The 1,023,691-nt window shown below is 39.3% G+C and overlaps 3 protein-coding genes and 2 long non-coding RNA genes across 17 annotated transcripts; 1 reads left to right on the top strand and 4 right to left on the bottom strand.

Annotated features, from left to right (window-relative positions):
* Window positions 1-16,358: 16,358 nt before the first annotated feature.
* LOC110741987 (actin-like) lies at window positions 16,359-18,769 on the bottom strand. Its single transcript, XM_031659778.1, is given in 4 exon segments — window positions 16,359-17,082; window positions 17,085-17,139; window positions 17,141-17,751; window positions 17,754-18,769. Coding segments are annotated over 4 exon segments (852 nt in total). The 5' UTR covers window positions 17,881-18,769; the 3' UTR covers window positions 16,359-17,023.
* Window positions 18,770-48,800: 30,031 nt separating this feature from the next.
* On the top strand, window positions 48,801-60,727 carry ZP4 (zona pellucida glycoprotein 4). Its single transcript, XM_003893714.4, has 12 exons — window positions 48,801-50,959; window positions 51,241-51,362; window positions 51,448-51,550; window positions 52,895-53,047; window positions 53,848-54,035; window positions 54,541-54,638; window positions 55,537-55,667; window positions 55,843-56,032; window positions 56,104-56,254; window positions 56,568-56,646; window positions 58,320-58,421; window positions 58,610-60,727. The coding sequence occupies exons 1-12, from the start codon at window positions 50,785-50,787 to the stop codon at window positions 58,735-58,737; spliced, it is 1,620 nt and encodes a 539-aa protein (XP_003893763.2). The 5' UTR covers window positions 48,801-50,784; the 3' UTR covers window positions 58,738-60,727.
* A 48,931-nt stretch (window positions 60,728-109,658) lies between these two features.
* Window positions 109,659-895,349, bottom strand: RYR2 (ryanodine receptor 2). Of its 13 annotated transcripts, XM_021934115.2 has the most exons (108): window positions 895,209-895,349; window positions 674,200-674,319; window positions 608,881-608,985; window positions 583,435-583,455; window positions 574,779-574,793; window positions 569,108-569,182; window positions 564,261-564,339; window positions 561,298-561,410; window positions 551,812-551,911; window positions 551,020-551,116; window positions 528,810-528,884; window positions 522,086-522,242; window positions 504,423-504,587; window positions 498,403-498,524; window positions 489,075-489,258; window positions 486,942-487,077; window positions 473,499-473,594; window positions 451,059-451,177; window positions 449,935-450,068; window positions 446,255-446,496; window positions 441,756-441,948; window positions 439,228-439,444; window positions 436,620-436,724; window positions 431,964-432,067; window positions 412,491-412,574; window positions 395,200-395,359; window positions 393,093-393,240; window positions 376,925-377,133; window positions 374,385-374,559; window positions 352,095-352,303; window positions 351,112-351,464; window positions 350,373-350,487; window positions 348,566-348,726; window positions 348,074-348,103; window positions 346,556-346,715; window positions 340,077-340,163; window positions 336,046-336,272; window positions 332,192-332,996; window positions 329,568-329,768; window positions 323,209-323,314; window positions 321,109-321,252; window positions 318,865-319,138; window positions 315,426-315,540; window positions 314,018-314,150; window positions 312,740-312,843; window positions 309,194-309,329; window positions 308,479-308,665; window positions 306,621-306,726; window positions 304,187-304,307; window positions 299,360-299,529; window positions 297,867-298,087; window positions 296,479-296,569; window positions 293,850-293,990; window positions 292,259-292,422; window positions 290,142-290,220; window positions 288,083-288,172; window positions 287,190-287,327; window positions 277,746-277,823; window positions 276,362-276,437; window positions 271,570-271,693; window positions 270,925-271,040; window positions 267,639-267,703; window positions 265,151-265,272; window positions 258,106-258,155; window positions 246,195-246,255; window positions 244,746-244,984; window positions 243,108-243,189; window positions 239,872-240,002; window positions 235,592-235,912; window positions 234,091-234,331; window positions 233,621-233,708; window positions 230,981-231,073; window positions 223,661-223,831; window positions 222,513-222,572; window positions 218,393-218,527; window positions 215,417-215,452; window positions 214,526-214,638; window positions 211,350-211,446; window positions 209,226-209,329; window positions 207,627-207,678; window positions 199,065-199,118; window positions 197,803-197,826; window positions 185,080-185,179; window positions 183,689-183,768; window positions 181,630-181,706; window positions 180,454-180,527; window positions 171,857-171,889; window positions 170,558-170,638; window positions 169,344-169,432; window positions 167,806-167,934; window positions 162,677-162,781; window positions 159,810-159,891; window positions 156,452-157,749; window positions 155,362-155,429; window positions 153,131-153,278; window positions 149,962-150,048; window positions 149,158-149,376; window positions 147,553-147,683; window positions 146,206-146,248; window positions 144,906-145,039; window positions 141,104-141,164; window positions 137,207-137,353; window positions 134,433-134,567; window positions 124,192-124,348; window positions 115,254-115,318; window positions 113,019-113,119; window positions 112,091-112,142; window positions 109,659-111,098 (listed from the first exon to the last, which is right to left on the bottom strand). In XM_021934115.2, the coding sequence occupies exons 1-108, from the start codon at window positions 895,254-895,256 to the stop codon at window positions 111,003-111,005; spliced, it is 14,991 nt and encodes a 4,996-aa protein (XP_021789807.1). In that variant the 5' UTR covers window positions 895,257-895,349; the 3' UTR covers window positions 109,659-111,002. The 13 variants fall into 13 exon arrangements, with proteins under 13 accessions (XP_021789807.1, XP_021789820.1, XP_021789822.1 ...); XM_021934128.2 differs by lacking the exon at window positions 171,857-171,889; XM_021934130.2 differs by lacking the exon at window positions 215,417-215,452.
* On the bottom strand, window positions 326,268-329,560 carry LOC108583535. Its single transcript, XR_001898272.1, has 2 exons — window positions 328,587-329,560; window positions 326,268-328,096 (listed from the first exon to the last, which is right to left on the bottom strand). It is a non-coding gene; the product is annotated as an uncharacterized LOC108583535 (long non-coding RNA).
* Window positions 895,350-927,650: 32,301 nt separating the features above from the next.
* On the bottom strand, window positions 927,651-933,827 carry LOC103880581. Its single transcript, XR_641693.4, has 2 exons — window positions 932,749-933,827; window positions 927,651-929,649 (listed from the first exon to the last, which is right to left on the bottom strand). It is a non-coding gene; the product is annotated as an uncharacterized LOC103880581 (long non-coding RNA).
* Between the last annotated feature and the right edge of the window lie 89,864 nt (window positions 933,828-1,023,691).

Raw genomic sequence — 1,023,691 nt, 5'->3', positions numbered from 1 at the left:
TTGGTTGGGGTGACCTCGGAATATAATTCAACCTCCAAACAGCCTAGACTAAGACCGCACTAGTGTAAGTGAGCTGACACACATTGATTCAATAATTTGATCAACAGAAGAAGTTACCCTAGGGATAACAACACAACCCTATTCTAGCGTCCATATAGACAAGGGTTTACAACCTCGATGTTGGATCAGGCCATCCTAATGGTGTAGCCTCTATTAAGGGTTCATTTGTTCAACAATTAAAGTCCTACGTGATCTGAGTTCAGATTAGAGTAATCCAGGTCAGTTTCTATTTAACATTTCTCCTAGTACAGAAGGACAAGAGAAATAGGGCCCACTTCACAAACTGCCCTCACCCCATAGATGATATTATCTCAGTCTAACAAATCATCGCACATCTTACCCAAGAACGGGGTTTGTTAAGATGGCAGAGTCCGGCAATTGCATAAAACTTAAAACTTTACAATCAGAGGTTCAACTCCTTTTCTTAACAGTATGTCTATAATTAACTTTCTCCTACTTATTATTCCCACCCTAATTGCTATAGCATTCCTTACACTCATTGAACGAAAAATCTTAGGCTATATACAATTAAGCAAAAGACCTAACACTGTAGGCCCCTATGAACTGCTCCAACCATTCGCTGATGCAATACAACTTTTCACCAAAGAACCCCGACGATCCTTAATATCTGCTGTTATCCTTTATATTATTGCCCCTACCTGGCTCTCCTCTTGTGGACCCCCCTCCCTATACCGGATCCCCTAATTAATTTTAATGTAGGCCTCCTATTTATACTAGCCACATCAAGCCTAGCCGTCTACTCCATACTATGATCAGGATGACCATCCAATTCAAGCTATGCCCTAATTGGCACATTATTAGCCATGGCCCAGACAATCTCACATGAAGTCACCCTAGCCATCATCCTGCTGTCAGTCCTACTAATAAGTGGCTCATTCAACTTACATGCATTCATCACAATGCAAGAATTCCTATGACTGCTCCTACCATCATGGCCCCTAGCCATGATATGATTTATTTCCACCCTAGCAGAAACTAACCAAGCCCCTTTTGACCTAATGGGAGAGTCAGAATTAGTCTCAGGTTTCAACATCGAATATGCCACAGGTTCATTTGTCCTTTTCTTTAAAATAGCAGAATGCATGAATATTATCATGATAAATGTCCTAACTACTACTATTTTCCTAGGATGACTGCACACTATATAATCACCAGAACTCTATACCATAAAGTTCATTACCAAACCTCTCATTTTAACTGCCCTCTTTTTATGAATTTGAATAGCATACCCCTGATTCCATTACGACCAACTCATATAACTTCTATGAAAAAATTTCGTACCACTTACACTAGCCTTCTGCATATGATATACTTCAATACGTATTCTAATTTCCAGAATTCCACCCCAAACATACGAGATATGTCTGACAAAAGAATTACTTTGGTAAACAACAGAGGTTAAAATCCTCTTATTTCCAGAACTATAGGAATTGAACCTACCCCTGAGAATCCAAATCTCTTCATGCTACCTATTACACCAAGTCCTAAAGTAAGGTCAGCTAAATAAGCCATCAGGCCCATACCCGAAAATGTTGGTTATATCCTTCTTGTACTAATTAACCCATGAGCCCAACTTATTATTTTCCTCACTGTTTTCATAGGAACTCTTATCACAATGCTAGGCTCACACTGATTTCTTATCTGAACAGGCCTAGAAATAAATATACTAGTTCTTACTCCAATCTTGATTTAAAAAATTAATCCCCGCTCTACAGAAGCAGCCACCAAATATTTTCTTACACAAGCAACTGCATCTATAATTCTCACAATAGGTATCCCTACTAATAACCTGTCCTCTGGACAATGAACAATAATAAATACTATTAATCAATTTTCATCCTTAATAATAATAATGGCTCTAGTAATATAACTAGGAATAGCCCCCTTTCACTTCTGGGTCCCAGAGGTAACCCAAGGAACCTCTCTAATATCTGGCATACTTCTTCTCACACGACAAAAACTAGCCCCCATCTCGATTATGTTTCAAATTTTCCCATTAATAAATATGGATATTCTCCTACCTATCACAATTATATCCATTATAGTGGGCAGTTGAGGAGGACTTAATCAAACACAGCTCCATAAAATCCTAGCCTACTCCTCAATTACTCACCTAGGCTGAATAACAGCAGTACTAACTTATAACCCCGACGTTACCATTCTACATCTGATTATTTACCTTATTTTAACAATTACCGCATTTCTAGTACTTAACCTGAGTGTATGCACTACAACCCTATCACTATCTTGCACTTGAAATAAATTAACATGATTAACACCTATAATTCCATTAATTCTATTATCCCTAGGTGGCTTACCTCCATTAACAGGATTCCTGTCTAAATGAATTACCATTCAAGAATTTACAAAATAAAAAAAGTCTTATTACCCCAACCATTATAGCTATTATAATGCTACTCAACTTGTACTCTTTCATAGCATCCTAACTTATTCCATCTCAGTGACAATATTCCCCACATCTAAAAATACGAAAATAAAATGACAATTTGAAAATACAAAACCCATACTACTCCTTCCTCCGCTTATCATTTCTTCTATTTTCGTCTTACCAACCTCTCCATTAATATTAGTTATTTAGAAATTTAGGTTAAAAAAGACCAAGGACCTTCGAAGCCCTTAGTAAGTAAATTTTACTTAATTTCTGTAATTAAACCTAAGGACTGCAAGACGCAAGACTCTATTCTGCATCAATTGAACGCAAATCACCCACTTTAATTAAGCTAAGCCCTTGTTAGATTGGTGGGATTCAAACCCACGGAAACTTAGTTAACAGCTAAATACCCTAACCAACTGGCTTCAATCTACTTCTCCTGCCACCGGGGGAGAAAGGCAGGAGAAGCCCCACAGGATTGAGGCTGCTCCTTTGAATTTGCAATTCAACATGAAAAATCACCTCAGGGCTGGTAAAAAGACCTCTGTCTTTAGATTTACAGTCTAATCCTTACTGAGTCATTTACCTTTTTTCCACTTATGTTCATCAATCATTGATTGTTTTCAACTAATCACAAAGATATCGGAATACTGTATCTGCTATTTGGCGCATGAGTGGGGGTAGTAGGCACTGCCTTAAGCCTCCTAATTCGAGCCAAATTAGGCCCACCAGGAACTCTATTAGGGGATGATCAGATCTATAATGTTATTGTTACCACCCACACATTCGTCATAATCTTCTTTATGGTGATACCAATTATAATTGGGGGTTTCAGCAACTGACTAGTCCCTCTAATGATTGGTGCCCCTGATATGACATTTCCCCTGATAAATAATATGATCAAATAGTAAATGGAAAACGAGAAGGAATTAGCGTTTGTAACCATGTGTTAGACCCTTAACATCTATTCTATCATTTGATGTCCACAGCAATCCTGAAAAGCACTGACAATTTATTCCTATTTTGCAAATGAAGAAACTGAGCTCGGTAATAATTAACAAAGAGTCCAGTAGGTCTCCAGAACCTAGAGACCTTTATACTGTAACAGGGATGATGGCAAATATGTGTGATCCCTGGAAGACAATCACTGTGCTCTTTCCTACTGAGGCAAGATATAACCTCAGAATCCTTCTCAACCCAGTGGTTTGGGCACCTTCAACCAATTAATCACAGTAGGTTCAGGAGTATAAAACAAATTCCAATTCCTATTACTCAGTCTAAAGTCTCCAAGAGAACTTCCAGCTCAGATATTCTATATTTCCTACCAACACTCTTTAAAGAGTTATATTATAATAAATTATAAAAGGCAAAGTCCAAGTTAGAAAATGAAGCTTCAAGCTGTCACTTTGTCAGAAAGGTACAACTGCCAGTCAGGACTGTCTGTGCCTCCAGCCTCCAGCCTCCCTCTCTGATTACTTTCCCCCTACCATTTCTGGGCCCCTGTCCAATATGGTAGTGCTAACCATATGTGGCTATTAAGCACCTGAAATGAGGCCAGCTCCATATCATAGATGCTGTAAGTATAAAATGCACTGTGGATTTTATTTTTTTTAGGTGGAGTTTCACTCTTGTTGCCTAGGCTGGAGTACAATGGTGCGATCTCGGCTCACGGCAACCTCCACCTCCCAGGTTCAAGCGATTCTCCTGCCTCAGCCTCCTGAGTAGCTGGGATTACAGGCAGGCGCCACCATGCCCAGCTTATTTTGTATTTTTAGTAGAGATGGGGTTTCTCCTTGTTGGTCAAGCTGGTCTCAAACTCCCGACCTCAGGTTATCCACCCGCCTCGGCCTCCCAAAGTGCTGGGATTACAAGCGTGAGCCAACGCACCCATTCTACACTGTGAGTTTTGAAGCTGTTGTATGAAAAAGACGTAGACTAGCTCATTAATAATTTTCTATGCTGATATATGTTGAAATTGTATTTTGGATGTTGAGTTGAGTTGAATAAAATATATTGATAAAATTAATTTCACCTGTTTCTTTTTACTTTCTTGTAATGTGGCTACTAGAAAATTTAAGGACATGCATGGCATATATTTGTGACTTGCATTCTATTTTTATTGGACAGTGCCATCTTAAAGGCTTCCATTTGCGATCTTTGATTCTTCTGTCATCCTTGCTTCTGTCTGGCTACCTATTCCATTTTCAAGGCTGGCTGACCCTGCATCTTCCTTAGTTGCTGGCTCTTGGCTGCAGCTTTGAGATGGCAATAGAGCAGCCATTCCTTCTTCTCTCAATCCACCATAGTTTCCTTTTGCAACAACTCTCTGCTGCCCTTGTTGCTGCCAAGCAACCTCTGAACTCTCGCAGCCCGATTTTAGCTCTTCCAGCCAAACCCAATCAAACTCCAGCAGTCTTAATTTCTTAGGGATCCTTTCAGAAATACATAGCAAGAGATTGAATTTAGACTAGGGAAGTGACGAAACAATCAAGGCTATTCCTCCTCGGACTTGGAGTATACCTTCTTTTGCAGGGCATTCAACCAGGTCAAGCAATCACATCTACAGCTAATTGATAGAGCATCCGAAATAGATGGTCCATTCTGGTAATAGCTTACCAATGATCACAGCCTGGGAAATTATCACAGAAATAGAATGACTGAGACCACGTCTGGAAACAGCCAGAGCAAGTCAGAAGGCTATTAAAGGTCCAAATATGAGATTCTGAACAGGAACTGACTCTTTAGGAATGAGGGGAATGCAGAGAGACTCCACAGGAAGGTTCCCCTACCTAGAAAGGAAAAGGAGCAAACCAGATACGTGTCTCATTGATCAAAGATCGCCACCGCCAGGGGGCAGTAGAAAAACAAATGTCAAAAGATCTGAGTTCATATCTCAGTTCCACCACCTTAGTGTATACCCTCGATTCTGTCATTTAACTTTTGCTTCTGAAAACTAAAAACAATAATATTCATCTAACTCTGAGATTGTCAATTACATAAAGCATATGAAGGGTTGGGGTTGCAGGAGGAGGGAGGTGATAATAGAGGTAGCTGTCTCTCCCCAAGTTTCCCAGATTGGGAAAATGTGTATCTTCAGGGAATGTGATATTGGCCACAAAAGTACATGAAAGCAGCTCTGTATATTGTGAACATAAGTCACAGTTTCGTTTCTTCAAAACAGCATCAGAATACAGTTTTTTCATCATTAAAGAATATTTTACAAAAGGAATGAAGTGATCCCAATAGCACTTTGAGAACACTGCATTCGGCTGTGTTATTCCCATGATCACACCTACTCTCCGTAATTTTAGGCACAGGCATGAATTCACAGATGCAAAAGTTCTCTCAAATCTTTTGTGTCACTCACCTTCTTGCTTCTCTTTTGTCATGTCAAACTTGCTCCTACCCCAGGGCCTCTGTGCCTGCTCTTGCCCCTGCCTGAGACCATCTTCACCTGTCTCCCTCCCTCATTTCTATTCTGCTCATTATGATCACCTCTTTTGCTGCACCCACCAGGAGACCTTCTTAGGTTACACTTAACATGTCATCTCATAAGACAACTGTGCACCATGCAGGACTCCAATTCACTAAAAAGGACAGGAAAAAAATTGAGCCTGCTAAAACCATAGTCTCAAATGTCCCTCTACAGCAGCGGGCATCCTTGCAGCAACTCACGTACTATCGTCCACGGTGGGGCAGGAAGAGATCCATGTCACACACTGCAGGAACTGTCCTGGCTTAAATGCCTCCTGCCCTGCAAGAACTAATAACTCTTGCAGTAAATCTATAGGTATTTTTTATAGACTTTCCGCAACCAGCTTGCTGATTACAAGACTCATGGACTCAGAGAAGCCCAAAGCATAGCACCTCCATATAAATAAATAAACTTAGAGTTTATTTGCAGTGCCTCCTGGTTCAAATGCAATTTACTAATCTGGCATCATTTTTATTATAAGCAAGCTTGCTTAATAATATAGTTGCATGTTTACACTTATCAAATTACCAGAGAAACAGATCTAGACAGTTGGACTGAAGCTCAGGTCCTCCTGCAGGGTGAGTTTTATTAACCCACAACATCTTAAATTGCCGTATGTTCTGTGACTCTAGAATTTTCAATCCTTGTATCCAGTTCGCAGCATACATCACTGTTTACTGATGCGTTTGTTACCTGGCTCCCCAACCATGATATCATTATAGCAGAGAAGTTACCTGATATGTTCCCTGCTGTACTCAGAAGTCCAGAAGAATGTCTGGCACAAAGTAGACACTCAATAAATATGTGTTAAATGAATGACATCCAATATCTATGGTTTTATACAAACACAAGAAACTCAGACTTTTCATGGTGGTTTAACTGGCAAGTAATATACAGACATGCAAGCGGGCAGGCGGCCCATCACTATGCCCAGAGTCATGCCTTCAGGAGCTGGTCCCAAGAGCACACGGGCTCAGAGGAAAGAGTCATATTCATAAGAGGTCTAGGATGTCACCTGGGGATTTTGTTATGGAGCAGCCAGTAGTGACCTAGTTTAGGACTTTTAAAAGTAACTCAAAAACAAGCAACAAACAGAGAACAACTTAAGGCAGAAACCTAGCTAATGGGACAAGAGAATACCAATGTCTGAGTGGGCTCATCATCAAGACAGTTTCACTATGTGCTATTTGACTTCTACAAGAGGCCTCAGCACAAGAGTTGATCAAATTACCACGCTTTCCACCAGCAGCATTTTCCAAAGTTTCTGGGAGATGTTCATAGACAGTACTCCAGAGAAGGTTTTTGCTTGGCAAATCTCTGCTAAACACCTTTTTTATTAAAAGACTTCTCTGAGAATTCACTTTGTAAATCCCAAAGAGAGAACACAAAACATAGCATTTCCCAAACTTTTTTAGACATCCTTCCTTCACTGATCATCTCACTCTGTGAAAAACTTTTGTACTTTGGAAAAATTTACATAAATTTGTTTTATACTATTTGGCAAAGACTCATATGTTACATATACTATGATCTAAACTGCCCAAATAAGTAAAGAGGAACTAAGTTGAAGCAAAATTAATATATCCCATGTGATTTGAGGTATAGAATTTAACTATAATATGTAACATTTTTAACTTAAAATGTTATTTTTAAATATCTAAAAATATATGTAGTTAACTGTATACATATATACATATACCTATATATACACACATATATATATAGTTAATTTTAAAAAAAACTGTCCCTGAATAACCAACACTTCCTCTTAGCCAGTTCTTATCCTCTGCACAGGAATGAGCTCCTTTATGTATTCTAATCTTAAGAACTGAATATTCACAAATCTATAGTACTTTCACGACTTGGATAATTTCAAACAATTAACAGCTAGCTTAATACCTACCTCTGATAATAGGCAATCTAAGAAAACAGCAATTTTATGTTTAATCAGGTACCCGATGGAACATTCTTTGCCTCAAATGAACCAAAAACAAAAAGAGAAGAAAAACACATTTGGAAATAAATCTGCCAGCCCGCTTTATAACGTAGACTTGCACCAGTTGTTTGATGAGCATTTTGGTATCTAAAGGCTGCTCTGTCCTATAGGTCCATGGTCTGTAAGCCAGCTTTCCTGTCCCCTGTCATTCTCTGGGTCCCAACTAAACACCCTGAGGGAAAAAACTGGGCACTTGCTTTGACTCTTTCTGAAACATGGGGAATTTGCAAAATCTTTCTAAAGCAGAATAATGTGCTGCCATGCAAAAAGAAAGTAGTATGCAAAGAAGTCTAAATCATCCTAGAATAAAGCTCTCTTATTATTGTGACCCGTGGATGGCCCCATCCAGCAGCAAAATCAGGCCAAACACTGTTTTTAAAAGGCAAAGGGAAATAACCATTAATCACTTGTGAGATTTGCTAAGGTAATAGTAAGTCAAGAAATCTCACATTTTTGTCTAAATAGGTAAACAAGGGTTGTGTCCGGCATTAATATTCATCTCTGTGAAATACTGACATGTTTACACTTCTTGTAGTTCTTTACACTTCATGACAAGCAATTTATAATACATGAAGGAATTTTAAACGTGCCCTTCTAGCAGAATAGTCATCAATTTTTTACAGTGAATGACCAAGGAAACATCTTAATTCTTGCTCTCATCTTGATATTAGGTTGGTGCAAAAGCAGTTGTGGTTTTTGCCATTACTTTGGCAAAAACCTTGATTACTTTTGTACCAGCCCTATACATTTCAATGCCTGGCTTCTGGCTACAGAACATTACATATCTAACATAATGTATGAGTATTACTCCTTCCCTGTCTTTTACCTCAAGGAAAATGAGGAAGTAAGGATGGGGCAAGGAGAGAGCGGTGCTTCAAAGCCTGATATGTACTGCAGTTTTTGGTAGTCAGCTAACATTTTAAGCACAGTATGAATCATAAAACATTTTGAATCCTATCTGTCTCAAAGTTTTTAGACATTCTTTCATTGATTGATTTACAGAAAGCAGAGAACAAAGTTGAAGTCATTCTAAAAACTAAGCTGCTTTGCTTCCCTGTTTCTATGTTGATGTTTCCTTCCTGGATCTGTAAAAGTAAAGTCTTCCATGTCCAGAGGCAGCATCTTTAATGCCTAAGAGAACACAGTTGTACATACGTGGTGATATGGGTTGCCTCTGTCCTCACCCAAATCTCATCTTGAATTACAATTCCCATAATCCCCATAGGTCATGGGAGGGACCCAGCATGAGGTGGTTGAATCATGGAAGCAATTGCCCCCATGCTGCTATTCTTATGATGGTGAGTGAGTTCTCACAAAATCTGATGGTTTTATAAGTGGTCTCCCCCTTGGCTCAGCTCTCATTTTTTGGGAACAGGCCCCACAAATCTGGCCATAAACAGGCCATGAGAAACTGGCCATACACAAAATCTCAGAAGCACTGTGACATGCTTGTGATGGCTACAACGCCCACGCTGGAGGTTGTTGGTTTACCAGAATGAGAGCAAGGAACACCTGGCTAACCCAGGGCGAAAACTGCTAAAGGCATTCCTAAACCACAAACCATAGCATGAGCGATCTGTGCCTTAAGAATATGTTCCTGCTGCAGATAACAAGCCAGAGCCTGTCCCTTTGTTTCCCATAAGGAATGCTTTTAGCTAATCTATAATCTATAGAAATAATGCTTATCACTGGCTTGCTGTCAAAAAATATGTGGGTCAAACTCTGTTCGTGGCTCTCAGCTCTGAAAGCTGTCAGCCCTTATTCCCATTCTGCACTCTATTTATGTGTCTTTGTCTTAATTTCTCTAGTGCTGCTGGGTTAGGGTCTCTACAACAGAGCTGGTCATTCTTCTCCTTTCTGCCACTACGTGAAGAAGGACATGTTTGCTTCTCCTTCTACCACAATCATAAGTTTCCTGAGGCCTCCCCAGCCCAGCAGAACTGTGAGTCAATTAAACCTCTTTTCTTTATAAATTACCCAGTTGTATTTAGTTCTTTATAAGCAGCATGACAACAGACTAATACACATGGCCACCCATAGGAGAAACAGGAAACACTTGGAATTTATTTGCTGCCAAATCAATGAAGAGCACTGCATTTTCCTTGAGAAATCCCCCGTGGTTCAATTGTTGCCTGATTACCCTGCTCTTGGTGTGGGCTCTCCCTTTTCCAATTTGGTAATTTCTCACAAACAAAGTATCAGGTTATTACATCAAAAGTTGCCCATATTCAGTAGTGTATCATGTCAAAGTAGATGGGAAGTACTGAGAAACACTTTCACTGGTATGTTGGCACCTTTCCAAGGCTTTGGTAGTCAGCTAGACACAGTATGCAAAGAGGACCAGTGAGTCCTGGGTGCACCTGTGACCTGTCCTTGTGACTTGGAAAAAATGCCATCATGTTCTGTCTGATGTGTTTCAGCTAGGGTTCTTTGTGACCCCTGCCAGGTACTCAGACCATTGTAATACTAAAGAATGTTCATATTCTATGTGTTCTTTGTAAAGATCATTTGGTGGCAAATTAAGTGAAACCAATTTGAGACATCTTAAGCAATAAAGGTTTTATTATGAGAAAAGAGGGATAGTCCATGGAACCACAAAGGATGCATTCTGCTGAGCCTCAGGAAGGTGCAAGAATCAGAAATAGCAAAACTTTCTAGAGGTTTTTTTTTCTAACCAATGTTTCTCTGTCATTTGCTTCCAGTTCCCAGGGTAGGATATGGCCACTCTATATCTTTAAAGAAACTGACATGATGGCTCTCAGTCTAAATTCCAAATTCGGAGAAGGAATCTCAGGGGACCAGTCTTGGTCAGGTGTCCACCCTAGGCCCATTAGCTGTGTTCAGGGAAACCAGGTCAAGAGAAACAGAAATACAGCCACAAAAAGCCTGCCCTGTGGATCAACCAGCCAAATGAAAGGATGAGCTGATTAATGAGTTTCTTGCAATATGTAGGTGTACAAGCATGGAGAAGATGACCACTGGGGGCCTGGTCTCCTGCAATGCTTACGTTGTCTGGTTCTATAATTATACTAAACATTTCCATATGAATACGTTGCCATCATCTGAAATCCAACATGTCTAGACCAAATGGCATCTTTATACAATCTGCTGCTTTTCCCATTAATGAGACCAACATCTCCGAGTCACACCTACTTAAGTTCTTGTTAAGTCTCTTGTTCAGTGGTTCAAATTCTTCAGGCTGTTACTGATGCCATTCTGCTCTAGCCACATCTCCCTATATAAAATCTGGATTAAAACATTTAGGATAAATCGCTTTTTGCCACCTACTTCTAGTTTAAGTAGACAACCATCAGGAAGTGTTTTGCAGCCCTCATTGACCTTGGTCTTGTTAAAGGATTCCTTGTGATTTGGGGGTATAAAAAGTAAAAATGCTTGAGGATCACTTGAGGCCAGGAGTTTGAGACCAGCTTTGGTAACGTAGTGAGACCCCCATCTCTATTTTCTTTCAAAAAGAATCTGTAGTATTAGTTTATAGTGTCATAAGATGCCAAAAATATACGAGTCACAGTAGTTAAGGAAGTATCTGAATGGGGAGGGGAAGGAGAAGAATACTGTAATGTGAAAAAGAGACCAAATACTACAAACCTCAGGAAAATCATGTCTTACCCTGAGCATAAGCACTCACAAGTACTTCCTCCCAGGATGCATCTGAGCATCCTCAGCTTAATCATGCTTTCTTTCTTTTTTTTTTTTTTTGAGACGAAGTCTCGCTCTGTCGCCTAGGCTGGAGTGCAGTGGCCGGATCTCAGCTCACTGCTCCCGGGTTCCCACCATTCTCCTGCCTCAGCCTCCCGAGTAGCTGGGACTACAGGCGCCCGCCACCTCGCTCGGCTAGTTTTTTGTATTTAGTAAAGACAGGGTTTCACCGGGTTAGCCAGGATGGTCTCGATCTCCTGACCTCGTGATCCTCCCGTCTCAGCCTCCCAAAGTGCTGGGATCACAGGCTTGAGCCACCGCGCCCGGCCAATTATGCTTTCTAAGTTGCATGAGCACAACTAGGAATCTGCCTTCTCTCCCATGCTTTGAAATGTCAAGGAGGCCATATTGACAAAATAGAAGCTGTGGCTGGAACAACCTGTCACTTCTCCAGCTAATGCTAATGAATAATTTTTGTATCTACCATTACTTCACCTCTGTCACTTATAATTTTCTTAGTTGGGGTCAAATCTGGCTTCTTAACATAGAAAAACGCCAAGTAAAAGAGGCCCAAACAAGATAAACATTTATTTTTCTTTCTCATAAAAAATAATCCTGATAAGGCATCCAGAACTGCTGTGGCAGTCCTGTGAAGTGATCAGGAGCTGTGTCCTCCCTTCCTTTCTAAGCTGCCATCCTCACACATTTGCTATCTTTGGGGCACTTTGTGGTCCAGGAGAGCAGGCCAATCTCCAGCTATCATATAGCCCTTCCAAGCCAGGAGGAAGGCAACGAAAAGAGGCAGCCCATCCCTTTCTAGCAGTTCATACATATTTCTTACATCTCTCTGGACAGAACTCAGCCACGTGCCACATCCAATTGCAAGGAGTTTGAAACACACGATGCTTTAGAGCTGACTGGAAATGTGCCCAGCAGAAAATGAGTTTCTGTTCCTATAAAGGAAGGGGATGATGGATGGAGGGGTACATAATTAGCTATCAGCACCATACCAACCTCTCCCAGACATTTTCTGATAACTGCCATAGACTGATAACTGTGCCCCCTCGGCTGCCATTCCAATCTGTCATGCACACAAGTTAATCACCCTACACCACTCTTTCACTTCTAGAGGACAAGATCAGATCAGGCAATTCAGACCCACACTTCTTCATCAACTAAATTCACTTCTTTCCTGAGAAGTAATCTCCAAAAACTACCCTCTGCAAAACCTTCCAATGGCTCATTTCTCCAAGGACCTTAACCTTCCAGCCACAAGATGCACCTCCAGGTTTTTCGTCTCACATCAACACAGAGCTCCAGCTTTGTCCCTCACTGAACATCCTCTGGATGCAGTGAGGCCTTTCCTAGCTCTGAAACCTTTTGTTCTCCCTTCCTTTCTGTCTCTCTCTCTCTCCCCCCCCCCCCCCCCCCCCCCCTCCACCTACCTCAACCTCTCCTCCCTCATGCACATACTCTTTTTCATTGCTTGTATCGTACAGAAACCAAATAAAGTCCCATCTTCTCAGTAATGCACAGCCTAGAATTCGTTTCCACAGATCGATGTGATTTACCTGAATTGTAGTCTTTATTATCTCTGATGTTTTATTTAATGCTCATTATTAATGTACTCAGTCTTATCTCTTTTCTAACACTGTCATTTGTCATGTCAGGCCTGTTGTTTAGCCTTTCTTTTCCTCGGGGTTATTAGGAAGTCTTAATGATGTGCTGAAATCTACCAGGATGCATTTCACATTCCTACATCCCTTCAGAATATTTCTCCTGCTCCCGTCCAGGGCAGGGACCCCATCTTGTTCACATGCACCACAGCTCCCAGGGCAATGCCTGCCACATAGTGTAAATATCCAGTGAACAAATCTGGCTTGAGACTTGATTTGTGTAACCTTAAACTTTATCGAAGAGGTTATTCTATTCTCCCACCCACGCTGTGAGCCATGAAAAGCTAGTGTTACCCTTTACTGATAATAGCCAGTGACCAAACTTTTATTGTTTAACTTCTAACGCTACCATATTTCAGTATCTCTCATGCCAAAGCAGAAAGTAAAATTCCACATGGAGCACATAATTTGCATAGCTTCAAAATCATCAAAGTGCATTCCTGTACCTTGCATCGCACATATATCTCCATTGTAATGCTTGGTCCAGAAATCACTCTTGGGACTGGAAGAGCAGATATCATATTCTACCGTTATACAAGTGAATTGTATGGAAGAGAGATTTTAACGCTGATGTGTTTGGAAATGCCAAAAGCATAAATCAAGACAAAGGGAACGAGAGGGAAGTTTCTTTTGGATGGATCTAATAGTTAAACATTCATTTGGAATGGAGTCTATCTTTCGTGGATAATGATGCTTCCCTAATTTGTGCTTATGCAGCCGCTTAGAGGGTATAAGATTGGAATTCAAATCCATACTTTCTAAACTCACTTGACTCAGCTCCTGAAAAGCAATATCTACAATGGATCCCCTGGCACTTTCTGTATGAGTACAGATTATTTGTCTTGACCACATTTCCTTTGGAGAAATCACATTCTTTCAGCTGAAATTACCTGACTAAGAACAATTGAACTTGGCATGTTTCTTCCTGAGTGAGAGGAAAAACTTTTCTCAAGTGTTCAGGAGATATGATCCTGGTTTTCAAAAAGCCCAAGGTTTGCTGGTGTCTCTTTTTTTTTTTTTTTAATTGACTTACATTGCAGGACTCAAAACATTTTCTGAAATCAAGCACAATATAAAACTAATCTAAATATTGGCTCCTTCATGACCTCCTTTAAAAAAATACACAGTGAAGGCTGGGTGCGGTGGCTCACGCCTGTAATCCCAGCACTTCGGGAGGCCGAGGTGGGTGGATAATTAGGTCAGGAGATCGAGACCCTCCTGGCTAATATCATGAAGCCTCATCTCTACTACAAAAAAAAAAAAAAAAAATTAGCCGGGTGTGGTAGCGCGCACCTGTAGTCCCAGCTACTCAGGAGGCGGAGGCAGGAGAATCACTTGAACCCCAGAGGCAGAGGTTGCAGTGAGCTGAGATCGTGCCACTGAACTCCAACTTGGGTGACAGAGCGAGACTCTGTCTCAAAAAATGTATATATTGAACTGGCTTTAGAAATGTTAATAGAGGAAGTCAAAGTCACAAACCCAACTGACTTTTCTATCAGCTAGATCAGGAACATAAAAAACATACTACTACTCATGTATTGGGAATAAATACTATCATTCATAATAAACTAACATTTATTTAATATTTCCAAGGAACCAGATATAAGTAATACTATATGCCCTTACAGGTTAGGAAACTAAAATATGTTAAGTGACTGGCTTGAAATTATGCAACTCCTATGTGGCACAGCTGGGATTGCACCTGGCTGTCTGGCATCAGACTGTGTTCTAAACCATGCTCCTATTCTGTAATGAAGTAAGAAATGATTTTCCAGATGTCAACAAAGAACACAATCCATTATCAGGTATCGAGTATCATCTTCAGAAGCAATGGAACTCTCAGAAACACACCTGCTCTGCCATTCCATTTTACCTATAAGAAAATAAAAGAAATAAAGAAAAGCTATAGGAAAAAATGTAATGGGAATTTGGAAGATGAGTAATGATGCTTTCCCAGTTTTACCAAACCCATGTGAACAGTGTAACAGCAATGTCATACAACACTTTATAAACTGACAATCTCTGGAAACCAATACTGCTGCTCTCACCAGCATAATATTAAGTCTAGAAACTGGAACCACCACACATATAAGCTAATCAGGCTGTAGTCTAGTTCTTGGGATTGGTGAGAGTTTTTAGAAAGTTGTTAGCTCTATTTTTCACTGGGTTTTCTTCAACAATGTTGCTGTTTCTTTATTCATCCTATAAAGAACAACAACAAAGAAGTGGTCATCTGAGGCAATATTAACCTAAAGGGGAAAAAATTGGAATAATACACACACTATTTTTTGGGGGAGGTGGTGGGGGAGATGGAGTCTCACTCTGTCACCCAGACTGGAGTGCAGTGGCACAATCTCAGCTCACTGCAACCTCCACCTCCTGGGTTCAAGCAATTCTCCTGCCTCAACCTCCTGAGTAGCTGGGACTACAGGCACATGCCGCCACCCCTGGCTAATTTTCTGTATTTTAGTAGAGATGGTGTTTCACCACGTTGCCCAGGCTGGTCTCGAACTCCAGAGCTCAGGCAATCCACCAGCCTTGGCCTCCCAGAGTGCAGGGATTACAGGTGTGAGCCACTGAGCCCGGCCAACACGTACTATTTTTTAAAAACACACTATGTCTATTAGATGTTTGTGAAGCTACCTACATCAACATGAAATTAGATATAATTATAAACGCATAATAACAAAGTATAAATGTGGGTAATGGATATTAAGAATAAAATTTGAAAGTAGAGTTTTCACTGAATTTTTACATTTAATGTATACTAGGCGATAACACAAGTGTAGTTACTCTATTTCTCTTCTCTTTGGTTTTTTTTTAAAATTATATTTTATGTTCTAGGGTACATGTGTACAACGTGCAGGTTTGTTACATATGTATACATGTGCCATGTTGGTGTGCTGCACCCATTAACTCATCATTTACATTAGGTATATCTCCTAATGCTATCCCTCCCCCCTACCCCCACCCCAGAACGGGCCCTGGTGTGTGATGTTCCCCTTCCTGTGTCTAAGTGTTCTCATTGTTCAATTCCCACCTATGATTGAGAACATGCAGTGTTTGGTTTTCCGTTCTTGCGATAGTTTGCTGAGAATGATGGCTTCCAGCTGCATCCACTTTGGTCTTTTAAAGAACAAAGGCTTAACATTAAGCTAGCTGTTTTTATTAATATTAAAATCACCCATCAAGTGTTGATCTTAAGCAAAGGCTAGACACCAACAATATCATCTTTCAAAGGTTCTGTCTGTGGCAAGTGCCACATGGATTAAAAAAAAAATTATACAGTTCTCAGTTTGATGAACCTCTGGAGATGACTGATAAAAGAAACTGTTCTAACAGCTTGAATCTCTAGATGATTTCGGAAATGTCACAGACAATAACAGGGAACTTTGGAATGGTGTAACAAATGGATGATCTCTGTCAGATTAGAGCACATATTTTTATCAATTTCAAAGGATTTGCTGCGAGTACTCCCAGCACGCTAATCATTCTAAATAATAGATCCAGTCGGTTCACATCTTATGAGACAAAATTAAAGCTTCTTGAAAAGTTAAAAGTATTTCTGTTTGAAAAATCTTTAGTTTCTAATTTATAAGGAAGACTTGAAGAGGCCTATCTCAGATATGTATCATTCCGTAATTTAAAATACCAAATGTTAACATCTGAATAGCTGATGTGAGCATCAGAACTTTCTGGGTCAGAGCTCTGAAATCAGATTTAGTTAAAATTTTGGCTTTGCCACATTAGTGGCACCGGGACCGCTTATTGCCGATGGTGATGACCTGGCCATTGGGCAGCTCTAGCTCTTCTCCAGGGAGGAGGAGGATGCAGCAGTGGCCCTCTCCTTCTCGAAGTCCAGAAGTGACGTAGCACAGCTTCTCCCTGATGTGGCACATGATCTCCTGCTGGGCCGAGGTGGTGAAGCTGTAGCCACACGTGGTAAGGATCTTCATAAGGTAGTCGGTCAGGTCCCAGTCAGCCAGGTCCAGATGCAGGATGGTGTGTGGGAGGGCGTAGACCATGTAGATGGGCACCGTGTGGGTGATCCTGTCTCCAGAGTCCATGACAATGCCAGTGGTGCCCCCAGAGGTGTAGAGGGACAGCACGACCTGGATGGCCACATACATGGCTGGGGTGTTGAAGATCTCAAACATGATCTGAGTCATCTTCTCTCTGTTGGCTTGGGGTTCAGGGAGGGTCTCAGTCAGCAGCACTGAGTGCTCCTCCAGGGCCACGCACAGCTCATTGTAGAAGGTGTGGTCCCAGATCTTCTCCATGTCATCCCAGTTGGTGACGATGGCATGCTCAATGGGGTACTTCAGGGTCGGGATGCCACGCTTGCTCTGGGCCTTGTCGTCCACATAGGAGTCCTTCTGGCCCATGCCCACCATCATGCCCTGGTGCTGGGGGTGCCTGACAATGGAGGAAAATATGACTTGGGGGGCATCGTCCCCAGCAAAGCCAGCTTTGCCATGCTGGAGCCATTGTCAATGGCAAGCGCAGCGATCTCTTCTTCCATTGTGACCGGGAGAGGAAAGCGGCAGTGGAGCAGCAGGAGAACACAGTGAACAGGCTGGCAGCAGCAACTGAGCTTGGGCATCCTTTTAAAAGAGGAAACAACAGGCCTAGATAGTTTCCCTGGAAAGTTCTACCAAATATCTTAGAAAGAAATTACACCAATACCCTATAATCTCTTCCAGAAAATAGAAGCAGAGGGAATACTTCCAAACTCATTCTACGAAGCCAGCATTACCCTAATACCAAAAAACACAGACATTACAAGAAAAAAAATTATGAACCAATATCTCTCATGAACAGAGACTCAAAACTCCTCAAGGAATATTAGCAAAATAAATCCAACGATGTATAAAAGCAATTATAAATCATGGCCACATGGTATTTTATTCTGAGTATGTAAGGCTGGTTTGATACTCAAAAATCAATTAATTCATCATATCTGCAGGCTAAGAAGAAAAATTATAACATTGACAGATGCAGAAAAAGTATTTGGCAAAATCCAAAACCAATTTATGATAAAACCTCTCAGAAAAGTAGGAGTAGAGAACTTCTTCAATTTGATAAAGAACATGTACCAAGAAACCTCCAGCTAACAATATACTTAATGGTGAGAAACTAGATGATTTTCCCCTAAAATTGGGGACAAGGCTAGGGTATCCTCTCTCACTATATTCTGCATTGCTCCGGAAGTTCTATCTAATAGAATAAGACAAGAAAAGGATATAAAAAGTGTACAGGTTGAGAAGGAAGAAATAAAACTCTGTGCTCAGATGATACCATTTCCTATGAAGAAAATCTGCAAGAATTGACAACAAAATTCCTGGAACTAATAAGCAATTAGAGCAAAGTTACAGGCTACAATATTAACATACAGAAGTCAATTTTTTTTATACAACTGCAATGATCAATTGAAATTTAAAATGAAAAACATGAATACCATTTGCATGAACACACACAAAAAACTTTGGTACAAATCTAGAAAAATATGTATAAGGTCTATAAGAGGAAAACAAAAATATAAGCATTGTATTAATGAGAGCAAATCAGATAATGTAAATGGGGAAAGTGACCTTTGAAGAACCTTACCAAACTTAGAGGGGGTCATATATTTGCTTATTTTCCTCACAATAAACTCTTTAGAGTCCTATTCATAGGGCAGAAGTCAGTATTTTTAAGGGCATCCCTATGCCCTAACAATGACATTATGAATGACCATTAACAATGGGTCTATGAACACTGATAAGACAGCCTCTTATTTCTTATAGAAAATCCTAGACTTTCTTAGTGTGGAAGGTTCCTCCTAGGTAATAACACTGTTCTCTCTGGAAAACACTCACATCCATACATTTGTTTATTCATACAGCCACAATCTCTAAGACATATAATTTGTTACAACTTGCTTGGTCCCTCTGAACTTGGCTTTCTGTATTAAATGGCGATATTAATCTCATCTCTCATTGATTTACATTGAAAAATAAGATTATCAACAAAAAGCTCTTAGTTTAGTACCTAGCACATAGCAAGCATTCAGTAACCATTAGTTGTTCTCTTTGTTTTTCTACCTAATCTTCAAAGTAGACTGGGGTAGAGAGGACTAAATTCTCATTCTATTCATCTCCATCTGATGCTGCATGGAAATCTCTGACAGGTTGCCTTTCTGCAGCTTGACTACCATATATCTCTGATGCTTGAAAAGCCATCAGCCAAGGTAAAGTCTAGTAAAACAAAATATTTAATTTGAAAGTAGCCTGATATTATCATAGACAAAGGACATAGATCTTGTCAAAATTACATCTAATTGTTTCTTGCCAGGGCAATTAGACCAGAGAAAGAAATAAAAGATATCCATATTGGAAAGGAAGAAGCAAAACTATCTCTATTTGTATGTGACATTTTGAATACAGATAATTCTAAGGACTTCACTAAAAAGAATTACTAGAACCAATTAACAAGTTTAGCAAGACTGTAGGATATAACAACAACAGAGAAAAATGTGTTGTATTTATAAATAATGGCATTAAAAGATACAAAAAATAAAACTAGGAAACTAATTTTGTTTACAATATAGAAAGAATAAAATACATTAACAAAAGAAATCTAAGACTTATACACTGAAAACTACAAAATGTCATTGAAATATTTAAAGTAGGCCTAAATAAATGTAAAGACCTTCTATATTCATGGATTAAAAGTCTTAATATTTTTAAGGTGGCAATATGCTCCAAATTGATCCACAGATTTAATGCAATACTTGTCAAAATTTCAGCTTGCTTTTGTGCATAAATTGACAAGCTGGTCCTACAATTTCTGTAAAAATACAAGGAAGCTGTGATGGTTGATACTGAGTGTCAACTTGATTGGACGGAAGGATGCAAAGTATTGTTTCTGGGTGTGTCTGTGAGGGTGTTGCCAAAGGAGATTAACATGTGAGTCCATGGACAGGGAGAGACAGACCCACCCTCAATCTGAGTTGGCACCATCTAATCAGCTGCCAACACAGATAGGATAAAAGCAGGCAGAAGAATGTGGAAGGACTGGACTTGCTGAGTCTTCTGGACTTCATCTTTCTGCCGTGCTGGGTGCTTCCTGCCCTCGAACATCAGACTCCAAGCTTTTCAGCTTTTGGACTCTTGGACCTACACCAGTGGTTTTCCAGGGGGTCTTGGGCCTTTGGCCACAGACTGAGGGCTGCACTGTTGGTTTCCCTACTTTTGAGGTTTTGGGACTCGAACGGGCTTCCTAGCTCTTGAGCTTGCAGACAGCCTATTGTGGGACTTCACTTTGTGATTGTGTGAGTCAGTACTCCGTAATAAACTCCCCTTCATATGTACATCTATACTATTAGTTCTGTTCCTCTAGAGAACCTCAACTAATACAGAACCTTAATAGCCAAAAAATATTGAATAAGAAAAACAAAGTGTGAGGAATCACATCTTTTGATCTCAAATCTTACTACAAAGATACAGTAATCAAGACCTTAATGGTACTGGCATGAAGATAGACATACAGATCTATGGATTAAAATAGAAATGCCAGAAATAAATCCTCACATTTATGGTCAATTAATTTTTGACAAGGTTGCCAAGACAATTCAGGGGGAACAAGAATAGTTTTTTTAAACAAACGATACTGGAATAACTAGATAACCTCATGAAAAAGAACAAGGTTGGACTCCTATGTCACACCATATACAAAAACTAACTAAAGAAATGTGTAGACCCAAATGTAAGAACTGTAACTATAAAAACCTTTAGAAGAAAACAGGAATACATCATCATGACTGCAGATCAGCCAATGGTATCTTAGGTCTGACACTGAAAGCACAAGTACAAGCAATAATCAAGCAACAGAAAAAGAAGGTAAACTAAACATCATCAAAAGGTTTTAAGCTTTTTAGCTTCAAGTCCCATCACCATCAAGAAAGTGAAGACAACCTACAGAATGTGAGAAAATATTCGCAAAACATATACCAGAAATGGGAATTATATGTACAATACATCCAAAGATTAAAAAACCAAACCCATGCACTTACAATTCAACCATAAAAAAGTGGCACAATTTTAAAATGGACAAAAGACTTGAATAGTCATTTATCTAAAGAAGACATACTAATGACTAACAGCATATGAAAAGATGCTTGATATCATTGGTTAATAGGGAAAGAAAAATTAAAGCCATGAGATACCACTTCACACCCATCAGGGTAGCTACAATCAAAAAGATAGACAATAATTAATGTTGATAAGGATGTAGAGAAATTGGAACTCTCACACTTTGATGGTGGGGGTGTCAAATGGTGCAGACACTTTAGAAAACAATTACTCAACATATTAACAGAGTCATCATATGACCCAGCAATTCCATTCTGTAGTGTGTACTCCTGAGGTAAATGATATATTTGCCTCAAATATATCAATATATCAAATATGTATGTCAAATATATGTATTTGCTTCAAATATTTGAGGATATATCTGAAATCAAAGGAATGATTATTAGTTTGGCCATTTAAATGTCACGGGTCATTTTTATACACATATATAAAATATATATGTGTATAAAATGGCAAAGTCCTTCTGCATTCTACTGGACAAATTCTCATTACACCTTTAATATTAGCACAAGCTTTAGTTCTATTTGTTGTTGTTTTGCCTATTTGGTACATCATAATATTTGTGGTCATCTTATATAATTAAGGTAGAATTATATCCATGTTGTAAGATTTGGCATTGCATTTTAGCATTTTTTTTTCAGACAGGATCTCACTCTGTTGCCTAAGGCTGGAGTGTAGTGGTGAATCACAGCTCATTGCAGCCTCAACCTCCTGGTCTCAAGCAATCCTCCCACCTCAACCTCCCAAGTAGCTGGAACTATAGGCACAGGCCACCAAGCCTGGCTAATTTTCACAATTTTTTTGTAGAGATGGGTCTCACTACATTGTCCAGGCAGGTCTTGAACTCCTGACTCAAGTAATCCTCCTGCCTTGGCTCCCAAAGTGCTGGGATTATAGGTGTGAGCCACCATGCTCAGTTTATTTTAACATTTTAAATAATCATAGGCTTATGGTTGTGTTATCTTTCCTTTAATCAGCATAAAGGTCTGCTTCATTGAGGCTGAATCCTTGGATAAGAAAGCAGCTTTAGGGCACACATTGAAGGAGGTCTCTGTACTCTGACACAAACTGCCCTGCTGTCCCTCCCCTCCAGTCCAGTTGGAGCTCTGTTACTAAACATTATTTGCTGTTCACTCAATAGGCAGAATACTCTCCATTCTGAGCAGTTCCCTCTGCAGATGATTTTTTTTCTGTTCTCTCTCTCTCTCTCTCTCTCTTCTTTTTTGGTCTATCTTCTTCCACTATTCAAGATCTTACCATACCTGACTTAAAAAAGAAAAGAAAAATCTGAAGAAGTTTCCTTGTTCCCCCCATTAAAATGCATTAGTATTTTCTCTGTGCTCCAGCTGAATAAAAGTGGTAGATCTAACATTGTGAGGGTTTACTATGTGACAAACCAGCATTCTAAACCCTACAGAGATCACTTCATTTAATCCTCCCAATACCTCACAAAATGAATATTTTTATTAATCCCAATTTCACAAAGGAAAACAAGATGCAGAAATGTTAGAAAAACACATGTCATAAGAGGTAGAGATGGGATTTAAACCCAGGCAGACTGACCTCAGAACCAGCCTTGGACTCCTAACTTGATCCCACTCACCAGAATCTTACTTGTGTTAAGGTTCCTAGTTTCTAGGCTTCCTCTTCTCATTTGATTGTGAATCCTTGAGCAGGAAGCAGCATCTTATACTTCCTTATAACTAGCCAGGCCCTGGCACAATGCCTGGGGCATCATGGTACTTAATTCCTATTTGTGGAATTAAATTATAATAGTGTTCCTATGGGAAACTACAACCAACTTTAGGATAATGCTTCATGATATTTGTCCAGGAATATCTTGTGGCCAAAAGGCTAGACTAAAATGAATTAGATATTCATCCACTCCTTATTAGCTGGTATGAGCTTCCATATTATCCACACTTGATCTTCATAATTCACTTGGAAAGAGGCTATAACTCCTGTCAAATCATTAGAAGAAAGGATAAAATAATCACTGTAATAGTTAGAATCATGATTATCATAAACAACAGATAGTACTGTTTTATACATACACAATTGCATGCATATAACAAACCTGTGAAATATGTACTGTCATTTCCATGTTAAAGAGGAAGAAACTGAGACTCACAGAGGTTAGCTAACCTGTCCAGTCACAGTGTTGGTTAGAGGATCCAACACCAGCTGTCTGACAGCAGAACTCAGGCACATTAATGGCTTCCCACGCTGTCTGCCGTTGGAACAGGACCTAGTGCCCTGTATTAGGACAGAGGTGAGCAGCTCCCAAACGAGACCCTCTCTCTTTTTCCTGCAACACCCTCAAGGTCTGCGAAGAGGTCCCAGAGAGCCCCTCAGTCCCAGCTATCAGCTTTTTCTCTAACCAAACACTATTTATTTGTAAACACAAACTAACGTTTTGATTTCTTTTAGTTTATTTTATTTTCCTTTTCTATTGCAAGCCTGGACATTTCCAAAACATTGCTGGTAGCGTACTGATAAGATCAATTCCATTTCAAAGAACTGACTCACAGTTGCTTTTTCTTGGTATTGCTCACCCAGCATGCAGTCTCCTTGCTCATCTCAAGTGGGTTAATGGACTTGGAAGTCTGCATTTTAGGCTGAAGTGCATGCTTTAAATGGAAGAAGCAGTGTGTTGTGTTGTGCTGTGTTGAGCTGTGTTGTGCTATGCCGGGATGTGCTATGCTGTGCTGTCTTAGCTCATCTTGTCTGATGTTACTGACATAGTAAAATGCAGATTTAATTGTGGTGTAAAACGTATTCTGGGTTATTTCAAAGCAGTCATTGAAAATTCCCTTTCTAACAGTGTCAGAATTGGAAGCTGTTGATGTCGGTAAATGTAAATGTCTTAGTGCTGTTTCTGGGCATATAAAATACCTCATATCTTTTTTCTTTCTTTTTTTTAAAATCACATTTCTTCTTTGTCGACACACTCAAATAGCTTGGACTCGTCCTAAATTAATAAGAAAATTGGAATGTGCCAATACTTCCCAAAAAACCTGATTGATAAAGAGCCAGGCAACCTGTCAGTGATTCCCACTTTCTGGGATCTTCCCATCAGACTCGAAACAACAGTTTTCATTAATGTAAAAAGACAGGATTTTTGCAAAGGAAAATATCTCCAAGATGTTTGTAAAAAATAATTTCAAGAATGAGCGCTTAGAGGGGAGATATTCAAATGAATTAAATTTGTAACTTAAAGCCTCTGACCTTTCCACTGATTTGTTTAATAATTACCCTGGTATTTTTGCTTCTTAATTTAATGGAAAAAAAATTCTAAGTCTTTTCCAGTCAATATTAACTAATGTTTATGTAAATTTGAAAATCCTGCTTAAGTAATTAATAACCAAGGGTAACTTATCCTTTGTTGCCAGCTTCTGTTTCTTTTAGGATTTTGCACATGGGCATTGTGTACATTTTTGGCCCAGTTTCCATTTCTTTGGTAACTAGGATCCACCTGATGGAGAATGGTATGTTTATTCATTAAGGTTCAAGGTCCTTAAGAAGGGCTTTCTCAAGCCTCTGAGAGTATGCCTGAGAATCCACATCACTGATAGTGAAACAAGAGCAACACCAAGGAAATTGTGGTTCTGATTTATATCTTGCACCTTTGCATTTTCAGCGCTCTTTTTTTCTATTCCAAATATTTTACAGAATGCTCTCTGCCTAAAAGCCAATGAAACAAATAAACAGGCAAATGCGGAATCAAACAGAAGCCTGGGAGTGAGAAAGAGCTGCTACTCCATTTATTTTTCGACCTGTGATTTTGGGTAAGGGTTGGCTGCCTCCAGGGCTGTATCAAAGCAAGATAGTTGAAGTAGGTGCTTGGGTCCACCTCACTTAAAGCCCACAGCTGGGATCTCAGTGCCCCCTGGCTCCTACCATCAAGGTCTGGAACCACTCTCCTCCACGCCTACCTCTATAACACCCATTGGGCCCGGATGGCAACTGATACAACCCTATAAAGGCTAACTGAGCAGAGGTATTTGGGCTAAGATTTTAACAGTTTTGACATTCACATTTGGAAGTTAGCCTTTAGCTCTGGAACCCAAAGAAATCAATAATGTAAGACACCAAAGATAGAATTTTTTCCCCAACTAATTAATAATAAAAACGAAAATGTCCCTATTTCTTCAAAGCCTTTTGAAACTGTCCTCACAGAGTTAACAAGAATTCTGGACAGAAATGCAGTTATAATTAAGCATAGTCAGGTTGCACTTTGACCCTCTTCCTTGTAACCAGAAGTCACATAACACTAGATACCAACCATTTGTGTTCCAATTGTTCCTCTGCATAAGATTTCTGATGGTATAATCATAAGGATTTTATTTAAGAATTGCTTAAGCAGATTCTGAATTCCAGCAGAACAGCTGATGCCAACCAGTTTAAAGATCCCCAGAGAGGAATCAAATTAGGATAAGAATACAGTGTCTTCATCCTGCACTCTCGGACCCATCAATGATCTCCACACCTCAGCCTATTCCAAAACCCTTAAAAACCCTAGCCCTAGACTACTCAGAAAGATAGATTTGGGGTTTCCTCGTATTTCCTCACTTGGTGGCCCTGCAATTAAACTTCTTTCTCTGCTGCAACCTGGTATCTTACTATAATTACTTGCCATATACATTGGGCAAAAAATCTGTTACATGTACAAAATAAAATAATTGAGGTGTTCAGTAGTAATAATACTAGTCACAGTCCCATTTTTGCAGAGGAAGATACTAAGGCTTTTTCGGGAAAGCCATTTTCTCAAGGTGCCATGAGATTAATACATTTTCAATTCAGACCCAACTCAATGACATCAAATCGGTTCCACCCTACCACCACCACCACCAAGGTCATGCACTGTAAGCAGTGGCTCTTTGATGTCACTATATCTGTGGCAGCCTATAATGTATAAAATACCCATAGCTTTCAAAGGCTTGACAGTCTTGTAGAGCCAGCTCATAATGAGACAGGTCCCCTGATCTGGAATTGCTGGATCTCCCTCCTCATCAGCTTCCTCCTTCCATATACTGTGTTCAGACCCTCTCCAAAGTATAACTCAGCAGAAAAAGCAATGTCTCTGCTACTTAACTGACATTCCTCAAATCCCCTACTCTGTATATTTTTCACTGAATTTCACAAAAGGTGGATTTTAAGGTTGTAAAATAATTTGTTCTCAACTTCTTGTATGTAATTTATAATATTTTTTATATCACAGTATAAAAAGTGTTATATCAAATAAGACAATTATTTACTGTTTCTCCAAACCAGTGGTGAAAATGGCAGAGCAAGGGGCAAAGACCTGTCGTTTCTCTGTTTCTGGCCAATCTCTAACAATGGTCTTGCACAGCCCCTGTTAGGAAAATCATTTGTAACTTCATTCAGCAAGTCCACATAAAATAACTGAAAGACAAAGAGGACATAGTATTTGATATATAAGCAGGTTTGGAGACATTATTGTGAAAGCTATATCTAGGAACCCCTTTATTCATCCTTTTCCCCTTCCCAAATTTCCTCAAAGTCTCCCGTAACTGACAAATCAAAGTTGTAGGCCCACATCAAGGTAGGGATGCTAAACCTAGAACTCCCAAATTAAGACGGATTCAATGAAAGGAACAGAAATCATCCCAAGTTAATAGCATTCCAGGAGATAAAAGAGCAAAACCTCTATGGAGGAGAACATCCCCAATTTAAGCCCTCATGATCCCCACAGATGAGGGTCAACTAAATAAGAACCTAAAATCAACGTTCACCAAATCCACAAGGAAACAAATATGATAATGAAAACCAAATGATAATAAATTTAGGACACTTAGAACTACAGTTCACAAAATTATTGATTACAGAACAGAAAATGACAATTTTTCTGCTTAGAGACAGAAAAAAAAAACTAAAAAAAACTAAAATTGGAAAAAATGAGCAAGCAACAATAGGCTATCCAAAATAACTAGGCAGATATTTTTAAAACTGAATGAAACTAATATAAATGAAAAACAATCTTTGAAGTTAAAAACTCAGTTAAAAGTATGCTATTCACAGCCAAAGAAGGAATTGGGAATTAGTGAGTGGGAAGATTGATCTGAAATAATTACTTAAATTGAAGATCAGAGAGGCAGGGGATACAAAATATGAAAGAGATTAAAATATATCTTTAAAAAACAAAATGTGATAACTCTTATATAATAAATAACCTGATTTGTCTTTGTCCCCAGTTCCTGGGAGAACATCTCTAAATATCTGGAATTTCCTGAGTGAAGGGGTATCTTTGTTATTTATGATAAGCCCTGGTAGTTTATATCAAGATGATTCATACTGGGTCTCTAGTTAGTTGATGCTAATGGGGTGACTCAGGGTAGAGGTGGCCATACCAGAAAGACTAACTATGGCTTTGAGCCATGTGTTATCTACCCAACATCCAGGAAGAGGAGGAGGGATGAAGATGGATTTCAATCCCATGGCCAAGGATTCAATCAATCCTTCCTATATTATGAAATTCCAATAAAAACTCTGGATACTAAAGTTCAGTTGAACTTCCCTGGCTAATAGTATTCTATGCTTATTATTTACAATCATGTGCTAGGAAAATGATGCATTCTGACTCCATGGGAAAAGGACATAGAAGTTTCACATTTGGGGCCCTTATTTTATGCCTCTTCTTTTGCCTAGCTCTGATTGGTATCCTTTTTTGTTATAATAAAAGTGTAATTTATAGTATAGTGTACCAGTGGTAAAATACAGCACTTTCCTGAATTCCATAAGTTATTCTACTGAATTATTAAACTTGAAGGGGAAGTAGAACTTCCAAATTTGTATCCAGTTGGTCAGAAGTGCAGGAGGCTTCAAGACTGCCAAGCATGTAGCTGGTGTCTAAAGTGAGGGCAGTTCTGTGGAGGACTGTGCCTTTAACCAATGAAGTTTGGCCTAGTTTAGGGTAGTTTGTGCCAGAAGTCATTACAATAACATACTTTCAGTCAGAGCCAAAGAAGGAAAAACCTGAGTGTTGGCCTGACCCATTTATGTTTTAGACAGAATGCTTTAGAAAGATACAGAGAACATGTGAGTGAGCCTGTTACATGTTATGGATGACCACGGAGGTACAAAATCAAGGTGGAAAGACTGACTGTAACAGATATTCAATAAATTAGTTGAATTCAGAAATTCAGCTCTAAGGTCAGTCAGGCCTCTGGAAAGCCTGCAATATCAATGAGGGGTCCACAAATTACTTTTTATTCTAAAAGTGTCCTTAGAAATGATCCATCGAAGGGCCTCAGCCTCTGTGTAGGCTTTGGCTTCCTCCCGCTCTGTAGCTCTGCCTCACCCATGGCTTGTTCTGTGTCCTCCTCATCCTCTCTGTCTCATGGCTGTTGCATCTTTGTTGCTTCTCCTGATTCATGAATGGCTTCTGCCCTTTCCCGTTTCTGTCTGAGTGTGCCTTTGTGAAGGACTTGCATTCAAATTCCAGACATGACAAGGCATGATGCACTGGTCACCAGACATGGAGGGCATCTCTTTGGGGAACAGTCCTCACAGCAGGATTTCTCACAGGCTGAGAGTCTCCCTAAAGCCCCACCTATAAGATACTGACTGACCTTGTGCCCAGAACTAACCCTCTATCCAATCCATTATCCCAAACACTGCTGGTTCACATGGCGTTGACAAGTACACCAAGAACCTCTTTTGGCTACTCTGCACAGAATTCAGCTAGAGGTAGAACAAGTGGAATAAATAGTTTGGATTCCTCTCAGTAACTTGTGTGCATGTAAATCTTGTCTGTTCTTATAAAGCATCTACTGGTTATTCTAGTTTCTTAAAGGCAAAATATATGTTCATCTTTTGTCTTCTTAACCACTAGTGTAGTGACTGAAATTTAGATTTAGTATATCCTCAGTAATTACTCAATATACTCAATAAATCTTAATGACCATTTGTAGCTAAACTCATATTCTGACTTGGTACTGCATGTTTGAAAATCTAACACAGTGCAATTTATTTTTAGCATCCTTCTAATGCCATTGTCCTATTTGATGTAGTCCAAATTGTAAAGACACATACTTATTCCTCCCCAGTAAAAAGAGTTTCAGTGGCATGATTAATACAAGTTCATCTATACATATTGCTGACAGCTTCTAATAAAAGCCCCCCCTTTTTTATTGCACTTTAAGTTCTAGGGTACATGTACACAACGTGCAGGTTTGTTACATATGTATACATGTGCCATGTTGGTGTGCTGCACCCATTAACTCATCATTTACATTAGGTATATTTCCTAATGCTATCCCTCCCCCCCTCCCCACCCCATAACAGGCCACGGTGTGTGATGTTCCCTTTCCTGTGTCCAAGTGTTCTCACTCTTCAATTTCCACCTATGAGTGAGAACGCGCAGTGTTTGGTTTTTTGTCCTTGCGATAGTTTGCTGAGAATGATGGTTTCCAGCTTCATCCATGTCCCTACAAAGGACACTAACTCATCCTTTTTTATGGCTGCACAGTATTCCATGGTGTATATGTGAGACATTTTCTTAATCAAGTCTAACATTGATGAACACTTGGTTAGTTCCAAGTCTTTGCTATTGTGAATAGTGCTGTAATAAACATATGTGTGCATGTGTCTTTATAGCAGCATGATTTGTAATCCTTTGGGTATATACTCAGTAATGGGATGGCTGGGTCAAATGGTATTTCTAGTTCTATATCCTTGAGGAATTGCCACACTGTCTTCCACAATGGTTGAACTAATTTACACTCCCACCAACAGTGTAAAAGTGTTCCTATTTCTCCACATCCTCTCCAGCACCTGTTGTTTCCCGACTTTTTAATGATCACCATTCTAACTGGTGTGAGATGGTATCTCACTGTGGTTTTGCTTTGCATTTCTCTGATGGCCAGTGATGATGAGCATTTTTTCATGTGTCTGTTGGCTGCATAAATGTCTTCTTTTGAGAAGTGTCTGTTCATATCCTTTGTCCACCTTTTAATGGGGTTTTTTTCTTGTAAGTTTGTTTGAGTTCTTTGTAGATTATGAATATTAGCCCTTTGTCACGTGAGTAGATTGCAAAAATTTTCTCCCATTCTGTAGGTTGCCTGTTCACTCTGATGGTAGTTTCTTTTGCTGTGCAGAAGCTCTTCAGTTTAATTAGATCCCATTTGTCACTTTTGGCTTTCGTTGCCATTGCTTTTGGTGTTTTAGACATGAAGTCCTTGCCCATGCCTATGTCCTGAATGGTATTGCCTAGGTTTTCTTCTAGGGTTTTTAAGGTTTTAGGTCTAACATTTAAGTCTCTAAACCATCTTGAATTAATTTTTGTATAAGGTATAAGGAAGGGATCCAGTTTCAGCTTTCTACATATGGTTAGCCAGTTTTCCCAGCACCATTTATTAAATAGGGAATCCTTTCCCCATTTCTTGTTTTTGTCAGGTTTGTCAAAGGTCAGATGGTTGTAGATGTATGGTATTATTTCTGAGGACTTTGTTCTGCTCCATTGGTCTATATCTCTGTTTTGGTACCAGTACCATGCTGTTTTGGTTACTGTAGCCTTATAGTATAGTTTGAAGTCAGGTAACGTGATGCCTCCAGCTTTGTTCTTTTGGGTTAGGATTGTCTTGGCAATGTGGGCTCTTAAAAGCCCCTTTTTAAAAACATGTTAAAAGGTCAGAGAAAATGTTGACTCTCGGAATTAGCAAACTAAAAATCTTTATAAAATTTTATTTTATTGGTCAGAAAGTAATTCTTTGTTGGCATGAGTTTGGACAAGATTAACAAAAGATTGTTCAACCCCCAATTTAACTTCAGGGTATTTGCATTAAGACATGTAGGAAATAATAGCTATAAAGTCTAAAATATATAAATGCTCTACATGAATGGCAAATTGTTAAATGGGAAGGAAAAAACCATTCTGATATAATTCCTGCTTCATTTAATTCAGAGTTCAAGAAAAATTAAACTTTCTGAAATACATTATTCTTATTCATCGAACATCTCAACTTTTCCTTCAAACACTGGTATTTACATTTAATTACTTTTACTTACCCTTTTAAAAGAAAGACATGGTTTTAAGAAAAAACTCAAAATGACTTATATTTTGTTCATTAACATCAATTGCTCATATTCTTAACTTCACATATGCCATTGTAAAGTTAATTCCAATTCAGTGGTTTCAGAAAAGAGTTTCTAGTGTTGACAATAACTGCTAATCATCTTTAAGCATAAAACTGAAATATTTGCAGGCATATTTAGACTCTTATAACATTGTATAATGGAAATAACTTTTCAAATGTAATTTTTCAGCTCTGTCATCATAAAATTAATTACACTTGAAGGGAATTCTAGCTTATTTGTATTAGACAGGCGTATTGCTCATGAAAATATAAAATTACAGGCCAAAGAAGCGTTGGGAGCAATAAAACACTAATGGTGACCATGTCAGGAAGTTTTTGAAAGGAAGCATGTTACATTGCCACTATTCTAATCATCCAACCATCCCACAGTGTTCACTGTGTGTTCAACTCACACTTTAGCTGGGTGTTTATGTAAACACTAGCAGAATTCACTTAGGAACCAGTACTGCCCAATTTCCTTTACTCTCAGTAGATGAATGACCTCACCTGGTAGATCACAAGAACAGGTAAATCATTAGGAGACCTCAATCTTCCAACACCAAACCTACACACCTTTGGAGCTGAAACATGTCTGTTTCTTGCTGTTACTGTGGAGAAAATGTCCCTTTTCTTATCCTGGGTCAGTTCCTCAACTTATGTTAAGACCCATTTTTGCACACTTATGCAGAATTCTTACACTATCAATCACTCTTCTTTTCCTGTATTTTTCTTCTCTATTTATTGACTTCACTCTATAACCAGTTACTGTTCTAGCTACCCTCCTGGAGTGAAAACTTTCAAAATAACAGTGTTTTCTTGACCTGCCATGTTCATTTTCTCACCTCCCAAAACTCAGTCCTCTTCAAGCTGACTTACGTCTCTTTCTCTACCAAAACAACCCTACAGAGGTTGTCAGTGACCCCAGTGACAATAAATCTAATTGAAATTTTTAGTTCTTTATCTTCCTTAACCTAATTTTGAGATATACAAACAGAATGTCTTCATGTACATATATATAGTGAGCTGATTACTCTAGTCACGCTAATGAACATATCCATCACCTCACATAGTTTCATAACATAGTTTTATAACTACATGAGGTGAAAACACTTAAGATCTACTCTCTTAGCAAATCTCAAGTACACAATACAGTATTATTAACTATAGCCTCCATGCTATATATTCGATCTCTAGAAATCTTTCATTCTACGTAACTGAAACTTTGTACTCTTTGACCAACATCTACCCATTTTCCTCACCACCAGGCCCTGCCCCTGCTAATCTCCATTCTACTGGACTTAACCTTTGAAGTGACTCTGTCTACCCTCCTTCAACTGTTGGTACTGACGGCACCATACAACATTAGTTTTATCTGTCTACTTCCCAATTTCCCTGGCATCCTTCTCTGTATAATCTTTTAAGTAGGTAGCTTCTCAGAAATTAAACATATCCCTTCCCTTTATTTTCACTCTATACTCTTGCTTTAGGCAAGCTCATGGCTTCAAACACCAGCCAGCTGTCAATGAGTTCCAATATAAATATGTAGCCCAGACCTTTTAAGTTCCTGTACCAATAAATGCAACTGCCTATACAACATGAAGCTCTGAGGGGACATTAAATTCAGGATGTCCCCAAACTTAGGCTCTCACTCTACAAACCTGGCCTTCCTCCAGTCATCCATAGCTCAGTAAATGGCACACCAGCAGGCTGTGCATATCAGAAACCTATAAGCCAATCCTGATACCCCCCATCTTCACCAGCCCATTTAACCCATCATCAAGTCCTGCCATTTACTTCTTACCTAACTCACACATCATTCATTCTCTGTCTCTACCACCAACATCCTAGAACAAATTACCTTCGTCTCTTAACGGACTACTCTTAATGCTTTCTAACTGACCTCACCTATATCCAGTATTGACTTTCAGTCCATTCTTCACACCATAGTCACAGCAAGTTTTACAAAATGTCAATCTTGAAAATGTAAATCTTGTTTATTGTTTATTTCAAAATGTATATCTTGTTTATTTTATTCTCTACCTTAACACATTGTAATGGAGTTCCACTGCTCTCATGATGAAGAGCAAATTATTTTACATGGTCTACAAGCCTCTGTGACTGGCCTATGCCTGCCTGTCTTGTAGTACTACCCTCTCCTTTCTCTCTACCCTGGCCACACCATCCTTGTTTTTAAGTTATTCTCTGCCAGGCTCATTTTACTCTGTTTTTCCTTCATTGCAGTTATCACAATACTTTCATATCTATTTCCTGAATATTTGATTTTGTCTCCACTAAAAAGACTGTTGCAAAAATCAGGACTAGAAACAAGAATATTTTATCCCAAAGCATCTTGTTCACACATAGTAGGTGTTCTACATTGACCTACTGGATGAGTATCTGCATTACAGACATTAGATTTGTAACTCATCGGTTAAAACCATGGGAGTGGAGGAGCTAACCTAGAATGAGAAGAGAAGTGGGTCAAAGAAAGAACCCCAGGAAGAGCTGACATCACAACTACCCAAGAAAGAAGGTGCAGGCTATGTATTCATTTCAACTGAATATGAAATTTCTCATACATAAGCTTTTATCCTTTCCTTATCGAGGATAGACTCACTTCATAGCCTAATGTTAAATAAGTAACCACTTCACCTGTTTTCATTGACAAGCAATTGCCACTGAGTTTTTCTCCTTAGGTTCCCCAAGACATGGTTTCTTCAGTGACTGGCAGCACAGCTGGGCCATACACATCTCTGCCAGCTGCAAAGTTTCGCTCTTTGAGAGGCTGGTAGGACTGCAGGTTATGGGCCATTTGGATAAAGTAGGCTGTGTCAAGCTTTATTCTGCCTTTTGAAAGTTACACTTCAGTCATCTACCTCCCTTCTCCTGGGATGCACAGCTTCAATATCCCAATAACAAGGAACAAGAAAATACAACAGAATGAGAAAATCTAGAAGAAACAGAACCTCCTAAGAGGGGGTACAAGACAAATGATAGGATATCTACTTAAATTTGAATCTCAGATACATAACAAATCATTTTTAGTACAAATATATCCATGCAATGTTATATTTACACTAAAAAATTTTATTTAAAATGTACATTTAGGCCGGGCGCAGTGGCTCAAGCCTGTAATTCCAGCACTTTGGGAGGCTGAGACGGGCGGATCACGAGGTCAGGAGATCGAGACCATCCTGGCTAACACGCAGGAAACCCTGTCTCTACTAAAAAAAAAACTAGCTGGACGAGGTGGCGGGCACCTGTAGTCCCAGCTACTCGGGAGGTTGAGGCAGGAGGATGGCGTGAACCCGGGAGGCAGAGCTTGCAGTGAGCTGAGATCCGGCCACCGCACTCCAGCCTGGGTGACAGAGAGAGACCCCGTCGCAAAAAAAAAAAAAAAAAAAAAAGGATATTTAAATGAGAATGCTAGGTATTTATTTGCTAAATTTGGTAACCCCAACTGACATGCACATGTTCATCCATTCATTCACTTAGTAAATATATTTTGAGTGCAACTATGTTTCAGTTACTGTTCTAGCTGCTGGGAGTCAGCAGTGAACAAGACAAAAATTCTTCCTTCGTGGAGCTTTTAGTTCACAATAAAAACCAAACCTAGGTGCCTGTGGAATCTGAAAGGCTGCACTGCCTGAGGGGTGGGTCCAGTCCACCACTCTGCACAAAGTATTCCCCCGTCAAAAGATATGCAGTTGACCCATGAATACTTGCAGTCCACTTATTAAAGCACCATTTCCTTAAGGGGATAGTCACACCAAAGTATTAACAGTGATCATCGTTGAGTTTGTGAATTTGAATGCTCTTACTTTTCCTACTTCTCTGCATTCTCTACGTTTTCTAAATGAGTACATATTACTTGTAAAAATACTATAAAGTTTTCCCGTAACTCGAGCTGCCAGTACAACTTTTTTATTCTTTATTATTTTAAATATTTTTTATTATTTATCAATGAATGGTTCAAGGCCTAATCTGCATCATTAGCAGGAAGTCCATAATGTGCTTCTTAGATGCCTCTTACTTCCTGAATTGTTCAGGTACTTTTTAGAAGTCCAAAAGTAGAGGAGGGTTGGGAGGGCAGACATATCCTCACCCAAGCAAATGCCAGAGCTAGAATCTGCTCACTGCCTCCTGAAGTCTCTATTCCTGTTGAAGGCTTACCTGTACCCACCCAACCAGCAGGATCTGAGCTTCCACCTGAACAGAAACTTGCCCAGGCCTATCTGTAGAAGGGTCCACCCAGTCCTTCAATGTTGAAATAATCTAATGTGCTACTAAGTGTGCATAGATCAGGGCTCAGATCTTTCCATTGCTACACACAGCTACCACCCAGGGACCAGCTGGCTTTCATATGTCTACTCATGGCTGCTTCTGCTGTATCCACCCACTTCCTTGGTCCAGAACAACCCAATCTCCTCCCCAACCAGAAATCCATACTTTAGAGGTCCAGCAGCCTTCCCTTTTAAATACACAAAACATGAAAGACCTGATTAGACTCCTCTTCTCTATACAATAAGTAGAGTTATTGTTCAGCCTCACCCATCTAAAAGAAGCTACATCAATGATGCTAGGAGTTCTTATTCTTCCCCAGGAACTGCATCAGCAATTGCAGGGAGACCAATACCATTCCTTGAAGACGGGCAATTCTCTTCCAAAATTCTAAGGCATATTTTTGGCTCTTCTTGCAGTGGAGGCAAAAGGACAAATGTAATCTCTAGAAGGATATTACATTGCATTTACATTAAAATGTAAAATAATTCACCTTGCACTCACATCTCGCCATTCAGCAATGGACTTGATATGGATTTCTTAAGCTCTTATGTCAGACAAAGCTTTCTTCTCATTAACTTTATCTTACTAGGTAATTCATAATGGTAGAGCCACCCATTTGGGCTAATTTTTAAAATTAAAAATAACGCTGAATGAACCAGGGTAATGCATCCTGACCCATAAATGTAACTTTTTTTTTTTTATTTTAGATGGAGTCTTGCTCAGTCACCCAGGCTGGAATGCAGTGGTGCAGTCTCGGCTCACTGCAACATCTGCCTCCCGGGTTCAAGTGATTCTTCTGCCTCGGCCTCCTGAGTAGCTGGGACTACAGGGCACACACCATGACGCCCGGTTAATTTTTGTATTTGTATTTGTATTTTTTTATTTTTATTATTATTTCTGAGACAGAGTCTCGCTCTGTCGCCCAGACTGGAGTGCAGTGGCGTGATTTGGACTCACTGCAAGCTCCACCTCCAGGGTTCACACCATTCTCCCCCTTCAGCCTTCCGAGTAGCTGGGACTACAGGTGCCCGCCACCATGTCCAACTAATTTTTTTGTATTTTTTAGTGGAGACGGGGTTTCACCATATTGGCCAGGCTGGTCTCGAACTCCTGACCTTGTGATCCGCCCGCCTCAGCCTCCCAAAGTGCTGGGATTATAGGCGTGAGCCACCGCCCCCAGCCATTTGTTTTTTTAATAATAATAGTTTAATAATATTTTATTTCATTGCTATTGACATGGTCTCATTCCTAAATAGTTCATAACTACTCATATATAGTTTTTTTTTTAAATAGAAGTTGCCTTAAACAGACTTTTTATCATGAGAAAAAAACAGGAAGATTTTTCAATTTATCTCAGGCTACTAGCTAACATTTTGATCAGATTGAGGCAAAACGATAATTAAACAAGTGAAGCCCAAATCATGTAAGGCTTGTGTCATAGGATTTTAGTGTAGTAAGGGGACTTTAAATATGAACACCAATGATGCTTTTATTATACAACTGACAAAACTGAGACCCAGAGGCAAATGTACAGAATTACACAACTAGCTTGGCATCCATTCAGCAACACATTAGTTGACAATTCTTATGTACCAGTCCTGGAGTGGGAAGTCCACGGATGAGTAAACTGCTCATGGAGGAGTTCACTGTCTTCATCAGAGTTGGAAATAGGACCCAGGTCTCCTCAGTCCTGGGCAGAGGTCTCTCCTTCCCAGGAAGGCAGGCTACTGGAATGGCCCCTCCTCTATTTGGGACATTGGAATAAAATGCCATTTAATACCTGGTTTCATTAGTAAATACTTACTCAAGCCCACATGCTGAGAGTTTAACCACCAAGGAGTCACCTGCAACAAGTAGACTAATAAACTTGGAAAACAAAGTAGATTTGGGAAATTAATTATTTCCAAAGTCATACAAATAATATTCAACCCAATGGTATTATCCAATTCCCACAGGACTTTCAATGCTTTCTCCTTCTTTTCAAGCCACTGCTAAATTATCTATGCCCTGGAGCATGAAAATGCAGTGCGTACATCATAAAGTCTGTTTTTTTTCCTATGCTATTGCAGAAATGTCAATTTGCCACATCATTTAGTATCAGAGAAGAAAGCTCCAGATGGGATGGGAGGAAGTATGAGCAATGGGCCTGATCACTTGGGGGGAAAAACTTGGGAATTTCTGACCAAAGTGAATTTATACAGCTTTAAAGAAAGGTATTAACATGTACATAAAGTGTGAGGTCAGAAGAACCGGCTACCCTTCCTAGATTGTCTCAGTTTTTATTTCAGTTGTATTTACTTGTAATTCTCTCCCCATCATTGACCCCCTTGAGCTACACAGAACACCACCATCACCTGCTGTTTTAATTTGTTTACTTATTTATTTTTATAACTTATTGATGGCTTCTCATGCTGAGACAAAACCCAGACTTATCTACCTTGGCAAGCATGAATCTAAATTTTTTAACTGCACAGAAGAAAATCTATATGCACATACCGCCAGAGGAAGCAGCTGCAAGAAGCTATTTGCTTCTATGGAAAAGTCCTTAGGCTAGGATTTAGGAGAGCTGGGATCTGCGTCCAGGTCTGACAGGAGATCTAAATTATTCATGCTCTTATTCTCACTCCTTGTGCCTGGCACAGGAGATGAGCTAAGGCTACATCGTCCATCAGACTCAGCTCTCAATACAAATCCCCTTCTCCACTAGGTATGACCCTTTACTGTCTCCCACCTACATCCTGTCGATTCCTTCTTTTGCATGTTTATTGATCATTTTACCCTTTGCCCTTTAATATTTATTAGTCATTAATTCATCAAATCGAGATTAACCTCTTCCAATACCATCTATTTTATCACACTCAAGCATCATCAGCTGAAACTCCAATGCCACCTTTGGATAGTTTCAACTCTAATGTCACTGGCCTCCCCCTGCTCTCCAGTCCTAGTCTTTCTATCTGTATCACATATTTTGTCACTTGATTATATAATGTCTCATACTGGTGTTTGAGATTTTTTTGTGGTTGCTTTTTTTCTGAATTGCCTCACTGTATTTGCCTTGACACTCATCTAAGTCTTGAACTCCTTCTTTATATAGTCTAAAGTCCTAGTTTCTTGTCCCAATTCTCTCTCAAATACGCCCAACTAGTCTGAGCAAAGCCAGTTGTTCTCCATTTTCTTATATAAAAAATTAGGACCTGCCTAAAATGGTTTGCAACTCTAATATTCTGTAAGTCAATGATTTTATGTATTGTTTATAAATTCAGATTTGTCTTTTTTGGTTTTATTATTAATACTCCTTTCAATTCCCAGCAAAATTACAGCATATAATAGATGCTTAATCCAGGGAGAAGTTTGACGGAGGCCAGTGAGATTATTTCTCTGGCTACTGTTTGTGGAAGTGGCCAGAATTCCAAGGGTTAAAGTCAGGTGTCTTTGGAAGTATCCCTCAACTCCTAAAGCCTTTGCTATTATGCTAAGAGCATCAGAGGTCTCTTTTTTTTTTTCTCTTCAAAGCATAGCAGAAGATACAAATGCAGCTCAGTATTTATTGGGAGCCTAAAAAATCCATCTTCAGAGCTTACAATTTTCAACCAACAAGGGGCAGTTCTCTTACCTCCAAACAACAGGGTCTTCTGTCTCCTTAAATAAAGAGAAATGCATGGCACGTCACATGTCAAGCAGACCCGATTTAAGAAGAAAGAAATGCAGTGATCAACAGTTTCAGTTTGCAATGTGCAAACAAAGAGTGAGATCTGATCATCCTGGCATGTCCCTCATCTTCTGCTTGAGGAGAAAATAAAGGAAATCTGTGAGAACTGTCCTATGTTATTAAAATGAGATGATTGCTTCAGCCTTTCTAAAATGTTTTGTAATATTAATGTTTCACTAATGACATTTGTAATATACTCTGTGATAAATGCCTGCCAAAGTCCTGCTCTCGCCAGTGTCGCTGTGTGGGACAATAATAGGCATGACCCCAGCCTCTTACACAGATTGGACTCATTTATTACCCAATGCCATTGCCAATTTGCATCTCTGATCCACAAACCATTTCTTCCCCCACTGTTATCTAAATTTGTCCTTGCAGCTATTTTCATCAATTCTGGGGACTTGTGAGTAATGCCTCACTGCAGGAAAGGGAGTTAGGTACTCTCCCGTGAGGCTATCAGATGAGGGCCACAGTCAGCTTCCAGGGCAGACTCCCAGTGAGAGATCTTTTGAACTTGCAGCTCCCCCAGTGGCAGATATCAGCCTACAAGACAGTGGTTGGCAGGCTTCTGCTCAACTTGGAGGCACCCTACTTTATATTTTGTCAACATCACAAGGAATTCAGATGGCTCTGCAAAACCAGAGCTTTGAAGTTTAAAAAAAAGAAAAAAGCAACCTTGAATAGATTCTCTTGCTCTGATTCTAACCTATCATTTATCTGCGAGACTAAGAGAGAAAGAAAAAAGAGGAGAGTGATAAATGAATGGAGAAGGAGAATATGGGAGGAATTATCTGGAATACCCAGCACCTAGCCAGAAATGACAGCCCCCAGATCACATGCACTGATAAAACGTGAGCTGCTGGCTGTTCTTAAGCAAAATGCATAGGAACATTTTTAATTAGTTTATTCATGATTTGTTTGATTCATTCATTGATTCATTAACAAGCATCACTGTCAGATATTAGGCTAGGCATAGGGAATACATGTGTGATTAATTATTGTTCAGAGACTCTTATCTTTAAATACCATGAGACTAAGTCTCTCCTATTTACTGTTATATCCACAAGCCTAGCATAGTATGTGACAGAGAGCATCTGATGAAAGAGATAATTGAGACAGAGAGAAAACGCGAAAGAGAGGGAGGGAGAACAAGAAAATTAGGGTAAGAGAGAGCGACCCTTTGTCCCTAGCATCTTGGAAAATATTTGACCCAGAGTTGGGGCTAGGTGAACATTAGTTATTTATAGTGGAATTAATATGGTTTATTTCCAAAGTATTGACTACCCTGTATGACTTGAGTCATTTGTCTTCAGACTGGATAAAAATATCCTAACACAAAAATTTCATTATTCTATTGATATTTGCTTACAGGGAGGTGAACACAGCAGCTACTTGTCTTCATTATATGTCTTTGTATGTGCACAAATATGCTTTGGCAAAATCATTTAACTAGTCTCACTTCTAGTGAAGGGCGTATCGAAGGTTAAAAAAAGTCTGTTGAACTGAATGCTGGGAGGACTGCTAGCCCTTGGGGTGAAAGACAAGGCAGGGAGCAGAGGGGCTGAGGAGGCGCCTGTTGCTTCCTAGGGCATTTTTATGATGTTTAAGCTGAATTCTCAGATTATCATCCACCCATTCCATAAATATTGATTGAGGCCTTGCTATGTTGGAGGCATTGAGTTAGAAAGGACAGACTACACCCACCGAACCTGTGGTCACAAGGGACTTAGAGGAAGGAACAATTAAGATACTCTGAAAAGGACAAGGAGAGGGGAAGGCACCAAAATCATCAAGGGGAGAGAAGGGGCTGACCACAGTGGTTCACACCTATAACTCCCAGAACTTTGGGAGGCCGAGGCATAAAGATTGCTTGAACCCAGTTCAAGCCTGCAGTGAGCCTTGATTGCACTACTGTACTCCAGTCTGGACAACAGAGTGAGACCCTGTATCAACAAAAAAAGAAAAAAAAAAAAAAAGAGGTGGGGGAGAGAATTTCCAGAGGAGATGATGCTTTAGTAAGGTTTTTTGGTTGTTTTGTTTGTTTGTTTGCTTGCTTGTTTTTTGAGATGGAGTGTTGCTGTGTCACCCAGACTGGAAAGCAGTGGTACAATCTCAGCTCACTGCAACTACCGCCTCCCAGGTTCAAGCAATTCTTCTGCCTCAGCCTTCCGAGTAGCTGGGACTACAGGCACACATCACTGCACCCAGCTAATGTTTGTATTTTTAGTAGAGACGGGGTTTCACCATATTGGCCAGACTGGTCTTGAACTCCTGACCTCATGATCCGCCCACCTCGGCCTCCCAAAGTGCTGGGATTACAGGCGTGAGCCATCACGCCCGGCCCAGTTAGGTTGTTTACAAAAATAAAAGGCCAGGTGTGGTGGCTCACGCCTGTAATCCCAGCACTTTGGGAGGCCGAGGTGGGCAGATCACGAGGTCAAAACATCAAGACTATCCTGTCCAACATGGTGAAACCCCGTCTCTACTAAAAATACAGAAAATTAGTGGGGCGCAGTGGCATGTGCCTGTAGTTCCAGCTACTCGGAAGGCTGAGGCAGAAGAATCGCTTGAACCTGGGAGGCAGAGGTTGCAGTGAGCTGACTTTGGGCCACTGCACTCTAGCCTGGCAACAGAGACTCCGTCTAAAACATAAATAAACAAATAAAAATAAAAAAATAAAATAGTGGCTCTTGCCTGTAATCTCAGCACTTTGGGAGGCCGAGGTGGGCAGATCACTTGAGGCCAGGAGTTCAAGACCAGCCTGGTCAATATGGTGAAACATATCTGTACTAAAAAGAAATCAGCCAGGAGTGGTGGTGTGTGCCTGTAATCCCAGCTACTCGGGAGTCTGGGCCACAAGAATTATTTGAACACAGGAGCCGGAGGTTGCAGTTAGCTGAGATTGCACCACTGTACTCCAGCCTGAGCAATAGAGTGAGATTCCATCTCAATAAATTTAAAAAAAGAAATAGCGTAAAAATAAAAAATAGAGTAAAAAATATAAAAATAATATAGAATAAGCAGGCGCACACACATAAAGGATAAGAGAGTATTTCAGAAAAATGCACATGCCACAGCACAGGGCAGGAAGGGATCAGGGTGGGTTTAAGAAACTGCACAGGCTCCTGCTTGACCAGCCACTGGGAGAAAAGAGGCCATGCTGGATAACCAGAGAGGACTAGGGTGGCCGTGCCAAGGAGACTGGATCTTACAGGAAGTCTCACTCCTATGCTGAGGTAAGCTCAAAAACACAGATGGGTGGCAGAAAATAAATGAGGCCTTGCAAAACCAGTTCCCCTATAAAGCATAGATGCAGGCCATTTAAATAATCAAGAGTTCACTCATCTAAGAAGTACTGTCTGAGCATAAGAGGTAAGCAATGTGGAGAAGACAAAGGTGCATGTGACTGACCTTCAAACTTCGTATAATCCAGGAGGGGATAGTAGAATACTGAATAGTCACTCCCTAAAAGAAGTACTGATAAGAGAGCACAAGAAAATCGAATGAAGATGGAACGACCTCCAGCTGGGGGATTAGGCAGTGTGCTTCATGAAGAGAACCTGGAACGCTCTAGCCCCAGGCCGTGGTCCTCAAGCTTAAGTGTGATCAAAATCACCTGGAAGGGTACTTAAACTCAATGCTGGGCCCAAGGCTGGAGTTTCTGATTCAGTAAATGTGAAGTGAGACCCACAAATTTGCATTTCTAACAAGTCCCCAGGCCATTCTGCTCCTGCTGATCTAAGAACAAAATTTCCAGAACCTCTGCTTCAAGGGAAAGTTAGGAATTAGGCAAATACAGACGAAGCTGTGGGCATTCCAGGACGAGGAAACCGTGTACATAAAGGCACATGGGTAGAAAAGCAAAGCAATATCCTGGTTACGATCAAGTTAGGGTCACATAGAAGGAGCACAGTGTACAGCTAATCCTTGAACAACATGGGTTGAACCTTGTGGGTTCATTTCTACACAGATGTTTTTCAACAGATCCAGTTGGTCATCTGTATCCATGGGTTCCACATCTGTAAGCAAATGTGGATGGAAAATACAGTATTCATGAGATATGAAACCCACGGATGAGGGTTAACTTTACCTATATGCAGATTCTGCAGGGCTGTCTGCCAGATTTGGGTGTGCGCAGATTTTGGGATCCTCGGGGGTCCTGGAACCAATCCCTCACAGATACCAAGGTATGATGATATAAGGTATCATCAGACTCAAAACCTTCGTGAATTAATTACCCAGTCAACTCCAGTTAGCTGAGAGCAGTTGTGCTAGAATAGTTATCAGGCATAAAGCAATGACCAAAGTAAGAACAGCTGTCACGTGACCTGCACCTTTCCTCCTAAATTTTCTACTTTTGAACTGCCCGACCTCACCAGGTGTGCCCACTCTCTAACCTGAAACAGCCGCTAGTACCAACCAATGCAGCCATTCGGTGCATAACTGATCCCTTCCCTCTAAACGAAAAAGAACTACAAAATCCCTTTAGTTTAGTCAAGGCAAGATTGGGAATTTTCAAAAGGAATTTTAACAAGGAAAGATACACTGTTTTCATTTCACCATTAAAAAAAAAAATGTCTAGCCCAAACAAAGATTAACGTGGCTGGTGCAATTTCAAAACAGCTTACAAGGTATTAAAGGTGGAATTATATCTTCCCCAACAAAAATATTTTGAAGTCCTAACCCCCTCATCCCTCAGAATGTAGCCTTGTTTGGAAACAGAGTCTTTATGGTGGTAATCCAGTTAAAATGAGGTCATTCGGGTAGGCCTTAATCCAGTACTGCTGGTGTCCACATAAAAGAGGAAATTTGAACACAGAGACAGATACACACAGAGGGAAGACTGTGAAGGCACGGGGAGTACACTGATGTGTACAGACCAGGAGCAGAGGGATGCAACTACAAGCCAAGGAATATCAAGGGTTTCTGGCAAGCACCGGAAGATAAAGATACAAGGTTGAAACCTAGAGGTTTCATGGCCCCACTGACAGCTTAGTCTCAAACTTCTGGCCTCTAGCACTTTGAGACAACAAACTTCTGTTGTTCTGAGTCACCCAGTCAGCAGTACTTTGTTAGGGCAGCCCTAGTAAACTGTTGCAGAAGGCAATTTCAAATTCTTTACATACACACAGGCACACACCCACACATACCACACACATCTTGGCATTTGTCATTTTAAATAGTATATCCACATGTTGCCTGCTGTCCTATGAAGTAGCCTTTGTAATCAGAGTAATAGCCCTCATGCTCAACCACAATTGCGTGGAAAGATTTGTTTTGTAATTTTTTTGGGTAATGATAAAGAGGATATGTTTCCCAGGGGTTCCCTTGTTCTTTGGGTGACAGTATAAAATTAGCTGTTACCACCCACACTCAAATGAAAAGCCAATCAGTGGTGCAGTGGCACCTGTCAATCTCGGGCCTGCCCAGCTGTCAGTCAATCTGGCCATAAACTTTGTTCCTTCTGCCCACTTTGTCTTGATCTTGAGAGAAGGAGTAATTTCCCACAGGCTTGCACAAATAATTAATAATTGAGCAGGAGCCACTTTAAATGCCGTGTCTACAGAAATTCTAAGAACACTGCTTGAAATCATTAGAGTCAGGGTCTTCCCCCTTCTGTTAGTATTTTAAAAGTTAGAATTAGAACCCATGACAATTATATGCTTTGATAGATATGGTATGTTGGAGGAGACCCTACTGGTCTATGGTGCTCAAAACTTACTGTCACCTGTAAAGACAACATGTCAACTGCATGGTCTAGAGAGGAGAGAACATGATCCAAACTTAAGTAGATGGTATAATTAAAGGTGGGGGAAGGGCAGAACTTCAACAGAGACAGTCCGTCTGCGCCAGAAATTTTACATTAACCTTATCTGTAATTCCCCACCCCAAAGTCCTTAATTTTATTTTATTTTTTAATTTTTATTTTTTATTTGCATATGTTCATGGGGTACAAATGCAATTGTGCTACATTGATATATTGCATTGTGGTGAAGTCAGGACTTTCAGTGCAGAAATTTTAAATTTTAGCTCTTTTTCTTTCTTTAGCAACTTAGTCTCCTACCTCTTTCTTAATCTCTTCTTTCACTTTCAGAAATAGGAATATCAACATACAGTTGACCCTTGAACAATACGGGTTTCAACCACATGGGTCCACTTATACACAGGTATATACACCTCTGCCACCCCTGAGACAGCAAGACCAACCCCTCCTCTTCATACTCAATGTGAAGATGACAAAGATTAAAACCTTTATGGTGATCCGCTTCCACGTAATGAATAGGAAACATATATCCTCTTCCTTATGATTTCTTAATCACATTTTCTTTTCGCTAGCTTTATTATGAGTACAGTATATAATACATATACATAATATGTGTCCATCAACTGTTTATGTTATTGATAAGGCTTCTGGTCAACAATAGGCTATTAGTGAAACTACTTTTGCAAAATTATGAAGAGAAATCTGACATAATTGACTCTATCTTGCGTCTAACCTCCAAGCTGTCGTTGGTCATTCCTGGGAGTAGGCCAAACTAACTTTGGGAGAAATTTAGTTTATGATTTAACCTCAAAGCAGCGTTCATAATAGCCCTTCCCAAAACTAAACCACCTTTGTAAGACTAATGAAAGTCTACAAGGTTAGGATGAGAGGGGCTGGAATTCTGCTAAGACCTAGGTGTACTTACCGATAACCAGGCATATTGTACTGTGCATCATGAGATGTATAACTTCCCCCAGTTACTCCCACAGATAACATGACTACTGTAGAACCTAAGATTGATATGTTGGGGTATTTTTCAGGCTTTTGCATTCTGGCAACTGACTGACCCCCCACCCAAAGGCAGACTTGTGGCTCGTGATCCAACTGGTCCTGTGGCCCCGTGATCCAGAAGCGAACACAGTGCACAAGGACCATTTTCCATACCCCTAAGAGTGCATCCCAATGAATCAACAGCACCTGTTCCTTAGTCTCCTGCCCACCAAAGTATGCTTGAAGATCCCCTAACCTCCAAGCCTTCCGGGAGACTGATTTGAGTCTCTCGTGTGGCTGGTCTCACATCAATTATACTCTTTCCTCATTGCAATGCCATAGTCTCAGTGAATTGATCTTGCCTGTGCAGCAAGTAGGACAAACCCATCAGGCAATTACATTAGTTACATTTGAGGGGGACCAAAAAACTCTACGTGGATTTTTGGCTGCACGGGGGGTTGGCACCCCAGCCCCTACATTGTTCAAGGGTTAACCATACTGACATCTCTCTCAAAATCCAACTACCCATTCAGTAGGGTCTCCCCCTGCCTGTGAAAGGGAATGGTGATTTTCCACCCATCATGGCAAAGGAAGGCATGAAACAGGAGGGGAGAGACATCAGAACAGAGCAGGTGCTGTGCAGTCAGCACAGGAGACACTTTAGAGACAGGTCTTGTAACTTGGACACAAAAGAGGCATCGAAATAAGAGACCCAGTAATGGAAGTCATCTCAACTGACTCTGAATTACACTTCATTCTTGCTTGTTGAAAAGGAAAACCGTGTAAGTACTTACAGTAAATTAAGTTTGACATCTTCCTTCAGAAGAGAAGCGTCCTAATTTCCACCACATGCAGAGAGCAGCTGGATGCGCCGCCGTCCTTGCTCTCTAATTACTGATTAACACAACAATGGTCTAATCATCCCTCCATATTTGAGGGATAATTTTGATTATTGCTTCTCCACACTTGAAGTGGGCTTCCTGGGGCCTTGTTTGGTACTTCACCCTCCAGTTAGGAGGACCCTGCTCCAGTCACAGTGGGGCAATCGCTGTGAATGCCAGACGAGGAGTCTGTACTCCATGGCCAGAAAGCATTGTACAAGAGCTCCATGCTATCCAGACCTCGTGGGGTTATGTCCCTATTCTGCAGTGTAAAATGAAACACTCAAATGTAAATATGACCAGACTGAAGAAGGTTTTTGGAAATCACTGTTTGCCTTTCCCCAATTACACAGGTTGCCCTCGTGACCTGAGTGGCCAGATCAGCGAATGAATGAGGAATGAGCAGCTTAGCTTCCGCCGCAGGACTCCCAAGTCTTTAGTAAGGAACAGCAGGGGAATCCTTAAGCCCGCCTGTAAAATGTGGGTCGCATGAACACTACCATGACTGTGGGGCTTTTGATAAGTCTGTACAGGTTGGATGTCTCATATTCTGTCTGTAATGGCACTACAACAACTTCTAAATGACTGGGTGATTCTAACCTAAGAGAAGACAAAGAACAGCATTTGCCCCTTCAGATTCAAAGGACAGAGCATTCATGTTGTGGTAATAGTGGGTAGGATGTTTTTCTGTTAAGCCTGGGGCTCCTCAAGGTGGATCACACATTATCAGTGCATTTTCTCATCCTGAAATGAAGTGATGATGTTCTTGGAAGATTCAGCAGAGGAACGAGCATAAAATTACCTAACCCCAGCCCTGCCAGCATTATCTTGGGATCCATCTTTGACCCTCTGCAGCATCAGAGAGATGGGTGTGATCCCAGGTGGACTTCGAGATAGCTCCACATAGTTCCAGACTTTGCGATTTTTCAACTTCATTGTGTAAACACAGGACCTCATTTAGGAATGCAGGCTCACGAGTACAGGCTGTTCCTCAGACTCCCTGCAGATCAAATGAGTGCCCTGCTTGGCATTTGCTTTCCATTTGCCACCCTTCTCACCTTCATCTCCCAGACTGGTCCTGTTGATGTTAGTAACAATGTAGCAATTATGCAACAAGCACATACATTATTTCATCTAATAATCTGTTGTAATAATACTGTCGTGTTATTATCCCTATTTTACAGATATAAAAACTGTAACTGAGAGAAAGAGGTTAATACATTGACAGAGGTTGCAGAGTAACAGTCAGAATTTGTACCCAAGTCCACTCATTGTCAAAACTCACATGACACTGTATACTATATTGCCTCCAAGTATGAGCAAAAGAAGTAACTCTCCTTGACTTTTCACTACTTTGTAAAGCTGTTGGGAACAGGCCCCCACAAAATCTGGCCAAAAACTGGCCCCAAAACTGGCCATAAACAAAATCTCTGCAGCACTGTGACGTGTTCCTGATGGCCATGACGCCCACGCTGGAAGGTTGTGGGTTTACCGGAATGAGGGCAAGGAACACCTGTCCAGGGGAGCGGAAACCACTTAAAGGCATTTTTAAACCACAAACAATACATGGGCGATCTGTGCCTTAAGGATATGCTCCTGCTGCAGATAAGAAGCCAGAGTCCATCCCTTTATTTCAGCCCATCCCTTTGTTTCCCATAAGGAATACTTTTAGTTAATCTATAATCTATAGAAACAATGCTTATCACTGGCTTGCTGTCAATAAATATGTGGGTAAATCTCTGTTCGAGGCTCTCGGCTCTGAAGGCGGTGAGACCCCTGGTTTCCCACTCTACACCTCTATATTTCTGTGTGTGTATCTTTAATTCCTCCAGCACCGCTGGGTTAGGGTCTCACCGACTGAGCTGGTCTCGGCATAAAGCAATATTAGTAAGTCTGGTCAGGAGACTGGCCTTTTAACTCCTGAGACATCTCGCATGAGTCAGATCCTCAGATTCTTTCTTATATGTGCAATCACATGATATTTACTTGAAGGAAAAATACTTAAGGGTTATGAGTTTGAGCTCATCATAAAAGAAATGAATTTGTACCAGTGAGGTTTGGAAACTACATTTTCAAGGGGGTTAGCCCTAGGACATGGCCACTAATGAAAGCATAGTCATCGATTCAGTCTTTACTCAGAGAACTTACATCCAAGGCATTCAGGATGCAGTGACAAATGAAACAGTCCTGGCCTTACGTGCTTCTAGTAGGCAAACTGAACAAGAAAGAGGTCATTACAATCCAACATGGCAAATCTTGTGAGTAAATGCGTGTAATAACCCAGTGGTGAGCACCTAATCCAGGTAGAGAGTGTCAGGGAAGCCACATCTGTCTTTGAGGGCAGAGTCCAGCATTCCTGCAATGTCATTTTTCAGCATGTGGTTAAAAGGACCACCAATTTTCCCAGGAAGACACAAGCTTATTTGTCCTCTATGATTAGTTGAAGAGAACTAGAGATACCTAGTTATACATTCTCAGTGCTTTGACTACAATTTTTAGTCAACTGAGAAATATCAGTCTAAATACAATCAGGGGAAGAACTTGGGAATATTGGTGGAAGACTGCAGAAGACAAATTTCCACACTCTCGCCTCTCCAGTGGGGAATGTATCCATTCGTCCCCAAATCTCTTAGAGTTCCTCTACAATCTGGTCTGACACTCTAGCCTAAAGAGTGACCAAAGTATATAAATTGTAGCTTATGTGGAAAACAAAAATGTAGAGAGCAAGCAAGAAACCCTGACATCTTTATGAAATATGCCTGAAACATAGCCAAATGATAAAATTTTCAAATAGCTGTAAGAGGCAGAACCAGTTTGAGGAATTCATGACCTAATCCACATTTCCCCCAGATTCTGTGGGGAAGCACCGTAGGACAGTTATGGTAATGAAACGCTTTGGAATTTGTTGAAAAATTGCTGTGGTAGGATTCCCTCTAAGGACCAAGAAAGGGTTCAAAATCAACCTTTCTCAAGAAACAAGCTTAGATTTTTCTAGAATTTCAAGACAGGCTCTAATTGTACAGAAACTTTTCTAGAATGGGTGGAGAAGGTGACAAGGCTTCTCAAGGGCCCCAACTCTCACCCAACAATGTTGACTGAGCACTCACTGCTTGGCCAAGCCCTGTGCCAGGCACTTGCCATAGAATCTCTCGCTTAATCCTAAAGCACGTCACTGCCAGGAGATAGCAGTCCCATTTTACAGATGAGAAAACCAAGATTCAGAGAGTTCATAGTGTACCCAGACCCCATAGCTCATAGACGGCAGTTGCACACCCAAATATGCAAAATTCTAGAGGGAGGTCTTCTGAAGTCAATAAGCTCAACAAACTAGTGGAACAAATGCTACACTGAGCAACCCCGAGGAAGCTACTTGCTTTCTTTTCTGTTAGCTAAAAGTTACTACCTTTTTCTTGGGCTCTGAAGTCTGCCTGGATGGTGGTATTTAATGTGAGGCAGCTGCAGACTGTGCCCCAAAGCAAATGAGGCTAGAAGAATTACCTTTTCTAAAAGCAGCCCACCTGAGTGTCACAAAGATGTGCAGCTGAAACCAAGCCTGCCTTCTGTACATAAAGGAATCTGGGCAGGCAGACCCCTGGCTCTTGGAGGAGAAGGTGGAGAGCCTGCGGCCGGTAGGAACTCCTGGTAGCATTATGCGGCTGCTGCAGTGTGTCTTGCTGTGTGTTGCATTATCTCTTGTTTTGAGTGGTCAGCATAAGCCTGAGACACCAGGTTATTCCAGTGTGCTCCATTGTGGGCTGTGGAGCTTCCAGTTTGCTGTAAACCTCAGTCAGGAGGCAACTTCTCCTCCTGTACTAATAACTTGGGGTAAGTTTGATGACTTGCCTTGCTTAGCCAAGCAATGGTGTCTCCTCTACTACCTAAGACATCTCCCCTACCTTCCTGTCTTGATACTTTCCCCCTCTGAGCCTGTCGCATCTTTCTGCTAAAAGAAATAGTCTAAGTTATAACTACGTCTGATCTGAATCTGATTTCCCTCTTGTTCCTCTAATTGACAGTTGCTCCTTGGGGTTTAATGGCAAGGCTGACTGTCCTTTCTGGCACTGGAGACTGACTGCTGTCATTTTACCTCTTCCCCACCCCTCCAGACAACCAAGGGCTGCTGCACAAGCTACAGAATGACTCTGACTGTGGCACCTGGATAAGAAAGGGTCCGGGCAGCTCCGTGGTGTTGGAGGCAACCTATAGCAGCTGCTATGTCACTGAGTGGGTGAGTATGACCCAGTGGCCAGGGACACTGAGTGAAGCCCCTCATGCTACCATCCGGGCTGACTCCCAAGGGCCTGTCTCTCCAGGACTCCCACTACATCATGCCAGTCGGAGTTGAAGGAGTGGGTGCGGCTGAACACAAGATGGTTCCAGAGAGGAAGCTGCTCAAGTGTCCTATGGATCTTCTAGGTAAAGGCTGGAAGCTCTCAGGATCTGGGAGGGGTGAAAGTGCTCTTGGTCCTCTCTGACCGGCTCTGTGCAGTGACACCTGACACTAATGAAGGAAGGATCATGTCCCAACTCTCACCTCCATGGGCAATCCTTAGAATAACTACCAATTGAGATTCCTCAATGCCGAGGCACTGTGGGTGTAAGCACTTCAGGTGTTACCTTCCCGAATCCTAACCTAGTGCTGCAAACACTACTGCTGGCCAGGTGCAGTGGCTCATGCCTGTAATCACAGCACTTTACGAGGCCGAGGCAGGTGGATCACCTGAGGTCAGGAGTTCGAGTCTAGCCTGACCAACATGGAGAAATCCTGTCTCTGCTAAAAATACAAAATCAGCCAGGTGTGGTGGTGAATGCCTGCAATCCCAGCTACTCGGGAGACTGAGGCAGGAGAATTGCTTGAACCTGGGAGGCAGAGGTTGCGGTGAGCTGAGATCGTGCCATTGCACTCCAGCCTGGGCAACAAAAGTGAAACTCCGTTTCAAAAAAAAAAAAAAACACCCAACCACCCAACCTATCTCTTGCCAGGAAGTTTGCCCAAGGGCCTATCACTGGTGAGTGACTGGGATTCAAAGAACTCCCAGAACCAGGAGTTTTTCACCCATGGGGAGAATGATAGGAAAGAAAACTGAAGCTAGTAAGAGGACTTGGAACAACACCTCCACAGAGCTAGACGTGCACTGAGACTAGGACCCAGGTCTCCATCCCACCAGCTGGAGGGGTATCTGATTATTTCCCTAAGGAAACAGTAGGAAGTATGATGCCTACTCAACTTCAGAAAGTCTCGCCTGACTGAGAGCCCATCCTCAAAGTCAGAACAGACTCAAACTTTCAATTCCCTCTTCTCACCTGCCTTCCTTCCCAATACATAGCCAGGATCGGCAGCACTAATAAAATGAGGACTCACAGGTCCTACCCCAGTTCTGAACCAGACCTGAACTCAAAAACAATCTTCAGATAACTCATATCCAAACTAAGACTTGAGAAACGCCTCTACAGAACAGAAGGATTGTTACTTGAAGGAGTAAGAAGCCCCCACTGCTTCTACCAATCTTGTTGGCATTTTTTAATTTTAAAAAAACTAATGTCAGGGCACTCTTACAAGGTGACTTAATGTTGACAACCTCCCAAGACTTAATCTACAACATGTAACCACTCAAGACTGTATCTACAATATGGAATAGATACACCTATTTCAATCATCTACACATCTACAGGAATCCAAAGTCAATGACTTGTATCAAAATGGTATTCAAGACTAACTTTTCCATTACCTAACCTGACTTACTCTTTTTCAAAACCTAGCCCAAGATGCTCCAGATACTGACTGGTGTGACTCCATCCCAGCGCAGGACAGGCTGCCATGTGCACCTTCACCCATCTCTCGAGGAGACTGTGAGGGGCTAGGCTGCTGTTACAGCTCTGAGGAGGTGAATTCCTGCTACTACGGAAACACCGGTGAGTAATTGAGCACACCTCTGAAACCAGCTGAGGAAGTGTGCCAATTACAGTGAAATCCGGAGAGGGGTTTGCTCAGAAAGCAAACGTAAGTGATAGCAGGCTGCCATGTAGCCACGCATCCAAGAACACTGGATCCCAAAGTAACAGACCTTTCTACAGTTTCCACTGTCCATTCTCCCAGAATCCAGATGTAAAGCCAATAACACTTAGACTTGAAGGCTATGTGCCAGATAATTGCTAGTGCCAGATAATTGCTAGTGCCAGATACTGCTAATTGACAGAAACTTAACTTTTCTCCAAGGAATAGCGACTTTGGCTGATACTCTGGGATTGTTTAGGGAGCCTCACTTCAAGGCTGTTGCTTTCTGCATGTTTCAAATCCTGCTCTGAGGTTTTCTAACATCAATTCAACCTCATAGAGCATTATAGGTTCGTGCAGAAGTAATCCCAGCTTTTGCCATGTTCTGCACCAACCTAATACATTGCACACTCTATTCTAAGATCTTAATCTTAACTGACAAGCAAAATGAGGTAGGAGCTACTATTCCCCCTCTTAAATGAAACTGAAGGAGGCGCAATACCTTGCCTGAGGTCGCACAATAAGTTGGGGAGGTAAGACTCAACCCCAGGAACTCATTTAGAGCCTGGGTTAAACTGGGTGGCTGATCTTGCACTGAGGTCATCAGCTGGGAACACCCAGCTTCTCAGTGGGATTAAAAGTAAGTGGTTAGACTTTCATCTGGTTCTCCCCTTAACGGGAGAGATGACCTGCCTTCAGCACAGCTGCTCTGTTTCAGTGACCTTGCGTTGTACCCGAGAGGGCCATTTCTCCATCGCTGTGTCTCGGAACGTGGCCTCACCACCACTGCTCTTGGATTCTGTGCGCTTGGCCCTTAGGAATGACAGTGCGTGTAACCCTGTGATGGCAACACAAGCTTTTGTTCTGTTCCAGTTTCCATTTACTTCCTGTGGCACCACAAGACGGGTGAGCAGTTGGGCTTTGTTTCTGGCTCTGGAAGTCGGGTGGGAACGTCGTAGTGACTAGTGGGGGAGGGCTGAAATACACTGGCCATGAAGGATACTTGTGACTACTGCTTAGTTTGGGAGAGTCTCTAGGGCAGGAGAACGCCTCATCACTGAAAAAGTTAATCTCTTCTGGGTGTTCAGCTAAGAGCGTCACAGCTGTGATCTAGCTAAGAGGCTGTCATTTACCAAGCCATAGAGAAGAAACCAGCAGGGATGCTGACTGGAATTGGTAGTGCTTCAGCTGCCTCTTCTAGGTACTCAAATTCCCCTTCCAATTCCTTTGTCCTGAAATAAGGCAAAGTGATAACTTGCCAGGATGTCACTGCTATGTGTTCTCGCCTCTGCTGAAGGAATAGGAAATGTAACATACAACAGGGTAGCATTGCTGAGGACTTAGACCAGATGCGAGTCAAGCAGCGTAACGCTAACAGAAATGATCGAGATTTCTCCATCTGTTCCTGTAGATCACTGGAGACCGAGCAGTATACGAAAATGAACTGGTGGCAACTAGGGATGTGAAAAATGGGAGCCGCGGCTCTGTCACTCGTGACAGCATCTTCAGGTAAGGGCTTGCGTAACCTGACCCTGCTTGACCAGAATGACTTCCCCTCTTCCATAAAGTGGGCATTCTCGGGTAAGCCCTGAATCCACAAATGAGCACTCCTCAGTACTGGGAGAACCTGTCTGCTACCTTGGTTCACCAATCTCACTGCCCATTACTTAAGTCCATCTGTGTTGCTGTCTCCAACCCGACCTAAGTCTCAAGCTCACCTGGTGTTCTGCTATTTCACTGAACGAATTTTTTCTCATTTTGGCCTTCTCCATTCTACATTTTAGCCTACATTTCTCCATTTTACATCTTGGCCTTCTCCATTGTCCATGCTATAGCCAAAAGAATTCCTCTAAAACCTTAGGTCTATCATATCACACACCTTAAAGCCATGGGAAAAACAAAGCTTTAAGATGAACATCGGGACCCTGCATAAAACAGCTCCTACTTCATCTCCAGCCTGTTCACTCTGAACATTCTCAGTACCTCACTCACTGTTCCCCAATTGCAGCCTGGTTCTTTTATGGAACTCGCAAAGGGCCTCAAGCACTTCCTTGCCTCCAGACTTTGCTCTATATTGGGTGAGGCTCTCCATCTACCTCAAGTTTATTTTCTTTCACCTTCATATCAAGGTACCTCTAAGGTCTTCCCTGATCTCCTCTACAGTAGGTATCTGTTTGTCATGATGCATCTTTATTTCTGTGTGCTTATCTCCAATTCAAACATTGGTCCTACTTGCATATTGGTCTCCCCAGCTAAAATACAGCTCCCGGCAGGGTGGGAACCACATCCATCATACTTATAAACTTGTCTAGCACTTAATGTTTTCCTTGAGTTAAAAAGAAAGGATGTGTATAACTGACACCTGCCTCTCCCACAACCAACTAGCTAAAATCTTGTTTCTCTGCAGGCTCCATGTCAGCTGCAGCTACTCAGTAAGTAGCAACTCTCTCCCAATCAAGGTCCAGGTTTTTACTCTCCCACCACCCTTTCCTGAGACCCAGACTGGACCCCTCACTCTGGAACTTCAGATTGCCAAAGGTATGACCTCCTTGGCTGCAGTATCTGGCATATAGTCTAAATCCAGTCTTCTGGGGCATGAAGACCCTAACTTAGTAACAAGACACTTAAGCAGCTTGGGGCTATTTAAGGGGATGAGAGTCCCTCAAGTCACTGAGAGGTTACTACTTTAAATCCTTATTTCTGCCACTTGCAGATAAAAACTATGGCTCCTACTATGGTGTTGGTGACTACCCCGTGGTGAAGTTGCTTCGGGATCCCATCTACGTGGAGGTCTCCATCCCTCACAGAACAGACCCCTCCCTGGGGCTGCTCCTACATCAGTGTTGGGCAACACCCAGCACAGACCCCCTGAGTCAGCCACAGTGGCCCATCCTGGTAAAGGGGTAAGTGGTTCTTTCATGCACCGGTGCTGAGACTCTCAAGCCCATCCTGACTGCTGGGTCTCTTGGTCTAGCTGCCCCTACATTGGAGACAACTATCAGACCCAGCTGATCCCTGTCCAGAAAGCCTTGGATCTTCCATTTCCCTCTCACTACCAGCGCTTCAGCATCTTCACCTTCAGCTTTGTGGACCCTACAGCGGAGAAACAGGCCCTCAGGGGACCGGTAGGATGTTCCCTTCCATGACCCTCACCAGGGCTCTGAACCTCCCCAACTTACAACTGTTTCCATGTCCTATTACTCTGCAGCCAAGGAAGCCCTTTAATGCTGGCTGGTGGTACTCAGAGCAACCCTTGTTACCAATCACATGAGTGGCATCTGTCAATTGGACTCCAGTTCCTTAGTGCTGTTGTGATATCAACTTGGACCATATCAATTTTCCGATAACTTCCTGAACCTCTTCCTGGGGAGACAAAGCAGGTTTAGAGACATGTAGCATGGTGATACTACAAATGATCTGAATTCTGTTGGCTCCCAGGTGCATCTGCACTGCAGTGTGTCAGTCTGCCAGCCTGCTGAGACACCATCCTGTGTGGTAACCTGTCCTGATCTCAGTCGTGAGTATCTAAGCTGATTGTATGTTAGAGGACAGACTTGAATGAATCTTGAGTCCCATGTCTAACCTTTCCTAGTCTCTAGCTAAACAACTCAAACTGAAGATTCATCTTACTAAGGCTTCTCTAATTACTTGCAGTGCCACAGAACAAAGGTGACTAGCTTCCCAGAATCCCGTGTCTAAGATAAGCTATAAATGTTTGGGTAACCCTCAACCTTAGCTTTTTCCATATGAACTTGAATTCATGCACAAACCAAGGCAGTTTATGGCCATCTTATGTCTCATTTTAACAAGATACACCTGGATAGTAAACATGTCTATACCTGCTTGACAGGTCTGGCAATGCAGCCTAAAGATCTATAAGTAGAATGAGTGGACCTAGAATGTGGTCTCTAGTTGGTTGGGGCCAATGCTTCTAAGTCAATGTGTCTGTATGTCTACCTGATTCAACCTGTACTTGTCTAGCCTCTGAGTTGGCATTCATGACCTCTGAAGCTTTAAGTCCCTTCTAGCAAAACTCATAGTAACTAAATGGTGCTTATTATGCCAAGTACAACATTAAATACTTTAACATCTCCAAAAATGCATATTATCCCTACTTCTAAAGAATGAACCACCTTAGATTAAGGTCCTACAACTGGCAAAAGAAGTAGAATTAAAACAGTTCTACACTGTTTTTTTTGAGACCAGTTCTTGTTCTGTCATGCAGGCTGGAATGCAATGTCATGAGTATAGTTCATGGTAGCCTCAACCTCCTGAGCTCAAGTGATCCGCCTAGTTCGGCCTCCCAAGTAACTAGGACTTATAGGCATATTCCACTATACCCAGCTTATCTTTTTTGAGAGAGAGTTTTTCTTTTTTGCCCAGGCTTGAGTACAATGGTGAGATCTTGGCTTGCTTGCAACCTCTGCCTTCCAGGTTCAAATGATTTTCCTGCCTCAGCCTCCTGAGTAGCTGGGATTATAGGTATGTGCCACAAAGTCCAGCTAATTTTGTATTTTTAGTAGACAGGGTTTCACCATGTTGGCCAGGCTGGTCTTGAACTCCTGACTTCAGGTGATCCACCCATCTCGGCCTCCCAGTGTTGGGATTACAGGCGCAAGACACCACACCCAGCCTTTTTAAAATTTTTTTTAATAGAGATGGATCTTGCTATGTTGCTTGGGCTGCTCTCAAACTCCAGAAATATTTTTCCTCACAGTCCACCTGCATGTCTGTTTCCCATTCTTCCACTTGCCATCTTTCTTAATACTACATGGAATACAGAAAACGTAAAACTGTATATTTCAAGTGAATCAAATTGTTTTATTTCATTTGAAAACCAGAACTAAACTCATTAAATTTCTCTGCACCTCAGCCTCCAAGTTCTGTTCTAGTTACCTTTGAATCACAGGGAAAGATCTCTGAATTATAAACATGTTACTGTCAAAGGACTCTGTTTAGAAAAGCATGGAAGTTCAGGGATAGTTTCTAAGCAAAGTCCTGGTGAAACTAAGGTAATGGCATCAGATACAAAATCTGAATTATTCAAGTATGTATTAATACACTTAATGAGGTTTTTTTAAAGGCATAGAACCAAGCTTTATAGAGACTTGGCCTTGTACCAAAACATTTTCTATCCCTGCTCTATGGGTGCAAAAACTAATGAATTACTAGGTCTCATTTCTCTAACAGGAAGAAATTCAGGCACCATTTTTCAGAATACTACTGCTAGTGTTTCTAGCAAAGGCCCCATGATTCTACTCCAAGCCACTAAGGACCCTCCAGAAAAGCTCCGTAAGTATCCAAGAGGGAGGAGATCTAACTAGTGAACCAAACTACCAGTCAAACCGAATTCTTCCTTTCTACCCCTTGTGTTCTAGTCAAAAGAAATTGACCTTCCTATAGCAGAAGACTGCTAGTCTTTGTCAGGACACTGAATCATTTGGTTTTAGCATACATTAATCTACCTTTCCATCCTCCAGGTGCTCCTGTAGACTCAAAAGTTCTGTGGGTGGCAGGCCTTTCTGGGACCTTAATCCTTGGAGGCTTGTTAGTATCCTACTTGGCTATCAAGAGACAGCTGAATTGTCCAGACCAAACATGTCAATAAAACCAGACTGTACTCCCAGCCTGTGCTGAGCTTCTCATTTGAAAGGTAAAAGGTTACTTTCAGTCTAGTTCATCTCTTCATGTCATTTTATCTCTTAAGGTTGGCAGTATAACTCAACTGAGAATAGAATAAAAACTGATACAAAAATTTCAGACTTAGCAGAGGTCTTAGGTCAGAACACAGAATAAAATTCTTCCATAAGATCAATGAAACTAGGGTAAAACTAATTATGAATCTAGATAGCTGGTTCTCAAACTTGAGTGTGCCTCAGGATCACGGGAGGGCTGGTAGAAACAGATGACTGGTCCCATTCTCAGCGTTGGATTCAGTAAGTCTGGACAAAGGCTTAAACTCACATTTCTAACCATTTCCTAGATGATGCTGATCTTCCCTGGTCTGAGCACCAGACTTAAACCAATGTCTAGAACAGTGACTAAAGGTATCTGATTATCAATTGGCCAACTGGAGGTGCCTTGGTCATCAGAGACTTAGTTTTGAGCCAAACTGACAAGTTAGTTTCCTAGTCTTAAGAACTAAGACTTAAAAAAAAAAAAAAAGGGGGGGTGGTAGGGATATCATCACTGACTTCTCAAGGCAAATGTCCTGTTTAAGGAACTTTCTTGTAACTGATGCTGCTGGTCAGCCATGCTCTGCGGTACTCCCTATTCTCACTGAAGTTCTGAAACTAATCCTGGTTCTATCAACTTCGCCTACTTATTTTTCAGGGAATAACTTCTAAATTGACCTTTCAGCAAGCTAAAGGTGTTATACTCCTGAACAGCTGCTTTGTAATCAAGCCAACCCTACTTCAAATTGCTAATCTGGATGTAAACCCTGACCTTACAGGGATACATGGTTTTTATGCAACAAACTATCCTAGAAGCTTGATGTTAACATCTTGAGCCTCATGAAAATATAGTATTCATTCATCCCCCGTGTCTGGAATCTGGGACAGATACAAGTCAACTTGCCCAGGGCCACTTGAGCAACAAAAGATAGACTCCAGTTCAAGTTTTAGCACTAACTTTGTACCCTTAACTCCCTATGGTACGGAAAACTCAGTTCCTCAGACTAGTTGCCAGTGATAGGCACCGGTACAGCTTGACAAAGGGTTGTCTTAGTCTTATGGAATGATAATGACTTGGGGAGATAATGGCTGTTACATGCAAAGGTCTGTCTGTTGACCTGTGTTGAGGTCAGACATTTAGAGAAGAGTAGTCTCTGACTGCAGTGGGGTAGTGTTTGGTGACTAGGTTAAACTACTCAAGTACAAATAGAACTTGGTGATCAGATGAAACTTAATATTGAATATTATAACATATTCCAGGTTTTGCTTCCCTATTCAATCTCTGAATATACTCAACAAATTTTGAATGTTAAACATTAATTGGAAATACTATGTACTTCTAGATATTAGATTGTTGGGAAAACTTACAGCCAACTGTTTTCCAATAGCTGAATAGTACCTGTTTTAAACTAAAATTCTAACCAAACTTCAAGTGCTCAACAGCTGCTGCTGGCAGGGAGCTATTCTAGCTAGTTGCTGTATGACTCAAGTCTACTCAATTAAAATGTATATTGGCTATATAAGCAGCATAGTAGGCATTGGCAATGAACAGGAAGGCTTCCTCAGCAACTCTGACAAATATCAGATGATTCAAGGAAACAAAGTTTGGTAAATGGGAGAAGGGAATTGCTAAGTCTCATCTTTTTCTATGAGGAAATAGATATGGGCATAAGTTTTTAGCCTATCCCTCTAAAAGCCAGTGTATAGAGTTCTCTAAATGCAACTGACCTGACAAGCCAGGAATCTGAGTTTCCAAAAGAGGAAAAAGCTTTAACACAGAACCTGGCATATAGGTCACTTGCCCCTGTAAGAGGAGGGTAGTGGGCCAGATGCGGTGGCTCAAGCCTGTAATCCCAGCACTTGGAGAGTCCGAGATGGGCGGATCACGAGGTCAGGATATCAAGACCATCCTTGCTAACACAGTGAAACCCTGTCTACTAAATACAAACTAGCTGGGTGAGGTGGCAGGCGCCTGTAGTCCCTACTACTCTGGAGGCTGAGGCAGGAAAACAGCATAAACCCGGGAGGCGGAGCTTGCAGTGAGCTGAGATGAGGCCACTGCACTCCAGCCTGGGCAACAGAGCAAGACTGTCTCAAAAAAATAACACGTGTACTAACCGATAGACACTGCATTTAAAGAAAACCCTGGTACTTAAGCCTCTACCGAGGACTTGCCAGATTCTCTAGCAGGGTTTCTGGGACTGTTTATATTACCATGGTATGCCTTCAAAGGGAGCAAAATCTATTTCCCTTATTTTACCATGAAACCTTTTTCAGAATGCGTAATTCCACAGAGCATATTTCTGCAGATAGTGTTACTGGTTTTCTAACAATCTTAGAAGTTAGTCTGATCAGAGAAAGTGTTGCAAGGAAAGACTGAAAACGTCTCTAAATAGTCTCTGGCCAAAATCTAGCTTGAAGTTGAGTTACTAGAGAAGTCAGTTTGAACCATTAGCTTATAGTTTAATATAGTCTCGTAGCTAAACCAGAAACTTGATTATTCCCCTCAGAGGCCCCATTAAACCTCAATTTTGGAGGCATCTAATTTTAAATAGCCTCTATCAAGTAACTCATGAGACTGCTACCCCAAACTTATTCACTGTCCTCCAAATGGGTTTAACTTTAGTTAACTCATTTCTAGTTAAACCGCTAGTTCTTTCCCTTCCAACTAAAGAATTGTTCTGATCAATCCAGAATAATGTAATTAATCCTGGTATCTTTTTTTCCTAGAGAAAAAATAACTTTATTCCTTGTGTGGCTTTTGCTAACTGATCTTGTAGATAAGTGTTCTACATATAAGCAACATGGCAACATAGCTTCCTATTCTAATATGGTGGAGTAGCTTTCCACTGCACAGTTGTCAGCCTCAGCTTCCCCTGGTGTGTCTTGCCTGCATACTAGCTGTGTAACGGTTCTAGCTACCCTGAATTCCTTGAGGGTAGGCACCTATTTTTGGAAACAAATTCTTCCATTAGTCTAGTGTCAGCTCCTTGTCATGCTTGTCTGTGAAGCTCTGAAAGGGGGCCATATGTCTGTCTCTTATCTCTCTAGTTTGACACTTGAGTCCATAACAGCAGATCCTATTAGGTCAGTTTCCCTCCCCTGTGTTAGCCAGGGTGTTCCTGTTCATGTCTGTCTCACAAAGCTTTACCAAGTCAATGAAGAGACAGGCTGTAGAATGAGAAACATCTGCAAGCCATACATCTGATAAGGGGTTAATGTCTAAAATGTAACTCAAATAAAAATGAACCCAAATAAAAATGAGTAAAGGACATGAGTAGGCATCTCAAGGGATATACAAATGACCAACAGATTAGTGATGCTAAGCATTCCCACTTACTAGGGAAGTGCAAATTAAAACCAGTGAGATCACCTCCTGCCCATCAGAATGGCTATTATCAAAAAGGAAAGCGTTGGTGAGGATGTAGAGAAAAGGAACGCTTGAACCCTGTAGGTGGGAATGTAAATTAGTATAGCCATCACAGAAAATGTTATGGAGATTCTTCAAAAAAATAGAACTACCCCCATGAGCCAGCAATCCCACTAGTGTGTATGTAACCAAAGGAAGTGAAATTGGTAGGCTGATGAGATATCTATACTCCCATAGTCATTATAACACTATTGACAATAGCTGAGATACTAAATCAAAGTTTCCATCAATGGATAGATGAAGAAAGTGGTATATGCATACAATGAACTACATTCAGTCTTAAAGGAAATCTTGTCATTTGTGACATGAACTTAGAGGAAAAGGTTAAAATAAACCAGTCATAGAAAAAGTATATTATCTCACTTAAACACATAATCTTGAATTTATAGAAGCAGAGAGTAGAATGGTAGTTACTTGTGTGCAGAGCGTGAGATGGAAAGATGTTTCTCAAAGGCTACAAACTCTCAGGAATAAGTTCAAGGGATCTTTTGTATACCGTGGTGACTACAAATTGGGTTCTCATAAAATAAGTGAGGTAATTCATGTTAGTATGATTCAGGCATCCTCCAGTGTATACACATCTCAAAATGTGTTACATATAATAGTGTTAAGGCCAATTAAATTCTATAGTACATAAACAAGATTGAGAGAAGTTGAAGGTCTGCTGGTCACCAACAACTTAGGAATTGAATTCTTGAAGCATTAAGATTCTTTTCGTCACTTTCCAGGGAAATATTTATCTTGGCTTACCTTGGAAGTCTAACCTGAGAGAACTAAGGAAGCTGGCAGGTGGCTGGAAACAGCATCTTGGCTTTAGCCCCCATGTATTGAAACATTTTATTGGATCCTTATTTTGGACAAAGTTCCCTTTCATATTAGGAAAGGAAGTCAGTACTCTAGTCCAACAACCAACATAGAACTTGTTTACATGGTTTGCTAACAAGAATAATGGTAGGAAACCAGAAGTTGAAGCTGATGTTATAGCAGTTATCTGGAAAGAAGCCTATTCAAACAATGTCATGTTCCCTGCCGCTCCCATTTTCACCCAGAATATTCAGACCAGAAGAGCCGGATACTGTTGGCAGAGATGTACTCTCTGAACTCAACTTTCTCACCTCTGAAATAGAAAACTATCAATTATTCTTAGCTATCTGGCTCTAAATTTTTGGTTCTTAGAACATTCTTAATCCCCTTCAGTTATTTTCCATGGGTCTTGATTTCCAGCTGTCCCTTGGAAACTCTACTCCCATGATTTCTAGTTCAGTTTTCATGCGGTGAATGGACAATATGCTTTTGTGTCTTATACCACAGCACATTTCTGCCTTCTAAGGGCTAAATGTCAGCTACTGTTTATTAAAGATTTGATTAAGCCTTACTCTAACATCTGCAGGCCAGAGAGCAGAGATTGGATAGCTGTGCCACTTAATTGCCTCTTTCTACTTTTTCCAAGAAGTACTGCTTTTTAACCCTTGCTAATGTGAAAGACACTGGTAGACATTGCCAGAGAAAAACCACCTTCCCCTATACCTCCAAGTACCCGATCAGGTGACAAGAAATGGCCAAATCAAGTGAAATTTCTCATTTTGAGCACAGTGGTTGGGAAGGATACTTCCATGAGACTAGTCTGTTTTTGTTTTAAAGGTGGTAGAATAATAGGCTCTCAATGACACTGGATAAAATAAGTTGTACCTGGCCGGGTGCGGTGGTTCACATTTAGCCACATGGCTGACATTTAGCTCTTAGAGGGCAGAAATGTGCTGTGGTGTAAGACACAAAAACATATTGTCCCCTCACAGCATGAAAACTGAACAAGAAATCATGGGAGTAGAGTTTCCAAGGGACAGATGGAAATCAAGACCCATGGAATAGAACTGAAGGGGATTAAGAATGTAATCCCAGCACTTTGGGAGGCTGAAGCGGGGTGGATCACGAGGTCAGGAGCTCAAGACCATCCTGGTTAACATGGTGAATCATTGTCTCTACTAAAATACAAAAAAATTAGCCAGGCTTGGTGGCAGGCACTTGTAGTCCCAGCTACTCAGGAGGCTGAGGCAGGGGAATCACTTGAACCCAGGAGGCGGAGGTCGCAGTGAGCCAAGATCGCACCACTGCACTCCAGCCTGGCAACAGAGCAAGACTCTGTCTCAAGGGAGAAAAAAGTTGTACCTGCCAAATTTTGTCTTTGAATCTAAATATTGGAATAAGGGGCTGGATTATAGTTATTACATGTTTACCAATTGTTATGTGACTCATCAGTTAATTTATCTGGTCTTTGTTTTGTGCCACTAGAATACCTCAGACTAGGTCGTTTATAATGGAAGGAATTTATAGGGTCCAAGTTATGGAAGCTGGGAAGTCCTAAATCAAGGTGTCAGCATCTGGTGAGGGCCGCCCTGCTGTGGAGACAGTAAGAAGCAGCCAAACTTGCCCTTTTATAATGGTACCAACCCCACCCATGAGGGTGAAGCTCTTATGGCGTAAAGACCTCTTAATGGTCCTACCTCTTAGTACTGTTACAATGGCTCTTTTTTTCTTTTTTTATCCTTTTTTTTTTTTTTTTTTTTTTTTGAGACAGTCTTGTTCTATTGCACAGGCTGGAGTGTAGTGGTAAGATCTCAGTTCACTGCAACCTTTGCCTCTCAGGTTCAAGCAATTCTCCCACCTCAGCCTCCCAAGTAGCTGAGATTGCAAGTGTGCACCTCCACACCCAGCTAATTTTTGTATATTTAGTACAGATGGGATTTCACCATGTTGGCCAGGCTGGTCTGGAACTCCTGTCCTCAGATGATCCATCTGGCTCAGCCTCCCAAAATTCTAGGATTACAGGTGTGAGCCACGGTGCCCGGCCCAGCCTGATAATTAAATTTCAACAGGAGTTTTGGAAGGGACAAGCATTCAAACTATTATATCCCCTCATCAGTCTATAAGCAGTCCTCTCAGAACATTAAATTTATCTTATATGTATCAAAAACACCTAGGAGATTATTTTCAAAGAAAACAAGGGGAAAAAGTTGGGAAATGTTTGTGAAAGGATACAAAATTTCAGCTACGAAGAATAAGTTCAAGAACTTTACAACATGGTGACTGTAGTTAATAACAATGTGAAAATTGCTAAGAGTAGATTGTGTTCTCACAACAACAACAACAAAAAAAAGAGGTGATGTATGTGTTAGCTAGTTCGACTTTGCTATTCCACAACGTATACATCTCAAAACATTGGCAGGGTGCGGTGGCTCACGCCTGTAATCCCAGCACTTTGGGAGGCTGAGGCGGGTGGATCACTTGAGGTCAGGGGTTCGAGACCAGCCTGGTCAACATGATGAAACTCCATTTCTACTAAAATACAAAACTTTTAGCTGGTCATGGTGGTGCATGCCTGTAATCCCAGCTACTCGAGAGGTTGAGGCAGGAGAATCACTTGAACTTGAGGGGCAGAGGTTGCAGTGAGCCAAGATCATGCTACTGTACTCCAGCCTGGGTGACAGAGCAAGACTCTGTCGAAAACAAAAAATGGACATGATCAGTACAACTACTTGTCAATTAAAATATGCTTTTAAAAATGTTAAAGCAGAAAGATGTTTCCACTGGCCGCCGCTCCCTCCCAGAGGGGAGACGAATGCCCCTAACGTGGTCCTGGGACAGGCGAGGTGGGATTGTTGAGAAAGCTGGTTTTGTTGCCAGTCACCTTCACGGAAGGCTGTGCTACTCAGACCTTATGAAGTCAGACTTTCCTCCTAAAAATGCTGCTGTCCTTGTTCAGGGCAAAGGGCCTGGCACAGAGCAGGAGCTCAGAACATTTGCTGAGTGAATCATACCAAACCATGACATAATTTAACCGGATTTAAAGGAGCCTAGAAAGTTGCCAGAAAATGGCTGGATTTTAAGCAGAAAGTATTTGTTCCCCAATGTAGCAATTTCTAATCAGGGAGGCCACTTAGGGCCAGCAGGCTACCCGTCTCTGTGAGTAACCCCTTCTTTGCACCCTAACTCCTGTGTCTCCAGGATGAGACCCTTGGCTCATAGAAATGAAAACTTTGTGATAACAAAGGATTGTACTTTTGCTGGAACTTCATCTTTTGATGATCAGGAAACACTCAGATTTGGGGTTTCCTGTTAATACACCCACAACTCACTCATCCCCTGGAAGAAATACACTTGATCACAATAAAAATAAAAATGCCAGGAAGAAACATCACAAATCCAGTCCCAGCTACTCAGGAGACTCAGGTCGGAGGATGGCTTGAGTCTGGGGGGATGGGGGGCAGAGATTGTAGTGAGCAGAGATCATGCCACTGCACTCTAGCCTAGGTAACAGTGATGAGACCCTGTCTCAAAAAAAAAATCACAAATCCAGTTGCAGCTATAGTTAGCCTTTGTTTCTCATAATTTTTGACATGACTTTGAGATATAACTCACATTCCATACACTTTACCCATTGAAAGTATACAATTCAACTGTCTTTAGTATATTCACAGAGTTCTGCAACCATCACCACACCAAAAGAAACCCTGTACCCACTATAAATCACTCACTAGTCCCTCCTTTCTCCAGCCCATGGCAACCACTAATTCGTCTCTACAAATCTGCCTGTTCTGGACCTTTCATATAAATGAAATTGACATGCAGCTTTTTGTGATTAGCTTCTTTTACTTAGCATGTTTTCAAGCTATATCCATGTTGCAGCAAAACTCAGCAATTCCTTTTTGTGGTTGAATATCTACTTTTCCATTTTGTTTATCCATTTACAAGATGAAAGACAGTTGGGTTGTTCCCGCCTACAGGTTGTTGGGAATCCGGCTGCTATGAACATTCATGTATAAGTTTTTGTGTAAACATATGTTTTTATTTCTCCTGGGTATATACCTAAAAATAGATCTGGGCCATAAGGCAAGTCTATGTTTAACATTTTGAGGAACTTCATAACTGTTTTCCAAAGTGGCTTTGCCATTTTCTATTCTCACCAGTAATATATGAGGGTTCCAATTTTTCTACATCTTTGCCAATACTTATATCTGTCTTTTGTCTCATTGCAAATTAGTATTTATATACTGTCTTTCAATATTAAAAAGGAATAAAGCCAATAAAAGGGCCCATAATTTTACCTACAGAAAAACGGCCAATGACCAAATTAGGAAAAAAAACACAGAAAAACATGAAATCCCATTTCCAGTTCCTCTCCCCCAAGGTAACTGCTGCTCAGTTTTTTGTATGTCCTGAAACAAGCTTCATGTGTGTTTATCCTTTGGTTTACACAAAAGTAGCTCCATTCATGTTCCCCTGCACAGAGATGTCACTGTTGGTTTTACACACACACACACACACACACACCCCCACAGTATCTGTCTCTTGTTCAGGAAACCTGTAGTCTACAAAGAATAAGGACATGGTAGCTAAGGATGAAGAGGGTGCCCTGTAGGAGTCCTAAGCAGTATATTTTCCTTTGTATCCTCTCACAGGGCCTAGTAAATAATATATAGGAAAAAACACTTTTATAAAATGACTTTGTTTTGAACACAGTGGGAAGAAATAGTGTATGTGGGCCTTTTTGCCAAGCACTATAGGAAACACTAGGGGGTTGGGAGGGCTGAACCCGTGGTAAAGGGTGCTTTGAGGCCCTTGCATCACGTTCTGCATTTGGCCATTAGATCAGGCTCCAGGGTGTTGATAATGCTCTGTGTGCTGTCTTCCCTGTCTCCTTCAAAAGGTTGCTACCTGCAAGCGTGCTGTTCCTGGCATTTGCTGTTGCCCAGGAAGCTACAGAGAGGTGACAGGACGGTGCCTATGAATAAGTCCATTCATAATGAGGGCCAGGGAAGCAGCTCTCTGTCAAAGTCACAAATTCCATGAGTCAACCCTTTTTGCAATTACCATGCAGACAGTCTTAACACAATCTCTTTGAGTGACTTTTGTAAGATGACACCAAAGCCCTGAGACACCTCTCGGGGATGACTCAGTGCCCTTGACTCGGGGCCAGTCAACTTGATGTTCTGTGTTTCCTGTGATTAACTCCTTTCCTTATTTCACCCCATTGCCTTTACATTGTAAGGTTCCCCAGAATGACATTTTAGCCCTTTTGAACAAAATTTAATCTCTGGTACCTCAGGAGTTGTCATCTTTGGCCACAAAAGAAAAAATTTTGAAAACTTTAATAATTGAAATACGGTAGCACAATGAGAGAACTTCCCCAGTGGAGGTCTGATGAAAAAATATCCCCGAAAATATTAATGGAAAAGTACACAGAGCACAAAGCCAGTGTTATTTAAATATTATGATTGTGATAAATATTTATTTCATTTTAATGTACTGGGTAAAATTAAAAACAATGAGGTACAGAATTAATCATGAGTCTATGTGGTAAGTTTAAGTGAAAGGTTATTCTGTAAAACAGATGGTGTTAAAAGGAAAAGACTAATTTCTGCATTTTAACCCCTAAAATGTTGAGAAAGCATAAAATAATTACCATTTTATAGTATGTGCACCATGCCAGACGCTCTGTAGGCAATTTCCATTGATTATTTTATTTGATGCTCATAAATAACCCATAAAGTAACCATAAACAGTACTATTCCCACTTTTTAAAGATGGGATTTAGGTTTTTTTTTTTTTTAAGCATTGATGCTAGATAGAGGAACATGGTTTTTATAAGAAACATTCAATAAATATTCCATAAATAAAGGAGTAAATGACTTATCGATGGACTATCCGAGTCCTGTGCAGGCTGACCTTGGCAACACCTCCAGTTCTACAAGTCTGAGAAACGACAGAGAAGCAATTTAAATCCCCAGTTTTCCAGGACATCACATGTATTTCCTCTCCAGATTTCAGTTATCTTTTTGCTCTATGACTTTCTACGTTCTATGGAGCCCAGGAACCTGAGGGCACTAGTGGGTCCACTCAGGAAACCCAGTTTGATTTGAGTTTTTCTGATTCTGTGCCCTTTCCGTGGTAGCACCTGCCTCCATTCTTTTCTATTCTAGTATCTCTCTTGATTTTCTCCACTTTAAGTTGGAAATATCAAATGCAGTGTTCCATTTAACTCCCCCAGCTTCGTATCTCTTTTTATAGGTCCTTGCACAGGATAGGTCCATAGGAGGAAGCTGGTGGCGCTGGCATCTCAGCACCCCTGGAAGCTCAGCAGCAGAAGTTTCTCCTTTCAGCCACCTGTGGCCCAGTGTGCTTGGGTAACTGTCTCTGCCGCCTCATCTGTGTAAACTGGAATAGTCCAGCAACCTATGGGGTAAGTCACTAATGTGACATATTATTTTGACTTTTACCTTATTACAGTTCAGCTTCTACTAAGACTTTGGGAATTTGGATTTGAGCAATTTGTCTCAAAAATAGCTCTTCTGTCACCTATCAGTCCCAAGCAAGACCATCAAGATCCTTCCTCTGCTGCCCTATAACTACCTTCATCTAACTGTTCCTTGTCTTTCTTGGCCCTTGAGTCTTCAGCTATCCACTTTAGGTTAGAACACCTTCTACTGGGTCCCAGTCACATGCGGTAAGGCCACGTGGATTATGAAGCCAATGGCCCCAGCAAGTTCCCTAGCAGCCAGCCAGCATCACCACCCAGACACATGCCAAGACAGTTGTTAAATGGAACGCTGCATTCAGGTCACTAGCTGGGAAATTCATAACCACTCTTTTCCCTGCCTGGACCTTCTCTCTTCCTAAAACCCCTTTTCAAAATTTACTCTTTCCATAAAGCTTCAGAGTATACTTTTGGATATTGGAACAATCAAATTACATCAATAGATAGAAAAGAATTGTGAGGTTTAAGTATGATATGATACATTTAATGAGCTTAGCACAGTACTTGCCACATAAAATGCAACCAAACAGAGTTCTCCATATTGTCATCATCACCAGTGTTACCATCATCCTTATCACCAAAGGATGCTTATTAAATACATACTTATTTGAAGTGCAGAACTGAAAGTTGTAACCCACAAAATGAGCAAGATTGATGAGCTATCCAGGGCTGATCCCACCCCTCCTTTCTTGAAGAAGCATCATTTAATCAGGTAGCCACTCCACCCCATACATCTGTGTTCACAGGTAAAGCTGACACCATCCCACTTCTGGGAGAAGGCCTCTTTAGTCTGAGAGTAATCCCATCCCTCTTATTACTAGCTGGTTCTGGAGTAAGTGTGTGAGTTCCCTGGCTCTGAAGATGGAGAATTCCTGCAAAGGGAATTTGGAAAAATCTTGTCACTCCTAAGAGCTATTGAGTATTCTCTCAGCTGGGCGTGGTGGCTCACGCCTGTAATCCTAGCACTTTGGGGGACCAAGGTGGGCAGATCATTTGACGTCAGGAGTTCGAAACCAGCCTGGCTAACATGGTGAAACCCCGTCTCTACTAAAAATCCAAAAAAACAATTAGATGGGCGTGGTTGCGGGCGCCTGTAATCCCAGCTACTCAGAGGCTGAGGCAGGAAAATCGTTTGAACCCAGGAGGTGGAGGTTGCAGTGAGCTGAGATCTCGCCATTGCACTCCAGCCTCAGCAATAAGAGCAAAATTCCATCTCAAAAAAAAAAGAACTTTCTTTTCTGGCCCCAAGTATTTTTGTGTGCAGTTGTGACATCTGGAACTGCTGCATGGAGTGCGCCATGTGCCTACATTTAAAAGCATAACTAAAGATGGTGGAGTGAGGATATAGAAAAATACTTGGTTTTGTTGACATCTTTGATCCAACAAGTCAACTTGTCTCTGGGCTTCCAGTTATACATGATAATAAATTTCCTTGCTGTTTAATCCAAGTACCTCTAAAAAGATAACTATTAAATATATAGACATAAAGGCAAAAATAGCAAAACCTGTTGAATATTTTTGGTATGCTGCATCCTATAGAAGATAAAATAATTACAGAAAAGCAGACTCACATTTACTCTTATTTACCCAAAGATATCCTTTGAGGTTGACTAAGACTGTTAAAGTTTTCCACCCATCTGGCAAGAATGAGGGACATGCCCCCTCATGGAAACAAAAGTGAAATTCATTGTTCAAAGATTCCTTTTCTTAAACATTCTCCAGATGTCAGTCACTGTGTGAGAGAGGCACTTAGGATCAGAACTTATAATTTAGAGAATGAAAATTTACTGAGGTAACTATAATACAAAGATAGACACAAGCAAGGTTATTGACTATGGCTGCACATGGGGACCCAGCTTGCAGGATGAGGGCTTGGGAATTTGAGAGTTAGCTTGGTGAGTGATTTGGGGTGGGAAGGGAAGAGAGAAGGATACTCTAAACTGATGCGTCCAGCAGATGTGAAAACATTTTATTAAAGCTGTGATCTGTCAACACCATGAAAATGGTTCTGGATGGGATAGACATGTTAATAGATTAGAGAGTTGAGAGAGAAGTATTTGTATGGGTGCACTCAGTATTTTTAAAGGGTGGGATTCTAAACCTGCAAAATGATGAGGGGCTTCTCTTTTTGCTTTACAGATCTCTATATTTGAATTTTTATAGCAAGCATATTCATGTATCATTTATAATTTTTAAAAGAAAATAGATATCTGTCTTTTGTAACTATAAAAGTAATATATCTGCATTAAGCATTTTAGAAAACATGGGAAAATAAAAAGACAACAAACACTACCCTTTGGTACGCACCCTTCCTAACATTTTATATATATATATAAGTATATATATATGTGTGTGTGTGTATATGTATATATACATATATATATCTCAGCTGGGCAGAGTGGCTCAGTGGTATATATACACATATGTATATTGTCATGGTATATATACGTATATATGTATATATGTGGTGTATATATACATATATGTAGATATGTGGTATATTATAAAAATATATGTATATATGTGGTGTGTATATACATATATGTGTATATATATGTGGTGTGTATATGTGATATATATACATACATATGTGTATATATGTGGTGTGTATGTGTGTATATATGTATATATGTGTGTATATATGCATATATATGTGTGTATATATGTATATATGTGCATGTATATATGCGTGTGTGTATATATATTTATTTATTTGTTTATTTTGTTTTGAGATGGAGTTTGGTTCTTGTTCCCCAGGCTACAGTGCAGTGGTGCAGTCTCAGTTCACTGCAACCTCCGCCTCCCAGGTTCAAGTGAATTCTCCAGCCTCAGCCTCCCGAATAACTGGGATTACAGGCATGGGCCACCACGCCCGGCTAATTTTTTGTATTTTTATTAGAGATGGGGTTTCACCATGTTGACCAGGTTAGTCTCGAACTCCTGACCTCAGATGATCCACCCACCTTGGTCTCCCAAAGTTCTGGGATTACAGGCATGAGCCACCGCACCCGGCCTATATATATATATATATATATATATATATTTTAGCAAAAGATTATACTCTATGTCCTGCATATCCTGATTTCTCTTGTCAGCTGTGGTAATTTTAAAATAAGTCTGCAAATTGATGCTCTTCTCTTCAAAGGTGAGGGGCCTTATTCCCCTGGCCTGAATATGGGATAGATTTAGTGACTGGCTTCTAACCAACAAGCATGCTGGAAATAGTGGGGGGTTAATGCTGAGGCTAGGTCAGAAAAAGCATATGGCTTCTGTCTGGCACTCACTTGTTCTCTCTTTTTACACCTGCCCCTGGGTCCCAGCCACATGCTGTAAAACCATGCAGGATTATTTGGTCAATGGTCCCAGCAAGTCTTGTAGCAGCCAGCCAGCATTACCACCCAGCTATGTAAGAGAATGTACCTAGGCATGTGAGAGAATGTACCTCTAATGAATCCAGGTCCCAGATACTTCGGGATAGAGATAAGCTGTTTCTACAGTGTCCTATCTGAACTCCCAATCTGCAGAAATTGTGATAGATGATAAACAATTATTGTTTTAAGCAACTAAGCGTGGGGGTAATTTGTTGCACAGCAGCAGATAACAAAAGCACCAATATATCCCAGACGTCTCAACATTAACGTATGTAAATCTGCATCATCATTAAATGGTGTAGCCAACTGACATTAGCCAATCTGGCCATGTACATGCCTTAAGTTCTCTTTGGTAGAGATTGGTAGCTACAGAAAAGTTTGAGATAATGACAGTTAGCTATTCCCCTCACGAATGAAAACAAGGTGAAATTCACACACACACATGCATACACACGCACACAAAGAGAAAGTGTCACAAAAATAGTCATGTTATCTATTTCATGAGCTGGGGGAAAGCCCAACTCTAGGTCTTTCGCCATCATGCAGAAAAGCTTCACATAGCCAATGCAGACTGTCATGGAATTCATCAGCCTGGGCACCAGGAAAGTGAATCCAGACCCAATTGGAGTGCTATCTAAAGATGAACCTGTGTCTAAACTGGCCCCTGGATTTTGGGATGGAATCTCAAGTGTCATTGTAGTCCACAAGCCTTGCTCAATTCTTATGTTCTTTCTCAGGCAAATATAGTATTTCAAATAGTTCATTAGACCCAATCTTCAATATGACTGATTTTGCCAATAAAGACCATTCCTAAGAATCACTCCAGCCATTAGCAAAGCCTCCGCGTTTGATGAAGAGGTGAATGACAGTAGTCACACTGGGTGAGAGCTTCCTGATGACAGTGTTAGCTGACCACTCCATTGGGTTTAAATTTCAGAGGGAGCCAATGGCTATACTTAGGTATAACTTAACACACCATATATGGTGAAATATTTTAAAACAAATATAGATATCCTTGCAAACAGCTACATGGCATTCCATTGTATGGCTATACCAGACTTTATTGTGCTGTCTTCATTTGGTAAACATTTATATCATGGCCAGTTTTTACAGTATTATAAACAATGTGGGGATGAACACCCTGACACAGACACTTTTACATACTGTACTTGTTATTCCTTGAGATAAATTCCTCCAAGTGAAATTGCTGGGTCAAATGACATGTATATTGCCCAGTTTCTCAAAATGTAATACAGCAATATATGAGAAAGTTAGGTGAAGTTTTCAAAAGAAACTGTACTTCAAAACTAAAGGCAAAGGAAACCAAAAGGAAGCCCCAAACAGGAAAAGTAAAGAGATCATCATCCAAAAGACCACTAGGGTGGCTGAACAGTAGAAAGGAGAACTGTGGTTGTGATATCAGTTTGCAAAACCGGAAGAGAGTCTCTGGCATGTACTGAAGATGCTTTCTCTTTGAAGAGGAAAGAGCAGGTTGGCTTTTATGCCTCACGGGGTCCATATCACACAGTAGAATCATACATAGCAGATTTGGGGGAAAGCTATACATATTTATGAGGGGAGTCTTGTATATGCACACTGGGTAAACACATGTAACACCCACCTCAGTTTAGGGCAGGGTTTTAGATTAAAATGAGGTAGAATTTGGCTCTGCATCAAAAGGTGAACTATAGAACACAAAGATGAGTTTCTGTGCCGTCTCTAGATCTGGCAGGAACTGGCTTCAGGTCTGCAGTTGCTTATCAGGAAAGAATGTTTGCAAGACGGTCCTCTGTCCAGTCAGAGTTGCACGAGTCTGGGTTGTAAATCAGAGTTAGGAAGTATCTGACAATTTTCCTGATAGCTCCTACTGTTAAGGAGGTTAGCAAAGTGTGTTTTTTCTTGTAGCCGTAGGAATTTAGGAAGTTGCCATGCAAGCCCAGCCCTGAGACCTTAACCTGCAGGTAACTTTTGTTTCCTTAACCTTAGGATCTGTCTTCGTTAACAAAGGGACATCTGTTTTGGTGTCTCAGATCACAGAAGTCAAAAAGGTTTCAGACTCCCAATTTCTACATGTATGTTGTTTCCCTCCCTGGTTTCACGAGAATTCCCTGACCACCCCACCCCCATCGCCTGCCCCGTTCATCCCTGTTCCTAGAGGGATCAGGTATAGGGTCCTATGGCTAATTAGTGGGATCATTTAGAATTAGGGCTTTCCCTTTGAAGTCCCACACTTCTATTATTTCTTCCTCTTTCTTCCTCAAGGAGGACTGGGAACTAATATCAGGCTTTCTCCATCCTTAGGTAAAGGAGCCCACACAGTTCCTTGAGGGGAAGTTAGCATAACAGGAGAAGGAAGACACAAGCCCTGCACTCCCAGCCAAAGACGGATGAGCCCCTTTCAGTCAGGACTCCTGGGAAGAAACAGTTTAGGTTCGGACAAGAACAGTCCGGTTCCAAGTTTTCAATGGAGGAAAACGATTACACTCCTAAATCACCAATTAAATCTTCTTTGCATGCCTGAGACCCATTTACATAAATTTTGCCCCACTTTAAAACAAAGCAAGAACAAACTTCCAGCTAGGAAAGAACACACAGGATTTGAAAAGCAAGCCGTCTCAGGTTTCCTCAAGGCAGGATCTGGTGCAAAGAGATAAGAGTGAAATCCTTTAGCCCCAACCGAGTTCCTAGGGGAAAAATTGCTTGTTTTATTCACTGGCTTACTTTAAACTGCTGGCCAACTACACCACTGGTTTAATTCATTTCCACTTAGAAAAGGAGAGCGAGAGAAGAATGCTGGTAGTGCCAAGCAGCTCCTAGACAGGATGGACAGATGGACAAGGACAGGACCAGAATGTTTTCTCATCCCTGCATCCTTAGTTTCCAGGGCAGGTCTGACCGGTGTTTCATAATCAATAGACATTTATCACTGAATGAATGAATGCTTGATAAGCTTTCATCATAGTACTTATGCAGCAATTTACCCCAGGTCTTCCTCCCCACTGGACTACCAGCTACCTGATAGAAATGGTAGTTGCAGTCTCTTCTGTGTCTCTTAGCAGAGCTCCTGATACAGCAGATGCTTCAGGAAGCTTTGCTTGATGAAAGAGTAGATGGCACAAGGAGAAAGTTCATCATCAGAGGTCCAGTTCCCAGTGGAGAGCAGGCCGTCTTTAATCAAAATTACACATAAATTGTTTCAGCATTCATACACACTGTAAGCAGCCCTCCCCCTGCCACTGCCAGCCCCCCAGCAAAGAGGAAGGTAAGAAGCCTCCTTAAGGCTGAGGCCCTCTTCAAAACTCAGGATTGCCTCCTGACTTATTAGGTCCAGGCCCAGATGAATGCATGAATGAATGAACGAACAGATACATCTTAATAGCAATATGAAGGGAAAAGATTCTATGCTAAAGGAAAACTCATTTAAGAGCTCATATTGGGCCTGACTCATGAAGGTTATCCATTTGAATAAGCAGATTTGTTTATTATTAGACTTTCTACTGGTTTTGGGCACAGGTGGAAAATTGTTAACTCTAAATTGTAAACTCTTTTGGGCCAAAGACATACATTTCATCATTGGTTTTGTAAAATGCTGGTGCTTTAATACATCAAAGTACTTATTTAATATATTCCCCTAGTGATCTGCAATTGTTTGCTAGCGAATGCCTGTCAGAAATCACATTATTTATGTATTCATGTCATAGGAAAGAGAGGTAGGAAATACTTTTATTAAACATGCACTAGACGTTAAGCATTGTGCTTGGTGCTTCGTGTACAACATTTATTTATTGCTTAAAATAACCTACAAGGTAGGAATTACATATTCCCATTTCACAGACAAAACAGACTCAAGGAGACAAAGGAGCTTATACAAAGGTCCAAGGTTGCTAGCATCAAGGCTAGAGTTAGAGCCATTTATTTCTGACTTCAAATGCTCTATCCTTTAGGCATTTTATAACAGCAAAAGGTTAAGGGAACTGAAATAACTGTCCAAACATAGAGAAATCATTAAATAAACTAGAGTATATTTGGTTAGTCAAATATATTACAGCCATTTTTGCTTATCTTTATGAAGACTAATATTAAAATAGTCTCATAAGATAGTCTTAAGTGACAAACTCTGGATAGAAAATGACAAAATAATTACAGTTGAATTTAAATCAAACATGTCATCAAAGACACCTAAAACCTGCACACAGTGGAAAAAAGACTGGAAGGAAATATACAACTAATAGGGTAAAGTTTTTTGTTACTTTAAAAATTCTTTTATCCATATATATTTTCACACGTGGAAGCCACAATGCTGTATGGAAAAAACAATGCATTAAATTCTACCATTAAAACAATTATATCATTAAAATTATTCTATTACAATCTCAACTGAGAAAAAAACCCATGATTGTAAAATCACAACCTCACTCAAAAATGTGTCCGTTAATTGGCCAGGCATGGTGGCTCATGCCTGTAATTCCAGCACTTTGGGAGGCTGAAGAGGGTGGATCACTTGAGGTCAGGAGTTCGAGACCAACCTGGCCAAAATGGTGAAACCTCATCTCTACTAAAAAATACAAAAATTTGCTGGGCGTGGTGGCAGGTGCCTGTAATCCCAGCTACTCGGGAGGCTGAGGCAAGAGAATCACTTGAACCCAGGAGGTGGAGGTTGCAGGGAACTGAGATTGTGCCATTGCACTCCAGTCTGGGTGATACAGCAAGACTCCATCTCAAAAAAAGAGTATCAGTTAAAAAAACAAAAATGCTAAGAACTGTTAGACCAAGGTTGACTTGGCCTGACCCTCTTTAGCAAACGTCTCCAGTCTTGGTTAGTGGCACTAACACCTCCTGTCCCTATTCCCCAGACACCAGCTCTGTGGAGATTCTTACAGCTTTTCTTGGTGTTCTCTGTGTCCTTAACACTTACTATTGTGTCAGGTACATAGGAGGTGAGTTTTAACTTGAGGAGTCTCAAAAATAGTAGTATTGGTATTTCGTCCCAGAATTAAATGTGCTCACACAATCCTGGATAGAGATGGAAAATCGCAGGCCCCCCTTACAAAGGCCTGCGCAGCGCAGCTGAAGAGTGTTGGAGGCACGAATAGAGGCCTCTGGCAGAGGTGAGCTCTGCAGAGGGGAAGGAGCTGGCCCCCGGCCTCTGTCCCTCTCTCAAACTCACCCATCTGGTAAGCCTCTCCTTTTCCCCAGGCAGCAGGAGATGGGAAGAGGACCAGGAGTGCGGCCCCAAAAGAAGTACATCAGAGGTGGAAACATGAGGCCAGGGACTGGTGCCCAATCTCCTGTGGGAGGCAGGGAGGGAGGGAGGTAGGAAGGCAGGGCGCAGGGAGGAAAGGAAGGGAGGGAGGGAGGGAGGGGAGCTTTCCACCTGAAGCAACCCTGGTTGGCACACAAGCTGTACCGTGCTTAAGCAGTATTGGAGAACAAGAAGAGGTCGGGATGTGGGAAGTAGCCCCGGGTTGTCAGAGACTCAGAGGAACTCACAGAGAGCTGTGTGTGTGACACATTTGTTTTTGATCCAGCCCTTGGGTTCATGGTTCCTGTCTGAACCTTATGGCTGGAAGCAGAAACCAAGGAGCTGCTTTCACCAGGCACTCCACACGGGCAGGGCCCGGCCTTGTCACTTGAACGCTCTGATGACAAGTCCACGTGCCTTTGGTGAATTGGGAACCGCGTGCGGAGGCCAGCACCGCTTTGGCAACCGGCCAGGACTCAGTGGCCTTGGTGCGGAGGTCAGCGCTCTCCTGGACACGTGCGCACGTCAGGCAGTGGTGAGGCAGCGCCCCCACGTGGCGCTTGGAGGCAGAGCATCTGGGGAAGTTCTCGATACCCTGCAGGAGACACGCCATGGCCCCCCAGAAATATTTGGGTGGGAGGATATTTTACAGAAAACAGAGACCCTGAATCATTCATTTAGGGACAAACACCTACAAAATGTGAGTTTTAACTATTAACGAAACCCCATTAAGTTAGTAAGCCCTGTTAAAAAGTTAGATTCAACTTAAAACTGAAGTATCCATCCACTACCGTATTTTCTTTTTCTCTCAAAAACTACAATGACAGATTATTTTTGTTGTTGTTTCATTTTGGTTTTTCTAACAAACTTTCAGAAAGAATACTTGAATATTTGTCAGAAACCGGCTCTGTGACTTTAGACAGCAACATTTCAAAATAGCTTCCATCTCCTCTAAAATGACGACATTAAACTCTGTGATTCCTAATTTCCTTCCAGCTCAAAAACGTATTGACTTCTAGGGTGCATAACATGCTTTTCTTTATAATTTATATTACAGTATCAAAATTTCATTAAAAGTGGTCTAGATGACAGGAAAGAGAGTTCCACTCATTCTGGCTTATGCTAAGGGAGAGCATTTCCAGGAAATAAATAAGAATCTTGTGAGCGGCCAGAAACACAAGTTGAAATACAGCCAAGCCCCAAAGAGAGGAAACCCAAGGCTGCTTCCTGCCTCTGTCATGGGCCATGAGAGCCCCTCACAGCTTCTGTTCTTGTGAGCACATCTGACCCATTCTACCCCATCTCTAGCAGCCAGCACTCCCTTTTAACACATACCAGGACTCCTGTTTTCTCAGAACCCCAGTTTGCAGGTGGCCCGTAGTTATCACCTGGGCCCTGAGTCTGTGTAATGAAGTAAGCTCAGCTCCCATAGCCAATCCCCTCTCAATTTCCCAGTTCCAAAATCCAGGGGAAGAAATATGATTGGTGTAGCTCACCTATGGAGTCTGGCTTCATAGTATAGATCATTAGCAGTCTGTGATTGGCTGTCCTGGGGGGCAGGTAACCACCTCTGGTCCAATCAGGTGGGAGGGTAAGGTCATGTAATATAAAACATGGCCACTTAATTGTGGTGGGGCAGATTCTGTTAGTAAGGGTTAACATTAGACTGTATAGACCTGTGCTGTCAAATAAGACAATCACTGGTCATGTATAGAATTCGAATTCATATTAATTGGAATAAAATTTAAAAATCAGTTCCAGTTTACACTAGCCACTTTTCCTGCTCAGTAGCTATATGTGTGTCTGGTAGCTACTACATTAAGGACATTCCCATCATTGGAGAAAGTTCTGTTGGACATCACTGACCTCTAGACAATAGAGCTATCTAGGGGAGTTATTAAATGTAGAAGATGATGTGAACAGAGAATTATTTTACTATCTTGTTTTCTATCTTGATGTCACAACTTAGATTCTTAGAGTCCTTGGAGAAGCATAACATAGGCAAAGCAGGTTAATTTTTCTCATGTACTAGATGCTTATTGAGGATCCTAAGGCAGCCACGGGGACATTCTATCAGCTTTCACTTTCTCAAACAGGAAGAGGCTATTTCCTGGGCTGTGGCCTGGGTCACTGATTCTGGATCAGCAAGATCTACAGAGACACAATGGGAAAGTTAGAATATACATGTTTTAAATTCATGTGTCCCTTTCACATAAGAAACAAATAGAGTTAAAGCTGTGGGATTTGGTACCTATTCAAACAGGGGTTTCATCGTCTCCTCCATTAAGGTGACTCTCAAAAAGCAGATTGAAATAGGATGGTATAGGCACTGGAGGCACAGTATTCAGTCACGGCAGAATGAGAAAAGCAATAAATAGGTCAGGGCCCTATTGCCTCTACTGTATTTCCTCTTATTTTTTTGGCCAAAGCATAACCAGGGTACCATTCACTGAGTCCTGGGGGTGGTAGGGGTTATGGTGATATTCCTCACTAGCTGGTTCCTACGGAGTGACTTTGCTCTATGACCTGCTGCTTCATCCTCGGGCCTGCCTTGGCTGCTGCCTGTTTACCAGCCTGGCTCTCCAGCCTCAAGTCTTTCCCAGGAACCCCTGTACATAGAGAAGACAGTTTCCCCTCAGAAGAACTAAAAAAATCACATGAGCCTGAACCTGCTAGGGGCTATCACTACACTATTTAAAGAGAACCTGATAGAAGTGCATCAAATTGAGGCACAACAGAGAAAGAGGGGAGGGGGAGAGAGAGGGAGAGAAGGAGGAAGCAGTGAGTGGAGAGATGCGTTACAGTGACTTCATTTGTACTCTTGGATTCACCGACCCTGGAGTGGCCCCGAGGACTTCCAGGTTATGTCAGCTAGGACATTTCCTTTTACTCGAAGGAGTATGAGCTAGGTTTCACTTGCAGCCAAAGGAATCTTCATTTCTCCACATCCTGAAGCCAGCTAATGACAGCAAGGAAAATGAAATAATTTACACTAAGTTATAAATTACTCATGGCTTAATATTTCCTACTTACTCCAAGATTAATTCAGGTTTTGGAAAGCACTCTGAAGACTTGATGCCCTCTTTCTATATTGTTCCGTCTATACTATTTTGAAAGCTATTTCTCCCTCTCTTTCTCTTTCAATAGAGTTTAATTTTTAGAGCAGTTTTAGTTTTACAAAAAGGATGAGCAGAAAGTACAGAGTTTCCATATACTCCTCTCCCTGCTCTCCAGTTTCCCATAGTATTAACATCTAGTATTGCTGTGGTATATGTACTACAATCAGGCCATTATTGACATATTTTTATTAACTAAAGTTTATGGTTTACATTGAGGTTCACTCTCTGTGTTGTAATTTCTATGGGTTTTGATGAATGAATATTGTCATATATCCATTACAATATCATATAGAAAAGTTGTTCTGCCCTAAAAATTGCTTGTCCTCTGCTTATTCATCTCCTCCTCCCACACACCCCTAATCCCTGACAACCACTGATCTTTTTTACAGTCTCTATCTATAGTTTTGCCTTTTCTAGAATTGCATATGTTAGAATCATACAGTCTGCAGCCTTTTCAGATTGGCTTCTTTCACTTAGGAATATGCATTTAACATCCCTTCATGTCTTTTCGTGGTCTGATTACTCATTTCTTTGAATTGCTGAATAAGGACTCTATGACCTGCTTCTTCATCCTCAGGCCTGCCTTGGCTGCTGCTTTTTTACCAGCCTGGCTCTCCACCCTCATGTCTTTCCCAGGAACCCCTGTACATAGAGAAGACAATTTCCCCTCAGAAGAACTAAAAAAATCACATGAACCTGAACCTGCTAGGCACTCTCATGACACTATTTAAAGAAAACCTGATAGAGGTGCATCAAATTGAATTGCTGAATAAGGTTCCATTCCCTGGATGTACCACAGTTTATTTATCCATTCACCTACTGAAGGACATCTTGGTTGTTTCAATATGATGCAATTATGAATAAAGCTATAGATTGGATGATTCTTTCTATTATGCCCTGTATGCCCTGCCTGTCCTATTTTGAAAGCTGCTTTTCATTTTTCAAGAGCCACTCAGATGTCATCTGCCTAAAGAAGCCTTCTCAGCTCCTATGGAAGGTGTTCCTCACACCTCGCTCTCTTCCTTCCCTGTAAGAGCACCTCTTACACGATCTGTAGTCGCACTGTCACATAGTTGTGTGGTTTCTTTGTGTCTGTTCCCCACCGGAGTGAATTCTTTCAGAATGTCTTACTCTCTAGTGAGTTACTTAACCTCCTTTTGCCTCAGTTTCCTTGTCTGTAAAATGAAGATAATTTTTATTGTGAGAATTAAAGAAGTATATATATACACATGCCCCATCTAGCATAAATGTATATATTCTAAATATACATATATATTTAGGATAGTACCTGGCACACAGTATATACTATATAAATATTCTTTTCATTGGTATTAACCTTTGTACCCATAGCAACCAGCATGTAGAGGCCACTTAATAAGTAAATTTTGGGCCTGGTGCGGTACCTCATGCCTGTAATCCCAGCACTTTGGGAGGCCGAGGCAGGCGGATTGCCTGAGCTCAGGAGTTCATGACCAGCCTTGGCAACATGGTGAAATCCCATCTCTACTGAAATACAAAAATTTAGCCGAGTTTGGCAGCGTGCACCTGTAATCCCAGCTACTCAGGAGGTTGAGGCAGGAGAATTGCTTGAACCTGGGAGGTGGAGGTTGCAGCGAGCTGAGATTGTGCCACTGCACTCCAGCCTGGGTGACAGAGCATGACTCCATCTCAAAAAAATAAAAAAAAAATAAATAAATATACATACATACATACATACATACGTACCTTTTGAACCAATAGTTTCCTTGTGGATGTTGGTTGATACCTGACTAGATGTGATTTATAATTCAAAATCATAATAACTATGCCAGAATATCAACACCTATTATTGTAGGGATTTTTCTCATGTGATTACTCAGCAATTTTAATGAAACCTGTAGACTTTGGGTGAAACTGCTTCTGTGAGGAGGGCATGACTAGAGCTAATGTGGCCTGGAAGAGAGAAAGAAGTGGCGCATTTGCCACTTTCAGATCCACAAGCTTTACAGATCCAGAAGCTGCACTTCCCATTCCCCTGTCTTGATTCATTTCTATAGAATTGACACAAACTCAAAGGAAACAAACTCCAAAGGCGCTGGTGAGTAAACTAGAATGGCAACTCTAATTTCCAATGAAGTCTGTAATTAGCAATGAGAGGAGGATGCTTAAACAACCCTGACCAGTACATTTATTTTCTATTTGTAGGAAAACTCGATGTAATAATCATAACCTGTATCTGTGGGCTTAACCTATTTCCTGGTTAGAGTAAAAAGGAGTGAAACTCACTGCCCGAGCAGTATTTCCGAGGCAAATTGGAAACGCGTTAAAGAGCTTTTACCAAATTTGTATACAACCGGTGCCATTTTTGTAAGGCATCTAGAGCACATGAGTGCTTCCTTTACCTTCTCCCCTTGCAGCAAGGAATCATGACAGTTGAGCCCTTGTCAGTGTCTGCACCCAAGACTCCAAGTGGAACATGGAAATATGTCTGAGTTCAACTAATCCAACCACCTCACATTTTTGATATGGTAAAATGGAGATGCCTACTTTTAAAAAATAATTATTGTTTATTCTAAAAAAAACAAGGGCTGGGCACAGTGGTTCAAGCCTGTAATCCCAGCACTTTGGGAGGCCGAGACGGGTGGATCACGAGGTCAGGAGATCGAGACCATCCTGGCGAACACAGTGAAACCCCATCTCTACTAAAAAAAATACAAAACACTATCTGGGCAAGGTGGCGGGCACCTGTAGTCCCAGCTACTCAGGAGGCTGAGGCAGGAGAATGGCGTGAACCCGGGAGGCAGAGCTTGCAGTGAGCTGAGATCCAGCCACTGCACTCCAGCCTGGGCGACAGAGCGAGACTCCGTCTCAAAAAAACAAAAAACAAAAAACAAAAAACGGGATACATGTGCAGAATGTGCAGGTGTGTTACTTGGGTATACATGTGCCATGGTGGTTTGCTGCACCTGTTGACCTGTCTTCTCAGTTCCCTCCCCTCACTCCCAACCCTGCAACAGGCCCTGGTGTGTGGTGTTCCCTCTCTGTGTACACGTGTGGAGATACTTACTTCTAAAGGTCACTGTGTATTAAATGAGGAAGGCATTTGAAGCACTGGAAGACAGAGAGAGCCTGTCATAACTTCACTGCCCACATTATTTGCTGGGGCAAGAAGGCCCTAGGATGAAAATTCAGCTCTTCCTGTTGAGTGTCGACTCCCAAATCCAGCTGGATTTCCTAACGTGCCCTAAGGCTTAGGCATAACCAGTTTTTCAAAAATTGAGTCAAAGATGAAAATTTTTTGAAACTGAAATTCCTTTGGGCAACAACTGTACTCGGGATTTAATTAGTTTATAAATGAGCTTTGATCTTACAGTTTTGTGGCAGCCTTTCCACCACAACCACCCCCACCCACAGTTCTGCAGACTATGCCTAATTATCTTATCTAGCTAAGTCATTAAATATGCATTTGTTAAAGCCACTTTCCTCCTCCTTTCTCCCTACCCCAAGAGATTTTATCATAATTACTGATTTAGTTTCTTTCATTAGATGATGATTAGTTTGTGAATCTTTTGCTTTGCTGACATATCTATGTAGCTGGGTGGCCCTGGGAATTCTTCTGTGCCTGGATACCTGTTGTGGCCACCTTCCATTTTCCTTCCAAAGGAGAAAGTTAGTGCCTAGTAAGAGAGGTTCAAGCTATCCAGTTGGTTTAATCAAGCAGTTGCTGAACTGGTTAAACAATTAGTGTCTTAGCCTAGATTCCCCTGAGGTCAGAGACTGGAACAAAGACTTGTGAGCAGGTAGTTTGCATGTCAACGTATCAATGTGTAACACAAATGTTTGTATGTTATCCAGGGAGTGGAGTGAGGGACCAGGGGGAGGGGAGCAGCAGGAGAGAGCGGCACTGCAAGAGGATGTTGCCAGGGCAGCCAGGGCTCCAGTGGGCAGGGGCTCTATCCCATGGCACTTTGTTTTATTTCTCCCCGCAACCCAACTTTACTGAGCTATAGTTGACTCAAAAAAGCGTATATATGTAAGGTGTACAAAGTGATGATTTGATATGGATACACATCGTGAAATGATTACCACAATCAAGCTAATAAGCATATCTCTTACCTCACATAACTAGCTACCATAAGATCTACTCTTTTAGTAAATCTGAAGCATACAGTACAATGTTTTGAATTATAGACATCTTAAACTAAATTTGGCCTTAGGCTACCTTCACATTTTGAGTCTATACATAACGGACTGCAACCTAACTTAGTGCCTGCATGAGTCTATTCTCACATTGTCATAAAGAACTACTCGTGACTGGGTAATTCATGAAGAAAAGAGGTTTAATTGATTCACAGTACTGCAGGCTGTACAGGGAACATGGCTGGGAGACCTTGGGAAATTCACAATCATGGCAGAAGGCAAAGGGGAAGCGAGCACACCCTCACATGTTGGAGTGGGAGGAAGAGAGAGCAAAAGGGGAAGGGCTACATGCTTTCAAACAACCAGATCTCAAGAGAACTCACTAGCATGAGAACAGCAAGGGGAGAACTGCCCCCATGATCCAATCACCTCCCACCAGCTCCCTCCCCCAACATAAAGGATTAAAATTTGACATGAGAATTGGGCGGAAACACAGAGCCAAACCATATCAGAACCTAAACTCACTGAAAGCCTGACTTAGGAGCATACTTTTGTAACAAGTAGCTGAGTCTCAGCCAATCACAGCAGCTGAGCTTAGTCAGTCAATCACAGGCAGCTAACCGATCGGACCATGTGGAAAAAATGTAAATACTGGCCTGGAACCAGTCGAGCTGTCTCTGGATCTCACTTCCATTTTCTGTCCAGAAATGCTGCGTGCCCACATTGAGGAGCTGAATCCTCTGAACCTGTTCTGGTTCTGAGGGCTGCCCTATTCTTGAATTGTCCTTTGCTCAATTAAACTCTGTTAAATTTAATGTGTTTGAGGTTTTTTAGATAACCAGAAGTCATTCATCTTATTAACTGAAAGTGTGTGCCCTTTGACCAACATCTCCCATGCCATTTTCTGAGAAGCCTTTCTGCATGCTCTGAACCATCCTTCCAGGGGAAGACAAGGGCAGAATTTACTCATTGGCTCTGGTTCCCCATCCATCAAGCATGGCTGCGTAGGATATGACTCTTCAGATTGCAGGTGTCTGTGCTCCAGGGGGGTCATCTCTGTCATCTCACACTGCAGCATCAGAGAAGCCCAGGGCATAAAACAGGAGATACATGGCACAGGCCAGGCAAGCTGGTAGAGGCTTGCATAGAAATACAGTCATGTGCTACACAACAACTGCTTCAGTCAACAAAACATGTATGATGGTGGTCCCACAAGATTTTCCTAGAGCTGGAGACTTCCTGGTGCTTAGTGACATCTTGATGATCCTGACCTTCTTTAGGCCTAGGCTAATGTGTGTGTATCTTCGTTTTTAATAAAAAAGTTTAAAAGTAAACTAACATATAAAAACTTTAAAAAATAGGGTGAAAGTTGACCCTATGAATAGGGTCATTCTTGTCATACCCAACTATATCAGAGTTGAGGGACCAGGAGGAAAAACCACTCAGGATACATAACGTTGCTCTAGAAATGATGTCATTCTCTGCAAGGAAACTGCCTGTTGTAACCCAAAACCAGCTTTATCTACAGGTGCTGAGATAACTTGCTGCAGCTGTAGGACTAATTTTGCCAACTGCCAATGCCCATCCGTCGGAGCTTGCCAAAACCTTTCTAATACCAGTGAACTTTCTCTCAGGACCACACAAAATATCCCTCTTTTTTCTTTATAAAACCCCCAACCTTCTCTTTGTTCTTTGGACATACTAAAGGTTATCCAGACAAGCATATGTCTAACTGCATTTTTTTTTTTTTAAAGAGACATGGTCTCACTCCATTGCTCAGGTTGGAGTGCAGCAGCCAGATAGATCATGGCTCACTGCAGCCTCAAATTCATGCGCTCAAACTATCCTCCTGCCTCAGGCTCCTGAGTAGTAGGATTACAGGCCATGCCACCTTGCCTGGCTTATTTTTTATTTTTATGTTTCTAGAGAGAGTTCTTGCTATGTTGCCCAGGCTGGTCTTCAGCTCCTGGCCTCAAGCGATCCTCCCACTTGAGCCTCCCAAAGCACTGAGATTACAGGCATCAGCCACCATGCCCAGCTCCTGAATTGCAATTCTTTCTTCCAAAATAAAAATTTAAATTTAGAGATTTATCTCTACAGTTTTATTTTGATGTCAGCAGTAGAAAAAAAGCTTATAGAATAAGGACATAAGAACAAAAAATATTGTTTTATATGGCTATACAACGTGTGTTTTAAGCTAAATGTTATTACTAAAGAGTCAAAACCTTAACAATTCAAGTTTATGAGGTAAAACAGTTTCAGTGAGCTAAGGTTAATTTATTTAAGAAAAATATTGTTCGCAAATTTAGTGTAGCCTAAGTATACAGTTGGCAACAGATGTGAATCTGAAAGAGCTAATCTTTCAAATGCATCCCAAGTGGCTAAATGAGCCTACGTTTAAAATAGAGCCAAGTGGCCATTTGTTAACTAGGGATCACGCAGGTACTGAGTTCCCTGAAAACCTGCACCTTTGTGTTATTGGGACTGTCAGAGTTCACCTAAACCAACCAATCACGGCTCACCTACCTTGGCCAGTCAGAACTGAGCCGTATCACCCAATTAGGATTCAGCTGTATTGACCAATCAAAACTAAGCAAGTTTGGTCTTCTTTGTGTACGTGGACTTGATTGGAAGCCCGGGTGGGCACTTTTGTTATAAAACCAGGGCCTGGTTTTTTTTCCTCGGGAACACCCGTTCGGTTTACACTTAAGGCTGTAAACGCTTCGCTGGAATAGTTTCTTTTCTCCATGTGTTTTTCAGGGAACTTGAGTTCACAGTGTTTACAAAGTCTACAGTAGTGTATAGTGAGATTCCAGGCCTTCAGATTCACTCACTACTTACTCACTGACTCACCCAGAGCGACCTCCAGTCCTGTAAGCTCCATTCATGGTAAGTGCCCTAGACATGTGTACCGTTTTCTGTCTTCTGTACTGTATGTATTTTTTTTTACTATACCTTTTCTATGTTTAGATACACAAATACTTACCATTGTGTTACAGTTGCCTACAGCATTTGGTACAGTAACATGCGGCACGGGTTTGTAGCCTCATGGCTAAATGGCTATACATCTAAGCTGGGTGTGCTGCAAGCCACAGCATCTGCGTTTGTTGGCACGGCGGTGACATCGCCTAAGGACTCGTTTCCCAGAACGTATTAAGTTATGGATGACTGCATAGCGATGAGAAGAGGGCACTGGAAATACAATCGACATATATACTATCAGCCCTTTTTATTTTCTATTATTTCGCAAGTGGCGCAGCCCTTCCTTAGGTCTTCTGATTACTCATTTCCAGCTGAAGTTAGGGAAGATAACAAGGGATTCCCCACACTGTTTAATGCTGCTCTGGGTGTTATCAGTGATTTCAAAGAACACTGTAAAATTTTCCAAAATCATTTGAACCTGCTTTCTAAAGTCTGTGGCACACATTTGAACCATTAAGAGGAGTCATCAGTTGTGGAGGAATGTGTGTCTCATTAAGGCTAACAGTGGTGAGACGTCCCTCTCATAAAGCATTAGGGAAGTTGGCTTAAACCACAATACTCATTTTGCCACCGTTCCGTGGAAGCAAGTGACTGAAACTTCAGCCATTGACTCTGAATGCCCTTAACGGTAGGAAACTGGATGATTTTAAATCCTGGGTGAGGGAGGTAGCAAAAGAGTGCTTTCTACAAAACAGAATGTTGGCCAGGCATGTGGCTCATGCCTGTAATCTTAGCACTTTGGGAGGCCAAGGCGGGCGGATCACTTGAGGTCAGGAGTTTGAGACCAGCCTGGTCAACATGGTGAAACCCCGTCTTTACTAAAAGTTAGCTGGGCGTAATGGCTACCAGCTACTTGGGGAGGCTGAGGCAAGAGAATCATTTGAATCTGGGAGGCGGAGGTTGCAGTGGGCTGAGATCGTGCCACTGCATTGCAGCTGGGACGACAAGGCAAGACTCTATCGCAAACAAACAAAAAAACCAGAATGTATTTGGGAAAATAATTTCCTTTGGCAATGTAGGAAATTATGGCAAGCTTCTGAAGTGGCTTGACTGTGATTCAACCGAGCATTTTCAAATCTTTTCAGTGTAACAAAAGTAATTTAGAGTCTAAATTTAAATGTGAAAAGTCCTAGAGGGCAGGCAGTTGATTTATATACTTATCACATTGTGGCTAATCATGTACTTGAAAAGCAAGAGAAAATTACACTAAGTAAGACAGGCAAGTATGTAAAGGCCAGGGTGTCTTCAGAAATCAATTACTTGACTCTGGTTAAAAATCACACCGATGCTAACAGACAGGAGAAGGTTCATATTCTGATGTAGAGAAAACATGACCTTCACCATCTGAGCTAAGGAAAGAGCACTGTGTATTGACCAGAGGCAAAACAATCGTCTAGTCTGGAAGAAATGGGAGCTAGTAACCTAATAAACTATGGGCACATGGTTGTAGTTCTATCAGCCTGTGATTTCTCTACCTCTGAGGATGTTTTTAGGAAGAGTGCGACATATTAGGATGATGTCATGGGGTATTAGCTTCAAATGATTCAGTCTAAGGCCATAAAAAAAGTTCAAATGTATTGCAATTTCTGGAGGAGAATAAGCTTTATAGTATCTCTCTATGCTGTTTCTAATATAAGACAATGACAACTTGGTTGAAGTTGACATTCCAGATAATGCTGTGTGGTGGTGGTGGGGGTGTAAGAAAGAGGCAGAGGGGTTATTCACTGAACGGATGTTTCAGTGAGGCAGGTGGCATGCATTGAAGACACAAGGTTGGAGGTAGAACAGAAATTAGAAAGGAACCTTTGTGAGACTAATGCTCTTTAAATAGTACAAGAAGCAAAGTCAGAAGGTAAAGTGTTGATGGAGGATAACCAAGGTCAAAACGTTAAGAAACAATGGCAATTGAGAAAGTTTACCTTAGAGGCTGGAAGCAATATATTGACAAGAAGGTTATGCTGAAGGGACATTTGTGTGAATGAGGGATTTAACTGCAAGCTGTGGATATATTTGGCTGCAACTCAATAAAAATGATTATGGATAAGAAAAGAAAGACATGATTTTATTCCCTGAGTTTTTTAATATTGGCAGTTCTGGAGTTGAAGATGTGGCAAAAGTTTAGGATAAGCCTGACAGAAACAAGAAAAGATGCAGGGAGGGAAAGTGCTTTGCGATGCATCTAAAGAGAAAAGCAGCCTACCAACATCTTTATTTATTATTATTATTTTTGAGATAAGAGTCTTGCTCTGTTGCCCAGGCTGGAGTGCAGTGGCATGATCTCGGCTCATTGCAACCTCTGTCTCCAAGGTTCAAGCAATTCTCCTGCCTCAGCCTCTTGAGTAACTGGGATTACAGGTGCCTGCCACCACGTCCAGCTGATTTTTTGTATTTTTAGTGGAGATGCAGTTTCACGATGTTGGCCAGGCTGGTCTTGAATGCCTGACCTCAAGTGATCCACCCGCCTCGGCCTCCCAAAGTTCTGGGATTACAGGCATGAGCCACAGCTAACATCTTTAAACTGTGATCCATTTTCTTCTTTACATTCTCATAAGGGAGATTTTAAAAATAATTGCTTCATAATTGATTTGGGTTCATTAGGTGGAAGACATGCAAATAATATAGAAGAGAAATTCCAGTTAAGGAACAAAAGAGAAGCTTTTAGAGGTTATCTGTTTCCAGTAAGCAAGTAAAATGATAAATGAATAGAAAAGACTATAAACTTTATGTGCCAAAAGAAAGTGTCATCCCGAACACACACAATTTATTACAAGCCCATTGTGAAGATAGCTAGGATATAATCTCAAACCGTAACCACAATTGGAGTTTGCAAAATTTTTAACTACTAAAACAACTAAAAGCACCAACGAGAATCAATGTGTTTGATTTACCATGTTTGAAACATGGATACAAACTACTAAAAAGTATGGCAAAGACTGATATTTACCAAGCATTGTTCACGTACATACTAATATTGGTGGCTTTATCATCTAATTCTCATGACAATGCAATGAGGTAAGACAATATCATCATTCTACAGAGGTGGAAACTGAGGTTTAAATGGGTTAGGAAATGTGCCATATTCTGTCGACTCCTGTGTCCAAAGTACCCAGCCTAGTGTCCAATAGAAAGGTATTTAGTAACTCTCTGCTAAATGAATAAATGAAGTAGTGATACCTAGAGTCACACCTGAAATGCCTAATGCCAAATCTTTGAGGTCTCTGCTCTATTGCTTATTACTAATACGACTTAGATGTAGTTTGAAATGTGAGTATCATAACATTAACAATCTTCAGCTGCCACCAAGACAATCCACCTCCTTTCTTCAGTGCTTTGATGGATAATCAAATGGAATATCTACCAAAATAATCCAAACACCTATGGAGAGAGTAGACAAAACTTGCAATTTAGCCCTTCCCTCTTTTCCCAACCAAAAATTAGTATCTAACTTCAAGATAGGCTTAACAAATTAGAGGAAATATATTTTAATGAAGTAGCTGCAAACCCTCAAATTTATGAATAAACTCCAAGGTATTCAACATTCGAGCAGTCATCACAGTGCTGATCTTTATTTTTATAGGGCAAAAGGGTGGGGGAGAAAATTGTGCTTACAGGAGATGAGTGAATGAAGTCACTTCAGAAACGTTTTAAAATATGAGCTGAGAAACAATAAAATCAGAGTTGTGGCAAGGAGATATCCTGTCCATATTCATTTACGCATCTCCTTCAAGTAAGCAGTCAACTTGTCTCAATGTGGTGCAACATGGTTGTATAATAATTAGGAACAGAGAATGCCAATAGAAACTGGAGGTGATAGCAAAGCAGCCTCACGTGTGCTCCACTGGCGCCCTCTTCTGTCCTCTGTAGTGATCCCTACAGAGACCTCTAGCCTGAACCCACTGTGCTGATGCATGCTATCTTTAGCTCTGTCGAAGTGCTTTTCCCTGGTGGATAATGCCTTTTCACATGGTGTTAATTAGATTGCAAAGCTCCTCTACCAACACTGAAACAACTTCAGTAGAATGCAGAATTCCAAGAGAACCCTGACCCAGTTTATATGGTTGTGTCTTTATAAGGAAAAGCCCCAAGATACTTAGGAGTTAATCCACAGCCTCATGCAGATTAAACCAAGGCCAATCCAATGGATAGTGCCTTGCAAGACAGCCAAAACACCAGTCTTCCAGAAAACACATTTGTAAGATAGAGCTTGAAATTCTACTCGCATCACAAACTCAAATGGCAAGTCATTTGTTCCTTTAATATATATTGAGCATGTATAACTTTATTGAAAATTACTCTAAACATTGCTGATACAAGCAGAATAAAGCACTAACATTGACCTTCAGGAGTTCACCTTCTTATAAAAAAGGTTTGCTCAAAAAAACTTTCTGGCTGGGTGCAGTGACTCAGGCTTGTAATCCCAGCACTTTGAGAGGCCAAGGCGGGTGGATCACCTGAGGTCAGGAATTCGTGACCAGCCTGGCAAACATGGTGAAACCACATCTATACTAAAAATACAAAAATTAGCTGGGTATGGCAGCGCACACCTGTAATCCCAGCTACTTGGGAGGCTGAAGCAGGAGAATCGTTTGAACCCAGGAAGTGGAGGTTGCAGTGAGCCAAGATCATGCCACTGCACTCCAGCCTGGGCAATGGAGCGAGACTCCATCTCAAAAAAAAAAAAACAAAAACCCAAACAAAACAAAAACTTTCATTAAAGTAGTATTTAAAAATCTATACAAAGTACCTTGGAGAGGGAATTTGTTCCTCGTGGAATGGTAGCTAACAGCCTTGATCATCCTTCCCAGGGAAAACAAAAATACTAAAAATATAAAAAGCAACTTTGGCTTAAATAATCATTTTTATTAAAGTCTAATATACATACAGAAACATGTGCACATAATGGCATAGTCAGGTTATCACAAATGAACACACCTGTATAGCAACCACTCAAATTAACAAATGTAACCCTACTGGCATTTCAAGAGCCAGCCTGTGCTTCTCCGTGCTTCTTCTAGTCACAAACCCCTCCTTCCACCAAGTTGACTTTAAAGGTAATTTTTGCCTGTTGGGAATCACACAATATTTCTTTTCTTACGTCTGACTTCTTTCGCTCCACTGTGACACTCATCCATGTTGTTTTATGTGCGGTCGTTTGGTTTTTGTTGGTGTATAGCATTCTGTTGTATGAATACAGCACATGAAAAGAATTTACTTGTCTGCTCAATTGTAGGATGTTTTCCTGTGGTGTTTAGCTATTATGGATAACACACCTGTGAAAATTATTACATGCATCTTTTGTTGTACCTATATATACTTGGGTATATCTACCTAATGGTGGAATTTCTGGATCACATGGCATCTAAAGGATCACCTCCAGTAGGCACTACCACACAGAACTATCAACTTATTAAAAACCCTTGATGCATTGGCAAGAAAGTCAGAAGTAGTTGAGGTTAAAAAAATGTTCCCTTCCCCTTCCTCTCTCTCATCCTCTCTCCCTCTCCTCTTCAATAATTCAACCTAAAAACCATTAGGTGGGGTGTCTAGGTGAGGAGGAGGAGGCAATGGTAGTGGCCCAATGTGGGGTATAGGAACCCCAGAGGAGTGAGGAGGGCATCCCCCACTGGGGGAGCAAGAGTGAAGGTGTGGGCAACCCAATGAGGGCTGCTGAGTGAGCAGCAGGGTGTCTGCCCCAGAAGGGGGTCGTGGCAGTCGTAACTGGCTGTGAGGCAGCTGCTTGGGTGAAAGCAACCCAGCACAGGTGAGGGGTCAGAGACTGAAGTGAGGAAACTATTCAAATAGAGGATGGTGTGGCTGTCGGAGATTAGTCACACAGAAGGACTATTGGCTCAAAAAGTAAATCTACTGAGGACAAAAGGGATCCAGGTTTCTAACTGTTGGAGAAGGGAGTTACAGGTTTGAAAATGGAGAAAGTGGAATGGACTCTGTGGTGTCAGATTGGAGTCGGAGGGGTCAGTGTGAATCCATGGTTTTTAATATATAGAGATAAATATAGATAGAACTGTGCATTTTATATTCTTGAGCTTTGTCTGCTATGAATGAACATTGTTTTGCTTCTTTCTTCTCCATCCAGATGCCTTTTATTTTTTTTTTTCCTTGCCTAATTTTCTTGGCTAGGAGATCTAGTATGAAGTTGAATAGAGGTAGCTAGAGCAGACATTTTTGTTTTGTTCTTAGAGTTAGGGGGAAAGCATTCAGTCTTTCACCATTTAAGTGTGATGTTAGTTGGGGGATATTTGTAGATGCTATTATCAGATTGAAGAAGTTCTTTGTTTCTTATTTGTTGAGTTTTTATTATCAAAGAGTATTGGATTTTGTTAACCTTTTTTGACATGTGTGATATTGTAAAATGTACATTTGGTCTTCAACCTCATTTCCTGTTTCCCGATATGCAACTCATAAAACCCTTCGAATCATCAAAGTGATGACTTTTTGTATGCTAATGACTGACTGTTGGCTGGCAGCCCCTAGGTAGCTCCAACTGGGACTGGTCACTGGAAAGACCAAGGCATGAGTAGAAGGTTGGGACTTTTAGCCTCACTGGCCAACAGGAGGGGGGAAGAAGGCTAAAAGTTAAGTTGATCGCTAGTGGCCAATGATTTAATCAGTTGTGCCTATGTAATGAAGCCTCCATAAAAGCCCAAAATGACAGAGTTTGGAGGAGCTTCAAGAAAGCTGAATATTTGGAGCTTCTTGGAGGGTGGAGTGCCCAAGGAGGCCATGGAAGCTCCACAACCCTTCCCCCATACCTTGCCCTATGCATCTCTTCATCTCTATCCTTTGTAATATCCTTTATCATAAACCAGTACATTTCAGTGTTCCCTTGAGTTCCATGAGCCACTCAGCAAATTAGTCAAAACTGAAGAGGGGCCGGGCGCAGTGGCTCACGCCTGTAATCCCAGCACTTTGGGAGGCCGAGGCGGGCAGATCACAAGAACAGGAGATCAAGACCTTCCTGGCCAACATGGTGAAACCCTCCTCTCTACTAAAAATACAAAAATTAACTGGGCATGGTGGCGTGCACCTGTAGTCCCAGCTTCTTGAGAAGCTGAGGCCAGAAAATCGCTTGAACCTGGGAGGCAGAGGTTGCAGTGAGCAGACATCACACCACTGCACTCCAGCCTGGTGACAGAGCGAGACTTTATCTCAAGAAAAAAACAAAAAAAACATGGAGTTCTGGGAACCCCAACTTGAAGCCAGTTGATCAGAAGTTCTGTAGACCCAGACTCAGAACTGGTATCTGTCGAAGGGTACAGTTTTGGGGACTGAGCCCTCAACCTGTGGGCTCTCACCCTATTTCCACATAGATAATGTCAGACTCGAATTGGAGGACACCCAGCGGCAGTCTGCTGCAGAATTGATTGCTTGCTTGTTGGTTGAGAACAACCCCACACATTTGGTCACAGAAGTCTTCTGTGTTGATCTGTTGTTTTGCACAGAATAGGAAAAAGCACTTTGAGTGCGTTTTTCTTCACAACAATCTATTGAGATCATGCTTGGGTGTATGGATGCTCCATTTATGTTTTAAATAAAGTTCCCATTTGCAGTCTTTTTTTCTGTATTTGGGGTAGTTTTATTGCTGTTTCTTCAAGTTCACTAGCCTTGTCTTACGCAGTCTAAACTTCTGTTAATTCTCTCTCGTGTATTTTTCACCTCAGACCCTATATTGCTATATTGTTGTGCCTCTACTAATGTTAGTTCCTCTGTTGCTATCATAACAAATCCCCACAAATTTGGCATCTTAAATCAACAGTCTAATCCCAGCACTCTGGGAGGCTGAGGTGGGTGAATCATGAGGTCAGGAGTTCGAGACCAGCCTGGCCAAGATGGTGAAACCCCATCTCTACTAAAAATACAAAAATTAGCCAGGCGTGGTGGTGGGTACCTGTAATCCCAGCTGCTCAGGAGGCTGAGGCAGGAGTTACCTGAACCTGGGAGGCAGAGGTTGCAGTGAGCTGAGATCGCACCACTGCACTCCAGTCTGGGCGGCAGAGTGAGACTCTGTCTCAAACAAAACAAAACAAACAAAAAACAACAATCAATCATTTATTAAACAAAAACATTTATTGTCTCATAGATTGGTAGGTCAGCATTCTGGACCCAGAGTGACAGCTGGTTCTGTGATTTTTGTTTTACAAGCTTGGACTCAAGGAATGGCAGGACTGTGCTCCTTTTTGAGGCTCTGGGGATAAACGCACTTCCAACTCATTCAGGACATTGGCAGAATTTTAGTTCCATGCAACTTCACAGGTTTCTGCTTCCTTGCTGGTTATTGGCCAGGGTCATTCTCAGCTTCTAGAGGCCACCCGATTCTCTGTCTTCCGACTCCCTTCCTCCATCTCCAAAGCCAACAATGGCTCCAGTTCTTTTTACACTTTGACTCTCTAATATCTGCTCTTTTTTTTTTTTTTTTCCTGTGTTTAGCCTGAGAAAGCTCTTGTAGGTGCTTCCTTTCCTGGCCTCAGGTAGTTTCCCTATGTGCTTCTAGGGCCAGTACTCAGCTGAAGACTGGAGGGGGACCCTGGGCCCATCATAGGGGTGTCTCTCCATTTCTCCTCCTTGGTTCTTTCCCCCATAGAACTCTAACCACCTTGGCATCCCCAGACTCCCGGCAACACCTCTTTAACTTAGACAGGGTATTATTGCTGTTGTAGTTGTTTCATGTAAGAGAAACTAATGGGCGTGAATAACCTATTTATATTAATTTCAAATCAAGATAGTAAAAATTTACATTCTTCTAGAGAATTCGGTGATATCAAAGAATATATCTTTGAACATCGGTTTGAGGAAGCAGTGACCTATATGAAGAAATCCAGAATCTTCAGGTCTGTCTGATATGGGTTGAACTGTGTCCTTCTAACAGAAGGTATGTTGCTGCCCTAGCCCCCAGTACGTACCTCAGAATGTGGCTTTTTTTTTTGGAGATGGGGTCTTCACAGAGGTAATCAAGTTAAAATGAGGTTATTTTGGTGGGCTCTAATCCAATATGACTGGTGGCCTTACAATAAAGGGGAAACATGGACACAGGCACATACAGAGGAAGAATGACAATACCACATGGAGATGAGGGCTGGGATCTACAAGCCAAGTAATGCCAAAAACTGCCAGTGAGCCACCAAAAGAGAGGAAAGAGGCATGGAACAGATGCCCCCTCACAGCCTCAGGAAGAATCGATACTACCAACACCTTGATTTCAGACTCTTAGCCTCTAGAACTGTGAAACAATAAAGAAACTGTGAAACCACATGTTAATGGTAGTGACAGAAAATAACATGAATAAACTGGGCATTCAACATGTTTCTAAATCAACAAACTATAAAGATATCAGTTTTCTAAAATGTATTGATAATTTTAACAAGAATATTACCGACACCACGATGGAAATCTTTTGGAATGTCACAAAATGATTTAAAGTGTTATCTGAAAAGAAGAGCAGTAGAAAAGTCAGGAGGTTTTCTTGGTGAGAGGGTGATGGATGGAGAATTTGACGTATTATATATTAAAACACATTATGAAATTTTAATTACTTAAAGGCATGGTCCTAATGTATCTGTTCAAACACACCTTTATTGCAAGTAATAACTCAGTTCAAACTAGCTTAAGCTATCATGAAAATGTTTTTTAAAAATTGTTATTTTAGGTTCATGAGGTACATGTGAAGATTTGTTATATAGTTAAACTCATGTCATAGGGGTTTGTTGTACAGATTATTCTGTCACCCAGGTATTAAACCCAGCACCCAATAATTATCTTTTCTGCCCCTCTCCCTCCTCCCACCTTCCACCCTCAAGTAAACCCCAGGGTCTGCTGTTTCCTTCTTTGTGTTCATGAGTTCTCATCATTTAGCTCCCACTTATAGGTGAGAACATGCAGTGTTTGGTTTTCTGTTCCTGCATTAATTTGCTAAGGATAGTAGCCTCCAGCTCTATCCATGTTCCTGCAAAAGACATGATCTCATTCTTATGACGCATAGTAGTCCGTGGTGTATATGTACCACATTTTCTTTATCCAGTCTACCATTGATGGGCATTTAGGTTGATTCCATGTCTTTTCTATTGTGAATGGTGCTGCAGTGAACATTCGCATGTATGTGTCTTTATGGTAGAATGGTTTCTATTCCTCTGGGTGTATAATTTATATTCCTCTGGGTATCTACCTAGTAATGGCATTGCTGGGTCAAATGGTAGTTCTGCTTTTTTCTCCTTGAGGAATCGCCCTACTGCTTTCCACAATGGTTGAACTAATTTATACTCCCACTAACGGTGCATAAGCATTCCTTTATCTCTGCACCCTTGCCAGCATCTATTATTTTTTTTTGACTTTTCAGTAATGGTGTGAGATGATATCTCATTGTGGTTTTGATTTGCATTTCTGTCATCAGTGATGTTGAGCTTTTCTCATATTCTTGTTGGCTCCATGTATGTCTTCTTTTGAAAAGTGTCTTCGTGTACCTTGCACACTTTTTAATGGGGTTGTTTTTCTCTTGTAAATGTAAGCTCTATAGATGCTGGATACTAGACCTTTTATAGATGCATAGTTTGCAAAATTTTTCTCCCATTCTGTAGGTTGTCTGTTCACTCTACTGATAATTTCCTTTGCTGTGCAGAAGCTCTTTAGTTTAATTAGATCCCATTTGTCAATGTTTACTTTTGCTGCCATTGCTTTTAGTGTCTTTGTCATGAAATCTTTGTTCATTCCTATGTCCAGAATAGCATTGCCTAAGCTGTCTTCCAGGTTTCTCTAGTTTTAGGTTTTACATTTAAATCTTTAACCTTGAGTTAATTTTTGTATGTGGTTTAAGGAAGGGGTCTAGTTTCAATCTTCTGCATATGGCTAGCCAGTTATCCCAGCACCATTTATTGAATAGGGAATCCTTCCCCTGTTGCTTGTTTTTGTCAGGTTTGTCAAAGATCAGATAGGTATAAGTGTATGGCCTTATTTCTGGGTTCTTTACTCTGTTCCATCGGTGTGTCTATTTTTGTATCAGTACCATGCTGTTGGTTACTGTAGCCCTATTTGTATAGTTAGAAGTTGGGTAGCATGATGCCACCAGCTTTTTTTTTTTTCTTTTTTGAGACAGAGTCTCACTTTGTCATTCAGGCTGGAATGCAATGGCACGATCACGGCCCCCTGCAACCTCTGCCTCTTGGGTTCAAGCAATTCTCCTGCCTCCGCCTCCCTAGTAGCTGGAATTATAGGCACCTACCACCACGCCTGTATTTTTAGTAGAGATGGGCCTCCCAAAGTGCTGGGATTACAGGTGTGAGCCACCGTGCTCAGCTTCTTTTTTTCTTTTTGCTTAGGATTACCCTTGGCTATTTGAGCTCTTTTATTTTATTCCATATGAATTTTAAAATATTTTTTCTAGTTCTGTGAAGAATGTCATTGGTAGTTTAATAGGACTAGCACTGAATCTATAATGCTGCTTTGGGCAGTATGGTCATTTTAGCAATATTGATTCTTCCTATCCATGAGCATGGGATGTTTTACTATTGTTTGTGTCATCTCTGATGTCTTTAAGCAGTGTTTTTGTTGTTGTTGTTGTATGTTTGTTTGTTTGAGATGGAGTCTTGCTCAGTCACCTAGGCTGGAGTACAGTGGCATGATCTCGGTTCACTGCAGCCTCTGCCTACCAGGTCGAAGCCATTCTCCTGGCTCAGCCTCTCGAGTGGCTGGGACTACAGACGCACGTTACCATGACTGGCTAATTTTTGTATTTTTAGTAGAGATGGGGTTTCACCATGTAGGCCAGGCTGGTCTTGAACTCCTGCCTTCAGGTGATCCACCCACCCTGGCATCCCAAAGTGCTGGGATTACAGGCATGAGCCACTGCACCTGGCCTAAGCAGTGTTTTGTAGCTCTCCTTGTAGAGATCTTTTGCCCCCGTAGGTCTCCTTTTAGAGATTTTTTGCCCCATCCCTGGTTAGCTGTATTCTGAAGTATTTTATATTTGGATATGTGTATGGTAATTGTGAATGGGATTGAATTCCTGATTTGGCTCTCCACTTGACTGTTATTGGTGTATAGATATGTTAGTAATTTTTACACGTTGATTTTGTACCCTGAGACTTTGCTAAAGTTGTTTATCAGATTAAGGAGCCTGTGGGCTGAGACTATGGGGTTTTCTAGATATAGAATCATGTCATTTGCAAACGAGGATATTTGACTTCCTCTCTTCTATGTGGATGCCCTTCATTTCTTTCTCTGGCATGATTGCCCTGGCCAGGACTTTCACTACTGTTTAATAGGAGTGGTGAGAGAGGGCATCCTTGTCTTGTGCTTGTTTTCAAGGGGAATGCTTCCAGATTTTGCCCATTCAGTATGATTTTGGCTGTGAGTTTGTTATAGATGCTCTTACCATTTTGAGGTATGCTCCTTCAATACCTAGTTTATTGAGAGTTTCTAACATGAAGGGTGTTGATTTTATTGGAAGTCTTTTATGCACCTATTGAAGTAATAAGTGATTTTTGTCTTTAGTTCAGTTTATGTGATGAATTGCATTTATTTGTGTATGTTGAACCAACCTTGCATCCCAGGGATAAAGCCTACTTGATTGTGGTAGATAAGCTTTTTGATGTGCTGCTGGATTCAGTTTGCCAGTATTTTGTTGAGAATTTTTGCATCCATGTTCATTAAATATATTGGCTGAAGTTTTCTTTGTTGTATCTTGGCCAGGTTTTGGTATCACAATGATGCTGGTCTCACAGAATGAGTTAGAGATAAGTTGCTTCTCGTCAATTCTTTGGAATAGTTTCAGCAAGAATTGTACCAGGTCTTCTTTGTACATCTGGAAGTATTCAGCTACGAATCTGCCTGGTCCTGGGCTTTGGTGGGTAGGCTATTCATTACTGGCTCAATTTCACAGCTTACTATTGGTCTGTTCAGGGATTCCATTTCTTTCTGGTTGAGTCTTGGAAGGGTGTTTGTGTCCAGAAATTTATCCATTTCATCTAGATGTTCTAGTTCTTTTGCACAGAGGTGTTAATATTCTCTGATAGTTTGTATTTCTGTGGGGTCAGTGGTAATATCCCCCTTGTTGTTGTTGATTGTGTTTATTTGAATCTTCTCTCTTTTCTTCTTTATTAGTCTAGCTAGTGGTCAATTTTATTTTTTCAGAAAACCAGCTCCTGGATTTGTTGATCTCAATGTGTGCGTGTGTGCGCGCGCGTGTGTGTGCACGCGCATGCCTATGTCCTTCAATTCAGCTCTGATTTTGGGTATTTCTTGTCTTCTGCTATCTTTGGGATTTGTTTGATCTTGGCTCTCTAGTTCTTCTAGTTGTGATGTTAGGTTGTTAACTTGATCTTTCTAACTTTTTGATGTGGACATTTAGTTCTATAAATTTTCCTCTTAACACTGCCTTAACTGTGTCCCAGAGATTCTGGGATGTTTTATCTTTGTCTCATTGGTTTCAAAAAACTTCTTTATTTCTGCCTTATTTTCATTATTTACCTAAAAGCCATTCAAGAGCAGGTTATTCAATTTCCCTGTGATTGTATGGTTTTGAGTGAATTTCTTAGTCTTGATTTCTAATTAGATTGTGCTGTGGTCTGAGAGATTGTTATTTTAATTATTTTGCATTTGCTGAGGGGTGTTTTACTTCTGGTTGTGTGATGGATTTTTACAGTATGTGCCATGTGGTGATGAGAAGAATGTCTATTCTGTTGTTTTGGCTTGGAGAATTCTGCAGATATCTATCAGGTCAGTTTGATCCACTGCTGAGTTCAGGTCCTGAATGTCTTTGTTAATTTTCTGTTTTGATTATCTAATATTGTCAATGGGGTGTTAAAGCCTCCCACAACTATTGTGTGGGAGTCTTAAGTCTCTTTGTAGGTCTCAAAGAACTTGCTTTATGAATGTGGGCGCTCCTGTGTTGGATACATATATATTTAGGACAGTTAGATCTTCTTGTTGAATGGAACCCTTTACCATGTGTAATGGCCTTTTTTGTTTGTTTGTTTGTTTTGTTTTTTATCTTTGTTGCTTTAAAGTCCATCATTTTGTCTGAAACTAGAATTGAAACCCCTGCTTTTTGCTTTTCATTTGCTTGGTAGGTTTTTCTCCATCCCTTTTTTTTAAGCCTATGTGTGTCATTGCATATGGGATGGGTCTCTTGAGGACAGCATGCCAGTGGGTCTTGGTTCTTTATTCAGCTTGCCACTATGTGTCTTTTAACTGGGGGATTCAGCCCATTTACATTCAAGGTATTGGTAAGTGTGGATTTGATCATGTCTTCATGATGTTAGCTGGTTATTTTGCAGACTTGCTTAAGTGATTGCTTTATAGTGCTACTTGTCTGTGTACTTCAGTGTGTTTTTGTGGTGGCTGGTAATGGTCTTTCTTTTCCACATTTAGTGCTTCCTTCAAGGGTTCTTATAAGGCAGGTCTGGTGATACCAAATTTCCTCAGCATTTGCTTGTCTGAAAAAGATCTTATTTCTCCTTCGCTTATGAACCTTAGTTTAGTTAGATATGAATTTCTGGGTTGGAATTTCTTTCCTTTAAGAATGTTGAATATTGCCCCCAGTCTCTTCTGGCTTGTAGGGTTTCTGCTGAGCGGTCCCCTATTAGTGTAATGGGCTTCTTTTTGTTGGTGACCTAACATTTCTCTCTAGCTGCCTTTAACATTTTTTCCACTCCTACCTTGGAGAATCTGATGATTTTGTGTCTTGGGGATGATCTCCTTGTGAAATATCTTACTGGGGTTTTCTGCATTTCCTGAATTTGAATGTTGGCCTCTCTACCTAGGTTGGGGAAGTTCTCTTGCATCATATACTGAAATACGTTTTCCAAGTTGGTTCTATTCCCCTCATCTCTTCCAGGGACACCAATGAGTCATAGATTTAGTCTTTTTACATAATCCCATATTTCTTGGAGATTTTGTTCATTCCTTTTTATTTTTTCTCTGTTCTTGTGTGACTGTCTTATTTCAGAAAGCCAGTTTTCAAGCTCAGATTCTTTCCTCCATTTGGGCTATGCTGCTATTAATACTCGCAATTGTTATGAAATTCTTGTAGTGTGTTTTTTCAGCTCTATCAGGTCAGTAACATTCTTTTCTATACTGACTATTTTGTCTGTCAACTTCTGCACTGTTTTATGATCTTTAGCTTCCTTGGGTTGGGTTTCAGCATACTCTTATAGCTCAATAATATTCCTTTCACTCCATATTCTGAATTCTAGTTCGGTCATTTCAGCCATCTCAGCCTACTTCAGAGCTTTTGCTGGAAAAGTGATGTGGTTGTCTGGAAGAAAGAAGCCACTCTGGCTTTTTGAATTGTCAGGATTCTTGTACTGATTCATTCTCATTTTGTGGGCTTATCTACCTTCAGTCTTTGAGGTTGCTGACCTATGGATGGTTTTTTTTTTCTTTTATTCTCTCTCATGAGTTTGAGGATTTGATTGTGGTATAATAAGGTGGATTTGGCCAACTGGCTTCATTTCTGGAAGATTTTTAGGGTGCCAGCACTCAGCTCCCAACTACTAAACTGCTGTACCTTATCTCTGGGGGACTTGTATTGGGGCCCAAGATTGTTCTCTGGCTCCTTGGAGTTAGAAATCCTCTGTGCTTGGGGGGCCAAGGTGCTCCTAGACCACTGATCACTGTACTCTGAAGGGTGTTGTCAGTCAAAATGTTTCATAGTATGGTGACAGCAGAATCTATCCTTGTAGCAGCAGTTGCCGTACTCGTGGGTGCCAGGGTGCTGGCGGGTTCTGGGGTGCCTGCCTCCCTGCAGGCACTCACCAGAGTGGTGGAGGCAACCCAGTTGGGGGGGCCTCTGTGGGCAACTATGTGTGCAGTGGCAGTAGAAGTGGTCTTAGCTCAGGGGGAGGGCGCTGGTGGACCCAAGTCTGGGCGGCCCCTCTGTGCCCTGCAAACAGCAGTGGTTGCTCAGGGATCTGGGAGGATCTGCTGTTCTCTGCACCGTGTTAGCACAATGGTAAGGTGATGATGGGACTGGCTGGCTCTATGCCCACCAAAGCTTCATCTGCAACGGCAGATGATGAAGGTGGGAGGGCAGACTGCACTCCTGTGTGCTTGGCAGGGCAAGGAAGGCAAAACCTGCCCACAAAGACATGTGCCAGCAAGGAGATGTGAGAAGTTGCCTTGGGCCTAGGGGAAGCCGCAGTGTGGGGAGAGGGTCCCTATGGGAACCCTCCTCTAGGATCCACCCTGCTGGAGCTCTCCACTGGTCAGGCAAGTCTGCCAGTGCAGAAGTTATGATGCTAGCCCCCAGAGCACCTGAGACTGCCCTGCAAGCAGGCATGGCCAGGCTGGGGCCCCAGGAGAGGCCAGCAGACCAAGGGGTGCTCAGGTCGATCTGGCCCTCTATGATGTGCAAGACTGCCCTGCGGAGTTCAGATCAGACAGCTCCCCTAGGGCTAAAGTCTCCTATGGGAGCAAGCCATGCCTAGGGGGATGGCCATCCCTGGTTGTGCTCTGCTACAAACACTCCCGCACCAAACCCTCTGGGCTCCACATCAGCTGGCTTGCTGCCCTTACCACTTCTCTAAGCAGCTCTCCCTGCTAACTTGAGTGTTCATGGTGGTCAAGGGGTCTCCTCCTGCTGGGGTTCTGGAGGCCTGTGGCGAGAATGGATTGCTCCTTGCCAGTTCAACTGACCCATTTCCCTGGAGCCACTGGGGACCAGGAATGAGTTCCCCCATGCAGTGTTCCCAGCTTTCTCCCCTTCAGCCCAGCTTCTGTGTCTTCCCTCCATCCACTCTGGGTGCCCTCCCTCTGAAGATCTGTTAAGAGCACACCTGTCATCTGGATCCCTGGGTGGGAGCTGTTCCCTCTGGCTGCCTCCAGATGACTTTTATGCATCTAAACTGAGCATGCTTTCTGTAATACTGAAAAGTTACGGTGCAGCTTGTACTTAAACACTTCTCATGGGAGCACTAAACCATCCAAAGTGGCCTCGCCTACTCTTGGGCAGAAGTATTAGAAGACCATGGTAAAGTTGGGTAAAATTTATCTTTTTATTGCTTCTAACAAGTGGCTGTATCAATTCTTGGAACAAAATCGAAACTTTTTTTTTTTTTTCCTGAAATGTCTTTGGGAACTTGTATTTTTTAAATTTGAGCAGACCATCTATGTTTCTTTTTATACAAATAATTGTACCATTCTCTTTGTTGGAGGAAATAGAAGTAGATGATAGTATTTTTTATTCTGTGATATGTTAGCATTATTCCATATTATCCAAACTTAGCAGCTACTTTTTCCCTGTCACTCATTTTTTATTGTTAAACATTTAAAACATATAAAAAGCCAAAGAAAAATCACATGAGGGACACTTGCCTCAGACTCAAACCTCTTGTGCCTCTTCAGATTTCACTGGTGCCACCTGCTTCCTGGGCTTCCAGCCACTGGTTCCACCTCCACTTCCTGCACCAGACATTCTTCATGGTTCTTCTGCCTGGGGCTGCCCAGTCTCTTGTCCTTGGCATGTTGGGCCCTTTGGATGCCCTTATATAGCCAGGCTGACCAGCTGCACCCAGGGTTTCTGGCTCTTCTGCTACTACTAGCCTTGGCTATAACTGCCGACTACAGGGTATGGATCCAGTATCCAGAATGAACTCCTAGAGGTCAGATGATTCCATCCAGCAGTTGGAGGGGGACTTGCTGTGCCTTGGGGTGACCTTTGACCAGTTAGAAATAAGAGATGGAAGACAAATAGCAGATTCATTCCTATTCTTTCTCCCTCCCTTGGATGACTCCAAGACACTATTTCTCTTTACAGAATGCCTGGTGAAGCTCCAGTGTTCCGACTGGAGGCCCCTGCTGAACAGCTCTGTTGCTCTTCCTGGCTCGTGGTAGAGCAGCAGCTGGGGTGCTCATGCATTCATTAGCATTGCTGCAGGTCTTTCACTGCACTGCTTTCCTCATACTTGCAGTCGTAGGGGCCCCAATGAAGCATAATTATGTCAGTCTTTGCCTCAGGTTAGAGTCATGAGAACCCAAGCCAAGAGGATACCTTGTAAGATACTACATATGATAAACAGGGAACAATTCATTTTTTGTTTGTTATGCCAAGTATGGAATACAAACTCTTCTTTCTTCTTTGAGACAGAGTCTTGCTCTGTCACCCAGGCTGGAGTGCAGTGGTGCAGTCTCAGCTCACTGCAGCCTCCGCCTCCTGGGTTCAAGTGATTCTCCTGCCTTAGCCTCCTGAGTAGCTGGGATTACAGGCATGTGCCACTATGCCCCGTTAATTTTTTTATTTTTAGTAGAGAGGGGAGTTTTGCCATGTTGGTCAGGCTGGTGATCAAACTCCTGACCTTAAGTCATCCACCTGCCTCAGCCTCCCAAAGTGCTGCAATTATAGGCTAAACTATTTGTGTGTGTGTAGCATTTAGCCTCAACTCATTCTGGAACTTACTCTTCATGACATTTTAATATGCAGGAATTCATTTCATAATTTATACTCTTTAAACAAAACCGTAAGAGTTTCTACCAGTTTCTCACTGGCTTAAAAAAAAAAAAAAAAAAAAACTTGCTTAATTGATTTTCTTCTACTTGCGTGTAAAATAAAAGAATAAACTGACAATAATTGGGTCATGAATTTTTACTAACTCATATTGACAAGGGTTCTGTTTCGTTCCTCTTCATTTTGTGTAGGTGGGAGGCCCTGTAGCTTGGCCATAATATTAAAAGTTTAAGTAGATATTTCCAATTTCTCCTTCTGGCAATTAAGAGTCACATCATTTCAAGGTCATCTATCATTCTTATTCTTGACATTACATCTGCCTAGATCTACATTTCTGAATTGACATGTAAAATATGATGTATATCTAATTTTTATACATTTTTTAGTATGAGGCTCAACTGCAGGTAATTCAAATTATGTGGAACAACTTTTAGGTTTGGTCTTTAAAAAAAATGATAGTTTCTGCTTACACATCAATATAGTATTGCTCATGTTAGGATCATTACCTGTTATACTTTATGTTGTTAACCAGACCTATAAAAATATTCTTTGTTTGTGAATAAAAATTAAAAGGCCTATTTAGCCGTGCTTAATGAAGATAGTATGCACATACATGAAGTTCATAGATTTCCAGGAAGAAAATAAATATAAAATTTATGAAAGGAATTGGAACATATGGATGTGCAGGGTTGGTAGGTGAAACTCTGTGGTTTTGCGAACATGAAACTTTTTAAGTATTTATTTTTCATTACCTGCTTTAGATTCACATTAGCCATACAATTAAATTATACCATTTTAGATGAAAGGATACTGAACTTTGTTCTGTGAGAGATGTGTGCTATTAATATTTATGGCTATTAAAAAGCCCCGACTCCATCCATGCACTCCTATCAAGATTAGGATGCTATTGAAGCAGTGGCTATCACAGACATTTTTGAGTGCTGGGCAGAAATGTTCTCAGGAAGGTGACAGGTCATTCTCTTCACAACACAATGGAGATTTATGAAATAATCTGGGGAATGTCTAACTGTTCAAGCCTGTTCCATGTCAAGTTTACCTGCATTCCATGTTTGGGTAAGTGTATTTTCAAAAAGTTCTCTTTCACTGTGCCCAGAGTAAAGGAGGCACTCGCCACGTACAGCCACCCAAACACCTTAACAACAACAGGTATCGAATTGGTATATTCACCCAGAAAACAAGAGCTTCAGAAAAATATGAACATTTCCCTGGTGAAGCAAGATAGTGAAAACATGTACAATTTTCCAAGATATAATTTTTACAAAGTATTTTCATTACAATATGACTTTTAAATGAGTTCTTGTGGGACTGAGAACAAACTGTCTCCTGCACACGAAAAATGACCCTCCGAGGACATTGATGACCAGTGGACATTGATGACCGGGGGCATTTGGAAAACTTCAACTTAAATTGTGAATATGAACTTATTTTATGGCGTAGATGCAAAAGCTGTTTCTAAGGAAAAAAAAGGAGAGGAACAGATGAAATAAGGACAGAATGATGTCTCTAAGTGTTGTAGCTGAGAATAGGGATATGTGGGTGTTCATTAGAATTCTTGGGGGGTGAATGTTTGAATATTGGTTTAGTATTTCTAAAAGGATTCCATTTCTTGACTTTGGGTCACACAGTCCTGAGTTGAATTAGAGAAGTGGAGAGCTACATTGTGTTTGAGATTCACTGAGCCATTTCCTGGGGGAATTCATGCTGATAAAGAAAAGCTTCCTCTTCTCTTTGGAGGCCTTGAGAAGGGAAGGAAGAGGGTTCTTCCTCTAATGGTGGGCTCATGAGGAGGCTGGGAAGTGTGACTTTCTCCAGTAACCAGCTCTGTTCCTTTCCTCTTTTTCCAACACTCATGTGTCCCAAATCCCAGCCCCACATTCTCTCAGAGTCCTTCTGCCACCTCCCAGAACTGTAGAGCTGGGCGCCGTCAGGAGAGCCTATTGAAGAGCCTGCAAAATCTAGAGGCAGCTATGCGTTTATTCACTCACTTCCCACCTGTACTGTTGCTTTGTGTCACCTCTGATTTGGGCATTATAACTAGAACACCTGAATCTATCAGTGGACTTTATGTCCTGGAAAAATATTCATTCCTCTCCACTAGATGCTTGCTCTGCAGTGTTTCATGGCAAACGGCAGTGCACTCTTTGATGTTTTGTGGAGCTGACCTCATTTATTTTATTCAGAGTCTTCACAGCATCAGATCACCTCCCTGAACAGGCTTGAAAATTCCTATGGTACAGCCAAGTTTATTCCTTTCCTCACATAAAAGTGATACCAGAAGACAAAGGCAAAATCTAGAGACTAGCACTGTGATGTTGAGCTGGTAAGGTGTAAGATGACAGAGAAGTCACCGATACCCACAGTAGTACTTTGCACACAGCAAATGTTCAATTGGTTTTTGAATGTTTAATACACCATATACTAGGGTACTGATTCTCTTTCATATTAAGACGGAAAATGAACTCCTATTATAGGAAATGAATTTGCCCTGAGCAAGGAAGAGCTTTCTAAAATGAGAGTTATATAAGAATTAAATAATCTGGGAGATAAGCGATTCTTTTTTCTGTCATTGGAGGTTTTCAAGAGGTCTACCTGATCCATATAACAGGGAAATGACAGGGGTAGGCCAGGTGCCTGGTGACTCTGAGGTCCCACAATGATATATACAACAACAGTCTTAGAGGTGCCAGGAAATCTGACAGCGTTAGTCTCAGTGCAGTGTTTGGGATTGTCCTATACCAACCTCAAGTTAGAAGCTCAAGATTTTATGAGTCCCAGTTGTAAGTTAAATGGAGAAAGAAGAGGATGAGAAAGTTAGTTAAATAGTTTAATCAGAGCGGTTTTACAATTCTAAAATTAACAAGCAGACTTGTAATAAAAGAGCTCCAATGTTTGCAAAATGACCTTGTTTCCATTCTGAATCTGACTTTTTAATTGTAAAGGTTAGCATTACATTTAAAAGGACTCAAAATGGAAAAAAATGGAGTGATGTATATTATCATCCGTGTTTTGTGATGCAACTGATGAAATCCCTGAATGGATATTGCTTCAGCTTTAATATTAAAAAATGACCTGACAAGAAGTCCTTAATCAACAAAACTGATCACAGGTGGCTGAAAGAAAGAGAAAAGCCCAAAACTACTGTCATGTTCATAACGTATCACATTGTTGGTGGATGACACTGGCTCCAGATATACAATTAAGCCCACGACACTTTATTACTATGAATATAATTATCATGAAATTTCTCTCACGTTGATCAACTTGTTTCCGAAGGTTTTCTTTGTTCATTTAAACTTGCATAATAAACATGCAATGAATGGTTTCTTTTGAAAGTGTATTTTTTGCAGTCTTTTTGTTTTCATACAAAGATTTCATAAAGTTGCAATGTTGCATCAGAGCATTACCAAAATAATAGCAGGAGCATATGGCGGGGGCCGGAGGGGGAGGGCAAATGTGAATTTAGCTGAATGAGAAGAGCCTCCTTTCATCCTGAGACACACCACCCACTTTTTTTTTTTTTTTCTCTTTTTAAGGTGCAAACTGCTTTTCTTACCCTCCCCCACCAAAGAAAAGACTAAAGGGAAAAAAAAAACCTCATAAAATCAATCTAAGAAAAGAAAGGTCGACATAAAGAAAATAAAGATGTTTTTTCATGCACATATCTTCTGCATAGCTCAACCCACATATAGTAAGGCACTATTTCCCTTCGCAACTGGTGTCCATGGCAGTCTGTTAAGTGCTACAGTGCTCTGTGACCATTAGACAGCTTCCTTCCAGGATGGTGAAATAAAGAGGCCGGGTGAGTATGGCTGCCACGCGTCTCCATGAAGGTCCCGTAGCTCGAGGAGACTCCAGGAGCCTCAGAAGAAAATCTGTCTATGTGTGTTATGACAGTGTCCAGAATGGTTTTCTTTCCAGAATTCATTTTTTTGTCTGAGTATGAATTTAGATTATTCTTCCGTGTTTAGTCTCAACGTAAATACAGACGGTGGCGGGGGGTGGGGAAACAGGTCTCCCGAAACAGAGTTTCGATGCTCCCAGAAAACACACAACGCTGGCAATTCACAAAATCAGCAAAATGTTTCCAAGAGAGCAGAGAAATTGAGAGAGGGGTGGGGTTTTGGTTTTGAGAGGTGATTGGGGTCTGAGTTTGTTTAATTTAGCTGGTCCTCATACTGTTTCCGGAAACAATCCCCTGCTGGGAAAAATTCCCAGCACCTTTCTTGATACATCTTCCAGACATAAGATTCCTGTAAAAGTCAAGGAAATGTATTAACATTTTCCCCTGTGTGCTAACAAAACATAAGGTAGAAACTCAATTTTGTTACCTATATCACATGCAATAGAAGTCCACATTCATTTAGATGGTTCCTAACTATACCAGACCTTATTAACTTCTAGTAATAATCTTCATCCTGACTATAATAATGATTAAAAATATGTTGGCTGGGCATACTGGCTCACGCCTATGATCCCAGCATTTTGGGAGGCTGAGGTGGGAGGATCGCTTGAGCTCAGGCATTCGAGACCAGCCTGAGCAACATAACAAGATCTTGTCTGCACTAAAATAATAATAATAATAATAATAAAATAAAGCCAGGCGTGGTGGGGCATGCCTGTAGTTTCAGGTACTTGTGGGGCTGAAACAGGAGGATTTATTGAGCCCAGGAAGTCAAGGCTGTAGTGAGCCCTGATCACGCCACTGCACTCCAGCCTTGGAAAACAGCAAGACCTTGTCTCAAAAAATATATATGTATATGTGTGTGTGTATAAATATACATTTATGCTTTTGAGGGTTCTCTTAAAATATTGTATCCTTCAAATTCAAACTAACTGCACATTGGAAGAGGAACTTCAAATAGCTTAAATGCCTTAGACATTTAATATGCATTGTACATAATACTTTGAAGTTGATTGGAAATCATCTATCTGATTAAACAATCAAGGACATTATGCAATAATTAAGAACTCAATTTTTTAAAATAATGGAATTCAAAACTCAAATCCAGCATTTGCAGTTAGTAAAAGCTTATTGTTTTACATACAATTAGTATAGAATTCTACTGTAACAAAGGCAATCTTTTCCATACTCATTCAACATAACAGGAACTTTATATCAAGATACCACAACTAATATCTGAAAGTAATTCCATCCCTCACTGTTTAATGCACACATTTTGTTCTGATATTTAGAGCTTCTCTATAATTTCTTTCAGAAGATGACACGTAATAATTTACCTACCTGTCCTGTGTGTTCTGTTTCGTCTTTGTTTATAAGATACATCAGAAAAAACCTACAGATACAGAGAGACTGATCAGAAATGAACTGTATGGAAATATTAGGATAAACAGGGCATATTTAGATAAATTGTATGCTGCATTCAATTATGGCCAGCACAGAGAAAATACCACATGCAAATTTTTGGAAAAATTACTGTGTACCAGAAAGAGGAAAGGCTGTTGACCTGACTTTTCTGATCTGCTGCTATTTGACCCTAGAGGCTTCAAGTTAGGAATATACACATTGGTCAGAATCAAATCAACACTGATGAATTAGAACTGAAGACTAGCTTAAGGAGAAGTTTTAATTTACTGATCAAGTTCCATTGAGTATAGTTAGACCAATTTTTTTCCCTATAATGCTACTCGGCATCTCTTCTGTTACTAAAATTGGGTCCAAAAATGAGTAAGAACAGCATTTTACCAAAGTATAGTTTTGGCTAATCTTGAGTAATGTAAAGATTTCTATGTATTAATATTTTTTGAAATGCAGCTTTTAAGTTGGTATCCAACAGTGCCTGTCGAGATCTGAAAGTCCTCTTAAGATCTGTAAGAAGAAAAACGGAGACTCGCCTCTCCCTAGGAAGCAGCCTGGGAAATCTTATCTAAAATGAGAAACGTGACCACGATTCGCAGAGAGGCTCTGCTCCTCCCTGTCCACCTCTTCATTTCAAGTTCTAGAAAGTATCATTTACATGAAGAGCTGCAACTTAACTTCTTAAGTCAACCTACTCCAGAGGAAAAGAGAGCCGTTAGCTGTTGGTCTTTCTCTTAAAGCATCTGCAGCGATTGTTTTTTAAACAAGAAACAAAAACCTCTCTATTCTGAGATGGGCGGGGACTGGTGGCGGCTACTGGAGAGGTGGAAGATTCTGAAACGGGCACACTCACAAGTAATTAGCCAAGTTGTGCTCCTGTAAAGTGTGGGTTTCAAAGCCATGTGGCACTGTGTCGAAGTAATCATTGCCTATCCCACAGATGAAGCATTTGGTCTAGAAAACAAAGGGAAACATTAACGTCAGAGTTCAGAAAGCAAAACAAAAGGAAAACACAACTCGCCATGTAGGGGCAGCTATTATTTGGTTCACTCAATACACGTCAAAGATCATCACATGGAGGCTGTGCCAAGCCCACAAATATAAATAGAACTGTCTCTGTAACTATATCTTGGTGTTGGCTTAAATGACACAGGTACCAGCAGCAGTAAGTAGCAGACACAGACAGGGAACAAGAGGATGATGATGATGATGGCTGCAAAGCAACGTCTCTTCCTTTCTCTAGCCTAGGTGAAAATGTCCAGGCTTAGTGATCAACTCTTGTTCATGACATTGACTAAAGTTATCTAAGCAAGATTAACTGGTCCTCAACTGAAACTACAAACTTAGTACCCACCCACCCAAAGTCTGATGACCCAGGGGGAAAAGGTGCAGATCACTTTCCTTTAGAAAAGGCCAAATCAAATATCAAGCTATGAGGCATCCCATCTACAATTCAGTGAGGGTCTGCCAGGTGCTGTGCTAGGTACAGAATTAGCCAGTGGATGTGTATGGAGAACAACTTTCAACTCTAGGGACCAGGTTCCTGGTCGTCTTGGTTCCACTTTCTCTGGACCATGCCTCTCCTAAGCAGCCTGTAGAGAGGCACCTGCTTAGGTCTGCTCCTTGCAGACAGGCCTGGTCCACAAAACCCAGGAGAAGCAGACCCCCTATTTTATTATTGGAATTGTACATGTATCATTTCAAATGTATTCAATAATTGTCCCATGTGACTCTGGTGCTCATCTTTCCCTACCAGTTGTAAGCTGTTTTATGCCATCTGAAGCATGTTTATGAGGTCCTGTATTTTAGGAACTACAATCAAGATGATTATCATAGTGTATAAAATTCTTCCTGCCTTATTGATCACTATCTGCTGACAGCTGATAGGCCACATTGAGCAATTGGGGAGAATAATCGATCAGGTCTTCATACCACTCCAATGACGTCTCTTCCATTGAACTGGCTCAAATCACACTCGTCAGCTTTACTGATGAACCTGTTCTTCCTCTGGGTTACCTGTGTCAGCTAACTATGCCACCATCCCTCTGGTGGCTAATGCCTGAAACCTGGATAGCCCCTTGCTTGCTCCATCCTCTCCATCCTCTGCATTTGGCCAATCACCAAGTCCCTCAGTGAGGATGCAGGAACTAGATGGATTCAGGCAGTACTTGCCCAGCTCCCAGGTGGCACCTCTTTAGCAAAAGCTTCAGAGGCTCCCACCTGGAAAATGCTGACAGCTCACTTCCCTGTCCCTGTTCTTGCCAGTTTTGAGTTCATGCCTTACATTTTAAACCACAGTGATCTTTTTAAAATGCAAACCTGATCATCTGACTGCCCTGCCTAAAGCCCTTTTCTTGTTTCCACAGCCCATATATTAAACTGTAAATTTCTCAAATGAGTGATTAGGTTCTTCATTCACTGGTCTTCCTCTCCAGCCTCGGCCTCAGAATTAAATCTGCATCTGGTAGCACTGAGGCTGCTAAGAAAAAAACCTGTGCATCAAATTCCCTAAAATCAGTCTTGGTATATAATTTCAGGTGGTGATGGGCTCAAAGATCCCATTGTGAATGGTACCCCTGGCGATGTCCATGGTGTGGGAGAAGCGGGTGGGAGGTTGCCCAAACTGTCCTCCTCTTTCCTTTTCAAACCCACAGACTTCCACAGTCTTCAGGCCTCAGCTCAGACATCCCTTCTTCTAGGAAATTCCCTGACCATCCAGGAGTGAATCAGATACCAGCCCTGGAGACCCTAGCACTCAGGGTTTTACTCCTATAAAGGACTCACCACACTGCTCTGTAATCATCTGTTTACTTGTCATTGAATCTTTGGTTTTGAATGAATAGTCTCACTTCTGGAGGGAAAGGATGGTGTCCTATTGCTGTTTGCATGCACGTGGGGTCCACCACGGTTTCAGCCGACCACGCTGTTCAACTATATGTATTGCTTGAATGGAAAACAGGCTAGTGAAACCACGAGTTGTGCCCTTTCCCCTCCTCCTTCCCACATTCATGATTCTCTCGATAAAGGCAGTAAGGAAAACCAGGGCCCAGGACAATAAAAAGGCTGAGTCATGAATGGAGAAGCTTACCTCCATGTCTTCTTTGACTTGTTCCTGTTGGTCTCTTAGTTCTCCAAAAGCATCGATAATTAGACCTGGTGTTAAATAAAAACACAATTTAATCTTTCTCAAGCAATGAATAATTCAGTTCCTTGGCTAATCCCCTCAGGGAAAGGGGAGATGTACAACTACTTTGCAAAATGCTCAGAACATGGTGAATGTGACCACATATCTGATACTCCTAGGAGAAGGGAGGCGGGGTTCTCTCCTTGGGGGCAGAAGTACGTGCAGTTACTGGGACATACGCTCACTGAAAGAGTGTTTTAAAATGAAGTGACAGCAGGAAAAAGCTTTTGTTAACTTGGCATATACAGATGTTATTACATACTTCATGCTGAAAAAGAGCAGCTGAGGTTTATGAGTAAGTACAGAAAGCTCCACTAATAAGATTTTTCAAGTACTAATGTAGAAATAAAACATGACCACTTAAACGAAGAAATTTGCCTCAAGTCACTTTTTTTTTTTTTGAGACAGTCTTGCTCTGTCACCCAGGCTGGAGTGCAGTGATGCGGTCACAGCTCACTGCAGCCTCAACCTCATGGGCTCAAGTGATCCTCCTGCCTCAGCTTCCCAAGTAGCTAGCATTACAGGTGCATACCACCACACCCTGCTAATTTCTGTTTGTAGAGACAGGGTTTCATCATGTTGACCAGGCTGGTCTCGAACTCCTGGGCTCAAGCGATCTTCTGGCCTCAGCTTCCCAAAGTGTTAGGATTACAGGCATGAGCCATGGTGCCAGGCCTCAAATCACTTTTTTTCACAAGTCCCTTATAAGTAAGCTTCCATAATTTCATTGACTGTGGCAATCAGAAACACTGCGTTGTTTTAAGCTCCTTTTCTCTCCTGAGACCTGCTGGCTTCATACTTTCTTAACTTTGCCCTCTTAGAAAACACATGATTTTTACACTCAATAAGAGCACAATGAATGAATTATGAGTCCCTTAAACTTGTCCATGGTACTTTACTAAAAAATAGTGTCATTTGATGTCTGTGGAATTTAGATTGTCACATTTACAGACATTTAATTCAAGCCAGGATAAATGTGTTAAGCAGAAAAGATAACATGACATTTCTGAGAGAGAAAAACACCACACTCCAAGTTGCCCAGAAGTAAAAGGAAGAACTAGTGGGTCAATACCAACACTGTGGTTGCAAGGGGTCTGGATCCAGATTCCAGCCCTGTTTAGCTGTGCACTTCGGCCAAGTTCCTTAGACTTATTGTGGCTCAGTTACTTCACACATAAAAGCACAATTCTCATAAGGTTGGTGAAATGGTAAAATTAGTTAATACATGTGCTCGGCAGATAGTAGGTACTCAACAATGATACTATTAATAGCTTTATAGTTATTTATAAAGCACTGACTATGCATCAAGTATTACACTGGGTACTTGAATATATGTCCTTTTTTATTATACTTTAAGTTCTGGGGTACATGTGTAGAATGTGCAGATTTGTTACACAGGTATACATGTGCTATGGTGGTTTTTGCTGCACCCATCAACTCGTCATCTACATTAGGTATTTCTCCTAATGCTATCCCGACCCCCCAACAGGTCCTGGTGTGTGATGCCCCACTGTGTCCATGTGTTCTCATTGTTCAACTCCCACTTATGAGTGAGAACATGTGGTGTTTGTTTTCTGTTCTTGTGTTAGTTTGCTGAGAATGATGGTTTCCAGCTTCATCCACGTCCCTGCAAAGGACATGAACTCATCCTTTTTTATGGCTGCATAGTATTCCATGGTGTATATGTGGCACTTTTTAAAATCTAGTCTATCATTGATGGGCATTTGGGTTGGTTCCAAGTCTGCTATTGTGAACAGTGCCACAATAAACATGCGTGTGCATGTGTTTTTATAGTAGAATGATTTATAATTCTTTGGGTATATACCCAGTGATGCAATTGCTGGGTCAAATGGTATTTCTAGTTCTAGATCCTTGAGGAATTGCCACAGTGTCTTCTACAATGGTTGAACTAATTTACACTCCCACAAACAATGTAAAAGTGTTCCTATTTCTGCACATCATCTCCAGCATCTGTTGTTTCCTGACTTTTTAATGATTGCCATTCTAACTGGCATAAAATGGTATCTCATTGTGGTTTTGATTTGCATTTCTTCAATGACAAGTGATGAGCTTTTATTCATGTTTGTTGGCTGCATAAATGTCGTCTTTTGAGAAGTGTCTGTTCATATCCTTCACCCACTTTTTGATGGGGCTGTTTGTTTTATTTTTGTAAAGTTGTTTAAGTTCTTTGTAGATTCTGGATATTAGCTGTATATCAGATGGAGAGACAGCAAAAAATTTTCTCCCATTCTGTAGGTTGCCTGTTCACTCTGATGATAGTTTCCTTTGCTGTGCAGAAGCTCTCTCTTTAGTTTAATTAGATCCCATTTGTCAATTTTGGCTTTTGTTGCCATTGCTTTTGGTGTTTTAGTCATGAAGTCTTTGCCCATGCCTATGTCCTGAATGGTATTGCCTAGGTTTTTTCTAGGGATTTTATGGTTTTAGGTCTTATGTTTAAGTCTTTAATCCATCTTGAGTTAATTTTTGTATAAGTTGTAAGGAAGGAATCCAGTTTCAGCTTTCTGCATATGGCTAGCCAGTTTTCCAACACCATTTATTAAATGGGGAATCCTTTCCCCAGTGCTTCTTTTTGTCAGGTTTGTCAAAGATCAGATAGTTGTAGATGTGTAGTGTTATTTCTGAGGCCTCTGTTTTGTTTCATTGTTCTATGTATCTGTTTTGGTACCAGTACCATGCTGTTTTTGTTACTGTAGCTTTGTAGTATAGTTTGAAGTCAGGCAGTGTGATGACTCCAGCTTTGTTTTTTCTGCTTAGGATTGTCTTGGCTATGTGGGCTCTTTTTTGGTTCCATATGAAATTTAAAGTAGTTTTTTTCCCAATTCTGTGAAGAAAGTCAATGGTAGCTTGATGAGGATAGCATTGAATTTATAAATTACTTTGGGCAGTATGGACATTTTCACGACACTGATTCTTCCTATCCATGAGCATGGTATGTTCTTCCATTTGTTTGTGTCCTCTCTTATTTCCTTGAGTGGCAGTTTGTAGTTCTCTTTGAAGAGGTCCTTCACATTCCTTGAAAGTTGTATTCCTAGGTATTCTATTCTCTTTGTAGCAGTTGTGAATGGGAGTTCACTCATGATTTGGCTGTTTGTCTATTATTGGTATATAGGAATGCTTGTGATTTTTGCACATTGATTTTGTATCCTATGACTTTACTGAAGTTGCTTATCAGTGTAAGGAGATTTTGGGCTGAGATGATGGGATTTTCCAAATATACAATCATGTCATCTGCAAACAGACAATTTGACTTTCTCTGTTACTAACTGAATAGCCTTTATTTCTTTGTTTTACCTGATTGCCCTGGCCAGAACTTCCAACACTATGTTGAATAGGAGTGGTGAGAGAGGACATTCTTGTCTTGTGCTAGTTTTCAAAGGGAATGCTTCCAGTTTGGGGCCATTCAGCATGATACTGGCTGTGGGTTCGTCATAAATAGCTCTTATTATTTTGAGATACCTTCCATCAATACCTAGTGTATTGAGAGTTTTCAGCATGAAGGGCTGTTGAAGTTTGTCGAAGGCCTTTTCTGCATCTATTGAGATAATCATGTGGTTTTTGTCATTGGTTCTGTTTATGTGATGGATTACGTTTATTGACTTGCATATGTTGAACCAGCCTTGCATCCCAGGGATGAAGCCGACTTGATTGTGGTGGATAAGCTTTTTGATGTGCTGCTGGATTTGGTTTGCCAGTTATTTATTGAGGATTTTTGCATTGATGTTCATGAGGGATATTGCCCTGAAATTTTCTTTTTTTTGTTGGGTCTCTGCCAGGTTTTGGTATCAGGATGATTCTGGTCTCATAAAATGAGTTAGGGAGAATTCCCTCTTTTTCTATTGTTGGGAATAGTTTCAGAAGGAATGGTACCAGCTCCTCTTTGTACCTCGAGTAGAATTCAGTTGTGAATCTGTCAGGTCCTGGACTTTTTTGGTTGGTAGGTTATTAATTACTGCCTCAATTTCAGAACTTGTTATCGATCTATTCAGGGATTCAGCTTCTTCCTGGTTTAGTCTTGGGAGGGTGTATGTGTCCAGGAATTTATCCATTTCTTCTAGATTTTCTAATTTATTTGCATAGAGGTGTTTATAGTATTCTCTGATGGTAGTTTGTATATGTATGGGATCGGTGATGATATCCCCTTTATAATTTTGTATTGCATTTATTTGATTCTTCTCTCTTTTCTTCTTTGTTAGTCTGGCTAGTGGTCTATCTATTTTGTTGATCTTTTAAAAAAACCAGCTCCTGGATCCACTGATTTTTTGAAGGGGTTTCCCTTTCTCTATCTCCTTCAGTTCTGCAGTGATCTTAGTTATTTCTGGTTTTTTTTTTTAGATATTCATTTTTTTTTGATGGAGTCTTGCTCTGTTGCTCAGGCTGGAGTGCAGTGGCACGATCTTGACTCACTGTCTTAGTTATTACTTGTCTTCTGCTAGATTTTGAATTTGTTTGCTCTTGCTTCTCTAGTTCTTTTAATTGTGATGTTAGGGTGTCAATTTTAGATCTTTCCTGCTTTCTCTTGTGGGCATTTAGTGTTATAAATTTCCCTCTACACACTGCTTTATATGTGTCCCAGAGATTCTGGCACGTTGTGTCTTTGTTCTCATCAGTATCAAAGAACATCTGTATTTCTGCCTTAATTTCGTTACTTACCCAGTAGTCATTCAGGAGCAGGTTTTTCAGTTTCCATGTAGTTGTGCGGTTTTAAGTGAGTTTCTTAATCCTGAGTTCTAATTTGATTGCACTGTGGTCTGAGAGACTCTTTGTGAGGATTTCCATTCTTTTGCATTTGCTGAGGAGTGTTTTGCTTCCAATTATGTGGTCAATTTTAGAGTAAGTGTGAATTGGTACTGAGAAGAATGTATATTCTGTTGATTTGGGGTGGAGAGTTCTGTAGATGTCTGTTAGGTCTGCTTGGTCCAGAGGTGAGTTGAAGTCCTGGATATCCTTGTTAATTTTCTCTCATTGATCTAATATTGACAGTGGGGTGTTAAAGTCTCTCACTATTATTGTGGGGAGTCTAAGTCTCTTTGTAAGTCTCTAAGAATTTGTTTTATGAATCTGGGTGCTCCTGTATTGGGTGCATATATATTCAGGATAGTTAGCTCTTCTTGTTGCATTGATTCCTTTACCATTATGTAATGCCCTTCTTTGTCTCTTTTGACCTTTGTTGGTTTAAAATCTGTTTTATCAGAGACTAGAATTACAATCCTTGCTATTTTTTTTCTTTCCATTTGCTTGGTAAATATTCCTCCATCCCTTTATTTTGAGCCCATGTGTGTCTTTGCACATGAGATGGGTCTCCTGAATACAGCAAATTGATGAGTCTTGACTCTTTATCCAATTTGCCAGTCTGTGTCTTTTAATTTGGGCATTTAGCCTGTTTATATTTAAGGTTAATATTGTTATGTGTGAACTTGATCCTGTCATTATCATGCTAGCTAGTTATTTTTCCCGTTAGTTCATGCAGTTTCTTCATAGTGTCAATGGTCTTTACAATTTGGTATGTTTTTGCAGTGGCTGGTACTGGTTGTTCCTTTCCATTTTTAGTGCTTCCTTCAGGAGCTCTTGTAAGGCAGGCCTGCTGGTGACAAAATCTCTCAGCATTTGCTTGTCTTTAAAGGATTTTATTTCTCCTTCACTTATGAAGCTTAGTTTGGCTGGATGTGAAACTCTGAGTTGAATATTCTTTCCTTTAAGAATGTTGAATATTTGCCCCCACTCTCTTCTGGTTTGCAGGGTTTTTACAGCGAGATCTGCTATTAGTCTGATGGGCTTCCCTTTGTGGGTAACCCGACCTTTCTCTCTGGCTGCCCTTAACATTTTTTCCTTCATTGCAGCTTTGGTGAATCTGACCATTATGTTCTTGGGGTTGCTCTTCTCAAGGAGTATCTCTGTGGTGTTCTCTGGATTTTCTGAATTTGAATATTGGTCTGCCTTGCTAGGTTGGGGAAGTTCTCCTGGATAATATCCTGAAGAGTGTTTTCCAACTTGGTTCCATTCTCCCGTCACTTTCAGGTACACCAGTCAAACGTATATTTGGTCTTTTCACATAGTCCCATATTTCCTGAAGGATTTGTTCATTTCTTTTCACTCTTTTTTCTCTAATCTTGTCTTCTCACTTTATTTCATTGCGTTCACCTTCAATCTCTGATATCCTTTCTTCTGCTTGATGGATTCAGCTATTGGTACTTGTGTATGCTTCACGAAGTTCTCATGCTGTGTTTTTCAGCTCCATCAGGTCATTTATGTTCTCCTCTAAACTGGTTATTCTAGTTAGCAATTTCTCTAACCTTTTTTCAAAGTTCTCAGCTTCATTGCATTGGGTTAGAAAATGCTCCTTTAGCTCGGAGGAGTTTGTTATTACCCACCTTGTGAAGCTTACTTCTGTCATTTTTGTCAAACTCATTCTCCATCCAGTTTTGTTCCCTTGTTGGCAAGAAGTTGTGATATTTGGAAAGAAGAGGTGTTCCAGTTTTTGGAATTTTCAGCCTTTTTGTGCTGGTTTCTCCCCATCTCCATGGATTTATCTACCTTTAGTCTTTGATGTTGGTGACCTTCGGATGGAGTCTCTTGAGTGCATGTCCTTTTTGTTGATGTTGATACTATTCCTTTCTGTTTGTTAGTTTTCCTTCTAATAGGCCCCTCTGCTGCAGGTCTGCTGGAGTTTGCTGGAGGTCCACTCCAGACCCCGTTTGCCTGGGTATCACCAGTGGAGGCTGCAGAACAGCAAAGATTGCTGCATGTTCCTTCCTCTGGAAGCTTCTTCCCAGAGGTGCACCCACCAAATGTCAGCCAGAGCTCTCCTGTATGAGGTGTCTGTTGGCCCCAGTCAGGATACATGGGGGTCAGGGACCCACTTCAGGAGGCAATCTGTCCCTTATTAGAGCTCGAACACTATGCTGGGAGATCTGCTGTCTTCACAGCTGTCAGGCAGGGACATTTAAGTCTGTTGAAGCTGCACCCACAGCCACCCCGTCCCCCAGGTGCTCTGTCCCAGGAAGATGAGGGTTTTATCTCTAAGTACCTGACTGGGGTTGCTGTCTCTTTTTTCAGAGATGCCCTGCCCAGAGAGAAGGAATCTAGAGAGGCAGTCTGGCCGCAGCGGCCTTGCTGAGCTGCAGTGGGCTCCACCCAATTCCAACTTCCCAGTGGCTTTGTTTACATTGTGAGGCTAAAACTGCTTACTCATGCCTCAGCAATGGCAGATGGCCCTCCCCTGACCAAGCTGGAGCAACCGAGGTCAACCTCATACCACTGTGCTAGCAGTGAGAATTTCAAGCCAGTGGATCTTTGCTTGCTGGGGTCCGTGGGGGGTGGGACCTGCCGAGCCAGACCACTTGGCTCCCTGGCTTCAGATCTCCTTCTGGGGGAGTGAATGGTTCTGTCTCGCTGGTGTCCCAGGTGCCACTGGGGTATGAAAAAAACTTCTGCAGCCAGCTTAGTGCCTGCCCAAATAGCCACCCAATTTTGTGCTTGAAACCCAGGGCCCTGGTGGCGTAGGCAGTGGAGGGTATCTCCTGGTCTGCTGGTTGCAAAGACTGTGGGAAAAGCATGGTATCTGGGCTGGAGTGCACCATTCCTCCTGGGAGGAGGCTAGAGGAGGGAAATTCCCCAATCCCTTGTGCTTCCCAGGTGAGGTGACACCCCACCCTGCTTCTGCTCACCCTCTGTGGGCTGCACCCATTGTCCAACCAGTCCCAGTGAGATGAACTGGGTACCTCGGTTGGAAATGCAGAAATCACCCGCCTTCTGCATTGATCTTGCTGGGAACTGCAGTCTGGAGCTGTTCCTATTTGGCCATCTTGCCAGCTACCCCCTTTTTTTTTGGAGATGGAGTTTTGCTCATCACTCAGGCTGGAATGCAATGGTGAGACCTCTGCTCACTGCAACCTCCTCCTCCGGGGTTCAAGTGATTCTTCTGCCTCAGCCTCCCAAGTAGCTAGGATTATAGGTTCATACCACCACACCAGGCTAATTTTTGTATTTTTAGTAGAGACAAGGTTTCACCATGTTGGCCAGGCTGGTCTTGAACTCCTGACCTCAAGTGATCCACCTGCCTCAGCCTCTCAAAGTGTTGGGATGACAGGCGTGAGCCACAGTGCCTGGCCTGTATGTCATTTAAAAAATTCTCAACAACCATAGGGCTTAGAAGTTGTTGTTGGTGGTGGTGGGTTTGTGTGTGTGTGTGGTTTTTGAAATGGAGTTTCGTTCTTCTTGCCCAGGCTGGAGTGCAATGATGTGATCTCAGCTCACCGCAACCTCCACCTCCTGGGTTCAAGCAGTTCTCCTGCCTCAGCCTCTCAGGTAGCTGGGATTACACGCGTGTGCCACCATGCCTGGCTAGTTTTGTATTTTTAGTAGAGATGGGGTTTCACCATGTTGGTCAGGCTGGGCTCGAGCTCCTGACCTCAAATGATCCACCTGCCTCAGCCTCCCAAAGTCCTTGGATTATAGGCATGAGCCACCGCACCCAGCTGGCTTAGAAGTTTAAAGGGTTAAATGGCTCATCCACCCAAGACTGTAAAGCTGGGGTTCATGAGTCTGAAACCCAGAGGTGTGGAATCAAACCAAGGAAAGTGCCCTTTCCATTATGTTATTTTGAAAGAAGACAAAATAACACTGTATCTTCCATTCATACCAGGGTTCCATGCCGCTTTACCTTTCCCCCTGTAGACTGCATGATGAAGAAATACTGAAAGGAAAAGTTTGATTTGGCTTTGCCAGGAAACACTTGATGTTATTACCCTACCTCGAATATTAACTTCAGCAATATGTGGCTCAAATTCTAGATGTTATCAGCTTCAGCGAGGATGACACTTACCTTGTATTATGGCCAAGAGAATGACAATAACAAAGAAGAAGAAAGTGATGTCAAAGATGATTCGATAGATCTCATATTCATCTCCTGCTGGGTCTTCAATTTCATCCCCGATCCCTCCTCCAGCACGAACTCCAACATACATGTGGAACATATAGCACTGGAAAAAAGACATGGTGTCACTTCTTGGAGGGACATTACCCACTTTTATTCTGGACAAACCCGAGTTCTCTCTGTAGTTCCTAATCCTCACTCTGGAAGTGAGAATTATTGCATTCTATATTGCCTCTCTTTGTTTCAATATTTGTAGCTGTGAAGCAAACACTTGGCTTTTGCATGTGGCTGTCTTTTAAACAAAAGTGTATACTGCATACTCTGCCTAGCACTTTCTCTCTCACTTTGGAGAAAATGGAAAATTTTCTAATATCTTGTGTCTTATATCTAGTCTCTTGGCTAGTATCTTGGCTCTGAACCATCTGTTCTAATGAGGTAATCATATTATGAACACATTAAGGGACATACAACTATATTGCATTGTTTAGTGATTTTGGACATAACAGACATAACAGACATTGGTGAGGTAAGAGAAAGGTGAGGTAGTAAGATGGAATCTTAGAAATTAAGCTAGAAGAAAATATACTAACGCCCTCCCCTCACCTAGTATATATGAAATATGATGCTGAAATTCTTTTCTACTTTAATACCTACAATAAAAAAGAGAGAAGACCTGAGGAAGAAATAGCATCTTATTGTTTAAACCCTAAAACATCAAAGCCACCAACAAACACAGCTGCCTATGCCTACTGCTAAAATACGAGGGGTTCATTAAAGTGCATTTTAGGGCAGTGTTCTCAGCCTCAGCACCAGTGACATTTTTGGCTGGATAATTCTTTGGGCAGGGGCTATCCTGTGCACGGTACGCTATTTTAAAAAGATCCCTTGGTCTCTACCCCTCAGATACCAATAGCACCCTACCTCATAGTGACAATAACAGATATCTCCAGATACCAAATGTCCTGGGGGCGGGGTGGGGGGTAGTGAGGAATGAAGTCATGCTGGATTGAGAGTCACTGGCTTGGAGCATCCAATATTTTATCCTCATTTAAGCTGAGTCCAAACTCCTTTTTCAGGCCCTTGAATTTAGCCACACTCACCTTTCCCAAAAACCTCCCTCTCCGCTCTCTCCACTCTTCATACCTCCTCCAAATGAACTATTCCTGATTCCAGATCTTTGCTCGTACATTCTCCTTCTCTTGCAATAGCCTTTTCCATTCTTACCCCATTCCTACTCATCCTGTAGGGCCTAAATTAATAATCCTTCCTCTGAGATTTTCTTAGACTGTCCCAGATACCCTGACTTAATGGATGTGTCACCCATCAATTCAAAACCTAGTTAGTTGCTGCTGACCAGAACAAAGGGGACAAAAGCCTAAACACAGAAACACCACACTCTTCTGCTTCTCTTCATTTCTGGCCATTGCTTCCCAGTCTCCTTTGCCAAATCTTCCTCATCTCCCTGTGGCTTCATGAACAGTTGCTCCAGGACTGGATTCTTTGACCTTTTTCCTTCTAGGACACTCCCTTGGGGGAAGCTTCCCGGTTTCATGGCTTTAAGTTTCATCTCTGTGCCAATTACACTCATTTCTATTTCCAGCCTGGACCTTTTTCTTGAATTCCACACTTGGATATCCAGCTTGCTTGTTTTTTTGTTGTCTATTTCATTCCCCTAGGACTGACTGCATTCCAACAAGAAATGCTTTGGTTATTACTCTGTTGCCAGTGCCTTACCATGAGCACATGGTCAGTCCTCAGATCATTTGTGGGATGAATGAGGAGCAAGACCTGCTATTTTCATGGAGCCTTCACTGCCTCAACCCACAGATCTCACATTCTCAGGACACTTGGAAAAGCACAATGTGTAGGCAAAGAGCAGCCAACAAGGTGATACCAAAATGCCCACAGCTCAACTCTGAGTTCAACAGCTGATGGATCTGTTAGATGCAGAGGAGAAAAAGTCTCCTGGGTTAGATGGCTGGAATTTAGGGAACAGAATTAAATGTGTAAAAATTTGGAAACTTAAATTTCCAAATTTAAATTTGGAAACATTTTATCAGCCTGGCATACAAGGATGAGATTGGGCACGTTCAGGGTGGTATGGTCGTAGACTCAGCCTGGCATATAATAAACAGCATTACAAGGTCAGCTCAGCCAGTGCCCACCCAAGATCTGGTCCAGAGCCCAGGTTAGGGGTCTCTTTTGCAGAAAGGCCCACGAGATCCTTAGAGCCAGATTAGCCTGATGGGGTCTAAGCCTAACCTCATCTCAGAGCCTCCTGGATGGGAGAACATTCTGGGTTCCTGGTACTACCTACTGAATCAGTCTCTGGAAGTAAAATCTTACAGACCATCCATCACTTAAAAAAAAAAAATCCTGAAGCCACTGCTGTAGTTTCTCAAAGCTTGGTGCTTGAAACTGCTAATAGTGAATCTGTGAGAAGGGGAAACTATTTTCACCATATATTGAGGCATACTGTTTGCATTTGTTTTACCACACATTTCTTATTTTTATTAAGTAAGAATTGGATTGCCTTTCTTTCTTTTTTTTTTTTTCTTCTTCTTCTTCTTTTTTTTTTTTTTGATGGAGTCTTGCTCTGTCTCCCAGGCTAGAGTACAATGGTGCATTCTCCACTCACTGCAACCTCCACCTCCCGGGTTCAAGCGATTCTCCTGCCTCAGCCTCCTGAGTAGCTGGGATTTCAGGTGCCTGCCACCATGCCCAGCTAATTTTCGTATTTTTAGTAGAGATGGGGGTTTCACCATGTCGGCCAGGCTGGTCTCGAACTCCTGACCTCAGGTGATCCGCCTGCCTCGGCCTCCCAAAGTGCTCGGATTACAGGCGTGAGTCACCACGCCCAGCCTGGATTACTTTTCTCCAAATCTGTGTCTTCATTGGTATTTAATTGTGACTACAGGAAATCAATAAAGAGTAGTTAACGCAGCTTCTTTCCCCTTTAGTTAGACCATCTTTCCCATTGCTCATGTTTCCTTGACTTCACAAGTAGCTTTGTGCTTGCAACTCCCCTCCGGGGATTTCTCTGAGGACTCAGTTTGGATAGTATACCTGGCTCTGGACTGGTACTCCTCTATGTCAAGTTCTGGTCCCCTGGGTCCCCATTCCAATCCCCACAGTGAACCAACAGTGGATTGTGCAGTTCCCAGTCCAGGTCTTGGAATGTCCTAGCTCTCCATCCCTGCTTGTTATGTGTGACAGCACTAGTGGCTGAGATCACCCAGCAACTGATGGAGGAACTGATCATCCATCAGTTCCTCTTGGTGATTCCTGCTGACCAAGACTCTTGGTCTTGCACTTGGGAGTCGTTGGGTCTTGGGCTATAATTTGGCTTCCCATATAGGTGTTTGTCTAGGGAAGAGACAACTTGTTGCATTAACTCTTAATGAGTAGCATGTTGGTATTGTGACTTATATATCAGACTTATGTAATACTGGTTAATGTGAGTCTGTCCCCAAAAGGATGATTCACTTGTAGTTTCTAGACATGTAATGTTGAAGATAGGACCATGGAATGAGGCTAAATTACCAAGGAAAATGTTTCCTTCTTTGCAGATCCCTTGTCAGTCATCTAACCAACCTTTCCTGGAAACACCCTTCCTCACTGCTCTCCTTCATTTTACATCAGCTTTATGCACTGTGATGAAGGGATGCCAGCAGAGATCAACAGTGGATTTAACAGTCATGCTGAAAAGAGAGTCTTGTGCATTTGATTATTTAGGCTTAATAAATCACCAAATTTAAAAAGAATAAAATGTACAGTTCACCTGTGGGATGTTGATACTGATTTTCCCAGCCTCATCCTTTACTACCTGGTCAGCCCTAGACAATTGTATGTAGTTGGCTGTGGTGTTGGAATAGGAGGTATGTGGTGAATAACTTCTAATACATGGCTGTCAGACTGTCAGCTACCAAATTATCCTGCTGCAACTGAAAATCCTTTTATCCACCTTTCTTTTCATAGAATCAGCCTAAACCTGATAATGAGGGCTGGAAGTGGAGAGAAGTAATTCTGTGAGACAAAAAGATAAGCTGCTTTCAGACAATCTGAGTAATGAGTTAGGAAGGTGCCTGGTCCTACAAAAATTGAGAAGAGGAAGTTGTTGATTCCCAAGACGTTATAGTCTGCGGCTTCCCTCCCTCATCCATCTCCTAAATGGATTCATTCTGAGGTTGATCATAGTTTCTATGGGTTTTAGGGAACACTAAGGGTCAGCTGCTGGTGAAAATCCTTGAGACCTTCATCTTGGCAAAAAAAAAAAAAAAAAAGGAAACATGAGGAGAGAATTTGGAGAGAGAGAACTAGAGAGACAGATTATTTGTTGGGAAGGTAGGGTAAAATAAGTGACGACAATTAAGTGAGGTAATTTAGAACAATTACCCAAGTAAGTTTATTTCCCTAGGAGTGTACTTTTCATCTTAATCACCTGCAAAGCTATTTTTCCCCAAGTGCATAGGTCTTGACATCTTCCCTGCAGCCTCTGGTTCGGGGGCCCCTCTCCGTCTGAGACGAACATCCTCCTTTATGTCAAGTCAGTCTCCCTGGCTATCTAGTGACAATCATCTTTTTACCTTGGACTTTACATCATTTTTCACTTTTCCCTCCTACGTTCTTGTAGAGGAGGTTTAAGTTCTATCAGGATACTGCTGGTTTAATTAGATTCTCAGGCTCAAAATATCCTAATCTGGGAAAAAAAAAAAAAAAAAAATCCCCGTGTGACTTGTCTATAACACTGCAGCTATGGCGCCACCTACTGTAAATTATGAAAAACAGAAGGGCGAGTTGCCTACTTGGAAAACCTAAGATGTTCTCTCAGATCCACAGAAAACAACAAAGAAACTCAGGATGAAGTGAATACAGTGTGACATGAGTGAGGAAAATGTATCTCAAGAGAGAATATAGACATCGCCCTGTGAAAGGAAATGTTCAAGAGACTGTCATAAAGAAAGGATTATCTTTGGAGAACTAAATTAAAGAAACGAAATCTTTCTGTTTCCTATTCTGTGCCGCTTTCTTGCTGGCAGGCTGGTTTGAATAAGCCTCTACTTTGAAAGTGCACTACTGTAAGTCATCAGTTATAATTTAAATTTTGTTGGCTTTTTAAAGAAGCCCCTGCACAAGTACTAGTAAGAAGCAGATCAAAAGCAAGTGTTTGGACACTACAGTTGGAACGTCAATCTGGGTAATGTGGCCTCCGTTCCCATGTGGGAGTTTTTAGGGACAATCACTGGGATATGAGCTTGTGTAATGCTACAGAGACTCCTGTCTGGTGTGATTGGTTGGCAGCAGCACGTCATTGTGAATGAGCTAGGGATGAAAAAGTGACTTGTGTCTTGGAACTGAGTTTTCTCTTGCAGGCAGGAAATATCTAAGACATATACTCACCCCAGTCAAAGACAAGATAGTAAGTTTATTGTTATGTGTAGAAATATAAAAACCTACAACAGAGCTGGTCATAAATAGTCTTACTCATGAGGACAGAAATCCCTGAAACTGAAGAAAATCTAGGCTCTAGTTAAGTCCATAGTTCAAAACATCAACAGATCGTATTTCCTCACTGGAACCAAGTTTCTCTGTCTTCTGTATTCATGCCCCATGAAATTGGGCAAAATCAACCAGGTGAAGGCAGTTGTCTTCCTAAGCAAAATTAACAAAAGTAATGGAAATGCATACTGAGAGTGAGGTTCAAAATGTAGTCGTCTAAGGATCCTATGATTACAACTTGAATGGGGTCACCTATGATGACTGCACAATAAAAGGAGAGACCAGGATGTTGCCGGGGTCTCCCTGTGGTATAAAAGGGAGATCCAAAGTCACATATTGTTCTCACTACCTGACACAGGTCACTGAATGTCACAATCTGACATCATTCCTATTTTTCTATTAATTTTTAGCAATTCTCTGAGCATCATACTCTTTAGGAATACATGACCTAAGTAAACTTTCTGCCCTGAGGCTGGTAGATATTGAGATTTATAAATTTGGTCAGGTGTTTGTCCTAGAATAGTACTGAATTTCTTGGAAGTCACTGCAGGCGATGTACCTGCTGCTGCTACCTTCTGCATTGTGCCATGTAGCCTTTCCTGGCCTCCCACTCCCCTCCTGCCTTCAGGGTCACAGGGTAGAGAGGCTCTGAGCATGGCTGATATTAAAGGCAGCACATGGGAGAGGAGATGAAGGATCCTTGACACATCTTCAGCCCTAGGCCTGGAATGAATGAATAGGTGTGGGAGGAGGGGCAAAGTGTTGCATGTTAGTCACTCTGATGAGAGTCATCACTAGTAACGGGTCAGTCTTGTTGCAGTGAATCCAGTTTTCTTACAGTTGCTGTTAAGTTTTTTTTAAAAAAACTTATAAATTTTTCTCTGCTTTGCGGTGTGAGAAAAGCAGCAACAGGAAGGATAGGAGATACTTTTAAGAAGCAGACAGGTGGGCCAAATCAGTGGGTGATAGAAAGGCAGGCAGGGAAGAGGCTCCAGGCAAGGTGCATGAATTATTCGTCCAGCAATTAATCAGAGAAGAAGAGTATCAAAGGTAAGTACTGCATCTCAGTCATGCCAACTTATGATGACTAAAATGGATCTCAAGTATTAAGGCACATAAATTGTGTCCATATCAATATCTTCCACTCTAGTATGATGTGACGTTAAAAAGTTATTTTTATTTCCCTGTCTAGTAGCCATCTAAAGCAACTTCTCAGTTGCAATATTTGAGCAGTGATGTTGAATCCACTATTTTTGTACAGTATATTAAATGTTCTGTATGTAACAGGAATACTGATCCACAAGGTTTTCCAAAACTTCTGGAATTTCTGGGGCATTCTTTTCTTGGAAGATTCTAGGGAAAAGAATGAGCTTAGCAGAATTGCTATAAAGGTGCTTACCATGCAAGTTCCATGAGGGCAGGGACTGTACTTACTCAAACCTTATCCTTAACAAGTGCCTGGTATAAAACAATCACTCAAATTAGTAACAGAAGCATTAATGAAGTTACTAACTGTGAGGTAGTGTAACTTAGAGTACCGGCTGAAGAGTGTCACCTCTTCCTGTGTGACTTATGACAAGTTACTCAAACTCTTGGTAGCTCAGTTTCCTCATCTGTAAAATGGGAATGATAGCAGGGCCAACCTACAGCAAAAGGTTATTAGGAGACTACTGAGTTAATATTTGTAAAGCTCTTGAGATAATACCTGGCACATCATCATTTATAGCCAAGTGCTATATGAGCACTTGATAAATACAAAAAATCTACAGGACTGCGGATTTGTAACTGGGATGGCATTTTCTTCCAGCTGAGGAATTAAGTGTATGGATGAACAACCATGAACATCAGAGTCCTTTCAGCTCTGACACTCCGTGTCCTCCAAGTAGGTCACTAGCACATGGAAATCACAAAGTCATATGCGTAACACCTCAGAATGGCAATAATGACAGGAAATACTGAAAATTATAGATGATTTTTGCATGAACAATACGATTTGCTCTGCTGCCAACTATGTATGGACTGATGAGTTGAAAGCTTTTTTCCCCCTGCATTTTCCATTAAAAGCATCCCTTTTTGAAGTTCTAAGCCTTCAAAAAGTTAATCTTGACCTAAGAAAAGGGAATATTTTTATGTCAGCAAGCTATTATGTATCCCCAATTTTTAAATAACCTGCAATTCATTTGAGAGTTGTTATTTATTCTCAAATTTTTTTTTTATTAAAAAGAAAGTTGGGAAGAGAACAAAATGTCTAATATTGAAAAGCTAAAGAATGACAATCTTGTCTGAGGATCTCTAAATTAGTAAATAAAATAATATTTGTTTAAAGGAGAGGAAGGATGGGCAATTCTATATTAATGATCCTTTATGATAACATTTTAAAAACAGAAAAACTTCTTTACACAAATAAGAGATTCGGGCTCTAAATAAATGGCTCAAGAACAGGCGGTGGATGAAAATGTAGCATCAGGTTTCAGCAGAGCTTCCCTCAGCCTCTGTCCTTTAATTCCTTCAGGTCAGCCACCTGTATGTTCTGTCCTCTCCTTCCTGCCGGGAAACAGTCCCTGCATGTAGTTAAACTAATTTTGGGAATAACTGAAGGCAGATTATCTTTTATAACATGGTGGGGAAAAAACTGTCTTAGACTTTTAAAAATAAAAAAATACCTCCGGTAAAAAGAAATAGTATCAGTCATTCAGACAGGAGTAAAGTCGATAAAATGAAAAGCAAACAAGTTTCTTTCTCCTGTGATCTATGGTGCTACCCCGCTAGGAATCCTTGTTCACAGTGTCCTATGAATAAATCCCTCCAGAAAAATGTTATGCATATTCTAGCATATCAAAAATATGAATTGTTGTGTATATATCATTTCACACAATGAGGATCCTATCATACTGATCAAGATCTTGTTTTTTTAAATTAAATGTAATTTAATTAAAATGTAATTTGTATGTCTCTCCATATCCGTATATATGAATTTCTCTCATTTTCAAACAGATGCATATCTGTTATGGATTTATCATAATTGACTTAATCAGGACACTACTAATGATCATTTAGATTATTCCTAGCTTGTGAGGGCAGCTGATGTCTTTGAACATACAGAGGCTTATTTGTGAGTAAACCTTTAGGGAAATTACTAGCAGCGGAATTAATAGGTCAAAAGATATATATAGTTAAAAATTTGATAAGTATCGCAAAACTTCTCTAAAATTGTTGTCAATTCAAATTCCCAACCAGAGTCATGAAAATGCCGATTTTTTCCCATCAATTCACCAACTATGGGTTTTAACAAACGTGAATACTTTGCAAACCTGACGGGTAAAAAGTGGTTTTTTCATTGTTTTAATTTGCATTTGACAGAGGCTGAGCATCTTTTCAAATCTGCAAGCCCACTGCATTAATTTCACTGTGAATTGTCTGGTCATGTGATTTACTTGTTTTTCTATTGGTTTATTTCTTCCTATTGATGTGATAAGGACTTGGTAGATTAAGGAAACTGGTCGTTTGTTATGGTGTTAAAAATATTTTTCCCATTTTACCATTTGCCTTTACGACTGTACTTATTGTTGCTCTTTTTTCAAATAATGTTTATGCTTTCATAGACCCTGAGTTTTATGTCATACTCAGACCCTTCTCCATATAAAAATGAGTATTACTATTATTTAAGGCATCAAATTCTGTCTTGTGATTATTCATTCTTATTGCATTAAAATATGCTCAATTGAGAATTTATTTTTATTTATAAAGCAACGTTGGTATCCATTTTTATCATTTTCCCCCAACATGGTACTAATGTCATTTATTAAATTATTTTTCATTTCCTTACTTCAAAAGCTATCTTTATCATCTTTTAATTTCCATGAGTATTTGCATCTGTTTCTGAACCACTCTGTCCCGCTGATTTGTCATTCTTTAGTATAAAATTATCTTAATTGTTAGTCTTTGTAATAATGGTCATTCTCTCTCATCAATCTTTTGGGCTATTTTTTCTAGAGTAATTTATGTGTCATTATATCAGCCACTATACCTAAATCCCCAACACAAAAAAAAAAATCCCCACACAAATTTTTGTGAGGCGCTTACTGAAGGATACATCTCTTTCCAGCTAGTGATCTATATTTTGTCTCATGTTCCCCTTCCTGATCTAAGATCTCATGTATGATAACTTCTCATTTGCCAATATTAGAGAGACAAAGCAATATGAAAGCTTTAACAGCTGTTGATTTTTGAAAACCAAAACCAAAAAAGACATTTAAGCCAAGATACTCAATATAAAAGCAAAAATCAGTAGTTCTATAAAGACATACACTTTTGAAATTTAGTAATTTCAGTTAAAGTCATTAAGGTGACAAAAAACTAAGGCTTCCAAATGTTCTCTGGGAAATAATTTTACCTGCTGTCCTGGGATATGTGAACAACAGGCTTAAGCGATGACATTACTCCTTTGAGTTCTAAGTACATTACTCAGCAATTCTAATTATTAGGCTGTGCAGCACACATGGAAAATGGACAGAAATGCTCCTTTATGTTCTGCTAAAATTGAAAACTGCTGACTCTTTAAAGAGCCGTGCAACTTTTTATTGTTTAGACTATTTTCTATTTTGCACTGTTAGAGAATAAATACGCAATTACTTAGATTGCAGAAGCAGGAGACATTTTTGTTCATATGAGATCAAAGGTTATGAACTTACCGTTAGCATATCATCACATTTCATATCTGGTGTATCACCGTCTTCACTTTTATTGTAGAATTTTCGGAAAAAATTGAATGCCACCACAGTGTACAGGTACACAACAACAGCTAACAAGCCAACAGTTAATACGAGCTGGAAAGCAATGTGACAAGGGACAGGTATTAGAAATGTAGGACATGCAATTGACACATGTGGCATCTATGTGGGTGGGGAATGCTCTAGTGAGAACACAGCTGTGTTTACTAGAAGCTAATGGGATCCATAACTTATTTCTCACCTTTCTTACCCCCTTGTGCAGACATTTATTTTCATATTCTCTTTATCAAGTTGTCAGACTATATTTTATTTATTTTATATTTTATTTTATTTTATTTTTTTCCGAGATGGAGTCTTGCTCTGTCACCAGGCTGGAGTGCAGTGGCGCGATCTTGGCTCACTGCAAACTCTGCCTCCCGAGTGGCTGGGATTACACGTGTGCACCACCATGCCTGGCTAATTTTGTATTTTTAGTAGAGATGCGGTTTCTCCATGTTTGTCAGGCTGGTCTCGAACTCCCGACCTCAGGCGATCTGCCCGCCTCGGCCTCCCAAAGTGCGGGGATTACAGGCGTGAGCCACTGTGCCTTTCTTCGTTTTATGAGGGCTATTTTCCATAATTTACATTTAATAAAACGCATTTTATTTTTATGACTGTAAATTATTTTTTAATTTTCAATCATATCCTAAATAGAAGTTGGTATTGCCCCTGAAATCTGGGGACACACAATTAGTAATAATGTATAATATCAATATTTTTTAAAACTGAGAAATCTTGCTTTGTAAACAATGACCAAAGTGAAAAACACCACAGCTAATGACCAACACTATTTTGAAGGCTATTTTTCTCAATCTGTAATTAAATGTCTGTGTTTGAAAGGTCTTTCAGCTCTATGTAATCTGTTTTTAATTCCAAATTATACTTTAATTTTTAGATAGTTATAAGTATATGATAGAATTGTAGAGTATTTTTGATAGAATATGCATATGCTAAAAATGTGGCTTTTCACCAAGTTGGTGAAAATCTATTTCTAGTTTCATCACAGAAATTCTACCACGCTAACATGCCTTATCTTTATGTGCACTTTCTCTGATTACAGCAGAACTTTATGGTCTCAACTGTGACTGCCTATGCTCATTAAGTCTTTACAAAATCATTTTACAATTATCTGGAGAAAACATGTTAGCTTAACAAAGGGTTTCATTCATTTCTATAAATGAAGTACAAGGCCACTGTGAATTTCTGCATGTTTTACCTGTTAGGACTATTAAACTCTACGTATTTCTGCAAATGAACATTTGAGGCCAGGTGGGGTGGCTCATGCCTGTAATCCCAGCACTTTGGGAGGGCGAGGCGGGCAGATCACCTGAGGTTCAAGACCAGCCTGGCCAACATGGTGAAACCCCATCTCTACTAAAAATAGAAAAATTAGCCGGGCATGGTGGCACGTGCCTATAATCCCAGTTATGTGGGCGGCTGAGGCAAGAGAATCACTTGAACCTAGGAGGCGGAGGTTGCAGTGAGCCGAGATCACACCACTGCACTCCAGCCTGGGTGACAGAGCAAGACTCTGTCTTAAAAACAAACAAAAAAAGAAAATTTGATACCTCAAAAAGAAAGAAACCCCACAAAGTTCAGAAACTGAAAGTAGTGCCAGATCTTTTATGTAGAAACACACACAGATTTGGCATCTCCAGTTCTTTACTACACATACCGGGAGCTCAAACACAACTTAAGAACTGACTGGCAGATAAATAGACTTTTTGTCACTAGACCCATGACTTGCTGTGCACATCATAGCCATAAGGAGAACCTAAAGTGACATATGTAAGAATAATGTGCTGAAATTTAGAAAACTAATGATAATGGGGACTTAACTGTGGACCCAGTTCAAAGCTTTTAGAGAGGCAATTATTTTAAAATGTGCTGGGCTACAAGACTCTGGAAAAGAAGGATTCTGTTAATCCAAATAACTAACACAGCATATGTTACCACCCAGTGGACACTTGAAAAATAGCAAATGAATTAATAAATGCATACTTCTGCAATATGCTTCAAGATAATGGAAAGTTTTAACATTACAAACGGGTTCCATTAGAACATGCATACTTCTGCCATATGCTTCATGATAATGGAAAGTTTTAACATTACAAGTAGGTTCCATTAGAACATAAGTGCATTTTCTGGACCAAGACCAGTTTTCTTCTGAGTCAGCATGACCTTGTCAAATATGAAACATTATCCTTTTTGCTCAATTTAAAAGTAAAGCGTATAAGATAAACAGTTTAAAAATATTACATTAAAATGCAGCATCTCATATTTTACAGCTAACACAATAAGTGCATCAGGATTCTGTAACCTATTTTGGTTCCACATAACAGCAAGTGGAGCAAACACTATACCAGAAACAAAATAGTAACTAAGTTCCTGAGTGCTTAATATGTGCCAGGGGCTGTGTTAAAGCATATACATTTGTTTTTATTTCATTTTCACAAAAATCTGGTAAGGTATGTACTTTTATTATTTTCAATTAATTCATCCAAGGTCAAGTCAAGGCTTGAGTATAGGCCTAGAAGACTCTCAAACTGCTAATCCCTGCAGTTTAGAAGAGGTACAGACCCTTCCTTCCAAAAAATCTTTAAAACTGTACATTGTCATTTGAGGGGTAGTTTTATTTTTCTTTATTTGTTGCTTTTTAATTTTCTGCAATGGGGAAAAAAAGATAAACTGCTTACCTGTTTGCCATTGTGAGTTACTGAGGACAAGATGGTTCTTAATGTCTTGAATCCCATAGCAATGTCGAGAAGGTGAGCAGCAAAAAAAAAGTTGTTATAGTGTCCAAGAACAGACATAGTCATATACCAGGCTAGGTAGAGGAAGGACTATCAAGACAAAATGGGGGGGAAACATGTCAGAAAATAGAATGCATCACCATTGTTATGGGTTAAGCAAAACAAGCCGGGAACAGAAAGTTAAACTCTACATGTTCTCACTCACATGTGGAATCTTAAAAAGTTAATCTCATGGAAGTAAAAAGTAGGAGAGGGGACACTAGAGATCGGGGAGAAAAAGGAGGTGTAGGAATAGGGAGAGATTTGTTAAAAGATACAAAGTTATAGCTAGATAGAAAAAATAATTTCTAGGGTTCTATACCACTGTAGGATGACGGCAGGTCACAATAATATATAGTTTCAAACAGCTAGAAGGAGGATATTAAATGTCCCCAACACAAAGAAGTGATAAATGTTAAAGAAAATGCATATACTAATTGCCCTGATCTGATTACATTATATTTATCAACATATCACTAGGTACCTCATGAATATGTACAATTATTTGTCAATTAAAAAAATTAAAAAGCAACTCCAATTTCACTCTTATAATTACTCTATTTACTTCATCTTTGTACATTATACTTTTTTTTTTTTTTTTTTTTGAGACAGTCTCTCGCTCTGCCACCCAGGCTGGAGTGCAGTGGCCCGATCTCGGCTCATTGGAAGCTCTGTCTCCTGGGTTCCTGCCATTCTCCTGCCTCAGCCTCCTGAGTAGCTAGGACTACAGGTGCCGCCACCTCGCCCGGCTAATTTTTGTATTTTTAGTAGAGATGGGGTTTCACTGTGTTAGCCAGGATAGTTTCGATCTCCTGACCTCAGGATCCGCCCACCTTGGCCCTCCCAAAGTCCTGGGATTACAGGCGTGAGTCACCGCGCCTGGCCCCCTATACATTTTTATAATTCTAGTTAGCTGTATCAGCTTGTTCTTTGTGTATTTTATTTTTACTTAATTTGTTCTGAAAAGGTCAGTGTCATTCTCTTTAAAACAGTTTTAAAGTGTTTTAAGAATTGTCATTGTTCTTATTTATCCTCCAACAGAGAAACATTTATTGACTTCCTAGTCAGCAGCAGGCTTTCTCAACCCGGCGCTATTGATATTTTGGATCAGATAATCCTTTATTATGGGTGCTGTTCTGTGCATGGTAGGATGGCAAGCAGCATCAACTAGATGCCAATCGCACCGACCCCACCTCTCCCCCGAGTCATGACAACCAAAAATGTCTCCAGACATTGCCAAACATCACTGGGAGACAAAGCTGCTCCCCAGTGGAGAAGAACCCTTGCTCTACAGCCAGCCAAAGAACCAGTCACTGTCTCTCCCTCCTTTTCTTCCCTTCTTTGCTTTTCATTTATTCGCTCACTAAATCAGTGTTTGCTGAGACCTACTAGTTACGAAATTACATGTTTTATTAACCAAGCATCTCACTTTACATGAGCCGCATTAAGTCTAGGAGAAACCCAAATACCATGTGACGTCACTGAAAGCTACAGTACACCTAATAATACAATTGGTTCTGTTGTAGAAGTCTCCTGGGTTATAATTAATGTGGATTATTCACATAGGCTGGAAATGAATATACTTTTTGGGGAGGGCCGGGACTAATGCTGAATAAAAATATGGTGGCTGTTCTTACTTATGGGACTACAGTCTCTGTTGCATAAGGGATGTTTTGCTGGTGGAGTCAGAGGCTACCCATTTGGGGAAGGGGTGGACACCTTCATTTTGACTGTAAGATATCTTAATCTTTCACAGAAAACAAAAAGAGGGGGCTGAGCTAGGAAGGGGATTTCAAGGACCATGTGGAACTGAAGCTAGAGGTCAAGTGGCAGAAAAGAAAATAGCATTTTTAAAAAGCACACTGAGATAAGACCAAGCGGAGTTTGCTTGGGAAGGAAAATTTGGTTTGAGTGGTGGGTTCCTGTTTTGCAAGATCAAGCTAGAAAAGTGTGACAGTGTTGGAGAGACTTGAGGGCAAGTTAGAGGACATTTGTGTACCCTACAGGAGCTTGAGTGCCACTGCAGTATCATGAGGAGGATAATGGTTTATGAAAAATGGCATTGTAGGAAAATTTCTCGAGCACCTACTAAGTGCTGGTCAATGTTCAATATAATTGCACACATGGTCTCTTTTTTATTTTAGCAAGATCTCTGATGAACAGGCATGTTTAGCCCCAATTTATATATGAGGAAGTGAGCTTGCTGCAGTTAAGCTATTGTCTAAAAACATTGTAAGTGGCACAGCCATTAAATTGGAAGACTACTGGACAAGCCCCAGGATGAGGTTACCAGAGCCCAGAAAAGCAGCAAAAGTAAGGATAAGAAGGGAGAATTACAGAGGACACAAACAGGACCAAGATTCAGCAAATAATCAAATGCATGCATTGGAGGGAGAAAGAAGAGGAGTCCGTATGAATCATTTAAGCTTAGGTAGTAAGAAGAAGAAAAATACTAAGAGAAAATTGTAGACTGAAGACTGGATTTGGAGGGGAGGAGCAGAGGAGAAGGAAGATGAAAATCTGCCATGGGACATTCAGATGGAGCTAATCTAATGAGCCATTAAGAAATGCAAAGACTGAGGAAAAGGAAAATTCATGGGCATAAGATGAGTAAGGAACTAAATGACAAGCTGGGCCAAAGGTGCATGTGTGGTCTACATATGTGCTTGCTGCACAGTTAAATTTGAGAGAGAAAGAATAAATGATTTTTAGTTTAGGTGTGTCGCATGAAGTAATTTGGGAGGTGACTGGCCAAACAGAAGCCATGAAACTGCAGGTGGATAAAAGCCTACTAAGGTAGCAGAAAACTGTCTGAGGAAAGACTCCGTCCTGGATCTATCTATGCTCAAGTTATCTAGAGGACAAAAAAGTTACATAGCAAGATGAATATTATGGATAAGCTGCATCTGGGCAAAAGTGGGCTCTGCAAATATTGTGGCATGGAAGATTGAGCTTCGCGGGCAGAACTTAAGATGGACTGGCCACTTGAATGGAAAATGCCCATTAGAGCCAAAGTTGAGGATGCCCTCTTGTTGTTCAGGGGAGTTGCTTCCATTTGGATGAGAAATTATTTGTAAGATAGCGTATTAATAGTTTATAGTTCTAAAAGATAATTTTGAACTCTTAGAGAATGCTCCTAAGATACCCAGAGCTCTGGGCCCATGGCTGGATGAGGGAAGGGGTAAGGATAGAGGCAGGAGAATTTGGGGGCTATCAAAGGCTTCTAAATAGGAGAATGGAACTAATGTTAACTATAAAAGTCAGTGCTAAAATTAAAGAGTGAAATCTTGAGACACCTGGCGGTTTTTAGTAATAGGTAATTTTTTTTTTCTATTTTATTTGGATATATATTAGGGCCCTATATTTAGTCTCCAAAGAATATTTGGTAAAAGGAGAATAAAAAAAAAACTCCATAATTTAATATACTTAATTTGGGGAAAACCTAAATTTAGCACAATTAATGTTCTTTGAAAATTATTTAGGAGTTTCTTTTTAACATCTATAAAACTGAAGTATGCCATTGCCCAATTAAAACCTTAATGAACATACTCACAAATCTGCATCTCAGTTTTTCTTTTGTGTAAATATATTTTCATTTTAATGTTTCGGCTATTGAAAGAAATGAAATGAGAGATGGGCTTGTTAATCATATCATTCTGTGGTTCTCTCTCCAGATCTGGTCTGTATGCAATGAATTGGTATTTGAAACATTTTCTAAATAACCATCCTTCCATCTACAGAACTCCCACAGACTTATCTAATCAGAGTGCATTTTCTTTTGTGATAATGAAGTAGGCTTACATTGTCAGTGAAAACGACTCCTAGTTTCCACATCTGATACTTCACATCAATAGAGTTCAATCTGCAATGACAAAAAAAAAAAAGTGTAGTTATGCACATTAATCAAAGACTCATAGGCTTACAAGAGCTGACGGCCTTTGCATTCAATGGCACAAGACTTGGAAACCTTCTAAGGAAACTAGTTCTATCCCAGATGCCAAGGGAGGAGCTGAGAGCCAACTCTGACACTGTATTCTAGAGTTTCATGATGTGTTTTTAGAGGATCTTGGAAACCAAAACACCATCACCTTAGTCTTATGTTATTTAAAAATAGTCCTTTCTTTTTCACCTTTTCCTTTCCTACATTCACTATTAACTTTTTTCTTTTCTTTTTTTTGAGACAGAGTTGCACTCAGTCACCCAGACTAGAATGCAATGGTGCAATCTTGGCTCACTGCAATCTCTGCCTCCTGGGTTCAAGCGATTCTCGTGCCTCAGCCTCCCGAGTAGCTGGGATTACAGGCATGCCCTACTACTCCTGGCTAATTTTTTTTTTTTTTTTTTTTTTTTTGTAGAGTTGGGGTTTCATCATGTTGGCCAGGCTGGTCTTGAACTCCTGATCTCAGGTGATCTGTCCACTTTGGCCTCCCGAAGTGCTGGGATTACAGGCATGCACCATTGTGCCCAGCTACATATAACATTTATTCCTTGAAACTGTACTAAATTGGCCAACATATGTACACATCAAACATTTCCTCACTAACTTTTATATGCACTTGCAATGGCATGCCAACAGAGTAACTTTTGATCCAAATAATAAAAGCTAGCATAAATATACACATTTATTTTACAACTATCTTATTTTATAAATGGAAGGGCTTTTAAATTGTTTTTACTTCATTTCCAGAAAATTCACTTTCTCTGTTTCCTTTTCCATCCAGGCAGCAATTTAGCTCTTCCCCTTGGTTCTCATAGCATTTTGTAGACAATTCCTTTTATTATTATTTCCTACATTGTCTTACAGTTGTGGGTGCTGGTGTATGCATGTATGTGGATATACGCCTCTCTCACTAGTCTGTGAACTCCCCAGCTCCACGCACAATAGCTCACACACTGAATGTCTAAATGCATATATGTTGAATGAATAAATCCTAAAGTAAATATTTGTGATCTTTGTAGATTACAAACACGTATATTAAAATATACGTGTTAATTTTCATTTTTCAGAACTTGCCACTGATTTATTGGCTAGAAATTATAATTTTGCCAACCTTTCCAATATTCCAGCTCTAAGTAATCGATATGAAATAATGCATTTTAACATAATGGCAATATTATTTTCTAAAGGGTTTCTCTAGACTTAATGTTTTAATCTTTATTGCTTTCTTTAATAATTTCTTTTAATTAGACTAATCTTAAATTATAAATGGTAAGATAAGTAGGTGCATATCAAAGGTGACTTTTTAGGAGATTTTTTTCACTAAGGGTTAAGGCTCAGTTAACTTAGTACAGGATTTAAAAAAATTTTTTTATCCTTAAAGAAATAAAGTTATCTATGAACTAGAATTTTATCACAGGAGCCTTTAAAAAAAGTTCCATAAATATTTACAACAGGTTTCAATATAAGAATGTTTTTTCTTAAATTAAAAAAGGAAGAGTTGGGAGAAAAAAATGGAGTAATTTGCATGAGAGCATAATTATTTTACATTAAAGCAATCTAAAACAAAATAACGGTTTATATCAGGATGTATGAATTGCCTATGGTGGTTTCTTATTTTATTTTAAAAATTATTCTTCAGAGTTATTTTCCATCTCTAGCATACTTTAGTGTGACAGTATACCATCAATATCACACAGCAGCACACCCACTCATTTCTCACCCGTAAGTGGTAGCCATGCTGTTTGGGTGAGGCTGACCCCACCCCTGGGGCAGGGCCATGGCTGAGCTAAGCCAATCAGAACACGGTCTTCCTGGTCGCGCGGGCAGGAGGATGCCAAAGCTCCAGTCAAGGGTAAACTATAACCAGCAAGCTTAGTTTTGCGATCTCCTTTCCTCCCCAATGAGGACACAAATGCAGACTTTCTGACTGCTTGCAGCTATTCCACCCCCAGAAATGGAGCTGGCCACTTATTTAAAGGTGCACATACCAAGCCTTATGTGTTTGATAAATAAATACATAAATCATCCTTGTATTTCAATGTTCACATTAAGATAGGGTTCATATATAAATCGGATAATCTTTTAAAACCTGACCTTCCTAAATGCTTTAGTTAAAGAGACATTATATGTAAATTTTTTTCCTAGTTGTACATTATTTACCAGAACTTTATTCTTCTAATTTTATTCTCCATTTGTGAAGGTGTTAAATGCTATATGAACTTCTTGGTACTTTGCTAGGGGTCAAACTTACACACATTTACTATGTATAATGGTAGAAAACTATGCCAATTTAAAACTATTTCTTCATAGCAGAAAAGCAGCCTAAACTTCCCTTCTATTTTTTCAGACTTTTTTTTCTAGAGTAACAAAGGTGACCATAGAAAATGCATAACTCAGTAAAACTACTTAATTCGGTATTGCTTATTAAGGATCTGAAAATGTCTGTGGGATGCTCAGCCTCACTCACACCCTAGTTCTTGTTTCATATGATATATATTTTTTATACTTTTCTAACATAAGGGACACAGGTCCTAAGGATTGCTCATCTGTGTTCAATTTTACATGCAGTGGCATAACCTTTAAATATACATTTGTTTTCCTAGAGTACTCAGGTAATATTTTGGACCTTAATTCACATTTACTGATCTAAGTTCTTTTCAACAATAAGTTCAAAAACAAGTTCACCTTAACTTTAAAGACCCAAGTAGCTCTAATAAGTTTTCAGATAGATAAAAACAATATGACCAATGAGATAGGCCAACCAAACTATCTTTTTAATGCTAGGTAACAGATTATCTAAGAAAATAATACTGCTTCACAGAACCATAAATATGTTTTCAAAGTAACCATCACATCCCTAATCATGTTAAGAGAAAGTATTGTTTCTTCCAGAATCATTAAGTGACTACAACAAGCAATTACATTTTTAAAAGCATGTCTTACTTTTATTCCAGAGATTCAGTTGATCAAATTTGCTAGATGTATGTATGTATATATCTCTACACTCACACTCTGTGTGTGTGTGTGTGTGTGTGTGTGTGTGTGTGTGTGTGTGTGACATTTAAACTCAGGTACATTCAACTCAACTGGTTTAAAAACATTATTCCACGAAAGCAGTATATAAAGAGTGTTTCATTTTGAAGTAAACTTTACAAGTAATAGTAGGACGAGATATTATTTCTGACATACTAAGCCTTTGCTATTCAAAAAAATACAATAATTATAATAAAGTAATATGAGTTCCTCTGAACATTGTAAATAAAAGGGCTACATAATTTTCTTATGTTTTGGAAAAGGGAACTAATATTTTTTCAAACAGGAATTACCAGAAATGAGCCATATATTGAGTTTTTGTGTGTGTTTTACTTAGATTTAAGGATCATTTAAAGACACAGAAGGCAAATTAAGTCAAAAACATGAATAGTCTTTCTTTCCTCTTGTAAATATTAAAAGGTACCTCCAAAATTAACAGAAAAAAATCCAATGATTCCAGAGTTCCAAATACCAAGGAGTGTAAAAGTAGGCTTTATATACATTCTGTTTTCCTCATCTATCTATTCTTCTGACATTAAAGGAAAGGAAATCAATGCACAAGTTTAGAAATGTATTAATGTTTTCCCTTTTCAATCTAAGTCTGTAGGATAGAGCCGAAGTAACACTTACACAGCTGATAAGGAGCTGTCTTTCTTTGGCTTCTTCTTTTCTCTGGCATCACTGAAGTCCAGAGCTGCCTTGTCCATGCCAAGTAATTCACTAATTCTGTCTCGGCCGTAGAACTCTCCATACTTATCCATTACCTTGGGGTATGAGAAAAAGCATTTTGTTGGCTTCAACCATTAAGTAATATCTATATGTGTGTATAAAACATCTAATCATTTTTATACTTACTGTATATTTGCCCTAACAATCACCTAAAATCTAGTTTATGGCTCATCTTCTATGATCACATGCTTAAGGTCTGAACAAATTCACTGCATTTTACATAATAACTATCTGAGGAATAAGATTTCTCTCTCATTCAAGAGAGGGAGACATACCAAGGAAGAAGATGAGCTGAAATAAAAGTGTAAGAAATGGAGGGAAATGGAATAAGAGTGACCTTTACTAAATTAATACTTTGTGTCAGAAATTATGCTTCATTCCGTGTGTCTGTCACAATATGTAGGTTTCATGTGATTGATATTCTGCAGATAAAGAAACTGTACCTTAGAAAACTTTGTGGAATGTGCCTATGGTTGCTAAACTCAGCAAGAGATGGGGTCCAGGAAGCAACCAGGCCATGCCTGACTCCCCAGCCAATGATCCTCTGCATAGACCTCTGCATGCTAACAGGGGGCACATCACAGGGTGGCATTCTTCCATGCTCTCGATTTCAACCCCTCAACTCTCTGACCACAAGGCCCATCTTTCCACCCCACTCCCCTGAGTATCCTGACCCCAGCAATTCTTCAGTAACACCAGGACCTGCAACCTTGTCACCATCCTCAGCCTGCCACCATGCCCGGCCATTATGTGCTATTCTGGAAATTCGTATTTGGCCGGACGTGGTGGCTCACGCCTGTAATCCCAGCACTTTGGTAGATCAAGGCGGGTGGATCACCTGAGGTCAGGAGTCGGAGCCTGGCCAACATGGCCAAACCTCGTCTTGACTAAAAATGCAAAAATTAGCCAGGCGTGGTGGCGGGCGCCTGTAATCCCAGCCACTCGGGAGACTGAGGCAGGAGAATCACTTGAACCCGGGAGGCGGAGGTTACACAGTTGCAGTGAGCCAAGGTCGCGCCACTGCACTCCAGCCTGGGCGACAGACCGAGACTCCGCCTCAAAAAAAAAAAAAAAAAAAAAATTTGAGACATTAATAGGCAGATAAATTATACCTCGATATCTTATTCTACAGCTGAATCACATCAAATTAAAATCCGAACTGTGCTTTAAGAAAAATATAGAGGATTCCAAGTAGTATTACCTTTCTTTTAACAAATTTGTCCCAGTAGTTGTTGGGAAATGACCTAAAATATAGAAAAGCATAGAAGTAAATAGTATTATTTTTAATGACAAATAATAACATATCATTTGGGATATATGGCATACTTAAAATAATATGTAAACATATATCCTGCCATCCATGTAAACTTACAATGAATTTGGTTAACATCACATAATTTCCTGCATCATAGGTATTTGAATATTATTTTAAATATTAACATGTAAATATATACAAAAGCGTATAAGCTGATACTTTAATGGAGAAGAATATGAGAATATTTATTAGGTAGTATTGCTATTTATTTGTTTTTATCATATCAATACATAGACCTGTTTATCAATTGCCTTTAAAAATTAAAGTATCTAGAAACCTGTCATTGTTATTCCTATGAAGAAAAAAAATCTCCTTCCTACCAGTTATCCTCAAAGAAACTTTGAGCTTAGCACCAAAGCACAACTCTAGCACCTTAACTAATACATAAAGAGTTTACCTAAAGGGAATGACTTGTTTAGACTTAGTATTAATGGTAGAATTGCTAAACAAAATATTTAGCATTTAGAATAAACATGTATCATGTATAAATAAATCATCTCCATTTGACAACTCAGAACCCATTAGCAAATAACTTTTAATAAGCAAAACTAATTACAATTTAAAAAAGATTTCACTCTTGAATAGTAAATATAAACTATTACAACTATTGCAGTACTAATTCTTTTTACAGTGAAAAATTATACTTTTGTGATGGATTTATATTCAGAACAGCAGCTGGTAGTTTGGATCTTGATCTCACAGGGCTAAACGATTATTGGATAGGAAAAGCTTTTGTTTTTCTGTCTTACATTTTACACCATGTCCTAACATTTAGTTAGTTTCATGCTAGGCCGCTTGATGGTACTGAAAGTTGATAACTCAGATATATTCAAGGTGTAAAATTCAATATGTTTTCCTTTAATGCTACAACTTTTTCCTTAATGAATAATTTTTGCTTCCTCTGCTTTTGGATGAGATAACCCTGCCTGCAGGTCATGCACTTTCTGTTACACACATCCCTGAACGCTGAGTAATGGATGTGAAGTTCCATCAGTGCTGTGGAAATGAACTCTAAGCCATTTTTGATTAAGGAATTCAGAACTCAGAGGGCAAAAATTGAGGACATCCATTAAGGAGGCTGACGGCGCTGAGTCTTTAGATTTTTCTTGACTGAATATATAACTATTATTCACCTCTGCTAAACTTTTGACAAATCTGCAGGAATTCCAACCAAGTATTTTCATGTCTGGAAATTTGTGAGTACAGAAATGTCTCATATAATTCTTTACTCACTGTGTGTTGATTACGAGTCTATCCCACTGGCCTTTAATATCATCTTCTGAAGGCTGTTCTGTAATATAAAGCCCATCAAATTCCAATTTCCGTGCTACTTCCTTTTCTCGCTTAAAAATAACCAATGGGACCTACACAGGAAAAATAAATATGTTAAAATTAGTTTAGATTTACTGGCATCTCTTGTGGTCACTATCTTTACAAAACAGCTTTTGGAAAGAAATATTTCCTGTGTACTTCCAGGAAGGTAAAAACTGAATGAAAATGAATCGGCTATATTCAAGCAGGAAGAAGCATCTAGAAGGTTTTGGAAAAACAGAATATAGAATAGATATTACATATATGCATGTTTTTAAACACATAGGGGCTTATAGATAATTACACTAATGAAATCATTTTTAAACGTCAAAGACGAGAAGATGATTATGCAAAATCATTTTCTTTTTACATATATCTCTCAACATGAATGAATGAAATAAAATTTAGCCATCACAGCAGTGTTCCCAAATGCATGCTAGTAAAGTGCAGTTTCATTTGAGAAACCTCTTTAATAATTTCATGCTCAGGATCACCACATACTAATTTGAGATACATTTTAATTTCAACATCAGCAAAAATCTTTGTCAGTTTGTCAAAATGTCTCTGGAACATAATGATCCTCTTTTTATATGGACAGACTTTACACAAGGCACAGACAGCAGACAGACACAGATATTCTGGAAATAGCCAAGAATATGCACTCCCATAAAACAGAATAAACGGGAGGAAAGGAGTTCCTGAAGAACACTTTACATTCTAGTCTTTTGCTGAGCCCTGGTTTTTTCAAATGTCTTCTCCAAGATTTACAACCAGAGGCAGAGGGTGGTGAAAGTGAAATAAAGGCATCACAGTGAAAAAGCGCCTTGCTAGGAAAAGATAAAGAGGTTTGCACAGGTAATGGGCAGCCTTGAGCACTGAGAGAGATTATCTTGGGTTCTATTCACCAAATTATATTGTTCCCTTGGCAGGCCTCTAGGGATAAAGCTGCATTATTTTCTGGGTGAAGTGTGACAAATCATGAGGCATTTCTGCCAAGAATAGCAATAGATACTTCCCTAATAACAAAGCAATAAAATGACTCCTAGGATCGATACAATGTATTTCTGTAAGTCTTAATATACTGGAGTATCACTGCATTACCATGAGACATAGTGGGTGGGTGAGCTCTTACTTCTGTAGGGCCGTTATAGGCGAAATTCTCTATGTGAATAATTATCAGTACATGAAAGAAAGCTACTTTAAGACAGCTGATGGCCATAGCCCCTTCCCAGGGCAGACTAGTCAATGTAGACATAAAATGGCCAGGCTCCAATGCCTCAGGCCAGGACAGCCCTGAAGGGGCATCCCAGCTTTGGAGACTGCACCTGCTATGTCTACAGTAGCCCAGCTTTCCCCTCTGTCCCATCCTGCTTCCTCCATTTGCCCCAAGCACGTTGATTCATGGAGCATTCCGTCAGAAACTTTGTACACAACATTTCCAGTTCAGAATCTGCTTCTCCAGAGGTCCAGCCTGCAACACACACACACACACACACACACAGGTACCTTGGTGCCTTACTATCTTACTTTCAAGCAGTAGTATCCAATGATGCAGAAGAAAGAAATGACCGTGTGGAGAATAGCTAAGATACGCAACGTGGGCTCCATGTAGCCACTGCTCTCCTCCAGTACATAGTGAACTGCGATGATTCTATGGGAGCCGCTGTCCAGGCTGGTCACTTTGGCATTTTCACTTGAACTTCTAGTGGGGAGCTCCTTTCCTTCAACCACAGAAGAAGTGGAGACCTGATTCAAAGCATTTAAAGTAGAGTCAATTTGCTGCATCTAGGATATCATTGCAAGCAAAAGAAAAGAAATACAGCCTTTTTAGCAAATAGTTGAATGTGAAGTTACTGCATAATGAAAGGACTAATAGCAAAGGCTAAAAACGATAGCTTTTCAAAAACCAAAGGCAAGTAGTGAACATACTTTTAAAATTCATTCTTATTCAACCAAAAGTTCTGAGGATTCCAGTGCATGCAAGAAAAAAATGAGATGGCTAAGCTCTCTTCTTAATTATAAAAGAATGTAATATAATACAGGTATGCCACACCCAGACATAATCACAAGTAAGATATTCAGCTAAATTAGGCTGGGAATAGTGTGGGTAAGCCCTCTGCTAAATCAAATGCCCTTCAGTTGAGGCATTTCTTACTTCTCAGGAACAAATCTTGCCTTCCTAGATAACAGTGATATCAGTGGCTAGGCGTCAGTATTTCATGATAGGTTTAGACGTGTTCACTAGCAGTAGTAGATATGTTCATCGTGAAATCTTTACATTCATTTCTATTTGTAGTTTTATACCAGTTATTAAAACAAAGATGTACGTACCTTATAAAAGAGCAAGATGAAATTGATAGCAAATGCGACAAATAAGGCTAACATTCTCATGTTGTAAAAGTTGCGAGCAAAATAGTTCTGAGGGTGAAAAACATTATGAGAAGGTCACTGAATCAAGAGACTTGAAATCTGCAATTTAAATAAAGCATTCATTCATTTACCCCAAACAGTTGATTGCAAGGCTACTGTTTCAAGCACTATTCTTGGTGCTGCAGACCTAACAGTGAGGGAGAACATTTCTGCCACCATGGAGGAGATAAAGAATAAAAAAGCATTCTCACAAATGAAAAACATAATTTCAGAGAACGTTAAATACTAAGAAGAAAACTACATCAGGTTAGGAGCTTAGGGAATAGGGGTGCTATTTTAGATGGTGCTGGTCTGGGAAGATTTATCTCAGGAGGTGAGCTTTGAACAAGAGAGGCCTGAATACAGGAAGGGAGCAGGTTATGCAAACATTTGGTGAAAGAGTGTGTCAAAGACAGGAGCAACAAGGGCAGAGGCCCTGAGTTAGGAGTGATGTCGGTGTGTTTGAGAAATAGAAGGAAACACAGTGAGAAGAAGGGAGACTGGTGTGTGGGGGTGGCAGGGGGCTATGATCAAGCAGGTGAGCAGGGGGCAGGGTTTTGTGGGCTTCTGATAAAGGTTGTCTTGTCTTTGCCAGTGTGGTGGTTCAGTTTACAACCTCTGAGGCCTCACTGCCTGGATATGAAGGCTGCCTGCCTCCATTTCCTAGTGTGGGATATGGACAAATGACTTAATCTTTTCTGTAGCATCACTCTGCTCATCTGTATGCGAAGTGGGATAACAATAGACCTAACTCTTAAGTGCGCTTTGCGGATGAAATGTTAATATAGGGAACGTTTGTTATTAATATTATTATATCATTATAATAAATGTAATATTCTAGTATAATTATTGTTTTAGTCTAGGTGGGATGGGAAGCTATTAGAGGATTTGAGGGGGGCTTGGTGCAGTTGGATCATGATTTGGAAGGACCACTCCAGCTACTATGTGGAAAACTGATAGTAGTAGAACAAGAGTGAAAGCAAGAGGACCAGTCAGAAAGTAAGTTATACCAGACGTCAGGCAGAGGTGAGGTTCATGGTGGTGGGCTGGACTTAATGGTACCTGTGGAGATGGCAAGAACTGGGCAGACTCGATGTATTTGGAACAACTGAGAAGAATTATTGTTGGGTTGTATTTAAGGTGACAAAGAGGGTTCAAAGATGATAACTTCTGAATTTGGCAGCCTGAGCAACTAAGTGAACCGCTGGTACAATTTATTGGGCTGGGAAAAAATAAAGCCTCGAGAAGTGGGTTTAAAGTAATAGATTATGGTGGACATTAAGTATTTGTTTTAATATTGAGTGGGAGATGTCAATATAATATAAGTGGATATGTCAGGGGATTTACCATAGTAAAGCTACATCCAAATGTAACACCTCAGAATGATATCCCCCTCTGTGTACACACCCCATCTCTGTTCGTGTCATTTCCCCACACAGGACCCCATCTTTACTGCCAGAGATTACTGGAACAAGGCTGTCCACCACGCCCAGACTGGGTCAGTTTCACTGGTTCTCCTTGGAAGGTGGATCTGGGTCACAGAGGCTGAGTTAGCTAGCCTGAGCTCTCACTTAGGGGAAAAGGGGCCTTTGGTAGACGGATGTGGCCATGATTGGTCACGTGCATGCAAATCGGTGAGCCGAGAAAGATAGCAAAGAGATGCAGGAAAAGGGAGGAGCTGTGCAGAGACAACAGAACATGTGAACCCTGGCACAGTGAGAGCTGGAAGCAAAATCTCAACTACTTGGTTTACACAACTGTAGTTAAACACATTCTTCAGGAACCCACTGGGGTAGTGCGGAGCCCATTCAACCTTTAAACTATTTGTAATAGAACTATACCTGCAGCCATGGAAGCCACTATGGCATACCAAATTAATAATTATTCAGAGTTATCTAGGAAACATTTATGTTCCATGTATTCTGTATTACGTAATATAGGGAAAAATACAAGATGGTTTAGGAAAATGTAGTTACAACTAAATTAATTTGCCTAAAATACATAATACATAAACATATTTAAAGATAAGCATTTAGAATATATAATTACTGAGGACAGTCCTCTTTCCTTATAAGAGAAATTCTACAGTCCATTGAGTTTCTGGGTTGTCAATTGTTGATTTCTCAAGGGCTATAAAATACTAAATATGATTCTGCTGTTCAAATGGCTTTATTATGAGGGTTGTTGTTCTTAATTTCTAGGTCTAACATCACTGGTCAGTACCTCTTGTAGGTGGATTCTACATGCTTATCTCCTATCCTTTTCCTCCTTTATGAAAATTATAAAAATTTATAAAAATTATACATATATACACATAATTATAAAAATTATACATATATCGATACATATGTATAATTTTTGCAAAGGAGGAAAAGGATAGGAGATACCCATGTATGTGTATATATATGACATTACACACGCATGCTTATAAAAGGCCTTTCAAATAATATTTTTAAGAATTTCAAGATCAATATGAATAGACAGAGCTATACCTTTTTTCGTTGTTTTCCAGATATGAATGTGTGCTTTACTAATTAGGGGAACACCTCTGCAAAATGTACAGGACACTACATAAAGAACTGTAATCCCTCTCTCTAAAGAATACTTTTGAATAGACTTTCTTATTATCAATGGAAAGTGGCTCAATTAGCTAATATTTTTATACCTGGATTTTTAAGTAAAAGGGCGATGTTATAGAAATACTGACTAATCGAGTTCTGGAACATTAATTTGAATTACTTGTGCCCTAGAAGGCACATCTTGCTTTAAAATCTGTTGCAGGTCCTCAGAATATTTTTATTCTAGCGTCTTTGTGGGCAGACACTGGGAGTGCTGTCCTGGCAGGAACCAAATGAAAGGGTTTCAGGGAGTGTGAACATGAGTAGAGGTCATGGGTTTGACAGTGGGGAGCGGTGGGCCAGATACATTCACTATAAAAGATAAACACACTACAATGGGCAAATCAAACATGTGCTGGGCTAACCTGGTTCCCTAATTGTCACTCAGGGAGAGGTCAGCAAATATTTACTGAGCCTAAATTATTATGGTATTGTACTATATCAGTAACAATATTCATTCTAAAACATCTTACTAGAAGTTTCTGTTGGTATGCTATGATTTTCTTCCAGAACGCTGACTCGGGCACTTCCGGTTCTCCGTATCTGTGTGTGTGAAGCTGCCTCAACTTTTGTTTGCCCTTGTCTTCCTTGGCTTTCTCTTCTTTTTCTCCATCTTCTCCCCTGTGAAAACAGATGAACAAAATATAAGCTCCACAGAAACTAAAGAACTAAACGGGTGTTGTGGAAAATTACCCAAGTGAACAAATATTTTAGACCATTGTATCACTTCTGAAAACTAATTTCTTTTCTGGTGAACAATAATATTCTGAATTTTAGAATCAGGGGTAAGAGTTCCTCTTGATCACAGATTCTATGAAGCTGAAATATAGAGGACATTTTATAGGCTTGACTTTATACATAGCAGATTCCTTCCAATTCTGCAATAAAACATTAAAAAAAAATGAAGACCGACTTTGCTGTGACTGTCCAACATATCCTATTTTTAAATTATAATTTCAAATTTTTTTTTTGAGAAGGAGTCTTGCTCTGTCACCCTGGCTGGAATGCAGGGGCACCATCTCAGCTCACTGCAACCTCTACCTCCTGGGTTCAAGTCATTCTCCTGCTTCAGCCTTTCCAAGTAGCTGGGATTATAGGGATGTGCCACCATGCCCGGCTAACTTTTTTATATTTTTAGTAGAAGACCGGGTTTCACCGTGTTCGCCAGGCTGGTCACCATGAACTCCTGATCTCACGATCCATCCGTCTCGGCCTCCCGAAGTGCTGGGATTACAGGTGTGAGCCACCGCACCCAGCCTGGATTACACGCGTGAGCCACTGCACCCAGCCTGGATTACACGCGTGAGCCACCACACCCAGCCTGGATTACACGCGTGAGCCACTGCACCCAGCCTGTAATTTTAATGCACAATTTTTAACATTTGCCATTAAGATTTAAAATCAGAGGCCTACACACTTAATTGTTCACATGTATAATTAATTTCATTAAATAAAATATATTAATTAAGTGAATTATAGTAATGTTATATTAATTCCAGACAATAATGGAATTAGAAGAATTGACATTTGATATCCTTTGGGTACAAAATATCAGTCCTTCATTAAATTAAAGTGAAGTCATATGTATTAATACATAAACCAGAAATATTAATATATAAGCTATACTTAACTCATATGAGGTGGATATTAAAGAATTGCCATTGAAATGCCTGTCTTGCTGTTATTTGTTATATGTCTACTTTTTATGTGACCATTTTTACAACAGACCCAATAGTGTAAGGTCTATGACAATGCATAGTGCTGACTACAAAGAACATACGATGAAAACAGACCAAAGAAAATGACAGAACAGAGGAGAAAATTTTAACGCTATGGGAGAATAGTGGCACTACAGGCACCTAAAAGCTTCCTTTCTTCCCCCAACTTTTCAAATGTGCGTATAAAATTCTATAAACGTGGAGAAAGATGCAGGCTTCGATTATTCACAGAAACCTGGTGTTATGAGGGAGTTATGCATTTCCATCGCCTCACATCCAGCTCTTTTTTATTGCTGCATTGATACCAGGAGTGTTGGTGAAAATGAAGGTTCCCAGGCCCCACACCAGACCTGCTGAGGCAGGATCTATGCCCTGGGGCCCAGGAATGTTTCTTTTAACCAACTCTCCTGGGGATTTTTATGCATGTGGCCCTGGGTCTATAGTTTGGGGCCCAAGAATGTTAGTTTTTTTTTTTTTTTTTTTTTTAATACTTTATGTTGGAATGTTAGTTTTAACCAACTCTCCTGGTGAGTTTTATGCATGTGGCCCTGGGTCTGTGGTTTAAGGAGCATCACTCCGCAGGATTCTGTGAAGGTGCATTTGGAATGTTTGTTTCCTCCTTCCTTGAAAAGGACAGAAATACATGAGTGATTTTTAAAGACAGAATTGTGGCCCTGAGTGCTCTTACAAACAGCATTCCATGGACTCACTGGAGTCTTTCCTGCTGACAGGGAGTCACACAAACGGAGAGCCACATGGAATGAAAGGAAAAGACTAGAATGGCAGCCCTGGGAGCATCTACAGTGATCACTGCCTGTGGCCTGAGGTCCTCGCCATCAAAGCCTCTCCACGGAGATGGCAGAATTAGTTCTGTGGCTCCTTGGCAATATGAGATTCTCCCTTGCGGCTCCCAAAGACAGAGTACAAGAAAAAGAGATGTAATGACAAACTGAAATGAAGGAACAGTATATGCAAACTATACATACTCGGCTTTTTCAGGTTCAGATTTGGTTTCTTCTTTTTCTTCCTTTTCTTCTTCTTTTGCCTTCTGTTCCTTGAATGAGTCAATGGGGGGAAAAAAAAACCAGGATTACCCATCACCTTTGAATGAATTTAGGGAGCCATGTGACCATGTGTCAAACCATAACCTATAGAAGATACCCTCTTGCTTCCACCACGATAAAAGTGCCACGTGTTTTTCATTTTACGGGGCCAAACATCTCCCACTTCTTCTGCACACTGACCTACTGCACCAGCAGTAGGGACAAACTTTCTGGGACTCCTGTTTACTCTCTTTTCTCATTTCTGAAATACCCTTCTTTATCTTAAGCACCTACTAAAACCTTACTCATCCTTTGAGGCCAATTTAAGTCCTACCTCTTCATTCCTATCTAACTACTTTAAACTATACTGGCATTGCCATTCTCTCAAGATAAGCAACCCCTACTGCCCTGCCTATACTATTTAACAGTTAATCATTTTCTAGTTTCTTCATGTGTGTTAGTTTTATCTCTGGAATAAACTTTTTAAGGTAATTTGAAGGCAGTGACCCCATCTTACCTTTGAATTCCCTACATACCCAGTGGTGTCAGACACTTGGTAAATATGCCATATTTATGGATGGACTGTGGCTCTATGGACTAATGACTACAAAGAACATAATTGAAAACAGGCCAAAGAGAATCACAGAACAGAGGAGAAAATTTCAATTCTCTGTGAGGATAATGCCACTACAGGCATCGAAAAGTTTTCTTTCTTTTCCCAATTTTTCAAATATGCATATAAAAGTATATGCATACTTGAATATACTTTTCAAGTATATTCAAGAGATGTAGGAGAAAGATGTAGGCTCCAGTTAGGGTGGGTACTGAAGCTTACACCTTAATAATTTAAGATAATATAATAATTCATAAGGACTCAACACTAACTTTGTCTACCAAAAAGCATTTCTCTTTGGAAATTCAAGTCACGTAGGTAACACCGTTCAGGCAGTAGCATGGAACCTGGTCTAATGATCATCTATTATACCCCCCTGAAGTCCAGAGAGAATGCTGCTGTGACTTAGAGATAAATTACCTGAAATTTTTCTTGCACCTCAGGCATGGGGACTGGGTTGCTCATGAGGTCACTGAGCCCAGCATTTGGATTATGAGGGATTAGTTTGTACTGTCCTCCTTCTCTCTTCAGATCCAGGCCGAAGATGTCCGAAAGAAGGTCACTCTCTTCTGTGAGCTCCTTTAAGTCGGTCAGATCCTCAGAGGGCAGGGCGGCTTCCAGGGTTTTTCTCTCTCCCTCCTCCCCATCTCCCCTAACCTCATCCTGAGTGGGGTCTGGCATGTTGGCTAAGAGTTCTGCAACTTTGATCTTTTTAGCACCTTCGACGAGGCTTCCCCCAAGCAGCAGGCTGCAAATGATGCGGAAAAAGCCTCTGAAAACGCTGGCCACGAAGTGCAAGAGGGTCATAAAAATACTCCAGTAGGATGAAAAGAAGGCCGTGACCATGTCCTTCACGGTCATCTTTTTGACTTTTTTCATCTGCTTCTTCAGGCTCTTCAGACTGAGCATTCTCATAAGGGTCAAGATATTGTACCTGAGCGCAAACAGGGCCGACTTGACCGTCAGAATGGAGAAGAAAGCCATTCTCGGCCCTTGCTCTTCCGGCCTCTCCTTCTCACTGTCTTCCTTATTCGCTGACCTCTCGTTCAAATCCGACTCTGAGATCTGAGCCGCCAGCTGCATTTCGAAGATGGTGTCCTCGCAGAAGTTCACAAAGAGTTCCATCTTCTCTTTTTCTCCTCCTTCATTGACCACATCAAATATGAACTGTCGTTTGGACTCCTTGACCTGGGGCTTCTCCCACTGGGTTCGGCTAGACTCACTGATTTCAAAATAGACTCTCTCGATGCGTTTGGCGCTTCCCATGATTTCGATGCGGCCCAGAAAGGGCTGGAAATAATTCAGGACACTCTCGGCTAATTCTAGGAAAGTCTGAAGTCGGGTATCGTTGGGCATGTGCTCAGAGAGGTTTGTCAGAAGGACGGCGACATTGAAGCCGATGTCCTTTGCAGGTTCGTGGAAGCGTTTGACGAACTCCTCATAGTCAAGGGTTTCATTCTCATCCGTCTCCGCACAAGACAAAAGAAATTCTGTTTCTGACTGCGTGTAGTGCTTATGACTCTCCATCGCTTTGTGGAAGTCCCTCTTGGAAATGACTCCCTTGCCATCGGGGTCATATTCTTTAAAAGTATCAGACGACGTCAAATCTTTCAGTTTTAAGAACATGTCAAAAAATTTGAGAATCATCTCCACATTGTTGGAAGATTCCACAAGCATATCCACCATCTGTTTGCCAATCGTTCCGTTAACAACATTACCTGGTGGTAAAGCAATTGCATTTGTTTACAAGAAACTGTAACAAAATCAATGATCATAGAGAAAATAACAATATAGATCTTTAATAACATCTGAATCAAGGATATGTCCTGGTTTATCGCTCACTCTATAAAAAGATAATTATTTATAAACTATAGTTTGAAAAGTGATTACACAAACATGCATAACGCTATTTACAAAGTAATTAGACTGACACACATAAAATGTTTCAACAAAAGTTGACATTTTTCCCCTCAAATTAATCAAAGAAGCAACATGTTTTAGATAAAGAAAATGAGCCAAAGAGCCAGAAACTAAAATCAAGTTTCATATTAATAATAAAAATAAACATTTGCTCAGCCCTTTAGAGTTGAAAAGTCACTATCATAGACAATATCTGATTTAACGTTTATACGTAAGGCAGGTACTTTTTGTTAACCCTAATTTTACCGATGAGGAAATTGAAGTTCAACAAGACTAAATTAAAATGGGCCCATTGTGACTTAATTATTAAAGGTTAGTGCCAGGTCTTCAGACCAGATGCTGAGAGCAAACTGTATGCTTTTCCTAATTCATAATGGAAAGCACCTTTCTACATTTCTTCATGATTTGTGTTGTATAGTTAGAAAATGGCAGATTCCTGAACTACAGGATTACAGAGTGCTTTTATTCATTGAACAGAATGTGCGATATAACACAAAGACATGCAAGAGAAGAAAGGTCGCTGGTCAGAGGTCCACAGAGTCAATCTGGGAAGCAGTAAGCACCGTGGTGGTAAGAGTGTGCGATCTGGAGCTCCATCGTTGGGTTTGAATCCAGGTTTGATGTGCTCGGCAATGTGGGCAGATTTCTTAGCCTCTGTGTACCTCAGTTTCCTCATTTGCAAACTTGAGATAATAATACCATAAAACTCATAAACTGGTCACTAGGATTACATAAGTACTTAATCCAGTACCTGGCACATTATGAAGTTGGTTTTAAGTCACTGCCGTGGTTGCTGCTGCTGCAGTTATTATTGCTGCTGTTAGTATTTAACCCAAAATCTGAATCGGGGCCATGCATGGAAAAATGGATCCTGTGCTTAAAGGGTATAAAGTGGCTACTGTTGCTGCCAACTAAGGACTTTAAGCAAATGCTGCCACTTCAAAGTCCTAGCACGAGGCATGACAACTGCCTCCGTTAACTAAAGTGGAGTTATACCATGTGTGGCAGACTCGGAGAGAAAATAGGAAGAAGTTAAGAAAAAGTGATAGGCACCGTAATACCGAACATTTTTCAGTTGTTTTGGTTGTATTTATAGGATTCCACTGAATTCTCACATCAATCTATCATCTATTTTGCAGAAGAGGAAGCTGAAAAAAGGGAGATGCAGCTTGTCCAAGGGTCATACCACCCAGAGGTAAGGAAGTCAGGATTTAAACTCTGGCGGTGGATTTGGAGCCCAAGCTCTTAACCACTACGTTTCCTGCCAGCTACAGAAAAAAAAAAAAAAAAAAAGAGAAAATTAAAACTGAGGCTTTGGTGGGGAGAACAAGACTACGGCTGCCAGCATCCTTGGGGGACAGAGGCTTTCCCTGCAGTGCCACGGCTTTAAGAACCCAAAGGAGTGACTCTGTGGTCTTTTCAAAGCAGCAGCTTACCCAGTTGGACATTATCCCAATGTCCAAAATCCCCACTGATTATGCAAGCAGCTTACACCGCTGGAAGTTATCCAATGTGGACTTCAGATGTCCGAAACCCCCACTGCTTATGGACAAACACACTAACAAATAAAATATAGACTGTCTGGAGAGCTTACTTTTTAGGCTATCACTATGAAATGAAAAGTGTTATAAAGTACCATTTTCATTCTGTAGATATGTAAACTGAGATATGCAGGATCTCCCTTTAAGAAAAAAACTATTATGAGAAAAAGAATAATAAGCCAGCAATAAATCCAAGACATCTACCATGTCTTAGTGTTATTTTATTCTATGCTACACTCTGATTCCATAAGCAAGCCCATGCTGATCCTTTAAATAAAATAATAAAGGGAATTTAAAAGTATATAAATCAAAACTACCTTCTAGCATGGACAGCAACATGACCACCATATCCTTCTGCAGATCCATTAATTCTTTTAAAAGTTCAATTTGACTGGAATCCTGAAAATATTAACATTGCATTTGAGATAATGCAAGAAAACTGTGCAGCAAGAACATCATAATTACTCACAGAAAGATACTGCTCTGGCAATAAATAGTAAGCACGTGAAGCATTATGGAACTAAAGGAGGGTCAAATATTAAAAACAGTTATACTTCACAATTAAAAAGTATTACTGATTTCAGCTAATGTTCTTTAAAGTATTTGTAGGCTAGGAACAGTGGCTCACGCCTGTAATCCCAGCACTCTGGGAGGCCGAGGTGCACTGATCACCTGAACTCAGGAGTTTGTGATCAACCTGGGCAACATGGCAAAATCCCGTCTCTACTAAAAATACAGAAAGTTAGCTAAGCATGGTAGTGCACACTTGTAATCTCAGCTACTCAGGAGGCTGAGGCATGAGAATTGCTTGAGCCTGGGAAGTGGAGGTTGCAGTAAGCAGAGATCACCCCACTGCACTCCAGCCCAGGTGACAGAGCAAGACTGCATCTCAGAAAAAAGAAAGTATTTGTGCGGACAATGAACATATCTAGCAATAATATGAAAGAACCATAACAGTGATATATTCTCCAATGCCAAGCAAGACTCAAGAGCTTCTGCACATTTGACATCTATCTATCTTTTATTTGAAAAGCCCGCATTTTTTTCTTCTAACTTTCTAACTTCTTCTAGGTACTACTATGTAAAAATCAACTTCACATAGAAAAATATAGGCATATAAGCACCATAGAAGATAAACTTATAAATTTATTTGTTAGATAAATTAACCAAAAACCTACACAGGTATTACCTATTAGTACAACATTGTACTAATATTGTACAATGTATCTTATTTACCAATTTGATTAAGCTTTCCAATATTACTCTGGTTAAAATTTTGTTTTTGCTTTTGATTTTTTACCATAAAGAAACATTCTTTTTCGAAGACATATTGTGTCTAAACATCAGTATGCTTAGCTACAGTCCCTGGAAATACAGATCATACTTACATCTGCATAACTTTACATCTCATCTATTTTTTAAACTATTCTTTAAAAAATTTGTACAAGGCATTTTATTCAGATTTTGGTACATATGAAGCTAAATTCCTACTGTGTTGGGAGGATGAGACATTTTCTTTCTAAATAGCTGTTACGGAAACTATAAACCATGAACAGGTGCTAGGTAGCACCAGATGTCAATACCCTGATGGAAAAATATCAGGATGAGAACTCTCTTGTGAGGGTCTACATTTGCTTCATGTCGGTCTCCTTTACTTACCAAAATATCCCTAGTGATTAAATGAAAGACTAGAATTTCTCTACTGGGCTCAAGTCACCAATAACTCCATATTGACATTCTCTCCTTCACCAAACTCTAGCCAGGTACCTCTGAGCCCTCTTCTCAACTTGGCCTCAACTTTGGTCTATAAAGACTTGAACAAACACTAATATAGTTTCTAACTGTTCAAGACTGCATCTCTAGGATGAGCCCAGCCCTCCACTAAAGTACCTGCCTGGGAAAACGCGAGGTTGATAAAAAATCGACTGTTCTAGACAACATCTAAGGATAAGGACTCTGGAGAAGGACAGAATCCTAACTTTGACAATTGCCAGTTAGCAGATATAGCTGGTCTAATCACATTTACACCAATGAACCTGTTGTAACTTTTCACTCCCCTGACTCTACTGAGCCCCTGTTCGCCCCTTCTCTAATCTTCATTTTCCCATTAATATTCCCAGTCACCTCTGCACAAATCAAATCGGGTTCAGTTTATGCTGAACTCTTTTTCCTTGTTGCAATAGCACTACTGATTAAAATCCGTCCTTATTCGTTTAACTAGTATCCAGCTTTGTTTATCTTTGACATTAAGATGTATCCTTACCACTTTTACTAGCGTCCAGCCTTGTTGATCTTTGACAATACATCCTGCATACTGTCATATGCAGGCCTGAGGGGCAGGTTCTTCACTTTACTGCAGAGACACAAGGCCTCAGGGAAGCGACCTGGCCCACATGGGCGGAACAAGTCATGACAGCTCAGGAATTAGAACGGCAGCATTCTGTCTTTTAATCTGACATTCTTTCTTCTATCTGACCACCTGGCAAATGCCCACACTCTGAAGGTCTCGGGTTATACCATCAAAATTCACTGCATTGAAGAGACACATTCACAAGAACTTTTCTATTTGTGTATCTTTTTGTTTCAAATGAAACAAATCCAGCAGTGAGAAAACAAGCTGATATTTTTCAATAGGTTCTCTCAAGTTGACATTAAAACATGGTGGAAAATCTGTTTATTCTTCATTTGCTTATCCGTATAATAGCTACTTTTTCTCTTTGTCACAAAATTAAATACACTGGTTATGGGTAAACATCACCCTACTGAGAACATCTGCTTGTTTAAGACCCTATAACAAAATTATCTCCCTTGTAACAGATTATAAAACCTATTTCAATTATCTGTAAGGGGAAGGAAAATTCCAGTGAGCCATGGCCAGGAAGATGAAGCTTGGGAAATGTACAATGTTTGGGGACTCAACTGTTTCATTTCTCCATTACATTCAATTTCCTAATATCCTTTGTCTCAAATTTGAATAATGAATCCTATCTATTTTCAGGTTACATAATGTTTTTTATTTAAAAAAAAGTTCATGTAGAACAAAAGAGACATGACAAAATGATCTTAAAAAGACAAGTGATAAAGTGATTTTAAAAAGATAATGTTCCAACATCAAAAAGCACATTTAATTTGCTGATGACTGCAGTCTCCAGTTTGTCATTTAGGAGAGAGGAAGGTAGTTTACCTGCGACAGCTTCATCTGCATATGGGCAAATACATGAAGAAAGCCGACCACAGCATCCCACAGCCTGCTGTGTGCCAAACTCTGTTGATTCCCAGTGCAAGGACCCTGGAGTGTAAACAAACAGCAATTATTCCTCATAATTTATTTGCCAAAACAAACTTCACAATAATGGGAAAAGTCGCCTTAGTGCTGACGTATCTCACTGCTGGCACATTATCTAAAAAGATAGGAACTTGAAGCGAAAGAAAGAGATACAGTGATGATAATAACCCTTAATAGATAAATACATTCCTCTTTAAAATGTTTAATGATTCCAAAAAAATTTCTCAAGGATTTTTATATTTTGTGAATCTTTTTTTTTTTTTTTTTTTTTTTTTGTCTGGCTTTGATCTCTTCTATTTAGAGGAAAAAAATAAGGTCTGGGTGCTTTGGCTCTTCAGTCCAATCAATCAGTAGTCACCATTTTGTATTGAGAAGAATCTGAGAATATGCTTTAGATGAGAGCTGATTACCCTTTTACTCCTAAATAGTAACCTGGATAAAGCATTCACATAGAGAAAAAAATCCTCTTCAACATTTTCTAAATTGGACAACTGTTTTACAAATGGTGCAACCATTGAAGTGTTTTAAAAGAGTAATACTTGTTTATTAATTTCATGAATCCAGAATCCAAGACAATTGGAAGTGGTTCAAATAACTAATTGAGAGATCATTAGGCTGAGATGGCTCCAGTATCTCGGGTTCCTCCCTAAGAAAACCAAATCCCAACTCAGTGTAAATTTAAGCTTAACCAATCAGAAACTGCCAACTAACTTCTAACTAGAGTTCACCAGTCAGAAACTGCCAACTAACCTCTAACTAGGAACTTTCCACTTTTACCAATCAAATCTCTTTGCTTGTCTTGCTTCCAGGAGCACCTTATAAAAGTGCCCCCACCCTTGGTGAAGGGCTGAACCATTAGTGTTCTGGTGTTGCTCAATTCATAAATAGTTGAATGCTCAGATAAACTTCGTAAGATGTTATTGTGCCTAAGTTTATCTTTTAACAAGCCTAACTTTGTTCTCTTAGCTGACACGTCTGAAGTACCAATACTAGAGTGGATCTGCTGTAGCAGCCAGACTGTTTTCTTGGAGCCGATTTCTATTTTCACTTTCCAGTGAAAAACTTCTACCATCATTCAGTTTTGTAAACCCATCTACATCAGTCATGAAAATAACAGGGATTTTACTTAGAAAGGAAAAAAGTACATACAATACTGTTAACTTCAAATTCCTTCATTCCTTTAGGCAAATAACAACTCATAATAACTTTAAATTGCAGACCACATAAAAACATTTCGGATCTTATGCTAGAAACAAGTGATTGGAAGAGATGGCCATATCCAAGATGCTGAAATAGAACTTTTTCCTGTCTCAGTATCTCTTGAGGCCCTACAGCTGAGATATTGACTATGTGTTCTCATATGATTATGAGAATGACATGTACCCATGTATTACAAAAGCAGTAGACTATCTGCAAAAGGGGTGACTAAAAATAGATCTTTCCACTCTAAGGATATAAAGGGGTTGGAGTTGAAAACGGGGAGACTTTGGAGGGGGTTCTCCATGTGCTGAGCCTCTCCATTTCATTACTTCTGCATCCCCTTACAGCAAGTGAGAGAAGAGGCTCCAGGAGAGCCATCATGTGAGCTCAGTTTCTGTCTTCTGAAGTTGGGAAGCATAAGGTCTGGTATTAGAAAGCATGACAGACAGCATGTGACGAAAAAGATGTGTGTTTCTTATATGGACTACTCAGGAAGGGGCCATTCTGCCCCATCTGAAATCAGTCTGAAATGGTGACAGAATTCCAAGGTGGATGGGAGCCACCAGATGCATGAGGTCTGACGGAATAACTTTAAACTGGATGGGAGAAGAGTCATTTCCAGGCACTGGAGGACTAAGAGGGCCAGGCTTGCACGTTAGATGAAAAAATACAACACATCACAGCAGAGGGCCAGCTCCATGGTGCACTCTGGGATTACATGCGCCCAGTGGAGACCTTTCCTTCCTTTTACCTCCTCTCTCCCACAGCTCCAACCCAGAGGAAGCCTGGGGTTAACCAGGAGGGGAAAGGGAAAGAGAGAGAAGAACCTTGAGGGGAGAGAGTAAAAAAAGCGCAGATTGGACTCCCTCCAGAATAAACAATATCCAGATGGGAGTTCTTGCCCACACCCTCACTCCACGTTTTCCAGCTGAAAATGAGGCCCAAGAATGAGGGGAAGCTTTACTGAAATGAGACGATTTTTGTGACAAAGTGACTGACATGATTTTATTTATCTGAAAGTGGTCAGTGCACAAGATTCCTTCTAGTGGTAAAGAAATGGTCAACAGAGCAAGTCTGAAGGGACAGTGGTGAGAAGGAATCAGGTTATTTTAATCTGGAGGTCATTAAATCCAGTTCATTTAATGTACCAGATATAGTAGTTTTATAGTTTCCTTCATCCCTGGTTGTAATTAGTCCAAAATGGCTATTACAGCTCTGGTTTGAAAGCAATAGATCTTTAGGATTTTCCTGTGGTTGATGTTCAGTGTCAGTCTGGTATTCCAATGGCATATAAATGAGGGAGGATGAAAAGTGCAAGAGGCTATTAGGTGAACACTAGAAAGCCATTTTTAGGAATATAAACTTGTTTCTTCTTCAAGTCAGAAATAATTTTCTTCCTGTGATAGGTAAGGTTTAAATCAAAAGTTGAAGTATTACAAGGGGTTATGCTCTCGTGCAACCCCTAGGTGAGCAAAAGTTGTCTGGCCAACCCTCACGTGACAGAGTCACAAGCTCAGAACCAAAGTACCCATTTCTTCTTCTAAAACCCGAAACACACAGAATGTCCTTTTTAGGGCTTGCTCAACCTTAGGTCATCAGCTTCTGGGAGCTGTAAACTCCCTAGCCTGCTGCCTTGCATTCTTTTTCTCCTGATGTATGTGCCTGCAACATGGAAGACCTTTGCTAACTACCAGAAGGACCTGTGCCAAGGACAGATCAAGCTTTCCCTCTTCTCAGCAACTACCTCATGGTCTTACTCTAGGAACCTCGACAATACAACGTCCTCTTACTCAAACAATTCTTCCCCTTTTATTAAACTGGGATTACAATCTTACAGGTAATTCCATTTATTTCAATGGTGTTGGATCTCCCCCTTATATAACTTGCTGTAGTTAGAAGTTTGAATAATAAAGCAATATGCAATGCTGTAATCTAAAAGGCAGTCCAGAAGAAGCACGAGGCTAACGATAAGCTTATCTTCATGGTATCAATATTTATCAGCAGATATGCCACTAAGGCAAGCTTCTCTAAACCATATTTCACTAAATGTAATGTGGTTACTTGGATTGTATCCCAGAATTTTAAAAAACAAAGAACATGAATGGAAAAACTGGTAAAATCAAAAGAAAGCCGTAATTTAGTTAACAGGATGTGCCAATGTTAATTTCTTAGTTTTGACAAAAGTGCCATGAGTATATAAAACGTCAGCACTAGGGAAAGCTGGGTGAATCATATACAGAAACCCTCTGTACTATCTTTGCAACTTTTCTGAATACCTAAAATTATTCCAAAATACATATTTCACATATGATTGTTATTTTAAAATATGTCATATAAAAAAGTAACAGGAGAAGTTACTTGTTACTTCTGTTTTTTTTTTTTTTTTTTTTTGGTTCTTATTGAACCAAGCATGATAAGCCATGTGACTTTATCCAATATCCTTTGAACATTCACGTAGAAATCCGTGTTCTATGACAACACCTAATAAAGAGTTTTGCACATAGTAAGAGCTCAATGGATGCTTCTAGCTTTCGATAAATTCAGGAATCTCAATTATTTTAGGAACCAAGAAATGCCCACTCTTAGCTGAAATGGCGGTTATGTTTCATTTGGAATATATTATAGAAATCATCCTGATTCCCATTTCTGCAAAATCCAGTGGCTTGCTAATGCCATCAGTCAATCCTGTTATTTATTCAGGACGTGACACATGAATGTTGTTGTACTGGTATCATTCTAGACATGAATGCGAATACTAAAGCAATAATGAAAGCCAGGAGAGGTAAGGAAATGGGACTATGAGTAGACCAAAACTGACTGAAGCTTTCACTTTTATTTGATTTTAAAGGAAATGTTATTAGAATTATCAACTGCGACTTTTCCATCTGGAAGTGCTGAAATAAGGTTCCTCTTCCCCAACAAGGCAAAAAATAATACAGAAAGTGCCATGCTTCCAAGGGACCGAATGCAGAGGAAAGTGAGCCTAGAGGACGTCTTCCTACCTCTACAGCACTTACTCTTGGTTGGCTGTACTTGGCCATGAGTCATTTATTTACTGAAACAGCTGTAACTGTTAGGCTCCTGGGATACAATTTATTTTTAACTTAACCTTTCTTCTCCCCACAAGCTTCTGTTTAGTCTCACAAAGCCAATTATAAGTTTCTCCCTCCTGTTTTATCCTTAGCATGGGACATGTCAAACATAGTGAATGATTCAGGGTAATATGGGCCACTGAGACAAGAAAGAAAGGAAAGATGACTGGTCATCAGCAAAGTTTTGCTGATTGAAGAAAAACGCAGAATTTTATCAAATCTTAAAAAAAAATCTGAAGTTAAGGCTAGAAGCTTAGTTCAAGGAGAACATAAAACAAATCGATGTAAAACAGAAAAGAATATTCTATATGGTATTTGGAATTTTATCTATAATATACATATGCGATGTTTTCAAACGCTCTTCTCTTTCTTAAGTTTCTATGAAACTTCTTCCCACTTTTAGTGGAATACTAGAAAGAGTGGCTTAATGTTGTGCCGGCTCTCCCTTCCTTCCTTAATATTTACTAAGTGCTTAATATATATACCAGGCCCTGGAGGTGCAATAGAGCTAATATCACAGTCCATGCCTCTAAGGAGTTAACCATATCTCAACCTGCCAAATGGTGAAGCAATTTCATTCCATATAAATGCACATCTCAACCTAATATTTTAATTGTAGCAATTTGCAAAGAAACTCGGAAAGGGGTCAATAAGAGATATGGAAACTACTCTAGACATACTGCATTTTTCTGAGGAATTCAGTGCTACAGATAGCAGCTATGTTTAAATGTTTACCTGAATATACTCTGTAAGAGTGTTAAAGACTTGTTTTGCCACTTGAATAGCTTTGGAGAAATTCCGTTGTCCTTGTTCATCAATAACATCTTTCCCAGAGTAATACCAGTAAAAGTCACTAATTGATTCCTGGGAAATAGAGATGATATTGTTTATTATTCAGTCACATTCTAAAGTTACCATTGACTAACCAGTCTGGGACTCTATGCTTGAGAAGTATTTTAAATAATAGATATGGTAGCAAACAAAAACATCTGTGAATTAAATATCATTCTTCAATGATTTTCCTAAACATACAATATGGGAACCTCCTTTTTAGATATAACTAACAACTGAAGAGAAGACCAGAAGAAAACTTAGCTTTGAAAATTACTGTCTGGTAACCCTGAACTTCATAAACATAAGAATTCATTAAGACTGGAGCATATTTATCCATGAGCAAAGTTAGATGTTTACTATGTGAGCAGAGAAAATAGATGAATCATGGAATAATCTTTTTTGGGGTACCGACATCTGACCTCCTTTTTCTCCAACAAAGCCAATAACATTTCATCAGTGAGAACTCGCTGATATCCATGGCTTTTGCACCTGTCCCTGAGAAAACTGGCTGGATTGCTTGTAAATACTAATCATTATAAACAATTATCTAAATAAGATCAATCTCTATAAAGCAGATGTATTTAACAATAACGTACATTTTAAAGAAATGTTGGTTGGATAAGTAAATAATCCAATTTAGTTCAGCCTGTGAACTACGTTTGAGTTTTCAGACAATTTTTAAAATTGCAAATGTGTTTTCAGCAACACTTCTTGGCGTACTGACTTCAAAATGGACCTTCCCCCACCACATTAAGCTTTCAGTTAGCAAAAAAGGTTGTGATGTTACACACTCAAAGATTAAGGAAAAAGCTGAAAGTCTGCATTTATAGTTTTTAAAATACTGTGCTTGGTTTGGCTTATAAATAAAATGAGGGGAAAAAAAGTTGTAAAGGGCTCTCATTATTTAAGAGGCCTACATCTTCAATTCAGTTTGAGTAACATTCTCAAATATGATCAAAATGTCAGAGATTTTTTAAGCAATGTGGTATGAAAATTAATGCAAATATTAGGACATCTGAAAAGAAGTGACCTTAGACTGTGAAATTTCAGTATATGGTAGTAGTTACAAAGCCTTTCTTTCCTATTCCTATGAATGTTCCAAACATTCTTCCCCAATTTGTCTAACAACTGTAGAAGAAGGAGCAGCGTATAAAAGTGCTTTATAAAATGAAAATGACTTTAAAATACCATCAAGCTAAAGAAACAGAGGGGAAGAATCTCTACTTACAGAAATAAAATATGAGCAAAAGTAGGAGGCAGGATCAGGAGTGGAGATAACAGTGGCAGTTTTGCTCTAAGAATTGCTGAGAGATTGTGATCAGAGATAAACTATCTCAAAAACTCCTTTCTAGTTATAAACCAAAATACATTAAAACTCTGCCGTATTGTTTCAACATATCAACCCTTTTAATTTGTTACTAATATAGAAAGCAACATACCTGAACTCTCAGTAGGTAGTCTACAGTGGAGATGATTATGTTGACAGTTGTATTATTGCCAGTCTGAGTTCTCAGATAATTCTGAAAATCTATGCAAGATTAAAAAAAATGTTATTAATGCTCGCTCAGAAGTTCAAATTGAGTTATTCTAAGAACTCCAAAGGCAAATGTTTTCTGCAGCAAAATCATTGTGGGTTAGTGCAGTGTTTTTATCTAATAGTTTTAATATGAAAATAATTTATATTTTCCATAAAAAGTGATCACCCCGAAAGAGTATCTGCGTGCTCCATAGATGATCAATATTCAATTTTTGTCTCAGATGTTTCTAATATCAGTTTCCTTATTCCTAGTTCTAGAGCTCTGGGCAAATGAATGACTGAAAAAGGTTGCTATCCTTGAGGATATAAGAAGGAAATTATTTATTCATTAATCACTTACTCCTCAGTACTGTGCAAAGTGCTGGGGTCAGCCAAGATAAAATTAAGACAGAGTTCCTGCCTTCAGGGGTGCACAAGTCTGTTAGAGAGTTAGATGTGTAAACAACTAATGGAGATACATTATGTTAAGTAGTACAATGAAGTATGTGTACACTCAAAGTAAAGACAGGTGGTACAAAAGAAATAATGCTCTATATTACTCTATAACTATTTATATTTTTCATAAATCATCTTTTTTTTTTTTTTATTGAGAGACAGGATCTTGCTGTGTTGCCTAAGCTGCAGTGCAGTGGGGCAATCACAGCTCACTGTAGCCTCAAACTCCTGGCCTTGAGCAATCCTCCTGCCCCAGCCTCCCATGCAGATGGGACTATGAGCACGCACCACCATGTCTGGATAATTTTTTAAATTTTTTTGTAGAGATGGGGGTCTCGCTATGTTTCCTAGGCTGATATTGGACTCCTAAGTTCAAGCAATCCTCCTCCCACCTCGGCCTCCCAAAGTGTTGGGATTACAAGTGAGGAACCGCGCCCAGCCTCATGTGTCTTCCCTAACATCAAAATAATTGATAAGACTCAAGTGAAATAGCTATCCAAGGACTGTGAAAGCAGGGAAGCAATGTATAAAATGTCCCAGTGCCCAATGCAGAGACATGTTCTAGAACAATTTGTTGTCTCTAGAATGATGCATAATTGGAACTAACAAGTTCCTGTTATTACTGGCTTGAAAACATTATTTATGCCTTAGTAGCATCAGAAGTTTTGGGGACTCACAAACCTGAGTTGTGTCCCTCACAGAGTAGCTGCAGGAATCGGAAGAGGTCACAGGTGAACTCATCGTCCTGTAGAACCTTTTCTCCTGCGGGAAGTCCAGAGGGATCAGACATTACCAACCACCCCAGGCTGCCCCTCCCTTTCTGTCCCCACCTCCATACAACTTGCATGTTGATCTAGCATTGTTCTGAACCAAAAACAGTCACAGGTCATAGCCACTTTGCTATCTGAAGCTCATAAGATCATGCGCTTGGCAGATAGACGCTCTTTTTCTTTGTAAGAAAAGAAGGTTTGAATTTTAAAACTCAGACTTCTCTGTTAAAAGTAGCAGCATGGGATTGGCAACATTTTACAAACGACCTAAAGGCTTAAACTTTGCTTCTTTCTTTCTTTATGTTCTTGTATTTGGCAAGGTGTGCATAGAAGGGACCTTTCTCTGCATCTCAAGGGACCTTTCTCTGCGTCTCTCATGCAGGTTAAATTTGCTTTGTACCTGGATTGTGGCCAAATGATTCAATGGAAAGTATTCTGTGTATCCAAAAAAGCAGGGCCAAGAGTTTCTTTCACTAAAAAAATAATTCATGGATTTTTGTGAAAGCTGTAAATCGCTAGAAAATTGTTGATTAACTTGTTTTAATTAACTTTGTTATCAGGCTGTCTACTGAATTAAAAAGAAAAAAGGAAAGATTTCTGAAATCTAAAATAGAGATGTGACTGGTTTGAGCATTACTTCCATAGGAGGAGGAAATGGCAAACAACCTTAATTCTAAATATGAAACCAAAAGAAAGACTTTGGTGGCTCGTGTTGTGAGAGCTAAAACTAACAAAGAAAAGGTGAAAAAAAAGGCATCCCCTAGTTACAGAGGTTTCTCTGCATCATCCAACACTAACAAGTATTTTGGGGGCAAGGAGAAAAACCTCATTAAAGGGCTCAGTTTACTTATATTTCAATTTAAATGTCTCGTGATCACAAGTTATTTTGAAAGCAAAAACACAAGGAAAGAAACTCAGAACAGCACCACACAAATGAAGCTGATTTTCAAAACAGAAAGTGTCCGTGGGGAAGTAAAACAAACAAACAAAAAAGTTCCACATTACGAGCACCTGCTCCAAAATCTAAATTTGTTTAAAAGCAAAAATGACAAGATAGCCAGTGAATGAATGGACTAAAGTATTTTAAAAAATGAGAACTTTTTACAGAATGGAAATACTTTGGGTTGAGAAAGAAAACGATGCAATGATCGTATGTTTACTTTAAGTGAAATCATGAATGATCACAGCGACAGAGAGCTGATGGACTTACCAGTCCGCAGTCTGTGACTTTCAAAGTGAGAGGCTTCATATAATGGTAGGGTTAGGAAGCAAAACCATTTTGAAAACTAATATAAACATTAAAAAAAGTACATAAAATCACTGTACTCATTTCCCTGTTAGCCCACAAGATATGAAATTTGGTGACTACGCTACAATCACCAAGTATGCAAATCAGACGTTGTGGCAAGTTTAAGTGTTACAGGCACATTGTTGTGTTGAATCTCCCATAGTTGGCTGATAAGTCCATTCCTCAGTGTTTAAATTCACGACAGGATAGGAAACAAAAGGGAGAATGTTTTAGGCAAATAAAGGAACTAAACTCTTCATTGGTGATACTTAGTACCATTTTCATGAGTCACTTTAATCAGAAGAGTCTTTAAAGTGATATTTAAATCAAAATATTATGAGTTTGTTACATAGGCTTATTGATTCTTTCCCTGTGAGCCCATCTGCAATGTTTTAGTTTTCAAAAAACAATTCAATAAACCACGTACACACTTTAAGTGTTCATATATTCAATATGAAGAAGTAACCCTTACCAGAAAGTATTCAGAAAAACAGTGAAATAAATATAATCTACCTGTGTACCTAAAAATACTCTGCACAATAACGATTTATAACATAAGGTTTTATTTATTGTTGACACACACAGTATTTTCTTGACTGTATACCGAAACACGTACAAGTAACTTCACTTATATAAGGACACACCGCACATCGTAGAACAATGGGAAGAGGGGAGGGGTGAGGGAGGGGACGAGTCAGGCCTTCATTTACCAGCAGGTGATACCAGGTATAAGCTGGGGTGCTGTTGCTTCATGAAGACATTCCTATCTGATTAAAATGCTGCCATTGCCCATGCTGCAAATAAGTGGTAGAATAACAGAGATGGATGATGGCTTTATGTCTGCAGAAGGTACAGGATCAGCAGTCTATTTTGTGATGTGTGCAAAAGAAATTCCATTGTAAGATGGAAACTAAGATCAATAACAAATAACGGAATGAAGTAACATGTAGTTGAAAGTGCTCTTACGTTGGTCAATCACGATTTGTAATTGCTGCCCGAGGGCTCAAGGTACATATTGTGAAGGACATTCCTTTGGTTTCATTTTTATAAGAGGCTTAAGATTTTTAATACTGTAATAAAGGGAGAGGTATTCCAATATTGCTGCTGCTGCGGAGTTCATTCTTTGCACCTTCGTTTTCTCTTGTCTAAAATAAAGATAACATGTACCCTGTCTATGTCCCTGGCTCTTCACAATCTGTGGTAATTTTTTGTAAATTGTGGAAAGGTTAATATATTAGGTGCAGTGGCAATAACACTAAAAAATATGGAAATATCATACCAAGCTGCTGAACATAGCGATTTGAATTTATTAACTGTGTATCTATCTCCTGAACACCATCTTCATGGATTAAAATGTTCTCAAAATTACAATGTTTTCCTGGAAATAATCTAGGCAGATTGTGTTTAATCAAGCTAAGAGTGAAACAGTAAGTCCTATTTTAAAGATCTAATAAAGTTAATACATTTTTAAAGGCCACTGTTCTACCTATCATTGGTGAATTAAGATAAATAGACTCCAAAAGACTAACACTCTCATTATCAGGTCCTGTCATGTCAATATCTACAATAACGCACAGGTAAAAGGTGAGTCATGAAGCATAGGACTGGCCACATTGAAGGATCCCCTATACTCTATATAAAGTTGACTCAAAAGCACCCCACTGCCATAGAGGAAATTATGCTGATTGTTGATCTGGAGAGGACTTAAAGATCGACTCTGCATCTTGCCAAAACTGAAGAATGCTAAAAATATTTTAAAATAGTGAAAAGTCAGGTATTTTATTCCATATGGGAAGTTTTAATATTGTCGCTTAAGTGGCTTAAGTATGACTGCTTCAATTATATTACAATTCTATTAAAAAGTAAATTAAAAAAATAAGTCTACTGTTAATATTTGGTTAGTGACTATGATGTGCTAGATATGTTATCTCACTTCAATTCAGGTTTATTAGAATCCTGTAAATTAGCTAAATGTAATGCCATTTTGTTGTTCAGTGAACAACCAAGAAATTAAATAACCAATGTCCTATAGCCATCGGCTGGTAAAGAGTATGATTCCGGTAAACCTCAATAAACTTGCACTAAGTGTCTCTTCTATGGCAGGCACCTTGTGAGGTGAACATAATCTAGAACCTGAAGAAGTTCACAGTCTAATGGAAGATACAGGAAATAAACAGATAATTTCAGTATTATATGACCTTTCTGAATTCAGTGTGCTATAGTTTCTAAATGTTGTAAAGTTAGCATCAGTAACGAAAAAAATCTTTGACTAATTATCATCACACATACTATATGTTATTTAAATTGTGAACTCGTACTTGTTTTCATCAATTTCAGAATCAAAGGAAAACCATTTCTAGATATGTGACTTTAGTCAGTTAACTATTCTGAGCCTTCGTTTTATCATGTCGATATGGAGATTAACAAACTCCTCCACTCCTCATTTCATAGGACTGTTGGGAGAATTGAATTGGCTCAAACAATTAAAAGTGCTTTGAAGTCTACAAAGCACAAAAGAAATAAATGTGAAGCCTTAGGTCAAATGACCTAAATTTCCAAGTTACAGAATTTCTGTAGGTTGTATGACCAGCAGTTCTATTAATTCCACTGAGTGCATTTATTAAGATTTAGTTAACAATCTGACAGCAGTGTATACAATGCATTCCTCTTTCCGATGCCAAGACAACAAAAATGGCCACTATGTAAAATAAATTAGGTTTGTCCCAAGGATAACAGAATTAAAGTATATTCTGTTAAACAAATTAAACTAGCTGGAGAGGGAAAAAAAATCCCTTTGCTTTCAAATGTGATATGCATGTTGTTTCTCTTATAGCCGAAGCCTACGTTTCTTGGCTGTCAAGACTCTTACTGAAATTCTTACTGTTTTTCATCCATTCCATTCATCAACATCCTTACTGATTTCCCTGCCTTGAGACTCTGATACCTATCTTACACAATGTTACCTGTCAGTAATTTTTCAAAAGCACGAATCCAATTATCATACTTCCCTGGTAAACAGATGGATTTCTTTAACTGTATGAAAAGTCTACTTTGAAGAATTCCCTCTAATCTATCATTAGGCATAACTCAGAGCTCTCCCACTGCCATGAAGGAAATAATGCTGGTCACTATCTTTGGAAGAGTCAATTTCTATTTAGTAGCACGACTGATAAATGGGAAATCTACACTGTACTGTTTGTTAGTGGAGTCTATCAGAAGCATTAGTTGAACAATAAACGTTAGGAACTCAATTCTAGGTGGATCATTTAACAACACACACAGTGTCACTTAAGTGGTATTTAAGGGTTCTCTACGGCCTCAGAAAAAGTGCAGATTCCTTGGCAGGGCAGAGAAGGTCCTTTGTGACCTCCCACGTACTATCTTTCCATCCTCTAGTCTGAACATTCCTTCACAACAGCTTAGTCACCATTCTCTGCCATGTTTGGTACCTTGAACTTTGCATATGCGGTTCCCTCACATTGGAATGTCTTTGCCTTCCTTATCCACCAGCTTGATTCCTAACTCAGACCACATGTCACTTCTGTGATGTTTCTCCCACCACATCCCAGCAGCTAGGTACTTCCACCTAAATTCCTTTATATGCATAAAGCATTGTTCTGAAGTTACTTGTTTACAAGTCTGTCTGCACAGTACTGAGCTCCTAAATCATTTCCAATGCTTAGGACACCATCTAGCACATAATAGTCACTCTAATTTAAATGAGCGCTTCAAAGTTTAAAAACTGTGCAAGGATGTTAAGAAAAGATTTGGTGCCATGAACCAACATCACAAGTTTTCCTTGAAGAGAAAATGTACCCACAAGAATGGCAGAATAAGGTACACAGAATACTAAACTACACTTGTGAAAGTATTTGGAAACCCTTGAGGAAAAGGTAGCCCATAAATTACTAAGCAATAAAAACAGGAACAAAAAGTTAGGGTAACCAATACTTAAAGATCAATTCAATCCTTTTGCTTAATTAATTTGTATTGCTTCAACTTTACATAAATTTGATTAGATGATTATAAATGTATCAGTAAGCACCTCAGTGAAACAAATTATCAGATACAGATAGAAAGGTGGGGAAGGTTAATTGGTAGTTCATGTTGTAGTGAGGATTTTAAAAAATTAAACTATTTTTAAGAAATCAGATCAACTTCAAAACTTCATCTTGCTTTTATGAAGCCCAGGACTACCTGATGATGATCAAAAACAAAATTCAATATCCTCTGTTATATTCCAAGAAGAATTTTGAAAGCAGGAAAATTGCACTTTCAATGTCATAATGATTTGGTAATGGGGTTAATGGTTCTGATAAAAAAACAAATAAAAAAATCCAAGAATGGAATGACATTTTAAATATTCATACAGGTTTTGTTTTTGAACTTGATTAAATCATTAAAAGAAAACACATATAAATATAAAATATACAGCACAGACAACATTGAGCATATTACAAATTAACACATTTCCTGAAGAACCTTTTAAAAAAAAAAAACTTGGGAGGCTCCGGCTTTTGTAGAAATGAGAGAAACTTAGGCTAAAAAGGGGACACAAGTCAAACTTGCATGACAGTAATGGCAGTAGAAAAAAACAGTATAAATAATTCAACTGAAATCTTTATATACAAACCTCAAAGAAAACATGGTTCCTCATGGTATCTCAATACCAGATCAGGAACATTTGTAACCATAAAAAGTTCAAAAGCAATTTTGAAACTTAACAATAAATGCAAAATGTGGCAAGAGATTTGTGTCCCAGAAAGGGACAAAGAACAATAAGTCAAGGGGCAGCCAGGTGTGGTGGCTCACGCCTGTAATCCCAGCAGTTTCGGAGGCTGAGGTGGGTGGATCACCTGAGGTCGGGAGTTCAAAACCAGCCTGGCCAAGATGGTGAAACCCCATCTCTACTAAAAATACAAAAATTAGCTGATTGTGGTGGCATGTCTGTAATCCCAGCTACTTGGGAGGCTGAGGCAGGAGAATCGCTTGAACCTGGGAGGCGGAGGTTGCAGTGAGCTGAGACCACACCACTGCACTGCAGCCTGGGCAACAGAGCAAACCTCCATCTCAAAAATAATTGAACAAAGAAACAATAAGTCAAGGGGGGGGGAAAAAAAAAAAGGCAGTGGTAGACATGAGGTAAGCCCCCAAAGAACAGGAAAAGATGGGAGGGAAGTGACTTGGCTCATGGGATCTGTAAATGAAACAGTGGGAGGCAGAATGCCTGCATTTCAGTCTCAGCCTTGCTGCTTAGCTGTGTGACCTTGGACAAGTCAAGAAACCTCTCTGTTCCTCTGTTTCCTTATCTATAAAATCAGGGTAATAGCTACCTCATTGGAGAGTTGCGGGTATCATACATTTAAGCTCATACATTTTCCATGGCTATATAATTTATGGTCGTATTATCGTCATTAGGAAGAGACTTAGCTTAATAAAAACAGTGGGCAAGGATGTAGGAGATTCAGATACAGTAGATTATTTTCTCAGTGCTAAGCCCATGCTCTCTGAGCCTCAACTGTTGAAGTAAGTGACATCACTAACAGCTGCTGCTTTTCCAGCCTTTTCTATCCCTTCCAATGGGGATGATTGATTTTTCTTCTCCTGTGAGTGTGTATAGGCTTTTTTTTTTTTTTTTTAAACTTTTATAGCATCTTAAACAAAAGAGTGGTCTCAAAACAGATATATGTAAACATGCCAAAAGAGTCTGTATAGGAATTCTTAAAACAATCTGGAAAATGCTATAATATTAATAGAGCTAATGAGTGGCCCTTACATATGCTCCTAATAGGTCTCTTGATTAAGGCAATAGCATGTATTCAGAAAGCACAGTTTAATCTTGGAAGCCTTGTTGGCGTCCTAGGTACTATCTAAAATCTGATCCCTTATTTCCATTGCATAAAATGTCTTTCAGAGACTACTTTGAATTACTAATGGCATCTTTGTTAGTCTATTAGTTTGAGGAGCAAATAGTTGCTGTTGTTTCTACTGCTCTTTGAATTCAGTCGCAAAAATAAAAATTCGTTTTGATGTTACATGATTTGCAATCTGTAAGATTTTCAAAGGAATAGAGAAAAACTCAGTAGACCTCCCAATATTTGGAAGGCAACTGGCAGAGCACACTGGTGAGGAGGAGACTCAGCTTGTCACGTCCCCCTTGAATATGTCACCGATTTCCTGTGCACCAATCCGTGCAGCCATAAAGCCACAGTACGTTCAAGACAGAAACGCCACAGGGAGACTAGGGCACACATTCTAGGATCATTCATTGACACAACAGTTGCAGATGCTGGGCCCACTGGAAAGGTTTTTAACTGTAAGACAACAAAACCAATCCAGAAATGTAATTGAAATGCTTGTTGCCCCTTCATCTCTGACATCGTAATAACTGCACATCCTCATAGAAACAACATCGTAATAACTGCACATCCTCATAGAAACAAGAAAGAAAAAGAGGAAAGCTAGATGTGTGCATTTAAAAAATAACAGGATGCATCATGATGGAAATTAAATAATCTACTTATGAAAACAGTCTACAACACAAAAGAATGCACAAAAATTGTCACTATCAAGTCTGTACACAAAGCTAACAAAAGAGCAAATAAACAAAAGACAGTTCATTTTTAATAATTACCACGCTCATGAGTGATGACTGAGGAAGGGAGGGTAGTACATTTACAGTAGTCGAAAGAAAAGGAAATGGGGAAAAAGAAAAAAAAGTTGAGATTTTGCTTTTGTTTTTCTGTTTGTAAGGAAATAATACAAAATGTGTTAATCGGCTTGAGTAATTATTTTCTTATGTGTTGAAAAAGAATGCACAAGTTAAATCAATCTCATTTGGAGAGATATAAAGAATTCTCCCATCAGAATGGTCACTCTCACAAAGTTCTTTCTGATTTGGGACTCGAAAATGTTATTCCAATCCATATCTGCCTGACAAAGGAAAGGAGGCTAAGGAAGATACACCTAAGTGGCTGCTATTCCTTTTGGGAGCTGATATGAACAGTGACTAAGAATGACTGATGGATTTGTGGTCAGAGCCCCTGGAACATTAGGTAAGAACTACAGGGGAAAATGAAATTGATTTCTAATTCCAAGACAGGGAAGTCAGGCTTTAGACAGAGACTTCATTCATTTTTAGAGATTTTGTAGCTGAAAATTGCTTAGGACTTTGGAGAGATGCTGGAGGTAGGCAGGTGATGGGCCCTGGGATCTGCAGTGGCTCCAAGTTCTCTGGACGGGCCCAGAAAACCTAAGTAAGTTTAGAGTGGCTCTGGTGATTTTTCTTGAAGGTCAGTCCTTTTGAACCTCAGGCCAGAACCTTAGGCCAGAAAACCTAAGAAGTTATAGAATGGTGTCAGTGATTTTTCTTGAAGGTAGCTAACTCAGGTAAGTAACCATATGACTTATATTTGATGACCAGACTTGTACATCCAAATGTCAAGCAGAAAATAAAATAAACACAGGAGCCACATAGCAGTAGCAATGTCAGGATGGGTATTAATAATAAACTTTAAAATACAATAAGAAATATTCTCTTTCCTATTTGTGAGAACAAAAAAATACATAGATAAATTAGTTAATCCTAAAATATTTCAGAGAAATAAACACAGACTACAAATGGCAGATGGGAGAAAAAATTATTTTTTGAAATAAGATTAGTCCAATAAAAGACCCAATATTCCAAAACTAATAATTGACAAGAAGACATATCCAAACCACACAAAACAAACAAAAACAGATAAACACACGGGCCCTGAGTAAAACTAGTTTAAAAATCAAACACAAAGGAATAAAAACAAATCAAACCAAAAGATTTTGAAGATTTTTTTCTTAATAAATACTCCTAAAATGAAAGGGCAGCAAAAGTTATTTCTGCTTTAAATGCATTGCATGCTAAACTTTCTAGTTTATACCAGCATCTATTTACAGAGAGAAAAATTCTAAGATCACGTGAATCACTGCTTTTGTGCACAGAATTATTTAAGCACAATAACTGCTCTTTAATTTCTTTTATCAATCTAGACTTGCAAACATGTATGGATATGAGGATCACTGTGCTGGAAGGGAAGAGGAGAGAACAGGAATGAGAGTAGACTGAAGGAGCTCAAAAGATGACTATCCTAAGGAAATAGAAGAATCTGAGAGCCCGACTTTGCTAAAGTGGCCAAAGAAAGTCAAATGTTCTTGAAAGATTCATCTATGTGGTTTATGATTTCCCAGAAAATTCTCTAATAAAGGATCTTGATCCTTCATTCAACCATTATTCCTTATTGAAAACCCAACAAGGGGAAAGGCCGCTGGCAACGGGGCTGGCACACAAGGAGTTAATGACCGGCGTGGAAGGTTGGTGTTGGGGTGTGACGGGTGTCCAACTACGAACTTTGAAATAAATCATGTAAGCATTTCATCGATTTTAAAATAACTTCGTATCTCTCTGCTTGAAAGGTAATTGATAATTGACTCATTTCAGGGAGGGAAGGGAGACAGGTGATCCTTTTAATGTAAGTCATTAATACCTGATCCTTCCTCTGTCACCATCCCAAGACCTTCAGCTTTGTTTTGTCGCTCAAATGCATTTAGGTCAAGGACACTATAATAACAAGGAAAAAAGAAACATTTAGAGGACTAATAGAACATTTTCTTTGTTCAGGAGAGCAAACATCTAAACACCACATATCTTGGAATATGAACCAAATGTTAACGTACACTGAAAACATGTCTCCATTCATTGCTTACCAGCCACATTCTGTTAGTGGCAGACTAGTGTCTCCCTTGGGCCTACACTGAAATGATCCATGTGAAAGTCAAACATAAAGCATTCATAGGTTTCCACATGGGGAGTACATTACAAAGCTAGCAGACATGCAGAAATAAAATTCTAATAATTATGTTCTTGCAGTTGGAATAGCTTGTTACATTAAATGTGTGTCAAATTCCTTAGTCAAATGCTGTCTGAATGACTTTAAATCTTGAAAAAAAATGGAAAATGATTACCACAAATGAGTTAATGATCATTTAGTCATAAAATGAGAAATGGTCTACAAGCTCCTAAATAAAACTAAATAGAATTTCCTTTTCTAAAAAAGCATACACAACTCATTTTCAAGTATACAGAATATACACTAATTCTCCAAGATCCCTATTTAAACACGGGGAAGTCTTTTTTTTTTTTTTTTTTTTAAATTAGAGACAGGGTCTCACTCTGTCTCTCAGGCTGGAGTAGTGGTGCTGTCATAGCCCACTGCACCCTCAAACTTCTGGGCTCAAGAAATCTTCCCACCTCAGCCTCCTGAGTAGCTAGGACTATGGTACAGGTGTGTGCCACCATGCCTGGCTAAGTTTTTTTTTTTTTTTTTTTTTAGTCTTTTTGTAGAGATGGAGTCTTGCCCTGTTAGGCTGGTCTTGAATTGCTGGCCTCAAGGGATCCTCTACCTCTTCCTCCCAAAGTTCTGGGATTATAGTACCATAGGAAAGCTATTTTAAGGCATTATTACCATTCTGTAGGTTATTAATTATGATCTTACCAACTCCCTAAAAAAAGATAGAAAAGAAGACACTGCTGATTATCCCACTTTAAAGTGTTGTTAATCATTAACTATTCTTCTATGTGTAATTATCGTCAGAGTAAGAAACAAATGCTTCGAAAAAATACAACCACTGAGTAGAACCCCAAGAAGGAAGTGAGTCCTTACCTACATGACTGCATCAGGCCGGCCAGGCTCTGAAAGAAGCCCACATCCTTTTTCTCCTTGAGGTAGTCAAGCATTTTCTATGGGAATTATAGAAACCACATGGCCACTGAACAAAAATCTCATTGTTTGTTAAATAAATAAACAACCAAAACAGGCTTTCCATTCTAAAGACAGAAAATATTCACTGTGTACACACATGACTAATGTCATCTTTATCATGAAGTAGGAACACACGCCTCAAAGCAAGATAATTACACAAACTTGGAATAAGAGGGTTAGTTGCCCTACACATGACCACAAGCACCAAAAATGTCGGGGGTAATATTACTCTTAATTCTCTTCTGGTCACTTTTAAAGTAATTTGGCGATTCAGATACTCTCTCGCAAGTTAACTGGGAAGAAAATTCCCATAGATGTTATTCACAGGTTTCCACACCAAGGTGATTTCATTACAGGCCAGGCGCGGTGGCTCACACCTGTAATCCCAGCACTTTGGGAGGTCAAGGTGGGCAAATCATGAGGTCAGGAGTTTGAGACCAGCCTGGCCAACATAGTGAAACCCCGTCTCTACTAAAAAATACAAAAATCAGCTAGGTGTGGTGGCATGTGCCTGTAGTCCCAGCTACTCGGGAGGCTGAGGCAGGAGAATTGCTTGAACCCAGGAGGCAGAGGCTGTAGTGAGCAGAGATGGCGCCACTGCACTCCAGCCTGGGTGACAGCTCAAAAAACCAAACCAAACCAAACCAAACAAAAAACCCAAAACAGCATTACAATCTGAGAGTGGTGACTGCCATATGCTAATGCTATAGACTGAAATTCAGTTTCCATTTCCATAGTCTTTAAACTGAAAAAACAATTTGAATCATTTGGCTATTAAAATTTTCTCCTTTGTTCTCAGAATGACATCCAGGATCTATGGTCAAAATTTTGGTTAAACATAAATATAAAAAAATGCTAAAGCAATGCTTTGTCTTGTTAGCTTACTGTTACATAGCACAATGAAATAGCTATTTCTGACATGGTTAAAATGTATTAGAGATTTCAAATGGAAAGCATATACAAGATGATAGAAAGCATGCTCAAAGGTTTAAGGAAATAAGAATACTGCTTTTCTCCAAATCTTGAAGAGCAGAACAATTCCTATTATCAACACTGTTCTAAAAAGGGCTCAGCTAAGCAGACAAAATTTTAGTAGTAATATTTTTCAGATAGCAAAGGCAATATAAACTAAATATGTAAAGGATACACATGCACAAAGTATATGCACATATGCATATATATATATACACACACACACATGCACAAATAGCAAATATACACATAGTGTATGTATGATACATAGATGTACAGACACACATATACACACAGACACAAAATCATACAGCCATTTATGGGGGGTGTGATAACTTTTAGTCAAATAAAAAATGAAACAATCGTTCATCTTTTCAAACAAAGGAATGTGGCTTACAGTAAAGGAGATGGTGGAATACATCCTCGAAGTTACAAAGAAAACAGACAAGTTCCGCATAGACAAGAAGTATACATTACGGGATCTCTCACTACTGTCTCTGGATCTAAGGACTTCTGAATATATATACTAAGTAATGAGGGTCTTCTTAAGTAAAACATAAGCAAGAGACATTATTTTTTGATAAATGTTTTGGAGAGATTGTTTTATTGTTCCTTTTTAAAAAGCTATATAATCACTTATTCTGGGAACAGAATGAGCTGGTTACCCTTGCCAGGTTCCAAAACCAGATAGCCACCGTTTGGTAAATGCATGGTGAGAGACTGGTTCATATCTCAGCACCAGAATTCACTTGACATGATAAAAGGCCACATTTGATATTTTCAGATGTTTTGACATCATTTGATGTTTGGATTTGTAACACTAGCACATAATTACTTTTTCCCTCTTTTGCTTTCTCTTCAGTACCGTGATAAACTAAAATTGAACCATATTGTACATAGAAAATAAAACATTTTACAACAAATAGTTCTTTACTATACGGTCCATCTGTCTGAAAAGTACATTATGTGAATGACTGGAAGCTATTACCTGCTGTACTGTGGAGTTCCCACCATTTAAAATAGCAATTCCAAGTTTCAAAGTAGCTGCTACCATTGGTCCAGTTTCACCTAAGAAATATAAAAAAGTAGTGTTTCTTGTATCATTTCGCCTTCTATATTAACCTATTCTACCTCCAATGCTACACTTTAAAAATTATTATTATGCTCCCCCGCAAGCAATCTTCATAATGGCGGAGGGAGACTGACAGATGTTCCAAAAAATAATAAAATAATAATAATGCATATTTGGCATCAACATTTTAAAAAATTCTCTACAATATCTAAGAACTGGAACCTTAAGAAGATACAGAAGTAACAGAATAGGAAGACAACTGATCTTGAAATATTGAGACCTGAAATTATTAAGATTCATGATTACTCATGTGTTTAATAAACATTAAAATAAGTATGAGCTACTTAAAACTTTCTTTAAGGAAAATTTCTCTCCCTCTTCCCTCAACAATATTATATATGAAGAACTTTCATCATTTTTATTGTATCGCTTTTACTTTAATATGTTTGTAGTCTGGTTTATTAAGCAGACTATTCTCAATTTTAAGTTATTCGGATAATAACACAACATTTTATTCAGTATATCATATTTTATTTTTCATTGTTCACCTCTATTTATCTTAGAAATATAAATAATCTTCTATTTAAGGACAAGGGTACCTAATAACAGAATATACCACCATTACTTTTCCTTTCCATTACAAATTATATTTAAAATATTTTCACAAAGAAGCTATTATGAATGTACAAAAAAATCATCTTGAAACAGCTGGCTACTGAGATATACGACAGCATCTTCATTGTTAAAAAAGTCTCACTTTAAATGTCTCCATATTTGTATCAAGGGTCAGCAAACTATGGCAAAATACCATAAATTACATAACAAAATTACAGCTTGCCACCTGTGTGTGTAAACAAACTGTGTGTAAATGAAGTTGTTTTGGAACACAGCCACCCTGTTTGTTAACTTATTGTGTCTGGCGGCTTTCGTGCTAACACAGCACAGTTGAAGAGCTGTGACAGGTTGCATAGTCCTTGAAGCTGAAAACATTGACTCTCTGACCTTAAAGAAAAAGCTCGGCCACCCCCATTTTATAGGATCAGTCTGCTAAGGTTTAGTTATAACATAGTTTCCAAAACTTAAAGAACAGAATGAAAATGAAGCTGTATAGTAAGACTCTGAAAAACAAATTAACATTGGTCTCCGTAAACAATGAGAGCTCGTATTTGTGAACAGGCACCTGATAGAGTCATGAGCCAGAAACCCCGGGACTAAATGAGTCAGTGGAATTGAAATGAGGGAGCACCTTGAGAGCAACAAGGAAATCTGAAGAACAGACACTTGTGAGGGAACCCAAGGAACCTTACCTTTGCTGGCACTGATGGTCTGCAGCACCATCTCAGCCGCACCACGGTCGTGGAGTCGGGCTTGCTGGTATAGAAGCTTTTGCTTTTCCATTTCTTTTTCCTGAACACAAATCCCAACCGTTTATGTTGAGGGTATCAGTAAGCACAGCAGATTTCTACAGACCATATTTTTAGTCATCTCTTCATGTATGGGCTCTATGACAACATTATGGACCATTTCAACACCAACGATGTTCTTAAACAGATATTATTAACATATTCAACTCTTGGTTTTTTTTTTTTCCCCCTTTATAGTTTTCTTGATATGCTTTTGGTACTGGTTTATCAGCATGGATTTGTTTTTCTCAATTTTAATTATTTGATTCATCCAAAGCCTGTATCACAGTTTTGAAGTACTGTACTTCATCAATGAAGCTTGCACTTTCTGATTTATACATTTGTGCATAAGTTTGTCACGTTTTTAATAATCTCCCATGCCATGGCCATAACTTGATACTGCTCAGCAAATGGCTCGAGTTGCAAGGTATCACTGAATCACAGAAAAACATTAACTGAGATGTCTTGAAGTTTAAGCAAAATTGAAAGCTGATATGAATAAAAAGGTAGGCTTCAACAAAGTAGTGGATTTATGATACAGATCTCCCCAGTCACCCCCAAAGAATAAGAGATGCAATGTGCCTTTATATTTTGTATTCTCTGGTGGTAACAAACGATACTGCATGGTGCTGCTGGAGCAATGGCTGGAGTTTATTCTTTTCCACTTAAGCTACCACTGAAAACATAAAGAAGAAAATAAAAATAAAATATAAAGGCACAGCAAGTTCAAGACTGGTATGACCATTCACTTGAGCAATCCAGTTCACTGGAGAATTGAGAAGGAACTAAGCAGTATAAGTTGCAGAATGAAAGTTGCATAGAGCCCTATGACAGTGAGTCCATCAAATGGCGTGGTAGAGAAGCTTAGTCAATGGGACATGAAACAGTCAATTAGTATCATGTCCATAAACACAACGGCCAAAACATATATGACCTAACAGCAGGAAGAGCTGCAGCAGAGGTAGCCAGAATGACAGCTTTGCTGCCATAAACTTTCCATCCAAAATACAGAAAATAGACACTGGAAGATGGAAGAGGTTTAAAAAATGAAGGCTTGCTAGTTACAGAATATGAAAAATAAAGTGAACTAAAAGGAGGGGGAAAAGAAATGGGCTCAAACAAATGAAAAAAGAAACCTTTAAATCAAAAGCAACCAACACAGACATTTATGCTGTTACCAGAGAGTTCTCGCCGAGGCTGGCAAATTTGTTTCTTAAATCTTTGATAATATCGTGCTGCGAAAACAAAATTGATCAGGGTTTTTTTGTCACACTATAGTTAGCGCTCCTGTGGTTAAATTTTATGTTTTCTTAAATTATGTGATAGGCCTAAATGGAAGCAGAGAAAAGAAAGAAAAAAAAAAAAAAAAGAGGCAGCTTTGCTTTATATGTAGCCATGCTAACATCTATAAGGTTTGCCTTCATGTTTAAACCTCTTCCTGTGAAGTCAAAAACAAAACAGAAACAGAACCACACAGACACACAAAACCATTTTGTCATTACAACACGGTTTCAGGAAAACTGAAAGAGGACCCTTTCGTCTGCTCTTTAGGTGTTGTTTAAAACTGATGAGCAACATTTGATTCTTCCTTTTAGACCCAACAATCTTTTATGTTCCTCCCATTGCCAGAGCTCTATGTGGAACGTTCGTTTAATGCTTAACCAACTCCTTTTGTGGGAGAGTTTTTCAGTAAGAAAATGATAAGAAATTATTCGCTCACGAAACTGTCCTATCATTTTCATCAACTAAAGAGGCAAGGGAGTCAGGAAGAAGTTCTTCTATTGACCTAATAGAACACATAAAGACAGTCATCAGGAAACTCACAGAAGATGGAAGATGGCAACATGCCACACACTCTTGAGAGAAAACATAACAAAACAACAGTTTGCCATTTGTGCTCCCAAAGTGGGAAGATCAGTTAAAGACCTGCCAGAACAACTTGCACCGTAGCCTATAAGGTCCCAGTAACCTCCTCAGTAACTGAAATCAACACATGAGGTATGGACCTTACAAGGTCCAAGAAATAGACAGGATCTCAGACTACCTTGTATAAAAATAAACTCCCTGGACAGGTCACTCATTTTCTTCTATCGCATCTAAATTTTAATAATCAATGTTTTCAGGAAGATGATGAAAGTCATTTGAAAAAAAAAAGCATTAAGCCAAAAAGATATACTGATCTAGACGCAGAAAAATACTGTATTTCATAAACAGAGATCAAGTCAACCTCTCTGTTGAATTTATTGTTTGTTGAACTGAAATTGGAAGCTCTCCCTTCAGGATTCTTTAACATTATTTCTTTCTAGTACTTTGCCCTTTGAGAACAGCTTCTGGGCATGTAATTTAATCTGTCATTGGGAAAGTTTATTATAAATTAAAAAAAAAATAAAACCCTGAAAGTTAAACCAGAAAATTTTCAGATACTAAGATGAATTATGTAAACAGATTTTTTTAAACTGCAGATTAGCTTTTCTAAACAAATTGTAGACAGATCTTTCATAAGCATCTTCCTCAGGAAAATAACATCTTGAAAGCACCTTTTCAAAAACAGAGTTCTCCAACACACCAGATTTTGCTTAAACTGCGTAAGGCTCTTAAATAAACACCACCTGCAGTTTAGTCTTTGTGTTATTTCAAGGTTATTTCAAGGTTACACAGTAAGGTGAGGAAAAAAAGAGCAGCTCCAGAATTTAAATTTTCCCTTAGGCAAAACGTTCTGTTTGCCAAGAGCAACCAAGAATTATCAGTGCACATCCTAATAAGCTTGTTATGAGGTTTTTTCAAGGTCAAATATGGTCATGTATCAGACCCATGATCAAATCACTGGTAATGAACAGAAGTATTTTACATCATGATTTGCTTTTGGTTATAACTGAAGTTTGTAATAACATTGCTAATATTATTTCATTTTGTCTAAGAGTGTGTCAAGCTTTTAACACCAGGGGAAACAAGTAGAAAGTCTCGAAGAAAAACAACTGTATTTAGTTCTTCAACAACTTGTCTTAAGTGAGAAAAAATTATTGAAATAGGGAGAATTACAATTGTCCCTTGCTCCTGGATGCAGAAAATATCAGGTTGGTGCCAAGGTAACTGTGGTTTTTGCCACTGACCTAATCAGTTTATCCTCGTAATGGAGATGAAAAGATATTTTAAACCAGGGTAGCCTGGTTACAGGAAAGGAATTTACATTGTTTCTGAAGGACCTGCCTCAGCTCCATTGACCTCTGGGGCAGAACTTGAGCAGATCAGAGGCTGAGTCTACCAGATCTATCATCTGTTCATCATACAAAATAAGCCCATCTACTTTGTGTTTGTTTGTTTGTATTTCCATGACTTCAACAACTGTAGAAAATGTTTTCATAATATCTTCATCAGAAACTGTAGGTGGTAGCAAGTTATAACAGAATAGCAATATCCAGGAACAAAACTCCTTAAATTCCCATAATTTAGTAACGTCATAAGTCAACTTGAAATATTTTTAATTGGCATCTTATAGTTATGACCTACAAGGTGATGTTGAACATCAATATTATAAGAAATAAAAAGACTGAAAAATAGAAGATTTAATTGGATAACAATGGGGACAATGAAGAAAGGGAGTGAAATTGTACTAATAATTTGGTCTGCAGCACAAACAGGTCAACTCAGACTAAGGAAAGTCAAAAGCATGGATAAGAGACACCTTCTCCACTTCAATTACTTCTTTTCTGTTGTATTCCAGTTCCTGAAAAATGTAGATTAGCTACATTTCTGTAGCGTTGACTCACAGTGATGGGAAAATACCAAGATTATAATTTTGTTTAAAACGAGTGGTTCCTAACTTTTTTTTTTTTAAATTAAATAAATAAGCCAGGCACGGTGGCTCATGCCTGTAACCCCAGCACTTTGGGAGGCTGAAGTAGGAGGATTGCTTGAGCCCAGGAGCTCTAGACCAGCCTGGGCAAATAGCAAGACCCTGTCTCTGCAAAAAACTAAAAATAGCCAGGCTTCGTGGTGTGCACCTGTAGGCCCAGGTGGGAGAATCACTGGAGGCCAGGATTGTGCCAATGCACTCCAGCCTGAGCAACAGAGCAAGACCTTGCCAATCAATCAATCAATCAATAAATGTACATGAAATTTCCTAGAAGATCCATGAAGGCAGGAGGCTTTCTTTGTTTTAACCACACCAGTACACACATACTATACATCCAGTACAGTTCTCTGAAAATAAAAGGTGTTCAAGAAAATTTGCATGAATAAATGACAGAACTAAATGATGTGATATCCTATAGTCTGTGATCACAATTAATCTAAAATATTACAAATGTTATCTTTTTTGTTTGAAGTGCTGCAAAATTAGTAGCTCTAAAAGTTTGTTTTTCAGTTCATGCTTAAAGAGGTCTTCAGAATTATACACATACAAATAATAATCAAATTGTGGGCTTTAACTCATTTAATTTTTTGTTCAGCTCTTTCATCATTATCCACTCTTTATTACTGATCTTTCAAACAGTATGATAATCTTCCAGAATTCTACTTCTTGATAGGATAAGCAAAGTTTCTAATGCTGTCTCTTTAACACTCTGTAAAAATGGTATCAAAGTTTGACTAATCTACAGAGACAAAAGAAACACTAAACCAGGGTCAAGTAAGTCAGTTAATGCACTAGAGGCTTTGACGTTAGATATCCTGTGTAATATGACTTTACAGTTTAATTCTTCCAATATTATATACACTTGCATTTTGGGTGGAATATTGTTTCTCAGGGATTCAGCATATTTAGAAGTAATTTAAAACGATGCAAAAGCAATTAAACTCAACTAAGTTGAAATAATTTTCTATTTCAGGGCCCAGTTGTCACAATTTGCACTTTACCACCGAAAGCTTAATTAACAAGGTACAAAAAGGAAAGAAAAGATGAGTAACTCTAAACTCAGAAGTTATCAAATTAGGAAAGTTAAGCTGACTTATCATTAGAGGGAATGTAGTTTATTCCAAAATGCAATATTGATTTAAAACAGTGGTCATTTACCTACTTATTTGTTTAAGCCTTAAAAAGCACTGAATACTGCCTTGAATACAGAAAGCAAGTACTATGCAGTTCTTTCTCTTCTAGGATAGCCTGACAAAAGAGAGAATAAGAACAAGAAGAAAACTTGGGGCCACTAAAGATACAAAGCTTTGGTTAGGTCACGAGGGTGCCAGAGTGGTGGACTAATTAGTGGGAAAATGGGAAGTCAGAATAACTTTGATCATAGATGGGATCAGAGCAGCTCATTACCTGAATTTTGAAAACTCACAGCTGTAGAAGCTCTAGTGTCTGTAATTCTAGGTCTTCATGAATGGGTATTAACCCTACCCCAGATCAACTCTTGAGAAACAGCTGTGCTCTAAGTATTCAACACAGTCCCAAATCCCCTGCCAAGAATTATCTGTCTAGCTGGGAAGAGGATTTTTCTGAAGACTATCTGGAAAGGTGGCACATGTGTATTTCTTCAATTCTTCCAGATACTTGGTACCCATTTTACGCTATTCCAGGTAGCATCTGCACAACTGGACTCTATTGCATAGATTGTCAAAAAATGATGTTAACTGAATTGTTGAGGACATTTTTTGTCATCCTCAGGGGAAAAAATGCTACTGAATTTTAACTTTAGAAATTTGCTTTTTCCAGTCAGGAAGACTATATTTTAAATATTATTATTTTTAATATTCCTAATATCAATGTTTTATATATTACATATTATATTTAATGATATTGATATCTATAATGAAATTTATGAATATTATATAAATCACATAAAGTTCATTATATTATTAAATTGTATTACATTTATGTAATTTCATGTTGGCTCCTACACTTATATAATTTACATTTATGTCATTTCATGTAATTTATGTTAAATGTATGTAATTTCACATTGGCTCCTAGAAAGCCTGGAGTCAGATATTCTGACAATCCACATTAAACTGACAAGACTCCATGGCATGGGTTTCTAGATGAATCTATTCCTGGAAGGCCCTACTATTTGTCTTTCAATAGTTTGTTTTTTTTCCCCCCTTCAGCTTACTGTGTTATGTGTAATTCTGTGATTCTTTAAACACTAAACTAGGAAAAGGCGGGATACATATGTATGTACAGAAGACATTATTTTCTTTTTTTTTTAAGATGGAGTCTCACTCTGCTGCCCAGCCTGGAGTGCAATGGTGCGATCTTGGCTCACTGCAACCTCTGCCTCCTGGGTTCAAGCGATTCTCATGCCTCGGCCTCCCGAGTAGCTGGGATTATAGGCCCCCACCACCATGCCCAGCTAATTTTTGTATTTTTAGTAGAGATGAGATTTCACCATGTTGCCTGGGCTGGTGTCAAACTCCTGACCTCAGATGATCCACCCACCTCGGCCTCCCAAAGTGCTGGGATTACAGGCATGATCCACCATGCCTGGCTGACGTTATTTTCTATAAAACATTTTTGTTGTCACATTCCTGTTCTAAAACACATGGAGTTTATTTTCTTTTGCAATCCTCCACAAACGATAAAAAGTGATAAAAACTTGCACGTTTTCATCAATACTTATGCAATTAGAGGAACTGCGAAATTGCCCTTAAAAATGAAGAGAATTTATACCTGATAGCAAACCACACAACTGTTAAAGGTGGATTTGACACCTGAGAACATCTAGTTCAAAGCTCTTTGTTCAAAGAACAGAAAGCTGAGAAACAGAGAGGCTGAGGTCACACGGCACCTGGCTGGTAATCCAGGTCTCCTGTGTTGTGTGGTTTGTGTTCACCACACTGTAGTATGGGCTTCCCTGACTTGTTTTTAGCAGAGAAAGTGAAATTGATTAATTATAATAATAATAGCAAATATTTAGGGATGGTTACGTGATAGTCAATGTTCTGAGTGCCTTATATATATTGTCTAATTTAGTCCTCATAACAACTCTGTGAAGTGGATACTATAATTAGACCTACTTTATAGATAGAAAAATTGAGGCTTCTGCTCACACAGCTAGGTGTTCAAGCTGGGATTCAAACACAGGAAGTCCATCTGAGTGTCTGCTCTTAATGAGTCTGTTGCCTTCCATTTACTGTACATAATCTGCTCGTGTATAAGCTTCAACTGAGATTATTTTTTAATGACAACACATGAAGTTAAATTACTGTGCATATGAAAAGTGTGCACAAGTATATATGTCGATACATGTTCTGGGACATCCTACAGATATTAACGTCTGTCCCTTATATAAAATGGTATAATGTTTGCACATAACCTACGTACATCCTCCTGTCTACCTTAAATAATCTCTAGATCCCTTACAATGCCTAATACAAAATGTAAATGCTATGTAAATAGTTGTTATGCTGTGTTGTTTTGGGAACAGTGACAAGGGAAAATAGTCTGTATTTGTCGGGTAAAGCAGCAAATATTTTTTTCGAATATTTAAATCTGTAGTTGGTTGAATCCAAGATGTGGAAACCACAAATACAGAGGGCCAGCTGCATGTCTCCTACACAGACTGCTATTTTGGTCCACATACTCATATGCATGAATTACCGTATACAATATAGGGGGCTGTGCTTTCTGGGAGTCTTCCTTGTATCAAGGCCAGGATCCCCACCCCAACCTATGCCCTTCTCTCTAAGCCTTGGCTACTTGCCTTGCTTCTGAGTCAGAATGGCCCTAGAAATGACTACTACCACACTGTGTGCTTATGAAAGCCAGCTGCTACCATCATTACCACTCACCAAGGAGACCCCATGTTAATGGATAAGGAGAGACTATGGAGCCTGGACACTTAACAGGCTGTACCCAAGGTGGCTCTGGCTTCCCCAGGGGTTGCCTGGAAGAACTGGTTAATATCAGCAGAAAGAATGATGAAATTAACCCTCTGTGACCAGTAAGTGACAGGAGATGTAAGTCACCTGCATATGAAGTGCCCATCCTCCTTCCCCAGGAGGCACTGTTCTGTTCTGTAACGCGTATGGTCTCTCAGGAGGCATCCCACACAACTGAGCAAGAAGCTGAACTGCTCAACGGCTATGACCAGCTCAGGAATACTCAGTCTTCTATTTGCCCTCCCTCATTCCCTGTATCGTTTCTCTATTTCCCTAACTCTTAATTCCCTGGGATTGTAACACCCCTTCCCCCAGTAAAGTGTTAGCACATAAGCTTTTGCTTGTGTTTTCTAGGAAATCTGAGCTAAGACATGAGATGATTACTTGAGATACGTAATTTTATTGTATAAAAAGTAGTTGGCAGACTGCAGCAATCAGAGTGAGTACTGGAGGACACTGGCCGTCAAAATTCCTTCCCTCTTCCCCTCTATGATTCAATAGTATGAAAAGCAACTCTTAATGCTTTAGTCCATATTTTGGATACCACATACCTCCTGCAGTAGGAACTAAAGAATTATAAATTTTCTTGATATATGGAATAATTGTTTCAATATTTTATATCCATAGCTATATCTTCCATTTTTATGCATTTAAAAATTCTCTTTGCTAAGATTCAGGAAGACTTTTTAATTTAAAATGCTGTGTTACTACGAAAAGCACCAAATAAACCCATTCAAAGTTCAAATTATGTAGCCATGGGGGGCAGTATATCTTACAGCCAATTCATTCTTGTAGGATTACCAAAACATTGTATTCTATTAAAAGTTAGATTCATGGATGGGCCAGACAAAAATTTTTTAACATTGGGGTAGTGCTACATAATATCAATCCTTAAAACATTTTGGACCTAAATTGGTTCTTCCATATTTAATGGCACATACTGTGGGATACGAGCTGGGTATTGGTTTGAGTATGTTATCAGGTATGACAATATTTTATTTGTGTCTCAGGTCCATCTGAGAGAATATGCTGGTTTCCTAAGTATTTATTACAGAATTACCAACTCCGCCATAGGCATATTTAGAATTTAACACACAAGAAATTCTCTTTAATCAATAGTACAGAAAAATAGGACCTCAGACTCATCAGATAATTCATCTGTGAATTAGAAATTGGGCATTCACCAAAAGGAAGATGCAGTTTGCCTAATATTTGAGAAAGATGGCCTGGAAGATGAGTTAACACTCCATTCCTCTCGCTTATCTAAGCTTCACTGTCATTAATTTAGATTTAGCAGTAAACAAGAAATCTATATTATAGTACCTTAATATTCTAAAGAAATGCTTTCACTAAATTATTATTTAATGCTATATGCTCAGATTTTAGAGAAGAGCAATAAACGAAGTACCCATCTAAAGAATGGTTCTGAGTTTTTTATAAAATCAGTTAATAAATGTGGTCTACTGCAGTATCAAAGCTCTTTGTTGATCTAGGTGAGAAAAACCCATAATGCTCAGAAAAATGATGTTATTTGAAATATTATTGTTTATTATTATTTGCCTTAGCAAAAATTAAAAAGTGAAATCTAGCATTCAACTCCAATAATTATGTTTTCAGGTAACTGATAAAGCATTTCTTCCCTTTCAATTAATGTCAGCTTCTTTATAAGATTTAACTCTCCCTTTTAATGCTTTTGATACAGAAGTTGCTCCAAACCTAAAAATTAATTAACTAAATATGCAATAAAGTTACTTAATAAGTAGTTATAGCAAAAGCATATTTACATATATTACAGATGAAAGAGGGAATTTTGTAATCAGGTTAAATCAGGCAAGTTTTAATTTAACAGGATCATGTCAATAATACACATATGTGATGGAAGAAGAAACGAGCTGGCAAGTCATTCCTCTTTCCTTGTTTTCCATGTTTTTTGAGCTTTACTGCATTCTTCATGGAGAATTTCCCTATAACACCACTTTTCTTTTTACCTACTTTGTTTCTCTTCTCAGTGACTTTATGGACAACTTTACAGGGAAAGAATTTAAATAGAAACTATAGCAAATATTAATAATTAACCAGCTACAGGGATAGAATTCAATTACCACACACTTTGTGTGATTTCCAAACTTATTTGATATAATTCATTATAAGAATTATTGAAAGTGACAAATAGCCTTTCATATTTGTAGCTTATGTGAATAACTCCACTATTAGACCATGTCTAATTATGTCAAATAGACATCTCCGTGTAAAAAGTATGGTAGATTACTACATTTATAAACAATACATTTTTCAGTGGTTTTGTTGGTATCACATAGTCAATCTCAGAGAAGAGTATCTTTAGAAGGAATTAATTAGATATATCTCTGTTTCTCAACTTTGTATTATTTCATACCACTTACACAGTATTTTGTTAAGAATAGCATGTTACATAAATTAGGCATAAATTATAGTCCCAAATCAGATGGAGATCGCTAAAAAAAAAAATCTCATTAGGAAGTGCAAATCCCCAAATCTGGTGTCCCACATTACACCTATAAATGTGTGGCAATTCCCAGCACTTCAAAAGCCTGCCTCTTGCTGAGACAGTCATACCTGCTGGTCTATATCCTCTGTTTTGGGATTAATTGCTAGGTTTCACCATCATGGGAATACTTGTCCACTGTTCTAAGTTCAAAGGTAGCCCTTTCTCTCGGGTCACGCTCCGTATCTCATTTGATTTCTTGTCCTTAGTCTGGCCTGAATCCTAGTGTCTAAATATTAGATGCCACCACTAGTTGTCTTTCAGACTTCCTTTCTGAATAAGGAACCTTTCTAATGTCACTAAATTTGACCCTATTTATCAAACTGATCTCTCTGAAACTGCATTCCTCTTTCAAGGTAAAATGGTTTTGTTGGCTAGCAACACCTTCTCCATCATCCAGCCCCATCATCCAACTATCAACACATTCTTGAGGCATTAACTTTTATGCTACTTAGGAAATCAGTTCTTTACTTGATGTTAGGTGATCCCTTCAGGTTTTCATCCCTCAACAATTCACAGAAATTTTATATGAAACAATTAATGAGAAAAAATCAAAATCTACCAAATTATTATTATATCTATTCTTATCTATTATGTAAGCCCATAATATATTAGTGTTAGGCTCATTATATGCCATTAACCATTATACCCATTAGATCAGAGCTGCATCTGGTAGTACATACGTGATTTACATTTTGAAATTTACAAGGATGATGATACAAGAACAATATATTCCTCCAACTATAATAGTGAGTTAAAAAAATTAAAAAGTGGCCGGGCGTGGTGGCTCATGCCCAGCACTTTGGGAGGCTGGACAGGTGGATCATGAGGTCAGGAGATAAAGACCATCCTGGCCGACATGGTGAAACCCCATCTCTGCTAAAATACAAAAATTAGTCGGGCATGGTGGCGTGCGCCTGTAGTCCCAGCTACTCGGGAGGCTGGGGCAGGGGAATGGGTTGAACCTGGGAGGCGGAGATTGCAGTGAGCTGAGATCGTGCCACTGCACTCCAGCCTGGTGACGCAGTGAGACTCTGTCTCAAAAAAAAAAAATAAAATAAAATAAAATAAAATAAAATAAAAAATTAAAAAGAAACTTTAAAATAGTTTCTTCAGAACAGTCTAAAATTCATTTTGGCAGCAAATATTTCACTTTTTTTTTTTTTCTTTTAAAAGAAGGCAAAGTAGAATAGTTTACACTTACAAACTAAAAAGCTTTTTTGTTGTTGAGACAGAGTTTCGCTCTTGTCGCCCGGGCTGGAGTGCAATGGCGCAATCTCGGCTCACTGCAACCTCCTCCTTCCCAGGTTCAAGTGATTCTCCTGCCTCAGCCTCCCGAGTGGCTGGGATTACAGGCTTGCACTGCCATGCCCGGCTAATTTTTGTATTTTTAGTAGAGACAGGGTTTCACCACGTTGGCCAGGCTTGAACTTCTGATCTCAAGTGATCCACCCGCCTCAGCCTCCCAAAGTGCTGAGATTACAAGCGTGAGCCACTGCCCCCGGCCTCCTAAAAGGTTTTCTTTTCTTTTCTTTTTTTTTTTTTAAACAAGAACAAAAACAAAAAAACAAAAACAAAAGTCTTTATGGGTATCATCTTCCCAGAACGTTTATGATTGATTTTCCTACTAAATAGCCTTATGAAAATAAAACGTAAGCTTAACAAGGTTCATATTAACATAAGCAATTTTGTAATTCTATATCCAAATGTTTTCTTTTAGCAAATGTTCCCAGTATTCAAAATATTAAGAGAGAAATAGTCATCTAGTTCTTCCCTTTAATGCAATGATGAAATCAGTATTGAAATCATGGAATATAATCTCCAGTTACTAACTGAAGTGATTACTAGCACAATGGAAAAGCAGGCTTCTTTCCAATCTCACCAGCAATACCATTCATCACGTCTGTTTTCAAGTAATAAAACTGGCGTTGAAAAAACATCAAGAGGGATAAGGTCAGAACACTGCACCAAAAATGAGAAGTCCCTGGCTTAAAAAGTTTGTCATCTAAAGGGCTGGATTCCTTTATCCCAGCACAGTATACAGCTCAAAGTTAGCTGGAGGATAACATTTCAAATTATGAGTCCTATAAATTGCAAGAAGAATAAACCTGTGTCAAAGGAAGGGATCCTGAAGAGACCAATTGCATTGGAGCTACAAACTGGTAGAAAGATTTTCAAGACCTCCTTTTTACAAAAGAATCCAAGATGTTGGGTCTAACAAAGGTAAATGTCACAAGAAACCGAAACTCAGACCCAGACAAATACACACATATATATAGTTTTACCTTGCTGCGTTGGGATCCTGTGACCTTAAGGAAGGATGAGGACAAGAAGCAAAATAGCAATAAACAATTGCTCTGAAGACAACGGATAGACCATAAATGGTGTGCACTTCAGAAAAACAGTACTATTTGCTGCTCACAGCTCATTCTAACTGACCTCACTTTCTTATCAATAAAGATGACTTTGAGAATAGAAAACACATACATTAGAAAAGATTATAGAAATCATACCGAAATTAATCTTATGGCATTTTTCTCAGCCAGCAATAGTCATGAGTTCCTCAAATTAGATTGTTTTTATATTTTTGACTCATTGACTTCAATGCTGCAGACATGCTCATAACAAATGGATCCTGGAAGGTCACTGCTCTGAGCTCATTCCTTAGCTAATATGTTTTTGTGGGTCCACTTTAATTAAAGACTCATTGCTGGCTACTGATATATTTCCAGACTTCTAGCTCAAAGTCCAGACATGTAAATTAAAAGGAAAAGAAAAAGAATCTAATTTCTATTTCCCTGCACTTAATTTCTTTATGAAAATTCTAAAAAAAAAAAAAAAAAAGAACCAATAAACAAAAAGAGTGGTAGTTAGCAACAACTAGCTTTTCCTCATAAAAAATGAAAGTATAGTATAAGCAAATGGGGAAAATACCAAGAACTTTCCTTTGGGCTAAGTAACATTAAGCAGCATTTCAAATTATATAGGACATTTAAAAGCTGAGAGCACTTGAGAAAATAATCGTAATACAGTCCTAGGGATATATGGACTCCTACCTCATGCAAGCAAACTGCGTTGTGTGCCACTATCTGCATATGTACATGGAATGAGTGATCTAATTGGGCAGAAGTCTTTAAGGCCAAATCTTTAAGACTTCTATTGAGGAAAAAATATCAAACCAAGGGTTTGATGAAAAACTTGATGTCATGTTGTTCTTCAATAAACATTTTCGTCACGTCTGTTGGAAATTCCAGACCACGACATCACTGAGATGAGAACAATTTGAAGCCGTCTCATCTCTGAGGGTTCTCAGGAACACTCATTCTGAACATATGGGCTTCATAATATTATTTAACTATTCTATGATCCTTGGTCTTAACTTCAGCAAATGTTAGGACTCAGGTTTGTCCATCCAGCTCTGACATGCAGTTTCCTTGACACAATAAGCTGCAATAAGCCATGAAGCAAGAAACATAAATGTCAGTTATAAGCTATGAAACAATGTTTCAAGATAGAAAAAAGGCAAATCCAGAAAGATCCATCTTACTTCAAAACTCTTCACTTCCTCTTCACCATCATCATCTTCCTCATCATGACAACTCTGTACATGTTAAAAAAAAAAAAGGGGGGGGGGACAGGAATACGTTGAGATTTTAGATAGTGCAAAAGAACATTTGACATAGAAGAGCAAATCATTTGTATTATCATCAGCCTTGTTTAAATGTAAGATAGAATACTTAGATGATATAATCAATGAATTCATGACATGAAAGAAAATTATACATAGTGCTTTTACAAAAATAAAATATTAGATTACATATTTTATAGGTAACAGAGATAACTATGAGGTCCATATCATACTACACCTGCTACTTATTCATACATTGGCCTCATTCAAACCAAACTGCAAACCTTAAAAGGATTGCTTTTCTCTTTTTTTCTTTATGCTGCCATTGCAATGCATGAATACAGGCAAATATAATAACCATTAATTAAAATTAGGCCGGGCAAGGTGGCTCACCCCTGTAATCCCAGCACTTTGGGAGGCTGAGGCGGGCGGATCACCTGAGGTCAGGAGTTCGAGACCATCCTGAACAACATGGTGAAACCCCGTCTCTACTAAAAATACTGGGCGTGGTGGCGGGTGCCTGTGATGACAGCTACTTGGAAGGCTGAGGCAGGAGAAAGGCGTGAACCTGGGAGGTGGAAGCTGCAGTGAGCCAAGATCGTGCCATTGCATTCCAGCCTGGGTGACAGAATGAGACTCGATCTCAAAAAAAAAATAAAATAAAGAAAAAAGAGTCTGAAAAATAATATGCTTTTAATAAATCTCAGCTGCTTTATTATTATGGTCTGTAATATAATAGTGACCAAAAGAAATTGGTCATTAACCAATAGCCATAGTAGGAAGAAGCCTACAGCTCATTAAAGTTAGATTGTTCTAACCCTTATATGTATTTCTTCCGCTTGGTAAGCATTCAGTGTTTCCATGGGGTGTATGAAGGCAGATAATGAAATATAAGCTACAAATCATAAAAATACTTTTATTTCAATTAGACACAGTACTCTGGGCATGGAGATGAACTGGGGATGGAAGGGAAGGTAAACAATGTGACCCTTCCCACCACTCCATGATAAATTCTAAAAGGTTTGTCATATTCTTTCATTCATTCAACAAATACATACTGAGCAGCACCCTTTCTGTTTATAATGATAGGCACATGAGCATAGTTTGCAAAGGAGGAAATAAAGGTGGGAACGCAGGCCTAGGACAGTTTCACTGTCTGGTTAAGATGTCAAACTGCATGTTTCATCACAAAAGCAAAGATGTTAATGATTCACTCAGAAAGCAGGAAATGTTCTACTGTAAGTTTCTGTTACTCTGTTATTAGTTATTAGTTACATGTTATTACATGTTATTAGTTAGCCAGGATTTAAAAAAAGAAGAACTCATGAGAACTTTAGCAAAACAGATTTGGAAGGCAAATCTGCAGTCTTCCATCAATACATACTGTATATCTACTGTCGAAAACAGAGCAATTTTGCTTAGCTGCTCCTTAAGACCTACCTATTCTAATGTCTCCCATTATTCCCAATGATTAGTAATGTACATTAGTAAATAGGAGTAAGAAGTATAGGAATTTTATCAGATAACAAGCATGCTTACTCTCTATGCAAATTAGAATACTAATATAAAATGTCTCAAGGATATGAAATTTTACATTTTCTCAAAGACATAAGCTTCTATAAAAATTTCATGACCTTCAGAAACATAGGAGAAACACAAGGTTTGAAATAAAGAATACATTCAGAAAAATTATTATTTGGGATTATAATGATATGTTTTTAAGTTATAAAACTCATAAGCCATGTTTGCTTTTGTACAAAGGAATGATCCATTTAAAGCAGTAGCTGAAAAAAAAAGTTTTATAAAAAAGTATTTTGAAATAAAATATTTTTAACTGTTTTTTAAAAAATCTTCCAAGGAAAATTTAATGCGATTTGATCCTAATGAAGTTAAAAATCTGTGATTTTTAAAAACTATTAAACCTGAATTTACTTGGTGTATAGACTATATATTACAAATTCATCAAACCTATAAGAACTACTTTAAACTTCTAATTAGCTTGAGAATATGCTAAGATCACAAACAAATGGTTATCAGATGTCTAGCAGCTTTTGAATATACTGTAGAGAAACAGAAGGATTTGCTGGAACAAAAGATATGTTCTTCAATAGCAAATGGCATCCATGTGACATAGATGGTAATGCTAAGCAAATGGGAAGTTACATTAGACAGCCCTGTAGCAGGATTTGGCTTTCTGGATCAGAATGCTAAGTTCTAGACAAGGAAGAGTCATTCCTTTGCCAGGAAGGAAAAGGCGAATAAGCTAAATACATAAAGGGGCAGGCGTGGAATAAATAATTCAGAAGAAAAAAATAAAATGGAGGACACTTCAAACCATTCAGGTATCCACAACAAAATTCAAAACTGGCAACACGAATGCATAACGGATTAACAAGGGCTCTTCAGCTTGTCGGTATCTGCTGAAAAGTTCATTCTGCCAGAGAAGTATATTTCATGCATTCCTTTGACTTTCTGATTTGATAACTCCATAGAAGACTAAGGAATCAAAACCCAGAAACTTTCAGTGTGGATTTCAATCTGACTAACAGAGAACTCATGGGTGAGACAGAAGAGAGAAACTCATAAGAATGTGACCGCAGCATTTTATACTTTTAACCAAGAAAGAATGGAACCCTGGGCATAACAACGTGTATCTTAAATATTTTTAAAAAGTTAGTCAGAGAAGGAGTAGAACTAGGAGGAAAGGGAAACTCAAAACAGTAGCTGGAAACTCAAAACAGTAGCAACATTGTTGAGTGTTTATGATATCATTGCAGGTATCTTCCTCCACACTGTTACCGATTCAAATTGGTAAAACCACCACTAGGGTGAAGCAGCTTCAAACAGCCCAAGAGGGATGACAGCTAGTAAAGAGACATTCTAAGGAATTAAGCAGGGTAGGCATGATGCAGACAAAAAGGGGTGGCAACAGCAAACAGATGGGATGCACTGAAGTTCTCCATAGGACTTTTTAAAGAGGAGGTATATATGATAGGAGTAGGGGAATAGAATTTAGAATGAAGTGTGGCTTGAAAAATACAAAGATGTAAAATGATTTTTCAAATTATCGCCAAAGTATGGTCAACAAAGAGCAGTAAGTACATGATTTAGAGCAGATGCTGTACTCATCATAATAGAGAGGACATGCAGAACCACTCGTCAGCTCTTTTGTTTCAGAAAGAAGTGATTTTTGGAATACAGAAAAGTACCTAGCCAAAAGAAATGAAAATCATGACTCCAGCAAAATACCATTTCATATCCATTTGGTTGACGAAAGTCAGTAAGTCATATATCAAATATTGGAGGGGGTGTGGATCATCAGAATCTCTCTTAACTGTTGTTAAGAATGTCCATTGATGCAATAACTTTGGAAAACAGTATGACATTTGTTCCTTTACTTGAAAATGTGTACACTCTGTAGCTCTTGCAAAACAGGTGAAATGGATAAGAATAGGCATTCAATCCCTGTTCGCATTAGCAAAAACATAGAGGTAATACAAAAGTCTATCAACAAAAAAGGTAAATGGATAAGCTCTGCTATATCTGCCCAATAAAAACAATAAAAACAAACGAACTCCAACGGCACACAAAAGTATGGAGGAATCTTAGGAAACACTATTAATCCAAGAAGTAGAGTCCAAAAGATTATACACAGCATACTACCCTTTTAAAAGTCAGTAACAATTTAAATTATATATATATATGAAAATTTATCTATGTATATATAAATAAATGAAAACTATATGAAAAGAAAAGCAAGGGCATCTTAAGCACAAGGTTTAGAATGATGGTTTCTTTGTGTGGGGAGACAGGGTATGGGTTAATGAGAAGCCCGTAGGATAACATGTAAATTCTCTAGGTTGTTTCTTGTCGGGGGTGGGTATACGGGTAGTTACTACATTATTAGAAATGACTAAGTAACTTTTAAAAAAGTAGACACTAGTGGACGAACAATGAGTGTGTATCATGAATCCAGAGTTATGATTAACCCAACTCTGTGTTCCTAAGCTTAAAAAACAATGAAACCCGAAAAACAAAAACCTAAGTAAGATATATATGATGCTTTCCAAGGGAACTGCAGTGGTGGAGGAAGATACATACAAGAGTCTCCTAAAGTGAGTTCAAGTCTCAGGTTTCAAGACTCAAAGCAAAAGTAACATCCATGGATGCAGAATGACTGTTGGTAAACTGAGAAACCATGAAGACCAAGAGAAAGTTCCAGAAAACTGGGATGCTAATTTTTAAAATGAGAAAAGATAGCTTCCAAAAACCACCTGCTAGGAAGTTTGATATTAGTAATCAATAATAGTCTAAAATGGTTATCAAGCAAATAATTGAGGAAAACTCATCCGTCTTTGGCAGTTTTACCAAAGTTAGAATTCAACTTTAAGCAGTCACAGTAACATCTTGATTTCTTTAAGTTTCTCATGAAAGGAGATGAGAAATATGAGTTTTATAAAAGTATGTTTAGATGAATTAAAAATAAGGTAGGTTAACCAGTCTGGGAAAGGGTATAAAAATATCAGCTGCTTACCAAAAACTTAGATAAACAGAGAACTCACTCATACTTATTAAGTTTGTGGTTAATATAAATGGAAAGAGGTAACAGTGGGTGACAGAACCAAATGTTAAAAAGATTTCAGCTTGGGGAAATGGTCTGACTTGAATTAGAGAAATGATGACATACACTTAATTAAAAAATTAAAAATCAACAGTCCAATACAGGGTAGCTGATGTGATCTGGCTAAAAATTTAATGCATTCTTGCCATTGATGGCCAATGTATAAGATCCTAAGGCAGAGTAAGTGAGGGTACAGTCCCCATACACACTACACAGGTAAGGTCATAACTGGAATACCGTGTTTGATTAACTTCTGGGTGGCATATATGAATATAATGGAGAATGTGCAGAGTGTAACAAACTGAGTGGTGCAAGCTGGACATCCCCGAGTTACATTAAACAATAAAAGGAATATGATTAGTTAATTATGAAGGGGAAAATCTTGAGGTAAAGAGTCAACAAGATAGCCCTCCTCAAATTTTTGACCATCTATCAAAAGAAACTAGATTTAGCTTCAGGATCCAACAAAATAAATATGGAGGCAAATTCAGTTTCACTCACAAGGAAGAACTTTAACAATCAGAAACAACCTATTCTCAAACCAAGAGCTTCTACGTATTCTCAAACCAGGAGCTTCTACCTGTTCAGCCCACTTCGATTCTTCAGCTGCAGAGAACACCCAGGCCTGGGGCTGCTCTACAACCCTTTCTCGCCTCCCTCTTTCTTCATTTCCTAACAAGCCACCTCCTAGCAATATACAAACCCGCTTTGATCTGCTGTTCTCAACTAGACTCTGGCAGAAATCTGCACCCTTGATGAATCTAACTTCTGGCTTCTCAGAATTTGCATTTGGTTCTGAGAATTGCTAGTTGTCCTCACACAGCCAGGGGGAGCATGACTGCTACAAATTCATAGACAACAGCCTAAAATAAACCAGGCTTCCTACACAGTCTGCGAGTCCTATTTTAATTTCTAGCCCATGTGCCATGCCAATTGCCATGATGTGTCTTTCAGTGCTTCTCTCTCTCCTCCAGTCTTCCTCTACAGACTCTACCAAACACTTCGGTGTCAGCGGATGACTGTACTTTTGTCTTCAGAGAGACAGAGCAAATGACCGTAAAAGGAAACATTTCCAACCTCCCATTATCCTGGCAGCCTTCCCTTCTTCCCTTTGTATCTTTTATCCTTTGTATCTTTTATCCCTTTATCTTTTTTTTTTTTTTTTTTTTTGAGACGGACTCTCACCTCATCGCCCAGGCTGGCGTGCAGTGGTGCAGTCTCGGCTCACTGCAACCTTCCGCCTCCCAGGTTCAAGCAATTCTCCTGCCTCAGCCTCCTGAGGAGCTGGGATTACAGGCATGCACCACCACGCCAGGCTAATTTTTGTATTTGTAGTAGAGACGAGGTTTCACAGTGTTGGCCAGGCTGCTCTCAAACTCCTGATCTCAAATGATCCACCTGTCTCGGCCTCCCAAAGTGTTGGGATTACAGACGCGAACCACTGTGCCCAGTCCTATCCTTTTATCTTTTAACCCAGTGTTTATTGAACTAGGTGTTTCAGCTCATCATTCAGACATAAAAACAATTTAGTGATTCATGAAAAAATTAAAACAACTCTTTGTTTAAATAGAATGGAAAATTTCAGACTACATTGCTCATAGGAAGAGTAAAATTTCATGAAACTTTTCTTTCATGGTATATATTTTTATGTTACTTTAAACATACAGTTTTATGTTTCTATAAATATACAGTTGGCCCTCCATGGGTTCTGAATCCACGGAGTCAACCAACTGTGGATAGAAAATATTTGGAGAAAGTAAAATGGGTGATTGTGTCTGTACTGAACATGTACAGATATTTTTCTTGTCATTATTGCATAACAATATGATAGAGTTGAACTATGGACATGGCATTTACATTGTATTAGTTATTATATGTAATCTAGAGATGATCTAAGTATACAGAAGGATGTGTGTAGGTTACATGCAAATACTATGCCATTAGTCAGAGACTTGAGTATCCTTGGATTTTGATATCCCACTGGGTGTCCTGGGACCAATCCCCCATGAATGCTGAGAGATGACTGTACCGGGTAAGTGTATTTCTTACTGTAGGTTAGAGTGTAAAATAAATTAGAGAGCCATGGCTTTTCTCTCATGTCCTGTAACCTGTCTTCTCTAGCAGGTCTCATGGACTCCAGACCTCACTTCACAAATGATTCCCTTTCCTATTCTGTTCGCTCCTCACCAGAATATATGTGTGCTTAGATTGCTCTCTCTTTAAAAACAAGCAAACGAATGGCAAACAAACAAAAATAATCCCCTTCAACCTCACAATTCCATCTAGATATTTATCATCTTATATCTGTCTGTTCCCTCTCAATCTTTGCAATGAAGAAACAACTATACTATTTCTGTTCATATCTGAATCACTACTTACTTTCCCACACTACAGCATGTCCCCACTCCAGGGCCCCTCTCCACAATCCTCAGAAGCTGTTCTTACTCTGCTCATGTGAAATACATGAAATAAATCTGGAGATTTTCAATCCTTACCTTGCGCAACCTCACAGCAGAATATGATTTTGGTGACCACACACTCAGTCCTATAGCTCCTAGCTCCTATGTTAACTCACACTTAAGGTTCTCTCCGACTTTTTTATGAGCTCCTTTCCTTCTAACCATCTTTAAATGTTCTGTGTCCTTATAGGCTGGGTCCTAGGCCTCCTCGTCTCTTCATGCTATCATCTCTTCCTGGGTACGATCATCTACTCCTACGGCTTCTACTGCTGATAAATCCCAAGTCTATATTTATAAGCCTTACCTGAGATACTGAATGTCAGATGTGGATGTCTAATTGCATGTTTGGCATCTCCACTGAGATGTCTCACAGGCATCTTTAACACATTCACAATTTATTTTGCCGCCTTCTTCTCTCTTCGCTCTAGGCCTGTAATTATTCTGGTGCTGCCATCTCGGTACATGGTACCCAAGTAAGAAGTCTCAGCAAAACCCTGACTCCACTTTTATCTACTTGTCAAGAGGAGTAAATGACATAAACACTCAGTTAATATGAAGCTGTGCTATTTTGCATGGTCAACTCATGGTTCAACAGCCAAAGACTTCCTTAAGCAGACCTCACTGCTATGCCATGGGACCTGTTTCCAATACTCCGAAGAATTTCTTGATATGGTTTGGCTCTGTATCCCCACCCAAATCTTATCTCGAATTGTAATCCCCATGTGTCAAGGGAAGGACATGGTGGGAGGTGATTGGATCATGAGGACAGTTTCCTTCATGCTGTTCTCTTGATAGTGAGTGAGTTCTCACATGATCTGATGGTTTAAAAGTGTTTAAAAGTCCCCCCCTCATTCTCTCTCTCTCCTGCCGCCACGTAAGATGTACTTACTTTCCCTCTGCCTTCCGCCATGATTATAAGTTCCTAAGAGCTCCCCAGCCATGTGGAACTGTGAGTTAATTCAACTTGTTTCCTTTATAGATTATCTAGTCTCAGGTAATTCTTTATAGCAGTGTAAAAATGGACTGATACATTTCTCTACCATTAAATTCATCAGGGTTTTTCTACAACCATTTGCTTAAATGTTATCTTCCCCATCAGACAAAAACCTCCACGAAGGTGTAGTGTGTGCCCTTCTTTCTTCTTCACATGTTATCTCCAATATGTTAATGTCCAGCAAATATTTGTTGAATGAATGAATGTTTAGAAAAAGTTATGGCTCCTCATAAATAAAATGTTTAAGTAGGAAACAATGATGACCTGCCAAGGAATTTAGAACAGAGATTCATGCTACAAACAAAAAGTTGAAATTAATCAAATACACAGATTCTTATCCTTTTCAGATGAAAGTTATTTCCCTTTATTAAAATTAAACATGAAAATCAGGAAGGATATTTATTTACCTTTGCCATAATATCTGCATAGGCCATATATAAAAAATCTTCCTCCAGTTTGCTGGGGAAAACAAGAAGAAAACATCAGTGTTTAGGCAGAAGGCTAGGCACATGCAAACATATCATCACTGTACAAAATAACCTTTGTTCTTTTTCTAACGAGTATCCTTTTTTAAAATTAAATGAACACAAAACTTAGACAATATTAGGATATTCAGATATATCCTGAAATCAGAAAGCAAAAATCCCGGGGATCCTAAATAGCTGTCCCATCTTACCTTACAGAAGGGCCTTCAATTTTCACAAAATAAACTGTTTTTTGGTTTACAAACAAATGTAATAATTTTAATTTTCTTCAGACTACAAAACTTGAAACAAGCAAACTTAAATGAGGCGGGGGCTTTTGACAGAAGTCAAATTTGACATTCGATGGAAAGATTCCCCAAATTACGATGTGACAATTAAAAAACAAGATGGCCATAACAACGATTCCTTAAAATTAAGAACGGTTAAAATACGTTTATTATCTTCTTTTTTGAGAAGCATGGAAACCATGACTACGTGAAGAAAAGTATAAATACACCTAAAATTTGCAAAGTTATTTCAGCAGTTTTAAACTTCAGCCATGAGAAAAATTCACTTATGAGAAATACCTCATTACCTGACAATGCCAGACAGAGAGTTGTTCTATGCTTAGGAATGAGATGATTTTGTTAGTTAGGAAATAATAAGAGAGAGAAATAGTGAGAGAAAGGATGGATCACATTAGCTAAGTGGGAGAAATGTACATTATTACGGCATGCAAAGAGGTCAAATGAACTCTTCTGAGGAGACTCATGTGGATATGAGTTTATAATTAAATTACATCCCAAATTCTACAGAGAATGGGAAAGGCCTGGGGCAAAACTGGCTTTCTTTCCCATTGCAGGGCAGCAGATAAAGGTCCTCTAGCCTCTGCTATGTCCCATCTGCACAGCCAATGTATGCGTTGCCTTCCATAATGACAGATGCTGAGCACATTTTGACGATCAGGCTAACCAGTGCATTTCTTATGTAACTTCATAGAGGTTTGCCCTTTGTGGCTTTGGTGAATTCATATGACTAAGGCTGCAGAAGACAAGAAAAATGGGCAATGCCCTGGAAATAGATCTCAGAGATACCTCCAAGTTGAGGTGATGGCTCACTTAGCCTCTAGAGGTTTCCTAAGACCCACTGCACAATGGAGACACTATCTACCCAGAAAATTTTGGGGTCACCATCGGTCTCCATATACTTGTGGCACTGGAATTTGCTTTGGTTCTTTTGTTTTATTTATAAAGGCTGTTTGTGATAAGGAGAAAAACCATTTCATAAGAAGAATCAGAATCAACTACATCATTAATTACAAAGTTGTTAAGAAAAACTAGAGCTAGTAGGTAGTTGCTAAAGCCTACAATTGAATGAGTGTCCATCCCTAGGTCCATGCCAGGCTGGTTGTTATCTTTGAACAAGTCTCTCTCCTAACAACATCAAGATGAACTTAAAACATGAACACGTGGCACAGAATACTCAGATACAGGTTTCTTTATTTGTTCCTCCTATGTCTCATAGGAACCCTTCCAACCATACCATTTCTCTGTTAAAGCTGTCCGACTAAACAGAAGGATCAGCTGATGTAGAGGATCAACTCTCTTAGTGCCTTCGTCTTCTTCTGGAGGGTCAGCCCCAGGTTTCTGCAAAAAAGTCAAATTTATAAAATGTCACATTTAAAAAAAAATGTTCACTCAAATCCAAAAGCAATGTGAAGGCCAGGAATGAAGAACAAAAGGAATGCAAACACTCCTCCTTCCCTGTTGTGGGGGTGTGTGTGTTTGTGTGTGAGCATGTGTGTGTATTTTATATGCATTATACACGCTATATTTGTATATATGTGTGTATGTGTATATAAAAGCATGTATGTATATGTGTTGCAGGTAAATGTAAATATGTAATATATATTAAACATATATAAATGTAATATAATATGCTAGATATCTGTTACAGTATCATTGCAAAATTATACAGCTCGAAACAGAGATATTTAATAATTTGACCAAAAAATAATATGAGCAAGGATAACTTATAGCATTTAAAAATACTAAGTTCTATTCTTATAAGCATTTTCATAACTCAAAGTGTATTTGCTACATGGATTTCAGCTTTAGGGAGGGCTCGATTTACAAATATTTGCAATAAAATCCTAAGAGTCACCCCAAGTGTGAAAATTTAGTTCCCATAGCAGTGCAAATTGCTTATAAAGTGAAACATTTTCTTTGCTTACACACAGCATGATAGGTAAATAATACTAAATGAGTTAATGCTTGAACCACTTATACTTTTTTCCTTATTTTCAAAAGTTACTTTTAAAACTTAAAAAAAAAATTTTACTGTCAGATAGAACTTTAATAGTGAGGAAAATTATTAAGCATTTTTATTGGCAGTAGAATTCAATTACATCCAACTTTTTGTTGAGTTTTATATCTCCACTGACTTACCCATAGAAACTGATTTTCTTTCTACATGAATGGTGTGCTTTCCTGTAATTAAGCCTTAATGTGGATATGGGGCAGATTTCCACAAGATATCCAATAGTCTACATATTTTTTACTCTAAAGACAGATAAAACTCATTTTAAAATATAGGGACAATCAAGATTAGGCTTTTAAGAATTAGATTAGTTTGGCCGGGCGCGGTGGCTCACGCCTGTAATCCCAGCACTTTGGGAGGCCGAGGCGGGCGGATCACAAGGTCAGGAGATCGAGACCATGGTGAAACCCCGTCTCTACTAAAAATAGAAAAAATGAGCCGGGCGCAGTGGTGGGCGCCTGTAGTCCCAGCTACTTGGGAGGCTGAGGCAGGAGAATGGCGTGAACCCGGGAGGCGGAGCTTGCAGTGAGCCGAGATTGCGCCACTGCACTCCAGCCTGGGCGACAGAACAAGACTCCGTCTCGAAAAAAAAAAAAAAAAAAAAAAAAAAAGAATTAGATTAGTTTATCCATTCTATTCCCTAATAATCTGTAAGTTAAAAAATAGCTTTTGGACAAGATGTCTTTACTCTTGAGAATCATGAAGCCTCTGACTAGTCTGCCAAGTTTTGAGATGGCTTGTAAATTTTCTTGAGAAGATGGCTTTTGTCAGATATTTAAATGGGTCCATCACTTAGAACAGATGATACTGACTGCTGTTCTGTGCTGAACTCTCAGTACACAAGCTCTTTATCAGCACGGTCGGGTGAAAATTCTATTTCTCATGTTCCACATTTACCATGCCTTCCACCTCTCCTGTGTTCAGTCTATCATTCTCTGCCCTGTTGATTTTTAAAAACCAGCAACTTTTTGTTCACCTTCTACTTAATTTTGGTGGATAACTTCTTTACAGTTCAGTCTTTTATAGTTTATCCTGGTTCTCAGGTGTTTATAGGTGCTTTGAGAAGGAATTTAAAAGAATGAGTAAATCAGGTTTAATTAATAATACACTTATATTATTCATTTTAAATTCTCAACCCCTTGATGTTGATGAGATCTCTTGGAAATGACAAGAGCACATTTTCCCATAAGCATTGAATGCAGCAACAATTAAGATTTACAAGTTTCCTAATGCCCATATACTGTCATGATATTTTTTTCCTTCAATGTTATATAATGACTGCTCACACCAACATTGCTGCACCAAGCCCAGACCCTCTTTCCTCTCAGAACCCCTTTAAAAACATACTGCTAAATCTTCTATCAGTTTATCTTCAAAGTAATGTTCTTCTGTTTCAATCCAAGACTTTTCATATCCCTGAAGAAAGAGATTGACAGCCCGATGCCTAAAAGGTAAGCAAAATTTCAGAAAAAGGGGAGTTTAGAAAATAAGTTGAAATTGTATCGAGTAGTGCTTTACTACTAGATTATCTGTGCACTAAAATTGTAAAATAAAAATAAATTCCTTATTCTTGATTTTCCTCCTGAAAGACAATGCTGCTTGCAGCAAACAGAGCAAGGTGTCTCAAAGCACACGGTGACTCGCATTTAAATCCTGGCTCAGTCATTTCCAAGCTCTGTAACGTTGGTCAAGTGATTCAACTTTCCCAAATTTCAGTTTATTCCTTTATAAAAGTAGGATAACTCCAACCACATTTCAGTTTTGTAAGCCTTACAATGAGATAAACGATGTAAATCACATCCGTTAGATGTTCATTAAATGATGACTATTGTTATATAACATGTCTCTCAATAAGCAATGTAATCAGTGTCAATAGAGAAGTTAGTCTCTGTTTAAGCAAACATTAAAAACAAATGGATGGCCCTGAGGATTCCAAAACAAAAGCTATTGAGTGAACATTATGGGAGTACATATTCAAAGATTAAACCCTGCACTACTGATCATAAATGGCCGCCTACGAAAAAAGACCAGTGAAGACGAGAAGAATCAGTGAAATTCATGATGTAGTAAGCGATGTGGATAAGATGTCAATGCAAGAAAGAATAAAAGAATGTCATGAAGGGAGCATCATAAAACAACAACAGATGTGAGAGAATGAGAGATGGTGCCATTGCAGGAGAGGAGAAAGCTGAGCTTTATGATAGCAAACTGGGTTAAGGGCTCATGAGACCTAACGGTTAGATAGGTTTGTGAAGGGCCTTGAAAACCAGAGAGGGCAACTGCCAATGCAGCCAGAACTGCTAGAAATCATCAGACATTCTTGTACATGAGAGAGGCATGCCAAAGCACGGACTCAGCCTTTTTGGTTTATTAGAGTCACCTGTGTAGCTTTTAAGTAGCACATGCTGGGCATCTCATTGAAATTCTAATTAATAAGTTGAGGCCTGAATACTTTTTAAATGAGTTTACGTGTATTTCTTAAAAGCACCAGGTTGGGGAACCATTGGAATAAACGATACCGTTTTGAAAATGACATTTTGGAGAAGACTGAAGAACTCTATGACATCACAGAAACTAACTCAGAAACCACTGCCATCAACTTGATATGAGTCAAGGAACAAGTGACTTGAAGAGGTGGTGATGGAAGGAAGGATGGGAATGTGAAGTAGTTCAAAGGGAAACTGATTAAATCTGGGCAACGACAGTATAGGAGTAACTAAAAAGAAATGATAATGTGAATTCAAAGTTAATATTCTTTTTTTTTTTCTTTCATTAAGTTCTGGGATACATGTATAGAACGTGCAGGTTTGTTACATAGGTATACATGTGCCATGGTGGTTTGGCTGCACCTATCAAACCCATCTTCTAGGTTTTAAGCCCCACATGCATTAGGTATTTGTCTTAATACTCTCCCTCCCATTGCCCCCCACCCCCCGACAGGCCCCAGTGTGTGATGTTCCCCTCCCTGTATCCATGTGTTCTCACTGTTCAACTCCCACTTATGAGTGATAACATGTGGTATTTTATTTTCTATTCCTGTGTTAGTTTGCTGAGAATGATGGTTTCCAGCTTTAACCATGTCCCTGAAAGGGACAAGAACTCATTCTTTTTTTATGGCTGCATAGTATTCCATGGTGTATATGTGCCACATTTTCTTTATCCAGTCTATCATTGATGGGCATTTGGGTTGGTTCCAAGTCTTTACTATTGTGAACAGTGCTGCAATTAACATACATGTGCATGTGTCTTTATAGTAGACTGATTTATAATCCTTTGGGTATATACCCAGTAATAGGATTGCTGGGTCAAATGGTATTTCTGGTTCTAGATATCAAGGTTAATATTCTATTGATCAAAAGGTGACAGCATAATTGAATCAGAGAATTGAGAAGTAGCACATTTGAGAAGGATGCTAATACATTTTAGACCCAGTGAGTGTGACATGATAGCAAGAAATACAACTGTCTCAGCAAAAGGGAAAAGTATGATGTTTCATCTGTTTGCTTTGCTTCTGTTTCTTTTTTTTTCTTTGCCTTACACATTCACTCAAACTCTTACTGAATGTCAATGTACAAGTCACTGTTCTAGGTGCTAAGAAAACGGAACAAAACTAGTACGGAATCTCAAAGTCTGAATCAAAGAGACAGGTAGCCTTAATACTGTAGGAAAGTGGTATGATGTGCAAGGAGTAGAAGGGCATGGCTTGGTCAGAGATGTTCCACAAAAGAGATGTAGCTGAGCTGAGTCCTGTTTACGAGACATAGAAATGATGCAATTTGTATAAAGTTCAGAGTGGGAAAGAGCATAGTTTCTCAGGAAAACTATAAGGTGGCTGAAATGGTACCCTGGACCACCTCAGTCAGACTTGAATGTACCAGGCTACTTCTCTATTAAGTATGTCTGCTCTATGTCTAAGAGAAGGTTGACGGGCCTGTCAAATCTTTTTACGTTATTCCCAGTAGGTCACTTCTTTTCCCCAAATGCTAATAATTACAAAAATAATAATAATGACTAACATTTATCATGACATGAACTTATTATCTCACTTCTAAGCACTCTGTATACATCAACCCATTAAATAATCTGAACAACTCTATGAGGCTGATCCCATTATGATACAGATGAGAAAATTGTAAAGAAAGTCAGTCAATAACTTGACCAATGTCATGGGGCAGGGAAGTTGGGAGGTCAGAATTCAAACCAAGACAAGTCTGATGCCAAAGAATGATTGAAATCATGGTCTGATTCAAATCCAGGCCAAAGAATGATCTCCTAATGACTCTCTCTTGCCTCACATATGTGAGCAGATATTCCTCAGTAAGCATCATTTAGTAATTACATTATAGACCACAGTTCTCTGAAAATATCCAACAAAATTAGTCAAGTTTTACGTAGAAGAATCAATAAAGCTTTCCCATCCTTCTCTTGGACTATTGTACCCCTATTAAGGTAGATTCTAAAGACCTGTCACTTATTAGGAAAAAATAACATTGATCTATTATAAAAAATAAAATAATTCTGACCTTGGCAGATTATATAAGGGGGCCATCCGGAAGCAGGCGACAACAGCCCTTTTCCTCTGCTTAGAGAGTAGTTTATGCCATACAGCCTTTTTAGATCTCTGAGGATGTTCCACCTGAGGTAGAAAGACACAAATAAATATTTACACCCCAAACTACCTTCAAAAATAAATAACTATTTATACCCCAAACTATCTTCAAAAATATAGTATTAAACAGTTGCCCCTCTTAAGTAACCTATATTTGGAATTCCAATTCCAAAAGTACCTTAAGATTATCATGGAGAAGTCCATATCCTAAAAGTTACCCAGAGATAAAGTTTAGATAATTGCAAATGCTATATAATTCCCTTAGTAAGAATATCACATTTTCCCAATACTGTGTACTTCCAAGCTATGTCATCTCTAAAATCAAAGAAATAGAAAATCATTCCAGGTAAAATCATTTTATCTCCTTCTTAAAATTTTCTTTGGTTCTTTATGATTCTAATACATATTTTCTGCCTACAGAAAATATTACCTCATTCTTATTTATGTATCCATTGTAACTGTAATTTTATTAAGAGCTAAAGTAATAAACACAAATAGAGACAGTTAATAAAAATTCTACTATTCTTTAATATAACAGGATAAAGAGAAGAAGACAATGCTTTGTGAACACAGTATTAGGAGTGAGTAAATTTGGTAAAAATGTTAAAATATGTAAATATTTTGTTAGAGAGGGACAAATATAAATTCAAAAGTTGCAATAAATGATGCAAGCAAGTTATTTATATAACTAATAGTGTTTGGAACTCCAAGAGAAGAAAGAGATTAATTGTATTAGAAAGAAAAAATCCCAACATATAAACCTAAATTAATTAGTAATCTCTAGGCCATTGAGCACAGTACTTCCCAGACAGTAATGTCTCCGACCCACACGTTTAGACTTCTGAAAGAAATAAAAATGTTATGTTAGCTAAAAAAGTAAAACTACATTTATTATTCTTTGCAGTAAAGAGTCAAAAATGATTGTAATAATGTCTGAAGTAAACATTTAAAATGTTTGGGCTGCAATGGTTTAGAAATTTTAACAAAGCAACATGTTTAATGGAAAAGCACTTATTTCTGTGATGCTCTTCCCTCTCTGGGATCAATAAACACGTTTTGACAATTATCCACTTCAATTATCTTCTTGATGCTTGTGTCAAGTGAAATAAACCAATGTTCTGTCTTAACATCAAAGTAAAAGCAATCAAGGGCAATAGTTTTCAATGAGACCCAACATATTTCAATTTAAATTTCCACTTTGAGATCCCAGTCTGTAGATGATGACTTTTTGCAGGAATTACAGCATTATGGTCGGCATGGGTGACAGTCAACAAACATATATTAAGTTCCTAAGGCATTTATGATACAGTAAACATCACAACAGAAAGGGTTCCTGCCACCAGGAAGCTTATCATTTGGCAGGCATTTATTACCTGCCTATTCAAGTATTTCAGGAAATACCTGAAACAGTGTGCTTTCCTCTAAATCAATTATAATAGTTATCTGTAAGATATGTGATCCAAAGGCGAACACCAAGATGTATCTTGTAACTCTGTCTGAATGTCTTGATGTGCTGATGTGTTAGCTTGGCTAGAATTTGATTATTAGAAAATTCAGTGGAGAAAACCTACTCTCATAAGAAACATTACCAGATATACAACACAAAATATACATCTAAAACAGGCCGCTGATACTTGAGATAAATTAAATCAACAAGTGTTTCCTGTCCACCTACTGTTTTTACACTGGGTTTTGCAAGTTAAAATATTCTTTACACGCTCCTCTGTGACTCAGTTACATGTTATCATTAGCATGGGGATAGTAAAGGCATAAATTAAACACACGGATATCTCCCACTGCTTTTTATTTTTGATAATCGACAATTTCTTTTTACTCAAAACCCTCCTCTCATGATAAACCAATCTTGCCATATTCTTAACAGTTTGATAAACTCTGATCCTCCCATCTTTTTCTAGATAATTCCTACCGTAAGATTTATACAGGGATTACCTAGTTCATATCTACATTAAGTTTGAGTTGCTTCTATGCTTTCTTCAGCACATTTTATATCCTAACACCTCCGTATCATCGCATATTTATCTGCTTACGTGTCTGTTTCCTCTGTTACAGCACTCAGTCCTCCAGATCTGGTGGGGCTAAGGCTGCCCTAGGACAGGGCACTCCATAAACATCCAAGGCATAAATGGATACTTAGAAAAGTGAATCTCATTTGAGAAGTGCCATCATTCATCATGATTGGATATATTTATGAATATATGGGAATATAATAAAATAGAATCAGATTTCAATAAGCTTCATTTAATGTATCTAGAATTTATTCAAGCAAATCTACATATATGTATAAACACTAGGAAGAATTAAAAACTGATGGTAGAGTAACGCGGTCCTCTCGTAGCCGTTTAATTAACCTTTAATAATCTTAAATATATATATATATAATTCTGGAGATATAACTCCATGACTGTATATAAATCCCTTAAAATTTCATTACAAGTCTTGTCATCTGCTGATTGATGATAATTTGTATTTAATATTTCATGAAAATATTATGTAAGTTATTCTGGGGAAAGTATTAGTTCCAAGGCATTAGATACTGTAAATATATGTTCATAGCCATAAGGCCTAAGGGTATCCTAGTGACTTTAATCTCATCAAGTGTAGTGATAAATTGCATGGCAATAGAGAAATTATTAACGTTTGGGGGAGGGTATCTGAGTAAGCAAGAAGGAAGTTAAAGGATACTATATTAGACGATATCTTTGCATTATTAAACTCTCCAGGGCAAGGGTGAGGGTTCAGATAATATAAAATAGGAATACAAGCAAAATGTTTATTACTGCTATGATAATATGTCCAAATATGGCTAAAGGCAATACAAAATCATACACACACACACATACACACACACACATATTTAGGTGGCAAAGTTCCTGAGATGGCATACGACCTCTTATTATTATTTCATATTTGGTATAAAATAACCAAGTCATCAACAGTATGATCTGTCATAAGAGCCCTGACAGATCAATGGTCAGATTACAATGAGCTTCTTCACTATGTGATTATTTTGCTGAATGGACTTGATGAGAAATAGACAATATATCTCTGTGTTGCAGATATTTTACCTAAGCCAGGCGATCCCTTCTATAAAAATATGACCCTCTGATTGATAATGTTTCAAGTATTCTTGTTTTACACATTCTTGTGCAAAGGTAATGAATAAGAATATCAAACTCAGCTTTGTAAAGTAGGACACAACTGAAAAAATTTATAAAAACACTTTTCTTACATGATTTTAATATCTATCAATGCATTGTTCTTCTCTAAGTGTAATTTGTTCCTGATTTCAGAGAAAATTAGCTCAAAAATATACCTACTAAAAGGCAAGGTTAAACAAGTGACAAAAAAGAAAATATTTCAAATATTAAACCAATAAAAGATAATATCTCATACATGTTTTTATGAGCAATAATAAAAAATGAAGTACGCATAAAGTATTTGAAATCAGATGTAACTCCTGAATTTTTTGGTTAGAATACTTTAAATATATAATCCTAATATTTTTAGAAATATTTGAAAAAAGGCAATAAAACAAAGGCCAGGATCTCCCAAAATATATAATCTATATATTGCTACAAGAATTATAAGCTTAGAAATTGTCTTCATGAAATCCTAAGCACACCTGACTCTTATTCTTTAGAACGAATATGCTGAACATATATGTTTTTTGGGTCATAGTTAACAAATCAACACACATTCTCTTTTTAAAATATTTGTATGTGGCTAAGGCAAATATGACTGAATTGACACAAAGCCTGACCTGTTCAAGATGAAAAAGCACATTTGCTATATCCAATACTCTTTCTACCGTCTTCTCTGGATCTGAGGTATCATCAGTCCTGTTTGGCAAGTCTTTGTAAAGAGCCATTTGCCATCTAATAGCAGGATCCTCCAACTGCAGGAAAAAGGAAAAGGTTACAATGGGAAGATGGGAATCTAAAAGACAAGGTTACAATCTCAAGATGGGAAGAGTCCACCCACCATTATTTATTGGGCTTTACAGTGTTTACTAGTTAAAACGTGACGCGCAGCAGCAGTTACGTAGGATGAACAGGTCTGGAGATCTAATGTACAGCATGGTGATTACAGTTAATAACATTGCAATTCATACTGGAAATCTGCTGAGAGTAGATTCCAGGAGCTCTTAGCACATACACACAAAAGGTAACTCTGCGAGGAGATAGATATGCTAATTTGTCTGACTACACCAATCATGTCACTATGTTTATGTATATTGAAACATCCTGTTGGACACCTTAACTATGTACAATTATTAAAAATCAAAAATACTAAGAGAGAAAGACAGATAAAGTCCTGGTCATCATGAAATTTATCATCTATTAGAGAAGATAGACATTAAACAAATATTTATAATTGTGATAAGGGCTACTAAAATGAAATATAAAGTACCATTAGATTTATCCTACTCTTTGGTGGTTGGGGAGATTTCCCTTAACACAAGACGTTGTAACTAGGGCTTAAGGATGAGTGGGAAATTGGAGAACAAAATGGGTAAGGCTACCCTCGCTCTTTCTCCTCCCCATTCACAGTCTAATTGTAGAAAGATTTCTATGTTTACTTTTATCAGCAAGCATATAGGATAGCATTTACCTATAAATATTTGGACTCTACAACAGAGTTTAATTTCACTGAGACAAAGATATTAAATTATATTAATCAATAGACGTTGTTAAAATCATACTCATCATAAAGGAGTCTACACATTTCACTTTTCAATACCATCAAATTTCCTCGGTGAAAAATGTATATGAAATCTTCATGTTTTTTAGAAACATTATTATAAGTCATAGAAATTGACAAAAGCAAGCAACTTCACAGGGATAGAACATATCAGTTCAAAGAAATAATATACAATAAGTATGTTATTAAAAATGGACAAAGCAGCCAGGCACAGTGGCTCACACCTGTAATCCCAGCACTTTGGGAGGCCAAGGCGGGTGGATTACTTGAGGTCAGGAGTTTGAGACCAGCCTGGCCAACATGGTGAAACCTCTTCTCGATTAAAAATACAAAATGTTAGCTGGGCATGGTGGTGCACGCCTGTAATCACAGCTACTCGGGAGGCTGAGGCAGGAGAATCGCTTGAACCCAGGAAGGCAGAGGTTGCAGTGAACCAAGATTGCGCCACTGCCCTCCAGCCTGGCTGACAGAGTGAGACTCCATCTCAAAAAACAAAAAACAAACAAACAAACAAAAACGGACAAAGCAATCCCCGTGTCTTTTCTTCCACTTTAGAATCTCCATTATGGGAGACTGAATGTTTTGAAGCAGAAATAGAAAACATCTAAAACTTCACAACTCCCAGACTGAGAGTGCATAGTTCAAAATGTCAAAAATAACTTTCATCTACAGGCAAACACAGACAGATAGAGCTTTGTATATAAATGACTTGTAAAGACTACTTATCCTTTGATAAAATAAAATGTTTTCATCCGTATACTTTTTAAGTCTGAGGACTATGTTTGATACTTACAGGTTTTAATCTGTACTCTTAGTTCTATTTAATACATAAACATAATTAATAAGGTAGAATCTTTATTCTAACACAAAATTACTCCTCTGGCCTCAGGATGAATAGCCCTGTAATTTCAAGACAATGTATTCAAGAAGTTAGGAATAAAAAAATTCATTTTTTGAAAATCTGTGTATCTCAATATGCCTGCCTAACTCCTAGTGTAAGAGAGTGTAGAATAAAATGACAAGATGAATATTTATTCATTACCTCTTTATTTTCAGGCCTTATTCATTTGGAGGTGAAATACTGACGATCAATGTTTCCTTTTTTGCTCTCTTCCTTCTTCCTCTCTCCCTAACATGTCATCTAAACTGTGCAAAGTATTCTTACAAGTGACCTTTAGAATATAATGGACAAACCTTTTTCTGCTTATAATCATAAACCCCCTTATTTGACCATTTCTTGAGATTGGGCCAGACTCCTCTTAAGAGGTACTGAGCACTCTCTGTCCCTAACTCAGTAACTGTTGAACTAGATAATGGTGCTCCAAGTGTGGTCCAGGGTCCCCTGGGGATCTCTAGCACCCTTTCATGGGGTACTTGATCTTCTCAAATACCCATGTACGTAAAAACATTTAACTTCTCTCCCTAAAGAGGAAAAATGTTTGTAGTGTAAACTCTTCTTCTGAAGTTCCAATAGAGGCTTTATAAGCTTTTAAAAAAATGTTCAAATTATTCTGGCTATCTGAAAAGAGATCATACTCTAATAGTAATTAATCTCACTCTAAAAGAATTGTTAGTAAACAACTGAGTACACATCAAATTTCACATGAAATTTGCTCTAAATAAATACTTGTGCATTGTGAATATGGTAAAGGCATGTCTCACCTTTATATTATTCTTTAAAATGCTAATTTAAAAAGAATTTGATTTGGATCTTTGAAAAGAGACATTTTAATACCCAGAAAGGCATATATTATATTGTTGTTGCTACTTTTTGACATTCGCATATTTTCATAATTTAAAAAAATCCTGAGAAGGGACACCAGAATAGAAGACAACAGGCTGAGTCAGAATACCAGGTTGACTTTTAAAACTGCATCACAGGTTTTATAAATAAATGAATAATTTATTCACTGATATACAAGAATTTCCAAATAATAGTAAACGGTCACTGGATTGCCGAAACTACTTCTAACAATTCTTTCACCCACCATTAAAAAGTAGGTGTTATATAGATTTCCATCCATGTTTTTATTCTAAATGTACACTCTTCTCTTCTCCTTAGGTAAGCTCATTTATTCCTATTGCTGCAAATCTCGATATAGCCTTTTGATATAGTTTGGATCTGTGTTCCTGCCCAAATCTTATGTTGAAATGCAATCCTCAGTATTGGAGATGGGGCCTGGTGGGCGCCGAGTGGATCATGGGGCAAATTTTTCATGAGTGGCTTAGCAGCATCCCCTTGGTGCTGTCCTTGAGACCGTGAGATCTGGTTAAGTGTGTGTCACCTCCCTCCTCACTGCTCTTGTTCCTCCTCCTGCCAGGTGAGGTGCCTGCCTCTCTTTCACCATCTGCCATGATTGTAAGCTTCCTGGAGCCTCCCCAAAGGCAGATGCCCATGTTCCACTTTCTGTACAGCCTGCAGAACCGTGACTCAATTAAACCTCTTCTCTTCATAAATTACCCAGTCTCATATTTCTATATAGCAATGCAAGAATGGCCTGATTCACCTATAGACTAATGACTCTTAATATATATATATATTTAATTACTGATCACTTCATGTACATTTTTTGTTTTTTGAGACAGGGTTTCCCTTTGTTGCCTAGGCTGGAGTGCAGTGGCATGATCTTGGCTCACTGCAACCTTCGCCTCCCAGGCTCAAGCTATCCTCCCACCTCAGCCTCTCAAGTAGCTGGGACTACAGGTGTGTGTAACCACCCAGCTAATTTTTGTATTTTTTGTAGAGATGGGGTTTTGCCATGTTATCCAGGCTGATTTTAAACACTTGGGATCAAGTGATCCACCTGCCTCGGCCTCCCAAAGTGTTGGGATTACAGGTGTGAGCCTCTGTGCCTAGCCAACATTTTCTTATAGACACCTGTCTCTGTGTCCAAAAGACCCTAAAACCCATCTATCAAAAGAATACATCCTATCTGTATTTCAACTGGTGATATATATTTTTTCCAAAATTTGACCATCTCTGGTAATTTTCTTTAAAAATATATCATTTATTATCTTTAGAATTTTTAATAGAAAAGGCTTTGCAAGTAGGATAATGACTAATTAAAATACGTCCATTACCTTAATGTTTAAAGTAACATTATTTGTAGTACTATTTTAAAGAGAGATTAACTAATGTATAAATAGTAAATGTGGCTTAAGAATAAAACTTGGCTTACCTTGCCTTGTAAATGAATATTGCTGCGGATTATATCTCGTACTTCATCCTCAGTATCTTTCTGTCAAGAAATATATGTTACCTAAAAGGAGTCTTATATTGCATCAACTGTCACAAGTCAATAGAAACAATCCAAACCTTTTTTGAAATAGTATATGTCTAAGAAACACCTTTATAAAATTACATGCCACAAATTTGGCATGTAATTATTGAAATAATTTCTTGAGACTGCTTTAGCCAGAAGCAAGGTAATGACCTGCTTTACCTCCACAGTAAGGACATTAAAATTCAATGGAATCAAGTTTCCAATTCATAACAAGAAGGGGGTTTTCTTGGACTGAAATAGAAGTATATCTCCAGTATTCTTCCAAATCTCCACAAAGTCAGTTTAGCCCTTAATAACATCCTCCATGACCTAGTAATAGCAAGGGAAATGCAACTGAGAATGAAACTCTAGAGAACTGCCAATAGAGCTGCGTGATGCAGCCCACTCCCACAGCTTCCCCTCAATTCACTCATTTTAGAATATCAAATGCTGCATGTACAGTGACGAGCTTCGGTGATTCAATGCGGAATGCAGACTATGTCCTCCAATTTACATAAATATAAAATAGAAATTCCAGTGTGCAAAATACTGCATCCTTATTTGCATAGCTATGAAGAACAGAAACTTAGAGGACATTGTAAAATCTTGAGAACTTAAATCTTGCAGAGGAGAACAGCAGCTGATTTAAAAGTCAACACCTTATCTACCCACAGTTGGCACAATATATTACGCTTCTAACATTGAAAAATCACCCTTCATAAATTTGAATATACTTCTCATCACAAACTTTCTATAGAAGTTTATATGAAATCCATTTTTTTCACTAGCGGAGATTGGTTTGTATCTTTTCTGTTTGGTTCTTGAATGTGCCCCAGAGGTGATTAACATAACTTAGAAATAAAAACAGCCTCAAAAAAAAAAAAAAAAAAAAAAAAAAAAGAAGCAGCCTTTATGTTTGAGTCTTGGGACCTGTCTAGAAAACCTGCTTCATAAAACATATCATGCAAATGAAATATTGACACAGGGCAGTGAGACAAAGGAATCAAACACTGGGAGTCTGGAGGTCAGACGATCATTACTGCTGGGATGAAAAGGAGACTTACCAGGCTAAATCGATTTTTGGCTAGAGCAATGAGCTCCTGGTCCCCTGGGGCACAGATGTTCAACCCAATGGGCAGTAAGCGCTTCAGAGCTGCTACAATCAGAGAGGTCTGCATGGAATACCGATCTCCTTTGCGCTTCATTTTCTTCCTTTCCTGATCAGAAACAGCTGCCTATGGAACAAGAGAAGTGCTGGGATCTGAACCTGCTTCTCTCACATGTAGAACCACTACGACTCTTCTCTAACTTGTCACTTCGTCTTCCTCATTTTCTGCTGCTCCCTAGTTTTGAAAATCTTCCTGTCTTGAAAATAATTTTTCTCTTCCCATCTTAGCACCTTTTGCTAATTTTAAGTCCTGCCCTCAGATTCCTATTATAATTCACTGATATGCATTCCCATGTAATTTTTTGAAGAAAAATGAAAATTGTAATTTTAGGGAAGCAGATAAATATATTAAAATGCTATAGTAATTTCAGATGTGTGCTAATTTTCAATGCTTAAGAAAGAAATATAAGAATAAAGGTCTTATTTTTCCTTTGACAAATGCTTGCTTTGAAATATGTATACATGTATATGGTGTGTGTATGTGTGTGTGTGTGAGAGAGATCTAATATATCTAGAACAATTACAAAATGCATTTTTCTTTTATACAGTCTGCAAACTTGTCTTCTTAGAGCCTCAGTCCCTGTCTAATAGAAATAGAAGTAATATACTCATCGGAGTTTCATAAATACTCAGGACTATCTGGATAACCAGTTTACAATTGAATACTGCCATGTTACTCAAGGGCTCTCTCATGATGTTTTTGAGGCTTATGCTAGCAACACAGGGTCACCTTAAATGACAGAGTCTAACTTTCACTGGGTAATGAGTATTCTATCAAGAGGGCATGTTCTAATGTCAAAATGAAAATAATTGTGCCACATCCACTTATTTGTGCATGTCAAATATTTGGTAGCAGGAATTCAAACTTGCAACATAGTTCCATGATAATGAAATGATAAAGAAAAATGTTTTAATATTTACAAATATAAATACATTGTAATAGTCTTGGGCTACTGAGAAAAAAACAAAACAGAATTTAATATACAAATGATCTGTTTTACTTAACAGAAGGTAAAATATATCATAGCATGAGGTTGAAAGATATTTTTAGGATAGCAAAAGTAGTGAAACAAGTAAGTCACCATACAGCAATGGTAGCTTCTGTATTACGTTATAAAATTTATTGTGTAATAATTATACTATATATTGATATGTTAAACCTATAATTTTCTGAACCATAGCAGTAAGAATCACACTTCTGTTCCAAAAAGATGTGCTTATTGTATGAATCCCATTTTTATATGTACCAACTTATAAGAGATTATTCTAAGTTTATTAGGAAAAACATGATGAATAATTTGTACTGTTAAGTTGATTAATTCATTAAAAAATGGATCAGTCATTTAAAATGGGCTCTTTGTTCAAACGACAACATAACTAAAATGATAAAAATAATTACCCAAATGAAGAACCACTATCCGAAAAATTAAGCAAATTGATACAAATTATACAAACATACTTCTATCCAATACTAGTAATTTAGTTTCAGCAAAGCAACATCCCCAGTGTAGTCTAAATTGTATTGGTTTGGAGTTTTCCTAGTCTAAATTTGTTGGTGTTAGAGTTTTCATTGATTTTAACCTGGAAAGTTCTTTTGGTTTTATGGTCGTAGAGGCAGACGGAGCTTATATCTGGTTTAATATTTATAAATATTTGTGAGCTTATAATAAAAATAATCAACACTAAACGCATCTACAAATTACTCAATTTTGAGTAATACTAGGCAAATGAATTCCTACTTATACACAAACAATAATTTTGCTTTCCACCCGAGAAGAAATCTAGAACTGGAAAGAGTAGTAAATATTTGAATATTTATGGGTGATATCACTGTTAATATGAGGAAATTAAATCTATAAGCAATAAAATATCCTCCTGTACACACATATTGGGTATTTTTTGTTCATTTGTTTAGTGCCTATTTCCTCGCCAAACTATGTAGCTCCTTTGGGGCAGCTGCCAAACCTGTTTTGTCCTTTCTCTGTATTCAAAGCCAAGCACTGTGCCTTGCTCATAGGAGCAGCTTGATAATTTAAACAGAGCCGCCAAAGCTAATGAATTTGCACACTTTTTCATTTTCAATCTGAGCATTTGGATCAGTTATGAAGATGTAATAACATGGCCCATATGTGGGCATATTTAAGAAGGAAAGTGGGATAACCTGAGCCCTTTCTTAAATCAATCACCTGAGTGCTTTTTCTTTTTTCTTTTCTTTTTTTTTTTTTTTTGAGACAGAGTCTCGCTCTGTTACCAGGCTGGAGTGCAGTGGTGCGATCTCGGCTCACTGCAGTGTCCGCCTCCTGGGTTTAAGCAATTCTCTGCCTCAGCCTCCCAAGTAGCTGGGATTACAGGTGCCCACCACCATGCCCGGCTAAATTTTTTTGTATTTTTAGTAGAGATGGGGTTTCACCATCTTGGCCAGGCTGGTCTTGAACTCCTGACCTCGTGATCCACCTGCCTTGGCCTCCCAAAGTGCTGGGATAACAGGTGTGAGCCACTGCGTCTGGCCACCTGAGCCCTTTCTTAAATCAATCAATCAATCAATCAATCAATCAATCAACCTCTGCTTCTGCCTCATCTCTCTCACACACCCACAAACATACAAATATGATTGTAATGATTTCACATAAAATAGCCTTAAATTTAATAGTGGACCAGGAGAATAAGAAAGACATCAAACAGACTCTTTTTCAAAGATACTATTAGACTTGAGCAAAAGCAGTGCTATGGCTGCATAAAATGGGATAGTAGCAGGCTCCACCACCCTCTCTCCTCATGACCCATCTAGAAAAGACTCATTTTTCAATACCTATTCAAATCTTCACTTACCTCTGACATCTTTGACTATCTTATCAATTTCTTTGTCTCATACGTTTTCTAAGTACTTATTAACTATATGATTGTTAGATATCCAGTTGCACTTTAACTTTATCAATTTGTTACTACAGTTCATATCTGTTAAAATTTGTTGCATGCCTACAATCTGCAAGGCACAATACACACATTATTCTGATGTTTACAAGCCTCCATCAAGGTAAGCAACATGACAAGCATTTTGCTGCTACCAACAATGAGGTTTAAGATGAGTGAAGGGATTATGAAGTGGCAGAGTCAGCACTCCAGGCTGATCTGCCTCTGAAAGCCAAGCTCTCTCCTTTACCACATTATGAACGGGAAGCACAGTTTTAATCGGTTTCACAGGACCTTTCTGTGGGAACTTACAAAAAATGTTCTAATATTCCTACAATGAAATAGCCTACCAAAAAAAAAAAAAAAAAAACCCACAAAAAGATACCTTTTTGTATTTTAGATATAGTAATTATAAAAATGAGCCTAGCTTTAAATGTCCAAGGCCTGTGATTATATTTCGACAGGAAATGAAATCTTAAGAAAAAAATAGAGTACAATTGTGTAATGCAACAGGCAAAACCCACCTTTTCTCACACCCACAAATAAACACAGAGAACCTGTAATAAACGCTATCTATCAATGCTATCTATCTATCTATCTCTCTCTCTCTCTCTCTCTCTATCTATCTATCTGGTTTTTTTGTTTGTTTGTTTTTGTTTTTTTTTTGAGACGGAGTTTCACTCTTGTTGTCCAGGCTAGAGTGCAATGGCACAATCTCGGCTCACTGCAACCTCCACCTCCTGGGTTCAAGCAATTCTCCTGTCTCGACCTCCTGAGTGGCTGGGATTACAGGTGCCCGCCACTACGCCAGGTTAATTTTTCATATTTCTAGTAGAGACGGGGTTTCACCACATTGGCCACGCTGGTCTCAAACTCCTGACCTCAGGTGATCTGACTGCCTCGGCCTCCCAAAGTGCTGGGATTACAGGCGTGAGCCACCGTGCCTGGCCTGGTCTATGTTTTTTAAAATAAGTTACAAAAACCCCAAGTTTCATAAGACAAGTTAGGAAAATTTCAAACATGTTATTACAAATTTCAGCAATGCTAGCCATATAATGTGGTGCCACTGTGGATTTCGTACCACTGCAACAGTGAGTCAGTAAATGCAAAGTAAAATAAGATACATTTTTTAAAAGCCCAATGACCACATTTATAAATTCTTTAAAATCAAATTTTATTTCATCCACATTAATTAGGTAGCTACTAGGCACCAAGCACTGCATTGAGCTTTAGAGTTATCAAGTGAATGACATATGTTTCCTGCCCTTGAGGGACAGATATCTAAGTCACAGATGGGCTGCAGAACAAGGGGCCACGTGCCCTGCTAGGAGAAACCAAGGGCTAAGAGGGCACATGGGAAAGCAGAAAGAGAAAGGCTTCGCTGTAGAGAAAGCAGTCATATGCTATTCTGTTGGTGCAAAAGTAATCACAGTGTTTGTCATTGAAAGTAATAGCAAACACCGGGGTTACTTTTGCATCATAATACATATAGCTCTGTCATATGCAAACTGACATACTGAGTAAAAGTCAACTAAGGTCCACTTTTCACAGTGATCACCACCATTACACATATCCCTGAGGGTTTCCATGCCACACATAGGTGGTCCCTTTCTTTCCTTATGGCCAATTTTCTATGCACTGGCCTCTCTCTGCCTTGTGAGCTATGTACCTTTTGCTCTATGTCAAAATGAGGTCCCTTCTCCCGGATCACCATATTCTAGACTGGCCTGCTGGCTTCAATCTATTTTCTATTTAGAAAATAGTTTTGGAACTGGCACTGCATACAAACAGTGATTATCCCTTGCTTGAGTGACTGGCTGAAGACTGATAGGAATCACTTGTCCTCTGGTTCCTGTTTCTACTTGCATTTGGTCTAAATCTGTTTGAAAGGAGTTCCTTTTTCCTTGAGAACTCTGCAGGGTGGCTCTCTCTGCTGCTTTGATGCCTCAGGCAGATGGTTTGAGATCTTGTTACAAGAATCCCTGAAGCACTCAGCATCTCTCCCTTCTCAGCATTATGGGGGAAACAATTCTGCATCCACTCCGCCTCATAGGTAACACCTACGGCAATCCTCCTGTTAACCACTCTCGGCACTAGGCTTGGGTCCTTCATGCCATCCAGGTTCAGCAGAGCCCCCAATAATGCCGAAAAACTGCAGTTCCTGTGCTTCTATGGCAGACATAATTACTCTCAGATCTGTCCACATACTGAAACATGTGGACATCATGATTTCTTGAGCACAACGATATAAAACATGAATGTGTTGACTCTATTGTTTGAACTAGAAACATTATTTCAAGCAAAAAAAAAGTGTATTATACCTACGTGATATAAAATTACAAATAATTTTTTTAAACTTTTAAAAATAAAGAAGCTAAGTATAATCAGTAATTTCTAAAAATTTCAACATTACTATTATTTTCTTTCTTTCTTTCTTTTTTTATAAAAATGGTCTCACTCTGTGGCCCCAGTTGGAATACAATGATGTGATCATAGCTCATTGCAGCCTTGAACTCCTGGGCTCAAGCAATCATCACACCTCCGCCTCCTTAAGTGGCTAGAACTACAGGTGTGTGCCATCACACCTGGCTAATTTTTTAACATATTTTGTAGACATAGGGTCTTACTATGTTGCCCAGGCTGGTCTCGAACTCTTGGCCTCAAGCAGTCCTCCCACCTCAACCTCCCAAAGCCCTGAGAATTACTATCATTTTCTATACGTTTTGTCTCAGAGTACTATAAGTCATATATTTAAAAAAAAAAAAAAAAACTCAATTTTTTAGTTTGAGAAAATTTGTGGGTCAGAAATGTTAAAATTAAGAGGCTCTTACCCATTACTTCCCTTTTTTCTTCTTGCAAATAAGACTAAACTGTGTTACTATTAGCCAATGTTTATGGATGTCTCACTCTACGTTCTACAATGTGCAGTGCTTTGAGAGCATCTTTGAGAATCACTGGACTCGACTGATGGAAAAGAAGGAAAAGGATGTCTGTACAGGAATACACAGACTTCTCCTGGCATTAGCTTCTAGTTCATGTGCTGTCAGGTCAAACACATGGCATTCAAAACTCTAAACAAGACTAGGCCTATCAAGCAATGCCATTCTATTTCCCTGGTGACAGATCACAGAGCAGGCCTGAGGATGAGGTGACTTCTGGAGGTCAGTGGAGTGGGTGTACCCAAGCTACTCTGTTGCCAGAATGTATTGAGTCAGTAGAGGCTAATTTCCTCTGCCTGAGTACCACTCATTTTTGGATCTTTGGCCATTTGGCTGCCAAATATCACCACATGTAATATATTTATTTCTCATTTAGCAGGAATTACATATACAAAGCCCTTTAAACATGCTGTAAATGGAAGCTCCTCCCCTCCCCAATACGATAGAGAAAACAAAAATCTAGAAAGATACTTCCCACTTCATGTGTGAGAACCTGGAATTCGTCCATGTGGCTTTTAAATAATGCAGCGAATTTATTTTGAGGTCTGTTTATTTGGTACACACAAGCACACAAATATTCACACCTGATGGATACATAGTGTTGACGTGTTAAACACACATTATACTGACTGATAATTTTGTGAGTGGGGTGTGGTGTGTGCGTGTGTGTGAAGAATGTCTTTATTCTGTTGCTCTGACATCTTGGAGAATTGCTAATCCTGGGGAGACAGCAGTCCCTCCCATGGTTAGGCAATTCCTAGAGAAGGAAATGGGTTCCTTGGTCCGGGGAGCTTGCTTTTTGTATACAAATCAACTAATCCAGAGCCCACACTGACCCCCACCTCCCCCATGGGGCTCTTATACTCTGGGCTACTATCCACCTGCCCTAATCACTCTGGGACTAGGTACCAGGCAACCAAGAACAGCCTCTCTGATGTGGAGCCCCTGAAAATTATTCAAATTAGCCAATCAGAAACCCATTTGCCATGCCTTGTCCATTCCTTCCAGTGGAGACCATGAGGCAAGCTCTCACCCACGTCTTCTCCTTGCTTTCTCTGCCTCCTGACCAACCCTGACCCCTCCCCAACAGCCCTGCTTGGCATGGCATGCCTCCGGTTTCCAGGGATCTGTCAGTAGAAATGACTTCCTTCATGACAGTCATTTCCCATCTGCATGTCTTAACCACACCTGATTCAAACAAATTCCAGTAACCTTAAAACAGCTTGCGTGTTTTAACCAATTTATAACATTACCAAATCTATCAGATTCCAGTTACAAATCTTCGAAAATCTAAAAAAAAAAAAGACCAATTCATGAAAGTCACATTCGGATATTTTCTAGAAGAGTGAAACAGTTTATAGTCATACCTTGGACATCTTGGACTTGGTATCAGTAATAAGGAAAGACATATTGTTGATTTCATTCTGTACAACGAAGTTCTGCTCTTCTCTTTTGAAATTCTGAGAAGTTGCAAAGGAAATTTCAGTTAAAACCACTTAAAGAAGTCTTTGTAATTAGAGGTTACACAGAACCTGCAAGCTTTTACAGAGATAAGTATTAATTTGATATATAAGAAACATCAAAAAAGGATACAAGTATTTCTTGAGTATCTAATGAGGGTACTTGGCTGGGAGCAACAGTTCTGTGAACTAGATATGAATATGCACATTGCAAAGATGGGAAAACTAAGGTTCAGAAAATGTAATTGCAAGATCACACGTTTACCAAGGAGTAGCATGAATATTCAAACCCTGATTAGCTGGTGAAAGGCATATACTGATTCCTAAGATTAATTAACCTAGACTTTCCAAGGACGCATAGAACTATGATGTAACTTTCTATTCTGTCAGATTTGTTACCTCTTTTTAAAATACCATATCATTATTTATTCCCTTTTAATTTGGGAACATAAAAAGACTAGCAAAATCAATTTATCTTTAAATATTTGGGGAAAAACATAACACATTAGCCAATTTATGTTTATATTAATATATGCCCATGAGATTCAAAAGTACATATTCAGATATTTTTGCTTATTCTTGAAAGTATTATTAGATGTTCATCTGAAAACCTACTGATTATGATAAATACTCTTGTTCCAAACTTTAATCTTGTACCTAAATCTAAAGACACTTCTTCAGCATTTTAATGATTGAGGAAGCTGAAGATTTGCAGTTCTTCAAATAAAAATATACAGTTTTTTTTTTTTTTTTTTTGAGACAGAGTCTTGCTCTGTCGCCCAGGCTGGAGTGCAGTGGCGCAGTCTCGGCTCACCGCAAGCTCCGCCTCCCAGGTTCACACCATTCTCCTGCCTTAGCCTCCCCAGCAGCTGGGATTACAGGGGCACGCTGCCACACCCGGCTAATTTTTGTATTTTTAGTAGAGACGGGGTTTCACCGTGTTAACCAGGATGGTCTCAATTTCCTGACCTCGTGATCCGCCTGCCTCGGCCTCCCAAAGTGCTGGCATTACAGGCATGAGCCACTGCGCCCCGCAAAAATATGCAGTTTTTAGTAATTTTTTCCTGGTATCCCCCTATTTTCCCATTAGGCATTCTAGGTGAAGTAACCCAACAGGAAAAACAAGAGGCAAAAAGCAAAAATTCATCTTTGTTCTTTGGCAACTCAAAATGGACTGATTTCTTCTGGAATTTATTTATTCATTCATTCATTCATGTATGTATTTAGGGACAGGGTCTGGCTCTGTCACCCAGGCTGGGATGCAGCTTGCAATGATAGGGCACTGTAGCCTCAAACTCCTGAAGTCAAGCAATGTTCCCACCTGTCACTGGGCATGCATATCTATCTATCTATCAGTCTGTCTGTCTATCTACATATCTAATCTATTTATCTTTTTAGAGTGGATTTTGAATTTTCCTTCATAATACCTTGGATGATCTATTGCATCCCCCAAACGTGAGTTACACAGGATAAATAAATTTGTATCCTTGTGAAGATACAAATTTGCATGTTAAGAAATCATTATTTCATATATCCTTTCTGAGTGATTGTTTTTATGTATGTTTTTATATAAAGTTTCCTATTAAGTTTGACAGACTCCTCAGATATAGGCAATAAATAATATTTATTATCCCAAATATTAAATGTGAATACTTTATTTAAAAATAATGTGTTCAAAGTAATTTGATTTGAACACATAATATTTTACAGTCTGATGAAGTAAACTGGTAAGATAGCTCAGATGATAAAACTGAGGTTGAAATTTTTATTTTTATTTTCTGTCTCCCATTTACAGAGTGACATAGAATTATAATAGATATAAAAATTCTAAACTTTTAAAATAATTCAGGATAATCATCAATGCTGAATTACCTATATTCTGCTAGTTACTGAAAATAAATGATAGAATACTACACAATTCTTATGATAGAATATTATACAATTCTTATGATTAAAATCTTTTCCAGATTTAAAAATGTATAGTTCCACTTGCACTATACAAAATAGTGAAAATTCACCAAATATGTCCTTTAGAAATTCTATCAACAGGATTGTCAGTAGAAAGAAGCTTTATTTTAAAAGCCAACAGATTCTAAAATGTGAGCCAAACTAAATTCCTGTAGATGTAAAGTGTGTGAAGATAAAACAAATTTATGGAAGCAGTACCTTTACAAGTAATATGAGTGTGTGTTATTGTTGGAAATCGCTAGTCTATTTAAGCACATCTCAAACTGAGTACTGCATATTAAGAGAACAGAATGCCAAGAGATAGGGAAAGCTAAATAGTAAAAACAGTACATCTTAATGTAACGTCAATATTAGTCTAAAATTTAGGGGCAAATTGAAAATATGTTTATGGAGTGCAATTAAAAATTCCTGTGATTTTTTTAAGAAGATAAATTGCAAAACTCAAAAGAGGGTTTATATTCCCTCAAACTCCTCAGGGGAACCTATCCTCTCTCCTCAACTGTTAAATGAAACCTAGGAGGCAAGTAAGCAGGTGCCTACCAAACAGTAAGCATGATCTGTCAATATTTTCACACTCACATGGGATTTCGACCAGTAGATAAAAACTTCTGCCACCATGCGGAAGAGCTCCTCTGCTTCCGGGTTAGGCTCCTTCAGCCACTTTGCCCTGGATCACATAATAAATAAAGCGGTTTCACAGCTACTCCTTAAAGTTAATTTAAAAAAAAATCACCCTCCTAAAGTTAAATGTACTGACCACAGAACTCATGGTGGTTTCAGCATAGAGCTGTAACATTAAAAAAAAATTTAAACATCATAACTGTCAAACTGTTAACTTTTACATGCCAAATCAGAATGAAATGACCAACTTTGATTTTAAGACGTTTTAATTTTAAGCCGAAAATTAACTTACCTATAAACAATTAATTATGTTATCATTACCAACAAGCTCATGGCCAAATAGTGAATGAAGCGATTCAAGAAGGACATGTGAGCCAAGAAAGGTTATCACTGAATTGGGGAAATTACTAAATTACTTTTGATCATACCTGTTATAGTCCACAAATCTAATCAAGAGAGGGTAGAAGGCATAGAGATCTCTGGCCAGCGTGGTGAACTCATCTAGGATGAGGAGTTCAGCCTCTGACATGTCCCCCCTGGCCTCAGCTTTCAGGTGGTCTTCCTCAGACACCACCATGGCTGCCTTTTTCTTGAGTTTCTCCATTAACGGCAAGAAATGAGTTTTCAAGAGCTGAGGTTTCACTTTATTTATTATAGGCTGGGAAAACACTGTTTAAAGACAGACATTAGTATTCTGCTCTGTATAACCATTCATTAAAATGATGCGAGATTATAATTATAATTGCAACATGATTAAAGCCTCCTTCTCCAGCACATGACTTCCTTAAGGGTACAGCTCATGCCTCAGCCATTTTTCTAGTCCAAGCTCTAATTGCATAGTTGCTATTACAAAAAAATGATTACTAAGTTGAATTCAATGATCTTCCTTGTTTTTAGAATAGATTGATAGCTAATTTAGAATGGAAAAAAAGATTTTCAGTCATTTTGGAAATCATTTTCACACAATAAATAAAATCCCCAAATGGAAAAGTTTCCCCTAACCCTTAGAATAGGAACAAGCTCTGCTACATAATTACTACATGAGACTACATGCAGTTATCTCATTTTAACTATCCCCATCCTTGGCCCAATGGAAGAGTTAGAGTACATGGAACACTGCTCTCTTATTTAATAATAACCATAGTTATTAGTAATAGTTCTAAACTTGATTAGGCCATTTTTAAAAATTATTTTTCCCCTGAAGGTAACATATATGCATTGGGGAAAGGTACACAAGAGAAAAGTTAAAGTCAACCATAATCATCTATCCAAATTAATACGTCATTGCTGCATTTCTTTGGAGTTTTAATCAGTAGATACATTCATATACATATATATTACACACATAACATTCTGAATTCGTTGTTTTAAAACCTCTTCATTTTGCCCTTCATAATATGAGGATTTCCAGGGCATAAAACACTGTTGGAACTTTAACATTTAAAGATGACATAATATTCTGGCATGTAGATGTACACAACTTATTTAGCCATATTCTAGTTATTGGATACTTAGATTGCTTTAAACTTTTCAATATAAATAATGCAATAATTGTAGATATTAGACTACATTTTTTTGGTTTACCCATTTTTTGGTTTAGCCACAGATGGCTAAAAGTGGATTGCTAAAAGTTGAACGTTTTATTTTTGTCTCTGGCTATAGACTCATTAGTTTTTCCTGCTGTGTTTATTGATTAATCTTACAGAGACTGACAAGTCAGAAAAATATTTACTTAAAAGTAGTAACTATTTAAAATAAACCCAATGCCTGTTTTTATCTACATTAAACAACAGCATGACAAATAATGCTATTTTTGAGTAAAGAAAATATTAATAAAAATCGTGATGGGAAAATTCTAGTTTATATATTTAAAATTCTTTTGGAAATAAAACAGATTTAAGTGGTACAATGTCTTCTTCTGATTCTTACCTGCTAGCCTCTTCATCCAGGCTCCCTCATCAATCCCCAAGTTATTATATATGATTTTCAATATGTTCCCTAGAAGTGTGTTCATGTGCTCTGAGTTCAGGGCTGTGCAGCACATCTCGGCCCGTTCTGGATTGTTCTCAGGCCCATGCTCCCACCAACGAGACATGTAGCTGCAAAGCATGGGCAGTATGACTTCCATCACATGTGGCATTTGAGTGTAGCGAATGCCGGACTCAGCTAATTCCACGATTTCTTCCATGAGTTTCTCCAAAGACGGTATATTTGGACAAACATCTTCCACATTAGTTGGCAAACTGAGAGCTGGAGAAGTACACATAAAAAATGGATTATATTCAAAGAAAGTACTGAGATGATATGGCAGATTTCCACAGGCAACTATTGCATTTTGGACTTCAAAACTTAGCAAGATCTGGCATGCCTTTAACTGGCTCCTTCTCCTGTTTTTCAAGGTAGCTATTTCAAAGCTTCTGTTTCCTCCAAGTTCCTACTGTACCAACACTCCCAGAAAACAGCCATTCCTCCTACTTCACAGCAAACAAGAGTATCAAATATTTCCTCCTCTACCTTTGCTGCTCTCATGACCTACAAGCCATTTGACTGGCTCCACACTGGCCTCCTTTCCCCGTCCCTGAGGACGTTTTGAAGTCCCCCACTCACGGCTCCACCGAATACCCGATGCCTTGCTCAGGCCTGTATTTTCAGCCCTCTAATACCTCATACCCAGCAGATACTCAAATCTTTCCCGGATTACTTAGCTTTCCAGGCACTCTCCATCCGCAGGAACAAAGCTGCTTTTCACTGCGCAGCAAAATCACACTTTACAACTCATCTTTCCAACGGTTCAGTGGCATTGCATATCCCTGACCAAATTCCCTTTTCCTAAAACTCCCTTCTTTCTTAACATCAATGTGCCCAGCCTTTCTGGCTCTCTCTGAACGTTGTCAGTGTCCTTACTGACTCTCTTCTCCTTGCTGAACTTTGTTGTTGTTGTTGTTGTTGAGACGGAGTCTTGCTCTGTTGCCAGGCTGCAGTGAGGTGGCACGATCTTGGCTCACTGCAACTTCTGCCTCCCCGGTTCAAGCGATTCTCCTGCCTCAGCTCCTGAGTAGCTGGGATTACAGGCACGCAGCACCGTGCCCGGTTAATTTTTGTATTTTTAGTGGAGACAGGGTTTCACCATGTTGGTCAGGCTGGTCTTGAACTCCTGACCTCGTGATCCACCTGCCTCGGCCTCTCAAAGTGCTGGGATTACAGGCGTGAGCCACCACACCTGGCCCTTGCTGAACTTTTAAATGCTGATTATCTTTAGGAATCTATCTTTGATTCTCTTCTTGTTTTTGGTTTGCATGTTCATCTAGACAATTTTGGCCAGTCTTTCTGCTATAAGCTAATATCTCTAAAGCCATGTTTCTTAGAAACTGTTCTGACTCATCCTGGATGTCTCAACCGCAACTAAAACACAATGGGTCTAAATTTAAACTTCTCCTTTTCTCTCCAGCCTATCTTGAGCATGCACTAACTTGGTGGGGACATTATCCAGTCAGTCACCCAGGCAAGAAACCTGGGAGAACGTCTAGGCTGCGATGCTCCCTCATCTGCCACACGAGATGACTCTCCCTCTAGGAGCTCTCACAATCAACACACATACATGCTGTCCAAGGGGCCTGCTCAGTCACCTTGCTCTTGAATTACCACCTATTCTAATTGCTGACTTATAGCTATTCATGTTCCTTATTGTTGTCAGGATACATTTCTGAAATGCAAATCTACTCATTTTACCTTTTTTTTTTTTTTGAGACAGAACCCTGCTCTGTCGCCCAGGCTGGAGTACAGTGGTACAATCTTGGCTCATCGCAACCTCCACCTCCTGGGTTCAAGAGATTCTCCTGGCTCAGCTTCCCGAGTGGCTGGGATTACAGGTGCCCACCACCACACCCGACTACTTTTTTTATTTTTAGTACAGATGGGGTTTCACCATGTTGGCCAGGCTGGTCTCGAACTCCTGACCTCAGGTGCCTGCCTCCGCCTCCCAAAGTGCTGGGGTTACTGGTGTGAGCCACTGCGCCTGGCTCATTTACCTTTTTAAAGCCAGTAAAAGGATTCTATTTGCCACTGGTACAGTCCCCATTCCTCACCCGACATAAAAAGCCTTCCTCCCCTCTTTCTGGCTTTCTATTATTATCTCATCTTTCACCCTTTACTCTCCTGAACACTATCTCCACCACATTAGAATGCTTGAAGTTTCTCCTCATGTAGCAGAGTTTCAGTCTTCCTAATTTCAAGACTCATCTTGTATCAGCTTTGTGAAGTCTTTCCAGGTGTTCCTGGCTAAAACTGCCTTTTTTGTTGTCCCCAGTACTCTTTATTTTTATTATTATTTTTTTTTTTGAGACAGTGCATTGCTCTGTTGCCCAGACTTGAGTGCAATGGCATGATCTCAGTTCACTGCAACCTCTGCCTCCTGGGTTAAAGCGATTCTCCTACCTCAGCCTCCCAAGTAGCTGGGATTATAGGGGCCTGGCACCCTGCCTGGATAATTTTTGATTTTTAGTTGAGACAGGGTTTCACTATGTTGGCCAGGCTGGTCTCGAACTCCTGACCTTGTGATCCACCCACCTCGGCCTCCCAAAGTGCTGGGATTATAGGTGTGAGCCATTGTGCCCTGGCCCCAATGCTCTTTATTCTTAATTCTATCACATATGTTATCGATCTTTCTCCCTCGACTGCCACTAAAAAGTCCCTGAGGAAAAAAATCGTTTTCTTCATCTTTGTATCATATCTCCCTCATCTACCACAGTGTACATCACAAACAAGTATTTGTTGAATGACTGAAAAATGAAATCATTACATTCAATTTCTTTACTTTGTTAGGCAAATGATATTACAGAAACGTAAGCAGGTAAATTATCTGCTTTGTGTACTTCTTTATCTGTAATGAAATAACAAATCTGCTTCATTATTGGTTCATAGCAAAAATATGAACTGATCAAAAGCCTCAATAAGGCAAACTTTATATGTTTACACAGAAGATTAAGAGCTCAAACAACCATTTTTCACTAACTACTTACAAATATATTGTGGAAATTATGTGGAAAAATATTACAAAGCACATTCAACGTATTTTTCTTTAACTTCATGTTTTATATAAAGTCAGAATTATAAAATAGTCAAATAATGATTACGTGAATTATTAAAAGATTCTTTACTTCATGAAATTCACTGTAAAATCAATATAACCAGCAGCTCCCATAAAAACATGAGTTATACAGAGAAATAAGCTAATAAACAGGTATGAATTTGTGAACAGCAAACAATCCTTGCCCAAACTGTGAGAGCTCTTTAGGGCTATTGGAAAACAACTAAAATATAATAAACTTTATCAGACTTAGAAGACATTAAACAGGAAAAACATTCTATAAGAGATCACTTTTGTAGTGTTCAGGCTATGAGAACTGTGCTTTGATTGCTTGAAAGTACTGATTAGAAGAATAACTAGTTTATACTTTATTATTTGTATATCCAACTCAATTCAAATCCTAGTTAATAATTCAAATAACTTCTCAAAGTCCAACCATTGAAATCATCAGCAAGGGTTCAAAAGCTTTCTTAACTGGGACAGTGGAGAAAATGGGCCTATCTGCCCAGTGAATAATCAGATTTTCCTAAACACAACATGAATCGTGAGGACCTGTAGATTCTCTTTATCTATATAGGGAAACATAAATCTTAGGGACACATAAACTTGGGCCAGGTGCAGATTTAAAGTCATTGATTAAGTGTCTCTCAGATTTATGTTTTAAAGTGTTTTCATGAAAAAAGCTTCAACTATTAAAAAATCACATGGAATAAAATTGTCCTAATAAGGTAGACATATCTGGTGAAAAAGAAATAATTAAAAGTATAAATTCATAAAATCTAAGTAATAAAAATGGCATACACCTTGCTGACAAACTATAATAGATAACTGAATCATAAATCAGACCAACCTATTTTTTCCATATTTGATTATTATTTTGTCTTATTTTTAAGAGTTTTGTCTATGGCTCATTAACTGAGAAGAAATCCAATGAATTTTCTTTCAGAAATACTAGGGAAATTGAATATAGTATCCAAAAACAGAATACCTAAATAACATTTAAGAACAAACAAGATTGGAGATAGTAAACTGAAACAGCTCATTAAAAATCACGATTGGACAATATGATAAATATCAAGTTTTAGCTTCATATTTCAAAGCACTGCACATGTTTCTGTGTTACCTGCTCTTTCTCGTGAAGACTTGGTATTGTAGATGGAGTAAATATTATGTTTGTCCAGATGAGTTTCCAAAAATGCTACAGGAAAGGCACCAGCAAACGCAGCAAGACATTCTCCTAACGCAGAACGTTGCCTGTAAGTAGAAAATGCTTATGTTTTAATGTCTTCCAAGTGAGTAACTAAAAAAGTCATATTACAGTTAGCAAGTTTAACCTAAAAGGAATAATATTCCTACGAATTAACTTCCAAATCCAGTTTCTGCATTGCTAAACATCATGTGCTTTCAATAGCAATATCATCACCATTTGAAAAAAAGCTAATCTATTAGCAAAAAATTATCTGTCAACTTTTTTCCTCATATCTGATTGGACTAGTCCTTTTATTTCATTAATTCACTTTAAAATTCTGTTTCAATGAGTGATTCTCAGACTGATTCTGATAATCTGTGTTGGTATTCCAGAAATATCAATGTTTCTTTTGGATGACTTATGTTGAAGTATCTAGATTTTTAGATATTTTAGAAAAAGTTCCACTGTAACTTTTTCTAAATATCTATTTTTATCAAAATGTCTTTTCCTTACCTTTGAAATTTTATTTTTTTTTTGTTTTCCCCAATCACTTTATAATTGTAAAATTAGTTGCACAAAAAAGACTTAAAAACCAAGCCACCAAAAACCAAAACATTGTTCAGAACCTAAAAAAATGACCTCGAATTTTGTCCAGATAAATACATACGCAAAAACAACAAGGACAAAAACAAAAGTAACAGCAGTAAGAAGGAATTAGAGGGTTTGAAAAAACAGATATTAAAATATTTTTTAAAATACTAACAATTCAGGCTATATAATACTGATTTATTCATAAAAAATCAAATAATAGAACAGAATAGAAATTCTAAATGTAATCTAGTAAATATATTACTCTATGTGATGGTTTATTTTACATCAGGGAATAAAATAAATATTTAATAAATGATTACTTTACACATGGTTGATGATTTTTAAAAATTTTAAGTTGAATCCTACATAATACCCAAGAGAAATAAAATTCAGATATATTTCTAGCAAATTCCCTTCTTATCTCAGAGATAATCGTTCCAGACATTCTCTGCTTTCCTCGAGCTTTCCACATGTCTTTTCTCAGCCATCGTCTGGCTTAGGACTCAAGTCATTCTTCACTGAGAAAATAGAAGCTACTAGACACAGACCTACCTGACACAGCTTCTACCTATTTTCTGTTGCATAGAGAAAAGTTAGAAGCTTCGAAAGTCGCCTTCTAAAAAATACATTCTCGACTACCTTGTTCTGTAAATTGTCTGATTATTCATAGGACAAACTATCCCTCGCCACTATAATATTTATCAGTTTGCTTGTCTGTTTTGGTTTGGTTTCCTCCACCAGATATAAAACCTATGAGAGCAGAGAAGTATCTTGTTTATTTCTGTACCCCAGCATCTGGCATTTAATAAATATTTAGGACACAAACAATAGGATTAAAAAGTTAAATATAAGGAACTGGAAGCATGTAAAGTCTAGGAGAATAAATGTTTGAAATTCTAACTGCTAAATGTGCAGTCTAAACTTATCAGAATCACAAAACTAAGGGGAAGAAACATACTTGAAATAATTCATAGATTTGATTATGTCAAAATTACATAAAATTTGATTATATAAAAATTCAAGATTACCATGTCATAAAATGCTATCTGCATACAGTTTTAATATATAAACACTATAAAGGTAAAAAACTGCTAAAACTCATGAAAACAGGAGAAACAATAGGCAAGAGGTTAAATCATTTCAATAAACAAAAGCATTATTGCAAATCAGCATGACAATACATTAATAGAAAAATAGATGCAAGATGAGAAAAGCCAATTCATAAAGTAAAGAAACACAAATGGCAAGGTAAACATGAAAAACAATAGCAAGTAGATAGTAATCAGGAAAGTGCATTGGAAAATATAAATAGTAATCCTATATTTTAATGATCACATACACAAGCACGAAAAAGAAAAAAAGATAATCTGAGTAAGGAACAAGTGAGGAAATTAGCATTCACTTCTAAAACTTGAGAATGTAAATGGAATCAATTTTCTGAAAACATAGTGAAATGAGTACCGTAATCCTGTAATATAGGCATACGCTTTAACCTACAATTCCAAATTCTGAGAATATAGCTAAGGGAAATAAGTATAAAAATACAATGGAATCTAGGAACATAGATCTAGCATTATATATATATTAGTGAAAAACAGAAAACAGCCAACATGTCAAAAATAAAGTCACATATCAATAAATTATACTTCCTTAATATCGTTCATAACCATAAAATAATATGAAAATTGAGTTTACTTAAAATGAAGGTAAAAAATCTAAAATGCTCAGAGTAAACTCAATTATGTTTCTCCATTGATCTCATTTTCTGTTTTTATGTACAACTGTCATCCTATTTTAATTATTGTAGCTTTATAGGTTTTAATATCTGGTAGGCCAAATGAGTACCTGTTCATTACTCTTTTATTCCCCTGCAAATTCTATTGGCTAGTTTCATGGGTTTATTCTTTGAAATAAACTTTTGAATGATTTTGTGAAGTTGGATAAAAAGCAAATTTCTGTTTGAAATTGTATTATAATTACAGATTAATTTGGGGAGACCTTATATCTATTCATAATTAAATCTTCTATCAGAAAATGTTTTTATTTATTCTGGCCTTTTAAAAAAAACTTCCCTGTTTTTCTTCTCTGGTTCACAGCAATTTCTTACTAAAGTTACCAGTGATCTCTTTATTTTAAATTTACTGGGGATACCTTTTCTTATGTTACCTATTCACATCATTTAACACTGCAAACCACTCCGTCCTGAAACTTGAGAACATGAGAAAATAAAACTAAGTTTAATAACTGCTCATATTCATGTTTACTTTGAATTTCTGATATATAATGAGAAACTGTACTAGCAGGTGCTTTCATAAGACTCAAACACTCTAAGTTGAAACTTCATATTAAGTATAGTCTTTACCATTAGTGTTTTACTTTCTTTTTATAACTCCATTGTCCTCTATTATATCAATGCTTATTTTGTTTAAAGATTGTCTAATTACTTCCAAGGAATTTCAAAGGTCAATCCGGTTTAGTTTATAACCAGGAAACAGGTTATGAAATGAAGATTCTTGAAATAAATAGTTATAAAACTTGAAGCAGCAATTAATACAAAATTAAACTTTAAAAATTCTTACCTCTCCACATAAATACTCTTGCTGGTTCCCAAAGCATATAAGCTAGTCAGAATTCTATAACAAGACACCTGGACATCTTCCACTAAGGAAAAAGAGAATCTCACTTGAAAGAAAAACCCACTTATTTATACATTGTCCTGAGAAAGTTTAAGCTATATACTATTAAGTTTAGGCTATATACTATTCATCCATAAAAAACAATGACATCATGTCTTTTGCAGCAACATGGATAGAATTGGGGGTTGTTATCTTAAGTGAAACAAGCCAGGCACATAAAGTCAAATATCACATTCCTCACTTATAAGTGGGTACTAAACCATGTGTACACATGGACATAGAAAGGAGAATAATAGACAAGACTCAGAAGGGTGAGGGGGCAGGAGCGGGTGGATGATGAGAAATTACTTAATGGGCACAACGTTCATTATTTGGGTGATGGATACCCTAAAAGTCCAGACAACTGTCCTTGTAACTCACACATTTATACAAATAAAAATAACTGAACAAAAGGCACATCTAAGCATGCTTTTCTTTTCTTTCTTTCTTTCTTTTTTTTTTTTTTTGGCTGAGAGAGAGTCTTGGTCTGTCACCTAGGCTGGAGTGCAGTGGCAATAATGGCTCACTGCAACCTCCACCTCCTGGGTTCAAGCGATTCTCTTGTCTCAGCCTCCCGAGTAGCTGGGATTACAGGTGCGCACCATCATGCCCAGCTAAGTGTCGTGTTTTTAGTAGAGACAGGGTTTTGCCATATTGGCCAGGCTGGTCTCGAACTCCTGACCTCAGGTGATCCACCCACCTCAGCCTCCCAAAGTGCTGGGAATACAGGCATGAGCCACTGCGCCCAGACTAAGCATGCTTTCTTAAAACAAAATTTAAAATAAACATTCTGCCACTGGTAGTTGTGGCATCCATTAAGTAACAGCAGTTTTTGCACAGATGTGCCCATCAACTGAGGAATGTACAATGCATGAATCTGAGTTGGTGATGCTGCTCAACAACGGCTCATGTCCTGAGCAGGACAGTGGGGAGTTGAAGCAGCTCATGTGCTATTTTTTCCACGTAATCTCGGGCATTCTGTGTATATTTTTATTAACTACCAAATGCCAGCCCCAAACAGAAGATTAAAGCTTCCCTAAAAACTGTCAGAAACCTCTAAACAGGATACTGAGACACTCTAAAAGAGCAATTATTTAAACACAGACTTTGTCAATTACTTAGACACAGTCTTCACATTACTATGTTGCCAAGCTTGGAGAAACAATCTGCATTGACTCAGAAATAATTTGAAAACATTTAATGTTGCATTTTATATGGTCCAACTGCATTAAAACATTTACGTGAAAAGAGGCAAAATGTGGAGATAGTGATCATTTGGAAACTTTACTTCAACAATGTGGAAGTTATTTTCTATAACCAGTACCTTACTGGTCTTCTCTGTGGGTTCATGTAATTCAGAGATCTATTTCTGTAAGAATGCTGTCTATCGCTCAAATGTCAACCTATAACGTTTTGCAATAAAAAAGGCATTTTAACATGGAAACGGTGTTTTCGTAATCCAGATGTGGCTATTACTGTTTTTGATTGTACTAGAGGGTATTTTGATTTTTTAAAAAAACTCCAAGATATAAATTTACATACATATGAGGTCTTCTCCGAACTGATGCTGGCCAATATGCTCAAATAATGACGACAGCATTGGAAGCAGGGCCACTGTGGTGTAATTGATAATCTGAGTAACCCCTTTGGGCTGGTTTCGGGTGTGAGTGAACTGGCCCTGCTTGAGGTTTTCCATGGTCTTCTCCAGATCCTCTGCGGCATTGTCCAGAAAAGCTCTGAGTGCACTTTTAACACTCTCCAGGCCAGTCTTCATCACTGTCCTAGAAAGTAAATAAGGGAGAGCTCGTATCTTCCAACAGGAACAAATGAAATATAAATGAAATGTGGTTCTCCTATGATGTTTATTTCTCCATTACTCTACCCACCTGGTAACTAACTTTTAAAATCAACTCTAAAACAAGTTTTTTCAATATACTTGAAGTTACAGCAGCACTGCTCCGTAAATTATCTTTTCCAAATACCTTTATAGTCAATTTATGAAAACCTTGCTGCAAAAGTCTGTGCTAATGCTGTATGTTTGCCATTAATGGCGTCCAATTTAACAACACACAGTTTCTGAGGGAGTATAGTTAATCCCAAATCCAACAAAACGGAATGTTTCCTGAGGCGACGGGTAGGAAAAGAAAAACATTTCATGTCAGCTAAACCATCTCAACAAATGATACAGAATGTGTGTGTTTTAAGGTGTAGCAATCAAGTCTTTTCTAAAGAAGCCGCTGAAGGCTGAACTTCATACACTAACGCCACTATTTCTAGTAGGAAGTGAGGGTCTGTAATGGTGTCTCCTTTTTGCATTTATAATAGAAAAGATCTTAAATGAAATCTTAAACACAAGAATGGATAATCAAAGAGTATTGTGGAATGTTCTCTTTAGGAGACATTTATAAATTTTTATTTAGATTTATCCTAGACGTAAACTAAATGTATGGCTTAAAGGCTGAACCAATCGCGCTAAATGAACTGATTTTGTATTTGGTCAACATACTAGATTTCTGGTCAAGTTGACAGGGCAGAGTAGAAAGCACACAGATGGGAATTTGTCTGCCTACACACTTAGTATGCAATCTTAAACATCACTTTATTCATCTGTAAAATGAGAATAAAACTCTGTTTCCTAAAAAGCCAAATGTTATTATGAATGTTAAGCACAAATATCATGCCTGGAAGCTAATAAGATCTCCAGAATTGTCAGATTACCATTTTTCCTGCATGATACATTACCAATTCAACCCTCCTTTATGGTCCTAGCTGCTACAGAAATTACTTGAGATTAAAATATAATCTATATATGATCATAAAAATAAGCTGCCATTGTATTAATTTAGAAAAGATTTTATTTTCACCTACACTAAAGACTTCATTACAAATCCAAAGAATAAAATCAAGACTCTGGGTCCTTCTTAACATTCTTAAATACATACATGTATCATTATTATAGTAATTTATGTAAGTAAAAATGTATCCATTTACCTTGCATCCAAAGTCTGACCCAAAATATGAAGACAGTTGACAATTGATGTTGCATCATTGCCTGAAGAGGAAACAAAATGCCGTATAAATTGCCCTGAGAATTTCTCAATGTTCTTCTTTTCTACCAGTATTTGTGCTAGAAAAATTAGTCAATGACACAACTCAACAGCAATCACTTAATTTAAAAGATTTTGTAATAATCAAGTTTGAAATCATGCAGTTTTTCTGCTTAAAAGTGGTTATGCAAATGTAAGTAGAAAAGCAATAAAGCATGTCTCATCGAATAGCTGACATGCCCAAGAAGCATTCAAAAGCATTGCACCGGGCTAAAAGAGTTTTAACCGAGGTGTTCAATAACCCCCTCTGCCTCCCATCTCACTGGATTTTTCAGTCTTATTGGTTACAAACTTTTAAAGTCAGCTCATATCCTTTATGAAATGAGGTGGGCTTAAAGTTTAAAATTTTTAATTCCATTTTAATTGCACCAAGTATTTCTGCTTTCTTATTTTATTCCACTGCATTAAGATGAATTAACTTGCCTGAATTCAATTGCATGAAGGTAAATTAATTTCCTTGAATGTTATTGGTCTTTGGCAAAAACCAAAAAGCACCAAACCATCATGTAAAAAAAAAAAAATCAGAGGCTAAAGAAGTTAAATAATACTCCTATGAGATTTTGAGATGGTAGTAACTCCTCTTGAAAGTAATATAAAATACACTCATTTTGATTGGCATATTTTACCAGGAAGTACAGAGATGTGAGTGATAAAAGCATTACACATACTTTTCTTTGTAATGATGATATAGAAAGCAAATAAAATGATGAATTCAAGGTAACAAAATAATTTGACCACTTACAATACAGTTTGACATGATCAGTTCCTCATTTTACACACACACACACACACACACAAAATCATCTCCTGGGTGTTGAGATTGACAAATATTATTTGAATATTTGAATGTAAGTTTTTGTAATACTGGTATATGTTATATTATTTATACAAAAAAGTAACCTAAAATGAATGACCTAAGTACACACTGAAATTAACAATTGTATTAGAACATGGGCAAACCAGTTTAGTGATATGATACAAATAAGAAAAAATAAGCTATTTATTACTGAGATTCTGAGTTTTTATAAAAATATTCTTTCATCTTGTGCTTCAAGTCTCAGAATTCCTGGTAATAATGAAGACAAAAGGAGCAGAAAGGTAGGATTTGTTATTTCCCTGTCCATTGGTAGATGCCAGCTCTGGGGCTTCTCCTGGAACCCTTAGATGTATTCGTTTGATGATTAATTCATTTAACAAATAAAGATTAAAACCAGGCACTCTCAAATTTCCAGTAATAAACAAAATAGTCCTCGTGGTACTAGCATTTTAAAGGGGGATATAGATAATGAATCAGTAAGCAAAAAAAAAAACACAACAAAATATTTAGCAAAATATCAGCATATAACACAATAGCAGGCCACAGTTAAAGACATGTATAAAATATATTTGTTATATATAAAAATAGATTATATAAATATATAATATATAACATATAAGTACATAAATAAATTATATATAACATATATATTATATATAAATATAAAATATAAAGTATATATTACATATTTGTTACAAATATATATATTCCAAATATATATATTTGTTCCATATATATATATATTTGTTCCATTTATATATATTTTTGTTCCATATATATATATATGTTCCATATATATATAAAATATCAGAAACTGGGTAGAATAACAGGGAAAGAGGTCACAAGTCCTTCCTGGAGGCAGCATTTGAGCAGAGGTTGGAATGACACGAAGAAACAAACCATCCATGTATCTGAGAAGGAGACCCAGGTACAGGGAAGAGCACATGCAAAGGCTCTGAGGCAAAAAATGAACCTGGTGTTCCAAGCAAGGAGGGTCAAGTGGCTAAGGTGGTCAGAACGAGAGGAAAGAAGCAGAGTATGAGGCGGAGAGGTGGGAGATGTCAGGTTCTAGAGCTTCGTTAGAGCAAGCCCTTGGATTTTCAGTGCAGTAGGAAGACATTCTTAGGTTCTGAGCAGGATGGGATATGATATGATTTCTATTTTCAAAGAATTCCCTATGTGGGAAATTCTGGAAGAGCAAGAGTGGAAGACAATTAGGGACCTACTGCAGGAACGGAATCAGTTCACTGATGATGGTGAATTCAGAATAGGATATCAGTGGTGAAGAACTTAAGAACATATATTTGAAGGATTTACTTATGGATTGAATGTGAGGTGAGCGGGAAAGCAGTCAAGGATAACTCTAAGGTTTTCTGCCTAAGTAACTGGGTGAAAGGCGGCATCATTGCATGGTATACACAGGAAGAAGCAGACTGTGGGAGGAAAGGGAGGCAGCCGGTGGGTGGGGTGGGGGCGGTCCTGACCCTTGCTTTGCGCATATTAAGTGTGATGGGCCTATTAGTAATTCGGGTAAAGATGTAGAACAGGCAATTGATTAAAAAAAAAAAAAAAAAAAAAAAAGGCCGGGCGCGGTGGCTCAATCAAGCCTGTAATCCCAGCACTTCGGGAGGCCGAGACGGGCGGATCACGAGGTCAGGAGATCCAGACCATCCTGGCGAACACAGTGAAACCCCGTCTCTACTTAAAAAATACAAAAAACTAGCCGGGTGAGGTGGCTGGCGCCTGTAGTCCCAGCTACTCGGGAGGCTGAGGCAGGAGAATGGCGTGAACCCGGGAGGCGGAGCTTGCAGTGAGCCGAGATCCGGCCACCGCACTCCAGCCTGGGCGACAGAGCGAGACTCCGTCTCAACAACAACAACAAAAAGTCTTCAGTGCAGGTAAGAGATCTAAGCCAGAGCTATACACTTGGGCATTGTAAACATACATTTAATTCTAAACATCATGGGTCTAAATGAAACCAGCCAGCACGAATATAAGTATAGAAGATAAAAGGCCCAGGGCCTCCAGTGTTTGGAGGCAAAGAAGATAAGAAAGATGCAGTATAGACGATGGGAAAGAGAAGCCCCATGAGGAAGAAGAGATCCAGTGCGATGTGTATGGGTCCTATGCCACTATTAATCAACCCGAAATCAGAGCGGCAGGTCCTTCACTTTTCCTAAAACACCCAGTTGTCTGTCCCTTCCAATCTGCTGTCTGTCATTATAGATTGGCAGTGTTTGTACTTGGTACTGAGTTTTCCTGTGCCCTTTCCCATGAGGGGTGGCCGGGGCTATTTTAAACTTCTATTAATATAAGCTTGAGAGGCTGAGATTTTTGTTTGCTTTGCTCTCTGCACCTAGAATAGTGTGTGACATACAGCAGGGCCTTAAGATACTTGTGGACTGGCTTTGGGATGTAAGAAGAGTAGGAAACAGCACCAGTAGCCAGACAAATTCTGTGGGTTGACTGAAACTGTGTATTGGGAATATGAAATTTCTGTGATGCTAAAGGAATAAACTATAAACTCCACACATTTTTACATTTTGGTAGGCCCCCTTTAGACGCAGTACAACTTTAAATAGAAATACCTCTATGTGAAAAATGGGAAAGGGACTCTAAGAATGCAGAAAAAGTAGAGTCTTCAATATTTTAATTTGTAGACCACGCAAAAGCGTTAATCCCATTAGCATGTGTAAGAAGCCTAAAATAATTAGTCTTGAAGAGGTAAAGCATGTGGTAAGGCTTTTCAATAAAATAACGACTGAAATATTGTCCTTCTTAAAGCTATCCAGATCACCATAATCAGAAATGTCAATCACGGTATTAGGAAGAACAGGGAGGGCCAGTAGAGTTTTCTAAGATGATAAAACTTTAAGGTGGCAACAGGACTTTTATGTACTTAAGTTTACATAATTGCTTCATTGCTCTGGGTGGTGTAAAAACCAAAAGATTGATACTTTTCAACTCACAGTATTCCAAGGACCCAGCTATTTCCCTTGTCCTCAGACACACACCTCTCATCACCTCTAAGCACTTAGGGAAACACTGATAGATTGCCTGTTTGTCCTTAAGATTGTGTATTTATATCAGTGCATTAAGGTGTATGTAAACATAAAAAGTACATAATTAAAATAACAACTTACACCTGAGTCTAATAACAATGGAGACAACATTGGGTTTTAAAAAACATTACGACAACTCTCATATACGACTCTCTAAATAATAAAAACAACAAATTACATAATATAAATATAAATAATTTTTGCATATTAATCCCACATCGTTTTTTTAAATAAAGTTTCTATAACTCAGGAATTCTCAGTGTTAAATTTGAGATATATGGCAGTTCTGTCTTATACTCTGATAAACTGAGAATTCAGAGAATGTTGACTTCTCTCTCTTCTGGAAACAGTGATAGCAGTCATTCTACTTTTTATTTTTCTCTACTTTTCTAATATTGCATTCTTCTCTCTGAAGAAATGATCAATCTTGGCAGAACTTTATTAATAATGTGAAATACCACTATGCCAGAACTTATAAATTTCTCTCACAATTATGAGGGAATAGAGAGAAATTGAAGAGTGTCAATGACTTTGTTATTTCTAAAGTCTGTGATATTGAACAGAGTAAAATTATTGGTTCCCTAATTTGGTGAGGAGTTTCAGTCAAACTGAGGATACATTTTGAATAACTATAGTCTACTCATTTTTCAAAGCCAGGAAATTGTCCTGTAGGGCTATGTTCAATTGAAAGAATTATGTGTATCGCTCTAATACTATGTTGCTCTAATACTATGTATACTTTATTACTTTCATTATAGGCATCTAATTCCAATATTTCTGAACTTCTCTAAAATGTAGGATTTTTTACAGTATATATAATAAGTTAAATCTAGGGAAGAATTGTTCTTGCCATGCATATTGTCATAGTCCTACAGAATTTTTAAATTAGAGAAACATCTCAATGATCCTCTGGTTACAAAGAACAAGGATAAGAAAATAGTGACAGATTGTGCATGATTGGACTATCACATTCTCAACTTAATGGCACACTGGATCCTCAAATAGGCTTCTATCCCCAGTGATTCTGAGTACTTTAAGTAATTTTTCTTTTATTATATGTGTCCTACCAAACACAAGTACAATCTGAGCCTTGTTAGAGATAATACAAACATATTAATTTTCTAATATAATAACTTCTGAGATAAGACAGCAATCATCATATAAATACATCAGTGTTTTTTGGGAGAGATATTAGAAGTATCAACATGAACTTAATCCACTAATTTATTGATTAGGGAGAAATAAGAGATGATAGAATCCATTCTATTACTTTACTTAGTATCTACTTTTAAAACTCTCTCAAACATAACATTAAGATTTAGGCACTGGCCGGGCGCGGTGGCTCAAGCCTGTAATCCCAGCACTTTGGGAGGCCGAGACGGGCGGATCACGAGGTCAGGAGATCCAGACCATCCTGGCTAACACGGTGAAACCCCGTCTCTACTAAAAAAATACAAAAAACTAGCCGGGCGAGGTGGCTGGCGCCTGTAGTCCCAGCTACTCGGGAGGCTGAGGCAGGAGAATAGCGTAAACCCGGGAGGCGGAGCTTGCAGTGAGCTGACATCCGGCCACTGCACTCCAGTCTGGGCGACAGAGCAGGACTCCGTCTCAAAAAAAAAAAAAAAAAAAAAAAAAAGATTTAGGCACTGGTATAAGTTAGGCATACTCACCTAGAAAAAAACTGAATATTTTAACAACAGCTACTGCTTCATGTTAAACACATAATAATATTTATCTTGATTAATACTCCTGTAGCTAATATTGGAGTTGCATTAATGATGTTATATATCGGGTTCTAGGTCAACCCAGAAGTGTTGCAATACTATGCTCATTGTATTACAAAATGCTGGCTTTTTGTAATAACATCAGGTATTCCCAGATGTACCTATGTCATTAATTCGGAAATTCTCCACTAACTCTGAGGACTGTCCAGGTCATTCAGTGTCTCACGAGGATGTTAAAAAGGCACCAGAAAACTGGAAATAAACTGGCCTATAAGTGATAAATATTTTGTGCCAGCCTTTTCAAATAGTTCCTGGAACTGAAAGGATCATTGTTGGTTGAGTTTCATGATCTTATTATTTTAAGGGTCATTAATTATGTGTTATTTTCTTTTCACTGTAAGTGGCCTAAGTACTTCCATGGACCTCTTAAGGAATAAGAGAAAAAAACAAAAACAAAACATGATTCTCACCAATTGTAGGATAATTAGGTACCACATTCTTCTTAATAATCCCTTAAGCAAAATAAACAAAGAAAGCTGTGTCATTTGAGAATGTAAGAAAATTTCCAAGTTCTTAGCACTTATCTCATAAGAAGTGTCTGCATACTTATCTATCTTCTCTATTAGACTGTAGGCTTCTGGAAGGCCGGATCTGGTTGGCTTATTCATTCATTCATTCATCCATCATATATTCCTAAAATATCCACTGTGTGCCAGACTCCCTGCCAGGCACTGAGAATGCAACAGTAAGACCTCACAGAGCTGAGAGTTTTTGCGAGTGAGACGTTAATCCGGTAAGCACACCATCAGTGATATGGAGGAAAAGTACACGGCACCAGAGACTGTTATAACAGCAGAAGGGAGTACTACCAGGGAGGTCAGGGAAGCCTTTCCTGAGAGAGTAATATTTGGATTGAAGTTTGAAGGATGGATAGTTTGTTATGAGTGTGAAGGATTGAGGATATGAGTGTGATGTGTGAGGGTCCTTTAGTCAGGCGATAATTACAGCATGTGCAAAAACCCTGGGCAGAAAGGAATGTAACACATTCAAGAGGCAGAGAGAAGGCCAAGGAAGCTGAAGCAGCATAGGGAGCAGGAGAGACTAGGCTGGGACGTGAGGATGGAGTGGCCCATGGGGAATGGAGGGTGAAACACTAACGTGGCTAGGTTAAGAAATGTGCTTTCTATCCTAAAGGCATGGGAAGCCACTGAATATGCAGGAGTGTGATCAGAGAAGCGTGTTTTGAGAAGATTCGATAAGATCATCGTGGAACACGGTTGAGAGAGGCAGGAGGGGACTCAGAGAGAATGGTCAGTATGCTCCTGCAATAGTACAAGTGAAAGATGTTTGCATATTGTCTGGGTTCCGGAGTGGAAAGAGAAATAAGTCTTCATTTCCTATCCTCACATCTTGAGTGAATGCCTTTCACATGGCAGACATACAATACATGTTTATTGAATGAATGCATACAATGAATATCATTAAGGCATTCTATTTATTTTCACAGGTAAAAAGAAAGCTGTTAAGGAGTGCTGATAAGCACTGCCTGTGCCGCCCTCACTATTACTGTTGGACTCTTAGTTATCAGATGCTGCTTCCTCTAAAAATGATTGAAAGATTCTAACAGACTGTAATAGAAGGGCTGATGTATCCTCTAACTGCCTTGAAAATAGTAATCAGAATTTCTAGGTAGCAAAAGTCAGGGGAAACTCTGGGAATAAAAGCACTATTTCTTTAGTCAACACTGGGTCCTTGAAAATGGCCAATGATAAGGATATCAGTTGTCAACCTGCCTATGTCCTATTTATGTCCTACCTGGATTTCCAAAATTCGTTATGTGCAGCAACTTACAATCACTACCAAGCTTTTCAGAATTCAAACAGGGAAGTCTATATTTAAACAAGATGCTATTTTCTTTCTTTTTCATTCCATAAATTATTCTAATTGATTCATCAGAATTCTGTGGGTAATATGGCTTGTCTTCCTTTTCAAAAACCTTAAATTTTTAAACATAAAATAAAATGGTTCAAATGCCTCAAAAATAATAGATGAGGCATAAAAACACTATTATCTTAATTCCTGAATAGTGTCCCTCAATGCAGAAGAAATATTTTAAAGTAGATAACAGATAAACAAAAAATATAAAAGCCCAAGTTTTAAGAATCCTCATTTCATATGTCAGAAAAATATTTCAACCACAGGTGAGGTTTGGAGATATAATTACAACATGGCAGCCAACCTAGAATAAATATTTCATTACCCATCAAACTCTGCTCACCCAATTACTACCACTAGAACAAGTATTTTGTCTCTTCATTTATTTTAATGCTCCTGTCTTGTCTCCAGTTTCTGATATATTTAAGGTTAACGTGTATCTTTCTACATCCTTACCTTCACTGATCATCACAAAACTCAAGTATTTTCTTGCTAACCTCAACTTTCAATTCTGTCTTAATTTACTCTTAGGTTTAGGTCATGAAAAAATCTTTAAATGAAGATAGTACGGGAAATACGAGATAGTACTGGGAATATGTGAAGCTTAAATGCTTAAGACTTAAAGATTCGGCCGGCGTGGTGGCTCACGCTTGTAATCCCATTGATAATCAATGTATTTCCTGCCAGAATGCAAGAAAATGATAAAGGTAGAGTGAAAAAAATAGATTAATATGACCATATACAAACAAGTACTGCATATATGCTACTGGATCTCTCTGTTTGGAAAAATCCACATTGGCATAGCTGATAAATCAAAAAGTAAATAGTTGGGTTATAACACTTCGGATTCATTCTGGAAATGGGTGGATTTTAAAGGCTTTACTGTGTTTATTTTTGTGTGTGTGGTATGCAATGTTGGCTCACTGCAACCTCTGCCCCCCAGGCTCAAGTGATCCTCCCACCCCAGCCTCCTGAGTAGCTGGGACCAAAGGTGTGTGCCACCACGCATGGCTAATTTTTTGTATTCTTAGTTGAGATGGGGTCTCACCATGTTACCCAGGCTGGTCTTGAACTCCTGAGCTCAAGCGATCTGTCCACCTTGGCTTCCCAAAGTGCTGGGATTCCAGGTGTGAGCCACTGCACCTGGCCCTCTGTGTGTATTTTAAATGGCCAAGTCTCCTAGTTTAGTATGTAATTCATGTCAATAAAGTATAATAAGCTTTAGATAAATTAACAAAATCTAATAATTATAATAATACTAGAAATACCTTATATGTGAAAACTATAAGGTTACACTTTACATGGCACTTCAACATGAATTATTTCACACAAAATCGATCTCTAAGTTTATTAGGTATTTTAGCCCACTTTAACAATGGAAAAAATGCAGGTTCAGAGAATTTAAGTCCCTTGTGCAAATCATTCAGCTCGTTAAGTTAGAAAAATAGGACTTACAGCAAGGTTTTCTGATTCCAAGCCTGCTATTCTCTCTAGGATGTCATGTTAGCATCTACAACCCATAATATGTGAAGTTTAAATACTATACCAATACCCATAATATGTGAAGCTTAAATGCTTAAGTCTTAAAGATTTGACTGGGCATGGTGGCTCACACCTGTAATCCCAGCACTTTGGGAAGCTGAGGTGGGCAGATCACCTGAGGTCAGGAGTTTGAGACCAGCCTAGGCAACATGGTGAAATCCTGTTTCTATGAAAAATACAAAAAATTAGCCATGCGTGGTGGTGTGCGCCTGTAGTCCCAGCTACTCGGGAGGCTGAGGCAGGAGAATTGCTTGAACCCAGAGGCAGAGGCTGCAGTGAGCTGAGATCACACCACTGCACTCCAGCTTGATGGGCAACAAGAGCGAAACTTCATCTCAAAAAAAACAAAAAAAGACCTAAAGATTCTAATAGTTTGGCAAGTGTGTACTAGAGTATGTTTGATTAATAAAGGCTTCTTGAAATTTATATTTTTATAGGCAAATATCAAAGCAAATTTGAAATAATAACATACATTTTAATAAAACAAAAATGTGTAAAAATACGCTTTGAGATGTAAAAAAACACATACCAATTCTCCAATAATTTCCCCTTAAAAATAAAAATAATAGTATTAAAAGGCTAAGGGATGAAACCACAATGTCTAATTGAAATACTGGGACCCCATGGAGAAGGAGTTAATGTTAAGGTCTAGTTTTTCCCCCCTAACAAGCATGACAAACTGTATTACACATTTATCTTCAATGATCAAAATTAAATGATATATTTAACAAAAATGGAATTTCAAGAACAGCTGAAACGAATCCATGGAATGGAGTCTACATAGAGTTCCTTTGGAGATGGTTATAATTTGAAAAATGGCACAAGGGAGGCTCCTGGGCATGTTGGAAGTGTTCCATGTCTTGGCCTGAGCCATGATGAAACAGTTGTATATGCCTACACATTTTCATCAAGTTGTTCTTTTTATTTGCTTGTATGAGAGACAGGGCTTTGTTCTGTTTCCTAGAATAGAGTACAATGGTATGATCATAACTCACTGCTGCCTCAAATTCCTGGACTCAGTGATCCTTCCATGTCAGTGTCCTGTGTAGCCAAGACTACAGGCGTGTGCCACTGCACCTGGCTAATTAATTTTTTTTTCCTTTTTGTAGAGGCAAGGTCTCACTATGTTGCCCCAACTGGTCTTGAACTCCTGTCCTCAAGTGATTCTCTCACCACAACATCCCAAAGTGCTGGGATACAAGCATAAGCCACCACACCTCGCCAAGATGTTCTTCGGATTTTGTACTTCATGTATGGAATACCTCAAAAAAATTTTTTAAAGGAAATTATAGTGAGGTATAACAGGAAAAGAAGACTAAACAATAAGCAGGAAGTTAGAAATAGCACCAAAGAAAATATTATTAGGCTCATTAATCAGACCGCAAAAGGGCAGCTGATATGTATAATTAGCTAGTACTTGCTGCAGACAAATGGAGAATATTTGAATCCATTGTTATTCTGAGAAGGTTAAAGAGTATATGAAAATCCTGCCTGAATAAGCCCATGAAAATTTTTCTCTGTTGAAGAGAAGTGAAACAAAAGTCAGTGAACTAGAAATTATTCTAAAGATAACTGCCCCACTGATTTTTAAATAACTGAAATATTAATGTTAAAAACTCAGGCAATTTTAATGAAATATAAATTTTCACTACTATATTTAAGAGCATCAAATATTGGATATAATACTAGAAACCAAATATAGCAATAACCTACTATATCCAGAAACTATTATTTCTCAAAAAATGTAATGTGAAGAACTTATTTGTGCATATGTGTATATATGTATATATATACACACACACACACATATATATACACACCCATTCCTCAGTTCAACTGTGACTTTGTAGAAATGACTTAATTTTTTTAATCCTTAGCTTTTCCTGTAAAGAGAATTGAACTTATAATACCTCTAGCAATACATTCAATGTTTCATTACTAAAATCACCCCAACACTGTCTCAAAACCTAGAGAGCAAAGGGCTCACATTTTCTTTGGCAGTTTATAAAATCAGATGCAGGAAAGTGTGAAACACAAATTCCACCAGCCACTAGAGATTCTAAAGCCCCACGGCAGGGAAAATCTGCGGAAAGTGAGTGCCCACCCTGCATGGCTGTCCGGAAGCAGGTGCTCTGGAACATGGACTCCAGCTAGGTGAATTCTCAGAAACAAACAGAAACTGACTCTGGAGTGAGTGGTGCTAGAAAAGCCACTCTTGCCAAGTGAAGCTCCGAAGCTCCTTGGCTTCAGTGTCTTGACTATGACGTTCCAATGTTTGGAATGCAGAAGACATGCAAATCTGTAGTCAAGAGCATTAAAAAACATAAGTGCAGTTTAAAATTCTGATTTATAACAGCTCATTAGTTAATCTATCAGAGGTAACCAAACACAAATCCAAGGGCCTGGCTTTGTTTTGTTTTTACCCCTGAGATAAAATATGGCACAGCCTGCCATTTCCATTCATTTGCTCTTTAATAATAGCCTTTTTATTTTCAGTTATGCTTTGGACTAGTGTAAAAACGATAGAGTCCTCAATTTCACCATACATGATGCTATTCATGAACAACCTCGAGGACCTTATCTTGGCCTGCAACGACCATGCATGCAGCCATGCAAACATGCATCCATGCAACATAGCAGCACACAACACAGTGCAAAAACGGCAAAGAAAACCAAGTGATGGCCATGCTTGTATTTTTTCAAGGGTCTCCTTACCAAATAGTGAAATCCTATGCCTGACAAGAACTCCAAGTTTGCAGAATAGGCTGAAGACAAAAGAAAAACAAAAGAGAAAAGGGAAGGGGGAAGGGAAGGTAGAAAAGACAGGGGGAAATTAAAAAAAAAAAAAAAAAGAAAAAAAAAAAAAAAAAAAAAAAAAAAAACAGCTGATATATGAGCCGGAAAAAAGCAACATGATGTCACGCAGAAAGAATCAATTCTCTGAGCAGAATGTGGAGTAAAGGTATTAAAGAAAGAGTCTTTGAGTGCATATCTTTAACAAACATGGTTAAAAAAGCACATATTATAAGAAACCAAAAAAATTGAAAGCAAAGCTAATTAATATAAAAGCAATCTATATGAACCCCATAAGGATATAACTACTGAAAAACCACAAGGAAAAAATTTGGTTTTATCTGCCCAGATGTACCACTGAAACTCTGGATTTAAAAAATATTTTATATATATATATATATATATATTTTTTTTTTTTTACATTATTTTACAACAGAAGTATGGTGCTTTGGGCATACAATGTTAAGTTTTAATATGTTTCATTATTTGAAATCTCCTTCTTCCCCAACCTTGATCACACTCCTTACATAACATAAGCATCCAGTGAATTTGAATACAGTAAAGTAGGAACCGAATTTGAGCAACTGATAATCACTCAGAGGAAAGCATTACAGATGTGATAACTTAAAGTCTCTGGATACCAACAAGTTCAGTATATTTCTTATCTGCTCCAGAGAAGGTTCCTGTGTCTTTGAGTCCTTCATGGCAATTAGCAATGAGTCATTCCAAATAATGGCTGCCCACATTCAGCATTCAGCCTGACAACGCTGGTATCCACTCTCAGATCAGACCCTTGAACCTGGGAGATCCCTGCTATTTGTCCTTTCTTTTCACTGAGCCTCAGCTGGGTGGGATCCTCACAGGTCCTTATTTTGAGAAATACCCTTCACTCATTTCCATGCTCTACTCCTATCTACTCATCCCTCAAAACTCAGCTCAGTTTATTCTTAGAATAAACTCATTCAACTAAATAAAACGAAATAAACTCAATAAAATAAGGATGTCAGCATTCTGACATCCAGCCCTCCTGTACGGCTCCCAACCTAGGCTGCAAGAGGTCCATACCCAGATGCTCTCAGGGGCCATTTGCAAATCTCTACCAATACAAGTGACATTATTTTCACATCTACTCACACTCTTCTCAGCTCTCAGATTGCACAGGCTCTACCCAGCCAGCACCTACCCAAAAATATCTAACCTTGAAGATCCATTTGTAGAGTACCACCCACACTCAGCTTGATTTTTCCCAATAATGAGAACAGCTAAGTCCTCACTGACCATGTTCTCTTGCAAAACTCGGCATTAACAGCTGTGATCAAATGTACAGCTCCCCAGGACTAGGGATAGAGACCAGCCATGGAATACCATGAAAGTGGCTGATCAGTGGCAGGATGGGAAGAGAGGGAAGCAGAGAAGGTAACATTTGTGAGGTTGACCTCTTTTACAGTAAGTTTTGGCCATCACCCCTCACTTCTGTAACAATGTGGATTCATGTATTGGTGAAAATTATGTAGGCTATTTTGCAGCTTTTCCAAGAAAATGTTCACCTACAAATGTCTGAGTGAATCTGAGGTTTTGAGGAATTTCTTATCAGAACAAAACATTTTTAAAACAATGATCTATTCAAGCGGCTACTAGACATAAGATTAGACCTGAGGCCCTTGACCTGCATGATTTATCTTTGTGCTATAATTTTAAGACAATAAAACAGGAGAAACTTTGTCCACGTGCCCTTATCTACTGAGCTTTATGACTGACAGCTGTGCATGCTAACTCAGCGAGGGTCTTTTTTTCTAAAGCGAATAATTCAGTTTGGAACGGTACATAAGAGACCGTTTCTACTGAGCTTTACGGCTGACAGCTGTGCGTGCTAACTCAGCCAGGGTCTGCCTTTTTCGAAAGAGAATAATTCAGTTTAGAATATTCTTTGGATCCCTGTATTCAGATCTATTTTCAGTCATGTATTTTACCTATTCCTCTCGAGTATCCAGAGTGAAACATTCTGAGATATTCTTGATGATCCAGAATTTATAATGCTAGGATTAGGTTTCACCCAATTAATCCAAACCTAAGATGTTTTGCTATCATGGCAGACTGCTCTATGTTTCATTTATCAAATTATATGTAATGCCTGAACATCTGTCAGAGAAAAATGACTTGACGATCTCTGCTGATTCCTCACCACATGTGCCACCAGAGAGAAATACAGATATAGAAGGCAAGGTCCTCAAAGAGGGCACATCATACCTCTTTCCTTTCCTGCACAATCCACTTTTAGGGCATGGTATTCATAGAAACTATAAGGATTAATTATTATAAGCTTTGGCCTATACTTTCTCTAAAAAATATTTTCTATCATACTGTTGTCCCCTTTCTCTGCTTCCCTCATTACCAACATTCTCTGGAATTTATAAGGCATCCACTTCTTCAGCATTTACTCATTGTCTTGTACCGAAACACTCCTTTGCAGCTCACCAATGCCCCTAATCAGCAAAGATAGTAACCCTTTGTTTTCTGGAGTTCTGTCAACAGTACTTGGCATTGTTTATTACTTAAATCTTGAAACTCTTACCCTCCTTGGATTTTATAGTATTTTTTTTTTTTTGCTTTCTAATTAATCATTCTTGATGTTCTTCAAAGACCTATTTCTGAAAACCCTGTAAATGTAATAATTCTCCAAACATTGGTATTCAAAACCTTTTGTCTCTTTCTCTACTCTCCTTCAGTTTTATCTACTTTCAGAGCTTCAAGCATTATATATATATGTTCGGATAATCCCCAAATATGTCATTTCTTGCTCTAACCTCTCAATTAACCCCACATGCTAATATTTCCAATCTGCTGGATTTCTCCAGTTGAATGACCTGCGGGTACCTTCTACTCTGATAAATACCTGACCAAATGTAACCTCTTCTTAGAAACTGTTCTTTTTCTGAAATATGTTGTTTCTGTTCATGATACTAACAATATTCCAACTACCCAGAGTTGAAATTTCAGCACCAAGTTGGACCTCTTTCTACTTGCCATATTACTCATCACCAAGTCATGTTGACTTTCTCTCCTCCCGGTTTCTCACCCCAGCTCCTGTTTACATCCCTTCTATATTCCCAGCACTCTGTAGATGTCTCCACTGACACTCCTCACAGCTTCTTGTAGAGTTAGCTCTGTATGTATGTGCCTACTCAGCTGTACTTCCAAATTTATTAAAGTTAGGAACTGTCTTACTGTGTGTATATAGCTTTAGGCCTCAGACAGCATGCCGTACATAGCTGGCATTCAGAGATATCTGCTGAATGAGGCCGGGCGCAGTGGCTCATGCTTGTAATCCCAGCACTTTGGGAGGCCGAGGTGGACAGATCACCTGAGGCCAGGAGTTCACGACCAGCCTGGCCAACATGGTGAAACCGTATCTTTACTAAAAATACAAAAAAAAAAAAAAAAGCCGTGCATGGTTGCAGGTGCCTGTAATCCCAGCTACTCAGGAGGCTGAGGCAGGAGAGTTGCTTGAACCTGGGAGGCGGAGGTTGCAGTGAGCCAAGATCGTGCCACTGGACTCCAGCCTGGGGGACAGAGTGAGATTCTATCTCAAAAAAGAACAAGAAGAAAAAGACACATCTGCTAAATGGATAGGCGGGCAGCACCACCTATTTGAGGCAGCACTTCCAACACTATAGCCTGGGTTACTGTCTAGGCCTCCAAGTGCCTGCCATGGCCTCCCAACTCTCCCGCTCTCATCAATTATACTTTTGCTGCCAGATTGTATTTCCCAGAGGGAAGCTCTGATCATCCTCTCACTTAAAAAGCTTTAATAGCTTCTTAGTGTTAATGAATTCGGTTAAAAAAATTGTGATATAATTTTAAAAAGAAGATTCCTGATTCTGACAGTTAATATCCGTTACCATCTATATAACCTAGCTTTCCCCTAAATTACCAGCTTCTACATTTTATTTATGTAGTTATCTACATTTAGCAAATATTTTCCTTCCTTAATCTCTGACCTACAAATGGTCCAAGATCAACTTTGACTGGCTTGATTTCCATAAATCTCTCACCCCTCTATATCCATCCAAGGTGGTCTTACTTTACTTTGAATCCCATCGCACTGCCTGGCTTTCTCTTACTAGAGCTATACTCATATTCATGTATTTAGCTACTGCAAAGTATACTCCAGACATGACAGTACTGACCTTACATACAGCAAGTGCTCAGTATATAATAATTTCTTGTGCCAGGAAGTATCTAAACATCTCATGAAACATTGGTTTTAATTGTGGAAAAGTTAACTCAAACCCACACAACTATTGCTACTCACATCTGTTAAACACTTAAAACCATTATCATAGTGTTTATCATGCGAATGAAGATATGCTTATTTATTCATAATGGCAGGGCCAGTTTTCTACCTATTAAGTTTATACCCTACCAATATTTTTCTATACAAACAAATTAAGTCCTCTTTAAAAGTTGGGTTAATACTATTTGAGCATATATTTTATACTTTATCATGATCATTTTCCAAAAGTGTTAGATACTCATTTCCATCATGTTAATGACTGCACAGCATTTTGTACAGACATGAGCCATCATTTATCACTTCCTTATTCATATTTTCCTCTATGATTTTCTTTCTCTCTGAAGTTAAATTCTAGCTATGTTTGGCACTAAAGTACTGTAATAACATAAGTTACTTTTATTATGCACCTCATTTTCTATGTGTTGGAATTTTAAATGGCATATGCTCCTTTTTTTGGGAAATACCAATGGGATAAGCAAAATTTACCAACCCTTTTTCTATTAGTAGAAGTAAAACTGACGATGAAATACAGTCATGCATCGTTTAATGATGGGGATTCAGTCTGAGAAATACATCATTAGGCAATTTCATTATTATTCCCATAACATAAGTACATCATGGAATGTACTCACACAAATCTAAATGGTATATAGCCTATTGCTCCGAGGTTACATACCCGTGCAGCATGTGACTGTACTGAATACTGTAGGCAACTGTAACAAAATGGTATTTGTGTATCTAAACATATCTAAAAAAATTAGTAGAAACATAGTATTATAATCTTATGGGGCCATTATCATATATGCGGTCCAAAATTAATGGAAATGTTGTTATGTGGTACATGACTGTAATTAAAAACATTCTGGTGCAGTGTCATTAGAGAGAGGGGTAGTCTAGGGTCAGTCTAGAGCCCCTAAGGGACATCAACTGAGGCTAGCACAAAATAGCGATGTACCTCTGATTTATTCTATGAGGGATACAGAATTGCCCAAGGAAAATGGGCCAATTTTCTTTTTTGGTGTACAGTTCCATGAAATTTTTCCAGCTTTATAGAGGTATAATTAGCAAATACAAATCATATATATCGAAAACACACAATTGGATGCTTCTCTATATGCATAGTATGGGCTCAGTGAATAGTTCTAAGGGTAAGGCTGAAACTGAACGGAGATGATAAAACACAAGGCAGGAGAAGAGGAAAATAGCAGAATTTGCATCGATTTATTTGAATTTGTCTCTATTTTCTCTGATTTTATTTTATCTTTATATAACTGAGTGATATCTAGATTAACAACACCCTTGGAGAACAAAGTTCCTATTAAAAAAGGCTAACAGACCCAGGGAGGAGTAGGAGACTTCAACGTGTCCTCAATTTCATGATGTTTAAGGGTAACTTGGTGCCTTGGGATATTCTAGCTACTTGCGTGCACTCACAATCCACAGGGGGATCCTGGCTCAGAGTAGTGGATGTGTGTGCTTATGAAATGACGAGGGAGGAGCTGCTCTCCCTCCCAGTGAAGGTGGGAAGGAAGGCCACGTTCAAGTCGGAAGCGGGGGAAATTCACGTCATGGAAAGTAACTGCATTGCCTCTCTCCACGTGGCAGCAATTTGTGGAAACAAAGCATGCCGCTGGGATGGAGTCCTGCTGTTATTTTAACTATAATCAGTTTTATAGGAAAATTCATTTGAAGAAGTTTGAGGACATGTTTTATACTGTTGCAATCCCGTATCACATGACTGGCCACTTACTACTTGGTAAAATAGACAGTCAGTGAGAGGGATGAACTGAAAATTCCACTCCAGCTGCATTCCCCAGTGTTATGCAGTGCAGGAATCTTTTCACTTCTCCACCCTCTCACGAAGGCTGTATGCAATCTCATCTCACTCTGTCTAATAGGTGGAGACCGTACTGCCTTTCAGCATAGCATTAACGTCAAGTCCGAGGAAAGCCTGTATTTTCTCCAGTGTTCTGCTTTATGCCGTGTATTCACTTTTATAGAAATTTTGTTCCGATACAATCTAAAAACTTGGTCTGGCTTTTGGGCAATGTAATATTACAGAAGTAAACTTGCTCCGTAATTGACTTTCGTGTACATTAAATTCTAGCAGAAGTTTGAGTGAAAGGACCTGATCTCCCCAGCAGAATCACAACTGAGTCCATTCTGTTGGTTTAAACAGAAATGAGAAAGCATTGCTAAGAGGGGAAACCTTCAGAAATTTTGTAGGTATCTTTACTTCATTTTTCTTCCAACATTGGTCATTATTTTTAAATTAAATATGTATATTTGGGATTTTTTTCTGAACAATAAAGGCTGGCAAAAATATCAGATTTGTGGAAATGTTAAAGAAACTAATGTCAAAAGCACCATTTATCACAAATACTCATATGGTGATGCATGTCCAGCCTCTACATGTAGATTCTGAAATGAGTGATATTTTATCCTTCTATCCAGCATTACACTTAGCAGCAAAATATAAAGAAACTCAACATCTAGAACACATATCTTAACTCGTAAAAACTGTTTTCATCTAGTGTTTGCTTCCATGAAGACATGGACCAGGGAAATGGGCGGATACTCTCCATACAGTCCCAGGTCAAGGTCCTCAGGTTCTCTTTGCAAATGCATATACACCTAAGTCATACAACAGTGTTTATTTTTATAGCTGTTTACCTAGTCACCATTTCTTTCTCTTTGTTGGAAGCATGTCCTCCAGAGCAGAGAGGTCTGCTTGCTGCAGATAAGAAGTATAAACGATGGTTTTTGAAATACTGATCAATTAAAGGAAGAACGACCTGAAAGAAAGGAAAAGAAGACAGATCTACGTAGTGGAATCTTTCAGGGGATGAATGAGAGCTGAGGCTTTGGAGCAGTCAGAGTTCTGTTCACATGCAACAGGTCTCCTTATGTCCCTGCCAGGCACGTCATAGTATGCCTCTCTTAAATCTCACTCTACCGTCTCGAGTCCATAGCGGGGAAAGCAGAGTGTGGCAGGATGTGATTATGGGGAACAGAGCAAACCTGCAACAGTTTGGAATTATTCTTAATATTTTCTCAAAATGAAATATTCTCAATGTTTTCATATAATATAGTTCAGTGCCCAACAGACCCCAAAATAATCCATAGCTACCATATGTTGAGTCTCTACTATGTGTGAACATCGCAACTGATGATAGCAACTGCTCTGTAGGGTAGACGCCATCATCCCTGCATTATGGGTATTAAATGGAGAGATAGAAATGTGTGACTTACTGAAGGTCACATTACTACTTACTTGCCTACACGATGTTCTTTTAACCTGGCCTTTCTCAAAGTGCACTTTCCATTTCTATGCACATTTCGTCCTGCTGGCCTTGGGCCCATTCCTCCTCCTCACTCTGTCCACTCGCATCACCTGGCCTTGTACACACCAATCCCTCTGTCCGGCATGCTCTTCTGCACTCCACATCCTACTCACCCTGGTCCTCCTGTAGATCTCAACTCAGTGGTGCTTTGCTAGGTAAGTCTTAGCTGATCTCAACTAGATAAAGTCCCACATTCTGAGTTCTGACAACATCATTTGCAATTTTACATTGTACTTGTGGGACTTTGGATTAAAGTCTCTCTTTCCAGGAGCCTATGAGTTATGCAAAAACAAGAAACATTTCTGGGTTTGTTTTCCATTATACCCCTTTCCTGGGGTTGGGTCCAGAACTATTAACTGGTCTCTTCTGTTTGCCACTGAATCCCTAGTGCTAAGGACTGTGACGGGCCCATGGCAAGAACAAGATTGGCACTACCAGTATGCAAACTCAAGTCTATCTAAATATACTTCTTTTTCCTACCATGCGGTAGAGCACAGTTATATATAACAGGGACATCACCAGTTTTTATTGTTCTTCCTTGACAGTCGGGACATTGTCTGAATTTAGTGACTGGCACATAGTAGGCACTCAATATGGTAAATGAATGAATTATAGACTTAGTAGAAATTAAGCCACATTAAGCATCTGTAAACAGAGTCACTAGGGGTGCTGAGTAGATGGGCAACACATGAATGTATTTTAAAGGGATAATTAGAGGCCGTGAATACAGTATTCTGATAATTGGCTATCAAGTAAGATTACAATCTCACAGAGACCGGAGATACATATATGGATCTATCAATTGAGGAATCGCTAACTGTGTGCACCCCAGGACAAACTTTGGATCTTCAAATGATTGGAACAGACTCTGAGTGCTATATTGAATGGGAAGAAAAGACAATGGAAATGTGTTTTGCAGTAAAGAACACAATTTTGAAAACATACTACAAGTCAATATTCATCAATCAAAAAGCATGCTATTTTAGAGTCCACAAAAGTTGTATTTATAGCAAATTATCTGTAATCACTGAATGCAAGTACTTTAAGAGGAAACAGACAGCAGTAATTAGGTCTTCAGGCTCACAGCAAGGTGTCCCAAACAGGAAAGCTTACCTAGGGGCATTGTATATTCATGGTAATCCCTGGGCCATACCCTAATGCCTGACCCAGACTAGACACACAGTAAATACTGAGTAAATGAATTAAATCATTTGGAGGCTTTACAACTTTTCATGTCCATCCCTTTTTGACTGAAAAAAGTGATGATTTTTCCAGTAATATAGCAAATTCCTGATAAATCCTTATGAAACAAAATAAATAATAACAGCGGGATGTCCTTTGTATATAAACAATCTATCCTCTCTGATCTTCTGTAAAATGAGTAGGACTAAGGTCCCACAATAAAGATTCTATACTAAATGTTCTTATAATGGACCCATTTATGAATTAACAAAGACTTCCCTATTTATAAAAGCAATTCTCAACTAGAAATTTTAAATCATAACAATATCCACATGTTAACAAATAGATATTTTTATTCTATATCATACGATAAAACAAAAAAAATGCAAACTGAATTAACCTCAGATAGAATGAAGTCACTTGAAGAAGGAATATGGTAGGGAATGCAGAGTTAAAGTCTGACCAAGTATGCTGGGAAGATGATTCATGCAGTTATTTTCATGCCACAGAATATTTACGTGCAGTAAAATACATATTTGTAGACAAGTATGTTCTGCAAAGGGCAACGATCTAATGAGTAGAGGATGTAAACAAACATATTGAAGAAAAAAAACAAGATAGATTGTATACTGTACTTTTGCAAAGAACTTGATTTCTTGTTCATAAGGGAAATGCTCTCCTTTGCCTCTGCTGCCACCATCTGTAGATGTGAAGAGTTTTTAGGTAAATGCTGCACTGGAAACATTGCAAGATATTCATCCATAATGCAAAGGTTAGAAAGCATTGCTAAATGTATTATCCCACTACACTGAATGGAAAAAGCCAACCAAAAATACAAAGGCAAGCTTTGGCAGTGTCATTAAAAATAAAAGGATTTTTAAAAATACCCAAATCTAAATTTAAAAAGCTATTGAGGACAGCCCATGGTTGTGGTTAGAAACAGAAACACATTTGTGTAGCTTTGAGATCTTATTGACATGGGGAGGGGAAAATGGAATAGAATAAAGTAAAAATCCCACATTTTCAGTAGCCTTTAAGAAAAGAAGCTCACTGGGGAGAGGACAGTGGGTGTAAATTGAATAAACATAATTGGTTAGATACTAACCCTGGCCTCTAATAGTACAGATTGCCTCTTGGTGTGACCAAAAGTTAAAGCTTCTCAATTTAAGACACAAACTAAAACACTGCAGGAAGTCAGGATCTGCGACGAGGAGGAGGACAGCAATTTTAATATTAGGTTGGCAAATTAGCATTCCGTTAACGAATAAAGAAATTTTGACCTATGTCAAAAGATAATTTTCATAAGTGAAGCAAAAACATCCAAGTTTTCCCCATGGTTTAAAAAATGATCCAAGGTCAAGAATTTATTAACCTAATTCATTTAGCTTAGAAGGTGGCCTTTCTTACCTCCTTCATACATATGGAAAAGGTTCATGCATATATTAATAGACGAGGTAATAATAAACTATAATAACCACGATGGCATGCAGAACATACTGGAGAGCTAAAAAATTCAGAATTGGATATCAGGTTTTAGTAAAATTTGTAAGCAGAGCTTCCAGATATTTAAGAGCCAAGCTGACTTTTGCTTGAAAAAGTTATTTTGCAAAAAAAAAATAATAATAATAACTTGAGATAATAGTTTGTCAAATTTTAGACAAAAATACAAGATAATTTTTAAGAAACATAGGCTATTATTTCGCAATATCAGAATGCTCTCCCCATGAACAAGCAAAAGAAAATTATGTTTTTTTAACACTTGCAAATTTCATTTGCATGCCACTTTGGCATTTGAATCTCTCTTAAGCACATTATGCAAAATGGCTGGATTCAGATAAGAGACTTTCTCATATAAAGTTATCTCAAGATAAAATTTTGTACACAGCCAAATCTGCTCATATTTCAATGAGTTAAATAGGAAATGTCTTTCACTACATTTAAACAAACGCTTATGTGCAAAATGTGAAAAAGATGTGGAGAGAATACAATCTATGGTATAATATAAAAATGAGAAAAAGACATATGCATATTTTTACTACCACAATTAACTTAGGTCTAGGAATGGCTACATTAGAGATGTGCTACAAAATCACTAAAGTGAAGGATAAAGGGAGAAGGCAATATAGCAGTTTCACTTGTGATAACAATGAAAGATGGAAATTAAAATAAACACGGTATTGACAATCACAGCTCTATCTGCTCCTCTAACAGAGTTCCTGAACCTAATTTGCCTTGGCAAAGCCATCCGAAAACGGTACCTATAACATCAGGCATTGTGAAAAAGGTTATCTGGTTGGGCTCTGTCATTGTAGCCTACTTTCTCTCCCGTGCTTTGTTTATAAGACCCTCTACCCTGTGGATAGAATGAAATGTGTCAAGTGGGTGAATGTACCTTGGAGCAAGCTTCTCACCACCCCCATACATGAACTGTAGTAGGTAGTTTATTCAGACATTTGAATAAAGTGTGAATAATACCTAAACACATTTCTTCCCTTCAAATTGGTGTTTGTGTTCTCCAATGTGAAGGTAAAAAACAAACAACTTTCTTGTTCCTTTCTCCAAATGATGACTCTTTCTTTCTCTCCCGTCCCTTGTATCTCCAAAAACAAGACTGGATATTGGAGTTGCTACCCATATCGGATCCTTTCAAATGTGGATCAGAAATTGCAACATTTAGCTTTCTGTGTAAAAGCTTCAATAATTCACCCCTACCTCATTTTTGTTCTCCAGTTAAATTTCATTAATTCAGATCAATTTGGCTATGTATTAGGATAAGTCAGGAATCATATTTTTAAAAATTGTTAGTTGTATGAATCACAGAGAGATTACATATTATAAATTAGCTTATAGTGTAAACTTTTATGAAAAAGATGGGCTCGAAGAGAGCAACAATATAGTATTTGAACTGTAGAGGCAGGTTGAAAGAGAAGTCAATTGTTTATGAGAACGATGCTCAACTGGAAAATCTTCAACCACATTTAGGATACAAGAGGCCAGAAAGAAGAAAATACCAGAGCTCTAATTTCTACAAACTTAAATCTGGTGCTATGGCAGAAACTAGATTTACACCCTAAGACAAACAGCAGCTAAGGGATCCAAAATGAAAGGCCCTAGAGGAAAGGTGTTGAACAACAAAACGAGTGAGTGTTAAAAATAAAGAGAAAACCTTGAGAACAAAAATGAAAATAAATGAATAACCACCAGAAGAGCACACTGTTTTCAAAAGGGAACAACCCGGAGTTCCTCACACCGTATTACTACGCAGTGGTGGGAAGGTGCTCTGACATTAAGCAGTTAACAAGTTGAATTTTAATTCAACAACGAGGAGGGTCACAAAACAATAGAAGTGACCGGAGGCTGCTTTGATCATATGTGCTGAATCTAAGGCTTAAAGAATGAGGTTTTAAAAATTCTGAGACAGCACTGGGCCAGATGAGAAAGAGGTCTTTCGCTGTACCCTAAGAGCATAATAAAGTATTCTGCACTGCAGTTACTCTAGTATTAATGTATTCCCCTACAAAGGCTAAACTCAAGGCCTCTATAGTGTTCAGAAATTTTGAAAATCCATAGTTTTGCAAGTTTTTCTTATGAGTAGAGCAATTAATTTCATAGGTAAGATTTAACTCTACCTTACAATTCTGATGTCCTTCCAATGTATCTTTCAAAGTGAAAAAAATGAATGCCAATAAACATTATAAGGAGAATAACTTAGATGTTAGATTTTTAAAACTTCACAGACTTTACCGGCTCCCCAAGAACTTGTTGATCCACTGACTGTTGAACTCTACTTAGTAGTAGGATGAATAGATGGGTTGACACCATCACAAATAGCTCAGCAGCCAGTGTTGTTCTATATCCTGATGTTGTAAACATTAAGAACAACAAACATTGGGCTATTAGCAATGGGACTATGGCACCTACCAAACTCCAGGATATACTGATGGGCTTCATCCACATAGCGAATGAGTTGTTGGAGGAAACTGTAGGCAAATCGTTTCTCAATAGAAGGCGTGTCCAGTTCCAGGTCCTTAAATCCTCTGGAACAGCAAAAATGAAATAGGGAAAGCAATTTGTACAAAGCCTGTTAGAAGGTAAAATTGTGTGTGTGTGTGTGTGTGTGTGTGTGTATGTACCTATCCATACATGTTGATACATAAGTTTATATATACATATAAATTTTGAAGTTTATCTAATGTTATTGTAGGTCAAGGAAAAAGTAAGATTTAAGCTATAAAGAATATTTTGCATATGATATAAAGCTTCAGTGAGTAACTCTCTTATTATGCAACAAAATGTTGCATTTACAAAAACAGAGTGTGATTTTTTGCCTGGGGGTTTTGCCTAAATGATGGGTAGTGATTTAATATATGTAGCAAAAGGAACTCAGTTATGTGGTACACAGCTAGGGGTGTAAATGTTTCTGATGTGTGTATTTTGAACATATTAAACAGTACCTCAAAGGTGTAAACAGATCATTGAATTCATTTTCAGCTTTAAATATGATGGGGATATTTAAATATTCATCCTCATGAAAAGAGTGTGTAATTAGGGTATGTGTACTTTTACCTGGATACAGCATAGCCATTGATCTGCAAGAACTTGAGGATGTCCTGTGCTTTTTCTCTATCCTTGGCTTTCTCTTTGGCTGTCAGTGTATCATAGGGCACCAGCAGAGGGTGGTTACCTCCTCCTAAGAGTATGTCAGGACAAGAACACAGCATAGTAATTTGAAAATAATCTGAGATGAGACACAGATATATAACTGGACCACACTATAAAACTTTTCATATCCTTTAATAATACACAGAGCATATAAGACTCTTCTGCCTCTATTGCCTTTAATGTTTCAATTAATTCAGAAAAACTACTCAAAGAAAGGCTGTGCATATGCCTTCTAAGAGGCAGTTAAAACACGAACATGCATGCATTTGTAATACTGAGTGACAATAATATCTGCATTCGCCAACGAGAGAGAAGCAGCTGTATTCTCTTCTCTGTTCAAAGCAATTCTGAATGTGGAGAGTGGAAATAAATGCTAAATCATACTTAGCAGGATTTAGAAAAGTTATAAAGCATGTTTCAGGGGTTATGCTTCATTTGCTGCCCCACAGAGAGAAGAGTAAAAGTCTTAAATATGGAATTTTTATTATATCTCTCAGATCAGAGAGTACTTCGTAGTCACATTATTTATAAATATACAAAACCACATATAGATGTGCTACATTAAAAGTGCATCACTCTTAAGTGTCTAATACTTTACTTTAAGACCTGGGGGCAAGTACCTTTTAGCAAGAGTCTAGATTTCCAATATACTTATCCTAATAATACTTACTAAAGTAGTCTTTCTTTCAGATTTAAAAATTCTAGAAAATATGTAAATTTAAAAAAACTAATACGGAGAAAAACCTTTCTAAAAATTATAAATTATGTAAAAATGTTGGCTAAAATTTTGCAAAAATTATAAAAATATTTAAAAATGCACTGTTAATTTCAGATGTAAAGCTCTGGTACAAAGAATGCTATTAAAACAGCAGCAAACTGAATAGCATGGTATGCCTCACATTTAACATTCGTAAAACATACATGGTAATAGATATTGTGTGGGAGGCTGAGCTACCCTGAAATACAACTGCTAAGGCAATTCCAGGAATAATAATTGAGAATAAATATTGTTTGAATTATAACAACATATAGCCTATGAAATCAGTTTCCAATACAGTTTAGCCAGGAGCTACTGCAACAATGACAAATGTTGAATTTGCCCTACACAATAAATAAGCAAGCAAAGGAAGAAATGTCTGCTTCCCCAGTGCTGGCTTTGACTGAGAGTGCCATCTGCAGACATGCAATCGCCCACTGAACTTTAATACCATTAGGTGACACTGTGCTATCATATATGCAAGGCGGTGGTCAAGAACTACAGAGCTAACAAATACTAACCACACTAAGGAATTCAGGTACTTCACAGTATATTAACAATATCAAGCACAATACAGCTGTCAGAAGACAACGACAACAAACACTCGTGACCAGCAAGAGGATATAGAATTTGTTACTAAGTTTAGTAGAAACCAAATTTGACTTTTGTCCTAATCAAAGATGTAATTTAACAGGACACTTTATAAGGATACTATAATTAACAACAATTTATTCTATATTCTCAAATAGCTACAAGAGCAGATTTTGAATGCTCCCAACACAAAGAAATATAAATGTTTGAGGTGATGGATATGCTAATTACCCTGATTTGAACATTACACGTTGTATATTTGTATATATGTATGCAAATATCACACTGTAAGTCATATAGACAATTATGTATCGGTTAAAAATAAAAGCAAAAATCTTTTTAAAATCAAGCATCGAATTCCATCACCCTAATTTAATCAACCATCACCTAGTTCAAACTCCATTACTGCATTTAGTCCTAGAGAATGCTATTAATTTGGCAACTTAATTTGTAATCAGTGATTTGGGGGGCCACATACCAATAAGTTATTGTTGGGGAGGTGGGGAGAGAAAGAGAGAGACGCAGAAAGAGGTCTATAACTTAAAAATCCTAAGAACGCAAAGTACCCACTAACTCGGTAACTCTTCTCACCCTATTCGACCTCCACTGAACTAGAAGGTGAAGGGGTTTGAAAGCCTGACAAGTGACTGAAATCTACGTCCTCACTGTGCCTCTAACTAGCAGTGTGACCATGGACATTTACTTTGCACTTCCACCCTCATCTTTCCCATTTATGATATGGGTGTAGACATCTCGTGCTGAAGGAAACCAGCTCCTTGGAGAGGCAAATGAATGAGCAATAATTCCGAGGATATTACCGCACATACTAGCACGGACTCATGAACCCATTCATACTACAGGGTGAACAAACGCTTGACACCAGTGAACTGTCTGTGGCTTAACAACAGATGACCATGGTACAAAATACTTGAAGTGCCAGTGGGAAAATAACATTTTTTACTAATTTGGGATCACTAATCATACTTTTTGGACTTACACTCCTTTATTTCTATTAACTCCTTATGGCATCTGATTTTCCCTCAGACTTTCCGAGATTCCAAAAGAGCACTGAAAATCAGATGACTAAGACAAGCAAAAGAAGCATTTTTCTCCTGATTTTCCTAAAGCAGATTCATCTTCTCTGCACAGATGCAGGGATGATAAAAGAGAAGAGAATGGGTGAAAGCAAAACTGGGCAGCTTTGGCCCTGATTCTTTCAGTGTTTTTGACTTCTCATTTCTATTTCTCTCTCTCTCTCTCTCTCTCTCTCTCTCTCACACACACACACACACACACACACTCAGACACCAAGACATTGGGTGGTGACAGATTCCTCCCACCTACTCTTACCGGCAGTGGGAGTAGAGCTGGCAGGATGCAACTGCCTACAACTGTTGGCTATAAGGATCCTCCTCACTATTAATGTCCCCGAGTGAGAAAACAACTTTGAAACAAAGACACATGTAGTTTCTGCTCCGAAACTGGCCACAGTCTGTAACCTATCTCCTATTCCCAAGACTCACTTATCTGGTTTGCTAACCTCCATAACCTAAAAGCCAGGATCCAGGATTGCATATTTCAACCCCTTTCCCACTGGTCTGCCATTCTGGTTCTAAACAAGTTCCTTTTCTAAAATGAAATCCATATGTGCAGTAAGAGAATTAAAGACAGCGAGGACTCATTTCCCCTACCTCGCCACTTAGTCTGCTGCAACTAGGTTAGTTGCCCAACTACAGATTATACATTTGAGCCAATACAAGTTGTATGCAGAAGTATGGATGTGCCATCTACTAGTGGTATGACTTAAAGAAAACATCAATCTGTCTCAGAAATTTAAATAATGATGATTTTCTATCATGCTTATTTAGAAAAGCATATAGGTTGTGTATATCTAATCTGAAAATCTGAAATCCAAATGTTCCAAAATCAGAAACTTTTTGAGTGTCTACATGATGCTCAAAGGAAACACTTATTGGAGCATTTAAAATTTTGGGTTTTGGATTTGGGATGCTGAACCCATGTATTTAATGCAAATATTTTAAAAATCTGAAAAACTCTCAACTTTCAAACAGTTTTGGTTCCAAACATTTTGGATAAGGGATAATCAACTTGTAATAAAATAGCTGCTTATTATTTTTAATTTTGACTCTACTACAGTGACTGAAACATAGTTTAAAAAAAAGAACAGATACTTTTTCATATAATCCGCTCATGTAACAAGCAGTGATTTTGTTTATCAGTTATGTGGGCAATGCCCTGTCAAGAATTTCACAAAACAAAACTCTATGACTCATTTTCCATCCATCCATTCACCCATGCACCCATGAACCAAACAATGAATTAATCATTCATTTAACAAACATTTATGGGGCGGTTTTAGAATACAGGCATATTATCCTTGAGCAGCATTTTGAAACAGGCAATTTAAAAATGTGAAATCTTCTCTTTTCCTCTCTGTGACTAACCCTAATTTGTGTTACTCTGTTTCCTAGTGCTTGGTGCCAGGTACCATCCTTCCATATCACAGTTTTACTTTTCACCATGAAACATCCCCACTTTCAAAATCTTCTCCCCTTCTACATTTTTACCTAGTCAAATAAACAAAAAGTAGAAGATTTATTGGCACCTGTAACTATACAATAAGGACTACAAAAGAAATAAATGTTGTGGCCCTGACCTTGAAAATAATATATTCCTATTGGGGGAAAGAAAACCATATAGGAAGTCATTAAGGACAGCACATATGCGCACACACACACACCCCCCACATTATGAACAATATGTGTATAGACTAATGGCAAATAAATAACGTTGAAAGATATCATCAGTGTAGTATACATTAAATTGAAGAAAATATTTATGCAAATACATTTTAAAAGACTTGAGAAATACCTAAGAGAACATTAGGTCATTTAGCATTTGAATAAAAAAAACGGGAAAAGTACAAGCAAAAGCATATAAGAGACAGTAACATAGCTGGACTAGACGAAAGAGGCTGAGACAGGAAATAAAAAGGGGTGAAATAGGAGATATTTAAGTTGGGGAAGAGAGTCAGAGAGGGAAGTCTAAGTCATTCATAGAACAAATCAGATATCAGGATGAGAAGTATAGAAATCTATAAGCTAAAATGGGTAAAAGAAAGCTGCCAAAATTCTGAAACACAAGAAAATATACACTAGCCGCTAGGAAATTACAGCATTTCTACCTTCAATCTGTTACAGGCACATTTAAACCATTCTAATTTTAAAAAGTTATAATAAGCTCTTGTGCTAAAAAGACTACTTCATCTATATATTCATGTGATTGAACTCTGATTGTTTTTTAATACACGTTTTTAGAAAATATTACCTTTGGACTCCAACTCCATTTTCTTTTTCTTTGCCCATATATTATGGTAGTTTTCAGCCATCATTTCTGCCATAGCCTTAAAACAAAAATATTTATTACTTCAATAAGTAAAAAAGGGTAACATTGCTTTCTAATACATAATATTAGATGCCTTAAAGGAATAACTAATACAGTATTAGTGCTACGATACATTTAAAAGATAATCACACACTCTTCTTTAGAATCTGAATCCCAGCGAACTGTAAGGATTTGCAGTATGACACAGTAACTAAACAGCAGATGAGAATGGTCATTGTTATTCATAATGTTTGAAGACATTGATTCAATAATGAAACCAAAATAGCTATGGACTTCAGAAAAAAATTTTTATTTACAAGTTCTTGTTTTAATTTCCAAAGTCTTAAAAATGACCTAAATCTTATTCAACTTGAATGTGGAGAATGTTAGATGGACAATCAAAGATCTGATTTCTAAATCAATCTCTGTCCAAACTAGGTGAGAGATCTTAGACTAGCCAAGTTAATCTTTCTGTGATCTTTTGGGTTTTGATTAAGATTACCTCTAAGATTCTTTTACATCTGATTTTCAAGTTTACTGTGTCATTTTAAGACGTTCATATGGAAGCAATAACAAATGGCAAACAAAACAATTTAACAATATGTAAATTTTATATTTTTTTCCTTATTTCTCTTGGAACAAGACAGTTACCAGCAATGCTAATATGTTATTTGAACACCAAATTGACCTATTAACTTTATGTCTCAAGGCAATAAATTTTATCTTACTTTCAAATCTGCTATTTCAAAGTAGGTTCCTTGGTAACAAAAAAGAACAGATGAGACCGTGTATGGAGCAATAAGGATTGCAAATGCAATCAATTTCTCAGGAAAAACTTTAAAGAAAGTGCCCCTTGCGCAGAGCATTATTAACCATTTACTCTCTTCTCACACACAACTATTTAACATTGAGATTTTTAAATGGCTATTATCTTTAAGGAAAATATGTTATGTGGCTGAAACACCCTAGAAAAGTTGTATCAACTTTTTTTTTTTTTTTTTCCTTTGGAAGGGAGTCTCACTCTATCACTCAGGCTGGAGTGCAGTGGTGCAATCTCGGCTCACTGCAACCTCCGCTTCCCAGGTCCAAGTGATTCTCCTGCCTCAGCCTCCCAAGTAGCTGGGACTATAGGTGTGCGCCACCACACCCAGCTATCAATTTTGATAGTACTAAAAAATTAGAGTATATAACCTATAAATTCCATGGATCCATTATAGGATCACCACATTCAAATAAACCATGCTATGAAATATATGCAGGAAAGTATTATGTTATGCTTCTTAAAAATTAAGTTTCGAGACTAGTTTTAAAAGTTGATAGTACTTACATGCAGGTCTCTAGATAGCGTAACATTGCTCATGTCAATGGCCCGGGGACTGTAACCATGGGCAGCGTCTACAGAAACCTAGATCATTTGTGTGAAAAAATAGTGCCTCATTAAACACCTTGTGAGGAGAGATTTAAATTATACTTTAAAAATATAACACAAACTTCCAAACATCGTGTTTCCTCAGATAAAACTGGCAAGTTTCTTTACAAAATGATGTTGTAAACACATCTCGCACATTAACATTATATTTGGGTGTCTGAAAACGATTTATGATTGACAATCCTGAAAATTCACTATCAGAATTTAACATATTGTGCCATGAATCCAAAATGTTGAAACATTATCTTATGCAGGGGACCATTACATTTTTGAGTTTCTTACAAATCCAAAATGGCTGCAATGAAATTTACTCTTCCTCAAGCAAGCGAGAGTTAATCAAAGATGTCAATATTTACAAATGTCTTCATGAGTCAAATGTTAGAATAAAGTATAACTAACTTTTCAATTATCATAGTATATCATATGGTATTCAATAATGCACTTGGAAATCCTCGAGGAAGAGACTTCTTTAACTTCTGAATTAAAGCTTTTAAAAAATGAAATATATCTCTTCATCAATTTTAAGGAAGTTTCACTACCATCCTGGGCACTTACCTCCTTCCACCCAATGGCATATTATGTGAAAGTGCACCACAGAAATGAGCTCTAGTTCCTGCTTATAAATCTAAAACTATACTGTGATATATTTCATAATTGTGTATATTCTCTTATTTAAAATGCATAAACAAAAAACAAACTAAAAACAAAATGAAAATATAGCTCATTATCATGCTTGTAAAATAAAAGTGAGTGTAACACATGCTATAATTAATAACAGGCTCATGAGTGATACTTAACTTTCAGGTCAGTTTTAACGGCACCCTGGCTTCTGTGCTTTCACCATGAGGACACTGTTCAAACCTTGTTTAAAGGAGGCAAACACCATGCTGGAATAAATCCAGCTTTTTCTGTACCTCACTTCTGTTTTCTGAGCATCACTTCCCTTTTTGTCTATAAATGTTATCCGGCCACATGGCAGTCCCGGACTCTCACTGAACCTGTCCTGGTTCCAGGGACTGCCACTGGTTCTTTGCTCAGTTAAACTCTGTTAAATTTAATTTGTCTGAACTTTTTCTTTCTTTTTTTTTTTTTTGAGACGGAGTCTCGCTCTGTCGCCCAGGCTGGAGTGCAGTGGCCGGATCTCAGCTCACTGCAAGCTCCGCCTCCCGGGTTCACGCCATTCTCCTGCCTCAGCCTCCCGAGTAGCTGGGACTACAGGCGCCGCCACCTCGCCCGGCTAGTTTTTTGTATTTTTTTAGTAGAGACGGGGTTTCACTGTGTTCGCCAGGATGGTCTCGATCTCCTGACCTTGTGATCCGCCCGTCTCGGCCTCCCAAAGTGGAACTTTTTCTTTTAATATGCTAAATAGACCACCTGCTTCAAAGGCTGGTATGAAATGAGGTAATGGATTTAAAACCCGTAGCAAAGTGCCTGACACAAAGGAATGGATCAGGGATTTTAGTAAATGGCTATTCTCACTGCTAGTATACTATCATTACCACCACTACTAACATAACTACCATCAACACCATAGCTCCCATACAGTTGTAGTGAGGAGTGGGTGAACATATTTGGGAGTCATAATTTTGCCTACCACAACATACAAAATCAAAGTCATTATTCTCTGCTTGCTGTCCCCAGCACTCCTATGGTCTTTACTTCACCTAACACGGCTATCAACTTGGGGACACAAGCTAGAATCCATGGCAATCATCTCAGATTATTCCCCTTCATCATCATGTCAATGTCCCCATCCAAATCTCATCTTGAATTGTAGCCCCCATAATTCCATCATGTTGTGGGGGGTACCCAGTGGGAGATAACTGAGTCATGGGGGTGCTTTCCTCCATACTGTTCTCGTGGTAGGGAATAAGTCTCACAAGATCTGGTGGTTTTATAAGGGGAGACCCCTTTCGCTTGGCTCCTCATTCTTCTCTTGTCTGCTGCCATGTGAGATGTGCCTTTCACCTCTCACCACGATTGTGTGGCCTCTCCAACCACGTGGAACTGTGAGTCAATTAAACCTCCTCCTTTGTAAATTGCCCAGTTTCAGGTGTGTCCTTATCAGCAGCGTAAACACAGACTAATATACTCCCCTTCATCTATTATCATGTATCAGCCACAAAATTCTGTCTACCTCAAAAATATCCCTGGGACATACCATGGTGTTCTGTTTCCACTGTCTCTGCTCTAATTCAGACACAACATTTTTTGTTTTTTGTTGTTTTTCTGGGATGTCTACAACATCCCCCTCAGGAGTCTATCTTTCTGCCTTCAGTCTCATCCTTCTCTAACTCATTCTCCATTTTGTTGTCAGAATTACATTTCCAAACTATTTATTTTGTTCTTCCCTAAGCAATGTCTTCTCCACTGTACAGCAAAAATATGTGGGCACGGGCTGGGCTTTACTAATATTTCCAGCATCTGACACATACCATCTCTCATTAATGTTAAGATTATAAAATGATTCCCAATCTCACAGATATTAAAACAGGGCAAGTGTATGTCTTAAAACTGGTGACAAATTATATTAGACTTTCTGCAAATTTTATTGATAGCAATAACTCTATAACTCTATTTGTTCCTAAAATAGATTTCCCACTATTTAATCTCCCCTTAAACCACTTTCCTTATATAACTGAAATTTACAAGTTTTTCACTTTAAGTTCTTGAGGCCAGTTTTAATAATGTAGGTAAATATTTGCTTATTTAGGGACAGATTCTTTTTATGCTTTTAATTGCCTGTTTTTCTTCTTCAGATACACAGAAATCAGAAGACTGGCCAAGTCTTGCACAATTTCAGGTTCCCTGGACTATGCACCATCTTGGAGCCAGGGGGTTTAACATTCATACTAATCTTATTAGCATTAACAGCAGCAGTAGCAACTACCAGGTGTGTGGTTATCGGGACACACAGATTATCTCATTTTATCTTCAGAACAACTCTGAACAGTAGGTATTACTTTTTATCATTTTAAAATGAGAGAAAAGAGGCTCAAGAGAAATTAAATAATTTTAAAAGTCATAAACTGTATTATGTAGATAGCAAACAGCAGCACCAAATTTTGAAAGTGATTCTAACACCAAAGCACTTATCCAGGTCCTTAAGATGGTCCCCCGTGTCCTATAGGACCTGGCCCCTGAGACCACTGTACCCTCATGTTACTCACTGGATTCCAGCCTCGCTCACTTCCTTATCTCCCACACACTCCCACCTTAGCACATGTGCAATGTTTGGGACATTCTTCCTACAAATCTGTGTAACTCCCTCAACTCTTTCAGGTTTTTATTCAATTCACCTTCTGATGAAATATACCTGAAAGCTCCATATTAAAATTGCAACTCACCTCCAAACACCTTCCAAATCTCCCTGTTGCACTCCCAATTTGCCTTTCTATGCTGTTTTCTTTTTTCATGATATTTGTTATACTCTATCATAGCACAGCTAGAACTTGTTTTTCTGAAGACAGAGTCTCTCTTACACTGTTATCTAGGCTGAAGTGAAGTGGCACCAACACAGTTCACTGCAGCCTCAACCTCCTGGCTTTATTCAATCCTCCCACCTCAGCCTCCTGAGTAGTTGGGATTACAGGTGTGTGCCGTGCAACCACACCTGACTAGTTTTTCTATTTTTTGTAGAGATGTTGTTTCGCCATATTACCCAGGCTGCTTTCAAACTCCTGGGCTCAAGCAATTCCCCTGCCTTAGCCTCCCATAGTGCTGGGATTGCAGGCATGAGCCACCATGCCTGGCCTTTCTATCCGTTGTTTATTTCCCGCATTAGAATGTAAGCTCCTGGACAGCAGAGATTTTTGTCCATTTTGTCACTGATCTATCTGAAAAGCTTAGAACAATGCAGCATACATAATGGGTGCTCAATAAATATCTGCTGAAGGAATGAATGCATCATCCATCTATGCTATCCTGTATTTTAGTTCTAGATAAGTAACACGTTCCAAAAGTTTCATTCTAATCTCCCTTCCCCTTCCAGGGTATAAGCTTATTTTTTCATTTGTTTTAAGTAGTTTTTATCCTACATTTGTAGTACTGAAAAATGGATATGAGGTAAGGCATTGGAATTTGGGAGTAAACAAGTAATTGTTGAAAACCTATGGGATATGCCTGAGATTGTCAGAAATGTTCTTTGCTGTTGACTTTAGTATCCCTACTAAGGAGGGGGTCAAAATCCACCCAGTTAACCCCTCTCCAATCAACTTCTTGTAACTTTTATCAGCCCTTATATACTCTATTGTATATTCCGTCGAGTTGATACTGGTGTTATTCATACCCTTATGTTTGTCTTACATGTGCAAATTCTAAAGCCCTAAGTGGGCGGTAGATTTCCTGAAATCAGGATTCGTGTCTTCCTCTGGTATTTATGGCAAACAAAGGACATTCATCAGGTTATTGATCCACATAAAGATAATAAGGCCAAAAATTATGGCTCACCCATATTGAAATATATGCCAGTTATTCTTTTAAGTGATTAATAAGCATTATAACGAGAACACTCAAAACATTCTTTCAAAGCAGAGACTCATACCAGCTTCATTTTAAAGATGAGAAAACTGCAGCATACAGAGGTTAACCAGTTTACCCAAGCTCACATAACTAGCTAGGTACTCAGGGGTGAGACCAGAATGTCAACCCAGGCTGGCTGTGCCAGATACTGCCATTAACCATGGGCCACCTGTACGTCCCTGAGGGAGTGCTGAGCCCCAGTAAAAAGAAAAAAAAAAGCTGGTGCATTCAGGGTCAGAATCACATCTACACATGATCTTCACTCATCCATTTACATTCCTTATATAAAATGATGCTATAAAGTGTTCCTTTAGTCAGAAGAGTTTATACATGATAGAAAATTGCTTTATAATCACATAAGAAATCAGTAACAGAAAAAAGACAAAGAAGTTTAACAAGATGATAGTTAAAAAACAAAAAGTTATAAGGCAAGTAATGAAGAAATGACAATCTATGTTAATATTTGAAATAATATGGGTTTATGCTTAAAGAACCTGTGGGCGAAAATAATGGCAAGAGTTATATATAGATTTGTGGCCTTCGGTGTATATTGCTCCCCATTTCTGAGGCTGACAGAACTATTCTTTCTTTCTTACCTACAGGCCAAAGTGCTACAAACACAAATATACTTTTTCATTTACCACTAATGAAATGCCCTCAATAAATGCTCTCAACAGAAATACTGACATAACAATAGTAACAATAAGAGTTCACATTTAATGAGGCAAACAGAGATCAAATACCCAAATGTACATTTTTAGAAAGCAGCACTACTAGGATTTAAGCCCAAGTGGTGAAATTCCATAGCCCTTCCTCTTACCTTACAAACTGTGCCTCTGGCACAAGCATCACCTAATATTTTGAAATCACATTCGAGATTTAAGAATAAATTTCAAAAATCACATGTCACTGTAAAAATCACTAAGACACGAGAGATGGTTCCACGGGTTAATAGGATCTATTAAGGGCTTACTATTAGAACAAAAAGGAGAAAGGGAAAGAGGGATGATATAAAATATACATGATTTTAAATTAGAGTACATAATTTTTGCTATTAAGAGCAGTGGAAGAATCTCCCTTATTTTTCATGAAGCTTAAAGTCATCTGCATTTGCAGTAATTTCTTATTTCTTATCTGCCTTACAGAATAATTTTTAAAAATCATCCCTTTCTCTACACTGTGTAGTGCCTTGTACATACCACTAGTCTCACCCTTTCTGTACCATGTTGTAGTAGATTTAACTTGACCTTATCTAACACTATTTTATGATTTTTAGGATTACAATTGTCTTGCTGTCTTTGTATTCTCATTGCCTAGTACGCATTTTGTGCTCAGCATTTGTTGAAACAGATTAAAATAAAAGCTATTTTACTTAGAAAAGCGTAAAGAAACAAAAAATAGATAAAACACACTTTTATAATTTCCATCCATATATGATACATCCCAAAGACAATTTAATGTAAAATATGCCCAAATCAGAACTCAATTTATTTAAAAGTATATTTCATCCCTTGTAAGTTGGATTCCTAGGTATCTTATTCTCTTTGAAGCTATTGTGAATGGGAGTTCATTCATGATTTGACTTTCTGTTTGTCTGTTACTGGTGTATAAGAATGCTTGTGATTTTTGCACATTGATTTTGTATCCTGAGACTTTGCTGAAGTTGCTCATCAGCTTAAGGAGATTTTGGGCTGAGACAATGGGGTTTTCTAAATATACAATCATGTCATCTGCAAACAGGGACAATTTGACTTCTTTTCCTAACTGAATACCCTTTATTTATTTCTCTTGCCTGATTGCCCTAACCAGAACTTCCAATACTATGTTGAATAGGAGTGGTGAGAGAGGGCATCCTTGTCTTGTGCCAGTTTTCAAAGGGAATGCTTCCAGTTTTTGCCCATTCAGTATGATATTGGCTGTGGGTTTGTCATAAATAGCTCTTATTGTTTTGAGATACGTTCCATCAATACCGAAAATAAAAGAGGACACAAACAAATGGAAGAACATACCATGCCCATGGATAGGAAGAATCAATATTGTGAAAATGGCCATACTGCCCAAGGTAGTTTATAGATTCAATGCCATCCCCATTAAGCTACCAATGACTTTCTTCACAAAATTGGAAAAAACCGCTTTAAAGTTCACATGGAACCAAAAAAGACCCCGCGTTGCCAAGACAATCCTAAGCCAAAAGAACAAACCTGGAGGCATCACGTTACCTGACTTCAAACTATACTACAAGGCTACAGTAACCAAAACAGCATGGTACTGGTACTAAAACAGAGATATAGACCAATGGAACAGAACAGAGCCATCAGAAATAATACCACACATCTACAGCCATCTGATCTTTGACAAACCTGACAAAAACAAGAAATGGGGAAAAGATTCCCTATTTAATAAATGGTGCTGGGAAAATTGGCTAGCCATAAGTAGAAAGCTGAAACTAGATCCTTTCTTTACTCCTTATACGAAAATTAATTCAAGATGGATTAGAGACTTAAATGTTAGACCTAAAAGCATAAAAACCCTAGAAGAAAACCTAGGTAATACCATTCAGGACATAGGCATGGACAAGGACTTCATGTCTAAAACACCAAAAGCAATGGCAACAAAAGCCAAAATTGACAAACGGGATCTAATTAAACTGAAGAGCTTCTGCACAGCAAAAGAAACTACCATCACAGTGAACAGGCAACCTACAGAATGGGAGAAAATTTTTGCAATCTACTCATCTGACAAAGGGCTAATATCCAGAACCTATAAAGAACTCAAACAAATTTACAAGAAAAAAACAAACAACCCCATCAAAAAGTGGGCAAAGGATATGAACAGACATTTCTCAAAAGAAGACATTCATACAGCCAACAGACACATGAAAAAATGCTCATCATCACTGGCCATCAGAGAAATGCAAATCAAAACCACAATAAGATACCATCTCACACCAGTTAGAATGGCAATCATTAAAAAATCAGGAAACAACAGGTGCTGGAGAGGATGTAAAGAAATGGGAACACTTTTACACTGTTGGTGGGACTATAAACTAATTCAACCATTTTGGAAAACAGTGTGGCGATTCCTCAAGGATCTAGAACTGGAAATACCATTTGACCCAGCCATCCCATTACTGGGGATATACCAAAAGGATTATAAGTCATGCTGCTATAAAGACACATGCACATGTATGTTTATTGTGGCACTATTCACAATAGCAAAGACTTGGAATCAACCCAAATGTCCATCAGTGACAGACTGGATTAAGAAAATGTGGCACATATACACCATGGAATACTATGCAGCCATAGAAAAGGATGAGTTCGTGTCCTTTGTAGGGACATGGATGCAGCTGGAAACCATCATTTTCAGCAAACTACCGCAAGAACAGAAAACCAAATACTGCATGTTCTCACTCATAGGTGGGAATTGAACAATGAGATCACTTGTACACAGGAAGGGGATCATCACACACCGGGTCCTATTGTGGGGAGGGAGGTGGGGAGGGATAGCATTAGGAGATATACCTAATGTAAATGACGAGTTAATGGGTGCAGCACACCAACATGGCACGTGTATACATATGTAACAAACCTGCATGTTGTACACATGTACCCTAGAACTTAAGGTATAAAAAAAAATTTGAAATGATACAAAAAAAAGTCTATTTCAACTATGGAGCATGTGAAGCACATGCTGTTAGGCCCTCATTTTTTTTTTGAAAAAAAGGATATCAGTGTAAATAGCAATAATAAACAACATTTGGTGTAAACCACATATATAGTGAGTTGAGGGGTCAAGAAAAGAATAATGACAGGTTTAGCTCCCAGGAGAAATGAGAGGGTCAAAGGTAAGCAGCTCACATGACCTTGTGACTAAATGTTAATGGGTGGCATTTGGTGTCCACCCTGAACCCCAGCTTTTCCACATCAAGGCTGTGCCTTACTCTTGCCACCTTGAGCACCTAAGACCTATGGGTAGAGTCTTGCTTGTTGGTTGAACTCCCTTGACATGGTCCAGTAGCAACATCTTCTGTGAATTCTTGCTCTGCCTGTGTGACTGTATACCTGCCCTCTGCAGACAGGAGCACCCCTGTGCGTTCTAGATCTGGATCATGACTGTCTGAACATCCTACTCTTTCCTAAGAACCAACCCTCAGATCCCACTGGAAATGAGAAGAAAGCTTCATAGACAAACTAACTGTAGCGAATGAACATGATGTGCTGTTTCCATTAGGACCTTACAACTGAGTACTTCTTCTTTTTTAAATGTTTTATTATACTTTAAGTTCTGGGGTACTTGTGCAGAACGTGCAGGTTTGTTACATAGGTATACACGTGCCATGGTGGTTTGCTGCACCCATCAACCTGTCATCTACATTAGGTATTTCTCTTAATGCTCTCCCTTCCCTAGCTCCCCACCCCACGACAGGTCCTGGTGTGTGATGTTCCCCTCCCTGTGTCCATGTGATCTCATTGTTCAACTCCCACTTATGAGCGAGAACATGTGGTGTTTGGTTTTCTGTTCCTGTGTTAGTTTGCTGAGAATGATGGTTTCCAGCTTCACCCATGTCCTACAGCTGGTTACTTCTTCTATACTAGCCAGAAAACGGAAGGCTTGTACATAAAGTCCAGTAACTTAATCATCATTTAACCTCCCTTGAAACTAAAGAAAAGGTAATATAGCTTTTTTCTCTCCCTTCTAAATTTTGTGAGTCTTCAGAATTTTCAAATTATTTTTTAAGAAAAACCCAATAATTAAATTTAACAAAATTATTTAGTCCATAACATAAGCAGTTGATTCATCACCATGATGAATTCTTACCTGGCTTGTCTGAGAAATACGACGAGTCCGGTTGTAAAGGGCCATGCTGTCTCCCTCTCGAGTTCTTTCAATTCTCCAGCCCCAAGCCAGCATAGTTTTTAAAGATTCTTTGATTGGCCAGCGATAAATTTCTTTTTCCTAGAGAAGAAAAACCAAAAAACAACAGATATATTATGAATGTAAATAAAAACGTTAAGTAACGCTTTGCTCTTGAATAGACTGCCTTCACTTTTTAAAAATCTGATGCGCATAGGTTATTTAAAAATAAAAAAGGAAAGTAAAATTCTAAAAGCAGAGTGTGAGCAGAGATCTAGTTTTACTAATGTTACTAAGAGGGATCCTCACTTTGTTCATTATATAGCATCAAGGTCAATTTCCTTTAGCGGACCTGGTTCCTAGGACCTAACACAGAAACTACAAAGGAGAGACACAGAACAAAAGGACAGCTTATGTAATATACATGTGACTCACAATGAAGTGAAATCCTTTTCACTTCATTTGTCAAGATATTCATTTTTTTCCCCAAAGAAGTCAAATATATGAAAACCTATACATAATAAGCACATTATTACTTTGTCATCACTCATCAAGAAACTTTTAAGCATGATAAGAAGATTTTTTAAAGTACTTAAAAATATGGAAGAGGAATAAAAACCAAAAAGGAAAAGAAAAATGTTAAGGAGAGAAGAGAATAAACACAGAAATGCTGACAGAAAATAAGAATGGAGAAGAAAAGACAAAATATAAGAAGTTTTTTAAAAATGGGGCCTTTGGAAGAAAAAATACCAACTTTAAAATAAAGAAGTCATTTTAATATAAAAATAGGTAACAAAGAAAAATATTTTCCAAAAGAATAAAAACTTTACAAACTAAAACAAACCAAAAATCCTCACCTTTTCAGACAATAGCTTATATGGCTTCATTAATGGTTGAACCTTAGAAGAGTCTGAATATATTTCTCCATAAATCCATCCATTTGCCAACTAAAAAAAAAAGGCAAACATTAAAAATTGTTTTACATGTGTTAATTTTAGAGGGTGTACATATACAGGTGTTTAAGTGCATGTTTGATAAAATAAACCTAAAGTGAACTAAAGTAAGGGTTAAGATTGAAATTTTATCCAGCATAAGTCACTATAAAGATATCCATCCTAATCAATGTTATTTTCTTTTATTTTAAATTTCAGATTCAGGGAGTAAATGTATTTTGTTGCATGGATATATTGCATGATGTATTTTCAGTAATCATCTGGAACAAGTCTTTTTATCCAGAGACTAGAAGCACCCAATCTTCCTTAAACAGACCAAGGTCTTGTAATTGTGCCGATAAGCATTCCCACAGGAGGAGGCTACAGGTGATGCATGGTCCCAAGGATATCTATTCTGACCCATCTTGGGACCCCACCTGTGAAGTGTAAATAAAAAACATGCATTTTAAATAGGAAAACTAGAGTATGCATCTCAGAGTCTTCTCTGAATAATGCCACCTGTTTTATCCATTCTTTCATCAAATTTTCTCTCAACACATTCATTCCATATTATTTTGCTCATTTGTACATATCACCATTTCCCTATATCATTTCTGGTCTGCCTACAGAGTCTGAGTAATTAGACTGGAATACCTTCCTGTAATATTCCTCTCCATCACCAACTCCACCCACTCAGTACTTAGTGGAGTTTTTATGTAAGATAGATCCTTACTGACTTACGTAGTAAATCGGTTACTGAATGAAGAACCAGATACTTATCAAAACCAGCAAAAAAAGGGTTTCTTAGAGGGACTGAAAGACTGACTGGCCAGGGCAATGTTTGAAACTCAATATGACATCTCTAGCATGATGATCTTGATTTGTTACGAAGCATACACATCCTCTGGAAGCAACCTTTGGTGTCTGATTTTCATTTTACCAAATCAATATATGAGTATTTTAGGTTCTTGAACCATCTCAACTCAACTCCTCTGATGAACCTACTTTATCCTCTGTCAAGTTTAGACTGAGCTCAACTTAAATGTGAATATTCAGGCATAAGATTTCCTTTAGAAAATCTCATAGTATGTAGAAATTATCTCATAGATGCAGCTACTTTAGTTTTCTCATTTGTGTTGTTTTTCTTGAAAACACACAAAAAAGTCACCTGGCCAATGTAATCTATTTTTAGCAAACTGCAGATCTAGTTGGTAGTAAGAAATGCAACAGAAGAATAGAAAAGGTAAATAATTGTTAAATCCTGATTAAGAATTTTCAAGATTTTATCTGATATAGAACTATACCTAAAACCTGGCCAGGCATGGTGGCTCATGCCTGTAATCTCAGCAGTTTGGAAGGCTGAGGCTGGCTGAACAACTGCTTGAGGCCAACAGTTGGAGGCCAGCCTGGGCAACATAGCAAGGTCTCATCTCTATAAAAATATTAACTATTAGCCAGGTATGGTGGTGTGCAACTGTAGTCCCAACTATTCAGGAGGTTGAGGCAGGAGGATCGCTTGACCCCAGTAGTTCCAGGATGCAGTGAAGTATGATCATACCACTGCACTCCAGCCTGGACGGCAGAGCAGGACTCAAAAAATAAACCCAAAAAACCTACATATAAAACCAAAGTTTCCTTAAAAGGTGAATTCTGAACGGGGGTCACCATTTCCTCCTGAAGCCCTTGGTAATTATTGCTTTTTACTCCGATAAACAATATATGTTATAGCAACTATATTTATAATGTAATTAATAGATCTTTTGAAAGCTTAAAATAGTGCTTATTCATAAGTGTATTATATTTGTGTTAATGATAGAGCTAGCTAAATATTATATTATTATATAAGCTACTTGTAATTAAGTATTTTTTCCTAATTTAGATCAAGTTCTCATTTTAAAAGAGAACACTGACATGGTCAGAAGTATCTGAACAGTGGCCAGTCATTAATAACGACTACTGAATAAGAATGTAATTCTCTTTTTACCTTGTCCATTGACCATTTGTCATGCGAGTGTTCTGCATATTTGTTAATGAAGTATTCCAACTTCTCAGGAATTGTAATACTATGAGAGAAGTAAAGACAAAAGAGCTTGATTTTCACAGAATTTACAGGAATCATATTAATAATTTACTCACAGCTAATGAATGCTTATATCTCATTCAATCTTAACTGTTAAACACTACTGTTAACAAAGAATTACATTTTTCTATTTTCAGAACAATATAAGAAAAGTCAAGCAGATAATGTTCTATCTGCTCATCTTATATTGATTCATAGTTTATGTGCTAACGTAACAAATTAAATATCATAAAACTATAATAACAATTATTATTAAATACATAAATTGAAATAATTAAATACATTCAAAGATTTGGACAATATATTACACAACAAAGAAAAAACAAGCACTAAATTTAGTAGTGATGTGTTAAAATTTTTAAATATTCATGGTCCACAAATAACACTGTAAATGTTACTAGAATTAACTATAGGGAAAATAATTAACTTCTGCTTTTTGTTAATATTTACTCTTGACTCCTTTTGTGTTTAAATGAATATTTAGTTCCTTGATGTTGAGGACATGCAAATGATGACCAAGTCTGATGGTAAATCTAAGGCTTAAAACGTATCTATGAATGGAAAATCAAATATATATATAAAATTCTATTCATTAATGAATATATCTTATTAAAGTATTAACTTTGAGAACACAATTCTACATAAAATCTAGTATAAGATGGTTTGTTGTTGTTTTCCAGCAGTTAACAGTAATTGAACTATAAGACATACACATACCTAAGAAGCAATATATAAAAAATTGTAATCATTTAGAAATCATTGATATCACCGCATAAACCTGTATCTGTTAAGAAGTCCCCAAAGGGGCAAGCCTAAGTAAATTAATATCCATGCCCACACTTATTAATTAATTGGATTTAATGAACCAACACCAAAACCATGACATTGTTCTGATATTTAAAAATCTCAGGTTAGATCATATGTTAGCAAACCACAAACTTACCCATGTAGGAATGTGAACATGTGATATATTGGTTTACTTACTTCGGAGGAGATACAAAAGATCAATCACATAAGCCAAATACTGGGGGATGGGGGAAAGGGTCTTTTCTCACAGGACTGTCATCAAAGACCAAACATGCAAATTTAAGGCATTATCAAACTAATGGCATACCACTCAGGTTGAAATTCTGAACTGGTTATGGAAGCTAAATCAGCTGGGGGCCACTCAGAAGCCTCAAAGTTGAACTCCCAAGCAAATTCAGAAGCCGTGGATAAGAACTACCAAGTGTCTACCTTGCTAAAACTGATCTTGCTGAGCACCATGGAATCAGTAAGAGAATGTGGCATGAAGAGGCAGCTTTCCTTGCACATGGAGAACCATGATCCTACTTAAAAACAGTAATAACAACAACAAAATGCTCAGACTTCAAACACCTGAAGTTCCCAAACATCCTATCTGTAGAACAATTGTTGCAACTAAGTACATGTAACAAGTTTCATAATGTTAAAGAATGTTGTTTCATCTTTGGTTTTGGTTGTTAAACTGCATTCTAACTGCATGCTGAATTTTCCAGAAAAATTCTCCTTCGATATTCCCTTCCATCTCGTGCTGTGTTTTATCAAGTTGAACATCAGCTGTGAACCCTGGACCTTGCTGAGATGTAGTGATGGGTGAAGGGATTCCCTTGCCACTCACAGAAACAGCTTTGCAGTGCATGCTGGGAATATCTTAAGTAAAAGATGTTATATAGAGGTTGATTCGTAGTTACTATTAAACATTTAGGGTAATTTTTCAACTAAAAATATAACTGACAGACTTTCTTAATTCTATTACAGATATTACATATACAGAGTCTTGATTGTGTTAAGAATATCCTCGAAGGTACATCTTATCTATTTCTGATATTAGTATAATCATTATTATTACTATCATTTTATAAATTAAAAGGACCCCTATTAAAAGGATACCAATTCAAAGGGGGCATGTATTAGAGAAAGTTCACTTTAGTACCTTATTCAATTTCAGACTTCACACATCATTTACAATAAAAATCTGCTGCAATAGAAAGAGTCCATACTTTGAGGTATCAACAGGTTGTGGGTTAAAGTTCCCTTCAGAATCCATTGATGACTGTTTTTCCATCATACTGACATAATTTGACTCCATGTAGTCTGGAGGCAAAGCTCCCGCAACTGCACTCAGGCAAGGCAGTGCCAGTTTGAAAAGCTCTTGTTCATATTTCTGGGAAAAATGGAGGACCAAAAAAGAAATTACTATATAGCAAAAGTTGTCAGCATGATCATCAGGGCTACAGAAGGTTGCAGAAGAAAATCTGAATTACCCTGGGCTAACTGAACTCTCTGATAATTCTTTTTCTAGAAAATGAAACACAGAGCCTAAAACCCCATCAAACATAAAAGAAGCTCCAGCTAGATTTACAAACATAAAAGAAGCTGCAGCAGTTTCAGTTTAAGGAGAATAAAATCTTTGACTCTCCAACACATTGGAAATGAAGTAAACTTTAATATCGTCAACGTGTAAAATATCATTACAAGATAAACATAATTTCAGTCAATAGGGACTACATTACTTATAGTTAGTTATAGATAATTCCTGTACATTATAATGAGTATACATGAAAAATACAGAAAGCATAACATTCTAGAGAGTGAGAAATTTTAACCGATCCATGTTGCATTATAAAGGTTTGAAAAATAAAATTCTGAGCTGGAAAAGAAATTCCATAGAAAGTATGCATGATAAAAATTTATAGGAAGAGGCATTTGAGTATTAAGTTAAATTTATATTTATAGATTTTCTAAAAAATAAAAAAGTAATAATTTAAATTATTTCACTTTAAATGTTCATTGTTAAATAAACATAAATGATTCTAAAAAATACTTACACATTATTTTAAAAGGACTCAGTTTACCAAAGGAAATTCAGTAAGAAAACGCATTAAAGTGTTGCTACCAAATGTAATTGCAGACAAATATTCCTCTACTATGTAGCAAATTTGTGGTAATATTACTCCAATCATCTAATAATGTCAATCTGGGAATTCAAACTAATTTTGATTAATTTAAGCATGAACATACAAGACTTGTTGTTCTGCCTTTTCTCTAAGATCAACACCTGCCAGCCATCTGAAAACATATGAACTATTCATTATAAATTTTGCAACTATAAGGGAATGCCATATATGCAATGCAACATTGAGTGAAGGTATCTAAAGCTCCATAGCAGCAAAGCTGGAGACTTTAGCAGGGGACTGGGATATTACAATTACATAAGATTTCATGTTTTATAGTTTTGTATTGGATATAATTTCTTTGGCCTTTATAAGATTGGAGATGGGACTAGGGAGAGTCTGAGTCCAAATGCACCAGAAACTTATCAACTCTGTGCGTAATTTCCTGAACTGCTTAGCCATTTGACATTCAGAAACAGTGTTGTGATCACAAGGAAAATGCTACCATAATGATTAAGAAAAATAAATATAAATTGCATTTTCAACATTTATTATGAAGTTGAGAAAAGAGAAAAAATAAAGCCGTATGTGTCTTGGTTAGCAAAGACAGTATTCAACTAGGAATACTATCTTACTAAGAATGTGTTGCTTTGTGCCATTGTACGGATACAAACAAACCCACAAAATCTTAAATTACCTTTTGAGACAGGGCATCAAAAATGCCCCAGAACAACTTTCTTGATAAATGAAGTTCTTCTTCTGAGGCAGCACCAAAGTTTCCCCACCCTCCAGGCAGGCAGTAATATTTCCAGCATCTTTCATAATGATTTGTCAGCAGCTATGTGGGAAAACAGTTATAAAAGCAATGAGCTATCAAAACCTTTTGGATTTTTTTTTCATTTCTCCTCATATGACACTGTAGTGCTACATTATAAGGTCAACTGAAGTGCAATTGCTCAATCCCATGTAAACTCTCTTGGAGAATACTATCACCGTGTATACTACGTGTGATAGTTAATATTGAGGGTCAACTTGACTGGATTGAAGGATGCAGAGTATTGATCCTGGGTGTGTCTGTGAGGGTGTTGACAAAGGAGGTTAACATTTGAGTCAGTGGGTGGACAGGGAGAGACAGACCCACCCTCAATCTAGGTGGGCACCATCTAATCAGCTGCCAACAGGGCTAGGATAAAAGCAGGCAGAAGAATGTTGAAGGACTGGACTTGCTGAGTCTTCTGGCCTTCATCTTTCTCCTGTGCTGGGTGCTTCCTGCCCTGGAACATCAGACTCCAAGTTCTTCAGCTTTTAGACTTTTGGACCTATGCCAGTGATTTACCGGGGGCTCTTGGTTCTTTGGCCACAGACTGAAGGCTGCACTGCTGGCTTCCCTACGTTTAAGGTTTTGGAACCTGGACTGGCTTCCCGGCCCCTCGACTTGCAGATGGTCTATTGTGGGACTTCACCTGGTGACTGTGTGAGCCAGCACTCCTTAATAAACTCCCCTTCATATATACATCTATTCCATTAGTTCTGCCCCTTTAGAGAATCCCAACTGATACACTATGTCTCTTTCAAATTTAACACTGATTGCAATATGAGGACCAAACACCCAATTTTACAAATAACTATATCTTGTACAGCATTCTTTATGAGGTTGTTTGGATTCTACGTATCCCTGAGTTCTACATTAATCATTTACTTATAATTTTATGTATTGTTATTAATATCTTGCAATCCACGTGTAAAACGAAGGGACTGATGTCAGGACGGCCCAGAAGCACAATAAACGAACTATACCTCTGTGATTCTTTTTGCTCCATCTCTGCCTCCCTATGGCTTGCCTCAATACTTAATTCTCCAAGTAAATTTCCAAAACTGCTCTACTTGGATCACTTCTTTGTCTACATTTCTTTGGGGGTTACGGATGCAATTTATTACTTTACTGATTGTCTACACTGCTCCTTGCATTTTCACCTATGCATGTTGCTTGTTTAGAACTAAACTGGAATGTCAAGGACAAGCAGAGAATCTTTCAATTATTTGGTAGTTCTTTAGATAATTTATTTTTGATCTATATTTGTCAAATTAATAAACTGATCTATATGACTATACATATTTGGACTCTTTCCTATATCTAAGGAAGAAAATAAATCGTAAGAATGACTGTTACTAATGTGGGCTGCATGTCTTATTGTTAAAATATTACAACTCATTTACTTGTCCTTTCAGTTACAAAAAAATGAACACATCCACACATCCACACAATTTAGGAGTCACAAATGATGAAATATTGAGATCTGATATGCTTGGCTTCACACTGACATATCTCTAATGTAAGAGAGTTTTATTGCATAAGGGTAACAGCATGAGACTGTATCTTTTTTCATGAATTTTCCAGCTCATTTGTATCAAAAAAATTTGCAAGACAAGGACCATTCTAGATGACAAAAAACATAAAAGCAGAATTTTTGGCAAGCATATAATTGATTTCACCTAATTCACTAATGTATCTAGATTGATTAAAACAAAGTCAGTTTTCACAGAGAAATATTACTTTTGCTAAATATCCAGGATGCTTACTGTAACAGCTGCATATAGACTCTTCATATCTCGTACTTCTTCAGCACTAGTACTGGGTAGCCATTGGGGGAAAAATAATGCTACTGGATGGCACTGCAGAGTGGCCATCTATTAAAAAGTCCATCGCATTACTATATAACTTTGATGCAAACACTGTATTCTATATTCTGAGTCTAGATTATGATATTAAAGGACAAGAAAACATTCCCAACTCAGTAAGACAGAATGAGACTTGATCCTGAACAGAACAATAAATTTAGAGAAAATATCAGTGATTTTTCTATACTGTGTGACAAACTATAATTGCATATATAGAGAGGTTATCATTGAACCCTATGAAGTGACATTTGGAGCCTGTCATGTGACTATTAACTTAGAAAATGTTGTCTTTAAAGCCTGGTCTTTATCCCTCAAGGTTTCTGATATTTTAGGCCAGGCCTATTACCATGTTTTCCAACTTAAGAATATCTTGGCTTTTATTTTCCCTGTGGTCCTTTTTCTTTTTCCCGTTGATTTCTATTTCCATTGTTTATATTGAAATCATTGTTAAGATTTCTATAATCTTATAGAACTTATTTATTTAAAGTTGATGTATACATTCCTATAACTTCTAAATGCCCATTTCAATAATTGGGAGACATTTTCCAGCATCAAGCATGATGTATCTAAGAAATGTATATGTTGTCATAGAAAATAAAGTCATAGAAACCAGTCATCAAATATCTACACACATTTCCTATACTTACTTTAAGAGGCATCTTTGCATGTTCATTTAATAATGGAACATCAAATACTAATCTTCTGAGTAAGTGCTGCATCATAGAAGGTCTCAGTTGTCTGTTGGAACAAAGTTAATGTTAATAATGCTGAGAAATGTGTCTAAACTAAGTAGATCATTCATTAGAATAAATTATGTAAGCCAAGGACCTGAATCTATACTTCTCTTCAGATGGTATTCATTAGATGTGCTTTGTCCAAAGATCAGCTACTTAGTTAATTTTATATAAGGTTAGATTTCCCAACTCATCTCTATCCCCCAGATCTGAAGACCACCCTTTCTTTGCTACAGAAGATGTTTCTGTTCTGCTCCTTCCTTTCCAAACCACTCACAAATACAGACCCCACTGTTTCCTAAGACTTTCCTCCATTAATTTTAGTAAATGTCCCTTCCCTCATTCCAATGGATGGGAAGAAGCAAAAAGAAGAGGGAATATTGGAACAGAAAGGAGGAAAAAATGGCTGAGACAGCAAATTTGCCAGAGAAGAAAGGGAGCAAAAATGAATACATAGTGAACATCTACTGCGTCAGGCAACAGCAAGTGTTTTACCTCGTTTAACACTTAGAAAATCTCTGTGAGGGAGGCATTTTGGTTCAATTTTACAGAATCTTAGATTAGGGAAGTTAAAGAACTACTCTTCTGATTTTCCACCCCCTTCAGTGCCATCTGGCTCTCAACCCAGACACTCTACCATGGGTGAAAACTTGCCCTTCCCCCAGGGACTGCCAGGCAAGAGTTCCTGGAGCAGTTACAAAGGAGCCATGATCTTTCTAGGGGCTTGAGAAATTCTCACTTTCACAGGCAAAACTTCATCAGGGGGAGATACGTTTCTGGTTTTCATAGTAACACATTCTAGCACTTCTACTGATAGGAAATGGTTTTCCAGGTTGGAGGAAATATTCAGCCTTCATCATTGCCCCACATAAATATGGTTTTAATATTATGCTGTGTCACATTTTATATTTAAGAAGTCCCTTTTTTCTTTTCTCTTCTAGAAGAGGAGTTAAATCATCAAACACAGTCAAAAGGCGAGATCTATTCATCTCACCTAAAGTGGCCAAGGACTCCTGACACAATTTCTCCCCACTCCCAACATCCAGAATAGTATTCTGTAACTGGTCAAAAGCTATATCCAACAGCTGGATACCCTAGGGAGGCCTGGAGGAACACTCAGAACTCGACTGGGATCAAGGGCGCTCAGAGAAGACTCATACCTCAGTATATGGGATTACCTAAAATGAATGAAATCTGTGGTATGGAAAATGGTTCCAAAATTCCAAATAATTTGTCAAAAGCCACACTGTAAATTCTGTTTTTTAAAGAAGAAGCTGGCGTAGAATTTGTTATCCACTCACCCACAAATAGAGAGCAAACAAACTTCTATAGAATCCCGCTGAGCTTTGGTAAGTGAACAGCCCTTAGAAAGTCTATACACAGTATGAAGCAATGAGTCAATGAGAGAAGCATGGTGCTCTGTGCCAGCAAAGAGAGGAGCACATCTTGTTAGCAACGGCAAGACGGCCGTGCAAAGGTACCGATTGAGGGCCAAGGCCATGTCTGTAGCACTCAAAGCCACCTGAAAAAGAATCAGAGTAGAAGGCCATTTGTGTTTGGCAGTAGATAACTTTCAAAGGGATCAACATGGGAACATATAATTTCACTATTTAGAAGATGATAGTGCTATGAGACATGTAAATGTATTCTTCAGTTATATCTTTAAATGTGGGGTTCATATGATTTTTACCACTAAAAACAATCAACTATCAATTGTTCATAAACAGATAAAAATGAATGAAATGACACCTATCTCCTCAAAAAGCTTAATAGGTTCAGATTCTATCATTAAATATCAATGGTAGGATCAATGTAAGAAGACGATAATATCACAGATGTGAGTATTTTCCTTTGCTAGGCAAAGAGAGGAGCTTATTCTCACAGTAGATCTCATAAGCAAAAACTCTTTCTGAATTCTCTTTATGATTCATATTTATTCTTCTCATGTTTATCAGCACCAATAATCAAAGGATAACTGTATTACTATGTTATCATCCATACTATTCAGGTCCAGAATTTCATCTGAATATGCAAAACAAAGAAAAAAAGAAGTTTTCATTTCAGTTTTGTGATTCTGTTCTCGTATATTTCATGAAGGGGCTACTGTCAGCTCAAGTCCTGATGTACTTTGAAATCAAAAAAGCACACTGAACTGATAAAATTAATGAGTACTTGAAAGTAGGTATTAAATGTGTACAGTAGTATAACTACTATAACAACATTTAGAACTTCAGCTTATTCCACAGTGTTTCAAAGAGAAGAACATTTAAGCTGATAATGGCAGATTCTCCGTGTGGGTCACCCAATATACAGAACAGATTTCAATCCATTTGTACCTTAACAAACGAAGACACCAAGATGATCATGACTCAACAATATCCATTAAATCATCGTAATTCTTTAATTGCTTTTATTGAGAAGCATAAGTGTTTAGGCCAATTTGGAGGTTGACACCAAACAGAGGTTAACAGGAGTCACTGTGACCTCCCAAATTAGAGTTATGTGAACCTCTTATTGAATCCCACAGCACCTTATCAGAATTCTTATCATATTCTTTTTGGTCAGTGGGAAGTTTCCTGAGGTTGGCAGTTTATTCAGTGAATTCCTTGAGAACATAGCCTAGTTTTATTTTCTGTTTACCCATGGCTTACCTGAAAATATAATAGGTACTCAATAAACATTCATTGTCAATAAATTAATCAATGGATATATATATATATATATATATATAAGAATATCATAAGGCACAGAATGAAGAGTCAAGAGAGGAGGAAGTCCATTGTTCCAATCTCACCGTATCTAAAGAAGCAGCCGCCCGGAGATCTGGCAGAAAGCCAACCTCAAGAAGATGGAGGAGGAAGTCTTGAACCTCAATTCCATAGACCCTGTCAAGGAATAAAACCATGGCTGCCTTGTGATCTGGGCAAAACCCCGCAGACATGTCAGGTTCCACCACATTCCCATCTAAAAGAGAGAAGTGAATTTTGGTGTCAATGGCTGTGCCATATATGGGTAGATTACAAATGGCTGCTTTCTAGACTTCTTACATTTTAAATAAACTTTTCAATGAAATGGTTTTCTGTTCTTCGACTACCCTCAAGCTATTATGGGAGTTTGCTGAGGAAATAAGGCAGTGCAATTTAAAGCCAAGGTCATTTAAGTGTTATATAGGCATCCACTTGTTAACTGCACATGGGATACAAGACGTGGCATTGTTAGATACTTAGGAGAAACAAACAGGCATCCAAAATCTACTTTCTAAAACTCCAAGTGAAATCCATGAAAAGTTAAAATGTAAAGTGGGCATTTTCACTCTTTTCTAAGCGAGCCTGTTTTAAACATGAATAAAGCTCATCTACCCTTATGTGATAATCTCGGTATATTTATCTTTTTATGCCTTAGAACAATAACAAAATGATGAAATAACACTATAAAACCAGTATGGTTTCATATGAAATATGTTTCATTAATCATAATAGCATTTAACACGCATTTAAGGGTCATATTGTTTTCTCTATCAATACTCTAAGCTTTATGCCTATACAGATTCGTGAATTCTTTACAGTAACTCCATAAGTTCCCTAACTGGGGACTACTGATAAGAGAAATCATGGGATTATGTGCCAATTTCAAATACTGAAGAATTGATTTACTTCCTGTTTGACCATATAATTATGCCAATCTGGTGCTGATCACACACCACGATTCTACAAATAATATCACAGAACTTTTCATATGGATACAACATCAAAGAAACAAGAACTCAAAGATGACACACGACCCACAATCATCCTGAATAAACTGAAAGAATAAAATGACAACTTTTCTGTTTTCACTTATAGTCAATGAACAAATTTTATAAGTGAATTATGAAAATAAACAAATAATGTTCTAAAGGAAGCTAGATGAAAGGATAATGCCTGGTAGTATTATAACGATACCTAATATAACTAATACATTCCTTTCCTTACATGTAAGAATAATAGTTCTGATGTGTTGTGCTGTTGTCAGGCACTGCACTAGGAACGTTCCTGACATGATCTTACACAATTCCCACAACCCATCTGTGAGGCTGCTATTATGACTCTCATTCAACAGATCACAAACCTAGCCTTTAGAGAAGTTAAGTAACTAGTCCAAGGTCATACACCTAGTAATGGACAGAGTTGTATTTAAACCAACTAAAACTGGATTTAAAATCCAGCCAAAGCTGACTTAACCTTAGTGTTAAATCAGTATGCTATGATTTTCAATTAAAAATCTATATAAAATTCAATTTCAGTTCTCCTAAATATCACATTAAAAAGGAATTTAAATGTACAGTATTCTATGATCTTAAAGTGTAGCTGTGCCTAGGGAAAAGGGGAGCAACCCACTGATCCTGCTCTATATGTTTTGCTTTTTAAACTCTTATCCAAGCAGACATTTGTTTTAATGAATGCCACAAATGCATCTGGCTCAAGACTCACGGATTGGCTCAAGTTGCTGTTTTATTTGCACCATCTCCTCAAACACACTGGAGACAATAAAGCAGCAGTTTCACCCTGCGGTGCCTGCTGTATACATCCATCCACAATTACCAGCAGTGCCTGCTGTATTCATCCACCTGCAATTACTGCCTCAGACAGGGCGGCCAAATCAGCCCGGGCCAAGAGCTGCAGGATTACATGCTTATTCCTCAAGTTTTCTGAACCCCTTCTTCTTTGATTATTATTCTCGGGCATACTCTAGCTTGGAAATAAATATGATAAAAATGTCTGAGGAAAACCTTAGCTAATCCTGAGAAGGGAAAATATCATTCTTTAGAGACAAATTTCACATACTAAATATAGAATGTATGATAACCATTATTACTGCTACTTGGTGATGCTTATAGACCAATTGAGTTGTCATTGAAAAGGAGAAAGAAATATAGGTGTTTTAAGCTTTGCAGTGAATGCATAGCCACATAAAGTTAAATGCACAACTATGGTGACATAAAAACCGACAGGTTTCTGTCTACGTTCTCCACAAAAGGAAAGCAGCAAAAAAAAAAAAAAAAAAAAGTTTGAGGTGGAGTCTCGCTCTGCTGCCCAGGCTGGAGCACAGTGGCATGACCGGAGCTCACTGCAACCTCCATCTCCCAGGTTCAAGCGATTCTCCTGCCTCAGCCTCCTGAGTAGCTGGGACTACAGGTGTGCACCACCACACCCGGCTAAAAAAAGAAGAGATTTAACAAATACCAATGGATTGTGTTAAAAGTTAACTTTCATTGTGACTGTGATACAAAATTCACAAACACACACACACAAACCACTGTGACTCCCGATGGAGACAATACACTGCAAATATGTGAAGAAAAATAACATATTAGAGCACAACTAACTAGTAAAGGAAAGAAAGCAACGTGAAAACTCTTGAAGGCTGCTAAAGGCAGATGACTGGAGGAAATGAAGAGGTACCTGGAAACTTTTGGGCCCATTCTGAAAAGGACACCTGGGCTCTCTTACAATCTATGTTCTTGGTTCTTTGTTATTACTCATATTACTACAAAATTTAATGCTTCCCTATTTCCTAATCTGTATGTCACTGGTACTATTATTATCTTTGTCCTGATAGTGTCTATTTTGTGGTTCAAAATATAGAATAAGGAAAATATATTTTCCTTAAGCAAATGAACATGAGTTAGAAGAGAGGTACAGAGACAGCAGATGAAGATGAGCTACAGATGCACAAGGAAAAGAAACTGGCTCAAGTAGGGAAGCCAAAGGTGGGGAAAATTTTTAATTTCTAGCTTTGCCGAAAGCTATAATGAGCGTTCGATTATTATGGTAGTTTTGTCACCTTGTAGATTTGGGTTTAAGGTTAGCATACACAAGACTTTACTTTCTCATAATCATGCCTGGCAAACAGGATGAGCTACCTTCAGATATATGGTGACCCCTTTCATTCTAGACTTGAGCTACTATAGCCTGCCTTCTCTGGGGGCATAATTAATGAAAGAAAATGATTATATATAGCATGCACTTCCTACCTGATTATGTTTTTTGTTTGTTTGTTTGAGACAGGGTTTCGCTCTATAGCCCAGGCTGGAATGAAGTGGTGCAATCTCAGCTCACTGCAACCTCCCCACCATCCCGGGTTCAAGCGATCCTCCTGCCTCAGCCTCCTGAGTAGCTGGGATTACAGGCACCCACCACCATGCCTGGCTAACTTTTGTATTTTTAGTAGAGACAGGGTTTTGCCATGTTGTCCAGGCTGGTCTCGAACTCCTGACTTCAAGTGATCCACCTACCTTGGCCTCCCAAAGTGCTAGGATTACAGGCTTGAGCCACCACGCCCGGCCCCTAATTATGTTTTGTTCTACAATTAGAAGTCTTTCATGTTAAGTGATTTATGTATAAATATCCAATAAAGTATTGAAAACTGAAAAAAAAAAACCTTCCATTTGAGAAAGTGAAAACAAAGTATATTTGGGATTTAACATTTATTTTAGTTGTCTTCAATAATTTCTTTAATCTTAAAAAAACTTTTATCCTTACTCATGAAAAGAACACTTCTTTTTGGCCAGAAGCGGTGGCTCACGCCTGTAAACCCAGCACTTTGGGAGGCCAAGGTGGGTGGATTGCGAGGTCAGGAGATTGAGACCATCCTAGCTAACATGGTGAAATCCAGTCTCTACTAAAAACACAAAAAATTAGCCCAGCGTGGTGGTGGGCACCTCTAGTCCCTGCCACTTGGGATGCTGAGACAGGAGAATCGCTTGAACCTGGAAGGCGGAGATTGCAGTGAGCGGAGATCGCGCCACTGCACTCCAGCCTGGGCGACAGAGTGAGACTCCGTCTAAAAAATAAAAAACAAAAACAAAAACAAACAAACAAACAAAACTCTCTTTTTAACAGAGGGGATTTTAAAATCTCTAAGTCAAAAGCTATCATCATTGCTTTTAATAGAAAAGCATTACAAGAAAGTGACAATGAAAACTATGAAAACGCATGAACTAAGGAACTGAGGTCAAGAAAGAAGAGCATGCGACCAATGATAGCATGCATGACATGAGACAGTGGAGGGTGGTGGTGCATATTTCCGCTTTTCTAGAAGCTGTCTGAAATGTCATATAAAAGAGAATTAAAATCTCAAAGCAAACACAGCTTTAAAAATAATGGAGAAAAGGCCGGGTGTGGTGGCTCCCGCCTGTAATCTCAGCACTTTGGGAGGCCGAGGCGGGTGGATCACGAGGTCAGGAGATCGAGACCATCTTGGCTAACATGGTGAAACCCCATCTCTACTAAAAATACAAAAAATTAGCCAGGCTTGGTGGCAGGCGCCTGTAGTCCCAGCTACTGAAGAGGCTGAGGCAGGAGAATTGCTTGAACCCAGGAGGCAGAGCTTGCAGTGAGTCGAGATCGCACCACTGCACTCCAGCCTGGGACTGGAGTCTCCATCTCAGAGAAAAAAAAAAAAAAAAAAAAGGAAAAAAATTATAAAATATATACTTTATAGCTTTTTTTAAAAAAGAAATTTAAGTAGTATAGACATAATTTAGGAAGCAGAGAGGTTGGGATGTTGAGTACGGAAAACATTTAGAACATGATGTCATCCAACATCCTACTGAATTAGGACATACTGAAGTTGGCCTTACCTTTGGCTATTGTTGGCATCTGAAAAGCGATGCTGATAACGCCCACCAAATCTCCCAAGGGAATTAGGGATCTCAAAATAGACCTAATTCTGATGGCTTCTCCCTTACCAGCATGAATCAACTATACAGGAGGAAAAACAAAAAAGAAAACATGAGAACAACTTTGTGATATCAATGTTACAATTCTGTCTAGGAAATCTGAAGTATGGAAATCCAAGTCCAGAATAATTTTCTGATCAGTATACGTATAAAGTTATGCCTCTCTCAGACATAGTCTCTGGCTTATCTGTGGATATTTACTTGCTCACACAGTTTTCACTGACTTCAGCATACACCAAATTATTCATACTATGGTCTAGGCCAGTTGGTTCACCCATTAGAACAACAGTTTTTATCCTTTTGGGGACTGTTAAGATATATTGAGAATCTGACGTGTTTATGAAAGTTTACTTTCCAAAATTACATGTAAATACGTATCAATAACACGAGCAATAATACAAAAACAAAATTATCATTAGACTCTGAGCATATACTAATATTTATGATCGAATTAGCTTCTTTCTTGCTTTGTGCTAAGAAATGAATTGCATATCCATCGGTCTTCGACCCTGATTTCTCCCAAGGCTGGATTTATAATGTGGAGGAAATGATGAACATAAATCCTAACAGTTCTTTTAGACTGACATGAAGTACCCAGGATGACTGTGGATGACGATACAGTCAAGAATCTCAGCAAGTCTTCAGGACAGACTCGGCTTGCAGAGCCGGGATGGGCATCTGTTTATCTCATTACAGGGTGTGAAACGCAAGCACAATTTCTGGCACATAGGAGGCCTCAAATAATAGTTGTGAAGATGCATAAATTTCAGAAATGTCAAGGTTGGTCCCTTATTACTTCACTTACTTTTTCCCCCATTAATAGAATAGAATGAAAACTTCTATTTATTAGTATACTTTCTCTTTGTTTCGCTGATGTGTTTTTCTGAGATGGGAAAAAGAACAAATATTGTGAGCAAGTTTTTTGTTGTTGTTGTTGTTGTTGTCAGTAATCACCTCCGGCATAGAAATTTTTAATAGTCTCTGTTTCCATTTACTAAGATGAAAAAATCTTACTAGCGGCAAAGTTTAAATTTTTCTAAAAATCAGACTCCAGTTTTCTAACGTTCTAACATTCCTCTATCCTGTGATTCCTCTCTGTTCACGAGAAAAGAGTACATCACGGAAGTTTTAACCTCTGGGTATGAAAAACCTAAATCACACAAAAAACCCCAACCAAAACCAAAAGAAAGATAGATAATAAGGGTAGAGAGAAAGGCGCTTTGTAAGAAAGCCCTGGCTTCTTGCTCATCCCACTTTAGAAATATCCTTACAGTTCTTAACTACCCCAGCACCAATCAACGTGTTTCAAACTCTCACACTCTGCGTTTATTTCCCATTAGAAGATCTGGAAATGAATGTTTTGGGCCCTGGGCCAGGATTTTTTTTTTTTTTAATGACTCTAGTAGAATAATATAGAATCAACTACAATAAAATAAAGAACAAAATATCAGAATGTATTACAGAGTAAAAGTATTATTCCATGAAACTTTAATTTCATTTGGGTCAAAAAGTTTCAGAAAACACTAATCTAGGCTGGGTACATTGGCTCACACCTGTAAGCCCAGCACTTTGGGAGGCCGAGGCGGTTGGATCACTTGAGGTTAGGAGTTCTAGGCCAGCCTGGCCAAGATGGTAAAACCCCATCTCTACTAAAAATACAAAAATTAGTTGGGTATGGTGGCGGGTGCCTGTAGTCCCAGATACTCAGGAGGCTGAGGCAGGAAAACCACTTGAACTTGGGAGGCGGAGATTGCAGTAAGCTGAGACCATGCCACTGCACTCCAGCCTGGGAGACAGAGCAAGACCTTGTCTCAATATGGAGAAAAAAAAAAAAAAAAAAGGAAAGCAAGAAAGAAAGAGAGAAAGAAAGAAAATACTAATTTATATGGTCTAAATAGCTCTTAATATCCACCCCCTACACTTTCCCCCTCACTTCCCCCTAAAACAATGGCAAACACATAGAGCTAAATACACAAAAGAAAATTACTTTTGGTAGGAGCAGTTGCTTTCTGCATGCACTATAACAGAAGAGGAAATTGTATAGAGAAAATATGTTCTTTTCTTTTTAAAATGTGGGAGGCTATATGAGTTTCAGAGATGTATGAGTAACTTAAGTACTCTATTAATGACTTGCACTGAAATCCCATTACTAATTTTTACAACCAACAAGACATTTCCAACTAAACAAACACTTGTTCAGCAATTAGACTGCAGCTATTATTTTTAATGGAGCATGAAGATTATTGGTTTTGGATGCTATTATGCTCTTTGCCAGCTATAGATGTCTTAATATAGAGAAATCAGGATTGCTGCTCCTGAACCCCCAGGAACTCACATGCATCTCAGGTGCACAGCGTCCCAAGAGGTCAATCAAAGCTGCATAGAAGGTCATGATCGCGTTCCCCATGTGGATAGTGTCATCTTCCTCCTCCTCTGTATCACTTCCATGAATGTTTCAAAAGAAAGAGAAAGCAAATGGGATAACTGACATTTCATGTTTATTACATATCTCTCCGAGGAAAGGGACTACTAGGTAACACATTATTCTTCTGATACATTTCATATATGGTATAAATGTAGAGCTTGACGTTTTTAAGGGAGAATAACAACTGGTTAAAGATCAAGCTTGAGATTCTAACACCAAGAACACATCTGTGGAAACTTTAGTATTAAGATTCCTTTGAAGGGAAAAGGAGGAATTGCTCATTTGATAGGTTCTTTTCCTTTCTGGTGGTAGTGTATTAACAAAGAAAATAACTGATAGAAGGATGTGTGAGCTTAGGCTATTTCTATAAATGGCACATATGTAGAGAAAGGGTGACAAAGATGTCATATAAGGTCACTTGTAAGGCATCCAGTACAGTGCTTTGCCCAGAGTACTTTATAAATGTTATTGCACTTGCTCAACTACCTCTGTACCAGCTACTCAACCTCCCGCAACCCCTGCCAAAGAATCCAACATATCTCCCTCCCCATTTCTGTAGGGAAAATATAATTACATGTTCTCTTGCTGATGAGAGCCAAATCGGGATGGCCCTGGAGGCTCACATCCTTCCTCCTTGGTAACTCAGCAGACAGCTGTCCCCACTGAATACAGCAGTCTGCAGAGTGACAGTGAGGCCTCAAATGACAGCCTCATTCCTGGGCATGCAAGGCTGTCCATGAGGCCCTCAGGTGTACCCTTGCTAGTGTGGTCCTGCGCCAGAGGTGTCAGGATACATTTTCTACTACCGAGAGAACCTAAGAGCTCCCTGGTTCCTTCACGGCCAACTGATAAGCACATAGCATGGTGTGTGTGTGTGTGGTGGGGAGTGCTCATTCTTGCTCTAGGAGTGCTCCCAGTCTGCAAATCTGGCTATGGTGAACATGGAACATCGATGCCCAGTTTATATGTAAAAGACAAAGGGTTTGCAGGATTGCGTTCACTCTATCGCTTCGTTGTTTAGAAATATGCCTCAATATTGGCCTCCCCATTGGGGAATCGAACCCCGGTCTCCTGCATGACAGGTGGGGATACTCGATATGCCTCAATAAAGCCCTATGTTATATCTTTACCAGAGGCACTAGCAGTGTGGATGCATGACCCCCCCGCTGGAGGACATTCACCTACACAAATAAGCATCACACCTGGATTTACTTATGTCGATTACTGGAATCTAGTATCAACAATGTATAGCTACAGATAAATGTAAGAGAGTGACTGCTTCCCGTATCTGTCTCCTATACCTCAACCAAGCATTACACTCCTCAGAATGACACCTTTTCTCGATTTTACCACCATATCAGTTTAGTCAAGTTCCCCTTTTATTTGCAAAAGGTCTCTTTCTAATCATAAAATCTCTTTCTAACTACCTTCCCACTAAACTCCAGTCCAACCCCAAAGGTTTACCTCGTATCATTTAGAACAACCCACCTTGCCCTAGCTCCCCTGGGAAAATTCATAAGACGCATCTCCTACAACCTAGATTTCCCTCAGCTAAATCTACACCATCTTCTTCAGCTCTCTTTGTTCATTTGACCTATTCCGGCACCAAATTCCATCCATTCTTCCAAATCTAAGACATTATGTTTTCAAAGGGAGAAATCTTCAGCACCACAAGTTATGTTACAATTCATAGGATGCAGAATATATTTTGTAAAATTTCACATCAAGTAGTATGGATCACTCATGAGGGTGTGTTTATTAGACCTACAGTGTTTTACTGGATCCGCTATTTGGTGAGGGACCATCTCGAGAAGGATCCTCGGCGATTTTGATGGCTTCTTCCATTGCTGCAAGAAGCCCATTCCCACCTTCTCCTCTCAAAGCAGGACCAAAACACTCAGGCCTCCGAATGAGCAATCTCACCACGACATTTGCATTCTCCTCCACACTCTCCCCTAAAGTAGAATGGGGAAGATAAGTAAACAAATATGATTATATGGAAGTTCTGAACAAAAAAATGTTATACTAATCATTTCCCATGCATAAGAATAACTAAAATCCAACAATATACTGATAAAGCCAAAATGTAACCCAAATTACTAGCTTTGGGTATACAAGACACAGTAAATTTCTTTTCTTGCATTACAAATGTTCAGAGTAAAACCTTATGGAGGCATAAACTATTGATTCTCACTACCTTGTTATTATTATAGAATGACATCATAATCCAAACTATTATTGGAATTCAAAATAAAACATTTATGAGAACTTATGTGCTTAAAATTTTAACGTAAATAAGGAAAGAAGTATATAAACAAATATTGTATTATAAGTGGTTACTGTGAAAAAACCCTATCGATTATAAAATATGTGATTTCTTTACTAATACTTCATGAAAGTGTTGAGATGAATCCTTATCATATATACATGTCTCTATGCAGTTTTAATAATAACCCAAAAGACCTCAAGAAAACGAGTCCTACCATTACAGAAGACAGCAAATCTGAGAAAGTCAAGATATCTCTCTCCTTCAACTGGATTCCACCCAATGTCTGGATAACCCTTAGACACCAGCAACTGGCAACTCTGCAGTCCACAACCAGCCAAGTAACGAACTACCTGCAAACAACATGATTAATGAAGAGTTATCCCTTGGAGGAAAAGTCATTAGATGCTTCCATTGGATGCAGTAAATGACATCCTCAAAGGATGCTTTTAAATAAATGCATTTTTGCAAGTTCTTTTTGCTCTCATGATAATCCACTTGAACTCCCTTTAGTAAAACCTTAGACTTCAGAAATATTTAAATATCGTCATAAAGTGGCATCATAATAAACATATTTACGATCCTACCATAAGCTTTGGTTTTTTTAAGCTTTCTCTAAGCAGACGTTCATTTTAATGAATGCCACAAATGCATCTGCCCGGGGCTCACGACTCACGGATTGGCTCCAGTTGCTGTTTTATTTGCACCATTTCCTTAAACACATTGGAGACAATAAAGTAGCAGCCTCACCCCACGGTGCCTGCTTTTTCATCTGCCCACAATTACCCATAGTGCCTGCTGTATACATCCACCCTCAATTACCTGCAGTGCCTGCTGTATACATCCACCCGCAATTACTGTCTCAGACAGGGCAACCAAGTCTGTCTGGGTGGGGTAAGAGCTGCAGGATTATGTGTAAAACTATGAAAGAAAAATATTTCTGAATTTTATAGCATTTACTTTGAGACCCTTACCTATCAAAGTCATAAATTGCAAACATGTCTAATGACCTCTCGTGCAATGTAAAAACTGAATCCACCCACAATATTAAAAGATCTAGATGAGATGCAAAGGTACTTTAAAGAGATAAATTGTTTCCAAAATATATATCAATTTAATGGGGAAGCAGGTGTGAGAAAATACATAAAGACAGCAAAACCTAAGATTACAGTCAAATATCCTTGGTTCAAATCAGATGTGCAGCATTTACCAAATACCTCATTTTGAGCAAGTTACTTTTATTTTTTTAGCCGAGGTTTCAGTGCCCAGGAAATTTTTGATAAGACAACCCATTTTTCAGTATTGATGCAATGAGCACATAAAATATTTTTGCCTGGTCTTTCCTCTTAAAACATTTTTGTTTTATATGAATGTCGGTCCTCTACAATATTTCATAAGAAATTCAATTTTAAAAGAAATCTCTAGAGAAGTCATTATCAATGGAAGTAAGACTGTTAGAGGAGCAACTTATCAAGCAAATTGAGTTATATCCAGCTCATGTTAAATCAGTTTCAAAAATAAATAAGCAATATAGCTAAAAATGTTTTATATCAACTATAGTGAAGCAAGAGAACCAATGTACAATAAAATCATCTATTTGAAGTATAAATTCAATGAGCTTTGAAAGATGTTATCATCTGTGAAAACACACCATAATCAAGATGCAGAACATTGCCGTCACTCCTCAGAGCTCCCTGGGCCCTCTGCAGTCCCTTTCTCCCCACACACCTAGTCCCAGACAATCTGCTTTCTCTCATTACAATTTATCTTGCATTTTCCAGAACACGTGTACATATAACAATGCAGCATGTATCTTTCTGTGCCTGGCTTCTTTCACTCAGCATATGATTTTGGGATTCATTCACATTGTAGCACATGCCAGTTCTTCATTCTTTTTTATTGTGGGATGACATTTCACCATATATGGGATGACATTTCACCATATATGGGTTTATCAACTAATACATTGATGATTGGTATTCAAGTTGTTTGCAGTTTTTGGCTATGATGAATAAAACTGTTATAAACATTCACGCCCAAGTCTTTGTGTGAACATACATTTTCCTTTCTACTGGGTAAATTCTTAGCAGTGGAAAGCCTAGGCGTATAGTTTATGGTAGGTTTATGTTTAATTTGTTAAGGAACTGCCAAACTGCTTTCCACACTGGCTGTACCATTACTCATCATGACAGAAGTAGAAGAGAGTTCTAGCTGCTCCTTGTCCTTCTCAGCATTTGGTATTATCAACCTCATTAGCATTAGCCATTTTAATGAGTATGTAGATTAAAAGATTTTAAGTACGATATGGGGGAAACATGTCCTGAGGTGTCTCAGAGACTTCATGATCCTGGACTGGTATGTCAGGAGGATTTGGGGAAGAGTTTCACTCTTTCATGTCTTCAACAGCCATGCACTAAGTGTCTACCCAGTGCTGACGCTGTTCTCCAAAGTGGGGAAAAAGCAGTTAACAGCAGAGGAAAAACCACTCTCACCTCCCTGGCTTGACATTAGAGTAGGGGATGAATTTTTAAAAATGCATAACTACATAGAATTTGATTAAATATATTAATAATTTAAAAAATAAGTTTATATAAATATAAACAAAAGTATACATTTGTATATAAATATAAATAAAACAAAAGTATATATTTGTGTATATAATATACAACTATTTACATCTCCAATGGTTGAAAACAAAGCAGTAAAGGAAACAGGAAGAGTTTAAGGAAGTGGAGAAAAGGTTTCAATTTTACATAGCATGGATATGGAAGAGCTGATCCAGAGGGTGACTTTAGAGCATTGACTGAAAGAATGCCTACAAAGAGCCGTGATGGTATCTTGGGTAAGGATGCTGCAGATGGTTGGACTAGCAGGTGGCAAAGACCCTGAGGCTGAGCACAGCTGGCGTGTTCCAGCTACAGCAAGGGGACAAGTGTGCCTGAAGCAGAGAGAGTGCAGGAGAGCTGTAGGAGATGAAATCAGGCTGGTATGTAGGATCAGATGATGTAGGAGCTATTGCATCATCTTTGGTTTTTACTGGAGTGAGATAGAAAGCCTTTGGGGAGTACTGGATGGAGGATTGGCATGATCTTTTTAAGAGGGTCACTTTGGCTGATAAGGAAAGAACAGATTCCAGGGGAGCAAGGAAAAAAAATCAGGTGACTACTTGGAATGCTATTGCAACTACAATACAGGGAAAGTTTCTCTAAATGCTGGTATACACACATGTGGCTTAATATCCTTAGAGTGCATGGCTTTACTATATTGCTGATGCTTTGTGCTGGAATAAAGTATATGTGATATAAAATGTACATATGAGATGTCAAAATAGCCTTTTTAAAAACTGAAGTGTATGATTAAGTCAAAAATGGAAGCAGATATCATGAAAAGACAACAACACGTAAGAATACAGATACAGAACATTGCTTCTTGTTCCATAGAAAAATGTTTGTGATCAGAGAAAACTCATTTTTTCAAATGTATTGTTCTTCATAACTTCTAACTACAATATAATGTATAGTAGAATTATATACAATGGAATATATAACATTATATAGTGTGCAATGTAAATTATAATATACTTTAATTCTAATATCACTAGAACATATTGTGTTGGTGCAAAATTAATTGTGATTTTGGCCATACTGTCACACTGCAAAACCACAATGACTTCTGCACCAACTTTAGTTATATTTAAAATATTGAGAAAGAACTATGAAAAAGTATAATTCAGACAAACACACAGGGCAGGAACATTGCTGACCTTTTCTAGATCCGGCTCACGCAGAGCTAATGCTAGTTCATTATTATCCATCACCGAAGCTGCAGCCACATCCAGTGGTGTTGAACCTCTCATAGCTGGGGAGGCTGTTAATTCAAATGAAGATGAAATATAACCTGGATTGTGCTGTATCTACAAACTCCATATAAAAATACCCTACCTCTTAAAATTTAATTTCCAAACACCATCCACAGTGTATTAATCTATAGTGATTTAAACTTTAATTTTTAAGTATTTTTAATTGACAAATAAAAATTGTATATGTTGTGTACATGTTTTGAAATATATGTACACTTTATGGAATGACTCAGCTGAGCTAGTTAACATATGTATTACCTCACATACTCTTTTGTTTTTTGCAGTGAAAACCCTCAAAATCTACTCTGGCAGCGACTTTCAAGAATATTATACATTAACTACAGTCACCAGGCTGTATAATAGTTTTTGAACTTATTCCTTCTATCTAACTGAAATTTTGTATCCTTGAACATCTCCCCAACCACTCTTCCCCAAACCTGGTAACCTCATTCTACTCTCTGTTTCTACGAGTTCGACTTTGATTTTAGAGCCCACATGAAAGTAAGATAATGCAGTATTTGTATTTCTACACGTAGCTTATTTTTTGTAATGTAATATCCTCCAGGTTCATCCATGTTGTGGAAAATGACAGTATTCCCCTCTTGTTTTTAAGGCCAAATAGCATTCCATTGTGAATAAATACCACATTTTTCCTATCCATTCATCCACTGATAAACACTTAGGTTGATTCCATATCTCAGCTATTGTGAATAATGCTGCAATGACCATGGAAGTACACGTATCTCTTTGACATACTGATTGTTCACAGCTTTTGGATATATATACCCAGAAGTAAAACTGTTTGATCATATGGTAGTTCTATTTTTAATTTTTTGAGGAATCTCCTTAATGTTTTCTAAAATGGCTGTAGTAATTTACATTCCCACCAACATGTATAAGGGTTCCCTGTTCTCCACACCCTCGCCAACACTTACTATGTTCTGTCTTTTCAATAACAGACATTCTAACAGGTGTGAGGTGATAGCTCACGGTGGTTTCAATTTGCACTTTGCTGATGATGAGTGATAGTGAGCATTTTTTCACATACCTATTGGCAAACTGTATGACCTCTTTGGTGAAATGTCTATTCAGGTCCATTGCCCATTTTTTAACCAAATGTTTTTGCTTTTTAAATGTAATATGTATATTATTTTTTAACCTTAATAAAAGTCATTTACTTACCAAGACCAACACTGCTGTTTTCCAGTAAATAACTGAGATGATCAAACATAGCTTTTTGATTCTGCCTACTTATACGACAGAAGTAACAGAGAAAACGGCAACAGTTGGCCACCATCTTGGGAAAGGTGATTTCCTACAGAAAAAGCATGTCATTAGCTGCTGAAAGCAAATGATCTTTATAAAATTGAGTTCAGATGTTGAGGTCTCAATCACATCGTCAATCCCCGTGTGTCCATGTGTGGGCCAAACTTCAGATACTGAAGATCTTCAAATGTGCAGCAGACTATGACTCGCCTCATCCCTGAGTCAATGAAAATCAAGCCTGGCACTAATTCAGAAACTTCATTAACATCAACGGGTTAGATCAGAAATTGATTCATTACCCTATTCTCAAAGGTGAAAGGCAGATTCCTTTGTGATGCCTCACTACCACTATCAGCTGTGCTTCCACGGGCGGAGCTTGCAGTGAGCCGAGATCGCACCACTGCACTCCAGCCTAGGCGACAGAGCAAGACTCCATCTCAAAAAAAAAATAAAATAAAAATAAAGAAAAAAGAAAAATGAAGTTCACTTTAGAATTCTACAACAAATACATCCAAGAGTATTATCGTCAAATCTCAATCTGGATTGGAAATTAAGTGAAACCAACCAATGTCGGTATCATGGAGGATGGCTGAGTCTGAAGAACATGCTTGTGCCATGGACTGGTAACATGATGGGAACTGACTTATAATTCAAAATTTTAAAATAAATTAATACATAGAGTAATTTTTATGTTTCTAAGTTTCTAAATATCCCCTAAATGAGACACTTCAGTTTCTAAATATCCCCTAAAGGAGAATAATTTAGAAGGCCAAAAATTACACAGCATAAGACAGGAAATTTTTTATCAAAATCAAGTAAAAAAAAAAAAAAAAAGAAACTAATAGTACGTTCAACTCTCTAAGGTTTGTGTGTTTTTTTTTCAAAAAGTGTTCTTTAAAAACAGTCACCCTAAGAGGATTTAAGAAATTCTCATTAAGAACCTGCAATCTGGGCCAGGTGTGGTGGCTCACGCCTGTAATCCCAGCACTATGGGAGGCCAAGGCGGGCAGATCATGAGGTCAGGAGATCGAGACCATCCTGGCTAACACAGTGAAACCCCGTCTCTACTAAAAATACAAAAAATTAGCTGAGCATGGTGGCGGGCGCCTGTAATCCCAGCTACTCGGGAGGCTGAGGCAGGAGAATGGCATGAACCTGGTAGGCAGAGCTTGCAGTGAGCTGCAGTGAGCCTAGATCGGGCCACTGCACTCCAGCCTGGGCTCTGTCTCAAAAATAAAAAATAAAAAAAGAATCTGCTATCTATATACTCCAGGAGATGACACTAAATAGCACTGAATAGCATCTCAGGAATCAAAGACTTTACCTTGGACTCTCCACCTCCAAGGACGTTCACCATGACCTCCATCACAGTCTCATGCATCCCCAGTGCCCTCATGAGATTAGGGTGCTGGTAAAACACCTTGTTATTCATAATATCCCTAGAAATGACAACGGACGTATGGGGTAAAGCTCAGAGCAACATTTAAATAGTTAACCAGGTTTCTCATAAATCTTTTAGAAATAATTTATGCAAGTTGAAAAGTAAAAGCAATCACAATATTTAATAAGCCACAAAAGTTAATGAATGTAATTGAGTTTTCCTAAAAAATACTGATAATTTACCAAAACTGGTTGACAAGTGTCTATTCTTTTTAATCATAATAAACATAGTAAATATGTAAACAGTTAAAATGAAATATATTTTGGACACATCATTTCTAATTTTATGGATATCCAACCATGTATGTGTCCAACCTTCTTTTATATAAAAATATGAATTAGTGTTATACTATGTTTACATAAAAATTCTTCATATATAAGTATCTCTGCTTTTCATATATATGCTATTGTTAGTACTACATTCAGTATTTGTATATATAATTACAATAGTGTTATTTCTTTTTAAGTTCATATTATCATTCTGACAAATACTTAAAAGGATTTAAATTCTCCAAGAGAAACTGAGTATACATGAAGTCCAGGTATACGTAATCTAACTCATTAAAATGGACATCCAGTTTCAAGAAACAGTATTAGGTGATACCTAAAATGCCTTATATTATCATTACTGCATTACATATTCTTGTAATATGTGTGTCCAGGTATTCCTAAGGGTCATAATGTTCAGGAGAAAGTATCATTCACTGCAAATAAAGAGCTCTGTTGATTTCTATTTTAACATAGATCAAATCAATGCCAAGAGTCTTCTCTATAAAATATTTTCTTGTCAGATCTACAGCAAGAATATAACATACAGCCTACAAGAAAACTGAAACTTCTCTTCAAATTAGTTCCCTTTAGTTGAATTACTCACTTATTCATTTAGTCATATGCAAAACTTTAGTTACTCTGGCTATATCAAGAAAGTGGGATAGTATGATTTTTGTGTGTGTATATATATGTGTGTGTGTGTGTGTATACATATATATATATATATATATATATATATATATATATATATATATATATTTTTTTTTTTTTTTTTTTTTCTGAAATGGAGTCTCGCTCAGTCGCCCAGGCTGGAGTGAGTGGCGCCATCTCCGCTCACTGCAAGCTCCGCCTCCTGGGTTCACGCCATTCTCCTACCTCAGCCTCCCAAGTAGCTGGGACTACAGGCGCCCACCACTATGTCCGGCTAATTTTTTTGTATTTTTAGCAGAGACGGGGTTTCATCGTGTTAGCCAGGATGGTCTCGATCTCCTGACCTCGTGATCCGCCCGTCTCGGCCTCCCAAAGTGCTGGGATTACAGGCGTGAGCCACCGCGCCCGACCGTATATATTATTTTTAATGAAGAGGGCTTTTAGATGGCATAGGTCAGAAAAGCTACTTGGTGCCCAAGTCTAATATGGGTCTGACTTATTTCATGCCAGAACAAACTAAGGTAAACGAAGGCAGCTTTTTCCTTTTTATTGTCTCATTCATTCAAATCTTTGAATGAAGTAACTTGATTTTAAAATCTCATTTGCTTTTAGTTTTAGGTAAATTAAATAGCAGTCAGGCTGTCATTTACTAAGAATCTCTCTTGTGTTAAATATTTTGAATACCATGAAAAGAAGCATTTTGCTTTTTAACATCATTTTGAGTTTTATCACTACTGAATGATTTACTTTTTAATGGCACATATTACTGTTGTGTGTTAAGAAGGAATGTGATCTCTATTTCCTGGAAGGTTTCTTTTTCACTTGGTTAATTAAGATAACTTCTTATGAGAGGCTTCCTCAGGTTAGATTTAAATATTAGTACTCACATAAGACCTATCAATGCTCATACAGTTATAAAAACTATAATATTTGCTTTTCTCAATTGGCTTTTTTGCTTTCCCTTTCTGTCCCATTAGTACATTTATTTTTAGTGTGCAACAATTACCATGAATTTTTAATAGAACCTTTCAGTCCATTTTTATAATTTTAAATACTTAATAGGTCCATGAGCAATATGCAATATTGTTTTCTGAGTTAAATGTATAGAAATGATATGAAACAATCTGTATCATTATACACTTGTTTTCTTCCCTCAGGATTATATTTGAGTTCCATCAAAAAAAAAAAAACCTTATATTCTATTTTATTCATTTTTTCAAAGAATTAACTCTAAGTTTCTTTGATCAATTTTATTGTTTCTTTTGGTCTATTTTATTCATGTAGCAGTTACCTTTATTATCTCCTCTTTAGCCTGATATATATGTAACTATATCAGCTTTTTTTCCTGCTAAATATTTGTCTTCTCATCACTGTTTAACATCCTATCTTCCAGAGTTCTACATTTTTATGTTTAGATATTGTTCCTAATGAACATCATAGAGCTTTACATAATTTTTATCTTTGTTATGATTTTGATTCCATCTTATTTTTTCTTTATTTTTAATTATTTTAAAAAATATTTTAGATATTTAGGGGGTGCAAATGCAGATTTCTTAAATGCATATATTGTGTCATGGAGGAGCCTGGGTTTTTAGTGCAATACAAAAAAAAAGCCTGGGCTTCGGTTGTACCATTACCTGAGTAGTGAACACTAATCAATAGGTAATTTTTCCATCTTATTTTCAAATCCCCAAACTATACAAGCTTATTATTAATGATTGCTTCGATTTATACATGTATAAATCAGTAGTTTACTCAATACAACTTATTGCATCCCATTCTTTTTCTCTGAATTCCGTTTTCTTCTCCTTAATGTATATGGTCTTCCAATGAGGGTCCGTAAGTAAATATTCTGAAATATCTTTGTTTTATCCTCACTCTTGAATATGGGATATTAACCTTAACCCCCAAATCCACATGAAATGCAGGCTCATGATGCTGAATTCTCAGAAAAGTTGTTCCTCCTACCCCTTCTTTTTCCAAGGCCCAGTAGATAAAGACAAGTTTCCTTATCATTTCCTGCTCATACTTCCCACTACCCACCTTGGATTTCAATGTGTTTTTTTATTTCTTTTTTCAATGTGTTAAATGCCACATAGAACTATGGATCAATGTGTTTTTATTGTCCTATGTTTTTATATATTATTGTACGTTACTATGAGACTTAAAAAAAACACTGAAAGATATTGGCTGTGTGCCACACTGTGAAATTAGTCTTGTTTCATCACTGAGCAATTTTCTAACTTTGCTTTTGTTTCTATCTCTAGAAAAACAATTTAGCATAATAATCATATAATCCAGACAATATATTTTTATCAATGTCGCTACTGTATTACTATAGGGATAAAAATTAGAAAGAAAACATTTATAAGATAAACAGTTGTAGTCATTAAATAATTTACCCTAATCCACGAATCATAAGCTTCTCTTCTTCTTTGCCCATTCTCACACTCAGCAGGGACCGAATCTGACCAAGGGACGCCAGCAGGTTGATGGTGTCCTCCACAGACACACCATTTATCGTGTAGGTCTTTGGCAGGGCCCGAACAAGACCCCCAATGCCATCATACTGCCGATGGAGCAACACAAACATGGCCCTCACCAGCTCGGGGTCTTCAATGACAGACTCCTGAGCCCATCGGACCATGGTCTCAGAGATCAGCTGCTGCAGAGTGGCTGCCAAGTCATTATGGATATTTTTTAAAAGAAAAATAAGAGAAGACAAATCAGTTGGACATTTCAAGTCCATATCCTGTACCCCCAAATTGGCATTTCTATTTGTACCAGACTTGAAAAGGCTCTAGATATTCTTTGAAGAAAATAACCTTCATTGGATGATACATATTTCAATACAGATCAGTTACAATCATGCAAGGATAAAACAATATACAAACCTTTCTTTAAAAATCATTCTTATAATTAAATAAGCTATAGTTATATCACTTTTTCAATTACTATTGGCAATTCATATGTAATTGAAGGTATGGTAATTAATATAAGGTGTCCTACTACTTTTATTTGTTTTGTTCTATTATTTTCTTCCCAGAAGGCCTGACATCATTTATCCCTATGAAGTTCAGTCATGGACATTCAGAAAATATCTGTTTATCCAATTGTCTCCTCAGTTGAGTCACCTGCACTAGTGACTACATATAATTATGTTTTCACCTAAAGTTGTATCCATATTTGTCATTTAAAATGTCTTCAAAAGGATTTGATTGTGAATTTATACTAAAGTGAAAAGTTACTACATACATAGAAAATTACTTTGCAATGTAACATGAAACATAGTAAATTTAAAAGCAATAGAAATATCCAAATCTTTTCAAATGAACAGCAAAATTACCAAAATTAAGTGGCGTGACCAATTCGTGCACAATGAGGCACTTAATCCTAGCATTAATATGCTGGCTGGTTTTCAAATTAGGCTGTTTTACTTTCATCTAGAAATTACTTAAGCAAAAACAAAAACTACCATTTTTAACCAAATACAAAATGCAAATAAAATGCCAATATAATCCCCTATATCTCAAAACCACACTGTCATTTTAATCACTCAAGATCATAAACTTGATAATAATAGAAAGTGATTAATAAGAAACGTTGAACTCTGCCATGCACAGTGGCTCACGCCTGTAATCCCAGCGCTTTGGGAAGCCAAGGTGGGTGGACTGCTTGAGACCAGGAGTTCAACACCAGCCTGGCCAACATGGTAAAACTCAGTCTCTACTAAAAATATAAAAATTAGGTGTCTTGGTGCATGCCTATAATCCCAGCTACTTAGGAGACTGAGACAGGCAGGCGGAGGTTGCAGTAAGCCGAGAAGGCGCCACTGCACTCCAGCCTGGGTGATGGAGCGAGACTGTATGGAACTCTGATTTTAAAGAAAACTTGACTCAAATTTGTGACTGTGACACTGAAAAATAAATTTAGAAGTAACCGTATGAATAAAGGTTTTCTGTTGTAAGTTAGTAAGAAAAAAAAAGTGCTGTAAAAGTTTTCATAAGTTTATTTTGTTTTTATTTCAGGGAAAGCTATTAAGAAACCACTGCTGCATCTTAAAATCAATGCAGTCTTAGAAGAGAAGTAAAAAGTAGGCTGGCTAGATCCCTCAGACCTACTCAGAGTGTGGTGCCCGAGGGACTCAGAGCCTACGGGTGCTTGCTTGGTTGTAAGGAGTAGCAGCCATTATTCTTAAATAGGATATGGACCAACCAGAAGTGTCTAACAGTTTAGGAAATATTTCAGAACCAAGATATAAAGACAGTATCTGTTTAAATTTTAACAAAAAAGTTTAATTTGATGCAATAATACCTGAAAATCAACCTCATATTTAGATATGAAGGCTAAATTACCATACTTCCTTTTAACTTTCTCTTCATAATCTGTGATAAAATACCTAAATTTCTAGTTCTCTATGGAGACTATCCATCCTTATCATGCTGCTACCTCTCAGTCTGTTGCTAGACACACAGACTGATGCTGCTGTCTATTTCTGGGAGCTACAGGCATCTACTTAAGAGTCTGATTCTTGGAAGTTGCAAACTCAATTATCTCACTGGCTCATCTAGTAGGACATTCGTTTAAAGGATGAGTTAAGTGTTAGCCATTGGGTCATTTTGCCAGTGCCCTCTTAGACTGCTTACAGGACTTTTTGGAGTCACTCTCAACTGGTTTTTCTGCTTGCTTCTTCTTCAGGTATGTCACCTTTTCTACCAGGGATAGCAGACGCCCTCTAATTGTTAAATCACTGTTTCCATCCAGAGACCCATCTTCATCCAGCTCAATTCCTAGTATAAAAAAACAGAGAGTCAGAAAAAAATTTAAATAATACACTTGGGCAAATAATTCTGAGGCCTTGCAATTTCTTTCGTGCACAACTTAGAGCAACGTCAAAAAATGTCTGACATTAAGTTAAGCAATCTTGCTTACCAGCCCTCATAAATAACATTCACTTGTCAGCCTCTTTTCTTCCTCTCTCTTTTTGTTCTATTCCTGTGGGCTCAGGGCTACCACCCAGAACAAAATATAACACTGAGCAGACACCAAAAAGACTCTCTTAGGGGCAAAGCTCAATCCTGCTATTTTGGCTGACCCCTGGTCATCTCAGACTTCAGATACTGTCTGCCTAGACTTACAGTCCAGCCCTGCCTAAACCACTCCCCCGGGACTTTAATTCTCCTCTCTTGCCTCCAAAAATTTTAGCAATATTTTGGTTAGTTGAGAAACAGAGAGAACAGGCATAATTAGGTACCCTAAACCAGGGAATGTTTTATATCTGAAGCAATAATTCTAAAGTTTTAAAGTATCCCTGTATTTCTAGGGATATGAGAAATACAGGGATACTTGTAGAAAAAAAAAATATATATATATACACATACACACATTTCTATAAGGGATACTTGTAGAAATATATATACACACACACACATACACACACACATACATATACACACACGTAGTATAATTTTCTGGGAGTCATTTAGTGGTACTTCATTCATAAACCAAATTAATATGCAAAGTGCTGTTTTTATTATCTTCATTAAAATAAGATAACCAAAGGTTAAACCAGTGGTATTATTTTTATCTGTAACTTTAAAAACAGCTGGTTCATTTTCTTTTATTGAATCATCAGACCTCATCTACACCACTGCATAAAGGAATAAAAACACACACACACATCCAGAATACCTAATCGATTCCATTTTTAAAGTTTTTAGAATAAAAGGAGGGGAGATTTCCCTTAACAGATCTGGATTACTGACACACAACTCAGTGTAGGGTTTCCATAGGCATTCACTAATTTCAAAAGATATAGTCTAAATTTTCCAGAAAGTACTCCCTCAACTGCTTTAAATACAACTGTTTGTGATCAAATTTCTTTCCTAAAAAAGAAAAAAAAAAGCAGTTTCATTGAGGTTACTATAAACAAAACTGTACATGTTTTATATATGCATCATGAGCTTGGACATATGCATGGGCTTGGACATATGCATGGGCTTGGACATATGCATGGGCTTGGACATACGCATGAGCTTGACATACGTTTATGAGCTTTTGACATATGCATGGCTTGGACATGCATGGGCTTTGACACATAATGGGCTGATTATATGAGTTTTGACATACGCATGAGCTTGGACATACGCATGAGCTTGGACATACGCATCCATCTATGAAACCATCACCACCAGGAACAGACATAAATCCATCACCTCTAAGTTTCTTAGTGCTTCTTAGTTTTTCTTTTGGGGTGGGGAGTTTGTTTGTTTGTTGCTGTTTTAAGAATACTTAACATGACATCTACCCTCGTAACAGAATTTTAAGTGCACAATACAGTATTGTGAACTGGAATCACCCTGTTGTGCCGTGGATCTTCAGAATTCATTCATCTTGTATAACTGAAACTTTGTACCCATTGACTAAACCAACCTTAACGTCCCTGCCGCAGGCGCCTGGCCACATGTCCCCCTTCCCACTTCCTGCCACTGATGGAAAGAGGAAAAAGAGAGAAAGAATTTTGGTCACCTTCTGTTCAGTTTAACTGCCTCTCTGATTTCTCTATCCCTCAGGACTCCCCACACAGAGACAGTTATTTTGCCATTTTGCCATAATAAATGTTTTTATATAACCTTCTAACAGGTATTGTGTGTATTCGTGAACATATTCGCATGTACGCTTAATTTTGTCTCAGGATATATGGATTAAAAACACATAATAAGAGCTTTTAATTACAAAGACCTTACCACAATGCGTCATCAAATCTTCATGGAAATCCAATAGTTGGTCACGAATTTCTTCTGGACACGGACATTCACTTTTGTCATCCTTAAAATTGAGAAGCATATTGATCTGAAAGTTTGAAAAACAAGAAAGAGGAAGAAGGAGAAAGAAAAGAAAGGTGAATTCAAGAATGGCACAGCAGGGCTAGGCGGAGTGGCTCACGCCAGTAATCCCAGCACTTTGGGAGGCTGAGGCGGGCAGATTACGAGGTCAGGAGTTCGAGACCAGCCTGGCCAACATGGTGAAAACCATCTCTACTAAAAATACAAAAATTAGTTGGGTGTGGTGGTGCACCCCTGTAGTCCCAGCTACTTAGGAGGCTGAGGCAGGAGAATTGCTTGAACCTGGGAAGCGGAGGTTGCAGTGAGCCAAGATCATGCCAGTACACTCCAGCCTGGGCGACAGAGTGAGACTTTGTCTCAAAAAAAAAAAAAAAAAAAAAGAATGGCACAGCAACTACCAAAAAAGCAAAAATGCTCTGATTGTTCATAAATTATTCCTCCACAGGTGTCCATCACACAATCCAACCAGTACTGCAGAATAAATCAAATCATTCATAGCTTAACAAGCTGCAAAACAGTTATATAATCTTTCTTCCTCTTTCTCAATTCCACAATATGTTAGACTCTTGTATACTTTAAGAATTCTTAACTAAGAGATCTAAAGGCCATTTTTAAAAAGTGTTGTATTATGCTTATCCTAAATTTCCATTATTTTCTAGCTAACATCTCTACTTTATAGAACATTTATTGAATATTTAAAAGAACTCTTTTTGAGAAGAACACAGACACAAAGAAGGAAAAATATAATTGAAAAGTAACATTAGTTTGAGTATCCCTTATCTGAAATGCTTGGGCCCAGAAGTGTTTCAGATATAGGATTTTTTTTTTTTCAGAGTTTGGAATACAATCATCCTTTAGAATCCACAGAGAATTGGTTCCAGGACCCTCCATAGAGACAAAAAGCCACAGATGATCAAGTCTCTTACATGAAATGGCACAGAAACTGCATATAATCTATGTATACCCTCTCACATATTTCAAATCATCTCTAAATTACTTATAATACCTAATACAGTGCTGACACATCACTTCATTTAAGTGGATTAGACATAGTACTGGGTGTACAGCAAATTCAAGTTTTGTGTTTTGGAACTTTGTGGAATTTTTTTTTGAATATTTTCAATATACAGTTGGTTGAATCCATAGATGCAGAACCCACAGATAGAGAGGACCAACTCCATTTGCATACAAATGTGATATTTTGAGGATAGAACCCAAGTCTAAAAATGAAATTCACCTATGTTTCATACACACCTTACACACATAGCCTGAAGGAAATTTTATAAAATATTTTAAATAACTTTGTGCATGAAATAAACTTTGTACTAAGTATTTACATGTGGAATTTTCCACTTGTGGTATCATGTCAGTGCTCCAAATGTTTTGGATTTTGGAGTATTCTGGGTTTTGAATTTTCATATTAGGCAAAGTTAATCTTTATAAGGGATAACTACGCTGCTGCTAACATTAAGGGTTCAGTTAAACTGTGGGAAACTTTCTTCCATTTATGTTTGAACAATAATATTAAATTTATACATTTGGAAAAAAAAGATGCTTTCCCATAATTTTCCTTTAAGAAACTATTTTAGATTTTCTTTTTGGCATTTATGTGATTTTTTCCCCTAAACGTTTATTTTGATATAATTACAGATTTATATGCTATTGTAAGAAATAATACGGAGAGACTTCAAGTACCCTTTATGCAGTTTCCCCAATGGTAACACTCTGCAAAACTGTAGTACTATATCATAATCAGGATAGCAACTTTAGTGCAGTCAAAATAGAGGATAATTCCTTTATCTCAAAGATCCCTCCTGTTACCCTTTCATGACCACACCCACATCCCTCTGTCTGCCCCTCATCCTTAACCACAAATTTGTTTTCCATCTCTTTGGTTTTGTCATTGCCAGAATGTTACATAAATGGAATCATATAGTGTGTATGCGTGTATTCCCATATGATCCTTTAAAAATATGTATTTAATTGGCAAATATTAATTGTATGTATTTTCGGGGTACCATGTGATGCTTCAATACATGTATACATTGTAGAAAGATTAAATCAAGATAATTAACATATTCATCACCTCATTTACTTATCGTTATTTCAAAGGTGAGAAGAAAAAAATCCCATGTGATCACTTGATGTCAGCAGGGTGTGCCGTGGTAAGTGGTTTCATTCCTGGTATGGGTAATTTGTATCTTCTCTTTTTTTCTTTGTCAGTTGTTTTAGAGGTTTGTCCATTTCATTGTTATTTTTTAAATAACCAGATTTTGGATCCATTTTTTCTATTGTCCTGTTTTCAGCTTCATTACTTTCTGTTATTATCTACATTAGTGACTTCTGTCTGCTTGCTTTAGGTTTATTTTACTCATTGTTTTCAAAATTCTTGAAGTGGCAGGTTAGATTATTGATCTGAGTGGTTTCCACTTTTTAAATGTAAGCACTGAGTGCTATAAATTTCCCTCTTGGCCTTGCTTTAGCTGTGGCACAAATTTTCAAATGTGATGTGTCCAATTTCTTTCAGTTTAATGAATCTTTAAATTTCTCCCCAGACTTTCTCCTCAAACCACAGATTATTTAGAAGTGGGTCGTTTAGTATCTCTAAGACTTTGGAGATTTTCCAGTTACCTTTCTGTCACTGATTTCCAATTTGATTACAATGTGATTTAAAAAATGTGTATGATTTCAACATTTAAAAATTTCTTGAGGTTATTTTATGGCCCAGGATATGTTCCATCTTAGCAAATGTTTTATGGACACTTGAAAAGAGTGTGTACTTTGTTGTTGGGTGGAGTAGTCTACAAATCTTGATAGATCTAGTATTTGATAATAGTGTGGAGTTTTCCCATATCATAGCTGATTTTTCTGTTTAGCTGTTCTATCAACTGAGAGAGGAGTCTTGAAGTCTGCAATAACTTTGGATTTGTCTATTTCTTCTTACAGTTCTATTAGTTTTGCCTTCACATATTTTGCTCTATTGTTTAATTCATATACATTTATCTTCTTAGTGGATTGACCATTATGTATTATCTTTGTCTCTCGGTAATTTTCTGTGCTCTAAAGTCTACTTTATGTGACATAGCTACTTACGCTTTATTTTGATTAATATTTTAATAATACATATTCCTTTAACTTTTCCCTTTTAATCTGTATACATTATTACATTTGAAGTGAGTTTCTCATAGCAAGTATATAGTTGGATTGAGTTTTTAAAATTTACTCTGCCAATTTCTTTTAATTGGTATATTTAGATTATTTACATTTATGTAATTATTGATATGCTGTGACTTCAGTCTGTCATTTCACCTGTGGTTTTGTTTGTTCTCTCTGATTGATTTTTACTGACTTGCTATGCATTACCTGAATAATATTTAGCATCCTATTTTGATTTATCTGTAGTACTTCTCAGGGTATCCCTTTGTACAGCTTTTCTAGTGCTTGCTCTGTGTATTACTTTATACACATACTTAACATATAGTCTACTGGTATTGACAGTGTACCAGATGGTACAATGTCGACACCAGTAGACTTCAGTTTCAGTGAAGGATATAAACCTTATCTCCCTTTATGTTCCTTTATTCTCCTCTGTTTATAATTTTTAAATATTCCTTATACATGTATTTAGAAACATATCAGTTTTACGATTTTTGCTTCAACCATCAAACATAAATTAGAAAACTCCAGAGGAGAAGAAAATGCACTGTATTTACCATATTATAACATTTCCCAGTGTTCCTTCTTCCTTTCTGAATTTTCCAAATTGCCTTCATTTTTCATTTTCCTTATATTTAAAAAATTCCTTTAGCATTCTTTTAGTGTAGGTCTGCTGTAGTCAAATTCTTACAACTTCCTGTCATTTGAGAATGTCTTGATTTCCCCTTCGTTCCTTAAGAATATTTTCTAGGTACACAGAACTCTGAGGTGATAGTCTCTTCTTTCAGCATTTGAAAATTGTTGTGCCACTTCCTTCTGCCCTCCATACTTTCAATGAGAAATCTGCTGTCACTCAAATTCTTTTTCCCTCTGTAGGTAGTGTCATTTCTTTAAAGACTCTGTCTTTAATTTTTTCAGAAATTTGACTATGATGTGTCTCAGTATAGATTTATGTTTATCCTATATGGAATTTACTCATCTTCTTGAATCTCTCACTTCATATGTTTTACTGACGTTGAAAAGTTTTCAGCCATTATTTTCTTCATTTTTTTTTCAGTTCACCCTCTTTCTCCTATCCTCTGAGACTCCAACATCACAAATGTTAGATCTTTTGTTATATTCATCTTTTCTTCAGATGGAATAGTTGATATCACCCTCTCTTCAGTTCACTGATTGTTTCTTCTTCTCCCTTCATTCTGCTTTTAAGCCCATTCATTGACTTTTAAAATTTCAGTGATTACATTTTTCAGGTTTAAAATTTCCATTTGGTTCTTTGTTATATATTTTGTTTCTCTGCTGCTGAGGCTTTCTATTTTTTTTTCCCCCCCATTTTGAAGGAATTACAGGGTGATTGCTTTCAAAACTTCATCAGATAATTTTAACATCTTTGTTGTCTCAGTGTTGGTGTTTATTGATTGTTTTTTTCACTCAAGTTTTTCTTGGTTCTTCACACACATGATTTTTAATTGAAATCTCAACATTTCGAGGATTATGCTAGGAGCTCTGGGTCTTATTTATAACTCCGTTTTACCTGACTTCCTCTGACCCCATCCAGCAGGAGAAGGGCTTAGGGTACCTTATTGCTGCCAGGTAGGAGGGAAAGTCCATTTTCCCACTCAGCCTCCTTGGACATCTGGAGGAGGGAAGGGAGCCTGTTACTGGTGGGCAGGGGTAAAAAGTTCTGCTTCCTCACTAGACCTGTACTGATGTGACCCTTGCTAGAAAGGGTAAGAGTATCTTGTTACTTCTCCTTCTGTAACCTCTACTGATACTTGGGAAGAAATGGGCCTTGTTACTACTCAGCGAGGATAAAGTCCCAGCTCTGTCCTCCACTGGGACACCTTGTTACCGCCTGGTGAGAGTGGAAGTCAAGGTTCCCCACTCGGCCTGTGCCCAGTGTGGGTGGGGAACAGTTTTCTCTGTGGTTTTTGGCTGCGGTAGTGCAGTTATTATCTAACACATTTCTGTCTTGCTAAGCTGCCCCTTTCCTGATCCTTTGTCTAGAGAGAGGAGGCTTTTGTTGCAGCTTTTCTTGTCTATGCCCGTTGGTGTTTCCTGGTTGCCGGCTTCTTTAGCTTCAAATCTGGGATAGATGAGGCAAAAAGAAAACCCAGGGAACTCACCACCATGTTGTTCCTTGGGTCCTGAGTTCTGTAGTCAACCTTCCTTCATCTATCTTTCAGAGTCTTCTTATGCTGTCTTCTTTGTAATGTCCAAGGTTTTAGTTGTACTTAAAAGGAAGAATCGGGAAAAGCACATGGACTCCATCTTTCCAGAAGCAGAAGTTTCCCAACAATAGTTTAACAGAGTTAATCTGGAAGAGGCTGGACCTGTTCTCTGCTCAATAAATGCTGTTTATAACAATTAAGAAAATTCCACAGCCCTTTCCTCAAAGAAATTACATTCTGGTGAGAAAAAAAAATTCTGTAATTAGTCCCTATAAACACTTTCATTCTGAGCTACCCTGGATAGAGAAGAAAATGGTAAGGGTAAGAAATCAAAAAAGACATCTGTGAATTACATTGTTTAACCACCATCCCTACACCTTGGTAACTTCCCACACTCTGAGGCAGATTCCAGAAAATTCACATCCCCAAACTAGCCCAATTTTCTGATTCAGGCAGGTGCCCTTGGTTCTGTTGTACCCTCAGGAGGCCTGACTTTGGGGGTAAGCAATGAGAGGAAGAACCACAGACAGGTCATCAGTCTTCCGGCAAGCAAGGTGGAAGAGACATGTGTTTCTTCTATGGAAAGCCTCTAGCATCGAGTCCTAGGAATCAAAAATTCCTATGAGTGGAAGATGATGAAGACCCATTTGTGGCTGAAATTTGCTCCTATTTGAAGAACTTCAGACTCTGGCATATCTTGGCCTTCTCAAAGAGTCCATGATATACCTGATATCTTCTAATAAGTCCCTCTTTTGTTTAAACTAACCAAAGAAATTTTTTTTGGTGAAACTAAGAATACTAACTAAATCAACTTGATGAGTTTAAACAGAACACGGAAAACAAGACGTGTGACTTATGATACAATTTTGCAAGGCACAGATCCTGAATGACTAAAAGCCAAAATAAATACAAAGAAGTTTCAGTTAATGTCTGTACCTGCTCTTGAGGTGGTGATCTAAATTCCTTTGTTTTCCTGGCTGTGAGTGCAGCTGACATGTTTAAGGCTTGCATAACTTCGTTGTATCGGAAACGTTGATTGTCTTGGAGCTTAGCTACAAAATCGTCTGAAAAGGCTACAATGGCTTCTATCCGGTGCCGGACCTGGCAGTCACAGAGGTATTGAAGCAGTAGGCACATCTAAGAAGACCATCAAAAAGACGTCAAATTTAATTTCTAAATCCTTTAATAATGTGCATCAAATCATGATCTGTGGTAAACATCCTTAGTTGCTTACTCTTCTCTCTTAGAAACAGAATCCTGATTTCATATAGGCAGCAATGTGCTTGGTCCCAGGAGATGAAACATAATTTATCTAAGCAAAAATGGCAAATAAATGTCCCTAAGCAAAAATGGCAAATAAATGTCCCTTTAGTGGACGCTAATTGATATGGTCTGGTTATTTCCCCACCAAAATCTCACCTTGAGTTGTAATAACCCCCACATGTCAAGGGTGGGGCTGGGTGGATATAACTGAATCATGAGGGTGTCTTCCCCCATGCTGTTCTTGTGGTAGTGAATAAGATCTGATGGTTTTATAAATGGGAGTTCCCCTGCACATGCTCTCTTGCCTGCTGCCATGTAAGATGTGACTTTGCTCCTCATTTGCCTTTTGCCATGACTGTGAGGCCTCCCCAGCCATGTGGAACTGGGATTCAACTAAACCTTTTCCCTTTATAAATTACTCAGTCTCAGGTGTATCTTTATTAACAGTGTGAGAACAGACTAATACACTTACCCTCCCAACCTCCCTTTCAGCCACAGGTGCAATGGCCAATGAAATATATAAGGGAAACTTTGCTAAGGGTCTTCTGGGAAAGATATTCCATCAGTGATAAGAGACTAGAATTCCCTTCTTTCAAAATGAGTGTAACTGGGTGATGATGTGATTACTGCAGAAAGAATAAGGTGAGCATTTTAGGAAGAAAACCACAGGCTGAGGATCACAGAGCAGAAAGATGTTAAGATCTGGGTTACGGATGACATCATTGAGCTGCCGTACCAATTCCAGAAATCTAAACTTAAGACAATTAAGTGGTGAATGCTCATTCATTCAGTGGTTAGCTGGGTCGTTCTCCTACTGAAAACCAAAAGGATTCATAACTGAGTGAGTATGTTGGTAGAAACACTTCTAAAAGAGAACGCTCTGGCAAATTTTTAAAGAATCTATACGCTCAATACTAATTGTGATATAAATACATGACAGTGTCAAAGAGGACCTTAAAACCCTCTGTGTTGCCATCTGCAATATAACCATTTCTCTCAATGCTGTCTCTGAAGTAGTCACAGTGTCCATCCCCTTTTCTCCATCTCCTTTGCCCCACCCTCCTCTGAGCATCGTCTCCTAGAGTTTGGACCAGCGTGAAAGCCTTCTGACTAACCAGATACTAGATCACACTCTCTTTCCTCCCTCCAGTAGCGACACTGGCCTTTTCCCGCCTCAGGACCTTTGCTGGGCTATTTGTTTTGCATGGAAAGCACCTAGAACACCCTGCCCTGTTCCTTTTCCTTTTAACTGCTGAGCACAACTCTTAAATCTGAACTCAGCTTAAAAGTCACAATCTCTGAGGGGTCTTCCCCCTTATCTTTCTAACAATAATCCAGTCTAAATGTTCTTTCTTTTAGTAATCCATTCTTTGCCTTCGAAGTATTTAATGCAATTAGGAACAAGATTTTTTAATGCATAAATGAGTGTATATTTCCTTAGAGGCTGTGAGCTTCTGAAAGGCAGGGTTCACTTGTGTTTCCCCTAAGTGCATACCCAGAGTAAGGCTTCAGTCAATGCTGACTAAAGGAACGAGGAGCAAAAAAGCAGGTCAGCGATGCAAACATCAAATTGACTTTAATAAACAGAGGAGACATTAATAAAGGACCCTTTGGACATCTTGATGAGCATCAAGACAGCCAATGTGTCTGATTCCTTAAACACATACTAAGGTGGCTGGGTGCAGCGGCTTACACTTGTAATCCTAGCACTTTGGGAGGATGAGGAGGGAGGATCACTTGACACCAGCCTGGGCAACATAACGAGAACTCATTTTGACTAAAAATAAAAAAAAATTAACTGGGCATGGTGGCATGCCTACAGTCCCAGCTGCTGCAGAAGCTGAGGTGAGAGGATGGCTCGAGCCCAGGAGATCTAGGCTGCAGTTAGCTATGACTGCACTACCACCACTGTACTCCAGCCTGGGTGACTGAGACCCTGTCTCAAAACACCAAAACAAAAGCATACGAGGGGAAAGTAAAACCTTGCTATGTGACAATGGGTGCATCTACTGGTAAACGAGCATTCTAAGGTTGGTAAGAGTGGAAATAGGGGTAGAAAGGGGTATTTGATGGCTTGAATTTCAGGTATTCCAATGTAATGAAGGTAAAACATGTATGAAACAAGAGGAGATGGCTAATGAATAAGGCGGAGAACAGGAAGTTAATTTTATGAAGAACTACCATTACACAGAAATGCAAAGAAATAAACACACCTACACAGAAAGAAACAAAGGCATGTTCCAATACCTTAATGCTTAGTCATTCTGAAATTCACCCAAATCTCTTGTTCTGATTACCTGCAATTTAACTGGCTCTGGCAGTTTCATTTGGAGCAGGCCTTCCTTGGGCCGCTTGCCACCCTTGGCTTCTTCCTCACCAGCTCCTTGCAGCTTTGCGTCATCCACACTGAGCTCTTTCTCCAGCGTATCACTCTCCTCCTCTGGAGTGGCCGCTTCTTTAAACACACTGGGCTCGATCAGCTGCAAGATGTGCTTCAAGTCCTCATTGTGGAAGATGCCCATGATTAGCAGGGTATAGAAAAGCTTGATGAGAGGCACAAAGAGGAATTCAGTAGTCCCTCCAACTGGGTCCCGCGCATGAAGACTGCCCTCTTTAACAGCTTCCGTCAGCATCTGTATGGTCTTGGCCTTGAGGATATCCAGTGGGAACTCTGGACTGTACTGGTAACATTCATTACTAACACTTACAAAACTAGGGGAGGAAAACTGCATCCGTGGCCTGAGGGAGGTGCTCAGGCCGATCCCTGGAAGGCCATGCTTTTTGTTCTCATCAGGGAACAGGGTGATGCTCTTCGTCTCCTCCGTCATGGGGACAATGTACTCGTTGTTCATCATGAGCCTGGCAGTGGCATAGGAGCTCAGGTGGATGTCGATCAGCAGGTCATAGTAGCCAGCACGCAGCAAGCCAGGCATGTACTTGTTCTCAATGGCGTAGAGGAGCTGAGGTTCATCCACGTGGCTGCACAGGGCGTGGGCCACCCGGTGGTTCCCAAGAGCACAGACGGCTGAGTAGAGCCGCAGAGTGTGATAGTGAAATTTCAGCAACTCCTCCTGCTCTGTCAACTCTAAGATGTCAACAGATCTGTAGAAGGGAGGAGAGTGGTAGTAAGATTCGAAATGAATGATTTTTGAAAATCTGAATCAGAGGAGAAATCAGTATACATTGTAAATGTGAAGGCAAACAGTTATGGGAATGGACAGTGCAGGCTGAACATCCCTAATGTGAAATGCTTGGGACCGGAAGTGTTTGGATTTGGGATTTGATTCAGACTTTGGAATGTTTGCATTATACTTACCGGTTGAGCATCCTGAATCTGAAAGTCTGAAATGTGAAATACTCCATTTCCTTTGAGCATTATGTTGGTGCTCAAAATGTTTCAGATTTTGGAGCATTTCAAATTTCAGATTTTGGGATTTGGGACACCCAACCTATGTCTTCTTTTAATTTTCTATGACATGTTTAACGGCTGCATAGTACTTTTAATCATTTCTAGATGTTTTACAGATTTTCTTCGACATAGAATTTGACACTTTTCTAGCACCTCCTTCCTCCTCCATTGTATCAAGGATCTGTTGCTGTGAGCCGAGATTGCGCCACTGCACTCCAGCCTGGGCAACAGGGCGAGACTCCACCTCAAAACAATAAATAAATAAACAAACAACAAAAAAGTCTCTAGTGGAGAAATTGCTTTCATATGTCATCGTCATTCAATTGTTCATCAAATATCGCTGAGTGCCTATTATGTATTAGCACTGTGCACTGATGATACAATGGTGAATAATAAGGACATGATTCCTGTCCCCAGGGAGCTTATATCCAATTGAGGGAGTAAACCACCCCCGCTGACCAAAATGGAGCAAATTAAATGATCAACTGTGACATGTGTTAAGGAGAAACAAAGTACACACTGACATACATCTACCGCCATAGCAAACTTTAAAATATTAATGATTTGTCATGTTATTGGGGCATCAGATTCTTCTCACCCATGCTAGTTCAGACTTCCTTTTTTGGAATTTGGATTTTGAAACTCACCATATTTTTCTGCGGCTGCTAGAAAGAATGAAATTAATGTGAGCCTCGACTCTACCAACCGGTGTGGTATAAATGACTGTGTGTCACTCTTAGCCTCAGTTTTATTTTCCTATCCATATCTTTTCTACGGCCTGATGCCAGTGACACATTTTTATACATTCCTGTTGCATATGATTTGGAAAACTCCCTTAAGTCCTTTATGAACTTTAGTGGGAGTTTAAATTATCCATTCACATACATATACATCTATCATAGGCAATTAATATAAATTATAAACTACTGAAACAAGGTGTTATGTTGGTTTTCAATGATAGCATGCCAAAATGTTAAATTATAATGTTAAAGTTCCATGCTCAGTAGAGACACAACATTTTCCTTCACAAACAAGAATTCCTTCCCAAATGTTATGTTTGTTTTGGTTGTTCAATATTTTCTTAAAAAACATCATCAGATGAAAAATTATGATAAAACTCTTCTCACAAAAAAGAATAAAATTAAAATCAAACTGAACCATCTCAAGAGTACGTTATGAAAGATATCTAATTACATTAAATATGTGAATACATATTTAATACATAAAAATAATTAACTAGTCAGATTAATTTTTTTGTTTTTCTTTTGTTTTAAAACATCTTTGATGAGCTGTAATTTACATGCTATACAGTTTACTGACTTAAAATACATAATTTAATAGTTTTTGTATATTCATGGAGTTGTATAACGATAACTATAATTATCGTTAATTGAGTTTAGAACATTTTTATCACCCCAAAAGGAATTTAGTACCCATTAGCAGTCCTGTTCTGCTCCTAGCCCTAGGTAACCACTGATCTACTTTCTGTTTCTAAAGATTTGTCTATCATGGACTTTCCAATTAAATAAAATCCACACTAGTAGGATTCTTTCACTTAATATGCTTTCGTGACTGGTTTCTTTCACTTAACATAATGTCTTCAAAGTTCTTGCATTTTGTAGCATGTATCAGCACTTCAATCATTTTTACTGCCAAATAATATTACATAGATATATCACATTTTGTTTATTGATTCATAAGTTGGTGTACATTTGGGGTTCCTTTTTTTTTTACTATTATTCATAATGCTTCTATGAATATTCATGTACAAGTTTTTGTGTGGACATATTTTAATTTCTCTTGGATATATATGAGTAGCAGAAATGCTAGATCACATGGTAATGCTATAATTTTATTTTTTGAGGAACTGACAAACTGTTTTCCAAAGCATAGGTTAAATTTTAAAGATATTAAAATCAAAAATGCCAAGAACATCTAAAGATATAAAAATGGACCTGGCTTCAATAATTATTTTCAGATTAAAGACTTAAAACATACAAATACGATTGTGCATTACTTTCATAACATGTTTTTACTCAGTTTGTGACTGAACATTTCAATGGTATTTTGGGAGGGAAATCTTGGCCCAAAACTTAGAAACTTAGCTCCTTATTGATAAGAAGTACTTCTTAAATGAAATCTCTGCAATTTAATTGGCTATCACATGGAAAAACAGAAAATCATAAACAAGCTATCTTTGAGTATTTATTATACTTCATGTTACTATTATTACTGCATATACTAGAATGCATATAAACTTGTTTCCAAGGCACTCACAGTATTTCCCCAATTTTCTTTCATTAATATCTCTTGGGATCAGTCTTTTACATCTATAAAATGAAGGGTTGAACATAGGAATCATAAGGGATTCCTATGATTCCATCTCTAATATCTCACAATTCTCTACTACAGTACTCTACTAAGTCATAAATTGGATTACAGTTGCACTTGTCTGAATTTGTATTTGCTGTTGTCTGGTAAGTAACACAAGAGTGAATGAAGAAACTATCACGTGGCACCTTCAACTGCAGAATAATTTTTTTCAGTAACAAAGTGGTTGAGAAATAAACATAAACTTGGAATACGCAGAATAATGACTCCATTGCCAAAAGACTTGAGACCTTCGTAAATTTCATTTTGTTTCTTTAGAACCACCCCCGCCCTGCACCACTACCAGAAGCCCCGGGCCGCAGGCTAATCCCAAGTGTCCCAATCAGAATGTCACGGATTCATGGGGCTGACCTGTTTTCCTCAGGGATATGAAGAGACATGAACTGCAGAGGATCCAAACACTGCACCAACCAGCCTTGGCGTTCACTTATTCGAGACACATCTACCTTCAAAAACTGGTTGGGCATTCTGCTCCACAGCACGTGTGACAGGAACTGCACGTGGAGGCGCGGGGGGCACTGCGGCACGGGGTTCTTGTGCTCACTCTTGAATAATCCCGCCGAGAGAGGCATCACATTCTAGGGGATGAGGAGGCAGAAAAAGAATGAATTTAGAGCATCCCTTGGGGTTCACAAAGTAATGACTAGAATTCTGCACAGGACAGAGACAGGGAAAGTAAGATAGCCCTATGAGTCAAGCAAAGTCAACACAAGAAATCATAGAAATTGAGTTGAAAAGTTTCTGAAACGACAAACCAGGAAATATATTGTGAGGAAAATACCTATACCTTCAGGGCAGTCAAACAGGTTTCGGGATGTGGCTTTCCCATATACTGAACGGCACAGAGAGAAGGCCAAGCACAACCAAGCATACCCATATATCCTTTCTATTTCTTTACCAGGCTGGGACCTCAGGGAAAGCCGGCAAGTCTTTAGGAACTTTCAGGGCCAAACTTCCTGAATGACAGATAGGTCACATCTCCCTGGCTCTCTCTCTCAATATCTGTGCTCTGTCACCCAACTCGTCCTTCAAACACTTCCTCTAGCCAGAAGTATTCCAGATAAAGTTCAACAGATAAACCTGACTACCAACCAAGAAAACAGAATATGATAGGCATTAACAAACATATTTATTTCTCCTCTACCTCCAATGTCATCATCAGCCATCCTTAATTCCTTCCGTCGGGTGTCAAAGAAAGAGAGTTCTCTACTCTGCCAAAAGCTTCTTCATTTATCTATGATCTTGACAACACCGATGTCTGCCTCTTATGGGATTTTATCTCATTTTTCTGCATTACCTTCTATATCTCCTTCTCCTCTAGAGCCCCCTCAATTGCATGCTCTAGACTGTTTCATTCTCATACTGCTTTCCTATTGCCCTCTAACAATAGCGGGGGGGAAATGTCAAGTACTGGTTTAAATACTGATGATATGTTAAAGAATAAAACTAACCAAACCCCCGCCCTCAAATAGTTTCCATTTTTCTCACTAAAAGTATGAAATAAAATCAATAAGTAAATTAGATGAATTAAATGGTATTTTAGAAGAGATGTCATAGGGCTGGGAGTTTGGGGAACAGAAAGCCAGAATGGAGGAACCAGAATGCAGGGCAGTAATTTTAAACGGGGTTGTCAGAATGGGTGTCACTGAGAAAGTGACATTTAAAGAAAGACTGGGCTTGGCACGGTGGCTCATGCCTGTAATCCCAGCACTTTGGGAGGCCTAGGGAGGTGGATCACTTGAGGTCAGGAGTCCAAGATCAGCCTGGCCCACATAGTGAAACCCTACCTCTGCTAAAAATACAAAAATTCGCCTGTAAAAAATATTAAAATGGTGGCATGTTCCTGTAGTCCCAGCTACTAGTCTGGACTAGACTGGACAATTTGTGATAGCTATCACTCATCCAATGGAAATGTCAGTAGAAGTCAATAGATGATTGAATATATCAGCCAGGCTTCTGAGAAACTACCACTCTTTGTCCAATTTTGTTAAAAAAAATAAAGGTCATCTGAACTTGCTGCCTCCTTTCTCTCATTTCCAATCTTGAATTCACTGTCACATGGCTCCTGTCATCATTTCTTAATATAATAATTGAGACAAGGTCTCCCTCTGTTGTCCAGGTTGGAGTGCAGCAGCACAATTACGGCTCACTGCAGTCTCCACGTCTGCGCTCTCAAGTGATCCTCCCACCTCAGCCTCTGGAGGATTTAGGGCTACAGGAGTGCACCACCACATCTGCCTAAAATCATTTTTTATTTTTTGTAGAGATGGGGTCTCACTATGTTGCCCAGGCTGGTTTCAAACTTCTGGGTTCAAGTGATCCTCCTGCCTCCCAAAGTGCTGGGATTACAAGCATGAGCCACTGAGACTGGCCCCTCTCCCACTGCTTTGCTGAAATTCTTCTGGCAAGTCCACCAAAGCCCTCCTCATTAACAAAAGCCAGGGATTCCTTTAGTCCGAGTTGTATTAGTCCATCTGTAGCATCTGCTGTTAGCTACTCCTGTTTAGAAAACTCCATCCTCGCTTGGCATCTACTAAGATGTCTCTTTCAGTTCTTCTCCAATATTCTTGACAGCTCTGCCCTCAGCTTATCTCATAGGTTCCTCTTTTTTAGTTGATACAACCAGGTTCTCTCCTCAGTCATCTCTTCCCACTGTCTACATCTGCTCTCAAATCTTCCATTCACACTCAAAGATGAATTACAACTGATTTCTTGATGATGAAAATTGTAATCTCCAGCATAGCTCTTTTTAGCACAATTGTGCATACATATGTGTGTATAGGTATGCATATGTATGTACATCATATATAAATTTGTTGAGCAGATACCATGTATAAAGCATTGTTCAAGATGTTTAATTATATTAACTCCATAAAAGATATACTGTGAACCCCATTTTATAGAAGCAGAAACTGAGCTCACATACTTTAAGAAAGATGTCCAAGGTCACCAAGCCAGCCTAATAAAACTACTTACTCTGTTCACTCCAGTGTGTGCCTGGAACCTCAACTTTACAATTGCAAAAGTAAGTTCAGCTTTTTTTTACTGAATTTCAACAAGCTCTTCCACTTTGTATTAGCATGGCCAAATTGTCCAAACTAATTTTTTTTTTTTTTTTTGAGACGGAGTCTTGCTCTGTCGCCCAGACTGGAGTGCAGTGGCGCGATCTCAGCTCACTGCAAGCTCCGCCTCCTGGATTCACGCCATTCTCCTGCCTCAGCCTGCGGAGTAAGTGGTACTACAGGCTCCCGCCACCTCACCCGGCTAATCTTTTTGTATTTTTTAGTGGAGACGGGGTTTCACCGTGTGAGCCAGGATGGTCTTGATCTCCTGACCTCGTGATCTGCCCGCCTGGCCTCCCAAAGTGCTGGGATTACAGGCGTGAGCCACCGCGCCATCAGTCATTGATTCTCACTCTGCTTGAGATCCTGAGTCAAATTCATCTACAAATTCTGTTAGTTCAATTAATTGTTAAATCCTATTCATTTCTTCTATAAAATATTTTCACATTTATCATTTTTCATTCCGACTTCCATGGCTCTCATCACTGTCTTCCACGTAGACAGTATTAAATTATTGACTCCTCATTGCTACTGACTCTTCTCCTTCTTGCCCACCTCCACGTTAACAATAACATATTTTTCCAAAACAAGTTTCATTATGCTCAATTCCCTTCTTCAAATTTCCAATGGATTTCCCTTGTCTATGTAATAGGTGCTAACCTTTTCACACAGCACACAAGACCTTTTCAGCTTGGTCTTGTTCCACCTTTTATCCCTCTTAATCTCCAGCCACATTATGGAAGGCATCCTTTGTTACGGTTACACTGAATTACTTAACCTTCAGCATGTTCACGCTTACATATTTTTGCTTCTTCTCCTGCCTAGAATGACCTCTCCTAATAAATGTACCCCAAGAGCTCCTATTTTACAGTTAGTAATCAAACTAAGTGCTACCTCTTCTTTGAACTTTATCTGATCCAACCCATCCAACTGAGCTGTTCTTTCATTTATATTACTGGAGTATTCCATACAAACCACTATTTTAGGTGGCATGGTTTCAGGTCTTTAAGTCCATTCATTAGCTCACCTATGAGTTCAATGATTACTGCAATGTGTGTAATTTGGCAATTTTTCGTTTTCTATAGACCTTTTATTGAATAGGCCTTTTATTGGATAATATACATATGATAACTAAAGAGAAACACTTTTTAATTATTATGTTACCCTTGTGACCTCAGATTTTCAAGCATGGCTATCTTTGCTTGAGAGAATGATTTATTTCATTCATATCAGTACTAATATACTGAATTCATTTCAGAATAAATGCTATGTCCTAATAGAAAATAAAACAAATATAATACTAGGAACGAGTTTTACTACCTTTATTCTTCCCAACTCAAACTGGAAAACATTGGGACTTGTAGCTTGTGCAAAAACCGCAGGAAATAATTTTGTACTCGGCTCCACCTGAAATACACAAATGAGTTTAATAATGTTAGTAATGAAAGAAGACAAGGGAAAAATAATTTCTTTATAACAACAAAGGAATACTTTACAGAAGGAACCCAGAGATTTTCCTTTCTTGCATATTGATTGATGTGCTCCTTCAATAATTAGAGTATTTCGTTACTATGTGAACACTGCTGAGGGAACATACTGTGTTTACTCTGAAGGGTTTATGGCACTGTCATTACTTAGCGGAAGTAAACATACATAATTAATTCAGTGTTTTCCATTTTCTTTTAATTTCTAATTTACTGTTTTTTAATTGACACATTGTACATATTTAATGGAATGCAATATGATGTTTTGATACGTGCATACGTTGTGTCATGATCAAATCAGGGTAATTAGCATGACTATCACCTTGAACACTTTTCATTTCTTTGTGGTGAGAACATAGAAAATCCTCTCTTCTAGCTATTTTGAGATATACAATACCTGAGGGTTGACCATAGTCACCCTACTGTCCAATAGGACACCAGCACTTATTCTTCCTTTCTAATGTTAACTCTATATCCGTTGGATATCCACTCCCTCTCCCCCACTTTCCCCTACCCTTCCCCAGTATCTGATAATCACTATTCTATTCGCTACTTCCATGAGATTAACTTTTTTTGATTCTACATATGAGTGGGCAATGCAGTATTTTTCTATGTCTGGCTTATTTCACTTAACACAATATCCTCCAGGTTCACCCATATTGGAGTGAATGACAGGTTCTCATTATTTTTTATGATCAAATAGCATTCCATTGTGTATATATAGCACATTTTCTTCACTTACTCATCCACTGATGGGCACTTAGGCTGATTCCCTATCTCGGCTATTGTGAATAGTGCTGTGATAATTATAGGAGTACAGATATCTCCTCCACACACCGATTTCATTTCCTTGGGATATATACCCAGTATGGGGAATTCTGGATCATATGGTAGTTCTGTTTTTAATTTTTTGAGGAACCTCCTTACTGTTTTTCATAATGGCTATATTCATTTACATTCCCACAAACAGTATATGGGTTTCTCTCTTCCTCAGCATTCTTGCCAACGCTTATTATCTTTTGTCTTTTTGATAATCGCCATTTTAACTGGAATAAGGTAATCTTGTGGTTTTGATTTGCACTTTGCTGATGATTAGTGATGTTGAACATGTTTTCATATGCCTGTTGGCCATTTGTATGTCTTCTTTTGAGAAATGTTTACTAAGGTCTTTTGCCCCCTTTTAAATCAGATTGTTTGTTTTTACTATTGTTGTTTGTGTTCCTTATATATTCTGGATATTGATCCCTTATCAGATGCATACTTTGCAAATATTTTGTACCATTCTGTAGGTTGTCTTTTCACTCTGTTAATTGTTTCCTTGGCTGTGCAGAGGATTTTTAGTTTGATATAATCCCACTTGTCTATTTTTGCTTTTGTTGCCTGTGCTTTTGAGGTCTTCTCCAAAAAATTCTTACCCAGTCCAATGTCATGAAGTGTTTCCTCCATGTTTTCTTCCAGTAGTTTCATAGTTTCAGGTCTTACATTAAGTCTTTAATCCACTTTGAGTTGATTTTTGTATATGGTGAAAAACAGGGGTCCAGTTTCATTCTGCATGTGGATGTTCAAATTTCCAAGTACCATTTATTAAAGAAACTGTCCTTTCCCCAATGTATATTCTTGGCACCTTTGTTGAAAATTAGATGGATAGATGGGTTTGTTTCTGGGCTCTCGGTTCTGTTTTATTGGTCTATATGTCTGTTTTGGTTACTATAGCTTTGTAGTATAGTTTCAAGTCATGTAGTGTTTTGGTTACTATGGCTTTGTATATTTTAAACTCAGGTAGTATGATGTTTCCACCTTTATTCTTTTTGCTCAAGATTGCTTTGACTACTTGGGGTCTTTTGTGATTTCATAAGAAATTTAGAATTATTTTTTCTATTTCTATAATAGAATAATAATGTCATTGGTATTCTGATAGTGACTTTACTGAATCTGTAAATTACTTTTTGTACTATGGACATTTTAATAATATTAATTCTTCCAATCTATCCAATCCAACAGCATGAGATATCTTTCCATTTATTTCTGTACTCTTAAATGTATTTCACAAATGTTTTACAGATTTCAGTGTAGAGTTCTTACATCTCCTTTGTTAAACGTGTTCCTAGATAACTGATTTTTTTGTTTTTGTTTTTTGAGATGGAGTCTCGCTCTGTCACCCAGGCTGGAGCTCATCTCACCGCAGCCTCTGACTCCCAGGTTCAAGTGATTCTTATGCCTCAGTCTCCCCAGTAGCTGGGATTACAGGTGCCTGCCACCATGCCCAGCTAATTTTTTGTATTTTTAGTAGAGACGGGGTTTCACCATTTTGGCCAGGCTGGTCTAGAACTCCTGACCTCAGATGATCCACCCACCTCGGCCTCCCAAAGTGCTGGGATTACAGCCGTGAGTCACTGCACCCAGCCGATAACTGATTTTTAAAGCTATTGTAAATGAGATTGTATCTTGATTTTTTTTCTCAGAGCATTCACTACTAGTGTAAAGAAATACTGATTTTTGTATGCTGATTTTGTATCCTGCAAATTTACTGAATGTATTAGTTTTAACAGTTTTTTAGTAAACTTTTAAAGCTATTTTTATATATAAGATCATGTCATTTACAAACTGAGACAATTTGATGACTTTTTTTCCAATCTGGATGCCTTTTATTTCTCTTTCTTGCTGAATTCTCCAGCTAGGACTTCTAGTAATATGTTGAACAGAAGTGGTGAAAGTGGGCATCTTTGTCTTGTTCCAGACCCTAGAAAAAAAGCTTTCAACTTTTCCCCCATTTAGTCCTAGGCTTTTCTTTGATGGATACTTTTCATTACTGATACAATTTCTTCACTCACTATTAATCTGCTCAGATTTTCTATTTCTTCGTAAGTTAGTCTTGGTAGGTTGTATACATCTAGGAATTTATCCATTTCTTCTGGGTTATCCAATTTGTTAGCATATGATTTTTCATAATATTTTCTCATTACCCTTTATATTTCTGTGGTATAGGTTGTAATGTCTTCTTTTCAATGCTGATTTTATTTATTTGAGTCATCTCTTTCTTTCTTCGTCTAAAGGTTTATTGATTTTGTCTTTTCAAAAAACCAACTCTTCGTATCATTGATCTTTTGTATTGTTTAGTCTCTGTTTCATTATTGTTCCAATTTTTATTATTTATTTACTTCTATTAATTTGAGGTCTAGTTTGTTCTTGTATTCGTGGTTTTTGGAGGTGCAATATTAGGTGGTTTATTTTTTACTTTTTAAATGTAGGCATTTAATACTGTAAACTTCCCTCTTAGAACTGCTTCTGGTGTATCCCATAACTTTTGGTATATTGTGTTCCCATTTTTGTTTGTCTAAAGAAAATTTTAAATTTCTTTTTTAATTTCTTCATTTGCCCACTGGTTATTCAGGGGCATGTTGTTTAATGTCTATGTATTTGTAAAGTTTCCTCAGTTCGTCTCATTATTTATTTCTAGTTTTACACTAGTGTGATCAGAAAACATATACAATATCATCTTAAATTTTTAAAGATTCGTTTTGTGGCCTAACATATGATCTATTCTGGAGAAAGTCCCATGAACAGTTGAGAATAATGTGTATTCTTCAGCTATACAGCTGTTGCCTAGAATGTTCTGTAAATGTCTATTATGTCCCTTTGGTCTAGAGTGCAGTTTAAATCTTCTGCTTCCTTGCTGAATTTCTGTCTGGATCATCTGCTGTTGCTGAAATTGGGGTGTTGAACTCCCCTACTATTGTTGTGTTGAAGCCTCTCTCTCCCTTTAGATAAAACATACTTCATATATTTTGATGCTCCAGTGTTGAATGCATATAAATTCATAATTGTTATATCCTCTTAATTGATCCTTTGTTTTTATTAAATAATGACCTTCTTTGTCTCTTTTTTACTTTTTTTGAATTGTCTATTTTATCTAATATAAGTGTGGCTACTTCTGCTCACTCTCAGTTTCCATTTGCATTGCATATCTTTTTCCATCCCTTCACTTTAAGGCTATGTCTGTCCTTACAGGTGAAGTGAATCTCTCATGGGCAGCACAGAGCTGAGTCTTGCTTTTTATCCATCCAGCCACTCTATATATTCTAATCAGGCAATTTAATCCATTTACATTCAAGGTTATTATTGATAGGTAAGGAATCATTCCTGACATTTTGTTCATGTTTTCCAAATCCTTCGTTTCTTTCTTTCTCTCTTGCTTACCTTTGTGGTTTGGTAGCTTTTTGTGGTGCTATGCTTTGATATCTTTCCCTTTCTCATTAGTGTGACTGCTGCAATTTTTTCTTTGTGGTTACTATGAAACCAAGATAAACAATATTGTAATTATAATAGACTATCTTAAGCTGGTAACTTTGGTCACATAAAAACACTCTGGACTGGCTGGGTGCAGTGGTTCATGCCTGTAATCTCAGCACTTTGGGAGGCCAAGGTGGGCAGATCACGAGGTCGGGAGATCGAGACCATTCTGGCCAACATCATGAAACCCCATCTCTACTAAAAATACAAAAATTACCTGGGTGTGGTGGTGCATACCTGTAATCCCAGCTATTTGGGGGGCTGAGGCATGAGAATTGCTTGAACCCAGGAGGCAGAGGTTGCACTGAGCTGAGATCACGCATTGCACTCCAGCCTGGTGACAGAGCAAGACTCTGTCTCAAAAAAAAAATAATAATAATAATACTGTGGACTTTTACCCTCCCCTCACAACTTATATTTCTGTTGACTTAATTTACATCTCTCTATATTGTGTGTTCCTTAACAACCACTTGTAGCTGCAGTTACTTTTGACAATTTTGACTTTTAACCTTCATACTAGGGTACTAGAGGTTTGAAAGATTTGGCATAGCACCGTTTCAGTACTGCAGTATTCTGAGTGTGATTTAAAATTTACTTCTATGAATGGGTTTTATATTTTTACATGTTTTCATGTTAGTAATTACCATCCTTTTGCTGCCAGCTATAGCACTGCCTTAGGCATTTCTTCTAAGGCAGGTCCAGAGGTGGTGAATTCATTCCGCTTTTGCTTATCTGTGGAATACTCTATTTTTCTTCATTTCTGAAAGATAGCTTTGCTAGACATAGTATTCTTGGCGGGCAGTTGTTCTTTCAGCACATTGAATATGCCATCTCATTTCCCTAGCCTTCAAGGTTTCTGCTGAGAAACTTGCTGATAGTCAAATGGAAATCCAAGTATATACGACTTGGTGCTATTCTCTCACTGCTCTTAGAATTCTCTCTTTTTCTTTGATACTTGACAGTTTGCTTATAATGTGCCTTGGAAAGGACCTTTCTGGGTTGATTCTCTTGGGATCCTTTGAGCTTTCTGGATCTGGATGTTCATATCTTTCCAAAGACGTGGAAAGTTATTAGTCATTATTTTGTTAAATGTTTTCTGTGCCTTTCTCCGTTGCTCGGTGGCATCCCATAAGTTCTGCAGGCTTTCTTCCTTCTTTCTTATTTCTTTTTCTCCCTCTGGATGGGTTATTTCAAAAGACCTGTCTTCGAGTTCACAAAATCTTTTTTATGCTTGATCTAGTCTGTTGTTGAAACCCTCAGTTGTGTATTTTATTTCATTTATTGAATTCTTGAGTTACAAGATTTCTGTTTAGTTCTTTTCTACTATATGTATTTCTTTGTTAAATTTCTCATTCAGATCATGAATTGGTTTCCTGATCTTGTTGAAGTATCTGCATTTTATTGTATCTCACTGAGTTCCCTTACAATCATTATTTTGAATTTCTTTTCAGGCATTTTGTAAATGTATTTTGGCGACGGGCATCTGTTACTAGAGAATTATTGTGTTCCTTTGAAGGAGTCGTGTTTTCTTCCATCCACATGTTTTTCATGTTTCTTTGATATCTGCTCATCTGGTAAAACAGTAGCCTCTTCCAATTTGATGAAGTAGCTTTTGTAGGAAAATAGTTTTTCCTGTAGATGGGTTCTAGGGTATCGGTTGGGTAGAATACACTGGTTTTGGTTCTGGGTGGATGCAGTAATGTAGTATCTGTGCAGATTTTTCAGATGTAATTTATGTCAGCAGCATCAGCAAGTGCCTCAGTGGCCTAGCTACAGGCATTTGTGGTGGTGATTGTGCAGCTTTGTTGGGGTAAGGCCACCAAGGTGGTTCTCAGGTCACAGGAGTGCAGTGGCTGGAACAGCTATGGGGAGGGCTTGCTGAGGGCAGGTCTGCTTGGCTGGCTTTCAAACCAGGGGCACATGTACATGTGTCTATTTTACTTTTTGATCTTACAAACTGTGTTTCCTTTAATGGGGAAAAAAGTCTTCCTCCCTAGAAGCCTGATATCATCACTGACCACGTACCTGATAGTATGTGCTCAGTTCCTTGCCATTGGCTATGAACGTGAGCAGCCCGCTGGCAGCATCCACCACACAGCCGATCTCCAGTCCATTATTGTTGCGTCCTTGCCCGGGGCTCATGCTCTCACCCGCACATACCATATAGCAGTTGCTGCGTTTGATGCTGAATTTCAAAAGAACATTTTTATCTTTGTACAACCACAGATAAAAGAGAAAGCAGGTATATCTTGCAAACTAACTAAATTATGCTGCGCAAGCAACAAGCTCATGCTGTAATGGGAGAGGTGCACAATGGGCCCGATTCTGTGATTCTGAGCAAAACTCCATTGACTGCAGTGGACGTTCTGAATCAGGTCTTATACGTCTCTACATTTCACACCTAATGAAGACAGGTCAACAAGTTGGAACCAAGTAAGAACTGACCTGCACCTTCTCTCCAAAAACTCAAACCAAACTAGACCTTTTTTCTGGGTTCAAAAAAGTTTAACTATTTAAAAATCATCCAAATTTGTAATTTTCATCTCATGGATTTTTTTTTTTTTAGGTTTTTTTTTTTTTTTTTTTTTTTTTTAACAACTTGTTCTGAAATGAGAAGCATTTGTTTCCAAACACTGTCAAAGTCCTCAGGCAAATTCCACATAAGCCTTCAGTGATTTGATATATTTAAAATTTGGCTAAAATTTTGCCCCTTTCTGGACAATTCCCAGTGATCTGAGAGACAGACTTAACTAGAATATGCAAACAAACAAACAACAACAAAAAAAACCCAGTGATGTTAACCACAAATGCCACCTGATTTTCACCTTCCCTAAAACTTTTACTAGAGATGGTAACAAAGTTGAGTATTTGAGCCTTATCAGCATTCTCTTTCTCTGCCACTATACAGTAAACATATTAACAAAACTAGCAAAAAAGGCTAAAGGCAGGCAAGCAGAAGGAAAAGAATAAAAAGGCTGGGATAAATCAGTTTTTGAGTAATCAAATGTAGGCTGCATTTCTTCACACTATGTACGTAAAATCCAATGACCCTTCCCTATCTTCCATTTCCTCCAACAAAATCATCTTTCAGTTATTCCATCCCTATATTGAGTTATTTAGTTATACTGCTGCCATCCCTGCAAATTAAGTGTGGCCCCCAAAGAATATTCCTGGAGACACGTGGTTTTTTAGTCCCATACTTATGTAAAGAGCTCTTCATTAGAGATTTTGGCTGGGCCCCCATTGCAAATGCTAAGTCCATTATGCTTCATATGTTACAACCCGAGGGCAGGAAAGTGAGTTTCCCAAAAAATGATGGTGCAAGTATAGAAGAAAAGCAACGTTATAAAGGACTCTTTCTGAGACCTGTCACAGCAGATCAGAGAGGATACATGGGCACAAAAAGTAGAAGCCAATGGTCAGATCTTCTCTTGTCTTATTCTGCAAGGAAGATAGCCTTCTTCACTTTTTTGAAGGTTTGGTTTGAGTTTGGTTTGTTTTACAAATGAAAAAAAGATGGCACAGAAAGTGTAACTGACTTACCCAAAGCCACACAGCGAGTCAATGGCAAAGCTGAGGAAAGAACCCACTTCTCCTCAGTCTGAGTTCAAATGCGTCCACCTGGTCTAAACTACCAGCCCACATTGTCTTCACAGTTTTCTCCCCACCACGTAGCCAGTTCCCAAAATATAGATCAAGTCATTGGTTAAAAGCCTCACATTCACCCATCTCTCATCTCTAAAACAAAGGCTAAGTATTGGTAACCCAAGCTGTCAGTCATGTTACCTGAAGGAATATATGATCATTACCCCAAAAGACTGCACTGGTCTTACTGTACAATGCTTGCACGTTTAATACATTTAGATTCCTTACTGGTTTGTATGAGTAACAAAAATGACATTGACATTAATGGCTTGATTATATTGTTCCTACAAATAGAAATATCTTGGTCACAAAATACAAGGAAAAGGAACAGCTAGGTTCACCAATATGTTTTTCACATGTCATTCTTGTAAAAAATTGAGGAACACCAACCTTTCATGCACTTTTCCTTTTTCATCTCCTAGAGTAACTGTTACTGTGCGAACTCTGTCCAAGTCAAAGCCTGTGTCATACTGATGGAAATCCGACGTAATCCAGCCCACCCAGACATTAGCAGGTTCTTGTCCAGGGAAGATTCTCACTGAGTAATAGTACTGTGAAGATAGCAAAACCAAATATTGGCAAAATAAAACTAAACAAAACAAAACTTGGATTTGCAATCCTAACTATGTCTAATTCTGTGAATGACTTCAGAATTCACTTCTTGGTTTAAAACCGTTTGGGTGAATGAAAATATTGTAGGCATAAAGGACTAACACTACAAACTAAGAGATGTCTTTTATCAAAGATCCTGAATTAAATCAGAAATAACAGGAAAGAGAGAAAAGACATGATCTGAGCAAACATGCTAAATGATTTAAGTCTTTTTATGCTGGTGAGCATGTGTGTGTGTGTGCGCTACATGTATGTAATATATACACATACATATATACGTGTACATATATACAGTATATGTATGTAATAAAATCATGAATCCATTAAGCATAGGGAAGCTTCAAATTCTTCAAGCTTATACATGTATACAAATCTATGCTCACTTTTTTTTTTTTTTTTTTTTTTTTGAGATAGACTCTCACTCCGTCACCCAGGCTGGGGTGTAGTGGTGTGATCTCAGCTCACGGAAGCCTCTGCCTCCCGGGTTCAAGAGATTCTCCTGCCTCAGTCTCCCAAGTAGCCGGGACTACAGGTGTGCACAAGCACACCCAGTTGATCTTTATATTTTAAGTAAAGTCAGGGTTTCACCATGTTAGCCAGGCTGTTCTCGAACTCCTCACCTCAGGTGATCCACCTGCCTTGGCCTCCCAAAGTGCTGGGATTACAGGCATGAGTCAGTGCACCTGGCCAATGTTTGGGTTTTTATACTTGTCACCCACCTTTTTGCACATTCTTGGCCTTTCCTTTCTCTGACACATAACATTTTGACACTTTAAACTCACTGGTTTTTTTTTTGAGACGGAGTCTCACTCTGTCGCCCAGGCTGCAGTGCAGTGACACCGTGTCGGCTCACTGCAACCTCCATCTCCTGGGATCAAGCAATTCTCCTGCCTCAGCCTCCCTAGTAGCTGGGATTACAGTTGCCCACCACCACACTCCCCTAATTTTTATATTTTTAATAGAGACAGGGTTTCACCATGCTGGCAAGGCTGGTCTCGAACGCCTGACCTCAGGTGATCCATCCACCTCAGCCTCCCAAAGTACTGGAATTACAGGCTTGAGCCACTGTGCCCAGCCTAAACTCATTTGGAAATAGTTCAGAACATGTGAACATCAAACTAAAATATGGGAGCACTCTACAATGAACACAACTAAATATTTTTTCAATGTAGCATTTTAGGAGAAGTAGCCTTGAGAATTTAAAATGGAAGAGTGCAAAAGCTTGACCTCTCACAAATCATGATAATTGATCTTCCTTTAGACAATTCAGTAAGACGAAGAAAGTAGTTGAAAAATTCAAGGGCAACTTAAAATTTTGTCAAGAAACAGAATAGCAAAATTAAGATTATGCATGCCATTAAAAATATTTTTCCTAAAATAGCTCTTTTATTGCATAATGTCTATCATAATACACAAACTTTTTTCAAACTTTCGGTCCCCAAAATATATCCCAAAATAGAAACAGACATTTAAAAAATAATATTACTAAGTATGATGAATCAGTATGTGTTATTTGAGATGTAAAGCATAATGAGTGACAATGAGTGACAAATAGAAATAAATGACAAAAGCTGCAACCTCATACCGTGGACGTTTGCATCAAGAAATCATAATCATCCCGATCATCAGCAAGGACATCTTCGGTGAGTCTGGCAGAATGGCTCGTGCTGTAATCTGGCTTTGTTCTTCTAAGCAAAAATCTGAAATATTTTAGAGGACTAACAATAAGCAACATTAAAATGTTCTGTCTACTTCAAATATGAGCATAGAATCAATTGAGTTGCCTTAAACCTGGGCGATTTTGCTCCCTGGGGGACATCTGGGAATATCTGGAGATACATGTTTTTGGTTCTCACAGTGTGGGGGATGGAGTGCTACTGGCATCTAGTGGGTGGAGGTCAGGATGCTGCTCAGCATCCTTCAGTGCCCAAGGTGTTTCCTCAACAAAGAATTGTCTGGCCTAAACTGTCGATAATGCTGAGACCGAGAAAATCTGATTTAGTATAAGAAAGGATGTTAAAATAACTTGCCGCCTTTATCATAAAAAAATACTATTTGGAGAAAATACTCTGCAAGTTTCAGGCAAGAATGTAAACATAGACATCTTAAAAAATAACTATTGAGATAGATAGCATCTACGCTAACAAATTAGATGACTAACAGGTTGCTTAATTTTTCCTTATAGAATCCTTTGCACAAAGAGGAGGGGGAGGGGGAAAAGGAGGAGGGGGAGGAAAAACCTTACACTAGGAGACCCTTTACTCTGGACTGTAACCCTCCTCACTTAACTACAAACTTAAAATCACAGTGTATAAAATAGTAACCTTTGTTTCAGACGAGAGGGCTTTTCCTGGGCATAATCTTTGTGGTTATTAAACTCTGGCTTGGTAGCTTCTTTGTCTTTGTCAACACGATCGGGCACTAGATGGCCATGAGCTGTCTTCATCAGAACCTCAAAGTCAGAATCAGCATCATAATCTTCCAAATCATTCTTGGGCCCAAAAAGGCCAGCCCCAGGGAGCCCTCCAGCCACAGTCTTGGAGAAGACCTCCGCACACTCGATCGGCATGCTCAGGCGATAGAACATGATATCAGTGTGGCTGTTCTGAGAACCAAAAGACTTCTGAGTGACCTTTAAACATGGGGAACTGTCTATGGTGCCGTCTATTCTGGTCACCTAGCAAATGAAGAAGCAATAGTTCATATTCCAATCACCGTTGTCGATTTCCTGATTCTAAAGATGCCTAAGGCACATCACGTTTTCAGAATCCCAAATCAGTCCACGCATGGCATCATTTTGTAAGAGATAATTAAACAGATTACTGTGCTATGGATATAGTCATAGAATTCTGCTTCTGTCTCTAAAGACGGTTTCGGAAATTTATCTTATAATTCTATATATTCAGATTCGGCCTGACATTGCCCACACATAAAAAGGAAAGTATTTTTCCTCATTCTAATAAGCTACTTGTAACGTAGCTTATTAGAATGGATGTGGCTCCCTTTGCCTTGATCTTTCCTCTAACTAAAGAGCTTGATGCGTACAAACCCCACACACAGTCTGAGCTACAGACTTCTTCACACATAGCTCAAGGGAAAAAAAAGAATTGAAAGCAAAAATTTAAGTTTCCCATCCACTGACAGCTGGTATAAAGTGCCATCTTTGCTGAGATTCCACTTCCGTATAACACATCAAGGTCATCATTTTAAGGAAGTCACAATAATTGTCTAAGCAGAAGTTGCTATGTATAAAGATATTCTTTTCCTGCTTTTTAGAAATGGCCTGATTTTGAAAGAAAAAGCAAACCTCTATATGTTCATGGTTTGATGGAACTTGGAGAAACTGAGGAAGCCTCTTGCTCAGCCACATAGTAATATCCCTGTTTGTATTAACGGCAAATGGTTCATAGCCCTCTTGTAAGCCACAGATGGTGAAGTATTTCAAGGTGCTGACATCCTTTCCAAAGTTCATCCTGCCCACTTGAGCCACTCCAAGGCTACACACAGGTATGAATCCTGGGAAGAAAAAAAAATAAAAAGTTTTAGTACCATTACTATATGATCCTGTTAGTATGGAATTATCACACATACTGTTCCAGGACTGAACTTTGAGAGAGCTGTCACCCTAGGGTGAAAAAAGTAGTGTAATAAAGGGAACAATGACATTAAATATTACCTGTAAGGGTGAGAAAACCAGGATTTGATCTTGACATTATAATTTACTAGCTGTGGGCCCTAGATAAATCCCTTCTCTCATCTCAGACTTAACTCTGTAAGACAAAGTAACTGCTCTGCAGCCCCTGGTCCTCCAGGGATTCTAGAGATCCCTGCCCTGCAGTTTCCTTGCTGAGCAGGGCATGCACTCTCTCATACTGGGAAAGTGAGAAGAAATTAAGTACCAGGGATGTGGTTCATTGGCCTTGCTCTTCCTTCTGGCTAAAGAGCTTGATACGTACTAACACCAGACACAGTCTGAGCTATAGATTTCCTCATACATAGCTCAAGAAAAAAAAAGAATTGGAGGACAAAATTTTAAAGTTTTCCATCTACTGATAGTTGCTTGTGATCTCTGAAGAAAATTTGGGCTTTTTTTTTCTGGAATAAACTGGAGCTAAGCATGGGGGAAAAATACATGTTTAATGTATGAAGCATATAAATTAATATATAATCTTATATTTAGATGTAACAGCAATGAGCAATAGAGCAAAAACCAATAAAATATTTTTTTTATTATGCTTTATGTTCTAGGATACATGTGCACAACGTGCAGGTTTGATACATATGTATACATGTGCCATGTTGGTGTGCTGCACCCATTAACTCCTCATTTACATTAGGTATATCTCCTAATGCTATCCCTCCCCCCTCCCCCACCCCACAACCGGCCCTAGTGTGTGATGTTCCCCTTCCTGTGTCCAAGTGTTCTCATTGTTCAATTTCAACCTATGAGTGAGAACATGCGGTGTTTGGTTTTCTGTTCTTGTGATAGTTTGCTAAGAATGATGGTTTCCAGCTGCATCCATGTCCCTACAAAGGACACGAACTCATCCTTTTCTATGGCTGCATAGTATTCCATGGTGTATATGTGCCACATTTTCTTAATTCAATCTGTCACTGATGGACATCTGGGTTGGTTCCAAGTCTTTGCTATTGTGAATAGTGCTGCAATAAACATACGTGTGCATGTGTCTTTATAGCAACATGATTTATAATCCTTTGGGTATATACTCAGTAATGGGATGGCTGGGTCAAACGGTATTTCTAGTTCTAGATCCTTGAGGAATTGCCACACTGTCTTCCACAATGATTGAACTAGTTTACAGTCCCACCAACAGTGTAAAAGTGTTCCTATTTCTTCACATCCTCTCGAGCACCTGTTGTTTCCTGACTTTTTAATGATCGGCCATTCTAACTGGTGTGAGATAGTACCTCATTGTGGTTTTGATTTGCATTTCTCTGATGGCCAGTGATGATGAGAATTTTTTCATGTGACTGTTGGCTGTATGAATGTCTTCTTTTGAGAAGTTTCTATTCATATCCTTTGCCCACTTTTTGATGGGGATTTTTCTTGTAAATTTGTTTGAGCTCTTTGTAGGTTCTGGATATTAGCCCTTTATCAGATGAGTAGATTGCAAAAAATTTCTCCCATTCTGTAGGTTGCCTGTTCACTGTGATGGTAGTTTCTTTTGCTGTGCAGAAGCTCTGTAGTTTAATTCGATCCCATTTGTCAATTTTGACTCTGTTGCCATTGCTTTTGGTGTTTTAGACATGAAGTCCTTGCCCATGCCTATGTCCTGAATGGTATTGCCTAGGTTTTCTCAGGTTTTTATGGTTTTAGGTCTAACATTTAAGTCTCTAATCCATCTTGAATTAATTTTTGTATAAAGTGTAAGGAAGGGATTCAGTTTTAGCTTTCTACTTATGGCTAGCCAGTTTTCCCAGCACCATTTGTTAAATAGGGAATCCTTTCCCCATTTCTTGTTTTTGTCAGGTTTGTCAAAGATCAGATGGTTGTAGATGTGTGGTATTATTTCATAAGCTCTTCTCATGTGTGTCAGAGTTAGCAAATCTTTCCTCTATTGAACAAAAAGGGGAAACTATACTAACTTTGTTAATTGTTTTTTTGTGCTCTTTGGAATTGATTGGCAACACAATGAATTAGAAAGGAGACGAGATTTTTTTTTTTCCCCACAAAAGGATGAGATGATATTCATCAGGGGTGGGTGTTTACTTTTTAATTTAATTTTATTTTATTTTGAGACAGAGTCTCACTCTGTCACCCAGGATGGAGTACAGTGCCGTAATCTTGGCTCACTGCAACCTCTGTCTCCCAAGTTCAAGTGATTCTCCAGTCACAGCATCCCGAGTAGCTGAGACTACAGGTGTGTGCCACTGTGTCCGGCTAATTTTTGTATTCTTAGTAGAGACGGGGTTTCACCATGTTGGCCAGGCTGGTCTCGCACTCCTGACCTCAGGTGATTTGCCTGCTTTGGCCTTCCAAAGTGCTGGGATTACAGGTGTGGGCCATTGTGCCTGGCCTTCACTTCTTTCTACAATGTTTTACATGAATGTTCAAGTAGGCAGCACACTAAAAACGTCAGTGTTGGAATGCAGACAAATTAGATCCTCTAATTTGTAGAGCATAAAAGCAATGGATCCTAAGAATAAGCCAACAATTTTGACAAGAATTGTAGTTAGCTCTGTCATTATGATTTACACACTTTTCTCTTATTGAAATTAGTGGCAGTGCAAGCAATATATAACCCCCAAAATAGCATAAGATGATAAAAATTACATCCAATAATTCATAATGATTTCACCAGTTTGTATGCATCAACATATAGTCAAATGGATAGCTGTATAACAGTGCCACCAACCAGGAAAAAAGAGCATATCCAGCTGTGTTCGAGGAAGGATAAATGATGAGTTTCTAGTTAAAACTAAAAAAAATTGCAGCTGTATCTGCAGCTGTGACAGCTCTTAAAGCTACATTCAAGGAAAGTTGTTTTAAATGAGTGTCCCCAAAGAAAACAAAGAAAAAGCACGATGTAAATACAATAGTTCTCAGACAGCTTGAACTGCATTAGCAGAAATTAGTAAATCTAGCACCCATTTAACATAAACTAGGAGATACCAAGATAGAAACATCTCCTCAAATGGTAAACATCTATTTCTTTCTGATCACTTTATTTGTAGAAGGAGTTCCTAGCCTACATGGAAAGTTACTGGAGAGCCGTAAATATCTGTATAGTTGACCTTTGGGTATTTGTTTCACTAATACCTAAACTTTTCTGCATATCTGAAATACTTTCATTTAAAATACTCAGTCTAGTACTATGCACAAATATTTATGTCCTAAACTGTTCCCCATAGCTATGTTTATAATTCTAGAATACTGTTTTGATAATAAATATACTTTTTTTCATGAGATGAACATTATTCAGCCTTTGAAATTTTGGTTTTGAAAGGCCCCTTAATGCATAGGAAAATACTCCAAGTAATTATTATGTAAAGAAAGAAAGATAACAGATGGTTTATTTTTAGATAGGAAAACATCAGTACGGTTTTTATTTAAAAGCTTCAGAATAGTGGAATTTTGGGTACTTTTGCTCTCTATGGCTCCCAATTTAACAATTTTCTCATATATATATATATATATATATATATATATATATATATATATATATAAAATTATGAAAACAAGTAATAGCTTTCATTTAAAAAATTTTGTTTAATAAAATGGGACAAACCCACATCTTTCCCATAAAGAAATTTGTAAGAGTGATGTGGACATAAAATGGCCCAAACAACGTATTGTTTGAGTCCTAACACTCAATGTTGGTAGGTGGTGAATTCACTAACAGAAATCCTCCTAATCAACTTAAACTAGTACAAGATTTATGTAGAGCAAGTTGGTAATATGTGTTAAGAAGCTTTCAACCATTTATTTACTTATTCAATAATTACTTACTAAGCAACTACCATGTGTCAGAAAGTAGGAGTAAAAGATGACTAACACAGATCCAGGGTAAAATGTGCTCATGGTCTAATGACATAGAAAGAAAAGAAGTTATACTGGCTGGGCATGGTGACACCTGTAATCCCAGCACTTTGGGAGGCTGAGGCAGGTGGATCACTTGAGGTCAGAAGTTCAACACCAGCCTGACCAACATGGTGAAACCCTTCTCCACTAAAAATATAAAAATTAGCCGGGTGGAGTGGTGGGTGTCTATAGTCCCAGTTACTTGGGAGGCTGAGGCAGGAGAATTGCTGGAACCTGGGAGGTGGAGGTTGCAGTAAGCCTATATTGTGTCACCGCACACCAGCCTGGGTGACAGATCAAGACTCCATCTCAAAAAAAAATAAATAAATAAAAGTTGTTATACTGAAATAGCGTACCATCCATCTAAGCAGACAGGGTTCTAGGAGCAAAGGAAGCGTGGAGAGATCGGAGTCAGGAAGGTTTTGTAGGAGAGTTAACATCTAAGAAGATGGCAGACGGATATTACCATGAAGTGACTAAAAACACAGAGTTCTAAGTCCAATAAACCAGGATTCATGTCTTAGCCCCACCACTTGTTAGCTATTTGACCTTTGGCAAGTTACTTAAATTCTCTAAGCTTTACTCCTATCTTCTGTAACACCTGCCCCTTAGGGTTATAGTTTTAAAATTAGATCTTATGTGTATAATGCTTAGCATGGATGCTCAGTGAACTAAATTTTAAATGGATAAAAAAGGTAAAAAGAGAAAATAATTCCTGAGAAGAGAATGATTAACCATGATAAATATACAGGATTAAATGTGTGCAGCCATTAAAAATCATCTTTAGGGCTCAACAAAATAAACTGTAGAGAGAGATAAAATTAATATGGCAAAATAAAAATCATTGACGATCGCAGGTAAAGAATATACAGATGTTACCGAAGCATTTATTTTTGCACTTTTCTGCAGGGTAGATAGTTCTCAAAATAAAAAGTTGATTTAAAAAAAAACAAAAAAGTATGTTTAAAATGTTTTTATGCGTTTGGACAAAATTTATAATATTAAGTTTAAAGGGGGGTGATGGAAAATTATTTTTACAATATCATCTCAGTTCTTTAAGTGGGAGAGATGCATTAAATGTCAATTTTTTCTCTGTGTAGTGGGAATGTTTGTAATTTTTAATCACTTTCATTATATTCCTGTGCATTTTCCAAATATTCAAAAGCAAGATATTACTTTTAAAATAAATAATTAAATACATGCCTTTTTTTATTAGTTTATAGCAATAATACCAGTAGATGGTATTTCTACATATTGCTTTATTGTTTTGGTCTCCTTTAAAGGAATGTATTTATGCAAGTACATCCACAAGTAGAAACTAGCATATTTTTTTCTCATTTTAAGTAAAGCAGAACTTAACAGTAAAAATCAAATCATATTCTTACTTCTGAGATTATGGTTTTAATAATCTATTATAACAAAACAACCAATATTTCTAGAAACTACATTTACTTTTAAAATACAGCTTATATACAGCAGAAACAACCACGTGGCAATGGGATCAAAGAAGACAGAGTGGAGAAAAACTACAGGTACTGTTCAGCTGCCACACAGAGAAAGGGCCAGGCCTCCATCACCTCCCTTTGTTCAGTATATGGCCAAGTATCCTGCATAATGAAGAGGCCGCCAATAAATGAAATTCCCAGCACACACGGCTTCATACCAGTAGTTAAGGTTTCCTGATGTTTCATCTTGGCGAACCCTTACAACCATTCAATGAGATAGGACTTGTTATTACCATTTTCCACACGAGGAAACCAAAATCTGAGTTTAAATGAGTTGCCCTCACAGCTGCTAAGTGACCAGAAAATAAATCCAAGTCTGGTGGATCCCAAGGCCCATGCTTTAATCTAGGGCTCAGCAAACTCTATAAATGACTAGAGAGAAGACATTGTAGGTTTCATGGATCATGTGGTCTCTGTTGCAACTACTCAACTCTGAGCTATAGTGCAAAAGCAGCCATAGACAGTATGGAAACAAACAAGTGTGGTGGTGTTCCAATAAAACTTTACTTAAAAAAGCAGGGCCACGGCAGTGGTTCATGCCTGTATCCGTATCTGAGAGGCTAAGGCAGAAGGTTCACTTGAGCCCAGGAATTTGAGACCAGCCTGGGTAACAAGGCGAGACCCTGATTCTACAAAAAAATATTAACAAATTAGGTTGACTCTGGGCACATTGCTTAGAAGTTAGCTTTGTTCTTTAAAGAGCTATTTTAAAAAATTAAAAATTAGCTGCCCATGATGGCATGTGCCTGTGGTCTCAACTACTTGGGAAGCTGAGATGGGAGGATCACCTGAGCCTAGGAGTTGAAGACTGCGATGAGCTATGATCACTCCACACTACTCCAGACTAGGTGACAGAGAGAGACCCTGTCTCAAAACAAACAAATGAACAAAAAAACAAACAAACAAAAAAACAGGTAGTGAGCTGGATTTGGCCTTCAGGCCTTAGTTTGCCAACCTCTTCTCTAAGTTACTGTTCTACATTGTCTTCAGAGAGTATCAGGTGTCTCCATTCAGCAAATATTTAATGAACACCTACTATGTGCCAGGAACTGTTCTACACACTGGGAATATAGCTGTGAACAAAATCAAAAATAGCACCTGACTTTCTGGAGCACAACTCTGAGTACAAAAGACAGACAATAGGTAAATAAAAAACTAGTTACCATTGTATACCACTGTGTACATCATACAGTGTCAGAAAATGATAAATGCTATTAAGACTAAATGTTTGGCATAAATTGAACAAAACAGGTTGATAAATGACATCACTCTTAATCATCACTCCAGAGCAAAACATAACTGGGGTTCAATTCTTCATTAGCATGAAGTAGGCAGGACACACACAAGTATTTCAACACAATAAAACAGATTTCCAAAAAATCATGCCTCTCCCCCAGCATATGTAAAATATGGGTCCCACCTTCCTGTCCTTTATGTTCTTGATCTTCTATCCAGTTACCTTAATTGACACCCTGCAAATAACAGAGCCTGATGATATACAAGGGAAATTTTCATTCTGGCAGTGGATCTTAAATTAGTGCACATGAGCCCAATCAGTTACTTGGGCCTGAGCCAGACCCACCCTAACTATTTGCAAATCTGTTAAAACAGTAGCTACAACTTATGGCTAAGCTGCTTCCTCCAACAAAAGACAGATGGCTTCAGCAAATTTTAACTTTCTGTGCTGATGAGCCTCCCTGCTCCAAAGCAGAGGGGAGGGTGATGAGCATGCAAATCCAGTCAAGGAGCTGGCAGTACCAAAGATGTAGGAGCAAAATACAGGCTTGAAATCTCTGTCTGGGGCTACAATAAAAGGAAGATAAAGCAGATCACAAGTGTACCAGCTTTTCCTAAGAATAAATTATTTCAAATTTTAACATTTCTGAAACACGGTTCGGAATCCATGTATTAAATATAAAACCCAAACCAAATGGCCAAAAAGCAGATAAAAATGACCAATATTATACTAACATGTAAATTCACATTTTTTGATCAGAAGAAAAGGTAACAGCTAGCTGCTTGTGGCCTACTATGTGCCATATAACACATAAGCGCTTTTGCCTATATTACTTAATATTAATTCCATTTTTTCGGATGAGGAAACAACTAAGATGTTAAATCATTCGTCTATGTTTCTATAGGTAGTTAAATGGATGCTAGAATTTGAATCAAGAATGCTGAGAAGGACGATCTACAAAATGGGAGAAAGTATTTGCAAACTGACAAAGGTCTAATATCTAGAATCTATAAGGAACTTAAATAACCCAACAAGTAAAAAACAACATGAACAGATACTTTTCAAAAGAAGACAGATAAGCAGCTAACAAACATGAAAAAATGTTCCCATCGCTAACCATCAGAGAAATGCAAATCAAAACCACAAAGAGCTACCATCTCACACAGTCGGAATAGCTATTATTAAAAAATCAAAAAAGAACAGATGCCAATGAGGCTGTGGAGAAAAGAGAATGCTTACACACTGTTGGTAGGAATGTAAATAAGTTGAACCACTGTGGAAAGCAGTTTGGAGATTTCTCAAAGAACTTAAAACAGAACTACCATTGAACCCAGCAATCCCATTACTGGGTATATATATAAATATCCAAAAGAAAGTAGATCATTCTACTAAAAACAGAAACACGCACTCATATGTTTCATCCCAGCACAATTCAGAAGAGCAAAAACATGGAATCAACCTCGGTGCTCATCAACAGCGAACTAGATAAAGAAAATGTGGTACATATACATCATGAAATACTATGCAGCTATAAAAAATGTAATCATCTCCTCTGTAGCTACACAGATGCAGCCAGAGGCCATATCGTAGCACCTAGGAACAGAAAGCCAGACACAGTGTGTTCTCACTTACAAGTGAGAGCTAACACTGGGTACTCATTGACATAAAGATGGCAAAAATAGAAACTGGGGACTACTGTGGTGGGTGGACAAGGGCTGCAAAACTATTGGGTGCTATATTCAGTATTCGGGAGAAAAGATCAGTTGTACCACAAATCTCAGCATAAAGCTATATACCAAGGCAACAAACCTGAACATATATCTTCTGAATCTAAAATAAAAGTTGATGTTTTTTTTTTTTTTTTTTTTTTTTTTTTTTAAGAATGCTAGCCAGGCACAGTGGCTCACTCTTGCAATCCAAACATTTTGGGAGGCTGAGGTGGGCAGATCATCTGAGGTTAGGAGTTCGAGACCAGCCTGGCCAGCATGGTGAAACTCCGTCTCTACTAAAAATACAAAAAAATTTAGCTGGGCGTAGTGGTGGGCACCTGTAATCCCAGCTACTTGGGAAGCTGAAGCAGGAGAATCGTTTGAACCCAGGTAGTGGAGGTTGCAGTGAGCTGAGATGGTGCCACTGCACTCCAGCCTGGGCAACAAGAGCAAGACTCTGTCTCAAAAAATAAATAAAATAAAATAAAATAAAATAAAATAAAATAAAATAAAATTCTGAGATGGCAGGTAAAACAAAAACAAACAGAAAATCACTTGCCTTCAATTTCTGGAATGTTAGAACCGAAGTAGACAAGAAGAGATCATCTCTAATTTGTGCTTTTATTTTAAGGAAATGAAAACAGGCTATTTGCCCAAGGCCACACAAGAATCATTTCAGAATTGGGTTGTACTTGGATTCCTCTACTACAGACGTTGGCCTCACAGTCCTGATTTCTTCCTTCCTCTGACAAGCATTAAGTTTTAATTAAGGAGATTCCCAATAATAAGTTACTCTCCCAGGTGTGTATCATGATAGCAGGTTGCACAGAGGATGCTGGTGACAGGAACTTCAGCTGTTATGGTGGAGCCAGGCAGGTGGGTTTGGGGATGGTGCAGACCTACTAACCTGAATTCACTCCATGTTGAAAGCCAGTCTTCTGGATCAGCCACAGATTTCCATCAAATAATCGAACTGCTGCAATATTTCAACTGAGGGTACAAAGCATACTGTAGGAATAAACTGGCAGTTCTATATTCTGGCTTCTTTCCTTTTTTTCTAAAACAGCAGCATGATAAAATCAATAATGGAAAGTTATCCCTGCCTCTGTTTTTCATTTTCTTTTCTATCTACAGCTATACAGCTATTTTAATTGCAAAAGTATTCTGGTTTTCTTCCATGGAAAGGAAATCCACGAGTTCTGAGAGGACTCAATTTTATTCACTGTCCTTTCAGGTGGTAAATACAGACTCAAAAGCATTGTTTCCGGATCTGATTATAACCATCACAGGCCTCGGATATGATTTTTGCTTGCAGAAGAGCTGAGAAGCTTGAAATGGACAACACAAGATATGTATCCATGGCAGACATTGTAGAATGCAGGTAATCTCCAGGCATAAATAACCATTCTTTTACCATAAACTATATGTCAGGATTTTAGGTGACTCACTTATTTTTAATTAAGGATATCATTAGCTCTTCAAACTACTGATAATATGAGGCTCTTCCCAAAAAGAATAAATTGAGACTAGTACTAGCTTAGTAGAGGATACAAGAGTAGAAGGGGTGGTGTATTGGTCAGTTCAGACTACTATAAGAAATGATCAGACTGGCCAGGCGCGGTGGCTCAAGCCTGTAATCCCAGCACTTTGGGAGGCCGAGACAGGCGGATCACTAGGTCAGGAGATCGAGACCATACTGGCTAACACGGTGAAACCCCGTCTCCACTGAAAAAATACAAAAAACTAGCCAGGCGTGGTGGCGGGCGCCTGTAGTCCCAGCTACTCGGGAGGCTGAGGCGGGAGAATGGCATAAACCCGGGAGGCGGAGTTTGCAGTGAGCTGAGATCCGGCCACTACACTCCAGGCTGGGCGACACAGCGAGACTCCGTCTCAAAAAAAAAAAAAAAAGAAAAAGAAATGATCAGACTGAGTGACTTAAACCACAGAAATGTGTGATCTCACATTCTGGAGGCTGGAAGGCCAAGATCAAGGTGTCAGCAGGCTTGGTTTCTCCTGAGGTCCCTCTCCACGGCATGTAGATGGCAGCCTTCTGTCTGTATCCTCACATGGCCTTTTCTCTGAGCACAGTCAACCCTGGTGTCTCTTCCTCTTCTTATGAGGACACCAGTCATACTGGATTAAGGCCCCACACTATTACCTCATTTAACCTGAATTACCTCTTTAAAGACCCCATCTCTAACTACAGCCACATTGAGGGTTACAGCCACGCAACTCAGTCCATAACAGGTGGAATGGAGACATGGTTTGTATTCAGAATGCTGTATCTGCTAGCAGACACAAGTCCTCCAAAGCCATGTGTGTGGAGCTCCAAGGAACCCGGAAATAACCCCTCATTAGAAGAATTTGAATTCTACTTTATGTGGAAATTCATTTCATTACCCCTTAAGGCATTTCTTCATTTTTTTTTTTTTTAAAGCATTGTTGGGGCCTGGTGCAGTGGCTCATGCCTGTAATCCCAACACTTTCGGAGGCCAAGGTGGGCAGATCATCTGAGGTCAGGAGTTCGAGACCAGCCTGGCCAACATGGTAAAACCCCATCTCTACTAAAAATACAAAAAATTAGCCAGGCGTCGTGGTGTGTGCCTGTAATCCCAGCTACTCGGGAGGTTGAAGCAGGAGAATCCCTTGAACCTGGGTGGAGGTTCCAGTGAGCTGTGATCATGCCATTGCACTCAAGCCTGGGCAACGAGAGCAAAACTCCGTCTCAAAAAAAAAAAAAGAGTTCCTGGGATTTCACATGGCTCTGGAGGAGCCAAGAAGAAGCAGAGTGAGACATGCAGTCATCCTCACAGTAGTAAGAATTAGCCCATAGCACCTAAGTTCTTTCAGCAGACGAGCACACATTTCACATCAGAGAAGACTCTTGTGTATGGTTTTCCCTATGCTGCCACTATGCTGGGTAAATCGGATATCACTTGCATTTTTTCATTGATGTTCCTTTGGCTTTATCGTTTTTTTTCCAAACTATTGTTGCTGGTTTTGTTTTGCTTTTCTTACACTGAAGTTTGAATTATGTACATATTGGGTATGATATATTCTGTAAGGGAATCCGGTTAACAACCAAACTGAAGAACAAGTGAAGAAGGGAATACATTTAGGTGAGAGTACGACATGTTAATTAATTACTGATTTCATTTTAGGGAAATTTAGTATATATATATTTTTTAAGACAGGGTTTCATTCTGTCTCATAGGCCACTGCGCCCAACTGATTCTGTATAATTTTAATACAAATTAGGTTTAATACAGGAGCTCAATAATGCACTTTTTCCTATTTAAATTAATAATAGTTTTTTGACCCATGGAAATTTGCCCTATCAGTGTGCTTTAAGAAGTAAACTTTCCCCCTGTGCAGTGGCTCACGCCTGTAATCCCAGCACTTTGGGAGACCGAGGTAGATGGCTCACCAGATGTCGAGACCAGCCTGACCAAAATGGTGAAACCCTGTCTCTACTAAAAATACAAAATTAGCTGGTTATGGTGGCTCATGCCTGTAATCCCAGCTACTTGGGAGGCTGAGGCAGGAGAATTGCTTGAACCCAGGAGGCGGAGGTTGCCATGAGCCAAGATCATGCCACTGCACTCCAGCCTGGACAACAAGAGTGAAACTCCCTCTCAAAAAAAAAAAAAAAAAGCAAATTATCCCCACACAGTAAGGAAGAGACCACGAGGCAAAGAAAAAGTACAATTTATTATTAGCTAGGATTTGGGACTCAAGTTCTGATTTTTTTAAATTGGTGAGCTGGGCTAGATAATAAATGAACCAGAAGATTTGCTTCTGTTTCTCCAGAGACTTAGAATAAAAGCCACTAGTTGGCCTTCTTAGTTTTTTTTTTTTTTTTTCCTCTAGGCTGACATCTGATTCTCAGCCCTTGAGATGTTACTATTCTAATGGTACAAAAGAACAGGGAGAGATAAACCCAACCCAAGAGGTCATCAAGGAACAACCCATTTCTCCATGTGGCCAGGAGCATCTTAAGTCATTCACTGCAGGACTCCTCCATTCCCAGAGGTCACAGATTTATCCCAAAGATGCGGGCAGGAAGAGACGCAGGGGGAGAGTACATGCCCCCACTCCCACCACCTTATCAAAACTGCAGAATGGATGAGAGACTTTAACAAGTCTCCAAAATTACCTCCAAAAGAGGCATTGTAAAATAAGTCTCCAAAACAATACATCCAACATGGTCATTGGATCAATTCTGGTTCAGAAATCTTTTGAAAGAAATTCTCTTGTGTAGGCTTATGTTAGAAGATGGAAGGGAGACTTCCCTTTGGAAATAGGCTTCCAGAGAAGGCGGTAATGGGAGGCACCAAAGGACTATGTAGGATATGAGACAATCAAACACTAGGGAGTTGGGGAAGAGAAAGAAATACAGAGAAGCCACTCATCCAAAGCCGTTCATTTTGCTTGGGGAGTTCCCCTACACACACAAGGCACCCAGCTCATAAAAGAGAGGATACTACTATGACCTGTACCTCAGCCTTTTTTTTTTCTGTGCTAAAATGAAAAAATTGTCTCATTTTATCCACTTGTGCTTGAGATCACACCCCCTTTCACCTTATCAGGAACTTGAGTAATTATCTCCTCTCATACTCATGCCTTTATCATCAAATTCTCCTCTTCTTACTAGATCGGTCCCAAAAGCTCCACAGACATGCTCCTGTTTCTTCTTTAGGAATTTCAGAACAGGTATGGTGGCTCACACCTGTAATCCCAGTACTTTGGGAGGCCACAGCAGGCAGGTCACCTTGGGTCAGAAGCTCAAGACCAGCCACAAGTCTGGCTAACATGGTGAAACTCCGTCTCTACTAAAAATACAAAAATTAGCCAGGCATGGTGGCATGTGCCTGTAATCCAAGTTACTTGGGAGGTTAAGGCAGGAGAATCACTTGAACCCGGGAGGTGGAGGTTGCAGTGAGCTGAGATCGTGCCACTGCACTCCAGCCTGGGTGACAGAGTAAGACTCCATCTCCAAAAAAAAAAAAAAAAAAAAAAAGAATTTCAAAATGCACAGAAGTGGACTGTGGATTACTGATAACCTTTTGTCCATGACATACTCTCATCATCACCTGTTTTTACTTACTTAGTTGGTTCTTTTAAAAACACTGTAAGTATCTTCCAACCTATTGTTCAACAGGGCTGAGTTCCTTCTGGAGGCTCTGCAGTGAACCCACTTCCTGACTTTCCTGTCATTTCTAGAGGTCTCTGGCGTTCCCTGACTCCCAGATCAATCGATCCATTGATCTCTCTCTCTCTCTCTCTCGCAAACACAAACACACACACACACACACACACACACTCCTACTTCCTTCTTATAAAGATCCTTGTGATGACATTGGTTCCCCACAGGTTAATTTCCTCATTTCAAGATCACTATCTTAATCACATCAACAAAATCTCTTTTGCTATGTAAGGTAACATAGTCATAGATTTCCAAGAGTAGGTCATCAGTCAACATCTTTGGAGGACATTATTTGGCCTACCATAGTTATCTTTTGGGACTTCTTTCCCTTAGATATCCATGTTGTCATTTGTTACTGTAGTTTCCATTCTGTGCGCTTTCGGTTGTATCCTGGCTTTGGCAATTGTGAATAATGCTCCTACAACCATTCTTGTACGTATCTCCTACTGTTGAGACACATTAATGTAGCTAAAAAATTGGAGTAGAATTTCTGGGTCATGGGTATGTGAATATTCCATTTTCAGAGATACTGTGATGCTGTTTTCCAAAGTGCAGAGACCAATTTGTACTCCTAAGAGCAATGCAAAAGAGGTCCTATGGGTGCAGTGCTTTCCAATATTGAGTATTGTCAGGTCTTTACAAATGTTTGCCAACAGAATTGATATAGAATAGCATTTAATTATGAATTTTCACTTCTCCGATCAATAATAATGAACATCTCTTCAAATGTTTGTCCCTCTGAGTTGCTACTTCTATGAAATACCTGTTCATACCTTTTCATCATTTTGCTTGATTTCAGAAATTATATTTTCTTAGCACTAACATTTTTTTTCAGTTGTACACATTGTGAATAGCTTCTCCCCATTAATAGATGACTGTTTTTATGCTTCCTTTAAGGCTTTTTTTAAATGAATGTTCTTAAATTTGTCTATGTTCTCCACCAGTGGTTTCAAAGTTTTGCTTGTGACATTTAAGACCATTTGGAGTCTGTTATTATATATGGTGTGAGGAAGTGACTATGTCATATTTTCCATATAGATCCCCATTTGTCACAGGCCTCTTTTCTCCAACATACTGACACGCTACCTCATCGTGTTCTATGGTTCCATACATGTGCTGGTGTGTTTCTGGCATCTCTACTTCATGCCATTTGTCAATTTGTCTGTCCCTACAACAATACCACTCTATTTTAATGACTATAGCTTTACAATAAATTCTGCTATCTGGTAGGATATGCATCCCCTCGCTGCTTTTAGACAGAAGATATTTTAGCCCTTTACACTTCCATATACATTTTAGAATCATCATATCAACTTCCATAAAAACACTTGATTTTTATTTGAAAAGTATGATTGACAGATTGAAGCTATAGATCACTTTTGGAAGAATTAATATCTTCAGGCTTTTGTCTTCTCCATGAACATAACTCACCTCTCATTTATTTGGTAATAAGTCTCTTAATAAAGTCAACCATCTCTCAATAAGTTTTAATAATTTTCTCAGTAAAGGTATTGTGTACCTTCTGTTAGATACCTAGCTACTGCTAGTCTTTGATGCTACTGTAAATGGTAACTTTAATTTACTTTTCTTAACTGCTGCTAGAATCGAAATTCTACCTTGTGAAACACTCCAATTGTTCCTAGTAATATGTGCAGATTCTTTAGAGTTTTCTTTGTAAATACTTATATTGTCTTCAAATAATAATAAATTTGTTCCTTTTACTCCAATTCTTATCACCTTCAATTTCTTTTTCTTGTCATATTACAAGTTTGAAAAACAATTTAGAAAAATCTTTTAGCACAGGAATAAGTTGTGGTTGCTAAAGTACTGAAAGGTTTTATAAGTGCTCTGTAATTAAATTTCTCATATAACTAGTCTGTCTCTGTGTCTGTGCCATGCTTGATATGGCATGTTTTGCCATCTTCATAATTCCTTCTTATTGTTACAGAGATGGTCAGCTCAGACATATATACATTGGCTAGTAAAGTAATGAAAATAAGTATGTGGTAAGATGGATGGAAATTTATATATGTACACTGGGGGTGGGGGAAAAGAAGAGAGATCTCAGGCCTCTACTACCCCTGTTCCTGTCTCCCAGCTAATGTGATGAGGATCACCTCCACTAGGCTCTTGAGGAATGTGTATGTAAAGGGATGCTCCATATAAAAATCATGGCTTTAATATATAAAGCCTTGGTCCCAAAACATAATGTGGAATAATCTCTGGTTTTGGTAAAATGCCGTAGACCACAGATGAGTCAGGAGAGCTCCTCCTAGGTTCTGGGTATGGAGTAGTATCATAGCTTGATTCGCTACTATACCTCTGCGGGTAAAAGTTGAAATGTCATCTAAGTTATTAGGTAGCATGGCTTATAATAAAAATGGCTCCTGATTAGGTAATTGCATATGAACTTACAGAATTATACGTACATCTAAAAGCACTCCTGTGGGAAGAGAAATCCTTGGGGCTGCCCGGCTGGCAAGCCATGATTCCTGTTCCCTCTCTAAACAGACTGGTGTCATGGGTGGTCTTTGATAGGCTGGTGAGTCTGAAGGTTCAGATGAACCTAAGAAAGCCCCTTGATCAATATATCGGTTTTCTATTGTTATGGAACAAACTACCACAAACTTAACCATTTAAAGCAATACTCATTTCTTATCTCATAGTTCTGTAGGTCAGAGGTCCAGCACGGTAGGGCTGGGTTCTCTGCTCAGGGTTTCATGAGGATACAAATCAAGATGGTAACATGGGCTACATTCTCATCTGAGGGTTGGAGTCGTCTTCCAAGCTCCCTGATTGTTGAGGGAATTTGGTTCCTTGGGCTGTAGAACTGAGTTTTCTTGGTTTTTGTTTGTTTGTTTGCCAGTTATGATCTTGGGGCTGTTCTCAGTTCTCAGAAGCAGCCTGCAGGTTCCCACCATGTTGCTCTCTCCATACCATAGCAGTTTGCTTCTTCAAGTCTAGCAGGACATTTTATCTCACATTTTGTATCTCTCTGACTTCAGGAAGGGCCCAATCCCTAAGGGCTCATCTGGTTAGGTCAGGTCTACCTGTATAATCTTTATTTGACTAACTCAAAGTAAACTGATTTAGTGACCTAATCATGAGTGACACCCCATCATATTCACAAGTTCTGCTGGCGCTTAAGAGGAGAGGGTTATATAAGATAGTGTGTACACCACGGAGAAAGATTCCTAGAAGCAATCTTAGGATTCCGTCCATAAGAGTGAACACTGCAACCTCTCTCCCTGTGCTTCCCCAGTCCTGATTTTGAATGGTTATCAGTCCAATGGTGAGAAGAGACAAGCATTCATGGAAAAACTTAAGCTCATCAAAAACTGTTTCCACACATGCCCTGCACTATTCCTTTGCTGACATTACAGTCAGAGGGGTCTTTTAAAAGTGATGATTCAAGGAATCCTTTTGCCTTCCCCAAAGATACTCTGAAGAGATTTTTAAAAAGCCAAAGAGAAGGGAGAATGCTAACAGAGGGTCTGCCACATAGACAATGCAGGCTTTAAACCCTGAAATTCTAGTGGAATTTCACTCTAGCTCAACAATGCTCTTGATCTTGACCACGTAAGCATGGTTTTGAGGAGGAGTTGCGGGAATGAGAGTCTTGCTCCTTCTACCAGAGACCAGTGTTTCTGTCTCTGTGTAACTGGTTTTTATCCAGTTAACAGATGAGTTTCCTGAGGGATGCTGCAGTCCTTATTTGAGGAAGGGGTCTGAAGCCCCTTAGAAAAGCCCTAAAAGCATCTTTTTTTTTTTTTTTTTTTAGACAAAGTCTCACTCTGTCGCCAGGCTGGAGTGTGGCAGTGCGATCTCAGCTCACTGCAACCTCTGCCTCCTGGGTTCAGGCAATTCTTCTGCCTCAGCATCCCAAGTAGCTGGGACTACAGGTGCCCGCCACCACACGCAGCTAATTTTCTGTATTTTCAGTAGAGACAGGGTTTCACCGCGTTAGCCAGGATGGTCTTGATCTCCTGATCTCGTGATCTGCCATCTAGTTCTGGAAGAGGATAGGGTTGTTAATAGCAGCACCTTCATGGAACAACCCCATCCTCTTCCAGAACTAGGATGGCCATAGCTCCACCTGGATTTAACTGGATGGCCGTATCAGTCTCTCAAAGATGTTTCTGATTTTCTTCTTGGTATTATATAGAAACAACTTATACTGGTCAGCATGTCATTTCAGTTGTATAAGCTATGCAAAAGATAGAAAGGTCAAAATATACATGACCATGTTGTCTACTAAGCTGACCAGACAGGGATCTACAGCCTGTGACTGTGTATGTGTGTGCATACACACATATACATACATATGCATCTGTCTAGGTGTGTGTGTGTGAATATATGAATATAGATATTGATATAGATACCTCCATGGATAATAATTTCTACATTTATTCATCTTACCACATGCTTTAATAGTCAATGTGTAAATGACTAAGCTTTCTCTGTAGCAATAAGAAGAAATTATGAAGATGGTTAAAAATGCCAAATGAAACATGACACAGACATAAAGACAGGCTAGGTGTAAGAAAAATTTAAAATAGACCACTTATCAATCCATTTTAGTACTTTAGCAACCACAGTATGTTTCTGTGCTAGAAAACCCTGAATAGTTTTTCAAACTGGATCCTTTGAGCCCTAGCTATCTCAAGGCTAGCTCTCAGTAGTGACAGGTAAATTAAGGAGCTTTTTTGGGAAGCTATATAAAGTTAATTTGGGAGAGGAGGGACGGGGAAGAGATATTCCAGTACCAAAAAGCATTGAAAAATCATGGGCATGGATAAACTCTGAAGTCTTCTTTATGGTAGAAAATTTAGATTAATCACTGACCCCTACAAAGTTACTACTTAATGATCATTGCTACCTAAAGCTTATAACCTGCCCTGAAGACCAAAAGGCACACCCTCCACCCTCCGAAAACCTCTATTAAAAGCCTAGCAACATCAACCACAAAATTTCAGATAATTCATCAAAATCCCGTGTTAGCTCTATGATAGAGATACTGATACAAAGTTCGAGTCAGTTTTTAAATTTTAAAAATTCTATGAAGTACACAAAGTTGAAAGCCAAAATTGTTCAAAACCATGTGCCACCGTGATACACTTCAGAGCCTGTCTCATTATTGCAATGGTGATTGGTCTCTGCGACTGCATGGTACCATGAACATTTGTTACATGCTTAAACAGTACGGATGAGCATTCTGCAAATCTGTGTTATTATCCGAACCACGTATCATACAAACAGAACTCACACATGCATTTAATTTTTTTTAACATCCAAAGAAAGGAAGCATAGCAGTCAAGTATTTTTAAATTGATTAATAATTATATAATTAATATCATATAATTAATAACTATATAATTAATATTATATAATAACTATATAATTAATATTATATAATTAATAACTAATTATATTATATAATTAATAACTATAAAACCAATTAAAAAATGAAACCTAGGTCACATTCATAGTAGCAGCCAGTGTAGACAGATAGATAACACCAATAAAAAGCCTTCCTCCTACCTTCCCACTAATACTTTGACATCCCTAAAAATAGTATCAGAGAAACGGAGACAGGTAGGGGACGGTTAGAGCGCTAATTTCACCACCCAGAGGTAAGTGTTCAAAATAGATATTAAGGGTACAAAAATAGTGAGAAAAAAATGAGTAAGACCTAATATTTGATAGCACAACAGGGTGGCCATAGTAATAATTCAGTCACACATTTTAAAATAACTAGGAGTATAATTGGATTGTTTGTAACACAAAGGATTAAAGGTTGAGGGGATGGATACCCCATTTTCTATAATGCAATTTCTACTCATTGCATGCCTGTGTCAAAACTTCTCACGTACCTCATGCATATTAGACTTACTATGGATCTCCAAAAAGTAAAAATGAAACATTTTAAACATAGATATTGAGTTACATAAGTAAAATTCCTATTATTTTTTGCAAATCTGTGTTATGGAAACGATGTTCATACCTGCTCAGAAGCTAAATGAATGAATACAAAACTTAATACAAGCAATGAACTGGCTAACATTTTGAAGATCAGTGACAAATTTATATAGACTATTAGAAATAGGCCAGGCACGATGGCTCACCACCTGTATTCCCAGCACTTTGGGAGGCTGAGGCGGGTGGATTACCTGAGGTCAGGGGTTTGAGACCACCCTCACCAACATGGTACAACCTCGTCTCTACTAAAAATACAATAATTAGCCGGGTGTGGTGGTGCAAGGCTGTAATCCCAGCTACTTGGGAGGCTGAGGGAGGAGAATAGCTTGAACCTGGGAGGCGGAGTTTGCAGTGAGCTGAGATTGTGCCATTGCACTCCAGCCTGGGCAACAAGAGTGAAACTCTGTCTCAAAAAAAAGAGAAAAAAAGAAAAAGAAATACTGGTTGAGGTAGGTATATATCTTAAAATCCAAGACTATACATATGCAAATATATTTACATTTTTATATGCAAATATATCACAGGATATATTCGAAAGCCGTTTTGAAAAGAAGTGTTGGCTTATCTTTGAAATAAGGTTATTATTACTATTTTGAGACAAGGTCTCACTCTGTCACCCAGGCTGGAGTACAGTGGCACAATCACAGCTCACTGAAGCCTTGACCTCCCTGGGCTCAAGTGATCCTCCCACTTCAGCCACCTGAGTAGCTGGATCTACAGGAACACGCCACCACACCTGGTTAATTTTTTTAATTTTTGTAGAAACAGTCTTGCTATGTTGCCCAGGCTGGTAGCAAACTCCTAGGTTCAGCTATCCTCCCGCCTTAGCCTCCCAAAGTGCTTGAGTTAGTTACAGGTGTGAATCACCATGCCTGGCTGAAATAAGATAATTATACAATTTTTATCAGCTATTGTCTTGTTTATATGCTCCAGAGTAACACTATCCAATAGAACTTTCTGTGGTGAGAGAAGTATTCGCTCTCTGCATTGTCCAGTAGGGGCATCCCTGGCTACCTGTGGGAACTGAGCCCTCCAAATGGTGGCCAGCATGACTAAGAAACTCAATTCTTAACTTTTTAAAATTTAGGCCGGGCATGGTGGCTCATGCCTGTAATCCCAGCACTTTGGGGGACTGAGGTGGGTGGATCACCTGAGGTCAGCAGTTTGAGACCAGCCTGGTCAACAGGGTGAAACCCTGTCTCTACTAAAAATACAAAAATTAGCTGGGCACAGTGGCGAACGCCTGCAATCCTAGCTACTTGGGAGGCGGAGGCAGGAGAATCACTTGAATATGGGAGGCAGAGGTTGCAGTGAGCCGAGATCACACCACCGCACTCTGGCCCAGGCGACGAGAGCAAAACTCCATCTCAAAAAAAAAAAAAAATCAAACTAATTTAAATACAAAACAGCCCTGTGTGGCCAAGGTCACCTAACTGGGAGCACATCGCATCTCAGAGGAGTAAATGTCTTCTTCCTTGCTTCACCAACATCCTACATCTTTTTTTTTTGAATACAGTCTTGCACTGTTACCTGGGCTGGGGTGCAGTGGTGCGATCTCGGTTCACTGCAACCTCCGCCTCCCAGGTTCAAGCGATTCTCCTGCCTCAGCCTCTCAAATAGCTGGGACTACAGGCGTGTGCCACCACACCCGGCTAATTTTTTGTATTTTTTAGTAGAGATGGGGTTTCGTCACATTGGTCAGGCTGGTCTCGAACTCCTGACCTTGTGATCCACCCGCCTCGGCCTCCCAAAGTGCTGGGATTACAGGCTTGAGCTACTGCACCCGGCCCACCCTCTCTCTTTACAACTCTGCTCAAAGGCCATCTCAGGGCCCCACAGCAGCAGCACGTACTCCGTGCATAGTGCTTCAACAGAGCTTTCTGCATTTCTCTGTCTTAGAACTTAGCCACTAAACAGAAACTGTACAAGTGTCAACCTCCCCTGGCAGGTAATCTGTAATCTACACAAAGATAGGACAGTGTTTCATTCATCTTTGTCGCCTCAGCATCCAGCAAATCATGTTTGGATCAGTACCTGATCCATTATGGGTCCTCATTTCATTTTTATGAAATGAATAAACAGAAAGAGACTCTGGGCAGCTGATGAAATAGGGAAGTTCTAAATGAAAATTTAACAATGATGGAAACCTATTCTTTTGTCTGCTATTTATTTTCTTATTCATACTCACAAAAGCCATTTCAGCCTTCTAGAAATCCTAGCTAAGTCATATAGATAGCATTTCTAATAATGTAATTTCAAGGGCATCTGATCAAGTCAGTCACATGGCACCCTCACGATTTACAGCTGCAACTCATCTGCTCACTCACCTTCAAACAGAAACCACTGGTTAGGAAGCCTCAGAATGAAAGCTTCATTGTGCGGCAAACTTAAAAACAACACAAAACATAGTAGACTTACCATCGCCAACATCAAAGTCCTTGAAAGCCAGTTCTGAACCTGAATCATCAAGAAGGATTTCACCATTCAGTGTGAACATCATGGTGTGTTCGTTCATGTCAACCATACAGCCCACGACATCGCCTGCTTGCCAAGAGCGCCCATAGTGTTCGTTGCCCTGATGCCACCGCTGGGCCTATACAGAGGACAGAAAAGTCCCTTGTCACAGACTAAGACAGGAAAATAGCACCCACCCACCACTCTGTCACTACTTAACAGCAGCGCCTTCTATTAACACAACAGCAGGAGAAAGTGCAGCTGGCATATCTGTCTACTGCAATGTCCTAAGCAAAATGGAGCTGTCTGGGAATTCTAAATTCCTACCTAATATTAACATGGTATATTATTGAATCTTGAAAAAAAAAAATCCAAAAGCTATTTCATGATTTTGAGAGCCCATTATTTTAAAAATCTAATCTCATGTACTTTCTGCTGAAAGAAAACTTATATGCCTTTAGAATATATTATTTTTCTGCGACAATGAATGTTTCCCAGAATATGGTTTGTTTTTCTCTACTCCCACAAATACAAATAATTATGAGCTAGGGAATCAAGCTGGGCATCTGTCATTGAAAATGATAGTGTAATTTTCATCTATTTCAAAATAAAATTTCATTCCTTAGAACCGATGGCACAGATATTTCAACAAAATGGAAATCTAGAAGCATTTCAGTGACATACTAAAAGTAAAAACGCTTCAAATCAAACCTAAAAATATGCTTAGGATATCTGCTGAAGTAACAAGCCAAAAATTGAATATAGATGCCAACCTTTTTTTCTATATACATAAAGTGAAATCTCATATTGTAAGTACATTTGAAACATAGTTTTGATAAATGTGACTTTTGGATCTACAAGTATATTCCACTGATTTATAAGTACACCTGAGTTATGTGAATTATTTTGTCAGATAAATCTTTTGACTTTTTCTTAAGCCTCACCTTCATTGTGAATTGGTATGTTACCGGACAGAGTCGCCAATGCAGAACAACGACATAATTCTTCTCAATATAACACACTGTCTTTTAAAAAAAGTTTACATCAGGTATCAAAAGGCATAAAATGCCCAACCCACTTACCTGGCTGTAGTGTTCGCCTTCCAACCCCACCCACCCCATGCCTGTTCCCAAATCGGGAGTATCCTTTCTCGCCTATAATTCGATTGGGAGTAAAGGTTATTTTAACTTTCCTCAGGATACTTCCCACTCTGGTTCATTACATCTGATCTTCAGGAGATATAAACCCAAAGCTGCCTTTTATCTGTTATTTTATTTTTTTAAGTTTAAAGTTTGCTAATTTTGACCCCCCAAAAAAAGTGTTAAAATTTTCTATTTGAAATTTTAAAAAAAACTGGATTCAGGAAATGTGATGTTTCAGAACTAAGTGGGTCAACTGTCCTAATTTCAAGCCTAGAAAGGCTTTCCTCACAGGACATTTCACACCAAGAAGTATCCAAATGTCAAATCTCTTCATGATTGCTTATTTATTCCAATTTTATTTTTCTTAGTTAAAAAGTAGCTTTCCCCCTCTCATGTGAAAAGGAATATAAATTCACTTAAAAAATAAAAAATAAAAACAAGACTTTAAAAAATCTATGATTTTACCAATCAAAAGTGACTATTATTATCTTATTGTGGCTATAATCATATACACACTGTTATTGTTATTTTTTTGTTTGTTTTGAGACAAGGTCTCAACCTCTTGCCCAGGCTGGAGGGCAGTGGTATGATCATGGCTCACTGCAGCCTCGACCTCCCAAGATCAAGCAATCCTCTCACCTCAGCCTCCTAAGTATTGGGTGAAACTCTGTCTCAAAAAAAAAAAAAAAAAAAAAACCATGCTTGTCTAATTTAAAATTTTTTTTGTAGAGACAGGATCTTACTTTGTTGCCCAAGCTGGTCTTGCATTCCTAGCCTCAAGTGATCCCTCCGCCTCAGCCTCCCAAAGTGCTGGGATTACAGGCGCCTGGCCCACATTACTAATCAAAATATTTTACATATAAAAAAAATCTTTAAACATTTATAAATATATAAATAACAAAATAAACACCTGACCAGCTTCCATCCAACTTAATAGAAATTACTAATAATGTTGAAAATGAAAACCATTTGTGATTATAAACAACACTGCTTTAAGCATTGTAGCTATTAAATGTTTATACAAACATACCATTAATTATAGCTTAAACTCCTGACATGGAATCGCTGTATCAATGTATATGCATTTTTCCTCTATATATGTATCTTTAACATTTTGATAGACAAAGATGATTTATCTTTTGATAACCATGGAAAAGCAATGTCTTACTTGGTGAATTTCACCATATTCATGTGTTGTGGGGACAGGTTTTGAGACTACGAGGACAAAAGCTTTTCTATGAAATATTTTTTCCATGTTTGTGCTGTGGAAAATACTGGTATTGTGATGCTACCAAGAGGAACAGCAGAGGAGACAAGCCTCCAGCATGCACAGATGACTGGTACAGGGCAAAGTCCACTCACCTTGAAGCCATCAAAGGCAAAGGCACGTTCATCCGAGCCGAGCTCCTGATCCGGTTGACAACCAGGCCGACTCCAACCAACTCTCATGTCTCCAGCAGTGACCGTCTCAAATTCAAAATACCACCGTCCCGCCTTCACTGCGTAAGTCTTCTCGGCACGGAAGATTCGGAACCTTTCCCCAGTGCCGCTGCACACTTCGGCTCTGGCTGCTGGGAAATGGACAGAGATTTCTGGTAGTCATTGCATGGGGAAGTGAAAGAGAAGGAAAGATAACATAAATAACAGAAGGAAAGATACACCATGACTTTAGTAACTCAACCTTCTGGGATGATGATAATGACCTTCTTATCTTCTTTCCCATTTTACCAAGTGCTTTCTTATCTAGGACCAGCCACTGTCAGACCAGCTGGGTGAAGTGGAAAGCGCCAGGGCTTGTGCTGAGAGACTGGGGAATGAGCCTCAGTAATGCTGCCAGGGTTGGTGGCGTTCCCTCCGTCAGCCTCATTTTCAGGAGGGAACAACCTTTCTGTAGAACAAAACCCAAAAGTGCCTTGGTGCTTTGGTTGTGGAGGAAGAGATGGCAAGAAGACAACAAGAAAAAAGATCTGAACTGCTCTGCATAAGAAATGAATAGACATTTATGGGTGAGAGAGAAGAGGGAAGATGAAGCAAGGAAGAGAAAAGAAACAGAAATAAGGGAAAGTTGTAAACAGTGGAGAAAAGTAACAATAGTATCAATAGTAAAAATTTCCCTACAGGTTGGTGATGACTAAGGAACTCAAATGTGATGCAAAATTTTTCCATTCTCGCGTACATCTTCACTGTGATCTGCTATACACACAAATGCCGTATTTAAAAGATCTAGGGGAAAAAATAAAAAGGTCAGCATCCAACATTAGGACCAGTGTGATGCAAAAGGGGGCAAAGTATCTGTAGGAAAGGAGATGCAGGTGAGACTGAGAAAGACAGAGGGGGAAGCCTCAGACTGAGGAACCCAGAGCCAGAATGACGATGAGAAGGTAGGTCCCTCTGAAATCACAGGAGAGCGGAATGAGTGTTCATTGAATTGATATCTCAAAGAAGGTGGTCACCTCAGCTAAGATCTGAGTTAGATGCAGAGGAGGAAAGTTCAAACTTGACCAACATCACCCAACTAAAAATGGTGGAATTCGGGAGCTGCTTCATGTTACAGCCCCTCTTCTTCCTACTTTGCCTCCAATAGCTGGGACACAGTTACTAGGTACTGGTAAAATGCTAGTTCTCAGCCAAGTATGGCGGCTCACAGCTGTAGTCCCACACTTTGGAAGGCCAAGGTGGGAGGATCGCTTGAGCCCAGGATTTTGAGACCTGCCTGGGCAACATAGTGGGACCCTGTCTCTATAAAGAGTTTAAAAATTTGGCCAGACATGGTAGTGCATGCCTGTAAGTCCAAGCTCCTGAAAAGGCTGATATGGAAGGATCACCTGAGCCTGGAAGGTCGACGCTGCAGTGAGCTATGGTCATGCTACTGCACTCCAGCCTGAGTGACAGAGTGAGATCCTGTCTCGGAAAAAAAAAAAAAAAAAAACAAAGAAAGAAAGACAGAAACAAGTTCCTATTTGTCTCTCCTTAAGATTTCGGAAAGACCTTATGCATGATAAAAATTTAATAACAGTTCAATCATTGACTTGGCATGATCAAATTAGAACTATAAAAATAATCTATACAGGTCGGGCGCGGTGGCTCACGCCTGTAATCCCAGCACTTTGGGAAGCCGAGGTGGGCAGATCACAAGGTCAGGAGATCGAGACCATCCTGGCTAACACCGTGTAACCTCCTCTCTACTAAAAGCACAAAAAATTAGCTGGGCATGCTGCAGGTGCCTATAGTCCCAGCTACTCCGGAGGCTGAGGCAGGAGAATGGCGTGAACCCGGGAGGTGGAGCTTGCAGTGAGCTGAGATCGCGCCACAGCCTGGGCAACAGTGCATGACTCCATCTCAAAAAAAAAAAAAAAAAAATTAATCTATATAAACACTAAAGGTTGCCAATACACATACAGCTAGGTCATATGTAACAATTTAAAATTAGATTTTTAGTGAAGACAACACAGCTGCAGTAGGAGATGGCTCCCTATCACATGGGCTTAATGAAATGATCAATAACAGCTTTTTGATAACGGTGGTGGTGATGGTTGAATGTAGAACTAACTGAACCTGCTGGCTAACCCTTCAGAAACTAGCTTAAGTCTCTGAATAAGAGAGAGAAACATCTCTGTGGTTAAGGGTAAGTTCTTGGTAACTAAATATGTTTTGAAAAACAGGATCGTAAACTTTGTCTTAAGAGAAAAAAATTCTATCAATTTTATGATATTTAAAGGTAGTTTGTGCTATTAAAAAAACTAAAAAAAGCCACTGGGCCAGGTGGCTCACACCTGTTATCCCAACACTGTGGGAGGCTGAGGCAGGCAAATCACTTGAGGTCAGGAGTTCGAGACCAGCCTGGCCAACATGGTGAAGCCACATCTCTACAAAAAATACAAAAATTAGCAGGGCGTGGTGGCGCGTGCCTGTAATGCCAGCTACTTGGGAGGCTGAGCAGGAGAATCACTTGAGCCCGGGAGGCAGAGGTTGCAGGGAGCCAATATCACGCAACTACACTCTAGCCTGGGGAACAGAGCAAGACTCTGTGTCAAAAAAAAAAAAAAGAAAAAAGGAAAAAGATAAAAAGAAACTACTTCTCAGTGCTGCAATACTAAATAAACAGGAAAGTCAAATTTTTATTCAGTTAATATTTTCTCAAAAACAGATTACTGCTAAATTGTTTCCTTAAAACATGCCTGTACCCTTCCCTAAATGAATCTAAGAGATATTAAATATGAGTTATAAATTACCCAAACATTTGGAGATTATTTTTCAGGGAAGAAAAAATTATCAGGTAGTTATCCTTATTTTTAATTATGCTGATATTTACGAATAAAATACTATATTACATTCTAGTATGCATTAACAGATTTAATTCCTAATTTTCTAAATATAGAATTAAGTTTTTTTTGAAAACTAAACTACTGAAAACTCCCAGGTTCTCTTTTCTCTGCTTGGTTTCTATATCAAGACTTTACAAATATGTATAGTGTGCTCAAGTCACGCAAACAAATTTTAATATTAGCTCAAATCAAATACTTAAGGCAAATTTGGTATAAAAATATAATAGATAATTTCCCCCAAAGCCCCCTACAAAATTCTCTTGGAATTAAAACATACTACTAATCCCCTTGATTACTATAGGGAATGAAAATAGGGGGTACTATATGGAGAATATACTGCAGTAAGAACAATGCAGAATTTCTGAGTCCTAATATTCTTCTTCCTGGCCCCATTGCTGTACTATTCTTATGCCCCTTGATGATACTCAGCCTAAACTTGAAACAAACATGTGGTTCACAGACACTATCATACAAGAGACTTCACACACAAAAAAAGTACTCTCCTTTTTCTTTTTTAATCTCTGTGGATTTTCCTATTTGTTTTTGTTTTCTTGTTTTTTGGTTTTTTTTTTTTTTTTTTTGGAAACAGAGTTTTGCTCTTGTTGCCCAGGCTGGAGTGCAATGGCACCATCTCAGCTTATTGCAACTTCTGCCTCCTGGGTTCAAGCAATTCCCCTGCCTCAGTTTCCTGAGTAGCTGTGGTTACATCCATGCCCGGCTAGTTTTTTTGTATTTTCAGCAGAGATGGGGTTTCACCATGTTGGTCAGGCTGGTCTCAAACTCCTGACCTCAGTTGATCCACCAGCCTCAGTCTCCCAAAGTGCTGGGATTACAGGCGTGAGCCACCGTGCCCGGTCCCATAGTACATATTTCTTAAGTTAGTTGAGGGTAGCCTGCAACCACTTTTTAAAGAAGCAACAGTTCAACATTATACCTCTTGCTAAAATACTAACACAAAGTGAAATCTGGGTTTGTAGGAGTCTTTTTTAAAAAGATCCAGGCAATCTGTAACAAAATCATTTTGCACACCTTGTAGCATCAAGCACCCGAGCCACAAAGTAAGCGCTCCATATATACCTGCCAAACTGTATCTAGAAACAAAGACTCTTCTGGGCTCCGGATATAGGAGCCCAGATAAATACCCGGACAGGGGAGCATCCTGTCAAAGGCACAGAACTCTCCCCCAAACACCCTCATGCTTTGCTCCATTTTAAACATGATAGATTTATATGTTTGGTAGGCAATCACAACTCATGTAAGTGTGTTATATAAGTGATTTTTATACTGTTATAATGAAAATAATAATGGACATTTAAAAATGAATAGTTGGGAGACATAATCCTGTCATACATTATGAAGTCTGTTGGTATTCAAAGTAGAAACAATTCAGGAATTATATTATTAACAAACACCTCAAGATTAAGGCCAAGGACTGAGAAAAGTCCCAGTACCTCTCAGGCATGACACACCACCAATGACCTAACTAGGGCCTAAAAAGGCCTAAAGTAACCATACACTCTGCTCTCCAAACAAGACAGCTAAAAAAATATATGCCACTAGAGGGCAGTCAAGATCTAACTATACATTAAAATCATAAGTTACAAGAAGATATAAGGAAAAGCTAAAATTTTATACATGTCTAGAATCTTTTAGGACTAATGATAATACTTTTTAAAATTATTGGTATTAATCAGCCATCCTTTCAACATTCTGGTATTATTTTGGATAAAGCAATTCAAATCTTGATTAAACCTTGTAGTAAATAAGAATAAATTCTATTTTCACATGCTTTAAAATATTATTGACAACAATACTCCAAAGATACTACAACTCAAATACAGAGTTCACATTTTATCTGCAATACGTAAGCATTCTCCTAAGAGAAAATAAATTATAATTCTGATTAATCACATAAGGCTTGATTCAACTTTTTATGCCCTTGACTTTTTTTAAATGTCAGCAACAGCAGTATAGACTATTATAAATTCATGTTTTTAATCTCATCTTAGTGATAATCAGACTGATTTTGCTTTATGCTATAAAATCTCTCAACATCTTTTATTTTTTATTCCCACCATCCTTGTTCAAAAAAACAATTTTTCTAAAGCCTCCCAACTGGTCTATCTCCAAGCACTGCCCCCTCCAATCTGTCCCTTCCCACTGTTGCCATAGTTATATTGCTATTGTAAACTGTTATCACACATCAAGCTCTTGCTTTAAAACTTCCTGGGGCTGGTACTCTTTATACAAATTTATCCACATTTCTTAGCTGAGTTTGCAAGATAGTCCATATTTTATCCTAATCCTTCTACCTTCATCTATGTCTGTTCTCTCTCCCATCTGTACCCTGTATTTTATCCTAAGTGGACCATCTACCCTTCCTCAACTCTTTCTATACTTAATCACACCAGATGTACTTTCTTTCTAGTACCAATAGCCTTTCTGACACTAATCTCTACTTGTTGAAATTTTGATCCTTTCAACATCTCACTCTGAAGATGTGTCTCCCTTTACTGATTCCTCCCATTGGAAAACTAATCTTTCTTCTTATGTCTTTTCCATACAGATCACCTGCATCCTTACTATGAAGCATGCTGTTATATTTTGGCATATAGTGAACAATAAACATAATCTCAGCTTCTACTGTAGAATATGCCACTCTATTCTCGTTGCTCACTGTTCACACAACTTTAGTAAAATCAAACTTTGTCAAACAACTGTCAGTGGCTCTGTCTCTAAATTCTTAAAATACAGAGATTGTGTGATCCCTATTTTGTCCTTCTTGTTTTCTCATTTTCTTATACATTCACTCTTCAAACTCATTAGATTCCTTCATTCTTCCCTTCCTTACCTATATAACTTTCCATACTTTCTTGCCCTTATTAGCTTTTCCCCTACTTGCTCTGTTAACCCCAATTACTGTCCAATTTCGCTACCTTCACTGAGAACATCTGTACCTGCTCTGCTGAGTTTGCCAGAAAACACATGCACAGAACAGACTGGCACCACCAACTCACAGTCTCTAACCTCAACGGGACCATCAATGTTTCTCCACAATGTGTTTATCTGTTTGTAGCTTGCTCTCTGTTCCATCCCACAAAACAGCAATTTTTAATCTTTATTGCTGAGTGACATCAGCAGAAATGGTAGAGAAAAAACATCCAAAAACCCTCTTCTCCACAAAATTAATGAGAACACTGGCAAAAAATTATGTAAATGAAATTTTTCATAGCTCCGGAAATTAAAGGCTAGCAAAAGCCAGGGAGTGTTTATTTGACAAAATTGTCCAAATGTTGGTAAGAACAGCAAACTAGTGATGTTTTAATTTGCTCCTGCCCCATCATACCCTCTCTCTAATTCCAAGGCATATTGAAAACCAACAGCCCCTCAATCATAGTGAAAATCAGCCACCCACAAGCCCTTGTAGTGGGCAGAACAGAGCTGGAGTTCATCCAAAGCCCAGTTCCCAGATAACTGTCATTATGTTCCCTTTTCTGGAAAATTCCATTGGTAAGATTTGTCTTTAATCCACTTGACCTAAAGCTTGCCCAGTGCAAATAGTCATGTCTCCAAGGACATTTGTTGAAAATCATCTGAGGCAGTTTGTTAGCCTTGCAGCTCTGTGAGGCAGCAATAACAGTTGAGGCAAACAACAACTGACCAAAAGGTTTGAAAGGAAAAGCTGGGGAATGAAATATTCATAGTGGGATGTGAGAAGCTCCAACATATTCCTGGGACTCTGGAAGGCCATGCTCATGCCCAGGGCTGTGCATGTATTCAGGAAAAACCTGAAAAAGCTTACACCTCTGAAAGACCTTGAGGCTCTGCACATGCAGTAAGAGAAGGCTAATGTGAAATTGTGAATTGCCTGGTTGAGTGTTGAAGGCATGTGCCAACATGCTCACATCACATTGCCTTTCCTTCGGTAAAGACTGGGAGACCTATCGATCCTAGGCATTTAAAGAAGTCTCTGTCCTACCATTAGCTGACCACGAAGCTAATGAAACTGAGACTTCAGTGGCCACCCATGACAGGCAACATAGTCTCTACTAAACTAATTTAGAAAAATTACTAAGGAAACAAACAACCATGACAATAAGCGCAACAACAAAATCTGAAATAGGGGTGAATACAGAGTTGCCAGATTACATTGTTTAAAATGTTCAATTTTTCACAAAAATTGTGAGACACGCAAAAAGACAAGAAAATACGTCCCATACATAAAGGGGGAAAAAGCAGTCAACAGAAATTATTCTTCAGGAGGCCGAGATGTTGGGCTTATTAGACAAAGACTAAGTTAGGTATCTTAAATCTGTTCAAAGAACTAAATAAAACCATGTGTAAGGAGCTAAATAAAAGTATGAGGCCGGGCACAGTGTCTCATGCCTGTAATCCCAGCACTGTGGGAGGCCGAGGCAGGTGGATCACCTGAGGTCAGAAGCTCAAGACCAGCCTGACCAACATGGTAAAACCCCGTACCTACTAAAAGTACAAAATTAGCCAGGCAAGGTGGTGATCCATTTCTGTTCTACCCACTCCAGGGGCGTGTGGGTGGCTGATTTTCACTACGATTGAGGGGCTGTTGGTTTTCAATATGCCAAGGAATTAGAGAGAGGGTGATGGGGCAGGAGCAAATTAAAACATCACTAGTTGCTGTTCTTACCAACATTTGGACATTTTTATCAAATAAACACTCCCTGGATTTTGGCCAGTCTTTAATTTCCAGAGCTATGAAAAATTTTATTTGCATATTTTTTTTGCCAGTGTTCTTATTATCCCAGCTACGTGGGCGGCTGAGGCAGGAGATTTACTTGAACCCGGGAGGTGGAGGTTGCAGTGAGATGAGATCATGCCATTGCACTCCAGCCTGGGCAACAAGAGCAAAATTCCATCTCAAAAAAAAAAAAGTGAAAAACCATGCTTCACCAAATAGCATCAATATCAATAAAGAGGCAAATTATAAAAAAGAACCAAAATTTCTGGAGTTGAAAAGCACAGTACCTGAAATTAAATATACACCAGAGGGCTCAACAACAGAGTTGCACTGACAAGAGTCAATGAACTTAGAGATAAGTCCATTAGTCAAGTATGAAAAACAGAAAAAGAAATGAAGAAAGATAAGGAGAGTTTCAGAGGCCTAAGGGATACACTCAACCGTACCAACATACACATAATGAAAGTCACAGACTGTAAGGAGAGACAGAAAAGAAAGAATGAATAAATAATGGCCAGAAGCTTCCCAAATTTAATGGAACACATTCATTTATACATCTAAGAAGTACAATAAACTTTGGGGATAAATTCAAAGAAATTAAAACTAGACACATCATAATCAAACTGTTCAAATCCAAAAACAGAGAGAGAATCCTGAAAACAGTGAGAAGCAACTCATCACATAGAAGGGACCATCCAAAAGATCGATGTCAATGTCTCATCAGAAAACATAAAGACCAGAAGGCAGTGGGATGACATATTTGAGTACTAAAAGAAAAAATAATTGTCAGCTGAGAATTCTATACCCAACACATCTTTATTGCTCTCTTCAAGACTTCTAATCCAGTCCAGCCTTCCCTGACTTCTACTCCTCAGGAAAATAAATTCATTTTCTATTTCAACCTGAAGACAATAATTGTACAGTAGACTGCCCTCAGCTTCCTTCTGATTTTCCCTGTACACAGGTTTTTGCATCGTCTTCAATCTTTACTTCTTTCCTACTAACCTCAGGGGAACAAGTGGTGTTCTTCCTTTTACATGAGGCCAATCCCTTGACCTGTGTTCTGAATTTCATTCCCTTCAACCTTCTCAGAGACCACAGCTCATCAAGCTCCTCTTACTCTATTTTCAACTTCTCTCTCTCCCTTGGTGTAAAAATGTCGAAATTTCTTTCATTTAAAAAATGAAATCTTTAACCCTCTGCTTCTTTCTAGTAATAGTCTCACGTTTGTATTTATATATGTAATTGAATCCTGGTATATTTGTTGAATTGTCTCACATGCACCTCAAACTTAAGATGTTTACAATAAAACTCAGAATCTTCCCACTACTCCATGTCCATCTGCTCCAATTCCTGTGTTCCCAACCAATGTGTATGTAGTTAACATCTATCAATCCAGAAGCTATCTCAGATGCCTCCTTCGTCCTTCTGCTGATTCTACTTCTAAATGCCAAATATATTTTTCTGTTCACAGTATTCCCAAAGCTAAGGCCTCCAACACTCTTCATCTATACTTCTTTTTCAGTCCCCAAACTGCTGTCCTCATCTCCAGTTTTGTTTATATTCAGCCTTTTTCCTAAAGAGCCACTAGAATCATTCTTTAATTAAAAAAACAATCTGTTTCAACTCCTGCCTCCTCTATTTGATCTACTGCCACTTTTCTAACTCCACTCTACATCTGGTCATGCAAAGCTCTCTGAGATTCCCATTTGCAATCCTCCTTGTGTCTCTAAGCCTTACATATACTATCCTCTCTGCCTGAAATGCATGAACCCAATTGACTTAGCTGTACCTACTTTGGTGGTTTTAAAATATGTCCACAAATATGTTAGTACACCTCCATTCAAAAAGTGTGGGCTTCATTTAGGGGTTCAGTTCTAACAAACAGAATATAATAGAAGTAAGTGTAACAAGCATTGCAGCATCCTCCATGTACTCACTCCTCGATTTTTCATTCTGGGGGGAGTCAGCTTCCATGTGAAGGCACTCGAGCATCTCTATGAAGAGCTCTGTGTGGCAAGGCTGCGCCCATCTGGCTGTGTCTTCTGCCAACAGCCAGAGAGGAAGCGAGTTCTTTAGTCAACAGTTACGCAAGTGAGCTGTCTTAGTATTCAGTGTTCCAGCTCCAGGGAAGACTTCAGATGACTTAAGCCCTGGCCAACTTAATAGCAACCTCAGAGAGACTATGATCCAGAAGCAGAAGCACCTGTCACTCACATTCATGAACCACAAAAACTTTGAGATAACAAATGTTTCAAATGTTTGTTATTTTTTAGCCACTGAGGAGTGTTTTTTTTGTTTGTTTGTTTTTTTGTTTTTTTGTTTTTTTGTTTTTTTGGTGGGAGGGAAAGGAGCAGTTTGCTGTATAGAAATAGGTAACTAATATACCTCCTCTTTAAAGATTTCCCTCATATCACCAAGCTGAGTTAAACTCTCTGTATTACGACTGTTGGGCTTAACACTTACATTGTATGGTAGTGGTGGCAATTTAGTCTATTTTCGCTGTCTACATTGAGAGCTACATAAGACAAAAACTCTTATTCATCTTTGAATTCCCAGAAGTAGGCACAGTAGATGTTCCATATCTATGTATTAAAATAAAATAGAGTGGCCAGGAGCGGTGGCTCACGCCTGTAATCCCAGCACTTTGGGAGGCCGAGGAGGGTGGATCACAACGTAGGAGTTCAAGACCAGCCTGTCCAATATGATGAAACCCTGCCTCTACTAAAAAAAAAAAAAAAAAAAATTAGCCGGACATGGTTGCAAGTGCATGTAGTCCCAGTTACTCGGGAGGCTAAGGCAGGGAAAATCACCTGAACCGGGGAGGCAGAGGTTGCAGTGAGCTGAGATTGCACCACTGCACTCTAGCCTGGGAGACAGAGTGAGACTGTGTCTCAAAAAATAATACTAATAAAATTTTAAAAATGGAAATTAGAAGAATTGCAAATATGGAAGTAAAATGAAGTGCAGCATATATTTTATAAATATAAGCTCCTTTTCTTTCTTCTTAAAATTCACACAATTCAGAAGAAAGTAGGTACCCATAAGGTAGCTTATGTTGTTGACAACGATGTTAGGAAGATGAAATTATTAATATGTAGTAGCTACAAATAGTATAAAACACTGTATGTCATCAGAATAACATCTAAACATTTTACTTATCTGGCATCATTCTGGAGTAAAGTTATCTCTAAAAGCAAATGTGTCATGTGTCACTGAATATAGTTTATGCCTTTAAGTGACAATATCTTTATAACCATCATTGATTTTTTTCTGTCTGGCATTGTAATGCATATTTCTATGTACAGGGGAAAATGTACTCCTTTTCTTGGATACTGACCATAATTAACTCTTTTCTTGAAGACTCAAGGTTATAATTTCTCTGAGCTGTAGTGTTTTCTCTTATTTTTAGTTATTATCTATAACTTTAGATATTTATTATTATCTTAAGTTATTATCTATAAGTTTAGAATTGAGTCAACCAGACTTAGGCATTCTCTCTTTGTAATTTTCAATGAGTATCAGGAAAGCAATGTGAGAGTTCCTTCTAAATGTAGAGTAAATAACTTTCAAAATGTTTGATATTAAGCAGAGCGGGGTAGCGGAAGGAAAACGAGTAATTATATCCCTATTAAGACTATGGATACCAAAAATATAAATATTCATGTGTAAAGTAATGAAAACCTAGGGAAATCAAATGATTGATGTGTCAGACTATAAAACCATGTGTGAGTTTTTCCCCCCAAATTTTATCATTATCATTATATAAGTATCTTTCCAACCTAAAAATATATTGACTGTCATCACTGCTACCTACATCCTCCACGGATGCACAATGTTAAAGATTTATAAAGTTAGAGGGAAGCTCAAGAACTCTTTGATTATTACACCCTTCTTTTGCCTAAAGAGAGTGGTTGAATCAAATATTTGAAAGTATGCAAAAACACTATTGGAAATACTATATCATCACAAGGCAATGTTAGTGAATATTTGTATGCCTGATATATACATTTGTTCATTAGAAAGTACATTTCATAGGTCATTTCAAAGCTGTGAAACCAGGATCTCTTGACACTGTGATTGAACATTGACATTCTCCATAGGATGCCATAGTCCTACTTAATAATGCTGTGCGCTCCTAAGGTAACGTAAGACGTAGTCACGCATAACCACTGCAGATCACTCATAATAATCTATGATTGGTCATATGGAGAAACAAATACATGTCTGAAATTTTAACCAAAACAAAAATACATTTAAGATCAATTAACCTTTGAAAAGATTGATAAAATAAATTCATCCCTTAGAGGAGTGCTCAGGATAAAAAGAGAGAAAATGTCAACTATCGATATCAGGAATGAAAAGGGGGATATCATTAAAGATCCTACAGACATTAAAAGGATAATAAGAGCACATTAGTGCAATTTTATGCCTATATATGGCAACTTAAATTAAATGAACTAATTTACCGAAAAACGTAATTTATCAAAACTGACACAGGAATAAATAGAAACTCTAAATAGCTCTCAAGGTATTAAATACATTGAATTCATAATAAAATACTTTCCTATAGGATAAAACTCTAGGCTCATGCTTTCGATGATAAATTCTATCAAATATTTGAAAAAGAAATAATATAGAATTAACACAAATTCTTTCAGAAAACAGGAGAGAAAATTTCCTACTTAGGAAGCTATCTTTACATCGATATCAAAATCTAACAAAGATATTATAAGAAAAAAATTATACAGCAGTGTATTGTCCATAAACTTAATTACAAAAGTCCTAAGCAAAATATTAACAAATAGAATACAGCTCTGTGTAAAAAAGGACAATGCACCATGACTGAAGAGAGATGTCCTAGAAATAGAAAACTGGTTTAACATTTGAAAATCACTTGGAAGTCATGATATCCACAGAATAAAGGAGAAAAATACATAATCTGTTCAATAAATAGAGAAAAAAGCACTTGACAAAATTCAAGACCCTATTTATGATAAAATCACCCACAAACGAAGAATAGAAGGGAATCTCTTCAATGTGATAAAGGATATCTATTAAAAGCTATACTTAACATTACACTTAACGGTGAAACATCAGAACTTCCCCCATAAGGCAGAATAACCTCTCTTACCATTTCTATTCAACAGTGTTCTGAATTCTTTACCTGTTCAATAAATCAAGAAGCAAAAAAGCTATAACAATTGTAAAAGAAAAAGTGAGGTTTAGTTTTTGCAGACCTCATGATTATGTATACAGAAAATCCCACTGAATTCACACACACAAAAAAAAAATAGAACTGACATATAAATTTAGCCAAATCACAGGATATAAGGTCAATATGCAAATATCAATTATATATCTCATATTCATGTACATTTGGGAAATGACATAAACTTTAAACAAATTTCATGTAATATTATCAAAAACATCAGATAAATCTAATAATGTGTAAGACCTCTACTCTGAAAACTGCAAAGCAATGCTAAGAGAAACTAAAGAGGATGAAAATAAATGGACAAATGTACCATGTTCATGAATCAGTTAACTAAATCTGGCTAAAATATCAATTCTTCCGAAACCAACCTATGAATTCAACTGTAATCCCATCCAAATTAAATTAACAAGTTGAATCTAAATGTATGTAGAAATGCAAGAGAAGAATTAAAAAAAACTTTATAAAAGATGAAAGAAGTTGGAAGACTTTCCTTACCTGATTTTAAGATTTATTTTGTGATAAAAATGAAGACAATGGAATATTAGCTTAAGGACAGACACACAGATCAATGGAACAGAATATACAGTCCAGAAATAGACTGACTTATGTGTTCAGTAGATTTTGACTAAGATGCCAAGGTAATTTAATTTGCTAAGAATAATTGTTCCAACAAATGGTGCTGGGACAGTTGGATATTCATCTGTACAAAAAATGAACCTTGATCTTAACCTTACCTCATACACAAAAGCTAACTCACTTTAGATCACAGACCTGCAAGTAAAAGCTAAAATAATAAAACTCTGGGAGGAAACATAAGAGAAAATATTTTTGTTTATGCATAGGCAAAGATGTCCTAGGACATAAAACCCCCAACTGTAAAGGAAAAGAAATCATAAATGGACTTCAAATTAAGAATGCCTGCTCTTTGAAAGACCTCATTAAGAAAATGAAAAAGCAACCTACAAATGGAAGAAAATCTTTCCATACCTGGCATGGTTCTTCTATCCAAAATACACTTTTAAAAATGCAATTCAGTAAAAAGGCCAACACAAATTAGAAAATATGCCTCAGCAATTATACTCTTAGGTATTTAGCCTAAGAGAAATGAAAGATTAATTATATACCAAGATTTGTACATGAATATTCATAGCAGCCTTATTCATAATCACCTACAATTGGAAACAACCCAAATCATCCATCTATAGGAGAATGGATAAACAAAGGGTAAATTATTACTATTAAGGAATGCCACTGAGCAATAGATTTTGTGATATACATGAAACATGCAAGATCATAAAAGCGTTATGTTGAACAAAAGAAACTAGATATAAAAAATACATGCTAGAGTGATTATAATTATAATGTCTACTTTTATAGGTTACATTTCTATTTCTATTTGCTATAACTTAATGTGTAATGATAGAACTTACAAAGTTGTTACTTTGTTGGGAACACAATGAAACTTTCTGGAAGGAAGAAAACATTGGAGGTGTTTTTGGTAGAGGTTCCTTTTGTTTCTACAATTGACGAAATTTACCAAACAGAACACTTTTGATGTGTACATTTTATTGTATATAAGTTCTATTTCAATTTAAAAACATAATTATTTAGAACAAATTAACTTTCAGGGTGTATTCTATATCAGAGAATTATAGAAGTCTTTCTGATTGCCAATTTTTGCCTCACAAGCCTTTTATTGTTTACTTTCTTCCCAGTGGTTACATGGACTATATACTCTTTGAGACAGGAATCTTCTTGGTATTTTGCACACCTAACAGCATCTGATTCATAACGAGTGTACCACATCTCTGTTGTTATAAAGCTAACCTCAAGATAGATATTATGTTAGCATTATGGATATTATTATTATTGTTAACAAGTGGATATGTCATTTAATTTGCAGCCAATATAAGAGTCCAGTAACTGATAAGATCTGTCAAGATGTTAAGCATGTATTTGCTCAATTCAAAGGACTAAAATATGTCAGGATGCCTATGATTAGGATCCTACATCTACCACTTTAAATAGGAAGACACAGAAGTCCCTGAATCTGAGGTTCCTTATCTATAAAATGAGCATAATACAAGTATCGCCCTCATAAGAGTTACTGTGAGGATTAAATAATAATTGTAAAAGTCTTAGAAACACTTATATAGCTAATATATAAATATTAACTATCATTATTATTTAAGATCCACTTTTATGTACGGGTAATGCAATGAAAATATGAGCCACTGGAATACATTTGGAATACATTTTTAAAACTTTCCATCAACAATTATAGGCACTATGATGAAGCACACAACCCTCATTTCTTTTTTGTCAATGTTTTGAAAATGGGTATTAAATTAACTCAAACTGCAGGAGCAAAGGATTAAAGAGTAGCTCATTCTATCTAAACTACATTCTTTTTGTGTGTGTGTGAGACGGAGTCTCTCTCTGTCTTCCAGGCTGGAGTGCAGTGGCGCGATCTCGGCTCACTGCAAGCTCCGCCTCCCGGGTTCACGCCATTCTCCTGCCTCAGCCTCCCGAGTAGCTGGGACTACAGGCGCCCATCACCACACCCGCTAATTTTTTTTTTTTTATTTTGCATTTTTTTTTAGTAAAGATGGGGTTTCACTGTGTTAGCCAGGATGGTTTCGATCTCCTGATCTCATGATCTGCCTGCCTCAGCCTCCCAAAGTTCTGGGATTAGGGGCATGAACCACTGCGCCCAGCCTAAACTACATTCTTCAAAGGTATTATTTAAGGAAAATGTATTCTTTGCAGAACCTTTAAAAATCCATTGTGTTCAACACATAGTTATTGAGTACCTACTGTAATGTGTTTCCCTTAAAGCAAAATATCACATTAATTAATTCAATGCTGCCTGTACATGTGTGTGTACATGGCAAAGGTGGAATTTTGTAAAACACTAGCCTCCACTACAGGCTTATTTCCCAAATCTGCAAAACTCAGCTATTCTGGAAGAGGGCTGGTGGGCTAGGGGAGGAGTCCAATATCATAATCAGGGAAGTACCTATTGATCTCAGAGGCTTGAGGAAGATAGGCCCATTTTCTCCGCCCACAGAATCATCAGCATCCTGAGCCACCCCACTGAGAGATGGGTCTAACCCCTCAGGTGTTTTTCAGGGAAGAAAAGCCACCTGGATGAAATTCCACACCTAGACTAGAGGACCTTGTTTAGTACTCCCCCTTTTATTCATTTATTTGGCTTTAAAGAACTACTACATGATCTTGCAACCGAAGAGGAGGAAAGTAAAACCAAAATACCATGGTCTTGATCTGGTGCTTCCAAGTTGTAACCGTACCCCAGCAGCGTGCGCACGGCCTCGCGGAGGCTGTCCTTGTTGGATTTCTTGGTTCGGTCATCCAGAAGAGTGTAGGGAACAAGGCGAGGATTTCTTCTGTTCTTTACGTCCTGCAGGGAAAAATTGGGTGCAGATGTCTAAGCAACACCAAGGGCTTTTAAAAATAAATAGCTACCAAATACATCAAACTTAAAATTCCATGAGAAAACCTGACCCTTCCACAATCCCTGCGTTTTCCCAGGCTGCAAAGTTACCAAAACACTATCAATAGAAAAGATTCAATCAAATGAATAAGCACCTGTATGGAAAGCAGGCCCTCTCCATGAGAAAGAAAAACAACAACAACAAAAAACAGCTTCAGTGATCTCTAACCACTTCCATCTGCCACGTTCACATGGCAAAGGACAATAGTAGAGAACACCCAATTTGCAAGTACAGTTCATGGACAGGGTTTTATTCCAAGAAGAGCCAAAGGAGTACTGGTCCCCCCTCCATGGTTTTCAGTCAATGAAGAACTTAAGGCTGCTTTCCCTTCTTCAGAAAAATTCCAGTGTGTTATGGATCCCCCTTCTATGTCCCTAATTGAAAAATATGCATTGGGTTGAATCCATCAACCAGTGAAACCCAGCAATGCCAGGGGCACTAAAATGACTATAAAACTCATAACTTGTCTATTGTAAAAGAGGCTCCAATGTTAAACTGTGGTTAAAATGTGTTGACACACACAGAGAGAGAGCGGGCTATCTTACTATCTTGGCAAAAGGATGCTTAATATCAGAGTACAGAACTCAATTCCATGCGATGGGGGAGACGCATCAACTCCTACAAGTGTGTAGGGCAATGCCACTTTGCAAGTTACTTCTTTCCATTCACTCCCTGAGACCAGTTGCAGTATTTGCTCAAGTTTCCACATTTCAAGAAGTATAATCAATTCTCAATACTTTCATGTAAACAGGCATTGGGAGGCTGTGGATGTTCCCACCACACCTCCCAAGGGTTAAAAAAAAAAAAAAAAAAAAGCTATGGAATCAGACAGGGGTTGTTCTGGTAAACCAGAGAATAAATACTGTGGCGGTGGTGTTGTTGTTGTTTTGTTGTTGTGTTGTTATTATTTGGAAACAGAGTCTCACTGCAGCCTCAACCTCCTGGGCTCAAGCCATCCTCCCACCTCAGCTCCCTGAGTAGCTGGGACTACACGCATGTGCACCATGCCCAGCTAATTTTTTAATTTTTCGTAGAGACAGTCTCTCACTATGTTGCCCAGGCTAGTCTCAAACTCCCAGGCTCAAGCAGTCCTCCCACCTTAGCCTCCCAAAGTGCTGGGATTACAAGTGTGAGCCACCACGCCCAGCCAGAAATACTGTTTTGTCTTGTCTTGTCTTCCTCTCCTCTTTCAGGCAAATTAGTACTGAATACCTAATCCTGAATATCTTAATATTCAAATACCTCAATATCTACTGATGCCTGGAGCAAAATGATCTGCAACAGTAACTCAGTGGCGAAACCGGAACTGACGCGAGGCTGTTTATGGTCTTTACCCCTCTTGGTATGACCCTGCCTCCCTTGTGCAGAATGAATTGCAATTTGAAGTCAGCTGCCCTACCAAGGTTGTTATGTATATACACATGTAATATATCCTCAAATCACCATTCTGAAAACCAAATAAAAAGACTGAATTCTGAAATGTATGTGGCCCCAGGGGTTATGAATAAGGAATGGTGCACCCATTTTATTATCATTTTATCCCAATGTTCTTACATTTCAAAAGTGTCTCCTAAAACACAGTCTCAGAGAGAGAAATACCACAAAACCATATTATAAGTCACCAATGTAGTATTATATTATTCATCATGTGCCTCACATGTGTTCGCTATTACAGTCAGAGCTAACCTCATGTAAGTTCTTCAGTCTAGCACTAAACAGGTGTTTTAGTCCAAATGTGCACTGCGTGTGATCTATATGATACGAGTTCTAAAATAGTCATTATTTAATCCTTCCTGTTACAAATTATGCTAATTCCCACTTAAGTAAGTCTCAGACCAAATGCTATGGAGCTCATTCCCACGTACCTGCTGGATGCCGTAAGTCCAGCCCTGCCGGATTCGATCCCGCGCCCACACATTGTGTGCATTTTCTGCCAACTTGTCCACCATTGCTTCTTGAGACGGGGTGAGTTTGATAAAGCTCAGGTCCATAGGGGCGGGCTTGTATCCACTTGTCAGCTGGTAACTACAAATCAGAGACAAAGACATTTGTATATAATTGGCCTTTTCATAAAAATCCCTGTAAACATCATTTTCTGGCCCTACCTCATTGCTGTTGTCCCATAAACCACAGTGGTAACCACTGGTGAAGTACCAGACAGCAAGCCGGGGTTCCTTTCACTTTAGCTAATAACTGATCAGAAGGAAAAGCCACATAATCTTTGTGTTTTCATTTTTACACCAATAAGACAGAAATGAGACAACTTACCTGTCTCTCAAAGATGAAAAGAACCTGTCATTGTTTGTGTTCCTAATAGCTGAAGCTTTTGTACAGTCTAAATCAAAATATTGATTACTTATTGAAATATGTTAGAGATTTCTCTTCCTGTGAAGTCCTCATTTTTCTTCAACTGTTAAATGTGTGATTAATGTAATATTTATTTCATAAATCAGTGTATCCTTCAGATACTATCTATTTCTTATTCTACAGGGAAATTTAAATGTATTTGTAATTTATTTCCTTATTGCCGTTCCTAGCTACATTATTTAGGAAGCCTTTAAATAAGATAGAGACTAGAAAGTAAAGAAAATCTCAGCTATATAATCATCCAAAATCTGATTGCATTTTATTTCCCTAGAGTTCGAGGATCTCTTAGCAGAGACTGCTTCTATATTCTAGGCTGGAGAGAGAAGGTACTATCATAATAAAACAGGTACAAGTTTTAATTGTTGGAAGAAATACAAAGTTGAAAATATTAACTTTTCAACCCACACATATAAGGGCAATAGTACTGCCCTGCTCCACACAGAAACACAGTATTTCATTCTATTTAACTACTGAGATTGGCACAAAGCCTATTTTATGACTGCTTTTCTTCCATTCTTCTGTCACTGTTGTATTCCCCATTATTGACTACACCTTGAGGTCAGGATCTGTTTCTGATTCATTTTTCTAACTGCCATTATCCTCAAAACAGTTCCCAGCAGATAACAGCCTTTTCATATATAGTTGTTGAAATAATTAATTTTATTTACCAAATTAACATAAACGTAAATGCATCTTCAACTCAAGAACATTCACTAGGTAATTATGCTAAGTTACAAAATGAATTATTAAAATGTGAGAAAAGGCTCTTAAAAATACATGTGAGAAAAGGCTGGGCACGGTGGCTCACAACTGTAGTCCCAGCACTTTGGGAGGCCAATGTGGGTAGATCACATGAGGCCAGGAGTTCGAGACCAGCCTGGCCAACATGGTGAAACCCAGTCTCTACTAAAAATACAAAGGTTAGCCAGGTTTGGTGGCGGGTGCCTGTAATCCCAGCTATTTGAGAGGCTGAGGCAGGAGAATCACTTAAACCCAAGAGGCAGAGACTGTAGTGAGCAGAGATCGCGCCACTGCTCTCCAGTCTGGGTGACAGAGCAAGACTCCATCTCAAAATAAATAAACAAATAAATGCTTTTGAAAATAAACTACAAATTCTCTTAAAAATAAACTACTACTCTGGGCTATGACTGGCATCATTACAAGGCAAGCTCCTTGAAAGCAGGGAGTTTGTCCATTTTATTCTCAGTGACCCCCCCCAGCACCTAGAATAGTGACCAACACATGGTAGGCATTCAGTAAAAATTTGTTTAATGAATCAATATATTACAGCAATAAATAACTTTTTTAAGGTTGAATACAGTTGGCTTTAGCTTAATTACTTCTATTTTACTATAATACATCCCATATATTATAAGTAATTTATCTATAGGCAGGTGTGGTAGCTCACTCCTGTAATCCCAGCAGTTTGGGAGGCCAAGACAGGTGGACTGCTTAGGGCCAGGAGTTCAAGACCAGCCTGGCCAATATGGCAAAATCTCATCTCTACTAAAAAACACAAAAAAATTAGCTGGGCATGGTGGTGCACACCTGTAATCCCAGCTACTTGGGAGGCTGAGGCACAAGAATCGCTTGAACATGGAAAGTGGAGGTTGCAGTGAGCTGAGATTGTGCCACTGCACTCTGGCCTGGGTGACAGGGCAAGACTCTGTCTCAAAAAAAAAAAAAAGTAATTTGTCTATAGACAAAAAAAAGTAATTTTTCTGTAGACAAAAGCTTTACAAATGTTTTGTTTTGAGTAGATTATAACAATTAGGACAAATTACTGGTCTATGTCTTTCAATTTACATTCATAAGTTAAATTTATGGACATTAAATTTGTTCCATTTTAAATAAAAATTGTTGTATGGGCAATTAACTGTAGCTTTTGTATTTTAATAAAGAAGCCATGTGGGAATTTTTTTTTAACAACTAATATAAATCATGGTATTTGACAGATTTCTGACATTTAAATAGGCAAATCTATAAACTGTAATCACAGCTGAAGATATAAGTTCTTATTTGGAAAGTATTTTATTTTAGAATATATATATAGATATTTATGTAATTAAATTTTTAAAACCCAAAACATTAATATATATATTTTACATATTATATATTTATGTTTTTTATTTTTATTTTTGCTATTTTTTGAGGCAAGGTCTCTCTTTGTTGCCCAGGCTGGTCTTCAACTCCTGGCCTCAAGCAATCCTCCTGCCTCAGCCTCCCAAACTGCTGGGATTACAGGCATGAGCCACCACTCCTGACCTGGAAAGTATTTTTTTTTTTTCCCCAAGAAAAAGCTCCCAATACATTTCAAATGCACCAACATGTAATCAAGCTAGCATAGTCTAGTTTCCAAGTTCAACAGTTTGCTGGAGGCAGCCTCAGGGTACATGATGAAGAGCCTAGTCTTCTGTACTTCCTTACCTCCCCACAACTACTTCTCACTACCCACAACTGGCCCATGGTCACCCAGCACAAGCCAGCACACAATCTTCTTTCACTTTCTAACAGCCTTGATCCCATCCAGCAGCCACAGAGGCCATACACATGCTGAAGTTTGGATATCCACCTGTGAATCACTGATTGGAACCATTGCTACCCCCATGAGGGATACATGCATTTCCAAAGAAGAGTGATACTTTCTGGAAACCAATTTTTAATGGTAGACTTTCTAGCAATATCTCATGGAACGAGGAACTACTTTTGAAAGGTGGAAGGTGGGAAGGAGGTCCTCCCGCATAAAAACTTACAGACAAGTTCTACTAACGTGTGAAGCTGGATAGTATTGACATAATCATTCCTCTTTATTTTCTATTTTTTTTCTTCCCATGCAGATTTCTTCTAGAATTGCTTTCATCTGTGATCTCAATGAAAACTTACGGAGATGCATTTGCATCTGTTGAAGTAGTCCGACAATTTGTTCACGTTTATTTTCAGAGGTAAACTATAACTTATTTTACTTTCTTTTCTCTATACCCTTGTACAAAAAAGGATTTGAAGCTTAGAATTGTTTTTTTAATGGCTAATAATCCCCTCCAAATTGTAGTTACAAACTCTCACTTCACCTGAACCTTTTTATTTCCACCTCTTTTGAACAACAAATCATTTGTACAGTAAAAATAAATATGAATATCTATGAAATTCATGGACTTGAGCCAACTATAATGGATAAAACTATTGATATCATGAATGTTTCACCAATATGAATGGTAACAGCAATAATTTATAAAACTATTTTTCTGTGTGTAGTACATTCTGACAAAGAAACTAAGAATCAAATCGTTATATCAAAATGAGATATATTTAAAAGTAAATAAGTGTACTTTGACAAATGATGTTCATTTCACCTTATTAATACAATTTAATTAGGTACACAAAGGACAACCAACGGCTAATATGAATTATTACCTTTTTGTGGTTAAAAATAAACAAAGCCTTTGAATCAAATGTAATTCACATGAATCAGAAGCTGAATAGTTTCAAGTAAAATTTCAGATTGATTTCTAAAAAGTTAAAGTAAATAAAAAAATACTAAAATGACTCTTAGAAGGTAAAATTTTATAGCCACCAAAATGGGAAAAAGTCATATTATTATTATATTAATACAAAAAACATATTGCTCATATTAAGATGTCTCTGTATTACATTCTACTTTCTCAAACATCATGAGAAACTTCTGCCATAATCAGCCAACAGCTTTTTTCTCCTCCAATTTATTGTTTAATAGATATACATAGCTTTTACCTCCTTTCTTTACCATGCACGTTCTCTGTTCCATCAGTCATCCTATAAAATTAGCTTATGAGGAATATATATGAAGTTAAACAAATGATTTAATATGCTCACTTTACAAAGTATCAAAATACTTTTATAGTCATTAGCTCTTAGTTTTTTTTTGGCAACTACATACTTTAATAAAATAAAAAAGAATAAAACAACGACATTGAGAGGAATAAAATGCCTAACAGTTTAGGCTTCGCTTTCCTGATAGCAAAAATGTTTTTAAAAATACCTCTGAAAACAAAACAAAACAACAAAGATCCCGGCCAACTGTCGATTCTATTTGCATCAAATCACCAAAGATATAAACAAAACATTGACAGTGTTTGGCTGCACTGAGGAATTGTCATGTTAAGTTGCGGCTCAGTTTTTGCTTCATTCCCATCTGACCCACATTTTTCCTAAGCAGGTATTCCAGATGAGCCTTTGAAACGAGGGCTCAGTGTAATATAATTAAAGGGCCAATTAAAGTGATTTAACAAAAACAAGGCAGAACACCAAAAACAGTAAGCATCAATCTTTTGTTTTTTTTAAGCCACCCCCACCTCCCAAGCTTACTTGTTTAATATGAATCAAGTTAAATGAAGCGTGGAAATCATTATATTGTGAAAGATGTACGGTAAACATGTAAAGGCTACAGCCAAGTTCAGGGAGTGTTAGCTGTAAATTTCAAAGCCAAATCAGTCCTCCAAGTACCTTGGAACAAATGGGAAATCTCAGATGACTGCACACCAGAGACATTAAGAGCAAGTTTTGCTGAAAGCACATCTACTAGAAATGAATGCTAGGCTGACATTTTCACAGAAAGCGTATGGAGAATATTCAGAATCATTCTCCAGAAAACAAATACAGAAGGATTAATTTCCATGTAGAAATCAGAAGGGAGAAAACAAGGGTTGTATTTCTTCTACTTTTTTACTTTTTTTGTTTGTTTTTAAATTAAAACGTGTAATATGAAGATGTGCCCTACTCCCCCAACCCCAAACTCCTTTTTACTTGAAGGGCTTCCTCCACTCCTCAGCCCTTTTGAAACAAGACCATGAAGTATCCACTGCTCTCAAGAAGGAGGTATTTCAAGAGAGAGAGGGGGAAGAAAAAGCTATACTTGGCTTTTGGATTTTAAAATCTCTTTGAACATTCAATGCAGAGACAAAGATCTTTATAGCAGGGCCTTGCGATATTAAAATCTCTGCTTTTGAATACCAAAGGAACAAAGCCCTTACGCTTTAGGACAGAAAAGAACAAATAAAGAACCCAGGGCCTCCAGTGTAAGACAGGCTGAAAATTCCAGAGCCTAGAGAAGAGGAGAGTCAGGGGAGGCAAGTTCTCCCCACCCTTCTGCCCAAGTTGAGGACCAGACAGATCTCAGAGCCAAAGTGAACTTCTATTTTGCTTCCCAGATTATATTCAGCCGAATGGCAGGGTCTCATAATTTCACAGATCCAAACCCATGAATAGTACAGATATGGTGACAAACTAATTCTAGGCTGATGGGGCTGTGGCAACTCTTCCTTCTCTCTCCACCGATAGGCTGCAATCTCCAAGCAGCCAGAGTGAGCATTCTTAGGTTTCCAGCACTCCTAGAGAGGCCTGGATGAGGCACAAGAAGGAACAGTGACTCACAGAGAGGAGGAGGGCACCCAATGTGAACCCAATCAGTGTAGAACACATACATCCCGTAAAATGCCAGCAGAGATGAATGAAGACAATTCAGTCGAAGACGGCAAACACAGATGAGGATGGCCAAGGATTGAATGACACTTCCCTATCAGCTGAGTACCCAGAACATAAGCAGCCCTGGTAATAAGAGGGGCATAAATCTTGTGTTCAATTTCACCATCAAATATTCATTCAACAGTAAAATGCTTTCAGGTGCTATTCTAGGAACTAATAATACATGGGAGGCCGAGGCAGGTGGATCACCTGAGGTCGGGAATTTGAGACCAGCCTGACCAACATGGAGAAATCCCATCTCTACTAAAAATACAAAATGAGCCAGGCGTGGTGGTGCATGCCTGTAATCCCAGCTACTCAGGAGGCTGAGGCAGGAGAATCACTTGAACCCGGGAGGCGGAGGTTGGGGTGAGCCAAGATAGTGCCATTGCACTCCAGCCTAGGCAACAAGAGCGAAACTCTGTCTCAAGATAAATAAATAAATAAATATAGACAAAATGTATATCTTTATAGAAATATGTTCCAATGAGGAATCAAGTAGTAAATCAAAGTATAATATCATAGTATGTTAGAAGATTTAAATGCTATGAAGAAAAATAAAGTAGGAAAGGGGGATAGGAAGAAGTACGTTTTTAAATAGAGTACAATTTTAAAGAAGTTGAGGGAGGCCACTTGAGAAGACAACGTTGGAATCAAGACCTAAAGGTGAGACTAGACAGAGAAAATATTGGTATAATTACATTTGCCCTAAACAAACTAGAATTAATGCCCTAAACAAACTAGAATTAATTTAACACTGTCAGGCTGCATTCTGGCTACAAGGCTCATTGGATTTAAATTCTAAATTAAGCCCAATCAGAGAAAATGAAGAACACGGCACACTGGTACATTTTTAAATTTCTGGTCTGTGAAATTTACCCACTACACATATAAAGAGTATGTAAGGGTTTTTCTTTTCTTCATTTACAGTGCCTCATCTTTACAGAAAAATCCAACTGCGTTTCTAAACCATTTTTCACTTAGGTAAATATTTACAAAACTGAATTTTGTACACGTGCTTGTGTCTATATAAACAGTATACATATGGGTACACATTCAGTATCTAATGCATTCATTTCAGAAAGTCATTTTAAGTGTGTGTGTGTGTATATATGTGTGTGTGTGTGTGTGTGTGTGTGTGTATGCATCAAGCATATCATTCTCAGCCTTTTATCTACCCTACTATGCCTGAGAGCTATCACACAGTTTCCTGTCACATGTAGTAGCTTCACAGCACTAGGGGTAAGGGCGTGTTGGGAAGAGCAGAAAACCTAGCAGTAGTTTTAGAAACCTCTCAGATGATCCTAATATGCTTTTTTTTTTTTTTTTTAATATTTTGAGACAGAGTTTCACCTTCGTTGCCCAGGCTGGAGTGCAATGATGCGATCTTGGCTCACTGCAACCTCTGCCTCCCAGGCTCAAGTGATTCTCCCGCCTCAGCCTCCCAAGTAGCTGGGATTACAGGCACCTGCCACCATGCCTGGTTAATTTTTGCATTTTTAGTAGAAACGGAGTTTCACCATGTTGGCCAGGCTGGTCTCGAAGCCCTGACTTCAGGTGATCTGACCGCCTCAGCCTCCCAAAGTGCTGGGATTACAGGCATGAGCCACCGCATACGGCCCTAATATGCTTTTAAACACTCAAGCAGCCTTTGACTTACTGTGCCTTGTGTTGATTTCATAACAGATAAGTGCTAAATGAAAGTTTAAATAAATGCCATTAATATTCAGACAGGATTTTATTTTCATTTAAATCTCCAGCTTTTCGAACAATCTCACTCAATTAGGCATATGAGATAGTGAGGACCACAAGCTCTTGGAGTGAGTGGTGTTTTTCAGTTGCTTATTTCTTTATTGCTATAATAATTTAACTCTGGCTCATCAAACTATGCAGAGTGTCAAGAGTTTAGCTACAATAAATGAGGGAAGATGCGTGAAATTAACTTCACTGCGTGTTTGAGAGGAATGAGAAAAGAGGCACACGAGGAAAGAAAAAACTACAATGAATCGTCCACTCTTCAAAACTTCTTAAGAATTATCAGTTAAGGCCGGGCGCGGTGGCTCAAGCCTGTAATCCCAGCACTTTGGGAGGCCGAGACGGGTGGATCACGAGGTCAGGAGATCGAGACCATCCTGGCTAACACGGTGAAACCCGTCTCTACTAAAAAAAATACAAAAAACTAGCCGGGCGATGTGGCGGACGCCTGTAGTCCCAGCTACTCGGGAGGCTGAGGCAGGAGAATGGCGTGAACCCGGGAGGCGGAGCTTGCAGTGAGCTGAGATCCGGCCACTGCACTCCAGCCTGGGCGACAGAGCGAGACTCCGTCTCAAAAAAAAAAAAAAAAAAAAAAAAGAATTATCAGTTAAAAGATGTCTATTATATATCAGAAATTGACTCTTTTTAAATATTTTTATTTTTAAGTTCTGGGGTACATGTGCAAGATGTACATAAAAATTGGCTATTTAAAAAATTTATTTTTATTAAGTTCCAGGTACATGCGCAGGATGTACAGGTTACATAGGCAAATGTGTGCCCTAGTGGTTTGCTGTACCTGTCAACCCATCAACTACTAAGCCCCGCATGCATTAGCTCTTTTCCCTAATGTTCTCCCTCCCCGTGCTCCACTCCCTACAGGCCCCAGTGTGTGTTGTTCCCCTCCCTGGGTCCATGTGTTCTCATTATTCAGCTCCCACTTATAAGTGAGAACATGCAGTGTTTGGTTTTCTGTTCCTGCGTTAGTTTACTGAGGATAACGACTTCCAGCTCCATTGGCTACCCAGTACAAAAATTGGCTATTTTTAATAGGGAATATAGCATTTAATTCCAACTGATATATTGAACTTGACTGATTATCAAAATGTCTCTAAAATATATGCAAAAGAGACAGCAGTAGAAATATTCTGGGCTATGAAAAGGTTATTATGCTATGATACTGCTCTTTCATAGATCATAGCCCAAGGGTTGCATGTAGGAATCGACCCTATTTCTAACAGTTACACAAAAGCAATTTAAAATGCATATGTGTATCATGTGAAACCCTGGCACTCAGGAAATACATGCTTTCAGCAAGGGGAAGTGAGAGTCAAACTCAGAAATGACAGAAGTAAACCTGATAGAAAACAATACTGGTTCTTATCAAGATTTTAAACAAAAATTAATCTTCTCATGAACATTATATTTTGCTTAAATAATATATTTTAAGAAAAGCTAAGACAATTTCTAATCTATGACTTTCATCAGCATATCTCGGTTGTATCTAGGTTATATGGCCTCTGCATCCATATGGAATGTTCAGAAGAACAGACCTTTAAAATCACCCACCTGCTTATACCTATGTGGTGTTCTCCCTAATCCAGTCAGTATTAAGTCCCTTGGGATGTAGAATTCAAGACACCAGGACAAAGGTGGAAATAAGAAACTTTGCTCTTAATCATCACCTCTCTCCTTTAAAAATTCTTCCCCCCCGGTTTCTTCCCACTATTTACATAAACATGCTCATGTGCCTCCTATGCTTTATCATTTTTTTTTTTAATTGTGACAGAGTCTTACTCTGTCACCCAGGCTGGAGTGCAGTGGTGTGATCTTGGCTCACAACAACCTCCACCTCTCAGGTTCAAGCAATTTTCCTGGCTCAGTCTCCCGAGTAGGTGGGATTACAGGTTGTGCCAGCTAATTTTTGTATTTTTAGTAGAGATGGGGTTTCACCATGTTGGCCAGGCTGGTCTGGAACTCCTGACTTCGAGTGATCCGCCTGCGTCGGCCTCCCAAAGTGCAGGGATTACAGCTGTGAGCCACCAGGCCTGGCCAAAAAAACTTCTTTAAACACTATTTCCTTCTGAAACGAATACCATCAATACCATCTTCACCTTTTTTTTTTTCTTTTTCTTTTTTTTGACGAAGTTTCACTCTGTCGCCCAGGCTGGAGTGCAGTGGCACGATCTCTGCTCACTGCAAGTTCCACCTCCTGGGTTCAAGTGATTCTCCTGCCTTAGCCTCCCGAGTAGCTGGGATTACAGGTGCCCACCACCATGCTCGGCTAATTTTTTGTTTTGTATTTTTAGTAGAGATGGGGTTTCACCATGTTGGCCAGGCTGGTCTCGAACTCCTGACCTCAGGTGATCTGCCCGCCTCGGCCTCCCAAAGTGCTGGGATTACAGGTGTGAGCCACTGCGCCTGGCCTGAACTTCTTAAAGACTAGTTATATTCCTACTATCTCCTCTTTCCCACTAACATTATATTCCTACTATCTCCTCTTTCCCACTAACATTTTTTTTAAGTTCATTAAAACCTGGTTTCAGTTATCAATCAACTCTTTGTTATTACTATGAACATTTTCAGGCCTATGCAAAAGTATCAAAAAATAGTGAATACACCTGAAGCTCTCCTTCTATTACACCACCTCAATTCCAATCCCCTCCTTATCCCCAGAGAGAATTATTACTCTGAATCTGAAGCTGACTCTTCCTAGACATGATTTTTATACTGTTCTTCCATATATCTGGCTCTATGAATTATCTGTAGAATTATATTTTATGTTCTTAAACTTTAAACGGTATTATACTGTATCACCTTTTTGATAACATGCTTTTTTGTTTTTGGCTCTCAGTAGTATTTTTGAGATTTGTCCATGAATCTATCTAGCTATAGTTAATTCATTTTAACTGCTCTATAGTATGCCATCACATGAATCTATAAAAACTGTATTTAGGCCCGGCGCAGTGGCTCAAACCTGTAATCTCAGCAATTTGGGAGGCTGAGGCAGGTGGATCACCTGAGGTCAGGAGTTCAAGACCACCTTGACCAACATGGTGAAATCCTGTCTCTACTAAAAAATACAAAAATTAGCTGGGCGTGGTGGCAGACACCTGCACTAGGGAGCCTGAGGCAGGAGAATTGCTTGAACCCGGGAAGCGAAGGTTGCAACGAGCTGAGATCGTGCCACTGCACTCCAGCCTGGGTGACAGAGCAAGACTCCATCTAAAAACAAAACAAAACAAACAAACAAAAAACCAACTGTATAGGGATTGATGGGAATTTGATGGAAATTTACATTGTTTCCAATTCAGTGCTATTACAATCTGATATATTGAACTTGACCGATTATCAAAATCAATATTCAGACAGGATTTTATTTGCTGTATGCTGCAATGAATATTCTTTTCAGGTTTGTTTTGTATGAGACAAAAGTATCTCTAAAGTTTATGTCTGGAAAAGAAATGTGTCACCTTCAACTTCATAAGGTTTATAAGATTAGGCTAAATTGATATGCATAGTAGTTGTACTAATTTACATAGTCTTCCATTTTTTCTCACCTGGTGGAGGTGAAATAGCTTTTCATTGTGATTTTAATTTATATTTCCTTGATTATTACTGAAGTTGAGTATCTTTCATATGCTTATTGGATCTGTAGGGGTTTTTTTTAATGAATTATGTTCAAATCCTTTGCTCATTTTTCTATTTGGGCATCTTTTTATTAATTTTTAGTAGTTCTTGACATTGTTCTGCAAGTCTTAACAGATGCTTTTGATGCACAGATTTTTTTCCTTTAGTAAGTGCATATTTCAGATTAGAGGACATGAAAAACAAACAACATCAAGTGTAGAAACAATTAAAAAGAAAAAAAGCAAAGTTAAGAAATGGTCAAGGGACCTATTATTGTTAGAAATAATTCTGTAAATTCTTGTAAGTTTTCTATGCAATAATATTAACTGCTATTGATGGCAATTTGGTGTTTTTCCTTTCCAAGCCTCACGATTTTTTTCTTGTCTCATTGCATTGGCCTTATTGAATACATCAAGTAGTAGTGACTTATATTGTCTCATTCCTAAACCTTAAAGGAAAAATTTGGGGTTTTACCTTATAGATTATTGGTTTCTGTTGGCCTTTGTTAGGTTAAAAGATTCTCTCAGAGTATTGCCTTCTAAGAGTTTATGTGCTTATCAATTAAAAAATCTTACGAATTATTTATTTCTAAATATATTGGGATAATCATATGAATTTTCTTCTTTATTAGGCATGAATTTAATAAATACATTTTCTAATGTTAACCTATCTTTTCACTACTAGAATAAACTCGGCTTGGTCACATTATACTTTGTTAATATACTACTGAGTTGTTTGCTAGTGTATCACTTAGCATTTTTGCATCTATGCTCATAATAACAATGGATTATAATTTCCCTTTTTCATACTGTCTTGATCTGGGCTTTGAAATGAAAATCATATCATCAGAAAATAAACTGTGAAGTGTTTCTTCCTCTTTATTTGAGATTGTATTTGGTAGAAATCAATAGAAAAGTTGTTTGGGATGTGTGGATGTGTGTGTGTGTGTGTTTGCTTCAATCCCTTTAAGAGTTATAGCTCTATTCACATTTTCTTTCTTATTGGATCAGTTTTGATATGATTCTACACAACTGTCCATACTTTTACCTTCAGAAAGTTTTAATGTACATTTATTACATTTTTCAGAATATTCCTAAGTTTGCTAACAATTTTGTTTTTCTTTTCCCTTTGTCAATCTTTTCAGAGTCTTTTTCCCCTGATTAGCAGGTTTTTAAAACAGGCTCTTGGTATCATTGGTGTTTAGATTTCACCCCACCCCCACCAAATTCATTAGTATTGCTCTTATTATAATTTATTTTCTTTTACTTTCTCCGAGTAATACTTAATACATGCAATTCATATGTTTTAATATGAAATATTTTCCTTTTCCATTATTGTGTTTTAAAATTTCTATGATGGATAAATTCAAGAGATCTATTGTACAGCATGGTTAATATCGTTAATAATGATGTATTATATATTGAACATTGCTAAGAGAGTAGATTTTAAGTGTTCTCACCAAAAAAAAAGAAAAGGAATTATGTGAGGTAATGAATACATTAATTGGCTTGATTTAGCCATTCCACAGCATATACATATTTCAAAATATCATCTGGTATACCATAAATATATGAAATTTGTATCCATCAACCTAAGAAATAAACAAAACCAAAAATATTAAAAAGGTTTTTAAAAATTTGGTTTTGAATCCATTTATAAGAGTATAAAGGCATGAAAAAAGGATAGGTTCATTTAGCAAGATCAAGAAATATGGGTTATCTTCTTAAATTAGAAATAAACAAAGGCAGAGTGGTAAATAAGTAAATAATTTTCCAGATGATATGCTTGATCCATAACCTATTTAGAAGTATATTTTTAAATGTCTAAATGTGTCATGATTTGTTATTTTTGCTGTTATTCTTTGTGATCCAGTGGATGTGATCTTTATGATATCAGTGTCTAATGTCCTAAAGGATATTAAATTTTATAAATGTTTCATGCATGCAGCACTCTATATATGTCAAGCTTTTAATTGGTGTGTGTTTATATTTTTATTAATCTTTGTTAATATTTATGTTACATACGTAAGTTTCTGAGAGTTGTGTTAGGTCTATCACTATGATTGTATATTTGTCTATTTCTTTTTGAAAATCTACTAGTATTTTTCCTCACTGATTTTTGAAGCTGTTTTACTTGGTGTACACATGAGTAGTTATAGCATGATGCTTGTTTTCTCGATCCTCCATATAGTGACCTTCTTTTCTTAATATTAATGTTGCTTTAAGGGCAATTTTGTTTTATGCAGAAACTGATAAAAGGAAAGTACATCAGTTTCATTTTGAGCAGTATTGCCTAGTGTATCATTCTTATTATTTTCAACTTTTCTATGTGCTAAAGTTCCTGACATACCTCCTATAGCTGTATACCATAAGTTATCTTTTTGAATCCAATCTGACAATTTCTGTTATGTACTTGGAGAATTTAATCCATTTACATTTGTTATGAGTAATGGTATATCTGAATTTATATCTGTCATCACATTTTAATTTTAAAAATCATTATAAAATAACTATGAAAGTATATGCTTCAAAGCATTATAATAAAATGAATTTCATTAATCTATCACCAAGTTAATTAGAACATTACTAACAACATTACATCTGTGTGCTCCTCCCCATCTTACATCCCTGCCTAGATTATATACCAAAGATAATTACTGTCTAGAATTAGAATTTCATTGATTTTAAAAAGTCAGTCCTTATCAAAGTATGTATCTCCAAAATAGGTATTTAGTTTTTATTTTTTAGTTCTACTTGCTTTTGAGCCTCAAAGATGGTGTTACATTGCATCACCTAGTAGAATATGGTTTTTATACCCTTATTATTTTTTAGGTCCATCTACGTTGTCATTTATAATTCCTTGATTTTATTATTAGATTATAGCCAACTTGACTCATTTTCTTATTGAAGAATATTCCTTCCACCTCCTATAACTCCCCCCTTATCCTTTTGCTATTCTAAATAATGTTGCTATGAATGATAGTTTTCCTGTTTATTGATGCAAACTGTCTCTAGAGTATATCTCTAGGAGTGGAACTGCTGGGTAGCAAGATGTGCAAATGTTTAATTTTACACAATGATGCCAAATTGCTTGCAAAATGGTTGTTAAAAAACCCCAACATTTTAGGCTTGCGCTGATCTGCATATATATGTATACCTGTTATTAAGAAGGTTTTTGTCAATAGAGAAAGAATGAAATGCTATCTCATGGCAAACTGAGAAATAGTGTATAGACTCTCAGCATGTCCAAGTACAGCTTTCGTTTAAGGGTCTCAGCTTTTCCATACCTTCGCCGACTCTCAAATAATTGCTGTGTTGCATTGTGAAAGTAACACAAGGAATATGCATTAATAAATGCTCAAGGCAGAGGACATTAGTTCCTCAATGAGACAGACTTATTTTTAAACCCTGTTCCCCATCCATCTATCTTTCTATCATCTAGCTATCAATCTATCATCTACCTATCTTAAAGTTAGAAAGTAGAATTGAGATGATTGTCATGGGGACATGCATGAACCCATTTGTTTCAACAGAAAAAGACAACCAGATGTTTCTGACAAAAGATAACTCTGTTTTAGCTGATGGCTTTGACAGTGAAAACTGCTTTTATCAATCAGATTTTATAACAGTTAGATTCTATGCATGAAATAAGTTGCATTGTACCCCAAATGCATACACACACATGCACACACACTCGCACATAGCATTTGATACAAACTATTGATTAAATGTAATATGCTGTCAGAGATCATGTGAAATTAACATTTCTACTTTCTTATTCTTCTAAGTAAAAGAGTAACAGGTATAATTACTAGGTTGTTGTTTTTGGTTTTTGGTTTTGTTCTGTTTCAGCCTTAATAATGCCTTTTTTGGATACTTTCCAAAAAACCTGAGAGTGGTTTGGAAAGGATGAGGATAATGAAAATGAGAGGATAATGAACTCTTTTTCAAGTTAGGTAGATTCCAATTTTTGGCTTTCAAGAAACTGAACAAGGGCATAATTCAGCTGTCACCCTGAAAAAATCATTACATATGATCTTTCATAATAAACAATTATGGTTTTTGGTTCACTTAACCCAATGATCTTTTTAATAACAAAAATTATTTATATGAATGAAGAACGCAACCACTCTGCCAACTTGACTCTATCAATAAATATTATTTGTACGTGAATACATAATATAATTGGATAAAGAATAGCTAAATCCATCTTACTATGAGCTATTTCCAATAAAATCCTATTTTTTATGAATTTTTATTAAAAATAATTTATGTTGTTTTGAGCACCTGTGTACTAAAATAATATAATGATAACTTAGGAGGAAAATTTTAACTTAATGACTATGATCACAGAAAATTAAAACAATTAAAAATTCAATATAGATACATATCTTAGTTATAATGTAGGACAGAGTACTCAAAGACTGTCAAGGATAAAATATTGATTAAAATGCTATACAGTAGGAGAAATATTTGAAAATACAGTTCAAAAAGGAAAATGAAATCATGTAAAATTCTCCATTATCAACATTTTTATGTCATTTTTAAACAGATGATGGCAGATAATCTGAACACTGTGGTCTGCACTCATAAGATACACTCAAAGTTGATGAAAAAGTGTCATTTTGAAATGTAAATATGCAAAATGTACCATAAAATCACATCTTTTGGAACTATTTAAATTTTCAAAGAAAAATTTTAGAACCTAAAAATGCACAAGGTAACAATACAGTTTTTATAAACTCATTTATGAAACACCTGAGTAAAAATGTTCATAGACTGTTGAACTAGAAGACTTGCTTAAATCTGCATTTGCACAGCAAAAACACAATTTCTACTTGGATTTTATGTTTTTCTGGGGTAACATGAGACCTGAGGTGATTGATAGAGATTACGGGTGGCTACTTTGATTATATCTTGATGCTATTATTTAATACATCTACAGGCTTGCTATTTACAAGTCCTGCACATCAGAAAAGTAGCTTGAATACTTGTGTAAATAAATAAGAAAGTAATATGAAACAGCTATCATTTATTGAATATTTCTTTAATACCTAAAACTTCCCTGTTAAGTAGGTATTACTAATATCCATTGGCAGATGAGAAAGGTGAGGTCTTAAGCAGGATCATAGATACAGGTCATAGAACAGCAGGCCAAACCAGTACTACAGCATCTATCTATCTCAATTTTCTCATCTTAAAATGTGGATAATAATGCTGACTTCATAATTAATCCTCGAATATATTTGTATTGTAAAAGTAAATAAAATTGTAAAGATTTCTGGGCAGAAAGTAGAAAGCTATATGTAATCATTTAGAAATATGGATACCTCTGTTAACATACAAACACACACTGGGAAAATAACACAGTTTTTATAACACACTCCCAAATATAATCTGAGCTTTGTTTCATCACTCAGCAATGTGACAGAAACTATTGCTTCACCAGATACTTAATGTAACCCCCAAGGTAATTCAGTTAGTTTAAATTTTGAATCTAATTTTTGTTTTCTGAGATGAAGTCTCACTTTGTTGCCCAGGCTGGAGTGCAGTGGCATGATCTCAACTCACTGCAGCCTCTGCCTCCCAAGTTCAAGCGATTCTCCTGCCTCAGCCTCCTGAGTAGCTGGGATTATAGGCAAGTGCTACCACGCCCAGCTAATTTTTGTATTTTTAATGGAGACAGGGTTTTACCATGTTGGCCAGGCTGGTCTTGAACTCCTGACCTCAGGTGATTCATCTGCTTTGGCCTCCCAAAGTGCTGGGGTTAAGGTGTGAACCACGGGACCCAGCCTTGAATCTGAAGTTTAAAGCTTCAGTAAAAGCAAGGCATCTGTGTGTCCATCAAGAGTTATTTGGTTGCACTAAATCTCTACATAGATTATTTAATATTGCCTAGTCATTCAACTTACTTCTTGGGTAGCTTCATTTTTTTCACCTTGTCTTCAGCATGTTCATCTGATATACCCACATGACATCCTAATGCCAACAAAGTCCTGGAAAACAAAACCAGAGATAAGTGTGATCATTTCTTCTCTATGTCCAGAATAACCCAACGCGACAGCAGCAGCAATGAGATGCAAGCTTGAAAGCGCAGCAGAAGCCTTGTTTTTAAGGCAGAAGGAACATTTATTGATTTGCTAATTATTCATTTCCGAGTAAGGGAAAAGACATTGCAAACTGAAACGGCACAAAAAGGAATACGCTGAAAAGTAAGTCTTCCTCCAGCCTCTTCTAGTTCTGTTTCCTTCCTCTAAAGGCATCAATTGTTACTAATTCTTCGATATCCTGCTGGGGAGTCTGTGTACATACTAAAGCAGATATACGTGGTGTGTGTGTGTGCGTGTGTGATATTATTGTTTTACCTTTTATAGAAATGGGTATATACAAGAGACATTTTGAGACCATTTGTCTTTAGTACCCGTGGCACTGAGTGGTTTCTCCTGACTCAATAGAGTAAGAAATAATGGCATAATATTTTGAGATTACAGAATTTCTAAGGTCTGGCCAGTTCCAGTAAGAATGTGGGAATTATCTACAACCCATAATACTTATCTCTATAATATTGTAAGAATGTGTGGATAGGTTGACGGTTATGCATATATACATATATGTACATTATATATACATGTATTTCCATATAGACAGGTATCTATATGTATAAGCTTAACCATTTAGACAGATATATATAAGCTTATACATATGGATATCTATCCATCTATATACATACAAGTATCAGTTAAATTTTGTTATATAGGAAAAAATTAAAATAACTCCATGAAATTATCTTTCTAGTGTTAAACTGCAAAACTGTGGGTAGACCAAGAGCTGATTGAAGGTATAAAATAAGCTAAATAAAGAATTTGCACGTTGAAATGGGATTGATCAGCAATAGAATAAAACACAAACTCACAGGAACAAATATAGAATACACTTATTCAAACACTATCCAGAGGACAGGAAAATTTTTACCAGCACCCTCCATTCCTATATTTATTCATTCAATAAATACCTACTGAGTGCTATCAAGTGCCAGGCCCTGTGCTACAGACAAAAGGCAATTATGATAGTATCTTCAGTGCAATGAGATAATCATAAGGATATAAAAGTATCAAAGAAGGATGTCCAACCCAGCTCTGAGGGAACTTGAGATTGATCATAATATTAGGATTTATCATAAACTCAGGCAATTAAACCTTTGAGCACATGCCCACCAAGAAATCTTCTGATTATAATGTGTCTTCCAAAGCTAATCTGTAAAAACGGAATATTTTGGGTTATAAGACAGTTATTATCACTGCAAATTAATACCTCAGTGTGACATGCCAGGAATGTAGTTAATGTGAGTCCAGACTGAGAGACAAAGTAACATGGTGTACTGACATCAAAAGTAGGCCTGAGCCATAGAAAATGTAATTAGTTAATATCATCCTTAAGGGTTTCTGAGAGACAGTGTTTTATGCCATCAATACTATAATCTTCCCATAACTAATTAATTCAGCCTCATAATCTCCTCCCCAATGCAAACTACCTAGAAAAGTATGAATTCAACTCACATGGAAAAGTATGAATTCAACTCACATGGACAGTGAACTATTATATAGACCATATGTGCATAAATATGTAAGTCCATAAAGATTTACTAAGTTACCACCATATCTAAGGTACCCTGTAGTACAGTAGTCCTCCCTTATCCATGGCTGATATGTTCCAGGACCCCCAGTGGATGCCTGAAACCACAGATAGCACCAAACCCTATACTTTTTCCTATCCATACATACTATGATACATACTAAAATTTAACATATAAATTAGACATAGTAAGGGATTAAAAACAGTAGCTAATAGAAAATAGAATGATTATAACAATATACTGCTCACAATTTCACAGACAGAAGAATTGTTGTTTTCGTAGATCTTAGCAACTTCAGTATACAGTATTTTTCTTCCCTTATTAATTATTAATTATAAATATTACTGAGAATATTCATCTTTTCACTTAAAAGAAGCACTTTATGGCTTCTCTTTGACATATTCAAATTGCCAGCATCTTTAACTTTGTGCTTTGGGGTCCTTATTAAGTAAAATAAGGGTTACTTGAACCTTGAACAAAAGCTCTACAGTGTCATGACAATCAATCTGATAACCAAGACTGTTGCTAAGTGACTAACAGGTAGGCAGCCTACACAGCATGGGCCAGCGGGACAAAGGGATGATTTGCTTCCTGGGCAGGACAAGGCAGCAGGGTGTGAGACTTCATCACACTGCTCAAAATGGCATGCAATCTAAAACTTAGACATGGTTGATTTCCTAAGTTTTCCATTTGATATTTTCAGGAGTACTACTCTACATGTTTGTCTTGACACTGTTTACAGTCTGATAGGAGAAAAGATGATGAGTGAAGAATTATAATAAAACCAAGTAGGATTCCAAGTTTTTAAAAGTTACATTTTCAGAAGTATCTTTAAGATATTCCAAGAAAGATCATTAAAAAATTTCCAAGATGATGGTATGTGGGAATAAAGGAGAAAAAGATGAGGAGGCAAATATTTCAGGTAGGTGAACAAGACATACAACCTACAGAAGCAGGAGATCGTGGGCCTGTGTGGCGGGGGGCAGAGAAAAGTTGACTGGAGTACTAAGATCTGACCATGTACTATAGGTTAAGGGTAAAAAGAAATACTGGGGTAAGTTTGAGGTGCACTATATGCTTCATAAATATTTCTCGTTATGTGTGATGGCTAATTTTATGTATCAACTTGGCTGGGGCATCGTGCCAAAATATTTAGTCAAACATTATTCCAGATGTTTCTGTGAAGGCTTTTTTGGATGAGATTAACATTTAAGCTGGTACACTTTACACGGAACCAAAAAAGAGCCTGAATAGCCAAAGCAATCCTAAGCAAAAAGAACAAATCCAGAGGCATCACATTGCCTGACTAATATATAGGGATATAGTAACTATCACAGCATGGTAATGGTACGAAATTAGACACATAGATCAATGGAAAGGAATACAGAACCCAAAAGTAAAGCCACATACCTACAACCAACTGATCTTTGACACCGTTAACAAAAATAAACACTGGAGAAAAGACAACCTCTTCAATAAATGGTGCTGAAAAAAATGGCTAGCCATTTGTAGAAGAATGAAATTGCACCTCTCTCACCATGTACAAAAATTAACTCAAGATGGATTAAAGATGTAAATGTAAGACCTAGAAGAAAACCCAGAAAAAATTCTTCTGGACATTGGCCTAGACAGAGTTTATAATGAAGATCCCAAAAGCAAATGCATCAAAAACAAAAATAGACAAATGGGATTTAATTAAACTAAAAAGCATCTGCACAGCCAAATAATATACAGAGTAAATAGACAACCTACAGAATAGGAGAAAATATCTGCAAATTATGCTCCCAACAAAGGACTAACATCCAGAATCCACACAGAACTTAAACAACTCAACAAGAAAAAACAAACAACTGTATTAAAAACTGGCCAAAGGGTCAGGCATGGTAGTTCATGTCTATAATTCCAGTACTTTGGGAGCCCAAGGCAGGAGGATTGCTTGAGCCCAGGAGTTCAAGGTCAGTCTGGGTAACATAGAGAAACTCCATCTTGACACATAATTTAAATTTTAACCAGGCATGGTGGCACACATCTGTGGCCCCAGCTACTCTAAAGCCTGAGGCAGAAATTTTGCCTGAGTCTGGGAAATCAAGGCTGCAGTGAGCTATGATCACACCACTGCACTCCAGCCTGGGCTACAGAGTGAGACTCTTGTCTCAAAAAAAAAAAAAAACAAAAAAACAAAAAAAACAAGACAAAGGACATAAACACACATTTCTCAAAAGAAGAAATACAAGCAGCCAATAAACATATTAAAAAATGCTCTGAATGACTAAGCATCAGAAAAATGCAAACTAAAACCACAATGAGATACCATCGCACACCAGTCAGAATGGTTATCATTAAAAAGTCAAAAAATGAAAGATACACTGTTAGTAGGAACATAAATTAGTTCAACTCCTATGGGAAACAGCATGAATATTTCTCCAAAAACTACAAATAGAGATACCATTCAGCCCAGTGAGCCCACTACTGGGTACCTACCCAAAGGAAAAGAAATCATTATATTTTTTTTATTTATTTATTTATTTATTTATTTATTTATTTATTTATTTTGAGAGGAGTTTTGCTCTTGTCACCCAGGATGGAGTGCAATGGTGTGATCTCGGCTCACTGCAACCTCCACCTCCCAGGTTCAAGTGATTCTCCTGCCCCAGCCTCTCAAGTAGCTGGGATCTCAGGTGCCCACCACCACGCCCAGCTAATTTTTGTATTTTTAGTAGAGATTGGGTTTCACCATGTTGGCCAGTCTGGTCTCGAACTCCTGACCTCAGGTGATTCACCCGCCTTGGCCTCCCACAGTACTGGGATTACAGGTGTGAGCCACCAAGCCCATCCAAGACATCATTATCAGGTCAGGCATTGAGACTAGCTTGGCCAACATGATGAAACCCCGTTTCTAGTAAAACTACAAAAACTAGCTAGGCATGGTGGTGGGCACCTGTAATCCCAGCTACTCAGGAGGCTGTGGCAGGAGAATTGCTTGAACCTGGGAGGTGAGTTTGCAGTGAGCCGAGATCACGCCACCGCACTCCAACCTGGGCAACAGAGCAAGACTCTGTCTCAAAAAAAAACCCCAAAAAACAACAACAACAAAACAACTGCACTCACATGTTCATTGCAGCACTATTTACAATAGCAAAGTCATGGACTAAGCTTAAGTATCTGTCAACTGTTGACTACAAAAAGAAAATATGGTACATGTACACCATGGAAGACTATGCAGCCATGACAATGAATGAAATCATGTCCTTCTTGCAGCAACATGGATAAAGTTGGAGGCCATTATCCTCATGATTTAACAGAAAATTAAATCTTATAAACAGAAAATTACTCTCATTTATAAGTGGGGGCCAAGCAAAGTGGATACACAGAGATATAAAGATGGAAATAATAGATAGTAAGGACTTCAAAGCAAAGAGAGCAGGAGGGGAGAGAGTATTGAAAAATTACCTGTCAAGTACAATGTTCACTATTTGGGTAATGGGTTGATTAGAAGCCAAATCCCCACTATTATACCTATGTAACAATATACACAGGCAAATACCAATGTCACTGTGTACAGAGTAATATACCTATATAACAAACATGCACATGTACCCGCTGATTCTAAAACCAAATTAAATACAAAAACATATTTTTAAAAAAATATGCTGCACTTTAAGTAAATCAGACTACCGTCCAGAAGGGACTGGTCTCAACAGAAAAAAAGACACTGACCTTCCCTGAGCAAAAGGGAATTTTGCCAGCAGCCTGCCAATTCTTTAAGGAACTTCTCTCTGTATATATCTGTGTGTATATATATGTGTGTGTGTGTGTGTGTGTGTGAGTGCTGAGGGAATTACACTTACGTGAATGGATAGGAGCTGCTGAAGGTTATTCTGCAGAACAGCAAAGTTAGAAGTCATCAGGTAGAAAATGCACTTTTTAGAGGCTGATTCTTTTCATTTTTATGAAATTTATAGAGCTGCATGACTATCAGCACAATCCAGCTTTGCACCATTTCCACCAGACCATGAGGTTCCCCATGCGTGCTGCAGTCATTTCTCACTCTCACCTCCAGACAGCCCCTAAGCTACGTTATGTCTCTATCAATTTGCCTGTTTTGGGCATTTCATGGAACAGAATTATACAATACGGAGCCTTCTGTGTTTGGCTCCTTCCACTTGGCATAAAGTTTTTCAGGTTGATCCATGTTGGAGTATGTGGCAGTAGCTTGTTTCCTTTTATTGCTGAATAATATGCCATTGTAATACTGGATCACATTTTATCTGTTCCTTAGTTGATGAACATTTGCACAGTTTCCAGCTTTTGGCTCTTATGAAGAATGCTTTTGTGAACATTTATGTGTAAATCTTTGCAGGGACATAAGCTTTTATTTCTCTTGGGTAGACATATAGGAGTAGAATTGCTAGGCTATGGTAAGTTTATGTTTAACTTTTTAAGAAACTTCCAAACTATTTTCCAAAGTGGCGGCACCTTTTTACGTTGCCAGCAGTAATACATGTGGGTTTTGGTTTTCCTATAGCTTCACCAACACTTGGTATGTCTGTCTAAAAATTATAGCCATTTTATTGTGTGTGAGGTAGTATCTTATTATGGTTTTAATTTGTATTTTTCTGACTGATAATGGGTAACATCCTTGATTGTACTTTATTAGCCATCTGTGTATCTTCTTTGGTAAAGTATTTTGCCAATATTTGCCTTTTTTTTTTTTTTTTTTTTTGAGACGGAGTCTTGCTCTGCCACCCAGGCAGGAGTGCAGTGGCGATCTCGGCTCACGGCAACCTCTTCCTCCCAGGTTCAAGCAATTCTCCTGCCTCAGCCTCCCGAGTAGCTGGGATTACAGGTGCCTGCCACCATGTGAGGCTACTATTTTTGTATTTTTAGTAGAGATGGAGTTTCACCATGTTGGCCAGGCTGGTTTTGAACTGCAGACCTCAAGTGATCCACCCAACTTGGCCTTCCAAAGTGCTGGGATTATAGGTGTGAGTCACCACGCCCAGCTGTTTTGCCAATTTTTAAATCAGGTTTTGTGTATTCTTATTATTGAGTTATAAGACGTCTATATATATTCTGGATACAAGTCCTTTGTTAGGATTGGTATAATTTACTACAAATCCTATTAATACAATTGTGCATGATTCACAGACGTTCTCTCCCAGCTGGTGGCCTGTCTCTTCATTTTCTTAATGACTTCTTTTGAAGTACAGAAAGTTTTACTTTTAATTAACTCCAATGGATGGACTGTTTTCTTCAATAGATCATGTTTTGGATATTATACCTAAGTACTCAATGCCTAATCTGAGGAGGTTTTAAAATCGGAGCAATGGATTATATTTAAAATATATTTATTAACACCACAACCATATCAAGTTCTTTGTTTGAATGAAAAGTGTTTGGTTTCTGTATCGTCTTTATTTAACCAGTTTATTTGATGATTTAACATTGTTTAACTCTTTTTTTTTTTAAGTCTGCTGAAGGGTGGTGAGAGAAAGAGCACACTACAAGTTGGAACTGCAAAGCTGATAGAAAGGTTAGAAAAGCACAAAATACGGGAAGCAAGAAAGGATTAGTTGGGAGTGGGTTCTTGGCCTTACATGCCTTCAGCAAATATTTACTACTAGATTAAGCAGCAGGGATCGGTAAGGTAGCATTTTAGTACTTAAACTACATAGCTGCAGAAAAGTAAACAACTGCTAGAAAGCAAATGTGAGGCACCCTAGATAAGCATTTGGTAGGTAAAAACCCAGCTACTGATTGAGCTTTATCATTTATTTATTAATCCACTCATTTGATGAATATTTACTGAGCTCTATATAAAATTTGACAGATGGTAACGAACACCAAGTGAGATGCCTGCTCTCATGAAACATACGGTCTGGTGGAGTACAGAGGCAACCATGTAATTCCCACAAACAGGGAAGGCTTCCACACTGGGAGTACAGAAAGGATGAGTGCCTATAGAAGTAAAATTGATGAGTCAAGGAACTCAGACATGTTCGAAAGAAGTGAACCTGACCTTAGATCTGGCAAGCTTGTCCAAACCGTGGCCTGCGGGCTACATGCGGCCTAGGACAGCTCTTTGAATGTGGCCCAACACCAATTCATAAACTTTCTTAAAATATTATGAGACTTTTTTGTGTGATTTTTAAAATTTAGCTCATCAGCTATTGTTAGTATTACAGTGTATTTTATGTGTGGCCCAAGACAATTCTTCTTCTGCTATGGCCCAGGGAAGCCAGAAGATTGGACAGCCCTGATTCAAAGGATGAGAGCCAGGCATAGAAAAGAGCATTCCAAGAAGAGGACGTGTGGAAGATCTTGTGGTGGAAGGGAATGCGCGGACAGGCAAGCAACAAAAAGGTCAGTGTGACTGGCAAGCAAGAGAAAAAGGGCAGCGTCGCTAATAATGAGGCTGGTGAGAGGGGAGGCCACACATTTTGGGATACTTTGGCAAATTAAAGCACCATATTTAACTTAAAAGCCATTAAGGGATTTTTTTTTAATTTTAATTTTAATTTTTATTTTTTTTTTATTTTTTTTTAGATGGAGTCTCGCTCTGTCACCCAGGCTGGAGTACAGTGCCATGATCTCGGCTCACTGCAACCTCTGCCTCCTGGGTTCAAGCAATTCTCTTGCCTCAGCCTCCCAAGCAGCTGGGATTACACGCACCTGCCACAATGCATGGCTAATTTTTGTAATTTTAGTAGAGACAGGGCTTTACCATGTTAGCTAGGCTGGTCTTGAACTCCTGACCTCAGATGGTCCACCTGCCTCAGCCTCCCAAAGTGCTGAGATTATAGGCTCACCTGACCCACCGTGCCCAGCCCCATTAAGGGATTTTAAATAGAAAGATTGACATGGTCACCTAAATGTTTGAAAAGAACACGATGGCTACAAAGTACGGAATAGATAGAGGTGTTATTGCATTCTGTTTGCTAGTATTTTTGTTGAGGATTGCTGTGTCTATGTTAGTCAGGGATATTGGTCTATAGTTTTCTTTTTTGTTGTATGCTTGTCTGGTTTTGGGTGATACTGGCTTCATAGAGCAGTTAGGGAGAATTTCCTCCTCCTTGATTTTGTTGAAACAGTTTCAGGAGGATTAGTATTAGTTCTATGTACGTTAGGTACAATTCATCTGTAAATCCATCTGATCCTGGGCTTTTAATTGCTGGGACACTTTTCATTACTGATTCAATCTTTTTTTTTCTTCTTTTTTGGAGACAGAGTCTCACTCTGTTGCCTAGGCTAGAGTGCAGTAGTACAATCTCAGCTCATCACAACCTCTGTCTCTCAGGTTAAAGCAATTCTCCTGCCTCAGCCTCCCAAGTAGCTAGGATTACTGGTGTGCACCACCACACCCGGCTAATTTTTGTATTTTTAATAAAGTCGGGGTTTCACCATGTTGGCCAGGCTGGTCTGGAACTTCTGACCTCAAGTGATCCACCCACCTCAGCCTCCCAAAGTGCCGGGATTACAGGCGTGAGCCACCGCACCTGGCCACTGATTCAATCTTGCTACTCGTTATTGCTCTGTTCAGGTTTTCAATTTCTTCCTGGTTCAGTCTTGGGAGGGAGGCTGTGTGTTTTTAGGAATTAAGTGGGTTTTATATCAGGGACACAAGGATGGTTCAACATCTGCAAATCAATAAATGTGATATGTCGCATAAACAGAACCAACAACAAATACCATATGAGCATCTCAACAGACGCAGAAAAAGTATTTGATAAAATTCAGCATCATTTCATAATAAGAACTCTCAATAAACAAGGGATAGAAGGAACATACCTCAAAATACTAAAGGCCATATACAACAATCCCACAGGTAACATTATGCTGAATGGGGAAAGTTAAAAACTTTTCCTCTAAGAACTGGAACAAAACAAGGATATTTTCTTTCACCACTACTATTCATTACAGTACTGGAAGACCTAGCCAGAGCAGTCAGGCAGTGGAAAGAAATAAATGGCATCTAAACTGGAAAAACTGAAGTCTAATTATCTTTGTTTGCTGACAATTTGATCTTATGTCAAGAAAAACCTAAGGACGCCACAAAAAACTCTTATTTGATACATGAATTCAGTAAAGTTGCAGTATGTAAACTCAATGTACAAAAATTGGCAGCATATCTATAGACCAGTAACAATCTAACTAAGAAACAAATCAAGGAGCCAATCCTATTTACAATATCCACATAAAAATTAAAATACTTAATTGAAATATCTAAAATACCTAATTAAAATATATTTAACCAAGGAGGCGAAAGATCTGTAGAAGAGAAACTACAAAACAATGACGAAAGAAATTATAGATGATGCAAACAAACAGAAAAACAGCCCATGATCAAGAATCTGAAGAATTAGTGTTAAAATGACGATACTGCCCAAAGCAATCCATAAATTCAATGCAACTCATATCAAAATACCAATGTCATTTTTCACAGAATTAGGGAAAAAAATCCTAAAATTCAAATGGAACAAAAAAGAGCCCAAATAGCCAAAGAAATTCTGAGGGGGACAAAAAGGAAGCATCATATTACCTGACTTAAAATTTTATTATAAGGCTATAGTAACCAACACAGCATGGTATTGGTGTAAAAACAGACAAATAGATCAAAGGAACAGAATAGAGAACTCAGAAATAAAGCTACATATTTACAGCCATATTTGTTGGCGTTCACAAAGCCAAGAGCATACATTGGAGAAAGGATACACTCTTCAATAAATGTTGCTGGGAAAACTGGATGGCCACATGCAGAAGAGTAAAACTGGCCCCGATCTCTCACCACATACAAAAATTAACTCAAGATGGGTTAAGACTTAAACAAAAGACTCAAAATTATAAAAATACTAGAAGAAAATCTAGGGAAAACTCTTCTGAACATTGGTCTAGGCAAATAATTTATGACTAAGACCTCAAAAACCCAGGCAACAAAAACAAAAATAGACAAACAAGACCTATTTAAACTAATGAGCTTCTGCACAGTGAGAGAAAATCAACAGAGTGAAGAGACAATCTGCAGAATGCAAGAAAATATTTGCAAACAATTCATCTGACATCAAACTACTCATTCATCCAGAATATGCAAGAAACAAACAATTCAACAACAAGAAAAGCATCAAATAGTCTCATTAAAAAGTGGGCAAAGGACATGAATAGACATTTTTCAAATGAAGACATATAAATGGCTAACAGGTATATGAGAAAATGTTGAACATCACTAATCATCAGAGAAACGCAAACTAAAACCAAGATGAGATATCGTCCTACACCAGTCAGAATGGCTATTATTAAAAATGCAAACAACAAACAAACAAAAAACAGACACTGGCGAGGATGCAGAGAAAAGGGAACTCTTATGCACTGTTGGTGGGAATGTAAATTAGTACAGCCTCTACGAAAAAATAGTATAGAAACTTATCAAGGAACTAAAAATAAAACTACCATTTGATCCAGCTATCCTACTATTGGATATCTACCCAAAGGAAAAGAAATCAATATATCAAAAAGACACCTGCACTTGTATGTTTATTGCTGCACTATTCATATCAGTAAAGAAACGGAAGGAACCTAAGTGTACATCAATGGATGAATGGATAAAGAAAATGTGGCATAAATACGTAATGGACTATTATTCAGCAGTAAAGAAGAATGAAATCATGTATTTTGTAGCAACATGATTAGAATTGGGGTCATTATTTTAACTGAAATAAGCTAGACCCAGAAAGGCAAATACCCACGTTCTCATTCATAAGTGGGTATTAAAAAAAATCTGTACACATGAACATAGAGAGTGGAATGACAATGAATGGAGACTTGGAAGAGTGAGGGGACTGGAAGGGAGTAGATGATGAGAAATTACTTAATGGGCGCAATATACATTAACTGGGTGATGGATACCCTCAAAGTCCTGACTTTTGTTACTTTATTCATGTAACAAAATTGCACATGTAGCCTGTAAATTTGTACAATTTTTAAAAAGGCAAAAAAAAAAAGGATAGAAAAGAGAGCATCTAGGGTGTATTTCAATTGGATCTGTTGGAAGGATATTATAATTTCACATGAGAAATAATGGTAGCTTAGACTAGGTTAGTATAGGGTGGCAATCATGTTGGAGTTGGTGATGTGGTGATAGTAACATTAGTAATGGAAGAAAATAAAGAAGTCGATGGATTAAAAGATCAATAGAAAGCCATGGGTGAAGGGAAGGGATATGTCCAGGATGACTTCCAGATATCTGAGTTGTGTTCGGGGGACACTTAACACAACAAGGGAAGGAAACTGAAAGAAGCCTGAGATTTGAAGGTATAAAAATGTCACAAAGTTTGAGGTACATTTGCAATATCTAAGCAAGTTGGCATCTGAGAATGTTATGTGCTGGATACCTTTTTAGGATGAGGCACATGATTGTGAATTAAAAAAAAAAAATCATGCTATGGACTTTGGGTGATAATAATGTGTCAATGTAGGTTCATCAATTGTTATAAATGTACCATTCTGTTGAGGGCAGCTGCCTGTGGAAACAGGGGGCATATGAAAAGTCTCTGTATCTTCCCTTTAACTTTGCTGAGATCCTAAACCAGCTCTAAAAAAATAAAGTTTGCTTGTTTGTCTTTAATTATAGCTCCTGACTTCATGGAGCTTACACTCTAGAACAAGCTTTTCCAGTCCACAGCCCAGGATTGCTTTGAATGTGGCCCAACAGAAATTCATAAACTTTCTTAAAACATTATGAGATGCTTTTGTGATTTTTGTTTTAGTTCATCAGCTATCATCAGTGTTAGCGTATTTTGTGTGTGGCCCAACATAATTCTTCTTCCAATATGGCCCAGGGAAGCCAAAAAATTGGACGTGATATTACAAACTGTGGTGAAAGTTATAAAAACACTATCAGGTGTTATAAAGGAAGTGAAGGAAGTGGTGAGGAAATTCTTATCAGGGAAGTGATATTTAGATGAAGACCTGAGGGATGAGTAGGGAGGAGCTCCTTTAAGGGTGAAATGAAGAATTTTCCAGGCAAAGGGAACAGAATAGGTGAGGCAGGAAAAAGTTTAACTCATTACCAGGAAGAGACCATGAGGACTGGAACATAAGGAACAAGGCAAAGTCAAAGATTGGTGCAAGGCATGATGACAAACAGGAGGTGTCAAATTGTCTGGGTCCCGCACACACTTGTGAAGACATCAGACTCCATTCAAGTTCCATGGGAAGCCATTGAGCAGCTTCAAGCAACATATGAATGAAAGCATGTGTGTGTAGGAACTCAGGTTGCTGTGTTTAGAATAAAGAAGGCAAGTGGGAGGACCAGGTAGGAGATGGCAATGGTAGTCTGGGTGACAGATGATGGTGGCTTGGACCAGAGTGACTGCTGTGGAAAGGGAGGATGGGGGAAGAGTGATGTATACTTGGGAGGACCTGATTTTGGGTTAGAAGTAGGAATGAAACAAAGGGAAGAGTTAAAGGTGATTCCCAGGTTCCTTGTCTGTGTAGCAGGATGAATAGCTACACATGTTGAAAGTCTCAATGGACTCCTAAATGCAAATACAGGGGACATAAGGCTATACAGATCTAGGGCGCTTCTGATGCATCCAGGGGAAAATGTCAATGGAATGATAGGACATACAATTCTGTCACTCAGAGCAGATGTCTGGGGTAGAGATGGACATTTGGGGAGGTATCAGCACCTGTGTGGTAATTAAGTCATGGAGTGGTGAGAACACCTTCAGAGAGTTTGCACACTGAGAAGAAATGGCCCAGGACTGAACATAAAGATTCACAACATTTAGAACTTGGGAAGATTGGCTGGGTGCAGTGGTTCACACCTGTAATCCCAGCACTCTGGGAGGCCGAAGCGGGTGGATCACCTGAGGCCAGGGGTTTGAGACCAGCCTGGTCAACATGGCAAAACCCCATCTCTACTAAAAAATACAAATGAAAAAACAACCAGAGGTGGTGGCAGGTGCCTGTAATCCCAGCTACTTGGGAGGCTGAGGCAGGAGAATTGCTTGAACCTGGGAGACAGAGGTTGCAGTGAGCTGAGATCACACAACTGCACTCCAGCCTAGGCAACAAAGCGAGACTCCTTCAAATAAATAAGTAAGTAGGGAAGATTGTTGCCAGCAAGAAACCAAAAAGAAGAAAGAGGAGGAGGAGGAGGAAGAGACAGAAAAAGGAGAAGGAGAAAGATAAGGAGGAAGAGACAGAAAAAGGAGAAGGAGAAAGATAAGGAGAAGAAGAAGAGGGAAAAGGAGAAGAGGGAGGAGAAGAAGAAAAGTGAGAAGGAGAAGAGCGAGAAGGAGAAGAGGAAGAAGGAGAAGGAGAAGAGGGAAGAGGAAGGAAGAGAAGAGAAGAGGGAAGAGGAGAAGGAGAAGAGGAGGTGAGGGGAAGAGGAAGTGGAGGAAGGAGGGGAGGAGGTAATGATGATGACAAACGATAAATGGAAGATGATAAAGATGCCATGATGGGATGAGAAGAGGAAGGAAAGGAGAAGATGGTAATGATGATAAAGATTTAATGTGGAATGAGAATGTGATAATGAGAAGAGGAAAGAGATCAGGAGGAGGAAGATGATATAAAGAGGATGAGGAAGAAAGATGGAGGAGAAAAAGAGGAGAATGATGGAGGAATGATGGACAGGAGGAAGGAGGAGGAAGGAAGAGGAAGAAGAGGAAGGAAGGAAGAGTGGAAGGAAGGAAGGAAGGAAGGAAGGAAGGAAGGAAGGAAGGAAGGAAGGAAGGAAGGAAGGAAGGAAGGAAGGGAAGGAAGGAAGGAAGGAAGGAAGGAAGGAAGGAAGGAAGGAAGGAAGGACAAAAAGGGAGGGGAGGGGAGAGGAAGGGGTGGGTCAGGAAGGGAGGGGAGGGAGAGGGAGGAGGAAGAGGAAAAGAGGCATGAGAAACTAACTTGCTGTCTTGGACAAAAATTCCACCTCTCCCCTTATCAGTTATTTGTCTTCCTTCCATATTGCTTTCCTCTCCATCCCTGTGTCCTGTGTCCCTACTATTCCTCCCACCCTTTGCCACATACGTGCACAAGCACACTACATCATCTAAAAATAATTCTCAGGAAAAATACTTGGCTAGGGGAAAAAATATCATTGTAGTGTCACTATATTTTTGCTAACGTCCAAAGAAATAAATTCTATGAATGTGTATTATACATTGATTAAAAATCCTTATATCAATTATTTCTAAAATGTGAACTGTTTATTCAGAAACTAAGATCTGAAATTTGGAAAATAATAAAAACTAAACAAGAAATTGAACCTTTGGTAACACTGATCACATTTGAGGGGCGTCTGGCAGGCATGATCCGCCAAGCTGTGCTGTTCTGAGAGTGTCCCAATTTTGCAGTACTGTGCAATACACAGATGATGATGATGGAAGTCTAAAGTAAGTTGTCATTGTCAACAATTTACGTTAAAAAATCACAGAAACAGCACCCAAAATTCATATTTCATTAAATCACTCCTCAACCTGAAATAAGGGATATTCTGGAATAATTTCTTGCTTATTTGTTATTTGGAACTTCTAAAGATTTAAACAAATGAAGCTGTTCACCCTCCTACAATATATTTATTAAACAAACAAAAAACCTACACTATGCTTCCTCTGTCAGACATATGTTGTTAAAGGCTTTATCAATATCCTGTTAGTCCCTACAATAACTCCATGAAGAAAATACATTATGATCCTCATTTTACTAAGGAGAAGAAAACCTAGGGTTCAGGGGAATTGAGTGACTCCAGCAACATTTCTTTGGTGGAGCAAGGCCTTAAGTCCAGACGACCCAACTCCAGAGTCTGTGTTCTTACCTACCCTGCTCTGGGGACTGCCAATTAAATAAGTGAATAAAGGAAATATAAGAAGAACGTACTGTACTTTCTCTAAACCCCTGGAATTGGGCATGGTACGAATCTTAGAGAAGTACAGGTGTTCTCCTCTAATTCGATTTGTAAATAAATATATAAAAATCAGTCCATCATAAAACTAGCTATAAGAAAATCAACAGAGAAATGTTAAGCATTTGCTTGTGAAGAGGGTGATTTACATTCATCAGAGAGAATAAAACCACGGTACGTGCAGTCTGAAGATTAACCAAACCAGCCACCAGCAGCTGGTAGGTATGACACTGGATTACATGTAATAGTCAAAGGCACAACATGCTAAATGCAAATACAGAGATTTCTACAGTCCAGAATGTACTCTCTGCAATAGCTGGCTCAGGTGTCAATTGCTAAAATGATAGGGAACGCACTGCAAATTTAAATTATGTTAGACCATGACCTTTTACTAAAACATTCTGTTGTAAAAGATGAAGAAATAATGAGCTGCCATGAATTACCAAGCTAAATATACAAGCCTCATGTCAAGAGCGCAAAGGAAGATCAGAGATGCTGAATCCAAGTACTCAGGACACAGGGCTGTATTCTTTATTACAAGCAAACCTTGTAATTTTTAACCTCTGGTTCTCAGTTTACTTGATGTGTATTTATCACTTCTTCTTTTAAGTTCCTAGTAGAACCTAAGCTCAATCTATGCCTAGTATGTTTATTTACAAGACAATCTGCATCCTGGAGGATATAGAGTTATACATCACTTCACAATGGGGATACACTCTGAGAAATGGGTCTTTAGGCGATTTCATCATTATGTGAATATTATACAGTATACTTGTACAAACCTAGATCATAGAGCCTACTACACACCTAAGTTATACGATAGAGCCTATTGCAGCTAGATTACAAACTTGTACATGTTACTTTACCAAATACTGTAGACAACTGTAACACAATGGTAAGTATTTGGGTATCTAAATATAGAAAAAGTAATGCATTGCACTAGGATGTTAGGACTGCCATGATGTCGTGACAGGAATTTGTCAGTTCCATTGTAATCTCACGGCCACCATCCTATATGCAGTCCATCATTAGGCCAAACACTGTGAGGCAGAGCTCATGACTACACACTTGAGCCCAAATTCTAGAATTTGAAATGAAGTTTAAGTTTTGTGTTCTGGGTCCCTGTTAAAATAATTCCAGTGTAAATAACTCCTTATGACTCTTAACAAAACTGAAACAAGCAAAAAGGACTAAAGTATAGTTTTGTACATAATATAAAAACTTATTAGGATAAGTCATCTATCTGAACAAATCCAGTTCTACAGGGCATCAGGGATGGAAAGAGGACAAGAGTAAAGTTACCGGCTTTGCAAAAATATTCTCTTTACTTTTCTACATCAAAATTTGAAATTATATTTCTTCCTTTATTCCACTGCAGTCCCATTATTCCATCTGCAAAGTTAAGTGGCAAAATCAAGAGGTAAATAGGCAACAATCACTAAAAAGCAAATTTGCCTTTACAGGGTGATATAAAATACAGTAGCTTTTCTCAAAACATGCGCTCAGGCTGGATGCAGTGGCAAGCTCCTTTAGTCCTAGATACCCAGACTGAGGCCAGAGAATCACTTGAACTCAGGAGTTGGAGGCTGCAGTGTGCCATCGTCAAGCCTGTGAATTGCCATTGCTCACCAGCCTGGGCAACATAGTAAGACTCTGGCTCCTTTTAAATTTACTTTTATTACTAGTATTTTTGAGACAGGGTCCTGCTCTGCCATCCGGGTTGGAGTGTAGTGGTGTGATCACAGCTCACTGGAGCCTCAATCTCCCACGCTTAATCCATCCTCCCACCTCAGCCTCCAAGTAGCTGAGACTACAGGTGTGTGCTGTTATGCCCAGATAAGTTTTATATTTTTTGTTGACAGGGGGTCTCACTATGTAGCCCAGGATGGTCTCAAACTCCTGGGCTCAAGCCATCTATTGGTCTTGGCCTCCCAAAGGGCTGGGATTACAGGCATGAGCCACTGTGCCCAGCTGACTTTGGCTCCTTAAAAAACTAAAACAAAACCAAAGATATGTTGCTCAGATAAATAGTCCTCAAAGGTATGCTCTGAAAAGAGGCAGCTATGGTCAAATAAGTTTAGTAAATACCATAAACAGATTTCACCCCAAAGTTCTGAAAAGTCCATCAGCAAAAATTTTGAAATTATTTAACTCTTTGAATTTAGCATGTTTTAAATATATTAAATCAGTGCTTCCCAAATTACTTATGGTGAAGAACTAATTTATTTTTTAATATTCGGTCTATTGTGGTTTCATTTTCTGATATCATGCAATAAAACTGTTAGAGAAAATTGAATTCTCAAAATGAAGACATATAGGCTATGACCTCACATTTCTTAAATTATTAGATTCAATATATGTAAAATTGCTTCCCTAAATTGGTATAGAAGCTCATAAATACTTACTCTTAATATCTTATTTAGTCACAAACCAGTAACAATTTGTGACTGGCCCAGTCCCTGGTCCACAGTCCACATTCTGTGGACCTGTATTGTATCAGATCACTATCGGGAGAATCCACTCCCGATAGTTACATGAGTTCTGTTCTATTTCCTAAGTGTCTTGGCTGGTTTGAGAAATAAAGGGAAAGAGCACAAGAGAAATTTAAAGCTAGGTGTCCAGGGCAGACATCACATGTCGGCAGGATCCATGATGTTCTCCGAGCCGTAAAACCAGCAAGTTTTTATTGGCAATTTTCAAAAGGGGAGGGAGTGCACGAATAGGGTGTGGGTCACAGAGATCACAGACTTCACAAGGTAATAAAATATCACAAAGCAAATGGAGGCAGGGCGAGATCACAGGACCACCGGATGGGGTGAAATTAAAACTGCTAATGAAGTTTCAGGCACGCATTGCCATTGATAACATCTTATCAGGAAACAGGGTTTAAGAGTAGACAATCTGTCTGACCAAAATGTATTAGGTGGGAATTTTCCTCATCCTAATAAGCCTGCAAGCGCTACAGGAGACTGGGGCTTATTTTGTCCCTTCGGCTTCGACCACAAAAGACGGCATGCCTTGAGGGGGCTGTCTACAAACCTACCCTCAGGGTACATTCTCTTTCTCAGGGATGTTCCTTGCTGAGAAAAAGAATTCAGCGATATCTCTCCTATTTGCTTTTGAAAGAGGAGAAATATGGCTCTGTTCTCTCCGGCTCACCGGGGGCCAGAAGTCTTATCTCTGGTGTTCCCCGAGCATTGCTGTTATCCTGCAAGATGCCCAGATTTCATATTGTTCAAACGCACATGCTCTACAAACAATTCGTGCAGTTGACACAATCATCACAGGGTTCTGAGGCGACATTTATCCTCCCCAGTTTACGAAGATGATGATGGGATTAAGAGATTAAAGTAAAGACAGGCTTATGAAATCACAAGGGTATTGACTGGAGAAGTGATAAGTGTCCATGAAATCTTCACAATTTATGTTCAGAGATTACAGTAAAGACAGGCATAAGAAATTATAAAAGTATTAATTTGGGGAACTAATAAATATCCATGATATCTTCACAATTTATGTTCTTCTGTCACAGCTTCAGCTGGTCCCTCCATTCGGGGTCCCTGACTTCCCGCAACAGATCATAAAATCCTCATCATCCATAATTCCTATAAACATCTGTAGGACACCCTTTGCGAAATACTGATGTAGAACAAAAGGACATAAATGAACAGGGTCAAAGTCTTATTCCCAACAAATACTGATCCAATCCACTTATGCATTATCAAAAGTTCTAGCTGCAATTAAAAATCACTTCACAGTTGAATTAACATATAACATCGATACCTGTTTTTGTGTTTTGGTTTTTGTGTTTTTTGGAAACACAGACTGGAAAATAGAAAAAGTTAAGAAACTCACTTCAGGGTCTCAAGCGACATTTGTAAGTTGTAATTGCGCTCCTGTTCAGGCAGCTTGGAGAACTCCACAAGGCATGGGTGCTGTCTCTTGTTGTCATCTCTAACCTGAAACAGGACAGGAAATTGACATATAATAGTCTCCAACGCCAGGCACTAGCAATGGAATTCAACTGTGTAGTGGAAAGTGGAGGTGGAAGGCAAGAAGGAACACCCAGATCATCAACCCCTCAAAGCTGCCCCCACAACCACTCAGGTGCAGTGAATATCTGAGGTCACTGGTAGAAGCTGGAATTATCTTCATTCCTTCCCTTCTGTTTGGCAGAGCTTCCATGAGCCCCCGCCATGCAGACTCCTACCCCAGATTCCCACAGGCTCACTCACTCAGCTCCTTGTAGCATTTGCTTATATCTTACTTTCTCAGCGAGGTTTACCCCGCCCAATTGCCTAATTAGGACAGTCTGCCTGCCCACCCTACTCCTTTTTTTTTTTTTTTTTTTTTTTTTTTTGTCCATACACCTTCTAACAGATTGGATTTATTGAGTTATGGGGCTATTGTGTGTCTCCCTGAATTAGAAGATCAAAAATGCAAAGATTTTGGTCTCTTTTGTTCTTTGATGTGTCCCAAACACCTTAAACATTCCTGGTATGTCCTGGGTACTTGACACATGTTTTATAAATTGAAATAAATCCTGTGTAAGAAGGGTGTGGTAACGACTTTGTTTTAATTCGTAGTAATTTTCCTGTATAGAACCAAACTGATTACAGACATCAATTAACGACAGGACTGACTGACATAAACACTTTGAGGTGGCTCTGGCTGTTCATTTTACCCCCTGCACGTTACTCTCGATCTCACAAATTATCCTACTACCTTCACAAAATTCAGTAGCATCATATGCAGGTGGTTTTTATATTAATCCTTGAAGCTGTATATTAGCAATCATATTAAACTAAATGCAAGGTTTTAGGAATGAATTACTGAGAAAGATGTTCTCTCTCCTTGCATTAGTAATTAGGTTTGTTATCTTCTTAAAGACCTAAATTGCATCGGCATTAATGCTATGGCAGCACCTAGATGGCAACCCATATGCTGTCAGGGAACAAATTACTTCATGAGCATCATTACCAGGTCCTATAAATGCCACACAAGAAGTACACAAACATGAGTGAGTTTTTTTCAAGTCTTCAGCAGTCACCAAGTTAGAAATGATGTATTTATTCCTTTCCTTCTGGTCATCATTACAAATGAACAAGACTTATATAGAATCATATATTAGGTATACTTATTTAATTACAGAACTCTGAAAATGAAATTGAGTTATGTAATGTAACTCTAAACTCTAAATCTCTAATCCTACAAATGAAACACAAAATGAACATTTATAAAATGAATGTGTCTGAACCCGGAGACAATCTCCCCATTTAGGTCACCTCCACTTTGTCTGTACTCTCTACACCAGAGAATAACTAACACCATCATCTCCTCAAGCGTCTAACCGAAATGAGAAATCTGCGCAGATTCCCTTCCTTCTCCTGCGACACCCCATACACGAACACCGAAACACCTCCTGTAACCATGGCTCTCTATCCTCGCTGCAGGGCTCTGAGTCGCCTCTCACCTGGGGTGCCTGTGCCCTCTCCCTGCCCCTCCTCCTGCCTCCAGGCTCTCTGCTTCTCCACATTCACAGCAGAGCTTCTTTTGAAAGCGGACAGAATTCTGTCACCTTCCTGCTAAGCATTTTTCAATGCTGTTTTGCCCCCTACAGAATAAAATCATCTTCCTCCCAAAGCCTTTTGTGACACACTTCCTGCGTACATGGCCTGGCTTCCCACCTCTTCTCCGCACCACAGCAGAGGTGTCCTCTCGCAACACTGCACCACTGAAAGGTCATGGCAAATGTCCTGTCTCTTCTGCCTCCTCGCTTTTACACATGCCAGGTCCTCTGCCTACTACACGGTCATGCTTTCTGATTGCCAGCTATCTTGCACACATCCCTCAGCCTTGGATCAAACATTTACCTCCTCCTGGAAGCCTTCCCTGATTTCCCTGGGAAGAGCTAAATATTACTTCTTTACTCTGTAATTGTTTGCCTACCTATCATTCAACTAAACAGGAAGCGCCTAGAAGGCAAACACAGTACCTTAAAAGTCAAGGTCTTTTCAAAACTGAGTCCCCAGGACTAAACACACCAGGCAAATAGACATACAATGAATGTTAAAGGGACGAATAAATGATAGATGGATTTGCCTTGTTAGTCCATAAACTAGAGCCTTTGCACCATGCTTCTGGGAAATACATCCCAAAGAAATGATAACTTCTTTGGAAAAAAAACCCAGCATGCTGGGTAGCTAAGTATAAATTGCTCCAAAGAAAATCATACTTGAATACTTCAAAACCTCATTTAAAATGTTAACGAATTTATGAAATTAGCATAGTAACAGGCACATATCTTAGTCTAGAATAACAGACCAAGGTCAAGGATTAAAACTACTACACAAACAGGAGTTTCAGGGAAGGTCTTGGAAAAAAAGCAGGCTGCAAATCATACATTGATGAGAGAACACTTCCCGCGCCAGGAAAGGTGCGGCTGCTAACACAACAGCAGCAGACCCAGGGCTCAGTGTCTCCCCCAGAGGTACAGCAAGCCCAGTGTTGCCTCAACTGGCCTCAGACCCAGCAAAGGATAGCTTGAGTCAATTGTGGACAAGAAGCCTCCGCAGTACTGTGTTATCCTTTAGTTTAGTACTTGAAAACCCAAAGAGTGTCTTGAACATGGCAGGAATATGATGTATGGTATCAAGCAGAACTAAATTTAACTGGAAGAATCAATAATAATGAGACTTTATATTTTAGTCAGTTCTTAAAGAAGAAACACTCCTAAGACTTCACTGAAAACATAATCATTTAGGTGAACTTACTGAGTTTGCAGCGGAGATCATCTTAGAAGCCCACTGAAATATTTGCTATTACAATATGGGGTTTTGCTGCTTGTTTTACATTTTGTTGGATTTTTTTTTTAATGAGAACTTTTTTAAAAAATCGACCTGGCCTCTAATCATCTTTTCTTATTTTTGAAACTTCTGGGGAATGCTGCCTGTAATTCCTCTGGTAATTGATTACTTACACATTTGTAGCATCTCTCTTCCTACCGACTAATAGATGGTTCAGTCTTTTATGTAGCATTTATACATATCCTTCAATTTTAAGAATTGATGAGGCTGGTTGTGCCTGTCATCCGGCCTATAATCCCAGCACTTTGGGAGGCTGAGGTGGGCAGATCACCTGAGGTCAGGAGTTCGAGACCAGCCTGGCCACATGGTGAAACCCTGTCTCTACTAAAAATACAAAGTTAGCCAGGTGTGGTGGTGCATGCCTGTAAAACCAGCTACTTGGGAGGCCGAGGCAGGAGAATCGCTTGAACCCAGGAGGTGGAGGTTGCAGTGAGCCAAGATCACACCACTGCACTCCAGCCTGGGTAACAAGAGTGAAACTCTATCTCAAAAAAAAAAAAAATTGATGAATGTAGCACAAAACTAGGTACCCAAGGGTTTGCTGGGGTAACAAATGTCTAACTATCATTTAGTTAATCAAAGTATCCCATTTTCTGGTCATGCTTCAGCAAGCCTTACAGTGACCTGCAGTCACTTTCTAAATTCTGTCTGAGAAAACCGTGATTCCAGTCTTGGAGCTGCTACTCACTAGTTACGTGATGCCTGCCAAGGCATTTAGCAACTGCAAGAAGTCTCCGTTAGGTCATCACCAGTACAACTGAAATAATAGTACAACTCAGTTCACTGTGATGACAATTTGACCTAATAATCTGTATGTGAGAATGCAAGACACTGAATAAATATATAAATATTACTGAGTAGTGTGGAGTATCACACGATACTACTACGAACATTAAGTATTCTTTATTTAGAGCTCAACGCAATAAACTATGATGAGTAAATACATTAATTTCCCTATTCACTCAGGTATAAGAAAGTGTTACAGCCTTTGGGACACTTAGAATGATATCATACAAATGAAAGTATTACCATGGTTTTGACACAAACAAGTATATGATATACACTAGGATTATACAGGAAGTTGTTTGTTTTAAATCTAAATTTTATTAAGTTGTAAACTAAGATCTTTAGCAGAGTATCATTTAGAAGCATGTGCAGTCATGATTTCTCAGCCTTCATTCTACCTGTGAAACCAACTAGGAACGTTTGCCCACAGGTCTCCTGCTTTTACACACAATTGGTACTGAAAGAAAAGAAACATCAGTGAGGGAAAAGTAAATTGCCTTCTTTTCACTTTCAGTTTTCACTTTCAATTTCACTGAGATTTTTTAAGTGGCTTAAAAATCAATGCCTATTATCTGTGTATGTTAACCTTGATTTGAAAATATAACTTGCAGCCCAGAGACAGATAACTTTCCATTGTCTAGGCAGCTAGACCATCCTTCAGTGAACCTGCCAATAATGCCTGTCAGCCCCATTAACTACAATCATGTAGTAATGCAAAACTGCACAAAAACTAATGTGCTGGGGGGGAAACATCAATCTAATTGATTGATGTCACCCCAAAGCAGGAAAAGGGAGAAAAAGTTCTGTTTTCAGAAAGATGTGTTAACAGAATCCGAAAATAAATTTCAAAATTACGTACCGGTCCATACTGCCAGCCAAGCTCAATTTTATTCATAACCCAGAGTTCATGGATATTCTCTGCCAGTTTTTCTCTTATTCTTTCTAGATGAGGAGGCAACACAATCTAAAATTTACAAAAAGGAAAAAAAAAAAAGACACATCAGAAACAAATGCAATAAGATGCGGTGCCAATGGTCTTCGCTTCAAACTGAACTAAATAAAACTGCCTCATAAACCAGTAATCATAAAACAGAGTTTTAAGTCATCTACTTCATGACATTCTTTAAATAAATTTTGGGACTTTTTTTTGACAACTTAGGTTTCCAAATCAATTTATGAGCCACACACACACGCGCACACATACACACACACACACACACACACACACAAAGGAGTGTTGGTGGGGACAACCGAAAGATGTTTAATGGATATGGGGCCACTGTCAAGGAATGTATGACTTAAAACGAGAAATTGCCCCAAAGCTCTTACACCAACTGGGCCAGCAGTCATAAGCCAGGGTAAAGGCAATTCAGTGCTCACATGATAATCTGTCGGCTCTTTGAGCATGTAAATGTCTGACTGTAGTGATTGATGTCTTCCCCTACACTCTACTCTGTTACTGTTAGTGGTTTCTAAATATAAGCCTTACAGAAAAGAAACAAAATCTTTACATGTTCCCAATAAAAGGAAGAAACTGAATGTTCATAAAAAACACAAAGTAAGGGACTGGTTGTTTATGTCTTGATTAAGCACTTGTGTGTGACCCCACAGCTAGTCTCAAAACACACAGAGTGGGCAAATGACCAAAATGCCCAATGATGAGGTGTCATTTCCACGAGAAGCAGGTGATAATTGTTTCCTTTCCCTGATAGAGGTTATCTGGGTCTCAGGTAATCTTTAAGGTTCTACCATGACATCATCTAGTTGTCCATTTCTAGCCTCCCAAACCTTTTTTCCTATAAACTTAGGTTGCACTACAGATATCCTCCCACCTTTCAGCAAACGGGCAATGCAAACTGAATTTTGGCCGGGAACAATGTTTGCATGTTTATTTTAACAACATGATATAAAAACGGGGAAGAAGAAATACGATTCAAGGAGCTAAACATCTGACTGCTAAGCAACTGAAGCTTCTGAGGCAGGCGATTAATTCAACTTCAGACTTTAGAAACAACGTCTTTGATCTTTAAACACTAATAAGCAAACTTTGAATATCTAACCAACCTCACTGAAGCTACTTCACCATCAATATAAATCCATATCTAATTCATTGCCAACCTCAGAACACCGTTATATCTATGAAACAGAAAAAGAGGAAAACAGCTAACATCTGTTGGGCGCCTATTTGCCAGGTAATATGGTATCTATTAACTATGACAAACATACTCTTAGCATCCCAATAAACAAGGTGAGCAGCTCCTCTAAGCAGGGAGTAGGCCCTTGATGCCAGGCATTTTGACTCTAGAGCTCACGATCCTCATCTATACCCAAGATAAAAGTCAGTTCAATATCTTCCAAAGAAGTGTATCCAAGAAGGAAATTAGAAGAAATTAAAAACTCCATGTTTCCTATACAGGTTCCTCATCTTTCTCTATATTCTTCTTAGATTCTCACAGGAGTGTGAACCCCATTGTGAACTGCGCACTCCTTATGAGAATCTAACTAATGCCTGACGATGTGAGAGAGAACAGTTTCATTACAAAGCCATCCCCACCTTCAACCCCGGCCCACTGGCTGGTGCCAAATAGTCTTCCAGGAAATCGGTACCTAGTGCCAAAAAGGCCGGGGGCTTAAGAACTACACTCTAAAATCAGTATGTGTCACATCTGTATGATATTACTTCAAGTGCAGTATGTTACCCCAGATATTAAATCATCTTAACACTATTATACCTTAAAATTTCTGGTATGATTTTTGCCCACTAAGTTCCACCTGTTGCTATTATTGCCTATTTTTAAAAGTGTAATATGCACTTTATAAGCTAAGTAATATTAATTATTTTAATAAAACTTTAAAGACAACCTTGAACAGAGTTTTTAACACTTCAGGTTGTAATCTGTTTGTACATCAGGGAATCAGTTTATTGGGCTAGGAAAACTACTTAAAACATAGAATAGAGACCGGGCCCAGTGGCTCATACCTATAATCCCAGCACTTTAGGAGGCTGAAGTGGGTGAATCACCTGAGGTCAGGAGTTCAAGACCAGCCTGGCCAACGTGATGAAACCCTATCTCTACTAAAAATACAAAAATTAGCCAGGTGTGGTGGCAGGCATCTATAATCCCAGCTACCTGGGAGGCTGAGACAGGAGAATCACTTGAACCCAGGAGGCAGAGATTGCAGTGAGCCAAGATTGTGCCACTGTACTCCAGCCTGGACAACAGAGCAAGACTCCATCACAAAAACAACATAAAACAAACAAACAAAAAAAACATAGAATAAAAAATGAGTGAGCGGACATGGTAAAGGTAAGTGTTATTTTATGAGTCTCATTTCAGTCCTGCGTGTCAACTGTACAACTGTATCACTGTGAAGTCCATTCCCATGGGTTGCGGACCAAGTGTAAAGCCACTGCGTATCAGAATGACTGCATCACCAGCGATTGCCATTCGAGTGGATCTTGGTACCTGGCTGGTATCCACAGGGATCGGTGTGAAGGCAGCTTGTGTCAGGGAAACCGTGGGGCCCAGCAGGTCGCGTGTGTAAGTTCTTTCTTGCTTGTACTCTCGGCTGTGTTCCACTTTCAACTTTTCTTTTGGCAGAACAGCTTCATAACAAGGAGCGTACCCGGGTGGAGGAAGAAATTTGAATTCTCCATGTCGCCCCCCAAGCAGAAAGCGTACTCTAAAAAGGATGCATGTTAGAGTCCGTTTTATCTCTGGTGTACATTAAAGTTTTCTAATTAACAAAATCTCAGGGAAAAATTATTAGTACAGAAGTAATTTTATCAGAAGCCACATTTTCCTCTAAGTACCATCATAATGTGATCACCTTAGAATTCAAGGGCCTCTAATTGTAAAAGGTAAAACCTGAGGGCATCATATTCATCAGAAGAGAAAACTTTCAGCTAATTAATGGGTCAGTGAAGACATCAGCTGCTGGAGAAGTAACTAAAAGCACATGCACCACAATCTTACAGAAATGAAGTGCATATCCGTAATAACTGGTCACCTAATGCCCCAAAGTACCCACGTAATCAACAGATAAAGGAAAGACCTGATCAAAATATCTATATGCTTAAAATTACAGGACTTAACAAGGAATGAGGGGAAAACCAGTCACTTTTCAATTTCCTAATGAAATTCTCTAAAACAGAGGTGCGCAACTCCCAGGCCGCGACAGGTACCAGTCTGTGGTCTGTTAGGAACCAGGCTGCACAGAAGGAGGTGAGCTGTGTGGGCAAGAGAGCATTACCGCCTGAGCTCTGCCTCCTGTCAGATCAGCAGCGGCCTGAGATTTTCATAGGAGCGTGAACCCTATTGTGAACTGTGCCTGTGAGGGATCTAGGTTGCATGCTCCTTATGAGAATTGAACTCATGCCTGATGATCTGAGCTGGAACGGTTTCATCCTGAAACCATCCCCACCTTCAACCCCAGCCCTGGCCCGTGGAAAAACTGTCTTCGGCAAAAGCGGTGCCTAGGGCCAAAAAAGTTGGGGACTGCTGCTTTAAAGGAGATTCTGATGTCTCTTCAAATTGAAGGAAGCAGGTAACCTTATTGCTAATTGTTTATCAATTTCAACAACAAAAAAGAACTTACCAAAATCTTTTAGACATTCTGCTCATTTAAGCAAAACTATTTTAATCTGAGTTCCATTGAACAACACTTTTTGAAACAGTTAAATGATATCTGTTTCCTGGGGCTCTCGGATTTACAAAAAATGAATTTAAATGTTCCATTTTCCTTGTACTTTTTTTTTTGAGTCAAGGTCTCACTCTGTTGTTCAGGCAGGGGTGCAGTGATACAGTCACAGGTTACTACAGCCTCCAACTCCTGGGTTCAAGGGATCCTCCCAACTCAGCTTCCCAAGTAGCTAAGACTACAGGCACACAACACTAGGTGCTAATTAAAGAAACAAAATGAAAAACAAAACAAAACAAAACTTTTGCAGAGATAGGGTCTCACTGTGTTGACCAGACTGGTCACAAACTCCTGACCTCAAGCAATCCTTCCACCTCGGCCTCCCAAAGTGTTGGGATTACAGGTGCAAGCTACCGCACCTGGCCATAATTCTTTTTCTAATTTGTGTATCAGGTCCAGTCCAAAAAAATAAAAGCAAAGAAAAGTGAGGAAAAATAAAAATGCTAAAACATTCCAGAAGCTTATAGAAACATAATTTGTATAAATACATCAGAAAAAAGAGCTGGTACATGGATAGCTAATATTCATGATTACTCTATTCCTTCTTCAATATGCTGCTTTTGTAACTAGGAATTATTCCTGGAAGAATTATGACTAAAACAAAGGGTGTCCTTCTAAGTTTACAGGTGTGTGTGTGTATATAAAAATAAGTGACAGAGTAGTTACTTATTATAACAGACCATCATTTATTCAAGTTTTATTTGTAGAACTACAATGGATTATCACTTTGTTTCCCTCCAGTAATAGCAAAAAAGGAAAGAGTGTGAGGAAGCCATCTTGGCACCATTGACCATAAGCAGAGAACAAAGGAATAAAGAGAATAAAGGTGGAGAGGAACACTAAAGAAGGCCACCTGGGCCTCATCAACAAAAAGGATATTTAATTTCTATTGAAATAAGGAGGTGTGCAATGGGGTGAGGAACCATGGCTTAAAAAAGGAAAATCAATGAAAATATAAGAAAATAAGCAGTATTTTTCTAAACAGCCTTGCTCATTTCATCTAAATAAACTACAAAAAGAAAAAAACCTTGAAATAGTTCAGGACATGGGTTTGAGGGAGACTGCCCACATCTAAACACAGTGGGATCCGTAAACAAAGCACTCAGCCTTGCACGATGCCCCTCTTAGGTGAGCCCTACCTCCTCCTTCAAGGCACAGGCAAAAATGCGCTGAGGACAGGTGCCCAGGAGAGAGAAACAATGGTTAGAGAAGCAGGGCAACGGCAGTGCAGAGTCTTCTGTGGAGGTATGAGAAATGAGAAAGGAAAGAGACCAAAAAACATAGACATACTAACTTTATTCCCGCAGAGAAACTAACGACTGGAAAGAAGAGGCCATCGATGTTGAAATTCTCAAACATTCCTTGAACAGGTTGTCCATTAATCCGGAACGAGATGCTTGGGGCACTTAGATCTAAACAGCAACTGATGACATCATCAGTTCTTAACAGATGTTGGTTTGGTGAGCTTACAGTACGAGCAATACAACCTATTGGGGGAAGAAACATTAAGGAAGGTCATGTAGTTTTTATCTCAGAGAATCAGCTTCAGAGCCAAAGTCAAAAGATTTGAATAGGTAGTGACAAACCAATGCATAACACCAGAAGGAATAAATCTTGAATATAAACGCACGTTACATGTTAAACCCTTTGTCAAAAAAACGACTATTTCAGGAGTCAGGCTGCTACCTATGTTGTAAAATAGACCTTCTGATACACGGAAATTTCCGCATGTAGATGGATGACAATTGATCCAGAAATTATCTAAGAGCAGATTATATAATGATGTCCAAGGAACATCTCCAGGGACTTCAAATAGCTATCTTACCATCTACTGCTTGTGAGACCATAACCAAATTACTTAACCTCTCTTAATGTTGATGTCTTATCAACAGAACACCAAATACCATCACCTTGTTTAGTTATTTTGATGATTAATGTTTTACAAGTGACAGAGTCTCAGGCACAGCAGATACTTCATGTCCATCCCTTTGTCAAATGCTAAACTCCCTTCGTTCTATCAATTTAAAATAAAAATACATAAAGATAACGAAAGCAGAAAATATGATCATTCATTCCTGCAGCACATTGTTTATTGTGAGATAACTACAGGCCAATTGGTTTTTGTTTTACATTTATTTCACACAAGATCTTGGTTGGCTTCTTTTTTTTTTTTTTTTTTTTTTGAGACGGAGTCTGGCTCTGTCACCCAGGCTGGGGTGCTGTGGCCGGATCTCAGCTCACTGCAAGCTCCGCCTCCCGGGTTCACGCCATTCTCCTGCCTCAGCCTCCCGAGTAGCTGGGACTACAGGCGCCCGCCACCTCGCCCGGCTAGTTTTTTGTATTTTTTAGTAGAGACGGGGTTTCACCGTGTCAGCCAGGATGGTCTCGATCTCCTGACCTCGTGATCCGCCCGTCTCGGCCTCCCAAAGTGCTGGGATTACAGGCTTGAGCCACCGCGCCCGGCCGGTTGGCTTCTTAAGTAAAGCAGGATATAACTGGAGGCATGAAAATGATATTTGATAAATGTTGTTTCTTGCCCTGGCAAGACCAACCTATGGTCTAAGCCCATTCCTGATTCTAAGAACTCCTTTGCTAATCAGTCCCAAGAGCATCTGCTTCTCACTGCATGCTGGAAGAAAATTTTGAAGGCAAGGTCCACCCAAACACACATGCTCACAAACATAAACAAAACCTTCAATTTGAGCGAAGACAAAAACAGACTTTGTGATACGTGCTTTGTATTTTTAATAATTCTTTTTACTTCTAGCGTGCCAATATCTCTACCAAGGACATATTTGAAATGCCAGTAGTAAAGAATACCTATTTTTTTTTAATGTGGACACTTTTTATTTTACCAATATTCAAATCCACAGGCAAAAAATTCACTATCAAGTGTCTCTTCTAGAATTCCCTGAATATAATAAAGGTAGCTTTTTAAAACATCAAATAAAAGCAATGCAGAAAAAGGTCTAGTTTCTTGTTTGTACCAAGATCTGTAGCTAATAGCAATGTTGTTTACAAGATATCTATCATAATCAAATATATTGTTCACTTTGAGGGATATGATAGCTTGATAGATCCTGTATTAGAAACCTGTACCCATGTTTCCTGTACATTCCTCCACACTAATTCTATATTTAAATTCTCTCAAAGCACCAAGATTTTTTATACTTTTGGTCCTTTCAAACACCTGGGACCTGGATTCCCAAAATCCAGTTCTGCATTGACAGAGAGGAAATGTAGCAACACCGCAAAGGTTAAATTGAAGAGAAGAAATGAAGACATAAGTAAAAACTTTTGCTTATGAGCCCAATCCTTGTTCCAAGAAATACTGCCACTCTCCAATTACAAAATGTTAAGTGGCAGAGAATGCGCTCCATCCTAGATATTTGATACTTTAAATTGTACATCAACCATTAAGAAGAAAATAGGAGAATGACCCCAAAGAAGGTTATCTGTTACTATGAATTCGAGTTTCATAACTCACATTCCAACTAATTTAGATCTGTCTTTATTGATTATGAATCTAAAATCAGCAAAGCATTTAATAGACCCCCAGTGGCTTAAGAGAAAATACTTTTCAAGTACAGGCATGATATGATACATCTTTTCTTGCCATTTAAAAAAATGAATAAAATTTTAAGATGCTTTTCTCCTGAAACTCCAGTGCCTACCATCCTTTCTGGTACATGTCCACAGATTCACTAATTTTTTTGTTGTTGTTCTTATTATTCTATTTAACAGATACTTTGTAATAAAAGGCATAATGCATACAATTCAATTCCATAAGAACCAGGTACTTTTAATGTATTGAAAGAAAAAGCTTCAAATTGAATACAAAACAAAAATAGTAAAATATGTTATTATATAGAGAGACTAAATGAAAGCAACTTGGCACTGTCGATTAATGTTTTTTTAATCTAATCTCTGTGTAACGGGAAAACAAGTTAACATGTTTCATTTATTCATTTGAGTACGTATTTCCTGCAGAGCAATACTAGGAGCTAGAGAGAGAGAAAGTAATAGTATCTAAAAGATTATAGTTAAAACGTTTTATAACAAGGACATCAGCCCTATTTTGTGTTTAATAGGTCTTCTGAAGTGAGGGCGCTTTATCTCTGGTTGGTCAACAGGAAAATTTTCCTATGGGAACAAGGCACTGTGACTATGGTCTGGCTGGCACAGGTCGCCTTTGTATAAAGTAGTCTACGGTACTGTGAGGACTCCAACCACATTCCTCAGAGGTTAGATGAAATATGCAAAACACAGCTTCAACACCATGAATATATATACCTTTTACGTACTCACAAAAATTACAAATTGAGGCTGGGCACAGTGGCTCACACTTGTAATCCCAGCACTTTGGGAAGCGGAGGCAGGCAGATCACTTGAGACCAGGAGATCAAGATAAGCCTGGCCAACATGGTGAAACCCCTGACTCTGCTAAAAAAAATATAAAAATGAGCTGGGCATGGTGGTGCAAGCCTGTAGCCCCAGCTACTCAGGAGGCTGAGGCACGAGAATCACTTGAACCCAGGAGGCGGAGGCTGCAATGAGCCAAGATTGCACCACTGCACTCCAGCCTGGGCAACAGAGCAAGACTCTGTCTCGAAATAAATAAATAAATAAATAAATAAATAAATAAATAAATAAGCGCAAGCGCGCACACACACACACACACACACACACACACACACACAACAAAATACAGCTTCATCTCTTCTAGACAACTGAGCTATTGGCACTCAATGAAGACAGAATTCAGTAAGTATCATTGTTGGATACAACTGCATGGAATGCTTTTAGATATAAACTCATCACCATAAAGTCTTAGGCGTAGTTCAATTCATTTCTTACTTTTCATAAGTTTTAGGCCCATAAAGCACGCATAAATGCCTATCATTTGTACTCCACAAGAGGCAAAGTTCAGCTTTATAACTTAAGGTAGCTTTCCGTATCTTCCATATGCTAAATAATGTATAAACTATGGCAAGATCATACCAGGACTATATTCCAAATGCAGCTTTACCAATATAAGCATATGTCTGCAGAATCCAGAAGAATTTTAACATCTAAAAAATCTACATAATCAAGAGCTAAGCTTTTAAACGGAGCTAACCAAACTCTACTTCTTCATGAATCAGAGAAAAGAATATTATTTTTAAATATATAGTACTCATTTTTAATACATACTCAACCATCAAAACTAAGCGTTGGTAGCTGGTGAAATGACCTATTCCTTTATTTTTAAACCATTTTATACTTCCGAAACAGAGTGTCATTTGATTATAATCTGAGTCCTCATACCACACTTAACAAATTATTGATTTCCCACCATTACATTATCTAACAGAAGGCTGAACTTAGTCTATTTCTTCCCATTATTTTCCAAGGTTTGTTTTTTGTTCTTTCCCATTGGCAGCTGAAGTTTTAAACATACCAATTAAAGCAGAAAAGTCACAAGTTTCTTGCAGTTCATTCATGCTTTGGAATGCACTCTTTAAATACACAGTATTGTTCCTAAGCAATACACTCTTATTTAAATCTTTAAATACACAGCATTGTTCATAAGCTAGGCAGTCCCTTGGAAATCGTACTATAATTGTGTTTTCTTTTTCCCCTAGTGAAATACTGCTTTTTCCCCAACACTCTTACTCATCCTCTCAATGCTAAATTTCTGAATGATTAATATCCTATAGAAGTACCCAATGGAAGCAGCACCAATAGCTTTCAGAAATGCCCAGCAAAAGACCTCCTTCTGGAACATGGTGAAAGAAAATGGACAGCACATACCTGACCAGAGATGAAGGCCATCAAATCCATAGGAGAAGAGATCATCTCCAACACCATTTCCACCCCACTCTTCGCCCCCTCCAGGGTAGGGAGAATACCCTTCAGTGGAAGCCCAGCCCACTCGCAGGTGCGTTGCTTCAGCTGTCACAAAGGGCTCTGTGTGGTCCACCATCAATTCATAGTACCATTTCTTATACTGAGCAGAACCTTCACTGACGCCCAGAAAAATATTGGGTCTCATGCTTTAAAGAGACAGGAATCGCATGTAAGAAAAGTCCAGACAAACCTTCCATTGTTTGCATTTACATCTCATAATTTTACTTTTGTATTTCATTTAATTTTATTTTATTGAGACGGGGTCTTGCTCTGTTGCCTAGGCTGAAGTGCAGTGATGCAATCATAGTTTATTGCAGTCACCATCTCCCAGGCTCAAGTAATCCTCCCATCTCAGCCTCCTGAATAACTGGCACTAAAGGAGAGTGCCACCAAGCCCAATTAATTTTTTTATTTTTATTTTTAGTAGAGATAAGGTTTTGCTATGGTGCCCAGGATGGTATCAAACTCCTGAGCTCAAGTAATCCTCCTGCCTCGACCTCCCAAGTGCTGGAATAACAGGCATGAGCCACCGTGCCCAGCCACATCTCACTATTTTAAACATTAGTCATGCTTCTCTAAGATGCCACATATTAAATATATATTTCCTTAATTACTAACAAAATCATGAAAACTACCACCGAAGTAGTATACAGTGAAAGCCAGCTCCACTGTGAACATTCCACCAGCAGTTTCGCTTCCGAGATTTCTTGGCGGTGTCACCCAAGGAACTAACGTTATTTTGTCTTAATTCCTCTTCTGCACGTTGTGTATCATTAATCGTATTTAGGTCACAAACTGAGACACTCAGAGCAGACTTTTAGAATTAATGGAGTTATTAGGAATTCCAGACATGGAGAAATTTTCCTAAACTAAGCTTTGTGTCACATGGGGTACGGGGCTGAGGTAGGTCATGTTGTTTGTGAAGGAACCAAGGTAACTAATCAGCTTTGTTGTTCATTAAGCCTCACTGTGAACAGAAAAATTTTTCGTAACTTGTATTTAATTCCATTTTAGGAGAGGACATATACCCTATGGTAGCAGTAGGTAGAAATGAATGAAGGTCTCCGAACATACTACTCAAGAATGGCAGGTCTGTTATATAAAGAATCATGAAGGACATCTTAAGTCAGTACTGTAAAACAAACAAACAAAAACATAGAAGGTGTTTGGACTTTGCTTCCCAGCTCAGCAGAGGTAACATAATTTGATATGTAATTGACTTACTTTAAAAAGGAGCTCCTCAAAAGGAGCGAAGGAAAACCACCAGCTGTATCCGTTTCCCAACAATTTCCATTTTTCCAGCACAGTGTGGTTGGAAGTCTAGTTGGAAAACCATGGGTTTCTGAGTCAGAGAGAAAATTTGAGCATCCATTTGCTAGCTGTGTGACCTGGCACTAGTTATGAAACCTTGCTCATCCTCCATTTATCCTCCTGGAAAATGGGCTGGTAAACATCTCTAAGTTCAAGCATGTTGTGAGGATGGAATAATAGAATAAATGTAAAGAAGCTTCTGCCATAGAGTGAATATGCAATAAGTATATATATATATATATATAATCATATATTTTTTTAAAAAACACACACATTGGCCAGGTGCGGTGGCTCACACCTGTAATCCCAGCACTTTGGGAGGCTAAGGTGGGCGGATCACGAGGTCAGGAGTTCAAGACCACACTGGCCAACATGGTGAAACCCCGTCTCTACTAAAAATACAAAAATTAGCTGGGTGTGGTGGTGTGCACCTGTAATCCCAGCTACTGGGAGGCTGAGGCAGGAGAAAGGTTTGAACCCAGGAGGCAGAAGTTGCAGTGAGCCAAGGTCATGCCACTGCACTCCAGCCTTGGTGACAGAGCAAGACTCTATCTCAAAAAACAAAACACATCATAGAAATACACAACAAACCCCACATTTCTGTTTAAAACAGGATGATGTTATCAGTATCTCTGGGCTAGCTGCTAGATACAGTGTGTCAATGTTACTACTATCACACACAGCATTTTATGATTGTAAGCAGTTATTTCTTATTATTTATTTATGTGTTCATCCGGGGGATGTGATGGTTAATATTGAGTGTCAACTTGATTGGATTGAAGGATGCAGAGTATTGTTCCTGGGTGTGTCTGTGAGGGGGTTGCCAAAGGAGAGTAACATTTGAGTCAATGGACAGAGAGAGGCAGACCCACCCTCAATCTGGGTGGGCACCATCTAATCAGCTGCCAGCACAGCTAGAATAAAAGCAGGCAGAAGAACGTGGAGAGACTAGACTGGCTGAGTTTTCCATCCTTCCTCTTCCTCCCACGCTGGATGTTTCCTGCCCTTGAACATCAGACTCCCAAGTTCTTCTGCTTTTGGATTCCTGGACTTAGCAGTGGTTTGCCAGGGGCTCTCGGGCCTTCAACCGCAGGCTAAAGGCCGCACTTCTGGCCTCCCTACTTGTGAGGTTTGGGACTCAGACTGACTTCCTTGCTCCTTAGTTTGCAGACGGCCTATTGTGGGACTTCACCGTGTGATCGTGTGAATCAATGCTCCTTAATAAACTCCCTTTCATAGGTACAGCTATCCTATTCATCCTGTACCTCTAGAGAAGCCTGACTAATACAGGGGATAAGAAAGGCAGTGTGGCATGGTGGTTATAAGCTCAGTCTCTGGATTTAGATCTGAGTTCCACTTCCAGTTCCCGTTTTTTCGTCTATAAAATGTGAATCCCAGTGGTTCCTAGGAAAGCACAGACACAAACAGTATAGAATACACATAAAGCCCTTAGCACCACAGCTGGCACATGGTACTCAATGAACGTGAGGTGCCCTGGAAGGCAGATCTAACTGAAGATGTAGTTTTATTGGTTATTTGCATAATATATTACATTTTGGACATTCTATTTTTGATCGTACATAGCAGGTACCTCAAAATGATATTGAAGGGGCCGGGCGTGGTGACTCATGCCTGTAATCCCAGCACTTTGGGAGGCCGAGGCAGGCAGATCACGAGGTCAGGAGGTCGAGACCATCCTGGCTAACACGGTGAAACCCCGTCTCTATTAAAAATACAAAAAAATTAGCTGGGCTTGGTGGCGGGCACCTGTGGTCCCATCTACTCAGGAGGCTGAGGGAGGAGAATGGCGTGAACCTGGGAGGTGGAGCTTGCAGTGAGCTGAGATCGCACCGCTGCACTCCAGCCTGGGCGACAGTGAGACTCTGTCTCAAAAAAATAATTTTAAAAAAATGATATTGAAGGATAGTGTTTTAGTTACATTCTAAGAAGATGTAAAGCATAATTATATACAACCATATACCTATACAGTTGTCAGGATGGTCCTGAGTATGTCAATGATTATCTATCTACATAGGAATGTGAATAAAAGCTTTTATCCATGTGTCTGTGGCAAAGCCATATTTTGCTAGGTTCCTTTATTATTATCCCATCTGATTGTTAGAGAAAAAGACATATTATTCACTGCAAAAATACAGAAAATACTACTATATGGTCTAATTTTAAAAACAGACCATATAGTGTCAGCTACAGGACAAGAACATTAATTCTTTTATTATGTTGCCTGTCAGATGACACTGTCTGTCTGAATTTACCTGCTGACGTGGTTCACAAGACGTGTCTGCAATAACAGATCTCTTCCTGGTAAGAGATTGTCACAGATGAGGTGCTGGTTAGAACGGACTGCAACCCCATGGCAAACACAGAGTGAGCACAACACGTCCAGGACCTGAAAAGAGAAATTACTTTCAGTTGATCCTCCCTCCCTCCCTGCCTTTCCATCTTTTCTCCCCTCCCTCCCTCCCTCCCTCCCTTCCTTTCTGACAGCATCTCATTCTGTCACCCATGCTGAAGTGCAGTGACACGATCATAGCTCACTGCAGACTCGAACTCCCGGGCACAAGGAATCCTCCTGTCTCAGCCTCTATAGGTGCATGCCATCACGCCTGGCTAATTTTTCTTTTTTGTAAAGACAGGGTATTGCTATATTACCCAGGCTGGTCTCAAACTCCTGGCCTCAAGCGATCCTCCCATCTTGGCTTCCCCAATTACTGGGACGGCAGGCATGAGTCACTGTGTGCAGTCACTTTCAGCTGATTCTAATTCCCCCTTCAGAATCAAGCATCAGCAGCACTTTTTACAAAGCAAACACATTCCTCCAGTTACATTTGACTCAGTTATTTAAACATTACAGTAGTTTCCCACTAACTTTCCAACTTTTCTTCATATATAAATTGAGAACTGTTCATGTTCCCACTGATGCTATGAATAAACACTAAACAATATTACTTGATCATGATTAAGAGATGAAGGCCGGGCACGGTGGCTCATGCCTGTAATCCCAGCACTTTGGGAGGAAAGGCAGTTGGATTACCTGAGGTCAGGAGCTCAAGACCAGCCTGACCAATACGGTAAAACCCTGTCTCTACTTAAAATACGAAAATTAGCCGGGCATAGTGGCATGTACCTGTAGTCCCAGCTACTCCAGAGGCCGAGACAGGATAATTGCTTGAGCCCTGGAGGCGGAGGTTGCAGTGAGCTCAGATCACACCACTGCACTCCAGCCTGGGCGACAGAGCACGACTGCTCAAAAAATAATAATTAAGAGAAGAAAAACACTCATGAAAAATTTGACACACTTTTTAAAAGTTATTGTATTTAAAAAACATATCTAAAAGGATTTGAAAATTCATTCAGGGAAACAAAATATTTCATTTACCTTGTGATTTCTTCCATGCTTGTCTAAAAGTGAGATAATGGATTTAATATGTCCTTCTTTAATAATATTTAGAGCTTCTGGACTTTCTACTAAAACACAGTGTAAAACTTCCAGAATGCCTAAAGATAAAACAAAGAAAGAGGGAAAAAAAAAAAAAAACCGTGATTAATTGGTATACAATGACCAGTGTGCCTTCCTTTTTCTACATATGTGGATTCAGTACAACATGTAATTATCTGTGCTCAATGTGACTGTCACAAGGCACTGTGATAGGTGACAGGTGGTGTTTGGGAGAGGGGACTAATATCCAAAGATGATGACATCACAGTTGAGGGAGGAAAAGGCAAACAACTGAGACGTGGTGTTTAGCAGAAGCAGCAAGTAATCCTATCCGGGGGAGGTAGTAAACAAAGCAACATGCAGATGGGGCCTTAAAGAATACGTTCACGACCCTTTTCAGGCTTTCCAGGAAAGGAAGGGCAGTAGATGCATGAATAGTCTTGAATGTGGGGCATATCTGGTGTGCCTCATGTACAGAGTGAGTGGGGAGGGGACAGACTGGTTAGGGCCAGTTTAGGAAGCTTCTTGGCACTGAAAGTGTAATCCTGCAACAATGCATCCTAATCCATGAAGATCACGACATTCTCCCAGGTTTATAGTAGAAAAGATTTCTTAGTTTGTTAAAAGAAATATATAAAATAAGACAAAAACAAATAGAAATAACACAATGTATAAAACTGGATTAAAAATCGTGATTTTTTAGGTACTAGCCACCACAAAAGATAAAATAGTATATGCCTTTTCTTAAAGTTTAAGAAGGAAAGAAGAGAAAATAAATTTCATTATCAGAAATTTTAGGGTGAACTTGTAAAGCTACACGTGTACCTCTGTGTTCATGTTTTCAGAACAAGCTTGCCTTGTCAGCAATGAGAATGGATCCCATTCACAACAATTAGACCCAACATATAGAAAACATCACATCTAAGAGTTACATAGTTTTGGGAACAGCCCCAGAGGAACCCTGTAGAAAGGGTCATACATCTCAAATGGAGTTAATATTCTTAGAAAAGTAACACAAAGTTTTACATTTACAAAGGTATTATAGAATACAGAAGCAATTCTCTATGGCTGTCACAATCTATATCTGATCCAAGCCCCAATCCATTACAAAACAAGGAGAGTTACTGCTAATTTCTTCACTAATGACTTAGTTTGTTAAAATACAAATATATATTCAGCCAAAAGGATTTTGAGTTAAATCTTGGAGCTGTTCAAAATCAGCTGCTGTGTTCCAACAATGCGTAACAGTTAAAAATCAAAGACAACAGAAAATAATAATACAAGAGGCTGACGAGTTAAAGCAGATCTTTATATAAGTATACTAAAACCGAATACCTTTTTTTTTTTTTTTTGCTATTACTAAAAACGTAGGAATAAAATAAACTCATTCATTCTGTGCTAAAATAAAATCATGGAAATGGAAAAGCATTTTTAATAGACTAGTCATGCTATCCTGATGTTTTTGCTTGTTTTCTCTCCATTATTGATTGCTATAGAGCACATGGCTGCCTTTTTATAAAAAATAATTTCAACTTTTATTTTCGATTCAAGGGATACATGTGCAGGTTTGTTACATAGATATATCGCATGATGCTGAGGTTTGAGGTACAACTGATCCCATCAATGGGGTAGTGAGTATACCCCAACCAATAGGTAATTTTTCAACCCTTGTTCCCATCCCCTCACCCACCTCCGCTTAGTAGTGCCTAGTCTATTGTTGCTATCTTTATGTCCACGAGTACCCCTTGTTTAGCTCCCACTATAAGTGATGACACACTGTATCTGGTTTTCTGTTCCTGCATTAATTTGCTTAGGATAACGACCTCCAGTTGCATCCATGTTGCTGTAAAGGACATGATGTCGCTCTTATTATGTCTGCGTGGTATTCTATGGTGTATATGAACCACATTTTCTTTATCCAATCCGTAGTATTTCATGATGTGCATGTACCACATTATCTTTACGCAGTTCACTGTTAATGGGTACCTAGATTGATTCAATGTCTTTGCTACTGAGAATAGGGATGCCATGAACATTTAAGTGCATGTGTCTTTTTGGTAAAACAATTAATTTTCTTTCAGGTATATATCTAGTAATAGGCTTGCTGGGTCAAATAGTAGTTCTCTGTTAAGTTTTTTGAGAAATCTCCCAACTACTTTCCACAGTGGCTGAACTAATTTACATTCCCACCAACAATGTAAGCCTTTTCTCTGCAGCCCAACCAGCATCTTTTTTGGGGAGTCAGGGGCACTCTTTTTTTTTTTTTTCTTTTTGAGATGGAGTTTTGCTTTTGTTACCCAGGCTGGAATGTAATGGCGCGATCTCAGTTCACTGCAATCTCCACCTCCCGGGTTCAAGCAACTCTCCCGCGTCAGCCTCCTGGGTAGCTGGGATTACAGGCACCTACCACCATGCCCAGGTAATTTTTGTATTTTTAGTAGAGACGGGGTTTCACCATGTTGGCCAGGCTGGTCTCGAACTCCAGACCTCAGGTGATCTGCCCGCCTTCGCCTCCCAAAGTGCTGGGATTACAGGTGTGAGCCACCGTGCCCGGCCTGACTTTTTAACAATAGCCAAGAGTGAGTGATATGAGATGGTATCTCATTGTAGTTTTGATTTGCATTTCTCTTTGGTGATTGGAGATGTGGGTAGAAAACTTTTCATATGTTTGTTGGCTGCTTGTCTGTCTTCTTTGGAGAAGTGTCTGTTCAAGTCTTTTGACAATTTTGTAATGGGGTTATTTGGCTTTTGCTTGTTGGGTGATTTAAGTTCCTTATAGATTCTGGATATTAGACCCTTATCAGATGCACACTGCTTGTTTTTATAAATAAAATTTTATTGTGTATTCCATGCACATTTACATACTGTCTATAGCTGCTTTCACACTACAAAGGCAGGGTTGAGTTAACAGACCTCATGGTCCACGCACCTATAATATTAACTATCTGGCTGCTATGGTCTGAATGTTTTTCGTCCCCCTAGAATTGATATGTTGAAATCCTAACCCCCAAGGTGATGGTTGTCACTCGCGTCCTGTGAAAAGACCACCAGCAGGCTTTGTATGAGCAACAAGGCTGTTTGTTTCACCTGGCTGCAGGCGGGCTGAGTCCGAAAAGAGAGTCAGCAAAGGGTGGTGGGATTATCATTAGTTCTTATAGGTTTGGGATAGGCGTACAAAGTACATTCTTAAGGGCAGGGGAGAATATTACAAAGTACCTTCTTAAGGGTGGGGGAGAATATATGCATCAGTCAGGGTGGGACAGGAACAAATCACAATGGTAGAATGTCATCACTTAAGGCTATTTTCACTTCTTCTGTGGATCTTCAGTTGCTTCAAGCCATCTGGATGTACATGCAGGTCACAGGGGATATGATGGCTTAGCTTGGGCTCAAAGGCCTGACAATGGTATTAGGAGATGTTCCCCTTGGGGAGGTGATTAGGTCATGAAGGTAGAGCCCTTAAGAATGGTAATAGCGCCTTTATAAAGGAGGCCCCAGGGGAGCTTGCTGTCCCTTCCACCACATGAGGACGAACTTTCTATGAGAAAGGAGACCCTCAGGACAGTTTACCTGAAGGAGCCTTGATCTTGGACTTCCCAGAATCTAGAACTGTGAGAAATAAACCTCTGTTGTTTATAAATCACCCAGTTTATGACATTTTGTTACAACAGTCCTACTGGACTGAGACACTAGCCTTTTTCAGAAAAAGATTGCCAATCGTGGAATAGAATCTAACCATTAAGAAAAAAGACCAAGAAGTTACGACCAAGACCAATAAATTTTCTTGCTAAATAAACACTCATGAAGGTTCATAGAGTGAATAAACTGGATATATTAGAAAAGATATGACTAGATTTTGGAGGTAAATAGCGTATGTCACAAAGTGCAAAAATAGCTATATGAAAACAAATTCCCGATTTTTCTCCTATTTAGCCTAGTCTAACAGAAAGCTTTCAGAATTTGGTGTTTAACATTAAAACAGTTTCTTTATTTTTCAATTCTACCAGGTCAGATCCAACAAGTAAACAGTTGAAAAAAATTGACCACTTCTAATTCTATTAATTATGACAATAAAATGTCAAAGAAAGCACATTTTATTTTCAGTTTTATTGGAATAAACTGGAATATGCAGGCATATTAGATGGTCAATACCTTAAGAATAACCCTGGTTTATTGGAATAATTTTTTGAGACAGGATCTTGCTCAGTTGCCCAGGCTGGAGTGCACTGGCAGGATCATAGCTCACTGCACCCTCAAGCTCCTGGGCTTAAGCAATCCTCCCCCCTGAGCCTCCTGTAGCCTCCTGAGTAGCTGGGACTATAGGTGCCTGCCACCATGCTGAGTTTTTTTTTTTTTTTCCTGTAGAGAGGGGGGTGGTCTCATTATGTTGCCCAGACAGGTCTTGAACTCCTGGGCTCAAGCAATTCTACCACTGGCCTCCCAAAGGGCTGAGATTATAGTCGCAAGACACAGCACCCAGCCTGAAATAAATTTGATTTTTAATTTTATTGAAATAAACAGCAAATATGCTTAATAAAAAATTCTTAAAGGAAAACAAATGGGAAACACCAAAGAACCCATTTTTAAATAAAAAAAGGAATAGCTATACAATATTATGTGTATATTTAAATTATGCTGATATATGCTTTGAACACTTGGGTGAAAAATGATGCAGAGAAACAGTGCTTAATGAAGATTACAGTGTCAGTAGTTATAATCATTTGACCACTAAATACTAAATACATTCAATAAGACCAAGAAAGAGCTATAGTCATGAAGCTTATGGTTAGATTCTCAAATTTAAAAGCTTGGCAGATCACAACAATATTATGGAATGAAAGAATTGTAAATATGCTACAAATTACCTAAAAAAATTTCAACCAATTACAACAACTAATAAGGCAAAGCAATTGAATTTTATGTTTTAATAAGTTTATAGAAATGATTTGAGAGAACCTACTAATATCATAGAAATACATAATAATCAATGTGACTTTTTAAAAGTAGATCCAAAATAACATATACATGATAATTGCAACTATGTAAAATATATTCATTTGTATAAAATACATATTTCAAAAAAGACCAGAAGTTATTACCTAAAAAGGTTAGTCTTAGTTATTGCTGGATTTGTATACTTCTCTCCCAATATTTCATAAATTCTATGAAATGAGCATGCATAACTTTTATAGTAAGAAACATATTTTAAAAGAATCATAAAACAATAGGAAGTAATGTCTATTTACATTTTATTTCTGCCATTAAATCTCAATACTTATTCAATTCATGCAACTTAATGAGGCCTGACAACAAAAGGCCAGTAACATTAGCTGCCTCTCCTCTCTACAGTATATAACTAAAATTAACTTTTAATCTATGGAAAGAATTTTTTAACTCTTATACTTCATCCAAGTTATATAAACTTATTTTCATTCCATAAATTTGGAATAAGCATAAACAAAACCTGCCAGTTACCACACAGAGACAGTACTGAGGGTTTATATCAGAACTAAGTATTACACAGCAATAAACTAGGGTTGGTCTCAGGGTACTGGCCATTTAATATGCATGATTTGCCTTAGTAGTGAGGAGTAACAAGAACTTAGGTTGACTATTCCAGGTTGATTTCAAATATCATCTCCTAATTGTCTTCTGGACATTTCAGTGAGAATGTCTCTAAGTACCCCCAACTAACTTTTCCACGAGCTGAACATAACACCTTTCTTTGTACATATACATGTAAAATTGCTTCTCTCATCCATCGTCCATCTGTATATTCAAGCTACAAACCTGAAGTCATTTTTGAATCCTCTTTCACTTTCTCATTTTCCTAAATCTAATTGTTAAAACTCATTAATTCTGTGTCCAAATTTATCTCCTAAACTCATCCTCTCCTTTCACTGAATAGCCTCTCACTATATCCTCTCCTCCAGTTTTCCTCCCACCCCAACCCATCCTCCTAACTGTAGGCGGTTATGCTGAAACACATATTTAATCAATGTCACTCCTTTGCTTAAAATCTTTAATGGCTTACCAGACCTTCCAAGGTCAAAGTCCACTTCCCTTAGCATAGAATATCAGTCCCACTCTATCCTTAGCATAGAATATCAGTCCCTACACCAGATAGTGCAACGTTCCTTTGCAGCCTCAATTCCTGCCACTTCCTCCCACAAATGATTAATATGTATACCTACATATGAATCGTATATGTTTATTAAGCACCTATCAGTCACTGTTCCAAGGAATGGGATCAGCAGTGAAGCAGGCAGGCAAGACCCTCTTGAAACTTATAGGAACTTGCGCACCTTCAATCCTTTGCTGATGTTATTCTCAGATCTAAATACACTCCCACCTTCTAAGACTGCAAAATCTCAATCAGCTTGCAAAGGTTGAAAGTTACCTCATTTGGAGAGCCTTTACCAATGCCCCAGGATGAATTAATTATTCCTCCTTTTGTAGTAACAAGGACATTCACGTTTTTAAAATTCTTATTTCAATCCCCCATTACAGTAAGAGCCCTTGAGAGCAGATACTGATTTAATTTTGCCTCCTTGTCACCCAGCTCACTCTGACCCAGGGAAGGCCATCTCATGTTTGCCAAACGAATAAGTCAATGAACATAAATGGACTGTTGGTTCTCACATTCTGTTTAAACAAAAGAAATCTGCCATTTGTTACTCATAACAAGATTTGTTATTGTTAAGTGTAAATAGGACAACTGACGTACTTTATATTTGGAGAATTTTATTTAAAACCATTATGATTTTAAAGTAGAAAAGACAGAAGACATGACATAGAGAATTTATATTTCTTAGTGCTAGGATTTCCTTATCTGTGTTTTAATTTGAGGAAAAATTTCACTTGGTGAATTAGGCAAATTTCTGTGCTGTTTGTGTGTAGAACACAAAATTGAGGCTGCAGGCACTGCATGTTTAATACGTGCAATTATTCAGCCATTTGCCTTAAAACTTTTATAGTTGTAACTGTGAATTATTTATGTTCTCTTGAGAAAGGAAAACCTCCAAGGATGTAACTAAATGTCTAGGAATAACTTAATGGTATTGGGAGTAGCCGCCAAGTGCTAGGATGGGTAGACAATATTCCTTATCATGTTTTTTGTAACCAAAAAAGTGATCCTATTTGCTTTTTACTGATAGACTTAGACTTTTGTCACTTGACTTACAAATCTGTAGGAACTTCATCAGAGATCAAAGTTGACTTTGCTATTGTATATTCACAGGTCACAACTCAGGCTGTCTGAGGTTGAACAAAATTTGTTGAGAATCTGTATAGAAAAACTAGAAACAAGCCACAGGGCAAGAGTGCTCTATGTAGGTTGACTTTACCTACCAAGAAGAATCTAGCCTGGGGATTTTGTCCCATAGCAAGTGGGCATAAGCTTACATTTGGGAGAAGTGAATGGAATTAGACTGGTAGCCACACAGGCACAGGAGGCCAACGTGGGGACAAAGCAAACCATGACACTGGTGCTCCCATGATCACTGAGGAAAGCCCAGGAAAACCACCGACTTGGAAACCACCATGCCCTCCCCACTGCCCCCCCGGGTATTGTTTCCTCACCTATGGTTACAACTGTTCTGCAAAAATGAAACAAAGTCAAAATCATCCCAGAACACCAAGATGTATGTGGACTTAGATGGAACCTAGTTCTCTATTCATGAAGGATACAGGAGTGTGATCCTGCTCTGGGAGAAGGAAAGTTTCTCTTTCACCTCTATTTCAAGCAGGAGTAATAATACTGGACAAAAGCTTACTCCAGAAGGAGCACACGGCCTCACCTGAAAATCATGACGCGGAAACCCTTTCGTCTAAGCTAGAGGTAAGCAAACAGGAAGACTCCAGCTGAGTGCTAATTAGTAGGAATTGAATTGCCCCGTGTAAAGGAAACCCTGGAGATGCAGTGCCAGTCAAACAGTTTGGTGGTGTCCACAGCAGATCCGTGAAAGAAGGCACAATCAGAGACCCAATTAATTACAAATTATTCAAACCACAGGTTATTGTTTGGGGATTTCTTTCCCTCCTATCTGGGAGTTGAAACTCGTTAGAGCTTTTTCGGTCAGAACGTTTTTATTAATATCCCCGGATTTCACTGACGTTTCACTGAAAGTAGGAAAATTTGTCTTTTAGCTCTGAGTAATTAAATAAAATGATATAACAAGTAAAAAGATGGGGAAGTAAACTGGTAAATGACTAGAAAGAACAGGGAAACACACAGAACATGAGCAACATTTGCATTCCTGAATGTAAATAACTTAGGGATGTGACAGACCGTCAACTTTTCGGAAGAGTAATTGATTGGTAGTCTTGGTATTTACAAAGCTTAATGGGGAAATGTCACAGTAAGTGGTCTCATTATTATTCTATTGTAGTATACACTGGTGATAAGCATGGACATAAGCCGATGTGCCTAGTTTTGCGTCCTCACAGGTTTTTAGCAAATTATTTAACATCTCTGTGCTCCAGTGTCCACATCTATGAAATGGACGTAATAACAGTGCCTGGGAGAGGGGACACTGTTATGAATAGTAATACATGTAAGACATTTAGAACAGAGCTTGGATCAAAGCAATGCTATGTCAGTACTTACTATTATTTTATGGTTGAAATAAAATAAGGCAAATGAAACAAAGATCAACAGGGAAGAATTACCAAGATGCGCCTTTGTTGAGCAGGGATGATAGTGGTAAGAGGTAGAGAAATGCTGAATGGACAACACTGATCAGAGGAGAATTCAGGGGAGATAGCTATGAATCAGCATGAAGACATGGAATCAAAGTTAGTTATTAAAATAAAATCAGGTATATTAGTAAATCAGGAGAAATTAAACTAGCCTGTTAGACCTTGGCGAGAGAGACAGCGAGCCACAGAGAAACAAGGATGGCAACTGGGCAGAACCACAGAAAGTTTTGCATTCTTGAGATTACAGGAGAGTTGAGTCAAAAATGCAGTGAAGGATCATCAGAGAAATGCAAATCAAAACTATAATGAGATATCATTGCACTCCAGTTAAAATGGCTTATATCCAAAAGACAGGCAATAACAAATGCTGGCAAGAATATGGAGAAAAGGGAGCGCTCCCGCACTGCTGGTGGGAATGTAAATTAGGAAAACCACTACAGAGAACATTTTGGAGGTTCCTCAAAAAACTAAAAATTGAGCTACTATGTGATCCAGCAATCCCACTGCTGAGTATATACCCAAAACAAAGAAATATATCGAAGAGATATCTGCACTCCATGTTGGTTGCAGTACTGTTCATAATTGCAATGATTTGGAAGCAACCTAAATGTCCATCTGCAGATGAATGAAGAAAGAAAATCAGTACATATACACAATGGAGTACTATTCAGCCATAAAAAAGAATGTGATCCAGTCATGTGCAACTACATGGATGAACTGGAGATGATTATGTTAAGTGAAATAAACCAGGTACAGAAAGACAATCATCACACATTCTCACTTATTTGTGGGATCTAAAAATCAAAACATTTGAGTTCACGGACATAGGAAGTAGAAGGGTAATTACCAGAGGCTGGGAAGGGTAGTGGGGGGCTCTAGGGGAATTGGGGATGGTTGATGGGTACAAAAAAATAGAAAGAATGAGTAAGATCTACTACTTGATAGCACAACAGTGCGACTAATGCCAATAATAACTTAATTGTACATTTTAAATGTATAATTAACTCTTTTAATTAAAGAGTGTAATTGGATTGCTTGTAACTCAAAGAAGAAATGCTTGAAAGTGGATGCATACCCCATTCCCCATGATGTGCTTATTTCACATTGCATCCCTGTATCAAAACATCTCATGTGTTCCATAAATATAGACACCTACTATGTACTCACAAAATCAAAAAAGATAGTGAAAGTTCAACTAAGACTCAGGGTTTAATAAATGCGAAAACAAGGCATAAAGCACCCCTGGTTAACAGGAGTGTCTTCTTATGGTACTAACATCATGAAAAAAGAAAAACGTGCAAACGAAGTAAGCAGCAATTTTCAGTAGCAGAAGACATGGTCTAGCTCGCTCCAGGCTGGCAAAAGATCCAAGGAGTCGGGAGGGGTTTTTTGTTTTGTTTTTTGTTGTTTTGTTGTTTTGTTTTTTGCTACACAGCAATGGTGAGGCTGTAAGGGAAAGAATCTGAGTTATGTGTAAAAGCAGTAATTTGTATCTGGGCCTGTGCCTCTGAGGGGGTTCTGTAAAGGCACAAATCTGTTGTTTTTTTCCACTAGTTTAAATTAGACTGCTAATGAGTGATAACTTACGCATTGCATCTAAGTTGTCTTATTTTCAAGAGTAAGCACAACCATGAGGGAAAATGAGAAAGTAGGAACTATAGAGATTTATAGCTTGAGCTAACTGGAAGCTTAGTTTGCTCTTCCTGCCAAGGAGAATTGGGTCTACCCAAAACAAATAGCAAGAGGTGAATAATGAGTCAACATAGAGCATCATTACAATATGTCTTTTTAAATGTTTGCAGTGAATTTTGCGTATCACAAACTGAATCACCACTGAGCCAGAGAAAATGTTTCTGTTTGTTCAAACTGGGTATAAATGTGAAGTCAAGAAATCATTTGAGTTTCAGTATAAGATAAAGTGATAAATTATTTTTTAACTTTTTCTTCTTTACAAATAATCAGAAAGAAAAGAAAAAAGAAGCAGTGCACATTTTGCTTCCTGTTAATAGGGGGCTAACTCATGAAATAAATATGTTACTCTAAATAGAGTTTCAATTAGTCACACAAATAGAGGGAGAAAAATAAATTGATATGAATATATATATCAAGTGTGTGTGTGTGTGTATATATATATATACTTAAAAATAATTCCAAGAGATGTGGGCTCAAGCCAAACTACAAAAATACATAATTACATATGCTTCCTATTTTTATGCTGGTTTTGTGGCTAAAGAAGAAAATAAGCCCATTAAATCTTGAGCACTCATAAAGCTCCAAAAAGGAGAAAAAAGCGACAGAGGTTAAAATTAAAATATAACACGGCTTGGCAAAATTAGAAAAAGGAGAGAAAAATTAATAAAAATGGAAGTTAGTGAAGATAAAAGGTGGATCACATCATTATTCATATACACAATGAGGGAATATCATGGATGCATTTGCAAAACAGACAAACAAAAATGATGGACCAAAAGTATTTTATTAGAAGAAAAGATGAATATGAGTCAAGAGTTTCCTGGAGTAAATTAGCTGAAATAAAACCCATAAAATGAGCACTGTGATTATAACGTACTATGCAGCCTTAATTAGGCCTCTGATGGTTTGCTGCCTTCAGTTTAAGGAGCCATGATTTATAAAAAAAATAGACAAACTATAGAAGATAAAGTCCAGTTAAAAGGAAAGAGAATGTCAACTAAAAGCAGTTCATTATACAACAAGTAACAGTATTAGAATTTTTATCCTATACAAACATTTATTTGTATAAATTGCCACATCTCAAAACATAAGAGAATGTTGAATGCCAGATAGGAAATCATCAATACATTAAGACATTCTTTTTTTTTTTTTTTTTTTTGAGATGATCTTGGCTCACTACAGCCTCTGCCTCCCAGGCTTAAGCAATCCTCCTGCCTCAGCCTCCCAAGTAACTGGAGCAACAGGCGCATGCCACCACACCCAGCTGATTTTTGTATTTTTAGTAGAGATGAGGTTTCACCATGTGGGCCAGGCTGATCTCAAACTCCTGACCCCAACTGATCCACCCGCCTCAGCCTCCCAAAGTGCTGGGATTATAGGCATGAACCACCATACCCAGCCAGATATGCCTATCTTGCTGTTGACACTCATGGTTCTGGTTTTCTGAGGGTCTCTTTCATTTATTAATTCATGCATCACTAAGTATATCAAATGGACCATTTGCTGTGTTGGGTCCGCGGTCTGAGCAAAATGGGGAGCACAACTGGCCTCATCCCTGCTCTTATAGAGCTTACAGACCACAGAAGTTCAATCCTAGGTCCATTAGTTTCCTTTTACCTTGAAAAAGTGACATCTGGGCTGTGTAGCCTCAGATTCTTAATTTGTAAATGGAAATTAGAATAAAACCTACCTTATAGAGTAATTGTGGAAATCCAGTGGAGTAATGCATATGACACTCTCAGCACAGTGCCCTAAGTTCACTTGATATTTCCTTGGTTGCACAATTGAAAACTATGCAGTCATAATAATGTTCAAAAATCTAAGACCGTGGGTCTCAGGACCCACAGAAATGCTGGCAGATGTAACTGTTTGCTCTAAAGCCTTACTCGAAGGTTTACAAGACATATACACCTGAGCATTTTTTAAGATGGGTCCCCTGGAGCAAGACAAATACAGATTAATCAGTTCTTCCAAAAGATGTGCACCTCAAAGCAGCAAATATTTATTGAGAGCTATCGTTTTGGGCAGAAATGTAAACTGAGCATAGCATCAGCTTCATCGTTACATCAATTTTAAAAGTTCTCCTGCAGTACAAAGACAAACCAAGGGCGTCATTCCCAATGATCACAAAGAAAACAAATAATGGTGCCTAGAATAGCCTAGTTGTTGTTGTTAGCAAGTGTAAAGTAAGGGGCAGGAGAAAGGTTGCGCAATACATTGACAAAAAGCACACTTTTAGATAGGGCACTGCGTGTAGAATGGTATATAGTTGTGAGATAGATCAGTATGTGTAGGGTGAAATACAACAACTTGCTGCATTTAAAAGTGGATGTATTTTTGGAAAACTGAGCAAATCACTTCAGACCCGAGAATATGAGAAAGTACTACCAGAAGACCAAAACACTTTGTGATTTAATGAAGAGTAGTATTTTGAATCATTCACCACTAAGCCTGCATTATCCAGTGTAACTCAAGAGAGGGGTAGTAAGGCCACAAGCGAGGCCAGGTGGGTTAGGAAGCCTCCAGAAATCACTGTCACTTTCACTCTGAAATTCTACAAATCTGTGACAACTGAACTTGCCTATTTACATGAGAGAGTTATTCTATTTCTTTATCACATTAGAATAACATACAGTGCACACTCCTACCATCACTATCCATCCCGCCGGCCCCCAGCTGAGACATTATCTATTACGAAGGGAAAAAGTATGAAATTTGCAGCCAGACAGGAAGCAAGGGTAGGGAGGGCCCTTAAGCCCTGCCTTGGTGGCTTACATGCTGTCTGGCCTTGGAAAAGCAATTTCACCAAGTCTGTTTCCTAGCTGTGAAATGGGAATACTAATATTATTCACTTCATAGAGTTATTGTGCAGATAAAGTAAGTTAATATATTTAGAGAGACGAGAACAGCATCCAAAACACAGTAAAACTTGTATCAGCCTTTGCTATTATTATGTGTTTCCATCTGAAATTCTCCATATCATATCCCAGCAGTGTTAACATGGGAAAACCTTGCTTTTAATAAAATCAAATTAATCCTGTAGCTACTAACAACTGCTAAATCCAAAAATAAAAGGTGCTAGGTGTGTACTGTGGTATTTTTATACATTTAATTTAGTAAGCACATTTGTAGCATCACTAAGAGCACGTTGAGGCAGATATTTTTACCACTCCCATTGCCAGGTTAAAAAATGGGAAGCACAGAGGAGCACAAGGTCATGCAGCTATTTATGTAAAGGGTGGAGCTGGGACTGGAATTAAGCCAGTCCAACTCCAAAATCCATACCTGTAACCTATGAGCTCTGCTTTTCCTAAACATAGCAGCAAAGAAGGTAGAAATAGAATGATTTTAAAATGAGCTGCCATTTCTGATGAGCCAGCCTTGGTAGGGATGAACCCTGTTTTTGATAATGAAATAGTAGGAAACTTTGGGACAGGCCCCGTCTCCCACAATTAGGACATTGTATCCTAATGGGCTGACTATCCTCTGAGACCTCACCCTGGTCACCTCTCTCCAGGACAAGCACCCTTTGTGAGTGCCAAAGCAGCTCAGCCAATATCCATCAAGACCACTTTCACTATATCATACCGACCTTGAGGGGACTGCCTGGACAATTGTGCACCCTGCCTTGATAACTGCAGATGGAAGGTTTGGGTGGGTGGTGAATGACTTCCCTCTTTTGACTACTGTGTTCATATCCTCTCACGTTAAAAGCTTAGGTACTAAAGGGGCCATCAAGGGGCAAGTGGGCTTGAGAAGACTGGACTAAGTTACTCAAAATGCAGAGAAGCATCTATGAACTCAGACCCAGACAGAGGCCTTAAGCCATGACAGTGTGCCTTAAGTAGGTCACAGGCACTTAAACTTGACGGAAAGCAAGTGACACAGTGCAATTATTTGACCAAGGGTGATGCTAAAAATATTTAGTAACTAGAATGGCATAAGCAAGATGCAATCAGACCAGACAATGGTAATAAATAGCCAGCTGTCAGTAACAGTGCCTAAAAGCTAAAACTTCAGTTCTTCCCCTGACAATGAAACTTAAGCTCAGTTCCCAAAGGAGACTAGAAACAGGCCAGGTGGAATGTGCAAATCACTGGTTGTGATTTTGTTTTCTAAGCAGCAGTTTTTCTCAAGTAAGCCCTTAGTGGATTTGGTGGGTTTTCTGAGACAAGACTTCCTCTTTTATTCCTCTGGCTAACCAAGATTTTTGTGGAATGCCACCCTAAAGGACTATGCAAAGGGAGAAATAAAATCAGAAAAAAGTAGTGAATGAGCACAGGTTGCTGGTATCCCACCTCCAAACTAACCATGGAGAAAGTCAATAGTGTTACCTGAATTGGTGGTACTACTCAAATCAGTTAGCTATGATTTCTGTATCACTAATAACAGATCTCAAACAATAAGTATCGTGGGAGCTCTTGCTCTTTCTAATTCAATTGCTCACACTTAAGTAAATTATCAAGGAGGAAAACTTCCTGCTACGTAAGATTATGGCACAAATTATCCCACAGCTTACAAATTTTTTATCTTAGAAAAATGATGAGCTTATACTCTGCAAGAAAGAGTTGTAAGGACTTTGGAAGCTTTAAACCATCCTATTTACAGGACCCACAAGTTGTACTGTACATGAGCATGAAGCTTTGGTATCTGGAGCCCGCTCAAAGACTCTTTTTTTTTTTTTTTTTTTTTGAGACAGAGTCTCACTCTATCACCCAGGCTGGAATGCAGTGGCACAATCTTGGCTCACTGCAACCTCCACCTCCCAGGTTCAAGTGATTCTCCTGCCTTAGCCTCCTGAGTACCTGGGATTACAGGCACCTGCCACTATGCCTGGCTAATTTTTTGTATTTTAGTAGAGATGGAGTTTCACTATGTTGGTCAGGCTGGTTTCAAACTCCTGACCTCAGGTGATCCGCCCACCTCAGCCTCCCAAAATGCTAGGATTATAGGCATGAGCCACCGCGACCAGCCTCAAAGACTCCTTCCTTGGCTGAAACCCAGACAGGACTTCACTCACTGGGACTTACTAAGAGAGGGGAAGAAACGGCAGAAGTGCCAAAGACAGACAACTTTCATCACTGCAAAACGGTGCAGGGAACAGACTGCACAAAAAGTAAAACTCAGAAAAACTCTGTAGCCTCCTGACTAGCTGTTTTTAGTCAGTTATCTCTTTTCCCCAAATAGTATTTCAAGGACTAAGAACATCCTGAAGAAAAGCCCAACATTCTGAAATATATCAACTCAATTAACTGGACTTACTCATATCAATCTTTTGTCTTTTCAATTAACTTTGGCCCAGCAACATAATCACTAGACAAGTCAAGCGATTGTCAAATGAAGTCAAGGAAAAGATGTAATTTATCCTTCATTCCCCAAAGGAATTTAGAATGTGGTCATGCTTATAAACTGATCAGATACTCTTAGTATAGTGACCGGTGTCACTGGTGTTTTCACCACAAATACTGACACGTATCTGAGGTTATGGGTATTTAATTAGCTTGATTTAATCATCCTATATTATATACATACATCATAACATCATGCCATATCCCACAAATACATACAGTGATAGTTTGTCCATTTAAAACAAATTTTTAAAAACTCCCTTGGTGTTGCTAACATGCCTCTGTATAATTTTTGCTTCCACTTCCACTGTAAATGATTTATTACTACCACCACCCACACTTTTTCTTATTTCCTAACTTTGGGGCCTCAGATCATTTCTCATCATGGTATTTATAAATGTAAATATACCTGGGGAATGTAAGAATACACCAGGAGGTGCAAAGAAAATAAGATCAAGAGAAAGCCCATGAAAGCCTGCTTAGAAATTTTAGCTTATTAAAAAATAAAACCCCACAAAACAGAACCCCCAAACAAGAGAACACTCCATCGATATAACGATCCATATTTTAATTTCCACTCATAATCTCATACTCAGTAAGAATCTTTAGAGAACACAGTGGGGTGATTAAGATCAAGGATACTGACACCAAACTACCTGGCCCCAGGAGCTGGTTCTGTCTTAGCTCAGTTACTGAATTTCTCTGAGCCTTTGTCCCTTCATCTATTAGACAGGGACAATAATGTTACCTATCCTATAGGGTTGTTAGAATTAAATTATTAGTATTTGTAAAGCACATAAAATAGTATCTGGCATACACATGTTTATTAAATGTGATCTGTCCATCCGGTAATTTCAGTTAGATTCTTACAAAGTTGCCTGGCTGTCAATATTGCACATTGTAAGAGGCCTTTTATCAACATGGTGTTCAGCTGCAGGTCAGGGAAAGTCCTACTACTGTGGCTCAAGCTAGGAAGGAGCCGGGCAGTCAACAGCACAAGTTTCAGGCCATCGACCACTCAGGCACCTGCCATTGCTCCTTTCCTCAGTCCCTCCTTCCTGTGCGTTGTTTTCTCTTAAGCTGACAGATGGCTGCGGCCTACCAGCTACTGCATCTTTGTTCCAGGCAACAGACTGAGGTAGGGCCTGAGTCTTTCTCCTAGAAAGGCTTTCTTTGGGAAGCAAAGCTCTCCCAGGGAGGTTAGCTGACATTACAGGCCAGAATGGGGCACATGGGCACCTGCAGTTTTCAGTGAGGTTAAGATGTTCAGAATTTTGCTTTTCAGCGTCTAAAACTAAAGAAGGGAGGGGAGAATGTGGTTCAAAAACACAGAGTTAGGCAATCTACACAATCTTCTTCCCAAGCCTTCAATATTTTTCTGATTGTACGTAAAGGTATTCACTCTGACTTCTTAATTACTGTGGTCCCAGGCATATATAGAACATTGAGTGGGAAAGGTTTTGGGTAAACCAGTTACCTTGTCAGGACAAGCGAAACTGTTTCAAACCCCTTGCCCAACAGGTAGGGGTATGTATGTAGGTGTGTATGTGTGTGTGTGTGTGTATATATATGCATCTATATATGTATGTATGTGTGTGTGTGTGTGTGTGTGTGTGTGTATTCCTTCTGTGGCCCTCACACACACCTGCACACAGCTGACAGTCAAGGCTGACTGCAGCTCAGCTTCCTGCACCCGTCAACTCCCAGAGCCTCTACTCTAGCTTTGCTGTTTGTTTTTCTACTCACACGTCTTTCCTCTTTCCATATTCATGAGCTTTTTTTCCTCACTATTGGCAACAGAAATGACAGGAGCTATGATTCACGACAGTGTAAAATCATATTTGGAAGTAAATTCATGAAATGTTGAAAAGATATTACTGTTTGTAGTAACATCAGAGAGAGGTCTGTCTATGGGCCATGTAACTGTAGAGGTAATGCTTGCATTATCAGTATCTCCACTGGTTCAGCCCTACCTCAATCCTGTCGCCTGGAGTAAAGACGCAGTAACCCGTAGGCTGCAGCCATCTGCCAGCATTAGAGAAAACAACGCACAGCAAGGAGGGACTTAGGAAAGCAGAAATGGCAGGAGACTGCGTGGTCGATGGCAGGGAACTCATGTGCTGTTGACTGCCCGGCTCCTTCCCAGTTTGGGTCAGGGTAGTAGGACTTTCCCTTACTTGCAGCTGAATACCATGTTGCCAAAAGGCCTCTTACAATGTGTAATATCTACAGCCAGGAAACTTGGTAAGAATCTAACTGAAATTGTTGGATGGACAGATCTAATTTAATAATTACATATATGCCAGATAGATAGATAGACAGATAGATAGATAGATAGACAGACAGATAGATAGATAGATAGATAGATAGATAGATAGATAGATAGATAGATAGATAGACAGACAGACAGACAGACAGACAGACAGACAGACAGACAGATAGATAGATAGATAGATAGATAGATAGATAGATAGATAGATAGATAGAGATGCAGTCTCGTTCTGTTGCCCAGGCTGGAGTGCAGTTGTGCAATCTCAGCTAACTGTAACCTCTGCCTCCCAAGCTCGAGCGATTCTTGTGCCTCAGCCTCCCCAGTAGCTGGGATTACAGGTAACTGCCACCATGCCTGGCTAATTTTTGTATCTGTAGTAGAGACGGGGTTTCACCATGTTGGCCAGGCTGGTTTCAAACTCCTAACCTCAGGTGATTTGCCCATCTGAGCCTCCCAAAGTGCTGGGATTACAAGCGTGAGCCACTGCACCCGGCCACCAAATACTTTTTTATGTACTTTACAAATATTAATCATTTAATCCTCCTAACAGCCCTACCAGGTAGATAACATTATTGTCCCTGCCACTAAATTAGTGGCAGAATGTAAAGAATGGAAAAAGCAATAATTCAAAAAATAAAAAGTAAAAGGAAGGTGGAAAAAATAATTGGTGTTACTGTTCATTAGACCCTGTCTTCTCTATCTTTTGGGTCTAATGACTTCCAATTTGCTATTTATCACAGGTTTTGACAAGCAATTCCCTGTTCTAGAGAATCTAGTGTTTTACCCTTTTTCTTTCCTCTAATTTGAACTCCTTGGTCACCAAAGTAACCAGCGGTGTACATATTTCTACAGCCTATGCATGTGGAGACATATATACATATTATACAGGGTTTTTGCCCCTTCTTTCCTTTTTTCACTTCTTCCTTTCTACTTTCCTTTATCTTCATTTTTTTTTACAAAAATATATCCTATCACACATTCTAAAAATGAATTTTCACTTAAAAATATATTCTAAATATATTTCAGGATATACATCTAAACAATTATTTGCAATACCTATAATATAGCTGAAAATATTGTTGTAATATAATTTAACTATTCACCTATGATTCATCACTTCGTTTCTAATATTGTTTTTTAAGGCAATCCTAGGCATTTTTCTGCATCTAGCAATGGTAAACTAGGTGTTTCAGGCCAGACGTCAACCAGAACAACCAAGGCACTGGAGACCTGCCAAGGCAGTAAAGACTAGAGGGGGTCTAGATCCCAGGAAGACAATTAACCCTACTTTTGATCCCTTTTCTACTCAAGAATTCTTCAGTTTGAATCTGCAGCTAGGGCACTAACAAGATGAGGAGAATGTGTGTTCAGCAATGTCAGAGTTATTACAGAGAGAAAAAAAAACTGATGCATACGTATGCACTTAGCAAACAGCAAAGCACAATTGAAGTAAGTTATACACATATACATGTGCACCTCATCATTGTTACTGCCTCTAAAAACTAAGCAACACCACTTCCTCTGGGGAAAAAACAGTTTATTAAAAGCATAAATGTAAACTGCAGTAGAAAAAATCTTTAGCAAAATATATTTTAGATACTTTAAAAACAGGAGCTACGAAGTATCACGGACATATTTCAAGTCTGATGCTAGGGAGCTGAGTTCTAACCTTCGCAGTAACAGTAATTAATTCTAGGATTTTGAGTCAGTCATTTCAATGTTCTTTGCCTCAATTTCTTTTCCTCTAAAGTAAGAATGTTAGATTAAATATTCTCTAAGGGTCCTTCTTTCCCTTGACTTTCATTATGTTATCTCTGAGCACAGGCCTTCCCTTTTCAGTAGAAACGCCTGCAATCAACAGATTGACTGGAAAAAGACAACAGCAAATAATAATTTGCATCTGATGAAACTGTGCCTTTAACTGATCAAACTGAAGACTCTAAAAACACTGGACTCTACTTCGCTGACCTTAAAGGATGTGTGGCTCTTTTCATGCCTTCTCTCTCTCTCTGGTTTTGAGTTAAACATTTTGCTGCACAGTTGATTCAGCCAGTGTTAACACTCTGCTCTCAGGCTGCCCTGCACCTATCCCTTTACAGATACCACTGGGTCCAGCAGAAGAGATGAGCATTTTTTAAATGTCTTCTGTAGCTTCCCAGTGATTCTGGACACTTTGCCCTAAACGTTTATCCATTTTTGCAATCTATGCCACCATCTTGTTCCTGATACAGGAGTTAAGGAGAAATTATTCAGGCAGATAGTGAGGGTACAGGAGTCCTTGGTAAGGTTTAGCTTTTAGTGAAAAGCAGTCCCCACATCGTTTTCTTTTCTAACAAAGAGCAGCCTGCAAAATCGAGCTGCAGACATAGACAAGCAAGTTGGAAGCATCCACGGGTGAATGCCAGCAGTTGTGCCAATACGGAAAGGCCACCCGGGACTAGGCATGTTCAAAATGGCGGCTTCATGTTCCCGTCTCCTTGCCAGCCACGTGTACAGTAAGAAGCAGGCGACATGGCACCTGCCAAGTGGAAAGCCCATTTGCCTAAGATCAGGGTGAGGTGGCCAGCCTTCCTGGCATGCTATGTAAATGTCACACCAGGCCCTATGCAAATCAGATACCACCTCCTCAAGCCTGCCTATAAAATCTGGTGCACTCTGGTGCAGGCCAAATTTCTCATTCAGGCTCTCTCTCTGTCCCCCTCTCTCTCTACTCTCTCTCTCTCTCCCCCTACCTCTCCCTCTCTCTCTCTCTGAAAGAGCTGTTCTCCTTTCTCTTTCTTTTGCCTATTAAACCTCTGCTCCTAAACTCACTCCTTGTGTGTATATGTCCGTATCCTTAATTTTCTTGGTGCAAGACAACGAATCTCAGGTATTTACCCCAGACAATGACTTTGCTTCAGTACCACTTACTTGGTCACTCTTTCTCCTAGTAGTTACAGGTTTGTCCTTAATATATTCTGCAATTAATGCCCAGTCACTACATTCATGTTATGATACTCTTAACACCCTCATCTCATAATTATTTTTGTTTTTATTATAACAATCTCCATTTCTATCTTACTTCTGCTACCCAATGATCTAGCAGTGCCCAAGTACTCATTGTGACTCAAATTTTTGTCCTCCACTATCTAAACCCTACAAATTTTTGTCCTCCACTATCTAAACTCTACAAATTTTTCTCTGTGACTTAAAATTACTCTCTCTAATCATGGCTGTTTCTCTGTCTCTATTCATTCAATTCCAACAAACCTGTCCCTGAGTGAGTCTTTATCATGCAAAAGTTGCAGAACTATGTGGTATGGACAGTGGTATTTTTTGAGTGAATTTTAACATTCATCCATCCATTCATTCAACAAACAATACTAAACACCTATAGGTGCCAGATGGTATGGTAGATCTGGAGAGAACAAAGATGAATGAAACCATGCCCCTATCTTCAAGAAGTTCATTACTAACGAAGGAAACTGAGAGGAAAAATAAGTAGCATAAGAGGGCATTAGTGATAGAGAAGGGCAAATAATGAAATACTGTGCAAACAGATGGAAAAGCAGTAGATTCATCCAGGTGCCTGAACTAGAGAGCTCTAACAAGTTCAAATCACTGATTTAATACTGATAAGTCCGAAATCACTGATAAATCATCACAGTCATTGATAAGTCCACAATACTGAAATAAAACTAGCATCTTGTTAGAGACGTGTGTATCGAGTTGACTGCCTATAAATATTTTACTATTATATAGACCATTTGTGAGTATTTACTAAATTTCCTTTAAATAAAATATTATGCTCTAGGATTTGGAAAACAAATTTTCTCCCCAATCTATCCAAATAATCTTTCGAATACAAGGAAAACAATGAGAACTCCAAACTGACCTTTTTATTTATAGAATAGACTATCAGTAATCAATTTGAAAAAGAATGCGAATTATGGCTCTTTAGTGTTTTTCAGGACTTTATAAATAGGCTTTTTAAAATATAAATGGACATGATATTGTTAGATGACTATTCAGAAATGACTAATGAAAATACTAATGATTTTTTGATAAATAAAAATACTTAACATAATTTAAAAGGAAAACACTTACATTACACCAAACATCAGAGTTTTTTGTTTTTGTTTTTTAGAGATGGGGTCTCAGTATGTTGTCCATGTTGGAGTGCAGCGACCACAGTGCACTACAGCCTCAAACTCCTGGCCTCAAGTGATCCTCCTACCTCAGCCTCCTGAGTATCTGGGACTCGGTACACACCACCACATCCCACTCAAAGTGTTTTCTTTTTTTTTTTTTTTTTTTAGTCTTAAAGGACATGAAGAAAAGAAAAATAGGAGTGATCTATCACAACAAGGAGAAAACTAGAAAACATACCCGAAGAAGCTTCCAGTCTTTCCAATCTGCTGATCAACCAGTCAAGGGAGCCGGAAAACTGAGCACAGTTTTTACGATTTCCTCTAATTAGAGCCGCTGCAAAAGAAGAAATAGATTTCACCTTTATGTCATTTTCTAGCTCGAAAATTGAGATAAGCTAATAGCAGCCCTAAAATATTGGATCAAGAACAAAGTATCTTCACGTTACATCTAAAACTTATGCAAACATATATACACATACATATACAACACGGAGACATTAAAGACAAATTAATCATTATTAATTGAGACTGAAGAAAACCACGGCTCATTAGAAGGAATGTGATTTTGGAAAGTAAATTTCACATGGGGATGTAATAATGAAGGGTAATAGAAAAACCAGTCTCCTGGGAGTTCCCTCACTTGGGTTCTAATACCCATTGCTTTTAATTAGCCATGAGATTAAATTATTCTGTCTCTCTCAAGCCCAATTTGCTTACCTATATAATAAAAAGAGCAAATCAGTTTTTCTGAAAATGAACCACAAAATACTAGGAGATATAACTAGTAGTTATAACTCTAACAGGTATACAGAGAGCTATAACTAAATGTTACATTAAATAATGGATGAGAAGACCAATAGCCACTAACTCTGAAACCCTTTTATTTTCTTATATCATTTCCTTGGATTTAGAGATTCACAATGCATATTAAAGACCTGAAATTCTGCAGTAAAGAAACCGATTCTAGCTTGGCTCAGACTACTGTTTTCTATCCTTCTTTGATTGAAGAACCCATTTTAAATAAAATTCCTATGTGATGTTTCTGATCTCTTTCAGCCTAGTTTATACATTCAATTTTAAACTTTTAATTTTTCAAAATCATTAAATTCAAAGCAAGCCTGGTAAATATTTTCTACTCTTATACCCCTATGTTTATTCAGAAACAGTACAATTGCTTACGAAGGGATGGCAAGACTTTTAGACAATACGATATTTAAAGAGAGAAACATGTCTCTATAAGAATAATTGCTATTGAAACTCTGGTAGGCCAGGCGTGGTGGCTCACACCTGTAATCCGAGCACTCTGGGAGGCTGAGGCAGGCGGATCTTGAGGTCAGGAACTTGAGACCAGCCTGACCAACATAGTGAAACCCCATCTCTACTAAAAATGCAAAAAATTAGCCAGGCATGGTGGTGGGCACCTGTAATCCCAGCTACTCAGGAGGCTGAGGCAGGAGAATCGCTTGAACCCGGGAAGTGGATGTTGCAGTGAGCCAAGATCACGCCATTGCACTCCAGCCTGGGTGACAGTGCGAGACTCTGTCTCAAAAAAAAAAAAAAAAAGAGAGAGAGAGAGAGAGAGAAAATCTGGTAGCTGATGCAAGCAGTTTGAAGAAGTGAAGTTTGAGGCTACTGCCTGTTAACCTTCTTGTTAAGAGTAGGAGGGAAGAGCCGGGCGTGGTGGCTGACACCTGTAATCCCAGCACTTTGGGAGGCCGAGACGGGCGGATCACGAGGTCAGGAGATCGAGACCATCCTGGCTAACATAGTGAAACCCCGTCTCTACTAAAAATACAAAAAACTAGCCGGGCGCGGTGGCGGGCGCCTGTAGTCCCAGCTACTCGGGAGGCTGAGGCAGGAGAATGGCGGGAACCCGGGAGGCGGAGCTTGCAGTGAGCTGAGATCGGGCCACTGCACTCCAGCCTCGCTACAGAGCGAGACTCCGTCTCAAAAAAAAAAAAAGTAGGAGGGAAGAGACTCTACAGTTACAGTGTACAATTAAAGATGTCCTTCATGTTCCCTCTTTCCAAAAATAAAGAAATAAAGTTATTATCTGACTGAGAGTAAGAAAAGAAACACACAGAAAAGACGCCAACTCATGAGAAGAGCTTTTTTGTGTATAGAGCCTCCGTGACATTTGTACAGAGACTCAGAGCTAATACACTAATTACTCAGGCTCTGCTCTGGCTCTGGGTCCGGCAGCCTCGCCTAAGAGCCAGCCAGTGAGCTATACTCACAGACTGCAGAGTACAGCGGACAAAGGATAGGGGTGGAAGATAGCAGAGGAACGAGAAGTACTGTGTGTTAAGCAGAACTTCTAATTTTATTCTGTAAGAATATCTGTTCCCAATTTAGAACAATAGCAATTGGGAAAAAGGACATGATAAAGTTTTTGAATTTTAAGAGTCCCTTTTGTTTAAAACTTAACTCATGCTTTTCATTTTATTTCTGATTTTGTAAAACTAATTATATATATAATATATATGTAATTATATATAGCTATATAAAATTATATATAAGCTATCTATTGTATTATCTAAAATTATATAGGTATATATAACACATATATTATATTATCTATCTAAAATGATATATATATAACATAAGTGCTTCTTGAAAGAAGCTAATAGTATAAGAAAGAACTCTTTTAATAAGCCATGGGGCATTTAAGAAAATTATAGAGTGAGCCACAAAGAAAATTTCATTAAATTTACTGCAAACAGACATGGTATAAACCAAGTTCTCTGACAGAACTATGTCAGAATTTAGTAAGAAAAGCAGGAACGAAAATAAAACCGAAGTATATAAAAATTTAAACTCTCTCCTTAATAACTCTTGGGTCAATGATGGAATCAATACCATAATATAAAATATCTAATAAATATCAAACACAGCCAACAACCAATCATAAATATCTAATAAATGGTAAAATAGCTAATAAATACCTAACACAACCAATGGTAAATGGCCAAAAGTGTACTCAAGGCAAAATTAAACACTTTAATTGCTAAGCAGTTGGGTGAAAAATGGTAAGTAAATCTTTTGAAATAGAGAAAAAGAACATCAAATAAACAGTAAAATAGAAAAAATATATGAATAGCAATAAAAGTAGAAATTAATACATTAGAAATAGAAATAATTTATGTAATAGTAAGATTGATCAAGAATACATTCAAGGACTATTTTTTAAATATAAGCTGACTACCAACTACTGCTTTAATCAAAAAGAAAAGGAAAAAAGGACAAAATTAAGAAAAGGGCATTACACCAGACGTGGTGGCTCATGCCTGTAATCCCAGCACTCTGGGAGCCAAGGTGGGAGGATCACTTGAGCCCAGGAGTTTATGACCAGCCTGGGCAACATAGCATGACCCAGTCTGCACAAAAAGTTTAAAAACTTTTTCCAGGCATGGTGGTACATGCCTGTGGTCCCAGCTACTTGGGAGGCTGAGGAGGGAAGACTGCCTGAGCCTGGAAGGTCAAGGCTGCCATAAGCCATGATATCACCACTGCACTCCACCCTGGGTGACAGAGTGAGAGCCTATCTCAAAAAAAAAAAAAAAAAAAAAAAAAGGAATTATAAGCACAACCATATATAGATACATAGATATACAGATAGGTATTTTTTTCACTAAAACTGACCCAATAGAAGGGAGAATACCTAAACAGAATAATAAATCATGAGTAATATTGAAAAGTATATCACAGACCAAAAGCTTTTTCGCACATATTCAATAAATAATTTCTATACTACTTCATATGCTGCATAACAATGATTTGGTCAACAATGAAACAGATAAAATGATCGTGCCTTAACACCATAAGACTATATTTTTACTGTACCTTTTCTATGCTTAGATACAAACACTACTGTGCTACAACTGCTTATTCAGTATGATAATATGCTGTACACATTGCTGTACATATGCACAGCCATAGGTTATGTAGCCCAGGAGCAGTAGGCCATCCCGTTTAGTGTAGCTCTGCAGTAGGCTGTAACACGGGGGTTTGTGTAAGTTTCATGATGTTTGCAAGATGTTTTCCTTAGAACTATTCCAATGAGTGACACAGGACCGTATTCTAAAGCCAAAAAACTAAGAAGACTTTTCTGGTGATTTCATGAAGACAGTATCAGTGACATTGATATCAAAACAGACATTACAAAACAAGAACTCTTACTTATAAATATAAATCCAAAAATATTATATAAATTTATATATTAATGAAATTAAATCAAATTTAGCAGTATAAACTTAGTATTTATAATTCAAATTTAGCAATACATTAGCAACATTTCATCCAAGTGGAGATTCATTCCTCCAAAGACACAAAAATATATCAGGAAATCTGTTAATGAGTGAAAGATAAAACAATCTCAATATACTATGAAAATGTATACATTTCTAATGAAAAAAAATTAACTCAGTAAAATAGTGTCTCCTGAACATCACGCATGCATGCATGTGCGTGTGTGCGTGTGTGTATGTAGGTGCATGTCATGGGTACCAATATATTTTACAGATAAATGGAGTCTGTGAATTATTATAATTCATCCAGTTAAGAAGAAATAAGTTACGTGAGTTTCTAAGTAATGGAAAAGTATGCAGAGAAATACAAGGAAGCTCATCACAACACTCTTCATAATAGCAAAATACTGGAATAGCCTAAATGTGCCGAAATAAATAAATGGTGACATTCCTTCAGCACAGAAGTGTACATCTGCTAAAGCTTGATGAAGGTTTATAGTTACTGCCAAGGATAGAGGCTCACAATATAGAATTAATTGAAAACATCTGCTATAAAAGAACATTAATAGCATGATTCCATTTTTGTAAAGTAAATGTATCCATTGAATATAAGTACATGTATAGCATGGAGAAAACTGTTTTTCAGAATATTTCTTAGAGAATGAGAGCTGATATTTCGGGGAAAAATATCTTGATAAGGGACTGACATAGAAACAGAGATCTTGAGGAAGATTGAGGTTAGTGTGACTGCTTCCCCAGGTCAAAAAGGTACCTTTTCTTATTCCAAAATAAGGTGGAAGAAGAATGGACCCAAGAGAGGAAAAAAAAGGGCCATGCCCTGTAATATGATCTTTCACAGTGACCCATTGAACCTACAATAAATTCTGTCAAAAAAAATCACAAATGCTCAATAAGAATGGAAGTTAGGAGGTGAAGAGGTGATGTTCTGTGGCTACAATTTCACTCTTGGAGAAAAAATAGACAACAATAAAAAAGCATGGAAGTCTGAAAAATTGTAACCAAATAAACCCCTGAAACATACCAACATCAAAGGAAAGCCCTTTGACTATCTTAGTCAGTGAACCTGGAATTTGGAGCAAGATGAGCAAATCTTCAAAGGGAGGAGGGAATAGGTGATGTCTTGCTGCAAAGATGTGCACAGATACGCACATACAATGTTATTCTGCAAGCATGCATGCAGGTGCACAAAATGTTCTGTGCGTGTATAACGTGATAAATATTTAAGGCAACATTTTTAAAGGTTATACATTAAAATGAGTGGTGAAGTGTAAGACTAGTTTCCACCTTCCTAATTTTTCTTACTGCTTCCTTATCTAAAATGTATTAATTTTAATACCAAATAGTACAATAAAGTGAATGTCTTTCCAAAAATCAAACGGAAAACCACGGTATCAGTATCCGTAGTGGCTCTCATCAAGAGATGTCTCCAAGCACCACTGTCGTCTCCCAAGTGCAACGGCAACTTCATATGGTGCGTCAAGTAGAAAAACAAAAGACAAATGTTCTTCTCTAAAACTTTACAATACTCTTTAATCTCTGCCTAATTAAAGACCAAGTTAAGATCTTTTACCTTCCATATAGGTCTTTGTTCTCATATATTTAAGAAATATTATTGTGAATGTATCAGGCACTACAGCTGGCCCTGTGAATATGGCCTCAAATAAAATGTGAATAAACACAGTCCAATGACTTACAAGTCATCTTCTATGATATTTTAAGCTATTTTATATGTGACACTGTGTTTTATTACATTTGATATGGTGCCTGCAACTTAGTAGGTATGGTATTTCTGAACATAACTGAATGAATAGATAGTGTCCAGTCTCCTATAAAATAAGAATATCAGTGGTTAAATAACTGCAGTCCAACTTAAGTAATATAAAAGAGCTTTGAATTAAGCTCTTAAGAAGGAAATGCTAATTCACCAAACCAGTTTTATTAATGTTAAATAACTAATTAAATCCCTACACTTTTATCCAATTAGAATATGAAAGTCATGCAATATTCACAATTAATAAAAAATGGTTTTTAAAAACAAATACACTATTCTGCATTTCTTTACTTTTTAACAATTTAGTTTCCCGTGGTAAGAATATTTAACATGAGATCTATCATTTTAACAAATTTCAAAGTGTACAATACAGTATCGTTGACTCTTGGTACAATGTCATACAGTATATCTCTAGAACTTACTCATTTTGCTTAACTGAAATTCTATACCCACTGATTGGTAACTACCCATTCCACACTCCTCAGTCCCTGGGCAATCACCATTCTGATCTTTTGATTTTTGTTTTGTTTTGTTTTGCTTTTTGAGACGGATTCTCACTCTGTCATCCAAGCTGGAGTGAGGTGGCAAAATCATAGCTCACTGCGGCCTTGACCTCCTGGGCTCAAGTGATCCTCCCGCCTCAGCCTCTTCAGTAGCTGGGATTACTGGCACACATGCTACTGCATCCAGCTAATTTTTAAACTTTCTGCAGAGACAGGGTCTCACTACGTTGCCCAGAATGGTCTCCAACTCCTGGCCTCAAGTGATCCCACTGCCTTGGCCTCCCAAATTATGAGATCACAGAAATGAGTCACTTTGCCCGGCTCCATTCTTTAATTCTATGAATTTAATCATTCTAGATACTTCTTATAAGTGGAATCATGCAATATTCATCTGTTTTATTAGACTCATCCTATCCCCGGAGGCTTCATGCTTCAATGTCTTTAAATTCTTGAACTCAAAATTTCACAAAAGACTAAAAAAATCTGAGGCTTACAGAAAAATTTAGATTTAAAGAAATTCCAAGAAATTACCTTCACTTTAAAAATTGACGCAACAAATACTGATTCCCTGCTTGGTGTCAAGCATTGTTCTAGGTGCTGGAGATACAGAGCAAATGAAACAACATCCCTCTTGGAGTTTATATTCAAAGTTTGGAAACACTAAGTAACAGGCCCTACGTAGCACAGAAAAGTGAGGGGCTAATTGGACTAAAATCTAGAAACATTTTTCTAAATACTGAGATTAACAAGTAGAGGCTGCTAAGCCTGAAGAAAACCAAAACCCATTAAACAAACAAACAAACAGAACAGAACACTTCAGAACGTACTGAAGAATCTAAGAAGATAATGTACTGAAACTTCTTGGAGAGCTTGGAGCGCCGTCCCTGCATTTGGGGATCTTGTACACTGGAGTTTGAGGACTCCTACACAGGGACTGGCAAGGGTGAGGGACAACGAGACTTATCAAGCTGAAAATTTTAAAGGATGCGTCTTGTTTATAAGATACATTTCTGAGACTTCCTGAAGAACAAGATCGGAACTATCCAGATGCACAAACATTAGACCAACACCTGATGTGTGCATGTCTAAAGCCCATTTCCTTATTTTTCACCTCTTGACTGCCTTTTCTCAATGTTTTATGGCATTTAGGGAGATCTGCCTCCCTGAGACACTGGGAAAGTGGTCTGGATGTGCAAAAATAATGGCTAATGGCTGTATCCTTTCCAAGTCTTCAAACATTCATTTTGGTCACACTCAAAGAGCAGCAATCTATCCTTGTTGGTTTCATACTTTGAATCTTCAGAACATGAGTATTCATAGGAAAGTTTGCCAAAGAGCCATTTCTCAGACATCTTTAGAAAATCATTCTGTCTTGTAAGCATCCCACAGATTAATCATGTGGATGTCAGAAAAGATGTATGAAAGCATGCCACAGCGATGCTTTTCCAACTGTGAGTATCGCTGTTTCTAAGATCCTGAGGTATTCCAAACAGCAGCCTCATAAATCTACCTTTGTCATTCTCCACCTAAAACACATGAAAAATGCAAAATTGTTATAGATTCTCATTCCTACCTTCTTGGTTTTCTCTCCATGAAAAATAGACACACTGAAGAAAAAATACAAAGACAGTGGCTTATTTCACATATAACCCCAGGAGAGAATCTATGGTCTACCTATTTGGAATAATGGGAAGGAGGCTTAACAAATTTGGAGTTAATATTTGAACCAAAGGTTTTGATAGCCAAATAAAGAATGAAAGGTAGATACACATGTCTTATAGGACTCCAATTATGGCTGCAGATCTGAGACTTTTCCAGACAAACTGAAGTATATATTTAGGTATATATGGCTATCTTATGATTACAATGAATTCAATAAAAAATATTGGCAGAAGATGGTTCTGAAGTCTTTTGCATATCAAAATTCAACATAAAGTTGTATTTGTTACCCTTTTCTGGTCATGAAATCGATGCTTACTATACCACAAAAAGAAAATCATAGGAACTCAAAAACATTAAAAAATACTCTCATAACTCTATCCATTGGAAACACCCCACCTCCCACTAAAATTACCATGTAGATTATGGGAAGATAGTCTCTTCATTTGTACTAATATATAAATGTTGTTGGTTTTTTTTACTCAACTGTAATTAATACATTCAGTTTTTACTTTTACTGCCAATTATCTGGCATTAGACATATATGTTAACTACTTTTTTCAATTATAAAAGTAATGCATGTTAATAGATTCAGAATAATGAAAAATAAAAGCTCAAGATCTCTCTCCCAAGTTGTAGCTCCCTAACTAGACAGAATCAGTGATATCAAAGGTGAAAGGAAGGGACAGACCAGACCAAGAACTCAAAGAATGCAATACAGAGAGCTTAGAGACAGACCAGAAACATCTGGTTGCTGGTGAAAGGAAGAGACAGACCAGACCCTTCTTCTTAAAAGAAGGGTGTAAACCAGGTCAGAGAGTCTCTGAAAGTTCATGAGAAGTGTGTGAGAGCTCCCTGAGGTCTGAGTAAAGACTGGAAAGGAGAAGGAATGGAGGTAAAGAGATTAACCACAAATTTTACCATATGTGAATATCATTGATATCTGAAGTATTTAGCTGTATACCAGACGGTAAAGATGCAGATGTGTGATGCTGTGTTCAAAAATGGGTAGAATAATAGAATATAAAATCTGCAGTCTGAGGATAGTGATAAAGCAAACTTCATTCCTGCCATTTTCCGATGAGGAAAACAAGAACCAGTACACACCTACAATCATCATGATTCTATGCGCTCTATTGGCTAATCCATAACATTCTATGCTATATCCAACAAGTACAGTTTCTTTTCTAGGACATCTTTGAAAAGCAAAACAACAACAATAAGAATGGAGCAAGAGGTTGGAGACAAAAGCTTCACTATGTTAACAAGGGAAAGGATGATAATAAGTATCCAAAAGAAATGGGAATAATGATAAGAAGAACAATAATATGTGATGCTGAGCATTTTCTATACATTATAACATTTAAGCAACCCAACAACCTTATGAGGGGAATGATTACTGCCATTTTACAGGTAATATTTATAGTAACAATAGGTGCCACTTGCTATATGCCTGAATGAAAGGTCAGGTGTTTATATTTCAAGAGAGGAACCTAATGAAAGAGGAGCAGGAGGTCCACTGGTTTTTAATACACTAAATTGATAGCCAAATCCACCCTGCTACAGAAGTCAATGGAAATCTCTGTAATGTATTTATTAAATAACTCAAGCAAATATTTATTGACTGCCTACTCTATTCAACCATAGTGCTAGGGAGTGAATAAAAGCATTCTGATTAGAATTCAGTTCATAAAACCCTTTGAATAAGTATACGAGTCAACATTTGGGGTGGAAACTTCAGCTTCCTGGGCAGCATCCTCTATAACATTCATTCCCTGTATAACAGATGGACAGTCCAAGGATTTGACCCAGTTTCAAGAGTGGGTCCCTGATCAGTCAAGACCAGTGTTGGTAAAATTTCTCTACTCTTGCCAGAGTGACCAGTTCAGGAATGGCCAGACACAATTTGGGCTAATGACATGCAAGGAGCACTGTATTTGGGGATTTTAGGAAATAGCACACTCTTTCTCAAGGTATAACTTCTGCAACAAGCCCTCTTTCATTTTTCTCATGTCAGAAAGAAAGTACGCAGTCCTAGCAGCTGATAGCAGACAGTTGAGGCCATCAAGAAAAGCCAGCACTGGAAGATGACGACCCCATGGAAGGCAGAGTGGAGACATAAAGAAGCTTGTTCTGGAGATCAGATGGAGCCATTGTGTCAAACCCACTGGTAGACTGCGAGCTATGCAAGCCCCCAAATCCCCTCTGTTGTTGAAGCCAGTTTGCGTTTGGGTATTCTGTTATTTCCAACTGAACACATCCCGATAGAAACATCACTCCGCCTAGAAGAGTTCCTTTCTCTTTCTATTTAAATAGGTAAGCCATTTTAAAATCACACCTCTAGCCACGTTCCAGTAAAAGCCAACCTCAAAACTAATTAGGAGCAGGAACTGTGTTCATACCCACCAAGTCCCCAACATTTTGTAAAGTCTATTAATGTTACTTTTGTAGGTTCTAAAATCATCAAATTTAATCACCAAATAACTCTGTGGAGGTAAAGGGAGGACTGGCTTGAGAAATAAGTAGCTCAGAAGGATAAAGCTGAAGTGCTAACTTTTTGGCAATGGACTTTTTCTATGGTTACATCAAAAAATAGAATTCTTTCTATTCATTTTTGTTACTCATGGATACAATACCTGTTGAAGGAACCAATTAACAGAGGCTATAAAAAGAGTTGATATGAAAAGTAAAGTAAGATGCTTATTTTCTAGATTTACCTACAAAAACAATGTTCTTTCTGCACATAAAACTTTCTACCCTCAAACATACATACATAAAATTTTCTTTTTTAAATTTAGAGATGGTTGCCCAGGCTGGCCCCAAACTTCTGGCCTCAAGCAATCCTACCAGTTCAGCCCCCCGCATAGCTGGGACTACACACGTGAGCCACTGCATCCAGCTAGTTTTTATTATTATTTAGAGGGTTTTCCTACGCTGCCCAGGCTAGGTGATGCAACTGTTTACTTAAGCGTCGAGTTTATCCAAGAAATTAATCTTATGCCAAGTAAAGAAGGTAGTCTGTGGTGTTAAAAACACCACTACACTTTAGTCTCTGCTATATTATGAAATTTAGTGCTATAACTTCTGCATTTGCAAAGAAAGGCAGTCATTAGAATTTTGGCCTCACAAAATCTTTATCTCAATGATTACTGTGGGTAAAATAATGAATTCAAATTCCTGTAAAGCCTCAATATCCCTGGTCCTGTTCTCAGAAATGGCAGCCACATGTTACGTTTTAATCTGAAAGTACCAAACTGCAAGTGTTTAATTTTAATGGCATATCAAATAGTCCACCTAATGAAAACATATTAACAATTCTAATAGGCACAAGAGTTTTATTTGCTAGGTTGTATTATGACTCTATAAATTTTAATGACATTTAATTAGATTGCAAAGAACTTTCAAATATTTTGACTATCCTTCATTCTTTCCATTAAAAATGCATTATCTTTTTTTCTTTTTTTTATAACTTTTTTTTTGCATTATCTCCTTTCTATCCTTAGGTATACTTTCCTATTTTATCAGAACTTAAGTCATTTAATGAATACACATTTATTGAGTATCTTCTACGTGCCAGACATTCAGTTAAATAACAGAGATACAAAAACCAGGAAGGTGCTATTGTTGCCTTAGAAATCAATCACACTTATAACTAAATAAGAAATGTGACAACTGCTATAAATACAGGTAAAACTTAGTGGCAAGAAACCAGAGAAAGAAGGTTTAATTATACTTAAGAGTTGGGAGAAACATCAAGAGTAACTTTATTTTTGTTTTTGTTTGGGATGGAGTCTCATTCTGTCACCCAGGCTGGAGCGCAGTGGTGCAATCTCGGCTCACAGCAACCTCCACTTCCCGGATTCAAATGGTTCTCCTTCCTCAGTCTCCTGAGTAGCTGGGATTACAGGCTCCCGCCACCACTCCCAGCTAATTTCTTGTTTGTTTGTTTGTTTGTTTAGTAGAGACAGGGTTTCACCATATTGGTCAGGCTGGTCTCGAACTCCTGACCTCAGGTAATCTGCCTGCCTCAGCCTCCCAAAGTGATGGGATTACAGGTGTGAGCCACCATGCCCGGTCATCAAGAGTAACTTTAAAAGACAGTGACACGTGAACTGGGTCTTGAAGGATATACAACAATTCTGAAAAAGGTGAGAGAATGTCCCAGAGGTGTGATCTGTATGGAAAGTTCCAGAAACTGTGATGTGGCTCAAGTAAGGGGGTAGGGATAAGGGGACTGGGAAAATAGAAGGCTGGAAGGGTTAACTGAGGCCTCATATACCAGGAGCAACCAGGTGAACTTTATCTTCTAGAATGTTATAGAAATGTGAACGCTGTCTAAAACAGGGAAGTGACGTAACAGTTGCGACATACAGGATGAATCTGAGATTTTGGAGGTGAGGGTTTGGGTGGAGAAAGAGACCATTCCCCATGGTCTCTGTTTTTGCACGTCTTGCAAACAAGTCATTGGAAAACTTTGTTTCAGGAAATCTTTTCCAGGATGTTTGCAGCAAGAGGCCCTGTGAGAGGGAGACGTCTCTACCCACAGCAAAGGACAGGCGCGCTTTCTGTCTAGTGTAACTAACTCACACTCCCTGAACTCAGAATTCCTTTTCTGTAACTCAACCAGCTGCATGTGTAGGTGTCATCTGCCCCTTCACATTGTCCTCTGAGAACTGGGGCTCAGAGAATTGGCACTACAGCCAATCTCTACAGCTACAGCCATTTCTTTGACTACTAAACTGTCCCTCTTTACCCTAACTGCAGGCTAACTTACTAGCTTGCCAATAGGGTAAAAATCTCAGACCCTTTAGTTTTTGACAAGAGACAAGTAGAAGCTACAGGAGGTCAAAAATAATGAGGACTTGTGTTTGCAGAGAGCCCACAGGAATGCAGAGCAAACCACAGCAACTGTCACTTAATCAATGTCAGGAGTACTTAGAACTTGCCAAATGGAGATCTTATAAAGAATAGAGAGAAGACTGGAGCAGATCACTGATAAGATGGGAATGGAAGGAATTAAGAGGGACCCTTGTGGAACTAATTCCAAAACCAAAAGAGAAATTTTTAATACATATCCATATAAAGGCCCCTTATCTGCAAAGACTGCACCCTGAATGATTTTCACCTCCTTTAACCAAAGGCAAATCTACTTCTCTAGCTACCTTTCTCACTCAGAGATGGATTTTAATACTAAGCACCATTTGATTTAGCCCAGTAAATTAAAATTTAAGTCTCAATTAGGAGGCATGTTATAAAATTGTTGTAGCTATTATGTGATTTTTGTGTGGTTTTTTTTTTTTTTAGAGATGGGGTCTTGCTATGTTGTCCAGGCTTGCCTGAAACTCCTGGCCTCAAACGATCCTCCCACCTCAGCCTCCCAAATTGTTGGAATTACAGGCATGAGCCACCACACGTAGCCCATTTATGGACATTTTAAATAGACATAACTCCATTGTCGTGAACCCAATCATGCTTCTTACCCAGCAACTCATACAGAGAATTCAGAATGGATTTCCAAGACTCCCCTGCTTCTCGCCCAGCAACATCAGCAAAGTGTGCCGCACTGCTGTAGACGTGCAATCGGTCTATGCACTCGAGCACGAGGTTGATCATTCCCTGGAAGGTTAAAAAAAAAAAGACATCTAAAACTGTCATTCTGCTTACAGACTAAAAATGCTAAGCTGATTTAAAAATAGAAGTCTGGCTGAAGGTTCACCTACTAATCATAAAGAAAATTGTGATCATTCAAAGGACAGGAAGACACACATTTACATGTGAAATGAAATGTTCTTCAGATAATTCAAGTGGATTTTAAATTCTGAATGTCATCATCAAACAGTGGAAGAACAACCTACAAACATGTACTTCATACTTATGGCATTCTATTGTTAAGTGACCGTAAGAGCAGATCCTTATTCTTAGATAGGCATTATTATTATTATTATTATTATTATTATTATTAAATTAAAGACATAGTAAATCAGGTAAAGCTCATGAAAAGGTATTTTTAAAGCAAATCAAAAATGCTATAATGCATTTTTGCATTATAATGAACTTTGTAAGATACAGCCTGAGATTGAAATTATGCTTTATTATTATTGGTAGATCAAGGTTGTAAAAAGTGTGGCAAACCACATAAAGAGCTATAAACCACTATCTAATCCAACTAATTTATTTCACACAGAATTTAAGAGATACCATGGACCTAAGTACATTTCCAAGTCGCCATCCAGATTGTCTTATATGAGAAGTTGGGAAAAAAACTAAATTAATATTTTAATTTTTACAACCCAATATTTAATTTTACTTCTTCCAGATATTAAATCAATGCAGCACTGTAAAAGAGTCTAACAATTTGGCATATGTGAAAGCTCCCAATAAACTTATCCATGTTATTATTGGTTTATGTTGATACTTTTTTGCTTTCGTGCCATTGAGGTCTCCAGATAGGTCATTTCTTTTGAATACCCAGTGGGAATGTCCTCAAAAAGTTATGTCAGTTTCAAGAGTTTCTGATGAGATATTAGAAAACAGCTTTAAAAGTAGACAGGGATTATGAGAACCTAGTAATAACACTTTTTGATTTTGTTTTTTAGTTTTATTTCTGTCACAACTTTTATTTTAGGCTTTGGGGGTTACATGTGCAGGTTTGTTACGTGGGTACATTGTGTGTCACAGGTTTGACGTATAAACAATTTCATCACCCAGGTAATGAGCACAGTACCTGACATGTAGTTTCTCGAACCTTGCCCTCCTCCCACTCTCCTCCCTCAAGTAGGCCCTGGTATTTATTGTTCCCCTCTTTGTGTCCATGTGTACTCAATGAATAACCCGTTTTGTTACTTTTACAAAGCTAAGTATTTATTCCAAAAAAAAATCATTATTCTCCATACAAGATGCATTGAAAAGAATGGGAATCCAGCTGAACTAGCCTGATTTATCCCACCAACCCTGGTAGTCTCCACTGAAGCTTCTGACTATATTAGAACATTAGATATATCATTTGGTCCTTCTTTTATTGCTTATAAAATACGACACTTGAGTTCTTTTTAGCAGTGAAACTTTTGGTGTAAGACAATCATACATGGAAATGTAATAGATGCAAAGGGGAAGGGTAGGGTTGCTCTGTCCAAGTAGGGTCCCTGGAGCTCAGCCTACTCTGGTAGCCCTCTCTTGACAGCTTCCATCCCCAACACAACGCTTCCTATACATCCCGGGCCATTTCCCAGGAGCACCCAAGAACCTGCTGAATAGTTTAAAAACCCTGATGCTTTCTAAAGCCTGTATTCTTATAGACACTTTAAGATTCTTAACTGATATAACCCGCATGAAGAGAACTTGCAAAAGACCAGGGTGAGGGCTGAGCAGAGGGTAAATGTCTCTTGCCAGGAGAATGAAAAGATTCATGTTTTTAAATAATATTCATGGATAGTATAAATAAATAAAAACCGTGTCTAGATTTCTCTAAGGCCTGTTTCTCCTGTTCAGTAGTATACTTTCTCCTCTATATTGCAAAATGCAAAGATAGTCACATAGATGGAGAATTTTCCCAACCAAGAAGCTGTTTTTACAAGAGAACAACAGAAGAGAAGTGAGTGTGGACAGAAACGCACCTCTTCCTGGAAGAGATTTTGCCGATTCTTCAGGGCTCGTAGTCTGTTCTGTTTGTCTTCATGTTCTAAATGCTCATCGGGCGGGTGAAAGTAGCCAATGAGATCCTGCAGACTTAGACTCACGGATTCTATCGGCAAATCGACGGTGGAAGCCTTCGCTTTCTTGCTGAGCGCATCGAGGCCCCTAAAATAAACCATAAACATTTCTCTATTGTCGGTGATTCACAACTGTATCATTTTTCCATTTGTGGATGATTTCAGAGATTAATCTCTCTCCCTACATCACTGTAAAAGGGACATGTCAGAAAGGTCCTCCTGCTCCTCAAGCAGCGATAAGGAATTCTAATTCAAGTCAGAAACTGTGTAATGTTATGTTAAAAACCAGTATCCACGGCCAGTCATCTAGAGAATAACCTTATAGGCCACAGGAACAGTGCCTACAAAACCAATAGTCGAAATGTTCAGAAACCAGTTGATTTTCACTGGAAAGCTACACTTTAAGGATTCAGGCTGCATCTTCCCAGATTCATAATTCTGACATTTCCTTGTGGTTTGTTTTCGAAAAGGAATGCCTAAGTTTTCATGGACCCTAGCTTGCCATTCTGTTTAATTCCTGTGAGTTCAAAAATATATTCTAATGATGTTAATTTAGAAAATTTGCTTATTAATCAGTAAATATATATTAAAATGCTTTTCTATTATCTGAAAGAAATGCATTTAAAAATTGTATTAACAAAAACATCATGAAGTATTTTCTAACCTGGGAAGAAAGGTACATTACTGGCATGTAATGTGTTAATTTGTTGAGCTTACTGAGATTCTCAGTTTTTAAACTCATAGCCTTGAATGTATCTGAAAAGAACTTTAAAACATGATGTCTACAAATCAAAAGTATTTTGAAATAAAACGATTTTAAAAAGCACAATGCATACAATAAAAGAATGGGACAGTACCTCTACTGTAGTTGATACCATAATATTCTATAGCCATGACAAATTGTTAATGCATTCCTGCTCTCTGTCTCAGCAAAACCGTATGCTAACATTTTATCCCAAGCAAATGTTTCTAATTTTCTGACTATGTTGGAACTTACATTATAAAACAATAAAATACTCATGAATGAGAATTAGCTTTGAACTTTATAGTTTTAAAACATTATTTAAAATGTGTCATCACTTCCACAAAGATTGCTAATGATTTTGGAATATTTGATTTCAGCCTTATCAAACAGTAGAAATCGTAAAACCGTACAACTATTTTAAAGTTTTTGCCTGAAGTTCTGTATCAGTTATATCAACTGATCTACCCCCAAGTTTTATCGCCTCTATAAGTTTTTCTGTACCCAAAAAGCAAGAGTGACTTTTCAGTAGAAAATTATTTTTCCCCTTTAACAAGAAAATTTCACATGTAATGAAGTATTTTTCTAAACATTTTACCCCATTAACGCCAATTAAACATAAATAAATGTATAACAAATTCAAACTCAACTCATAATAAGTGAATACAATTCAAAAATGATTCAGTATCCACATTTTCAAATTTAAGTGAAAACAACAGTAAATGTCAGTCTTTAGGTTATTATATTGAAATAAACATATCTACCATGAGGAACGTAACTATTCAATTACTTTGTAAGAGAAGTCTCTTGTCAGAAGAAATATTGTCCAAACTTCTACAATTATTAATTATGTTATGTTTTAGGGCTTTCATCTAATAAAGAGATGAATATCATCTTAATTTATCGTGAACAAAAAATATAATCAGGGAAAAAAAAAATCATCCAGAAATCCAAAAGTAGTAGAATCACCCTATGCCAGAGTAAAAATGAAAGCTATTAACCCTATGGCTACATTTTGTAATTTAAAGATTAAACTATATTATTACCTAACAAATATAAGTTCCTCCCCTCTCTCATTTACTTCAAGAATATGTTTATGAATATATCCAGAAGAAAAATGAAAACATATATAGTATATATAAAATATATGATGTTATATATATTTATTGTATATATTTGTTATACATTATATATAGTATATACTATTAGTATATACTAATAGTATATGCTGATATAGCATATTATTAATGTATAATATACTCTATAGTGTATAGCATATACTATATTATATAATGTATAATATATACTATATATAGTATAGTATATACTATTGTTATACTATTAGGTAGTATAGTATATAATACACATACTAATATATACTATTAATTATATATACTATCATATAGAATAGTATATATAATATATACTATACTATACATTATAATATACTATATAATATATCCATTATAATGTATAATTACATATATGTTTATACACTTCCATGTATACACACACATTATGTATTACTTAAATGCTCATGGTATTACTATTAGAAATATACAACACACATTTTATATATTTTATACATATATTTTATATACATATACATTCTATATACATATATATATATATATTCCCCACTCCAGGCCAAAATAATAGAGCCTCCTCCCCTGCAGACAACACAAACGCACACACACACACACACCCCATATACACACACACACTCAGTACTACCACCACCACAAAAGACAGAATAGAAGGGTCTCAGAACATAAACCACATAAGAAAAACACAAATGATTAAATAATATTGACTTTCTTTCTAAAAGGTAAAAATTTTAAAACTAGCATCTTAATACAAATTAAGTAAATTGGCATTGATAAAATTAATAGTAAAAAATAACTGAAAAATACTTGGGTGAAAATATTGTAAAAATACTGAGATTTTAAAGACTTGGTACTTTCACGAATGTGGTAAAACGAATAAAATTTTTATTTAAAAGCATATGCTCTTTAAAATGCTCAGTAATCATGTAAAACTTTTCAAAGCTTCTGAACATATTAAAAAATCACATAAATTCAGGACTTCTAATTGTTTTTTTTTTAGACAGAGTTTCACCCTGTCACCCAGGCTAGAGTGCAGTGGTACAATCTCGGCTCACTGCAACCTCTGCCTCCTGGGTTCAGGGTTTAAGCGATTCTCAAGCCTCAGCCTCCAGAATAGCTGGGATTACAGGTGCATGCCCACCACATCCAGCTAATTTTTGTATTTTTGGTAGAGATGGGGTTTCGTCCCTGTTGGCCAGGCTGCTTTCAAATTCGTGACCTCAAGTGACGTGCTGGCCTCAGCCTCCCAAAGTGCTGCGATTACAGGTGTGAGCCACCACACCCAGCCCAATTTGCTACTTTGTAAGCCTTATCATTTTACTGGTTGCGTAGCATTCTGCTGTATAGAATGTAGAATACAATATAGTTTACTCTCTGTTGATAAACTCCTGGCCTCAAGTGATCCACCCACCTTGGCCTCCCAAAGTGCTAGGATTATAGGTGTGAGTAGTCACCGCTGTGCCCAGCCTAAATTTGGGACTTATAATAGGTAATACTCATGTGCATTTAAGTAAAATTTGTAAAGTAAAAAAGTAAATATATATATATGCAATATAAACATGATTACTGGATATATATGCAATATAAACATATATATGCAATATAAACATGATTGCTGGAGTTAAATAATATAACTAAAGGGTAAATATAGAAAAGAAACAAGGAGAATAAACCAAAGCTTAATTAAAATTTAATTGTTGAAAAAGCTAATACATGATTAAGGTCAGTTAAGCATAAGAGAAACAAAGGTTCGTTGTGTTTATCCATGGCACTTCTCAGGTGATCACAAGGGAGAGACTGTTAAAAGCAGATGTTAGATAACTCAGAAAAATATGGCAAATTTGTGCTGGGATTGTAAAGAGGAGGATAGCTGAAAGACAAAAAAAATCAATGCAGAATCAGCAAAGAGATTCTAGACTACATTTCCCAAGGGGAACAAGGAATCTCATCTGGAAATAAGCACTGCACATGTCACCTAGATGTGAGTGACATTTGGCCAAGATAAAGTGACAGGACAGGATTTACCTTCCCTCTGAAGTAACCCAAAAAACAGACAAAGTATAATGGGGGGTGGGGGTGGCGACCAAAAAAACATGAAAACTTTCAAGACACTGGATAGCAATGAATAAAGCACAGGAATTCCTGAGGAATGGGAAACAAATCAGATGGGTCCTACAGCTGCCTCAGTTTACTGCCTAGGTGAATTTCCAGGCCGTGGAGCAGGAAGGGAACCCAGGTGTGGCCTGACAGTCTCCATGAGTCGAAGAGACACTGCTGGGTGTCCGGGGAGACCAAGGTTGCTAGAATCCACAGGACAAAGAGAGGAGAGGGCTCACAAGAGGGAACCCTGGAGACCTACAGAAGGTCTCCCTCAAATATTCAGCAGAACACGGATGAAAACATCATGAGAAAACTACTCAAGGCAGGGAACACAATCACCTGAAAGGATTAGAGGGAACAACAACTGGCCCTCACACCGAACCTGAAAGAGCACCTGTCCCCAGCAGCCAGACTGGAAAACTTTGCAACTCATGGGGCACTGGATAGAGCATTCAGAGGGTCTTGTCTCAATAGTGGGGAATAATTTGCCCTAGACTAAACACTGCTCTTCCCTCCCAGAAAACTCTAAAGGCAAGATCCAAACAAATCAAACTCTTTCTAGGTAACTTAACAGCATCCCAGGAAAAAGCTCAAGAATATTTACAGGAATATAAAAATAGCCAGCATCTAACAAATTCACAATGTCTGGTAACTAAACAAAAATAAGCAGGCATATAAAGAACTATAAAATACAATCATCAATACGGAGTAAAATTAATCAACCAAAAGAAAACTAATTGTCAATCTAGAATGCTGTACACAGCAAAAATATCACTTAAAATGAAGGCAAAGAACACATTTTCAGTTGCACAAAACCGAAAGAGTCTATCTCCAGCAGACTTGCATGATAAGAAATGTTAAGTCCTTCGGCCGGGCACAGTGGCTCACGCCTGTAATCCTAGCACTTTGGGAGGCCGAGGCGGGCGGATCACGAGGTCAGGAGATCGAAACCATCCTGGCTAACATGGTGAAACCCCATCTCTACTAAAAACACAAAAAATTAGCCAGGCATTGTGGTGGGTGCCTGTAGTCCCAGCTACCTGGGAGGTTGAGGCAGGAAAATCGCTTGAACCTGGGAGGTGGAGGTTGCAGTGAGCCGAGATTGTGCCACTGCACTCCAGCCTGGGCGACAGAGACTCTGTCTCAAAAAAAAAAAAACAATCCTTCAGGCAGAAGAAAACAATACCTGAAGGAAATACAGATCCACACACACAAAAAAAGAGCACTAGAAATTATAACTCTGTGTGCAAATATAGATGTTTTTGTTATTTAAAACTCTTTAAAAACGAATTGACTGTTTAAATAAAAATACAGTGTGGAATTAATAACATCTATAAATGTAAAATGTATGACAAACTGCGAAAACTGGGAAGGAAGTATAATATTATAATGTTCTTACACTATTCATAGAGTGACAAAATATCAATTAAAGGTAGACTGTGACAAATTAAAGATATATACTATAAACCATAAGTAACCACTAAAATACAAATAAAGTATTATAGCTTTAACCCGTAAGTAACCACTAAAATACAAATAAAGTATTACAGCTAATAAACCAATAAAAAGGAGGTAAGATGAAATAATAGAAAATACTCAACTAATCCCAAAAGAAGGGGGAAATGGGACAATGACAAAGTAAATATATATATTATACTATATATAATATATATTATATATAATATATATAAAACACATATATATTACTATATATGTATATAAATATATATATATACACACACACAAAGTGTTTTCCTTGTGTGGCTTATTTTTTGTAACCCATATGCTCTCATTCTCCCGTGTAAGGGTGGTGATGGTGTGGTGACGGTGGTGGTGATGGTGGTGTGTGTGCGTGTATCTCTTTTTTATCCTGCTACTAGGTGGGATGAATATAAAACAAATAGGAAGAAGACAGACTTAAGCCTACTACATCAATAATCATATCAATGTAAATGAATTAAACAATACAATTTAAAAACAGGGATTGTCAAATGGGATAAAAAAGCAAGATCCAACTGCCTATTGCTTAAAAGAAATGCACTTTAAATATAAAGATACAAACAGGTTAAAGATTATAGGATGCTAATAACAAAGGGCGGGGGAACTAGAGTGGTTATGTTCATCTTATACAAAGTATATGTCATAGCAAAGAATATTACCAGAGTTAAGGACAGTAATTTCATAATGATAAAGAGGTCAGTTCATCAAAAGAACAAAATCCTAAACATGTACGCACAGAACTTCAAAATGCACAAAGAAAAGGTGACAAACAGTAAGGAGAAACAGAAATAGCCACAATTACAATCAAACACTTTGCAATACCTTTCTCTCAGTAATTAATAGAAAAAAAGAGACTGAAAAACGGAAGGAAATTGAAGATATAAGTAATACTAAATTGACACTTTTGAATGCTCTACCCAACAAGAGGAGAATGCACATTCTTTTCAAGTTCACATGAAACATTTACCAAAATAAAGTTTATTCTAAGCCATAAAACAAGTCTTAATAAACTTAAAAGCAATCAATCTCACAAAGTATATTCTCTGACCATAATGGCATTAAATTAGAAATTAGTAACAGAAAAATATTCAGGAAATTTCTGACTATTTGGAAGCTGAAAAAATCTATTGTTCAAAGAAGTCATCAAAGGGGAAACTGAAAGAAAACATATCAATGCTGGGCGCGATGGCTCACGCCTGTAATCCCAGCACTTTGTGAGGCCGAGGTGAGTGGATCACTTGAGGTCAGGTGTTTCAGACCAGCCTGGGCAACATGGTGAAACCATGTCTCTACTAAAAATAAAAAAAATAGCCAGGAGTGGTGGTGCACGCCTGCAATCCTAGCTACTTGGGAAGCTGAGGCAGTAGAATTGCTTAAACCTGGGAGGCAGGTTGCAGTGAGCAGAGATAGGGCCATTGCACTCCAGCCTGGGCGACAGAATGAGAGTGAAGGGAGGCAGGAATGAGTGAGAGGGGAGGAGAGAGAGGAAGACAGAAAAGAAAGAAAAGAAAGAAAGGAAGAAAGGAAAATAAAAACATGTGAGGTGCCACTAAAAACAGAAAAGTGTAACACTAAATGCTTTTGTCAACAAAGGTCTCAATGGTATCAGCATTCATCTTACAAAGTTAGAAAAAAGAGAGCAAGGCAAGAAGAAAGAAAATAGAAAGAATCAGACTGGGAATCAGAAATCAGAAAATCTTTACATAGTTAATAGGGGTTAATGTAACCATCCTATTTTATCATGATAGGTATAACAAATGAATTTCACTCAAATAGCCCAGACAGAAAATCATTTTCAAGATTTAATAAAGCAGCAAGTGTATAATTCAACATTTTTTTACCACAGAATCCAAATTTCTCATACTTGGTACTCTATCTAATCAGAAAATTAATTGTTAAAATTTAAAATTATTCTCCCAAAGAGCAGATGGGCTGAAGTAAATCACATTTAAGATGAATTTTGGTGTTTCAGCCACCATAAAAAAAGCCACTTATGGTATACTATCACTACCTAATGTCTGTAACACTGAGATAGCAGCTTTCCCACAAAATAGTTTTCAAAACAAATAACCAGTTTTTGGTCTAGTATTAAATTAACTTACCAAATGGAATCTCTGTGGTGCCACTGAATACTCTACCGCAGTCAAATTGAATAAGAAAAAAAAGTCCCTCATATTTGAAGAAGTCAGTGCTGACTAAATATAAAATTGACAATTTCAAAGATTTATGATTAATTTGCTCAATCCCTATCATAGGATTGATCAGCTCTAGTAAAGAAAAACTAGTGGGAAGAACAAGATACGAAAAGGCTAAGTTTGTTTCCAAAATAAGTTATAATTTCCAAATAGAACTTCTTGACTAATTTTATGCCGCATTAAAATGTAATAAATTTTTATTATAAGAAATAAATACTATATTAAACTACAAGAATATAAATAATACTGAAAAGTAATACAAGTAATAAAAAATACAAAAATGTGGTGCGTACCCCATTCGATGTAAGCTTTACTCCCTGACGAGGCTTGGAGTTGAGATGAGGCAGAGAAATGGACTAAACACTCAGGATGTGTGGCCAAATGCTGTGCACATTTTTTCGTTACATATGGCACGCACACATATACACATAGTGTGTGTAGTTCATAAAAGGGATGGTTTATAAAAGAAGTAGAAAATAATACAATCTTGAGTAGGGGAGATTTGTTTTATGCTGTAAAGTCAAAAAAATAATTTACCGACTCAACTACTACAAAAATCCTTTCAGATTCTTTTCCAAATCAATAAACTGGTGAAAAGGTTTGCAATTTATCATCACAGGAAATGAAAATCTCTAAACATAACAGAAGTTCAGAACAACTTAACAGAAATATTAACAAATAATAGAAATAAACACAAAAGAAAAAAGAAATGAAGAAAGATGGTCAACAAGAAGTTTCCCGCATCAAATTAGCAAAGTTTAAAGAGACAAATGAAGTCCCTCACAAGTCAGAGCATATGTTGGTATAATGTTATCAGAAAACATGTTGGTCACAAGTTTAATTTAGTCTGTAGATAAGCAATTATTGCATTTATTAGGTGGAAAAACAGTTCTTATGAGGATTACTTTTAAAAGACACGTATCAAAACTCAGCATATATCTAGGCTTCACTGCCCTCATTGAAAAAGGAACTAGGCCGGGCACAGTGGCTCACGCCTGTAATCCCAGCACTTTGGGAGGCCGAGGTGAGCAGACCATGAGGTCAAGAGATCGAGTCCATCCTGGTCAACATAGTGAAACCCCATCTCTACTAAAAATACAAAAATTAGCCAGGTGTGGTGGTGAGCGCCTGTAATCCTAGTTACTCCGGAGGTTGAGGCAGGAGAATCGCTTGAACCCAGGAGGCAGAGGTTGCAGTGAGCCGAGATCGTGCCACTGCACTCCAGCCTGGGTGACAGTGCGAGATTCTGTCTCAAAAAAAAAAAAAAAGAAAGAAAGAAAGAAAGAAAAAGAAAAGAAAAAGGAACTACATAGGTCCATTACAAGGAAGAGTAGTCATTAAATCATCCTAATCTATACCTATCAATTACAAATTACACATCTAATGTCCAAAACCACATTCTTTTTAAAAGTTTATTTAAAAGAAAGACACTAAATCATCTAATTAACACTTCCTAATGTTTCTGCTGACTTACCAAACAGTATGAGATTTCTTATCATCATAGCATACTTTTAAATTGCCTATTTGCATATCCAATAAAGAAATGAAAATCAAGTATCAAACAACTACACCTACAAAAGAAAAACTACCTTATAAATCTATTGAAAAGGAAGACTGTGCTCCGGATAACTCGTGCTGTGCGTGATTCTTCATGCTGGGATCTCGATAAACTTATGCCATCATCCATGTGGCCTTCATGGTGCATAATAGCCTGTAAGAAAGCCAAAACAAGGCCATTACTCCCAACATCTCTTTTCCAAACTAGCGTCAGGGAGATGTGTACTCAAACAGCTGAGCCACAACAATAGATAGAATCAAAAGGCAGGTACAGGGGACTATGAAGCTGTTATGTTCAGATAAAATCACATGCACAGCTCCCTATACAAACTAGCCATTCCATTTATTCATTTAGTTATTATTTTATGTTTTGGAGATGGGGTCTTGCTATGTTGCCCAGGCTGGTCTTGAACTCCTGGGCTTCAGTGATCCTTCTCCCTCTGCCTCCTGAATAGCTAGAATTACAAGCCCCCATCACCATGCACAGCTCAGTTATCATTTTCAAGAACTACTCAAAAAATGCACCGAGTCAAGTAAAATAAATAGCAGAGCCTTTTCACATATCTACATTGAATGACTGATCCTCAGCCTAAGCAAACTTGGTACAAAGCAGCAAAGGTAACCTTGCATTGGCACACCAGTCATACAGTAGCTCTGAACACAGACTAGTCAATAATAAGTACTGAACAATGCTTATAAATTATCTAAATGATAAAGATGTATACATATATTTCTTTTCTTTTGATACCTGTTTTTGTGTGCTTTCGAACTTTCTATGAAACTATGTTAGGAAAGAGAAATGCAAAACTCTTAAGAAAACAGTTCCATGATTTTCACAAGTGAACATTCCTGCATGACCAACACCCAGCTCAAGAAAGAAAACTTTACAGTATCTTAAAATCCTCCTTAGTGCTCCCTTCCTATCCCTACCCTCCACAAGGTTCACCACCTTGCAGACTTTTGACAGCACAGATCAGTTGTGTACTATATATAAGTAGAACCATTTGTTCCCATCTGTGCTTATCTTCATGCAACATTTATAGCAAGATAATTTAATACACCTACCCAGGTGTACTGAACAAAATTTAGGAACTATAACTATAAATTATCTAGAAAGCAATGTTAAGAGGAAACTCCTTATATAAAAAAATCAGTGAGACACAGATATATCTATATTCAAAGGCAATATCATAGCCTTAAGTGCCCTCATTAATACAAAAAAGTAACTAAAATGAAGGAACTTGTTACTCATTTTCATATCCTAAAAAAAGAACAGGAAAGAAAGTTGAAAAGTAGAACTAATGAAGATTAAGTGAAATTAACAAACTAGAAGTCAAATAAAGTACTAGAAAAGATGAATAAACTCAGTTTGATTCTTTGCAATGATAAATAAAACGAAACTCTCACAAACCAGGCTAAAGATAAAACAGAAAGCAAAAACACAGAGAATGGGAAATTATAATAATACAATACTGTGTGCAACTCCATGGCAAAACCAAAAATCATCCAAACAAAACCAATAAACAAAACTGGTGTTCCAGGGGAACAGAATAGATTCTTACAAAATAAGACTAATCAAAAGGAAAAAGATAATTTAAGATCCAATATTTAAAAGACCTAGGACCAGATGGTTCCACAGGCGAGCTGTGATAAAGCTTCAAAAAACAGCTACCTTTCATGGCAGACTAGTCTAGGCCAAGGATTGGCAAACTACAGTACATCATCTGTTTCCATACAGCCCATGAACTAAGAATGGTGTTTACACTTTTAAATGGTTGAAAAAAAGACCAGAGTAGAATGGTGTTCCTGACACATAAAAATTAATAAACACAAAAATTGTATGAAATTCCAAATTCAATGTCTATAAGGAGAAATTAACTTGCCCCATAAATATACATGTAATAATTCTGAATAAAATATTAATTAATTAAATCTAGTAGAATTTCAAAAGAATCATACACTATGGCCAAGGAAGGTTTACTCTGTGAATTTAAGAACTCTTTAATAATTGTAAGTCTGGTAACTTATTTTATCAACAAGTTAAAAGACACAACACGTGATTTTTATCTTCTTTATTAATATAATTCAGTAATCATTGCTATTTTTAAAAAGCTAAGTAAAATTGAAATAGCAGGAGGCTACTTAAACATAAAAACAATTTCAACTGTCCTCAGGATGCAAGTTACAACTTCGATAAAATAGCAGTGGAAATTCACAACAGGAAATATGCTGGGATAATAAACCAGCAGACCAGATGAAAGAACAGCAAGCTGAGATAAAAAGGTGAGCTGGGTGAGATAAGGACAAGGAAAAAAAAAAAAAAAAGCATGAAAACTAAAATTTTAAAGGCACAGAAAGGGCTTACGAACCGAACAGCACCAAAGAAAAATGAGTACTTTGGAAGACACATTTGAGCAGCGAAGTATAGAGAAAAGGTCAGGGAGAACACTGAGAGGAAAGACAGCTGTGTTCCTGAGAAAGAAACCAGCAGACTAAAACGGCACAAAAACAGGAACCAAAGACATGGTTGGAAAAGTAGATTCACATACCCAACTTGTTCCAAACATACATAAAAGTTTTCCAATAATTTAAGTGTATGTTTTAAACATTTAATTAAAATTAAACAAAACTAAAAATGGTGTTCATCTAGTTGTAGTTATATACAAAGACAAAATTGCCACATGTGTCTAGCAGTTACTGATTTGGACAGCACAGCCTTATACCTAGCTTCGAGTTCATGGGAATTACCAAGAGCATAGGCAATGGGGAAAAAAAGTCAGACATATCTAGAACTTGAGGTATTCTATAATTGGCATGGATTTTTTAAAAACTCGATGGAACAGGAAAAAAATAAGCTGAGAATCTGTTCTAGATAAGAGACTGAAAGGCATAAAAATAAATAAGTGCATGAATTTTGATTGTATCCTGATTTTATTCAACTAGAAAAGGTATTACTGGGACAACAGAATAAATATGAATACAAACAGGATAGTCAATGATGTAATAGAACTACCATAATGGTATGTAACAGTACTGTGGATGTGTGAATGCATACACACACAGAGAGAGAAAAGAAAGGAGGAAACGAAAGCAAATCTGGCTAACTATAATTGTTGACTCTAATTCAAGAGTATATGGATGTTCATTGGTTTAGTCTTTTAACTTTTTTTATATTTGACATTTTTATAAGTAAAATATTAAAAGAAAAAAGATAACATCTGCTAAATCTAGCAGAAGAACCATGACCAAACATCATTATCAAAAGAAAAATTTGCTTTAAAGCCAAATCTACCTCTTCTGTCACAATTTCGACATTAGCTGTTAACCTTGAGAATGCTAACCCAGCTCACCCTGGCTCATAATTCTGTAACGCTAATGCAGTTGAAGACCAAGTTAGCAGGTGCATGGGCAATCTCACCAACTCAATTATAACTCCACATCCTTGAAAATACATGTTTTCATTCAAGAAACATTTATTGAGCACCAACTCTGGTTCCAGCACTCTGCTAGATAGCGAAAATACATAAGTCAAAGACTTAGTTCCAATCTCAGAGTTTAGTAATGAAGACAGAATAAGTCGCAATTACATATCTTTAACTCTTCCTTTCCTTTCTGACCCCCGCCCCCTCCTTAGATTGTGTTTAATTTCTGGCTTGTTGGTTTCTGGGGACCTCAAAAAGTAGCATAAGCAATTTGGGCTCAAACATGGAACAATATGGATAAATGTTACAGACCTTTTGCTGAGCAAAAGGAGGTATATACAAAAGAGTACATGCTATAGAATTTCATTTATATAAAATTCAACATCAGCTAAAAGAGAAAAATGATCACAAGATCATTTCCATGACAAAAAAAGATCACAAGAGTGGCCGGGCACGGTGGCTCACGCCTGTAATCCCAGCACTCTGGGAGGCCGAGGCGGGCGGATCACAAGGTCAGGAGATCGAGACCATCTTGGCTAACACGAAGAAACCCTGTCTCTACTAAAAATACAAAAAATTAGCCGGGCGTGGTGGTGGGCGCCTGTAGTCCCAGCTACTTGGGAGTCTGAGGCAGAACAATCGCTTGAACCCGGGAGGCAGAGGCTGCAGTGAGCCGAGATTCTGCCACTGCACTCCAGCCTGGCCACAGAGCGAGACTGTCAAAAAAAAAAATCGCAGGAGTAGTTGTCCCTGGGGGAAAGGGAGCAGGAATAACCTAGAAAGGAATGCTGGGAAACTTCTTGGAATTAGACATGTTCCACATGGAGATAAGCTTGTGGGTTAAATTCTACAGCTGCTGAGCTCAGTGGCTCACGCCTGTAATCCCAGCACTTTGGGGGGCTGAGCTGGTGGATCACCTGAGGTCAGGAGTTTGAAACCAGCCTGGCCAATATGGTGAAACCCCATCTCTACTAAAAATAAAAAAGTTAGCTGGCCCCAGTGGTGGGCGCCTGTAATTCCAGCTACTCAGGAGGCTGAGACAAGGGAATTGCTTGAACCCAAGAGGCGGAGGTTGCAGTGAGCAGAGATCGTACCACTGCACTGCAGGTGACAGAGCAAAACTCTTGTGTCAAGGAAAAAAAAAAAAAACCCTCTACACCTAAATGTTTACATTTCGATGTGTATAAATATTACCTCTAAAAGTTGAAAATAAGTAACAGTAATAATCTAGTGAAATACAGCATAGGATTGGAGTTGTAATTGAAACAACAGTAAGAGAGCATTGAAAATGTTGAATGGTGAAGACTCAGGGGTTCATTACACTATTAGTTATTTTGCATAAATTTAAATTATCTATAATAAAAAGTTTTAAAACTGGCCATCTTCAATTGCAAGAAATAGAGAATGCTTCACAAATATTGAATACATACAAGTACACTTAAATGTATGGGCCTAGATCAAAGACCTAAAAACCAAGGTATCATCTTATTATAATGCTAATAAAGGTCTTGCAGAATTGTCTGAGGATCTCTATCCCAAGCTCTGAGGAAGGTTGTACCGGGATGCACTCAAGTCAAACTCTATCCCTGCAGCATTGGCCTTCACTTTCACTAAAATCAGCACTGGTCACTCTAAATAGATCACAAGAACAGTGATTTATTTAGTTACTGGAATGTGGGTATAGATTTTGATTAACAAATCTCTTGAAAATAAAAAGGTCTGTATCACTAAAGCCTTCCTTTCCAAGGTCTCACGTTTCCAGAAACAATGTGCGTTGTTATTTGGTTCTGTGCACTGTGCTGCATGTCATATGTAAAAACATAAACAATCTAGTATGACGTACTCCCTCAGGGGAGTTGCAAATTTGCAGGGGGGTGGGGGACAGGGGTGGTGAGAAAAAGAGAGATATGTAGCCTACTAAATAAAATAGCACAAGGAGTGTGTTTATAAAATGTAATGAGTTATAGATGAACAATATGAGAACTCAAAGGAAGGAGTAGCTGATAAGCTGATACAGTAAGGAAGAACTTCTAAAATGATAAATAAATTGCATCCCTGGATGATGGATAAGAGTCACGGAGACAAAAAAGGTTTGAAGGTATTCTAAACAGAAGAAACAGTCTGCAGAGGCACAGGTGTGTAAAAGCCATGGTAGTCTGATAGACTGCAAGGAATGCGTTGTTAAGTGACATGCTGGGGAAACTGAAGGCAATGTCTGGAAATCAGGAAGAGAGTAGGAGAACGGCGCAGGCCAGGAAGGGCATCGTTATCACTTCCAAAAGGTGGGCCTCTTCTTGTAAGCCAGGGGATGTCAGTAACGGACTTTGTCACAGCATGGAGGACAAAGTGAACTGTACTAAACTAAAACCCAGGAGATGGCACTGTATATTTCTTCACTTCGTATTTAAATACACGCATCCCATAATCCTATATATGAGTGATGTCACATCCAGCTATGTTCACCTTACAAAGCTAAAGAGTCTATTACACTGGAATCTGCCCTTTTGCTTGCAAAATTATGAACTTTTGCAGGTGACTAAAAAGATTAGCCACTTTTCTTTGACTTGCGCTTGGGTATTTTATTCATAAAAAATGACTTCTATAAATTATGTTCTTTTCTATCATCTTACCTTACGTTGTATAGATCCCATTCTCACAGATTTCACATCCACAGACTGGTAAGTAAGCCATAGGCCCGTGTCCACATGTTGTATATAGCATACTGAGTCACCATATTTTATTTCAGATGTTCCCATGCCGTCGACTTCTTTTCTCACCCCTACATCCAATTTTTCCTAAGGAGAGAGGGGGGAAAAAAGGTCAGTAAACATTTCAAAAATACTAGTGTATAGCAAAAGAATTTTGCCTTATTGTAAATATGTTCTTTAAAAAATTCAGCCCTCTGAAGTCCCCTGAAATAATGGCCAAATATTTCATTCTAACAGTTCAACCTCTAACATATGCTTGAATTATTCACATTGGTAGAACATTATGTTGACCATAATGTAAAATTTTTAACTTTTATGTTGCATAATGGCCAACTCCAAACCAGAGATCTTAAAATTAGTAATTTAAGCTAAATAACCTTCCTGGGTTTTTGTGGCTTTTTTTTTCTTTATTGGTGATTAAGAGCATAAGTTTGGGGGACAGAGAGATTTAGTTTTGAGTCCAGCCTCTGCAACTCACTACCTCTAAGACGTTAGTAAGTTGATTAAATCTTTTAAGCCTCACTTTTTGCATCCACAAATAAAGCTAATAAGGTACCTCTCCATAGGATCAAAAGAAAAATAAGACAATACATGTAGATTTCAGAATAGTGTCCTTGCGATAAACACTTTAAATTTTTTTGACAATTTTGACAATAATAATGGTGACAATGATTGTTAACCTGTTAATTAAAATGATTATTTATTGTGAACTAATCAAAGCTAAAATTCAGTTTCTACTACTGCAATTTCCAACTTGGACTACAGAGGTATTCTCTCTTAAAGGGCTACTGTGCCAAGCTTCCTCTCCTAGGAAGTGGCAATCCATCCTCTGACACCAACCAAATGTTTCTTTCACATCTCTGTATATGTCAGCACTTCCTCCTCCAACATGCTCTCTTTCCATTTTTCCTCCCATGCATAGCTGTGATCTTCAGGAACTCACTATGCCTTAAAGTCTCGTACAGTCCCTAAAGCAACAATGAAAAAGCCAAAGGTACCTCCTTTTTTTTTTTTTTTTTTTTTTTTTTTGAGACGGAGTCTGGCTCTGTCGCCCAGGCTGGAGTGCAGTGGCCGGATCTCAGCTCACTGCAAGCTCCGCCTCCCGGGTTCCCGCCATTCTCCTGCCTCAGCCTCCCGAGTAGCTGGGACTACAGGCGCCGCCACCTCGCCCCGCTAGTTTTTTTGTATTTTAAGTAGAGACGAGGTTTCACCGTGTTAGCCAGGATGGTCTCGATCTCCTGACCTCGTGATCCGCCCGCCTCGGCCTCCCAAAGTGCTGGGATTACAGGCGTGAGCCACCGCGCCCGGCCGGTACCTCCTTTCTTTAGTCTCTTATTCTTTTTTCTTCCTTGGTTTAACCTTCCTTGTCAATTTATTTTACGTGTCTTCTATGTCTTTGGTCGTATGACTTTTACTTGTAATTATAGTTACACGAATGTTTTGAAGATTCAGTCAGAGTAAAATGTATGTCTGCTATACAAAAATGAACAATTTTAAAACAACCCCAATGTTTGACTTTTCATGTCATTTGTATAATGTGTTAATAATTAATGACCTGAAAATGATTATGAACACTCCATAAACAATTGAAAATTCAAATTAAAATGAGTTGAAATTTTTAACACAAAAGGTCAAGGTCACCTAATATATAATTATCAATTAAGTTGATTCAATCATTATGCGAATAACTTGAAACACTATTCTAAGCATCTGTAATAAAACAGACAATAAAACCTTTCCGATTTCATTCTATCAACCTAGATAAACTACTAATCTACTTATACCAACCCTGTCAATAGAAAAATTAAATTCTGGGAAAAAAATAGAACACTGTAATTATCTCTTCAGAACAGAACAGTGAGCCTCTAACATTTTTTTTTCGGTCTTTTCTTCAAGCAAATTGGTTTGTGGCTAGATTATTTGTAGGTATATGGATTGTATATTAAGAAGTCACACAATTATTAATTGTGAAATTATGCTTTCTGTGTATTTTATTGATGTATTTCACATCCGTCTCTGGATTAGAAGATTTAATAGTGAAATTTCATGATGATTATGTTTTTTTCATTTTTTTTTTTTAGATGTAGTCTTGCTCTGTCACCCAGGCTGGAACGCAGTGGTGCAGTCTCGGCTCACTGTAACCTCCGCCTCCTGGTTTCAAGCAATTTTCCTGCCTCAGCCTCCTGAGTAGCTGGGACAACAGGCAACCGCCACCACGCCCTGCTAATTTTTGTATTTTTAGTAGAGACAGGATTTCACCATGTTGGTGAGGCTACTCTTAAACTCCTGACCTCAGGTGATCCACCCACCTCGGCCTCCCAAAGTGCTGGGATTATAGGTGTGAGCCACCGCTCCTGGCAGATAACTGTTTTAAAAATTACTCTAACCCTTGAGTGAGATAAAAAATGCTGAAGTTACGTTAGAAAAACTAAGTGAGATCACTTGCTGAATGAAAGACCAAAGGCCATCCATGTTCTTTCCTTCTTTATCTCCTGCCATTTTCTGTAGCTCGGGCTTAGGAGAAATTCAGATGAAAATAATCTAGATCCTTTGAATGACCATAAACTGAAGTACAGCATGTACCACAAATATGACATCTAGTAAAAGCATCCAACAGAATATCAGCCTGTGTTACTGGAAATAAAGTGCTCAGATTAGGCAAGTAATAATCTTACTAAAACTCTGTATTAGCTGTACCATATCTCTATTAATGGCCTTAATTTTGGCATCAGCTTTCAAATTTTATTTTTCTTTGGAGTTGTTCTATTTTGGAAAATGATGAAGTAATTCACTGGAGTGAATGCTCCTATAGAAACTATTATACAATTTGGAAAAAATACCTTTAAGAATTGACTTAAAGGCACCTGGACCAAAAGCAGGAAGAAATTGAAAAGCAGATCTCTCTCAAAAGGCAAACAGCACCTTATGTGATTGGTAAGTGGCTGCCTTTTGCTTTGGGGCATGCAGTGTCCAATCTGTCTGCTACTCTGGCAGCAGAAATCTGCTGCTTTATTGGCTTCAGGTATCAGAGGATATGCTTCAGGGCTCACAAGCAACAGAATAATTAGATGTGCTAAATCCTGGACACAAAGTTACCTACAAAACCTTTGTAAAAAATGTATCCAAATTCTGCTGACTATGCATGCTCTAGGAAAGCCCAGTATAATGGCAACAGATGGAAGCTGAAAGATTTGAGTAAAAATATAAGCAACTCCTCATGTAAAAGACAGAAAACTGAAGTTTCAATCCAACGAGGTTAACTGCCTGCAAAACCAAAATCACTCTTCAGAAAAAAACTTGAAGTTCAGACCCTCTACTACATATCATTTCCAATATCCAATATGCTGTCAAAAATAAGCAGATCTAAAGAAACGAGAAAATGTGAGCTCTATTTTTTGGAAAAACCAAAACAACAAGAGTAGAGGTAATACAAATCAATGCAAAGATGGCGCAGATCCTACAACTAGCAGACAGGGACTTTATAGCAACTGTTATAAATATAAAATATGTTCAAAACTAGAAAAGAAAACATATATATAATGAATAAATAGAGCTAAATTATACATCACAAAAAATAAATGAAATTGAAAAATGAAAAGAATAATTTAAAGACAAAAATAACTGGGTCAGCTTAGCATCAGATTGGAATTGTATAAAAAAGAGTTAATGAAATTAAAAGTTAATCAACAGAAATTTTCCAATCTGTAGATCAGATTGCCATTAAAACACTCTAGTTTAAGTATTTTGCTATTAATTGGAAACTTCCCTCAAAATACTATATAAAATATAATTCCTATACCTCCTACACTTAATCAAGAAAATGTCAAGATCCTCCTAATCTTAGCATTATCTTATAAGCATTATCTTATTCATTAAAACCTGTACATTTTTAACTTTTATAGTCTTCTATCCTGCAAGAATAATCTTGAGACCTTAAGAGCTATAAAAATACTCAAAGATAAAATAACTCTTTTCAGCACAGTCTAGAATTATTGCAAACACTGCTTTTTCAATCTAAGAGGTTTGCATGTATATTTTCTCTTTTCATTCATGTACTCTCATAGCATGTTGTACTTCCACTATCAGGGAAATGTTGGCACTTTGTTAAAACTGTTCCTCAATTGTCTTCTTTCCACTTGACTATCATTCACCTTTTTGACAGCAGGAATCATATGTCTGATTCCTCCACCCTGACCCCACATAGTCTCAGGACCAGAACAGTGCCTGCAAATGTCAGATCCTTGATTAATTTCTGGAAATCCCTTCAGGTTTCCCATAAAAACTGTGCTGACAAATTACTCCCATTATGAGCATTCAAATAATCCCATTCGTAAGTGCTTGGAACATCTAATTTTCAAATGAATATTAAAATAGACCCAGATGTAAAAAGATTGGTCTGAAAAGTATTAAGTGATATCTGGCACTGGGTATACCAAACTGACTCATAATGAAGCCAAAACTATTTCTGAAGAACTGTGGTCTTATATATATATACTAAGTGATATATGCATACTAGATATACAAAACTAAACTCAGTGAAAGACTAAAACTAGTCCTATGGAATTATTTCTTATAATACAGAGCATGCAGTTCAGAGGAATTCTAGCATAGTTAAAAATCATCCTTATGTCTATCCGAATTACTCTGTCAGGTAACTAAAGAAAAAAGGCCTTTATCCTTAGATGATGGGGTTTGTATTGATATTTTAATAGCCAGGTCTCTTTAAGACAAATAATGATTAAAGTTAAAAAAAATTAAAAAGTCAAAAGAATTTTTTTATGTGCTCCTTTGTGGTGCCACACTGCAGCATAGAATAGCTGGGCACTGTGAAAAGAGAGTCTAAAAATGTTACATGGTAAGAGAAATGACTGGTACTGACAGGCCAGGCTTAGCCCTTCCAGGACAGAAATGCCAAAAAAAAAAAAAATCAGACATGATCCCTCGGCTTCTCAGGAGAAGTTACTCTGATGAGTGGGTTTGTGGAAAGAAAGGATTTTTAAAGTTTCTCATGTTGAAGGGGTCTTTGAGGGAATTCCACAGCAGCAGTCACAGAGCTTAAGGTCACAGCACCAACATAACAGCCCTCTAACACCCCGTACAATACTCTCCCCTAGAGTGTGCATGGGACCAATGACTAGAACAGGATATCACTCCTGCAATGAGGTTACCTTAGATGGCAAAGGTCAAGGGATCTTGTAGATGTAATTAAGGTTCCTTATCAATTGACTTTGAGTAAATCAAATGAGAGATTATCCAAGATGGATGATACTTAACCAGGTGAGCTCTGTCAAAGGGCTCAGGCTTTCCCTGAGCACATAAACCACAAACAGCTAGTTTCCATGGGGTTCTACCCTGCTCTTGGTCCTCTCTTCCTGACCACCTGTGGACAACAGCATCAGCCCATGCCTAAGGATTCCAGCCTGATCATAATCATGCTTGCCAGACCACTCACCCCGCAGGTGGCAGGCTTACTTACCCAGCCCTCCCAATCTCATTCAGCAAACCTATATAATAAATGCCTTAATATATACACATCTCCACTGGTTCTGCATCTGTGGCTGAACCCTGACTGATTAATTCATCACAATGTGTCTGTATATGAGAATGTAGCTTTCGTATGTATTTCTGTGTCATCTATTTTTGCCTGAGATAACCACGTCTGTTTTGTAACTTAAATAAAATTAAACTATCAAATTATGATATGTTAATCACAGAAGGCTTCAATGGGGTCAGTCTCGTGCTTACAGTCATTAAAAAGGACCAGCATACAACTATAACTGAATTTCTCTATCTTCTGTAAAACCATAATTGGCACTTTTTTATCGGGTTATCAATGCTCCTTGAGAAAAGACTACTGAAAAAATTTCTTTTGAATTTAATCCCAAGTAAATGCAAAATTCATTTCCATTGGTAACTTTGTATAACTGTTTTGATAAGAAAAAAACATTACAAGTTCTTTATAAAATCTTTAATTTTCATACTAAAGAGGGTTTTAGTCTTACTATGTAGTTGATTTTGGTTCTGCCACATATCTTACCTAAGCCTCAGTTTCCTCAACTGCATAATAAAGATAAAAAAACAGCACCTTAACTCCATAGACTTGTGTTAGGATTAAATAAGATAAAGCATGAAAGATGCTTAGCACACTGTTTGACACATAAGTTAGTCACCTCTACCTTTATTTTCAGTGTGTGACAGTGTGTATTTTAAAACATCTGAAACATATTCTGAATGAAAAATTTAAAAATCCAAATAAAAATAATATAGTAAAAATATCTTTAAAATGTTTTAGTCTGGCATCGTGGCACACGCCTGGGTAATCCCACCACTTTGGGAGGCCGAAGCAGACAGATCGCTGGAGCTCAGAAGTTCAAGACCAGCCTGGGCAACATGGCGAAACTCTGTCTCTACTAAAACTACAAAAATTTGCTGGGTGTGATGGTGCACGCCTGTCGTCCCAGCTACTTGGGAGGCTGAGGTGGGGGAATTGTTTGAGTAAGAGACTCTGTCTCAAAAAAAAAAAAAAAAAAAAAGTTGTATTATATTTTTGACATTCGTTCCACAATTCTTGTAATCTTATTGACAGTCTTGTTTGAAACTGCTATTCCATCATTTCCATAGCAAAAGACTTCTATCCATGGTACATAGGGAGGAAAAAAACAGAGGAAATCGCCTACAGAGAAATGTTTCAGTGGCATTTTAAGCTAAAAAAGTGTTATCTTGTGGGTTGGGGATTGGATACACATACAATTGGCAAGACCTGCCTACACACTTGAAAACAATGGTTAAAACTTCTAGGAATAGAGAAAGTGAAGAATGTTTCTAAGAAAATCTACGTTTATCAAATAGCATTCTTCATTATGTAAAATATTTTCCTTAAAAGAAAACAAAGTAGGTTACATTGTAAACAATTTCCTATTTTATTCAGTTTTTTCCTGAACATATAGTGTTGTCAGCAATTGTTGATTCTTAAATCAAATCCTGTATCTGAGATTGGCTGGTGAATGTTCACATTAGTGTCAAAGACACCCCAATGACATTTGAGGAAATGCCCCTTATGTCAACTAGCAACATGGAATTTTAAAGCCAGTCTCATCTTTAAAATCTTAAGTTAAAATGATCTTAATGATTTATAAAATCTTCCAAATGTACTTAACACTTTCAACACAGTCTTACACAGCTAGGGGTAAGGGACTGCTCACGTAAATGCAAGGGTTCAGAAGAAGTGATTTTCATTTCAGAATTTCAAAACCAAAACTCCTAAACCCAAATGGAAACTGAGATTTGCACCTGACCTAGAAACGTCTGATTTTCCATCAGTAATGAAAACTTGATTTGCAACACAGTAATTATGTCAACCCGCAGTCACTCATTATTGCATACTCAAAGTATACCTCAGGTCTAAGATATGTTACATCATTTTTTTAAAAGTGTTTGCTTTTCACAATGTAAGTAGTTCTCTTCATGGGAAATATGGTAGAAGATGTATGTCTAAGATGTAAGGTCTAAGATATATGTTACATCATTTTTTAATAAGGGTTTCCCTTTCACAATGTAAGGACTCCTCTTCATGGGAAATATGGCAGAAGTATGTAAAGATAGGGCAAGAATTTTCAAACTACCAGTGACACTGAGGGAGGAAAATGTATCAAATATACCTTTCAGTGAATCCAATATGTATTTTAAAGAGACCATGACCAAATGTGGTAACTAACAAAGGGGTTAAGTGAATCTGTTGAGTTATTCTATTTTCTCTGAAATGTTAACAATGTAAAACAATATTTAAAAAATTTTTTTTCATCTTTAATCAAGGTCTCTTTTTTATTGTGTTTCAGTAGTTCTAAGTTCGATGCTGTTTTATTATATAATTGCAGAAAATACCTTTCAGCATGAATGGATTTTTATTTCATTGGGCTTCCAATTAAAACAAGATTCTATTATAAATATTATAATCAGCACTATTAATTACTCTAAATTTCATGTCTGTATATGTGAGTGTCGTTTTAGATACGTATTTCTGGGCCATGTATTTTTTCCTGAGATACCCATTGTGTTCTGTAACTTATTTTAAATGAAACTAAACTATCAAATTGTTAGTTCCACAGCCCTTTTTGCAGTACCTTGTGGCTGGATTTTAACTACTTTTCTAGTATCAGAAATATCTTCTATTTTAAAAACAATTTTCTACCAGTCAAAATTGGGTAAAATATTACACAAGAATCACACATTAATTTGTTCTTTTCTCTAAGATACCACACACACACACACACACACACACACAGAGTCACCTAAACATTTTAATTAGCAGATGGTTTTAATAATTAAATTTATTTAAATTATAGCTCTCCCCTAATAGAGTTATTGATATTTACAGACTTCTGAAAATCAGGGATCTAAGAATTTAAAAATTTAAAATACAGTAGTAAAATATATAGTAAAAAGTGTACTGTGCATTCTAAAGGAAGTTATCCAGAAGCATTCATTTGTTTTGAGAAAATGATGCTGATAATGATAGTGATGACCGAAAAACAGATGTAAGAAAAAGACGTCACTGCTCTACCTTTAACCAACGAAATAAGAATTTGAGTCACCAGCTCCGGACGACAGTCTTGGAAGTCAGGCATTGTTGTAAACAAAAGTCATTTTTTAACTTCCTAATTCGTCATATCCAGAGACAGTCCTAATTGGAAAGACACTAACCATGATTACAGAAAGTTCAAGTTAGGACATGAGCAGAATTTCAAAGAATTTGGAAGTGGGCATAAAAAATCTCCATCCCTTCCCTTCCCAGAGAAGACTGAGCCAGGAGAATCAAATCCCCCATACCACCTCGACTCACCAGATAATAAGAATTTTCTTTCCATTTCCAACTGAATATATTTATGCCCAGTCTTAGAGTAGCTTTGCTGGTACATTCAGAAGTTCCCGATTGGAAATACATTGTTGTTATGATTCTGTTTCTGTCGCTACACAAGTTATGATTCTGAGCTCATTTGAAATATTATAAGATGCATATATATATTTAAGATATATTAAATGCCTTGAATAATCTCAAGTACATTCAAGATTAAACTGTAAAAGGCATATTTTTAAAAAAAGTCTAAAGTCATGGCTCTGGCAGATACGGAATGAAGGGCAGGAAAGTTCTAATTCATCTGCTTTTAAAAGCCACATGCGTTCTGAGAATTGAAAAGAGAAAAAAAAAAAAGGCCAATTGCTAAAATTTGCTTACTGTGGAATTTGTTTCATTCACTGGAATACTGTATCATTATAATTTGCTATTAAAATGATAGGAGTTTTACAGTAAAAGAGGTTAACTTACTCATAGAATATAAAATAGAATACAACTGATTTTTCATCTATCAAAATTATCAGATTTTAAAATCATCTGCTGATGAGGTCGCACAGAAATGTAAAGTTTCATACCCTGCTGCTTAGCATAAATACTGGTGCGAAGTTCTGAAGAGTACTTTGGCCAGGTGCATTCACTCACTAGGGATGTTTAGCAATCCCCACTAAGTGTCAGGTGCTGCACTATCCACGGTGAACAAAACAGATACTGTTTTGCCCTCTGAGAGCCTCCAGTACCAAACTTTTTGAATTTTTTTTTTTTTTTGAGACGGGGAGTCTCTGCGCTCATCACCAGGCACAGATCGCGGTGGCATCATCTCGACTCACTGCAAGCTCCGCCTCAGTTCCACCATTCTCCTGCCTCAGCCTCCTGGTAGCTGGGACTAACAGGTGCCATGACTAGTTTTTGCTTATTTTTAGTAAGCGAGGTTTTTCACCGTGTTAGTCAGGATGGTCTCGATTTCCTGACCTCGTGATCCACCCGCCTCAGCCTCCCAAAGTGCTGGGATGACAGGCGTGAGCCACCGCGCCCGGCCAAAATCTTCATATTCTTAGACTAAATAGTACAACTTCCAAAAAAGAAGTAGTCAGCAATATATAGAAATATTCAGAGATAAAAATATTCAGCTTAAAAGTGAAAAATGGAAAATAAGCTAAACATTCAAATATAATAAAGTAGCTGCATGAATTATGATAAATCTATATAATAAGATGTTGAATTACTGCCAAGTTCTATTAAAGAATATAGTAGTATATGTTATTAAATAAAAATTAGGCCCAAGATAGTATATAATTAACAGTACTCATCACCAAAATATGTAATATTTGCTTACAACTCAAATACGCACAAGAGGTTGTTTCTGAGTGACGGATTGTGCATGAATTTACTTATCTCCTTTCTCTATCTTTGTACTACCTTTACATTTTTCTGTAATGACTATGCATTAAATATATAATAGAAAAAGTCATTTTAAAAGAAATAATTGGAAGAGTTATCATCTCTAGTTCATGGGAAAAACTTCATTATCTAATCTTCCAGTTATATTAAAATTAAAAATATAGTGTGATTAAAAAAAATTTCTCCTGAAATCTCGCCTTCACTTTCACTGCCTCCAACCACGTGATCATATGAAATTACCTGCATGAATGAAGTGGCTGGAAGTATGGCAGCAAGTTATTAACCTGTACACTCGAGTGGTTCCCTGAACACCAGGCAGGAAAGTAGCTTCAGAGAAACTATATTGTTCAGTTAAAGAAGAGTTGGGATCTTTGGCCTCTCTACCTCTGTGCAACCAGTGACGTTACACAATTGCCAAATTCCAGAAACAGAATCCCTGAGCAGAACTCACAGAAGGACCTGGAGAGTCAAAAGTCCTCAAATACGAGCCCTATTCTAACATGGAGAGAATATTAGGAGAGATATTCAGAGAAAAAGGATGCAAAAGCTATTGCTTTGGGCAATCTGTCTCAAGAACATTCAAAAATATTCACAGCTTTTAAGTCACAATTTCCATTTCTAGGAATCCATCCTAAATAAACAAATCAAAAATATGCACAGAACTTATGTCCCAGAATGTCAGTGCAATGGTTGTTTTTTTCTTTAACTGATTTTGTTGTAAAATAAACATGACTATCGTAACAGTCAAAATAATCCAGAGATACATTTTTTAAGTTAAAGAAAAAATCTCTCTACCTTCATGTTCTCATACAGCTTTCATTTTGATCTTTCTAAAATACTCTAAGTTAAATGATTAGTGTAGCTCCTTCCACAACTACCATAAAATCATATACAAACACAAGTATGAGATTTCTTTTTTAATTACGAAAATAAGATTTGTAATACCTATAATACTACAACAATAGATTACATTAAAATCTATCATAAGATTTGCAATACCTATATTACAATTTACAACTCAAACTGTTGAGTAAAACAATATTTTACTGAACAATATTTTCAGGGATATTTTTCCAGATCAATATATTGTTATGCATATCTCTGGATCAATATGCATTATGTATACAACATTTTCAACATATATTATTATGCATATAACATACGTTATGGATATAACATATAAAACATATAACATATATGTCATATGTTATATAGATATTATAGATGTTATATATATGAATGTTACGTATGTTATATACATAACAACATATATTGATCTGGAGCTATATATAACAATATATTGATATATAGATCTGGAAAGATAGCCATGAAAAATACATCCAATAAAATATTGTTTTACTCAACAATATTTACAAGGATATCTTTCCAGATCAATATATTTTGACAGCTAATACCACTTAATATTATAGATATAGAATAATTTTTATTGCAAATTTGTGACTTTTCCATTTTTTGTCACGACAAAGAATGATGAAATTAACTTGCACATATATTTTTACCTACAAGTTTCACTTTATTTCTCTAAGACTGTAGCCTCCCACCCCCAACCCCAGCTTAAAAATATATATGTCAATGGATGAAAGGCTATATAAGAATATTTTTGAAGTATGTTATTATACTTTTTTCCCTTTTTGCATTTCCATTTCCACGTGAATAACCTGCTTTGCCACGGGCATTCATTTACCTCCAGGATGATTAGGATTACTAGAGAAAGAATCAAATGAGAACGATGTCCTAATGCTCTTCCTCCCCTCACACCCCGCTACCAACAGGCCCTGGTGTGTGATGTTCCCCTTCCTGTGTCCATGTGTTCTCACTGTTCAACTCCCACTTACGAGTGAGAACATGCAGTGTTTGGTTTTCTGTTATTGTGTTCACTGAGGATGATGGCTTCCAGCTTCATCCATGTTCCTGCAAAGGACATGATCTCATTCCTTTTTGTGGCTGCATAGTATTCCATGGTGTATATGTCCTACATTTTCTTTATCCAGCCTATCATTGATGGGCATTTGGGTTTATTCCATGTCTTTGCTATTGTGAATAGTGCTGCAATAAACATGTGTACGCATATCTTTACAATAGACTGATTTATATTCCTTTGGGTATATACCCAGTAATGGGATCGCTGGGTCGAATTGTATTTCTGGTTCTAGATCCATGAGGAATCGCCACACTGTCATCCACAATGGTTGAATTAATTTATATTCCCATCAACAATGTAAAAGCCTTTCTGTTTCTCCACAGCCTCACCAGCAACTGTTGTTTCTTGACTTTTTAATAATCACCATTCTGACTGGTATGAGATGGTATCTCATTGTGGTTTTGATTTGCATTTCTCTAATGATCAGTGATGTTGAGCTTTTTTTTCATGTTTCTTGGCCACATAAATATCTTCTGTTGAGAAGTGTCTGTTCATATCCTTTGCCCACTTTTTATTGTTTTATGAATACTATCTTGTTTTATGAATACTACCTTGTTATGTAAATTTAACAACTGTTACAACTTCAGTGACTTGCACTCTTCAATACCATGAAATATCCTTGTCTCCTGCAATGCTTTACTTTGCCTGAATTCCACCTCGTCTGATATTAAGATCAGATGCCTTTTTTTTTTTTTTTTTTTTTTTTTTTTTGGAGCAGAGTCTCACTCTGTTGCCCAGGCTGGAGTGCAGTGGCGCAATTTAGGCTCACTGCAACCTCCACCTCCCAGGGTCAGGCAATTCTCCTGCTTCAGCCTCCCAAGCAGCTGGGATTACAGGTGCATGCCAGCATGCCTAGCTAACTTTTGTATTTTTAGTAGACACAGGGTTTACCATGTTGGCCAGGCTGATCTTGAACTCCTGACCTCAAGTGATCCACCTGCCTTGGTCTCCCAAAGTGCTGGGATTACAGGGATGAGCCACCGCACCCGGCCTGTTTGTATTTTCTTGGTATTCCACCAGCCATCTTTTTATTTCCAACCTTTCCAAATAAAGTTGTTTTAGATGTGCCTTGTAATGTCAGTATAATTTATACTGCATCCCCCAATATGAAATTATTTAATTTTAAATTGTGATACAGTCCATTTACACATATTGATAAGCAAATAGCGTGGGCCATATTTTAGGTTTTCACTGTGTTGCATTTTAGGTTTTCTGTTTTCATACTTTTTTTTAGAGCCATTCACTCTGTGGTCTAATTTTCCTCATTGTCTGTATGTCTGTGACAGTGTTTATGCCTCTGACTCTTTAGTAACCCTGTACTTCTTTTTATTAGGCTGGATTATGCATGATGAAAAAGGTAGCGTGTTCCTCTTTCTCTCACCAACTTTTCTCTCTTCCATCATCTTGTTTTAGTAAATGTTATTATATTTGAGTGTTTCCTTTTTGGCTGTTAAATATTTATGCTTCCATTACTTGAGTTTTCAGTCTTAAGAAGATCTTTGACTTCTGTTTCATAGAAGGCAATTGGAGCACCTACTGTACATTTCACTCTTCCTCTTTTTCCTCCAAGTTTTGTTAGATGTATTCTGCCTGTTTATTTTATTTTTTTACTTTTAGTTTTTCTATAGAGTCTTGCTCTCACTGTGTTGCCCAGGCTGGAGCGCAGTGGGCATGATCATAGCTCACTGCAGCCACAAACTCCTGGGCTCAAGAGATCTTCCCACCACAGGCTTCCAGGTTTAAAAATACTCAAGTTTGGCAAATCATTCCAATGTCTTCCATTGTGATGTACCAGTTCATGTTTTTCTACCTCTTCGAGATTTTATTTGGGTAAGTTATATTTTGCTAGGAGGGTATCAATTTCTCCTAGTTTTTCTAATTTACTGTCAAAAAGCTGAATGTCATTTTAACAGGTAGCACCTTCTTTACTTGAAAAGGGTTTCGACCATCAAATAATTGGTTCTTCTTTAGTGGGCTGAATTTTTTTTCTTTCCACACAGAGGTGCTATCAGTAGATAAACTAGCAAATTCCCACCCCTCTGCTAGCTAGATTTAAGAAAGAAGCCCATGTCCCCATAATGGGATTAACTGTGCTTTCCAGTTACAGAGACAAGCAGCAATTCTGGCCTACCTTGAGGTCCACTGAGCACCCCACTGTAGCGACCCTCTAAGAGCCCACAGAGCAAATATATAGGTACAGATGCTTTGTAAGGATAATGAGGTTTTACCAGCTGTGCTTCTCTATTTTCACAATGGAGAATAAAGACCTACCCTGACTGTCTTTCCTGGAGCTCTCCAGTTAACTCATAGATTCGGAGGCATCTTCTACCATTTGGTGTGATCCAGAACAGGAGTTGAAAGAGAAAGGCATTGGGAATGTTCATTCAGGATACTGTCTTTTCAGAATTACTTCTGGTCTCCCCACAGCTTATTTTGGTTTGAGTTTTATTTATAATAATATATATGCATGAATATATGTATATATTATGTAACTATAGAAACAACCTAAATGTACCATAAAGGGTAATGATTACATAAAGAGTAATGATTGCATAAATCATAGTGTATATATACATACTGGGATAGTATGCAGCTGTCAAAAATATAAAATATAAAAATACCTACTATACATCCTCATGAAAGCAGAACACAAAACTACAGTCATATTTTGTAATGTACAGTTGATTCTTGAAGGACATGAATTTGGACTGTGCAGGTCCACTTCTACATGCATTTTCCTTCATCTCTGATATCCCTGAGACAACAAGACCAGCCCCTCTTCTTCTTCCTCCTCCTCCTCAGCCTACTCAACATGAAAACAAAGACCAATTTTGTTGATGGTCCACTTCCACCTAAGGCATGGAAATATATTTTATCTTTCTTATGGCTTTTTTTTTTTTTTTTTTGAGACAGAGTCTCACTCTGTCAACCAGAGTGGAGTGCAGTGGCATGATCTCAGCTAATTGCATCCTCTGCCTCACAAGTTCAAGCGATTCTTCTGCCTCAGCCTCCTGAGTAGCTGGGACTACAGGCACATGCCACCATGCCTGGCTAATTTTTGTATTTTTAGTAGAGATGACGTTTCACCATGTTGGTCAGATTCACCTGCCTCGGTCTCCCAAAGTGCTGGGATTACAGGCGTGAGCCACAGTGCCCAGCCTTCCTTATAGTTTTCTTAATAATATTTTCTTTCTTTTCTTTATTGTAAGAATACAGTTTAAAATATATACAACATTAAAAATATGTGTTAATCAACTATGTTATCGGTAAGGCTTCCAGTCAACAATTGGCTATTGGTAGTTAAGTTTTTGGAGAGTCAAAATGTAGATTTCAATTGCATGGGGGAGGGGTATTGGTGATCCCTAATCCCCATGTTGCAAAGTTGTGTGCATTTAAACAGTAAAAGAAAACGATTAGGAAGGAAATTCATCTAAACGTTGATATTCTGCATAATTAGGTAGTTCTTACTCCTACTTTTTTTTTGGATTTTCTAAACTTTCTAAGACAAACATGTACTGCTTTCAGAATCAGAAGAAATGAAATATGATTAAAGCACTAAAAAACTTTTAAGTAGCTGTAAATAACTACTTTTAATTTTGTTACAATTATCACTCTAAATGATAAATGTTTTCTTATATGTTAGATATTATTTATATGAAATACATTATTAAGAGTATAGTGAAATAGTTTATTTTCATAATTAGGAAACTTAATGTTCTCTATTTTCTGCACTCACTGGAGCAATCCAGGCCATAGACCTCATGTAGAAATAAAGTAGTCAGTGGCCTCTGGTGACAACTGCAAATACAAGTGCTATGGGACACCTTCAAAGTTCAATAAATATTTATGTTTATGCTGCCAATCCTATGCTGTGACAGGACACCATATAAGATTAATAAAATGGAATTTATTAAGCATACAGAAAATTGGTCTTTTAGGGTAAATGTTTTACCTAAATAGGAAATAATCATTTATTAAGGCTTGTAAAATATTTAGACGATTTTACCTAACATATAGATCTCTAGAGAGAGGCAAAGTAAAAATTTAAACCTAATCCAATATTGAAAAAGCATTGTAGTGCATGTATTATAGTTCTACTAAGCCAAATCATGACCTTGTTTGGAATATATTATACATGGTACTTAACATCTTTTCCTGATCTAATAACACTGCTATCAAAAATCCAACTTGAATTGAGCCAGCATACAAAATATGGGGAAGGGTGATTGAATCCTATGAATTTCCTAGTAGTGAAAGAACAAAATAATATGTTTTTTTTTTTAATGAGCCCTGAATAACACTGTGAAGATGCCTATACCAAGGAGTATGTACTAATCGCAGAAATACAAAGTCAAATCTTTATCTATTTAAAGGAACAAAGTTTTGCCTTTCTAAGATGAAAGCTAGTTAGTAGTTTAATATTGTTCCAATCATCTTTCCCACGTTTCACAATCTTCATTAAATTATGAACAGAAATATGCAATTGATATCGTTTGACTCTGTGTCCCCACCCAAATCTCATCTCAATTTGTAATCCTCACATGTTGAGGGAAAGAAGTGATTGGGTCATGGGGGGAGTTTCCCCCATGCTGTTCTCCTGAGAGTGAGTAAGTTCTCATGAGATCTTATGTTTTTTTAAGTGTTTGATGCATCCCCCTTCACACTCACTCTCTTGCTCTCTCGCTTGCAGCCATGTAAGATTTGCCTGCTTTCCCTTCTGTAATGATTGTAAGTTTCCTGAGGCCTTCCCAGCCATGCAGAAGTGCAAGTCAATTAAACTGCTTTTCATTATAAATCACCCAGTCTCAGGTATTTCTTTATAGCAGTGTGAAAATGGACTAATATAGCAATTATCATAAAAATGATTCAGTAGGGATAAGGATAAAGGTCTGCATATAAGAATGGATGTATAAATGTATCTTTGAGACACAGATTCCAGTGTGCTTTATCCTCATACTGTAACCCAAAAACATCACAATATCTGTGGTTACTGTATACTATCAATGCTTAAGAAAACAGGAAGGAGCTGGATGGATGTGTTTTAAGAACCATAAACCACATCAAACACCTTTCCTTTGATGATGTATAATAGGTATTTTTGACAGCTTCATACTATTCCAACATGTATGTATACAGTATGATTTATGCAATCACCACCCTTTATGTAATCATTACCCTTTAGTGTACATTTAGGCTGTTTCTATAGGCAGGTTTTAATGGTTAAGAAAATCGGTTTTACTGGAGAGGAATGGATGGAAGAGAAGCTGGGAATTTAGATATACACATATGACAAACTTACATCATTTCTTTTCTCATTTCTTTTCTCATTTCTAACATCAAAGGAAACATGACAGGGTAACATGTATAGGAAACCCAAAATATTTTCTGTCTCACCTTGGAAGACCGGAAGGTAAATGCTGTTGATTTTACATCAGCTTTCTCTTTGTCCATGAGTAGAAGGTTTTTGTCTTCCATGAGACTCAAGTATTTTCCTGTTGTGACATGGCGTAGTCGGAACGGCTGGCCCCATCTTATGTGGCTTCCACTCCACCTAATGAAAACAGTTAGGACTTGATCCAATAGCACCCACAATCACAGAAAGAGCAGCTACTGAAACACATGTCAGATAGTGAACAGTCATATATATTGTCTTACTTAATGTTCTCAAAAAACTTAGGATGTTAGTGATATTAATTTCATTTCACAAATAACAAAATGGCTCTTCAGAATGATTCAGTAATATACAAAGTCATAAACCTTATAGTAAGAAGAAGTTAAATTTAACTCAAGGTGTTCTGACTTTAAACACCATACTATCCACACAGCACCCTATTCTATGCAGAGATAACTAAGAACTTGTGCTCTAAGTCAACCTCTAATACAGATTAGTCAAGCTCTAATGCAGATAATGCAGGAAGTATAACTTCAAATAATATTTCAGCATTTACTAGTTAAAAACTGTTGTATTTGCACAGACTTGAAAAATAGTAGTATTGTGGTCAATGTCTAAGTGTGATTAATTGGAACTCATATATGTAAACTGAAGTATATAGTTAGACTATATTTACCTGACAAAATAAATGTATTCTTATACTTTACATTTCAATATTGCGGAACAATTACATTATTAGAATCTGATGAACAAAAAAGATAAACCAAGAAAATGAAATTCTAAAAAAGTCAGGAAAAAAATGTAATAAACAGAAAATATAGAATGTGTCAGTAAAAAGATAAGTGATGATCATAAAAAATTTGCTTTAAAGGATACTGAATGTTCTTAAGGCACAGAAATGATAAATGTTTGAGATGATGGATATGCTAATTACTCTGATCTGATCACTATACCTTACCTGTATTAAAACATCACTTTGTACCCCATAAGTATGTACAATTATCATTTGTCTATTAAAAATAAATAAAATGACTTTCAGGTAGGATAAAATAGAAAAATCAAAATACAAGCTGTTCTTGCTTTGCACATTACCTTGTTAACTGAAGGTTGTGCATTTAGGAGCTTTAACCATGCTAAGGTGCAGAGCGATGGCACAGTTCTATTGTACATGACTTTCCCTTAACACCGTACCATGCGAAGTGAGGGCAGCCCATATATATCTTTGAGAAGAGACAAGCTTAAGATCAAAGCATGCAAGAAAACTAAAAACATATGAATAGAAAAGATTCAACAAGCAAATAAACATAAAAAGGAAATGGCAGATTTGACATTAGATAATTTCCAATTCAAGGTCAAAAAGCACAAAAGGTATACAGCCAGATATTTTATGAAGAAAAAGTGTATACTCTAAAAATAATGCATGTTGTAAAGCTTCATACGTCAACAACAAGCAGAAAATGAAACATAAGGATAACTTTTTAAAAGACAGCTTACAGTGGATGATTTTGTCAAAATACAATGAGTCAAAGAAAAAGTAAATATATGGAGAGTTTCAATATAATCTTATTACTTAATAAACTTGGGTTTATATAGACTCATTAAAAATGTTTGTGTTCTACAAATTGAGAACACTTGTTTCAAAGCTAGCAATCTTTTAGTAAATTATAAATCAATTTAATGTTGTTTTCCTAACCTGGATTTCTGACTTGAGATATTAGCATAGAAAATTAGCAGTAGAATGTTATAACAAGTTCATTTTCACATGAATTTGTTTATAAGGACAATTAATTTGGAAAGTCCCCCAACTAAGTTAATAACCATGTACTAATAAAACGAGATAACAGAGTATTGTCTTAAAATAAAATTAAAGTTTGTTACCAATAATAGCATATTAAAGTATTTCTATTTTGGAAATAAACAAGCTTCTAAAAATCCTCCTCTTATAAAATTAAGTGTATTGTTTGCAAATACTATGAAAACCACTATTATTATTATTATTATTAAGACGGATTCTCACTCTGTCACCCAGGCTGGAGTACAGTGGTATGATCTTGGCTCACTGTAACCTCTGCCTCCACCTCCCGGGTTTAAGCAATTCTGTAGTCCCGGCCTCCTGAGTAGCCAGGAGGATAGGCACATGCCATCATGCCCTATATTTTTGTATTTTCAGTAGAGATGGGGTTTCACCATGTTAGCCAGGATGGTCTTGATCTCCTGACCTCATGATCGGCCCCCCTTAGCCTCCCAGAGTGATGGATTACAGGCGTGAGCCACCCTGTGCCCAGCCACAATTATTTTTAATATTTGTTTCCATTATTTGAAAAACAATGAAATATTTGGAAAATATTAATTTTGGAAATAATGAATAACTTCCAAATAATATTTCATCTTAATCATCAGAGAACACACCTTCATTTTCAAAATAGCTCAAAATTTTGACCAGATACATAGTATTTACTAGTGCATCTGGAAGATGTTCTGGGCTCAGTTCTATTCAATAGAACTCATATGTACCAGTGCTCCTTTCAAGTCTCTAAGAGGATTCTGGTAGAAACGGAACGAATGTGGCCAGTTCTTGGCAAAACCACTGCAAAGTCTAAGCACATTAGCATATTTGCTTTCCTATCCAGCCACTCAAACTAGCCTGGTCTCACATGCCCAGACCTCCACCTCCTCCCAAATGAGAGGGCAAATCCAAAAGTATCAAGAGACAAGAAAATCATATGTAGGAAAAACTAAAATTGGCAATAGTAATGGAGTTTTATAAAGCAATTTCCTATGGTAACATCAAAAACTGTGCCCTACGTATTATTGATATTTACTCAAAATTACCTCAAAGCAAATTGGGCAATAGTGAGTACTTCTTTATGATATATCACCCTTTAATTTTATTTATTTGTAACATAAAAAATAGAACTTGAACTAGATGTAATTCATAGTTTTTATTTCAATGATTATTCCTATTATAGGAACTTATATCTCACTTACAATATCCCTATAATTTTGCCTTGGAGTACAATATAGAACAGCATTTTCTATTCAGTTTAACTCCCTACATCAAAACCATTTATTAAAAAGGCTATGATACTGAAAAACTTTTGACAATAATTTTATTTGTGTATGCAGTATAAGATATATAATGAATGGACCACATCAACTACAACAAATATATAGTTTAGGATCTCATTGGAGAAAAGAGAAGACCTAGTATCCCAAATATTGAATATAAACATTGCCATTAGGTAATATAATTGTATCATAAACAAAATCAGGATCTTCACTATAAATTCCTAAATATAAAGCAAAATTAGTAATTATGTGGCCATTGCATATAAGACACGTAAACTTCCTAGAATGAAAGGGATTTAATTTAAAAAACTAAAAGCCGGCCGGGCACGGTGGCTCAAGCCTGTAATCCCAGCACTTTGGGAGGCCAAGACGGGTGGATCACGAGGTCAGGAGATCGAGACCATCCTGGCTAACACGGTGAAATCCTGTCTCTACTGAAAAATACAAAAAACTAGCCAGGCGAGGTGGCGGGCGCCTGTAGTCCCAGCTGCTCGGGAGGCTGAGGCAGGAGAATGGCGTAAACCCGGGAGGCGGAGCTTGCAGTGAGCTGAGATCCGGCCACTGTACTCCAGCCTGGGCAACAGAGCGAGACTCCGTCTCAAAAATAAATAAATAAATAAAACACTAAAAGCCCCTAAACTGAATGTAGCTCGATTTACATATCTACAATAAAGCCAAAGTAGGTTAGAGAGTCAGTGTAATGTGAAAAACTTCTTAAAATAATTATATTCTATACATATGAATCCCCTACTTTCCTACTGCTAGACAGGAAGGTGAAATTTAATCAAGGGTCACAGAGAAGAGCAAAACATCTCTCTTTAAGCTGCTAAATGGTTGAAAACCTGCGTGCTCTGCCTTCTCTGTGGTGTTCCCCTCAGTGACATCTGGACTCCGAGAAGCAATTAGCATCCGCCTGTGACTGACCATAAGATCATGTCCTTTCTTTATAATGATCATCCATAATCAAAGTGAAAATAAACTCCAAACTTCTATTTCAAAATACAAACATAAGCAACAGTAGAGAGACAGGATCAAGCCTACTAAATGCAGAAGTTTGCAGAATAATCTAGATTTATGTAGTCACAGCTCATCAATAATATTGATAACAATAAAAACAAAGTCCTGTCAGGTTTTCAAAAGCTCTTGTGCTATTTTTTAACCAAAAATAAGATAGATTTAGGGTCTCTCTCTCTACAAAAAAGATAAATATTTCTTTAAGCTCTCAATCATGAAGCATAGGTATGTCTCTAAATTTTGAAAACACACCTTCAATCTGTTTTATAAGGGCAACACAATCTCTCTAAACTGCACTTAGAGTGACAATTTAATTACATATATAATTAGTAATTATTTATACAATTAATTAGTATAAACGCTTCTTTGATCTTTCATTTTTATAATATCCAGAGTAAAAAATATGAGTAATACTTAAAATCTCTTTCCTTAAATTATCTGAATAATTACAAAACATATAAAAGCTATGAGTTTTCCTTTGTTTGCCTTAGAAGTCTGTCTCTTCTTTTCCATCTCATTATGATATGCATTTCTAATAAAAATTGTCTTTTAAGTTGAGTATTTACCAAAAGTTTTAATATTTAGGTAGATTTGATCAATTGTGTCTCTATATCAAAGAAATTTAATATTATCAATTAGTTATTAATGACAATATAGAATAACTTTTTAAAGTTATAGACTTACTCACATAAGAAATATAAGAAATTAATTTATATGAATATTTTTGTTGCACAGGAGTAGGATGTAGTAAAAAGGAAAAACTGAATAATATATATTTTTATTGTTAAAGAGGAACATTTTCAATAAACAAAGGTATTAAACCACGGCATTACTTACAGTCAATTGGATACTTTGAAAAGGGTAATGTAACCATTTTATTTTAAAGTATCACTATTTAAAATACACTGGAAGTTATATTCTTTTTTTTTTTTTTTTTTTTTTTTTTGAGATGGAGTCTTGCTTAGTCACCCAGGCTGGAGTGAGTGGTGCAATCTCGGCTCACTGCAAGCTCTGCCTCCCAGGTTCATGCCATTCTCCTGCCTCAGCCTCCCGAGTAGCTGGGACTACAGGCACCCGCCACCATGCCCGGCTAATATTTTGTAGTTTTAGTAGAGACGGGGTTTCACCGTGTTAGCCAGGATGGTCTCGATCTCCTGACCTAGTGATCCACCGGCCTTGGCCTCCCAAAGTGCTGGAATTACAGGTGTGAAGTCACCGCACCCAGCCCACTGGAAGTTATATTCTAAGGATCTAAACTGATAAAGGATTTCTATGTCAACCTCACAATGTTCAAGAATGTACAAAGTTTTTCAAAATTATTGTATGGGTCACATAAGCAAAAAACAACTGAAGGCCACTAAACTATTCTCATCACCATTAGACAGGCAATAATCTCAAAATAAAATGTCTATAAAGATAGAACAGGCCAGGAGTGGTGGCTCACACCTGTAATCCCAGCACTTTGGGAGGCTGAGGCAGGCGGATCATGAAGTCAGGAGATTGAGACCATCCTGGCTAACATGGTGAAACCCCGTCTCTACTAAAAATACAAAAAATTAGCCGGGCATGGTGGCGGGCACCTGTAATCCCAGCTACTCGGGAGGCTGAGGCAGGGGAATGGTGTGAACTTGGGAGGCGGAGCTTGCAGTGAGCCAAGATTGCACCACTGCATTCCAGCCTGGGCGACAGAGCAAGACTCCATCTCAAAAAAAAAAAAAAAAAAAAAAGACAGTTATACTAGAGTAAGATAGCCCTCATTCCCAGCCATAGAGTCTCTTATCCTAAATCAATAATGTATTTAAAACCCAATACAAATCAATTATCATCCTAAATCAATAAAGTCTTTAAAACCCAATATACTAGGAAACAAATACATTGAAAATTTACTGCTTTTAGGCAAAGGACTAAAGCTTCCAATTATTAAAAAAAAAAATGACATTTTAATTTTACTTAAAATAGTTCAAAATGACACCTTCATCATCACACTGTACTCATTTACAGAAACTAAAAGGAAATATTCAGACAAGTCATCACAAAAATATACTCTACACATTTATATGTTTCATAAATATTCATATATAAAAACTCTCATTACTATAATGAATACACAGTGGCTTTTATTGCAATGCAGATTTGTACTTAGCTATCAAGTGATTTTTAACTAAATATAGTGACTTCCAGTAATGACTCTGTCCTACTGATCATGTTCAAGTTTCCTGTTTTAAATGTACTTTTAGAAGGTTAAATCCACAGTCTGTCAGATCTGAGATGTGCGACAGGCTTGCAAAGAACTTGTCTTGTCTCCAAATCTTACATCACTCTGTCCTAGTAGCCATTTCTGCCAAGAGATGCATGGTCTGGGATGAGATGATGTTAAAAAATCAAATGAGGCTAAAGACGAAAGCAGACTGTACAAAATTACTGCTTATTTCTCAGGTTTGACAGCTGGTGAACTGAGGCTAAAGAAAAGATAAAGGTAGGTGAACGGAAATAGACAAAAGAGAAAATCTCCACCACTTTCTCGGTGTTTCCTTTGTTCGCTTGCTTGCTGTAGTTTTCAGCATGACCGGCTGACATAGAAGCACAACACTGAGCTATTTGGTGCACTTGGTGCATTAGGCTGTGTTTGGAAGTTCTACTTACGCAACTCTTAGTGTCTCTAGTCTCCAAAGGGAACGTGCATGAACAGACACCGCGCCACCTTCGTAATGAACAGTTCTGTTTCAACAAACAAACAAAAGCCCAAATGTGAGTTAAACACGTTTCATTCTTTGGATTCTAATTTTTTGAAGCTAATTAGAAGAGAAAAGCAAATGGCCTGTGAAGAAACAGTTAAAGTTATACTTTTTTGGCAGGAGACAGTATAGCTGGAAATAAAAATAACCAAAATAACAGTAACAGTGATCAACCTAAGTTTTCCCTGAAGAAACAATTATTTAAACATATTCTCTCTTGCCATTTTCTCCCTCTAATCTCATTCATTCTCTTTCTCTCTCTCTCTCTCTCTCTGTTTCTCCCCATCCCTCCCTCTCAGTGAATAGATTTCACCTTACTTATCCAACTTAGGTCCATGAAAGTACTCTGTGAAAAGTTTAGGTATAGTTTAATGTATCATTATTTGGACATAGGTATATAAATATTTGCACTTCCAAATTCTGTTTTAGATTATTTAAAGCATTTTAAAGAAATGTAAGAACACTAATTCTTAATATTTTAACAATATTGCAATCTGCAATTTATATCAAAATATCAATATCCAAAAAGTCTCAAAAATGGAACTTCTTTGGATGCATTATCACATGCACCCAAATTCTAAAACCCTCATAATAATAATGTGTTAATATGTCATACATAATGCTAAGTAATTGCTATAATTATCCAAATTAATGACTGCACCAACGCCTTGAGACTGTTTTGGAAACCAAAGCTGATGCACATTCCCTCTTTCTTCCCTGAGTGTTAACTATCTTCCTCTCTATAGGGTCTGTCTTATGTAAACACATGAAAGTCTATCCTGCCTCACACACGGCAGTAATACCATGTCTACTCCTGTCAGTTTCCAGTGGGCTCCAATCTTGCTTCCAGACCCATTTCTCCACTGAAACAGATTTTGCTAAACTCATCAATGACCTTCATGTTACCAAATCCATTACTTTCTTTTTAACACTATGGAAACTCCTATTGTCTTGAAAGTTTTTCTAACACATTCTCACCTGCCTTTCCTCCTACCTGTTTAGATATTCCTTCTCATTCTGTCTTTCTTGTGGAACATTTCAAACATACACAAAGATAAAGATAATATTAAAATAAATCCCCATACACCTAGCACATGACATCAACAACGATGGGACATCAACATAGGGACAACCGCGTTTTACCTATAACCTCTACTTACCCCTCCACATACATCTCTAAAAATAATTATTTGATATGAGGAAATATCTAGTCTGTGTTTGAACGTCCCAAATTGCCTCACAGATGTTTTTAATTTTCCCTTGTTGATTTTTCAAATCAAGTTACAAAAAAGACACACTTATCAGTTAGGGGTCTTCAGTTTCTTTTATTCTAGAATAGTCCCCATTCCTCTCTTGTCTTCCCTTCTTGCCATTTATTAGATGATAATCAGTCTGCACCATATGTCCTGGAGGACTTTCTACATTCTAGATTTGACCAACAGCCTTCCTATGGTGTTTTGTTTTTTTTTTTTTTTAAACACATCCCTCTAAATTGGTAGTGAGATCTAGAAATCTAGAAGCTTGTCCAAGTTTGAATTTTGGCAAGAACATTTCACAAATTGGTGTTTGTACTTCCCATTATAACAAAACAGGGGTACATAATTGTCTATTTCTTTAGATAACATTGGATCAGTTGGTTCAGGATCACCCTAATCCATCCATTAGGACCTAAGAGTTTTAGGTAGTAGGTTGGTGCAAAAGTTATTGCAGTTTTTGCCATCAATAACCAGTGTCCATAACAGTGATTTTCAACTTTTGCTGCATAAAGTACTCACATGGATAGTTTTTAGAAATCCTTATGTGCACCCTCCCCAATGACATTAATCAGATCTGGAGTCAGGACTTTAAAAACTCTCTCGCTGGTTGTAATGGGAAGCCAAGCCTCGGAAAGCACGGTCTAAGTAAGTTACTCCACAGCAGCACTATTGATGTTGGGCTGTCCTGTGCATTGCAGGATCTTTACAGCGCTGCCCTCTACCAACTAAATGCCACCAGTAGCCTCCCACCAGCTGTGACAACCAAAAGAGGTCTCCAACATTGCCAGATGTCCCTTTGGGGCCAAAACCACCCTCAGTGTAGAGCCACTGACTTAGGTAAGTGGCTCTCAGTCTTCGGTGAGGTAGAATCCTCTCCCTTTGAGGGCTTCTTAAGACCCAGATTGCTTATCTCACTTAACATACGTGCTCTAGGCGCAACCATGTTGCTATGAATGACAGAATGTCATTTAAAAATTACAAGTAGATTGGAGATATAAGTTCTAGTATTTGATAGCACTATAGCATGACTGTGGTTAACAATTTATAACATATTTTCAAATAGCTAGAAGAGAAGATTTTGAATGTTCCCAACAAAAAGAAATTATAAATGTTTGAGTTGATATATATGCCAATGGCTGATTTGATCATTCTATACTGTATGTATGTATTGAAATGTCATATTGTACCCCATAAATATGTACAATTATATGTCAATTAAAATAATTTTTTAAAAAGAGGTTGCTGGCCCCATCCCCAGAGTTTCTGAGTGGCCACGTCTTAGGGTGAGGCCCAATAATCTGCATTTCCAACAAATTCCCACGTGATATTGATGGTCCATATTTTGAAAACCACTTGACTAGATCCATTATTTCATTTTGGCAATGGTACTTAACCTTGGTTGTATGTTAGAATCACCTGGAAAGCTTTAAAAAGTCCAATGCACACTCAGACTAATAACACTGAATGACAAAATACAGACATTGTGCACGTCTGTGTGTGTATATACACATATATAAATAGATGCACTCACACACAGACACAGCTTTTTAAATACATTTGACCTTTAATAAGGGTCTTTTACTTGACCACAAAGAAAATGTTATCAGATTTTTAAAAGACTTTTACTCATCATATTTTCTGATCATAAACAAAAAAAATTAGAAACAAATACTGAAAAGACAAGAAATTGACAACTTGGAAAATGAAGAAACTTCTAAATAATTCATGGGTCAAAGAGGGAATCAAAATTATACTCTATCTAGAATATAATGAACAGAAAAGTACTTCTTAACAAATCTATGATTCACAGGTAAACTTTGAACACTTTTAATCTGCAATTCTTTAATTATTAAACAAAAAACATAAATAAAGAATTGCCTGAAGACATGAAATAGAAAACAAAATAAACCAACAGAAAATAGAGGAAGAAACTCAACGATGTACTGTTAAATAAGATGCAGGAGTGCTATCGTGAATAGTCCCGCAATGAACATACGTGTGCATGTGTCTTTATAGCAGCATGATTTATAATCCTTTGGGTATATACCCAGTAATGGGATGGCTGGGTCATATGGTACTTCTAGTTCCAGATCCTTGAGGCATCACCATACTGTTTTCCATAATGGTTGAACTAGAGTGGCACTATTTACAACAGCAAAGACTTGGAATCAACCCAAATGTCCATCAGTGACAGACTGGATTAAGAAAATGTGGCACATATACACCATGGAATACTATGCAGCCATAAAAAAGGATGGGTTTGTGTCCTTTGCAGGGACATGGATGCAGCTGGAAACCATCATTCTCAGCAAACTATCACAAGAACAGAAAACCAAACACCGCATGCTCTCACTCATAAGTGGGAACTGAACAATGAGATCACTTGGACTCGGGAAGGGGAACATCACATACTGGGGCCTATTATGGGGGGCGGGGGAGGGATTGCATTGGGAGTTATACCTGATGTAAATGACAAGTTGATGGGTGCTGACGAGTTGATGGGTGCAGCACACCAACATGGCACAAGTATACATATGTAACAAACCTGCACATTATGCACATGTACCCTGGAACTTAAAGTATAATAATAATAATAATAATAATAATAAAGAAAAAGAAAAAAAGATGCAGAAGTGTATACTATGTACATTTTCTGTACAAGTTATCACTAAAAATCTATCATATATGTATATATGCAAACATATATCTGTATGAGCACGGAGAAAGTTGTCAAATGATGAACATCAAACTATTAGTATTAATTACATTAGAGGAACAATTACATAAGGTATAGAGAAATTAAGCTCAAAAAATTTTTAAAAGGTCTCTAAGATACAAATAGCATGAATAATATATCTTTGTAAAATTATATGGATTTCTACAATAAAGTGAAGAATTACCATGCAAATATTTTACTTTGATAACTTTACCTTTTGAATTTAACAATGATGTTTTATAAAAATCTAATGGTATTTTTATTAAAATTTTAAAAGACAGCAAGTGCAGAATGTCAATGGTTGTCTAATCAAGTCTTCATGGGCTGTTTCAGACTGAAAATTGGCACTACAATATCAAGATCTTAAATACATAGGCATTTCAGTCCCATCATAAAGGACATTAAGGACATTCAAACTCATTGAGAAATCAGCCCACCTAGAGGAATACACCTGCTCTATGAAGAGATTGTCCCTTTTCCCTGCAATGCATTTCAAGTATCAAGTCAGAGTCTAGAAGGGCAATTGTCCTGAAGACAACACGTTTACCAAATGGTATTACCAACTTTGAACTCATACAAATAAATGATTATACTCAGAGCAAATGCCCTTTCAGCTGGAAGACTGAAAAGGGAGAAAGATTCTCTAAGAAATTACACAGACTGAGAGCAACAGCACCTTTTGAGCTAATCATCACAAGGGATTTTAATGCAAATAGCAGGAAGGATGCCAGAATTTAGGAAGGTCGATGGATATGAAAATACAAAAGAGCTCATGCAGCTCTTTGTTAACTGGAGACTATTTTTACAATGTACTAAAACAGTGTTACAGCTACTGGGAAAATAAGTATGTGCTAAAAGAACTGGACATTGTTATTATTTTGAACAGAATTTTGTTTAAAAATTTTAATCTCATAAACCAGACAAAGTCAAAGTCACTGTAATTTCACTGAATAGGAATGTTAAAAATATGCACGTATAATAACCAGCAGTATGAGCTTGTTCAACAGCATTTTGAAAGATTTCAGACTTCAGGCTGTAAGTTATGCCTACATAACACATTATCCCATAATATAATACATTTCATTAAGGAACTCATATTTCAGGCTGATCGCATAAAACTGCCTGAAGAGGCCCTTTAAGGTTATTCTAAGTACAAATTCTTCCCATGATACCATCAATTCCGCTGTTCATAACTATTATAATATTGTCCACTGATATAAAATTAGTTATTTTCATATTTTGGGCTATAAAACACAATTTGAGTCTTATCTCAGTTGTCGAACCACTTGTTTCTCGGTAAAAAGCAGGCACTTTGACAGCTAGGATAGTTCATCTTCAGAATCTGAGGCCCAGAAAGGACTAGCATTAGCATATTAATAAAAGCGCAAATCCTTACGAGTTCTTCATAGCTTGACAGTTGGGCATATATTTACAATAAAATTTTATAGGGCACACAATTCTAATTAGTGAACTTTAGTACAGAATCAGAAAATGCATTATTAATGAAAGATTGCACACTGTAAGAGACACCTCCAACCTGCAAGGAAGCCGCTTCCTTTCATTGTGAGTGCTGCCACAGGGCTCTGTGAACCAATGACATCACAGTTACTTTCTCGCTTGTTCTGCAGGGCAACTAACAGTTGATGACTCACTTTCACATTTGATTGTTACTAACTTTCTGAAGATGTCACTTCTTCGTGTGAACTTGTGCAAGCTGTTGACCTCCTCTCTGCCTCATTTTCTTCATATGTAAAATGGGAATAATTTTCACTGGATTACTGTGAAGAATGAATGAGTGATATAACACACATAGACCACTTAGAAGAGTCTTTGCACAACAAATGTCAGCTCTGAGGGTGCAGATAGTGATGGTGATGATCACGACCATGATTATGGTCATAATTTATATTCAATCCTTCCATATAGGGAGTTAAGACTCAAAAATATTTTGTCTGAATTGAATGGACTGTTGCTAAATCGATCATATTATATACTTGTTGATATTCAAAGTCCCTAAATTATAAAATTGCTCGGGACAACTAGGAAATGAAGCCTACCTATTAATAGCTTCATCATAAATCAGTCACTTCAGTGCTAACCTCCCCCTGCAATTCAATGGCAGGATCTCAGCATTCCTTTTTAAAAAAAATAATATAATAAACACATTATTTTATACTGTTTCTATGGGTCAGGAATACAGTGTATCTTAACTAGGTGCTCATTGCTTGGTGTCTGCCTTGGAGTCTCTTGTGAGGTTGCAGTCAAGATGTTAGCTAGGGCTGCAGTCACTGGGGGTTTGAACTAGAGCTGGAGGCCCTATTTTCAAGATGGTTCAATCATATGGCTGCCATAGGCGTTTCAGTTCCTCACTATGTGATTCTCTCCATAGGTCTGCATGAGCATTTTCACAAAATGGCATGTCCTTACTCCGCTTACCTCCCCTGTCTACCTGTCCCATTATGCCCAGCATGTTCTTCAGCAGTGGTTTTTGACCTTTATGGAGTCACATGGTCACTGAGATCTAATGAAAACTAAGGACTTTCCCTCCAGGATAGCAAACTGATGCATTTACACATCATCATTCCTTTTCAGGCATATAACATCTCAGCCTCCAGAGTAGCTGGGACCACAAGCACGTGCCATCACATCTGCGTGATTTTTTGTATCATTTTATGTAAAGACAGGGTTTCACCATGTTGCCCAGGCTGGTCTCAAACTCCTGGACTCAAGTGATCTGCCCAGCTCAACCTCCCAAAGTGCTGGGATTATAAGCATGAGCCATGATGAGCCTCAGTTTGCTTTTAGTAGTTCTCTATATCAAAATGATTCTGAATATATTTGCAGTCTTAAAATTCACATACTAGTCAATATGCCTTTCTTGGGCATCTCCAGCAATATATATTTTTTTATTAACAAACAAAAAGTGTATATATTTATAATGTAAAACATGATGTTTTGAAATATGTATACATTGTGGAATACCTAAATACTCACTAAATACACCTCTCATACTTACTACTTTTCTGTGGTAAGAACACTTAAAATCTACTCCCTTAACAATTTCCATGTATGGAATACATGGTTATTAACTACAGTCATCATGTAATATACTAAATCTCTCACATTTACTCCTCTTGTCTAACTGAAATTTTGTATCTTTTGACCAACATCTTTCCAACCTCTAGCTACCACCATTCTACTCTCTCCTTCCATGAATTTGAATTCCACACATAAGTAAAATCATGCAGTATTTGTCTTTCTGTGCCTGGCTTATTTCACTTAGCATAATGTCTTCCAGGTTTATCCATGTTGTTGCAAATGACAGGACTGCCTTCTTTTTTAAGGTTATATAATATTCTATTGTGTATGCATTGCAAACACTTGTAAAATGACACTATAAAAAATTCAAGCTCTGAAAAGAATGCATACATTATATAGATTAAAGGAATATTTCTTTTCCTACCTTCTCTCTTATTTAAATCCTCTTCTGAAGTCACCTGTTTTGTCACCCTTCCTGTAGCTCCAGCATAGGGATCCACAGTCTCTAGAACTGTTGGACTTGACACCCACCACTATGACTTTCATTGCCACCACGAAAGGGTGGTCTAAAACACAAGTGGACCTACTTTTTCTGTAAAAGGCCAGTTAGTAAATATTTTAGGTTTTATGAGCCATATGGTCTCTGTCCCATTATTTGTTATTATCATATAAAAGCAAACATAGACAACATGTTTTTAAAAATAGGATGGCTGCATAACAATAAAACTTTATTTACAAAAAAAGGCAGTGGGTTGGATTTGACCTACTACCTTGATTGGTTGACCCTAGATCTAGAATATTCTACCCATATTATTGGTCATTTTAATCTCAGAGAAAGCTAGCTGAATAAAATCCAGGGTCTAGGGTCTTTCATTATTTGAGAGAAATGTCTCACCTTATCTATCTTGAATAACATTTCTAAATCTAGAATTCATATCTACACTGTGACAGATCTTTTTTTCCCCTTACGAGAAATACAGACAAATTTACAGTGCTTCAGAGCACTTGGCTTATCCAAAAAAGCCACATGAAAGAACAATTGGGGCATTTTTCAATCTACTTTTGTTTCTTCAACATAAAAAAGCCCTGACAAGGTTAGTGCAGTAATGCTGAATAGCTTACATAGTCTATTATTACTACAGCATCACAGACACTTTGAGACGGGCTCTAAGTGAACTTTATTTTTCTCTTTTTTACATTTACCATGACTTTTGAGCAATGGGGAAATGATACAGAACTATTCAGAACCCTATTTTCTGAATATATAACATTCTGGTTTCATTTTTTGTCAAGAAAAAGTGTATAACAAATACTGAACACCAGAAGAGGTAAATAATAATAATAAAAGACAATTCAATTAGTCACATCAAATTTTGATCATGAATCCATTACATATGTTAAAAATAAGAGAAGAACAGTTTACTAGGCTCTGAAGATTTCTTTGCCAATTCATATTATAATTACATGTTACTGTAGAATATAACAGGGACAAAGAAGAAGCCATATCAATGTATTTTAGTTACTGCAATGCAGGACAGTAATAAAATACTACTTCATTTATCCAAACTCCACTTTAAATGAATATATCACAGAATATCCCACAGAATTTCTGTGACATACCACAGAATTCAATTCTCCCTTCAAAAACCAGTAGTTATTTCATAATCTAAACAAAATATATTATAAATGTCATAACAGGTATTTCCAGAAATCACTATTTTTTATTTCAAAAGGAATGTACTGTTTGAATACGTATATGATAGCAAAAAATAAATATTTTCTCCTTCTGTATATATAAGATAATTAAGATATCACTGAACCATAGCATAATCCATCATATCAACATGCTAAAGAAAAAAGTCATTGATTATATCAATAGATGAAGAAAAAGTATTTGACAAAATCCAGTGTCTATTAATAATACAAATTCTCAGGCAATGAGGAATAGAAGGGAACTTCCTCAAGTTGGCAAAGAACATCTACAAAGAATATCTACAGCTAACACCAAACTCAATCATGAGAAACTTGTTGCTTCTGCATCAGGACCAAATCAAGAATGTTCTCTTCACCACTACTACTCAAGACTGTATTAGAAGTTCTAGATGATGCAATAAGATAAGAAAAGGATATTAAATATATACAGACTGAGAAGGAAGAAATAAAACTGTTTTTCTTCATAGATGACATGATTATTTATCCCAATCTCAAAGAATCAAGAATAACAACAAAAATCTCCTGAAACTAATAGACAATTATAGGAAAGTTGCAGGACACTAATATGCAAAAATCAATTTCTTCTATGCCAGCAATGAACAATAGGTATTTAAAGTAAAAAATATTATTTATACTAATACCAAAAAATTAAATGCTGAAATACAAATCTAACAAAATATGTACAAAATCTAAATAAGGACAACTACAAAACTCTGATTTAAAAAGTCAAACAAAATCTAAATAAATTGAGAGAGATTCCATGTCCATGGATAGGAAGACTCAATATTTTCAAGATGTCAGTTCTTCCCAATTTGATCTATAGTTTCAAAGTAATCAAAATCAAAATCCCAGCAAGTTATTTTGTAGATATTAACAAACTGATTCTAAAGTTTATATGAGTTTTGTAGATATTAACAAACTGATTCTAAAGATTCTAAAGTTTACAGAAGAGCCAACACAATACTGAAGAAGAACGAAGTTGGGAGACTGACACTATCTGATTTCAAGATTTACTATAAAGCTACAGTAATCAACACAGTGTGATGTTGGTGAAAGAACAGACAAATAGGTCAATGGAACAGAATAGAGAGCCTAGAAATAGACCCACGCAAATACAGTACATTGATCTCTAACAAAGAATCAGTAATTCAATGGAAATTCTCCCCAAATAGTACTGAAAAGACTGGATATCCTCATAGACAGACAGACAGACAGACAGACAGACAGATAGATAGATAATCTAGACACAGACCACACCCTTCATAAATTAACTCAAAATGGATCACAGACCTAATACAATGGAGAAAATATAGTCCTTTCAACAAACAGTGCTAGAACAACTTTATACACATGTGTAGAAAAACTAATCTAGAACACACCTGACACCTCCCACTAAATTTAGCTCAAAATGAACCATAGGCTTAAATGTAACACAGAGAACTATAAAACTGCTAGAAAATACCATAAGAAAAAATCTAGATGTTCTTGCATTTGACAATGATGTTTTAGATGTCAAAAGTACATTCCATGAAATAAAAAATTGGTAACTTGGGCTTCATTAAAATTAAAAACCTCTGATCTGCAAGAAAACACTATTAAGAGAATAAAAAGACAAGCCAGAGACTGAAAGACAATATTTGCAAACACATATCTGGGAAAGGACTGGCATCCGAAATATGCAAAGAACTCTTAAAATTCAACAATTTAAAATTCACCAAAAGATCTAAGACATCTCATCAAAGATATACAGATGACAAATAAGCATTTAAAAAGATGCTCAATGTCATATGTCATCATTTGCAACCTGAGGTATCACTATTCATCAGTTACCATGGCCAAAATCTGGAATACTGCAACATTAAATGCTGGTGAGGATGCCCATTCATTGCTGGTGAGACTACAAAATGATACAGCGACTTTGGAAGACAGTTTTGCAGTTTCTTAAAAAGCTAAACATACTCTTACCATAGGATTCACCAATTGTGCTCCTTGATATTTACCCAAATAAATCAGGTCTATACAAAACTTGTAAATATTAGTGGCAGTTTTTAATTACCACAACTTGGAAGCAACCAAGATGTCTTCCAAAATATGAATAAACTGTAACACACCCACTGGAATGTTTTTCAGTGATGTAAAGAAATCAGCTATCAAGTCATGAAAAGATATAGAGGAGTCCATATATGCATATTGCTAAGTGAAAGAAGCCAGTTTGAAAGGGCTATAACTATATGATTCCAACTATCTAACATCCTGAGAAAAGCAAAACTATGGAGACAGTAAAAAAAAATTATTTTTTCAGGAGTTCAGGGGAGGGAAGAAGGAATAAATGGGGAATAGGGAATTTTTAGAGCAGTGAAATGATTGTGTGTGATACTGCAATTGTGAATATATGTTATTAGTCAAAGCCTATAGAATGCACACCACTGAGTAAGCATAATTTAGAGAATTAAGAATAATGTGTCAATATTGCTTTATCATTTATAACAAGAGTACCACACTAATACAAGATGTTAATAACAGGAAAACTGGTGAGGGAGAATTCTCTGTGCTTTCTGCTCAATTTTCCTGTAAACCTAAGAGTATATAATAAAGTCTATTAATTTTTTAAAAATCATTAAGTAATCCAGCTCAACAAATATTAACATAGTAATGAAAATATATTAGGAATATACTAGCAGGGAAAAAAGGAGGTAGTTTTTGGGGCATTTTTTTCTCCAGAATAAACAAAATAACACCAGGCTATCTCAAATAAACTTTGATTATTCTCTTTAAAAGAGAAGGATGGAGAGCTACAAATGTGTATATGTAAATGTTGCAAAAGTAAATAATATGAAGAACTATTATCTTTCTGTTCTTTCATATAAACAACAGTATATAGAAATATAATTGTATTTAACCAAAAACAAACACTAATTGCTTACCATTCATATTCTAGACACACGGGTACATATTTTACGAAAAATAAATATAAAAAACCAAAGTTCCTGTATCCACGAATATGCAGTTTAACATGGTAAGAAAGACACGAACAACAAAAACTAGCCTATGTGGTATTATGGGGAAACTACATATAAAGAGATGGGAGAAGGGAGGGGAAGGGCAGGGAGGGGAGGAAGGGAAGGGAAGAGGAGGGAAGGGAGGGAAGGGAAGAGGAGGGAAGCCGGTGAAAGGACATAAATTGCCAATAAGAGCTCTGGAAAGTTTTCATGAGGGAGATATTTGGGTTCACCCTTGGAGCTGAGTAAGAATTCAGCACGCAAAGAAAAGAATGAGGATATGAGGAGCATGGCAGTGGAGTAGACAGGTTGCAGAATCTTGAAGTAGAATGTTGCCATGTTCAAAGTGCAAGAATATCTCAGTGGTTGACGGTGGGATGAAGAGATAAAGTTAAGAAGGTTTTCTCACCTACTTTTCTGAATGGGGGTCACAAATCCACAAGGATAAAAAGGATAAGGAGTTAAAGATAAGGACTTTGGATATTAATCTGAAAGCAACAGCACGACAGAACCCTCAAATCACAGTAAACAGGAAGGTGCACCCTTAAAATTGATATCAGCAAGAGAAACAAGTCTAAGAGAGAAAAAAAATAACAATAAAATCAATAGGACTTAAAGTCCTTCTTTCTCTTATTTCAAAAACAGAAAAGTCAAGGCAAAGTTTTGACCACAGTAGACTGGTATACATAACCAAGTTACGGACTGTAAGAAGGAAAACATCTCTGATGGAATTAAATTAAGGTTGATATATTTGAATTGCTGTCTCAAGTGAAATTCATGCAGACATATGCAGTAAGAACTTGCACATTTAGGAGAGAAGTTCAGGAGAATGAGTCTATGGATTAGACTTGACAGTAATGCACAAAGTTCATAGCTGAGGCTATAAGAAAGAAAAGAATGAAAACATTTTGTTCCAAGGGCATTCCATTTATGGATATATTTGAGGGGAGAACTGCATTTGACATAGCTGATCACTCCACTGCCCTTGACAATCTTGTGCTTTGACTCCACTCTCCAGGTTTTCCTCCTACCTCACTGGCGGTTGCATCCTTTTCCAGATGCTCCTCATCTCTCCAATTCAGGGTCAGCTGAGTAATTTGTGTATTTTTTAGTAGACACAGGGTTTTGCCATGTTGTTCAGGCTGGTCTCAAACTCCTGACCTCAAGTGATCCACCTGTCTCATCCTCTCAAAATGATGGGATTAAAGGTGTGAGGCACTGTGTCCAGCCTCATTTTTTTCTTTTATAGACATGCTTTTGGGGTCAAGTTTAAGAACTCTACGATCCCAAAGATTTTTTTCTATCTGCTTTTTTTCCCCTAAAACTTTTATGTTTTTTTCCCTAAAAGTCTGTGTTTCATATTTAAGTCTGTGATCTATTTGGAATTAGATGTGATATAAAATGTGAAGTTTAGGCCCAGGTTCTCTTTTGTGTATGTATGAAAGTCCAGTTGATCCATGCGAATGTCTTTTAAGTCTGGGAAAAACGTCTCCTTTTTCTGTCCGAAGCAATCCCTCTTTCCTTTCTGTCTAAGACATTAAACATAACAATTGCTTTAGATTTAATCTCTGGGGACTGAAAGTCAGGAAGAGAGATGCCTTATAGAAAACTTGAGCTTTCTGCCAAGTCTCAAACCTCCCCTTAGGCAAAGAAACACAGGGACTGCTGGCTGCTTAAATGGGAAGAAAGAATAGAGAAAATACTGGGAGAAAACATAATTTAACATCACAAAAATTGTGCATGTTGGCAAGTATGTAAATTTTCTATGGAAGAATCTGTAGCATATATTAGATTCTCAAAGATATCTACAACCCCAAAAATGCTTTTGTTTTAAATCACTGTCGTCAAGATTCAGATTCCTGTTCTATTGGTCCAGAGACTCTTCCCATATGTAGAGTTACTCACTTGAAATCAAGGTATTTTCAATATAGATGACTTAGCCAAGCACACTGGAGTCATTCATAGTCCTCAAAATAGTTTTCTACTCACTCAGGTTATTATGCTGATTTATTAAAATGGCTTTCTTTCCCCTCCCCTAATTGCTGGCAGATAACAATCCTTCGGGAATTGTCAAGATAATATAAATGGGGGACCTCACAACCAAGGGTGATTCTCTATACAGCCATCCTTAACCAAGCTTACATTAAAGTGTATGAGTTATTTTTTCTCCATTTCTTTCTTTCACAAATACAAAATAATAGCATTTGTATGCCAATTCCCACATATACCTCACTATGCAAAAGGTATGCAAGAAATGAATGGCACAGCCCTGGCTGAAAACTGAATGGAAGAGATGAATATGCAGACCAACAGGGTGATCAATGGCCCTATGGGATGGGGGAAGTGAAAGTGTGGGGAAGTTGAAGACAGTCCTACTAGCAGACGTGTCCTCAATCAAGTTTAGTTTGGTTGTGTTCATTTATGACTAGACCTTCGTATTTAAAATGTATGTAGGAATCATCTGAAAAATAGTTACAGTCACCCACAATTACTCACCTGCAATTCCCATTTAGAGTTGATACTGAACAGCAGGTTCAAACTAATTATTGAAAAGAAAAGCTTTTTTGTTAACTTTTCATAGGCCGACAAAAATATCCTTCAAAATCAAAGGTCAGCAAAGACTTGGCTGATCTTTCTCACATGGCTGAATGGTAAAATATGTTTTCTACCATCTAAGTTTTACAAAAATTATAAATGGCTTCTCCCAGATTAACATTCACTTCATCCTGAATACAGTGTTGTTGAGATCTTAAAAGGTGGTGATAAGGTTTGGATTTGTGTCCCTGCCCAAATCTCACTGTGAATTATAGTCCCCAATGTTGGAGGAGGGGACTGATAGGAAGTGACTGGATCATGGGGGCAGACTTTCCCCTGCTATCCTTGTAATAATGAGTTCTCGCGAGATCTGGTTGTTAAAACTGTGTAGCACTTCCCCTTCGCTCTCTTCCTCCTCCTCCAGCCATGTAAGACATGCCTCCTTCCCATTCGCCTTCTGCCATGATCATAAATTTGCTGAGGTCTCCCCAGCCATGCTTCTTATAGAGCCCGCAGAAGTGTGAGCCAATTAAAACTCTTGTCTTTATATATTGCCCAGTTTCAGGTATTTCTTTACAGCAGTGTGAGAACAGACTAATACAGATGGTGAGTTCCAGAAAGATAGTGGCTGGGCCTCAGACATGTTTTCATACCCAGCACATACCAAAAATGTCTGGGCTATATAAGTCCCTCAATAAATATTAAAGGAATTCAGTTGAGGCAATTGAAAAGCAAATCCAGTCTTAAAAGGTTATTTCAGAGTGAAATTATAAGTGTTTCAGTTGACACATTTTCATAGGAGAATTTCTGCTGCTGGTACCTTTGGGAGCATGTGGCTGAGCAGCTGAGCCGCAGGCAGGTGCTAAAGCAGCTGTCAGGAGTCTCTTCCTAGTAACAAATCAAGAAGTACTTGCCTAACCAGCATCTCAAGAAGCATTACTTATTTATTCAGGGGCTGAGTTTGCCACAATAGCTCTATTCAAGTTGCTGCACAAGGGAAAATAGGTATGTTTTGAGATGACACCTCTGTATAAAATGTAAATGAATCAGCATGAATTTGAAACAACAATAACTTACACTTTGAATCACCATTGAAAGAATCACGTAGGTAGGACTAGAGCAGAAAAACAACAAAATACATGTTGTTACCTTTACTTTGCATCCTTTGCAGACACAATACAACCATAAAGCCATCTGGAAATTTAAAAAAGAAGATGCTTCTCTTTCTTTTTTCCCTTCTGAAAGATATTGCTTACATATAGATTAAGTTAATAAACCCAATGTAGACAAGTCATGTTCTTAAATTTTAATTGAGAAAATCATTGAGAGCTTTCTTTTTGTATAATGTTGATTTTAATCTATTGTCTGTTTTTCTATTCATATACTCTAAATGCATCAAATGTCTCATTGTTTTTCATTTTTGCTAAGATCCAGCAGCTCAAATTCCTATGAATATTTTTAATCTTCTGTGTTAAAAGCCCACGTTTTTGAAGCAGCCATTCTACCCAGCCCATGCCTTGAGAATGCGGCTCTAGACCAAGTCAGGCTTCCAGAACATGACAAACTACAGTAGCTACTGCGCTCTCTGCAATCAGCAATCAGTTTAAGTTTGGGGTAAAAAGTGAATCTCTCCCAAAGGAGAAGAGGCAAAAAGCAGAAAGTAGCTCTCCTTTATGTACTGACTCTTCCAGCAAGACTGTTTAGCTGACTCATCTAACTCTCAGTTCCAGGCTGAAAAGATATATGCAGGACCTGAAGATAGAGAAAAAGAGGAAAAGCCTTCATAGGTTAAACTTTATCCTTGACCATTTTGGAGAACAACAGAATAGCTTTAAAAGCTTCCACCTAGGTGGTGGCCAAAAGCATACAAATATCCTCACAAAGATATTAGTCATCCATCCAGTTTTGTACAGAGATATAAACTATGCAATCTCTTTCTAAGCCAGACGGAGAGACATTTAATTCATTATATCCAATCCATCTCATGCGTTATCAATTATTTACAACTAAAGCTCATTAAATCATCATAATATTAAAAGAGGCATGGAGGTAAAAATATTGTCATGCATACACATGGCATAGCTTTTTCCTGCTGAGTCACATTTTGGAAAGCAAATGTAGCATTTATTTCCAGATACTGTCAGAAACTATGACTTAATTGGCCTGCATTTGAAAGTAACAAGACACAGCAAGCATATGCCAAGAGTAATGCCAGATAAGGTGGAAGAAGAACAACCTTTCTCTCCTTCTCTCCCCACCTCTCCTCTTCCTACCACCCCACCAAACATACCACACACATGAACAATCTCCATCCCCTTCCATGCATTATTTTTCTCCTTAGCTCTTATCATCACCTAAAGCATTTTATCTCTGTATACATGGGTAAGTGTATGCATTTATAAATAAACATATTTATTGTCATATATGCCTACTAGAATGTAAACTTCTTGAGAAAATAAACTTTGTAAATTTTTGCATACTACTATAAGCCCCAGCACCCAGAAAATAATAGTCATCCTACAAATTCTTATTGAATCAATAAAACTAGTTTCAACATTGGAAACCTGTTTTTAACATAAATAATGCTTTTCAAACAATGTTTCCTTAATAGATTTCCAAACTATAGGCCCCAAATAATCTTCCCCAATGCATCCATTTTAAAATGTATTAATGTAAAAGTATGCAGAGTTTATTCACGTAGTGCATATCGAATCCATAAATAAGTCTGTGTGCACATAAAGGAAATGCCTTTGTTGATATTTTATTATATTCACATAAAATTTTGGATGGATATAATGAGATGCTATCTAGAAACAAAGTCTAGAACAGAAAATAATCTCCACATAAAATATGTCAGGCTTGAAATAAAATTTAGCAATCAAATTTCAAGCCTCCAGAATGAAAGCCTACTTCTTTAAGTTTTTATTTTTAATTTCTGTGGGCATGTAGTAGGTATATATATCAATGGGGTACATGAGATGCCTTGATTCAGGCATACTATGCATAAAAATCACTTCAGGGTAAATGGGGGATCCATCACTTCAAGCATTGATCCTTTGTGTCACAAACAATCCAACTAGACTCTTGTAGTTATTTTTAAATGTACAATAAATTTATTGTTGGCTGTAGTTACCCTGTTGTACAAAAGGTTTTATTTTTTTCTTTTCTTTTCTTTTTTTTCAGACAGAGTCTTGCTCTGTCGCCCAGGCTGGAGAGCAGTGGCGCGATCTCCATGCACTGCAAGATCCCAGGTTCATGCCATTTTCCTGCCTCAGCCTCCCGAGTAGCTGGGACTACAGGCGCCAATGCCTGGCTAATTTTTTTTTTTTTTTTTTTTTTTTAGCAGAGACGGGGTTTCACCGTGTTAGCCAGGATGGTCTTTTTTTTTTTTTTTTTTTTTTTTGAGACTGAGTCTGGCTCTGTCCCCCAGGCTGGAATGCGGTGGCGGGATCTCCAGCTCACGCCTGCTTCCGCCTCGGGTTCCCGCGCCATTCTCACTGCCTCTCAGCCTCCCAGTAGCTACAGGACCACAGGCGCCGCTCCGCCAGCCCGGCTAGTTTTGTATTTTTGTAGTAGAGCCGGGGTTTCACCTTGTTAGCCAGGATGGTCTCGATCTCCTGACCTCGTGATCCGCCGTCGGCCTCCCAAAGTGCTGGGATTACAGGCTTGAGCCACCGCGCCCGGCCAGCCAGGATGGTCTTAATCTCCTGACCTCGTGATCCGCCCGCCTTGGTCTCCCAAAGTGCTGGGATTAAAGACGTGAGCCACTGCGTCAGGCCCAAAAGTCCATTTTTAAAGCAATAATTAAAACATGATTGACAAGGGATGCTGACACATCCCTTCCCAACTACCAGACTTGCTTCTCTTTAACTCATTCTATCTCACTAATTGAAGAGTTTAATAAGAACTAAAAGGTTATGACACTATAGTTAATACTCATGGGATCTCTCCCTTTTACTTGACTGCTCACAACTACTATAGGTTATATTTTCACTATTTTTTGTTGCTTAGACAAGTTGACTACTAGTCATTTTAGAGCGATTTGTCTTCCTGAAAAAAATCTCAAGTAACTTAAAACAATAGTGATGCTGTATTTCATGAACACATCAGAATTCAATCCATAAAAGCAAAATGGGCAGGAAGCATGAGAAAAAGATAAATATTTAGTTTAACTCAGATAGGCCTCATCTCCAATTTAGTTCTTCTTAATTGAATAGCTCTATATGCTCTTCATTCTCAGAGCTTTATTAACGTTCTTTAGGAGAATGAATAGGTAACCACATACACATACGTATCTAAATGTGAAGAGGAAGGCAAAGGTAACTCTACTGATATCCAGAATCATAAAACCCAAAATTGAGCTGGATTTTCAATAGCTACAATTACAGTTATGTATATTAAATAACTGTCAATAGAACAAAGCAGGAACAGGTGGACAAATCCGTGTAGACACACAGCATTTATGACCAGACTACTCCTAAATCACTCAGAAGTAAACATCTCTTCTGGCTATCTCCTTAATAGTTTCCACTATGTCTCCTAAAAAAGTAAATTGAACTTTAGTTATTTAATGTTAACAACAGCATACAACTAATGAGTATAGCCAGATCATAATTACAGGAAAGAATTAAAAGGTAAAAAAAAAAAATTTTACATATTTCCCAGGACCTTCTCTAGCTTTCAAGTCACTATGCAGAAATCAAATTATTTTTACTTCTTTAATGAATGAAAAAAATATATTTTTAGATCATGATTATGCACGTCTCCCCCAGTAAAGACTGATATCAAATAAAGAAAGGCTGCTTCCAGGCTGAGCCATCCTTTGCCTCCCCCAAGTTCCTTACAATGACCTAGGGAAATAACAGAGGGAGGCTGAAAATTTTCTAAGCAATGGTATTAACAAGATTTAGAAATAACAAAGTGCTATATAACTGAAATTCAAGGAATTATTTTTATCATTCAATTCAAATAATTGCTCAATCCCAGTATAACTAACACAAGCAGTTTTTTCTTAAGCTACATCCCTTCGGCTCTGTGCCACCTATTGCTGACTCATTGTCTCCCTCAAGTCATAATCTGACATCCATTTTCATCTAATTTCACCCATGTAAATATGTTATAAAAAGGGACACAAACAAACGTGTTCTTACCACCATCACTACCTACTAAGAGTCCTGATAGGCTGGTCTCATTACATGCTGAGATTAAATTGACACTGAAATTATCAACATGAAATCAAGAAGAGTATTTGGAAAGGAGGGGCAGGATTCAACAAATATGCAAAAGGAGAGTGGGTCCAGAACATGATTAAAATATCTTTGAACTGTCCCCTAGATTTCTCTGCAATCATAACTAGCCATCAAAAGGATCTTCTTGGATCTAGTCTGGCCTCTCTTCCTACAAAGTCTATGCTGTACCATTCTGTCATCCATATGCCCAGAGTCCCTCAAACTTTTTAATCTATCTGGCTAAATGCTGCCTCTTCAGTCTAAATAATAGGGATAATAACAGCAACAACAATAAACTTGTTGATTTCTCAATATGCATCAAGTATTTCACGTGTATTTTCTTATTTAGTCTTTTCAATAGCCCCACAAAGTAGGAGATAATATTTATGCTGCATTTTACAAAGAGGGAAAACCAATGTTTAAAGAGATTATGTTACCTACATGAGTCACACAACTGGTAAGTGGCAGAGCAGAGGCCCAATCCCAGATCTGTCTGGTTCTAGAGTCCATTACCTTAACCACAAAGCTCTACAGTGTCTGTAGATACAGCTAAAAGTGCTCTAAGAATCACTTAGTCTAAGTCTTCCATTTAACAAATCAGGGACTGAGGATCCAAAGACTCTGGCATGGTCTCTTATAAGCCCTAACTCCAAATGAATGCATCATAGCATTAAACATATCCACAGCTCAATCCTTCGGCTTCAATGACTAATTTCCCTGATTCCCCACTAAACTATCACTCTGACTCTCTTGCTGACTCGTTTCTCTGTCCACATCCTAAACATCAGCATTCTGTAGGAATCCATCCTCAGCCTCCCGTCTGGTTAGGTTATTCTAGGGCTTTACAGCCTTCATAAGGCAATGCCCAAACTGATAAACACATCTAATCCCAGCTCCTAGCTCCTCCCTCTCCATCTGATGAACATATGATAGACCCCATTCCTTTAAATATCCACTTTACACTTATAATTTGCATCCATCCCAAGCTTTCAGTTAAAGACTCAGAAATCCCAATTTCCTACTTGACGTCTCATAGACTATACTCATGTGTAACCAAAGTTTAACTCCATCTTTTATAGCAAACATGCACCATCTCCTGCAATCCTTTAGCCCCAGCTGTCTTCCCCTGAGGCAGAAACAAGATGGTGCTGGATTTCATACCTTCTCTCACAGTCTGTATCTAGTTCTCCCCTAAACCCATCGCTTTTATCTAAATGTCTATGATGCAAGTAAACGTATCCATTCTGATGGCATTCTCTGGGCTAAGTTCTTAGATTTTGTCACATGAATTACTGCATTTCATTTCCCTGACTTAGATTCTCCCCACCTCTAATCTAAGCTCTCCTTGCCTAACAGAGTTACTATTTTAAAGGAGAACTAACTATTCCACTCCGATCCCCACTTCCCTTCCTAACAACCTCAGAATAAAAACCTACCCACGGGAATGGCACTGAGGATCTTTCTCTTGTCTACTTTTCACCTTTTCTTCCATTTTCCCCCTCATCACTCTGGAATAATTGCTGTTCCCAGAATATACTTGCCATCTCTCTAGTTCTTAAGTTTATACTTGTGTTTGAAACTAATTCCTTCATCCAAGTGTCTTACAATCTCCGTTATCTTTTATACAAACCCTACTGACACCATCGGCATCTTCTTCCTAAACCTACTGAAAGCGGCATTTTTAGCTTACGGAATGTTTCCAGGGGATGTATGTCACTCTCGACCATCATCTAGGTCTACCTGGGAACAGAGGTTAAGACCCAGTACCCAGGTTTCAGAGGTACTTTTCCTGAGATTATGCAGCTGGTTAAATGGCTATTAATTTTCTAAATGGTCCCTATATATTTTTATTAAATTATAAAAATAAATAATCATTAACTAATAGTTACCTAAGTGTCCATGCTAATATGACAAATATCCACTAAAAGATTTAAAGATATGTAAAAAACCATGCACACAATGCCTTCTCTCACTGCAATATCTTATTTACATATTCATCTTACTACGTTCATTAATTTGTGAGGTAGAGCAGTAGCAATCAAACTATCCTAAATATTTTTATGGTTTTGTAATATTTGTGCACTTTTCTCAGTAGATTCATACTATTTTAATCTTGTCCCAGTGCCAAATAAATTAACATGAGAGAGGTATTATATCACACTAAATATGAGAGAAAGTGATCAATTCTATCATCTGTATCAATAAATGAGAGGTCATAGCAAAGGGTCCTAAAATTGTACGCAATTTGAGAATGCGAACTCTGACTTCAAAACTGAGTTTGAGATTACACATTCTAAAAAGAAAATTAATCAAAACTAATGAGCATTTAGTGAAGTTCTAAGTAGTTTAATGCAATGTGGTCACTCTTTCCGGTTGGTTTATTTTGTTCAGCGTTCCTTAATACGTTTTAATTATACAAAAATCTTCAGTTCTTCTATTGGTAGGTAACAGAAATATAACATGAGAAAAAGCTAAGGGGGGGCAACAAATGGATCACTTCAGTGAACCAATGAATGTCAGTAACCCATCCTGTATGATGCTACTGGCCTGAACAAATAGATCCCTAGTTTTTAAAAACATTACATCAAAGCAAAAGAGTGCAAGTCTCAATGCAATGAGCTCGGGTACCAACCTCCGCTGCTCTTCACCATGTTCTCCTGAAGGGACAGTGAGACACTCGTCCATGTGTCCATGCAGCAACCTGAGGACATCACCACCAATGAGATACCCTGTAAAAATTAAAAATCATTCACTTTGGACTGTCAGGGTCAGACATTGTTAACTGGACAGATCATCTGGTCCAATCTACTTTCATAAAGAAACTGAAGTCTAGTGGATCTTAAGGACCTAGTCAAGGTCACAGAGATAGACTGTGCCTGCTGTTCCCTCTGAGTCCCAGGTGCCCAAGTCCCACAGTTAGGGATATTCCCACTAAAAGCAGGACCTCAAACACATAAAATCCTCTGTTAAACACACAAACACATTTCAATCAGATGTGAACCTATATAAGTTGTAATAGCCAGAACATATACAGATATTTCCCTAGGAAACCCTGATTCTTTGTAAAATTCCTGTTCCGGCTATTGACCTCAGAAAACAAGAAATCTTGACATTAGTCCAACTAGGCAACACCCTGAGGTCAAAAAATTGAAGAAAACAACCCATAGGAAGCTATCACGGAAAGCACACACAAATAAACTAAAGCTGACAGTAGCATAAAAATAATGGAAGATTAATCTTCACCCAAGCTTCACTTTTAAAACAGCAATTTCAACAAGATCCTCAAATGTCAGGTATGCACATTACAGAATATTTAGACACAGACAAAAAGTTCTAATTAACAATCAGTTCATTATCACAATTCCAAAGATGACCGTCAACTTTGCATCAAGGACAGGCCGTCTAATTGAAGTGGAGTTTTTACCTTGGGCTGCCTCACTTCCTGAGCTGATTGGGGCCACGCTCCAGAGAGTCTGCTGGAAAGCGGCATCCACGTGTAAGCTGCCATTGCCATAAGACAAGTGCTGTATCAAGAGGCAAAAGAAGGCATCACTTCAGGCTCTGGTAAGCTGTAATATGTAAGCGCTTCTAGCAATGCAAACTTAACATTGCTGATTTGGTTATGCTCATAGAGAACATCTGTTTCAACCTGTCATTCAAGAATCAAAAAACTAGTCAGAAGAAAAGAAGTTCCTCTCTGAATTTAGGGATTTTAAAACTTCATTCGAACAGTTACTGACTTAAGTCAATAATCAAAATATGCATAAATGAATACACTAAATAAGTTTATTTGTAACAAGATACTATTTTTGTTTTAAGGGTGATTGATGAACAAAATGAGCACTTAAAATTATAATTGGGTTTTCCACATATCACACTCTGACAGCTTTTTGATGATGAAGTAAGTGAAATCTATTGGACCAAGTTTATTGAGTCTTCCTTTTATGAAGTCCTTAGGCATCTTACAGGGTCTTTTACGGAGTCCTTCAGGAACTGTTATCTGCAATTTGATACAAAAGCCATTAGATGGCGATATTTCCTAACAGCTATCTAAAACCAAGCTACATTTCTTCCAAAATTCAGGTATTACCAAATTTCAGATTTTCCTTCTTAGAAATAGAAACATATTAAAATAAAACATACTTAATATCTTTTAGAGCCATAAGATTGAATTATCGAATGTTAACTAAGAAAAACAAAATTATGAGTACAGCCATGCTTATTTTACTAATCATTACTAGGCTGCCTCTAGAATTTCAAACATATATACAGCAACCACCTGTTTTCGTGGAGTCTTCTCAGTAAACATCACCAATATCCCTGCAATGTTTCTGTAACACTTTGCCAATGCTGATGATAGCCTAAGATTTCACAGACTTTAATCAGACCAGAAATCTTGACCATCTTAGTTAGATGAAGATCAGTCATAGCCTAAAGTAGTCACCTTAGGTGTACTCCAGAGGCCTTTTAAACATCCTAAGGATCTCTTTAACATAAAGATACTATTCTCAAGTCACCATCAAGAAGAGGTCGTTCACTCTCTTTCTCTTAAAAATAAAACCAAAGAAACTTTTAACATTGTGATATGTATATAGGGTTTATCAGTTGTTTTTCCAAATAGTAAGACTGAAAGTTTACCAGCTGATACATAAAATTTAGCAATAATTTGCTCTTATGCCTCTCCTCAACCTCAGCTAGCTGCCTGCTTTTGTACAATTTCTTCTTCACTTCAATCTGTCATTCTTACATGTAATCCCAGCTAAGATTCCTTTATTGACTCAATTTCTTCTCCAATATGTTAAAACTGTTTGTTTACAAATAAATCATATCCCACCTGCTTTAACAAACAAGCAGAATATATTTCCCTTCAAAGCAATATCACACAATGAAATTCTTGGGATTATTTTCTTTTTGCCTTTTAGAAGTTACCTGACACAGGTTCACAGCTGTATTCCTAGCATCTGGCAATGTTATCCAATAAACATGTATGTGGAGAAGATAACCAAAATCATAAAATCAAAAGTACCATAAACTTAAAAATACATATTTTAAGCTATTCCATAAATACTATTTCAATAACTTAGTGTAAAAAAAAAAGCACGTGCACATGCGCACACACATACATATCCATGTGAATGACACCGATTTTAACCACACTCTGAAAACAATTCAAAATACCCGTGCTTATATTTGTGACCAAGTGAAAGCTCATGTAATATCATGATACGTAGATTACCATCATTTGTTAATTCATCATGGGTTCACTGAATGTACTATGTATATTAATAGTATACATTCTCCACCCCAAGGGTGCTTGTAATCTCATAGAAAAAATTCATACACGAAATGCTGTACCTCAGTATATAAACATATCACATGTGATATTTTGATACGTGCACACAGTGTGCAGTGATCAAATCAGAGTAATTGAGATATCTATCACCTCAAACATTGCATGCTACACTTTTTATATACTGAGGTACAGAATTTTGTGCATGTATTTTGTGTATGTATATGTATATGTAAAATATATACATATTTATAGGCTACATGTGGTATTTTGTACCAATTATGTATAAAATTATGTACCAATTAAATTAAAAAATAAATAGGGCCAGGCATGGTGGCTCATGCCTGTAATCCCAGCACTTTTGGAGGCCGAGGCGGGCAGATCACGAGGTCAGGAGATCGAGACCATCCTGGCTAATATGGCGAAACCCGTCTCTACTAAAAATACAGAAAATTAGCCGGGCATGGTGGTGGACACCTGTAGTCCCAGCTACTCGGGAGGCTGAGGCAGGAGAATGGCACGAACCCGGGAGGCAGAACTAGGAGTGAGCCAAAATCATGCCAGTGCACTCCAGCCTGGGTGACAGAGTGAGACTCCATCAAATAAATAAATAAATAAATAAATAAATAAATGGATCTGGAAGGTGGGGAAAAGTCTTTTAAAATGCTGTGTAAATAGTAATCAACGTGCTACAGGAATTGTAAGAAGAGAACACTCCATACAACAAAATGAGAGCGGAGTTTCTCATGGGTTGGGGGCTTTGAGGGAGGCAGTAGGATCACTTGGCCTGTGTCTCACGTTTATATCTTTGGAGATGCTGTCCCCAAACAAGTGTCTACATACATTGGATTTGAGTATGTGGATTAATAATGTGAATGTGCTATGTGCAAATACGTAAAACATACCATTTTTGTAAACCATTTGGGAATTTTTATTTTTAACATACCAGAAACCTTGCTATCGGAAGTGGGCTGAGCCCCCTGGCCCTCTCAGAAGTTCTGAGAAGGGAAATGTGTGATAAGGGGAATGTGTTGAAGACAGGAGTGTGAGCACAAAGGTGGAGATACGGGGACATACATTACAGCCCAGAGCTTCGTCTTTGGAGCTGACAGCACATGCTAAGAGGTGGAATCACTGATAGGCCCACAGACAAAGGCTGGCGCCAGGCCAACGACCTTCTATTTTAGGCAATAAGGTGTTTACAGCAGTGACAAAATAGGGTGAGGGAGTTAAAAAAGCCATTTCCAAATCATATATATGCCTGAAGATAAATAATAAATATGAGAGAACCATAAACATGAAAATTTCAGTCTGTGGGAAAAAGTCCCAAATATGTCCTTAAGATTATATTACAATCACAGAAAGTCCTCTAAATAAGGTCTACTCTTCTAAAGAAAATATTCTATTTTGAATGCTTCCAATTTTGCTGCTTAAACAGCAAAGGGAAGTCTGGGTAAAAACTACATCACGTCAGGCTTGTGGTATGCAATATTCAGAAAGCAACAACAGTTTCAATTACTGAAATTGGGATGAATTATCCTTAAAGCAAAAACAGACATTGGCAGAGGATGAAAGCCAAGTTGGCCTTAGGCTGAAATATGGAACCACTGTAGGATTTACAGGAAAATATGGTAGCATCAATCCACCAACAGCAGTACAGGGGCTTTGGCCACCAACCTCTGGGCACCCAGGTCTCACTTTGATCCTAGGATTAGTGATTTTCAAGCTCTAATAGGCACATGAATCTTCAGAAGACACCGTATTTAAAAATGTAGATTGGAGGGCCAGGCGCAGTGGCTTACACCTGTAATCCCAGCACTTTGGGAGGCCGAGGCGGGTGGATCACGAGGTCAGGAGTTCAAGACCATCCTGGCTAACACAGTGAAGCCCCATCTCGACTAAAAATACAAAAAATTATCCAGGTATGGTGGCGGGCGCCTATAGTCCCAGCTACTCGGGAGGCTGGGGCAGGAGAATGGCGTGAACCCGGGAGGCAGAGGTTGTGCTGCAGTGAGCCAAGATCGCACCACTGCACTCCAGACTGGACGACAGAGCAAGACTCCATCTCAAAAAAAAGAAAAGAAAAAAAAATGTAGATTGGAATGCAGAGTAGTCGGAGGGTTTGTCAATCAAGACTGCTGATCCAAGAGTAACAAGACATTACATGAAAGAAGCACAACATCTCAGAAATGGAAGGGACATGATAAATCACCTTACACAGATTATACTTTGATACCTTTAGTTTCCTTTCTGATCCATGTATTTTATGCATTTTACCATTTTTATGATGAAGTCAATAAGTTTTATCAGCCTGCAATGGAAGTCCATGGTACAAAAACTTCGTACCAAGAATCTCTGAATTGAACCCTTATCTGATGCAATGATTCCCTCATTTATTCATCTTTTATTAAACTTCCAGGTACTTCGGCCCTGGTGATGCAACATTCCGAATACATTGTCATTTATTCGGACAGGAAACACAAGTAAACAAGTCATATTACTCCTCAGGCATCAGTTTTTTCTTCTGAAAAAAAAATAAATAAATAAATGAGGGGCAGAGAAACAGTTGTTCTCTTCAAATGTAATATTTTATGGTTTCATTACCTGAGCCACAGAGGAAAGAAAGGCTCAAGGCAAATCAATCAAAACTGAATTGGTTCATATAATAAATCATTCGAAAATATTTATGATCACTCTTTTATCATTATTTTCACACAACTCGAGGCAATTCAGCAATTTATTATGCAATCAATAATTACCCATATTTTGTATTAGACAGTTAGAGGTGGGTAAGAAAGAAGTAAATTTTTTGAACTGTAGAATAGCTTTCTCTTAAGCATTTTCTCATAATCACCCTTTAGATTAAGCATTCTGTTTTTCCCAATATATTTTCAATCAGTTGTTTGTTTGGCAATGTTTTCACAGATCTGAAAAACTTGGCCTGTTTCATTAAGTAACCTGATCAGTAGAAAATCAGTTGGAAATCTACATTTCCAGAGCAAACAATCCAATCCTTAGACTGAAAACATTTGTACATACTGGAGTGATTTTTACACCTAACACACAGAAAAAAAATGTTTTGTAAGTTTTATTTTGTTTCGTTTGAAATAAATTCAGTCAGTAATACCTACTTGGCCATGTTTTCTCTATTTTAAATTGTATATTTCTCTTAAGGTGCTTTGCTAAGGCCTTCTTTAAAAGAAAATAAGATTTTCAATGAGCAAAAAATTTCTTTCCTTTTGGATATTTTTGAAAAGAAGATTAATGTATCATTTGACATTAGAATATAAAACAGCAAAAATGAGAAAAGACATTATCTGGGTGAGGCGTTTACAATCATTTTTAGAGGCTGAGACCCTCTATACCTCAGAAATTGTGCCCCAGTGTTCAATGTATACAGCAGACAATGGTGGATCAATCCCAGGTGCCATCCACAGCATCCTCTGCTGTCCACAAGGCATCTTCTCAGAGGACAGGGTGAAAACCAACCCTCCAAACCAGCTCTCATCAATTTAGCATTGTAATAGTTGTAAGCTTTATGAGTGTACCCCATGCACTATTAGTTTAATCTTAGCTTAACCATCACTGTGAGTGAAAGACAAATCCTTCATCGGTCAATAGACACCGATGACTACAGAGCTGTAAAATCAATGACTGGAAATGTTTATTTTTAGAAGGTAGTTTTAACTAATTTGTTATCAGACATTTTTAAACTTACTTATTTTTAACAACATCAGCACCTCCTCAGAAGATGAACCTTGCTTTCACCTGATAGATCTTTATTTAATATCACCTATAATATTCCTTCCACTGTCTTCTTCTAGTTAAACATCTGTTGTTTCTTTAAGCACTTTTTTTTTTTTTTTTTTTTTTTGAGATGGAGTCTCAATCTGTCACCTAGGCTGGAGTGCAGTGGCATGAGGCACGGTATCGGCCCATTGCAACCTCCACCTCCCCAATTCAAGTGATTCTCCTGCCTCAGCCTCCTGAGTAGCTGGGATTACAGGTGTGCACCACTAAGCCCAACTAATTTTTTTTTTTTAAGATGGAGTTTCACTCTTGTCGCCCAGGCTGTAGTGCAATGGTACGATCTCAGCTCACTGCAACCTCTGCCTCCTGGGTTCAAGCAATTATCCTGCCTCAGCCTCCCGAGTAGCTGGGATTACTGGCACCTGCCACCACGCCTGGCTAATTTTTGTATTTTCAGTAGAGACGGGGCTTCACCATGTTGGCCAGGCTGGTCCTGAACTCCTGACCTCAGGTGATCCACCCGCCTCGGCCTCCCAAAGTGCTGAGATTACAGGCATGAGCCACCAGGCCTGGCCTAATTTTTGTACTTTTTTTAGTAGAGACAGGGTCTTGCTATTTTGGCTATGCTGGTCTTGAACTCCTGGCCTAAAGTAATCCGCCCACCTTGGCCCCCCAAAGTGCTGGGATTACAGGCGTGAGCTACCATGCCCAGCTTCTTTAACTATTCTTAACAGGCACAAATCTCCCAAGTAAATAGTGACAGTAACTTACTAAACAATTTTTATGTGCCATTCACAGAACTACGAGCCTTGTTGGATTCCAGCATTTAATCCCATAACACCCCTATGAGTTAAGTTCTTTATTATTTCCCAGACTCCAGATGAAGGAACTGAGGGTTTCTAAAGGTTACATGATTAGCCCAGGTTCACACTCACCAGACTTTGTATTTATAAACAAATATATATATATGTGTGTATACATATATATACACACACATATATATGTATACATATACACACACACACAGAGTCCATCTTTAGTTATTCACGGTTTATTCTACAGATTATTTCAACTATTTCTGCCTATCCCAAAGTCCTTTCACTAACTCACTTCTTGATCTTTCAATTTCTCTAGATCCTTTTCACTGAGTCCTCCAAATAAATCTTTGAATCCACACCATAGTACTTCATATACTCGCTACTAATCCACCACGGTGGGAATGTAAGATAATAATTCACCATCTCTATACCCATAGGAATGTCCCTCAGCATCTCCAAGCTACACTGTAATGCGTATTTACTGTCTTACAGTATCCTCATACAGCTCTGTATGTGTTTGATTTGTTTTCTCCACTAATTATTTGAGGATAGAAAGCATGAGTAATGTGTCCTTGGCCTTTCCTGTTGTTTCTGCCATATGCCAGGTTCATAGAGATGAACAATAAAAGCAACGACTTCATTACCAAATGAAAGCGAAATTTGAACACGCTGGTTGGCCGCTCTCTTGTAGCTCCATATGAAAGGTTACCAGGAAAGAGAACATAAATAATTGGCTATGTAGCACAGGCTGGCAAGGTGTGGCTCATCCCTATAGTTCCAGCCACTTGGGAGGCTGACTGGGAAGAATAGGAGGTTGAGGCTTCAGTGAGCTATGATCGCCACAGTACTCCAGCCTGGGCCACAGGGCAAGACCCTGTCTCAAAAAAATAAATAAAATAAAATAAAATAAAATGTAGCTTGGAAATCATAAATTTTAATTAATCATGAGGTGTATTTCCTTCCATAGGAGGTAAATCTCATGTATCATCATTATTATTACTTTCACTTGTATAGTGCTTTTTAATTCTGCCCATATTTAAATCCAATATCTCATTGCTTTCTCACAATAACCTTGGTGCTATGTATTATTATTAGCATCAACCTCATTTTTTACAGACGAGAAAGCCAGAGTTCAGAGAATTACATGACTTTCTCAGGTGGTTAGTTGTAGAATAGATAGATAGATAGAACAGTGCTGGCCCTGTGAGGTCTGGATTTTTAATTTTTCAGTTCATAATGATGCCATCCTGTCAAGTAAACTCTGATACATAGCGGAAGTACAAATTGTACAACAACAACAACAATAAGAAAAAATTCATAGTTATGTTGAAATCAAAATAGAATGTGTATAATTTATATATTAAAAAGTGTGCATGAATTATTTCTACTGCTATTGGTTTCTAGGTATAACTGCAATTAAAAATGCATATCTGATCAAAACACATCACTTTAACATACATAGCACATGGCATATAGCAAGGACTTAATAAGTGCTTATTTTACAATCTGCACACCTGTATTGTCTTAGAAATTCACATGGTGACTATTTCTATCTACACTGGTTAAGGGACAAAAGTAGAGAAACACTCCAGGCCTCCCTAATAGCTATGCAACATCACACACTCCATTTAATTTAATAGTTTCTGTCATTTACACGAGACACTGTTATATCATTTCCTTGTCTTCATCATTACCTCTTCTACAAGGCAAGTGAAATAAAACAAAACCAATCTTCCTAGAAATGTTTCAAATCTGGAATTAAGAGTATTGGTAAACCAAAACTGACTTACAACACTCCCAAACTTACCCTAGTTCATGTTTATAGAACAAGGGAGTATCAACTACTTACTTAATCCTAAACCAGTAACGCATGAACTACATTTTGATTTATGGTCATGGTAAAACACTTTCCATACCCCAGTATCTGCTAAATTGCCACGTGCCCTATTTCAGATTTTTGTTTCAATCATCACACACGGTGATGTCTGGGATTTTTCACGTGAATATTCATATAAAGTTTACAATGCCCCATTTTATATTTATGTAGTCACTTTTCAACCTTAAAATGAATATTTTGCTCTAGCATCCTTCACATCTTTATTTCAACTTACTTCATTTCAATTTACTGTAAACTTCTGTATTGGACTATTCTCTGGCAAAACTACAACTTACTAAATCAGTTAAATTAAATACATATTGACCTCACCACAAAAGTTCAAAATGCATGTGATGTGCTTTGGCTGTGTCCCCACCCAAATCTTACCAGTGGGAGGTAATTAAATAATGGAGGGCAAGTCTTTCCCATGTTCTCAGGATAGTGAATAAGTCTCATGAGATCTAATGGTTTTAAAAAGAGGAGTTCCCCTACACAAGCTCTCGTCTCTTGTCTGCTGCCACGTGAGACGTGTCTTTCACCTTCCGCCATGACTGTAAGTCCAATAAACCTTTTTCTTTTGTAAATTGCCCAGTCTTGGGTAGTCTTTATCATCAGCATGAAAACAGACTAATACAACATTTAATGATTAAACACAAACTTCTTTCTTCATTCTCCCATTTCCAGCCCCTACTCTTTGAAACAATGCAATGTCAATGATAGACTTCAAACTGTTTCTTATTTTGTCTATTTCTCCTTTCTTAACAAGGCAAGTGTTCCTCACATAATAATTTGCTTTCATAAATATCAAAAGAGGTAGTCACAACCTCATTAATATAGCCTTTTCATCAGGTGCAAAATAAAGACCATGGAATTTTTAATTCCTAATTAGACTGCATTTACATTCTATTAATAAAGTATTTTATTAAAAGGTACTATCAATATCATGAACATGCATATCAAGGTCACGAGGGAAGCCTGCCTGAACAAACCTGATATTCCACTCACATCACATTCTCCTTCTATTTGGGAAAGTATTTATAATTAATCTAATAGAGATAGAGGAATGGTTATAAGCAATTGTTGTAGACAATTTACAATATAAACCTTAAAGAGATCATTTTATTGACTTGTCATTTAGCATATCACCAGATACATGATTCTACTTGCCACACTTACCAAGTACCTTTCAGAGGACACGCTAACTAAGATGAGGTCATCTCCAACTCGTACTTTTTCTCCTTCTGATCGCTGCTTAGAGGCAGGGTGTATGGTCCACCAACAAGCCTCCCCTGCAGAGATATGGATATGTGAAACACAAAAAAAGTTCCTCTGGGTTAAAATCTATTTTCTTTGCCAACGATTCCAAACACACAACTTCCAGAAATCTGGAATTAATGCAAATTAATCTCTTACACCAGGAAAAGAGAAAGAATTAAGCCTTAGCTTAGGATAAAATAAGATTCTTTTCATAGAAACTGGGTGTGACACTTACGGAATGCTGATGCCTTTTTCATCCACGAAGAATTGCTTTAAATGGATATTTATTTATACTCATGTAAGACAAAATTCACCACTCACACTGATCTGATTTCATTCTTTACACACGCACATGTCATTATACCGTTCAATTGCTTTCTATAAAATCATCTCATTTTTTGACAATTTTCATAAAGACTTGGGGTTTTGTGATGTGATGATTGTGTTGTAGCAATTTTTTGAAAATTTTCTCAGTAGTTATTTTTCGATGCTGACTCAAAAAAAGGATGCAAAGTATTATCATCTGAAGATTGTACTATCCTGTCCCCTTTTTACTTTATTATTTTAAAATGTGGTGTTTTCATTTTTTTTTCTTTTTTTTTTTGAGACAGTGTCTCACTTTGTCGCCCGGGCTAGAGTGCAATGGCACAACCTCAGCTCACAGCAACCTCCACGTCCCAGGTTCAAGCGATTCTCCTGCCTCAGCCTCCTGAGTAGCTGGGACTACAGGCACCCGCCACCATGCCTGGCTAATTTTTGTATTTTTAGTAGAGACGGGGTTTCACCATGTTGGTTAGGCTGGTCTTGAACTCCTGACCTTGTGATCCTCCCGCCTTGGCCTCCCAAAGTGCTGGGATTACAGGCGTGAGCCACCGCGCCCGGCCGTGGTGTTTTCTATTAATCTAAAGGTAACATATAAGAGAATCTTTCTGTAGAAGAATGAATTATAAAAGATCTTGGTTTACATCAACCAAACAATTTCTTCTAGGATAAGTCAAGCATAAGCCTCATGAGCCACATGTCTCTTCACTCTTTCTTCCCAATACCTAACATATAAGCGTCAGCATGCCATTCTTCATTCTGTTCATAATACCTTTGAAAACCTAAATGCGACTTCTATCCCAAAATGAGAGTAGTGTTTTCACAAAATCTGTCATCATTTATCATTCTTTGCCTTCACTCAACTTTATGGTTTTTCCATAAATCTTTTTTTTTCTTGACTAATTCCTCAAGGCCAGAATGTAAGTTCCTATTAGTTGGCCTTGTTATGTTTTGTTCACTGAGGTTTCTCCAGCTCCTGCTAGCCTATTATAAGCACTCACTAAAAATTCATTTTGCATGAATGAATAAATGAATTACCAAATAACATTTTGTAAGTATTCTCACAGTCAATATATAATCTGTGTTTTTTCTTACATAAACCATAGCCTAACTTGCTTTTCTTATACAAACCATAATCTAACCTGAATGTCACCTGGCATAATTCTTTATCTTCATTCATCCAATTCACATTTTTACAGTTGCAGGTAGTTTTTCATTCACTCAAACATTTATAGAGTACCCACTATTGGCTAATCATTGCTTTAGTGGCTGGGATACATCAATAAACAAGGAAGAAAAAATTATCTGCCTTGTGAGTTTAATTCTGATGAAGGCAGGCAGACAACAAATGATAAATACCATAAATAATTAAGGAATTCAGAAGAAGTAGGAAGCTATGGGAAAAAAAGAGAGTAGCGTAAGGAAATCAGGACGCAGGGAGAAACACTGACTTGTTTTGTTTTGACTATTACATAATCTTCTCAATGTATGAAAACACGTTCTAGACTGTGTCTTTTACTTCTTATGAAGAGGGAACTGACAACTTTCTCATTTAACTGTGTGCTGAAATACACTAATTAGAATAACTAAAAAACTAGCAAAAATACAGGGGAATGATAGAGTCTATACAAAACAAAATCAGAATAATATATTTATGTATATTTCTGGTGCTGGGGGTTCTTGGAATTTCTTGTACAAGACAATGTGTTGGTCTATTAAAATGTGTATGAGGCTCATAAACATAGCTTTATTTTTACCTTCTCACTGTTTGTAAAAACAATTTAGTGAATATGGGGAAATACTTTAAAGAGGGGGAGTGGAGTGAGAGGACAGTTTGATCTCACTCTTCAAAGCAACAACTTAATAAAAGTTGAACTATTTCCTTCTATTCTTTTTTCTACTTGGTCTTTATTTTAATTACACAGGGATGTATGCTCATTGTAAAAGACAAAACAGTCCAATTTTATAGGGGTATATAAAGTCAATGCAAAATCCTCAGAGTATTGAGGAGAACATCAAATTTGTGTTCTCCTATTTTGATTCGCCAAAAAAAAAAGTTAATATATACATTTTTGTTTCACAAATCTGAAAATGCGCATCTGTTTGGACAGGTATGTAGAAGAATGCCCTGTGGGCAGAGAAATGAAGGAGACTTTCATTTTTGACCTTTTTATTTGAATGTTGGCATCAAGTATGTTATATTTTCAGACTTAAAAACATTTTTAAGATGAGAGAGATATGTAGAATTACTTCACAAACTAATTAGTGCACATTAATATGGTTAACATCCAGTAAATCATGTAGTAAATATTAATTTTCTATCCAAACCTACAAGGAGAATAAGGTTTGAAGCCTAGTTTGAACATCCAACTAATGATGTGGGAATAACCAAGAGTAATGATACACACTTCCCCCTTCTAGGAAAAACTTTCATTAGAACATTTTTTCCTGACCCCATTCATAAGAACATTCATCCCATGTATTGTATTTCCCAGTTTCTTCCAATTCAATCTCATCAGGGCTCTCTCTGAACCCAGCTTCCCGCAGCACAAGGTGCTCACCTGTGGTGTCCTCTTGCAAGCCAACATCAAAAGCCAGCTTATCAGTTGAAGACCGGGAGGTGGACAGGCAGCACAGATACTGCAAAATACAAAATCAGTAGTTGTAAGTAGAGGCTTTGTTTGTCTGTTGTTTTTGAGACAAGGTTGCTCTGTTGCACAGGCTGGAAGTGCAGTGGTGTGATCACAGCTCACTGTAGCCTCAACCTCCTGGGCTCAAGCAATCATCCCACCTCAGCCTCCTGAGTAGCTGGGACTACAGGGACATGCCACCATGCCCAGCTAATTATTTTCTTTTTTTGTAGAGATGGGGTTTCACCATGTTGCCCAGGCTGGTCTCGAACTCCTAGACTCAAGTGATCCTCCTACCTCAGGTTCCCAAGTAGCTGGGGCCACAGGTGTGCACCACCACATCCAGTTAATTTTTTTTTTCATAGAGATGAGATCCCCCTATGTTGCCAAGGTGATCTCAAACCCCTAAACTCAAGCAATCTCCCACCTCCACCTCCCAAAGTGCTGGGATTATAGGCATGAGCCACAGCAACTGGCTCTCATTAAGGTTTACAGTTGTACCAGCGGAGTCTTATTTTGACCTGTAATTTGGCGTCCATCTATCCCTGCTGTTCTTAGTGTTTTCCTGAAAATCTCGATGCTTCTGCACAAAGCCCAGATTTTTAAATGTCTATGAGGCAGAACAGCATGCATTAGGGGCAATATCCTAAAGGAATTGTAGTCTTTTTTCCCTTATAAAAGACTAAGGAAATGTTCTCTGTCAGTACAGGAAGACAAGTAACTGGGGATGTATTTGTACATCTCTCACTTCATGTGATATTCATGATCATCTGCAAAAGTACAATGTAATCTGACAGTTAGAAATCTTTCTCCCAAACAAATTTGAAGACTATTCTCTTTTATCTTCTAGCTTTGTTTTCATTTAAAAATGTTTAACTCTTTGAAATCCACCTAGAATTTATTTTGGTGCACAGCATGTCATTGCACTAAAATGAGGTTTATTGTGTGTCTCCATACATGTGCATTTTCCACAGGAGTAATCACTCTTGAACACCGTCATCTCCTTATTCTTCCCACCCTCAGGTGTTCCTAACTGTATATTCTTGGACATCAAGTTTAGGATCATTTTTCAAGCCTACTGCTCCCCAACCTCCATGCCACATCGTGTTGTAAGAACACAGACACAAAGATGAATGTGTTGTAAGAACAGAAACACAAAGATAAATGTGGTAGGATCTCAAACTACACTACCATCACCAAGCAAGTGCACTGCCAGCAAGCCCCCTTTCGGATCACTAGAAAATTAATGCAAAGGCTAGAAATTTCTTATGATGGTATAGGGCCTATCCAGCTAAGTGTATGTCTGTGAGTGTGAGAAGGCAGATGGACCAATCAGTGGCCGATATGCTGGTATGTTACGTGGAATTCAGGGTCATGGGGATGTGAAATGCAGACTCTGATTCTGACTCTTAACTAAAAAGCAATGGCTCCCAAGGTTATAGTCAAGAGGCTTCAAGGGTCCCTAAACTTGTTTTTAGCCACAGCTGAAGTGTCAGTCTGATCTCAAGACAGGCAGCCCACGATAATCCCCTATGTTTATAGACTTTAAATATAAACTGTGCTTAACATCTGCCTTTATTTTTTAAAAAATTAACAACTTTGCAATAATCAGACTTCCTAGACAAAAATAAAGTGATTCCTATTAAAGTCTTCTATAGTTTTTTCTAAAACAGTACAGTACTAGGCACTGTAATGATTAACATATGCTTTCTCCTTAGTGTTTCCAGTAACTCTGAGGTAGATACAATGATTATCCCACTAAGTGTTCATTAAAGAGAGCAAGAACTTGGTCTTATTCACTACTATATCCAGGACCTAAAACAGTACCTAGCACATAGTAGATGCCAAATAATATTTATTTAATGAATGTATAAAAATTTCAGATGTAATTATAGGCTTAATTATGCAAAATATCCCAGGCTGGCCAGCATGTAGCAAACTGAATCCAAATCTAACAACCAAGTTCAGGCTCTTAACCCAACTATTATGTATAGAGAGTAGTTGTCTTAAAAGAAACCCTCACATTTATTATTTCATGCAGTTCATGTGTTTTGATTGCTGCAGAATGTGGAATTCTTTCCATAAAATTTTAATATGTGATTGCTCTATACAAATTGTTTTTACATATTTTTCTTACATCCAACCACTTTATGAAACTGTTTTATGTTATTTTATATCTTGACACGTCAGCCAAAATTTCCAGAACAATGTTAGTCAGCAATGGTAAATAAAACACATTCTTATTTTTATTTTAGTTAATTTGATTTTTAAAATGGCTTCAGCATTTCACAATTACAATGTTCACTATTGATTTGACACTAATAATCTTTATCTCTGAGGAAATAATCAATGTTTAGTTTTTATTAAGAATGAGCATCGAGTTTTATTAACAACCTTTTCCAGCACTTGCTAACATGATCACGAGTTTTCTTATCTGACCTATTTATGTGATATAACACATTAAAAGAAATGATATTATTAAACCATCATTAAAGTCACGTCCATGTATTTCCTATACTTCTCATCCTATACTTTTGAATTTCATTAAATAGACAATTAAAATAAAGTAATCACGTAAATATCCATGATTGAGGTTGAAAATTGGTGTGTGCTTGTTGGATAGTGGTATTGATACTTAGTCTTCTGCTATAGAACAATTTACATAATATGGGAATCACCTACTTTTTAAAAGGAATGATCAAGTATATTATTATAGATATTATATAATATTCTAGATATTGAACTATCATGTAGCCACTAAAATTATATTGACAATTTAAACAACATGGAAAATGCTTATGTTACAAGAAAAGGAAGAAAAAAGTCACGCTGGACACAGTGGCTCATGCCTGTAATCCCAGGACTTTGGGAGGCCAAGGTGAGACGATCGTTTCAGCCTGGGAGTTCAAGACCAGCTTAGGCAAGATGGTGAGACTCCCATCTCTACAAGAAATTTAAAAATTAGCCAGGTGTGGCAGCAGGCGCCTGTAGTCCTAGCTACTCAGAAGGCTGAAGCAAGAAAATCGTTTGAGCCCAGGAGTTCAAGGCTACAGTTAGCCATGATCATACCACTGCACCTCAGCCTGGGTGACAGCAAGACCCTATCTCAAAAAACAAAAGGATATAAATTTGGTAATATAGTAAGATCTCAATTATGTTAAAAAAAAAAATCGTTAGGACAGAAGAGATTAAAACTTTTTTTAAAAGCCTCCAACACGGAGCTTGCAGTGAGCTGAGATCCGGCCACTGCACTCCAGCCTGGGCGACAGAGCGAGACTGTCTCAAAAAAAAAAAAAAAAAAAAAAGCCTCCAACAATTTTTTCCTCTTAGTGTCATCAGAATTTTTCTTCTGCAACTTTCAAATCATATAGACTATGTATTGCTTTTATAATTTAATAAAGCTCTTATAAGAATGGAATGAAGCCAGGTGTGGTGGCTCACGCCTGTAATCCCAGCACTCTGGGAGGCCGACATGGGCAGATCACGAGGTCAGGAGATTGAGACCATCCTGGCTAACACGGTGAAACCCTGTCTCTACTAAAAAAATACAAAAAAATTAGCTGGGCGAGGTGGCGGGCCCTGCAGTCCCAGCTACTCGGGAGGCTGAGGTAGGAGAATGGCGTGAACCCGGGAGGCGGAGCTTGCAGTGACCTGAGATCACGCCACTGCACTCCAGCCTGGGCGACAGAGCAAGACTCCATCTCAAAAAAGAAGAATGGAATGAAACTTTCGCATATTTTTTTACATATTTTATGTACAGTTGACCCTTGAACAACACAGGTTTGAACTGCCCAAGCCCACTTACTAAGATGTTCTTCCCCGCTCTACCATTCCTGAGACAGTAAAACCAATTCCTCCTCTTCCTCCTCCTTAGCCTATTTGACACGAAGACAATGAAAGTCTTTGTGATGATCCATTTCCAGTTAATGTATAGAAAATCTATTTTTCTTTTGATATACTTAACAGTTTCTTTTCTCTAGCTTACTTTATTACAATACAGCATATAATACATATACAAAATATGTGTTGGCTGGTATCGGTAAGGCTTCTGGTCAACAGTAGGATATTAATAGTTATCTTTTGAGGGAGTCAAAAGTTGTACGTGATTTTCTACTGTGCAGGAGATTGGCACTCTAACTCCTGTGTTGTTCAAGGTTCAGCTGTATATGTAATATCTAAGAATACATTAAAGAATTTATAAAATATATTTTTAAAACATTTACATATCTACATATACACATGTCTATTTGTGCATATATACATGAGGCAGAGAATGAGAAAACTGTGCCCAAGAGAAGCCTAATGAATAACTGGGTGAAAGGAGGAGCAGATGTGGAAACAGAGAAACCTGGTGAAGAAGAAAAAGAAGTTGGTGAGTACAATTAATACCGGAGCTCAGAGGTAGATTTTCTTAAATCGGATCTTTCAATAAAGATACTTTATATCTCTAATAAATGAACTCTTTAAAACAAAATCTGAAAAGAAATATCTCTTATTTGACTCTTACACCTCTCTCCTCCTAAAACTACTCTACCAAAAGTAAGATACTAAACATGGTAAGCATATAATGATAGAACTGAAGGACCTTAAAAGTCATGTGAGCTGACTTTCGTCTTTTACACGAGAAACTAACAAGGGTACAAAGATATTAAAGAATACATACATCCAAGCTCATTGATACCATTGCAGAAATGATGCTACCAGCATTTTCTGACCATTTTCCGATCCCCAAATGGATCAGCATGACCACAGGGAGATGAAATAAAACGCGTACTCACCATGCCACTGTAGGAATGGCGCAGCAATATGGCATGTCCGTAGAGGAGTGTTCGATGACCACCACCCTGAGCAGTCTTTAGAGAGAAGAGAAAAAAGGAGAACAAAAGAGAAAAACACAAAAGGGTAACTTAACTCGCAAGTCGATAAAATACTCTCTTGTTCTTAAAGGAACGTTAGTAGGAAAGAATGCATTAAGAACTCGTGCAGACAAGCAAAGTGCTGTTGAAATAATGTGTACATTGGAATAAAGTTCATGTAACCTCTATTATGGGGTTTTATCTAGTTCAAGAATAGCATTTATCTAGTTCTTGAATAATAAACTTGGTATCAGTAAATAATTATCATAATTTATAGTTATTTATTCATAATGTACTTAATTATAATCTGTTTTCCATTATATTACAGTTTCCATTGGGTGGGAACCATGGTACCTTCGTCACCATTGTATTCCAAGTGCCTACCTACACGCCGGACATACAAGAAGCACTAAATAAATGTTGATTCAGGCCAGGCACGGTGGCTCACCTCTGTAATCCCAGCACTTTGGGAGGCCGAGGCGGGCAGATCACCTGAGGTCAGGAGTTCGAGATCAACCCGGCCAACATGGCAAAACCCTGTCTCTATTAAAAATACAAAAATTAGCCAGGCGTGGTGGTGCATGCCTGTAATCTCAGCTACTCGGGAGGCTGAGGCAGGATAATTGCTTGAACCCGGGAGACAGAGGTTGCAGTGAGCTGAGATTGCACCACTGCACTCCAGCCTGGGCAACAGAGCAAGACTCCATCTCAATAAATAAATAAATAAACATTGACTCAATGAATGAGTCTTCCTAAAACACAAAAATGATCATAACGCCTCCAGGCTTAAAAACTTCTCATTCCTCCCAATTGCTTACAGGAAAGAGTTCAATCAATCCCTTTCCATGAAATAGAAGAGTGCTTCTTAAATTGGAGAGCTTGTAAAAACACAGATTCCTGGCCCTTACCACGGGGATTTTGATTCAGTAGGTCTGGGGTAGTTACAGAGAAGTTTCATTTCAGTAATTTTCCAGGTGATACTGATGCTGTTGGTCCAGAGACCCCTTTGAGAAGTACAGAGAGACTTTGTCTCACTCATCTCTAGTCTCATCTTCAATCACCCTGTGTCCAAACATACTCACTTTCCCTTCCCTGAGTATGCCATACTGCTTTCATGCTGCCCTATCTCGAAACACAACTTTCCCTCTCCCTCTAGTCTTCTCTGTCGTATAAAGCCTTTTTAATAAGAAAGCCTCCAATAGTTTTTTCCTCTTAGTGTAACTCAAGGATTTTTCTTCCGTAACTTCCAAACTGTATAGAATAAATATGTATTGATTTGATAATTTAATAACGTTTTTATAAGAATGGAATGAAACTTTTACATATTTTACGTACATGTGACTTTGAACGACACAGGTTTGAATTGCACAGGCCCATTTATACTCAGATTTTTTCCCCCTCTACTTTTTAAAACTCAGATTAAAGACTACCTCCCTCTATGAAGCCTCATCCAGTTTCCTCAAAGCTAGTCACTCTCCCCATCCTCCTGCAGCCCTAGGTATACACCTGTACATTGACCTTACACTCTACCCAAGAACCCTCCTCCCCTTGATCAGACTGAAAACTCCTCAAGGACAATGACACTGTGCTGATTATCATTTCACCTCCAGCTTTGAGTGTGAGGTCAGGCCATGGTAAGCACTCAGCAGAGGTGTCAAATGAAAAGCTGGATATGGGGAGGCCCACTTCAGGCTGAGTGAGGAGTATGTATACAGGGGTCATGGTATATAATCATAAGGTGTGTAAGAAGGAGGAATCAATCATGGAATTTTAGTGTTGGGTTGCACAGGAAAACTTCACAGGAATTATAAAATTAGATCAGGGAAAGACCATGGAAAGCACAGAATATTATGACGAGAAATCCGTACTTCTGTTTGCAGGAAAAAGAGGTCTTTAAAAATTTTCAGAATAAGAGTGATGACACTGACCTGTGCCTTAAGAAGTACAGAAAGATGCTTCAATATCCAATATTATTATAACCTTTTTACTAAACATATATCACATTCTTGTTGTTCCATATAACTTCTTAAAATAACTTTATGTTTTGCTTGAAAAAACTCAGAACTATTCTAAAAACAGATATTAAAAGGTATTAAAATAAGAAAAACTGCTGAAAAAAAATCCACTTTTTTTCGGGGTCCGGACGCAGTGGCTCACGCCTGTAATCCCAGCACTTTCGGAAGCCAAGACGGGTGGATCGCATGAGGTCAGTAGCTCAAGACCAGCCTGGTCAACATGGTGAAACTAAAATACAAAAGTACAAAAATTAGCTGGGCGTAGTGGCAGGCACCTGCAATCCCAGCTACTCTCAGGAGGCTGAGACAGGAGAACGGCTTGAACCCAGGAGGCAGAGGTTGCAGTGAGCTGAGGTCGCACCACTGCACTCCAGCCTGGGTGACAGAGCAAGATTCTGTCTCAAAAACAAAAACAAAAAAACAAAAACAACAAAAAAACACTTTTTTCACATAACTGAGAAGAAAAGGGAAAAATCTACTTTGAAAAACTATACTCCTGCCGGGCACGGTGGCTCACGCCTGTAATCCCAGCACTTTGGGAGGCCGAGGCGGGCGGATCACGAGGTCAGGAGATCGAGACCATCCTGGCTAACACGGTGAAACCCCGTCTCTACTAAAAATACAAAAAATTAGCCAGGCGTGATGGCGGCGCCTGTAGTCCCAGATACTTGGGAGGCTGAGGCAGGAGAATGGCGTGAACCCAGGAGGTGGAGCTTGCAGTGAGCCGAGATTGCACCACTGCACTCCAGCCTGGGCGACAAAGCAAGACTCGGTCTCAAAAAAAAAAAAAAAAAAAAAAAGAAAGAAAGAAAGAAAGAAAGAAAAACTATACTCCTTCAGAGAATGAGGCTCTCTTTAGAGAGCACTTATTTTTTCTGTAATGCATTTGATTTATTGTGGCCAAGAACAATTTTATTTACTTGGTCTGGTTTGAATTACTTTGATAGAAGCTCACCTTTTCATACCAGATTGAAGTTCCAAAGCTGTAAAATCCACAAGAACTTTAATAACACTTGACAGCCACGCTAGTCAAAACAAAATTTTTTTAAAAGTGAAGGACAAGGCCTTGAAGTTAACCAGAAAAGTGCTCCTTTACCGTAAAGCTTTGCCTACACATTTCATTTATTTATTTATTTATTTATTTATTTATTTATTTATTTATATAGTGTGTGTGTGTGTGTGACTAAAGAGGTTTACAGGTTTCATTTATATATATATATAATTTACATATATATATAGTATGTGTGTGTGCGTGTGTATGTGTGTGACTAAAGAGGTTTATATACACATTAAAATTACTGGTTCTATATTTTGTTCTTTCTGGTTTGCTTTTTTTGCTTTTGGGCTCCGTGTTTTTTAAATACGGCCAACTGTATTTAAAAAAAGCATGAGGCAAAGTGCCTCATGCTTGTAATCCCAACTACCTAGGAGGCTGAGGAAGGAAGACCACTGGAGCCCAGGAGTTCCAGGTTGCAGTGAGCTATCCACTGTACTCCAGCCTGGGTGACAGAGCAAGACCCTGTCTCTTAAAAAATAAAATAGTGAATCACACAATGGGGTCACTGAAGGATTATAACAATCAATGAGAATCCTGGCCTCAGTTGAAATAAAGGTGCCTGAAAAGGCCAGTTTGACATTGTCAAGACATCCGTTTGACACGGACTGGCTTACTGGGGATGGTGTCTTCATGGAAAGTCTCCACAGGGAACAGATCAGGCTTAGGACAGTCCTAGGGCACCACTGTTTAGCACCATCCAGCAGAAATAAGCTCCCACAACAAGAAAGCATCCATCTGGTTCTAAGAAGTTAATGCCTTTTCCGTACGAAACCCAAAGCAAAGCATGATTGAAAGGTGAAAGCGAGATAAAATTCAGCATGTTTTTCTGTTTAAGTGACTTAAATTACTGTAATTACATGCATGTGCCTTCCCCTTAATCCAATTCTAACCTTTCCAGATCATCCACTGCAAGTGTGAAAATAACTATTGGCCTTCTGGCCTTGAAGTTAAAAGAACTGGGGGCCTAATTAAATTATTTTAGGCATACCATCTGCTTTTAACTAATTCTACATCATCTTTCTATTTGCACTGGTTTTTACACGCATTTGTTCTCACAAGAGACCTTAAGATGTCTGTTCCAGGCCACCATTTCATTCACCCTTCCCAAGGGGAAGTCTATACAGTATGGTACAGTTGAATTAAGAGTGAGATGATAAAATGAATACAGCAAATGCAGATTTAGCATGAAAAACTAAAGTTTCTCAAACCCATAATCATAAGTTAGTTATTAGTATTTGCAAAGAGAGGAAATATTCCTATTTTGCTGTTTTTAATATTTTTCCAATCCAAACTCTTGTTTCATGATATGTCTAATTTAGGGATTAATGTCCTCTCTTCAAAATGTGATCATACTTTCTACTGAAAAATAAGAGCTAGAGTTCTTGGAAATTCTGGAAGATGTTCCATGTCCTGGTTGATAGATGTCTTCAAAGAAATGCACTGTTCTGTCCTCCCATCCAAAATGCCAAATTCTTACTGGTAGTGAACAGGTCCAGTTTAGGGTATCCCGCAATGCACCTGGTTCAGTTTTATTAAACATGATGGATTTAACCACAAAATTCAACAGACTGACAAGAACATGCATCCCTTGCTTCAAAGCAACCTTTTCCATCTATATGTGAGATTTTGATTTAATATTTCTCACAGTCTATTTCTTTCAAAATTATCACTTATTTTAAGGCTTTCTTAACTGAATATCAATTTTTCTACCTACCCATTGTTTCTTGGCTTTTAAGATTAAAAAAATTAAACCCCATAAATGTTATAGGAGAAATGTAGTGGGCATATGAAAATGAAACAAAAATTTTCTACTATATATCCTAAAATAACCATAGTCTACTCTTCTTCCTGTCTGTCCCTTACGTATTCCTTCAATGACACGTCCACATGCTTTACTCTTTTCTTTTTATTTGTCTACTTTTACAATATTTTCACTTTTCCAATCCAGTCGAGAAATGAAAAGGGGCTGGCTGAATTATTTTCACGTCTCCTGGAGTAAGTAGAAGTAGTTTCTTGGTGCCTCCCCTAATTTCCCAGTGGAAGAATTTCCCATTGTATTCATACAAAAGTGCATAAATGCAAAGTCAACATAATGCCCAGAGTGAACATTCTAAATGGAGAGTTATTAAAATTGTTTTAATAAGAAAAATTCTTAATGTTAGCAATTAAACATGTTACAATATGACCCAAAAGTGTCAAATTTTGGCTTGACATTTTTGTTTGTTGAGCTTTTAAATCTAAACATGTGATTTATCTAAATCTAAAAGCTCCAAAGTTTAATATTTAAACATTTTAAAGCATGTGAAGAAAAGTTACATGGATTCAAAAGTAAAACAAATGTGTGTAACCATACATAAAACATACAAAGTATCACATATATACAGCTGATATATAGTAATATATATATATATCTGTTACATATATAATACAGCTATACTAATATGCAGATATATACATATATAATCCATATATAGTAATATATCTGCTATATATACACAGCAGATATATTACGATGTCTTACCTTCATCATGAATTTCTGTAGGGGCATAAGGAAAAGAGAGGAAACATTAAATAGACATGATCTCAAAGATTTCCTTAAAAATACCTCTTACTTATAAAGGCTCCATTATCCTAAATGGAGCTATTTAAACAATAAACATAAAAAAACACATTCACCGTGTTATCGCAACAAAACTTAGTATCAACTACATGCTAGAGAAAAGCTGTAGCGAGCAAAATTCTTTTAAAAAGTTTTTACATTAGTTTCTTCCTTTTTCTGTGAAAACATGCTGCTCTACTTTAATGAGTGATTCCATTTACAATCTATTTAAGCACCAAAAATGATATTATCTTAAAAACTGATCATCTGAAAATGCTTTTTAAAAAACCAACTTTCATCTTTTTCATAAAAATGCAGTGATAAAAGCAAACAGCAACCCAACTCATTTTAATAAAAACAGTAGATTAAAACAGGTAAGGGAGATCGTAAACTAATACGCTGCAATGAGTGGCTCTCATTTCATGCAAAATAACAGTAAGCAATTTCTTAGACACTGAATATTTTGAAAGGTGAATTTCAAAGAAAAATCACAAAAGCATTTCTATTTCTCTTAAAATGACACAGTCTCCTTTCATAAATTATATAATAGCTCTTTTTTTCTTCTACAAAACATAATGTGTATTATGTGTGTGTGCATGCAAATCTACAAATAACTTCATTTTTCTTTAGACCTCTAAAGTTTCTTTGACTTCTTATTCCTAGGATAGTTACACAGATGAAAGAGTACGAAAAAGAAAACAATGATATATTTCCAAACTTAGGGCTGAATTTAGTTGTCAGGTTGATGTCTAAGTCCTACGGAGAAAAGATATCATAGAGACACTAGTTGTAAGAAAAACAGCAAGGAAAAGTTTTCCAATATAGATATTTGTAAATATTACAATTTTTTGTAACTTATTTGCTAACTTACTGTAAGCACAAAACTACATTCTCCACACCCAAAGAGGCTGCTTTCTTCAATATTTATCTTTATGTGTTTCTTGTAAGTAAGGGATGACTATATGAGCAGTGATAGTCATGGATTCCAACCAGCTTTCTGTCTTAGATTTTTTTGGATGATTAATTTGCACAGAAACACAAAGGTGGAAATTTTAGTTCTTTAGGCTAAAACTGCAGGTGTCAGTTACCCAGTGTCCTAGGTTTAGATTAATCCAGAAATATGTTTCTTGTAACCTGAAACATATTTACATAGTAATATGTATATTATTAAAGGGAAATTCTATTGAGACTAATTTTTTCATTTTCAATATTACAATTTTAAGGAAAAACTGTAAAGGAGCTTTCATTCTTGGCTTAGAAAATATAGGCTGTTTAGTTACATTTTTATAACTGATATTAATCACATATAATTATCAGGAAACTTACTTTCCATGTTAAACTGACCAATCACCTGTGACTCACTAATGGGAGAGCTATCACTAAAGAATTAGGCAAAATCATTATTAAGCCCTAATTCAAAGAAATGCAAAAACCTAACATTTTGGTACAGCACATGGTTTGTTAAGAGGTACTTTCTCATGAGTTTTTTTTTTTTTTTAAATTAAGCTAGGTTTGGGAAACTTTTCTTTAGAAAATGTTCTCAGCCTGATTTTGTCAGGTGTCTAAGTTGAACTGCTTTAAAACTGTAGTAGGTATTGACAACAACAAAAAAAGAGTGGTCGGCCAAGTGACTGAGGTCTGCTGTTCCACATTGCTAAGTCGTGTCCGACCGCAGGAAGAATAAGACACAGAGGAGAGCAAGCTGCATACACGATAAAATAGTATGACTACTGAAAAATAGCAAATGCTGAAATATCCTTCTGTAGACTGAGAAAGAAGAGCAGGTGTAATACACAAATATCATTTTCAAAAGATAATCAAGAACATGAAAGATTGTGGTATTAGTGGAATTATAGACATTAACTTTCTGTACAAATCATTTCTTGTTCAAATTGGTTTAAGGGCTAGATATTACCAAAGTTATAGCATCAGGAGACATTCAAAGGGATCGTTTAAGGCAAAAGAAGAAAGCAAAGCACATTGAAACAAAAACGATGAGTATATTAGTTTAATTCAATGTAAGCACTGCTTCTGTATGATAAAAGCAACAAACAGAAAAAGAATAACAACAAAAACCCTTTAAAATTGATATGATGGAAAGTAGAAAAAAGAAACACATAAAGACAAATGTCGAAGAAAGCAGCCTCTTTGGGTGTGGAGAACGTAGTTTTTGTGCTTACAGTAAGTTAGCAAATAAATGAACTATTTGATTTATTTCACTAATGAGAGGCTTAATAGACAAGAGCTAAAATTTCATTACACAAAATAGAGTAAGGGATGACTATATGGACAATGATAGTCATGGATTCCAACCAGCTTTGTGTCTTAGAATTTTTTGGATGATTAATTTGCACAGAAACACAAAGGTGGAAATTTTAGTTCTTTAGGCTAAAACTGCAGGTGTCAGTAACTCAGTGTCCTAGGTTTAGATTAATCCAGAATTGACAGGTCAGATGGAGCTCCAAATATAAGCAAAACCTGAGGGCACATGCTACATTAACATGGAAGTCAAGGAGAGAAATTGCTATTGCTACATTTTAACACATAGATGGCCCTGGGTGTCAAATGGATGACAAAAAGAAGCAGAATCATCTTTTGTCTATAAGCATAAGCTAAGGCACTTTCCTAGCAAACGCAAATGATTATGAATAGAAAAAACAAATCAAACGGCAATACTTTACTCTGAAAATTGCTAACAAGTACTGGATATCAAGAGAATGCATATTTAATCTGCTCTTGGTGCAAAGAAGGAAACAATAATTCAGGTGATGTAGAAGAGCTCCTCTATCATAATGATGCCTTTCAGTTCAACCTTGGTTTTTTAAAACTGGTATTTCAGTTTCATGAACTAAAATCTGATTTTTAAAAAGTCACTTCTAAAAACCTACCTTAGAACTTTAAAAAAAACTGTTATTGAAATGTCTCCTCAAAAATTATATAGATAAGGATTTAGTGACAAAGCACCAAACATTTGGGGGCTTGCCATTAAAAAGGATTATCAAATGCAACAATTTCAGAATAGCCTCAGAAGTCATTCTAGCATGAAGTTTCCATTAAGGAGGCAAAATGCCCTACTCTGCACACAAAATATGCATCAAATTTAAGCCTTTTTGCCATCTTTTCCTCTCCACATATCAAGATACTAGGATTCTCCATAATTCTCCAACTGGTAACCTCTCCTTCGCGAGGAAAGATCAGGTAAATTTCATTATGTTGAGAAAACAAGGATATTTCACCATCAAAGACTAGGATTTCTAGGTAGCAATAATTAATTAATGATAGTCCCAACAATTTTTAGGAGAAAAAAATTAACAATAACAATTCTGAGTTTCAAACATATATCAACATATACTATCGAATAGCATTTGAGATTGAAAAGCTTCAACTATTGCTCTTAAGATGAAAATACCTGGCTGGGTGCAGTGGCTCATGCCTGTAATCCCAGCACTTGGGGAGGCCAGGGCAGGAGTATCTGCTTGAGCCCAGGAGTTCAAGACCAGCTTGGGCACCATAGTGAGACACTGTCTCTACAAAAAATCAAAAAGTTAGCCAGGCATGGTGGCACATGCCTGTAGTCCCAGCTACTCAGGAGGCTGAGGTGGGAGTATCACTTGAGTCACACTCCAGCCTGGGTGATAGAGCAAGACCCTGTCTTAAAAAAATCTATATAAATCCTATGGAAATGTTTCACTTTCTAGGATTCCCCTGCTAAAAATGTCCAAGATACTCTGAAAAGACAGACATGTTGATTACAGGTACAGAAATCATCTGAAAGAGGCTTGTCTATCAGCCCATGAATGAGCAGTTACACACATAATAACACATTCCACTGAAATGCCCTTGTATCACTCCTATTAATGACCATCACTGGAATCTAGTTATGTGAGATGCAGATATGTTTAAAAAGAATTCACTCTGTTCTTCGGCAGATTTGCAGCAACAGTTTTTTTCAGCCTATCAACAGCTCTGTACAGACAGTAGTTAAATGGAATGTCTTTTCTTTCCAGTATAATAAATTTGACATATATATGTACATATAATTATGTAGTTCTTCTTCAGAAGGGTAAAGAAAAATAAATGATTCCGATAAGCTACTATAAGTTCTCACACTTCATCTCTGTGACACGTTTATAAAGCAAAGAGCTGCATAAATGCCTAAAACATGAAATAGAAGAGGTATCTAGGGCTTTCTTCATTTCCCAGCTTGTCTCAATAGAGAATTTCTCTAAATCAAAAGCAACACATTGATTTCTACAGAGGGCAAATGGATAATAATGTCCTGAAGACATATAGAGCTTTCCCTCTATTCAGATCATCACCTACACACAAAAAATTGCCCATATCAGAATACAGAAGACTCCATATATTTTTAAAAACAATTTCAAACATGAATGAACCTTGACAGGATGAAAGCATTTTGCAGGTTCTCCCATAATAGCCATCGTGTGTTGAAATGCATTTTTAAACAACTCTCTGGTTAGAAACATTTGACATGATTATAGATTTTAACAATCACAACAGCATCATCATATTTTTTAAGAGAAACTACATGTATAAGACAGCACTCAGTCTATAGACAATGCTTCATAGACAACGATCTCACAGTCTGTTCCATCCTTTTGCTGTCTTCACCCCACTCATGACCTGAATCCTAGGCCTCCACACTGGAAACCATTGCTATAGGTTAGAAAAGGGCTAGGAGTGGAATAGATGGAAATGACCATTAGTTACTTTCTTATCCAGTACTCTGAAGTTTTATTCTCTTTTAAAGGGTAAAGAGCAGCATTTGATAACTCAGTGGGCTTATGATTAAACAGATGCACAGCTGCTCAAAGAGACAGTGATGAGGGAGAGAAGGAAGGAGATGAAGGCAGGAAGGGAATTAGGGAAAAGGGGATGGAGAGAGGGAGGGAGAAAAAGAGAAAGAAAGAGAAGGTGATTGATGGACCTTTGATGTAACTATCCAGAATAATATTATCAGGAGATTTATACAGAAGCCATTTTAATTTCCATATATATTCCAAAAGGCGTGTAATACACCTAACCTACAGAACATTACAGCTTAGCTTAGCCTTAGTTTTATAAGGCTCCCAAAGGTCTTAATCTGGCAGTGGCAAATGCACCCTGGACAAGCAAATATAACAGAAGTTAAAACTGCACATCTGTCCCAAAACAAAACAATGACCAGTCTCCGAAGGGGATTTACAAGAAGGTCCCTGACTTAAAATGGTTCTATTTGTGATTTTTCAACTGTACGATAGCATGAAAGTGATTTGCATTCAGCAGAAACTGTACTTTGAGTACCCATAAACCACTGTTTTTGACTTTCAGTATAGTAGTCAATAAATTACATGAGATATTCATCATTTTAATAAAATAGGCTTTGTGTTAAATGATGTCGTCCCACTGTAAGCTAATGTAAGTGTTCTGAGCATGTTTAAGGGAGGCTAAGCTAAGCTATAATGTTCTGTAGGTTAGGTGTATTACACGCATTTTTCACTTATGATATTTTCAACTTCTGAAGGGCTTTTCAGGATATAACCTCGCCCCAAGTGGAGGACCACCTGTACTATCATGTTCTAAAACATATTGTTATGCCATCTAAGCAGAGATGCCAAAGAGGGTGGCTGCAAATCCACTGGCTGCCTTTAGCTGACTGCCCACCTCCAGTGTGTTATTAGAGGCCAGACAGCAAAGAGACGGTTTCTTGGAGAGAAGTGCAGGTGGACCTAGAATCCTGCCTGCCTCCCAAGCTTGCCCTCACTTCAGGCCTAGCAAGGGTGGCTTCAGGGATACCAGATGTCCCTGGGATATGGGACACCGTAGACTGGTGTCTGACTGTGCCTGGAGACTGTGAGGCAAAAGGCTGGGTATAGCCCTATAGGGCTGCAATCGGGAAGTGACCACACTGCCAACATGCAAATGGGGGTCATACTAGATAGATCCAGCTTGGGATTGTCTCAGAGGCCACCAAGAACTATCAGGAAGAGGAAGGAATTGCCACTGGCCAGCTAGTGGAGACGCATTTGTCTGCAGCAAGAACACCTCAAGTCAGAGATTTCTGGGGATGGAAGCTCCCCAAAAGACCAGTGCCAAGTACCCACAGAGAAAGTCAGCATTAGAAACCTGGCAAGCCCAGTGCATGACACTATGATCAAAGCAGACCTTTCCTGCCAAGCTTTCTCTTCTGTCTCCTTCCCACAGCACCTGAGAGTGGCAGACTGTCTGGGTACCAAGTAGGGCGTTGAGGAACCTGGCGGGACAAGCAAGAAACAGCTTCCCAGATATCCCTCCCTCCAGCTCTACCCCAGACAAGTTAATTGAATTGGCTTCGAGTTCGCCTATTATACAGGTTTGGGCATTTTAATTACTGAAATGAGATCTGTATGACTTGAAATGTCTGTAGGGTATTTCACTCTTGGAATACGAGAAAGGTCATGGGACCGGTTCTAATTTAAGCCAAGGGGCAGAGGAGTACCAGCCCCACAGAGCAGTCTCAACAGTCCTTGGTTAGGTGGGTAGAGGGTTAAATTATTTTCTGTTGGCCTTCAAGGTATATCTGTAACAGCAGAATTTCAAACTTCTAATGGCCAAAGCAAAAGATATGAACTGGACAAGTCTTCAAAGAAAAAAAGAGCTCCAGTCTGAAATTTGCTGCAACATTTACACAGAATGCTCATCAGCGTTCTAAAACCCAGCAGAATCTCTTCATCATATGACTTCTAAATGAACATATATTTTGGCATCAATATGTTTAGCATTGACATAATAGTCATATTTAAGAAAAAAAGGAGTAAAGCAGATTCTAGTCCTATAGACAAAGAGATTACGGTCAATGAAGAGGCTACATAAGATTATTAAGCCAGCCACTGGCAAACTAAGCCTCAAGGTTTTCAGCGCAGAAAATATCTCAGATAGTTCCTCAGAACTGGAAGGCAATCTCTGCTGCAATGATTCACAAATAAACTTAATACAAATAAAATAAATAAATTATTATAGGAATAAGAAAGAAAAAGAAATAATACGGGCAGATCAAGAGTAACCAAATCCGCAGAGGAACGGAGGGGAAGACTTTTAGACAACGGTGAAAAGGTGATTTTATTTACTGGCAAATGCTATTTACAAAATAAGTAAAAGCAGCTTGAGTGGTTGGTCAATACCAATCCAGACACGGCACAGAAATAGCGTAATGGAAGTGAAGGGATGCAAGGATGGGAAAAGACAGAGAGCTATGTTGTAGGATGCTGATATTAGGGAAGTGCAGGACACAGAGGTGTCATGTGTGTTCTGAGAAGGAAGCAGGCTTCCCTTACCAAGACAAGAAAAATGTGAAGCTTGGATCAGCGTTTTAACTACAGCCAAAGAGGAGGGTAGGAAATGTCAAAAACAAATAGTTGGTCAAAAGTAGTAGTAGTTCAGTTACAAAGAGAGAGATGAAGACTTTAAATTATTCTCAGCAATATAACATAGAAGTCGTAGTTTTCAAAGGTCATTAGAAGTGGTAAATTAAAAAACAAGTTTCCTTGTCTTTAAAGGGCTAAAAAAAATGTTTTAAGACAAATGAACATGAAATTGTTGGAAAACACTACTGAAAGGGCACTGGAAAGATAGCAAAATTCTCAAAATGTTGGATCCTAGGTCGAGAAAAATAATGAAGATAAAATAAAGCCATCAGTTAAGTCAATCTTAAAAGATTCTTCACATAAGTCGCAGAGCAAATGAAAACAAAACATTTCAACACTGAAAAGCCTCACTGTTTTGTACTCTTGGGAAAAAGTGGAGTAGGAATATCAGTCTTGAGGAGACTTGGATTTCCATTCAGAATCCTGGTGTGTTAAATATTAGAAGGTACCTTGGTGTATTTCCTTTCTCCTTTAATTTTTACTAACAGATAAGGAAACTGAGACCAAAAGAAGCAACATAACTTTTTGCACAACTTGTGACAACGTGGGCTCTAAGAATTAGCCTCCAGAATCCTGTAACTGCCTTTTTCTACAGGGTCATTCACCTTCACTGCTTAAGATTATACAGGGCCTGGCACAGTGGCTCCTGTGTGTAATCCCAGCACTTTGGGAGGCTGAGGCAGAAGGATCACTTGAGTCCAGGAGTTCAAGACCAGCCTGGGCAACATAGTGAGACTCCATCTATACCCCCCTAAAAAAAGGTTCTATGACTATATATATAATTGTCTTCTTCTACAGTACATACAAAAATATAAGGACCAAGCAGTGGAATTTTGAGATTAAACAGTCAAGTTTGTTTGCAAAAGATACACAGTATGAATAATAAACACCTTTCTGTTGGCCAGAGCACATAATAATTACAAAACAAACTATATAAAAACTATATGGTTCTAGAGATGGAAAGTACTTTAATATGCCTCATTTCAGATGAAGCAAAACCAGAAACATAAGGTTCTCTTTAGAGACCTGTGAAACACGTGTTCATTACAACAAAGCAGTTAGTTTGAACACTAATAGTACAAGCCACCACTAGGAAGCAAAATAAAAGATTAGAGGCAATAGCAAGCATGCACTTTTAGATCACAATTTCTTTGCAAATACATGGAAACACATACCCATTTTTCCACATCAACTTGCTGTGGAAAGAAAAAGCCAAAATAAATAACAAACAAACAAATACCTAGCAACGTTTCAATGACTATCATTTAAATGAATTGATATCAATTTGGTCCTTGCACCACAATCTCTTTCCAATTCTAAAGCATAAAAAATTGTATTCAAGTTTTTAATTAACAACATTTAATCTCACCAAACAAAAAGAACTAAGTTAATTTAGCAATCAGAACTCTAAAAGACATTAGGCTGGAAATGCATCAGGTACATGAAATAATGAAAATCCAATATATTTAAAAGCAAACATGAACATTTCTAATTCTCAAATGTAATAGGCCTTCTGATTTAAGAACTACGACTCTCCTCTAATTATAAAAACTGATTTAATTAAAAAGACCAATTTAGAGATATAGTGTCTAACTACAATTTCTCTCGTGACACTTAAAGTAAAATTTCTCTTACTCTAATCTTTCTAGCATTTCATACAATTTCATAATATAAAGGCATGCCTTAACAAATAGTTCTGAAGTTATACGGGAATCAAATTATTTTTTAAAATTGTATTTATAAATGAATCTTAGTCTCTTAATCATTAAGTGACTATAATCATACCCACATTGTAAATAGAACAAACAAAAAAGTCATTTGTCAACCAAGACTATCATCTACAACACCCTAGGATTCCTTGCAAATAAATCAGAATAAAAAATTTCAACACTGAGGGACATACTCAGTCTCAAAGGTCAGTTTCCTTAACTCACCTCCCATCTATAGAACGTCCTGTGGGAACTGTGGTTTGCTTCACACCCTTCATGTATGAAAGTTTCTTTGTAATTTGTTCTTTCTTAGAAAACTCATTAATTAGGTAAGAAGCTAATGCTACTTAGGCAGAAATCTTGGGCTATCAGCTAGGAATCTCCAATGCCTTGGTAAACAAGCTTTTGGGAAGCAATGTGCATAAAAAGCATCATACACAGTGATTCTTTTAAAAACGTTATGAAGTGATATTTAAAAAATCAACCTAAATATACAGGTAGAATTTTATGAAGCCCTAATGAAATTCAATAGTTTACTTTTAACACAGCATTTTGGCTTATTTTGTAATTTACTTAGTCTTCAGAAAAATCTGTTCTAAACTCACTTCCTCCTTTGCATTTTACAAACACACTGTTGTTATTTAAGAAAAACACTTGACTGAACAGAAAGGCCTGATTTTCACTATACATTTTTCAAGATATTTTGTTGTTATAGCAAGTTGAAGATTGCCTCTAACACATTAACTTACTGGAGTGATGAATCCATTTCTTTAGATCCTGGGGCAAAGGGAAGCAAAAGAGGCATGTCCAGCATAGTGCAATTGTTTTGTGCACTTTTCTACCTCTAAAAGGGCAAATTTTTATATTTATTCTCTCCCCCCAAAAAATCTAAAACACTTAAATGACTTCCTTTTCACATTTATCAGGAAAACAGAATATGCCATATTTTTAGTACCATCAATGATTATCAAAAACATTGTATTTTGCCATCATCAGGTTCACTTCCGCATGTCAGTCATTCACACATACATACATACACACACACCCCCACACACACACTCCCGTCAGTGCAAAGATAAAGTTATGGGATTTTTCCAGAAGAAAGAATTTATAATCAAGAGTCATAGTTACTAATGATAGTAACAGGAGTTCTTTAATGTTCTATATTACAAAAGACACAGTTCTTCAAGGAGCAAGAATTAGGAGCAATAATGTAACAAACAGAATATCCAAATACCCAAAGAAAAGCTTAGCAACAGCATTGCTGGGAGTGAATTATCAGCTAGACACACAAGACAAGACAAATGGTCCACAGGGTTAAAAGACTAACATACAATAAAACTGCAATTATGCATAAGCAATGCAGAACGATTTCATGACATGTCTCTTGTTCTTGTTAACAGGAATCATTTAAATTCCTGCAAATGGTGAAAAGAATGATTCAAATGGAGCTAATCAAGAAAAGGAAATATAAAATTCACAGTAAACTTAACCAATTTTAGAATTTAAGCAGTTACAAATCCATAAAACATATAAGACAAAGGAACATTTTTTCCAATAACTTATCCAAGTATGTGGAATTTTAAAAATATATATGGATTTTATTAAAGAAAATGACTATTTTAATATCTGCAGGAAATTACATTAAATGTCTTATATTAACACTAATAAAAAGAGCAATTTCATTTCAAAATTGCAAAATAAAAACAAAATTCCCCTTAAAAGAAACAATAGTTATTTAAACACCAACTTGATTTTGCAGAGAGGACATAAGCATCTAATACAAAATAATTATTTTTAAATTATATCACTATATGAAAGGCAGATAATCCAAATGACATCTCTATTTTTGCATTCTTTTTTTTTTTTTTTTTTTTTTCTTGAGACAGAGTCACACTCTGTCACCCAGGCTGGAATGCAGTGGTGCGATCTTGGCTCACTGCAACCTCCACCTCCTGGGTTCAAGCGATTCTCCTGTCTCAGTTTCCTGGGTAGCTGGGATTACAGGTGCCCGCCACCACACCTGTCTAAATTGTGTATTTTTAGTAGCGATGGGGTTTCACCATGTTGGCCAGGCTGATCTCGAACTCTTGACCTCAAGTGATCCATCCATCATGTGCATTCATATTTTAATTACAAATTTAGGGCACATAAACATGAGCTATTCCATAAACTTTTTTTAAAAAAAAGTTTGGTTGCTTCTTTCGAATTGATTAACTTTATTCTACTGTTTAAGATGGATAATTCTGTTGAGTTAAAGCAGTTACCATGTGGCAGGCTTTGAGCCATACATTTTACATGTAATCTTATCATCTGCATTTTACATACTAGAAAACAAATGACATATAAAAGTATTACACGCAAATCTTCAACAACAAAATAAAATGACACAAAGCTACTAAAGCTACTAAATTTTCTAGAAAGTTCATTATTTTGCCTTTCCCCTGAAAGTTGCAACACACCTGGTATTGACTTTTTATGTAAGATGGTAGGGAGGGAGTTAAGAGTCGTCTCCTCACCCACCCTCATGTATCTATCCAAATGACCATTTATCAAAAAATACATCTTTTCCCCATTAGCACTGCGTCGTCACTTACTAATGTGTCCAAAGACAAATGTGTGGATCTACTGATGAACTCTACCCTGGTCTATTTTTCTGTCTCTGTCCTAATACCCAACAGTCTTATTGCAACATTAAAATAAGTCTTGATATCCAGGAGTCAAAGATCCTAACCTTGTTCTTTTCTTCAAAGTTGTATTTGATAATCTTGCTCTTCTTCATTGAGAACTGGCTTTTTCAACTTTCATGCACACAAGAAAACCTGCTGGGATTCTGATTGCGATTACATTGATCTACCCAACCAATTGGAAGAGAACTGTCATCTTTGTAATACTGAGCCTCCCAATATATGAACATGGTATATTTATCCCTTTTTTAAGGTCATCTTTATTTTTCTCAAAATGTTTTTCAATTTTGTGTGTAAAGGTTTGCATATCTTTCATTAGAGTTATTCCTAGGTGTGTGTTGTTTTATTATACTAATATAAGTGAAATCACTTATTTTTATTTTGTAATTGCTTTTTACTAGAATGTAAAAATATAACAGAATTATTTATAATGAGCTGTGACTTTGCTAAGCTCAGTTTTCCCAACTTTATTCAACATGGCCTTCAAAGAATTCAAGATTTCACCAGTTTTGCATTTGATAATTTCTATCAGTTTAAGTAACTTTTCTTACATGCCAACTTACTAATATTGCAATGAATAGGCATTTAATATTTTAAAATGTTTTTATAGTATCTGTTAAAATAAATACATTTTTCTTTTTTTCTCTTAATAAGGTAAATGACAGTAATTGGTTTTGAATTCCAACTTGGTTGTAATAGGCTATTGAGTTGATCTGTCAATGGGATGGATTTGCTAACATTTCATGGAGGATTTCTACACCTATGGTCCCTGATGCATATTAGTCTATACCTTTATTATTTTTTTTTGCAAGGTCTTTGTCATAGTTTAGGATCAGGGTTATGTTGGCCTCATAACATCGGCTGGGGAAGTATTATGAAAGAGTTTAAGATTGGTATTATTCTTTCCTTATATGTTTGGTGGAATTAACCAGTGAGGCCATCTGGGCCTGGACTTCTTTGTGAGAAGGCTTTAATGATCAATTCATTTTATTTAATAAATGTAAGACAGTTGATATCTCCCACTTCTAGTGTCAGGGTTGGTAAACTGTATTTTGCTAACACTATATTGTTTCTAGAAAGTTTTAATTTCTTTGGAATAAAGCTATTCACAGTATTCTCTTATTATCTCTTCATTGTTTAGAGGTTCTCCAGTGATTTCCTATTTTCATTCCTAATATTGTTAATTTTATATTCTCTCTTTTTTGTATTCAGTCTTTCCAAGGGCTCATCAATTTTATTAGTCATTTCAAAAAACCAGCGATTGGCTTGGATGATTTATGTTTCTTTCTACTTCATAAATTCTGCTCCTTATTATTTCTTCTATTTCATAAATTCTGGTCTTTATTATTTCTTCTTTCTACATTTTTCAGGTTTAATATTTTCTCTTTGTGGTCTTCTTGAGATATTTAGATAATTGATTATTCAGTTCTTCTTATGTATTTAGGGCCAAAAAATTCCCTCTACTCAGTTTTAACTGTATCCACAGTTTTAGCTACGTCTCATGTTTTCCACTTTATCCAATTAAAAATATCTCATCATTTGCCATTGTGATTAACTTGTTGATTCCTAGACTTATAGATTTGCAATTCTTTTCATTACTTATTTCTTAATTATATGATAAGAAAGGAATACACTCTTATTTCAAACCTCTGAAATTTGCTTATACTTCCTCCATAATCAATTTTGGTAAATGTTCCATCTGCACTTGAAACAAATGTGTACTTTCTCAGCATATGGTGCAGTGTTCTATAAATGTCAATATGTATGTTAATTAATCATGCTGTTCAGATTTCTGCATCCTCATTGATTTATTTGGCTGATTATTGTTATACTGTGAGAAGCGTGGTCTTATACATTCAATGTTGATTGATTTCTCCTGATAATTTTGTCAATTTTTGTTTTTTAAGTTTGAAAGCTATATCATTAGATTCATGTAAATTCAGAATTATTTTTCTTATAACCTGACTTTTTTATCATAGGGAAATGTCCATCTTGATTTCTTGCAATACTTTCTGCCCTAAATTCTTTCTCAGATATCAAGTTTTTTTTAATTTTTATTTTATTTTTTATTTTTTAGATGAATTCTTACTTTTGTCACCCAGGCTGGAGTACAGTGGTGCGATCTTGGCTCACCGCAACCTCTGCCTCCTGGGTTGAAGCTATTCTCCTGCCTCAGCCTCCTGAGTAGCTGGGACTGCAGGCACACGCCACCACGTCTGGCTAATTTTTTGTATTTTTAGTAGAGACGGAGTTTCCCCATGTTGGCCAGGCTAGTCTTGAACTCCTGACCTCAAGGGATCCACTCACCTCCCAAAGTGCTGGGATTACAGGCATGAGCCACCATGCCCAGCCCTTTCTCAGATATTAATATAGTTATAACAGCTGTCTTTAGATTCAACTTTACCATATATACAACTTTACCATCCTATAGCTTTTACTCTTTCTGTAAGATAGTCTTGAAGTGTATCTCTGGTAAGCAACATACAATTGCAGTTAATAAAATCTGACAATCTATGAATTTTGATTGAAGTATTTAGTCAATTTACATTTATTCTTAAAATACGAGTTTATATTTATTATATAGTTATATTTATCATATTATCTGTATTATATTGGTCTTGTGTTCTCTTTATGAAGCTTTATGGAAATATAATTTATATATCATAAAGTTCATTTATTTAAGTACACAATTTCAAGGCTTTTTGGTATAGTTACGCAGCTGTGAACCATCACCATAATCTAATTTAAGAACAGATTCAGCCCATATGTTCTTATTTCTTTTCCCTCCTTTCTTCCTGCCTTTACACTAATCAAATATTTTGATATTGCATTTTTCCTTCTGGAAAGTTGTTGGTTATTCTTTCTTATTCTTTCGGTTAGTACCCTAGAGGTTGCATGTTCATCCATGACATTTAATAATCTTCCATTGTGATTAACTCTTTCATTATAAATATAAATTAGTAACTTCACCTTGTTCCAGAAAAAGGATCTTTGAACATGTTTGACAATTTCATCCTCTCCCACCTTTTGCGTTATCATTGTGCATTTTAATTGCACATATATTTTAAACCTCACAAGGCATTAATACGATTATTTTGTATAGTTAGCATTAATTTACATTTGGCCACATATTTCCTTAGTCGTCTTTCTCTTCTGCATTTCCTGTTTTCACTCTGGTATCATTTCCTTTCTGCCTGAAGAAGCCCATCTCCTATATCTAAATTATCTCAATTTTTATTTGTCTGGAGATGTCTTTACTTCACTTTCACTTTTGAAGGACATCTTTATCTGGCTATAATACAGAGTTAGTGATTATTTTTCCTCACACTAAAGATGCCTTTGTCTTCTGATTCAGATTTTTCTAACGTATCCTCATATATCAGTCTTATTATGGCTTTTTAATTTTGTTCCCTCCTCTAGCTACTTTTAAGATTTTTTTATTTTGCTAGTTTTCAACGCTTTTACTATGGTACACCACAGTGTGGTTAGGATTGACAGTAACCTTGAATCTCACTATTATAGCCCCAAATCCATCACAGTTTGGGAATCCAGTTACTTGTATGTTAGATTTTATTACTAGAGTTAATGTATCTTTTATGATTTTTTTCACTTTATTCTTAATATTCTTTTCTCCACATAAGTCCGTCTGGATATTTTCAACTAATCTATTTTTCAGTTCATGAATCCTTTCTTCAACTATGTCCCGGCTGCTGTTAAACTAATCTTCTGAGTTCTTACTTCACTTATTGTGGTTTTCAGTATTTGATTTTCCATTTGATTTTTTTCGTTGTAGATTCCACAATTGTTTTAAGGTCTGTGACTGATAATTCCAATATCTGGATCACTTACAGGTCTATTTCTACTGTCAGATTTTCTCTTGATCCTGACTCCTTATATGCCTAATAACATTTTTAACTGCACATCAGATACTGTGTGTTAAAATCTGTATACAAGCTAACTCTGTTTCTTCCTCCAGAAAAGATGTACCTATGGCTGGCAGCTAGATGATGGGCAGATAACACCAATTCCATTTAAGCTGAGTAGATTGAAGGCTGGGTTTCAGACTTAGCAAGATTCAGTCTACCTTTAGTTCGCCCTCTCTCCTAGTAATTATAACTTCCAAGGATTCCAACTGAGAGCCTGGAATGATTATCAAAACCCCTACTCCTTAGCAACCACTGAAACAAATTTTTGGCCCCCTAGCACAAGATTAGACCTCACAAGACATTATTAGAATTGTTTCATAGAATCAATAGTCACATCTGACTATACTGCTGACCTTTTGATCTGCTTTCTGCTAAGCTTCTTAGCTTGTTTCCCAAAGGTTAATAACAGAAAAATGATCTGGAATAGTGGTACATGCCAGTTATCCAAGCTACTTGAGAGGACGATTGTTTGAGCCCAGGAGTTCGAATCCAGCCTGGACAAGGAAACCCTGTCTTGTAATAATAATAATAATAATACACCACAACCAACAGAGAAATAACTCAAGGGGAAAGCCTCTTCAGAGTGTAAGCCTTATTTCTATCTCTTTTCCTTCAAGATCTTTTACCCTCAAATTCTGCCTATGTTGTCAGGCCTGAGATTACATAAACTTTGCAGGCTCCTCTGCCTTAATCTCTGCCCAAATGAATACTCAGCAAATGCCCCAAAGGGAAAACTGGTATAAAAAAAAGTTAGACCTACCTCAGTGCACTTCTCTTACTGCTGGGATTTAGGTCTCTTCAAGTCCTAGCTACCTCAGAAGTTTCCAATGCCTCAATCTTATTTCCTTTTAAATTGAATATATTCTGATTAAATCTTTCAAATTTAATCCTTTTAAAACTTCTGGTTTGGAGGCGGTTTGGGTGTTTTGCTTGTTTCTCGTTTTTCCCACAGCTGGAATATCAGTCTACTGGCAGAAACGGAACTATTAAATTTTTTCTCTAAATTTTTTAAACAAGGTCTGATCCAAACAATAAAAGATTCAAAACAAAGTAAAAATACATTGTTTCTGGCCTAGACGTTTTCTTCCCAACAAAACCCAAAATCCTTGGTGCCTAGGGATTTGTTACGTATGTGGCCAAACTGTGATTTAGGACAGAATTAAATGAAATCCACATTATATACTTTTCATTAAAACATCAGCATTTAGATCAGTTAGTTATATTTCAACAAGCAGTGAATTCATCTTGAAAGAAGAAAGGGAAAGAAACATATATATTGAGAACCTACTATTATAGGTATATATTTTTCTTTATTTTTCTCTGTCTCTCTGGCTTTTTGATTGTTTGTTTGTGTTTGTTTTTGAGACGGGGTCTCGCTTTGTTACCTAGGGTGGTACACTCACAGCTCAGGGCAGCATGGAACTCCTAGGCTCTAGTAATCCTCCCACCTCAGCCTCCTGAGTAGCTGGGACTACAGGTGCACACCACCACGTCCAGCTAGTTTTTTTTTTTTTTTTTTTTTTTTTTGTAGAGACAGGGGTCTCTCTTTCTTGCCCAGGCTGCTCTCAAACTCTCAGCTTTAAGCAATCCTCCTGCCTCCCAAAGTGCTAGGATTATAGGTGTGAGCCACCATGCCCAACCTCTTTTCCATTTCCATACATGTTTACAAATAACAGAATCACAGATTCACAGGACCTCAAACCAAGGTATCTACCTAAATGTTCACAGGAGCAGACCAGGTACTTTTAAAATGAAAAATACAAAGCACTAAATTAGAACAGAGAGACATGACATTAATGTGGGAGAATTATAAATAAAAGGAAAAGCATCTCTTCATACTGTAATATTGTAGGTGATATGCACTTTAACAGCATGAGACCACAAAGTCTTTTCTGCCATTAGTTTGAGAAAGAAATTTACCATAAGTTTAAATGAGCAAATGAAGCACAAAAGTGAGGCCAGTAATTGACTTAATTAAACGTTAGCCCAATTTCCTAACTTTACTATGGTTTTGCAGTATTAGCCAGGCAAAACTCTCCCCGTTTTTTTAGATCTGTCAAACAATGAAGCCGACTTAGTACAATAAACTCAAAACTCTCATACACTAACACACACACAACTCAATACAAGGAAAGGGTTTAGAAATTTTATTCGTAACTATAAATGCTTTCTTTCAAATTTAAACTAGGTAATAAAGAACTAAGATCTACTACTTTCTAAATTATTCTTACTTTAGAATAGGAAAAGTTCATGTACTACTATTTCAATGTTTTCTGAATTTGTTCAAATCCTCAGGTTTTTTTTTTTTTTTTTTTTTGAGGCAGAGTCTCTCTCTTCACCAGGCTGGAGTATAGTAGCAGTAGTAGCACTCACTTCAGCCTTGACATCCCAGGCTCAAGCAATCTTCCCACCTCTCAGCCTTCCAGGTAGCTGGGACTACAGGCACATTGCACCACACCTGGTTAATTTTTTTATTTTTGTAGAGACAGAGTCTCGTCATGTTTCCCAGGCTGGTCTCGAACTCCTGGGCTCAAGTGATCCGCCCGCCTGACGCTTGCAAAGTACCGGGATTACAGGTATGAGCCACCACACCCAGCCTGGATATGCACTAACTCAAAATTATCAATATCTCCTTTCTCTAAGCACAGAATATGTTAAAAGTGGCTGCTGCATAAACCTTAATGTTAACAAACTCGAGTAGATGGACGGGTGCTAAGTAAAGAATATAGTAAGTCTCTTCCATGGAGGCTACTTATCAGAATTACTAAGTGAAATTAAATTCCACAAGTAATTTCATTTGGGAGATAGACAAGAAGAGTAAGAACAATTTGGGGGGGAGGGGAAAAGAAAGAGGGGGACTAATCTTAATATTAGACATTTCTAAAATATAGTGATAAACAGTGTTATCAGACATAATAACAGACTTTGTTAGAAAATATTCAGCTTAGAGTAACACCTCTAGGAATGTGTATTAATTTAAATGTATGATTAAAAAGTCATCAGAATAAATATAAGGAAAGAAATCATCAGTCATGAATAATGATGGAACTTTTGCTTAGCTAAAATTAATAGAAAAAAAAATCAACTTGATTACTACTCTTAAATAAATTCCAGCTCATGTAACACTGTTTCAATGTTTTCTGAATTTGTTCAAATCCTCAGGATATATACATTTCTTTTTTTTCTTTTTTTCTTTTTGGCAGAGTCTCTCTCTTTTGCCCAGGCTGGAGTATAATAGCACTTCAGCCTTGACCTCTCGGGCTTAGATCTATTATGAATAATAAATTTCATATAATAATAAAGTCTGAAATAAATGTTAGGTCTATCCACTATGAAAAACTGGTGGGTAAATAGAGGAATACAGAAATTTTTTAAACATTCTAACAATTCAGTACATCCCAATCAAAATCTCAGCAATTTATTTTGCAGATTTTTACAAACTGATTTTAAAATTTATATGGGAAGACAAAACACCCACAATAATCACAATATTGGAGAAGAACAAAGTCAGAGACAGACATTACGTAACTTCAAGACTTACTATAGGCCGGGCACAGTGGCTCACACCTGTAATCCCAGCACTTTGGGAGTCCGAGGTGGGTGGATCACAAGGTCAGGAGATCAAGACCATCCTGGCCAACAAGGTGAAACCCCGTCTCTACTAAAAATACAAAAATTAGCTGGGTATGGTGGTGGGGGCCTGTAGTCCCAGCTACTCAGGAGGCTGAGGCAGGAGAACTGCTTGAATCCGAGAGGCAGAGGTTAGTTGCAGTGAGCCAAGATGGCGCCACTGCACTCCAGCCTAGTGACAGAGCAAGACTCCATCTCAAAAAAAAATAAAAAATAAAAGACTTACTATAAAGCTACAGGAATCAAGACAATGTGGTGTTGGTTAAAGAACGGACATTGAAAAAACCATATTCTAATGTAAATAAACTGTATAAAATACATATCATATAATCACTATATAAAATGAGAGACAAAAATAAGAAAATGCAGACACCCAGTGAAAAGGAACTCTATGAGTAGAAATACTACTTCTGGCTGGGAGCTTCATGAAAGGGTTTAAGGAAGACACCTCCTTGGACATTTGCAGAGAAGGATGGGGTAAACTTTTGAAAGGCTCAGAATTCTAGGTTGAGGAATTGGTGTGGTAACAATGTGGAGAATATATACCTGAAGAAAGTGTAGCATATTCAGGGACTGAGTTCAGTTTGGATAGATAACTAATAGTATAAAGAACTAATCAGAGCTAGAAATAAAGTAAGATTACAGTTTTAGATTCCTTTGTAAGAACGGAGGTCATATGATAGCAATTAAATTAGGAACGGTCTGCTGGAGGGACAGTGTGCAATACTTACAGGCAAGTTAAACACCTAGATCTAAGAAGACATCATCAAGGCAGCCCCCAACAAAATGCCATGAGAATAATCCAATCATTAGCTGGATTCAACCAGCTGCACATATTTGTTCCTAACCAATGCTTGAATAATTTCCAGAGGAACTAAAAACCCCTTATGGGGGCTGGGCGTAGTGGCTCATGCCTGTAATCCCAGCACTTTGGGAGGCCAAGGCAGGCGGATCACCTGAGGTTAGGAGTTCAAGACCAGCCTGGCCAACATGGAGAAATCCCATCTGTACTAAAAATACACAAAAATTAGCCAGGCGTGGTGGTGGGTGCCTCCCAGCCACTTGGGAGGCTGAGGCAGGAGAATCGCTTTAACCTAGGAGGCAGAGGTTGCAGTGGGCCAAGACCACGCCATTGCACTCCAGCCTAAGCAACAAGAACTAAACTCTGTCTCCAAAAAAAAAAAAAAAAAAATACCTTATGGGGAAACTACATACAAATCAATACCACCCACATCAAATCCATGCTGGAGCTTTAGAGCCTGTACCTCAAGAATCAATAAATGATATAATTAATTTCCTTACATGTAATATAATTGTCAGTCACACAAATACTTCTATTCTGGGAACTATTAGAAACAAAACTTCCAGTCCATGACTGTGTAAAGATAATCACAGTTTGTAATCGTTGACCTTGGTACATTGTTTCTATTTCTTCATGTGAAAAAAAAATCATTTATTGGGTGTTTATACTTACAAGGCACACGTTCCATGTATGTCCTATTCTGGAAGAGGCATCTGTAGTAACTCAGTTCACTCTCACTATTTTCTCTACACAGAATCTAGAACGTGGTTACTCATCATATATCAAGAGAGTGAACAAATGCAATTACCACCAGCTTACGAAGTATTTAATTTTGCTGGTTTAGCTGCTGTTTCTTCTGTGGTCTCTGGTGTTATTTAACTTTCATTTACCTCTATCTTTGCACTGTCCAATCTGATTCATTGTTGTGTGAGATTTGGGGTTTTTTTGTTGTTGTTTGTTTTGTTTTTTTTTTTTTTGAGACAGCATCTTGCTCTGTCATCCAGGTTACAGTGCGGTGGCACAAGCACAGCTCCCTGCAGTCTTGATCTCCCAGGCTTAAGCAATCCCACCACCTCAGCCTCTGAAGTAGCTGGGTCTATAGGTATGCTGGCTATGGCTATTAGCCACCATGTCCAGCTAATTGTTTTTTTTATTTTTTGTAGAGACAGTTTCACCATGTTGCCCAAGCTGGTCTCAAACTCCTGGGCTCAAGTGATCCTCCCACCTCAGACTCCCAAAGTGCTTGGATTACAGGCGTGGGCCACAGAACCTGGCCTACTTTTCTCTTTTGTCAGATATTGCAAGGCTTTCAATATGTTCTTCTTGTCTCACATATAGCTCACATTTTCCAGGGCTATGGAAATCAGTGTGCGGCAATATTAGGCCCATTCTGTGTGCTCTTCCTGCACTGCTCTTTGTACTTTTTTCAGTGGTCTAAGGACAGTTCTAAGGTTTCTGCTTCCAGCAAAGGACCCTTCTACAGTTCCATGTGGTCTTAAGAGTTAATGCTTCACCATGAAGTCAGGGGTCACATGTGGCCTGATCTCAGAAGCCACATGAAAGTAATCAGGTTGTACTACCAGTATTGACCTCATGCTCACTATCAGAGTGTTCCATCTGGTCTGTGTAATCCTCAAATTGTGTAGATCCTGCTGGTCTTTGCCTTTCTCTCACACTTCTGGGATTACTTGCAAAAAAAGTGTATCTTCTCAGAATGTGTGACTGCATCAATCACTAAAGAGGTTGTGTGAGCTGGGTGAAGTGGCTCACACCTGTAATCTCAACATTTTGGGAGGTTAAGCTGGGAGGATCACTTAAGTTCAGGAGTTCAAGGCCAGCCTGGGCAATATACCAAGAACCCATCTTTACCAAAAAAAAAAAAAAAAAAAAAATTTAATTAGCCAGGCATGGTGGCTTGTGCCTGTGGTCCTGGCTACTCAGGAGGCAGGAGGATCCCTTGAGACCCAGCACTGGAGGCTGCAGAGAGCTATGATCATACTACTGCACTCCAGCATGGGTAACAGAACTAGAATTAAGTGAAAAAAAAAAAAAGAAGTTATTTAACTCAATAAAAGGAAGACTTATTTAAGTCTTCAAATCAGAGACGAAACACACGATTTTGTATGCGTGCATATTATTTGTATTGCCTTCTGTAAATAGATTCTATAAGTTTTATCTGATTCACGAAGACACCATGACTAGGGATGACCATGTAATTTCTCATCTAGACAGGGACACTCTGGACAAAAGGGGGAACTAATAGTGATTAAGCTGTGACCACAGGTATTAACCTGGACTGTGCCAGGCAAATAAGGATGGAGGATTACCAAATCCAAAAGGTTATTTTTTGACTTTCTCTTTCAAAAATATGCCTTTTCTCCCAACATAGAGAGGCAAATTCAAAAACAGCTGTACTTAACAGACAAGAAAGCTCTACCATATGTTCAAAACTGTTAACTACAGTAGCAGAAACAGAATTTTTGGTACTTTTCAGTCCCTTAATTTTTGGTCTGTAAATTCTATCTCATAGTCCCTCTAGTCAGCAAATATTTCCTGACTATCTAGTATATAACATGCATTGTCTTGGATATTAGTGGTATAGAAAGTGAATACCACAGACCCTCCAGTCAGCAAATATTTCCTGAATATCTAGTACATAACATGCATTGTCTTGGATGTTAGCTGTATAGCAAGTGAATACCACAGACCCAGGGGCCTGCACTCCTGAGATTTACACTCTATTGGGAATAGGAAGGCAATAAACAGACCAGGATTACATAGTCTTCAGAAGGTGTTGAGTGCTTTGAAGAAAACACACACACAAAAAAAAAATGCAGGAAGAAGTGTTAGTTGTTATTTTTGCTTTTGTGTTTGTTTTTTGGGAAGGATATTGCACCATTGCACTCCAGACTGGGTGATAGAATGAGACTCTATCTCAAAAAAAGAAAAAACATTGAGAATGGCTGACTCAAGAGGTTCCACATATCTTTAAGTCACTCATAAATTGCAGAATGGTTTATTACAATTGAATCAGAAATGCACCATGTCATTTATTTGCTATCATATGTTTACAAATGAAAATTTTTTCTATTATAAACACACACAAATAGCTGAGGAAGATGTCCAAATTGAATGAGACTAATCAAATAAAATAATCTATACATTCAAGATTCATAATCTAAAACAGTGCCTAACTACGCCACTGTGATTAAATTACATGCTGCTTAAATTGACCTCCTTATTGAGTTTGATGACAGAGTCTGGAAACCACGTCATTCAAATACTTAGAAATATGGAATATCCTTGGCTTCTGAGTAGAAGGTTGTCTTTCTAGACACAGAAAGACAGTAAAACTGAAAGAGGCATCTTTCAACCACAGACAAGTTTCCACATTCACATAAGTGAAGATGGATAATTGTTACTCAGTGAATATTTTTAGCTATGAGCCCTTCAGGAGATTATAATCACATTCACCTTTACATCACTGTATCAATTTTGCAGACAAAGGGTAGGTACATATTTATATACAGAGGCTTTGGACAAGATGCTGACTAAATATCACATTAATGAGTAAATTTGTGAATTTATTGGCATTATAATCTAATTATGGAATTATTATTTATGCTTTACCAGAGATGTTCCTGAATAGGAAGGTAAACAGAACACAGTCCCTTAAAATAATGTCAAGTTAGAGTAGATATTTGAGAATGGAAGTTTCAGATATAAATAGCTAGTAGCATCATACTGTCTACAATATAAACACACACTAATCCATTCAGCATTTCACAGCTATGAGGACATACAACGGGAGAGTGTTGGGTAGGTAATTAGATCTCTCCTCTGTTCTCTGATTGAACTATTTACTATGAAAGTAGGTTCATACCACATTCTATTTATCTACTCTCTTTATTATTAGATTGCTAAGAGTCTCAAGAGCAAGGAGGCATTGTTATTCATCCCTGTCCCCCTAGCTCCAGAATGCACAAAAGTCACTCAATCTCTGTTTGTGGAATGAACACCGTATGAATGAGACAGGTGGAGAATGGACATGCGCTTTCTATTTCGTGGCCATGGAGACACCTGAGCACAGAGTTGGATTTGTTTTCCTAGGCAAAGATTTCACTTGTTGGTCCCGGTTTGGCTTAAGAACATGGGGAGTCCCAAATATAAACATTTCCAGTGAAAGCATACAGATGCTAACTATGTATCTGCTCTATGATGTAGCAATGTTAGAAATTATCTGACCTTCATTTTCACATACAATTCTCTTCCTTCTCCCAATAAAAGAACCTAGTTCTTAGAAGTATCCTTCCCTCTTGCCATCCCCATGGTCAGAGCCAGTTGTGCTGGCCCCATTTTCTCTTGTGAGTAAATAAATTAGCTATGGGTGTGTGCCCATGGGCATGAGGGAAATTCTGCCAGGGAGTTCCTGGGGAAAGTGTCTTGCTTTTAGAAATAAAGAAAGTCAGCTCCTCTTTGTGCCTACAGATGATGTTGACTTTGGATATCATCCCTGAAATTCCTACAAAGTATCTTGTAGTCATGTGGGAAGCTAGTCTGTGAACCAAGCAAACACAGAACAGACCAAAGAGAACTACAGAAATCTGAGCCAGAGCTTGGAATCAACTAAATCTGAATCTTCTCTTCCTCTGGACATTTTGTGTCCTTATTTTTAAAAACCATATATAATTAAATGGTAAAAGATGACAAGACAGTATATGATTCCATTTATATAATATTTTTATGCATAACATTATATATGGTAATATACCAATCTTTTAGCTGTGGTTATCTTAGGGGAGAATGAGGATTATGAAGAGGGTATTTTTATTTCATACTCATATATTACTGTTATAAAAATAAAACATTGTAATGATTTAGAATTTAAGTATATTTGCATATTGTATGCTTAGTAGACACTAATTACTTTTAACAATAGCATTAATTAAAAATAACTAAATAAACAAATGAGGATATATATAAATGCAATTTGTTGAGTTCTTATCATATTCCAGGCAGGCATCTTCCTGAAACACAAATAAATCATAATGAGTGTGATATTATGTTTCTTTGTTAATAGGAGCCTGTGCAGCCTTTGGCTATAGTCTCTTCAGTGACAGATATCTCTACATTTACGCTATTTAAAGTATGGTCACCGTTTTACATCCTAGTTCCGTATTTTAATGGAGTTTAATTCTGTATTTTACTGGAGACTTATACAGAGCATATTTGAAAATGGACGAACAATGTCAAGTGTTACACCTCATTTTTTTCCAGTGAGTCATTAGCCCAGCCATTTGAGAAATCTACTTTTAATAATATACAGAACACAATTTATATCATATGAACCACAAAATTCATCAACTCTTCCTTTTTCCTCCACATTACCCAAATGTGCTTTAATGGAAAGAAATCATCAACATAAAACTCAACTAGAGTGGACACAACATTAACTCTTTTCATTTTGATCCTTGATCTATCTGCCCTAGAGCTTGAACAAAGAAGGCTTTACAATGTAGTGCCTCTGAGCAGATACCAAAAGACCAGAAGAATGAGGGTATAAAAGAAATATTAAGATCTACTGTTGGAACTGTGACCACATTTTAAATACTGTTATCTCCCACAGAAGAGACTATAGCCAAAGACTGAACAGGCTCCTATTCACAAAGAAAAATAATACCACACTCACTATTTTGTACTCGTGTTTCAGGAAGATGCCTATCTGGAATACGACAGGAACTCAACAAATTGCATTTATAGATATCCTCATTTTTTAAGTTATTTTTCATTAATGTTATTGTTAAAAGTAATTAATATCTACTATGCATGCAATATGAAAATATACTTAAATTTAAATTCTAAATCATATGATTAACTACTGAAAACTCAGAAAACCTTCAGAGAATGAAGCTCGTTAAATGCATAATGTATGTGAATCTATGAATTGGCATGTTGTACGTAAGATAGATTGAAATTCCTATTGATTGGTTTGCAAGCAAATCAGGCTCCTGTCAAATCAAAAAGTATACTTTTCAGTCATTTTTCAGCTGGATTGCTCTCACTTTCATTTGATCTTTCAATAACATCTTACTCAAGCTCAGTACATCCATCCACATCCTAATCCCTGGGACTTGTGAAGATGTGACATGGTAGGTCTCTGCTGGCTTTGAGGGTAGAGGATGGGTCACAAGCCAAGAATGTAGGCTAGAAAAGGCAAGAAGACAGATAATTCCCTAGAGTCCCTGGAAGCAATGTAGTGCTGCCAACACCCTGATTTTAGCCCACAGAGACTGATTTTTAGACTTGTGACCTCTAACACTAGAAGATAATAAATGTATGTTGTTTTAAGCCATCAACTTGGCGGTATCTTGTAACAGCAGCTATAGAGCAACTATAGCTAGGGCCTTCAGGTAATTGAAGGTTTTACTGTTGTGGGTGTTCATTGTTTTGTTTTTGTATTTTGTCCAGAGATTATAGTTGTTTCTTTCAGAAGGATCAGATCTGGTAGGAGCTTACTCAGGCATACTCAATGCAGAGACCATCACAATGATGACAGCATACCCATAGGGCTTCTTGCATGCCGGGATTGTTCTACACATTTTATTGTATTATTTAATTCTCACAACAAAGGGAGATGCTAGTGTTTTTCCTACATTATAAATGAGAAAATTGAGGCACAGAAAGGTTAAGTAATTATGTTACTAGGAAATGAACTCAGGGAGTTTGCACTATAATCTATGAGCTTTAACCACCATGAGATAATACACAGATCTTCTTCCTCTTTTGCTCTTGCATTTATATAAAATGATCTTAGGTGCAATTACCTGTGTGAAATTGGAGCTTCAATGTTTGATAAATGTACTTTTAAAAAGTAATTTATGGGGCTTCAGTGTTTCAAAAATGTATATTTTTTAATTTATATAGCAGTAAATTTAGTCAGTTGCTTCCCAATGCATTTTTTTTTTTTAATTGAAATGGAGACTCGCTCTGTTGCCCAGGCTGGAGTGCAGTGGCGCGACCTGGGCTCACTGCAAACTCCACCTCCCAGGTTCAAGCGATTCTCGTGCCTCAGCCTCCCAAGTAGCTGGGATTATAGGCACGTGTCACCACACTTGGCTAATTTTTTGTGGTTTTAGTAGAGACAGGGTTTCATCATGTTGGCCAGGCTGGTCTCGAACTCCTGACCTCAAGTGATCCACATGCCTCAGCCTCCCAAAGTGCTGGGCTGACAGGTGTGAGCCACCGTACCCAGTCCCATGCATTTTTTAATGTTCTTAGAGTACATGTCTTAAAGAGACAGGGGTTTTATAAAAAGAATGACGTAAGTGTTATGTTTTATTTATTTATTCATTTATTTATTTATTTTGAGATGGAGTCTCACTTTGTTGCCCAGGCTGGAGCACCTGCTCTCTGCAACCTCCATCTCCCGGGTTCAAGCAATTCTCCTGCTTCAGCCTCCCAAGTAGCTGGGATTACAGGTGTGCGCCACCACACTCGGCTAATTTTTGTATTTTTCATAGAGACGGGGTTTCTCCACATTGGCCAGGCTGGTCTCAAACTCCTGACCTCAGGTGATCCACCCACCTCGGCCTCCCAAAGTGCTGGGATTACAGGTGTCAGCCACTGCTCCTGGCCAACACACGTGTTTTACTCCTCCACATTCTACAGCTCCATTTTTCATAAAAGCTGGACATGTCTGAGTCTGATCTATACCTCTGTTAATAATTAAGTCATTGTAATATTTTGTACTTTGAAGACAGTATGTAATTTGGAAAGAGGAAACATCATTACAGTTTCTTATAAAACAAGGCATTTTACTAAACTGAAACATAAAAATCATTTTAAGAATATCTCTGGACATGTTTTGGATTGTCTTTCTGACAAGTATTATTTTCTATTAAATTTTTTTTTTTTTTTTTGAGACAGAGTCTTGCTCTGTCACCCAGGCTGGAGTGCAATGGCACCATCTCGGCTCACTGCAAGCTCCGCCTCCCGGGTTCACGTCATTCTCCTGCCTCAGCCTCCCGAGTAGCTGGGACTACAGGCGCCCGCCACTATGCCCAGCTAATTTTTTGTACTTTTCAGTAGAGATGGGGTTTCACCGTGTTAACCAGGATGGTCTCGATCTCCTGACCTTGTGCTCCGCTACCTCGGCCACCCAAAGTGCTGGGATTACAGGTGTGAGCCACCATGCCCGGCCTATTTTCTATTAAAATTTTAAGGAATTGCCTACTGAGCTCAAATTGTTCCTTGGAAAAAATTTTGAAACGATGTTTCTATTAATAGTTTTAATATTACTTCTAATTGTTTTGGAAATGATTCTAAAAAGTGCCATGAAAATTTAAAGGAATAACAAGTTCCACATACATGTGGAACTTCTTCATGCTAACATGATAATTATATACACTTCTATAACATACATGAAATTATACTATAATTGTTTTTCTATCCCTGCAGTTGTAAACTCATTGATGACCAAATGCACACTTAAATTTCTATACATAGAGCCTTTATAAGATATAATTTATCTTATAAATGTTGAAAAACTTAACACTAAATGATTAGAATTGGATTTAATATTCAGTTCAATATTATTTGCTCATCACAATATTTATAACATTACATTGTGAATTTTATAGATATTCAAAGTATCATTCACAACTGACATAGTGGCAAACTACCAGTACCCATGCTCACGAGGAACATATAGCAAATGAATGAATGATCCAAATCATAATCACTTAAATCATAAATGTTAATCTATTTCTCCATCAAAGAGCAGGATGTAAGGAGAAAAGAATGGTTAACTTTTTCTCTAGTTCAATCTACAATATTCTAATAATAAAGGGACCTAGTCAAGTGGCCATAAGCTAGAGTTGAAAAGGACAGGGTCCTACAATTCCCCCAGAAACAATTAAACTGAAAGGCAGAAAGGATACTCAATGTGTATTTTAAAATATGCCGTCCTAAACAGAACATACAAGCCATATATTGGACTCATGGCATTAAACCAAAGCCATGCCTTTTCAACAGATGGTAATTATTATAAATACTACTTGAAGAAGAATTTTCAGTAAATTTCCTGGACTCCAAAACCAAAGCCCTTTCTACTCTACTATGTCACCTCTAACTTGGTATCTGTGCTCATATGAGATGAAATCCTTAAATTAAATTAGGCATGACAAATAAAATTGTATGAGAGAAAAGTGTCTATCATAATTTTGTGAATTAAGATAAAAGGAACAGCCAAAAGCACAATATCACCTAAATTATGAAACTTTATTAACTACAAAACACATGGAAATAAGCAAATGCTATCATCAACTCTCTATTCTAACACTGTCGTGGCATCATTAAATTGGCAAACTATATGTGCCAGAATTGGTTAGGATACTGGGGTCGAGGGGAGGAAGTGGGGATTTTGGACTGGCTATGTCCCAGAGAAGGAAGAAAGCCATCAAGGCCAGAGAAAAGGCAGTCAGGAATTAGCAACAGTCCAACCCAGGGAGTTTAAAAGTATACAAAAAAGAATAAGTAAAACAATAACAACATGCACCATCATTTAATCATTACTAAGCCTTGATGATAAAGTTATCCTTCCCAAAGCCACAGAGCTAACTATGGCAGAACTGGTATTCTCAAGAAGTTCTTTACGACAACAAAGCCCGTTTTTAACCCTAAGCTATATCATCCATACGCAAAACAGATCTGGAGAGCAAGAAGAGCAATGCAGAGGCAGACTTGCAATCGACATTATCCAGAACCACAGTAAACCCAGTGGGGGAAACAGGAAGAACAGCAGAAGCAAGAATGTGCATAGGCAGATGCCCGGAGAAAACGGGGCCGAAGAGATAGGTGCTGCTCAACAGACACCTTCTCCTTCTCATTGCCTGTGTACTGTCTCCATCCTCAAGATCTGAAAGGTTCTGTGGGCAACTACTGACATAAACCGGTCTTGGCCTATTTACCATTGACATGATTTTAATAAGAATAAAAGCTAAATGATAGTCAATGTAATTATATAGATATTGGATCTAGGTCTCTCTTTTAATATATATGTATGTACTTTTTTTAATTAAACAGACATTTTAAGAAAATCCACTTAGATAAAATCCTTCAGAATGATTTTGATGCCACAAAAATATGAGTTATTTTACTAATAGTCACAATAAGCAACTTTTTAGGGAACCAAAACTTCGTAGATTAGGTAATATTTTCTCCCATTTCATCTTACACACCTCTTCTTCTGTTATCATGTTCATGATTTACTTTGTCACAAATGACATTGGGAGTTTTCTGCTAAGTTTCCTTAACCATTTTATGAAAACCACGTATTTATTCGTGATCCAAGAATACTAGCAAAATTGTCCTTAACCACAGAAAACAAAGCCATGATACTAAATGGAAAATTTTTCCTTATCATCAAGTGTGTTTGTATTGCTATGTGCATATGATAACATTTTAGACATGAAACAGTATAAGTATTATTTACTGAATTACATAAGAAATTAAAGAATTATTAAATAAAAAAGAACAAGGCTTTGTAAAGAAAGTTGACTCTGAAAGAGTTGGGAATCAGGGAACACAAGGTTCTTTTTGATTCACTGTTCATCTGAAAGGAAAGAAATGATTTCATGAAAATTCGCATTACCTTCCTGGCACACTTCATCCTAGAAAAAGCGGCTCTTCGTTTAAGCAAACTGCATATGATTTATTAACCTGGAGACAGTAATTTGACTGATAACAGGATTCCCCATTAGAGTTCCATAATGAGCATAAAGGAGACATCATCAGGCACTAGAAAAGATGATATTTGGAGTACAGAAGACTTGTTTCCTACAAGTGCCAGTAGCATCCATTGGCCACATATCCATGGATCACATATCATCAGACATGATATTTAGCTGGTGTGCACTCGTATGAATAAAATGGTTAAGTGGAGAATATCTATCCTTCTTGGTAAACAGTTGCTGCCCCAAGTCCCCACAGTGCTCCCTAACCCTGACCACCCCAGGGATCCTCCAGGATACCCCCCCCATTGCTCAGGCTACCTCCAAATCCATCAATACAATAGAGACCTCCAGAACCCTTCCTCCAACACTGTGGCTGGGGCTGTGCTAGTTAACTGGCATCACCTGTGGCAAGCTAGGCATGAATATCATTTCTGGGTGTAATCAAAAATACTCAGCAGTATGACAGAAACTTTCATCTTTCCCTAACATACAGTAACCTGTTGAGCTATTTGACACTGATTTCTTTCTAAAAGTTACTAGTAACCAGAAATAGGTTTCAGCTTCATGCAAAGTGTTTCTTCCTTGTAGCAGTTTTTTCTCAAATTAAACTTCCTAATTCATGTCTTTTTTTATTTTTTATTTATTTTTTATTTTTTTTATGAGACAGAGTCTCACTCTGTCACCCAGGCTGGAGTGCAGTGGCGCTATCTCGGCTCACTGCAAGCTCCGCCTCCTGGTTCAAGTGATTCTCCCGCCTCAGCTTCCCGAGTACCTGGGACTACAGGCACCTGCCACCGCGCCTGGCTAATTTTTTGTATTTTTAGTAGAGACTGGGTTTCACCATGTTAGCCAGGAGGGTCTCGATCTCCTGACCTCGTGATCCGCCCGCCTCCAACTCCCAAAGTTCTGGGATTACAGGCGTGAGCCACAGCGCCCGGCCCCTAATTCGTGTCTTATGGTAACTATACTGTGCTTTATAAAATAGTGTTCAACATATCACACAAATTACTACTTTATCTGTGATAGAGACATTCTAGAGAGTGAACAATTCAAAACTAAATTCAGCTAAATAAAAATATTTGAAGAGATCCAGAAATTCTAACTAATAAATGTCTTGAAAACATAAATCCTAGAAGCTGGGTACAGTGGGATGCACCTGTAATCCTAGATATTCCAGAGACTGAGGCAGGAGCATTGCTTGAGCTCAGGAGCTCAAGACCAACCTGGGCAATACAGCAAGACCCCATCTCAAGAAAAACCATAATCCTAAAACAGTATTTCAAATTACTTCCTCTATTCCAAGAAACTTTAGAGTTTGCCTAGCCCAACGTCATGATTTGAAGAAGACAAAAGATCTTCTCAAAGTTGTTAAATTTAAAAAACACAACTTAGCAATATAAAAATTAAATTTATGGCATGTTAGTTCTAAGTTGTTATCTATAAAGACAGATGAAATGGCAAGATGCATTTTTCTAAATGCTAATGCCAAATAAAAACGATCTTTCTTTATAAAGGCTCCTTTGCATATCAAAGTTGATATGACTCAGGGATGTTTAAAAATCAGGAGGGGTTATTTCAGGTAGAAATAAAACTAAATTGAGAATTGTTTTCTTTCATAATTTAAGTGTACCTGAAAAGGTTTACATGAAAGAATAAAAATTTTTAAAAGAAACTTTATATATTTTAATAATTTCAAACTTTGCTATAAGCAAAAATTGAACCCGAAAAACTAAAATACCAAGCTTTTGTAAAATAAGCTTTTAGTCTAATTCCAAATAAAAATCACTGAAGTTTCTCTTCCCCACATAATAGTATACTGCTAAAATTTAATTTAGAACTAATGCACAAATCAAGTAAAGTCCTAAGCTGCATGACACTAAAATTTTAAAAGCTACAAGGTTGATGAAAATAATGTTATAACTGATGACTCATTTCTATGGATAATCATTTATGTATTACCATTTTTTAATCTTTTGACTCATCCAGACCAGAGTAATGATTAACAATAGCAACATATAGATCAATAATGGCAAAATAAAATTTTCAGTTTTATCTCTGGAAATACTATACTTTATTAAACCATGCACTGCAGTAATTACAATACCAAAAAATAAAAATTAAAAAAACCTGGAAACAAAAATTTGACCATTAATCCTCCTGCTTAATTCTAAACTGTAATAAATTGGTCAAGACTGGGTAACAGCCCAGATATCCGTCACAGCAAGTCTCATTGAAAATAAAATAACCAAATAGGCTTTGAAAGAAAAATACTTGCATTAGGAAACCACATAACAATTTCAGGGCCGGGCACGGTGGCTCACACCTGTAATCCCAGCACTTTGGGAGGCCGAGGTAGGTGGATCACGAGGTCAGGAGATCAAGACCATCCTGGCTAACACGGTGAAACCCTGTCTCTACTAAAAATACAAAAAATTAGCCGGGTGTGGTGGCGGGCGCCTGTAGTCCCAGCTACTCGGGAGGCTGAGGCAGGAGAATGGCATGAACCCAGGAGGCAGAGCTTGCAGTGAGCCAAGATTGCACCACTGCACTCCAGCCTGGGCAAGAGAGCAAGACTCCATCTCAGAAAAGAAAAAAAAAAAAAATCAATTTTCAGAGGAAAAGGATTAGCTGTTTTTAAAATTACAATAGACTAAAGCCATATCACCAAAATTTGGTTACTTAAAATATATAACAGTGCCATGAAATTTTACTTTCCATGAAAAAGCTCAGAACATAGTCACATAGTGAGAGACATTTGAAAATGAAATAAAGGTTAATGACAAATAGCCATGCATAAAGCGATGAGTTAAAATAATAACAATAACAGTTCTGAAAATGCAAGAAAACATAGAAATGCTCAAAGAAAGGTTGGTTTTAAACCACAGACATAAGCACGAGGTCTAGTGACACAGATCACATCAAGCTTGGATTTTTTTTTTTTTTTTTTTTTTTTTAGTTTTCAAGACACCACAAATATGCTGGATAAAGCAGAAAGTCAATCCTAAGGAAATTCCAACTGACAGGCATCGACTTATTTCAGCAAAAAGAAACTCTCTGACACCTGTGAAAGAAATTGTTCGTATAGTAGCTGAGCTCATTAAAATACTACAAGTCTACATAAATTGGGTACTTGCCCCTTCTGATTTCTCCACGGTGTTAGCCAGCATCTCCTGCAGGGCCCGGACAGAGAGGGACTGCTCCAGCACAAAGGTGCAGATGGAGAGGTCTGGGGGCACATTCTGCACAGAAAGAGGAAGAGCCGTCAGCAGTGTCATCTTCATCAAGCATCCAGACCCAGCTTACCTTAGGAGGCTCCAGTTTCTTTCATAGAAAGAGTATATGTCAACTTTCTACTGCAAGTTCCCCAGTCATCAAGAAACACTGTCATTACTCCTCACGTTTAATACATTTTAAAAACCACAGATAGCGGCCAGGCACGGTGGCTCACGCCTGTAATCCCAGCACTCTGGGAGGCCGAGGTGGGTGGATCACCTGACGTCAGGAGTTCGAGATCAGCCTGACCAACACGGTGAAACTCCATCTCTACTAAAAATACAAAAATTAGCTGGACGCAGTGGCACAAGCCTGTAATCCCAGCTACTCAGGAGGCTGAGGCTGGAGAACAGTTTGAACCCAGGAGGCAGAGGTTGCAGTGAGCCGAGATCACACCACTGCCCCCCAGACCTGGCGACAGAGCGAGACTCCGTCTCAAAAAACAACAACAACAACAACAACAACAAAACCACAGATAGCAACAGCTGCCATTTGCTGAGCAACAATAACAGCTCTGAAAATGTAAGGAGACACAGCTTACTCTGATATGCATCGCCCCGGGAGCTTTATCTATAACTCCTGCGGTCGTCTATAGTAAGGATTGTTACTATGTCTTGTGTGAACAGGATAAACAGAGAAGTTAGGTTCCTTTTCCAAAGTCACAGAGTTATAAAATTTTCATGCTAAGGATTAAAATCCAGATTTCTCTGATTCTTATGCATTCATTTCTAACTTACCATTCAGTCTGCTGATAAAAAAAAATCAAAGAACAGAAAAATAGCACTTTTCTCAAATTAATATTAAAGATAAGCAAATATAAAACTGAATTAGTATAAAATATTCACAGACACAGGTTTCTCCTTATCCACAAGACAGCGATTACTTTGTTTTATTCAACTTGGACGCTATATTTTGCCTCTAACTTGGTCCTGTTCTGTGTGTATGTATATTGCTTTATTTTTTCATCCTCCATTCGTTTTCTTTTCTCTTTCTCTTAAACTTCTATCTCAATCAATACAGCACAAATTCTCAAAATCTCAGCTCAGGAGGTGAAGGAACGAGGATAAGAATTGACTGGCTGTTCACAATTCAGGTGATGGGTGCACTAAAAGCCCAGACTTACCACTACACAATATATGCATGTAGGAGAGCTATACTTGTATTTCCCATATATTAATCTATATAAATTTTTTTTTGTTTTTGAGACGGAGTCTTACTATGTTGCCCAGGCTGGAGTGCAATAGCGCGATCTCGGCTCACTGCAACCTCCACCTCCTGGAGTCAAGCAATTCTTCTGCCTCAGTCTCCCAAGTAGCTGGGACTACAGGCACCCACCACCACGCCCAGCTAATTTTTGTATTTTTAGTAGAGACGGGGTTTCACCATGTTAGCCAGGATGATCTCCATCTCTTGACCTCATGATTCTCCCGCCTTGGCCTCCCAAGGTGCTGGGATTACAGGCATGAGTCACCGTGCCAGGACTTAATTTTTTTTAAATAGAAAAAAAAAGGCACATGGCTGTAGTCCCAACTATTCAGAGGACTGAGGCAAGAGGAATATGCTTGGGCCCAGGAGTTTGAGGCTGCCGAAAGCCATGGTCACACCACTGTACGCAAACTTGAGTGACAGAGCAAGACCCTGTTCTCAAAAAATAAAAATTAAATCGAAAAAAGGGAAGAAAATTCAGTTGGGGTGATTAAATTGTAAGTGCATTTCTTTCTTTTGGTTCACTTTATGGAAATGTTTTCCAATAAATAATAATAAATAATGAAAAAGAACTGATTGGTGGCTTAGAGAGAACTGTTTAAGTTATTAAACATGTATGCTTTTGCTTAGATAAGCGGGATCCAGTATGCAGTCCAACCAGGTACAAGCAAATGTTCAATGGAGGATCTTTATATCAGAAGAACATTACAAATATATTAAACATAACGTGTAAGCAAGTTATGCCTTCTTCATAAAAAGAACATTGGGAGGATCAATTTGACAAGCTGATGCAATGCATCAAAATTACAACTGACACTGTTTGAAATTTTTATTAAATGGAACCACTGCCACTGGAATGATTTTCCATCACAGCATAAAATGCTGCTTTATGGTTACAAGGAAAAATTAACTACTAGAGTTCTAAAATTAAAGTTAAAATTATTTTATGGATAAATGATGCCCACAATAAGGCCACAAAGCTTACTCAGACCCCACAAACCCCACTGGTTCCCAAGTTTTGTTCTGTTTTGTTGTTGTTGTTGTTGTTGTTGTTGTTGTTGTTTTAATACAATTTCCTTTTCTGGCTTCTGCCATCCTCCTATCATGGGCTCCTGTTTACCCAACCCAATCACTTTCCATTCCTGCTCAGACAATCTCAGCCAGCAAAGAGTCCTCTCAAATCTGGCACAGCTAACTGCTTTTACACTCTGCAGTTGGTCAGACAAGGGCTTTCTTTCTAAAATCCTCTTATAAAAGTTCAAAGGCTAGGAAAAGGACTCTCTTCTACTGTGGAATTTAGGAATACATGCTCTTAAATTTAATTTTTAAAGTTCTAACCGTACTAATTATAGTCTCTCCTCTTGAGATCAAGACAAATGCTAATGTAAAATAAAACTGTTAATGTAAGCATTTATTTCATTTACATCCATTTAAAATGTGAGGGTTTATACTCTGGCAATGCTGAAAGGGCACTATGTTATAAAATGGTGTGCTGGTGAACTGACTTGAAAAACAGTGCCTTGATTTGTCGCATTTGACCATTTCTGTGGTGTAAATACTCCAATCATTGCTGATTTCAAAGTATCAAAGTTTGCAAATTGGCTTACAAAAATCCAAAATATCTAACAATCAACTCTTGGCAGTTTGTAAGAGCTGTTTCCAGCATGCCATTAGACTGATTTCAGACCAATATTCATTAATTGCTTTAGAATCAGCATATCCTAATAGTTAAGAGCATGGATTCTATACACAGACCACCTAAGCAAAAATACTGGCTTCATTACCTACTAACTGTTAACTTTTATAATCTTTAGTTTCCTTCCCCCAAAAATATTGGATAATAATTATACCCTTCTCATAGGGTTGTTATGAACAAATGAAATAATATATGTAGAGAGCTTATCCCAGTGTCAAGAACATAAAAAGAACTTAAAGTAAGCGAGCTATCGTCATTAGTTTTGCATACTGTAATTCCTCTCCATTTCTGGAAATTACGAAGCACCGCTCATTTCTTAAAATCAGTTCTCACATGGATTCTACTCTGTACAAATAGTGTTTGAAAACACAAATCTATAATTATGCACCTGTTCATAACATCCAAAATGTTCCAGTATTGTCAAGAAAAGACACTTTCTGGTAACACTTAGAAGTTTATATTCTGGGTGCATTTAAATTGTTTCATGCCTCACTTAGATCAAAATGTTAAAGTAAGGATTGCTGTAATATCTCACGTTATTTTAAAGAACCTTGAAAACCACATGGGTTTCAAATGAATTAATCCTGTCAAATGAATTTTATTTTTCCACAGAGTAATGAGCCTGCTACAGCTATTTTTTCAGATAGTGGGAGTTAGCATAAATAAACACGCCAACAATCTTCAAAGGCAATTCTCTGTCTCTTACAAACGCCACCCATTTTGTTCTGAGTCATCTTCACCATGCTTTCTCTTTCTCTTTGTACCCAGCTCCCCCTACACACACAAATGTAATAGAAAAGCTGAGACAGTAAAAAATAAAAATAAAAAAATAAGTTTTACCTTTCAGGAAAACTTAAAACAATACACATCAGAGATTTATAGTGTTGTCTGTTTTGCTCTAAAGAAAAATGGTCTAGTTATTTTAGGTAACAGAATCATCAGCATAATTTGGTACCTTTTACAGTCAACAATTAAAAGTATTTCTTCATTTAGATGTCTATTTCTTCAAACAGCATTGAATTGTACAGTTATACCCATGGTAGCATGCCAGGTCTTTGTTCCCACTTCCCAAAAATAAAGCAGAATCACTGGAAAATAGTTTCATACATTCATCAAAGATCAGCTTTAAAAAATGGCCCCATGTAATCCCAGCACTTTGGGAGGCTGAGGCGGGCGGATCACAAGGTCAGGAGATCGAGACCACAGTGAAACCTCGTCTCTACTAAAAATACAAAAAATATTAGCCGGGCGCGGTGGCGGACACCTGCAGTCCCAGCTACTCAGGAGGCTGAGGCAGAATGGCGTGATCCCGGGAGGCGGAGCTTGCAGTGAGCCGAGATCGCGCCCCTGCACTCTAGCCTGGGCGACAGAGCGAGACTCCGTTTCAAAACAAACAAACAAACAAACAAAAAAATGGCCCCAAACCAAAATGACTCCTAATGCCAGGAATGCAAGATAAGGTAAAACATTTTACAAACATGTGGAGTAGAGGCTCCCATTTGCAAGCATTGGCAAATTATCATCTTTTCCTTAGTCTTAATTTGTTTTTGCTCAAGTCTTATTACTGAGAAAGTTAATTTTTAGAACTTCAACGTGAAAGAAATTTCCTTGCCCTTACTATGAGTGTGCTCCCAAATCATGAGAACTTTCATACAGGATGTTCTGCATTGTAAGTGCTTCGAAATAGCCAGATCACATCAGAAGACAAAATCAAAAACTGCAGTTGAGCATGGCTCTTACACATTACATATGACGTCTACCTGTAATGCAAAATCAAATCAGAGAAAGAGATTCAGTCTGTCTAAACGTCTGTGCCTGTCTATTCTACCCAGAATAGTGCCCAAAGCAAGCTGGCAGGAGGTTCGTAATACTTTTATATGGAGACAACACCAATTTTATCAGAATATATATACTTTGGGAAAGATAACAGCAGCAGGACTGTGTGCCTTTTCTTTTTTTTTTCTTTCTTTTTTTTTTTTTTTTTTAAATACAAACTGGTCACCATCCTCCCCTGCCTGGCAAACACTGTATAGTCTTAGAGGGGGAAAAAAAATCTCAAGAATAACCACAAAGCAGCATCTGGCTTTGCTGGCTCTGGAGAAGCTATGTAAACATCAATTAGGTTTCCAACCGAAGTATCCATCTATTATTTGGCTTCCAGAGATGTATCTGCCTAACTCACTTAAAAACCTATTGAAACATGTCATTACCTTAACTGAATAACAACCAATAATTGAGGACTATATAAGCCACATTAAGCCACCATCCTTCTTATGATTACTGTGTAAAAACTCCATACTAATAAACTATTCCATTTCACATCCTGATGCCTTTGCTTATATTTTTTTCTCCCTCAGCATGAAGGTCCTCACCTAGGAATACTATTTCATATTTTTAAACCACACATAAAAACATTTCCTTGTAGGGAAGTCAAACAACACTGAAAAACTGAAAACTGTCTTTCCAAATTTGATGATACTCACTTTCCCTTCCTTTAGCTTTATAGTGTGCATATTTCCAGTCCTTTTTCTTTTTACCTATTTATTTTTTGTTTTGTTTTTGTTGCCCAGGCTAGAGTGCAGTGGCCTGATCTCGTCTCACTGAAGCTCCACCTCCCGGGTTCACGCCATTCTCCTGCCTCAGCCTCCCGAGTAGCTGGAACTGCAGGTGCCTGCCACCACACCTGGCTGTATTTTTAGTAGAAACGGGGTTTCATTGTATTATCCAGGATGGTCTCGCTCTCCTGACCTCGTGATCCACCTGCCTCAGTCTCCGAAAATGCTGGGATTACAGGCATGAGCCACCGTGCATGGCCTATTTCCAGTCCTTTTTCTATGCCTTTACATGTATACATATGCAATGTATTCATAGCAGTAGAAGCATTCATAGCATATAGAAATATATAGATTAGCTTTTTCCATTAATGGGTTCACTCTATATAAATTACCATTTTTAAATTTACTGATATATCCTGGAGATCACTGTCTGCCAGTAAAGATGTATCTACTTCATCAGCATGACTGCTACAGAATCTAGATACACCATACTCCTGCTGAAGATTAATCCACGTGTTCTGCCATGCAACACTGTGATTCAGCTTGGATCCCACTCCACCTCATGACCACCACCACCACCACCACCTGCAGCCCTAATACAATGACTTACACAAAGAAAATGTTTGATGTTTGATGAACTAACCTCAAATTATGATTTCGTCTATTTCTGGAAAATTAAACGGATGCACATACACTATAGAGATATAGGCCATTAGAGCCCTAATGACAAATCTGCTTTTGGTTTGGCTGTTGTGTTAACCCTAGGTTTCCAGCACAAAAGCAAACAAGTTAATTACGCTTTTCACACTGCCTTTCAATTGGGCTCCAAGTGACCTTTGGCATGACACAGGTATCTCAAAATGTATCTTGCGAATTAATGATGTAGTAAATGTTGACAGTTTGACAGCACAGAAAAGGGTAAATCCCTGCACCAGGAACGTGGAATTCAGATCTGATGGGTAACTAGCCAAGATACCTCAGGGGAGTCGGGCTGAGCTTCCCTACCTATGAAGTGGAAAAATACTTATCCTACTTCAAAGAGATCAAAGAAAGAAGAAAATCAATGCATGATAACATGAACAATGCCAATAAGTTATAATTTTATCTGCCTAAATTAAGAAAACCCTAAATCAGATTGAGAGCTCAGAATCAGAGAGATATAAATTAAGAGAAAAGCTGTTCTTCCACCAAGAGATGTGAAAACAGTCCACTTTAAAACAGAGCAGATGGTCTGAAGTTGAGGCAGGTTTGTTTTTGCTTAGGCGCCCATCTGCTGCGTGGCCTTCAGGAAGGCACTGTAACTGCTGAGGGTCGACTTCTCCCCAAATGATGGAGATATCAAACTCTATCTCCTCCAAAAGATAAAGTGGTGGTGGTTGTTTTAATTTACCAACTAGAGACATGAACCAGGCAAAATGTCACTTACCAGATGGGGAATAATATCCTTCAAAATGTTTATATATTTTCCAGTGCAAAAAACAAAAAAACAAAAAACAAAAAAAACCATGGTGTTGTATCCCATTGACTTGTAGGAAATACTGCAGAAAGGAAGTACCAGGCAAGATCAAAAAAAAAAATCTTAGTTCACTTTTTCTTCTTGACATTGCTTCAAAACCCCAATCATACCATTACACCATATTCCCAGTTTGGAAATATTATTTCCAGAGCTTTACACTTTGGGCTGTTCATAGTTCTGGGTAGTTTTTCTTATCATGTTCTTTTTCCCTTCATCCCACTTTGCACCAGAGGTTAACATTATTGCCTCCAAGAAGGAAAGATTTTTCCTGTGTCAACTCATTCTTTCAGGTCAGCTTTCTGAAAGACAAGGCTAAATGCCATCCTAACCAATGAAGCTAATGTCTCTGGGTTTCCCCCGGTCTTAAATCCTTTGAATCTTCAGAAACACTCAAGTCATTCCCTTGGAATTCTTGACAACAGAAAGGTCCAGGTGGGAGAGGATATAATAGCAGGTTTAAATGAGTGGTAATTAGCAGTACATTGCTGCTACAAAGAGCCACAGCTGTGCCAACTTAGCAGTTAATTATGAAAATCTCTAGTGAATTGGTGGCGTCCCATATGGTTTGCTCAGTGTTCATTTTGCTCCTTGACATGCATCTTTCATAATACAACATCCTTTAAGTACACAGGCCAATTCATCTGATTTTTACAATTATTTTAAAATTCAAATGACTCCGATGGGTCAGTACAAAACTAGAAGGTACACTCATTTGATGAACCATGGCATAATACCTCTCTACTTCTAACGCTGGCTCAGGTCAAATCAGTTCACACGTATCTTGAGAGGGAGCCATTGTTGATGAGAATACAATTACATGGAACTTTGCAAGCAAAACACTCAAAGACAAAGCAGAAAAGAGACTTCTACTGCTACGATTTGAGCCTCAAGACACTACGTCTAAGTATCTTGAAAGTCATATATGCAACCTAATGGTTCATCTGATGTAGGCTCCTGCCTCTCAACATTGCTAATTCAAACTCATTTCAGGCAGACTGGTTTCTATCTTTTCATTCACGATTAAGAAAAAAATCACAGTCTCAATAAAAGCTCCACATACCAACTCTCTGGAAAACAAGTATCCCGAACAAGTATATCAGAATTATGTTTTGAAAAGTGGAGCTCTGGGTTGAGAAATCTACTATTTGAACAGTTATGGAGTCTTACTACTAAATTCAGAGAGTTTAGAGATGTTCGAATAAATGTATGAATGAATGGACAAATATCACACCACAGAACAAATAAATAAATGGAAATATTTGAACCACTGTTGCAGTTCCTCTAGTCACAAATTACTTTGGAGCAAATTTTCATTCTTTACAAAAAAGAGGTTTTCTTAAAAAATTAACACTACATACACACACGTGTGTGTATGTTTATTACATATGTAGGATGTATCTCATCCTACATGTTAGCATATTCATGATCACAAGGATCAGCAATAACTAAGACAAAAATAATGTATGGCCTAAGTATTTGCTAGTCACAAATACTTGTTATTTGCAGTAATATCTCAGCTTTGCCTGCAGGATCTCAGTGGACCACAGATTGAACACACTTGATAGAGCCTTCAGTGAAAATTTCTGATGAGCGACAGTGTTGTCTCTAGGGAGTTCTGTGCCAGGGATATTTTGTAGAATCCATTCATAGGTTTCTTGCCTGAAATAGTATCTGGGACAAAAAATATCTTTTCCAGTAACCAGGTCAACTTAATTGTCTGCAATATGACCTTTGCCACAACAGTCATAGTCCCTTGTCTCATACCCTCCTTGAGGAAGGAAAAATAATTCACACTAACATATAGAAGAGGGCAACCAACAGATTCTGACTTACCGAGAGTTTCACAAAAAGTCAAAAGGAGAAGAGAAAAGTGAAGACAGAAAGTATGGCTTCCACAATTAAAGTTGTGTAGGTGATAAGATGATGTCTTCGAATTCAATTAATTATGTCATATAGTGCAGGTTCATTCAGGCATAACCATACAAATACCAACCATCTCACTGTTTGCAGGTGTCTCATTCTGTGAAAATGAGCTGGATTAATTTCATCTAAATTAATTTGAAATGGCAAGAGCTCTAAATTAATTACTCAGTATCAGTTTGAACAAATCAAGCTGAAATTAACTCAGTAACATTGAAACTGTCCTTATAAAATTAATAAAATTAAATTGCTAGGTTTTCAATAAAAGCATACACTTTGAGTATAAGAATAGGTAAGCATTAACCAGCCTGCCCTATAGCCCACTTCCTTAAAGGTACTTACTGCTTAAATATCATGTAGCCCCTGTCATAAGGTCCTTATTTCTGTAGATAACATCCTTAACATTAAGAAACCTCATGCTTCCCATGTTGAGATATTTTCCAGATCCTGTATTCCACTGACACCAGCCAGTCTGAAGACCCCCTCTAAAGAACTTCCTCCATGTAAGAATACAGTTTATGACTTCATCCCCAATGCCCTAACTAATCAGCAGCCCTCAGCTCCTCAGCCCTCTACCTACCAAAATTCCCTTAAAAATCCTAGTCCAATATCCCTCTGGGAAGAGGATTTGAGGTTCTCTCCCTCCTTCTCTGCTGCAACACCCACTGTTTCTGTGTACTGGTCTGTTATCACTCAGTGACATCGAACCTGGTGATCGTCTACCAACATCGTTGGCTCACTTTCCTAAGCTGTGTTTAAAACACATAAATGCTAGTCATATAAGTATATCGGAATCATGTTCTGGGAAGTTGGGCTCCAAGTTAAGAAATTTATTATTTAAAAAATAATGAAGTATAATAAAAACTAGAAACTCCAAGCAGATTCAGACCGAGACATTCAACACCCTGGAATTCTTGCCAGGAATTATACTAGCATGAAATTTCCATGCAGTTTCAAGAATATTAAAAAAAGTAGAGACAATTATACAAGTAATAATAGCTGTATCCCTTTTTAAGGGTTCTCTTTGTGCTAGGTCCTAATTCTCATCATGAAATAAGTATTATTATCACCACTTTAGAAATGAGTAACCAGTGAATCAGAAAACTGAGTGACATGCCCTAAGCCAGAAACTATTAAAAGACCTATCTGCTTAGCCTACAACTCAAATCATACTGTCTTCCTCAAGGTCATATCAGCCTGCCTCCCAGTTGTTTTCTTTTATTGCCCTGTCCATTTGTGGTAAAATTTGTGGTTGATTAAAAAAAAAACAAACTAACTAAATGCTACAGTGAGCCTGCTCAAAACAAGCACACACACACACACACACACACACACACACACACACAAGAATGGAGTCATGAATACCCCACACTCCATGACTTTGGCCTAAGGGCCATTTCAGAAGCTGGTAGCCTCACATGAGCTCCTCTGGGAATGTACTAGCAGAAGCAAAAGTGCTGGAAGGCAATAATACCGTGATCCTTTCTGGATGGATGTGTTGTAGATATATTTGGATACAGAGGGCTTTCCTTTGCTGACTGCAGGTGAGTCACCACTTCCATAGGAGATACGATATTTTCTGGTTGAAGAATCTTAACGATAGAGTTATATATGGTGTAATTAAAACAACTAGGTCAGGGTATATACCTTAGGATATGAGGCCCAGGAAGGCTATATGGAATTGAAACTAGAGCTGTATTTGTGAGATGTGACTCTGACTTAACAGCAGGTGATCTAGAGATACTTCAGAGTCCTACTAATCCTTATAGACAATAAACCTATAGCTGAAGCTAATGGAACACAAAAAATACAGTAGCCAAAAATCCATCTCACTTAACACATAATTTGGCTCTGAATGAGTTTATAGGTAATACAAACAAATCAAATAATATTTTTGAAAGATAACTCTAGAAGCTGAGTACCTGATAAGATACAGCCATAACATAAAACTTTTTTATGTTGAAGGATCAATTCAGGATAGATAAAAATATTTATAAGCTGCATTTTTAAAATAAATTATATGCACCTCCCCCCATGACCAAGTGAGAAGGTTGGCAAATCTTCTCCTTAAAAAGCCAGCTGGATAAAATTGACAAAAATAACACTTTCAGAGCTGTGGAAATTAACCAAAGGCATACAAAAATATAAGAAACTTTTATGCTTAAAAACTGCCACAATTTGGGTAAGAACAGTAAATCTGTGGTGTTCTTTCCTGGGGCTACTCCCATCTCCCCACGGCTCGGCTAATGTGGAGGTTCTACCATGTCATGGCATGGGCTAGCTGTTAAGACCAGTAACTGTGCCACCTTGTCAAAGGGAACTCACTTGATTTGGAGCACATGCCATTCACACTGCACCATCTATGAAAGTGACACACCTCAGGGAGGTCCAACAGATCTGCTAGCACACACCTGGTGATTCTCTACCAACTCTAACTCAGTATATTTTTGACTGAAGTTGCACATGCACAAGAAAGACACCTAGGAACCAGTAGGAAGTAAATCTTGGTAGACTTGAAAATGACCTGAACTTCTTATACATTTCCCTATCCACGCACAAGTCGGCCGGTAGAGGACTAAAAACTTACTCCTCAAAGTGTCTGAGCACAATCTCTGTACCATGTTTGCCTAAACTCTAAGCTATGAAGGAACAAGGAAGTCCCTAGAAACCTAGTCTTAAAATAAAAACAAGAATAATTTTTTTAAACATTAAGCAATGACATTATTGGTCACACAGACATGTCACAGACTCAGCTCAGACAATTTACTAAACAAAGAAAACACAAACAAAACCCAGCAACAACCACCTTCAGTAAAGACATAAAAGAATTCATGGTTGTTATGTTATCTAAAATGTCCAGTTTTAACAAAAAATTATGATACCAACAATAAAAACCCAGAAAAGTGTAACCCATCCTGTGGGGAAAACATAGTCTTGAGAAACTCTCTGAGTGTCTTGACAATGGCATTTAGCAGGCAAAGGCTTCAGGGCACCTATTATAATATGTTTAAAGAACTAAAGGAAAGCATGCTTAAAAAATTAAAGTATGGAAACAATGAATCAACAAATAGAAATTATCAAAAAGGATGTAAAAATTACAGAAACAAACCAAATGGAAATTCTGTATTTGAACACAATAGTAAATATACAAAAGAGGTTCAATTGCAGATTGAAGAAGAATCAGTGATAGATTATCAGAAATTATTCAATCTGAAGTACAAAGAAAAAAAATCATTGACAAAAAAATGCACAGAGCCTCAGAAACCAATGGGATGATGACAAGTACATCAATACACGTGTAATGGGAGTCTCAGAAGACTAGGAGAGAAAGAAGTGGTCAGAAAAATGCATTTAAAGAAATAATGAATGGCCCCAAACTTCCAAATTTGATGAAAAATATTAGTTTACGTATCTAAGTAGCACAACAAACCTTAAGTAGGATAAATACAAAGAGATCCGCACCCAGACACACTGCAGTCAAATTGTTTGCATGACAGTCAAAGACAAAAATAGAAGCATTTAAAGCAGGAAGAGAAAAACAATACACATCACATCAAATGGATATATGATTAATGGCTGACTTTTCATCTGACAAAAAAGAAGACAGAAGGCAGGGAGATGACCAAGAACCAAAAGAAAAAAAATCTTTCAATCAAGAATCTCATATTCCATCTTTCAAAAGACAAAGGCAAAATAGACATTTTCAGAAAAACAAAGACTGAGAATTTGTTCCTAGCACAGTTAAATACAAAAGGAAGTACTGACGGAGCTTCCTTCAATTCCAAAGAAATAAATCAAAAATGTCAGAAATTGAAAATGTGTGGATTAACATAAAAGACTCTATAAATTTAATTTAACATCTTTAAAAGATATAACAATGTATAAAGAAATAGTTATAATAGTATCTTATTGGGTTTGGAACATATATGATGTATGCGTGTATATGTCACAAGGAGTACCAAGGAAGGGAAAGGGAAAGAAGCTATGTTGGAGCAGGTTTTCGATCTCTTACTGGAATTAAATTAGTATTATTCTGAAGTAGACTGTGAAGTTGTTTTGTTAAGATAAATTAAAATTACGCATATTGCAATCCCCGAGTACAGAAGAATTAAGAGCGTAACTCAAAAAATACATAGTAAAAAAAATCAACAGAGGTTTCAAAATGGCATTCTATTTTGCACAAAAGAAAGCAATAATGGAGGAATAGAGGTTCAAAAAATACAGCAAGCATATGAAAAAACAACATGGCAAATGCAAATCCAATTGTATCAATATCACACAAAATATGTATGTTCTAAACACTATCAAAATGTAGAGGTTGTCAGGATAAAAAATACGATCTAACTGTATGCTCTCTATAATAGACACATCATAGATTAAAAACCACAAATAGGTGGAATGTTAAAGAACACAAAAAAAATACATATCATGAAAACATTAATCATGAGAGGTGAAATAGCTACATCCAGTCACACAAAACAGATTTTTAGACAAGAACTGTTATTATTGAAAGTGAAATTAGGTCAAAAAAGAAAGGAAGGAAGAGAAGGAGAGAGAGAGAAAAAAAAAATGAAAGGCATCCAGATTGGAAAAGAAGTTAAACTGTATTTGCAAATGTCATGATTGCATACATTGGAAATACCAAGAAACCCACAAAAAAACTACTGGCCCTAATAAATGAGTGTAGTAGGGATGCAAGATATAGATCAATACATAAAAATCAACTATTCTATATACTAATAAAAACATCTTAAACATGGAATTAGAAAAACAACAACACTCATAATAGCATCAGTAAGAAAATACATTATGTCTTCTTTAAATAATCAAGACATTAAATATCTGCAACTACGTTTAAACTTTTGTATCCTTTCCCCATCAGGATGGTTAAAGTCTTTGGCTAAAACTCAGAAGAATTATATAACTAATTTTGACCATGTTGATATGCCTTTGAACAGATCTTACCATTAAGTGAACACACTTCTGAGGTAGAGTAATTTGGTTTTGCTTTGACTAGCTAGTCAAACAATGCAAAACATTCTTTGCTTTTTGCAAACACTGTATGTAGTGTTTCTTTGAACTGGAAGTTTTGCATTTTAAATGAGATGGACAACACTGATTTCAGCTCAGGAAATAAATAAATACTCCTCGGTCCACTTCTATTTACTATGAAGCACAATCATGAGCCTTTTGTGGGGTGGGGAGGCAAGGTTCTTTCCAATAGTCAAGGAAATGATTTAAATTTACAAAATGCCTACCAGTCCTTCTGTGGCCCACACCGAACCCCCCTTACTCTAAGTTGGGGCTGCAGTTTCTCTCTGGCACAGTGAATTGGTTCGTGGTTGTTGGCCATCCAGGAAGTCCACACAGACTATACACCAGGTCCATAAAAAATAGGAACAAGATGATCAGACCTCTGTCTCTTATAATAATAGTCCCAGGAAAGAAGCAAGTCAAATGAACAGCTTTAAAAGATAAAATAGAGCTAAGATGAACCTAAACCAGGGAAAAAATGAAATGTGATGCAGAGTATTCATGGGAAGGGAAAAATGGATTTGAAAACGAACTGGGCACTGAGGGCAAAGGAGGAACTGGAGATTGATCCACAGTTTTAAACCTGAAATACTGCACAGATGGTGCTGCCGTGAGCTGACGTAAGGAACACAGGAGGAGAAGCAAATCTGAGCAGGAAGATAATACATCTGTTGAGAACACACCACAGTATGTAGGTCAAATAGGGTGCGGAAGTCAGAGCCTTTGGATCTGAAACTAAGATATCACCAGAGATATTTAAGGAAACAATTTTAGTAGAAGGGGAAGAATCTATTTCAAAAGTGCTATAAAGGTTTGAGTTTTCCGTATCACAACAATAACAGATGTAGAATGACAATTTAAGAAATTATTGCAAATGGAAGTATAAAAGTATCTGAAAGGCAAGAAATGCTATAAGGTGTCATTAATATACTCACATATATTTTTAATTAAAGCATCAATGTCCTAAAGAAGAAGCTGTAATACCCATATCTGTTACTGGAAATCAAGCAAAAATTCTTTAAACTCTGACATAAAAGGGAATTTTAAATTCAGTTTCTCAATGTAATTTCTAAAATTACTTGTTTTTATTTTACTTGGTAACATTCCTAATCTTCACATCTGATTGTCTTCTCTAATTTCCTAGATGTCATCTCTTTAACCCTAGCCCCTGCCCCCATCTCTTCGCCTCCAGTCCCTTCTACTTATTACCACCAAATTAGATGTCCCTCAATATCACTTGAGACCTGTCAGAGATTTACTAGGAAAAAAATCCCACTGTTTAAAAATTTAAGTCCAAACTCCCTATCTGGTATCTTAAATTTTTGATATAAAGTTTGGACATAATGGTTACTATTAAGCTACATTAGATAACTCTGCTTGTCACAAACACATTTGCGTTTCTCCCATTTGTCCTTTGTCCAATTTCTACCATCCCTCAGCTCCAAGCTCAGATACTGTCTCATCCATGAAACATTTCTTGATGACTCAAACTGCCTTGTATTACACATATTTATGCACAACAGATTTTCCACCCGACTTTATAAGCTACTGGGGCTTTGTTATCTTCCACAGGGCCTACTCACTATGCATTTTGTTAAATATTCTTCATTGTTGCATGTGTTTCCTGTTCAAAGTATATCACAGAAAAACCTAATTTTTGTGATATGACAGCACTTACCATCTCATTGCAAATGGGCCACCAAAAAATATTTGTAAATAAGCCCTAAGAAATGCTTTTAAATTGAATTATTTAAAAACATTAACATATATTTAAATAATGTAGATATGATTTTTCAAGAGTACCTTGTTAAAATAGTGTAAAAACTTGACGATGGTCTAAAAATTTTGGTTTATGCTGGTTTTGAAAAAAAATCATAGTATCTTCAGACTCAAACATTAAAATGTTAAAACTATCTGCACAGAATTTATCTGCATTATTTCAGAGTGCAGCCTTGTAGGAAATATACACCCAATTCGTTCACATATAGGTAGAAGCTTGGAGTTGAGGGATGGTTAGAAATTGGACAAAGGACAAAGAGGAGGAAGAAAACATATACGTACTCATCTTTTTCATTCACATGTAGGTTACTAACCTGAAAGATCCATTGGATCTTTGCAGGAGTCAAATTCTTGGGTGAAAATATTACATACTTCTAAATTTTTTTTGGCAAATACCATAATAGAAACTAATGGTTTCTGTTAGTTTTGATCCTCATAAAGAGATTTAATATTAATAGTATAATCCATCATTAAAATAACCATCTTTCTCTTTTCTCCGACCTAATCCCAGTTTACGTTAATTTCACTGGGCCACACTTTAAGTTTATGGCCATAGTGGTTAAAGAATGAATCTAGTAAATGCCTGGTGCCTGCTGAAGTGCATTTTTGTTAAACCAATCTCATTTCCCGAAGCAACCAAATTAAATATCTTTATGATAGAGCACCAGGACACAAAGACAAGTGAGGAGCAAGCAATATAATAGATCATGGACTTCAGGAAAGCCTTCATCTCTCTTCAAAAGAACATTCTCATCTTTAAGCATTTAACTGCTCAGCCTTCTTCAGTTTATGATACACCTGCAACACCTTAAACAGCTCATGCTGAATTGATACATGCTCAGTAAAATGAACCATTTATTTGTCATAGCATACGCAAATTCAGATTAGCAACCTGAGTACCTAGAAGGCTAGTACCACTTGTTAACTCATGTTATTTTAAACCTTTAGCTATAAACATATTTTAAAAGACAGCTCCTTCTTAAGTTTTATTTTCAAGCCTGCCTAATTGAGATGTGTAAAAATATTTTTGCCTTTGAAATTTATGTTGAAACACAAAACTTTTTTTGCTGAATAGTACCGTTTCTAAATTTGACTCTGCCATTAAGTTATTCATGTAATCTTTCAAAAAAAAAAAACCTGAAAATGTTATTGGAAGTTGAATACTAGGATCTGGTCCAGAAACTCATGGAAATCAGCAAAATGACAGACAGCCAGAGAGTGAGTGAGTGAGTAAATAAATAAGTCAATAAATAAGAAACAGGATGCTATAAAACATCTAAGGTTAATTTTAGTAACCTCTGGAAAAAGCATTTTCATCAAGTTAGAAACCAGAGTAGAGTTAAAGGTCTCCAAATTTCTTTTCCTACATACCTAGTATTATTTTCCTAACATTGCTGTAACAAGTTACCATAAATAGTGGCTTAAAAACAACATAAATTTTTTCTCTAACAGTTCTAGACATTAGAAGTCTGAAATCAGTGTAATTAGGCTAAAGTAAAAATATGAGCAAGGTTGATTCTTTCTGGAAGCTCTCCAGGGAGAATCTGTTTCCTTCCTGTTTTCAGTTTCTAATGGCCTCCTACATTCCTTGGCTTGTGGCCCCTTCATCCATCTTTAAAGTGCATCACTCCAGCTTCTACTTCAGCCATTATATCCCCTTCTCCTCTTCTGCAGTCAAATCTCACTCTGCTTCCCCCTTATAAGGACACTTGTGATTACATTTAGAGCTCGCCCAGATAATCCAGGAAAATCTCTCCAAAATCCTTAACTTAATCACCAAGACCCTTTCATCATATAATGCAACATTCATAGGTTCCCTGAATTAGAAACTGGGTATCTTTGAGAACAATTCAGCCTACAACATACTCCATAAGCAAATATTTGAACACACATTTGCAAAAAGGAGCATATTAATAAATTACTTTAACCATATCTGTACTTCAATACTTATATATCTTGTTTAAAAATTAAAAATAAGATAATTTTGTTTATAAATTTTGTTTCATATTTTAATAGAACAGATATTTTGCTTGAGTTATGAATGCTATGCAACTGAATATGCTTCATATCTTATATTAAATATCTTGTATTAAAATTTTGTGATTCAATAACATAAAGGGCTGGTTTCAAGTTCAGTCTATCTTAGTGTTTTAATGGTCTTCAAGGCCAAAAAAGAAAGATTACAAAAATGTATAGACAAAAATGAAAAATGATTCTTATTTTTCATTTTAATCCACCAATTATAAGATATTGCTGCAATTCAGGTAGTAAATTCCAATTTTCCATATTGTCACTAAGTTCTTACAAACTAACCACACAACCTTTCACTTTCATATTTCTAATAAATAATTCAAATCTCACCTAAGCTCTTTATTTGATTAGGAAATTCTGCTTTCAAGTTTATAGGCTCCCTATGTCACAGGTTTTATACATGATGTGTTTACATCATTTTCAGTGACATATTTGTATAATGAGAAAACATATCCAAAAATCCATTTCAAAATATTCTCTCCAAGGTAAGGTTACCAGAAAGCAGGTAGTTTTTCTTTGTTAAAAATGTCACCTTCACCTGGAAATATCTCCAAGGGAGAATGCTATAAAAAGCTACAGATTATTACTGCAAGTGTGGAACACTTAACTTTTTGTAAAATTCATCATTTTAAGTACTTGGCCACAAGATTACAAGAAGACAGTCCATAGTAAAGTCATGCACATCTCATTATAAAATACTATTCAGATTTTATATTCTGGTTCTAACACCTCTGCTGCAACAGCTTGCCTATGAAATAATGAATTACATGGAAGGAGCTAGCTTTGTGAACTGACCTGGGGATTACTTTATTTCCAGTCAAGCAGCCAGCTCTATTAGTGGTTATATTTACCTGTTTCTCTTTATGAACACCCTTCATGACCACCTCCCCCAAATCCTTGCTTTTACCAAAGAACTTGCTCACTCCTAACAATCTATCGTCTCTATAATGTTTCCTTTGGAGCCCCATAAAAAAGTTCTTCAAGATTTTCATTCTTGAAACAGAATCAATGCAATTCTATAGTCAATCTCCCAGTACTGAGTAATTTTCCTAATACTTCTTTCACATATTCAGCAATGTTGTCCACATGTTTTTTAAGAATATTTACTGACATAGAACTGCAATATAGCATGTGATAATATGGTTTCCCAGTATTATTTCAGCCACTTCTATGATAAGAATAAGTGTTTTCCCAAATGACTATGACTTTTTATCTTCCACTATTAAGGAAGACACAAAAGACAGTGCTAAAGATTTTTTCAGTCCCAATAATGATGGTTGACGCCTATAATCCCAACACTTTGGGAAGCAGAGGCAGGTGGGTTACTTGAGCCCAGGAGTTCGAGACTAGACTGGACAACATGGTGAAACCCCGTATCTACTTAAAAAAAAAAAAAAAAAAAAAAAGTTTAGCTGAGTGTAGTGGCACACACCTATAGTCCCAGCTCAGGAGGCTGAAGTGGAAGGATCACTGGAGTCCAGGAGGCAGAGGTTGCCCTGAGCCAAGATCTTGCCACCACACTCCAGCCTGGGTCACAAAGTGAGATCCAGTATCAAAAAAACAAAAACAAAAAAAGGATTTTTTTCAGGGACATTGCATGTCATAACATACTCAAACTTCATGTTCTAAATGTTTAGGTTTTAAATGTCTCACTGTAAAGACTTCACACTCTCATCAGTTTATATTTAAAGGCACAATAGACCCCATAAGATTTGTAATTAACAATAACGTAAATTCATATATACCTTCCTGATAGACTTGAATGTTTTTGATCTCGTAGTGTAGCTGGCAAAGTATTTGTGTTAGAAAACAGGGAAATATCAGCTTTTATGTTTATTTTTTCCCCATTTATGATTACACAACCAGTATAATTTTCAACTTGTATATCTGCAGAAACTCTTAAAGTCAACTATTTTTGAGTGAATTCAGATAGACCCAGAATATTTAATAATATAATCAATAATGATAATGCTGACACTCAACTAGTGGCTACTCTGCCTGTTATTGTTTTAAACACTCGCCATCTAGCAACTCCAATTCATCGGGAAGTTTATATAGGAGAGATGCCTACTAAATTGATATTTTGTCACAATGTGCTCAAATCAAGGAAACCTTAACTGTGAAACTCCTACTAACAAAATATTTTGTGTAACTTAGACAACAAATTATGATGTGTAACCAATTGTCATTCAGACCAACCGAGGGAAAGAGTTAAACTGCATAGTAAATATTGATGAAATTTTCTTTCTTACCTATTTTGGATAAAGATAATATATAAAGACTTAAGGTTTACATTATTGTAAACCAAAAAGTATCTGAGACAGGTCTCAATCCATTTAGAAGTTTATTTTGCCAAGGTTAAAGACACACCCAGAAGAAAATGACACAGAATCACAGAAACAGTCTGTGGTGTGTGCCTTTCTCCAAAGTTGAATTTGAGGGCTTCAGTATTTAAAGGGGTAAAGTGGGCTGGAGGGGAAAGAGGGAGGGTATGATAATCCATAAGTTGCAAAAGAAAAGGATCGAGTAGAATAATAGTCAATTACGTGTTTATGGGTAAATCAGCACTTTACATAAGACAGGTGAGCATAATGTAGCTACCTGTGGAGATATTTAAACTTTATCTGTAGCTATCTGCTTAGGAACAAAAGAAAAGGCAGCTTCTTGCATGACTCAGCTTGTAGTTTAACTTTTTCCTTTTGGAAGAGTGAAATGGGGGCCCAAGTTTTTATTTTCCTTTCACATTATCTTCCCACACCCCACTGAATTGCTTTGTATCTACAAAAGTAGTAGATACTACTAGTATAATATCTACAGTAGTCATCCATTCTCCTAAATAGCACAATAGAATAATGATATTGTTACAGAAAAGGGGTTCCAATCCAGACCCCAAGGGAGGATTCTTGGATCTGGTGGAAGAAATAATTCAAGGTCAGTCCGCAGTGCAAAGCAAAAGCAAGTTTATTGAGAACGTACAGTGGTGAAAGGGCAGCTACTCCACAGACAAAGTAGGACATACCCTAGGTACAATGCTTGTATATATGGGGAGATGTGTTCTGTTCCAAGGGTTTATGATAAAGGATTAATTTTCTTAATTACTATAGTTTGCAAGAATCGATATTATCTTTAAAGCAAAATTAGGAATGCCATTGTTCTCCAGATATCAGGACACTCCCAAGTCTGAGTCTGTTTAGTAAACATTATTAATCTGTTCCCTTAACCATAATAAACATCTAGAGAGTAGGAATGCCTGACTTTCTGAGAATGCAGCGCAGCAAGTCCCGGCCTCATTTTCCTAGCCCTCACTCAAGATGGAGTCGTGGCAAGTCCCGGCCACATTTTCCTAGCCCTCACTCAAGATGGAGTCACAGCAAGTCCCCTCATTTTCCCAGCCTTCACTCAAAATGGAGTCGCTCTGACTGGAATGCCTCTGACAATATTAGGCAAACTTTATTGCACAATGTTGTTATTGTGTACTGTAAAAAAATATTAAGTACAGCAAACTGAAGGTTCATACTTCGAAAGGCATCTATTAGTAGCCCAAATTAACTTACAGATATTTAAAGTCACAATAAACTGGGTTTAGGCCTGGGAGCAAGAATTTTCAGGATCTACATAAACATCATAAGGAATGGAACAGGCTGTAAGGGTCAAAGCACTGAATATTTCAGGAGCCCTCAAGTTTCACAGAATGATAACAAATATGAAAAACAAAAACCAAACTCAAGTTAGCTTGATAAATAAATGACAAATTTCAAAAAGCAAATAAGCCAATGAATATATGTAGAAGCTAAAATCATACTGAACATATTATGAAAGCAATTACAGAATTATTGTAAAATAATGTACAATAATGTGACTATCTCATCATTATACTATAAAAATCTAGACTAGCATTCCTTGTTCCTTTTCAGTTTAAGAACATCTGTGAATTCACTACTGAGCAAAGTGCTTAGTTCAAGCTAAGCACTCTTTGTCAAGCTGTAGTTAGAACTGGATTGGAATCCTGGTTCTGCTACTCAGCAGCTATGTGATCTGGAGTAAATCACCTGAACTCTCTGAAGTTTAGATTCTTCCTCATGATGTAAAGAGTAAGTGAAAAAAATGTATGTGTAATGCCTTAGCAGAGTCTCTGATACACCATGTGCATGTAAAAAGTGGTAATGACATTATTATCCTAGAGCTTTTAGGTAGAAAAGAAAATACTAGCTGAAATACAGCCCACAAAATGGGATCTTACGATAGAGGACATATAATAGAGAAAATAAGCTAACTATGACTCATCGAGGTATTACAATTTTCTTAGGAACAAGTTACTGAAAGTATTATAGAATGAATGTGTATCCATAAGAGTTAAAATCAACTTTCTACTCATTAAATTGCATATTTATATTATAATGAATCATCATATTAAGGAAGAAGGGATACAGTAAAAATGATGAACTGAAACTCAGAAGGCCCAAATAAGGCTTGATTCTAACATTAAAAGGACTAATTCTTGTTAGGTTACCTAACCTTTCATGCCCCAAATTCTTCAAGATGAAACCAGCTGGAGACGTAAAATTGTTTCTAAAGTTCCTTCTAGCTCTTTTTAGCTACATCCTTAGCAAATCTACTTCTGTGGTTTTTTAATGCCACAAAGACAATTTAAATCATGAAAACTAAAATCCACACGAAAAAAGTCAAAGCATTAGGAGAAAGATGTTTATCACACAAAAGAGAAGGTCAAATAATTATTTAAATGTCTACAATATAAAGTGCAGCCTAAAGAACAATGTTGACTGGTTATTTTCCATTCTCATTCATATCCAAAGAAATAATTTAAATATCCTCAAAATTTTTGGATGTGCGTAAGTGAAACTTGCTATCATAAATAGATTAAATGATAGAATAGTCCATAGGCTCTGCATACACAAGTATATTAAAATAGTGCCAGATTACTATCTGTCATTGATTGCTAAGTCATTGACCAATCCAAGGATAAAAATACATGAACTCATGTAATTTGATGTTTAACAGGCACATAGATTACCTTTAGGCCAGACACAGTAAAATTTACATTTTGTGACTGAATACAAGACTTCATTGGGTTAATTTTTAGGACGGTAAACAGATAGCAGGAAAATTATTAAATGGCATTTAATCCTATCAGCTACCTATATGATTAATAATCTAGCCCTGGTAAATATTTTCTTTCTCTTCTCAGTTTATGAGTCAATCATTTCCTTATCTGTATACAAGCTCTTCTGCTTATTTATGCAGCATTAGTAAAATCATAGTGAAGGCATAATTTTTCATGTATTGCTAACATTTCTGTAGGCCAAAGTCAGAGTTTGCAGACTGAGTCCAAACCAACATCTTATAGGCCCTCATAGTTTTATTGAAAGGTATCATATATTCCAAAGTATGTATGTAAAGAAATGCATATTTTAAATAAAATTAACACCCATGAAATCCATCAACCAGGTTGAAGAATACAATATTATGAGTAATTTCTGTGTCTCTCCACAACATTCCCCTGTTTTTCTTTATAATTTTACCACAAATTTATGTAGATCTACACAATATGTCATTTAAATTTGTTAGCTGGACACAGTGGCTCAGGTCTGTAATGCCAACACTCTGGGAGGCCGAGGCTGGTGGATCACTTGAGCCCAGGAGTTCAAGACCAGCCCAGGAGTTCAAGACCAGCCCAGGCAACATGGTGAAACCTCATCTCTACAAAAAATGCAAAAATTAGCCCAGTGTGGTGGTGCACATCTGTAGTTCCACATATTTGGGAGGTTGAGGTGGGAGGATCGCTTGAACCTGGGAGGTCCAGGCTGCAGTAGGCAGTGATTATGCCACTGTACTCCAGCCTGGGTGACAGAGTGAGACCCTATCTCAAAAATGAAAAATTTGCTGTGTTTTATATAACTAGAAACATAAAATATGTATTATAAAATGTATTTCTGTAATTTTTTTGGTGATACAATATTACATTTTTGAGATTAATCCATATGGATGTGGACTCCTGTAGCCCATTCTTTTTTATTGCTCAGAGTCATCCAGTGCATGACTATAGCTCAATTTCTTCCCCAGTCTGCTATTTCCAATTCTTTCTCTCATCAACACTGCAACAAATATTCTTATGTATGTTTCCTTATGTATGTGAGCAAAATTCTTGCTAGAATACATACCTAAGAGACAATCATAAATTACAATATACGCATATCTTTGAGTTTACTAAATAATTAGTTTGCCAAAGTGCTCATACCATCAGGAGTGACTGAAAGTTCCTACTGCTCCACATTCCAATCTGTGAAATGACACTTCGCTGTGCTTTTTATTTCTACAATTAATAATGAGGCTGATGATGTTTCATATTATAAAGGATCATCTGCATTTCCTCTTCTGTGAAATGCACCTCTCGTTTTTTTCTATTTGGTAGTCACTTTCATATCGATTGACCATAATACTCTATGTATTCCGGATATTTTCAGGTCTTAAATTTTATGTTTTGGTAAAGTAACGAACCAAATAATAAAACTGAGTTTTCCTTTGACAGTCTGTACTTTTTGCTTTATTGTTGAAATGACATTCATATAAAGTTCATGGCTTTTGAATGGATGAAATGATTCTCCTTTCTATCTATATGTAAGATTAATACATATATAAATAAATGCCAAGAGAAAACCTTCACCGCCTTTCTTTTGAAAACTTGATCCCATGTTCCCCACACCAAGAAATGGAAAATGGCATAATAGCTTGAGGACGCATAACAGCATCAATAAGTAGCCTTTGAAACAGACGGCCCAAGTGACAGCTCATATATGCATCTGGGCACTGAGTTTACGTACACAGATTCAGAATAATCCAACAGAGATTTTCCTCTTTAAGAGCAATTTACATTTGTGTAGCTCTTTCTGTATTTTCAGTGTACTGTGTGTATTTTATATGATGCTCAGTTATAATGGATGAGGAAATAGAATTATTGTCACTTCAGAACTCAGAAAACAAAAGAAGCTGAAGGGACTTGCCAAAAATGGGATGAGCTTTGAGGCAAGTCTAGGGCTCCTGATCTCTAGCCAGCAGGCTTTCCTCAGCACTAAATTGCCTTCCAAGGTAAGAAATGAACACTGTCAAAGCAGGGGAGATGACATTTTTTAAAAGTCTGACTCATCCATGTAGTCAACTTGTACCTACTGCTTATAAAAGAATCATATCACACTCAGAAATCAGCCTATTGCAAAGCTGGGTCCATTAACTGCTGAGATGGAATTACAGTAGGGTGATCTGTATCTCTCCATACCACTCATTCTCTAGAAAGTCAAGATTTCCCTGAGACACAAATCTCTTTTACACAAAAAAGGTAAACGTGGCTGTGGTGGTTGGAATTATTGAATTATCTGATAACTAGGACTATCCAGTTGGATAAAAGGTATTTCTTGGAATTGGCCTCATGAATCTGTATTCTCAAGCAATAAGATAATTATATAAAGTAAAGCATCATCCAAATATATTTGAGTTATCACCAAGGCAGATGTTAAAAAACTAGAGAAAACCTCTCTACTCAGTGTGATTGCAAAGACTGTCACAATTTATATGATTGGCAGGAAAAAGTGAGGAAAAGGTACATATGTATATTTAATATCATGAGTTCACAAAGTTTTCAGGTAACATAACTATTTTAAAATATTAAATTTTAAAGGATAACCAGCCGGGCACAGTGGCTCATGCCTGTAATCCCAGCACTTTGGGAGGCCAAGGCAGGCAGATCACCTAAGGTCAGGAGTTCAAGACCAGCCTGGCCAACATGGTGAAACCCCGTCTCTACTAAAAATACAAAAATTAGCCAGGAGTGGTGGCATGCATCTGTAATCCCAGCTACTTGGGAGATTGAGGCAGGAGAATCGCTGGAACCTGGGAGGTGGAAGTTGCAATGAGCTGAGATTGCGCCACTGCACTCCAGTCTGGGCGATAGAGCGAGACTCTGTCTCAAAAAAAAAAAAGAAAAAGAAAAAAAAAGATAACCACAGAGCTCTCTTCATATGAATAGATATAAATTATTAACACATATACCCTTTAGAACTTTAATAACCAAAGCAATATGTTATCAGGAAGACCGGAAATTGTTATATACATGCAATATCATGTGGTGTGTGACCATGTGTATAAACGGCAGCAATACGCCAAAAAAGACAAATACTCTAATTGAAGAATGGGCAAAGGATATGAACAGGGAATGGTCAGCCTCACCACTAATTGAAGAAGTACAGTTCTTTCAAAACAGAGATCTTATGCCTTTCAGATTAGCAGGATTTTTCTTATTTTGATGCCCAGTGCAGATGTAAGAATGGGCAAATGGATGCGTAGAAACACAGCTCATAAGATTGTAAACTATTCTGAAGGGCAATATGGCAGTAAATATCAAAAGCCCTAAAAAGTACATGACTTTACCTAGAATTCCATTTTTAGGAATGTATTCTAAGGCAATGTTGAACAGTGTCTGGAGATATTTATTTTGCATATTAATATTCACTCTAGTACTGTTTATAATAGAAAAAAAATGGAAAATAAACAAATACATAAATGATAGAGCTGGGATTTTAGCTGAAGGAATTCTGGCTTCCATGTCTGTTTGATAAATTTAGATCCAATTCTCTTAGCCTAACAATGTTCCCATTATTTCCTAAGCCTGTAAGAGCCAACCTAAAATGTTCTGAAGGATATGCTTAGCTCACTCTTTAGTGAGAGGAATATCCTGTATAACTCAAGGACACTAGTTTACCAATACAACTAACCTATTCTAGGAACTGGTTATAAGAATGAACATTGTAAATACATCAAGGCTTGTAATGACTGTCTCAGAATCTCTTATTATGATTGTACCTTTCATCTAAATTCCTAGAGTTCTTAAGTTAAAAGGGTATATATCTATTTGAATATTTTTACCATAATTGTAAGTCACACTGGTATGTTTCCTATCACATTAAAAACTTATGTTAAGCTATTAAGTCGGTGGTAAAGGGAAGCGAAATATGTAAAACTTACCCATTTTTAATTCAGTGTTTGCTTGTTTGACAGAAAATAAATGTATGAATCAGTAAAATAACAGAAAAGCTTTTGAGTGGAAGTCTGAGGCTTGGTATTTTTAAAAATATGTCATTAATGATCACATCACTCTAAATTTTATGAATTCAGTGAAAACATATATTGCAATAATATATTTACACATTCACATTTCATTTAAATTATGTCTGAATTCATACAGTATGGGCCAGAGTTTGTTATTCAAAGAGAACAGTGTCAAAGAATTTGATAACACTATTAGCAACAATTACACAATTATACTGCACCTGAGATTTTTCTTTAGATCAATGGGCCATAATAGGTGAGGCTACTGGTTTTATCACAAGCACTTTAACTCTGGATAGACTATGGATCTAAAGTCATTATTAGATTGTTCTTGTCTTTTGTTCTTAGAAAGACACAAAAGTCATCATCAGACTGGCCTGTTTTATTAACTTCATTACTAAGAAACTGGTTCTACTTAATAATACCTTATTTAGGAGAAATGTCGTAAAGAAGAAAATTTAAACTTGTAGCAGGAAGCTTTGTATTTAGAAAAGGTGTTACTTGACTGAACTCTTATCAACTACAGTGCTTGGAAGCTTTGCAATTATAAGGACAAACACTTTCCTACAGTGAATGGTAATGCTCTTTATGAATCCATAATAAATGAAGTTTCTAAAGTATGCTACTCACAACATAGTTATCTTTCTTTAAAAAATATCAACAGTATTTATAACTCTCACAAAAACACAATAAACTACATATTCTAATACTAATACTTGCAACCTTGAGTTTTACAGGTTTGAATGGTATGTGTTCAACCAAGGACGATCTTGGATGAGCATAGAGTTTTTTTCAGTCTCTAAGTAGAATTTTCATTATGAGATTGTGGTTTTTAAAGTCTGTTAATTAATTACTGGATTGAATTTATCAGTATTTAAAGATTACCTGGCACTTGACTGGGCACAGCAAAGTCAGCATATACTTAAAGCCAAGTGTTCATAATTTCTATACATACTTATAATACAGCAACTTCCTTCTACTTGAAGAATGAAAGACCTTATCAATTCAATTTCACAAACATCTAGTGAGTCCTTAACAATATATCAGGAGCTCTGCTTTTCCACGAAATTCACTTCAATTATTGTAAGACAGTCATATATATTTGGTTCCACATCGGTCTGACTGGCAGAAAGCTGAACAGATTTCATTGATATTATGCTGTCCTCAGCATTATGGGAGTAAAGATTGGAATCCCCCAGCAAACTCGTATTTATTTTATTAAAAATATGGAAAGGTCACAGGTATGCTTTGAAGCACCAATTAATGTCCTATTGTCATCATCACTATCTGCATCTGATGGCAAACTGTAGGGGTGTTATCCGGAAGATGGGGAGAGAAGCGCTTTGCCTAACTCAGCACTGAAGAGCTATCTAATTTTGTCTTGCAGATCACCAGCAACTCATGAAAGTCAGCAAGTATACAAGATCGCTGAAAAGTTTATCACTGGAGCAGAGCTTTACTCAATACTTGAATAACGAGAGTGGTGTTTGGTCCTCTCCCATTTTCAGAACTAAGAAATCAGGCAAATAGCAAAATTACATATACCTACATGTCAACTGGGTTGCAAAAGTAACTACGGCATACCCCCGAGATAGCCATGTTAATAGAATAAAGGAATGCAGTAGCTTAGAAGACTGCAATATTGATCAAAAGGGAAAAATATTAACAGAATAGACTAGATTCCCAACTAAGCAGAGAAATTCTAGCAGGCCTGCTAGTTACAACTTAAGCATCTCTCAACCAAAAAAACAATAAGGACGAGCGCTCTCAGATGTTTCCTGGTGGTCCATGTATCATCTTATTTGATTCTCCCAATAATACTAAGTCAGTCTTCCCATGTTAAAGCACTTCCCTACGTTACACCCATGGAAAATGAAGTCTTTTATATCAGGTGACTTATACAAATTCAAACAAAAAGTGAGTGAAAACTCAGGCCTCAAATCTGGGTTTCCTAAAGTCAACTTCAGCATTTCGTCTGCTCCATGGTAAGGATAGGAATGTCACATGAGATTCATGAATGAATGATTCAACCACATTCTTCTACTTGAGAAATGAGAATGACAGGTGGCATCTTAGCAAAGGAAATTATTTTCCAAACACTAATCCAGATTAAACCTTTGACTTCTACTTTCCATCATAGCAATTTAAAACACATTACGAATTTGTCAGCATCTCTGGGATCCACAGACCTTGGCATAATTAAAGCCCATTAGTTTGGTTCAGAATATAACAGCACCACATGTGCTGTGAAAACGTATTCTCCTAAAAGCCCCTAGGAGGATATTAAACATTTACAAGCCACAATAAAAACTTTGCAGAACATGTCAAAGTGTAAAACTTTTTATTAGCCGGCAGTGTAACCCACCACTCCAGGATATATACTTAGATCCAGCCCCTACTATTTTGTAACTTTGAACTAATGGATGTAGGAAAAGCATCTTGGGTGTCTCAGGAAACCGCTTCTGACCGAGAAGTCCAGCACATCAAAAATACCTTCGCAGTATTGAGAATTGTCTCTATTCTAGAGCTTTGATAGCCATTTCATGTTCAAAGACCCCACCTCATAATTTTATTTTGTATAATTCCTTCTCTTATTAACCCACTGAATAACTCAACCTTATAATTTTATTCTTTTGTATTCGAATACGGTCAGTTTCATCTCTAGCTTTTTCTCTCTAGCAGAAAGTCACTGTCTGGGAGCCACAGTAGAGTGAAAACACTCTGGTCAATGATAACTCTTAATTCTACCATGAGAATAAAGAGGAGGGAAAAGAAAAGGCAATAGCATTTTAAGGGTTTAAGCGAAGATTAACTCTGTTTCTCATTTAGGCCAAAGCCTATGTAGACCTATGAAATGAAAAAAAAAAAAAAAAACTCTAGGAATTGCACTGTTCATAATTTGATCAGGAAAAATAACATTGAGCACAATTAGATATGTGTTGAATAATTTAATAGAGGTGTGCATATGATACAGAAGCAAAATAATAATAAACTTTTATTTTTTAGAGAGGGGAGTCTCACTTTGTTGCCCAGGTTGGAGCACAGTAACTCACTGCCACTTCAAATTCCTGGGCTCAAGGGATCTTCCCACCTCAGCCTCCCAAGTATCTGGAACTACAGGTGTGCACCACCATACTCAGCTAATTTTCCAATTTTTTGTAGAAATGGGGTCTTGCCATCTTGCCCAGGTTGGGCTCAAACTTCCAGCCTCAAATGACCTTCCAGCTTCAGCCCCCCAAAGTACTGGGATTATAGACGAGTCACTGCATCCAGCTAATAAATCTTTAAAATATATATATTTTTCTGTTATATTGAAAAAATTTAAAATTCTTTTACATAAAAAATTAACATAACTCTATTATGTTGCTACAGTAGTACTGGTCTCTTGGTGCTGATGGAAGCTCACACAAACCCGAATGAAGCTAATAAAGCCAAGGTTAAGGATTTTGATCCCCTAAGTAAAGAGGATTAAAGAATTTAGAATAATTTGAAAACAATAACAACTGTGTATTCCAGCCACACATTCCATCTGTAAAGCCTGCACCAATGATTCTTTGTCTTTTCATCTCCCTGGACACACGTCTCATTGATAATCTGGTTTTAAAAATCTATATGCTGATAAATAATTTTGGATATAACATCAAAGAACGGAGTCTTGCAGGCCATCCTTGGATTACTAGAGTCCATGCATGAAACTCCGCCCTCCTGAGTTCAGAAACTGCATCTTAATCTTCCTAACCAGCACCAAGCACAATGCCTGCATCCAGGTGATGGGAGAGCTGATGAATGAGAATGTGCACCCATGGTTGAGTGATGAATGAGTGACTATGACAAAGAATAACACGGTTGGTTAAGAGAATGGCGTAACTTGTTTCTGAAAGGACAAATAATTCCCAGTCCTCAGTAGCATCATTGTAATATGTAATAAACATTATGGCTGGGTACTGTAGCTCACACCTGTAATCCCAGCACTTTGGGAGGCGAGGTGGCCTGACTGCTTGAGCTCAGGTGTTCAAGACCAGCCTGGGCAACATGGCAAAACCCCATCTCTACAAAAAAAATTCAAAAAAATTAGCCAGACATGGTAGCACATGCTTGTAGTCCCAGCTACTTGGAAGACTCAGGTGGGAGAATTACCTGTGCTTGGGAAGTTGAGGCTGCAGTGAGCTATAGTTGTGCTACTGCATTCCTGCCTGGGGAAAAGAGCAAGACCCTGTGTCTCAAAAAAAATTACGTCAACACAAAGCATGGCCTTTTCAAAGAAGTCAATCACTGAACTTTTATGTGAGTGCTCCCAATATATTAGGAATACTCTTTTACAGTGAAACTCTCAATATGAGTTCCAGAGTACTTTTTAGAAACTGAGAAGACTTCAATGCCTAAATATTGTTCAAACTTATTGTGAATCAGACCATCACATTATACTCCCAGTTGATGTGGATTCACAAAAAATGTTTTGAAACTGTTTGAAATAGCAATTGTTCCTGAGTTCTAAAGGTGTACTGAAGTCTTTAAGTCTAATACCCACCTTTCCTTTTCTTTACTGTGGGTCAGGTGTTGCAAAAATGGAATGATTTTAACTTTCATAGAAGTCATTACTCGTGTTAAACACACTGAAGAGTGTACACCTTATCTGTTTGCTATAGTAGAACATAAAGATCACCTTTCCTTATAAATATATAAATTCATGGATCGGTTCATGGCTTGGTCTTATTCTTTCCCTCCTTTTCTTCATAAATCAATCTTTGCCCTGGCATGTATTTCTATTTCTGTGATGGAGTTTTCTATTCGTTTTATTTTTTCCTTCTGCTTCCCCATAAGAAATAGGACTATAATTATATGTGTACTTTTATCATTTGCTTTTTTGGCAACTGTTTTGTTCCTTTTACATCCCTGAGTTTTTCCAGATACATTCATTTGTTATGTCATTTCCAAAACTGTGATTTTATTTTTTGTGTTCATCATATGCATTTCAACTTTTGCAGCAACAAAATAGAGCTACCACTAAAATACAACTGTATATAGAATTTACACTTTAGTGCCCATATTAAACAAATATGTACTAATGAGTAGTTCATTGTTTCAGTTTATTTAGACAATAAGGATTCCAAGAAAGATTTTTATCTTTTTAGAAGACTCAAAAAAGCGTCTGCTTTGCTGGGCCATTCTCCTCTGATCTGCCTCTAAACGCCAGAAGTGCTTGACCTGAGCCCCTTTGTCTTTTGTAACTAAATATTCCTGCAGGTGATTCTCACACCACCCTGTGGTTTTAAATACCATAATATAACCCAATGACTCTCACATCTATGTCACCAGCCCTGACCTCTCCTTAGACTCCAAGCTAACATCAAGCTGCTTACTTGACAACTTCACTCAGATACCACCAACCTAACACAATCAAAACAGGACTCTTAATAAGTCTGCCTTTCTCTATACCTTCTGCCTTCCTCACCTCAACAAAGTCCTCAAATCCAAAACTCTTTAATTCCTCTTTCTCTCTTACCTCTCAAATCCAATCTGACGAAACTTCTGAATCAAAGTATTTCTTTACTACCATCCCTACTGAGTTACTCCATTCTCTTGTCTTCTCCAATCCCCTCTTCACAGAGTAAAATTATTTAGAAACATCATTCAATTCCTGTAATACACCACATCCAACAGGTTTCCATTGAATTTAAAATAAAATCCGAACTTCTTGTTCTAGCTTTCAAAGCCCCTGAAAATCAGTCCCCAACTATTTCTTCCACGTCATATCTCATACTACTTACCCCCTTCATCTGCTGGACTTCAACCACACTGGCCTCTTTCTGTCTTTGAAAAGGCCACATTCATTCTCACCTTAGGGTCTTTGCACTATCTCTTCTACATAGATTCAATGCTTCTCTCTCTAAACATCCAATGGCTGCTTCCTTCTGGCTATCCAGCTAAGAGGCCTTCTACAACAAACCAATTCAATCCAACAGACCCATCTGTCATTTACTACCACCTTACTTATTTTAATCATCTCCATGACATGCATCACTAATTATTAGCTAAATTGCTTATTTCCTGTCTTCATCCACTAGAATGAAATACCATGAGATGATGAACTCTGTCTAGATCACTGCTCTGTCCCCATGACTTTGGACATTGCTTAGCACATAGTCAACACTCTAAATAGAGTGTTTACTGTGTGAATATAACAAATATATTTTAAACATAAACTAAAACTGTATGAATTTTATGGCAATGGTTTTTTTCCTTTTTATAGAAAGTTATCACATACATTAAAAGATTCCAATTAAATCTATTCATTTTAGACAATATTCATAGAAATTCTAGCAGTAAAAATATTAAAAGATCCTATTACAATGTTCAAAATACTCCAGAACTTTATATTACCTATACATCCTACCCAGTGTTAATTATACATTCTGATTGTTGTATTTTCAGTGATTAATAGAAATGCAGATGGCCAACATTTCAATGTCTTTTTAAGGTGTCTCAAGTAACGTATTTTATGTTACTCCAGATTTAAGGAATTTAATTTGTATTTTACCAGCAAGGTGCAATGTATCACCAAGGACTACTATAGCTTTGTCTCCAAATTTCCTGGACCCCTTCCCTTCTGTACCAGTCTAGATCAGATTTTTCATTGCATTATGATCAAAATTACTGCAAAAAGTAATCCTTCCTCCTTCTGACTTTCCTCACTCACTTTTTTTTCCAAACACTGAAGTACAATTTCTCCTTTTGTTTTGTTATTATTTTTTAGAGACAGGGTCTTTCTCTTTCACCCAGGCTGAAGTGCAGTGGAACCACCATAACTATTACAGGTTCAAATTCTCAAATTCCTAGGCTTAAGTGATCCTCTCCTATAAGCCTCCTGAATCACTAGGACTGCACACACCGCCACGCCCAGCTAATTTTTCTCTATGTTTTGGAGAGACAGGGTTTTCCCATGTTACCCAGGCTGGTATCGAACTCCTAGCCTCAAGCAATGCTTCTACCTCAGTCTCCCAAACTGCTGGGATTATAGGTGTAAGCCACCACACCTGGCCTATAAGTACGATTTCTCAAACATCATTTTATTTATATCACTCCCTTATTCTCCTCCCCTAAAAAAACTGTACCTATTAATATTATTTCAATAACTCCCCTCACAAAGACTTTGAGCTCTAGTTAAGCAACCCTTCTTGCAATCCCCAATACCTGTTGGGGGTTATAAAAAACAATCAACGAAACCACCATACACTCCAGAAGCATTGCCTATATACTGAATAATTTATATATTTTGAAAATGTATATGTGTGTATATGTGTGTACACACACACACATATTTGCAATTGCAAGTACAATTTTCAAATGTATCGGATTAATCAAATAAAATATTTTACTTAAATATGTAGTAGTGTTTCTGAACTCATACTAGTATTTTTAGTCATTTTCCATTTTCTCAGTAGACACCAAATAAACAACTACAATGACGTTAGAGTCCTGAATGTTTTTGATGTTAAAAGGAGGCTCCATATTTTAAAAGGTTCTGTTATGTTCTACCACATTTCTTGAACTCAATACAAATACTATGTTGCCAACTGACAGGCCTCTCAATTCAAAGCCAATATCAACATATAATGCCTTAGATGTCTTCCTTAATAAACTCAGTTTTTCTGGTCAGCAGCCCATTACATACTTTAAATATTCATTGTCCCTCAATTTGATCCAACTAAGTAAATCATTTTTATATTTTAAGTCAACTCACTTTTTACTTATGAAATGTTATTTAAACAAGTAAGTAAAAAAGTTAGAAATATCCCTAAAAACCTCTCTTATTTACCATGATGAGTCTGGAAATTTTTGATACTATTTTCACTAGAACTAATGAAAAACAATTCAAGAGTATCTCTACATGTAGCTCCCACTTACAAGTGAAAACATGTGGTATTTGGTTTTATGTTCCTGCATTAGTTTGCCAAGGATAATGGCCCCCAGCTCCATCTATGCTCCCACAAAAGGCATGATCTCTTTCTTTTTTATGCCTGCATAGTATCCCATGGTGTATGTACCACATTCTCTTTATCCAATCTGTGACTGATGGGCGTTATCGGTTGATTCCATGTCTTTGCTATTGTGAATAGTGCTGCAGTGAACATTCATGTACATGTGTCTTTACAGTAGAACAATTTATGTTCCTCTCTGTATACACCCAGTAATGGGATTGCTGGGTTGAATGGTAGTTCCAATTTTAGCACTTTGAGGAATCGTCACACTGCTTTCCACATGGACATGAAGAGGGGAACAACAGACACGGGGGCTACTTGAGGGTGGAGGGTAGAAGGAGGGTAAGGGTCAGAAAAAAATGACTATTGAGTACTAGGCTTAGTACCTGTTTGACAAAATTATCTGTACAACAAATCCCCATAATACAAGTTTACCTACGTAACAAAACTGTCCATGTACCCCAATCCTAAAATAAAAGATTTTTTTTAAAAATGAGTATCTCTAAACTAAAAATTAACCAAAAAATTTAAACATGAACTGGAATTCAATTTTTTAGAATGCAGTGCTCATTCTTTCTTAGGTTTATACACATCAGGAGAGTCATAATCATGCTACAGCAACAAAATTATTAACTGACTGATTTTAAACTTTTTATCTTATTGCTCATCAACTCACTACCTATCTCCTTTTATTCACCAAAAGAAAAAATGGCAAACATTCAATGCAAGCAGTCAACTCCTGAGTAAATAACAATGAAAGGTGATACATTCAATGGATATAACAAGTCAATATTCTAAAAGTCATGTCTCAAAATTTGATCTCGTTAGGAAATTCTTCCAAATGTATTCAATTATCCTTAGAAATAAACTTAAAACTTGAAACCTTGAAAGTACATCTCACAAAATAGGTAAGTTCTGTATTAATGAGAAGCGAGCCTATTACTGTATTTGTGTTTTCCCAAAGATAACTCAAACCCATATACGCTTCATTCCCTCCTGAGGGGCTGACCTATCTTATGTGTTGCTATAATATGTACGCTCTTTGTATAGTTAAGGTCTAGTCATTCCTAGGTTCTTCTCACAAATAACCTCATTCATTTTTCAGGGCTTGACTTAGGCATCACTTTCCCCGAAAGCCCAAGATTGAGCAAGGTGACCTTCCTGTGGGCTCCATTAGCATCTTGTGCCGAACCCTAGAAAGAACTTGTGATATATACATAACTGCTTATTTCCTGCCTCCATATCATGCAATAAAAGATCAAGAATGCTAGGAATCATATTCATTTATCATATTTTCCAAAGAGCCTAAAACTTACTGCTTAATAAATATAGGTTGAAAGACACTAGGGATCATGTCACATATTCTATGATGCCTAGAGCCTGAAACTAAGTGTTCAATATGTTGAATGAATTAACAAATTGTCCAAAAGTTCATGAATATATTTAACATTTTTACAAGAGAGAGATATAGGCCTAGAAAAATAAAGTCCTTCTTTCCAGTGGAAAACCAGTAAATTTCCAAGCTGTCCAAGAGAAACTCTCTTAACTCTGAAAATAAAAAATCTGCCAATGTCATTTATAGGTTATTCTGACTCTTAATTACATTTAAGAGAAAGAATATCTTTTTTAAATTTTTTTACTTCTGGGGTTTTAGTGCACCCATTACCTGAGCAGTGTACACTGTTCCCAATGTGTACTCTTTTATCCCTGATGCACCTCCCACCCTTTCCCATGAGTCCCCAAAGTCCAATGTATCATTCTTATGACTTTGTGGCCTTGTAGCTTAGCTCTCACTTATGAGTGAGAACATATAATGTTTGGTTTTCCATTCCTGAGTTACTTCACTTAGAATAATAGTCTCCAATTCTATCCAGTTCCTGTGAATGCCATTATTTCATTCCTTTTTATGACTGCATAGTATTCCATGGTATATATATACCATAATATATTTATCCACTCGATGATTGATGGATATTTGGGCTGGTTCCATATTTTTGCAATTGCAAATTGTGCTGCTGTAAACATGCATGTGCAAGTGTCTTTTTCATATAATGACTTCTTTTCCCCTGCATACATACCTAGTGCTGGATCTGGTGGTAGATCTACTTTTAGTTCTTTAAGGAATCTCCACACTGTTTTCCATAGTAGTTATACTAGTTTACATTCCCACCAGCAGTGTAAAAGTGTTCTCTTTTCACCACATCCACACCAACATCTAGTATTTTTTGACTTTTTGACTATGGCCATTCTTGCAGGAGTGAAATGGTATCACATTGTGGTTTTGATTTGCATTTCCCTCATAATAAGTGACACTGAACATTTTTCCACATGCTTATTAGACATTTGTAGATCTTCTTTTGAGAACTGTCCATTCATGTCCTTAGCCCACTTTTCAACAGGATGATTTGTTTTTTTCTTGCTGATTTGAGTTATTTGTCAATTCTGGATATTAGTCCTTTGTCAGATGCATAGATAATGAAGTTTTTCTCCCACTCTGTGGGTTACCTGTTAACTCTGCCGATTACTTCTTTTGCTGTGCAGAAGCTTTTTAGTTTAATGAAGTCCCATCTATTTGTTTCTGTTGCATTTACTTTTGGGTTCTTACTCATGATGTCTTTGCCTAAGCCAAAATCTAGAAGGGTTTTTCCAGTGTTATCTTCTAGAATCTGTATGGTTTCAGGTCTTCAGTTTAAGTCCCTGATCATCTTGACTAGATTTTTGTATAGGGTGAGAGATGAGGATCCAGTTTCATTCTTCTACACGTGGCTTGTCAATTAACCCAGCACCATTTGTTGAACAGGGTGCCCTTTCCCAACTTCATGTTTTTGTTTGCTTTGTTGAAGATCAGTTGGCTCTAAGTATTTGGCTTTATTTCTGGGTTCTCTATTCTGGTCCATTGGTCCATGTGCCTATTTTTATACCAGTGCTATGCTGATTTGGTGACTATGGTCTTGTAGTATAGTTTGAAGTTGGGTAATGTGATGTCTCCAGATTTATTCTTTTTGCTTAGTCTTGCTTTGGCTATGCAGACTCTTTTTAAGTTCCATATTAATTTTAGGTTTGTTTTTTCTAGTTCTATGAAGAATGATGGTGGAATTTTGATGGGAATTACATTGAATTTACAGATTGCTTTAGGCAGTATGGTCATCTTCAACATTTTCACAATGTTGATTCTATCCATGAGCATGGGATGTGTTTCCATTTGTTTGTGTTGTCTATGATTTCTGAGAAAGAAACTCTTCGGTAAATCTATCCAACCTCATTATTAGAATCTATTCATATCTAATTTTCTGTAGTAAAGGAAAACAACTGGTCAGCATTCTAATTAGCAATAACAGAAATAGTAGTAAACAACTATTAAACAACTATAAAAAATTAAAAACAACTGGTGACATTTACTGTGCACTTACAAAGGGGGCTGTTCAATCCTTTATCTCATATAATCATTATAATGATACCAAAAAGTAAGTATTATTACCTCACATATTCTCCAATTGAATGAGAAACTGAGGCATTAGGCTAATAATAACCCATGGACACAAATCTTGTAAGTGCCACAGTGGACAACAAAAAAAACCATTTTCGTGCTCTTGATGCTATTAGAGTGATTCTTTTCATCAAACTCAAAACTGTAATTTGCTTTTTTTTATGTCATCAATGTATAGAATCTGTTTTCCATTCTTTTTATCATTTTAATATTCTTTGGTTCTTTTTAATAGATATAATGTTAACAAATATAAACTATATATAAAAGACCATACAGTTCTTAAACATTCTTTTCAGAATAATACATCCTAAAGTATTGTTTCCCTTTTCAAGATATTAGCCTAACACTGACAATACATATTCAGTGATGGGGTTATCATTCTATACAAATTTCCAATCTCTTTGCATATGTTTGTGAATAACCAGTATTGTTACAATTTCCATTACATGCATTTTTGCCCAAAGACTACAGGCTTCTCTCAGTATGAACAGGGGATTGCATCTAGGATGCAACTCGGACACCGAAATCCGAAGATGCTCAAGTCCCTTACATAAAATGCCACAGCATTAATATTTGCATATAATCTATGCACATCCTCCTGTAAACTTTCAATCATGTCTAGATTATTTATATTGCCTAATACAACATAAACACTATATAGTTGTTATACTGTATTGTTTCTGCATGTGTTATTGAAATTGTTATAGTGTTAATTTTTATTGTTGTACTGTTTTTTGTTTGTTTTTTCCAAATATTTTCCATCCGAGATTGGTTGAATTCATGAATGCGGAACTCAGGGATACAAGGAATTCAGGGATACAGAGGACCAATTGTGCACTCTTTTGTATTCCAGTCTTCCCTCATGTAGGCCAGTAACATTGGTATTTTCATCAGCAATCTCATGCATCGTTTGTCACATTTGGTTCCATATGTCTTATAAAATCTGCGTTGTTGTGAATAACTTTTTTTCTACTAAATTTTCTAATTAGTTATTGCTGGAAATTAGATTGCAATACTGAAGGGGTGGCCTGCCCCTCCACACCTGTGGGTGTTTCTCGTAAGGTGGAATGAGAGACTTGAGAAAAGAAATAAGACACAGAGACAAAGTATAGAGAAGGAAAAGCGGGGCCCAGGGGACCGGCGCTCAGCTTACAGAGGACCCACGCCGGCCCCGGTCTCTGAGTTCCCTTAGTATTTATTGATAATTATCTTTACCATCTTAAAGACAGGGGAGTGGCAGGACAATAGGATCAAAGAAAAAAGAGGAAATCGGCAGTAAGACATATGAACAAAAACCTCTGTGACATGAATAAGTTCAAAGGAAAATGCTGTGCCTTGAGATGTATATGCAAACATCTCCATAAACCTTTTAGCAGCATGGTTTCAGTCTATCACATGGGGAGAAACCTTAGACAATACCTAGCTTTCCTAGGCAGAGGTCCCTGCGACCTTTGGCCGTGTACCTGTCCCTGGGTAGTTGAAATTAAGAGAATGGTGATGACTTTTAACCAGCAAGCTACCTTCAGGCATTTGTTTAACAAAGACACATCCTGCACAGCCCAAAATCCATTAAACCTTGAGTCACCGCAACACATGTCTCTTGCAAGGACAAGGTTGGGGGTAGGGTCACAGATTAACAGCATCTCAAATACAGAACAAAATGGAGTCTCTTATGTCTACTTCTTTCTATAAAGACACAGTAACAGGCTGATCTCTTTCTTTTCCCCACACAATACTGCTATTGTATATTAGTCTTGCACCCAGCAACTTTGCTGAATGGTATTATTATTTCTAATAACGAATCTACAGATTCCCTTAGACAAGCACATTGTAGATTATCATATTGTCTATATGTAATGACAGTTTGCTTTCCTTTTCAATGTAGGCCCAACACTGCCACTAAATGTATGTTTGACTTTGTGTAAGTCACTAGGATTCTCTTTGTTCATTTGTCAAACTAAATGATTGAGCCAAGGGATTTTCAAAAACCTTCATTATTCTAAATGTCCTACATTCTATTATAGACACATACAACACTGTTCTATGGTATCCTGCCCTTTACCCAGTACATTTCTTTTTAATCAAGCCGTTCTAAATAGTAGTAAGTTTAATTTATAGTTTCAGCCCAACAGATCCTGCTACTACTTACTGAAAGAGAAACACATACTACTAACTGAATAGACATGTGATCCCTCAAATTTCCCAGCTTTCTTGTAATTAAACCTGACTATTAGCTTTGACCAAATAGCTGTGAGCAAAAGTAGAGTATGTTTCCTTGGGACCTAGGTGCGCACACACACACACACAAAGTTAATTCTTACACCCTTTTCTTCCCCTGGCATGGTAACTGAAGCTATTCTAGATAGGAAGCGTTAGTCAACTGGAGTTCCTGAATGACCACCTGGAACAGAGCCCTGTAACTAGCATTAGATGTATGGCATGTACATGAATTAAAGCCACTGTATTGAAAGCCATTGAGATTTGGGTTGTTTTTTGTTTTTGTTTTTTTTCTTATCAAAGCATAACTTAGCCTATCCTGAATAGATCAGGATAGTAAATCAATTTTATTTCAGGTACTACTGATTGGTAGTAGCTACCTGGAACAATGCATTTTTAAAATATTGAGTGGCTGTGTCTAGGAAAATTAAAAAGGAATGCCAAGCACAGTCAATGTCTCCATGAACATGGGAGACTGAATTAACACTTGTGATACTGTGATACAATAAGAAATGTATATTTGTTCACTTCCCCAGTTCCTGAGACAGCTCCTAATATCCTTATAGATAGAAGTTCAAGGAGAATATGGAAAATATCTGTTCTAATATTTGGTCTTTGACACTAGTTCCTGACACAGAGGTCCTAAAATCCCTTAAAATTTCCTAGGTGAAAATATCATTTTTTGCTCAAATGAAGTGACTCTTGGTAGGCTCTCAGATAGCCTCAGGATGTGGGCTGGTTACCAGGGGAACAAACAATACAATCGGGGAGGGGGTCACAACTTTAAGCCTTCCCGCAACATACTCCACCCTTGACCTCCATGGAGGATAGAGGGGCTGAAGGTTGACTTGATCACCTATGGCCAGTGATGGAATCAACCATGCCTACAAAATGGAGCCTCCTTAAAAAGATAAGAGTCAGAATTGAAACCTCCCAAAAAGAGAAGAGTCAGAATTAAAACTAGGTTGCTAAACTAAAACTAGGTATCTGGAGAGTAATGCGCTGGACAGGACACAGGAGCTCTATGCCTCTTCCCACATTTCCTGCCGCAGGCATCTCTTCTATCTGAGTGCTAATCTGTATGCTTTGTACTATCCTTTATAATAAATAGGTGAACATTAGTAAACTGTTTTCCTGAGTTATGTGAGGTGCTCTATCATGAGGAAGGGGATCATGGGAACCCCTGACTTAAATCAGTCAGACAGAAGTAAAGATGACAATCTACTGCTTGCGGCTAGAATGTGAAGTGGGGGGCAGGCTGGGCACAGTGGCTCACGCCTGTAATCGCAGAACTTTGGGAGGCCAAGGCAGGCAGCTCACTTGAGTCCAGGAGTTCGAGACCAGCCTGGTCAACATGGCAAAACCCCATCTCTACTAAAAAGACAAAAATTAGTCGGGCGTGGGGGCACATGCCTGTAGTCCCAGTTACATGGGAGGCTGAGACATGAGAATTGCTTGAACTTGGGAGGCAGAGGTTGAAGTGAGCTGAGACTATGTCACTGCACTCCAGCCTGGGCAACAGAGTGAGACTGCATCCCTCAACCAAAAAAGAAAAATTAAATTGAAGTAGAGGGCAGTCTTGTGTGGCCAAGGCATCAACTTGTGGAATCTGATGCTATCTCCAGGTAGATGATGATGTCAAAGTTAAGTTAAATTACAGAACACTCAGTTAGTATTGCTGGAGAATTGCCTGGTGTGTGGAGATAAGCCCCCACATATCTGGTATCAGAATTATTGTGTTGAGTGGTGTCTGAGAGGAAAAGAGAAAAAAAAAGATTGTCTTTTTTTTTTTCATCAGAACTCTGGAACCGTGACTTTGAGCATAAGCTTTATGCAAATGGAGGCTTATAACTAAAAGACTTTAGTAAGTAGTAGCCAGACAATAAATGCAAACTGCAGCCCAGTCATATCCACAGTTGCAGTACAGTTATCTCGTGCAAATATTCTCAGTTCTTCTCTTCTCCAACATTCCTATTCACCAGCTTAACTATCTTCCCCCAACACAAACCTTGGGTTACAATAACATCTAGGAAAGCAATTTCTTCTGCAGAATTTTAACATGTAACCTTGAAAATGTAAATCTTACAAGACAAAAAATTATTATTCACAGCATCAAAAACTTCCCAGATTAATTTCTTGAGCGTTTGCTGCTTATGTTTAAAATATTCTGGCTGCAAATCAAGCATCATTTTCCATGGCTATTTTCTAACAGAGTACTTCATTAATACAAAATATATAAACATTCTGAAATAAATACCGATATTCTACACATACACAGTCAAAGCTAAGTAGGTACCCAGGCCTGATTTCATTCTGCCTGTTCTGAAGTAGGAGCTGCTACTGAATTTAGTGTTTATCATTAATGTGTACTTTCTTAGGATTTTCCTGTATACACATTTATATATTCTAATATTTTGTACCCATTTTGCAAATTTTAATTTGCAACATGATATAAATGGGATTATACTGTTCATCTGCAATTTGCCTATATCCAATTGCAATTTCATTTTTGCACAATTTTACATTGCTGTAATTGATTCTTGTTGATATGTGTGTTTATAGTTTCACTGTGTATACTGTATAACTGTATATAGTGGATTCATTGCTTGAATGCTATAGCAATGAATCCACTATACTTTATCAATTTCTCTACTGCTGAACATTTAGGGATCTCTTGTCGTTTGGTAGGCTGTTTTGTGACTCAAGTAGAATTTATTTTTTTAAAGCAATTTTATGTTCACAACAAAAGTAGGAAAGCACAGAGAGTTCCCACATACCTCTGCCCCCTACACACGTACAGCCTCGCCCACTATCAACATCCTTCATCAAAGTGATGCCTCTGTTACAACTGATGTCGAACCAACATTCAGGTATCACTATCACCCAAAGCCTATAGTTTACACTGGGGTTAACTCTTTGTGTTGGAGATCTGATGGGTTTTGAGAAATTTATAATGACATGTAACCACCACTGTAGTATCTTACAAAATAGTTTCACTGCACTAAGTATACCCTGTTCATCCCTCCCTGCCCCTTATCCCTGGCAACCTCTGATCTCTTTACTATCTCCATAGATTTGTCTTTTCCAGAATGTCATATTATGTATCCTTTTTCAGATTGGCTTCTTTCACTCAGTAACATGAATTTAAGGTTCCTCCGTGCCTTTTCATGGATTGACAGCTGATTTCTTTTTATCACTGAATAATATCCCATTGTCTGGATGCACCAATTTATTTATTTGTTCACCTACTGATGGACATCTTGGCTGCTTTCACATTTTGGCAATTTTTATAAACGAAGGTGCTATAAATATCTATGTGCAGGTTTTTGTGGGGACACAAGCTTTTACTCATTGGGGTAAATACCAAGGACTGTGATTGCTGGACTGTACAGTAAAAGTATGTGTAGCTATGAAAATAACTGCCAAACTGTCCTCCAAAGTGGCTGTTCCATTTGCATTCCCATCAAGAATGAATGAGAGTTCCTGTTGCTCCACGTCCCCACCAGCATTGGTTGTTGTCTGAGTTTTGGATTTTCACTCTTCTAATAGATGTATAGTGATCTTTTGCTTGTTTTCGCCATTACAAAAATAACATTGACATGAATATGTGCATGTTTTCATGAGACCAAGTGCAAGAGTTGGCCTAGGCCAACTTGAAATTCCGTTCAATTTCTTGGATTGAATTTATTGGGTCCCAATTATGACCATCTTAAACATTAGTAGGTATGATCGCATTGCTTTTTAAAGAGGCAGTATCAATTTACACTTCTAACAGAAATATATGAGAATTTTCATTGGTTCACATCTTTGTCACCATTTTCCATTGTCAAACTCTAAAGCTTTTGCCAATTTCATGCATGAGAATTTGAATGCGGCTTTAATCTGTGCATTCCTTATAACTAATAATCTTGAACATCTTTTAAAATATTTGGAAGCCATCCGAGTTCTCTTTTCTGTGAAACATTTCTTCAAACATACTGAACATTTTCCTACTTGGATATTCTTTCTTACTGATTGGTAGGAAATCTTTATAACTTTCGATAGTAAAATTTTATGCACTTACATTTACATGTTGAAAATATCTTCTTCCAATCTGAGGTTTGTATTTTTGTTGGTGGTGGTAGTACTGTTTTTATGGTACTCTGTTTTGTTTGCTTTACATATTATGGTATTTGTTGATATTCAGAAGTCTTTAATTTTAATTTAGTCAAATATATCTTTATTTTGCTTTGCAGTTTGTGCTTTTGGAGACTAAAAAAAAATCAGCTTTACTGAGGTATAATTTACATGCAATGAAATTTTTACCACTTATAAGTATACAAGTTGATGAGCTTTAACACTTTTCTACAATCATCTAATCATCACCACAATCACAAAATAGGACATTTCCATCTATTTTATGGAATAAAAACATTTGCATGTCTGCAGTAAATTCCCACCTACCTCCCCCAGCCCTTGCCAAACACTCATCTGCTTTTAGTCACTCTAGCTTTGCCTTTCTACCATTTCATATAAATGGAATCACTTGGTATACAGTCTTTAGTGCCCTGCGTCTATCACTTTCCTTAAAGATTTTGAGTTGCATCCATGTTGTTGCACAGATTAATAGTTCATTCTTTTTGCTACCACATAGTATCGCTCTATCATTTGATGGAACTTTTGGTTATTTCCAGTTTTAGGCTATTGTGAGTAAAACAAATATGCGAGTACAAGACTCTGGGTAGAAACAGGGATAAATAACTCTCGGGTAAATAATCACGAGTAGACCACTATGTTGTATCGTAAACTAATGTTTAATTTTATAGGGAACTGCCAAATTGTTTTCCAAAGTGACCACCATTTGCATTGAAATATATTTTTAAGTTCTGTGTTACTTACTGTAAAAAGCATGTGCAACTAAAATAGTTTTATGCCAAAATGTTAGAAAGTTATGGTGACAAAAAAATCTTCGCATTTCCTTCTGTACCAAATTTATCAATAATTATTTGTATATTTTAATTTTTCTGTAAAGTATCTGAATTTTTAAATTATGTATAACCATGCTAACAAAAATATATCCTTTATATAAAGTATGATATGGTTTGGCTATTTCCCACAAATCTCATCTTAAACTGTAGTTCCCATAATTCTCACATGCCGTGGGAGGGACCCAGTGAGAGGCAATTGAATCATGGGGGTGGTTACCCCCATGCTGCTGTTCTTGTGATCCTGAGTGAGTTCTCATGAGATGTGATGATTTTTTAAGGTCCTTTTCCCTCTTTGCGCAGCACTTCTCCTTGCTGCCATCATGTGAAGAAGGACGTGTTTGCGTCCCCTTCTGCTATGATGTTAAGTTTCCTGAGGCCTCCCTAGCCCTGCGGAACTGAGAGTCAATTAAACGTCTTTCCTTTATAAATTACCCAGTCTCAGGTCTTTATTAGCAGCATGAGAAAGGACTAATACAAAGTAGTAGAGGATCATCATGGGAATGGGAGGCAGGACTAGATTGCAGCTCGGGACACAGCAGCATGCAGGGGCTTGCATTGTGAATTTTAGACCCAGATCGGCTGCAAGAACAAACCAGCAATCCCGAGAAGATCCACAGACCCTCTGAAGGAAGCAGACTGCTCCTCCAGGACTCGGGAGACCTCCCTAAAACTGTGAGTGCCCCAACCATGGAAGTGGGAAAAGGCGACCTTCCTCTTCCAAACATACACCCCAACTGTAGAAGCTGAAGGTCTGTTTGCAGGAGAAGTTTCCAACTTCACCTGGAGCTGAGTCAATTTGGAGAGCTGAGCAACATACAGGGGATAAAGGAAGCAGCAGAAAGGCCCTGGGAGGTCTCTTGGTCCCCAAGCATGCCATTCCTGCCTGGCACCACAGGGATCCGATGGGAGAGGAGCATGGGGTAAAACTCCACAGGCAGAAGGAAATCTCTAGCTGAACTGTGTAACAATTTGAATGGGGTGAGAGGCCTCCTGGCCAGAACTCCTGGGAGGATGCAAATCTAGTGTCCAGACTCCACAGGCAGGGGAAGAACCAATCCCTTTTATTTTACAGCTGGGAGGCAGGTACCCTGGGGTAAGTGTTCAAACCCATCACACCCTCTGCCTGGAAACAGACTAAGGGCTGTTGTTGGGGGAGCACGTTGGGGGTGCAACTGGCCCTTCAGTTTGCCTGGGAGTTGTGTGAGGCCTATGACTGCTGACTTTCCCCCACTTCCCTGACAACATGCATGACTCAGCAGAGGCAGCCATAATCCTCCTAGGTACACAACTCCAGTGACCTGGGAATCTCACCCTCACCCCCAAGAGCAGCTACAGCAGGACCCACCCAAGGAGAATCTGAGCTCAAACATGCCTAGCCCTGCCCCACCTGATGGTCCTTCCCTATCCACCCTGGTAGCAGAAGACAAAAGACATCTAATCTTGGGAGCTCTAGGGCCCTGCCCACTGCCGGTTCCTCCCAATACTACCACACCTGATGCTCTCTGGAAAGTGCCATTTCCTGGCAGGAGGTCAACCAGCACAAAAGTAGAGCATTGAGCCACCAAAGCTAAGAACCTTCATGGAGTCCACTGCACCCTCCACCACCTGCACCAGAACAGGCGCTGGTATGCACAGCTGAAGAGACTCACAGAAGGTTCACATCACAGGACTCTGTGCAGATAACCCTCAGTTCCAGCCTGGATCTGGATATACTCACCAGGTGGGCTAGACCCAGAAGACAGACAACAATCACTGCAATTCAGTTCACAGGAAGCCACATCCATAAGAAAAGGGGGAGAGTACTACATCAAGGGAACATCACAGGGAACAAAAGAATCTGAACAACAGCCTTCAGTCCTAGACCTTCCCTCTGACAGAGCCTATCCAAATGAGAAGGAACCAGAAAACCGACTGTGGGAATATGACAAAACAAGACTCTTCAACAGCCCACAAAAATCACACTAGTTCACCAGCAAAACAGCCAAACCAAGAAGAAATCCCTGATTTACCTGACAAAGAATTCAGAAGGTTAGTTATTAAGCTAATCAAGGAGAGACCAGAGAAAGGCAAAGCCCAATGCAGGGAAATACAAAAAACGATACAAGAAGTGAAGGGAGAAATACTCAAGGAATTAGATAAAGAAAAAACAATCAAAAATTCAGAAAACTTTGGATGCACTTTTAGAAATGCAAAATGCTCTGGAAAGTCTCAGCAATAGATTTGAACAAGTAGAAGAAAGAAATTCAGACCTTGAAGACAAGGTCTTCGAATTAACCCAATCCAACAAAGACAAAGAAAAAAGAATAAGAAAATATGAACAAAGCCTCCAAGAAGTCTGGGATTATGTTAAATGACCAAACCTAAGAAAAATCGGTGTTCCTGAGGAAGAAGAGAATTCTAAAAGCTTGGAAAACATATTTGGGGGAATAATTGAGGAAAACTTCCCCAGCCTTGCTAGAGACCTAGACATCCAAACACAAGAAGCACAAAGTTCACCTGGGAAATTCATCACAAAAAGATCTTCACCTAAGCACATTGTCTTCAGGTTATCCAAAGTTAAGACAAAGGAAATAATCTTAAGAGCTGTGAGACAGAAGTACTAGGTAGCCTATAAAGGAAAACCTATTAGATTAACAGCAGATTTCTCAGAAGAAACTCTACAAGCTAGAACTGATTGGGGCCCTATGTTCAGCCTCCTCAAACAGCCAAGAATTTTGTATCCAGCAAAAATAAGCATCATATATGAAGGAAAGATACAGTCTTTTTCATACAAACAAATGCTCACAGAATTTACCATCACCGAGCCACCACTACAAGAACTGCTAAAAGGAGCTCAGAATCTTGAAACAAATCCTGGAAACACATCAAAACAGAACCTCTTTAAAGCATAAATCACAGAGGACCTATAAAACAAAAATACGGCCGGGAGCGGTGGCCCACACCTGTAATCCCAGCACTTTGGGAGGCCAAGGCAGGAGGATCACGAGGTCAGGAGATCAAGACCATCTGGCTAACACGGTGAAACCCCGTCTCTACTAAAAATACAAAAAATTAGCCGGGCGTGGTGGTGGGCGCCTGTAGTCCCAGCTACTCAGGAAGCTGAGGCAGGAGAATGGCGAGAACCCGGGAGGTGGAGCTTGCAGTGAGCAGAGATCGTGCCACTGCACTCCAGCCTGGGCGACAGAGCGAGACTCTGTGTCCAAAAAAAAAAAAAAAAAAAAGTAAAAAGCAAAAACACACAAAAAAACAAAGTACACAGGCAACAAAGGGCAGGATGAATGCAATGGTACCTCACATTTCAATACTAACATTGAATGTAAATGGCCTAAATGCTCCACTTAAAAGATACAGAACTACAGAATGGATAAGAACTCACCAGCCATCTGCTGCCTCCAGGAAATTCACCTAACACATAAGGACTCACCTAAACTTAAAGTAAAGGGGTGGAAAAAGGCATTTCATGCTAAAGTACACCAAAAGCAAGTAGGGTAGGTATTCTTTTATCAGACAAAACAAATTTTAAAGCAACAACAGTGAAAAGAGACCAAGAGTAAATGGTAAATAATAGTAAAAGGCCTTGTGCAACAGGAAAATATCACAATCCTAAACAAATATGCATCTAACACTGGAGCTCCCACATTCATAAAACAATTACTAATAGACCTAAGAAATGAGACAGACAGCAACACAATAATAGTGGAGGACTTCAATACTCCACTGACAGCACCAGACAGGTCATCAAGACAGAAAGTCAACAAAGAATGGATTTAAACTACACCTTGGGACGAATGGACTTTACAGATATATACAGAACATTTCATCCAACAACTGCAGAAAACACATTCTATTAAAAGCGCATGGAACTTTCTCCAAGATAGACCATATGATAGGGCATAAAACAAGGCTCAACAAATTTAAGAAAACTGTAATTATATCAAGCAATCCCTCAGATCACAGTGACATAAAAATGGAAATCAACTCCAAAAGGAACCTTCAAAACCATGCAAATACATGGAAATTAAATAACCTGCTCCTGAATGAGCATTGGGTCAAAAACGAAACCAAGATGGAAATCAAAAAATTATTTGAACCAAACAACAATAATGATACAGCCTATCAAAACCTCTGAGATACAGCAAAGGTGGTGCTAAGAGAGAAGTTCATAGCCCTAAATGCCTACATCAAAAATACTGAAAAAGTACAAACTGACACTCTAAGGACACACCTCAAGGAAGTAGAGAAACAAGAACAAACCAAACCCAAACCCAGCAGAAGAAAGGAATAACCAAGATAAGAGCAGAACTAAATGAAATTGAAACAAAATACAAAAGATAAAACAAAAAGCTGGTTCTTTGAAAAGATAAATAAAATTGATAGACCATTAGCAAGATAAATGAAGAAGACAGAAAATCCGAATAACCTCATTAAGAAACAAAACAAGAGATATTACAACTGACACCACCAAAATACAAAAGATCATTCAAGGCTACTATGAACATCTTTACACACATAAACTAGAAAACCTAGAAGAGACAGATGAATTCCTGGAAAAATACAACCCTCCTAGTTTAAATCAGGAAGAATTAGATACCCTGAACAGACCAATAACAAGCAGTGAGATTGAAATGGCAATTAAAAAATTACCACCAACAACAAAAAAGTCCAGAACCAGACAGATTCACTGCAGAATTCAACCAGACATTCAAAGAAGAATTGGTACCAATCCTTTTGACACTATCTACAAGATAGAGAAAGAAGGAACCCTCCCTAATGCATTCTGTGAAGCCAGCATCACCCTAATACTAAAACCAGGAAAGGACATAACCAAAAAAGAAAACTACAGACCAATATCCTTGATGAACATAGATGCTAAAATCCCTAACAAAATACTAGCTAACCAAATCCAACAACATATCAAAAAGATAATCCACCATGATAAAGTGGGTTTCATACCAGGAGTGCAGGGATGGTTTAATATAAGTCAGTCAATAAATGTGATATACTACATAAACAGAATTAAAAACAAAAATCACATGATCATCTCAATAGATGCAGAAAAAGCATTCAACAAAATCTACCATCACTTTACGATTAAAACTCAGCAAAATCAGCATACAAGGGACATACCTCAATGTAATAAAAGTCATCTATGACAAACCCACAGCCAACATGATACTGAATGGAGAAAAGTTGAAAGCATTCCCTCTGAGAACTGAAACAAGACAGGGATGCCCACTTTCCCCATTCCTCTTCAACATAGCACTGGAGGTCCTAGCCAGAGCAATCAGACAAGAGAAAGAAATAAAGGGCATCCAAATCAGTAAAGAGGAAGTCAAACTGTCACTGTTTGCGGATGACATGATTGTTTACCTTGAAAACCCTAAGGACTCCTCCAGAAAGCTCCTAGAAGTGATAAAAAGAATTCAGCAAAGTTTCTGGATACAAGCTTAATGTACACAGATCAGCAGCTCTTCTGTACACCAACAGCAACCAAGCAGAGAATCAAATCAATAACTCAACCCCTTTTACAATGGCTGCAAAAAAAATAAAAAATAAAAAAATGCCCATCATCAACAAGTGGATAAAGAAACTGGGTGTTTTTGTGTGTGTGTGTGTATGGAAATATATATACACACACATATATATACATGGAAATATATATATTATATATACATGGAGATATATATTATATATATAATGGAAATATGTATTTTATATATATACATGAAAATATATATATATGGTGGAATACTATGCAGCCATATAAAGGAATGAATCAACAGCATTTGCAGTGACCTGGATGAGATTGGAAACTATTATTCTAAGTGAAGTAACTCAGAAATGGAAAACCAAACATCATATATTCTCACTGATACGTGGGAGTTAAGCTATGAGGATGCAAAGGCATAAGAATGATATGACTTTGGGGACTTGGGAGGAAGAGTGGAAGGAGGGCAAGGGATAAAAGACAACAAATATGGTGTAGTGTATACTGCTTGGGTGATGGATGCACCAAAATCTCACAAATCACCACTAAAGAACTTAATCATGTAACTAAATACCACCTGTACCCCAATAACTTATGGAAAAAAAGAAATTGATACAAAGTAGTAAGTTAAATATTACTACAAATGTACTATACCAAGACCATTATCAATCTATATAGGATTAAGCATTATTATAGTAACAAATATGAATATTTACTCCAGCAACCTTGAAAACATTAAATTCCTTAAAACAGGAAGACAATGGCTGTGTATTCTTTGAAGAGTACGGTAGGATATAAAAAGTCAAATGAACTGATGAACTGTCAAAATAGATACATCAATATTATGAATCTAAATAAGAAAAACCAGTCAAAAATCAATGCACATTTACTGAGGCTCTACTTCCTTCAAAACCGTATTACGTACCTGAGATACAAGATAACTGAGAGGCTGTCTCTGCCTGCAGGTGCTTTCGTAATTTGAGAAAGGCCAAAGTAAATGTAAAGGACACATGAGTTAGCAGCAAGTTGCACAGTCAAAGGGGGAATTTATTTTCCTTGAAAGAGAGGAGTGTGGGAGGGAGGAAGAAAAAGACAAAGAGCGATCAAGTGAGTGAGACAGAGAGAGAGAGAAAGAAATAGAAAGCAACCAGGTAGAAAGGCAAGCAAGGATGCAAGAAAGAAAACATTGAATTATTTTGTCATAAAGGAGGGGGATGCATTGTAAATGCAGGAAGACTTCACAAAGGAAAAAGCATTCGACAGATATCTAAAGGATGAAAAGACTTCCTTCAGGTGAAGAAAGCACAAGGGTCTTCCAGGAAGAGAGAGAACACAGTATATCCAAAGGCATGTCATCTTTCATTAAAATCCAACTGGATATTTATACCTCCAGGGATGCTTACGCATGTCTAAATGTGCAAATTGGCAAGTGGCAACACGTGAAATAATGCAATCCACGGTTAGAAAGCTTTCAGAAGCTCCCTTCATCTTTAAAATAAAGTTGTGCTGGTAACAAGGCATTTGAAACCTGACCTCACCCCTCAGCAGAACATTTGAGAGTTCCCAGTCACCAACAAATGCTTCTTCTCTATGCTTTTGTTCTCATTCTCCTTATGAAATGCTTCCTTCTATATCACACTCTATTGAGCTATATTTGTATTTTACCCATTTATTCTCTCATCCTTTCAAACATCAAAAACATTCATCAACTTAAGTACCATCTGTCAAGGAGACCCACTCAAATGCCATCCCTATACTTTCATAAAACTCCACCAATAGCTCCAGACATAAGTATTCTCTTTCCCAGCTTTAGGAGGGCAAGTGCATCTAACATACTGGCAGAAAACGTTGCCTCTATCATATCTTTCACAGTTGCTCCTGTTTCATTTGTCTAGCTTTACCCCTTAGCAATATAATACTTTCCATATGTTAGAGCTGGGCTAGGCACACCATGGCCATGGACCAAATCACGGCCCAAGAGTTAAGAATGGCTTGTACATTTTTTAACAGTTGAAAAAAAATTGCAAGAAAAAAATATTTTATGGCACATGAAAATATGAAATTCAATTTTCAGTGCCCATAAGTACAGGTTTTTTGGAACACAGCCATGTTCATCTGTTTACATATGGTCTACGGCCACTTTCACACTGCAATGTCCAAGCTGAATAGAAATCTGACCCACAAAACTAAAATATTTCCCATCTGGCTCTTTACAGAAAAAAAAAAAAAAAAATGCGCCGAATTCTGTGTTAGAGCTTCATTTGCTGCAGTGTGTTCACTCCAGTGATGGCTAAATCATACTCCTAGATTCAGAAAGTAAGTATACAAAACTCCAAGTGTAGTTTTCAGTTTTTCACAAGCATTCACTTAATTCACCTCTGACCATCTAAATTAACAGCTTCTCCTTTCCCTATCCTTAGTTCTGTTCTCTGTTATTACAATGCATACACCACCATCAAAACACAATCCCTATTCTGTACTTCCACCAGTGCTGTTCCTGTTTGTAATAAGCCCTCAGCACTGTATCTGTGAGAACCAAGGCTTCCAGAACAGAATGGGTCATCATCAGCTTACTGCCTACCAACGCCTGCATCATCTGAGCGGAGTCTGAACTGATGGGATGGAGGAGAGCAGAAGGAACGAACGAAAGTTGGCTATGCATTTTGCTTGTTAGCATAGCCCCTTTTGGCTGAGGCTGACAGGTTAGGCGGATTAAAATATCTGCCAATGTTTTTGCAGTGTTTGAGGTGAAACCGTGTACAAGAGGTGAACTCCAGGTAGGTTTTTTCCAACTAGTTTCATCTGCCTTATAATTAGTGGAGCTCTCTTAGACTTCAGTGTTTTCCTAAGTTTTCATGTTGCTTCATTTTCTATATCTTATGAGAAACATAATGAGAAATTAGGAGCTCATCTGTGACTACAATGAGAATTCTTTAAAATCTTTTTAAAATTTCCAGAATGAGTCGTTAGTTCATATGATAAGGCATAAGGCATCATAAGGCAAGATACTGATGTTGTATTACTCATTGGAATTTAATTTAGCATAAAATTAGATACATAATTCAAGTATTCCATAAAATGCCTTCTATTTTGGGAATTTCAATTATGTCATCTTTGCCCTTTGTATCATCACTCTTCCTTAACTGGATAGCAGCATAAATGCATGTTAAAAATACCCAAAAGAGGCCAGGCGTGGTGACTCATGTCTGAAATCCCAGCACTTTGGAGGCTGAGGCAGGCGGATCACCTAAGGTCAGGAGTTCAAGACCAGCCTGGACAACATGGTGAAGCCCCGTCTCTACTAAAAATTCAAAAATCAGCCAGGTGTGGTGGTGCATGCCTGTAATTCCAGCTACTCGGGAGGCTGAGGCAGGAGAATCACTTGAACCCAGGAGGCAGAGGTTGCAGTGAGCCGAGATCATGCCACTATACTCCAGCCTGGGAGACAGAGTGAGACTCCATCTAGGGAAAAAAAAAAAAACACTAAGAAGAATTATTTCCACAAAACTTATGAATCACAATTTAACAAGCAGTTCCATTCAGGTCCAATTCAACAATCTGCCAAAAAACTGTTAAATATTTTCTTTCAACTCTTCTGTTCTATCGGAACTCTGTTTAAGTATCTAATCACTTATTCTACATAGACAAGATAGTCACAAAATATTAGGATATTTCCTTTCTGCCACACCTACCATCTACTTTGTTTTTCTCTGAAAATATTGGGAAATAAATATTAATTATATAGCTGAAACATAAGAATACTGAAAAATAAATATAGTTATTGATAATTTATGTTCTTTCCAAACCACAGTGGTCTTTCTTTTGCCTCTTGTTTGTACAAACAAAATGCTGTGAAAGTCAAAATGAATAGAGAGAAGAAACAGCAATAATGTTAATATTTATTTCCTTATGTTTTATTATTCCAATTAATTTTTAGAGAAATCGTCAAGAAACAAGTATCTGCTGTTTAAGATGTTTCATAAAATTTATTTATGAAGTGAATCTTTCTTATACCATCTAGCATTTATCTTATACCGACATTTTTATTATTCAAAAATTCTCACTTGAATAAGAAGATCAGTTCATCTGGAATATCACAACTATTATGCATCATTAATATCTTAATGCATTATTTATGCTGGTGAATAATGAGAAGTCACCGAATATAAAATATTGCTCTATCATGTTCCATTATGAGAAAAAATACTTTTAATTAAAGTGATGCCATAGAAATTGGAAGAAACAGAAAAAGCTCTTGATATTGTTGTATCTACAAGGCCCAGCTTCCTTTTTGGAAACCTGATAAAAATCAACAATACTGTTTTATACAGACTGTGAATGTGCATCAGTCTCAGAAATACAGAATAATTGAAATATCGGATGAAACAAATCTTAAAGATCGTCTTGGCCGGGCGCGGTGGCTCAAGCCTGTAATCCCAGCACTTTGGGAGGCCGAGACGGGCGGATCACAAGGTCAGGAGATCGAGACCATCCTGGCTAACATGGTGAAACCCCGTCTCTACTAAAAAATACAAAAAACTAGCCGGGCGAGGTGGCGGGCGCCTGTAGTCCTAGCTACTCCGGAGGCTGAGGCAGGAGAATGGCGTGAACCCGGGAGGCGGAGCTTGCAGTGAGCTGAGATCCGGCCACTGCACTCCAGCCTGGGCGACAGAGTGAGACTCCGTCTCAAAAAAAAAAAGATCATCTTCCTGCCTCTATCCAGAGTCCATGATGATGAATACCAGAAAACTATGCTTGGAGCAGTGAGACAATTAAATAAGAATGGCTTTTACTATTTTTTAATGAATGTCCCTTTTGTAGGGGCAGCACTGCATGACTATTGATTCAATTGTCACATCTGCATAAAACGACGGTGCTCCTTTGAACCCCTGGTGTTGCCTGAGATTCAACCATATGTAATGATGCTAAAATCTTTCCCGGTTTTGCAAAATTTTTTGCTCAATTTTAAATTTCTATAGTAATCATTCTCAAACACTTAAAAACTATCACTGCTTAATAATCCAGTAGAATTTGGGATTTAATTAACTGATTTAATGATTTATTGATTGAAACAGTGGTCTCAGCACTCTGTTGCCGAGGCTGGAGTTTAATTTAGTATAAAATTAGTTATGTAATTATTTTTAAGTACTTATTGTCATGAGTTTTAGATCATCTGAACAAGGTGAGACTCAGCAGTATAGAGAGTCTTATAAAATGATTCGTGTTAACCATTGCTTATTATTATAAACTGCACCCTGTCATGAACATGAAAAGCCAAATAAATTAGTCCCCAGTGAAACTGTCAAGCCAAATACTATAGCAATCCTTCAGAAAAGTGCAAAGGCAGTTTTATTTAGCCCATTCTTCTCATGATCATTGTTTCAACATCCTCAGTTCTTGAAGGGGAAACTCAAACTAGTCTGATCAATTTCAGTGGATTAAAGTTATTCTGCTCTATGAAAAGAACATATAACATTTATTTAAAATCTGCTCATATATTAAATATGCCTGACTGGAACCATTGAACACCAATTATGAATTGTTTCTTGATCTAATTCAACTTAAAACCCTAGAATGACCCAAATATTATCAAAGGAACATTAGCTTAACTGGCAGTTATTCCACTTAATCAAATATTTTACTGATTAAAAAGTGATTATAAACGAAAAGGAAAAACGAAATGCAGTTCCCTAATAAGTCCTGACAGTGGCTATCACTACAGAGCTTCTGTGTCCAGGAGTATGATTTTCCACTATAATTGCTGGAAAGCAGCAAGGTGAGTCTGCTCAGACCGTGTTCAGTGCTTAAGTCTATACTATCCACAGGAGAATCAAATTCATACAGACTGTGGGTGTTTCCTTTTAAAAAGGTCTGCCCAAGAGGAAAACTGGGTTGCAAAAATTTAACACCAGCTCTCAGGAATACAAATTATATTCACTTATCTCCTACTCAGAAATAGTTTTATTCTATCCTACTCTGTCCCAGAGTTAATCGGATTTTTTAAAAGCATTAATTAAAACAATATAAATAAGGTAATATATTTTCTATTTCCTGAGACTGAGCACATATTCTTTTCTATATGATAGGTGAATAGATTCCTATAACCTTCTTATCCAATTTGAGCTTTAAAAAAATTCCCACCAGGTACGGTGGCTCACAGCTGTAATCTCAGCACTTTGGGAGGCCGAGGCAGAAAGATCACTTGAGCCCAGGACTTTAAGACCAGCCTGGGCAACATAGTGAAACCCTATCTCTACAAAAAAAATTAGCTGGGCGTGGTAGTGTGTGCCTGTAGTCCTAGATACCTGGAAGGCTGAGGCGGGAAGACTGCTTGGGCCCAGGAGGCAGACACTGCAGTGGGCTGAGATCAAGCTACTTCACTCTAGCCTGGGCAAAAGAGCCAGATCCTGACTCAAAGAAAAAAAAAATCCACAAAGAAAAACAGAAACAGCACTTCAAATCTACAATCCTGAAAAATTTACTGATGTAACACACATTTAGGAAACTAATTTATTAGCACATGTATACATGATAAAAAAAATATATATTAGTAATATTATCAAAAATAGCAAATAAACATAGTGTTAAAGTTTAATGACTTTATACTGGTGAATGGTTGGCCTAAGACTATTATTTCTGTTTATTTATTTAATTACTTATTTTGAGACAGGGTCTCACTCTTGTCACCCAGGTTGCAATGCAGTGGTACGATCTCAGCTCACTGCAGCCTCGAACTGTCAGGCTCAAACAATCCTCCTGCCTCAGCCTCCCGAGTAGCTGGGACCACAGGCATATGCCACCAGACCCAGTTCATTTTTAAATTTTTGTAGACACAGGGTCTGGTCTTTAGAGACCGAACCTTGCCTAATTGTTTACTTTTGTAGAGACACGGGGTCTCGCTATGTTGCCAGGTTATGTGGCCATTGATTTTATAACCTGCTACATTACAGATTTCTCTCATCAATCCACTCCTGTAGTAGCTTTTCCACTAATTAATTTTTGGGAATTTTAAGTATATAATCAAATCATCTACATCTAGAAATAGTTTTACCTCTTCATGTCTGATCGTCAGTGTCTAATCACATTGGCTCATACCTCCAACACAGGCATGTATCGCAGAGGGCATACTGGGCACCCTTCTTTAACCTACACCCGACTTTAATTGCTAGTATACTACCTTAAAGAAAGTGCTGATTTTGAACTGAAGTGTGTGTGTGCACATGCACTTATAAAATAATGTTAAGGAGGTATTTTATTATTTTTAAACATGAATAGAATTTAAATTTTGTTCAGTGCCCTTTCCCCATCTATGAGTAAGTTCAAAGGATTTTTCTCCTTATCTTTCCTAATATGAAGAATTCTATTAATTGATTTATAGTATTGAGCTATTTTTGGATTCCTGGAATAACCTTCACTGGTCATGATAAAGATTTTAATGCAACATTGGTTTATTTAAAATATTTTCTCTCAGAAAATGTCTGTATCAATAAAAACTGAAATTGATCTATAAATTACCTTTGCAAAAAATGTTTTCTTAATTTTGAAATCTAAATTACATTTACTTGACAAAATAAATTTGAAACTTTTCCTTCTTTAATTATGCTTTGGAATAATTTAAGGAGCACAGTTAAGTAGGGAGTATCAGACCTTGGTGCATGTCTTGTCAGGGAATACTTTGCTACCACACTATTTATTTTATGATAATTGGTCTGTTTGAACTTAATGTAGCAAATCTTTACTTTCATGAAATTATTCATTTCATGAAGATTTTAAAGTTCGCTTGTATGTAGTTAGACAAATGGTCCCTCATGACTTAATTTCCTTTTTTGATCATTATCCCCTTCCAACTCATACGTAACCTCTAATAATCGAATATTTGTACTCCCTTTTTCCTTGGTTAGATTAATTCATGGTTTGTCTTTGTTGATGATTTTTTTCAAAGGACCAATTTTCAAAATTAACTCATCAATTTCTTTCTTATCTTTACTAATACCACTTTGTTGCTTTATTTTGCTTACTTTGTTGTTCTTCTCCCAGTTTTTATCTGGCTGTTTAATTCATTTGTTTTACATTTTCATTTTTAATAATATCTGCATTTAGGCCAGGTGTGGTGGCTCACACTTGTAATCCCAGCACTTTGGGAGGCCAAGGCAGGCAGACCACCTGAGGTCAGGAGTTCTAGACCAGCCTGGTCAACATGGCAAAACCCCGTCTCTACTAAAAATATAAAAAGTAGCCAGGCATGGTGGTGGGTGCCTGTAATCTCAGCAACTTGGGAGGCTGAGGAAGGAGAATTGCTTGAATGCGGGAGGTGGAGGTTTCAGTTAGTCGAGTTCATGCCACCACGCTCCAGCCTGGGTGACAGAACGAGACTCCGACTCAAAAAAAAAGAATAAAATAAAACACTAATATATGCATTTAATGCTATAGATTTTATTCTGATAACTTCTTTAGCTATATCCCACGCATTCTAAAACATCACATGTTCATTATCATGATGTTCAAGAAACTCTTCAATTTTATTTTGCCTTTGACCCAAGATTTAATTAATAGTGTACACTTTACTTTTCAGATAGAAAGGTCTTTTGTGTGGTTTTTTATTTTTTAGGGGGCTGATTTTGTTTTTGCTTTTTAAAAAATTAACTTCTAGTTTCTTTATAGTTATAGTTGTATTATTCCTACTCTTTGGAACTTACTAGAGGTTTTCTTTGTGGCCTAAAATATTGTCAACATTTTTTAATACGGTGTGTGAACTTTAAAGAAAGGTATATTCTATTTCTGAGGTTCAGATTTTGACATATCTCTATAAAGTCAATCTTACTGATTATGCTAAGCATTATACTTATTCTTTTTCAAGTTGAAGTGTGTTACGTCTCTTATTACTGGTATGTTTCTATGTTTCTCTTGGCAACTTCTGAGGTTTCTACTTTGTAAAAGTTGTATCTGTTATTAGGGTCATGAAACTACTTTGTCTTCATTGAGAAATGTACCCTTTAGCATTATTTTAAAAAATCCTTCTTTGTCTCAAAGTTTTTTAGTCTAAATTATGCCATGTCAAATATTGAGATAAAGACACCTGTTTTCTTTTTATTTGTAGTTCTTGGTATATCCTTAACTATCCTTTAATTTTTCCCTTTCTGAATGCCTTTGTTTTTATATACATACTGTTAGATTTAGCTTTGCAGTCATGGTTATAATTTTAAGTTCTTATTTTAATAGGTAAGTCAAACTCACTTATAATTGTTAATATAATCAACACACTTTGGCCTCAATTGTCTTAGATTGCTAAAATGCATATTTTAATTTAAAAATACTATAAATATATAATTTCATTTTTATTTAAAATGAGATTTTTCCTTTTATTTAAAACATTTTATGTGTATGGTGTGTGTATGTGTGTGTGTGCATGCATGTGTATGTCTGTGTGTGTATCACCCATGGATGATATATATATATAGACATGCATCACTTAATGATGGGGACACATTCTAGAAATGTGTCATCAGGTGATCTTATCATTATGTGTACATCATGGCGTGTATGTAATACAAACCTAAATGGTGCAGCCTCCTATACACCTAGGTCTATATGGTCTAGCCTATTGCTCTTACATTACACACCTGTACAGCACATGACTATACTGAATACTGGAGGCAACCGTAACACAGTGGTATCTGTTTATATAAACGTATCTCAAAATAGAAAAAGTACAGTAAAAAATGTGATATAGGCCGGGCGCGGTGGCTCAAGCCTGTAATCCCAGCTCTTTGGGAGGCCGAGACGGGCGGATCACAAGGTCAGGAGATCGAGACCATCCTGGCTAACCCGGTGAAACCTCGTCTCTACTAAAAAATACAAAAAAAAAACTAGCTGGGCGAGGTGGCGGGCGCCTGTAGTCCCAGCTACTTGGGAGGCTGAGGCAGGAGAATGGCGTGAGCCCGGGAGGCGGAGCTTGCAGTGAGCTGAGGTCCGGCCACTGTACTCCAGCCTGGGCGACAGAGCAAGACTCCGTCTCAAAAAAAAAAAAAAAAAAAAAAAAAAAAAAAAATGTGATATAAAAGATAAGAAACGGTACACCTACATAGGACACCAACAATGAATGGAGCTTGCAGGACTGGAAGCTACTCTGGTTAGTCAGTGAGTGAGTGGTGGGTAAATGTGAAGGCCTAGGACATCACCCTACTGCAAACTTTATAAACGCTGTGCACTTAGGCTGCACTAAACTTATTTTTAAAATTTTCTTTGTTCAATGATAAATTAACCTTAGCTTATCGTAACTTTTTACTTTACAAACTTTACTTTTGTTAAGTTTTTGATTTTTGTAATAACACTTAGCTTAAAATACAAACACAGCTGTACGAAAATATTTTCTTCATATCTTTGTTCTAGAAGCCTCTTTTCTCTTTTTTTAATTTTTTTTTTCTACTTTTTAAACTTTTTTGTTGAAAACTAAGACTCAAATTCACATTATTGTAGGCCTACGCAAGATTGAAATTATCAAGACATCACTAGGCAATAGGAATTTTTCAGCTCCATTATAATCTTATGGGACTGCTGTCATATAAGTGGTATGTGGCACACAGCTGTATTATATATAAATATATATATGATACGTACATACACACATATACATAGGATATACATATCATATATAATATGTACATTAAGTATGCATTTTTATATTTAAATAAAAATATATAATTATATGTAATATCTACATATCATATATCTACATTAATATATAATATAAATATTTATATTATAAATATATACAATATAAAATAAATATGTATTTCTTAATAAACATGAATCTATATCAACTTATAAATGTATTCAATATAGGCATTATATATAACAGAAATATATAATATATATTTTATAATACTTATATATTTATTTGTTATGTTTATATTATTTATAATATAAATATGTTCATAAAATATATAATATTTAAATATATTTTTATATATCTCTTTTGTTTAGGAAGTTTGGGCCTCCCTAATACTTATATTTTTAAATAATATCCTTAAGACCTTACCTTTTTGATTACTATTTCTTAGTTCTCTCTATGAGCAATATTGCAAATAGCTAATATATTATTTGTCTCCAGTGAAAGTGATATTGTTCACTTTTAGACTACACCTATAAAGCAATCAGAAAGTTGAATTTTTATAAACTGTACCCAGTCTCCCATTTTTTGGTAGTCATACTTACTTAACCTTGTCAGAGGACAGAGCCATTCCACAGGACACTCTCTCCCCTAAAACCATCGTTCCATCTCAGTTCCTTGGGTAAGTGCATCTTGAATGCTCACCACCATTCCTCGTGCCAGAGTCTCCACTGAAATTTGGTGTTCTTTGGTCAGGGGTCCACAACCCCTTAGCCATGGACCGGTGCCAGCGGCCCCTTAGGAACCAGGCCACAGAGCCAGAAGTGAGCAGCTGGCAAGCTTCATCTGTATGTACAGCCACTCCCCATCACTGGCGTTACCACCTGAGCTCTGAATCTAATGCTGCTGCTGATCTCACAGGAGTGCAAACCGTACTGTGAACTGCTCATGCGAGGGATCCAGGTTGCACACCCTCTTATGAGAATCTAATGCCTGACGACCTGTCACTGTCTCCCATCACTCCCAGATACGGCCATCTAGTTACAGGAAAACAAGCTCAGGGCTCCCACTGATAGTACATTATGGTGAGTTGTAGAATTATTTTATTATATATTACAATGTAATAATAATAGAAATAAAGTGCACAATAAATGTAATTGCGTGAATCATCCCCCAAACACCCTGCAGCCCCGGTTCGTGGGAAAATTGTCTTCCACAAAATCATTTCCTTTGGATTTTCGAAGGTTTTCGCTTTTCCATCTTCTACGTCTCTGCAGATGTTAAGCTGTGGGTTTACGTGCTCTGCTGTCCCTTCTCATGCAGTCTCCAGGTCTAAAATTAGTTTTTCTTTAATTTGGAATTCTGGCTGTAATTCAGCTCCCTTTTCCAAATCTCTGTTCTCTATTCATCTTATTTCTGAGCTAAGTATGTATGTTGCTCCTTCACAGTGTATCTTATTTTTTTTAATTTCTTTTAGTCCATTTTTAAATAGTTATAAGCTTATTTAACTAGTTGACCTTTATTACCTGTAGATATTATTCTGCTTCTTATTCTCTTTTTTATATAATATATACCCATATAAATTATATAAGTATAATTATAGTTACATAAATTAGATTACTCCACTAATACATATAAAGTATACATAATTATATATATTATAAAATTATAATGTCTACAGGCAACACAAGCACATCAAATGTCCAGATAAAAATTGAAATGCTTTTTCTTGTCCTCTTAGGGAAAGGGAGAGTGTAGCTTTTTTTAGCTTGACAGCTCTAGAACTTTCTGTTCTGTGGTTCTCCCCACTACTTGAAACATGGCATCTTATGAAATCTATGGGTTCTGTTTCCCTCCTCTGTTTTTTTGTTTGTTTTTCATTTGATCCTTCTCTATCCTTTGCCTCTATCACCCCTGCAATTTTTCCTCAGAGGAGGGCTTTGACCTATAAGAGAGCTTTACATGGTTAGTTATAAAAGTCCATAGGGCCAAGGTTACTCCAGAAACATCTCACCTCACTATGCCATGGTTCCTTTGCTCCCTCTTAGTTCTTTTTCTTTGTCTTTTCTTTTCCACAGAATCTTGCTCTATCACCCAGGTTGGAGTGTAGTAGTGTGATCTTGGCTCACCGCAATCTTCGCTTCCTGGGTTCAAGCGATTCTTCTGCCTCAGCCTCCCAAGTAGCTGGGATTACAGGTGTGCATCACCACACCCAGCTGATTTTTGTATTTTTAATAGAGACAGGGTTTCGCTATGTTGGCCAGACTGGTCTTGAACTCCTGACCTCAAGTGATCCATCTGCCTTGGATCCCAAAGTGCTGGGACCACAGGCGTGAGCCACCATGCCTGGAGTGGTTGCTGTTTTCACATTGACCCACCACAGTTTCCAGCAAGGATTTGTCACTGACCTTCAGAGACAATAGAAATCATGTCGCCTCTCTTGCACTTCCTCCTGTACATTTACTGACACCATATGTAGGAATAACTTGCCACTTAGTTTGTCTTGGATACTGTGTTATCTGTGGGTGTGAGTTTTGCCCTCTTCATAGATCTGTCTGGTTTTATGTGGAGATTCAAAGAGATGAAAAACTATGCCTTCTTGATTATTCCTCATTTCTCCCTGAATTTTTAATAATTACAAGGTGGGTCTGTCTCAAAGTGAATAGTTCCTAAAAGTAAAACCTTAACTTCTAATTTCTGAAATATAGAGACACAGATGAAAATTCATTCATATACAGAATGTACAGTAAATATCCACAGTTAGGAATCAGGAATAATGAATCAAAACATATCAACAGATTTAAGTGTTTATATTTCTGCAAGAAAATCTATGCTGATATTATGAACCATTCTCTTTTAGGCAAAGATCAGCCTAAAAAAATAAATATCCTAGGAGCGGTTGTCTCAAAAAGCTAGTTCTGCCTTTGATTTTAAAATTCCATAGCTTAAGATATTTCTGGGCTCATTTCCAAGAGTACATATATAATTTACAGTGTCTGACTACTTACTGCTAACAATCTTTCTGTCCTTTCCCCTTTAGGATCAATGCAAGAGATACCACTTTGAGGAAAAAAAGCCATATCCCATTTTCTACCAATGAAAGTCAAATCCAGATATATCTGTGTGAACTATATCTATACCCAGGTTTACCTATTTTAAACATGAACTGGGATCTAGAGTTTTGACTTTTTGTTAATACAGAAAATTGAAAGTCTATCTTATAAAAAATATAATGAGCCTAAGACTATTGGTTCCTGTTCAAACTTAATAATCCATTAAATCCTCCTAGCCCTTATCAGTTTTCAAATTACATCATTTATTTACTTGTTTGCTTTTCCACTAGAATATAAACATCATGGGGCAAGGACTTTCCGTGTTCTTGCTAACAATCTTATCCCTAGTTCTTTGGACCCAGAAGAGACTCAATTAAAAATCAGCAAAATGGAGTTGAAAACATTTTTATATCCCTTTCATTTATATAGTATGTGTTCCACAGAAAATAGTAGAGAGCTCATAAATAACTTCAATGCCACTAGTAAAACTTGCATATTTGAATAGCCTTGAAAGACTTCATCCCACCTTGGAATTGGAAGTGGACTCCAAGAAACAAAGTCTGTTGCCAAATCCTTCTGCTGCCAAGCATAGTTTCTGTTGTTCTTTGTGGATGGTTGCGGTGCACTGCAGAACCACTTCATCATCCTGCAAAGGGGGAGAAAGAGAGGGAAAAATAAGTGAGACCTGACATGACTCCACAGTCCAAATTAGATCTTGAAGAACATTATTTTAATGCATTTAAAAAATCTGTGCGCAATGTAAAAACTACTGTCAAAAAAACAACCAAAAGAAACCCCTACAGAATCAGTCCCTAATGTACTTTTTATTTGCAAAAAAGCAATCGGGTGGGGGAGAAGAGGGGAGCTACAGCCACTCAAGGAAATCAGCAGTTTTCTGATTGTACTGACTGATCCCAGAGGCATCCTGAACAAATAAAAGTAAAATACAGGATTTTCATATTATTATCACTATTTTAGTCATCAAAATTAACAAGAAATTGTCTGACATATTTCTAGGACACCAAGTATCATCAAGAATGGAACAGATTCTAATAGTAGGCACACGTGTCATTTCAAAACTCACACCGGAAAACAGGTCAATAACAGAACTTTCTCAGTTCAAAGTGATGGCAAAAGTCATCTTAGTTCAACCACGCATTAGTTGCTTGAGCACATCTGAAAGGATCCTGGGTTGCTCAAGAATGCGTGGAGAGACAATTTCTTATTTCAGTCCTCTGAAAGCCAAAACAGGTTTCCAATCAATAGTTAAGCAAGGTTACTGAAGAAACTGCACATGGAGAAAGATGAAAATTAGGAGGACTCAATACAGGCAGCGCGAGTGCTGCAGGAATCATGGACTGTAGAACAAGCAAGATCTGGATTCCCATCCCAGCTCACCAGGTACTAGGTTATATGATGTGAGGCGAAGTACTGAATTTCTAAAATGATGAAGTAAATCCGATAAAGCACCTTACGTAATGACTAGCATACAAAGGCACCAAATGCACAGTAAGTAAATGGAAAATACAGGTTCTATGTGGCAAGGGCCTAAAAAGTCTGACCATTTACGTATTTTGACATCTCAACCTCAAAGAGACAAAAGAAAACATAACAGAGTAGTAAAAAAGCAATATAATCATCAACCCTTCTAATTAGACAGAAAAGGGATACACAAGTATATTCTAGAAGCCCTTCACCAAGGTAGTATGGCAGGGCATAGGTGATGGGAATAAAGCCTCAAAAGCAGACAGCAAGGTTTTTTTTTTTTAGCTAACCTAAAGAATATGCTATATGGCTGGGCGCGGTGGCTCACACCTGTAATCCCAGCACTTTGGGAGGCCAAGACGGGAGGGTCGCCTAAGATTGGGAGCTCGAGACCAGCCTGAACCAACATAGAGAAACCCCATCTCTACTAAAAATATAAAAATTAGCCAGGCATGGTGGCACATGCCTGTAATCCCAGCTACTCAGGAGGCTGAGGCAGAAGAATTGCTTGAACCTGGGAGGCAGAGGTTGCAGCGAGCTGAGATCGCGCCATTCACTCTAGCCTGGGCAACAAGGGCGAAATTTCGTCTCAAAAAAAAAGAATATGCTATATAAATTGGAAAGGTGCCACTCTAATTTGTATTTTAAATCCTTGTAATGCTTTGTATTTGCCTTTATTTCCTATATGGTAGCAGCAATATTTAATAGCATAGCTTATAGCACCAGCCACAGGCAAAGCCCAATATTTTTAACAACCACCTCCTAACTGGCACTCCAGGTGCTCACTGATTTCCAGTGAATATTCATTTGTTTTCTTTAAAACATCATTTGCTAAAAAAAATAGCATTTTTCTCATAGGATAGGGTACATCTGAATATAAATTCATGTGCACTGTGGTTATAATAAAAACAATCATGAAGTACTTTGGAGCTTATATAATCTGCAAGATTGAAGCTGTATTGTGTTCCAAATACATAGTGTAATTGAAACAAAAGAACCAAAAATTGTGCTGGCGTGCTCAGTGCCTTATGAAATCCCCAGAGGCTTTTACTATTTTGTCTTACCTACCCTATGGAACTAACTCTAACATGCAAACTACACTCTTGGGTAAGTAACTACACTCTTACTCCTTTGGATGCTGGAGGCTATTTAAATACAATTTAATACATAATTAATTATGAAATAAAGACAGTTTGGGAATGAGAATAAGAGGAGACAGCAAGACGAGGTAAAAACAAAACCACAGGCATATGGGACAAGTGGGAGTAACAGAGCTCACTCAGTAAGCCCCGGAAGAAGAGAAGGCACACCATCTTCACAAAAAGTCCAGTGAATGCCCATCCTGGCATTAGCTTATTTAATCCTCACGATACCCCCGTGGTATAAAGATGACCCACACATATCTAGATAAGGAAAACGGGGCATAAAGTAACTTGTTACTCACAAAGGGCTTATCAGACATATTTCCAGAAATTGATCACTAAACCTAATTCATCTGAGTTAGATTCAGATCATTCAGGCTGTAATCCCACACTGCTTCTAGAGACTCAATTGATTTTTACCAAGTATGTTATCTATAAAAGTGCTTCTCAATCTGTAAGGTGCATCCTATCACCCATGGATCCTGCTAAGATGCAGATTCTGATTGGGAAAGTCTTGAGTGGGACTGATTGTGCATTTCTAACAAGCTCTCAAGTATGAAGCACACTCTGAGGATCTAGGGCCCAGAAAGGGACCCAGAAAATATATAGATCCTAAGAAAGATATGAGGTTTTTTTTTCTTTTCTTTTCTTGAGGCAGAGTCTCACTCTGTTACCCAGGCTGGAGTGCAGCTGCACCATCCCAGCTCACTCCCACCTCTGCTTCCCGGCTTCAAGTGATTCTCCTGCCTCAGCTTCCCAAGTAACTGGGACTATAGGCAAGCACTACCACGCCCTGCTCATTTTTTGTATTTTTAGTACAGACAGGATCTCACTGTGTTGCCCAGGCTGGTCTCGAACTCCTGAGCTCAGGCAATCCACCCACCTCGGCCTCCCAAAGTGCCAGGATTACAGGCGTGAGCCACTGCGCCCAGCCAGATATGAGTATCTTTTTGATATATGATATAGGAAACCTATAGGAGTTTGAAGACAATCTTTAACAGTCAAATATTAAAATAAGCAAGGGTACTTTGGACAAAGCAGAAATTAAAGCTCATGTGGAGATGCCCATTAATATGTAAGACATGCCAATCATCTAAGGGAAAGGAATGGATTTAAATACTATATTAAGCTATAGTATCCAATGTATGAGACCAACTCACTTACACAAAGTTTCACTTCAATCCAGTGCCTTAACACTGTATGATGGAGTGCCTGGTAATGAAGCAACATTAAGTTCAAGAGAGCTCTGCTATACCACCAAGGACAGAGGCTATAACAACAGCTTTCAATCATGGTTCAACTTTGAATGATACAATCTAATCCGACATACTCATCCAAGCTTTTGACAGTTTACCCAGGAGCTGCTTTTATTTTACTTTCCAGTAAGCAAAGGGTTCCCTTTGGACAGAAAGTAAAATATACCGAACACTTAATGAACCAAACACCAGTTCACAAGCCACCTGCCAGTTGCCTTTAATTAACCCATCATTCATCTCAAAGCACACTTCCTCTCCAGAATCACTGTGGTCTGACAGCATGCAGAGCAGGCATTTGAGAGGTTTTGATAAATAGCTTAATGTTTTCTATTTATTATTATCCATATGTAATACATCTAGTAGGTAACATATATATTAAGTATACATGAGGATATTGTGTACATGCACACGTGCTCACACATACATGTATACACACACACACACACACACAATCTAGTTTCTATTCCAACAATAAAGATCAACACTGCCAAATACTGATGTGATCCGGAGGGTTAACCTACCTGACAGAACAATACAGATATTAATTAAAGTATGTTTTCCTGGGTCATAAGGCCTCTTCTGAATTAGTATTTGCTATTCAGCCCCTGAGGTGCAGACTTGTAATTCATATGTCCTGCTTTTGCATTTTGGCTGCATGTACCAATAGTGTTTGAGTGCTTAAATGCACATGATGACCATCATTTTTTTTACCTTGGCCCATAAAGACTAAAAGTACCCTTGAATATTCATCCTTTACTAAACAAACTTGAAGAAACAAATGTATTGATCTTTCTTTATACAAATTCTGGATGAAATAATAAATAATCAACCACTTACAAGAAACCTCATGAGCAATTAGATAAATGGAAGCACTTACATAAGGGTGACAGCCACCTTGGAGTTACCAAGTCCTGTGGGTTCTACTCCATCAATACTTTTCCAATCCATCAATTTCTCACCACCTTAGTCCAAGCTACAATCATCTCTCATGTTGACATCTTTAAAATCCACTGAATGGTTCTCCACACTGCAAACTCCCTTCCAAGGAGCTTTAGCTTGAGGCCACACCATCAATCTGTACTGTATGGTGTGCTGGCTTAAAACCCTTCAATGGTTTCCAATTGCTCTAAAGATAAAAGCCAAAAAATCCTTGAGCCGGCCGGGCGCGGTGGCTCACACCTGTAATCCCAGCACTCTGGGAGGCCCAGCGGGCGGATCACTTGAGGTCAGGAGATCGAGACCAGCCTGGCCAACATAGTGAAACCTCCCTCTACTAAAAATACAAAAATTAGCTGGGTGTAGTGGTGTGCACCTGTAGTCCCAGCTACTTGGGAGGCTGAGGCAGGAGAATCTCTTGAACCCAGGAAGCAGAGGTTGCAGTGAGCTGAGATTGTGCTACTATGCTCCAGCTTGGGCAACTGAGCAAGACTTCGTCTCAAAAAACAAACAAACAATTTAAAAAAATCCTTCAGCCTACAAGGCTCTACACTGCATAGCCTGGCATCAGCCCGATATCTCCAATCAACCTTCCTTCATCCCTTTGCTCCTACAGGACTTTTGCATGCACTATTAAACCCCTATCTCTCTTCTCTAGTTAACACTTATCCGTCTTTCAAACCTCAACCCAGGCATCCTTTCAAGGCTGTGTTGAGATTAGACCCGCCAGGCTACTAATTATTTTGTTTTGCGCTCCCATACATTGTATTTTTCCTTTAGTTTCTTCAATTGTCGTTATGTGTTCATTTGTGTAATTATTAATGTCTGATTATTAAACTGAGTCTGGGCCGGTGTGATGGCTCACATCCCAGCACTCTGGGAGGCCAAGGCAGGTGGATCAGCTGAGGTCAGGAGTTCGAGACCAGCCTGGCCAACATGGTGAAACCCCATGTTTACTTAAAAAAAAAATACAAAAATTAACCGGGCATAGTGGTGGGTGCCTGTAATCCCAGCTACTCGGGAGGCTGAGGCAGGAGAATTGCTTGAACCCAGGAGGCAGAGGTTGCAGTGAGCCGAGATTGCACCACTGTACTCCAGCCTGGGCAACAACAGCGAGACTCCATCTCAAATAATAATAATAATAATAATAATAATAATAATAAAAACTGAGTCTGTTATTACCTAGAATTATAGCCCCAGTATCTAGCATAATGTCAGGCATATAAAAGGGCGTCAATCAATAGTAGTTGAATGAATGAATAAGAACAAACAATGCCCAAAATTTGTAATAAGTTAATAGCACTAAATCAGCACTACCCTTTCATTGAATTGCCCACTTTGGATATTGCAGTTGAAAAACAAAGTTCAACATGAGATCTTTCTCAATAGCGAAGAAATGTTGCCTTCCCCAAATCATCTTACTGAGGATTGGCCAAATGAGAAACTGTGGTTACAATGCAGACATATACAAGCCTTACATAGCAAAGACAGTAGATAAGGCATTCAGGGATGCCTAGGGACCTCAAATTTGGCCAGACAGTACACCGGTTGATCCCAGAACAGGAGAAAGAAAATAGAAAACCTTCAAAGAATCAGGAGATGTAGAAAGCAGGAGACAGAGAAAACCCAAAGCTTAGGGATAGCAGGGGTGGCGACAGTGGAAGAGGGGGATGTGTTGAGGGGTGAATTATGGGAAAGCCTACATTCATGCTCGTGTGTGTGTGTGTGTGTGTGTACATTTAGTAATTCTGAGCAAAGCTAGCTTGACTGCTGCTCACAAACCTGTGAGGTCACACACACGGAAAACCACTTCCATGGTCGCCCTATCTAAAATAGCAGCCCCTATCACCCTGAGTCCCTTGTCTTAATTTTTCCCCTTTATTATGACTACCTGACACTGTATTATATGCTATTTGCTTTTTTAAAATTTTTCTGAGCCTCCCCCACTAGAATGCAAGTTCTGTAAGGGAAAGGACATTGTCCCTTTTACTAATGGTGATCACCAAAGCCTGTAAGAATGCTGGCTCACAGGAAGCACTCAATCAAAAAATATCTGTTAAATGGGTGGATAGATGACCTCTAATCCAATTCAATCCCAACAAGGGGGTGGCATTTAGAGGGGTTTCTGCCTTTCCATTACAACAAATAAGAATCAAACAAAAGATACTCCATTCCCTCCGTACAAACATCTTGAAGCATTCAAGGGTGAGCATTTTATTTAGTATCTCCCCATGCCACTTGCACATCATTTTCCTAACTGATATTTAATAACAAGGAACAGAATTCATAAACCATGATAATGATGTTACTTGCAGACAGAAATCACTTCTTTGCAGTTACTTAGACCCAATTCTGTCCATTTCTATGGGTTCCAAAAGTATCAGGATCTGTGTGAGAGCAGGAACAAGATCTGTTTTGTTCACCAGTATATCTCTATTGTCTAGCACTGTGCCTGCAAATGTAATGAACTCAATAAGTGATTGCTTATCACAATCCACCTTAAGATTATTCATAAATATGTGATGCCATGCTGACAGACAGAGTCTCTTCTTAGAACTGCCAAGGTAAGATCTTATTTAATTTCCAATCAAAGCTGGTATTGTATGATCCCATTAAGTGATTTCATGGTTTCATGCAGCCAGGAAATAGGGCAATATTGGAGGAAAATTACCGATCCTGTCTATCATTGCTGTGACAAATTTTAATGTATCATAAGCATCCACAGCATCAATATAAAACCCAATGCATCACTGGAAAAAAGCAATGCAGTCCCTTCTTTTTCCCCTATTTTAAGTACAACAATGCTCTTTGTGTACATAATCTAAACAAATCAATCATATATTATACTCTTGAAAACTCAATGAATAGTCTTAATAGCTCTGGTCATTAAAAAAAAAAAAAAAATCTCTCACATCATGCCAAGTATTTTCCTTAAACTCTTACTCTTCTTGTCTTCTGATATTTTTTTCCAGGTTTAGGCTTGTGTAACTGGTCCTCTAAGTTATGTCCTGAGAATGTTTCCATAATTAGCATCAACTCAGAAAGCTCACTATATGTATCTTATCCTGTGGTTATCTCTTCAGCACATCGGCTTAAACTCCACGGAAACCAGTGGCTTGAGGAAAATAAATGCTTTAGTGAAAACCTAAGTTAATAATTATCCATTTTAGACAACTGTACATAGAAAACGTTCAGTCAATATATGTTGAGTTGAATTCCTTTGTGTATTTCCTGTGACTTTAAAACTCTCAGCCAAGCGCGGAGGCTCACGCCTGTAATCCCAGCACTTTGGGAGGCTGAGGCAGGTGGATCACCTGAGGTCAGGAGTTTGAGACCAGCCTGGCCAACATGGTGAAACCCCATCTCTACTAAAAATACAAAAAATTAGCTGGGCATGGTGGTGTGTGCCTGTAATCCCAGCTACTTAGGAGACTAAGGCAGGAGAATCATTTGAACCCAAGAGGCGGAGGTTGCAGTGAGCCAAGAGAATGCCATTGGACTCCGGCCTGGGCAACAGAGCAAAACTCCATCTCAAACAAACAAACAAAAAAAACTCTTTAGAACAGAGATCTAATATTTATGGAAGAAAGGCCAGAACTGGAATACTGGATTCTGACAATTTTGTGATGAGTAAATAAGACATGATTTCTACAATCACTGTTGCCAAGTCTGCTGGAACCGTACAGAATGGAGAACAATTCTCAAACAACATCAACAGTTTCTTTCAAATAGTCATTCATCATTTAAAAGCTATTCACTCAGATGCAATACATGGTAGGAAATATTATAAGAGCTAAATTGCCTAACAAACAAAAGATCCCTGAACTCATTAGGTTTGCATTCTAGCAAGAGAAGAGGATGAATTTTAAAAAGTAAACTAAAAATCTGAAAATCTTAGAAGGTGAAAAACTCTATGGAAAGAAGAAAAGAACAGTATAAGGCGATCAGAAATGCTACTGGGCTGGGGAAAGTTAAGGTTTTGAACAGAATTGCCAGGGCCTCATTGAGGGGGGTGACTTTTGAGCAAAGACTTTAAGGAGGAATGAGAAATTGACCCAATGACGATGTGGAGGAGGAGCAATCCAGGGAGAGGGAAAGCTGGGGAAAGCCCCCTAGGCAGGAAAGCATGGTCTCAGCATCATCAGGAAATTTGCACCTAGAGCAGAGTAAGCTAGGGGAAGTGGGTGGGAGATGAGATCAGAGATAAGGGGCCCAGACCATGGGTAGCCTTGATGTCAGTGTAAGACCTTTGGATTTTACTGAGGGAAATGGGAAGCCACTGGGTCGTGTACTAAATGCAGAGTGTAGAAAGGCAAGGAAGAAGCAGAGTTACCCAAGGGGGGTCACTGCAACCATTCAGGGAGGGAGGTGGTGACTCAAACCAGAATAGTAGCGGTGGAAGTAGAGAGAAATGATCAAATTCTAGATATGTGTTGCATTTATCGAGTGCCAATTATGTTGCAGGCATGGTGATAAGTGCTTACAAGTTGATCTCATTCATCCCATCATTACTTTTGACATTTATGTCATACAGACAAATAAAATGTTATCTATGCTATTTTTTTTTCCTTAAAGCAAATAAGTAGTTAACAGAATAAGCTGAGACAATTCCAAATAAAAGAAGCCAATATTTTTGGACTTTCACTGAGTCTATATTTATTCATTTAAACTACAGGCAGTCCTCAATTTGCATGCTAGTACAGGACCATAAAAATGACTGTCTTCAGATAAGCTTTGGGAAAATTCACATTGTTTATCATTGTTCCATGACCTTTAAGAATTTTTGTCCAAACATTACAAACATCCTATGGTTTATAAATGTATAGAAAAAACTTTCTAAATAGTGAAACTAAACATATTTAGTACACTATAATTTAGAAGATTGGAAACATTGAGAATTAAAGTGCTTTATTTCTTATTTTATTTATTTATTTTTTTTTTGTAGAGACAGGGTCTCACCCTTTTGCCCAGGCTGGTCTAGAACTTCTGGACTTAAGTGATCTGCCCACCTCGGCCTCCCAAAGTGCTGGGATTACAGGTGTGAGCCACACACACCGCCAAAGTGTTTTATTTCTTTGTAAAACACTCGTGACCTGCCTTCACTCGTCCCACAATATAACCATCCCGGTGGAGTGAGCATCACTGCTATCCCTGGACACATTGTCATGCTCCTACATTTGAATCAGCTTCAGGAATATTCTCCTTTGTGCTTTCAACATGCTGATATATCTCTGAGGGTTCTTTAATGTGAAGTTTTTCAACTGGCGTTATTTACTCTGGAACACCTACATCCTATTGGTCACAACCATTTTCCTTGTACACGCCAATAAGCTCACTTCCGCTAAGTTCCTCTGGGTGTGTAATTATAGGGGGTCAAAGGGCAGGACTGTCATGATTCCATAGCCAGGTCATCCTTTTAGAACTCCTTTATGTTCAATTGGAATTTTGGTTCCCAATGTTATCACTTTTTGTTTCTTTGATGCACTGTCATCTGCGTTAGCCAATTTCCACGTATTCCTTTTTTGTAAATCTTGAATCACTGGGGAACAAGAAGGTAACGCCACTATACACTTTGCCTTCTGTGCATGAACTAAAAACCAATACGCAGTGACCAATCACCCACAGACTCTAAGAGAAGTGCTGTGATTGATCACATCAATATGAGGGGCATCTGTTACTTGACAGTGAGTCATATTCATAATGTGGTGGCACTACAGAATATTCTAGTGTTCTCATAGTTTTAATTGCAGTGATATGATCACACTTGAACTACAGTGTAACTATCTAGTCTTCAGTTCCCCACAAGTGGATGAACTGGATGTCCTCCAAGGTCCAAGCCCTCACATTTTATGGTTCTGTGAAAAGGGCAAAAGAAGAGAAGATAATTCCTCCCATGTGCAAATTCAAGCAGAGAAATTAACTGTACCTTTTACATGTTTACTGTATAAGCCTCTCTCTAGCCTACTATTAAACAGAGGAAACGATAGGATATTTCATTAGTAGGCTTAACTATGCTGTGTATGTGGTTTCATACAAGGTGACGGTAGTATCTCTCTCTCTCTCTCTCTCTCTCTCTCTCTGTTTTTTGTTGTTGTTGTTGTTGTTGTTTTTAATGAAACACAGTCTTACTCTGTTGCCCAGGCTGGAGTGCAGTGGCGTGATCTCAGCTCACTGTAACCTCTGTCTCCCAGGTTCAAGCAATTCTCCTGCCTCAGACTCCTGAGAAGCTGGGATTACAGGCGCACACCACCACGCCTGGCTAATTTTTGTATTTTTAGTAGAGATGGAGTTTCATCATGTTAGCCAGGCTGGTGTTGAACTCCTGACCTCAGGTGATCCACCCGCCTTGGCCTCCTGAAGTGCTGGGATTACAGGTGTGAGCTGCCATGCCTGGTCCAGTAGTATCTTTTTTTTTTTTTTTCATCTCAAAACTAATATTGCTACAGAAGTAATCTGTTGTTCTGTGCTGATGACTCTTATGCAAAAGTTTAAATACAAAATGACACGTAAGAGATTATGGCCTGTGAGGCCAGTATTAACAATGTGCCTTGGTAATGTCAGCCAAAGGAAGCTAGACAGAAACACCCAAATACCAGACACCATCAAGATGACGTCAGACCCCTCACTTTATTTCCAACAGTCGGAGATGGCAGCTGGCCAAGCAGAAGGCAGAAGGCAGAATGTTGCTCTGAATATATAAACATTTCATCAATGCTTTTCCAGTCCCAGTTTAGTAGAAATAAACACTTCTATCAGAAAGGAACTTTACTTTTTCATCTTTAATACACTAAATCAGGAAATCCATCAGTGCTGAGCAAGTATACTGCACCAATAAACTCTAAGCTAATTAACCCCTCAGCATTCTGTAACAGTCTGACTGTTGTCAACCAACCAATCCAGTCTCACTCTGTGCTGTCCTCACAGGCCATAAGCAATCTTTAGTGACCGGGACTTTTAGCTTCCTGCCAAGTAACACATAGCAAAAATAAAAACTTGAGACATCTTCAGAGATAGTCTTGAATGTTTTTCTTAAATGTCACAGAAACCAAGAGGTACATAAAAGAAGATATAGATATGCCTTTATTTTATGAATAGCCACCAATAATGACCACATTTTAATAGATCTATTACGCCAAATTTTGCCATCCCCCATAGTTCCTTATCTTGATAAGTGGCACTGCCAAGCAAATAGTAATGAATGCCAGATACCCGGGCAGCATCCTGATGACTTCCTCCTCCTGACTGCCTGTAGTCCCGTTACCTGCCCTGACATCACCCTGGCCATAGTGGAAGTCAGCTTCTCACAATCCACCAGACATATTGCATGATCTATTTCCTCCTCCGTCTACAAGTCTATAACACCTTCTCACGTCATTCTGCACTCTACTTGCTACAATCCAGCCACACATACCTCTATTTTGTTCCTCAGATGTGCAAAGCCCTTTTCTTTACTTTTTTTTTTTTTTTTCAGATGGAGTCTTACTTTTGCCACCCAGGCTGGCTTGCAATGGCACTATCAATGTTCACTGCAACTTCCACCTCCTGGGTTCAAGGGATTCTCCTGCCTCAGCCTTCTGAGTAGCTGGGATTACAGGCACTCGCCACCACACCTGGCTAATTTTTTTGTATTTTTAGTAGAAACGGGGTTTCAACAGTTTGGCCAGGCTGGTCTCCAACTCCTGACCTCAGGTGATCCACCCGCCTTGGCCTCCCAAAGTGCTGGGATTACAGGTGTGAGCCACCGCGCCTGGCCACAAAGCCCTTTTCTACCTCAAGGCCTTTGCTTGTTCTTCCTCCAGATCTTTGCAAAACCTGCTGTGTCCCATTTTTAAGGTCTTACCTTATTAGCCCTCTCCTTTCCTTCCCACCCTACCTTCCTTCCCACCATTATCTCTCCAGTTCCTTCATAACATGCATCATACTCTATAACTGCTTAGTTTACTCAACTGTTTCCTTGTTCACTGTCTTCTGGAACAGAAGTATGCACACTGCATGAAGGACTGCCGACTTTGTTGATACTGCATCCCTGCTACCCAGCACATGGTAGATATTCAATCCTCTATTTGAAAAATAAAGAATGAAAGATCCTTTCTATACCTTTAAATGGGAAAGGAGCTACCATTGATTACATTCTAGAACTACCTCCTTCCTAGGTGTATCATTAAGCATCTATTCCCAGGTACTATGCATTATCTCAATGAAATCGCAAAGGGAGGTTCATGTTAGTTTTATTTATCAACTTATACCTGTCATATAGCACAGCATCTGGCACAGAAGTGATGGTCAATGGCTAAGAAATGAAGAGCCCTATGAGTTAAGTATTATTACTATTATTATGGTTTTACTCTACAGATGAGCAAAAAGAACCATTGTAACAGTAAACCATTTGCTCATGGATGCGCAGGTGGTCAAATGAGGCTTAAACCTGGGCCCACACAACTCCAAAATCTATGTTCCTAGCCTCAAGGCTATCTTGTCTCCTACAGTGATATCAAATCACTGCACTAAAAGACAAAGTACTGCCCTGTGATTTCCCAAATATCTTTAGATGGTGGGCTACAGCTAAAGTGAACAGACTCTAGACTTATCATATGCACGCCGAATAGTGTCAATGAGAACAAAACCACATGAAAAACAAATTTACAGAAAATGCCAAGCAAATTGGTTTGAATGGAGGAGTGCGATGCAATGGTGAGGTGAGAAAGAGAAGGCTGGATATATTATGAACAGGTAATTAAAATTTAGTCGGTAATTAAAATTTAGACTAAGGAAGGGCAGTCTAAAGTAAATCTACTCAAATTTTTGGTAAAGGAGAAAAAAGAGTGGAAGAGGGAGATCAACACAGAAGACGAGAAAGCGACCTTTCTCACTTTGCATTTTAGAGATGGAAAAATACTAGAGTTAAGCCTACTTTTTTGGGCTATCGTAGGAAGAATGAATGTATTAACATCTGCCACATCCTTTGGAATTCATTAAAGTACTTGATAAAACAAAGTTGTTGGCTTAGAAGTCAGCAGACTGTCTTCCTCTTCAATTACTGCTTTCACAAGTTTCCATGTTACCCTAAAATCCAGGAAACGGAATAATTACGAGCAGCAGCAAAGAACCAAGGAAGGTGAAGGAGTCAAGGGCACAGCCAGCCTCAGATGCAGGCAAGAGGGTGGTGACTTTGTAGGGAGCTTTAAAATGGTAATCTACTGATGAAAGTTTGGTTTCCTTTCTATAATCACCATACACAGGTGTATTAGTCTGTTCTCACACTCCTGGTACCAACTTACTGTATTAGTCTATTCTCACGCTGCTGATAAAGACATACCAGAGACTGAGTAATTTACAAAGAAAAAGAGGTTCAATGGACTTACAGTTCCATGTGGCTAGGGAGGCCTCACAATCATGGCAGAAGGCAAAAGGCACATCTTACATGGCGGCAGACAAGAGAAAATGTGAGACAAGCGAAATGGGTTTCCCGTTATAAAATCATCATATTTCATGAGAGTTATTCACTACCACCAAAACAGTATGGGAGAAATCGCCCCCATGATTCAATTATCTCCCATTGAGTCCCTCCCACAACGTGGGAATTATGGGAGCTACAATTCAAGATGAGATTTGGGTGGGGACACAGCCAAACCACATCAACAGGCAATTCTAAAGACTGTCAGGGAATAAACTCCAAACCACCTGGCTTACTTCTCCCTCTGCCACACTCCTGTGTCCCCCTTGGCAGGCCACAGAATAGTAGAACTGTGAAATTACTAAAGAAAAGCTAAACTCTCTCTCTGTCTCACACACACACACACACACACACACACACACACACACACACCCAGGTATAGCAAGCAGCATAACTAGAACATCACACAAATAATTTGTGGATGCAGATACAATCCCATAATCAATCGAGTGCCAATCACAGAAGAACTGACGTAGTCAGGATCAATGTGCCCATATAATCACATGAAAAATTCATTTCAGTATCATGATAGATCCCATCTATTGTCTAGTGAAATTTGATTTCAAAATGTGTGAAAAAAATTGAAACTGCCCTCATGAATGTCATCTAATATGTAGTGATGGCAAACTATACTTCTTGATAAATACTAAGCAAAGAAAGAAAGATTCCCAGAAACCAGGAGGCAAAGGAAATTTTTTTGTTCCTATGTTATAAATCCTCTAAATTAAGTAAGGTCCTGAAATGTTTTAACTTTCAGAAAAACATAAAAAGAATTGAAGAGCCTAACATGGCTTGGAAAATAGATGTCATCTCTGTGGAATCCACCAGTGGAAGCAGCTATCAGAATTAAGCATTTAATTTGACAATTATCATAAGAAAGTTGGCATATGAGTACAAACATCAGATCTAAAAAGACTGGACATATTTCAGACATTCAAATTCAGTGTCTGTTCCATGTGAGATGAGATTAACATCGACAGATGCATTCACCAAACAGTAACATCAACAAAAATGTACCTGTTTCTCTTTTCCACTTAAAAAATAGCATGAATCAAATCTATGCCTATGTTCCCAGTTCTGAATGATCTGAATTTCCCAGTTGGCACTGAAGACTGCTCACTTATGAAGACTCTGGGTAAACTTCATCATAATATGTGTGCTGAGGATACGAAAGTTTTCCTGAGCCTCTCATACCTAAAGTAGAATAGGCCCAAAGAAATGGCTGTTAAAGAAAATGAGTGTTCCCATTAGCACATAAAGAATTAAAATCAAACATTGAGATATGCAGAACTTAGCACTCCAAGGCATCTCCTTGTCACCTGGTTTATCCATAAGCACAAAGTATTCAGAGATGAAAGCAAGTTCCAGACAGTCTGGCCTCTTAGGATCAGCCTGGTAATTACACCAGAGAGCACTGTCTGTTCTACAAACTGTGAGATATTATGTGTCTATGAAACATTAAATGTATTTATTCATACTACTCTGAAATATTTAGTATTTAAGCAGAGCAGATGAGAGCCATGTGTAAGTATAAATATATGTATAGAGTACACATAACATATTGGTGTCCATTGCTTGTATATTTTAGAATGTTGAAAACCATCCCCCTCTCTCTAAAGAATGAGACCACAATAAACAAGTGGTAGACATGCTCCAAGACCCATACCAGACTCAGATCGTACAAACCATGTTAAAATTCTGAAAAGAAAACCACTGTGTACAATTATCCCATATTAAGTAAGGACACTGAAAATACCACATTTTAAAGAGAGATACTGAAAAGACTGGTTTATTGCATAAGCTCCAACTATTGCACAAGAAAAGATGGAAAAGTAATTTTAGAAGCAATTTTCAAGATCTAAATCTCTCTATCCACAATCTATTATTTCAAGATAAGGTGATTTTGAAGACATAGTCCTTTCTTGTATTGCACAACACGATGACCTTCAGCAAGTGTATTTTTTCTTGTATTGTACAAACACAGGGAAAATTCTCAAGACTAAATTAAAAAAAACAGTAAGCTGGACAGATATTTAGTATACCATCATAGGAGAATAAACACCAACGAGTTTTCAGCACAAACATGGAGCATGGTATAGCATGATTCACAGAAGTAATTTTAATCTTGTTTCTGGGATATGTTTTGACATGTATCTCCCCAATTTCATGTTTATAGAAGGGTTTCATAGCTCTGTATGTATGGACATAACATTTATCTATCAATTCATAGATGTGCTTTTGAAAAACACAGTGAAATATAAGTTCGCAATTTCAGTCTCCAATTCATTTCTGTAATTGGCCAACCAATTAAATTATCTTCTTTCAGGCTAATTATAAACATAATTCTTTAATTAACATGTAGACTATCATCCGGTGTACTGGGCACCATGACTCCCACATTTTTATAGACTTTCTATAAATTACCTCACTTTTCTTGCAATTGGTAAATATTTCAGCTGAAGGCTTTTCTCTAGCCTGAAAATGAATAGATGAACCAGCAAACTATACCTGAGCAATAAACTATTCCTGGTAAGAGTTAGGTTGTACATTAGCTCAGGAGAAAATAAGTACAAGCAAAATAGCAAATTTCAGTTCAAATGCTGTTTTCATTCAGTTTACACAGGTACTATAAAGACAAATCAAAGGTTAGCTTGGACACGAAGCAAAATCATGATACAAGTTTTAGGACTAGCTTTTGAAAAGCTTGGTGTTTAACTTACAAATGTGAGTCTCTGCAAGTTTACAAGGGGTAAAATATAATGGATGGAAAACATAAAAGTTGCTCAGACAAAGTGAGATGCACAAAGTATCTGCATTGCAGAAATCTTGCAGTTGTACAAAAGGAGCCCACGGAAGCTGAATCAGAACCAGGTTCTGAAGTCCTTTTTCCAGCATGAGTGGTGTGACATAGTGGCATGACCCCAGGTAACTCACCTGTCACTTCATCCTCAGTGATCTCATCTATTAGACAGAAATAAGTCATGTAATAATAATTTGTAATATCCACTGTATACTTAGTATTTCACTTTTTTTTTTTTTTTTTTTGAGACAGAGTCTCGCTCTGTCGCCCAGGCTGCAGTGCAGTGGCACGATCTCAGCTCCCTGCAATCTCCCTCTCCGGGTACAAGCGATATTCTCCTGCCTCAGCCTCCTGAGTATCTGGGATTACAGGCATATGCCACCATGCCCGGCTAATTTTTGAATTTTTAGTAGAGATGGGGTTTCACCATGTTGGCCAGGCTGGTCTCAAATTCCTGACCTCAAGGGATCCGCCCACCTCGGCCTCCCAAAGTGCTAGGATTACAGGCGTGAGCCACTGCGCCCAACCATTATTTTATAATTTATAATAAAGAAAGAATATGGATTAACTGGAAAGAGATTTGCTTTTGCAACAGATACACCCAGGGTTTGAATCCCAGCTCTCTAGCTTTCCTTTTACTAGTCACTGGGATTGCAACGTTTTTCCTCTCTGAAACCTCCACCTTAGAGGATTGTCACGAGGTATTAATCAAAACATAATTTTAACGAAGTACCCAGGAAATAATTACCAGAATATAAAAGACTACGAATACTTGTTACTTCTTCATTTCTATTTTTGTAAAAATTAAATTCATTCATTCATCACATAAGACTGTGAACGAGACAGAACAATTTCTGACACCCATGGAGCTTACACTTAGGAGGAGATTGATAATAAGTAAATGAATAGTTACAAAATGTAATGTCAGCTCGCGATAAAAGCCAGGAATTCTAAGGACAGGGCCAAAGGATCAAGGGGGATATCTTACAAGGCGGTTGTAAATGACCTCTCTGATGAGGGGACACTGAGCCAAAAACTGCAGAAAGCTGGGAGTGAGCCTGTAGAATATTCCAGGCAGGCAAGAGCAGCCAACACAAAAGCTCTGCAGTAGGAAATGTCTCAGTCAGCTCCAGGAAGAACAAACGGGCTGGTGGGCTGAGTTGAGTAGGAGGAAATAAGTGCAGAGACATGGCAGGGTAGACCCAGAGGGTCATGGAGGACTGAGAAGAGCTTTGGAGTTTGGTCCAAGTACTTTGGGAACCACAGAGAGTTGCAAGCAGAGGAATGACATGACTCATTCCCAAGAACCACTCAGGCTGCCGTGCTAGGGGCATGAGAGGTTGTTACTATGGCCAAGTAAAAGATGATCATGGCTTCTATTAGGGTGTGACCTGTGGAAGCACTCGGAAAAGGTCAGAATCTAGATATATTTTTTTAAAAAAAAAGAATTGACAGGATTTGCTGATGTGGGATAATGATCGGAGAAAGAATAATTAGAAGGGTTTAGGTCTGAACAACTGGGTAAATGGTGGTACCACGAACTGAAATGGGGAATAATGGGGGAAAGACAGTTAGTGATAGGGGAGGAGAATGTGAAGCCAACTTCAGATGAGTTAGGTTTGTAATGATGTTCTTCCAAGTGAGATATCAAGTTGGCAGTTAGATATGCTAATCTGGAATTCAAGAAAAATGTCATGGCTGAAGATAAATATTTAGGACTCATCCCTGTGAAGAACATATATGAAGACATGATACCAGCTGAGATCACTAAGGGAATGAATAGGTAACGAAAGACAGGATGATCTACAAGTGAACCCTGGTGCAAGCCAACATTATGAGGTTGGAAAGGGGGGAGGAATTCAATAAAGGCTAATTATAAAGAATGACCTCTAAGGTAGAAAGAAAATCAGGGGCCAACCGATCTAAACAGATTACAAAGAGAAAAAATAGTCAACCAGGTAGAATGTTACCTGGAAGTTGAGTGAGAAGGCAGTTTAGAATTGCCATTACATTTGGCAGTGTGGTGTTCACTGGTGGTCTGATCAAGGGCCATTTCAGTGGAGCTGTGGGGAAGAGATCCAGAATGGAGGGGACTTAAGATTGAATGAGAAGAGAAGAAGCAGAGCATCAGGTACAGACAACTCTTGACTTCTTTTACAAAGGTGACCAAAGAAACGGTATAGTAGCTGGAGACGATATGAAGTCAAAAAAGGAAGTATCTGGGGGTGTCTGTGATATTTCAGGCACTATTTTGGGCACTAAGGAAAGAAAAGATCAAAACAGAAAAAACTCCTGTCTTTGTGGAAATAAAATGGGGACAGGAAATGTACCTATATGCATATACACATACATCTGTTGGGGAATTGGTTTAAAGAAAATAAAGTAGGGTAGGAGACAGAAATAATGAGAGTCAGTATTTTAAATGGGCTATACAGGGAAGACCCCTCTGCTAACATAATCTGAATTTGTGACAGAGAAAATCATAGGCTAGCTAGGAGAAAGTTCCAACAACAGTGTTTTTGATACACTCGAGGGACAGTAAGGAGATATGATCACGTATTTACATGCTGATGGAAATAATCCTGAAAAGATCAAATAAGAAGTTAGTGATTTGGACAAGAAATGGGATAGGGGTATCTCCACCTGGGATCAAAGAACAGGTAGAGGTGGTGGCCTCAGATGGGAGTAAAGGTAAAGTTGCTGGGAGTTTGGCTGATTTAGGAGTGCGAGGATGTGTAAGTTCTCTTCCAACTGCTTCTGTTTTCTCAGTGAAATCAGCTGAGAATGGGAAGGGAAGAGGGGCTTTGAGGAATACAAGACTGGGAACTGCCTAAGTAAATGGAGGACTGCCAGGACGCACTTGAGATTAGACACGAGGACAAGACTTAAACATTGGATGATATCCCTTTAAAAGAGAGACTATCTTTAAGCTCTAAAATACCAAGGAAATGCATGGTATTACCATAGAAAATGGAAGAAGAATGGCTGAGAAGATAAAATGCACTACTAGCATGTGAACAAGTTGGTCATGCTGAGTTAAGTATTCTAAAACTGTTGGCAACAAGGGCACTCAAAGCACTTAGAGACCACTTAGAGGCAACCAGCAGATAACTGATCATGATAGTGTCTGTGTGTAACACAGGTCTGAGACAAAAAAGATCAGGATGCCAGGACAGTGCATGGAAGGCAAGAGCCATGTTGGAAGTGGCATGAAGGTCTTTCTGCTGTGCCTGTCTCTCCAGCTGTTAAATGTAACAAAGTCCTGTAGAACTATTCCCAATCTGCCATTCAGTTTACCTTCACTCAGATTAGTCCATCCCATTACTACCTGAGGCATATTAGGAAAGACCATTCTAGTTGCCTAAAAAATGCATTTCTACAGGATCAAAGTGTGAACTACTCTGTAAATCAAAGAGTAGACTGAGGAATTTCCTCACCAGGACCACACTTCACAACCCTCATCACATTGCTTGCTTTTGGCTCTCTCTTTCTTAGACTGTACTCTGCAAGGATGAGCCTCATGTCTTATTCTTGCTGCACCTGTGTGTATCATTATCCCTGGAATATAACAGATGTTCAATGAGTGTCTGATGATTGAATGAGGGAGTAAAAAGATGCAAATTTAAAAATAAAACCAATAAAACTCTAGCCAAAGCACAAAAATAAAAGAAGCAACTAACAGAATTTCTTAGGGCTTGATATTTTGAGGCCCTTGCTAGAGTGGAAAGAACTCTGAACTCGGAGTCAAAACACTTGAGTTAAAAATATCAAATCTCTCACTTTCTAGCTGGTCAACTTTGGTATAATCCACTTCAATGAGATTCAATTATTTCATTTATTAAAAAATAAAAAAATCTGTACTTGCTCCTGAACTATACAAATAATTACCATAAAGATCAAATTAAGTAAAATATATGAAAGCCCTCTGTGAACGATGAAGTACCATAAAACAGTTACTAATACTAATATCCACATCCAAGCTACATGGAGTAGCACCAGAGGTCATGAACAAGGTCATATGCAGTTTCAGTGGCACCAGAAACCAATATTGGTGAGACCTTATCACCCATGAGGACCTTGTACTAGGTCAGTATGACTCACGGAAGGCAGACAGCACTGTTAAGCAAGACAAATCTTGAAGGAAAATGTAAAATGGCATTTACTATGAATAATATGCGAACTGCATTTGGGTTGGACAAAGAAATTACTAACCTTCCAAATGTTCTCATCAAAATTTCATCTAGATGGAAACTAGTTATTTAAAATCAACTGGTATCTGATATCCAAAGATGCTCAATCTAAAGATTAAAAAAAAAAAAATGCCTAAGAGTACATTCATTCAGCTGGGCACGATGGCTCACACCTATAATCCCAGCACTTTGGGAGGCCGAGGCAGGTGGATCACCTGAGGTTGGGAGTTCAAGACCAGTTTGACCGACATGGAGAAACCCTGTCTCTACTAAAACTACAAAAAACATTCATCAGGCGTGGTGATGCATGCCTGTAATCCCAGCTACTCAGGAGACTGAGGTTGGAGAATTGCTTGAACCCGGGAGGCGGAGGTTGCGGTGAGCTGAGATCATGCCATAGCACTCCAGCCTGGGCAACAAGAGTAAAACTTTGTCTCCAGAAGAAAAAAAAAAAACAAAGGGCACATTCATTCAATGTCTAGTTATCTTTTTATGTCTTTCAAAAACCCAAACTAGATTTTTTTAAAATCTCTCCATATTAAGGTAGTGTCACAACTGTATTTCCCGAAGCCTCTTCATCCTAAAAATCAGGTTCCTTCCTTCATTGTTTTACGTGCCTCGATACAGTTTATACCCAGTTATGTTAAAACATCCTCTTCTAAGAAGGAAACAGTGTGCAGTCTACCTTACAAGCAAAAAATAAATTTCATATGAATAAAGAAAGAAGGAATTTCCAGCCTGGGTATCTCTGGGTGATGACTGATGAGGGGAAATAAAAACCAAGAAAATATCCCCAGAGTTCACGTTGAAGGTACTTAGCAAAACATGACTTAGTCAAACAGCAATTAACGCACAACCCAAAGCAGTACTTCTCCTTTGAAACCAACGGATATTTTTCAAATGATGTATCATCTTTTTTTTTTTTTTTTTGGAGGGGGAGTTGCGGGGGACAGAGTCTCACTATGTTGCCCAGGTTGGAGTGCAATGGCGCGATCTCGGCTCACTGCAACCTCTGCCTCCCCGGTTCAAGCGCCTCTCCTACCTCAGCCTCCTGAGTAGCTGGGATTACAGGCGTGCACCACCATGCCCGGTTTATTTTTCTATTTTTAGTAGAAATGGGGTTTTACCACGTTGCCCAGGCTGGGCTCAAACTCCTGACCTCGTGATCTGCCCAACTCGGCCTCCCAAAGTGCTGGGATTATAGGCATGAGCTACCATGCCCGGCCGATGTATCATTTTTATATCACTTCTACTCAGATTCTGCAAAAACCCTTGAGCATCCTATTTTGTAGCTGAGATACCAACACGGACAGAAACTCTGGATCTTTGCTCACCCTCTCCCTATTGTCAATTACAGTGTAACTTTTCAGTTTTAACACCCACCTAATCCTTTGTATGTCTTTCAAAAATCCAAACTAGATTTTTAAAAAATCTCTCAGTATTAAGGTAGTGTCACAACTCTACCTTAGAGAGAAAGACTCTACGTTCTTCCAGCAGAGCCCGCAGCAGATCTCCCTCTCAAAACAACGACTTTTTTTTCCCTTCATTGCCACAAGGTTCTATTCCACCTTTCTCCTGGTACCTCAATACTCCTGGAGTGGTCTTTGTTCTGCAAAACATTTTTCTTTTGTGTGTTCTTCCCATGATATGCCCACTCCTGGATGAACCACAATGACCAGCGAGTGGCAGCCTATTAACCTGTCATCTGAGCCCCTTTTCTTAATCAATCTAAAAACAGGAAATCTCTTGTAGCAGCCGAGCATAATGAAGCTTCCAACCCACCTTTCAGGTCCATGACATCTGAGTGGGCTCATTTTTTCCTGTTCCCTTCTTCACCCTATAGTCACCGTAACTGCCTCTCTTATTAAAGATTGGCCCTGACAGGAATCCTTCCACAATGAATGGGTGAGAAAGGGAGAGTGGGCACTCCACGAAAGTCTGTGTAATTTAAAACTGGAGAGCAAAAGGAAATGACAAGAAAAGTGTAGCTGTAGCAAAAAAAAAAAAAAAAAAAAAAAAGCAGTTTTTAAAGAAACAATTATTTTTGCACAGGCTTAAACACTGACTCTTCCAGTAAGCTATTTCACAGTGTCGAGAGCTTTTCCTTCTCCCTCCTTCTCAAGCAATCTCGTACAAAAATTAGGTAAGAAAATCATTACAGGGTTTATAAGGCAGGAATCATTAAAAGATGTTTTCCTTCAAATTAAAATGTGAAGCAGATGACAGTAATATTTTTACCAGTGCCACTACTACACAAACAAAAAATTCAAAAAGTTATCTTTCAATTAATCCCAAGAGCCACTTGTAAAATAATATATACGACCACAAGAAATAAGGTTATAACTGAGATAAAAATTTGTATGCGTCTTCCACTAAAATTGACAACCAAATGCTCTAGGCTCTCTATTCATGAGTGAATTTATATGCTAGTAGTCATTAAGTCATGTAATCCTACAGATGGAATCAAATCATCCAAAAATAAATCACATTTGAAAGGTAAAAATCATGATGTGGAATCTTATTTCTGAGCAAAATCCCAATCAAATATGAGAAGCAAGTAAATGCCACAAAAAAAAAAATCAGGCCAAAAATGTATGAAGGGAGAGGAAGATTCAATCACTTTTAAAATGAGTAAAGGTACCAATGTTACTTGAGAATTCAAATGTTTCATAAACAAAATTGGCATCCAACGAAGTGAATATAGCTCTCTAAAAAAGAATAGCACAAAGCCAGGCACAGTGGCGCATGCCTGTAGTCCTAGCTACTCAGGAGACTGAAGCAGGAGGATTGCTTGAGGCCAGGAGTTCCAAGCAACATAGCAAGGTCCCACAACAAGCAAAGGAAAAGGAAAAGGAAACACTGGCAAACCCCAGGTAATTCAATAATGCTGTTGGCAGACAGGACAAAACAACCAAGAAAAAAAGAAAACACTGCAGACATGGTGGCTCACGCCTGTAATCTCACCACTTTGGGAAGCCAAGGCTGGCAGATCACCTGAGGTCAGGAGTTCGAGACCAGCCTGGTCAACATGGGGAAACCCTGTCTCTACTAAAAATACAAACATTAGCCGGGCACGGTGGCGGGCACCTGTAATCCCAGCTACTTGGGAGGCTGAGGCAGCAGAATCGCTGGAAACTGGGAGGCGGAAGTTATGGTGAGCCAAGATAGTGCCACCGCACTCCAGCCTAGGCAACAGAGCGAGACTGTCTCAAAAAAATAAAAATAAAACAGATCAAAACAAGCAGACATAAAGTTGCTTCTAGAATTAAGGAAAATGTTCAGCAGTTGTTGATAGAAGACATTTCCTCAATCAAAATTAGCCTATAAATCCTCTCTAATCAACATGGCCCTTTCCCAACATTATCTTTGTTGAGTCTTTCCTTCCACCTTGATACACGGTTGACAACTTCTTAATTTATATTAACAGTCTAAATGTGGGGAGGAATTGTTTTTGACAGTTCTAAACTCCCTCTATTTATATGCTTTAATGGAAATCAGCATTTCCCTACATGTTCTCACCCTACATTCTTACTGTTCCTGGGCCCTGACAAACACGAACTTACAGCTGAATTTATTTCCACAGGTGCATGTTTCCCTTTAGAAGCCTACATAGAAATGGTCTCATGCCGTTGCTCAATGTGGTAGGCCATGCCATGCCCAAGCTCCAAAGAGAGGTATTCAAACAGAACTATAAGGGCTTCCAAAGAGGCTGATCATAGTACGAACACAAGCTTTCCCCCGCCCTGCCCCGCCCCAAAGACAGAGTTTCTCTCTGTCACACAGTGACAGTGGCATAATTATAGTTCACTGCAGTCTCTAACTCCTGGGCCCAAGGGATCCTCCTGCCTCAGCCTCTCAAGCAGCTGAGACTACAGACATGTACCACCACACTTTTTTTAGTACTTTTTTTTTTTTTTTTTTTTTTTTTTAGAGACGGGGTCTCCTTATATTGCCCAGGCTGGTCTGGAACTCCTGGCCTCAAGCCAAATTATCTTTAACAAGTGCTGATAACATAAACATAAAAATAGTGAGTGATTAAACATTAGTTTTAAAATAAGACAATGAATCCCTTGGACTTTATCAAAACAAAGATACTTTAAGAGCACTGCTATAAAGGGCTTTGACAATGGGAGCCTCCACTGGACTAGTAAAATTGAAGTGGGTACCTTGTCTAGGGTAAAGACCCGGGGCCTATAGTCTTGCGCCAAGAAAATTTAGGACACAGGCATACAGGAAGAGTTTAGGAGTGGAGGTTTAACAGGCAAAATAAAGAGAAAGGAAAACAGCTCCCATTCTAATGATAGAGGAGGGCCTCCAAGAGGAAAAGGCCCGTGGGGTGTATGCGCTGGATTTTATAGTTCGGCTTCAGGAGGTGGTGTCTGATTTACATAAGGCCCACCCATTGGTTGGATCAGGCGTGACGTTTACATAGCTTGCAGAGAAGGCGGGCCACCCCACCCTAATCTTATTATGCAAATAGACTCTCCACTCTAGGGACACCATCTTCTCTGCTCCTTACTCTACACGTGACTGATAGAGAGAAGGGCAGACGGAGCCGCCATTTTGGGGCTGCTTTACATTAAAAGGAAAATCTTACCGAGGACTCCCCTACCCTCACTATCTGCCTAGGTAATTTCTTCTGAACTCCCACATCAAAATCAAACTGGAAGCAAAGACGCACTGAATGTGGAAAGACGATTTTTTTCTCAATTTCTAAATACTACCTTGTGCATGAACATTCATAAACGGTAACATCTAAGCAAAAGGAAGAAGCTATCTGTTGTTTGGACGGCTCAATGGACACTGCCCCTGTTGGTGAGACACCTTGAATTTTCTCTTCAAAAGAGCCATCCACTCTCCAGACTGTCAGTTCAAGTGATATAGATAAAGCTGATTACACACCTCTCACACCTCTGTACCGGTGACCAATACCTCCCATCTTCCTAGGGACATGACTGAGGATGGTGCGAGGAGAATAAATACCAGTAATGAAATTGAGGAAGGAGGAGCTCTCTCTGCCTATCTCACAGTTAGCATAATGTGTGACTGGAGCGGCTGGTGACCTTCTTGCCACATTGTGGTATAATGTTATGATACATATATATATATGTATGTGTGTATGTGTGTGTGTGTGTATAGTTTTTTGTCCATAACATGTATTGGTTCCTGGCTTATAACTCTCATAGTCTTTTGTTACAATGTTGGGTGTGTTCAGCCCCAGGAGCAGGCCTCAGGAAACAGAATCTCTCTGATCTTCTCCTGCCTTCCTTTCATCTGCCCCAAGGCAGGACTCTAATCTTGCCTAGCGTTTCTGATAGTGGTCTTTAAGACTCTCCCCAGATAGGGTCCCACGCCATACCCTGGGGAAAGGAATGCTAACATCAAGAAACTTCCATAACAACCCAAGAGTCCTGGGTTGGGGAGCTTCTGCATAGCTGAACATGTGGAAGTTCCTGGGTGGTAGTGCCCAGGGAGGGCATGGAAGCTCTGCACTGCCTCCCCCATACCTCACCCTACACAGCTCTTCATCTGTACCCTCCGCAGGAGTCTTTATAATAAACCCGTAAATGTAAATAAGTGTTTTCCTGAGTTCCGTGTGCCTCTCCAGCAAATTAAATCCAAACAGGGGGTCATAGGAACCTCAACTCAAAGCCAGTTGGTTAGAAATTCCAGAAGCCTGGACTTGAGACTGTTGTCTAGGGTTACTGAGGGCTTGTGGGGACTGAGTCCCCGACCTGTGGGATCTGACACTATCTCCGGGTAGATAGTGTGGAACTGAATTGGAAGAGGACACTCAGCTAGGGTTCATGCTTGGTGTGTGGGGAACCCCTCCCCCGCCTCCACTTTGGTCACAGAAGTCTCCCATGTTGATGGCTGTGGTGGTGTGACAGCAGGGGAAAATGGCAGTTGGAGAGTTATTTTGGAAATACCTGGGGGAAACCTGCCTGCATACAAAGCCAACACTGAAGGAAATACTGCCAAGAAACAGCGGGGCTGGTTATAATGGCAGAGTTTGCAACCCTGGAAAAAGTCATACTTGAATTGAGCCCTACCCTGGACTTTTCACTTACGCGAGTCAATAACACAGTTCTTTACTTCGGCTTACATCAATTTCAGTTGGGTTTCTCCATGTACATCCAGAAGAGCTCCAATACACCAAAAGGCTCCTATCATCAGTAACTCAAGTAAATCAACACAGCATTGACAACTTTAGAATTCCAATTCACAGAGCCTTAAGCATAAAACCTTCTCAATGAAAGAAGGTAATTTTCTATAGGAAATTTCAGAGGGACCTGTGAAGTGACTTTCATGAATATTCATGTTATATATTTTCTCAAGCCCTTAGTGCATAGTAACATGTGAAAATGTCTATGCTAAGGATTCATGTCTTGAGTATTAAACCTTTCTGAGTTGGTAAAAATCTCTAATTTATCCTAGGTCACATAATATCCTATGGCTCAAAAGTATCTACGTCATCCACAAGACTTAAAATTCAGAAGAATTTTTTTAAATCACCTTTCTGCTTTCTATTGTCCTTGCACTTCGTTATCCTAAAATTGTCCTGGTCTCGGAGATGGGAGGTTCTAGGGCTTTGCAAATAACTTAGGTATATCCCCCTAAATACAGCGTTTATTTCCCTGAATCTGTTTACTATTTAGTAGTGTGAAGAAGGTATACTAGATGATTTCTAAAGTCTCTCCTACTTCTTAAAATTCTCTGAGGATTTTTCACACGTGATTTTATTGTCCAAAACCTGGCCCCCCCCCCCCCCCGAAAAAAAAAAGTGATTAAAAAAATGTTTAGGCATATTGAAATTAAAACCTAGACTTAAAAGATAGAAAAATGCAGCAGTCAACACAGAAAAGATAGACAAAACCAAATCACCAATGTGTTGTGATTCTGTCCTCATGAGTAAGTGCTGGAAAAAATCATCTTTTTCATTCACTATAGTATATCTAGTAGTAATAGGACTTTTCCTCTTTTCCTGTTTCTCTGAAGACTTCAAATCCTTAAAATAGTCAAGAAGAAAATTATGCCCTTCTATCTACTATCCACCTTTTCAACTATTTATTGAGGTAGGATTAGTTTCCCAAGACACAGGTCACAAGACCCTGCTAATAAAATAGGATGTGGTAGAGAAGACAGCCAAAACCAGCTGAAACCAGCCAAAATCAAGATGGTGACAAAAGCAACCACTGTTCATCCTCACTGCTCATTATACGCAGTTACAATGCATCAGCATGCTAAAGGCACTCCCACCAGCACTATGACAGTTTGCAAATGCCATGACAATGTCTGGAAGTTATCCTATATAGTCTAAAAAGGGAAGGAACCCTGAGTTCTGGAAATTCCTCGCTCCTTTCCTGGAAAACTCATGAACAATCCACCCCTTGGTTAGCATATCATCGAGAAATAACCATAAAACTAGCCAACCAGTAGCCCTTGTAGTTGCCCTGCTTATGGAGTAGCCACCATTTTATTCCTTTACTTTCTTAATAAACTTGCTTTCTCTTTACTCTGTTATTCTCTCTTGAAGTCTTTCCTGCGCGAAGCCAAGAACCCAGTTGGCCTCCTGGGCTGAACCCCAATTTTGAGATTTACCCTGTGACAGATATACTTCCACATATCACTGTATCACATTCTCCATTTAGAGATATTTAAATATAGTGACCAACAATATTTAACATGAAGCATTTAACCAGACCAAGAGTAATTCAGGTGCCAAACTGTTGCCCATTGGCTTCCAAAATTAGCTCTAGAGATATATTACATTTCATAAATTCTAAGACACATTTTATCACGTTTCAACATGTTTAACCTAAGGATGCTTCATACATGGATGACACCATAGATATGCAGATGTGCAAGCAGTATAACCCCATAGCCTGGTACAGTATGACTAACTGATCTGGACAGAAGAGCGCTGCCTTCAAACTTTGTCCTGTGTGAGTTCTCTCTTCTCTCCTCATTACTGGCTGTGCTTAGCAGCATGCATTTCTAATTAAAGAGATTTGTCTTCTGCCAAAAATGCTACCATCCTTGAATCTAACAATTACAGTTTGGCATATACATGTGCCATGTCATTCATTTGACCTTATTTCCATTTGATCTAAAATGTTACCTGTGAATGTTCTTTGAAAAATATAAAATGCCATATCATCTTAAGATGATGATAATGTTAAAAGTAGCATTACTGTTTTCATATGTTCACTTCTGTATAAGATGAAATGTTTTTCTATCCTAAGCAACCAACCAACTGAAAAAAAATAACATAATTTAAGTGAAATCTTGGAGTAGGAAGGAAACTTAAAGATCCTTATCCCAATTTGGCAAACAATGTGAGCATCCTCTAGATGGTATCTGTGACCCACTGTATTGTGTTTTTTTTGTCCTTTATAGAGTGGGGCAATATAACACTTGACTTACTGTATTTAAATATGAAATACAAACATTTAGTCGTAATTTCAAAGACAGAGGAATTTATAGGCCATCCAGTAGAACACACTCATTTTATCATTGGGAAAATAAGTTTGGTTTATATTATGGTACTCAAGGCCACCAAGCCAGTGAGTAACAGGACCATGAACAGTATATACATTTCAAGTGTGTCACCCTTATTTTTCTACTTAAGCATAAAATAGTTTCAGTAAATTTCTGTATTAATAAAAGGTATTTGGGGGCTATATAAACCAAGGGTCACAATTAGAATTATATTGGGACTCACTGTTTTGAGGGATTATGGGATATTCAGTGCTCCAGAACTGTGTCCTTACAGAATTTTATGCTGTTAAAAAGCTGGACAAGAGATGAACTCCAAATATCCCTAATAATTATAACTCTTCGGGCAAAAGGGGGCTACTAACTGTCTTAGATGATGGTAACCTCACATCTGCGGAATGCCAAAACTTCCAAAAATACCTAGAATTCAAATACCTTTTTGCTCTAGGGAATTAAAATACCAGGAAAACAACAGACTATATATGGTAAACACATGTGTCTCTTGTGCTTAAGCACTAATAGCAGTTTTAATGATCGAGCAAAGTGATCTTTTCTGATGATAAAATCCTGAGAGAAAGAGAGAGAGGGAAAGATATTCTTTTATCCAAACTTCTTCCCTCCCTGCTGGGAATATTTAAATCTTAATTATCCCTCAGAGTCCTTGCAATGTGGTAAACAGCTGATGAAAAGGGGGGTGTTCTCTTGCTTTATATACTACCTAGTCCAGAAACTGCTAAAAAGAATTAAGAACCTTGTTCAAGCATGATGCTGTATGATCATCAAAGTGATACACGAGCTAAAAAGAAATTATTTAGGCAGTGAGGTAAGAGAGTCCTTGGTAAGATTTCCCTTTTAATAAAAGCAGCCCCGAAATTATTTCTTTTCTAACACAAAGCAGCCTGAAAAATCAAGCTGCAAACATAGATGTGAGGTTTGCATAAACTGCGGATGTGAGGTTACCATCATCTAAGGCAGTTAGTAGCCCCCTTTCGCCCGAAGAGTTATAATTATTAGGGATATTTGGAGTTCATCTCTTGTCCAGCTTTTTAACAGCATAAAATTCTGTAAGGACACAGTTCTGGAGCACTGAATATCCCATAATCCCTCAAAACAGTGAATCCAAATATAATTCTAATTGTGACCCTTGGTTTATATAGCCCCCAAACATCTATTATTAATAAAGAAATTTACTGAAACTATTTTATGCTTAAGTAGAAAAATAAGGGTGACACACTTGAAATGCATATACTGTTCATGGTTCTGTTACTCACTGGCTTGGTGGCCTTGAGTACCATAGTATAAACCAATTTTATTTTCACAATGATAAAATGAGCATGTTCTACTGGATGGCCTATAAATTCCTCTTTAGATAACCTCTACAGAGAGCCAGATATATTCAACATGGAGGCTCCCTCTTCCCTTTTCTTTGTTGCCACGTGTGCAGTAAAGAAGCAGGGAGCATGGTACAGGCCAGGTAGAAAACCCATCTACATAATAAAAGGTTAGGGTGAGGTGGCCAACTTCTTCATGTGCTATGCAAATGGCACACCTGGTCCAACCAATCTTTCGGGCTCTGTGAAAATCAGACACTGCCTCCTCAAGCTAGTGTATAAAACCCCATGCATTTCACCATGGAACCAGAAGACCCACTTGGAAGCCCCTCTCTCTCTGGGAAGAGAGCGCTTTTCACTTTCTTTTGCCTGTTAAACTTCTGCTCTTAACCTCACTCACTGTGTATCCCTGTCTTTGATTGCCTTGGTGTGAGGCAACAAGCCTCAGGTATTACCTCAGACAAACAACGATGCTTCAAAAGGCTGGGCACTCTATCTGCATAAGTTCAGAAGCATTTTCATAAGGAATAATAATAGCAAATATATACATATATATAAATATATATGCATATATAGAGATGGGAAAAGTTCACCCTAGCTTTTGCATAACTTTTTGCCTTAATTGTTTAAAATATATGTAATGTTATGAGAAAATCTCCTGTTTCTAGTCCTGAGCACACTAAATGTCTTCATGAAAGAGAAGTGAGAACAGAGTCTCACTTCATCAGCATGACTAGTGTATGGTGCTGCTGACTGGCGTAGAACAATCATTCACCTAACTGGATGTCCCTAACTCATACTAACTGGGTTCACACCTTTTATTGTCATTTTTCCACAAATGATCCACTTACAAATGCTAGCAAATATGTTAGAGAATATTTCACTATGCAATTCCAAACAAAGTCAAGCCACTAACTACAAAGGTCCATGGCAAATCTATTACAGATCTAAGGTGACCCGCAAGTCTATTATTGACCTGGATGTGCTGGTTAGCCACAGATCAAAAGAAGAGAACCCCCGCATGACCAGTCTGCCTGACGGTGCTACAGTCCTCATCATGGCTCTTCATGGTGGAGGAGGCCAAGACCAAAGGACAAAGTGAGATGTTAAGATTATCAGTGCTTTATTATGTTGACAGGGTCAAGCTCTGTAAAATATTTAAAGAGGTTTACTCTGAGCCAAATATGAGTAACCAAGGCCCATGACACAACAGCCCCAGGAGGTCCTGAGAACATATGCCCAAGGTAATCAGGTTACAGCTTGATTTTATACATTTTAGAGGGCCAGAAGTTACAGAAGGACCTCAATCAGTACATGTAAGGTATACATTGGTTTGATGTGGAAAGGCTGGACAACTCGAGACTGTTGGGGGAGAGGGACTTCCAGGTCATAGGTGGACTCAAAGATTTTTCTGATTGAAAGAGTTAAGGGCTGGGCGCAGTGGCTCATACCTATAATCCCAGCACTTTGGGAGGCTGACAAAGGAAGAATTTCTTGAGCCCCCGAGTTCAACACCAGCCTGGGCAACATGGTGAAATCCCCATCTCTACTATTAAAAATAAAAAAATTAGCCAAGTGTGGTAGCTACTGGTGTGGACCACACCTGTGGTCCTGCTACTCAGGAAGCTGAGGTGGGAGGATCATCTGAGCCTGGAGGTTGAGGCTGCAATGAGCCATGATGTGTCACTCCAGCATGGGTGACAGAATAAAACCCTGTTGGAAAGGAAAGGATAGGGGAAATGAAAAGGGAAAGGGAAAGGGAAAGGAAAAGGAAAGGCGAGGGGAGGAGAAAGGAGGGAAAGGACCAAGGTGTTTATTATGCAGATGAAGCCTCCAGGTAGCAAGTTTCAGAGAGAGCAAATGGTAAATGTCTCTTATTAGTCCTAAAAAGATGCCACACCTTCGTTAATTCAGAAAAGACTAGGAGTAGGTAAGGGATTCTCTACAAAATGTAGACTTTCCCCACAAGAGGTAGCTTTGTAGGACCATTTCAAAATATGTCAAAGAAATATATGTTGGGGTATGATGCTTCAATTTCTTTCAGGGCCTGCTATCTGTTATGTGATGCTATACCAGAGTCAGGTCCGAATTTGGTATCTTATTGCTACAAAGAGTGTGTTTTGTCAGTCTTCAGATTTCCATTTTAATGTGTATGCTGGCCAATTGTGCCTGAATTCCAAAGGGAGGAGAGTGTAATGGGACATGTCCAATTCCACTTCCTTTCATGGTGTGAACTAGTTTTTCAGGTTTCTTTGGGTCCTCTGGCCTAGAGGGAGGTCCATTCAGTCAGTTGGAGGCTTAGAATTTTATTATTCATTTATATTCATCAATAATTTCCTTCTCTGAACTATAGGATCCTCAAAGAACACTGTAGTAAATAACAGATACTATTAATCAAAGGATACTACTAATCAAAGGATACTACTTGTATTAGTCTTTTCTCACACCATTATAAAGAACTATCTGAGACTGGGTAATTTAGAAAGGTAAGAGGTTTAATTGACTCACAGTTCAGCATGGCTGGGGAAGCCTCAGGAAATTTACAATCATGGTAGAAGGGGAAGCAGGCATGTCTTACATAGCAGCAGGAGAGAGGGAGAGCACAAAGAGGGAAGGGACCCTTATAAAACTATCTGATCTTGTGGGAACTCACTCATATCACGATAACAGCATGGGGGAATCCACCTACCAGTCCCTCCCTTGACACGTGGGGATTACAATTTGAAATAAAATTTGGGTGGGGACACAGAGCCAAACCGTATCACTACTAATCAAAGGATACTCTATCAATGGTTGGATAGAGCCTCCAACAATTTCTCTCCCATCTTTCAGGAAAGGACCATACCAAAAACATCTTATATTATAGATAATTCCTCAACATGATATCTCAATGCACCCCATCCCATTATTAAGAGTTTCCACTATGGAAAATTCTATCTTAAATTGCTTACACTCAATCTAAGTTCTTTTTCTCCTGCTGACTGCTCAAAGTATAGAGTTTGCTGCCTGCTTGCTTCTGTGTTTTTTGTTATTTTTAATATTGAAAAGAGCTTTAGACTTTCTTTCTCAACCAAATAACTATCTGTGCAACCTTGTATAAAGCATTTAATTTTCCTAAACCTAAGTTTCCTCATCTACAAAATAAAATATCAGGACAAATTTGTAAATGTCTGGGACTTTTACTATGTCAATATTCATCCTGAAACTCTAGATTGGTATCATTTCTTAGCCTCTATTCTAACTCTTTGAACATAGATTTTATCCCCATCTGCTTTTTTCATAAATTTCTTATCTTTTCCTGGTACTTCCTAAGAAAAAAATTAATGATTAAACTGCAAATAAAAAGAGTTCAAACGAAGAAAAGCTCGGTACTATTGACCGATCTACTTTCTTACAATGAGTGCTATGAGCAAAGGAGAAGTGAGCCAATGTAGGAACTAGCAAGTGTCTGAAACAGGGCAGGTATAACCTTTCCTTTCCTACTTAGATCTGGGGTAATGAAAGTCATCGATTTATCATTAGTAATAACACTTCCCAGTTTGTAAGTGAGGTTTTTTGGTGTTTCGCTATTGTTATTTTTGTTTTGAAAAATACATGGATGATCGCGTACTGTGGAAAAGAAGTATGTGCTCATAGGGGCACCATATTCCTTCAGAATATGATAGGATGACCAGAGGGTTGAGAAAAATCCTTATCACACAATTTAGAACAATGTTGTGACTGTGATACAATGTGCATATGCACTGAACATGAAGGCTTGTTTTGAATGTTTACCTCAAACATACATATGCACAACACAGTAAAAGTTAACATCTGTCCATTTAAATGATGGCACATCTGCACCCTATGCTTTGCTCTAAAAACTATTTTAATGACCAAGTTCCTACCCTTAAAGGATGAAGGGACAGTATCTTCATAAAAGATGAAGAGAAGGCATCGATCACTGCCTTTGACCCCTTGTTACTTAGGTTATATAAGTCAGTTTAATTTTGTTTTCCTCACATCTGCTGGGGGTGTCAATCACTATTGCAATTGCAATTGTCAAACGCAAACTTTTCCAACGTTTGGAAAACCAGACGAAAAGCAGTTCACTCCACCAACCCCAATTGTGCTTGCCACTGATGACAGAAGGAACTGTGCCACAAATTCAGATTAACTGAGGCTAATATCTGGGAACCACTTTGAGAAACATTCTCATGGTTTAGAGAAACCATAAAACTAACCAACACAAAAAATCTGATTGGTAATGCCAGGATCAGAAGTTCCATAAATCCCCGTGTGACTTCATCAGCTGAACACTAGCTCCAGATTTCACTTTCAGGGCTGTTCTCAAGAGGCTAGATGCCAGCTCAGTAACAGCTGTGCAGCAGCGAACAGGAGAAGGCAACTTGGGAAAGGCTGGATCTGACCTCAAGGGCCTGACAAGGACCTTCAGCTAAAACCAGCCAAGTTCCTCTTGTTAAATCACAGTGCTTTAGAATGTTTTCTCGTCTTTTGCAAATACTATCCACAGAGGAAAGGTCAATACAGAAGAACTGGAGTGGAGAGAAGACATCAAACAGCAAAACTTACTCCTTCAACAATTAGTCAGAAGTGTGGAGAAGAGGACTGGGCTTCTGAATCATGACCCTTCAAAGGGACACCAAGTAGACTCTGAACCCCAGGGTAGGTTACTACGTCAGTGCTTTTAAGGACTTCTGTCATTAAGAATAGAGAGCACATTTTCCACACCATCCATTAGCTACTTTAAAAATTAACTAGATTCCTGGGCATTAAAAAAAAAAAATCACAAAACTGGGAGCTTCTTGATGACAGAAGTCACATACAACAACTTTGAATCCACTACATTTACTGAAATCCTTGGAAAATAGTACCCCCAAAATGTTGCTGAATGAAAGAACAATTTAAAAAGTATTATACCTCAATTTCTACATATCTAAGCAAAATTTATAAACTATCTACAAATATTTTCTAATGTCCGGAACATTATCCTTCAATCTGCCACCTGCTTAATAATCATAACAAAAAGAAATTTTACAATTATGAGCATATTTGCAACATTTCAATTCACATATTTTAACTCATTCCCTCAGTTAACAAACTTTGTATCATTCCAACATGGAGTATATAAAAACGTATTTTAACACCTAAGATTCAATGACACGACAACTCCCACTGAAGAGATACTTTAGATGTAAACTCTTGCATATTTCAAAGGCTTTGTAAAAGATTTCATAAAGGTATGAAATGCCATGATTTGCTAGTAGCCAAAAGCACATTCTGGGAAATATTATGAATTCAATCTAGACACAGCCAAACGGTTGATAAAGGAGTAGTGGGGGATTATAGAGGAAGATTTGAGGGTTCCTTTCCAAGGTTCCATCCACTTCTTATGATTCCATGACCTTGTTATCCAAGAATTTGTGTCTGTAGAAGAAAAGGTGCAATGGTATGGGAGAGACTTGATTCTTGCTGAAGAATAAAGGATTTATTCTTTGGTCAAGTTACTTCAGGACATAATAATCTAATAATCAAGGAAAACACATGCTCCATGCATTTTCTGTGAGTTCCCTGAGGCTGGTTAAACAGTATTTCATGTATATGTCTCTTGCTCTGACCAGTAGACCCAATATCTTACAGGTCCTCAAAAATTTGACCCTTGACTAATTTCAAGACATTGTCGGCTGGGTGCAGTGGCTCACACCTATAATCCCAGCACTTTGGGAGGCCAAGCTGGATAGGTTGCTCGAGACAACAAGTTCAAGACCAGCCTGGGCAACATGGCAAAATCCCATCTCTACCAAAAAAAATACAAAAATTAGCCAGGCATGGTGGTGTGCCCCTGTGGTGTGCCCCTGTCGTCCCAGCTGGGTGTGGTAGCACGTGGCTGTAATCCCAGCTACTCAGGAGGCTGAGGAAGGAGAATCGCTTAAACCCAGGAGGAGGAGACTGCAGTGAGCTGAGATCACACCACTGCACCCCAGCCTGGGTGACAGAGCAAGACTCCATCTCAAAATAACAGTAACAGTAAGACTACCAAGCTGGGAATAGCAAAACGAATAGCCATTACTTTTGACTGGCCCATGCATATGCTAAGTTCTAGTCATGTAACATGCACAAAAATGGAGTATACATTCATCAGAATTCACCCAAGAAAAACAAACTATAAAAAGTCACCTAAAAAGGGTCCATCAAGAACTAATATAAAATTACTGGATAAGATCAAGAAGAAAAGAAAAAAGCTATCCACCTAAAATGATCATCTACATCATAAATGTCTCCTCTCCCCAAAATAACACAAAGTTTTGTTCAACTGATGTAGTTGGGCTTGCACAAGGAGAAACTGCAAGAAGGAAAAAGCAATCTATGATCTTCTAAAAACAGCCTAAATTCCAATTTAGCAATGTGTTCTCACAGTATAAACACCTTTGTAGGCATTAAAATGAATGGAAACACAGATACTTACCAAACACTAATTTACAGTATTGGTTGGAACACAGGCATTATCTCAGGGTATTTTCTCTTAACAAAGGTGCCCTGCCTAAGTGAAGGTGGTGTTTCTTCAATCTTCACACTCTGTTTCTGTAGGCTTCCTGGTTTTCTCCTTCTATATCCTATCGTTCTGTGCAAAGTTGATAAAAATATCATTTATGCATAGCTTACTGCTAACATCCCGTGGGTGCTGCAGTCAACAAAAATGCCTTCCATGTTGAAACACATTCAAGCATAATTTCCTATCATTCCAGCATTCAAAAATGTTCTGTCCTCTTGAATGGGGAGAAACTCAAACTTGATTTTTCCTCTGCTCTGAAACCACAGAAATCATTAACACAGAAGACTTCTGTGACCAAATATGTCAGGATTTCTCCCCACACACCAGGCAAGCAATCAGTTCTGCAGTAGACACCGGCTGGTTGTCCTCCAATTCGATTCCAATGCTATTTACCTGAAGATGGCCTCAGATTCCCCGGTTAAGGGCTCAGTCTCACAAGACTGCCCCTCACTTCTCACCGATAACCAGTCCAGACATAGGGCCTTGGGAACTTCTGACAGACAAGCTTCGAGTTGCGATGATCTAGAGCATAACTCTCTCCTTGGGTTTGGTTAACTTGCTAGCGTGGCTCATGGAACTCAGAGAAACACCTACTTATATTTACTGGTTTATTTTAAAAGATATTGCAAAGGACACAGATAAAGAGATGCATAGGGTGAGATACGAGGGAAGGTACAACGAGGTTCCATCTGTTACTCAGGTATGCCACCCTTTAGGAACCTCCACTCCCCCATGTTCAGCCATCCGGAAACTGTCTGAACCCTGTCCTTTTGGGTTTTTATGGAGGCTTCCTTATGTTGGCATGCTTGATTAAACCATTGGAAATGAGTGATCAACTTAACCTTCAGACCCTCTCCCTCTCCCCGGGGTGTTGGGGGTGGGGCTGAAAAATCTCAACCCTCTTTTCCTGCTGGGGTGTTTCAGGTGACCAGAACTAATTCTGAAGCGACCTAGGTTCTGCCAGTCATCGATCAGTTCATTAGCACACAAAAGACATCACTTTGGAGATTCTAAGGATTTTAGGAGTTATATACCAGAAAAAGAGATTGAAGACCAACTATGTATTTTACAGTATCACTCCTCTGTTCACATTTTCTCACGTAAATAAGGAAGCTGCTACCTAAAATTAATTCACTAGAAAAACGCTAAACAATACTGGGTCAGTAGTGGGAAGACCTCATCTTATTTGCCACCTACACATCAAAGCAGTTGTCCACAGAAGTCCCAGAGATGCTAAGTGGTGGTTTGTCTATCACCACCCTCACTCATGGCAAAGAAGAGATATCCATGCTGCCTCCTTTGAAGAAGCAATGTGGAACAAGATCGGGTGGGAGTAGGGAAGTGGAAAAGGCTTGCTACTTGCCTAGGCCACGACCACAGTGTTATAAACATAAGCCCCCTACCGGCCACTGAGTCCAGACTGCCTGGCTGGGGATGCCTCTAAATCCACATACAATTCTCCTCATCAGAGAACATGATAAAGCATGTTCTGTGTTCATAATCCTGTTCTGTTTTACAGAGAGATTTACAAAAGTTTTAGCCTCAAGAGGTGCTGATGTGGCTAAAACAAAATCCAAGCATCCAGGCTTGACATTTATTTTAATAAGCCATGTCTACCCCCTACTGCTAATGCTGGGTTCTCCATTATAGCCCCGTATACATCTAGCATACAAGAGCTAAAAGATGGGTGCAGTAGTGTGCACCTGTATAGTTCCAGCTATTTGGGAGGTGGAGGCAGGAGGATCACTTGAGGCCAGGAATTCAAGACCAGTCTGGGCAACATAGCAAGACTCTATCTATATTTAGGGAAAAAAAAAAGAAAAGAAAAGAAAGAAAAACAAAGACACTATCTCTATTTAAAAAAAGAAAGACTAAAAAGAACTAAATTTGTTGAGGAAGTTCTAAAAAGCATTCATTTCACCCTCTTCCCCCCACTCTCATTCAGCAAGGCATTTAACTGGCTTAAAAATAAGTGGGGGAAAAGAGACACACGAAAATGACAGATATAAATAGATATTTGATATTCCTTGATATACAACCACTTAGAAATAAAACAAATCTCCTAATCCTCACTCCATGCTAAAATCATGCTCTTAAGATTATCAAAGATTGAACTTGTGCACAGGGAAAAGCGAGCATATCCCAAATTACAAGTAGTCATAATTTGAAGAGTATCTTTTTTTTTTTTTTTTTTTTGAGACAGAGTCTCGTCTGTCACCCAGGCTGGAGTGCAGTGGTGTGATCTCAGCTCACTGCAACCTCCACCTCCTGGATTCAAACAATTCTCCTGTCTTAGCTTCCCTAGCAGCTGGGATTACAGGCATGTGCCACCACACCTGTCTAGTTTTTGTTTTTATAGTAGAAATGGGTTTTTGCCATATTGGCCAGGCTGGTCTTGAACTCCTGACCTCAAGTGATATGCCCGCCAAGGCCTCCCAAAATGCTGGAGTTCCAGGTGTGAGCCACCGTACCCAGCCAGGACTATCATTTTAAAAATAAAAGCATTCCCAGTATACAACTGACTTCTATTAAGACAACTATCAGGGGAAGAGCTAAGTCTACATTTGGTAAGAAGATAGCTTAGTTTCTTAAAAAACAGAATACTACAAAAGCTGTCTCTACTTTCAATGTCAATTTCTTACAATTATCTTGATTTGAAAAAAAAAAAGTAGTATAATTTTGAGACCTGATCATTCATTTCAAGTGATTGCTGGGTGTTGCTTTGATTTGTCTATTTTCCAGGAAGTGATTTGATAACAAAGCTAGACCTATAATAGTGACATATAAAGGTGAGGTTTAATGCAGCATTCTCTTCTAAGCAAATAAAATAGCATTAGGGATAATATTGGTAACATTTATTTTTAAAGAAATTGAATCTGTCACTACAGTTACATTTCCCCTCTCTTTGCCTATCTGAGCGACAATTTAGGTTTTCTTTTGTTAGTTGGTTGTTTTTAATTCTGTCCTTCTTCCAGTATAAATACAAGACAGTTGCTTTTATGATTAGTTTTATTTTTCTTAGGATAATGTACTATTTCCACAGTTTATCCATCTTTAAAATGGAAAATACATATGAGGACACTAAAGAAATAATCTATATTGCACTGTGGAGGCAAATTGCAAAGCTGTTTTAAAAAAGGAGGTTTATCTTCTTAGCCTAATGCTATATATGAGCACACAGAGATGATGCTGAGAGGGAAATCTCTCCAACCCCAACAAGGTCATCAGGTGCTGGAGTGTGAGTGAATGCAAAGATGATGGGAGCTCTTATGTTTAGAACCCATGGAGATACAGCGTCCTTGAGCTTACAGTAAGAACACGATACATTTCAGTTTAAAGCCCTCTGGTTTTTATTCTGTTGTGTTTTGATCAAGAAAAATAAACACCTGTCAGCACGAGAATCCTGAGAAGTATACTAACCGGCACCAATGCCACCTTCCCCACCCCAGCAGCCACTTTAGGCCTAGTGTGTGGAACACCAGGATGGCAATGAATTCAATGTCCCGACAGGAGCTCTGGGACGTTCACAGCCTTACAACTTTCCCCATTATAGGTCACCAGGCAATGAATTCAATATGCCAACAGGAACTCTGGGATGTTTACAGCCTTCCAACTTGCCCGATCATAGGATCACTTCCGGGTCACCAGAAGCTGTGCTGCGGCAGCAGGCAACCAGCCCTTGGGCATAGACCTTCAACCAACGTCCTTCATTCAAGTAATATTAAAGGACAAGTCTCACTGGTGCAAACATAATGAAACCCAAAAGGTGAAAAGCTATAATACTAACAGCAAACCAATCATCCCCACCATGCATAAAAGGACATAAAGTACTACATTTCTCCTGTAGAATACTTTTTTTTCATGTGTTAATATAGGCATTTAAGTATTCTTACAGGTTTATCTCCTCAATCAGATTGAAATCAGGTAAGCAAAGCACTGCCCACGCTCTCTCCTTTCCTGGAGAAGATGCTACAGCTGGTCCACAGGGCTAGGTCTGCAGTCTATCTCATTTAGTGTGAGACCACAGGAAAGGAGCTCCAACACAGGCCTCAGCTTCCACATCTGTGGAATGGTCACTACCTCCTAGAGTGAAATGAAGCAATAATAGAGGATTCTTCCCGCAGTTTTTGGTGCACACAGTAGGTGCATAATAAATGTCAGCTGTCACTATTTTTCTTCCTATATTTTTTCACGTTACCCAAAGCTTCTAGGTCAAGCTCTACACCAACCAGCATTCAAAAACTATGAAAATGAAGAGAATTTGGCAATGGGCATCTGATAACAATTTAAATTTTGAACAGTGCAGGTTCTTACTCTTTTGTTTCCCCTTATGCGGAAGGTTTTTTTTATTATTATTATTATTTCATGTTACAGATGAGAAAGCAAGGCACAGAAAGGTTAAATTGCTTGCTCAAGGTCATACAGAAGGAAGCTGCAGAGATTCAAACTCAGGTGGTCTAACCTCATAGTTCATGTTCTTAATCAGCAAGCTATGTTGTTTATCACATGTACAGCAAATCTTCAATGTTGTCCATAGGTTCTTGGAAACCATGACCTTAAGAGAAAGGACCTATAAGGAAACCAGTTTTACCACAGGCTGACTGATAGAAACAAGAGTTAAGTTCTCAGAGGAAAAGAAGTCGTTATACGCAAAAGATACTTGCACCTGCAAGTTAATAGCAGCACAATTCAAAATAGCAAAAATGTGGAACCAGCCCAAATGCCCATCAATCAAAAAATGGATAAAGAAACCATGAGATATACACATGATGGAATACTTCTCAGCCATTAAAAGGAATGAATTAATGGCATTCGCAGCAACCTGGATGGAACTGGAGACTATTATTCTAAGTGAAGTAACTCAGGTATGAAAAAGCAAACATCAGATGTTCTCCCCCATAAGTGGGAGCTAAGCTATGAGGATGCAAAGGGATAAGAATGACACAATGGGCCGGGCGCAGTGGCTCACGCCTGTAATCCCAGCACTTTGGGAGGCCGAGGTGAGCAGACCATGAGGTCAAGAGATCGAGTCCATCCTGGTCAACATAGTGAAACCCCATCTCTACTAAAAATACAAAAATTAGCCGGGTGTGGTGGCAGGTGCCTGTAGTCCCAGCTATTTGGGAGGCTGAGGCAGGAGAATGGCATGAACCCAGGAGGCAGAGCTTGCAGTGAGCCAAGATCACACCACTGCACTCCAGCCTGGGCGACTGAGCGAAATTGTGTCTCAAAAAAAAAAAAAAAAAAGAATGACACAGTGGACTTTGGGGACTTGTGGGGAAAGGATGGGAAGAGGGTGAGGGATAAAAGACTACAAATTGGGTTCAGTGTATGTTGCTCAGGTGATGGGTGCACCAAAATCTCACAAGTCACCACTAAAGATCTTACTCATATAACCAAATACCACCTGTTCCCCCAAAACCTATGGAAATCAAAAATAATAAAATAAAATAAAATAAATAAAATAAAATAAAATAAAATAAAATAAAATAAAATGGCAAAAACAAGAGTTAAGTTCTTACAGCTCATTTCTGGTCCAAAAACACCACCAAGCTTCTAAAGACCAAAACACTTCTACTACTCAACATCGATGTAAATGTGAGCTACACATATATTTAAGAAAGATTAATTTAAAAAGTAAGACAATTATCCACTTACTCCAATGCAGGATGGCAAGTGCTGGATTCCATCCCAGCAGCTCAGGGCGTCAGGCAAGAACCTGCCTTGGGCAGGTCGCTGTCCCATCACAGAGCACGCTCACACCCACATCCACACTCACACTGGGAACATGTGGACATGCCAGTGAATGCCATGTGCACAGCATTGGGCAATGGGAGGAAACTGGAGTACCCAGAGAAAACCCATGCAGACATGGGGTGAACATACAAACTCCACCCAGACACTGCCCCTGGCCAAGAATCAATGTCATGTTTTTCTCCTAGATGTTAGGATGAAACAATTTTGAACAAAATTTACTTTATTTGACACATCAGCAAACTGGGTCCAGCCCCCCCGCCTATTTTTGTAAATAAATTTTTATCAAAACACAGCCACACCCATTCCTATAGCAGAGACTATGGTTGTTTTCACAACAAAGACATAATTCACAAATAAAAACTGTGCAACATGATACTTCCATATATGTATACATTGTGAAATTAAGTCAAGCTAATTAGCATAGCCATAACCTCTCATAATTAACCTTTTTTTTTAATGGTGGGGACATATGAAACCTACTCTCTTAGCAATTTTTAAGTATACGATAATTATTAATGAGTCTCCATGCTGTATAAAAGGTCTCCGGAACTCATTTCTCCTGTCTAACTGAAGCTATGTGCCCTTTGACCAACATTTTTCAATCTCTATGCATAACAGTTACTATACACTATGTGCCAGGCTGGGCACAGGGGCTCACGTCTATAATCCCAGCACTTTGGGAGGCCAAAGCAGGCAGATGGCTTTAGCCCAAGGGTTTGAGCCCAGCCTGGCCAACACGGTGAAACCCCATCTCTACTAAAAGTAGAAAATTAGCCAGGCATAGTGGCGCACGCCTGTAATCCCAGCTGCTTGGGAAGCTGAGGCTGGAGAATCGCTTGAACCCGGGAGGTGAAGGTTGCAGTGAGCCAAGATCGCACCACTATACTCCAGCCTGGGTGACAGAGTGAGACTGTCTCAAAACAAACAAATAAACAAAAAATCCACTATGTGACATATATGCCTTCCCTACTCCATTCTAAAATGACACTTCTAGAAATCGAAATCTGGCCTCCTACGCTGTCGTCGCTTTTAGGTACCATGGATTTCACCACCAATCACTTCCTCGCTATGTGGCCAACTAGCAGTCCAGTGTGACACACTCTTAAATGGCCCTTAGAATCAGGAACAAGAACTCTGATGATGTACTAAGCTATCTCTTGGAAATGTCTCTCCAAGTACTGCTTTCTGAGCTCTCTAAATTAGTTTGAGATCTGAGGTGTTTTTCTGAATAAATAGGCTTGCTTGCTACTTATATCATGTAACATTCTCAGAGACAACAATCCCTTCTAGAACACAATAATTGACCACACTGTCAGTAACAAAAACATGGAAGTCACGCACATTGACAACTGAAGGGGGAGAAAAGCACTTCAAAGACATGGGAAGGAAACACAAGTACCTTGGTCCAGAGGAATGCATTTTTAAATTCCAGCAATCAGTGAGAGGTGAAATACACAGCAATTTCACATGAACTCAAGAGAGGATTCCAACTATATTTCTTTTTTTTTTTTTTTTTTTTTTTTTTTGAGACGGAGTCTTGCTCTGTCGCCCAGGCTGGAGTGCAGTGGCCGGATCTCAGCTCACTGCAAGCTCCGCCTCCCGGGTTCCCGCCATTCTCCTGCCTCAGCCTCCCGAGTGGCTGGGACTACAGGCGTCCGCCGCCTCGCCCGGCTAGTTTTTTGTATTTTTTAGTAGAGACGGAGTTTCACCGTGTTAGCCAGGATGGTCTCGATCTCCTGACCTCGTGATCCACCCGTCTCGGCCTCCCAAAGTGCTGGGATTACAGGCTTGAGCCACCGCGCCCGGCCCCCAACTATATTTCTAATAACATGCAATTTTCCCACTGAGCCACAAAACTGTTCTGGAACATCATTAACCCTTCCATTCCCTGTTCTAACAGAAATGTGAACTTTTCACTAGATTCCAGACTTACCACATAATGCTAATGTTACAAGGGATCCTTTTTTTCTTTTTTTGAGACAGAGTCTCACTCTGTTGCCCAGGCTGGAGTACCGTGGTGCAATCTCCGCTCGCTGCAACCTCTGCCTCCCGGGTTCAAGTGATCCTTCTGCCTCAGCCTCCTGAGTAGCTGGAATTATAGGCGTACGCCACCACGCCCAGCTAATTTTTGTATTTCTAGTAGAGATGGGGTTTTACCATATTGGCCAGGCTGGTCTCGAACTCCTGATCTTGTGATCTGCCTGCCTCAGCCTCCCAAAGTGCTGGGATTATAGGTGTGAGCCACCATGCCCGGCCTACAGAGGATCCCTTTTAACCCTCTTCTGGTGTCCAGTAAGAATAATTCCCTCTAACCACCCACTCCATGGCTCTTTCTGTCCCATTCACTCCCTCTACCCCAAAAAAATGGCTTAACTTAGCCGATTGGTAAATCCAGAAATAGGTGGTGATATGGTTTGGCTGTGTCTCCACCCAAATCTCATCTTGAATTGTAGCTCCCATAATTCTCATGTGTTGTGGGGGGGTACCCAGTTGGAGATAACTGAATCATGGGGGCGGTTTCCCCCACACTGTTCTCACGGTAATGAATAAGTCTCACGAAATCTGATGGTTTTATAAGGGGAAATCTCTTTCACTTGGCCCTCATTCTCTCTCGTCTGCTGCCATGTAAGACGTGCTTTTCGCCTTCTGCCATCTGGAACTTGAGTCCATTAAACCTCCTTTTCTTTAGAAATTACCCAGTCTTGGGCATCTCTTTATGAGCAGCATGAAAACGGACTAATACAAGTGGGCATTCTCAGCTCAGCTCTGCTGTTTCTTCCTCTTGGGGGCAGTTCCCAAGAACAAGCACTCTGTCGGAAATACATTTGATATTTTAATCTTTCGTCTACCTTCCTCTTTTATTTCCCAAGTTCTTCAGAACCTAGGCAAGAAAATGGATGTTATTTACCTGGCCTACTTAGACTCCAAAACACTGATGCCACTTGAAACAATGCAACCAAAATTGAGCTCTCATAGTTATGCAACAGAAAACAAACCTTCTGAAATGATCAGAACCTTGGGAAACATAGCATAGTGGTTAAAAGCAAAAAAATCTGAAATAAGAATGTAATGTTCAAATCCCTGTCTGCCAACTATAAACTGTGGGCAAATTTCTTAACCTTCCTGGGCCTCGGTTTCCTCATCTGTAAAGTGGGGATGAAAACAGTAACTTATCATTTTTTTTGTAAATGACAAAGTCTTGCTCTGTCACCCAGGCTGGAGTTCAATGGCACCACCATGGCTCATTGCAGCCTCCAGCTCCTGGGCTCAAGTGATCTTCCCACCTCAGCCCCTCTAGTAGCTAGGACTATAGGTGTGCATCACCACACCTAACTTTTTTTTTTTTAATGTTTTTATAAAGATGGAATCTCACTATGTTGCCCAGGCTGGTCTTGACCTATGGGTCTCAAATGATCCTCCTGCCTCGGCCTCCCACAGTACTGAGATTATAGGCATGAGCCACTGTGCCCAGCCTGTAAGTCATAATTATTAATATATGTAAAGACTCTAGAACAGTACCTAGACATTATAAGCTAAATAATTGTTGGCTATTACTAATAGCTATTACCATTACTAATAGAGTTGACCTTTGAACAACATGGGGGTTGGGGATAGACCTCCTGCATGGTCAAAAATCTGCATATAACTTTTGACTTTTTGAAACCTTAACTAAAAATAACCTACTGTTGCCTGGAAACCTTGCCAACTAAACAGTTGGTATAACATAAACGGTTGATTAACACATAAATAGACTAGGATCTACATATATTTTATGCACTCATGATATACTATCCTTATTTTTTGATACTTCTAGACTATGCAGTTCATCTGTGACTTTTTTTTTCAAATTGTCATAAATCCCCCAAAAAGTTTCCAATATATTCATTGAAAAAAATTCCATGTATAAGTGGACCCAAGGAGTTCAAACCCATGTTGCTCAAGGGGTCAACCATATTACCATTTCTCTTGTTATTAATACTATTATTTTGTCCCACAAGATGCTTTGCAAAAAGGAAGTCATCCATGATGAGTTAGATTCCATTCTCTAAATTCACATCTACAGTAGAACCCTAAGAATAATGAACTAACAATAATTTAAAAATTGTAGGAAAATGACCCACATTTGTCCATTGTGGGCACTGACTGTCACCTGAAAAAGTTTTGCCTTACACACCAAAAGGAGAAAATTCTATAAGCACACTCCTTTGGCACACATATTTTAGAAGTGCTTTGTGTTTCGATTTTTGTTTTTCATGTATTTTGTTTTTCATTATTCATCAATAATTATTCAGACCTGCTCTTCAAATTTCTGATGTGTAAACTGCCCGATAGACTGGTCAGACAAATCTGTGGTGTGGCGATATAATTTCTGGTTGACAGAAGAAAAGTTACACATCCTTTGCCCAGAGTTTTTATGGCCCAGGACTAGTGAGTTCTCTCCCTCTATTACATATCTTTTAAAAAAAAAAAGAAGAAGAAGAAAATTTTGTCATGTGACCCGCAAGATTGCATTTTAATTGACCAAATCTCCCTACAGCTAAAATACCAAATACAGGAATAAAGTCAGGTTGTCAGAGATCTTTGTCATAAGCAACCAAAATTGATTTCATACCTTAATTTCATACCTATGGTTTAAATATATCTTCTCCAAAATGCATGTATTTTACCAATGTGATGGTATTAAAAGGTGAGGCCTTTAAGAGGAAATCAGGCCATGAGTGTTCTTCCCTCATGAATGAAATTAAGACTCTTGTAAAACAGGCTTCATGTCTCTTGTCCACCTTTAGCCATGTGAGGACACAGCAAGAAGACCCTTACCAGATGCCAGTACCTTGATCCTGGACATCTCAGCCTTGAGAACTATAAGAAATAAATGTCTGTTCTTTCCATTTGGTATTCTGTCATAACATCAGAAAATGGGCTAAGACAGTATTACACAGTAAAACAAGTGCCTGCTCAACTATCACAGAGCAATATAGAGGTTGTTTTATTGTTGCTTTGTTTTGTTTTGAGACGAGGTTTCACTCTTGTTGCCCAGGCTGGAGTGCAATGGCGTGATTTTGGCTCACCACAACCTCTGCCTCCCGGGTTCAAGCGATTCTCCTGCCTCAGCCTCCTGAGTAGCTGGGATTACAGGCATGTGCCACCATGCCTGGATAATTTTGTATTTTTAGTAGAGACAGGGTTTCTCCATGTTGGTCAGGCTGGTCCTGAACTTCTGACCTCAGCTGATCCTCCTGCCTCAGCCTCCCAAAGTGCTGGGATTACAGGCATAAGCCACTGCGTCCAGCCAATACAGAATATTTAAAACAGTAATATGAAGAAGAAACATAAATTGGGGTTAGAAAATGCTGCCGCTACTGGACTACCAGTAGGAAATTTCCCCCAATCTAAAACCCTAGCTTTTGTCTATGTTGCAGGTATCGTCAAAACCTTAAATAAAGACTGAAAACCTCAAGAAAAACAGACATTTCTTTCCAGTGTACTATCAAAAGTATAGGGAAAGAGGGGTTAGCAACACTAATAACATAAGATTCTGGCTGGTCAAATAGGAGAGATTTGGAGTATGTTTGAAGAGCCATAACATTTAGAACATGTCTCTCTACCCCATTTAATATGCACCACCAAGTCCACTGGCCCCAAGCTTCCATTTTGATACATTCTGAAAGAGAAGGTATCACACAAATGCAATATTCCCAGGATAAAAACATGTGCACAGGTCCCCATGGACCACTAGCTCCTCCTCTTCATAGGACCTGCCAACGGTTATTCACAAACCTCCCACATCATCAGCTGTAGAGAAAGCTGTTCCTTAAATTTCACATATTTCTGTCTTGAAAAAAAAAATAATAGAACACAGTCACTAGCCATTCAGTTGAAAGACTATGATGTCATTTACAGAAATGAAAAATGCCAACACAACCTTCCCCAGGGCCAGGCTGAAAGGGCCAGCTTGACCCTCTGACATGGAGAAGAAATCTGTGTTGCCCACCACCCAGAAAATACTACTTCAGTGAGCCCTTGATAAAGAGAGAAAACCAGGTCCCTTCTTACTAAATAGAATATAAGCGCTTTAAATAAAGAGGTAGGTGTGAACCTAGCTACTAACTCGACTTCTGAATTTAGCTAACAAAGGAAATGGTAAAACAATTTTTCATCTTGAAAAATTTGCAGTACACGTGACTAAGTCAAATACAGGTGTTATTAGCAAAATGTTTGAGATGTCCCGAAATTTCCCTGTGTTTTCATATCCGTCTCTTTTTCAAATAAATCTTTCCCAGTGATCTTAATATCTATAAAGTTTACTGCGTTAGAAATGTCATGCTTGTGACCAAAACACAGTTAAATAAACCATTATTTCTAATATAGATGACTTTCTTCAGAAAATCACTCCTGTGCTTACACATTTCATACATTAAGGCATCCAGTTGACCTTTATACAGCTTGGTGTCTTAAACAAGTGAAAGCAAGGTTTAGCTGTTTCAGTGTTTCGTCTAATCAATGTTTTCCATACAAGTCTTTTACTGACTAAAATATCAATAAATTAACATATTCCAGAAACAAAAGGGATTTTCAAAAATATAAACATATGAGATACTTTGGCTACAAACGTATAAGACAAGCAGACCTATCCCCAATTTGTTGTTGTTGTTGTTGTTGTTGTTGTTTTTTAGAAAAAATCTCGCTCTATAGCCCAGGCTGGAGTGCAGTGGCATGATCTCAACTCACTGCAACCTCCACCACCGGGGTTCAAGCCATTCTCCTGCCTCAGCCTCCTGAGTAGCTGGGATTACAGGCACCTGCCACCATGCCCAACTAATTTTTTTTTATTATAATTTTTAGTAGAGATGCGGTTTCACCATGTTGGCCAGGCTGGTTTCAAATTCCTGACCTCAAGTGATCTGCCCACCTCAGTCTCCCAATATTTATTAATGAAAGAGGCAGGTAGACTTTGACATACTGGACTCCTTCGAAACAGCAGGAATATTTTCTAATTCTGAGGGGTTTTCCCCCAACCACTACTTCCTGATGATAATATGCATTTGACATTGTTACATGCATTTTCTCAACTGTAAAATAATCTACTCTGAAAAGGTTTTGTGAGGATCAGAGATGGTGCACGCAAGATGGATAATACAGAGTGAAACCAGAAAGTGTATCAGTCAGGTGTCTCCAGAGAGGCAGAGCCCATATGGTATATATGGAAGGGGATGATTGGGAGGAATCGGCTCACAGGACCACAGAAGCAGAGAAGTCCTGCAATAGGCTGACTGCAAGCTAGAGAACCAGAGAAGCCGCTAACATGGCTCAAAGCCAGTAGCACAGCTCAGTGTAAATCTGGCAGCCTCAGAAGCAAGGCAGCCAACAGTGCACCACTGGTCAGGCCTGAGAGCCCCCAGGAGGCCACTGGTAAAAGTCCCAGAGTCCAAAAGCCAAATAAACTGCACTGGGATGTCCAAAGGCAGGAGGAGGAAAAGTGACCTGCTCAGAAGGGAGACAGAAAGCAGAAAGAGTGAATCCCTTTCATCTGCCTATTTGTACCAGCTGGGCTTCCGGCCAGACAGACAGTGCCCTCCACGCACATCGAGAGTCCTCTGACTCTCACGTCAATCTCTTCTGGAAACACCCTTACATACACACCCAGAAGCAATGCTTCACCAGCCGTCTAGGCATCCTTCAATCCAGTCAAGTTGACACCTAAAATTGGCCATCAGAGTAGCTGTTCAGTAATAAATACATAACCAAACATACTAGGCACCAAGTAATCACAGCTAATAGTACTTGCATGCACACGACAGGTATGTCCTGAATGTCGTTTCCGGCACAGCGCCTGCCACATGATAGGTTCTCAAAAGACAGTTGTCAGGTAAATGAAAAGAGGAGATTCCAAAATTGCTTTAAATTGCACAGCTTTAAGTAACTAAGCCTAAGCAGAGGCCAGGCTGTGGCACCTGGTTTCATACTCCTTCAAATTTATGGTAATCCCTTGTTCTGATGCTGGTTTTCAGTAGCTATCTCATTAGACAACCATCTTAGGAATCATCTCCACTTATCCAGGAGGAAATTAAGTCTTCGAGATTAATATCCTTTCCCTCCTTTCTTTCTTTCTAACAGGATCTCAGGTTTGTGCAGTACTCATTCCTCCCCAACATAGCCATATGCCCCAAGGAAAGCTATCACACTCTGATTTGTAGAGGTTATTTTTACTTTATTAGTAATTATTTCAGGAACAGGCATTTGACCAAACTCTGGTTAATAAGACATAAGTAGAAGTCTCCTGGGGCAAGAGTGTTCTGGAAAAATGTTCCTCTCCTCTAAAAAAGAGCCACAAGGCTGGGCGCGGTGGCTCAAGCCTGTAATCCCAGCACTTTGGGAGGCCAAGACAGGTGGATCACGAGGTCAGGAGATGGGGACCATCCTGGCTAACATGGTGAAACCCCGTCTCTACTAAAAAATACAAAAAACCTAGCCGGGCGACGTGGTGGGCGCCTGTAGTCCCAGCTACTCAGGAGGCTGAGGCAGGAGAATGGCGTAAACCCAGGAGGCGGAGCTTGCAGTGAGCCAAGATCTGGCCACAGCACTCCAGCCTGGGCGACAGAGCAAGACTCCGTCTCAAAAAAAAAAGAGCCACAAGAAGAAATGGTCTTTCTTCTTCCTCCAGACATTGACACACCTGAATGGGATACCTGAAAGTCCTGCAGCCATTCTATTATGAGTGAATGGATGGAATAACATAAAGTATAGGCCGGGCGCAGTGGCTCATGCCTGTAATCACAGCACTTTGGGAGGCTGAGGCAGGTGGATCACTTGAGGTCAGGAGTTCGAACCAGCCTGGCCAACACGGTGAAACCCCATCTCAACTAAAAATACGAAAAAAATTAGCCGGGTATGGTGGCACAGGCCTATAATCCCAGCTACTAGGGAGGCTGAGGCAGGAGAATCGCTTGAACCCAGAAGCAGAGGTGTGGTGAGCCGAGATTGCGCCACTGCACTCCAGCTTAGGTGACAGAGTGAGACTCCAGCTCAAAAAAAAAAAAAAAATCAAGTATAAGAAGAGCAGAAAGATGGATCACATGGGGCAGCTACTACCTCTTGACTGGCTCCATGCTTGGACTTATGTTGATAAATTGCTTTTGGGATGAGGCATTTGGAAATGGAAATAAACATCTCTTACTTACAGCCAAAAGCATCCCAACTGATGTACTGCCCAGTATCCAGGCTAAGGTCTCTCTGACGCCCCAGCCTGTTCTTTTGATTACCGATTCAACTGGACCTTGATTGTATGGGAGGAGCCCAACCCTAAACCAGAGGTCAGGGTGAAGAGAAAGCATTGGCTTTGTGATAACTCCCCTCTGGATCCTGAGTACAAATAATGTAGTCCCCCATACCCCAGCATTTGACTTCAAGACTCAAATGCCAAATTCCACATGGTGAACCTTCTCCTATAGAAGGCTAGATTTCACTAAAGTTGAAAGTGATTTTTTTGAGAAGCAAAAAATTATATTAAAAGCCTTGATGGCAAAGTATGCTAGAAGGAAAGAAAGCTGAAAACCTGTATCAGCTTCGGGTCAGCTGTCCAACATCTCCTAGCCTGCATTTCCTTAACCATAAAATACCTACTTTGAGAAGCTAAAGTCAGGCCAGACATAATGCATACAAGTCCTATAATCAGTGTGGTGCACAGTAGGTGTTCAATGATTAATACACAGTAATCACAGTTCATAGTATTCCTCAATCCATCTATGACAGCACTAGAAAAGAAGCTATATACATCAAAATACGTGAGTGGTTTCACATTAATCCTGTGATCATCATCAATAATTCACAATTTTCATTCAGTAAGGATTCCTCCTAATGTTTATCCACCATCAAAATGAAAAATAACCCTTAATAATCTATAATCTTGTTTATTTTTCCAGAAATGACAGAAAATTATTAAATTCTATTGATGTTTCCTGAATGGAAGGGCAAAGATGAAAAATGAATGTGCAACCGAAAAGCTTCCAACTGACTTTTAAACAGCTTAGAAATGTTAATAGAACAGCCACCCCTGCATATCAAGGTACAGATTTTATAAGCCACAAAGTTATTAGTCACTAAATGATTTTAAATGCTGCTATTAATCCCCTTGTCTCCATTAACTATTATTTCACATTCTGAATACCACAGCAATAAGCCCTTTGAGCAAAACAAATACAGTAAAGCTTGTGTATGCAAATCACAAATCCTAAGTACAAATCTCTGCTCTTTCTTGGGGCATACTCAGTGTGCATCCGACAGAACTTGAGGTCTCTTCTAGTGGGCACAGAGTAAAGCAAGTCAGCAGCCATCACTACTATCTACTCATAGGACACAACTACTTCACATGGTGCCTACTCAGTACCTTGGAATTCACACACGTATTCTCACCACCACCGCTGACATGTACCAAGTTCTTACCATGTACCAGACACCACTTGAGTACTCTGCAGTCCTAGGAACTTGGTGCTATTATGATTCCCATTTGACAGAGAAGAACATGGAGGCACAGAAAAGAAGAAGTGTGGGGTCACACAGCTGGTATGTGATGTACAGTTAAGAGTCAAAGCCAGGCAAACTGACACTTTTAGCCACTACCTAAAGCACCTCGGTAACAACTAGTTGATATCCAAAACTAACATTTCCCAAATATTTCTATGGTCACTTTAGGTACATCCACAAGTCTTTAAAAATTACAAAAAAAAAAAAAAGTGTTTTAATTCCTAACATCAAGAAGGTGAGTAGACCAACAAGTCAGGCATGTAGACTACCGATAGCCTAAGTCATTGAGCCGGGAAAGGTTATATTATAATAATGAAATAATGTTATCATATAACAAATAATCCATGTCAGAGGCTACTTCCCTACCCATGATACTCAGTGTCCTGCCAGTCGAGGTCCCTGTCGGAGAAGCCTCCCCCAGAAAAGCCACCCTGCCCTGGGCAAGGATCCAAATAGCCTAATCCCAATTTACCAAATTTGTAAGAGCCCTTCCAATTTGTAACAACCCTTGTTCTTACTAGAGGCTAAATACTATAATGTCCAGTCACAGACACTTCAGGTGCCCTGAAGGCGCTGATCTGGGGAAGAGTCCTTCACTATGGTAAACATCTGTTGAATACCCACTATGCACAAAGCACTGGGCCACCATTCATTCAGCATGTGCTACCCAGAACCTACATTAAATGCTTCAACTTGCAATACCTATATAGTATATTGAACACATTATAGGTTTTTTTTTCTTGTTTCTGTTTTGTTTTGTTTTCTTGTTTTTTTTCTGAGACGAAGTCTCACTCTGTCACTCAGGCCAGAGTGCAACAGCACAACCTCGCTCACTGCAACCTCCGCCTCCTGGGTTCAAGCCATTTGTTTGCCTCAGCCTTCTGAGTAGCTGGGATTACAGGTGCCCACCACCACGCCTAATGTTTTTGTTTTTTTAGTAGAGAGAGGGTTTCACCGTGATGGTCACGCTGGTCTCAAATTCCTGACCTCAGGTGATCCACTCGCCTCAGCCTCCCAAAATGCTGGGATTACAGGTGTGAGCCACGGCTTCCAGCCCATATTATAGTTTTTAAAAGATAAAATCAATTGAACATTCAACTTAAGGCTTAGAATCTTCACTTTTCTAAGTTTCTTTATAAAATTTCTGATAGCTTAGTGAATTTTTAAAAAATCATAGATAATTTTGTTTTCAAACTAAATATTCAAGGGTGAATAGTGAAACCAGTATAACTATTGAAACACACACATAGGTTGAAAAAACTGAATTCATAGAGATGCAGATGTAATATGGAACCTAAACTTTCATCTATGAACCTGAAAATTCTTGAAAAATTAGAATTAAAGTTAAGCTGAAGGTCCTAATATATGATTTTATTGGATTAATATTTTTCATTCCATATGTTGTTACAGGAGTTATATAGAGGATGCTATAATGCATTATTTCCTTAGTTAAATATTGTTAATTTATGTTTAACTAAAGTTCCAAATATTGACTTAATAACTAGAACAAACTGAAGTGCAAATACTACTGGCATGAAATGACATTGTGAGAGTTCCATATTAATTGCTTAAAATGTGTAACCTAACAAAAACTTAGTAATGTAATTACTAGAATGTAGTAAAAAAATATTTGGAGGACTTTCCACAATCTGTAAAGTTCAGTCCCTAGGTGTACTAAAATATGAATCCATTAAAATGTGAAATGTTGGCAGGGAATTTTGTAAACAGTATTGATCCCCCAAACTATTTATCATGAATTTACAGAAGCTTTTTAGCTATCATGGAAAGCACTCACCGTATCCCAAAAATGGAGCAAAATTTTACATATATCATCCTGTATAATTCCCAAGGTTATAAGACTAGGAAACCTTTTTCTGCTGGTCTTCAAAACCCAGTCTGCTTTCTCTATTTGTATATGAAAACAACACATGTATTCTAATAAGTTTACAATGCTTACTCTAGTGCCAAAATACCTGCTTAGAAGCAAAAATATAGAGAAAAATATGAAATAATAAAAGGAAATATGAAGTCAAATATGCTTTTTAAAATACTTCATATGATTCCAGGAGTTCAAGTACAGGTAAATAAAAAATAAGAATCCTCATTTACAGCATCTTAATCCACTGGATTCCTGAAACTGTGGATAGTACCGAACCCTGTAGATACTGTTTTTTTCCTATACGCCTGGAGCATTGCCACATAGTCCCAGAGTTAATCTCTCCTTTCATGTTTTATGTATTCCTTGAGAATAAAGGAGGGGACTACTGTATCTCACTCAGATCTTGCCAATGCTACATATTTTCCTCCTGGAAAGTTTTTCAAATGATCCTGGAAAAAAACAAATTTCAAGGTTACTTTACCTGGGATTCCTGGTTCAATTCTTGGGCCAAATGAAGATATAGCAGATGACAAAATTAAGTTGCTAGTTCTTATCCACAGAACAGAATGAATTTAAACCATAAAGATCCTCACCGTCTCCAAGTTAACTTCATGTGACATGAGGAACACATTCCTTGGGTCATCTTCTTTCTCCTGCTCAATACCCATAATCCCTTGCAGAATTACTAGTCCATTTCAAACTTCTAGATATATATGTGCTCCAGGATGCCTTCGCTATGAAAACACAATGTAATTCCAAGTATATTTCTCACATCAATTTTGCAAATATATTCAATGAATGTTGTATTTTATTCTTAAAGTTCATCAGGAAGAATACATTCATGAAAAGGCAAACAAAATATTATAAAAAGAAATGGATTGAGTGAAACTACCCTTACTACATATTAAAATGAAATATAAGGTTATGGTAATTAAATACATATGAAACATACATGATATAGTTAGGATATTTGTCACCTCCAAAGCTCATGTTGAAATGTGATCCCCAATGTCAGAAGCGGAACCCCGTAGGAAGTGTTTGGAACACAGGGGCGGAGGTCTCATGAATACGTTGCAGTAATGAGTGAGTTCTCACTCTATTCATTCCTGTGACAGCTGATTGTTAAAGAGCCTGAGACCTCCTCCTCATTTCCTTCCTCTCTCTCCATATGATGCCTGCTCTGCTCCTCTATGCCTTTCTGCAATGAGCGGAATCTTCCTGAGTCCCTGACCGGAGACAAATGCTGGTGTCATGCCCCTTGTACAGCCTACAGAACCGTAAGCCAAACATATCTCTTTTCTTTAGAAATTACCCAGCCTCAGGTAGTCCTTTATAGTAACACAAATGGACTAAGAGAATATACTAATGAAAAATGCAGCTACATTCAATAAGATAATAAATGGATTAGGGCCGGACACAGTGGCTCACGCCTGTAATCGCACGCAGCACTTTGGAAGGCCAAGGTGGGTGGATCATTTGAGGTCAGGAGTTCGAGACCAACCTGGCCAACATGGTGAAACCCAATCTCTACTAAAAATACAAAAATTATCTAGGAGTGATGGCACATGCAGTGGTCCCAGCTACCTGGGAGACTGAGACACGAGAATCGCTTGAACCTGAGTTTGCAGTTTGGCAGAGTTTGCAGTAGCTGAGATCATACCACTGCACTCCAGCCTGGGTAACAGAGCAAGACTCTTGTCTTAAAAAAAAAAAAAAAAAAGGTAATAAATGGATTGAGACAATTAGCTAACATTTTGGGGGGAAAAATTAAAGCTCTCCCTATCCTTTGCCGGAATAAATTTCAGATAGGTTAAAGATTTAAGTCCTAACAATGGGAAAAATATGAGATAATTTAATAAAATATAGATCAGATGAGATAAACATATATGACTACATAAAAATGTAAAAGCACCACACTATAAACCTTGTGGAAAGTAAATTACAAACTGAGAAAAGCAATTGTACTTAATTCACTAAGGGTAAAGAATTTTATCATATAAACAGCTGTTACATATTGACAAGAAGAGGCACTCCCATTAGAAAAGCAGGCAAAGAATATATTAAGTAGGAAACTCACAAAAGAAGCAATACACTCAATCATGGGGAAAGTTCAACCTCACTACTAAAATACAAAATAAAAATAGGCCAAACGCAGTGGCTCACACCTGTAATCCCAACACTTTGGGAAGCCAAAGTAGGAGGATCACTTGAGCTCAGGAGTTTGAGACCAACCTAAGCAACAGAGGGAGATCACATTTATACAAAAAATTCAAAAATTAGCCGAGTGTGATAGCGCACACCATTAATCCCAGCTACTTGGGAGGCTGAGGCAGGAGGATCATTTGAGCCCAAGAAGTTGATGCTACAGTGAACTGTGATTGCCCCACTGCACTCCAGCCTGGATGACAGAGCGAGAGTCTGTCTCAAAAAATATATATTTAAAAACCTAAAAAATAAGCCAAACTGCAAAAACAGGTTTTGGGGGTTTTTTTTTTGTTTGTTTTTTTGTTTTTTTTTTTACTACTGGAATGGCAAGTAAAAATGGCTAATAATAATAATAATAATAACAACCAATCGGCCGGGCATGGTGTCTGAGGCCTGTAATCCCAGCACTTTGAGAGGCCAAGGTGGGGGGATCACCTGAGGTCAGGAATTCGAGACCAGCCTGGCCAACATGGTAAAACCCCGCCTCTACCAAAAATACAAAAATTATCCAGGCGTGGTGGTGGGCACCTGTAATCCCAGCTACTCGGGAGGCTGAGGCAGAATTGCTTGAACCTGGGAGCATGCAGTGAGCCGAGATTGCACTACTGCACTCCAGCCTGGGTGACAGAGCAAGACTCCGTCTCAAATAATAATAATAATAATAATAATAATAACCAATCGTGGTTAACATGCAGGAAAATGAGCATTATTTTCCATGTGTGGGCATGCATATTAAGTACATTAGTATTATTACTTTTTTGGCAAAATGTTTCTAAATATTTTAAAATGTGCGTGCCTTTTAATTAGCAATATTGTTTCTACGTTTCCTTCTCGTTTTGTAACAAAAGGGGCCTTCCTCTGTGGTCACGCTGGAGGACACTGGTACAATCATAACATTCTGCAGCCTCCAACCCCCAGGCTCAATTGATCCTCCCGCAGCAGCCTCCCAAGTAGCCGGAGCCACCACGCCCAGCAGGAATTTTTCTCAAAAAAGAATTCAAAAAGTTCTCAAAGGCATAGGTATAAGGATATTCTATGCATTATTATTTACAGTAGTGAAATCCTGGGAACAACTTAAATGTTCATTAATAGAGGGATGAATATAACAGAACACCATGAAGCCGTTAAAAATGTTCATGGGCAACTGGATTTGCTAATATCCAGAACACATATCCAAAATGTAGTTTTAAATGAGAAAAGATTAATAAATATAGTATTGAAAAAATAAGCATGGGGGTAATTATGTCTAGATGATAGGAATAAGGGGGAACCTAATATTTTTTGTATCATTTCTAGCATGTTCTGAACTTTTTCCAAAGAACTTTCTTTATAAACAACAAAACAAACAAAATACACAGCAAAAAAAAAAAAAAAAAGTCAAAAATAAGAGGGATGTCTGCAATTTTTTTTAATGCTTAGCCATCTGCCAAGGAACTCAAGATAACACTACCATAAAATTTCCAAGTATCTTTGCTGTTCTGTGCACATCTGACTCCAAATATTTTAATTTCTCTCATCTAATTAACTTCATTTGTTTCAATAATCATTTTTATTGTATGTCCCACCATAAAGGTGCCACCTCCCTCGAGTAGGTATCCTGCTTATCAACCATCCTCAGGAGTAATAAATCATGCTATCTGGAGTGAAATTAAGGGGAGTGGCTCACTAAGAAGGATCCTTAAACACACAACACAATTATTCAATACACATTGAAAGCACTTTGGCATTCAGGTAAATCAAGTGCGGCATTGTTGGTATTTCTTTAAAGTGGGGCAATCGTGGTTCAGAGACCTGTCAAATGGATAAATGATAAAGCAAAGAATAAATCCATTGCAATGAAATTGCCTTCTGGAAAGTAGATAATTCAGTGGTTTGGTTTAAAAATTGGTGCAATGGTAGGAAAAGCCCTAAACTAAATAGAGAGAAATCTCTGTTCTCATGCCAGCTGCACCACATCCTAGCTGGGAAAACTCCAGCAAGCCTATCTATCTAAACCTTCATTTCCTCACCTGAAAGAATATTAACTCTGAAAAAAAATCAGATTGTTCAGGGTACAAATGCAAAATTATCATGCTAACAAAGATATCTTGTAAAGAGCATAACAAAGGCCTACACATCTTAGCCTCTCTACCATCACTGCAGAGTACCTTGATAACTTGTACACATAGAGTCAAGTCTACGTACTGGCACAGCCTATGACAAGCTTCCTGAGTCAGTGCCATGGAATGGGGCTGTATTTGAAACGGGCCATGGTGAGCTTTGTACTCTGTGATGCTATTAAACATATAAGGCTTAAAGTTTCTGTGTCCTATCTCATCAAAGATAAAATGCATCTGCGTCCATGTCTCCATACAGTAATGCCATCCGATAACCTAAGCGGCATCCAGGGCACAGGCTGAGATTGAACATGGTACTGAATGAGGCCACTATCCCAGCAGCCCAAACATCACCCCTGACAAATCTGTGTGAGACGTCTCTGAGGCAGTGACAGCTAACTCACTAAGCTCCATTTGCCATCCCACATTTTCCAACAGAAATATCCATGACAACACATAAAAGCTTCAAAGGCAAACCAGCTGAAGATTTAAAATATCAATTAAGTAGGTATCAGTCCCTGAAGAATCACCCTGAACTTTGGCCTGGATGGTCCCAGTGCTGTCTTCCCAAGGGATCTAAGCCTGCCTATGGTCCCCAGTGCCTGCTTTCCAAGACAGTGGGAGAAGTTCCCGCACCCGCCACACACAACATCCAGCCAGCATCAGAGCTTCTTTGCAGAGATTGTCACAAGACCAACACACGGCACCCAGTGATGCAAACTATGAGAAAAACCAAAGACCGGGGAGTCTATGGGCCTTGGGTTATAGGACCAGTATATAATGGAATGGCGGAGACAGAAAAAACAGGAGCCTCCCCTCACAAGAGAAGCAAGAGAAAACCCTGACTCAGTCCAACATCCACCCCAGAGCCATGCATGAGAGACACAAGAAATGAAGCATCCGAAACTGGCCAGGGACTGCTATATTAATTTGACCTCCAGATTCAAGGAGAGATTTCAGGAGTACTCAAGAAAAAACAGCTTTGTTAAAGACAGGCTCTTTTTATTCAAAAATGGATGCATGGGGTAAAATAGTATCTACGACAAGTAGACAAGACTCCTAATATGAAATAGTCCCAAAATTATCAGAAGAGAAATGTACTATAACTGAATTACAATTCAGTCATGTTAAAATTTTTTTACAGTTTATTGATATAAAAATGCTAATGATATAAAAAGTTTAAAAATACACTTATTACATGAACAGGATGATTCCAAATTTGTTTTTAAAAATAAAAGAAGAACAATATATACAGATACATAGAAAAATGAATGGAATAAAATATGTGAAATATCAACAGCAGTTTATCTCTGGGTGGCATAACTGCAAGTAGCTTTTATTTTCTTCTGTTTGTATTTTTTGTGTTTTCCAAATTCTCTACATGTTATATTTCTCATTCAAAATATCACAAAGATTTAAAACACAGAAAGAGATGCACAACCTCTCTAAAATCCTGAACATGTTTTAGGGCTGTCACACTTGGTTCTCTGGCTTTTTCTAAGACAAGATCTTGTTCTGTCACCCAGGCTGGAGTGCAGTGGCACAAACATAGATCACTACAGCCTCAAATACCCAGGCTCAAGCGATCCTCCCAACTCAGCCTCCCAAGTAGCTGAAACTACAGGCATGCATCACCACATCTGGCTAATTTTTAAAAATTTTTTTGTAAAGACAGGGTCTGGCTATGTTGCCCAGCCTGGTCTCCAACTCCTGAACTCAAGTGATCCGCCTGCCTCAGCACCCCAATGTGCTGGGATTTCAGGCAGGAGCCACTGTGCCCAGCCCTCTCTGGCATTTTCAAATCACTTGGACTCACACTTCCCAAAGAAAAAAAATATATATATATATATACACACACACACACACACACATATATATGCAGATTTTACACTGTACCATAACTATAGTATCAGAATACGGCTTTAATATATGTAAATAAGACATATATACCTATATATTATATGCAATTTGTAAAGACCTGTTATATCATTTATCTGTTAATAGATAAATGGATAGAGCAAATGTGATATAGATAGATACAGATATATCTATATATATGTATATTTTCTGCTTTTATTTTCAAAACTGAATTTGGAATCATCTTGTTCATACAATGTATGTCTTTTTTAAACTTTATATATCATTAGCACTTCTATATCCATAAACTCTTTGTAAAAAAATTTTCATATGGCTGAATCATAGTTCAATTATACTACATTTATATATAAATATGTATTCTGTTACACATATATAATCATATATTGTGTGTGCTATAACACATATATAATATACATATATTTTTATATAAGTGTTATACACATATATATTAATATTAAACTATTTTTAAAAAAATTTTCTCATGGCTGAATCATAGTTCAGTTACAGTACACACACATATATATACATTTGGTTGTACAGATGAGAGAGAGTAGTAGGGTAGTTACCAGGGGTCATAGGGAGGGGTAATACAAAGATGTTGGTCAAAGGGTATAAACTTGAAGTTATACAACAAGTAAGTTCTGGAGACCTAATGTACAGTAGGGTGGGTCCCTGTAATTAACAACACTGTATTGGACACTTGAAATTTGCTAAGAGAGTAGTTCTGATGTGTTTCCACCACACACACAGAAAAAAGGTAACTCTGTGAGGTCATAAATCTGTTCATTAGCTTGGTTGTGGCTGTCACTTCACAATGTATGTGTGTATCAAAACATCACATTGTATACCTTGAATATATATAATTTTTGACAATTATGCCACCATAAAGCAGAAATAAAACTTTTAAGATGATGACATTTTGAAAATCAGGTCCATCCAACCAAATGTTACATAACAGCCCAAGAAGCATCTACTGCTCAGCACTTCTAGTTCAACAACGATATTACTCAAGCATTCTCCAAAGGAAATCACATGGCACATCTTATTTTATGTAATGTAGACTATAGAAGACTTCAGCAGAGGAAAACACACACATACACCCACACAGAAGGCAATCACTCAGCAACCCACATTAGCGTGATGTCTTGAACACTCAAAATCATCCCTATTGTCAAGAAATCCTAGAATCAGCAAACTCCAAGAGGATAGCACCTGTTTTTGTCTCTGGCTCAATGGTTACCAGCGATAACTTCAAAATGATCAGCTATGCAACATATGTCTTAATTCATTCAGATGAAAACAATTACTAAATGCATGCATATGGTGTGCTGGTGCTGGCCGCAACAGAGCAAATGGGCCCTTGTGTATGAGCTATTACCATGACTTCCCCTGGTCAACCAACATCAGTCCATCCTGGGAGGTACAGTGGGTGAAAGCTATGTGGGCCTCACCTGGAACAAATCTGAATCCTTACACTCTTTTCAGCACCCAATACTCTCCAGCTAGTTTCAAAGACCCCATCTAAGGTGAAAATTAAAAGTATTAAATTAATTTACTTAATTTAATTAAAAATTAATTACAATTAAAAGTAATTGCAAAAACCACAGTTACATTTGCACCAACCTAATACTATTGTTTTGCAGTTATGTGCCAGGCTGAAAAGGATGAAAATTGTTTTAGAGGATAGTAGTGGTGTCTCAGTCCATTTTGCTAAAATAAAATACCTGAGACAGGCTAATTTATATAGAACAGAACTTATTTTTTCACAGCTCTGGAGGCTGGGAAGTCCAAAATCAAGGAGCCGGCATCTGGTGAGGGTTTCTTACTGCATGGTCACAAGGCAGAAGGGCAAAAGAGGATGAAGGCTGCATGAAGCCTCTTGCTCTGTCACCCAGGCTGTAGTGTGAATGGCATGATCTCAGCTCACTGCAACCTCCGCCTCCTGGGTTCAAGCAATTCTCCTGCCTCGGCCTCCCAAGTAGCTGGGATTACAGGTGCCCACCACTATGGCCAGCTAATTTTTGTATTTTTAATAGAGACAGAGTTTCACCACGTTGGCCAGGCTGGTCTCAAATTCCTGCCCTCAAGTGATCCACCCACCTCCACCTCTCAAAGTGCTGGGATTATAGGCGTGAGCCACCGTGCCTGGCCATGAAGACTTTTGTTAAAGGCCTTCCTCCCATTCACAAGGCAGGAGCTCTCATCACCTCGTTACCTCTTAAAGGCCCTACCTCTTGGTACTATCGCATTGGCAACCCCTGAATTTTAATTCTTTTTTTTTTTTTTTTTTGTTCTCACTATGTTGTCCAGCCTGGTCTCAAACTCCAGAGCTCAAGAGATCTGGCCTCCCAAAGTGCTGGGATTACAGGCATGAAACACTGCACCCAGCCAAGCATCACCTGAATTTTAGAGGAAACACATTCAAACCACAGCAAGCGAATACACAGATTTTGTTCTATAGCCCGTTATGAACATTTTGAAAGGACAGTTCTCATAGGAAGTTAGGTAAACTAACATAAAATATTCCACAAAAACAACTTTTCCAGTAACAGCTAGTCCCATGGAACTCATTATCAGTAGTCTTTTCAATGTTAGGCTTCTTCCACAAAAATGCAATGTCTGGGATAGTGTCCAATAGTAGACTGGTGACTACTATTGGACACTATTTTAATATTTAAAATATTAAATATTTGCAGTATTTAATAGCCATAGAATGGACACAAACTAAATAGTTCACAATAGGGAAGTAAGTTCATAAATTAAAGCATATCTACATGACACAATATTATTTAACATTTAAATTATGAGATAAATATAATAGTACGATACAATGCCAAGTGTATCTGTGAACATATAAACAACTCTCTTAGTATTGTATGTATAGGGATGTAATTTGACACAAATGCAAATAGAAGTACTTGAATTATTACGGTGAAATAAATGTGAAAAACTTTCTTTTTATATCCAACAATCTTTATTGGTAAAACCGTATCTTACACTCTTAATGCCATCTATCCAACTTTCACTAAGAACAATTTCAGTTTTAATTAATAAATGGTACCTAAACTTACAAGAGTTAAAAGTGTTTTCGAGGGAGCAGCTCAGGCTCACGTTCCGCCGAGTTTCTGGGTGTTCAGGACCTGGCTGCGGGGAAAATTGAATCAAACAGGCAGGTGCTCTGGACCCAAGCCCTCACATGATGACTTACCTCCTTCCTGGGGGTCCTGGCAGCTCACGGTACCCCTGGCACTTCCAGGTCCTGCGGACTGCGGCTGGAGCCCTGGGAGCCAATGCGCTGGTCCAGAAAGGCTGGAACTTGGCCTCCCAGTGAGCCAGCTTCTGCCTCTTGGAGTCATATTCTTCCCAGAGCTCCTGGAGCACTCTCGTGGTGGACCCGGTAGCCTTCGACCCTTCCTGAGCCATTTCCTCATGGAAGAGGATCTCCCGCTGGAAATTGGTAGAGCCTTCTCCATTCCCTAGGCCAGGTCTTGTGCAGTCTTCTTGAGCCAGTTGCAGGTCTGACTCACGGCTTCCAGTTGTCCTGCATCTTGCCAAGCCTCTGGTCCACGTCCAGGCAGTAGGCGTCCTCCTCCATGCACTCCTGCTGAGGCCCCATCACGGCTCTCTGCCCAGTGCAGGAAGAGCGGGGGCCTCAGCTGCAGCTGCAGGAGCTCCCTCTCCAGCTGTGCCCTTGGCCCCTGAGCACAGACTGGATTTGGGCTCTCACTTTTTAACTCCTTTGCATTTCTTTGGAGTAAAGAAATTGTTCTGGGGCAATCCAGGACTGGCCTCGGGCATAGGTGATGTGAGGCCACCACCAGCCTGGGTGCCAGCCCCATCCTGCCTCTGACGTTTCTGTGGCTCTCACCCTGGACCAAATTCTGCTGGGCCAGCTCTTCCCTCCTGATCGCACACCGTCTCTTGGCCACAAAGGCCACCGTGGCACTGCACGCTCGGATCCCCCACGGCATCCATAGGTTTGCAGGCGCCTGTCCCAGGATGCTGTAAATAGCTTGTATGGCTGCCCACAGCTGGGCCAGCAGCTGCTGAGAGAGCATTTCGTGGTGGGCAGCAGGCCCTCCGTGGCTCCCAAGGTCTCCACAGCTCTGCCTCCACTTGCCAGTTACCTGTGGGCCACAACTCAGCACTCGGAACCCTGCGGAGTGTTCCAACTCTGTCACAAACAAGGGCCCACCAACCAGGGTAGCCCATTCGCTAGGCTTGGGGGAGGGGTACAGCGTGTGTTCCAGAAAACCATGTCCTTGAGTTTGCTGTGCAAATAGAGGCTAACGTTACTTATGCAGTTCCCTGGGGAAGCTCATGCCAGCCCCTAGCTCAGGCCACTCCAGGCCCCACCTGGCCCTACTGCACAGCTAGCCACTCAAAGCGGGGCCATGTCACAGCCCTGTGTCCACACACGATCCTCTCAGGGCAGTGTGGAGGCCCGTCCCTGCTGAGGCTCATTACCCTGATTTAGTTTCCTTCTGCTGCAGGGAAGCCTGGTCCTGTCTGCAAAGAATCTGCCTCCCTTGCCGGATTGAGCTCCTTGAAGAAGGGACTCTGTTTTCTCCATCTCCACAGCCCCACGGCTCGCCAATGCCCAGCATACGCCAGGGGTCAGTCGTTGATTGTCTGGTTTTCTTGTTGAATCTCCTCTGACTTAGGACATGTGACTTGCCCCTCCTTACCTCCATATTCAGATCTGTACATAAGAGTAAGTGGATAAAGGCCCCTCTAGCTTTAAAATCCCGCCAATATAGAGTGAAGTCTGAAGCCAGAACCAGAGCTAAGGAATGGGGAATGGAGCATTTTCCCAGGTGTGATGGATGAGACCTACTGACATGGCTGTTAGGATGGGACCCTATCACCTGAATGCCTTTGTAGGATTCGACCCTAGTTTTCTTTCTTTTTTTTTTTTGGTAACAAGAATGTTCAAAATGGCTTTATTCATGACAGTCAAAAAACAACAAAAAACAGTATCCGTAATGGGAAAATAAATGAATTCTAGTATATTCAAAAACAGAACACTGCTCAGCAATAAAGGGACAGAGGATATGGGAATCAAAAGTAGAGGAATAACTACTCATACAACAATGATATGGCCGGGCGCGGTGGCTCACACCTGTAATCCCAGCACTTTGGGAGGCCGAGGCGGGTGGATCACCTGAGGTCAGGAGTTTGAGACCATCCCAGCCAACACGGTGAAACCCCGTCTCTACTAAAAATACAAAACTAGCTGGGCGTGGTGGCATGCACCTGTAGTCCCAGATACTCAGGAGGCAGAGGCAGGAGAATCACTTGAACCCAGGAGGTGAAGATTACAGTGTGCCAAGACTGTGCCACTGTACTCCAGCCTGGGCAACAGAGCAAGACTCCATCTCAAAAACAAAACAAAACAAAACAATGATATGAATGGGTTCTCAGAAATAGCACCTTTAATGAAAGAAGCCAGACACAAAGGAGCCCACACTGTATGATTTCATTTATGTGAAGTCCAAGAACAAGGAAAACTAATCTATGGTCAGAGGAATCTGAACAGTGTATTCCATGGAGGTGGAGACTGCACGGAACAGGGCAAGAGGAAACTTTGTAGGACGATGGAGATTTTCTCGATTGGGAGCTTGGTAACGTGTGTATACATTTCTCAAAACTCATCAAATTTTCCATTGAATATATGTATATTTTCCTTGGTATAAGTTTTCTCCCAATAAAAAAAAAAATTTTACTACAGTTTTAATGAAGCTTAGAGAGTAAATGAAATTAAATGAATAAATTCAAACCACCTCTTTACCTGGAGGTGAAGTTTTTGCTAACGTTTTACCATTGCAAGTGACACTGCTATGAATATCCACTGGGGCAAGTAATTGTCTAGATTATTGGTTAAATTGCCAAAAGTAGAATTTTATTTATTTATTAAAGATTTCATTTAGTTTAAGACTTTTGAGACATACTGTAAAACTTTCTTCCCAAAATAATGATCCAATATATACTCTTACCTACAATGTATGAAAATACTGATTTCCTCCACTTAGCCAACATCAGATATTGTCATTTTATAAACATTTAAGAATAATATACACTAAACAGCAATAATAACAATAATTTCTAAAACTCACACAATTACTATACCCTAGGAACTGTTCTAAGTAACCTACCAGGAACTGTTCTAAGTAACCTACCTGTATTAACACCCATTTAATACACAAAACGACCTGATGACATGTGACCCTAGTTTTCAAATCAGACTCAAGAATGCTCTTTAGTGTTGGTGGGTGGGTGGGTGGTGTGTGTGTGTGTGGTGGCGGTGGTGGTTTTTTCACAACAGCTTCTGGAAATCTTTTCCACAGGGTGTATGGGGGCTTCTTTGTCCAAACTGGGTGGGTGTAGGCTCCATCTGCTTGGAAGCTGCTATCTGGGCCGCAGCATGTCTGGGCCTCTGCCTCCCCTGCCTCCAAGAATGGCAAGCAGGTTATCTTTCCAAGAAAATTGTATGATGTTACTTTAGAAAGTTGTTCCTATGGTGACTATGTTGTTTGGAAGGGCTGAGCATTCACCATGTTGCCCTCCTGGTTCCAGTTGTTCCTTTCCCTCCTTTCTACCCTTTCCACCATAGAGCAAAGAGATCAGAGCCCAGAGGAAACGACTAAGGAAGAAGCATGCTCAGAAGATGCAGATGCCATCTTCAGAACACCGGAATGAAAACTGTTCAGAACAAGATTTCCATTAAAAACGTGTTGTTAAAGGCCGGATGCGGTCGCTCACACCTGTAATCCCAGCACTTTGGAAGGCCGATGTGGGTTGATCACTTAAGGCCAGGAGTTCAAGACCAGCCTAGCCAACATAGCAAAACCATGTCTCTACTAAAATTACAAAACTTAGCTGGGTGCAGTGATGCACGCCTGTAATCCCAGCTACTCAAGAGGCTGAGGCAGGAGACTCAATTGAAGCCAGGAGGCAGAGGTTGCAGTGAGCTGAGATAGTGCCACTGCACTCTAGCCTAGGCAACAGAGCAAGACCTAGACTGAAAAAAAAAATGTTGTTTAAAGGAAAGTACAGATATAATTTGTAAAAGAAATGCACTGAGGGAAATTGAGATTTTGCTAAGTGACCATCAAATCTATTCCTGTGTTCAAGTGTTCAGACTCAAAAAGAGGTGGAAAAAGAGATTCCAGTAAGAAATGAATGACAAAGAAATGGAAGACTATCATCAGTCACAAAAATATATTCATAGGCATATCTGGCACACATGTCTACCTTGAGGAAAATGTTAATGCAAATTGTATAAGTAAATATCATATTTTAATGATGTTAGGACAAAACTACTTTTTGTGTATAATAAAATTCATAATAATAAACAGCATCTTTTGAATCCTACATTAAGGTTTCTGTCTACCCCCGCCCTATTTCTCCAATTTCTCTATGAGCATTTTATCTTGCACTCATATTTATCTAGAGCTGCCTTTCTCTTCTTTGAGAAAATCCATCCAAATTGAGATAGCCTGTCATTGACTCATATGGCAAGTAATTCAGGATATCAGTAGATATGATAAAATAACTCAGATAGAATCAAATGGTGCCTATCAAACAAATCCTGAATATATATCATCTTCCAGTCCATCTCCAACAGATAATGAGAGCCCACAACAGGACTGTCATCGGCCTTCCTGACCAAAGTCCAATCCCAGAGTTCATCAGAGAGCCACAGGAGGAGTGAGGCCTCAGCAGCCCAGGGAGCCCCTCATTCAATGAGAATTCCACCCAGAAGGTAGTACCTTTTTTTCCAACCTCAGTGATGATGATAATGACGATGATAAAAGGAGGTGGGGAGGATGCTAATGCCAGTTTGTGCAATGGGCTTCCCTAAATTACTCTAAGCACTGAAACTACGCACCAATAATTAATTTCATATCCAATACATCGAGCTTTTAGAAGAAAAACATCCTACCCACGTCTGCCTGCAATTTCCCTGGAAATGGCCGGAAAAACACAAATGAGATTTCAGAGCAAGGCTCACAAAGCTATTTCAGTCTGGACTCACATGTGTGCATCTCATCTGATGTTACTACAAATCAACATACCTGACCAGAACTGTTAGGTTAAAAAAAAAAAAAAAAAAAAAAAATCAGACAGCTGTGGAGATCAAGTTCTCCCAGTAAAACAAGACCTTGAATAATAGTGAGGGCAGTGTCAGGACCTCAATGTGACACTAATAGACTTTAGAACTTAACAGGCATCAACAAGTGAGGTTGATTTCTTCATTCAGTTACTGAGGAAGCCAATGACAGACACAGGTCAAACACGTCTTGGTCTAGTCATTGTCAATTCTTGGCTAAATGAAGCTTATTTTAAAATCAGAACTCAAGAAAAGGATACTCTGATGTTTCTTATCATTACCCTTACTGTCTTTCCAAAACTGTCATCCCATGCCATAGGCGCAGCAGAAGGAATAGAAATCATGAGATTTGGGAACCCTATACTGATTACTCTTATGTGACTGACACATTGATGGAGGCAGTTTCCTGAATGATTGATACCCCAGCTCCATCACTATATTGGATAAGACTCCTAAGCAAACAACTGAGAGAATCAAAACCAAAGTAGACAGTCACAGAAAGCATAACTTTAGCAATTGATGGAAAATTTGAGGTTCCTTTAAACCAAATTCAAAGAAATACGCACTCAAAATTATACGACTATTATAGAAAACGTACTATGCTGTTTTCTATGGTTTCTGTCCATCTTATTCGGCCAGAGAAGAAAGAGGGGTATCAACCCAAAGTATCAATTTGCTCACCATTATTAAAAATATGCCTGAGAATGGCAAAAGTAATCCTCCCAGAATCTGCAGTTTTCCTACTTATTTTCTGATTAGTATCGACTTTTACTTCATTCATTAAAGAATGGAATGGGGCCAGGCACAGTGGCTCACGCCTGTAATCCCAACACTTTGGGAGGCCAAGGCGGGCAGATCACTTGAGACCAGGAGTTCGAGACCAGTCTGACAAATATGGTGAAACACCATCTCTATTAAAAATACAAAAATTAGCCAGGCATGGTGGTGAGTGTCTGTAATCCCAGCTACTCAAGAGGCTGAGGCAGGAGAATCACTTGAACCTGGGAGGTGGAGGCTGCAGTGAACGAAGATCATGCTCACTGCACTCCAGCCCAGGCAATAGATAAACACTCTACCTTAAAAAAAAAAAAAAAAAAAAAAAAGAATGGAATGGGGGTGCAGTTAAAGGATAAAATTGCAAAGAGACAGTAAACAATAAAGAGGCAGCATAGCCTGGTTAAGGCAGCCTGTCAGAATTCAAATCCTAGCACCTTCACATATTAGGTATGTGACTTTGGGTAAATTACTCAACCTCTTCGGTTTCCTTATCTTCAAAAGAGTGATGATAGTAACAGACCTATCTCATAGAGTCCCTATGACAGGTTTCATGAGTTACCACTTATAAAGAACTTAGTACAGGTATACAGCAAGTACTACAGAAATATTTATTACAATAAACAAAACTCAGCTAATTAGCAAACATTTCTGATGCAAATTCAAATTGGCACAATTTGGAATTTATTTAATATCAGCGTAGATGACATATCATTTAATTTTTAGTAGGAAACGTTAATATTCAGCCTTTTCCACGTATATGAGATGTTTTCAGATATAAAATTAGTTTTCATAGATCCACAGTTGAAAGAATCCTGAGAATTTATGCCACCATATGCTGTTTTATATTGCTAATTTTTCACCAATGAATGTGTGATGGTTAATACTGAGTGTCAACTTGATTGGATTGAAGGATTCAAAGTATTGTTCCTGGGTGTGTCTGTGAGGGGGTCGCCAAAGGAGATTAACATTTAAGTCAGTGGACCGGGAGAGGCAGACCCACCCTCAATCTGCGTGAGCACCATCTAATCAGCTGCCAGCACAGCCAGAATAAAAGCAGGCAGAAAAAGATCCAAAGACAAGACTTGCTGAGTCTCCCAGCTCCCATCTTTCTCCCATGCTGGATGCTTCCTGCCCTCGAACATCAGACTCCAAGTTCTTCAGCTTTTGGACTCTTGGATTTACACCAGCGCTCTGCCAGGGGCCTTGGGCCTTCGGCCACAGACTGAAGGCTGCAATGTCGGCTTCCCTACTTTTGAGGCTTTGGTACTTGGACTGGCTTCCTTGCTCCTCAGCTTGCAGACGGCCTCTTGTGGGGCCTCACCTTGTGACTGTGTGAGTCAGCACTCGTTAATAAAGTCCCCTTCATATATACATCTATCCTGTTAGCTCTGTCCCTACAGAGAACCCTGACTAATACAGAATGTCCCACCTCTATCCTGATAGCAACATTTCCTTGAAGACAAAAACCGTATCTCACTTTTGTTTCACACACTCTGCAGAACCCTGGGAAGGAACCACCTAGGAAGTTTGCGTTTATCAAACTGATCATCACTGGGTGAACCAGACAAAAATTTTCATGACATTGACCTGAATTTAATTATGTTTGTTACCTTCTTAGTGCAAATGAAGAAACCCCAGCCAAAGTGGTTAGCCTATAATTTTTCAAGTTGTTGAAAATCTTTCTTAATTCAAACATGAACTATTCCTTCTCCAGAAAATAAAAAAAAAAATAAGAATATATATGTCTAAAACATTTTTCTTCCATAGTGATTTTCTGAATCCTTTGCAAGTTTTCCAAGGCCCTAAAAATTGTGGATTTCAAAATAAAGTCTAGATCCTCATTAGATTCTGACCTTTGCTGAATCCAATGGGAAGATTATTTATTTACCACTTACTATAGTCTCTCCTAAGAGCAGTCAAGTTCATGCCAAATTGCCAGGAATAAATAATTCCCCAGGCTGAAAATCTATTTCTTCACATTTTTCAACATTTCTCGGAGTGAAAAGTTATTTGAGGAAACAAAGATTTTCTCCTTCACCATTTCTCCTAAATGCTAAAGAGGTACAAACTAGCACACAATAAGGAATTCAAAGGAAAATACTTTCATACCAAAAAAAAAAAAAAAAAATCAAGGAAACACTATATTCAAACATACTTAAAAAGATTACTAAAAATCTAATCGCTATAAAATGCAAGGATTTTATAACACCACATACCACATTTCATGAAAATGAGGCATAGTTCAGATAGCAACACATTTGTATAATTGCTCAACACTTCAGTAGACTCGACACATAAACTAAATAGTCCTGCAGTAATAAAACTGTATTTAATACAGCTGAGAACAAGTGGTTCATTTCATTTTCAGGCAGTCTGACCAGAACTGACTCAACTACAGTGCTTTCTGGAAACCATTCTATCAAAAACTCCAAAATGCACGGCCATAACTCGGACTGGGCCATTCTCTCTGAAATGTTCTACTCGGATTTCCCCCATCTGATCCTAATCTTCTTCCATCTTTCCCACTGCCTCATTAGCAAAAATATGTCCATGTGTATCAGACCTGTTCCTGTTTCATTTCCTTCCTTAAGTAGCACATCCCCCCCAACCTATGATTGACCAAATCAGCCGCTTTTTCAAACCAGTTCCCTCAGTAGTTCCCTCCCCTATGCTACAACCAGCTTGCAAACTCACATCCTTAGATCAACCCAACTACCTGAATTCCTATGTTCTGCCCACAAACTCCAGCTATGGAGCAGGACTGCTAAGACTCTACCAACAGCTGCTATTAAAAATGTAATTTAAAGTACACTGTAGCTGTTCACTACCTTTATTCATTTTGCTTCCTATTCCCTCCACTGCAGTTCAGACATTCACCACTTCTTCAAGCTCCCTATGCAATCCCTACCACCCTCATTCCTACAGGATGACATCACTTCCGACCTCCTCATCAACTATGATATGTTCCTATCACCACACCCACATAAGTGCATCTTTCAGGAATTTGTCTAATTAATCATATTGGTTTCTTTTCCTCATTGTGATAAAAACTGTTAGGTCTTTTTCATCTGGAAAAGTCTTTGCCTCAATATCTGAATATTACATGATTACATAATTAAGAAATATACAATGAAGAGATTAAGACAAAGAAAATTAAGTTCAGTGAAAGTAGAAAAGTACTTAATAAAATTTACACCAATTTATGAAAACTCAGTAATCTGAGATGAATGGGAATTTAACTTGATAAAGTATATTGAAATCCTATAGCAAACATCATAGTTAATGCCTACTTTTTACCACTTCTATTGAACCCTGTGCTGAAGGTATGAGCTAGTACAATGAAACAAGACAACAAAAAAGGTATGAGGATTACAAAAGACATTATTCACAGACAATATGATTGGTTATGGACTCTTTCGGCAAATTATTTGAATGACAATTCAGCAAGGTAGCTAAATATAAGACCAGTATATTTTTAAAAATCACTTTACTTAATATACTCCAGGAACAAGCAGAACATATATATTTTAAAGATTCCATTCACGACAGCAAGAAAAAAAGATACACTTAAGAATATAAATAGCAAAAGATGCATAAGAATTTATGAATATAATTAGAAAATTTTATCAGTTACTTTAAAGAGGAACAAAATAAATATAGAGCTATACCATGTTTATGGATAGAAAGGCTCAATATTATAAAGTTATGAACTGCTCCCAAATTGATACAGAAATTCAGTGCCATTCCAATTAAAATACCGACTGTATATCTTACAGACTTTGACAAGCTGATTCTTAAGTTTGTATCAAAATGCAAAGTACCCCAGAATAGTTAGGAACATCTTAAAAATGAAAGCAAGGTAGAGTATTTCTCATCAAGACTTATCGTAAAGCCATAGTTATTAAAATAATGTGATACTGGCCCAGACTTGCAAAGATCAAATGAGATCCATAAGTATATGACAATTTGACATATGTCAGAGCTGACATATAAAATAATCAGGGTAAAAATGAACAACAGTAAATCACCATCAATATGGAAAAAATAAAGTTAACTCCCAAAATAAATTCTAGGTGGATTCAAAAAGCAATTGTGAAAAGTAAAACCTAGAAAATTTTTAAAGACATAGAAGAAAAATTTTAAATTAGAGATTGTCATTTTAATATCTAGCTAGCTATTAGAATTTTGTGGATAAGTGAATAAGATAACGCAAAAGAGAACACTTCGAAAAGCACAAGGTGTACCATAAAACATAGAAGGCAATTTTATTAATACAGAGCCAGATAAGTATGTTTCCATGTTCTACCCAAGTTATCGAACTCAACAATTCTTTTTAATTTTCTTTGTCTCAATATATTTATTGTAGTTAAAAAGCTTCTGAAGATAATTTGTTACCAGAACATGAAAAGCCTACCAAAAGGACACTTCCCAGACCACAATATACTCAGTTGTTTCTTAAGCTGCCATTTACTTGACATTTGTAATTAATGATTTCTTTTTTTTTTTTTTTTTTTTGAGACGGAGTCTTGCTCTGTGCCCCAGGCTGGAGTGCAGTGGCGCGATCTCGGCTCACTGCAAGCTCCGCCCCCCCGGGTTCACACCATTCTCCTGCCTCAGCCTCCCGAGTAGCTGGGACTACAGGCGCCCGCCATCTCGCCCGGCTAATTTTCTTGTATTTTTAGTAGAGACGGGGTTTCACCGTGTTAGCCATGATGGTCTTGATCTCCTGACCTTGTGATCCGCCCGTCTCGGCCTCCCAAAGTGCTGGGATTACAGGCTTGAGCCACCGCGCCCGGCCAATTAATGATTTCTTATAAAAAGTAAAGCACTGTTATCGTGTCCTTAAAAGGTCACATGGATTTCTTTCAGGCACTCTTCAGTACCCAAATCTTTTACAACTTGCTGGACAAGACATACTAAGATCACTGGATATTTTAAGACTGAAATTATAAAGCACCTTTCCCAAATAATTGTTTTTGTCATTAATATTCACAATTCAACAATAATAAGCAGTGTTAACATCGGTTGAGTGCTCATTACTTCCCAGGTATTTTCTTAAGCGCTTTACATATATATATTATCTCATTTATTTCTCATTTCTGCACAATGAAGTAGGCAGTATTACCTCATTTTACTGATGAGGAAACAGGACAAAAGGGGACAAATAGCTAATCCAAGAGTATACAATAACTAGACTAGAGCCTATGTCGATTTGGTGCCAAATACGATACTTGTTAACCACTAATTCACACTCCTTCAATACATACATACATATGTGCAAAAGGCAAATAGAGAACACTTCCTAATGAATGTATAGAAAAGATTGAAGGAGGCCAGGGGTGGTGGCTCACGCCTGTAATCCCAGCACTTTGGGAGGCTGAGGTGGGCAGATCATCTAAGGTCGGGAGTTCGAGACCAGCCTGACCAACATGGAGAAACCCCATCTCTACTAAAAATACAAAATTAGCCAGGCGTGGTGATGCATGCCTTTAATCCCAGCTACTCAGGAGGCTGAGGCAGGAGAATCACTTGAACACCAGAGGCAGAGGTTGCGGTAAGCCGAGATTGCACCACTGCACTCCAGCCTGGGCAACAAGAGTGAAACTCCATCTCAAAAAAAAAAAAAAAAAAAGGTTGAAGGAGAAGCAACAAATTCTAGCACTGGTTATTGCTAAGTGCCAAGATATTGGGTCATTAAATTTTCACTTTAAATTAAATTAATTTTAAGAATTGAAGTTTATTTTTCTGCATTTTATGTATTTTCTGTATTTTATATTTTACAAAATATATACAATGAGCACGTTCAGCTTTTCTAGTAAAAGTAAACATATTAGGAAAATTACAAGAAAATATGTTTATGAGCATGAACCTAACAACTTGAGTAATAACTTAAAAGAGCTAAAAGAGTTTGGAAAAATCTTAACATACCTATATACAGGTCAGTGAATAAACATTTAGTAATAACCAAATAGATGCCAGGCACTGTGTGAGCCACTTGTGCACACATCCTCTTATTCTTAAGATTCCCACTTCATCTACGAAGAACTGAGGTTCAGATAATTCCTATAGAAAGCAGAATTCTAGCCCAGAGTTCATCCCACTATTCTTCAGCCACCTTTCTAGATGCCAAGGAAAGATTCACTTGAAGACAGCATGTTTGGAAACTTACAGCTAAAACCTCTTGAAACTCCTGGCTTTTCTTGGCAGGCTCGAGGAGAAGCAAAGATGCTTTGTCATCTTTCTCTCCCACAAGAACACTTCTGACAGTCCTGCTCACTCGCTCTCCCCTGCTTCAGTACAGAAGCATGGGTCTGCCTCTGGGTCAGGGTCAGAGCCTACAGTGGTGGGCAGTGTCTATATTGGTGGGCAGTATTGATTTCCTTAACTCTGACACCCCAGCACCTGCCTTTCCAGTGCTCTGGGCCCTACCGATCCCTTCCTGTCTCGGCCACCTGCCCTGGATTCTGCCCCTTGTTCTGGACTTGCCACCACTGCTCAATATTCCCAGGCCTGCGTCTCTTGCAAGGGAATCTCCGAGGCTAGACTATGAGCTCCTTGCTGCTGTTTCTCACTCAATGTATAGCACGGTGGGTCCAACAAAGGGATTAGGAATAATAAATTCATTAATAATCTTGACTTTGTGCCTGACAGAACTGCAACAGCCAAAAAATCTCTCCTCTTCTCTAGATTTCTCATCCAGGTCCCTCCAAGACAGTCCTGAATATCCAGGATAAGAAAAGCAAATCAGTAGAAGCCAAGCAACTCTACATTCATAGAGTTCCTTGCTGTACCCTGCCAGTAACTATGTCAAGGTCAAGTAAAGAAGAAATGAAATACATTTATGCAAAGGAAATATTTAGAATGCAGGGAAAAGACATTTATTTCCAAGCAAAATTCCTTTCCAAGTGCTCCAATCAATGGCAAGTACTCAAAGACATCAAAAGGATTCTGTTTCTTCAAAGTTTAGAAGAAAAAAGGAAAACTTCAAGATAGAATGAAAGTTATGAGAACGTTTGACGCAAGAGAAAGGCAATCCTTTCTTCATAAGAGACTTTTTATTAAACTATTAGAAGTGCAGTGATTTAAAAAAAGTGACAGAGATGTAACAAATACATTCTGCTGGAATCTGGTCAAAGTCTTGCTCTCAATATTTTTGTTTTATACTGTTTTATATCATATTTGTGCTTCTTTGTAAGGACTTGTCAGTTTTGACATCAGTGGAAATATGCAACTCATTTCCAGAGTTTTTGGAAAATAAGAAATGGGAGTTACATAAAAATGAAATCCAAATACATCTGCAATTTAAAACAGCTTCTTCCCCGCGCCCCGCCACCCCCCGCCCCCCACCACCACCAAAAAAAAAAAAAAAAAAAACCAGCAGTATTCAATGCTTCGTGCTGCGGGGAGGAGGAGTACTGATTTGTGGCATGCAATGAACTCCCTCGGGAGTTCAGGTGATTTTAATCACTGAAAATCACCATTGTGACAAGTTAGAAGGAGTCACTCAAAAGCATTCAGGATATTTTTGTTGGTTTGTTTTAGACGGAGTCTCGCTCTGTCGCCCAGGCTGGAGTGAGTGGCGCCATCTTGGTCACTGCAAGCTCCGCCTCCCGGGTTCCCACCATTCTCCTGCCTCAGCCTCCCCAGTAGCTGGGACTGCAGGTGCCCGCCACCACACCCGGATATTTTTTTCTCTTTTTAGTAGAGATGGGGTTTCACCGTGTTAGCCAGGATGGTCTCAATTTCCTGACCTCGTGATCCTCCCACCTCGGCCTCCCAAAGTGCTGGGATTACAGGCGTGAGCCACCGCTCCCAGTCCCATTCAAGATATTTTTTAAAGGCAGAGAAAGGTAATTTTTAGCGAAACTCCAAACAGGTGTTATCTTGCCCACGGATTTGGGATTTGGAAGGATACTGAAAAACACATCTGCTTTATCTGTGTCATTAGGTTTGGATTCTAAACAACATCAAATAATTTAACTATATATATTATCTAGAATACTATCAAAGATCATACACACTGATGAGTATTTATTGCTATTAATTGAAGAAGCACATTTCAATGAAGTAAAATAAAAATCAAAACATACCTCTGTTCTAAACCCCTGAGCTGCAAATAAATGCCCTCTGCCTTCCTTTCTTGAATTTTAAGATGATTAATGCCTCCCGTAATCTTTTGACTCCTGTGTAAAGGCAATGCCTTAAGGCTAATTAATTGGTCTACTGCTAAAATATGTGGTTTCTAGTAAGTGAGATCACAGAATTTGGAATTACTAATAAATCTATTAAATGCTATCTAAAATGGTTTTGTTGGCCAGGCGCGGTGGCTCACGCTTATAATCCCAGCACTTCGGGAGGCCTAGGCGGGTGTATCACCTGAAGTCAGGAATTTGGGACCAGCCTGGCCAACGTGGTAAAACCCCATCTATACTAAAAATACAAAAAAATGTAGCCAGGCATGGTGGCGAGCGCCTGTAATCCCAGCTACTCAGGAGGCTGAGGCAGGAGAATCCCTTGTACCCAGGAGGTAGAGGTTGCAGTGAACCAAGATCCTACCGTTGCACACCAGCCTGGGTGACAGAGCGAGACTCCATCTCAAAACAATAAATAAAAAATTTTTAAAAATAATAAAATGGGCCGGGCGCGGTGGCTCAAGCCTGTAATCCCAGCACTTTGGGAGGCCGAGACAGGCGGATCACGAGGTCAGGAGATCGAGACCATCCTGGTTAATATGGTGAAACCCTGTCTCTACTAAAAAATACAAAAAACTAGCCGGGCGAGGTGGCAGGTGCCTGTAGTCCCAGCTACTCGGGCGCCTGTAGTCCCAGCTACTGGTGAGGCTGAGGCAGGAGAATGGCGTGAATCCGGAAGGTGGAACTTGCAGTGAGCCGAGATCGCGCCACTGCACTCCAGCCTGGGTGACAGCAAGACTCCGTCTCAAAAAAAATAAATAAATAAAATGGTCTTTTCCTGGAGAGAGCAGAGGCCGCGGTATTGTGACGCATGGGTTGAAGTCTTGGCTCCCTCCCTGTGAGCTACCAGGCTTCAAACAAATTACCTGACTTCTCTAAGCTCAGTCTCTTCACACTGAATATTTTCCAAAAACTTCTGTTCTGCCTACTTCACCTACTTCACTGCAGGTGATAAGACCATGGAAGGAATTCAAAAAGGCATCGCCGTAGTTAATTAGGGACTTAGATATACAAAACCCACTTATTCTCACTTAAGGGACCTGACCCAAAAATGTAGCAAATATTATTTGGCAAGTAACAACAGCAACAACAGCAGAGAGTTCCTATCTGACTTCTTCCTCTGGAAAAAATTTCCATTAGTCATTAGCTATCTTAAATTGTTAATTGAGGGTTTTTCACATAAAACCGGTATTTCTTAGCAAGAATAAGAAATAATCACTGTTTAGATCATTAAATCAAGTCAAAAGTTGTTAAAATATTCTTTTCATCATTTCGAGCTGGAGACAATTTGTTCACAGATTGCATTGCATGGTTTAATTGTGCTGTTCTTTTATCGAGCCTCAATCAGAACACGCACTTGGCAACACAAGCCCCTCTGCATCAAAAGAAATGTTTTCTATCCAACAGCTCCCATTTCTTGTTAAGCCTGGTAAACAGCTTCTTCCCGATAAAATCTAAGACAGTCAAGACTCAGTGCAATTTCTATCAAAATTTCAATGATATTCTTTGTAGAAAAAGGAAAAAAAAAAAACCATAAAATTCAAATGGAATTTCAAGGGACCCCAAATAGCCAAAAACTATTGAAAAAGAACAAAACCGAGGCCTCACACTCCCTGATTTCAAAACATACTACAAAGTGACAGTATTCAGACAGTGTGGTATGGCACAGAAACTTATATAGGCCCATGGAACAGAATAGAAAGCCTAGAAATAAACCCTTGCATATATGGCCGATGACTTTTGACAAGGGTACCAAGACTACAAAACGGGGTGCTGGGAAATCTGGATATCCACATACAAAATAATGAAATTGGACCCATACCTTATACCATATACAAAAATTAACTCAAAATGGATTAAAAACCTAAACTAAGACATGAAACTGTAAAACTCCTAGAAGAAAACAGGGGGAAAGCTTCCAGACAATGGGTTTGGCAATGATTTCTTAGATATGACACCAAAAGCATAGGCCGCAAAAGCAAAAATAAACAACTGGGACTACATCAAACTTAAAAACCCTCTGCAAATCAAAGGAAACAGTCAACAGAGTAAAAAGGCAGCTTACAGAATGGGGGAAAATATCTGCAAATCTTATATAGTCATCCCTCGGCATTTTCAGAGGACTGCTTCCAGAACCAATGGATACCAGAATCAGTGGATGCCCAAGTCCCTGATACCAGATGGTGTCGTATTCACATGTAGCCTATGCACATTCTCCTGTATACTTAAAATCATCTCTAGATTACTTATAATATCTAATACCATGTGGATGTTATATAGTTGATAGACAGTACTTTCTATTTGTATTTTTTTTGTTATATTGCTTTTATTTTCTTTTTTTTCCAAATAGTTTCAATCTGCAGTTAATTGAATCCAAAGATAAGGAACACGCAGATACAGAGAGACAACTGTATCTAATAAGGAATTAATACCCAGAATAAGAAACTTCTACAACTCAACAACAACCAAAAAAAACCTGATTTTCAAATGGGCAAAGGACTTGGTAGACAATGCTCCAAAGAATATATACAAATGGCCAAGAAACATACAAAAAGATGCTCAATACCTCAATAAGAGAAATGCAAATCAAAATCACAGTATCACCTGACACCCATTAGGATGGCCACTATCAACAGAAAAGAAAATAACAAGTGTTGGCAAGGCTGCAGAGAAATCAGAACACTATGCACTGTTGGTGGGAATGTAAAATGGTGCAGCCCTTATAGGAAACAGTATGGCTGGGCATGGTGGCTCAGGCCTGTTATCCCAGCACTTTGGCAGGCCAAGGCAGGCACATCATCAGAGGTCAGGAGTTCAAGACCAGCCTGGCCAACACGGTGAAACTCGTCTATACTAAAAATTAAAAAGAAAAAAAACATTAGCTGGGCGTGGTGGTGGGTGCCTATAATCCCAGCTACTTGGGAGGCTGAGGCAGGAAAATCACTTGAACCCAGGAGGCAGAGGTTGCAGTGAGCCAAGATCGCGCCACTGCACTCCAGCCTGGGTGACAGAGCGAGACTCTGTCTCAAAAAGAATAAATAAATAAAAATAAAACAGTACGGACTTTTCTCAAAAATTAAAACAGAACTGCCATACAATCTAGCAATCCCACTTTTAGGTTGTCTTAGTTTGTGCTGCTATGAAAAGGTGTTATAGACTGGGCGGCTTACACACAACACACATTTATTTTTCACAGTTAGAGACCTCACTGTGCCAGAATGGACCAAGATCAGGGTGCCAGAATGGTCAATTTCTGTGGAAGGCCCTCTTCCAGCTGGCAGACGGCCACCTTTACGTTGTGTCTTCACATGGCAGAAAGACAGCGTGCTAGCTCTCTGGCCTTTTCTTATGAGAACACTATATCCCATTCATGAGTCCCCACCCTCATGACCTAATCTCCTCCCAAATGCGCTGCTTCCAAACACCATGACCTCAGGGCTTGGAATTCAACCTATGAATCTTGTGGGGACATATTTAATCCACAACATGAGTATCTATATCCAAAGACATATACAAGATGCAGGATCTCAAAGAGATAATTTGCACACCTGTGTTCACTGCAGCATGATTCACATAGCCAAGAGGTGGAAGCAGCCCACATGTCCATTAGCAGACGAAGAGACAAAGAAAATGGGATGTATATAGATAAATATATACACAACAGGATATTATGAAGCCTTAAAAGAAGGAAATTCTATGACATGCCACACCCACAGATGAAGCTCGGAACATCACGCTAAGTGAAACAAGCCAGTCACAAGAGGGCAAATGCTGTATTATGCCACTCACATCAAGTATCTAAAGTAATCAAAATCACAGAAACAAAGTAGAAAGGTGGTTGTCAAGGGCTGGGAGGAGGAGGGGGGAGGAAGGGAAAATTAGTATTAAATGAGTATGGAATTTCAGTTTTGCAAGATGAAAAAGTCCTGGAGATTGACTGTATAACAATGTGGATATGGTTAACACTTTTAAATTATATGCCTGAGGATGGCTAAGATGATAAATTTAATGTTTTATGTTTTTATCACAATAAACAACAAAAAGAAAGACACAAAACAAAACTCCTATGAAAATTTTTTAAAATATTAAGGCAGTCCACACTGAATCTACAAAATAATGCTGCAACCCTAGACTCCCTAGCATCAAGTCACCTAAGAGTCCATGTTGGTGAAACCCCGTTTCTACTAAAAATACAAAAATTAGCCAGGTGTGGTGGTGGGCACCTGTAATCCCAGCTACTCGGGAGGCTGAGACGAGAGAATCACTTGAACCCAGGAGGCAGAGGTTACAATGAGCCGAGATCACACCACTGCACTCCAGCCTGGGCAACGAAGAGTGAAACTCCATCTCAAAAAAAAAAAGATTCCATGTTAAATAACCTAATAATAACTGCCAGGCACTGAGCTCAGAGGTTTACATGTATTATCTCATTTAATAATCCAAATTGTTAGATCAGAATTATTATCCCCATTTTCTATAAAATAGTGATGTTTAGTGAGGTCACATTGTGAGGTCATGCCCCAAGCCTGTGCTGTGAAGGGTCGAACTGCTAACTGCAAGACCTAATGTCTTCTCCGATTCAACAGTCATCTACACCAGACAACAAAACCCATAACAGATGCTGTCTTTTCCTAATTAACCAAAAATGAATAGGCAAAAAGAAAAGCAATGCTGAACTTTAACTAAGCAACCGAATCGAGGCACACAATGCTAGAAAACCACCTTCGGAGAAGTATATTTACAGCTGTAACATACTCATTCGCTGACTTGCCAGAGCAAAATGACCTTCCTTCACCTGAAACAGCAGTTGATGAGGCCAGAACTACTTCAGTTTTTCAAACTAGCTGCTCAAAGCCTGGGGATGATGAAAATCCTGCTGGCTGAGTCATGCCACTTTAGTGATCTGGGCAAGGAGAGGAGTAAGTTAAAGGATGAAAAGGGAAGATCATTGAGAAGTATGCACAGTGTCACAAACAGCAAAGAGATTTAAGATTTTTTGCAGGTAACACAACTAAAAAGCAAACTGTAACCTAAAAATTCAAATCCAAGAAATCCCTGCTCTAAAAGATGTACTTTAGGTTCTTAAAATAATCTCAAAGTCTCTCTGGCCACACAAGATTGTGATTCTGCCATCTGCTTTCTGTCCACAGCAGTTTCATAATTTACAAGTCTATGTGGGCCAGGCACAATGGCTCATGCCTGTAATAGCAACACTTTGGGGAGGCCGAGGTGGGAGGATGACTTGAGCCCAGGAGGTCGATACCAGCCTGGGTAACATAGTGAGACACCATATCTACAAAGAATTAAAAAATTAGCCGGTGTGATGGTGCATGCCTGTAGTCCCAGCTACTCAGGAGGCTGAGGTGGGAAGATCACTTGAGCCTGGGAGGCTGAGGCTAGAGTGAGCTGTGACCATGCCACTGCACTGAGAGACAGACTGAGACTTGTCTCAAAAAAAAAAAAAAAGTCGGCCGGGCACAGTGGCTCACGCCTATAATTCCAGCACTTTGGGAGGCCAAGGCGGGCGGATCGCAAGTATGAAAAAGGAAGATCATTGAGAAGTATGCACAGTGTCACAAACAGCAAAGAGATTTAAGGTCACAAGGTCAGGAGATCCTGCCCAACATGGTAAAACCCCGTCTCTACTAGAGACCTGTAATCCCAGCTACTCGGGAGGCTGAGGCAGGAGAATCGCTTGAACCCAGGAAGCGGAGGGTTGCAGTGAGCCGAGATCATGCCACTGCACCCCAGCCTGGACCACAGAGTGAGACCCCATCTCAAAAAGAAAAGAAAAGTCTATGTGACATTCTTGCCACTATATTCTACTACAAGTCTAATCTGAATTTGGGAGGTAGGGATGCCAACTGTCCCATTGATTCACTTTGTAAACTCAACACAGCCACCTCTATCTTTGACTTGAGCTGGCAGAAAGCTGACTTCCCTTCCACAGGTTCCCTTTACTTGTCAGGGCAAGTCCCAGACCCGCTCTCAGGCATGTGTCTCCTCCTCAGAATGCCGCAGTGGAAGGAAGGAGCTCGAGGCTGGCAGGGCAAGGATCTCTGGAGGCCGCTCAGTGCGGGCTGCAGCCTCTGCAGCCTATCAGCTCTGCAGCCGTTTGACACAAATATATCCAGATGCTGAAAACTTACTGCAGGCTCCAGCTATGCCACGGCCACAAGGAGATGCAAATAATTATGTTTTGAAGCCTTTTCTCTCTGTTTTCAACAGTCAATCAAGATGATGGGATTTCTGGGGACACGAGGGAAAGGTCAGCCTGTGCTTTTTGGCACAGTGATGGGCCTGTTATGCAAGTGGGTCTTGTTCTGCTTCTGCTGATCCATTAGAAGGAACTCCCAGAATCCTCAGCCAGAATAAATCTTTCAATCTTGGGAATCGAAGTTGAAAAAACGCAAATGTAAACCAAAGCATCTGGCCTAAAATTAGGGATCCTTGATACCATAAAAGTTAAAAATTCAAGCCATTTCAATACACAGCTCCAGGTGTTCAATTCAGTCAAGTTAAACAGACGCTAAGATGCCCCTGCATCAGACTGACAGTGGAATACGAATTTCTCATTACTGTACTAAGGCTCTCGCAGGACCACAGACTTGTTTTTACGTACAGAATGGTATGTGATAAAAGAGGCAAACATAACCCTCATGCCTATGTTAAAATAGTGCTAAATGCACTGTCTGTGCTAACATGGAGCTTTGCCACAGGGAGTAATTATGTCTGGGAAAGGAACACAGAAAAAGAGAAAGAGAGAGAGAAAAACACTTTTCTATTTCACAGCTATAAAGCCCTGCAAGGCAATATCCCATCTTTCACAGATCAGGATGTAGCATTTACCTACAAGAGGGCTTTAGGTTTCAAGGGAAAAATCAGCTCCCAGCTTGTAGACCCATGAGAGCCTGCAGGGGCAACCCTCAGACCCCTGAAACCGAAGAAAGCAGGGGCCTAAGACCCAGGGATAGATGTGTGTCAGGGCAATCCTGACAATAAAATCCTCCAGCCAGGCACCTAAGGAAAAGGTGCTATACTCAGGGCAAAGTGAAGACCGTGTGGCAGAACTGTCCAGGAGCTATGTTGCAGTCTAACCTTGGTGCACAAAAACAGCAAAGGAAGAGCCAAAATGTTTATGCTTTATTGGCTTTCACTCACTTTGGACTCACTTGTTGTCTATACCTAAAAGTCTAATGGCCCCAGAGAGATACAGCCTTGGGAATTTCCATAGCACTGGAACAAGCAACCACACACCATCACTTCCTGTCCCAACCAGACCAGGAGGTCATGAGGAAGGGAATCTTACCTTCTGAGTATTTGTATCCCCACTGCACATAAGTACCCAAAAGTCTGTTATTTGACTGACACAGGAGCACTGAGAGAGAGTGAGAGATGCTTCTTTTGAATCCAAGGGCTGCCAATCTAATGACCAGGAGTGAAGGTGCTAGAAATAGAGAATGTGAGAGGCAAAGTAGCATGTGCAGGAAAGATAATGAGTTCTGTTTTAGATATATGGAGCAAAAATGTAACTAAAGCCAATATTGAAAAATATGCCAAGATCTAAATATGTTATGATGATGTTAACATCACCTGTGTAATAGCGCTGCTCAGGAATTTTTGGTGTAAAGGGTGTGGTGGCTCATGCCCATAATCCCAGCAATTTGGGAGGCCAAGGCAGGAGGATTGCTTGAGTCCAGGAGTTCAAGACCACCCTGGGCAACATAGTGAGACTGTATCTCTACAAAAAATAAAAAATTAGCCAGCTGTGGTGGTGCACGCCTGTAGTACCAACTATTTGGGGGGCCAAGGTGGGAGGACTGCTTGAGTCCAGGAGTTTGAGACCAGTCTGGGAAACACAGTAGATCCTACCTCTACAAAAAATAAAAGATTAGCCAGGTGTAGTGGTACATGCCTGCAGTCCCAGCTGTTCGGAAGGCTGAGGCAGGAAGACTGCTTGAGCCTGAGAGTTTGAGGCTGCTGTGAGATGTGATTGTGCCACTGCACTCAGCCGGGGCAACAGAGCAAGACCCTGTCAAAGAGACCTTAGTCCTCTTCACAGAAGGACTAAGATATACTTCAACTCAACTAAAGACAAAACTGACATCACTTTCAGCAAAACCATAGTAAGTTCTGTACACTTTAAATTAAAAAAATTTAAAATCTACTAATAAATTTATACTAGAAAAATATAAGCATTATCATCTGATCAATATTAATGTATGAACACAAAGTTGTGGATCTTCTAGACCATTCATAAGTCCACCATTGTACCTCAAATGGTACTTCGGTCATAGCTAAAGTCCATCGTTATCTAATTTTAAATAAAAGTAGACTACGTATTATTTCTGTCAAAGACTATTTATTCTGCCAAAACCGTAAGAGTCACGCAACTGTGCCTATTATTTAACAGAAAATGAGTTATGTAAGTCTTTGAAAAATACACTCTTGATAACATTAAGCTTTAATAAGGGTTATTTATGGCTCCTGAAAAGTAGTTCTTCTCTTGTCAATTGTATTCCATAATTTGAGGAAACTTAAAAACTTGCACCATGTAGAGCAGAGAAACCTGAGTCAGCATCTTCTCGTCTCATAATTGGGAGAAAGGGCAGGAGCCACGGTCCCCCTGAGACAGCAGCGAGATGAAGCACTCTTCAGCCACCCCCTCATTCCTGCCCCGGTCCTCTGCTCCTGGGAACCAACATCCTTCTTTGCAGCCACACTCAGTCTTGCTTGGAATGTAGGCTTTTCCCCAGCTCCCCGCTGCTGTGGCAGGCCAGGTCACTGCAGCTAACCTGACTCTGGGCGTACCCCGCTCAAGGGTTACACATCAATGCTAGGACAGGTACTCCCAGAAGGCTTCCTACAGCACCAAAATACATGGAAAGGACTGTGTCATAAATTCTGATCAGTTTAACTGTAAGATCTTACGGTGTTTGGAATCTCTTTCTCTTAATGTAGCTGGAGTATCAGAGTTCTCACCATTGACTTGTCTGGAAATTCATATGCAATATGAAGCAATTTCTTTGTCAGCTCAACTCTAAGAGATTATGAAAAATCTAGTATCAGCTGCCTTCATTGACAGATAAATGTCCTCCCTTCTCATTGGCCTCTGTCCACTTGTCACCAGCATTTTAGCAAAGGTGAGTCTCTAACTTGAACAAAGGATGAGACAAAATATTGTGTTCATGTGTGGGCAGATCACTTAGTCATCTCTCTGTCTCTTGATTAGGCTAAATCTCCACTGCAACATTTTACTTTCGTTCTGAGGTTATCTCCAAAGAGTCCCCCAAAATCATTTCTATGTATATGCTTTATCTTTACTACCTGAGAATCTCTTTCCCCTAACCTGAATATGCCATATGAACATTTCAATACTCTTTCCTTCATTAGGTGCTCAGTGGTTCCAAGCCCATGTCTTTCCTAAGCTACTATCAAAAGGTCACTGATGGCCTTCTAACTGGTAAATCCAAAGGACTATCTGTAATTTGCAAACCCATAGGCTTTATTTAATCCTGCCAGTCACTGCCTTCTTTACATACTGAAAGCCAGCCTCCTTCTCAATTCCGCTTTCCTGGTTCTAGTCCTTTTGCTCCAAGCAATCTTTCCTCATCACTTCTTACAGATTCTTCCTCCTCTACCAAATGCTTCATGAATGGCTTGCCCTAGGATTCTACTAATAAATCTAGCCAATCAATGCAAAGTACATTCTGCATGTAAAGGGTTAAGAAGTTAGGATGATATATTTTGAAAAAGAGAAGGATTCGTGGTAACTTATAACTTTACTCCAATCTGCAAGTCCCTAACAGCCGACTTGTTTTGTGGTGGTAAATGCAGAAGGGCCTGAGTCAGGATCTTGTTGGCAAAGAGCAGAGACTCATCACCAAACCAACTACTGCTTGCACTTATCATACTAAACCAGAGTTATCTGTTTTCACGGCTGTTTCGCCAGATAAATGGGATACTCTGAAAGATAAAGTGAAGCAAATCATAAGTTCAATCATATCAGGTCCCTATTTAGAATCCCTTGATGGAGTCTCAATGGATTTAGAATCAAAATCCACACTCCTTATGCTGGCCTGTAATGCCTAAATGTCTGGCCTCTGGCTACTTTTCACATCTTCCTGGCCTTCTCTGGGGGTCTCACAAATATATCCAGCTGGATCCAACCTCCAAAACTGGAAAAACTATTATAATAGATTTTTTAAATTGTGTATGTCCACACAATGGACTGGTACATCGTTGTAATGAATTTTCATCTACATTCAAGGATTTCCATGGATGTATTTTAGAAGCATCAAGTCACCAAAGACAATATATAGTATGTGATACCATTTGTATAAAGTTCAAAAGCAAGCAAATGTAAAAATGTATTGTTTAACCATATATTCATGATTCCTGTGGCAAAAATAAAGGAAAGCAGGAGGGTGAGAAATAAGAAGAAGATGAAGGTGAGGTGAGGCAGGGGATATGATTAGAAAGAAGCCCCAGGGAGCCAGGTGCAGTGGCTCACACCTGTAATCCCAGCACTTTGGGAGGCCAAGGCAGGCAGATCACGAGGTCAGGAGATCGAGACCATCGTGGCCAAAATGGTGAAACCCCGTCTCTACTAAAAATACAAAAAGTAGCCGGGCACGGTGGTGGGCACCTGAAACCCCAGTTACTCAGGAGGCTGAGGCAGGAGAATCACTTGAACCCGGGAAGCAGAGGTTGCAGTGAGCCCAGGTTGCACCTCTGCACTCCAGCCTGGGCAACAGAGTGAGACTCCATCTCAAAAAATAAAAATAATAAAAAAATTTAAAAAGCCCCAGGGAGTTTCATCTCACGTAATCCACATATGCATAACATACATTCTTTTGTATGTAGCAAATGTCTTATAATGTAAAAAGAAATGCAAGACCACATTTGCTGGGCCACACCACAGCTGCCTCCAACCAGACTGCAATTCAATTTAACACGCACTCACTCTGGCAATGGTGAGTCACTGCTTCTTGATGGCAAGACTGTGACTCTAGTCTGTCTGGATTAACCACCACGTAACTAATCAGCTGTTACAGGAATTGCCGATAAAAAAAAAAAATCGGTCATCATTAATCCTTCTTTTTATATCACAACTAACTATATCATCCCGTTTCTTAACCGTTTGCACACAGAACCTACTTTGCATTTATGCAGCACAGTCATTAGACCTATCAAGGCATTCAGCAGCCACTGTGCAGTGGTGCTTTTCACAGGACGTGGAGGTTGATGGGTTTCGTGTCCTATGTACTGCTTTATTTCTAGTTGAGGCATACCAGAGGCAACTGTATGTGTGACAGTCTCAGCTGTCCCCAGCTTTGTCACAGCATCTACAACACCTCTCATCTGACACACCCTAGCAGTTTCTACATCTGCTGGTCTGCCCTTGAGTGACAGTACAGCTCATGCATGGATGAAAAAGCCTCTCTGGAGCTCCCAGCCTGGGTTCAAATCCTGACTCTGCCACTCACCAACAGGTTGACCTTGAGTAAAGAACTTAATTTTCCTGTGTCTTCAAATAGGAATAATCATTAGAACCCGTCTTCTGGGCTACTGTGAGGATGAGATAAGTTAATGTATAAAAGTGCTTAATCACCAGGTGCAGTGGCTCACGCCTGTAATCCCAGCACTTTGGGAAGCCAAGGTGGGCAGATCGCTTGAGGTCAGGAGTTCAAGATCAGCCTGGGCAACCTGGTGAAACGCCATCTCTACTAAAAATACAAAAATTAGCAGGGCCTGGTGGCAGGTGCCTGTAATCCCAGCTACTTGGGAGGCTGAGGCAGGAGAATTGCTTGAACCCGGGAGGCGGAGGTTGCAATGAGCCAAGGTCGTGCCATTGCACTCCAGCCTGGGTGACAGAGTGACGCTCTGTCTTAAAAAATAAATAAATAAATACTAAAAGTGCTTAGCATATTGGATAAATCTGCTCAGTGAGGGTTAGCAATTTTTACCAATTAGTATATTATTAGTTATATATTAAATATTATAATTATATAATCAAATATATTTAATTAGTATATATTATTAATATTGATATATATTTATGATTGAAATTATTGATATAATTAATGTTAGCATATTACTATTAACATATTGATATTTATTATATCATAATAGCATATATCTATGTATATGTGTATATATATATGTGTGTATATATCTACATACATATACATATATATACTTACATATACACACACACATATATATATTTGGGTTATTTTTCAATCTGAGCCAACCAGAAACACTAAGCAGAAAAAGAAGAGTTGCACTGAAAGATCAAAAGTTGGGAAAGCGTCCAAGGGATATCAAGCCAACTTGTGTACTGGAAATGAAGAGGCTGGAGAATCGGTTACCAGAGAGCAATCAAGAGATAAATCAGGGTCCAAATCACTGGGAAAATGTGAAATACAAGTCACACCCAGCAGCCCAGTGTCCACAGCTGAAAGGAGAGGGAGAACAGGCAAGCTCTGTGGGCTAGGGGTAGGCAGCGTGGAATCTTCCCCGGTCGTTCCTCACCTGAGTTGTGCTCACCCCCGTCTGTCCTCCAGCCAGCCCCAGGAGCCTCGCCTTCCTGACCTGGGGACCCCATGGAGCATTCCCCGTCAGGCCATTGTCCCAGGCTCTAACTCACAACCAATTCTCATCACTGAGGATCCTGAACAGCCCTTACCAACAGGATGACATGGACGTGGCTCAGTAAGTCGGGTCTCCCATTAACAACATACCCAGGGGTCAAAGCTTTATCGCTTGCAGTGTCAAGACCTGAAATTTGATCAGAAAGCCAGTGCCAGTCTGAAACCTTGCTCTGCCCTTCTGGCTTACAAAGGACATGCTGACCCTCTTTTGCTTTTTCTTGGTCAATCAGGCAGAATTTAGTCCCATCACAGAGCTCTGCAAAGACAACAGATGTTGCCGGCTATGGCCAAGGTTCTTCAGACTCAGCTCAGCAGATGCCCCCACGCTTCTCCAGATGAATCGTCTGCTGAAAGTTATCTCCTCTCTAAAAGGCTACCCTCAGCTCTTCTAGGCATTCCTCCTGTCTAGCCCCAGAGCACCACCAGCAACCCAGTTGGTGGGGCAGCTGGTATATGGGTGGTAAGAATGTGCACTCTGGATACAGACAGAGAGGGTCTGTAGCCCAGATCACACATCAGCTATAAGACAAGAAGAATCCCATACCAGAGATGCTGGGACATTAAATGAAATAACGCAGATAGAGTTCAGTGGAACAGTTGGTATTCATAGACGCCAATAAATACTAGTTCTTCTCCTCTGCTTCCTTCTCCCTCCGCATTTCTAGAAAACAATCTCAAGGATTTCTGAAGGTATTCCTAGTCTCCTAAACATAAATAATTTCCTGGGGTGATCCCAAGTAAAATCTAATACCAACTTCTGAATTTCTTGGTAAATCTTCAAGCTTGCCTATAAGAAATATAATGAGAAAGTCTGAGTTCAACACAATATAATCAGCCTTATGAGCAGATCATGGTTTTAATGAATCTTTGTCCAACAAGCTCTAAGAGTATATCTCTTCATATCTGAAATATCTCTGAAGATGAGTGAAACAACATAGAAGTTCTAATTCTATTTCTGTTTCTCTGGCACCAGTCATCCAGCAGAGAGAAAATTTGCCAGTCAAGGCGTTCTCAAAGAAGAAGAGAGCTAGGATTGCCCTAACAGCTATCACATTTATTATAAAAGCTATTATAATTCAGCAAGATGACACTGGCACAGAAATAAGCAAAGTTAACAAAATAGGGATCTCAGAAACACACATACAACAAAGGTGGCAAAGGTCAAAGACAGCCTAATCAATCAACACTGCTAGGATAGTAGTTTATATATAATTTTGAAAAAATAATATTATGTGTCTGTCTCACACCATATAGTACATAAATGGAAATTTAGAAATTCTTGGTGAATTAGGAACCTAAAGGTTGAAAGCAAAACTTTGACACTTTATTCTTTTTTCGGAACAGGGTCTCGCTGTGTCACCCAGGCTGGAGGGCAGTGGTATAATCACAGCTCACTGCGACTTTGACTCTGGGCTCAAGCGATCCTCCCACCTCTGTCCAAGGAGCTGGAACTACAGCTGCAAGCCACCATGGCTACATTTTTTTTTTTTTATTTTTTGTAGAGACAGGGTATCACTATGTTGCCCAGCCCGGTCTTGAACTCCTGGCCTTAAGTGATCCTCCTGCCTCAGCCTCCCAAAGCACTGGGATTAGAGGTGTGAGCCACCGCAACCAGCCAACTTTGACATTTCTAAGAGAAAATTTTTAAAACTGTAACTCTATGACCTCAGGAGACACAGGGATCTCTTTAAAACACACACACACACACACACACACACACACACACACACACAGAGTCATAACTACAAGACAGCCTTAACTACAAAAACAAAAAAGCCTTAACTACAAAGAAAAATGACAAATTCTCCTACTATAAGAACGCCTTTTCAAAGAACTCCAGAATGAGAATGGAAAAGCCAAGCCAAAAATTAGAGGAAGTTAGACGTCCTTGGCACACGTCACTGACGGCATCTAAAATAAAGAAAATAACAAAAATGACAACCAAACAGACAAATGAGAAGCATTTCCAGAAGAAAGATAAACACCCAGTAACCACATGAAAAGATATTTGAGCTCATTAGGAATCAGAGAAATGCTCATCAAAACCCCAAGATTTTAATTTACATCCATCATATAAGCAAAAATATTAATGCCTGACAATATCGAGGATGGCAAAGATGTGGAACAACCAGCATTCTTACATGTTATCACTGAGAGCATGTATTGGAAAACTCTGGAAAATATTTGGCATTGTCTTATAATCTGTATTTGTTAGCCTGGAAAATATCTTTTTTTCCATATATAAGCAATTGATATATGTTTCTTTGAAAACTCTGGAAAATAATTTAGTATTAGCTTATGAAAATGAGCATGTCCACACTCTACAGCTCAGTAATTTCTCTTCTAGGTATAAACCCTAAAAAAATTCTTGCACATGTACATTAGAAGGACATATACAAGATTGTTCATAGCAGCATGATTTTTAAAAGAAACAGTCTAATGACTATCAACAGTAGTTCACATAAACTGCTGCATATTTACACAATAGAGTGCTGTATACTTGTGAATATAAATGATCTATAGCAATAAATGTCAATCTGGATCAATTTCAGAAATGTAATGCTAAGTAAAATAGCAAGTTGCAATAGAATACATCATGGTATGTGAAATCATTTTAAAGTTCGGAAACAAGCAAGTAAAACACTCGTATGCGGTTTTTAAAAAATAGGAAAGCAAGAGAATAAGCCAAGAATTCAGGATAGGAATTATCAATCGGGAAGTAGGAATTGTGACCAGGACGCTTACAGAGAACCACTGTAAGTTAGTAATGCTTCTTAAATTGGGAAGTGTGCACTCACATTTTCAATTTATTACTAGCTTTCATAATTTACATATCTGTAATGTTATTTTAAATATGTAAAGTTTAATAATTTTAAAAATGTTTAAGATAAAATTTGCTATGTCATGACATGTCCTAAAATTATATTGCCATTCCAAAGCAGACAGTTGACTTGATCACATAGTAGCCAATCCAGAAGAAGGACACATGCAAAGATTTTTGCCAGCAAGACAGCAGCAAAATACTCATAACAGTGACCACAGCCAGGCTCCATGTCTTATGAGGTTGTTAGGAGGTAATATTTTCAACAGTCACACAATATAGACTAAAGACAACCTTTTTGTTTACAAAAAGATCTAGTTATTCTATTTGCAAAAGCACTGGTAATCTCAGTAAATATCAAGATATTATTTCCTCCTCTATAAACATCTCAAAACACTAATCTCTTCCCAATATTAACTTGTTGTAGATACACAGTTTTCTTTTTTTTTTTTTTGAGACGGAGTCTTGGTCTGTCACCCAGGCTGGGGTGCAGTGGCACAATCTCGGCTCACTGCAACCTCCACCTCCTGGGTTCACGCCATTCTCCTGCCCCAGCCTCCTGAATAGCTGGGACTATAGGCGCTCGCCACTACGCCCGGCTAATTTTTTGTATTCTTTAGTAGAGATGGGGTTTCACTGTGTTAGCCAGGATGGTCTCAATCTCCTGACCTCGTGATCCGCCCACCTCGGCCTCCCAAAGTGCTGGGATTACAGGCGTGAGCCACCGCGCCTGGCCAGTTTTCTTGAAGTACTGTATGTTCCTGAACCTTCTACTACACTTTCACACAAACTTAGAGAACGTCTTTACCAGACACACAGCAATAAAATACAAATGGAAGGTTTGCTACCAACTGTATCAAATAAAGTATCAATATTTTCACTGTGATCCCAAGCAAAAAGTTAACACCTGAAGTGTTAAACGTTTTAGTTTTTTAAAGAACATGTAGTTGCCAAGGCACAGAATGTGCTGACAGTTTGATAACAAATTCAGAAAAGTCAACAGAAATAAGAAAGTTCATGTATTACTATAAGAAAATCTGATATTAAAGGTTTTTTTTTTTTTTTTAGAAAAAATAAGACTTTCAAGTCAAAGCCAAAGGTTTATTTATTTCAAAGGATATTCAGTGCAATGAAGTAGCAGAACCCAGTAAAATCATCTTTTGGCCATTGTTGTGATTTTCATAAGAACCATACATGTTTATAGATGACAGCATATTTTAAAGTAAACTAGGAAGTGTTATCAGTTGTAATTAGACAAAATTATCTGGGAAAATTCTACAACATGAATGTGAGTGAAATAACATTTGCTATCTGCCAGAGTTAACAAAAATATATTTATATTTTTTTATTTTTATATATTTCATCATATAGATACATATTAAGAGACAGAGTCTTGCTCTAGCACCCAGGCTGAAGTGCAGTGAACAGATCATAGCTCCCTGTAGCCTCAAATTCCTGCTCCCAAGTGATCCTCCTGCCGTGGTCTCCCAAACAGCTGGGACTACAGGTACACATCACTGTGCCTGGCTAATGATTTTTTGTAGAGATAAGTTCTCACTATGTTGCCCAGGCTAGCCTTGAACTCCTGGGCTCAAGCAATCCTCCTACCCCTGCCTCCCAAAGTGCTGGGATAACAGGCATGAGCCACCACACCTGGCCAAGAAAACATAACTTTAAATTTCCAACACATCACATCTACAATGTGTCTAACATTCTCAGAGCTGATGCTATGGGACACAAAAGTAAACCTGCTATAGGCTTTACCAATTGCAACTGTTGAGACAGGAAAGAGGACTGTGATAGGTCCTTCTGCCTGGAAATGAGGAATACAGGAACAAGAACAGAGTGAACCTGGGACCCAGGAGATATTGTCCTGGCTGGGACTGTCTTGGTTAGCAGGGCACTCTGCTTGAAATCAGAGATACTTCTAGCTCCAAAAGCCATTCAAAATTATACATAAGGTACGACACAGGCATTAAGGATGATGCTGTAGATCCCAAAGAGTTCACATCAATGGTTCAGTTATCTCTACTAAAACAATTACAACTCAACCACTTTTCAGGTATATTATTGGTGCACATAGACACATTCAAGCATGAGTATATAAGTAGGTAGGTACATAGAGACAGACATACACTGAGAAAAATCATTTATGGATAATGGGCATAACTCTACAGTAATACTTAATGTTCAAAAGGCCAGAAAAGAAAAAAAAAATCTGGAAACACTTCCAAAAGACTGGCATCTATAACAGTAGGTTCCAAAGCAACCATTTTTTTTTGCTATTTTTAAGATGCCTCAGAAGGAAAATAAAGAGGAGAAATTATTTCTAAAAATCCACATAAAAGAATTCTAGAACTACAGCATATCATTAAGGTACCCTAAGGGGACACTAGCCAGATTGATTGTGATTTGTAGAGGTTATATGGTACATAATATATCTATAAAATGTAATGCAAATGAGACTTAACATTTTAAAAATAAACCGAAAAATATGAGCCTTCAGACTGTATTATAAAATCTGCATATTCAAGTGCTATGCATAAGTTATATGATTCATTTGGAAGTTATACATTATTAACAAGACTAAGGCTTTACAAACATAAAGGTTGACTCATAACAACACACTTAAAATCTGGAGAAAAAATATTTGTCAGGAAACACTGCAAATAGAAAACCTTACTTAACGGGGTTTTTTAACCTTCATTGATCAACTTACATAAATCAGGGACATTTTTGTCAACGTGGAGTATATTTAATAGATCATTTTTCCCTTGCTAGAAATGGAAATACTTGGCAAATACTACTGATTCCTGATCCTGTGTCATTGTTGGAGTATTTCTAACAGCGGAGTCCAGAAGAGTCCTATTATGAATTTACTCCTGAATATTCAGCACAAATTAAAATAGAGTCATCACACTCTGCTAACTCCTGTTTGAAAAAGCAGTTGGGATATCAGAACACGAGATGGGCAAATTTCAGATTAGGTCTAAGGGGAAACAAAAACCAAATAGGCAATGGCCACTCACTCCATTGAGTATTATCATAGGTAGGGAAGGGCCAGATGGAAAGTGAGGCCAGGGGTTGGGGTAGCAGGTGAGCAGTGAGGGAGAAAGACTCATAAATGCAAACAGCCAACATCAATAGAGAGCAGGTGCATTTGAAATCAAAGTTCATCTCAAACAAAGCCTACTTTAGGAGGAAGGGACTAAGGATGATGCTCTAACACAGCAGGAAACCAGGTCGTATAAGGGGATATAAGCCGGGGTGATAGTAGTAAGAACAGACTGGTTATTTACTATTTCTTTAATGTCGCCACTAATCAAGACAGATTCAAACTCAAGCTATTTAAGGAAAACTCTGCCACACTGATTTATTATAAATGCACTGCCTTCTAACCTCACTAAATACCTTCTGTTTAAATATTAAACTAGATTGAAGAAAAATGAAGCTTTTTAAAAATTCTCATAATGTTGAATACTCCAACACAACTAAGCATCCTTGAAACAATCTCTTTGAAATAAAACGACGCCAGCACTCTTAGTCTTTTGTCATAAAAGTCAAACCCTCTTTTAACGCTCTTGTCCCCTTTTATAATGCCTACCAAGCAATTAAGAATCATGCATATAAACTGTGTGCATGTGTAGACAGGTATTTGCAGTGTGTCGAGAACTTAACATGCAGAGAAAGAGATCAGTTACTCCAAGGTGAAAGACTCACCTGACCCAGCCACTCTTTCCAACTAGCATCCTCGGTTTATTGTCAGAGTGTGTATTCTCAAAGTAATCTCGATAATATTACTAGCTAGCAATTACAAACAGCTGACTTTGTGCAGGTGCCCTTCGGACCACTTTTCAAGTGTCTCCTGTAATTCTCTCCACAACCCAGTGAGATGGATTCTATTTGATTACTGTCTTCAGTTTACAAACAAGGAAATAAAGGTTTGGAGAGATTAAGCCATTTGCCCAAGGCATGCAGCTAATAAGCAACAGTGCTAGAACTCAAACCAATTGTCTTCAATTTCAAACCATAATAGAAACAGGAACACACACAACTACTGGGTTCTTGCTTCCTTTTTTATTTTCAGAGCCATTTCAAACCCTGTCTGGATGCAATAAGCTGCTAAAAAAAAAAAAAAAAAAAAGAGTAGTTTGTTGTATCTACAGCATCTAATCTATATCAAGGCACTTGGGTTTCCAATTCATCTTTCTGAACGTCTTTTTCCTCATCGGCCAATGTAAGTCAACATGCTTTAGTAGTATCAGTAATAATAAGAATAACCTTAACAGAGTTATTATAAGGACTAAATGGGCTATGTGATTGCCAACAGCTCATACTAGCAGCCTTCTTGCTGTCATCCCTCTATAAACAACTCTGTCATTCAATATCCCAAGCACTTGAACACAGCAAAGGACCTCTCCTAGGATAGAAATTCACCCATCATTCTGTGCCTATGGCCTGGTGTAAGACAAATGACTGTTCCAGAGACAGGAAAACCTGTCCTGACTCGAACCACCAACCAGAACCTCAGGAACCTCCCTGGGGCCCCACAGTTGCATTCATAACCAGATGATGGCAGCAGATCCTGTGCCCCCAACATGCTAATGCAGAGTGAGTACATAAAGAAAGACCGCCAATAAAACTCTGGTTTTGCCAGAAACATCCTACAGCAAAAGAAAACTTAGTATTTAATTACATTTCTAAAAAGATTTTCTTGCTTTCTGTGTCTCTTTTACCCCTCCTAATAAAAGTATGCTATTCTCTTACCTGCCTGTGAGAATGTTCTCTGGAGCATTGCCTTTCCTCATTAAAAAAATATCAAACAGGTATTTAAGATGAAAAATCGCCATTTTTAAATTATCAGCTTTTTTGTTTTCTCTGAACAATGGCCGGTAAACAAGCAAGGTGACATAATTTTCGAGGATCTCACCTCTGGCCTCTTAAATGATGCTTCTCACAGGTGGTACCCAGTGTGCACATTTTTCCTTTGATGAAAACTAGGTTAATGATAAAAAGTTGTCTGTCTGCATCCAAGCCTGGGAAGCATAATGAGCTTCACCTCCCCAACAGCAAACAACATTCAAAGTCTGATGAAACTGCTTACTGATTAAATTCACCTTTTATGACCATACATTAAGAACTTGGTTAAAAAGGAATAAGATTTCCCTAATAGAAAGAATTAAACCATGACTTAATTACACCCCAATAGTACTAGTGAGAATTGAGATCATTTAAGCCAGGGGCTCTGATTAATTTCCTCCTCTCTTCTCAAACATATGCATATTTTTAAGGGCACAGCCAAGCTAAGCTGACTTGCTGCTTAGCAGACACTGATGTTAAGGCAAAGTGAGCCAACATCCAGGAAACACAAAAGGGATGAGAATGAAAACCGCTTTTAACCTCTTGGGGGCAAAACAGAAAGACCCGTGGGTACAAGCAGATATTCCCGCTGAAAAACTCCTTAGGTTAGCATAGAGCTTCATCATCTTTAACCTGTTTGGGAAGCAAAGCCGTACCATTACTCATTGTGTGCTGCAAAAATATGAGGCAATGAGGCAGACGCAGACGAAGCTATGGAAGCCGTTTTCTAACCCACTGCACTGCATCATTAGAGAAGCCTGAGGAAATTAGGTTTTGAATAATGGCTTCCAGAGGAGTCTCAGAGATTTTTGTTTGTTTCGAGATAAGATGTGATTAATATTTTGATAGTACAAGTGGCGATCAGCCAAAATTTCAACAGAACAGTTACCTAAGACACCAGGCTGTGAGGGTTTCTAACACATAGTAAGGAAATGAGTATACAGAAGCAAGATGAAATAAATCAAAGGCATTCTGATTCCATTATTCACATTGGCGCCTGTATTTCTTCTAGAGGTGATCATCAACAGGATAGGTTTAGTGAGTTCTAGATGTGTGGAAACAGGGTTTCGAATGAGAAAATCCTCTACCTCCAAAAACATCAGTATCTATATCAATCATTTAGCAACTATTACATGTCAAAAGGTATATTGTTACTGACATTTTAAAGCAGAGTACTTTAAATATCTTTTTTTTACGGCAGAATCTATTTTCTTTTCTTTTTTCTTTTTTTTTTTTTTTTTTTTTTTTTTTTTTTTGAGACAGAGTCTCACTCTGTCGTCCAGGCTGGAGTGCAGTGGCGTGATGTCGGCTCACTGCAAGCTCCACCTCCCAGGTTCAAGTGATTCTGCAGCCTCAGCCTCCCAAGTAGCTGGGACCACAGGTGCCCACCACCACACTCGGCTAATTTTTTGTATTTTTAGTACAGATGGAGTTTCGCTGTGTTAGGATGGTCTCGATCTCCTGACCTCATGGGGAGAATCTATTTTCAAGAAAAGTCACCCAGCTGGCCTCATCCTCCCCTTTACCATAAACAATATCCCTCCTGGAACTTCTAAGAACTGGAACTACTCAGAACCCAGACTGAATATCACTGGTGTCACGCAGATGGCTACACTTACTTCTCCACTGACACCTAAACAGAAACCTACACCTACACACATTCTGTTTTCCAGAACCACCTCTAAGCTCAGACACGTTCTGTGTTTTGCACCAGCCATGTCTTCCTCCAGCCCCATAACACAATAACTGACTCTAGGTCATATCTTCCTCCTCAATGCCTTCATGAAAGATTTTCTACATCTGTAGGATAATAACCTCTTTTGTTTCCAAATTTCCTTCTTGTATCCTCATGAGGCACTTTAACAAATAGTTATTGCAAAGATTTAAAACAAAACAAAGGCTTGTGATGAGAGTGAAATGAAATACATACTTCTTTTAAGCTACAAAGCTGTTTCTGCTTCGTCGTATTTTATAATTAGTCAGTCAGACTTCTGTTAGCACTACAGTTACCCAGACCACCTGGCAGAGATGGAGGAGGGTCACAGCTCTCAGTGTTACCATCGTTCAAATCCTCGTTCTGAACCCGCCCCGCCTCCTCTCCCTTCCACCTTCCACAGTGGATATGCAGACTCCCTCCTGAAGTCTTCAAACATGTGGAGCTTCCTGCCGCCTAAAAGCTTGGCACTTGCTGCTTCTCTGCTTCGAATGTCCTCCCCCTAGAAGTTTCCAGGGCTGGCTCCTTTTCATCATTATGACTCAACCCAAATGGCACATCCATAGAAAAGGAGAACTGGATTAACCTACCTCTTCCTCCTTTTTACTCCCAAATTCCATGTTGCTCTCTTCCTATTACCATGTGGTTTTTTTTCTTTACAACAAAATGCTGCCTGCGAATACCTTGTTTGGTTATTTTATTGCCAGAATCCCTCCATCTTCCAAAATAAACTTCAAGGGAGAAAGACATTTACCTACTTAGTTCACCATTGAATCCCCAGCACCTATAATAATGACTTTCCACAATAAGCAATCAATGAATGACGGATGAAAAAAGAGGCCCAAACTGAGCTAAATCAACACAAAACAGCTGATCTTAAAGGAACTTTTTACATGAGGAATTCACAAAAGATAGGAGGTCCACATGCTTAGAATTTTCACTAAACAGGTTATCATGCCTACAATACATGAATTATCCATACACAGAAACCTATTTAGCTACAAATACTATAATTATTTCTAGAGTGCCAAGCAAGTCTGCTTACTTTATCATTTTTTGTTTAAAGTATTTCATGTATGTTATGTATTTAGAAATGTGAAAGTAAAATTCCAGCCATATTTATTTTAAAAGCCCAGCAAGAAATTAAAAGTCTATTTTACCCAGTAAAAAGGCAATCACAGCTGGGCATGGTGGCTCACATCCCAGCACTTTGGGAGGTCGAGGTGGGTGGATCACGAGGTCAGGAGTTCAAGACCAGCCTGGCTGATATGGGAAACCCTGTCTCTACTAAAAATACAAAAAATTAGCCGAGCGTGGTGGCGCATGCCTGTAATCTCAGCTACTCAGGAGGCTGAGGCAGGAGAATTGCTTGAACCTGGGAGGCGGAGGTTGCAGTGAGCCGAGATTGTGCCACTGCACTCCAGCCTGGCGACAAAGCAAGACTCCATCTCAAAAAAAAAAGAAGAAGAAAAAGAAAAAAGGCAATCACACAGAGTAACCCATCCATATCATGAGCCAAGACAAATTCAGAATGATCTCTTGATATTTGGGGGAAAGTGAATTAGAGTCTGATTAGATGACATTTAGAAAATGATGAATACATGTTCAAACTAAAATTTAATAACAATTTAGTATTTTATATAATTACAAACATCTCATTGTATCCCTATTTTTAAAAAGTGAAATAACCATGACATATCCAAGGTATTTAAATTTCCTATTCTGATTATGGAAGACCTAAAGATGAAAGCAATTGTCATGTAATAAATATCCCAAATGAAACATTTAATCAACTCTGTTCTTTTTGGTTGACTACAAAGAATAAAGCAAACACAGAGCACCAATAACTATATTGTTTCAAATGGCATGGACCCCATGGGGAGGAAAGACTTGGACAGACTTAAACATTCCTAGTATATTTAAGTCAGTGCCTAAAATATCAAATGGCAAAACTACATTTGACCATCAAATTAAGTCTACAGCCAATATAGAGCATTTGACATCTGAAAGCAGCATATAACCGACAGCCATCAGCTCTGTTCTTCATGCTGGCATACACATTTAGCAAGAAGAGAGAAAAGTGAAATCCAAAAATTCTAAATTCCTTTACCGCTAAAAAAAATTGTTGTCACCAAAATTATAATTCAAGCATTATTGGATAGACATTTTTTCACCTCCATCCTCAGGAAACGCGGATATTCCTCTCAGTGAAAGGCAGGAAAAGAGAGAGTATAGAACAACAGAAGGCTTGGAAATCTATCAACCTGATAATCAGTCCTCTTAAGAAATAAAAGATTCCACCTTTAATGAGCAGAGTTATGAGAAGATAGAAACCATCAATCAAAGTTTATAGCCATCAAATAAATGTATGGCATCAAAAATTCTAATATGAAGTTTCTAAACCAGCATCTCTTTCCATCTCTCCCCCATCCCAGCACCCCCTGCATGAAGAAGTTCAAACTTGCTTTTCTTAAAGCTTCATTCCTAACAACATTTAACAATTAATGCCCAGGAATCTAAGAAGGACACTGACAAAGCTAACATTTGTCCTCCACTCTACAGCTGGCCAGGGCTACCTATACCAATTACAGATGAATGGTGTGCCATTACAGGCCTTTTCCAAGACACACTGTGATAGCCCAAGCTCCAAGATTATTGTTATTCTGAGATCAGGATCTCGATGAATCCGTTCCCTTTGGCTTGGTGAGTATCCAGGAAAAGAAGGAATTGTTGTTGTTTGGGGTTTGCTTTAAGAAACAGAAATTCAGCTTATTTCCTGACTAGGCTCCTAATATGCAAATTTTTAAAGAACTTTCTCTCTAAACTGACTTCACAGAACTATACTTATGGCCTGGCATGGTGTCATGCGCCTGTTGTCCCAGCTACTCTGAAAGCCAGGACAAGAGGATCGCTTGAGCCTGGGAGTTCAAGGCTGCTATGAGCACATCTGTAAACAGGTACTGCACTCCAGCCTGGGCGACACAGCAAGACCTCATCTCTAATTAAATAAATATATATAATAAAAGAGGAGGTGTATCATCAATCAGACATCAGTTCAGTTTCACATATCACATTAATCAATTTCACATACTACACATTTTGAAATATCAACTTCCAAAAAAATTTTGTTTAAAAGAACTACATTCATTCCCTAATTTAGAGAAAACTTCTATTTGACAGCTGCTTTTCTTACCTCTCTGTCCTATAGGCAAGGATGATCATGCTATCATATTCACCGAGTCAAAAAGTTATTGCAAACAAAAGGATAGCCTCAGCATCATTCCCAGAGATACTACTCAGCAAAACAGCCCTTACTGGAGACGAGCTGCTGAATAGTTCTTGGCCCTCTAAGACAAGCGGGACCATTACTCTATTTGATGTGATAACCATCATTCTATCTAACTGGTATGTGAAATTTTTATCGAAAGGCAGAAAATTCTGAGTGTTTCATATCATTCTGGTGCCTATTCATTTGATTGTAATCACTGTGCTTTTCTCCCCTCTTCCCCAGAATGAGAATCAACCCCTGGAAATCTCCAAAAGGACAGACTCCTAAAGCTGCCAACAGGGATTCACCAAGAACATCACTGCAGATCTCTGCAGTCAGTTTCATCAAATATTCAACAAAGCACAGCTTTCAAAATCAAATAAAAAAGCTTTGGTTACAGCTTTTATGGGTGAGCTTAGAATGCTAAGTGTTAATAGCCCATCTGCAGTGAAGAGGTTGCTTTTGTTTGTTAGTTTATTTGTTGCTTCATTATTTGTCAGCATATTTTCATTCAAACCCAAACAAAAGCATTTAACTTCATCTCGTGTAATCTAATGCCAAGTATAATCTCTGGTGACTACTGATTTTCTTGTTACGTCTTTCTGTACAGAGATTGAACCTGAAACCCTAGAACCTAGTGAATTCACTCTCATGATTTTATTTTCTCATCTCTGAACCAACGTGTAAGGCAGCGAATGATCTAAGCTCGATGGGACCTTCTGCACTGCAGTACAATTTGTCACTAGAATTGCAAATGCTTTATTGTACCCAATTGCCAACATGGAATTCAGGCATTCCAGAGAATTGTTTTGTTTTCTTAAATACGCATTACATGACTCAATGATGTAACATGTCCAAAGAAAAACATACATGCTAGATTGTGCCTGCTTTTCAATGATTAACTTTGTTACATTCGTGCATGTTAAAATATATGGCTAATTTCACTTACTATAGAGTTTCACTCTAAAAAACAATGCAAATAATTTAAAAATCTAGGCTCCAGCCCTGAGACACTTCAGCTTAAATTTCATTGTAAAGAATAGCAAATCGCAAATTTCAAAAGATCCATCCATGTGTACAAATGTTTCATATGCATCAGAAAACAGAATGCTTAATTGGCTTATTTTCTGCTCCAAACACACTCATGCAGAAAGTATCTGTTTTTTTGCTGGTGCTGTCTAATATTATGTTTGAAAGATTGCTGACAAATAATATCAGATAAGCAGATGGAAGCTGGCAAGGTATCCAGGTGTTCTAAGTCAGATGACTGGCATTGGCCCTTAAGAAGCTACATTCCCAGGCTCATTTCAGCCTAATGGAACCAGCCCCTAGAAACACACATATAGATAAACATCCAGTGGTGGCCTGACAGAGGACTCTCACCATGCTGAGAGTGGGTCATTAAGATCGTCTTCAAACAGTTTTTCACTTTAAAGTTTTTGTGGGTTTTTTGTTTGTTGGATTTTTTTTAATTTTTGGAGACAGGATTTTGCTCTGTCACTCAGGCTGGAGTGCAGTAGCACCAGCATAGCTCACTGCAGCTTTGAACTCCTGGCCTCAAGCAATCCTCACACCCTTGTCTGCCAACAGGCTACAGACATGAGCCACCAGAACTGGCTAACTTTTTTTACTTTCTGAGAGACGAGGTCTCACTATATTACCACGCTGGTCTCAAACTCCTGGGCTCAAGTGATCCTCCCGCCTCAGCCTCCCAAGTAGCTGGGACTACAGGCACTTCTCACCATGCCTGGCTAATGTTTTAGTTTCTTTGTAGAGATAAAGTTATCACTATGACACCCAGGCTGGTCTCGAACTCTTGGTCTCAACCAATCCTTCTACTTTGGCCTCCCAAAGTGCTGGGATAACAGGTGTGAGCCACCATGCCCAGCCTCACTTAATTATAAATAAAAGGACATTATTTAAACTATATTAAACAATATTGTGTAATTTGAGGATAAGCAGATCATAATTTTCCTCACCCTAAGGAAAGCCAGGGCCCAATTTTTGACAGTCTCAAAAATCTGTAATTCACAAATCTGTCTGTACAGTGCTTTCAAGGAAGCAAGTGAAAAGATAAGTGATTTTGATCCATTTTAAGAATGTTTGCCTCTATTAGTTCAGCAGGAGTCTGCCCATGAACTTGTTAATTAACACTTAAGACTTTTCCCCTGAAAATAAGTTTCATTTCTATAGCGTCACTGATTTTCAATCATCTCCAGGACATCCACCCCTTTACCTCACTCTTGTTCCTGCCCTATCTGCAATGTTATTCCAGGAATATAAATAAAATGAATAAATGCAAGCCTGGGCAACATAGTGAGACTCCATCTCTACAAAAAAAAGAAAAAAATTAATTAGCCAGGTGTGGTGCATGCGCCTATAGTCCCAGCTACTTAGGAGGCTGAGGCAGGAGGAGTTCAAGCCTGCCCTGAGTTATGAACATGTCACTGCACTCCTGCCTGGGTAACAGAGTGAGAATGTGTCTCTTAAAAACAACAACAAAAAAAGAATAAACAGCACAAAACCTGCAATCATTTACATAGCAAATAATCCTCTGAAATATATTCCTACACAGGGTAGGATTATTTCATGATTTTAAATATATCAGAATAGGTATACAGAATATGGACAGGAGCTAGACAAAGCCCCAATAAATGTGGGGAAAAACAAAATTGAAAATAAGGATATGCAAAGTCAACTTCGATGTTTGGCTTGAATTGGATTGCATTTATAAACATAACTAAAGAAACCCTATGTTCATTTGAAGCTCACCAACCCTCTGGCTAAAGAGTGTGAGAAGCCTCACTGGCCAGCCCACCTGACCCAGCCATCAGCCAGTCCCTGCCACGGTGAGCTACTGCCAACCCCTACTGCCCAGCCCTCATCATTAACTGGGAGCTTTACCTCTTCTATTTATTCGTTGCCTGTCTCTGCTGAAACCCCACCTCCCTCTCAGCCCAACCTTGAGTATCTGTCTTGTTTACACTGTACCCCAAGAGCCGAAACCTACTGTGCACCAAACAATGACATGGCTCACCACGTCTACAGCTGGGCACCCATGAAAGCCCAGCCCAGCTGACAGTAGCATTTCTGAGCATCAGTTAATGAATCAGCATTCTGATGTTATCCCTCAGTTTCATATGAGCTTTCTGAATTTGTTTTTGTTTTTTTAAAACAGAGTCTCACTCTGTGGCCCATGCTGGAGTGCAGTGGCGCAATCTAGGCTCACTGCAACCTCTGCCTCCTGGGTTCAAGCGATTCTCCTGCCTCAGCCACCTGAGTGACTGGGACTACAGGCACAGGCCACCATGCCCAGCTATTTTTTATATTTTTAGTAGAGACGAGGTTTCACCATTTGGCCAGGCTGGTCTTGAACTCCTGACCTCAGGTGATCCACCTGCCTCGGCCTCTCAAAGTGCTGGGATTACAGGCGTGAGCCACCGCACCCCAGCCTTCAGTTACATATGAGCTTTCTGAATTCGAAGCAGTAGTCTCATTAACTCCCAGCCACTAATGACATTAAGTTTTTGATCTGGAAGTCTGGCAGAGCCTCTGTCAGCAGCCTAGGTGGGCAGTCAGGCACCCGGAGACATGCCTTGGCAGTCCCTTAGCTCACCTCCTTCATGTGTATCTGTGTGCACACGAGCAGGCTCAACAGGTTTGACATCTGAAGTCTAGACCTCTCAATTGTGGATCAGACCTTTCTGGTAAGACTAACACACTCCAGACGCTGAAGAGCGAACACAAACATGGGATGTATTTCCACTCCCTCTTTTGTCTCTATTTTTTGGAAGACCAATTTTCCCACCACACCACTCATTAACTAACATGAACTTAAGAGAACCGGGTATGCTCGAGTAAGTAACACTTTATAAAAAGAAGTCAAAGGAAGAGTCCTCAAGGAATGACTCAGCTTAACCTAATGAGATGTAGGCCCAGATGTGTGCATCCAAATCAACAAAAATAAAACCATGAGATCTGCAGGTAAACCAGTCAGTGTTTACATCAGTAATCCCAAGGGCAAACCCAGAGGCCTGGAGGGTACTCAAGCATACCTCCCGCATACTGGTAACACCAGGGGTTGTGGAGGCGTAGGGGGGCAGGCGGTACTTTTTGCAAGCTACAACCTCTTTTCTGTAACTGGTGAGGAAATGCTACTGATGGGAATGTGGTATGGCATATTCCTCAGGTGGACAGTAAAAGGGAGAACTCCTGGTTAACACTGCATGTAGGGATGGGGTTACAGGTATCTTAGAGATCGCCGTGGATTCCCAAAATTAGCAACCAGTAGAGAGGTTTGACAGGAGTGGTTGTATATTTCAAGTCAAAATTAAAAGCTAAAACAGGAAGGTATCTATGGCCAGTGTGTGCTATTGTTCAACCTCTCTGTCTCTAGTCCATAAAGAGTACATAATAACTATAATATCAAATAGCCCTGGATAAGCAGATGGAGTTCCTGATGGACTCCAGCTTCTACTGAAGTAGCAGTCGTAGAGATGAAGCTCTTTCCCTTGGAGGGTCTCAGACTGCTTAGTAGCCACCCTTTTGTAACAGCCCCATTAGACTCCTGGAGAACGTTCTAACTCTATGTACAGCAGGCGTTTAGACAATGAGCCTTGCAGTTTATCTTTCCAGCCCACAAAACACTATCCCGTGGAAACTGTTTCTCTACTCAACAGACTAAGTACTCTTCCACTCTACAATATCCCGCTTTCCTTCCCTGTGCCTGCAGTTTCTCAAAATAACCAGCTCAAAATAATCAATATGCCAAAAACATGTATTTTGAGGTATATTCTGATCTCCTATAGTCATATTTTGGGGTGCTGTATCTTGGGCACCAACAACCCACAGCATGTTTAAACAGAATGAACATTAGCTAAAAGTTTCCAACTTTATGTTGCTAATACAGTATTTGGATTGCAAAACCAGTTTTTTTTTTTTTTTGTCATTGAGTAACATTGATAGGAAATGAAATAAAAAGTTGTGGAAAATGTTAAATAGGGCCATGCCCAGCCCTATTTAACCATTTTTCAGCTCCTTGAGGACAGAGATTAAGGTTATTCACGAGAAAGAGGTTTCTGACAAGCAGACAGCCAATAAAGATTTGTTGATGATTATGTAATTATGTGATGGCATGATCATTCCACATTCACATACTATATAAAGGTACAAATGCCTGAACATAAATGATCCACATAAACAGTAAGGTGGCCAATCTGTTGCATACCTCCCCTCCCCAGAGGAAGCTACCTGTGGCTTCAGAACACTGATTCCAGCACAGCACCTTTTATGATGCAGAGGATTAACAGAATATTCCAAGCTCCGCTACTTGCTCCAGTGACGCCCTGGTTGTCACATTTGCCACAGGAAGCAGGAGAATATTATTTTGTTTTAATTCATTTAAGTGCAAATATCCACACGTAGCTAGAGGCTGCCATATTAGGCAATGCAAAACAAACCAAAAAAATTCTAGCACATAACAGGTGTTCAACAAATGTTCACTACACAAATGAACAAAGATTTGCCATATTTGCTATAGAAAAGAGGTGGGTTTTGGAACCAATAGACTTTTATTTGAAACCTGGTTAGCTGTTTTACTAGCTTTGATATTTTGCTTTATTGTTTTGTTCATTTCTACCCAGATGTGAGCTTCTTTAGGTTAGTTGTCGGGTCTTTTTTCATCACTGTATCATCAGCACATAGTATCTTTATTTACATTACGAAAAGAGTCTAATTAATAAAAATACTTGCATGTATCCATAAATGAGTAAAGGGGTGAACGTATGAAAAACACTGTCTTCCAAAACAACTGCTGTCTTCTAGTGTGCGTGGAAAGAGACCCACTTATAATTTCACAATTTGAAATACTCATATGAATATTTACATGAAAAAGATGTCTAATAAATTATATATTCTTTATTTGAATGCAGTTGAAACAGCATTCTTAGAGTCAATTTTTTAATTAAAATTCCTGAGTTAACTAAAAAAAAAAAACCTCCTAGTTGATATAACTATAAAGTATTTCCATTAGTAATATTTAAATTCATTATCAACTCTCTGCACCCAATTTTTTTTTCCCCCAAAATTTTCTTAACAAGGAAGACGGGGGTGTCTTACACAGTGTGGAAGGTATGAAAATCTAGAAAGTTATTTAAATCTTTGGAATTATCATTAGAAAAGAGCGCTTCAAATCCATCCTGTTTGTTATAAGAAGTAAAAGGTCATAATCAAATACACATTGTAATTACAACATCATCTGGTCAAATGTGATTTTCAAAATACTTAAATGGTTCTTTTTACCCACAATATTTGCATGCAAAGTCCACAAATAATTCCTAATCTATAAATATCAGCATCTCCTAATTAACATGCCATCCAAAGAATTATTTAGATTTATCTTAAGCAAGTTTAAAATATATAATTTCTTAAATTCCTGTAAACAACTGCAGTGAGCCATGCCTTTAATTAAACACAGTCTCATCATGGGTTTAAAATCCAGGACGGTGAATAAGCCTTTGTGGAAACTGTTTATGTTTCTACATGTATAAATCATTAGTAATAAAATATAAACTATAATGATTTAGAATGAAGTTACAAAGAACAATTCTTTCTTTTATCAATTTTTAGAATCAACTCTTAGTTTCTCAGTTCTTTTGGGTTTTTTTTAAACCATCTATTAGAAGGAAAAAAATTCCAAGTTTAAACCAATCACCTTGAGTCTGTAAAATCTCACCTTCCCAGAAAAGAACTATAAAGATCAATGAAAGGCTGTCAGAAGACATTAGTAAAATGGACAACTCAATTAGCAGGATGAATACACACTCAGACACCCAGGGCTACACTGCCCATCGTCCCTTCCATTAAAAAACAAAACAACCACCACCACCAAAAAAAACCCAGACATTAGTTCTAAATCTAAAACAAGGACTTAAAAACCCGACAAAAACATAAAAATGAAATGTCATTGTCTTTCAGGATGGCAAAATCTAGATAATAGAAAAGAGCATCATTTGGTACTATTGATCAGTAGGCTTTAAGAATTTAGAAGCAATACTAAAGAAATAAGGAAGAAAATGTAATTGAAGACCATAATGAAATTGTTGAACCATATTGGCACCATTGAAAAACATTTCATCTAAACACTGACAATCCATTGTTTCCTAACTAGATCATTAACGTGTATCCTGCAGATCCTAATGAAATACAAATAATACATATAAACTTGTTTTGTAAATTGAACTGCTTTATACCAGTATAAGATACTCTTCTTCAATATTAAGACAGTTAATCCAAAGATTCTGCTGTTGATAACAGTATGTGTCTGTCAAGTATTGATTGTTAGAGACTTCAGGAATCACACAGGATTATTCTATGAGCATATCCTATTTCCTGTTGATCATTTCATTAGTAAAGCATGGTCCCTAATCTCAGATACTCAAATTGGAGGGAAAAACAAGATTAATACTCAAAAAGCAAGCAATTCATACATACTATAAGGTGGCACAAAATTAAGTTTTCAAGTGCACATTAATAATTTCAAAGAAGTGTTTCCACTAAATGGAGCTGATTTTGTGGAGATGGTGATTATAATATAGGCCTTAAAAGATGGTTCAGATTTGTATCTTTTATTTCCCTATAAGTTGAAACTTTCCCAAAGCATTGCTCCATCATAATCTCTTTGTAGCCCTCTGATTCCCAACACACTGCTGAGTACATATTTATTTTCTAGTAGTAGTAGTAGTAGTAGTAGTAGTAGTAGTAGTACAGGCAGGGTCACACTTTGTTGTCCAGGTTGGTTTTGAATTCCTGAGCTCAAGCAACCCTCCTGCCTCAGGCTCCCTCCTGCTTCGGGCTCCCAAAATGCTGGGCTTACAGGCATGAGCCCGTAATCTGTGCCCGGCCTGAGTTCACATTTAAGTAAGTACGTGAGGAACTGAATGAAAAATACCATAAAACAGATGTGTATTTCTCATCTATGTAATGATATGGAGCCTTTTTCTATACAATGTAACACAACTCTCCCATCTATGTGATCACCTCTTCTTCCTTAAACACCCCATAGACTATACTTAATCCTAGACCAAAATAACTATGAATTAGTTCCCATTTCTATATTTGCTTTTACTCATAACTTTTATTTCTATTTATTTATTTATTTTTTTTGTGATGGAGTTTTGCTCTTGTTGCCCAGGCTGGAGTGCAATGGCGTGATCTTGGCTCACAGAAACCTCTGCCTCCTGAGTTCAAGAGATTCTCCTGTCTCAGCCTCCCGAGTAGCTGGGATTACAGGCATGCGCCACCACGCCCAGCAAATTTTGTATTTTTAGTAGAGACAGGTTTCTCCATGTTGGTCAGGATGGTCTCGAGCTCCTGACCTCAGGTGATCCGCCCACCTCAGCCTCCCAAAGTGCTGGGATTACGTAATAGGCGTGAGCCACTGCCCCTGGCCTTACTCATAACTTTCTAACACCAGTGGATGACTTACTGTGTTTTGATTTATGGGCATGCTGCCCTCTGCCAGATCACATCACATCAGGACCGGAGGAAAGGACTTGCTTTCTAATAGCAGCTACCATGCGGCATTTCGCATAAACACATTAGAGATCATGGGCCTCAGTCTTAGGCCCGTGGAACTAGATCCACTCTTTCTCCATTCATTCATTCGTTCGGCAATCATTCCTTCCATACCTACTCTGTGTTGAGCACAACCCACAGCACTGAGGAGACGAACCCTGGACGTGATTCTTGCTCTAAAGGAGCTCACAGCCTATGAGTTTAACTGTTCATCGAAATAGAATATTTTAGACAAAAAGACGCAATGTATCAAAATGCTACAACTGAAGATGGGAAGGGTGGGATCCAGTCATTTTTAGGAATAGGAGAAGAAAATAGGAGAGAAAAAGGAAAATAAGGGAAAATTGTCTGATCTTGATAAATGTCTAATGAGGAAAACATCACCAATTTCCTCCCTCAAAGTCTGAGAGAAGGCATATATGAAAAGGATAAAATACGAAAGTGAACACAATATTTTTTAAGAGCATCTGAACTCTAATCTCTTTCTTCCAGACGCTTATCTTGTTCTCTCTCTTCAGTGTCCTTTCCCTTTATTTCCACAAGTCTCAATTCTTCCAATCCTTTAGCTCATAAGACCACAAACCTTCCCTGATCCCGGCAGCTGAAAGTCATCTCACCCTAAACACCCAACTATAACTATTTTATGGTAATTAACTTTCTATGGGAAGAGAAAGAAACTAGCACTTATTTGGTACTTTCTATGCCATGTACTTAAAACATATTAACTCTTTTAATCCTTGCAACAACTTCAGGAAAGTACTTTTATTTCCATTTTTTAAGTTTTTTGTAAACTTTGGTCTTGAGGGTTTTTAAAATTGTATTATTTTATGGATACATAATAGTTGTACATACTTGTGGAGGTACATGTGCTATCTTGACAAGAGCATACAATGTATAATGATGAAATCAGGGTAGTTGGGATGTACACTACCTCAAACATTTATCATTTCTTTGCACTGGGCACATTCAAAATCTTCTCTTCTGGCTATTTTGAAATATATAATAAATTATTGTTAGTTATAGTCACCCTATTGTCTATCAAATATCAGAATTTATTCCTTCTATGAAACTGTATTTTTGCACCCATTAACCAACTCCTCCCACCGTCCCTTCCCATTCACATTACCCTTCCATTCTCTAGCAACCACCATTCTATTCACTATCTCCATGAGATCAATTTCTCAGTTCCCACATATGCATGAGAATATGTGATATTTGTCTTTCTCTGCCTGGCTTCTTTCACTTAACATAATGACCTCCAGTTTCACCCATGTTTCTGCAAATGAAAACATTTCATTTTTTTTGCAGCTGAAGAATATTTCACTGTGTATATATATCACATTTTCTTTATCCATTTATCCATTGATGGACACTTAGACTGATTCCATATCTTGGCTATGGTGGATAATGTTGCAATAAATATGAGAGTGCAGATAACTTAGACATACTGATTGCTGTTGTTTTGGATATTTACTCAGTGGGATTGCTGGATCATATGGCAGTTCTCTCTTTTTCTTTTCTTTTTTTTTTTTTTTTTTTGAGATGGAGTCTCACTCTGTCACCCAGGCTGAAGTGCAGTGGTGTGATCTCGGCTCACTGCAACCTCTGCCTCCTGGGTTCAAGTGATTCTCCTGCCTCAGCCTCTCAAGTAGCTGGGACTACAGGCACACACCACCACACCAGGCTAATTTTTGTGTTTTTAGTAGAGATGGGGTTTCACCACGTTGGCCACACTGGTCTCAAACTCCTGACCTCAGGTGATCCACTCGCCTCAGCCTCCCAAAGTGCTGGGATTACAGGCGTGAGCCACCGTGCCTGGCCCATATGGTGGTTCTATTTTTGGTTTCTTTGAGGCACCTCCATGCTGTTCTCCACAGTGGCTGTACTACTTTACATTGCCGCCAACAGCACACAAGCATTCTCCTTTCTCTGCATCCTTGCCAGCATCTATTTTTTTGTCTTTTTGATAAGAGCCATTTTAACTGGGGTGTATTTCCATTTAATAGAGGATGAAATCAAAGGTCAGAGTTCAAGTGGCTCAATGAAGGTTACACGGCTAAATGTGATCATGGGAGGACTGAACCCTTGATCTCTGTGACTCCGTGTTCCTTTCACAATGCCCCGCTGCATTCTACATATTACTATATTCACTGAAGCATTTCATTCAGTACATATTTACCGAAGGCTTATCCTGATCTCTGGTCTAGAACTACAAATATGGCCCCATTCCTACCATTTAGTATAGGAGAGCGTGATTAAGCAGGCAATTACAATTTGTATCCCTAAGAATATTAACTAGCTGGACATTAACAGGTAATTGTGCATTTTCTTAAAGTCTATTAATAGCTTTGGGAACATTGAATCAAGCAAAATTAAACGGGTTCCTTTAAGATATCTCAGATTCTTTATTAATATGCATTGTAAAACCTCCAGGAGGTGAGTGTAACATGAATGTTTCTCAGACTTTCTTTTTTGTGTCATGCGAAAATGTCCATAACAAAAACTTCAGCCTTTAAAATGTATGATTCAGTGGCATTTAGTACATTCACAATGTAGTGCAACCATCTTACTCCCATTCTAGAACTTTCTGAGAATAGATTTTGTGGAGAAGAGCACCTGGGTGGGGTCCCATGGAACACATTTTGAGAAACACTTGACATGATGGCCAGGAATACGGCAGAGGAAGCATAGGATGTTGCCAGAGAACACAGAACCCAAGCCACTATTGAAGAACCAGGGCAGGTCTCTCCAACAGAAAGCAACCTAAATGTCTAACAAGAGTTAGAGAGGGAACACATGTGTGAGGTTCAGCAGAGGGAACAGCAGGGTAAACGCCCAGGATTAAGAGGGACAGCACATGATCAGGGCTATAAAAGACACAGGCTCTCAGAAAGGGTGCCACCATCTGTAAGCAAACGGCTGGTTAAATGGTGATGAGGTTGAACAATGAGATCACTTTACGCCTGTGTTACCTTCCTCACTGCCATGGTGATGGTAAACTTTTATGCCTTCTAAGAGACCCGGAATTCAACTTCTCTTTTCAGGGGGAGGAATCAGCAACAATCCTAACCATTCCCATTCATTCCAATGAGATATGTAACTGCATATTTAATGATCAAAGGATCATTAAATAGCTGGCCATACACGGGCTACTAAATCATTTAGAAACAAACTGTGAGAACATTTAAATGAACACCAACATTATTTTATGAAAGTTTAATAAGCTTTCTTCTAATACAAAACTGGAAGCATCTCCCTTCGTTTCCAATCAAATCATCTACCCTTTCCCCTCAATAAAATTCCAAAATGGGACCTAATTTCCCCTTCCTTTCTTAAATATACCATTATCCAATAAGTGTTCTTAGTTTCATGTATTAATTTATTCCACTTCCCCTCTTTTGCCGGGGAGTTTAATTTGAGGAAACAGAGAGACAACGGTCACCAAAGTAAAACCCCAACATCCCTAAGGATCCTTGAGGCTTGGAATGCAACTGGTGCCCAGTAGCATCTGAAGCTTAGTACATGAGTAGAAAGCATGAACAATGAGACAGTGTTTATTTTCTTTTCGACAATAGGGCATTCTTCACCTTTATTGCTGACAAGAATGGTAGCCTGCTACAGAGAAACTTAAACAACTGTTTTAAAAATCCTATTTCATCCTTAAAGCTAACAAGAGGAAAATATGAGGAAAAACTTACGTACAATACACTTTAAACAATGTATGTTATATATAATGAAGTCTATAAAATGTCCCTCCAGAGATAGGAAAGAGGTTCAAATCTGTACAGGCCATTATTGAGTTCTTTAGTTTAAAAATTACATTTTTTTTTTTGAGTTAGGGTCTTCCTATGTTGCCCAGGCTGGTCTTGAACCCCTATGCTTAAGCAATCCTCCCTCCTCAGCCTCTTGAGTAGCTGGAATTATAGGCACACCACCGCACCTGCCTGAAAATCTACATTATTTTTAGAAAGCTAGGTAAGCAGGTTTGGAGTGCTTCACTGACCAATCAAAAACAAAATAGGCTGCAACCGACTTTCCTCAACCAACAGTCCTTCAAGCTTTGCAAGGGATATCTTCGTCATTGAATCACTGCAGGTTTCAACAGATCTCAGGCTGCCTGCACCAAAGCACTCGGCTCATAGCTCTTCAGAACAGCAATGAATCACACGCTTATCATTGGATAAAGCCTTTTATTTGTGTCATCATAAAATAACAATGGAGTACCAAACCAGCCCCACTAGGAGTGTTTGGAAACGTAAATCTAAATTGAAGAGAAGCTCAGAATCTTATTTGCATAAAAACTGCATAACTCACAATCCACATCCATAACTCCTGAGCTGCTTCCCGCCAGGGGCTTCTCTGGAAGTTGGCAATGTTATCTTGCGACTGCAATGCAGCCCAGAGCCCCTCTTGCAAGTTGCAGTTTTTATTCCTACTCATCTCCTTTTTAAATTGCACTTATCAATGTATGACAAAGCTGCTTCTCAAGGTCATCCACCCTTTAAATCCACTGTTCTTTAGAATGAAAATTTTTGAAAGCCATAAGTACCAACCCAGAAAATTTTAAGAGTAGATAAAAATCTACCTTTTCAGAATAAAAAACAAACAAACAAAAACAAACAAACAAACAAAAAACCCTCTTTGCCTAGTGGCAAAACAGTATTTTTACAGCAGAAAGCCACTTCTTTATTTCCAATACAAACACAGCCTGGGGGTAACTTAACCGAAAAAAAAGTAACAATTCAGAGAAGCATCATCTAAATTTATGGTGTTCATTTTCTACCTAGGGCCTAAAATAATGATTTTGCAGGTTGTCTGCAAAATTACTGGGAAAATAAAAAAAAAGACTTACTGAATTATAGTTTATAACCTTCAAGAACTACCCCACAAAAAATTTAAAAAATGCTACATATACACATCCCCCATACTATCTATAACCACGTCAGCTCAACATTAAATTCATTATTCCAAATGTATTGCATCAGTGCACCACAGTTACTTTATAGAAATATTATCGCGAAGTTGAACTGTCAGAATAATGATGGGTAATAAAGGTCCATCGTTATTTAAACACACACACACACACAGAACACTTTAGGTTTCAGTTAAAGACTTCCTAGGAAAGACACTGTCTTCTGTTTGATCCCCTACCAATTTGCTCCTTTTCTGTCCTACATCCATTAATAAAGCCATAAGTTACTCAATTGCCAACACTAGAAACCTTTAATTCTTCCTAATTCATTCCTTCCCCTCCCCCAAAATCTCAAAATCTTCACCGCTTTACCTTTTGTTCATTCTTGCTCCAAACCGTCCATCACATACATCTACTCTTTGTCCAGACCTTCACTATCTCTCACCCATGCAAAAGCATCCTAATTGGTTTCCCTACGTCTAAATACACACACCCTCACTTATCTTTTTAAAACACAAATCTGATTCAACAACCAGTACAGTGACTGTTATCTAAGCCCTTAGAAAATAGCTGCAGGTGTCTGTTCATGTCCTTTGCCCACTTTTTGGTGGGGTTTTCTTTTCTTGTAAATTTGTTCAAGTTCCTTGTAAATTCTGGAGATTACACCTTTGTCAGATGGGTAATTGCAAAACTTTTTTCCCACTCTGCAGGTTGCCTATTTGCTCTGATGATAGTTTCTTTTGCTGTCCAGAGGCTCTTTAGCTTAATTAAATCCCATTTGTCAATTTTAGCTTTTGTTGCAATTGCTTTTGGCGATTTCATCATAATATCTTTGCCCATGCCTATGTCCTGAATGGTATTGCGTAGATTTTCTTCTAGGGTTTTTATGGTTTGGGGTTTTACATTTAAGTCTTTCATCCATCTTGTGTTAATTTTTGTTTCATGCCAACAAACATTTTTTCATAGTTTTGTGAAAAAAAAAAGCTCAGTATCACTGATCAATAGAGAAATGCAAATCAAAACCACGATGAGATACTATCTCATGTGAGTCAGAATGGCGATTATTAAAAAATCAAGAAACAACAGATGCTGGCAAGGCTGTGAAGAAACAGGAGCACTTTTACACTGTTGGTGGGAGCATAAATTAGTTCAACCATTGTGGAAGACAGTGTGGCAATTCTTCAAGGATCTAGAACCAGAAATACCATTTGACCCAGCCATCCCATTACTGGGTATATACACAAAGGAATATAAATCCTTTGCCCATCAATGATAGACTGGATAAAGAAAATGTGGTACATATACACCATGGAATACTATGCAGCCATAAAAAGGAATGAAATCATGTCTTTTGCAGGGACATGGACGAAGCTGGAAGCCATCATCCTCAGCAAACTAACACAGGAATAGAAAACCAAACACCACATGTTCTCACTCATAAGTGGGAGCTGAACAATGAGAATGCATGAACACAGGGAGGGGAACAACACACACTGGGGCCTGTCAGTGGGGGCTAGAGGAGAGAGAGCATCAGGGCAAATAGCTAATGCATGAGGGGCTTAACACCTAGGTGACGAGCTGATGGGTGCAGCAAATCACCCATGGCACATGTTTACCTACATAACGAACCTGCACATTCTGCACATGTATTCCAGAACTTAAAGCAAAGTAAAATTTAAAAAGAAAAGAAAATAGCTGCAAGATCAATGTCTATGCCACGCCCCATTGCTTAAAAACCTTTGACTCTGTCCTTAGCCCACCAACATTTCCCAAAGGGCGTTGATTGTAAGGTTCCTCCTCTGCTCCTTCAGCAGTCATCATGACATTCGCATCATTGCACACAACAACAAAAACAATGGTCACGCATTGGCTAAATACCGCATACCTTTTTAAGTACTTATATCCTCGCCCAGCAGATGTGAAAATTGAAGTTTTAAGGAAATACAGACAGATTCCAAGTAGCAAACTCCAAACTTAGGTCTTTCTGAGCTCTATAATCATATCACTATCCTGCTTACAGTTCAGTTACAGCAAGAAACATCATTTAATTTGAGTTATTGCTAAATAACATTAGCAACCATTCAAAGAACATGTTGAGGGGTGTCTTACGCATCGCTAAGAGTCATTTTCTCTAGTCAACACACAAAAACTTAGGGTGGCTGCCTCTGTGAGGGTAATTATTCCACCCTGACATATCCATTACTGGAACCGGCACATACTCAGTTTCTGTTTCAAGTGAGTAATAATGCCCTTCGGAAGAAGCACAGTTTTGTCTCTGGACAGTTCTAGCAAATGTAGAACTGCATCTGAATACTAATTTCTTAATACCAAACTTAAAATTACAGCTCAGGCACAGTATCCTCCTAATGCAAAATTAAATAACCTCTAAAACTATTTTCCTAACAGCACCATTATTCCTAGATCTAAAATTAATCATAAATTTAAAATCTAGATGAAAATTAATCAGCCCAACCTACTTTTTCCTGTGACTCCTATGTATTTGTTTAATCTCGCTTTCAAAATCCAAACCCTGAGATCCAAAAGAAGAAAGGTTCTCCGAGTAAAACTAAAATCACTAAGTTAAACACTTGGCCCTCATGTTAACAACTCAGCATTGTCTTCTTCCAGAGAAGAGACTTGGAATAAAGTAGACTCCTGAAAATCAAAAGCAAAATTAAAGTTTTTGAAACCAAAATCAGGAGGAGTTCTCTACTAATTCCTCCAGACATGAACTCCAGAAGGATTTCCAGAATCTTCCAGCTAAAACATTCAAGAGCTTCATCTCGGCATTGTCAAATTCTCCAAATCTATTATTAAAAACCTGGAAAATGCACCATAATTTCAATATTCCCATTAGCCTATTGTCTACCTCTAGTCTTTTATTCCATACAATAAAGGAGATGTTTGTACAGACTATGCTATGTGTTCTTTGTTTTTGTTTGGTTTTGTTTTTAGTTCTTTTCCACTGCTAATCCAAGAAAAGCACCTGCCATATCTGTCTTCAGGGGCTTTCCACATGCCAGGTATTATGTTAAGTACTAGGGATACAAAAACAGAAAAGATTCCGTCCCAGCCCTACCTAGAAACTTGTTTTCCAAGAACCTTCCATCCTCTGAACTCATCCCATCAATAATATTGATAGATTGAGGGCCACGCCAAATCAAACATGAAACCAGATGCTAGCGTTCCCTACATGCCTCTTAATTCCTACCTCTCGAGAAGCAGCTGTTACAGAATCAGAGCCTAGAGCAGTGATCAAGAGTATGACCTCTGAGGTCAGACAGGTCTTGCTTGAGGCCCAACTCTGCTACATACACTTGTATGTCCTTGCGAAAGTTATTTAAGGTTTCCAAACCCTAGGAAAGGAAAGGAACAAAGGAAAATAATGAGAGAACTTCATAAGGTTGTTGTAAGCGACAATGCACAGAGAATACTTGGCACTGTGCCTGGCATATGTAAGTTCTCAGTAAATGTTGCTTGCTTTTATAATAGTAATGCAACAGCAGTAGCAGTTACTGTATTAAGTTGAGCCTTCAAACTCGTCATATAACACAAAACCCCCGTAATGAGTTATCTTGGGTGGAAAATGGGCCAGCATGTGTAACTAATCATGGCAATGGCACATGTATTCAAAAATATTCACATCTATCTTCTTCACCTAAAAATTCCCAGAAGGGCAGCATTTCAAGACAGCACTGAAGTAGCCTGGACTTCATTTCCCAGGAAAACAAGGAAATAGGATAGCCAATGATGAGCTATAAAATATCTTAATGTTCCAATGAAATTAATGGAGAAGTCAAAATAAAAGTTAAACTAATCAAATATATTGTGGTAATGTATAACAGGTGTGTGGGAGGGAAACTTCATCACACTTCACAGCATAAGAAAGCCTTCATTCCACTCTTAATGGAATATGACAATTATTCTGCTACTGTCTTGTATTCTTCCTCTCAGAGTCAGAATGCTACCTATGGTTAATCCTATTAAATGAGCCATTATTTTATTGTGTTTATGGCACTTGGCTTCAAGCATGTTTTGAGGCCTAACTGCTAAATCTCATCCACACACCCCTGTAAACTAACCAGTCATACCATGTACTTCTCAAACTCTCTATTCCAACTCCTTTAAATTTGTCTTATTTTGTTTGTTTTTGGGGTTTTTGATTTGTTTTAGGGGTTTTTTGTTGTTTTTTTTGGGGGGGTTGTTTGTTTTTTGTAGAGATGGGGTCTCACCATGTTGCTCAGGCTAGCCTCAAACTAAAATTATCTTTTAACTTCCCAAAATTTCAAGGATATAGACAGGCATAGAAAATAAGTGACACCTTTCAAACAAATTATCCAGATCTAAAAATATTGCCTCTATCATGGTTGGTATCAATTATTGCCTAAGTTTTCAAAGTATAATTATCTCCCAATACATTTGACTCTCTGAACACTCCAGAAACGCTTTGAACAATTTATCCTACTTGATTTGCTCACTCAAAGAGGAAAATTAATTCAGAGGAAGCTAGAGCTTGGGAACAGAAGTGAACACAAAAATGTATGAACCTGAAGAATTCACAAAATTGGGGTAGGGGACTGGATTTCCCAAAATCTGAAAAATAGAGGTCAAAGGCAAGCTTATCCAGATATGAAAGGGTAGGGCAATTCCAATGACAATAAAATTACAAAGGTCTTAGTATTTAATGCCTACTGTGTACTAGACACTTGGTAACAACCCTACAAAGTTGATATAATTACCACTATTTTTATGAGAGAAAAATGGAAGCTCAGATTGACTTATCCAAGACCCACACAGCCAGAAACAGGATTGAAATGTAAGCCCAGCTGGCTTCAAAATCCAAAATCTTTCTATTCTCCCATGCTGCCTTTTTCAACAAACTTGTGTTTACAATAACTACACCATATGCACATATATATATTTATTTTACTTGAAGTTGTGGGATACATGTGCAGAACGTGCAGGTTTGTTACATAGGTATACACGTGCCATGGTGGTTTGCTGCACCTATCAACCCGTCATCTAGGTTTTAAGCCCCACATGCATTAGGTATTTGTCCTAATGCTCTCCCCCACTTGCCCCAGCCCTCCCAACAGGCCCCAGTGTGTGATGTTCCCCTCACTGTGTCCATGTGTTCTCGTTGTTCAACTCCCACTTATGAGTGAGAACATGTGATGTTTGGTTTTCTGTTCCTGCACATGCACATATTTCAGTGGAAACCAATCTCCTCAAAAAAGAGAGGTTAGAAGCTGTTTTATTAACTATCTTATTTATCCTACCATCTGACTTTTACGAGACCCTGGACACTTCAGCCGAAGTCCATTTGCAGGCCCATGCCATCTCTACCATAATATATGTAGGACACAACATGTGGTGGAACCTGTTTCAGGACAAAACTGTCATATTATGCAAAATTTCCAGATATTCAACCATATGACTTCCTAACTATCATTAACTCTGGCCTGAATAAAACCAGACAGGGTGCCATGAAAAGGCCAAGGCCAAATCAAGGTAACTAGCGGAGGTCTGTTTAATAAAACACCATCGAAATTGGCCAACATCCCATCACTAACTGTTATCCCAACCAAAGAAGCTTTTGCAGGAACTATACTCACTTGGACTTTGCTAGATCCAGTTTAAACTGTGTGACTCTCTGATAGCCACAGTGCTCCGGGACTGCAAAAGATTCAGTGCGACAAACGTTCAAGGCACAAGGACAATGTGCCAGGTACACCATGAGGAGAATGCACAAGTGTTAAGAAATGGCTCTTCTAATCCAGGAGCTGATTTTACATGATGTATTCACCATGAGGTTGGCAGCCACCCCTTAGTGAAAAGTTACTCATAATGAAATTTAAAATGTGATCACCAATGAAATTTTCATTGCATGATTGCTCCCAGACAAATTCACATTGAAGGTGCAAAATGGTCACTGAATAGGAGGGAAGGTGAATTGTGAGGGGCTCAAGTTTAGATGAAAAAATTGAAAAAAGAGTACACAAAGCAACAGATAATTTGTGTGTATTTCCACCCCTACCCCCATACCCTCATAATATTTTTTCACTGGATACTGTTGGTATTACGCCAGAACAGCTGCACATCCTTTTCCTCTTATGGTAATAGAAATAGGAAAATTTATCAAAATTAGCAAGACTAACAAAGTTCTCACTTACTTGCTTAAATATTAACTCAAACTAAAAATGCTCTAAAAATCATTTAATTTTTCAATAAAAAAGAAAGATTTCTCGATCTCTCATGTAAATATGCAATTCAGCACAGCAGCCTTAATCTTTTCTGGCACTTAATATTTTTAAGGAAAAAGAGTTTCCCGAGATTTCAAATCTGTATTTTCAATAGATATTGAGATATCTGTTGTCTGATTGACCCCGAAGTTTGCTCATAGTTTTGTTCAGGCATTAATCATCCCCATCTTCAGAATAAAGGGCATTTGCAGCTCCCAAACTTTCAAGCTAATATAAAATTAAGGGCAATTTTAGATTTTAACAAGTACTATGTTCAACACTAAACTAATTACAAGCAGGCAATTATTCTAACTTTTCACTGGAAAGAAATTCCAAAAGAAGATGTGTCTCCAAACTATAATCTCTTTTTCAAAAAGATTAAACAGGATGATAAATCTGTAGTTGAAAATTCAGGAACTAAACTACTAGAATAGATGAGGGTAATACTTAAAATGCATTCTGGAAATAGATTAACACATCCTCCAAGTGAAAGAAAATTGGCAACATGACAATTCAAAAAAGCCCAACTCTCAGTGGAACTAGGAGGAAATTTTTACTAGTGGACAGAAGCTGGTGAAAAAAATGAATTTTTAAAAGGTTTACATTGTCACAATTAAAGTAGTCAAGGAAAACAGCTGGCAGCACAGCAAAGTGCTATAAGAAGGAACGCATCCTGCAAAGCAGTGGGAATTGTTTACTCCAAGAATGCCGACTGTTATGTTATCTACATATTTGAAGTGGGTTCCCAGGAGAGCCATGTCAGTGAGTCTTAGAACTGCATTCCCATGCGTTTCTCTCCAAGTCAGCTGAACAACTTTCTCCAAGACACAAACCATACGCTAAATTCAGCAGTGCCCCTTTCCAGCACTGCTGTGTTCATTAGATAGCTGACTTAGAGCCAACAAATACCAAACACTAAATTAAAATGTGGGGTTAAAACGACTGGAATCAATGAAGTAAGGTTTTAAGTTACACTTAAACATCTCCCTAAATTTCCAAACCCTATCATCTGAGAAACCCTTCCCACCCCTTCTAAAGAGCTGGCTTTTTAAGAGAAAGTCAACAATTACTTATGTTTTCATGATACCAAACACAACACCACATATCAAATTTGTTACCCAAATACATGCTACAGTCCCTCTGCAGTCAGTATCTATTATCAACATGCTAACTCTGGGCAAACTGTACGCTAACATTTTTATTAATACTGACATTACCCTGCTTCCTGAGATTCTGAGTCTACACAGGATTTTCGTTTACCCAAATACAGTGGTAGCTGGAAGAGAAAACCCTTTTAACTTTCACTAATAATAGACCTTGACAGTCAGAAACCCCCACGTTTAAAAAATATAGCTGAGGCATCTAATTCCTCCCTTAAAACTTCTATTTTCAGGCTAACAATCATCCCAGTTTCCCAGTATTCCTCGCTTTTTTTCTTCATTGCTATTACAAGAATAGGTAGTTATTGATTTCTGGAGGGTCTGTTTCAAAAAACTGGTCATCTGGAATTGGGTCATTCATGTTTACCGGTATAGCAGGTCTAGATCCAACATGTACCAAGACTGAGACAAAGGCCTGCTGACACTGGTACAGAGGCAAGGGGACAGACAGTGAGCAGGACACAAGCCAGTGAACAAGATGTTTTCAGAGGCATACACTGGAAAATAAAACAGAGAGCCCAGTAATTCCATTTCTAGGAGTACCCGTCAGAGAAACTCTTGCATATGGCACCAGGAGATACAATAGGAATGTTCAAAGAAGCATGTTCCTCATATCACAAACCAGGAAACAACCCAGTTGTCCACGGACAGGAGAACGGATAAATGCTTACATATTCACATAAAGGAATAGTTAGATAGTAACAAAAATGAGTGTGCACAGCTAAATGTAACAACATGGGAGTTTTAGAAACAATGCTAATTGCGAAAGGCTAGTCCCAAGAGTCTACCCACGGTGCACCTTTTTTTATTTTTTTTTATTCTTATATTTTAAGTTCTGGGGTACACGTGCAAAACGTGCAGGTTTGTTACATAGGTATACACGAGCCACGGTGTTTGCTGCACCCATCAACCCGTCATCTACATTAGGTATTTCTTCTAATGCTATCCCTCCCCTAGCCTCCCAATCCCCCGACGGGCCCCAGTGTGTGATGTTCCCCTCCCTGTGTCCATGTGTTCTCATTGTTCAACTCCAGAGCTAAACTACAGGTCTTGTTTAGAACTATTGGCTAGGGAATCATGTATAGTGGTACAAGCAAGGAAATAATAAACACAGAATTCAAGTTAAGAGACGTCTGAGGGTGGAATAGGGGATACTCAAGATCCAGTTCTCAAGTTGGATGCATGTTTCACTCATATTTACTTTATTACTAGACTTTATAACTTAAGTGTATGTTACATCTATTATTGTGTATGTATCAAACGTTCAGAGAGCTCTGAAGAAAATAGCACAAGGAATATGATAGATTCTCCAAGGCAGCTAGACCTATAGTGTGAGGACACATAAAAATTAAAAATAAGAGGTTTAATTCACACTGATAAAAAATAAGAGATGTTGCCCATCCTTTGTCTTAGAATATTTACTACAGAAAAGTTGTGAGTTATTTCTAATCTCTTTGAAATATATGTAAACTATTTTAAAAGCTAAATGAAGCTTCTGTCAGCGCTGTGACCCAGAAATGTCTTTCCCAGGACCTGAGACACATCTCTTTGGAATGTAAACATCCAAAGAAGATAGTGTCCCTATCTCACAGTCTCTATTGGAAGACGGCAGTCTAACTTCGGCAGGCGCCAGGCTCCAAGTTGCAAAACTACCTCCTGACATAAAGATAGGAATGAGTTAACACCAAGGGTCACCCTAATTACCAGGTGAATTTAGCATAAACTATGTAATAGTGTTGTTGAGTCCTCTTTCTTAAGGAGTAGTCTGTCTTGAGAACATGTATATAATGGGTTCTGTCTACTTGGCTCTATAAAAGGGTCAGATTTCTGTCTTGGCACTCTCTTGGTAGATTGCCTATAATGTGCAGCACATTCCAGTCTAATTTTTTTTTTTCTTTTTTAAGACAGAGTCTCACTTTGTCACCCAGGCTGGAGTGCAGTGGCGTAGTCTCAGCTCATCGCAACTTCCACCTCCCGGGTTTACGCCATTCTCCTGCCTCAGCCTCCCGAGTAGCTGGGACTACAGGTGCCCACTACCACACAGAGCTAATTTTTGTATTTTTTGTAGAAATGGGGTTTTACTATATTGGCCAGGCTGGTCTCGAACTTCTGACCTTGTGATCTACCCGCCTTAGCTTCCCAAAGTGCTGGGATATTTATTCAATAAGTAAACTGTTTTCTTTCTCTACTACCTTTATAGAGAGGTTTACTGGGTCGGGAGGAGATTTTGGTTTTTGTTATTTTTCCCCAACAGTGGTTGGAGAGGGGGTATTTAAGTTGGGTGATGTATTTTAGGTTGGATTCCCAAGGCACAGGCCCTAACAGGAAGAGTCCAAAGCAAGAGGATTAGCAAGGAAGTGCTCCCAGGAGGCTAGTGAGGGTGCGGACGAAGCAAGACAGGCATGGGGTGGAAACCAAGCAAGGGGCCATGGCAGACTCAAGTGGAACTCCACACTGTAGCTTCTGCTCCAGAAAAGCATGAACTGGGCTTTCATGCTCCCATGCTGGACAGTTATGGGAGGCTGGGGACAGCCAGGGACATTAATTCCAGCCACTGGCTGCTGGAGGCAAAGCAGCTACAGTGTTTGGAGGAATCTCCTCCGAAGTTGAGTTACAGGGTCTACGTTGGAAAGACAAAACCCTCCAAAGTTGAGGAAAGGGTAAGAGTTGCAGAAAGCCCCTGTGAGCCAAAGCAGGATGGAATGAGATCAGAGATACAGGCGGGACCCTGACACTGTGGCTACCTTCAGCTCACATAAGAAAGTTTGGGTTTCAGCCTAAATGCAATGGGAATGCTTGGAGAACTTTAAAGGAATGACTCAGTTTACGTTTTACATGGTGATTTACATTGATTTACATTTCTGCATCATCAAATCAGAAGAGCAAAATGATAGGGAAATGCGGCTACTTTTGCACTCTGGCAAATTTACGAATTTCTGGTTAGGGACCTTAAGGGGTTACTCACTGAAGACAAACTGTGAATGTTAAGTTTAAGAACACCAAGGAACTACTGAACCTTCTTTCTTCGAGGAAGAAGGAGTACGAAGGACAGTCTAAGCCTCTTGAGAACCGGCCAGTATTTCAGGCAGGCAGCCGATGCATGTCCGTCCCAGCGGGGAGCCGGTGCTACCGAGAGGCCCCTGAAACTACCTGCAATGCTGGTTTCCATCTGTACTAGAGAAAAGTGAGAGGTAATGATACCTCTGGCATTCTCTCTCCATACCTAGCTTCCAGCGAAACAAGGGCAGGCGAAAATAAAACAAACTGTCAACGGGCAGTGAAGCGTTGCACTCCAGGGCTTGGAGGCCCCTCTGTGTGTCTGACCTGGAGCTCACAGCGCAGACGAGATCAAAGTCTATGACATGGGAAACCTCTTGCCCAAAGAGAGCAGCATGCTCTTCCCAACTGCCCCACCAATGACGACCTCCTCATCACAGGGTGGCAGGAATCCCGGCAGCACTGCAGCAGTCAGGCTGTAGGGCTCCCCGTTCCTCCATGCCCCTGTGGTACACCCCGGATTACTGGGTATTCTTCTTCATCCTGCCCTATTGCTTCCCTCCCAGGAACCCAAGCCCAGAAGTGTTCTTCAAATTTACCTAAGATAAATGGAGCATGATGCCATTTTCTTCATTCAAAGCCCCAGCTTCCAGCCTTGTTTGACTTTCCTTTAGACAGGGCATTGGGATATTACCAAAAATACAGCATTTCCCTCTTTGTCCATGAATAACAGACGCTAGTGCTTCAGTATCATACAAGCTCCTGGCAAACTCTTCAGCACAAGAACATGAGAAATAGGACAGAGCGGGGCTCGGGCCCCTCTCAGCTGTGCTCAAGTGTGTATGCCTTCCCTCAGGCTTCTGGAGTCGCCCTACATGCCCAAGAAGCTGAGGACAGCCACCCAGGGCTTCAGCAAAACAAAAAGGAGGCAGTCAGGGCAATGGGAGCCCCACCTGGTCATAAGGCGTCTCCAGGGAGGAGCCTCTTAGGTAAGAATATATCTGATTGGCTGGCTGTAAGAAGGGATCTGTTGTTTGCAAATCCCACAAGTGCCCTGGGAAAGTGAAAATCCTGGCATAGCGGTTAACTGAAAGTTACATGGCTTCTGTAGTGTGGCAGGTCCCCCTTCAGGTTACTTAAGGGCATATGTCCACTGCTTGAACCCTGAGGTCCAAGTGGTGAGCCAAGGCCATAATGCCCAGCCAAGAAGGTGTTTCTGAGAACCCAAACATCCTGGAGAGGATCTGGGAACATAGCAAAAAGAGTTCCATTGCACACACACAGTAGGCAAAGAGCCAGAAAATTAGCTTAAAAGCAGCTTAGAAATGCGAGGCGGGGCTGATCTCCAGAGCTGTCCTGCTGCCACCCAGAACATCCCCATATGTAAGTCTTCATAAACCCATCCACTCACCAAGCTGGACTTGTCTGAGTCATTCCTTGGTCTCTGGACATCTTCCCAGTTGGGGAACCAGGGGAGGCATTAGAGTCCCCAGTTCTTCTCTTAACAACTGCACCCAAGATATGAAGGCTAAATTTAAGTCGCTAAAGGTCCCAGACTACCCCATAAACATGAGAGGATAGGCAATTTGGGGGACGCCTCATTAGGAAGATCTCAGAGAACTGGATCAAAACAAGTTGTGTGAAAAGGAATTTGAAAAACTTCAACCACTATTTGTGATAAAAAATTCTTACCAAACAAGGAATAAGACTTCCTTTCCATGACAAAGAGATTCTCCCAAAAACCTACAGCAAACACATTAATTAATGAAGAAACATTAGAAATCCCCCTTGAAGTCAGGAAGAGACATGGACACCTACCAACATTGTTTCTATAAACCACGGCACTAGAAATTCTAGCAGCTACAGCCAGACAAGAAAAAGAAACAAAATATGTGCATGCTCTATTTCTGAGCAACTCCATTCCTAAATACATCCAGAAGCTGTTCTCACACTTTGCACAAGAAGACATGTACAAGATTGTGCATTGCAGAATTATTTTCTATGAGAAAATTTTTTAAATGAAACAATCTAAATGTCCTTAAAAAGGAGAATGTATAAATCCATTGCATTATGCTTCCAAAAGTGACTCTAACACAGCAGATGCACTCCCTAATCTGCAGCTGCTAATAAAGAAGACACTGAGCTCAGCCTAGCTCTGCATATCTGAAGGATACTAAGAGGCTGGGTAAGGTGAGGCCAGGTCATCGCATTATAGATAGACTTCATGCAGATACTCCAGAGAAATCCTATGGTCCAAGGTGAGTCAAACACACCTGTAAGCGTTCAGAGTAACCTTATAATAATCAATCCACTTCCCCAGGAACAAATATGGTCTAATTCCAAATTCCTAAAATTATCTCAAAGATTTTTATCAAGAAACTCCACCAAGCAGGAGTGCCTGATTTCACTCTACTTACACATTTGGAAATGAGCAAGTTGAACATGTCATCCCTAATTAAGCCTTTCTTGTCTCCAATTTTATAAGGAGAACATAAATAAGTTCTGTGAGTAAATGGATTTTGTGCTGGGGTATTTCAGACACCTCCAATTGGGGCATTGGCGTTGTGTGTTTTGCAAGAGAAAATTCAAGTTCACAGAGCGGTGAACTAGTCACAAACTTAATTTGTGATGATTCAGTTGATAATAAATTTGCATATCCTTATAAAAAGTTTCCATTATGCAATACCACTAAAGTTAATTTTAAGCTCTACTGTCTAAATAATCAAGCACAATAATTACCCCACCACGATGGCACATATCAGAAATCAATCCATCAAGTCTTTGGGATGAAAGCTGACAAATAGATATCCGAATGTAACTATAAATGAAATAAAATAATAGAATATGAAAGCCAAAAAAGACGTTAGGTATAATTAAACTTTGTGGTTTACAAACTGTTCTGCAACGGTGCTTCAGGGCTCCATGAACACTTCATTCTGATTTCTTTTTTTAGATTTCAAACTTATCAAAACTCTTCTTACAGAAACATACACATTCAAATGTGTTAGAGTCAGACAGTCATCCACTTTTCTATGTTTAGCTCTTGAACAAACCTCACTTTCAGGCACACATCGCCTACTCATCACTGCGTTTTAACTCGCCTGCATCGCTGCACACACGTTGTGAGCTAACACATCACACAGCACTGCCTACCAGACAACGACTCCATTTCGTCAAAGCCACCTTAGTTTCAGTACCATAGAGTCTGTGAAATTATTTGAATCTGTTAGTGTTTTGCGTTGTATAAAAGCAAATGTAAATAGAAATATTTTGGAAATACGAAGGTTAGTGGTAATGAAGACAAAGTCATCAGGCAGTAGGCATGCCAGAAGAGGTGACTCTAGTCATAAACAGTGTGGAAGAAAAGGAACCCACAAGATAGATACCAAGTACCTCTCGCAGAGATATTATCATGGCATCTTCTTCTCAGGAACAGGATCTTTCCTCTCTACCACTCACTCCCTACTCAATATCATGCAAGACTATGATCTCACTTTTGCACATTCAACTTTTTAAATAATGGCTTGAGACATAATTCATAAACCATACAATTCACCCATTTAAAGTACACAGTTGATTGCCACAATCGATTTAAGGACATTTTTATCCCCCTCAAAAAAGGAACTCTGCATTCCTTAGCCACCCAATCCTCCCACTGCCTTTAGCCCACGACAGCCACTCATCTACTTTCTGCCTTTATAGATTTGCCTATTCTGGACATTTCATATCAGTGGAATCCCACAGATGTTGTCCTTTGTGACTGGTTTCTTTCATTCAGTATAATGTTTTCAAGACTCATCTATGTGGTAGTATATATCAGTATTTCATTCCCTTTTATGACCAAATAATATTCCATTGTATGGGTACAGCATATTGTGCTCATCCACTCATTAACTGATGGACATTTGAGTTGTTTTCACTTTTTGGCTGAATAATGCTGCTAGGAACATTCATGAGCAAGTTTTTGTGTGGACATATGTTTTCATTTCTCTAGGGCATATACCTAGGAGCAGAATTGCTGGGTCATATGATAACTCCATATTTAACCTCTGAAGGAAATCGAGTCTGTTTTCCACGGCAGCTATACCAGGTCCCCACCAGTGTATGAGAGTTTCAGTTTCTCTGTAGCCTTGACAACACTTGTCTGCCTTTATTACAGTCATTCTAGTGAATGTGAAGTAGTATCTCATTGTGGTTTGAGTTTGCATTTCCCTAATAACTAACAAAGCTGAACACCTTCTCATGTGCTTATTGGCTTTGGCATATTCAACTTTTACATACTTCTAAAGTAGAATTACTTTTAAACTAGGGGACTCCAGATTCCGAATTTTTACACGCTGAACACTGCCAGCACGTCGATGTGCTCTCATTTGTTGATTTTATAATGAGTAAACTGTATCCATCTGAACTTAGAAAGTACATAATTTGTTTTTATATTGTGGTTTCATAAACTTCATCTGACTTTTAAAAGAAAATAATTATGAAACCACCAATATAATAAAAAATTTCCCACTTATTTTTCCACATATAAGAAAATAAGCCCTGAGACTTTAAACGACAAAACTAGATTGGGCTGGAGAATAAAAAATAATCACAGTCTCTTGTCTCCCAGGCCATGGTTCTTTCTAGCAGAACTAAATGAACAAGAACAACAACAGGGTACATTTTAAAATATATCCAGGATGGGCACGGTAGCTCACGCCTGTAATCTCAGCACTTTGGGAGGCCAAGGTGGGCGGATGACCTGAACTCAGGAGTTCAAGGCCAGCCTGGGCAACATGGCAAAACCCCGTTTCTACCAAAAAATACAAAAATTAGCCAGGCATGGTGGTGCATGCCTGCAATTCCAGCTACTCGGGAGGCTGAGGCAGGAGAATCACTTGAAACCAGGAGGCAGAAGCTGCAGTGAGCTGAGATTGTGCCACTGCGCTCCATCCTGGGTGTTCACTTCTTATTTAACTGTTTCTAAATGTTGTATGGATTTTATATTTCACAATAAGAAAGGTAAAAACAAATATTTTCCCAGGCAACTTATCAGTATTAAATGACAGATCTTTGCCTTACAAAATGAATTACTTAAAATCAATCTAAAGATGACAAATAAAGAGTAGAATTATCTTCCTCTGACCCTTCCTACTTATTCAAATGGATGCCACATCACACATCTTATCTGTATAGATAAACAGAAGCACTGCTTTCAAAAATAACCCATTCTTCCAGGGGACTCCCCTTCAAGAAACATCATTTGCTACCAATTGACAGAAAATTACGTTTATTGCAAGATCATAAACTCTTTGACATTCTTGTCAAGTCTAAACTAAGCACAACCCTCAGGGTCACACCTGTTCTTCCTCCTCACCAAGAAATTATGAGCTGAGGAGAGGATGTCTCACAGTAGAAAATAGAAGCCTTAACATCTGTACTGTTATGCCCCCACGCCTGCTCTCTTGTAAATTATTTTCCAGCTACAGAACTAGAGGTCAGCCCCACCAGCACAAAGGCATAATGACACGGTGATAGAGACCATGGCGGGGGGTAAGTACCATACCCCACTGTCACTGACCCAGGCTCCTTCCACCAGCAAAGAAAGAATTGTTCCTTAAGGGGACTGAAATTCATGGTCACAATGAGGACCACACACACACACACACACAAATCATGTTACCGGATGATTCACGAAGCAAAGTAAACTTTTGCAAAGTCCATAGTATAGCCCATGAACAGTATGGTAGAGTCACTGGCTACGGGGATCTAGAATATTTTGTTCAGCATCTTTTTTTTGAGACAGAGTCTCGCTCCGTCACCCGGGCTCGAGTGCAGTGGTATGATCTCGGCTCACTGCAACCTCTGCCTTCGAGGTTCAAGTAACTCTCCTGCCTCAGCCTCCCGAGTAGCTGGGATTACAGGCACTCACCACCATGCCCAGCTAATGTTTTGTATTTTTAGTAGAGACGGGGTTTCACCATGTTGGCCAGGCTGGTCTTGAACTCCTGGCCTCAGGTGATCTGCCTGCTTTGGCCTCCCAAAATGCTGAGATTACAGGCGTGAGCCACCACACCCAGCCTGTTCAGCATCTTTTTTAGCCATCAACCTATTGTTGATGTACTAAGAAACACAACTTTGCTTTCCCATTGTAGTGTGCTTGAACAGGAAAACCTTCTCCCTCTTGCCAATATTCCCCCATCCATACACAGCCCGGTCTAAAAAGATCCAAGCATTCAACATGCATTCTAAACCAGCACTGCACAAGACAGGAGGCCTGTCTGGGTCCTGCTGCAGGAGGCAGGATGTGTTCATATACTGGTTGGGATTCTGATACCCCAGTCGGTGGGAAAATGGTTCAATTTGACCCTATGTCATTTAGAGCTCTCAGAGGCCCCTGCCTAGCATGCATACCTCTTACACAACCCAGGTAACTATGGGAAAAAAGTAAGGGAATATTTCACAGTAAGAATAACCCAGGGTTATTCAGCCTCTTATGCAACTCTGCCTGGCATTAGATACTTTTCCAAGGAGACCTGCATTACAGTGGTCTCACTCCACATCACTTGCCGTTCACATGGCAATGCTATCCTGGACAGGTAGCAGAGCATTGCTTCTGCTTTATCACTGCATCAAACAGCATTTGTAAAACTCGACGGGCTAAGCTGGTGGTTTAGGAGAGTGGTGGAGGGTCATTTATCACGGACACTCAAGTTATGTTGGTAATTATATGCATCTCTCCTTCCCAAGAGCCAGTGAGGAGCCCAACCCCTGTGCAAATATGCAGGCTCAGAAGAAGAAAGGAAGCAAAGTGGTTTTCCCGCACAAGAGCAGTGGGAAATGAGTGGGGCCTCCGTGGCCTTGCTCAGGCCAGGTCCACTCCAGCACTCCCCAGGGGTCCCATGGCCAAGTGGAGGAGTAGCCACAGACTAATGCCCCAGGACACACCACCTCTTCTCTGACCTTTCTCTTGGCTTCACATCATCCACTCAAAAGACTGCATTCAGCATAGGAAAGATTCTCTAGAGGTATCCACATAGATGCAATGTGTGAAAGCAAAAGCTGTACAAGAGACAAATCCATCACAATGACAGACCCTGGATAAGCTAAAAGTCAAAACTCATTGTAAAATACACATAGTTAAAACCAACGAGGGGGGCTGGGTGCGGTGGCTCACGCCTGTAGTCCCAGCACTTTGGGAGGCTGAGGGGGTGGATCACGAGGTCAGGAGATCGAGACCATCCTGGCTAACACGGTGAAACCCCGTCTCTACTAAAAATACAAAAAGCTAGCCGGGCATAGTGGTGGGTGCCTGTAGTCCCAGCTACTCGGAAGGCTGAGGCAGGAGAATGGTGTGAACCCGGGAGGCGGAGTTTGCAGTGAGCCGAGATCGTGCCACTGCACTCCAGCCTGGATGACAGAGTGAGACTCTGTCCCAAAAAAAAGAAAAAAGAAAAAAAAATAGAAAAGAAAAGAAAAGAAAAACGAGGGGAGGCTGGACAGTGTGATTTTAGAATTTGTAACCCAGGAGAACAATGAGAAACTTCTGTTCCCCAAGATAATCTATTATAGGGACTTTTTTTTACTTGCCTCATGATATTCTATTACAAGATAACTGGAAAGTGATGCTACACCTTCCTTGGTTGCTGTTACTAAGATTTCCTGAAGATACCTGAAAATAAATGAAATGTATCTGAGTAACCTTATATAAGGCATTGAAAGCATGAGTCATCCACCACCAGGGACTTGCATACTAAATATGTTGCAAACAGCTTACTTGTTAAATGAAACTGACCCAAGTTTTATGTTTTCTAGATTCTGGCTGCACTTTCAAGTTATCAGCATGGTTCTGTTCCATGTCCATCTTTCCTCCCACCATGAGGCACAGGATCATACAGTGATTGAGGCTAACAGTTTGTGGCCACATTATCTGGGTTTAAATCACAGCCCTGCCACTTACTTGCTTTATGACTCAATCTCCCCATCTGTAAAACAGGGATGATAAAAATCATTACAGGGTGTTTTGGGAATTAAGAAGTTAATAGATTGCTTACAACAATCCCTGGCACTTGATTACGATAGAATCAAATCTTTTGACAGTTCCTTTGACCACTTGCTTTGAAGGGAAGTATTAAATTCTATTTCACCCTGATCATCTTTACATAGATTATCATTAAAAAGAACATCAGACAAACTGATTGATATGGTGTGGCTGTGTCCCCACCCAAATCTCATCTTGAACTGTAGCTCCCACAATTCCCACATGTGGGAGGGACCCAGAGGGAGGTAAGTGAATCATGGGGGCAGGTCTTTCCCAAGCCGTTCTTGTGATAGTGAATAAGTTTCACAAGACCTGATGATTTTATAAGAGGGAGCTTCCCTGCACAAACTCTCTCTTGCCTCCTGCCATATAAGACATCCCTTGCTCTTCCGCCATGATTGTGGGGTCTACCCAGCCATGTGGAACTGAGTCAAACCTCCTTCCTTTATAAACTACCCAGTCCCAGGAATGTCTTGATTAGCAGCATGAAAACAGACAATACACCGGTTAAAAAAATAACTGAACACCCAGAAATCAGTGATTGCTCTTTCTAAGGGAGGGACTGCCTTAGTAATGTGTGCCAAGCCAGGGGACCAGCGAGGCTTACCAGTATGGATTCTGTGCCAGGAACTTCACAGGTTTCCTGAACCACAGTGTCTCAGAAGCTGCCCAATGTCCTTCAAGTATCCCAAGTGCTGGCTCAGCCAAACCAGCAGTGAGTCATTCAGAAGTCATCCTAGTGAGCTGGGTGCTTCAGACCCAAGGAAACACCTCCAAAACCCACCAAGAGAAACGTGGACAACCAAAAGGGTGCAAGTTTTCATACCTTTCCTAACTAAGGGATGACTCCCACTTCTTTTCTTTTAGACTTTGAGACAGAGTCTTGCTCTGTCGCCCAGGCTGGAATGCAAAGGCGTGATCGGCTCACTGCAACCTCCACCTCCCGGGTTCAAGCGATTCTCCTGCCTCAGCCTTCTGAGTAGCTGGGATTACATGCGTGCGCCACCACGCCCAGCTAATTTTGTATTTTTAGAAGAGACAGGGTTTCACCATGTTGGTCAGGCTGGTCTCAAACTCCTGACCTCATGATCCGCCCGCCTCGACCTCCCAAAGTGCTGGGATTACAGGCATGAGCCACCACGCCTGGCTGACTCCCACTTCTTATACAAGTTGCTCTCTTCTCCTACTCCTGACCAACAACTAGGGGAATGAATGTCTAATTGGAGTGACAATCCAACCTTGACCATACAGTATCTATACATTTTCTTCTTGTGCATAAATTACAATAAAGACATTCCACATGAGTGGGACTACTAGACCTCTCCACTTCCAACAAAGAACTCAACCCTCCCTCCTATTAAACCTGGAGGTGAGCAAAATATCTAGGTCTTCATCAGAGACTAAACATATCATTTACTCCCTCTTATCCATATCAAGTAAGAAAGGGGGCCTGGGAAATGCATTCTAAACCAATGGTCTAAATCACACAGATTATCACATTCAAGAAAGTAGTCTGTCACTTTCTTGATTTGTTCTTTCCCGGTGACCTCGCTCTCCACCTGATCTCCATCTCTCATACCCAGAGTCTTTCCCTGGACCTTACTAAGTGCAGCCCCCACAGCCCCAATTCCAAGCATCTCACTTGCATTCTCGGAAGTCCTGTGTGCAGACTTGTCTGACCCCTGAACCCTACAATTCCTAATCCTGCCACTAGCCCACTGTCTCCCAATCCACCCTCTCTCCTCTGAAGTCCTCACTTCTTTCATTACCCAGAGCATGTCAATCAGCCATCATCACAGATCTCCCTTGCATACTTCCTCAGTGCCTACCCTCTCTTCCTCCCCTTTACTTGCTGACAAAAAATTACCCCTGGTAAAAACCCAACTCTACCTGAACACGGCATTAAGTGGGACCAGTGAGAATCGTGTGACATTTCCCTGTTCACTCTCACATCACCCCATGCAATTTCAGGTTTCTTCTCTCCTTAACACTTGGACATTTTCCCAATCCTTACTCTCAGTGTACTTACCTTGCTTAGGGTTCTCTAAGCTTTTTGGATATGTGATTTGTTGCCTTTCATTAATTTTAGAAAACTTTTTCCCCGTAAAAAAAAATATTTATCTTTTCCTTCTGTGAGTACAACTGCACAGGTTTCATATTTTCCTCACAGATCTCAGGTGCTGTTCAGTTTTGTCATTTTTTCTCATTCTTTATGTTTGGTTTGGATGCCTTTTATTGACCTCTCTTCAAGTTCACCAATTCTGCCTCTGAAGTGTCCAGTCTGCTGAAATGCCCATCGGTATTAGTCATCTATCACAGCAAATTAGCTCACAATAAAATGTTTGTGGTTTAAAACCATCAATACTTACTATCTCACAGTTTCTGTGGATCAGGAATTTAAGAGCGCCTAAGCTGCTGGCTCTAGCTCGTGATCTGCCATGACATTACTACCAATATGGACTCATCCAGGGCTGCAGCCATCTAAAGGACTTGCTAGAGCTGGAGGATCTTCCTCCAAGATGACTCACTCATGCAGTGCTAGTTGTTGGCAGAAGGCTCCATTCCTCTCCACACAGGCTCCGCTATAGATTACTTGAGTGTCCTCATCACACAGTGAATAGTTTCCTTCAGAACGTGTGACCAAGCAGAGAGCAAGGCAAAGGCCACAATATCTTTTACAATGTTGCTTCAGAAATTACAGTCATTTTTGCAATATTCTTTTGGTTACACAGACCAACCCTATTCGGTGCGTGAAGAAAGTATGCAAGATTATGCATACTTGAGCCAGACACGGTGGCTCACACTTATAATCCTAGCACTTTGGGAGGCTGAGGTGGGAGGATTACTTGAGCCCAGGAGTTTGAGACCAGCCTGGGCAACACAGGGAGACCCTACCTATATAAACATTTTTTCAAAAACTTAGCCAGACATGTAGTGCATGCCAGCAGTCCCAGCTACTCTGGAGGCTGAGGTGGGAGGATCACTTGAACCCTGGAAGTCAAAGCTGCAATGAGCCATGATTGTGCCACTGCACTCCAGCCTGGGTGACAGAGCAAGACTGTATCTCAAAAAAAAAAAAAAAAAAAACTACGAAGATTTGAAAGCAAGGATCATTACAGGCCATCTTGGAGGCTAGCTACCATCCTGTCAAAATAATTCTTCACCTTTGATATTATGTTTTCCAATTCTAGCATTTCTAGTTGATTCACTTTTACAGTTTTCATATCTCTCCTGAAATTCCCCATCACTTCCAGCCTAGTATTTACCTTTTCCATGAATTCCTTCAACATATTAATCATAGCTATATTTAAGGGCCCTGTCCAATAATTCAAATATCTGGGCCATCTCTTGGTCTGTTTCTGTTGACTATTTTATTTCTTGACAATGGGCCTTGTTTCCTCCCCACCCCACCACTTGCTCTTTTGTTTATCTCATGTTTTATTGATTACTAAACATTCCATTTAAGAGAAACAAAGCTAATAATATTTACAACCAGAAAGGTACATGCCTTTTCTTCTATCAGGCCATTAGTGTGAGAAGTTGAGTTGATCTAGTATATAGTTAAGCGTTCCACAGACTTCAACTTCCTCCCGTGGAGAACTGTCATTACCTTGTGCTTAGTGTGAGGCCTGGGGTATCTTTTCTCAGTATTCCTGCTTCACCTTCCCTTTCAGCAGGCCCTGCTCATCTGTGCCAGGGGCTATCTTTCTCCAGTTTTGCCCCTCCTCAGCAGTACAACAGTGTTGCTTTTTACTTGGTGTAAAGCTCAGAGTGGAGACAGGAGAGTTTCTCATTTCTCTTACCCTAGCCTCAGTCTTAGCCCTGTGTGACTGTCTCAGAAATGAGACTTTCTCAGAATTCCTTTCCCATCTGCCACTGAACAGCTGGGCTATTTTAGATTTCTATAAGACCCTGTATCTAAAAAAAATTGATCATATAAATAATTTGAGGCATATGGCGATGTTATCTTTCTCTAGAGAAGATTAACATTTGCTTCTGCTAGATGCCTGATCATAATCCAGGATCACCTTAGTCTACCGTCAGTGAGATGAATTTTTTTTTTTTTTTTTTTTTTTTTGAGATGGAGTCTTGCTCTGCCACCCAGGCTGGAGTGCAATGGCACCATCTTAGCTCACTGCAAACTCCGCCTCCTAGGTTCAAGCGATTCTCCTGCCTCAGCCTCCCAAGTAGCTGTGATTACAGGTGTATGCCACCACACCCAGCTAATTTTTGTATTTTTAGTAGAGACGGGGTTTCACCATGTTAGTCAGGCTAGTCTTGAAGGCCTGACCTCGGGATCTGCCTGCCTTGGCCTCCCAAAGTGCTGGGATTACAGACGTGAACCACCACGCCCAACCTAGTGAGATGATTTTTAAGGGGGCTTAGAGCCCTGTAATAGCCAGTCTATTGGTCTATTTTCAGTTCACTTTTTTCCTAGTTGTGTAGTTCTCTAGGGAACCAATTCCAAACACAGAGGATAACCCCTTAGTGAGCCTTGATTTTCACATTTTCCCCCATACTCTCTTTCTTATTCTTCCCCCAGTTTTATAAAGGTGTAATTGACAAATAAAATTTTTATATATTTGCTGTGTACAATGTGATGTTTTGACATATGTGTATAATGTGAAATGATTAACTCAAACTAATTAACATATCACGTCACATACTTATTTTTTGTGGTAAGAATATTTAAGATCTACTCTCTTAGTAATTCTCAAGCATACATTAACTATAGTCACCATGCTGTACAATAGAGCTCCAGAACTTATTCATAACTTATTCATACTGTCTAATCGAAACTTCACACTCTTTGGCCACTGTCTCCCCATTCCCTGTCCTCCCTAACCCCAACCAAGCTCCTGGAAACCACCATCGTACTAGTCATTCCTATGAATTTAACTTTTTTAGATTCCACATACAAATGAGATGATGTGGCATTTTTCTTTAGATGTTTGGCTTATTTCTCTTAGTATAATGTCATCCTGGCTCATCCATGTTGTCAAGAATGACAGAATTTCATTCTTTTTAATGGCTGAATAGTATTTCAATAAATTATTATCCTATATATATTATAATATATATACTATATAATATATATATACCATATAGTATAATTATATATATATCACTTCTTTACCCATTATAGACAGGTGAATTCCATATCTTGGCGAGTGTGAAATCGGCAGGCTGAAGAGAGATCTCCACTCCCGCAGACTCTTAAATCTGTCCAAATTGCTTCTAGAGCTCTCAGCAACATTCCCTAGACTAAGTGCACATCTCCAGAAAAATGCATCCAAATGTCAGTTTCTCCTCTCTTGATTTCCATGTTCTTCCAAATCTTGGACAGTAATTCTTCATCATATTAGTATCCATCACTAGGCAGCTAATATCTGTCTTCAAGTAGATTTTTTCAAAGACTTTATCTGGGCTTCTTTGTTGCCTTCAATAGGAATATGGGTCCAAAATGCCTAGTCCATCAGTACATGAAGCAGAAGTTTTCTGACTTATATTTTTAACGAACTAACTCTAGCTGTTGTGTGGAAATAGAAAAGGGACAATGGCAGAAGCAGGAATGCCAGCTGGGATGCTACTGCACTGCAGTAATCCAGATGAGAGAAAGCAGTGCTTCGGGCTGGTAAGATTGCAATGGGAGTGGGGGAAAGTAGTCAGATATTCAACTACCTGTTCTCCATTTGCCCTTGAACATCTAAAATGTATTTCAAACTTAACAAGTCAAAATCTAAACTTTTCCTCTTCCCACTCAAAGCTACTTTTCCTTCAATCTTCTCCACGCCAGAAAATGGCAGCTCTATCCTTCAAATTGCTTAAGCTAAGAACCTTGAAGTCTTCTTTAACATCATTTCCACTCATATCCAACATCTGTTCCTGTTAGCTTTATATTCAAAATATATCCAGAATCCAACCTCTTTTCTCCACCTCCCCTGCCAGCATCCCGATGCCAGCTACTACCATTTCTCCCCTGGATCGCTGCAACAGCTCTCTGCAGCTGCAACAGTTCTCCGTGATTGTATTTTGGTCCTTCCCAGCCCGACCTCCCAATCCCTGCCATTCAGTCTATTCTGACAGCTATGGTGGCCTTACTAAAATACAATTAAGATCATGTCACTCTTCCGCTCAAAACTTCGGATGGCTTGACTTACTCAGAGTCATGGTCCAAATTCATAAACTGCTCAAAGGGATCCTACACAATCTGCACTGCCACCTCTCTCTGATTTAACTCTTACCACTCACTCCCTTATTCACTCTACTCTAGCCATACTACCCTCTTTGCAATCACTGGCAGAGGGAAATTGAACAACTTTCTGAAGTGATTTAAAAATCCTTTCCATGAATCTTTACACATGTACCTGCTCAGATCCTTCAAGAAGTTGATGCCAAGACAAAATTAGACCTGCCAGTGGTTTTCTGGGAGAAATACCTAGGAAGGATGAAGGGAAAAAGGAGGAGTAGGTATAGATAACCTTCAGATCCAGATGTAGGTCTGACACCTGTGGAAGAGAGAGGGAAGGAAGGAGGATTATGGAGAAGGAGCCTCAGACTGCAGTGGAGCTCTGAGCAAGCCTTGGCCAGACTGATGGGGTAGGAGGGAGGCAGATAAAAGGTTGCCCATTAGAAGAGTCCCAAGAGGGGTATGGAGGGCTCAGCTCCAGCTCCCCCCACCATGCCCAGTCATCAGCTGGGGGCAGCCCCAGGAGACGGTAGGCTTGGCATGACCTCCATAGCTGAAGACTGTCATCAGTTACTCTCATAGCAAGTTTCCTGGAAGGACAGCTGAGTGGCACACCTCCATGACCACCACAGGGTTTTCTGCCAACTATTCCATTTTTTTTTTTTTTTTTTTTTGAGACAAAGTCTCGCTCTGTGATCCAGGCTGGAGTGCAGTGGCATGATCTCAGCTCACTGCAACCTCTGCCTCCCTAGTTCAAGCGATTCTCCTGCCTCAGCCTCCTGAGTAGCTGGGATTACACATGCCTGCCACCACGCCCAGCTAAGTTTTGTATTTGCAGTAGAGACGGGGTTTTGCCATGTTGGCCAGGGTGGTCTCAAACTCCTGACCCAAGGTGATCCGCCCACCTCGGCCTCCCAAAGTATTGGGATTATAGGCGTGAGCCACTGTGCCCAGCCTCAATTTTGTACATTAGAGATAGCAGCACTTTCAAAACAGGTATTTTCATTTATTAAGTAACAAAGATCTCTTTTTGTCACATGTTTTTGCCACATTTACTCAGTTTTGTACATTACAGATACAGAAAGTGACATTTTGAAAATGGATATTTTCATTTAAAAGTAACAAGGTCTCTTCCTGCCCATGCTTAAATAAAACTAAAATAGGCACTAAAGGAAAAAGCAATACTTACTTTATGATATATGTTTATTTTGTTTTTACAAAGAACTTTAATTTGAAAAACTGTCTACACTGATTTTTCATTCAGTTTAATATTTAAAACTCATTTGAGGAACTTAGCACGAAAACAGTGATGTTAATATTTTTATGTAATTCCTTAAACTTTCTGGTTTTGGTCTTCAATTAAATTTTCATCTCTCCAAAATGAAGGCATCCTCATAATAGTAAAGTACCTTAAAGGGTTTACTCAACTGTTGCAATTTCAGTGTTAAAAGAATGAAGCAGTAAGGATCTGTACATTTGCATTTTTTTTTTTTTAACAAAACAGCTTTTGTTAAGTCATCCCTTTGCTTAGTTACTTCCCCTCTGTGGATGAGAGTCACAGGCAGCACACCAAACTCACAGGGCTCAGCAGATCTCAATCCCTGATAAAATCAGAACTACCAAAGGACTCCCTATAAACACTCCCAACCCACCGAACCTCCGAGGCCTGCGCGTGGCGACCTTAAAAACACCTTCTCCATGGTGACCAAGTAAGCATAGTGCAACTAAGATATCCACCAGCCTCGTGTCTTACAGTTTCTTCTCAGCAAAACTCACTGTTTATCCTTTTCTAGCAAACACCAAGCATTTCCCTCTGCAAAATGCATGTGTTAACTTTGCAGCCAGTAGAGGGAGACATTACCGCCTATGAATTAGTTTCTACCGGTTTTCTCTCAGTCTCAGCCTTCAAAACGGCTGGTGGTCTCAAAGGTGAAAATCTCCAGGTTTCTTTATTTCTCTTTTAAAAACTCTGTGCATGAATAGCAGTCATTATCATAAGTCAACACATGTGTGATTCCCAAAATTAGAACCATCAGAAAGTAGAATCGGCTTGCCAGGGGGAAAAGGTGGGGAGATGCGATGGGGATGGTCAGGCACAGCAATGCCCCCTAACCAAAAAAAAGACCTACATCATAATTCCTAGACCCTGTGAATGTTACCTTACCTTTCGAGGGAGGATTAAGGTTGCAGAGAGATGAAGCAGAAGACTTGTGGGTCAGTGTGATAGGATGTGAGAAAGACTCTACTAGCCATTGTTGGTTTTGAAGATGGAATGGCACGAGCTCCATAGCTGGCCCCGGAATGGTAACAACCTCTAGGAACTGAAAAAGGCATGACATCGGATTCTCTCCTAGAACCTTCAGAAAGAAATGCAGTCCTGTCAGCACCTTGATTTTAGCCCACTGAGGCCCATTTCAGACTTCTGAACTACAAAACTGTAAGATAATGAATTTATGTTGCTTTAAGACACAAAATATGTGCTAATGTAGTATAGCAATGACAAAAAACTAACACAGTGAGCTCTCTGTTTCTGAAGGTAACCAAGCAGATACTGAATGGTCAACTGTGAAACTACTACAGAAGTGACCCCTGCCCTCAGTGAGATGTTAGAATAGATGACCTCTACATGTCCTTCCTACACTAAGAGTCTATAAGCAACAATTCTTTTCCCTAATTCCTTGACGTGTGATGGCTGACAGGTTTTGGGCAAATCATTGCAAAATGGTCCATAAACCAGTGGCAAGATGCCAGCTTGTTTCATGATTATGACACTCACTGTAACTCTGTTCTCCAGCTATAAAATAGAAACTCATCTCTATCTAAAAGTATTTCACTTGACATCATTTAAAATGATGTAATATGAGATGATAACATAAAACAGTTTCTCCTTGGAAGAAAGAGACAGCTATAGCATTAAACATGTATTAAGTCTCTGCCAGAGCACTTCTTTAAAACTAGTGACTGATAAGATCAAAGGAGAAAGTCTTCATCGCTTTTTTGTTGTTATTGTTGTTGTTGTTAAGAGAGGGTCCCACTCTGTCACCCAGATTTGAGTGTAGTGGCACAGTCATAGCTCACTGTAACCTTGAACTCCTAGGCTCAAGTGATACTCGCACCCCAGCCTCCTAGTAGCTGGGACTACAGACACGTATCACCACGTCTAGCTAATTTTCCTACTTTTTTTTGTAGAGACTAGGCCTTGCTATGTTGCCTGAGCTGGTCTCAAACTCCTAGGCTCAAGTAATCCTCCAGCCTTGGCCTACCAAAGTGCTGGGATTACAGGTATGAGCCACAGCACTCAGCCCTTATCAGTATTTTTAAATAAAAATAGGATAGAAACAAATAAAGCAGAATGAATGAGAAAGCATCTTCAGGCAAGTATTATTTCCTGAGTTTTTTGTCGCAGTTCTGTGTGGAGTATATGACATGTGCACACCTTGGAACACTGTGAAAAATGTGGTTCTCACTATGGGCATCATCTCAAAAATTGTAAAAGCCACTGTCCTAGCAAGCACAGGAGCACATGGTTCAGTACAAAACACACACACACAAACTGCAGGACAGTGTTTAGCAGAGTTGCATAATACACAGTCCAGCCCGACAGCATTTACATTTGCTAACTGTATAACTTCAAGAAGACATAAACGTCTTTTCATCCCAGAGTCCATGAAAATTTTATTGTAGCCCTTATATACATAAGGTTTCTCATTAAATAAATTTTTTTCAGAGAAAACATGTTAACCTTCAATAAAAATTATTTGAAAAGGTGGTGGCACATTTACAAATAGCTTAAGTGTGTCTGCCATCACAAAAAGTAGTACCCTGGAGTACCTAACTAAAAGAAAGTTAGTTAACTGTTTCTCCTATCTTTTAGTTAGGATCATAGAGTTTGTCAATTTTTTGTTTGTTTGTTTTCTGTTTTTTGTTTTGAGACAGTCTGGCTCCGCTGCCCAGGCTGGAGTGCAGTGGCATGATATCAGCTCACTGCAATCTCTACCGCCTGGGTTCAAGCGATTCTTGTGCCTCAGGCTCCCAAGTAGCTGAGATTACAGACATGGGACACCATGTCCGGCTGATTGTTGTATTTTTAGTAGAGACAGAGTTTCACCATGTTAGCCAGGCTGGTCTCAAACTCCTGGCCTCAAGTGATCCCCTCACCTCGGCCTCCCAAACTGCTGGGATTACAGGCGTGAGCCACCATGGCCAGCCAGAGTTTGAAAAGTCTTTATTCATCCCATATAAGCCATCATCTTTGTGCATGTTCCCTTTTAACACTCATCTTTTGCAAAGGAAACATTGTAATTCTGTCCTTACTGAGGAACCCATTTTTCACTTCCAATCAGCAAGCGGTTGATGTTGAGGGGCCTCACCACTGATGTGTCCACACCTCTGGGTTGATGTTGAGGGGCCTCAGCACTGATGTGTCCACATCTCTGGGTTGATGTTGAGGGGCCTCACCACTGATGTGTCCACAGTCTGGGTCGATGTTGAGGGGCCTCACCACTGATGTGTCCACAGTCTGGGTTGATGTTGAGGGGCCTCACCACTGATGTGTCCACAGTCTGGGTTGATGTTGAGGGGCCTCAGCACTGATGTGTCCACACCTCTGGGTCGATGTTAAGGGGCCTCAGCACTGATGTGTCCACACCTCCGGGTCGATGTTGAGGGGCCTCAGCACGGATGTGTCCACAGTCTGGGTCGATGTTGAGGGGCCTCACCACTGATGTGTCCACAGTCTGGGTCGATGTTGAGGGGCCTCAGCACTGATGTGTCCACACCTCCGGGTTGATGTTGAGGGGCCTCAGCACTGATGTGTCCACACCTCCGGGTTGATGCTGGGGGCCTCAGCACTGATGTGTCCACACCTCCGGGTTGATGTTGAGGGGCCTCAGCACTGATGTGTCTACATCTCTGGGTTGATGTTGAGGGGCCTCAGCACTGATGTGTCCACATCTCTGGGTTGCTTCCCTCTTAACTGGATCATTCCCGTCGGCATACCCGGCCTCCAACCGCAACCCCAATGTTCTGCCAACTAACATTTAAGTAACTCTACATTTTCCACAAATTTTGTAAGCCTATTATCTAGGGTCCTTATTCAAGACACTGAAACAAACTATTGAGCCCAAAACAGGTAAAGCAGGTGTTCCTCAAGGGTGATCTCTACTCTCAAATCACCAACCAATATTTTCAGGAATCAGCCACTGAGCTAATTTTGTCTCCACATCAATGAACCATCATCCATTGTATGTTTTCCTGCATTTCACACCTTAATTTCTATAAGGATACCAAGAGAGACTTTATCAAATACACCACACCTAAATTTGTATATCCCATATCTATGACATTCCACTAATGCTTCTAGCATAGTGATGCTATTTACAAACCCACGAGGTCACCCGCCATGCCTGCCCCAGGGAACCTATGGTGGCCTCTGGTGGTTACCACCTCCCTTTCTCACAGAACATTTACTTGACTATCAGTCTAGGATGTCACCTGGGACTGAGATCAGAAACACCAATGTACAGCTAGTAGAATTCAGATCTCTGCCTTCTATTACCTCTCCTTCTTTCTCTGCAGCTCCTCAATGGCTAATGACAATGGTCCAGCAATGTCTACTAATAATTTGGGAAAAATCCCAGGAAATGATTAATCTGGATCAGGAAACCAACTGATTTGGAGTTTACTGTTTCCTAGCTTTTCTTGGAAATAATCTTAAAATTCTCTTGCAAATACATTTTTACTGTAAATAGCTTTCTCCTTGATCAAGAAAACAGGAGGAAAAAGCAGTTGAGTGCTCTCTCTTTTTATCTGAATGGAAGAATTTCTTGGAAAGTGCCAGCCACAGTGCTTGGCACTAAGTGGGTAGTCAAAAACACTTGCTTTCTTCTTTTCCCCGTTTCATCAGAAGCCTAAGTGAGGCTTTTCTATTTTTCTCCTTGACCTAAATGTAACTTTAAAAACATGGCGTATACTGGTTTGTCTGCATTTTGCAAACTGCATAAGCCTCAGCACCCTGGATAGTTATCATGTCTGTTGCCACCCTTTCCAGTCAGCGCTGTGCCTTCTAAACACCACTTGACACCACCTACAGTGGTCTCACTAACTAAAGACGTACACACACACGCATGCACACACACACGTGCACACACACACGCATGCACACACACACACGTGCACACACACAGCATTTTAAACCTGTAGTTGCGGGTTCGAGCAGAAGAAGGAAGTTCCTCCCATTCCTTTTCCTGGAGAGCTGCTCTCCTCTGTCGAGGAAGGTCATTCTCTTGGATGCAGCCCACAGCCTCAGGAGGGAGGCACATGGCATGACGGGGAGACATGGCACACAGGTCTCCAGACACCTGGCAGCCAGCGGGGCCACAGATGTACCACACAGATTGTTCCCACAGCCGCTCAGAGCTCCATTTTGAAAAGCCCTTATTCCTCCTTTACCATTACATATCCTAGAGAGCTATATCAGGGAAAACCCACCACCACCACAACACAAAGTGGCACAAAGCCCCACAAAGCACATTTGAGCCTCACCACAAACCTAAGAGTAGGTTCTACTATTGTTGATACTTTACCACTGAGGAGAGAGAGGCTTGAGGAATTTGAGACTTCCCTTAGGTCACAAAGCTACTTAGTGGAAAAGTTGGACCGAAACCAAGATCATACCCATCCTGACTCTGCACATTTTATCATCACCATTTATTGATCACTTAGAAAATTCTAGGCCCCTATTAAATACTTCCCACGCATTGCTTCTTTTCAGACTCAGAACAGCTTTGCATTTTAACAATGAGCCAGCTTCATTAAATTTACCATATTTCTGACACAAATTTAAGTCAGCTAAATGGTCTGGAATTGTTGGAATTCTATGTCCTAGCCACCATAATTCCTAAAGTACAGTTTGATGGGATGGTTAATAACGTAATAATAGGTGCTCACATTTATCAGGCACTTACTATGTGTCAGGCAACATGACACAAACAATGAATCACCTCATTAATCTTCTCAATACCCCATGATAAAAAATGACTATTAAACCATTTTATAGATGATGAAACTGAGGGTCAGGAAAGCTGATAAATTTGCTAAGTGATATCAAGCAAACTGAGGAGACAGGAGTTAAAACCCAGTAGTCTGACTCCAGAGATCATACAATAAACATCACACGGTACTACCTTGGCTTTTTAAAACAACCTCCTGACTACGTGACCCAGAAATATTTGCCTGTGCTCTCAGAGAGGAAGGTGATTGCTGCGTCCTTCAATCTACAGCAGTTAGGAATGATTCAGTTATCACTTAATCGCACGAATGTTGTAACCAAAGACCAAAACTATGAAGAAAAGTGATCAGAGATGAGATGCAGCGATTGAAGGTCAAGGCAGAGATGTGGTATCCATACCCAGACCTTCCCGTACAGGTGGAAGGCTTTCCCCCAGGTCTCCCTGGAACCGAAAGGCAATGAAAGGCAGGCCCTCCACTTTAGCAGAGCCTGTTTCTGTGCTCCTGACTTCTGCATTTATATTTTATAGGTTGAACAGTGCCATGGCCATGAGGCCAGCGACCACTTCCTTCCATTCATCCGATGTGATCCTCCAAACAAACTGGCCATCGTAGGAGAGACGGACCCGTGGAACCTGAACGGCCCATCTGACGCTGCACCTGGACATCTGTCTCTGGACACCTGGGGCCCAGTGTGCCATGACCAACTCAAGCATTCAGATGCTGGTGCAGGTGCACCAAGATGAGAGCGTGCGCACACACACATGTGTGCACACACACGCAGTTTTCCCAACTACTGTAGCAGTTTGCTCTGACTGACTTAACCAAGTACCACAGACCAACTGACTTAATAGGAACTTCTTGTCTCACAGTCCTGGAGGCTGGACATCTGAGATGAGGCGTTGGCAAGGGTGGTTTCTTCTGGAAGCCCTTCCTTGGCATGCAGATGGCTGTCTACTCCATGTGTCCTCACACAGCCTTGTCTCTGTGCACACACCCTCCCAGTGTCTCTTCCTCCTCTTCTAAGGACACTAGTCTATTGGATTAAGACCCAACCTAATGACCTCACTTTAATTTCATTACCTCTTTAAAGACCCCATCTCCAATCATAGGCACATACTAAGGTACTGGGGGTTAGGGCTTCAACATATGAATTTTGGAAGGACACCATTCAGCCCATACCCCCCACATTAGAAATAGACTTCTTTGCCCAGTCAGAACGGTTTCACTCTAAAATTCATTTTTTGCACCAGTTTTTCCTTTTTCATGTGAATTAGGTCTTTAAAAAAAAAAGAAAAAGAAAAAAGACTAAGTAGTTCAGGCATCTTTAAATATTTAACCATAACTACTTGAATAATACTGTTAATAAGGATAATAGGAAAATATTTATAAAAGATGTAGTCCAGCCAGGAATGGTGGCTCATGCCTGTAATTCCAGCACTTTGGGAGGCTGAGGCAGGCAGATCACAAGGTCAAGAGATCGAGACCACCCTGGCCAACACGGTGAAACCCCGTCTCTACTAAAAATACAAAAATTAGCCAGGCATGGTGACACGTGCCTGTAGTCCCAGCTACTTGGGAGGCTGAGGCAGGAGAATGGCGTGAACCTGGGAGGCAGAGGTTGCAGTGAGCCGAGATCGCGCCACTGCACTCCAGCCTGGCGACAGAGCAAGACTCCATCTCAAAGAAAAAGATGTAATCCATTGACCCAACAATTTGGCCTGTAGAGATTTACTCTGAACATTTATATAAAAGGAAGGCTTTTATATTAGCAAACGTTAGGGACCTCCAAAATGTCCAACATTTAAAGAATTGATTAAACAAATTATATTATGGTATCTTATACAATCATTAAAAATCATGTACAGAGGAATGTCTATGATTTAGAAAATGCTAACATAAGTAAAAAAAAAAAAAAAAAGCAGGTTATCAAACACAACTATGTTCAAAATGATACAAATTTTTAAAATAAAATACACTCATATATAGGCATAAGGATACATGCCAAACTTAAGAAGGTTTTGTCATTATTTTTGAAAAAAAGTTAATAAAGAAAAATAATCTTAAAAAGTTTTCTCCTGACTGGCCACATGCTTTTTGACTAGGTACTCCAAATCTCTGATCCTCAGCTTCCTCATCTATGATGTGAAGACCGCGAGACCTTCTGAGGTACTTACAGATGATGTACCTGTATTAGTCAGGGTTCTCCAGAGGGACAGAGCTAACAGGATAGATGTATGTATGAAAGGGAGTTTATTAAGGAGTATTGACTCACAGGATCACAAGGTAAAGTCCCACAATAGGCCATCTGCAAACTGAGGAGCAAGGCAGCCCGTCCAAGTCCCAAAACCTCAAAAGTAGGGAAGCCAACAGTGCAGCCTTCAGTCTGTGGCCGAAGGCCTGAGAGTCCCTGGCAAACCACTGATGTAACTCCAAGACTCTAAAAGCTGAAGAACTTGGAATGTGATGTTCAAGGGCAGGAAGCACCCAGCACGGGAGAAAATGAAGGACGGAAGACTCAGCCAGTCTAGTCCTTCCACGTTCTTCTGCCTGCTTTAAGGCTGGCAGCTGATGAGGTGGTGCCCACTCAGATTGAGGGGGGTCTGTCTCTCCCTGTCCACTGACTCAAATGTTCATCTCCTTTGGCAACATCCTCACAGACACACCCAGGAACAATATTTTGCATCCTTCAATCCAATCAAGTTGACACTCAATACTAACCATCACTGTATTCAAACATACTTTGAAAATACTAAGTTCCACACACACAAAGTATTTTTTATTTTTTAATTGTGGTAAAAATCCACATAGCACAAAATTTGCCATCTTTGCCATTTCAAGTGTACAGTTCAGTGGCATTAAGCACATTCACAGTGTGGTGCAGTCATCACCACCATCCATCTCCAGAAGTCTTCTCATCTGGCACAACTGAAATTCTTCAGCCATTAAACAATAACTCCTGGCCGGGCGCGGTGGCTCATGCCTATAATCCCAGCACTTTGGGAGGCTGAGGTAAGTGGATCACCTGCGGTCAGGAGTTCAAGACCAGCCTGGCTAACATGGCGAAACCCTATCTCTACTAAAAATACAAAACTTAGCTGGGCGTGCTGGCACGCACCTATAATCCCAGCTACCCAGTAGGCTGAGGCAGAAGAATCACTTGAACCTGGGAGGTGGAGGTTACAGTGAGCCGAGATCATGATACTGTACTCCAGCCTGGGTGACAAGAGCGAAAATCTATCTCAAAATAATAATAATAACTCTTTATTTTCCCTCCCAACAGCTCCTGGCAACCACCATTCTCCCGCTGTCTCTGTGCATTTGACTATAGAGTATATCTGAATAGCTAATGAGCCTACCCTTGAAGGTAGTAACCATGAAAAATTCTACTTGTGTTTCCCCAGGACCAAGCAGAGAATCTAGTATGGAGTTGTGGCAGGTTACTGCATGATGAAAACAGCAGTTGCTTTACTTTATCTAGCAAATGCCTGTGGCTGCCATAATGACTACAGTTGTAACATGGGATATAGAAAAGGACTTTCTGTAAGGTGGGTGGGAAGAACTATCATTTTTACTTTCATTTTTAGTGTAGCTCAAGTTTCAGATGCACCTGAAAAACTCCAATTCTCCAAAAAAAATTCTCAAAGAAGTAATAAATTTCAATCAATTTCAATGTAAAATGTGCCTATGTGTGTATATATTCTTCAATTTCTTTTGAAATGGGAGAAAAGATATTTGCGGGTATTTGTGTACATGTTGCAAAACCACAAAGTTTGAAAACTGATTGAAACAATTAGCCGGGCTCAGTGGCTCACACCTGTAATCCTAACAATTTGGGAGGCTGAGGAGAATGGATCACCTGAGGTCAGGAATTCGAGACCAGCCTGGCCAACATGGCGAAACCCTGTCTCTACCAAAAATTCAAAAAATTATCCAGGCGTGGTGGTGCATGCCTGAAATCCAGCTACTTGGGAGGCTGAGGCAGAAGAATCATTTGAACCCAGGAGGTGGAGCTTGCAGTAAGCCGAGATCACGCCATTGCACTCCAGCCTGGGCAACAGAGGGAGACTGTCTCAGGAAGGAAGGAAGGAAGGAAGGAAGGAAGGAAGGAAGGAAGGAAGGAAGGAAGGAAGGAAGGAAGGAAGGAAGGAAGGAAGGAAGGAAGGAAGGAAGGAAGGAAGGAAGGAAGGAGGGAAGGAGGGAAGGAGGGAAGGAGGGAAGGAGGGAAGGAGGGAAGGAAGGAAGGAAGGAAGGAAGGAAGGAAGGAAGGAAGGAAGGAAGGAAGGAAGGAAGGAAGGAAGGAAGGAAGGGAAACAACAGTCAATCAATCATGGACCCTAACTCCTCCTAACAATGGCCAGTATCTCAGTCCAGGGCATGAAGCACTGCTCAACCTCATTTCAGGAATCCAGAAATACCCAATTTAGACAATCAAAGAGAAAAGAAATTAGTCCCTTTACCTAACTTGTCCATCCTCCAAATTACTACCGTATTTATCCTCCTACTAATACAACATGACATTTTCCTCCGTTTATAAACCTCCACTGAATAGCTCCACGTAGAGAAATGGGTCAGAATCTCTTAGCGTAATGGAGAAGGTCTTTCGTAACCTGAGCCTTGTCTACCACTCCCACCATGTCCCCCATCCTGCCCAAACAATACCTCATCTTCTACTGTACTTCTCGCAGTTGTCTAAAATGTTCTCCTAAGTTTCTCTCTCTGCTTTTGCATTTGCTATCCTGTCTTCCTTCTCCATCATCTTTTTTATTTAAGAAGCTTCTACTTGCCCTCAAAGACAGAGCCTTCCATGACACAGGCCTTTCTCAACTCACACACACCAAGGTTATGGCTTCCTGGTCCATGAGCTCAGACCATTTGCTCACACCTCTACTGTCAGTGTGATGCTTGAGTTTACATGTCAACTTGACTGGACCACAGGATGCCCAGATTAAACACGATTTCCGGGTGTGTCTGTGTGGGTGTTTCCAGGTTAGATTAGCATGAGAACTGGTAAACTCAGCAAAGGAGACTGCCCTACCTAAAGTGGGTAGGCATCGGCCAATCCATTCAGGGCCTGAATAGAACAAAATGCAGAGGAAGGACTCTGTCCCCTTGTTCTCTGCCCTGCTGCTTGAGCTACGACATCTCACCTCATCTTCTCTAGCCCTTGAACTGGGATTTACACCATCAGCTCCCCTGGTTCTCAGCTTCTCTTCAGACTCCAACTGAATTATTCTATATCCATCACCAGCCTTCCTGGGTCTCCAGCTTGCAGATGGCAGATCCTCCATAATCATGTGAGCCCATTACTCATAATAAATAAATACAGTAAATAGTAAATAAATTATATATGTATGTATATGTATATATGTGTGTGTACATGTGTATAAATATATGTATATATGTGTGTGTGAGTAAATAAATATATATATAATTGCTTCTGTTTCAATTGCTTCTGTTTCTTTGGAGAACCCTGACTAATATCAGAGTACCTCCTATTATGTCTGCCTCCTGCATGAGAAGAGAACATCCTGGAAGGTAGGCAAGGTGTCTTAGCCTGCTGTGACTCTCCAATGCCAGACCACAGTTTCTGGCACAGAATAAATCCCTAATGAAAAAAGAACATGAACAAATCTCCCAGCTGTCTCAGCTCCCCTTGGATAGCAACAGCCCACGCAAGGTAGGTAAGTGGTTGGGCAAGTCGCCCGGCCTGGTTCCCCTTCTCCTTCTGCAAAACAAGGACAGGATGACACCTGCTCTCCCCTCCCGGCAGGGATTCACAAGGATCCACAAAGAAGGCTTGCAAAGCCACTCAGAAAGAATTACAATTCTTAAATAAAAGATATTCAGATTCTAATACTATAATTTCAGCCTTGAAAATCACCGGAACTCATCTTTCAACCCTATTAAATTCTTCTCACGGTTTTCTCCTTTTTCCTTATGGGTCCACACATTCTTTCATATTTCAGCCATTTGATTAAGAAAACACAAGAAATGTATTGTTCGGAGTAAGGAATTAAACAATCCACTAAGACCCAATAGGGCAATCTGTTAACATCACTATCATTTACAATCGTCCTAGATAAATTATTTAAAAGATTTTTTAAAACTTTGGAGCAAAGTTTCAAACTTTATTAAGTGAATGTTGCAGCTTTTGAAGAGAACATTTCACACCTACGAAAGAACTAAGGCCTACAAGTTTGTTCTCACCCAGAGGCACAGATACCTTCACACGTCTGTTTTGAAATCAAAGCTGAGTTCCAGTGTTTGGGACTTCATCACATTGTCTTTGTGAAAATGAGCCTTTGTCTTTGGTAGCAATTATCATTAAAATCAACTCCAAGAAGGAGAATATGTTCTTCCTCACAAGGAAAATTTTCCATCACAGTTTCTTTAAAAAAAAAAAAAAGGCTTCACAAAACACTTGCCATTGTTTCCTTTTTAACTACCTTGATTACTCCTTTGTGTTGGAATCAAGCTGATCTAGAGTTCTTCAGCGTTTCCAGGAATTAGCCTTGCTGTGTGAGGGCTGCTCTCTGCAGTCCTTACGGATAGGGAGGGGGAAGAGGGACTTTCCCCAAGCCTATCAAAGACCCCGCTTCCTGTACAATGGATGGTCTCAGGGAAGGAGTGGTCCGCCCCCAAGAGCAGGGGCTGCCAACTGGCCCAGAGCAAGGGGGGTGTGGTTTCCAGGAGGGCATGGCCTCTGGAAGGGTGTGGCCTCTGGAGGCGTGGTCTCCAGAGTCCTGATACTACCCCTCCCAGCAGCCAGCAATGGTACAGATAGCCTGGGGTCTTCACTTCCCTCCTAACTGTTGCCTGGCGGTCCTTTCTTCCCCTCCTCCTTGGAATTTGGACCTCAAAGGTCTGGAAACCTCCCTCAAGTCCTATACTTGGTGATGACTACCTTGCTCCTCCCAATTTCCGGGATAATCTTTACAACAAAGGAGGTCCCAGTTAAGAGCATGTTCAGTCACCTCACTCTGCTAAAGGTGTGCCTTCACTGGTATTGACTCAGGTAATGCTCCAAATAACCTACAAGGCCGATACTACCACACATCCCATTTTACAGATTAAGAAGCAGGATCAGAGAGGTTGAGTAAGTTGCCCAAGGTCACTACACTAGGTGGTGGGGCTGGGACGTGAAGCCAGGCAGCCGAGTTCCAGAGTATGGGTTTTTAGCCTCTAGGCTACAGCCCCTTCCCTCATCATTTTCCTAAATTAAATTTCTCAGTGGAATAATGCTCTATCCCCTAGGTCTTCTTCCCTCGAGAGTATGATTTCTAAGAGGATTTCCTGGAGTGAGGTAAATGGAAGAGTAGCAGCTTTAAAATCTAAATATTTCCAAGCTTCTGACAGCGTCCAAGTTCTAAAGTGTCTGAACTCAAATATTTTGTACTGTACTCTTCCATTCTGTAATACAAACCTCTTTAATTCAGTATCACTTGCTAAGGTGAAGATGTCCTGTCCATTTCATCACTTTCAAAAGCTTTAATGGGATAGAATGTCTTGTCAATAAAAATGTTATGCAAAATGTTATTTGTAAGGCTAAAATTTTAGAGAGAAGATATTTCACATATCAAATTTAACAGGGTTTTCAATAAGTAGAAAGAAAAAAAGATTTGGTAGCATCTGGGCCAATCCTAGTAATACTGACCAGGCCAAGTGTGTCCTTGGAAGTTCCCGGTTCTTTGACTTTTCTCTATTATCTAATCCCCATGAAAATGACTAACCAGAAAAAAATCACTTCCATATGGTTTGATATAAACTTATACCAGTTGGATTATTATTTTTCCCTGGGATATCTACATTTTCATGAAATAAAAGTCTCTGCCCCTTTCTAAAGAAATGCCCAGGTGACCATGTACCAGTGGCACAAAGAGCTGAGAGAGTAAAAGGCAACTTGTGTGCATGTTGGACTGATGTCATGCCAAGACCACCTGTTCTGTCAGAGTCTAAGTAGGGTCCGTGCTGAGTTCTTCATTTCCTTCACTTCAACACTTAAAGAAAAGTTCAGTGCTACAGTTTTATTCTTGTGTGATCTTTAAAAATACTGCACTCAGAGATGTTTAAATAAATGTGATTGAAGTTCATCTCTCTAACACTCATTAGGTGTGAGCCTGCTGAATTCCACCTTGCAGCTCTCTCTATCCCTTTGCTTGTAAAATTCTGGTTCTTAACTCTTTTCTCACAAGTGTACTATGTGAATTTTGTACACTATTTCATGGCAGTCTGTTCCACACACATTGATGATGTGCCCACTCCCTGGGCCAGGAATTGTGCAAGGAGCTCTGAATTGCAAAAACTAGTATGACATGATTTTGACCTCCAGGGAAGGGACATGCCCTTAAAGGACAATGGGACAGAGTCTTCTAAAAGAGAGGCCAGCCGGGCATGGTGGCTCAGGCCTGTAATCTCAATACTTTGGAGGCCGAGGCAGGTGGATCACTTGAGGTCAGGAGTTCAAGACCAGCCTGGTCAACATGTTGAAACCTCGTCTCTACTAAAATACAAAAAAATGAGCCAAGCATGGTGGCGCACACCTGTAATCCCAGCTACTTGGGAGGCTGAGGCAAGAGAATTGCTTGAACCCAGGAGGCAGAGGTTACAGTGAGCTGAGATTGTGCCACTGTACTCCAGTCTGGGCGGCAGAGCGAGATTCCATCTCAAAAAATAAAAACAAACAAACAAACAAACAAATAAATAAATAAATAAAATAAAAGAGAGGCCAACAATATCCTATGGCCAGATGGAGGGGGAAAAAAAAGCCCCCTTTCTGAATTTATGAAAACCGAACCTCAGAAACCATTTTTGGCTAAAGAGCTGGGTTTTGTTCTCAATTCCTACTGAAGATCATGTCTTGGAAGCAGAAAGGAGAAGGAGCACACTGCTGGTACATGTGAACAGAGTCCCCGTTGAGCTTCCATGAAGCTTATTTAATAAATATTTATATGACACCAAGGTTCTGCAAGGCAGGGCACTTAGGGATAAAAAAGCAAACAACCGAGATACAGGAGTAAGGATAAACCAGCTAAATACAAGAATGATAGCAAATTACACAATGGAGCATAAACTAAATAGGAGCCAGAAACAGTTGTTATTTTAAAAGTCAGGAAGAATCATGATCCCCATTCCTAAGAGGCTTACATCTTCATGGGGAGACAAGTAAAACAAAAGTGGAGCCCTAAACCCAGAAAACTATAATTATTACTATATGTGGGCTGGAAAGGTGGGCCTGGATCAGAGCAAGAAAGCATTAAGTCATTTAATCCTAGAAATTTGCCTGGAAGGGGAGAGCCATCAGCTAATTTTTTTTTTTCTTTTTTTTTTTTTTTAAATGTTGTAGCTTAGAAAGAAGAGGCAGGGGGAAGTTCTCCTCCCTGCCTAAAGTGTAGCCTGGGCAAAAATGTCTTTAACAGAAAAGGTAACAAAATAAAAATGGGAATCATGAAGCCAGTTAACTAAAGAGCAGAAAGATAAAAAGAGAGGAGGGGGCCAGGCACAGTGGTTCACACCTGTAATCCCAGCACTTTGGGAGGCCGAGGCGGGCGGATCACCTGAGGTCAGGAGTTCGAGACCAGCCTGGCCAACATGGTGAAACTCCATCTCTACTAAAATACAAAAAGTTACCCGGGCATGGTGGCAGACGCTTGTAATCCCAGTTACTCAGGAGGCTGAGGCAGGAGAATCACTTGAACCCGGAAAGCGGAGGTCACAGTGTGTCAAGATTGCATCATTGCACTCCAGCCTGGGCAACAAAAGCGAAACTCCATCTCAAACAAACAAACAAAAAAGAGTGGGGGAGGTAGCAAAAACATCCAGTGATAGAGGGGGCCCTTACCTACTCCCCTCTATTTGCATGCTATCTCATTTAATCCTCCAACAACCCACTAGGGTGCACTCACCCACCCCCCACCCCCAACCAATGACAGCTGCTGCGTGGGGCACGCGCTGCCCCTGGGATGCCAAACAGACAAGGTGGCTGCTTTACAAAGGGCTTCCCGTGGGGTAAATTACATTTTGTCCTGCCAGTTCTCTAGCTCAGAGAGGTGCAGTTTTCCAGCTTGCCAGAGGTCCTCCCTGCACTGGAACACTCGAGGAGCAGAGTCCGCACAGGAGCCAGGCAGGTCTGACTCCAAATCCCAGAGCTTTCTGTCACCCTCGCAGGATAGGCAAAAATGAGGAAAAACTAAAGAGAATCCCAAGGACGGCAAAGACTTCCACTGGATATTTTCTTTTGTCATTTCCATTTCCTATCCTGAAGCATGCTTCACACTCAGAACTTCAAATGCGCCTTTTTTTTTTTTTTTTTTTTTTTTTTTTAAGACAGAGTCTCGTTCTGTCGCGGAGGCTGGAGTGCAGTGGTGCGATCTCAGCTCACTGCAACCTCCACCTCCCAGGTTCAAGCGATTCTCCTGCCTCAGTGTCTCAAGTAGCTGGGACAACAGGTGCCCGCCACCATGCCCAGCTAATTTTTGTATTTTTAGTAGAGACAGGGTTTTGCCATGTTGGTCAGGCTGGTCTTCAACTCCCGACCTCAAGTGATCCACCTGCCTTGGCCTCCCAAAAAAGGTATTGTGAGAAATTGGCAGGGAGGAGAAAGGAATGAATTATAATCATTTCCTCTTCTCCACCCTCTTCTACTTTTGAAGGAACCGTTGGAAGAGGCAATCGTACAAATGTCCCAACAAGCACAGTGCTGTGAACCTCCTCTGAACCAAAAATGTTTCCCTTTCTTAGAGCAGCCCAATAGAGCAGTGTCAACAGTTTCACCAAACAGATATTCATTTACTTAGTCCTGCATCCTCACAAAGGAACCAATTGCTCTTGACAAGGATGTTGAAGCGAGAGAGAAGGAAGACACCAGAGAGAGCCCCGCACCAGAGGCTCCAAGCTTGAGACCTGGCATCGTGTTTGACCTTGAAAATGTCATCGAATTCTTGAGTCTCATTAAAGGGGGACTTCAAAATTGACCTCGCAGGGTTGTGGTACAGATTAAATAACAAATGCAAGCACCTTGCAGCAAAGTGGCTGGTCCCCCAGAAATACGCAAATGTTAGCTGATGCCAAATAGAATATTTCAGTTTGAATTAATCAAAGAGAATGTTCCAGTCCACAACAGGAGGTTTCGGAGCATGGGTACCCGGAGGGAGAAATGAAACTGTGATGACGCAGAGGAGTAGAGGAGCAGTGCCTACCTGGAAGATAGCAGGTGTGCCCCTACCTGAGACAAATTTGCCAGCTTTGCCTAGAGCGGGAGTTCTCGAAGTGCAGACCCCAAACCAGAGGCAGCAGCATCCCCTCGGAACTTGTTAGAAATGCCCATTTTCAGACCCCACCTCAGACCCACCTAATCAGAAACTCTGGGGCCAGGGCCCAGCAATCTGCATTTTAACAAGCTTTCCAGGGGATTCTGACGCACACTCAAGTTTAAGAACTTGAGTAAAAATTAAGTGAGTAAAAGTCAGCAGTACAGAAAATTTAACTCTATGGGCCTATCATTCCACAAGGAAAATTCATACCAGGATATGGCACAACCCAACATTTCCACGGTTAGAAAGCAGGGCTGCGGGATTCGAATTTCACAGGTTAGCATAGGGGGTACAACTGACAGCACCTTACTGGCCCTGTGCCTGTCTTGTGACCAAGCTGTGGCACCTGTTATTTTGGGCAGTTTTCTCGGTGCACAAAGCCAGGTCACACGCTCAGTGAACATCGCTGAACACCATGAAGGTGACATCTACAGCAAAAAGGCCCTCACAGAGGTCATCTTCCTTGGAAAATATCAGTAGTCAGGTTGGCAATCGTCTAAATTTCCGTTTCCCCTACCTAGCCCAGGAAATATGTTTTAAATTTCTGAAATCAATCACATTGCAGTCCTGCTGCAGGACACTGCAGAGAGATGCTGCCCAAGCACCACCCACAGGCTGCAGGGGCCTCCTCCTGCCCAGGCCCATCACCGAGGCCCTGCGGGAGATTCAGTAGCCTCTATGTGTTGGTGGTTTTACGGATGGAAAGCACAGATAATCAGATATTGCTCTTAGATTTTCCAAAACAGACAGCTAATATACACACACAAGTCAATGCAAAAAGTCTTCCTTTCCAAGCAATTTCTCTCCATGCCTGAATTTAACTGCATATTCTTTGCCAACTTAAAAAAAAAGAGTTTTACAAACATCTTCTAAGATTATATTTCTCAATTTCAAAAAATATAAACTGGAAGGGTTCATGGGACTTCCCTGTACATTTTTCTTTGCAACCTATGAATCTGTAACTATTTCAAAATAAAAGTTATATACATATATTGCATATATACATATCCATATATGTATATATAAAATATACGCACATTTGTGTATATTTGTGCATATATACACAGTACACAGATGGTTAGGTTTTACCCTGGTTATTCTGGTTATGTTAGGTTAGGTGGTTTTACGCTGGTTATTCTGTTGAACACACACATACATAGACACAAAGGCAAGAACCCCAAGCCCTGACTTCAGAATTAAACCCATTTGCTCATGTTCACGTAAAGAGTGATACTGAAGTACGCTCACAATGGAAATAAACTAGTGAAGCAGATCCTTGTCTAATCCCACACCCAGCTGCTCTTAGGAGCCAGTATCCCAAAACACAGACGCTGAGCAAGCTCAGAAATCCCGGAAGTGCAAAACTAGAACACTGGTGGAAAGCACAGACAAGAGACAACACTGCAGTCTTCCTCAGACTCACTTCCCAAACTTTTCTGACTGTGCAAATCACCTGTGGTGTGTAAAGGAGCTGCTCTTTCCCATTCCTGACGGCCAGGAGGAGGGACTCCCCTCCACCCCGCAGCTTCCACTCTCCCTACACACTCCTGGCCTCTCTCAGCCCTTTTGACTTCCTATGTGCCTCAGGAGAAATAACTTCCATGAGTACATTTGAGAGAATCCCAGAGCCCTGCTCAGCGCAGCTCAGCCCTCTTCTCTGTTTTGGTCGTGAGCTTCTGCAGACTGCAAGGTTCTGTTGCTGCTCCAGCGGCCCTGCTCCCAGGGTAGCCTCTGCAGTACATCAGCCTCATTCTAGGAATTCAATTAGCAGGCCCACTGGGCTAGCTGACTTTACACAACATCCTCCAGCCAAGCCTCTGTGAGGACACTTTGACCTCTCGTTTGTCCTAGTCATTGTTTTTGTCTCAATTCATTCAGAAACTGGGTGGGAAAGGGGAGTATCATATACTGGGCCCCTCAGATCCCTCCAACAGGTGTAGCCTCACAACCCAGACCCCCAGGCCCCTCTCCTGGAGGCTCTGGGTCGCTAAGTCTAAATCAGTGCTTGAGGCTTAGGCAAGGAGCCCAGGAGATTCTTATTCCCTGGAAAATTTGGGAAACGCTGCCCTAAAGAATATTGTAGGATCATGTTCCCTGTTATGCAAAGTTGAGGCATACACGAACCAGCTTCCACAGAGGTTTCCAGCACCATCACGAAGGTTCGCTCTAATTACTCCCACAGGGGACGTTAGAGAAACCGTGAGTTCAGGACTGGAACCTTTTTACCGGGAGGTAAAACAGCACCACAAAGGAGTAGAGGCTTTTCAACAATGCCTCAAAAAAAAAAAAAATACAGGAAGATGAGGGCATGTGAAGCCCAGGGGAACCCTGGGGAAGGAGGGAGGAGCCCAACCTGGGTAAGGGAGGTGGATGCCACATGCGTGACGTGCTTCTGGAAAGAACGAAGGCTGCAGGACACTGTGGATCTGGAAGGGAATGCCCCAGAGCATCTTCCACCTCAACTGTCCAGATGTTTCCCACACCTTTGTGACCACACCAGATCCTGAGTGGACTCAGAGCCATCTTCCACAGGAGATGGAAGTCACTCACTCTAACCCAGGAATCGGAAGCGCTTCGCATCTGTTACCTATAATAAAGCAAGGTACATGTAAAAGCAACTCGGTTAAACTAAAGCTGCAGAGAAGCGAGAACCTACAATGTTTTCTATTAAGCAAGGACTGACAAGCAGGGCTCATAGAACAGCATCTGTAACTTCTAAGTTAAGATATATAAAGTATATGCTGTCATTGATATTTTGATGTCATTGTTTAATGTGCTGGTCTATTTTATTTTAGTAAACATAATAATGCTTATAAGACTTTTATTGGTCCATCCTTCTTTAGCCCTCCGACCTTTTATTTCCCCCATATGGCCTTAGATTTCTTAATCCAAATTAACCTCCCTATGTGTTATAGACTAAATGTTTATTTCCCTCAGTCCCCCCAAAATCATATGTTAAAATCTTAGCCCCAAATGTAATGGCATTAGGAGGTGTGGCCTTTGGGAAGTGATTACCGCCCTTTACAAAGGAACTTCAGAGAGTTCCCTTGTCCCTTCTACAAGTGACACCACAGCAAAAAGACAGCCGCCTCGGAACCAGGAAGCAAGCCTTCACCAGACACCAAATTGCTGGCACTCTGATCTTGGACTTCCCAGCACCCAGAACTGTGAGGAATAATTGCTGTGGTTTCTAAGCCTCCCAGTCCATGGCATTTTGTTGTAGCAGCCCAAATGGACAAAGGCGCCATGTCTGAAAAAGGGATGCTGTATACACACCACACTGAGAAACCCATGTTTTCAAGGACAGTTTCAGCCCTCTCTCCAGAAGCCCACACTAACCACCTCCCAGCAGCTCCGCGGCTCTCTAACAGACGGCGAAAACCCCCACATTTCCAGAACCAGACTCTTGATCTTCACTCCTTCCAGACCTGCTCCATCTTAGTTGGCGAAATGTCATCCGTCTGCCAGAAACCTTGGGATGATCCAGGCTCCTCTTCTCTCTCTCAGCCCTCATCAGAACCATGAGGAAATTCTCCTGGCTCTATGTCCAAAAAAATATCCAGGGTCCTGCTGCTCGGTGCCACTTCCCCCTGCTGCCACCGTGCTGCAAGCCACATCAGAGCCTGTCTGCAGCCCAGCCGGCGCTGGTGCAGGGGAGCTGGTCTCCCTGCTCACCCCTGCTTACCGGGCACCATCTATTCTCAACATAGTGGCCAGACAGGTCCTTTCAGAATGAAAATCAGAGCGAGCTACCCCTCAGCTCAAAGCCCTGCAATGACTCCTTGATGGCTAACATTAATAGCAAGAGTCCAGTCCTTTCAACAGCCCTCAAGGCCTCCTCCACCTGCCCAGCCCACACCCCCAGCCCCTCTGGCCTCCCCACCACTGCTCCCCCATCCTGCTGCACACTCTGTTCCTTCAACTCTCGAGGCACACTCCCACCTCGGTGCTGGCACTGGCTGCTCCCTCGGTCTGGAAGCCCAGGAACTAACTCCCCTGCTATCTTCAAGACACTCAGCTGCTACTAGCTAAAAAAGACCCACTCTGATAACTACATTTTTTGTTTGGATTTTTTTTTTTTTTTTTTTTTTTTGAGACAGAGTCTTGCTTTGTCACCCAGGCTGGCATGCAGTGGTGCAATCTCAGCTCACTGCAACCTCCCACCTCCCGGGTTCAAGCGATTCTTGTGCCTCAGTCTCCCAAGTAATTGGAACTACAGGTGCCCACCACCACACTTGGCTAATTTTTGTATTTTTAGTAGAGACAGTATTTCATCATGTTGACCAGGCTGGTCTCGATCTCCTGACCTCAAGTGATCTGTCCGTCTTGGCCTCCCAAAGTGCTGGGATTACAGACATGAGCCACTGTGCCCAGGTAATTTTTGTAATTTTAGTAGAGACAGGGTTTCACCATGTTGGCCAGGCCCATCTTGGCCTTCCAAAGTGCTGGGATTACAGGTGTAAGCCACTGTGCCCTGCCCAATAACTACATTTAAAATCACCACTCATTCCCCCCATCACCCCCTTATCCTGTTCTACTCTCATTTTCCCCCAGAGTACTTGTGGTCTTCTAACATGCAATGCAATTCATTTAATATGTTTGTTTTTTAACAGGTGTTCCCCACCAGACTCTCAGCCCCATGAGGGCTGAGTATTTGTTCAACAGTATATTTCAAGCACCTAGAATAGTGTGTGGAATACAGTTGGTGCTCAATAAAATGTCAGCCTTCCCCAGACACAAGGTGAAGAAAGCAGCTGGGCTAGCTGAGGGTTCAACCAGCTGTGTTTGCCAGCACAGACATTCATGTCAGGAAGGGGGAGGACTCACAAGATGTGAGCAGCACCCCTTATTTGTGAGTTTCTAGAAGACACTTCTGCACTGAAATTTCTCCCTGACAGTCTGCCAGAAAGCCTGAAATTCCCAGCATTAGCATCAGACCATTGAGAAGACCTCAAGGGAGAAGGGAACGTGGCGAACTCATCACAGCCATTATGCACCAGGCACAGATCAGCCAGCTTGAATCTCCACTGCACGATAGTCAACATGTACAGAGGGCCTGCCACACACAGGCACTGTGCTTACAAACTCAGTACAAAGATTAAGAGGAGACCCCTTTCCTATCTGTAGGGAGATGGAGGTCTAAGCAGGGAGAGAAGTACATATACAAGTAAGTACAGTGCCTTGGGTAAAACCTGCAAGAAAGGTTTGCACAAGGCCCTAGAGGGCAACCAGGACCCAGTAACATCTGGGAGAGTCACAAAGACTATCAGAAAGGAGAAGTGACTGACATACCATTAGAATTTGCCAGGCAAAGAAAAACAGATGAGGAAACAGCACCTGCAAAGCCACTTAATTATAAAAGGCACAGCACATTTAAGCAATGGTGTCAGTCAACTCATCACGCTAGAGCATCACACAGAAGCAGCAGTGTTAGATGAGGAGACAGGGAAAGGTGCTGATTGGCCTGGTCTTACAGGTGGGAGGGGACAGCAGGGGGTGAGGGCAGAGTTTTTTGGAAGATGGTCCTATGGGCAGGCAGGAGGAGGTGCTGAACAAAGGAAACTTCTTTGGCAGGGCCCTAATGAAAGGAACAGCTGGAGCCTTGTCACTGCTGAGGGATGCTTGCTTCCAAGTACCAAATGTAATGCAAAGGGAATGCCGGCCAAATCCCACAGGTCCAGGTCACAGACAGGCACATTCCATGGATGATGAATTACTGCTGCTCCCTCCAGGTTCTACCTACAAAACGAAAAGGTGGGAGATGGATGGGCGAGAGGAAAGCCCCTTGTTAGTCCAGATGAGAAATGATGAGGAACTGGTGCATTCGCAGTGAAGGCGCGTTTTAGCCACAAGAAACTAAGAATCACATAAAGAACTTCAGCCCAGGATGATATAGACTGATAAAGGCATGGTGACCACAGAGGGACAACCAGAGAAAAGAGACAGAGTTCTCAGTTGCAAATGACAGAAACCAACTAAGTTGGAATGCTAACAGGTGTTCAAAGAATTGACAGGAGCCGGGCGCGGTGGCTCACGCCTGTAATCCCAACACTGTGGGAAGCTGAGGCAGGTGGACCACCTGGGGTCAGGAGTTCGAGATCAGCCTGGCCAAAATGGTGAAACCCCGTCTCTACTAAAAATACAAAAATCAGCTGGATGTGGTGGCACACACCTGTAATCCCAGCTACTCAGGAGGCTGAGGCAGGAGAATCACTTGAACCTTGGAGGCGGAGGTTGCAGTGCGCCGAGATCACGCCCTTGCACTCCAGCCTGGGCAACAGGAGTGAAATTCCCTGTCAACAAAATGGGGAGACTGGACAATGTAGCCTGGAAAATGTGCAGGAACCAAAGGAAGGTGGTAGTCAGAAGCCCACGGCCCAGACACACACAGAAGCAGTTACGATAATCCAGCACCAACACCTGAGCTGGCGCTAACCTGTCCCCTGCTCTGTAGTCCCAGGCTACAGGAGGATTGGCTGGGCTAAGGTCAAGTTGCATGCCCTGGGCAGCAGGATGTGGAGAAAGCAGGTGCTGACCTTTTCAGCTTCTGTTGTAGGCGATGCCATGACTCATACAACAGTGAGGTTCCCAAAGGTAGGACAGTGTTCAGAAGCTGGATATCCAAAATAAATTTTAAAAAAATAATGTCCACTAAGCAGTTTCTAACTCTAAGCACAATTTCCACTGGACACATTTATCTCGGATGGCCTCAGAGTTCCTACTGGCCCCAGGCATCCATAATCCCAGCTCCACAGTCCTGTAATATCCAAGGTTGAGCTCCCAGTTTTTCCATCCCAGAAAGTACCCTTGTGCACAAATAAAACAGTTCTTGGTTGTTTTTTAATGGATACCGAGTTTCCGTTTTGTAAGATGAAACCGTTCTGGAGATGGGTTGCACAACAGTGTGCATATACTAAACACGACTCAACTGTATCATTTTAAATGGTTTTGATAAGTTTTATATGTATATTTTATAATAAAACAAAAAAATTCTCTATCAAATTATTATTATTATTAGTTGAGATGGAGTCTTGTTCTGTTGGCTAGGCTGGAGTGCAGTGGTGCCATCTTGGCTCACTGCAACCTCCACCTCCCCGGTTCAAGCGATTCTCCTGCCTCAGTCTCCCAAGTAGCTGGGATTACAAGTGCGCAACACCATGCCCAGCTAATTTTTGTATTTTTAGTAGAGATGGGGTTTCGCCATGTTGGCCAGGCTGGTCTCGAACTCCTGACATCAAGTGATCCACTCGCTTCAGCCTCCTGAAGTGCTGGGATTACAGGCGTTTGCTGCCATGCCAGCCTGTCAAGTTATTTTAAAATCTCATTCTCTCAGGGCAGCTGATCAAAACTAGAAGGAAAATATCTGAGTGTTTATTGCCTGATGCCCGGGCTCCCACTGTGACTTTACTATTTTACTAAATGAGCAGTTAAGTGTAAGCCTCATGGATGTATCTGTATTGAGCGAGAAGAAGCATTCAACAAGAGGACGGCTGCTGTGTATGTGTGTGTGCGCGCATGCAGGGTGGCAGGTGGTGACAGAAATATATTTTCAACCTTCCTGGATGCCTCTCCAGCACCCTCACCAGCACCTCGCCTGTAAACAAAGCCTCAACTCCAGGCAGACTGATCTACTCCCTCTCCATCCCTTGCTTCCTTGGAACAGTCTCCCCACCTGTCTGTCCTGTTCCTCAAGCTCCCATCTAAATCCTGGTCATTCCTAGGGGTTCATCTCAGCCCCAGTCTACCATGAAGCCTTCACACACCACCAAAGTCCACAGCAATGTCTTTGACCTTGAAGTCAAAAGTCTACCCCGAAGCTTTCACACACCACCACGGTCCACAGCAATTCCTTTGACCTCTACATTCCTATAACGCTCACCATCAAGAGGCCCGTGAGGCACTCATTTGAGGCCACATTATTAACTCACGTTTTATGAATACACTTTAAACAAGATTGGAATCATAAATGTAGGAATGATCTCTTTGTCTTCCTCCCCCACCTTGCTTAGATGGAAGAAATACTTAATAAATAGTAAGTGGCTGATAGACTGAAAAAGTGAAAAACAGAGATAGAGATGAAAAAGTACACTTTGTATAATTTCTTTTTAAGACTTTCCTGGGCTACGGGGCAATAACTCCTCTCCTAACGATGAGGTTGCTTACTTTTGCTTCTGTACAAATAAAGGTTTGTGTGATGTTTATAAAACTGTCTGCCACCCATGGGGCATTTAACGGATTCCGCCTTGTGCTATTAATTAGCTTCTTACGTGCATGTGTACTTTAAACAAGATTGAGGAATGATATGTACGAAAAGGAGCTCTTGCTCTTTGCAGATCGAGAGTGTGTGTGTGTGTTTGCTTTCGATCATCTATAGAACCTAGTAACTGTTCAATAAATATTATTTAATTGACTAACTTATAGGATGAAAAATAGAAATGAATACAGATGAAAAAAATCTATCACTGCTCTAAGGAGATTCCTCCCCTTAACAGTGGAGAGATTACATATTGTGCCTGCACAAAAAAGAAACATTTTGCTTGCAAGGTTTTTTTTGTTTTGTTTTGTTTTAACTTCTAAAAAGTAGTGACTGAAATCTGGCAGGTAATTTCCCTGCTGGCATCCAAGGATGAGCCTAAGAGAACAAAATGGCCAAAGCCAAGTCTCCGAACTTGCTTACTCACTGAGCCAGGGACCTGAAAGTCATCCCGGCTCTGCCAATAAGTTAAAAAGGAGAGCTGCCCCTGAGAGAGCAGAGCCATTAGGAGGTGGGAGATGGGCCAGACTGAAAGGAAGCCTCTGGACCTTGAAGGAAAGCACCGTCATGCGGCTTGGGAGCTGGTGGCCCCTAGCAGACGCGTCTGTCAGCTCAGGAAGTGAGGCGGCAAAGACGAGCCATCTCAACATCACACGGTGACAAACCGAGCAGGACAGAGAGGACCAGACTGGAACAAAGACAGGCTCTGGGACCGGGACAGATGGGATGAAAGAGACCAGGGCAGAAGGGGGCCCCATGCCACATGAGTATTCCAGGGGCCGGGATAACTTCAGAAGGACCCCTAGTGTTCCATACAAAAACATCAGAATTGGGGGCTGACTCTGGAAAATCCCCCAAGAATCCCAAGCACATAAATCCCTTCTTGCCCTGGCTTCTATTTGCTCAGCAACTGTCCCTTTAAATCCCAGATCAGGGCCAGGCATGGTGGCTCACACCTGTGATCCCAGCGGTTTGGGAGGCCGAGGCGGGTGGGAGGGGTCAGGAGTTAGAGACCAGCCCGGCCAACATGGTGAAACCCCATCTCTACTAAAAATACACAAATTAGCTGGTGTGGTGGTGGGCACCTGTAATCCCAGCTATTCAGGAGGCTGAGACAGGAGAATCACTTGAACCCAGGAAGCGGAGGTTGCAGTGAGCCGAGATCGCACCACTGCACTCCAGCTTGGGTGAAAGAATGAGACGCCGTCAGAGAGAGAGAGAGAGAGAGAGAGAAAGAGAGAGAGAGAGAGAGAAATTGAATCCACCCATCCCAGATCAGGAACTCCTTGGAGGCCCAGACACGTGCAGGAGGGACTCACTCAGTAAATAATGTGTGGATGGTGGAAGGAAATGCATGCTCTTTCACCTCATCTATTTCTTTGCTTTTTCATTTTATTTCTTTCTCATTTCCTACCATTTCCCCCCACTTATTCTTTAGTAAGCCTTTCTTTAAAAGCTCCAAGCTTGTCCCAGTAGAGACCTAAGAAAAATAGAAATTAACCCATTTCTAACCTAAGTTAACAAGGGCAGGCAGGAGGGTCCTGGAAGGAAGGTAGAAAGGGAGCCTTTACCTTAACCCCAGGAGCTGAGGCAGCACCGAGAACACTGTGCAGCTGGAGGGCATGGCTGCAGAGCCCCTCCGCTGGGTTCATATCCCAGTTCAGCTTCTAACTGCAGCTTAACCTGGGGAAATTTACAAAACTCCTCTCTGCCTCAGTTTCCATATGTGTAAATTGGCGGGAAAAAAAATAGTGCCTACCTCATAATATCTGGGGAAAGATTAAATGAGTAAGTACTTGAATAGTGCCTGGCACTCAATACTCACCTCTTCCTTCCTTTTCCACTGCCCCAAAAAAACACCAAAACTTTTGCTTCAAAATGTAGTTTTTCACAGCAAAAGAAGGTTCTATTGGTTCGCCATGCGGCATGTGGCACGGAACAATCTTCTAGTACAGTGTAGGATTTTTAATTTATCATTTTTCCTTGTACATTATGCCCTCCCCTTGGATTCATCTTGCAACCAATGGCAAAGAGCTGTTGAAGAGGCCATTGAGAGGCTGGGTACAGTGGCTCACATCTGTAATCCCAGCACTTTGGGAGGCCAAGGTGGGAGGATCGCTTGAGCCCAGGAGTTCAGGACCAGCCTAGACAACGTAGCAAGACCTCATCTCTACGAAAAATTTAAAAATTAGCCAGGTATGGGGGCATGCACTTATGGTCCCAGCTACTTGGGAGGCTGAGGTAAGAGGATTGCTTGAGCCCGGGAGGTTGAGGCTGCAGTGAGCCATGATCACGCCACCGCACTCCAGCCTGAGTCACAGAACAAGACCCTGTCTCAAATATTTTTTTAAAAACCCATCAAGACTGGCTTGCCAACTATGGTCTTGGAACACATCAATAACATCAACCTCTGCTGACCAGCTCAGCTGAATTAACTTAAATGTTATATTTATGCTGATATTGAATTTCCTGGTTTTTTTTTTTCTGTTCACACTACCTTCTCACTGCTGAAAGATGATTTTTAAAAGCCCATTCATTTATCGGGAGTAAGGTGGCTTGTTGTCCCTGCAGGTGAGAAGTGCAGTGGTCGTCTGAGCCCTTCTCATTGTACTTGTGCACATGATACGTGATTCAGAAGCAAGGAGAGCTGAGATGTGCCACGGGAAGAGACCATCTCAAGTCCTAGCTGAATATTTTGCAGGTTCTGCTCTAAATCACATGGACTTCTCTTTCAGTCAGGATTGAATCATCTCCAGAATGTATTCATCCTGCACAACTGAAACTTTGTATCCTTGTGACTGACACCTCTTCATTTCCCCTTCCACCAAGTTCCTGGAAAATACCATTCTCTGCTTCTATGAGTTTGACTTTTTTAGATTCTCCATATAAGTGAGAAGATGCAGTATTTGTCTTTCTGTGTCTGACTCATTTCATTTAGCATCATGTCCACCATGTTTACCCACATTGTCACAAATGACAGGATTTCCTTCTTTTTAAGGCTGAATATTATTCCACTGTGTGTGTGTATATATATATATACACCACATTTTCTTTATCCATTCATCCAGCCTTAAGCACTTAGATGGTTTTATCTTGCCTGTTGTGAATGATGGACAGTATGCTAATAATACTGGATTGTACCCTTGAAATTTGCTAAGACAGTACATCTTAAGTGTCTTACCACACACACAGACACACACACACACACACACACACACAATGGCAACTATGTGAGGTGATGGATATATTAACTGGCTTGATTATAGTAAAGATTTCACAATGAAATTAAAACACCATATGTACATTTTGAGTATGTAAAATTTTAGTTGTCAATTATACCTCAATAAAGCTGGAGAAGAAGTTAGAATCAATCAACCAATCAATCAGTATAGACTGAATCACTGGCCCCTGTTTCTGTGTTCAGAAATTTTATGGCACAAGTGACTTTCCAAATTTTCTTCACTTTCAAGGTCTTAAACACCATTTCCATAGATGAATAATTGAATTTTTACCATTCCTATGGGAAATGAATAGGGAGGAAAACATCATCAGTCAATCTTGATATTTGTCTTCATGCATAAAATTTTCATGTGTACATTTTAACAAAGAAAGATGGTAAAGGAAACGCAATTTGAAATTCAAACTGTGACCTAATACATTTATCTAAAATACAAATCTGCACCAACAAAACTCCTGCAGCACAAATGCCAACAGGATTGAGGGCACTCACTTGTCAAGACATCACAGCATATCAGGCTTGATTTCTCCCTCCCCAGGTCTCCAGCCCACTCCAACCCTGGGGGTGACACTGACTGGGAATAGCTAATATCACTGGGAGGGGATGTACATGGAATATTATTATATCTCATATATTTCATATATTATTATATATGAAATGGGGTCCTTTACTTAAGCCCATATCCTCCTTGCCAGAAAAAACAAAAAAATTAAAGTTGCTTTGATTGCATTACACAGGATGTTTTGCTTTCATCTTATCCGTTTTGGTCTCCTATACTAGAAGATGGTGTCAGGAGGATGCCTGAGAAACAGGAATAGGTATTAAGTTTAAATCTCTGTAAATATACCAGAGACCCAGAGGCCAGACTTAAAGAGCAGCATTCTCTCTTATTTAACCTGATTTAAGCAATGGAAGAGATCTCAACAGTCACCCAATAAAAGAAAATCAGTTCTGTCATCTGGGGTTCACTTCCTTATTAAAAATTAATACACAAGGATGAACAACCAAACAGGAGAGAGTCTCCTGGATCTTTTAACTCAAATAGCTCAGTTTCTTCCCCCTTTTAACTCAAGGTCTTAAATATTTGTGTCATTTTTCAGACAGTTTAGTGGCTGATGGAAAAGGTCAGTCTGGCAGCTCTAAAGAATTCCACTCTCTATTTATTTCCCTACCAAAGGAACATAGTTTGGGTCCTGTACTGCATTTGGAATACTTGAATCATATTTGTTGGAATATACACCATCTAGAAGTTGAAAAAGAAAAGAAAATACATATTCAAGTTAAATCAATCCAATTTTAAGGAGGCCATTAGTCAACCCCAATTTCAGTAGGGTTTTGAACAAACAGGCAAGACTAAAATAGACTAAAATCACTTGGAAGACTGCAGAGCTTTCTCTTGAGACTCTACTCCAAAAGAAGACCTGCAGGACAGACCATCAGTTCCAGTTCCTTTGAGGTGCAGGATTTCTAATTCACAACAATTTAGGAGGCAGGCTCTCCTGGACACACCCTCACAGATTTACAGGGGGCATGAGATGTTGTTCTCTAGCAACTATGTCGTAGAAAACAGGTTCCAAACATGCCAGGGCAGCTCAGTTTGTACTCTTCCGGAACTTTCATCTTTTGTCCAAGTGGTAAAATCTGAGCAGCCTTTATTTTATAATTAAGTATCTTCAATTTTTTTTTCTGAAGGCTAAAAATAGTGACTGGCTTAGCCTAAAAGTCAACGATAATTCCAGATACCATTACTGAAGTCAGAAAATAAGATACCAAGGTATAGTCCCTTGCCAAATATATACCAATATATACCAATGTATATTGCCTCCCTCAGCAAAGCCGCTTAGGAAAATTAGAATTGAAAGCAGTGTGGTCCTCTATACTCGAAGTTTCCAGTCTTGTTATTCGCCACCTATTGCTGTAAAGAAACCATTTTCATAAGAACAATTAACAAGAAGTGTACATTTCTGTGTTGAAACAAAAGCAGAAGAAAAGGTTCACAATTTAGAAATGAAAGGAAAGAAATAGCAGTGTCTCAAGTATGATGACACGAGCTGAAGAAAAGAGTTCCATGTGATTTAATCCCAAAACAAAACAAGCCCAGGAAGAGATTTCCCAGACTGGCAATTGGACAGCACTCTTTCTGCAGTGGAAAGTATTTGAAATAGGGCGTTGCTTAGCGTCAGGCCCCTTCTGTTGAAGGAAGACACTGTCAAATCCGGCTTTTATTCCTCCTACCCAGAAATCCAGGACTGTGAAAGTCTATAAAAGTACCAAACAATTTTCAGGATCCCAGAGGCTATGACTTTCATCATTTTCCTGTGATAGTCTCTAAGTCCAACTTTTCAGAATCATTTATTCGAAGACCCAGACCTCTGTATGAGAAATGAAAACTGTTCTAGTCAAATGGCTCCAGTGGAACCTGGTTTTTTCAGGGCCCATATACTGTCCCTCCTGCCTGGAATGCCCAGACTTCAAGGTCAACCACAAGTCCACTTCCCCACCTATCCCGATGACATCCATCTCTCTTTTTGCAGAATCCTCTTGCCTGAGCCGTTGCCTGAGCCATGTTGAGCCATGCAGTGAGTAGCTTATCACGTGCCCACTACATACCACCTTGCCTTCTGAGGGGTCTCCTTTGCATATAATCTCCCCAGCTGGGACCACACTGTGGAAATGGATGGCTGTCAGCATCTCCCAAAGCCTCACAGATGCCGAGTGTTCCTCACAGATGGAACACTGAAGGTTAGCTCCTTGACCTCCAGTCACCAGGCTAGGGGGATGCTCTGTAGCTTGCCTCGTGGACATTTCCCTTGAGTGAGAAAGAGATGTCAGCAGTCCTGCTGTCAGCTAAAATGATGATAAATAACCCTTTGGCTTTGTATAGCACTTTTCAGCTACAGAGTGCTTTCAGACACAATCCCAGTGAAATGTTACACTTTTCGTAAATACGTGGGAGGGTGGTTGTTCTGTAACTTCCAGATTGTCTATGTCACAACAGTGCTGCACGGCCTTGCCGTGAAAGCCTCTACCATAGAAGCGTGTGGTACAGCAGTGTTCAGCGGAAGACCCAGAGTCCAGAAATGTGCAGTACCCAACTCTACATTATATCATCCAAGTTTCACAGCTGAAGACAAGACAAAGTTGATTCAATAAAGAAAGTTCGTCTTACACACCTTGGACGTGCCCTCTGCCCTTTGTTGTCTCTAACACTTTTAGGAAAAAATCCTGAAGGGAGAAAAGGCTCACCATATGTATGGTCTTATTTTCAACATTTCAATTTGCAACTATAACCTGAAGACATTACTTAACCTCTCTGAGCCTCAGAAGTCCCATCTACAAAGTTCAGTCCCATCTATAAAGTTGCTGGAAGTTTACATGACATAAATCACACACTATGTTTAGCAGAGGGCGAGACATCCAGGAAGCAACTGATCCATGAAGGCTTGCGTTATTTCTTAATAATATTTAGGAAGACAAAACAAATGATGCATTCATAAAACTATGAGGAGTTTGATAAAAATTAAGTCACTTCTGTCCATCAATATTTATTAAGCATCTTTGCATTCAAAGATTGCATGGAGAAACAGTATCCTTCCTGCACGTCTCGAAAAAAACAGAAACGATACTATGGCTTTTGCTCATGAGGATTTCATTACCTAGTGGGTGAGTGACACACACTTTTAAAAACGTCTAAGAGCATTTACAGATCCTACAGAGAGAGGAAGTTAAAGTGTAACTATGGTACAACTGAGCCCCCATAGAACCAATAAATTGGTGGAGCCACAGGGTTCCCGTATACAGCGAGCTTCCCCTTAAGTGCATGTAAGCTGAACAAAGATTTTCCTGTTTCATTTGACTTCCTTTTCCAGGAACACCTTCCATCTGTAAAGCCAGATGTATCTGTGCAAAGGCACAGAGGTTGAAATGGAGGACTTGAAGAAGGGAGTCAGGCTAGCTCGCCTGCCCCACTGGCCCTTCCAAACAGAGGCTCCCGGCCTGCCTTCTCTCTTCCCATCACCACTGCCTACGGTTCAGGTATCCATCCTCCAAATACCCAGGACTCCTGCTTCCCCTCAGCTTCTCTGCCCACAGTCTACGCTGCGCCACTCTGATCTGCCACGCTCAGTCAGCTGTTCAAGGTGGCCTAATTCATAGCAGCGTGAGAAGAAGCCCAGGAAACACAGACCGCACACAGATTATCTCAATTACAGGAAAAGCATCACTGTTGACTTCACTAGGCACAAGAATCGATTGATCTCTCTGGCCACTCAGATCTCATGCCTGCCAATACTCTGGCTGATCACTAAGATCCAGTTTCTAAGAGTCTGTCGGTTCTTCCTAACTCCCTCCACCCAATTCTTATTTCTCCCTCCACCTCCATCCAGGACTAATCACTTCAACCACAGCCCGTGGTCCTGGGGAAACAAAGGCCTAAGTCCTCAGGGATGAAACTGCTGTCTTCCAGTCACCTGAGCCCAACCAGGGTCAAACTGGACTCCCTTGCAGAAGCCCCCTGGGGCTCCTGCTCCCGTCACTGTTCCTCTGTGCTGTCCTTGATCTCCCATATTTGACATCTCTTTCCCAGTTGACTGCCCGGGCAGCTCCATGTCATGAATAAATCATCTGCCCTCTATTTCTATTGTGAAATTTTCCTGAAAGTCTCACTTTCTTCTTAGCTCCTCCCCCAGCCCACCATCACTATGGGCTCCTGAGGTCGTGTCCCAGCCAAAGTCACCACAACATGTCCTTCAGGGAGCCTCCCATCAGGTTCTCGGCTTGTTATTCCCTCTACTCGGATGATCTTACGGAATCACTGCTCTCCAATAAGGTGCCCGCTAGCCTCCTGTGGGTATTTAAATTTGGGTTAATTAAAATTAGATAAAATGTAAAATCCAGTTCCTTGGTGACACAAGTCACACTTTAAGGATTTAATAACCACATGTGGCTAGTGGTACTGGATGGCGCAGACATAAGGCACGCCCATCTTCACTGGGAGTTCAACGGGACAGCACTGTCACAGAGCACCCACGTACGCCCACACACTGCTGCGCTGGCCTCAGCAAATTGAGGTTCTACGTGTGGAGGGAGAAGGCAATTCTGCTACTGTGGGATTTATCCAAGAAATTCTGTGAAGGAAGCAAGTTGAATTAGGTTTTGAAATAATAATAAGACTATCTTTGGCCAGACACGGTGGATGACGCCTATAATCCTAGCACTTTGGGAGGCTGAGGCGGGGGGATCACTGGAGGTCAAGAGTTCAAGACCAGCCTGGCCAACATAGTGAAACTCCCATCTCAACTGAAAATACAAAAATTATCCAAGCATGGTGGCGCATGCCTGTAATTCCAGTTACTCAGGAGGCTGAGGCAGGAGAATCACTTGAACCCAGGAGGCAGAGGTTGCAGTGAGCTGAGATCACACCACTGCACTCCAGCCTGGGCAACAAAGAGACAGTGAGACTCTGTCTCAAAAAAAAAAAAAAAAGGAAAGTAAAAAGATTACCTGTGTGGTCTGTATATCACATATATAAAGAATGTTTACATATATTTTAAAATAACATGGTTTCAAATGGGACATTTCACATGGCAAAATAGCACAGTCACACAAGAGCAAACACCAAGCCTGAGAAGACAGCAGAGGGTCTCCTTCAAGGAAACAAACACTCTTTAATTTGAGGGGCTCATAAGGCACCAAAAAGGCCATTTGGAGTGTGCCTAAGGATATTTCAACCTGCTTTTACATTTTACATTCCTTTATTTGACCTTAACACCACTCTACACGGCACACCAGGTAATATCAACCCATTGTTAACCCAAGGCTGGGCAGACTACAGCCCATCACACGACGCATCCTTATGGTAAATCTGTTCTCTCAACATGCTTTTCCTCTGAAATCAGTATTATAAAGGTTCCCTAGTATATTTTGATCAGGTGATTGTCATTCCAGCTGTATCCATATGTCAAATCAAGACCAGAGAGAGCTAGGAAGAAACAGGACAAAATAAAAGAAAAAAATGAACATATGGCTATCAAAACATCCCTCTATTTTTAACCCATCCCCTATTGACTCTCTGCTCTTCTCTCCATATTCCCATCTACTTAGCCAAGAACCCTGGTATCAAAAGCTGTGCTTTCTGCTTCCAGGGCACCTTCAGTCTAGGAATGCTCTGGCTGGCGGCTGCCACATTGGGCAGCACAGGTCTGGAATTTAAAGGGCAAGGATAGGACTCAGAGGAAGGAGAAATCAGAGTTCAGGTTTAGGATTTAAAGAACAGGTCTTAGAACAGTCCCTTGGTCAGGCGCAGTGGCTCATGCCTATAATCCCAGCACTTAGGGAGGCCAAGGCAGGAGGATCACTTGAGCCCCGGAGTTCAAGACCAGCCTGGGCAACATGGCGAAACCTCGTCTCTACTAAAAATGCAAAAATTAGCCAGGTGTGGCACCACACACCTGTAATCCCAGCCACTCAGGAGGCTGAGGCAGGAGAATTGCTTGAACCCAGGAGGCGGAGGTTGTAGCGAGCCAAGATCGTGTCACTGTACTCCAGCCTGGGCAATGGAGCAAGACCTTATCTCAAAAAAAAAAAAGAAAAAAGAAAAGTAAAGTCCCTGGTGTTTCTCTAGTTTGAAGTCCAGATCAACAGGGATTTGCGAATGGTGTCCTCCTTAGGGTAAGTCATTTCCTAAGGGATGCTAAGCTCACTGGACACGTTACAAGAAAAACTTTCCATCCCTCAGTCAGAATCCTGAAACAACCTGCTTGATGGTGAAGTTCATGCTAGAAGAGCTGCCAATTGTGTTTCTAGGTGTTTACAGAGCCCCCCAGGAGTTAGCACGGGTGTTTGGTCCCAGGCTTTTCTCTATTCGGTCCATTTCCCAAGCCACATTTTCAAAGTTAACCATCTACTTCCATCTCTCTTGCTATCTTCCTCCAGAATAGTAACACTCCTTCACCAAACCAAGCTCTTACTCTACACAAATGTCATGTGAAAGTTGTTCCAAAAATAAATGTATGACATTAAACACGAGTACATAATTTTCATTTAACTGGTTTAACTTATTACAAAATTACTATATTTTGGAATGCACGTGGGATAATGTTCTCAAGTCAACTGTACATGTGACATAGTAGCTATCGAACCTTTAACTTTCATGCCAACTTTCTTTCTCAAAACAGAGCCTTCCTCTTGAAACCCTTGGCCAAGTAAAAAAGTCCTGTGAGTTTTCTGCAACTGAAATTGTTTTTGCATTCAAAAATCAAATGCTGAACTACACTTCACCTGAAGATCAGGGAGGACAGTCAGTCATTCAGTCATTTATAACCAAGGATACCCAAAGTCTAGGCCAGTTTCCTATATTCCCATATTAGTTTCCTTTATTAGTTTCCTGTTGCTGCTGTAACAAATCACCACAAATATAATGTCTTAAAACTATGCAAATTTATTTTATAGTTCTAGAGGTCAGACATCTAAAATAAAATGGGTCTGCAGGGCTGCACTCCTTCTACTTATTCTAGGGGAAAATCTGTTTGCTCCTGGCCGTCCAGCAGTGTGGCATCTTCAACTCTCTCTCTCTCTCTCTGATCTCTGCTTCCATCATCATATCTCCTCTGACTCTGATCCTCCTGCCTCCCTCATATAAGGACTCTCATGATTACACCAGATAATCCCAAGATCCTTAACTTAATGATATCTGCAAAGTCCCTTTTGCCATCTAAAGTAACATATTTCCAGGTTCTGGGGATTAGAATATGGACATGGAGGGCCCTGATATGGTTTGGCTGTGTCACCACCCAAATCTCATCCTGAATTGTAGCTCCCATAATCCCCACCTATCATGGGAGGGACCCAGTGGGAGGTAACTGAATCATGGGGGCGGTTTCCCCCATGCTGTTCTGGTAACAGTGAGTGAGTTCTCATGAGATCTGATAGTTTTGAAAGAGATTCTTCCTGCCTTCACTCAGCACTCATTCTCTCTCCTGCCGCCCTGTGAAGAGGTGCCTTCTGCCATCATTGCAAGTTTCCTGAGGCTTCCCCAACCATGTGGAACTGTGAGTCAATTAAATCTCTTTTCTTATAAATTACTCAGTCTCAGGTATTTCTTCATAGCAGCATGAGAATGGACTAATACAGGCCCTTATTCAGCCGACCACACCAGCCTTATAAACTCATCTCTGCAGACTGTCTAAGAATAATCTTCTGAAATACCAGAGATTACTTAAAAATTCATTATATACTCCCACCAACTGAAGTTTTCCACTTTCATGTCACATTTCAGCACCAGGTGGGATACACTAGGATTAGCTAAAAGGAACATGAATTATTTTTCTAAACCATTTTAGACTATTTACTTTTTCATATTTCTTAACAAGATAACATATAATTCTATTGGCTAAAAGTAGTGTGGATTTCACTGTATCCCTTGAGGGAGGCTGGCAATAAATGTGAGGTCATATATAAACTTGACAAGATACATTTTAGTTTAATTTCACTCTCAGTGGCTGATTTCTTTAAAATCATGTGGCTAGATGGTTACTTCCTACTGACTCACTACTTCTTAGGGACATATCTGAACTAGTACTAGATCGAACAAAAAATAATTTCCTATAATAAGTGTAGTCAAAAGGAATAAAACAGTATATGGAAAGAAATGGCTATTCTTTTCTACTACTATCTTAGTTGGAAATGCATTTTAAAAATCCAACAATTAAAGGAATGGGAAGAAAAGGCTCTGCTTATTCTCAAACAGGCCTACCTAGGTATTAGCTTTCTTCACTTACATGTAAGAAAAATTAATCTGAACTCCATTATGTAATACAGTTACCCCACATTGAGAATGGGTTAAGTTGGAGGCAGATGAAATGGATGTAATTGGCAGGGAATTTCCTGAGAGGTCTGAGGTTTTTAAAAGGTGAGACTCAGCAGGTGCAAAGGGCAAAAAACTAGAGGGTGCCTCTCCATGAATTTGGAGCTATTTTTAATCTAAGAATGAGAGGTTCAGATCTATGGGACCCATGTGGGTTTGGTTTGTTATTCGGGAATAGAAAAGGCTTCTCCTGTTATAGCGGAAACTCAGGCAAGAAGGGTTATTTTGGCTTTGTAAGTAATGGAAACACTCAACTGAAATTAAATAAAACGCTGTCTCTCCGAATACCGTGCTTGCCTCTTTTGAAGGTAAGATATTATGAGCCATATCCTGAATCCTTCACATGACAACTTAACCTAAACTGTCTAAGTACTGTGAGAAATGATTACCTACCACAAAAACAAGGCTGGAAAGAATGTATTTTTTTAGGTAGAAAACTTAACCTTACCCCTCGAATATTTTCTACAACATAAAAGCAATTCAAGACAATTTCTGAATCCCTGGTTTAGTCCTAAGCCAAGCAATGAACTCAAAAACACGGAAGAATGATAAATCATAGATTAGAAAACTTAGAAAAGAAATGTACAACACCAATGCCCCTGGCTTTTGTTTTTGATTTTATTTTGTCTCATAGGGCACAGGAGTTCGAGGTAATAAATTATGAAAAGCATTGATTCCAGTACACAACTTCCAGGAGGCATCTAATACACATTTACACGTTTGTTGAAGGAACTTGTAAATATGGTTTAGTCTTGCAAGGAAAGTGGAAAAAGGAAAGAAAAGGACAGGTAGCCAAGCCCTTGCTTCCTATCTCTCTTTATCTCTCCTGAGATTCATGAGTGGTGGTCACAGGAGTGTGGAGGTGGCCAGGACCTCACTAACCATCTGCATTTGGCACACATACCAAGAGTTGCCAACCCACAAATGCAAATATGCCAGGCATGCATGCTCTACACAGCTTTACAGATGGCTAGTCCCAAGCCACTTGGGATTGGAAAGAAAAAGTACATTCAGTATCATGTCTTCCACCTACATTAATTTCCAATAGTATCCAATATTACATATATCCAATATTACATTAATTTCCAAAGGCAGAAATGGCAAGTGCAGTCAGCATTTCGTTTCTAAATTCAAAGGTATAGGACACAGTTCTCAGCTGGTGCCAGCAGATGCCAAATGGGTGGCACAAATACCAGTGACTTAACCCAGCATGCACGGAGAAATAATTGTGTTGAATACCATCTATCTAAAGTGATCTAAAATGTTTGCTCTATTCCAAATAACAAGAGAACTTCTGAGATGAAAATCACACAAAATTAAATGGAGACTTTCTCAAATACTGATTAAGGCTCATTTTACAAACACATCCAAGCCCCACTGTGGAGGGGCGAATGTGGGAAGAGAAACCCGGGCTGGCCACCCAGACACCAAGAGGGGCACCAATTCTGTCAACATCTCGAATTCGAGAATGTGGTAAGATCCACCATTAAGTTCAATTTCCATGCACTTGGTTTCTAACAAGATACACGAATGTCATTTTCTGCTTATTGACATCTCTGTGGGCTGCAAAGCAAAGAAATATGTCTTGGTGCATCTGGCATTAGGAATAAATCTACCTCCTCAAATGGTACTTGAAGAGTGAATCATTACTCATTACACTTCTCACATTTTGCATCTCCCTTTAAACAAAAACATTTACATTTTTTATCTTGATTATGGTAGACTATAAAATCAGATGATTCATCATGGTAGGTAACCAGGTTAGCAACAAAGGAGGAGGAGGAGGAGGAGGAGGAGGAGGAGGGGAAAGTGGAATGAGCAGTATGTCTTAAACCTGGAGTTGAACCTGGAAACAGAAGAAAATGTAACAGAGTTGCTACAAACACACACGAAAACCAAACCCAGCGAGCAAAGACTGGCTAGGATGCTATTCTCTTGGCCCAGATGCCGGTTCAGGTGCCATCTGGAAGCAACAGCAACTAATGAGGGAAGAAGAGAAATTCAGCAATTTGCAAGTTTTCCCAAATGCAGTCCCTCCTTCAGGGAATCCCAGCTTTACTGTGAAAGGGGTTCTCCTGTCTTTCACTTGCGCGTGCTGTGAATTGCTTTCTCAAGGTCAGTGGCCATGAAAATATTCTATGCAGCCTGAAAAGAGAAGAACTCTCCAGCACAACAAGCCATAACACTATAATTTGAGAGCTGTAGACATATACATACGCAAATACAGGCAGTTCATGTTCCTCCAGGGATAGCACCAACTTGTTCATTAGTATCAGCTCTACCTTATTTAAAAGCGTAAGTTTGACTGTTGTTTGCCAACCTCGTTCTACTGCAGCTGGACAGTGAAGGCCGGATATCTCTACGTGCTCAAACCATAACGCTTCCTGTGACCTTTCCTCCCAAAGCCCAAACACTCCCAGCATCGCAAAGTAAAGTGACATGGTCCCACACGGCACCCCTCACCACCCTGCACAGGGTACCCATGATATTGTGGGAAATAAAAATCCTCCGTGCAAGCCCTGGCTTGGATTAGTTAAGCAACATGCTGGCTCCCTGTTGAGGTCAGCACCCTTCATTTCCTCCACATCATAACACCACAATAAGATAAAGGTAACAGACTGGGATGAAGGAAAGGACAAACCCAAAACACAGAAAAGTTCAAAAATCTTGTCCACTAAGACAAGAAGGGTTAAGGACTGAATTGTGTCCCTCCTCCTACAAAATTTGTATGTGAAAGCCCTAACGGGACTGTTATTTGGAGACAGGTCCTTCCAAGAGCTGACTTAAGATGAGGAGATGAGGGTGAGCCCTCATGCAGTATGACTAGTGTGCTTAGAAGAAGAAGAGATGAGGACACAGACACACGGAGGAAAGACCACGTGAGGACACAGGGAAAAGACAGCCATCTATGAGGCAAGGGGAGCGGCTTCAGAAGAAAACAGCCCTGCCAACACCTTGATCTTGAATTTCCAGCTTCCAGAATTATGAGGAAATAAATGTCTGTTGTTTAAGCCAATGAATCTGTGGTACCTTGTTACGACAGCCTAGGCAAACTAATGTAGGCATTAACATTGCATTCCTTATAAAATGTCAGAAGCAGGCTGGGCGCAGTAGCTCGTGCCTGTACTCCCGGCACTTTGAGAGGCCAAGGCAAGCAGGTCACTTGAGCTCAGGAGTTCAAGACCAGCCTGGGCAACATGCTGAAACCCCGTCTCCACCAAAAATACAAAAATTTAGCCAGGCGCAGTGGCACACACCTGTGGTCCCAGCTACCTGGGAGGCTGAGGTGGGAGGATCACTTGAGCCTGGGAGGCAGAGGTTGTAGTGAGCTGTGATCATACCACTGTACTCCAGCCTGGTGACGGAGGGAGACTTCCTCTCAAAAAAAAAAAAAAAAAAAAAAAACAGAAAGAAAAGAAAAAAAAGAGCAAGTCGGAAGCAGGTGCCTCACTGATCTTCCTATCCCTGTCTGAATAGCTCTCTCCTCCCCGTCAAGTTCCCAGGATTCCAGGCCCCTCCAACTGAGATCAAGTAATGGGGCATTTCACCTCAAATGCTCTTGGTTCTTGATATTAGGAAAGCAATCTAATCAAATAGATTAAACACACACGCACCCAATTACACTTTTCTAAAATCACAGCTGTTGTATACCCTTGTGGCTTCAGCCTCCTGATCTTTCTTGTTGCTTCCCTTCTCCTCCTCCAGCTTCCAGGAACAGCAGAGAGGAAATGAACACGTGCGGAGCAAGTTAAGAATTTTACCTGATGGGGGAGATTTTATTTTATGCAACAGGGAAGGGACTCAAAAAGATAAAGTAATTTTTCCAACAGTAGAACCAATAACTGAAACTCAGATATTTTTGACTCCAAAGACTTGTCTCTTTTTGCCAAGTCACGGTTCCATCCCAGTAGCTGAAATGACGAAAGTTTTATAAACTAGTTCTATTAGGAAAAGAAATAAGTCACTGTAAACACTACCCTAATATCCCTAGAGATCATTTTTAAATTGATATTAATTGGATGCATTCTACTATGTAAGCCTATAGAGAAACTAAAATATCTGTCGCACTTCAAATTTCACGACTCAGGCTAAAAAATGAACATAAATGGCAATCACACCCTTGAGTAGTTTTTGCGGAAAGATAACTCAATGAAATACCTACTTTTAAAATAAGAAATAATGAAAATAAAAAGCCGATGTGAATTTGGTGCTTTCCTATCACCATTCAGCATCTGCGGGAATACAGCTGTCAGCAAGGTGATTCCGGGCTGAGATCAGGGCACAGAAGAGGGCCGGCCCCGGCCCTTCAATCAGGCACTTTCATGCTTCCTGCATGGGCGCAGCGGGTGAAATTAACAGTTAACTCCACATTATATCAGGACCCAAGTCAGTTTTTAATTCGATTCTCCTTTCAGAGAATTAAAAAGGGACTAGCACATTCAAGAAATGCCTGGCCGAAAGCAAAGGACTATTCCCTAACCAGTGACACTGGGAACAGTGAAGGCACCAAGGAAATGCAGCTGGGAGGAGGGATGACAAAAGCAAAGCTTCAATTCCCTCCTGGCATCAGGGAGGGGACTACCCCTCCCCCGCTTTTCCATCTGTTACCCAAAACGCTTGCTCTGCTTGTGAATTAAAGCAATAACAACCTTAATGTTCATGAATAACTAGACATGCCTAGTCACCTTGCTGCCTGTAAGAATTATGCACATCATTATACATGTTGGGCTTTCTTACAAGTGCCATTCAATTTCCATAATACCCTCAGCTGACGGGTCTTAGTATTCACAGATTTCTGCTTACGTAGCCTGATTGCCTTGTTAACTGCTTTATAACATTAGCGGGAGCATTAGAAGCCAGGAAAATGAAAGATGCATGGATGAAAGCAGAGAAGCCAGCTTGACACAGATGGATTTGCTTTGGGATAAGCTGAATTTGAAATACCATGCGCATCCAGGTGAAAATGGGGATGAGGCACTGGGGTAATGTCCTTTCCACGGTGAGCTGGTGCTGTGGTTGTGAATGAGATCTTCAAAGAGGAGGATGGAATGTGGGGGCAGATGATGGAGGACCGAGGACCAAACTCTGGAGGCTTTCACATTTGGACAGTGAGAGAACCAAGAGAGGCCCAGGGAGAACGGGGGGTGGGTCATAAAATAATCACTCTTCAGAGTCACACTGTCTAATATGGTAGCCACATGCCACGTGTGTCCACGGAACACCTGAAATGTGACTGGTCTGCATTGAGATGTGCCATGAGCATAACATACACACTGGATTTTCATGCCTAAGTGGACAAAAGTCCCATGTTCTCCAGGGAAGTCCAAGGTGATGAATACTGAGGGAAAGCGTTTGAGAGCTCACTGGTCATCTTTCAGAGCTATTTCAGTGAGTCGTAAGGCCAGTAATACAAGAAGCAGTGAGTAAAGAAACCACTGCTGTGTCTAGTATTTTGGGGCAGGGACATAGAGGAGCACAGTTAAAGGGCACTTTGCTTTGTTGTCTATGAAAGGGAAGACCTGCAGATGTTTGTAAATAGCCCAATATCTATCTCCTCTCCCCAGAAAGACACAGACATACTCACCTCATCAGTTCACATTCTCATCTCCACTGAACCATCTGGAAACAAGCTCATACACCAACACAAGCAGAGAGGAGAGACGACTGTGGAATAAAGAGGCATTTTGCAGTTTATCAAGAAAGGAGCTTAGGCCTTCCATGTTTTGATTTTTGTTTTAAATTCTGCATGAGATCACGGAGTGAAAGGCTAGAAGTGCTGAGAGGGTTACCTGGCCGGCCTGAGAGTGGCATGGCATGAGAACCACTAAGCGCGTACCGGATCCTGGGATTCCATTGGCTTTTCATCTGGCTGTTACCTGCCCAAATGCCACCACTCGAACATAAATTTATCGGGAAACTTCTACATGGTCGTGAGGAATTTTCTCACTAACTTCAAAGCATGGACCAAACTGCCAGAGAGCACTGAGGGGGCTTTCTCCTTCTACTCCCCAGTCTTCAAATAAATGAGTGTTGAAAAGGCTAACTGCTGATGGCTCTCTGTAACTTCTGAATGGGAACTCGTGGCAACAGCGGGCCCACACTGCATGCCAGAAGCAGGGCCAGGCTATAATTCTGAACGGGCAACAAGTCACTATAAACATTTATAAAGACAAAAGTGTGCAAGGGCTTACAGAAAGTAAATCGTCAGGCAAATTGTTAGAAATTTCCAAGTCTTTGTTCCACAAAAACTAAACATTAATCAGACTTTAGTGATATCTCTAGTATTTTATAAGAATAGCAAGGAGATGAAAGAATTAATATCACCTGACACTGTAGGTGAGACTGAAAACATGTATTCACACGTAACTTTCCCTATTAGATTCTCAAATAAAGAATCTTAACAATAGCAGGGTCCAATTTAACACTTGTTACATATAGAAGAAACTCACAGAAACTAACAAGCACTCAGCCCACACACATCTGCTTAGCCAAGGCTTGGTGGGTTAACCTTATGGTACTGAGAACTTGGAAACACAAGACCGCAGGAGGGGCAGCTATAAGAAGCAGTTTACTCTCTGATTTTATATCTGACTATATATATATATATATTCCTATTTGAAAGAATATAACACAGGGGTTTTAATTCCATCAAGATAACAGGCAGTGCATGAAAGCAGCACCAACAAATTAATACAAAGGTGTATTGACAATAACAATTTTAATACATTTCCAGACCATTAAAAATATCTGGCATCTTTGCTCATCATCACTGGCTTCCTACAAAAGGCCTTTGTCTTAATGGCAGAATAGAGTAGTGCTTAGTGCTGAGGCTCTGACACAGGCTTTAAGTTCTGGCACAAAACGATGAGCTGTGTGGTTTAACCTCCCTGTGCCTGCATTAAAATGGGTCTAATAACAGCATATACCTCACATGGTCCTGTGAAAAGTCAACAAGTTAACACACGAACGCTGCTTATAATAGGACCTGTCCCACAGTACATGATCAATAATGTCAACTACTAGTTTAATCAATTAATGCTTATCAGCACCAGATCATAGCAAATCAAGATTCTCCCTGGGGACCTCACTGACACAGCATGTCACTAGGACCAAAACCTTCATCTCTAAAGTAGTCTTTGCCCGCTGAGTTCTTCTCCCCATTAAGAAATCACAGTGATCTTGGAGTAATTAGCCTTTCCCTTTACACAGGTGCTGATGTCTCCCACCTTCCAGGAATCATCTCCAAGTAGTGCCTGGTGGAGTTCACCATTAAAAGAAAGAAGAGTTTCAGGATGGCAGCTAGGACAGGAAGGCCACGCCACAGGAGAAACTGAAGACTCTTCATGAGTAAAGGTTTTGTGTCTTTAGGCTGGAATGGCTGCCTCCTATTCATATAAATGAGGGCAGTCTTCTGGGAAGGGTGAGGTTCCTGATGAAAGCCAATAAAACCACTTTCCACCTGGATGGGCCATTGGGCTGGAATATTGAGAGAGACAGAGAGAGGGGGAGAGTGTGTGTGTGTGTGTGTGTGTGCCATATATGTGACATATATCTGGAACATAAATGCATGAGAAATTTCTAAATTGTGATGAATATGTATATGTGCATGTATATATATGTGGGGGTGTATTTATATATGTATATGTATATAAAGAAAGAGAGGGACCTCCTGTGGATCTTGGCTGTCCCTTTTGGACCTAGCCCTCCCTGAAGTCTGGGCCATGGGTGCCCACACAAGGGAACCGAGGGGCACAAACCTGTGGATCCTGAACCAAAGCAAATGTAGTTATATCGAGTCCGTGGCTCAGATCTTTGTTGACTTTCTTTCCAACACACTTTCTTCTCACATTTTTCCCCTTCTAAGTATAGAGAAAAATACATGGGCCAAAAAAAAAGGTAGAAAATCCTGCATAAGCAGAACTGTGAAACAGGCTTTCCAAAATGTTGCTTAGAGCCTCAGATTTTCAGTTCACAGCAGCGATATCCAAGCATAAAACCTAAATGAGAATGGGTTCAATGCTTGGGTCTCTGCCCTCCTAACCATGGGGTGACTCCCACATCCTTCTCTCTATGAATATGGTTCCCAAACATGTGGGATCAGCCCAGATCCCTCTCTAAGACCTGGCCACACAATCCAGCTGCATGTTCAATATTTCTACCTAGACATACACCAGCTTCAAAATCAGCGACTCATCATCCTAACCTGCAAATCAACTCTTGCCAGGGATGGCCCTCTACCTGTTAATAATATAACAATAGTTCCAGTCACACCAACGTAACACCACCTGAATCATCTCTGATGGACTGCCCTCCCCCAACCCTCAGTGTCCAGGCACAGGACAGATTCTTACACTGGCAAAGTGTAAGTGTAAGTCTCACTCTGTCACCCAGGTTGGAGTACAGTGGTATGAGATCGGCTCACTGCAACTTTTCCCTCCCGAGTTTAAGTGATTCTCATGCCTCAGCCTCCTGAGTAGCTGGGACTACAGGTGCATACCATGAAACCCAGCTAATTTTTTTATTTTTAGTAGAGACGGGGTTTCACCACATTGGCCAACCTGGTCTCAAACTCCTGACCTCAGGTGTCCGCCCACCTCAGCCTCCCAAAGTGTGGGATTACAGGCATGAGCCGCGGTGCCCAGCCTGAAGCATTATTAATGAGATATTTTATATTCTTTTTGCCATGTTAGGTCTTTGAAATCTGGTATGCGTCTTGCCCCTGCAGCACATCTCAACTCGGAGGGGCCAAATTTCCAGTGTTCAACAGCCACACGCGGCCAGTGGCTGCCATCCTGGACAGTGGGGCTCTAAACAGTGCTTATTTCAAATGCAGAGCAGGACAGTGACTTCCTATGTGGTCCCCCTTTGTCTCATGACGTTCGCTTCTGGCCTTGCTCACTCTCACTACCTGTGGTCCACACTGCATATGGATTCATCTACCTGACACCATCTTCCTTGCCTGCTCGAAAAGGGGCCCATCCAAAGCAGGGCCCCTATCTGTATTCTCAACACCCACCACAAACCAGGCATTCTCTAGATGTCTGTCAAATAGTCAATCAACTAATGACTCCAGGATAAAATCCAAATTCCTTAAAATGACCACCAGGGTTAGCCTTGAACTCCTTATAACAATCCTCTTCATAGTCCTCTACACTAGGTCAAGGGTCTATTTCAGTGTGCAGTGGGGTGAAGATAGAAATAGGTCCTGAGGTAAATATGTGGCAGCTTCCTGGAGCATTAGTTATACTAACTGGTGAGTTTTTGCTTTTTTTTTTTTTTTTTTTTTTTTTTTTGAGATGGAGTCTCACTCTATCGCCCAGGCTAGAGTGCAGTGGCGCAATCTCTGCTCGCTGCAACTTTTGCCTCACAGGTTCAAGCAATTCTGCCTCAGCCTCCCAAGTAGCTGGGATTACAGGTGCCTGCCACCACGCCTGGGTACTTTTTGTATTTTTAGTAGAGACCGGGTTTCGCAATGTTGGCCCGGCTGGTCTCGAACTCCTGACCTCATGTGATCCACCCGCCTCGGCCTCCCAAAGTGCTGGGATTACAGGAGAGTATTTTTAAATATTTTCAGATTAAAATGCTCTGGCATACACTAAAAGATTTTTTAAGATGAAATACGAGTTTCCTAATCCATTTTATGTGTGCAACAAGTAGCTTTATAACTGACATTGTAGAAAACCTCCCACAGCTCCTTTTGGCGTTCACTTCCCCCTTGCTGGTTGGTGCACTAAAGAAAAATTCTCTAATGAGCCCTTGCTCTGCAGACCAGCTCATGTCTCCTTGTCTCTGCCCCTTTGCTGGGAGTATTCTCTTCATCTGTCTCTCATCTTCTCTGCCCATCCGCTCAATGCCTGGAAGCCGACCCTGATCAGTGGAAAGTGGAATTTGCTAAACTCCAACTGATCTCAAAAGCTGCACAGGCCGGGTTCAGTGGCATCCATGTGCTCTTGATGTCGCAGGAAGCCCTCTTCCCCCAGCACGGTCAGAAGTGCCCGCTCCCTGGCCATTCCCCACCACTAGTGCCTGCTCCAATTTCAGAGTAAAGTAGAAGCCCGAGTCCGGGCACTGTCGCGACCTGGCCAGCTGTACCCATGCTCAAGGTGGTAATGACACACCAGCACCCCCCGCCACCACCTCATCTCCCTCTGAAACTGTGGGCACCTACAAGCTCAGGGAGACAGGCTGGAGCCTGGTGGGGCTGACAGCAGCTCCGCAGGCACCCCTCGGCGTGAACGGCCTGGGCATCTTTGACACAATGTTGATGGCCACAGGAGGCAGACAGGTTTCTAGGCCGGAAGAGGCAGGACCCTGGTGAAGCCCCAACTTCAAGCCAGGCACGACCTGAAGCCTGGGGGCCAGGGGGCCAGTTCCCAGTGGAATCCCCAACACAGAGTAAGAGTTTATAGTGTTTTTTCCAGGCCTGCCATGGCCAACCATGGACCAATCAGCCTGCACTTCCTCCCTTCTGAGCCCATAAAAACCCTGGACTCAGCGGGCATGGTGGCTCACGCCTGTAATCCCAGCACTTTGGGAGGCCGAAGCACACAGATCACCTGAGATCAGGAGTTTGAGACCAGCCTGGCCAACATGGTGAAACCTCGTCTCTACTAAAAATACAAAAATTAGCTGGGCATGGTGACGGGTCCCTGTAATCCCAGCTACTCAGGAGGCTGAGGCAGGAGAATCACTTGAACCCAGGAGGTAGAGGTTGCAGTGATCCAAGATCATGCCATTACACTCCAGCCTGGGGAGTCAAGAGTAAGACTCTGTCTCCAAAAAAAAAAAAAAAAAAAACCCTGGACTCAGCTGGACTCGCACACTCGTCAGGAAGACCTGCCTGTGTAAGGGAGCTGCCCACTTCAGGCCTCATGAGTGCTGTTCTGCTGCTCAATGAAGCTCCCCTCTGACTTACTCACCCTCCAGCTATCTGCGTACCTCATTCTTCCTGGACGCTGGACTAGAACTTGGGACCCCGCAGGACTGAAAGAGTTGTAACACAAACAGGCCGGAAACACGCCCCCTACTCACCACATTGCAGGCAACAAGAAGAGAAGAGCAGTGGCCCTTGGGGCTCCCTGAGCCAGGGCTGTGACACGCTGTAACACTCTCCTTGGGGCTCTGCAGTTCCTGGCATCTCCAAGCTTTTGGGTGCCATTGCATTCTCCTGGTCCAGATACTGGTGCCCACAGCAGAAGCCACTTGCAGTACGTCTGATCCAGCCACAGCCTCACATGGAGATGGCACCTGTGCCAGCACCTGGAGCAGCCCACCCTACCCCAGCCAGTGTACCTGGCTACACACAGTGGCTGGACCCCACACTCACTTGCTCACACAACCCTTGCCTCTCTGCACCTGACTCGCCCTTGGCAGGCATGGGATCTGGGATGGTAGTGCAAACCAAGCACAGCCTGCCAGGCCAAGTGGGCGAAATGAGCCCAGTGGGCACGAGCAAAACCCAAGCAGAGGCACCACCGGTCACAGAGGTTCCAGCTGGTAAAGCAAAACCCTAAGGATCCTGTGACACCAGCACTTTGGGAGGTTGAGGCAGAAAAACTACTTGAAACCAGGAGTATAAGACCTTTATACTCCTAAATTTTTAATTGTTTTTTTGTTGTTCATCATGTTATAAAACTGGTCCAGTTAAGCTGTTGGAGGATGGTTTGACATAGTTATTTAAAAATTAGCTGGGCCCAGCGGCATGCACCTGTAGTCCCAGCTGCTCAGGAGGCTGAGGCAGGGGGATCTTGCTGCCAATTTGCTTCAAGTCAGCCTGCAAGAAAAAAATCATAAAAGATAGAAAGGTAAAAAGTTAAACACAGTCCAGGCATGGTGGCTTACACCTGTAGTCCCAGCACTTTGAGAGGCCAAGGTGGGAGGATCACTTGAGCCTGGGAGGTCAAGGCTGCAGTGAGCCATGATCATGCCACTGCACTCCCACCTGGGCAACACAGTAAGATTGTGTCTCAAAATAAAAAAAAAAGTTAAAACACCAACAGGTACGTCAAACCATCCTCCAATAGCTTAACTGGACCACTTTTATAATGAGCAATGGAAAGCAATTTAAAAATTTAAGAGAATAAAGGAAAATGTTTATTAACATTATGCCATACTCTATATGCATTTCATTTCAAACATTAAGTTTTCAGGAAAAATTTTCTAATAAAATGCAATTGTTAGGGAAAAACAGTATTCATATGAAAACCAATAAAGTAAAATCTATTCCTTGAGAAATAGCCTAATAAGTGAGTATCTTTGAAAATAAAGCATAATTTGGCCAGGTGCGGTGGCTCAAGCCTGGAATCCCAGCACTTCGGGAGGCTGAGACAGGCGGATCACGAGGTCAGGAGATCGAGACCATCCTGGCTAATACGGTGAAACCCTGTCTCTACCAAAAAATACAAAAAACTAGCCGGGCGAGGTGGCGGGCACCTGTAGTCCCAGCTACTCGGGAGGCTGAGGCAGGAGAATGGCGTAAACCCGGGAGGCGGAGCTTGCAGTGAGCTGAGATCCAGCCACTGTACTCCAGCCTGGGCGACAGAGCGAGACTCCATCTCAAAAAAAAAAAAAAAAAAAAAAAAAAAAAACAGAAAATAAAGCATAATTTAAGAAGCCTAAACTCTTGCCTGACACCATTTTTTTTAAATGGACTTTTCCAGAATATTGAAGGAAATTCCTCACTCCTAATAATTCAGTACGTCCCTAAGGTTTTAAAAAATTATGAAAGGCAATAGCATTAACTGATAAAAAATCATTAAGCATTTTCCTTGGGAAATATTTCTCTCCTAAGTTAAATGTTATATAAACATTCCTGATTTTCATGAACTACTTTTAGTCCTCTGGCTAACAGGCATTAATAATTAAGTCCAGTACAAAACTCCTCTCTGTACTCACTGTATAAGTTATAAATGTCTAACTTGCTGTGCCCTGTTTTGAAAAGTATTTACTTATACTAGACATAAATAACATTAAAATTAAATTTCCAAAGAAGTCCATTTATGTTCCAATATTAAGTACATGTTTCAAAATTATCTTTTGAAATTGCTCTTTTTAAGTTCTATTGTTAAACCTCTGAGTGGTTCCCATTAATCTTTCCCACTTTCTCTTATCACAAAATATAGCCAGATTATCAGTAAACAACATATAAATGGGATAAGCTGCATGGATTTTTCTAGGGCCTGGACTGGAAAATTCATTCACCAGCACTCTTCCAGAAAAACCGATGAAAAGCAGAATTTAACATCATTTTTAAACAATTCACAGTTCAAGAGATCATAATGTCCTAATAAGCTATTTTCCTCCACCCATCATTAAACTTTTCCTACACTGATAACTTCTTTTCTGAAAAAGGGAATTCTACTAGAGTTGCTGCAATTATGCCAAATATTAAGAGAGATAGGAGATTTTTGCCCCAGTGCAATGTTTCCATTATATGTATTTTTTTCTCAACTGGCTCACCTAGGAGCAGGTTGGAAGAAAAATGTCAGTTAAATGCCACAGTACAGGGAGATCTAAAAACAGTAAAGGGAAGTTCATTTTATATACCAAAAGCCAGAAAATGGAGTCAGCAGAACCACTTAAAGCTCTAAGTAAAAATAAATGATGGTGAAGAAGAATTAATTTACATATATGTTTCAATCATAACACAGTAAAGACTTTCTTAAGGAAATTCTCATAACGAACCCATTTTTGAAAAGTCAGGGCAAATGTAATAAGAAGAAGAATACAGGGTAGATGAGACTAAATTAACATACGGGAAGTGTTTTTAAAAACCCCTAAGAATCGAGAATATTCATCCACCAGTGAAAATGTGAAACTACAGACTGAAGTAAAGAATATATTTACACAAATGGCCACGTTGGTAAGGGGCAATTTACCAATCTTATCAGAATAAAGGCTTCGACAGCACATGGACAACATACCAATGTCAACTGTTCTGGAGCCATGCCAAAGGTTCATCACCTATTAAACTCATATTTTTGCTGAGGCATAAATTTTGCCTATTTATAGGTATCCCATTTACATGTTGTTTACTGATAATCTGGCTGTATTTTGATAACCCTGCCAATGGCCTAGCCTCTGCATGTCAGTGCGACTTTATTGTAATCACCATACTGTATATACTTGTTTTCAAGAAGTGTTTTCTTTAAAAAACAATGAAATGTTCTGTTTCTTTGAGGAAAATGGGCCCCAGAAAGCCAAGTACTACAGCTATCTATTGTCTGAGATTGACATGATGAGAAAGTGAAAGAGTCTAAAAATAGGTACAGTTCTTAGCAAAAAAAAAAAAAAAAAATTCAAAGTTCTGGATAAATCAAGGTACGCAATGTTGAATCTGCTAGTGACTTAAGTGTAGGGCGTGATTAATTATACCACAAACTCTGTATAGTACAATGCAATGGAGATTCACTGCCATGATCAAAGAGAAATGATGTGAAATTAACATACATATCCGCAGGTTTAAAAACTCAGCTAAAAGAAATAGGATGCAATAATTAAAGCACAGGTTGTTAACAGAAAAGAGTGCAGTCAGGAAGACCTCGTCCACAATGTTACAGTAAGCCAAATGGAAAACATCTGCTACAGTGTTCACACATTGGAAGACAAAATAATAAAGATGCCAACTCAACCCAAATTGATACACAAGTTTGCTACAATTCTTATCAAAATCCCAGTGAAATTTTTTGTAGATATAGACAAGAATATTTTAAAATTTATATAGAAAGACAAAGGAAATGGTAAAACAATTTTGAAAAAGAGGAATTAAATGAGAGAGAACACGCTACCTGACATACATAGCTACAGTAATCAACACTGTATGGTATTGGTGAACGGCTAGACACATAGATGAATGAAGCGGAACACAGAATACAGAAATAGCTCTGTGCAAGTATGATCAAATAATTTTGTACAAAAGCAATTCAATGGGGGAATGGTAATCTTTTCAACAAAGGCTGCTGGAATAATTGGAGACAGGAAAAAAACAGAATCTCTACCTGAGTCTCATATCTTATTCAAAAATTAACTCAAAATCAGATCATTGATGAGAACCATAAAAATATAAAACATTTAGAAGAAAGCATAAGAGAAAATATTCAAGACCAAGAGCTTGGCAAAGAGTTCTTAGGCATGGAGCCAAAAGCACAATCCAGAAAAGAAAAATACCAATAAATTTTACTTCATCAAAATTAAAAACTTCTGGTTTTTGAAAGACTGTCGAGTGGGAAAAAATGATAAGCTACAAACCAGGAGAAAACATTGATAAAGAATTTTCGAAATTCAACATTTTTTTAAAAGTCCATTTAGAAGACAGGCAAACAACACGAAGAGACATTTGACTTAAAAGAAAGACACAGGTGCTGGGCGCGGTGGCTCACGCCTGTAATCCCAGCACTTTGAGAGGCCGAGGCAGGCAGATCACGAGGTCAGGGGATCGAGACCATCCTGGCAAAAATGATGAAACCCCATCTCTACCAAAAATACAAAAAAGTAGCCGGGCGAGGTGGTGGGCGCCTGTAGTCCCAGCTACTCGGGAGGCTGAAGCACGAGAATGGCGTGAACCTGGGAGGCGGAGCATGCAGTGAGCCAAGATTGTGCCATGGCACTCCAGCCTGGATGACAGAGGAAGATTCCGTCTCAAAAAAAAAAAAAAAAAAAAAAAAAGACCATTTAGGTCTTCAGGGCCATTAGGGAAAAGCAAATTAATACCACGATTAGGTATCACTACACACCTAGCAGAACAGCTAAAATTTAAAAACAGTTACGATACCAAATGCTGACAAGGGTGTGGAGAAACTGGATCTCCCAAACATTGCTGATGGAAATCTAAAATTCTGCAACCACCCTGGAAAATACTGCAATTCTCTAAAAAAATAAACATACCTTACAACCAACAAAACATATTCCTGGGCATTTATCCCAAAGAAACAAAACTGATTTCTGCATAAATACCTGTATAAGATTATTCATAGCCATTTTCATTGTAACAGTCAAAAACTGAAAACGACCAAAATGTCTTGCAAAAGAATGTAAAAGAGATATGAGAGAGAAAAGGCATTTTGCAAGACATGTTGTAAATGGCCAAAATGTGGTATGTCCATAGCATGAAAAGGGCATTTTGCTGAATGAAAAATGCCAATCTCAAAGGTCACATATTGTATCATTCAATTTATATTACTGATATGGTTTGGATCTGTGCCCCCACCCAAATCTCATGTCAAATTGTAATCCCCAATTGGAAGATCGCTGGAGGTGGGGTCTGGTTGAGGGTGACTGAAGCATGGATGTGGATTTCCCCCTTGGTGATACTCTGGTGATAGTGAGCGAGTGCTCCTGAAATCTGGTTGCTTAAAAGTGTGCAGCACCTTCCCCCCCCCCCCCCCCGCCCCCGCTTCCTCCTGCTCCAGCCATGTAAGACGTGCCTGCTTTCCTTCCTCTTGGTTTTCATCTTCCGCCATGGTTGAAAGTTTCCTGAGACCTCCCCAGAAACTGTCATGTTTCCTGTATAGCCTGTGGAAACATGAGCCAATTAAATCTCTTTTCTTTACAGATTACCCAGTCTCAGGCATTTCTTTATAGCAGTGCAATAACGGATTAATACAATTACATTGTGAAAATGACAAAATTACAGAGATGGAGAAGAAAACAACAGTGGCTGCCATGGGCTAGGGACGGTGGCAGTGAGGAGGAAGTGTGTGACTATAACCTTTTATAGTTATAGGATAGCAGGTCGGGCACGGTGGCTCACGCCTGTAATCCCAGCACTTTGGGAGACTGACATGGGTGGATCACAATGTCAGGAGTTCCAGACTGGTCTGGCCAACATAGTGAAACCTCATCTGTACTAAAAAAACAAAAACAAAACAAAAAAAAATTAGCCGGGCGTGATGGTGGGTGCCTCTAATCCCAGCTACTCAGGAGGCTGAGGCAGGAGTTGCGGTGAGCCAAGACCACGCCATTGCACTCCAGCCCAGGCGACAGTGTGAGACTCCCTCTTAAAAAAAAAAGGGGGGGGGATAGCACAAGAGAGCTCTCTGTGAGGATGGAACAGGTCTGTATCTTGATTGCAGTGGTGATTACACCAATCTATGGGCGATAAAATAGCATAAAACTATATACACACTTTATACCAATGCTAACTTTCTGCTTTTAATATTGTATATATTGTGTAAAATATAACCAGTGAGAAAACTGACTGGAGAGTATCAGCTTTCTGTGACTCTATCATTATTTCAACCTGGAAAGTTTCTTAAGAACGAGTTAAAATAAAACACACAGTACGATGTTATGTGCCACCAAAAGTTAGTTTCTTAGGGCGGACTTCAGTTCCAGGTTATGCTGGAGAAGCTGGGACTGAACTAAACTGTCACTGAGTATAACTATAAAAACTAGTTTAAATAGAAGATAATTTGAAGTCGCTGAAGAGCAACCAAATCCTAGGATGTGATAGGCTTGCACGCAATTTTCCTAAGTAGAATGTAGAAATTTTGGCCGGGCGCGGTGGCGCAAGCCTGTAATCCCAGCACTTTGGGAGGCCGAGACGGGCGGATCACGAGGTCAGGAGATCGAGACCATCCTGGCTAACACGGTGAAACCCCGTCTCTACTAAAAAATACAAAAAACTAGCCCAGCGAGGTGGCGGCGCCTGTAGTCCCAGCTACTCGGGAGGCTGAGGCAGGAGAATGGCGTGAACCCGGGAGGCGGAGCTTGCAGTGAGCTGAGATCCGGCCACTGTACTCCAGCCTGGGCGACAGAGCGAGACTCCGCCTCAAAAAAAAAAAAAAAAAGAAAGAAAGAAAGATGGGCAATGTTATACTGAATTTAAATTTCACAATCAAGACAGGATCTAGTTTAAAAAAAAAAAAAAAAAAAGACAGGATCTTGAAAAAAACAAAAACAAAAAAACAAACGCCACAGGTATTCACATGAGACCTCAGAGGTACACCTACTAGGAAGGGCAATATGGAGCCAAATAAGCCTCAATTCTATTACAATGATGTGCCCATATGCTACCCACCTACCAGAATAAAATTAATGTTTTATGGAAGAAGATAACATCATCTAGCACCTCTACAGCTTTTCTTACATTATGTCCAATAAATTTAAAAATACCATTTTTGCCAGAAAATAAAACCAACTGTCTGAAAACCAAAAAGAAAAAAAGGCAAGAGAAACAAATGTACATGTGATACATGTATTATGCTTATTCATTACAATAATAAATATCTTTGAAAACAGATGAAAAGGAAGAATGTTACAACAGAATTTGAATCTGGAAAAAGAACCAAATATAAATCCAATTACTAAAAAATAAAATAGCTCAAAATTTAAGAATTCAATAGATGGACTTACCAGCTGACTGGACAAAGCAAAAAGAGATTTGTGAACTGGTCAGTGGGAAATACTCAGATTGAAGTCCAAAGAGAAAAATAAAAGGAATGAAAATATAGAAAACAATGTAAAAGAGACATGAGAAAAAGGAGGAAAATATCTGTCACTGGAATCCCAAAAAGAAGGGAGAGACCGAATGAGGCAGAAGCAATGTTTGAAGAAATACCAGCCAAGAATTTTCCAAAATGAATAAAAAATACCAAGCCACAGATTCAAGACACTCCACAAACCTCACGCAGGATAAACAGAATGAAAATACCAACTTTAAAGGAAAACAGTGAGACTTACAGCTGACCTTCCAACGAGAAATAATGGAAGCCAGAATTGCTGGGGGTGGGGTCGGGGGTGGATCTCCAACAACTGCCAATTCCATATGCAAACAAGGAGAAACACAGATGTTTTTAAACAAGAACTGAGAGAATATTTTGTCAGTAAACCCATCATAAAAGAAATCCTAAGGTAGTTCTTCAGACAGTAGCAAAATGATCCCAGATGAGAGCATGGCAAGCAGGATGACGGAAAGGCACTAGACAGTGTAACATACAAGTAAATCTACATGAATTCTGACTGTTAAAGAACAATAATAATGTCTTAAGGAATTGAAGAGTGTGTGAGAGTGTGTGTGTAGAATTAAAATATATAGCCAGAACAGCACAAAAAGAGAGGATACATTTAAAGTATTATATAAAGAGACTCCCATTTCCAGAAAAATATAAAAGTATTCATTTAAGGTAGATACTAATAAATTAAAGATGTTATAAACTCTAGTGTAAACACTGAAGGAGTAATAAAAGAATGAATAACTCACAAGCTAATAGAAGCTTGTTAATAAATATTTGATTAATCTAAAGGAAGGCAAAAATGAAAAAATAAAGAAATAGAAGAAATATCATAGTTCAGACTGCTATAACAAAGTCCCACAGACCTGGTGATTTATAAACAACAGGAATTTACTTCTCACCATTCTGGAGGCTGGGAAGTGTGAGATCAGAGAGCCAGTATGGCCGGGTTCTGGTGACGGCCCTCTTCTGGGTTGCAGATGGCCTGCTGTCTTCTCATTGTGTCCTCACATGGTAAGGCAAGACAGCTCTCTCATCTCTCTTATAAGGGCATTAATTGCACTCATGAAGGCTTCACCCTCATGACCCAATCATCTACCATCTCCTAATACTATCACATTGGGGGTTAAGATTTCAACATAAAAATTTTGGGGGCAGGCACAAACAGTCCATTGCACTAACAGAAATAAAAGACAGTAAAATCATAATTCTAAACTCATATTTTTAAGCTGCATATACACAGGGTAAGACTCCCAATACAAGGCAGAATTCAGCTGCCAAACAATAAAAACAAAACAAAACAGCTTAGTAAACCACAGCAAACATCATAAAATCCTTGACGAAATTCTCTTAAGTTTTCCCTGAAACTGAGGGAAAGGATCAAAGATCTGCTATCATGTCTTCTAGTCAGCACTTACTAAGATCCTGGGAAGTACAATGAGGCAATAACAAGAAATGAAAACTGAGAAGCAAAAAATAAAATGGTCAGTACGTACAGATGACATGACTGGGTACATAGAAAATCCAAAAGAATCTATAAACTGTTAGAATTAATAAGTGAACTTGGCAAGGTTACTAGATACAAGGTCAAATGTAAAGTCAGTTATATTTTTACAATCTAAGAAGCAATTTTTTAAAGATATCATTCGTATTGACATCAATAAACATCAAATACCTAGAAATAAATCTGACCCCCAAAATGTGCAAAGTCTTTCATAGAAAACTAAGTGCAACTACTGAGAGAAATTTTAAAATATCCAAATATATAAAAGAAAGATATACTATGTTCATAGATTGGGAGCCTTAATATTGAAAAGATGTTAATTTGTCTCAAACTGATCTACAGATTTGATGCTATTTCATTAAAAATTCCAACAGCTTGTCTTGTGGAGATTTATAAGTTAATTCTAAAATTTAAACTGAAATGAAAGGAGCCAAGAATAGCAAAGATAATTTTGAAGAATCAGAACAAAGTTAGAAGATGAACACCAACATATAACAAGACAACAAAAGATCTGGAGTTAATTTAAAAGTTACAAATTTGAAAGAAGAAAAGACAAATAGACCAATGAAATAGAATAGAGAGTCAAGTAATAGATATCCATGCTTACAGTCACATGATTTACTACCCAGGTACCACTGCAATGCAGTGATGAAAAGGTGGCCTTTTAAATAACTAGTGCTGGATCAGCTGGACATCCATAGGTTTAGGGACTGATCTCTACCTCAAACTATAAACAAAATATCAATTCTAAGATCACAGACCTAAATATCAGCCTTAAAATAGTAAAGGCTCTAGAAGATAATATGGGAGAACAGCCTTTGGATAGGCAAAGAAGATACCAAAAAAACACAAACCATGAATCAAAAAAAAACTGATAATCTGGATTTCATTAAAGTGAAAAACTGCTCTTCAACACTAACAACATAAGTAATAGAGGGGAAAAAGCGACAGTGTTAGAAAAGATATTTGCAACAGACATATCTAACAAAAGATTCCTATTCACAACATATAAAATACTCTCCAAAAGTTAATGTTTAAAAAAGACAATTCTGGTCAGGCACCATGGCTCACACTTGTAATTCCAACACTTTGGAAGGATCACTTGAAGCCAGGAGATCGAGACCAGCCTAGGCAACATGGTAAGACCCCATCTCTACAAAAAGTTAAATTATCTGGCATGGACATGCCTTGTAGTCGCTATCTGCGGGAGGCCAGAGGCAGAAGAGCCCCTGACCCAGTGGGTTCTGGGCTGCAGCAAGCTACCGTGCACCAGTGCAGCCTGGGCAACAGAGTGAGAGAGATGACTAAGATAGATAGATGATAGATAAATGGTGGTAGATAGATAGATAGATAGATGAATGGAGAAGTAGATAGATAGATAGATAGATAGATAGAAAGAAAGAAAGAATGCTAGAACAAACAACTGTATTTTTAAAACAGGCTAAAGCCTGAATAGGTAAGTACTAAAAGAATACAGTATATCCAAATGGACATTAAAGATACAAAACAGGTGTTCACCATCATGAGTTGTCAGGGAAATGCTAATTAAAATCACAATGAAACACCTCTATACATCCACCATAATAATTCCTTTTTTTTTTTTTTTGAAACTAACATTTACTAAGTACTGCTAGGGGAAGTGTTAACTGAGTCAACTACTTTGGAAAAGTGTTTAGAAGGCTGGGCGTATGTGTAACCCAATCAGCAATTCTACTCCTGGGTATATATCCAGCAGAAAGGTATACATACCCTTATTTCAGGTGTTCACTTAAATATTTAAATCTTTCGTATTTGAGAATATTAGTACCAGCTTTGTTTTTGTTAGCGAAACCAGAAACAACCCCTTGTCTACCAACAGAATGGAAAAATGAATTGTAGCATACAGCACTAAGCCATCAAGAGCTACAACACCATGGATGCATCTCAGATATAAATGAAGCAAAAGAAACTAGACACAATTGCATTGTCATTACATTTGCACAAAGTGCAAAAACAAGCAGAATTAATTCGTTTTTCTAGAAGTCCACAGAGTGGTAACCTTTGGAAAGGCAGGTAACTACGGGGAGGGGGTGCTAGAGAGGTTTGCAGGCACTGGTAACATTCTATGCGTTGATGTGAGTGGTAGTTACACAACTGCATTCACACTGCAAATATTCATCAAGCTGTACGCTTAAGATTTACGTACTTTACTATCTGTATGTTATATATTACACTTCAATTTTTAAGTTTCCTTTAAAGTTACCTAAGAAAGATTTAACAGGGGAAAAAAACAGTCTATGAAAGGCAAATAAATTATGTTGGTAATAGTTTCTTGTGGGCAAGGACTATATATCCCATTATATCTGTGGAGTTAAGTAGAATGCCTTGCATATAACAGGAATTTGGAAAGGCTAAGAACATAATCATGATAATGGCAGTAATTATATAATTTTGTATATAATTTGTATTTCTATGGAAATACAAATTTATATAAGTATACGTCGGATGTCAATCCAAGTGCTAAATTCTCTAACTTTTTAAGAACTTTCTTCAACCAGTGCTGGGCGAAGCATCCATCATCCTTCTCCTTGGTCGTGCCCAGCATGCCCAGTGCTGCCAGCACTTTGCTGAACATGCAGAGGCTCCCACAGCTTGAAGGTCAAAGGTTCTACCTTGCCACATGCCAGAATAAATATATGAGAGCTTTCAGTCAGCATTTAATCTTCCTTGTTAATATCCCTTGAATAAAATAGAAATATGTAGGCTGGATGTAGAGAAATGTAGAACTGATTTGACACAGACTTTGAAGGAAATCTTACCTGGTTGGCCATCAGATTCTAGCCTCAGCACCTTCTGATTTAGGAGTCTTATTAATAACTATGTGGAAACCATTTTAAAATACAATAGAAGAAGGCTTTAAGTCTATGGCACCCCACAGACACCTGACACACAGGAGGTAGTGAGTATATATATCTTTGCTAAATGAAAGAATATACATATATTGGAATCATGGTTCCACCCAATACATTCATAGTATTATCATGCAGTAAAAATCATCAACCATGGTCAATCCAATATTTATGGCATTCTTTATGAACTGGAACAACCACAAAGCCAATCATGTAGCTAAATAAAAGTGAATGCTTGAAAACTTATTAATGCAATCCCCAAATAAATACATGGCCTTAGTCTCCTATAACTTACAGTAGTTTTTCTTCCTTCCCTCTTATGAAAAACTGTTTTACTCTCAGTATTTCAGTTTATCGCACAGAAGAATCTTATCAAAAACACTTCAGCAATAATTTTTCCCTGCCCACATAAATAGGCGGGATTTATCTAACCTTAAAAATAGACTCCATTTATCCACAATAACAGGGCCCTTCTTGGAAGCTGTACTGCTAAGTTATGCAGAGTTCTCGACTCCTGGTTGTATGAACAACAAGCAAAAGAGGGTGCCATTACTCATTTCCTCTCTTATGCAAAGATTTGCAAGTCCTTCTCCTTGATTTATTTACCAGATTCTGTTTGGGTCAGATTTTAGTCTGCTCCATTATTCATATTAGATGACAACGGCATCATCATTATTAACACTGAGACTCTAAAGTCCATTTGTGTACCCTAGTAAGTCATCTGAGTGATACACAGCCCCCTCTTAACAAAACTGCGGGCTTCAGTTTGCCCATTTAGAAGGAAATGCGGAAATGATCTCTGTTCGCTCCCTGCTGTGTGACTGCATGAAACTGGTGTCATGTACGGAATTGCTGGTTCCATTCTCTACTGACGTTCAGGTCCTTGTTTTAGGCCTGTCCAGAGCAATGCTTTTGTTGGTTGTAACGTATTCCAGGTTTCCTGTTCTGCTAGACATGTGAAATTCTAAAAAAAAAAATTTCTGTAGAAAATGTCCTAGGCAGGACCAAAACTAGAGAATGTTCAATGAGCAGCAGATATTGCAGTTTTTATCACTCTACAATAAAAACTGTGAGGCACTATCTCCCACCTTCTAATCGGTGCCTGATTGCGACCAACCACCTCCTCTCCCCTTCCCCAGACCAGCATCTCTACGCACCTTAACCAGGTAAGATGGTGAAGTCCCCGGGGAGGAAGGAAGAGGCCTGTAGATCATTTGGTTCAACCTCTACCTTCCTTCAATTCTCAAATCCTATTTTACAATATTTACACAAGAGTGGTTTCATTTTCTAAGAAGGGAGAAAACTAGGTATGTGTGGCTTGGTGAGTTTGGGTCTAGGCCCATTCTTAACTTTATTCTGGCATGTGGCAAGGTAGAACCTTTGACCTTCAAACTGTGGGAGCCTCTGCATGTTCAGCAAAGTGCTGGCAGCACTGGGCATGCTGGGCAAGACCAAGGAGAAGGATGATGAATGCTTCGCCCAGCACTGGTTGAAGAAAGTTCTTAAAAAGTTAGAGAATTTAGCACTTGGATTGACATCCAACATATACTTACATAAATACATACACTCTATATACATATGCATTTAGGCAAGGTAAAATGTACTGTATCCACATTGACAGGGCCAGAAGGTGACATACTTTTATGTTAATCATGTATTTGATGCATAGTAAGCATGGCTAGTTTTGAGCAGATCCTACAAATACCATCATCTCAAAGGAAGATTCCTTTTTTTTTTTTTTTGAGACATGGTCTCACTCTCTCACCCAGGCGGGAGTGCAGTGGCGCAATCACAGCTCACTGCGCCTCTTGGGTTCAGGTGATCCTTTGACCTCAGCCCCCCCAGTAGCTGGGACTACAGGCACACACCACCACACCTGGGTAATTTTTGTATTTTTCTCAGAAGCGGGGTTTTGCCAGGTTGGCCAGGCTGGTTTCGAACTTCTGGGCTCAAGCAATCCGCCCCGCCTCAGCTCCCAAAGTGCTGGGATTACAGGTGTGAGCCACCACACCCAGCCTCAAAGGAAGAGTCCTTTTAAGAAAGTGTTATAGGCACTCATTCTGAGCACTAAAGAGATGCAGATACATGCTCCGTTGTTAAGTGTAGACATTTGTTGAAAGCTTTTACTTTTAAATCAAGTGTCAAGTATGGAACAAATGTGGAATTTACACATGTAAATACTATATAGATTTACTGTTTAGATTTTTTTTTGAAAGACAGTGCTTTGCAAGCGCCAAATTATATGTACAGCATAGTGCCAATTACACAAAAATGTGGAGGAAAAAATCTCTCACAATATAAATTGCTAATTTTCTGAAAAATTACTGGATTTTTTAGCCAGATCCTATGATAGTAGGAGAGCTGAGGGCAGTCACTACCAGCAGAATCATTCTGTTTCCTAAGATATTTCAACATTTTCCCCTGACCTGAGCTTTCAGAAAATCCCTCCAATATATTCCAAGGCTGACCATCTCCTTAATATTATGCATAATTACCTATATAAGCCCTACAGTCTTTTTGACTGTGAGAAAAAAAAAAAAAAAAAAAACCGCCAGCTATATCAGCTTCTCCCACTTGTCTTAATGAGACATGCTTGCTTCAAGCCTAGCTGGATTATTTCATCACCAAAGCCCTGCAGCATGCAAACAAAACACACCCAGCTTTAAACCAACAAAGCTTTATAGAGCTCTAATTTTAATTACCAAAAGGTCCCTAGCAGAAAATGAAATGATGCAAAGCTAAACCAAAGTCAAATGAAAATAGTATGTGTTCTCGAATTAAGGCCAGCAGTAAGTAATTAGGTATCCGCAAAGAGAGGCATCAGCTTAGGCGTGTGCCCAACAATGGTGAGGTGTGTTGGTGGGGCTGGGGGGCATCTCTAACCCATCTTGTGCTTATGAACTTGCAACATCAATCAGCCCTCCTCCTCTACGACCTTAGATTATGGTCTCTTTCATGAGAAAAGAAAAGGATCCCTAACTTTTACCCTTCCTTCCCTTTCAAGCTCCCACCTCCTCTTTCTTCCTCTTCAGCACACGGGGTGAAAAGATCGTCTATATCGTCTGCGTCTATTTACTGCTACTCTGTCGCTTCTGGGTCTCCAGCAATCAGGAGTCTACTTTCAACCTCCTCCCAGAGAGTCCCATAATGATCACATCAAAAGTCTCCTCAGGGCCAGATGCAGTGGCTCACGCCTGTAATCCCAGCACTTGGGGAGGCTGAGGCGGGTGGATCACGAAGTCAGGAGATCAAGACTATCCTGGCTAACATGGTGATACTCTATCTCTACTAAAAATACAAAAAATTAGCCGGGCGTGGTGACACGCACCTGTAGTCCCAGCTACTCGGGAGGCTGAGGCAGGAGAATCGCTTGAACCCGGGAGGCGAAGGTTGCAGTGAGCCGAGATCATACCACTTCACTCCAGCCTGGGCGACACAGCGAGATTCCATCTCAAAAAAAAAAAAAGTTTCTTCTGTCGCCTTCCTCTGAGCCTCTGTTGTGGACTCCTCTACATGCTCCTCCCAGATCATCTCGTCCATTTTTTGTGATTTCTCGATCACACCAGTGGCCTCCAGTCTGCCTCATCGGGTCCCTCCTCTCTCCAAAACACTAAATCCACACTTGTAGCTTTGTGCCTTGAATCTGACTCCTACTGCTGCCATAATGACGTATCACAGACTGGGTGGCTTAGGTAACAGAAATGTATTATCTCCCAGTTCTGAAGGCCCGGAGTCCGAGATGAAGGGGTCGGCAGGGCTGGCTCCTTCCGAGGGCAGGAGGGGGAATCTGTTCCATGCCTCTCTCAGCCCTAGTGCTCCTTGGCTCACAGGTGCAGTGCTCCAGTCCTCACAGGTGCAGTGCTCCAGTCCCCATAGGTGTGCTCCCTGTGTGTCTTCACACCATTTTCCCTCTGTGTGGACCTGCACCCTAATCCCTTCTTGTTAGGAGGGTACTAGTCATATAGGACCAGGGCCCACCTTAATGGCCTCGCTTTCACTTGATTCCTTCTGTAAAGATCCTGTTTCCCAGTAAGGTCACATTCTAAGGTCCTGGGAATTAGGAATGTCAACACACCTTTTTAGGGGGATATAATTCAGTCCATAACATATCTCAAAATAAATACATCCAAACTAAATCCCACTGCCTTCCCCTGAAACCTCCCCTTCCTCCTGATTTCCAAATGACCAACACCATCTGAGGCTCAGCTTTGTCTTTTTCCTCTCCTTGTATCTAATCAGTTACCAACCCCATAAACCCTCCTCCACTGTGTCCTAAAGCTCCCCGCTCCTTTCTATTCCCACAGCTACCACCCAAATTTAGGCCCGAATTACCTTGCACCAGCTCTGTGGTGACTGTCTCCTAATAGGCTTCTCAGCTCCAGTCCCGCTCTGATCTCTCTATATCCCAATTTATCTTATAAATTGCTGCCCCATTAATCTTTCTAATGGACAGCTCTGACCCATTTTTCTCCCTTGAAGGAGAAAAAAGAATAACTTCCAGGGTCCCTTTTACCTTATGAATTAAGAACAAATCCCTGACCCTGGTCTCAGGGCTCCCCAGTCCCCCCCAGGATGACACAGCAGTACTCGCACATCATCTCTCTCCCAAACATGTCACTGTGCTTCCCGCCTTTGCATCAGGGTCCCATCAAGGAAGGAGATGGCACTCTCAAGGGTTTAACTGAAGACAGGTGAATGAGGGATCATTTACCGAGGTGTGGGCTGGGAGCGTGACAGAATCCGACAGAGGTGGGACTTCTAGGGACCAGCAACAGTGGGAAACTATCCCCAGCCCTCGATCTGAGCCAACAAGGAGAGGAAACAGTATTCCTAGCACCATCTAGGGTAGGAGCCTCCTGAACATAGAACAGGGCAGAGAAGACTGGAAAGTGGCCCTGGAGATGGGGAGACAGAAGAAACAACATGTGGCCCCCACTCACCTTCCTTTCATCTGTCCTGTCTTCCTGCCCTCCCCACCCAAATTCAGCAAGATCCCACACATTCTTATTTTAGGAGGCATAGTAGTGATGTTGAAGGTAATTTTTTTTTAAAGTAAAACTACGACTCAAACAAAGACAAAATGAACACATCCAAGATTTTATTTAATTTCTTCATTAAAGAACCAATGTGGTATCACAGCAGGTTCAAAGGAGGCTCCAAAGGACATACAATGATATGAGCCCATCAGGAAGGCTGAGATGAATTTGCTTGATAAGAATAAACCTGCTCAGTATCTACAACTGCATTCTAGTAGACACGATTTGCATTTTCTATAATCAAGAATCAACAGTTCAGGAATCATTACTATCCGTTTTCCACAATTTAACAGAGTAGTAAGATAGCTCCCAAATGAAAAGCACAGATAACCTAAATGGACAAATGTGACAGGACAGCCACAAATCATTCCTTATAATCCAATTTACAGTCTTTTACTATTTTTCCTGACAGATGGAGGGAGGGGAGGGGGGAAAGAGGGAGGGAGAAGGGAGGGGAGGGGAGGGGGGGAGGGAGGGAAAGAGAAGGAAGCGAGGAAAGGAGGGAAGAAGGGAAGGAGGGAGGGAGGAAGGAAGGAGAGAGAAAGAAGGGCTTTGGCATCTGAAAACCCTGGGCTCTCCAGCAACATCACTTACTCATCAATTGCCCTTGAACAAGTCATTTCACCTCTCTGCAACTCAGTTTCCTGACCTGTATTAGTGCAATTAACCACTTTATAGACTAAATGGATTGTTCCAGGAATCAAATGAATTGCAGCTATCCTGTCTGAGCGGAATAATGGGGGCCAATATACGTGTCCTTTCATGTTCCTTCACTTAAAGTCATGGGGTTAGACCCTGATCCCTGAAGTTCCTTTTCAGTCTGAGAACTCTAACTGAAAATGCTGCCTCCTCCACCAAGCCTTAGATAATGGTACTCCTGGGACACAGATCCCTCCCTCCTCAACATCCTTTCCTCTCATGGTTTTTTGTTTTTGTTTTTTTTGAGACGGAGTCTCGCTCTGTCGCCCAGGCTGGAGTGCAGTGGCCGGATCTCAGCTCACTGCAAGCTCCCCCTCCCGGGTTTACGCCATTCTCCTGCCTCAGCCTCCCGAGTAGCTGGGACTACAGGCGCCGCCACCTCGCCCGGCTAGTTTTTTGTATTTTTTAGTAGAGACGGGGTTTCACCATGTTAGCCAGGATGGTCTCGATCTCCTGACCTCGTGATCCGCCCGTCTCGGCCTTCCAAAGTGCTGGGATTACAGGCTTGAGCCACCACACCCGGCCCTCCTCCCATGGTTTTCTGACGCTTATGTCCACTGTGTAGTAGACTATTTGCTTTTTCCTTATTCCCCATCCCACCCATAGAGACAGAATAAGCTATTTAAAGGCAGGACAAGCTTGGATATGAGTCCCAGCACCCAGCAAGAAGCATGGCATGTAGCAGGCAGTCCGAGAGCATTTCAGAACGAAGAAGAAGAAGAGACCAGGCGTTGGCGCAGGAAGAGGTGAAATCACAATTCTCTCTTGTCCTCCCCGAGTTTCCACATCCTCTCTGGTGTGAGTAGGACTGACTCAAGTCAGGCTGACTTTGCAGGCTTCACTGTGTAATGCAATTCTTCATGACGGGAGCAGGACGTTTAGACTTAATAACGACACCCCCGTCTTCAGGAAATGATGGCCCCTTCCCTGTCACAAAGGGAATGGCAGTGAAGCTGAAGTCTTTAAGCTTCTCTGACAGCCATCAATCAAAAACATTTCATCTCAGCTTTTCATTTGTCTGGGACTCAAGACGAAATGTTCTCCTGACATTTCGTTGAACCTACAAGCCAGGACGTGTAAGTTGATCATGACTCCCAACTGTGGGCACTGACCTTGGAAACATGTCATGACAGACATGTCCAAGACCAAAGGGGACTAAAGGGATAGGCAAAAAAATAAGAAGAGAGGGGCCAGGCGCAGTGGTTCACACCTGTAATCCCAGCACTTTGGGAGGCCGAAGCAGGTGGATCACGAGGTCAAGAAATCGAGACCATCCTGGCTAACATGGTGAAACCCCATCTCTACCAAAAATACAAAAATTAGCCGGGTGTGGTGGTGGGCGCCTGTAGTCCCAGCTACTCAGGAGGATTAAACAGGAGAATCGCTTGAACCCAGGAGGCGGAGGTTGCAGTGAGCCGAGATTGTACCACTGCACTCCAGCCTGGTGACAGAGTGAGACTCCATCTAAAAAAAATAAATAAAAATTAAAAAATAAGAAGAGAGGAAAAGGGCATCAGGGATTGGATCCTGTGTATGCAGTGTGTGTGTGTGTGTGTGTGTGTGTGTGTGTGTGTGTGTGTGTTTGTGTTTGTGTGTGTGTTTCTGTTAACATTTTTCAAGTGCCTTAGTCATCCTTCAATATGTTGTTCTTCCCTAAGAGGAGGGGAAAAAAAAAAGCCCTGTTCTTCCCTACAGGCTCATAACTGTGACATGCCCCTGAAGTATAGTTCTGGAAAATATTGTCCTTAAAAAAACAAGCACTTTGAAACATATTTTCATCCCTTAGCCCACTCCCCCAAATGTCAACTGTTTCAAAAATAAAATGAATCAAAATTTCCCAAAACGCTACAAAAGAGATTTTGGAGCACTTTTAGAGATCAAGGTGGCATTTCATTGAAAATTTAATTCCTGCCTGACATGTGGTTCTATATTCTGGATTCTGCCTTTCATGTTATTTTCATATTTTATAACGAAATAGAATCTCTGCTTTTACCACCATTTACTTCACCATTGACCATTTACTCCGTGAGTTTTGGAGCCCAATATCATGATCACATCCATCATCTCTTCACCTTTTGGACCCTCTGAACTTTACACAGGACACAATCCCCACAGGACCATAAGCTTACTGTTCCCAGGTTGATGCACATAAGGTTCCACTGTTCGAGCATCTCACCTCTACAGGAGCTATGGCTTCCACCTTCATGGTATCTCTTAGGTACCCGGTAGAATGCTACAGACAAAGAGATATCCCATTCACACACACTGCATTAAGGTACCCTAGTAAACTGCACACAATTACCCTATTCTGTATTTATTATGTAAAATACTATCTCATGCAATCAGTTCAACGCAATTCCACAAACATTAAACACAGGGCCTGTGATGTGGCAGACAGCCTGCAAGGCTCTGGTAGTGTAAGAAATTCACATTTGATATTATAAAGTACTTTCCTGAAGGTAGAAGCAGGGCACCAAGTTTCCCTCTCGTTTTAAAATATGTCTCTCTCCAGCAGAAAGGGCCCCTGTGCGGTAAGATTAAGTGAGAGTTCCAGAGCCAGACGGCCCAGGTCTGAAACTCTAGCTCCGCTGCCTGTCTCTGCGAACACTGGGCTCACTTCATTCACTTCCTTGCAGCTACCTCTGAGGGATTTTCTAAAGATTTCATGAGAAAATACACAGGCAATGCTTAGAACAGACCTGCCAGGCAATTACATATCAATGTGCCTACAAGAAATAAAGGTGCCAACAGCAGTACGTAGGCCATGGCATTAAAGAGCTCTGAGCTCCTGACCAGAAATGGTTACTCCTCAGGCTAACACTGTATTTAAGATCAGAGGAACTTCTCTCAGCCTGTGGGACTATTCAAATGTGCCTTAAGAACGCCGCATTCAACCTCCAAAAGACATGTGGACACCATTGTTCCTGAATGCTGAGATGGTACAGGTTTGTTGCTGGTCCTGCTACTATCAAAATAGCATCTCTCACAAGTAACTCACTCATGAGCCCCAAGAAGAGAAGAGGAGAGGAGAAAGGAGGGGAAGGGAGGGGAGGGAAAGGGGACGGGAGGGGGCAGAGAAAGGGAAAGGGAGGAAAGGGAAAAGGAGGGAAGGGGGAGGGGAGGGGAGGGGTAGGAAAGGGAAAGGAACCATAAAAATAAAAACCCCAAAGCACTAGAAGAAGGAACAGAGACCAACAGACAATTCCCTGCTACCCATGAACTAATTTAACTGAATTCTACGCCACAGTCAAAATTGGTGAAAAGAAATATGGTATAATATCTTTCATTCATTTGCGCACGTGTGTGTGTATGTGAGACCAAACTTTCCTCATGTAAAGCTTCTTTGATTATGAAATAAATATAAACGCCAGCAAAATCTAATAGAATTTAAATCATAATCCCTTTTATTTGGAAAACCAGAAACCTGCTGTGGAAAAGAAGAAAATACAACTTCTAACAGCTATCAACTCATTGTGCTGTTCAGCTACATTTTAACAATATCCCAACTGACTCAAGACTAAGGATATCATTTTTCCTGTAAGTTTTCTTGTTCTTTTCTTGATCTTCTCAAAATGTATCATTTCAGTTTATATCTTTGGTTATGCATTAAATATGAGTGAAATTCATGGGTTCCCATGTACATTATGAATCAGATTCTAAACTCAGGAGGAAAGATAAACAACGAAAATTTCATTAGAAGCGGAACAAATGTGCAAAAACTCTTTCAAAATACCAAAAATGTTAAAGGAAAAAAAGCGCTTGCCATAGTAGAAAAATACATTGGCTACATTGAATTGTTCCTTCCTCCACGGTGATGAGACGTATGGGCCTGTGCCTCTCACTCAGTGACCACATGAGGGTTTCCTCCGCACACTAAGATCCACATGTCCCAGGGAGCAAATGTGTCCTCGTTCCCGCCTCAACCATTCCCAGACTCACGAGGGCCCTGCCAGCCTCTGAGCTCCTAAACACTTTCTCCCGTTCCACTCATTTTCTTCTGCATCTATCTTGGCTCCACAGCTAGATTTCAAGTTTTCTTCTAGTAAATTGGCAGATACTAATCATCGGTTGGTGGGTGGTCAGTACCTACACCCAGCCATCCAGGGGAGGTCTCCCTGGGTTCACGTGTCAGTGGCTCTGCTCTCTCTGTCCCCCACTCTGCAGGAGGAGCTCTGCTTGGGTAATGAGCATGAAAGCAATTATGTGTAGGTCCTCTGAACATTCCATCACTAACAGCAAAGCCTTGGACTTCCATTTCATTGCAGCAACACCACTATAGAACTTTTGCAACAGAAACCAGGAAATCCACCTTCCACCTGGGCTTTGAGGGCTGACTGTAACATTTCGGGAAACCCCAGAAACATGGGCCACATCTTCACCAGCCAGGCAGAAGGTAATTACAGAAGCCAGAGAAGTTCTTCACGGCTGGGACAATAGAGAGGACTTGCACACAAGCTCACTAGAAGTTTAGTTACTAAATGGATCCAAACCCATTTAGTTCTACCAGTCCCTAAGAGTGCTACTGGCATGAGAGAATTCTTCTCCTAGCTCCTTCTAAACGCCTGTCTGCAACCTTCTCTTATTGTTAACGTCTCCTCTTCCCTGAAAGAAAACCACCCATCATCAAGAATCCTGGCACGACGCTTGTTGTCAGCTTTCAGGGCCTGTGATCTATCAGGATGAGGATTTCCAGGGACCTCAGGATCATTCAAAGCATTTCTTTCCAGTCCCAAGTGAGGTGTTTTATGCTCATGCTGCAGAATGGTTCGAGTCTGCTTGACGCTAAGACTATGAACATGACAATGGGAATGACCCCAGAGAGTCCCTCTGAGAATCACCCTCCCCATTTTACCTTTCTCAACAAATCACAACCATTTGTTGGCGGGGTCCTCATCCCAATGTTCTTCCCGTGATTAATAAAGGGGAAAGTAAGGAGATGAAACTGATCCACTGGATACTCTAACAGTGCCCCTGGAAGTCACCTCACCCCCTGACAGCTGCTCATTTGAAATATAGATTCTGACTCTAAACCAGTCTTTCTTTTGGGCAGCCCCAATCACTCAGACGCAATTAACCCTTAATTTATTCTCTTACTCTCCTTTGTTCACTTGCTCCAGTGACTATAACTTCCCTCTCTCTAATTGCCTTCTCCAGGTGTCCCCTCCCACTGGACCTGGGAACCACTGCGGCCTCCCAAAGCAGCAATCATCACCTGGACTTTCTCACCCTACACACCTCCTCTGTCCTCATCTCAGAATTTCACCCACCAACCCTCCTACTCTTCTGCTTCTAGAAGAGATCTTACCTCCATTCTCCCGCCCCCACTATCTTTTCCTACTTTCTTCATAGCAGATTCCTTCTTTCTGCATTTGGACGCATTCAAGTGATGTTCACATTAAACTGGTGGGGAGGAGGATCCTTTCTCTTGTCCCGATCTTCACTTGCCACAAGATTTCTCTTAAGTCTGTCCTTGTAGCTAACAGTGCGCCAAGCATCACGGGAAACCGATGCCCAACATGGTCCCAACTCTCCCACAGAGCATTAGGGTCAAAGCATTCTCTGACCATTGCTTGAGTTTCCCAATCAGTTTCATACATTTTATTAATTATTAGTGATAAATGGTCAGAGAGAGGTAAAATCGGAATTGATTGGAGTGATCCAAGAAATCTCCGTGTAGGATGAAAAGCGTAAGCAACGTATCTAGGGGCGGATCATAAAAGGTCATGAGCCAAGTAGAGAAATTAGACAGGATGTGCAAGGATGTCAGCTGAGGCTTGGAGATGGACACAAGGGTTTCAGGAGGACTAAAATGGCAGGAGGATTCTAGGCGGGTTGCTGATTTGTTGCGGGAGGAAGGATGATGAAGGTTGAAATGAGTACTGGGATCAGAACAAGAAGCTAATGGAGTATGAAAGACATCGAAATCTGACTTGGATTGCAAAGAGAAACACGATGGGCTATGATGACAAATTAGATGCCGAAGAGAAGAAAGAGAACTAGACAAATACATTGAGCCCCTCCCATGAGCCAGGCACTGTTGTTCTAAGTCCATAAAGCTAGGTACTGGGAGATTCAGGCCTCAGACTCAGGTCTTCTGAAGGTTAGGATCACACTGGAGCCAGAGCCACAAACGGCAGTGCCACGGAACGTCGCTTAGGGAACCGACAGGCAATGATCTCAAGCTGGTGTTTCCAGAGTCCGAGAAGCAGGAGGGAAGTCTAAACAGAGGTTTGAAATGAAGGCCCAGGGCTGTCGAATCTGCGGTGGGTTTCTCCTACAACAAAAGAGTCACTTTGGGAACATTCCTTTCATCTCTCTGGCTCTCAGAGCTGGATGAAGTCATTGTTAAGTCTTTTCAAACTCTGTTATTCAAGAGATCCCAGATTTTGTGACATAGATAAGCTCATGAAGGCAGAAGAGACAGAACAGGAAATAGGACAGAATCTTTTGGGATAACCACACACTTGGCGTAAAAGGAATGAAACGCACCTGGAAAAAGCATGATCAGAAATGTAAAAAATTACCCAGAAGGTACCATGTCCCCAAAGTCAAAAGAGTAGCTTCAAAAAGGAAAGTCTGGGTAGTAGAGTTTGAGAAGGAATCTAAGGGAATAGGGACAGAGGGACATTTAGACTTGGCAAGGAGGGAGTTACTGGCAACATCCAGGAAAGTGAATTTAAGAAGGAAGAGAAGCTAGATAATTACATGGAGAGGGGTACAAGCAGTGGGAGAAGACCACTTTTGGAGGAGGGGAGCAACCAAATAAGGTATCGGGGTCAAAGACAGACATTTTAAGATGGGAGAAATTAACAGGCTTCAAGATGAACCTGAAGGAGTAAGTGGATAGCGAGGCAAAAAAAAAAAAAAAAGGATGGAAAGGATGGATTCCCATCTTGGCTTCCAGGACCAAGATTTAGGCCATGTGAGGGACTGTAACATTAGAAAAGAGAAATGAAACCTCCCTTTCACTAGCTGGAAGGACAAGAGGACAGATTTGGAGAGGGAACTCTATGAAGGTCAAGTTAAGGATAAAATGGAAAAGTGGGTTTAAAACTACTCTATAAAGAATGATGTGCTGGTAAACCTCCTTTCTGGAAATTCCTCATAGATTTTCATATACTCCGCATTACTAAATGCCACTAACTTGGAGTGTGACACTGGGCCAAGTCACTTGGCTCTCTGAGCTTTTGTTTCTTTATCTGCAACATCAGAGAGGCATGGGGTGACAGGGTAATGTTTTCTAAAGGCCTCTTCCTACCCTAATGTTTTGGAGTTTATTTATGCATTTTTCCCTTCTGATTGTTCCATGCCATCCTCTATATCTTTTCTTTGCATTTACAGCTGCAAATCCCTTCTCTACTTATTTTGAATACTTCCCTAACACACTATGCATACAGACGGTGTTCAACAAATGTTTTCTGAATTAATCTAATTCCCACAATGTCAGAGTTTCAGGACAAATGTGTGCTTCATCACCTCTCCCTCTCTCCCGAAAGCTATCTAAAGAAGCACAGTCACCCAGTGCTGCTGGAGTCCTTTCTTGGATACTTTAGCCGTGATAAAAACACTTATCTGAAGCCAAAGCACAAATACAATTGAATGTCAAATAAATCAGTGCCCTAAGTGTTTTAGATCTTGCCCTTCCTGCCAATGTGTACATGCTAATTTCTAAGTTAAAATAAAATAAGTCTGATGATGTAAGCCTGTGTGGGCTTTGCATCAGTTCCTTGGGAAAATACCATAGTGCATATCTATCTAAAGCTCCTTGTAGCTTCATTATGAAGGGAGCAAAAAGTGCAGATTTCCAATGCTCACTCCATCTTTTCATTTGTACTCTGTGACATTCCTACAGCTGAGAAAACTGACTTGGTATCCTTTTGCTATAAACCTAAAACATACTTGAACAGTAGATACAGAAGCCTTTCTCTCCTGGAAAGAACACTATTAGCCTAAGATTTGAATTTTAGTTGTCGTTCTGCACTGCTGAGTACTGACTTCATACCATTAACCTTCCTGGACCTCTACAAACTAGGGCTAAATATTCCCATCAAACCTCCTATGCAGTGTTGTACACCGGCATCTATACTGAATAATTATCACTATTCATCGATGAGTATATTTAAAGATGATTCTTGTCATTGTGGAACAAGACGTATGAACACTGAGAAGAAATCTAATGAAATACTTCATTCTGCAAAGGAAGACAAGAGGAAGACCGTAAGTATTCCTATCAGGATCATTTTTACAGCCAGGACTAAACTTTAAGTCTCAATCTATGGGTAAATACAAAACTACATGACACAGTACACCCCAAGGGTAACTCAACTATGCTTACACAAATGAAAGAAAGACAAAGTACTCAAAAAAAAAAAAAAAAAAAAAAAACACCTTGACCAAGGTCATTTTATACCATGGTTTTCCTAAAGTCAGAGGAATATCTTCTATAACATTCTGTATGATTGCTTGAAAAAAAAAAAGAGGACCATAACTAAAAAGATGCATGTTTTTAAATAACCAAATGACAGTTTGTTGTTACACTGGTAAGTTAATAAAATCTTTAGAATAAAATAAAACAAAACATACATTCCAGATCATGGATATGTTTGGATATGACAGTGAACGAATCCATTACGAGCTGACAGCTTATTTTATGATAGGATTTTTCTCTCATAAGTGTACCAGCATATCCAGAGTTTACACAAACATATTTTCAATCTCTCTCAAAGATAAACAGACCCAAGTGGGCAGGTTTCCAGCAGATGGGGGAGCCACTGAATCAAAGATGATCATTCATCCACATAACTATTTGGAATGTGAGCCAACAAGCAGCAGCAAATGGAATAGAGATGCCAGAGAGACGGGTACAAGTGAACCAGTGACAAAACCTCTTTGCAAATGAGGAATTAATTTACAGCAGCATACATAACTCACAGACACAGCCCATTAAAGATTTCACCTCTACTTCCCTTAACAGTGATCTCAGACTCTTCTAAAAAAAAAAAAGAAAAGAAAAGAAAAGCAAAAAAGCTTTCTGTGGACAGTGGTCAAAAAGATGCCTCAATGTGCTGGGGTGCTGAATACAAACCCAATAGACAGTGATCTGCTCAAGATAATTCAGATGTTCTAATCAGAACATATGAAATGTCCAGTCAAATTCACAGTGTCTTAATGACTGTTTTTCTTTTGCTACGCAAAACAGCTTCATCCATCACTATCAAGAAGTCTTCCATCTATAACTGTTTTACCAGGATGTACAGATTCCCAATACTCCTTGGACTATTTGCTTTAAAAAAAAAAAAAGAAGAAGAAGAAGAAATAACTCACATTGACAAGCTTGCACATGACAGAGAAATAAATGCCCTCAGAAAAAAAAAAAATGAAATGACTTTAATGTAGGAGCCATACCACAGTCTCCCCATTATTAACCCCATCAACATCTCTGAACCACCAACATTCTCAGGTTAAGAGGAAAAAAAGGGAGGGCGGGGAAGGGAAGGATGTAGGGTATAGATGGAGAAGCCGGTAAAGCATTTGATAATTTCCATATGAAAATTGGAAAATCGTGAGGAAAGGCATGTTTTCCTTTTAGATGTTAATGCAATACCAAAAAAACAAAAAATCCCCCCTGCTCCACTGTGCCACCTCCTTCAAGGTCATTTATCATCAGCACAACCACCTACGGATGTTTTATTAAAAAGAAAAATCCCAGCCTGGGACTGCCAGATCCCTACCCAGGACCCACTTATCAAAGGTGTTGCTCTAGCTGACAGGCAGCTGCTGAGTGGCACAGAGTTAACATTACTTTATATGTGCAGAACCCCATCAGCCAGCACGTTCCCTCGGTGCCCATTAAGCATTCTGATAACACCACCTCCATGAGCTCGGCTTAACAGTTAAGCCCGCAGGAAGCCCTTGAGTGCATGAAGCCTACCAAAATTTCCCAGCTAATTTTAACCCCATACAGTTTGATACAAATTGATTGAAAAATTATGCAGCAACTATATTTGTCCACCTGAATAAAGAGTCCTTAGTTTTCAGAAAAATCTAATGGGGTTTAAATTACTTTAAAAAAAAAAAACAAAAAAAAAAAAACAAAAAAACCTTATAAACCATTTTCTATGAAAAAGACAACTGTATTACCAGCAGGCTTAATATACACCGTGACCAAGGTATTAGTGAAGAGGCTCTTCCAAGCCCGGTCTTGGGCCAACAGTACTTCAAAAAGCATATGCAATGGTGCATAACATGCAGCTATTCGGTTGGATTACTATTAGGTTGCCATCTGATGCGGATCCTGGATTCTTATCCTTCCCAAAGCTTTCTCCCAGTCCGTTTAATGCACAAATGACTGCCTTCCCCCCACTCCAAAAAAAAAAAAGAGGAGGAAGAAGAGCAAAAGAGAAAAGACAGTCGTTTACAACGTTCCTGTGCAAATTCGCTGTTTTCATATGTTTAGTACCCAAATACATCAAGACTATTTTCACACCTGAAAGTTAATTTTCCAAAATTCCACCATCTCTACGAGTTTCTGTGATTATAGGTAACTGTAACTGGGAATTGTGTGTGTGTGTGTGTATGTTTGTTTTTTTGTTTTGTTTTGTTTTGTTTTTTGTACTGCTGAGGAAAGAAGTACCATCAGAAGCTGCAGTTCTAGGTTGGGGAAGTCTGGGGAATCCTGCAAGGGAACATCCTTCAGGAAGGAGGACAGAAGTGGAAAAGGAACGACTGAAAGGATGCTAACTAGGTTATTCTTAGGAGGAAGTTAGGGCATTTTCTTTTCTGGAGAGGCTCTCCAGTCCCAGCTTGGAGGCGAGCAGTGCCTCAGCCTGGGAAGTATCTGCAGTGTTTGAACAAATCAGAGAAAGGAAGGAGCAGTGCCAAGAGGTACTTAAGAAGAAAGAACGGTATTAGTGTGGAGCCAAGCTTTCCCTGCCTGCCACCCAGTGTGGGGCAGCCACCCTGCCCTTACACTTACACACACACACACACAGTTTGCTGCACTTGGCATGCAATAAGCCAGCATTTAGAGAACGACACGTTCACGATGTTCTCCCCACCACCACCACCACCCGCGCGCGCGCACACACACACTCGCTCCCCATGCCTTCCGCGCTTTGCAAGCGGTCACAGCACCACCATGGATGGCACCAGCCCCGGGAACCGCGGGGACCACGGAGGCGACTCCTCCTCCGCTTTCGCAGCACCTTCACTTGGGGGAAACCTCGGGCAGCGTCCTGCACCATCACCCCCGCCCCCGGCCAGCTGCGCTGCACGCTACACGGAGTAAGCGAACCGACGTCTTCGCTCCGTGACAACGCGCGGGTCCAGCCCGAAAGCCCAAGAAACCCCCCGGCGGCGGTACTCCCAGAAACGACCCGAGTCCCCGCCGCTCCCCGTGCCCCCACGGGCCACCCTGCTCTGCACCCTGCCTCCGGCCGCCCGGGAGGTCCCAGCCCTGCCACCAGGCAGGCCGGACTGGCCGTCCCCTCCTTCCCCGGATCCCGCAGCTCCGAGGCTCCTGTCCCCGTTGCCCCGGGTCCGAGCCCGGGAGCCTCCCGCCGGGTCGCCGCGCTCCATCCTCTAGCTTTCCACACGCGCGCACAGACACGCGCCCTTGCCTTCCCGCGCCCCAACACGCACACCTGCACACACTTTGGTGATGCCCGCTCCTCCCGCATCCCCAGGGGGCACCCCTCGCCCCGCCCTCGAGTCCCCGCTGCCCGCTGTCACTCTGCCCGGACCCCGCTAGTGGATGCCCTGGCGCCCCCTTCCCCTGGGAGCACACGCGACGCACGGCGCTTACAGTTCGCAGGAACTGGATCTCGTCTTCGCCCTCGCCCCCATCGGCCATGGTTCCGCGCCTCCTGGCCGGGGCCGGCTCCCGAGCCCCGCGGAGCCCGGCGGCGGCGGCGGCTGCGGCCCCTGGCGCTGCCGGCTGCTTCTGCTGTCGGGAGCCGGGGGCGGGAGGGGGCCGCGCTGCCGAGTGCCCAGCGCCCGGCTGTCCCCGCCTGCAGAGCGGAGGAGGAGGCGCAGACGCTCGGGCGGGGGTGGTCGAGGCGCGGGGCCTCCCCGCGCCGCACTGTGCGGGAGGAGGGCGGCCCGGGCCCGGAGGACGCGGTGAAGCAGCCCCGCAGCCCAGCCGCGCTCGCTGCCTACAGCCGGCGGTCCGCTCGGTCCCGGCTCCTCCGAGCGAGTGCGCCGAGCCAGCTGAGCCGGGGTTAGTGCTGCGGTGGGGGTGGGGTGTGGGGGCGGGCGGGGAGGAGCTCGCCGGCTCCCCGCTGCTGCAGGTAATCCGCAGCCCGCTCCTCCGGGCCGCCAAACCCGAGGCCCAGCGCCACTTACTGGCTGCGCTGGGTATTGGGGCCGCAGGGCAGCCGGCGAGCGCACAGCCTGCTACTTGCGCCCCGCTGGGGTCCCTAGGCTCATTCCCCTGCCCCTTCCCAGGTTAAAAGCTCCGGCACTACGCCTCTTCCTCCTGGACTAGGCTAGAGCGCTGACTTCCACAGCACTTCGGATCGCACGGAATGATATCTTTCACCTGGGCGCACGGGGTGGCTAATCTCCTAGTAGAGATTACCCAACACCTGGTATTTTAAACGTGGATTACCTCTATTCATGATCAACATGGGAATTCTTCAATATCTAGTTTTAGTGTACCATGCTTTTCGCAGATAATCGATGCGAAGTGCACGGTTTTGGTGCACAGAACGTTAACATTCAACAAATATATAGTGAGCGCCTATGCCAGACAATGTCGTACAAGACAGACCCAGGAGTTTTTATGGTCTATATTCGAAGTGCAAGCCTTAATTCAACAAGGAATTGCGGTAAAGTATGGGATAATATCTGTAAGTCTGAACCACTGGATGGGTCGAAAGTCAGACTATGCTACCCATTATCCTTGCTGAGAGACGAAATTCAGGCATTCCACCGCAGGTAGCAATATCCTGCCCTCGCAATCCTCCATGCAATAGTCTACCAAATGCCTACTTAACTACTTAAACAGCTATGACTAAGAAAATACAGAGTCTGAGACGATTTGGAGAAGAAAGCATTTGTCTCTCGTTCCTAGTCCACAGTGCCTTCATTTATCATACTTAAGTATGTGCAAAGTAAAGTTTTCAAATGTCAGTACTACAGAGATGCAGACATTGTAAAACAAGGATTTTTGCGTCCGTTTACCTACGTCTCACATTCTGTGGCATCTATCTCATTATTAAAATCGACCAGTGAGTTCTATGCGGTTTGTATTTTATTTTTAGCATTGGGTTAGGTTTTGTAAATTTCCAGGAGAATGACAATATGTGTATAAATACTCTCTCCGTGGTGGAACTAGTAATGTTCTGCCCTATCTTATGGAAGTATACTAGTCACCTTACCTAAAAACTTGACCTATCCTTGTAGCCATGACGACTAACCAACTCTTAAACCATTATTATTTATGTGAATGTTTACTCTTACGAGTCTCTAAACGAACAACCAGTGAGCTCCCAAAAAGTCGGGTAAAAGTCCTCCATGAGCAATGACTATATTCTGAAATTGGCTCATGATTTAATGTTAAACGATTTGATCTTCCAAATTTAGAATATATCAAATTGACGTTTTAAAGTACTTTATTCAGAACTATGCAGAGACGGGTTTCTTAATTACTCCATTCTACCCAGATGGTAGGTAAAATAATATAAAAACTCTTACCACGTCTTCATTTTGGCATTTTAACAAGGCTGTAAACTTTTCTAGCAAGAGTTATGGTTATTATTTCTTTAGTTCTCTCAATGTAAGTGGAATAATGCTAAATGGCCTAGACACTCGATGATTCTTATTCACCCTACACAGTCTTCAGCAGCAAGTAGACATAGAGCAGAGGCTATTTATAAAACATACCGTTTACGTGGACTTTAAAACACAAAAATACAAAACTATGAGGTTTATAGACCTCCAGTCTGTTCTAAAAGTATAGAAATATGTTTGAGAATGATATAAAACATTTATTTTCAAAAAGAAAACCTGAAAGCAAATATAACAAGTGTTTTAATATGGGTGATGGGCATAGTGGTGGAATATTATTTTTGGTACTCTGATATTCTGTTATATTTCATAATTATATAACGAAGTAATTTTTACAAGAAAGCAACCTCAGTGAAAGCTATGGAAACTTTTTACTTATAGCTTTTTTTAAAAAAAAAATTTAATCCTTTTGGATGATTTAGTTATAATTCCCTAGTTTCTTCTTCTGGTGGACAGTTGTAGTAAGAAAATTTGTTTTCCAGTGCAGAGATCATAGGATACTAACTAACCTCAATTTTAAGTGTACTTGAGAGAAATACATATAATTTGGATACAGCTTAAAGTTTAGGTTTACTGTATTTAATTCTTATTGTAGACTCAGACTAACAGAAATTAACAAGTAAACCTTTTTCTAGGCACAAAACTATAGTTCATTAAATAGAAAAAAAATATTTACCATTTTCATTAGAATGTAATATTTGATATCTATATATTTTGTAATTTGTATTAAAATATTTATTGGCTGCACATCATGGCTCCCACTTGTTATCCCAGTGCTTTGAGAGGCCAAAATGGGATGATTGCTTGAGGCCAGGAGTTCAAAGTAAGCCTGGGCAATGGAGACCTCATCTCCACAAAAAAAAAAAAAAAAAAAAATTATTAGCGAGGCGTGGTGGCATAAACCCATAGTCCTAGCTACTTGGGAGGCTGAGATAGGAGGATTACTTGAGCCCAGGAGTTAGAGGCTACAGTGAGCTATGATCAAGGCACTACCCTCCAGCCTGAGTAACAGCAAGACTTTGTCTCAAAAAAAATAAATTATCATTTTCTCAATTCATGTTATGTATAATAGTTTATTTTGCTTTTTATTGTCTTAATATTTTTTAATTATAATATAATATTTATATTCAACGGATAACACTCCATTTTAAATCTTTATTAATCATAAAATTAATAATAAAAAGTTTAGAGGATGACATTTCTATGTTTCTTAGTCCACATTTGGGAAGTATTCTTCTTTATGATTAATTTCATACTCTGCAAGAGAGGGAAAAATTATATTTTTACTTTTTTAATTAAGAGTTTTTCTGCAGTCATCTAATTAAGAATGGGCCATCGTAGCCCACTTATTCACTTGGCAGGATGCTAGACAGCCTTAAAGAAGAAAAAAATTAGGACAAATGTTAGATTTTTCATTTTGGCTTACAATTGACTAAACTCCCCAATGATGTACGTGAGCTTAAAAAATTAACTTCTTCCTCAAGGTTTCTACAGAAACTCAGCTAAAATACTCAATGTTATCATTTTAATTCAGCTTCTTTCAATTAAGATCACATACATTAAAGGCTTTATTACTGACTTGAAAGCCTCTGGAATTGTCATCAGATCATTATAAAATTAGGATTAGAGAGCCTCTAACATCCTGAGATTTAGCCCATTTCTTGTTAACTCAGGTTTCCTGTTTCAAAATCTCTAAGGAACATTTCATACCTATATTCTTATCCCACTTCAGAACTCAATAAACCAACATTTTACAAAACTTCCATTTTATTTACATCTTTATTGCGTATGTTCTAAAATACTATAATTCTTAAGAGCACCTGTCCTAGAAATAAATCCCTGGGGAATTCACCACAAGCCAGTCCTCAGGTCACATGGCCTGAATCTCTGGGTCTGCATTAATGCAAGATGGCCAAAAATTACATAACGAATGATGACGATGGTGATGAAACTTCATTTATTGAACATTTACTATGCTCCAAGCACTTTCATTTTATTTTTTCTTTTCATCTTTGCAGCAATGTCATTTTTGAAAAAAAGAAATGAAGGCTTAAAGAAGTTAAGTAGCTTGGCCAAGATTATGCAGCTGCTGAGTGATGACACAGGGGTCTGAGGACTTATGCTCCTCCCCTACCTCCATCCCAAAGCGGAAAGCACAAAAAAGAGTCTAGACTAGCATGAACTATAAAAGGCTCTGGCAGCCCGGGGAGATCTGTCCCTGGTTTCAGGCCAAAGCAGGTCCTGCTAGCTCTTGGAATACCAAGTAAGTTCTGGAAAGAGACGGGGATTACTATGTGTTCAGAAATAAAATCCAATTTGTGCCTGTCTCCACAGTTTGGATTCTTAGGGGAAATCAGTTTTTCAAGACTCGAAGGTTATTCACCACTATCGTATTAGTTCCTTTACAAATTATGAAGCCCCAAACTACAATTAGGATTCCAATTTTCAGGGTCAGGACTGAACGACATGCAGGTAGAAAAAGTACACATGATCTACCTCTTGGCATCAGAGGAGCCCTAGACATCACAGCGAAGGGTGACCCCACCTGACGAAAAGTCTGCTTGTCACTGTAGTCCCCTCTTATCCACAGCTTTGCTTTCTGCAGTTCCAGTTACTCAAAGTTCCAAAATATAAAATGGAAAATTCCAGAAATAAACAATTCCTACGTTTTTAATTGTGTGCCCGTCTGAGTAGCGTGATGAAACATGAATCATCCCTTTGTCCAGCGTATCCACTCTTCTGGACTCCCCACAGTAGCTGTTTCAATGATCAAATCAACTATCCTCGTATCATGCTGCCTGTGTTCAAGTATACCTTATTTTACTTCATAATGACCCCAAAGTGCATGACTAGTGATGCTGGCGTATTGTGATTATTGTTCTATTTTATTACTAGTTATCGTTGTTCATCTCTCACTGTGCCTCTTATAAACTAAACTTAAACCTAGGTTTGTATGTGTAGGGTGAAAACACAGTATACATAGGGTTCAGTCCTATCCATGGTTTTGAGCATCCCCTGAGGTCTTGGAATGTATCCCCTACAGATTAGGAAGTAGGGGTTCCTAAGGAAATGTGGGTTCCCCAGCCACATTCCCAACTCAAATTGCCTAGTGGCTTCCCAAGTAGGTTATTCTGACTGGCACGTGTCCCTGAAGGCAGATCTTCCTCCTGATTTGCCTGTTTCTGTTGTACTACATACAGCTCGAATCCAAACTCTGATCACCATCTTTGATTCCTCTCTCACCTTCCCCACTGAACATCAGAGTGTCTTTTTATAAGTAAAAGGCATTTTCCTGATTCTTGTCTTTATATCCCAGAGTATTTCACTAACGTCATCCCTAATCTTCCTGTTTCTTATGGTTTTCTGGAGCAAATCATCTTGCTGACTCCCACCAGCACCACCCCCTGTAACAATGTTTCCATTTTGTCACTTCCTCACCCAATAAGAACTAGAACCGTTGAAGGGTGGCCCCCAGATGCCTGCAGGTTATGTTCAAACCCCTCAGCCTGGCTTTGGAGACTTCCCACGATATAGCCTTGAACATACCTTTTCAATATTTATTTCCTAGTATTCCGGTTTTGGCTCCCAACCAGACTACTGTTCTGCAGATTAAAAAGCTACTCAGCTGTGCCTCTTCTTTTGCTACTTCTTTAGCCACCCAGGGCCACAAAATCCTGCTGAAATCCACTCCATGCTTCAAGGACTAGTTCAAAGCCCCCTTCTGGGCTTTGATTACTCTGGCCTGAGATTGTATCTCCCTCCTGTGAACCACAGCCCTTGATCCTGTATTGCCCAGACTGCAGGTGTACGTTTAAGGGTAATGTCCCTCAAATGCAATAACCACTGCCTAGAGGCAGAGAAAATGTGTCTACTTTTTAATTATACTTCTTCTTTTCTTTATGGGTAGTAATTAAGAATCCTTTCTGTCAATGGTCACAAACTGCTTGTTTACCATTTTGTACATAGTTTTCTACTTTCACTTTCCTTTCAAGAAAATTCCATTTTGAAACACCTTTCTTCTTATCACTTCCTCTACGTGGAGTTCATTCTTTAACTGCAAGGTGTTAACCACTTTGCTGTGTTCAGTAACACGAAAGTAACTTCCAAACTCTTGTGTCCATAGAGTTTGTCCCAGAATGAGACCGATCTCTAATGTCTTCCAGGTATTCACAGAACAACAGGACATGAGCTGGTTCTTTGAACTCTTTATTCGTTCATTCATTCGACAAACATTTATTGTGCGTGTCCTAGGCTTTGTCCTAGCAAATAAAGCACCGGCCCTATCTTCATGGGGCTTTTGTTCTAGGGGAGGAGCTAGAAACCAACAAGTAAATGTGTATGTCAGGTTCATTGAGTGCTACCAAAAAATACAAAGCAGAAGCCAGGAGGAGTAGCTTGTGCCTGTAGCGCCAGCTACTTGGGAGGCAGAGGTGGAGGCGGTAGGATTGCTTGAGTTCAAGTCCAGCCTGGGCAACATAGTGAGACCCTGTCAAGAAAGAAAAGAAAAGAGAGAGAAAGAGAGAGAGGGAAGGAAGGAAGGAAGGAAGGAAGGAAGGAAGGAAGGAAGGAAGGAAGGGAGGGAGGGAGGGAGGGAGGGAGGGAAGGCAGGCAGGCAGGCAAAGGGAAGGGGCAAGCAGGATAAAGGTAACAGAGGGGCCAGCTTTGTAGAGAAAATGGTCAGGGAAGACATCCCTGATGAGGTCACATGGCAACACTAGCTTGAATCAAGCCAGGGAATGAACCTTGTAGGTATCTAAGGGAAGAGCACTCCACACAGAGGGATTAATTGGTATGTGCGAAGGCTTGGAGCTGAGAGTGTACATGGCATGTGTGAAGGATTGCAAGGAGGGCAGTGCAGTGGTGCACTATGGGCAGAGCGAAGGACAGAGTGGGAGGGTGCTGGATGATGAGGTCAGGGAGGCAGCGAACACAATACATATCCTGCCCATTCCGAATGGGAACATTCATTGCTTTTTTTCGGGAAAAGAGTTTAGTGTGCTCAGTCTGGTTTAAACTAGGCCACCCATTTTAACATCTAACCTGAATCTCCATGCTTTCTATACATTTGTAATTCCTGGACACTAGAAATCTACCATCTAAGTAGAAATTCTCTTTACCTGTTGAAGTTTGCTAAGAGGTCCAACTTGGTGGATTATATTTATTTATTTATTGCAATATTAAGACACCCTACATTTTACCAGCCTTGTTATTGACTTGAGAGATAGCTTAAACAAATGGACTCATATTCATCTGCTCCCAGGAATCAGGACAAGGTAGTGGCCATAAGGATGGGCTTTCAAGCCAGACTCAGTCCTCATGCCTTGTTTGCCACTCACTAGCAAGTTACTTAACTGTCTAAACCTCTGTTTTTCTGTGTATACGATGAGGATAATAGGAGTACCTCATAAGGTTGCTGTTGATATTAAATGAGATAATGAATATAACTCGCAGAGTGCTATGCCGAGAATATGGACACAGTCACTAAATTGTACATGCATGTATGTACATGTATTTATGTAGTTGTTTGTGGCTCTTGTTAAATTAAGAACTGAAATTATTTATATTATCAGAAATAAAATCAGATGATATGTTCAGTGCAACAACTTTAAAAATATAGATTTTTCTAATTTTTCCAATATTATTATTACCAATATTGAAAGGGTTCTTTGATAAATTCTCATCTAGTACATAAACACACTTACCTTCTCATAAATATTTCACTATCTTTTAGAATTTTTTTTAGTTACAAGTCATAGAAACCTAAAAAAAATTAAAATGAAAAAATAAAAACCAGGGGCTTAAACAACAGAGATCATTTCTGTCATGTAACTTTAAGTCTAAAACTAGGCAGTCCAAACTAGTGCCATGGCTCCATGATGTCATCAGTGTGTCAACCTCCTGTCTTTCAGTCCATCATCCTTAGTTCAGGGAGTCAAGTCTCACTGCTGCAAATGGCTGCTGCAGCAGCCGTTGGATCGAAATTTCAGGTGGGAGCAAGGCGTGTATGATGGGGCAAAGGGAGCACGCCATATGGGTGAATCCACCAGTTGAAAAGCTTTCCCGGAAATTCCACCAGTAATTTTCACTTCTATCTCATTGGCCAGAATTTAGTCACCTATCTTTATAAGAGAGGCAATGGAAATATAGGTTTTAGCTAGCTGCATTGCCACCCTCAACAAAATTAGGGTTCTCTTGGCAAGAAAAAAAAAAGGGAAGGTGAACATCCAATAGGCAACTAGTAGATTTGGCCTCAGCTTCCTTATAATTGTCTTTTCATATGATACATGTACATAATATGTTAGGATTTTATGGTTGAGGATAATCTCACAAACTGCGGGGAATCCCTTAAGAAAAGAGATACATTTTGTGTCATCAAATGAGGTTTCATGTTCGTAATCTCCAAGTAGAAATACTTTAGGTATTCCTCAGACATCTAAAAAATTTAATTACATAATTTACTAAAATAGCCTCCTTTGTTTTCATGTTCCAGTTTAATCAAATGTTCCTGTCAGAGCGTGAGGCTGCAGTGAGCTATGATCACGCCACTGCACTCTGGCCTGGGCAACAGAGCAAGAACCTATCTCTAAAAAACCTTCCTAACACACATGTTGGATGTCTTTTGTATATAACATATTGGAGTAGGGTTTGGGGTATTTTTTGTTTTGGGGGGTTTTTTACTACAAGATCCTACCATGTTCTAGCTTCAACTTGATTTAACTATATTTGTCTGGGGTAGGGGTGGCGCAGGAGAAAAGAGGAGGTTACAGACAAAGCTAAGACTGTGATGCTTTGGGAAGGTTATAAAATCCAGGAGAATGTTGACACCGACTTCTACAGTTCTTAGTTGAATTTAAACCAAGTAACAGTGCTATGATATAAACAATTATCTTTTTGAATTTGTCGTTGGGTGTCATGATCACAGTGAAATTTCTAAAGGTGCAGGACTAAGGAATGTGAGTTAGAATAACGGAGCTCTAAACCTCAAGATTGACATGATCTTTCAGCCTCTGTGCTGTGATAGTTGGCAGAATTCTGTGCTTACACTTCAGGTGGCAGGTGTACTGAGCCACCAATGGGTGCCTGGTTCAGCCATGAAGGTTGAGGTTGCCCAAACCAACATCCTCTCCTTGATATATGCTGTGCACTAATGAGAGCTAAAGGCAGATGTGCAAGGCAGACCTACCCTAAAGCCCCACTCGGAGGGTTTTCAACTGATGCCCTTGAGCCAATCCACTCATTCATTCAGCATTACTTCTGCCTGGCTCCGTGCTCGCTTCCTGGAGTGCAGAGTCAACAAGGCAGTGCCTGCTTCCTGGAGCCTATAGCATGCACAGTGCAGACAGGTGAGTGCTGTGACAGGTACATAAGATGGGCTAGTGAGGGGACAGACTGGTGAAGGCCGTAAGGGAAATGCTCCTTGGAGCAAGTGACTTGTAAGCTGAATGGTAAGAAGGCATTATCCAGATCTGAGGCGGGATAAGCCAGGAAGACCAATGGCCCTCACGATTAAAGGGAGTAAGAAGGACCAAGGCCGAAGGAGAGATCTCAGAGATGAACCCAAGAAGCAAAGAAATCCCAGGAATCTGCACATGATCTGAGATGGGCCAAGACATTACATAAAAGCTCATCACTGATTTATTTTTAAGTTTTATATTGTACTTAGAGGAATCAGGAATTTAGCAGACATTCCGAATTCCCTGAAGTCTCATCTTTTGCCTCGATTGTGAAATCTCAGGGTCTATGGAAATATTTTGCCTGGGCTACACTAATGGGTTATCTGGATTGGCAGTTATCGACCTTCTTTTCCTACCATAGTTTATTAATGATTTGTTTGTTTAAAAACAAAAAGTTTTTGAGCACCTATTATGTACGAGGCACTGAGCTAGGTGCTAAAAATACAAATGTAACAGGATGGCACTCTCTCGTCTCAGCCTCAGCTAAGGCACCAGAAGGTCAAAAACAATAAAACAGGTAGCAGAGACTCCCACATTCTAAAGAGAATATTAGGACACCTACGTGGGATTTGCAGAGAGGGTGCCGGAAACTGATTTTGAGGCTTACAGTAGAGGTGGAAGCGTATAAGAGAGACGATTTCTTGGGAGAAAGTTGGAGTGCTGTCCTATCCCTAACCCCACTCACCCCATCTCAGAGAGGAGACACAGGGGGCACAAGAGGTGCATCCCCCACTCACCTCAAGCCAGGAAGACAGGCTGAAAGGAGGCTACACAGAAAGCTTGATATGGGTCCCCTGGAGATTTCTATCTGACTCATGCCTGAGAAATACAAATAGTAAGTGTCTCTTTTGGCGGAACCATACACAGCCACAGCAGGAGCTAGCTGCCAGCCACAGACTGCAGATAGAAGTATTTCCCTTAGACCAGTTGTGGCAGGCAACCTGGGACCATCTTAAGGGAGCCTACCCAAGAAAGCTTCCTGCCAGGGGCTGGATAACCTCAGCACAAAGAGACTGAATGGAGGTGTACTGAAGATGCAGCAGCCGGGGCTGGGGAGAGGTGAGGTGTGGGAGGCATCGGCACTTGTAGGGAGCTGAAGAGGAGAGGGGTGGGCCCTCTGAGCAACCCCTGAAAATATCGCTCAGAGAAAGAATCACGTTTAAAGATCTTCCCAATGCTGATAACTTAAAACCATTCCTGCTATGCTCTCGGCCTCACTCTCAGTGGCCACCTCCAGCCCTGGAAGGTGAAAGGGGCCTGGTGGGGGTGTGAGGAGGAGCGGCTCAAAGGAGGGAAATTAAAGGGAAGTTGACCTCATAGTCCATCCTTCAGTTTTGGGCTCCTCAGCCAGATGCTCCTAATCTCTGGAAGGAGACACACTTTCTATTTGAAGCTTAAAGTCATGGTTGTGAAACTGGACTGAACATTCCAGCACGGAGCCAAGACTGTGCTCGTGACTAAAAGTGACAGGAATGTCCTCCAGGCAAAAAAACAAGCCTCTAAATGGTTGTAAAGGGACTGCGAGAGAAAAGAATACAGTTGCTTTCAGCATCCCTGTTGAACTCTGGTCTTTCAATGTAACGATCACACAAATGTGCGTAAGGCACACAAGATTTGCCTTCAGGAACCATACAAAGTCTAACTGAAAAAAGGTTCAAAGCAATGATAGCACAGCATGCTAAAATGTAAGGCTGCAGTCGCAGGAACTCTGGGGAAAGAAGAAGGCTTCAACCTTTTGTTGACTTTGAGGTAGGGTTGCCAGGTAAAAGACAGGACACCCAGATAAATTTAAATTTCAGATAAGCCTCCAATAATTTCTTAGTATAAGTATGTCCCTTGCAATACTTTTGTTTGTTAACTCTGGTAAGGCTTTGCTCAAGGCACAGAGGGCCCTGGAAACCCCTTTGTTGATCTGACCTCTCCTCCTTGTTGCTCTTTTTCTTCCTGGACTTTGAGTTCTACCGACACGCCTGACCACCCATGGATGACTGGCATACCTTCCATCATTTACTGGGTTTTATTTTTAATTTAATTTAAATGTTTTTTTTTTTTTTTTTTTTTGAGACTGAAGCCTTGCTCCGTTGCCCCCATGCTGGAGTTCAGTGATGCCATCTCAGCTCACTGCAACTTAAACCCGGGTTCAAGCAATTCTCATGCCTCAGCCTCCTGAGTAGGTGGAATTACAGGCGCCCACCACTATGCCCAGCTAATTTTTGTATTTTCCCTAGAGACTGGGTTTCGCCATGTTGACCAGGCTGGTCTTGAATTCCTGACCTCAACTGATCCGCCCACCTCGGCTTCCCAAAGTGCTGGGATTCCAGGGGTGAGCCACCGCGCCCCACCCATCTACTGTTTTTTATAACTGCCTCCAGAGAAATTGTGAGAATCCAAATAAGATCATCCAAATATCACCTCTAGGCTGTGACTTATAGTTTATCTCCAGCATCCACCCCTCCCCCAAGCTCTACAATTATATCCAACTATCTACTCAGCCTCTCCATGTGAATGCACAGCAGACAGCTCAAACAGGATGTTTCCCAGACAGAGCCCCCATCTCCCAAATCTCTTCCCCAAACCTCTTGCTCTTAAGTCTTCCCCATCTCAGTGGATGGTGCCTCGTTATCAAGCCAAAGACACAGACACATCTTTGGATTAACTGTTAACAAGCCAAAGACACATCTTTGGATTAACTGTCTTCCCTCACTCCCCACGTCTAATCCATCAGCAAGTCCTACTTCTAAATATATCTCAAATTTGGATGCTTCTAATTACGCCATTGCCAGTGCCCTAGTCGGAGGTCCCCTTAACCTCTGCCCTGCTTCCAAAGCCTCTCTCTCCTGCCTCTGCTCAGTCTAGTCCCCCTATACCTCTTCTCTTTGTCCTTAAGTAGAATTCGTGCCCTTGATCACACACCTACAGGGACCTGCTTCTCTGTTCTTTCCCACCTCTCATATTATCCCATACCCGCCCCTTTATTCAATGCACTTTAACTGCACTGGCCAAGGCCACCCACTAAGCCCTCCTCTGTGGAGCACTCTCCCTGTGAGGGTCACATGACTGGTGCCTTGTCACTATTTGGATGCTGGCTGAAACATCCTGTCCAAGAGGCCTCCCTGACAACCATTTCTTTTTTTTTTTTTTCCTTTTTTCTGAGACAGAGTTTCACTCTTGTCACCCAGGCTAGAGTGCAATGGCACAATCTTGGCCTACTGCAACCTTTGCCTCTAGGGTTCAAGCAATTCTTCTGACTCGACCTCCCAAGTAGCTGAGATTACAGGTGCACGCCACCATGCCCGGCTAATTTTTTGTATTTTTAGTAGAGACCGGGTTTCACTATGTTGGTCAGGCTGGTCTCAAACTCCTGTCCTCAGGTGATCCACCCGCCTCAGCCTCCCAAAGTGCTGGAATTACAAGTGTGAGCCACCACAACCAGCCTCCTGACCACCATTTCTAAGGTATCAGCCTTTGCTCATCACTTCCCCCATCATTACCTTGCCTTATTTCCTTCCAAATTGGTCATCACTACCCAAAACTATCTCATGTATTGCTTGCCAAGCAGAAATCAAAATCTTTGACAAAGTGAAGATAGCTAACGTCTATTACCTCCCCTTCAGTCCAGCTGACTGCTCATTTTGTCAGAAGAGGAAGTTACAGTCTGACAGGATTTGTTCTTTACAAGGCCATGCTGTTTGCTACCATTCTTATGAAAATACTAATAAAATAGTTACACAGCTACTTTCTTCCAGTCTCTTTCCTGATAGACAGGTTAGGCTTATCAGTCCAGACACTTCTAGATTATTCTTTTTCTAAATATATAACTTATTATTTTGGTTAATATCCAAAATTCTCCTGCACGAAATCTTCAAGATGAAACCAACGCCTGCTCAGTACTTCAAAAGGTAAATAACTGAAATTTGTCAATACATACGACTCAGATTTTTCCTCTCCATTGTTTCTTTAGATTCAATGTGTACCTCCAAAATAAAAGCACAGTGATACTCCTGTACAGATAGACAGATTGATGGATAAATAGATAGTTGGTTTTTTCCAAGTCTCTATCCTGTGGTGTCATTTCAAATCAGATTTCTATGTCCATCCAATAAGAAAAAATACTTACTTTTGTTAATATATCTCATTACTGAACCATTTAGTCTTTTCCAATTTTTCTCTATAGAGTTTGCTTTAATTCTCTCATTTTATCTACTAATTTTCATCATTCATGTTTCTCCTAGTAAACTACCCCACATTCGATTTTATTTTTTTGAGAGATTGGGTCTCACTCTTTCACCCGGGCTAGAGTGCAATGGCACAATCACAGCTCACTATAATCTCAAACTCCCAGACACAAATGATCCTCCCTCCTCAGCCTCCCAAGTAGCTGGAACTACAGGTACGCGCCAACATTCTCAGCTAATTTTTTTTTAAACTCTTTTGCAGAGACAGTAGTCTCACTATGTTGCCCAGGCTGGTCTCGAACTTCTGGGCTCAAGCAATCCTCTTACCTCTGCCTCTCAAAATGCTGAGATTACACATGTGAGCCACCATGCTGGACCCCCACTTTCACTCCTGTAACATTCCCTTGTATCTTCCATGTCTTAGAAAGTGTTTTCACTTAATCAATTAGTTTCCATTTAACATTTTCCTGTTTTTCCATATATGGACATCACTGTTTTGTTCTTAATAAAGTGTGTTTGGGAATGTTCAGTCCTCCTGCTCTGGCTTCATTTTTCACTTCTTTTTCAATTTCTATGCATTCAATTTGGATACCCTTAAAATACATTTTAATTATTTGCTCATCAACCTTAATCTGTTCAGTATATCTTTCAATTAAAAAAATTCCTCCTTGTTTCCATTCATTGAAAGACAACTTATAGTAATAATAACAAAAGCCTATTATTTAAGAACCTATACACATGCTAGGTCCCTTCCTGGGCCCCTAAACCAATCTGAGCCCACAGCAAGAAGCATTCTGTAGCTCTTGTCAAAGAATCTGGAGTAAACACCCAGTTGCTAAAGTTCTAGGTCACCTGAGCACTGTTCTGACCCTCTTATCTCTTTCTAGACTGAGAAGTGCCTTCTATTTATTGTCAGACTCCATCCCAGGCCCAGGAATTCTGCTCCTGAACTGCAAGCTAGCTGGGTATTTTGTTTGTTTGTAAAAAGAAAAGAAAGAAAAAAGAGGGAAGGAGGAAAAGGGTGTCGAGGGGGAAGAGAGAGAGAGAGAGAGAGAGCAAGTGCGCACAAGCAAGCAGGCAGTAAATACTACTTCCAGCCCAGATAAACTGGCAGTAACAACAATAAAAGGTGGAATCACAGATGTCTTCGAGTGTTTGGGCTGCTATAACAAAATGCCGTAGACTAGGTAGCTTATAAACAACACATATTTATTTCTTACAATTCTAGGAGCTAGAAAGTCCAAGATCACGGCACTGGCAGATTCTGTCTGGTAAGAGCTTTGCCTTCTGATTCACAGACGAAATCCCTTTCTAATCTTGCTTCCTAATCACTTCCCAAAGGTCCCGCCTCCTCATCCCATCAGCCTGGGGGGTTAGGATTTCAACATATAAATTTTGAGCGGACACATTCACACCATAGCAACAGCTGCCCAGAAATACACAGATCAGGGGTCCAGACGGGGAGCATGAGGCACCATCATTTCTATCCTAGGAAATCATGACTAACTCATCTTTTTAAGCTTTTTTTGAGAGAACAAAAGACACATGGGCAGGATTAAATCTGTGCATGTGATTTATTTAAAACTTCTTTATCAAGGGGCCTTTTATCTTGTTCTAGGACAGCAAATCTATTTAGATATAGAAAATAGAGGGAGAAAAAAATAAAAACCATGGGTCCCCAAGGGCTTGGTACCAGACCTACTTTATTTAAACATATCCATGATTTGGAATCCAGAATAAACAGTATCACAGATTTGACCCATGACATTAAGATTTTTCTAAGTAGTGAAATTCTAGGTCCTGAAAACTCAGTAAAGATTTCCCAAGGCAAAATGAGCTAGAAAAGAAGGTCCATGAATTTCAAAGTGAGTGAAGGTATTCAGATCCACAAGGAAGATGTTAGGCTCTGAGACACAGGTCACTGCAAGAAGTAGAACACCTTGTGCGTCCCCAAGGCAAAAGGGTATAACATTAGGCTGGGTATCCTTAGTAATGAACAAACATAAATAAAAAATAGACTCCAACTCCACACACAAACTGTGGGTGTCTATGCCTGGAACGCTATATGCAACTTAGCTCAATCACTGTCAAAAACTACAGTGAAACTGAAGAGAGCACAGAATGAGGAAATTAAAATAATCATCTGTGATAACAGACTAAAAGTACTTTTAAAAACATTTTAATCTGGGAAGATAAGTTAGGTTGGCATTGAAACTGAAACAAAATCTTGAAAGGTATAAAAAGGCTATGAATGCCTCTCAAGGACTCCTTTGAAATAAGAGGTCTTTTAAGATGAATAAATGTTATAACACTCTCATTTTTTGTCTGCCAAGCACCACAGAATACAGAATCTTTAGCAAAGGTGAAGATAAGCTGGTGTGTAAGATTCAATTTGCACAATTCTATGATATTGATCCTGGGTATATCACCAGCTGCTACACTAATTGTTGGGAAATAGGGAAGTAGCAGAAATTAAAACAGTAAGTAAGTACCCTAGGAAAGACCACATATCATCCATTCATCCCTTCATTCAGCTATACTTACTGTTTATTATAAACCTGATGCTGTGCTAGACAATAATGAACATGTTCCTCTCTTATGTAATATACCTTCTACCTAGGAACTGGAGTGACCAATGATAAAATTGTCATCTTATGGTTTTTACTACTATGCACTCATTTAGGTTAATTAGTTCCTCTGATATGTAAATTACACAAAAGTGAAAATTAGTTAATAATAGAACAATTTCTTGAGAACTTTTCATGAAAGAAGCATAGAAGTAGATCCTGAAAGCATAATGACATCTTCCCTGCCCCTAACTAGTTTAAACCTGTGAAACATTTTAAGTTTAGATTTAATTCAAACTGCAGCAGGAAATTGTGGGAAGGTTTTAAGCAAGGAAGTAAGTAACATTATCTGGTTTTTACTGTAATAAGGAACATTTTTTTCTTGTTTCATTCATGTTTAAATGTAAATGACAGTTGACTAAAGCAATAACAATGTGTCGTGGAGTTTATAACTTGATATAAAGTTATATAAAATGTTTGACAATGGATGGAAAGAGGAAATTAAAGTATACTGTTGTAAGGTTCTTACACTGTATGTGAAGTGGCATAATATTATTTGAAAGTTTGAACTATAAGTTATAAATGAAAATTGTAAATCCTAGAACAACCACAAAAAGTAATAATAAAACAGAGGCATAGCCAATAAGCTCCCAAAAATGCAATCATAGAAATACTCAATATATCAAAAAGAAGGTAGAAAAGAAGATGGAAACAAAGAACACATGAGACAAACATAAAACAAATAGCAAAGATTTAAACCCAAACATATCACTAATTACATTAAATGTAAATGGACTAAACATTTCAATTAAAGGGCAAGATTGTCGACTGGATATAAAAAAAGCAAGACATATGCTATCTATTAAAAAATTCATTTTAACTAAAAAGATACAAATAGTTTAGAAGTAAAAGGATAAAAAAAGATATGCCATGAAATTCTAATAAAAAGAAAGTTAGAGTGGCTATTCTAATATTAGATAAAGTATGTTTCAATAAAGAAGATTATTTCATAATGGTAAAAGCATCAATATCAAAAGAACATAATCTTGAATTTGCATGTACCTAGTAACAAAGCTTCAAAGTAAAACTGGAACTGACAAGAAAAATAGACAAATTCACAGTTTTATTTGATTTCAATACTTCTCTCCGATTGAGTTGGCAGGGCAAGTAGATAGAAAATCAGTTAGACTATAAAACACCACTATCAACCAACTTGATCTACTTGGCATTTGTAGAACACTACCCAGCAACAGCAGAACACAATTTTTTTCCAAATCTATACAGAACATTCACCAATATGAGCCATATGTTGGGCTATAAAACATGTATCAATAAATTTATGAGTACTAAAATCAAACAAAATATGTTCTCTGACTATAATGAAATCACAGAAAGATATCCAGAAAATTCCTAAAATCTTCAAAATTATAAAACATATTTCTAGATAACCCATAGATTAAACAAGAAAACAACAGGAAAATTAGAATATATTTTGCACTGAATGAAAATGAGAATGTAACCTATCAAAATGTGCAGGGAGAGGACAAATAGTGCTGAGAAGGAAGTGGGTAGCACTAAACATATTAGAAAAGAAGGATTTCAAATCAATGATCTAAGCTTCCACTTCAAAACATCAAAGAAAGAAGTGGAAATTAAACCCACCACAAACAGAAGGAAGTAATAAAGGTAAGAACAAAAATTAACAGAAATAGAAAAAGAAAGAAAATCTATGAAACAAAACAAAACAATTAATAAAATTGGTAAAACTCTAGCCAAACTGACAAATGAGAGAGACAACACAAATTACCAATATAAGGATTTAAAAAGAAGAAATCACTGCTGATTCTACAGTCATTGAAAAGATAAGCTAGGCCAGGCACAGTGGCTCACGCCTGTAATCCCAGCACTTTGGGAGGCTGAGGGGGGCAGATCACCTGAGGTCAGGAGTTTGAGACCAGCCTGGGCAACATGGTGAAACCCCGGCTCTATTAAAAATACAAAAATTAGCTGGGTATGGAGGCGGGTGCCTGTAATCCCAGCTGCTCAGGAAGCTGAGGCAGGAGAATCACCGGAACCCAGGAGGCAGAGGTTGCAGTAAGCCAAGATTGTGCCATTGTACTCTAGCCTGGGTGACAGAGAGAGATTCTGTCTAGAAAGAAAGAGAGAGGAAGGAAAAGAAAGAAAGAAAGAAAGAAAGAAAGAAAGAAAGAAAGAGAGAGAGAGAGAGGAAGGAAGGAAGGAAGGAAGGAAGGAAGGAAGGAAGGAAGGAAGGAAGGAAGGAAGGAAGAAAGAGAGAGAGAGAGAGAGAGAGAAAGAAAGAAAGAAAGGAAGAAAGAAAGAAAGAAAAAGAGGGGAGAGAGAAAGAGAGAAAGAGAGAGGGAGCGAGGGAGGGAAGGAAGGGAAGGAAAGAAAGGAAAAAAGGAAAGAAGGAAAGGAAAGGAAAGGAAGAAAGGAAGGAAGGAAGGAAGGAAGGAAGGAAGGAAGGAAGGAAGAAAGAAAGAAAGAAAGAAAGAAAGAAAGAAAGAAAGAAAGAAAGAAAGAAAGAAAGAAAGAAAAGGTAATATTGTGAATATTTTTGTCAATAAATTTTGCAAACTAGATTAAATTGTTAAACTTCTCAAAAAACACAATTTATCAAAAGCAACAGAAATGAAATAGCAAAATGCAAATAGCTCTATACCTATTGAAGTAATTCAACTCGTTGTCAACAGTCTTTTCCCCAAAAAATATCTCCAGGATTAAGTGGTTTCACTAGCAAACTCTATCAAACACTTAAGGAAAATTTAATTCCAACTGTAGGAAAGCTCTTTCAGAACATAGCAAAAAAAGGAACACCTCCCTCCTTGTTTTCTCATACCAAACCTGATAAAGACTTTATAAGACAAGAAAACTAGAGGCTAGCAACCCTCATAGCCACACATTCGTCATGACATTTCTAACAAAATATTAGAAATCCAACCAGCAACAAATAATAGAAAAACACATCATGACCAAGTAGGATTTATTCCAGGAATGCAAGGTTGACTTCATATTTTAAAATTCATCTATGTATTTTGCCATATAAGCACTGAGAAATAAAAACCATGCAGTCATCTCAATAGTCTCAAAAAAAAAAAAAACTGACAAAATCCAAAGTCCATTCCTAATAAAAACTCATACAAGCTAAAAATTGAAGGAAGTTTCCTCAACCTGATAAAGACCACCTGTGAGAAACCTTGGGTTAACATCATCCTTTTTGATGAAGATTGTCTTCCCGCTAAGATCAGGAAACAGGGCAAGGATGTCTGTTTTCACCACTAGTATGTTGAGAGGTGAAGGGAAAACTTACCTTTCCCCCTTGGAAGATTTGCTAAAAAATCAATCGACAAAAGTAAGATTACTAGGAGAAATGACATACAAATTTATTAAGGTGCATGGGGGAGAAACACAGGGTGATTACTGCAACCCCCCAGTGGGGTGCAAAAGCTTATATACCACCCTGAGGTTACAGAAAGAATGGCCAAAGCATGTTTCGGCTCAGAGCATGGCCAAAAACACTTTATGGTGGTAAATCAGATTACGGTGGCAAGACAGGTTTGGGAGGGAGAGAAGAGGAGGTCTGGCTAGCACAGGTCATCTTGTTATGTAGATGAAATCACACAGGTAGCAGCCCTCAGAGAGAATAGATGGTAAAGGTTTCTTTTAGACTACTTCAAAGGTGTCAGTCTCTTAGTCTTTGCTGGATCAGACAAAGGAGGGCTTCAGAGAAAGCCTAGCTGCATCAATGCGGACTTTCTCTACAGATGCAAATGTCCCCCACAAAAGGCAGCTTTTCAGCCATGCTGAATAGCCATTTTGAAATATGTTACAGCGTATATTTTGGGGTGAAATATTTTGGTTTCCTTCATCTGCAATATTGCACTGTAAGTCCTGGCTAGTACAGAAAGACAAGAAAAAGAAATAAAAGGCATTGCGTTGGAAAGAAAGAAGTGATAGTGTTTTTATTCACAGATAGCATTGATTGTCTATGTAAAAAAATCCAGAGATCCACATAAAAGCTACTAGAAGTAAAAAGTGAGTTCAGCAAGGACACAATATTTCAGATTAATGTACAAAAATCAAGGGTACTTCTATACAGGCACAGGAAAGAATTGGAAAATGAAATTTGGAAAATGAAATCTCTAATATTACAAAAAATTAAAATACTCAAAAACAGATTCAATTTCAAAATGCAAGACCTGTACATTGAAAGTCACATACCATTCTGGAGAAAAGTTAAAGAAGATCCTCCAAAATGGAACGATATACTATATTCCTAGATCAGAAGAGTCCATATTGTTGTCAGTTCTCCCCAGTATGATGTATAGATTCAAAGCAATCCTGATTTTAGCAAACATTTTAGAATTTTACAAACCAATTCTGAAATTTATATAGAAACTATAGAAACACAAAGCACCTAAAATAGCCAAAACACTTTTTTTTTTTTTTTAACTAAGTCTTGCTCTGTTACCCAGGCTGGAGTGCAGTGGCATGATCTCGGCTCACTGCAACCTCCGCCTCCTGAGTTAAAAGCAATTTTCCTGTCTCAGCCCCCCAAGTAGCTGGGATTACAGGTGTGTGCCACCATGCCTGGCTAATTTTTGTATTTTTAATAGAGATGGGGTTTTGCCATGTTGGCCAGGCTGATCTCAAACTCCTGACCTCAGGTGATCCTCCCACCTTGGTCTCCCAAAGTGCTGGGATAACAGGCATGAGCAACCACACCCGGCCCAAAACAACTTTTTTAAAAAATAAAATAAACCTGGGCAACATAGTGAGACATCATGCTTATAAAAAAATCAAAAAATTAGTTGGACGTATGCCAGCAGTCCCAGCTGCTCAGGAGGTGGGAAGACTGCTAGAGCCCAGGAGGTTGAGGCTCTAGTGAGCCGTGGTCATGCCACTGCACTCCAGCTTGGGCGACAGAGTGAGACCCTGCCTCAAAAAAAAAAAAAAAAAAAAAAAAAGGAAAGAAAGAAAAAAATAAGAAAAAAAATATTTAGAGGACTTATACTACCTATTTCAAAACTCACTTTACCACTACAGTAATTAAGATGTTGTGCTATTAATGTAGTAAATAAAAATAAACCAATAGAACAGAATAGAAAGTACAGACATAGACCCATATATATGTGATTAATTGGTTTGTAATTGACTAAGCATGGTGCCTCATGCCTGTAATCCCAGCACTTTGGGAAACCAAGGCAGTTGGATCACCTGAGATCAGGAGTTCAATACCAGCCTGGCCATTTCTACTAAAAATACAAAAAATAAATAAATAAATAGCTGGGCGTGGTGGCAGGCACCTGTAATCCCAGCTACCTGGGAGGCTGAGCAGGAGAATTGCTTGAACCCGGAAGGCAGAGGTTGCAGTGAGCCAAGACCACACCATTGCACTCTAGCCTAGGCAAGAAGAATGAAACTCCATCTAAAAAAAAAAAAAAATTTAAGAGACCAAGTCTCACAATGTTGCCCAGGCTAGCCTCGAACTCTTGGACTCAAGCAATCCTCCCACTGCAGCTTCCAAGGAACTGGGACTACAGATGTGCACTACTGCACCCAGCTCAACTGACTTTTGATGAAAGTGACAGTTTAATTCGATGAGGGAGAGAATCATCTCTTCAACAATCAGTGCTGTAACAATTGGATACATATGTGCAGAAAGAACTTTGTCATACCTCATTGCATATTCAGATGCAAAAATTCACTCAAAATGGATCACAAACCTAAATGTAAAAGCTAAAGCAATAAAACTTCTAGAAGAAAACTTCAGAAGAAATGTGTGTGACCTGGTTTGTATCTAAGATATCGCAGAAAGGACAAAAATTACACACTGTAAAAGAAAAAACGTTGATAAATCAGACTTCATCAAAATACAAAACTTTTCATGTTAAGAAATTAAAAAGGCAAGCCAAAGATTAGGAGAAAATATTTACAACACCCATACCTGATAAAAGATTTGTATTCAGACTATAAGGAATTCTTCTAGGGTAATAATAATAAAACAACATATATTTTAAGGCAAAAAACTTGAACAGATAAATTCCCTATATTTTAGGAAACATATTTTTGTTATGATTGAGACAGGGTCTTACTCTGTCACCCAGGCTGGAGTGCAGTGGTGCAATCATAGTTCACTGCAGTCTTGACCTCCTGAGTTCAAACAATCCTCCTGCCTTAGCCTCTCAGATAGCTGGGATTACAGGTGTGTGCCATGCCGAGCTAATTTTTAAAAATGTTTTGTAGATACAGAGGTGGGGGTGTTCTGGGGGTGTTGCTCAGGATGTTCTTGAACTCCTAGCCTCAAGCAATCCTCCCCGCTTGGCCTCTCAAAGCGCTGGTACAGCCATGAACCTCCATGCCTGGCAGTCTCCACTTCTTATAAGGACATCAGTCATTGGATTAGGGCCCATCCTAAGTCCAAACTGATTTCACTGTGAGATCCTTAACTCATTATGTCTGCAAAGACTCTGATATCCAAATAAGGTCACATTCTGAGGTTCCAGAAGAACATGAAATTGGGGGGCACACTAGTCAACTTGCTTCACTCACCATCCTGAAGTTTATAATAGCATTTCTATTATAATTTATAATAGGAATTAAGAGTTTTACTTTAAAATTTATGCATACCATTTATATATTCCTAAATTTTTCAGCAAAGTTTTTGTCACATTCATTCATTCATTCACTGGACAAGCATTTAGGGGACATTTACCATTGACATAGGACACAGGAGTTTAGGCTCTTATCCTAAACCTAGGTATCGTTCCTACCCCTGAGTTCTTCACACTGATTTTGTACATCTCCTTCCAAAAGGAATCATCTGGCAGAAAGAGCATTTCTCCCAGGCTGGAGTTATTTTCACACGTTGGTTTTTAAATTAAAACAATAGTAAAGTGCGCTGACATTTTGTTCCTACAGCATGTGGAGTAATATTTTTATGGTTACTCTGGCAACCACAAAGGCAAAAGCAGCAGGGGGGAAGGAGCAGAAGGGTTGGCACGGGTCACTGGGAGGTGGAAGGAGCACCTCTCTGCGGTGTGCTGGCTGGGGTCCAAACAGGACGGGGCCCGCAAGACCAGCTACTGCACAGAAAACAGCCTGAGTCCCCAGCCTGAGTCATCATCCCATGACTGGAGAACATGGACAGATTATTTTCTCAAGAAACTGGTGATAAACCAAGGGCTGCAGGAATTAAGAACCAGTGCTAAAAAAGAAATGTTTACATAGGGCTAGACATCCCGTCAGCATAGAAAGGGCAGTTGTTGATTGAACTACTATTTGTAGATGACAGGTGCATGCGTTGCCAAGTCCACAGCGACTAATGTGCTGTCGAGGACTTGGTTTTGCCAGTGCACCAGATTCCGGGACAAAGTCTGAGCTAGGTCATATGCTCTCTCCTCTCCCTCTGCTTACGGACCATGGTCCTACCTTTAATTAGTCAGTCCCTGTCTATTATGGGCCAACCATCTACACAGCGCTGATCCAGGGGCTTTGGAAATACTTTTTAAAAAAAACGTTAAAAGACTTTGCTCCAGCCAATGACATAATGCAAATGAGACAAATAAAATAAACTTGTGCTTATGCAACCTAGGTATTTCACCTTCTGAGTCTTTAAAAAAAAAGAGAGAGAGAGAAAAGAGGGAGGTAGTTTGGGAAGGGAAAAGTATGCAAAATCTTGTTGAAAGTCAACATGTCCTAATATTAGAGAAGAGTATGAGCTTAGTTTCACCTGGCCCTAGATCAAATTCCAGCTTTCACTTGCCAGCTAGATATCCTTCCCTTGCAGGTTACTTATATTTATCGACCCTTTTATCCCTCTCATTTGTAAAATGGAAAGGGAGATTCCTACCTTGTGGGTTTGCAGTGAGAATTAAATGAGAACATGAGTGACAAGCACTAAAGTAATATCCAGCCTATCACAGAAACTCAGTAAATGGTAAATGTCACTGTCACTGTCATTCACAGATTCAGTCTCACCCTGGGCATAACTTGGGACAGGGACATGAGGCATAGTGATTGAGAGCACTGAGAGGCTGTGGAAGCTCACTTCTGAGGCCCAGTCCCCCTGGCAAAGTGCAGCACCCAAGGGACACCAGAGTCTCAGAACCAGAGGACGTACAATGGCCACCAAGGACAGGAACTACCTAAATGCTCAGCCATCCTCTGGGACCTATTTGAGGAGGTATCTGGCTCAACCACTTACTCGGTTCCTACTATGGTACCAGACTCCTCATTACAGGGTAGAGACTATGGGTAAGGGTCAGAACTTGAAGAGGAGGCCATGGCCAAAGCCCACTCCCTAAGATTTTCTGATTTTGGGAGAAAAAGTGGTGAGTGGAAACCTGCTGGTTTCCCCTGGGACATGGGGGTGACTCCGGAGCCCTCCTCTCAGTCTTCGCTCTGAATCTTGGTAGAGAAGGAACAAGTATTAATAGGCCTCCTACCTCAGGCGTGGGTTAGGTGGGAAACAGGAGCTTGGTTGGGCCTTCAGGAGAATGATCCAGGGCCTGGTTGTGGGAAACTGGCCAAAAGAAAAGTAGGGTGACCCACAACAGTGTGGGAAGGAAGAGTTCATCCTTTTCTCCTTGGCCATTGTCTCTATAACTTAGCAAAATCAACTTGGGTGAATGAGAAGTTATCTCACCCCTCTGTTAGATTAGTCACCCAGTTACAATTATTTTTAAGATCATATTCTATTTATATGCCAAAGAGTTAAATATAGAACTTTGTGACTCTACCAGCATTCAGAAATATTCCAGATACACTAAAATGAAAACCTGACTACAAAATAAATCCACCCCAGATTACCTCAACTTTCAGATGATCCTATCTAGAAAGTAGACAATACTAACATTTAAATGCTTTTAAATCATAGTCAGAACCAGAGAAAAACGTTTCCATTTGTCAGTCTTTTAAAAGCAAACAAACTCAAATTTTCATCAACATGTGATTTTTTAAATATAATCATTTTTTACAAATGTGGTCAAGTTGGTTACAAGAACAACTAATCCCACACAAGTTTTATTGAGTTTCCAGTGAGGTGTCATTCTGACTTGCCTTGACTAATAGAACTGTCGTGTTGTCTGGCTAAACATAGAAGCTATTATAGAATTAGGACATAAGTATTCTAACTTCTAGAATGATGGAGAATGAGAATTGGAGACTTAGGTCCTGGGCCCCAGCTCTGGACAAGTCATTTAACAAATATAGTGCTGAGCGTTTGCTACAGCACTGAGTATGTAAGGAGTTCTGAGTACGTAAGGAGTATGGGAGAAGAGAAGGCTCATGTTTTTCCCTTGCAGGGACCAAAGGAAAACTTCCCCTTTGCCCTCTGAAGTTTCACTGAAAACTTAACTGACAAAAGGTAGATTAATTGGAGAAAAGGCATGAAAATTGATTAACATGCATAGGAGGGAGAACCCCTATCTCAATGAGAGATGACTCCCTATCCCAGGGAGGCCCAGATGTTATATGCCCTTATTTCAGAGGGGAGGGGAGGGACTGGGAATGTACATCATTCTGTTGAGGGGCAATCAATGGTTACTAAAGAGAATGAGTGGATATGAGTGGATGGGGAGCAGAGATTAACTTGTCAATGGTTGTCTTTGGAAATTGAACCTAAGAGACAGATACTATCTTGTAAGTAAGTGGTTGTGTTCAGGTGTGTTTATATTCTTGCTCTTCTTTTCTGAACAGGTAATGAAGTAACAGGGAGAAGAAGGAAAAATCGTTTTTCCTGTTGGTAGGTCTCTCCTTAGGTACATAGGGGAAAAGTCATTTCCAGTGTCTGTGGGTCTTTAAGGGCCTTTACTTCAAAATACTCATACTAGGGAGTTATATTTTGGAGTAACGTTCCCCAAACTCCTTCACCCTCAAGTGGTTTAGCCATCGTATGGTGTTACAAAATTAAACTAGTGGTACAGAGGAGCCCAGTAAGACTGTTTATGATGAAGTTCTGCATGGATACACAGTTTCAAGAAATAAGAAAAAGGGGAAAAAAAATCCATGGACCTGGAGCTGTTGGGGAGGGCAGACATTAGGCTGGCCCTGCACTGTTAGGTAAGCTATGAATAGGAAATGTTGACCAAAACAGCCAAACTCTGTAAAATATTTGAAGAGGTTTATCCTGAGCCAACTGTAAGGACCATGATCCATGACACAGTTTCAGGAGGTCCTGAGAACATATGCCCCAGATGATTGAGTTAAGCTTGGTTTTACACAGTGTAGGGGGACAGAAGTTATACACAGAGACATAAATCAATACATGTAAGGTACACATTGGTTCATCCCAGAAAGGCAGGACATCTTCAAGTGGAGGCTTCTAGGTCATAGGTGGATTTCAAGATTTACTAATTGGCAACTTGTTGAAACAGTTATTATCTAAAGACCTGGGATGAATAGAAAGGAGCATCTGGGTCAAGAAAAGGGTTTGTGGAGACCAAGGTTCTTCTTATGTCGATGAAATCATGTAGGTGGCCACCCTTAGAGACAACAGATGGCAAATGTTTCCTATTCAGACTTTCAAAAGGTGCTAGACGCTCAGTTACTTTCCTCAGGATTGGGAGGGCCTGGAAAGGGAAAGACTTGGTTATGTTAATAGACATTCTTTACAGTTGAATATTTTCCCCCACAAAAGATGGCTTTGCAGGGTCATTTCAAAATATGACAAAGAAACATATTTTGGGGTGAAATGTTTTGATTTCCTTCTTTATCTGTCATGTGTTGTTATACTAGAGTCAGGTTGGAATCTGGCATCTTATTGCCACAAAGAGTCTGTGTTGTCAGTGTTAAGATCTCTGTTTTAATGTTAAGTTTGGTCAGTTGTGCCTGAACACTAAAGGGAGGGAAGTATAATGAGGCATGTCCAACTCCCACTTCCCATATGGCCTAACCTAGTTTTTCAGGTTTCTTTGGGTCCCCTTGGCCTAGAGAAGGGTCCAGTCAGTCAGTTGGGGGCCTTAGAACTTTACTTTTGGTTTACAGGAAGGAGGAGAGTGTAACCACCCAACAGATTCTTCCTGCCACTTCATGGACAAAATCGATCCACTGAGACCACGGCACTGCGATAGAGAGTTTAACTGACGCGAGGACAGCTCACACTGGATCAGCTGGAGTTATCACTCAAATCAGTCTCCCCAAAGGCTTGGAGGTTATAACTTTTCCGGCATAGTTTGGTGGGCAGGGGGCTATGGAATGGGGAATGTCAATTGGCTGGGGAGGAAATCATAGGGATGCAGGAAAATAGGCGGGTCTAGGTGGAGTCAGCCAGTTATCAAGTATACAGGAGTCAAAAATCACCTCGAAAGACTAACTTTAGGTTCTACAATAGTGGTGTTATCTCCAGGAATAATTGGGAAAGTTGTAAATTTTGTGAGCTTCAAAACGATGGCTGCTTATCATCTATGCCTACATCTCAGAATTCAGGCTCTCTCATTTTCCTAACCCTGCAGCCTTTCACTCGTGTTGCAAAGTCAGTTGAGTTTGGGGGAAGGGCTATGATCATCCTTGCTTTAAGGTTAAACTATAAACTGAATTTCTACCAAAGTTAACTTGGCCTACACCCAGGGATGACCAAGGGCAGCTTGAAGGTTAGAAGAAAGATGGAGTCAACTGTGTCATATTTCTCTTATTGTCATAAATTTGCAAAGGTAGTTTCAAGAGCACACTGCCTTCCAGATGAAGAGCAAGTTTAGGTGTGAAGGCGGAAGGCAGCCTGTCTTGGCTCAGTGAGACCAGAGAAAACGGGGGTAGATGAAGAACTTGGAGGGGCAGACAGGGGAGCCGAGCCTTAATGTGGAAGGTTTCCATGACCACAGGTTTATTCAACACCTACTGTTTGCTGGGCACTGCAGGGACATCTGGGGATGACAATGCCATCAGGAAGAATGAAAATCATGTTCCATAGTGTTGGGATTGGAGGAGCCTGATGAAAAGAGATAGACTTTAGCTAGATGGCTCTGAACAGGTAACCAAAAGTGATGCCACAGGGACCTGGGCTGCTGAGGACATGGTGGGAATGGAGAGGAGAAAATTGTTGACTTGAAAGAAGTGGGAAGTACTGCCCAGGCATGGGTGACACAAAATTCAAATGATTCAGAAATGGGCAGGTTTCCAAGCAGGGTGAGTGAGAGACTGTGGCACCCGAGATAGATGTGATCGCCAGGTGGGCAAGGCACTTAGCTGATCTTGTCACACGAGGGTGGTAATAGTTTCCTGCCTACATTAGAGGATTGTTGTGAGATTCTGTGAGAATTTGTGTTTAAATCATTTAAAATGTATATCCAACATAGGATTAGAAAATATTTTACTTTGTATGCTGGTTAGTAGGCTGCTGTCCTTTCCATAGTGACTTTAGCTCTTCATCATTCATTTCAGACACAGATGGTGGTTTTTCTACCTCTACATTCTATCATTTTTAGAACTATTAGCCCCAGATGCCAACACTTTAGCCACTGCTCTGCTTCTGTGTGCTACAACTGTTCTCTGGGCCACGGACAGTTACTGTGTGTGAAGCACTTTCTATTTGCAGTATTAGCTCTCTACCTGGGAGGTTTCTAATCCCAACAATGGCCTCTCCAGCCCTGATGGGCAAGGTCAAGTTGTTCTGTCTCATTCCGCCGCTGACGAGTGGGACAAGGATAATCACATGATGAAGGCAGGACGTCAATGTCTGCCCATGGCATTTCTGCCTTTCCTGTGGAGAGTCCTCAGACGGTTACAGAATGAGCATCCTGTTTATCTTGCATCCTTATTTTGCATAGACAAATTGATTTTCGGTAACTGGATTTTTAATGCTATGTTAAAGCATCTTTGTGGTTGCACTTACAAAGAATAGCAGCATGGGAAAATGAAATGAGCCAGTAAAGGGAGGAGAGAAAGTGAGAGAGGAGGAGGAAGAACTGAAGTCGTTTAAGATCCAAGCCCTCCCCTTCTGCTTTCCCTATTTTGGAACCTCAGTTCTCAGCGGCCCTCCCTGGCTGTCTTGCCTTTGCTGATGCTGCCACAGAGCCTGGACAGAGGCAGGTGATGGAGACACAGAGTAAGGAGAGGAAAAGATATCCTCCAAGAGGCCTTAGGGAAGCTAAAGAGATGGGGTGAACCCGCTAACTCCTACCTGCTGGCCCAAGTCTTTTTCTCTCCCTGTATCATTTCCAATTCAGCTTTATTTTTTGCTCAGTTGCCTAAGCTTTTGGCAATGTCTCTAACCCATTTGGCATCATGAGTTTAAATGGGAATTCAAGGACTGAACCCTTCCTTTCGATCTCTCTCTTTCTCTTGGTATTCAGACGTCTCAGGTCTCCATGGAGTGGAAAACTGAGTATGGGTGTTCCCACCAAAAAGGTGCCCTGAGACTCACTGCCTGAGAGACAACATACTCCAGCTCAGTCTTGTGTTGAAAGAAAAGCTAGAATTATAGAAAAAAACATGCTGCACATTTGCATGATAAAATGGACTAGGCATAAATTTTTCAGAGGAATTTGAAATAGAAAATATATGTACCATATAATCTTCCCTTGCTCACGCAAGCTCCATTGCAGTGAACTGAGATCCGGCCACTGCACTCCAGCCTGGGTGAAAGAGCGAGACTCCGTCTCAAAAAAAAAAAAAAAAAAAAGACACATGTAATATAATAATTATGGGTGTTAGTAATACCATTTTAGTACATAGCATCCAATATTTATTAATCATTATGTAATTAATTTTGTTAGTTTACTTTGGGTGATTCCTCTAAGGAATATATGTGACCACATATTATTAATTCTCATAACATTCTTGGGAGCTAAATATTGTAGTTCAGAGGTAATAACATCTCAGATATTAACTGATTTGCCATACAAGAAAGGGACAAGAGTGAAAAAAAAAAAAGCAGGGGGAGAATTAACTTGGACAATAAACCAGTTCCAAAATGAAGACAACTTTCCAAAGCATGGGAGGAGATGTCATTTACAACAGTACTCAATCATGGTTTGGCAGGAAAGAAAGTCTATCACAAGCTAACTGTTCTAATAGGTTTGAGTTTCTCTACATGTAACTCTTTTTGGCACTAACCCAGAAGCAGCAATGACTCTCTCTCTGTCTGTGTGTGTGTGTGTATGCATGTGTGTGTATGTGTATGTGTGTGTATATGTGTGTGTATGTGTGTGTATGCATGTGCTTGCGTGTATGCGTGTGTGTATGTGTGTGTACATGTGTATGTGTGTGTGTGCGTGTGTGTATGTGTGTGTATGCGTGTGTGTGTATGCGTATGTGTGTGTATGCATGTGTGTATGCGTGTGTGTGTATGTGTGTATGTGTGTGTGTGTATGTAAAATGTACTCACTCATGCACTTAACTAATGTTGATTGGCCACCTAATTCATAACAGGCACAGTGGGAATAGAATAATGAGCAAAACGAAAAATCCCTGCCTTCATAACATATATGCTCTAGGATAATACATAAGCAAGTGCTCAAATCACCTATTCATTTATACATGGACTCCAAAGTTTATGTGTGTGTATATATATGTATTGTATTGAATTATTTACTTCTTTCCTAGCTGCAACACCATCTTAGTAGTACAATAATCACAATCTATAGTTCCCAGCCATTTCGGCTTCCATTAATCTTTTCAACTTCTCCTCCAAGGGACCTGCATAAGGCTGAATGTTAACTGAAAACCATAATAAAGAACCCTCTTGTGTTGGCCCCTGACTTAAACCCAGACAACATTTAAGAGTGGATTCTTTGCTTTAGGTTCAAGATGATGAACAAAGGAAACACAAGAAGGTGCCACTCGAACCTGAGTCAGGGAACACAGCTGAGTCCTCGAGGCAGGCCACGATTCATGCCTGAAGATTTCTCCAGAAATAGGACCTCAAGCCAAAGCCAAAGGCATGAGTGGAACCATAGAGCCCAAATGGGTGGTTATGGGTAGGTCTTTTTAAAGATTATTATCATGGTAAAATTATACATGACCTAAATTTTATCATTTTAACCAGAGTACAGTTTCATGGCATTAAGTACATTGACAGTGTTGTTTTATCATTAACACTGTCTTCAGGACTTTTTCATCTTCCTGAACTGAAACTCTATAACCATTCAGCAATAACACCCCAACCCCCTTTCCCCCAGCCCCCAACAACCACCATCTAATTTTTTGTCTCCATGAATCTGACTCCTCAAGGAACCTCACATAAGTGGAATCGTATTTGTCCTTTTTTTTTGAGATAGAATCTTGCTCTGTCACCCCGGCTGGAGTGCAGTGTTGCAATCTCAGCTCACTGCATCCTCCGCCTTCCTGGTTCAAGTGATTCTCCTGCCTCAGCCTCCCAAGTAACTGGGGCTACAGGCGTGTGCCACCACCCCCAGCTAATTTTTGTATTTTTAGTAGAGACAGAGTTTCACCATGTTGGCCAGGCTGGTCTCGAACTCCTGACCTCAAGTGATCCACCTGCCTTGGCCTCCCAATGTGCTAGGATTACAGGTGTGAGCCACCATGCTTGGCCTGTATTTGCCCTTTTGTGACTGGCCTATTTCACTCAGCATAATGTCTTCAAAGTCCATCCATGTTGTAGCAGGTGTCAGAATTTCCTTCCTGTTTAGAGTTTGAATAACACTCCATTGCATGCATGTACCCCATTTTGTTTATTCGTTCACCCACTATGGGTTGCTGCTACCTTTTGGCTACTGTGAATAGCACACAACGAACATGGGTGTACACATCTGCGTGAGTCCCTGTTTTCATGAGAAGTGAGTATGGTGAGGAACCAAAAAGTGAGGAACAAAAGGTGAGAAGCTGCACAGCAGACAAATTAAAGGTGGTCTGAAGGAATTCCTAAGAAAGAAACGCTGAGATCGACAGTTGCCTTTCACACATTCCCAGTGAGGGCTCTTGCGGGCAGACTCATTTGTGTAAAGAGACCAGGAACAGCCAGCAATCTGCTTTCATTCTTTAACACATGTAAAATATTTCTCCCAATTCCCTTTATGACTGAAGATATACATTTAAGAACCATCCGGCTGAGATGAGGAAGTGCAGTATGTGGCTACAGCCTCAGACTCATTAATCGTTCAAGAAATATTTGCCAAGTACGTTATGTGCCAGTCATCCTACTATGTGCCTGGGATGCACCTGTGAACAAATCATACGAAAACCTCTGCCCTCGAGAGGCCATCATCCTATTGAGGGAAGACAGACAGTAAAGCATACATACAATAATTAGGCAACTTACATAATGCTACACAGCAGCATCCTTGTATCCATTTGCTCATTCATTTATTTAATCATTCAACAAATATTTACTGAATACCTATTATGAGCAGATCCAGGAGAGGGCTGTGCATAGAACATCTTCCTTGCTCTTTGGAGCTGAACTAACCAGCATTCTACACACGAATCACAGTGTATTGCATTTTATTTTCTAGCACCAGTAATCGTAATGAAGAAGATGTGAAATGATGATTTGAACTAAAGACTGAAAGATATGTTCAATTACCAGAAACTCAATTGTAAGATCAATTAGAATCTCTATAAGTCCTACTTATAGAGAATTTGCCTTCAAAAACTAGGAGAACATAGATGCAGGCACTCCTTGATGCGTTTTTTGTATAATTTCAGGTCTATTTTTCAGTTTCATTGCAATTATAAAATGACAAGCAAGCACTCCCAAAAGCCTGACAAAAATCACTGGATTCTAAAAGGGGTGTTTATACATATTTACATCTCAATGGCAATAACTCTTTTATGCTTTTCACTTTGGAATATTATAATACCAATATCTAGTCGGAAAGCATAGGCATAAAATTACACATAAAAACTTATATGGTATGATGGTGAGAAATATTCTTTTGTATACAAGTGTAATTTGACATTCCTTAAAGAACAGTGTGTAGTTCAAAGCTGCAAAAGAGAAAGGAACATTTATAAACTACCGAGGGATTAAAAAGCAGACACGAAGGCCCATCATCGGGTTCGACTAATAAGTGTATTTCATCCTCCAGCTAAGAAGCTGTGGTGGGCAGAAGGCAGGCTAGGTCGCCTTCACTCTCTTCGCTGTTCTCACTGGAGTGAGGTCAGAGGCTTCCCACAGGAGCACAGTCCGTCCCTTGGAGGAAGGAGTGACAGAGCTTGGCTGAGAGGGGAAGAATCATCACACGGCCCTCACCGCCCACCCCTCACTTCCCTCTCTGTGGTTCCTCTGATGCTTCCGCTTTCTCCATAGGCAAAAAGGCACCTGTGTGTCACCCGTGCACCTGTGTGTTGAGTCTCTCATGGAACATAACATTGTATATTCTGAGAAAGATGCGATTGCTAGATGGATCATAAGCAGCCTCAGTCCCTTCCTAAGAGAAATGGATTCAACCTCCTATCATTTTCCCCCAAGTTTCTGAAACTGTGTGGCCATGTGGGTAAACCCTGGTCAAAGCCCAGGAGGAGAGAAAAGCAGCAAGGCCTTGGGAGGGTCCCGAGAAGGCACCAGTGACAGGTCAGTGGCGGAGGGAGAGAATGGAGGTCTAGGTGCCACAAGAAAGCAGCCACTGGAACTAACTTACCTGAACATCTGGCTCCAGGTCTGTGCCCAGCAAACTGCTGTGATAGAAAGAGAGTTATACCAGACTCGCCAGTTGTGTGGACTTTGCCTCAGTTTCCTACTGGTGACATGGGGTGATTGTGAGGATTGAAGGATTAATCAAAGAATGCACGCAGTAAGTATCAGCTTTCATCCTAGCCTGAGTAATCATGGTCAAGTCAAAACCCCAACTCCTCTGCGAGCTGGCCTCTCCAAGTTCTCAAGCACCGTAAGTGCCTGGGCAGAAAGGAGCTCTGCAGTGCCTCTGAGGGATTGTCTCCAGATGCAGGTCAGGTCCACGATGGTGTTTTCACCAGTCCTCCACGGAAGGAAAAGGAGGGAAATTTTGTGGGCATCTGTGGAAGATAGCCCACCGTCTTTTATTGGGAAGGAATGACCCTTTTTGCAGGATTATTGACTTCAGAGCTGCCCGTGGCATGCAGGCTGTCACTGGACACTGCCTCAGGGATCCATCCATGTTGACCACGTGAACCGTGGTGCTTCCTGGAGCTATGCAGCATGGCAATCTGGCATGCTCATTTGGTGACAGTGGATCACGGTTGGTTTTCTCCTTTTCCTCTTCTTCCTCCTCCTCACCTCCTTCTCCTCCTCAGTGTCCTCACTGGCAATGAGATGAAGAAGGAAAAGTCACCAAGGATGCAGCTCACGAGCCAGTCTTCCATCAGCCCTGGGAATAGAGTCCCAGCCCGGGCAAGGATGGAGAGAAGAGAGAGAGACAGAACAAGTTTACAGTCTGTTTCCAAATGGATGTCGCAAATGAACTTAACAAAACTCACCAAGAAACCTCGGGCATAAGAGAAAGAAATGGGGAGATACTAGAATATACACCTACATTCCCTTTGTCCTATCCAGAAACAAAAAATGACATCCTCAAGTCCTTTGTGGTAGCCAATGGACATGACAAAGGTACGCACCTGCATTCTGAAGCAACTCACTTCAACATATCATCCTCCCACTCACTTACTACACTTGCTTTTCCATTTCTATCCTTTAATATATTCCATTTCTATTTTTTATTTTCAAGTTTTCCCTGTTTTATTGATATATAATGATTTACATATTTATGAGGCACATGTGAGTGTTTGCTCCATGCAAAGAATGCGTAATGATCAAGTCAGGGTAATAGGGAAATCCCACACCTTGAGTGTTTATCATTTTTGTGTTGGCTTCAAGTCCTCTCTTTTAGTCACTTTGAAATATGCATAACACTGATGCTAAGTATCATCACCCTAGTGTGCTATCAAACATCTGAACTTATTTCTTCCATCTAACTATATGTTTGTACCCATAACCAACCTCTCTTCATCCCTCTTCCCCCACCACCCTTACTATTCTTTTCTTTTTTTTAAAGACAGGGTCTGGCTTTGTCACCCATGCTGGATTACAGTGGCATCATCATAGCTTACCACATCCTGGAACTCCTGGGCTCAAGTAGTCATCATATCTCAGCCTCCAAGTAGCTGGGACTACAGGTGTGAGCCACCATGCCCAGCTCATTTAAAAATATTTTGTTAGGCTGGGTGCAGTGGCTCACACCTATAATCCTAGCACTTGGGAAGCCAAGATGGGAAGATCGCTAGAGGTCAAGAGTTCAAGATCAGTCTAGTCAATGTAGCAAGACCATATCTCTAAATAAATAAATAAATAAATAAATAAATAAATAAGTAAATAAAATAAAATAAATTGTTGTTGTTAAGGGATGAAGTCTTGCTAAGTTGCCCAGGATGGTTTTGAACTCCTGGCCTCAAGAAATCCTCCTGCCTTGGCCTCCTAAAGCAATGGGATTATGGGTGTGAGCCACCAGGGCCGGCTACCATTTCTACTCTTATAAGAAGCAACTAAACAGGGCGTCAGGATGACATAGTAAGAGGAGTATAGGTTTGGAAAGCAGGGTTCCTAACAGGCGGTGAGTGGGACACTTACCAATGGCAAACCTGAGAAGTTAATTTTCTCAAAGAAACCATATTAGATGTTCCCTAAGGAGAGCATTTTGAGATTGAACATAAACTTTCTCAGCCACATCAAAAAATCTGGCAGTGAAGCACAGGGCATTTGGCACATTGAAGGGTGATCATTGGGCTGAGCCTCTGCCCTGTGCTCCTAGACCACAGTCCTACAGAATCAGCTTCTATAGACTGCAACCATTTGATCTAAATGCCAGAGCCTGGGATGCTCAGGGAAGATAAAAGCAAGGGTCATATCTATGTTCCTTTATTTCCCATCCATTGAACAGCTGTTTAATGGGCACCTCCTAGGTTCCTGGCTCTGGATGGGGTCCTGGGAGCCAGACACACAAAACAGACTTCCTCTCTCCAGAGTGTTCACAGTGGGACGGGGATCAGACAAAGCAAGTCCACGGCGGTGCGACTGTACTTGAAGCATGAGGCGGGTATGTCCCATGCCAACCACATCTCCGTAGCCCGGTGGGACAAGACGCACAGGACTTCCCTGATAAGAGAAAAACAGTCCTCTGATAGCACCTGGGGATACACACCGCTATCTTCAGTGGCTATTTGGAGGGATCAAAATCACTTGACGCCTTAACTCACGGCAGAAGCAGCTCTGCTTCAGTAAAGAAAACCAACAGAAGTTCACATTGCAACTGCGCTGTTTATGACCCAGAGGAATCCATCAGGCCTCCTGGGCTCTAGGGTTTCCCTGCTGGAAAACGATCCTTTTCATCTCAGGGAAGACAATTATTATTATTATTATTATTATTAATAATTATTTTGAGACAGAGTCTCACCCTGTCACCCAGGCTGGAATGCAGTGGCATGATCTCGGCTCACTGCAACCTTTGCCTCCCAGGTTCAAGCGATTCTCCTTCCTCAGCCTCCTGAGTAGCTGGGATTACAGGCGTGCACCGCCACTATGCCCGGCTAATTTTTGTATACGGGGTTTCACCATGTTGGCCAGGCTGCTCTCGAACTCTTGACCTCCAGTGATCCACCTGCCTCAGCCTCCTAAAGTGCTGGGATTACAGGCGTGAGCCACCGTGCCAGCCTTGGGGAAGACAATTCTCATTCAATTATTCAAGTCATTCTCTCTCCTCTCTTACTCTCCCGCCCTCTCCCTTTCTCTGTCTTCCTTTCTCTCTCTCTCCTTCTCTGCCTCTTTCTGTCTTCTTTTCTCTCTCCCTCTCTCTCTCTCTGTCCCCCTCCCCCAATTCTGCCCCACCACCTGTCTTTGAGAAGAGAGAAGGGACAGCTGTGTTCCCTCCCTAGACACCCACTGGGGCTGCAGGACCAGGAGGTGGGCCAGTTCTGCTGACATCCGATGCTAACAAAAAGCACCCGCGAAGCCGCTGCTCAGCCTCTCCTGGCTGTAGGAGGAATCGCTGCTGTGGAACATGAAAAATTAATTAGGAGAAGATGAGTGCCTGGGCCTCCTTTCCTCTTAGACCCAACTGAATCAATAAAATCCTCAGCTCCTGCCAATAAAAGGCAAAATTGTGCATTACCCATGGACAGCCAGAGAGCTGTCAGAATTACAGAATATTTGAAATTGGAAGGCCCCTAAATGTCCCCAAATTGTCCAAAGAGTCTTTGTGATTTATTCACTGACACAGTAGGTTGGTGGCAGAGGCTTGGTTCACACCTGTATCTCTGAATGGACTTGGACCACATGAGCCAGAATCGGGAATCCTCCTGCCCTCACGAAATCATGGAGAGGAAGGGCGAGGCGGCTGCTAGCTGCAAGGAAACTCTGACTCCCTTTCCCTAGAGAAACGCCGCCAAGTAGGAGTGGAGAGAAAGAAAGAACACACCTGCACTCGCCCACTGCCTTGGCGCTGCCTTGGCCGCTGGATATACGGGTCTCCTCGACGCCCTCTGAGTAACAACAGAAACAAGAACTGAATCCCGAACAGGGGTGGCCAGGGAGGGCCTGCGAGGAGGCACAGCCAGTCTGCCACCTGCCACACTGCACCGATCTCTCCTGCGCGCGCTCAGCCAGCAAGGCACGTCCAGGGCCTGCCTGGGTTAAGTGGCTCTCAGATGAGGTAATAATGACAAGGCTCTCCTGAGTTTTCCAGGCATGGAGTCAGGTCGCCTTATTTAGTCTGATCGTGAAAACCATTCTTTAAATATCCTGCTATGGGAATTTATGATGCCTTTTGAAGCTTTTTATTTAACCGGTAGTGTTTTCTTCCTCTTTTCCAGAGCTGCGAGGATGGGAAAAACTGCTTCCTTCCACCATGTATTCTGATGTTGAAAAGTCGACCTCAATGTTAGAGAACACACAGCGCCTGGCCCTGCTCCCCTTTCTCTTCACAGCAGAAGTCACTGAGTGACATGGGTGTCAGGCGCCCTTGGGCTTGTGGGGGAAATGAGGACACTGATGTGTAGAAAGCCAACAGCCAAGGAGAGGACAGAGGCCACCCTGCGTAGATGCTGCCTCTGCGGCAGGTGATGAGGAGCTATTCTCCCCTCTTTGGCTTTATCAAAGCTGGTGAGCACAGTCCTGTCAGCAGGCGGACGCGAGGGGACGTGGGTCAGGCGTGTCATCCACGGGATGGGCAGGGGCCTGGCGCCAGCAGCAACCCACATCTCCATTCAAGGGCATGGGCACAGGGTCATGGAGCGTGTGTGACTGATTTGGCCATGCCAGAAAGACACTGCTGGGGAGAAGAAGAACAGCAAGAGGTCGCAGATGCTTCTCACCGTCTGGAATTTTCACAACGTTCTACTTTCCCCAAACCTCTTACTGGCAAAAGTCTTATCATCAATCATAACGAACTCTGAGTTCATTAAATTGAATTTTATGTTAATATAATTTTTTTTGAGACAAGGTCTCGCTCCGTTGCCCAGGCTGGAGTGCAGTGGCACAATCATGGCTCATCGCAGCCTTGAACTCGAGGACTCAAGCGATCCTCCCACCTCAGCCTCTCACGTAGCTGGGACTACAGGCACATGCCACTATGCCTAGCTGATTTTTTAATTTTTCGTTGAAACGAGGTCTCACTATATTGCCCAGGCTGTATGTTAATATAATTTCCAAACATGAGGGCTAGGTGTAAAGACAGCAACAATTGCATTAAACATGAATGACATCTGTGTAATGCTGTGAGCTGTTACCTGTACTTGTTTTTTCTTTTTTTGTCTTTTTTTTTTTTTTTTTCTAAGATGGAGTCTCTCTCTGTCACCCAGGCTGGAGTGCAACAGCATGATCTCAGCTTACTGTAACCTCTGCCTCTCAGGTTCAAGTGATTCTCCTGCCTTAGCCTCCTGAGTAGCTGGGATTACAGGCAAGTGTCACCACACCTGGCTAAATTTGTATTTTTAGTAGATACGGGGTTTCACCATGTTGGCCAGGCTGGTCTTGAACTCCTGACGTGAGGTGATCCACCCACCTCAGCCTCCCAAAGTGCTGGGATTACAGGCATGAGCCACTGCACCCGGCCTGGTACCTGTACTTTTGTGTAGGTGTGCAGTGACCACATACCCAACAGCCGCTTCAAGTGCACATAAGCACTTCCTCTCTTCTAACCATAGGACCAGCCCAAACTAGGCCTACTCTGTCAGGTTACCATGTAGGTATAACACAGTCAGAAACTGCAAGTCATGTAGCCCGAGCAATAGGAAAGGTGTTGACCCCTAATAACACCCAGAACCAATAATTCCTTGCATCAGAACCAGAAGACTAGGACATGACCAAAACCTGAATGCTGGAACTATTTCAGATGCAAGGAGTCCATTGGCCCCAAAGATCAGGGATAAAATCTGCCTCAACATACCTTACCATAAATGGTAAAATGTGAAACCCTCCAGTCAGACCCTACCAAGCCAATTATTCCTAAGTCCTTTTCCAAGGCCCGTGCGCCCTTAAAACTTGCCCCAGGCCCCCAGTGGAGGAGACACATTTCAGCCTCCCTCCTGTCTCCTTGCTGGCCCGTCTTGCAATAAAGCCTTTTTTTTTTTTTTCCTCAAAAGTCCATGCCATAGTATTGGCTTCTGCGTGTATCGGGTAGACAGCCCATCTGCTCAATACAACTTTCATCTGGGCCCCAACCATTGCCCTTGTCAGAGCACCTTGAGGAAGCTCCATGTGCTTGTTCCAGGGACATCTCCCCTCCCCAGAAGGCCCCATCAACTGAGGGCTTCAGCAGAGGTTGGTGATGCCAAAACCTAAGTGTCTGCTGGAGTAAGCTTGCAGCTTGCCCCTGCTACAAGAGAGAACCATGGCCCAGAGACTCCGTAATGTCAACTATCCTGGGCTCTAGCCAAACACTCTAGGCCTGGACATTTGACTCATCTTCCACTGAAGTAAGCCATGAAAACTAATCCCTTCAAGTCTCTCAGCCCTGTTCACTTTAGCCACCCATGAGAAGCTCACATTTCCCATGCAATGGCACCCTGATTTCTTTTCTTTTTCTTTTCTCTTTTTTTTTTTTTTTTATTCAGGATCTTGCTGTTAGGCTGGAGTGCAGTGGCACAATCAGGTCTCACTGCAGCCTCAAACTCCTGGGCTCAAGCAATCCTCCCACCTCAGCCTCCTGAGTAGCTGGGACCACAGCTGCCACCACACCCAGCTAACTTTTAAAAAATTATTTTTAGTAGAGACTGGGTTTCACTTTGTGGCCCAGCTGGTCTTGAGCTCCTGGGCTCATGTGATCCTCCTGCCTCAGCCTCCCAAAAGTGCTGGGATTACAGGCATGGGCCACCATGCCTGGCCTGACCTTTATTACTATATTCTTCATAACTGCCTAACGTGAGCTGCCTCTCTCCTCCCATCTTTTTTTTTCCTGGGAGTTTTTTGTTTTTGTTTTTGTTTTTGTTTTTGCCTTCAAAACAATTCCGTCACTATCATTTCAGATGGGAGCAATGGTAAACGTGCAGGCTTCAATTGCCATCCTTATGCAGAAGCCCCCAGTCACCTGTCTTTACTTGGGCCACTTCCAGTAGTCCCTCCCCTGAGCCTTCTCTGATTCTTTGTTGTTGTTGTTCTGTTTGGTTGGGGTTATTTTTGTTACATTTTGTTTTGTTTTGTTGAGCCAGGGTCTCCCTCTGTTGCCAGGCTGGAGCACAGGGGTGCCATCACAGCTCACTGCAGTCTCAACCTTCTGGGCTCAAGCAATCCTCTCACCACAGCCTCCTGAGTAGCTGGGAATAGAGCCGTGAGGCACCACACCCAGCTAATTTTTTATTTGACATACTGATGACATATTAATCTCTCAAGGCCCAGTGGGAAGGTTTGGGTGAGTTGGGGAGAGTGATAATGAATTAAAAGACCCGAGAAAGCTGAATGTTAAACCAGTATTGAAGGAGGCCAAGAATCAATCCCATTAACACCAGAGAATCCCCAAAGTCACAAGAATTGGTGGTGGTGGTTACCTCTAGAATACAGGTATGTGTGTTTGCACATGTGTGTGTGCATGTATATGTGTGTGTGCATGTATGCATGTGTGTGTGTATGCATGTATGCGTGTGTATGTGTGTGTAAAGGCAGGTCTAAATGAATGGTGCTAAGCTGCTTATGAGTTAGATGCTGAGATCCTCTCCCCAACTCCCTCCATAGAGATGGGTGGATGCACCCTGTCCATCCCGGCAGGAGACGGGAAGCTTGTTCTCTGAAGAAGGTCCCTGAACTAGAGATGGAGGTCCAGCTGGGAGTGTGGGCACCAGAGAGCAAAAGGGTTAAGTGAACACTTACTTACAGATGCTGAAATCCCCATCCCTTTTCCCAAACTCAGCTGCCAGAATGCTGGTGGCACATCCTACCCTCTCTAGGTAGGATATTGGAAGAGCGTTCACAGGGGCATCTGACTATCCCCATAAGAAAGACTTAATGCTATTGATGTTTTTCCAATGCAACAGTCCAGCTACTTTCCTTACAGTGATTCCTACAATTCCACCAGCCCACCAACAAACTTAGAGCTTTCAACAGTCTTTTTAGTAAGCCACTCTTAAAAACGAGCAACCAAGAAAGCCAGGAATTTGAGAAAAGCCCCTAAAATAGGTGTTAGAAACCAGAATAACAAACAGCAAAAGGAAACTTAAAAGAAACAGAGGTTACACAAGAAGAAGAAAATGCACAAACTTCTCTTTAGTATCATCAGAGAGAAAAGATACTGCTTTCATAAAACAAAAACAGAATGTTTTCAGACAGGAACATTCAGAGAAAAGAAAACTACTCTTAAAAATTAAAAATATGAGAAATTTAGCAGAAGCAAGGAAAGATAAAGTTGAAGCATTCACTCAGAAAGTGAAGCAGAAAGAAAAAGAGATAGATCATAGAAAAAACGATAAGAAAACTAGAGTACCAATTTAGGAGCTCTAACACCCAAAAGTAGTTCCAGGAAAGAGAGAAGACATGGGAAGAAATTATTAAAAAAAAAAAACAACAACATAATTTCCTAGAACCAAAAGGATTTATTTTTGTAAGGGCACAGGAAGTACCCAGGATATTGTCATAAAATTTCAGAATACCGGAGACAAACAATGGAGCAGAAATCAAAATGGCACCAGAAAGAGATGGCAATGCGAAAATGTCTTTAAAATGTAAAAGGTATATTATTTCCAACACAGAACACTTTATCCAGTCACATTATGAATCAGATTTCAGGGCATAGTCAAGTTCTCCAGAGAGACAGAACCAATGGAATATATATGTACGCAGAGAGCGATAAAAGAGCATCTATTCGAAGAATTTGCTCACGCAGTTATGGAGGCTGAGAAGTCCCATGAAAGGGCATCAATAAGCTGGAGAAGCAGGGAAGCCAGCAGCATGGCTCAGTCCAAGTCTGAGAGACCTGAGAACTAGGGAGGCCCCTGGTGCAAGTCCTGGAGTCCAAAGGCCTAACACTCTGATGTGCAAGGTCAGGAGAAGAAGGGCATTCCAGCTCCAGAAGACAGGGGGTGAATTTGCCTTTCCTCTGCCTCCTTGTTCTACCCAGGCCCCCAGCTGACTGGATGGAACTACCCACACTGAGGTTGGATCTTCTCCCCTTAGTCCACTGACTAACATGCCAATATCCTCTGGGAAAATCCTTACAGACACATTACAAAATAATGCTTTATCAGTTATCTAGTTGCCCTTAATCCAGTCAAATTGACACCTAAAATTAACCATCAATCACATAGGATAAAATAAATGTTTCAATGTTATAATGTGTAAAGTCTTATAAATTTACCTCTCACAAACCATGGGAACGTCAATTATCCGAGGAAGCCATAAAATACTGAAAGAAACAAAAGAAAAGAAAAAGACATGGCCATAGGAAACAGGGTGATATGGTTTGTCTCTGTGTCCCCACCCAAGTCTCATGTTGAATTGTAATTCCCAGTGTTGGGGGAGGGAGCTGGTGGGAGGTGACTGGATCATGGCGGTGGATTTCCCCCATGTTGTTCCCATGATAGTGAGTGAATTCTCACGAGATCTGGTTTTTTAAGAGGGTGTGGCACTTCCCCTTTCACTCTCTCTCTCCTGCCACCATGTGAACAAGGTGCTTACTTCCCCTTCACCTTCTGCCATGATCGTGAGTTTCCTGAGGCTTCCCAGTCTTGCTTCCTGTTAAGCCTGTGGAACTGGGAGTTAATTAAACCTGTTTTCTTTGTAAACTAGCCAGTCTCAGGTAGTTCTTTATAGCAGTGTAAAAACAGACTAATACACAAAGAATTCAACAGGTTGATAGAGAAGCAAGACCCAGGATAACAGCTAAATTCCTGGCATAAAAGGTAGCCAGTCCAGACTAGAGCATGTTAGAAAGAAGATGAAATTGATAGGTTATCTGTTGCATTTGAATGTATCGAGAAAAAATTGAGACATGAACACAGAGTTTAGGGTTCAACTAATTATTAGGATTGGGTTGGTGATAGAAACCAAGCCAACAAGTAAACAAGACAATGATTACTCCAGAGAAAGCAAAATATTTTTTATGAAAGCTAGAGTAATTACAATTTATTCCACAGCTAAGCTTTGATTAACATTTTAATCAAAAAATCACTTAAAAGTCCTATTAGGTCAGGTGCGGTGGCTCACGCCTGTAATTTCAGCACTTTTGGAGGCCAAGGCAGGTGGACCACTTGAGGCCAGGAGTTCAAGACCAGCCCGGCCAACAAGACGAAACCCTGTCTCTACTAAAAATATTTTAAAAATTAGCCAGGTGTGGTAGCGCGCACCTGTAATCCCAGCTACTTGTGAGGCTGAGGCAGGAGAACCACGTGAGCCCAGGAGGTAGAGGCATCTCTACTTTTCTGCCCAAGACCTATCAAAGACACAAGACAAAGTTCAGCTGTGATGGGGGAAAAGGGAGGAATCCCAAAGAGTGCTCACACCTGAGGCACCCAGGTCCTGCCTAAAACTGAGCTGGAACAAGAGAAGTGAGAACGTGCCTACCACCCACAATGTGTCCAGCACTGAGTAATAATAGTAGTCTCCCAGAAGGGGAAGGTGTGGAGAGGGAACCCCTATCGGATTAGTGTGCAGAGATGACTGACACTGAAAGTGGAGCACAAACATGAGAAGTCCCTCTGGCAGGCCACCACGGGGGAGTATGAAGCCTGTGGTGCACTGAGGATAACAAACAACATCCAAATACTTCTCAACTACTAACTAGATTGACTAACCACCCCACACACATATTAATGCCATGAAAGAAGGGGTGTTTCTATTTCTAGGTGTAAATATTATTTACCTAATTCACTACTGTTCTGTAAATGATAACCATCATTCAATAACAGGTTACAAGATACACAAAAAAATCAAGGAAAACACAACTTACTGTCAGGAGACAAAGGAATCAATAGAATCAGATGCAGAGATGACTCAGATGATGTAACTATTGAACAGGGACTTTAACTGTAATGACTATTTAGTACCTAGTAGAAAAGATGGGCCAATGCATGAACAGATAAGAAATTTAGGCAGAGAAATGGAAACTCTCTTAAAAAGTCAAATGGAAATACTAGCAATAGAAAATACAATATCAGATAGCAAGAATTTCTTTGATAAGCTTATTAGAAAGTTGGACACAACTAAGAAAAAAAAATAGTAAACTTGAATATAGATAAAGTAGATTACTCAAAATGAAACAAAGAGAAAAAGGAGTAGAAAAAACCAACAGGGAATCCATTGACAGTTGGACAATATCAAATGGTCTGACATTTTTGGATATTTTTTTTTTTCAAGACAAAGTCTCTCTTCATTGTCCTAGCTGGAGTGGAGTGATGCAATCATTGCTCACCGTAACCCTAATTCCTGGGTTCAAGTGATCCTCCCACCTCAGCCAACTAAGTAGCTAGGACTACAGGTGCATGCCACCATGCCAGCTAATTTTTTTAATTTTTTGTAAAGATAGGGTCTCCCTGTGTTGCCCAGGCTGGTCTTGAACCCTGGGCCTCAAGGGATCCTCCCACCTCTACCTTCCAAAGTACTCACTGGGACAACAGGCATGAGCCACCACATCCAACCCATTCATGGAACTTGAATCAGAGAAGAGAAGGAGGAGGAGGACAGAGAAAGGAGGAGAAAAAAGGAGAAGAAAAAATGGATGAAAATGTTCCAAAATTAATGAAAAATAACAAACCATGGATTTAAGAAGCTCAGAGAGAACCCAGGCAGGATAAATAAAATGCACACATACGCAAACATACAAAAACACACACTAAACACATCAGTTAAACTGCTGAAAGAGAAAGTGAAAATATTATGAGCAGCTAGATGAAAAAATGAGTCTGAAGAGGTAACAAAGACCAGATCACAAGGAATTTATATGCAGATCACAAGGAGTTTTTATACCATGCAAACAACTTCGGATTTTTTTCCTTCCTGATAGCAAAGAAAAGACACTAGCACATTTTAAACAGGGAAGTGTTCTGATCAAATCTGCATTTTACAAAGATCTCTCTAGCAGCAGTGTGGAGAATGATTTGGAGGGGGCAAATCATAAAAATGGATAAGTGTATTGTGATATATTCCTATAGTGAAACAAAACAGAGAAAACCAACGAACCAGAGCTAAACATATTACCATGGATGAATTTCATAAGCATAAAGTTAAATAAAAAATCAACTTGCAGAAGAAAATGTACAATAGAACACAATTTATATAAGCTTGAAAGCAATGTTGTTAAGGAATGAGACATTTACAGATAAAAATCATAGGAATGTTAAACAGAAAAGTAAAATACCGTGGGGAGGGATAGACAAGGGACGCAATCAGCAGGAAGTACACAAAGGTTTTAAAGACATTGGTAATATTTTATTTTATTCTATTATTATTATGGTTTGTTTGTTTGTTTGTTTGAGACGGAGTCTTGCTCTGTTGCCCAGGCTGGAGTGCAGTAGTACAATCTCTGCTCACTGCAACCTCTGCCTCTTGGGTTCAAGTGATTCTCCTGCCTCCGGCTCTTGTGTAGCTAGGAATACAGATGCATACCACCATGCCTGGCTAATTTTTGTATTATCAGTAGAGACAGGGTTTCACCATATTGGCCAGGCTGGTCTCGAGCTTCTGACCTCAAGTTATTTGCCCACCTCAGCCTCCCAAAGTGCTGAGATTACAGGTGTGAGCCACTGTGCCCAGCCAGTAACATTTTATTTCTTAAGAATTTCGGTGTTGGTTTTATTATTTTAATTTCCCTTTGATATTTGCAATAGAGCATAATAAATTTTGAAAATAAAACTAGCAAAAAATAAAACATAAATTTTCTGTCTAAAAATATTTAATGAAAAAATAGACAAATAATGTTGAATCTCTCCAAAGAAGATATACAAATAATCAAAAAGCACATGAAAACATGCTCAGAATTATTAGTCAGTAGAAAAATGCAAATCCAAACTCCAATAAGATATCACTTCACATTCACTAGGATGGCTAGAGTAGAATAGACAGAAAACAGCAAGTGTTGACAAGGACATGGACAAATTGAAGGGCCCATACATTGGTGATAAGAATGTAAAATAGTGCAGCCATTTTGAAAAACAGTTGGAAGTTCCTCAAAAAGTCAACCGTAAATCCAGCCATTGTACTCCTAGATATATAACCAAGAGAAATGAAAATAGCTGTGTAAACAAAGACTTGGACATAAGTATTTATAGCAGCATTATTCATCATTGCCAAAACATGTAAACAACCCAAACATCTATCAGTAGCTGAAAAGATAAACAAAATGTGGTATATTTATACAATGAAACGTTATTCAGCCATAAAAGGCAAAAGAGATCTGAATAGAAACCAGAGTATTCAAACATGAAAGAATGAAGTTCTGATATACGCTGCCACATGGATGAACCTTGTTGACACTATGTGAAGTGGAAGAAGCCAACCACAAAGGACCACATATTGTATGATTGCATTCTTATGAAGCATCCAGAACAGGCAAATGCATGGAGACAGAGAATCAATTAGTGTTTGCCAGGAGCTGGGATAGGGGAGAATGGGAAAAGACTGCTAATGGGTATGGGATTTCTTTTTGGGGTGATGAAAATATTCTGGGACTAGACGGCAGTGATGGTTGCATGACCTTGTGAATATACTGAAAACCACTCAATCGTACATTTTTGAAAGGTAGGGTTTATGGTACATGAATAATATTTTAATTAAAAATAAGCTAATGGGAGGAAGAGGTTGATAAATAGTACAGGCCAGGCATAGTGGTTCATGCCTGTAATCTCAGCATTTTGGGAGGCTGAGGTATGAGGATTGCTGGAGGCCAGGAGTTCAAGACTACCCTGGGCAATATAGCAAGACCCCATCTCTACAAAAATATTTACAACTTGGCCAGGCATGGTGGTACACACCCATAGTCCTAGCTCCTCAAGAGGCTGAGTCTAGAGGACTGCTTGAGCCCAGGAGGTCAAGGTTACAGTAAGCCATGATCATGCCATTGCACTCCAGCCTGGATGACAGAATAATATCTTTTCTCTAAAAAATAAATAAATAAGTGTACAGACAACTTGTTCTCCACAGACATGAAGGATGTTACAATACTGATGGCAAGGCAAAGTTTGAAGAGAGAGGAGAGAAGCACCCAATGCCAGAAACAATGGAAAAGGTTGCTAAAGAGGCTGAGGGGATGGAAGCTAGAGCACCATTGGAGAAACCTTCTCATTCCCAGTGGCATGAGAAAGAGAGGATGCGAGCTGCAAGCCTACAGCCGAGTGGGTGCATAGAAGATCCAAAAGTTAAGAGGTTGCCAAGACACTGTGGAGGCCAGAAGGGAGGGGAAGGGAGGCATCCATGGTGGATGCCTTGGGAGTTTTGACGCCAGGTGCCTGGGAAACACCAGTTAGGAAACAGAACCACTTTGGGGACAAAGACAGGTCTATTTTGAGTATGCTGAATTCAATGCATTGGCAGGACATTCAAGTGATGATGTTCAACAAGCCGTTAGAAACTTAGAATTCCACAAAGTGGTCAGAGGTGGACATGTGTTCCGGGAGAGAAAGATACAAAAATAACAGCTGAAACTGTGAGAGTGAGTCATCTCCCTGAAGAAGCCAGTGAAGAAGGGAGAGAAGGCGGCCAAGGGAAGACACTGAAAGATGTCCACTCCAAAGAGAGGACAACACAGAAGAATCTATGGAGACAAACAAAGTGTGTTCCAGAAGAAGCAGAGTAATAGAAAAAAAAAAGCAACATAAAGCCATAGAACGGGAGAGCTTCACAGACAAAAGGGGGTATAATGGTATTAAATGTTACCATAGAGAAGGTAATAACTACTAAAAGGCTATTGGAAATGATGAAGTCTTTGGCAATTCTGATGGAAGAGTTTCTAACGGAGGGCAGGGATGGGATCCAGAGTCCTCTCCAAGATGAAAGTTTAGGAAGGCTGAGTGCCAGAACCACATAATAGGAACACTCGCCGCTCTTGACTTCCCATCAGAACAAAGCCAGAAGGACCCTTTTTGGCAGATAATGCTCAACTCAGTCTTGGAATATGACATTCGACTACATAGTCGTTGCACTCTGTAGTATTTCAGCCTGAAAGCCAGAATCAGACCAAAAGACTCTCAGGTGCCCCATAAAACAGCATCTAGAATATCATCACTGAAAGGGGCTAGGATACCACATAGCCCACCCTCTGCATTTTTAGATGGGAAAAATTGAAATTATCTGCATTTGGTTAAATTAATTTCCAAAAGATCTTCAGCCTTTTGGCGGCAGAGGCAATTCTATAACCAGAAATCTCTGGCTCCTTCATTCTCATTGGGTCTCCCAGGAATACATCACTTGCCTCTGTGAAATAACCTCCGATGCCCTTTAAGAGGTGACAGAAAGAAGCGGCAGAGACATACAATGCCTGGAAAAGTCTGACTCTTAGCCTGGCCTGATGGAAATGTGCTTAGTTTGCTTTATGAAGGTCTTCCAGCTATGAAAGCAGAAGACTTGCTCATTTGTCATTGATTTGGTGAATCTAGTAGAATGTTCCTTGTCTGCCCTTGTCGCAGTGATTTTTGTTGCAATGTGTCAACTGGGATGTCAATGAATGACAGCATTTATCCAACAACACAGACAGGTCACCTGAAGAGAGCTCCACATGGCTGAGGGAGTGAGTCCTGCTGCTCCAGGGAGGTGAGCGTTTTGCCTCAATTACCAGCAGAAGGCCTCTCCCCCACCCCCCACCGTTTGGTATTGTAATGGGTCTGCACCTAGGTTTTCCCACCTTTATTTTTTAAATAGCCTTATACTTTACATACACCATACAAGTCACTCATTTAATGCGTTCAAATCATTGGTTTCCAGTATATTCACGGAGTCATACAATCGTCACTGTGGTCAAAATTAGAATATTTTCATTACCTTAAAAAGAAAATCCATAGCTTGTAGCTATCATTCACCTATCCCTATGACTCAGCCCACCCCTAGCCATAAGCAACTGTAAATCTACTGTCTCTATAGATTCCCCTATTCTGGATTCTCTTTTTTTTTTTTTTTTTGAGACGGAGTCTCGCCCTGTCTCCCAGGCTGCAGTGCAGTGACGCCATCTCAGCTCACTGCGACCTCTGACTCCCAGGTTCACGCCATTCTTCTGCCTCAGCCTCCCGAGTAGTTGGGACTACAGGCGTCCGCCACTACGCCCGGCTACTTTTTTTGTATTTTTTTTTTTTAGTAGAGACAGGGTTTCACCGTGTTAGCCAGGATGGTCTCGATCTCCTGACCTCATGATCCACCCACCTTGGCCTCCCAAAGTGCTGGGATTACAGGCGTGAGCTACCATGCCTGGCCTCTGGACTTTCATATAAATTGAATTATATAATATCTGGACTCTTGAGACTGGCTTCTAGTGTTATCAAGGTCCATTCATGTTGTAGCATGTGTCAGCATTTCATTCCTTTTATGGTCAAATAATATTTCACATGTGATGTAGATATATGTTTTGATGTCCATCAGTTCATTGATGAACATGTGAGTTGTTTCCACCTTTTAGCTATTGTGAAGAATGCTGCAATGAACATTCATGCACAAGATTTTGTGTGGAGCTCTTTGGAGTCCTGCCATGCTGAAGATTAAGTCCTGTGCCTTGTCCTAAGCTTTCTCTCTCCTCCTCCGGGAAAAGATAAGAGCTTCTTAATGCACTTAGCTTTTCATTACTTTCTTCTAGATCATCAGTCATGCTTAGATCATCAATACCTCCCCAGTTCTGTTGTCCTTGTAGTTACTATTCCCCACATATTCCTAAAATACCAGATACCTCCACCAGCTAGAACATTCCCTCCCTCTGACCTACCATTAGTAGAACAGTAAGCCATAATAACTGGGTTATGGGTTACCACTTTGTGTCAGGCCTGTCTTTGCTCCACTGACCACCAGTCATGGGTTCCTCATTGCCAGCCAGAGAGGGATTCAGCTCTCAAACCTCATCTAGCCACTTGCTTTCCTTCCCTCCCTCCCTCGCTCCCTCCCTCCTTCCTTCCTTTCTTCCTTCCTTTCCCTTTTTCCTTCCTTCATTTCTCTTTTTCTTTCTTTATTCCTTCCTTCCCTCCCTCCCTTCCTTCTTTCTCTCTCTCTTATCTCTCCTTTCTTTCTTTCTCTTTCTTTCTTTCATTCCTTTCTTTCTTCCCTCCCTCTTCCCCCACCTCCTTCTCTCTTTCTCAGCAGGGTCTCACTCTGTCAGCCAGGCTGGAGTGCAGTCGTGCAATCATGGCTCACTGCAGCCTCAAACTCCTGGGTTCAAGAGATCCTTCTGCCTCAGCCTCCCGAGCAGCTGGGACTTAAGGAGTGCACCACCATGCCCAACTAATTAAAAAAAAAAAATAGGTACAGGGTCTCACTGTGTTGGCCAGGCAGTTCTTAAACTCCTGGCTTCAAGTGATCTTCCCACCTTCACCTCCCAGAGTGCTGTGATTAGAGGTGCAAGCCACCATACCCAGTCGTCTTCTCTTTCTCAAATCACTTCCAGCACCAACCATTGCAGACTGGGTTCTCCAGGAAGCAGACAGCGAGGTGGATAGCAGGCAGGATAAATATTTATTACAGAGGGCCCTTGGGTCAACAGCTGTGTCAGGAAGGAGACGGAAGCAGGATTAGGCAGAGGGAGAAGTTGAGATTGAGGTAGGGCTAGTGATAAACTCAGATGACCTATGAGGAATTCTGGAACTGACATGGTCCATGTGGTCTGTCCCATGTTGGTCCAAACTGGCCCAGCCTTTATATCCCTGCCATGATCAGTCACTGGATGTGGCCTTCCTGTCTGCCTACACACTTCCAGCAGGTGAGGCCACAAATCCTCCTGCAATAGAGGATCTGGTCCTGCATGTCTAGCTCCAACACAAGCCTTTATTGGAAGGAGTCGCCAACTTATTCTTGGAAGCAGAAACCCTCTACTTGTATTTAATATCCTTCCCATGGGAAAGGATGATACATCATTTCAGGCTTCCTTAGAGAGGCTCAAGGGATGCTCTGTCCTGTTCTTTGAGAAGGTGTGAGGGTGTGTGCTTTCGCATAGTGGGCCATCCCCCTTTGACCACAGCACCCCTGTTCTTCTTCATAACATTGGGTAGTCAAGTCTTAGTATAGAAACTAGTACAAAACTGCTAAGGTAAGAGCTGGAAGGGTAGAATGATGTTGGAGGCTGACTACAGGGAGAGGAAGAAAAGAGAAACCCATGAGAATCTGCAAGCCTTTAACATCAGCGATATGGAGGAAGCCTCATAAACAGTATTTGATGATGATGATGCAGCAGCATCAGCAGCATATAACCCCTTGTCACTTTTTCTTTGTACAAAGAATAATTTCTCTCTCTAACACACACACACACACACACACACACACACAAATACACCTCACATGTATTTTTAGCTTCATATCTCAAAGCACTCAACAAGCTTAAAATCCATGTACCAGCCACCTGCAAAGACCATCTTGTACTCACATAAATGCAGCCTGTCCTAAAACAACAGCTGTTCAGTGCAGGGCAATGCCACAGAGGAGCCCAGGGCAGGACCTGAAGACAAATGACATGGCTGAAGCAGCAGGGGGACTCTAAGTAGCTGGAATATGGCAGCAGATGGCAGAAAATATAGGGAGCAGCAAAAAAGAGCTTCATAATCTCACCCCTTTACCACAAGTGTCCCGGACTCTGCCCACTGGATCTAGAAAACAAGAAAAGAAAATATTTTAAAAGAAATACACACCACAGTCATCCTATAGCAACAGTAAAGTCCACATAGAGCCATCTGCGTCTAGGTGGATGGGTGGTTGGGACTTAGACAGTAGGCACTTAGGAAAAGCAGTTTACATTGTTAGAGTTAGAATTTAGAGGTTATAATAGAATTCGGCTGCAGGTGGTCCCCAGATACATGGTGTTTTTGTAGTTGTTTAGAGAATTTGCCTTTACTGGATCTTAAGTGAACTATGGTGGTGACAATAAACAGGGAATCATTTACAAAAACAAATCAGGACGACATTTAAACCTTTCATTTCATTCTCATGGGCTTGGAACCTACAGAGATAAGTATGCGGAAAAAAGGGCTCAGATTAAAGCCCGAAATAAACACAAAAGCTACATCTATCCATTTCCCTCCCTTCCCTTCTCTTTCCCTTCATTCCTCCCTTCTTCCTTTTTTCTGGGGGTGGTGGTCAGGGCCTCCTCCTGTCATCCAGGTTGGAGTGCAGTGAGTTGACCACAGCTCACTACAGCCTCCACCTACTGGACTCAAGCTGTCCTCACCTCAGCCTCCCAAGTAGCTAGGACCACAGGCATGCACCACCATACCTGGCTAATTTTTTAATGTTTTGTACAGATGGGATCTCACTGTGTTGCCCAGGCTGGCCTCGAACTCCTGGACTCAAGCAAACTCCTCTCACCTCAGCCTCCAAAAGTGCTGAGATTACAGACATGAGCCACCACACCCAGGCTTCCCTTCTTTCAACAAACATGTTTTTATTATATATTTTCTTTGGCTTCCACAAAGTTGGATAAATATACCTCTTTTTGAAACAGGAGAGTACATGCTAAAAATATCAGATGATTTTTCTTATTTTGATCCTTTTTAAATATTGCACTAAAGACATTGGAAAAACAGTAAAGGAAAGAAAATGGTTCAGAGCCACATCATTCCATCAGCTGTCTTTATTTGTCCTGGTTTCCTTTCAATCCTTGTTCGTGGAATTGAACACATTGCATGGAAAGAGTCATGTCATAGGTGTAATTTTTCTCCTCTGTGTTTTTCACTTAATTCGGATCCTCACCTCTTTTCTTGTTGCATCAGCTCTCCTTTGCCATTCACACTAGAGCATAAACTGGGAGAAAGCAGGAATTTGGGCTGCTTTGCTCACTGTTTCGGTCTTCAATACAGTGCTTGGCATATTAGAGGTATTCAATAAATATTTGTTGAATGCATCATCTTCCTCACAATTCTACTTAACAATGGCTTAGATTCCATTAAGTAGACCACAGGGTGGCTGCTGTTGGAGGTTTAGGTTGCTTCTGCCTCTTCACTTGCATATGTACAACAAAATCACAGCCATCACCATACACACAGATTTTTCCCTTCATTTCTCTTTATTTTATTAGTTTAATTTATTTTTTGAGATGGAGTCTCTCTCTGCTGCCCAGGCTGGAGCACAGTGGTGCAGTCTCGGCTCACTGCAGCCTCCACCTCCTGGGTTCAAGTGATTCTCGTGCTTCAGCCTCCCAAGTAGCTGGGATTACAGGCGCACACCACCACACCAGGCTAACTTTTGTATTTTTAGTAAAGACGTTGGTTTCTCCATGTTTGCCAGGCTGGTCTCAAACTCCTGACCTCAAGTGATCCGCCAGCCTCGGCCTCCCAAAGCGCTGGGATTACAGATGAGAGCCACCATGTCTGGCCTCCTTCATTTTAGCTATTTCCTTTATTTTATATGAAGTCTCAAGAATGGGGTCCACGGTTTAAGGGGTCTTACATTTTCATGCATCATGATATATATTTCCAAACTACTTTCCAGAAAGGAACTACTTTCCAACATAGACTGCTGCTAGCGAAGCCCACCAGAGCGCATTATCAGACAGCTTTCCAGCTGACTGTGAGGGGTGGGGACCAGGCACAGGACCAGATGGCAAGCAATGACAAGAGGATCCGTTTGTAAATCCTGGGAACTCCCGCTGCCTTCAATCTCCTGCTTTCCTCTGGTGTCCGTGCACCCAGATGCTTCCTTCAAGTCATCTCCTCTCTCTTATTTGGTTTAAATTAAGAGTAAGCTAGGAGCTGGAGCTCGTCTCGATGCCAATTCTGACAGGAAGTTGGACAGCCGCGATGCCTTGTGGAGCTCTTGGATTCCACGTGGGCTGAACACAGCCTTCACACATCTGCAGCCTCCATCTGCTGCTTCATCACAGGACATCATCCTCTGTCCAGGCATTGCTTAGTTTGCACAAGACGTGTCTGTGTAAAAAAGCTTCACCACTCACTCCTCCGCAGCTGCCTCTGCTAAGCCACACAGCACCTATCACTCTACATCTATTGGGAGCATGCAGGGCATCATCCCATGGAGGAAATTCACACAGAACTTACAGGGCAACTACATCTATGAGCTGCCAGTGTTATCCCACACGTGCTCGTTGGAAGGAATTGTAGAAAAGATATTGGACGTCCGTGTCGGAAGCCCTTGTTCTATTTCCAGCTCTGAGAAGCTGCAAAATTATGGGTGAATCACTCACTGCCTGCAGTCCTCAGTCTCCCTCTCTACCAAAGAAGGAGAAGAACAGCTGTTCTTGCATCTCACATGGTGGTGGCGAGAATCGAATGAAACACTGTGCATGAGCGCTTTGCAAACTGTGAAGTGCTGTGAGATACAGAGCGCTGGTATTATCATTTGAATGCCCATTCTGAAGTGTCCAGAGAGCATTTGGGTGACAGAGGCCATGGTTTGCTTTCCTCACAGCCATTCCATTCCACACCTCTCTTGCTAGCCGAAGGCCAGTTGTGTTCTGGGCGCATCTGGCTTGATGTCCAGTGCCCAGGAACGAATCGTGGTTGAGCTAAATGAATCATGGAAATCTCATTCCTTCTTTGCTCCTTTGAGGCAGGCATGTGATTCAACTGAGATCCGGAACACTTGGGGAAAGATACTCCTCTGTGACAGAAGGAGAGAGCTCTCCCCACCTCCTAGCTTGGATGTTGCCTTGTGAGGACTTGGTGCTATGTGCTGCAGCTGCACAGAGCTGGCACCAGTAAAAGGAAAGCCAAGAGCAGCTGATCCTGGGCCCTGACGCCGTGGAAACAGTACATGAACCACCTCTGGGACTGCCGATCTCCAGACTTCTGGTGTGCGATTTGTGAGTAAAACTTTGTGGCTTACATCAGATATTCTCCTACCTAAAGGCACAAAGGGGAGAAACAATGGGTGATGGAAACGATCAAGTCTTACCAATGGATGAAACTGAACAAGTTTTTCCCAGCAAGCTCAATTCCTTGCCCTCTTGTCTCTGTTGACTTTGCTTTATTGTGGTTCACTTCTTAGATTGAAGCAAGTGGCTGGGTGTGGTGGCTCATGCCTATAATCCCAGCACTTTGGGAAGCTGAGGCGGGAGGATCACTTCAGCCCAAGAGCTTGAGACCAACCCGGCAACATTGTGAGACTGTATCTCAACAAGAAATTTAAAAATTAGCTGAGTGTGGTGGCACATACCTGTAGTCCCAGCTACTTGGGAGGCTGAAGTGGGATTACCACTTGATCCCGGGAGATTGAGGCTACAGGGAGCCATGATTGTGTCACTGCACTCCAGCCTGGGCAACTCTGTCTCAAAAATTAATTAATTAATTAAGTGCAGCAGTTAGTAAACTTCTGATGCAAAACAAAAATGGTAAATGAATTTAAAGGCAAGTGACTGCAAGGAAATAAAGTTAAAACATGAGGAGTGTGTGATTACATGAACAGTGGGCACTGAGGACAGGCAATGGGCAGGAGAGCTACCCTCACCAGGGTCAGGAAACTGAGACAGAGAAGGGAGCAGGTGCAGGACTGCGGAGGTGGGTAAAAGGGAGTCCAGGACTTCCAAGGGAAAAACTCCAAGGAGAAGCCTCCACCTGGAATGTGTCACCCAGCTCTCTGTCTGGGCAAATGCAACTCTTATTCCCGTGATCAGCCAAATATGTTGTCTTTCTTCTCATAAAAGTTATTGCTGTGGCCTGAATGTGTCCCCCAAAATTCCTGTGTTGAAACATAATCACCAATGTGATCGTAGTATTAAGAGGTGGGGCCTTCAGGAGGTGATTAAGTCATCCTTGTGACTAGTGCGATTAGTGCCCTTGTCAAAGAGGTTGAAGGAAGCATCATAGTCCCTGTCACCCCTTTTGCCATCTGAAGATGCAGCAAGAGGCACCATCTTGGAAGTGGAGAAGAAGCCCTCACCAGACACTGAACCCGCTGGCACCTGATCTTGGACTTCACAGCGTCCAGAATTGCGAAAAAACAAATTTCTATTGTGAAATTTGTATAAATTACCAAGTCTGTGATATTTCGTCATAGCAGCAGGAATAGACTAAGACAGTTATCAACTGAGCTTTTTGTTTTGTCTAATTTTGGGCTTTAAATGCAAGGCATTGTACCAAGCATAGTCCTTGGTTCATGACACATAATCACGATCAGTCCTTACATAGCCCCTCTTTTATTTGCATTATTTATTTTTACTGCATGACAAACAGTGTTAAGCCAGCCTCACTCAAGAATTAAAAATTTACCATGGATATACATCTCCCTATGTGCTCACCACTATCCCATGTCCCTGTTTGCCTCTTTTTTTTTTTTAAGACGGAGTCTCATTCTGTCACCCAGGCTGGAGTGCAATGGTGCAATCTCAGCTCACCGCAACCTCCGCCTCCTGGGTTCAATCTATTCTCCTGCCTCAGCCTCCCAAGTAGCTGGGATTACAGGCACATGCCACCATGCCAGCTAATTTTTGTATTTTTAGTAGAGACAGGGTTTCACCATGTTGGCCAGCCTGGTCTTGAACTCCTGACCTCATGATCTGCCCACCTCGGTCTCCCAAAGTGCTGGGATTACAGGTATGAACCATCACACCTGGCCTATCCCTGCTTGCCTCTTAAAGGGAGTTAATACTTTGAATTTTGTGTTTATCATTCTGATCCTTTTTTGGTTTTGGTTTTGGTTTATCCTGTACATACGTATGCCTAACCAATATATTGCTTAATTTTGCTTGTTACTTCACATTGCATGGCTAAAATTCATCCAAGTTGTTGAATGTGGCTGGGGTTACTTTATGTTCACTGTGGTATGATATCCCATTGTGTAGATATATCATAATTTATTTGTCTATTCTCTTGTCAAAGGACTTTTTTTTTCATTCTTTCCTGTGTAGAACAAGAATTCTGTGAACATTCTTGTATATTATCTTGGTGCATGTGCTAAAGATTCTCTTGGATATTTACTTAGAAGTGGAATATCAAATAGGCAAATATTCAATTAAACAGAATACTACCAAATTATTTTCCAAAGTGATCATGCTACTTTAGTTTCTCATTGGTAATATGTAGGAGATCCCACTGATCATTTGATCTCTAATACTTGGTATTGGCAGACTTCATTTAATAATCACATGGGCATAAAATGGTCTTAAATTGGGCAGATGCTGTACAGTCTCATTTGGTTTAACATCTTTCTGTATATTTATTGGCCATATGTGGCTCCTCTTCTGTGAAATGCATTTCTCTGCTTTTTGCTTATTTTTCTATATTGGGTTGTCTTTTTTTCTAGTGATATGTAGAAACTCTTTATTATTCTTGAGTGATCTTTGTTGGTTATTTGTGTTGCAAATATCCTCTCATCTCTCGCAAGGACACACAATTATCCTCAGAAACAATGTATTCTAAATACACATTGAGGAAAACTCCAGACGAAGATGAGAGGGAACGAAGAGCCCCAAAGCCCACCCTTGACATTCCTGACAAAACCTGGGACTTTGGGAAACGGACCACAGCAGGTGGTTTTGTACCGAGATTGCTGATGGGAAGAGAAGTGGGGGCTACTAAAGAGAAGCCAATCTTCATGGAAGCAGGGACAGGAGAGGGTGTCGACAGTGGGAGGGTAAAAAAGCAGACTGCTCTCATGAAAGCAAAGAAGACGCCTGACTGAGTTAAAGCGGCAGGCTACGTTGTGCTCGTTTATTTTCTTTTTAGTTTTTCGTTCATTTTTTTAAACACTTTTAATTTTAATCTGAACACTTTCGGGTTTACAGCAAAACTGAGAAGATGGTACAGAGCATTCTTGTATACCCCACCCCCAGTTTCCCCTATTATTAACATCTTACACTAGTATGGTACATCTGTTAGAATTAATGAATCAATACTGATGCATTAGTATTAGCTAAAGTCCACAGTTTAGTCAGATCTCCTTACTGTATACCTTTTTCTGTTCCAATATCCCATCCAGGAGTCCACATTACATTTAGCTGTCATGTCTCCTTAAGCTCATCTTAGTTGTGACAGTTTCTCAGACTTTCCTTGTTTTTGATGACCTTGAAAGATTTTATTTTGTGTCTGTGTGTGTTTTATTTTTATTTTTATTTTTTATTTTTTCGAAACAGAGTCTCATTCTGGCGCCCAGATTGGAGTGCAGTGGTGTGATCTCACTCACTGCAACCTCCGCCTCCCAGGTTCAAACGATTCTCCTGACTCAGCTTTCTGAGTAGCTGGATTACAGGCATGCACCACTATGCCCGGCTAATTTCTAGATTTTTAGTAGAGATGAAGTTTCACCATATTGACCAGGCCGGTCTCAAACTCCTGACCCCATGATCCACCCTCCTCGGCTTCCCAAAGTGCTGGGAATACAGGCGTGAGCCACTGTGTTCGGCCTTTTTTTTTTTTTAATTGAGATGGGGTCCTGCTCTGTCGCCCAGGCTGGAGTGCAATGTGCAATCATAGCTCACTGCAGCCTCAACCTCCCAGGCTCAATCGAACCTCCCACCTCCACCTCCTAAGCAGCTGGGACCACAGGCGTGCACCACCACACTCCACTAATTTTCTAATTATTTGTAGAGAGGGTGTCTCACTATGTTGCCCAAGCTGGTCTTAAACTCCTGGGCTCAAGTGTTCCTCCTACCTTAGCCTCCCAAAGTGCTGGGATTACAGGTGAGAGTCACTGTGCCCGGCCAACCTTGACAGTTTTGAGCAATACTGGTCAGGTATTTTGTAGGTTGCCTTGTACTGTAATGTGCCTGCTATTTTTATCATGATGAGACTGGAGTGATGGATTTTTGAAGGGAAGAGCACAGAGACAAAGCCCCATTGTCATCACATGGTATCCAGGTGTATCTGTTTCCTAGGCCCGCAGGAACAAGGTACCACAAACTGGAATGGCTTGAAACAAGAAATTTATTCTCTCACAGTTCTGGAGTCCAGAAGTCCAAAATCAAGGTGTCAGTAGGACCATGCTCTCAGAACCCTCTAGCGGAGGATCCTTCCTTGCCCTTTACAGCTTCTGGTAGCCCCAGGCGTTCCTTGGCTTCTAATCCCATAACTCCACACTCTGCAACCACCCCTCACGTGGCCTTCTTGCCTCTCTGCGCATGACTTTCCTCTTTTTTTTTTTTTTTCCTGAGAGTCTTGCTCTGTTGCCCAGGCTGGAGTGCAGGGGCGCAATCTCAACTCACTGCAACCTCCATCTCCCAGGTTCAAGCAATTCTCCTGCCTCAGCCTCCTGAGTAGCTGGGATTACTGGTGTATGCCATCACGCCTGGCTAATATTTGTATTTTCAGTAGAGACGGGGTTTCATTTCATGTTGGTGAGGCTGGTCTCAAACTGCTGACTTCAAGTGATCTGCCTGCCTTGGCCTCCCAAAGTGCTGGGATTACAGGTGTGAGCCACCGTGCCAGGCCGACTCTTTCCTCTTCTTATAATGGCACCAAGCATATTGGATTAAGTGCCTGCCTGCAGTACAACCGCATCTCAATTTAACTCATTACATCTGCAAAGACCCTATTTCTAAAAAAAGTCATATTCTGAGGGATTAGGGATTAGGATTTGTCTTGATCCCTAATCCCTCAGAACACATCTTTTGGGGGATACAATTCACCCCATGACACAGGATATAGTCTATCAATGTGATTGATTACTGTTGGCCTTAAACTTGATCACCTGACTGTGGCTGTGTTTTTTTGTCTTCTCCACTGTAAAGTTACTCACTCTTTTCTATTCTGTCCTCTTTGGAAGGAAGTTCCTAGTGCCGCCCATACTTAAAGAGTGGGGAGTTATGTTCCCCTTCCCTGAGGCTGTCCATTCAATTATTTGGAATTCTTCTGCATGGGAGATTTGTCTCTTTTTTTTTCTCCTCCATTTGCTAATGTATTCAATCATCTCTTTGTGTCAGTGTGGACTTTAACATATCTATTTTGTAACTTACTCTATACTCCAATACTACTTTACTTATGTTGTTTACTCAAATTGTTTCCACTTTGGTTATTGGGAGTTTTCCTTATTGACTCCCATGTCCCTCTGACATACCCACATCTAACATGGGATGTTGGGTTTTTAAAGTAAAAAATAAATAGGCTGGATGTGGTGGCTCACACCTGTAAACCCAACAGTTTGGAAGGCTGAGGCAGGAGGATCACTTGAGCCCAGGAGTTTGAGACCAACTTGGGCAACATAGCAAGACCCTCTTCTCTAAAAAAAAAAAAAAAATTAGCCGGGCATGGTGGCATGCACCTGTGGTCTTCATTATTCAGGAGGCTCAAGTGGAAGGATTGCTTGAGCCCAGGAGGCCAAGGCTGCAGGGAGCCATGATTACACCACTGCACTCCAGCCTGGGCAACAGAGCAAGACCACATCTGAAAAAGAAAATAAAGAAAAAGAAACTGCCCAACTGCCTTCAAAAGTGGCTGGATCATTTTGCATTCCCATCAACAGTTAATGAGTTTCTGTTGCTTCAACATTCTGATCGGCATCTAGTATTGTCAGGTTTGTTTTTTTTTAATTTTGGCTGTTTCAATAGGTGTGTAGTAATATCCTATTGTTTGAATTTGTAATTCTCTCATGAAAAATAACGTTGGGCATCTTTTCACACGCTTATTTGCCATCTTTTTTTTTTTTTTTTTTTTTTTGACAGAGTCTCGTTCTGTCGCCCAGGCTGGAGTGCAGTGGTGTGATCTCAGCTCACTGCAACCTTTGCCTCCTCGGTTCAAGCGATTCTCCTGCCTCAGCCTCCCAAGTAGTTGGGACTACAGGTACATACCACCACATCTGGCTAATTTTTGTAGTTTTAGTAGAGAGAGGGTTTCACCATGTTGGCCAGGCTGGTCTCAAACTCCTGACCTCAGGTGATTCTCCCACCTTGGCCTCCCAAGGTGCTGGGATTACAGGCATGAGCCACCGCACTCACCCATCTTTATCTCTTCTTTTATGAGGTGTCTGTTCACATGTTTTGCAGATTTTTTTAGTTAAGTTGTTTTCTTAAAATTCAGTTTTAAGTGTTATTTAGTACATTTTGGATAACAATCATTTGTCAGATATGTGTTTGGCAAATATAATCTCTCTGTCTGTAGCTTGTCTTTCCATCCTCTTAATAGCATCTTTTTCAGAGAAGAAGTTTTTAATTTTAACTAGGTCCAACTTACCAATCTTTTTCTTTCACGGATCACATTTTTGGTGTATCTCAAAAGTCACTGCCAAATCCAGAGTCACTAGATTTTCTCTTATGTTTTCTTCTTCTCAAACTTTTTTGTTTTACATTTTGCATATAGGTCTACATATGATATTCTGAGTTGATTTGTGCAAAAGTTGTTAAGGTCTGCGTTTAGTTTTGTTTTTGCTTTTGTTTTGCCTATGGATGTGCAGTTGTTCCAGCACCATTTGTTGAAAAGACTGTCCCTTCTGCTCCTTTGTTAAAGATCAGTAGACTATTTGTGTGGGTCTGTTTCTGAGTTCTCTTTTCTGTTCCATTGATCTACTTGTCTATTCTTTCACCGTAGCACACTGCCCCAGTTACTGTAGTTTTGTAATGAGCCTTGAAGTCAGATAGTATCAGCCCTCTACCTTTGTCTTCTTTTTTAGGATTGTGTTTGTTATTATTGGTGTTCTGCCTTCCGTATAAATTTTATGATCAGTTTGGTGTTATCCACAAAACAGCTTGTGGAAGTTTCATTAGGATTGCAAGGAATCTATAGATGAAGCTGGGAAGAACTGACGTCTTCACAATAATGAGTCTTCCACTCTATGAACACAGAATATCTCTCCAGGTAGGTTTTTTTGTTTTTTGTTTTTTGTTTTTTGAGACGGAGTCTCGCTCTATGGCTCAGGCTGGAGTGGTACAGCGGCACGATCTTGGCTCACTACAACCTCTGCCTCCCGGATTCAAGTGATTTTCCTGCCTCAGCCTCCTGAGTAGCTGGGATTCCAGGCACACGCCACCATGCCCAGCTAATTTTTATATTTTTAGTAGAGACGGAGTTTCACCATGTTGGCCAGGCTGGTCTCAAACTCCTGACCTCATGATCTGCCCACCTTGGCCTCCCAAAGTGCTGGGATTAAAGGCATGAGCCACCACACCCGGCCCAGTTAGTTTTTTATGTGTTATTTTGTATTTTTGTCTTGGACTAAGGGAACAAAGAATGAGGTGGAAAGAAGTAGCCACTTCTCAGGAGGTGACTCACTGAGAAAGTGACAGGAGGAAAGGAAAATCCTCCTTTTCAAATCCAATTGAGGAAAATGTGCTCAAAATTGGAAAGAGGCAGACCTCAGGGCACAAACTCAAGAAATAAACAAAGAACTAGTAGCTCTTCTGATATTTAGACAAAACATTTATTCTCTATAAACAACATTACTTAAGCCTTAAAAGTGCACACAGAGTTTAAAAATGCAGTGCACATAGAGGTGTGTGAAGTGCATAAAGAACTATGAGTGTAAATCTAAGGTCTCATTTTAAAAAGAGATAAAATAGAAATTTCATTTACTTATCATTAGGTAGGCTAGCGATCCATGACTGCATTCAGCTAAAATCTAATTTATCTCAGCAAACTAGGGCGTGGCTGCCACTGACAAAATGAGGAAATCGAAGCGGTTCTTGTTATATTTGGGTCAAATATAGTTTGATCTGGATTTTCTAGGTCGTTCAGGTAAGAGTTGTGCCTGGGACGGAATGACTCAGTAGCTACCTCATTTCCCTGTTTTCTCTGGTAGGAGACAGTTACATCCTGGTGTTTCTCTGAAGAAAACCAAAACATAACCTGGATCAATTTCCACGTTAGTAACGGATATATGTTACTTACACTATTCATTCAGTCATTCAGCGAGATTGTATTGGGTGCTATGTGCCAAGCACTGTTCTAGGCACAGAAGAGAGAAGTGTTCTGAAGAAAATAAGAGAAAAGTAAAAAGCCAGAGACTGGAGGTCCTGTTTGGTATGGGGCGGTAAGGGACAACTTCCCCTATAAGGTGACACAGGAGCACATATAACCCTAAAGGATAAAAGAGGCAGAGCCACGTGGGTATCTGGAGGAAAATGTTTCCAGGCAGAAAAAGGCAGTGCAAAGACAGGAGCATCCTTGGGGCTTCTGAGGAAGAACAAGGAGGCCAGAGTGCTGGGGGCAGGAGAGAATGAGGAGGAGATCAAGTTCAAGTGGACACCGGAGCTGGCCAGAGGATGCAGGGCCTGGCTGGTCTTGGGGAAGACCACTGGAGAGCTTTGGGCATGACAGTGAAATAATCTGATTTCCAAGGGTAATGAAATCAGAAGGCGAGGGGAGAAGCAGACAGACCAGTTAGGAGACTGTAGTGCAGGGTAAGTTCTTTCTGGCTTTGGCAAACATACATTCATACGTAGGGCCTCATTTAAAAAAAAAAAAAGATATCGGAGGTAGGAAGATTGCTTGAGGCCAGGAGTTCAAGACCAGCCTGGGCACCATAGCAAGGCCCTATCTCTGTAAAAAGAAAACATTTTAAGTCATGTCTAAATTACTAGCGGTAGAAAGGTAAGAAGAGATTGGATTAAGAATATGTTAGAATGTAGAGACAACAGGATTTGCAAATGGATTGGAAGTGAGGTGTGAGAGACGATTCAGTCGGAACTCATGGAGACACGCTTGATTCTGTGCAACTTGAGCGGCCAACACCTAAACCCAGGAAGTGGGTTTACCCAGATCACTCCACCTTTACAGCACCTGAGAGGGAATGGGAACCACCCCAGGGAAGACAGCAGCTTAATTGTCTTCTTTGATATTATAAATTTATTTTAGGCCGGGCATGGTGGCTCATGCCTATAATCCCAGCACTTTAGGAGGCCAAGGCAGGTGATTCACCTGAGGTCATGAGTTCGAGACAAGCCTGGCCAACATGGTGAAACCCTGTCTCTACTAAAAATACAAAAATTAACCAGGCATAGTGATGGGCGCCTGTACTACCAGCCACTCAGGAGGCTAAGGCAGGAGAATCACTTGAGCCCGGGAGGCGGAAGTTGCAGTGAGACGAGATCACGCCACTGCACTTCAGCCTGGGCAATAGTGAGACTCCGTATCAACAACAAAAAAAATTATTTTAGAAATGTTTAGAAATATATATGTCTATTTTAGAAAATGTGGAAAATAGAGAAAGAAGAAAAACAAAAATAACCCCCTTTCCACCTCTGAGCAAGGGTAAACCACTACTGATAGTCAATGCAAGTTCTTTCCTTTCTTTTTTTTTTTTTTTTTTTTTTTTTTTTTGAGACAGAGTCTCACTCTGTTGCCCAGGTTGGAGTGCAGTGGCATTATCTTGGCTTGCTGCAACCCTGCCTCCTGGGTTCAAGCAATTCTCTTGCCTTAGCCTCCCAAGTAGCTGAGATTACAGGCATGTGCCACCACACCTGGCTAATTTTTATATTTTTAGTAGAGACAGGGTTTCACCATGCTGGCCAGGCTGCTCTTGATCTCCTGACCTCAGGTGATCCACTCACCTCGGTCTCCAAAGTGCTGGGATTACAGGCGTGAGCCACTGCGCCTGGCCTCTATAAAATATTTTTTTAAAATTAGCCAGGCATGGTGGCAGAGGCAGGAGGATCACCTGAGCCCAGGAGTTTGAGGCTGCAGTGGGCTATGATCACACTACTGCACTCCAGCCTGGGCAACAGAGCAAGACCAAAACCAAAACCAAACAAAATAAAATATAAAACTCACATACCATTGCTATGGTTTCCTCCCCAGTGCAGCAGTATTGAGAGGGAAAGTCTTTAAAAGGTGATTGAGTCACAAGGGCTCTGCCCTCATTCGATGGATTGATCTCTTCATGAATTAATGGGTTAATGGATTGATGGTTATCATGGGAGTGAGACTAGTGGCTTTAGTAAGAAGAGGAAGAGAGACCTGAGCTAGCACACTAGCACACTCAGTCCCCCCACCATGTGACACCCTACCCCACCTGAGGATGCTGCAGAGAGTCCCCACCAGCAAGAAGGCTCTCACCAGATGTAGCCACTCAACTTTGGACTTCTCAGCCTCCATAACTGTAAGGAATAAATTTCTTGGAGGCTGGGAAGTCCAGGGTCAATGGGGTCACAAATGGTAAGGGCCTTCTTGCTGTTGGGGACTCTCCACAGGGTCCCAAGGTGGCACAGGGTGTCATATAGTTAGGGGGCTGAGTGTGCTAGCTCAGGTCTAGCTCAGGCCTCTCTTCCTGTTCTTATAAAACCACAGTTCCCCTTCCATGATAACCGACTAATCCATTAACCCATCAATCCATGAACGGATTAATCCACTCATGAGGGCAGGTTCCTCGGAACCCAATCACGTGCTAATGGCCCCACCTCTCAATTTTGCCACATTGGGGATTAAATTTCAAACATGAGTTTTGAAGGTGACAATCATTTAAACCATAGCACTGAGTAATTACTGGCAATGCTGGCTTGTGTTCCAGCACCTTCAAGGATCAATAAGTCAACATGTTATTGCGGTATCTGTTAGTCTTTCTGCAGCCCAGTCTTTTTCTATTATCCTTTTAGCTTACATCCTTCTTGACTGACCCCAGTAACCCACACAAGCCCTCTAGGCTGTGCCTCCATAGTCAGACAAGAATCTCTCTGTTTGGGAATCTAGTCCTTTGGGAGGATTAAAGTGGATGGAGAATGGAGCATCGGCTTGCATGAAGACATCCAGGCCCCACAGAAAGATCTTCTTTGGGAATGAAGAGGGGAGAGGGAATGGAGTTTTCTTAAGTAACAGAGATCCAGGGTAATAGGAAACTAACTGCCGAGATTGGAATCCTCCTTAAAAGACCTCTGTGGCCTAGCTTTGAAAAGGACCATATGCTTTGGGAAAAGGCTGCACCTCAGCAGTGCACAAGCAGACTAAAACCAGAAGGTCCTTGTGGGAGGCCAAAATATGGTTTCCCGAGAGACAACCACGTCAGCCCCCTGGAACCTGTGCATGTTACCTTATTGGAAAAAAAGGTCTTTGCAGATGTGGCTGAGGACCTTGAGATGAGGGATAAATGCAGATTCTCTTGGTGAGCCCTAAATTCCACTGCAAGTATCCTCATAAGAGAAAAGAAAAGAAGACAGACAGAAAAAAAGAAGACACAGAGAAGGTGAATATGAAGAAAGAGACTGGAAGACTGCAAGCCAAGGAATGTCAAGGAATGCCAGCAACCATCGGAAGCTAGAAGATGCAAGGAAGGATTCTCCCCTAGAGGCTTCAGAGAGAGTGGAGTCCTGCTGACACCTTGGTGTAGGACTTCTGGCCACAAGAACTGCGAGAGAATACATGTTTGCTGTCTTAAGCCACCAAGCTGGTATTAATTTGTTACAGCAGCCACAGGGCACTAACACATTACCCCTTTAAATTTTCTGAGATGTGTATGTCTTAAACACTATGAACTCTTAAATGATTTTATGACATGGTAACCCTTCCTCCCCTCATCTCAACTCCAGCACCCCCATCCCCTAGAACATGATTGAGATTAAATTACTCAAAATTATGCTAAGTGAGATTTAGAGCTAAATCTAAATCTAATTTTTAATAATAAAGCTAAGTACATTTCTTACAGGATGATTGTGAAACTATCCTGCCCTGTACTACATACTAGTGGTCCTGGCCAGGCTTCTCCTCCGCTCCTGTCATTGTCCCTGCCTCCATGGATGCCACCAACCCCAGAGGGAAGGACTTTAGAAGCATTGCGGCATGCTTTCTTTGCCCCTCCCAGAACCTTAAGGCAGTGTACCCCATCCTCAGAGGACCCCACACACAGTAAGGCTTTCAACGTAGGCACAGTGGCTCACATCCGTAATCCCAGCACTTTGGGAGGCCGAAGCAGGTGGATCACTTGAGGTCAAGAGTTCGAGACCAGCCTGGCCAACTGGTAAAACCCCGTCTCTACTAAAAATACAAAAATTAGTCAAGTATCTTGGTGCATGCCTGTAATCCCAGCTACTTGGGAGGCTGAGGCAGGAGAATCGCTTGAACCTGGGAGGTGGAGGTTGCAGTGAGCTAAGATTTGCACTCCAGCCTAGGAAAGGGAGACTCCATCTCAAAAAAAAAAAAAGGCAGCTCTATCCCACCTTGGTTCCACATTCTCACATTCTCAAAGCATGTAATCTCACTAGCACTTCCCCTCTAATCCAATACGGTCTAGAGAGAGCAGTAGGAGTTTCAGCGCTTGAACCATGATGCAACCCTTGAGTAAAACCTTCCTAATGTACTCATTGATCACCATCCCGCCTGCATGGGAAAAGGCTGCACCTCAGCAGTGCACAAGCAGACTAAAACCAGAAGGTCCTTATGGGAGGCCAAAATATGGTTTCCCGAGAGACAACCACGTCAGCCCCCTGGAACCTGTGCATGTTACCTTATTGGAAAAAAAGGTCTTTGCAGATGTGGCTGAGGACCTTGAGATGAGGGATAAATGCAGATTCTCTTGGTGAGTCCTAAATTCCATTGCAAGCGTCCTCATAAGAGAAAGAGGACGTCTTCACGCATCCTCTTTCCTCCTAAGATCCCTCCGCAGGGATCTTTTCAGCATCGATGCATTCCACACAGAATTAGATGCGTCTTTGTAGTTTCCTCCTCTCTTGTTATTTATTGTCCCATGAACACCAAGCCCCCTCATCTTTTTTAGTCTGTCTTTGATGTCCCTTGTGTTGGGGACCCCACTAAGTTCAGCATCCCCCATCCCTAGTCTGCTGCGGACCCTCTTGCGCGGGTATTCTCCATGTAACGCAAGTCAGCCTCGCCCTGAGGCCGGTGTCTGCAGCAGCCTCATTCCACTCAGCTGAAACTCCATTTCTCATTTTAATTCCTTTGAACCAAGCGGCTGCCCTTTCCCTCCTCATATCTAACTGGCTTTTTCCTGATGGAAAAAAAAAAAATCATGACTAAAGTCCAAGCCCTTCTCACTCTCTGGAGTTCTTTAGCCAATTCTACTAGGAGATGGGAAAACTTAGTAATTATCTACTCACTGACAGAGCGTTAACTCTTCCTGAGCAAGTGATATTGAATAAATGACAATTTGAACAGACACCCTTTTCCTCCTATAAGTGCAAAGCTCTTAAAACTGATGTGGGAAAAATTAATACGGGGTGAGAGGAGGGGGTGCCTGATCCAGATCAAAGTACCTCCATTTCCCTCTTTCCTAACCAGGAAGGTCACATACGGAGGGCTCTGTAAAGAAGGCAGAGAACAAAGACAGACCTTTTTTTTGATGTGTAACAAACACATTTACATAAGATAACTGTGCACAGTACAGGTTGTTAGGAATTCAAGAGTCAGGACAGACGTTCACCCTGTACCGCAGTTTGGCAGATCACCTGCGGGAGAATATGAGACTCACCTGCTCTGCAGAGCGCTCGGCTCCTCCCCGCATTGATGAGCTTTCTGATGTGGCCTCCAGCATTCCGCCGTTTTCCTGAGCCCCTTCTTTCTCTCCAGACGTCCTTCTCTCTCCTTCCTAAACACCCCCATGAGCTCTCAGGGACGTGTCTCTGCATCTCCCTTCTGGCTTATCAAGCCGTATTCTGAGGGCGAACATTCCGAAAGGCCAAATGGTTTCTTACATGCTTTGCTGAATCATATTTCCTCCCCTAAAAAGAATTCTGCCGGCCGGGCACGGTGGCTCAGGCCTGTAATCCCGGCACTTTGGGAGGCCGAGACGGGCGGATCACGAGTTCAGGAGATCGAGACCATCCTCGCTAACACGGTGAAACCCCGTCTCTACTAAAAATGCAAAAAAATCAGCCGGGCGTGGTGGCGGCGCCTGTAATCCCAGCTGCTCGGGAGGCTGAGGCAGGAGAATGGCGGGAACCCGGGAGGCGGAGCTTGCAGTGAGCCAAGATGGCGCCACTCACTCCAGCCTGGGCGACAGAGCGAGACTCTGACTGAAAAAAAAAAAAAAAAAAAAAGAATTCTGCCCCCAGATCTTGAATGGTACAACCATGGCTCACTGCAGCCTCGACCTCCCAAGCTCAAGCTCTTCTCCCATCTCAGCCTCCCCCGGAGCTGGGACTACAAGGTGTGCCACCATGCCTAGCTAATTTTTAAATTTTCTGTAGAGACGGGGACTCACTATGATGTCAGGGCTGGTCTTGAACTCCTGGGCTCAAGCGATTTGCCCACTTTGGCCTCCCAAAGTGCTGGGATTAGAGGTGTGGGGCCACCACGCCCAGCCCCATCCTTTCTCATGTTTTTGTATTTGTAGAATACAGAATTTCCTTCTCCCAGATTTTATTGCCTCCTCTTTTTCTACTAGAATGAGGGAGATGAGAACCCTAAATGTTTGTGATAGAAAAAAGCCAGGAACCAAAGAACTCAGTTGATCTAAGCTGTGAGATGCAAGAATGATAGTAGAAAATGGAATTTCTTGTGTTTTCACTGTGAACTCTCCTCACTGAGATTTCCCAGATGAGCCCTGTTTTGTAAGGGAGGGGAGCCAGCTAGACTGACACCTGACCTGCAGGGCCCTCCCACCCTCTCACCCACCTGGCAGAGGGGCAGAGGGCAGAGAGAATCCCACTGAGCATGAGAATCCTGGGAAGGAAGAAAGGAAGGGGGAGTGGAAGGAAGGAAGGAAGGAAGGAAGGAAGGAAGGAAGGAAGGAAGGAAGGAAGGAAGGAAGGAAGGAAGGAAGGGAGGGAGGGAGTGAGGGAAGGAAGGAAGGAAGGAAGAGAAGGAAGGAAGGAAGGAAGAGAAGGAAGGAAGGAAGGAAGGAAGGAAGGAAGGAAGGAAGGAAGGAAGGAAGGAAGGAAGGAAGGATATTAGTCCATTTTCACACTGCTGATAAAGACATACCTAGACTGGGTAATTTATAAAGAAAGAGAGGGTTTTTTTGTTTGTTTGTTTGTTTTGAGATGGAGTTTTGCTCCGTCACCCAGTCTGGAGTGCAGTGGTGTGATCTTGGCTCACTGCAACCTCCATCTCCCAGGTTCAAGCTATTCTCCTGCCTCAGCCTCTCAAGTAGCTGGGATTACAGGCACTCGCCACCACACCTTGCTAATTTTTAGTATTTTTAGTAGAGATGGGGTTTCACCATGTTGGCCAGGCTGGTCTTGAACTCCTGACCTCAGGTGATCCACCCATCTCAGCCTCCCAAAGTGCTGGGATTACAGGCACGAGCCACCGTGCCCTGCCAGAAAGAGAGATTTGATGGACTCACAGTTCCATGTGGCTGGGGAGGCCTCACAATCATGGCAGAAGGCAAAAGACACATCTTTCATGGTGGCAGACAAGAGAGAGAATGAGAATCAAATGAAAGGGCTTTCTCCTTATAGAACCATCAGATCTAATGACATTTATTCACTACCATGAGAACAGTATGGGAGAAACCACCCCCATGATTCAATTATCTCCCACTGAGTCCTTCCCACAATACGTGGGAATTATGGGAGCTGCATTTCAAGATGAGATTTGGGTGGGGACACAGGCAAACCATATCAGGAAGGAAGGAAGGAAGGAAGGAAGGAAGGAAGGAAGGAAGGAAGGAAGGAAGGAAGGAAAGCAGGGAGGGAGGCAGGGAGGGAAAGAAAGCAGGGAGGGAGGAAAGGAGGAAAAGGAGGAGGAAGAGAGACAGGGAGGGAGGGAAGATGTGTCCGTTGTCTTCTGTGCTGTACCCAGAGTCTAGGATGGGACCTGCAGAACTAATGCTCCCTAAATACCTGCTGGCTGGTGAATGAAAGGACGGAAGATTATGAAACACTGAAGCATCAGGAACAGCCATGATGATTGTTCAAAAAGTTATGTTGGCAAGTGATCACCACTTCCTCACTCCACTCTTAAGACAAAATAATAATTATTCTTAATAGGAATGATCAGTAGTTCATTAGTTTTACCAATGCATTTCACTGATATGGTTGTTTACCAGTCGTTGTTATGCTCCACTCCTAACTCCAGGCTTACTTTTCTTCTTGTGAAAATAGATTCATTAGCAATTCTTCCAGAAAAGTGCTATGAGTGATAAACTCTTAGCCTGTGTATGTCTGAAAATGTCTTCATTACATTCCCCATTCTTGAAAGAGGGTTTAATTGTGTATAGATTTCCCAATCAGAGTTAGTTGAACTAACACTTTGGTGAATTATTTTATCCCAGCGCTGATTTCTGGTACCCTTTGCTGCTCATGGAAGTCGACGGTCAGCCTGACATTATTTTTACAATAACCTGTCTTTTCTCCCTTGTAGCTTCTTAGATTTTCTCTCTATCCTGACACTCTGCAGTTCTACTATAATGTTTCTCCGTGTATAGAGATGGGTTCATTTGTACATATCTTGCTAGACGCCTGGTGTGCATTTTCCACTTGAGGGTTTAAAGATTCACATCTTTCACAGTTCAGCGAAATTCTTCTAAATATTGATTCTCTGCTGTTCTCTACTTCTGTAACCCCTATTAAGCACATAGCAGAGCCTTATCAACCTGTCTTCTCAATGTTGTTGTCTATGAGCTGTGTTCTGGGTCATTTTCTTGGTAGTATAATCTAATTCATAAATTCTGTCTTCCATTGTAGGCAGTTTCACCATAGATTTACCCAATCTATGCTTTTATTATTTCAATAACCCTGTTTGTTCTGTCTGTAGTTTATCATTGGGATTTGGGATTTGGGATCCAGGATTTGGGATTTGGGATTCAGGATTCGGGATTCGGGATCTGGGATCCGGGATCCGGGATCCGGGATTCGGGATTCAGGATTCGGGATTTGGGATCTGGGATTTGGGATTTGGGATTCGGGAGTTAGGGCAGGAGTTCTTCATTATTATTTTCTTAAATCTATGTGATTCATCCATTCAACAATATTTATTATGTGTCTACAAAATGCCAAGCACTATTCTGTGTTCTGGCGTCTCAGCAATAATAAAATACACAAGCGTATGTTCTCCTGACATAAAATGAGTAATTCAGTACAATATTTAAATAAAACATAGAGTACATCAGTTAATGGTACGTGCTATGGAAAAGAATACCCCAGAGGAGGAGAATAGAGAGTGAGGATTTGTCTTGCTGATGAGGAGAAAGGAAGTCTGTGTGACTTTGGCTTTTTCATGGGGATCAAGATCACTAGGGATAAAGGCACAGTGAGCCTCTGAGCAGGGAATGGGAAGACGAGAACTGTGGAGAGGGCGGGAGGAGAGGGGAGTAGGTGTCTGACCAGGTGTGTACAGGACTCTGGGCTTCCCTCTTCACTTCTGCTGATGGACAGGCAGAGACCAATGGAAGCAAGAAATCAGGGTCAAGTGGCCAGGGGTCACTGTGCTCTCAGGCAGAGGAATTAGAGCTCTCATGCCTTTTTTTTTTCTTTATAAATAGAGTCTTACTACGTTGCCAGGGTGGACTCCAACTCCCATGCTCAAGTGACCCTCCCACCTCAGCCTCCTGAGTAGCTGGGATCACAGGTGTCCGCCACCACGCCCAACTTCCCAAGAGACTTTTTGACTCTTGTTTTTTGGCTCATGATTTCTTATGCTTGCTTTACAGGTGTTATTACCACCTTTATCTCTGAGGAATCAAATATACTTCATTTAAGTTCAATTCAGACTTTGCTCTATTATTTGAAGTGCTTCAGGAATTAATGTTCCTACTTGTTCAGTTTGTTGGCTATTTTTCATTATATTTGTTTGTTGTTCTTTAGAAATTTAATATACAGACTCATCTTCAGTGAGGGGGTGGAGACAGAGAGAGAGAGAGAGAGAGAGAGAGAGAGAGGAGTTTCTCCATCCGTTCTCACGTCTGCTTATTCTCAATTGCATTCACCCAAAGCAGCGGGCTCTCTGGTTCAAGACAAGGCTTATATGTATGGCTCTAACTCTTGTTTTTGGCAGTATTGCAGACCCAATGTAACAGGGGGCTTGAGCTAGCAGCTCACTCTATATTGTCTCAGGTCCCTGTGCTACCTCCAAGACACAGCTTGATGGGTTACAGGCCACTCCAGAGACATCGCAGCTTCCAGTTATTTGATGAATTAAACTCTAGGCTACTTCTGCCAAATGACAGATTCAGAGCCTGGATCCTAGAGCCCACAGGCTTAGTCCCACCTACCTCTGTGTGTTGAGATCACAAAGGCATTTTTTATGTATTATATTTGGGTCATCACTTATATGTCTGTAATATTGCTGCTATGGTTTGGATACGATTTATTTGTCCCCACCAAAACTCATGTTGAAATTCGTTCTCCTGATGTGGTGGTATTGTGGGTGGAGCCTAGTGAGGAGTGTTTGGGTCATGAGAGCAGATCCCTCATGAATGACTTGGTGCCATTCTCATGCTAGCAAGTTCTTGCTCTGGCGAGACTGGATTGGTTCCAGCAGAAATTGATTAGCTCCTGCAAGAGCGGGTTGTTATAAAGCCAGAATGCCCCTCAGGTTGTGTTTCTTTGCATGTGTCTGCTTCCCCTTTGACTTTCTCCACCATGTTATGATGCAAACTGAAAGTTTCACCAGAAGCCAGGCCATGCCCTTGAATTTCCCAGTCTGCAGAAACATGAGCCAAATAAACCTCTTCTCTTTACAAATTACCCAGTCTCAGGTATTCTGTTACAGCAACACAAAACAGATGAAGACAATTGCTTTTATGCTCTATGTCCTAGTTAACTTTATTAACAAACAAACATGAAAAAAATATTTGTCTGAAGCACAAAAAAAAGAGAGAGAGAAACAGAAAGAGAGAGAGAGAGAGAGAGGGTCTGCTCTGTCACCCAGGCTAGAGAGCAGTGGTGCAATCATAGCTCACTGTAACCTCAAACTCCTGGGCTTAAGAGATCCTCCATCTCAGTCTCCTGAGTAGCTGGGACTACAGGAGTGCACCACTATGCCCAACTAATTAAAAAAAAATTTTTTTTTTTTTTGTAGCTACCAGGTCTCACTATGTTGCCCAAACTGTTCTTAAACTTCTGGCCTCAAGTGATCCTCCCACCTCAGCCTCCCAAAGTGCTGGGATTGCAGGCATGAGCCACTGCACCCTGCCCCTTTTCTCCTTGAAACACTGTTCTTTCAGCTTCTGTGAAGTTCTATTCTGGGTTTTTTTCCCCCTACTTTGTTGGCAGGCCTTGCTGCAGTAGGTGATCCTGCCAAAGATACCTGTCTTCGTTCATTTTGTGTTGCTATAAAGGAATACCTGAAGCTGGGTACTTTATAGAGAAAAGAGGTTTATTTTGCTCTTAGTTCTGCAGGCTGTACAAGAAGCATGGCTCCAGCATGTGTTTCTGGTAAGGGCTTCAGGAAGCTTCCAATCATGGTGGAAGACAAAAGGGAGCAGGCATCACATGGTGAGAGAGGAAGGAAGAGAGGAGGACGCACCAGGTTCTTTTACACCATCTGATCTCGCAGTATCCACTAGTGCAAGAAGTCATTCATTACCAAGAGGAGGGCACCACGCAGTTCATGAGGGATCCACCCCATGACTCAGACACCTCCTACCAGGCCCCACATCCAACACTAGGGATTGAATTTCAACATGAGATTTAGAGAAGGCAAATACCTAAACTTTAGCAGTGTCCATATCTTAATCCCATGACCCTATGAATATGTTACCTCATATGGCAAAAGAGATTTTGCAGATGTGATTATGTTGAGGATATTGGTGTTGGGGAGATTATCCTGGTTTATGTGGTGAGTCCTTAATGTAACCACGAGTCCTCATAAGAGGGAGGCTGAGGGGGATTTGACTTCCAAAGAAAAACGTGATGTAACAACTGAAGCAAGAAGCTATGTTGCTGGCTGTAGAGATGGAGGAAAGGACGACGAGCCAGGGAAGACAGCTCCAGAAGCTAGACAAGCAAGGCAGCGGTTCTCTCCTGCAGCTCTGCCCACACCTAGATTTCAACCAGTGAGGCTGATTTTGAACTGCTGACCTCCAGAACTGTAAGAGAATAATTGTGTGTTATTTTAAGCACCATGTTTGTGGTGATTGGCTATAGTGCAATAGGAAATTAATACACTTGCTTAATCACCCCTTGGGCTTCTCTTCCCCTGTGAGACCTGTATTTTGGTTTTTTTGGTTTTGTTTTGTTTTCTTTTTTTTTTTGAGACAGGATCTCACTCTGTCCCCCAGGCTGGAATGCAGTGGCATTATCATGGCTTGGCTCACTGCAGCCTCAAACACCTGGGCTGAAGCAATCCTCCTACCTCAGCCTCTCATAGCTAGTACAACAGGCACATGTCACTAAATACGGTTTTTTGTGTGTGTTTTGTTTGTTTGTTTTTTTAAAGTAGAGATGGGGTCTCCCTTTGTTGCCCAGGCTGGTCTCAAACTCCTGAACTCAAACCATCCTCCCACCTCAGCTTCCCAAAGGGCTGGGATTACAGGCATGAACCACTGCACCCAGGCAAGACCTTGAAATTCTGAAGTACTGCAGGGCTCAGTCCCGAGCCAGCATCTCCTTTTTTGCCACACTTCTAGCTACACCCTCCTCCCTGGTGGTCTCGTTTACGCCTATTCCCTTAAATACCATTTCCATTTTGATAGTTCCCAAATTCTTCTCCTCAGTTCAGATCATTCCTCTAAGGGCCAGATGGATATACCCAACAGCTTTCTTTACCTCTCCATTTGGATAGAATATGCAAAAAAGAACTCTTCGCATTCCCATCTTGCAAACCTATTCCTCCCTTGTCTTCCCCCCTCAAAAAATGGTACTTCTCTCCATCCAGTGAGTTACTAAAGTCAAAATCCAGGTAACATCTTTGATTCCTCCCTCCCCTCATCTTACCCACCCCAGCACCCACCATTTGTATGTCCTGCCAATTCCATGCCCAAAATGTATTCAGACCTCACCCACTCCTTCCACCCCATGGCCACCACCAGGCCCACGCCTCCATTATCCACTACCTCTCACTGATGCAATAAGCTCCTGTTACTACCCTTTTACTTATTTTTGAGACAGGGTCTTGCTCTGTCACCCAGACTGGTGTGCAGTGGCACTCTCATAGCTTCCTGCAGCCTCAAACTCCTGGGCTCAAGCAATCCCTCCACCTTAGGCCCTGAATAGCTGGGACTACAGGCATGAGCCACCGTACTCAACTTCCTGTTGCTATTCTTGCCCTCAGACTCTGATTTTCACACACTATCCAGAGTGATCTTTTAAAAGTACAAATCAAGGCTGGGCATGGTGGCCCACACCTGTAATCCCAGCACTTTTGTAGGTCAAGGAAGGGAGATCACTTAAGGCCAGGAGTTTGTGACCAGCCTGGGCAACGTGATGAAATCCTGTCTCTAAAAAAAATAAAAAGGTAGCCAGATGTGGCCAGGTGTGGTGGCTCATGCCTGTAATCCCAGCACTTTGGGAGGCCGAGGTGGCAGAAGGGGGCCGAGGTCAGGAGTTCAAGACCAGCCCAGCCAACATTTACCGTAAAACCCTGTCTCTACTAAAAATACAAAGAATTATCCAGGCATGGTTGTGCACGCCTGTAGTCCTAGCTACTTGGGAGGCAGAGGCAGGAGAATCGCTTGAACCGGGAGATGGAGGCTGCAGCGAGCCAATATCATACCACTGCATTCCAGCCTGGGCAACAGAGCAAGACTCCGTCTCAAAAATAAAAAGAAAGAAAAAATAAAATTAGCTGGATGCAATGGTGACTATGCCTGTAGCCCCAGCTACTACAGAGGCTGAAGTGGGAGGACTGCGTGAGCCCAGGAGGTGGAGGCTGCAGTGAGCTATGACTGTGCCACTACACTTAGAAACCCTGTCTCTAAAAAATAAAAAATAAATAAAAAATAAAAATTCAAATTAAATTATGGCCTCACTGCTTTCAAACCCTTCTTGGCTTCCCTTTGTGCTCAGCGTGAAATGAAATTTCCCACCCTGTTCTCCGAGGCCTGCCCAGTCTGGCCTCTCCATCAGCTCTGACTCATCCTTTGCTACCCCTGCCCTTGCTCCAGGTTCTCTGAGACTAGGATTGTTTCTAGAATGTGCTAGGCTGTTCCTCTACCTGTCATTCCTGATGCTGTCTCGTCCAGACTGCGCATGGCTGGCTCCAGCGCTTCCTTCCCTCATGGCGTCGTGAATGTCCCCTCCTCAGAGACGCCTCCCCAGCCACTCTCAGGAACTTGGTCTCTCCACATCCTGTGCACCTCCTTCCTAGAACTGATCACAATCCTGACTTTTTCTTATTGTCTGTTCTTTCTCTGCAATGAAAGTTCTATTAAGCCTAGTACTCATTAGTTGCTTTTCCTGATCTTCTCCCTCCTCCCACCCTCCACCCTCTGATAGGTCCCAGTGTGTGTTGTTCCCCTGTATGTGTCCATGTGTTCTCATCATTTAGCTCCCACTTACAAGTGAGAACATGCAGTATTTTATTTTCTATTCCTGTGTTAGTTTGCTAAGGATACTGGCCTCCAGCTCCTTCCATATTCCTGCAAAAGACACGATCTCATTTTTTGTTACGGCTGCATAGTATTCCATGGTGTATATGTACCACATTTTCTTTATCCAGTCTACCATAGATGGACATTTAGGTTGATTCTATGTTTTTGCTCTTGTGAATAGAAAATATTCTTTAAAAAATACCCTCACCCCTTCTCATGGCCTCCAGTGCCCATGTGATCTGGCCCCTGCTCCCTTGCTGACCGCATGTCAATCATTCGCCCTGCTCCCTAATTTCCACACACCATGGCTTTTCTATTCCTTGAACACAACCAAATTTTCACTCACTCCAAAACATTTTTCTTGTTGTTTCCTCTGCTTTGGACATTCTTCCCCAGACTTTGATAATTCTATTTCTTCATCATTCAGATCTCATCCAAATGTCACTTCGTAGAGTTTTGCTTCTGGAAATGGTTCTCAAACTCAGAACAACTAGAAAGCCTAGTGAAATATAACTACATCCATTTAGAGGCATCAGAGAGATACCCAATCAGTGAAGAAAACAGGTGTGAGACAGAACGGAGGCCCAGAGATGATCCTGGAGTTTGGGACCACTTTTCCCCAGAGGCAGATGCAAATGCTGAAAGTGGAAGCTGAGAGACTGAAAAGCTGAATAGAGTTCTCCACAAATCAAGGAACTGCGGGTTTCAGAGACTGCTGAGTAGGAGGGATCCCAGTAAATACCCTAAGCTATCAGGTACCTGAAAGTAAGTGTGAACCAATAGATTAGCCCTCACAGGGCCTTAAGCCCAGCTTCAAATAATCTATCTATCCTTGGCTGAATTAATGTGACCTGAAATTGCTAGTGTTTCTAGCCTAGATGCTGGCCAGATGCCAAAGTGCACCCTCTCTAGAAGAATATAACAGCATTCAAAGCCTCAAATTATCTATTTAAATATATAATATCTGACACCTATCAAGACATAATCAGTCATAAAGGAAGATAAGATGTGACCAAAGAGACAATAGAAAAAGCAGACCCATAAGGAGTTCAGATAACAAACAAACTTCAAAACAACCATGATTAATGTGTTTAAGAATATAAAAGACACGCTTAAAAATTTTGATGAATAACTGGAAATTATGCTTATAAAGTATAAAAAAATGAAACAAATGTAAATTCTAATATGGATAAATATTATGAATGAAATTAACATATTGGATAGGTTTAACATCAGATTAGACACAGCTGAAAAGAGAATTAGTAAACTTAGAAGCTGGGTCAGAAAAAATATATCTAAGATGAAACAAACAAGCAAAAAGATGATAAATATCAAAAACCAAGAGATAAATAGGACATTGTGAAATGTTCTAACATAGTTGTAACTGGTGTCCCAGATGACAAGAGAAAGAGAATGGGGCAAAAGTAATATTTAAAGATATATTACTTACCTGATGAGAATCAGTGGCTTGCATGTGTATGTGTATGAATGCAACAGCTCAAGACTTTAGAAATAGGACCTTGATGACATAATTTCCCTACCAGATTTATATTCCTATTCAAAGCCTGCCCCAGCTCCTTCAGTGTGTGTGACCACAGTTACCACGCCCACCCAGGGACTCCCTCCCATCCTTTTCTCAGTCTGTGATGTTTGCTGTAACACTAATGACTACTAGTGCTATTCACCAAAAATTCTGGTCCTCTTTCCAAGCATGGTAGGGATTTCACTTCGTTATCCCCTGGAAGTTAGGATGGTCAAGTGCCTTGCTTTGGCAACAAAATGCAACAGCCATATGTGCCCATTTTGGGTGGAAGCTTTAACATTCAGTGTTCAATATAAATTAAGGTATGTTCTTGTCCTTCTGCCTCAGTGTCACAAGAGAGCCTCCATCAGCCTAGTTACTGGATGATCATAAGAGACCGAGAGATGGAGCTTCCAGCTAATCTGTAAGGGCCCGTTAACATGCATAAGAAATGAACTTGGGCTGTTTTAACTTGTATCATACTTGTTGTCACACTATGACACAGCCTATCCAGACACGTCCCTTTGACTTGCTTTTTCAGTCTCCTTGTCACCATTCGCCTCCTATTTCAATCCAAACTCCAGGAGACCTTTGCTATCTTGCTTTCTTTTGGGCAGCAGAATCTTCCTTTCCCTTTAGAACCTTTTCTATATCTGTTCTTGTGTCCTATTCCTCTTTGCTGAAGGTGGCAATGCCCTTTATTCCCAAGAATGCCCCTTGTATCTGTTTCCTTTGTTCCAGACAGCTGGCAGCTTTACACAGCAATGAAAGTCTTTTCAGCAAATGACTAAAAAGCATGTCCTAGGGAAACATCTACCTCCCTCATCTCTCGACTGTCTGAATCCCAGCCTTCCCTGAACTTAGCCCATTTCATCAGTACAGGTCTGATTGCCACTGCAGGCAGATGGAGAAGCTTCCCCAGGTCTTATCTGGCAAGACTGCAGTTAGTTACGGATTCTGGACCATCACCTAGCAGGCTGCTGGCAAGCTGTAAATGGAAACAAACAAACAACAGCCTTTGGCTTATAGCTTGAGAGCTTTATGAAGACGAAGAAAGCAATCCTTATTACGATGGCCTGGATGTGCAGTGAGCCTCGTTTTCTGTGAACAAGGAAAGAGGACGGAGCAAAACATTTCACCTATTTCATAATGCACAAAATCAACTGCATGTATGTGTATATCTATATGAAAGGGCATTCCTCTCCAATTAGCAAGTAAGATTATTGTGCATTTGTAACTTTTTTTGTTCTAAAAGCTCCAGCAGTCTCTGAATTCAAATGCTATGTTGTCAAAATATCTGTACACACACACACACACACAAACCTATTTTCTACAAGTAAGGGAGTAATAAAAGGTTTCTGTCTTTTCGAGGCAAAGAATGAGTCATGGATATCATTTGAGGAAGTCCAGTCTCTACAGGGGACAGGTGGAGTTCCTGACACCCTCTCTTGCAAGCAGCTCATACCTGCTGGGCTCACCTCTGTTTTCTGCCAACAACATATTCCATATTCTAGCAACGAGTCTGAATTACCCAAGGCAGGAGCCCTGTTCTTTTTGCAGAAAGCTAAAAAGCTCATTTCTCTTTTTCTTCCCCACAAAAACACAGCCGGTCATTTATCTCTCTACAACTCGCCACAGCTGGAACAGAGACTGGCTCTGTGGCTCGGGGAAGTGGCAGCCGTTTCAGGGCTATGCCCTGCTATGGTAGGTATTTTGGAGTTCTTATTTCCTGGGAGCCAAATAATGTCTCTCCCTGTAGTATTCAACAGTTGGCCAGGCTGACGGCTTAAATTCTCCAGGCAGAGCTGAAACAGCTGCCATATAAGGAACTAGTTAAAAAATCCTGGTGTTCCTTAGAGGCAGGAAGGTGAGACTGGCTTATTTCTTTGGAATACAGAAAGAAGATGAAAATGTGGTCTGTCTACCCAGTGCCAGCCGTGTTCGTGGGCAGAGCAGGTGGCTGTCTGTATGTTGGTATGTGAGGGGTGCCAAGAGGGTCCCCAGCCAAAAATACCCCCCACGTCCAACTGGTCTTGAAATGCTAAATCCTTCTTCAGACATCCTTTGCTTTACAGTTTTCTTTCCTTCAGCATCCTCTTTACAAATGCAAAGAATTTTAGAAGAGGGGGATTACTTACCATTCTCTCCTTGTTATGGCCTGAATTATGGGCCCCCAAATTCATATGTTGGAATCCTAATCCCCAGGACCTCCAAATGTGACTGTATTTGTAGACAGGGTCTTTGAAGAGGTAATTAAGTTAAAACAAGGCTCTAGGGCAGGATGCAATTCGATCTGACTGGCGCTTTTATGAGAAGGGGAGATTAGGACACTTCCTCGCACAAAGGGAAGACCACGTGAGGACACGGGGAGGAGACAGCCTCTGCAAGCCCAGGAGAGAGGCCGCAGGAAAACCAACCCTGCTGACAACTTGATCTTGGACTTCAAGCCTCCAGATCTGTCAGAACATAAATTTCTGTTGTTAAGTCCCCAACTCTGCTATGTTCTTACAGTAGCCAGTGCAAATGGATATTTTTTTTTTTTTTTTTTTTTTTGTCGGAGTTTCACTCTTGTCACCTGGGCTGGAGTGCAATCGTGTGATCTCGGCTCACTGCAACCTCCGCTCCCGGGTTCAAGTGATTCTCCTGCCTCAGCCTCCCGAGTAGCTGGCATCACAAGCACCCGCAACCATGCCCGGCTAATTTTCTTATTTTTAGTACAGATGGGATTTCACTGTGTTGGCCAGGCTGGTCTCAAACTCCTGACCTCAAGCGATCCTCCCACCTCGACCTCCCTAAGTGCTGGGATTTACTGGCGTGAGCCACCTTACCCGGCCTGGATACACTTCTAAATGTAAATTATGTAAATTAATTTACGCATCCTCTGGTCTTTGCCAGCTGATTGAGGTTTGGAGTAGAAATGGGGAATAGGTGAGTCTCAAACAGGAAAGGGTCAGGAGAAGGTTCCCAAAGAATTATAAGGGAGTCGAGGACATGAGAGGGGTGATGGATTGGAAGGAAGACACAGAGGAAAGGAAGGAGGAAGGTGCTTACATCACTGTGGTCTGATGGAAGGGTGACAGATTGGGTTGGACAGAAGACACAGAGAAAGGGAAGGACGAAGGTCCTTATCACTGTGATCTGATGGAAGGGTGATGGGTCGGGTTGGAAGGAAGACACAGAGAAAGGAAGGACGAAGGTCCTTATCACTGTGATCTGATGGAAGGGTGATGGGTCGGGTTGGAAGGAAGACACAGAGAAAGGGAAGGAGGAAGGTGCTTACATCACTGTGGTCTGATGGAAGGGTGATGGGTCGGGTTGGAAGGAAGACACAGAGAAAGGGAAGGAGGAAGGTGCTTACATCACTGTGGTCTGATGGAAGGGTGATGGGTTGGGTTGGACAGAAGACACAGAGAAAGGAAGGACGAAGGTCCTTATCACTGTGATCTGATGGAAGGGTGATGGGTTGGGCTGGAAGGGTGATGGGTTGGGCTGGAAGGAAGATACAGAGGAAGGGAAGGAGGAAGGTGCTTATTATCACTGTGACCTGATATTGGTAGAGGCTTACATGCATTCCAATGTGGCATCAGATTCAGCGTAACATTTTATCCTGACAAAATGTTTGAAGGAGCTCCCTCTCCATTTATAGATGAGGAACCAGAGTCTCAGAAAAGGTGTGAATTGCTCAGGGTTCCCCCAGAACCTGGCCACAAACCCAGTGTAGCCCTCCCCGGCCTGTGGGACCTGGACATTCTTAGGAACAAAAGGCCAAACCACCCCATAATCCACTGGTTTTACACAGCAACCTACTGCCTCAATGAGGACCTGCTTTGGGGCCAGGACTGTGTCTTAGTCTCTTTCGGGGCCCTTACAACTCCTGCTATAGAGCCTTTGCCCCGATGAGCAGAATAGCTGTTGATTGAACCAATACGACCCCCTCTTTTCTTTCCTGCAAAAGCAAGGTGGATTGACGCAAAGCACACACTAGGATTTATTCCAAATATCCTCCCAACTGCGGCCTGAAGATTACCGGTGACCTGGCTGAATTCCTGAGGTGTTCACTGCTGTCTACCTGGCCAAAATCCCCTTCCATTACTCAAGAATGAAGGTGGCCAGCCTGGGCAACATGGCAAAACCTTGTCTCAAAAAAAAAAAAAAAACCACATAAGAATAAAACAAAATATATGTATACATAAACAAAAATAAACCATAAAACAAAAACCAATATAAAAAAATAAAACAACAATACAAAAAAGTGGCTGCTGCCAAAGCCCGACTACAACAGAAACTTCTCTCTCTCTCTCTCTTTTTTTTTTTTTTTTCATTTCACAAGTTACCACTAAAAAGGCAGGCTCTTTTGTTTGTTTGGTTTGATTTTTTTTTTCTTTTTTTTTGAGACAGAGTCTCGCTCAGTCACCCATGCTGGAGTGCAGTGGTGCAATCTCGGCTCACTGCAACCTCTGCCTCTCAGGTTCAAGCGATTCTCCTGCCTCAGCCTCCCAAGGAGCTGGAACTAATGGCATGCACCACCACACCTGGGTAATTTGTTTTTTTTTTTTTGAGATGTGGTTTTGCCATGTTGGCCAAGCTGGTCTCCAACTCCTGGCCTCAAGTGATATTCTTACCTTGGTCTCCCAAAGTTCTGGGATTACAGGCATGAGCCACCATGTCCAGCCATGTTTTCATTTGTTTGTTTGTTTTGTTTTTGAGACAGGGTCTCACTCTGTCACCCAGCCTGGAGTACAGTGGTGCAAACACAGCTCCCTGCAGTCTCAAGTTCCTGGAGGATTGGGAGCAATCCTCCCACCTCAGCCTCCCAAGTAGCTGGGACTACAGGCATGTGCCACCACCCCAGCTAATTTTTGTATATTTTTGTAAAGATGGGTTTTTACTATGTTGCCCAGGCTCGTCTCAAACTCCTGGCCTCAAGTGATCCACCTGCCTCAGCCTCTCAAAGTGCTGGGAGTACAGGTATGCACCATTGCACTCAGCTTACAACAGAAACTTCACTGCAATGCCATGTAAGCTCTTCACACTGTACCAATACCTAAGGGGCTTCTTCAATATGGGGCCTGACAGTGACAACCACAGAAACTATTTACTAAGGACAGGTACCATTCTATAAAAACAGCAGTATTCGGCTTAATAAAGTTATTGAGTTTATTCAAATATACAACATACAAGTATAAATAACAGATGACCACAGTGTGGTTTTGGAATAAACACAATCTCTTCTCACTGTCCAGGACTGGCCCAGGTCCTCATTTAGGTACATGCACCCAGTTCTGAACTGCTTTCTGGGCTATGCTGTGTCCGCTCTTATTCTACGAGGCCAGGGCTGGCTTTGTGGGTGTGCAGCCTTAAACAGGCCCCATGCTGGGTTGAATGCTCTGCTCTGTCTGTCTTGAAATTCTCAGTACTTTTGGAACCAGGGACCCACATTTACATTTTGCACTGGACTCCACAAATTAGGTCATTAGTTCTGAGAGTGGCCTCATTCCTTTTCTGTATCAGGGCTACTGTATACATTGCAGGGAATCCTCAGGCTCCCACTGTATGATTAGACGAGATTTCTCGGTGTGAATAAAAGATGAAGCGGACACAGTTGGATGGAGGATGCCAACCTGAGAGGGGCCTCATCATCAAGCAGGGCTGGCAGTTGCTGAATCCCAGGGCTCTAGATAATCTGAAGTCGTGCTTGGAGTCACATGGACACCATGATCTGACCAGAGGCTTGGCAACAACAAGGGGTCCTCGGAAGGCTAAGGCCAGAAGCCAAAAAGTTCTGTCCAAAACTGCTACAAGGACAACAGGGAGCAGGGCTCAGTCCCTGTGGAGCAGGCGCTGGCAGAAATTAGCCAAGGATTTCAGGGACCCAGCAAGCGAGGCTGGGGTTAGGGGCTGGAACTCCATCCCAGCTGGGAGATGGAAGGGAAACGGATTGCAGCCAAGAACTCAGGCCCCTGGCCAATTCTAGCAGATGGAGAAGAGAGGGAAGCTGTTGCTCTCTACTCCTTCAGGCTCCTGGGGATCTGCTGAGTAAAGGTCTAACATCTCCAGGTTGAACTCACTCTGACTACCCGCAGGGAAGGACTTGAACTTTTAACAACGGATGCTTTGTAACAGCTGGGAGCAGAGGAAGCCCAGCAAATAGAGCTTAATAGAATAGGTGAAAGGCTTTATGCTAAATCTGGAATTGTCATCAACAGCATCTCTGTAGCTCTAGCTATATCTGTTCTTATTTGCTGCTGTGTAATTTGGTCACAATCCTAGAATTTAAGAAGGTATGGCTCATCTTCAATGCTTGTACTGCAATTTCTTCCTCTACTGGGAAAAAGTCTCTCTCTCTCTCTCTCTCTCTCTCTCTCTCTGCACGCTGTCTCCTCTCTCCTCCCCTTTCTTTCTTTCTCCCTTTCTCTTCCCTGCATTCTCCCTGTCTGCCTCTGAACCTCCCCTTCTCTGGCTCCCCCTCTTCCTCTTGTTCTCCCTCTCCCTGCCCTCCCCTGGCTCTTGTTGGTAATGAGCACCTCTCAGCCCGAGTGCTATTGGAAAGTCTCCCCATGATTCAGAGGCCTGCGCCCCACAGAGCCTCCTGTGCTTACCACAGCCACCCACCTCGCCAGGAGCAGCTGGTTTGAAAACTGCCCACCTACCACCTCATGGGGACTTGCTCTTAATTGTTTGGTTTCCATGTGCGTCGTATATCCACTCCCAACATAGAGGCTTTGCTTTGGGTAAGAGGAAATGCAAATGGAAACACAGGCATTACGTCCAGGATTCTTTCTGGAGGTTAGACTAAATGACCTCTAAGATTCCTGCCAGAATCTGTTATAAATAACTCAAAACCTGATTAAAAATTCTACCTGAAAGCTGTCTCAGATTGACAGCATGTAATCTATATAGACATATGCAAATTGTGAATGAGTCTAGTAAGAGGACCACAGCTGATGTTTCTTGAGCACTAACTACATGCCGGGCACTGCACTAACTGCACAATCTCATTGAATCCTCATGACAGCCCAGGAGGAATATTTCTAAATATTTCTGTGTTACAGGTGAAGAAATCTGTAGAGTTTCAGTCAGCAACTTGCCAAGTGACACAGCCAGTAAACAAAGGAGCAGGACTGGATCCCCACTCCATACCCATCTGACAGTCTCAACAGGATGTATTTCAGAAGGAAGTCAGACCCAGGGAAGACCTCGCTCCCAGGTGGCTTTGCATGGTGACAAGCTCTTAGGCTCAGTTGTGGTACTGGGCCTGAACTAGCTGAGTTAACAGGTTTTTCTCTGCCCCTAACATTGATAGTTCTGACAGTTCATCCCATTATTTTTATGTCTGCATAGAGTGGTTGCTTCCTGGCTTTGACTGTGTGCTCAGATAGAATATTTCCCTGGATCCTTTGGAAGCATGCTGCTTAAGATCAACACCTCTGAAGTCAGAGGCAATGGCCCTCACTCTAGAAAGAAGCACCTGGTTCAGGTTAACCCCCATCTTTGCTCCTGTGTGTATCAACCTGGCCTCGCATGGCATCTGCTGCAATGATTCAAACTCTGGAGGATTCCATTTGGCCAGCTCTGCTTTCTATTTTGTAAATCTGATGAGCCACTAGATTGTGGAATCAGAACTCACTGCCTTTAAGCATATTTGCAATTGGCCACTAAACGAGCTTCAGAATAGTGTCAGACCAGGACACAGAAGCGTGCACGCAGTGTGTGTGTGTGTGTGTAATCACGAATACATCATTGCATGTGTGTGCATGTCACATCTTCCCTGTCACCCAGACTACAAACTGTGGCATCATCTTGAGTCTGCTCACCCACACTCACTCACTCATCTGCCTGCATCTCTCCCTCAGTTTCACAGACACTGTCCTTTTTCAGGGTCTCTTGGTCTCCTCTGCCCCAGACAACTCTGCCAGCCTCCTGCCCCATCTGCCCTTATCCAGGCTGTCACCTCTCTGATCCATCAATCACATTAATGCCAGAATCATCATCCTTGCATAAGGCCACTTGCATCACAGATCTTCTCAGAATTCCACAAGAATGGGAATCCCAAGTTTCTGCTCATGACCGTCGCATTCCGAGTCCTGCAAAATCTTTCTCCAAATTTACTCTCCAACTTCATCACCCATTACATGCACCTTAAAGTTCATCCAAACACCGTATATAGAATCCACATTAATTGAGCCTCTGCTACAGCCAGGCACGCTGCTACCTGCTAAGGAATATTTATAAACAGAACACGAGCTTGCAATCAGCTCTGAGAGCATTCTTCAAGACCAGCAGCACAACAGGCCCTCCCAGGACTCCTTGGCCTGGAAGATCCTGCTCCTTTTCTGGCCTATTAAAATCATTCTCATTTTCCAAGTCAGATGTTTACCTACTGTGACATTGACCTTAATCCCCTTAGAATCCTTTCTTGGAGCCTAAGTCCTTGAGTTTTTGTCCTGATTTTGCTATTAAACTAGTCGTGTGAGTTTGGGGAAATTTCTTAACCTCATGGGGTCTCAGTTTTCTCATCCTGAAAAACGGGGATAATACATAATACAAATACCTCCTCATGTACTTGTTGAGAGGAGAAAATGATTTTTTTTTTCTTAAAGCATTTAGGACAGGGTAAAAAATTATTATTATTATTATTGTTTTTTGAGAAGGAATTTTGCTCTTGTTGCCCAGGCTGGAGTGCAATGGCACAATCTCGGCTCACTGTAACCTCTGCCTCCTGGGTTCAAGTGATTCTCCTGACTCAGCCTCCCAAGTAGCTGGGATTACAGGTTCCTGCCACCATGCCTGGCTAATTTTTTATATTTTTAGTAGAGACAGAGTTTCATCATGTTGGTCAGGCTGGTCTTGAACTCCTGACCTCAGGTGATCCACCTGTCTAGGACTCCCAAAGTGCTGGGATTATAGGCGTGAGCCACCGCACCTGGCCAAAAATTATTTCTAGCACTTTGGCTCCCATGTGTTGCTTATGTATTGCTATTTACATGTACGCCATTCTGCCTGCTTCCTCTATGCAATTTTTAGTTCTTTGAGATAAAGGATGGTCATTATCCATCCCAGCATCGCTAGCAGAGAGCTTTGATCACAGAAAATGTTTAATAAATGTTGGCTTAGGTGAGTTCAGTTGCTAAATGATCATAGAGATTTTAAGTTCATTTTACCTATTCCTCTACCTTCAAGTAGGACTTTTCTAATTCTAGGTAGAGGAGATTCTGGTCCCTGGCAACCTATTCCACTTTCTGATATTTCAATCTGAAGGAGACCTTAGAGGTCATTTCATGCAGAGATGTCAGTTGCCATTTTATGTGTTGACCTCAATTGATTAATAATGGCTTTCTCAAGTTCTGGGAGTGCTACAATTGATTAGTGATGTCTGGCCCTTGCATGGGCAGGGCAGCTGATAATATGCAGGTCTTGTATTTGCCATTCCCAATTTAGTCCATTGCTCTCTTTTGAGTATGAGGAGACTAAGTCTACAGAAGCTGAGTGACATACTCAAGGTCACACAGTTAGTGGGAGCAGGGTCCAAATGGGAAGTTAGGTGTTCTGAATACAAATTCAGTATTTTTTAGAGAGATTGGAATTTGGGAGAGAAAAAAGGGGATCCAACTGTGAGTCTATGCCTCATTTGCCTGTAGATGTAACTGCCCATTCTCATCCTTCTGTAGGTTGGGGAACGTGTCTTTGAAGCACAGCACAGGAGTGGCAGGAGCCTAGTGGAGAGTTGCCCCTGCAAACTCAGTGGACCCTCATACCTCATCCTTCTCTCAGACAGCCTGGCCCAACCTGGACTTGACAGATGGTGCTTGCCCAACTCACAGGGGTGGCAGGACTGAGTCTTCAGAAGAGGGGATGTCACAAACAAGTTCTGATGAATGTTATGCTTTTACAAAATAAGATTAGATCCGGGGTAGACTCCATGGGGAAAAACATCCTCTTCTTTATAATGTTGATTTTGTTATTTTAATTCAAAACAAAAGCACTGTTAGTTTCTCTGGGGGAGTGGAAAAGATTATTCTGCAAGATCCAAAAAAATTATAGAATTCAGAGCTTCCAAAATAAGCTGAAATTTCTGAAGAATCCAGACTACATAACTTGTGTCAACAGAATTTAGAATCTGATGTAAGTAGGTAGGGGGAGAAGGGAGGCACCAATTCACACACACACAAAAAGAGTAGTAAGAGGCAAAATTCATTAAACACCAGGCATCTGCTCTCGGGAATGATTACTGTTCTAGCTGTAAACTATACAGGCCTGTTGCTGACTAATATCAGGTTACAGCACTTAACACCACTTGATGTCAATTATAAAATAGCACGCTTAGTTGAATACCCTTAGTACACAAACACTGGTATCTAGAATCAGGAACTATTACGCCTAGGAGGAAATTAAAGATAGCAGCCCAATCCCCTTAATAGGTGTCCACAAGAGAAAAATTACTTACCCAAGGCCACACTGCAAGTTACAGGCAGAGCTCATCCATAATCCCCGGAGTCTTCCTTCAGAAGCTTTCTACTGTCTGATGTAGACATCCTAGCATTACATGCTTGCTACGAAATATAGGATAGCACATCAGAATTCAGGTATCCAAAGCAATTTTACTCATTCCAAAATATCAGTATTTATATCACCCGAGTTAATAGTTCCATCTGTTGTCATCCTTTCCTTTGATACAGCCACGGAATTTTCATGTACCCATTATTGGGCCCTGAAAACACTCCTACAGATGAGTGGAGGAAACCAATGCTTGTGAGTTGCCTTTTATGTGCCAGGGACTGCCCACACTGTCTCCTAGAAGCTCACAAATTATTTTCAAGAACTCTATCTTCAAGAGATTCAAGGTCAAGTGGTTAACAAATGGTAGGGCTGGCATGCAAAGCCAGGTCCACCCGTCTCCAAATTTCTTGGACAGCTCAAGTGGCCATAACAAAAACACCATGGACTGAGATTTTTTTTTTTTTTTTTGGAGACAGAGTCTCACTCTGTTGCCAGGGTGGAGTGCTGTGGCACGATTTCGGCTCACTGCAACCTCCGCCTCCCAGGTTCAAGCAATTCTCCCACCTCAGCCTCCTGAGTAGCTGGGACTACGGGTGCGCACCACCACGCCCAGCTAATTTTGTTTATTTTTAGTAAAGACAGGGCTTCACCATGTTGGCCAGGATAGTCTCGATCCACCCGCCTCAGCCTCCCAAAGTGCTGGGATTATAGGCGTGAGTCACCATGCCTGGCTGGTTTTTTTGTTTTGTTTTGTTTTGTTTTGTTTTTTTAAGACAGGTAGGAGTGCAGTAGCACGATCATAGCTCATTGCAGCCTCAGACTCCAGAGCTTAAGAGATCCTCCCACATCAGCCTCTCTAGTAGCTGGAACTACAGATGCACACCACCATGCCTGGCTAATTTCTGTATTTTTTGTAGAGGCAGGATCTCACATTTTGCCCAGGCTGGTCTTGAACTCATGGCGTTGAAGAACATTTACTATATTATTTCAGACAAGGAGGGAAGGGCGGGAGGGAGACAAAGTCATAAACAGTTGGTATTCTCATAAGAGACAGATAGCAAGACTCAGAACACTTGACTCTCATTCTCCTGTTTGCTGCAGCTCTGCAGTCATGAGGCAAGTGGAAAGTTCATGGCTACCCTCTCCCCTGAAAAACTGAAAAAAAAAATCCCCTGAAAAGAATCATGGAGTGGTGGTTAATTTTATGTGTCAACTTGGCTAGGCCACAGTACCCAGGTATTTGGTCAAACACCAATCTAGATGTTGTTGTGAAGGTATTTTTTATATGAGATTGACATTCAAATCAGTAGACTTTGAGTAAATCAGATTATTCTCCATAATGTGGGTGGGCTTCATCCAATCAGTTGAAGATCTTAAGAGAAAAAGACTAAGGTTCCCTGAGGAAGAAGGAATTCCACCTCCAGGCAGCCTTCAGACTTGAGCCACAACATCAACTCTGCTGGGTCTCTAGCCTGCCAGCCTGTCCTGCAAATTTCAGACTTTCAGGCCTCCACAATTCTTGAACTGATTCCCCAACTTATTAAAACACACACACACTCGCACACATACACACGCACACACAAATTGATTCTGTTGAACCCCAACTAACTCACAACTAACTCACATGGGGTTAGCCTCAAGAGCAACTTTAGGTAGAAGCCCCCTTGGTGGTATCCACAGACCCCATGCTGACCTCCTTTTGGCCTCCTTGGTTGGGGTGGGGTATCGAGGCTCAAGGGCCTCTTCCCCACAAGCCAGAACCTGTCCCTACCTGTTTAGAGCACTGGCTGTGATATGGACCCATCCAAAAGTACAAGAACTGAGGGTTGACAGCCCCTTGACTCCCCCCACCAGAAGCTCTCCCCTTTTGATTGGGGGATGGGGATCTTACCCAAAGATTCCATTTTATCCCTAACACAAATTCATGCTTCTGCCCTCCTATGATCTGAATGTATGTGCTGCCCCCCAGCCATCCCCCACCGCTAAATTCATACGTTGCAATGCTAATCCCCCAAGGTGATTAAGAGGTATTAAAAGATGGGACCTTTGGAAGGTAACTTGATCACAAGGGTGGAGCTCATGTGAGTGGAACTAGTTGCCCTTATAAAAAAGGTTGGAGGGAGCTCCTTGGCCCTTCCCACCATGTGAAGAACAAGTCACCATCTATGAAGCAGATCATCTGTTGGTGCTCTGATCTTGGACTTCCCAGACTCCAGAACCGTGAGCAACAAATTTCTGTTGTTTATAATTTACCCAGTCTTAGGAATTTTGGTTTTGTTTTAGCAGCCCAAATGGAGTAGTGCATGCCCACTGGAAAGCAGAGGGGAGAGAATGCAGAGGTCCCTAGAGGTTAGAATGAATAATCAGCTCATCCTGGGGGATATAACTTAACGCAACTTGCACTCTTCACACATTTCTGTTTGCCAGGGAGGAACTTCCAGCATCCAGCGTGGGTCCCTAGGGTCAGGTGCCTGGTGCCAAAGAAGTAACCCCCAGCAAGAGCGAGGGACTGAGAACAAATAAGGGAGGGGTTATGGCAGGATCTCTGCTCTATTCATTAGCTCTTTGTTTTGTGGTTGCTTGGTGTTTTTGTCCTTTCCTTTTGTACTGAAGTAACCTTGGAGTCCTGGGAGTCAGGACTAGAACATGGTTCCAATCCAAAGTAACTGATTAAATATCTTCATTTCTTTATCTGTGACATACCACCCATTTTGTTCCCCTCAGTTGATTTGAAAGTTTGGCATTCAATTTCTCTTCTCTTCACGGACATCTTTGTAGAATCATTTTTTATCTATATGCACATGTGAAATTGCTGATATTAGGCCATTTTTTAATTTACAAAAATGGTAACTTCATATGGTTCAGCTTGATATAGTTTCTCCTAATGTAAGCCAGGAACTCAAACACACTTTTAATCTCCCTCAGATACACACTTTCCAATGCCCACTTCCTCCAGCTTTACATATATGTATATCTGTAACATGTACATATTACATGACATTTTCTGCAAATTTAGGTTCACATTTTTAATAAAAGGCTTTTTTAAACAAAGAATATATTTTGCTTACTTTTCCTCACTATTATACCTTGTATAACACTTCTTGCTCTTTGATTCTTGTATCCTTTACCTGGAACACATTCTTTGGTTATTTTTCAGGTAGAGTCTATATATGAGAATATCTTCTAAAGATCTTACATGACTGGAAATGTCTTTACTTCATCCCCACTCTTAAATGTTCATTCGGCTAGATATAGAATTGCATTCACATTTTTTTTCTCAGAACTTGAAAAGTATTCCTCCTGCCTGTTCTGACTTCCAGCTTTGCCAATGAAGGATCTGTTGCTATTGCAAAGTTGTATTTTCTGTTTCCAAGATAACCAAATGGTCTATTTTCAAAGCCACATGTTCTTGTTTCATAACCACCTATTCTTACTTTATGGATATAACACCCTCCTTTATTTTTTTCTGAATTTTAAGTTTGCTTTGCAACAATCCTGTTCTGATCGTTCCATTAACTTTGTGCCCTCAGGTGTAAATTCGGTTTGTTATCTTCTTTTGTGGGGCTTATTTTTCTCAAGCATCTGGTGATTCACAGTTGCATTCTCATCCCTGTGGTCAAGGCCCCTCAGTTCTTCAGGAGAGGTGGAGCTTGTTGACCACTGCCCCAACCTGCTCCAATGTTAGCAGTAGTAGCGGAAGGACAATCTGGACTGGATAAGATACCCAGGTGCCTCCATGTTCACCGTGGTGTTGCTATTCATATGTGGGTGGCTCTGTTCGCTCCATCCCAGGCTCCCACACTCACCATTCCTATTTAGAGACAAGGACTCTGATTATCACTGCTTGGCCTGGGGAAGAGAATAGAAGAGAAGACAGTGGGCAAAGCTGTAGAGTAATCCCCTGGGGCCTGAGCAGTATTCGTTTCAAGGGCAGATGTTTAGACTACAGGTCTCATTGTGCCAGAGCTGAGCACTGCATCACAGGACCCAGGCCCCCGGTGTCCTCTGATCAATGTGTGTGTATACATGTGTGTGTAAGAGATGCAAGTTTTCTAAAGTGCAGGCCTGGCACCTGAGTTTCCTTTTCTTTTCTCCTGGAGATTTCTCAAGTTTTCAAGTCACCATAAGTTCTCCTTCTTGTTTCGAGGTGCAAATACATATTTTTCAAAATATATTTTCTATCATTTCTATGGATTCAATGTGGACAGGATGATAGTGCAGCTTGTGCCTAGGAATTATTGTGAGATGCCTCGACGAACTGTGAGGATGAGAATTAATGAGCGCATGATACGAGGCCTGACATGCATCATAACAGCCAGTATTGAGAGATTGTTGTGTTCACTATGCTAATCCTATTTCAATATGGCTTCCAGTCTACACAGGGGACATAGTTATCTCCATCCCTGGAGCTACTTCTCAGGTAAAAGAGTCATTTCTTTAACAGACCCAAGCCCAGCTTAATCACCTATCACTTCAGGAAGAACGTTATTATTCTCCTTCCACAGTTCATTAGAAAACAGGTGCCGTACTGCGTCTGAGCTCCTGCCTTTCATCACTCATTGGCCTCTGTACTGGCTGCCATGTTAATTTAATCTTAGCTGGTAAAAGGCTTAGGAGAGAGAGGGGAGCTTCCAGCATACAGCTGTGGGGAAGAGTCTAGAATCTCAAACTTTCCATGGCTCCTTGTAGGGAAGCACATTTTGTTCTGAAATGTGCTGCATACATTTGGCTCTTTGCCTGAAGGAAAATGTTCTGGGGGTTTAAAATGCTTTAAAAAGGAAAAGGAAAGGTGAAAAAGGAAGAAAGGAAGGAAAGAAGAGGGGGAGGAAGAAAGGGAGGGAAGGGGCAAGCCATGTTCCTGTTCCCTGTCAAATCCCTTTGTCTCTGGATACATTCGTTGTCAGCCCTGCCAGATGTTGAAAGTATTTGAGAGTTGGCAGCAGGTTCCAGTGAGAAAATCAAATCTCTGCTCCTCCTGAGAACTCCATTAGCGAGATAGTTAAACTGTGGCTTCACCTGAAAGAGGATAGACAGCAATCCACAAGGAAAACTCCCGTCTCCTTAGAGAGCTTTGAGAAGCATCTGGGTCCTGTTTCTCAGGCCTTGACAACACTTCCTACTCCTTCCGCCCACAGAAATATTCTGGAAAAAGACATCAGTACACTAGAGACACTACCTCTCCACTGCTGTGCCTCATGCGGCAGAATCCAGCTAGATGCATTTGTTCGTGTTCTCGGCAGGCTGAGAGTGTCCTGGGGACAGAAAGGGAACAGAAATCCTGCCCTCAGGCATAGTAGTGTAGCTCTCCAAAGCCAAGAATACATTCATGACTCAGGAGAAGACTGATTCATTTGGTGTGTCTGTACTCAGAAGTATAAATTTATATTGTACAAATATAATACAGAATAGTCAATCTCAAATTTTTCTTTCTTTTTTTTTTTTTTTTTTTTTTTGAGACAGAGTTTTGCTCGTTGCCCAGGCTGGACTGCGGTGGTGCGATCTCGGCTCACTGCAAGCTCTGTCTCCCAGGTTCAAGCAATTCTCCTGCCTCAGCCTCCCAGGTAGCTAGGATTACAGGCATGTACCACCATGCCTGGCTAATTTTGCATTTTTAGCAGAGATGGGGTTTCACCATGTTGGTTGGGCTGGTCTTGAGCTGCTTGATCTGCCCACCTCGGCCTCCCAAAGTGCTGAGATTACAGGCATGAACCACCACACCCAGCAATCTCAAATTTTAAAACCAGCAACGTGATACAATTTTATGTATATAGCTGTTTGAAAAACTCAGAAATTTTCATTTGAAATACTTTTCCATGAAATGTTATGTATACATGTCAAAAACCATGGAAGTGTTTATAATCATTGACCCTGTAATACCACTTCAAGGAATGTGCCCTACGACACTAATTCAACAGGAAAAAAGAGCAAAGATGTTCAATTGTTGTTAAAACTTAAAAACTAGATACTAATTGTGCCACATACACACACTCAATAAAAAGGTTTAAGAAATTAAGAAGGCTGAGCACACAGTAGCTCATCCCTATAATCCTAGCACTTTGGGAGGCTGAGGCAGGAGGACTGCTTGATCCCAAGAGTTTGAGACCAGCCTGGGCAACCTTGCCTCTACAAAAAAAAAAAAAAAAAAAATCAGCTTGGCATGGTGGTGAGTGCCTGTAGTCCCAGCTACTCAGAAGGCTGAGGTGGCTGTGATCACGCCACTGCACTCTAGCCTGGGTGACAGAGTGAGACCCTGTCTCAAAAAGTAAATAAATACATAAATACAAATTACGAGAAACCAATATGTTGTGACATTATGCAAGTATTAAAAATGATTGCATCAATAAGGTAGTTGCATGGACAACAACTGTGATATAATGTTGGGTAAAGGAGTCCAAAGGTATCATTGGTATGTGCACCATGCTTACAATTTCACAGAAATATTTATGCCTATGGGTCTGCCAAGAAGGCATTATAGAAAAATGAAATTACTTGTATTAGAATAGTAGAAATATGAGTAACAGTTTTCTTTCGATGGTGCAATGTTGTTTCTAAAATAAAACCAGAAACATAAAACAAAAGGAATGTTGTTAGATCTCTGCATCAATGCCTAAAAGTCCTTTTAACTCATATGTAATTCATCTAAGTACTAATAGTTCCAGGGCCTGAAGTTAAGTTCTGCAGAAGAAAAATTACAAAGAGAGATGGGACAGGGAGAGAAAAAAGAAAGAATTGAGGAACAAAGGGGAGGTGGTGGAGGAAATGGTGCAGAAAGACTTCCAACCACCTCACCTTTAGTCTGTATTTGCTTTCAGCATTTTATCATGTCAACTAAGAATGATGAGGTTCATAAATTTGGAAAGGAGGGCTTTATTTCTCATAAAGTGTTGCAGCCTACAGGATGGCCATTCTGATGGGCTGGGAATTGTAGCCTCCGGCCAGAAGCCAAAAACAGGCACTTCAAGGATCAGAAGAATAAGACAGGGATTGATGCTGAATGGCGTGGCCAAATACATACATTCCGTAAGCTATAAGAGCAGTCATGAATATTTATGAAAGAAGAAACACACACATGCACAACTGAGCTTCATGCCTCTCCATGGGACCCATGTTCAAAAAATGACAACATTAACATGACCCAACAGTGGAGTTTTCAGCCTTCTGATATCAAAATGTGAAGCAGAGGACAAGAAAACCCTCGCTGTGCATTCTCCAGAGGCTGGCCAGAACCACTCCGTGGTTGGTGGTCTCTTATCAGGAAGGAAAGTTGGTTGGTTCTTGTGTCAAAACTGCAGAAGAGAGGGGCAGCAGTCAGGCAGCTGGTTGAAGTCATTCATGGAGTCTTTTGAAAGGGCTGGTTTCTGTTTAGCCCTTAGGGAAGAAAGCCTAATGGCACCTAGTGAGGAGGGGCATATAGCAAGGCTTGTCTAATCTCCCATTCCATCAGAGCTGGAATTCAACTTCCAAGGTTTCTCTGGGGTACCTTTGGCTAAGAGGGAGTCTGTACAGTCCATGTGGGGCTTAGACTTCTATTTTTATTTCCAGCCTTATGCTGGTCTTACTTCCTTAGTGTCCTGAATCTATTCCTTCCTAAATTGTAAGTTTTTTTCCTAAATTCAGATCTATCTATCTCCAATCTGGATACCACATTCTCTCGATGACTAACATTACTGGAAAACATGATCCTTGGGTTTCAATAATCAATTGATCAAAAATCAGCTTGGCAAATAGAAGAGCAACAAGACTGTTTCTTCCCTCCAAAGGTTATTGCCTTTACCCGACAATTTGTTGTAATGGGGATATTTGAATGGCTGGCGATACTTTTGTGTTTTGCCTTTCTAATTGCATGACTTTTTCCTAGTTGGTTGTGAGCAACCATTTGCCTGGGGGCAGGCACAAGTTGAGGGAAGGGGGTGGTGACTGCGGGATGATTAAGAATGTCACAGAAAAAAATGTGAAGAGAAAGACTTAATTAATATTCAGGTTTTGACCTATATAATAGGATTAAGTACAAAGGCAATGGTCTTGCAACTAGGCTACAGCTTTAATAAAGGATTTTCTAAATACGTCTCCTCTTCTGGGCACATCATCCATCAAGACTGGGTGATTTGGGTTACAGAGTTATCTCCATAATGAAGAGAAGGTAACCCATTTGCTCATGACAGCTACATGGTAGGGATAACTCTACAACCTGAGTTGTATGAGAGAAGTGGAATTTAACTGTAATGAGTTGAATTCTGTCCACCCAAGCTTCATAGGTTGAAGTCCTAACCCCCCATACCTCAGAATGTGACCCTCTTTGGAGACAGGGCCTTAAAGAGGTAATCAAGTTAAAATGAGGTCATTAGAGTGGTCCCTAATCCATATGACTTGTGTTGTTACAAAAAGAGGAGATTTGGACACAGCAAGCCATCTAAGAGAATGTCACATGAACATGAAGATCTACAAGCTAAGGAAAGAGGCCTGGAACAGATCTTTTTGTAGAGCCCTTAGAAGGAACCAACCCTGCCAACACCTTCATCTGAGACTTCCAGCCTCCCAAACAGTGAGACAATAAATTTCTGTTGTGCAGGATACCCAGTTAGTGGTACTTGTTCAGTCACAGAAAACTAACCAAATGACCAAAGGAAGATGAAAGAAAAGCCCTCCTTTCTACTCTGAGGGACTGTGGGAAAGGGGCGATGTTCCTCCCATCTTCATAGGCTTTCCTGTGCCAATCTGGGATGCTACTACCTCAAAGTCACCGGGGCCACACAGGATGTTCAGGTGAGCTCAGCTGGGCCTTCTTCAGTTCCAGTGGGGTATTTGCAAGACCCCAGTGACTGATGGAGTCTGCAAAGAAGTGGCTGCCCAGAGGTCACAGTAGCAGGGAAAAGGTGGATCTGTAGGGCTACAGTGGATGCCCAAGTTCAGACTAGTGGGAGTCACAGCTAGACTTCAGAAGGGATATAGTCCCAGCAGGTGGGGCTCTAGCCAGGTACAGAGGCTGATTCATAAGTTACATAGCTGTAGGATAACACTGCAAATGCTAGCAGGGTGAGAAGGTCCCAGGTAGACTGGAGATCTCCCCGCCAAAGACCAGAGCCCCTTTAAGCATCACAGCTCTTCCCTACCACACAAGATGTACATAAGCCTCACTCTTGCTCCACATACCATCTTAGGAAGGGAAAGGGGCTGAGGGGAGCACATGCATCTGGCAGACCAAGCACTTTTAGTCAAGAGGAACTGGGCACAACCAAATGATCGGATCAGACAAAACTTTAAACCAATTCAGATATCAAATTAATTGTTTCCAGGCCACCAAGTTGTATTATGTGTTTAAATTCTACAATGTATATGCAAAGCGCTGTATTATCACAGGACTGTGGGTTGGTGGAGGAAGTAGAAGTGGGACCATTCACCACCAGGGTCACTATCTCAATCAACTACTTCAGAAAACCCTTAGGGATGGTCCTGGTGTCTCCTCTGGTGTTTTCTAGACTAGACTGGATGTGTTCCAAAGATTCTCACGACTTTGTGCTGTCACTAGCTTCAGGTAACGAAGTTTCACAGCCTGGAGGAGTGCTAATTAAAGTCAATAGCAGCTTGATGATCCTGACACCACACCCTCAATAAACAAAACCATTGCTTAGTCTGTCAGCTGCTTTAGATGCTCAGGCAAAGTGAAGGGCTGTCAGATAGAAACTGGGAAGTGGGCAGAGCTACGCAGGGCTAGCAGAGGGTAAGCTGAGGGTGAGCCGAGAGCCGGCTGAGGGTGCACTGGTGGGGAGAAGGTGGACCTTTTCATCTTGGCTCTGTTCTGTAGGGGTGGTACATCTTCCATTTGGGATAAGGAAATCTCTACCACAGCAGGAGGAAAGGTCATTAGCCTGGCCAGCCACGGTGGCTCACGCCTGTAATCCCAGCACTTTGGGAGGCACAGGTGGGTGCCTTGAACTTGAGGTCGAGTTCGAGACAAGCCTGGCCAACATGGCGAAACCCCATCTCTACTAAAAATACAAAAAATTCGCTGAGCATGGTGGTGCACACCTGTAATCCCAGCTACTTGAGAGGCTGAATCAAGAGAATCGCCTGAGCCCGGGAGGCAGAAGTTGCAGTGAGCCAAGATCGCACCACTGCACTCCACCCTGGGAGAGAGACAGCAACTCTATCTCAAAAAAAAAAGAAGAAAAAAAAGGCCATTAGCCTTAAGCCTTTTCAGGTTGAGGAGGTGAGTTTTTTATTGTAAATAAACAAACATAACAGTTCTTTGGACATGAAACAAAAGTAAACAGTAGGACTTACAGATGACTTCCCATCTTAAGCAGCCTAGGAATCACAGCTATTAATAATGGCATTTTCCTGGAAGGAGCTCCAAGAACTTGTAAACCAAAAAGTATCTGAAACATCTTAATTGATTTAGGAGTCTATTTTGCCAGGGTTAAAGACATGCCCATGATATAGGCTCACGAGTTGCTGACAACATGTGCCCAAGGTGGTCAGCCTATGACTTGGTTTTATATAGTTTAGGGAGACATAGGACATCAACCAATACATGTAAAGTGTATATGGGTTTGATCCAGAAAGGCAGGACAACTGGAAGCAGGGACTTCCAGGTCATAGGCAGATTCAAAGCCTTTCTGATTGACAGTTGGTTATTATCTAAAGGTTGGAATCAATAGAAAGGAAAGTCTGGATTATGACAAGAGCTTGTGAAGACCAAGGTTTAATCATGCAGATGAAGCCTCCAGGTAGCCGGCTTCAGAAAGAACAGATCATAGATATTTCTTTTCAGACTTAAAGAGTTTATTCTACTAGTCTTAAGGTCTGCGTTGATGTTAATGGTTATGAGGCATGTCCGAGCTCCCCTTCCCATTATGGCCCGAACTAGTTTTTCAGGTTTACTATGGAATCTCCTTGGCCAAGAGGAGGGGTCTATTCAGATGGTTGAGGGGTTTCAAATTTTATTTTTTGTTTACAAACTGTATACCCATCATTCATACCCATTTTGTATGAATAAAGGCAGCCAACTTGGGTCATGACATGATCATTACTTAAGTAGTCCTGGAGTAACTACTAGAGAGTTAAAAGTGAATCTCTCAGTGGCTGGAAGATACAAGGAGCAAGTAAGAGGACAGTTGCTTTTCTTTCTAGGCACTTTCGCGCTTCCCAAGTGCTAGGCACTGTGTGAAGCAGGGAAGGAGGTTCAGACACAAAAACTGAGAGGAAGAGGAGCAAATATGTACACACGACAGTCATTCAATTATATATTCATTCAACAAACATTTATGGAACTCTGATTATGGACTGGACATTAGGTGTTGAAGACAGCTATTAACAAAATAGTCCTTGTGTCACAGACCTGCCTCTGTAGTAAAGGAAATAGACAATGAATCAACACATAACATAGTATCGGGTAGCGACATGTATTATGAAGAAGGCATGTTAGGGAGCTAGATTGTGACTGAGCAGGAAGAGAAAGGAGCTGCCCTTTTAGGGGTTGGTAGGTAATGTCTGAGATGACATTTGAGTAGAGACCTGAATTAAGTTGGAGGGTGCGATGGTTAAATTTACGTATCAACGTGACTGCACTACAGGCCGCCCAGATTAAACACTGTTTCTGGATGTCTGTGAGGGTGTTTCTAGATGAGATTAGCATTTGGTTTAGTGGGCTCAGTAAAGGAGATGACCCTCCCCAATATGGGTGGACACCATCCAATCCCTTGAGAGCCTGAATAGAACAAAAAGGTGGAGGAAAGAGGAATTCACCCCTTTTCCTTCCTGCCTAAGTACGTGAACCAGGACATAGATCTTCTCCTGCCCTTGGTGCCCCTGCCCTGGCCTCTGGACTTGGGTTGAATCATGCCACCCACTCCCCTGGGTCTCCGGCTTGCAGGTGGCAGATCATGGGACTTCTCAGCCTCCATAATCAAGTGAGACAATTCCGAATATGAAAGTTCTTTCTATAGACAGTTGAGTCTTAAACAACACACGTTACTTACATGCAGATTTTCTTCTGCGTCTGGCACCCCTGAGACAGCATGACCAGCCCCTCCTCTTCCTCCTCAGCATACTCAACGTGAAGATGATGAGAATGAAGACCTTTATGGTAATCCACTTCCACTTAATAGGAAATATATTTTCCTGATGATTTTTAAATAAAACTTTTTTTTCTCCAGCTTATTGTAAGGATACAGTATATAATACATGTACCAAATATGGTTTTGTTTTTTTGTTTTATTTTGTTTTCTCGCTGTTGTTGCCCAGGCTGGAGTGCCGTGGCGCAATCCTGGCTCACTGCAACCTCCGCCTCCCAGGTTCAAGTGATTCCCCTGCCTCAGCCTCCCAAGTAGGTGGGATTACAGGTGCATGCCACCACATCTGGCTAATTTTTGTAGTTTTAGGAGAGACGGGCTATTGTCATATTGGTCAGACTGGTCTCAAATTCCTGACTTCAGGTGATCCGCCTGCCTTGGCCTCCCAAAGTGTTGGGATTACAGGCGTAAGCCACTATGTTCAGCCCCAGATATGTTTTTAATCAGCTGTTTATATTCTCAGTAAGGCTTTTGTCAACAGTAGGCTATTAATAGTTAAGTTTGGGAGAGTCAAAGGTTACACATGGACTTTCCACTGCAAGGGCATCAGTGCCCCTAACCCCAGAGTTGTCCAAGGGTCAACTGTACATCCCATCCTCTCCTTTCTCTTCTCAGTCTCCACAAGTTCCCCCTCCGTCATCATGCATTTATCTTCATTATTTTGTTTTCCTTCATGCTTACTCACTCTCATCCACATACACACATTTCTCCCCCTGTCCAGCACAGGAGTGCACACCTGTCACCTCCCCCGGCTTCTGTATTAGTCCGTTTTCATACTGCTGATAAAGACATTCTCAAGACTTAGTAATTTATAAAGAAAAAAGAAGTTTAATGGACTCACAGTTTCACGTGGCTGGGAAGGCCTCACAATCATGGCGGAAGGTGAAAGGCACGTCTTACGTGGTGATAAGACGATAAAGAATGAGAGCCAAGCCAAAGCAGAAACCACTTATGAAACCATCAGATCCCGTGAGACTTATTCACTACCACAAGAACAATATGGGGGAAGCCGCCCCATGATTCAATTATCTCCCACTGGGTCCCTCCCACAACACATGGGAATTACATCAAGATGAGATTTGGGTGGGGACACAGCCAAACCATATCACCCTCTATGATGTCCTCACAGTCGTTTAAGCAAATCTTCTCTCTCTGATGAAATAAAAATTTTAGAACTTGGAAAATCCTTAGAGTTGACATGGTTATTCTCAGTGCACACACACGCCCCTCCCCACAATCCTCCAGATGTGTGCCTAAGTTATCCTTCGCTCAAACCTCCTACTTAAAAAGGCTTTGAGGAAGGTGTTGTCCCTACTGGCAGAGAATGAATTGGTAAGAAGCTGAGAGAGGGTTGAGACAGAGGCAAGCTGACTCTCCTCCCCTCTGCGCCCTCATGATCAGCATCACATCTTTTAATGTACCTTCATCACCTCTTCCTTTCTTTCTTTTTTCCACTGCCTCCATGTCAATGCTGGACAGGAGCATGAGTGAATCATGAGTTTCATTCCATTTTCAAAACAAACCTTTAACTTAGGAATGAAGGTGAAAGAATGTTTTTTCCTAAGTCAACAGTGTGAACCGGCTGGACTGTTTTATAAAAGTATCACACCCTCTGGATGTTTCACGAGCTGATTTGCATGGCACCAGATGAGTTTCCATTTTCCTCTTTCAATCAACTCAAGTAAATATACAACATGCAGCCAAATTACATCCTCTCACAGGAAGAGAGGTTTCAAAATCTTTTCTTATTGTTTACCTGAATCTGTTTGTTCAGTTTCTCAGACAGGAAAGATATCCTCAGAACGAAGTTACTGAAAGGATTTTCAGGTGACACAGGCTGCAGCTGGAAGTTAGTTATGTAACTTTGGTTTTGTGGCTTTTTCCATTTTCAGGGTGTAGAACAGATACTGACTAATTAACATGGAAATTGATTTGTGTGCTTGAACATTCCAGCTAGCTGCGACAAGCATTTCACGCTCTGCGTTGGAAAATGTTCTCATTGCTTCTTTGGTAATGCTGAGCCATGGACAGATGACAATGACAGTTCACTTTTGTCACTCTGCAAATGATGGAGTAAATAAGTGCCCCATCCACAGAACCACGGAGCTCATGGAATCCTCTCAAAAAGGGACCCTGATCCAGCAACTTTGACACAACCTGACTTTCCTTGGACACTTCCAGTGACAGGAGACTCACTACTGTCATCCAGCTGTTTGCCATGGCTCTGCTGGGTCTGAGTTAAAGGGGGTCACTCACACGAGTGTTTCCCCTTTTGGAGCTCCCAGTGAGAGGCCACAACCCCGGGGCAACTGGAAAGATGCCCATCCAATAGTCTACTCCCTCTAAGGTCAGAATTCTCTCATAAAGGTGCAGTGGCATGCACCTGGAGTTCCAGCTACTCCAGGAGGCTGAGGTGGGAAGATCGCTTGAGCCCAAGAGTTCAAGTCCAGTCTAGGCAACACAGCAAGACTCCTTGTCTTAAAAAAAAAATTTATCCCATAGAGCTTGCTCCTTTGTAGGTGAGAGACCGTCACCATTGTTTCTTTACTATTTGTTAAGTGACCATTTTGTGTCACATATTGTCTTATATCCCGGGGCTGCAACTTAAATAATACTCTGTCTACCAGGAACTTCCAATCTAGTTTATGAAATTTTCATGACTTTGAATTAGATAAAACAGTATAAGTTATTTATAGCATTCTTTAATTACACATTATTTAATTCAATAAAAATTTATTGACTAGAATTTACAGTCTAGTAGGGAGGGAAATCTAAACATTGTAACAGGATAGTGCAAGTGCCGTCATAAAGCACAGCTCATTGACTTGATCCTTCTTAAGGCAACTGGCCAGGGAAACCTCTCAGAGGTGTTAAGAGGCAGAAAACCTAAGGGCATTGAACACTTGTGGGCCTGGGGGCGGGATTTAGGGAGGATGCTGCCAGAAAGATCTATTGCTTTGTAATGTTATTCAAGGCTAGCCCAGCCATGCACCAGCTGATTGACTATTGGAGTCCTTGGACACCACCGATAATCATTCTTAACCACTCATGTCGCATGGCTAATGAGAGGTCTTGTGGTACTGGCTTAATGAGTTGAAACGATTCAACTATAATTAGCACATTTATTATTTTAATATGAATCAATGCTTCTAAAGCCCTCACAAAGAACTTAATCTCTAAAATAAATTAAGCCCTTCCTACAAGCTCCTTTATACTACTATCACACCTAGTATTTTTTTCTAAGCATAAATCACACGTCATCCCCAAAATAGTTCCAATCATGGTGGATCGCCAACAGCCAGGCCAAAAGTAATCATGTTTCACTGTAAAATGTTTTCTGAGCTTTTCTGAAAATACCAAGGAAGGGCCAGGAGGAGCAGATCTCCAGCTAGGATGACATTCTCATTGATCGTGATGATGGCAGTGCATTTTTGGTAAAACCAACAATGGTGCTTTTCAGACACAAGTCCTGCCTAACCTAACCTGGCGTGAAGGAGGGTGGCAGCCAGGTTTGCCCTTTCACTTGTTGCCTTCGCGTCTTCATCCATCAGGCTGAACAGAGAATCAATAACCAGTAGCCTAGCAGGATTTTTTAAGGTTATCACTCCCAATCCTTCATTGGACGGATGCTGAATGTTGATCAGATTGACTGAGAGTTGAAAAGTTGCCTTCTGTTGCAGGTTTGATGAGTTACCATTTTCTGCCAGATAAAGAAGTTTCAACAAAAGAAGAAAAATTACTTTTCTGGGATCTGCTCTCACGCTATAGAAACAGAAACGCAGCTAAGAGGCTTAAAGTGGAAACAGCAGAATATTTAGGTCTCACCGAGGACCCTGCCTATTTTGACAGGGAAGTCCTTTTTGTTCTATGTACATATTTTGAAAAACCACTGTTCCTTTTTATAGGAAAGGATTTCTAAAAGGCATTCTTTGGAAACTCCAAAGTAAAGCAAAATCTATTAGACATCTAGGATATGGTCTTGAAATTAATGTTAAGTGAGAACTGACATATCAAAGATGTAAGTATTAAGGTTCTAATCTATTTTACAATGAATTCCCATTTATCCAAAATGTTTCCAAATTCTAGAATTTTTTAAGAAATTCAGATTAAAAAAAATACCAGAGAATGCTGGCTTTGGCAATGGTCTTTTCTCCTTTCCATGTTTGTAACTACTTTCTCCAACAGTGAGAAATACCTATAATAGTTTTCGAATTGCTAAGCCAAGCCACTGAGAAAAGCAAGCCTATTAACTAGAGTTCGATATTGTTGAAATTATTTTTCTTCTTGAGATTAAATTTGCATACAGTGCAATGCAGATATCTTAGGTGTACAATTCACTGAGGTTTGATAAATATATATCTCATAGAATTATTACTGCAACCAAGACACATGGAACATTTCTATTATCCCCAAAATCGCTCTTATGTCCTCTTCCAGACAGTCCCCAACTCCCACAGATAACCGTTCTGAAGTCTATCACTGTAGAATACTTCAGCCTATCCTTTTTTTTTTTTTTTTTCTTAGAGACAGGATCTAGCTCTGTCACCAGGTTGGAGTGCAGTGGCACAATCATGGCTCACTGCAACCTTGAACTCCTGGGCTCAAGTAATCCTCCTGCCTCAGCCTTCAGAGTAGATAGAATTACAGGCACACACCACCATGCCTGGTTATTTTTTAAATTTTTGTAGAGGCAGGGTCTCACTATGTTGCTCTGGCTGGTCTTGAACTCCTGGCCTCAAGCAATTCCCCTACCTTGGCCTCCCAAAGTGCTGAGATTACAGGTGTAAGCCACCGCATCTGACTTTTACTTCAGCCTATTCTTGTACTTCATATAAATGAAATCATGAAATTATGTGTTCTTCTACATTTGGGCTCTTTTGCCCAAGAGAGTGAGTTTGACATTTGTTCATACTGTTGGGTCTAGATCATTACTAGTTCATTCCTTTTACTGCTGAATAGTATTCCAGTGTATGAATATTCCATGAATTGTTTACCCATTTTCCTGTCAGTGGACATTGGTTTTGTTTTTTTGTGGTAAGAATACTTACCATGAGATCCACCCTCTTAACAAATTTTTGATCTACCCTCTTAACAAACTGTTGAGTGTACAATGTAGTATTGTTAACTATAATCATTACATTGTACAGCAGATCTCTAGAGCACAGTCATCCTGCTTAACTGGAGCTCCACCTGTTGAACAGCTCCCCATTTCCTCCTCCCTGCAACCTCTGACAACCACCATGCTACTCTCTGCTTTTATGTACTTGACTCTTTTAGATTCCACCTTGTATTAGTCTGTTCTCACGCAGCTATGAAGAAATACCCGAGACTGGGTAATTTATATAGGAAAGAGGTTTAATTGACTCACAGTTCCCAGGGCTGGGCCTCAGAAAACTTACAATCATGGCAGAAGGGGAAGCAAACATGTCTTTCTTCACATGGCAGCAAGAAGGAGAAGACTGAGAGAAGTGCGGATCGAAGGGGGGAAAGCCCCTCACAAAACCATCAGATTTCGTGAGAACTCACTATCATGAGAACAGCACAGGGGAACCACCCCATGATTCAATCACCTCCCACGAGGTCCCTCCCCCAACACATGGGAATTACAACTCAAGATGAGATTTGGGTGGGAACACAGAGCCAGACCATATCACACATCTAAGTGAGATCACGCAGTATTTCTCTTTCTATGACTGGCTTATTTCACTTAGCACAATGCCCTGAAGTTTCATCCATGATGTCATGAACGACAGGATTTCCTTCTTTTGTCTTTTGAGACTGGGTCTTGCTCTGTCACCCAGGCTGGAGTGGAGTGGTGTGGTCATAAACCACTGCAGCCTTGATCTCCTGTGCTCAAGCAATCCTCCACCTCAGCCTTCCATGCAGCTGGGACCACAGGTGTGTGTCAACACACCCTGCTAATTTAAACAAAAAAAAAAAAAATGTAGAGACAATATCTCACTATGTTGCACAGGGTGGTCTTGAACTCCTTGGCTCAAGTGATCCTCCTGCCTTGGCCTCCCAGAACACTGTGATTATAGGCACAGCCAGGATTTCCTTCTTTTGACGAACGTTATAGTTTTTCCTGAGGATTGGTTATTATGAATAAAGTCTGTGGGAATATAAATGGGTGCAACCATTTTGGAAACTATTTGACAGGAGTATAATACTCCTACCCTATGTATGACCCAGCAATTCCTCCACTAGGCATTCACCTAAAGGAATAAAAATGTATTCACAAAGAGACTTGTGCAAGAATATTTATAGTGGCTTTATTCATGCTTGGGAAAGTCTTTCAATGAAGCCATCTAGCCTTGGTTAACTAGTTCTCCAGTGGAATTCTGCTCTTTGTCATTCATTCTCTTGAATATAATAATAATACAGATTTGAACATCCGTTAACTCCAATAAGTAGGTGACCTGTACATCTGTTTATGTTGTCTTTTTTTTCCTCCTCTTCAGGAGTGTCCTGGGTAATCTTTGTTTGTCTATGAGGTTCTGGTAATGTTATCATCTTCCAGAGAGGTCTAGTCCTATCTTCTGGTAGGCAGATAAAGTCATAACTAATCAGGGACTGGTTTGCTTGTTTTTTTTGTTTTGTTTTGTTTTGTTTTTAAGTTTCCATCTACCTCTCAGTTTCCCCACACATAGGGCATGGCCTCCAGGATTCCCAGCTGAGGTTCTGGAGTGCTTTCTGAAAGCCCTTCTCCCTCAGTGGGTCTTGAATTCCAACTGTCTTGAATTCTCCCCAGCCCTGTGAGAAGGAAGGAAACTCTGCTTTACCCATTGGGAGTTTCCTGCTTTGTTTCAAGAATAGTTCAAGAATTCAGAAAGTCAGCAAACCTCTAGAAAGGCAAACAGCGGTTTGTTGGGCACAGATGTGCTGTGCCTCCCTTGTGACCGGGATTTTTGTTCCCTTCCACTCCAAATTCCAAAGAATTATTAGCCCTGAACTCCAATTTCTGTCTTTCTAGTCCTGTAAGATTGCCAACATTTCAGAAGGCATCTCTCTTCTTAGCAGCAGCTTTCTGCCTAGGCCTTCTGTCCAGAATCTCATCTTCCCGCCTCCCATGACCAACAACTGGCAACTACTCGGAGGGAAAAAAGACGGCGTAAGGTCGGCTTTCCTCACTGTGTTCTTCTTCTCTAAGGGTCATAGCTGACAGGGTCTGTTTGCCTCAGGTAGTTTGTGATGCTTTCAGTTTTTTCAAAAAATAATCTTTCTAGTTGCTTTGTATGAAAGCTTCAGTTCATTGTAACCTAATTTGTCCTAATCAGAAGCCTAAGTTATGACTTAAATTTTTCTTGTCTAACTGCACTGGATAGGACCAATTCAATGTTTAAGTAACTTGACTTTTCTTTTTATGAGAATGTTTATGAGGTTGTTCATTAAGATGGATGTTTTGGGCAAGATGGGAACAACAGACACTAGAGACTCCAAAAGCGGGGAGGGAGGGAATGAGCAAGGGTTGAAAACTACCTTTCAGGTACTACGTTCACTATTTGGGTGGCAGGATCAATAGAAGCCCAACTTCAGCATCACACAATACACTCATGTAACAAACTTGTATATGTACCTCCTGAATCTAAAAAAATAAAAAAGATTGATGTTTTATGTGGCTTTTTAATAGATAGCTTTTATCAGATCAAGGATATTAATATTCTTAGTTTTCTATATTTTTATCATTAAAAAGCATTAATCTTTTTGTATCTATTAATATATCATTTTTCTCCTTTCATCTCAATTCTATAAAGTCCTGTGTGTGTGTGCGCGCGTGTGTGATGTGTGTTTTCCTAATTAGGGTTCTCTAGAGGGACAGAACTAATGGAATAGGTATATATAAAAGGGGAGTTTATCAAGGATTATTAACTCACACAATCACAAGGTCCCGCAACAGGCCACCTGCAGGCTGAGGAGCAAGGACAGCCAGTCTGAGTTATAAAACTGAAGAACTTGGAGTCTAGTGTTCGAGGGCAGGAAGCATCCAGCATGGGAGAAAGATGTCGGCTGGGAGGCTACACCAGTGTCTCTTTTCACATTTTTCTGCCTGCTTATATTCTAGCCATGGCTGATCAGATTATGCCCACCCAAGGGTGGGTCTGCCTTTCCCAGTCCACTGACTCAAATGTCAATCTCCTTTGGCAACACCCTCACAGACACATCCAGGATCAATACTTTGTATCCTTCAATCCAATCAAGTTGACACTCAGTATTAGCCATTACACTAATATTAAACTATTCTTTCATTACTGGAATAAACCTAGATTGATTATGATACAGTATCTTTTATTACATTTATGACTGGATTGCATTTTCTATCACTTGTTTAGAATTTCATCTTTGCTGAAGTTGCAATTAGACTTTTTCTTTTCTTCTGCCGGGCTTGTCTGATTTTGCCATCAAGATTAAACTAAACTAACAGAATGAGCTGGAGGATATTTGATCTTTTATTATGCTATAGAAAACTAAGTCTGAGATTAGAATAATGTGTTCCTTAAAAGCTTTTTAGAACATACCTGTAAAAATTATCTGGGCATGGTGTTTTATTTGGGTACAAAATTTTAACTACTCCTCCCATTTATTTTCCTTATACATATTGAGCCAGTCAGTCTTACTATTTCTGTTTTTGAGACAGTTTCCCTATAGGTCATATTTTTCTAAGAATTTATCCATTTTGTCTAAGTTTCCAAATTTATCACCATAAAGCTGTTCATAGTATTTTCTTATCTTCTTTCAATTTTGGTTGTATCTATAGTTATATCCATTTTTCTCACTTCAATATTACCATTTTTTCTTCACCAATCTCACCAGATATTTACTATTTTATCAGTCTCTTTTAAAGACCAAATTTGGGCTTTGTTCTAGGATGTGTTGTTTTTTAAAAAATTAGTATTTGCTCTTATTTTTATGTTTTCTCTTCTACATTCTTTTGATTTAATCTATTGTTTTATCTTCCTTCATTTTTTCACATTGGCACTTAGCCTTTATTCCTTTCTAAAATAAGTGTTTAAAGCTATTGTTTCATCCCAAGTATCACTCACAAATCTTTCCTCATTCCAGAAAGGACTTGATGAAACTCAGAAAGATGTATATAGTACAAGATTTAAAAATAAGAATAACTCGGGCACAAGGGCTCCTGCCTGTAATCCCAGCACTTTGGGAGGACAAGGTGGGTGGATCACCTGAGGTCAGGAGTTTGAAACCAGCTTGGCCAACATGGTGAAATCCTGTCTCTACTAAAAATACAAAAAATTAGCCAGGCGTGGTGGCGCACTCCTGTAATCCCAGCTACTCGGGAGGCTGGGGCAGGAGAATTGCTTCAATCCAGGAGAGAGAGGTTGCAGTCAGCCAAGATTGCGCCACTGCACTCCAGCCTGGGCAACAGAACAAGACCCCATCTCAATAAATAAATAAATAAATAAATAAATAAATAAGAGGGGATTCCTGATAGATGACAATAGTCGTTTGTTTAAAGCTGTTTCTTTTTTTTTTTTTTTGAGACGGAGTCTCGCTCTCTCGCCCAGGCTGGAGTGCAGTGGCTGGATTTCAGCTCACTGCAAGCTCCGCCTCCCGGGTTTACGCCATTTTCCTGTCTCAGCTTCCCGAGTAGCTGGGACTACAGGCGCCCGCCACCTCGCCCGGCTAGTTTTTTGTAATTTTTAGTAGAGACGGGGTTTCACTGTGTTAGTCAGGATGGTCTCGATCTCCTGACCTCGCGATCCTCCCGTCTTGGCCTCCCAAAGTGCTGGGATTACAGGCTTGAGCCACCGCACCCGGCCTAAAGCTGTTTCTTATACTTAAAGTGGATTTCTTGTTGGCAGCATATGGTTAGGCATTGCTCTTTTGTCCAATCTGACAATCTCTGCATTTGAATTGGGGTGTTTACATCATTTATATTTGATGTAATTATTGATATGGTTAGATTTAAATCTGCCGTATAGCTACTCATTTTCTCTATGTCCCATCTGTTCTTTGCTCCCTTTACTTTTTTTTATTCCTTCTTTTGGATTGAGGTTTTTTATTATTTAATTTTACCCCCTTTGTTGTCATATTAGCAATACCTCCTCTTGTGTTATTTTAGTTTTAGGGTTTATACTATACGTCTTATGTTATCACAGTCTACCTTCAAGTGATATTATATCACTTCACAAATAGTATAAGAACATACTTCAATTCTTCCTCTCTCAGCTTTGTGCTATTGTTGCATAGACTTTACTTCCACATATGTCATAAAGTCCACAATAATTTGTGCCTTTCTCTTTAAACAACCAATTCTGCTTCATAGCCTGTGTTCTCAATGAGGTTATATTGCCCACTCCTACCCACCAAGGAGCAAAAAAAAAAAAAGTTCCTGGAGACTGAAAAAAGTGTGCAATATTATAATGGCTTGTAGTTCCCCAAAAGGTCACAGAACATGAACAGGTACATAGTATATCTGTGGTATTAAAATTTTATGCAGGAGGTGGGGAGAATTTAGTTAGGGGAAAAATGTCTAAAAAATGCTTCATCAGGGAATAAAATTAAAAACAGATTGAGAAATACTTTAAAGAGATTTAAATAATTTTTAAAACTTTCATATTTACCCAGATAGGATACCCAGAATTTACTCAATTCTGCTATGAAGCAGAATTGGTTGCAACCCAATACTTTTTGTTCCTTCGTGGAGATCCAGATTTCCATCTAGTATCATTTTCTTCTACTTGAAGGGCTTTCTTCAGCATTTCTTCTCATGCAAGTCTTCTCATGATGAATTCTTTCCATTTTTGTTGGTATGAAAAGCCTTTATTTCATCTTCGTTTCTGAAAGATATTTTCACTAGATAGAGAGATATCTAGGTCGACAGAGTTTTTCTTGCAGTACAGATTTTCCCTGACTTACAATTTTTTTATTTTATGATGGTGTAAAAGTGAAACATGTTCAGTACATTCCTCAACTAATGATGGGATTATGTCCAGATAAACACATCATAAATCGAAAATATAAGTTGAAAGTGCATTTTAAACATGATATTTTCATTTTATGATGAGTTTTTTTGGACCATAACCCCATCATAAGTCAAGGAGCACCTAAAAAAAAAAATGTGGTTCCATTGTCTTCTGGTTTATATTTTTTTCTGAGAAGAAATCTGTTGTCTTCCTTCTGTATCTTCTTATCACTAGTTTATCTCTCCCTTTTCTTTAATTCCAAAGGACCCAAATCACTAATTTTAAGCAATTTGATTATGTTGTACTTTAGGGTCATGTTTTTTTTTGTTTTTGACGGAGTTTCTCTCCTGTTGCCCAGGCCGGAGCGCAATGGTGCAATCTCGGCTCACCACAACCTCTGGCTTCTGGGTTCAAGTGATTCTCCTGCCTCAGCCTACCGAGTAGCTGGAATTACAGGCATGTGCCACCATGCCTGGCTAATTTTTTACTTTTAGTAGAGACAGGGTTTCTCCATGTTGGTCAGGCTGGTCTCGAACTCCTGACCTCAGGTGATCTGCCCGCCTCGGCCTCCCTAAGTGCTGGGATTACAGGCATGAGCCACTGTGCCTGGCCTGGGGTCATGTTCTTAATCTTTCTTGTGCTTAAGGTTTTTTGAGATTCTTGGATTTGCAGCTTTATAATTTTCATCAAACTTGGAAATTTTTCAGTCATTCTGTCATTTTTTTGAGTCTTTAAAAAGAGGTTTACTGGAATTTAATTCACATAATACAATGCACACATTTAATGTGTACAGTGCAATGTTTTGTAGTATATTTATAGAGTTGGGCAACCACTACAACAGTCCATTTTCAAACATTTTCATTACTCCAAAATGAAACCTGATACCCATAGGGAGAAGATGGCCAGGAGACCTCTCTCCTGGGCTTGAAGAAACCAACCCTACTGACACCTTAATAGCAGCTGTATAGCCTCCAGAACTGTGAGGCAGTAAATAAGGTACCTCAGCCTCCAATGTCGAAGAAACCCAAGACCATATCCAGTCCAAAGGGCAGTCAGACCTTCCCTATGTTAGGCATTAGATAGAACTGGAGTCTCATTAGTACGCCACTGATTTAACTTTTGCTGACACTTAATATCGCCATTTAAGTTTAATCTTTCACAATATGGTAGTTATACTTGCCTAGTAAAACAACACAAGTGACCTTAGTGGTCTGTATCATGGCATAGGCTGAAATATTAGAGAGAGGACAATTGAATATCTCCATGCTAGGGTCAGCCACAACACGTAAATATCAAAGTTATAGCCATTAGCTTTTAGGATTTTTGGTTTACTTATGCAATTTCTTATTAATATGCCTCCAAGAGAACTGAGGATATTTCCAACACACCATGGAGTCAGAACACCCAATTTATCAAGATGAAATAAGATAAATATCCAAATTAGCTAAATGGGAGAAAAGCAGTTAATAGTCACAGAATCATAGAATTTAGAGGGCTGACTTCCATTTATGGCAATATAGTAAATTAACTGAGACCCCTCCTACCAAAAAAACGCCTGGAAATGATGGACAAAATATAATAAACATGCTTTTAAATATATGACTGAACATGCAAGAAAATAAGTGAAATCCGTCAGGGCATAGCCAGAAATGAAACAGAAATGCAGTTCAGATTGCCCCGATAAATGTCGCTGGACTTGATAACTGAGGGGCTACTGTTTTAACAGCCATGTGAGGACAGGAGATAAAACCTTGAATCTTGAATAGTAGGAAGACAGAGTGTAAGTTATCTAGTATCAGCACCCTCAAAGGCTTATGCTTCAGTAAAAGGGTAGATTAGGAACAAAATCCACCCACTGGCAAAGAGGTGTAACAAGAGAGCTTTCTGGTCTCATCTTGTCCTCTAGGTTACATTGTCTCTAAAACCAATATGACTCTGAGAATTTTAATAATGAATCATTTTTCTCCTGTATTTGCAGTTCAAATTTATACTATCTTTGTGGTCTGGGACTCTCACCTCTGGTATGCCTGAGAGAAAGAAATGCTTTGAAGGACACACCTTTAACCCAAGCCTCCAAAATCTCAACAGATAAGGCTCCACCAAACATCATTAGCTCACAATCACTAAGACACATGAGAAGATTCCGGGGTTGGACCCACTCATCTGGAACTGAATCATCTGAAACCCAGATATTTTAAATGATTTGCCCAAAAGTTCCATAGCATTTAATTGGCAGAGACAGACTAGAGCTCAGGGCTTATGAGTTGCCTGCGAATTATTTACTCCTTTCAGTAATCTGCCTCTTTCCATATAGAAGCTCTTTCTCTGGACAATCTAAGGGAAAATCAGGTTCAATTGTCTTTATTTATTTATTGGTTTGTTTGTCTTGAGACGGAGTCTCACCTTGTTGCCCAGGCTGGAGTGCAGTGGCCCAGTCCTCCTCCTCCCGGATTCAAGTGATTCTCCTGCCTCAGCCGCCAGAGTAACAGGGATTACAGGTGCACACCACCACGCCCAGCTAATTTTGTATTTTTTGTAGAGATGGGGTTTCACCATGTCAGCCAGGCTGGTCTTGAACTCTTGACCTCAAGTGATCCACCCACCTTGGCTTCCCAAAGTTCTGGGTTTACAGGCTTGAGTCACTGTGCCTGGCCACGTTTTTAAATATACAATTGTTGATTTTGAAGACAATTGAGGCCAAGCATGGTGGGTCATGCCTGTAATGCCAGCACTTTGGGAGGCAGATGTGGGCAGATCACCTGAGGTCAGGAGTTCAAGACCAGTCTGACTAACATGGTGAAACCTCATCTCCATTAAAAATACAAAAATTCGCTTTGGGAGGCCAAGGCGGGCAGATCACGAGGTCAGGAGATTGAGACCATCCTGGCTAACACGGTGAAACCCCGTCTCTACTAAAAATACAAAAAATTAGCCGGGCATAGTGGCGGGCGCCTGTAGTCCCAGCTACTCCAGAGGCTGAGGCAGGAGAATGGTGTGAACCTGGGAGGAGGAGCTTGTAGTGAGCCAAGATCACGCCACTGCACTCCAGCCTGGGTGACAGAGCGAGACTCCGTCTCAAAAAAATAAAATAAAATAAAATAAAATAAATTGATTAATTTACCAGGCATGGGCGTGCACACCTGTAGTCCTAGCTACTCAGGAGGCTGAGGCAGAAGAATGACTTGAATCCGGGAGGTGAAGGTTGCAGAGCAAGATCGTTTCACTGCACTCCAGCCTGGGTGACACAGTGAGACGCTGTCTCAAAAAAAAACAGAAACAAAAACAAACAAAAAACACCAAAAAATGAGCCTATTTGCCCCCAAATACTCAAATAAGCACGTGGATTCTGCTACTGTTGTGCTTCAAGTTCACAAGTGTCCTCATCTGTACTCTGGAGATCCTCTGCACCTAAGCAAGTACGTTGAAAAGATGTGCTACTCAGCTCTCTCACTGTCTGCTGACTGAAACACCCTTCGGGAAAGCAATCTGCTTAAGCATACCAAGGGTTTTAAACGTAATGCTGCTTTGAGTAATTCATTCTTAGGAAATTCTCAGACATACGAATAAAGGGTTAGTGTTCAATTATACTCACACTATTGCAACCTACAATGCTGAAAAACTGAAAATGCCCTAATGTTCTACAAAAAAAAAGGCTACATAAATTACACCACATGTTTAAAAGAGATTGTTCTATAGGCATTTAAAAAAATTTGAAGACCAGGCCGGGCGCGGTGGCTCAAGCCTGTAATCCCAGCACTTTGGGAGGCCGAGGCGGGTGGATCACGAGGTCAGGAGATCGAGACCATCCTGGCTAACATGGTGAAACCCCGTCTCTACTAAAAATACAAAAAACTAGCCGGGCGTGGTGGCGGGCGCCTGTAGTCCCAGCTACTCGGAGGCTGAGGCAGGAGAATGGCGTGAACCCGGGAGGTGGAGCTTGCAGTGAGCCGAGGTCGCGCCACCGCACTCCAGCCTGGGCAACAGAGCGAGACTCCGTCTCAAAAAAAAAAAAAAAAAAAAAAAAAATTTGAAGACTGATATAAAACTGAATGGAAAAAGATGAATTAAAAATACACATATATATTGTTCTCACTCATGGGGAGCCTAAAGAACTGATCTCATGGAGACAGAGAATAGAATGATAGACACCAGAGGCTGGGAAGGGTGTGTGAGTTGGAGGGGTTTGAATAAAGAGAGGTTGGTTAGTGGGTACAAATATACAGTTAGATAGAACAAATAAGCCACAATGTTCAACTGCAGAGTAGGGTGGCTATAGCTAGCAACAATGTATTGAATATTTCAACGTATCTGTAAGAGAGGACTTGAAATGTTACCAAGACAGACATAATAAATACTCAAGGGGGGCCAGGCGGGGTGGCTCACACCTGTAATCCCAGCATTTTGGGAGGCTGAGGCGGGTGGATCACTTGAAGTCAGAAGTTTGAGACCAGCCTGGCCAACATGGTGAAACCCCGTCTCTACTAAAAATACAAAAATTGGCCAGGCCTAGTGGCGCATGCCTGTAACCTTAGCTACTTGGGGGGTGCTGAGGCAGAAGAATCACCTGAACCCAGGAGGTGGAGGTTGCAGTGAGCTAAGACCACACCACTGTACTCCCGTCTGGGCGACAAAGCAAGACTCCATCTCAAATAAATAAATAAATAAATAACTCAAGGTGATGGATACTCCAAATATCCTGACTCGACACATTCTATGCATTTAAAATACGTGTACCCCATAAATGCATAAAATACTTTGTATGAATAAAAAAGTAACTTACAAAATTTGAAGAAGATAGCATTCCCTTTTTATAAACTAAAATTCACTGAATTTTGTATTCCTATGGTCTCCTCAGAAAGATTCCAATTTGTAATTGGTTTGTTAAAACATATATTCACAAAATATATATACGCAGAAACCACAATGGTATAGCACTTCGCACCTGTTAGGATGGCTAATATAAAAATAATAATAATGGGCCATGTGCAGTGGCTCACACCTGTAATCCCAACACTTAGGGAGGCCGAGGTGAGCAGATCACCTGAGGTCAGGAGTTCGAGACTAGCCTGACCAACATGGCGAAACCCTGTCTCTACTAAAAATACAAAAATGAGCCAGGCGTGGTGGTGGGTGCCTGTAATCCCAGCTACTTGGGAGGCTGAGGCAGGAGAATCACTTGAACCTGGGAGGCAGAGGTTGCAGTGAGCAGAGATCATGCCACTGGACTCCAACCTGGGCTATAGAGTGAGGCTCTGTCTCAAAACAAACAAATAAATAATAATAATAATAAACACTGGCAAAATTGGAAGGAATACTTGACACTGCTGGCAGGAATGTGAAATGATGCAGCTGCTGTGGAAAACAGTATGATGATTTCTCAAAAACCCAACCCACAAGAAATGAAAGCAGAGACTCAAGCTGACATTTGTACACCCATGTTCATAGCAGTGTTGTTCAAAATAGCCAAAAGGTGGAAGCTACCCAAGGGTCCATCAATGGATAAGAAAATGTGGTAACTGTCTACCTGTCTTTAAAATCAATACTACTACTAATAATAATAAATAAATAAATAAATAATAATAAAATCAATACTACTCTGAGAATGCTAACCACGGGCCTTTTCTCCTGTATGTGCTATTCAAATTGGTTCCAACTTTGAGGTCTGGAAATCCCTACACTGAAAGAGTCACATAAAAAGCCATCTCAGGCTGATAACCCCTCTGGAATGACTGGCAGAAAAAAAATGGCTACAGGGACAAGCCAATCCATATTATTCAGCCTTAAAAAAGGAAGAGAATTCTGACACATGCTACAATATGGATGGACCTTGAGGACATTATGCTAAGTGAAACAAGCCAGTCACAAAAGGACAAATACCATACGACTCCACTTATATGAGGTACGTAGTCAAATTCACAGAGATTCACAGAGATGGAAGGCAGAATGGTGGTTGCCCCAGGCCAGGCGTGAGAGAGGATTGGAGGGTTATTGTTTAGTGGGTACAGAATTTAGTTTTGCAAGATGAAGAGTTCTACAGATGGATGGTGGTGATGGATGTGTGTGTGTTTTGCCACAATAAAATATATACATGAAAATACATGGATATATATATATATATACACTATAACATAACAGTCATATAAAAAAATACATGGCTAGGTAGGTTGATAGATATAAAAATTGATAGCTTTATGGTGTATTCATTTCCTATTGCTGCTGTGTAACAAATTTCCACAAACTTGGTGGCTTATAACAACACATATTTATTCTCTTACAGTTCTGGAGAAACAAGTCAGAAATTAAGGTGTCAGCAGGACCACACTCTCTTTGGAGGATCTAGGGGAAAATTCTGTTTCCTGGCTTTCTGCCTTTAGAAGCTGCCTACATTCCTTGGCTCATGGCCTCTTCCTCCATCTTCAAAGCCATCTTCCTCCTAACTGAAATTTTTTATCCTTTGACCAACATCTCCCTAACTGTCCCATTCTCTGGTAACTTCTATTCTACTCTCTACTTCTGTGAGATCAACTTTTTTCAATTCCACATCTAAGCAAGATCATTGGTATTTGTCTTTTCATTCCTGGCTTATTTCACTTAACATGATGTCCTCCAGGACATCGATATCTTTGGAAGCCATTATTCAGCCTACTCACTCATGAATGAACAGGAGAAAAGAGAGAAGGAAAATGAAAAACAGTGGAAGAAAATATCCTCTGTAAATAGTTTATAAGTTTTTTGTGATGAAAAAGTTTTATAATAAAAAATGCAACATTTTTAAATGGGCTTTCTTAATTGATATAATTTGGGTATTTGTCTCTTCCAAATCTCACGTTGAAATGTGACTCCCAGTGTTGAAGGTGGGGCCTGGTGGGAGGTGTTTGTGTCATGGGGGTGGATCCCTCATGAATGGCTTGGTACCTCCCTGCTGCAATGAATGACTTCATGGAAATCTGGTTATTAAAGAGCCTGGCACCTCCCTCCCACTCTCTGTGGCTCTCTCTCTTAATATGTGACAAGCCAGCTCCCCTTGCCTTTCTCCATGACTGGAAGCTTCCTGAGGCCTCACCAGAAGCAGATGCCAGCATCATGCTTCTTGTACAGCCTGCAGAACCATGAGCCAAATAAACCTCTTTTCTCTATAAATTATCCAGCCTCAGGTATTCCTTTATAGCAACACAAATGGACTAAGACATTAATGCAAGTATAATTTAGTGTATTTGGGGTGCTTTTCCAGGTGTGGGATGGGTTCCACTAGACCATCCAACATGTCTGGTATAATTATCCTAATGAGCAGAGTAATCCATTTGTAAGGTGTCAATTCTGTAACAGGAATGTTGTCTATAGCTGCAATGTTTACAGCTCCCTCTGGAAAATTTCCAGTCTCACCACAGTCAGGTTTTCCATTCACACTTTTCTTGTGCTACTGGCATTCATAATGAGATGTATACACATTGTCTATCAAATGAGGTATTTTGACGAGGTGTTGCATTCACTTTTTCTGTAAAGCACGGCTTTGAAGAATTGAAAAAATTAAACATTTCCCAAGGGTCATCATTATTGTTCTTCAGTTAATGAAGATTTCTCTTAAAAGCAAGCCCTGTAATGAGAGCTTTCTGTGAATTAAGGCATTGATTTCTTGCACTGTCCTATGAGGTGAGTGGTAGCACTATGGTCATTTACAGACAAGGAAGCTGCCTCATAGAGAGGGCATACAACCTGCCTGAGGTCCCCCAGTGACTAATTTTTGAAGGCATGAGAGGGGAGGCATTTATGAAACAACACGGAACCCTATTTATGCTCTGCAGCTAATCACATGCATGTCTTCTGAAAAGATCAAAGACAGGTCTGACCTCAGAGTCCCCTCACACAACTGTGCACTTCAGGTCAGACTATTAGTTTTAACACATCGCCTCTGCTCTCTTCAAACTCTTTAGTGCTTCTAAAACATACAGAGAAAGCAGAAGAGACAGTTCTCGCTCTTTTAAATACCCTACAATTTGATTTGGGAGATAATACATATACCCTATAATGTAAGTAAAGTTACAAAATGATCTATACCTTCAAACACACAACACAAGAGTGACCAAGAGCAGGTCAACATACACAAAACCAAAGAGTGATAAGGATGAAGTCTGTTAGAGATTTGGTGGTTAAATGCATTTCTCTTTTCTAGGCATTTGAGGGCACAGCCCGGCAGTTTAATATGACAAACCGGGTTCTTCTATAGATTTTACTCATAAATATCCTTTAGGAGTGAACAAAAAAGTAATTTTAAAGCGAGTTGGGGCTTTTTAAAAAAATTTATGTTAGTATGAACACTGACTCCTTGGAAATTATACCAATACTCAAAAAGCAAACTTTTAGTAAAGAAAAATAGAGGAAGACAAAGAAGGGAATCTTGATTTAGAGCAATGGCAAGAAAGCAAGCTGCATTTATAAATTTCTAAAGAGCAGCTTGTTAAATAAATGGTTTCTCTTTGGAAAGCAGATGCCTATCAAGAAATGCTCCTCTGAAGTGCAGCTTGTTAATCTGCAGTGGGAGATGTCTGGGCACTTTTGTTCCCCAAAGGTCCTGATGAGATAAGGAGGGGGAAAGCTTGGCAGCTGCTCTGGGATCTGTGTTCAGGAAGCAACCCGGAATCAGGTGAGCTGTGTTTATGCTCACAGCTAATCACAGACTTTCCTTTTAACATACAGAATGGTGTGCCCGCATTTGTGAGTACACAAACGTGCACGCACGTGCGCGCACACACACACACACCTTCTTACCTGATTCTGGCACAGCAATACAGAGATTAATATTCAGAAAGAGTTCTGTACCAGGACTTTGTACCAGGGTTTCCAACAGTGGGACACAGCATACTAGTTTATCAGGCTAAGCAAGAAGAAATGAAACCAGGTTTGCCTGATGAAGTCTAAAACTGGAGGTCCTAAGGGGGCAAAGCGAAAGAAAGGTCAAAGTTTTTTACCTACTGTTAGCTATACTTAGAAGCAGCAGTAAAATCTTGGGAAAGAGGCATGGAATATACATGGGCAGTGTTCCTCCAAATATTTCATGAGACCAGGAGATGCCGCTTTTGCTTTTAAATCCAGAGCAGAGGATGAGTTTACGTCTTGAGCAAGGTACTGCTCAAGGTACTGGAGGGAGTCTGTTCCCTACAAACTGCGAAGAATGTTACTCTCCATGAGGGCAGGGAATTTTACTTTCTTAGCATTACATGTCCAGCCCTGGCACAGGATGTAGCCCAATACGTATTTGATGAACGAACAGATAACATGAATGAATGCACAAATGCCGTATTACAGCAAATTTTTCACCTCTTGGGGATCTTAGCTAAAGCAAAAGTAGAGGCAATTTGTCCAGCCAGCATTTCTTCTCTCTAATATCAAAACCACTATTTGAACTCATTGGAAGAGAAGCTTAAAAGGCAGATGTAAATGTTTATTCCTCTATCACTGCAAATCTTAGCACAGCCTTGATAACCAAATACCAATCAACTCTACAAAATAATAGAAGTTGGCCAGGCACAGTGGCTCATGCCTGTAATCCCTGCACTTTTGGAGGCCGATGCGGATGGCTCACTTGAGGTCAGGAGTTTGAGACCAACCTGACCAACATGGTGAAACCCTGTCTTTACTAAAAGGGCACAAAAACTAGCCGGGCATGGTGGTGGGCGCCTGTAATCTCAGTTAGTCAGGAGGCTGAGGCAGGAGAGTTGCTTGAACCTAGGAGGCCAAGGTTGCAGTGAGCCAAGATTGCACCACTGCACTCCAGCCTGGGCGACAGAGCAAGACTCCCATCCCTCTGGATGGAATGGGACATCCTTTTCCCTAGAGAAGGCATGTTTCATCCCTTTAATGTTGGTAGGAAAATAGCTGGGTAAAGTCCTTTCCATCTCTCCCCATTTTGGGGGCAGTCATGTCCTCATTACTGTTTCCTTTCCTCTCTCTCATCCCCAAATATATATCCACAAATGTTTGCTACTTACATTACAAAACATTTAGAAAATTCTCTCTTCCCACCTTCCAGAGTTCTCAATTTTCCCCTGTTCTCTTCAACCCTCCTCACTTTTCAAGTAAAATTGTAAAGATAGCATCCAAAGTCAAACCTCACTTCTCACTTGACAAAACCCAATAATTACTGTTTTCTTAAGTCAGATGCTCCTGCTAATCTGATACAAACCATCCAAAATTAGCCTTTTCCCTCCCCCTTAATGCCAATGGCATTAAATGACTCAACTCTGCCTCACACCGGCCCCTTCAGCTTCCACCGTTTGAGCTGACCTCCTTGTCAGGACACACTCTCTTGTCCCATAGCATCTTTTCCATTCACCCTGATAAACCATCTTCTTCACTTCAGCACCCCTCTCTCTAGCTTAAACAACGTCAGGCTTGGCTCTTTTGCCACAGGGTTATAGCAGCGGCAGATGCTCTGCTATCTGGCATAGTGGGGGGAAGGAAAAATGTTGCTTAATCTGTATTCCAGTTAAAGGACAGGGGTCACATTTATCATACTTGGGTGGTCAACCTTCAAATACAGTAATTCACATGGTAAAATGTACTTAGTACTGAAGTGATACTGAATTTTAATGAGTCTTCGATGATTCAGAAGGTACTGCAGGAATATTACAACACTTATGAGTCATCATTAGGAATATCAGCCATCACTGAATTGTAGGTTTTGAAAGTACCATTGATGGATGGACCAGATTTGCTTCTGTGCAGCTGTCTGGTTCCTTGCATTGGACAGGGGCAGCACATCTCTGAACTTGCCTGAAAAAATCTCTGGAGGGCACTAGCTGGCTTCTTGGCGTCCAGTCCTCTAACATGACTTTGCCCACTCAACAAATATTTAAGTTCCTACTATGTGCCTGGCAGATTTGCTAGATTTTTGGTTCAGACGTTATCTACTGCATATGATGATCTTCCTCCTTGAGTGCCTTAGCAAATAGAATGGGTACCATGCCTCCCTGTCTCTAACTTTTAGGAAAAGGTTTATTTTTTTCTGTTTTTCCCAGTTGATGGTCAATTTTAACAAATGGAGAAGTTTCACAGGGTCTTTCTCTTGATCTTTATCTGATCTGTTGGGTAATAATGCACATTTGAAGTGTAAAGCATAACTAGGTTTCTAAATTATTTTCAGCTGATTGACAATGTTTCTAACTGCAAAAGAAAACAAATTCATTTCTATGCCAAACAGGACTAAAAAACATTCATGGATGTGTCCACTTCCTTGTCACTCACCAATTTATTTTGGTTGGGGGGGTAATATATCCACTGATTGATATTTGATCCCTAACTTTATTCAAGATTTATTTATTTATTTTGAGACAGAGTTTCGCTCTTGCTGCCCAGGTTGAAGTGCAATGGCACGGTCTTGGCTCACCGCAACCTCCACCTCCTGGGTTCAAGCGATTCTCCTGCCTCAGCCTTCCGAGTAGCTGGGACTACAGGCATGCACCACCACGCCCAGCTAATTTTGTATTTTTAGTAGGGACGGAATTTCTCCATGTTGGTCAGGCTAGTCTCGAACTCCTGACTTCAGGTAATCCACCTGCCTCGGCCTCCCAAAGTGTTGGGATTACAGGCATGAGCCACCGCGCCCGGCATCAAGATTTAATTTGAAGGCCCACTGGAGAGAAATGGGATCCTGCAGACAGGAAGCAGTTCTGGCTCTCCTGGGGACCAAGCTATCACCTCTATTTGCTGTACTTCAGCATTCCCAATGGTTTTAAACTGGATGTTAGTACTTGCTCATAGCAATGTAAGGAAATATCTGATGGTGACTGGAAGGCTTTCTATGAGCCACTGAAATATCTCTTGGAGCGAATTGCTACCTTTTCTGAAAAGAGCTGCATTATCTTAAAAATAACCAAGCACTTTAACACTAAAAGGTTTTCCCCTGGAATCCTTCAAACTTTCTTGATAAGCTCATCTCAACAGAATTTTTAAAAATCAACAATCTATCACATCAGGTTAAAATATTTTTAATTAATGATATTTAGCACTATATACCAACTCGATTTTACATATTTTTATTGAAAATATGAACAAATACCTCTTTTCTATTAATAAGATGTCACGTGATTAAAGGTAAGCATTGAAATTCTTTCAGATAATCTGGAAGGAAATGTCCCTTTTCTCTTTGCCGAGTTTCTCTCTGGGAAATGAAGAAACAAGATTGTGAGAGTTCAAAGTTCCTTCCTCACCTGCTGCCAAGTTCACACTCAGCAGGCTGCCGTATGTATTATATTTACCTTATGGATGGCAGAGATTGTCCGTGACCAACAGCATTTATGACTCTGTCTAGTTCTTGTTCCTTCCATTTCATAGAATATACACTCTCAAGGTTCTCAAAAACCATTTATTCCGAGAGACTTTCCTAGGCGAGAGTTTAGGGCTGCTTGTTTTGTAAGTCTCCAAAAGGCTATAATAATACTTAAAAGCAAGGGATGAGGCAAAAGGCATCTTTGAAAATTACATTTGAAGAATGCAGTATAAATGGAATTAGATATTCCAAGTGTTAAAAAAAAATGGGACTGGCTGAGTTTAGGGGTTACTTCATTTAAATCCTCACTTTTCACTCAGACTAGTCAAAATAGCACCCATTTCAGGCTAGACTTGTTGCCAAGCTAATCTTTTTAAAAGTACAATAACATACACTTGTAAAAATTTGAAACAGTGCAGAAAGAATGAGAAATAGCCAAACCATGAGCTCCCTCACCTCTGATCCCCTAATCCCATTCCATGGAGGTAACCACTTAAAAATTTCTGTGTATCCTCTTGGACTTTTTAAGAGATCAGGTCTCAGCACAGGCTGGAGTGCAGCGATGCAATCGTAGCTCACTGCAGCCTCAAACTCCTGGCCTCAATGGATGCTCCCACCTCAGCCTCCTGAGTAGCTGGGTTTACAGGCATGTGACACTCTGCCCAGCTCTTGATGTTTTAATGCATATACTAGTGTATATTTCCTTAAATAGAAACACACACACACCAAATCAGAATATACTTTCAGTTTTACAATTTGACAATACATGTAGTTGATTTATAGCAAGTATGCCACGAATTGAGGGGCTTGTTTTGTTTTTGCAGGGCTGCCAATATGCTGTCTTCATGGGATGGTAAAGAAAATATCACTTGGGCCCCATCTAATATGAAATCCTGAGGTGGGTATAGAGAAGGTGCTAGGGCTTTGATAGTGCAGTTTCTTTCTGAAAGAAAAACCATCATAGTGCACCCGCCCCCAACTCATTTAACAAGGCTTGATGGAGTGAACAATTTCATGGCAGGCACTGCATTAGGCTCTGGGTATTCTGAGCTCAGGAAGAGGCAGGGCCCCCACTCTCACGAGGCTTTACAGTCTGCTCTCCATCCAACTCCTGTCCCTAGAGGATCTGCTCAACTCATTCAAGACAACATTTACTGAGCACCTATCATAAAGCAAGCACTGCTCTAGACACCATATAAAGACGAATAACGTTCCAAACCTGCCCTTAGGAAACGTTAAGTCTAACAGGGAACTAGGTTATGTCTCAGCAAGGACTGTATGATATGTGCATGGCGGTGTTACAGAGGCAAGAAGAGGGGTCACTTCACTTAGCTTTGGGGTGGTGGGAGGGAGGGGTTGGGAAGCTTTCCTGAATTGGGCGGAACTGGGGTGGGTGTATTCCAGACAGAGGGGCCAATGTGAGCAGATGCTTCCTCCAGGGTACAGCAGGGGTCTAGGGCTTCCCAGGCATAAGGCAGGGTCAGATATGGAAGGCTTTGCATGCCTCTAAGGGGCTGGGATATACCCTAGGTGACGGGGAGATGGTTATTCAGGCAGCAGGAGGATTGAGGCGGGGGTGTAAAGAATCAGAGCGCCCACTCTTCCAGCCCTAGGAGGTGGGAACCAACTCGGCAGCCTGTGTTGCAGACGAATTCAGAGGAGAAATGATGAGAACCTAAACCAGGGCAGGCGTAGAGATGAACTTAAGACCTATCTAGTGTGTAACACTGCCAGGGCTTGAGAACCAACTAGATGTGAAGGTTGCGAAAAAGGTAAGTGTTATGGTCTGACGTATCCCCCAAATCATGTTGAAATGGAATCCCCAGGATGATGGTATTTGGAGATGGCATCTTTGGGAGGTAATTAGGTCATGAAGGTGGAGCCCTCATGAATGGAAATAGTGCCCTTATAAGAGAAGGCCAGAGAGCAAGCTTACCCTCCACCCACTGTGAGAACATGAAAAGCTGGCTGCTGCATCCCAGAAGAGGGCCCTCACCAGAACCCGGCCATGATGGCACCATGATCTTGGACTTCCAGCCTCCTGAACTGTAAGAAATAAATGTCTGTTCTTTATAAGCCACCCAGTTTGCGGTATTCTGTTACAGCTGCAGGAGCTAAGACTGGAGGGGTCGGGGCAACTCCCAGGTTGATGGTGTTATTGACCGGCAGAAGAAATTCAGTCTCCCTGGAAGTTGGGTTAAAATAATTGTTTTTAAAGATTTCTGCACTATCTGCAACCCTCTGTACTTGTGCTTTACCCTCAGTATATAATCTCTTTTCTGTCTGAAACACTCTCAGTCCTACCTTTTCCTCCAATCTTATTTAACTGAGCCAAAAAATCTTCCACACCTCCCATTGTCTTCAACCTAGCAAAGCCGGCTGAGTCTGCCAACAGTCCCCACGATCCGGACGTTGCTCTTGAAGGGCTCACTGTGAGAAGGGCCCTCAGCAATCCCATTCCCAGAGCTCTTCGCAGTACTGGGTTCTGCAGACATGCTTTGAAACGCTCTTCCTTGCTTTCTTGGCATTGCACTCTCCCTCCTGGCTTCCTCCAACCCACAGCTGCTCCCCTGCTGGCTCCCCTCCTCCTCCTCCAGATTCTTTTCCTCATATGCTCCATAGGTGATGCCACCGTACTGCAGCCTGACCTCCATCTCCATGTTATTGTCTCTCAATTCTAACTCTAGATATTATTTTTAAATTCCAAAGTCTAGTATCCAACTGCCCATATTCAGTCTAGTCCCATTGAATCTTTCTAAAACTCATCCTTTCTCCCATCCCCTGGCGCCTGTCTTAGCAAATGGTCCTGCCATCCACTCATTCCCCAAAGCCTGGTACCTGGGCACTGCTGGCAGCCACACGGATGCAGCACTCTCCTGCCCCTCACCTTTCCAGCTCCTGTTTACCCTAAGACGCTCTTCCTCTCCTTAAAAACTGTATTTGACGGCTGGGCGCGGTGGCTCAAGCCTGTAATCCCAGCACTTTGGGAGGCCGAGACGGGCGAATCACAAGGTCAGGAGATCGAGACCATCCTGGCTAACACGGTGAAACCCCGTCTCTACTTAAAAAAAAAATACAAAAAGCTAGCCGGGCATGGTGGTGGGCACCTGTAGTCCCAGCTACTCGGGAGGCTGAGGCTGGAGAGTGGTGTGGACCCAGGAGGCAGAGCTTGCCACAAGCTGAGATCCGGCCACTGCACTCCAGCCTGGGCGACAAAACTGTATTTGACGTGTACAAACATTAACTACAAAACCACCATACCAGATTTTAGCTTATCATTCCACTTTGCCTTTATTTTTTATATTTAATAT

Source organism: Papio anubis, chromosome 1 (genome assembly GCF_008728515.1).
Source record: "Papio anubis isolate 15944 chromosome 1, Panubis1.0, whole genome shotgun sequence".
NCBI lineage: Eukaryota > Metazoa > Chordata > Mammalia > Primates > Cercopithecidae > Papio > Papio anubis.
Note: the sequence above shows the minus strand (reverse complement) of the source record. Positions and strands in the feature narration are given on the sequence as shown.

Excerpts from the sequence above, each read along its gene's own strand:
- ZP4 (XM_003893714.4), top strand. The coding sequence starts at position 50,785 with ATGCGGCTGCTGCAGTGTGTCTTGCTGTGTGTTGCATTATCTCTTGTT. Across the intron at positions 51,363-51,447 it reads GCTGCTATGTCACTGAGTGG|GACTCCCACTACATCATGCC; the intron begins GTGAGTATGACC and ends CTGTCTCTCCAG. Across the intron at positions 56,647-58,319 it reads AACCTGTCCTGATCTCAGTC|GAAGAAATTCAGGCACCATT; the intron begins GTGAGTATCTAA and ends TTTCTCTAACAG.
- RYR2 (XM_021934115.2), bottom strand. The coding sequence starts at position 895,256 with ATGGCCGATGGGGGCGAGGGCGAAGACGAGATCCAGTTCCTGCGAACT. Across the intron at positions 487,078-489,074 it reads AAAATCTCTTCCAGGAAGAG|GGAATGATCAACCTCGTGCT; the intron begins GTGCGTTTCTGT and ends TTAACCTTCCAG. Across the intron at positions 451,178-473,498 it reads AAGACTGGAAGCTTCTTCGG|GCATTCTGGAAGTTTTACAC; the intron begins GTATGTTTTCTA and ends TTTTATCTTTAG.